This window comes from Chiloscyllium plagiosum, unplaced genomic scaffold (genome assembly GCF_037043375.1).
Source record: "Chiloscyllium plagiosum isolate Xiang-an unplaced genomic scaffold, Cpla_swu_hap1 HiC_scaffold_13, whole genome shotgun sequence".
NCBI lineage: Eukaryota > Metazoa > Chordata > Chondrichthyes > Orectolobiformes > Hemiscylliidae > Chiloscyllium > Chiloscyllium plagiosum.
Window position 1 is genome coordinate 3226345 of NW_028270151.1, and position 1153433 is coordinate 4379777.

General features: G+C 43.9%; 12 protein-coding genes, 2 long non-coding RNA genes and 4 other non-coding genes across 44 annotated transcripts; 11 read left to right on the forward strand and 7 right to left on the reverse strand.

Moving 5' to 3' along the window:
* Positions 1-56625: 56625 nt before the first annotated feature.
* LOC122555674 (uncharacterized) lies at positions 56626-316963 on the reverse strand. The gene is made up of 47 exons (XM_087993923.1): positions 316604-316963; positions 315420-315540; positions 315247-315286; positions 239661-239738; positions 227005-227139; positions 226380-226424; positions 226052-226168; positions 222467-222535; positions 218757-218792; positions 215506-215568; positions 212333-212368; positions 209748-209780; positions 205182-205253; positions 204884-204937; positions 202149-202211; positions 193804-193848; positions 191485-191538; positions 188876-188945; positions 186852-186947; positions 184306-184467; positions 181850-181942; positions 180387-180541; positions 179064-179136; positions 177904-178010; positions 153661-153844; positions 144479-144541; positions 144050-144157; positions 140445-140663; positions 137149-137310; positions 135312-135479; positions 133302-133445; positions 127743-127850; positions 115882-116063; positions 115702-115765; positions 105920-105994; positions 98430-98537; positions 97775-97882; positions 91388-91459; positions 90873-91001; positions 88152-88282; positions 85783-85941; positions 84500-84638; positions 81051-81185; positions 76319-76435; positions 62876-63064; positions 60515-60801; positions 56626-57549 (listed from the first exon to the last, which is right to left on the reverse strand). The coding sequence occupies exons 2-47, from the start codon at positions 315476-315478 to the stop codon at positions 57289-57291; spliced, it is 5067 nt and encodes a 1688-aa protein (XP_087850049.1). The 5' UTR covers positions 315479-315540; positions 316604-316963; the 3' UTR covers positions 56626-57288.
* Positions 316964-317001: 38 nt separating this feature from the next.
* LOC122556243 (uncharacterized) lies at positions 317002-605958 on the forward strand. The gene is made up of 52 exons (XM_043702860.2): positions 317002-317122; positions 391585-391641; positions 397621-397710; positions 400617-400661; positions 403854-403898; positions 409165-409227; positions 409404-409457; positions 413267-413293; positions 414581-414658; positions 416070-416123; positions 418878-418913; positions 419016-419057; positions 419321-419392; positions 426004-426057; positions 437209-437268; positions 445360-445404; positions 445670-445723; positions 445831-445872; positions 448432-448516; positions 455657-455692; positions 456078-456233; positions 457426-457518; positions 460380-460463; positions 469999-470069; positions 474402-474590; positions 497822-497990; positions 502361-502453; positions 509624-509728; positions 512082-512179; positions 513389-513539; positions 514071-514184; positions 517717-517881; positions 519776-519865; positions 522553-522687; positions 524074-524172; positions 534707-534796; positions 535418-535557; positions 548335-548461; positions 551108-551188; positions 555161-555259; positions 555796-555846; positions 556341-556526; positions 559662-559795; positions 567326-567395; positions 570591-570662; positions 571214-571339; positions 575375-575473; positions 580903-581109; positions 581509-581686; positions 586430-586544; positions 588259-588431; positions 605549-605958. The coding sequence occupies exons 1-52, from the start codon at positions 317054-317056 to the stop codon at positions 605622-605624; spliced, it is 4944 nt and encodes a 1647-aa protein (XP_043558795.2). The 5' UTR covers positions 317002-317053; the 3' UTR covers positions 605625-605958.
* Positions 605959-619796: 13838 nt separating this feature from the next.
* On the reverse strand, positions 619797-619923 carry LOC122556407 (U4atac minor spliceosomal RNA). The gene has a single exon (XR_006313523.1). It is a non-coding gene; the product is annotated as a U4atac minor spliceosomal RNA (small nuclear RNA).
* A 16329-nt stretch (positions 619924-636252) lies between these two features.
* mffa (mitochondrial fission factor a) lies at positions 636253-682258 on the forward strand. Of its 7 annotated transcripts, none has more exons than XM_087993281.1 (8): positions 636253-636503; positions 641219-641436; positions 652788-652951; positions 656521-656609; positions 660379-660549; positions 666082-666144; positions 669474-669558; positions 680521-680805. In XM_087993281.1, the coding sequence occupies exons 2-8, from the start codon at positions 641223-641225 to the stop codon at positions 680533-680535; spliced, it is 801 nt and encodes a 266-aa protein (XP_087849407.1). In that variant the 5' UTR covers positions 636253-636503; positions 641219-641222; the 3' UTR covers positions 680536-680805. The 7 variants fall into 7 exon arrangements, with proteins under 7 accessions (XP_087849407.1, XP_087849409.1, XP_043558790.1 ...); XM_043702855.2 differs by lacking the exon at positions 680521-680805 and adding an exon at positions 680812-682258 and having other exon boundaries at positions 636256-636503; XM_087993279.1 differs by lacking the exons at positions 636253-636503; positions 680521-680805 and adding exons at positions 636527-636910; positions 680812-682258.
* A 373-nt stretch (positions 682259-682631) lies between these two features.
* mrpl44 (mitochondrial ribosomal protein L44) lies at positions 682632-692748 on the forward strand. The gene is made up of 4 exons (XM_043702853.2): positions 682632-683019; positions 686216-686684; positions 690856-691034; positions 692465-692748. Exons 1-4 carry the CDS (start codon positions 682847-682849, stop codon positions 692631-692633), a joined length of 990 nt encoding a protein of 329 aa, XP_043558788.2. The 5' UTR covers positions 682632-682846; the 3' UTR covers positions 692634-692748.
* Positions 692749-707469: 14721 nt separating this feature from the next.
* Positions 707470-802281, forward strand: agfg1a (ArfGAP with FG repeats 1a). Of its 10 annotated transcripts, none has more exons than XM_043702847.2 (14): positions 707471-707678; positions 722881-722974; positions 735387-735502; positions 745661-745814; positions 748223-748373; positions 756133-756249; positions 758517-758588; positions 763226-763420; positions 767707-767794; positions 778449-778525; positions 783571-783648; positions 798062-798217; positions 798306-798400; positions 800094-802281. In XM_043702847.2, exons 1-14 carry the CDS (start codon positions 707518-707520, stop codon positions 800151-800153), a joined length of 1614 nt encoding a protein of 537 aa, XP_043558782.1. In that variant the 5' UTR covers positions 707471-707517; the 3' UTR covers positions 800154-802281. The 10 variants fall into 10 exon arrangements, 8 of the variants coding, with proteins under 8 accessions (XP_043558782.1, XP_043558779.1, XP_043558781.1 ...); XM_043702844.2 differs by having other exon boundaries at positions 707472-707678; positions 767707-767869; XM_043702846.2 differs by having other exon boundaries at positions 707472-707678; positions 783568-783648.
* Positions 802282-846361, reverse strand: LOC122556235 (thiamine transporter 2-like). Of its 3 annotated transcripts, XM_043702839.2 has the most exons (6): positions 846309-846361; positions 834719-834879; positions 819781-820624; positions 815604-815796; positions 807314-807455; positions 802287-806501 (listed from the first exon to the last, which is right to left on the reverse strand). In XM_043702839.2, exons 2-6 carry the CDS (start codon positions 834788-834790, stop codon positions 806355-806357), a joined length of 1398 nt encoding a protein of 465 aa, XP_043558774.2. In that variant the 5' UTR covers positions 834791-834879; positions 846309-846361; the 3' UTR covers positions 802287-806354. The 3 variants fall into 3 exon arrangements, with proteins under 3 accessions (XP_087849412.1, XP_043558772.2, XP_043558774.2); XM_043702837.2 differs by lacking the exon at positions 846309-846361 and having other exon boundaries at positions 802286-806501; positions 834719-834906; XM_087993286.1 differs by lacking the exons at positions 807314-807455; positions 846309-846361 and having other exon boundaries at positions 802282-806501; positions 834719-834906.
* A 3411-nt stretch (positions 846362-849772) lies between these two features.
* LOC148148227 (uncharacterized) lies at positions 849773-890156 on the reverse strand. Its single transcript, XR_015759092.1, has 3 exons — positions 890016-890156; positions 880123-880243; positions 849773-850696 (listed from the first exon to the last, which is right to left on the reverse strand). It is a non-coding gene; the product is annotated as an uncharacterized LOC148148227 (long non-coding RNA).
* On the forward strand, positions 856325-872903 carry LOC122556236 (thiamine transporter 2-like). Its single transcript, XM_043702840.2, has 5 exons — positions 856325-856541; positions 860318-861131; positions 864917-865109; positions 867489-867630; positions 872240-872903. The coding sequence occupies exons 1-5, from the start codon at positions 856377-856379 to the stop codon at positions 872405-872407; spliced, it is 1482 nt and encodes a 493-aa protein (XP_043558775.2). The 5' UTR covers positions 856325-856376; the 3' UTR covers positions 872408-872903.
* Positions 890157-890238: 82 nt separating the features above from the next.
* On the forward strand, positions 890239-896995 carry LOC122556237 (eukaryotic initiation factor 4A-II). Its single transcript, XM_043702841.2, has 11 exons — positions 890239-890302; positions 890997-891045; positions 891133-891265; positions 891732-891871; positions 894098-894266; positions 894549-894658; positions 895108-895251; positions 895352-895489; positions 896106-896195; positions 896454-896533; positions 896801-896995. Exons 1-11 carry the CDS (start codon positions 890277-890279, stop codon positions 896943-896945), a joined length of 1224 nt encoding a protein of 407 aa, XP_043558776.1. The 5' UTR covers positions 890239-890276; the 3' UTR covers positions 896946-896995.
* LOC122556410 (small nucleolar RNA SNORD2) lies at positions 891437-891504 on the forward strand. Its single transcript, XR_006313526.1, has one exon. It is a non-coding gene; the product is annotated as a small nucleolar RNA SNORD2 (small nucleolar RNA).
* On the forward strand, positions 894297-894366 carry LOC122556411 (small nucleolar RNA SNORD2). Its single transcript, XR_006313527.1, has one exon. It is a non-coding gene; the product is annotated as a small nucleolar RNA SNORD2 (small nucleolar RNA).
* LOC122556409 (small nucleolar RNA SNORA81) lies at positions 894760-894935 on the forward strand. The gene has a single exon (XR_006313525.1). It is a non-coding gene; the product is annotated as a small nucleolar RNA SNORA81 (small nucleolar RNA).
* A 6796-nt stretch (positions 896996-903791) lies between the features above and the next one.
* On the reverse strand, positions 903792-941720 carry rfc4 (replication factor C (activator 1) 4). Of its 2 annotated transcripts, XM_087993287.1 has the most exons (10): positions 941321-941714; positions 939622-939700; positions 935187-935266; positions 934389-934508; positions 919407-919550; positions 916923-917043; positions 910027-910152; positions 907721-907801; positions 905138-905254; positions 903792-904055 (listed from the first exon to the last, which is right to left on the reverse strand). In XM_087993287.1, the coding sequence occupies exons 1-10, from the start codon at positions 941437-941439 to the stop codon at positions 903960-903962; spliced, it is 1083 nt and encodes a 360-aa protein (XP_087849413.1). In that variant the 5' UTR covers positions 941440-941714; the 3' UTR covers positions 903792-903959. The 2 variants fall into 2 exon arrangements, with proteins under 2 accessions (XP_087849413.1, XP_087849414.1); XM_087993288.1 differs by lacking the exons at positions 903792-904055; positions 905138-905254 and adding an exon at positions 905262-906633 and having other exon boundaries at positions 941321-941720.
* A 4304-nt stretch (positions 941721-946024) lies between these two features.
* On the reverse strand, positions 946025-960337 carry LOC122556233 (zinc finger protein 639-like). Of its 2 annotated transcripts, none has more exons than XM_087993289.1 (3): positions 960135-960337; positions 951493-951564; positions 946025-950835 (listed from the first exon to the last, which is right to left on the reverse strand). In XM_087993289.1, the coding sequence occupies exons 1-3, from the start codon at positions 960190-960192 to the stop codon at positions 949679-949681; spliced, it is 1287 nt and encodes a 428-aa protein (XP_087849415.1). In that variant the 5' UTR covers positions 960193-960337; the 3' UTR covers positions 946025-949678. The 2 variants fall into 2 exon arrangements, with proteins under 2 accessions (XP_087849415.1, XP_043558767.2); XM_043702832.2 differs by having other exon boundaries at positions 960111-960336.
* Positions 960338-968131: 7794 nt separating this feature from the next.
* Positions 968132-1032562, reverse strand: LOC122555673 (ribonuclease inhibitor). Of its 3 annotated transcripts, XM_087993207.1 has the most exons (11): positions 1032450-1032562; positions 1030640-1030835; positions 1021153-1021305; positions 1016944-1017092; positions 1007815-1007955; positions 1000139-1000287; positions 994421-994540; positions 983842-983971; positions 980919-981025; positions 976252-976358; positions 968132-970094 (listed from the first exon to the last, which is right to left on the reverse strand). In XM_087993207.1, exons 2-11 carry the CDS (start codon positions 1030808-1030810, stop codon positions 970083-970085), a joined length of 1239 nt encoding a protein of 412 aa, XP_087849333.1. In that variant the 5' UTR covers positions 1030811-1030835; positions 1032450-1032562; the 3' UTR covers positions 968132-970082. The 3 variants fall into 3 exon arrangements, with proteins under 3 accessions (XP_087849333.1, XP_087849332.1, XP_087849334.1); XM_087993206.1 differs by lacking the exon at positions 968132-970094 and having other exon boundaries at positions 976234-976358; XM_087993208.1 differs by lacking the exons at positions 968132-970094; positions 976252-976358; positions 980919-981025 and adding an exon at positions 982169-982473.
* LOC148148228 (uncharacterized) lies at positions 975413-994528 on the forward strand. Its single transcript, XR_015758987.1, has 3 exons — positions 975413-975561; positions 979172-979191; positions 994445-994528. It is a non-coding gene; the product is annotated as an uncharacterized LOC148148228 (long non-coding RNA).
* Positions 1032563-1034777: 2215 nt separating the features above from the next.
* On the forward strand, positions 1034778-1144934 carry LOC122556369 (transmembrane protein 255B). Of its 6 annotated transcripts, none has more exons than XM_087993210.1 (9): positions 1034778-1034838; positions 1072771-1072913; positions 1089575-1089637; positions 1132373-1132462; positions 1132970-1133050; positions 1137068-1137153; positions 1141213-1141372; positions 1142960-1143109; positions 1144355-1144934. In XM_087993210.1, exons 2-9 carry the CDS (start codon positions 1072779-1072781, stop codon positions 1144499-1144501), a joined length of 912 nt encoding a protein of 303 aa, XP_087849336.1. In that variant the 5' UTR covers positions 1034778-1034838; positions 1072771-1072778; the 3' UTR covers positions 1144502-1144934. The 6 variants fall into 6 exon arrangements, with proteins under 6 accessions (XP_087849336.1, XP_043558936.1, XP_043558937.1 ...); XM_043703001.2 differs by lacking the exon at positions 1034778-1034838 and adding an exon at positions 1068303-1068398; XM_043703002.2 differs by lacking the exon at positions 1034778-1034838 and adding an exon at positions 1068303-1068398 and having other exon boundaries at positions 1142963-1143109.
* Positions 1144935-1153433: the final 8499 nt, after the last annotated feature.

Sequence of the window (1153433 nt, forward strand, 5' to 3'; positions counted from 1 at the left end):
TCTGCAGCTGTACAGGGCCCTGGTGAGACCACACCTGGAGTACTGTGTGCAGTTCTGGTCTCCAAATTTGAGGAAAGACATTCTGGCCATTGAGGGAGTGCAGCATAAGTTCACAAGGTCAATTCCTGGAATGGCGGGATTACCTTACACTGAAAGACTGGAGTGACTGAGCTTGTATACCCTTGAGTTTAGAAGACTGAGAGCGGATCTGATTGAGACATATAAGATTATTAAAGGATTGGATACTCTGGAGGCAAGAAACATGTTTCTGCTGATGGGTGAGTGCCGAACCAGAGGACACAGCTTAAAAATACGGGGAAGACCGTTTAGGACAAAGATGAGGAGAAACTTTTTCACCCAGAGAGTGGTGGCTGTGTGGAATGCTCTGCTCCAGAGGGCAGTGGAGGCTCAGTCTCTGGATTCATTTAAGAAAGAGGTGGATAGAGCTCTCAAAGATTGTGGAATCAAGGCTTATGGAGATAAGGCAGGAACAGGATACTGATTAAGGATGATCAGCCATGATCATATTGAATGGCGGTGCAGGCTTGAAGGGCAGAATGGCCTACTCCTGCACCTATTGTCTATTGTCTATTGCCTAGCAGAGCGCTTTAGGGAACATCTCCGGGACACCCGCACCAATCAACCAAACCGCAATGTGGCCCAACATTTCAACTCCCCCTCCCACTCTGCCGAGGACATGGAGGTCCTGGGCCTCCTTCACCGCCGCTCCCTCACCACCAGACACCTGGAGGAAGAAAGCCTCATCTTCCGCCTCGGAACACTTCAACCCAGGGCATCAATGTGGACTTCACCAGTTTCCTCATTTCCCCTTCCCCCACCTCATCCTAGTTTCAAACCTCCAGCTCAGCACTGTCCCCATGACCTGTCCTACCTGCCTATCTACTTTTCCACCTACCCACTCCACACTACCCCCTCCGACCTATCACCTTCATCCCCTCCCCCACTCACCTATTGTACTCTATGCCACTTTCTATCCACCCCCACCCTCCTCTAACTTATCTCTCCACCCTTCAGGCTCTCTGCCTGTATTCCTGATGAAGTGCTTTTGCCCGAAAAGTCGATTTTCCTGCTCCTCAGATGCTGCCTGACCTGCTGTGCTTTTCCAGCGCCACTCTAATCTCGACTCTGGTTACCAGCATCTGTAGTCCTTGTTTTTACTTTTCCTCATATTTGTCAAAATTTCCAGCACATCCTCCTTCTTAAGATCAACTTGTTTGAGCATATCAGCCTATTTCACACTGTCCTCACAAACGACAAGGTCCAGCTCAGCATTGAATACTGAAGCAAAGTATTCATTAGCGACCTCCCATACCTCCTCCGACTCCAGGTACATGTTCCCTCCACTGTCCCTGATTGATCCTACCCTCACTCTGGCCATCCTCTTGTTCTTCACATAAGTGTTGAATACCTTGGGGTTATCCTTAATCCTACTCACGAAGGTTTTTTCCTGCCCCTTCAAGCTCTCCTAAGTCCTTCAGTTTCTTCCTGGTTACCTTGTAACCCTCTAGAGCCCTGCCTGAACCTTAAGTAAGCTTCCTTCCTCTTCTTGACTAGATGTTCCACATCCCTTGTCACTCAAGGTTCCTTCACCCTACCATCCTTTCCTTGCCTCAGTGGGACAAACCTGTCCAACATTATCAGCAAGTGCTCCCTAAACAATCTCTACATTTCTGTCGTGCATTTCCCTGAGAACATCTGTTCCCAGTTTAGATGCCCCAGTTCCTGCCTAATTGCATTGTAATTCCCCCTCTCCCAATGAAATACTTTCCCATACCATCTGCTCCTACCCCCCTCCATGGTCATGGAGTTGTGATCACTATCACCAAAATGCTCTTCCACCGAGAGATCTGACACCTGTCCAGGTTCGTTGACAAGCACCAAATCCAATATGCGCCCCCCCCCCCCACCCCCAAGTCAGCCTATCTACATATTGCGTCAGGAAGTCTTCCTGTACACATCTGACAAAAACTGCTCCATCCAAAATATTTGCACGAAGGAGGTTCCAATCAATATTAGGGAAGTTGAATTCACACGTGACAACATCCCTGTTACTTCTGCACCTTTCCAAACTCTGCCTCCTAATCTGCTCCTCTCTGTCTTTGTTGTTATTGGGGGGTCTGTAGAAAACTTCCGATAAAGTGAGTGCTCTTTTCCTGTTTCTGACTTCCACACAGACTGACTCTGTAGACAAACCATCCTCGATGACCTCCCTTTCTGCTGCTGTGATAGTATCTCTGATTAGTAATGTTACCCCCAACCTCTTTTACCTCCCCACCCCCCCATTCCTTTTGAAACATCTAAACCCTAGAACTTCCAATATCCATTCCACGTCCCTACCACTCTGAGTAAAGAAACTACCTCTGACATTTGTCCTATATCTATCACCTCTCAGTTTAAAGCTATGTCCCCTTGTGCTAGCCATCTTCATCCAAGGAAAAAGGCTCTCCCTATCTAACCCTCTGATTATCTTATATGTCTCGATTAAGTCACCTCTAAATCTTCTTCTCTCTAACAAAAACAGCCTCAGTTCCCTCAGCCTTTCCTTGTAAGACCTTCCCTCCATACAACAGGCAACATCCTAGTAAATCTCCTCTGAACCCTTTCCAAAACTTCCATATCCTTCCTATAATGCAGCGATCAGAACAGATCCAAGTGTGGCTGCACCAGAGTTTTGTACAGCTGTAATATGACCTCATGGCTCTGAAACTCAATCCTTCTACCAATAAAAGCTAACGCACCGTATGCCTTCTTAACAACCCTATCATTCTGGGGGGGCAACTTTCAGGGATCTATGCACATGGACACCACGATCTCTCTGCTCATCCACATTACCAAGAATCTTACTATTAGCCCTCTGTATTCCTGTTGCCCCTTTCCAAAGTGAATCACCTCACACTTTTCTACATTAAACTCTATTTGCCACATTTCAGCCCAGCTTTGCAGCTTATCTGTGTCACTCTGTAACCGGGAACATCCTTCGGCATTATCCACAACTCCCCCCTAGACCACCTAGCCATATATCTGAAGCCCTCCCTTCTACACCAACCCTGCAGCTACATGTTTAACTGTACATGCTCTCAGTTCCAACCCTCACTAGCCTGTGGCACTGGTAAAAATCCTGAGATTACTGCTTTGCTCCTCCTGCCTTCTAGCTTCCAATCTAACTCCCTATATTCTCCTCCCTTTCCCTACCGATGTCATTGGTACCAATGTGTACCACAACATCCGGCTGCTCTCTCTCCCCCTTAAGAACCCTGTAGACTCAATTTAGACATCCCTGACCCTGTCACCCAAGAGACAACATACCATCCGGGAGTCCCATTCATAACCACAGGATCTCCTGTCTGTCCCTCTCACCATTGAATCTCCTGTCACTATCACTCTCCTATTCTTCCCCCTTCCTTCCTGAGCCACAGAGCCAGGCTCAGTGCCAGAGACCTGGCCGTTGTGACTTTCCACTGGTAGGTCATTCCCCCTAACAGTACCCAAAGTGGTTTACTTATTATTGAGGAGAATGGCCACAGGGGGTCCCTGCACCGTCTGCCTATTTCCTTTCTTTCTCCTGACAATCACCCAGCTACCTATTGGTGGAGTAGCAGAAAGCAAAGGTGACTGTCAAAGAATACAGGAGAATATAGATAGACTGGAGAGTTGGGCGGAGAAGTGGCAGATGGAGTTCAATCCAGGCAAATGTGAGGTGATGCATTTTGGGAAATTTAATTCTAGAGGGAACGATACTGTATATGGAAGAGCCTTGGGTAAAGTTAATGAGCAGAGAGATCTGGGAGTTCAGATCCATTGTACCCTGAAGGTTGCTGTACAGATGGATAGAGTGGTCAAGAAGGCATATATTATGCTTGCCTTAATCGGACTGGGTATTGAGTATAAAAGCTGGCAGGTCATGTTAAAATTGTACACGACATTAGTTCGGCCATATTTAGAATACTGTGTACAGTTCTGGTCGCCACATTACCAAAGGGATGTGGACGCTTTGGAGAGGGTGCAGGGAAGGTTTATGAGGATGATTAGATTAGATTACATTACAGTGTGGAAACAGGCCCTTCGGCCCAACAAGTCCACACTGACCCGCCGAAGTGCAAACCACCCATACCCCTACATTTACCCCTTACCTAACACTACGGGCAATTTAGCATGGCCAATTCACCTGACCTGCACATCTTTGGACTGTGGGAGGAAACCGGAGCACCCGGAGGAAACCCACGCAGACACGGGGAGAACGTGCAAACTCCACACAGACGGTCGCCCAAGGTGGGAGTTGAACCCAGGTCTCTGGCGCTGTGAGGCAGCAGTGCCAACTACTGTGCCGCCGTGCCGCCCACCAGGATGGTGCCTGGTATGGAAGGTGCTAGCTATGAAGAGAGGTTGAGTAGGTTAGGTTTGTTTCCATTAGAAAAAAGGAGATTGAGGGGGGACCTGATTGAGGTTTACAAAATCATGAAGGGTATAGACAGGGTGGATAGAGATAAGTTTTTCCCTAGGGTGAGGGATTCAATAACGAGAGGTGAAAAGTTTAAGGGGGATACTCGCGGCAAATACTTTACACAGAGGGTGGTGGGTGTCTGGAACGCGTTGCCAGCAGAAGTGGTAGAGGCAGGCACGGTAGATTCATTTAAGGTGCGTCTGGACAGATGCATGAGTAGGTGGGGAGCAGAGGGATACAGTTCCTTAGGAATTAGGCAATAGGTTTATACAGTGGATTTGGATCAGCTCAAGCTTGGAGGGCTGTAAATTTTCTTTGTTCTTTGTTCTTTATCCTGTATCTTAGGTGTGACTACCTCCCTATAACTCCTCTCTATCACCCCCTCCACCTCCCAAATGATCTGAAGTTTGTCCAGCTCCAGCTCCAGTTCCCTAACGCGGTCTGGGAGGAGCTGGAGTTGAGTGCCATGTCTCGCAGGTGAAGTTAGCGGGGACACCAGTAGTGACCCTTACCTCCCACATCCCGCAAGAGGAGCATGCGACTCCCCTGGCCTCCACCCCGTCTGCTCTAAATTACCAAGAGAGATAAAGAAAATCCTTACCAACCCTGCAGCCAGTTTTTGTTTTGGTTAGGGGAGGAGGGATACGGGTGTAGTGTGTCGGGTTTAGCCGCTGCCTAAGTATATTAGCTCACGTACCCAGCAGTCCCTGTGTCTGCTTCTGTTCCTGTTCAGCCTTCACTGCGCTGATTTACCAGGTATTTACCTTCCCAGCTGGTCCCTGGCTCATGCTCTCGCGACTCCCGCTGCTGAAATTTCTCAAGGGCTTTGTCTGATCTCAGTGTCCGAAACCTTACTTTTACTTCCTTGTTCTTTTTGACTAAACTTTTAATATCTCTTAGGATTTTAATGCTCCTCGGATACTGCCTGAACTGCTGTGCTCTTCCAGCACCATAATCCAGAATTGTAATATCTCTTATCATCCGGGATTCCAGAATATGAGTAATTTTGCTCGAGTTAAAATGATTAACAAATGATTCTGAATGCGGCAAATGACATTATGTTGGTTTGAAAATAAGATATTACAGGAAGAGAAGAGAACCGATCAAGGTATAACAAGGATTCGAGAATAAAAGAGAGAAGGATGATTAGAGAAGAAGAAAATTGAATTAAAAATTACAGTAGAGAGAACGTGATTTGTCACATTACAGGTGACCACCATTGCACTATACACACACACAGATACTCCTACACACACACACTCTCTCACACACACACAGGCACTCCTATACACACATACAGACACACACACTCCCACACTCTCACATGCACCCCCTCACAGACTTAAGACACTCTGCACTCACTACACACACACGCACATACACTTTCTCACACTCACAACCCCCAACCCAGACAGACAGACACACAGACAGACAAAGACCCACATGCACACATATATTTTGTGGGATGAATTTGTACTTGCAGAGTTACATTGTACTTTGCTCAAAAACTGCATGAATTCATGTAAAACTCCATTATCTCACTTTTTAGATTAGGATCAATCTAAACATCATGGCATAGACAGAGAACACAGGGGGCTAACACCTTCAACACATTGTCTAGCTAACACCATTGTTAACAGCTAACCCGAGAATGCAACTTTTTTAAAAAAAGGTTTTGTGATTTACACATGAAAGAAGTGAAACTATCACTGTATTCTAACAGATGAAAGACTTAACAATCAATTTTTCAATGTATAATTTCAGTTACATCATACTGTAAATTTTTGCTATAAATTCTGTGTTAGGATTGAGCCCTCCACAATCACCTAGTATGCTTCCAATTAAACCTATTGGACTACAACTTGGTGTTGTGTAATTTTTAACTTAGTAGAGAGAACAGTTATTAAAATGTAACTTATAACAAAACTCTGTATCGCACATTGAAACCTAACGTCCAGTGCCATTTGGGAAGAGAGTTCCAACCCTCTCCCACCCTTTATGTGTAAAAGTGCTTCCGAACATTTCTCCTGAACAGTTTAGCCCTCATTCTCACAATGTGCCGCTAGAAATAGAATTCTAACCAGTGGAAATAGTTTCTCTTTACCTTATCTATTTCTTCGATCAGATCACTCCTTAACCTTTTAAATTTTCGGGAAAACAGGCCTAATGTGAATAATCTCTGCTCAAAACTTCACCTCTGAAGTCCCTGGAGGGAGAAAGTGAGGGCTGCAGATGCTGGTGATCAGAGTTGAGAGTGTGGTGCTGGAAAAGCACAGCAGGTCAGGCAGCATCCGAGGAGCAGGAGAATTGATGTTTCGGGCATAAGCCCTTCATCTTTCCTGATAATGAGCTTTTGCCCGAAATGTTGATTTTCCTGCTCCCCGAATGCTGCCTGGCCTGCTGTGCTTTTCCAGCAACACACTCTCGAGTCCCAGGTATCAGTCTTGTGCACCTGCTCCACGGCCAATCTATCCTTCCAAAGCTGTGTTTCCCAGATCTGCTTGGATCACTTCAAGTGGGGGTTAACCAGGGTTTTGTGTAACTCCCACATCCTTGCGCTCCAGCCCTCTCGATATAAACTCCAGCATTCCAATCGACTTCCTGATTATTTTCCACTGCAGGTAGAAATTTCAGCTTTGCTTTTCCATTATAAACAGTTACCTGTTACTCAGAGCGGTATGCGTCACTGATACTTGATCAATGATTTTTACCAACTGGTAAAACAAAATAATGTCAGTTGTTCCAAAGAAAAGTCATATTGGATTGAAATCCATGATATCGCCGAGTTCCACAGCTGCATTTCTCTCGCGTTTTTTGTTTTCAAAAATTAAATCATGAAACTGTGTCAGTTTAAATGATACCGTGCAGCACTGAAATTCATGTTCAGACTGCTAAGAGTTAATCACTTAGCAATTAGAAGACAGTATTTATTACTGAACAAAAGCTTCATATGTGGTGCCAAGTCACTGTGCCTTCATACTGAGTGGAGCTCCCTTGGCACTGCATGCTGTTTGACAGGTTATTGAAAGAAAGCCTTTTAGACTGATGATCCTATTGTGATCATTCACAGAGGCCTGAATCGTCACATTTATACAGTAAATTGCTTCTTGTAAATGAGGCATTCAAGTCTATAAAAATTGGGTCTAATTCTGTTGTGACTCTTTGCATCTGCAGGAAATTTTATGAACAGCAAAGCTTTATCGTAAAATTCACCAACAACATCTGCCATTCGTTTTAGGGCATCTTGATAATACTGTGAGTATTGCTCGACATAGAATCCAATAAGGTCTCTGTGGATGGGAATAAATAATTTCTAAATTGCTCTCTTTGTCAAAAACTATTACCTGAACCTAAACCCAAAGGAATAAATTCCGAAAAGAAATGATTAAAATTCACTCGGGACACATAACAAACTGGCCAATGGCAAAGCAAGTGCGACTGTGCACCACAATTAGGTGCTAATTTGGCGAAAATAATTTCAATGAATTGAAGATGGAGGTATAGCATTTTATTGCTACTCAGAAGTTGCTTTCTGTGACAGGACAACACTTTCAGTCACTCAGGTAAAGCCCAAGGGGTGCTGGAAAAAATAAAATAAGGAAGCTGATGTTTAATTTTAAAGTTGATTTTGATAACTTTCATATCAAAATTAATCTGTTACATTGAAAAATGCCATTTATTATACGCAAAGCCTAAAATTAGATTAAATTCTCTACAGTGTGGAAACAGGCCCTTTGGCCCAACAAGTCCACACTGGCCCTCCGAAGACTAACCCACCCAGACCTATCCCCCTACCCTATATTTACCCCTGACTAATGCATCAAACACTATGGCCAATTCACCCTAACCTGCACATCTTTTGGACTGTGGGAGGAAACCGGAGCACCCGGAGGAAACCCACGCAGACACGGGGAGAACGTACAAACTCCACACATTCAGTCGCCCGAGGCTGGGATCGAATCTAATAAAATTAAAATGTCACCATCAAATAATATCATCATATGATCAGAGAAAAGCCACTTTATTTTGACACTTTACTGAATTGTTCTAGCTGTAACAATTGGGTAGTCAATTATTTTTTATTCACTCATGAGACACAGGCACCACTGGCTGGGTCAGTATTTATTCCCCATCTCTAGTTGTGAAGTTGAGAAGGTGGGGGTGAGCTGCCTTCTTGAACCACTGCAGTCCACCTGCTGTGGGATGACCCACACTGTCCCTTAGGGAGGGAATTCTAGAATTCTGACCCAGTGACAGTGAAGGAACGTTGATATATTTCCAAGTCAGGATGGTGAGTGGCTTGGAAGGGAACTTGCAGGGGATGGTGTTCCCATGTACCTGCTGCCCTTGTCCTTCTAGATGGATGTGGTCATGGGTTTGGAAGGGGCTGTCTGAGGATCTTGGGTGAATTTCTGCAGTGCATCTTGTAGATAGTACACACTGCAGCTACTGAACGTCAATGAAGGAGGGAGAGGATGTTTGTGGATGTGGTGCCAATCAAACGGGCTGCTTTGTCCTGGATTGTCTCAAACTTCTTGAGAATGTTTGGAGCTGCATCCATCCAGACAAGTGGGGAGTATTCCATCACACTCATGACTTGTGCTTTGTAGATAGGGGACGGGGTTTGGGGAGTCAAGAAGTGAGTTAATCACTGCAGTATTCCCTCACCTCTGAGCTGTTCTTGTAACCATTGTGTTTGTAAGGCTGGTCCATGTAAGTGTCTGGTCAATAGCATGGGGGAATTCAGTGATGGTATTACCATAGAATGTCAACGGGCAGTGGTTCGACTGTATTTTTTTGTTTAAGTTGGTCATAGCCTGGCATTTGTGTTGCACCAATGTTGCTTGCCACTTGTCAGCCTATAGTCGAAGAGCGTGATGCTGGAAAAGCACAGCAGGTCAGGCAGCATCTGAGGAGCAGGAGAATCGACATTTCGGGCATAAGCTCTTCATCAGAAATGAGGGACAGGGCCCCAAGGGGGTTGAGAGATAAATGGGGGTGGGGGGGGTGCTGGAGGAAGGTAGCTGAGAGTGCAATAGGTGGATGGAGGTGGGGGTAATGGTGATAAGTCAGAGGGGAGGGTGGAGCAGATAGGTAGGAAGGAAAGTGGACAGGTAGGACAGTTCAAGAGGGCAGTTCCAAGTTGGAAGTTTGGATCTGGGATAAGGTGGGGGAGGGGAAATGAGGATACTGGTGAAATCCACATTAATCTCATGTGGCTGGAGGGTCTCAAGGCAGAAGATGAGACGTTCTTCCTCCAGGCATCGGGTGGTTAGGGAGTGGCACTGGAGGAGGCTCTGCAGGAGACATTTGTGGCTATCCCCATTTCAAACAGGTATGCTGTTTTGGAAAATGTAGGGGGTGATGGATTCTCAGGGGAACGTAGCACAAACAGCCAAGTTTCTGGTCTTGAGACTGGCTCTAATGAAATGAGGGGTACGTCGGCTTCCAAGAGATCAATTGTGTTAGGGGATTCTGTAGTCCGAGGTACAGACAGACGTTTCTGTGGCCAGCGGAGAAAAAGCAGAATGGTGTGTTGCTTCCCTGGTGCCAGGATCAATGAGGTCACAGAGACGGTGCAGAATGTTCTCACGGGGGAGTGGGGGCAGCAGGAGGTCATTGTCCACATTGGAACCAACGATATAGGAAGGGCAAAGGTTGAGATTCTGAAGGGACATTACAGAGAGTTAGGCAGAAGTTTAAAAAGGAGGTCCTCAAGGGTAGTAATATCTGGATTACTCCCGGTGCTACGGGCTAGTGAGGGCAGGAATAGGAGGATAGAGCAGATGAATGCATGGCTGAGGAGCTGGTGTATGGGAGAAGGATTCACATTTTTGGATCATTGGAAACTCTTCTGGGGTAGAAGTGACCTGTACAAGGAGGACGGATTGCACCTAAATTGGAAGGGGACTAATATACTGGCAGGGAAATTTGCTAGAAATGCTTGGGAGGATTTAAACTAGTAATGTGGGGGGGGTGGGACCCAGGGAAATAGTGAGGAAAGAGATCGATCTGAGACGGGTACAGTTGAGAACAGAAGCGAGACAAACAGTCAAGGCAGGCAGGGACAAGGTAGGACTAATAAATTAAACTGCATTTATTTCAATGCAAGGGGCCTAACAGGGAAGGCAGATGAACTCAGGGCATGGTTAGGAACATGGGACTGGGATATCATAGCAATTACGGAAACATGGCTCAGGGATGGGCAGGACTGGCAGCTTAATGTTCCAGGATACAAATGCTACAGGAAGGATAGAAAGGGAGGCAAGAGAGGAGGGGGAGTGGCATTTTTGATACGGATATCATTACAGCTGTGCTGAGGGAGGATATTCCTGGAAATACATCCAGGGAAGTTATTTGGGTGGAACTGAGAAATAAGAAAAGGATGATCATCTTATTGGGATTATATTATAGACCCCCCATTAATCAGAGGGAAATTGAGAAACAAACTTGTAAGGAGATCTCAGCTATCTGTAAGAATAATAGGGTGGTTATGGTAGGGGATTTTAACTTGCCACACATCAACTGGGACTGCCATAGTGTTAAAGGTTTAGATGGAGAGGAATTTCTTAAGTGCGTTCAAGACAATTTTCTGATTCAGTATGTGGATGTACCTACTAGAGAAGGTGCAAAACTTAACCTATTCTTGGGAAATAAGGCAGGGCAGGTGACTGAGGTGTCAGTGGGGGAGCACTTTGGGGCCAGCGACCATAATTCTATTCGTTTTAAAATAGTGATGGAAAGGATAGACCAGATCTAAAAGTTGAAGTTCTAAATTGGAGAAAGGCCAATTTTGACGGTATTAGGCAAGAACTTTCCAAATCTGATTGTAGGCAGATGTTCGCAGGTAAAGGGACGGCTGGAAAATGGGAAGCCTTCAGAAATGAGATAACAAGAATCCAGAGAAAGTATATTCCTGTCAGGGTGAAAGGAAAGGCTGGTAGGTATAGGGAATGCTGGATGACTAAAGAAATTGAGGTGAAAATGTGTTGCTGGAAAAGCGCAGCAGGTCAGGCAGCATCCAAGGAGCAGGAGAATCGACATTTTGGGCATGAGCCCTTCTTCAGGAATGAGGAAAGTGTGTCCAGCAGGCTAAGATAAAAGATAAGGAGGAGGGACTTGGGGGAGGGGCGTTGGAAATGCAATAGGTGGAAGGAGGTTAAGGTGAGGGTGATAGGCTGGAGTGGGGGTGGGGCGGAGAGGTCAGGAAGAAGATTGCAGGTTAGGAAGGTGGTGCTGAGTTCAAGGGTTGGGACTGAGACAAGGTGGGGGGGGGAGGGGAGGGGAAATGAGGAAACTGGAGAAATCTGAGTTCATCCCTTGTGGTTGGAGGGTTTCTAGGCGGAAGATAAGGCGCTCTTCCTCCAGCCGTCGTGTTGCTATGGTCTGGCAATGGAGGAGTCCAAGGACCTGCATGTCCTTGGTGGAGTGGGAGGGGGAGTTGAAGAGTTGAGCCACGGGGTGGTTGGGTTGGTTGGTCCAGGTGTCCCAGAGGTGTTCTCTGAAATGTTCCGCAAGTAGGCGGCCTGTCTCCCCAATATAGAGGAGGCCACATCGGGTGCAGCGGATACAGTAAATGATGTGTGTGGAGGTGCAGGTGAATTTGCGGCGGATATGGAAGGATTCCTTGGGGCCTTGGAGGGAAGTAAGGGGGGAGATGTGGGCGCAAGTTTTGCATTTCTTGCGGTTGCAGGGGAAGGTGCCGGGAGTGGAGGTTGGGTTGGTGGGGGGTGTGGACCTGACGAGGGAGTCACGGAGGGAGTGGTCTTTTCGTAACGCTGATAGGGGAGGGGAGGGAAATATATCCTTGGTGGTGGGGTCCGTTTGGAGGTGGCGGAAATGACAACAGATGATACGATGTATATGGAGGTTGGTGGGGTGGTAGGTGAGGACCAGTGGGGTTCTGTCCTGGTGGCGAATGGAGGGGTGGGGCTCAAGGGCGGAGGAGCAGGAGTGGAGGAGTTGCGGTGGAGAGCATCATTGACCACGTCTGGGGGTATATTGCGGTCTTTGAAGAAGGAGGCCATCTGGGTTGTTCGGTATTGGAACTGGTCCTCCTGGGAGCAGATGCGGCGGAGACGAAGGAATTGGGAGAATGGGATGGCGTTTTTACAGGGGGCGGGGGGGGAGGAGATGTAGTCTAGGTAGCTGTGGGAGTCGGTCGGTTTATAGTAAATGTCCGTGTTGATTCGGTCGCCCGAGAGAAATGGAGAGGTCTAGGAAGGGGAGGGAGGAGTCTGAGACGGTCCAGGTAAATTTGAGGTCGGGGTGGAAGGCGTTAGTAAAGTGGATGAACTGTTCAACCTCCTCGTGGGCGCAAGAGGTAGCGCCGATACAGTCATCGATATAGCGGAGGAAAAGGTGGGGGGTGGTGCCAGTGTAGCTGCGGAAGATGGACTGTTCCACATACCCTACGAAGAGGCAGGCATAGCTGGGGCCCATGCGGGTGCATGGAGGAAGTGGGATCTGCTCCCAGGAGGACCAGTTCCAATACCGAACAACCCAGATGACCTCCTTCTTCAAAGACCGCAATTTCCCCTGAGACATGGTTGACGATGCTCTCCACCGCATCGCCTCCACTTCCCGCTCCTCCGCCCTTGAACCCCGCCCCTCCAATCGCCACCAGGACAGAACCTCACTGGTCCTCACCTACCACCCCACCAACCTCCATATACATCGTATCATCCGTCGTCATTTCTGCCACCTCCAAACAGACCCCACCACCAGGGATATATTTCCCTCCCCGTCAGCATTCCAAAAAGACCACTCCGTCCGTGACTCCCTCGTCAGGTCCACACCCCTCACCAACCCAACCTCCACTCCCGGCACCTTCCCCTGCAAGAAATGCAAGACTTGCGCCCACACCTCCTCCTTATTTCCCTCCAAGGCCCCAAGGGATCCTTCCATATCCACCACAAATTCACCTGCACCTCCACACACATCATTTACTGCATCCGCTGCACCCGATGTGGCCTTCTCTGTATTGGGGAGACAGGTCACCTACTTGCAGAACGTTTCAGAGAACACCTCTGGGACACCCAGACCAACCAACCCCAACCACCACGTGGCTCAACACTTCAACTCCCCCCCTCCCACTCCACCAAGGACATGCAGGTCCTTGGACTCCTCCATCGCCAGACCATAGCAACACGACGGCTGGAGGAAGAGCGCCTCATCTTCTGCCTAGGAACCTTCCAACCACAAGGGATGAACTCAGATTTCTCCAGTTTCCTCATTTCCCCTCCCCCCACCTTGTCTCAGTCCCAACCCTCGAACTCAGCACCACCTTCCTAACCTGCAATCTTCTTCCTGACCTCTCCGCCCCCACCCCCACTCCGGCCTATCACCCTCACCTTAACCTCCTTCACCTATCGCATTTTCAACGCCCCTCCCCCAAGTCCCTCCTCCCTATCTTATATCTTAGCCTGCTTGGCACACTTTCCTCATTCCTGAAGAAGGGCTCATGCCCGAAACGTCGATTCTCCTGCTCCTTGGATGCTGCCTGACCTGCTGCGATTTTCCAGCAACACATTTTCAGCTCTGATCTCCAGCATCTGCAGTCCTCACTTTCTCCTTAAAGAAATTGAGGGTTTGGTTAAGAACAAGAAGGAAGCATTTGTCACGTATAGACAGGATAGATCGAATGAATCCTTAGAAGAGTATAAAGGAAGTAGGAGTATACTTAAAAGGGAAATCAGGAGGGCAAAAAGGGGACATGAGACAGCTTTGGCAAATAGAATGAAGGAGAATCCAAAGGGTTTTTAAAAATATATTAAGGACAAAAGGGTAACTAGAGAGAGAATAGGGCCCCTCAAAGATCAGCAAGGCAGCCTTTGTGTGGAGCCACAGAAAATCGGGGAGATACCAAATGAATATTTTGCATCAGTATTTACTGTGGAAAGGATATGGAAGATATAGACTGTAGGGAAATAGATGGTGACAGCTTGCAAAATGTCCATATTACAGAGGAGGAAGTGCTGTATGTCTTGAAATGGTTAAAGGTGGATAAATCCCCAGGACCTGTTCAGGTGTACCCGAGAACTATGTGGGAAGCGAGAGAAGTGATTGCTGAGCCTTTTGCTGAGATATTTGTATCATTGATAATCACAGGTGAGATGCCAGAAGACTGGAGGTTGGCAAATGTGGTGCCACTGTTTAAGAAGGGCGGTAAAGACAATCCAGGGAACTATAGACTGGTGAGCCTGACCTCAGTGGTGGGCAAGTTGTTGGAGGGAATCCTGAGGGACAGGATTTACATGTATTTGGAAAGGCAAGGACTGATTCGGGATAGTTAACATGGCTTTGTGCGTGGGAAATCGTGTCTCACAAATTTGATTGAGCTTTTTGAGGAAGTAACAAAGGAGATTGATGAGGGCAGAGCAGTAGATGTGATCTATATGGACTTCAGTAAGGCGTTCGATAAGGTTCCCCATGGGAGACTAATTAGCAAGATTAGATCTCATGGAATACAGGGAGAACTAGCCATTTGGATACAGAACTGGCTCAAAGGAAGAAGACAGAGCATTGTGGTGGAGGGTTGATTTTCAGACTGGAGGCCTGTGACCAGTGGAATGTCGCAAGGATCGGTGCTGGGCCCTCTACTTTTTGTCATTTACATAAATGATTTGGATGTGAGCATAAGAGGTACATTTAGTAAGTTTGCAGATGACACCAAAATTGGAGGTGTAGTGGACAGCAAAGAGGGTTACCTCAGATTACAACAGGATCTGGACCAGATGGGCCAATGGGCTGAGAAGTGGCAGATGGAGTTTAATTCAGATAAATGCGAGGTGCTGCATTTTGGGAAAGCAAATCTTGGCAGGACTTATACACTTAATGGTAAAGTCCTAGGGAGTGTTACTGAACAAAGAGACCTTGGAGTGCAGGTTCATAGCTCCTTGAAAGTGGAGTCGCAGGTAGATAAAGTGAAGGAGGATAGTGAAGGAGGTGTTTGGTATGCTTTCCTTTATTGGTCAGAGTATTGAGTACAGGAGTTGGGAAGTCATGTTGCGGCTGTACAGGACATTGGTTAGGCCACTGTTGGAATATTGTGTGCAATTCTGGTCTCCTTCCCATCGGAAGGATGTTGTGAAACTTGGAAGGGTTCAGAAAAGATTTACAAGGATGTTGCCAGGGTTGGAGGATCTGAGCTATAGGGAGAGGCTGAACAGGCTGGGGCTGTTTTCCCTGGAGCATCGGAGGCTGAGGGGTGACCTTATAGAGGTTTACAAAATTATGAGGGGCACGGATAGGATAAATAGACAAATAGACTTTTCCCTGGGGTGGGGGAGTCCAGAACTAGAGGGCATAGGTTTACTGTGAGAGGGGAAAGATATAAAAGGGACCTAAGGGGCAAGTTTTTCACGCAGATGGTGGTACGTGTATGGAATGAGCTGCCAGAAGATGTGGTGGAGGCTGGTACAATTGCAACATTTAAAAGGCATTTGGATGGGTATATGAATTGGAAGGATTTGGAGGGATATGGGCCGGGTGCTGGCAGGTGGGATTAGATTGGGTTTGGAAATCTGGTCGGCGTGGACGGGTTGGACCGAAGGGTCTGTTTCCATGCTGTACATCTCTATGACTCTATGAGGCCAAGGACTTGGATGTCCGTGGTGGAGTGGGAGGGGGAGTTAAAGTGTTTAGCCACGGGGTGGTGGGGTTATTTAGCACACGTGTGTTCCAGAGATGTTTTCTGAAACATTCTGCAAGTTGGCATCCTGTCTTCCCTGTTACGACATGGGGTAAACCAGCAACACAGAAAAGATTTCTCCCGTGCAGTAATCTGTGATACTTCGAGAGGCCCAGAACTATTTAAAGTAAAAGTTAACAACTTTATTCCTTGAAGTGTAACAGAGAATAACTTACTAACAACTTAACCTATCTTTTACTTTCCCTTCTACAATACTAGTCTGATAAAACCCCGATTAAAATTTACCAAACATTCAAGTTTTCAAAACCAGCCAGCTGTTTCATCTTCTATTGGATCTTCCTGCATCTTCTTTTCTTCTTTGTAGGGATTATGCTTCACAGGTCAAGGATCATTAAAGGTACCTTTAAAAGAGTTATTCACCGGGCAGTTTGTAGATGTCATTGGCTTGGCAGTTCTCCTCCCAACTGATCAAATTTTCCCCAGTCTTATACCCCCCAAAGCATTGGATTGTGCCATTGGTTTTTAAGATTATCACTATACTAAATTCAAACTTGATTGGAGTTTGGTATTTTTCAGAGTATAATTTAAACTGATTGGCCTAACCCATATCTGTTTTGTCATTTCCAGGCAGTCCAGCTAATCGAGCTTTCGACCAAGTGTTACATTGTTATCTTATTCAGAACATTTGGTGCTGTAACAGGTAGTTCTGCTGCTTTTAACTCTTAAAGGTACAATACACCTACATCTTCATAACACCTCCCCCTTTAAGAAAAAAAAATGAACCATCATAATGAAAAGATGGCTTCATTTTTCTCTATTCTTTCACCACATTACCCTAACATACAGATAATTTTAAGTTCACCTTAACTTCTTCCCATATAACTGTGTATATGTATATCACATTAAATAAAGGTAAATTTCATCTAAACTTTATCAGTTAAAACCACGATAATGCATCTGTGATTACATGTTTACAACCTGCAACATGTATGATTTTTAATTAAAAGTCTGTATAAGACACCAATGAGATAGTTGCATATTCCTGTCTTTAAAGCATTCTAAGAATGTAAGCAGATTGTGATCCGTGTACACAACCATCTCTGACACATTGTGACTTTTTTGATTAGATTAGATTCCCTACAGTGTGGAAACAGGCCCTTTGGCCCAACAACTCCACACTGACCCTCCAAAGAGTAACCCACCCAGTCCCATTTTCCCTCTAACTAATGCACCTAACACTACGGGCAATTTAGCGTGGCCAATTCACCTGACCTGCATATCTTTGGACTTTGGGAGGAAACTGGAGCACCCGAAGGAAACCCACGCAGAGACAGGGAGAATGTGCAAACTCCACACAGATAGTTGCCCGAGGCTGGAATTGAACCTGGGTCCCTGGTGCTGTGAGGCAGCAGTGCTAACCACTGAGCCACTATGCCGCCCCAAAGAGACTTTGTCTATTTACCCTATCCATGCCCCTCGTGATTTTATAAGCCTCTATAAGGTCACCCCTCAGCCTCTGATGCTCCAGGGAAAACAGTCCCAGCCTATTCAACCTCTCCCTTTAGCTCAAATCCTCCAACCCTGGCAACATCCTTGTAAATCTTTTCTGAACCCTTTCAAGTTTCACAGGCAAAAGGAGAGATTGAGAAGGACAGCCCTTCATGGTGACCTCAGCCTGTGTTGGTTTCAACAGCCAGCCACCTAGCTAACTGAGTTAACCAAGCCCATAATAAAAATGCTGTAAGGCCAGGACCAAACTCAATCGTTCCTTTTTGATTGTGGAGTATTTCCTCTGGTGGATATTGATCTTCTTCAAAAAAGTAACCACCTGGCAGTTCAATCTCATCCCCATCTTCCTGTAGGAGTATAGCTCCAACTCCGATGTCACTAACATTGATGGTGACTTTAAAACGTTTTGAAAAGTTTGGTGTAGCTAAAACTGGTTTGGTGGTTAATATCGATTTCAAACGGTCGAATGCCTCCTGGCATGGTTCTGTCCACCGAAACATTGTGTTCTTCTTCAGCAAATCAGTTAACAGTGCAACTACACTAATGAAGTTTGGAACAAACCTCCGATAGTATCTGCTGAGTCCTAAGAATCAAAGCACCTCTTTCTTTAAGGTTGGTTGTGGAAATTCCTTGATGGCCTTTTTCTTTGCATTCTGTGGGGTCAACCTTCCATGACCAATGTTATGTCCCAAGAATGTCAGCTCTGCTTTTGTGAATTCCGTTTTATTTAAGTTTATCACCAGTTTTGCTTCTCGTAATTGTTCAAAGAGCTCTACCAACTGTACCATGTGATCTTTCCAGGACTTAAAGATCGCCACCTCGTCCAGTTAGACTGCAGAGTGATTTATCCCAGCCACAACTCTGTTCCTGAGTCTTTGGAATGTGACAGGTGTGTTCTTCATTCCAAAGGGCGTCACTTTAAACTGATACAGCCCATTTGAGGTTACAAACACAGAAATTTCTTTTACCGTCTCTGATAAAGGTACCTGCCAGTAACCACACATTAAGTCCAATCTGCTCCATTTGTCTTAGGATTCTATCCTTCAGATAATAACCCTCAGGAATACTCTCTGCCTCCTTTTTGGAGTATGCATCCACATATATATCTTTTATCATCTTGTCTTGCTGTTGCACGTCTCTTCTGTCTGACCCTCTGCCTGTTCAGGTTTTTCCTGCACCATTACATCAAACAGGGTGTCCACTAACTGAGCCTCAACTCCTTCATCTTTCTCTTTAGTTTTCACTTCATGCTGTGACTTATGATAGTGGGATCTGGTTACAACACACACTGTCTGGGAAAATGCCAGGATATTTCTGTTTTAACTCCTCAGTTTCTTGGTCTTCCTTGGGCTTCTCCACAACAAGGGGTGTCACTCTCACCTTGGATCCTGCCAAATCATTCCCAAGAACAAACTGAATTCCTGGAATTGACACTCGGTCAATCACTCCCACTGTGACTGCCCCAGTCTTGAGTTGGCATCCAACCTGATCTTACGTAGGGGATCATTAAATTTCTGTCCATCTGTCCCACAAAATTACCACATTCTCGGGTAACAGATCAGAAAGAGTGCATATTCGCTTATCCCTTTCAATCAGCGACTGGTTAGATCCTGTACCTCAAAATTATAACTGGTTGTCCTTCCCCACCCCTCCACCCCACTTTTTCTGAGTGAACTTTACCTAAAGAAGAGAATTTTTTATGGAAGTCAGATACTAACTCTATATCCAGCCCCTGCCCAGGCTGTGCACTCTCCTGCAGCTCCTCAGCTTTTCGTGGGGTCTCCTTTACTACTTCCACTATTGCCACTGGCTTAGTCTCTTTTCCCACAGGGCCTTTCTTTGCAAACCAGCACTGTGTCTTTACGTGTCCCACCTTCTGGCAGTGAAAACACCTTTTCCCAGTGCCCTTCTGAAACCACCGGCACTGGGATTGTCTGTGTCCCACTCCATTACGGTGAAAACACCTGAGGCCTTTCACCTCCTTTCCACCCTCTTGGACTTCTTTTTTAACCGGTGCGCTCGACTCTTGGTTTTGTAGTGTAGGATCTCCTCTTCTCGTAATTTCTATTCCTCACAGGACAAAATTCTGGCCCAAAGCTTAGAACATAGAACAGTACAGCACAGAACAGGCCCTTCTGCCCACGATGTTGTGCAGACCATTGATCCTCATGTATGCACCCACAAATTTCTGTGACCATATGCATGTAAAGTAGTCTCTTAAATGTCCCCAATGACCTTGCTTCCACAACTGCTGCTGGCAACGCATTCCATGCTCTCACAACTCTGTGTAAAGAACCCGCCTCTGACATCCCCTCTATACTTTCCTCCAATCAGCTTAAAACTATGACCCCTCGTGTTAGCCATTTCTGCCCTGGGAAATAGTCTCTGGCTATCGACTCCATCTATGCCTCTCATTATCTTGTATACCTCAATTAGGTCCCCTCTCCTCCTCCTTTTCTCCAATGAAAAAAGTCCGAGCTCAGTCAACCTCTCTTCATAAGATAAGCCCTCCAGTCCAGGCAGCATCCTGGTAAACCTCCTCTGAACCCTCTCCAAAGCATCCATATCTTTCCTATAATAGGGCGACCAGAACTGGACGCAGTATTCCAAGTGCGATCTAACCAAAGGTTTATAGAGCTGCAACAAGATCTCACGACTCTTAAACTCAATCCCCCTGTTAATGAAAGCCAAAACACCATATGCTTTCTTAACAACCCTGTCCACTTGGGTGGCCATTTTAAGGGATCTATGTACCTGCACACCAAGATCCCTCTGTTCCTCCACACTGCCAAGAATCCTATCCTTAATCCTGTACTCAGCTTTCAAATTCGACCTTCCAAAATGCATCACCTCGCATTTATCCAGGTTGAACTCCATCTGCCACCTCTCAGCCCATCTCTGCATCCTGTCAATGTCCCGCTGCAGCCTACAACAACCCTCTATACTGTCAGCGACACTTCCAACCTTTGTGTCGTCTGCAAACTTGCTAACCCATCCTTCAATCCCCTCATCCAAGTCATTAATAAAAATTACAAACAGTAGAGGCCCAAGGACAGAGCCCTGTGGAACACCACTCACCACTGACTTCCAGGGAGAATATTTTCCTTCTACTACCACTCGCTGTCTTCTGTTGGCCAGCCAATTCTGTATCCAGACAGCTAAGTTGCCCCGTATCCCATTCCTCCTGACCTTCTGAATGAGCCTACCATGGGGAACCTTATCAAAGGCCTTGCTGAAGTCCATATACACCACATCCACAGCTCGACCCTCGTCAACTTTTCTAGTCACATCCTCAAAGAACTCGATAAGGTTTGTGAGCCATGCTCTTCTAGATGGTCATAAATCCTATCCATCAGAATCCTTTCTAACACCTTGCAGACGACAGACGTGAGACTGACTGGTCTGTAATTGCCGGGGATTTCCCTATTTCCTTTCTTGAAGAGAGGAATTACATTTACCTCTCTCCAGTCCTCAGGTACGACTCCAGTGGAGAGCGAGGATGCAAAGATCTTCGCAAGTGATGAAGCAATTGCATTTCTCGTTTCCCAAAGCAGCCGAGGACAAATCTGGTCCGGGCCTGGCGACTTGTCAATCTTAATGTTTGACAAAATTTTCAGCACATCAGCTTCCTCTATCTCTATCCATTCCAGCATGCACACCTGCTCTTCAAAGGTTTCATTCACTACAAAGTTCATTTCTTTCGTAAAGACAGAAGCAAAAAACTCATTTAGAGCTTCCCCTACCTCCTCAGACTCCACACACAAGTTCCCTATGCTATCCCTGATCGGCCCTACTCTTTCTTTGACCATTCTCTTATTCCTCACAAAAGTGTAAAATGCCTTTGTGTTCTCCCTAATCCGTTCTGCCAAGCCTTTCTCATGCTCCTCCTGGCTCTCCTCAGACCATTTTTGAACTCCTTCCTCGCCTGCCTGTAATCCTCTAGAGCTGAGCTTGACCCTAGCTTCCTCCACCTTACGTAAGCTATCTTCTTCCTTTTGACGAGAAGCTCCACCGCTCTCTCGTCATCCAAGGTTCCTTTATCTTACCCCTTCTTGCCTGTCTCAGAGGGACATATTTATTCATCACTCGCAACAACTGTTCCTTAAACAGTCTCCACATGTCTATAATGCCTTTACCATGGAACAATTGCTCCCAGTCCATGCTTCCTAACTCACGTCTAATCGCATCATAGTTTCCTCTTCCCCAATTAAATATCCTTCCATTTTGCCTAATCCTCTCCTTCTCCATAGCGATGTAGAATGTAGAGCTTCTACTCATCTGTTAATTCTGCTGCCCTTCTCACTTCCTGAACTTTCAAACAGAACGTCCACAACTTTCCACATGAATTCTTACCATCTCTGGAAGCGAGCTTTTAAACTCCTTCAGCAAAATAATCTCTCTTCGAGCCTCAAAGGTCTTATCTATTTCCAAAGCACACACCCATCGATCAAAATGATTATGTGTAAATCTTTTGAACTCAACACAAGTCTAACCTGGTTTCTTCTTTGTGTTTCTGAGCTGCTGTCTACATGCTTCTGGTACCAATTCACAAGCACATAAAATAGCCTGTTTAACCTCTTCATAATCTCTTGACCCCTCATCTGACAGTGTGGCAAATACCTCATTGGGTCTGCCTATCAGTTTAGTCTGAACTAGCATTTCCCATAAACCCTCAGACCACTCCATCTGCCTGATCAATTTTTCAAATGAAATGAAGAAAGCTTCAACAACTTTCTCATCAAAACGTGGCAGAGTTTTGACATATTTGTATATATTATTAGCTTCTCTTTTAATCTCCATCCTGTTAGCTTGACTTTGCTAACTGAGTTGCAGCTTCTCAAGCTCAAATTCTCTCTTTTTGCTCAGCTAAGAACTTTCTCTCTCTTTCCTTTTCCTCTGTCTCTCTCTCTTTCCTCTCTCCCTTTGTTTATCTTCTAACTCCATTTTCGTCAATTATACTTTAAGTTTTTCTCCCTCTACTGCACTTGTCTGTTTCTCTGACACATCTAAGTGTTTGAGTAACTCCCTTACAATTTCAGCTTCACTTCTGTCCTTGGTTAAACCCAAATCTAACGTCTTTGCTAATTCTAAAAGGATGGCCCTTTGCTTTCCTTCCAATCTTTCTTGGCAAATTTAAGAATCATCATCAAATCCCAAAACCTCTTTAGCAATTTTTGAAGCCACTTCTCTCACTTTTAATTTAATCAACCACAAGTCACCAAAATTAAATAAATTGTCTCACCTGCATTTTATTTAAAGATCTAGGGCACTAACCTGCAAGTGTCTAAATCTGCTGGGATTGTTTGTACCCCCAAATCTATTTAAATTTGTCTAAACTAGTTCAAATCCCAACCACAAGCTTCCAAACTGTTACAACACGGAGTAAACCCTCCTGCTGAATTTAAACCAGCAACTCAAAAGATTTCTCCCGTGCAGTAATCTGTGAAAATTCAAGAGGCCAAGAACTATTTAAAGTACAAATTAATAACCTTATTTCTTGAAGTATAGCAGAATAATTAATTAACAATTATTTACAACTCTTTCCTCTAACCTATCTTTTACTTTCCCTTCTACAATACTAGTCCAATAAAACCCCCAATTAAGATTTACCAAAATTCAAGTTTTCAAAACAAGCCAGCTGTTGAATCTTCTATTTGGATCTTCCTGTGTCTTATTTACTTCTTATTAGGGATTATGTTTCACAGGTCATGGATCAATAAAGGTACCTTTAAGAGAGCTATTCTCCAGGTAGTCTGCAGATGTCATTGGTTTGACAGTTCTCCTCCAAATTGTTCAATTTTCCCCAGTCTTATACTCCTAAAGCATCAGATTGTGTCATTGGTTTTTAAGATTGTCAATATACTCAATTCAACCTTGATTTTTCAGGGTATACTTTAAACTGATTGGCCTAATCAAATCTGTTTTATCGTTTCCAGGCAACCAGCTAATCTAACTTTTGACCAAGTGTACACTGTTACCTTATTGAAAACACATGTCAGATAGCTCGACTAGCTTTTAACTCTCTTAAAGATACAGTACACCCACATCTTCACAACACCCCGTGTAGAAGAGACCACATCGGGAGCAATGGACACAGTAGATGACCTGTGTGCAGGTAAATTTCTGTCAGATGTGGAAGGCTCCTTTGGGGCCTTGGATGGAGGTGAGGGGGGAGGTGAGGGTGCAGGGTTTGCACTTCCTGTGGTGGCAGGGGAAGGTGTTGCAAGGGGAGGGTGGGTTTCCTGGACCAAGGTGGACAGGACGGTGTCAAGGTATGTCGAGATAGGTTTGGTGGGGCAGAATTTTGGGTAGGAGGTAGAATCAGGTGGTGCGGGGTTGGACAGCTTCCAACCTCATAGTCCGGGAACCCCACACCGCCCGTTTCTACCTCCTTCCCAAGATCCACAAGCCTGACCACCCTGGCCGACCCATTGTCTCAGCATGCTCCTGCCCCACTGAACTCATCTCTACCTACCTTGACACTGTCCTATCCCCCCCCTAGTCCAGGAATTCCCCACATACGTTCAAGACACTACCCACTCCCTCCACCTCCTCCAAGACTTCCGTTTCCCCGGCCCCCAATGCCTCATCCTCACCATGGATATCCAATCCCTCTCCACCTCCATCTGCCATGACCAGGGTCTCCAAGTCCTCCATTTCTTCCTCTCCCAACGTCCCCAACAGTACCCTTCCACCGACACACTCATTCATTTGGCTGAACTGGTCCTCACCCTCAACAATTTCTCCTTCGAATCCTCTCACTTCCTCCAGACCAAAGGGGTAGCCATGAGCACCTGCATGGGCCCCAGCTATGCCTGTCTCTTTGTTGGCTACGTAGAACAGTTGATCTTCCATAATTACACCGGCACCACTCCCCACCTCTTCCTCCGCTACATTGATGACTGCATTGGCGCCATCTCATGCTCCCGCGAGGAGGTTGAGCAATTCATCAACTTCACCAACACATTCCACCCTGACCTTAGATTTACCTGGACCATCTCTGACACCTCCCTCCCCTTCCTGGGCCTCTCCATCTCCATCCACGATGACCGATTCAACACTGACATCTTTTCCAAACCCACCAACTCCCACAGCTACTTGGATTACACCTCCTCCCACCCTACCTCCTGTAAAAATGCCATCCCGTATTCCCTATTCCTCCGCCTCCACTGCATCTGCTCCCAGGAGGACCAGTTCCACCACAGAACACATCAGATGGCCTCCTTCAAAGACCACAATTCCCTCTCCCACATGGTCAATGGTGCCCTCCAACACATGTCATCCACTTCCTGCCCCTTCCCACTTGAACCCCACCCCTCCAACCGCAACAAGGGCAGAACCCCCCGGTCCTCACCTTCCACTCCACCAACCTCCGCATACATCGCATCATCCTCCGCCACTTCTACCACCGATAAATGGACCCCACCACCAGAGATATATTTCCCTCCCCACCCCTATCTCTGTTCCGGAGAGACCCTTACCTCTGTGACTCCCTTGTCAGGTCCATTCCCCCACCAACCCATCCTCCTCTCCCGCAGCAATTGCAAAACGTTTGCCCACACCACCCCCTCACCTCCATCCAAGGCCCCACAGGATCCTTCCACATCAGACAGAAATTTATCTCCACTTCCACACACATCATCTACCATGTCTGTTGCTGCCTTCTACTTTGGGGAGACAGGATGCCAACTTGCTGAACATTTTAGAGAACATCTCTGGGACACCCCTACTGCCCTGTAACTGAACATTGTAACTCCCCCTCCCTCTCCACCAAGGACATGCTGGTCCTGGGCCTCCTCCACCGCCAAACCCTTACCACCCGATGCCTGGAGGAAGAACGCCTCATCTTCCACCTGGGGACCTTCCAACTACATGGGATCAATGTGGATTTCATCAGTTTCCTCATTTCCCCTCCTCCCACCTTATCCCAGTTCCAAACTTCCAACTTGACACTGTCCTCATGACCTGTCCCACCTGTCCATCTTCCTTCCCACCTATCCGCTCCACCCTCCTTTCCAACCTATCACCATTACCCCCACCTCCATCCACCTATCACACTCTCAGCTACCTTCTCCCCAGCCCCATGCCCCTCCCATTTATCTCTCAGCCCCCTTGGGCCACCCACCCCATTCCTGATGAAGGGTTTATGCTTGAAACGTTGACTCTCCTGCTCCTCGGATGCTGCCTGACCTGCTGTGCTTTTCCAGCACAACACTCTCGACTATGATCTCCAGCATCTGCAGTTCTCACTTTCTCCCAATTGTCAGCCCAAGCCTAGATATTGTCCAGATCTTGGTGTATTGGAACACAGATTGCTTCAGTATCTGAGAAGTTGCAAATAGTGCTGAACACTGTGCAATCATCAGTGAACATCCCCACTCCTGACCTTATGATGGAGGGAAGGTCATTGCTGAAGCAGCTGAAGAGGTTTGGGCCAAGGACACTACCCTGAGGAACTCCTGCAGAGGGCAGGGCACGTGGTTCTGTGGTTAGCACTGCTGCCTCACTACACTCGGGATCCGGTTCCATTCCAGCCTCGGGTGATTGTTTGCGTGGACATTCTTCCCGTGTCTGTGTGGGTTTCTTCCGACTGCTCCAGTTTTGTAGTTATAGTCATAACGTCATAGAGATATGTGCAGGATCGGGTGGATTGGCCATGCCCAATTGCCCATATTATCTGGGAGTGTGTACGCTAGGTGGGTAGGACGTGGGAATGCAGGATTCCAAGGGTGGGTTTGGGCGGATCCTCTTTTTAGGATCAGTACGGACTCGATGGGTTGAATGGTAGCTTTCACACTGTAAGGATTCTATGATTCTATGTCTTGGAGCTGAGCTGACTGATCTCCAACAATCATTACCATCTTCCAATGTGCCAGGTATGATGCCAACCAGCCAAGAAAATGCCTGCGCTATTCACCCACCAACATCATTCCCTGATTCAGGACTTTCTGATTTTGAGTTGATTTTCTGAGCAGCTGCATTCCCTGTGTCATAATCACTAACTAAATGTTGCTTTAAGCTTTGGCCTGTGCAGGGCAGCCAGCATAAGAATGGGAATTATATTTGGGGGCGAGTGGGAAGTGTCAGTCTTAGTATTCTTTCTGAATTTCCTTTTGAGACCAAGAGAAGCAAGGGTGCTCCCACAAGCCAGCGCCCTGGAAATGTCCCTCCTCTGCCCTCCATCAGTCACCATGAAACCTGAAGCCTATCCCTGTGATTTTCTTTTCCCTCCCCTCACACTCCCTCCCCCGGCACTGACTCACCACTTCAATTACACACCCATCTGATAGCCAGTTGTCAGTGCTCCTTGGTGCTGATCGCTTACAGGGAAGGGGATGTCTGAGCTGGTAAGGCCTGTTCAGCTACCACCAGCTGCCAACTGAGTCCAGTAATTGCCGGCTACAGCTGCTTGTGTGCACAGATAGGAGAGTTAATTCTTGTAATGTTACAAGTTACTTTATTAATGTGTTGAACCACGCACTTATCTCTTCCATGTTCTCTTACAAACTAGAGCTCACATATTTTCCAACAAACTGAATTAACAATCTATTTATACACCCACTTGAGTCCTCTGAGTAGTCATAGAGTCATGGAGATGTACAGCACGGAAACAGACCCTTCGGTCCAACCCCGTCCATACTGACCAGATATCCCAACCCAATCTAGTTCCACTTGCCAGCACCCGACCCATATCCCTCCAAACCCTTCCTATTCATATACCCATCCAAGTGCCTCTTAAATGTTGTAATTGTACCAGCCTCTACCACTTCCTCTGGCAGCTCATTCGAGACACCCTCTGCGTGAAAAAGTTGCCCCTTATGTCCCTTTATATCTTTCCCCTCTCACCCTAAACCTATGCCCTCTAGTTCTGGACTCCCCGCCCCAGGAAAAAGACTTTGCCTATTAATCCTATCCATGCTCCTCATAATTTTGTAAACCTCTATAAGGTCACCCCTCAGCCTCCGACGCTCCAGAGAAAACAGCCCCAGCCTGTTCAGCTTCTCCCTGTAGCTCAAATCCTCCAACCCTGGCAAAATCCTTGTAAATCTTTTCTGAACCCTTTCAAGTTTCACAACATCTTTCCGATAGGAAGGAGACCAGAATTGCACGCAATATTCCAACAGTGGCCTAACCAATGTCTTGTACAGCTGCAACATGACCTCCCAACTCCTGTACTCAATACTCTGACCAATAAAGGAAAGCATACCAAATGCTTTCTTCACTATCCTATCTACCTGCAACTCCACTTTCAAGGAGCTATGAACCTGCTTTCCAAGGTCTCTTTGTTCAGCAACACTCCCTAGAACCTTATCATTAAGTGTATAAGTCCTGCTAAGATTTGCTTTCCCAAAATGCAGCACCTCCCATTTATCTGAATTAAACTCCTTCTGCCACTCCTCAGCCCATTGGCCCATCTGGTCCAGATCCTGTTGTAATCTGAGGTAACCCTCTCTGCTGTCCATTACACCTCCAATTTTGGTGTCATCTGCAAACTTACTAACTGTACCTCTTATGCTCGCATCAAGTCACAGAATAATACCCAATCCAGATCACTGTTTTGCTCTCTCTCTCTCTCTCCCCGCTCACCCCCACCCCCCCATTTCTCTATCTCTCTCTCTCTCTCTTTCCGCTCCCCCGTCTTTCTCTATCTCTATTTCTCTCTCTCTCCGCTCCCCTGTCTCTCTCTCTCTCTCTATCTCTCTCTCTCTCCGCTCCCCCGTCTCGCTCTCTCTATCTCTCTCTCTCTCCGCTCCCCCGTCTCGCTCTCTCTCTCTCTCTCTCCGCCCCCCGCCCCCATACATTTCCACCTCCCTGATGGAGTGTCTGATGTGCGATGGTGAGTGACGGCCTGTATGCCTCAAAGGTCTTCTTTCATTCTCCTTCCTTATCTATCTCGAGTCTCTTTCCTGATGGCTCAGTCTCATCTGTTAGTTGCATGTATTTACCTTATTAGTTCCAGACCAAGGAGCGAGATAGCATTACTTCACTGACCCATGTCCAAATAAGGCTTTTGCATTCCCTCATCTTTCTTACTTATTTCTGAAGAATATGGTTGGTACCAAGCTGCAGCTGCATTCTTCACTCCTGAAGAAGGGCTCATGCCTGAAACGTTGATTTTCCTGCTCCTCAGATACTGCCTGACTTGCTGTGCTTTCCCAGCACCACACTCTTCAACAGTACTTGGACCCTGGTCATTCCCAGTTCATAAACTGGTTTCGGCCTGTGTGTCAGCAGCACTTTGTATAATGAGCATTCCTAGACCTTCTGGCTAACATCTCACTTTCAGGAGGGGCTTGACTTGGTCAATGCTCCCCTCATGGGAGAGTCTAGGACCAGAGGGCACAGTGTCAGAATAGAGGGGCATCAATTTCAGACTGAGATGGGGAGGCATTTCTTCTCTCTGAGAGTTGTAAGTCTTTGGAACTCCTTACCACAGAGAGCTGTGGGGGCAGAGTCCTTGTGTATGTGTAAGGCTGAGACAGAGAGAGATTCCTGAGCAGTCGGGGGAGTAGGGGTTACAGGGAAAATGCAGAAAAGCGGACGAGGAATATCGGAGTAGATATGATCCCATTGAATAGCAAAGCAAGCTGGAGGGAACAGCCTACTCCTGTTCCTATTTTTATGGTCCAATGTAACACAGATGAAGTCTGGGAACTAGGATTGGGTTAACCTGCTCTGCTGAGTTAAAATGTGGGGAAGCTGGCCCAATGTATAAAGGTCACACATACTCTGCTGTAGGTCACTGGGAATGTCACATTCTAGAAACATGGAATCATATAGCACAGAGGAGGCCATTCGTCTGATGCTGGGTCAGGATGGAAGGTCATGAACCTGAATTATTTAACATGGCTCTTTCTCGATAGATGTCGCCTGATCTACTGAGTGCTGTTTCCAGTCCTTTTTCTGTATTAGTTTCAAAATTCTCGTGGTCTTTATACAAACCACTGCCTCTGTGTTCAGAAGAGCTTGAGATGGCATGAACATCTGTTGTGGGGACAAAAGAGAGAGAGAGAGAGAGAGAGGAAATGGGGTGGAGTGAGTGATGAACATGGAACTGTCGAGGAGCAGTAGCCCAGATGGAAAGACATGGGGACAAGAGACTTTAGTGCAGCAGGGATTGGAATCGGAGCAGGAGGAAATAGAGAAAACTGAGGAGCCATTATTGAGGTGACCCCAAGTACAACGAGCGAAACTGGAAAAAGAAATCAGATCAGCTTGGTATTGTTATAATCACTTTTAACTTGCAAATTTTGAAAACTGAAATCAATTTCCTAGACAACATTTTATTAAATCATTAGTCTCAGACTCTGGATTATTAAATAATAAAAGATCGCATGACAATTTCGGAGGAAGATTGGAAATTCTCCCACTATTCTGGTCAGTATGGATCCCTCGCTATCACCCCCAAAACTGCAGAGTTGGTCCTTTATTTGAATGCTGCCTCTGGGATCTGCATTTCCCTGTGTTGCCATGGTGATAGCATTTCCACTCAAGGTGCTTCATAAATACAAGTATTTTCCGCTCGTTCTCTTATAGTTTTTGTCTCTTCTGTTTCTTTCCTGATTGCTTGCTTCCATTGTTCCTGTTCCTGAATCCTGAGCAAATGATTTCCTCTCTGAAATGGAGTAACCTTTTTCACCATCGTAAATTCACCGTTTGAGAAAAGGGGTTCAGTGTGTGTTCGAACTACCCAGACTGAATGTGGTGATTGGAGTTATTTTGTGCACTTTTCAAAACATTCCTCTCAAACATTCCACAGGCATTCCGTATTTGCATGGCGGTGGAGCACCCTCTGTCGAAAATACCAGGTTATTCCAGAATACATTTGTACACATTCAAATAGTTTCTAAAATTAATTGGGAAACAAATATTCACATCCATAGCTGGTAATACATGCTTGCTTTAATAAATAATTTACATTCCAAACATTTTAATTATAACGACTGGGTTGTTTTTGACAGTGAGAGTTGACAAATGGCACAAAATGTAACATGTGTTTTACCAAATCTCGGTAAATTGATGCAGTTATAACAATGATGCGTTAGTTACTCACCTGGAGAGAAACTACTGCTTCTCAAAGGCGTAACATTCCGGTTCCAGTTGATCTGATTACTGGACAAGTCCGATCCCAGACTGATATCCGGTCTGATCGCTTTTCTCATTTAATGAGGTGTTCCTTCACTAATAAACAAGCACTCTGTGCTGCAGATTTGGTTTTCACAGTAAAATGGAAGTTTATTACACAAAAAGAAAGATAAAATAGTAAATAAAGAAGCTATTTACACATAGCAGAGTTTGAAAGATTCTGAAACACAATAAAAATACATCCCAACAGCATCCTTTCATCCTCTCATGTTTAGGTTTAACTTAACTGTTGCTTTTGATTCTGGGTTTGGAGAATGTGCTAGCCTCTTCATTGAATTTTCTCACAACTGAGCTTAGATTTTCTTATCTTTGAATAACTCTTTCAAGGTTCTAACCAAACACCTCCTTCTGGTGTTGAGCTTGAAACTAAATTTGAGGTGGCCTATTTTCTCACTCCTCCTGAACTAACCCCTCTCCCTCAGAGGGACTGTTTCATACATCCAACTTGAACAAGGACTTCTGCAAACTGAAAACAAAATTCCCAAGGTTGGAATTTTTCTCCTGAGCAAAAAAATACTTGACTCTTTAACTGAAAGCAGGCCAACACTCTTCAATGTTTCTTCCATCCCCTTGTAAAACACTTCCATTCCGAACAAATTCCTGTTACCATTCCAGGAAGTCTGTATCTCATACTGGTTTTAAAACAATCATGGCTCTTTAAATAGAACATCGAACAGTACAGCACAGTACAGGCCCTTCAGCCCACGATGTTGTGCTGTGCATTTATCTTGATCTAAGATCACCCTAACCTAAACACCCCTCAATTTACTGCCATCCATGTGCTTGCCCAGCAGTCACTTAAATGTCCCTAATGTCACTGACTCTACTACCACCGCTGACAGTGCATTCCACACACCCACCACTCTCTGTGTAAAGAACCTACCTCTGACATCTCCCCTACACCTTCGTCCAATCACCTTAAAATTATGACTTCTCCTGACAGCCATTTCTGCCCTGGGAAAAACTCTCTGGCTATCTACTTTATCGATGCCTCTCATTACCTTGTACACCTCTACCAAGTCACCTCTCCTCCTTCTTCTCTCCAGTGTGAAAAGCCTGAGCTCACTCAACCTCTCTTCATAAGACATGCCCTCCAATCCAGGCAGCATCCTGGTAAATCTCCTCTGCACCCGCTCTAAAGCACCTACATCCTTCCTGCAATGAACCAACCAGAATTGGACGCAATATTCCAAGTGTAGTCTACCCAAGATTATACAGAGCTGCAGCAAAACCTTGCGGCTCTTAAACTCAATCTCCCTGTTAATGAAAGCCAAAACACCATGCCTGTCAACCTGGGTGGCAAGTTTGAGGGATCTATGTACATGGACCCCAACATCCCTCTGTTCCTCCACACTGCCAAGAATCCTGTCTTTAACCCCGTATTCAGCATTCGCATTCGACCTTCCAAAATTAATCATTTTGCAATTATCCAGGTTGAACTCCATCTGCCACTTCTCAGCCCAGCTGTGTGCCCTGTGAATGTCATGTTGCAGCCTGCAACAGCCCTCGACACTATCTACAACAGCACTGACCTTTGTGTCATCGGCAAACTCACTAACCCACCCTTCCACTTCTTCAGCCAAGTCATTTATAAAAAATTAATAGAGCAGAGGCCCAAGAACAGATCCCTGTGGGACATCACTGGTCACCAACCTCCAGGCAGAATAGAACAAAGAACATAGAACATAGAACATAGAACAATACAGCACAGAACAGGCCCTTCGGCCCACGATGTTGTGCCGAACAATTGTCCAAGCTTAAGCACCTATCCATGTACCTATCCAATTGCTGCTTAAAGGTCACCAATGATTCTGACTCTACCACTCCCACAGGCAGCGCATTCCATGCCCCCACCACTCTCTGGGTAAAGAACCTACCCCTGACATCCCCCTTATACCATACTTTCCATCCACGACCACTCGCTGTCTTCTTTCAGCCAGCCAATTCTATATCCTGAGAGCCAGATTTCCCTGTATCCCATACCTCCTAACTCAGGTTAACAGGGTTGTTAAGAAGGCATACAGTGTTTTGGCCTTTATTAATAGAGGGATTGAGTTCCGGAACCAGGAGGTTATGCTGCAGCTGTACAAAGCTCTGGTACGGCCGCACTTGGAGTATTGTGTACAGTTCTGGTCACCGCATTATGAGAAGGATGTGGAAGCTTTGGAAAGGGTGCAGAGGAGATTTACTAGGATGTTGCCTGGTATGGAAGGAATGTCTTACAAGGAAAGGCTGAGGGTCTTGAGGCTGTTTTTGTTAGAGAGAAGAAGGTTGAGAGGTGACTTAATAGAGACATATAAGATAATCAGAGGGTTAGATAGGGTGGATAGGGCGAGCCTTTTTCCAAGTATGGTGACAGCGAGCACGAGGGGACATAGCTTTAAATTGAGGGGTGATAGATATAGGACAGATGTCAGAGGTAGTTTCTTTACTCAGAGAGTAGTAAGGGTATGGAATGCTTTGCCTGCAACAGTAGTAGATTTGCCAAATTTAAGTACATTTAAGTCGTCATTGGACAGGCATATGGACGTACATGGAATAGTGTAGGTGGGATGGGCTTCAGATTGGTATGACAGGGCGGCGCAACATCGAGGGCCGAAGGGCCTGTACTGCGCTGTAATGTTCTATGTTGATGGCACAGCTTAAACCTTTAGAAAATCTTGTATTGAATGGTATTTTTGTGCCTTTTGTGAAATCACCATAGAACACGAAAATCACAGATCCTGTGTACACTGATTGCATCCAGCTTTAGCCCCACTGCCAGCGGCTGTTTGCACCTCTCCACAGCCTCTGTGATATCAGACTGTGTCGCTGACATTCTCTTCTGGCTAGGATGCAATTACCTTTAATGTAACATTGCGAAGACTCAAGCTGATATCTTCAGCAAATGCTGTAAAAGCTTGCCGCTTAACCACAAATTCCATTAACCACAGAATCTGTGTCTGAGGCTGAAGCAGACTGGTGGAGTTTCTGAGACTTCACCATCTCAATTCTGATCACTAACTATTTTTACCAGTACTATGTCCAGTTTTGCCCTGCCTCAACCAAATTGCTATTGACACCTTCATCACTGCTTCTGTTGCCTCCTTGACCATTCTAGATCTCCCCATGGCAGCTTCCATGAATTTAAGCTAATTTCCAAGCTCTGCTACCTATGTCCTAACTTGCACCAAGTCCCAGTCACTCACCCACTGCTGTGTTCACTGACCTGCCCTGGTTCACATTCTCATTTGCTGTGGTCAAATTTCTTGATGCCCTCTTTAATTTCTGTCATCTCCTCCAGCCTGAAAACAACAATGGCTTGCTTTTTTACAGAAGAGAACATCCCAGACACTTCTGTGGAACATTATCAAAAATAAATTATCACAAATTCACATGAAAGTGCTATTAGGGCAGTATTTCCTTTCTGCTTTGTACTGGATTCACACTTTCACAAAATTGCTAATGCTAACACTTGGTTTACAGGGACTTAATGTGTTTCATGCTCTATGTAGCAACAAAACAACTGGTTTTAAGGAACACCTTAAAAGGCAGATCATTTCAGAAGGAGCATCCAAAGCATAGGCACAGCCATCAGTAGTAGAACAATTAAAATCAGATGCTCAAAGCTCTGTACATGTGGCACGGTGGCACAGTGGTTAGCACTGCTGCTTCACAGCGCCAGAGACCTGGGTTCCAATCCCGCCTCAGGCGACTGACTGTGTGGAGTTTGCACATTCTCCCCGTGTCTGCGTGGGTTTCCTCCGGGTACTCCTGTTTCCTCCCACAGTCTAAAAGATGTGCAGGTCAGGTGAATTGGCCATGTTAAATTGCCCGTAGTGTTAGGTGTAGGAGAATGGGTCTGGGTGGGTTGCTCTTCGGAGGGTCGGTATGGACTTGTTGGGCCGAAGGGTCTGTTTCCACACTGTGAGTAATCTAATCTATCTTCTTCCAACCTCGACTGCATGTCCATGTGCCAACATTTACCTTGCCATTGACGGAGGTGCCTTGAGCTGCTGAGGACATAAGCTCTGAAGTTTCTCCTTAAACCTTTCATTTTAAGACCCTCCTTAAAATGTATCTATGGCCAACCTTTGGTCATCTGTCCCAACATCTTCTGGTTATTTGTTGTCAGGATCTCTCTTAATACGCCTTGATGTTTTAAATCACCAGAATAGAAGACAGGGGAGCAAGAGAAGGCCAGAAAGTCTGTTGAGTCAGCTCTGCTATTCGATATGAACATATCTAACTCGGGGCTTCAATTCACTTCCTGCTCCTTAAATATACCAATGTGTTCCTGTCTCTGTACCACACCATTTTAAATCTGTTCATTATCTGTAATATTTCTTATTATAAAGTCCTTCTGTACCTGAATTTGATCAACTTGCATTCCATCTTTAAGGTTAAATTTAAAATCCCCTCCAGTAACACGATGTTTTTTACTTAGATGGAAAGGGGGAAAAAGTCATATAATTAAGAGTTTAAAACTTGTAGCAGAAATTGTGTGATTATCATTCCCTAAACTTGGTATGTCTCAGAACAGGAAGAAGTGTTGGACAGAAGCAAACCTGTTTATTTCTAATGTCACCATCATTCTACAGGTAAAAGATACAATTTTTGTTCTCAGCAGCTTGTTAAAATTTTCATGCAGTGATACATGAAAACAAATCTGTTGAATTGCACTTTTAGTCATTCTGTTGGGATTGATATGAAAGAGAGATGTGTGTAGTAATCCAAACCTTGTACAAATCAATATTTTACCACCGATGAGTACTGTCAATGGGCCATATTTTTGCTTTTTAATGCCTCTTCAATCCAATTAATCACAACAGTAACAGCACAGCGAGAAATGTCATCTTACACAGCAACGTAGCACTTCTTCCAGTCCAATGGTGCTTTTAATTATTACAATCTGATTTCATTGCCACTACTAGAAACATCCTGTAAAATCTTGGATTAATAAACATAAATATGCAGACAAGATCTAAATCAAAACACTGTAATTATTGCAAAATGAAGTGAGGCATTCACAAAATGATCTATGTATATTTATTAGGAGAAAGTGAGGACTGCAGATGCTGGAGATCAGAGCTGAAAAATGTGTTGCTGGTAAAGCACAGCAGGTCAGGCAGCATCCAAGGAGCAGGAGAATCTCAGATAAAGTCCCCCTCGGATTTTATCTCTCCACCCTCTTGGCTCACAAGCTTCATTCCTGATGAAGAGCTTATACCCGAAACGTCGATTCTCCTAATCCTCAGATGCTGCCTGACCTGCTGTGCTTTTCCAGCACCACACTCTCAACTCTGTATATTTATGCTGATTACAACATAGTTATTTAGATTGCTACATAAACTGAATAAGATGGTTATTGAATAGAGAATACAATGCAATATCTACTGAGAACTACACATTTCAACAACAATCCTTTGCTCCTTGTTTAACAAAACACCACTTTCCAAACTTCAGAGTTAATTTGTAAAGTGGGAGGGAAAATCCAGGAATTGGGAATCGACCTTCAAACAACAGATTGAGATTAGAGTTGTGACTCATTGTTTTGTCAATTAAGACAAATGAGCAGTCTGTATCTCTAAACACCATCCATTCTTTCATCATGAGAAAATCATTTGGGCACTTAAACATTATGGTCAATTTTGTAATTAGATCTATAAAACAGAAACCTACTGATCATGACGAATGCGATTGTGCTCACATACGGTTTGTAGCTTTGAAAGCAGTGATTATAACTGAACTAGCACTAACAGGAAGTTTCACCAGGGTATTCTACTCTATGTTAACAAAACAGTACAGATAATCTAACACATATTTTAATTTATCAAATTTCAGGATTCACATGTAATGTAACCCAAGAAGCTGGACCTGGAGTTCGCGTAGTGTTTTGGTCCTTCATCTCTCTCTCCTTTTTTTTCAATTTCCACTTTCTTGCAGTGCTTTAGAAAGCTCTCTCCCACTAGTAGTGTTATTTAAATGCTAACAGTTGGATTTAGATGTTAACTGAAGAGATTCAACATAATCGGCCACAATTTCTGACACTAATTAGGCTCCCTTCAAGTTTCTGTGATGTTTGCTGTAAAAACAGGAAAAGTAAACAGTACCTCCTTCAAATTGCATTCAATATATATACACACACACTCATACACACACACACAGACACAGTCTCACACAGACACAGTCTCACACATACACAGACACACAGACACAGTCTCACACACACACACAGACAAACACACACACAGACACAGTCTCACACACACACAGACAAACACACACACAGACACAGTCTCACACAGACACAGTCTCACACACAGACAGTCTCACACAGACACAGTCTCACACACACACACAGACAAACACACACACAAACACACACAGAGATAAACACTCACACACACACAGACACACACACACAGACACAGTCTCACACAGACACAGTCACACACACACAGACAAACACACACACAGACAAACACACACACAAACACACACAGAGATAAACACTCAGACACACGCAGACACACACACACACAGACACACTCTCACACACACACAGATAAACACACACACACACATACAGACACACTCTCACACAGACACACACACACAGAGATAAACACACACACACACATACAGACACAGACACACTCTCACACAGACACACTCTCACACAGACACAGTGGAACACACACCAGTTGCACACTTTAATCCTGTGGTTCATCAGTGACAAAATGATTTTTTTTCCCAGTGTTATATCTACCTGTAAATTCAGCATTTGCCATCTGTGTGAAATCCCAACTTCATCTCAATATAATGCTCATTGCCTATAACACAGTGAACTTTCCAAACTTAAACTGTTGAATGATTTTCAGAATATAAAATCAGAGTTCTATCTTGAAAGGTGTTTTGAGCTGAAGGATATACTGGTGAAGTACTAATGCCGCACAAAGATCAATTAACACAAATGAGCTGTCAGTGTGTGTACACAATGGGTACAGAGTGGTCAAGGTGGGTATGGTGTGTGTACAGAGTGGGTCAGTATGGATATAAAGTGGGTCAGTGTGGGTACAGAATGGGTAGTGTGTGGGTACAGAGGGGCTACAGTGTGGGTACAGACTAGGTACAGAATGGATACAGTGTGGGTCGGTGTGGGTACAGACTGGGTACAGAGTGGGTCAGTGTGAGTACAGTGTGAGTACAGAGTGGGTACAGAGTGCGTCAGTGTGGGTACAGAGTGGGTCAGTATGGGTACAGCGTGGGTACAGTGTGGGTCAGTGTGGTTACATTGTGGGTACAGTGTGGGTACAGAGTGGGTACAGATTGCATACAGTGAGGGTACAGAGTAAGTATATTGTGGGTCAGTGTGGGTACAGTGTGGGTACAGAATGGATACAGAGAGGGTACAGAGTGGGTACAGTATGGCTACAGTGTGGATCAGTGTGGGTTAGTGTGGGTACAGTGTAGCTACAGTGTGGATCAGTGTGGGTACAGAGTGGGTCACTGTGGGTACAGTGTGGGTCAGTGTTGGTACAGTGTGGGTCAGTGTGGGTACAGAGTGGGTACAGAGTGTGTACAGTGTGAGTCAGTGTCAGTACAGAGTTGGTACTTTGTGTGTCAGTGTGGGTACAGAGTGGGTCAATGTGGGTAGAGAGTGGGTACAGTGTGGGTCAGTGTGGGTACAGAGTGGGTACACAGTGGGTACAATGTGGGTCAGTGTGGGTATAGTGTGAGTACAGTATGGGTACAGTGTGAGTCAGTGTGGGTATACAGTGAGTACAGTGTGGCTCTGTGTGTGTACAGAGTGGGTACAGTGTGAGTACAATGTGAGTACAGTGTGATTACAGTGTGGATACAGTGTGGATACAGTGTGGGTCAGTGTGGGTACAGAGTGGGTCAGTGTGTGTACAGTGTGGGTACATAGTGGGTCAGTGTGGGTATAGTGTGAGTTTAGTGTGAGTCAGTGTGGGTCAGTGTAGGTATGGTGTGAGTACAGAGTGGGTCAGTGCAGGTACAGAGTGGGTACAGGGTGGGTCAGTGAGAGTCCAGTGTGAGTACAGTGTGAGTCAGTGTGGGTATAGAGTGGGTTAGTGTGGGTACAGTGTGAGTCAGTGTGGGTACAGAGTGAGTACAGAATGGGACAGTGTGGGTACAGAGTGGGTCAGTGTGGGTACAATGTGGATATAGAGTGGGAACAGAGTGGGTCAGTGTGGGTCAATGTTGGTACAGTGTGGCTACAGAGTGGGTCAGTGTGGGTCAGTGTGGGTACAGAGTGGGTCAGTGTGGGTACAGTGGATACAGAGTGGGTACAGTGCGTCAACAGAGTGGGTACAGAGTGGGTCAGTGTGGGTTCAGAGTGGATCAGTGTGGGTACAGTCTGGGTATGGTGTGGGTCAATGTGGGTACAGAGTGGGTACAGTGTCAGTGTGGGTCAGTGTGGGTTCAGTGTGGGTACAGAGTGGGTCAGTGTGTGTCAGTGTGGGTACAGTGTGGGTCAGTGTGTGTCAGTGTGGGTACAGAGTGGGTCAGTGTGGGTACAGAGTGGGTCAGTGTGTGTCAGTGTGGGTACAGTGTGGGTCAGTGTGTGTCAGTGTGGGTACAGAGCGGGTCAGTGTGGGTACAGTGTGGGTCAGTGTGTGTCAGTGTGGGTACAGAGTGGGTCAGTGTGGGTACAGAGTGGGTCAGTGTGTGTCAGTTTGGGTATAGAGTGGGTCAGTTTGGGTACAGAGTGGGTCAGTGTGAGTACAGAGTGGGTCAGTTTGGGTACAGAGTGGGTCAGTGTGGGTAGAGAGTGGGAACAGAGTGGGTCAGTGTGAGAACAGAGTGAGTCAGTGTGGGTGCAGAGTGTTTGCAATGTGGGTCAGTGTGGGTACAGACTGGGTACAGAGTGGGTCAGTGCGGGTCAGCGTGAGTACAGTGTGGGCTAGTGCAGGTACAGAGTGGGTCAGTGTAGGTGCAGTGGGTCAGTGTGGGTACAGAGTTGGTACGTCATGTGTCAGTGTGGGTCAGTGAGTACAGAGTGGGTACAGAGTTGTACAGAATGGGTACAGTGTGTGTTAGTGTGGGTACAGAGTGGGTCAATGTGGGTCAGTGTGGGTACAGAGTGGGTCAGTGTGGGTCAGTGTGGGTACAGTGTGGGTTACAGAGTGGGTACAGAGTGGGTAGAGATTGCATGCAGTGTGGGTACAGAGTGGGTATAGTGTGGGTCAGTGTGGGTCAGTGTGAGTCAGTGTGGGTACAGTGTGGGTACAGAGTGGGTCAGTGTGGGTACAGTGTGGGTACAGTGTGGATACAGTGTGGGTCAGTGTGGGTACAGAGTGGATGCAGTGTTGGTACAGAGTGGGCACAGTGTGGATACATTGTGTGTCAGTGTGGGTCAGTGAGTACAGAGTCGGCACATAGTTGTATAAAGTGGGTACACTGTGGATCCGTGTGGGTACAGAGTGGGTCAGTGTGGGGCAGCGTGGATACAGTGTGGGTACAGAGTAGGTCGGTGTGGGTACAGAGTGGGTGCAGTGTGGATTGCGTGCGTGTACAGAGTGGGTACAGTGTGGGCACACAGTGGGTATAGTGTGGGTACAGGGTGGGTATAGTGTGGGTCAGTTTGGGTACAGATTGGGTACAGTGTGGATACAGAGTGGGTACAGTGTGGGTTAGTGTGGGTACAGTGTGAGTACATTGTGGGTCAGTATGAGTCAGTATGGGTCAGTGTGGGTACAGAGTGGGTACAGATTGAGTCAGTGAGCGTACAGTTGGCTACAGAGTGGGTGCAGTGTGGATAGGGACTGTGTACAGAGTGGGTACAGTGTGGGTACAGTGTGGGTACAGTGTGGGTACAGTGTGGGTACAGTGTGGGTACAGAGTGGTTACAAAGTGGGTACAGAGTGGGCACAGAGTGGGTCAGTGTGGGTACAGTGTGGGACAGTGTGGGTACAGTGTGGGTACAGTGTAGATCAGTTGGGTACAGAGTGGATGCAGTGTGGATAGAGAGTGCTTACAGAGTGGGTCCATGTGGGTACAGATTGTGTACAGTGTGGGTACAGAGTTGGTCAGTGTGGGCACAGATTGGGTACAGTGTGGGTACAGAGTGGGTACAGAGTGGGTACAGTGTGGGTCAGTGTGGGTACAGAGTGGGTCAGTGTGGGTACAGAGTGGGACAGTGTGGGTCAGAGTGGGTACAGGGTGGGTCAGTGAGAGTACAGTGTGGGTCAGTGTGAGTACAGTGTGGGTCAGTGTGGGTACAGAATGGGTACAGTGTGTGTCAGTGTGTGTACAGTGTGGGTACAGTGTAGGTACCGAGTGAGTACTGCGTGGGTACAGGGTGAGTACAGTGTTAGTACAGTGTGAGTCAGTGAGGGTGCAGTCTGGGTCAGTATGGGTACAGTGTGGGCTAGTGTGGGTACAGTGTGGATACAGAATGGGTACAGATTGGGTCAGTGTGGGTACAGTGTGGGTCAGTGTGGGTACAGAGTGGGTTAGTGTGGGTACAGAGTGGGTACAGAGTGGGTCGGGTGGACACAGAGTGGGTACAGATTGAGTCAGTGAGGGTACAGTGTGGGTACAGTGTGGATAGGGACTGCGGACAGAGTGGGTACAGTGTGGGTACAGTGTGGGTACAGTGTGGGTAGAGACTGCGTACAGAGTGGGTACAGTGTGGTTACAGTGTGGGTACAGTGTGGGTACAGTGTGGGTACAGAGTGGGTACAGTGTGGTTACAATGTGTGTACAGAGTGGGTACAGAGTGGGTACAGTGTGGTTACAATGTGTGTACAGAGTGGGTACAGAGTGGGTACAGTGTGGATACAGTGGGTACAGATTGGGTGCAGAGTGACTACATTGTGGATACAGAGTGGGTTGAGTGTGTGTCTGTGTGAGTACACAGTGGGTAGAGAGTGTATACAGAGTGGGTACAGTGTGGATACAGAGTGGGTACATGTAGATACAGAGTGAGTACAGAGTGTGTCAGTGTGGTTACAGAGTGGGTCAGTGTGGGTACTGAGTGGGTACAGAGTGGGTACACAGTGGGTCAAGTGTGGGTATAGTGTGGATCAGTGTGGGTACAGTGTGAGTCAGTGTGGGTACAGTGTTGGTGCAGTGTGGGTAGAGTGGGCGAAGTGTGGATACAGTGTGGGTACAGAGTGGGTACAGTGTTGATACGTTGTTTGTCAGTGTGGGTCAGTGAGTACAGAGATGGCACATAGTTGTATAAAGTGGGTACAGTGTGGGTCCGTGTGGGTACAGAGAGGGTCAGTGTGGGTCAGTGTGGGTACAGAGTGGGTACAGAGTGGGTCCGTGTGGGTACAGAGAGGGTCAGTGTGGGTCAGTGTGGGTACAGAGTGGGTACAGAGTGGGTCCGTGTGGGTACAGAGAGGGTCAGTGTGGGTACAGTGTGGGTACAGAGTGGTTACAGGGTGGGTCAGTGAGAGTACAGTGTGGGTCAGTGTGAGTACAGTGTGGGTCAGTGTGGGTACAGAATGGGTACAGTGTGTGTCAGTGTGTGTACAGTGTGGGTACAGTGTAGGTACCGAGTGAGTACAGCGTGGGTACAGGGTGAGTACAGTGTTAGTACAGTGTGAGTCAGTGTGGGTACAGTCTGGGTCAGTTTGGGTACAGTCTGGGTCAGTATGGGTACAGTGTGGGCTAGTGTGGGTACAGTGTGGATACAGAATGGGTACAGATTGGGTACAGTGTAGGTACAGAGTGGGTACAGTGTCTGTCTGTGTGAGTACAGAGTGGGTCAGTGTGGGTACGGAGTGGGTCAGTGTGGGTACAGTGTGGGTACAAAGTGGGTGCAGTGTGGATACAGAGTGGGTACAGAGTGGGTACAGTGTTGATACGTTGTGTGTCAGTGTGGGTCAGTGAGTACAGAGTCGGCACATAGTTGTATAAAGTGGGTACAGAGTGGGTCAGTGTGGGTCAGTGTGGGTACAGTGTAGGTCAGTGTGGGTACAGTGTAGGTCAGTGTGGGTACAGTGTGGGTCAGTGTGGGTACAGTGTAGGTCAGTTGGGTACAGAGGGGTGCAGTGTGGATAGAGAGTGCGTACAGAGTGGGTACAGAGTGGGTCAGTGTGGGTACAGATTGTGAACAGTTTGGGTACAGTTGGTCAGTGTGGGCACAGATTGGGTACTGTGTGGGTACAGAGTGGGTCAGTGAGGATACAGTGTGGCTACAGAGTGGGCACAGTGTGGATAGAGAGTGTGTACAGTGTGGGTACAGTGTGGTTACAGTGAGGTTACAGAGTGGGTCAGTGTGGGTCAGTGTGGGTACAGAGTGGGTCAGTGTGGGTCAGTGAGGGTACAGAGTGGGTACAGAGTGGCTAAAGTGTGGATACAGAGTGGGTACAGTGTCTGTCTGTGTGAGTACAGAGTGGTTAAAGTGTGGATACAGAGTGGGTACAGAGTGGGTACAGAGTGGGTACAGTGTTGGTACAGTGTGGGTACAGTGTGGGTACAGTGTTGGTACAGTGTTGGTACAGTGTTGGTACAGTGTTGGTACAGTGTGGGTACAGAGTGGGTACAGAGTGGGTACAGTGTTGGTCAGTGAGGGTACAAAGTGGGTACAGAGTGGCTAAAGTGTGGATACAGAGTGGGTACAGTGTCTGTCTGTGTGAGTACAGAGTGGTTAAAGTGTGGGTACAGAGTGGGTACAGAGTGGGTACAGTGTTGGTACAGTGTTGGTACAGTGTTGGTACAGTGTGGGTACAGTGTTGGTACAGTGTTGGTACAGTTTGGATACAGTGTGGCTACTGAGTAGATCAGTGTGGGTACAGAGTGGGTCAGTGTGGGTAACGAGTGGGTACAGAGTGGGTACAGTGTGTCAAGAGAATGGGTACAGAGTGGATAAGTGTGGGTACAGTTTGGGTACAGTCTGGGTATGGTGTAGGTCAATGTGGGTACAGAGTGGCAACAGAGTGGGTACAGAGTGGATACAGTGTGGGTACAGTTTGGGTACAGTCTGGGTATGGTGTAGGTCAATGTGGGTACAGAGTGGCAACAGAGTGGGTACAGAGTGGATACAGTGTGGGTCAGGATGGATACAGTGTGGGTACAGAGTGGATCAGTGGGGGTACTGTGTGGGTACAGAATGTGTCAGTGTGGGTACAGAGTGGGTCAGTTTGGGTACAGTGACTGTAGTGTGGATACAGAGCGGGTACAGAGAGGGTTGAATGTGTGTCTGTGTGAGTATAGAGTGGGTACAGAGTTGGTATAATGCGGGTTAGTGTGGGTACAGAGTGGGTACAGTGTGGGTCAGTGTGATTCAGTGTGGGTACAGTGTGGTTACAGAGTGGGTCAGTGGGGTACAGAGTGGGTACAGTGTGGGTACAGAGTGGGTACAGTGTGGGCCAATGTGAGTACAGTGTGAGTACAGTGTGAGTACGGTGTGGGTCAGTGTGGGTACAGTGTGGGTACAGAGTGGGTCAGTGTGGGTGCAGAGGGGGCTAGTGTGGATACAGAGTGGGTACAGAGTGGGTCAGTGAGAGTACAGTGTGGCTACAGTGTGGATAGTGTGTACAGAGTGCGTACAGAGTGCGTACAGAGTGGGTACACTGTGGGTACAGTGTGGGTACAGTGTGGGCCAGTGTGGGTACAGTGTGAGTACGGTGTGGGTCAGTGTGGGTGCAGAGTGGGTCAGTGTGGGTACAGAGTGGGTACAGTGTCGGTCAAGGTGGATTCAGAGTGGGTACAGAGTGGGTCAGTGAGAGTATAGTGTGGCTACAGAGTGGGCGCTGTATGGATAGAGAGTGTGTACAGAGTGGGTACAGTGTGGTTACAGTGTGGGTACAGAGTGGGACAGTGTGGGTACAGTGTGGGTACAGAGTGGGTACAGAGTGGGTACTGTGTGTATACAGAGTGGGTACAGAGTGGCTACAGTGTGGATACAGAGTGGGTACTGTGTGTATACAGAGTGGGTACAGACTGGGTACAGTGTGGATACAGTGGGTACAGATTGGGTTGAGTGTGTGTCTGTGTGAGCACAGAGTGGGTATAGTGTGGGTCAGTGTGAGTCAGTGTGGATACAGTGAGGTTACAGAGTGGATCAGTGTGGGTACAGAGTGGGTACAGTGTGGGTCAGTGTGGGTACAGAGTGGGAACAGTGTGGGTCAGTGTGGGTACAGAGTGGGAACAGTGTGGGAACAGTGTGGGTACAGTATGGGTACAGTGTGGGTCAGGGTGGATACAGAGTGGGTACAGAGTGGGTCAGTAGGGGTACAGTGTGGGTCACTTTGGGTATAGTGACTGTAGTGTGGATACAGAGCGGGTACAGAGTGGATACAGAGAGGTTTGAGTGTGTGTCTGTGTGAGTACAGAGTGGGTACAGAGTTAGTATAATGTGGGTCAGTGTGGGTACAGAGTGGGTACAGTGTGGGTCAGTGTGGGTACAGAGTGGGTACAGTGTGAGTACAGTGTGGATACAGTGTGAGTGCAGTGTGTGTCAGTGTGGGTACAGAGTGGGAACAGTGTGGGTACACTGTGGGTACAGTGTAGGTCAGGGTGGATACAGAGTGGGTACAGAGTGGGTCAGTGGGGGTACAGTGAGGGTACAGAGTGGGTCAGTGTGGGTACAGAGTGGGTCAGTTTGAGTACAGTGACTGTAGTGTGGATACAGAGTGGGTACAGAGTGGGTACAGAGAGGGTTGAGTGTGTGTCTGTGTGAGTACAGAGTGGTACAGAGTTGGTATAATGTGGGTCAGTGTGGGTACAGAATGGGTACAGTGTGGGTCAGTGTGGGTACAGTGTGGTTACAAAGTGGGTCAGTGGGGTACAGAGTGGGTACAGTGAGGGTACAGAGTGGGTGCAGTGTGGGCCAGTGTGGGTACAGTGTGAGTACAGTGTGAGTACAGTGTGAGTACGGTGTGGGTACAGTGTGGGTACAGTGTGGGTACAGTGTGGGTCAGTGTGGGTACAGAGGGGGCTAGTGTGGGTGCAGAGTGGGTACAGTGTGAGTACAGTGAGAGTACAGTGTGGCTACAGAGTGGGCGCAGTGTGGATAGCTGCGCCCACAGAATGGGTCAGAGTGGATACAGAGTGGGTCAGTAGGGGTACAGTGTGGGTACAGAGTGGGTCAGTGTGGGTACAGTAGCTGCAATGTGGATACAGAGCGGGTACAGAGTGGGGTCAGAGTGGGTACAGTGTGGGTACAGTGTGGGTCAGTTTGGGTATAGAGTGGGTCCGTGTGGGTACAGAGTGGGTCAGTGTGAGTACAGTGTGGGTCAGTGTGGGTACAGAATGGGCCAGTATTAGGTACAGGGTGGGTCAGTGTGGGTACAGAGTTGGTACGTTTTGTGTCAGTGTGGGTCAGTGAGTACAGAGTGGGTACAGAGTTGTACAGAATGGGTACAGTGTGTGTTAGTGTGGGTACAGATTGGGCATAAAGTGGGTACAGAGTGGGTATAGTGTGGGTCAATGTGGGTACAGAGTGGGTCAGTGTGGGTATAGTGTGGGTACAGTGTGGGTCAGTGTGGGTACTGAGTGGGTGCAGTGTGGATACAGAGTGGGTACAGTGTGGGTACAGAGTGGGTACAGAGTGGGTACAGTGTTGATATGTTGTGTCAGTGTGGGTCAGTGAGTACAGAGTCGGCACATAATTGTATAAAGTGGCTACAGTGTGGGTCCGTGTGGGTACAGAGAGAGTCAGTGTGTGTCAGTGTGGGTCCAGTGTGGGTCAGTGTGGGTACAGAGTGTGTACAGTTTGGTTACAGAGTTGGCCAGTGTGGGTACAGGGTGGGTACAGTGTGGGTCAGTGTGGGTACAGTGTGGGTCAGTGTGGGTACAGAGTGGGTTAGTGTGGGTACAGAGTGGGTACAGTGTGGGTCAAGGTGGATACAGAGTGGGTACAGAGTGGGTCAGTGAGGGTACAGTGTGACTACAGAGAGGGTGCAGTATGGATAGAGAGTGCGTAGAGACTGTGTACAGTGTGGGCACAGAGTGGTTACAGAGTGGGTCAGTGTGGGAACAGACTGGGTCAGTGTGGGTTACAGTGTGGGTACAGTGTGGTTACAAAGTGGGTACAGTGTGGATACAGTGGGTACAGTCGGTACAGAGTGGCTACAGTGTGGATACAGAGTGGATACAGAGTGGGTACAGTGTGTATACAGAATGGGTACAGTGTGGATACAGTGGGTACAGAGTGGGTTGAATGTGCGTCTGTGTGAGTACAGTGTGTACAGAGTTGGTCAGTGTGTGGTTCAGTGTGGGTACAGAGTAGGTACAGTGTGAGTCAGTGTGGGTATAGAGTGGGTCAGTGTGGGTCAGTGTCTCTACACAGTGGGTACAGTGTGTGTCAGTGTGGGTACAGAGTGGGCTAGTGTGGATACAGAGTGGGTACAGTGTGTGTCTGTGTGAGTACAGAGTGAGTCAGCGTGGGTTGAGTGGGTACAGAGTGGGTACAGTGTAGATATAGAGTGGGTACAGTGTAGATATAGAGTGGGTACAGTGTTGGTCAGTGTGGGTAGAGTGTGGATCAGTGTGGTTACAAAGTGGGTACAGAGTGGGTACAGTGTGGATACAGAGTGGGTACAGAGTGGCTACAGTGTGGATACAGAGTGGGTACAGAGTGGGTACAGAGTGGCTACAGAGTGGCTACAGTGTGGATACAGAGTGGGTACAGTGTGGATACAGTGGGTACAGAGTGGGTTGAGTGTGCGCCTGTGTGAGTACAGTGTGGATACAGAGTGGGTACAGTGTGTATACAGAGTGGGTACAGTGTGCGTACAGAGTGAGTACAGAGTGAGTATAGAGTGTGTCAGTGTGGTTACTGAGTGGGTCAGTGTGGGTACAGAGTAGGTACAGAGTGGCTAAAGTGTGGATCAGTGAGGGTACAGTGTGAGCCAGTGTGGGTATACAGTGGGTACAGTGTGAGTCAGTGTGGGTACAGAGTGGGTCAGTGTGGGTATAGACTGGGTACAGTGTGGGTCAATGTGGGTACAGATTGGGTACAGAGTGGGCGCAGAGTGGGTACAGAGTGGGTGCAAACTGGGTCAGTGTGGGAACAGTATGGGTCAGTGGTGGGTACAGTGTGAGTACAGAGTTTGTACAGAGTGGGTCAATGTGGGTACAGAGTGGGTCAGTGTGGGTACAGAGTGGGTCAGTGAGAGTACAAAATGGGTCAGTGTGAGTACAGAGTGAGTCAGTGTGGGTACAGTATGGGTCAGTGTGGATCAGTTTGGGTCAGTGTGGGTACAGTGTTGGCACGTTGTGTGTCAGTGTGGGTATAGAGTGGTCAGTGTGGGTACAGAGTGGGTCAGAGTGAGTACAGAGTGGGTCCGTGTGGGTCAGTGTGGGTATAGTGTGGATATAGTGTGGGTCAGTGTGGGTACAGAGTGGGTCAGTGTGGGTATAGTGTGGGTCAGTGTGGGTACAGAGTGGGTCAGTGTGGGTACAGAATGGCTACAGGGTGGGTCAGTGTGAGTACAGAGTGAGTCAGTGTGGGTACAGAGTGGGTCAGAGTGGGTACAATGTGGGTACACAGTGGGTCAGTGTTAGTCAGTGTGGGTATAGTGTGGGTCAGTGTGGATCAGTGTGGGTCAATGTGGGTCAGTGTGGGTCAGTGTGGGTACAATGTTGGTACGTTGTGTGTCAGTGTGGGTACAGAGTGGGTCAGTGTGGGTACAGTGTGGGTACAGAGTGGGTCAGTGTGGGTACAGAGTGGGTCAGAGTGGGTACAGTGTGGGTACAGAGTGGGTCAGTGTGGGTATAGTGTGGGTCAGTGTGGATCAGTGTGGGTACAGAGTGGGTCAGTGTGGGTATAGTGTGGGTACAGAGTGGGTCAGTGTGGGTACAGAGTGGGTCAGTGTGGGTACAGAGTGGGTCAGAGTGGGTACAGAGTGGGTACAGAGTGGGTCAGTGTGGGTATAGTGTGGGTCAGTGTGGATCAGTGTGGGTACAGAGTGGGTCAGTGTGGGTCAGTGTGGGTATAGTGTGGGTCAGTGTGGGTCAATGTGGGTCCAGAGTGGGTCAGTGTGGGTACAGAGTGGGTCAGTGTGGGTCAATGTGGGTCAGTTTGGTACAGAGAGTCAGTGGAATTTCTGTAACTATTCACAAATTCAGCGTTTGCATGCTGTGGTACACTATATGTTTAGAACATGTCAGGGAAAAGAAGTATCCTTATAGAATGTACACGGAAGTCTTTTCAGAATTGCCACTTCCATTCCCAGACTTGTTAACATGTGATGGGTTGAGAGTTTGGTGCTGGAACATGTTAACATATGATACCTAGAAATGCCACAAAGTTCTGTTCAATAGATAACACTGTGTAACTGACATAATCTGCTTTTTGTATTGGTTCTGGGCAAACTCCTGGAATTCCTTCCCCGAGGGCATTGGGGGTCAATCCACAGCAGGTGGACTGCAGTGGTTTAAGAAGGCAGCTCACCTCCACCTTCTCTAGGGGCAACTAGGGACAGGCAATAAATGCTGGGCCCAGCCAGTGATACCCACATCCCATGAGTGAATTAAAAGATTGCTTCAATCTTATTTGTCATAGTGGAATTGTGAAATTTAGATTGTTTACCAAAAGCAAAACATGCAAATTGATTATTTTCATTGTATATTATCCACCAAAGATTTTGTTTCTAACTGCATTTATTCTGAAATCTAAAAATAGTTCAGATTTTGTCAAACAAAGTGTAAGTTGCTACTCTTGTGCTTTTTGGAAAAAGTCCACATTATTTGTTGCATACATCTTTTCAGAGAATATTAATCAACTAAACTGAATATGTATTAGCAAGTTAAGGTGATAATGTGTCATAATAATGAAATACATTGCCTTAAATATAGTCTATTTAAAGACCCATGCACTGTGGAAATGATAGTAAAGGTGATGTGCTCCAATGTAGTTGTGTTCAGAAATGCTTCCCTCTTCTTAACTGAAGGTTATTTTACAAACGGAGCCCTCTTCACTCACCGAACTGAGCTGCACTTAATCCAAGTCTTGTGGAAATTACTGCACTATGGTAAATAGACACTTTTAATCCTTTCATTACAACTGAAATATCGAGACTAAGGTACAATATTTTTCACAGGTTATATTTAGACTCTCTCATTTTTGATTCTTCCATTTTGTTGTCTTGTAGCCAATGATACTGCTCCCTGAATGTGTCACATCAATGTTAACAATTAATGTTAATTATTTATTAATAAATTCAAATAAAATATCTGGGTAAGATAAGTAAGCAACAGACATTCATTATATCCAATTCCCAAAATGATGTGACATTTAACATAGACACATAAACACAACAGAAATGTCACCCATTCTGCTAAATTTGAGTTTATGAAAGAACAGGAAAATTTCCATTTCTTTTACAGAAAACCTTTGGTAAACTCAGTGTTCCAGTGCATCCTTGTTTCTATCATTTGTCTCCTAGAATAAGTCATCAGAAAGTGTCAATATAATTTGAAAGGCAAATACGATACTGGGAATTATTTGGTTAAAAATCACACAACACCAGGTTATAGTCCAACAGGTTTAATTGGAAGCACTAACTTTTGGAGCGCTGCTCCTTCATCAGGTAGCTACTGGAGTAGGATCATAGGACACAGAATTTATAGCAAAACATCATTGTGTCATACACTGATGTAATAAATTGAACAAACCTTGATTGCTGTTATCAATCTAGGCTTAGGGTCTAGATTAGAGTGGTGCTGGAAAAGCACAGCAGGTCAGGCAGCATCCACGGAGCAGGAAAATCGAATTTTGGGCAAAAGCCCTTCATCAGGACTCTATTCCTGATGAAGGGCTTTTGCCCAAAATTTCGATTTTCCTGCTCCTCAGATGCTGCCTGACCTGCTGTGCTTTTAAAGCACCACTCTAATCTAGACTCTGGTTTCCAGCATCTGTAGTCCTTGTTTTTACCTAATCAATCTAGGCTTGTCCAATATCTCGCATCATTTGTATGAGAATATGATCTTTTGCTATAAATTCTGTGTCCTATGATCCTACCACACTGGCTACCTGATGAAGGAGCAGTGCTCTGAAAGTTAGTGCTTCCAATTAAACCTGTTGGAATATAACCTGGTGTTGTGTGATTTTTAACTTTGTCCATCCCAGACCAACACCGGCACCTCCATAACAGGGAATTATTTGATACATACATTTGAGTAGCCTTAAATACAACGGTAACCATACCAACAGTACAATACCCTGGTTGCTACACTGTCCAGCCCACGATTAGCCAATGACTTGTTTTATTGAGTAGGAAATCATTAGCAGGGAGTAGAGGAGTGATCGAGTCCTATTTACACCCGCATCACCAGATCCTATTCCATTATCTAGCTGGAGAGGCTGGATCATGAAACATGTGTAACAGCTATAACTCCTCAGCAAAGACCCTGGCAACATAATGGATACCCCTCAGTTTTTATTCTTGGCATAATAGGTATAAAATAAATTAAAACTATATTTCTGGCACCTTCAATGAAGTAGCATGAGGAAAATGGCCAATATTTTAATTTCATCATATTCCACTAAGTTTGTTGTTGTCGTGTGTTTGGAATGTTTATTGATATTAACACACTGGTATAGTTACAGGGACATTTTCCCAGATCTATTGTTATTTACATAGTTATATACTGACAGAAGCATTTCACAGACTGAGAGTGGGAGTTGCAACAGGAACTAGCACATGGGGTTAAAGCTGATGAGATTGCCTGTGTGTCCAGAAACCAGTTATGACATGTTGGCATCTGGCTTTAGCTTTGGTATGTTTTCATGTTTGTGTATAAGCCAGCCACAGAGAACCAGATGCCTGTTTGTAGGCGACCGGTTAGCTCAGTTGGCCAGGCATCTGGTTTGTGGCGTAATATGATGTGGGTTCAATCCCTGAGCTGGTTGAGGTTACCATGAAGGAACCTCCTTGTCCCTCGCCTGAGGTGCGGTGACCCGAAGGTTAAACCAGCATCCGCCATCTCTCTGTGATGAAAGAGCAGCCCCATGGTCTGGTTAAAACTATGGCAGCTGCTTCTAATTTTACGGCTTACAATATTTAAACAAAACAATTTAAATGATATTTTCACCAGAAGTTAAATTTAACAAGGCATGGACAGACTCCCAGGTTCACCATTAAAATGAAGACATGAAGAATGCACAGTTACTCCAGGGGCAGCTAGACACGCATCAATAAGTATTCAGTGCTCACAAACATAAACAGAAATTGCTGCAGAAGCTCAGTAGGTCTGTCAACATCTGTGAAGGGAGAAAAACAGGATTCGTGTTTTGAGTCCAGTGACCCTTGTTCAGAACTGAGGGAAAAAGTGGCATATATTGAGAAGCTCAGGGGTGGAGGGAAAGGAGTAAATGGAAAGGTGGAGAAGGAACCCAGAGAGAGAGAGAGAGAAAGACAATTATGCAGTCAAAGGGATGAGTAACGGTGAGCCGAGAAAGAGAAAAACTGATAATGGGGACAGTGAGTGAATGAAAATGGGTCAACTGTGATGAAAGCAACCTGAGAATATTGCCTCCTGCACCCACCATCCCATGATAGTTCCCCTCTTTGTTGACCTGGAGCACAGTGAGACTTCAGCTTCATTGACATCTCAAAATTGCAAATGTTTTCAAAAGGTTGTGACTCCAGCGACAGATGGAGACATGTGCAGTTCCCCCGCCAGAGAAAGAGCTGCTTTCTGGAACTTGTGGCCATTTTCACCAGTAAACATTCCTCTGCCTCCTGATCCTCTCCAAATATCCAGAAACGGATCCAGAGTCTCCCAAATGATTACTCGCAAATACAAAGGTGAGTGACGAATGAGTTGTTTGTCATGGCTCACAATCATGCCCAGGAGTGATGGTCTTGTGGTATTATCACGAGACAATCAATCCAGAAACTCAGTGAATGTTCTGGGGAATTGGGTTTGAATCCAAAATGGTATTTTAATTCAACTAAACAGCTAATGATGACCACAAAACTGTTGTCAATAGACAGGGGAAAAACCCACCTCATTCATAGAATCCCTACAAAGTGGAAACAGGCCATTTGGCCCAACAAGTCCACACCAACCCTCCAAAGAGTAATCCACCCAAACCCATTCCCCTACCCTATCACTTCACATTTACCCCTGACTAATGCACCTAGCCTACACATCCCTGAACACTACGGGCAATTTAGCACGGCTAATTCACCTGACCTGCACATCTTTGGGCTGTGGGAGGAAACCGTTGTATTTGTGAATAACCATTTGGGAGACTCTGGATCCATTTCTGGATATTTGGAGAGGATCAGGAGGCAGAGGAATGTTTACTGGTGAAAATGGCCACAAGTTCTGGAAAGCAGCTCTTTCTCCGGCGGGGGCGGGGTGGGGGGGGGGAGGTGGAACTGCACATGTCTCCATCTGCCGCTGGAGTCACAACCTTTTGAAAACATTTGCAATTTTGAGATGTCAATGAAGCTGAAGTCTCGCTGTGCTGGAGGAAACCCACGCAGACACGGGGAGAATGTGCAAACTCCACACAGACAGTCACCCAAGGCTGGAATCGAACCTGGGACCCCGGGGCAGCAATGCTAACCACAGAGCCACCAAGCCATCTCTTTAGTAAAGGTGGTAAAAACAATGACTGCAGATGCTGGAAACCAGATTCTGGATCAGTGGTGCTGGAAGAGCACAGCAATTCAGGCAGCATCCGAGGAGCTTCGAAATCGACGTTTCGGGCAAAAGTCCCTGATGAAGGGCTTTTGCCCGAAACGTCGATTTCGAAGTTCCTCGGATGCTGCCTGAATTGCTGTGCTCTTCCATCCCTTTAGTAAACCAGGTTCACCAAACGGATGGAAACTGCTGTCCTCACCTGGCCCAGTGTGATTGACACTTAACTGCCCTTTGGGCAATTAGGGAAAGGCAATGAATATTGACCTAGTCAGTGACACCCTCGTCCTATGAATGAATCAGAAAAGCTTATCTGAGGACTCATTAGTCAAATAATTCCACTTGGTGCCACTGGACATGTGAAGACTGGTAAAGAGAGTTGCAACTTAGCGTTATGAAGAAGATCAATTTTCACGCTGCTGAAATCAAGACAATGTGACTGAATGTCTTTATGATGTTGGGGGGGGGGGGGGGGGGGCGGTATTGCTGATCTTTTGTTCTGTTACCAGGCAGCTGGGAAGTGTAAAAGTAAAACTTACAAGGAAATTAGGTAAGTAAAGGGGAGCATGGAAGGCCAAGGGCTGGTAAATTAAAGGAAACTCCTAAATACACTCAGGATAAAAGCATAACTAGGGATCAAGAGTAGGGCTCATTAAGAGTCACGGTGGTAATGTGTGTGTGGAGCCAGAGGGTGTTGAGGGGGAGGGGGGTGGTTCTAAATGAATACTCTGTGTCATGGTTTACTAGTGACAGGGATGATGTGGGTATAGAAATCAGGGGGAAGCTCTGTGGTACAATTAATAAATTAGCATAGACAGGCAGGAGCTTCAGAGTGGTCTGACAGGCTGAAAACTAGATAAATCTCCAGGGCTGGATAAAATGTAGCCCAGGCCAGAGGCATCGGCAATAATTTTCAGATTATTGAAAAGGTGCCGGAGGACTAGACAACAATCAGTGTGGTACTGTTATTCAGAAAGGGACCAAGGGATAAACCAGGAAAGTACAGGCCAGTCAGTCTAACGCCCAAGGTGGGGAAACTATTGGAAGCAACTCTGAGAGACAGAATTTGTCTGCATTTGGAGAGGCAGGGATTAATCAAGAATAGTCAGCATGGATTGGTTAAACAGGCGTCATGTCTGACCAACTTAAGTTTTCTGAAGAGGTGACCAGATGTGTAGATGAAGCCAAGGTTTTTGATGGACTTGGACTTCAGCATGGCTTTTGATAAGGTCCCTCATGGGAGACTGATAGCAAAGGTAGGGGCCCATGGGATCCAAGGGGATGGGGCAGATTGGATCCACAATTGACTGAGTGGTAAGAAGCAGAGGGTGAGAGTTGAGAGGTGTTTTTGTGACTGGGAGGGGTCTATGTCCAGTGGGTCCCACATGGGTCAGTGCTGTTTATGATGTATAAAAATGATTCAGACTTGAACGTAGGAGGGTTGGTCAGTAAGTTCACAGATGATATGAAAATTGGTGGGGCGGTAAACAGTGAGCAGGATAGCCTTAGATTACAGGAGGATAGAGACAGACTGCTCAGATAGGACTGATCAGTGCCAATGGAATTCAATCCAGATCAGTGTAAAGTGATGCACTTGGGCAGGACAAACAAGGCAAGGGAATATAGGATCGACAGTGGGACCCTGGGAAGTACCAAGAATCAGAGGGATCTTGGTGTGTATGTCCACCGGTCCCTTAAATGATCAGGACAGGTGGATAAAAAGGATAAGGCAGCACATGATGTACTTGCCTTTAACAGTCAAGGCACAGAGTTTAAGAACAGGGAGGTGATGCTGGAACTGTTTTAAATGTTGGTCAGACCACAGCGAGAGTATTGTGGGTAGATCTGAAGTCCACCTGATAGGAGGGATGTGTTTGCACTGGAGACAGTGCTGATGAGATTTACCAGGATGTTGCCTGGGCGGGAGAGGTTTAGTAATGAAGAGAGATCAAACAGACAGAGATTGTTTTCCATACAGCAGAGGAGATTGAGAGGGACATGAGGTCAGGAGCAGAGGTTTAGACAGGATGTGAGGAGAAGCTTTTTCACCCACAGGGTGATGGGAACCTGGAACTCCCTGCTGTTGAGCAAGGCAGAAACTCAGAACATTTAAGAAGTATTTAGATGTCCACTTGCAATGTCAAGGTGTACAAGGCTATGGGCTAAGTGCTTGGAAATAGAATTAGAATTGTTTGGTGGCTGTTTTTGATACGATGGATGCAATGGGCCAAAGGCCCTTTCTCAGTGCTGTAGATCTCTATGACTTTAAATCCCAATTTCTTCGGGTTTTATGGTAAAATATGTCAAATGGCTTTATATCTTTATTGCTAGCATAGTACGCTCAATCCAAAGATATGCAGGTCGAGTGAATTGGCCATGCTAAATTGCCCATAGTGTAGGTTATTAGTCAGGGGTAAATGTAGGGGAATGGGTTACGCTTCGGAAGGTCGGTGTGGATTTGTTGGACCGAAGGACCTGTTTCCACATTGTAGGGATTCTAATTCTAATTCTAATTCTTGGTCAATGGGAGCATGAATGACTGGGGGGTCACATGTGGGTATAGTATATCCAATGAGGATGCTTATCAGGGAGTGACATCAAATCCATACCATGTGCAAGATGATTGGCAGTGCTGGATAGATGACTGAGATGTGAGGAGGGGTGCAATAGGGGCACCTCCAAGCGAAATGAGTGTGAGATTTGATCAAATGCAGTCGGCTTGACAAAGCAAAGTAAGGGCCGGGAGGATAATGGGTACATCGGGATGTTGATGAATATGAATCTGAACTCACCTTTGCTCACCCGATTAAGTCAATAAAACACCTTCTATTATTGAAACGTGTCATAAAGAGACTACGAGGAGAAAATGAGGACTGCAGATGCTGGAGCTCAGAGTCGAGAGTGTGTTGCTGGAAAAGCACAGCAGGTCAGGCAGCTTCCGAGAAGCAGAAGAATCGACGTTTCGGCCATAAGCCCTAACTGATCTCTCAGCCACCTCCAGACACCCCTTCTCCAACTCAGCAGTGGGTTTCTTCCTCCTGTTGCTGGGGAAGAGAGTTATATTCCTCTATACCCTTACTCTTCACTGAATCCAGCTGGCACAACAGCAAGTGTCTGGGTCAAGAGTCTGTTGCTGGAAAAGCACAGCAGGTCAGGCAGCATCCAAGGAGCAGGGGAATCGACGTTTCGGGCAGGAGCTACTCATCAGGAATGGTGGATTCCTGATGAAGGGCTTATGCCTGAAATGTTGATTCTCCTGCTCCTTGGATGCTGCCTGACCAGCTGTGCTATTCCAGCAACATACTCTCGACTCTGATGTCCAGCAACTGCAGACCTCATCTTCTTCAAGAGTCTGGGACACACCCACTGGCTCACTGTATCAAACCTAAAAGTGATGTCACAGTGAGGTTGCCCTGTTGAAATGTCACAAGCCAATGTGCTGAAACCCCCTCCAGATTTCAGATGCTTTTGCACAGTCCCCGCTTGGAACATGCCTGAGTTTTTAACAAGGAGTTTGCTTGCTATAATAATATAGTTTGTTTTTTTACAGACCACTTTAAAAAGCTCTGACTATGAATGAGCAGTTTTTCACCCTCTTAATTTTACAACTTTTTGCTCAGACCAGGTGACAAAAATATTTCAACTTTTAAAAAAAAATTTTACAGATCTATAAGTTAAATTGCACCAACAATGTCAATTAAGTTGCTGTACATTTCATATAAAATCGAGTCTCCTTACATTTCACTTTTGAATATATTGATTATTGTAAGCATGCTCATGCCAGTGTGCCTTTTACATTCTCCTGATATACTTTTTATAAACAGTTGAAATTGAAGGTCTGCTTAGAGAGAGAAATTAAATGAGCACCATTAACCATTCGGGCCTGCACTGACTTCATCCTTTGGTTAAAAAGTCTTACCATGTGCTTTCCTTCTTTCAATGCAGGTCACATGATTTATTGCTTCAGGCAAACCTGACACCTACTGACTCGTTGTCTTTGTAATTGTTCTGCTTTCAGAGTTTCTGAAGGAGTATTTAATACAAACTGGTGGCTTGATTGCACAGTTGTCAGCCAGAAGCTGTATTTATCAGTAAAGTAATGGCAAGTGCCCCGAGCCCCCTGACACTCGATGAACGGTGTCGAGCGGAAATCCTCCAGACAGCTCCCAGGTGATGCCAGGGTCTGACCTCCTCCTGTGGCACCAGCTCCTGTGTGCTGTAACAAGATGGTAAGGCACAGTGTTCAGAACTAGTTAAACCTAGAACCCTCTGAGTTTTATCTGATAGTTTACAATACTAAACCTCTATGCCATGCCATGTAAGTGAGAACAAAAGGGATTGGCAGAAGTATGTATAAATTGGATAGACCCCCAAAACAGAACTGGGATCATGATGCTAATTGATCATAAAAACATAGACAATAGATTCAGGAGTAGGCCATTCGGCCCTTCAAACCTGCTCCACAGTTCAATCTGATCATGGCTGATCAAGCAATCTCAGTATCCCACTCCCGCCCTCTCCCCATCCTCCTTAATCCCTTTAGCCATAAGGGCCATGTCCAGATCCCTCTTGAATATATCTAATTAACTGGCCCCAACTGCTTCATGTGGGAGAGAATTCCACAGCATCACAAATCACTGAGTGAAGACATTCGCCCTCATCTCAGTCCTGAATGACTTACCCCTTACTCTTAGACTGTGACTCCTTGTGGAGTGAATAGGTGGAAAGGAAGATAGGCAGGTAGGACAGGTCATGAGAGCGGTGCTGAGCTGGAAGACTGCAGCTGGGGTGAGGTGGGGGAGGGGGAAATGAGGAAACTGGTGAAATCCACACTGATGCCCTGGGGTTGAAGTGTTCCGAGGCGTTGGGTGGTGAGGGAGAGGTGATGAAGGAGGCCCAGGACCTGCATGTCCTCGGTAGAGTGGGAGGGGGAGGTGAAATGTTGGGCCGCAGGGCAGTGGGGTTGATTGGTGCTGGTGTCCTGGAGATGTTCCCAAAAGCGGTCTGCAAGGAGGCGTCCAGTCTCCCCAATGTAGAGGAGACCGCATCAGGAGCAACGGATACAATAAATGATATTGGTGGATGTGCATGTAAAACTTTGATGGATGTGGAAGGCTCCTTTAGGTTGAAACTTTATTGCTGGAACAGCACAGCAGGTCAGGCAGCATCCAGGGAACAGGAGATTTGACGTTTCGGGCACAGGCCCTTCTTCAGGAATCGGCCCGAAACGTCGAATCTCCTGTTCCCTGGATGCTGCCTGACCTGCTGTGCTGTTCCAGCAATAAAGTTTCAACTTTGATCTCCAGCATCTGCAGACCTCACTTTCTCCTCGAAGGCTCCTTTAGGGCCTTGGATGGAGGTGAGGGAGGAGGTGTGGGCACAGGTTTTACAGTTCCTGCGGTGGCAGGGGAGGGTGCCAGGATGGGAGGGTGGGTCGTAGGGGGGCGTGGACCTGACCAGGTAGTCACGGAGGGAACAGTCTTTGCGGAAGGTGGAAAGGGGTGGGGAGGGAAATATATTCCTGGTGGTGGGGTCTGTTTGGAGGTGGCGGAAATGTTGGCGGATGATGTGGTTTATGCGAAGGTTGGTAGGGTGGAAGGTGAGCACTATGGTACAGTCTGCCCAAATAGCACACAAAACAATACTTTTCATGGTATCTTGATATATGTGACAATAAATCAAACTCAAACTCAGATCTCAAACGTATATTTTTATAAGTCCTTTCTTTTAATTTTATGCTGCCCCTCCTTCGATGTCCATGGTTTTTTTTTGAGACGGAGCTTTTCCTTCTCATGGGTACAAATGGCTTCTAAATGTTTCTTTGAACACCCTGCACTGTTCCTCGATTGTTTTTCCAATGACCAGGGCTTCCCAGTTTACTGTGGACAGTCGCTGCCTTATCCTATTAAAGTCTGCCTTAGAAACCTCCAAAATTCTAGTGTCCAAATTTTACTTATCTCTTACATAAGCTACATGAAACTCAATCACATTATTATCGCTATTTGATGAATGCTTATGAACAAATAGCGTTAGAATTCCTATAGAGTGGAAACAGGCCCTTCGGCCCAACAAGTCCACACCGTACTCTGAAAGTATCCCACCCAGACCCATTATCATACGTTTCTTAATGCATCTAACCTACACATCCCTGAACACTACGGGCAATTTAGCATGGCCAATCCACCCTAACCTGTACACCTTTGGACCATGGGAGGAAACCGGAGCACCCAGAGGAAACCCACACGGACAGTCACCCGAGGCTGGAATCGAATCTAGGCCCCTAGGCAGCAGTGCTAACCACTGTGCCACCATGCCACCCCATAGGTCACTTAAAGACTTAAAAGGGACCTAAGGGGCAACTTTTTCACACAGATGATGGTTTGTATGTAGAATGAACCGGCAGGGGAAGTGATAAATGCAGGTACAATATTTAAAAGATATTTGGACGGGCACATAAATAGGAAAGGTTTAGAGGGATATGGGCCAAATGCAGGCAAATGAGACTAGTTTAGTCCAGGAAACCAGGTTGGCATGAATGAGTTGGACCGAAGGGTCTGTTTCTGTTTGACTCCATGACTCTGCAACATTAATGGGATTGGCAAATCACTTATTTAACAAGATAGTTCCATTTTACTTTATGGACCATTGATAATTAATCATGTTATATCAATCATCCACCATAGAGTCATAGAGTAACGCAGCATGGAAACAGGCCCTTCAGCCCAAACTGGTCCATGCTGGCCATGGCGCCCACTCAGCTAATTCCAATTGCCCGCATTTGGTCCATATCCCTCTAAACCCTTCCCGTCCATGTACCTAACCAAATGTTTTGAAATGTTTTTATTGTACCTGCCTCAACCACTTTCTCTGGCGGGATAATCACATGGGAGAAGGTGAGGACTGCAGACGCTGGAGATCAGAGTCAAGAGTGTGGTGCTGGAAAAGCACAGCAGGTCAGGCAGCATCTGAGGAGCAGGAGAATTGACATTTCGGGCACACACCCTTCATCAGGAATGGCTCCTGCTCTTCGGATGCTGACTGACCTGCTGTTCTTTTCCAGCACCACAGTCTCGACCCAGGATAACCACATGATAAATTTAAAGAAAATCTCCTGTATGGTTTGGCTTTAGAATGATGAGTATGTGATTTTATTTAAAAAGCACATTAAAAATGCAGCTTACCATCAAAAAAGAGTATCCAGTCCAAAGGCTGAGCCACCCTGAAGGGCAGGAGGGAATGGTGTGGTCCTGGCTGTGTACAGCCACAGCGACTGAAGGAGCTTCACAGACAGAGCACCTGCTGATATAGGCTTCGACCTCTCGTTCGACAAGTGGCATCATGGGGATAGGGGCAGTGGTAGACAGCCAATAGGATTTGTCATTTCTAGTAGCATAGTGACAAACTTCATCAATGCTGCAATATGCAAATGGCATAGTACTGAACATTGGCAGACAAGAGCCAGCTAGACCTGGGAGAACAGCAAGATTGCAGGAATAGTTAGCAATAACTACCTGACATTGTGTTCAGAAGTAACATAATGAAATATCCTCAGATTCTTGCTTTTTAGTTGAGCTGCTTTCAAAACACAAATGCAGCCAGTTTTACAACTGCACATCAAGCACAACAATTATACTTCAGCACAGAGCCGTCTACTCTCCGCACTGTGGCTCACAGACTCCTTTCTAGCCAAAGGGCAGCCACCTTATGTTAAAGGACTAGAAATACCACCAAACTAAAGTGAAATCAGACAGCTCCAGAACACACAGAGGAGTAACTACTGGAGTTCAATACATATTCTGTGTCTAGTCAAAGGGACAGTAGAAGGAGGACTCCACTGAATTGCAATTCCCTAGTCTGAGAAAAAGAAAAAGTCCTTAACACACTGTCCTGGTGAGCCAGGGTTCAGACTGCAATGCTCCTCTGGGACACTGGGTAAACCTGGATTGGGGTTCAGGGGCAAAAGGTGGTACAGCAAATGCTGGAGATTAGAGTCAAGCTTAGAGTGGTGCTGGAAATGCACAGCAGATCAGGCAGCATCCGAGGAGCAGGCGCCCTTCCTGATGAAGGGCTTTGGCCCAAAACATCGATTTTCCTGCTCCTCGGATGCTGCCCGACCTGCTGCATATTTCCAGCACCACACTCTAATCTTGAATGGATTGGGGTTCAGTTTGAGGCGCTCCAAAGTCAATAACCTCACTTTACCCACTGTCAGGATTCATTTCGGCACATGCACAAGGCATTGTCTCATGAACAGTATCTAACTGAGGAAATTACAAGGTTAAAACAATAAGTAAAATTGTAGGGACATTAAAAGTAACATCAGAAAGTTTATGATGTGAACTGACTTGCAGGGTCTGATGTTAAAGGTTCACTCATTTGATGAACCACAAATTGGTTAACTAGAACAGTGGTGACAGGTGAGTGGATGTTAATGAGAGATAGCTCACAGACAGTGGAGGGTTGGATGTGCTAAAGTTTACTGAAGTGTAGGTTTAGATGTTGGTCGGGAAAATATTGAATGGTTTTGTCTGAAAGTATGGAAATAGGGACATTGGCGGGAGATATAATGGGGGTGAAAGCAGTAATGTACAGGATATAAGATCAAAGGGGGTTTTAAAGCTACAAAAGTCAATCTTAGCCTGTGACACCATTTGGAGAGGGAGGTGGAGATTGTGATGTGAGCCACCGGGCAACAGTATGGTCTTTGCTACATAACAACATTGAGGAAACTCAGCATTTGATTAATTACAAAATGCTTTGGGACAGCCTGGTGGCATGAAAGATGCTGCATAAATGCAAGTCTTTCAAGAGTGTTTTCTCAGTCTTTAACTGTAAGGATTTGCAGCTCATCAAATCTGGAGGTTACAAAAGCACCATGAACAACACAGAGGCTAGAGAGGGATTGAGAGATAGAGCTGGATGGTGGGAATGTTCCTCCATTATCTCGTCAATATATGCCTTCTTTCCATAGGGGAAATCGCTGACTAAAATCACATGGTCATGAATAATGAACAGGGTAATGTTTACTGTATATACTTTACAGGCTAAGGAGTTTTTAAGGTGTCCAAGACTGAGCCTTGAGCTGCAATGCTGGTGCATGGTTTAAAGTATCATCTTGGTCAAGGAACTGGCTGCTGGGAGAATTATTATGGATTTGATTAAGAATTAAACTGCCAGTTTTTGTCTTAAAATGTTGACACCATTTCAGCAGCTTGCGTTTCAAGGGATGGGTTTTTGCTGAAACATCGATTTTCCTGCTCCTTGGATGCTGCCTGACCTGCTGTGCTTTTCCAGCACCACTCTGATCTGTGCTTCAAATGACACCTTCTTCCAACAATAATGACCCACAGTCATTCCTGAGGATTTACAGCATTACTGAAAGACATTCTCAGCTTGTACTTAAATGCTGCATGTTCAAAAAGCATTTTGGAAACATCGTTTATTCTGGAAATTCTTTGAGAAATGGTAAGTTCCAAATATGAAAACGTGACAAGGTGGTGGGTTGTATCTTGTATCACAGGTCACACATTGTCACTACTTACCAAGATCCTGATTGTGAGGTTTCTCTTGGCTCTCCAGATAAATCAAGCTATATCCTTGCCAAAGGCGAGGCATGTTTTGAGGACATGTAGGTACCTCCTGTGACTGACTGTGGACCACGATCAAGAACCCAGCCGAGAATGGAGGACATATTCCTGGGCTTCCTGGTGGACCTGGTTTCCCAGGAGGGCCTGAACAAAAGGACAACATTTCACAGCAGCTTTCAACAATAGACACCACCCAGTGCCCAAACTGATCGAAACTCAATTGTGTTTTATTCACTCATGGAATACGGGTGTCACTGGCTAGGTCAGCTTTTATTGCCCATCCCTAATTGCCCAGAGGGCAGTTAAGAGTCAACCACATTGCTGTGGGTCTGGAGTCACATGTATTCCAGACCAGGTAAGGATGGCAGTTTCCTTCTTTAAAGAATATTAGTGAACCTGATGACATGTTGGACTCATATTTATATTGTTTTCGATTTAGAATTATTATGGGACATGGGCAGGATGGATTGGAACCAGCTTAACTTCCCCTTAAGTTAAAGGGTCAATGACAAAGGAGCATAATTTTAAACTACAAGGTAGGAGGTTTAAGGAGATTTGAGGAAAACATATTTCTCCCAGAGTGGGGTTGGGGTCTGGAATGCACTGCTTGGGTGGGGGGATTGAAGCAGGAAACTTCACAACATTTAGAAAAAGTACAGTAATGAGCACTTGAAGGGTCATAACATTCCAGGCTATGGGTCTAGTGCAAGAAGGTGGGGCTAATGTAGATAGATTGGCACAAAGTCGATAGGCTGAAGGGCCTCTTATGAACTGTACAGTCCTCTGATTCAATGAACTACTTTCGAGGGGATCCCTCTGTAATTTCACATTCTTTGATAACAGATGTTATTAGAAGGAACAATATTGGTAAATGGTGCTGTTATTGTCACGGTGTAAGACACATTTGACACCAATTTAGGAGTTCTATTTATTCAGGACTCCAGTTGAATGAATGACCCAGAGGATACACAGTGCTGGGAGAACAAACCCTATCTCAATAACCTTTGGGACTATCATTCAGCATTCTTCCACAGCAGCAACAGTGAAGGTCACTATAGGCTGTTCTCTCTTTAGAGAGACGACTGGCAGTGATGTTAACCAGATTGTCACCACACCTCAGCTGAGATTGAGATTCTTGTTGTCTATTTAGTAAGTTGAAATGTTAGATCTACTTCATGCTGTAACCTTACTAATACTTCAGATTTATGTTTAAATGATAGACTCATACAGTACAGAAGAGGCCCTTCAACTCATCAAGTCTGTACTACCAAAAATATATTACTGCCTACTAGACTAGTCCCACTTTCCTGCACTTGGCCCACAGCCTTGAATATTATGACACTATGAGTGTTAGCCACAATTTGGTGGGTTTTTTTCACCATGTTTGTACTACAGTCTATCTGTGTCCATGTGGAAAAAGATCAGAGAATGGTCCACAGAGGAAGGAGTCTCTAAAAATTGTTTATTGTATATTTAAAACCTGGGAGGGGTTGAAAGGAAGAACATTCAACATCTCCCACAACAGTAGAGGCACAAGCAGAACCTGTGCTTGAGAATGCCAGTGCAATTAATGAAGAGGTTAGTCATGATGAGAGACAGACAAAGGTGTTTGAGTCTCCACTCAGGAAAGAAGTGGAGAGATGTTCACCCATTCTGGTGGGAATGGAGATGGAGAGAGATTGTGTTTATATGTTTCTAATTAGGAAAGCTTCCTCTTCTCTTTCCCATGTACATGCATGACTGTATTAGTGTCATTTCCTGCTGAGCCATAAGTGGAAAATGTCATCAGGTTTGCTTCCAATTTCCACCCCCACTTCACTGGCCCTTCTCTTCCTTTCTTTGACTTAGCTGCCTTCATTTCTATATTCACACATACAACATGTCTTCCTTATCCGTCAATTGTGGATTCCCCCCATCAATGTTTGGCTGGCCCGTGGCTATGTCCACATACACTTGTTTTCACCCCTATTCCCACCATCCCAGATCCGGATCTGGACAAGCTTCTGCTTGTTCCCACCTATATCCCACCAGCCTTTGGAAATGGATCAGTTTCTGCCATTTCTGACACGTCCAACAATGATGCCACCCCCAAAACTCATATTCCCATCCTCTTCCAGTGGTTTAAAGGGACTATATAACATTGTGACTCACTCCTCAGTCACCCCACAATCTCTGTCACTTCCTCCAACACCTTTCCAAGCAAACATAGGAGATGCACCACCATCTCCCTCGTCAAGGCTGCATACGCAGGTCACCCCTCAGCCTCCGATGGTCCAGGGAACAGCCCCAGCCTGTTCAGCCTCTCCCTATAGCTCAAATCCTCCAACCCTGGCAACATCCTTGTAAATCTTTTCTGACCCCTTGCAAGTTTCACAACGTCTTTCCAATAGGAAGGAGACCAGAATCGCACGCAATATTCCAACAGTGGCCTAACCAATGTCATGTACAGCCGCAACATGACCTCCCAACTCCTGTACTCAATATTCTGACCAATAAAGGAAAGCATACCAAACGCCTTCTTCACTATCCTATCTACCTGCGACTCCATTTTCAAGGAGCTATGAACCTGCACTCCAAGTCCTGCTAAGATTTGCTTTCCCAAAATGCAGCACCTCACATTTATCTGAATTAAACTCCATTTGCCACTTCTCAGCCCTTGGTCCATCTGGTCAAGATCCTGTTGTAATCTGAGGTAACCCTCTTCGCTGTCCACTACACCTCCAATTTTGGTGTCATCTGCAAACTTACTAACTGTACCTCTTATGCTCGCATCCAAATCATTTATGTAAATGACAAAATGTAGAGGGCCCAGCACAGACCCTTGTGGCACTCCTTGTCACAGGCCTCCAGTCTGAAAAACAACCCTCCACCACCATCCTCTGTCTTCTACCTTTCAGCCAGTTCTGTATCCAAATGGCTAGTTCTCCCTGTATTCCATGAGATCTAACCTTGCTAATCAGTCTCCCATGGGGAACCTTATCGAACGCCTTACTGAAGTCCATATAGATCACATCTACAGCTCTGCCCTCATCAATCCTCTTTGTTACTTATTCAAAAACTCAATCAAGTTTGTGAGACATGATTTCCCACGCACAAAGCCATGTTGACTATCCCGAATCAGTCCTTGCCTTTTCAAACACATGTACATCCTGTCCCTCAGGATTCCCTCCAACAACTTGCCCACCACCGAGGTCAGGCTCACCGGTCTATAGTTCCCTGGTTTGTCTTTACTGCCCTTTTTAAACCGTGACATCACATTTGCCAATCTCCATTCTTCCGGCACCTCACTTGTGACTATCGATGATACAAATATCTCAGCAAAGAGGCCCAGCAATCACTTCCCTAGCTTCCCACAGAGTTCTTGGGTACACCTGATCAGGTCCTGGGGATTTATCCACTTTTATCCGTTTAAAGACATCCAGCACTTTCTCCTCTGTAATCTGGACATTTTGCAAGATGTCACCATCTATTTCCCTACAGTCTATATCTTCTATATCCTTTTCCACAGTAAATACTGATGCAAAATATTCATTTAGTATCTCCCCCATTTTCTGTGTCTCCACACAAAAGCCGCCTTGCTGATCTTTGAGGGGCCCTATTCTCTCCCTAGTTACCCTTTTGTCCTTAATATATTTGTAAAAACCCTTTGGATTCTCCTTAACTCTATTTGCCAAAGCTATCTCATGTCCCCGTTTTGCCCTCCTGAGTTCCCTCTTAAGTATACTCCTACTTTCTTTATACTCTTCTAAGGATTCACTCGATCTATCCTGTCTATACGTGACATATGCTTCCTTCTTTTTCTTAACAAAACCCTCAATTTCTTTAGTCATACAGCATTCCCTATACCTACCAGCCTTCCCTTTCACCCTGACAGGAATATACTTTCTCTGGATTCTTGTTATCTCATTTCTGAAGGCTTCCCATTTTCCAGCCGTCCCTTTACCTGCGAACATCTGCCTACAATCAGCTTTTGAAAGTTCTTTCTGGATCAATGGTGCTGGAAGAGCACAGCAATTCAGGCAGCATCGAGGAGCTTCAGCAAAATTGCCTAATGCCGTCAAAATTGGCCTTTCTCCAATTTAGAACTTCAACTTTTGGATCTGGTCTATCCTTTTCCATCCAACAAACAGAATCATGGTCGCTGGCCCCAAAGTGCTTCCCCACTGACACCTCAGTCACCTGCCCTGCCTTATTTCCCAAGAGTAGGTCTAGCTTTGCAACTTCTTTCAATTTAGTTCACTGTATTCACTGGGGGTCAGTTGGCTGGACAGTTGCTTTGTGAAGCAGAGTGATGCTATTAGTGTGGGTTCAATTCCCGCAACGCCCCCACCCCCCATCTGAGGTATAGTGGCCCTCAGGTTAATCCAGCACCAGTATTTTCAGACCAGTGACAGAGCAGCTGTATGGTCTGGTCAGACAATGGTGACTTGCATCTATTCACTGCTTATGACGTGGTTTCTTTTCTGCAATGAGCAGATCTAGTAACATTGTAGAACATTTCCAGAATGCCAGATAATCTAAGCCTTCAATCATTTAATTTTGGCACTTTACTCCCACTCAGAACGTTTTGTACTTAGCCTTATACCACGCTCCAATGAAATTAAACTCCAAGAATGAAGCTCATCCTTCGATTGAACACTTTTATCTTTCAAACTCAATTGAGTTCAGCAATTTCAAAACATAATCTCTGTCTCCATTTTCCCTGTTTTTGCTGTTTTGGTTCTTAATTCCTCTGTGTTGGGCTTGGACAGTAAATGTTCTAATCAAAAGTGAGGACTGCAGATGCTGGAGATCAGAGTCTAGGTTAGAGCGGTGCTGGAAAAGCACAGCAGGTCAGTCAGCATCCGAGGGGCAGGAAAATCGATGTTTCGGGCAAAAGCCCTTCATCAGAAATGAGGCTGGGAGCTTCCAGGGTGGAGAGATAAATGAGAGGGGGGGGGGGGGGTGGGGATGCTGCTTGACCTGCTGTGCTTTTCCAGCACCACTCTCATCTAGACAGATTTTCTGCTACTCACACCCCCCTCTCAACACACCTTTCGTTTCTTTACATGTCCCCTTACTATTCCCTCTGACCTTGAAACTTTTTGTTGCTTTCTCTGTCTTTCCTTTCACCTTAACACAGACTGACCATTCTGTCCTTCCTCCCACTCTCTCATTTTTCATTTGCTCAAAGCCCATTGCATTTCTAATTTGTTGTGAAAGATTATTGAGTTATTAGGAAGCACTTCAACATACAAAGGGTGGGAGAAGTTTGAAACTCTCTTCCACAAACAGCACTGGATGCTGGACCAGTTAATACTTTTAAATCTGAGAGTGATACATTTTTGTTAGGGTAAGGTATTTAGAGATAGGGGCTAAAGGTGGGTCTACTGAGTTAGGCCATGCATCAGCCATGATTGAATTTAATGGTGGAACGGACTGGAGGGGGTGAATGCTCCTGTTCCTGTGTAGAAACATTAACTGTGTTTCTCTCTCCCACACAGATGCTGCTGGACCTGCTGAGAACGTCCAGCACTTTCTGTTTCCATTCCATGAGGTTGCTGTGTTTTGGGGATTCCTTAGAAGTGGAAAATGAAGATTAAAGATCTTAGTTGGAGACAATCTGTTTCCAATCTTAAATTCATGAACAAGAACATGATGGTATCTATTCAAGTGGACCTAGTTACACAGATAAATCCCTGAAACTCCTAAGGGTCAGCATTTAACCCTCATCTAGTCACAGTATTCACACTTGATTTCACCCCAGGATTGGGAGCAGTTACATTACCAAAAGGGAGGTGTCAGCAACATGTGCCTTGATCTAGCAGCTGATGGTGACACCAGTCATATTTACACAAGGAGCGAAGGCCCCTCATGAAGAAGGGTCTCTGGACTAGAAACTGGAACAGAACTGCACACAGTATTCTAAATACTGCCGAACCAAAGTCTTGTATAATTTTAACGTGACCTGCCAGCTCTTATACTCAATACCCTGTCCCTCTCTTTTCACAGTTGCTGAGTTTCTGTAACACTTTTCCTGTTCCCCTCATGGACAGGATGCTATGCGTTTCTTTGCTTGTCTCACAGGAGAGCAGCAGAACGGCCCCTTCTTCCATCGCTGAGAGGTTTATAACTAAATAGACAGATGTGCTCAAAGAAAACGATGAAAGCATCTCAAGACCAGCTGAGGACCTAGATGCCTCTGGGGTAATAGTCCTTACGTCAGCTCTCTGCAGATCTGGCTCTGTTTTAGGCTGGAATGGATGTGGGTCTCAGGGAAGTCTGGATCCCGAGTCCAGGCAGGTAAAAACAATGACTGCAGATGCTGGAAACCAGATTCTGGATTAGTGGTGCTGGAAGAGCAGAGCTGTTTAGGCAACATCCAAGGAGCAGTAAAATCAACGTTTCAGGCAAAAGCCCTTCATCAGGAATAAAGGCAGAGAGCCTGAAGCGTGGAGAGATAAGCTAGAGGAGGGTGGGGTGGGAGAAAGTAGCATAGAGTACAATAGGTGAGTGGGGGAGGGGATGAAGGTGATAGGTCGGGGGGGGGGAGGGTGGAGTGGATAGATGGAAAAGAAGATAGGCAGGTAGGACAGGTCACGGGGACAGTGCTGAGCTGGAAGTTTGGAAGTAGGGTGAGGTGGGGGAAGGGGAAATGAGGAAATGTTGAAGTCCACATTGATGCCCTGGGGTTGAAGTGTTCCGAGGCAGAAGATGAGGCGTTCTTCCTCCAGGCGTCTGGTGGTGAGGGAGCGGCGGTGAAGGAGGCCCAGGACATCCATGTCCTCTTATGGGCCCCAGCTATGCCTGTCTCTTTGTTGGCTACGTCGAACAGTTGATCTTCCGTAATTACACCGGCACCACTCCCCACCTCTTCCTCCGCTACATTGATGACTCCCGCGAGGAGATTGAGCAATTCATCAACTTCACCAACACATTCCACCCTGACCTTAAATTTACCTGGACCATCTCTGACACCTCCCTCCCCTTCCTGGACCTCTCCATCTCCATCATTGACGACCGACTTGACACTGACATTTTTTACAAACCCACCGACTCCCACAGCTACCTGGATTACACCTCTTCCCACCCTACCTCTTGCAAAAATGCCATCCCGTATTCCCAATTCCTCCGCCTCCGCCGTATCTGCTCCCAGGAGGACCAGTTCCACCACAGAACACACCAGATGGCCTCCTTCTTTAGAGACCGCAATTTCCCTTCCCATGTGGTTAAAGATGCCCTCTAATGCATCTTGTCTACATCCCGCACCTCCACCCTCAGACCCCACCCCTCCAACCGTAACAAGGACAGAATGCCCCTGGTGCTCACATTCCACCCTACAAACCTCCGCATCAACCAAATCATCCGCCGACATTTCCGCCACCTCCAAACAGACCCCACCACCAGGGATATATTTCCCTCCCCACCCCTTTTCGCCTTCCGCAAAGACCGTTCCCTCCGTGACTACCTGGTCAGGTCCACGCCCCCCTACGACCCACCCTCCCATCCTGGCACTTTCCCCTGCCACCGCAGGAACTGTAAAACCTGCGCCCACACCTCCCCCCTCACCTCTATCCAAGGCCCTAAAGGAGCCTTCCACATCCATCAAAGTTTTACCTGCACATCCACTAATATCATTTATTGTATCCGTTGCTCCCGATGCGGTCTCCTCTACATTGGGGAGACTGGGCGCCTCCTGGCAGAGCGCTTTAGGGAACATCTCCGAGACATCCGCACCAATCAACCACACCGCCCCATGGCCCAACATTTCAACTCCCCCTCCCACTCTGCCGAGGACATGGAGGTCCTGGGCCTCCTCCACCGCCGCTCCCTCACCACCAGACGCCTGGAGGAAGAATGCCTCATCTTCCGCCTCGGAACACTTCAACCCCAGGGCATCAATGTGGACTTCAACAGCTTCCTCATTTCCCCTTCCCCCATCTCATCCTAGTTTCAAACTCCCAGCTCCGCACTGTCCCCTTGACTTATCCAGACTTGTCCGACCTGCCTAGCTCCTTTTCCACCTATCCACTCCACCCTCTCCTCCCTGGCCTATCACCTTCATCTCCTCCCCCACTCACCCATTGTACTCTATGCTACTTTCTCTCCACCCCCACCCTCCTCTAGCTTATCTCTCCACGCTCCAGGCTCACTGCCTTTATTCCTGATGAAGGGCTTTTGCCCGAAACATTGATTTCGAAGCTCCTTGGATGCTGTCTGAACTGCTGTGCTCTTCCAGCACCACTGATCCAGAATCTGGTTTCCAGCATCTGCAGTCATTGTTTTTACCTTATAAACGGAAAAAGTTGATGAGCAGAGAGATCTGGGAGTTTCAGGTCTTGTACCCTGGAAGTGGCTGCACAAGGGGATAGAATGTTCAAGAAGGCATATAGTATGCTTGCCTTCACTGGACGGGTATTGAGTATAAGAGCTGGCAAGTCATGTTAAAATTGTACAAGACATTGGTTCAGCCGCATTTAGAATACTGTGTACAGTTCTGGGCGTTACATTACCAAAAGGATGTGGGCACTTTGGAGAGGGTGCAGAGAAGGTTTATGAGGATGTTGCCTGATATGGAAGGTGCTAGCTATGAAGAGAGGTTGACTAGGCTAGGTTTGTTTTCATTAGAAAAGAGGAGATTGAGGGGGGACTGATTGAGATTTACAAAATCTTGAAGGGTATAGACAGGGTGGATACAGATAAGCTTTTCCCCAGGGTGAGGGATTCAGTAACAAGAGGTCACACTTTCAAGGTGAGAGGTGAAAAGTTTAAGGGGGATACACGCGGCAAGTATTTCACACAGAGGGTGGTAGGTGCGTGGAGTGCGTTGCCAGCAGAGGTAGTAGAGGCAGGCACGGTAGATTCATTTAAGATGCACCTGGACAGATGCATGAGTAGGTGGGGAGCAGAGGGATACAGATGCTAAGGAATTGGGCGACAGGTTTAGACAGCACATTTGGATCGGCTCAGGCTTGGAGGGCCGAAAGGCCTGTTCTTGGGCTGTAAATTTTCTTTGTTCTTGTAGTGATGTGTCATTATAGCCAGTTGGTGAAGGAGCTGATTGGAAACAGAAAGTTAGGAAATAGAAACAGAAGGAGGCCATTTAGCAGCTTTGGGCCTGGTCCACATTCACTCTGGTCATGTCCAATCATCCACTTTAGTACCCTGTTCTTGCTTCCTCCTCATACCCTTTGAGACCTTCAGCCGTAAGGACCAGTGGTGTGCCACAAGGATCGGTGCTGGGTCCACTGCTTTTCATCATATATAGAAACGATTTGGATGTGAACATAGGAGGTATAGTTAGTACATTTGTAGATGACACCAGAATTGGAGGTGTAGACAAGAAGGTTACCTCAGAGTACAATGGGATCTTGATCAGATGGGCCAATGGGCCGAGGAGTGGCAGATGGTGTTTTAGGTAAATGTGAGGTGCTGTATTTTGGAAAGGCAAATCAGGGTAGGACTTGTACATTTAATGCTAAGGTCCTGGGGAGTGTTGCTGAACAAAGGGATCTTGGAATGCAAGTTCGTAGTTCCTTGAAAGTAAAGTTGCAGATAGACAGGATAGTGAAGAAGGCATTTGATATGTTTTCCTTTGTTGGCCAGTGCATTGAGCATAAGAGTTGAGAGGTCAGGTTGCATCTCTACAGGATATTGGTTAGGCCGTGTTGGAATACTGCATGCAATTCTTGTCTCCCTGCTATAGGAAAGAAGTTGTGAAACTTGAAATGGTTCAGAAAAGATTTACAAGGATATTGCCAGGGTTGGAGTGTTTAAGCTACAGGGAGAACCTGAATAAGCTGGGGCTTTCCCTGGAGCGTTGAAGGCTGAGGGGTGACCTTATAGAGGTTTATAAGATCATGAGGGGTATGGTTAGGGTAAATAGACAAAGTCTTTTCCACAGGGTGGGGGAGTCCAAAACTAGAGGCCATAGGTTTAGGGTGAGAGGAGAAAGATATAAAAGAGACTTAAGGGGCAGCTTTTTCACACAGAGGGTGGTACGTGTATGGAATGAGCTACCAGAGGAAGTGGTGGAGGCTGGTACAAATGCAACATTTAAAAGGCATCTGGATGGATATATGAATGGGAAGGGTTTGGAGGAATATGGGCCAAATGCTGGCAAGTGGGACTAGAGTTCTAATTTTAATTTTAATTTAAAATTTTCATTCATTAGACAAATAGCAGTGATGAAGGAGAAATGGCTGTGAGATCGGTTGGTCCCTGGGAGCAGGAGACTTTCTGCTCTGAGAATACGTCTTCAGTTTTGCCACCCCTGAGCACAGCAGCAACCTTCCCCTACGACCAGAAACAATGCAAAACCTGGTGGTACACCACCCCCCTCAGCTCCATCCAGAGTCCTAAACATTCCTTCCAGGTGAGACAGAGGTTCATCTGCCTCTCCTCCAACCTAGTTTACTGTATCCGGTGATCCCGATGTGGCCTTCTCTACATCGGGGAAACCGAACATAAACTTAGTAAACGGTTCACCGAGCATCTCAGCCAGGCCCACGTCGGCCAGACCTCCCTGTGGCCGCTCATTTTAATTCCCCTTCCCACTCCTTTTCCGACATGACCACCCTTGGCCTCCTCCATTGTCAGAACAAACCACAGCATAAATTGGAGGAGCAACATCTCATCTTCTGCCTGGACAGCCCACAACCCGGAGGACTCAACATTGAGTCCTGGACAGCCCACAACCCGGAGGACTCAACATTGAGTTCTCCAATTTCAAATAACCTCCCTCCCCACCCCCCCGAACCCCTTCCCAGACCCTCCCTCTCCCTCCCACTGCTCCCTGCCACCAACCGGATTCATTCCTCCCATTGATCAATCAGGTCGTACCCTCTACTTGTCTTCACATATCCCCACCTCACCACCCTTTCCCTCCCACCCCCTTTATCTGCAGTTTCCCCCACACCCCCCAGTCCTGACAAAGAGTTACACCCAAAACATCGAGTTTGACCCTCCTGACGCTGCCTGCCTTGCTGTGTCCCTCTCCCTCCTGATGCTGCCTGCCTTGCTGTGTCCCTCTCCCTCCTGATGCTGCCTGCCATGCTGTGTTCCCTCTCCCTCCTGATGCTGCCTGTCTTGCTGTATCCCTCTCCCTCCTGATGCTTCCTGCCTTGCTGTGTTCCCTCTCCCTCCTGATGCTGCCTGCCTTGCTGTGTTCCGTCACCCTCCTGATACTGCCTGCCTTGCTGTATCCCTCTCCCTCCTGATGCTTCCTGCCTTGCTGTGTTCCCTCTCCCTCCTGATGCTGCCTGCCTTGCTGTGTTCCGTCACCCTCCTGATACTGCCTGCCTTGCTGTGATCCTCTCCCTCCTGATGCTGCCTGCCTTGCTGTGTTCCTCTCCCTCATGATACTGCCTGCCTTGCTGTGTTCCCCCAGCCTCCTGATGCTGCCTGCCTTGCTGTGTTCCTCTCCCTCATGATACTGCCTGCCTTGCTGTGTTCCTCTCCCTCCTGATGCTGCCTGCCTTGCTGTGTTCCCCCAGCCTCCTGATGCTGCCTGCCTTGCTGTGTTCCCCCAGCCTCCTGATACTGCCTGCCTTGCTGTGTTCCCCCAGCCTCCTGATGCTGCCTGCCTTGCTGTGTCCCTCTCCCTCCTGATACTGCCTGCCTTGCTGTGTCCCTCTCCCTCCTGATGCTGCCTGCCTTGCTGTGTTCCTCTCCCTCCTGATACAGCCTGCCTTGCTGTGTTCCCCCAGCCTCCTGATGCTGCCTGCCTTGCTGTGTCCCTCTCCCTCCTGATGCTGCCTGCCTTGCTGTGTTCCTCTCCCTCCTGATGCTGCCTGTCTTGCTGTATCCCTCTCCCTCCTGATGCTTCCTGCCTTGCTGTGTTCCCTCTCCCTCCTGATGCTGCCTGCCTTGCTGTGTTCCGTCACCCTCCTGATACTGCCTGCCTTGCTGTGTTCCCCCAGCCTCCTGATGCTGCCTGCCTTGCTGTGTCCGTCTCCCTCCTGATGCTGCCTGCCTTGCTGTGTTCCTCTCCCTCATGATACTGCCTGCCTTGCTGTGTTCCCCCAGCCTCCTGATGCTGCCTGCCTTGCTGTGTCCCTCTCCCTCCTGATACTGCCTGCCTTGCTGTGTTCCTCTCCCTCCTGATGCTGCCTGCCTTGCTGTGTTCCTCTCCCTCATGATACTGCCTGCCTTGCTGTGTTCTTCTCCCTCTGATGCTGCCTGCCTTGCTGTGTTCCCCCAGCCTCCTGATGCTGCCTGCCTAGCTGTGTTCCCCCAGCCTCCTGATACTGCCTGCCTTGCTGTGTTCCCCCAGCCTCCTGATGCTGCCTGCCTTGCTGTGTTCCCTCTCCCTCCTGACGCTGCCTGCCTTGCTGTGTCCCTCTCCCTCCTGATACTGCCTGCCTTGCTGTGTCCCTCTCCCTCCTGATGCTGCCTGCCTTGCTGTGTTCCTCACCCTCCTGATGCTGCCTGTCTTGCTGTATCCCTCTCCCTCCTGATGCTTCCTGCCTTGCTGTGTTCCCTCTCCCTCCTGATGCTGCCTGCCTTGCTGTGTTCCCTCTCCCTCCTGATGCTGCCTGCCTTGCTGTGTTCCGTCACCCTCCTGATACTGCCTGCCTTGCTGTGTCACTCTCCCTCCTGATGCTGCCTGTCTTACTGTGTTCCTCTCCCTCATGATACTGCCTGCCTTGCTGTGTCCCTCTCCCTCCTGATACTGCCTGCCTTGCTGTGTTCCCCCAGCCTCCTGATGCTGCCTGCCTTGCTGTGTTCCTCTCCCTCATGATACTGCCTGCCTTGCTGTGTTCCTCTCCCTCTGATGCTGCCTGCCTTGCTGTGTTCCCCCAGCCTCCTGATGCTGCCTGCCTTGCTGTGTTCCCCCAGCCTCCTGATACTGCCTGCCTTGCTGTGTTCCCCCAGCCTCCTGATGCTGCCTGCCTTGCTGTGTTCCCTCTCCCTCCTGATACTGCCTGCCTTGCTGTGTCCCTCTCCCTCCTGATACTGCCTGCCTTGCTGTGTTCCTCTCCCTCTGATGCTGCCTGCCTTGCTGTGTTCCCTCTCCCTCCTGATACTGCCTGCCTTGCTGTGTCCCTCTCCCTCCTGATACTGCCTGCCTTGCTGTGTTCCTCTCCCTCCTGATGCTGCCTGCCTTGCTGTGTTCCTCTCCCTCATGATACTGCCTGCCTTGCTGTGTTTCTCTCCCTCTGATGCTGCCTGCCTTGCTGTGTTCCCCCAGCCTCCTGATGCTGCCTGCCTTGCTGTGTTCCCCCAGCCTCCTGATACTGCCTGCCTTGCTGTGTTCCCCCAACCTCCTGATGCTGCCTGCCTTGCTGTGTCCCTCTCCCTCCTGATGCTGCCTGCCTTGCTGTATCCCTCTCCCTCCTGATACTGCCTGCCTTGCTGTGTCCCCCTCCCTCCTGATGCTGTCTGCCTTGCTGTGTCCCTCTCCCACCTGATGCTTACCTCGGTCTCCAAGGACTCCTTGTCGCCCAGATGGACCAATGTCTCCTGGAGTTCCACAGGGACCAGGTGGACCATCAGCTCCTGGCCTTCCTGGTTCCCCCTTTTGGCCTTTGGGTCCTGTAGATTTGCAGAGACGTGAATATTGTGATACGCTGCGTTGGTTTGTTGGAATATCTGTCATCAATATTAGTAATTGTAATCTGCTTTCTTAGTTTTTAATCTTGAGAAAAAAAAATTAAAAGACATTTGGACAGGTAAATGAGTAGGAAAGGTTTAGAGGGATATGGGCCAAACACAGGCAAGTGGGACTAGTTTAGTTTAGGAAACCTGGTTTCCATGGATACATTGGACTGAAGAGTCTGTTTCTGTTTGACTCTATGAAGGGGTGGCACAGTCGCTCAGTGGTTAGCACTGCTGCCTCACAGTGCCAGGAACCTGGGTTAAATTCCACCCTCGGGCAACTATTTTTGTGGAGTCTGCACATTCTCCCAGTGTCTGCGTGGGCTTTCTCTGGCTACTCTGGTTTCCTCCCACAGTCCAAAGATGTGCAGTTTAGGGTGGAATGGTCATGCTAAATTGCCCGTAGTGTTCAGGGATGTGCAGGCTCGGTGTAATGGTCATGGGAAATGTAGGGTTACATGAATAGAGTAGGGGGATGGGTCTGGGTGGGATGCTCTTTGGAGGGTCAGTGTTGGGCCAAATGGCCTGTTTCCACTCTGTAGGGATTCTATGACATGACAACATGTGTTACACTGCCCCTGGTAGGCAGTGCTGAAAATGTGTTGCTGGAAAAGCGCAGCAGGTCAGGCAGCATCCAAGGAGCAGGAGAATCGACGTTTCGGGCATGAGCCCTTCTTCAGGAATGAGGAAAGTGTGCCAAGCAGGCTAAGATAAAAGGTAGGGAGGAGGGACTTGGGGGAGGGGCATTGGAAATACGATAGGTGGAAGGAGGTTAAGGTGAGGGTGATAAGGTGAGGGTGATAGGCCGGAGTGGGGGTGGGGGCGGAGAGGTCAGGAAGAAGATTGCAGGTTAGGAAGATGGTGCTGAGTTCGAGGGTTGGGACTGAGACAAGGTGGGGGGAGGGGAAATGAAGAAACTGGAGAAATCTGAGTTCATCCCTTGTGGTTGGAGGGTTCCCAGGCGGAAGATGAGGTGCTCTTCCTCCAGCCGTCGTGTTGCTATGGTCTGGCAATGGAGGAGTCCAAGGACCTGCATGTCCTTGGTGGAGTGGGAGGGGAAGTTGAAGTGTTGAGCCCCGGGGTGGTTGGGTTGGTTGGTCCAGGTGTCCCAGAGGTGTTCTCTGAAATGTTCCGCAAGTAGGCGGCCTGTCTCCCCAATATAGAGGAGGCCACATCGGGTGCAGCGGATGCAGTAAATGATGTGTGTGGAGGTGCAGGTGAATTTGTGGCGGATATGGAAGGATCCCTTGGGGCCTTGGAGGGAAGTAAGGGGGAAGGTGTGGGCGCAAGTTTTGCATTTATGACTGTATCGGCACTGCCTCGTGCTCCCACGAGGAGGTTGAACAGTTCATCCACTTTACTAACACCATCCACCCCGACCTCAAATTTACCTGGACCATCTCAGACTCCTCCCTCCCCTTCCTAGACCACTCCATTTCTATCTCGGGTGACCGAATCAACACGGATATTTACTATAAACCAGACATTTACTATAAACCGACCGACTCCCACAGCTACCTAGACTACACCTCCTCCCACCCTGCCCCCTGTAAAAACGTCATCCCATATTCCCAATTCCTTCGTCCATATTCACTCAGGAACAGGACATTGTTGCCGATGTGAATACTGAGTCACAATTAATTAGAATGGACGGCTTTGAGGTATGTAGGGAAGAGGTGTTGGAAATTCTGGAAAGGGTGAAAATAGATAAGTCCCCTGGGCCTGATGGCATTTATCCTAGGATTCTCTGGGAAGCAAAGGAGGAGATTTCAGAGCCATTGGCCTTGATTTTTATGTCCTCATTGTCGACAGGAATAGTGCCAGAAGACTGGAGGATAGCAAATGTGGTTCCCTTGTTCAAGAAGGGGAGTAGGGATAACCCTAGTAACTATAGGCCAGTGAGTCACACTTCTGTTGTGGGCAAAGTCTTGGAGAGAATTGTAAGGGATAGGATTTATGAACATCTGGATAGGAATAATGTGATCAAGGATAGTCAGCATGGTTTTGTGAAGGGTAGGTCGTGCCTCACAAACCTTATTGAATTCTTTGAGAAGGTGACTAAGGAGGTGGACGAGGGGAAAGCGGTAGATGTGGTGTATATGGATTTTAGTAAGGCGTTTGATAAGGTTCCCCATGGTAGGCTACTGCAAAAAATACGGAGGTATGGCATTGAGGGTGAGTTGGAGGTTTGGATTAGGAATTGGCTGGCTGGAAGAAGACAGAGGGTAGTAGTTGATGGTAAAGGTTCATCTTGGAGTGCAGTTACTAGCGGTGTTCCGCAAGGATCTGTTTTGGGACCATTGCTGTTTGTCATTTTTATAAATGACCTGGAGGTGGGGCTAGAAGGTTGGGTGAGCAAGTTTGCGGATGATACGAAAGCCGGTGGAGTTGTTGACAGTGAGGAAGGATGTGTCAGGTTACAGCAGGATATAGAGAAGTTGCAGAGCTGGGCAGAAAGGTGGCAAATACCATTGGATAGGCATATGGAGGATAGTGGGCTAGTGTAGGTTAGGTGGGCTTGGATCAGCACAACATCGAGGGCCAAAGGGCCTGTACTACGCTGTATTTTTCTATGTTCTATGTTCTATGTCTCCGCCGCATCTGCTCCCAGGAGGACCAGTTCCAATACCAAACAACCCAGATGGCCTCCTTTTTCAAAGACTGCAATTTCCCCCCAGACGTGATCGACGATGCTCTCCACCGCATCTCCTCCACTTCCCGCTCCTCCTCCCTTGAGCCCCGCCCCTCCAATCGCCACCAGGACAGAACCGCACTGGTCCTCACCTACCACCCCACCAACCTCCATATACATCGTATCATCCGTCGTCATTTCCGCCACTTCCAAACGGACCCCACCACCAGGGATATATTTCCCTCCCCTCCCCTATCAGCATTCTGAACAGACCACTCCCTCTGTGATTACCTCGTCAGGTCCACACCCCCCACCATCCCAACCTCCACTCCCGGCACCTTCCCCTGCAACCGCAAGAAATGCAAAACTTGCGCCCACACCTCCTCCCTTACTTCCCTCCAAGGCCCCAAGGGATCCTTCCATATCCGCCACAAATTCACCTGTACCTCCACACACATCATTTACTGCATCCGCTGCACCCAATGTGGCCTCCTCTATATTGGGGAGACAGGCCGTCTACTTGCGGAACGTTTCAGAGAACACCTCTGGGACACTCTCCGCCCTCACCCCCACTCCGGCCTATCACCCTCACCTTATCACCCTCACCTTAACCTCCTTCCACCTATCGCATTTCCAATGCCCTTCCCCCAAGTCCCTCCTCCCTACCTTTTATCTAGCCTGCTTTGCACAATTTCCTCATTCCTGAAGAAGGGCTCATGCCCGAAACGTCGATTTTCCTGCTCCTTGGATGCTGCCTGACCTGCTGCACTTTTCCAGCAACACATTTTCAGCTCTGATCTCCAGCATCTGCAGTCCTCACTTTCTCCCTGGTAGGCAGTGTTTGTAATTTGAGCATTACTCGGTTTAATTACTGTAATTGGTGATGGTTTTAGACTTTATAAAAAAGTTGGGATTTCCTCAGTATGTGATGAGCATCTGGATCATTCAACGATCCTAGACATTTGTACTTGCCCTGAATTATACCTCAGGTTTGAAATAGTTGACAGACATTAAGTCTTTAGTTCTCTGATCCACAGATATCTATCAATCAAACAATGATAACAGCATAATATTCAGTGTTTAAAGGTCGCCTTCTGGTGTTTTATAAAATTATGAGGGGTATAGATAGGGGTAATAGACAAGGTCTTTTCCCTGGGTTGGGAGAGTCCAACACTTGAGGGCATAGGTGCAGGGCGAGAGGGGAAAGATTTAAAAGAGACATAAGGGGCAACTTTTTCAGGCAGAGGGTGGTGCGTGTATGAAATGAGCTGCTAGAGGAAGTGGTGGAGGCTGGTATAATCACGACATTTAAAAGGGTTCCCGATGAAGGGCTTCTGCCCAAAACATCGATTTTCCTGCTGCTCGGATACTGCCTGACCTGCTGTGCTTTTCCTGCACCACACTCTCGACAACATTTAAAAGACATCTGGAAAGGGTAAATGAATAGGACGTGTTTAGAGGGATATGGGCCAAGAGCTGGCAAATGGAAGTAGATTCATTTAGGATATCTGGTCAGCATGGATGATTTGGACCAAAAGGTCTGTTTCTGTGCAGTATATCTCTATGACTGTATGCCCCCAGTAATATCATGGTCAAAGGTTTTAAACATGCGGTACCATAAGCACTGCATATTTCACAAAATATTCTTATTGAAGGCACAAGATGAACTTAAAACTGGATTTGTCCCAAATGAAAGAAAGTAGCAATTAGCAACGTAATGAGATTTCTATCTTAAATCCTATTTGTTGAACCTCCTGGTTGTATGTTCTGAAGTTTCCCCAGAATCTTATAGCCTCCATTTATCCACCTGCTAACCTTCAATAAAACCTGCAAATGGGTATGTGATATTACCCCTTACATCTTCTCTTGTGTAGTCACTTGGCCACATACGACCCGATGTAAGACACTCCCATGCAATACCTGTAGGGCCACGGGGGCCAGTAGCTCCAGTTGATCCTGGTGGTCCTGGAAAGCCACTGGGTCCTGGGGCCCCTGGGTCTCCTTGAAGATTACTTTTATCCATTTCACCATCTGTAATGATTGCACCAGGTGAGCCTACAGATTACCAAACAATAAATAAACCATTAATTAATGGACTCAAAATGTCATGTAAAAGTTTGATATGCATCAACAAATTATTTGTCATTGTAACTTGTGCATGATCATAGAGGCAGTTACCCGAGGATACCAAAAAATTAAAATTTCTGATCCAATCGTAAATGGTCACTCACACCTACTTCAGTGCAGAGGGATCTTGGTGTCTCTGTGCATGTAGGTACAGCAGGTAATAAGGAAGACAAATGGAATTTTTGGCAATTATTCTTAAAGGAATAATGTATTAAGGTAGAGATGTGATGTTGCAGCTGCACAAGGCATTAGTGACTGTGCACTTGGAGTATTGAGTACAGTTTAGGCCCCATCACTCCGAGGAAGGGTGTAGTTGATGGAGCGGGCTCAGGAAGCTGATTGGCCTCATCCTGCTCCTAGTTCTTACATTTTAAGAATCTAAGTCCTGAAGGACAAAGCAGGAGACCCTAGCAGCATTGGCTTCAAATGCTAAAGAAACAAGGGGGTAAAAACAGTACACTTTTTCATGCATTCAATTTGTGCACAATTGTTTCCATTTAAAAGATGGAATTTTGACCAAATGTATCTTTTCAGAGTGCTACCAGATGAGGTGAGTTAGTCACTAGTTGTACATCTGTCCAAATGTGTTTTTCTTTCAGGTCAATAGAGAGGAGTTTTGGGTAGGTGTAAAACCATTAAGCTCCATTCACAATGTATCTGCCAGCTCTCTGGGCAAAGCCATTCCAACAAAATAAAAGTTCCCACAAATTAAGCTGCACAGAGTAGGGGCTCACATATCTGTAAGAACCATCTTGTTTACCATTTAGTTATCAGGTTATCCCTGTCTTCAGTCTGCATCTCAATTCCTGCTCCTTAGCTATCCCTCCTGGTTGACAGTCAGGATTAAATGAGCAGAAATTTCCTCCAACTAAATATTGGGAAAACTGTAGCCAGTACCTTCAGTCCATGTCATAAACTGTTCCAGAACTGCCCTCTGCATTCCTCTCCATGGTCATTCTATGATGCTGAACTAGCCAACCTACATGCCTACCCACTACCACCTCCACATAACACACTTAACACTGAATACCTGCTGAATACTGTTGTTAGCCCTAGACTTGATTGTTCCAATGCTCCCCTATCCTGCTTTGTGGGCTTTATAAACTTGACTTTATCTAAACCTCTGTTGTCTGTACCCTATCATGCAGTAAGTTGTATGCCCCATCAACCCTTTGCTCACTGACTACAATGGCTCTTGGTTAAGCAATGCCTTCATTTTAACACTCTCATCCTTGTCTTCAAATCTCCCAACGGCCTCATTACTCTGTATCTCCGTAACCTCCTCCAGCCCGGAAATCCACCAGGATCTCTAGCACTCCTTCAAATCTGAACTTTTGTCGATTGACATTTTTAAATTTTTTAACTATTGTTGACCATTCCTTCACCGAACTGGTCCCTAATTTTTGGGATTTCATATTTAAATCTCTGCCCTCCTTTAATTCTCTCTCTCTCTCTCTCCTCAAAATGTTCCTTAAAATTTCCCTCATGGGTCTTATGTAGCTCTGTGTCAAATTTTGTTTGTTAGCATGCCTGCAAAGTGCCTTGCATGTTTTATAATATTGTTGAAGGTCATTAAATCGATGCAAATATTGCTGTTTAGTCATTTAGCATAGCTCACCTGGATCACCTGAAAAAGACACAAATCCAGCGACGGTAGGGAACATGGGAATAGAGATCAATAAAAAGTAAGAATTAATTCAAACATCCTGATAATAATATCTAAAGACAATTCATCGATCAGAAATTTCAACATAAATTACAGAATAAAAGTTACAAACATGAGATCCAGATTGCTAAGGAGAAAAGAGGAGAAATGGTGGGAAATTAATTAGTGATAATACATGCTGTTCTATACTTGGAGAGGTTTGGACACAGGAAGACTAGATGTTCTAAATGAAAGCCCATCACTTCTTCATCATGAGGAAAATTTTCCAATATCCATCCTCAAAGAGCAGCTCAACTGTTCACATTAAACCATGGTAAACCAGGGATGAGGTATAAGTTGAAAGATCTAATAAAAGTGAGGCCGGGGGCACAAATTTCAGAATCAAAATGAATTCAAACTATTGTAGTTCTTGAAATACAGAAATTGGAATGGAAAGAAAATTGAAAATTCCAACACTCAGATTAGAAAGGGGTTTAATAATATCCACCGCACGTCTTGCAATTGAAGCCAAGTTCTATCTTAAAACTTGTTCAATGAAAATTTTAAAAATTGTGGCAAGACATCCCAGAGATAAAGCAAGTAGAAATGGGGGAAGGAATGATCACATGGGTCAAGAAATAATATTGGAATTCTACAACAGATAGGACATTTGACAAAAAATTGCAGTATTTGTTGATAATAAACAGTTAAATTTGTTAATGTTCTTGTGGAGTTTGATAATAATTTTGGTTTTCTTTTAAATGACAGCTAATTATTAAAATATTAAGTAAAGTTAAAAATCACAACACCAGGTTATTGTCCAACAGGTTTATTTGGAAGCACTAGCTATCAGAGCGCTGCTCCTTCATCAGGTGGTTGTCAATTAAATCTGTTGGACTATCATCTGGTGTTGTGTGATTTTTAACTTTGTACACCCCAGTCCAACATCGGCATCCCCAAATCTATATTAAATAATGTTGCATACATTAGTATGCATCAAATGTTTCCCAGAACTTCTAATTCAATATTCGTTTATTGGGGTATTTTGTTATTTTGGAGCACTATTACATTTTCTTTTTACAATGTCATGAATCTTCGAGTCACCTGAGTGCCATTTCCTAATTCTGGTTAAAGGGTGGGGTCACATGTCCCTAATACTCCCCCAGTGCAGCTCAAACATCAGTCAGATCACTGTGATACTTCCCTGTGCTGTCAGGAGAGACAGCTCCCTCCCACCACACAATCTACTAACACTCCCTTTCTCTGAGGCAGACATCAGGAATCTAAACTCTGCTGATTTTAAATGAATCCTTCTGACATTATTAAAAAGGAAATTTATTTCTGATGATATAGCAAATACAACAGAGGGAAAATGATTGATTCCCAATTCTATAGGTAATCTGTCATGTAAGCTATTTACTCCAGGTCAATATTCTAACTATTGTATTGGAGAAACTTTATGAGAACTTGTAGTACCTTCAGATTTACATTAGCATTTTCAGATAAGTATTGATTGTAGGAGGAGTTTTATGGAATTACTGTCACGTTATTCTAATAAATTCCTATCACTTGAGAAGGTGATTAAAAGGAAGCTGACCTTGAGATCCTGGTGCACCAACACAGCCACGGTCACCTCGATCACCTGGAAGTCCTGGTGGTCCATCAATCCCAGGGAAACCAGCGAAGCCCTGGTCACCCATTACACCTTCATAATAAACAAGGACAGGGAATGGTGACTGCAAAATTAGAAAACGAGAAATATAGTGCAATAATTTCAATATTTATAAATAATGTTTGAACTGAGAACAGTTGGAGGAGAATTCAGAATCAAGGGTATTCAGTCTTCAAGTGCAGTTGGACAGGATATTTTTAACATTAATTACATTTGCGTCAGGTCAGTGAATGGAATTTGATTCCCATAAGTGAGTGATGCTCGTTGGAGTCCACACCAACCACCGAAAATAGAGATGTTTGATAGCACTGGGAAGATTCATGGTATGCACTGAGTGTGATTATGATTAGATTAGATTCCCTACAGTGTGGAAACAGGCCCTTTGGCCCAACACGTCCACCAACCCACCCAGACCCAATCCATACATTTACCCCTTCACCTAGTACTACAGGCAATTTAGCATGGCCAATTTACCCAACCTGCATGTTTTTGGACTGTGGAAGGAAACTGGAGCACCCAGAGGAAACCCATGCAGACACAGGGAGAATGTGCAGTTGTCTGAGGCAGGAATTGAACCTAGGTCTCTAGTGCTGTGGGGCACCAGTGCTAACCACTGTGCCACCGTGCCGCCCCGGCAGTAAGGAGCGATCCTCATTGCAATCAGGTAACAAGAAATGATTACATAAAGGATGATGTTTGATTATATAGAGTGAAAGAAATAGGAGATGTTCTAAAAGGTATTTGTTACAGCTATGGAGAAAGGCCTGAGCTAATGGAGAATGGCCTGAGTTAGTGGATGAATCACCACTGAAGTAGAAATGGCTAAATAGAAATTTTAATTGCATTTCTTCCTGTCTACACTGTCTATGCCCCACATCATGTTTTACATCTCAATCACATTCCCTCTCAATCTCCTCCGCTCTAAGGAACACAGCCCCAGTCTTGTATGTTGATGTTGCAAGTACCTATGGTTCTGTGGAGAGAAAAAGACTTAAATAATGTCTTATTATAATTGTAATCAATCTCCAGAACCTATCCATCAAAGTAAGAATTGATTATTTGGAAGTTTCTGCTTCTGCAAGTATTTCCATTTTAATGGGATTGAGCTCTGGATATTTTAACACTTGGCATTTCTTATGGGACAATCCAAGACCAACAAATCACTGAAACATCAAACCCGTCCCCTAAATCTCGTGTTTTGAGAATACCTTTTGGACCTGGTGGCCCTGGAAGACCGTGGTGGCCACATGGCCCCTGCTCTCCAGGTGGACCTCGAGCACCAGGTTGACCCGGTCGGCCTGGATCACCTGGATCCCCTGGAAACGGTAAGGAAGGCAGCCCTGGGTCACCGGGGAAACCAGAAGGACCTACAAAAGCAAGGTGAATGAACATACATAAAAGATTAGGAATGTCATCGGAGAATGAAGACAATGTAATCTATATGGATCTCGTGTAATACCTTTAGACAGGATCCACCATGTACATTTGACAAGGCTGGTGCTGTAATCTCATGCTGTCTATTGAAGCAAAATGGTAAAAACAAGGACTGCAGATGCTGGAAACCAGAATTTAGATTAGAGTGGTGCTGGAAAAGCACAGCAGGTCAGGCAGCATCTGAGAAGCAGTTACTGCTCCTCGGATGCTGCCTGAACTGCTGTGCTTTTCCAGCACCACTCTAATCTAAACTACTGAAGCAAAGTTCCATGGGTCTCCCTCTCCTGATCTTACTGTTCTGTCATTGTTCATGCAGAACAGCTATACAGCAACATTAAATGGAGTTGAAAAGGGTGGTGCTGGAAAAGGACAGCTGATCAGGCAGCATCCGAGGAGCAGGAGAGTCAACATTTCGGGCATAAGATCTTCCTCAGGAATGTGGAGGGAATGTGGAGGGGGGAGGGGAGGGGAAGGGGGTTGTGAGATAAATAGGAAGGTGAAGATGGGGCTGGGGGGGGGAAAGATAGCTGGGAAGGTGATAGGTAGATGGAGGTTGGAGGTAATGGAGTCCCATGTGGATATCGAGGGCACATCAAGAGAATCTCTTCAAGAGGAGAAACGGTCAGAGGAGCAAGAATCCGCGTAGGAGTGACAAGGAGGAAGAAAGTGCAGACAGTTTCAACAGGGTGATGCTCAACTTCACCCAGGGGAGTAAGGCAGTGGAGATCTTTGGGAGGAATTTCAGGACAGCAGCTGAAGGGTTGGAAGCAGAAAGACACTGATTTTTAAAATCATTGGCAGAACGACCCAGAGCTTTCACTTGGTTTAGAGTCTGGATTTCACTTGGTTTTAATGATTAGCTTGTCAGTATTTCTGAAATCATGCTATTTTTTAAACTAGCATGAGACAGGGAGAGGGACAGGGAGAGAGACGGAGAGAGACAGAGAGAGACAGAGAGAGAGAGAGACAGAGAGATGGAGAGACAGGGAGAGAGACAGGGAGAGAGACGGAGAGAGACAGAGAGAGAGACAGAGAGATGGAGAGACAGGGAGAGGGACAGAGAGAGAGAGAGAGAGAGAGATGGAGAGACCGAGAGAGAGAGATTTCCTGTCATGGTAATAGGGAATATTTTGCATTGGAAGAGTTTTGCAAGTAGATGGAGGAAACATTGAAAAGCATGAGCTTGCTTTGGGTTGAAGGATCAGGAATTGGATTTCTTTGCTGAGGGAAAAACCTATAGCTTAAAACTCTTAGTTTCAGCTCACAAACATCCTGGTCAAATTTGGATGAATGAAACAGTTTCTCCAAGGGAGAGAAGTTAAGTTAGGAAATAATATTCCTCAGCATTAAGAGTTTTAGATCTAAAGTTCCAGTCCAGAAAGAAGCATTTGGTTCAAAGCTGGAATAGCTGCCTGCCACCAGCTGTGTAGGTTCACCATCGGCAGGAGAGAATCGTGCCCACCCAGGGTTGACACTATAAGCAAGTCCCCGGAGAGGAGGAGGCTGGTACTCGAGCTGGGTGAGTCTGGGGTTTTCAGCAGGAATGGTGGGGAGGCTCCGCCCCCCCATCCATTGCCCACCTCCCTCCACAAGAGGGGGGCAGGGACAAGGTGGGGGTTGGAAGAGGTGTAGAACAGCCTCTGTCTGGGGAGAATTTGATTTGATTAGATTACTTACAGTTTGGAAACAGGCCCTTCGGCCCAACAAGTCCACACTGACCCAGTCAGACCGATTCCCCTAACACTATGGGCAATTTAGCAAGACCAATTCACCTAACCTGCACATTTTTGGACTGTGGATGGAAACCGGAGCACCCGGAGGAAACCCACGCAGACACGGGGAGAATGTGCAAGCTCCACACGGACAGTTGCCTGAGGTGGGAATTGAACCCGGGTCTCTGGCGCTGTGAGGCTGCAGTGCTAACCATTGTGCCACCGTGCCGCCCACAGCAACGGGCCACCCCTCTATCTTACCTGACCCCACTCACCTCACATTCAGCTACACCAGCAGGAGGCAGTTAATTTAACCCCATCAGCTTCCTGACAGGGTACGTTAAAATTTCCCCCTTTCTTCTCGAAGCAGTTGGCTGGATGGTGAGTAAAATTAATATTATACAAATTCATTTAGGAATCTTTATGATTACTGACTTGGCTAAAATTCTCATACCTGGTGGGCCATCAAAACCTGGTGGTCCTTCATCTCCTGGTGGTCCAGTTGACTGAACATCACAAGATGGTCCTCTTTTACCTGGAGGTCCCGGTGGCCCACGTACACCTACATTTTTGACACAGATTTATTGGACTTACTGAGAATAATGACAGTAATTAAAGTCCTTCAATAACCAGTTACATTATTGCTACTGTTCATAGATATTGACAATATATCCATAAGTTATCCAAACTACTACACAATCCTAAATCTTACAAGAGCTACTTATCCACCCAATGGTATTTCTCAATCTTCTCTTCTTCCGATATTTCATACGTAATGTCAGGATCAGTTGATTGAAGTCTAGATTTTTTATTTTGCTAACTGCTTTAATTAGTTGTTCAAGAGTTTAAGGGAATGATTTAATATTGCACAGAGCTGCTGTTCAGTGCTTGAGGAGGCATTTTCTACCACACACTGACAGGCTGCTCAGAAATCTAGGGAGAATCAGCTCTCAATTGCCCACACTCCTTGGTGTGTCATGTTGGGAGTAATAATCGAAGTAAGAATACATAATTGAAAGAACGAAAGATCATCAGAGAAGCAGAGAAGGCACCAGGAAAAGCCAGAGAAAGTGACAGACCATGAGCTAAAGGTCCAATGTGGATAATTCACCAGCCCTGGGATTGTGGCACATGTTTACCTGATTCTTGACCACCATTACAGGCCATCTGCCCAACTCCAATGTTGCAGCATGGAACTGAGTCCTAAATAGACAACCAAGTGGCTTCAAGCTTAGCAAGAGACCCAGATAAGGGTGAGGCCAAAGTGAATTAAAACTAGCCTACACTTTTCAAAGCCAACCTACACCTTTGCAAAGGTCCGCAATATCAGTTCAGTGGGCAGATTAGCATTAGACTTGATAAGAAAACTCTTCTCTGACATAATTGTGAATTACTGCCTTAATATTATCATAAGCCCAGAGGATCACAAGGCTGCTCTCTCATTAGAGACAGAGATGATTGGTGGTGGTTTAACCTGAGGGTCACCATAACTTAGGTGAAGGAAGACTTTGAGAAGGAGAGTCTTTCATGGTAACCTCAACCAGGGTAGGAGTTGAATCCACATTTTGTGTGGATTTAACTTACTGCAGTGAATAGAGAATTCTCCTTACATTTCAAACTGTCTTTAGATAAGTTTAGCCTTAGCATGAAAAATATTCTACCATGCTGGTTTTGCACAAAGTTTGGGGAAGAGGTGTGATGGAAAAAGTCCTGAATGAAGTTGATAAATATATTGTCTCAGTGTGCCATTTTCCCATGGTCACTTAGGGAGGAATTCTAGACAAATTGCTTGTTAAAGCTTTGGATACTATCAATAGCGCAGATCAGAGTAACAAATTCCCAGTAAGTCGAGGAAATCGTGATGAAGGACTTACGCCCGAAATGTCGATTCTCCTGCTCCCCGGATGCTGCCTGACCTGCTGTGTTTTTCTAGCATCACACTCTCGCCTCTGGATCCCCAGCATCTGCAGTCCTCACTCTCTCCTAATTCCCAGTAAGTGACTGCAAATCACCCAATGCAGTTTGCAATGATAGAACTCTCACACAAATAAACAGCACGGGCAAAATTAATTCCATGATTGACTAATTTACAATCAATCATCAACTGATCCATATCTTTAAGAGCTCACCTGGGGGGCCTGGAGGCAGTTCACAAAGACCATAACAGGAAACATCGAGTATTCATGTGATGGAATTAGACAAAGAGAAATGCAAACAAGTAAATTGAGACACAAATTAATACACGGCCACAGATTTCTTTGGTTCTACTACATAACATGAAAATGTGACAATGTACATGAGGCAATGACTGAATTAACAAATATCTATCCCTGTCTCCTCCTGTGCAATGAACAGTGTAAAGTCTAGTCATATTCTCACTGATCAGTGTTAGAATTAATCAATGGGCAATGTTAGAACTGGTGAAATATCTAAATCTCTGATCAAATGGATATTCTAATTGCAGTCTCAGTCTTTGCAATGTATTGACATTTGCATCAACACTTTGCCCAATACAAGCAGCAACCAAAATAGCTCCAATGTGGAAGAAGTTTGAAGTTCTTCTTAAACTGCAAATGGTTTTAAATGTTCAGTTGGGCCACTCAATACAGCAGGTTCTGAAATGTGGCCTTTGCCAGTCTGTACGTTGCTCTATTGCGAGTACAGTGCGGATCAACAGGAGGCCAGAAGAGGAGACCTCACGATCCTTTTATGTTGCTGTAGGTGAAAGTTTGCCTGATCTTGCACATAATTTCAAAAGCACTACAAAGTTTCTAGAGTCAATGCAGGATAGTAATGGGGCACAGAGAAAAACAGCAAAGTGAACACTTTCAGGGAGTGTGGCTAGCGCACACACAGATACAATTTTTCACTCCAGTAATGGAGGCAAAGCATCCATGGAGATTTGCTGTTTATTACAGTAATGGAGCATGTAAGGGAAATGCTTCAGTAGTAACACCTCAAAACTACATCAACCTCCAAAAGCAGAGAATGCCCCAATGTGCCTCCCATGGGGGCAATGTCAATGTGGAGATCATAGGGATCTCACTGTTCTCTCTGCCCACAGTCTGTACGAATCACCCTTCCACTGTGTCCCAGGAACCAGGCAGGGCGGTACCTACACTGTCTCCCCTTAAAGGTTTGTGCTTGCTTACCTTCAGGTCCTTGAGGTCCTTTCCTACCCTCTGGGCACCGACTGGAGCTTCCTGGAGGCCCTGGAGAGCCCTTTTCACCTTTCAGCCCCATTGATCCTGGTGATCCAGGGGACCCTCTTTCACTTGGTCCTTTTTAATTACATAAATATTAACAAATTATGTGACACACTAGAGCTCAAAAATAGAAACTAACCTTGCAGAAGAAACTCAGATCAGTTTGTATCTCTGATAGGAGGAACAGAATTAATCTTTCCAGTCCAATAGGACTTTTTTTTGGAACTATATTTGGTGTCTGTGTTCACAAATTAATGTAAGTGTGATGGGCATTTGTCCTGAAGCAGTGCTGATTTTTATTTATGTCTCAGAGCTAGCATGTAGTTGTGCTGGCTATCTGTGTCAAAGTGATGTGATTTGCAACTGTACGCAGAAACAAAGTATTTCAGTGCAGTTATCTGGAGAGATGGGGCTACACTGCACTTGATGCCTGTCACATATTGAGTAAGATTAAGCCTCACCTGGAGGTCCAGGAGATCCTTTCTGTCCTGGCAAACCATTGAGACCATGTAGACCAGGTGCTCCAGGTTGACCTAGAGTGAAAGGATATTGTTTCCTGTAACTTAATTCACTTTTAAAGTAGCAGCCAAGATAGATTTAAGAACCTTCTCAAAATCTATATTCCCAGTTTAAAAGAGTTCTATCTCATATAAAGATCACTCCCTAGTTGGGAAAATCTATTGTTAAAAAGTGTGGCGCTTTTCATCAGCTTAAGCCTGAAACATCAACTCTCCTGCTCCTCGGATGCTGCCTGACCTGCTGTGCTTTTACAGCCCCGCACTTTATTGACTTTGATCTCCAGCATCTGCCGTCCTCACTTTCTCCTGGGAAAGTCTATTTGCTACGAAAGGATTTGTGGTAGAATCAGATCAGAAGGTCCAGCCTGCCCCATCTCAGTGTCAGGAGCAGCTCACTCCATCTTTTCTCCTATTTGCTGAGCAGCAAGGGGAGTTTCTCACTAGGCAGCAGCACCTTTACTTGTCCAACTCACCTCATCAACAACCAGCTTCCTTTCTTACTAAACACACCAAACAAGCTTGACATCGAGAATTCTCGATATAGAAGTCAGAGTGGGTACCTGGTGATTTCACTGATTGCTGTGAAACATCGTCACTTTGCTCAGGAACAAACAGCATCTCAGGGCATGGTGCTGGGTAATGAGCCAGGACAGGTGTCAGATCTCGCAGTGGGAGAACACTTTGGTGACAGTGACCACAACTGCCTCACATTTACCATAGCCTTGGAGAGGGAAAGGAGCAGTTACCGAGGGAAGATAGTTAACTGGGGAAAAGGTAATTATGACACTATCAGGCAGGAGTTGGGAAGTACAGACTGGGAGCAATTGTTCCACAGAAAGGGCACAGCAGACATGTGGAGACTGTTTAAGGGGCAGTTGTTGTGAGTGATGCACAGATTTGTTCCTCTGAGACAGGTAAGAAGGGACCTTGGATGATGAGAACAGAGGAGCTTCTCGTCAAAAGGAAGAAGGCAGCTTACGTAAGGTGGAGGAAGCAAGGATCTAGCACAGCTTTAGAGGATTACAGGCTTGCTAGAAAGGACCTCAGAAATGGTCTGAGGAGAGCCAGGAGGGGGCACAAAAAAGGCTTGGCAGGAAGGATTAGGGAGAACCCAAAGGCATTTTACTCATACGTGAGGAATAAGAGAATGATCAGGGAGAAGGTAGGGCCGATCAGGGATAGTGGAGGGAACATGTGCGTGGAGTCTGAGCAGATAGGGGAAGCCCTAAATGAGTTTTTTGCTTTGGTTTTCACTAACAAGGAAAGGGACCTTGTTGTGAATGAGAAATTTGAGGAACTGGGATACAGTCTTGATCAGATCAAGATTGAGGAAGTTAATGTGCTGGAAATTTTGGCAAACATTAAGATCGCTAAGTCCCCAGGACCAGACCAGATTTATCCCAGGCTGCTCCGGGAAGCGAGAAAGGAAGTTGCTAAGCCGCTGCCGAGGATATTTGCCTCCTCACTCTCCACGGGAGTCATACCAGAGGATTGGAGGGAGGCAAATGTTGTTCCTCTTTTCAAGAAGGGTAATAGAGAAATCCCTGGCAATTACAGACCAGTGATACTTAGCTCTGTGGTCAGCAAGGTTTTGAGAAGAATTCTGAGGGATAAGATTTATGACTATTTGGAAAAGCATTGTGTGATTAAAGGCAGTCAGCAGGCTTTGTGAGGGGCAGGTCATGCCTCACAAATTTTATTGAGGTCTTTGAAGAGGTGACGAGACAGGTCGACAAAGGTCGAGCAGTGGATGTAGTGTATATGGACATCAGCAAGGCATTTGATAAGGTTCTCCATGGTAGGCTCATTCATAAAGTCAGGAAGTATGGGATACAGGGAGATTTGGCGATCTGGATTCAGAATTGGCTGGCTGACAGAAGGCAGAGAGTGGTTGTAGATGGAAAGTATTCTGCCTGGAGGTCAGTGTTGAGTGGGGTCCCACAGGGCTCTGTTTTAGATTAGATTAGATTACTTTAGATTACTTTACAGTGTGGAAACAGGCCCTTCGGCCCAACAAGTCCACACCGACCCGCCGAAGCGCAACCCACCCATACCCCTACATTTACCCCTTACCTAACACTACGGACAATTTAACATGGCCAATTCACCTGACCTGCACATCTTTGGACTGTGGGAGGAAACCGGAGCACCCGGAGGAAACCCACGCAGATACGGGGAGAATGTGCAAACTCCACACAGTCAGTCGCCTGAGGCGGGAATTGAACCCGGGTCTCTGGCGCTGCGAGGCAGCAGTGCTAACCACTGTGCCACCGTGCCGCCCTCTGTTCTTGGGCCTCTGCTCTTTGTAGTTTTTATAAATGACGTGGATGAGGAGGTTGAGGGGTGGGTTAGTAAATTTGCGGGTGACACAAAGGTTGGAGGTGCTGTTCATAGTATAGAGGATTACTGCAGGCTGCAGCGCGACATAGACAGGATGCAGAGCTGGGCTCAGAGATGGCAGATGGAGTTCAACCTGGATAAATGCAAGTGATGCATTTTGGAAGGTCGAACTTGAATGCTGAATATAGGATTAAAGATAAGATTCTTGGCAGTGTGGAGGAACAGAGGGATCTGGGTGGGCAAGTACATAGATTCCTCAAAGTTGCCACCCAAGTGGATAGGGTTGTTACGAAAGCATATGGTGTTTTGGCTTTCATTAACAGGGGGATCGAGTTTAAGAGCCGCGAGGTTTTGATGCAGCTCTACAAGTCCCTGGTTAGACCACACTTGGAATATTGTGTCCACTTCTGGTCACCCTACTACAGGAAAGATACGAGGCTTTGGAGAGGGTGCAAAGAAGGTTTACCAGGATGCTGCCTGGACTGGAGAGCTTGTCTTACGAAGAGATTAGATTAGATTACTTACAGTGTGGAAACAGGCCCTTCGGCCCAACAAGTCCACACCGCCCCACCGAAGCGCAACCCACCCACGCCCCCACATTCACCCCTTACCTAACACTATGGGCAATTTAGCATGGCCAATTCACCTGACCTGCACATCTTTGGACTGTGGGAGGAAACCGGAGCACCCGGAGGAAACCCACGCAGACACGGGGAGAACGTGCAAACTCCACACAGTCAGTCGCCTGAGGCGGGTATTGAACCCGGGTCTCTGGCGCTGTGAAGCAGCAGTGCTAACCACTGTGCCACTGTGCCACCCATAGGTTGACTAAGCTCGTATCTTTCTCTGTGGAGAGAAGGAGAAAGAGAGGAGACCTGATCGAGGTGTACAAAATAATGAGAGGACTAGATAGCGTCAATAGCCAGAGACTTTTCCCCAGGGCAGGATTGACTGGCATGACGGGTCATCATTTTAAGATATTAGGAGGAAGGTATAAAGGAGACGTCAGAGGTAGGTTCTTTACGCAGAGAGTTGTGAATGCATGGAATGTGTTGCCAGCTGTGGTGGTGGAAGCAGAGTCATTGGGGACATTTAAGTGACTGCTGGACATGCACATGGAGAGCAGTGAATTGAGGGGTGCGTAGGTTAAGTTATTTTAATTTTAGATTAGGAATAATCCTCGACACAACATCGTGGGCGGATGGGCCTGTTCTGTGCTGTACTTTTCTATGTTCTCTGTTCTATTTAGGAAGAACAGACTTGCATTGCATTGCACACTGGCCACTGGCATTGACAGGCTGCTTTGGGGACACTGTGTGCACAGGGACCCCATCCCCAGCTCACGGATTAGTCTGCTGTTCACTTGCTCTCAAAGTTTCTATTTTTAGCAGTGACTGGAATGTCTGTGCCATCTCTGCCTTGCCTTGTCTTACTGCACTCAGTAACTTTCGAGCCACCCAAATGCCAGGCAATGACCATCTCCAATAAGAAACAACCTAACCACTGCCCCTCAACATTCAATGGTGTTACCATCACTGAATACCCCCACTATCAACATCCTGGGGCTTACCATTGACCAGAAACTCAACTGGACTCACAACATGAATAAAGTGGCTGCAAGGGCAGGTCAGAGGCTGGGAATACTGCAGCTCCTGACTCCCCAGAGCCTGAAATGGAATACATTCCACTTGCCCTGGATGGGTGCAGCCCCAATGACATGTAACTTGACACCATCCAGGACAAAGCAGCCCATTTTATTGGCACCGGATCCACAAACATCCACTCCTTCCACCACCGACACTCAGTAGCAGCAGTGTGCACTAGCTACATGACGCACTGCAGAAATTCATCAAAGATCCTCAGACAGCACCTTCTAAACCCACAACCACATCCATCTAAATGTCAAGAGTAGCAAATGTATGGGTACACCACCCTACAAGTTCCCTTCCAAGCCACTCACCATCTTAATTTAGAAAAATATCGCTGTTCCTTCAGTGTCACTGGGACAAAAATCCCAGAATCCCCTCCCTAAGGGTCTACCCACAGCAGGTGGACTGCAGCAGTTCAAGAAGGCAGCTCACAAACATCATCCACGATGAAAGCCTGGAGGAGTGAGCACTGAGCTGCAGTCACAGGTACCCATTCTGACTTTCATGTTGGCAACTAGAAACAACAAATGCTGGAGATCACAGCGGGTCAGACAGCATCCATGGAAAGACAGCAAGCTAATATTTTGAGTCTAGATGACTCTTCATCAGAGCTCCATGGATGCTGCCTGACCAGCTGTGATCTACAGTTTTTCTCAGTACAGATTCAGTCTCTGTACTGGGTGGCACGGTGGCACAGTGGTTAGCACTGCTGCCTCACAGCGCCTGAGACCCGGGTTCAATTCCCACCTCAGGCGACTGACTGTGTGGAGTTTGCACGTTCTCCCCGTGTCTGCGTGGGTTTCCTCCGGGTGCTCCGGTTTCCTCCCACAGTCACAAAGATGTGCAGGTCAGGTGAATTGACCATGCTAAATTGCCCGTAGTGTTAGGTGAGGGGTAAATGTAGGGGTATGGGTGAGTTGCGCTTCGGCGGGGCGCAACCCATACATTCCCCTGTTTCCACACTGTAATCTAATCTAAAACTTGCTCCTGTATCATCAGTGTCTAGTTTTTCTCTGCTATCTGGGAGAATAGCAAACCATCTATCATTTGGGAAAGATTAGGTACAAATACAATGTAAATCAATGACAGGAGATTCTCACTGCTCACTACCAACATTCTGTATCATTGTTCAAACCTTGGATTGAATTAATTTTCCCAATCTTACCATATTTTCACAGCTGACTCACCATTACACAGGTCGTTTAGGGGCTGGGAGAATTTCACCCATAGTTTCCTGCCTTCTGTATCCCTCCTTTCTCCAATAAAAGTATGTCATTTCTACTTATTCAATGGATCCAATCAGTCACAATGTCAGCTGTCTCTTCCTTTTGGAACTTGAGCTGCAGGCCATTGGCTCCCAGGAATTTGTAATTTTTTGTCCCATTAGTTCTCCAGTTATTTTTCTCAAACAATTACTTTTAGTTCCTCTCTTCCCTTTGACTTTTCACTCTCTAATATTCTTCGGATACCCGATGTGTCTTACATCGTTGTAACTGATACAAGATACTTGTTCAAACCCTCTTATTTATTTCTGCATTATTAGTTAACTGGTCTCACTCTTGAAGGGATCAATGGTCACTTTGGCTACTCTTTTCCTTTTCGACATTTATAGAACCTTTCACTTTTTTTCACTTCTTGTTAGTTTTTACTGATTTTACTGACATAACGCAATTGTACTTTCGTTTTAAGTCATGGTTTCTTGGTTTCGAAAACATCAATCTTCTGGACTGTGACTAATCTTTGCACTCTTTCTTTCAATTTGATGCCTTCATTAACTTTCTTAGTAAGCCACAGATGGTAAGGATCTGTGTTCAAATCTTTCACTCTCTGTTGAGAGTTATGAAATGTCTCCTCAAAAAACTGCCTTTGCTTCTCTATCATCTTACTTTCTAATCTATCTCCCCAGTCAGTTTTTGCTAACGCTGTCTTCACACCATTTTAATTGTGTTAATTTAGATTTATAACTCTAGTTTAAGACTGATATTGCTCAGTCTCAAAGTGAATGGTGGAAGTGGCACTGGAGAGGGAAGAACACTTGGTTGTAACTTGATACCATTGATATCATGTAGTTCAGTCTGTTTGAAGCAGAAATAAATGGAGACTCCAACTGAGAGACCAGATGCAGTAAAACAGAAGTGGTACACGTATGCCCTAATCTTATGAGATAAGCTCCAGGGTATGACCAGTGTAGTGTTAACTGTGAATCTCTTCAGTTTGTTTTGGTTTGAACACTAATCTTTCAGATTCTTACCACTGCCCCCAACCCCAGTCTCCCAAATACTCATGAATGAAATCGTCACTATCAGGGGTCTCAGGGCTGAGTTCTATCCTCATTATTTACCTTTGGGACCAGGTGGGCCAGGCGGTCTCGCAGATCCTGGTTGTCCTTGGATTCCAGGCAATCCTGTTGGCCCTGGGTTTCCTGGATCTCCGGGAGGTCCTTGGTATCCTGATGGGATTAATCAATGGAATCAGTATGGCACAAACTGATCACATTTCCAATCGGAATTCATCTTTAACTCACGTCTTACACTGTGAAATAATCACATGTCCACTGCTACTGACCCCTTTAGCCCTGTACATCACAACTTTAAAGAAAGTAAACTGATTATTTGTTGAATTCAAAGGAAATGTGCTTCCTCCATGCACATTAGCTCACTCAAGATCATGGAATCACCTTCTCACAGCAGACTGGGGTGAGGAGGGAGCTACACCACGTGGGCTGCAGTAATTTAGGAAGACAGCTCCCCATCCACCACTGCAAGACGAGAGATGCTGTCCTTGCCAGTGACAACCACATAAAAACAACAATCTCACTAGTTTCTAAAAGATTGTCTCATTTAACACTTACAGAAAAGTGTGGGGCAGATGGGTTGTAAACTCCTTTGGTTCTTTACCTAATTGCGTCTTCTTATCCCTTACCCTGCCTGCCATGCTGACCTCCATCTAACATACCCATTACCAGCAGCTCCTGGCTATTCTTCTAAAGTTAATACCTGGGAAACCTGGAGTACCCAGATCACCACCGACCCCTTTGCACCCAGGGGCACCCGGCCTTCCATCGATACCAGGAGAACCAGTTTCACCTGGGAAACCATCGACACCTAGAAGCAGGAGAAATGAAAACCATTACTTACACAGCCACGCGGGAGTGCAGCTGGTGATATCGGTATGTTTACTGGGTAGGGGTTGATTTATTGTCTGCATTATTGCTCAATGTATATTCATAAGATCAAAACAAACAAATCAGGAATGTAGAACATCCGAAACAACTAGAATAAGAACTGGAAATGTTGCACGTAACAACTGGTCCACCAGTATGTGGCTGCTTTGCCCCCGAAATGTTAATCAGCCAATACTAAATATTGTTGCCATTTCCAGAATTAACATCATTTTTCTTTGTATTTATTAAGTAACAGATTCAGTAAATAAATGCTCAATTGTTTTATAGATATGTACTCATTTCCCATGGTATTTATCAATGATATTGCTCTGAAACAAGGTACTGAAATAACTCAAAAATCACTGAGTTAGAATTCAGTTTTGAAATTAGTTGTCAGACCAATCTCTGTGAGCAGTAGAAAGTCACCATGAAACCTTCTGTAAAATCCCAATCCTCCACCAATTTGCCACATTTAACTGTGGGAGTCCTAACTGTGCATGACCTCCAATCCATCATTGCACGCTTGACTTAATCTGTCCGGCCAATTAGGGATGGATAATAAATACATTGCAATGTTTCTCACATCACAAAACACACTTTTCTTTAAATACTGTTGGGTGGTATTTAATCTTGGTAATGGGGCCTTGCAAGGAGCAGAATCCCATGTCACCTGTCCTGTTCTTTTTTAAAGAGAGGTTTTAAGAGAGAAGTGATGAGCTATCTACTAAAAATAAAACAGCAAACAGCTTGTGAGGCCTTGTCTTTTTTGTAATAAGTTGGAACAATAGAAGCAGCCTCAATGGGTGTGGCCAGCTCTCACAGACCAGGATTTCTAATTTTTTTTAGCTTTGAGCTTGAAGCATTTGTTGTTGGAGGTTGAACAGGGGAGAGGCTGCTGGAGGCTTGAACAACTGGAAGCTATCTTCTCCCTCTCTGGGTTATAGCTAGAAGTTGGGTTTCTCTTGGCTCCTGACTTCCCTGGGAGACAAACCTATTTTTCTGAATTTGACTTTTAGTCAAGGGATGTGTGTATGGGATGTTACTCTTGTTATAGTTAATGAGTAATAGTTACGCTATCTGTTATTCTGTTAAGTTTTCTAATAGAGTTCAGTTATTCTAAGTTCTTTTTTCGTTGGTTGTATTTTAACTAGTGCTTAACTAAATTGTGTTTTGTTAAACATAGAGTAGTTTGACAAATTGAATTGCATCTGGAACAAAGCACATTATATTTGCCTTTAAAATAAGAAAACGTTAGGGTGTAGGCTACCCTCTCCAAATGTTTTAAGGGGTCTGGTCTGGTCTAGAACAACACCTCTGATATGGAAAGCCCACAGGAAGTAACCATCCATTAGGTAGTTATCTCGTCAACACTGGGCTTTCTCCGTGGATTGGGAGCCAAGGAGGTAGAAATCCTCTCTAGGAGGGCTGCTGGCTAATCAGTAACTAGCAACTCTCAACAATGCCAGCCTATCAGCGCCATCGGGAGCAGTGGCTGTTGTCAGAGGTCAAAGATCAATGAGGGACTGAGACCGTAACAGTGAGGACGGGGTAAGGATCCTCTTGAGGGTTGCTGACTGGGGGTGTAGAGGAGGGGATCGAAATAAACATGTGGGTGTCGTTCTCAAACAGGCTGCTTAGTGGGCGGCACGGTGGCACAGTGGTTAGCACTGCTGCCTCACAGCGCCAGAGACCCGGGTTCAATTCCCGCCTCCGGCGACTGACTGTGTGGAGTTTGCACGTTCTCCCCATGTCTGCGTGGGTTTCCTCCGGGTGCTCCGGTTTCCTCCCACAATCCAAAGATGTGCAGGTCAGGTGAATTGGCCATGCTAAATTGCCCGTAGTGTTAGGTAAGGGGTAAATGTAGGGGTATGGGTGGGTTGCGCTTCGGCGGGTCGGTGTGGACTTGTTGGGCCGAAGGGCCTGTTTCCACACTGTAAGTAATCTAATCTAATCTAATCCCAGCCCTTCCCGAGGCTGGAACCCTCGATCAGGAAGGGAGCACCTTTGAATGTGAAGCCCAGCCTGGAATTCAGCGAGGAAACCTGTCCAAGTTTGTTTTGCCAGCTGCCCATGTGGCGACTCACCTGGCCCCTGCTGGAGGAATACCTGGGGGCAGCAGAATAAGGGCTTTAGGTGGGCATTTATTTCTCACTTCAGGCCTCAATCAGTGTCCACGTGGTAAGGCAATCCACAAGCCCCTCCTCCAGGACTGAATCAGGGCAGAGGGGAGGCAATGGTGTAATGGTATTGGCATAAGATGAGTAATCGAGGACCCATTTTAATGTTCTGGGGAGCAATGGTTCAAGTCTCACCGTAGCAGAAATCTGAAGTTAATAAAAAGCTAGCCCAGTGGTGACTATCATTTATCACTAAAAACCCACTTGGAGAGGGATGGAATCTGCCATCCTTACCTGGTCTGGCCGACATGGGACACCAGACTCACAGCAATGGGGTTGACTGTCAACAATTTGGGATGGCCTAGCCAGAGACACCTGCATCTTGTGTGCAATTTTTAAAAAATGCAGCCATGACACACCCATCCACCTGGCTGTGTATACACACTCCACCCCCCTCCCCCTGGGCCCGGGGAGGGGCTGCAAAGCCAAACACTGCCTGACACCTCCTTCTGAAGATTTTTATATTCTTCATCACTTCTTCACTCCTCAATTGGCACCTTATTGAAAGCTTTCTGTAAATGCATTTATGTTAAAGTTGTATCTGCTTCACCAATTTTTCACATTAAAGAGACCCTTCTGATTTTCTCATTACAAAGTATTTCACATCAGACACTCAGAATCTTAACAAATCTGTTGAACACAAACTTTCATTGAAGGACCTCTGCTGGTTATACTTGATTAAGCCATAGGTTTCTCAATTCCAAATAATTTGATCCCAAATTATAGACTCTAAGAGGCAGTCTACAACTTAATGTTGAAAAATGTGGTGCTGGAAAAACACAGCAGGCCAGGCAGCATCCGAGAAGCAGGAGAAGCCCTTCTTCAGGAATAAGCCCTTCCTCACTTTCTCCTAGACTACAACTTAATGCTGAGGAATGTAACACTTTCCAACATCTCATGTCTTAGCTCAGGATTTCCCAGACACATGATGGATGAGATTCCAAGTAAAAGTAATAGATAGGGTGGTTCAGTGGTTAGCAATGCTGCCTCACAGTTTCCAGGCATATGAAACATAGAAGATAGGAGCAGGAGGAGGCCATTCAGCCCTTCGAGCCTGCTCTGCCATTCATCCCGATCATGGCTGATTGTCCAACTCAATAGCCTAATCCTGCTTTCTCTCCTTAACCTTTGATCCCATCCGCCCCAAGTGCTATATCTCACCACCTCTTGAATATATTCAATGTTTTGTCATCAACTACTTCCTGTGGCAATGAATCCCACAGGCCCACCACTCTTTGGCTGAAGAAATGTCTCCTCATCTCCATCCTACATGCTCCACTCTGAACCCTTAGACTGTAACACTTGGTTCTGGACACACCCACCATCGGGAACATCCTCCCTGCATCTACCTTGTCTCGTCCTGTTGGAATTTTATATGTCTCTCTGAGATCCCCCCTCTGAACTGCAGTGAAAACAATCTGCCCTCATCCATCTGTCCTGCCATCTCCGGAATCAGCCTGGGAAACCTTCGCTGCCCTCCCCCGAGTGCAAGAGCATCCTTCCTCAGAAAAGGAGACCAAAACTGCACACAATATTCGGGGTGTAGCCTCACCAAGGCCCTGTATAACTGCAACAACACATCCCTGCTGCTGTACTCAAACCCTCTCACAATGAAGGCCAACATCCCCTTTCCCTTCTTTACCTCCTGCTGCACCTGCATGCTTCCCTTCAGTGCCTGGTGCACAAGGACACCCAGGTCCCACTGCACACGCCCCTCTCCCAATTTATAGCCATTCAGGTAGGAATCTGCCACCTTGTTTTTGCTTCCAGAGTGAATATCCTCACATTTATCCAAATTATACTGCGTCTGCCATTGATTTGCCCACTCACCCAACCTGTCCAGATCATGCTGAAGGATCTCTGCAATCTTATCACAGTTCACCCCTCCCCCCCCACCCAACTTCGTATCATCTGCAAACTTGGGATGTTATATTTTGTTCCCTCATCCAAATCATTAATATACATTGTGAATAGCTGGGGTCTCAGCACTGATCCCTGAGGCACCCCACCAGTTACTGCCAGCCAATTTGAAAATGATCCATTAATTCTTACTCTTTGTTTCTCTCTGCCAACCAGTTTTCTATCCATCTCAATATACTCCCCCAATCCCATGTGCTTTAATCTTGCACAATAATCTCTTATGCAGGATGTTGTTAAATTCTTTCTGAAAGTCCAAATAAACATCGACTGGCTCCCCCTTGTCAACTCTACTCATTACATTTTCATAGAATTCCAACAGATTTGTCAAGCATGAATCCATGCTGACTCTGTCTGATTCTACCACTGCTTTCTAATGCTCTGCTATAAAGTCCTTGATAACGAATTCGAGCATTTTCTTCACTACCGATGTTAGGTTTACTGGTCTATAATTCCCTGGTTTTTCTCTACCTCCCTTTTTGAATACTGAAGTGACACTAGCTACCCTCTAATCTGCAGGGACTGTACCAGAGTCTACAGAATCCTAGAAGATGACCACCAATGCGTCCACTATTTCTAGAGCAACTTCCTTAAGTACACTGGGATGTAGATTATCAGGCCCTGGGGATTTATCTGCCTTCAATCCCATCAATCTTCCCATGCCATTTCTCTACTCATAATGATCTCTCTCAGTTCTTCCCTCTGACTAAATCTTGCCTTCTCCAACATGTCTGGTTAGCGAGTTTTGAGGAGATTTGTAGCTCACATTGAGGTTCTGGATGTAGATTTGCTCACTGAGCTGGAAGATTCATTTTCAGACATTTTGTCACCATACTAGGAAACATCAGTGAGCATCCGGATGAAGCACTGGTACCATGGCCCGCTTTCTATTTGTGTATTTAGGTTTCCTTGGGTTGGTGATGCCTTTTCCTGTGACGATATCATTTCTAGTGGTGATGTCATTTCCTGTTTTTTTTCTCAGGGGGTGGTAAATGGGATCCAAGTCAATGTGTTTGTTGATAGAGTTCCAGTTGGAATGCCATGCTTCTAGGAATTCTCATCCGTGTCTCTGTTTGGGCTAATCCTAGGATGGATGTGTTGTCCCAGTCGAAGTGGTGTCCTTCGTCATCCGTATGTGAGGATACTAGTGAGAGAGGGTCATGTCTTTTTGTGGCGAGCTGATGTTCATGTATCCTGGTGGCAAGTTTTCTGCCTGTTTGTCCAATGTAGTGTTTGTTACAGTTCTTGCATGGTATTTTGTAAATTACATTAGTTTTGCTTGTTGTCTGTATAGGACCTTTCAAGTTCATTAGCTGCTATTTTAGTGTGTTGGCGGGTTTGTGGGCTACCATAATGCCAAGGGGTCTGAGTAGTCTGGCAGTTATTTCCGACATTCTCAACTTTATCAACAAAAACATTGATTTGGATCCCATTTACCACCTCCTGAGAAAAAGAACAGGAAATGACATCGCCACAGGAAATGATGTCACAACATGAAATGACATCACCTACTCAAGGAAACTTAAATACACAAATAGAAAGCGGGCCATGCCACCAGTGCTTCATCTGGAGGCTCACTAATGATGTTACCTAGTATGGTGCCAAAACGTCTGAAAGTGAACCTTCCAGCTCAGCGAGCAAACCTACATCCAGAACATATCTGGTATTTGATTTGTGTTCTTTTTTGTGAAGACAGAACCAAAGTATGTGTTCAGTTGCTCAGCCATTTCTTTGTCTCTGATTATACATTCCCCCATTTCTGTCTGTCAGGGACATACATTTATCTTCACCAATCACTTTCTCTTCACATGCCTATAGAAACACTTAGTGTCAGTCTTTATGTTCCCTGCAAGCTTACTTTTGCATTGTAATTCCTTTCCTTAATCAATCCCTTGGTCCTTCTTTGCTGAATTCTAAACTGCTCTCAATCCTCAGATCTATTATTTTTCTTGGCCAATCTGTATGCTTCTTCCTTAGACTGGATACTATCTCCCATTTCCTTTGTAAGCCATGAATTGTCCCTCTTACTCAGTTTACTTTTGTGCCGGACAGGAATAAACAGTTGTTGCAGATCACCCATGCGTTCCTTGAATGTTTGCCATTGCCTATGCACTGTCATCCCTTTAAGTAGCTCTCCCCAATCTATCAAGGACAACTCATGCCTCTTCTCCAGGTTCGAGTGACTGTCTGTGTGGAATTTGCATGTTCTCCCTGTGTCTTCGTGGGTTTCCTTCCACAGTCCAAAGGTGTGCAGGTGAGGTGGACTGGCCATGCTAAATTGCCCATAGTGTTCAGGGAAATGCAGGCAAGGAGGATGAGCCATAGGAAATGCAGGATTACTGGGATAGGGCCAGAGGGTGGCTCTGGGTAGGAAGCTTTTTGGAATGTTAGTGTGGACACAATGGACAGAATAGCCTGCTTCCAAACAGTAGGGATTCTATTCCATAAATCACTCAGCTACGTATCAAGTAAAACTCTCACTACTGTACCTTATAACATGGCTTCATCCCAGCTTCAGGATAGTGTACTCTATTTGGTCAGAGTGATGTTCCTAAGATGCACACTAGCTAACTTTCTACAACTGTAATTATATCAGAAAGGTGGTTTTGTGCTGTGCACAGGTGATATGATGTTTGAAGTGCTGTCACAGACATGATGGGTGGAATGGCCTCCTTTTTCACTGTGATTCTAGTGAAGGGCTGAAGGGATCAATGCTGGGGGCAGTATTATTTACAATTTCTCTCAAGGACTTGGACAAAATGACTTAGTATTTCCCTAACAGTCAGTCAGATCAATCAGTCTTCTTCCACACAAAACATTTAGGTGAAATGTTTCCATTTGGCCAAAGCCACATTGGGGTAAACGTTAGTGAAAATCTGACAAAAACTTCAAAACAGTTTTTTGAGAGCCTTCCCCACCATTCCTCCAAAGATACAGCAAGTGATCAGGAGACATCGCTTTTGGGATTCACCTTCTGGGAAAAGACTTCAACCTAACAGTTCACACTGTCCTGAAAAATAATGTTTGGGTGTCAATAGACAGTGCTTCCCTTATAGACATTCCTGAAGAAGGGCTCATGCCTGAAACATCGATTCTCCTGCTCCTTGGATGCTGCCTGACCTGCTGCGCTTTTCCAGCAACACATTTTCAGCTATCAATAGACAGTGCCATGATCAAATGATCGACTTAGACATTGGAACTTCTGATAATTAAACAGGTACATATTTACCTGGTTCTCCAGTGTCACCAGTCTGCCCTTTGATTCCAGGCAATCCGTTCAAACTAATAGAGTCACCAATATCACCTGTTAAGAGAAGCATTAATAGTTTATTTTTAAAAGAAGACAATATAATGAGTCCTAATGTTAGATTAGATTACTTACAGTGTGGAAACAGGCCCTTCGGCCCAACAAGTCCACACCGACCCGCCGAAGCGCAACCCACCCATACCCCTACATTTACCCCTTTAACCTAACACTACGGGCAATTTAGCATGGCCAATTCACCTGACCTGCACATTTTTGGATTGTGGGAGGAAACCGGAGCACCCGGAGGAAACCCACGCAGACACGGGGAGAAGGTACAAACTCCACACAGTCAGTCGCCTGAGTCGGGAATTGAACCTGGGTCTCTGGCGCAGTGAGGCAGCAGTGCTAACCACTGTGCCACCGTGCCGCCCATAAATGAGACATGAAGGCTCAGTTAGGGCACTTGAGAGTTACAAATTAGCCAGGAAAGAGCTAAAGAGAGAGCTCAGAAGAGCCAGGAGGAGACATGAGAAGTCATTGGTGGATAGGATCAAGGAAAACTAAAGCTTTTTATTGGTATATCAGGAATAAAAGAATGACTCAAGTAAGGTTAGGCCAATCAAGGATAGTAGTGGGAAGTTGTGCATGAGTCAGAGAAGATAAGGGAAGCACTAAATGAATATTTTTTGTCAGTATTCACACTGGAAAAAGACAATGTTGTCGAGGAGAATACTGAGAAACAGACTACTAGACTGGATGGGATTGAGGTTCACAAGGAGGAGGTGTTAGCAATTCTGGAAAGTGTAAAAATGGATAAGTCCCCTGGGCCAGATGGGATTTATCCTCGGATTCTCTGGGAAGCCAGGGAGGTGATTGTCAAGCCTTTGGTTTTGATCTTTATGTCATCATTACCTGCTAGAGGCTAGCAAATGTCGTCCCCTTGTTCAAGAATGGGGAGTAGAGACAACTTGGAAATTATAGACCAGTAAGCCTTACTTCAATTGTGGGTAAAGTGTTGGAAAAGGTTAGAAGAATAGGATTTATAACCATCCAGAAAGGAATACGTTGATTAGGAATAGTCAACAAGGTTTTGTGAAGAGTAGGTCATGCCTCACAAACCTTACTGAGTTCTTTGAGAAGGTGATCAAACAGGTGGATGAGGGTAAAGTGGTTGATGTGGTGTATATGGATTTAGTAAGGCATTTGATAAGGTTCCCCAAAGTAAGCTGTTGCACAAAATACAGAGGCATGGGATTGAGGGTGATTTAGCGGTTCGGATCAGAAATTGGCTAGCTGAAAGAAGACAGAGAGTGGTGGTTGATGGGAGTTCAGTTACTAGTGGGGTACCACAAGGATCTGTTTTGGGTCCACTGTTGTTTGTCATTTTTATAAATGACCTGGATGAGGGTGTAGAAGGATGGGTTAGTAAATTTGCGGATGACACTAAGGTTGGTGGAGTTGTGGATAGTGATGAAGAATGTTGTAGGTTACAGAGAGACATCGATAAGCTGCAGACCTGGGCTGAGAGGTGGCAAATGGAGTTTAATGCAGAATAGTGTGAAGTGATTCACTTTGCAAGGAGTAACAGGAATGCAGACTACTGGGCTAATGGTAAGATTTTTGGCAGTGTAGATGAGCATAGGTTGACACCCAGGTTGAGAGGGTTGTTAAGAAGGCATACAATGTGCTAGCTTTTATTGGGAGAGAGATTGAGTTTTAGAACCATGAGATCATGCTGCAGCTGTACAAAACCCTGGTACGGCCATATTTGAAGTATTGCATACAGTTCTGTCACCACATAGGAAGGATGTGGAAGCTTTGAAAAGGGTTCAGAAAAGATTTACTAGGATGTTGCCTAGTATGGAGGGAAGATATTATGAGGAAAGGCTGAGGGACTTGAGGCTGTTTATGTTAGAGAGATGGTTGAAAGGTGACTTAATTGAAACATATAAGATAATCAGAAGGTTAGATAGGGTGGAAAGTGAGAGCCTTTTTCCTCAGATGGTGATGGCGAGCACGAGGGGACATAGCTTTAAATTGAAGGGTGATAGATGTAGGACAGATGTCAGAGGTAGGTTCTTTACTCAGAGATTAGTAGGGGCATGGAATGCACTGCCTGCAACAGTAGTAGACTCACCGACTTTATGGGCATTTAAATGGTCATTGGATAAGCATATGGATGAAAATGGGATAGTGTAGGTTAGATAGGTTTCAGATTGGTTCCACAGGTCAGTCCAACATCGAGGGCCGAAGGGCCTGTACTGTGCTGTAATGTTCTATGTTCTATAATAAATAAGATTTGGCTGAATTTGAGAATGCATTCATGTTCTTTGAGGATGTAACAAGTAGGGTTGACAACCATTGGATTGAGTATGTTTGGATTTCCAGAAGACATTTGATAAGGTAGTACATAAAAGCTTTACGGCATAAGCTAAGAGCTTACAGTGTCAGAGGTGATATCTTCACATGGCCAGAGGATCCAGTGACCATAGGCAAACGTGAGGGCTGCAGATGTTGGAAACCAGAGTTTACATCAGAGTTGTGCTGGAAAAGCACAGCAGGTCAGACAGCATCCGAGGAGCAGGAAAATCGACCTTTCGGGCAAAAGCCCTTAATCAGGAATTCCTGATGAAGGGCTTTTGCCCGAAACGTTGATTTTCCTGCTCCTCGGATGCTGCCTGACCAGCTGTGCTTTTCCAGCACCACTTTGATGTATAGATCTAGTGACCATATCCACGTGAAGATATCACTTCTGACTCTGTAATCACTTATCTTACAGAGTCACAGTTAATAGACTATTTTCAGGTTGGCAAACAGATTTAAAGTAATCAGTAAAAGAAGCAAATAAGTGATATGAGGGAAAAAAAAATCAGGGATTGAGTCTGGAATGCACAGCCTGAGAATGCAGTGAAACCACAAATAAACTAATTCAAAAGAGAATTGATTGGTTATTTGGAAAGAACAATGTGCAAGGTTACAGGGAGAAGACTAGGGAATGGCACCAGATGAAGTGATCATTCTGTGAGCTGACACAGACTCAATGGGTTTCATTCTGCACTGTGATTCTAGTGGGAATCAACACTGGGATTTCAACTATTTCCAGTATATCTCAATGACTTGGATGAAAGGATTAACTATTAGCAGTCAATCCAAAAATAAGTAGGAATGTAACATTTGCATGACAAAAGAGCCAGACAAGGACCTTCTCCAACAAGAGAGAATATAGCCATTGCCCTTTGACATTCAATGGTATTACCATCACTGAGTTCCCCCACTACCAACCTCCTGTGGATTACAATTGACCAGAAACTCAACTGGATCAACCATTAAAAATACAATGGCTACAAGAGTAGCTGAGAGGCTGGGAATTTAATAGTGAATAACTATCCCCTGTCTCCACAAAGGCTTCCACAAGGTACAAGTCAGGAGTGTGATGCATTACTCCTCACTTGCCTGGACAAGTGCAGCTCCAACAACACTCAAGAAGTTTGACACCATCCAGGACAAAACAGTATACTTGATTGTCACCCCATACACTATCTTAAACAATTGCAACAGTGTGTAGCACCTACAAGATGCACTGCAGTAACTCACCCATGTTCTGAGCACAAACCCACAAGTTCAACTACTTAGAAAGACAAGGGCATCTGATCTATGGATACACCATCACCTCCACGTTTCCCTCCAAGCTCCATACCACCGTAAGCCACCCTTTCATTGTTGTTGGATCAGAAACCTGGAACTCGCTCTGTAATAGTGCTCTGGGTTTCTCTAACATATCAAGGTGTTCAATGCTCTGACATGGCTACTTACCACCATCTCATCAAGGGGCAATTAGGGATGGGCAACAAATGCCAACATAGCCAGTGATGCCTATATCCCATGAACATATTTTCAATAAAGGGATGCAAATGTGAAGCAAACACAAAGTTTGCAAGTGGGTAAAGGTTACATCAGTGGGCAAAAATTTGGCAGGTTGCATAAAGTGGGAAAATAGGACATTGTCATTGTTTATAGGAAGAAAAGAAAATCAGAGTTTTATTTAAATGGAGTGAAACTGCAGTATTCTGTGGGCTGGCATGGTGATTCAGTGGTTAGCACTGCTGTCTCACAGCATCAGGGACTCAGGTTTAATTCCTGCCTCGGTAACTCTGGTGGGTTTCCTCTCACAGTCCAAAGGTGTGTCGGTTAGGGTGGATTGGCCATGTTAAATTGCCCCATGGAGCCCAGAGCCATGGGAAATGCAGGGTACAGGGGTAGGGTAGCGGATGGGTCTAGGTGGGATGCTGTTTGTCAGTGTGATCTCAATGGGCTGAATGGCCTGTTTCCCCACTGTACAGATTCTATTATTCTATAAAGATCTGAGTGTTCTTTTGCATGAACCCACAAAATGTTGATATGCAAGTACAGAAAGTGATTGGGAAAACAAATAAAATGTTGGCTTTTATTTCAAGAGGAATAAGGCATTGAAGTTTGAAGAAGGGCTTATGCCCGAAACGTCGATTCTCCTGTTCCCTGGATGCTGCCTGACCTGCTGCGCTGTTCCAGCAACACATTTTCAGCATTGAAGTTTGAATGTACTGATACATGTCTGCAGTGCATTGGTGAGTTTTGATTTGATCTATTATTGTCACATACCTAAGTACAGTTAAAAGTTTTGTTTTGTGTGCAGTACAGGTAGATCACACTGCATGAAGTGTGTTATAGTGATAGAACAGAGCGAAGAATACAGTGTTACAGCTGCAGAGAAAGTGCAGAAAGAATAAGATCAACATTTAAAGTTGAAATTTGAGAGATCCGTTCAGAAGTCTAATAACAGTGGAGAAGTATCTGTTTTTGAACTTGTTGGGATATTTGTAAAATGACTGCACAGAGACCAGTATCCCTTCATCACGTCACCTTTAACTTACATGTGCACAGTACATGTGCTCTGACCAGCTAGCTCAGGGCCAATCCCTGGAATGAGGAGACTGTCCAAAATCTTCTGGTTATCTCTGTCAGCCAGGACTCCCTGATTGGCCCAGGTTAACAACCCCAATCAGGGATCTCATACTCAATGAGATCCACCTGACTCCAATCCTGTGTTTAAGCTTCTGTATCTTCTGCCTGACGGAAGAGGTTATAACTGGGATGGGAGGGGTCTTTGATGAATTTGGCTGCCTTTTCAAGGCAGTGAAAGTGGAGACAGTCAATGGATAGAAGGTTGGCTTGTGGGATGGACTGGGCTGTGTTCACAACTCTCTATAGTTTCTCACAGTGTAGAGCAGATGTCATACCAAGTGTATTGCATCCAGAATGAATGAGGAAGTAGAGGCATTGTTGTGCTTACTTGGCTGTCACATCAACGTGGCCGGTCCAGGACAGATTGTTAGGAGAAAGTGAGGACTGCAGATGCTGGAGATCAGAGTTGAAAAATGTGTTGCTGGAAAAGTGACGCTCTCCACCATCTCCACCTCAGTTCCATTGATGTAGATAGAGGTGGACCCTCCACCTTGCTCCCTGAAGCCAATGACCAGCTCTTTCATTTTGCTGATTGCTACCTTTTCACCAAATCACCAAGCACTCTGTCTCTTGTACTCTGTCTTGTCATTGTTTGATATCCGGCCTACAATGGTGGTGTCATCAGCCAAGTTGTAGATGGAGTTCAGATGAAATTTGGCAGCACAGTCATGAGAGTACAAGCAGTATAGTAAGGGGCTGAGTACACAGGCTAGCGAGGAAGCCATTATTCCTGATGAAGGGCTTTTGCCCAAAACATCGATTTCGAAGCTCCTTGGATGCTGCCTGAACTGCGGTGTTCTTCCAGCACCACTAATCCAGAATCTGGTTTCCAGCATCTGCAGTCATTGTTTTTACCTCGTTGATTTTAACCCTACTGCGAATCCTCTTGTAAGGATGCCTGCCTTGAAGAAGCTTTCCTCCTCTCTCTACAAGAATCTCAGGGAGTCCCTCTCCCACTGCAACTCCCAGGTCATTTCCTCTGCCCTGAAGCTCTTCAACCATGTCGTGAAACAAACTCGCTACTACAGCCACATTTGCTTCCTCAGTGCCTGCCTCCGTATCCAACTCATCCCACACGGACTCCGGACCACCTCTAAACCAGCAGAGTTCGGACCCGAACAGGACAAACAGTACAGACTACAGATTCAAAAACACCAGCACCAGTTCTCCTTCAAGATCCTCCGCTCCACACTTGCAGCAATGCGCCGGCACCTAACCTCTCTACAGTCTGCCCTGCCTCAGCTGAGGGCCATATTCTCTCGAATTGTAAAGGACCCACTCTGTACTACATCTTCAGGAGAATCCATACTCTCAACAAACAGTATTTCAATTCCATCTCAAACATCAAAAACTGTAAGTACAACAAACTTTTATCTACCCAATTCCATAACCAGTGCTCCTCAAACATTCCAGAAGATTCCCCTGGCCTCACAATCTACTCAGACGCCATTAGCCATGCGGCTGATGCAGCTGCCACCCCCCCGCTGATTGATGATGTCACTTCCGCCCCCATCATGGCCACTCCCACAGCCACTTCCGGCCCTCACATCATCGCCGATGCCACACGCACAGTGACTTCCCCCACCCCTACTGCCGTGGTCACCACCACTTCCGCCCCACCAGCGCCACTCACCTGCATTCTGCTGACATGCCCCCCACAGATCCCACTGTCACCATTCCCGGCTCCCATACCCCTGAGGGGAACACTACCCCTGCTCATGACTCCACCCCCATTCCCCCCACCATCACACCCACTCCAGGTACTGGTTCCACCCCCACTCCCAGCTCTACACCCACACCAGCTCCCAGCTCCCAGCCCTGCCGAGTTTTCACCATCCCCCCAGACCTCCCCCTCACTGAGGACGAACGATCAGTCCTCAGCAAAGGACTCACCTTCATCCCCCTCCGTCCACGCATCAATGAATTTACTACACGCCGTGACATCGAACAATTCTTCCGTCGCCTCCGCCTCCGAGCTTACTTTCACAATCAGGACTCCCGCCCACCTTCCGAGGACCCCTTCGCCCACCTCCAACACACTGCATCCACCTGGACACCCCGTGCTGGCCTATTACCTGCCCTCAATCTCTTCATTTCCAACTGCCGCCGGGACATTAACTGCCTCAACCTGTCTACCCCCCTCCCCCACTCCAACCTCTCACCCTCACAATGTGCAGCCCTCCAATCCCTCTGCTCCAATCCCAACCTCACCATCAAGCCAGCGGATAAAGGAGGCGCAGTGGTAGTCTGGCGCATTGACCTCTACACCGCTGAAGCCAAACGCCAACTCGAGGACACTGCCCCCTCGACCATGACCACACCCCCCATCACCAAACCATCATCTCCCAGACCATACAGAACCTCATCACCTCAGGAGATCTCCCACCCATAGCTTCCAACCTCACAGTCTGGGAACCCCGCACTGCCCGGTTCTACCTCCTTCCCAAGATCCACAAGCATGACCACCCTGGCCGACCCATTGTCTCAGCATGCTCTTGCCATTATTCCTGATGAAGGGCTTTTGCCCAAAACGTCGATTTTGCCTGTCCTTGGATGCTGCCTGAACTGCTGTGCTCTTCCAGCACCACTGATCCAGAATCCCTACACAGGCTAGCGGGCAGCTGGTGTTGAGGATTATCATGGAGGAGGTATTGTCACCTATTCTCACTGATTGTGGTCTGTGGGTCAGGAAGTCAAGGATCCAGTTGCAGCGGGCAGAACAGAGACCTACAACATGGAGTTTAGAGATGAGTTTCTTTGGAATTATGGTATTGAAGGCGAAGCTGTGATCAATAAGTAGGAGCCTGACATCGGGTATCCCTGTTATCCAGATGTCGCAATGATAAGCGTAAGGCCAGGAAAATGGGAAATGGGCCAGGGCTGGAGTCAATGTGAGCCAGGACTAACCTTTTGAAGCATTTCAGAATGATGGATGTCAGAGCCACCAGGTGGTTGTTATTGTGGCACATTTCATGTGTTCTCTTTGGCACCAGGATGATAGTGGTCTTCATGAAGCAGGTGGGGACTTCAGATTGTAGTAAAGTGAGATTAAAGACATCAGTGAATAATCCCATCAGCTGGAATGTGTAGGATCTGAGATCACACTTGCACCACCTACAGATTTAGCCTCTTGACTTAAGGATATTCAATGTTTGCCTTAGAAACAGTTCAGAGATTTACTCAGTTAATTCCTGGGATGAGGGCTTTGTCTAATGAGGAAAAGTTGAGCATGTTGAGCCTAAACTCATTCGATGTTATGTGAAATAATTCTGCAGAGACCAATATCCCATCATCAAGTCCCCCTTATTTCACACAGGGAGAGTCCTTGACCCTGATCCAGCGCCCTCAGAGCCAGCTCTCAGAGTGAGCAGAACCTCTGACACTCCTGTTTATATCTGTCAGCCAGGGGTCCCTGATCAGACCAGGTTAACAGCCCCAATCAAGGATCTCATATGCCATGAGGTCCACCTGGCTGACCTTTTTTACAATCAGTACAGTATGAAAAAGAAATGATCTTATTGAAACATTTAGGATTCAGGAAGGGTTGCACAGTAAATGGTGAGAGGATGTTTTCTTTCATGGGGGAATGTAGAATATAATTTCAAAATAAAGGGGCGCTCCATTTAAGATGAAGGTGAGAGGGTATTTCTACTCCTAGTCATTGGTCGTAGGATTCACTTCCCCAGAAAGCAGCCAAGTCTGGGTCATTGAATATATTTAAGGCTGAGGTTGACAGATTTTTGTTTCAAATCAAAGGTTATGGTAAATCACCAGGGAAGTGGAGTTAAGGCCTCAATCAGATCAACCATGAGCTTACTGAATAAAGGAAACAGGCTTGATGGGCTGAATGGCCTACTTCTACTCAAATTCTCCGCATGTTATAATGTGAATCTGTCATTTACGAGACATGTGTTTACCTGGTCATTTGTTGTGGGTGGAGGAAAGTACGCCTTTCTCTCTCAGTTCACAATCTATTAGAAATCAACTATCACCAACTTTCCACAGTCCCTCTCTCTGTTTCTTTCTCCTGAAATTCTAATGTGATTTATTTTAAGCTCGTCAACATGACAGACGTTTGTTGTAGAGAACTGCATGCATCTTCTTCAGGAATATAGGCCTTGATTGAAACAAAGACAAAGTGAGGACTGCAGGTACTGGAGAGTCAGAGGTCAGAAAGTGTGGTGCTGGAAAAGCACAGCAGGTCAGGCAGCATCCGAGGAGCTGGAGGATCGACGTTTAAGGCATAAGGCCCTCATCATTACATTCCTGCTAAAGGACTTATGCCCAAAATGTTGATTCTCCTCCTTCTCAGATGCTGCCTGACTTGCTGTGCTTTTTGACCTTGATTTAAACCAGGCCAACATGTTAAAACCAGTAACAGGTTTCCGAAACCATCCTCACTCCAATCTGAAGGAAAACTCAATTTCATTTCCAGATCAGGGGATCAGTGGTCAATCACAACATCCCACTTGCTGCTCAATTCAATGTGGGCTGGGTATTAAACCTGGATCCTCACAACGTGTGGCCTGAGCGTTATTTCAGGCTGCATTTTATCAGGAGATCTAAGGAAATCTTCAAAAATAATTGATAATCAATTATTCAGTCAATAAGAAGCATGTGAATTTGTGGCCTATCAGTAGTCATGGTATCTCAAATTTCCTCCCACAGTTCAGTGAGAATAAGTTGGCCAAGTGAGTGGCAAGTATAATTAATGGTTTGAACAGGAGCCCAACAATGTATTAGTATCTTACTGAGGGGGATACCTTTTTGTCCTTTACAACCAGATGTTCCTTCAGGTCCAGGTGACCCTGGTTGTCCTCTGTCACCCTAGAAGTAAACAAACTACAACTTAATATTCCATTGAACAGTTTGTGGTACAGTGCAATGTTTCTGATGTGATAACAAATAACTCATGAAGCTGTTAGTGATGTTTACATACTTACCTTGTCCCCCTTCATTCCTGGAAATCCAACAATGCCTCTTCCACCTTTTTGTCCCATTGGCCCTTGCTGTCCACAAAGACCCGATGGTCCCCTCATCCCACGAAAACCTTTCTCGGAGCCTGGAAAACCAAGCCTGCCAGGCAATCCAGGGATTCCTGGGTTCCCAGGAAGCCCCTTTTCACCTGAAGCAGTTGCAAAAATTTACAGTCAGTTTAACATCAAACAAAACAATTAACATTTGAGTTAAGGAGACAAAATAATATTGTCATTGCCATTATGGAGACAGGTTCCAAGGAGAAAAAAGCTGGGAGATATTCCAAGGTATATGAGTTTCTAAAAGGACAGGCAGGAAGGAGAGGGCGGGAGAAAGTGAGGCCTGAAGATGCTGGAGATCAGAGTCAAGAGTGTGGTGCTGAAAAAGCACAGCAAGTCAGGGAGTATCCGAGGAGCAGGAGAGTTGGCGTTTTGGGCATAAGCCCTTCATCAGGGGTGTGTGTATGTGTGTGTAGCAAAGGGGTTGAAAGATAGATAGGGTGGAAGACGATAGGTAGAAGATGTTGGGGGATGATGGTGGTATTTTGGATTAGAGGGTGGAGTGAATAGGTGGGAAGGAAGAGGGTCTCAAGGCAGAAGATGAGGCGTTATTCCTCCAGGCATCAGGTGGCTATGACTTGGTGGTGGAGGAGGCCCAGGACTTGCATTTTCGTGGTGGAGTGGGAGGGGGAGTTGAAGTGTTTGGCCACGGGGAGTGGGGTTGGTTGGTGCTTGTGTCCCAGAGACATTCTCTGCAACGTTCTGCAAGTTGGTGCCCTGTCTCCCCAATGTAGAGGAGACCACATTAAGAGCAATAGTCACAGTAGATGATGTGTGTGGAGGTACAGGTAAATCTCTGTCAGATGTGGAAGGATTCTTTGGGGCCTTGGATGGAGGTGAGGAGGGGGGAGGTGTGGGTGCAGGGTTTGCACTTCCTGCGATGGCAGGGGAAGCTGCCGGGAGGGGAGGGTGGGTTGGTGGGGGGGCATGGACCTAACAAGGAAGTCACGGAGGGAATGGTCTCTGCGGAATGCTGATAGGGGTGGGGAGGGAAATATATCTCTGGTGGTACAGGTTGGAATCGAAAGATGAAGACTCCTTAAAGGTGGATGACAATGGTAGGAGGAATATACAGGCAGCTAGACAGTGGGACAAGGACAAATCAGGAGATAATAAGAACATGCAACAAAAGCAAACCATGAATCATGACTGATTTAATCTAGACATAAGTTTAGGATAGCAGAGTCAGGCACCATTCCGTGGAGCAGGAGAGTCAACACTTCAAGCATAAGCTGCACACTTTTGGACTCTGATCTTCAGCATTTACAGTTCTCACCCTCTCCACATAGATTGGGATAGTCAGATTGGCCGAGGAACCATGAAGAATTCATCAAATGTACTCAGGACAGTTTCCTAGAACAATATGTTGTGGATCCATCTGGGGATCGAGTGATTTTGGATCTGGTGATGTATAATCATTGGCTAACTAACAGAACACAGATGGGAGAACGGGAGCACTTTTAAATTGGCAATCTGTAACTAATGGATCGGCACTGGGACCACAGTTATTTACGATATATATTAACAACTCGGATGAGGAAAATGAATGTTCTATAGCCAACTAATGATGTCAGAGTAAAATATTCCCTCGGAAACAATGACAATAACACGATTGAATTTATCACTCAGTTTGAGAGAGAGAAACTTGGGTCAAAAATAATAATGTTAAACTTAAATAAGGATATTGACAAAAGAATGAGGCAGAGCTTGCAGGAGTGAATGAGGGAAGGAGTTTAGCAGCAAAATAATTGAGAAACAACAGCAGATGTTCACAAAACAGTTCATGGGTTGAAACATATACCTAATCCATTGAGGAAGAAGGATCTGAGGAAGGTGAGAAACAGATCACAGTTACCAGGGAAGGTAAGGGTAGCATCAGATTGAAAGAAAAAACATACAATGTAGCAATGATTAGTGATAAGTGAGAGGATTGGGAAAGTTTTAAAAACTAACAAAAGAGAATCATAAAAAAGTAGAGGGAGAAAATAAACTTTGAAGCTAAACGTGCAAAGTAATATCAAGATGAACAGCACGAACTTCTTTCACCATATATAGAGAAAGAGGAAAGCCAAAGTGAACACAAAGAGAATGAATCTGGGGAAATAATAACAATCGGAAACCTGGAAATGGCAGAAGAATTAAATAAATACTTTGCATCAATCTTTATAGTGAAAGACATGAATAGCATTCCAAAATTACCAAATATTCAAGGGTCAAAAGGGAAGAAAATAAGTACAATAACAATCATTAGAGAAGAAGTGCTCGGAGGTGTAGTGGACAGCGAACAGGGTTACTTCAGATTACAACAGGATCTGGATCAGATGGGCCAATGGGCTGAGAAATGGCAGATGGAGTTTAATTCAGATAAATGCGAGGTGCTGCATTTTGGGAAAGTAAATCTTAGCAGGACTTATACACTTAATGATTAGATTACTGGAAACAGGCCCTTCAGCCCAACAAATCCACACCAACCCGCCAAAGCGCAACCCACCCAGACCCATTCCTGTACATTTACCCCTTCACCTAACACTATGGGCAATGTATCATGGCCAATTCACCTAACCAGCATATCCTTGGACTGTGCGAGGAGACCGGAGCACCCGGAGGAAACCCATGCAGACATGGGGAGAATGTGCAAACTCCACACAGACAGTTGCCCGAGGTGGGAATTGAACCCTGGTCTCTGGTGCTGTAAGGCACCGTGCTGCCCCAATGGTAAGGTCCTTGGGAGTGTTGCTGAACAAAGAGACCTTGGAGTGCAGGTTCATAGTTCCTTGAAAGTGGAGTCGCAGGTAGATAGGATAGTGAAGAAGGCGTTTGGTATGCTTTCCTTTATCGGTCAGAGTATTGAGTACAGGACATGTTGTCATGTTGTGGCTGTACAGGACATTGGTTAGGCCACTGTTGGAATATTGCGTGCAATTCTGGTCTCCTTCCTATCGGAAAGATGTTGTGAAACTTGAAAGGGTTCAGAAAAGATTTACAAGGATGTTGCCAGGGTTGGAGGATTTGAGCTACAGGGAGAAGCTGGGGCTGTTTTCCCTGGAGTGTCAGAGGCTGAGGGGTGACCTTATAGAGGTTTACAAAATTATGAGGGGCATGGATAGGATAAATAGACAAAGTCTTTTCCCTGGAACTGGAGGACATAGATTTAGGATGACAGGGAAACATGTAAAAAAGACCTAGGGGGCAACATTTTCACACAGAGGGTGGTACGTGTATGGAATGGGCTGCCAGAGGATGTGGTGGAGGCTGGTACAATTGCAATATTTAAGAGGCATTTGGATGGGTATATGAATAGGAAGGGTTTGGAGGGATATGGGCCTGGTGCTGGCAGGTGGGACTAGATTAGGTTGGGATATCTGGTCAGCATGGATGGGTTGGACTGAAGGGTCTGTTTCCATGTTGGACATCTCTATGACTCTATAACTACTTGGGTGAAAAAGCATTAAGGCCCCTGGATTAGCGAGTTTTGAGAAGATTTAAGGCCATGGATCTGATGGAGTGTACCCCAATATGAAAGGAAGCAGTTACTGAATGCATTGGGAGGATTGGATTTGGCAATTGGCAATGAACCAGGTCATGTGCCAGACCTCTCAGTGGGACAGCATTTTGGTGATAGTGATTACAAGTCCCTGACCTTTATTATAATCATGGAGAGGGATAGGATCAGACAGTATGGACAAGTATTTAATTGGAGGGAGGAGAATTACAATGCTATTAGGCAGGAACCGGGGCATCTAAATTGGGAACAGATATTCTCAGGGAAATGCGCAACAGAAATGTGGAGGTTGTTTAGGAACCACCTGTTGATAGTGCTGGACAGGTTTGTCCCACTGAGGCAAGGGAGGGATGGTAGGGTAAAGGAACCTTGGGTGACAAGGGATGTGGACATCTACTCCAGAGGAGGAAGGAAGCTTACTTAAGGTTGAGGATGCAAGGATCAGCTAGGGCTCTAGAGGGTTACAAGGTGACCAGGAAGGAACTGAAAGACTTAGGAGAGCTAGAAGGGGGCATGAGAAAGCCTTGGCGGGAAGGATTAAGGAAAGCCCTAAGATATTCTACACTTATGTGAGAAGTAAGAGGATGGCCAGAGTGAGGGTAGGGCTAATCAGGGATAGCGGAGGGAATTTGAGCCTGCAGTTGGTGGTGGTAGGGGAGGTCCTTAATGAATATTGTAGTTTAATCAGAAACAAAAACAGAAGTTGCTAGAAAAGCTCAGCAGATCTGGCAGCACCTGTGAAGAGAAATCAAAGTTAACATGTGATCCTTTAACAGTTGGTTTAGTGTCTGTTATTGAGCCAATGTTTGAGTCTGTAACAGCAGAGCATTTAGAAACATAGAACACGATCAAGCAGAGGTGGCATGGCTTCTTGAAGGGGAGTGACACCTGCCAAATATATAAGAATTCTTTGAGGAGGTAACAAGCAGAATAGATAAAGGGGAAGCAGTGGATGTGATAGATTCAGATTTTCAGAAGGTGTCTGATAAGGTTCTATGTGTTAAGCTGTTGATAAGACAAGAGCGCATGGAATGAGAGGTAGTATATGAGCATTGATAGAGGATTGGCTAACTGATAGAAAACAGGTTTGGGATAAGGGGTAAGGGCATTTTCAGGGTGACAATCTATGAATCGTGGGTCCCACAGGGATCAGTGTGGGGGCCACAGTTACTAACAATATATTATACATATATGTGTGTGTAATATATGCTAATCTATTAGTGACTTGGATGAGGCAAATGAATGTTCGACAACCAATTTTACATATGACCCAAAAATAGATGAGAAGATAAGTGAGAATGACACAGGGTCTACAGAGGGATACAGGTGGGTTCAGTGAGTAGGGAAAAATTGGCAGATGGAATCTAATGTAGAGAAATGTGAAGTTATGCACATAGGCAGGAAGACTAGAGGGGCTGAATATTATTTAAATGGAGAAAGACAGCAGAAAGCTATAGCACAGAGGGATTTGGGCATCACCATCCAGGAATCACAAACACCTGGCATCCAAGTTCAGTGAGTAATAGGGAATACTGCGTACAGTTCTGGTCACCACATTACCAAAAGAGGGTACAGAGGAGGTTCACCAGGATGTTGCCTGGTATGGAGGGTGCCAGCTATGAGGAGAGGTTGAACAGATTAGGATTATTTTCATTAAAAAGGAGGTTGAGAGGGGACCTGATTGAGGCCTACAAAATCATGAGAGGTATAGACAGGGTGGATAGCAAGAAGTTTTTTCCCAGAGTGGGGGACTCGGTTACTAGGGGTCATGAGTTCAAGGTGAGATGGAAAAGGTTTAGGGGAGATATGGATGGAAAGTTGTTTATGCAGAAGATGGTAGGTGCCTGGAATGCATTGCCAGTGGAGGTGGTAGAGTCGGGCACGATAGCAACATTGAAGATGTATCTAAACAGATACATGAATGGGCAGGGAACAGAGGGACACAGATCCTTAGAAAATAGGCAGCAGGTTTAGAAAGAGGATATGGATCAGCACAGGCTTGGAGGGTTGAAGGGCCTGTTCCTGTGCTGTAAGGTTCTTTGTTCTTTGTTCTTCTTTGAAGGCAAATGGAACGTTGGTCTTTATTTCAAAGGGATTGCAATATAAAAGTAGAGAGGTTTAACTAAAACAATACAATGTACGGGTCAGACCGCAGCTGGAATGCTGTGAACGGTTTTCGTTGCCTTATCTGAGGAAAGATAGACTGGCCTTACAGGCAGCTTCACTCAGCTGATCCCAGATATGAAAAGACTGTCTTATTAGGAGAAGGCGAGTATGTTGGGCTTGCTTTCATTGGAGTTTGGAAGAATAAGAGGAGACCTAACTGAAACATACAAGATTCTGAGGGAACTTGACAGGGAGATACAGAATGGCTGTACCCCTTTTCGGAGAATCAAAGATTAGATTAGATACATCTGTAAAGCCTTTGACAAAGTTTCACATGGAAGGCTGGTCCAAAAGGTCATCCAAGGCAGGTTGGCAAACTGAATCCAAAGTTGGTTTACAAACAGGAAGCAAAGGGTGCTGATGGGGGGCTGTGTTTGTGGTTGGAAGCCTGTGACCAATGGTGTACCATAGGGATCGGTGCTGGCATCCTTGCTGTTTGTTATGTATACTAACAATTTGGATGTGAATGTAGGAGATATAATTTAGTAAGTTCATAGATGTCATGAAAATTGCTGGTGTTGTTGATAGTAAGGAGGATGGTCTCGGGTACAGTCTAATCTTCATCAGCTGGGAAATTGGGCAGAGCAATGGCAGATGCAAATTAATCCTGATAATTGTGAGGTGATGTAATTTGAGAAGTCTAATAAGGGAAGGACATACACAATGAATGGCAGGTCTCTAGGAGTGCTGAGGAACAAAGGGACCTTGATGTACAAGTCTAGAGATCCCTGAAATACAGGTAGACAGGGTGTGGAAGAAGGCTTCTGGAATGTTGCTTTCATTAGCTGGGACATAGAATATAGGGTAATAAGTCTTGGTTCAACTTTATAAAACATTCGTTAGGCCACAGATGGAATACTGTTTGGTTCTGGTTGCCACATTATTGGAAATTCCTTATTGCACTGGACAGGGTACAAAGGAGATTCACCAGGATGTTTCCTGGAATGGAAAGTCTCCCAATGGGTGGTAGAAATATGGAACATGCTGCCTGAGAAGGTGGTGGAAGCCCGCTCTAGTAACATTTAAGAAGCATCTGGATGAGCACGTGAAATGCCAGGACATAATAGGCTCTGGGCAAAAGTGAGGACTGCAGGTGCTGGAGATTAGAGTCGGGTGTGTGGTGCTGGGAAAGCACAGCAGGTCAGACAGCATCCGAGGAGCAGGAGAGTCGACATTTCGGGCAAAAGCCTTTCATCAGGAATTTCAGGTTGAGATCCACCACTGCCATGGCCCCCAGATAACGTCTGACACATGAAGACAACCCACAATCTTTATAAAGCAGGACAGAGATCGTTACTACGTTAACTGTGAGGAAGGGAAAAAACTACACCATCATAGACTCTGGACCAAGTGCAAGTAAGTGGGATTAGTGTAGTTTGGTGTTTGTTGATCACTTTGGCATGGTGGGGATATTTCAATGCTGTATGACTCTCTCTGAGCAGGCATAAACTCAGAATAAAGGTACACTTGTTGAAGATAGACATGAGGAGGCATTTCATTTCTCAGGGGGACAGAATTTGTGGAATTCTTTATTACAGAGGGCTGTTGAATCTGAATCATTAAATATATTCCAGACAGATTGTTAATCAGTAAGAGAACATAAGAACAGGAGTAGACCATTCAGCCCCTCAAGCCTGTTCCATCATTCAAGGAGATCATGGCTGATCTGTGGCCTAACTCCATATACTTAGCTTTGGCCCATATCCCTGAATAATTTTGCATAATAAGATTTATCTACATCAGATTAAAACTAACAATTGATTTCATGTCAACTACCATTTGTGGAAGAGAGTTCCAAACCTCTCCCACCCTTTGTGTGTGGAAGTACTTCTGAATATCTCTCCTGAACGGTCTGGCCCTAATTCTCAGACAATGCCTTGAAGTTCTAGAATCTCCAACCAGTGGGAATAGTTTATCCGCATCTACTCTGTCCTTTGCTGTTAATATCTTGAAGGATTCAAATCAGAACACCCCTTAACCTTCTAAATTCTTGAGAATTACGGTTGATGGGGAAAAGGTGTGAAAGTGGAGTTGAGGATTGCCAGATCAGCCACTGAACAGTGGAGCTGACTTTGATGGACTGAATGATGAAGGGCTTTGGCTCGAAACGTTGATTCTCCTGCTCTTCGGATGCTGCCTGACCTGCTGTGCTTTTCCAGCAACACACTCTCAACTCTGATCTCCAGTATCTGCAGACATCACTGTCTCCTCCTTGATGGGCTGAATGGCCTACTGCTGCTTGCAAGGCTGATGGCCTTATAGTAAAGCAATAATGCTTTTGATACAAAGCAACTATTTGTTCATCAACCTACTCTCTCAACCAGCAAACACAGACAATATATGTTGTGGTTCTGTTTGCCGAGCTGGGAATTTGTGTTGCAGACGTTTCGTCCCCTGTCTAGGTGACATCCTCAGTGCTTGGGAGCCTCCTGTGAAGCGCTTCTGTGATGCTTCCTCCGGCATTTATAGTGGTTTGAATCTGCCGCTTCCGGTTGTCAGTTCCAGCTGTCTGCTGCAGTGGTCGGTATATTGGGTCCAGATCTATGTGCTTATTGATTGAATCTGTGGATGAGTGCCATGCCTCTAGGAATTCCCTGGCTGTTTTCGGTTGGGCTTGTCCTATAATAGTATGAGCATTTCCCATCAACCACCACCCTCTGTCTTCTTTCAGCTAGCCAATTTCTGATCCAAACCGTTAAATCGCCCTCAATCCCATGCCTCTGTATTTTGTGCAAAATCCTACCATGGGAAACCTTATCAAACACCTTATGAAATCCATATATACACCACATCAACTGCTTTACCCTCATCCACGTGTTTGGTCACCATTTCAAAGAACTCACTAAGGTTTGTGAGGCACGACCTATCCTTCACAAAACCATGCTAACTATTCCTAATCAACTTATTCCTTTCTAGATGATTATAAATCCTATCTCTTATAACCTTTTCCAACACTTTACCCACAACCAAAGGCAGGGTCACTGGTCTACAATTACCAGGGTTGTCTCTATTCCCCTTTTTGAACAAGGGGACAACATTTGCTATCCTTCAGTCTTCTGGCACTATTCCTGTCGACAACGACGACATAAACATCAAAGCCAAAGGCTCCACAATCTTCTCCCTGGCTTCCCAGAGAATTCTCGGATAAATCCCATCTGGCCCAGGGGACTTACCTATTTTCACACTTTCCAGAATAGCTAACACCTCCCCCTTGTGAACTTCAATCCCATCCAGTCTAATAGCCTGTTTCTCAGTATTCTCCTCGACAACATTGCCTTTTTCCTGTGTGAATAACGATGAAAACTATTCACTTTGTGCTTCCCCTATCTCCTCAGACTCCACGCACACTTGATCTTTCCCACATCATTGTTTTATTCCTGATGTACTTGTAAAAAGCTTTAGGGTTTTCCGTGATCCTACCTGTCCACGACTTCTCATGTCCCCTCCTGCCTCTTCTTAGCTCTCTCTTTAGGTCTTTCCTGACTAACTTGTAACTCTCAAGTGTCTGAACTGAGCCTTCACGTCTCATTCTAACATAAGCCTCTTTCTTCATCTTGACAAGAGATTCAACTTCTTTAGTAAAGCCCGGCTCCCTCGCTCGACCACTTCCTCCCTGCCTGACAGGTACATACTTATCAAGGACACCCAATAGTTGTTCCTTGAATAAGCTCCACATTTCTATTGTGCCCATCCCCTGCAGTTTCCTTCACTATCTTATGCATCCTAAATCTTGCCTAATCGCATCACAATTGCTTTTCCCCCCAATAATAACTCTTGCACTGCATTATATACCTATCCCTTTCCAGTAAAGTAAACATAACCAAATTGTGGTCACTATCACCAAAGAGCTCACCTACCTCCAAATCTAACACCTGGCCAGGTTCATTGCCCAGTACTAAATCCAATATGGCCTCACCCCTTGTTGGACAGTCTACATATTATGTCAGGAAACCATCTTGCACACAATGGACAAAAACTGACCCAACTAAAGTACTTGAACTATAGTGTTTAATTTCAATATTTGGAAAGTTAAAGACCCCCATAACATCTACCCTGTTACTCTCGCTCCTATCCAGAATTATCTTTGCTATCCTTTCCTCTACATTTATGGAACTATTCGGAAGCCTAAAGAAAACTCCCAACAGGGTGACCTCTCCTTTCCTGTTTCTAACCTCAGCACATACTACCTCAGTAGACGAATCCTCAAATGTCCCTTATCCCACCTTAATACTATTCTTGACTAACAATGCCACACCCACCCCCCTTTTTTTAACCATTATCTCTGTTTTTACTGAAACATCTGAATCCCAGAATCTGCTCTATCCATGTCTCCGAAATGGCCACAACATTGTCCCAGGTATCAACCCAAGCTGCAGGTTCATCCATCTTATTCTGGATGCTCCTGGTGTTGAAGTAGTTGCACTTCAAACCACCTTCCTGTTTGCCGGTGAACTCTTGCGACCTTGAACGCTCATTTCTGACCTCACGACCTCAACCTTCTGGACACTGGAACTACAGTTCAGGTTCCCATCCTCCAGCTGAATTAGTTTCAACCCTCCCGAATACCATTAGCAAATATCCCCTCCACCCACCCTCTTGCCTGTAGAGGTCCCACCTACCCCAGAATGAGGCCCAATTATCCAAGTATCTGAAACCTTTCCTCCTGCAGCCACGTGTTCAACTCCTCTCTCTCCTTATTCGTTGCCTTGCTAGCATGTGGGAAGAGTAATAAATCAGAGATAACAACTCTGTTTGTTCCAGCTCTAAACTTCCACCCTAGCTCCCTGATTGTCTGCCTTAAATCCCCATCTCTCTTCCTACCCATGTCATTGGTGCCTACGTGGATCACGACTCGGGGCTGCTCCCCCTCCCCCTCAAGGATCCCAAAAACACAATCCGAGACATCATGAACCCTGGCTCCTGGGAGGCAACACACCAACCGTGAATCTCTCTCGTTCTCACAGAACCTCCTATCTGTCCCCCTAACTGTGGAGTTCCCAATGACTACTGCTCTGCTCCTCTCCCCCCCTTCCCTTCTGAGCAACAGGGACTGTGATGATGAGAAATGTCTTCACCCAGAGAGTAGGGAGCCGGTGGAATTCTCCGCCATGGAAATGGTTGTAGCCAAAACATTGAGTGTTTTCAAGAAGGAGTTACATTGTTCTTAGAGCTAAAGGGATCAAAGGGTAGAGACAGCAGGACAGAGAGTTGGATGATCAGTCTTGATCAGAGTGAACAGCAGAACAGGCTCGAATGGCTGAATGTTTCCATGTTTGAAGCCATTCTGTTCAGGTTTCTGCTGGCTTTCAACACATACATGAATAAACCTTAAGTTGGGCCACATTTGAAATGCTGTGCATAGTTCTGTTCACCACACTGTCGGAAGGACATGGAGGCCTTGAAGAGGGTACAGAAATGGTTAACCAGGATGTTGTCTGCTTTGGGGGGGTATTAGCTATGAGGAAATGTTGGACAAACTTGGTTTGTTTTCACTTGAACTTCAAAGGATGAGGGACAACCTGATAGAAGTTTACAAAATTACAAGAGGCATGGATAGAATGGATAATCAGAGTCTTTTTCCCAGGGTAGAAATGTGAATTACGAGGGGACACGGGTTTAAGTTAAAAGGGGTTAAGATTAAAGGAGATGTGACAGGCAGGGTTTTTACACAGAGGATGGTAAGTGTCTGGAACGCACTGCCATAGGAGGTGGTGGAAGCTATTACAATAGCAATGTTAAAGAGGCATCATGACAGATACAGGAATAGGTAGAGAATGGAGGGAGATGGATCACGTGGAGGCAATAGGTTTTTAGTTCAGAAAGGCATCATGTATTAGCATAATCTTGGTGGGCCGAAGGGTCTGTTCCTGTGCTGGACTGTTCCACATTCTTTGTTCTTACCAGGAAGTAAGTTAACATTTCACCCAAATGACTTAATCTTTGAGGAATGACTTTCATTATCTCATTTTGGTGGGTTCAAATTCATTCCAGAGGTAAAAGAATGAAATGTTTATTTGAATAAGTCATCAATCACGAACTGAACAATTCTTTAACCAAATTCTAAGACATATGAAAGTGAGTTGGGCTGCATGCTCCTTACCTCTTGAGCCTGTAAATCCACTTTGACCAGGAACACCCAATATTCCTCGAGTGCCTTTTTCATAAATGATTCGGGGCCATGACTTTTCTCCTGGATCCCCTCCTTCTCCTGAAACAAAAGGAGTTTAAATTTCCTCTCTGTCCTAAACTGTTCTAATTTTTTTTTAAAAATAGATTGGAAGGACATGAGATGTTGCCTTACCAAAAGAAATATCGGAAATCAAAAATCACAGCAGCCAAGTTAACACCAAACAACCAAAATAAATGCCATGACCGCAATGGGAACAGCACCCTGGAAACCAAGCCTCACTACTTTGAGAGCTGTTGCAAACATATAAATGACCAATTTATTCACTAGGATGGTAATTTGACTGAATTTGACCAGTGTCAAAAGCTAAAGGTAAAAACCAACAAGAAAATGGATTTATTATTAACGCATTTAACCATTAACAAGGGGCACAACAGTTTATTGAGCCTTAATGTGTAAACCTAAACTATAACCTCTCTCATCCAAAATGCACGCATTCATACACAATTAGAACAGTCAAGACAGACATCGCTAAAAAGACTCAGATTCTGTGGATCAAGATTCACTTTCTCACAGGTCTTTTGATTTCTGGTAATGATACAATGATACCATGGACTGGGATAATCCTCAATTTCAGCAGCCAGTCAGTTAGACCTAGGTCTCTGCCTGAGTTAGAAATTCTTCTTTGCACAGTCTTTGAGAATTGTTTCTTTAGCACCCACGGGTCTGACGGCAACTGTGTCTTCTCTCAGTTCTGTGCTTAACTACAAGTTAACAATAAAAGCAGTCACTAGGCAGCTGCTTTTTTTTAAACTCAAAGACACCTTGTGCCAGTTTATCTCACTAAACACTCTAATCCAACTTTTCAAAAAGTTACGTGACCTTGTGTAATCAATGAGCATATAGTTCCACTTTTACTTTGAGTTGTAAAAGCGAGTTTGAGCTCTGCAGTACAGCTGTGTCCAAACTTTCATCTTCCTGTTCATATTCCCAAAGAAATATATATTCAGCTCTTACACAATTAGAATCCCGACAGTGTGGAAACAGGCCCTTCAGCCCAACAAGTCTATACCAGCCCCTCCGAAGAGTAACCCACCCAAACATATTCCACTAGCCTATTATCCTATATTTACCCCTGACTAATGCACCTAACCTCCACATCACTGAACACAACGGGCAATTTAGCATGTCCAGTTCACCTAATCTGCACATCTTTGGACTGTGGGAGGAAACCGGAGCACCCGGAGGAAACCTACGCAGACACGGGGAGAATGTGCAAACTCCACACAGTCAGTCGCCCGGGGCTGGAATTGTACCTGGGTCCTTGGCGCTGTGAGGCAGCAGTGCTAATCACTGTGCCACCGTGCCGCCCCTTTCCAACAGAACCATCCTTGTCCTCCTCCATTGGCACAGCGAACCACACCGCAAATTGGAGGAACACCACCTCATCTTATGCTTGGGCAGCCTACAGCCCAGAGGACTCAACATTGAGTTCTCCAATTTTAGATAACCTCCCTCCCCATCCCCTAATGCCCTTCCCAGCCCCTCCCCCTCCCTTCCACTGCTCCCTGCCACCATTCCTCCCAAAGACCAACCAGGTCGTACCCTCTACCTGTCTTCGCCTATCCCCACCTCATCATCCTGCCCCCGCCACCCCCTTTATCTGAAGCTCCCCTTACACCCATCTCCAGTCCTGAAGAAGGACAATGCAAGTTGGAAGTCAGGTTGTAGTCTTTATGTTATGATGCTGTCTTTTTGAGGACCTCGATGAATTTCCACACAGAAAAGAAACAAGCCATTTCGACCCAGCCCTGCCACAGAAAGTAGACAGGCAGGAGGCTGGAAGAACACGGCAAGCCAGGCAGCATCTGGTGGTGGAGAAGTCAATCCTTCCTCAGAACTGGGGGTGGGTGTGAGGGGAGCTGCAGATAAAGGGGGTGGCGGGCACAGGATGGTGGGGTGGGGATAGGTGAAGACAGGTAAAGGGTACGACATGGTTAGTGAATGGGAGAAATGGATCCAGTTGGTAGCAGGGAGCAGTGGAAGGGAGGAGGAGGGGCTGGGAAGGGAGTCAGGGGATGGGGAGGGAGCTTTTCTGAAATTGGAGTCAATGTAGAGTCCTCCAGGCTGTAGGCTGCCCAAGAAGACTCCAGTTTGCGGTTTGGTTCATTGTGGTAATCGAGGAGGCCAAGGATGGTCATGTCAGAAAGGGAGTGGGAAAGGGAATCAAAATGGTCAGTGACTGGGAGGTCCAGTCGGCCCCTGTGGGCCCGGCTGAGATGCTGGGTGAACCATTCCCTAAGTTTACGTTCGGTCTCCCTGAAGTACAGAAGACCACATCAGGAACACCAGATACAATAAATCAGGTTGGAGGAGGGGCAGGTGAACCTCTGTCTCACCTGGAAGGACTTTTTGGGGCCCTAGTTGGAGATGAGGGGGGTTGGTGTGTCGGGAGGTTTTATATCCTTTCCGGTTACAGGGGAAGGTACCTGGGCACTCCTGCCACAGAAAGTAAGCAGCTTGTTAAAACATCAAAGGGACAAATGTTGAATGCTTAATTTCTTCCCACAGACTTTAACTATACACAGAATCACAAGTACCTTGCAATTAAAATGTGGAAATGATTATAGATGTAAGGAGAGTCTGTCTAGTGTGATCTCACATAGTAACACTTTCATGACTACTCTCCTGATAACTGAAGCCCTTTAAACATAAAGCATCAGATAACTTGAAGTACAAGTTTGGCTGATCCATCATTTCCACTGACTATTTCTCCAGGAACACCTGAAATAAATGAACAATCTGTTAGCCTGTCTTAGTAATTAATTAATACACAGGGCAGGGGCATGATGCTGGAACTGAACAAAACATTATTTCGGCCACAACTAGGGTATTTTCGAACCTACATTTTAGGAGGGCTGTAAGGTTTGGCACACCCCACAGGCTGCTTATAAACCAAATAGATCGAGTGAATCCTTAGAACAGTATAAAGGCCGTAGGAGTATACTTAAGAGGGAAATCAGGAGGGCAAAAAGGGGACATGAGATAGCTTTGGCAAATAGAATTAAGGAAAATCCAAAGGGTTTTTACAAATATATTAAGGACAAAAGGGTAACTAGCGAGAGAATAGGGCCCCTCAAAGATCAGCAAGGCGGCCTTTGTGTGGAGACACAGAAAATGGGGGAGATACTAAATGAGTATTTTGCATCAGTATTTACTGTGGAAAAGGAATGGAAGATATAGACTGTAGGGAAATAGATGGTGACATCTTGCAAAATGTCCAGATTACAGAGAAGGAAGTGCTGGATGTTTTGAAATGGTTAAAGGTGGATAAATCCCCAGGACCTGATCAGGTGTACCCGAGAACTCTGTGGGAAGCCGAGAGAAGTGATTGTTGGGCCTCTTGCTGAGATATTTGTATCATCGATAATCACAGGTGAGGTGATAGAAGACTGGAGGTTGGCAAAAGTGGTGCCACTGTTTAAGAAGGGCGGTAAAGACAAGCCAGGGAACTATAGACCGGTGAGCCTGACCTCAGTGGTGGGCAAGTTGTTGGAGGGAATCCTGAGGGACAGGATGTACATGTATTTGAAAAGGCAAGGGATAGTTAACATGGCTTTGTGCGTGGGAAAGCATGTCTCACAAACTTGTTTGAGCTTTTTGAGGAAGTAACAAAGAAGATTGATGAGGGCAGACCTGTAGATGTGATCTATATGGACTTCAGTAAGGCGTTCGACAAGGTTACCCATGGGAGACTAGTTAGCAAGGTTAGATCCCATGGAATACAGGGAGAACTAGCCATTTGGATACAGAACTGGCTCAAAGATAGAAGACAGAGGGTGGTGGTGGAGGGTTGTTTTTCAGACTGGAGGCCTGTGACCAGTGGAGTGCCACAAGGATCGGTGCTGGGTCCTCTACTTTTTGTCATTTATATAAATGATTTGGATGCGAGCATAAGAGGTACAGTTAGTAAGTTTGCAGATGACACCAAAATTGGAGGCGTAGTGGACAGCGAAGAGGGTTACCTCAGATTACAACAGGATCTTGATTAGATGGGCCAATGGGCTGAGAAGTGGCAGATGGAGTTTAATTCGGATAAAGCGAGGTGCTGCATTTTGGGAAAGCAAATCTGAGCAGGACTTACACACTTAATGGTAAGATCCTGGGGAGTGTTGTTGAACAGAGAGACCTTGGAGTGCAGGTTCATAGCTCCTTGAAAGTGGAGTCGCAGGTAGATAGGATAGTGAAGGCGGCGTTTGGTATGCTTTCCTTTATTGGTCAGAGTATTGAGTACAGGAGTTGGGAGGTCATGTTGCGGCTGTACAGGACATTGGTTAGGCCACTGTTGGAATATTGCGTGCAATTCTGGTCTCCTTCCTATCGGAAAGATGTTATGAAAGGGTTCAGAAACGATTTACAAGGATGTTGCCAGGGTTGGAGGATTTGAGCTATAGGGAGAGGCTGAACAGGTGGGGCTGTTTTCCCTGGAGTGTCGGAGGCTGAGGGGTGACCTTATAGAGGTTTACAAAATTATGAGGGGCATGGATAGAATAAATAGACAACGTCTTTTCCCTGGGTTGGGGGAGTCCAGAACTAGAGGGCATAGGTTTAGGGTGAGAGGAGAAAAATATAAAAGAGACCTAAAGGGCAATTTTTTCACGCAGAGGATGGTACATGTATGGAATGAGCTGCAGAGGATGTGGTGGAGGCTGGTACAATTGCAACAGTTAAGAAGCATTTGGATGGGTATATGAATAGGAAGGGTTTGGAGGGATATGGGCCGGGTGCTGGCAGGTGGGACTAGATTGGGTTGGGATATCTGGTCGGCATGGACAGGTTGGACCGAAGGGTCTGTTTCCATGCTGTACATCTCCATGACACTATGACTCTAATAAAACCACTATCCAAGAGATTATCAAAGGAGTGACTGCCAATGTATAAATGGTGTTATAGACACCTATATCTGGTCAATTAATTAGCCTTTATTGCAGCATGCAATGCTTAATAGTTATCAAAACAATAAAATAAAGTTTAATGTAATGTTCCTTATTTGGATTTTGCAACAAGTAGTTTCAGCTCAAACAATCCAGAAAATAAAATTCATCTTCAAGGAAATAGCTTCATTTGTACATTTCCTTTCGGTAACTATTTTAGAACTCTGAGAAAAATGGCCCAAATTGTGAACAATTTTGTATATAGTGGATGTTCATTCACATTGGGCCATTGGAAGGACCATGCAGAAAGCAAATAGGGGAGACAGAAAATGTACTCTTCACACTCTTTCAAATAATGAACTCAAGAACGCAGCGTCTGGTGCGTGGTTGTAGAATCGTTTGTTTTGCAGAACATAGAAAGGAAGAAGTTTTTGAAAAGAGAGAGAGAGATGGACTCATAACCCTCATGCTCCAATTCACTACCATAATAAAAATGCTGATTGCATGGTTAATTGTTGCTATTTTAGACAACATTTCCAAAGAAAATATTGCAATACATTCCTAAAGGAACATGTAAAAAAAATCCCACGATTGATACCTTTTCTTCCTCTTAATCCAAGGTCACCATCAGTGCCTCTTATTCCATCATTCCCTGGTTGTCCTGGTGGTCCAGGAATTCCTGGAAATCCACGTGGACCTGTTGCTCCTGGATATCCCTGAAGGCCTTGGCTCCCTTTGTTGCCTAATCCATGAAAACAATATCCACAGTGGGTCAATGATCGCACACACACCTCCAGGCAGGTACTCCTCAGAAATTGCTATTACACCCTCACCCCACCTCACCCCCAACCAGTCATCTCTTTCTTAACATTTACCGCTCCTCCTCAGATGACTGAATGATTTTACCTTGTGTCTGATTCTGAATCTGAAACAATTTCATCTAAAATAAAGCAAGGACTGAATTTTCTCTAATAATGTAACAAGAAAGCTAATAGTGTGTGAGTGACTGTGACTAAGTGCAAGTGTAAGTATGTGCATGTATGTGTGAGTGTGTATGTGAGAGAGAGTGTGAGTCACTGCGAGTGTGAAAGTGCATGTGTATCTGTGTGTGTGCGAGTATTAGGTTGTGTGAATGTATGCATGTTCATCCGTTTGTGTGTGATAGTGAGTGTGTATGTGAGAGTGTGCATGTGTGACTGTGTGTGATAGTGAGTGTGTGCGTGTGAGTGTGTGGGTATGCAAATGTGTTTGTGTTTCTGCTGTGCATCTCTGTTTGTGCATGCCTTTGTGCATGTGCCTGTGTGTGTGTGTATGTGCCTGTGTGTGTGTGTGTGTGAGATAGAGAGAATGTGTATATATGTATATAATCATTCCCACATTTTAATTGCAAGGTACTGTGAGTATATGTGTGTGTATGTGTCTGTATATATGTGTGCATGAGTGAGTGTGTGTGTGCACGTGAGTGTGTGTGTGTGTGCTTGAGTGTGTGTGTGCACGAGTGTGTGTGTGAGAGAAAGTGTGTGTGTATATGTGTGCGCGTGTGTGTGTATATGTGTGTGTCTGAGAGAGTGCCTGAGAGAGAGTGTGTGTGTGTCTGAAAGAGTGTGTGTGTGAGAGAGAGAGTGTGTGTGTCTGAGAGAGTGTGTCTGAGAGAGAGAGAGAAAGAAAGAAAGAAAGAGTGTGTGTGCATGTGTATGTGCGCGCAGGGAGGTGAGGATCACCCTTGACACTCTCCCATTAGAAACAGCCAATTGTCTGAAGAATCTATAGCCACTAGGTCCATGGGAGGGGAGAAGACACACAGGGAAAGAAACTTCTTCTTAGCTCCAGTGATCAATACAGGTACAACCAGAAATTAGATTAGAGCGGGATTCAGATGTGATTTTCACACGAGCAATACAATTCCTATGCTGAGACCTGATGTGCTGGAAATCTTTCTGTTAAATAACTACAAAAATAAAACCCACTGATTTCGCAATTATGTAATTTTCTCACATTTTCATTATGGAATTGCTTCATAATGTGTACTCATTATTTTTAATAACTACTTGGCAAGATGGCAATGGGCTCTCTCAGGTAAAACGTAATTAGAAGGCAATTAGACACTTTGTAAAAGGGCCGAGGTTATATGCTGAATAATTTCCATTATAAATAAGATTCACCTGGTTTTCCACTCGTTATTTTCATTCATTCACAGGATGTGGGCATCACTGGCTAGGCCAGCATTTATTGCCCATCCCTAATTGCCAAAAGGGCAGTTAAGAATTAACCCCATCGCTGTGGGTCTGGAGTCACATGCAGGCCAGACCAGGTAAGGATGGCAGTTTCCTTCTCTAAAGGACAATAGTGACCCAGATGGGTTTTTCCAACAATCAACAATGGTTTCATGGTCAAAAGTTCACTCTTAAAATTAAATTGAATTCAAATTCCACTATCTGCTGTGGCAGGATTTAAACTTGTGTCTCCCGAACTTTGGGTCTGGGTCTCTGGATTAATACCAATAATACCATGAAGCCATTGTGCCTCTCTCACTAAGACTGTCCCTACTCTGCATTGGATAAATACTCCACAGGGGGGGGGGAAGTACATGACACTCGCTATCACTTACCAGCTGGACCAAGAAAGCCAGGGATCCCATTGGTGCCCATCGGACCTGGTTGGCCTTGCATGCCAATTGAACCCGGCATTCCCAGATTTCCAGGAATTCCTTTAAGACCCTTCATCCCTGATGGGCCTAAAGCTCCAGGATTTCCTGGTAACCCTTTCAGACATGGGCCTGAAACAGGAAAAATAGTAAAGATTCAGGTAGTTTTACTTATGCACACATTAAAATAAAATAACTGTAAGGGTTAATTCTCTCTGATGCATATGTGCAATTATATTTCTTATCATATAATATTTGTATTAATCACACAATGTACTCTACCCCAACAAAGCACAAAGGCCTATTGTGAATCTTATAGTGAAACATAAAGCTAAATTGCAGCTTCGTTTAAATGAGTTTCACAGCAAGCAAGAGAACAATGAAAAATGAATTGCCAATCACTAAAACTCCAATGGGATTTCCTTGCAGAGCGGAGTTTTACAAAAATGTGGTGTAACAAGGAAAATCTAATGAGTAGAGCACTGCAGGAAGGACGTGTAACAGTGACCTGGCTGTGCGTTTCGATGGGAAATGTAGGCCTGAGGTTTGTGAGGGAGACACATTGTAAATCTGAAGGAAATGGTTGACCTGTGAAATCAATTTGGTGAATGATTGCGAGCGTAAAGGTTCTGAACAAATCCCATGTATCTCACCACGTCAGTTCGACATTATTAAGATACGCTTTGAAGAAAGAAACGGGAGCCATTACCAGAAGGTAGGAGGGGAGCTTCCACATTAACTGAAATCAACAGCTGATGTTGGAGAGGAGCCGGGCAGTGAGCAGGAGAAAGCCAGAAATCCCAAAAATGTGACAAAAAAAACTTTCTTTTCTATCAGCTGAACAAATTGCCAAGGGTCTGTCTATGAAAGCAGCAGTGGGAGGTAGAGGTTGGGATTTGGGATGCTGCCTGATAACTGAGACCGACAACATGGGAGAAAGGACAAGAGTCTGGATTGTAAAAGGTCATAGCGCAGTGTCAGGACCACTGGAAGCTAAGGAAGACTGGAAGAGATTGTGAGACAAGAGGCAGTGGGAGTTGGATGAACAGTTCACCAGGAAGAAGGTACTGGACTATGGGGTTTGTGGGGGCACATTCAGCCAATCATACCAGATGATCTCCTTGAGGAATCACCTGTGCTTGATCCCACAGTTTGCATTTTGTGAGCCCTGGGAACCTCAAGCACTTCCAACTGTGCTGTGGGAGTCTGATTTAAACATTAGACTGAGGGCTCTTTCAGACATACCCCACAACCAACTGTAAAAATCCTGGCTATGCAAACACAATTAGTTGGAATCATGTCCTGTCATTACATCGTGGTTGTATTTGTGTGTCTGTGACCAAGAGTGTATGTATGTAGGTCCCTGTGTATTTGTGAGTGTGTGTCTGTGTCTGAGAGTGTATGTGTGTATGTTCCTGTCTATTTGTGTCTCTGTGTCTGAGCGTGTACATGTGTAGGTCCCTGTCTATTTGTGTCTCTGTGTCTGAGCGTGTACGTGTGTAGGTCCCTGTGTATTTGTGGGTGTGTATCTGAGTGTGTATGTGTGTAGGTCCCTGTGTATTTGTGGGTGTGTATCTGTGTCTGAGAGTGTACGTGTGTAGGTCCCTGTGTATTTATGGGTGTGTATCTGTGTCTGAGAGTGTAGGTGTGTAGGTTCCTGTGTATTTCTGTTTGTGTGTCTGAGAGTGTATGTGTGTAGGTCAATGTGTATTAGTGGGTGTGTGTCTGTGTCTGAGAGTGTACGTGTGTGTGTACATGTGTGTATGTGTACACGAGTGTAACTGTATTATAAACCCTTCACCTGAGGGTCCACGTATCCCGGGAGGCCCAGGCTGCCCAATGGGGCCTGGCTCGCCTTTCTCTGCAGGGAAACCGGGTGGGCCAGGAGGCCCGGCCTGTCCAACTAGGCCTGGATTGCCTTGGAGCCCTTTAAGTCCAGGAAATCCTGGAACTCCATCACGCCCTGAAAAAACAGAAGCAAATAATTATCGTTCCTTAGAACAGAAACAAAGGCCACAACCGAACCCTTCTCGGAGGAGGTGGTGAGGGAGGTGACAAAAGGAGATGCACCCATCCCAGGGAGATACTTGGCTCCTTCTTGGCATCACAGCAAGTGGAAGAGAAGGTCCAGAGCGACCTACACAGCTCTTGACTATTTAAGATTTTGAAGAATTCATGAATGTCCAGTTCAGTACCTCAGCCCAACTCCCTGCCTTCCCAGTGTGGTGGGCAGTCCATTTGGCCAAATATGGGGTCACCTGGTGGCCGGGACAGGGAACAAGGAGCAGCCTCAGACATACCCCATCCCCCAGCGAGAGCAGGAGCAAACATCCTCACTGTCTAAGCCCCCAGAACCAGGGCAATGATCTGCCAGAGTAGATCACTCTGGATCAGATGTTGAGGAAGCCACTTCAAAATCAGCTCTCATGATTTGCTGACAAGCTTGCCAGTTAATTCTTGACAGCCTGAATGGAACTTTATCCACCAAATTGTCCTGTTGGCAAGGGATCAAGAGAATCCCCCACACTTTCCCCCTGAACATTCCCCTCCCCCACCCTCTCCCTGAATATTCCCCACCCCCACATTGTCCTCCTGAACAATCCTCTGCTCCTCACTCGCCCCCTAAACATTCCCCTCCCCCACAGTCTCCTCTGAACATACCACTCCCCCATAAACTCAATCACGTTTGTGAGACATGATTTCCCACGCACAAAGCCATGTTGACTATCCCTAATCAGGTAAAAACAATAACTGCAGATGCTGGAAACCAGATTCTGGATTAGTGGTGCTGGAAGAGCACAGCAGGTCAGGCAGCATCCAAGGAACTTCGAAATCGACGTTTTGGGCAAAAGCCCTTCATCAGCAATAAACCAAGGTGATCATCCCTTTCTTATTTCTCAGTTCCTCCCAAATAACTTCCCTGGATGTATTTCCGGGAATATCCTCCCTCAGCACAGCTGTAATGCTATCCCTTATCAAAAACGCCACTCCCCCTCCTCTCTTGCCTCCCTTTCTATCCTTCCTGTAGCATTTGTATCCTGAGACATTAAGCTGCCAGTCCTGCCCATCCCTCAGCCATGTTTCTGTAATTGCTCTGATCTCCCAGTCTCATGTTCCTAACCATGTCCAGAGTTCATCTGCCTTCCCTGTTAGGTCTCTTGTATTGAAATAAATGCAGTTTAATTTATCAGTCCTACCTTGGTCTGTGCTTTGACCCTGCCTGACCTGACTGTTTGATTCACTTCTTTTCTCAACTATACCAGTGTATCAGTGATTGTGTTAAAGTTGTGCTAAAAGGAAGTTATTATTAGTGCATTAATCAGCAAATAAAAGAAAGAATGCATGGCGGCTACTTCAACCCTTTGTTCTATTCGATAAATTGGCACTGGAATTTCAATGCTGAACAATACTTCTCAGCGCTAAATGGAAATGACAAGAATTGCACGTACATGACCTGTTGGCTAGTTCATTCAGCTGTCCAATACACCAGCAAACAGGAATCAAAAGGGAAAGGGGTTTCCTAAGGGAGAGGCTCAATGATACTGATGCATTTTAATGAGTTAAATATTTAAATATCCAAATTATAGAGTCATAGAGATGTACAGCACGGAAACAAACGTTTCAGTCCAACCCGTCCATGCCGACCAGATATCCCAACCTAATCTAGACCCACCTGCCAGCACTCGGCCCATATCCCTCCAAACCCTTCCTATTCATATACCCATCCAAATGCCTCTTAAATGTTGTAATTGTACCAGCCTCCACCACATTCTCCAGCAGCTCATTCCATACACATACCACCCTCTGCGTGAAAAAGTTGCCCCTTAGGTCTCTTTTATATCTTTCCCCTTTCACCCTAAACCTATGTCCTCTAGTTCTGGACTCCCCCACCCCAGGGAAAAGACCTTGTCTATTTACCCTATCCATGCTCCTCATGATTTTATAAACCTCTATAAGGTCATCCCTTAGCGTCCGACGCTCCAGGGAAAACAGCCCCAGCCTATTTAGCCTCTCCCTATAGCTCAAATCCTCCAAACCTGGCAACATACCTTGTAAATCTTTTCTGAACCCTTTCAAGTTCCTCAACATCCTTCCCATAGGAAAGAGACCAGAATTGCATGCAATATTCCAACAGTGGCCTAACCAATGTCCTGTACAGCTGCAACATGACCTTCCAACTCCTGTACTCAATCCTCTGACCAATAAAGGAAAGCATGCTAAATGCCTTCTTCACTATCCTATCTACCTGAGACTCTACTTTCAAGGAGCTATGAACTTGTTAATTAATTAATTTAACATCAACATATTTGCTTCATTTTCCAATTACCACAGATCATGAAAAGGTGTTATATGTACTGTTACTGCTATCTGAGTTTACTCTTCACAGTTTGATGTTTTTAAACGTGACGAATTAGAGACATTCCAAAAGTAAACAATTTCCTGAGAAAATTCTGCTCCAATTGTAGAACGTTGTGCACTGATGATATCCCATAAGCCATCTCAAACCCAATGTTGCTCCTTCATCAGGTGATTATGGCACAGACAGCAGCACACAGGGGGCTAATACCTTTAACACTTATCTGGGCTGACACCTATTGTTACAGTTAACCTGAGAATATAACTTTTAAAAAACGTTTTGTGATTTACATATGAAAGAAGTGAAGTTAACATGGTCATTCTAACAGATGAGAGACTTAACAAACAATCAAGGTATTTTTCAATGTGTAATTTCAGTTACACCACACTGTAAACATTTGCTATAAATTCTGTGTCTTACAATTGTGTCCTCCACAACCAACTGATGAAGGAGCAGCGCTCCGAAAGCTAGTGCTTCCAATTAAACCTGTTGGACTATAACCTGGTGTTGTGTGATTTTTAACTTTGTACACCCCAGTCCAACACCGGCATCTCCGAACCAATGTTGCTGGGTCTCTATCCTGTACTGAAGATCCCTATCAAGTTCATTTCAAAACAGGGATGTGATGCAAATCAATTTAAGACATCAAACACGACTGCAACCAATTAAGCATGAAGCCTCAGGACAAATGTATTTGCATAAACGAGACACCAATGTAAGAATTGGCTTTTGGAAGTCACCTTGCCTTCCTGGTGGCCCTGGACCTCCAGTATCTCCAACTGCACCTGATGATCCTCTTCTTCCGAGAGATCCAGGGGTCCCTGGAGGACCATCGTATGAGTCACCAGGTGGACCTTTTTCTCCCTGAATACCAGGAGTACCTGGAAAACCTTGTGCTCCATTTTCTGTTCGTCCAGGAGGTCCTTGAGGACCGGGGTCACCAGTAAAACCTTGCAAACCTGAGGAACCGAAAGCTGTAATTTAGCTGCACTGCTCCAAGGAACAACCAATGTGTTAGAAAGTCAAACTGAAAAAGCATAGGTCTGTATTATCGTCTAACATGCTCACCCAACCGCTGCAGATCCTGAGTAGTCATTTTACCCTCCCAAATGTTACTGGCAGAATCGTGCTACTGGAGATACTGGTGAGAAATATTACTACTATTTATCTTTAGAGAACCATTACCTTCCCGATGTATCCGTTTGTATCCTGCTGGATTTTAGTAATCTTCCTTGGCCTTTACTACTCATTTCTCAAGTATTGTTACCATTTCCAAATCTACCTGGGTTCTTCCTAAATACCGCATTGTAGGAAAGGCTTGCTCCAATGCTATGGGTCATTGGTGAGACTGCATCTGTACAGGTCTGGTCTTCTTACTAAGGAGACTATTTGCAGTGAACACTGTTTAGAGAAGATGCACTGGGCTGCTTGCTGAGCTGAGGGAAAGTTAAAAAAAAAAGTTAGGCTTTTACTCACTGGACTTTAGAAGAATGAAAGGTGATCTCCTTGAAACGTGTTGGATTCTGAATGATGGTGGTGGGGTGGGGGGGTGGTATGTCTGATAGGATGGATTGTTGGAGGCTGTTTCCCCACATGGGGCAAGACAGGGGCAACAGTTTTCATGTGGGAGAGTCCCAACATTAGATAAAAGAAGAGGAGGAATTACTTCTGAGGGTTGTTAGTATTTGGAATTCTATTTAAGTGAAGACTGGCTCTTTGAACATATTCAAGGTTGGTTTTGACAGATTTTTGATCTACAAGGGAGATAAAAGTAATGGGGGGTCTGACAGGAAGGAGGAATTCAGGTCACAACTGGATCAGTCATGATGCTATCATGAGTTATGGGCAGAATGGTCTACACTAGCTCTATAGAATGGTCATATGAGAAGTGGCTCTCCCACCTCATCTTCATCCACCCTAAACAAGTCCCAGGAATATCCAAAATTGGCAGCACATCCTCTTTTTAAAAGAAAATCGAAAATAAGTAAGTTAGCTTGTTTTGAAGATATTTAATCCAAATATTATACCATCGACCCATATATCATCATACCATGTTGTGGTTAGTTTGGGCAGGTGGGCAAGAATAAGTCACCTGGTTTTTCAAACAGAAAGAAGGGGAGATCCATCAATTGGAGGTGGCCTGTGCTCAACACGGCAATCTCCCAGGGTATTATGGAGTCATACAGCACAGAAACTGATCCTTCGCCCCAACTCGGCCAGATATCCTAACCTAATGTAGTCCTATTTGCCAGCACTTGGCCCATATCCCTCCAAACCCTTCTATTCATACACCCATCCAGATGCCTTTTAAATGATGTAGTTTACCAGCCTCCCCACTTCCTCTGGCAGCTCATTCCATACACACAACACCCGTTGTGTGAAAAAGTTGCCCCTTAGGTCCCTTTTAAATCTTTCCCCTGTCGCCCTAAACCTATGCCCTCTAGTTCTGGATTCCCCTACCTTGGAAAAAAGACCTTGTCTATTTATCCTATCCATGTCCCTCATGACTTTACAAACCTCTATAAGGTCACCCCTCAGCCTTCGACGCTCCAGAGAAAACAGCCCCAGCCTATTCAGCCTCTCCCTATAGCTCAAACCCCCTAATCCTGGCAACGTCCTTGTAAATCTTTTCTGCACCCTTTCAAGATTCACAACATTTTTCCTGTAGCAGGGACACCAGAACTGAACGCAATATTCCAAATCCCCATCTGTTTGCTTACCCACCCGGTCCCTAAAACTTGACCCCTCTGTTCCCATTCCTGAATTTGGAAATGAAAAGCTGACAGATTGTGCGGAGAGAACAGAAGTGAGGCCATTAAGTAATGACAATTACCAGACCATTAAGCTTGGGATAAACAGGTCCACGTCAGAGGTTGTGGGAAGTGTTTACAAAGTAAGACTGCAGCATGGAGGAGCTGTAGGTAGGATTAAAGTGGTGCTGGAAAAGCACATTCTTGACGAAGGGCTTTTGCCCGATTTTCCTGCTCCTCGGATGCTGCCTGACCTGCTGTGCCTTTCCAGCACCACTCTGATCTAAACTCTGATCTCCAGTATCTGCAGTACCTACTTTCGCCGGGCTGTAGATAGGACTAGGGCAGTCGCAACACTTCAAAACAGAACTTAGACATCATACAAGATCCACACTCAGAAAACAGCCACAGAAGTAGTGATTAAGAAAGTGGGGGATAGAAACATTGAGGCAAACAGTGATTATGAAAAATAGAGTGAAATCGTGCAGGAGAGTAAAAGAAAGCTGGAGAAAATGAAAGCCAACCGTTGTGATTCTGTTTTAGATTAATTCATTCAGCACAGGCCGGGAGTCTATACACAGAACTAAAAGGAGAGCTATTGCCCGACCAGTCGGAGCCTCGGAATCTAGAATCCATTTGTAAGCTACATCTCTCATTTGCATACACAGATTGCTTAGCGCCTTGACTCTAGATCAAGCCAATTCAGTGGCAAAACTGGCCAATATTGTCCACTTACATAAGACAAGAGGAGCTTGGAGCGGGAATGGGAGCAGGCCATTCAGCCTTCGGAACTGCTCTGCTATTTAATACGTTAATGACTGATCTTATCTTGCTCTGGAATTCCCTCCCTAAGAGCATTGTGGGTAAATCTACAGCACATGGACTGCAGCAGTTTAAGAAGGCAGCTCATCCCCACCTTCTCAAGGGCAACTAGGAACAGGCAATACATGCTAGCCAGCCAGAAATGCCCATATCACACAAATAAATAAGAAGACCCTTCACTTTCCTGCCTGTTCTCCAGAACCCTTCAACAGATAAATTAAAAAACTGTCTACCTTCCTTAAATTTACTCAATGTCCCAGCATCCAGGGCATTTTGAGAGAAATCATTTCTCCATTTTAATCTGCTGCCCCTTATCTTTAAACCATGACCTCTCATTCTAGACTGTCCCATATGAGGAAACAGTCACGATGAGAGTGGTGTTGTAAAAGCCCAGCAGATCTGGCAGCATCCGAGGAGCAGGAAAATCGTCGTTTCGGGCAAAAGCCCTTCATCATCCAGCTGCCTGACCTGTTGTGCTTTTCCAGAACCACTCTAATCTTGACTCTAATCTCCAACATCTGTAGTACCCATTTTCACCACATGAGGAAACACCATCTCGATGTTTACTTGGTCAATCCCCTTTAGCATCTTATAAAACACAGATCTTATTTCATTATTCCAAATTCCAGGCAATTTTGGCCTAAACTGCTCAATCTCTCTTATACAGAGGAGCCATATTGTTTCTGAATTGCAATTTACAAACAGGTTTTTTTTCGGGTACTGACAAAACAACATGAGTCAGTTTGAGATGCTAAGGTCTTCTCTCTTCACACCTTGTGCTCCAGCAAATGACCGAATCCCTGCTTCACCTTTTAGGCCTTTGAGCCCATCGAAGCCGATATTCCCCGGTCTGCCAGGATTTCCCGGTAAACCTTTCGGCCCTGTGGAAGGGAAGGAGAACGTGTGAATTGTCAGGCGTGCAACCCTAACCTGACTGGCAGCAACATCAGAACATTAAAGAGCTAGCTGATAGACATCCATTTTCTCACCTACAATATGTTCAGAAAAGTGCAGAGATGATAAGGCATTCACCTAACTGAGAGAACATTGGACATTAAAACCTTAAATGCTCATTTTATAGCTTCTGAGTACTTCAATCACATTTATTCCGCTCATTTTACCTCTCACATTTACTTCATAGGTCTCTTTGCCACCTGTTCTGAAATGCAGTAATCTGACTGGGTTTATTACAAGCTCAATACCTGGCATCCCTGGAAATCCCTTTGGACCATGTGACCCTTGGACACTTGGACACGAAGAATCACCTGTGGAAGATGATGTTTTGGAATAATTAATTTAATCACTGCTTCATTGGTCAATCACAGCTTGCAAATACAAGTTTTCAGATAGGTATGAAGAGAGGTTGAGTAGGTTAGGTTTATTTTCACTAGAAAAAAGGAGATTGAGGGGGGACCTGATTGAGGTTTACAAAATCATGAAAGGTATAGACAGGGTGGATAGAGACAAGCTTTTTACCCAGGGGGAAGGATTCAATAACGAGAGGTCACGTTTTCAAGGTGAGAGGTGGAAAGTTGAAGGGGGATACATGCGGTAAGTACTTCACACAGAGGGTGGTGGGTGTTTGGAATGTGTTGCCAGCAGAGGTGGTAGAGGCAGGCACGGTAGATTCATTTAAGATGCGTTTGGACAGATGCATGTGTAGGTGCGGAGTAGAGGGATACAGATGCTTAGGAATTGACTGACAGGTTTAGAAAGTGGATTTGAATCGGCGCAGGCTTGGAGGGCAAAAGGGCCTGTTCTTGGACTGTAAATTTTCTTTGTTCTCTTTGTTCTATAATATCAGAAAGTATATTTTTGCCCAATCTGAATTTAATAAACATTCAATTTGGAGCATGCTTATTCAGGAGTTTGGAGTAAGTGTTCATTTGGGTTTAAGAACTCAATGTATGGGGAATTCTTTGAACTTTCCAACAATTTCCAGCAAAATTATTGATTTATTGAAATAACCTAGGTACCAAGTCCAAGTCTACAGTATTACATACAGTACACATTGCTCTGGCTGAGAACTAAAATCAGACCCACATTAATATGCCAAGTTTATACAAATCAGAATCAAACCACAAAGTTCCAGAGCTGCTCGATTCCATCCTCAGGAGATGATTGCCTGCCTTGATGTGCCCAGTAGCATTTTCTTGTCATTTGTAATGACCAGGTTGGGACAAGTGTACTACCTCCTTCTTGTTCCACTGCTCCACTGGTCACAACATTAAATGTTTTATCAACTTACTAATTTCACAGAATGGCAAAACTATAATAATGTACAAGGCAACCATTTAGCCCATTGTGTCTGTACCAGTTCTACCATCAATCTCCTGACTTTTCCCCATATCCCTCAACACCATTTCTGTTCAAGTAACCATCCAACTCCCTTCTGAAATACCTCAGTTGAACCTGCCTCCTCCACATTTCCAGGCAGTGCCTACCTACTCGCCGGGTGAATACGTTTTTTTTTCTCATATCACCTTTGCTTCTTCTGCCGTCACACTAAATGTCCCTCTCGTTCTTGTTCTTTCTGCAGGCAGGAACAGCTTCTTCCTTTCTGCTTATCATTTTGCAGATCTCTATCAAATCTCCTCTCAGCCTCCTCCTCTCCCATGACAACAGTCCCAACTTCCTCAATCTATCCTCATCACTGAAGTTTCTCATTCCTGGAACCATTGTTGTAAATCACTTCTGCCCTTGCTCCAATACATTCACATCTTTCTTATAGTGTAACACCTACAACTTTACACAATAGTCCAGCTGAGGTCTAACAAATGTCTTGTACAAATTCAACATCACCTCCTTGCTCTTATACTTTATAAAGTTGAGAACACTATAAGCTTTATTAACTGCTCTCCCCACCTGCCCTGTCATCTTCATTGACCTATATCTTCCTGACAACATGGTAATAATTTTATTCTTTTGTGTTTTGTGTGTGTCACTGACAAGGCCAGTGTTTGTTACCCATCATTAATTGTCCTTCAATGAGTGGCTTATACTGGGCCCTTTCTGAGCCAATGGGAGATATAGATAACTGTGATAATGACATGGCCAAATGCAAAGTTTATTTATGTTCATCCTGGAATAAACATATCCATTGACCAGGTTATGTTAATAAACAACAAAATTATTGACTTATTGTAGAACAAGATTGATTGAGTGAAGATGTAAAGCTCATTAACACAATTTGAAATATGAAAGTATAAATGTCATCCTTCAGAATGCTGCAACACACACAACATTGAAATTAGAAAAGCATAGCAGGTCATGCAGCATCTGAACAGAAGAGATGACCTGGGGGTTGCAGTGAGAGGGCTTTTGCCCGAAACGTCAATTTTCCTGCTCCTCGGATGCTGCCTGACCTGCTGTGCTTTTCCAGCATCACTCTAATCTTGACTCTGATCTCCAGCATCTGCAGTCCTCACTTCCACCAACATTGAGATGAGCTTGTTCAAAAGCTTCTCATGAGAGCCATTCGATCAGTGTTCCTGTAACTGCACCGGGCATGCTCAGGAACTGGAGAGCTGAGCTGGGAAGCTCCTTTCATTCAGCAGGTGGGACACTAACTCCCACTGCATACAAACCACCGCTCAAACCGAAACCTCTTCTCTGGCACTGAGGAATATAAGTAGGTGACTTCCAGAAAACAAATCCAGTAATTAGCCAAAACCATGCGGTTTCAAGAAATACTATTTTGAGACAAAAAATGTTCAAATGTCCAAAGTCACCTTTTTTTTTAAAGGAAAATAAATCCACCCAGACATCCACAGAACTTGGAATAAATACATTTCTCCATAATAGAACATAGAACATAGAACAATACAGCACAGAACAGGCCCTTCGGCCCACGATGTTGTGTCGAACATTTATCCTAGCTTAAGCACCCATCCATGTACCTATCCAATTGCTGCTTAAAGGTCACCAAAGATTCTGACTCTACCACTTCCACAGGCAGCGCATTCCATGCCCCCACCACTCTCTGGGTAAAGAACCCACCCCTGACATCTCCCCCATACCTTCCACCCTTCACCTTAAATTTATGTCCCCTTGTAACACTCTGTTGTACCCGGGGAAAAAGTTTCTGACTGTCTACTCTATCTATTCCTCTGATCATCTTATAAACCTCTATCAAGTCACCCCTCATCCTTCGCCGTTCCAATGAGAAAAGGCCTAGCACTCTCAACCTATCCTCGTACGACCTATTCTCCATTCCAGGCAACATCCTGGTAAATCTTCTCTGCACCCTCTCCAAAGCTTCCACATCTTTCCTAAAGTGAGGCGACCAGAACTGCACGCAGTACTCCAAATGTGGCCTAACCAAAGTCCTGTACAGTTGCAACATCACTTCACAACTCTTGAATTCAATCCCTCTGCTAATGAACGCTAATACACCATAGGCCTTCTTACAAGCTCTATCCACCTCAGTGGCAACTTTCAAAGACCTATGTACATAGACCCCCAAGATCCCTCTGTTCATCCACCTCACTAAGAACCCTACCGTTAACCCTGTATTCCGCATTCTTATTTGTCTTTCCAAAATGGACAACCTCACACTTGGCAGGGTTGAACTCCATCTGCCACTCCTCAGCCCAGCTCTGCATCATATCCAAGTCCCTTTGCAGCCGACAAGAGCCCTCCTCACTATCCACAACTCCACCAATCTTTGTATCATCTGCAAATTTACTGACCCACCCTTCGACTCTCTCATCCAAGTCATTAATAAAAATTACGAACAGCAGAGGACCTAGAACTGATCCCTGCGGAACTCCACTTGTAACTGGGCTCCAGGCTGAATATTTATCATCTACCACCACTCTCTGACTTCGACCGGTTAGCCAGTTTTCTATCCAATTGGCCAAATTTCCCTCTATCCCATGCCTCCTGACTTTCCGCATAAGCTTACCATGGGGAACCTTATCAAATGCCTTACTAAAATCCATGTATACTACATCCACTGCTCTACCCTCAGCCACATGCTTGGTCACCTCCTCAAAGAATTCAATCAGACTTGTAAGGCAAGACCTACCCTTCACAAATCCGTGCTGGCTGTCCCTAATCAAGCAGTGCCTTTCCAGATACTCATAAATCCTATCCCTCAGTACCCTTTCCATTACTTTACCTACCACCGAAGTAAGACTAACTGGCCTGTAATTCCCGGGGTTATCCCTATTCCCTTTTTTGAACAGGGGCACAACATTCGCCACTCTCCAGTCCCCTGGTACCACCCCCGTTGACAGTGAAGATGAAAAGATCATTGCCAACGGTACTGCAGTTTCCTCTCTTGCTTCCCACATAATCCTAGGATATATCCCATCAGGCCCGGGGGACTTGTCTATCCTCAAGCTGTTCAAAATGTCCAACACATCTTCCTTCCTAACATGTATCTCCTCTAGCTTACCAGTCCGTTTCACACTCTCCTCTTCAACAATACGGTTCCTCTCATTCATAAATACTGAAGAAAAGTATTCATTCAAGACCTCTCCTATCTCTTCCGACTCAATACACAGTCTCCCACTACTGTCCTTGATTGGACCTACCCTCGTTCTCGTCATTCTCATGTTTCTCACATACGCATAAAATGCCTTTGGGTTATCCTTGATCCTATCCGCCAAAGATTTTTCATGCCCTCTCTTGGCTCTCCTAATCCCTTTCTTCAGGTCCCTTCTGGCTATCCTGTATCCCTCCACTGCTCTGTCTGAACCCTGTTTCCTCAACCTTATGTAAGCCTCCTTCTTCCTCTTTACAAGACATTCAACCTCCCTCGTCAACCAAGGTTCCCTCACACGACCATTTCTTTCCTGCCTGACCGGTACATACATATCAAGGACACGTCGTATTTGTTCCTTGAAAAAGTTCCACATTTCCACGACATCCTTCCCCAACAGCCTATACTCCCAACTTATGCTCCTCAGATCCTGTCTTACAGCATCGTAATTACCCTCCCCCCAATTGTAAAACCTACCCTGTTGCACGCACCTATCTCTCTCCATAACCAAGGTGAAAGTCACAGAATTGTGGTCACCATCACCAAAATGTTCACCCACTAACAAGCCCATCACTTGTCCCGGTTCATTACCAAGTACCAAATCCAAAATGGCCTCCCCTCTGGTCAGACAATCTACATACTGTATTAGAAAAGCTTCCTGGATACACTGCACAAACACCACCCCATCCAATCTACTTGATCTAAAGAGCTTCCAATCAATATTTGGGAAGTTGAAATCGCCCATGACTACTACCCTGTGGCTTCTGCACCTTTCCAAAATCTGTTTCCCAATCTGTTTCTCCACATCTCTGCTGCTATTGGGGGGCCTATAGTAAACACCCAACAAGGTGACTGCACCTTTCCTATTTCTGACTTCAGCCCATACTACCTCTAAAGGCAGATCCCCCTCGAACTGCCTTTCTGCAGCTGTTATACCATTTCTAATTAGCAACGCCACCCCCCCCCCCCTCCTTTTTTACCACCCTCCCTAATCCTACTGAAACATCTGTAACCAGGAACCTCCAACAACCATTCCTGTCCCTCTTCTATCCACGTTTCCGTGATGGCCACAACATCGTAGTCTCAGGTACCTATCCACGCCTTAAGTTCACCCACCTTATTTCTGATACTCTTTCAAAACTCAAGCCCTCTAAAAATGTTAAACACTCAGGCTTCATGACACTTTCTCAGGTATTGTATCTCTGCCCAATTTTAGCACAAGGTGATCCCACACTGCTGTTACGGATGCAGTTCCATGAAAAAGGAATGAAGATTCTAGGTGGTTCTTCAGGATGGTGAGTGATACCTTCATGATGATGCTCTGGTCCTTTCGGTGGTGTCAGTGGCAGAGACTGGAACTGCTCAGGAAGTAAATATGGTGATGTTTTGCAGTGCATTCTGTAGTGAGTGTGTACTGCAGCCACAGCAGCTTGTGGTAGTTTGGATAAATATCTAAACCAGCAACATAAAAACTCACATAGCACAGAAAGATGCCATTCCCCCATCAGGGAAGAGGCCATCCATCCTTGCAGGGAAATCTACTGAAGTGACCTGATCTATCTGGTGTCAGAGTCTGAAGTGTTCTTACATTTGCATTAATCTTGACGAGCTACACTTTCATTCCTTCACGGTTCTGACTGAAATGTTGTAGATAGTGGGAAGTCAGTCAGGAAACAAATTGCTCATTGCATAGTCACATGGCCCTACCATGGTTTCACTTGACTGTTCGTACAATTAGTCTTCTGGCCAATGGTAAGGTAATGATTGTAGCAGATTCAGCATTGATTCTTAATATTATACAATCACAAGCAAACAGCCAAACTCCTAACCTGATAAACAGAAGATCATAGTTGAGGAGGATGGTGCCCTGGCAAGGATGCCCTGAGTTTTGGAAAAATGATTTCCAATGGCCATAATCATCCTGTTGTGTAGAAACAAACTACTGCAGGTGCTAGAATTGGCCCCAATCATCCTCAGCATTGTTGGGATCCCTGGTGTTATACTGAGATCACAGCATCCTGCGAGTTTATTCATGTCTCCTCTAACATTAAGTTTATCACCCTGCTGAGATTAAGGCTGCAATCAATCGTCAGTGAATAGTTTGGGAGAAAGCTAAACAATGGCAACTTATTAGTGATCAGTATTGTTTATGACTCACAATAATGATAATGCCTTCCTCTATTTGCACATAAAGGTGGGAAATGGACATGTATTCAGCAATTGCTGTTTGGAGCCATAAGATTCAGTCTTCTGTGAATTACGGCATCAAAAGCCCTGACTGAGATCAGGGCAGAGGCATGTATTCAGGTGAAAGCCTCAGTAAGAGGTGTACTTGCAGCTGACAGTGGCACGGACTGTAAAAAGTAATTAATCACAAAACAGTCGCCTGTTTGATGAATTACCTGAGAAGCTGAAATCAAAACCATTATCTTTTATCAGATCAACATATTCCATTTGAGAAAAAAGTGCTTCTGTCTGATCTTGAATTAGTCGACATGGTTGCTACACTCTGATAGGACCTGATACCTTATCTTGCATTTCAAATGATGTTTTAGAAAATCCAGGTTAATATTCAAATGCCCAACCATAACCATAAACTATTTATATAAAGAAATATTTAAGGTTTTGAACCATGTAAGCTCACACAGAGAAACCCAACTTTCAAATACATGGTAATGGCTAGAGTTTTGAGATTTGTAGCTCAGGTTGAGGTTCTGGATGTTCTGGTCCGGAGGCTCATTGAAGATGTTACCTAGTATGGTGACGAAACATCTGAAAACGAACCTTCCAGCTCAGCGAGCAAACTTATATCCAGAACATGGTAACAGTGCGCAGTTCCACTGCTCTGGTCAGCAGCTCAAGCTGAGCAATTCTGTATCTCGCTGAAAATGCCCCCCATTTCCTCACCCAACCCACGACCCCCCTTCTCTCCTCCTTTCCTTCTCTCCACAGGCTCAGCAGGCATTAATAGGAAAAGACAGGGTAGATGAAGCATTCCCACTGATTGAGGATTCTAGATCGAGGGGCATTGTCTGAGAATTAGGGCCAGGCCGTTCAGGAGAGATGTTAGGAAGCACTTCTATACACAATGGGTGGGAGAGGTTTGGAATTCTCTTCCACAAATGGCACTGGATGCTGGACTGGATGAAACTTTAAAACCTGAGGTAGATTAAGTTTTGTTAAGGTATTAAGGGATATGGGCAAAAGGCAGGGATATGGAGTTAGGCCACAGATCAGCCACTGACTGAATGGCCCACTCCTATTCCCATGCTCATGTGGGATAGAGTCAGGCCTGTAGTTCCCAGAATAAGAAGCATAAACCACAGGTTGGCCTAGGAGAGCTGGATAAAAGTTCTGTCTCAGTTCTCTGGGACACCAGCCGAGCTGTGTTAAAGGCCTTTGGGCCCTCGAGCCCTTACCCTTCAACTCCTACACACTCCTAATGCCACTTCCATGACCTTTAGCCACCCCTCAGAATCCTTCTAGTCCCAATTGTTACTCACAGCTCCATTGTAACTCACGTCCCCATTGTTACTCATGACCCCATTGTTACTCATGGCCCAATTGTTACTCACGACCGCATCGTTACTCACGGTCGCACTGTTACGGCTGCACTGTTACTCTCAGCCCCATTATAACTCACGGCCCCACTGTAACTCATGGCCACACTGTAACTCAAAACCCCATTGTTACTCATGGCCCCATTGTTACTCACAGCTCCGATGTTACTTACAGCCCCATTGTAACTCACGGCCCCACTGTTACTCACAGCCCCATTGTAACTCACGGCCCCATTATTACTCACAGCTCCATTGTTACTCACGACCCCATTGTTACTCACGACACCATTGTTACTCACGGCCCAATTGTTACTCATGGCTGCACTGTTACTCACGGCCGCACTGTTACTCTCAGCCCCATTATAACTCACGGCCCCACTGTAACTCATAGCCCCACTGTAACTCAAAACCCCATTGTTACTCATGGCCCCATTGTAACTCACAGCCCCATTGTTGCTCACGGCCCCATTGTTACTCTCAGCTACGTTGTTACTCACGGCTCCATTGTTGCTCACAGGTCCAATGTTACTTACAGCCCCATTGTAACTCACGGCCCCACTGTTACTCACAGCCCCATTGTTACTCACAGCCCCATTGTTACTCTCAGCTCCGTTGTTACTCTCAGCTCTGTTGTTACTCACGGCTCCATTGTAACTCACAGCCCTCTGATGCCTGGTCACCCTGTACACATTATAGAAAGACTCAACGAGCCACATAGTAACAATGACATGTACAAACTGCTCATACGGAAAAACAAACCCAATTTGCATGTTTACCCACGTCGGTGAAAATTGCCAGTAGCGGGTACCAGGGACTAAAATTGGGTGGCAATTTCTGTTTCAAGGGCTACCAATGTTGACCCGACTCTCCAAAGATCCAGCCAATAGTTCTGCAATTGTTCTGATACAAACCTGTATCATACAGGTAGTGTCCCTGTCTCCAGGCCAGGAGCCCCTAGTTCAACTTCCAGCTGCTCCAGAGATGGGTCATAACATAAACATTTTCCCCCAGTGGGTGGTGAGGGTCTGGGAGGGGAACTGAGGAGGCAAACCTCACAACCTTTAAACCGTACTGGGATGAGCAGTTGAAATGTCATAGTGTTCAAGGCTATGGGCCCAGTGCTGGAGTGTCGGACTAATGTAGCTTTAAGTATTTGTATGTCAAAAGACTGAAAGGCCTCTTGTACTATATGATGCTATCGCTGAAGAGTTTAATTAAAGATATCTGAAATGATACATGACAATAATGTCAGGGTTTCATTTACTGCACAATGTTACTTTTGAAAGTTATTGCATGATAACGCTGATGTAATCATGACACTCTCATGCAGCATTACCTTTCAGACCTTTTTGTCCTTTCGAACCATGTTCACCTGGAAACCCGGGATCTCCCACAGGGCCACTTTGTCCTTTTGGACCAGGGTAACCCACACCTGGGGTTCCAGGTGGTCCCGGCAATGCAGGCTGGCCAGCACGACCCCGGAAACCTTTCTCCCCTCGAGACCCAGGCTTGGTTTCACCCTATGGGAGATGTAAACACAATCAGAGATACTGAGAGACTTCATTACTAGAGCAAGGGTAAAAATGGGGAGAGGGATTTTAGCCCCCGACCTGATCATTCAAACCCTCTGTGACAGAAATTCATCAGCTGGGAAGTTAAAGTCACCCAGTATCGACCCAAGCACCTGGATCCATTAGAACTCAACAGGCTCCAGTTTTGCCAACAGCATGGGTTCAATGTCCACACCGGCTCACTATTCACCATGAAGGGCCATCATGGGGGCTCAGTGGTTAGCACTGCTGCCTCACAGCACTAGGAACCGGGGTTCGCTTCCAGCCTTGGATGACTGTCTCTGTGGAGTTTGCACATTCTCCCTGTGTCTGCGTGGGTTTCCTCCGGGTGCTCCAGTTTCCTCCGACAGTCCAACGATGTGCAGGTTAGGGTGAATTGGCCATGCTAAATTGCCCATAGTGTTCAGAGATATGTAGGTTGGGTGCATTAGTCAGGGGTAAATGTAGAGTAATAGTGTAGAGGAATAGGTCTGGATGGATTACTCTTTGGAGGGTCGGTGGCGACTTGTTGGGCCGAAGGGCCTATTTCCATACTGTAGGGATTCTATGATTCTATGAAGGACTCTCCTTTTCAGTCTCTCCCCTTACCTGAGGTGTGGTGACCCTCAGGTTAACCCACCACCAGGCATCTTTCTCTGATAGGTAAAAACAATGACTGCAGATGCTGGAAACCAGATTCTGGATCTGATGAAGGGCTTTTGCCCGAAACGTCGATTTTGCTGCTCGTCGGATGCTGCCTGAATTGCTGTGCTCTTCCAGCACCACTGATCCAGAATCTTTCTCTGATAATGGAGCAGCTCTTCGTTTCTCTGGGACTATAGTGACTTTACCTTTAGCTGAGCAGAGGGCTAGAATCACTGCCTAGAGCTGGCCTGCTCCTTACTAACATGTGTGAGAGCCTTGCCCAGTGCTGTTGCTAGGAGACAATTGCAGCTTTTACCAAGTGGCTTATGTGGGAGTGAGCCGACCAGCAAGCTACTGAGCCTAACATAGTAGTGGGTAAGCTGTTGGACGGAATCATGAGGGACAGGATTTAAAAGTATTTGAAAAGACAAAGATTGATTAGGCATAGTCATCATCATTTTGTGAGTTGGAAATAGTGTCTCACAAACTTGATTGAATTTTTCAAAGAAGTAACAAAGAACATTAATGAAGGCAGAGTGGTGGACATTGTCGATGTGGACTTCAGCAAAGTACCCGACAAGGTTCCACATGGTAGATTGGTTAGCAAGGTTAGGTCACGTGGAATTCAGGGACAGTTAGCCATTTGGATACAAAATTGGCTTCAAGGTAGGAAACAGAGAGTGGTGGTGGTAGGAGACAGTGGGTGGTGGTGGTGGGAGACAGAGGGTGGTGGTGGTGGGAGACAGAGGGTGGTGGTGGTGGGAGACAGAGGGTGGTGGTGGTAGGAGACAGTGGGTGGTGGTGGTGGGAGACAGAGGGTGGTGGTGGTGGGAGACAGAGGGTGGTGGTGGTGGGAGACAGTGGGTGGTGGTGGTGGGAGACAGAGGGTGGTGGTGGTGGGAGACAGAGGGTGGTGGTAGGAGACAGAGGGTGGTGGTGGGAGACAGTGGGTGGTGGTGGGAGACAGAGGGTGGTGGTGGTAGGAGACAGTGGGTGGTGGTGGTAGGAGACAGAGGGTGGTGGTGGTGGGAGACAGAGGGTGGTGGTGGTAGGAGACAGAGGGTGGTGGTGGTAGGAGACAGAGGGTGGTGGTGGTGGGAGACAGTGGGTGGTGGTGGTAGGAGACAGAGGGTGGTGGTGGTGGGAGACAGAGGGTGGTGGTGGTGGGAGACAGTGGGTGGTGGTGGTGGGAGACAGAGGGTGGTGGTGGTAGGAGACAGAGGGTGGTGGTGGTAGGAGACAGAGGGTGGTGGTGGTAGGAGACAGAGGGTGGTGGTGGTGGGAGACAGTGGGTGGTGGTGGTGGGAGACAGTGGGTGGTGGTGGTGGGAGACAGAGGGTGGTGGTGGTGGGAGACAGAGGGTGGTGGTAGGAGACAGAGGGTGGTGGTGGGAGACAGTGGGTGGTGGTGGGAGACAGAGGGTGGTGGTGGTAGGAGACAGTGGGTGGTGGTGGTGGGAGACAGAGGGTGGTGGTGGTGGGAGACAGAGGGTGGTGGTGGTGGGAGACAGAGGGTGGTGGTGGTGGGAGACAGTGGGTGGTGGTGGTGGGAGACAGAGGGTGGTGGTGGTGGGAGACAGTGGGTGGTGGTGGTGGGAGACAGAGGGTGGTGGTGGTGGGAGACAGAGGGTGGTGGTGGTGGGAGACAGTGGGTGGTGGTGGGAGACAGAGGGTGGTGGTGGTGGGAGACAGAGGGTGGTGGTGGTGGGAGACAGTGGGTGGTGGTGGTGGGAGACAGTGGGTGGTGGTGGTGGGAGACAGAGGGTGGTGGTGGTGGGAGACAGTGGGTGGTGGTGGTGGGAGACAGTGGGTGGTGGTGGTGGGAGACAGAGGGTGGTGGTGGTGGGAGACAGAGGGTGGTGGTGGTGGGAGATAGTGGGTGGTGGTGGTGGGAGACAGAGGGTGGTGGTGGTAGGAGACAGAGGGTGGTGGTGGTGGGAGACAGAGGGTGGTGGTGGTGGGAGACAGAGGGTGGTGGTGGTGGGAGACAGTGGGTGGTGGTGGGAGACAGAGGGTGGTGGTGGTGGGAGACAGAGGGTGGTGGTGGTGGGAGACAGTGGGTGGTGGTGGTGGGAGACAGTGGGTGGTGGTGGTGGGAGACAGAGGGTGGTGGTGGTGGGAGACAGTGGGTGGTGGTGGTGGGAGACAGTGGGTGGTGGTGGTGGGAGACAGAGGGTGGTGGTGGTGGGAGACAGAGGGTGGTGGTGGTGGGAGATAGTGGGTGGTGGTGGTGGGAGACAGAGGGTGGTGGTGGTGGGAGACAGTGGGTGGTGGTGGTGGGAGACAGAGGGTGGTGGTGGTAGGAGACAGAGGGTGGTGGTGGTGGGAGACAGAGGGTGGTGGTGGTGGGAGACAGAGGGTGGTGGTGGTGGGAGACAGAGGGTGGTGGTGGTAGGAGACAGAGGGTGGTGGTGGTAGGAGACAGAGGGTGGTGGTGGTGGGAGACAGTGGGTGGTGGTTGTAGGAGACAGAGGGTGGTGGTGGTAGGAGACAGAAGGTGGTGGTAGGAGACAGAGGGTGGTGGTGGTGGGAGACAGAGGGTGGTGGTGGTGGGAGACAGTGGGTGGTGGTGGTAGGAGACAGTGGGTGGTGGTTGTAGGAGACAGAGGGTGGTGGTTGTAGGAGACAGAGGGTGGTGGTGGTAGGAGACAGAGGGTGGTGGTGGGAGACAGAGGGTGGTGGTGGTAGGAGACAGAGGGTGGTGGTGGTAGGAGACAGAGGGTGGTGGTGGGAGACAGAGGGTGGTGGTGGTAGGAGACAGTGGGTGGTGGTTGTAGGAGACAGAGGGTGGTGGTTGTAGGAGACAGAGGGTGGTGGTGGTAGGAGACAGTGGGTGGTGGTGGTAGGAGACAGAGGGTGGTGGTGGTGGGAGACAGAGGGTGGTGGTGGTGGGAGACAGAGGGTGGTGGTGGTAGGAGACAGAGGGTGGTGGTGGTGGGAGACAGAGGGTGGTGGTGGTAGGAGACAGAGGGTGGTGGTGGGAGACAGAGGGTGGTGGTGGTAGGAGACAGAGGGTGGTGGTGGTGGGAGACAGTGGGTGGTGGTTGTAGGAGACAGAGGGTGGTGGTGGGAGACAGAGGGTGGTGGTGGTGGGAGACAGAGGGTGGTGGTGGTAGGAGACAGTGGGTGGTGGTGGGAGACAGAGGGTGGTGGTAGGAGACAGAGGGTGGTGGTGGGAGACAGTGGGTGGTGGTTGTAGGAGACAGAGGGTGGTGGTGGTAGGAGACAGAGGGTGGTGGTGGTGGGAGACAGAGGGTGGTGGTGGGAGACAGAGGGTGGTGGTGGTGGGAGACAGAGGGTGGTGGTGGTGGGAGACAGAGGGTGGTGGTGGTAGGAGACAGAGGGTGGTGGTGGTGGGAGACAGAGGGTGGTGGTGGTAGGAGACAGAGGGTGGTGGTGGTGGGAGACAGAGGGTGGTGGTGGTAGGAGACAGAGGGTGGTGGTGGTGGGAGACAGAGGGTGGTGGTGGTGGGAGACAGAGGGTGGTGGTGGTAGGAGACAGAGGGTGGTGGTGGTGGGAGACAGAGGGTGGTGGTGGTAGGAGACAGAGGGTGGTGGTGGGAGACAGAGGGTGGTGGTGGGAGACAGAGGGTGGTGGTGGTAGGAGACAGAGGGTGGTGGTGGGAGACAGAGGGTGGTGGTTGTAGGAGACAGAGGGTGGTGGTGGGAGACAGAGGGTGGTGGTGGGAGACAGAGGGTGGTGGTGGTAGGAGACAGAGGGTGGTGGTGGGAGACAGAGGGTGGTGGTGGTGGGAGACAGAGGGTGGTGGTGGTGGGAGACAGTGGGTGGTGGTTGTAGGAGACAGAGGGTGGTGGTGGGAGACAGAGGGTGGTGGTGGGAGACAGAGGGTGGTGGTTGTAGGAGACAGAGGGTGGTGGTGGTAGGAGCCAGAGGGTGGTGGTGGTGGGAGACAGAGGGTGGTGGTGGTGGGAGACAGAGGGTGGTGGTGGTAGGAGACAGAGGGTGGTGGTGGTAGGAGACAGAGGGTGGTGGTGGTGGGAGACAGAGGGTGGTGGTGGGAGACAGAGGGTGGTGGTGGTAGGAGACAGAGGGTGGTGGTGGGAGACAGAGGGTGGTGGTGGGAGACAGAGGGTGGTGGTGGTGGGAGACAGAGGGTGGTGGTGGTAGGAGACAGAGGGTGGTGGTGGGAGACAGAGGGTGGTGGTGGGAGACAGAGGGTGGTGGTGGTAGGAGACAGTGGGTGGTGGTGGTAGGAGACAGAGGGTGGTGGTGGGAGACAGAGGGTGGTGGTGGTGGGAGACAGTGGGTGGTGGTGGTGGGAGACAGAGGGTGGTGGTGGTGGGAGACAGAGGGTGGTGGTGGTGGGAGACAGTGGGTGGTGGTGGGAGACAGAGGGTGGTGGTGGTGGGAGACAGAGGGTGGTGGTGGTGGGAGACAGTGGGTGGTGGTGGTGGGAGACAGTGGGTGGTGGTGGTGGGAGACAGAGGGTGGTGGTGGTGGGAGACAGAGGGTGGTGGTGGTAGGAGACAGAGGGTGGTGGTGCTGGGAGACAGAGGGTGGTGGTGGTGGGAGACAGAGGGTGGTGGTGGTAGGAGGCAGTGGGTGGTGGTGGGAGACAGAGGGTGGTGGTGGTAGGAGACAGTGGGTGGTGGTGGTGGGAGACAGAGGGTGGTGGTGGTGGGAGACAGAGGGTGGTGGTGGTGGGAGACAGAGGGTGGTGGTGGGAGACAGAGGGTGGTGGTGGTAGGAGACAGAGGGTGGTGGTGGGAGACAGAGGGTGGTGGTGGTGGGAGACAGAGGGTGGTGGTGGTAGGAGGCAGTGGGTGGTGGTGGGAGACAGAGGGTGGTGGTGGTAGGAGACAGTGGGTGGTGGTGGTGGGAGACAGAGGGTGGTGGTGGTGGGAGACAGAGGGTGGTGGTGGTGGGAGACAGAGGGTGGTGGTGGGAGACAGAGGGTGGTGGTGGTAGGAGACAGAGGGTGGTGGTGGGAGACAGAGGGTGGTGGTGGTGGGAGACAGAGGGTGGTGGTGGTGGGAGACAGAGGGTGGTGGTGGTAGGAGACAGAGGGTGGTGGTGGTGGGAGACAGAGGGTGGTGGTGGGAGACAGAGGGTGGTGGTGGTAGGAGACAGAGGGTGGTGGTGGGAGACAGAGGGTGGTGGTGGTGGGAGACAGAGGGTGGTGGTGGTGGGAGACAGAGGGTGGTGGTGGTAGGAGACAGAGGGTGGTGGTGGTAGGAGACAGAGGGTGGTGGTGGTAGGAGACAGAGGGTGGTGGTGGGAGACAGAGGGTGGTGGTGGTGGGAGACAGAGGGTGGTGGTGGTGGGAGACAGAGGGTGGTGGTGGTGGGAGACAGAGGGTGGTGGTGGGAGACAGAGGGTGGTGGTGGTGGGAGACAGAGGGTGGTGGTGGTGGGAGACAGAGGGTGGTGGTGGGAGACAGAGGGTGGTGGTGGTAGGAGACAGAGGGTGGTGGTGGGAGACAGAGGGTGGTGGTGGGAGACAGAGGGTGGTGGTGGTGGGAGACAGAGGGTGGTGGTGGTAGGAGACAGAGGGTGGTGGTGGGAGACAGAGGGTGGTGATGGGAGACAGAGGGTGGTGGTGGTAGGAGACAGTGGGTGGTGGTGGTAGGAGACAGAGGGTGGTGGTGGGAGACAGTGGGTGGTGGTGGTGGGAGACAGAGGGTGGTGGTGGTGGGAGACAGTGGGTGGTGGTGGTGGGAGACAGAGGGTGGTGGTGGTGGGAGACAGAGGGTGGTGGTGGTGGGAGACAGTGGGTGGTGGTGGGAGACAGAGGGTGGTGGTGGTGGGAGACAGAGGGTGGTGGTGGTGGGAGACAGTGGGTGGTGGTGGTGGGAGACAGTGGGTGGTGGTGGTGGGAGACAGAGGGTGGTGGTGGTGGGAGACAGAGGGTGGTGGTGGTAGGAGACAGAGGGTGGTGGTGCTGGGAGACAGAGGGTGGTGGTGGTGGGAGACAGAGGGTGGTGGTGGTAGGAGGCAGTGGGTGGTGGTGGGAGACAGAGGGTGGTGGTGGTAGGAGACAGTGGGTGGTGGTGGTGGGAGACAGAGGGTGGTGGTGGTGGGAGACAGAGGGTGGTGGTGGTGGGAGACAGAGGGTGGTGGTGGGAGACAGAGGGTGGTGGTGGTAGGAGACAGAGGGTGGTGGTGGGAGACAGAGGGTGGTGGTGGTGGGAGACAGAGGGTGGTGGTGGTAGGAGGCAGTGGGTGGTGGTGGGAGACAGAGGGTGGTGGTGGTAGGAGACAGTGGGTGGTGGTGGTGGGAGACAGAGGGTGGTGGTGGTGGGAGACAGAGGGTGGTGGTGGTGGGAGACAGAGGGTGGTGGTGGGAGACAGAGGGTGGTGGTGGTAGGAGACAGAGGGTGGTGGTGGGAGACAGAGGGTGGTGGTGGTGGGAGACAGAGGGTGGTGGTGGTGGGAGACAGAGGGTGGTGGTGGTAGGAGACAGAGGGTGGTGGTGGTGGGAGACAGAGGGTGGTGGTGGGAGACAGAGGGTGGTGGTGGTAGGAGACAGAGGGTGGTGGTGGTGGGAGACAGAGGGTGGTGGTGGGAGACAGAGGGTGGTGGTGGTAGGAGACAGAGGGTGGTGGTGGTGGGAGACAGAGGGTGGTGGTGGGAGACAGAGGGTGGTGGTGGGAGACAGAGGGTGGTGGTGGTAGGAGACAGAGGGTGGTGGTGGGAGACAGAGGGTGGTGGTGGTAGGAGACAGAGGGTGGTGGTGGTAGGAGACAGAGGGTGGTGGTGGGAGACAGAGGGTGGTGGTGGGAGACAGTGGGTGGTGGTGGGAGACAGAGGGTGGTGGTGGTAGGAGACAGAGGGTGGTGGTGGTAGGAGACAAAGGGTGGTGGTGGTAGGAGACAGAGGGTGGTGGTGGTAGGAGACAGAGGGTGGTGGTGGTAGGAGACAGAGGGTGGTGGTGGTAGGAGACAGAGGGTGGTGGTGGGAGACAGAGGGTGGTGGTGGGAGGAGACAGAGGGTGGTGGTGGGAGACAGAGGGTGGTGGTGGGAGACAGTGGGTGGTGGTGGGAGACAGAGGGTGGTGGTGGTAGGAGACAGAGGGTGGTGGTGGGAGACAGAGGGTGGTGGTGGGAGACAGTGGGTGGTGGTGGGAGACAGAGGGTGGTGGTGGTAGGAGACAGAGGGTGGTGGTGGTAGGAGACAAAGGGTGGTGGTGGTAGGAGACAGAGGGTGGTGGTGGTAGGAGACAGTGGGTGGTGGTGGTAGGAGACAGAGGGTGGTGGTAGGAGACAGAGGGTGGTGGTGGTAGGAGACAGAGGGTGGTGGTGGTAGGAGACAGAGGGTGGTGGTGGGAGACAGAGGGTGGTGGTGGTAGGAGACAGAGGGTGGTGGTGGTAGGAGACAGTGGGTGGTGGTGGTGGGAGACAGAGGGTGGTGGTGGTAGGAGACAGTGGGTGGTGGTGGGAGACAGAGGGTGGTGGTGGTAGGAGACAGTGGGTGGTGGTGGGAGACAGAGGGTGGTGGTGGTAGGAGACAGTGGGTGGTGGTGGTAGGAGACAGAGGGTGGTGGTAGGAGACAGAGGGTGGTGGTGGTAGGAGACAGAGGGTGGTGGTGGTAGGAGACAGTGGGTGGTGGTGGTGGGAGACAGAGGGTGGTGGTAGGAGACAGAGGGTGGTGGTGGTAGGAGACAGAGGGTGGTGGTGGTAGGAGACAGAGGGTGGTGGTGGTAGGAGACAGTGGGTGGTGGTGGTAGGAGACAGTGGGTGGTGGTTGTAGGAGACAGAGGGTGGTGGTGGTAGGAGACAGAGGGTGGTGGTGGTAGGAGACAGAGGGTGGTGGTGGTAGGAGACAGAGGGTGGTGGTGGTGGGAGACAGAGGGTGGTGGTGGTGGGAGACAGAGGGTGGTGGTGGGAGACAGAGGGTGGTGGTGGTAGGAGACAGAGGGTGGTGGTGGTGGGAGACAGAGGGTGGTGGTAGGAGACAGAGGGTGGTGGTGGTGGGAGACAGAGGGTGGTGGTGGGAGACAGAGGGTGGTGGTGGTAGGAGACAGAGGGTGGTGGTGGTAGGAGACAGAGGGTGGTGGTGGTGGGAGACAGAGGGTGGTGGTGGTGGGAGACAGAGGGTGGTGGTGGGAGACAGAGGGTGGTGGTGGTAGGAGACAGAGGGTGGTGGTGGTGGGAGACAGAGGGTGGTGGTAGGAGACAGAGGGTGGTGGTGGTAGGAGACAGAGGGTGGTGGTGGGAGACAGAGGGTGGTGGTGGTAGGAGACAGAGGGTGGTGGTGGTAGGAGACAGAGGGTGGTGGTGGGAGACAGAGGGTGGTGGTGGTAGGAGACAGAGGGTGGTGGTGGTGGGAGACAGAGGGTGGTGGTAGGAGACAGAGGGTGGTGGTGGTGGGAGACAGAGGGTGGTGATGGTAGGAGACAGAGGGTGGTGGTGGTAGGAGACAGAGGGTGGTGGTGGTGGGAGACAGAGGGTGGTGGTGGTAGGGACAGAGGGTGGTGGTGGTGGGAGACAGAGGGTGGTGATGGTAGGAGACAGAGGGTGGTGGTGGTAGGAGACAGAGGGTGGTGGTGGTGGGAGACAGAGGGTGGTGGTGGTGGGAGACAGTGGGTGGTGGTGGTGGGAGACAGAGGGTGGTGGTGGTGGGAGACAGAGGGTGGTGGTGGTAGGAGACAGAGGGTGGTGGTGGTGGGAGACAGAGGGTGGTGGTGGTAGGAGACAGAGGGTGGTGGTGGTAGGAGACAGAGGGTGGTGGTAGGAGACAGAGGGTGGTGGTAGGAGACAGAGGGTGGTGGTGGTGGGAGACAGAGGGTGGTGGTGGTAGGAGATGGTGGGTGGTGATGGTAGGAGACAGAGGGTGGTTGTAGGAGACAGAGGGTGCTGGTGGTAGGAGACAGAGGGTGGTGGTAGGAGACAGAGGGTGGTGGTGGTAGGAGACAGAGGGTGGTGGTGGTAGGAGACAGAGGGTGGTGGTAGGAGACAGAGGGTGGTGGTGGTAGGAGACAGAGGGTGGTGGTGGTAGGAGACAGAGGGTGGTGGTGGTAGGAGACAGAGGGTGGTGATGGTAGGAGACAGAGGGTGGTGGTGGGAGACAGAGGGTGGTGGTGGTAGGAGGCAGTGGGTGGTGGTGGGAGACAGAGGGTGGTGGTGGTAGGAGACAGTGGGTGGTGGTGGTGGGAGACAGAGGGTGGTGGTGGTGGGAGACAGAGGGTGGTGGTGGTGGGAGACAGAGGGTGGTGGTGGGAGACAGAGGGTGGTGGTGGTAGGAGACAGAGGGTGGTGGTGGGAGACAGAGGGTGGTGGTGGTGGGAGACAGAGGGTGGTGGTGGTGGGAGACAGAGGGTGGTGGTGGTAGGAGACAGAGGGTGGTGGTGGTGGGAGACAGAGGGTGGTGGTGGGAGACAGAGGGTGGTGGTGGTAGGAGACAGAGGGTGGTGGTGGTGGGAGACAGAGGGTGGTGGTGGTAGGAGACAGAGGGTGGTGGTGGGAGACAGAGTGTGGTGGTGGTAGGAGACAGAGGGTGGTGGTGGTAGGAGACAGAGGGTGGTGGTGGGAGACAGAGGGTGGTGGTGGGAGACAGAGGGTGGTGGTGGTAGGAGACAGAGGGTGGTGGTGGGAGACAGAGGGTGGTGGTGGTAGGAGACAGTGGGTGGTGGTTGTAGGAGACAGAGGGTGGTGGTAGGAGACAGAGGGTGGTGGTAGGAGACAGAGGGTGGTGGTGGTAGGAGACAGTGGGTGGTGGTTGTAGGAGACAGAGGGTGGTGGTGGTAGGAGACAGAGGGTGGTGGTGGTGGGAGACAGAGGGTGGTGGTGGTGGGAGACAGAGGGTGGTGGTGGTGGGAGACAGTGGGTGGTGGTGGTGGGAGACAGAGGGTGGTGGTGGTGGGAGACAGTGGGTGGTGGTGGTGGGAGACAGTGGGTGGTGGTGGTGGGAGACAGAGGGTGGTGGTGGTGGGAGACAGAGGGTGGTGGTGGTGGGAGACAGAGGGTGGTGGTGGTGGGAGACAGTGGGTGGTGGTGGTAGGAGACAGTGGGTGGTGGTGGGAGACAGAGGGTGGTGGTAGTAGGAGACAGGGGGTGGTGGTGGGAGACAGAGGGTGGTGGTGGGAGACAGAGGGTGGTGGTAGTAGGAGACAGAGGGTGGTGATGGTAGGAGACAGAGGGTGGTGGTAGTAGGAGACAGGGGGTGGTGGTGGGAGACAGAGGGTGGTGGTGGGAGACAGAGGGTGGTGGTGGTAGGAGACAGAGGGTGGTGGTGGTGGGAGACAGTGGGTGGTGGTGGTAGGAGACAGAGGGTGGTGGAGGGAGTCAGAGGGTGGTGGTGGTAGGAGACAGTGGGTGGTGGTGGTAGGAGACAGTGGGTGGTGGTGGTAGGAGACAGAGGGTGGTGGTGGTAGGAGACAGAGGGTGGTGGTGGGAGACAGAGGGTGGTGGTGGTAGGAGACAGTGGGTGGTGGTGGGAGACAGAGGGTGGTGGTGGTAGGAGACAGTGGGTGGTGGTGGGAGACAGTGGGTGGTGGTGGTAGGAGACAGTGGGTGGTGGTGGGAGACAGAGGGTGGTGGTGGTAGGAGACAGTGGGTGGTGGTGGGAGACAGAGGGTGGTGGTGGTAGGAGACAGTGGGTGGTGGTGGGAGACAGAGGGTGGTGGTGGTAGGAGACAGTGGGTGGTGGTGGGAGACAGAGGGTGGTGGTGGTAGGAGACAGTGGGTGGTGGTGGGAGACAGTGGGTGGTGGTGGTAGGAGACAGAGGGTGGTGGTGGTAGGAGACAGTGGGTGGTGGTGGGAGACAGTGGGTGGTGGTGGTAGGAGACAGAGGGTGGTGGTAGGAGACAGTGGGTGGTGGTGGGAGACAGAGGGTGGTGGTAGGAGACAGAGGGTGGTGGTGGTAGGAGACAGTGGGTGGTGGTGGGAGACAGTGGGTGGTGGTGGTAGGAGACAGAGGGTGGTGGTAGGAGACAGAGGGTGGTGGTGGTAGGAGACAGAGGGTGGTGGTAGGAGACAGTGGGTGGTGGTGGGAGACAGAGGGTGGTGGTGGTAGGAGACAGAGGGTGGTGGTAGGAGACAGTGGGTGGTGGTGGGAGACAGAGGGTGGTGGTGGTAGGAGACAGAGGGTGGTGGTAGGAGACAGAGGGTGGTGGTGGTAGGAGACAGAGGGTGGTGGTAGGAGACAGTGGGTGGTGGTGGGAGACAGAGGGTGGTGGTAGGAGACAGAGGGTGGTGGTAGGAGACAGAGGGTGGTGGTAGGAGGCAGAGGGTGGTGGTAGGAGGCAGAGGGTGGTGGTGGGAGACAGAGGGTGGTGGTGGGAGACAGAGGGTGGTGGTAGGAGACAGAGGGTGGTGGTAGGAGACAGAGGGTGGTGGTAGGAGGCAGAGGGTGGTGGTAGGAGACAGAGGGTGGTGGTGGTGGGAGACAGAGGGTGGTGGTAGGAGGCAGAGGGTGGTGGTGGTAGGAGACAGAGGGTGGTGGTGGGAGACAGAGGGTGGTGGTGGTAGGAGACAGAGGGTGGTGGTGGGAGACAGAGGGTGGTGGTGGTAGGAGACAGAGGGTGGTGGTGGTAGGAGACAGTGGGTGGTGGTGGGAGACAGAGGGTGGTGGTGGGAGACAGAGGGTGGTGGTGGGAGACAGAGGGTGGTGGTGGTAGGAGACAGAGGGTGGTGGTGGGAGACAGAGGGTGGTGGTGGTAGGAGACAGTGGGTGGTGGTGGTGGGAGACAGAGGGTGGTGGTGGTAGGAGACAGAGGGTGGTGGTGGTAGGAGACAGGGGGTGGTGGTGGTAGGAGACAGTGGGTGGTGGTGGTGGGAGACAGAGGGTGGTGGTGGTAGGAGACAGAGGGTGGTGGTGGTAGGAGACAGGGGGTGGTGGTGGTAGGAGACAGTGGGTGGTGATGGTAGGAGACAGAGGGTGGTGATGGTGGGAGACAGTGGGTGGTGGTGGGAGACAGAGGGTGGTGGTGGTAGGAGACAGTGGGTGGTGGTGGGAGACAGAGGGTGGTGGTGGTAGGAGACAGTGGGTGGTGGTGGGAGACAGAGGGTGGTGGTGGGAGACAGAGGGTGGTGGTGGTAGGAGACAGAGGGTGGTGGTGGGAGACAGAGGGTGGTGGTGGGAGACAGAGGGTGGTGGTGGTAGGAGACAGTGGGTGGTGGTGGGAGACAGAGGGTGGTGGTGGTAGGAGACAGTGGGTGGTGGTGGGAGACAGAGGGTGGTGGTGGGAGGCAGAGGGTGGTGATGGTAGGAGACAGTGGGTGGTGGTGGGAGACAGAGGGTGGTGGTGGTAGGAGACAGTGGGTGGTGGTGGGAGACAGAGGGTGGTGGTGGGAGACAGAGGGTGGTGGTGGTGGGAGACAGAGGGTGGTGGTGGGAGACAGAGGGTGGTGATGGTAGGAGACAGAGGGTGGTGGTGGTAGGAGACAGAGGGTGGTGGTGGTGGGAGACAGAGGGTGGTGGTGGTAGGAGACAGAGGGTGGTGGTGGTAGGAGACAGAGGGTGGTGGTGGTGGGAGACAGAGGGTGGTGGTGGTAGGAGACAGAGGGTGGTGGTGGTGGGAGACAGAGGGTGGTGGTGGTAGGAGACAGAGGGTGGTGGTGGTAGGAGACAGAGGGTGGTGGTGGTGGGAGACAGAGGGTGGTGGTGGTAGGAGACAGAGGGTGGTGGTGGGAGACAGAGGGTGGTGGTGGGAGACAGAGGGTGGTGGTGGTAGGAGACAGTGGGTGGTGGTGGGAGACAGAGGGTGGTGGTGGGAGACAGAGGGTGGTGGTGGTGGGAGACAGAGGGTGGTGGTGGTAGGAGACAGAGGGTGGTGGTGGTAGGAGACAGTGGGTGGTGGTGGTAGGAGACAGTGGGTGGTGATGGTGAGAGACAGAGGGTGGTGGTAGGAGACAGAGGGTGGTGGTGGTAGGAGACAGTGGGTGGTGGTGGTAGGAGACAGTGGGTGGTGGTGGTAGGAGACAGAGGGTGGTGATGGTAGGAGACAGAGGGTGGTGGTGGTAGGAGACAGTGGGTGGTGGTGGTGGGAGACAGAGGGTGGTGGTGGTAGGAGACAGTGGGTGGTGGTGGTAGGAGACAGTGGGTGGTGATGGTGAGAGACAGAGGGTGGTGGTAGGAGACAGAGGGTGGTGGTGGTAGGAGACAGAGGGTGGTGGTGGTAGGAGACAGTGGGTGGTGGTGGTAGGAGACAGTGGGTGGTGGTGGTAGGAGACAGAGGGTGGTGATGGTAGGAGACAGAGGGTGGTGGTGGTAGGAGACAGAGGGTGGTGGTGGTAGGAGACAGAGGGTGGTGGTGGTAGGAGACAGTGGGTGGTGGTGGTAGGAGACAGAGGGTGGTGGTGGTAGGAGACAGAGGGTGGTGGTGGTAGGAGACAGAGGGTGGTGGTGGTAGGAGACAGAGGGTGGTGGTGGTGGGAGACAGAGGGTGGTGGTGGTAGGAGACAGAGGGTGGTGGTGGTGGGAGACAGAGGGTGGTGGTGGGAGACAGAGGGTGGTGATGGTAGGAGACAGAGGGTCTTGGTGGTGGGAGACAGAGGGTGGTGGTGGTGGGAGACAGAGGGTGGTGGTGGTAGGAGACAGAGGGTGGTGGTGGTAGGAGACAGTGGGTGGTGGTTGTAGGAGACAGTGGGTGGTGGTTGTAGGAGACAGAGGGTGGTGGTGGGAGACAGAGGGTGGTGATGGTAGGAGACAGAGGGTGGTGGTGGGAGACAGAGGGTGGTGATGGTAGGAGACAGAGGGTGGTGGTGGGAGACAGAGGGTGGTGGTGGTAGGAGACAGAGGGTGGTGGTGGTGGGAGACAGAGGGTGGTGGTGGTAGGAGACAGTGGGTGGTGGTTGTAGGAGACAGAGGGTGGTGGTGGTGGGAGACAGAGGGTGGTGGTGGGAGACAGAGGGTGGTGGTGGTGGGAGACAGAGGGTGGTGGTGGTGGGAGACAGAGGGTGGTGGTTGTAGGAGACAGAAGGTGGTGGCGGTAGGAGACAGAGGGTGGTGGTGGTGGGAGACAGTGGGTGGTGGTGGTTGTAGGAGACAGAGGGTGGTGGTGGTGGGAGACAGAGGGTGGTGGTGGGAGACAGAGGGTGGTGGTGGTGGGAGACAGAGGGTGGTGGTGGTAGGAGACAGTGGGTGGTGGTGGTAGGAGACAGAGGGTGGTGGTGGTGGGAGACAGAGGGTGGTGGTTGTAGGAGACAGAAGGTGGTGGCGGTAGGAGACAGAGGGTGGTGGTGGTAGGAGACAGAGGGTGGTGGTGGTGGGAGACAGAGGGTGGTGGTGGGAGACAGAGGGTGGTGGTAGTGGGAGACAGAGGGTGGTGGTGGTGGGAGACAGAGGGTGGTGGTGGTGGGAGACAGAGGGTGGTGGTGGTAGGAGACAGAGGGTGGTGGTGGTAGGAGACAGAGGGTGGTGGTGGTGGGAGACAGAGGGTGGTGGTGGGAGACAGAGGGTGGTGGTGGGAGACAGAGGGTGGTGGTGGTAGGAGACAGAGGGTGGTGGTGGTGGGAGACAGAGGGTGGTGGTGGTGGGAGACAGAGGGTGGTGGTGGGAGACAGAGGGTGGTGGTGGTGGGAGACAGAGGGTGGTGGTGGGAGACAGAGGGTGGTGGTGGTGGGAGACAGAGGGTGGTGGTGGTAGGAGACAGAGGGTGGTGGTGGTGGGAGACAGAGGGTGGTGGTGGTGGGAGACAGAGGGTGGTGGTGGTAGGGACAGAGGGTGGTGGTGGTAGGAGACAGAGGGTGGTGGTGGTAGGAGACAGAGGGTGGTGGTGGTAGGAGACAGAGGGTGGTGGTGGGAGACAGAGGGTGGTGGTGGGAGACAGTGGGTGGTGGTGGTGGGAGACAGAGGGTGGTGGTGGTGGGAGACAGAGGGTGGTGGTGGTAGGGACAGAGGGTGGTGGTGGTGGGAGACAGAGGGTGGTGGTGGTAGGAGACAGAGGGTGGTGGTGGGAGACAGAGGGTGGTGGTGGTAGGAGACAGAGGGTGGTGGTGGTGGGAGACAGAGGGTGGTGGTGGTAGGAGACAGAGGGTGGTGGTGGTGGGAGACAGAGGGTGGTGGTGGGAGACAGAGGGTGGTGGTGGTAGGAGACAGTGGGTGGTGCTGGTGGGAGACAGAGGGTGGTGGTGGTAGGAGACAGTGGGTGGTGGTGGTGGGAGACAGAGGGTGGTGGTGGTGGGAGACAGAGGGTGGTGGTGGGAGACAGAGGGTGGTGGTGGGAGACAGAGGGTGGTGGTGGTAGGAGACAGAGGGTGGTGGTGGGAGACAGAGGGTGGTGGTAGGAGACAGAGGGTGGTGGTGGTAGGAGACAGAGGGTGGTGGTGGGAGACAGAGGGTGGTGGTGGTGGGAGACAGAGGGTGGTGGTGGTAGGAGACAGAGGGTGGTGGTGGTAGGAGACAGAGGGTGGTGGTGGTGGGAGACAGAGGGTGGTAGTGGTAGGAGACAGAGGGTGGTGGTGGTAGGAGACAGAGGGTGGTGGTGGTGGGAGACAGAGGGTGGTGGTGGTGGGAGACAGAGGGTGGTGGTGGTAGGAGACAGAGGGTGGTGGTGGTGGGAGACAGAGGGTGGTGGTGGTGGGAGACAGAGGGTGGTGGTGGTAGGAGACAGTGGGTGGTGGTGGTAGGAGACAGTGGGTGGTGGTGGTAGGAGACAGAGGGTGGTGGTGGTGGGAGACAGAGGGTGGTGGTGGTGGGAGACAGAGGGTGGTGGTGGGAGACAGAGGGTGGTGGTGGTGGGAGACAGAGGGTGGTGGTGGGAGACAGAGGGTGGTGGTGGTAGGAGACAGAGGGTGGTGGTGGTGGGAGACAGAGGGTGGTGGTGGTGGGAGACAGAGGGTGGTGGTGGTGGGAGACAGAGGGTGGTGGTGGGAGACAGAGGGTGGTGGTGGTGGGAGACAGAGGGTGGTGGTGGTGGGAGACAGAGGGTGGTGGTGGTAGGAGACAGAGGGTGTTGGTAGGAGACAGAGGGTGGTGGTCGTGGGAGACAGAGGGTGGTGGTAGGAGACAGAGGGTGGTGGTGGTAGGAGACAGAGGGTGGTGGTGGGAGACAGAGGGTGGTGGTGGGAGACAGAGGGTGGTGTTGGTGGGAGACAGAGGGTGGTGGTGGGAGACAGAGGGTGGTGGTGGTGGGAGACAGAGGGTGGTGGTGGGAGACAGAGGGTGGTGGTGGGAGACAGAGGGTGGTGTTGGTGGTAGACAGAGGGTGGTGGTAGGAGACAGAGGGTGGTGGTGGTAGGAGACAGAGGGTGGTGGTGGGAGACAGAGGGTGGTGTTGTTGGGAGACAGAGGGTGGTGGTGGGAGACAGAGGGTGGTGGTGGGAGACAGAGGGTGGTGTTGGTGGGAGACAGAGGGTGGTGGTGGGAGACAGAGGGTGGTGGTGGTGGGAGACAGAGGGTGGTGGTGGGAGACAGAGGGTGGTGGTGGGAGACAGAGGGTGGTGTTGGTGGGAGACAGAGGGTGGTGGTGGGAGACAGAGGGTGGTGGTGGTGGGAGACAGAGGGTGGTGGTGGGAGACAGAGGGTGGTGGTGGGAGACAGAGGGTGGTGTTGGTGGGAGACAGAGGGTGGTGGTGGGAGACAGAGGGTGGTGGTGGGAGACAGAGGGTGGTGTTGGTGGGAGACAGAGGGCGGTGGTAGGAGACAGAGGGTGGTGGTGGTAGGAGACAGAGGGTGGTGGTCGGAGACAGAGGGTGGTGTTGGTGGGAGACAGAGGGTGGTGGTGGGAGACAGAGGGTGGTGGTGGGAGACAGAGGGTGGTGTTGGTGGGAGACAGAGGGTGGTGGTGGGAGACAGAGGGTGGTGGTGGTAGGAGACAGAGGGTGGTGGTGGTGGGAGACAGAGGGTGGTGGTGGTAGGAGACAGTGGGTGGTGGTGGTAGGAGACAGAGGGTGGTGGTGGTGGGAGACAGAGGGTGGTGGTGGTGGGAGACAGAGGGTGGTGGTGGTAGGAGACAGAGGGTGGTGGTGGTGGGAGACAGAGGGTGGTGGTGGGAGACAGAGGGTGGTGGTGGTGGGAGACAGAGGGTGGTGGTGGTGGGAGACAGAGGGTGGTAGTGGGAGACAGAGGGTGGTGGTGGTGGGAGACAGAGGGTGGTGGTGGTGGGAGACTGAGGGTGGTGGTGGTAGGAGACAGAGGGTGGTGGTGGTAGGAGACAGAGGGTGGTGGTCGTGGGAGACAGAGGGTGGTGGTCGTGGGAGACAGAGGGTGGTGGTGGGACACAGAGGGTGGTGGTGGTAGGAGACAGAGGGTGGTGGTGGTAGGAGACAGAGGGTGGTGGTGGTAGGAGACAGAGGGTGTTGGTAGGAGACAGAGGGTGGTGGTGGTGGGAGACAGAGGGTGGTGGTGGTAGGAGACAGAGGGTGGTGGTAGGAGACAGAGGGTGGTGGTCGTGGGAGACAGAGGGTGGTGGTAGGAGACAGAGGGTGGTGGTGGTAGGAGACAGAGGGTGGTGGTAGGAGACAGAGGGTGGTGGTGGTAGGAGACAGAGGGTGGTGTTGTTGGGAGACAGAGGGTGGTGGTGGGAGACAGAGGGTGGTGGTGGGAGACAGAGGGTGGTGTTGGTGGGAGACAGAGGGTGGTGGTGGGAGACAGAGGGTGGTGGTGGTGGGAGACAGAGGGTGGTGGTGGGAGACAGAGGGTGGTGGTGGGAGACAGAGGGTGGTGTTGGTGGGAGACAGAGGGTGGTGGTGGGAGACAGAGGGTGGTGGTGGGAGACAGAGGGTGGTGGTGGGAGACAGAGGGTGGTGTTGGTGGGAGACAGAGGGTGGTGGTGGGAGACAGAGGGTGGTGGTGGTGGGAGACAGAGGGTGGTGGTGGGAGACAGAGGGTGGTGGTGGGAGACAGAGGGTGGTGTTGGTGGGAGACAGAGGGTGGTGGTGGGAGACAGAGGGTGGTGGTGGGAGACAGAGGGTGGTGTTGGTGGGAGACAGAGGGTGGTGGTAGGAGACAGAGGGTGGTGGTGGTAGGAGACAGAGGGTGGTGGTGGGAGACAGAGGGTGGTGGTGGTAGGAGACAGAGGGTGGTGGTGGGAGACAGAGGGTGGTGTTGGTGGGAGACAGAGGGTGGTGGTGGGAGACAGAGGGTGGTGGTGGGAGACAGAGGGTGGTGTTGGTGGGAGACAGAGGGTGGTGGTGGGAGACAGAGGGTGGTGGTGGGAGACAGAGGGTGGTGTTGGTGGGAGACAGAGGGTGGTGGTGGGAGACAGAGGGTGGTGGTCGAGGGTTGTATTTTGGAGGACTGGAGGCCTGACACCTGGGGAGTACTGCAAGGATCAATGTTGGGTCCACTGCTTTTTCTCATTTATGTAAATTATTTGGATGTGAATATCGGAGGAAACATTAGTAAGTTTGCAGATGACACCAACATTAGAGGTGTGGTGGACAGCAAAGAAGGTTATCTTAGAGCACAACCTGACATCAATCCGATGGGCCGATGGGCCAAGGAGTGGTAGATGGAGTTTAGTTTAGATAAATGTGAGGTGCCACATTTTGTAAAAGCAAATCAGGACTAACACACTTAACCAAAAGAATCTGGGGAGTGTTGCTGATTTCTAAGCAGTGTGGAGGAACAGAGGGATCTTGGGGTCCATATCTATAGATCGCTCAAGGTTGCCACCCAAGTTGATGGGGTTGTTAAGAAGGCATAAGGTGTGTTGGCTTTCATTAGCGGGGGATTGAGTTTAAGAACTGCAAGGTTATGCTGCAGTTCTATAAAGCCCTGGTTAGACCATACTTGGAATATTATGTTCAGTTCTGGTCACCTCATTATAGAAAAAATGTGGACGTTTTAGAGAGGGTGCAGAAGGGATTTACCAGGACGCTGCCTGGATTGAAGAGCATTTCTTATGAAGAAAGGCTGAGGGAGCTAGGGTTTTTCTTGTTGCAGCGAAGAAGGATAAGAGGTGACTTGATAGAGATATACAAGATGATGAGAGGCATTGATAGAGTGGATAACCAGAGACTTTTTTTCCCAGGACAGAAATATCTATCACAAGGGGGCGTAATTTTAAGGTGAACGGAAGACGGTTCAGGGGAGATGTCAGAGGTAGGTTCTTTATCCAGAGAATGGTGGGTGTGTGGATTGCACTGGCAGCAGTGGTACTGGAGTCAGAGACATTAGGGACATTTAAGCAACTTTTGGATAGACACATGGAAGATCATACAATGAAGGGTATGTAGGTTAGTCTGATCTCAAGCTAATGATCTTAGTCTGATTCTTTTATCCCAGGATAAAAGGCAGGGACAACATCAAGGGCCAAAGGACCTGCACTGTGCTGTACTGTTCCATGTTCTAAAGAGACCTTGGAGTGCAGGTTCATGGTTCCTTGAAGGTGGAGTCACAGGTTGACAGGGTAATGAAAAAGGCTTTGCTTTTGTTTGGTATGAGCATTGAGTATAGGAGTTGGGAGGTCATGTTGCGGCTGTATAGGATATCGGTTAGGTTATTTTTGGAATACTGCATTCAATTCCGGTCTCCTCCTATGGGAAGGATGTTGTGAAACTTGAAAAGGTTCAGAAAAGATTTACAAGGATGTTGTCAGGGTGGGAGGTTTTGAGGACTGGAGAATTGCTAATGTTTTCCCCTTGTTTAACGAGGGTAGTAGGGATAATCCAGGTAATTATAGACCGGTGAGCCTGACATCTGTAGTAGGGAAGCTGCTGGAAAAGATATTGAGGAATAAGATCTATTCCTATTTGGAAGAAAATGGGCTTATTGATAGTGGGCAGCACGGTTTTGTGCGGGGAAGGTTATGTCTTGCAAACTTAATAGAATTCTTTGAGGAGGTGACAAAGTTGATTGATGAGGAAAGGGCTATAGATGTCATATACATGGACTTCAGCAAGGCGTTTGCTAGGTTCCCCATCATAGGCTGATGGAGAAGGTGCAGTCGCATGGGGTCCAGGGTGTTGTCACTAGATGGACAGAGAACTGGCTGGGCAACAGGAGACAGAGAGTGGTAGTGGAAGGGAGTTTGTCAAAATGGAGACCTGTCACCAGTGGTGTTCCACAGGGATCTGTGTCGGGACCACTGTTGTTTGTGATATATATAGAAATGATCTGGAGGAAGGTATAGGTGGTCTGATTAGCAAGTTTGCAGATGACACTAAGATTGGTGAAGTAGTAGAAAGTGAAGGGGACTGTTAGAGAGTACAGCAGAATATAAATAGACTGGAGAGATGGGCAGAGAAATGGCAGATGGAGTTCAATCTGGGCAAATACAAGGTGATGCATTTTGGAAGATCCAATTCAAGAGCGAACCAGACAGTAAATGGAAAAGTCCTGGGGAAAATTGATGTGCAGAGAGATCTGGGTGTTCAGGTCCATTGTTCCCTGAAGGTGGCAACACAGGTCAGTAAAGTGGTCAGAGGCATAAGGCATGCTTTTGTTCACTGGACAGGGTATTGAGTACAAGGGTTGGCAGGTCATGTTACAGTTGTATAGGACTTTGGTTCGGCTGCATTTGGAATACTGTGTACAGTTCTGGTCGCCACATTACCAAAAGGATGTGGATGCTTTGGAGAAGGTGCAGAGGAGGTTCACCAGGATGTTGCCTGGTATGGAGGGTGCTAGCTATGAAGAGAGTTTGAGTAGATTAGGATTATTTTCATTAGAAAGATGGAGGTTGAGGGGGGACCTGATTGAGGCCTATAAAATCATGAGAGATACAGACAGGGCAGATAGCAAGAAGCTTTTTCCCAGAGTGAGACTCAATTACTAAGGGGTCACAAATTCAAAGTGAGGGGGGAAAGGTTTAGGGGAGATATGCGTGGAAAGTTCTTTACGCAGAGTGTGGTGGGTGTCTGGAATGTGTTGCCAGTGGAGGTGGTAGAGGCGGACATGATAGCATCATTGAAGATGTATCTAGACAGATACATGAATGGGCTGGGAGCAGAGGGATACAGATCCTTAGAAAATCAGCGAAAGGTTTAGGTAGAGGATCTGGATCGACACAGGCTTGGAGGGCCAAAGGGCCTGTTCCTATGCTGTAAAGTTCTTTGTTGTTGTTCTAAATAGGCTGGGGCTGCTTGCCCTGGAACATAGGAGGCTGAGAGGTGACCTTATAGAGGTTTATAAAATCATGAGGGACATGGATAGGGTAAATAGCCAATATCTTTTTCTCAGGCTAGGCAAGTCCAAAACTAGACTGCATATGTTTAAGGTGAGGGGGAAAAATTTAAAAGGGATCAAGCGGAAACTCTTTCACGTAGAGGGTGGTGCGTGTATGGAATGAGCTGCCAGAGGAAGTGGTGGAGGTTGGTACAATTGCAGTATTTAAAAGGCATCTGGATGGGTATATGAATAGGAAGGGTCCAGAGGAATATGGGCCACATGCTGGTAAATGGGACTAGATTAGGTTGGGATATCTGGTCAGCATGGACAAGTTAGACCAAAAGGTCTGTTTCCATGCTTTACATCTTCTCACTCTCTGACTCAGTACTGTCCTTCCACTCTCCCTTCTCTCGTCCTATTCAGCTGAGCTGCTCATGGTGCGACTGACTCGGTTCTGATTGCATTCCTCTGAGGAACCATTGCCGTCACCAGTGCCCAAAATGAAAAACTGGAGAGAAAAAGTATGGTCCAGGTTGTTCCTTTGTTTTGAGTCCGTTGGAAACATTAGGGGTTAAAAGTTGAAGATTCTCAGCTAGGAGTGAGATGAGGGGAAACTTCTTTACTCAGAGTTGTTGGGATTTGGAATGCGCTGCCTGGGAGAATGGGGGAGGCAGATTCCATCAGGGGATTGAAAAGGGAGCTGGGTATATATTTGCAAGTGATCAAGTTAGAGGGCCATGGAGATAGGAGAAAGTGAGATCTCCAGGTGCTGGAGATCAGAGTTGAGAGTATGTTGCTGGGAAAGCACAGCAGGTCAGGCAGCATCCGAGGAGCAGGAGAATCGACGTTTTGGGTCAAAGCCCTTAATCAGGAATCATCAGGAATCAGCCCTTCATCAATCATTCCTGATGAAGGGCTCTGGCCTGAAACGTCGATTCTCCTGCTCCTCAGATGCTGCCTGACCTGCTGTGCTTTTCCAGCACCACACTCTCGTCTACGGAGATAGGCCTGTGGGAGAGTGGGATTGGATGGGAGCTCATTCGGGAGTCATTGGATTTCGCTTCCTCAAAAGGTAGTGGATGCAGAATCTTTAAATATTTTTGAAGCAGCATTAGATGTAATTTAGATTCCCAAGGGAATGAAAGAATTGGAGATGTACAGGAAGGTGAAGTTGAGATGAAAGTTAGATCAGTCATGATTGTATTGAATAGTGGAGCAAGCTCAAAGGGCACTTGCTCCTTGTTTGTTTGTTGATATATGGTCTCGAAAGCAGATTTTCAGGAGTTTTGAAGGAGATCAAAAAAGCAGGACCTTCGAGCAGTAATCTCAGATCACCCCGAGGCTCACTTACTGATGAAGACAGAAATCGGAGAATTGATCCATTGAACATGTGGCTGGAAAACTGGTGCTGAAGAAAGGGCATCAGATTCCTGCAGCATTAGGACTAGCTCTGGGACAAGGAAGATCTGTACAGCCAATGGACAGCTTATATCTGAGCAGGACTGGGACTACATGAGAGATTTGAGAGGTGCTGTTGGGGAGGATTGAAACCAGATAGGCAGGTGGATGGGAACGTAAAAAGAGCTCAGTCTCAAGAGGAAGCAAAGCTAGTAGGCAGTAGTAGAAGAGTAATCAGCAAAAAGTGAAGACAAATCAAGCAAAAGCAAGTAACAACTTGGATCAAAATGGAAAATAACATTAAAAACGGTGAATTAACTGCATGGTTATCTTTTTTCTTTTTGCCTATCCTACTTAAATGTAGAGATACTCAGCTCCAAATCTCAGTCAAACTGCTGCTACATCTCTGAAATAGCAACTCAATCATATCCATTTGTGTCAGTCTGTGTGGTGTGAATGTTCCTCACTACTTGGCAGCTCAAGCCTGGATGTTCTCTGGGACTTACTGCAGTCAGACATGGACTGCTTCAGTATTTAAGGAGTCGAGGGGGTGCACAAGGATCAGTGCCAGGTCCACAGCTGTTCAGAATCTGTATCAATGAGTTTTGATGTGAGAATTAATTGTAATATTTCTAAAATTGCTGATGACAGTAAACTGAGTTGGAACACAGGTAGTGAGAGGATGAGTGGAAGTTTCAAGAGGACTTGGTCAATGTGAGTGAATGGGCTAGAACATAACATATGGAATTCAATGTGAATGAGTGTGAATTTATTGCCACTCATACTAAAATTCCTGCTCTAAACTCTGTCTGCCTCCACAGATGATGGCAAGAACATTGGGGAACAAGAATGCGAATAGGCCATTCAACCCATCAACTATTCTATTCAACTACATAACAGCTGATCAACATCAGCATTATTTTCCAGCATGACCTCCATTTCCCTGACCTGCTGAGAACTTCCAACACTTTCTGTTCTTTTCATTTCAGACTTCTAGCATCAGCAGTGACAACGTGTTTGAAATACTCACTGGGATTCCCAGCTGGCCCATAGCTCCCAGAATTCCAGGTTGACCGGGTTCTCCTGGTCTTCCAACGGGACCTGGCAGTCCTGGATCACCTTGATTTCCTTTCTCTCCTGTCAAAAGGAAATATAAAGATATCACAGAGTCTTTCAGGTGCAATGTAAATTTATGTTGCTCAACATCAAATTCTGTTTTGTAATTTCTTATAAAACACCTTGTGAAATTTTATTACATTAAAGATGAAACATCAATACAGTTTACTGTTGTTCCAGGTAGGGTTCAAGTTATGGAGGGATTTGGAAACAGGGATAAGAATTTGAAAATTTGAAATATTTCTTAACCAAGTGCCAATGTAGGTCAGTGAACACAGGGTGAAAAGTGAATGAGACATAATGCAAGTTAGGAACAGGGACAGCAGTGATTCGGAGAATAAAATCATTTATATTCAGGATTAATATTGATAAATACTTATGAAACTGAGTCTAGACTGAACTCCACAATGTACATTAACCTCAGCTTTAAAAGCTAAAGTTGACAAACAAGGAATATGAGGAAGCCCACTCAGCCCTTCAATAAAACGATGACTGATCTGATTTTAACCTCACTCTACAGTCCTGCGTGTCCCCAATAATCTTTCATCCCCTTGGTCATCAAGAATCTATCTACCTCTACCTCAAAAGTATTTCAAGATTCTGCATCCATTGGCTTTTGAAGAAGGAAATTCCAAACTTACTTAACTCTGAGTAAAAAATGTTTCCTAATCTCAATTTTAAATTGACAACCCCTTTTAAACGATGATCACTAGTTCTAGATTCTCCCACAACAGGAAACATCCTTTCCACATCCGCCCGGTCAAGTCTCCTCAAAACCTTATCTGTTTTAATTAAGTCACCTCTGACTCTTCCAAACTCCATAGATACAGGCCTGGCCTATCCAGCCTTTCCCCATAAGGCCATCTGCTTAATCTAGATATCGGTTTAGTATTTCTCTGAACTATTTCCAATGTATTCACATTCTTCTGTCAGTAAAGTGACCAGTGTCCTCAAATTGTAATGAGCATGATGTTAATATTCATTACAATGTAGATTGCAACATCAAACATTTTCATTTCATGTTTAAATAAGGGACTTTAGGTTGGTGTTTTCACAATTTAATGCAGGGATTACCTTTCTTTGCAATCTGTGATGGTATTCCTCTCTGTCCCTTTGCACCAGGGGTGCCTTGCCTTCCAGGAGGTCCCTATGGATATAATTAATGACGCAGATTGAGAACTCACATCACCTTCATCCATTCTGTGGCATTTTCTTTAATTATTCTCAAATTAGGGAGAGTCATACAGCCATAGAGTTGCACGGAAACATACCCTTCAGACCACCTTGTCCATGCTGACCAGATATCCTAAATTGATCTAGTCCCATTTGTCAGCACTTGGCCCATATCTCTCTAAACCCTTCCTATTCATACACCCATCCAGATGCCTTTTAAATGTTGTAATTGTACCAGCCTCCACCACTTCCTCTGGCAGCTCATTCCATACACGCACCACCTTCTGTGTGAAAAAGTTGTCCCTTAGGTCCCTTTTAAATCTTGCCCCTCTCACCTTAAACCTATGCCCTCTAGTTTTGGACTCACCCACCCCAGGAAAAAGACCTTGTCTATTTACCTTATCCAAGCCCCTCATGATTTTATAAACCCCTATAAGGTCACCCCTCAACCTCTCACGTTCCAGGGAAAACAGCCCCAGCCTGTTCAGCCTCTCCCTGTAGCTCAAATCCTCCAACTCTGGCAACATCCTTGTAAATCTTTTCTGAACCTTTTCAAGTTTAACAACATCCTTCCTGTAGCAGAGTCTGCGCTGGGAAATGAAATAGCATTGAGCACCAATTCTCCTAATACCAGAAATACCATGGATTAGATGTGATGAAGGGCTGATGCCCTAAACATCGACTCTCCTCGGATGCTGCCTGACCTACTGTGCTTTTCCAGCACCACACTCTTCAACTCCAACAGTCCAGCCTCTGCAGTCCTCACTTTCTCTCTCCACCTTAAAGATCTCTGCTGTCAATGATGAATCTCAATTATGAATACATTTTCAATTCTGGGAGAGCACTTCCATGGCAATGATAATTTCATCCCCAAATATGAGTATTTCTCTGACAATGTGTGCTTCATTATCAGTGTTTTATGCAGTAGACTGGTGCCAGTTTGCAGCTCGGTTGAACCATCTTGATAAATAGTCCACATAAAGCTTAAATTCCCTCAATTGAAACTGATGTAGGACTACAGTGACCATCGTCCTGTATTTGCAAACCCCATGCTTCTCAAAGTCTTAGTACTGAAGAAACAATCAGCAGGTGCAATATTCAGCATATCGATCAGAATCAAAACATTAATGCACTCAATCATTCATTCCTGGTTTTAAAAAAATGTTAGTCTTCAGGAATTATAAGTCTGTCTCAGACCATTTATTAAGAGTGAACTCTGCTCACCGGAAGTCCTGGCAATCCTGCTGATCCTGGTGGTCCACGGTCACCCTGTTCTCCCTTTCTTCCTGAATTTCCAGGATTTCCGGGAATGCCTGGCCTACCTGGAGGTCCTGGGTCTCCTGTCAAACCCGGCATGCAGGCACAGTCTCCTGGATCTCCTATCCATTAAAAGTCAGTGTTAACACAGAGGGAAATGAATTTAATTTTACTAATTTTATAATGAACAGGAAGAAATATTCCCTCACTAGTTTTTATTTAAGCTAGACTTATTTTTGGCTATGGTTATAGTCAAGTTTGGTTCCTACCAGACTGATTCCTGGGATGGCAGAACTGACATATGAAGAGAGATTGGATTGAATTGGTTAGGATTATATTTACTGGAATTCAGAAGAATTGTGGGATCTCACAAACCTATGAAACTCTAACAGTTCTGGATAGAGTAAATATAGGAAGGATATTCCCAATGACCAGGGAGTCCAGAAACAGAGGTCATAAGGAAAGGATACAGAGTGGGTCATTTCAGACTGAGGTGAGGAGAAATGTCTTCACCCAGACAATGGGGAACCTGTGCAATTCTCTGCCATGGAAAGTGGTGGAGACCAAAACATTGAATGTTTTCAAGAAGTGGTTAGATATAGTTCTTAGGGATAAAGGGATCATAAGGTATGGAGTGAAAGTGGGAACAAGGGGCTGAGTTGGATGATCAGCCATGCTTGTATTGAATGGGGGAGCAGGCTCAAAGGACTGAATGGCCTACTCCTGCTTCTATTTTCTATGTTTTATCTTGCACTTTCACACTACAGAATTTAACAAGGAGAGTTACTCAACTTGGAATATTGTGTTCAGTTCTGGTCGCCTCATTATGCGAAGGATTTGGAAGCTTTCGAGAGGGTGCAGAGGAGATTTCTCAGGATGCTGCCTGGACTGGAGGGCATGTGTTATGAAGAAAGGTTGAGGGAGCTAGGGGTTTTCTCATTGGAGCGAAGAAGGATGAGAGGTGATTTGATAGAGATGTACAAAGTGATGAGAGGCACAGATAGAGTGAATAGTCAGAGACTGTTTCCCAGGACGGGAATGGCTATCATGAGGGAGTTTCATTTTAAGGTGATTGGAGGAAGGTTTCAGGGAGATGTCAGAGGTAGGCTCTTTACACAGAGAGTGGTGGGTGTGTGGAATGCACTGCCAGCAGTGGTAGTAAAGTTGGAGACATTAGGGACATTTAAGCGACTCTTGGATAGATACATGAATGATAGTACAATGAAGGGTATGTAGGTTAGTCTGATCTTAGAGTAGAATAAAAGGTTGGCATAACATTGAGGGTCGAAGGGTCTGTACTGTGCTGTACTGTTCTATGTTCTATGAGGAACTGAGGTCATTTATAATAGACAAGTCAGTGGTGTCTATGAAAGCAACAACTGTAAAATTGTGGCTTTGTCCCTTCCAATGATATTAAATCTAACATTTACCTTTTAAACCATGGATTCCTTTTGGACCTGGAGCTCCTTCGTTACCTTTTGGACCTGGTAACCCTGGAGGTCCCGTTGTTTCACAAATGAAACCTATACTTTCATCCAGACAAAATAAATGATCAGTGTACATCGACAAATTTCTATTTGACACAGTTACAATTTTTGACCCATTATTGTGATTATTCCCTAGGTTTAGATTCTGCTAAATAGCTAAATCCCTGTTCCCAGTTACCTGGACTCCTAACGTGAAGATGTAAGAGATTTCAGAGGGAATTTCACCACCCCTTCCCCCACTCCCCTACCTCTCCCAGCAGAAACCAGGCAATTAATTAATCCCTCCACAACCACCACTGTGATGGTTTATTAGAGCCTCTTGCATCGATTCACTTAGAAAACTAAGACACGCATCAGAACCCAATGATGGTTAAAGATGTGACTGAGGGGAGTCCCACCTAAACCACCCAGGTGAAGTGAAACTTAATCTGCAGGGAGACAAGTTTTCAACCTGGGATGCTCAACGTTTGACCAGCCCAGTCTCTGTGTCTCTGGGGCTAGTTGTTGCTGTTTAAAATACAGGCAGCTGGAGGTCAACAATTCTACAAAGAGCCACCTTCTGAGGGACAACTAGGGATGGGTAATAAATGGTGGACAGCAGCAATTCCGAAGTCCCACGAGTGAATAAAATAAAATTTCAAAGGCCATTTCTGGTCACCCTTTTGGGTAAATGTATTGGTAAGAATCAGGAGAGAACGATCCGTAACTGAATGGAAAACAAACTTGGGCAGTTTTGTTCAGACTGAGGCCTGGAAACCAGCAGCCGTGAGCCTGGTGAGATTGTGGGCCAAGGGACATCATCTCCAGGTTGCACACTGCCAGGCGGGGGTGAGGGGAGGTGTTTAGCTGTCATTGGATAGGGAAGGATTCCACTCCACGCAGTGCCTGCCCTCTCGATATTACATAGGGGCTGACAGAATAAACCTCCTGAAGCCGAGAGGCAAGAGTGAGAGAGTGAAAGCTTGGATGTGTGCATGAGGAATTGTGTGAGTGTGTGTAGGTACTTGAATGAGAGAGTGTGAGGAAACAGGTGTGTGTAGGCGTGTGAATGACAGAGTGTGTGAGGAAATGATGCCTGAAACATCCATTCTCCTGCTCCTCGGATACTGCCTGACCTGCCATGCTTTTCCAGCACCACGTTCCCGACTCTGACCTCCAACGTTTGCAGTCCTCACTTTCTCCCAGTATGAGTGAGAGAGTGTGATGGTAAACCCTGAGACTGGCAGTAAGGAGGAATCATTGGCTACAAAGAAACTCACCCTTCCTTTCTCTCCCCCCTCCTTTCTCCTCCCCTCTTCTCACAAGGAAGAATAGGAGGAGGGAGGGTGCAGAGGGGCACTTAGCTAACCATCTATTCCTTAAATTTTGGTTGGTCATGAACTGGATAAAGATGGTTGATTGAGAACGCACCCCGTTTAGCTTTTACAGCGATTTCCTGGGGTTACTATGTTCCTCTAACAAATAGGTTGGTCAAGTGGGATATGTTGTCTATTGCTTTCCTCAGCAACTCACCTAGGCTCAATCTGGCAGCCATGCTTTTTGGACTCAGTCAGCTGATCTCTCCGCCCACCCCACTCCGGCCTATCACCCTCACCTTAACCTCCTTCCACCTATCGCATTTCCAACGCCCCTCCCCCAAGTCCCTCCTCCCTACCTTTTATCTTAGCCTGCTGGACACACTTTCCTCATTCCTGAAGAAGGGCTTATGCCCGAAATGTCGATTCTCCTGCTCCTTGGATGCTGCCTGACCTGCTGCGCTTTTCCAGCAACACATTTTCAGCTCTGATCTCCAGCATCTGCAGCCCTCACTTTCTCCTCGAAGATTTTAACCTACTGCGAATCCTCTTACAAGGAGGCCTTCCTTGAAGAAGCTCTCTTCCTCCCTCTACAAGGATTTCAGTGAGTCCCTCTCTCACTGCACCCCCCAGGTCATCTCCTCTGCACAGAAGCTCTTCAGCCACGTTCTCAAACAGACTCGCTACCACAGCCACATCTCCTTCCTCAGCACCTGCCTACGGAACCGACTGACCCAGCACGGACTCCGGACTACGTTCAGACCAACAAAATTTGGACCCAACCAGGACAACCAGTACCTGATCAATAGCAGTCATACCAAACCAATTTTAACCACAGCCAGAGTATATTCTGTATGCCTCCTCTGACTAAGGTTTAGTTTGGAGAAATACTGGTTTTGTCCAAGTGGTAAAGAGCAGGTGAATCCTGGGTCTCATTTAACTTGACTTCATTCAGTTAAGAATCAATATTAAAGACTCTGAGACCATACTGCCTCTTCATGTGTCTGTGACTGTGACAAAGAATTTAACTTTGAGTGAGGTGTTGTTTGGAGACACCACCTTCTTTGTAACTTGACAATACAGTAACCCCATGTTTTCATATACCTGGGCTGCCTTTCAGACCTGGGAGACCTGGAGGACCTGCTGAACCCATCAGCCCTCGAGGACCTGGGATGGTTCTGGGTAATGGACAGTCGTCGCTGCCTTTCTGTCCTTTCTGTCCTTTAGGACCATCAAGACCCGGAAACCCTGGAAGACCTGGTAAACCTGGAAAGAAAAGACGCCCTTTAAGGTAAATTGATCAAAGAAACCAGCTGCTAACTGTATCAAACAATATACGTTTCAACAAGAGTGGGTGGCACGGTAGCACAGTGGTTAGCACTGCTGCCTCGCAGCACCAGAGACCCGGGTTCAATTCCCGACTCAGGCGACTGACTGTGTGGAGTTTGCACGTTCTCCCCGTGTCTGCGTGGGTTTCCTCCGGGGGCTCCGGTTTCCTCCCACAGTCCAAAAATGTGCAAGTCAGGTGAATTGGCCATGCTAAATTGCCCGTAGTGTTAGGTAAAGGGGTAAATGTAGCGGTATGGGTGGGTTACGCTTCGGCGGGTCGGTGTGGACTTGTTGGGCCGAAGGGCCTGTTTCCACACTGTAAGTAATCTAAGAGATAAACATAATCGCAGTAGAAGTGAAAAGCAGGGTGCTGCTGAATGCTGAAACATTGATTTGAATCTAAAACAAGAAAATACAGCTTAGGGAAAGCAAGTATAACAAACAATTCAAATTTGGGATATTTTTATAACAACAAGGTCCCTGTTCCTGTGGTATCAGTAATACGAAAGTTTTTAAACATTTGAATTGTTAAAAAATGTCAATTATCCCTCCCGGTAGATAATGTGAGCATGACTCCTGACAGTGGTGATCTACAATAACCACAGTACTGCTACACATTTGTCACGACTGTCTCGATTGCCTTAGTGGAACGAGGTCGTGATTAACTCATTGATCTTCCTTTCAGTTCACTGTGTCTCTGGCAGGTCTAAAGCATGTTATTGTAGCAACCTGGTGTCATTTACAGCATAACAGCTAATATTTATTCCTGGTCACCACTTGCAGCTGGTGTAGTGTATAACCTGGCTTCAGATGTTTCCATGTTGGCAGCAAGCAATATTGTGAAAAATCACATACAATCTCTCCAATAATCAGGTATTGGTACTATACCCAAGTAATATATATTTTATTTTATATCTAAAATACACTTCAAGTAGGCAAAAAGGAAATGCTAATTTTTGCTAACGTTCCCACCGAACCAAGCATTAAAGCGCTGGCACATCTCAGAATTGTTACAGCACAGGACGCCATTTGGCCCGACATGCCTGCACTGGTTCTATTTCCCAGGACCAATCTCCTGCCTTTCTCTGCACACTGTTTCCATTCAATTAACCATCCAATTCCCTCTTGAATGCCTCAATTGGCCCTGCTTCCCCCACATTTCCAGGCAGAATGAGTCAATACAGAACTCAAAATATTGAAAGGAAATCTTGTAGGATTTTCAATCATTCCATTAGTGAAAGGAATAATGATCGACTAATTTTAAGAAAGATAAATCCTGCATTTGAAAATGAATGTAGGGACATCCAGATGGTATAACTAAATGTTTGAGCAATAGGTTCACCTTATGACCGAGTTAGTAACTTTATTCCATCTGCACCAGAAGGTCTGGCTCAACTCCCATTCCTGGGTTTGATGGCCAAGGAAGATGCGTTCATAAAGTGGTTAAGTAGGTTGAGGACCAACTGGAAAATCCTTCTGCCATGTGCTAGTGGTAGGTGGGAAGATTGGGAGAGATTTCTTGTCCACATAATGGAAAGGAATTGGAGGCTCTACCATCCCATTATCCGCAGCTCCAGGCTGCAACTGGCAGGTAAGGTTAAACTCCTTGGGCAGGCTGGCTGACTCAGATTGGTGTGAACAGAGTGACATTCAGTCCCTGTACTGGCCACAGTGAGCTGGGACCTGCATACTGTTCCGCCCAAGGTAGAGACTGTGGAACCGTGGGTCAGACCTGCCTTCAGGCAACAAACCCACACAAGAGGTTCACCCAAAGGTTCCCCAGTGGTTTACTAATGGATTGAGCTAGAAAACTTGGAGTGGGACCCTGTAGATCAGATGCAAAAAGGTGTTTGACTAGGTGCTTCAGCAATGGTTAGCACTGTTACCTCACAGTGCCAGACACTCTGGTTCAATTCCAGCCTTGGATGACTGTCTGTGTGGAGTTTGCATGTTCTTCCTGTGTCTGCTTGGGTTTCCTCTGAGTATAGACTGACACGTCTCTGCCCATCCAATCAAATGAACCCCAGGTCAACATACAATGCCACAAATTACCACTTTCCTTGTGAGGTTATGGTGGTATTGTAAACCATTTTACATTGACATGATCAGTCTGTACTTCAAGCTCAAGATAAAATCTTAAATAAAGCAAAGAATAAAGCAAAGAACAGAGGATGCTGGTGATCTGAAACAGAAACTCAGCAGGTCTGGCAGCATCTGTGGGGAGAAAGCAGAGTTAATGTTTCAGTCCATGAGGGAGGGTCACTGGACCGTCCACAGAGTTCCTGCAGCAATTCCTGTTTTGGTTAGAGATAATGTCTTACCTGATCCGATTGTACCTGGCCTGCCTGGTTGACCAGGGGGTCCTGGCAGCCCCTGTTCACCGATACTGCCCTGTAAACCTCGTCTACCTGCATCTCCTACAATACAGAGCAACTCTTATCAGGAACAATTCATCTCACTTTCTCAGCAAACCTTTATCTCCTTGATATTTTAAACAGATATACAGCAATCAGCATTCCTTGAATCAGGAAGCTAATTATTATTTGTGAGGTCTAAGTGAGGGTGATGAACAAACATGATTTTGAGACATAAAAACAGTGATTAATACATCGTGTGTCACTAATACAACTAGTATGGTCAGTATAACCATAAAAACACTAACAAAATTTGATGGATTGAATTTTTTTTTTGGCTAAGTACAAGTTGTGTTGAGTTCTTTGGAAGGATTCTTGCCATGGGATCCAGTGAGATTTTTCGCTGTATTTTAGCAAGGCACCTTATTAACAGCCCACCCTGCCCCTACACTTTCCCCATATCCCGAGGAGTCCAGTCCATCACAAGAGAGCACTGAACTGGCACCCAGTCCCAGTAGATACAAACTGGCTGAAGTGACCATTCATTGTCTGAAGACGTGTTTCTGTTTGAAAACCAAGCAGCTGGTTTGCTCCCACAAAGAAATGCTGCTGTTTATTTTTTCCTTTGTTTTTCCTGTTGTTCAGTAAAAGTTAATATTTTCATCTCTGAAGTGCTTCCGACATGTCATGCTTCTATAGTGAACAATGATAAATGTTATGCTATGCTCCGCATTAGGGAATAACTAGGTTCTTTGACAGAGTTCTAACATGGGATAGTGCTAAAGGTGGAGCCCCTGTGTAGCTTCATAGCTGCAGTTACAAAGACAATTGATCGGAGAGTTATAGAAGGTAAGCAATACATTGGAATTGCAAATGCACATTTGACAATGAGGAGTCACCTGTGACACTAAGGTGCCCTCAGAGCAGTTCCTTACTGTTTTTCTCCCACCACATATACAGTGAGAGGCTTATTCCTGTTCAGCAGTGACTGATCTGTGAACAGCTGGGCTTTAAGTATGGCCATGATGGCAGAAATCCCTGCAAATCTATGCAGATCACCATAGCTACATGGTCCATACATAACAAGACAAGCAGTGGAGATCTGCATGAATAACGTAGAGACAAGCCCCCTACTGAACTCCCTGAAATTGATACTCAGCAAAATTTTGGTAAAATTGAGCCCTATATATCATGAGAGTTTTAATTGCATCTTTTTGCCACATCTATTTTTACATATGACCACTGCGGATAAAACGTTTCTATCGGAACAAACTATCTACTGTTATCTGGAAGATGGAGATGTAAAGTGTGCCTTTTCTGAAGTTCCAGATCATGAACTTTGAAATATTGTATGGATGTGTAGGTAACAGCTAGCTATGCATGATCCATAACTTAATTAATCATGAAAAAATATTTTACTGTAAACCACCAGCACAATGAGAATACATTTCATTTTAGTTGAAGTAATTTTACTTTTTTCACCTGATGGGGACAGTGCTGGCTGGGCTAAAATGTATCAGCCATTCCTAATTTCCCATGAGAAGGTGATACTGAGTCAACCCCACATGAACTGCTGCTGTCAGTCCACATGTTATAGGTAGACCCACAGTGCTGTAAGGGAGGGAATTGTGACTGGGACAACCTGAAGAGGCAGGAGCAGAAAGTTAGGCAGAAAACCAGAACCCAACTCCTTGCTGTCACTTTAGGATTTAACTCCAGATGCACTATTCAGCACAAAATATGGGGGAGTCTGTAATAATAAGGAAATTAATTGTCGAATGATATTGTGGAAAGTCATTCATGTTGTCGCAGCCCAGTAATGCTAGGCCTCTTGTGTTGCTAGGGGCTACAGCAGGTGTAGAATTTAAAATGTAAACATCTACTTTTGAATAATGCAACAGTTCATACTCACCCAGAATTAAGAACAAATGCTCATATTAACAAAATAACCAGATTAAGTGACTGGAATGATCAACTTGATGTTTGCAAACCTTTCTGAGAGTCACAGGATATGAGCAGAGTTCCTGGGAGTCCACGAGGTCCTGGGTCACCTCTATCACCCTGAAAGAAACAAAGCAACCAGGTTTCCCCTCACGTCACCTTTACATCAGCCTTTACATCACCTATAGCCTTCCCTTCTTCATACAGCTCAACTCCCGAGCACTCTCACATTTTCACAAAGTCCTAGCCTGAATTACATGAAACAACTGACATGCTTTCTCTGTAAAGTTCATTCATTCAGAACAACAAAGCTGGCATTGTCATTGAAATGCTTACCCTAATATTTTCAAATACCAGGACTCAGGTCTTATAAGGAACTTCAGCAGATCTGGCAGCCTCTGTGAGGAGACATCAAGTTAAAATTTCGGATCCAGTGACCCTTCCTCAAAACACCAAGTTCCAAAACTTTAACTCTAATTTCTCTTCACAGAGGCTGCCAGTTTTGCTAAGTTTTTGCTTTTGATTTACAGCATCTGCAGTTCTTTCGGTTTTTATAAGTAACTTAGTATCTGATAATAGAAACATGCTCCAATTTTGGACACTTTTTGACAGTACTCATCAACCACAAGTACATATGAATCAAATTGTTTCTCTATTGTCTCAGCAACATATCTCAAAAACCACCTCTGACCCTAAACTATCTACAACACTAGCTGAATATAGCACATATCTGCAGGAAATGCCTCTGAATGAGATGATCAATGGTGGACAGCATTTGGAACTATTTTCTATCTGCCTCAGGTCATTTAATTTAAGACCTGCACAGGTTGGGATCATCCCAACTGGATCCAAACTGTAATCCGAAATGTCAAAACACTCAGCTGCAGTGCAAAACATTCGCTGGAAAACTGACCTCCCAAATAACGTTAGAGTGTTTGACTCCTTTACTAAACTGTTGCTTGTTATTTTCCTCCTGATTCCAATACAGTACTCCCAATGAATAATGCAGTAAGAAAATATACATAGATTAATAGAGTCATTGCGATGTACAGCACGGAAACAGACCCTTCAGTCCAACATGTCCATGCCGACCAGATATCCCAACCCAATCTAGTCCCACCTGCCAGCACCCGGCCCATATCCCTCCAAACCCTTCCTATTCATATACCCATCTAAATGCCTCTTAAATGTTGCAATTGTACCAGTCTCCACCACATCCTCTGGCAGCTCATTCCATACACGTACCACCCTCTGTGTGAAAAAATTGCCCCTTAGGTCTCTTTTATATCTTTCCCCTCTCACCCTAAACCTATGCTCTCTAGTTCTGGACTCCCCGATCCCAGGGCAAATACTTTGCCTATTCATCATATCCATGTCCCTCATAATTTTGTAAACCTCTATAAGGTTACCCCTCAGCCTCCGGCGCTCCAGGGAAAACAGCCCCAACCTGTTTAGCCTCTCCCTATAACTCAAATCCTCCAACCCTGGCAACATCCTTGTAAATCTTTTCTGAACCCTTTCAAGTTTCACAAAATCTTTCCGATAGGAAGGAGACCAGAATTGCACGCAATATTCCAACAGTGGCCTAACCAATGTCCGGTACAGCGCAACATGACCTCCCAACTCCTGTACTCAATACTCTGACCAATAAAGGAAAGCATACCAAACACCTTCTTCACTATCCTATCTACCTGCGACTCCACTTTCAAGGAGCTATGAATCAGCACTCCAAGGTCTCTTTGTTCAGTAACACTCCCTAGGACCTTACCATTAAGTGTATAAATCCCGCTCAGATTTGCTTTCCCAAAATGCAGCACTTCGCATTTATCTGAATTAAACTCCATCTGCCACTTCTCAGCCCATTGGCCCATCTGGTCAAGATCCTGTTGTAATCTGAGGTGACCCACTTCACTGTCCACTACACCTCCAAATTTGATGTTATCTACAAACTTACTAACTGTACCTCTTATGCTCGCATCCAAATCATTTATGTAAAAGACAAAAAATAGAGGACCTAGCACTGATCCTTGTAGCACTCCACTGGTCACAGGCCTCCAGTCTGAAAATCAACCCTCCACCACCACCCTCTGTCTTCTACCTTTGAGCCAGTTCTGTATCCAAATGGCTAGTTCCCCTTTTATTCCATGAGATCTAACCTTGCTAATCAGTCTTCCATGGGGAACCTTGTCAAACGCCTTACTGAAGTTCATATAGATCACATCTACAGCTCTGCCCTCATCAATCCTCTTTGTTACTTCATCAAAAAACTCAATCAAGTTTGTGAGACATGATTCCCCATGCACAAAGCCATGTTGACTATCCCTAATCAGTCCTTGCCTTTCCAAATACATGTACATCCTGTCCATCAGGATTCCCTCCAACAACTTGCCCACCACTGAGGTCAGGCTCACCGGTCTATAGTTCCCTGGCTTGTCTTTACTGCCCTTCTTAAACAGTGGCACCACGTTTGCCAACCTCCAGTCTTCCGGCACCTCACCTGTTACTATCGATGATACAAATATCTCAGCAAGAGGCCCAAAGCTTCATTAAGACTGAACACGCACAATTGAGATGTAGAATCATTTATTTGATTTATTTTAGTTAGCTGCTCTGATACAGGTAGGTATTCCTTCATGATGGTGATTATTTAACTAAATACCTTTGCTCCTGGGGAGCCATCTGGACCAAGACTTCCACTGTATCCAGGCTGTCCCTAAAATGGATAGGATGAAATATTAGTGGTTATGTTCATGAAGGGAAAGCAGTCTTTATATTGTAAAACAAAGGTTGGTTTAGATGAATATAATGACCACTTTATCACTGAATTGCTAAAGCAAAGCTCATTGGGGTATATGAGAATCTGATGGTGGGTATATGAGAATCTGATGGTGTGTATAGTTATAGAGCATGACTGGACCAGTTCTTCCCAATGAGACAACAAGATGTTACCCCACAACTGTTGCAGCTTGAAACCACAATCATGATGGACACAGTTGGTAGATGGTTGGAAGGTAACTATTAATCAATGTGATACATAGCCAGAAAATTAACATTGACAAAAGTCGAAATGGTCAATACTTAGTTGTGCAGTCAAGTTGCTTAAAAGATAAAAAGAGTCCTTTCCACCTAGCCTGCTCCTTGGTCATTGTCTCCAGATGAAGAGTGTGCATTCGGCCTCAGCACTCTCTTTGGCTCCAACTCGAGCATTCAATGTTATTCTCTCTCTCAGAAATACATAGCCCCTTTTATTTATCTGTGTTACTGCTTTGTCCAACTTCTGAGGAAACCGCGCCCATACGGTTGTCATCTCCTAACTTGACCACTCTGCTATTGTCCCAGGTAGCCTCCCATTCGCCACCCTCCATAAACTTCACCCCAAAATCTGCCCACTTGCCATGCTCTTTCCAAAGTTATCCACTGTCCTTGAACATGTTGGAAAAAGTTGACCCCTGGGCTCATAGTTGATACTTAAAAATTCTCTTTTATTGTGTTTAAATTCCTTAATGTCCTCATCCCTGTCTATCGCTGCCAGGTTTTGTCAGGTAGGTGTTATGGAATGAGGGGTGAGGTGCCATCTTGGACAGGTGGGAGCAGTGAGGGATTATATCCCTGATGTAATATTCCTTGACTGATGTTTCCCTTCCTTCCTATCTTTATTCAAATACACCTTCACTAATGGCACAGTCACTGCTGCCTAACACCAGCCATATATGTTCATGGACAGCATGTTATTGGGGTCCATTGAGAAATGCCAACTCTGCCACCTGCCCACTCTCAGGATTGTGAAAGTAGGGTTGGGGGTTCCTGAGAAAGTGGTAAGCCAACCTCTCAACCACTTCACTTGCCCCAAAACTGAAATCTCCTTGTCTGGGCCATGTATTAGCATTCATTTTTGTCCAACTATACTCTTGAATGTGGCAGTTGTTTCTATAATGCAAGTGGTATATAAATATAAGTATAAGTTGTTGTTGTTGTCAAATCAGAGATTGTTGACGTGACAATCTATTTGCCTGAAACTTAGGTTGTTTCAATTTCACTTCAGACTTCTTGAAGGAATTTTTCCATTATTCACATCCCAGGATGTGGGCATCTTTGGCTAGACTGGTATTTATTGCCCAGAGGGCAGTTAAGAGTCAACCATATTGCTGTGGGTCTGGAGACACACGTACTCCAGAACAGGGAAGGAGGGCATTTTCCTTCCTAAGGGGCATTAGTGAACCAGATGGGTTTTTCCAACAGAGATTCATGGACATTATGACATGGTAACATGGTAGGATTTAAACTCAGATCCTCAGGACATTATCTGGTCTGTGTATTAACAGGCTATCTTCCCAAATCCTCTTGCAAGGATGCCTTCCTCGAAGAGGCTCTCTTCCCGAATCCTCTTGCAAGGATGCCTTCCTCGAAGAGGCTCTCTTCCCGAATCCTCTTGCAAGGATGCCTTCCTCGAAGAGGCTCTCTTCCCGAATCCTCTTGCAAGGATGCCTTCCTCGAAGAGGCTCTCTTCCCGAATCCTCTTGCAAGGATGCCTTCCTCGAAGAGGCTCTCTTCCCGAATCCTCTTGCAAGGATGCCTTTCTCGAAGAAGCTCTCTTCCCGAATCCTCTTGCAAGGATGCCTTTCTCGAAGAGGCTCTCTTCCTTTTCATCTCTGTATTAACAGTCCATCAATAATACTACTGGGTATTGCCTCCCCAATTGGAAGAGGCATTAGCGAGTTTTGAGAAGGTTGAGTAGCTCAGGTTGAGGTTCTGCATGTAGGTTTGCTCACTGAGCTGGAAGCTGAAAGCTTCATCTGGAAGCTCACTGATGATGTTATCTAGTATGGTGATGAAATGTCTGAAAACGAACCTTCCAGCTCAGCGAGCAAACCTACATCCTGGAATAGGCATCTCAAAATACTGACATTTAATGGCTTCAGGTATCTTTTATAATGAATCAAATGTATGTGAAATGATAGAAAGTATATTTAATTTAAACCTTTCTTCCTGGAGCTCCTGCAAAGCCATCCTTCCCAGGATCACCCTTGAAAAGAAACAGAGTATCATAAGAATTAAGGACAATGACTAATCTATTTCAAATTATACTTCTGAGTTGAAAATATTGTCAATTTCTAGTGGTAATCCTAAAGTAAGTAAGATCAGTACTGGACATTAAACACTTTGAGGCTAGGTGGAGATCAAGTTAAATGCAATCGAAATGTTTCTTAGCTCCTAACAAAAAAATCTTAATTCCAACATGTTAATTTCAAACTTTTCTATATATGAAAGTCAGTGTGAAATTTTCCCTTTCTATCGAAGTAATTTACACATCAGATTCCTCATGTAAAGTTACAATATTGAAATGTTACAACCGTAGGCTGATTGTCACTAAGAATACAGGGATCATTGGCTTAGAGTCATACAGTACAGTAAAGGCCTTTCAGCCCAGTGAATCTGCACCAACAAATCTACCACTAAAGGCGCACTAATCTCAATTTCCTGCACTTATCCTGTAACTTAACCCCAATATAAGTCTGATGTGTCTGGTCATAAGAGGATTGGACTCTGAACAGGACAAGGCTTGAATTATCTTGAAAGGATTATCTAATTGAGGTCTTTAATATGATTATAGGATTTACTGGTGTATTTGAGCCCCCAGTGGTAGGTGGCGACTGTGAGGGAGGACACAAGCAATCAGGCAGACAATCTCTGGATGAAAGGGCATAGCTTTCAGAATGAAGCCTCACAGACAAAGGACTTTCTCAACCAAAGATGAAAATGGGCTTAATTCCATGGATATATTTGGCTTTCCTAGGTAAACTTTACTGTTTCTTCATGTTTGTGAAGATCTGATTCAGGAGAATAAGAAATGCTTCATGATCTCTGAGTCATCCTGTATGTTTAAGTCACACGTTACATTTCTGGTCGAGTTGGTGCACAGACAGACAGAAGTGGGTACTGCTGGAGATTAGAGTCAAGATCAGAATGGTGCTGGAAAAGCACAGCAGGTCAGGCAGCATCCGAGGGACAGGAAAACAAACGTTTTGCAAAAGCCCTTCATCAGGAATGAGGCTGGGCGCCTCAGGGGTGGAGAGATCAATGGGAGGAGGGTGGGGCTGGGGAGAAGGTAGCTGAGAGTGCAGTAGGGGGATGGAGGTGGGGGTAAAGGTGATAGGTCAGAGGGGAGGGTAGAGCGGATAGGTGGGAAGGAAGATTGACAGGTGGGACAGGTCATGAGGATGGTGCTGAGCTGGAAGGTTGGACCTGGGGTAAGGTGGGGGGAGGGGAAATGAGGAAATTGGTGAAGTCCACATTGATGGCCTGGGGTTGAAATGTTCCAAGGCAGAAGATGAGGCGTTCTTCCTCCAGGATTCGGGTGGTGAAGGAGAGGCGGTGGAGGAGGCCCAGGACCTGCATGTCCTCAGCAGAGTGGGAGGGGGAGTTGAAATGTTGGACCATAGGGTGGTGGGGTTGATTGGTGTGGGTATCCCAGAGATGTTCTCAGAAGCGCTCTGCGAGAAGGCATCTGGTCTCCCCAATGTAGAGGAGACCACATTACGGCAACAGATACAATAAATGATATTGTAGGTGAATCTGCAGGTGAAAGTTTGATGGATGTGGAAGGTTCCTTTGGGGCCTTGGATGGAGGTGAGGGAGGAGGTGTGGGTGCAAGTTTTACAATTTCTGTGGTGGCAGGAGGGGAGGGTGGGTTGTTGGGGGGGGCATGGAGCTGACTAGTTACAGAGAGAATGGTCTGTCCACAGCACAGATATCAAGTCTGGGCAGCTGAGGAACAAATACTCCCAGCTGAGACAGAGTGGGTGGGAGTGTATTTGTAACTGATGATGTTCACAAAGGAGGATGTGGTATTCTTGAAGGTACATGCATCAGCAGAGGAAATCAGATCTTTTAGTCAAATCCCAGGCAGGGTCTCCTTCATAAATATTCCCAGAATGCTAAAGAGGAAGGAAGCGTTACTGCGAGTTGGGTATTCCACGTGCTGAAGAGTGGGAAGTTGGACAGATTCAATACCAGAAACACCGAATGCTCTGGTGATTGGAAACTGGATTGAGTATGCACAGCTGGGTACAGCGTAGAGAGGCTTCATGTGAGTCAGCAGTCGATGTTTGTGGTGGAACGTCTGTGTGGGGAAGTCCATCAGCAATACTGAGAAGGGGTAGAGAAGGGGTAGAGACGTGCACAGTGGATATCTTTAAGGCAATAAGAAGGGGTTTTTGAGGACAGCAGTAGTCCCACGGCTGCAACAGAGGTTACATGGGTACAAGCGAGTCAAAGAGAGGACCTGGTCTCCACCTCCATGGAGCTGGTGAAGTCATTTTGACTGCAAGATCCTTCTTCAAAGATAGACAATCCAGAGACAGGGACCTGAAGGACCAGCAAAGTTAAATGGTGAGGAATGGGAAGGTCCAAGTGGAGTTGAGGAAGCTTCACACAGACAAACCTCGATGTTCCTCTACCGAATCATCCATACAACGAGGAAAGACTGGACTCCTTTGATCAGGAAAGGTGTTCCTACCAGGGAAGTGACGGTCAGTGTGGACAGAGATATACATGTCAAGCTGCCAAGTCAGGGGGACAGATTGCTGCAGAGTGATCACAGATCCAGTCCCTTGTTTGGAGTATTGTGCGCAGTTTTGGGTCCCATATCTCACGAAGGATGTACTGACCCTGGAGTGAGTTCAGGGGAGGTTCACGAGAATTGTCCCAGGAATTAAAAGCTTAACATACGAGGACTCTGGATCTACACCTGAGAGTTTGTAAGAATTAGGGGAGGTCTAATTCAAAGGTACAGAATACTGAATGGTCAGGACAGAGTGGATGTTGTATAGATGTTTCCATTGGGAGGAGAGACACAGCCTTAGAGTAAAGGGAAGATCTTTTAGTACGGAGATAAGGAGAAACCTCTTCAGCCAGAGAGTGGGGAATCTGTGGAATTCACTGCCACAGAATTGAGTAGGTCATTGAGTCTATTTAAGACAGAGATAGATAGGTTCTTGAGTATCAAGGGATCAAGGGTTATGGGGAGAAAGCAGGAGATTGGGGTTGAGAAACTTATCAGCCATGATTGGCTGGCAGAGCAGACTCAATGGGCTGAATGGCCTAATTTCTGCTCCTATGCCTTATGGTCTTATCCAGAGTGAGACACAGCCTGCGTGAGTATATAGTCTGGGGAATTTAGAGGCAACATGGAAATTCGGTGCAGAGGGCATGAGGGGCTTTTTGCTTGTTTTTTTGTGAGGTTTTTTTTCAAAAAACGGGGTGGATTGATGTTCAAGATTAGGGGCTGAGCACAACAGAGTGACATCACTAGGTAAACCCATCCTCATGTTCATTGGTTGCTGATAGTCAAATTAGTAGCTATGAGAGGTTCCCTTCAGACTGGAGGGAAATAGCTGAAACATTTGCAAGGTACAAACTAAAAGATCAGTACAAAATATTTTAAAATCAAATTAAGAACTATGTAATTAAAGTAGAAATACTGGATCAGGAGGTGTTTGTAACTCCATGATGTGGGAGCTGATGGATCTCACTGTGGTTCATAGTGACCAAATCCGTAGCAAGAGTTGGTTGTTTGAGGAACTCTAGCTCAGACTGGATGAGCTGGAGTCTGACCTCTGGACATGCCTATGCAGAAGAAGTCTGGGGAGGAATGCAGGGGAGAGGGTGCTCTGGTTTCCTCCCACCATCCAAAAATGTGCAGGTTAGGTGAATTGGCCAGGCTAAATTGCCAGTAGTGTTAGGTGATGGGGTAAATGTAGGGGAATGGGTCTGGTTGGGTTGCGCTCCGGCGGGTCAGTGTGGACTTGTTGGGCCGAAGGGCCTGTTTCCACACTGTAAATAATCTAATCTAATACCATGATCACCAAGGTGGTTCTCGAGATAGTCACTGGATCGTGGTTGGATGTTGGAGGGTCGTTTGGTTGTGCTGACCTGCTCTTGGTGGATCTTCATGCTGGCTTTGGCCTATTCAGGTACCAGCCAACCTCAGAGCTATGGCCTCAGCAGCCACCCGCAGCCGCAGGGGGCTCGCAATACAGTCAGGGTGACTGTAAGGAAGATCGTACACCAGTAGATCGGACCCTGTCCTTCAAGAAGGTACTGTTGGGATGCTGTGGATGTGTTGCTGTGGATGTGTACTACCTGCAGGAGTCCTTCGAAAAGAATAAAACTCCCGGAAGCGACGGCTTACCAGTCGAGCTCTATTCCGCTCTGTGGGACTGAATTGGCTAGGACCTGCTGGAGGTGTATGTCAGTACACTTTGGGCAGGTACCATGAGTGAATCCATGAAGAAAGGCATCATCACCCTCATCTACAAGCGGAAGGGGCAGAGGGAGGAACTCAAAAATTGGAGACCAATCTCACTGTTGAATGCGGACTACAAAATTCTGTCAAAAGTAATCGCCACACGGGTCAGGTCTGCTCTCGGGTCGGTGATTCACCCTGACCAAACCTGTGCTGTACCCCAGGCAGGAAGATTGCTGAGAGTCTCGCACTCCTCAGGGATACGATCGCCTACGTGCAGGACAGAGGGTTGGACACCTGCCTGATCAGCCTGGACCAGGAGAAAGCCTTTGACAGGATATCACACAGGTATATGAGAGATGTTCTCTCCAAAATGGGCTTTGGGGAGGGAATCTGAAATTGGATCAGACTGCTCTACACCAACATTGTCAGTGCAGTCTCAATCAATGGGTGGGAATCAGATAGCTTCCCAGTCAGATCTGGAGTCAGGCAGGGCTGCCCTGTCTCTCCTGCCTTGCTTGTGTGTTGCATAGAGCCATTGGCCGAGTCCATCAGGAAGGATGCGAGTCTGAGAGGGGTGACTATTCCTGGCAGCGGGGGCCTGCAGGTTAAGGCCTCCCTGTACATGGATGATGTCGCCGTTTTCTGCTTGGATCCGCTGTCCGTGCACAGACTCATGTGCATCTGTGACCAGTTCGAACGGGCCTCGGGGGCCAAGGTAAACCGAGGCAAGAGCGAGGCCATGCTCTTTGGGAACTGGGCCGACCAATCCTCAATCCCCTTCACCGTCAGGACCGACCACCTGAAGGTGCTGGGTATTTGGTTTGGGGGGGGGGGCTGGTGCGTGCGCCAAGTATTGGGAGGAGCGTATCAGTTCCCGAAGAGCATGGTCTCGCTCTTGCCTCAGTTTACCTTGGCCCCCGAGGCCCATTTGAACTGGTCACATATGCACATGAGTCTGTGCACGGACAGCGGATCCAAGCAGAAAACGGCGACATCATCCATGTACAGGGAGGCTTTAACCTGCAGGCCCCCGCTGCCAGGAATAGTCACCCCTCTCAGGCTCGCATCCTTCCTGATGGACTTGGCAAACAACTCAGTGAAGGACGCTCTCTGGGCGGTCTGAAACCTGTTGATCTTCCAGCTGAAGGAGTTGAGCCCGACTGAGTGTTGTGGACTGGCACATTCTAAGGTCCAGGACTATGTGTTGAGGGATGCGCTGAAGCTTGGGGCAGCTGATGCCAAGGTGCGGTGGGGAAAGACCTCCATGTAACTCTGCCTGCCTAAGAACAGGGGGCCCACTCAGCAATCAGGCCCCACTGACACCTCAGCTAAATACCTGGATGGTAAAAACAATGACTGCAGATGCTGGAAACCAGATTCTGGATCAGTGGTGCTGGAAGAGCACAGCAATTCAGGCAGCATCTGAGGACAGGCAAAATCGACGTTTCGGGCAAAAGCCCTTCATCAGGAATAAAGGCAGAGAGCCTGAAGTGTGGAGAGATAAGCTAGAGGAGGGTGGGGGTGGGGATAGAGTAGCATAGAGTACAATAGGTCAGTGGGGGAGGAGATGAAGGTGATAGGTCAGGGAGGAGAGGGTGGAATGGAAAGGTGGAAAAGGAGCTGGGCAGACCCCACCACCAGGGATATATTTCCCTCCCCACCCCTCTCCGCCTTCCGCAAAGACCGTTCCCTCCGTGACTACGTGGTCAGGTCCACGCCCCCCTACGACCCACCCTCCCATCCTGGCACTTTCCCCTGCCACCGCAGGAACTGTAAAACCTGTGCCCACACCTCCTCCCTCACCTCCATCCAAGGCCCTAAAGGAGCCTTCCACATCCATCAAAGTTTTACCTGCAAATCCACTAATATCATTTATTGTATCCGTTGCTCCCAATGCGGTCTCCTCTACATTGGGGAGACTGGGCGCCTCCTAGCAGAGCGCTTTAGGGAACATCTCCGAGACACCCGCACCAATCAACCAAACCGCCCCGTGGCTCAACATTTCAACTCCTCCTCCCACTCTGCCAAGGACATGGAGGTGCTGGGCCTCCTTCACCGCCACTCCCTCACCACCAGACGCCTGGAGGAAGAATGCCTCATCTTCCGCCTCGGAACACTTCAACCCCAGGGCATCAATGTCGACTTCAACAGCTTCCTCATTTCCCCTTCCCCCACCTCATCCTAGTTTCTAACCTCCAGCAACATTGTCCCCTTGACTTGTCCGGACTTGTCCGACCTGCCCAGCTCCTTTTCCACCTTTCCACTCCACCCTCTCCTCCCTGACCTATCACCTTCATCTCCTCCCCCACTTACCTATTGTACTCTATGCTACTCTATCCCCACCCCCACCCTCCTCTAGCTTATCTCTCCACGCTTCAGGCTCTCTGCCTTTATTCCTGATGAAGGGCTTTTGCCTGTCCTCGGATGCTGCCTAAATACCTGGATGGTCAATGTACAGACTTGTAGATAAGAATGATTAATTCCGATCCCTGTATGTAAAGAAATTCTATGTGTGTGGAAGAATAGCATGACCAATTGTATAGATATCAAAATAATTTTATGAATAAAGTATTTTTTTAAAATAAAACAAGTGGTCAGTTCTCAGGAATGGGAGGGTGTGACTATCAGTGAGGCAGGTAGATGGATCCAGGAGGGAATGTTGAGGGCAGCCCAGCCCTTGAGCTTGTCTAACAGGTTTGGATTCTTGTTCCCTGTGTGGATGAGAGGGGGAGCTGGAGGGAGATTGAACAAACTTATCATAGCACCATGATACAGGGAGTCATTCCAGAGTTGGGAGAAAAGAGAAATCTAGTTGTAATTGGAGATAGTATAGTCAGAGGAATAGACACTGTTCTGTGGCCAGGATCGAGAGTCCTGAAGACTGTTTCTGACTGGTGTGCCTTGGCCTCCCCACCTCCTGTCAAGTGGGAGAAAGTGAGGACTGCAGATGCTGGAGATCAGAATCAAAAAGTGCGGTGCTGGAAAAGCACAGCAGGTCAGGCAGCATCCGAGGAGCAGGAGAGGCGATGTTTTGAGCATAATGTTGTCATTCCTTATAAAAAGCTTATGCTCGAAACGTCAACTGTCCTGCTCTTCAGAGGCTGCCTGACCTGCTGTGCTTTTCTAGCGCCACACTTTTAAACTTCCTGTCAAGTGTCACCTGAACACCTTGCTCTAAGCACCCTATGATCTGTATGTCCTTGGTTGCTGTGATCTCCCTATTCATTGGTCATAAAACAAAGCTTTTCACTCTACCTAGGTATACGTTACTATAATAAATCAAGTCAAATTCAGGATATGTTATCTGGGCTGCAGAGGAGTTTGGAGTGGGAGGGGAAAGATCCAGTTGATGTGGTCCACGTTGATTCCAATAATAATACTAGAAAGAGGTTCTGTTCAGAATATGAGCAGTTTGGGATTAAATTAGAAAACAAAAGCTAAAAAGGAATAATACCTGGATTACCACCTGACCAATGGCAAACTGGCACAAGGTCGATGAGATTAAAGAGATAAATGTGATTGGTTTGGGAGAAACCGTTTTGAATTCATGGGCCATCTGTAGTACTAGGGAAGGAGGGAGCTGTTCCAATAGGATAGGCTCCACCTGGGTCACATTGGCAACAGAGTCCTAATGAATCACATAACACGGCTGTACTAGGGCCATGGCTAGGGCTTTAAACAAAATAGAAGCTGGGGGTCATGCCATACATTCCATTTCTTTGCATACAGAGATTAGAATTTATCATTTGTATATACAGGTCTGTACGTTTGCCAATCATATATCCATATGTTGAGCTTGGATGGCTGGTTTGTAATGTAGAGTGACACCAAACAGCACGAGTTCAGTTCCCACACCGGCTGAGGTTACCATGGAGGTGTCTCCTCCTCAAAATCTCCCTCACCTGAGGTGACCCTCAGGTTAAGCCACCACCAGTCATCTCTGACAAAAGAGAGTGGGACTATGTTGACCTTAGTTTTAACTACACACAGCCCCCACAAACCTCAATGTATTTCTGCTGGAAGGAGTTCTGTAATAGAAAGGAAGTATTTGTACTTCGTCTAGCATTCCTGCTTACCCGATCACCAGGAAAGCCAATAATACCCTTTTCCCCCTTTTCACCCGGAAATGTGGGGAAAACCTAAATGTGAATAAAGAGAAAATAAGTTAGATTTCAGTTGGCTTTTAATTATTTAAGTGAATGTACAACACAGTGTATTTATTAGGAAACAGTTGAAAATTAAAAGCTTTATGATCTGTAGACTGAATCAACAGCTTTAATTAAACTGAAAGAATGAGAATAGGGGTTTCATTTCATTTCACTTTTCTTTTCATGATCTTTCCCTTTGGAAGAATGCTACATTAACTCCAAATGTGTTACTGAGGTTATATTTATTTCCCATCGTAGTTACCTCGAGAGGATGGTAATGACCCCAATTCTCAAATCACTGCCATCCTCATTACTCAGAGGATTCACACAATCACTGAATGGTTACAGTGCAGGAGGTGGCTATTTGTCCCTTCATGCATGCACTAACTCCTTAAATCGGCATCATTACCTTGTGCAATCTGCTGCCTTTGCAAACACCCTTGCAATTTACTTCAGGCCAAATAATAACCATCCAATTCCCTGTTCAGTGCCTCAATTGAACCTGGTAGGAGAAAGTGAGGACTGCAGATGTTTGAGATCAGAGTCAAAAAGTGTGGTGCTGGTGCTCTACATGGTGGAGCCAGGCCGTCGACTTGTGGAATGGTTCTGAGAACATCTCTGGGACACACGCAATAAACAACCCTACCGTCCTTCAACTCCCCCTTCCCCTCCGCCAAGGACATGCAAGTCCTGGGCCACCTCCACCACCAAATCCTAGCCACCCGACGCCTGGAGGAAGAACATATCATCGTCTGCCTTGGGATCCCCCCAGCCACACGGCATGAGTGTCGATTTCACCAGTTTCCTCATACCAGATCTAACCCTTCAACTCGGCACCATCCTGTCCATCTTCCTTCCCACCTATCCACACCACCCTATCACCTTTTCCCCCCCCCCCACACCTTCACTTACCTATCGCATTCCCAGCTACCTTCCCCCCAGCCCCACCTCCCTCCAATTTATCTCTCAGGCCCCTTGGGCATACACCACATTCCTGATGAAGGGCTTATTCTTGAAACATCGACCCTCCTGCTCCTCAGATGCTGCCTGACCTGCTGGGCTTTTCCAGCACTACACTTTTTGACTCAATTGAACCTGCCTCCCCCATATTTCCAGAGAGTGCCCTCCCGACCCTAACTACTGACTTGCCAAAACAGGTTTCTGCTGACATGACTTATGCTTCATTTGCTATCATTTTAAATCAACGCACTCTCATTTTTGTTTCTTTTATGAGCAGGAAGAGCTTCTCCCTATCTACTCTGTCCAGCTCACTCATGATTTTGAAAACCCCAAGCAAATTTCCTTTTGACATTTTTCTCTCTTGGGAGAACAGTTCCTTCAGTTCTGATGAAGGGTCACTGGGCCAGAAACATGAACTCGGATTTTCTTTCCCTACAGATGCTGCCATAAAGACTAGGTTTTGCCAGCAATTTCTGTTTTTGTTTCTTCAATCTATCCTCAGAAATAAAGTTTTTTATTCCAGGAATGATTCTTGTAATTCGCAACTGCACTCTCTTTCCAATGTGTTCACATCTTATGATGTCGACAACTGTACAGATACTCTAACTGAGGTTTAACAAGTGTCTTGTACAAGATCAACATCACCTCCTTGCTCTCGTACTCTGGCCTTAAAAAAGCTGAGGATACTGTCTGCTTTATTAACTGGTCTCTCCACCTGCTTTGTCACTTTCACTGATCTGTGCACGCATACCCCCCCCCCCCCAGGTCCCTCTACTCTTGCACCCCTTTAGAATTGTAGCTCCTACTTTATACTGTCCTTCAATGTCCTTCTTATGAAAGTGCATCACCTCACATCTGAGTGGAACCTCATCTGGCACCTCTCTGCCCACTCCACCATTGAGTCACAGAGTCATACACCTCAAAAACAGACCCTTCGGTCCAGCACATCCATGCTAACCAGACACCACAATCTGACCTAGTCCCATTTGCCAGAATTTGGCCCATATCCCTCTAATCCCTTCCTATCCAGACGCCTTTTAATTGTGTGTAATTTGCCAGCTTCCACCACTTCCTCTGGCAGCTCGTTCAGTACACTCACCACCCTCTGCATGAAAACATTACCCCTCATACTTGTCAGTGTCCTTCTGAAGTTCCACACTGCCTTCTTCACAATTTACAATTCTTCCACATTTAGTGTCATCTGCAAACTTGAAAACTGTCCTGCGTGCATGAAGGTCCAGATCATTATTATACATCAGGAAAAGCAACGTTCTTGATGCTGACCCCTGGGGAACTCCACTACAGACCTTCCTCCAGACAGAGAGAAAAAAAAATCGCCATTCACCATTCCTCTCTATTTCCTATCTCTCAACCAGTTTTGTTTCCACATTGTTACTGTCCTTTTTATTCGATGGTCTAGAACTTTCCTCACAAGTCTGTTGTGTAGCACTGTGTCAAACACCTTCTGGAAACCCATGTTCATCAACATTACCCTCATTGAGGGTGTTACCTCTTCAGAAATCTCAGGCTAGTTAGTTAAACATGATTTCTGCTTTGGAAATCTACGCTAACTCTTCCTAATAAACCTTGATTTTGCAACTTAGCTGCTAATTCTATCCCAAATAGATAATAGTACTCTCACAATACTGGTCAGAGGAAACTCAAGTTACAACAAATTGAGCAGGAAAATGCTTTGCACTCACTGAAGGCCCAGGGAATCCAGGAAATCCAAGTGGCCCTTGAGGGCCTTTCTCGCCCTGAAAGAAAAGGAACATTTTACACCAAGATTTGATTTATTTATTGGGTCAATGTTATGCAGCATTATACTGGGCAGTATCCTGTCTCAATCTGTGATTGATTATTTGCAACATTTTGTATTAATGAAAAAGGTACCTATTTCCTCAGCGTTGTGATAGCTGTGTGAATGATCTTTAACATTAAAGGATCACTCTTACTGTGTTGCAATATAGTCATCAAAAGCCAGTCTGTTGTGGCTTATACCTGATCTCCTTTGAAGAAAATTTCTTCCTGAGGCTCGATTAGTTCAATATGTCCTGGGTCACCTTGTTCACCCTGACGAGAAGGGGAAATAAGCAGATGTATACATAATGATAATGTCAGGCAGGTGGGCTAACATCCAACATTCCCGCTATAAAAGGAGATGACAATGCTATAGATACCGAGTTCACAAATACCACGTCAAGAAAAGTGACCAAGATGGATGCTGAAATTCTTTGTTCAGCTTTGCATAGCTGTTGCAAAATAAACTCAATTTGATTTAATTTAATTCATTGCATGGCCTATAGGTGGAGCATGGAAGATATGAGAAACAGCGAGCAACAGACTGACCACCTTCCATTAACTGATGACGGAACCACTTCCATCAGAATCATGGCTGCAGCCTCCATGTTTATAGGTTTTTTTTAAAACCTCCTGTCCAGAGATGTTATGACACAACTCTGGAGCAGGTGGGTCTCGAACCCAGCCTTTCCAGCTCAGAGGTAGGGACATGACCATTATCAGAGTCATTGAGCCATCCAGCATAGAAACAGGCCCTTCAGCCCACCATGACTATGCCGACCAACAAGCACCAAGCTACACTAATTCCATTTCCCTGCTCTTTGTCCATAGCCTGCTATAGCCATGACCATAGCCCTGGTATTTTAAGTGCTCATCCAGATACTTCTTAAATGTTACTTAGATATTAAATGTACCCGCCTCCACCACCCTCTCAGGCAGCATATTCCATATTTCTACCACCTTCTCAGTGAGAACATTCTTTCTCTGATCTTCTCTAAACCACTCATTCCTCACCTTAAACTGTGCCCTCTAGTCTTAGACACGCCTGCCATGGGGAAGAGATTCTCATGACCTACTCAGTCTGTGCTTCTCATAATGTTGTCTCTGTCAATCAGATCTCCCCACCCACCTCAGCCTCCTGTGCTCCAGGGAAAACAACCCCAGCCAATCCAGTCTCTCCTCATCACTGAGACTTTCCATCCCAGGGCAACATCCCAGGGAATCTCCTCGTGCTCGCTTTCCAATGCAATCACATCCTTCTGATCGTGCAGCAACCTGAACTGCTCACAGTACTCCTGTATTCTACACCCCGGCTAATGTCGGCTGGCATCTTCTTGTCCCTGTCAGTCTGTGCTGACACCTTCAGGGATCCTTGAACTCATACACCAAAGTCTCTTTATTTCTCTAGGTGCCTACTATTCACTGTCTATTTTCTTCCCTTATTGGAACTCCCAAAAGGCATCACCTCACACTTACCAGGATTACATTCCATCTACCATTGTTCTGCCCAATTTAGCAGCTGATCAACTTCAGACTGTAGCCTGAGGCCATCCTCCTCACTGTCAACAACACCAATTTTCTTCGAGAGAGTGGTGCTGGAAAAGTACAGCAGGTCAGGCAGTATCCGAGGAGCAGGAGAAACGATGTTTCAAGCAAAAGCCCTTCATCAGGAATGAGGCTGGGAGCTTTGGGGGTGGGGAGATAAATGGGAGGGGGGTGGGGCTAGGGGGAATGTAGCTGAGAGTGCAATAGGTGGATGGAGGTGGGAGGAATGATGATAGGTCGAAGGGAAGGGAGGAGCGGATAGTTGGGAAGGAAGACGGATTGGACAGGTCATGAGGATGGTGCTGAGCTGAAAGGTTGCAACTGGGATAAGGGTGGGGGAGGAGAAATGAGGAAACTGGTGAAATCCACATTGATTCCACAGGGTTGAAGTGTCCCGAGGCAGAAGATGAGGCGTTCTTCCTCCAGACATCGGGTGGTGACGGAGTGGCAATGGAGAAGGCCCAGGACCTGCATGTCCTCGGCAGAGTGTGAGGGGGAATTGAAGTGACAGATTTTTTTGTCATCTGTGAACTTACTAACTATACCATCTACATTCACATCCAAATCATTAATGTATATAACAAACAGCAAGGGTCCCATCACTGGTCCCTGTGATACATCGCTGGTCACAGGCTTCCAATCATAAAAACAACCCTCCACCAACACCCTTTGTCTCCTATTTGTCAGCTAATTTTGAATCCAGTTTGCCAACTTGTTGGATCCCTTGGGCTCTTACCTTCTGGACCGCCTTCCATGTGGGATCTGTCAAAGACCTGACTGAAGTCCATATCAACTGCACCCTAAACAATATATTTAGTCGCCTTTCCAAAATACATTGTTCAATTATTCAGACAGGATCTCCCTGTAACAAATCCGCACTGACTATCCCTGCCTTTCCAAATGTTCATTAATCCCGCCCTTCAATTTTTTCCAATAATTTTCCTGCCACCAACATCAGACTATCTGCTCTGTAATTACCTGGCCTATCCCTGCTACCCTTCTTGAACAAAGGAACCACATGAGTTATCCTCCCATCATCTGGCACTTCACCTGTGGCCAGTGAGGTATTAAATATCTCCTCCAGGACCATCAATCTCCTCCCTTGCCTCACATAGCAGTCTGGGATATATCTACATCTCATCAGACCCTGGGGGTTTATGCACCTTTATGCCTGCTAAAATATCAAATACCTCCTCCTTATTAATCTTGACATGTTCTAGAACCTCACCGTCCCAACTGAAATCCCCAGCTACAATGTCTTTTGCCTTTGTGAATGTGGATGAGACTTATTAATGTAACACCTCACCCACAGGTTGCCCCTTTGGTGTCAAAGAGATCCTATCTTTTCCCTGAAAATCCTCTTATTCTTAATATACTTACAAAATGCCTCGGGGATTTCCTGCCAAAGATATTTCATGATCCCTCTTTGCCCTCCTAACTACACTCTCCTGTTCCTTGACACTCCCTGTTTTTAATGTACTGCACCTGACATATGCTTCCTTCTGTTTCTTTATCAAACACTCCATATTCCTTGACATCCAGTGTTTTCCTGGACTTGCTGTCCTCATCCTTCAATCTGATAGGAAAACACTGACCCTGAATTCTCACTGTACCATGTTTTAAAAGATTCTGACTTTGCAAACATAAACTTACCTGTAAATAGCTGCTCCCACTCAATTTGTGCCAGATCCTGTCCTAATGATATTGAAATCAGCCTTCCCACAATGTAGACATTTAACTTATCCTTATCCCTTTCTACAATGACTTCCAAAACTTAGCGTTACAGTCACTTTCTCCAAGATGTTCACCCACTGACACTTCAACCACTTGACCAACTTCATTCCCCAGGGTTAGGTCGAGCACTGCCCAGCCTCTATTGGACTATAAAAGAACAGGCATTAAAAACTCTGCTGGGTGCACTTTCAAAAAATTCCACCCCATCTAATTCTTCCACATTAAGGCGACCTCATTAACGTTCGCAAAGTTGAAATCCCATACAATTATAACCTGTTCCTCACCTTACTGTGATTTGCCAAAATGTCTGCTCCTCTATTGCCCTCTAACTGTTGGGAGGGGGTTGGGGGGAGGACTGTAGAATTCATAACAGAATGACTGCCATCACTTTAGAACAGTAAGAATCATCTGCTACAGCTCCAACTCATTCCTAAAGGATTTTAAGGTGGGGGGGGGGGGGGGGGGGGGGTTGGCGTTTGTGGTGCAATGGTAGTGTCCCTGCCTCTATCCCAGGATTAAAAATCACACCACACCAGGTTATAGTCCAACAGGTTTAATTGGAAGCACACTAGTTTTCAGAGCGATGCTCCTTCATCAGGTGATTGTCAGGTGATCAGATAACACAACCAACTGATGAAGGAGCGTCGCTCCGAAAACTAGTGTGCTTCCAATTAAACCTGTTGGACTATAACCTGGTGTTGTGTGATTTTTAACTTTGTACACCCCAGTCCAACACCGGCATCTCCAAATCATGACTTCTATCCCAGGAGGCTAGACTCAAGTCCCACCCGCTCTTGAGCTATATAATAATATTCTCTGAACAAATTGATTAGGAAATCTTGGAAATCTTTAGGGACTGGGGGGGGTAAGATACAAGCAAAGAGGTTTCACCCAGGCTTAATTCTGCTGGGAGGTCTTTTTGAATCATCCTTGATCCCAGATGGAGTTCCTGAACAGACAAACATTTATCATCTCCCTACTGTGGTTTTGTCTATTCTAAAGCAAAGTTTAAATGAGCTAAAACAGTGACCTTGTTGCAAAACCTTCACATTCAGAAGTATATCTCTTTAGGCCAAGGTCACCCTTTATCAGTTAAATAACAATGTTTTCAATTTTCCATCAGGACAAGGAGCAGGAGAACATAAGATCAATGTTGTCTGAGATAACTAGCTGCAGGAGTGCTATTGTGAACAAACTTTAGCAAGCTCAGCAACCTCACCTATCAGCTCAAATTAGCTGCAATATGAAATAAAAGTGATCATTTGCAGTCTCAAGTTGTAACAGTTAATGGATGATGTTGAGTGAATTACTTGTTTAATTTAACTCCATTATGAAAGCAATGCTTTGCTGGAAAGTTCTATTCTGTCCTGTTGTTCTTAACCTCTTCAAAAGATACAAAGTGGAAGAAATGGCTAAGGAGAATATTTCTCTTTGACATTTCATTGTCGGCGAAAACGCTTTCACACAATGAACTACATAAGCCCTTACCTTCTCGCCTTTTTGACCTGGATATCCAATGCCCTGCCAAAAATGATAAAATATACATTTGAGATTGGAACTTCCCATTGAACTGGGTCTGAAATCAGCAACTCAGATGCAAAACGTAACTTCAAATCACAAGATCTTCAAAGTTACTAAGCTCACTCAGCTCCTCCAACCAGAAGATCCCTCACAGTGTCCAGCATCTATTCCTTTCATTGCTATCAGATATTGCTTCTATCGCCCTAACCCTGTTTTACAGTTTGAGCTCTGATATATTTGGACACCCTTTGCATGCATCACCTATTTCAAGGTAAGATCGATAGTGATTGAGACCCAGGGATCTTCCTGACTACGAGATCTTTGATTGAGGTTGATAACCTGGGCCAATCAGGAAAACCCTGGCTGACCAATATAACCAGCAGATCAGAATCTTCTCAGATCAGGAGCCAGACTCTGAGTGGGCTGGCCACAGCCAGTGTGCTCTGCACAGGTAAATAACAGGTGAATTGGTGACAGGACACCAGCATCTATGCAATTATTTCAAGATCACAAGTTTGAAGTTCACCCAGGTCTGCAGGAGGATTACTGGACTCAAAGTGTTAACTCTGCTTTCTCTCCAAAGATGCTATCAGACCTGCTGAGTTTCTCCAGCAATTTCTGCTTTTGTTTCAGATCTCCGACTCTGCAGTTCTTTATTTCACAAGTTTGATCCTTTGTTTCTCTTGGATACACGACAGCGATCTCGGTCCTCAGCGATTTGTTTATGTTGAGCCCTATTGTCAGCCTAGGGTCTCAATCCCCTTCTTTTCAAAATCATCACCTTGGCACTAGTGGAAACTTCTTGTTTTATTTTAACCGTGCCAAGCTGTGCTCTCAGGGGAGCAAGCATTTAATCTCTACCATAAGATTTCATTGAACCTGCCCTGTTCTTCTCTGTGAAAGCTGACGACTGACTCGAAAGATACAACAAAGCAGAGAGATTGAATCATTTTGCTTTATATCTGACTGTCAAACAGTTGTCTCGGATAACCAGCATGATTCTTTATATCAGTTGAATTGTTCTCCCCATTCCCTACCTATCAGTCAGAGACAGCCAGTGATCAAACAAATTACTTCTGCAAACCATTCATAGTGTGGAAAATCTTAGAACTTTTAAAACAGGCCCCTCTACAGCTGGAAATCAAACTTTTCATCAAACCTCAACAGTTTAACCACTTGAGTTCACACCAATAGTGACCAATACGTAATACAATCAGCTGGATGCACCAAGTATGCACAAAAGGAAAGACAATTGGGTACATTCTTACACATTGTTCATCGCACAATGTAGGCATACCAAAAGACCACTGGGAGTGTGCTATTAGGCAATCTGGACACACCAGAGTTGTGGGTGTCTACTATCACATGTGGGCACACCAACTGTGCACCGGACATGTATTACTGCATAATATGCAGAGAGTATGTTATCACACCATGCGAGCACATTGAATGTGTTAGGTGTGTGCTATGACACAATTTGGGCACACAAACAAAGCAATGGATTCTCCTGAAGAAATTATAAATATTTTACAATGCTACAAGAATTAAATTGCCAACTCACTTTCAGCTTCAAATATAATGGCTCAGATTGTTCTGTCAAAATAACAGAGGCTAATGGTGCTCACTATCATTTATGTGCAAATGACTCACGGACTTAAGACAAAAAAATCAGTAACTAAACTTGATTATTCAAAATTGACGGACGAGTTATGCCAAACCATTATTATTGGGCGGCATGGTGGCGCAGTGGTTAGCACTGTTGCCTCACAGCGCCAGAGACCTGGGTTCAATTCCCGCCTCAGGCGACTGACTGTGTGGAGTTTGCACATTCTCCCCGTGTCTGCGTGGGTTTCCTCCGGGTGCTCCGGTTTCCTCCCACAGTCACAAAGATGTGCGGGTCAGGTGAATTGGCCATGCTAAATTGCCCGTAGTGTTAGGTTAAAGGGGTAAATGTAGGGGTATGAGTGGGTTGCGCTTCGGCGGGTCGGTGTGGACTTGTTGGGCCGAAGGGCCTGTTTCCACACTGTAAGTAATCTAATCTAATCAGTGAAGCTTTCTTTCTCAGAATGCCATGAGGCATTAGTAATGTTCAATAGCAGCTCATTCTGAGTAAAATGCATCATCACCAATCATTTAGATTTGGACCATCAATACAATGAGTTCACTAGGAGACCATTCATCCATAATTTAGCATTACACCGTAGTACATAGAACTATTATTATTCCGTGTTTTACACTTCACAATAATGTAATCATTTTGTAATACATCAAAGATTTCATCAAAATTAAATAGTTCATTTTCAGCATAAGCAAATCCTCAGGCTACCAGTAGTGAAAAACTGTTCTGAGGAAGTTAAAATTCACACAACACCAGGTTATAGTCCAACAGGTTTATTTGGAAGCACTCGCTTTCGGAGCGTCGCTCCTTCATCAGGTGTTGAGGAAGGATCATTGAACCCTAATGTTAACTTTGATTCCCCTCCACAGAAGCTGCCAGACCTGCTGAGGTTTCAGAGCAAGTTCTGTCTTTGTTTGTGTAGTTAAAAACTTACCTGGTCACCTTGTAACCCTTGTAAACCAGGAGGTCCCTGGAAAGAAAGAATATTTGAAAAGATTAATTTGTGTGTTTCCTTTAACACAAGGATTCGAGGCATATTACGAGATTTTTGTTTAAATTCACTGATATGGTGAATTAATGTTGTATTTATTCTAGCATGTCTTTGTCGTAGTTCTGAAACACCTCTGGTGAAGGACCACTGATCATTAGAAATCAAAAAGTGATAAAATTATAAATTTTAAACATTTACAAGCATGTGCAAACTATAAACCTAATTATAAACAATATAATCACAATAAATTTTAAAACAAAATCACACTCTTAAGGATGGAAGTCCTACATGAAAACAGACATCCCAGGTAGACAGGACAGTGAACAAGGCTTTTGGTATGCTTGTCTTTGTCAATCAGTACATTGAGTATAGGCTTTGAGATGTCATATTGCGGCTGTACAGTTCTGAGAAGGGTCACCGGAACCGAAATGTTAATTCTGATTTTTCTTCACAGATGCTGCCAGACCTGCTGAGCTTTTCCAGCAATTTCTATTTTTGTTTCTGATTTACAGCATCCACAGTTCTTTTAATTTTTATTTTGTACGGGACATTGGTTAGGCCACTTTTGGAATATTGTATGCAATTCTGGTCTCCCTGCTATGGGAAGGATGTTGTGAAACTTGAAAGGGTTCAGAAAAGATTTACAAGGATGTTGCCAGGGTTGGAGGGTTTGAGCTCCAGGGAGAAGCTGAACAGGCTGAGGCTGTTTTCCCTGTAGCATCGAAGCCTGAAGTTTATAAAATCATGAGGGGCATGGACAGGGCGAATGGACAAGGTCTTTTACATGGGGTGGAGGAGTCCAGAACTAGAGGTTTAGGGTGAGAGGAGAAAGATATAAAAGAGACCTGAGGGGCAACTTTTTCATGCAGAGGGTGGGTGCGTGTATGGAATGAACTGCCAGAGGAAGTGGTGGAGGCTGGTACAATTACAGCATTTAAAAGGCATCTGGATAGATATATGAATAGGAAGGGTTTAGAGGGATATGGGCCAAGTGCTGGCAAATGGGACTAGATTAGGTTAGGATATCTGGTCAGCATGGACGGGTTGGACTGAAGGGTCTGTTTCTGTGCTGTACATCTCTAAGACTCTATGAGTTTAGGTACTCCCTCATTCACTGATATCAGTGAGTGACCATAGGTGCTTCACAATCCAGAGCCTAGTGCCTCTCAGTGGGACTACTAGCCCACTCTGCATTCTGTGGCCGCACTTTCGCTCCCATCTTCCAGCTGATGTTATTCATGTTCTTTAGCAAACTGCTGGAAAGTCTTCATTGCCTCTTAAGGGGCTGAAGATCTGATTTTGGGAACCATTGTCATTGTAACCATTTTTGTGAAAATATCTTGTTTCACCACCTTAAAACATGGAACAAAAAGACGTCACTCAAAGTTACTGCATTTCAAAGCAGTACTTCAGAAAGTGAGTCAACAATCTGGCTGGTTCCCGGTGATGAATTCAACTTGTTAGTAGGTCCCAGTTACAGATCAGTGTCATAGGCAGATTTCACTGATGCCTTATATTGTGGGAAGCTCCCAGTGATCGATGATATGGCTAATTCCTAGTGATATACAGTGTTGTAACTTTTACACGTGTGTAGATCAGTGTGTAGATCAGTGCTGTGTGTACAACACAATTGGGAGAAAGGCAGTTAAAAATCACACAACACCGGGTTATAGTCCAACAGGTTTATTTGGAAGCACTAGCTTTCGGAGCGCTGCTCCTTCATCAGGTGGTTGTGAAGCAGGATCATAAGACACAGAATTTACAGCAAAAGATTATAGTGTCATAAAGTTGAAACAATACATTGGACAAATCAGATTGTTGTTAAATCTTTCATCTTTTAGAATGGATTTGCTGGTTTCGGTTCATTGAAACGTAAATCCCAGAACTTCTTTTAAGTCACATTCTCGAGATAATTTAAGGTTTTATAAGAAAAAGTGATACCTCAGCTCAGACAATGCCTTTAAGGTGTGAGGTTAGAGTCTGTCTGTATCAGTGCTAACCACTGAGCCACCGTGCCACCTCTCTCTTCAATGTTTGGCACCATTAACATAAATGGTGTTTAGATTAGATTACTTACAGTGTGGAAACAGGCCTTCTGGCCCAACAAGTCCACACCGACGCGCAACCCACCCATACTCCTACATTTACCCCTTCACCTAACACTACGGGCAATTTAGCATGGCCAATTCACCTAACCTGCACATCTTTGGACTGTGGGAGGAAACCGGAGCACCTGGAGGAAACCCACGCAGACACGGGGAGAATGTGCAAACTCCACACAGTCACCTGAGTCGGGAATTGAACCCGGGTCTCTGGCGCTGTGAGGCAGCAGTGATGAGATAGACTTCTTACCAATTCTTCAGAATGGCCACAACTTATCTATCAAACTGCTTCATGTTTTGTATCACTACATCTGAACAATAGACAGACTGGTGACAGAGAAGGAAAGAAAAGGAAACTGACTCCTCACTTTGGATCTCATCCTGTCATGGACAATTTGCCCCAAACACCTGGAGATCGAGAATCAGCCTGTTCAGGTGCATAAAGACTCACAGCAGAAACTGGTGATAATGCACCATCCTTGGATTGAGGGACAGCCGATGATGGCAAGGAGAGGACATTGATGGATCAGGTTTGTGGTTCAAAAGAAGCTCCAAAGGACAGCCATAAAAACACTAGCTCAGTTTCTCTCCACAGACACTGTCAGATTTGCAAAGCCTCATCACCACTATCTGTTTCCAAATCAATATTATACATTATTCCCAGGGATGGATCAAACTGTGGAATGTTCCCTTTAGTCCACTTAAAATAAAACTCAGACACTCCCCATACAATGGATCTGATTTAACCAGCTCGAGAATTTTCAACATTGTATTGTCCTATGTCAGCCCTGAAAACATCAACACCTGTTTTTTTCCCCTTTCTACTATTAACTCTTGCTGCAGAATAATGCCTTCATGAACATATTTCCAGGATTTTACATCTTTCCCATGAAAATGTCATGATCTTATTTCAAGCTGGTTTCTCTGCTGCTCTTCCCCAGTTAGGCTGTTATTACTGTATTTTATTTCAGTGGCACCTCTTGGATCATCTCATTCCAACAGTGATCTACTTACTGGAAAACCCGGTCGGCCTCTCGGTCCTGCAATACCTGGAAGACCAGAGGCTCCTGGAACACCCTGCAAGAGGGCAAAAGAAAATAAATTTATGTCTGCCGTTGGTGATACAGTGTAACAGGACAAAGCATTTGATGTCAGATTATTGTATAATTGGATACTTCTCCTCATGAAGGGCTTTTGCCCGAAACGTCGATTTTCCTACTCTTCAATGCTGCCTGACCTGCTGTGCTTTTCCTGCACCACACTAATCTAGCCCCTCACTTCTCCTTAAGAACCACCCCTGAAAAATGGGCTGAATGACTTAGAATACTCTAGTTCAAACTCAACGGACCTAAGGAACTCCTCTGTACTGTGTGATTCTATGACTTTCTCCCATGTTGCATCATTCGAAGATCCTACTCCTGCTGTTAAATAGTTGAATGCAATTTCTCTCAGATACTGCAGACAATGATTAGGGTGACATTTTATTTATTTCTAAGTTACAAATTACTTTGTGTAGGGTGAGAGGGGAAAGATATAAAAGAAACCTAAGGGGTAACTTTTTCACGCAGAGGGTGGTACGTGTGTGGAATGAGCTGCCAGAGGAAATGGTGGAGGCTGGTACAATTACAACTTTTAAATGGCATTTGGATGGGTATATGAATAGGAAGGGTTTGGAGGGATATTGGCCGGGTGCTGGCAGGTGGGACTAGATTGGGTTGGGATATCTGGTCGGCATGGGTTGGCATCGGTTGGGAAGGGTCTGTTTCCGTGCTGTACATCTCTATGACTCTATAAGCAGTTTGAGAATAATTAAACATTGCTTAATGTTCCAGCAAACCTTCCCTGAATAGAACAGCAGGTGCTGGAAATGCGAAACAAAACAGAAATTGCTGGAGAAACTCAGCCGGTCTGGCAGCAACAATGGAGAGAGAAATAGAGTTAATGTTTCAAATCCAGAGAACTGGAGAAGGGTCAGTGAACTCAAAGCATTAACTCTATTTCTCCCTCCACAGATATACCAGACCTATTGATTCTCCAATACTTTCTGTTTTTGCTGCTCTGAACAGAACCACTGGGTTTCAGACACAACTTGATCACCTCCTTCAGAAACCTTTAATATGTCCATCATCATTCACTGATAACGTCACTTATCTTTTTATAGAAACAAAGTCGAGGATGGCATCAATAATGACCTTTGTAAAGCTAAAGCAATTTATTTTGATTTAAAATGAAATACTTTAAGCTGTGCTCGAACATTGAATTGGTATTTTGATGGCACCTTCATGTTAAATGGACATTTCTTTTAGTGATTGGTCAGTAAGCACCCACATTCTTGGGTTTTTTTTCCCCCACCTGTACCGATTCAAACTTGTTACTGTCTACAATTTCAATTTTTCTAATTATAAGAACATAGGAAAAGTAGAGGCCATTCTGCCCCTTGAGCCTGTTCTACCATTCATTGAGATCATGGCTGATCTGTGGCCTAACTCCATATCCTTGCCTTTAGCCCATATCCCTTACAACCTTTGGTTAACAAAAGTGCATCCACCTTAGACTTAGAATTAGCAAGCATCCAGCTTCCAGTGCCATTTGTGGAAGAGAGTTCCAAACCTCTCCCACCCATTGTGGGTGTGTCGAAGTGCTTTCTAATATCTCCCCTGAACAATCTGGCCCTAATCCTCAGGATGTGCCCCTGGTTTTAGAATCCCCAAGCAGTGGGAATAGTTTTCTTTTCTTCTTCATATCGTGAAGGCTTCAAACAGATCACCCCTTAACTTTCTCAATTCTAAAGACAAAAAGCTAATTTGTATAATCTTTACTCATAACTTAATCCCTCAAGTCCCGATACCATTTTTGTAAATCTAGACTGTACTCCCTCCAAGGCCAATCTATCCTTCCTGAGGTGTAGTGCCTAGATTTGCTCTCAGAACTCCAAGGTCACTCTTAATAACAGTAAAATCCATCAGCTGCCACTTAGTCTGCCCATCAGCTGGTCCAAACTGCTTTGAGTAGGACCAATCTTTCTGAAGATCATTGCTTGGCCACTTAATTCAAGTGTTTCTAATTAATTAATGCTTCTTGCTTTCCATTAGCAGGCCAGCCTTTGTCCTGCAGATGCTAATCTATTAATTTCACCAGTTTTCTGTAAAGTCACACATATGGAACAGATTTGATTATATACACAATTGTATCTTCTGAAGTAAGTCAAAGTCTTCAGTTATGGTTTAAATTTCAGATGTCAGTTACAAATAATTAAAAATAGGCTGCCAAACAATGTTTAAAAAGTGCAATTCAGCACATGGTTGGAAATTGTGATCTGAGTAAGTTCTGGGTTTCAATTACATACTTAATTAATGTCATTGGTACCAGTTAGCATAAATGCCAGCTTTACTGTTATAATTTCTGATAGTTGCTTTAGGTAGGAGAAACTGAGTTTACATTGAGACATTAACTCTTTTTCTCTCTCCACAGATGCTGCCAGACCTGCTAAGTTTTTCCAGTGATTCCTGTTTTTGTTTCAGATTTCCAGCATCTGCCATAGTTAGCTATTAGTCTGTTTTAGCCTGTGAGATCTCATTCTCATCTTTCTTGTTCATTGCAAATGATTAGTCAACAGTGCAAAGATTAAACATAAATTCAATAGATTAGTAAAAAAGAAAAGCAATGGTTAAACACATTAGATTTAACAGCACAATAGTGGGACACTCAGAAGTTCAAAACTCACATAGTTGAAAATTAAAGGTAAATAGATGGAAAGTTACTAGTTAAGTCAATTCCACCTTCAGTAAAGGTTACTGCATCTAACTGAATGCCATCCTGCTCAACCTTGAACCTTGCTTCCAAACAACTTAGATCTGTCCTCCATGTATCTAGTTCCTATCCTTGTCCTGTTCTCTCCTCTGTCAAGATTTCCTTCCCCGTGTCTCTCTTTCTCTCTCAGCCATGACCACCTTTCCTAGGATTTCCCTGCGTTTCAATCCTGCTTAGACTCTGCTCTCTCCTTGCTCGAACTTTGCCTCTTATATTGAAACCCTGTTTCTAATCAGTTAACATTTTGATTAATTAATTGCCAGTGAAGTAATACATTAAAGCTGACTCTGATGAATTGACAGCCCAAAGTGAACACTTCCTTTCATAATTCATAAGCTGATTAATGCCTCCATCACATCACTATCTTTTAATGACTCAGAGATATCCTGATTCTTTGCTGTGCAGATAACCTAAGAAAAGCAAAATCAAAAATGAGGAAATTATTTGTTACTTACAGGAAAGCCACTGGGGCCTTGGGATCCTGGGTCTCCCTATGGATGAGAGAACAAATTAATCCATCAATCTTTAAATGTTTCAACTGTCTTTACCCAATGATACCATTCTAACAAAATTCATCTGCTCAAATCAGATTAATCAGGCAACTGCTACTTAAATTCAGTTTGCCACAATTTTCAACTATAATCTGTCGCCTTTGCATTCAGCTTTCTACTAGTGGACAGCTCTTAATAGTTGTTCCCCTGGAATAATTGCTTTGCCCAACATTTCTCTTGTGTATTTTTGGTATTTGTGTGTTGGACTTACTCAGTCATTTATAGTCAATAGGTGAGCAATCTATCTTCATAGTCTCATTGCTCACCTATATCTCACTGATTCCCAGTATGCAACCACAATATCCTGTATTTCTCTGGGTTTTACTGTTATTTATGACTGTTCCTGACTGAAACATCTTCATTTTAATCTGTTCCTTTGTGTGGCCCCAATTCCTATTTAGTCTACCGCTCCTCAATTTGAAGACAATGGGTTGGATTTATCCAATGGGAATGGGAAACAATCAAAGTCCAGATTGCTTCCCAATCCTGAGCCCACTCGGCATGCAGGGTCACTTACTGAGACTTTCACAGAAGAATCCCCTGAATGAGAATGAAGACAGATCCTAAGCCCTATGAAGGTTCACAAAGCTGGAGGGCAAATCAGAAACATCCCAGAATGAAAGAATTAAGAGATAAGGAAGTGAGAAAGTGCTTCAATGCTCAGCTCCCCACCTCCAATCTTTTAACACATTCATTAAAATATGCAACCATCCCAGCTGGGCTGGAGTTGAGTTGGGGAAGTGTGGTATGGTGAGAGTGAATAGCTTGGAGAGTGGGCAGGGATGGAGAGGGGAGTCCTAAAACAGGAGCAATGCCAGCTCTCACACCTAGGAATGCCAGGGGATGGTAACTAAAGAGCAGTCTCTCTTACATGGCATTAAGCCAGTTCAAGGATACTCTGAGCAGATAGTTTACCTTCTACATAGCTCACAATTATTCGACTGATTACTTGTAGACTAAATGCTGGAATTGTTTTTCAAACAGTTAACTGACACTCTTGAGCGGAATGGACTTGGAAATTAAATACAGAAGCATAATCTAATTTTTTGCCAACGAATAATGAAGTAGAAAAGTACATGAGTAAATTTTCAATTACACTCAGCTGCATTATTATATTAATCTCAAACAAATCTGCAATAAACCGGAGCACAGATTTTTTTAACAGTTACACTTCAATGTCAATGGCTTGTAAGTCACATTCTTGTACCCAAGTGTTTAAGATTAGCTAATTAGCATAGATTTCATATTTTCCAGTTGATTCCATGAACCTACAATACAACTTTTTATCTATAGCCTCTTACTCCCCTTCACTTTCGGACATTGCAATAGATACAATGTTAATACTGAACTATTAATTTTAGGGTCCTACACTGGTCTGAGTAAAGTTTCAGGATTTTGCATTAGTTATTTCATTAAACAGTTTAGTCTGAATTTTTGCTGTTAAGGTAATTAACAGGCAGGGCAGCTGTTGTGTTTTGATGACCTTGTGGTCACTTAAAGGCACCAACCAGCCTGGCTTCAAACAATTGTTTGTGTTTTAATTATACAAAGTGTATTCAAGATTTATATATCAGCTTTCAAGAAATGAGCAAACCATTTGAACTTAGCATCTTGAACTGAGTATGACCCATCTTTAAATGTGAACCATGTATACTATTAATAAGTTTGCTAAATGACTTGATCAATTAACTAAAACTGCAGAAGAAACCACCTTCACTTTAAAAGGAGATGCTGATGATGTTTTATGAATGTTGGATTTTAATTGCTTTAATATCCTGAGAATGTTGAGGTGAATTGTTTACAACACTTGGCATTATTGATAAGGGGGTGTAACATTGTTTACACAATGTGGGCGGCACGGTGGCACAGTGGTTAGCACTGCTGCCTCACAGCGCCAGAGACCCAGGTTCAATTCCCGCCTCAGGCGACTGACTGTGTGGAGTTTGCACGTTCTCCCCGTGTCTGCGTGGGTTTCCTCCGGGTGCTCCGGTTTCCTCCCACAGTCCAAAGATGTGCAGGTCAGGTGAATTGGCCATGGTAAATTGCCCGTAGTGTTAGGTAAGGGGTAAATGTAGGGGTAAGGATGGGTTGCGCTTCGACGGGTCCGTGTGGACTTGTTGGGCCGAAGGGCCTGTTTTCACACTGTAAGTAATCTAATCTAATCTAAACTCCTCTGTATCTAAAAGGCTGTGACATTTGTTCACATGAGATAATGTTAATGCTTGGGCCAGATATTTATTTGGCTTCCATAACTCTAGTTACAGAGGTAGAGGGAGACATCAAACTCTCATCTTAAGTGAATGGAAAGAGTGAATTTGAACTATTTCCTAAAAAGAAATTAGAAACGCTTCAGGTTTGCAATAAGAATTGAAAACTCAATATTTGTTGGCACGGTGCTACCATAAACTTCTGTGATAGAATTCTTCTGAAACACAATTCAACCTAACATCATTTCAGAGGCTGGAGATGAGAGAAGTAAGTGGAGTTGGCCATATTCCATAAACCCTGGCCTTGAAGGATAGGAAGCTTCTGTGTTGTGTTCTCTGTATTTCTGTTACGTATTTAGAAAATCTTTTATAGATTCTACTTGGTTCATCAACACTGGCCTTGTTAAGTCAAACAAAACTGAAGACCCCATTGTCATAAAATAAAAATTCAGAACTGAACAGGTTTTGAGTAAAAGAGCTCTGTACCTCAAGATCTGTAACACTGACAATTGACTGCACCTGCCTTCTAAGTCTCTTTAAAGTCTGCATATTTTAGCATATTTCAGCACAGCAACCTGAATCATGCAGATACAGCAAAGTATCAACTTTAGCTGAATACAAGTCCCAACTCATGAAGTACAGTGCTTTGCTAACGTTCGTTCTTCCACATCAAAAGCAGGTTTCAGAACTGATAGCTTTTATCTTCAACTGATGGCTAAGTCATACTCCGGACTATTGCTATGTCTATGTTTTGCTGGGTTCCTTTCCTAGAACAGTCCCACATCTTCACTTTGTTCTTTCGTCTTTTCTTCTGTAATCCATTTGGAATTAAGATAGTATTTATAAAGAGTTAGCTATGATGGTGTTTTAAAAATTGTATTCGGTCACCACCGGGGAGTCAGTGGTAAACAATGGTAATGTCACTACTGGAGCAATCCAGAACACCAAGTTTAATGTTCTTGAACATAGGCTTGAATCTTACGATGGTAAATAGTGAATTTGAATTCAATGAAAATCTGAATAAAAAGCTAATCTAATGACTATCGTGTAACCATTGTCGATTCCCTCATGCCCTTTGGCGAAAGGAAATCTGCCATCCAGACCCATTGAGACGTCGTTGACTCGGACCCACAGCAATGTGGCTGGTTGGTAACTCTTAATGGTCCCAGGGTAATTAGGATGGGGCAATAAAATGCGAGTAGAGCTAGTGATGCCCACATCACTTCAACAAATTAAATTAGTTTGTCAAAAACAACTGTTTTACTCTACAAATGCGTAGCCCAACAGCTCATGCTATGATGTACAAGCCAGGTCCCCACGCTGTCATCATCTTCCTTCCTACCTTTATTACACTGGAAAGTAAAGAAAAGTGATGGATAGCAACTAGTGCTTTAAAGTGACACTCACCGGGGGACCCATCAAAGGGAAGGTAAACGTTAGAGAATCTCCTTTTGACCCCTTTGGTCCTGGTATTCCCTGAAAGAAACATGGTGCAAGCCAAGTATGACAAACAATGAATAGCAATAAAATAAATGTATTCACATGTTCTGACATTTCAGCAAAGTACTGTTCATATCACAAGATATTCATACCCTAAACTCTAGTTCTAATTCAGTGTGAAATATTTCTCTGCAAAATGCTAAAACCATTGCCTATTGCATGTACTTCTTAGGAGTGTGACATGTGTAATGTTTTCTTTTCATGCTAATCCTAAAACAGTTATTTGAAGCACTTAATTATTCAATGTATTTGTGGTTCTCCTTGCAATTCCACCTCGAAAGCACTATTTATCCGAAATCTGACACATCCTCCTGCTGCCACATGCTGTTGAATGATCATACATCTCGCAACATTCTCAGCAATGCTAACATTCTCAGCAATGCTAACATCAGTATCAGTCCCTTTACCCAGCTCTCTTCCTGTTGCTCACTGCTTCACCAATCCTTCCACCTCTTGCTGTCCTGCTGTGGCCCCTCCTATTGCTCACCATCCTCACACCGAACAATCACAGCCACTGTGGGTGATCCTATACACCTTTATAAAAACAGACAGAGTCATTTCAGAGATGGGTAGGAAGCTTGATCAAGGAGGTCACTTTTAACCAGGGTCCTAATAAGGAGAGGGAGAGGATGACGCAAATCTGCTTAATCAGAGAATTTCAGAGCATGGACAAATTCATGGGTGAAAATGGTGGCATGAAGAGGTCAGAGTCAGAAACCAGAGCAGACAAAGGCCATTCCACCCATCGAGTTTGCTCTGCCATTCAGTAAGATTGTGGCTAATCTAATGATCCTCAGCTCCATTTCCCTGTCTTTTCCCCACAACCACTGATTCCCTTACTGATTAAAAATCTGGTGTCTATCTCAGCTTTGGATATACTTAAAGATGCAGACTCCATAGGCCTCTACAGTAAAGATCCAAACTCCACAGGCCTCTACAGTAATGATCCAGACTCCACAGGCCTCTACAGTAATGATCCAGACTCCACAGGCCTCTACAGTAAAGATCCAAACTCCATAGGCCTCTACAGTAATGATCCAGACTCCACAGGCCTCCGCAGTAAAACTCCAGACTCCACAGGCCTCTGTAGTAATGCTCCAGACTCCATAGGCCTCTGCAGTAAAGATCCAGACTCCATAGGCCTCTATAGTAAAGATCCAGACTCCACAGGCCTCAGCAGTAAAGATCCAGACTCCATAGGCCTCTATAGTAAAGATCCAGTCTCCACAGGCCTCCGCAGTAAAGATCCAGAGTCCACAGGCCTCCGCAGTAAAAATCCAGACTCCACAGGCCTCTGCAGTAATGCTCCAGACTCCATAGGCCTCTGAAATAAAGATCCATATTCCATAGGCCTCTGAAGTAATGATCCAGACTCTACATACCTTTGCAGTAACAATTCAGACTCCACAGGCCTTTGCACTAATGATCCAGCCTCCACAGGCCTTTGCAGTAAAGAATTTCAAGGATTCGCTATGCTCAGAGAGAAGAAATTCCCCCACATCTCTGTCTTCAATGTATGACCCCTTACCCTGAGATGATGCTCCTCTGATCCTAGACTCTCCCATGAAGAAAAACCTCATTTTGTTTGTTAGGGACCAGCTGATTGTGAGGTGGCTGTGTTCTTTGTTAAATATACCTCATTGATTGAGAAGCATTTCATTTTACATAATTGCTTGGAATAAAAGCAATTCTTCGTTCTGCCTACCTGTAAAGTAATAACCTTGAGACAGGAAGCCTAGCAGAGAGACCTTCCTGAGCTCTATTAACTGAGCACACTTGTAAAACAGTGGGTACATCATTAACAGGGACTCAATCAACAACAGCCAAAATGAGCTGGAAACTAGCTGACCACTCTCAAAAACACACTGTGGGCCGTAACAGATGGAACACCATTGAAGAGGTCATCATGTAATTCCAAAGTGGAAAAGCCTGGCTTCAGAATTAGGAATGTAACAGGTTTTAAGCAAGTGAAAGGGTAGAGGATGGAATAAAGACAAAAGGTCTGTGATGGAGAGTAAGACAAGAGAAAATAAATGATAAAGAGGGGAAGACATTGAAAGGCCAAAAGGAATGGTGATGGAAGAAGAAAAATAAATAAAGGATGTGTCTAGAGGTGTAAATGGCAGAAAAATTTCAGTCTGAAAATGAAGACAATGAAAAATATACAGGATTAAAGCAAAAACCTGCAGGGAAAAATGAAACAAAGCTGGAGCAAACATAACAGACTTGAAATTGCTGGACTCAATGTTGAAACCAGAAAACCATAAAGTGCCTAATCAAAAGATGAGGTGTGGTTGCTCATGTTTCCATTGAGAAACAGAACATCAATTATTTGGAGAGTGGTTTTAGAATCAGTGGGAGGGCAGGGGATGTGACAGAGGTGGAGGGTTTGCAATAGACAAGACATGAAATTACAATATCAGCCCAGGGTCAAACAGAACATGGAGGTACCAAACTGTAACTGTTAGGATTTTGAGGATAGTGTGTGGTCAGTGTTTCTATGAGGAATGGGGGTGTTTACAAAGGAGTTGCGGTGAAGAAAAATGTCCAAGAGAAAATAAAATCAGTGTGGAAAAGCCATTCAAACAGTTGACTCGTCCCTTGATCTAAATCCTTTCCCATAACCTTATAATTTTTCATTATCTTTCTCAGCACAGTCATATCCCTTTAATCTGCTGAATGAAAAATATACAGGTCGTTCTGCTATGACATGTGTTTCATTAATGCAAATTCACTATAACATGATTGACAAGTTGGTGACACTGTTTCTAAAGCACAAATATTTAAAGGGTGTATTGGTTATAACACGATTCCAGCACCATTCGATTAAATGGTGCTGCTACTACACGATTTTATTATAACATGTGATCGCACGAGAACGGAACTACAGCATTATAGCAGAACTGACTGCACTCAATTCCCTTTTCAATGGCTATATTGAATGAGGTAGTTTGATGTTGGTGAGTGCAGCACAGGACCCGAGGTAATGATGACGGCAGGTCAGCCTCTGTACTTGGTGGAGAAAGCAGCATCTGTGGTCAGTGTCGGTCAGCATTGGAGATGCGTTAGACCTGAATCGTACGGCCGGCAGGTCAGCCGGGGTGACAGTTGCATTGGCAGCAGCATGGTCAGCCCGGTGTGGTGCTCCTGGCACCTAGTGGTGGTGTCATTGGTCACCCTGCAGTGGGACTCCTGGGATGTGAGTGCATTGGTGGGCATGGAGATCCCATCTCACCCCACCCCGTCAATGTCGAGCAGTGCACAAGAAGGGAAGAAAACTCTGTTTTCTGTAATATTTTAGTTGCATCGTAATATCTACTGTAACTCAAAATGGCACCAGAGCATTGCAATATAGTACACTTTTCACCAGCTTTATTTGTTAAATACAAGTGACAATAACTCATTCAATGCAATTCAATTCTGTTACCACATGGGAACAATGTTTCCAAGTGAAGATCCTATTCCCTGAGGGTTAGAATGAAGGTTTCTTACCGGCAAGCCAGGTCTTCCTGGATATCCTGCACTCCCTGGAAGGCCAGGGTCTCCTCGAGTTCCATTACAACCATCCAATCCAGGAGGCCCCCTTGGGCCTTGCAGCCCTGGAAAACCCTAAAGTGATGACAACTGGTTAAAAGGTTGTAATGCAGCCATCTGAGAGGGATGGATTTTCATATTGCTATACAGGGCTTTGCTTGAGAAAACTTTACATCAGGGTTAGAGCCTGAACTAGCACAGTTCAGGTTAGTCTATCAGAGTTAAAACACACGACCACAACTCCATCGTAGTCAACAAGTGGAAAGTAATCCAAGTACATACTCACCGGAATGCCGTCTAATCCTAGAAAGCCAGGAACACCAGTAGCGCCCTGCAACATTAAAACAATTGGGTTAATTTTGTAAATTAGACCTTGCCTGACTCTCTTTCTAACAATTAATAGGAAGCCTAGTTGATCTGTTCCCTTCACTCCACCAAAGAGCAGTCCTCAGCAATTTTAGGTGTTTGGAGTACAGTTGTTATTGGTATTGTCAAATATAAGGGCATAGAGTTGAATTTCCTTTTATTATATGAATTTGTAAAACTTTGAAATATGATCAGGTCCAAGCAGGAGTTTTGTTCTTATTCTTTCACAGGTTGGGTGGGGGTCTCTGACTGGGCCAGAATTTGTTACCCACCCCAAACTGCCCTTTCGAAGGTAGAGGTGAGCCACCTCTTTGAAGCCCTGCAGTCCATGTGGGTTACAGACACTGACAGTACAGTTACAGAGGATAGTAACAAAACTATGCCTCTTACAAAACAGTTTCTGGCTCAACCAGCTGTTTGTTTGAATGTGATGGCTATTATTCTTCAAGTGTTTATATGTCATTGCAGATTGGCAACAGGTTACACTCATCAGACTCGATGGTGGGCTCTAATACATTCTGCGCGCAACCATGTCTTTATCTTACTCCATCTCCTTTAATTCCAGGAAATCCAGGCAGGCCGCGATCTCCCTTTTGTCCTTTCTCTCCCGGTGGACCTTGTGGGCCTTGAAGTCCAGGGGAACCTGTTGGACCTTGTCTTCCTAGTAAGCCTGGCTGACCCTGCGGTTAATACGCAAGATGTTGGCAATTTTTTCAAGACATCAATTTTGCAACAAATCAAGCTGAACAATCAACTCCCTGCACAGTTACGTTCACACATTTCACTGGTTTTAGATACAACAGAGAGAAGAAGACAGAGGAGATCCAATAGATTTAGCAGACAGGGAGAAGCGCCCCCTGCTCATAAAAGGAATAAGTTCAAGAGGGACATATATTTAAAATAATGTGCAAAAGAACTTATTCACACAATGGACAGTTAGGACATGGAATGAACTTGGCAAAGGTGAGGACTGCAGATGCTGGAAATCAGAGTCTAGTTTGGAGTGTGGTGCTGGAAAAGCACAGCAGATCAGGCAGCATCTGAGAAGCAGAAAAATTGACGTTTCGGGCAGAAGCCTTTCATCAGGAATGCACTGCCTGGAAACAAGGGGGAGGCAGGTTCAATTGAGGCAATCACGAGAGGCATTGGATGGTTATTTGGATAGAAATAATATGCAAACGTTTGGGGAAAAATGCAGGAGACTGGCACCAGGTAATGATACTCATTTGAAGAGTATGAATGGGATGAATGACCTCCTCCTGAACCATAACAGTTCTGTGATTCTGTGAATAGAACAGGGAAAAGCATCAAGAGACAATGTCAATCTAAGTTATGCACATCAGAGCATTCATTCTGCTGTTCCCCAAAATGAGAGGCTATTCCATTTATCAAGCTGATTAACTCCTCAACTTATAAAGAAGTCACTTCATTGTAAATTAACCAACCCACTTAATCTCCCGGTGAGAAAATCAGCAATGATTCTTCCTTCCCTGCACTAAAGCAAACCTTGCAAAAATCTCGGATACACCCCTTATCTTAAATCTTGCATTGTTCATTCTTGACTAGTTACATTCCTTTGCATGACAATTTTTATCAGAATATTGATCAGGATTCCATATCCTACAGTGCATTTGATGACCTATATTTGGACCTTTCCTCACAGCTGTTAAAAGCATTTCCAACTACATATTCATCCAGCATTGTTCTTATAATGTTCCATGGAAAAAAGTGAAAAAGTTGCATTTGAATTTTATCACACCTCTCTAAAAAAATTAAAATTCACGGAAAGCAGGGGGCACCTTTCTATTTGCTATTTTTCATTCCAATGAGAATTTCTGTTTTATCTGAATCCAAAAATGCAAGAAGGACAAATCTTTTGCTTCTTTACATCCAAAGGGTTTTTTTCCATGTGTTTTCTTTTCAAGTCAAGGCAAAAAGTATTTGCATTTGTTTACTGGAAGCTGTGTGTGACAGAAATCTCAAGCCATGTTCAAAGAAACTAAAGAGAGTGACATGATGACAGGTAATCAGACAGAACATGGACTTTCATTTCACCTTAACAAAAAAAAACTGGATTCTCACCAGCTTTCATGAACTGTCCACATTTTGTAGGTACAGCAAAAAGATGAAGCTTTGATAAATATGCATTTCAAATGACTTCATTTATTCACAAAAAGAATGCAATTTGCATTCAAAGATTTTTGTTTAGGATGACGGGATAACTTGCTTCTTACATTTTCACATTCCTTTTGCTCACTGTAAAGTAGTTTTTTTACAATATGTAGCTGTAGATGTAATCTTACAAACTTGGAAGCAGCAGCTGGGCAACATTACAAAGGTTATTATTCAGACTACGGTTCAAGTCTTGGTTAGTCTACAATCTGTGTGATCAGGCTCTTCTTTAGAACTGATAGTGGTGAGGGAAGGCTGGTCTTTATACTGATGGCAGGGGTTGGGGAAAAGTCAGAGGTGGAGCCTGGAGACAGGAAAGGTTAGGCAGACAAAGAGCTGGTTGAAAGTAAGCCATGGAAGAAGAAAACCTGCTAATGGGTGGCTAGGGTTATACGAGGTGGGTAAATAATTTGAAAGAAGCTGCTCAAGCCCTAAAATTGTGGGACTCAACATTGCATCCTGAAGTTTGCAGGGACCCCAAGCGGAAAATGAGATGCTGTTCCTCCAGTTTTCACTGAGCTGCACAGGAGCACCACAGAAAGCCTGAGACAGAGATGTTGGTCACAGGTCACAACAATGTGTTGAAATAGCAGGGAACTGGAAGCTCAGGGTCATTTTTGTGGACAGAACGTAGATGTTCTGAAAAGCAATTGCCCAGCCTGCGTTTTGTCTCCCCAGTGTAGAGCAGACCACACCGTGAGAGCAAATGCAGTAGACTAGACTGAGGGAAGTGCTGGCAAAGCACTGCTTCACCTGGAAGGTGTGTCTGGAGCCTTGGATATTGTGGAAGGAGGATGTAAACAGACAGGGCTTACACCTTCTGCAGTTGCAGGGGAAAGTGCCATGGAGCTATGGGGAACTGCTGGGAATGGAGGAGGAGTGGACCAGGATATCCTGGAGGGAACACTGCCTGCAGAATGCTGACATAGAGGAGAGGGGAATATTTGTCTGGTGGTGGCTTCCCACTGAAAGGGGTGGAAATGGAAGCTATGATCCTCTGGATGTGGAGGCAGGTGGGTAGAACGTGAATACTGGGGGATCCTATCAGCGTTGAGAGAGGTAAGGGGTGACGGTAGAAGTACATGAAACTCATCCAGGCAAGTGAGGTGTATTCCATCACACTCCTGACTTGTGCCTTGTAGATGATGGACAGGGTTTGGGGAGTCAGGAGGTGATTTACTCACCTCAGAATTCCTAGCCTTTGTCCTGCTCTTGTATTCACTGCATTTATGTAGCAAGTCCAGTTCAGTTTCTGGTTGATAGTAACCCCCAGGATGATGCCAGTGAGGGGTTCAGTAATGATAGCACCATTGAGGGTCACAGGTCCATGCTTAGCTTCTCTCGTGTTGGAGATGGTTAAAATTAAAATTAAAAGGTTATAATCCACCAGGTGTATTCCTGGACTATAACCTGGTGTTGTGAGATTTTTAACTGTGTCCACCTCAGTCCAACACCAGCTCCTCCACATCATGTTGGAGATGGTCATCGCTAGGCACTTTGGGGCATATTAGTTGCTTGCTACTTTTCAGCTGAACGAGCTTTTGCCCGAAACATCGATTCTCCTGCTCCTTGGATGCTGCCTGACCTGCTGTGCTTTTCCAGCAACACTCTTATCTTGACTTTTCAGCTGAAGTCTAATGTTGAGCAGGCTCTGTCTAGAAAGTATAGATGCAGGTGGGTGAGTGAAGTGGAAAATGGGTGAATTAATGTCCAGACTTTGGAAATTAAGAGTAAACACATGCATTCTCTGAAATGCAAAAATAACCAGCCTCTCACTGAGAAATGACAACTGCTGCACACTTCCACAGTTTGAAGGTTTACCAGACTGTCAGCTTTACTGGAGAAGCACTCCTTGCTGTGCCCTCCTCACTGAGCTTGGCTGTTTGCACACCGCACTGGAAACCCATCGATCAGGTTCAAACTTCAGCTATTTCCCGCTTTGACTATTACAGCTATTCAGCCAACAGTTCCATAGGGGTTGCCTGTTCCCTGGCAAACTGCCTGGTGTCACAAAGCTGGTCCCTTTTTTCCCTAAAAGCTGTTCCATGTCTCAAGGAGACTCTGTCCTTGATTTTTTTCAGAGGGGTAATAAATCGGACCATGTTCCGATCAGTCTGGTTTGATACAGAGACAAAAAGGATTTTGAGCCCCTTTTTGTTTATATGTAAACAGATGAGATTTCAGGCCAAAGTGGTAAGGTTTTAGAGGTGACCTGTATAATGAAAGGGGAGTGGTCAGCTCTCTAGCTGAGCAGTTTAGGTCAGTCCTGAACTGAGTGGGAGTTCAACAGGGAGCTGTGTGGAAACTCTCTCTATACCACCTTCTGCCTCTCAACTTCAACCTGGAAGTGTGTGTTCCACTTATACTGGTTTTTAAAGAGAGTTTGCTTATTGGGACTATTGTGTATATTCAAAACAGCATAATTAAGTCTAGTTTGGAAAGACTAAGTTCTGTAGAGGTTCTTTATTCTATTCTTTGCATTTCATTGTGTAACTTTGTGAATTAGCTTTGTCTGTTTTAAAATCTAGTAGTCAACCTCGCTAACTTACTCCAGGTAATGTTCACTGCACACTAACTGGAACAAATTGCAAAGTCATGGTCTGGGGTTGCCTGCTTAAGAATGTTTTGAGTGGTCTGGCTTAGTCCATAACAATGGAACGAAACAAACACAGAGAATACAGGAGAAACTTAACAGGTCTGGTAGTGTCATGGCGAGTAATCGAGTTAACATTTTAGGGTCTGGTTTGACTTCTTCAGAACACAAAGAGTCATACTGAACTCAAAACATTAACTCTGTTTCTCTCTTGACAGGTGCTGCCAGACCTGCCGAGTTCCTTCAGCATTCTCTGTGTTTGTTCCAGATTTCCAGCAAGATTTTGCTTTAATTCCAGCTGGATCACATCAGTTACCTGATCCAATACTACTTTCACCACTTCAACCTCTTTCCTTGACCCCAAACCTGCCTCCCCGACAATTAAAATTCTGTCCTTTTTTAAACATAAAATCAGGCTCTGTTATTTAATAACACTTAAGAAAGCTATATAGTTCAAGGGCTATTTTCCATTGCACACCAACATCAGGGTATAATTTCAGACTTTTAATACTTAATAAGGTTATCAGGATGTTGATGCATTGAAATCAGACAATTTCTGGAATTCACAATTGGAATGATGGTGAAATGATTAGTGTTTGCCATCATTATATAATTAAACTAAAAGAAACAAACTTGTGGTATGCACACTTGCAGTTAAATGCAGAAATCTATCAGTTGTTTTAAATGATATTTCCTTTTTCATTGGAAAGGGTGCAGAAGAGATTTACTGGGATGTTGCCTGCTTTGGAAGGAAGGTCTTCTGAGGAAAGACTGAGGAACTTGAGGCTATTTTCATTAGAGAGAAGGTTAAGGGGTGACTTAAAAGAGACATACAAGATGATCAGAGGATTAGATAGAGTGGACAGTGAAAGCCTTTTTCCTTGGATGGTGATGGCTAGCACAAATGGCTTTAAATTGAGGGGTGATAGATATAGGACAGATGTCAGAGGTAGTTTCTTTACTCAGAGAATAGTAGAGACAAGGAATTCCCTCCCTCCAACAGTAGTGGACTCGCCAACCTTAAGGGTATTTAAATGGTCATTGGATAAACATACGGATGATAATGGAATATTGTAGGTTAGATGGGCTTCACGTTGTTCCACAGGTCAGCACAACATCGAGGGTCGAAGGGCCTGTACTGCTCTGTCATGTTCTATGTTCTCCACAGGGTGCACATTACATTCCCGGCAAAGGTCATCAACATTGAAACAGTAACTTGCTTGAACTTCAATTTTTTACTCATTACTCTTACTGCAAAAACCATTGAAAATGTTCAGCCTGGGTCAGCGAGGTCTAACTGAGTTTGCATAATAAAACCTACATACAAAGAAATTACAGCTTTAGCCCTAAAGCATATTTTTGCACGTCTGTACTGTCATTCCCTCACAACAGTACTAAAAATTTCACATTTTTAAGATAATAAAAATTAAATTCCGGTTTTAACACTTTATTTACAGCATTTTACCTTCTACCTTAATCCTACGTGTTTGCAATTATTCTTCAACTTTTTTTGACATGGTTTAAAAAGTGAATTATAAATCAAGTTTGATCATTCTTTAACTTGATTGGCTGATCAGTCTGTCCAATGGATTAACTGTTGCTCAAGCCCATAGATCCCCAACTGAAATCACATCAGAGTTTTTAAAAAAATCTACCCATTGAAGCCTGCTCATCTTTTATTTAAATCTTCCTTTCAGGTTAGCAGGTAGCTTCATCTCCTTGTTGTTGACTGTGGAGTTCAGTCCACTGTGTCTGAGCAGAGATACACCATAGTAACACGTTCCTTAGGGGAGACAGGTCAACTGATGATTGTAAATAAAAATGATTGATGATTCTAAATACTTTTTTCCTGTTCCATGAGAAAGTACTACAGCTGAACAGCTGTTTTAAAAAGTTAAAATTGCTTTAAAAAGAACTATCAGCTCATGTTCTATACCCTTGGGTGATTACAGGTATGTGCTGTAACAAAATGGCATGTAGCATACAGATTCTGTCACAGCCCACCCAAGCAGTTTTGTAAAGCGTGATTAGAGAGAAAAACTACACTGCACATGAACAGAAACATTTCTAACCACAGACAGATATTCAGTCAGGAGGAACAGTGGAACAGAGTCAGCTGTTTAGCTTTTCTTGGTTGTTCTTCCATCCAATGAAATCGTGATTGTCTGGATCCAAATTCCACCACCCACCTTGGCTCTGCATTCTTGGTTAGAGTGAATGTACCAACCCCATTCAATATGATCAGAGCTGATCTGATGTTAACCTGAACTCTACACTCCTGCATGTCCCTGATAATCTTTCATCCTCCTGATCATCAAGAACCTATCTCCCTCTGCCTTAAAAATATCTAAAGATTCTTCATCCCTGCCTTTTGAAGAAGGGAATTCTGAAGACTCTCAACCTCTGAGAAAAATGTTTCCTCTTAAACAGGTGTGTCCTTATGTTTAAACTTTGACCCCTCGTTTTAGATTCTCCTACAACAGTAAACATCCTTTCCACATCCACCCAATCAAGTCTCCTCAGGATTTTACGTTCCAATCAAGTCACCTCTGACTCTTTTAAATTACACAAGATACAGGCCCGCCCTCCCTCGTCTTTCCTCTTAAGGCAATCCACTCATTCCAGGGCTTAGTCTTACAAATAAAATCAAAGACCTGCAGATGCTGGAAATCAGAAATAAAAGCAGAAACTGTTGGGAAAGCTCAGCAGGTCTGGTAGCATCCGTGGAGAGAAAACAGACTTAACATCTGGATCCGAAAAGTTAACTGCTTTCTCTCTCCCCACAGACGCTGCCAGACCTGCTGAGTTTTTTCAACAACTTCTGTTTTGGTCTAGTAAACTTTCTCTGAATGGTTTCCGACACATCAATATTGTTGCATCATGTACTCTGTCACACCAATGCCCTGTCTAACTGAAGTATCACCACCCCACTTTTGTACCCAATTCTTCTTCACAATAAAGCATAATACTATGAACTTTCCAGAGTAGCACTGTCACCTTTTCTTAAACATAGTCCAGACATCAATTCATGTAAAATAGTTGTGCATTGATTAATGTTTGAGCCTAAAGTTTAGATCATGCCCCATTATCGTGTAGACTGTACATGCTTTACAAAGCTATGGACCTGGATCAATCTGGATCCTCTGACCTCATTAGAATAATGGTGAGTTGCACCAACAGCTGTGACCTTTGGGGTAGCATTTATTCAGACTTGGAAATATGCACATTGTTGGCTTTTATTGACTAGGCCTAATGGTCCTTCTGAAGGTGGGGGTGACCTGCCTCTTGCACTGCTGCAGTAAGGTCACCCACAGTGGGGTTTTGGGTCAACTAGATTCTTTACCGAGCGCTGAAGAAATGGGGAGACACTCCTGTGTCAGGATGGTGTGTAATAGATTGGTGTTTCCCACGTACCTGCTTACCCTTGTCCTTACAGGTGGTAGTGGTCAGGGGGTTGGAAGGTGCTGTCTAAGGAGCCTCGGTGATTTACTATAGTGCATCTTGTAGATGGTACACACTGCTGCAACTGAGTGTTGGAGGCAGGGAATGTTGAAGGAGGTGGACATGATACAAATTGAGTCAGTTGCTTTGCCCAGGTCGATGAACAGCTGCTTAATGTTGGAGCTGCACCGATGCAGGCAAGTGCAGAGCATTGCACCACAGTTGCGAATTTAGTTTTGTGAACTGTCAGAGAGTGGGGCTGGGTGAGCATTGTTAGAAGGGGTTGGTGAGGAAGGAGGGGTGAACTGTCAGGGTGTGAGGGAGGGGGTGAACTGTCAGGGTGTGAGGGAGGGGGTGAGCATTATCGGGGCATGAGGGAGGGGGTGAACTGTCAGGGCGTGAGGGAGAGGGTGAACTGTCAGGGTGTGAGGGAGGGGGTGAGCATTGTCGGGGCGTGAGGGAGGGGGTGAACTGTCAGGGTGTGAGGGAGGGGGTGAGCATTGTTGGAGGGGGTTGGTGAGGAAGGCGGGATGAACTGTTGGGGCATGAGGAGGGGGTGAACTGTCGAGGCGTGAGGGAGGGGGTGAGCACTGCCAGGATGTGAGGGAGGGGGTAAGGACTATTGGGGTGTGAGGGAGGGAGTGAACTCTGTTGGGGCATGAGGGAGGGGGGGGGCAAGCATTGTCGTGGGGTGAGGGATGGTGGTGAACCGTCAGGGCATGAGGGAGGGGGTGAATATTTTGGGGGTGGGCGGTGAGGGAGGCTGATAGATAGGTTTTGAGGGGATGGGAGGTGAGTTACTCACTGTACAATAGTCTGCCTCTGACCTATTGGAGCCAATGTATTATTGTGATTGGTCCAGTTCAGTTTTTGATCATCTCTGAGGAACTCTCGAAGAAGTCCCATTATATAATTTTCCAATGTGATGTGGAAATTCTGCATGTTACAGTAAACCTGGAGGTGTTACTCACTGTAAGCGAAGGCTCCATACAAACATCCGAGTGTAGTCAGTGGAATGATTGTACATGGGCAGGAGAATGAAGGAGCAGAGGAACTGCTGTCCTTCCTGTTACTCACACAATGCCCCTTTTGAAAACAAATATTAGATATATATCTGTTCATAAAATGTGGAGTCTAACCCTCCAAGAGTCAATTTAAAGGATTTACATGTTTTCTGCCCTCGGACAGTGCCTTCTTGCATTCTATTTCTATCCAATGTCATCAGGAATAATGAATAATGATGAAATCAGGAATAATGATGTTTCATTAATTAGATTTAAGATGTTAGAGTAGCACTGACAACAATGACATGATTGCGCTGGATTTAAAACCAGACAATGCATAAATAAAAGTGTTAACCCCCTCCCGCAGCCCCTCTCACCCCCTCCCTCACTCTCTGACAGTGCCAGCTGGCTGTACAATGAAGTGAGTCCAGGATGGTGCCAGGTTACAGACAGACAGCTTGTAAAATGTGGCACGGCGGCTCAGTGGTTAGCACTGCTGCCTCACAGCACCAGGATCCCAGGTTCAATTCCAGCCTTGGGCAACTGTCTGTGTGGAGTTTGCATATTCTCCCTGTGTCGGCGTGAGTTTCCCCTGGGTGCTCCGGTTTCCTCCCACAGTCACAAAGATGTGCAGGTCAGGTGAATTGGCCATAGTGTTAGGTGCATTAGTCAGAGGGAAATGGGTCTGGGTGGGTTACTCTTTGGAGGGTCGGTGTGGACTTGTTGGGCTGAAGGGCCTGTTTCCACACTGTAAGTAATCTAATCTAAAAGACACAGAGGGAGTTCACCAGTCAGCATTACACAGGATGGACTCTGGGCTTGCAGTTTCTATCAATGCCAGTGGGAGAAATGTCTTGATAATGCTATCCATTTCCTCATTGGGAAGGAGGGAAAAATACAATAAAGCCAATGAGTAACAGCAAGGTTTCCATTCAGTTTCTGTCCAATTGCTTCATTTTCAATAGGTGACTGTCTGCTTTCATCTGGAGGAACAGAATGTAGCGTGGGTAGAATCAATGAGAGAAAAGGTAGAATATCATTTAAAGATAAAGAAAATAATTTCTAATTTTTGCATTTTGTTTCTGAAAGACCTAGTAAAAATAATATGAACCTGGAAATTATTGGAAATAGCTCCGAATAGCCACTAGGAGACAGCAGAGACAATCAAGAATGACAAATAACACAATATCTGTATTACCTTCTGTCGCAACTTCCCAAGTCATCCTAACTGCTTGTACCCTTTCAACGTTTCCACACACTTTCCCTCTCATATACTGGGCTACAGGGCATCTGTTATAATGTGACAGTTGTGTTGCTCTGCAACATCACACTACAGAAAATCACGCTGTAAAATGTCACAATAGAAAATTGCCTATATCTATCTATTCAGTAGATAGTTCACATTATCCAAACGGCACTCAATTCTTCAATCACATTATAGCCAATTCACATTAGCGAAATATGCATTATACCAAAACACCCTGCATCACCCTGAGATTACAACTCTGAAAAGAAACACAGGTGCTTTGTTGTTAGAATTTTTGGATACTAGAGTAGGAATGTTTATTGCTTTTGCATTGAGAATTGCCTTTGGTCTGATATTTTCATGGCAGATTGAGTCAAAGTGACTAGAGTATTCTTCCTCAGTTCTTGCTGGAAGCACTGTTCCAGAGAATGATAAGAAATGTTGTATAATGGGAGAACAAAGAACAAAGAACATTACAGCACAGGAACAGGCCCTCCAAGCCTGCGCTGATCCAGATCCTCTACCTAAACCTGTCACCTATTTTCTAAGGATCTAGATTCCTCTGCTCCCTGCCCATTCACATATCAGTCTAAATACATCTTAAATGATGCTATCGTGCCCACCTTTACCACCTCCACTGTCAACGCATTCCAGGTACCCACCACCCTTTGCATAAAGAACTTTCCACACATATCTCCCCGAAACCTTTCCCCCTCACCTTGAACTCATGACTCCTAGTAATTGAAAGGAGATTTCTCTCCTGTAGCCGTTGCCTTTCCACTGCCTGACCTAGTCCTGCCTATGCAGCTCTGTAAATGTTTCATGTAAATAGCACGGTTGTATATATGGAGTATCCAACATGACCCTTTTTATCAGAAATCAGACAAACAGGAAGTAGGATTTTCTTTTAAAAAGACCAGATCAGTTAGAAAGTGTATTTCATAATATGAAGATGTACCAGGGCACTTCACAACCAATGAATTATTCCTGAACTGTACTTAGGGTGGCACGGTAGCTCAGTGGTTAGCACTGTTGCCTCACAGCACCAGGGACCCAGGTTCAATTCTAGCCTCGGGTGACTGTCTGTGTGGAGTTTGCACATCTTCCCTGTATCTGCATGGGTTTGCTCTGGTTTCCTCCCACAGTCCAAAACAAATGTGCAGGTCAGGTGAATTGGCCATGCTAAATCGCCCATATCGTTAGGTGCATTACTCAGAGGGAAATGGGTCTGGTTACTTTTCGGAAGGTCAGTGTAGACTTGGTGGGCCGAAGGGCCTGTTTTCACACTGTAGGGAATCTAGTCACTGTTGATGGGTGGAAGGCCATTGTATAATGGGACAATGATTCTGGATCCCTTGATGAACTCAAAGGTTCCTCTCTCAGCAATAGTCTAAATCTGTCCACTTTTCATGTCAGAGCTTGCTATATATGCCATCACATTCCATTGCAACAAGTCATCTTCTGGGAGTGTTTTTCTTCCTCCCTCCTAATGACAGACTGGTGATTGGCAAAGTTGTGGAGATGAGGTCACAATAATTTGCCCTCAATAAAAAAAACTGCTGTGTATCCATCCATTAAGAATGCATCAAGTGTTTTCAAATGTGTTTGAATGTCCACTTTGTGGAAAAGCATTTTTACTAATAAATGCATGGAGAAATTTTGAAGATGTAATCTAACCCAACAGTTATAGATCAGAGTGTTTTTCACATGGCATCAGTCCTTCTCAACTGCATGCACTCAGTGACTCACATCAGAACTTTCAAATACACTGAAAACAGTGTGGCAGGACCACACCCCAGTAGCAAGTCTTTTTTTTAATTGGGCAAGAAGGATGTTGTTATAGATTTTTGCAACATTTTAGTTTTTTTAAAAAAATTCATTCATTGGATGTGGGCACTTCCTAATTGCCTCCACAGGGCTATTAAGAGTCAACCACACTGCTGTGGGTCTGAAGTCACATGTAGGCCAGACCAGGTATGGATGGTAGATTTCCTTCGCAAAAGAGCAGTAGTGAACAACTTCATGGTCATCATTAGATTCTTGTTTCCAGATTGTTATTGCCATGGTGGGATTCAAACCCAGGTCACAGAGCATTCCCTGGGTTTCTGAATGAATAGGCTAGTAATAATACCACTAGACCATCACCTCCCCTGTGTAAATTAATAGATTTGAAACATAGCCATAAAATTCTCTTTTTGCATTTTTAACACCCCAACACTGTCAGATATTCAGAAAAAATGTTGTTCCCTCAAATTGTCATTAATGAGAAGATGACATCATTCCTTTAAAATAAGATCAAATTATATATTTGCATCAACTGAAGGAAGATAAGAAATGTAATTCAGGATGCTTCAAGGTCAAAAAGTGTGAAAGAAAAGATAAAGTAAATCTAGAAACAAGGCTTAGATACCACCAAGGGCTATCGAATCCTTTATTTGTGTCTGGATCACAAGACTGAGGCAAGAAAAGAATTGAGGCAGAGGTGGGTACAGCAGATGCTGGAGATTAGAGACTAGATTAGAGTGGTGCTGGAAAAGCACAGCAGGTCATACAGCATCTGAGGAGCAGAAAAAATGATGTTTCGGTCAAAAGCTCTAATCTTGACAAGAAAAGAATTTCATAACTTAACATGTCCTGGCAATGACTGATTTAGGGATTATGAGGGCATGTCTCTCCTGTCTTAGTTACATATATGTCATGACAGAGAACATATTGCCTTTAGCTTTAATGGAGCTGTTCACATACCTGGGCTCCTTTAGCTGGGAAACACTGGCAGACCGAACAATCCCGTCCATAACAAGGACCAGTGTAGTCAATGTGACCCTAGAATAGGAAAATCATTGATGAGAGGCAGATAATTTGCAGAAAAAAGCAACAATTAAAATATACAGGAGTCAAAAGCAAGATAAATTGAAAATGTTCTTAATGAATAATTCTTCAAAATAGTTAATTTAACCAGAAAACACTGTTATAAACCTGCAGTAATGGATCCCAGCAAAATAATTTGAGAAATGGATAATGGGGCATTTCCAAGGTGTGTATGAGCAGTATCGTACAGGAGAAACAGTAGGTTTCCTTGGGGGAGGTGGGACAGCCCTGCCCTACCATGTTCATGAAGAAACCTTTGAAGAGTTAGGTTAACTTTCTGTCCCTGTTCTGATTGGAACATCTCTCCTGATGAGATTCCCTGACGAGACTGGTGCTGTTACAGCATCATAGAAAGATGAAATAGCTACAGCACAGAAGGAGAACACTGGGCTGATTGTATCCGCGTTTGCTCTCTGTCAGAGCAAGCTCTCACACTACAGAAAATCGCGCAGTAAAATATCACTGTAGAAAGTTGCCTGTACCTGTTCACACAATCCAAACAGCACCCCAGCCTTCCTCTGTAAACGTTTCCTCAACAAAGGTGCAATTCCAGATCCTAAACACTTGTTGGATAAAAAAGGTTGTCTTCATGTCACTAATGCTGGTTCTCAAACTTCCCACCAATGAGAATTGTTTCTCTCTCTGCTCTGACCAGTCTCATCATGATTTTGGATGTCTCCAGGCCAATCTTTTCTCTGGAGGAGAACAGTTCCACCTTCTCCAATTGGTACATCTCGTCGAGGTTCCTCATCCATGGAACGACTCTTGTGGATCTCTTCTGGACTAAGGCAAAAATCCTTAAACAGCACCTTCCAAACCCACAACCACTTCCATCCAGAAGGACAAGGGCAGTTGATACATGAACACCAGCCCCTGCACATTCCCTCTAAGCCACTCACCATGTTGTCCTGGAAAAAACTGCTGTTCCTTTATTGTTGCTGGGACAGAATCCTGGAATTCCCTCCCTGAGGGCATTGTGGACTGCAGTGGTTCAAGAAGGCAGCTCACCCCCACCTTCTCAAGGGCAGCTAGGAATGGGCCATAAATGCTGGTCCAGCCAGTGATGCCTATATCCCATGAATGAATAATAAAAAGCAGTCGATGAGGATACTACAGACAAGCCCTTCATAATTTTATAAAACTCTATAAGGTCACCCCTCAGCCTCCGATGCTCCAGGGAAAACAGCCTCAGCCTATTCAACCACTTCCTATAGCTCAAATCCTCCAACCCTTGGCAACACCCTTATAAATCTTTTCTGAACCCTTTCAAGTTTCACAGCACCTTTCCAATAGGAAGGAGACCAGAATTGCACACAATATTCCAACAGTGGCCTAACCAATGTCCTGTACAGCCGCAACATGACCTCCCAACTCCTGTACTCAATACTCTGACCAATAAAGGAAAGCGTACCAAACGCCTTCTTCACTATCCTATCTCCCTACTTTCTATTTGCCCCATTGATAGTTATTCCCTGTTGTATATTGTAATCATTCAACTCTATTATTAAGTTCAGAGTTAGCTCCATTTCTACAGAGACAGGATGCTGTTGAAAAACAAGAGAGATGTTCTGCTTTACTGATCCTCAGCAGAGGAGAGCTGGTGGCATAGGGTTACGAGAGGTTTAGGCTGAATTCCAGACACATAGGTGCAATGCCTAATGCACAGCGTAAGGTGGAATTTGAGTTCAATTGATATTAAAAAGTGACTATCATATATGGTGCCAAGAAACCATTATCAAACATTGTATAAGCCCAGCTGGTTCACTAACATCCTTCAGGGAAGGAAATCGACTGTCCAGACCTGGTCTGGCCTACATATGGCTCCACCTCCCCCCCCCCAGCAATGTGGCTAATTCTGTGATGGCCACGCGAGCTCCCAGTCACATCAAACTGCAAGAAAAATGAATGAACCTGACAGACCGCCTGACATCAAACTGGTCCCTAGAAATGACACCAACATACACAACCCTGCAAGGCACACCTTACTAACAACTGAGGGTTTACACCAGAATTGGGAAAGTCAGTCATCCTCACAGGATCATACTTTACAGAATATATTCACAAAGACACTATGACTGTCCTTGGGTATGATATGTTGTGGGGGTGTATAGTCCGGAAGGAATCTAACCATCATCCTTTGGCATTCAATGGATTAACCATTGCTCAATTCCCATTATCAACATGCTGGAGAGTTAGCACTGACCACACATTTTACCACATCAGCCATATGAACACAGTGGCTACATAAGCAATTCAGAGGGTCAGAATACTCCAGTGAGTAACTCACCTCCTCAAAGCCTGTCCACTATCTACAAGTCAGGAGTGTGATGGAATACTCCCCACTTGCCTGGATGGGTGCAGATCATACAACTAACGAAGCTTGACATCAACCAGGACATAGCAGCCCACTTGATTGGCGTCACATCCACAAGCAACTACTCTCTTCACCATCAATGTTTAGTAGCATCAGTGTGTATTATCTACATAACATACGTAGCTTCTCATCAAGAGTCCTTCAACAGCAAACTTACTAACTCTACCACTTACCAAGGATAAGGGCAGCAGATACATGGGAACACCACCATGCCAAGCTACAAACCAGCCTGACTTTGAAACAATATCACTGTTTCTTCACTGTCACTGGATCTAAATCCTGGGACACCCCTCCCAACAGTACTGTGAACCCACAAGCTGGCAACTCACGCCTCCCTTTCTGAAATGCTATTAGAACAGAAAATAAATGCTGATATAGGGGACAAACCAATGAGGTAATACCTACTAAACTAGCTTAGGTTTTAAATTCCAAGTAGTGGGAAAAAAGCCAGTTGCATAATTTTCCCAATGCAGTCCAGCAGTTAGAGATGTATCTACATATACTTCCAGGAAACTCTACCTGGTACGCCTCCTGATTAAATCCAGTAAGAGGAGACATGAGTCCACCATGTGCTCACACATGGCCAAAAGATACAAGGAGACCCCATGGGATTGACTATCACCTCCATCCCCACCTCCATTCACCCATTGTACTCTATGCTACTTTCTCCCCAGCCCCACCTCCCCCCCTCTCCATTTATCTCTCCACCCTAGAGGCTTCCTGCCTCTATTCCTGATGAAGGGCTTTTGCCTGAAACGTCGATTTTCCTGTTCCTCAGATGCTGCCTGACCTGCCTGTGCTTTTCCAGCGCCACTCTGATCTAAACTCTGGTTTCCAGCATCTGCAGTCCTCACTTTTGCCTAGTTGACTTCAACCTTACTGCAAATCCTCTTGCAAAGATGCCTACCTTGAAGAAGTTCGCCTCCTCTGTCCACAAGAATCTCAGTGAGTCTCACCTATTGTACTCTTTATTACCTTCCCCCACCCTCCTCTCTGACCTATCACCTCCATCCCCACCCCCATTCACCTATTGTACTCTATGCTACCCTCTCCCCAGCCCCAGCCCCCCCTCCCCCCATTTATCTCTCCACCCTGGAGTCTCCCTGCCTCTATTCCTGATGAAAGGCTTTTGCCCGAAACGTCGGTTTTCCTGCTCCTCGGATGCTGCCTGACCTGCTGTGCGTTTCCAGCACCACTCTGATCTAAACCCTATCTTTATATGAGAGACTGTCCCACTATCAAAAACTAAACTATAAGCGTTTTTTTTCTCCAGCTCTTTCCACGGTGAACAAAAAGTTTGGATCAATGTCAATGGAGATAGAAACCTCGGAACCTAGGAACATTGAAATGAGGAGCTGGATTAGACTACCTGGCCTCTTGCACATACTCCATTAATCAACATGATCATGGTTGATCCTTCCCCAATGACATTCTCCTGCTCTATTCCCATACCCTTTGGCACTCAGCTTCCAGAAATCCATCTTTTTCTTAAATATATTTTGTGGCCTGTCTTCCATAGCCATTCTGTGCTTGAAAATTCTACACAGAAAGTGATAAAGCTGCTCTTTTCACAAGGCTATGCTGTCCTTGGGTTCTTTTTCAGAGAGGTCGTAAAGTCTAGGGTTGAAAGGTTTTAGGGCCAATTTGATAATAGCTAACAGATGCTGCCTCAGACAGAAGGCTTTCAAGTTTTTAAAACGGAACAATTGTACATTAAAAGGGAAGTGGCCAGTTCTCCCAGCTCAGCTTTTCTCTTGTTTGGTCTGGCTATTCATTGAAAGCAGTCAGGCAGTGTTTTGAGGCTGCTGATCCAAGAAACAGCCTTTGCTTAAAACCAAGTGGTTTGACCAGCTGCATCTCTTCTGGAATATCTATGTTACAGGGCTTAAAACAACGAGCAAAGTTAGAGTCTTGTTCTCCATTACCAATTCTCACTTGTCTTCACTAATCTTTTACTTTCTAACACATAGGAACTCTTACAGTCAAAGGTTATGTTCCTTGCAAGATTAGTCTTTATTTTTACTCTCTTAATCAACCTCTTGGTCTACTTTGCTGAATTCTTAATTGTTCCCAATCCTCAGGTTTGTAACTTTGTCCAGCAACTTTATACAGTGCCTCTTTGGATCTAACACTATCCTTAATTTATTTTGTTAACTTTAGTTGAGCCACTTTTCCCTTTGAGTTTCTTAAGCCGAAATGAATGTATCACTGCTGCAATGTCGGCATTTGTTGCATAAAAATATTAACCATTCTTTGTCCACTGTGACAACTTTAAATGAAATTACTCAGGCTATCACAGCCAAATCTCCCTGTCTACCTTATAGTTTCGTTTAGATTTAGGACCCGAACTTTGGATTGAACTAGTGTCCTTTCTATTCCAATAAAGAATTTGATTATACTATGGTTCCTTTTTTATAAACAACCTCTCATAATATGATTGAAATTAACCCTTTCTCCTTGTATAATACCAAATCTAGGATGCTCAGCCTCGGATATGGTTCCTCAAAGTATTGATTGAAAAATCCATTTGATACACTCCATATAAAGTATAAGTATTACTCCTCGCTGGGGCAGCCCCTTAGAAATCAAGCCTCGCTATTCCAGAATAAAATGTTTAAAAGTATGCAGAACTCCCCACTCTACCTGCGTTTTAGACCAAGGTTCATAAAAAACATGGACCAGGTTTCTGGACTTAATAAGAACAACTATTTATTACAAATAAATAGATTCTGACTATAGATAAACAATTACAAACCATTCACAACTGTACTAGCTAAAACTATATTTTGGATTAGTGGTGCTGGAAGAGCACAGCAGTTCAGGCAGCATCCGAGGAGCTGCCTGAATTGCTGTGCTCTTCCAGCACCACTAATCCAAAATCTGGTTTCCAGCATCTGCAGTCATTGTTTTACCTAGCTAAAACTATAACTCACTTATCAAACTTCCCCGCTACACACACATACAGATGAAAAGAAAACAAGTGAGGGAAAGATAGGAAATGTGGTCCCTGTTCCCAGGATTTGTAAGATGATTCTTGTGCTGAAGATAATGCTGCTTCTCAATCTTTACTTTCATTTATTTACAGGAGGCACAGGGTAACTGGTTCACATTTATGAAGGTCATTCACTTACTGATTAAAATTCACAGTTTACAGCAAATGGAAAGGGGAAAGACACTGGCTCTCTTCAAGTTTAAGATCATTTTTTACTACAGAGAAAGGAGACAGTTCCTGTCTTTGTGGAGATCCAATCACTTCTGCCAAGAGATTAATCCCCCTCAACCCCTCCTAGCTGTTCAGCCTGGGAGTCCATCACATGACAGGCAGAAGCTCTTTATCATCAACACTTGGTTATTATTTCACAAGTCAATCAGCTCGTGTTGCCAGCCAAAGCTCCATTATCACATACCTCTTGGATCAAGCTCATTGCGAAACTCGGCTTCCATAGCTGCTTGAACAAATAGTTGGGTAAACAGCACTTACAATGAATGTCAGGTTACTTGCTTTTTAAAATTGCGGCAATCAATCCTTGGTTTTAAAACAGTCCTTTTCCCATTTCAGTACACAATCAAAAATACTCAAAGTTAAACGGAAACACCCTCTTGGCCATATTAAGATGCATTTTGGAGTGGGACAGAGCTTTGGTTAGGGCACATCTGGAGTAATGTGTTCAATTAGACCATAAGACTGTAACAAATTAGAATAAAAGGCCATTCAGCCCATCGACTCTGTTCCACCATTCAATCATGGCTGATACATTTCTCAACACCACTCTCTTGCCCTCTCCCTGTAGCCCTTGATCCCCTTACCAACCAAGAACCTAGCTGTCTCGGTCTTAAATGACTTGGCCTGAGTTCCACAAATTCACCCCCCGCTGCCTGAAGAAATTCCTCCTCATCTCAGTTGTTTTTTGATTAGGTTAGATTTCCTACAGTGAGGAAACAGGCCATTTGGCCCAATATGTCCACACTGATCCTCCAAAGAATAACCCACCCAAACCCATTCCCCTACATTTGCCCCTCACCACTGCATTTAACACTATGGGCAATTTAGCATGCCCAATTCACTTAACCTGCATGTCTTTGGACTGTGGGAAGAAACCAGAGCACCCGGAGGAAACCCATGCAGACACAGGATGAATGTGCAGACTCCAAACAGACAGTTGCCCGAGGCTGGGATCGAACGCAGGTCCCTGGTGCTGCGAGGCAGCAGTGCTAACCACTGAACTACTGTCCCACCCTAACAGTTCTGAAGAATTGTCCTTTCACTCAGAGGCTGTGTACTCTGGTCCTAGTCTCTCCTACTGTGGAAATATCTCCTCCATGTCCACTCTATCCAGGCCTCTCAATATTCTGTAAGTTTCAATCACATCCTCCCTCATCCTTCTAAACTCCAAATACAAACCGAGAATCCTCAATAGCTCCTCACATGACAAGTCCTTCATCCCTAGGATCATTCTTTTAGACTGCCTCTGGACTCTCCTCCAATTCCAGCACACCCTTCCCTAGATACAGGGCCTGAAACCTCTAATAATATTCTGAATGCAGTTTGACCAGAACCTTATGGAGCCTCAGTGGTACATGCCTGCTCTTGTATTCTAGCTTTCTTCAAACAAATGCTAACGTTACAGTTGCCTTTTCCTAACTTCCAACTGAACCTGCATGTTAACCTTAAGAGAATCCTTTGTAATTCTCACAAAGTACCTTTGTGCTTCAGATTTCCAAAGCCTTTCCCCATTTAAAAAACAGTTTCATGCCTGTATTCTTCCTACCAAAGTGTATTATCTCACATTTTCCCACATTGTGTCCCATCTGCCACTTCTTTGCCCACTCTCCTGTCCAAATTCTTCTGTGGCCTCCCCGCTTCCTCAACACTACCTGTCCCTCCACCTATCTTTGTGTCATCCACAAACTTAGCAACAATGCCCTCAGTTCCTTCATCCAGATTGTTAGTGTACCACGTGAAGAGTCATGGTCCCAAAACTGACCCCTGTAGAACTCCATTACTCACCAGCTGCCATCCTGTAAAAGACCCCTTTATCCCTACCCTCACTTTCTGCCAGTCAGCCAATCCTATATCCATACCAGTGCCTTGCCCCTAACACCAGGGGCTCTTATCTTATTCAGCAGCCTCCTGTTCGGCATCTTGTCAAAGGCCTTCGAAAAATCCAAATAAATCACATCCACTGGTTCTCCTTTGACCAACTCATTCATTGCCTCCTTAAAGAATTCTAACAGGTTTGTCAGGCTTGGCCTCCCCTTGATGAAGCCATGCTGACTCAGCCCTATTTTACCATGCACTTCCAATCTCCGCAATCTTTTCTTTAGGAATGGACTCTAAAATCTTACCAATGACCGAGGTCAGGCTAACCAGCCTATAGTTTCCTGTCTTCTGCCTCCCTTCCTTCTTTAGCAGGGATGTTACATGAGCCATTTTCTAGTCCTCTGGGACCCTCCCTGACTCTAGGGATTCCTGAAAGATCTCCTCATTTGCCTCTAAAATCTCCTCGGCTAATTTCTTTATAATTCTGGGGTGTAGTCCAATTGGTTTGGGTAACTTATCCACTTTCAGGCCTTTCTGCAATCCCAGCACCTTTTCCTTAGTGTCAGCCACTACGGTGAAGACAGAGATGAGGAAGAATGTCTCCTCTTAGAGGGGAGTGAATCTCAAATGCTTTACCACAGCCAGGTGTCGAGACTGCATCATTTTATTCAAGACTGGGATGGACAGATTTTTAATCAGCATGGGAATCTAAATGTTTTGTGGAAAAGACAGCTAAGAGGAGTTGAGGATTATTAGATCAGCCACGATCTCATTAAGTAGGAGAGCGGGCCAAATGAGCTATTTCTGCTCCTAAGCTGTGGCCTTAGAGTCTGAAAATAAATCATCCAGTTTTTGATATGACCAGTTACATATGCTAAACTACCCATATGAACTCAAAAATATTTATAATGGAAACACCCTCTATGAGCAAGCATCTACTCCAGGATAATAACATTGCAGACGTGATGGGAGTTGAGTTCCTCGACCCACCAGCCTCACGAACCTCACACTGCAACAATTAGGCATCTGAGTAGCCAGATACACATGAACCCTAATGGAAACAGTACACTGGGCATTGGCTCCGTGATCTCAAATGACAATCATCCCTGCCTCAATCATTTCTTGCAACAAACTATCCTGCCTTTCAATAATCCACTGTGCGTAGAAATTCCTCTAAGCTCTTTTGCATTCTCAATTGTTGTGTTATGTCTATTTACATCGACATAAGACTAGGATGAGGAGGAATTTCTTCATTCACTGTGAGTCTTTGGAACTCCTTACCACAGAGAGTTGTGGGAACATATTTAAAGCTGAGATGGATAGATTTTTCAATAGTTGAGGAATCAAGGGTTACAAAGAAAAGGCAGGCAAGTGGATGTAAGGAATGCCATGATCTTATTGAATGGCAGAGGAACTAAATGGCCCACTCCTGTTCCTATTTCTTATGGCCTTATAAATTTACAGTAGATATACCTTTCAGGGTCATGCTTATGACATTATCCCTGTATACGGCATATCCCTGAATGGTATAATGTTCTCAGATTCCCACTTACTGAGCCCAGTTTTCTTATGATTTGGAGATGCCGGTGTTGGACTGGGGTGTACAAAGTTAAAAATCACACAACACCAGGTTATAGTCCAACAGGTTTAATTGGAAGCACTAGCTTTCGGAGCACTGCTCCTTCATCAGAGCGATGCTCTGAAAGCTAGTGCTTCCAATTAAAGCTATTGGACTATAACCTGGTATTGTGTGATTTTTAACTTTGTACAGTTCTCTTATAGCATGGCATCCTGAGAGAAATGAGCTACACTACTTCAGAATTGTTTAGCTTGGGCCCAGACACACTGGTGCCTATGATTATAATGAACACATGAACACCAGCATCGAGAGTATGTGAGCATCGCTGGCTAGGTCAGCATTTATTGTCCATCCCTAATTGCCCAGAGGGCAGTGTGGAGTCAACCACACAATGCAGTGGATCTGGAGTCACTCATAGACCACCTTGGGTAAGGATAACAGATTTCTTTAAACAAAAGCAGAAATTGCTTGAAAAACTCAGCAGGTCTGGCAACATTAAAGGAAGAGAAAGAGTTCATGTTTCAGGCCCAGTGACAGATTTCCTTCCCTGAAGGCATGATTTTAATGCCTAGGGGAAAAAACAAATTTTACTTGAAGCTTCTGAAATTACACATATGACATTCCCTTTATTTTCAGTTAGTCTTTTAAAATTTGTCAAACTGGAGTTGCTTTTCACAATGCTGTGTTAATTGACCCTCACATCACTGCATGTTCAATAACTTTATCTCAAATTATGTATTTTAAAGGGTTCACCTACACCTGAAAGATTAACTGTTTTAGTTACCCAGTTTATCCTCCTCATCCTTCTTCAGAAAGACAATTACACTAACAGATCTGTCATCCAAATACAACATTGGTACATACAAATATTGAAACCTTGTAACCAAAGCCTCTTTTCCCTCTTGTCTATTTTTCGACAGCGTTTCATATTTCATTTTAGCCTTACTAATCTCCCCCTGACAGGTTCTATATTCCTCATGATTATCTTTAACTTTATCATATGCCTCCAGTTTAAATATGTCAGTGATCAGCTCATGCAGATAAATTCAGAATCAAGAGTATGTGCCAATGACCAAAAATAGGGACATGATTTGAGTTCTGGTCAGATTGTTTGCTTTAGCTGATTTCTATTTCAATTAGTGGGTTATTTATGTTTTTGTGCATTTTCTTTGAATTTGTTTTTTATTTTTATTTACTCCTGTTTGTTAATGTCATTCTTAAAAAAATCTGTATTCTGTTTCTCAAGTTAATCTACTTATCCTCTGAACACAACCTTAAATCGAGGTCCCACTGATGAACATTAAGGTTCCAAAGCATTCCTGAATGAGGAATAGGTCACTCCTGGTTAATAATTATTCCTTAATTAAAATCATTAAAATTCTTCTTATCTACTTGATACCACTTTGATATTTATTAGTTCTTTCTATGCACAAACTGGCTGCAACATTTTTCATATCATAACAGAAATTACACTTCACCAATATGGGGTGGCACGGTGGCTCAGTGGTTAGCACTGCTGCCTCACAGCACCAGGGTCTCAGGTTTGATTCCAGCCCCAGGCAACTGTGTTGAGTTTACACATTCTCCCTGTATCTGCGTGGGTTTCTTCTCACAGTCCAAAGATGTGCAGGTCAGGTGAACTGGCCACTCTAAATTGCCCACAGTGTTAGGTGCATTAGTCAGAGGGAAATGGGTCTGGGTGGGTGACTCTTCGGAGGACTGGTTGGGACAAAGGGCCTGTTTCCACACTGTAGGGGATCTAATCTATCGTTAGCTGTAAGATAATTTCAAACATCTTAAAATCATGAAAGGCAAAATAAAACCCCCAATGTTTTGATTTTATTTCCTTATTCTCCATAATTTGATGTTAAGGTGATTTTTTTTTAGAGAGAATGAACTAATGTCGATGTACATTTTTTCATTTGCAGAAGGCTAACAATTCTCTGTGATATTGCTTTTAGTCTCAAGCACAGTGTGATATATAACTGTTGAGAAAGTGCTATATTTAAATTTAGTGTTGCTTTCAAATTCACTCTTCAGACCTTCCCCTGGGAATTTGCACATCCTGAGATCAATCATTTGATGGAACAAATGTTCTCTTCCAAATAAATTCTTAATAGCATGAAGATCTGGGGGCTTGGAATAGAACTCTTACACCAGAGAAACTAGGAGCAGGAGTAAGTCAGTAGGTGATGGGAGCAACAGCATCTTCACCCAGTGAGTTACAGTATGGGATGTTATGCCCAGAAATGTGGTAGAGGCAGGTTCAGTTCAGTCATTGCGGAGGGAATTGGATCATTATTTGATTAGTGATGGCATGCAGGGATTGGGGAAAAGGCAGGAGATTGGCACTGGGGAGTAGAATCAACTGCAGGCACAATGTCACCTACTTCAATGCTCTCAATGCCATGTTCCTGTCTTCTCTCTCTCAGTGTCTTTTATATCAAAAAATGCATCAATCTCTTTCTTGAATACAGTAATCCACAGGTCACTGCCTCTAAGATATATCTTTTACATTTATTATTCCTTTCTATTTGTTATTGGTCATTATTACTTCCTATTTGTTATTGGTAAATTAATATTCTGTCTAATTTCTCTCGAATTTCATGTCATGTAACATTCTTTAAAAGTGTTGCATCTGAAACAGTTAAAGCTGATTTCCAAATGTTTAAAGAAATGAGAACCACTACATGGCTTTTCCCAAATGGTAAGATCCACAACCATTTGTTTAGTTATTTCCAAAACAATTAAACTAAATTAATGAGACAGTAATGAGTCCAAATTCATACATACAATATCTAAGGCCTTCTTTGTGTTATAAATGCTCATTGCTTTCAGATATTATTCCAAGCAAAATGTCAGGCTGGTTGATTTATAAACAGAGTTCCTATCTCATAACTAAGTTTTACAATATTAGTTTGCAACTTTTTCATTCTTGAATGATGTTTCCCTGTTTAAACTCCGTGGGAAGCTAGGTAAGGGATTGCTGGGCCTCTTGCTGAGATATTTGTATCATCAATCACCACAAATGAGGTGGCCTGAAGACTGAAGATTGGCTAACATGGTGCCATTGTTTTAGAAAGGCTGTAAGGAAAAGCTATGGAACTATAGACTGCCGAACCTGACATCAGTGATGGGGAAGTTTTTGAATAGGATTCTGAGGGACAGGATTTCCATGTATTTGGAAAGGCAAGGACTGATTAGAGATAGTCAACATGGCTTTGTGCGTGGGGAATTGTGTCTCACAAACTTGATTGCATTTTTTGAGGAGATGACAAAGAAGATTGATGAGAGCAGAGTGACAGACGTTATCTATATGGACTTCAGCAAAACGTTTGATAATGGTCTGCACGGTAGACTGACTAGTAAGGTTAGATCACATGGGATCTAGAGGGAACTAGCTAACTGGATACACATTAGCTTGAAGGTATAAAACAGATGGTGGTGGTGGTGGTGGTTAAGAGTTATTTTTCGGACTGAAGGCCTGTGACCAGTGGAGTGCCACAAGGAATCTATCCCAGGTCACTGAGAGAGTAAGGGAAGTAATAGCTGGGACATTAGCAGATATCATCACATCCTCTTTGATCACAGGCAAGTTCCGAGAGGATTGGACATTAGTCAGTGATGTTCTCTTGCTGAACATAGAACAATACAGCACAGAACAGGCCCTTCGGCCCACGATGTTGTACCGAATATTTGTCCTAGCTTAAGCACCCATCCATGTACCTATCCAATTGCCGCTTAAAGATCACCAAAGATTCTGACTCTACCACTCCCACAGGCAGTGCATTCCCACACTCTCGGGGTAAAGAACCCACCCCTGACATCTCCCCTATATCTTCCACCCTTCACCTTAAATTTATGTCCCCTTGTAACACTCTGTTGTACCCGGGGAAAAAGTTTCTGACTGTCTACTCTATCTATTCCTCTGATCAGCTTATAAGCCTCTATCAAGTCACCCCTCATCCTTTGCCGTTCCAACGAGAAAAGGCCTAGCACTATCAACCTATCCTCGTACGACCTATTCTCCATTCCAGGCAACATCCTGGTAAATCTTCTCTGCACCCTCTCCAAAGCTTCCACATCTTTCCTAAAGTGAGGCGACCAGAACTGCACACAGTACTCCAAATGTGGCCTAACCAAAGTCCTGCACAGCTGCAACATCACTTCACGACTCTTGAATTCAATCCCTCTGCTAATGAACGCTAATACACCATAGGCCTTCTTACAAGCTCTATCCACCTGAGTGGCAACTTTCAAAGATCTATGAACATAGACCCCAAGATCCCTCTGTTCCTCCACCTGACTAAGAACCCTACCGTTAACCCTGTATTCCGCATTCTTATTTGTCTTTCCAAAATGGACAATCTCACACTTGGCAGGGTTGAACTCCATCTGCCACTCCTCAGCCCAGCTCTGCATCATATCTAAGGAATGGAAGCAGGGATAATCCAGGAAATTAAGGCCAGTGAGCCTAACATTTGTGGTGAGGAAGCACTTGGAGAAGATACTGAGGGTCAAGATATATGCACGTTTGGAAGAAAATGGACTAGTTAGTGACAGGCAGCATGGCTTTGATTGGGGAAGGTAATATCTCAGCAACCTGATTGAACTTTTTGAAGAGATGACAAAGATAATTAATGAGGGAAGTGCTGCAGATGTACTTTATATGGACTTTAGTAAAGTCCCACAAGGTAGATTGGTGCAAACACTAAAATCACATGGGATTCGGGGGGAGCTGGCTGGATGGATACGAAACTGGTTTGGTTACAGAAGACAGAGGATAGCGGTGGAAGGGTGTTTTTCAGAATGGAGACTGGTAACTAGTGGCATTCCAAAGGGATCAGTCTTGTAGTAGGTTGTTGTAGTATATATAAATGATTTGCAGGAAAATGTGAATGGTCTGATTAGTAAGTTTGCAGATGACATGAAGATTGGTGGAGTTGCTGATAGTGTGAACGACTGTGAAGGTTACAACAGGATATAGATAGATTGGTGAGTTGGGCACAGAAATGGCAGGTGGAGTTCAATCCACACCAAGGGATACCTTCTGGGGAAGGTGGGACCTGTACATGAAGGACGGGTTGCACCTGAACTGGAAGGGGTACAAATGTCCTGGGTGGGAGATTTGCTTGTGTGGCTTGGGAGGATTTAAACTAGTTTGGCGGGGACATGGGAATCAGAGCCACATGTCTGAGAGGGGGTCAGTTGCAGACAGAACAGTGACAGGATATATTGAATCTATGAAGAAGGTTTCTCATGCGATGAAACATAGGGATCAGTTAAAGTGTGTCTGCTTTAATGCAAGGAGTGTCCGGAACAAGAGTGACAAATTTAGAGCATGGATCAGTACTTGGGGCTATGATGTTGAGGCCATAACGGAGATGTGGGTTTCACTGGAGCAGGAATGGTTGCGAGATGTTCCAGGGTTTAGAACGTTTAAAGAGAACAGAGAGGGTGGAAAAAAAGGAGGGGGTGTAGCATTGCTAATCAGAGAGTGCATCACAGCTACAGAAACGAAGGTTGTTGAGGAAGGTTTGAAAATGTGTTGCTGGAAAAGCGCAGCAGGTCAGGCAGCCCTTCCTGAAGAAGGGCTCATGCCCGAAACGTCGATTCTCCTGTTCCTTGGATGCTGCCTGACCTGCTGCGCTTTTCCAGCAACACATTTTCAGCTTTGATCTCCAGCATCTGCAGTCCTCACTTTCTCCCTGTTAAGGAAGGTTTGTCTACTGTCTGTATGGGTGGAAGTTAGGAACAGCAAGGGAACACCCACTGCATTGGGGGTTTTCTACAGACCCCCTAATAGCAGTAGAGAGATTGAAGATCTCATAGGGGGGCAGATTCTGGAAAAATGCAGATGTAGCAGGGTTGTTGTTATGGGTGGTTTCAACTTCCCCAATATCGACTGGAACCTCCTAAGTGCAGATGGTTTGGATGGAGCCGTTTTTGTCAGGTGTGCTCAGGAGGGTTTCCTTACTCAGTATGTAGACAGACCGACGAGGGAGAGGCAATGAGCCAGGACAGGTGTCAGATCTCGCGGTGGGAGAACTCTTTGGTGAAAGTGATCACAACTGCCTCACATTTACCATAGTTGAAAAATGTAGTGCTGGAAAAACACAGCAGGCCAGGCAGCATCTGAGGAGCAGGAGAATCGATGTTTCGGGCATTAGCCCTTCTTCACGATTCCTGAAGAAGGACTTATGCCCGAAACGTTGATTCTCCTGCTCCTCGGATGCTGCCTGGCCTGCTGTGTTTTTCCAGCACCACATTTTTCAACTCTGGTACTCCAGCATCTGCAGTCCTCACTTTCTCACATTTACCATAGCCTTGGAGAGGGAAAGAAACAGTTACCGAGGGAAGATATTTAATTGGGGAAAAGGAAATTATGATACTATCAGACAGGAGTTGGGAAGTACAGACTGGGAGCAATTATTCCACAGAAAGGGCACAGCAGACATGTGGAGACTGTGTAAGGGGCAGTTGTTGTGAGTGATGCACAAATTTGTTCCTCTGAGACAGGTAAGAAGGGGAAAGATTAAGGAACCTTGGATGATGAGAACAGAGGAGCTTCTCGTCAAATGGAAGAAGGCAGCTTACGTAAGGTGGAGGTAGCAAGGATCTAGCACAGCTTTAGAGGATTACAGGCTTGCTAGAAAGGAGCTCAGAAACGGACTGAGGAGAGCCAGGAGGGGGCACGAAAAAGGCTTGGCAGGAAGGATTAGGGAGAACCCAAAGGCATTTTACTCATACGTGAGGAATAAGAGAATGATCAGGGAGAAGGTAGGGCCGATCAGGGATAGCGGGGGGAACTTGTGCGTGGAGTCTGAGAGACAGGGGAAGCCCTAAATGAGTTTTTTGCTTCGGTTTTCACCAAGGAAAGGGAACTTGTTGTAAATGAGAACTTAGAGGAGCTGGGATACAGTCTTGACCAGATCATGATTGATGAAGTTGATGGGCTAGAAGGTTTGGAAAATATTAAGATTGATAAGTCCCCAGGGCCAGACCAGATTTATCCCAGGCTGCTCTGGGAAGTGAGAAAGGAGGTTGCTAAGCCGCTGGCGAGGATATTTGCCGCTTCACTCTCCACGGGAGTCGTACCGGAGGATTGGAAGGAGGCGAATGTTATTCCTCTTTTCAAGAATAGGAATAGGGAATTCCCTGGCAATTACAGACCAGTCAGTCTTACGTCTGTGGTCAGCAAAGGTTTGGAAAGAATTCTGAGGGATAGGATTTATGACTATTTGGCAAAGCATAGTGTGATTAAAGGCAGTCAGCATGGCTTTGTGAGGGGCAGGTCATGCCTCACAAATCTTATTGAGCTCTTTGAGGAGGTGACAAGACAGGTTGATGACGGTCGAGCAGTGGATGTGGTGTATATGGACTTCAGCAAGGCATTTGATAAGGTTACCTGTGGTAGGCTCATTCCTAAAGTCAGGAAGTATGGGATACAGGGAGATTTGGCTATCTGGATTCAGAATTGGCTGGCTGACAGAAGGCAGAGAGTGGTTGTAAATGGAAAGTATTCTGCCTGGAGGTCAGTGTTGAGTGGGGTCCCACAGGGCTCTGTTCTTGGGCCTCTGCTCTTTGTAGTTTTTATAAATGACTTGGATGAGGAGGTTTAGAGGTGGGTTAGTAAATTTGCGGATGACACAAAGGTTGGAGGTATTGTCAATAGTAAAGAGGGCTATTGCAGGCTGCAGCGCGACATAGACAGGATGCAGAGCTGGGCTGAGAAATGGCAGATGGAGTTCAACCTGGATAAATGCGAAGTGATGCATTTTGGAAGGTCGAACGTGAATGCTGAATATAGGATTAAAGACAGGATTCTTGGCAGTGTGGAGGAACAGAGGGATCTGGGTGTGCGAGTACATAGATCCCTCAAAGTTGCCACCCAAGTGGATCGGGTTGTTAAGAAAGCATATGGTGTTTTGGCTTTCATTAACAGGGGTATCGAGTTTAAGAGCCGCGAGGTTTTGCTGCAGCTCTGCAAGTCCCTGGTGAGACCACACTTGGAATATTGTGTCCAGTTCTGGTCGCCCTACTATAGGAAAGATACAGAGGCTTTGGAGAGGGTGCAAAGAAGGTTTACCAGGATGCTGCCTGGACTGGAGGGCTTGTCTTATGAAGAAAGGTTGAATAAGCTCGGACTTTTCTCTCTGGAGAGAAGGAGAATGAGAGGAGACCTGATCGAGATATACAAGATAATGAGAGGAATAGATAGTGTCAATAACCAGAGACTTTTCCCCAGTGCCGGATTGACTGGTACGAGAAGTCATACTTTGAAGATATTAGGAGGAAGGTATAAAGGAGACGTCAGAGGTAGGTTTTTTACGCAGAGAGTTGTGAATGCATGGAATGCGTTGCCAGCTGTGGTGGTGGAAGCAGAGTCATTGGGGACATTTAAGTGACTGCTGGACATGCACATGGATAGCAGTGAGTTGAGGGGTGCGTAGGATAAGTTACTATATTTTACATTAGGATTAAATCTTGGCACATTATCGTGGGCCAAAGGGCCTGTTCTGTGCTGCACTTTTCTATGTTCTATGTCCTATGTTCTAAGGTGGGGTGATACATTTTGGAGGATCAAATTTAGATGTAAATTATACAGTAAATGGCAGAACCCTTTGGGACATTAACATACAGGCGGATCTGGGGGTGCAGGTCCACAGTTCCCTAAATGTGACAGCACAGGCGGCCAAGGCAATTAACAAGGCAGCTGGCATGCTGGCCTTCATCTGTCGGGGCATGGAGTACAAGAATTGGCAAACCATGTTGCAGCGACAATAAACCTTGTTAGGCTGCATTTGGAGTACGGTGTGCAGTTTTGGTCACCACACTGCCAGAAGGACGTGGAAACTTTACAGAGAGTGCAGAGAAGGTTCACCAGGATATTGCCTGGTCTCAAGGGCATTGGCCAATGGGGAAAGGTTAAAAAGACTAGGATTGTTTTCACTGGAAAGACAGCGGCTGAGAGGAGACCGATAGAGGTCTACAAGATTATGCGAGGTATAAATAGGTGGCAGTCAGAGGCTTTCTCCCAGGGTTGGGAGAAAGGGGACACAGGTTCAAGGTGAGAAAGGGAAGGTTTAAGGGAGATGTGCGAAGGAAGGTTTTCACACAGAGAGTGGTAGGAGCTTTCCAGAAGAGGTGGTAGAAGCAGGCCCATTGGTGATGTTTAAGAGGCATCTGAATGGTTACATAAATAGGAAGGGAACAGAGGGATATGGTTTTAAAAAGGCAAAAGGTTTGCTTTTCAGTTTAGTTAAGGCATGATGATCGGCACAGGCTTGGAGAGCCAAAGGGCCTGTTGCTGTGCTGGACTTCTCTTTGTTCTTTAGATTGGTGCTTGGTCCACTGCTTTTTGTCATTTATACAAATGATTTGGAAGTGAAAATAGGAGGTATAGTTAGTAAGTTTGCAGATGACACCAAAATAGGTGGTGGACAGTGAAGAAGATTATCTCAGATTATAATGGGATCTTGATCAGATGGGCCAATGGGCTAAGGAGTGGCAGATGGAGTTTAATTCAGATAAATGTGAGGTGCTGCATTTTGGAAAGGTAAATCAGGGCAGAACTTATACACTTAATGGTAAGGTGCTAGGGAGTGTTGCTGAACAAAGTGACCTTGTCGTGCAGATTCATAGATCTTTGAGAGGGGTGTTGCAAGTAGACAGAGTGATGAAAATTGTCTTAGTTAGTCAGAACTTTGAATATTGAAATTGGGAGGTCATGTTGTGGTTGTACAGGACATTGGTGAGGCCACTTATAGATTATCGCTTACAATTCAGATTATCCTTCAGAAAAGATTTACAAGGATGTTGCCAGGGTTGGAGGGTTTGAGCTATAGGGAGAGGCTGAAGAGGCTGGGTCTGTTTTCCCTGGAGCGTCGAAGGCTGAGGGGTGACCTTATAGAGGTTTATAAAATTATGAGAGACATGGATAGGGTGATTAGACAAGGTCTTTTCCCCATGGTAGGTGTGTCCAAAACTAGAGGGATTAGGTTTAGGGGAAAGATTTAAAAGGAAGCTGAGGGGCAACTTTTTCATGCAGAGGATGGTGCGTGTATGGCATGAGCTGCCAGAGGGAGGTGGGTACAATTACCACATTTAAATGGCATCAGAATGGGTACCTGAAAAGGAAGGGTTTGGAGGGGTATGGGCCAAGTGCTGGCAAATGGGATGACGTCAGACTGGGACATCTGGTCGGCATGGACGGGTTGGACCGAAGGGTCTGATTCTGTGTTGTATGACTCTATGACCCTTATCTTCAATGATCCAGGAAGGGTACTTTGTTTATTATCTATAGTGTGCTACAGAACTGTTGTCTTAATGTCACTGCCATAACAGTTAATTATCCTGTACCATTACAATTGACCAATCAGTTGCAGTGATCAATATGTAGAATCAAAGTTGACAGTGTAATAGTACAGACAAGCCGGCTGTTACTCGGAGCAGGCAGAATACTTTAACCTCAAAGACCCAGGCATCACCCAGCAAAATAAGCATTGCTTCTCACAACCCATGCTTTTTCTCACGTGCTCAACTTGTTTCCCATTCCTCCTGTCTTAAACAGGGAACAATGAACAATATTTCTACTGAAAGCATTACTTAATTTTAAAAAAGAATGTGCCATTTTCCGCACAAAAATAATTATAAATGGAGATTGTTGATGTTAGTCACATATTAACAGGATCAGAGACTTGCAGAGAACTGCTGAAAATCCTCCAGAGTTAGGCTATTGCTACTTAAAGGGTCAGATTGTTGGCAAAAAGGTCAGATTCCTCTGCAACATTCATCAGATGTTTTACGAACCTTGCAAGAGTTTTTTTTTGGGCTCATTGAGGATAAACGGTTTCGTGTTATACAATCAGCAACGGCTTCAGGCAGGTACAGAGAGGGTCTTCAGGGTGGGTGTGGGGGAGGAGGGACATTGAATTGTGGGTGTGGGCATGTACAGAGGTTGGGTGTGGGGGAGGGGGAGTCACTTCAGAGTGAGTGTGTGGCAGGACGGACAGGAGGAAGGTGTCCGAAAAGGTGGGGGGTGGGGCGGGGGGGGGGGGGGGGGGGGGGGGGGAGGTTTCACTGCTGGCTGAGTGTTGGGGTGCACTGAGGGTGAGTATGGGGGAGGGGGACTGCAGGTTGGGTGCGGAGACAGAATGAGAGTGGGTTTAGGGGAGGGAAGGTCACTTTAAGGTGGGTGTTGGGAAGGGGGACTGCATGTTGGGTTTTGGGGGACTGACAGTGATTTGAGGGGAGCGGGGAGTGCAGGGCATTGTGGGAAAGTGGGGTTATTGCACAATGGGTGTAAGGAATGGGGACTGAGGCTGAGTGTGGGGGAGGGTGAGTGAGGTTGAATGTGGAGGAGGGTGGGTGAGGATGGGTATGAGGGAGGATGAGTGTGGGGGAGGGGGAGTGTGGGGTGGGTGAGTGTGGGGGAGGATGGGTGTGAGGGATGGTGAATGTGGGGAGGGTGTGTGGGGGAGAATGGGTGTGAGGGATGGTGAGTGTGGGGGAGGGGGGACTGAGGGAAGGGATCAAGAGGAGAATGATGCTGCAGCAGAGACAGAGCAATTTTATAAAATATCAATTTGGGTGAAGTCGTTCCAGGGTGGGATATCCAGAAATTAGAGCCCCCAGCCGTACCGGAGTTTTATCCCCCCAGCGCACACAAGGAACCATTGAAAGATTCCTGCCGAAAGCCAGCCTGATTGACAGGCTCCATTTTCATTTGTGGTGAGATGCCATCAGACCAATAGCGTCCATCAGGATCCCTTCACTTTGGTGACTATCAAAGTATTTGTTGAAGACCTCATCAACCTCTTCTGGCTCCACACATGCATTCCCTCCTTAGTCTTTCAGTAGGTCAACCCTTTCCCTGGCTCCCCTCTTGCTTTTCATTTATGTATAATTAATTATGTATGCCAACGACTTTTCATGACCCCTTTTAGGCCTTGTTGAAGTCCTTTCCTACTTTCCTTATTTACTTCCATGGTTTTGTCAGTTCCCATTCTCCTCGACCTTACACGTGTCTCCTTTTTCTTAGAGGTAAGGTTTTGAGATTTTGAACACTTTAATTCAACACCTGACCCAAACCCATCTTTTTGGGAGATAAATTCTACCTATTGTGTTTCCACATATCTATCTTCCATTGCCTTCCCTAACAGCTCCTTGTTTTCTGCATCATGTCCCTGAAAAGTGAACTCTCTCCATGTTACTGATAGTATCACCCCGTGGTTAATGTCTGTGGGTGGGCCATTTCACTGCTCAGAATACACTTAGAATCATCCTGCCATAGTCAACACATGACATGGATTCGGTAGCTAAACAGCTCACATTAAACTTCAAATAAATTGGCCAATATGTTGAATAATCTAGTAACATGTCTTGTATAATATGAAAGATACACAACTGACAAAATCAAAAGGGAACCTACCCTTCAACCAGTCACATGTTTTGTGTCTTCTGATTTTTATTTTTACAAAGTCCTTTATCTAAATACACTGCTAACACTTAACTTTATGAATTTCTGACAGCTCATTATCGAGTCCAAGACGTACTTGTCTAATGACCCCTTTTAGCCTAATTCCTAAACAATACTAATACCGAGATTAACATGCATATCAAAAAATCCTTTGTTTAACAAACCTTATGGCAGAGTTCTTTATGGACCTGAATGATATAGTAGCTGGGCAAACTGCACATGATGTGGTCTACAGTGTCTTTCAGAAAATCTTTGATAGGTACAACACAATAGTCTATTGAAGAAGACTGAGGTCTGACATTTGAGGGAGGGTACAGAACAAATTGAAGGAGGAGGATTTAAAAAAAAGAGAAAAATGTGCTAACTTAAGGAGAGAAAGAAAGTGTGGGAAATTCCTTTCAATCCCCTCAAATCAATAAGGCAGCTCTCAGGAGACCAAAGTTAAAAATCACACAACACCAGGTTATAGTCCAACAGGTTTAATTGGAAGCACTAGCTTTCGGAGCGACGCTCCTTCATCAGTGTTTGCTCCCTCATCAGCTCCGAAAGCTAGTGTGCTTCCAATTAAACCTCTTGGAATATAACCTGGTGTTGTGTGATTTTTAACTTTGTACACCCCAGTCCAACACCGGCATCTCCAAATCAGGAGACCAGAGAGACTGCTATCACAAATCCCTAACTGACCAAAGTCTATGCTTCCATATTGTACACTGATGCCCTCTCCACTGAAATGTTCTACTGATGCGGGAAGAGTCTAAGCTATTCATTATTTTAAACATATCAATCATATCAGTTCAAAGGTCTTTCCAAAAACAAAACTATCAGCTCCCAGAATGATCCAATGGCCCTTAAAACGAGCTTTCGGGTAATTGATCCTTTTTAAAACATTCTTCAAAGCCTCAAACATTGCCGTAAATTAAACAGTATTCGAGTCGATGTCAAACCATAGCCTTATTCAAAAACAGCCTGGATATCTGATTTTACAATTTGTTAGCCTGCATTACTTCCACAACAGCTTCATAACAATTAATTGGATTTTCAAAGATTCCAAACTGCAATCCCCATGTCCTTCCATTTAGTAGCATTCAATGGGAAACCTACAGTGAGAGCTGGTACTGTATCAAAATTCATTCAGTTGTGTTTGTCCTGTCCACATCGTGTTTAATCAAATTTCCATCCATACAGAAACTGAATAAAGATGCCATCAGCAACAGTCATATCTCACAAACAACTCTCATCAGCAGTTCCAATTAAACATCTGCCCAAACAAGTCCTGGAGGTCTATGGTATTTAATCTTTCACAATATAAATAATCATTCAATTCTAGCTCTGTAGAGAAATGTATCTGTTAGTAAGCTGACTGAAGAGAATCCCTTTAACCAGATATTCAGAATGCTCAAATGTCTGACCACAAATAAGCAGAAGTCCTTGAAGTCACCTATTTGAAGGAGATATTTTGAATTATCCTGTTTAGAGGTTATGACATATCTCAGGAGCAGGTGGGACTTGAGCTCAGGTCTCCCGACTCAGAGGCAGGGACACTACCACTTTGCTATAATGCACCAAAGGTGAATGTAGGGAAGAACAGGGGTCCAGGTTAGGTTGCTTTGGTGACTTCTATAAGCCATCTATGTACAATTCATTTCCATTTATGAATGCTTGTACTATTCTGATACTGAATTCTGCCCCATATCCTCAGCTACAGAAAGTACAAGAATTTATTTTCTTACACACAGCATCAACTCAACTGCACCATAGAACTATGATGTTTCTATTTCACTTTGCAATATTTATTGTGGTTTGTAAGACTATTATTTTATGGAACTGTAAATTCAGAGTAAATAGAAGATATAGGAGCAAGGAAATCCTGTTACAACTTTATAAAGCATTGGTTAGGCCGCAGTCAGAGTACTGTGGGCAGTTCAGGTTGCTGCACTATCAGAAAGACGTGATTGCATTGGAAAGCGAGCACAAAGAGATTCCCCGGGATGTTGCCTTGGGATGGAAAGTGTCAGTGATGAGGAGAGACTGGATTGGCTGGGGTTGTTTTTCCTGGAGCAGAGGAGGCTGAGGGGGGATCTGATCGAGGCAGACAATATTATGAGAGGCACAGACAGAGTGGATCGTGAGAATCTCTTCCCCATGGCAGGCGTGTCTAAGATAGAGGATATAAGTTTAAAAGAGGAGTAAGTGGTTTAGCGGGGATCCGAAGAAAATAGTTTTCACCCAGAGGATAGAAATAGGGAATGTGCTGCCTGTTTCCTTTTGTATGTAAAAACATCAATACTTACAATCCTTCGACCCGAGGGGAGATGATGGTCATATGGTGTTATCACTGGATTATTAATCCAGAGACCCAGGTAATGGAATAAAAATCTGGAATTTAGAGTCTAAGAATGGCCATTGAATTCAATCTTGATTGTCAGTTGTCAGAAAAAACCATCTCATTCACTAATGTCCTTTAGGGAAGGAAAATGTTATTCTCACCTGGTGTGGCCTACATGTGACTCTAGACCCACTGCAATGTGGTTGACTCTTAACTGATGGATGGGTAATTAGAATGGGCAATAAATGCTGGCCTAGCCAGTGATGCCCTCATCCCATGAATGAAGGCAGCTCACCCCCACCTTCTCAAGGACAACAAGAGACAAGCAATAAATGCTGTTAGCCAGTGATGCCCAGGTCCCACAAGGAAATATAACAGTGGACCCACTAGGCCGCAATATCAAAAACACGCAGAGAAAACCGACATCTTGCTTTGTAAATCTGATTCAGTTCAAGCATACGAGACAAATGGAAGTGATGAGGATGGTTTATTTCAGTCCAGAGCAACCATAAACCTTACAAATTATCTGGGCAAATGCTCATCCCACTTCAGATTCATGGCCAGAAACATGTAATAGTAGGGAGAGAGTGTATCCTTGCTACTAAGTACAAAGTAATTTCTGCTTCAGCACTTTGCAACCACAATATTTCAATATTGAATTCAATAACTTCAGAAACTGACCCCATTTTTCTCAGGTTCTCTTCCCTACCCCCACACTCCCTCCAAAGCCACATCATGCTTGTATCTCATTTTAATATCAATGACTTATTCCCTCTCTTTCACAACTTAATTTACCATTTTACATCTGTTTTCCTTCCTGCACTACTAACAACCTCTTTGTCCTTTGTAATTGTCCTCCAAACCATCCTCTATACCATCGTCTATGTCTTTTGCAATGGTCCTCTATACCATCTGCCCTCTTCCATCTCCGCCACAGATTCACCTGCACCTCCACACACATCATCTATTGCATCCTATGCACCCGATGTGGCCTCCTCTATATTGGGGAGACAGGCCGGCTACTTGCGGAGCGTTTCAGAGAACACCTCTGGGACACCCGGACCAACGAACCCAACCACCACGTGGCTCAACACTTCAACTCCCCCTCCCACTCCACCAAGGATATGCAGGTCTTTGGACTCCTCCATCGCCAGACCACAACAACACGACGGTTGGAGGAAGAGCGCCTCATCTTCCGCCTAGGAACCCTCCAACCACAAGGGATGAACTCGGATTTCACCAGTTTCCTCATTTCTCCTCCCCCCACCTTGTCTCAGTCTAATCCATCAAATTCAGCACCGCCTTCCTAACCTGCAATCTTCTTCCCGACCTCTCCGCCCCCACCCCAGTCTGACCTATCACCCTCACCTTGACCTCTTTCCACCTATCACATTTCCGACGCCCCGCCCCCAAGTCCCTCCTCCCTACCTTTTATCTTAGCCTGCTGGACACACTTTCCTCATTCCTGAAGAAGGGCTTATGCCCGAAACGTCGATTCTCCTGTTCCCTGGATGCTGCCTGACCTGCTGCGCTTTTCCAGCAACACATTTTCAGCACCATCTGCCCTCTTGCCCATCCTCTGCCAGTATCAAAACTATAAAAAAGAAACTACTTTTTCCAACACCTTTCAGTTCTGATGAAGAATCATAACAGATTGGAAAAACTAATTCTGTTTCCTTCTCCACAGATAGTGGTGGACATGCAGAGATTCTCCAGCATCCTATGTTTGTATAACCTTGAATCTCAGTCATGCTTTACTAAAATCACAAGGGCTGACACAACTGGAATAATAGGGTCATCCAAAGGGGAGAACGGAAGTAATTTAGAAGAATAAGGAGTGATCTCACTGAGTCATACAAGATTTGGAAACGGCATAATTAAAGGATAAAAGATCAATCTATGAGTGAAGAAATGTTACCTCAAAGACTTAGGAAACTTTGAGATTCTTTACCGAAACATATCAGTCAATATATTTAAGGGTTGTATAGAATCTCAATAGGAAATGAAGAGATAAAGGGGCTGAGAAAGTAGGCAGAGTGAAACCTGAAGATCAGTTTGGATCAAATAGAATAGTGGATGGTTGATCACTGTATGGTATAAACTTGCTCCTATTTCCTCGGCTTTTATACTTTTATCTTAACTTTCCAAATCAATACAAAATAAGACCATTAGACACAGGAGCAGGAATTAGGCCATTCAGCCCATCGAGTCTGCTCCATCATTCAATCATGGCTGATACGTTTCTCAACCCAATTCTCCCACTTTCTCCCTGTAACCCTTGATCCCCTTGATACTCAAGATCCTATCTATCTCCGTCTTAAATATACTCAATGACCTGGCCTCCACAGCCTTCTGTGGCAGTGAATTCCACAGATTCCCACTCTCTGGCTGAAGAGGTTTCTCCTTCTCTCCGTTCTAAAAGGTCTTCCCTTTACTCTAAGGTTGTGTCTCTCCTACCAATGGAAACATTTCCCAACATCCATTCTGTCCTGACCATTCAGTATTCTGTAAGTTTCAATTAGATCCCCCCTCATTCTTCTAAACTCCATTGAGTATAGACCCAGAGTCCTCAATCGTTCCTCATGCGTTAAGCTTTTCATTCCTGGGACTATTCTCGTGAACCTCCTCTGAACATGCTCCAAGGCCAGTACATCCTTCCTGAGATATGGGGTCCAAAACTGTGCACAATACTCCAAATGTGGTCTGACCAGAGTCTGAAAGAGCCTCAGAAATACATCCCTGCTTTTATATTCAAGTCCTTTCAAAATGAATGCCATCATTGTACTTGCCTTCCTAACTACTGACTCAACCTGCAAGTTTACATTGAGAGAATCCTAGACTAGAGCTCGCAAGTCTCTTTGCACTTCAGACTTGTAAATTTTCTCCCCATTTAGAAAATAGTCCATGCCTCTATTCTTCTGACAAAGTGCATGACCTCACACTTTTCCACATTGTATTCCATCTGCCACTTCTTTGCCCACTCTCCTAACCTGTCCAAATCCTTCTGCAGCCTCCCTGTCTCCTCAATGCTACCCGTCCCTCCACCTATCTTTGTATCATCTGCAAACTTAGTCAGAATGCCCTCACTTCCTTCATCTAGATCATTAATGTATGAAGTGAAAAGTTGTCATCCCAACACTGAACCCTGAGGAACACCACTTGTCACCGGCTGCCACCCTGAGAAAGACCCTTTTATCCCCACTCTCTGCTTCCTGCCAGACAGGCAAGCTTCTATCCATGCTAGCACCTTGCCTCTGACACCATGGGCCCTTATCTTACTTAGCAGCCTCCTGTGCAGCATCTTGTCAAAGCCTTCTGGAAGTCCAAGTAGATAACATCCCTTGACTCTCCTTGGTCTAACTTGCTTGCTACCTCCTCAAAGAATTCTAGCAGATTTGTCAGGTATGACCTCCCCTGGATGAAACCCTGCTGACTTTGCTCTATTTTACCATACACCTCCAAGTATTCAGGAATCTCATCCTTCACAATGGATTCCAGGATCTTACCCACAACCAAGCAACCCCCCCCCCCCCCTCCCCAATCAGACACAGAGAGCACTTATTAAGTCCACTCCTCATTTAGGAGACTAGGCAGCAGCGCACCGCATACGAGCACCCCCAACCCTGTCCACCCCCACCCCAATCCTGTCCAACCCCGCATTACTGGTCAGAGAGGCTATCACAGCTGTGCTGAAGGAGGGCACTATGGAGGACTCGAGCAGTGAGGCAATATGGACAGAGTTCAGAAATAGGAAGGGTGTGGTAACAATGTTGGGGCTGTACTACAGGCCTCCCAACAGCGAATGGAAAATAGAGGTACAAATATAAACAACTTACAGAAAGATGTAGCTGCAACTGGGTGGTGGTGATAGGAGATTTTAATTTCCCCAACATTGATTAGATTAGATTACAGTGTGGAAACAGGCCCTTCGGCCCAACAAGTCCACACCGCCCCGCCGAAGCGCAACCCACCCATACCCATTTACACCTTACCTAACACTATGGGCAATTTAGCGTGGCCAATTCACCTGACCTGCACATCTTTGGACTGTGGGAGGAAACCAGAGCACCCGGAGGAAACTCACGCAGACACGGGAGAACGTGCAAACTCCACACAGTCAGTCGCCTGAGGCGGGAATTGAACACGGGTCTCTGGCGCTGTGAGGCAGTAGTGCTAACCACTGTGCCACCATGCCGCCCACTAAGTGAATCCCATTGACTGGGATTCACTTAGTGTTAGAGATCTGGATGGAGCAGAATTTGTAAGGAGCATCCAGGAGGGTTTTCTAGAGCAGTCTGTAAATAGTCCAACTCGAGAAGGGGCCATACTGGACTTGGTGTTGAGGAGTGAGCCCGGCCAGGTGGGTGAAGTTTCAGTAGGGAATTAGTAGTGATCACAATTCCATAAGTTTTGGAATACTCATGGACAAAGACGAGAATGGTCCTAAAGAAAGAATTTGAAAGTGAGGGAAGACCAACTATACCAATATTTGGCAGGAGTTGGGGAATGTGGATTGGGAGCAGCTGTCTGAAGGGAAATCCACATTCGATATGTGGGAGGCTTTTAAAGAGAGGTTGATTAGAGTTCAGGAGAGCTATGCTCCTGTGAAAATGAGGGATAGAAATGACCACAGATGACAGGTGAAATTGTGAGACTACCGAAGAGGAAAAAGGAAACATACATAAGGTCTAGGTAACTGAAGACAGATGAAGCTTTGGAAGAATATTGGGAATATAGGACCAATTTGAAACAAGGAATTAAGAGGGCTAAAAGGGGTAATGAGATATCTTTAGCAAACAGGGTTAAGGAAAATCCCAAAGTCTTTTATTCATATGTAAGAGCAACAGGATAACTAGGGAAAGGGTTGACCCACTCAAGGACAAAGGTGGAAAGTTAGGCGTGGAGTCAGAGAAAATGGGTGAGATTCTTAACGAGTACTTTTCATCGGTACTCACCAAGGAGAGGGACATGAGGGATGTTGAGGTTAGGGATAGATCTTTGATTGCTCTAGGTCAAGTTGGCATAAGGAGGGAGGAAGTATTGGGTGTTCTAAAAGGCATTAAGATGGACAGGTCCCCAGGTCCGGATCTATCCCAGGTTACTGAGAGAAGTGAGACAGTTAATAGCTGGGGCCTTCACGGATATCTTTACAGCATCCTAGAACACGCGTGAAGTCCCGGAGGACTGGAGAATTGCTAATGTTGTCCCCTTGTTTAAGAAGGGCAGCAGGGATAATCCAGGTAATTATAGAATGGTGAGCCTGACGTCAGTGGTAGGGAAGCTGCTGGAGAAGATATTGAGGGATAGGATCTATTCCCACTTGGAAGAAAATAGGCTTATCAGTGATAGGCAGCATGGTTTTGTGCGGGAAAAGTCATGTCTTGCAAACCTAACAGAATTCTTTGAAGAGGTGACAAAGTTGATTGATGAGGCAAGGGATGTAGATGTCATATACATGGACTTCAGTAAAGCGTTTGATAAGGTTCCCCATGGTAGGCTGATGGAGAAGGTGGAGTCGCATGGGGTCCAGGGTGTTGTCACTAGATGGACAGAGAACTGGCTGGGCAACAGGAGACAGAGAGTGGTAGTGGAAGGGAGTTTGTCAAAATGGAGGCCTGTGACCAGTGGTGTTCCACAGGGATCCGTGCTGGGACCACTGTTGTTTGTGATATATATATAAATGATCTGGAAGAAGGTATAGGTGGTCTGATTAGCGAGTTTGCAGACGAGACTAAGATTGGTGGAGTAGCAAATAGTGAAGGGGACTGTCAGAGAATACAGCAGAATATAGATAGATTGGAGAGATGGGCAGAGAAATGGCAGATGGAGTTCAATCTGGGCAAATGCGAGATGATGCATTTTGGAAGATCCAATTCAAGAGCGAACCAGACAGTAAATGGAAAAGTCCTGGGGAAAATTGATGTACAAGAGAGATCTGGGTGTTCAGGTCCATTGTTCCCTGAAAGTGGCAATGCAGGTCAGTAGAGTGGTCAAGAAGCCATACGGCATGCTTTCTTTCATCGGACAGGGTATTGAGTACAAGGGTTGGCAGGTCATGTTACAGTTGTGTAGGACTATGATTCGGCCACATTTGGAATACTGCGTACAGTTCTGGTTGCCACATTACCAAAAGGATGTGGATGCTTTGGAAAAGGTGCAGAGAAGGTTCACCAGGATGTTGCCTGGTATGGAGGGCGCTAGCTATGAAGAGAGGTAGTATGGGCTGAGATTAGAGACAGGAAAGGAGAGATCACCCTGTTGGAAGTTTTCTATAGCCCTCCGAATAGTTCCATAGATGTAGAGGAAAGGATTTAACATTCCAAATATTGACTGAAAATAGGATAGTTCGAGTACTTTAGATGGGTCATTTTTTGTCCAATGTGTGCAGGAGAGTTTCCTGACACAGTATGTAGACAGACCAACAAAGGGCGTGGCCACACTGGATTTGGTACTAGGTAATGAACCCAGCCAGGTGTTAGATTTGCAGGTACGTGAGCACTTTGGTGATTGTGACCCCAATTCGGTTATGTTTGCTTTAGAGATGGAAAGGGATAGATATATACAGCAGGGCAAGAGTTGTTGCTGGGGGAAAGGCAATTATGATGCGATTAGGCAAGATTTAGGATGCATAGGATGGGAAGGAAATTGCAAGCGATGGGGACAATTGCATTGTGGAGCTTATTCAAGGAACAGCTACTGTGTGACCTTGATAAGTATGTACCTGTCAGGCAGGGAGGATGTGGTTGAGTGAGGCGAGCCGTGGTTTACGAAACAAATTGAATCTCTTGTCAAGATGAAGGAGGCTTATATGTTAGAATGAGACGTGAAGGCTCTGTTAGGGCGCTTGAGAGTTACAAGTTAGCCAGGAATGACCTATAGAGAGAGCTAAGAAGAGCCAGGAGGGGACATGAGAAGTCGTTGGCGGATAGAATCAGGGAAAATACTAAAGCTATCAGGTTAAAACAATGAAGAGAGAAAGATTAGGGAGAATCAAGGACAGTACTGGGAAGTTGTGCATGAAGTCCGAGAGATGGAAAAATGCTAAATGAATATTTTTTGTCAGTATTCAAACTGCAAACAGGCAATGTTGCCGATGAGAATACAGAGATAGAGGCTACTAGACTAGACAGGATTGAGGTTCACAAGGAATTTATACCATCCATTGTGCAGGTTCGCTCTTTGATTTTGTTAAGATTATTCTTATCTAAAACAATATGATTGAGTGGTCCAAAGTTGCTTGGAACCCACCTTGCTGGGGAAGAGGGGACGTTCTGAGAAACAAACAGAACGAGAAACTGACTAAATACAACACGTGGGAGACTTTTCCCTTCATTTCATTTCTCCTTAAAAAATGCTCAAAGATAGAAGGGCCGGTGTCTGTGAATGTCCCTTGGACTGGATGGGATTTATCCTAGGATTCTCTGGGAAGCATGGGAGGAGATTGCAGACCCTTTGGCTTTGATCTTTATGTCGTCATTGTCGACAGGAACAGTGCCAGAAGACTGGAGGATAGCAAATGTTGTCCTCTTGTTCAAGAAGGGGAGTAGAGACAACCCTGGTAATTATAGACCAGTAAGCCTTATTTTGGTTGTGGGTGAAGTGTTGGATAGGTTAGAAAGAAATAATTTGATTAGGGATAGTCAACACAGTTTAGTGAAGGGTAGGTCGTGCCTCACAAACCTTATTGAGTTCTTTGAGAAGGTGACCAAACAGGTGGATGAGGGTAAAGCAGTTGATGTGGTGTACAGGATTTCAGTAAAACGTTTGATAACGTTCCCCATGGTAGACTATTGAAGAAAATACGGAGGCATGGGATTGAGGGTGGATTTAGCGGTTTGGATCAGAAATTGGCTAGTTGTAGGAAGACAGAGGGTGGTAGTTGATTGGAAATATTCATCCTGGAGTTCAGTTGCTAGTGGGGTACCGCAAGGATCTGTTTTGGGACCACTGCTGTTTGCCATTTTTATAAATGACCTGGATGAGGATGTAGAAGGATGGGTTAGTAAATTTGCAGATGACACTAAGGTCAGTGGAGTTGTGGATAGTGATGAAGGATGTTGCAGGTTACAGAGGGACATAGATAAGCTGCAGAGCTGGGCTGAGAGGTGGCAAATGGAGTTTATGCAGAAAAATGTAAAGTGATTCACTTTGGAAGGAACAGCAGGAATAAAGAGTACTGGGCTAATGGTAAGATTCTTGGCAATGTAGATGAGCAGAGAGATCTGTGTCCATGTACATAGATCCCTGAAAGTTACAACCCAACTTAATAGGGTTGTTAAGAAGGTGTGTTAGCTTTTATTGGTATAGGTATTGAGTTTCGGAGCCATGAGGTCATGCTGCAGCTGTACAAAACTCTGGTGCGGCCGCACGTTTGTGTTGTGTACAGTTCTGGCCACCACATTATCGGAAGGATGTGGAAGCTTTGGAAAGAGTTCAGAGGAGATTTACTAGGATGTTGCCTGGTATGGCGGGGAGGTCTTATGAGGGAACTGAGGCTGTCTTCATTAGAGAGAAGAAGGTTGAGAGAAGACTTAATTGAGACATAAAAGATAATCAGAGGGTTAGATAGAGTGGAGAGTGAGAGCCTTTTTCCTCGGATGGTGACGGCTAGCACGAGGCTAAATTGAGGGGTGATAGATATAGGACAGATATCAGGGGTAGTTTCTTTACTCAGAGAGTAGTAGGGTATGGAACCCTCTTCCTGCAACAGCAGTAGACTCGCCAACTTTAAGGGCATTTAAATAGATGAAAATGGGATAGTGTGGGATAGATAGGTTTCAGATTAGTTCCACAGGTCAGCGTAACATGGAGGGCCAAAGGGCCTGTACTGTGGTGCAGTGTTCTATGTTCTATTTAATTCGGGTTTTCTAAATTCCCCAGAACTGACCATCCCCACCCCCCCGCCCTAACCTTATTTTATTTAAAGCCCTGTCTACAGCCCTAGTTATGTGAGTCGCTAAGACTCTGGTCCCAGCACAGTTCAGATGAAGACCATCCCATTGGAATAGGTCACTTCTTCCCCAGTGCTGATGTCAATGTCCCATGAATTCAAACCCATGGATTAATAACTGTCTTACACACTGCATCTCCAGCCAATGGAACACTCACCAAACCTTTCCAAATTATTTTCATTTGCATTCCTTGAAGCAAGTCTGGCGACTGAGAAATTGCAGCATAATTCAAAGCCTTTGCAAACTGATTAGAGAAAGGAAGTTAACACTTTATTTTCACTCATATTAGAATGGCCACTGGTTTCTCTCTGACTACCCTCAGCAGTTCTAAACACATAAGATGCATACTACAAATGTCGTGATCTGGTTGATACCTAGCCAAGACTTTCCTGCATTTCCTCGCACGACTCAGTGGTTTCTCAAACCCGTGGTAAACTGGAAAAATTATCAACCATGAAGACAGACAATCTGAGTTCGGAACACCTGTCTGTTTGCTTGCATTGGAGGAGTTTGATAACCTGCGCTATCAGATGGATATATTATAACATAGTCTCGGTTGGAATGTATACCTCAACCAGACATGTGACTCACATGGTGTTCCCAGAAAACAGGAATTCCTGGCAGGATTTACAAAGCAATTTTCTCCCGATTATACTATGAACAATGGGCTTATCAATTCACCAGCTGTGATAATGTCTGTTATTTTCTGAAGAGTTTTTGAGCAGTAAATTCACATCCTGTCATATTTCAGCAGTGTAGTGACCTTGTATTCACCTTGTTGTCAATTGTTCTTACAGAGTTCCCAGGTAATCAGCAACCTTTCGAGACTGAACCTATATGCCTTGACATCAAAGTTACACATAACTTATGTTTCAACAGCAAACTGGTGACAAGAGGTTTGAAATAAATTGACCTTTCATGACACAAAATCTGAAAATCACCACCACCAAATTTCTTTCATTCTTTTAGTCCCACAAATGTAATTGAAGACATGAACAGATCATGTTGACCTTTGACCTCAATGCCATCTTCCACAGTAACCCCACTCTATTAATTCCCTCAGTACACAAAAATCAATTGGCGATTGTCTTCAATACCTGAATGACTGAACGCCTGCTGGTTAAGTTATTAAAAGAAATTATACAAATTAGGCCTATTTTCTCTAAAATGTCGAAGTTTAAGGAATGATCTGATCAAAGTATTCAAGATATAAAGAGGTAAGGAAAGGAAAGGGTCAATAAAGATAAATTATTCCCACTGGTTAGAGATTGTAGAACTAGAGGCATAGTCTGAGAATTCGGGTCAGACCCTTCGGAATGATGTCAGGAAGCATTTCACACACAATGGGTGGGAGAGGTTTGGAACTCTCTTCCACAAATGTCACTGGATGCTGGATAACTTGTTAATTTCAAATATTTTATTAAGCAAAGATATTAATGGAGATGGCCCAAAGGCAGGTAATGTGGAGATAGGCCACACATCAGCCATGACATTATTGAATGACACAACAGACTCAGGGGCTGAATGGCCTACTCTTGATCCAGAAGGCCATAAGTGAATTAATTCCACAAAGGCCAGTCTCCCATAATCAAGTTCCCCTTTATTTACACGTGCATAGTACATGACGCTGACCCAGCTAGCTCAGAGGTGGCTCTCAGACTGAGCAGAATCCCTAACATTCCTGTTTATATCTGTCAGCCAGGGCTCCCTAATTGGATCAGATTAATAGCCCCAATCAGGGAACTCATATTCTAGGTGATCCTCCTGGCTGACCTCGTTACAATTACTACATCCCTCCCTCTCCAAGTCCTGGGATAGAGGCCCATTCTTTCTCCTGAAGCTTCTCCTGAGGTGTTTGTCTACAAGGTCCAGTTCTTCCGACTCTGCCTGGGAAACAGGCAGTGTGTACGGGATCATAACACCCCTCTTGTGCTCGAGCATTGAGGCTGAAATTCATCTTCTTCAGGCAGTCAGAGTGTTGAGGCTGTGACACCTGCCGTCTCCATCTCATTCTCAGACGTTTCTTCAACACAAAGCTGAGGGAGAGAACCCACAGGGTTCTCACAGCCTTGCTGAATGCTCTGAAGGCCAGGTATGTTTTACTCCTTCCCTGTGTGCGTGGTTGCACCTTTTATGTGGTCCACATGCTTGTTCAGCATCTCCTACCTGGGCGATATATGCCATAGGACCTGACCACATTGACCATGCCTCTTACCCATGCAAGGCCATTCCCATGCTTCTGACACTACACTTTGTCCCCTGAAGTAAACTGCCTTTCTTGTTTAGTGGGCTCTTGTAACCAGCGTTGGCATTCCTGACGCTGTTTCACTAAAATCCCCAGACCCCCTCCAGGTCCAGGAAGATCAGGTTTAGCCTGGTGTGGAGTCTTCTCCACATTAGCAACTCTGCTGCAGCTATCCCTGTAACCGTGTGAGGGGTGGTCCCATCATCAACCAGGACAGTTTGGGATTGAATAAAGCTGTAGGTTGTTTCTTTAAGTTCAAAGTTTGGACTGCTCTTTCCACTAACCCATTCGACGATGTTTGGACATTCGCCTTTAGGAAATACTCAAAGTTCCTGCTGGTAAAGGATGGCATATTGTCTGTGACCAAGATTTCTGGCAGTATGTGTATTGCAAAGGATGCTCACAACTTTTCAATCATCATCTCCATGTTTGACAAATAAACTCTATTCATGTCCAACCACTTTGAATGGTGCCCACATTGACTAAGAATATTGAGCCCATGAAAGAGCTGGCATAGTCAATGTGTAACTAAATCCAGGGTTTATCTGGCCATTCCCATGAATGTGGGAAGCTGCTGGTGGTAATGTTTGTCCTCATTGGCACTTTAGGCACTGCCTCACCAACGTGGCTATGTCTGCATCCAGGTCAGGTCACCAGACATAACTTCTCACCAACATCTTCATTTTGGAAACCACAGGATGACTCTGGTGGAGTTCAGCCATTGTCTGGATGCGACCTTTACTCGGGTCAATCACTCATGCTCCCCACAACAATATGCCTTTCTCTACAGTGATCTGCTCTCGCTGGATCTAGAAAGGTTTCATTCTGGTTGTGACGGCCCTTTGATTTACCCTATCACCACCAGCTGGTTCTGTTTTGCCAAGACAGAATCATATTGTGTCCACACAGTCTGATATTGTCAGATGTAACCCAAAGGGTATCCAGAAGGTTTAAAACCAGAATGGGCTCTTCCAGGAAAGGTACCAGCAGTGGCAAATCCACCAGTGAGGGGGCAGTTCAAGGCATCCGCATTTACCAGCCGGCCTCCTAGACGGTGTTCCAACTTGTAATTGTACGCACTCAGAATAAGGGCCTACTGCTGAATTCAACATGAAACTATGGACAGCACAGTCCTGCCCTCTTTAAGGAGCCCTAATGGGGGGGTTGCGATCTGTTACTGTTACAAATTTGCATCCGCAAAGGTAATGGTGGAAATGTTTCACAACAAAGATGACCACCAAACCTTCCTTCTCTGTCTGGGCATAATCACGCTCTGCATTCGCCAAAATCCTAGATGCAATGCTATTAAGCATTTCTCTCTTATGAACTAAATATTACCTCAATGCTGTCCAGGGAGGATTGCATGTCAATACCAGAGCTCACTTGGGATTGTAATCTTAGAGAATGATAGCTGTTTCCTCATTTCTTTGAAGGCTATGGCTTGGTTCTGTGACCATATCAAAGGCTGACCTTTTCTAGGAGTTAATGCAAAGGTGCCAGGATGGAGGCCAGGTTATGTAGGGAGTTTCCTCACTAATTCACCAGCTCAAGGAAAGAATTAAACTCCGGTATAGACATGTGATCCAGGGAAGCTCTGATCACCCTCACTTTCTGTTTGGACAGGTGTAACCCAGTCTTGTCTATGTAAAGGCTGGAGTCCAGAGTGAATTTTGATAAAGACTGGTTCTGCAATCCATTAGAACTGGGTGACTATTTAACCTAACCTTTATTTCGATTAGTTCTGATTTGGACATTGCTAAGAATTGTAAATGTTCCAAATCAGATGTAGGTGGGCTTCCCAGAGAGTACACTTCCCTGGATACTGGCTGAGGAGTTTTCTTACTGAATTCAGGCCTAGTGGGACTCTTTCTGTCTCGAGTCCGCATACCAGCAGCAACTACAGTAGCCTGCTAGCCCAGATCCTTGAGGAAATGTTACCCATTTGGCAGAGACTTGGCTTTGTTTTGGGATTTTGCTGTGGACTGACCTAAGGTCCCTCTGTTTGGGACTGAAGCTATGCAATTGCTTTCATTCAAGTAGTGAGCCCCCAGTTCAGTCGGCCTAGCGAGGGTCTTCACTTCCATCAGAACACCCTGTAACTCATAAGCTCCACTTGCCACATTTTCTAATGTCAAAGCCAGTTATGGTGCTTGTTTGAAGTCCAGTTGGGTTTCAGCTAGTAGGTGCTTTTGCATTGTAACATCACTAATCCCACAAACCAAATGGTCTCTCAGCATCTCGCTTAGAGTTAAATCAAAATCACACGTATTGTCTTCATCTCGTCAAAAATCCCAAAACTCATTCCCCAGTTCTCAAACTGCCAAGTGAGACTGATAGTGTCTCAGATTTAGAGGAAGCTTGGGGTTGTAACATTCCTTAACTAAATCCATCAACTCTTGAAAGGTTTTACTATCTGGTGCCAAAGGGATAGTTAGTCTCCTAATAACTAAAAAAGCTGTGAGCCCACAAGCCATCAGGAGAATTACCCATTGCTTTGTGTCTACCATGATGTCATTTGTCCAGAAAAATTATCACATTCTTTCCACATACTGGGCCCAGTGTGCATGGGTAGGATCAGACGAGTCAAATTTCCCAAATAATAGCATGATGCCAGAAATGCTAACCCCAACTCAAAGACAGCTGTTGTGAGCAAATCTCTTCAAGGGCATGTTCTTCTCTCATACCACTGAAACGATTTCAGGAGGCCGGTATTCCATTACCAAGTCCCCCTTTACTTACACAGGCATGGTACATGCACCGACCCAGCTAGCTCAGAACCAGCTCCAAGAGCGAACACAGCCTCTGACACAACCGTTTTATTTTTTCTACAACCGATTTATTTTTTTTGTGGGGCAGCTGGTGCTAGGACAGTCCCCTTCCTCTCAGACACAGTCAAGGAGGAGAGTCCTTGCACGCACACACACACCGATCCAGCTCCCTCAGAGCCAGGTATCAGAGTATGACGATGTCTACAACCGGTTTATATCTGTCAGCCAAGGCTCACTGATTGGACCAGGTTAACAGCCCAAATCAGGAAACTTCTATTATATGAGTTCCACCTGGCTGGCCTCATTTCAAATACTACAATAAGACCAGAAGATATTAGGCCATTTAGCCCATCGAGTCTGCTCCGCCAGTCAATCATGGTTGATGTGTTTCTCAACTCCATCCTCCTATTTTCTCCCCGTAGCTCTTGATGCTTTTACCAGTTGAGTACTTCTGTCTCTGTCTTAAACACGCTCAATGACTTGGCCTCTCTGGCAATGAGTTCCACAGACTCCCCACCCTCTGGCTGAAGAAATTCCTTCTCATCTCAGTTCTAAAGGGTCATCCTTTCACTCTGAGGCTATAACCTTGGGTCCTTTGGAAACTAGTGGAAATATATTATACACGTCCACTCTCGGCCTGTCTGTATTCTGTATGTTTCAAACTGATCCCCTCCTCATCCTTTTAAACTCCATTGAATACATGATTTGGAGTTGCCGGTATTGTACTGGGGAGTACAAAGTTAAAAAGCCGGTGTGGCCTCCTCTATATTGGGGAGACAGGCCGCCTACTTGCGGAGCGATTCAGGGAGCACCTCTGGGCCACCCGGACGAACCAACCCAACCAACCTGTGGCACAGCATTTCAACTCCCCCTCCCACTCCACCGAGGATATGCAGGTCATTGGACTCATCCACCGCCAAACCACAACAACTCGACGGTCGGAGGAGGAGCGTCTTATCTTCCGACTGGGAACCCTCCAACCGCAGGGGATGAACTTGGACTTCACCAGTTTCTTCATCCCCCCTCCCCCCACCTTGTCTCAGCCGGATCCTTCCAGCCCGGCACCGCCTTCCTGACCTGCAGTCTTCTTCTTGACCTCTCCGCCTCCACCCTACTCCGACCTATCACCCTCACCTTGACCTCTTTCCACCTATCACATTTCCAACTCCCCTCCTCCAAGTCCCTCCTCCCTACCTTTTATCTTCTCCTGCTGAACACTCTCTGCTCATTCCTGAAGAAGGGCCTGTGCCCGAAACGTCGAATCTCCTGTTCCCTGGATGCTGCCTGACCTGCTGTGCTGTTCCAGCAATAAAGTTTCAACAAAGTTAAAAATCACACAACAACAGGTTATAGTCCAACAGGTTTAATTGGAAGCACTAGCTTTCGGAGCGCTGCTCCTTCATCAGGTGGTTGTGGAGATTAAGATTGTAAGACACAGAATTTATAGCAAAAGTTTACAGTGTGATGTAACTGAAATTACACATTGAAAAATCCCTTGATTGTTTGTTAAGACTCTCATCTGTTAGAATGACCATGTTAGTTTCACTTCTTTCATTTGTAAATCACAAAACGTTTTTTAAAAGTTACATTCTCAGGTTAACTGTAACAATAGGTGTCAGCCCAGATAAGTGTTGAAGGTGTTAGCCCCCCTGTGCGCTGCTGTCTGTGCCATAATGTTTAGACTGATTCTAATCTAAAAAGTGAGTTAACAGAATCTTACATAGATTCATGCAGTTTTTGAGTAAAGTACAATGTAACTCTGCAAGGACAAATTCACCCCACAAAATATATGTGTGTGTGTATGCATGTGGATTTGTGTGTGTGTGTAACTGGGGTGGGAGGGTGTGAGTGTCTGAGAGAGAGTGTGTATATGTGTATGTGTGAGAGTGTAAAGGGGTCTACGTCTGTGAGAGGGTGTGTGTATGAATGTGGGTGTGTGTCTGTGTCTGTGTGTGTGTATAGGAGTGTGTGACTATGTATAGCGCAATGGTGGTCACCTGTAATGTGACATGAACCCAAGGTCCCAGTTGAGGCCCTCCCTATGGGTACCGAACTTAGCTACAACACTCCTGTCTGTTGATTGTTGTACGGTGCCCATTCAATACGCTTATACGTTGCAGGCAAGGATGCCCTGAGGCATGGTACATTGGGGAAACTGAGCAAAGGCTACGACAATGGATGAATGGGCACCGTACAACAATCAACAGGAGTGTTCCCTCCCAGTTGGGGAACACTTCAGTGGTCCAGGACATTCGACCTCGGACCTTCGGGTGACCATCCTCCAAGGCGGACTTCGGGACAGGCAGCAGCGAAAAGTGGCCGAGCAATGGCTGATAGCTAAGTTCGGTACCCATAGGGAGGGCCTCAACCGGGACCTTGGGTTCATGTCACATTACAGGTGACCACCATTGCACTATACACACACACAGACACTCATATATATGCACACACATGCACACGCACTCCTATATATGCACACACACACACGCACACACAAAGACACAAATGCACACACAGACATATACTTTTGTGGGGTGAATTTGTACTTGCAGAGTTACATTGTACTTTGCTCAAAAACTGCATGAATCCATGTAAGACACTATGAACTCACTTTTTAGATTCGAATCAGTCTAAACATTATGGCACAGACAATAGCACACAGGGGGGCTAACACATTCAACACTTATCTGGGCTGACACCAATTGTTACAGTTAACCTGAGAATGTAACTTTTTAAAAAATGTTTTGTGATTTACACGTGAAAGAAGTGAAGCTAACATGGTCATTCTAACAGATGAGAGACTTAACAAACAATCCAGGTCTTTTTCAATGTGTAATTTCAGTTACATCACACTGTAAACATTTGCTATACATTCTGTGTCTTACAATTGTGTCCTCCACAACCACCTGATGAAGGAGCAGTGCTCCAACAGCCAGTGCTTCCATTGAATACATACTCAGTGCCCTTAACCGCTCCGTATGGGACAATTCCTTCCTCCTGGGATCATTCTTATGAATCTGCTCTGGATGCCCTGCAATGCCAGCACATCCTCTCTTAGGTATAAGGCCTAAAGCTGCTCACAATATTGCAAATGTGGTCTGACCCAGAGCCTTATAGAGCCTCAGCAGTACATCCTTGCTCTTGTATTTTAACCCTCTCGAAATAAATGCTAACATTGCATTGGCCTTCCGAACCGCCATGTTAACCTTAAGAGAATCCTGAACCCAGACTTCCAAGTCTTTTGTGCTTCAGATTTCCAAAGCCTTTCCCCATTTAGAAAATTGTCCATGCCTATAATCTTTTGACCAAAGTGCATAATCTCACACTTTCCCACATTGTACTCCATCTGCCACTTCTTTGCCCACTCTCCTAACCTGTCCAGGTCCTTCGCAGCCTTCCATAAGACCATAAGACATAGGAGTGGAAGTAAGGCCATTCAGCCCATCGAGTCCACTCCGCCATTCAATCATGGCTGATGGGCATTTCAACTCCACTTACCCGCATTCTCCCCGTAGCCCTTAATTCCTTGTGACATCAAGAATTTATCAATTTCTGCCTTGAAGACATTTAGCGTCCCATCCTCCACTGCATTCTGTGGCAATGAATTCCACAGGCCCACCACTCTCTGGCTGAAGAAATGTCTCCGCATTTCTGTTCAGAATTTACCCCCTCTAATTCTAAGGCTGTGTCCACGGGTCCTAGTCTCCTCGCCTAACGGAAACAATTTCCCAGCGTCCACCCTTTCCAAGCCATGTATTATCTTCTAAGTTTCTATTAGATCTCCCCTTAATCTTCTAAACTCCAATGAATACAATCCCAGTATCCTCAGCCGTTCCTCGTATGTTAGACCTACCATTCCAGGGATCATCTGTGTGAATCTCCGCTGGACACGCTCCAGTGCCAGTATGTCCTTCCTGAAGTGTGGGGTCCAAAACTGGACACAGTACTCCAAATGGGGCCTAACCAGAGCTTTATAAAGTCTCAGTAGCACAACGGTGCTTTTATATTCCAACCCTCTTGAGATAAATGACAACATTGCATTTGCTTTCTTAATCACGGACTCAACCTGCATGTTTACCTTTAGAGAATCCTCGACTAGCACTCCCAGATCCCTCTGTACTTTGGCTTTACAAATTTTCTCACCGTTTAGAAAGTAGTCCATGCTTGTATTCTTTTTTCCAAAGTGCAAGACCTCGCATTTGCTCACATTGAATTCCATCAGCCATTTCCTGGACCACTCTCCCAAACTGTCTAGATCCTTCTGCAGCCTCCCCCCTTCCTCAGTTCTACCTGCCTGTCCACCTAACTTCGTATCATCGGCAAACTTCGCTAGAATGTCCCCAGTCTCTTCATCCAGATCATTAATATATAACGTGAACAGCTGCGGCCCCAACACTGAACCCTGCGGTACACTGCTTGTCACCGGCTGCCATTCCGAAAAAGAACCTTTTATCCCAACTCTCTGCCTTCTGTCAGACAGCCAATCCTCATTCCATACCAGTAGCTCACATCGAACACCATGGGCCCTCACCTTGCTCAGCAGCCTCCTGTGTGGCACATTATCAAAGGCCTTTTGGAAGTCTAGATAGACCACATCCACTGCGTTTCCCTGGTCTAACCTACTTGTCACCTCTTCAAAGAATTCCAACAGGTTTGTCAGGCACGACCTGCCCTTACTAAATCCATGTTGACTTGTTCTAATCCGACCCTGCTCTTCCAAGAATTTAGAAACCTCATCCTTAATGATGGATTCTAGAATTTTACCAACAACCGAGGTTAGGCTAATTGGCCTATAATTTTCCATCTTTTGTCTTGATCCTTTCTTGAACAAGGGGGTTACAACAGCGATCTTCCAATCATCCGGGACTTTCCCTGACTCCAGTGACTTTTGAAAGATCTCAACCAACGCCTCCGCTATTTCCTCAGCCACCTCCCTCAGAACTCTAGGATGTAGCCCATCGGGGCCAGGAGATTTATCAATTTTAAGACCTTTTAGCTTTTCTAGCACTTTCTCTTTTGTAATGGCAACCATACTCAACTCAGCTTCCTGACTCTCTTTAATTGTTGGGATATTACTCATGTCTTCCACTGTGAAGACTGACGCAAAGTACTTATTAAGTTCTCCTGCTATTTCTTTATCTCCCTTCACCAGGATCAGTTCATTCCTAAAAGGAAGAAAGATCCCAGGAGGAGGCATGGGCGGCCGTGGCTGACGAGGGAAGTAAAGAAACATATAAAGTTAAAAGAGAAAAAGTATAACATAGCTAAGATAAGTGGGAAAACTGAGGACTGGGAAGCTTTTAAAGAGCAACAGAGGATTACTAAGAAGGAAATACGCAGAGGAAAAATGAGGTCCGAAGGTAAACTGGCCAAGAATATTAAGGAGGATAGTAAAAGCTTTTTTAGGTATGTGCAAGGCAAAAAAATGGTTAGGACAAAAATTGGGCCCTTGAAGACAGAAACGGGAATATATTACTAGGAACAAAGAAATGGCAGAGGAATTAAATGGGTACTTCAGATCTGTGTTCACTTGGGAAGATACAAGCAATCTCCCTGAGGTAACAGTGGCTGAAGGACCTGAACTTAAGGGAATTTATATTTGCCAGGATTTGGTGTTGGAGAAGCTGTTAGGTCTGAAGGTTGATAAGTCTCCGGGGCCTGATGGTCTGCATCCAAGGGTACTGAAGGAGGTGGCTCAGGAAATCGTGGATGCGTTGGTGATTATTTTCCAGAGTTCAATAGATTCGGGGTCGGTTCCTGAGGATTGGACGGTGGCTAATGTTATACCACTTTTTAAGAAAGGTGGGCGAGAGAAAGCAGGTAATTATAGACCAGTTAGTCTGACCTCAGTGGTGGGAAAGATGCTGGAGTCTATTATAAAGGATGAAATTACTGCACATCTGGATAGTAGTAACAGGATAGGACAGAGTCAGCATGGATTTATGAAGGGGAAATCATGCTTGACTAATCTTCTTGAATTTTTTGAGGATGTAACTATGAAGTTGGACGAGGGAAATCCAGTAGATGTAGTACCTGGACTTTCCGAAAGCTTTTGATAAAGTCCCACACAGGAGGTTAGTGAGTAAAATTAGGGTGCATGGTATTGGGGGCAAAGTACTAGATTGGATTGAAAATTGGTTGGCTAATAGGAAACAAAGGGTAGTGATAAACGGCTCCATTTCGGAATGGCAGGCAGTGGGGTACCGCAGGGATCTATGCTGGGACCACAGCTTTTTACAATATATGTTAATGATATAGAAGATGGTATCAGCAATAACATTAGCAAATTTGCTGATGATACAAAGCTGGGTGGCAGGGTGAAAAGTGATGAGGATGTTAAGAGATTACAGGGTGACCTGGACAAGTTAGGTGAGTGGGCAGATGCATGGCAGATGCAGTTTAATGTGGATAAATGTATGGTTATCCACTTTGGTAGCAAGAACAGGAAGGCAGACTACTACCTCAATGGAATCAATTTATGTAAAGGGGCAGTACAGAGAGATCTGGGTGTTTTTGTACACCAGTCAATGAAGGCAAGCATGCAGGTACAGCAGGTAGTGAAGAAGGCTAACAGCATGCTGGCCTTCATAACAAGAGGAATTGAGTATAGAAGCAAAGAGGTGCTTCTGCAGCTGTACAGGGCCCTGGTGAGACCACACCTGGAGTACTGTGTGCAGTTCTGGTCTCCAAATTTGAGAAAAGACATTCTGGCTATTGAGGGAGTGCAGCGTAGGTTCACGAGGTCAATTCCTGGAATGGCAGGATTACCTTACACTGAAAGACTGAAGCGACTGGGCTTGTATACCCTTGAGTTTTGAAGACTGAGAGGGGATCTGATTGAGACGTATAAGATTATGAAAGGATTGGACACTCTGGCAGTAGGAAACATATTTCCACTGATGGGTGAGTGCCTAACCAGAGGACACAGCTTAAAAATACGGGGTAGACCATTTAGGACAGAGCTCAGGAGAAACTTCTTCACCCAGAGAGTGGTGGCTGTGTGGAATGCTCTGCCACAGGGGGCAGTGGAGGCCCACTCTCTGGATTCATTTAAGAAGGAGTTGGATAGAGCTCTCAAAGATAGTGGAATCAAGGGTTATGGAGATAAGGCAGGAACAAGATACTGATTAGGAATGATCAGCCATGATTATATTGAATGGCGGTGCAGGCTCGAAGGGCTGAATGGCCTACTCCTGCACCTATTGTCTATTGTCTATTGTCTATTGTCGAGGCTTCCAGCATCAGTTTGAAGTGGCCCAATGTCTACTTTTGCCTGTCATTTGTATTCAAAGAAACTTTTACTATCATTTCTAATATTACTGGCTAGCCTACCTTCATATTTGATCCTCTCCTTTCTTATTTCTCTCTTTGTTATCCTCTGTTTGTTTTTGTAGCCTTCCCAATCTTCTGATTTCCCAGTGCTCTTGGCCACTTTATAGGCTCTCTCTTTATCTTTAGTACATTTCCTGACTTCCTTTGTCAGCCATGGCTGTGTAATCCCTCCCCGGATAATCTTTCTTTTCTTGGGGATGAACCTCTGTACTGTGTCCTCAATTATACCCACAAATTCCTGCCATTTTTGCTCTACTGTCTTCCCCGCTAGGCTCTGTTTCCAGTCGATTTTCGTCAGTTCCTCTCTCCTGCCCTCATAATTACTTTTGTTTAACTGTAACACCATTACATTCAATTTTGCCTTCTCTCTTTCAAACTGCAGACTGAACTCTACCATATTATGATCGCTGCTTCCTAAGTGTTCCCTTACTTTAAGATTTTTTATAAAGTCTGGTTCATTACATAGCACTAGGCCCAGAATAGCCTGCTCCCTTGTGGGCTCCATGACAAGCTGTTCCAAAACATCATCCTGTAAGCATTCCATGAATTCCCTTTCTTTGGATCCACTGGCAACATTTTTTACCCAGTCCACCTGCATATTGAAGTCTCCCATGATCACCGTGACCTTGCCTTTCTGACACGCCTTCTCTATTTCCCGGTACATGTTGCGCCCCTGGTCCTGGCCACTGTTAGGAGGTCTGTACATAACTCCCATTATGGTTTTTTTGCCTTTGTGGTTCCTTAATTCCACCCACACAGACTCCACATCATCCAACACTTAACTAACAAGGCAACCCCGCCCCCTCTGCCCACCTCCCTGTCTTTTCGATAAGTTGAAAATCCATGGATGTTTAACTGCCAGTCCTGACCCCCCTGTAACCACGTCTCTGTGATGCCTACCACATCATAATCATTCACGACGATCTGTGCCTCTCGTTCATCTGCTTTGTTACGAATGCCAGGAGCATTCAGGTAAAGTGCCTTAATGCTAACTTTCTTATCATTAGAGATATTGGAAGTCATAAGATGTCCTAAGTTATCCTTCCTTTTTGCTGCATTCCCAGTCTGCCTCAAGTTTAAATGTGCCTGCACACATGCTATCCTGCTGCTTATCTTTCCATTTAACTCCATACTCCCTGTCGCTTTCACTTTCCCTTCCCCCCAACTCAGAAGTTTAAAGTCCTACTGACCACCCTATTTATCCTCTTCGCTAGAACATTGGTACCTGATCGGTTCAGGTGGAGACCGTCCCAATGGTACAGATCCCCCCGGTTCCAAAACTGATGCCAATGCCCCATGAAGTGAAATCCCTCTTTCCCACACCAATCCCTTAGCCACATGTTTACTTCCCTAATTTTCTTATCCCTATGCCAATTGGCACGTGGCTCGGGCAGTAATCCAGAAATTATGACCCTTGAGGGCCTGTACTTCAATTTCCTTCCTCGTGCTTGATAATCCCCAAACAGGTCCTCCTTCCTAGCCTTGCCTATGTTGTTAGTCCCAACGTGGACCACAACAACTGGATCCTCCCCCTCCCGCTCCAATATCCTTTCAAGCCGGTCGGAGATGTCTCGCACCCTGGCACCAGGCAGGCAACACACCATGCGAGACTCCCGATCCGGCTTGCAAAGGATACTATCTGTCCCCCTAATTATAGAATCCCCTATAACAACTACTTGTCTTTTGGCTCCCCCCTCATGAATGGCCTTCTGCACCATGGTGCCTTGGTCAGCTGGCTCATCCTGTCCAGAGCCCTTTTCCTCATCCGTACAGGGAGCAAGAATCTCATACCTGTTGGACAAGGTCAAGGGCTGAGGCTCCTGCACTCCTGAATTCCGGTTCCCCCTACCTGCCTCACTTACAGTCACACTCTGATGTCCCTGATCACTAACTGAATGTGAATTACTTAATCTCCCAGGTGTGACTGCCTCCTGAAACAAAGCATCCAGGTAACTCTCCCCCTCCCGGATGCGCCGCAGTGTTTGAAGCTCAGATTCCAGATCATCAACTCTGATCCAGAGTTCTTCAGCAACCAACACTTGCTGCAGATGTGGTCACTGCCATTCACAATGGGATCAGCCAGCTCCCACATCATACAGCTACAGCACACCACCTGCCCAGCCATCTCTGCTTAGTTAATTACTTTATTACTTTGTATAAATTTGAGTTAAAATACTTTCTGATACCTCTCTGCTATAGTCTTTTTCTAAAAACCAATTAATAGATAAAACAAGAAAGCAAATTTTTAACCAGTCACTGATAAAGAAATAGAAAATACTTACCTTAACAAACCAGAGTCCTTATTAACTAGGTTAGAGGAGGGGGGAGGGTGGGAGACACTACAGTTGTAGAGTCTCAGGTTTAGCCGCCTAAGAAAAAAAAACACCACTGCCCGCTACCGGTAAGTAATTTGAAAACAAACTGGCTTACCTTAGCTGCAGTCTTCCGGGTTCGATTAACCTCAGCTGCTGCTCGCACTCAAAATTCCCACTTCCTCAACACTACCTGCCTGTCCACCGATCTTTGTATCATCTGCAAACTTAGCCAGAATGTCCTTAGTTCCTTCATCCAGATCGTTAATGTATAATGTGAAAAGTTGTCCCAACGCTTACCCCTGCGGAACTCCACTAGTCACCAGTTGCCATCCTGAATAAGACACCTTTATCCCCCCTCTCTGCCTTCTGCCAGTGGCACCCTATCAGCTACCTGTGTGGCACCTAACCAAAGGCTTTTGAGAAATCCAATATTTCATGTCCACTGGCCCACCTTTGTCTAATTTGCTCGTTATTGTGTTCCAATGCTCATTGGGGTACACAAGTCTGGAGATTCACCATATTTGGAGTAAAGAAATTTCTCCCCATCTTAGTCCTTAGTCCTTTTCTGAGATTCTGACTGAGTGGAATTTAACTTTAACCCACATGTGGATTAAGGAACCGACAGTGGTCTGTTGATGTTTAAGTAAATCTGGCACTTTCCTGGACAGCACTGGGTCCTTGTACTCAGTCAAGATCCCAGATGGGTGGATTCTAGGATGACAGGACTGTTGTACAGGGAGAGACTGGGTCAGTTAGGATGATATTCACCAGAGTTTAGAGAACAAGGGGGGCTCATAGAAACCTATAAACCTCTAATAGGTCTCAGCAGGTAAATGGATGACTGGGGAATCCAAATCCAAGGATCATGGTCTAAGGACAAGGGGAAGCCTTTTAGGACTGAGATGAGGAAATGAGTCCTCCCCCAGAGAATGGCGAGACTGTGGAATTCTTTGCCACAGAACGTTGTTGAGGTTAAACCATTGAATACTTTGAAGAAGGGGTCAGATGTAAGTCCTTAGGGTTAAAGGAAGCAAAGACTATGAGGAAAAGTGGGAACAGAGCACTAGGTTGGACAATCAGGAATGATGATCTTGAATAGTGAAGCAGGCTCCTAGGACTGAATGGCCTACTCCTGCCCCTCAGGAGATATCAAATATAGGTCAGCAGATCGCCAACATTGCCAACGGGAATGGTCCTGATCCTGGAAGGTCCAGATCCTGGAGTGACCAGATCCGAGAGGGTCTGGGTTTGTGGAGGTGTAAATCAGATGATCTAAGTGGGTGGGGAGGGGCTGGTTGGTCAGAGGTTGATGGAGGAGGACGGTGAGTGGTGTGGAAGGACAGGGGTTTGCCTACACTCAGTGCCTTGATTAAACAGAGTGCCTTCCAGATATAACACAGCTCCTGCACCAAACACTGGGATCAGGAATTCTCATCTGATTCTCAGTTCTGCTTTCAGACTCCTTTGCAGTCTGCCCACTGTTCCCTGGATTCTGCAGCCATTTCTCCAAACTCCAGATAATATAAACATTGAATCCTCATAGGGCAATCTCATCTCAGGAATTTGTCCCATGAGCGTTCATAACAATTCTTTCTGCAGGAAGTGTACTAGTCCCTATGTAAGGAAGCCAAAACTGTGAACCATACTCCAGACATGGCCTTACAACGCCCTCTGAAATTGCTGTAAGACATCTTACCCTGTTACAAACCAATCCCTTTGCAACAAAAAATATCATTTCCCTTCCTAATCGCTTGTTCTACCCATGTCCACTTCCTATGATTCAAGTACAAAGTCATTCGGGTTGCAGAATCTCACTACTCAAAACATATTCTGCTTTCTGTTTAGCTTTCCTAACAAGGTGGAGGAACTTTCATTCTATTATTGATATTCTGTCAGTCAGTCAACCAGTCTGTATTCCTTTGTAGCCTTTTTTGCACATTCCCCCAGCTTCAACTTTGTGACTTCAGCCAATCTAAAAGTTGTTAGAAGCAGTCTCCTTTATTTAGACCAGTAATATAGATTATAGGTATCAAAAGCACAATTACAGGTCCTTGTGGTAACCCATTTGTTACAGGGCTCTTTGACACAGTGGTATAGTCTCTACTTCCAGGCCAGGAGGCCCAGGTTTGAGTCTCACCTGCTCCAAAGGGGTTTTGAAATGTATTTGAACATATGGATCAGGAAATATCTACACAATAAGTTACAGGTTATCAATGCAAATATGCTGTACTGTACACCGAACTTCAATCAATGCTCCACTCTATCCTGGGGGACATCCTCTGTGGCATCTTATTGAATACATTAAGCCATGTATTGTGCTGTGCAAATTTTCTCTGAACCATAACTTGGTAGAATTGAGCATTCATTTTGAGAGGGAGCAACGTGGGTCTTGAACAACTGTGCGAAACTTAAACAAGGGCAATTCCACAGGAATGAGGACAGAGCTAGCTGGAGTGGTCTGGGAAAGGAGTTTAACACCAACAATAGCTGAGGAATAGTTGAGACAGACGTATAAGAAAATAGATCATGGCTCACAACAAAAATATATCCCATTGCGAAAGAAGGACTAGGATCTTAGAATCATGCAGAACACAAGAGGCCTTTCTGTCCATCGAGCCTGTTCTGCCAAAACATTCTACCGTGACCGTACTGCCCCTTTAAGGTAGATTTGTTCTGTGTTAGTTCTCTTGCAAAGAGGTGTTGCCACAGTGAGGATGGAATGGCTACTTCAGAAACAGAGGGTAAACAGCTTTGAGTCCAGGACAAAAAGCATGAGAGGGCGGAGTCGGGCTCCCTAGACCCAGGGTTTTAGTTTTGTTTTCAGTTGGGGGTTTGGAGTTGCCTGTTGAAGCTGATAGATACAGCTCTGTCTCTGCTACAGCAAAAAGCTGGAGTTTTCTCTCTGCTTCTAGATTGTGTTTGTTTTTCCTTTGACTGGAGGGAAAATAACACACAAGGGAAATCTGTATTGCTGAATTTGCTTTTTCCCAGGGTGTGTTAATGGGACGCTGTTATATTAAAACAGTTCTTATTAGGAGTTAAATAATATGTTCTTTTATTATATATTTCAACAGAGTTAAATCATGCCAATTCCTCCTTTCTTGTTTGTATTTTAACTGCGTTGTATGAATAAAGTGTGTTTTGTTTAAGGTCCAGCGGTTGCCCAATAGAATCACAACTCAAACACTGCACCTTTCACTTGCTTTCAAATAAATGAAAAGGTAGGGACGAGGCTATCTCTTTGGTATATTTTGAGGGAGTTAGTCTGGTCTATACCACTATGAAGGAGTTAGGCCAACCATGGTTAACCAGGGAAGTTAAGAATAGCATCAAATTGAAATAAAGAAACACAATGTGGCAATGATTAGTGGTAAGAAGATTGGGAAAAGGTTTAAAAAGCAATGAAAGACGACCAACAAAATAATAAGGGGAGAAATTAAATTCTGAGGATAAACTTGTAAGTAATATCAAGGTGGACAGATTGAGCTCTAATTTACACAAAAGCAGAAAGAGGCCAAAGTGAAAATAGGCTCCTTCGGAAAGAAGGCTTGGGAAATAATAATGGGGAACCGGAATAATAGCAAAGGAGCCAAACATAAACTTCACATCAACCTTCACAGTAGGAGACAAGGGTAGTTTGTGAAAAATACTGAATAATCAAGTGGCAAGAAGTGGAGAGGAAATAAATGCATTAACTAGAGGAAAAGTACAAGGGAAATCAATGGTGCTTAAAACCAGTAAGTCCCCAGGACCTAACGGGATACATCTTAGGATATTTAAAAGAAGAAATAACAGAGACAATCGATGACTGGGAATCATCTTCCAGGATTCCTTAGATTCTGGAAATGTGCCAAAGGCTGGAATACAGCAAATGTAACATCGGTGTTTAAAAAGGGAAGGAAACAAAAAAGGGACAGGTAACTATAGGCTGGTAAACGTAACGTCTGTTATTGGGAAAAATGTTAGAGCTTATTTAAACAATAGCTAGAGCATTTAGAAAAAACATGATCAGCATTGTCAGCATGGCTTCATAAAGAGGAAATCATGTCAGACAGATTGACCAGAATTTTTTGTGAAAGTAAAAAGCAGGATAGATAAAGTGGAAGCAGTGGACGTAATGTATTTTGATTTTTCATAAGGTCCCACACATGATGGTGTTCGGGATAGTATATTAGCATGGATAGCAGACTGACTCATAGAAGACAGACAGCTGAGATGAGGGGGGACATTTACAGGATGGTAACCTGTAATTAGTAAAGTGCCACATGGATCAGAGCTGGAATGACAAATATTTACAATATAAATTAATGACTTGGATGAGGAAAGTGAATGTCTATAATCAAGTTTGTAAATGACAAAAATAGATGGGAAGGCAAGGGTTGAAAATGATACAATAAGTCTACAGAGAGATACGGACATAGTAGGCTACTAGTTAATCAACAGCCTGACACAGTCATATAAAAGGAATCATACCTTACAGACACTGCATCACCATCCCTGGATATGTCCAATCCCACCGGCAGGACAGACTCAGCAGAGGTGGCGGCAAAGTGGGATACAGCCAGAAGGGAATTTTGCTGGGAGTCCTCAATGTTGACTCTGGACCCTATGAAAGCTCATGGCTTCAAGTTAAACATGGGCAAGGAAACTTCCTGCTGATTACCACACAATCGAGTCCAGTGACCCTTCTTCAGAACAGTTCTGAGGAAGGGTCACTGGACCCAAAATGTTAAGTCTGCTTTCCCTCCTCAAATGCTGCCTGACCTGCTGAGTTCCTCCAGCAATTTTGTTTTTGATCCCCTGGCTTGATGGTAATGGTTGAGTGGGGAATATGCCGGGCCGTGAGGTTACAGATTGTGCTGGAGTACAATTTTCCAGCAATTTCTCATTTCTGAATTACAGCATGTGCAGTGCTTTGCTTTATTTGTTAAGTGAGCGATTAACTCCAGTTGAATAGAGAGTGCAGAAGGGATGCCAGGGGCAGCACCAGGAATTCCTGAGGATGAGGTATCAACCTGGTGAAGCCACCAAACAGGACTACTTGCCAAACAACATAAGCTGCAAGTGATAGACAGAGCTAATCGATCCCACACCCAATGGATCAGATCTAAGCTCTGCAGGCCTGCCACATCCAGTTGTGAATGGTGGTAGACAATTAAACAATTCACTGGAGGATGAGGCTCCACAAATATCCCCATCTTCAGGGATGGAAGAGCCCAGCACATCACAAAGCAACATACATTCAATACAAAATGATAAGGCTGAAGCTTTCACAGCAATCTTCAGCCTGAAGTGCCGAGTGAATGATCCATCTCGTCCTTCTCCAGTGGTCCCCAGCGTCACAGATACCAGTCTTCAGCCAATCCAATTCACTCCGCGTGATATCAAGGAATGGTCGGAGGCACTGGATGCTGCACAACATTCCAGCAATAATACTGAAGATGTGTTGCTCCAGAAGTTGCCGTTCCCCTAGCCAAGCCATTCCAATATAGCTACAACACTGGCATCTACCTGACAATGTGGAAAATTGCCCAGCTATGTCCTGTATATAAAATGCAGGATAAATCCAACCTGGTCAATTACCACCCCATCTGTCTATTCTCAGTCATCAGTAAAGTGATGGAAAGTGTCATCAAGCAGCAGCTGCTCAGCAATAACCTGCTCAGTGACACCAGTTTGGGTTCCCCCAGGGCCACTCAGCTCCTGACCTCATTACAGCCTTGATTCAAACATGGACAAAAGAGCTGAATTCCAGAGGGGAGGGGAAAGGAACAGCTTTTGATGTTAAGGCTGAATTTGACCAAATGTGACATCACGGAACCCTAACAAAACTGGGATCCATGGGTATCGGGGGCAAACTCTCTGCTGGTTGGAGTCATAGGAAGATGGTTGTGGTTGTTAAAGGCCCATCATCTTAGCTGCAGGACATCTCTGCAGGAGTCCCTCAGGGTAGGCCCAACAATCTTCAGCTGCTTCATCGATGACCTTCCCTCCATCATAAGGTCAGAAGGGGAGATGTCCACCGATGATTGCACAGTGTTCTGTACCATTTGCCACTCCTCAGATACTATAATAATCCATATTCAAATACAACAAGACATTGACGATATCCAGGCTTGGGCTGAAAAGTTGAAAAATGTGATGCTGGAAAAACACAGCAGGCCAGGCAGCATCCGAGGAGTAGGACAATCGACGTTTCGGGCAAAAGTCCTTCTTCAGGAATTCCTGAAGAAGGGCTTATGCCCAAAACATCGATTCTCCTGCTCCTTGGATGCTGCCTGGCCTGCTGTGTTTTTCCAGCATCACATTTTTCAACTCTGGTACTCCAGCATCTGCAGTCCTCACTTTATCCCTTGGGCTGAAAAGTGGCAAGCAACAGTCATGCCACATAAATGACAGACAATGACTATGTCCAGTAAGAGACAATCGAACTCCCACTTCTGGACATTCAATGGTGTTGCCATCACTGCATCCCTTACTAACAATATTTGGAGGTTACCACTGACCAAAACTCAACTGGACTTACCACATAAACACAGTGACTACAGGAACAGGTCAGAGGCTAGAAATCCTGAGCAAGTAACTTACCTTCTGACTCCCCAAAACCTACCACCTATCTACAAGGCACAAGTCAGTGTGATGGAATACTCCCCACTTGCCTGGATGGGAGCAGCTCCAGAAAGACTGAAGAGGTTTGATACCATTGATTGGCACCACATCCACCATCTCTAACATCCACTCCCTCCGCCACTGGCACTCAGTAGCTGCAGTGTGTACAATCCACAAGATGCACTGCAGAAATTCACCAAAGATCCTTAGACAGCACCCTACAAGACCATTTCCATCGAGAAGGACAAGGGTAGCAGATACATGTAAACACCACCATCTGCAAATTCGCCTCTGAGCCATTCACTATTCTGACTTGGAAATATAACACTGTACCACCCTCTGAGTGAAAATGTTGCCCCTTAGGTCTCTTTTATATCTTTCCCCTCTCACCCTAAACCTATGCCCTCTAGTCCTGGACACCCCGACCCCAGGGAAAAGACTTTGCCTATTTACCCTATCCATGCCCCTCATAATTTTGTAAACCTCTAGAAGGTCACCCCTCAGCCTCCGACGCTCCAGGGAAAACAGCCCCAGCCTATTCAGCCTCTCCCTAGAGCTCAAATCCTCCAACCCTGGCAACACCCTAATAAATCTTTTCTGAACTCTTTTAAGTTTCACAACATCTTTCCGATAGGAAGGAGACCAGAATTGCATGCAATATTCCAACAGTGACCTAACCAATGTCCTGTACAGCCGCAACATGACCTCCCAACACCTGTACTCAATACTCTGACCAATAAAGGAAAGCATACCAAACGCCTTCTTCACTATCCTATCTACCTGCGACTCCACTTTCAAGGAGCTATGAACCAGCACTCCAAGGTCTCTTTGTTCAGCAACACTTCAACAATTTGGCATCAATGGCTTTCTGTGGCAGAGAATTCCATATGCTCACCACTGGGTGAAGACACGTTCCTCACCTCAGTCTGAAATGTTTGAAATCCATATCCTTGCACTGTGACCCCTGGTTCTGGACTCCCTGGTCATTGGGAACATACTTCCTGCATTTACCCTGTCTAGTCTTGTGAGAATTTTACAGGTTTCTCTGAGAGTCCCCCCTCATTCTTGTGGAAAAGGTACAGTACAACGAAGGACAGAAGACACTGAGATATCTGTACGCAATCAGATCCTGGACCTTCCCATGGCTTGCCACTTCAACACACAATCCTGCTCCCATGCCCACATGTCTATCCTTTACCTGCTGCAATGTTCCAGTGAAGCTCAACGCAAACTGGAGGAATAGATCTCATCTCCCGACTGGGCCTGTTACAGCCTGCCGGTCTCAACACTGAATTCAACAACTTCAGATGATTATCCCATCTCAACCCCTCGTTTTCATTCTGCTCCATAATTTTATTTCATTTATTTTATTTACCTTTTTAAAAAAAAATTTCACTGTTCTGTACCTCTTATTTCTTGATTGTCTCTCTTTCCCTCGCTCCCCACTCTCTCATCACCTTTTTCCTCTCCTTTTCCCCCTTTGCTACTCTTCTCCCCTGTTTTCCATTTTGCCTCTGCTTCACCCATCCCCCACATATTTTGTCACATAGCACCGGCTTCAGCCTTGGTCATTCACAGCTCCTAATCTCCCTATAATCTCTCTGTGCACTGTCATTATCACCTCGTTATTGCTACCTTTGCTTCTGGAGCCATGACTCACCTTCTCTCAGCCTGGTATAAATACCTCCCTATTTCTCCCTTTTTTTAGCTTTGACAAAGGGTCAGTTAGACTCGAAACGTCAGCTCTTTTCTCTCCTTACAGATGCTGCCAGACCTGCTGAGATTTTCCAGCATTTTCTTTTTGGTCTGAGATAGCGGGAATGCCCGTGAGTCACTTTGGAAGGAGTAACAGGAATACAGGGTACTGGGCTAATGGTAAGATTCTTGGTAGTGTGGATGAGTAGAGAGATTTTGGTGTCCATGTACATAGATCCCTGAACGTTGCCACCCTGGTTGATAGGGTTGTTAAGATGGCGTATGGTGTGTTAGCTTTTATTGGTAGAGGGATTGAGTTTCAGAGCCATCAGGTCATGCTGCAGCTGTACAAAACTCTGGTGCGGCCGCACTTGGAGTATTGTGTACAGTTCTGGTCACCGCATTATAGGAAGGATGTTGAAGCTTTAGAAATGGTTCAGAGGAGATTTACTAGAATGTTGGCTGGTATGGAGGGAAGGTATTATAAGGAAAGGCTGAGGGACTTGAGGCTGTTTTCATTAGAGAGAACAAGGTTGAGGGGTGACTCAATTCAGACATAAGATAATCAGAGGATTAGATAGAGTGGACAGTGAGAGCCTTTTTATTCAGATGGTGATGGCTAGCACGAGGGGACATAGCTTTAAGTTGAGGAGTGATAGATGTAGGACAGATGTCATAGGTAGGTTCTTTACTCAGAGTAGTAGGGGCATGGAATGCACTGCAACAGTAGTAGACTCACCAACTTTAAGGGCATTTAAATGGTCATTGGATAGACATATGGATGAAAATGGAATAGTGTGGGTGAGATAGGTTTCAGATTGATATGACAGGTCAGTGCAACATCGAGGGTCGAAGGGCCTGTATTGCACTGTAATGTTAGATTAGATTACTTACAGTGTGGAAACAGGCCCTTCGGCCCAACAAGTCCACACCGACCCGTCGAAGCGCAACCCCACCCTTACCCCTACATTTACCCCTTACCTAACACTACGGGCAATTTAGCATGGCCAATTCACCTGACCTGCACATCTTTGGACTGTGGGAGGAAGCCGGAGCACCCGGAGGAAACCCACGCAGACACGGGGAGAATGTGCAAACTCCACAGAGTCAGTCGCCTGAGGCGGGAATTGAACCCAGGTCTCGGGCGCTGTGAGGCAGCAGTGCTAACCACTGTGCCACCGTGCCGCCCGTTCTAAATAGTTAAATGGAATGTTGGCCTTAATTTTAAAGGAACTGGAGTATCAAAGTGGGGAGGTTTTGCTGAAACTATACAAGGGAGCAGTCAGACCACAGCTGGAATACTGTCAACAATTCTGGTCCCTTAGCCAAGGAATGATTTACTGGCATTGGAGGCATTTCAGAGAAGGTTCACTTGTTTGATGCCAGATGTGAAGGGACTATCTTATGAAGAATCTAAGGACATAAGCAATGGGAGCAGAAGCAGGGTCCACCATTCAACAAGATCATGGCTGACCTGCCCCAGGCCTCAAGTGCTCTTGTGTACCAGCTCAACATAACCGTCAACTCCCTGATGTTTCAATCATTTATCTACTTCTGCTTAAAATACCTTCCATGATCTCACCACCAAAACTCTCTGGGGTAGGGAATTCCAGACATTCACTGCTCTCTGGGAGAAGAAATTCTTTTGCATCTCAGTTTTAAGTGAGTGTCCCTTTTCTTCTGTCACTATGCCTGCAATATTATTACGTTCAGTAATGATAGTGAGGAGTTGATGAGTTGGCTGGGCTTGTACTCATTGGAACTCTGAAGAATGAGAGGTGTCCTTATTGAAACCTACAAGATTTTAAAAATTGTTTTGTGGGACATGGGTGTGACTGGCTGGCCCAGTGTTTATTGCCCATCCCCATTTGCCCCTGAGAAGGTGGTGGTGAGCTGCCTTCTTGAATCACTGCAGTCCACGTGTTGTAGGTGGACCCACAATGTCATTAGGGAGAGAATTCCTTGGATTTTGAGACAGGATTCTTAGGGGACTTGACGGGGTAAATGTTGAAAGATTGTTTCCCCCTGTGAGAGAGTCTAGCACCGGTGGGGGAGGGGGGAGGGGGCATCATCTCTAAGTAATGGCTCTCCCATTTAAGAGAGAAATAAAGAGGAATTTCTTTTCTCCGAGGGGAGTGAAGCTGTGGAATTCTTTACAGCCCATGGCTGAAAAGGCAAGGTTATAAAGTATATTCAAGGCTGAGATAAGCAGACTTTTAATCAGTAAGGGAATCAAGCATTATGGGGAAAAAGGTAGGACGATTGATAATCCTCAATGAGTCATGATGGCATTGAATGCAGAGCAAATTCGATGGGCTGAACAGCCTCCTTCTGCTCCAATGTTTGATGCAGTAATGGTCTTATATCTTCAGAAAAATAGAAAATTTATTTTCTCACCTTTCGAGTGATGCCCCTTGAAAAGATCAACATGCAAAGAATCCAAGTACCTGGGTGTTGTCACATGGCTACAAGCTCTCTGAATTGGAGAGCCTGTAGTCATGAATTGGAATACTAGGCAGAGGTCGTGACACAGATGACCCTGTCCTGTATATAGGTAAAAACAATGACTGCAGATGCTGGAAACCAGATTCTGGATCAGTGGTGCTGGAAGAGCACAGCAGTTCAAGCAGCATCCGAGGAGCAGTAAAATCGACATTTCGGGCAAAAGCCCTTCATCAACGTCAACGTCAATTTACGTCAACATTTAGATTTATCGGTGTAATCTGAACAAACTGGTAATCAGCAGTCAACATCAGGGGCCTAACTATTATTTGGATTCTGTTCTGCTTCCTGATGAAGGGCTTTTGCCCGAAATGTCGATTTTACTGCTCCTTGGATGCTGCCTGAACTGCTGTGCTCTTCCAGCACCACTAATCTAGAACCTGTCCTGTATATATTAGCTTTGCTGCAAACAAACCCACCAGCACAGATCCTCAAGTGAACAGAATCCCAGTTAATCCTGTGTTACAGAAAGCACAAAAACATTATTACAGAGCCATCACCTGATCTACTGGGAAGTGAATAGCCAAGAGTTGAGGGAAGTGGGGTTGAGAAGTTGCATGTTATGTTTTACAGATAGGGACAAGATATAAAATTGGTGGTAGACAATTCTCAGAGAGCAGTCCCTGACACAATGAGCAAGCCATCTCAATTTACGTCAACATTTAGATTTATCGGTGTAATCTGAACAAACTGGTAATCAGCAGTCAGCATCAGGGGCCTAACTATTATTTGGATTCTGTCCTGCTTTGATTACAAGCTTGGCAGGCCTTTCAATGGGGGAATGTTCTGTACATTCCAGACTGGGTTTACAAAGATACTGTAACTTTGTTATAATTGCATATTTTTATCAAATGGCAACAAACTTTCAATTGATATGACAAATCCAAGCATGTCAGTAAGCCCTGAGAAACATCATTTACTGCTCTATCTTATTGGCTTTTGATTCAAATTGGCTCATTCTACACCTAGTGAGACCTTCTTTCATTGTTTATGTCTCGGTAACCTCCAGGTACTGCACAGGTTGGATACAGGACATCAGTTCCTGCATATATACATTAAACATTGGCTCAACATTATCAGCTAAATACCTCTTAACTTCTAGACCAGGCAAAGATCTTGGAAAATGACTGAAATATAAATAATTTGTTATCTGTTGCTTGTGGTGTTTTCACCATTGTCATGAGTCTGGAAGTTAACAATCATAGAATGTTATGACTGGCAACTTTCAGAATATGAGGTGAACAGATACATCTTTTCCTTACTTAAGAATGTGTTTTGTCAACCATACTTAAAAATGATTTTTCTCACCTTGCTTTCTACATGAGTCAATCGACTGTTAAACCAGAATCCCAGATAATGTTCTGAGGATCTGGATTTGAATCATGCAATGGCAGGTGGTGGAACTGGAATCCAAATATTTTTTTAAAACTGGAATTAAGAGTCTAATGATAACCACAAAACCATCGTCAATTGTTGGGAAAAGACATCTGTTAACTCACTGGTGACGACTGATCCACTAAATTCCCTTTAGAGAAGGAAACTGCCATCCTTACCCTGACAGGTCTACATGTGACTCCAGACCCACAGCAAAGTGGGTCTTAATTGCCTTCAGTCCAGTTGGGAATGGGCAAAAAATGCTGGCCCAGCCTGGGATGCCACACCCAATAGAGTCATAGAGATGTAAATTTTTTAAAAAATTAAACACCTTTACAGAGACCAGTTTGGCAACACAATTTGACCTAATTTGACTCTATAACTAAAAGTTCACTTGGGACCAAATTCCCAGCAGATCATGTAACAGTGAGTGATGTGGGAGGACCATCGAACACACTGTGACCGATGGTCCTCCCACAGACTGGGATAAGACTGTATATCCTGAATCTCAATTATCTTTGTGAGACATTTTCTAAATGTTTCTTAAAATTCTAAAAGTAGGAAGCCAAATTGCACAAACATCTACAGAACATTAGAATTATTTGTCACGCTATGAACAAATAGCCTTGAGATAGATTAGTAGCAGTGACACTTTAATTGAGATTTGATAACATATGAGGAACGTTTGGGGACTCTGGGTTTATACTCGATGCAGTTTAGAAGGATGAAGGGGGATGGAGGGGGGGAAATCTAATTGAAATATACAGAATTCTGAATGGCCTCGACAGAGTAGATACTGGGAAGGTATTTCCATTAGAACATAGAACATAGAATATAGAACAGAATAGCACAGCATAGTCCAGGTCCTTCGGCCCTCGATGGTGTTGCCTTCTATCCTACTTGAAGATCAGACTAACCTACATACTCTTCATTGTACTATCTTCCAAGTGCCTATCCGTTTCAGGACTAAAAGAATGATGAGAGTAAGATTAGGGCCAGTCAAGGACAGGAGTGGGAAGTTGTTTGTGGAGTCCGAATTGATAGGAGAAGTGCTAAATGAATATTTTTTGTCAGTATTCACACTGCAAAAAGACAATGTGGTCAAGGAGAATACTGAGATACAGGCAACTAGACTGGATGGGATTGTGGTTCACAAGGAGGAGGTGTTAGCAATTCTGGAAAGTGTGAAAATAGATAAGTCCCCTGGGCCGGATGTGATTTATCCCAGGATTCTCTGGGAAGAAAGGGAGGAATTGCAGAGCCTTTGGGTTTGATCTTTATGTCCTCATTGTCAACAGGAACAGTGCCAGAAGACTGGAGGATAGCAAATGTAGTCTCCTTGTTCAAGAAGGGGAGTGGAGACAATCCTGGTAATTATAGACCAGTGAGCCTTACTTCGGTTGTCGGTAAAGTATTGGAAAAGTTTTTAAGAGATAGGATTTATAATCATCTAGGAAGGAATAATTTGATTAGGGATAGTCAACACAGTTTTGTGAATGGTAGGTCATGTCTCACAAACTTTATTGAGTTCTTTGGTGACCAAACAGGTGGACGAGGGTAAAGTGGTTGATGTCGTGTATATTGATTTCAGTAAGGCATTTGATAAGGGTCCCTACAGTAGGCTATTGCAGAAATTACAGAGACATGGGATTGAGGATGATTTAGTGTTTGGATCAGAAATTGGCTAGCTGAAAGAAGACATAGGGTGGTGGTTGTTCATCCTGGAGTTCATCCTGGAGTTCAGTTACTAGTCGTGTACTGCAAGGACTTGTTTTGGGGCCACTGTTCTTTGTCATTTTTATAAATGACCTGGATGCGGGCATAGAAGGATGGGTTAGTAAATTTGCGGATGACACTAAGGTCGGTGGAGTTGTGGACGGTATAGAAGGATGTTGCAGGTTACAGAGAGACATAGACCAGCTGCAGAGCTGGGCTGAGAGATGGCAATGGAGTTTAATGCAGAAAAGTGTGAGGTGATTCACTTTGGAAGAATCAACAGGAATGCAGAGTACTGGGCTCATAGTAAGATGCTTGGTAGTGTGGATGAGCAGAGAGATCTCGGTGTCCATGTACATATATCCTTGAAAGTTGCCACCCAAGTTAATAGGGTTGTTAAGAAGTCTTACGGTGTGTTAGCTTTTCTTGGTAGAGAGATTGCGTCTCGGAGCCATGAGGTCATGTTGCAGCTGTACAAAACTCTAGTGCGGCCGCACTTGGAGTATTGTGTGTAGTTCTGGTCACCGCATTATAGGAAGGATGTGGAAGCATTGGAATGGGTTCAGAGGAGATTTACCAAGATGTTGCCTAGTTTGGAGGGAAGGTCTTATGAGGAAGGGCTGAGGGATTTGAAACTGTTTTTGTTGGACAGAAGGTTAAGAGGTGACTTAATAGAGGCAGACAAGATGATGAGAGGATTAGATAGGATGGACAGTGAGAGCCTTTTTCCTCAGACAGCAATGGCTAGCATGAGGGGACATAGCTTAAATTTGAGGGGTGATAGTTATAGGACAGAGGTCAGAACTAGTTTCTTTACTCAGGGAGTAGTAGGGGTGTGGAACACACGGCAGTAATAGTAGTAGATTCGCCAACTTTAAGGGCATTTAAATGGTGATTGGATAAACCAATGGATGAAAATGGAATAGTGTAGGTTAGATGGGCTTCAGATTGGTTCTACAGGTTGGTGCAACATCAAAGGCCGAAGGGCCTGTACTGTGCTGTAATGTTCTATGTTCTATCCCAAGATTTGCATAAATGTCCCTAATGTATCTGAATCTGCTACCACTGCTGACAGTGCATTCCATGCACGCACCACTCTGCGTAAAGAACTTACCTCTGACATCTCCCCTAAACCTTCCTCCAATCACCCTAAAATTATGACTCATGGTGACAGCCATTTCCTCCCTGGGAAAAGTCTCTGGCTCTCCACTCTATCTATGCCGCTCAAAATCTTATACACCTCTATCTGTCACCTCTCATCCTTCTTGCTCCAATGAGAAAAGCACTCGCTCCTTCAATCTTTCTCCATAAGACAAGCACTCCAGCCCAGGCAGCATCCTGGTAAATCTCCTCTGTCCCCTCTCTAAAGCTTCCACATCCTTCCTCTAATAAGGTGACCAGAACTGAACACAATATTCCAAGTATGGTCTACCAGGGCTTTATAGAGCTGCAGCATAACCTCGCAGCTCTTAAACTCAACCCCCTCACTAATGAAAGCCAATACACCATACGCCTTCTTAACAACCCTGTCAATTTGGGTGGCAACTTTGAGGCATCTACAGACATGGACCCCAAGATCCTTCTGTTCCTCCACACTGCCACAAATCCTGCCTTTAACCCTGTATTCTGCATTCACATTTGACCTTCCAAAGTGAATGACTTCACACTTTTCCAGGTTGAACTCCATGAGCCACGTCTCAGCCCAGCTCTGCATCCTGTCAATGTCCCATTGCAACCAACAACAGCCCTTCAATCTATCCACAACTCCACCAACCTTCGTGTCATTGACATACCTACTTACACAAGCTTCCACTTCCTTATCCAAGTCATTTATAAAAATCACAAAGAACAGAGATCCCAGATCAATCGCTGCAGGAGACCACTGGTCATTGAGCTCCAGCCTGAATATTTTCCATCAACCATCACCCTCTGTCTTCTATGGGCCAGCCAATTCTGTATGCAGACAGACAGGTTTCCCTGTCTCTCAGAATTCTTTCCAATAATTTGCCTACCACTGACATAAGACTGACTGGTCTGTATTTCCCAGGGTTATCCCTATTGCATTGCTTAAACAGGGGAATACCACTTGCTACCCTCAAATCATTTGGCACTACTCCAATGGACAGTGAGGACACAAAGATCATTGCCAAAGGTGCAGCAATCTCTTCCCTTGTTTCCTGTAGTAACCTTGGGTATATCCTGTCTGGCCCAGGGGATTTATCTATTGTTATGTTATTCAAAATTTTCAGCACATCCTCCTTCCTAACATCAATCTGTTCTAGCATATCAGCCTGTTTCACACCGCCCTCAGAAACATCAAGGTCCCTCTCAAGTCATGAATACTAAAGCAACGCATTAATTAAGGACCACCCCGATTTCCTCCAGCTCCAAGTGCAAATTCCCTCTGCTATCCCTGATCAGCCCTACCCTCACTCTGGTCATCCTCTTGTTCCTCACATAAGTGTAGAATGTCTTAGGGTTTTCCTTAATCCTACCTACCAAGGCTTTTTCATGCCCCTTCCATTCTTCAGTTCCTTCCTGGCTACCCTGTAACCCTCTAGAGCCCTGTCTGATCCTTGCCTCCTCAACTTTAAGTAAGCTTCCTTCCTCCTCTTGACTAGATGTTCCACATCCCTTGGCACCCAAGGTTCCTTCACCCTAGCAGTGGGACAAACCTGTCCAGCACTATCAGCAGGTGCTTCCTAAACAAACTCCACATTTCTGTTGTGCATTTCCCTGAGAACACCTGTTCCCAATTTAGATGCCCCAGTTTCTGTCAAATAGCATTGTAATTCCCCTTCCCCCAATTAAGTACTTTCCCATTCTGTCTGCTTCTTCCCCTCTCCAGGAGTATAGGAAAGGTCATAGAGTTCTGATCAGTATCATCAAAATGCTCTCCCACCCAGAGATGTGACACCTGGCCTAGTTCGTTACCAAGCACCAAATTCAATATGGCCTCCCCTGTAGTCAGCCTATCTACATATTGTGTCTGAAAACCTTTCTGGACACACCCGACAAAAACTGCTCCATCCAAATAATTTGAATTAAGTAGGTTCCAATCAATATTAGGAAAGTTAAAGTCACCCATGACAACAACCCTGTTACTTTTACACCTTTCCAAAATCTGCTCCTCCATGTCTCTGCTGCTATTGGGGGGCCTATGGAAAATTCCCAATAAAGTTTTGGCTCCTTTCCTGTTTCCGACTTCCACCCACACTGACTCTGTAGACAAACCCTCCTCGATGACGTCCCTTTCTGCAGCTGTGATACTATCCCTGACTAGCAATGCTACTCCTCCACCTCTTTTACCTCCATGCCTATTCCTTTTGAAACATCTAAACTTTGGAACATCCAACAAACATTCCTGCTCCTGTGATATCCAAGTCTCCATAACGGCCACAGCATCATAGTTCCAAGCACTGATCCATGCTCCGAGTTCATCACCCTTATTCCTGATACTTCTTGCTTTAAAATAAACAAACTTCAACCCATCATATTGTTTGTACCTTTGTCCTATCAAGTGCCTATCCCTCCTCACAGACTCTCTGCACGTTATCTGGCTGTTCACTGCATACTCCATCACCTGATCCGTAGCTCAAGTTCCCATCTCCCTGCCAATCCAATTTAAACCCTCCTGAAGAGCTCTAGCAAACATCCCACCCAGAATATTGGTACTCAGCCAGTTCAGATTGGTCGGAGAGTCTAGGAAGGGAAGGCATGGCCCTGGAGTAAAGGGAAGACCTTTTAGAATGGAGATAAGGAGCAACTTCTTCAGCCAGAGAGTGGTGACTCTATGGAATTTATTACCACAGAAGTCTGCGGAGGCAAGGTCATTGAGTATGTTTAAGACCAAGATAGATAGGTTCGTGATTGTCAAGTGGATTAAGGGTTACGGGGAGAAAGCAGGAGAATGGGGTTGTGAAACCTATCAGCCATGATTGAATAGCGGAGCAGACTCGATGGGCTGAATGACCTAATGTCTGCTCCTGTGTCTAATGGTCATATTCCTTCCATCACTTGCTTAAGCGGCGCACTATAGAGGTGTGGTTTTGGAATTTACCTAATGAAATCCAAGAACAATCAATTTCTTAAAACATCCTGCAGTGGATACACTCAAAAAATACAATTTAGAGCAAATCATACTCCAATTGAGAATAACGTTTATTTTGAGACTTTCAACATTGCTTTGTCATTTTCACTGTCACAAAATTTCTTACCAACATCCTGTCCTTCACCAGTCCCTTTCCAATACTTGAGTTTTGGTCAGCTTGCATTGAATAGCTCTACTTTCAGGATACCATTAAACTGCAGAGTCATAAAATCATCCAGCACAGGAAAGGCCCTTCAGCCCATTGAGTCTAAACCAACAATAATTACTACTAAAGATGCACTAATCCCAATTTCCTGCATGTGTTCCACATCCTTGAATTTTATGACATTTCAAGCACTCATTCAAATGTTTTTTAATGGTTGTAAGGTTTCCAACCTCCATTACCTTCCCAGGCAGTACATTCTAGATTTCCACCACCCGCTGAGTGAAAGAGTTTTTTCTCAAATCCTCTCTGAATCTCCTGCCCCTTACCCTAAAACTATGCCCCCTCATGATTAACCCCTCAACCAAGGGGATTAGCTCCTCTCTACTCACCCTGTCCATACCCCTCATAAGCTTAAACACCTCAATCATGTCCCACCTTCGTCTTCTCTACTCTAGAGAAAACAATCCTAATCTCTCCTTATAGCTCAGTTTCTCCATCACAGGCAACATCCAAGACATCATGAATGAGTTGACAGCAGCATCATCCTTAAGAGAGAGAGCCCGGACAATTAATTGTGGCACAGTGGTTAGCACTGCTGCCCTCACAGCACCAGAGACCCGGGTTCAATTCCCGCCTCAGGCGACTGACTGTGTGGAGTTTGCACATTCTCCCCATGTCTGCGTGGGTTTCCTCCGGGTGCTCCGGTTTCCTCCCACAGTCCAAAAATGTGCAGGTTAGGTGAATTGGCCGTGCTAAATTGCCTGTAGTGTTATGTGAAGGGGTAAATGTAGGGGAATGGGTCTGGGTGGGTTGTTCTGCGGAGGGTCGGTGTGGACTTGTGGGGCTGAAGGGCCTGTTTTCACACTGTAAGTCATCTAAAAAAAAACTAACACTGTGCCAATTTAATGCAATACGTTTCTTATAAAAATGGATAATGAAATACACATATATTCACAAGATTATATCATATTTCTCTGTGATAGAAAATAAACAACAAGATGGCATAAATCCATTGATACCTTTGTTCCATGCCACTGAGGCTTGGCTCATCAATCAATGAGTAATTTCAAGAATAATTACCACAGTACAGATCAAAGTTTGGGAGAAGATTTGTAGCTCGGGTGCTCGTTGTTGTGGTTCTGTTCGCCGAGCTGGAAATTTGTGTTGCAGACGTTTCGTCCCCTGTCTAGGTGACATCCTCAGTGCTTGGTAGCCTCCTGTGAAGCACTTCTGTGTTGTTTCCTTCAGCATTTATAGTGGTTTGTCTCTGCCGCTTCCAGTTGTCAGTTCCAGCTGTCTGCTGCAGTGGCCAGTATATTGGGTCCAGGTCGATGTGTTTGTTGATAGAATCTGTGGATGAGTGCCATGCCTCTAGGAATTCCCTGGCTGTTCTCTGTTTGACTTGTCCTATAATAGTAGTGTTGTCCCAGTCGAACTCGTGTTGCTTGTCATCTGCGTGTGCGGCTACTAAGGATAGCTGGTCGTGTCGTTTCGTGGCTAGTTGGTGTTTCAAGGATGCGGATCGTTAGCTGTCTTACTGTTTGTCCTATGTAGTGTTTTGTGCAGTCCTTACATGGGATTTTGTACACTACATTGGTTTTACTCATACTGGGTATCGGGGCCTTTGTCCTGGTGAGTTGTTGATGTCTGAGAGTGGCTGTTGGTTTGTGTGCTGTTATGAGTCCTAGTGGTCGTAGTAGTCTAGCTGTCAGTTCAGAAATGTTCTTGATGTATGGTAACGTGGGGCTAGCCAAACAGAGGACAGCCTGGGAATTCCTAGAAGCATGGCACTCATCCACAGATTCTATCAACAAACATATCGACCAGGACCCAATATACTGGCCACTGCAGCAGACAGCTGGAACTGACAACCGGAAGCGCAGAGACAAACCACTATAAATGCCAGAGGAAACAACACAAAAGCATTTCACAGGAGGCTCCCAAGCACTGAGGATGTCACCTAGACAGGGGGCAAAACGTCTGCAACACAAATTCCCAGCTCGGCGAACAGAACCACAACAACAGTACAGATCACTCAATATGTCACATCAACCATCAACACGCACAAGCTTATTATCAACGATGTTACAAATCTTGCCAATGCCATTATTCTCCTCAGTGAGTTATGTCAAACATAACAAAGTAGATGCTTATCATTTAACATGTTCTGTCAAGAATCATTAAAACAACACTTAATCTCAATAATAACCTTGAAAATCACTGAGATCAAGATCATTACTCAAAAACTAAAATTATTCAGGACTGGGGAGATCTTCATTCATCTCGAGGTTATATATTACTGAGTTAGTGTCAAAGCCTGATCAGTTATATTAAGTCCTGTAATATCAAGACCTTCACAATTTAAAGGTTATGGTTACATGATATCTTGAGTTAAAAATTGCACAACACCAGGTTATAGTCCAACAGGTTTATTTGGAAGCACTAGCTTTCGGAGCGACGCTCCTTCATCAGGTAACTGTGGAGCAGGACCATTAGACACAGATTTTATCATAAAAGATTACAATGTCATGCAACTGAAACAATATATTAAACAAACCTAGATTGCTGTTCACAGTTTCATCTTTAAGAATGGGTTGCAGATTTTGGTTCATTAATATGTAAATCCCAGAACTTCTTTTAAGTCACATTCTCGAGATAACTTAAGGTTTTATAAAAAAAGGTGACATCTCAGCTCAGACAATGCACTAAAGATGTGGGGTTAGAGTCTGTCGATGTCCAAATCTCTAGTCAGACTGGTCAGACGCTAACCTTGCATCTGCCATTTCTCCGCCCATATCTACAACTGATCTATATCCCGTTATATCCTTTGACAACCTTCTACACTACGCACAATTTCCCTGATCTTTGTCATCTGCAAACTTACTAACCCACCCATCTACATTTTCATCCAGGTAATTTACATAAATCACAAACAGCAGAGGTCCCAGTACAGATCCCTGCAGAACACATTAGTGTCAGACTTCCATCCTTCCACCACTACCCTCTGTCTTCTATGGGGAAGCCAATTCTGCATCCAAATAGCCAATATTTGGAAAGGCAAGAACTATTTAGGAATAGTCAACATAGCTTTGTGTGTGGGAAATCGTCCCTCACGAACTTGATGAGTTTTTTGAAGAAATAACAAAGAGGATTAATGAGGGCAGAGCGGTTGAGGTGATCTATATGGACATCAGTAAGACATTTGCCAAGGTTCCTCATGTTAGACTGGTTAGCAAGATTAGATGTCATGGAATACAGGGAGAACTAGCCATTTGGATACAGAACTGGCTCAAAGTTGGAAGACTGAGGGTGGTGGGGAAGGGTTGCCTTTCAGACTGGAGGCCTGTGACCAGTGGAGTGCCACAAGGATCGGTGCTGGGTGCACTGCTTTTCATCATTTATATAAATAATTTGGATGTGAACATAGGAGGTATGGTTAGTAAGTTTGCAGATGACACCAAACTGGAGATGTAGTGGATATTGAAGAAGGTTACCTCAGAGGACAATGGGATCTTGATCAGATGGGTCAATGGGCCGAGGAGTAGCAGATGGGATTTAATTAAGATAAATGTGAGGTGCTGCATTTTACTCCTTGCTGGGGAGTGTTGCTGAAACAAAGAGACCTTGGAGTGCAGTTCATAGCTCCTTGAAAGTAGAGTCGCAGGTAGATAGGATAGTGAAGAAGGCGTTTGGTATGTTTTCTTTATTTGTCAGAGTATTGAGTACAGGAGTTGGGAAGTCATTTTGCAGTTGTACATGACATTGGTTAGGCCACTTTTGGAGTACTGTGTGCAATTCTGGTCTCCCTGCTATAGGAAGGATGTTGTGAATCTTGAAAGGGTTCAGGAAGGATTTACAAGAATGTTGTTAGAATTGGAGAGTCTGAGCTGTAAGAAGAGGCTGGGGTTATTTTCCCTGGAGTATTGGAGGCTGAGGGGTGACCTTATAGAGGTTTATAAAATCATGAGGGACATAGATAGGGTGAATAGCCAAGGTCTTTCTTCGGGTTTGGGGAGTCCAGAACTAGAGAGGCATAGGTTTAAGGTGAGAGGGGAAAGGGACAACCTTTTCACAGAGAGGGTGATGCGCGTATGGAACAAGTTACCAGAGGAGGTGGTGGAGGCTGGGACAATAACAATATTTAAAAGGCAGCTGGATAGACATATAAATAGGAAGGGTTTAGAGGGATATGGGGCAACTGCTGGCAAATGGAACTAGATTAATTTACGATATCTGATCAGCTTGACAAGTTGGACTGAAGGTCTGTTTCCATGCTGTACAACTCTATGACTCTTTGTCACTGTGGATCCCATGCATCTTAATCTTCTCTGTGAGCCTACCGTCAGGGACCTTTGTCAAAAGCCTAACTAAAATCCATGTACATAACATCCACTGCTCTACCCTCATCCATCACTCTTGTCACCTCCTGAAACAAAATCGATCAAATTCATTAGACGTGACCTGCCCTGTACAAAGCCATGCTGACTATCCCTAATTAGGCCTTGCTTTTCCAAATGCACATAAGTCCTATCTCTTTCCAAAAGCTTCCCAACCACAAATGTGAAACTCCAGTCTATAACTTTCCTGGATTATTCCTATTTCCCTTCTTGAACAAAGGAACACTTATCCATCTTAATTCTCTTCAAGAGACCTAACATCATTTATTTCTTGAACTCAAATGCCCTTGCATATTAGCATGTCCCAAACTAATCTCATTATCCTCCATGTCCTTCTCATTGTTAATCCCGACACAAGGGACTCACTTAAGATCTCGCCAACATCCTCTGCCTCCAAGCACAAATTCCCTCCTTTTATTTTTGAGTGGTCCTACCCACTCCCTAGTTATCCTTTGCTTTTAACATATGTATAGACTGCCTTGGGATTCTCTTAAATCCTATTTGTCAAAGACATTTCAAGGATCCTCCTTCGGCTCTCCTAATTTCCTGCTTCAGTTCATTCCTACGTTCTTTATATTCCTCACTGGCCTTGCCTGATTTTAGTTTTCTAGAACTTACATATGCTCATTTTTCTTTTTGACTAAATTCACAATCTCATCCAAGGACCCCATAACTTGCCATCCTTGTCCTTCTCCCTTACTGGAACATGCCAGTACTCAGCTCTGATCAGGTCTTTAAACATTCCCACGTGTCAAATGTGGACTTGCCTGATAATGGCTGCTCCCAATTAATACTCCCTAGCTCCTGCCTAATACTGATATAATTTGTTCTCCCCCATTTGCTAATTTTCACAAGGTCCTGACTTATTCCTTACTCATAGCTAACTTAAAACTTAAGATGTTATGATCATTGTTTCACAAATGCTCTCCCACTGAAAGGTCACCCAAATTCCTGTCAATATTGGGGAAGTTAAAGTCACCCACGATAAAAACCCTGTCGTTTTTGCATCTTTCCATAATTTGCCTACATATTTTTTTCTCAATGGTTTGGTGGCTGTTGGGAGGCCTGTAGTATAATCCCATCAGAGTGCTTGCACCTCTCTTATTTTTGAGCTGTCCTCATTTTGCTTCAGTGGAGGAGCCCTCCAGTATGTTCTTTCTGAGTGCAGCTATGATATTCTTCCTGATTAGTAATGCAATTCCTCTACCTCTTTTACTGCCCTCTTTATTTCATCTAAAACACCAAAACCCTGGTATGTTGAGCAGCCAGTCATGTCTCTCTCTCTCTCTCAACCAAGTCTCTGTAATGGCCACAACATCATAGTCCCAGATACTGATCCAGGCTCCAAGCTCATCTGCCTTACCCATAACAAGGAGAAAGTGAGGACTGCAGGTGCTGGAGACCAGAGTTGAAAAATGTGGTGCTGCAACTAGGAGCATCCCACATTCCCTTAATTCATGTGGATCAGTCAATTATGTTTCATCGGTCAGCTACCCAAACGCTTCAGAAAAAACCCAAAAGCACTAAGTCAGATAAAGCAAAAATCCGAGGTTCAATTCCTTGTCAGTGATAATTTGGCTGTTCTCAACCAGAATTGTAATTGTACTGACTTCTTACTGCTCCTCAGATGCGGGCTGGCCTGTTTTTCCAGCAGCACATTTTTCAACTCTTACCCATAACAATCCTTGCATTGAAATAAACACACTTCAGCCCATTAGTCAGAAGTCACACGACACAGGTTATAGTCCAACAGCACTATTTTTCCATCCCAGTCCAACACCAGTATCTCCACATCATGACAGCCCATTAGTACCATTGTATTCATTAACCTGTTCCTATTTATCCTTCCTTTATGACTTACTGATCATAACCTTCCCCTTAATCCCTCCACTTGCTGACCTATTGCTCTAGTTCCCAAGAATCTCCATCTTCAAATTATTTTGAAAAATCTTAATTAATTGGATTAAAAATAAAATTTGATGAAAATTTCTTGAAACACCCTGCAGTAGAAACACTCAGAAAATCCAACTTAAAGCAAGTCATATTCCAACTAGGAGGCTCTATGCCAAGCCAGGGATTATATGGCAATGGGCTGAGCTAATAAATCACTGCAGCAGTTAAACTTGCTGATACATATACACCTTGGAGTTCATAAGTTAGTCCGCATTTATGAGATATTATGTCAAAATATGTACTGAAGTTATTGCTGTTACTTTTGCACAGAAAATATGCTATTAATTCTTGTGTAATTACACATTGTAACAGATACTCAGACAACAAGTGTTGCAAACTGCATCTTGCATTGATCATAAAGCATTTCTACATTATGAGTAAATTGCTATGTACAAGTTGGTCAAAGCACTCAAAAACACTCAATGAATATTATTCTAAAACCAAGTGAATAGTGTTGAAAGTTACAGAAACAAGTGTACCCTAATCTGAGTATCAACATTTAGTTGTTTCATTATTATACTTTCAACATTCTTGTAGTTAATCACCAATCTCCATCTTTAAATCATTCCCAGCTCCAGTACTTTTTTTCACCCAAATTAATTAACTTTCACATCCTTTTCCTCTCGTAACCCCTTCACAGCTTTCTCCCATCCTATTTGAGGAAACAGCTGACAAGTGTACAACCCATCCCACATTCCCTTAGTTCATATGGACTAGTCAATTATGTTTCATCAGCCAGCTACCCAAACACTTCAGAAAAAACCCAAAAGCAATAAGTCAGATAAAGCAAAAGTCCTAGGTTCAATTCCTTGTCAGTGATAATTTGGCTGTTCTCAACCAGGATTGTAATTGTAGTGACTTCTTACTGGAAGCTTTTTACATAGAATTTACCACACAGAAGCAACAACAACCTGCATTTATGTACATCCTGTAACGTAATGGAAATGTCCCAAGATACTTTGTAAGAAAATCACAACATAAAATTTGCCAACACACCACATAAGGTGACTTTAGGGCAGATGGTGAAAAGCTTTGTCAAAGAGGAGGCCTTTAAAGCAGTACCTTAAATGAGAAAAGAGAGGCAAGGAGGCCATGTGTTTGGTATTCATGCTTCCTCCCACTCTATTCAATTTATCTCACATGATCAATACACCCGCCTACACCTTTCTCTATTATGTATTTATCTAGCAGGTTTTAAATGCCTCTATACAATTCACTGCAATCATTCCATTTGTTTTCAAAATTCTTTATCGGATTTATTATTCACTGTCAGATTTGTAGCCCCTGATTTTGTATTCCCCTGACAACTGAGGTCAGAACCAAGTGAACAAAGAACAAAGAATAATACAGTACAGGAACAGGCCCTTCGGCCCCTCCAAGCCCAAGCCCACACATTTCGCCCTTCCATACTAAAACTGTCTTCACTTACAGGATCCTATCCCTCCATTCCCTTCCTATTCATGTATCTGTCCAAGTGCTTCTTGAATGCTGCTATTGTGTCTGCTTCCACCACCTCCTCTGGCAGCACATTCCAGACACTCACCACCGTTTGTAGGAAAAGCCTATCTTGCACATCTCTGTTAAACCTCCCCCGTCACACCTTGAACCTGTGCCCCCTAGTAACTGACCCCTCCACCCTGAGAAAACTCTCATACTTCCCACTCTAACCATGCCATTCACAATCTTATAAACGTCTAACAGGTCGCCCCTCAACCTCCTACGTTCCAGTGAAAACAAATCCAGTCTATCCAACCGTTCTTCATAGCTAAATCCCCCATAGCAGGCACCATCCTGGTAAATCTTTTCTGTACCCTCTCCAAAGCATCAACATCCTTCTGGTAGTGCGGTGACCAGAACTGTACACATTATTCCAAGTGTGGCCTAACTGAATTTCTGTAAAGCTGCATCATAACTTGTCTATCCTTACACTCAATACCCCTTTCAATAAAGGCAAGCATGGCATAGACTTGTTTCATTACCCTATCTACCTGCACTGCCACCTTCAGTGATCTGTGGACCTGCACACCCAGATCCCTCTGCATATCGATACTCCTAAAGGTTCTGCCATTCACTGTATAATTTCCACCTGTACTTCATGTTCCAAAATGTATCACTTCATATTTGGCAGGATTAAACTCCATTTGCCATTTTTCTGCCCATGTCTCCAACTGATCTATATCCTGCTGTATCCTCTGACAATCCTCCTCACCATCTGCAACTCCACCAATCTTTGTATTATTCCAATACTTACTAATTCGACCAATACCAAATTCCTCCAAATCATTTATGTAGATCATGAACAGCAGAGGTCCCAGCACTGATCCCTGTGGAACACTGCTAGTCACAGCCCTCCATTCTGAAAACCATCCTTCCACCACTACCCTCTGTCTTCTGTGACTAAGCCAGTTCTGTATCCCTCTTGCCAGCTCACTCCTAACACCCTGTGACTTCACCTTTTGTATCAGTCTGTCATGAGGGACCTTGTCAAAGGCTTTACTGAAGTCCATGTAGACAACATCAACTGCTTTTCCCTCAATCATCTTTGTCACCTCCTCAAAAAGCTCGATCAAGTTAGTGAGGCACAACCTCCCCTGCACAAAACCATGCTGTCTATTGTTAATGAGTCCATTTGCTACGAAATGCTTATAGATCTTGTCCCTGAGAGTCTTTTCTAATAATTTCCCTCCCACTGACATTAGGGTCACAGGCCTGTAATTTCCTGGATTATCCCTGTTACCCTTCTTAATCAATGCAACAACATTGGCTATTCTCCAGTCCTCTGGGACCTCACCTGTGGCCAAAGAGGATACAAAGATGTCTGTCAGTGCTCCAGCAATTGATCTCATGCTTCCCTCAATATTCTGGAATAAATCCTATCAGGTCCTGGGATCTACCTTAATATTTTTTAAGGCACACAATGCCTCTTCCTTTTTTGAAAAGCAATTTGTGCTTTGCTGTTTTACCTCCATCAACAGCTTGCTGGCAGACCAGGCTCAGCCTCAGACTCGGTACCAGCCTGGAGAGCTGCTGGTGCCAGGGGAACCATAATCCAGCAAGATTTGCGAGGCACGAGTTCCCATCCGCCCTCAGCTTACAGGGTGGGAAGGGGGGAAAATCCAAAAATACCATCCAACAAATGTTTACATAACCTTCACATAACAACATTGAAATAACCAGCAGCATATCTCCACAACACTTAAATTAAATTGCCTAATATCGGAGAGAAATGTAGAAAATTGTGGTGTGGGGTGTTCCTGACCCATACTGTTCCAGTCCCAAGTTTAGGGGTGAGATACCTGAAGGAGGCTGCGCACAAATATAAACAGAAGTGAGCTATCGGCAACAAAAAGGATTTGTAAACGTTGAACATATTTAAAAAGCAAAAAAGAACAAAAGCTCATTTTAAGAAGGTGGATTGCTAATCAGATTAAACCTGTTTCGATACTTTGCACGGGATGTAATTTAGTCTGAAATCGTATTAAACATCTGCGCCCCGTTATTTTCCTTTACCAATGTCCCTGCAAACTGGATAGCACCAGCTGTCCTTACCGCCTGAATTCCTCGCAGGAAGAGGTGCAGCAGCAGTGACCTGAGAAAACAAAACCATTTCAATTATCGATTAGTCCAGTTTCCTGAGATATTGCATTTTTTTAAAGAAAAATTATTCAGTTGCTCTTGAACAGAAACCGCGCGTGGGGAAACGAGTGAATGCATCTCCGTACCACAGGGCGGTGGATGGGGCGAGCTGTGGGACACATCTGCGGAAACTCCAGCGCTCCATTGGCGTGCGGTGTCCACTCTGTCGGAAAGGGGACTCACGGCGCTTGCAGGTTCACCAGGCACCTGGAAAAGACGCAGAGGAAAACCTGGTTCTTAAAGAAAACGGGCAGCCCCCCAGCCCGCGCGAATCCAACCTGAGCACACAAACCTTCCAGCTCACAGAGCTAACTTACACCCCGACCCCCAACCTGGGCTACACATCTCCTCCAAACCTGAAAAAAAATGAAAAAGGATGATCAAGAGATTCTGGAAAGGGAGATAATTTTGGAATATTTGCCAGTTCGACCCTGGCAAACAGCAGGTTCAATGATAACCCCCACCCACCCAAAAACCTGTCTACAAACCCGGTTAGAAAACCCCATTCACGCAGGAATACTTGAAGTGTTGGACAATCTGGGATCTGATGGGAAAAGAAGCCGAGAGTTAGAGCGAGAGGCGTTTGGGGAGAGAGGCAACAGCGAGCGGGATTAATAAGCAAAACACAAACACACAAACTGCTGGAAAAGCTCAGCGGGTCAGTGCAGAGAGAAATCACAGTGAGGCTCTCGGATCGAGTGACACTTCCTCAGCTCGAATAAAGAGTTGGCACAAACATAATGGGCCGAACGGTCTCTTTCGACACTGGTCCTTTGCCCGTCTCTTGCTCCTGTCATACTCCCGGGTAAGGGGGGGGGGGGGGGGATCAGACACGCCTCCCTCCCCGAGGGTGGGGGGTCAGACACACTCCTCCCCCCAGACCCACTCCCCGGGAGGGGTCAGACACACTTCCCCAGGGGGTCCGACACACTCCCCCCGGGGTGGGGGGACGGGTCAGACACAATCCCCCCCAGGTGTGGGGGGGGTCAGACACACTCACCCCCAGGGGGGTCAGACACACTCCTCCCCTCAGACACACTCCCCCCAGGGGGTGGGGGGGTCAGACACACTCCCCCCTCAGGCTGGTCAGACACACTCCCCCCAGGGGGTGGGGGGGTCAGACACACTCCCCCCCCCCCACCCCCAGGCTGGTCAGACACACTCCCCCCAGGGGGTGGGGGGGTCAGACACACTCCCCCCCCCCCCAGGCTGGTCAGACATACTCCCCCCCCCCCCCCCCCGAGGGGTGGGGGGTAACGGGGTGACTCACGGGGTTGGGCAGTGGCTCTGGCAGGGTCCCTCCGCCAGCCCCGGGCACCCCGCTGCCAACTCCGGGCCATCGCCGGGCGCCTCCGCCGCCCGAAGCCCCCACAGCCCGGGCACAGCAGCAGCAGCAGCTCCGGGCTGAAGGCGCTGAAGCGACGCCGAGGGTGAGGGTGAGGGTGAGGGGACAGCAGCCTCCTCCCTGCGGCAGGTGAAGCCTTCGCTCAGAGAGTCAGTGCAGCGCTCAGCTCCTTCACTGGGAACTAAAGGCCGTTCCTTATCAAACTCCAGCAGGTTGTGTGGGAGGCTCTGGGGAGGGCGGGCACAGGATCCATTTCAGGCTCAGTCCCAGCAGATCCTGGATTTGTTGCCACCGGGAGGGGAGGGGAAGGGAGGGCAGCCGGACGTCTCTCTCGCTCCTGCACTTAGCAGCCGCCTACAGCAGCCGCTTTCCGAGATGACCAGGCTGAAGTCAGCTCTCCACTGTATTCTGGTCATCCTGTCTACCGTGACCCTGACAGAGACGGTGAGTAAGCCCCCCCGTCCTTCCCCTCCCTTATGGTTGTGGAGGTTGATTCTAATAAGCCGAGAAATTCCACTAGTTACTAAATTACTCCAGGGAAACAATTAACCTGGTGCGCTGTCGTTATGGTTGGTATTGCTTATGGTGTCAGTATACTAGTGAGTGCTAACGTGAAAACTGACAGCCAACTGCATGCACAGTATAAACATCTGTTGGCAAGACTGCCTTGTGGGATGATCACTTCTGAAAGACTGCTGTACTCTACAGGGCATTCGCAAAGTGCTGATGTATTTATGCATTCATATTGTTAATTTAACTTATTAATTCAATGCATTGCTGGCTGGCACTGTATTTATTGGCCATCTCTAGTTTGCACTGATATGGTGTGGGTGAGCTGCAGTCTGTTAGGGAGGGAGCGATATCACACAGTGACAGAATTGTAAGAGTGCAGAAAGCAGCCCTTCACCCCATCGTGCCTGCAGGGTCTCTTCAAATCAACAGCATTATGCAGAAAGCATAAGGGAACTGTCAGAGAATACAGGAGAATATAGATAGACTGGAGAGTTGGGCGGAAAAGTGGCAGGTGGCTTTCAATCCAGACAAATGTGAGGTGATGCATTTAGGCAAGACTAATTCTAGAGCGAATTATACAATGAACCGGAAGAGCCTTGGGAAAAGTTGATGAGCAGAGAGATCTGGGAGTGCAGGTCCATTGTACCCTGAAGGTTGCTGCACAGGTGGATAGAGTGGTTAAGAAGGCATATAGTATGCTTACCTTCATCGGACGGGGTATTGAGTATAAGAGCTGGCAAGTCATGTTAAAATTGTACAAGACATTGGTTCGGCTGCATTTAAAATACTGTGTACAGTTCTGGTCGCCACATTACCAAAAGGATGTGGACGCTTTGGAGAGGGTGCAGAGAAGGTTTACGAGGATGTTGCCTGGTATGAAGAGAGGGTGAGTAGGTTAGGTTTGTTTTCATTAGAAAAAAGGAGATTGAGAGGAGACCTGACTGAGGTTTATAAAATCATGAAGGGTATAGACAGGGTGGATAGAGACAAGCTTTTTCCCAGGGTGAAGGATTCAATAACGAGAGGTCATGCTTTCAAGGTGAGAGGTGAAAGGTTTAAGGGGGATACTCGCAGCAAGTACTTCACACAGAGGGTGGTAGGTGTCTGGAACGTGTTGCCAGCAGAGGTGGTAGAGGCAGGCATGGTAGATTCATTTAAGATGCGTCTGGACAGATGCATGAGTAGGTGGGGAGCAGAGGGATCCAGATGCTTAGGAATTGATCGACAGGTTTAGACAGTACATTTGGATCGGCGCAGGCTTGGAGGGCTGAAGGGCCTGTTCCTGGGCTGTAAATTTTCTTTGTTCTTTGATCTAAAATGTCCAGCCAATGTCCTGCCTTTACCCCAAATCCCTGCACACTATTCTTATCAAATAACCATACTGAAGCTGTGGTTATTGTGTGCAGTTTTGGTATTGTGTGCAGTTTTGGTCGCCATACTATAGGCGAAGGATGTGGAGGCACTGGAACGGGTGCAGAGGAGGTTTACCAGGATGTTGCCTGGTATGGTAGGAAGATCGTATGAGGAAAGGCTGAGGCACTTGGGGTTGTTTTCATTGGAGAAAAGAAGGTTTAGGGGTGACTTGATAGAGGTGTACAAGATGATTAGGGGTTTAGATAGGGTTGACCGTGAGAACCTTTTTCCACGTATGGAGTCAGCTATTACGAGGGGGCATAGCTTTAAATTAAGGGGTGGTAGGTATAGGACAGATGTTAGGGGTAGATTCTTTACTCAGCGAGTCGTGAGTTCATGGAATGCCCTGCCAGTAGCAGTGGTGGACTCTCCCTCTTTATGGGCATTTAAACGGGCATTGGATAGGCATATGGAGGATAGTGGGCTAGTGTAGGTTAGGTGGGCTTGGATCGGCGCAACTACGATGGCCAAAGGGCCTGTACTGTGCTGTATTCTTCTATGTTCTATGAAGCTGCCTCCACCACATTTCCAGGCAGTGCATTCCATGCTCTGACTACTCACTGGGTGAACAAGTTTATCCTCCTGATACCTTTGCATGTTTCGCACATCACTTTAAATCTAGGCACTCCTGTTCTTGATCTGACCAGGAACAGCTTCTCCTTGTGTACCCTGCCCAGCCCAGTCATGGTTTTGAAAACCTCGATCAGATCTTCCTCTCAAGGAGAAAAGTCCCAACATCTTCAATCGATCCTCATCCCTGGCGTTTCTCATTCCTGGAGCCATTCTCATAAACTCTTCTGCACTCTCTCTATTACATTCACATCTTCCCCATAATGTCACACCCATAACTGTACATAATATTCAGCTGAGGTCTAACAACTGTCTTTTACAATTTCAACATTATCTCCTTGCTCTTATACTCTATGCTCTTATTAATAAAACCAAGAACACTATATACTTATTAACAAATATCTCCACCTGTCCTGCTACCTTCAGAATCTGTGCACATATACACACAGGTCCCTCTGCTCCTGCACCCCATTGAGAATTGTACCCCCATTTTATATTGTTTTTCAATGTTCTGCCAATCGAAGTGCATCCCCTCACGTTTCTCTGCATTGAATTTCATCTGCCACCTCTCTGTCCGCTCCACTAACTTGTCAATAACCTTCTGGAGTTCCACACTGTCCCCCTTATAGTTTACAATTTTTCCAAGTTTAGTGTCATCTATCAACTCGGACACTGCCCCCTGCACACCACGCTTCCAATCATGAATCAGATCCAGAAATACTTCAAAATCAAAATGATCTATGGCTTGTATCGGCAAACTTGCAGTTACTTCCCATCAGTCTGTTCATCTTGTTCTTGTAGTGAAGAATATTTGACACCCACAAATAGACCAGACACCTATTTTCCTCCCCACCCCTATCAGCGTTCCGGAGTGACCAATACTTCCGCGACTCCCTCATCAGGTCCACTCCCAGATCCTTCCCCTGCCACCACAGGAAGTGCAAACCCTGCGCCCACACCTCCCCCCTCACCTCTGTCCAAGACCTCAAAGGATCCTTCCACATTTGACAGAAATTTACCTGTACTTCCACCAATATCATCTACTCTACCCATTGCACCCGATGTGGTCTCCTCTACATTGGGGAGACAGGACGCCTACTTGCGGATCTTTTCAGAAAACATCTCTGGGACCCCTGCACCAACCAAGCCCACTGCCCTGTGGTTGAACACTTCAACTCCCCCTCCCACTCCACCAAGGACATGCAGGTCCTGGGCCCCCTCCATCGCCTGACGCCTAGAGGAAGAACGCCTCATATTCCGCTTTGGGATCCTACAACCACACATGATCAATGCAGAGTTCACCAGTTTCCTCCTTTCCCCTCCCCCCAACATTATCCCAGTCCTAAGCCTCCAACTTGGCACCGCCCTCCTGACCTGTCCATCACCTTTCCCTTCTATCCACTCCACCCTCCTCTCTGACCTATCCCTCACCTTCATCTACCTATCACTTTCCTAGCTACCTTCCCCCCAACCCCCCCTCCCATTTATGTCTCAGCTTCCTGGCCCACAAGTCTCATTCCTGATGAAGGGCTTATGCCTGAATTTTGATTCTCCTGCTCCTCAGATGCTGCGTGACCTGCTGTGCTTTTCCAGCACCACACTCTTGACTCTGATCTCAAGCATCTGCAGTCCTCGCTTTTTGCTAGATGGAGGATATTGCCAGTTTGGGTGGTGCTGAGGAGGAGGCCTTAGTAAGTTGGTGTTGTAGGTTTGTCAAGGGTGCATACATCTGTCAGAATGCACCACACGTGGAGGGAGAGAAGGTTTAAGCTGATGGATGGGGTGGTGAGAGAGGCAATTGCTTTGTCCTGAATGTTGTTGAAGGCAAGGCAAACATGCAGCATTCCATCAGGATCCTTATTTTGGCCTTGTAAGCATGGACTGACCTTGAAGAGTCAATGGCACAATATCCACTCTAGACCCATTCTTATAACCAGGGTATATAGACAGTGCAATCTGAACCTGAAGGGTCTGCACAGAAGAGCTTGGCCAAGATTTGACCAGATGTCCCCACACCCACTCAGTGAAAATCCCAAAGCTAGAAACATCCCCTCAGACCCACACTGTAGCTGCCCATGATATTTTCTTGTGGACAGCTCACTCTAGTTCAATTGTGACATCCAAGATTGGTGATGGTGGGAGGTTTGACAACGGTAAAGCTATTGAAAATCAAGACAAAGTCCTGCTGGAACTGATCATTGCATGATACTTCTGTGGTATAAATGTTATTGGCCCAGAACTGGACATTACAAATTCCTTGCTGTTTGTGGGGCATTGACTGCTGCTGTATGTGGGGAATTGGAAATGTAATGGAACACTGTGCAACCATCAGCGAACATTCCAACTTCCAATCAGATGATGGAGGGTACGTTATTGATCAAGCAACTGACAACAGGACACTTCTGAGCAATTCAGAAGTTAGATCCCAAAACTAAGATGATCAGCTGCCAACAATCGCAACTATTGAACTCATTATTACTCCAGCCAATAAAATCTTTTTCCCAGTCCCCAGCGAATTCAATTTTAACTGAGTTTTATTCACGCTACATATAGTTAACTTCTGCACTGATGTCGAGGGTAGACTCTCCCCTCAGAAAATTGACTGTTCTATCCAATTTTGGACTAAGGATGTGATGAGATCCATCAGAACTCAAACTGAGCATCAGTGAGCAGGTTATTCATGAGAAAGCAGCATTTAGTATCACTATCAGTGTTCCCTTATACAGTGTGGAAACAGACCCTTCGGTCCATAATGCTGACCATAATCCCAAACTAAACTAGTCCCAGCTGCCTGCTCCTGGCCCACACCCCTCCAAACCTTATCCAAGTGTCTTTTAACTGTTGTAATTGTACCCATATCTACCACTTCCTTAGGAAGTTCATTCCACAAACAAACCAACTTTTATGTAAAAGATTTGGCCCTCATGTATTTTTAAAATCTCTCTCCTCTCACCTTAAAAATGTCATATTGGCAGACACAGAGAGATGGCCAAATGGGTGCTGTTCAACCAGATTGGATATAAGCTGTTGGGAAGGACGTAGCAGGGTGATATTCCACTTTTTTAGGTAAATGCCAATCTTTTAGCTGTGCTGGTACATCTTGGTTAAATATGCAGCTACTTTTAAAGCACTTGTTTTCTATGCTATAGCCACAATGACTTCCTAGGGCCCAGTGCCTTGTCTATGTTTGTGAACTGAACTGTTTCTTGATATTGTATGCAGTGAATCAACTTGGCTGAAAATTGGCATCTGTTGTAGTGTGAACATCAGGAGAGGTCAGGATGAATAATCCACTCAGTATTTCTCTAACCTTGGAGTTGGGTACATAGTTCCTTGAAAGTAGAGTCCAAAGTAGGCAGGATAGTGAAGAAGGTGTTTGGTATGCTTCCCTTTTTGGTCACTGCATTGAGTATAAGAGTTGGGAGATCATGTTACGACTGTATAGGACATTGATTAAACCATTTTTGGAATACTGTGTTCAATTCTGATCTCCCTGCTATAGGAAGGATGTTGTGAAACTTGAAAGGGTTCAGAAAAGATTTACAAGGACATTGCCAAGGTTGGAGGGTTTGAGCTACAGGGAGAGGCTGAATAGGCTCAGATTGTTTTCTCTGGAGCGTCAGAGGCTGAAGGGTAATCTTATAGAAGTTTATAAAATCATGAGGGGCATGGATAGCCAAGATCTTTTCCCCAGGTTGTGGGAGTCCAAAACTAGAGGGCATAGGTTTAAGGTAAGAGGGGAAAGATTTAAAAGGGACCTAAGGGGCAACTTTTTCATGCAGAGTGCAGTGTGTGTGTGTATGGAATGAGTTGCCAGAGGAAGTGGTGGAGGCTGGTACAATTGCAACATTTAAAAGGCATCTGGATTGGTATATGAATAGGAAGGGTTTAGAGGGATATGGGCCATGCTGGCAAATGGGCCTAGATTAATTTGGGTTAGCAGGCTGACTGGACAAGTTGGACCGAAGGGTCTGTTTCCGTGCAGTACAGCTCTATGACTGAAGACAGCTGAGTAAGCTTCAGGCTACTCATGTATACTCAAATGATAGGCTCTGTCATCATTGAAGATGGGGTATTTCTGGGACCTCTTCCCCTCATTAGTGGTTTAATTGTTCGCTACATAACAGAATGGCAAACCTTTGACTTGATCCATTGTTTGTGTGATTATTTAACTCCATTCAGTGCTATTTCTGCTATTTAGCATTCAATAGACAATAGACAATAGGTGCAGGAGTAGGCCATTCTGCCCTTCGAGCCTGCACCACCATTCAATATGATCGTGGCTGATCATCCTTAATCAGTATCCTGTTCCTGCCTTATCTCCATAACCCTTGCTTCCACTATCCTTGAGACCTTGATCCAACTCTTTCTTAAATGAATCCAGAGACTGGGCCTCCACTGCCCTCTGGGGCAGACCATTCCACACAAGCCACCACTCTCTGGGTGAAGAAGTTTCTCCTCATTCCTTTGGTCCTGTGTGACTTCACTAGGTTGACATCTCATTTTCAGTATGTTTATTGGTGCTCCAGATACTTTCTTCTGCACTTCACATTGAGCCAGCGTAGGTGTCCTGGTTTGATGATAGTGATAGAGTAGGGGATGTGCCAGGCATGAGGTTAAAGTGTATGCTAGGAACTACTCTACTGCTGTAAATGGCCTACATAAATGTCCTCATAATTCTCCAATTGTGAAATACTAAGTCTAATTCTATTCCAGTTAGAACAATGATTCAAAGTTTGTGCGAAGATTTGTAGCTCGGGTGCTCGTTGTTGTGGTTCTGTTCGCCGAGCTGGAAGTTTTTGTTGCAAACGTTTCGTCCCCTGGCTAGGCGACATCATCAGTGCTTGGGAGCCTCCTGCGAAGCGTTTCTTTGATGTTTTCTCCGGTGTTTATAGTGGTCTGTCCCTGCTGCTTCCGGTTGTCAGTTTCAGCTGTCCGCTGTAGTGGTTGGTATATTGGGTCCAGGTCGATGTGTTTGTTGATGGAGTTTGTGGATGAATGCCATGCCTCTAGGAATTCCCTGGCTGTTCTCTGTCTGGCTTGCCCTATGATAGTAGTGTTGTCCCAGTCGAATTCATGTTGCTTGTTGTCTGCGTGTGTGGCTACTAAGGATAGCTGGTCGTGTCGTTTCGTGGCTAGTTGATGTTCATGTATGCGGATTGTTAGCTGTCTTCCTGTTTGTCCTATATAGTGTTATGTGCAGTCCTTGCATGGTATTTTGTACACTACATTCATCTTGCTCATGTTGGGTATCGGGTCCTTCGTTCTGGTGAGTTGTTGTCTGAGAGTGGCTGTTGGTTTGTGTGCCGTTATGAGTCCTAGGGGTCGCAGTAGTCTGGCTGTCAGTTCCGAGATGCTCCTGATGTATGGTAGTGTGGCTAGTCCTTTTGGTTGTGGTATGTCCTCGTTCTGTGATCTTTCTCTTAGGCATCTGTTGATGAAGTTGCGCGGGTATCCGTTTTTGGCGAATACCTTGTATAGGTGTTCCTCTTCTTCTTTTTGCAGTTCTGGTGTACTGCAGTGTGTCGTGGCCCTTCTGAATAGTCTCCTGATGCAGCTTCGTTTGTGTGTGTTGGGGTGGTTACTTTCATAGTTTAGGACTTGGTCTGTGTGTGTGGCTTTCCTGTATACCCTTGTAGTGAATTCTCCACTATTGTAATCATTAGAAACACGGAAATAGAAAAAAACACACCGGATCATCAACGCCACACTCACAGGAATCCGATTCACGAGAGAAGAAGAAAAGGATAGCCAACTCCCATTCCTAGACGTGATGGTACAGAGAACACCAAATGGAGAATTCACTACAAGGGTATACAGGAAAGCCACACACACAGACCAAGTCCTAAACTATGAAAGTAACCACCCCAACACACACAAACGAAGCTGCATCAGGACACTATTCAGAAGGGCCACAACACACTGCAGTACACCAGAACTGCAAAAAGAAGAAGAGGAATACCTATACAAGGTATTCGCCAAAAACGGATACCTGCGCAACTTCATCAACAGATGCCTAAGAGAAAGACCACAGAACGAGGACATACCACAACCAAAAGGACTAGCCACACTACCATACATCAGGAGCATCTCGGAACTGACAGCCAGACTACTGCGACCACTAGGACTCATAACGGCACACAAACCAACAGCCACGCTCACAACAACTCACCAGAACGAAGGACCCGATACCCAACATGAGCAAGATGAATGTAGTGTACAAAATACCATGCAAGGACTGCACTAAACACTATATAGGACAAACAGGAAGACAGCTAACAATCCGCATACATGAACATCAACTAGCCACGAAATGACACGACCAGCTATCCTTAGTAGCCACACACGCAGACAACAAGCAACATGAATTCGACTGGGACAACACTACTATCATAGGGCAAGCCAGACAGAGAACAGCCAGGGAATTCCTAGAGGCATGGCATTCATCCACAAACTCCATCAACAAACACATCGACCTGGACCCAATATACCAACCACTACAGCGGACAGCTGAAACTGACAACCGGAAGCGGCAGGGACAGACCACTATAAACACCGGAGGAAACATCAAAGAAGCGCTTCGCAGGAGGCTCCCAAGCACTGATGATGTCGCCTAGCCAGGGGACGAAAGGTTTGCAACAAAAACTTCCAGCTTGGCGAACAGAACCACAACAATGATGACATCCAAGTAAAGGATGTTCTCAGGATGAAGACAGGATGTGGTCCCAAAAAGACTCTGCAGTGGTCACTCCTGCCAATAGTGTCTTAAGCGCATGAATCTGCCACAGATACATAGTTGGGTGAAGATGAGGTCCACTAAGTTTCCCCCTATGTTTGCCCTTTCTCCACCTTCCACGGGTCTAGTCTGGCAGTTCTGTCTTTCAAGATTTAACCGGTTCAGACACTGGTCAGGTTGGTATTGTTTGGTGGTGTCTGGTGTACCATATGATTTCTGTGTGTTTATACGGATGAAGATGGTACTAGCTGGTTGGTCAGATGGATATGCACCTGTATGGAATGGGAGTGCAGGTATATATGTGAGTGTGTGCATTCAGTCAGTATTGCCATCTTCCCCCTAGATACCATCAGTGCTTACATTTCAAAAACACTGAATTAGTTGTAAAACATTTTGGAACCTCCTGCAGTTGTCAAAGATTTAATGTAAACGCAGGTCCTTTTTTTCTCTTCATTAGGTATATATTTATAAAATATGAGGTGGTGTATGTAGTTTAATATGTGTCTGTGTGTGAATGTATAGAGCGTGTGTACAGATATGTATGCATTTATATGTAGTGTGTAGAGGTGCATATATGGATGTGTATATATAGTGTGTAATATAGTTGTGTACGTATAGTTGTGTATATGTAAATACATTATGTCTAGATGTGTGTGTGCATATAGTGTGTTCCTATATACGAAGTTGGTGTTTGTGTTGATTGCCTGTGTCTGTGAGGTGGTAAGCGTGAATGTGTGTGTGTATGAGTGTGAATGTGTGTGTATGAGTATGTGTGTGTGTGTGTCTGGGGCTGTGTCAGTGGAGTGGTATTTGTGTGTTAGGGACAGGAGGACGCGGGCACGGTGTAGTGTAGTGTGCTGTGTGTTGCAGAGAGACTCTGGTACCTGGAGATCATGCCGAGGGGCAGGGTATTTGTCATTGTGTTTCCGATTGGAGTAAAGTGCCCTCAGGGAGGGGAATGGGAGCCAGTCCCCGGCTAACTCCTGGAACACTGACTGCACAACTCAATGCTGCCTTCTCAGCTCAGCGCTGAATAATTTTAGGAGATGTATTTGTAGTTGGTTATTTTTGGGCAGAGCATGGAGCTGAGGGAAGTGAGAGAGTCAGACTGGCCGGGACCCCCAACCCCTACCCCCCCAGGGGGGAAGCTGGGTTTGTACCGGGATGGTCCAGCTCTGGGAAGCTCAGGAACAGCAGCCTCGGGGTATCCGGGATTTACCCCCCTCCCCATGGGGATCAGTTCGCGGAGCAATGTCCCTGATCAGTTTGGATTGTGTTGGGAAGCTGCGGGAGAGTTTAAATTCAGGGCAGCTTCCGCTCAGCTGTTGGTGTCTCATTCTGTTTATTTTGGTCTGTCAGTAAATCCACGTGGTTCCGGGGGTGGGGGGGATCTGTCAGATCCCCCCCCCCCCATCCCAACCCCGACACACACACTCCACATACACCCCCCCCCCCCACACACACACACACACACATATACTTTCCTCAACACCCACACACACCTACCTCCCCCACATACACCCCCCCACACACACATACCTCCCCACACACATATACCTTCCCCTTCACCCGCAAACACCTACCCCCCCCACATACACCCCCACACACACCTCCCCCCCATACACACACCCACATATACCTTCCCCAACACCCACACACACCCACATACACCTACCCCTCCCACATACACCCCCCCACACACACACCCACATATACCGCCCCAACACCCACACACACCTAACCCCCCCCACACACACACCTCCCCCCACACATACACCCACATATAGCTTCCCCAACACCCACCCACACACACCTAACCCCCCCACACACGCGCCTTCCCCACACACACCCATTCCTACGCCCCCACCCTCACATAACCCTTCCCCACACACCCACCCACACCCACACACACCCACTCCCACACACACCCACACACACATCTTCCCCACATACCCACTCACACCTCCCCCACAGACCCACATATACACCTACCCCCCACACACAAACACACACGCCCATCTCCACATACACACACACCTTCCCCACACCCCTCCCCCCGTTTCCACACACCCATTCCCACACACAGACACACACCTTCCCCATACACCCACTCATACACCTCCCCAACATACCCACACACACAATCCCCCACAAACCCACACATGCACTTCCCCCCCCCACACACACCCATTCCCACATACACACACACATCCCCCACACACCCAATCCCCCCACACACCTCCCTCACTCACCCACCCCCACTGACCCACACACACACCTCCCTGCAGACACATATCCTCACACCCAACCCCCGCACACACACACACACACCGACACACACAACCCTACACACACACCCACACACAGACTCCTCCCACACACACCCCCAAACACCCTGCACACACAACCTCTCTCCCACCCACACACACCCACACCCCCATATTCCCCCTAACACACACACACACACAAACATATCAACAAGGTTTGCTGGCACTACAGGACCTTCCCAACTCAAGTGTTCAAAGATGCACTTTGTTCGGTTTGTTCAGATGTCCATGCTTCTTGCTGTCTGTGCTCATTAAGAACTGGGGTGGAACAGCGACTTTAAAGTGCTACTGCGACACCCCAGCCTGTTCCCCTGGACAACATCTCTGCCTCAGGCTTGCTGCAGTGAAGCACAACACAAGCTGGAAGTACAGCATCTCATTTTGCCACCTTCAGGACTCAATCCTGTGTAGAGTTCAATCGTGTTAGGGCCTGAACATTTCCTTCCATGTCTTTACCAACCCCAAACCTCCCTCCCCCACCTCTGGTCCTGTCATTACATGAGCTGCTCTCACATAGTCAACCCATTATCACCCACTCATGGTCTCCATTATCATCCTTGCTTTCTCTCTGGCTCACCGTTATCTATGCCCTTGTCTGTCCAATTGCTATTCTCTCTCAAACAAGAACAGAAATTGCAGGAGAAACTCAACAAGTCTGGCAACATCTGTGTGGAGAAAGCAGAGTTCATGATCCAAGTGCGGTAACTGTTCATCAGAACAGCTTTCCACAATGCTACCAGATTCCAACAATTTCTGGTTTTGATTCAGATCTCCAGTATCTGTATTTTTCTTTTGTTTTCTTTGGCTGTTTTCTCTCTTTCTTGCTCTGTCTCTGGGCTCTACCTCCACCAATCGTTTAGCCCTTCATCCCTTCTCCCACCCCCTATCTTCAGCGTACATTCCAGCCTATTCCCAGCTACAATCAGTTCTGAAGAAGGGTTACTATACCTGAAACTTTGACTCTGCTTTGTCTCTCCACAGATGCTGCCAGACTTGCTAAATTTCTCCAGAAATTTCTGTTGTTGTGTCTTAAAGTGCACATCAGAAAGGGCAGCTCATAGAAAGGAGAAAGTGAGGTCTGCAGATGCTGGAGATCAGAGCTGAAAATGTGTTGCTGGAAAAGCGCAGCAGGTCAGGCAGCATCCAGGGAACAGGAGAATCAATGTTTTGGGCATAAGACCTTCTTCAGAAATGAGGAAAGTTTGTCCAGCAGGCTAAGATAAAAGGTAGGGAGGAGGGACTTGGGGGAAGGGCGTCGGAAATGTGATAGGTGGAAAGAGGTCAAGGTGAGGGTGATAGGTCAGACTGGGGTGGGGGCGGAGAGGTCGGGAAGAAGATTGCAGGTTAGGAAGGCGGTGCTGAATTCGATGGATTTGACTGAGACAAGGTGGGGGGAGGGGAAATGAGGAAACTGGTGAAATCCAAGTTCATCCCTTGTGGTTGGAGGGTTCCTAGGCGGAAGATGAGGCGCTCTTCCTCCAACCGTCGTGTTGTTGTGGTCTGGCGATGGAGGAGTCCAAAGACCTGCATATCCTTGGTGGAGTGGGAGGGGGAATTCAGGGCTTATGCCCGAAACGTCGATTCTCCTGTTCCCTGGATGCTGCCTGACCTGCTGCGCTTTTCCAGCAACACATTTTCAGCTCATAGAAAGGGCCATTCACAGAATTGTGGCCAAGTACACGGCACTGTGTTGTTTTCACAACTCTAGTAACAGTAGCTTCACTAAGAGTCAAAGGCTGATGTGCTTGTGCTTAAATGGCACCCTTAAGAGTGGCATTAAATACAGCAGGTTCAAGCCAAGTGATAACTACTCAGCACATGGCTCACTCTCGCTCTCTCTCTTTTCATATCCCTTGCTCTATATCCATTTCAAGTAAATATTAGGTAGGCTTTAAAAATTTATTTGAGTCCCTGCTGAGACACCAACACTTTGTAAATTTGAGTTGCTACATTTATAATCAAATAGAAGTAGATGGTAAGGTGCAAGGTGAGAAACCACTGGATATAGGAGTGTGCCTGAGATGATCAGGTGATTTTGAATCATAGGCTGATGGTGCACCCTCTCAGTTTCATTGACTTTGATGAAGCAGAGTATCAGTCAGGTGGATAAACAGGCACCAGTGCACCTATCTGATATTTCAAATTGAATTGAATTGAATTAAATTTATTGTCACATGTACCGAGACACAGTGAAAAGCTTTGTTTTGCAAGCAGTACAGGCAGATTACAGAGTTAAATAGCATAGATAGTAAATAATAGAGAAACAGCAGCAAAAACATAAACAGAAGTACAGGGGAATGTTAAGAATTTGTGAGTCCATTCAGTATTCTAACAACAGTAGGGTAGACACTGTTTCAAAACCGGCTGGTGCGTGTGTTCAGGTTTCTGTACCTTCTCCCCGATGGTAGAGGTTGTAGAAAAACATTGCCAGGGTGGGATGGATCTTTGAGAATGCTGGCGGCCTTTCCCTGACAGTGGGCCTGGTAGATGGATTCTATAGATGGGAGGTTGGCCTTTGTGATTGAAAGGGTTCACCATTTTCTGTAACCGTCTCCAATCCTGAATGGTACAGTTGCCATACCAGGTAGTGATACATCCAGACAGAATGCTCTCGATGTCCCACCTATAAAAGTTGGCAAGGGTATTCACCATCATGCCAAATTTCCTCAGCTGCCTGAGGAAGAAAAGATGTTGTTGGGCCTTTGTAACCAGTGCATCCACATGAAGAGTCCAAGAAAGCTTGTTGTGGATGACCACCACCTAGAGCTTGACACTCTCCACTTGTTCCATCTCTGTGCTGTTAATGTGTAGGGGAGCATGAGTAACATCCCACTGAAAGCCAATAATTAGTTCCTTGGTTTTGCCAGCATTGACAGCTAGGTTGTTCTCAGTGCACCATTTTTCCAGGTCTTCCGGCGCCATTTGAGATTTGACTGACATCAGCACTAGTCTGGTATTTGGTGACTCAGTCATGAGTATAGAGTGAGTACAGTAGGGGGCTGAGTACGCACCCTGGGGGTGAGGGGGGGGGGGGCTCTCGTGTTGAGTGTTAGTGAGGATGAAATATTGTCCCCAATCTTCACTGATTGTGGCCTGTGGGTCAGGAAACTGAGATGTCTTCCTGGAAGTCTCACTGGGGTCTGCTCTGGAGCCAGGTTTGATCCCAGTTTAAGATTTACAGTAAAGCAATACATGACAGCACCTAACCTTCAGAATAAAGGCATCCTAACCAGTATGTGATAGCTGGCTTCTGACTCCACCGTTTGAAATGGAGCCAATGCTCAATATTTTTATTATAATAGGCAAGGAATGATTAGGATGATAATTTAAGTTTTCTTTAGAGTAGTTTTTCTCTGAATCTCCAGTTGGTTTGTGATTACAAGATTGCTTGCCTAAATAAAGGGTATTGACTTGATGGTTTTGGTGATGCATTGATAGTATCCCTACCTCTTGGACTGATGGGCCAGATTCAAGTCTCACCTTCTCCGTATGTACATTATAACATATCTAAATTGGTTAATTAAAAACACCAAAAAATGGTGGGATATCTGTGTATCAAAGATGGTAACTGTCCTTTTAACGTTGTACATATTGCAATATAAATAAGACAAAAGACAAAATGCAGCAGATGCTGGAAATCTGAATTATAACAGGCATTGGCCAGTAAGTCAAGTATCAATTGTGGACAGAGGCAAAAGAGTTAACTCTTTCAGGTCTTCACCCTTCCTGTCTTCACAACAATATCCATAGGGCTAGCCTGTATTTTCAAATACTGATGGGTATTTCATTTTTTTCTTGGATGAAGTGGGAGCCCATTTCTTCTTCTGATCCTGAGTATGTGATTGAAGGATGAAAGTTACATTTCTATCACCATAGCCCTTTCCTCCATTGCAGCTTGCTCTGATGTTATGTACCTTTTCTAAGAAGTCCTTGTGAACATTCCTGTCCTGAAAGTATTTACTTCATTGTTGTCAGCTGAAATTCTGCTGAGTTTCTCTAGCATTGACTCCATTTCATCTACTTCCTCTGTTACCAAGGAAGTGTCCTTAATGTGAGCTCAAGGCATAGTCATCTGTGAAAATACGATCATTGTTGTGAAGTTATGACTTTTAACAGAACATCTGTGAAGCTACATTTGAATTACTATCAAATGAGATTTTGAACTCTATTTTATGCAACACAGATGTGAGGGCATTGCAAATATGTCATATATATTAACTAACTGATATTACATAAAACGATCATGTTTCATTAATCTGATATCTGTGTGTAATGAGTAATGAGATGTCTTAAATATATGATCAATTAGTTAGGTGACTGCATTCCTTCGTTAAATGATGAGGAGTAGCCATTCTAATAAAATTATTTTTTTAACAGAACACTTTATATTTCCCTTCTGTTTTGTGAATCAAGCAAGCAAAGCCATCCTTTTTAAGACATTGGTTTTCTTCATCCATTCGTTAACATCTCCAATAAAACAGGAGACATTATTTCCTTTATTTTAGTTTTATGATCTAAACACAGAATGCCAGATGGTGTGGAAAGACTTCCTTCCCTGACGCATTCTTGATAGATTTTGGGTTGCTTATCATTTTGGAAGATTTGTTATTGGTACAAGCAAGCAGACTAGTCTTACACTCAGAGAGAGGTGGTAAATGAACATACTAAAGCTAACTTACAGCTGAGTGACTTTAATTAGGACTGACCATAAACTACCATTTGACAATTCAGGCAATACAGTTCTTTTAATTAACTAGGGGAATGACTTTTCCAACAAGATGGCCTTATACCACCATTGGCCAAAACATAATCTCATCTGCCTCTACAGCATAAAATGTTTTATACAAAACTTAATACCATTGAGGATCATTCTGTAATTTGCAAGCAAACACTATCAGAAATACATTTCATTCTAAACAAATGGGTGAAACATTATGACATTCCTAAAGAAGGCCTTATCATTGAAACGTTGATTCTCCTGCTGCTCGGATGCTGCTTGACCTGTTGTGCTTTTCCAGCACCAGACTTTTCGAGACATTCTGACAAACGTGTTAAATTCCAAAGCACATTGCCCATGAGTGACACTTGTTGCTGGGATTACAAAATTAAGTTTCATAAATGACTCCTTAACCCAGCTTTAACAAGACATCAGTTGGAATATATTACTCCTTTACTTATTCAATTGGTAGGTATGAGGAATTAGTGTACTGCTGCCTGTATGTTTAGCTGTAGATAATGGCATTGGGATGGATAATGTTCTGCATGTCAATGCCTACTTAACTTTGGTTGTGAGGTATTGGTTTATGAAGAGACCAACACATAAACGGATGAAAGCAACTTGAAAGTGGAGTCGCAGTGAGGCTTGTGGGTCAGGGCTGAGAGATGGGCTGAGGGCAGAGCCCTGAAACACAAGCCTCATTCCTGATGAAGGGCTTATGCCTGAAACATCGATTCTCCTGCTCCTCAGATGCTGCCTGACTTGCTGTGCTTTTCCAGCACCACACTCTCGACTCTGATCTCCAGCATCTGCCATTCTCACTTTTGCCTCTAAGAGGTGAAGGAGGCAATTGAGAGAAGACACCTTGGGGTGTTAAAGTAATGGGAGAGCCCTCCAGTGGACCCAGGGACCCATTAAGTAATGACAATAGAAAGCAGCTTAGGACAAAACATCAACCATTTTCAGGAAGGAGTTAGATATAGTTCTTCAGGCTAAAGGGATCAAAGAGTATGGGGACAGAGCAGGAACAGGGGACTGAGTTGGATGATTGAATAGGCTCAAAGAACCGAATGGTCGACTCCTGCTCTATCTTCAATGTTACTGTAACCATCCAGAGGATCTGCTGGGCTGCTATTTGGGCATGATCCTAATCTGCCATTGGTTAAACCCAACTGGTGTGGGATGAGGCTCTTTAATAAAAATTAATGGTTAATAGTGATACTCATTTAAAGGAGCCAATGGGTCCATTGGCAGATGAGTAGAAGCAGAAAAACAAGCCATCTACTGGATTCAATAGGACCCCTCACCTTTAAACAATGGAAGCTTAAATATCCAGCTATGGATTTGAAACCCATTTCGCTGTTTATGTATTTTGACATTTTATTCTATTAACTTCAATCTTGCTTTTCATTCTGTAAATTTTTGGCTCATTGAATTATGCATATGGCCAAAGGTTCAAAAGCAGAGGATACGTTGTCAGTTAAAGTGAGCAAGTTCACACCAAGAAGGAACTTCATAAAATAACTACACAGAGGCCAGTATCCCATCACCAAGTTCCCCCTTATTTCACACGGGGAGAGTCCTTGACACTGACCCAGCTCCCTCAGAGCCAGCTCTCAGAGTGAACAGAACCCCTGACACTCCTGTTTATTTTAAAAATTTTTTTCTCTTTTATCTTTCCCACACTACCGAGAAACTGCGGTGGTGCTTATGTTTCCCCAGCACCCCTGTTGTGTGTGTGCAGGTGTGAGACACAGTGAGAGACACAAGGTGCACAAATCGTTATTCAGCTTCCACCACCAGGAAGAAAAGAAATACCCGAGTGGCCAGTGACAAGCGGTGCCCTTCGACACTCCTGTTTACATCTGTCAGCCTGGGTTCTCTGATTGAATCAGATTGACAGGCCCAATCAGGGAACTTAGATTTTATGAGGTCCACCTGTTTGACCTCATAACAATCTCTACATCCTTCCTGTCTGAGTCCGAGGACATAGGCCAGTTCTTCTTTTGTATCTCCTCCTACGGTGTTTTAGTACCGAGTCAGGTCCCTCCAACTCTGCCTCAGACACAGGCGGAGTATAATGCACAGTAGTTTGTCTCTTGCTCCCGGAGCGTCTTGGAGGAAATTCATTCTCTTCTTCAGGTATCGAGGCAGTGATTTCCACTGTGTCCATCTCGACATTTCATGGAGATGGAGAGCCCATGGGTTCCAGAACAGTTAGAAAGGTTGTCGAGGAACCATGCATGTTTTGCTCCTGCATCGTTTGTGAATTTGCAGCTTTCATATGGTCTACATGCTTGCCTCATCCACCTGATGTCGTGTGACCATGCCTCTTACCCATGCAGGACCATTCCTGTGGTTCCTACATCAGACTTTATCCTCTCAAGTAAACCATCTCTCTTGCTTAGAAGAGTCTGGTGTCCAGCATTGGCGTTCCAGATGCTATTTCACCCTCACCCCAGGTCCAGGAAGATCAGGTTTAACCTGGTGTGGAATTATCTCCCCATTAGCAACTCTACCAAAGCTATCCCGATAGCTGCATGAGGCGTGGTCCTATAATCAAATAGGAACCCAGACAGTTTGATATGTCGTGAAGCTGTAGGCTGTTTCTAGAAGCTTGTCTTCAAAGTTTGGGCTGCTCTTTCTGCCAGACCATTGGATGATGGATAGTATGGAGTTGTCCTTATATGACAAATACCATTACTCACATAATGCTAAATAAACTTGTAGAATATGTCATTAAAGGAAGGTATAAATAAGTTGAAAGGTACTTTTTTTCCAGTTTTTATCCATTCACAGGATGTGGGCACCAAGGGCTGGGCCAACATTTATTGTCCATCCCTTAGTTGCCCTGGAAAAGGTCATGTGAGCTGCCTTTTTGAACTGTTGCAGTCTTTGGGAGTAGTATACTATCAGATTGCTATTGGTAGGCTAGGAGAATGGGCCAGAATCTGGCAGATGGGTTTAATCTGGATAATTGTAGGGTTGTCCATTTTGACCAGAAAAACAAAAGCGCAAATTATTATTAAAATGAAAGCAGATTCAAAATGCATCAGTGCAGAGTGATCTTGGTGTCCTTATGCATGGATCACAGAAAGTATGTATGCAGGTGCAGCATATAATAAGAAAGGCAAGTGGAATCTTGGTATTTATTGCAAAAGGACTGTATTATAAAAATGAAGAAGTGTTGGTACATTGATATAAGGTGTTGATGACACTACATCTGGAGTATTGTATCCAGTTCTGGTCTCCTTACTTGAGGGAGGAGGTGGTGGCACTGGAGGCAGTTCAGAGAAGGTTGATTCCTGCGATGATAGGGCTGACCTGTGAGGAGCAGTTGAACAGCTTAAATTTGTACTTGCTGGGGCTCAGGAGAATGAGGAGGGGATCTGATTGACATATGTAGAATGCTGAAGGGGATTGATAATGCGGACATTGAACAGATGTTCCCACTTATGAGAAAGTCTCGAACAATAGGGCCAAGATGTAGAGTATGAGGAGGTAGGCTTAACACTGAGATGAGGAGAAACTACTCTCTCAGAGGGTTGCGAATCTGTGGAACTCACTGCCCCAGAGAACAGAGGAGGTAGGATCGATTAACAGATTCAAGAAAACAGTCCAATATTTAGACACTTGGTCACCCCTAATCTGAATGTTAGTTAGGTGCCCCACAGCTCTGCAGCCCAATTCAGAACCACAGAAATCATTTTGCAATGAGTTTGGCCATAATAACAGATTATAATCCCAGATTATTTACAAACATGTTGAATTTATACTTGCAACAAGTGTCTTTTAAATGAGGACATGCAGCCAACAGCTGACTCTGGAAGTAATTTCAGTGGTAGGTTTAGGGTGAAAGGGGAAAGAGATAAAAGAGACCTACAGGGCAACGTTTTCACACAGAGGGTGGTACGTGTATGGAATGAGCTGCCAGAGGAAGTGGTGGAGGCTGGTACAATTACAACATTTAAGAGGCAGTTGGATGGGTATATGAATAGGAAGGGTTTGGAGGGATATGGGCTGGGTGCTGGCAGGTGGGACTAGATTGGGTTGGGATATCTGGTCAGCATGGATGGGTTGGATTGAAGGGTCTGTTTCCATGCTGTACATCTCTATAACTCTATGAGTCTATGGCTGCTTGGCAAAGCTCTGTGTGAGCCCATGGAATGTCACACTTGTAAATTGTCGGAGAGACTTCGAACAGAGATACTTAAAAGGAAGAGATAATGGGATGGGTGGAACTGACTACGCCTCTCAGAAAAAAGCCATTTCCTGTGGATCATGTCCCAAATTGCAGACATATTTGTGTTTTATCCTTCCAGGAATATACAAAAAAGGGGTTGAAAAGCAATTGCACCCATTGGGCTGTGTATCTTAGTGGGGTCATGTGTTAATGTGGACTAGTGCGCTGTGAGGATCACAGCTTGAGGTTAGCCACCGGACACCTCTTTGCCATTCTGTCTGTCTGAGTGCTGGAAGCCAGACCAGTAAGTGGTCACCATCGTGAAGGGGTAACACCAGGATAACAGTCTGTCAGTGAGCTGCAGAGCCAAGAATCTGGAAATCTTTTGCTTCACAAACAATGTCAGAATTACTTTGATCATCAATTTTATTGTTAAAAATCACTCAACACCATGTTATAGTCAAACAGGTTTACAGAGGTATTTGGAAGTTCAAGCTTTCAGAGTGCTGCTCCTTCATCAGGTAGCTGATTCTGTGGAGCAGGATCATAAGACACAGAATTTATAGCCAAAGATTCCAGTGTCACACAGACCCTCTCTCATACACATGTTGTCCCTCATACACACACATATAACACCCCCACACTCACACACACGCACACACCTTCTCTCAGGCTTATCCTCCATCACACTCAGGCACACATTCCACCAAGTACGCACACACACAAATACACACATGTAACATTTAATAAATTCCCTACTTTGGAAACAGAACCAGTCTGACTCAAGATTAGGATACATACAGACACTAACCTCACACCTTTAATGTATTGTCTGAGCTGAAATGTCACCTTTATTTTATAAAACCTTAAGTTATCCTCGAGAATGTGACTTAAAAGAATTTCTGGGATTTACATATTAATGAACCAAAACCTGCAACACATTCTAAAAAATGAAAGACTTAACAGTAATCTAGGTTTGTTCAATATATTGTTTCAACTGCATGACACTGTAATCTTTTGCTATAAATTCTGTGTCTTATCATCCTGCTGTACAGTTACCTGATGAAGGAGCGGTGCTCCAAAAGCTAGTGCTTCCAAATAAACCTGTTGGACTATAACCTGGTGTTGTGTGATTTTTAACTTTGTCCACTCCAATCCAACACCAGCATCTCCACATCATGCCATCCATTTGAACATTCTACCATGCATTCTTCATAAAACCCAGAGACTGATTTGTGTTTCTTTTTACTCAGTTTAGATTTCTAATCTGTGTGTATGTATCTCATATTTTATTATCTTTGCTCACGCTTTGTGGTTGCTGAACTCATTCCTTTTTAATTTGGTTCATTTTAGAACATTAATACATTCAGATTGAGAAAGGGAAGGAGTCTTTTCTAAATTAACCTTGTACCCAACTGAGAGACGGGTTGAAATAAGAAGGGGAGCCAGTTCATGCCTCTTCACCTGGGAACGTTACCATGTGAGGGGTATCTGTCTGAAACTAGAACAAATTGTGGTCCTTCACCCAGAGGCACAATGGGTATAGGTGCCTAGCTGCTATAGGTACTGAACACCAATCAGACTTCAAATGAAAGGTCAATGTGGGCACAGGCAATGTCGATTCTGAGAATTGGTCACTAGTTAGTGTGGGTATAGGTCACCAGTTGGCATGGGATGGAGTAATGGTTGATGTCGCTATGGGCAACTGGCAGGGGGTAGGTACGCTGACCCCATTGGAAATTAAAATACAGACCTCTCATTAGCAATGTGTCTTTGCTATGCACTTGATAGGCATCGATTCAAGACAAATATTCAACTTTACTAATGCAAGTTTTAGTAAAGAAGGAGCAAGCATATACCAAACACATTCCACCCCCATTCACTTTTATGTTCCACATAAGCAAAAGCGTAACCTGCGAATGATCTTAATTAACTGTTTAGAAATGGTTATTACGCACTTCAAATATATCTTGTCCATGATAGAAGCTGGTTGCATGACACTCTGTCTAAAATAGAAAGTGTTTACATCAGGTACCTCTATTAACTAATGCTTCAGTAAACATCAATCAACTTTGCCTTATGGCTTATTAAGAGACATGAGGAGATAATGTAGCTCAAAGCAAGCAATACGTTATATTGATAAAAAAAATTCAAATGGATGTAAAGGGGTGTTAATATACAACTTTAAACAATGAACATTAGGAATGAACTTTCGGCATTACATACAAGCAACTGGTGAAACTATAAGACCATAAGAATAAGGAACTGGAGTAGGCCATTTGGTCCCTCGAGTGTGCTCCACCATTCAATAAGATCATGACTGATCCGACACTCCTTACATCCACTTTGCTGTCCTTTCCCAGTCCTTGATTCCCTGACTGATGAAGAATCTGTCTCAGCCTTAAACATACACAAGAGCTCTGCCCCCACAGTTCTCTGTGGCAATGATTGCAAAGACTCACAACCCTCAGAGAGAAGAAATTCCTTCTCATCTCAGTCTGAAACTGGTGCCCTTTTATTCTGAGACTTATGCTGTCTATTCATAGACTGTTCCATGAAGAGAAACATCCTCTCAGCATTGACCCTGTCAAGCTCCTTAAGAATACAGTATGTTTCAATGAGATCACCTCTCATTCTTCTAAAGCCCAGAGAGTAGGTATAACGGTGGCTCAGTGGTTAGCACTGCTGTCTCACAGCACAAGGGTCCCAGGTTCAATTCCAGCCTAGGGCTACTGTCTGTGTGGAGTTTGCACATTCTCCCTGTGTCCGCGTGGGTTTGCTCTGGTATCCTCCCACAGTCCAAGATGTGCAGGTCAGGTGAATAGGCCATGCTAAACTGCCCGTAGTGTTAGGTGCATCAGTCAGAGGGCAATGGGACTCTTCAGAGGGTCAGTGTGGACTTGTTGGGCCGAAGGGCCTGTTTCCACACTGTAGGGAATCTAATCTAAAAAACCTATTTAACTGTTGTTCATAAGACAATCCCTCCATGCCGGTGAACATTCTCTGAACTGACTCCAAAAAATCTTTTCTTTAATAAAACTGCTGACAGTACTCTAGATGTGATCTCCCCAGCATCTTGTACAGTTTCAGTAAGCCTTCCATACTCTTTACTCCAACCCCTTTGTAATAAGGCCCAACATTCCCCTCGCCTTCCTGATTCCCTGCTGCCCTGTGTGCTAGCTTTCTGTGTTTCCTGGACAGGTTCCCCCAAGTGCCTTTGTGTTGCAGCTTTTTGCAGTCTCTCTCCATTTCAATAATATTCTGTTCTTTTGTTCTCCCTTCCAAAATGAACAGCTTCTCATTTTCCTACATTATACCTCCTTTGACAACCTTTTGTTCACTTTACCTTACACTATGTCTCTGCAAACTCACACATCCCTCTCACAACCCGACTTTCCGTCTATTTTTGTGCCATCTGCTCGTGTGGCTACAGGGCATTCACTTTCTGCCTCCAGGTCATCAATGTATTCTAGAAACAGTTGTGGTCCAGCACTGACCTCTGTGGAACCCCAATGGTCACAGGTCACTAACCTGAAAAAGAACCCCTCATCCCCACACAGTTTCCTGACTGTTAGCCAATTCTCTATCTAGGCCAATACCATGTGCTCTCATCGTTTAACTTAACCTTTTGTGAGCCACTTTGTTGAACGCCATCTGGAAATCCAAATAAATACATCTACTGGTTTGTCTCTATCCACTCTAGTTGACACTCATAAATTAGTCTGACACTGATTCCCTCTCGTGAAGTCATGCTGATTCTGTTCAATTAGGTATTTCCCTAATAATTGATTCCAATACTTCTTCAACAATAGATACTAGGCAAATCGGCCGATAGTAATATTATTTAGATTAATCACCCTGGAAATAACTTTGAATTTCTCTGATAGTGGACATGGATCATAGTGATTCAGCTACCCAATCTCTCCCAAATTAAAAATGATTGCATAATGAGCAGCCTAATGCATGCTCTCCATTTTATATTGAATGCTATACAATTGAAAGCAGTACAAGCAGAGGATAAAGTTACAAATCACACAACACCAGTCCAACAAGTTTATTTGGAAGCACTAGCTTTCGGAGCGCCGCTCCTTCATCAGGTGGTTGTAAGACACAGAATTAATAGCAAAAGTTTACAGTGTGATGTAACTGAAATTATATATTGAAAAATACCTTGATTGTTTGTTAAGTCAGAGTCAGGGGTTAATGCTCCAAGTAAGCACAGGAACCTGGACTGTGTGGCTTAGGCAGCCCCTGGGCTGTGGTCCCCACCACAATGGGCCTGTTCTGTGCTGTACTTTTCTACATAATGGTGGCCTGGTTGCTGAGGGGTTTTTATATTTTAAATATTGAAATGTTGGAAAGAGGGCACTTTTACCTTCAGCATACTCGTATGTTACTGAAAAGAAAGCCTACTTCACTGCTGGAGGCTCTCCTATTGGCCCTCCAACTCTGAGGGCCCACCTGTCATCCTTCAGTGGACTTCTGGCCAATAATTGACCAATCTGGGGAGAATTATGACCAAGAGACCTTACGGGTGGACTCTTGACCCCCAATTGACTTTGACAGCAGGGTTCCAAATAGGAAAAAGCCCTGCTCCAGAACCTTGAAGGTAATGTCAGAGTTTTTGAAGAAGTTTAACATGAAGACAGAATAATTTCTTTCCGTTTCGATTTTCAGAAACTTTGGCCACTAAAGAAGAAGGAAGTGGGGGTGGGGCTGTGAGAAGCAGGAAGGAATTTAAATCCTGTATGTTATTAGACAGAGTTCACACAATCAGCATGTGTCGTCTGTGGGCTGATATGTTCCAAAGTAGTGAGCTTCAAATTCTTTAGCTATCTTAAGAAGGAGATTGTTTTTGCTAGTCTTGACATCCCGTACAGATTTGTCCTTCAACAGTTTGATTTTCCCATGAATATTTTTTCATTGAAACACTTTGTAACAAACACTAGCGACATATTTCAGGATAACATACGCATCAGTGGTATATTTCCGATTCAAGTGCATCCTAGTGATGGCAGACTTGAATCATCAGGCACAACCTTTCATCACTGGAGCTGTGGTTTTCGTTTGATGAAGACTGAAATCTTCTCTGCCAGATTTAAGAATCTTGGATAGACTTACTCTGTAATAAGGCAAAAGTGAGGACTGCAGATGCTGGAAACCAGAGTTTAGATCAGAGTGGTGCTGGAAAAGCACAGCAGGTCAGGCAGCATCCGAGGAGCAGGAAAATCGACGTTTCAGGCAAAAGCTCTTCATCAGGAATAGAATACTCTGTAATAAGTGCAATGTAAACCAGCCCAAGACATAGCACTAGAATGATAACCTTGAGATATCTTTTTGTGCAGGAATTGAAGTAGATACCTTTTATTCTTATATAGGATATAGACATCACTGACAAAGCCAACCTGTGCTATCCATTTTCAATTGCCCTTGAAATGAGTAGTTTACCAGATCATTTAAGCAGGAACCACACTGTTCCAGGTTTGGAGTCACATGCATACCATAAGATGTGACACACATTTATTAATTAAATTTATATTCCATGAGACACCATGGTGGGCTTTGAACCCTTGTTTCAGAGGATTAGCCTGGGTTTTTGGATTACCTGTGTAGTGTCATTGCCATTTTGTGAACATGCACTGTGTCTCTCCCTGCTCAACAAGCTAAATGCGTTGATTTATTTCTTAGGGCAACGCTCTGATCATCAGAGTGAACCTAAATGTTTAAAATTTAAACACAGCCTGACTGTTTACTGTAAATTACCATAAATGGGTGCATTCTCCACGGCAACACCTCTAACAATCAAGAGTATATTTGCCAACCAATCAACACTGTCTTTTTGCACAGTGTAAATGTTGGTTTCCTCTTGAATTGGCATTCTTGCAAAAAGTCCTAATCAGTGCAAGATGAAAGGCTTCAATAAAATGTCTTTCCTTAGTGAAATTTAAATTTTGTACTCCTAATTATATTTTTATTACAGAACCTGAAGATGACTGAAAATGTTGCCAAAACCTTTCATCTTTCACTCACTTAGCATATTTCTGAAGAAGATTTTCAGTCATATCATTGCTATGTTATACACTCATTAAGAGGAGATTTGTGATCGTCCAAGGTCATTTCATGCAAAATACCAAAAGTAACAAAGAGAAGAGAGTTTCAACTCCTCCACTTAAACTGGTTTCAAACTGAAGGGCAACAGTTAAATCTGTGTCTCCAAATCTCTGCAAAATTCCAGTCTCAACCTGATCATCAAAAAATCTTTCCCCAGAGTAAGAAGGAAAAAACATGAATCTGAGTCACCCTGAAAAACTACTTGTATGCTATCTCCTAGTGTTCCAAACAGGAGCAGCATGGAAGGAGTCTAGTGAAAGACCACACAACCATTCTCTGAGCTGATGAATTTTCCATTTTCCACACTAACTATTCCCTGAAATTCTGATTTATTATCCAATTCAAATAGCATGAAGAGAAAAACTCGGGCAAAGTATTTTATCAACTTGGATAGAAGAAAGTAATTAATTTTAAAAATCTGCAATGGCACATTGCTCAGTTGTTATAGTATTCATTTTTAATCAAGATGCAGAGTGAATTGAAAAGGCCATTGCTATCTTAGTAAGAATATCTTCTGCAGTTTTGAGGAAGATCAAGCACATTGTAAATGAAACATTCTAGGTAGAATTATTGCTTTTGCAGCAACATAAAGCTGAAATCCAGCAAATACACAAAATTCATGTAAATCTGGGCAGCCTGCATAGTATCTCCTTAGAATCATCTGATATCTCCCTGATCCTTATGTTCAAGACTAAAACTAATCTAATTGCATCAGGACATTTCTCTGCCTAGATATCTATCATAGTGTTATCCAGTTGTTATGTCTACAATTGCAATCTGAGATTGTTTTGATAATTTTAAAATATGTCAACTATTCAACAAAGTTTGAAAGTTTTAATATACTTTTAAATATTATACACTAAAATATTTTTAATTTTTAAAAATATATTTACATTAGTAAAGCCTTTGACAAGGTTCCACACAGTAGACTAATTAGTAAAGTTAAATCACATGGGATTCAGGGTGAGCTTGCCAATTGGATACAAAATTGGCTTAACAGCAGGAGACAGAGGGTGATGGTTGAGGGTTATTTTTGAGACTGGAGTCCTGGGACCAGCGATGTTCCACAAGGATTGGTGCTGGGTCCACTTTTGTTTGATATTTACATAAATGGTTTAGATGAGAATATAGAAAGCATGGTGAATAAATTTGAAGACAACATTAAGATTGGTGGTATAATGGACAGTGAAGAAAGTTATCTAAGATTGCAAAGAGATCTTGATCAATTGGACCAATGGGCTGAAGAGTAGCAGATGGAGGTTCATTTGGATAAATGTGAGGTATCGCATTTTGGTAAAAAAACAAAGGCAAGAACTTACACAGTTACAAGTAGGGGCAGTGTTGTAGAACAGAAAGACCTACAGGTTCAGGTACATAATTCTTTGAAATTTGTGTCACAGGTAGGCAGGCAGTTAAGAAGACCCCAGACACTCATTTCAGATTAAGCAGTGTTTCACTTGTATCTCTTTCAATTTGGTCTATTGCATTCGTTGCTCCCAATGTGGTCTCCACTATATCGGAGACAAAACACTGACTGGATGATTGCTTTGCTGAGCACCTTCGGCCTGTAAGCAATCAGGTCCCGGACCTTCCCGTGGCTTGCCATTTCAACACACAATCCTGCTCCCATGCCCACATGTCTGTCCTTGGCCTGCTGCAATGTTCCAGTGAAGCTCAACGCAAACTGGAGGAACAGCATCTCATCTTCCGACTAGGCACGGTACAGCCTGCCGGTCTCAACATTGAATTCAACAACTTCAGATGATTATCCCATCTCAACCCCTCTGTTTTCATTCTGCTCCGTAATTTTATTTCGTTTATTTTATTTACTTTTTAAAAACTTCTTTTCACTGTTCTGTACCTCTTATTTCTTGATTGTCTCTCTTTCTCTCGCTCCCCACTCTCTCATCACCTTTTTCCTCTCCTTTTCCCCTTTGCTACCCTTCTCCCCTGTTTTCCATTTTGCCTCTGCTTCACCCATCTCCCCCCCAACCCCCCCATCCCCCACATGTTTAGTCACATAGCACAGCTCCTAATCTCCCTATAATCGCTCTATGCACTGTCACTATCATCTCTTTATTGCTACCTTTACTTCTGGAGCCATGACTCCCCTTCTCTCAGCCTGGTATAAATACCTCCCTATTTCTCCCTTTTATAAGCTTTGATAAAGGGTCAGTTAGACTCGAAACGTCAGCTCTTTTCTCTCCTTACAGTTGCTGCCAGACCTGCTGAGATTTTCCAGCATTTTCTCTTTGAGTTAAGACCTTTAGCATGCTTACCTTCATTGCTCAGACCTTTGAGTATAGAAGTTAGGACATTATATTGAGGTTGTACAGGACATTAGTGAGTTCTCTTCTGGAGTACTGTGGCCAGTTGTGGTCTCGCTGTCATAGGAAGGATATTAGTAAGCTGGAGAGGGTTCAGAAGAGATCTACCAGGATGTTGCCGAAAATGGAAGGTTTGCGTTATAAGAAAAGGTTGGATAAGCTGGGACTTTTTTCACACAAGCATGGAAGGTTCAGAGGTGACCTCATAGAGGTTTATGAAATAATGGGAAGTATAGATAAGGTGAATGGCAGGTGATTTTCCTTAGAGTGGATGATTTCAAGATTATGTGGCACATTTTTAAGGTGAGAAGAGCAAGATTGGGAGGGATATGGGTCAAGCGCAGACAGGTGGGACTAGTTTCGCTTGGGATTATGGACGGCATGGAGTGGTTGGACCCAAAGATCTGTTTCCGTGCTATATGACTCTATATTCATTCTTCCCCATCTCCCATAACACGCACCAAAAAACAATCTGGATTTCTTTTCCAACTTTTTTTTTCTTTATTCCTTCCTTTCTACTGAATCTCTGTCTGTTAGAGATTGTTTTAGTCTAATGAAGGTGGGAAGTCACCATCTCCCAACTTTTTTAATCCAGAAAACCAAGTGGCAAAGTACAGAACTCAAGCCAATCTTTACATACGTTTATAAACATGTATATACTGTGATAGATATTGCAGACATGTACCTTCTCTTCCAACAATCACAGTATCAATTGATTCCTACTTATTGGGACACAAGGGAAACCACAGTTATTTCTCACTAACTGAATACTATTAAATACAAACAATTACTTGATAGGTATTGAACCTATAGAACATTGCTAAACGGAGAAAAGAAGTTGAAACTTTTCATCTTGTTCTCATCTGAACGAAGACACAAGAAACAAACATGAACAGACTTGTAATGTGATGAATTTGTGTGTGGTGGAAAGTGCATAAAACAATAAACAGCATGCTGCTTTATACAGGCAAAAGGGATTCATAAATAGGGTGCACTTTTTTCATTGAAACATGAGGTCACAGAGGCAGTAAATCTCTGTTGTGTCCCCACAGCATTACCCCAACCAATCAGTTTCTACCTGCCTGGTCTGTGATTAAGATTGAGTTAATGCTGTCAATGAAGGCCCAGCAAAGCTATACCCTCTTCTCATGCTGTAGAAATCAGTGTCCTTTTTAAAAGTCTGTTTCTTGCATCAGGTGTGGAAGGCCAAATGCGTTGACTTTTTGACTCTTTTTTAGTATTTAAATTTAGTACAACTAACACACACACAGTTAAAGAAAAAAAGCAAAGGTCTATTTTATGGTCGGGGCAGGAGGTTTAGAGAAGATATGAGGGAAAACTATCTCACTGAGGATGGTGGGAATCTGGAACTTACCACCTGTGAGGGTGGTAAAGGCAGAAACTGTCATAACATTTAGAAAGTATTTGCATAGACGGGCACTTGCCAAGCCAAGGCACACAAGGCTATGAGCCAAGTGCTGAAAAATGGGATTAGAATAGTTAGGTGTGAGTTTTTGACCAGCATCACAGCCAGGGGGAAGTGCAGAGCCTTGGCATCGCTGGTGTGTCCAGAAAGAAGTCCTCAGGGTTGACTCTGAGTTTTTCCTCCCTCTGGATGCTAACTGGCACTACCCTGTATTTCTGAGAGGTAGCATTGTGGGACAACCTACAGCACATGGGCTGCTGCAGTTCAAAGATGTCAGCTCTTCATCACTTTCTCGACAAGGGCAACTAGAGATGGAAAATACAAGGTGGTCAGCCAGTGACACTCACACCCCATGAGTGAATAAAAAAAGGGACACCTGCAATGAGGTCAGGGCCTCTCATTTCCCTTAATTTACCAATCAGAATGAAAACCAGCAAGAGACACACTGGTCCAGCTTGTTTGTGTATTTTAAAGTGGAGTTTCAATATAATATTCTTTCCAAGTGCAACTTTGTTATTTTTAAACTGATTTTTCTCCTCTGGGTTAGTGCTGAGCACTTATCACTCTAGTTATGGAGTACTGTGTGCATATTCATTAGACACTGAGCGTACTCTCCATCATGGTCACCAGCCTCTCCATGGGGACAGCCCAGCACGTGTACATCAGAGCCAGCATAGTACTGATAACATTGGTCATCTCCTCTCGGATCCTACAATTCAATTCACTGAGTGCCTCAGACAAACCTGCCTGCTGCCCCTGTACCTGGAGTTGTTTTCTACCTGGGGCTGAGCAGGTGTATGGACTCTGACAGGCCTCTGAGTGTCAGTGACCTCAAGTGGTTCTCCCTCTGTGGAGATGTCTCAGGATGCCCTCACCAGATTATGCTCCCGTGTCTCATCACGGACGTGTGAAGCAGAGTCACCAAGGTGGCATCCCTGAGGCTGGTAGATGGTGCAGGCAGAAGCCTTGTTTGTGCATCCTCTGAGGGTTATGGCTTCCTTCTCAGAGGTGGAGATGGCGCTGAGAATCTCTAGCACTGGCCTCTTTGGGACAGGCTTTTTGCTGAGTGATGCTAGTACCTGTAAAGAGAATAAAGAGGGATCTTTGTCTAAGAGGGATAAACCCATGCAGGTTGAGAATGAGTTAATGCTGGTGCTTGGAGAAGGGCAGTGTATCAACATGAGGCGTACTGCATTGGTTGGCCATTGTGATCTCCCCAACATTACATGAGACGTCATGTTCTCTGATCAGCTTAAAAGGTTTCTCCTCAAATACTGTGAGGAACTTTCTGTTCACCACTCCTCCTGCCATTGGTGTTCACCTTCTTGGTCCCAATTGTGGGAGAGCTTTTCTTGAAATGAGACAAAGGGAGGGATTGAGTTGGATGGAAGTAGAGAGGAAAGCAGGATGACATGGTGGCTCAGTGGTTAGCACTGCTGCCTCACAGTTCCAGGGATCCGGGTTCGTTTCCAGCCTCGGGCGACTATCTGTGTTGAGTTTGTACTTTCTCCCTGTGTCTGCGTGGGTTTCCTCTCACAGTCCAAGATGTTAAGGCTAGGTGGGTTAGCCAGGGTAAATGTGGGGTTACAGGGATAGGGTGGATGTCTGAGTGGATGCTCTTCAGAGGGTTGGTGCTGGCTTGATGGGCTGAATGGCCTTTTCTGAAATGTCAGGATTCTATCAGTTGTACATGCTGATGCAGAAGAGATGGTGAGGTGTAAGTAGAAGTATGGAGGGCAGGAAGGGTTAGTAGTTTGGCAGGATGAGGTGGGTGAGGGTTGGTTTAGTGGACATGATGCATATGATACTGAGAGTTGCCCACAAGTCTGGGTGAGAAATGTGTCTAGCAGCAGAATTAGACTGATTGGTGGTCTCTCAAGGTGAGATGGCCAATATGGAGATATGGAACCTGGAAGGTAGGTCTCTCATGTCTGGATACAGATGGTGGCCCAGTTCAATGCTTTGTCCAGCCTAAAACTGGAGACAGAATTGTATCAAAGAAAGAACAGCACCATCTGTGTTCAGGCTGCCTGCGTCGGGTGCGAGGACCTCCTTTGTTGGTCAGCAGGATAAAGCACTGGCTTACTCATCAACACCATGTCAACCAGAAGCCCCAGATCCCTGTCAGTCAAGCTGGTACCTCCCTGCCTTTCTGGGTCGTGTATTCTGTGATAATGATGTAACAACACCGTGCTCAAAGTGGCGTCCTATTCTTCTTCCTTGTTTATAGACTCCAAGTAGTATGGGCTTAGGGTTAGATATGAACGCTGGGAGACCTGATAGTTGCAAGCACTGCCAACTCCTTCTGCCATATGAATCCATGGGAAGGACACCATAGAGCCTGAATGTATGGTTAGCGAGGTGAAGGCCAGAAGATGAGGTGAGAAAAGACATGGTGAGCCATGACAGACAAGGAGACATGAAGTTCACTCAAAAAAGGACACGAATCCAACATGGAAAATTTCATTTTCTGGAGTAGTGGTGCTGGAAGAGCACAGCAGTTCAGGCAGCATCCAAGGAGCAGTAAAATCGACGTTTCGGGCAAAAGCCCTTCATCAGGAATACAGGCAAAGAGCCTGAAGGTTGGAGAGATAAGTGAGAGGAGGGTGGGGGTGGGGAGAAAGTAGCATAGAGTACAATAGGTGAGTGGGGAGGGGATGAAGGTGATAGGTCGGTGGGGGGGGGGATGGTGGAGTGGATAGGTGGAAAAGAATATAGGCAGGTAGGACAGGTCATGGGGACAGTGCTGAGCTGGAAGTTTGGAAGTAGGGTTAGGTGGGGGAAGGGGAAATGAGGAAACTGTTGAAGTCCACATTGATGCCCTGAGGTTGAAGTGTTCCGAGGTGGAAGATGAGGCGTTCTTCCTCCAGGCGTCTGGTGGTGAGGGAGTGACGGTGAAGGAGGCCTAGGACCTCCATGTCCTCGGCAGAGTGGGACGGGGAGTTGAAACGTTGGGCCACGGGGCGGTGTGGTTGATTGGTGCGGGTGTCCCAGAGATGTTCCCTAAAGCGCTCTGCTAGGAGGCGCCCAGTGTCCTCATTGTAGAGGAGACCGCATCGGGTGCAACGGATACAATAAATGACATTGGTGGATGTGCAGATAAAGCTTTGATGGATGTGGAAGGCTCCTTTGGGGCCTTGGGTGGTGGTGAGGGGGGAGGTGTGGGTGCAGGTTTTGCAATTCCTGCAGTGGCAGAGGAGGGTGCCAGGTCGGGAGGGTGGGTTGTAGGGGGGCGTGGACCTGACCATGTAGTCACAGAGGGAACGGTCTTTGCAGAAGGCGGAAAGGGGTGGGGAGGGAAATATATCCCTGGTGGTGGGGTCTGTTTGGAGGTGGCGGAAATGTTGGCGGATTATTTGGTATGCGAAGGTTAGTAGGGTGGAAGGTGAGCACCAGGGGCGTTCTGTCCTTGTTATGGTTGGAGGGGTGGGGTCTGAGGGCGGAGGTGCGGGATGTGGACGAGATGCGTTGGAGGGCATCTTTAACCACGAGGGAAGGGAAATTGCGGTCTCTAAAGAAGGAGGCCATCTGGTGTGTTCTGTGGTGGAACTGGTCCTCCTGGGAGCAGATACGGCGGAGGCGGAGGAATTGGAAATGTGGGATGGCATTTTTACAGGAGGTAGGGTGGGAAGAGGTGTAATCCAGGTAACTGTGGGAGTCGGTGGGTTTGTAAAAAATGTCAGTGTCAAGTCGGTCGTCACTAATGGAGATGGAGAGGCCCAGGAAGGGGAGGGAGGTGTCAGAGATGGTCCAGGTAAATTTAAGGTCGGGTGGAATGTTTTGGTGAAGTTGATGAATTGCTCAACCTCCTCGTGGGAGCACGAGGTGGAGCCAATGCAGTCATCAATGTAGCGGAGAAAGAGGTGGGGAGTGGTGCCGGTGTGACTACAGAAGATGGACTGTTCTACATAGCCAACAAAGAGACAGGCATAGCTGGGCCCCATACGAGTGCACATGGCTACCCCTTTGGTCTGGAGGAAGAGGGAGGATTCGAAGGAGAAATTGTTAAGGGTGAGGACCAGTTCGGCCAAACGAATGAGAGTGTCGGTGGAAGGGTACTGTTGAGGACGTCGGGCGAGGAAAAACCAGAGGGCTTGGAAGCCCTGGTCATGGAGGATGGAGGTACAGAGGGATTGGGTATCCATGGTGAAGATGAGGCATTGGGGGCCGGGGAAACGGAAGTCTTGGAGGAGGTGGAAGGCGTGGGTGGTGTCTCGAACGTATGTGGGGAGTTCCTGGACTAGGGGGGATACGACAGTGTCGAGGTAGGTAAAACTGAGTTCAGTGGGGCAGGAGCATGCTGAGACAATAAGTCAGCCAGGGTGGTCAGGCTTGTGGATCTTGGGAAGGAGGTAGAATCGGGCAGTGCGGGGTTCCCAGACTATGAGGTTGGAAGCTGTGGGTGGAAGTGATGAGGTTCTGTGTGGTCTGGGAGATGATGGTTTGGTGATGGGGGGGTGGGGACATGGTCAAGGGGGCGGTAGGAAGAGGTGTCCTCGAGTTGGTGTTTGGCTTCAGCGGTGTAGAGGTCAGTGCGCCACTGCGCCCCCTTTATCTGGTGACTTGATGGTGAGGTCAGGATTGGAGCAGAGGGATTGGAGGGCTGCGCGTTGTGAGGGTGAGGTTGGAGTGGGGGAGGGTGGTAGACAGGTTGAGGCGGTTAATGTCCCGGCGGCAGTTGGAAATGAAGAGATCGAGGGCAGGTATTGGGCCAGCGCGGGGTGTCCAGGTGGATGGAGTGTGTTGGAGGTGGGCGGAAGGGGTCCTCGGAAGGTGGGCGGGAGTCCTGATTGTGAAAGTAAGCTCGGAGGTGGAGGCGGCCGAAGAATTGTTCGACGTCATGGCGTGTATTAAATTCATTGATGCGTGGACGGAGGGGGATGAAGGTGAGTCCTTTGCTGAGGACTGATCGTTCGTCCTCAGTGAGGGGGAGGTCTGGAGGGATGGTGAAAACTCGGCAGGGCTGGGAGCTGGTGTGGGTGTAGAGCTGGGAGTAGGGGCGGAGCCTGTAACTGGAGTGGGTGTGATGGTGGGGGGAATGGATGTTGAATCATAAGCAGGGGTGATGTTCCCCTAGGGTTCTGGGGGTGGGGATGGTGACAGTGGAATCTGTGGGGGGGAGGGGGCGTGTCAGCAGAATGCAGGTGAGTGACGTTGGTGGGGGCAGAAGTAGTGGCAAACATGGCAGTGGAGAGGGGGCGGAATTCATTGAGCGTGTGACATCAGCGATGAAAATTTCAGCCTTCTAAATTCTCACCCTTGTCTTCAGGTCAGGCAGCATCCGAGGAGCAAGACAGTTCACGTTTCAGGCAGGACCCTGCTTCAGTCTGAAGAAGGGTTCAGCCTGAAATATTGACTCTCTTGCTCCTCGGATGCTGCCTGACCTGCTGTGTCTTTTCCAGCACCACACTTTATCAACTCTGATTACACCAGCATCTGCAGTCCCATAGTCTTGTCTCCTAATCTTTGGAATCACACTGCCAACTAAAATTCACATCATTAGCTTAATGTTTGTAAGGATTGGAACCAGGGCCAGGTGGATCTCATTGACTATGAGATTCTTGATTGGGGTTATTAACCTGGGTCAATCAATGAGCCCTGGCTGACAGAGATAACCAGGAGATTCACAGAGTCTTCTCAGTGTAGGGAGTGGCTTTGAGCTGACTAGTCAGAGCCCATGTAGAGTGCAGATGTAAATAAAGGATGGCTCAGTGCCCTGATACCAGCCTCTGTTATTTTATTTTTAATAGTATATTTAAATTTATGCACATTTGGTGGCAATTATGGATTGAGTGGGGCAATGGCCTAGTGGTATTGTTGTTGAGCTAATGACCCAGGTAAAACTCGAGGGACCTGAGCTCAAATCCCACTGGGGCAGATGCTGAAACCCATCTGGTTCATGAATGGAAATCTGCTGTCCTTACTTGACCGGGCCAGGATGTGATCCCCACAAGAATGTGGTTAACTCTTAACTGCCCAATGAAATGTGTAACAAGCCACTCACTTATGTCAAGCTGTTGAAAGTCCCAAAGGAATGAAATTGGACAGACTGCCTGGTATTGACCTAGGCACTAGAAACACCAAGGCAAAGTCTGTACAGTTGCCCTTAGTAACAGCCAATGGCTTGTACCAGAATTGAGAGAGCTGTCTCCCAGACAAGTCAAAGAACACAGTGAGAATCTCACCCCACAGTCCCCATCACCATCACCATCCTTGCAGAGACGTTATGGTTTACAATCAGGAGGGGATTGCCCTGGGAATGCTTAACATTGATTCCAAACCATTTGACATCTCATGGCAACTTTGGAATTCCCTCCCTCTGGACAGTGTGAGTCAATCAAACATGGGCAAGGAAATGACATGCTAATTACCATGTCCATCTCCGTCACTCTCTGCTCATGAATCAGTTCTCCCTCATTTTGATAAGCACTGAGGGTGATAATGATGCAGAAGGAATCTAAGTAAGACTTCATTATCAAAAGTGGCTTGGCAGCACCTATATTAACTAAGGTGTTCAGGTACTAAAAAGACATTGCTGCGAAACCTGGTCTGTGGCAGGTGGTGAGGGAACCAAGAGAAGGAAAAACATCCTTATCAATTACATCATCCTTATCAATCTGCTGGCTGTATATGCATCTGTCCATGACAGTATCGGAAAGAGTGACCACATAGAGACAAAGTCCCGCCTTTACATTGAAAATACCCTCCGTCATGTTGTGTGACACTATCACTGTGCTAAATGGTATAGCTTTCAAACAGATCTAGCAAGTCAAATCCAAGTATATATCTTCTTAATTCATGGGATGTGGTCATGGCATTTATTGCCTGTCCCTAGTTGCCCTTGAGAAGGTGGAGGTGAGTTGCCTTCTTGAACTGCTGCAGCCCAAGTGCTGAGGAGGTTGGCAATGAGAACATCACCATCTACAAGTTCCCCTCTAGGCCACTCATCATCCTGACTTGGAAATATATCACCATTCCTTCAGGGTCACTGAGTCAAAACCTTGGAATTCTCTCCCTACGGAACTAGGGACAGGGGATCAATTCAGGCCCAGCCAGCGAAGCCTATATCCCCAAAAGCAATTTCAAAAAATCTAGATATCAAAGCCTCTGCTCTGTTGATGGAATTTAAATTCAATTAACCAAGAAATCTGAAATTGAAATTTGTCCATGTAATGGTGACCATGAAACTATGATTGTTATGGAAATACCCTCTGGTTCACAATTGTTCTTAAGGGAAAGATATTTGTTGTGCTTATGTAGTCTGAAATGCATGTAACTCCAAACCATGATGTGGCTAACTTTTAACTGTCCTCTGAAAAGACATTCAGCTCAACAGCTGCTTGTCTTATTATCGACACTTACTTCTCAAGAAAAGAATAGCGTCTCTGAAAAGGAAAGCTTCTTGATAAAGAATAAATAATTCTGGATGAGACTCAACTACAAATATCCAACTCCAGATACAAATTTTCTACACGCATTTTCGGATTCTTCCGAGAGAAGGCTCCAAAATTTTAAAGCTGAGTCTGACAGGGAGATACAATGTAAATATTTTTAGGGAGGAAGCTGGGCTGACTGGAATAACAATGAAGAACAGTTTAATTATTATCCTAGGGAGTACTGGAAAATATGCATATCAATGGTACAGGATGATCCTTTCATGAGAAGTTGTTGCTTGTAATTTGCAGATACTGCTGAGAACATTGCTTGTTTCAAATAATGATTTTCACTCATGGTAACCCTAAGTCACTTAAAATTGAATTTCTTCTCCATAATTTTAGTAGCAGTGATTGTAGATCCTCTCTGGTGGGGGTATGCAGCCATTCCAGTGTTCTCTGCCAGCTTTGTTCAGCCATAACCAGAACCCTGAAAATATCCTCACCGTCAGTCATAAACAACAGCTAGGATTCCACCCAAGATTCAGTTAGGGAATTGAGAGAACATACTTTACTAACTTAGAAATTGTGTTTTCTTTTGACCAGAGGGCTGGAGCAGGTTACGAGACTAGCTTGAGACAGGAACATAGAGCCGGAGCAGGTTATAAGACTAGATTGAAACGGGTCTAGGTCAAAGCTTTGTAAAGAAGAAATCTGGAATTTAAAATCAGTGTACTGGGGAATTGGGATTCATTGGAGTTTGGTGGCAGCATGGATGTTATGCCAGGATTGACTGTGTTGTCAACATCCTGGGTAAGTTAAAGTTTTAGCGAGTTTTGAGAAGGTTTGTAGCTCAGGTTGAGGTTTTGGATGTAGGTTTGCTCGCTGAGCTGGAAGGTTCATTTCCAGATGTTTCGTTATGTTACTAGGTAACATCTTCAGTGGACCTCAGGCGAAGCAATGCTGAAACTTCCTGCTTTCTATTTATATGTTTGGGCTTCTTTGGGTTGGTGATGTTATTTCCTGTGGTGAAGTCACTTCCTGTTCCTTTTCTTACAGGGTGGTAGATGGGGTCTAACTCGATGTGTTTGTTGATATCAACAAACACATCGAGTTAGACACCATCTACCACCCCGTGAGAAAAGGAGCAAGAAGTGACTTCGCCACAGGAAATAACATCACCACAGGAAATGACATCACCAACCCAAAGAAACTCAAACATATAAATAGAAAGCAGGAATTTTCAGCATTGCTTCGCATGAGGTCTACTGAAGATGTTACCTAGTAAGATAACGAAGCGTCTGGAAATGAATCTTTCAGCTCAGCGAGCAAACCTACATCCAAAAGTTAAAGTTTGTGTGTGAGAGATGCTTCAGAGAAACTGAAGTTGGAGCTGAGGATGATGTGAGGACAGGGGCAGTGATTTATGAAGTGGAAGTAGCAACAGATGGAATGTGGAGTTTGAAGCTCAGCTCAACAGGACACTGAGATTCCCATGACATCCCATATTGTAAGGATGAGAAACAACTGCTTTTAATTAATGTTAATGTTTCTGTAGTTCGATGTTGACAAGGCTTGACTGAATATATCTCTTACACGTACTTGTCTTGTTTTGGGATTTTTAAACAGTTTTCCTTTCACAGGAACTGTTTTGGGTTGGGTTATGTTTGGGTTCCATTTCTAAATAAAATTAATTTGTGCAACTTTATGCTACCAACGTTGATGATGTCTGAAAGACTGATGAGACAACTTCGGGAATGTCACAGCCCCCTCTTAATATCAAACAGATAGTGTCCTGGAAAGTCAATGACATCACTCCCATTTTTTGGGTGAAATGTGTGCTAGGTATTGGATATGTGAGAGGGGACATCCCCTCAGTAAACCATCCTCCTACAAACAATGAAGTTGAGAGAACTGGAAGGAGGCAGCAGCTTTGATCTATTGCTGAGGGAATATTGCTATCGTTTATTTTGTAAATAAGGAGTTCTTGCATGTTGTTCCGTGGACTCAGCAGCATTACTTTAGAAGTCAGGCGCCCAAACACAATTAAAAAAATCCAAAAATCCAAAAACAGTTTTCCAGTGACACAAAGTTGAAGAATGTGCAGCATTGATTGTAGAATTGTAGAGGTCTCCGGTGTGATCTTTCACCTGGTCAAAAACAACCACCTAGTTACTCCAATCCAATATTTATGTACTTGACTTGTGTGCCTTGGAGTGGTAATTGCACATCAATCTACTTCTTCAAAGTTATCAGGGTTTCTGCCTCCACACCATTCCAGGCAGAGCTTTCCAGTGCAGGCCAGTATGGGGATAGGGAGCAGGGTTCGCCCCACTCCCCAGAGCCCTGGGTGAAGAACATAGAACATAGAACAATACAGCGCAGTACAGGCCCTTTGGCCCTCGATGTTGCGTCGATCCAAGCCCACCTAACCTATACTAACCCACTATCCTCCATATACCTATCCAATGCCCGCTTAAATGCCCATAAAGAGGGAGAGTCCACCACTGCTACTGGCAGGGCATTCCATGAACTTACGACTCGCTGAGTGAAGAACCTACCCCTAACTTCAGTCCTATATCTACCCCCCCTTAATTTAAAGCTATGCCCCCTTGTAATACCCGACTCCATACGCGGGAAAAGATTCACACTGTCAACCCTATCTAACCCCCTAATCATCTTGTACACCTCAATCAAGTCACCCCTAAACCTTCTTTTCTCTAATGAAAACAGCCCTAAGTGTCTCAGTCTTTCCTCATACGATCTTCCTTCCATACCAGGCAACATCCTGGTAAACCTCCTCTGCACCCGTTCCAGTGCCTCCACATCCTTCCTATAGTATGGCGACCAAAACTGCACACAATATTCCAGATGCGGCCGCACCAGAGTCTTATACAACTACATCATGACCTCAGGACTCCGGAACTCAATTCCTCTACCAATAAAAGCCAGTACGCCATATGCCTTCCTCACCGCACTATTTACCTGGGTGGCAACTTTCAGAGATCTGTGTACATGGACACCAAGATCCCTCTGCTCATCCACACTACCAAGTATCCGACCATTAGCCCAGTACCCCATCTTTTTGTTATTCTTCCCAAAGTGAATCACCTCACACTTAGCTACATTGAATTCCATTTGCCACCTTTCTGCCCAGTTCTGCAGCTTCTCTATATCCTGCTGTAACCTGCCACATCCTTCCTCACTGTCAACAACTCCTCCGACTTTCGTATCATCCGCAAACTTGCTCACCCAACCTTCTAACCCCTCTTCCAGGTCATTTATAAAAATGACAAACAGCAATGGTCCCAAAACAGATCCTTGCGGAACACCGCTAGTGACGGCACTCCATGAAGAAACTTTGCCATCAACTACTACCCTCTGTCTTCTTCCATCCAGCCAATTCCTAATCCAAACCTCCAACTCACCCTCAATGCCATATCTCCGTATTTTCTGCAGTAGCCTACCATGGGGAACCTTATCAAACGCCTTACTAAAATCCATATATACCACATCTACCGCTTTCCCCTCATCAACCTCCTTCGTCACCTTTTCAAAGAATTCAATAAGGTTTGTGAGGCACGACCTGCCCTTCACAAAACCATGCTGACTATCCTTGATCACATTATTCCTATCCAGATGTGCATAAATCCTATCCCTTACAATTCTCTCTAAGACTTTGCCCACAACAGAAGTGAGACTCACCGGCCTATAGTTACTAGGGTTATCCCTACTCCCCTTTTTGAACAAGGGAACCACATTTGCTATCCTCCAGTCTTCTGGCACTACTCCTGTAGACAAAGAGGACATAAAAATCAAGGCCAATGGCTCTGCAATCTCCTCCCTTGCTTCCCAGAGAATCCTAGGATAAATGCCATCAGGCCCAGGGGACTTATCTATTTTCACCTTTTCCAGGATTTCCAACACCTCTTCTCTACATACCTCAAAGCCATCCATTCTACTTATTTGTGACTCAGTATTCACATCGACGACAATGCCCTGATCCTGAGTAAATACTGAAGAAAAGTATTCATTTAGTGTCTCCCCAATCTCTTCCGCCTCCACACGCAACTTCCCACTACTATCCTTGACCTTCCCACTACTATCCTTGACACTTCCCACTACTATCCTTGACGTCCCACTACTATCCTTGACAGCACTGGGCAGCACTGAATCAATGCTGGTCAGTCAGGGATTTGCAGAATGCAGTCCCAAACTGTGGTAGCCCTTGTCACCCAGTGACCCTCTGTGCAAAGTATCTGACTTCTCAAATGCAGCAGAAACACGAGAGTTCTTAAAGATATAGACAACGTGGCAGCTTCCAGGGTTCCTGGCACAGGCAACCAAGAGATGATCACATATCCCAGGTATAATGATGGAATGGAAGCCTGTCCTGTGGATGAACTCAGCTGTGTTATGATATGGTTCCCCCAATGCAATGTACGTACTGTCCACCATGCTCTGCCCTGGAGGATGCCAGTTGTGTTGGTAAAGCCTCCTGCCCAGGCTGCAATACTGACCATGTCACAGGGAAATGGCATGAAGTGTATGATCTCCAACAAATTAAATCAATCACAGCCCTGTTGTATTTGTGATAGGTGAATAGGATAGTGAAGAAGGCATTTGGTATGCTTTCCTTTATTAGTTAGAGCATTGAGTATAAGTGTTCAGAGGTCATGTTGTGGCTGTACAGGACATTGGTTAGGGGGCTACTTTTGGAATATTGCATTCAATTCTGGTATCCCTCCTATAGGAAGTATGTTGTGAGTTCAGAAAAGATTTACAAGGATGATGTCAGGGTTGGAGGATTTGAGCTATAGGGAGAGGCTAAATAGTCTGGGGTTATTTTCCCTGGTGTGAAGGAGGCTGAGGGGTGACCTTATAGAGGTTTATAAAATCATGAGGGGCATGGATAGGGTAAATAGACAAGGTTTTTTCCTTGAGTTGGGGGAATCCAGAACCAGAGGGCATAGATTTAGGGTGAGAGGGGAAAGATATAAAAGCGACCTAAGTAGCAACTTTTTCACGCAGAGGCTGGTACAATTACACCATTTAAAAGGCATTTGGAAGGGTATGTGAATAGGAAGGGTTTAGACTGATATGGGCCAAGTGCTGGCCAATGGGACTAGATTAATTTATGATATCTGGTCAGCATGAACGAGTTGGACCAAAGGATCTGTTTCTGTGCTGTACATCTCTATGACTCTATGATGCACAACTGAGAGATCCGACACAGATCCCTATTGGATCCTTGCTGGGACCCAGTGACAAAGAAGTTCAATGCCACTGTCACCTTGATGACCACTGGGATAGGATGGTCACTTAGTCCTTCAGGACACAGGTCCTGCTGCAGGCATTGGTACAGTTCACTGACAGTGTCCTGGATCAGCCTCAGTCTGCACTGACACTGCACCTTAGTTCAGGGACAGTGCAGCCTCAGCCTCCAGCAGTGATGTGCTTCCCTCAGCATCTGCTGGAGGTCGCTCCTGCTCCTGAGTTTGCTGATGTATCTGCTCTTCCTTGATTTCTCTGAGCCTTCATTGCATCATAGCCACAGCAACCAGAAACCCCCATGTGGCTGAACCCATCAGTCAGGACCTCTTTGACAATGAACTATAGACAATAGGTGCAGGAGTAGGCCATTCGACCCTTCAAGCCAGCACCACCATTCATTATGATCATGGCTGATCATCCTCAATCAGTACTGTTCGTGCCTTATCCTCATAACCCTTGATTCCACTATCCTTAAGAGCTCTATCCATCTCTTTTTTGAAAGTATCCAGAGACTTGACCTCCATAGCCTTCTGGGGCAGAGCATTCCATACACCCACCACTCTCTGGGTGAAGAAGTTTCTTCTCAGATCTGTTCTAAATGGCCTACTCCTTATTTTTAAACTGTGTCCTCTGGTTCGGGACTCACCCATCAGCGGAAACATGCTTCCTGCCTCCAGAGTGTTCAATCCTTTAATAATCTTATACATCTCAATCAGATCCCCTCTCAGCCTTCTAAACTCAAGTGTACACAAGCCCAGTCACTTCAATCTTTCAACATATGATAGTCCTGTCATTCTGGGAATTGACCTTGTGAACCTACATTGCACTTCCTCAATAACCAAAATGTCCTTCTGCAAATTTGGAGTTAAAAACTGAGGCTGTGTGAGGACACAGAAACAGAGGAAGTCCTTAATAATGTCAGCAGCGTCAGCATTGGCATCACTGACAGATGATGGCTTAATATACTGCTCCCGACTGTGGGACATGGCACACTCTGCCATGGAGAGCCATGGAATACCTCTACAAGGATCTTTGACATTGAACCTTATTCCGATGAATACAACACCAGTAAAGCGAGAGGAGGAGATTGCAGGTGCTCCATGAGCTCTGGGACATTGGTCCACCAGCTACACATCACTCAAGAAAGGCATTATTACAGAGGAGCGTATGTTCAAGGTGAGAGGGAACTAACTCCATGTCCCTTTGCCTCTAATGGGATCTTGCATTATCTTTGTGCCCATGCCTTTTTTAACATCTTTGGTTATTCCTGCTTCACAGAGATTACTATCTTTAATTTGCAATGACCAAATGAAATGGCTGACCTTGCTTTTGATTGGCATTGACACCCCACACACTTGTACACTGTATTCATTTCACATGCAAAGTGTTGTGATCGAAAATACAGAGTAACCTGTATTCTGCATGTGCTTGATTGATGTTGTTCCCCCGTGAAGGGTCTCCAGCCCATCAGAAGTGAGGCCCACATTTTGGAGCAGAAAACAAACACAGACTCAGCAGACTCAGCAGGTCAGGCAGCATCCGAGGAGCAGGAGAAACGACTCTTCGGGCATAAACCCTTTCACTTTGGCTTGGGTCACAGACAATCAACACTAGCAAGACGAATTTGAACCAAATGCCTTTTCCTGTGAAAGCAAAGTCCTGCAGATGCTGGGAATCTGGAACTAAAACAGGAAGAGCTGGATAAACTCAGCAGATCTGGCAGCGTCTGTGAAGAGAAAAACAGGATTACTGTCTCAGTTTCAGTATGACTGTTCAAAACTAAAGGGGACTTGAAAAGTGATGAGCTTTATGCTGTCGAAGATTGGGAAATGGGTGCAGAGGAGCAAGTGAAACAGATGGTAAAGGTGCCCCATGGCAAAAGGCAAAGAGAGTGCAATTGGTAATTGAAAAGTGTTACAGATGAACAGCGGGCATTAAAGTTAGGTGTTAATAGCAGAAAATGCTTCTACCTTTCTATGAATTGTTTCTATGCTGTATACTTTATGCAATTCTTTGTGAACTCTTCTTGAATATTAAACACATTGCTCATTTTCCCTGTTTTCATGTTTTTCAAAAGCTCCGTTACTCAATATGATTTATATACATACATTACTTTTGTATTATAATAAAGACACCCTCAAAACAAACACATGAACAAACTGATCATAGCTTTCAAAATGAGAGAACTTGTCATTATCCTCAACCTAGAGGAAGGTGAATAGACATCATTGTAGTGCCTAAATTGGGGAATCTCCAATTAATTATGATTCAATAAAATTCATAAAACATAAGAACGTAACAGATAGCAGTAAAGTCAGGCCATTCGCTGATTAAATCTGCTCTGCCATTGGATCATGGCTGATATGTTTCTCAACCCCATTCTCCTGCTTTCATCCTGTAACCCTGACTCCTTTACTGATCAAGACCCTATCTATCTCTGCCTTAAATATACTCAATGACTTGGCCTCTACAGCCTTCTCTACAGGCAATAAGTTTCACAGATTCACTACCTTCAGACTGAGGAAGTGCCTCTTCACAAAATAAAAACTGAAAGCACTGCAGATACTGTAAATCAGAAACAAAAAAAAATAGAAATTGCTGGAAAATCTCAGCAGGTTCAGCAGCTCTGTGCAGAGAAATCAGAGTTAATGTTTCAGAACATTGAGGAAGGGTCATTTCTGTAGCCTTCCCACTTCCTCTACACTACCTTTGTGTCATTAGATTCTTAATCCCAAACTTTTACTGAATTCAATGTGCACCATCTGGAATTTGAACACAGGTTCCTCGTAACATTTCCTGGATATCTGGATTAATAGGTTTAGCCCTAATACCACTCGGCTATCACGTCCCCACATCCAGTCATATATTAAACAACTAATCAGAGGAGGCTCCAGAAAACTCTCCATCCTCAATAATGGGGCAGCCCAGCACATCAGTACAAAAGTTGAAAAAGTGTGGTACTGGAAAAACACAGCAGATCAGCAGCATCCGAGGAGAAGGAGAATTGACTTTTTAGGCATAAACCCTTCATCAAGATTCCTGAAATGTCAATTCTCCTGCTCCTCGGATGCTGCCTGACTTGTTGTGTTTTCACAGCAACACACTCTTGACTCTGATCGCCAGCATCTGCTGTCCTCACTTACTCCCACATCAGTACAAAAGACAAGACTGAAGCATTTGCAACCAGCTCCTGTCAGAAGCACAATGTATATGATCCATCTGAACCTTCACCGAAGGTCCCCAATTTATACATACCAGTCCTCAATGAATTCAGCTCCTTTCACCAGATAGCAAAAGAACTACTGAAGGGTAAACCAAAGTCTATGGGACCTGACTCAATTTAAGCCTTAAGGGTGTAGGGATTGGCAACAGAAACATGAAAGAATAAAAAAAGTAACAATGGTCCCTTTGTTAGGGCCTTCTCAACTTGTTACTAAATCTTTCCATGGTCTTATCCCTTCCTATCTTTGTAATCTCCTTTAGCCTTACAACTCTCCAGGATATACACTCCTTAAATGTTGACACCTTGAGCACATCTGATTTTAACCACTCCATGATTGATCGCTGTGCCTTCAGTTCCCAATACCTTCAGTTTTGAAATTCCCTCTGGACATCTCATTATCTCTCTACCTCTCAGTCCTCTTTAAGACATTCCTTATAACTTACCACTTAACCAGCTTTTCACCATTTGCCAGTGTGCCTCCATGTAAAATTTTGATTTATAACATTCTGTGGAATGCCTTGAAGCATTTTGTAATGCCAAAGGCATTTCATAAATACAAGTTGGGTTTATTGTGATTGTAGGTGTGATTGTAGATTGTGACTGTAGATGATTCCATTGTGTTTAGGACACGGACAGATGTTAAACTGAATCAGTCTTGTCCTGTGGAATATTGAATGTGGCACCAGTCAGGAATATTATGTTTCTTTAAAAGTTTGAACTTGTCAACTAATACCACTATTGACCCTCTGTTAGTTTGGAAGAAAAAGGCTTTTGGAGTCACGGTCAATTGCCCAGCAAACTTTTCACTACCTCTTACCAAGCCATGCTAATTCCAGGAACTTTCATCTGCAGCCTAATTCTACCTAATGATGAAGCCTGACAATTGAGATTGCTTGTAATTATACAAGCGAGAACTAATATGCATACCTAAAGGAATTTCCCAAAGGCAGTTGAAAAACCATAAGGCCATAGAAATAAGATCAGGCTGTTCAGTTCCTTGAGTCTGTTCCACCAATCAATAAGATCATTGCTCACTCGCTTCATGTCCACTTTCCTTCCCTTTCTCCGTTAACCCTGATTCCCAACTGATCAAGAGTCTATATATCTTATGCTTAAGTATATGCAAGGGCTGTGCCTTACACCTCTCTGTGACAGGGAGTTCCAAACATTCACAACTCTCTAAGAGAAGAAATTCCTCCTCATTTCTGTCTTAGGTTGAAGCCCCTTTATTCCCAGATTCCTAACAGCCTCTCAGCATTTTCTCCTGTCAGGCCCCTTAAGAATCCTATATATTTCAATGAGATCAGCTCTCAGTCTTCAAAATTTCTGTGAATAAAGTCCCAGCCTGTTTAACCTTTGCTCATAAAACAATCTCTCCATGCCAGGGATCATCCTAGCAAACTTTCTCTGAATAACCTCCAATGAAACATCTTTCCTTAAATAAGAGACCAAAACTACTGACAGTACTCCAGATATGGTCTCCCCAGCACCTTGTACAGTTTCAGTAAGCCTTCCCTACTCTTATACTCCAACCCCCTTATAATAAGGGCCAACATTCCCCTCACCTTCCTGGTTACCTGCTGCCCCTGTGAGCCATCTTTCTGTGTTTCATGTACAAGTAAACACAAATGCCTTTGTGTTGCAGTTTTCTGCAGTTCTTCCCACAGTTTAGTGGAAGAGGTTAAAATTCGAAACATAGCAAAATACTGTGGATGTTAGAAATCTGAAACAAACACAGAAAACACTGGCTAAACTCAGCAGGTCTGGAAGCATCTGTGAAGGAAGAAATAGAGTTGATCTGGAGGGTCGTATGGGACCCGAAATGTTAACTCTGTTTCTCTTCCCACAGATGCTGCCCAGACCTGCTGAGTATCTGCAGCATTCTCTGTTTTTGTTTCAGGTTATAACAGGAATGGCAAATTCCTGAACGCTTTCTGGTGGGAAAGAAACTTGGACAATTCAAGTTGACGCTTAGTTTCCACAATGCCAGAACAATGCTTCCAATGAATTGATTGTAGTAAAAATGGCCTTTGGTCTAACTCTAAAATAAACCTTAGACAAAAAAGACTAAAGAACTGCAGACGCTGGAAATCTGAAACAAAAACAGAAATTTCTCTCCACAGATCTGCCAGATCTGCTGAGATTTTCTAGCAATTTCTGTTTTTGTTCCAAAATAAACCTCATGCCTTCAGCATTATAACATTACAACTGCTCCTTAACAGATATCTACCTGCACAATTATTGTTGAATTGTTTACAACACGCTTTGGAAGAATCAAACTATAGATCTAACAAAGGGAGTTGTGTAATGCATGTTCTGAATTTCCCAAAATTTTTGCCTGTAACATTAATGGAGAAACTCTTAAACAGCTAAGATATCAGCAAGGCAGTCCCTTTCTGTTTAACCTCATAGAACTGTATCTGCAGATCAATTAACACCAGCACAACATTAGATATGTAAGTCATAAGGGAGCCTGCACTTCATTTACCTACTCTTCAGCCTCATGAATAACAGTGCAATGACAATCATCCATTAAAAAAAAAGATGTGGGGGTAGAGGGGGACACAGAAACACACAGAAAAATTATGTTAAAAAATGTAAAGCTACTTATCTGATATATTATTGTCTCTTTGATCATAGTATCTGCAGCATTACATTGACATCAAAGAGCTTGACGCAGTTTGCAGATTTTAAGTTATTTTCAAACTGGAAAAGACGTAAAAACTTGTATACATCTGATAATTCCGCATAGCAGATACAACACCTGGAGCTACAGATCTCACATAACCAAGAGATAATTCAGTCTCCAACCAGCAGATAATAAAGCTTGTTAAACATAACAAGGTAGTGAGGGACAATGAACTTATTGTGTCTTCAAAAAACTGAAACATGGAGACATTGATTCAAATTAGGATGACTTTATAATCTGTGCGGTTTTCCCATTATGGAAGAAAGGCACAGAGCTGGGTCCTCTTCCAGATGAAGAACCCATAGTCACTGGTGTTTTGGTCTCCTGCACTCCCCAAAACAACCTCGCACAGTGCCAGCTTGTTCATGGAAATCTTTGAAAGTTAGCATCATTTAAATATGGAAGGGAAACATTTTCATTTTATTATCATTTATTTATCTTAATACTAATTATTCAATCATTCCAAAAAGATGAAGCTAAAAGAGGACTTTCTTTAATTATTTGTAGCTGTTATATATGGTCACAATGTGATTCATAGTTAGATTACATTAGATTCCCCACAGTATGGAAACAGGCCCTTTGGCCCAACAAGTCCACATTGACCCTCCAAAGAGGAACCCACCCAGTCCCATTTCCCTCCTCTATATTAACCCCTGAATAATGCATCTTTGGACTTTGGGAGGAAACCATAGCACCCGGAGGAAACCCACAAAGACACCGGGAGAATGTGCAAACTCCACACTGACAGTCCCCTGAGGCAGGAATCGAACCCGGGTCCCTGGCGCTGTGAAGCAGCAGTGCTAACCATTGATTTGTGCCTCATTATTAGAGCTAGACTTGTGGTAAGGATCAAGAAAAAACAGTTTGTTTGTTGCTCTCACAATTGCAGATTACAATGACAGGAAGGTAAATTGGGTTTGGTCTAGGATCTAATTGATTAGGACGCTCTTGCACCACAGTGGTAGTGTTCCCACCTCTAAAATAGGAGACTTGGATTCAAGTACCACTTGCTCTAGAGATGCGTAATAACAAACCTAAACATGTGATTTAGAAAATATTCAATACACTGGAGCGAGAGAAAGGCTAAGGTGAATTGTTGGAAGTTAGATTTGATTTAATTTATGTTGTAATACTGTAAGATAATTAGATTCTGGTGTCAAAACAAAGTTGAAAGTGGAAGCCAACTTAAAGACTGACTTAACGCAACAGAGGATAGTCCTTCAAGAGGGAGAACATTATTGTTTAGTCAGAAATTACTCAACACCAGGTTATGGTCCAACAGGTTTATTTGAAATCACAAGCTTTCAGAGCGTTGCTCCTTCATCAAGTAAAGCCACTTCACCTAGCCAAGGGGCAGGGCTCTGAAAGCTTGTGATTTCAAATAAACCTGTTGGATCATTACCTAGTGCTGTGTGATTTCTGACGTAGTCCAACACTGCCTCCTCCACATCATTAATGTTTAAAGTATTGACAAAATTTATAATGAAAAGTATACATACACAATCTACATACTGCGTTAGAAAAGCTTCCTGGACACACTGCACAAACACCGCCCCATCCAATCTACTTGATCTAAAGAGCTTCCAACTTCCCAAATATTGATTGGAAGCTCTTTAGATCAAGTAGATTGGATGGGGTGGTGTTTGTGCAGTGTGTCCAGGAAGCTTTTCTAACGCAGTATGTAGATTGTCCAACCAGAGGGGAGGCCATATTGGATTTGGTACTCGGTAATGAACCGGGACAAGTGGTGGGCTTGTTAGTGGGTGAACATTTTGGTGATGGTGACCACAATTCTGTGACTTTCACCTTGGTTATGGAGAGAGATAGGTGCGCACAACAAGGTAGATTTTATAATTGGGGGAAGGGAAATTACGATGCTGTAAGGCAGGATTTGAGGAGCATACATTGGGAGCATAGGCTGTCAGGGAAGGATGTGGTGGAAATGTGGAACTTTTTCAAAGAGCAGATACGACGTGTCCATGATATGTATGTACCTATCAGGCAGGAAAGAAATGGTCGTGTGAGGGAGCCTTGGTTGACGAGAGAGGTTGAATGTCTGGTAAAGAGGAAGAAGGAGGCTTACATAAGGTTGAGGAAACAGGATTCAGACAGAGCAGTGGAGGGATACAGGATAGCCAGAAGGGACCTGAAGAAAGGGATTAGGAGAGCTAAGAGAGGGCATGAAAAATCGTTGGCGGATAGGATCAAGGATAACCCCAAGGCATTTTATGCGTATGTGAGAAACCAGAGAATGACGAGAACGAGGGTAGGTCCGATCAAGGACAGTAGTGGGAGACTGTGTATTGAGTCGGAAGAGATAGGAGAGGTCTTGAACAAGTACTTCTCTTCAGTATTTACGAACGAGAGGGACCGTATTGTAGAAGAGGAGAGTGTGAAATGGACTGGTAAGCTAGAAGAGATACCTGTTAGAAAGGAAGATGTGTTGGACATTTTGAACAACTTGAGGATAGACAAGTCCCCCGGGCCTGACGGGATATATCCTAGGATTATGTGGGAAGCAAGAGAGGAAATTGCAGTACCGTTGGCAATGATCTTCTCGTCTTCACTGGCAAAGGGGGTGGTACCAGGGGACTGGAGAGTAGCGAATGTTGTGCCCCTGTTCAAAAAAGGGAATAGGGATAACCCCGGGAATTACAGGCCTGTTAGTCTTACTTCTGTGGTAGGCAAAGTAATGGAAAGGGTACTGAGGGATAGGATTTATGAGTATCTGGAAAGACACTGCTTGATTAGGGACAGCCAGCACGGATTTGTGAAGGGTAGGTCTTGCCTTACAAGTCTTATTGAATTCTTCGAGGAGGTGACCAAGCATGTGGATGAGGGAAGAGCAGTGGATGTAGTGTACATGGATTTCAGTAAGGCATTTGATAAGGTTCCCCATGGTAGGCTTATGCGGAAAGTCAGGAGGCATGGGATAGAGGGAAATTTGGCCAATTGGATAGAAAACTGGCTAACCGGTCGAAGGCAGAGAGTGGTGGTAGATGGTAAATACTCAGCCTGGAGCCCAGTTACAAGTGGAGTTCCGCAGGGATCAGTTCTGGGTCCTCTGCTGTTTGTAATTTTTATTAATGACTTTGCAGATGATACGAAGATAGGTGGAGTTGTGGACAGTGAGGAGGGCTGTTGTCGGCTGCAGAGGGACTTAGATATGATGCAGAGCTGGGCTGAGGAGTGGCAGATGGAGTTCAACCCTGCCAAGTGTGAGGTTATCCATTTTGGAAGAACAAATAAGAATGCGGAATACAGGGTTAATGGTAGGGTTCTTAGTCAGGTGGAGGAACAGAGGGATCTTGGGGTCTATGTACATAGATCTTTGAAGGTTGCCACTCAGGTGGATAGAGTTTGTAAGAAGGCCTATGGAGTATTATCGTTCATTAGCAGAGGGATTGAATTCAAGAGTCGTGAAGTGATGTTGCAGCTGTACAGGACTTTGGTTAGGCCACAGTTGGAGTACTGTGTGCAGTTCTGGTCGCCTCACTATAGGAAAGATGTGGAAGCTTTGGAGAGGGTGCAGAGAAGATTTACCAGGATGTTGCCTGGAATGGAGAGGAAGTCGTACGAGGATAGGTTGAGAGTTCTCGGCCTTTTCTCGTTGGAACGGCGAAGGATGAGGGGTGACTTGATAGAGGTTTATAAGATGATCAGAGGAATAGATAGAGTAGACAGTCAGAAACTTTTTCCCCAGGTACAACAGAGTGTTACAAGGGGACATAAATTTAAGGTGAAGGGTGGAAGGTATAGGGGAGATGTCAGGGGTGGGTTCTTTACCCAGAGAGTGGTGGGGGCATGGAATGTGCTGCCCGTGGGAGTGGTGGAGTCGGAATCATTGGCGACCTTTAAGCGGCATTTGGACAGGTACATGGATGGGTACTTAATCTAGGTTAGAAGTTCGGCACAACATCGTGGGCCGAAGGGCCTGTTCTGTGCTGTATTGTTCTATGTTCTATGTTCTATGTTCTATAATTGTTTTGTCTTAGATCATAAAACTGTTACAAGAAGTTTCCTTTTAACTGTCTCCAATCAGTATGTTGGTATGTAAAAGACGTGTACTTTCTTACCCTCAAAATGTCCCAATTAAATAGTTCCAGGAGCAAGCTTATTTTGTGGGTTTGAAATGAAGAAGTTTATTTATTATCACTCATTTCTCCCAGACATTCAAACATAGCGTCGCACTAACCTGCCTCACACACCCTCTCAAGCATAGCATCTCACTCACCTGTTTCACACACCCTCTCAAACATGGCTTCTCACTAACCTGCCTCACACACCCTCTCAAACATGGTGTCTCACACTCACCTGTTTCACACACCCTCTCAAACATAGCATCTCTCTCACTTGTCTCACACACCCTCTCAAACAATACATCTCACTCACCTGTCTCACACACCCTCTCAAACATAGCATCTCTCTCACTTGTCTCACACACCCTCTCAAACATAGCATCTCACTCACCTGTCTCACACACCCTCTCACACATAGCGTCTCACTAACCTATCTCACACACCCTCTCAAACTTACAAACATTAGATACAGAAGAAGGTAAAATGATACAATTGAATATTATAATAATATCAGACTCTTTTGTGGCAGGCTTGTGTTTTTTAAAAGAAAGTGATGTTTTAAACTTAAAGTGAAAATTTAGTCTCCCAAAAGATTCTCAGTAAGCTGCAAGGGTTGAATTTCTATAAGGTTGATTCTCAAGTGAGCTCAAAGTTGAAATGAGTTGGAAGGAGTCATTCTCCCAATTGTAGAGTTGGGCTGTTTATTACTCTGACTACTTGGGTGGCTTGTAGTTAGGGCAACACCTTCTGGTGGAATTCTCTCTTGTTAGAAAGCAACTGTCTCATCATGGGACTACCAGAAGTTCAGAGTTCTCTTCCCAAACAGAGGGGTATTTTTCTTTAATTTCAGTCACCCTGTATTGTCATTTAACTTCTTAAGAGTTGGAGACAGCCAGTGCCTTTGTGTTTTAATGATGCAGTAAAATCAAAATTACTCCTTTGAATGAGTTTCAGGAAAGGATTGATTGACCATTAGGCTGGAATGTCCTTTTGGTTCTATCTTGAGAGAAGGGAGTGGTTTCACTGCCCAACAAAAGTCAGATGATCCCTAGGGAGTCACTGTTTGCAATTTTTTGTGCTTGGCTTTTAAAATATAAAACTACTTTGAAGTTCAGAACATTCTGAAACGTGACAAAATGCATAACTCTGTAATAGCAAAGTGGGCCTTATTGTTGGGCAACAAGTCAATTGTTGCACATAATTGGAAATAAGAACAAAATCCAACACGGGTTCAGAGATTTAAACGGAAGTTCATTTTTAAAAATAGGTTTTCAACCATAATCAACCAAAAATATGAGGTCTGGGAATTATGTTGTTCATTCCAAGAATAAACAATTGGTGGTGAGACAATGTAGGAAAGATGAGCAGAGCGACAGGTGGCCACCTTTTCTTTCTGCTGCAAGTTGTAAATTACTGTATGAAATTTTTAAGAATGTCATAGAGTCATACATGGAAACAGACCCTTCAGTCCATTATTTCCATGCCATCCAGATCCTGTCCAGGGATTTCAATATGCAGGTGGACTGGGAAAATCAGGTTGGTAGTGGACTGCAAGAAAATAAATTTGTGGAATGTCTATGAGATGGCCTTTTGGAGCAGCTTGTGGTGGAGCCATGAGGGAACAGGCATTACTGGATTTAGTGTTGTGCAATAAGGCAGACTTGATAAGAGAGCTTATGGTGAAGGAACCCTTAGGAGGCAGTGATCATAGTGTGATTGCATTTACACTGCAATTTGAGAGGGAGAAGATAGAAACAGAGGTAATGGTATTACAGCTGAATAAAAGCAACTACAGAGGCATGAGGGAGGAACTGGACAGAGAGGAGCCTCACAGGAAAGACAGTAGAATAGCAATGGCAGGGGTTTCTGGGAGTAATTCAGGAGACACAGCAGAGATTCATCCCAAGGAGAAAGAAGCATGGTACAGGCAGGGTGAGACAACCATGAATGACCACAGAAATCAGGGATAGCATAAAAGCAAAAGAGAGAGTATTTAATGTGGCAAAGGGTAGTGGGAAACCAGAGGATTGGGAAGCTCACAAAGCTTCAACAGAGGACACCAAAGTAAGAAATAATGATGGAGAAGATTAAATATGAGGGTAAGCTAGCTGGTAATATGAGAAAAGATGGCAAGAGTTTCTTTATATATAGAGGGCAAAAGAGAGACAAAAGTGGACATTAGGCTGCTGGAAAAAGATGCTGGAGAACAAAGAAATGACCGAGGAACTGAATAAGGACTTTGCATCAGTCTTCACGCTGGAAGATATGAGTAATATCCCAAAAATGCAAGAGAATCAGGATGGCAGAGATGAGTTTGCTGGCCATCACCAAGGAGAAGGTGCTAGAAAACTGAAAGGTCTGAAAGTGGATAAATCACCTGGACCAGATGGACTATACCTTAGAGTTCTGAAGGAAATAGCTCAGAGATAATGGAGGCTTTAGCAGTGATCGTTCAGATATCACTAAAGTCAGAGGCAGTCCTAGAGGACTGGAAAATTGCTAATGTAACCTCCCATTTAAGAAGGGAGTAAGGTAAAAGATGGGAAGTTATAGGCTAATTAGCCTGTCTTCAGTCATTGGTAAGATTTGGAGTCCATTGTGAAGGATGTGATTTCTGAATACTTGGAGGTGTATGGTAAAATAGGGCAAAGTCAGCATGGTTTCATCAAGGGAAGGTCATGCCTGACAAATCTGTTAGAATGCTTTGAGGAGGTAACAAGCAGGTTAGATCAAGGAGAACCAGTCGATGTTATCTACCTGGACTTTGAGAAGGCCTTCGAGAAGGTGCTGCACAGGAGGCTACTAAGGTAAGGGCCCGTGGTGTTATAGGCAAGGTGCTAGCATGGATAGAAGCTTGGCTGTCTGGCAGAAAGCAGAGAGTGGGGATAAAAGGGTCCTTCGCAGGATGGCAGCCGGTGACAAGTGGTGTCCCACAAGGCTCAGTGTTGGGATGACAACTTTTCACTTTATACATTAATGATGTGGATGAAGGAACTGAGGGAATTCTGGCTAGGTTTGCAGATGAGACAAAGATAGGTGGAGGGACAAGTAGCATTGAGGAGGCAGGGAGGTTGAGGAAAGATTTAGAGAGGTTACAAGAGTGGGAAAAGAAGTGGCAGATGAAAAAGAACGTGGGAAAGTGTGAGGTCATGCACTTTGGTAGGAAGAATAAAGGCAATGGACTATTTTCTAAATGAGGAGAAAATTCAGAAATCTGAAGTCCAAAGGGACTTGGGAGTTCTAGTTCAGGTTTTTTAAAGGTAAACCTCCAGGTTGAGTCAGTAGTTAGGAACGCAAATACAATGTTGTCATACTTCTTGAGAGGACCAGAATACAAAAACAGGGATGTACTTCTGAGGATTTATAAATCTCTGGTCAGACCACGTTTAGAATATCATGAACAATTTTCGGCCCATACCTCAGAAAGGATGTACAGGTCCTGGAGCAGGTCCACAGCAGGTTCCCAAGACTGATCCCAGGAATAAAAGGCTTAACATATTAGGAACATTTAAAGACTCTGGGACTGTACTCAGTGGAGTTTAGAAGAATCAGGGAGATCTGATTGAAACTTACAAAATAATGAACAGCCTGGACAGAGTGGAAATTGGGAAGATGTTTCCATTGATAGGAAGAGACAAGGGGGAAAAGTGGGAAAATGATCAAATGATGGAGCAGATGGGCTGAATGGTCTAATTTCTGCTCCTATGTCTTATGATCTTATATCCTAAATTAATCTAGTTGCATTTGCCAGCATTTGGGCCATATCCCTCCAAACCCTTTCTATTCAAATACCATCCAGGTGCCTTTTAAATATTGTAATTGTACCAGCCTCCACCACTTCCTCTGGCAACTCATTCCATACTCGCACCACCCCCTGTGTTGAAACTTTATTGCTGGAACAGCACAGCAGGTCAGGCAGCATCCAGGGAACAGGAGATTCGACGTTTCGGGCACAGGCCCTTCTTCAGGAAAGGGCCTGTGCCCGAAACGTCGAATCTCCTGTTCCCTGGATGCTGCCTGACCTGCTGTGCTGTTCCAGCAATAAAGTTTCAACTTTGATCTCCAGCATCTGCAGACCTCACTTTCACCCCCTGTGTTAAAATGTTACCCCTGAGATCCCTTTTAAATATTCTTCCTCTCACCGTACAGCTGTGCCTTCCAGTTTTGGACTCCCCACCCTGGGGAAAGGACCTTGGCTATTCACCCTATCCATGCCCCTCATATTTTATAAACCTCTATAAGGTCCCCCTCAGCCTCTGAATCTTCAGGGAAAACAGCTCCAGCCTATTCAGCCTCTCCCTGGCAACATTCTTGTAAATCTTTTGTGAACTTTTCAAGTTTCACAACATTCTTCCAATAGCAGGGAGACCAGAATTGCACAAGGTATTCCAAAAGTGGCCTAACTAATGTTCTGTATAGCGACAACATGACCTCCCAACTCCTTTACTCAAAGCACTTACCAATAAAGGAAAGCATACCAAACATCTTCTTCACTATCCTATCTGCCTGTGACTCCACTTTCAAGGAACTATGAATGTCCACTCTCTTTGTTCAGCAACACTCCCCAGGACCTTCCCATTAAGTGTATAAGTCCTGCCCAGATTTGCCTTTCCAAAATGCAGCACCTCACATTTATCTAAATTAAACTCCATCTGCCACCCCTCGGCCCATTGGCCAATCTTATCAAGGTCCCATTGTACTCTAAGGTAACCTTCTTCAATGTCCACTACACCTCCAATTTTGGTGTCATCTACAAACGGATTAACCATTCCTCCTAAGTTCACATCCAAGTCATTTAGTTAAATGATAAAAAGCAGTGGACCAGCATTAATCTTCATGGAACACCACTGGTCACAGGCCTCCAGTCTGAAAAGCAACCCTCCACCACCACCCTCTGTCTTCTATCTTTGAGCTAGTTCTGTATCCAAATGGCTAGTTCTCCCTGTATTCCATGTGATCTAACCTTGCGAACCAGTCTCCCATGGGGAACCTTGTTGAATGCCTTACTGAAGTCCAGATAAATCACATCCACCACTGTGCTCTCATCAATTCTCTTTGTTACTTCTTCAAGGAACTCAATCAAGTTTGTGAGACATGATTTCCCACGCACAAAGCCATGTTGACTATCCCTAATCAGTCCTTGCCTTTCCAAATACATGTACATCCTGTCCCTCAGGATTCCCTCCAATAACTTGCCCACCACCGATGTCAGGCTTACTGGTCTATAGCTCCCTGGCTTGTCCTTACCACCTTCCTTAAACAGTGGCATCAGGTTAGCCAACCTCCAGCCTTCCAATACCACACCTGTGACTATTAATGATACAAATATCTCAACAAGAGGCCCAGCAATCACTTCCCTGGCTTTCCACAGAGGTCTAGGGTACACCTGATCAGGTCCCAAGGTTGTCTCTGTCTTTAAGCATTTTAGGTCCAGATCTTCCTCCTGTATAATTCAATATTTTTCAAGATGTCACCATCTATTTTCCTATATTCTATATCTTCCATGTCCTTTTCCACAGTAAACATAGATGCAAAATACTCATTTAGTATCTCCCCCATCTCCTGAGCCTCCACACAAAGGCCGCCTTGCTGATCTTTGAGGGGTCCTAATCTCTACCCAGTTACCCTTTTGTTCTTAGTGTATTTCTAAAATCCCACTGGTTTCTCCTAAACCCTATTTGTCAAAGCTATCTCATGTCCTCTTTTTGCCCTCCTGATTTCTACTTCTACTGCCTTTATACTGTACTACGGATTCACTCAACCTCTGCTGTCTATACCTGACAGATGCTTCCTTCTTTTTCTTGACCAGAGCCTCAATTTCTCTAGTTATCCAGCATCCCCTAAGCCCGCTACCCTTGTCCTTCACCCAAACAGGAATATATTGTCTCCAGATTCCCGTTATCTCATTTCTAAAGGCTTCCCATTTCTCCAGCCATCCCTTTACTTGCAAATGTCTGCCCCCAATCAACTTTTGAAAGTTCTTGCCTGATGCTGTCAAAATTGGCCAGTTTAAATCTTTTCTTTTCCTTGCTGTTTATTTTTTAACTCTCTCTCAATTCAAGATTTATTTTGTCTGCTTCTCTCATAATCATTAAATCTCATTGGTTATGGAGGTACACTGTCTCTCCTGAATTTACTCAGACTCCAGATATCTAATTTCTGTAATAACCTCATTATTGATCGCACCTCCTACAGGTTATAGCATCAAAGCATTTTGAACTGAATGATTGAGGAAATGTCTGACTGTGCATGCTGCAAGATGCCAAGCTCCAGCAAGACCTGGGCAAGTTGTTGAAGCAGTGAATGAGGAATGAGCTATAAATGAGGAGTCAAAAGACAGAACCCAGAAACTACTCAGATTACTGTACAAATGCTTAAAATGTCAGTATTTTAAAAAGGCATACATGTTTTTAAACTGAATGATGCTTGTTTTAAATTCTTGTCACTTAAGAACTAGGAGCAGGATAAAGGTTGTCTACTTCCTAAAGAAGCCATGAATAAATTCATCCCAACAGCCGGCAAATTATACTTTGTCAGTACAGTTGAGAGAATGAAACCTGCAATGTGCCAGTTTCATATCTCCTTAGATCCATATGAAGCTATTACCAGGCTAGAGGCTGCAGTGAGCTAATATCACTCAGAGGCTCTTATAGCGAGAATTTCACTGGCTTTATGACTCTAAACCAAAGAGGATTGGTGCTGGGTCCACTGTTTTTCAACATTTATTTAAATAAAGACTCAGTGTAAGATTGATATCTATCCTGAATGTGTAAACATCACTTAGAAATTTAGTATAACCTAGCAAGCAGCTTAATAAGTTGACTCAGCCTTTTAAAAAAAGCTGGCAACTCAAAAATAGCCCTGAATACATCTCACATGACCCATGTACTCATAAAGCTGGACTGAAAATACAGGGAGGCACAGAGGTATCATAATTTAAAGCAAAACTATACCCAGCGCTTGTTCATTTTTATTGGGGAGGGGGGGAATGAGTGAAGCAAAGTAGACAAAATGATTATCTTTCAGTGGGAATCTAAATGCAAGCTAATGTCCTTTTGTTTGATGGAGACTCACTTACAATGGTAAGAATCATTGAAAGGAATGGTGAGTGCTCAAGGCATGAGATTTATTTTCAGTGGTCATATTCCTCCTCAAAGATTATGACTTTTGACAGTTTGACAGTTGCATTTTTTGATGTTTTGGAGTCTGGTCTCATTCTGCCTTACAAACTAAAAATAATACTTTATGCCTTTTTGTTTAAGAAATTCAAACCTAATCCTACTTTCATGCTCAATTTCTTTATAGTCGTGAATTTTTCTCTGCTTCAAATGTTTCTCAGCTCCTCCCTATTCAAAGATGGAATAGTCCCTTATTAAATATTTCCTGTGACAAAGCAATCCACATTGAAACAACTCTGCCGCAATGAATTACTGTGAACGTGCATTCAAACTGTTCTAGTACTAATTTTAAATTGTCACCCATCCCCAGCCCGGGCACTAACCTCTCAGAGGAAGTGTTGCTTCACTAATCACCTGTTCAAGAGCTATCTGCTTGCCTAAGATTCTGTTAAATCTCCTGTCGTTCTCTTTTGCAATGGAAACTACCTACTGTTAATAATAACAGCTATGAATAGCACTGCTAATATCATCCTGAAGACTTGACATTGGATGGGGAAGTGATGGCCTTGTGATATTGTCACTAGACTTTTAATTCAGAGAGGCGAAAGTGAGGACTGCAGATGCTGGAGATCAGAGTCTAGATTAGAGTGGTGCTGGAAAAGCACAGCAGGTCAGGCAGCATCCAAGGAGCAGGAAAATCGACATTTCGGGCAAAAGCCCTTCATCAGGAATTAATTCAGAGATCCAGGTGTAGGCCTGAGTTCAAAACTTGCCATTGCAGATGGTGGAACTTGAATTCATTAAAAATCTGGAATATAATAAAGCCATTGTCAATTGTCAGGAGAAACATTCAGTTCATTAATGCCCTTCAGCAAAGATCTATACGTGGCCTTTCATACATGTAACTGCAGTCCCACGGCAATGGCCTCTGGGTAATTAGCCATAAATGCTGGCCTAGCCAATGATGTCCACATCTCATGAATTAATTAAAAAAACTTCCATGAGTTGAATGTCCTTTCGAAAACTGCACACACTAGTTACAGCGGCTTTCCATTGCCATAAACATCAAGAGGAGGTCATTCAGCCCCTTCAGTCTGCTCTGCAATTTAATACAATCACGGTTAATCTACTTTCAGCGTCAATTCCATTTTCCTGCCCACACTCCATAATCCTTCAGCCCAATACTTATTAAACCTCTGTCTGTCTCCTCCTCAATGTCCCAACATCCACCGCAGTGTGGCTGAGTGAATTGCACAGATTTATGACCCTTTGAGAGAAGTCATTTCTACACAGCTCTGTTTAAAATTGTTACCCCTTACCCTAAAACCATGACCTTTCATTCTAGATTGTCCCACAAAGGGAAACATCCTCTCTATGTCTACTATGTCAGTCTCCATTACCATCTAATATACCTCAATTAAATTTTCTTTCATTCTTCTAAACTTCAGAGGGTTCTTAGCTCACTCCTTTTGTAATTTATGTCACTATTTATTAAGTTTTTAAAATCTACTTATAGATGGTGGGTCAGTGGTTAGCACTGCTGCCTCACAGCACCAGGGACCTGGGTTCAATTCACCCATGGGTGACTGTCTGTGTGGAGTTTGCACATTCTCCCCGTGTCTGTGTGGGTTTCCGCTAGGTGCTCCAGTTTCCTCCCACAGTCTAAAGGGGTTAGGGTGGATTGGCCGTGCTAAATTGCCTATAGTATCCAGGATGTGCAGGCTAGCACATGGTGGGTTAACCATGGGAAATGCAGGGTTACAGGGATAGGCTAGGGGGGTAAGTCTGGTTGGGATGCTCTTCAGAGGGTCAAGGTGGACACAATGGACCGAATGGTCTGCTTCTACAGTGTAGGGATTCTATGATATCTGATAATGACATTATGTTGCAAATGTGGATTGGGAAAAATTGAGGACTGCAGATGCTGGAGCTCAGAGTCGAATCCTGATGAAGGACTTATGCATAAAACCTCGATTCTCCTGCTCCTTGGATGCTGCCTGACTGGTTGTGTATTTCCAACGCCACACTTTTCGACACTTATATTGCCAATGTGCCAAGTACCATAAGCTTGAAGGGAAAGGGTTTATTTGAATCCCTGGTTCCCATGCTTATCATCACGAGGGATTTTCTCATACTATTCCTTGGTGTAATGTTTCATGAAAGATGATTGTCTAACTAACAAATAACAGATAATTGGAATAAGGAGGGTGTTTTCAGGATGACAGCCTGTGTATACTGGAGTGTCACAGGGATTTGTGCTGGGCAAGGAATTATTTACAAAAAATGTTAATAAATTGGACGAGGTAAGTCAAAGTTCTATCGCCAAGTTTGTGGAAGATGCAAAAATGTGGAAAGTCTAGTGGTGACAATGGCACAGAATTTCTGCATAGGAACGTAGACAGGTTAAGCGAATGATCAAAAGCATTGCTGCTGGAATATAATGTGGGGAAATGTGAGGTTATATGCTGTGGCAGGAGGAATAGGGGAGCTGACTATTACTACTTAGAGAAAGATTGCAGAAAGCTATGGAACAGAGGAAAGACATTAATGTACTGGTATTATTGCAGGATTAGAAATTCAGAACCAGATAGGAAAACTTGGTGGGCCGAAGGGCCTATTCTATGCTGAATGTTGTATGAAAGTAGGCATCACAGCTGATAGTGCCGGTGGAGGTAATCGAAAGACGATGAAGTGAGTGAGTGAAGAGGCAGCGCAAAGGCCATGCAGAGTTAGTGTTGTGGGATGTTAGGGTGAAATGATAGTGAGTGAGGGAGGAGTTTGCAGGCAATAGAGAGACTGGCAGAGTATGAGCATTGGTGGGAGGTGGGTGCAGTGGTTCATAGAGGTTAAGTGTGAGGTTACAAAAAGATGAATTTGGCACTTACCTTGACACAGAGGAGAGTTGTTGATGCTTTTATGGCACTGCTGACTGTTCCTTTGCACCGTAGAGACAGCAATGACCCAATGGGTGACCTCGGATCAGGCTGCCAAGGTCTGGTAGTACAGCTTCTTCTGGCAGCCCTATGGCAAGAGGGCACCTCTCCTTTGCATCACTCTCTCAACGTGGACCTCCAGGTCCCTGCCACAGAATCACAGTGACACCTTCCCCTTCTCCCACTCCTTCTGTAAATGTCCTAAAATGAGCAAGGCAGCTTTAGAATGCCAACGCTCGTCTGTGTGCACAACAGTCTTTTAAAGATACAGGTGCCAAAGATGCTGGTCAGTGATGGATATCTGGTGAATGACATGTTGTTCCAGACACATGATAAGATGGGGCTAGAATCAGATGCGAGGGTTGGGATTGGTAGTTAAAGATTCCTGCTTGGCAAGATATAATGAGAAATACAGTGAGAAAGACCGCGAGGCCTCAGTCTAAGGATCAGTCCAAACATACTCACTTAACCAATAAGTCCTGAGATTCAGCTCATAGTTTAGATTTTTGTAGACTTGTGTAAGCACTAGCATTAAATGTTGAGAATTGTTTTAAACAAAATTGATCTTGAAACATTGCCTCTTGGTCTCAGTATCTTACTACTAAATGTTTAAAATCCAATATTCATAAAATTATTTAAACATTTAATTTATGAAAATTAACTAATTAATACTCTTGTAGAGAGCAGGAACTACAGAAAGTTACATGTAAATGCTTTTCAGGCGTTTAGTGATAAGCAGCTGATAACCATTTTCTGCTGAAGTCGCCTTCAATTCACTCCTTATCATGTCGGAACTAGTTCATGACCTAAAGGCTCCTGATGCTCTTGTTTTGTCCAACTTAAATGATTTTTTTTTTAACAAGGTCATTGCCAAGTTTTTTGTAGCCACAACTGCTTATTTCTCAATGCCAACACTCTTCCACATCACCAACATGACGCTAAAGAACATTAACACTGACAATATCTTATGAGGTGAGAGAGGAGAAGTACAAACATGTTAGAGACAGCAGTAAATCTGCTCCTTATAGGCAGCAAACACCAATGCAATCACATTTATTTTTCACAAGTGTACCTCACCGAACTTTTCACCATTTGGTTGCAAACAGATAACATTAACATCCTTTTGTTTAAGATCAATTAACTGTAGTATCAAATGCTCTGCAAGAGTCAAACTTTCAGACGTTTTTCCTCACATTTGAACAATTATAAATATAGGAGACAGCTGCAAAGTAATGTGTCATGCAGCTCTCAGAAGATGCATGCATCAACATCCTGTGTACCATGTAGGAAGTATGCATGAATTTCATACATGTCAGTTTGGCCTGCCAGTAGCAATCATACCTCTCAATCAGAAGGAGGGGATTGAACTACCGCTGCGAATAATTGTGAGTCTAATGAAAGCCAGCCATTGTGAGATTGAAGGAATGCTGCATTGTTGGAGGTTTGATCTTAAAAAATCAGGTTATATTTCTGTGAAAAAGAGGAGTTTCTTCCTCAACTGAAATCAATAATGGCCGATTAAGTGAAAACTGATGTGCATGAGATCATCGAGGAGAAAGTGAGGTCTGCAGATGCTGGAGATCAGAGCTGAAAATGTGTTGCTGGTAAAGCACAGCAGGTCAGGCAGCATCCAAGGAACAGGAGAATCGACGTTTCGGGCATAAGCCCTTCATCAGGAATGAGGAAAGTGACTTTCCTCATTCCTGATGAAGGGCTTATGCCCGAAACGTCGATTCTCCTGTTCCTTGGATGCTGCCTGACCTGCTGTGTTTTACCAGCAACACATTTTCAGCAGTGCATGAGATCATGCTTATCACAGTAACTCATTTCTCTGTATAACGGAAGTGATTACATTTCAATGCTTGTGAAGTGCTTTGAGACATCGAATGATATAATTTTGTTTCTTTCTTCCTTTTTTGGTTGAGTAGCATCTGTAACTTTGACTTGAGTTTCTCAAGGTACCTACATGGGCAAGCCAGTGTTTACCATGAACTGAAACAAGATCTTGTGTGGATAATAATCTGTTATTGTATGCCTACGCAATCAATAGATCACAGAATTGTCACGGTGCAGAAGGAGGCTATCCAACTAGGCTGTCTATACTAGTTAAATAAGCACCATTACCAAGTGCCAATCTGCTTCTTTCTCCCCTTGCCCTTACACTTTATTTTTAACCAAATACTCATCCAATGCCCTCTTGAAACGTATGAAACCTGTGTTCGTAGTTTAAGTAGCTATGATGCTTGTCAATAATGCAACAAAGAAATCATCATTCAAGTCAGTACATTTAATGATGGCTTCATTGAGCCACACCACAGAGTCAGGCATCACAGTGACAGGGATCAGCAGCATTGTACTGTTCTGTTTGATGTTAAATTTTAATGTAAAATGGCAGAGAGGTGCACTGAATATCGATGACCTGTAGCAAGCTGGGACAGGAGATAAATACGCTCTCATAGCATTGAGTGAAACAGCCTACAGCATCATATTTGATTTGTCAGACAGGTCTCTCTTTTACAACCTGCGACTGGAGCATTATTGACTTGTTCCAACTTCTTAATGAAAAGATCACAAAGTAAAACCATTTTTGAGGCCTTATTGTATCATGAACACTGGTAGTGCACATTTTCCTCATGTGCTGCCTCCTATGTTGATATGCAATCAATCTATCAAGTGTGGAACACACATCAGGTATCCGTTTTTGATAACATATGGCCCTGGAATCTAAAATGTGCTCCAGGGATCTGAATGACTAGCCCCTCACAGTCACTTGAACCACCTGTGACCCATTAAGGTCATCGATGCAGGCAAATTGATTGGCCTTAACCTGCTGCATTGTTACAGAAAGCAAATGATCATGTTGCGAGGCCGTGAATATGTTAAGGGACACAGTTATTACAATGTCAATGCCTCATTACAGGTGCAGGTTCCTAAGTCAGCTTAAGATAACATTGACTGACCAATGAAGGGACTGTCAAGGTACTGCCGAGGATTGTCTTTACTTCCATCTGAATCAATCCTGGAACATCAGGGCATGGGGTTAGGAGGTGTTAAACTGTGACCGGGCCCCACTGTAACAACGAATTATGGTGTTGGGGTGCCTACTACTGAATGCTTGACGCTTTAGGGTTTTCTGCCAACAATTGAGCATAAGCAAGAAGTGGCTGTTGTCTTGAATAAGATACTGTTTATTACATGATAGCAATCATATACATGTTGCATTAGTTAGACAGACATTGAGTGGAAATTTCCCCTCCAATGTGCTGAATAAGCAAAAGTAAGATAGGTTGAAAAATAGAGACAGAATGAAAAAATCAGAATCATGATATCAAGAAATAGTTATGCAATTTTCTCCTCAAGCTTTAAATGCTGACTTCAGAACTTTGTTATTATAAGACGTAAGACATAGCAGCAGAAGTAGACTATTTGGTCCATTGTGAATGGTACACTATTCAATGAGATCATGGCTCACCTCAATTACATCATCCTGTCTTTCCCCCATAATCATCTGTTCACTGTCTGTTTCAACATTGAATGTACTTAATGATCCAGCCTCAACAGCCCTTTACAATAAAGAATACCACAGTCTCCCTACCCACTGAATGAAAAAATCTTCCCTCATCTCTCTTTTAAATGTGTGCCCCTTTATTCAGAGATTATTTCCTCTCGTCCTTAACTCTCCCACAGGGGAACCTACATTTCCACATCTAACCTGCCAAGTGTGCAAAAAATCTTGTATGTTTCAATAAGGTCTCATAGTACTAAACTCCAATAAGGGCAAGTTCAATCTACTCAACCCCTCCTCATAAACGTCCCTCCATACCTGGTATCAACCGAGTGAACCTTCTCTGGATTGCCTCCAATGCCAGTGTATTTTTCCTCTGATGAGGAACACAAACTGTTCACAATATTTCAGCTATAGTCTGATTAGTGTCTTTCATAATTTTTAGCAAAGCTACTTCTTTTATACTGCATTCCCATTGAAATAAAGGCTAACATTCCATTTGTCTTCCCAATTGCTTCAAGGCTATCCATTTGTGATTCATGGGCAAGGACATCCAAATTTTTCTGTTCTGTACTTTCTGCAGTCTTTCTCCATTTAAAAAAATATTCAGTTACTCTTTTCTTCCTTCCAAAATGCATCATGTCACATTTTCCCACATTATGCAGACTCTCTGTGTCACCCCCACTTCCTGCCTTCCCAACTATTTTTGTGGCATCTGCCAAATGGCTAGAGAACATTCACTTCCCTCATTCAAGTTAATAATATGTATCATAAATAAATGTTGTCCCAGCACTGATCCTTGTGGCACTCCACTAGTTACAGATCGCCATTCTGAAAATGGTCCCATTATTCTAACTCACTGTCTTCTATTTTTGACCCAATTCACTATACATGCTATTGTACCACTTCCAATATCATGGGCTTTTATCTTATTAAGTTGTTGAATATATTACCTTTATCAACTTCTTCTGGAAATCTAAATATATTACATCCACTACTTACCCTTTATCTATCCTGCTTGATAACCACTCAAATTTATAAGGTATAATTTTCCATTCATGAAGCCATACTGCCTCTGCTTGATTATATTACGCATTTCTAAATGTTCTGCTATTACACCTTTTATGGTACATAGAAACTAACATTTTCCCAATAACAGACATTGAACTAATTGATCTATAGCTACCTGATTTTTGTCATTCTCTCTTTAAGTAAAGGTGTTACATTTACAGTTTTTCAATCCTCTGGCACTTTTATAGAATCTAAGCTTTCCTGGAAGATTACTCCCAGTGCATCCACTATATCTGTAGCTGTTTAATATCCTTGGATGCAGTCCATCAGTTCCAATTAGTGATGACTACCTTATTTCCATGAATTGGCATATTATTAAGATCCCATATCCAATTCTCCTCTCCTTCCTGGAAAAACTAGAGGACACAAATTCTCACTGTGTCAATCAGAGTGTGTACCTAGCAGCTACAGCTCGCTGAATTCTTGTCCAGTCCACCATCCAGCTGCTTTTCCAAACTAATGTCCCAGCCCGTTCCACCACCACCAGTCACCTTCACCAGTGCCCATCTAAATTGGCAGCAGCAAACCCCACCAGCCTCACCACATTATCCAGCATCACCGCATTATCCAGTCTCACTGCATTATCCAGCCTCATCGCATTATCCAGCCTCCCTGCATTATTCAACTTCACCACATTATCCAGCCTCTCCACATTATCCAGCCTCACCACATTATCCAGCCTCACCACATTATCCAGCCTCACCGCATTATCCAGCCTCATCACATTATCCAGCCTCACCACATTATCCAGCCTCACCTCAGTATCCAGCCTCACCACATTATCCAGCCTCACCACATTATTCAGCCTCCCTGCATTATCCAGCCTCACCTCAGTATCCAGCCTCACCACATTATCCAGCCTCACCACATTATTCGGCCTCACCGCATTATCCAGCCTCATCACATTATCCAGCCTCACCACATTATCCAGCCTCACCTCAGTATCCAGCCTCACCACATTATCCAGCCTCACCACATTATCCAGCCTCATCTCAGTATCCAGCCTCCCTGCATTATCCAGCCTCACCTCAGTATCCAGCCTCACCACATTATCCAGCCTCACCACATTATCCAGCCTCACCACATTATCCAGCCTCACCTCAGTATCCAGCCTCACCACATTATCCAGCCTCACCACATTATCCAGCCTCACCACATTATCCAGCCTCACCTCAGTATCCAGCCTCCCTGCATTATCCAGCCTCACCTCAGTATCCAGCCTCACCACATTATCCAGCCTCACCTCAGTATCCAGCCTCACCTCAGTATCCAGCCTCACCACATTACCCAGCCTCACCACATTATCCAGCCTCACCACATTATCCAGCCTCACCACATTATCCAGCCTCACCTCAGTATCCAGCCTCACCACATTATCCAGACTCACCACATTATCCAGCCTCACCACATTATCCAGCCTCACCACATTATCCAGTCTCACATTATCCAGCCTCACCACATTATCCGCCTCTGTGCATTATCCAGTCTCCCCACATTATCCAGCCTCACCGCATTATCCAGCTTCACCACATTATCCAGCCTCTCCACATTATCCAGCCTCACCGCATTATCCAGCCTCACCACATTATCCAGCCTCACCGCATTATCCAGCTTCACCACATTATCCAGCCTCACCACATTATCCAGCCTCACCTCAGTATCCAGCCTCACCGCATTATCCAGCCTCACCACATTATCCAGCCTCTCCACATTATCCAGTCTCACCACATTATCCAGCCTCACCACATTATCCAGCCTCTTCGCATTATCCAGCCTCCCTGCATTATCCAGCTTCACCACATTATCCAGCCTGTCCACATTATCTACTCTCACCACATTATCCAGCCTCACCGCATTATCCAGCCTCACCGCATTATCCAGCCTCACCGCATTATCCAACCTCACCGCATTATCCAGCCTCACCACATTATCCAGCCTCACCACATTATCCAGCCTCACCGCATTATCCAGCCTCACCGCATTATCCAACCTCACCGCATTATCCAACCTCACCGCATTATCCAGCCTCACCACATTATCCAGCCTCACCGCATTATCCAGCCTCACCGCATTATCCAACCTCACCGCATTATCCAACCTCACCGCATTATCCAGCCTCACCGCATTATCCAGCCTCACCGCATTATCCAGCCTCACCACATTATCCAGCCCCACCTCGTTATCCAGCTTTCAACTTTTGCTTGAAACTTAGAGGTATCTATAATTTTCAAGCTTCCTCCAGTTGCACAGACACACACACAGCCACACACAAACAGATAGACATACACACATGCATGTGTACACACACACAGACCCACACACGCATGCAGACAACATACATACAGACATGCACTCACACAGGTACACACACACACAGACATGCATATACAATACATCATTGACACCAAAAGCATCTATGCTTTTTTAGCATTCACCTACTTCACACTCCACATACTTTACATTGTTTCTGTATATTTTACTTTGCTTTTTAGTATACATGAAGTTTAGTGCTCAGTTACAGGATACCAGTCTCTGCCTTGCATTGCCTTTTAGCAGAGAGAGACAGAGAGAGGCATGCAGCTTGTGATGGTGGGGTGAACAAGAAAGGGTATGGACATGATGGATAGTTATGATGACAAAACTGTCAACAGTCATCACTTCACTGAAATAGAGATCAACTTCAGGAGTCAACACATGCACAGATTAACATAGTGTTAGTGAGTCTGTACAGGTTGTGCTGTTGAAGTCCTTCCCAGAGTCTGATTAGTAGAGAATCTATTGAACAAAATAAAACTTGCACACTTATGCTGCTAGTCTCACTATAAACACCTGGCAAAAAATAATTAAACACTATTGAATGAATTACTGCTGGTTTTTTAGATTAGATTCCCTACAGTATGGAAACAGGCCCTTCGGCCCAACAAATCCACACTGACCCTCCGAAGAGTAACCCATCCACACCTATTCCCCTACCCTATATTTACCCCTGACTAATTTACCTAACAATATGGGCAATTTAGCATGGCCAATTCACCCAACCTGCACATCTTTGGACTGTGGGAGGAAACCGGAGCACCTGGAGGAAACCCACACAGACAAGGGGAGAATGTGCAAACTCCACAGAGACAGTTACCCGAGGCAGGAATTAAACCTAGGTCCCTGGCGCTGTAAGACAGCAGTGCTAACCACTGAGCCACAGTGCCACCCCAAGGTGCACAATGGCAAATATCAGAGAATCAAAAGTGGTAATTCATGATGACCACGGTGGCCTGGATATTACATTTAGTAAGAGGGATAGCAGGGCATGGCTAACTATGAAGAAAGCTACCTGTTTGCCAACAGAATGCTAATTTCACAATTATTATTAAACATAAGCTCTGAAAATGTATTTTATATTTGTGAAAGATCAAATTTCTCCACCATAATCAAAAAAGCTTGCATTGTTTAACAAATATATTTTTCAGATCTATTTCACTTTAATTTAACTTATTTCTTAATCAAAAACAACCATGTATTTCAACATCTGAAAACATAAATTAAAAGTGAAGGATAGTATCTGTTCTTAACTTCCTGATGTGCTGTATAATTGGCTACACATCTGCTTACTGGGATTACTGGTGCTGCACACTAAGACACCCTGTTACCCTCACTGCTGATTCAAACTGCAGTCAGAAAGGAGGGGAGAAACCATGTCTCAGACATCACTGAACCTTCGTAGGTAGCTTTCTTCATAGTTACCCATGCCCTGATGGCCCTCTTACTAAACATAATACCTAGGCCACCGTGGTCATCATGAATTACCGCTTTTGATTCTCTGATATTTGCCGCTGTGAACTTACAGGCAGATTTATACAGAAACAACAGGGAAACAGGCAGCAAGTTACTGGGCAGTATATGAGAAGACTGATTAATGATGCCATTCCTTATTACTGAACAGTTACATGGCAACCTGAGGCAAAAGGCAAATGATTTCATGAATTCACGTAATTTTATACAGAACCGATGTGAATGCTGGGCCAGGGGATCAAGAGTGGCTCATAACCGTTCAGCAAACTGTCAATGAAATCCAAACACTCCTGCCCATGACGTTACACGGCCACAAGGACCTGACTTCAATCATGACGTCCTCCCTTTGTGTGGCATACTTGCCAAATAGAATTATTTTACAGCTAGCATAAGGAACTCTTGTGGGTGGAAGTTAATGGAACCCAGTGGAAAAGAGGGGCCATGTATCTGGCTACCCGGGGGAGGGATGAGAAAGCTGTCCTACATTTAGTGAGTGACAGAAAGAGCTTGATATGGGAAATCTGCCCACTAGCAGCAGGATTAAAGTAATCAAGTTTGTTAATGTGCTACTTAAAACCAATTGGATCTACTGAGCTTTAATGTTGGCTTGGGGATTACAACACGTTTGTATGGGTCTCCTGGCTCTCCAGAAAGCTGCCCAATTGATCTTGCTGGGGGTTTAGAAGGTTGAGGTATGGAAGCTGAGGGTAATGGGTATTTGGAAGTTGGGTGGGTAGCTGGGTTTCTTGTACACAGGCATCGCTGCTTGACTGAGGGATTATCCAGGAGGGTTCCTCACTGAGGGACTGCTGCTGCTCTTGTATCTGGTAACTAGCCCTATTGGTCAGTCATGACCTCCTCATGAATTGAACCCACTCCTGTTTCCAGTAATTCAACTACAGTTGTTCCTAGTGACAATGATGATCAAGATCTGCCCAGACTCTGTGTGGCAGCTAAAGGGGGATTGATGTCCTCCCTCCTGGTGCCTTAATTAGACAGGAGGTCTGACACTGTCCAGGTAAATTGCTGCTACTTCCGTCAGACCGCCTGAAGAAAAATAACATGATGTTTCCCTCAGGCCTTCAATAGGTGTGATCCTCATCACCAGCAATAAATTTTCACTCACTTTCTAAATAAAGCTTGTGGGCAGGCAGGTGAGATGACATGGCAGCCAGGGATAATTTGCCTGCCTCTCTGATGACTAACGTTTGCACAATTTACAGTAATAGTGATACTCCTAAGCCTGCTGCCCAGAATTGGCTCAGCTAAAGATATTTCTGTTCACCTGGAGCATTTAAAGGGGAAATCTGTTGACGTTTGGTTTTTTTTAAATTTCTGCCTCAGGCGACTGTCTGTGTGGAGTTTGCACATTCTCCCCGTGTCTGCGTGGGTTTCCTCTCACAGTCCAAAGATATGCAGGCCAGGTGAACTGACCATGCAAAATTGCCCATAGTGTTAGGTGCATTAGTCAGGGGTAAATATGGGGAATGGGTCTGGGTGGGTTAGTCTTCGGAGTGTGGACTTGTTGTGCCTAAGGGCCTGTTTCCACACTGTAGGGAATCTAATCTAATCTAAAGTGTCACAGAACCAAACCATTTATGACAATAGACAATAGGTGCAGGAGTAGGCCATTCTGCCCTTCGAGCCAGCACCACCAATTATTGTGACTGTTAAAGAAAGAAAGCTCAAAACATGCCCTCTGATGATTTTTTTACAAATGGGAAGTAGGATATAAAAGGTAACAATAGTCAAAAGTGCAGTGATGGAGAAGGTTGGGCAGAGTTAGCAACATCTCAATTGCATTTACATTGCATTTTCAAGCTGGCTTGTGGTATTATTGCTAGACCATTAATCCAGAGGCCCAGATAATGTTCTGGGGATCCAGATTTGAATCTTGTTGTAATAGATAGTGACTTCTGAATTCACAACCCATATGGTTCACTCATGTTGGTTAGGGAAGGAAATTGGCTGTCCTCATCTGCTGATCCACATGTGACTCCAAACACACAGTTTGACTCCTAAATGCTTTCTAGACAATGTGGGATGGGCAATTAATGCTGACCTGGCCAGTGATGCCCACATCCTATGAATGAATAAAAACAATAAGGAAAAAATGATGAGTGAAGGAAAAGTTCACACCACCTGTGGGCATATTATAGTTTCCTTTGCAATAATTTTTCATCAAAACTAAATTTGTTTTTAAATAGTGTTTCAAGCGTATAACCCAGCAGTATGTTGTTTAACATGAGGATTTTATGGAAGTGAAGCTTTCAATATCTCCATAAGAGATGTTTGCCTCATGGTAGTTGTCACATGATTGTGGCAAACTAAGTCAGAGATTTGTGCATAACTGCATTTCAATCCAATCAAATACCCTAGTGAAGATCAGTGACACTATACAGAGGAAAGGGAATTAACGAATAATTGAATGCGTGCAAATGATGCCTGAGTGAAGAAACTGAGAATCTTTGACTTCCACCGAAACCAGGTGTGAATTTGGCAAAATGACCTGCCACCTTCCCAAGGCCACCCTGGGGAGAGTATGACCATTTCCAGGCTTGGGCTTCATTGAAATGACATGAACAGCCAGCTCCCATAATAAGTTTTTCGCGTTACTTCATATGTCAAAGACCTTTTTTTAGTCACTCATGGACCAGGGGCATCTTTGGTTGTGCTTTCATTTATTACCTGTCCCTAGTTGCCCCTTGAGAAGGTGGGGGTGAGCTGCCTTCTTGAACTGCTCCAGTCCACCTGCTATAGGTTGTCCACAATGCCCTTAGGGAAGGAATTCCAGGAGTTTGACCCAGTGACAGTGAAGGAATTGGTGATATTTTCCAAGTCAGGATGGTGAGTGGCTTGGAGGGGAACTTGAAGGTAGCAGTGTTCCCATGTATCTGCTACCCTTGTCCTTCTAGATGGAAGTGTTCATGGGTTTATAAAATGCTGTCTGAGGATCTTTGGTGAATTTCTGCAGTGCATCTTGTAGATGGTACGCAGTGCTGCTACTGAGCATCAGTGAAGGAGGGAACAGATATTTGTGGACTGATGTTCACCTAACACTGAGAGCTAGGACTTTACTGCAATGTCTCTTAGCACACTATGGTTGGAGAGTACTGCTGGTATTTATATGCAATTTTTTGCAATGACAGATCCAGTCACATATCAAACTTATCCCAGAGGCCACAAAGAAGCAGTTAAGATTATTTAAACAAGTAGATGTGCAATACTGATGTTCTGCCACTAGATGCTGTTTACATATTTAACAAGTGCTGCATCATCACAGAAAAATATGCTCATTTTCCTCTTTAACAGTCAAGTTGACATTGGATTCCCAAAAACTGCGCAATAGCATCAGAAAGCACTTCATTATGTTAAATCTAATAATTGTTTGACCTTCATACTTCGTTCCAAATGACTTGTTTCCAGTGATCCTCATGCTTAATTCCACTTGACTAGGTTACAGAGTTCTGTAAAGTTTAATATTTATGAACTATGTGCTTTTCTTATGTTTTTTCCTGTCTCTTCCTTCTAGGCCTGTACATGCAGTGGTAAATCAAAATGTCACTGTGATGGAGTAAAAGGCACTAAGGTAAGATATTCAATGTTCATTGTTAACCAATAGACAGTTCATAACTTAAGAACTGCCAATTGCAATCTAAGTTAACTAAATTAAATACGTGAATTCAGTAACATTTCAAATTATTGCACCTTTTACATTGACTGTCTACGAGGTAAAGATTGCTACTGTATGATTCTGCTATGGCTAAGAGCCAGATCCTGTAAAGTCTTAGCATGAGCTGATTACATTTCATACCTAATGCTACAAAGGAAATTATGTTTGAAAACAGACAATGATGACAATTTATTTTAATATTCTTCTTTCTCTATCTGTCTTGGAGGCAGTGTGTTGGTACTTAGTCCAAATTGTTACTTGTTGCTGTGATTTGTTAGATGGGGGACAAAGTTTCTGCAGTGTCCCTAACTTTGCCCCATAGCTTTACTGTAAACCTCAGAGAAGCAGTATTGTAAATGATACCATCTCTCGGTAGAACAGAATGGAATGCTGGAGAAAAGAGACATCCCAAAGAAGATTTTCACCTTGCACTCATTGAGAGAGAATCACAGGAATACCAATGTACTGATACTGATCCTCTGGATTGTGTGCCCAGAGACAGGAGAATTGCTGGCTAAAACCCATCCTTTAAAAATGGCTATACAAACTTCCTAACATTGGTGTGAAAAGGAGGGTGGAAGACTTGATTTGGAAGTCAAGGGAAATGCAGCCGAGGAGAATGCCCAGTGTGCAGGTGGGATGGGTGACAATGGAGCCCCAGCATTTTGCCCAAAGTTTTAAAATAAAGATTAACATCCCTTCTGTCCTCACCACCATCACCCCCCTCCCTCCCCCACCTGAGTCTCCATGTCTCATCCATAAAAAGCCATGATGCCTAAGTTCAGGTGCCTATCTCCATGGGCCCCCAAACCACAACTGAAGGCAACCTGAAATGGAAGGAACTCCACTGGGATAATGGATCCCTGTCAAATCAGTCATGCATCATGAATCCAGCAATTGAAATCTTCAAGCTGATGTCTACAGGTAGTGTGAAATAGAAAACAAGTTTCCTTTTTTATTTTTTCCAAAGGTCAATTGGCCTGTAGTTTTAAATGCCTCAACAGTTTTGTCAGATCACTATCAAACATGTTTTGACAGATTTGACAACTCTTTGACTATTCTTTAAGGTCTTGTCAGTTTTTTTGATAACTTGACAAGTCACAATGAGATCATACTCTCTTTACACACAGTCATGTTCTCATTATAAGAATGCCAAAGGGTAACTGACTTCTCTCAAAGAGTATCTTACTTCCACCAAAAGACACCTTACCACCCCAAATGATGTCCTGGGACCAACTCCAGAGCAATACCTTAATACTCTAAAAGCTTACCTCTGCTATTCAAATGAATTCACAAAGTTCAGAACTGTTCTTACCTGGTCTAAGCTGCAGACACCCACCTCACTAAAATCATTGCAGCCTGGGGAGGATTGGTCATCTCCAGATCCAGATACACAATGGACACTGGTAATGACTCGCTGCCTGGATGATTATAAGTTTGAGTTCAATCATAAAGTTAATTGTTCTGTCTGTAATGTACATTTAGGTCTGGTAATTCCAGGGTCTAGGAATCACTGTAAGGAGGAAGGGAATGGGATCATTTACAACAGACAGGCACAGTAATGTACTAATGTACTCTTATTTGTTCAAATCAGTCTGATCTATTACAGACATTCCAAAACCAAATCAATCAATAAAGTGGAGATCTCACTATGAGCAAGAGGATCAGTTCAATAAGAAGATAAAAATATACAGGCAGGGATTATATCACTTTATAATTAAATGGGAAATTGTCCAGGGAGAAATATCAGGAGCAGAGATATTGGAAGAATTAGAAAGGTATCATTAGGGAACAATCTCTCAGAGAAATCTCAGGGAAAGATTACAAGTGCATTCACTGCAGAGAACATTAATGTATCAGAAATCAGGGAAAAGAACTTTCAGGAGAAAGTGAGGACTGCAGATGCTGGAGATCAGAGCTGAAAATATGTTGCTGGAAAAGCGCAGCAGGTCAGGCAGCATCCAAGGAACAGGAGAATCGACGTTTCGGGCATAAGCCCTACTTCAGAAAAAGGACTTTCATATGCTTTAACAAATTACAAATGAGAAGCAGGGGTATTAGCAGTTTCGAGGACTTCAGAACATAAGATCTAGGAGCAGGAGCAGGCCATCTGGCCCCTCGAACCTGTTCCACCATTCAGTGAGATTGTGGCTGATCTTTTCATGGCCTCAGCTCCACCTACCCGCCCTCTCACCGTATTCATATAAACTGTCTTCGCTTTAACAACATTCAATGAGGAAGCCTCAACTACTTCACTGGGCAGGGAATTCCACAGATTCACAACCCTCTGGGTGAAGAAGTTCCTTCTCAATTCAGTCCTAAACCTGGTCCTCCTAATCTTGAGGCTATGCCCTCAAGTCCTAGTTTCACCCACCAGTGGAAACATCGCCTCTACTTCTATCTTATCAATTCCCTTCATAATTTTATATGTTTCTATAGGATCCTCCCTCATTCTTCTGAATTCCAATGAATATAATCCCAGTCTAATCAGTCTCTCCTCATAAACCAACCCTCTCAACTCTGGAACCAACGTAGTGAACCTCCTCTGGATCCCCTCTCGTGCTCGTGCATCCTGTCTTAAGTAAGGAGACCAAAACTGTACACAGTACTCCAGGTGTGGCCTCACCAGCACCTTATACAGCTGCAACATAACCTCCCTGCTTTTAAACTTAATTCCTTTCGCAATGAAGGACAAAATTCCATTTGCCTTACATGTTGTACCTGCAGAACAACCTTCTCTGATTCATGCACAAGGACACCCAGGACCCTCTGCAGAACAGCATTTTTACCATCCAAGCAATAGTCCTTTTTACTGTTACTCCTACCAAAATGGATGACTTCACAAACTCGATGAATAAGTTTGTGAGACATGGTTTCCCAAGCACAAAGCCATGTTGACTATCCCTAATCAGTCCTTGCCTTTTCAAATACATGTAAATCCTGTCCCTCAGAATTCCCTCTAATAACTTGGAGTCATAGAGATGTACCACATGGAAACAGACCCTTCAGTCCAACCCATCCATGCTGACCAGATATCCCAACCCAATCTAGCCCCACCTGCCAGCACCCGCCCCATATCTCTCCAAACCCTTCCTATTCATATACTCATCCAGATGCCTCTTAAATGTTGCAATTGTACCAGCCTCCACCACTTCCTCTGGCAGCTCATTCCATACCCGTACCACCCTTGTGTGAAAAGGTTGCCCCGTAGGTCTCTTTTATATCTTTCCCCTCTCACCCTAAACTTATGCCCTCTAGTTCTGAACTCCCCCTCCCCAGGGAAAAGACTTTGCCTATTTACCTTATCCATGCCCCTCATGATTTTGTAAACCTCTGTAAGGTTACCCCTCAGCCTCCGATGCTCCAGGGAAAACAGCCCCAGCTTGTTTCAGCCTCTCCCTATAGCTCAAATCCTCCAACCCTGGCAACATCCTTGTAAATCTATTCTGAACCCTTTCAAGTTTCACAACATCTTTCCGATAGGAAGGAGACCAGAATTGCTCACAATATTCCAACCGTGGCCTAACCAATGTCCTGTACAGCCGCAACATGACCTCCCAACTCCGGTAGTCAATACTCTGACCAATAAACGTGATTGAGTTTTTTGATGAAGTAACAAAGGGGATTGATGAGGCCAGAGCGGTGGACGTAATCTGTATAGACTTCAGTAAGACTTCAACAAGGTTCCTCATGGTAGACTGGTTAGCAAGGTTAGATCACATGGAATATAGGGAGAATGAGCCAGTTAGATTCAGAACTGGCTTGAAGGTGGAAGACAGAAAGTAGTGATGCAGGGTTGCTTTCCAGACTGGAGGTCTGTAACAATGTGGTGTGCCATAAGGATCGGCACTGGTTCCTCTGTTTTTCATCATTTATAAAAATGGTTTGGATGTGAACATAAAAGGAATGGTTAGTAAGTTTGCAGATGACACTAAAATTGGAGATGGAGCTGAGAAGGTTACCTCAGTACAATGGGATCTTGATCAGATGGGTCAAGGGGCCAAGGAATGGCAGATGGGATTTAGTTTAGATAAATGTGAGGTGCTGTATTTTGGAAAGGCAATTCAGGGCAGCACTTATACACTTAATGGTAAGCTCTTCGGGAGTGTTGCTGAACAAACATACTTTGGAGTGCAGGTTCATAGCTCCTTGAAATTGGAGCCGCAGGTAGATAGGATAGTGAAGAAGGCATTTGGTATGCTTTCCTTTATTGGTCAGAGTATTGAGTACAGGAGTTGGGAGGTCATGTTGCAGGTGTACAGGACATTGGTTAGGCCACTTTTGGAATAATGCGTGCAATTTTGGTCTTCCTGCTATAGGAAGGATATTGTGAAACTTGAAAGGGTTCAGAAAAGATCTACAAGGATGTTGCCAGGGTTGGAGGGTTTGAGATATAGGGAGAGGCTGAACAGGCTGGGACTGTTTTCCCTACAGTATCAGAGCTGAGGGGTGACCTTATAGAGGTTTATAAAATTGTGAGGGGCATGGATAGGGTAAATAGACAAAGTATTTTCCCTGGAGTCGGGGAGGCCAAAACTAGAGGGCATAGGTTTAGGGTGAGTGGAGAAAGATTTAAAAGGGAACTAAGGGGCAACTTTTTCACACAGCGGGTGGCGCGTGTATGGAATGAGCTGCCAGAGGAAGTGGTGGAGGCTGGTACAATTGCAACATTTAAAAGGCATCTGGATGGGCATATGAATAGGAAGGTTAGGAGGGATATGGGCCAAATGCTAGCAAATGAGACAAGCTTGATTTAGGATGTCTGGTCAGCATGGACGAGTTGGACCAAAGGGTCTGTTTCCATGTTGTACAACTCTATGACTCTATGTCTGTTTCAACTTAACAAAATAAGCAACAACCATTCTCTGGTTCATTCCTTGGAGCAATGCCTTGACCAAAGAGAATCAACTTGTCCACTTTAAACTTGACAGCTTAAGCTTGATAGTAAACTGACCGTGATCCTTTAACTGGGTATTTTCTATCACAATGCTGCTACCAATCTGAGTCAATTTGCCACCATTCTCTTATCATACAGTATAAAATGCTGTTTGCCTTACAATTCTATTGAATGTCTTGATGAGTGCAAAACAAGAAATTTCAACAAGATGTCTCTATTTTCTCAATACTCAAGTTCTGAACAACCCAGTGACTATAAATTGCTTAAAATTAATTGACAGGTATTTTTTTAAAAAATTGAGTTGCAACTTGGGTTTTATTTTTGAAAATGTCATCAACATTTGGTTGTTATTACAGAACTTGATTACTGACGAAAAGAAAAGCATAGCTGAAGCTTTTGTCTTGCACCGATCAAGACAAATGCAAGAAGGCAAGTGAGCTCTGCTTGGCCAGTACATTACCATGGGGAAACTAATGGAGAAGGGGCGGACTATACATGACTTCTGGGTAATTTTTAAAAAGTCACAAGACTTGAACAATTTCCCTTCGTTTGCAGAGAATGGGTTCCTGCGAATGAATGCATGCAGTTTCTAACAAGCAAAGAGAGTCACATTATATATTTAAATGATTATCTTAAATTGATTATTAGTGTAACTATCAGCATCCTAAGGATTGTTCAGCAAGTACTTGCTAATGTTGGAATCACATCTAACAGTAGGTATTACTTTTATGCTTTGTGAGTGTGGGCTGGTTGAATATAATTTGACCAATAGGTAGGAAAGCCATTTCATGCTGTTACTGTGCAAGGTATGTGCTGTCTTTCCCAAGAACAGGGGAACCAAAAATATGTCTTAATGACATAAAGAGATTTTTTTTAAATCTTGCTCAGCAAACTAAGATATATATTATATGGTGAAAGGATTTTTTGGTATTAATTCTATTAACTTCTAAAGTACTTCCACAAGATTGACTTCAAAATCCTTTTCCATGTCATGGCAGGGCGAAAGAGGTTTCCCTGGTGCACAGGGTCCACCTGGAATTCCAGGATTTCCAGGTACGGAGGGTCCTCGAGGTCCGGAAGGTTCTAAGGTAAGTCAGCTCCAAAAAGACTAGTTAAAGACAAGGAGTTATAATAACAGAGCTTGTCATAACGGAGAATACTACAACAATTACCCTGTCATTAAGTGTTTGGCTGCCTCATTCAAAGTAGTGATCAATGCTAATTAAATAATTTTTAAAATACATGTATGATATGCTTGTAGAGGGAGATAGAAACTAGGCCCGCATTCTCTATACCACATTTTACAGTAAGACCATAAGATACAGGAACAGAAATAGGCGACTCAGCCCATTGAGACTTGATCATGCCTGATATGTTTCTTAGCCTCATTCTCTTGCCTTCGCCCCTTTGATCCCCTAACCAAAGAAGGACTTATCTATCTCTGTCTTAAATACACTTAATGACTTGGCCTCAACAGCCTTCTGCAGCAAAGAGTTCCACAGATTCAGCACCTTCCCAGTATTCTGTAAGTTTCAATCAGATCCTACCTCATCCTTCTAAATTCCATCGAGTACAGACTCCTAGGCCTCAACCACCCCTCGTATGAGCAACCCTTCATCCCTGAGATCACTCTTGTGAAACCTTCTTTGGACCCCTCTAAGGCTCGTACACTCTTTTTAGATATGGAACCCAATGTAATATTTTTTTGTAATGCTTCCACCATCTTAATGTGGTTTTTTTTTTTACACGAAGTTATCAAGATAGTTCAGTGAAGTCCTGTTACTCATGCAAATTCTCATCAATGATGACTGTGTTTTGGGGAATCCAGCTTATCTCCAAACTGCACAAGCAACAGAGTGGTGGAAATTAACTTTAATTGTCTTTATAGAAACAGAAATGATTCCAGCCTTGTGGGTAGGACAAGTTTTATCTATAAACTACATGGGCTATAGTGGTTTTCTGTTGGTTATGGACATCATTTAACACCTTCCATGCACAGTACTGAAACAACAGGACTTTGATCAGGTATATGAGCTCGATCTCAAGCGTTTCATAATAAACTTCCTGTACCTGAGAAAGAAACAGGAAGTTGCTCACAGCTACCCATTAAAGCTGCCATTGATAGGCGCTGCTGAATAGGGCTCTTGTAACACAGTAGTAGTGTCCCTATCTGTGGACTGGGAGACCTGGGTTTAGAGGTATATAATAGCACCTCTGAAAAGGTTGATTAGAAAAATAGGTGTTGCTTAATACTTGGTAGTTACAAAGGACAAGATGCTGCAAGCTAAATCTGGAGATTTTTGTGCCATCAAGGAATATTGCCTTCTTTGTGTTTCCTTATGAATGAAAGCAAAAACCGTTTGGAAGGAGGCAATGGACTGAATGTCATTTCCAAAATAGAGAAAATCTGCAGATAAGTGGGGAAATCAAAGGATTAACTTAAATAAATATTCATTACCATCTTTGTGCTTGCAATCGGGGTATTTGCCAAAGCACAAAGAACCAACAACATTCACATTGAGAACATCACCAAACCCTGATGAGATGCACTCTTACCAGACTTGAAGAGCAGAAACCAGAGGTCCTGGCCACAGTGCCTCTATCATTCTGAAATACCATAAATTGTGCTATAGCACTGGAGATACAGATTAGTTTGGATGAGAACTTTGAAAGTAACAGAACCAACTTCTGTCAAAGTTAAAAACCACACAACAGCAGGTTCTAGTCCAACAAGTTTATTTGGAAGCACTAGCTTTCGGAGCACTGCACCTTCATCAGGTGGTTGTGGTGAATAAAGTCATAAGCCACAGAATTTATCGCAAAAATTTACAGTGTGATGTAACTGAAATTCTATATTGAAAAAGATTTGGATTGTTTGTTAAGTCTCTCATCATTTAGTATGGGCGTGTTGGTTTCAGTTATTTTTCGATCCAGATTTTTTTCAATATATCATTTCAGTTGAGGACCTGTTTCCATACTGTAGGGAATCTAATCTAATCTAGTATCATTTCAGTTGCATCACAGTGTCAACTTTTGCTATAAATTCTGTGGCTTACGATCTTATACTCCACAACCACCTGATGAAGGAGCAGCGCTCCAAAAGCTAGTGCTTCCAATTAAACCTGTTGGACTATAACCTAGTGTTGTGTGATTTTTAACTTTGTATACCCCAGTCCAACACCGGAATCTCCAAATCATAACTTCTGGCAAAACCTTTTCAGTATCAATGGCATTGGTCACGTCAGTGATCTACCTGAGCATTTAACTTTTATAGAAATAGACACATATTATATAGTTAATTACATAATGGTGTGACCTGAGATGTAACAGTACTGTAATACTACATAACTTTGAATCAGATATTCAAGTTTATCACGTGCTTTTTTTCCCCAATTTCCCTGAACAGAGAACTTGGTGAGTTCAGGGCACAAACACAATATGCCAAACAAATTACAATCAAAGTAATTTTAATTCAATTATCTTGCATAAATCACACATGAAAGTGGAAGGTCTGTTAAATTCTCAAGATAAAGTAATGAGGTGCATATTATTTACCATCAATGGGGAAACAGTATTTTAGCCAGTGCAATATCATCTCAAATATCAAGCATCTTTTCACTGATGTGAAGTGCAACACTCGAAAACGCAACAATTAAAGGTTTTTGTTTTCACATTTATTTGTGTGGAAAAGTGGTCAAAAATCCCAAAGTAAAGAAAATTTAAAAATGTGTCTTTCAAACGTAAAACAGAGTTACCATTAAAATGAAATTTTATATTTGAAGGGTTTGATCAGATACATGAGCTGAGCAGAAAACGTGGGCTCTAAAAGTGTTGGAAGAATTCAGTTGGCATCTATTATTAATTACAGTAAAAGAGTTCAAAAGAATGTAATGAAGAACAAAATGTTCTTAAATGCTTGTTGAATGAAGATTGTAATTCTAGATTTTATTCTCTGAATATGTGACATCATTTTTCCTCATTTTGATGTTAACAGGGAAATCCTGGATTTCCAGGACCTCCAGGCATGAAGGGTTTGAGGGTGAGTGTTTTTATATTTATCAGACAGAATAGCAAATAGAGAAGTAACAACTGCTTCCAAACAGCTCCTCTTTTTTACCCTTTAAAAGAGTAGAAGGAAGACCATGCAATAGATTTAAAATCATCCATTTCCAAAAGGCATCATCAATTGTTCAAGAGCATGTGTTGCAGGGGTCCACAGTTTGAGTACTCACAGGATATGGGTGTCGTTGGCGAGGACAGCATTTATTACCCATCCCTAACTACCCAGAGGGCAGTTAAGAGTCAGTACATTGTTGTGGGTCTGGAGTCACATCTAGGCCAGACCTGGTGAGGATGGCAGATTCCTTCCCCAAAGGGCATTAGTGAACCAGATGGGTTTTTCCCAACAATCAACAATAGTCACATGCTCATCATTCGATTCTTAATTCCAGATTTTTATTGAATTCAAATACCAACATCGGCCATGGCAGGATTTAATTTCAGGCCCTCAGAACATACTTAGATCATAGATCATAGAACATAAAACACAGAACATAGAACAATACAGCGTAGAACAGGCCCTTCAACCCTCGATGTTGCGCTGACCTATGAACTATTCTCAGCTCGTCCCCCTACACTATCCCAAAATCATCCATGTGCTTATTTAAGGATTGTGTAAATCTCCCTAATGTGGCTGAGTCTACTACATTAGCGGGTAGGGCATTCCACACCCTTACCACTCTCTGCGTAAAGAACCTGCCTCTGACATCTGTCTTAAATCTATCACCCCTCAATTTGTAGTTATGCCCCCTCGTACAAGCTGATGTCGTTATCCTGGGAAAAAGACTTTCACTGTCTACCCTATCTAATCCTCTGATCATTTTGTATGTCTCTATTAAATCCCCTCTTAGTCTTCTTCTTTCCAATGAGAACAGACCAATGTCTCTCAGCCTTTTCTCATAAGACCTTCCCTCCAGACCAGGCAACATCCTGGTAGATCTCCTCTGCACTTTTTCCAATGCTTCCACATCCTTCCCGATCTCTGGATTAATTTCAGGCCCTCAAAACATACTTAGATCTCTGGATTAATTTCTCCTTTGAATTCTCCCACTTCCTCCAGACACAAGGTGAACCATAGGTACCCACATGGGCCCCATCTATGCCTGCCTCTTTGTTGGCTACGTAGAACAGTCCATCTTCCGTAGTTACACCGGCACCGCTCCCCACCTCTTCCTCCGCTACATTGATGACTGCATCAGCGCCACCTCGTGCTCCCATGAAGAGGTCGAACATGGTTCATCAACTTCACCAACACATTCCACCCCGACCTTAAATTCACCTGGACCATCTCAGAGGGTGGCTCAGTGGTTAGCACTGCTGCCTCACAGCACCAGGGTCCCAGGTTCGATTCCAGCCTTGGGTGACTGTCTGTGTGGAGTTTACACATTCTCCCTGTGTCTGTGTGGGTTTCCTCCAGGTGGTCCGGTTTCCTTCCACAATCCAAAGATGTGTAGGTCAGGTGAATTAGCCATGCTAAATTGCCCCATAGTATTAGGGCAATTAGTCAGAGGGAAATGGATCTGGGTGGGTTACTCTTTGGAGGGTCGGTGTGGACTGGTTGGGCTGAACGGCCTGTTTCCATACTGTAGGGAATCTAATCTAAACCTCCCTTCTCTCCTTGGACCTCTCCATCTCCATCAACGGTGACTGACTCAACACGGACATCTTCTACAAACCCACTGACTCCCACAGCTACCTGACTACACCTCCTCCCACCCTACCTCCTGTAAAAATGCTATCCCGTATTCCCAATTCCTCCACCTCAGCCACATCTCCTCCCAGGAGGACCAGTTCCACCACAGAACACCCCAGATGGCCTCTTTCTTTGAAAACCACAATTGCCCCTCCCACATGGTCAATGATGCCCTCCAGCACATCTCATCCACTTCCTGCACCTCTACCCTTGAACCCCACCCTTCTAACCACAACAAGGACAGAACACCCCCAGTCCTCATCTTCTACCCCACCAGCCTCCATATGCATCGCATCATCCTCTGCCATTTTCGCCACCTATAAATGGACCCCACGACCAGAGATACATTTCCCTCCCCACCACTATCTGCATTTCAGAGAGACCATTTCCTCCACGACTCTCTTGTCAGGTCCATGCCCTCCCACCAACCCACTATCCCCTCCTGGCACCTTCCCCTGCCACCGCAGGAATTGCAAAACCTGTGCCCACACCTCCCCCCTCACCTCCGTCCAAGGCCCCAAAGGAACCTTCCACATCCATCAAAGTTTCACCTGCACTTCCACACATGTCATTTACTGTATCCGTTGCTCCCAATGCGGGCTCCTCTACACTGGGGAGACTGGACGCCTACTCACATAGCTCTTCAGAGAACATTTCCAGGACACCCACACCAGCCAACCCCACCGCCCCCATAGCCGAGTACTTCAACTCCCCCTCCCACTCTGCAGGTCTTCGGCCTCCTCCTTTGCCTAACTATCCGACACCAGGAGGAAGAACACCTCATCTTCCACCTCAGGAACCTCCCACCACATGGGTTCAATGTGGATTTCACCAGTTTCCTCATTTCCCCTCCCCTCCTCCACCTTATCCCAGTTCCAACCTTCCAGCTCAGCACCATCTTCATGATCTATCCATCTTCCTTCCCATCTAACTGCTCCACTCTCCTCTCTGACCTTTCACCTTTACCCCCACCTCCACCTACCAATCACACTCTCAGCTACTTTACACCCCAGTCCCACCCCCCTCCCATTTATCTCTCTACCCCCTCAGCCCACAAGCCTTGTTCCTGATGAAGGGCGTATGCCCGAAATGTCGACTCTCCCGCTCCTCAGATGCTGCCTGACCAGCTGTGCTTTTCCAGCACCACACTCTGGACTCTGATCACCAGTATCTGCAGTCCTCACTTTCTCTGGATTAACAGTTTAACAACAATACCACGAGGCATCATCTCCTCTTCTTGTGGTTTAGCAGAAATTGGGCAGAAACATTGTAACAGATATTAATGGATTGGTCTTCTTTAAGGCTCTTGTGGTACAGTGGTAGTTCCCCAATCTCTGGACCAGGAGGCCTGGGTTTAGGTCCCAACTGCACCAGAGTTGGGTCATAATATCTCTGAACAAATTGGTTAGAAATATCTGCAAATTATGATCCATTTGGTAGCGGTATAATTAATACTTTCTGTTCTTTTCATTTCCCTAGGGACCTACAGGTTTACCAGGCCATCCAGGAAACCCTGCTGTGCCAGTGAGTAAACAAAAATGACAAATTACACAGCAGCCTGGACTTTCCTCTAATGCTAGACTTCCTTCCATCACAAGATATACACCGTGGAAATGACTAAACTATAAAATTAATACACGCTAAAGCTTTTAAAAAGGATCACAGGATAGGAAAGCATTATGGACTGGTGTTCCCATTCGTATTTATGAATAACAGCAACTTATATTGATCTTTTATTTCAGTGACAGGATGTGGATGTTACTGGCTAATCCAGCATTTATTGCCCATCCCTAGTTGCCCCTTGAGAAGGTGGTGGTGAGCTGCCTTCTTGAACCATTGCAGTAGGTCGGCCCACAATGCCATTAGGAGGGAATTCCAGAATCTTGAGCTGGTGACACTGGTGACAGTGATATATTTCCGATTCAGGATGGTGAGTGGCTTGGAGGGGAATTTGCAGGTGGTGGTGCTCCCATATATTTGCTTCCCTTTTCTTTCTGGATGGAGGTGGTTGTGAGTTTGGAAGGTGTTGTTGAAGCCTTGGTGAGTTGCTGCAATGCATCTAGTAGATGGTAAATGCCGCTATCATTATGCAGCGTGTGTTCGAGGGAGTGAATGCTTAAGGTAGTGGGACAGAGTGCCACTACATGGCTCCTTTGGCCTGGATGCTGGTGAGGTTCTTAATGTTGTAGGTCCACTCATCCAAGCAAGTAGATCATGGACAGGCTTTGGAGAGTCAGGAGGGGAGTTACTCACCTGTTTTTATATAGCTGGTACAGTTCAATTTCTGGTCAGTGTAATCCTTGAATGTTGATGGTGGGAATTTCAGTGATGGCAATGCCATTGAATGTCACGGGGTGATGGTTATATTCTTTCGTGTTGGAGATTGTCATTACCTGACATTTGTGCGGTGCCAACATTAGTTGTCACTTGTCAGTCCAAGCCTGATATAGTCCAGATCTGGATGCCTTTGGGCATGGACAGCTTCAGTATCTGAGGAGTCACAAATGATGTTGAGCATTACACAATCATCCCTACTTCTGACCTTATGATGTTGGGGAAGGTCATTGATTTGACCCAGGACAGCTTCAAGAAACCTCCTGCTGAGGTTTCTTGAAGCTGAGATAACTGACCTCCAACAACACCACCATCTTCCTTTCTGCCAGTGCAAGCAATTGCATTAACTGTTCAAACAGAAGTTTTGCTGTGGAAGGTAATGCTTTTTCACTGATGTTGCACAAAAGACAGCAATAAAGTACAATAATCTTTTGTTGCTGGATGCTTGTCAATCATCGATTTGACATTACTCACCATATAGTTTTTTCAGGAGGTGGAGGGGGTTATTGAGAGGAGTTACAGGGAGGTAGTCACACCTCAGGTACAAGAGAAAAGGTTACAGTCAGGGGATGGAAAGGGAACTGGCAGGCAGTGCAGCAATCCCCTGTGGCTGTTCCCCTCAATAATAAGCATACTGTTTTGGATACTGTTGGGGGTGGACCGATTTACCAGGGGTAAGCCATGGGGTACAGGTCTCTAGCACAGAGTCTGTCCCTGTTGCTCAGAGGAACAGTGAGAGAATCAGAGCATTTGTCATTAGGGACTCCAAAGTTAGGGGGACAGATAGGAGGTTCTGTGGGAATGAGGGAGACTCACGATTGGTGTGTTGCCCCCCAGGTGCCAGTGTTCATGATGTCTCTGATCGTGTTTTCGGGATCCTTGAGGGGGAGGGGGAGCAGACTCAAGTCACTGTCCACATAGGTACCAATGACATAGGAAGGAAAAGGGATGGGAATTTAAGGCAAACATTCAGGGAGCTAGGGTGGAAGCTTGGAGCTAGAACAAACAGAGTTGTTATCTTTGATTTGTTACCCGTGCCAATGTGCTAGCGAGGCGAGGAATGTGGAGAGAACAGTTGAACACGTGGCCTGGGAAGATGCAGGAGGGAGGGTTTTGGATTTCTGGATAAGTGGGGCTGATTCTGGGGTAGGTGGGACCTCTACAAACAGGATAGTCTATACCTGACCCACAGAGGTACCAATATCCTGAGGGGGTGGGGGTGATTTTGCTGATGCTCTTTGGAAGGGTTTAAACTAATTCAGCAGGGAGATGAGAACCTAAATTATAGTTCCAGTGTCCAGGATGTTGAGAGTAGTGAGGTCAGAAATGAAGTTTCAAGATCACAAGAGTTCACTGGCAAACAGGAAGGTAGTTTGAAGTGTGTCTACTCCAACTCCAGGGGCATCTGGACTAAGGTGGATGAACTTGTAGCATGGGTTAGTACCTGGGACTTCGATGTTGTGGCCATTTCAGAGACATGGATAGAGCAGGGACAGGAATGGTTGTTGTGGGTTCCAAGGTTCAGATGTTTCAGTAAGATCAGGGAAGTTATTGGTAGAGGAATTGAGTTTCAAAGCCACAAGGTCATGCTGCAGCTGTACAAAACTATGGTGAGGTCACCCTTGTGTATTGCGTACAGTTCTGGTCACCGCGTTATAAGAAGGATGTGGAAGCTTTGGAAATCCAAAACCCTCCCTCCTGCAGAGGAGATTCACCAGGATGAAACCTGGTATGGAGGGAAGGTCTTATGAGGAAAGGCTGAGGCACTTGTGGTTGTTTTAGTTAGAGAGAAGAAGGTTGAGAGGTGACTTAATAGAGATATATAAGATAATCAGAGGGATAGATAGGGAGAGCCTTTTTTCTTGGATGGTGATGGCTAGCATGAGGGGACACAGCTTTAAATTGAGGGGTGATAGATTTAGGACAGATGTCAGAGGTAGTTTCTGTACTCAGAGAGCTGTAGGGGCATGGAACACACTGCCTGCAACACTAGTGGATGCGTCAATTTTAAGGGCATTTAAATGGTCATTGGATAAATATATGGATGAAAAAGGAATAGTGAAGGATAGGTGGGCTTCAGATTGGTCCCACAGGTCGGTCAACATCGAGGGCCGAAGGGCCTGTACTGCGCTGTAATGTTCTATGTTCTGAATAGATTGAGTGTGGACAGGGGAGTGACGACATGGTGTTGGTCACTCCCTATGAAGTAAAAATGTCTTGAAATGGTTTGTCATTGAAGTGTAAAAACCGAAAGAACTGCGGATGCTGTAAATCAAAACTATTCTGTGGAAGGGTCACTGGACCCAAACTGTTAACTTTGATTTCTCTTCCCAGTTACTGCCAGACCTGCTGAGCTTTTCCATCAACTTCTGTTTTTGTTGCAATGCACTGTGATGAGTTATCCAACACTATCTATTTCAGATCATTGAATAATCTAAAAACAGTAGTTTTTGTATTAGGAATGATTGCACTCGTTACATTACTAAATTGTTGAATAGTAAGATTTTTGAAAAAGTAATCCATCACAGGAACAATCTTCTCCTTTTTGTTATCCTTTTCCAAGAAATGGCTGGAATATTCTGTGCATGTGGGTTTGCTCATGTGACATATCTCACATACATACACAAGTCATTCAATCTCCCTGAATATCCCTCGCCAGTGCACACACTCACATGCCAGACTCATGGATCCCTTAACTCTGGCATTCTCGCCCTGTGGAACCTTATCAAAGGCCTTACTGAAATCCATATCAACTACATCTACCCCCCTGCCTTCATCAACCTTCCTGGTCACTTCATCAAAGAACTTGAACAAATTTATGAGGCATGATCTCCTACTCACAAAACCATGCTGACTATTCCTAATCAAACCCTGTCTTTCCAAATGCATGTATATCTTATCCCTCAAAATCTTCTCGAGTAACTGACCTACCACAGATGTTAGTCTTACTGGTCTATAGTTCCCAGTTTTTCTTTGCAGCCATTCTTCAAAAGGGCATAACATTCACTACCCTCCAGTCTTCCGGGTCCTAACGATGATGGAAAAATATCAGCCAGGGCCCTTGCAATTTCTTCTCTAGTATCTTGCAGTGTTCTTGGATATATCTGATCAGGACCAGGAGATTTATCCACATTCATACGTTCTAATATATCCAATACCTCCTCTACTGCACTGCAGTAATCTTGCTCTGCCACATCCCTCGAAGAAACAGCCTGTCTGAGCTGTGCACGTATCAGCAAACAATGCTGCCAGGATCTCATGCTGGCTCCTCCATTCCTGATGAAGGGCTTTTGCCTGAAATGTCAATTTTCCTGCTCCTCAGATGCTGCCTGACCCGCTGTGCTTTTCCAGCATCACTCTAATCTAGACTCTAGTTTCCAGGATCTCATGCTGTCCACGGGACTCAGAGAAATGGACAGCACCACGGACATTCGTTAAGGTGGATACAGGAATGCTGTGTAATGCCAACCATGATCTGGACTAGTCGGTGAAATTCTAAATTGTAACATTTCTACCTGAAAATCAGAGCTCATTTACTCATTCCTATTTATTCCACTGGACCTACATTGGCCTTATGTTTCAGTAAATTTTAAGTGACGACCTACAACAACTCACATCGAAAGTGAAAATTATTTTCTATTTGAAATATTAGGTAATGGTGGCCCTAGAGCTAAACTTCACGCAATATTCTGTCAAACACACCTTAACCTCAGAAGGCACAGGGGGCGGCACGGTGGCACAGTGGTTAGCACTGCTGCTTCACAGTACCAGAGACCTGGGTTCAATTCCCGACTCAGGCGACTGACTGTGTGGAGTTTGCACATTCTCCCTGTGTCTGCGTGGGTTTCCTCCGGGTGCTCCGGTTTCCTCCCACAGTCCAAAGATGTGCAGGTTAGGTGAATTGGCCATGCTAAATTGCCCGTAGTGTTAGGTAAAGGGGTAAATTAGGGGAATGGGTGGGTTGCGCTTCGGCGGGTCGGTGTGGACTTGTTGGGCCGAAGGGCCTGTTTCCACACTGTAAGTAATCTAATCTAATCTAATCTTGAGGTGCAGTGATATTTATATTTTCCATTCTAACCATTACAATGGCCTTGCCTGAATGTGAATTTCCTGAGGTATGGATAGTTTTACATAATGTCAAGCAGGACCAAGGTGCTGACTAAGTTTATTCCCTTTATTTAAAGTCATAGAGATGACAGAGTAATCCACTCCAATCTGTAATAGACTTTGCACCCAAAGCAACAAGGACAGAGTGCGGCAACTAGAGCTTATATTATTGTACACTATGTACATCATTATTGTACAATGTACATCACTTGAGTTACCAATGCCCTATGCTTTTGCATTGTCATGTCATCTGGCTGACCATACCCCAAGGAGTCAGAATTTCTGTTGGTTACAGCATGTACTTTACTTTCATAAGTTTCTGAAATAAACTCCAACTTTTTCTATCTAGGGTATCCCTGGAAAAGATGGTCCTCAAGGTCCTAAGGGCATACCAGGATGCAATGGCACAAAGGTAAGGCCAGCCTTAAAACATCAATTTATTTTTAAAAATGGTGAGCTTTTGAGTTCAGACTTGAGAAGCATTGTTAATCAGAAAGTACTTGGAATTTCCATTGTAATCTAATGTTAATTTGATACATGTAGTGCTTCGCAGCGATACATAAAAATTGCAAGTTCTTTCTTTTACAGGGTGATCCTGGTTTTCCAGGAATTCCTGGCTCAGAAGGATTTACAGGACTTCAAGTATGTACTTTACAAAGCTTACTGAAACCAATAAGATTATTAATATTTAATTTATAAGCACCCTGATATCGGTCCCTTTCCCAGGCACATTCTCAACACACAGTACGGGACAGTGAAAGGTGGTTCAAAAATAGCAAAAATACAAATCACTGCAATAGGCTGACAACTAACACTGCTCACACAGCTGAAAGACTTCAACCTACACCAATACCACAGGCTTTTGTGTTGACTATTTATTCTAAATAGTCTTTATCCAACCTGGTTTGAGCTGATAAGTAGCAAGAAACATTCACAGCACACAAATGCTAGGCAATGACCATCTCCAACAAGAGAGAGTGTAACAATCTCTACTTGACATTCAATAGCATCACCATCAATGAACACCTCATCATTGAGCAGTTCTGAACTGGACTCACTAAATAGAGTGGCTACAGGAACAGGTCAGAAACTAGGAATCCTGGAGCAAGTTATTCACATCCTAACTCTCCAGCCTGTCCATCATCTACAAGGTACAAGTGTGATGCAGTATTCCTCACTTGCCTGGATGAGTGCAGCTCCAACAATGTTCGAGAAGCTCAAGACCATCCAGGACAAAGCAGCCAGTATTCGCTATACTCAATGTGGCCTACTCTACATTGGAGACACCAAATACAGACTGGGTGACCGTTTTGCACAACACTTCCAGTCTATGTGCAAGCAGAACCCTGACCTTCCCGTAGCCAGTCATTTTAACACAGCGCCCTGCTCACATGGCCATGTGTCTGTCCTTGGCATGCTGCAGTGTTCCAGTGAATCCCAGCGCAAACTGAGAGAACAACATCTCACCTTCAGACCAAACACTTTACAGCCTTCTGGATTCCCCCATCTCACAAACTATCCTCATTAAGTATATTTAAGATGGAGATAGATAAGTTCTTGATTGTCAAAGGGATGAAGGGTTACGGGGAGAAAGCGGGAGAATAGGGTTGAGAAACTTGTCAGCCATGATTGAATGGTAGAGTAGATGTGATGGGCTGAAGGGCCTAATTTCTGCTTGTATGTCTTATGGTCTTATAGTCTTTCAATTATGGTAGGAGACACACCAGTGTTCTGCCATACTCACATTCGGATCACTTAGTCTGAACTATCAACATCGTTTTTTTCACCGGCACCTGACACCCACTACTCTGAACACTTCCCCCAACCCCACACCCCAAACCTATAGCATAAGTGCTGCTCCTCCATACTTCAATTCTGATAAAGAGTCATCTAGACTTGAAACATTAGATTGATCTTTCTCCATGAAGGGCTTTTGCCCGAAACGTCGATTCTCCTGCTCCTCTGATGCTGCCTGACCTGCCTGTGCCTTTCCACACTCTTGAATCTCCCCAAGGATGCCATCTGACCCGTCGTGATCTCCAGCGTTTGTTGTCTTCAGTACAGATTCCAGCATCTGCAGTAATTTGTTCCTCCAAAGCAGCCTGTTTGATTATCATCCCATCCCACACTTTCAACATTTACTCCCTCCAACACTGACACTTAATGGCAGCAATGTGTCCCATACACAAGATAAGACCACAAGACATAGGAGCATAAATTAGGCCATTCAGCCCACTCAATGGGATGATATGTTTCTCAGCCCCATTCTCCCACTTTCTCCCTGTAACCCTTAATTCCCTTGATACTCAAGAACCTATCTATCTCTGTCTTAAATATACTCAATGACCTGGCCTCCACAGCCTTCTGTGGCAATGAATTCCATAGATTCACCATTCTCTGGCTGTAGAAGTTTCCCCTTGTCTTTGTTCTAAAAGGCCTTCCCTTTACACTGAGGCTATGGCCTTGTGTCCTAGTCTCTCCTGCCAATGGAAACATCTTCCCAGCATCCACTCTGTCCAGGCTGTTCAATGTTTCAATTAGATACCCCCTCATTCTTCTAAACTCCATCAAGTATGGACCCACAGTCCTCAAACATTCCTCATATGTCAAGCTTTTCATTCCTGGGATCAATCTCGTAAACCTCCTCTGAATATGCTCCAGGGCCAGTATATCCTTCCTGAGATATGGGGCCCAAAATTGTGCACAATACTCCAAATGTGGTCTGACTAGAGCCTCAGAAGAACATGCCTGCTTTTATATTCAAGTCCTCTCAAAATAAATGCCAACATTGCATTTGCCTTCCTAACTATTGACCCAACCTGCACATTTACCTTGTGAGAATCCTGGACGAGAATTTCGAAGTCTCTTTGCAGTTCAGCCTTTTTGTTTTCTCCCTATTTAGAAAGCAGTCCAATACTCTATTCTTCTTGCCAAAGTGCATGACCTCACACTTTCCCATATTACACTCCATTTGCCACTTGTTTGCCTATTCTCCTAACCTGTCCAAATCCTTCGTAAGCCTCCCGCCTCCTCAATGCTACCTGTCCCTCTACCTATCTTTGTATCGTCTGCAAAGTTAGCCAGAGTACCCTCCGTTCCTTCATCTAGATCATTAATGTATGAAATGAACACCACTTGTCACTGGCTGCCATCCTAAGAAGGACACTTTTATCCCCACTCTCTGCTTTCTGCTAGACAGCCAAGTTTTTATTCATGCTAACACCTTGCCTGTAACACCATGGGCCCTTACCTTACTCAGCACCTTATTAAAGCCTTCTTGACGTCCAGGTAGATAACATCCGTTGGCTGTCCTTGTTCTAAGATGTATTGCAGCAATTCACCCAGGCCTCTCTGAAGCACCCTGTAAATGAATGACCTTCATTACCAAGAAGGAAAGCAAATACATGGCAGCCGGTGACAAGTGGCATACAGGACATTGGTTAGACCACGGTTGGAATATTGCGCGCAATTCTGGTCTCCTTCCTATTGGAAAGATGTTGTGAAACTTGAAAGGGTTCAGAAAAGATTTACAAGGATATTGCCAGGGTTGGAGGATTTAAGCTATAGGTAGAGGCTGAACAGTCTAGGGCTGTTTTCCCTGGAGCGTCGGAGGCTGAGGGGTGACCTTATAGAGGTTTACAAAATGATAAGAGGCATGGAAAGGATAAATAGACAAAATCTTTTCCCAGGGGTGGGGGAGTCCAGAACTAGAGGGCATAGGTTTAGGGTGAGAGGGGAAAGATATAAAAGAAACCTAAGGGGCAACGTTTTCACGCAGAGGGTGGTACGTGTATGGAATGAGCTGCCAGAGAAGGATAGTACAATTGCAATATTTAAAAGGCATTTGGATGGATATATGGATAGGAAGGGTTTAGAAGGATATGGGCTGGGTGCTGGCAAGTGGGACTAGATTGGGTTGGGATATCTGGTTGGCATAGACTGGTTGGACCAAAGGATCTGTTTCCGTGCTGTACATCTCTATGACTCGAAACACCACCTGCACATTTCTATTCAAGACCCTAACTTGGAATTATATCACTGATTCTTCACTGTCGCTGGATCAAAATCCTGGAACTCCAGGTTGTACATCATTGCCACTTCAGTGCTTTAGGATGCCCTGAAGTTATGAAAGATGCCATAACAGTGGAAATTCTTTTTTCTCACAAATTGGCAGTCTCATTTACATCACACCATCCCTCACTATTTCATTTCGAAAATTAAAACTAGAAGAGATGAGTAATGGACTGCTGTTTCAATGTCTCCTTTTTACGTAAAGGCATAAAGTCAAAGTTATTCCCAATTATTTGTAACCCATTGAAAACAAAATGGATATTTCCAAGGGGGGGCTAAATAGTTATGACTGCTGTGTAAATCTGCTTTAATCTTATTCAAAAATTGAAGTACGTTTCTGAAAAATTCCTGAACTATACATTTCTAATTTTAATTTTCAGGGACATTCAGGGCTTCCAGGACAAAAGGTATGTCATTCACTAAGAAGGAGGGTTTTCATTTGCAAATGAAGTTAGTTCTGCCAAGTGATGTGATTAAAGGGAGAATTTGATTGGCTGAAGCTTATGCTTTGAATTTTATTTTGATTTTCCAAATAGAAATGTCCAGAATATCTGGATTTTGATAAGTGACTTTCTTTGTTGCCATTAAACCAGAACTGATTGCTAACAGGATGAAGGGTCAGAGTCGAGAGTGTGGTGCTGGAAAAGCAAAGCCAGTCAGCAGCACCTGAGGAGCAGGAGAATCAATGTTTCAGACATAAGCCTTTCATCAGGCTTATGCCTGAAACATTGACTCTCCTGCTCCTCAGATGCTGGAGATCAGAGCTTAAAAATGTGTTACTGGAAAAGCGCAGCAGGTCAGGCAGCATCAAAGGAGCAGAAGAATCGACGTTTCGGGAAATGTCGATTCTCCTGCTTCTTTGATGCTGCCTGACTTGTTCGTTGGATGCTGCCTGACCTCCTGTCTTTTCCAGCACGACACTCTCAACTCTGATCTCCAGCATCTGCAGCCCCCACTGTCTCCTTTGGGGATGAAGGGTCATATTCACTCAACAATAATGAGGCTGAAAATATCCCTGAAGCAGACAATGAATGAATATTAAAGATTGACAGCAGGATGATTATTCCCACAAATAATTGAGGGTGAAATTAACACTTAGGACAGAATTTAATGCTCACCCTAGAGGCACTCTGGAAGGTGGTGGATTCTCTGTATAATGACAGAAGCAGATGCTTCAGGGAGACCCCATCACCTCCTGATTCGTTAGCGCCCCCACACACACCACAATTAATTTCAGGGTGGAAGGCTTTCAATGAGAGACCAATGCAGCCTAAGGACTACATCCTGCCATTACTGGTACTTAACCAGCGCTGAGTAGAGCCAATGCTGTGTGCCAACCCACCACGTCAACACTGGTATGTAGCCTCATTCTCCTATTTAAAATGAGAGACTCAATGTTCACCCTCGCAAATCCCCTTTGGATCCTTCAGGTTTCCACAAGATCATTTCTCATCCTCTTAAATTCCAATGGATACAGACCCAAGTTTTCTTCATAAGATAACCCCCTCATCTCAGAAATCAAGTTTTTATAAATGGTTTCTAATAGACAGAAATCTCAATGCAGTCCTCCAGATGTGAAATTAAGTACAGCTTCTGGTTATTCAGCAGGGTAGGGCTAACTAATGTAACTGTATGTAGTTGCTGTTTGTTAAGCAGGGATGAGGTTTAATTCTGCAATATGTTTATCTTGAAAGGGTGAATCAGCTCAAATTGTACCGTTATATCCAGGGGACAAAGGAAGCCATGGACCACCAGGTCACCCAGGACCTCCAGTAAGTGTCACTCCTCAACTCTGTGTGCTGACATATGGTGTGTTTGACATCTGCAATGAGCCTGATAACATGAGAGATTTAACATCACAGAGCATGGTGCAAGATTGGGCATAGCTCTTCCAGTTATTTCGCTACAGTTATTAATTTGTAGGAACACACTGTAATTGAAGCTGAACTACCATTTAACTTGAACTGACACCTCACCCATGTTTATACTGTGGCCCTGGAGTCCCTGTAAAGAACAGTATGAGTTGCTTTGTTGTGCAGACCAGCTGGTGCTTGGTTAGCATGACACGTTCAGGCATATGAAAACTTAACCAGAAGACCTTGCGGCACATGAGATATCTGGAGGAAGGCAAAAGTTTGTAAGTCCATAAAGTCATAAGATGAAAGAGCAGAGGTAGTGCATTCAGCACATCAGATCTTCACCACCATTCAGCGAGATCATGGCTCAGTTAATCACTTACATTCTCTTCAACTTCAGACAGATTAGATTCCCTACAGTGTGGAAACAGGCCCTTTGGCCCAACAAGTCCACACCGACCCTCCGAAGAGTAACCCACCCAGTCCCATTTCCCTCTGACTAATGCACCTAACACTATGGGCAGTTTAAAATGGCCAATTCACCTAACCTGCACATCTTTGTTACTGTTGGAGGAAACCAGACCACCTGGAGGAAACCCAGGCAGACACAGGGAGAATGTGCAAACTCCACACAGATGTCGCCCAAGGCTGGAATCGAACCTGGGACCCTGGTGCTGTGAGGCTGCAGTGCTAACCACTGAGCCGCCCCTTTTATGAGGCTTCTCTACTATTAATACCCCACTAGGAAATGCCATTTCAAGAACTGAACACAATCATTGCTCTTTGGCATATACCTTTGCACTGCACCCAAACGATATACAGGTCATTCTGCTGTAATGCACGTTTCCTTCATGCGAATTTACTGTAACTCGATTAATAAATTTGGGACACTTATTCTAAAGTGTGAATTTGTAAAGTGTGTATTGGTTATTATGTGATTCCAATCCCAATAGTTTAAATGCTGCTGCTATTAGACGATTTCTTCTAATGCACAATTTGCACAAGAACGGAACAACCACGTTATAGCAGAACCGACTATATCATAACTTTTATGCAAATGGGGGGGGGTGGAGCAAGTAGGCAGATCCTACAATGTCTGACCTCAGACCCTCCACTATGGGCAGAATGAAAAGCTGGTTTTCCCAAAATAATAACCCACTCAATGATTCCTTTCCTTCACAGACCCGGAAGCTTTCTGGATAATGGCTGCTTTTTGCTTTTTAAGGTTATCTTTGCTGTTCAGACACAACAGAAAATTGTTTTTAGTCCAGATTCCAAATGAAATTATTAGAACAAGATATTCATTTTATGAATTATCTAATTTAAGGGTCAACCAGGACTTCCAGGACGACCAGGACCCACTGGGCCTCCAGGTCCCTTGGTAAGTGCCTCCTTTTCCTTAATTCAGTGTATCTGAGGGCTTCACGCAGAAGATTAAGGATGACTGCTTTCTTTAATATATACAGAATTGACAGCTGAACCACACTGAATTGCATTACTGCCCAAACAACTCTGTATCTCGTACAGTGCCATTCACTGTACTAGGGGTTGCCAAGGGACAATGCAAGGGAAAGTGAAATTTGTTTGCCTGACAGTAGAATCCAGGAAAACTAATCAAGAAGTTAAACGTAATGTATTTTTACATTACAAATGGCGTCCTCTATACTGTCGGACTCTATGATTCTATAATACTTTGATTTGTGTGAACGAAGCTAGTTCATTCCGCACACACACAACATTCAAACCTGGGACATTATGGACCTGCATGGCTCAAGAGGACACCAACCCAAATACCAAGACCTCAGCAAAAGACAAAATACTTTCAATTCAGTCAGATATCTTGTTGAAGATTTCCCTTGTGAGTGTACAGCAAGATGAGCAGAGTATTCAAGTAAATTCAGGATGATCAGTACAAGATGTGAAAAGGATTCAAAAAGATCATCCCCCCCTTTGACCCATGGGGCGACTTTCTGAACTCAGCTTGTTCAAACTGTAATCACCTCTCTGCCTTGTAAAATTGTGGGAATGTCAGATGCAGTTCCACAGGTGACAGAAACCTCTCAGGAAGCTGTGCAGTTGTGGTAAGTTGACTAGGAATCCCAAGTCACAGGCTCATGTCTCAGAACGTGGGCTGGAATCCCACCATGGCAGATGGTGAAGTTTAAATTCAATAATTTTTTTTTTAAACTGTCAGGTGTTGGCAAAAAGGTGCTAATGACACCAATTTCCCATGAACAAATGAAAAAACCTACCCCTTATATTTCCATTACATACTTTCTTCATAGGACAATATCCTCAAAAAGATCAGAATCTTGCTACAGCAAATTACTGTCCTAGTTAGTTGACAGGCATCAGCTGCAGATGGATTAGGAGACATGACTAATGTAGGGAATGGGAGGGAGAGGAACATCATGACAGAGCATTCCAACATGTTTGTAGCACAGTCAAAATAAAACCTCATTAGAATAAAAAGATCAATATCTTGCAGTACTCACTTCCATTAATAGACCAAATTGCAAATTGGTCATTTTAAGTAGTTATTTTTTAAAAGAAGCATTTTCAATGAAATCAATTTCCTGTTAGAAAAAAAATTATTTTCACATGCTGGTTGTTAAGAATTGAAGGAACGTGTGAAACCTCAGAACATTATAACAGTTTAGAAATGTTTTTTGATATTAGTAAGCATATCATGCTAGAGATTCCATTATTGCAGTCTAAATACAGGAATCTGTAAAACTTGTTACTCAAATTGAGGTTCTTTCAGTGTTATGATAAATGGAACACAGAAAACAAGAAAAAATGGAGAGGAGAAAGAAACTTGAGAAAAATGGACCAAGCCAGGGTTTTGCTTACACCTATCCAGAAGAACGGGCAAGTTGTTTAAAGGTTCACCAACTTTACCCACCACAAAGCGACCAGCCACTGCTCTTGGCCTCTCTTTTTTTCTTATTTTTTTATCATTTTTGGTTTGGCATTGTGAACTGTGAGCTGAGAGCTAAGGATGACCTATGGACTGTAAGCAGCAGCTTGTTTTAAAACAAAAGAGGAGAACAAACAAACTGATATTTGTTAATAAGGCCAGGTCTCATTACAGGTTGCACGTTCTTCAATGTATTCTATTGACATTTCAACCCCAGAGAGACATTATGCTCAAATAGATGGCAGATGTTTAAATGTTAACAGGGGTCTTGCAGGGAAGTTCAAGTCAAGATAATGTTGAAAAGAAATCAAAAGAGAAACTAGAGTTTGAATTGGTTTTGAACTGTGATTTTGTCAGAAGGACTATGGCTGCCAAAGCTACAGGACAGAGATCTGATTGCTCCCATTTTCAACTTATTGAAAACTTGAAGAATAGAATCTCAGTCAGAAGAATTAAATGAAAATTCCTTGGAGCTTATAGGAAACTGTTTGCATTGACCAGTGTCAGCAGAAACCAAGCAAGGTTAAATCCCATGTGCCTTGATTTTACAGCCCTGGAAAAAGCTTAAATGATTGGCCAGTTATATCTCTCTTAATTTTGTTTTGATTTATAACTTAAATGTGCCTTTTTGTCTCTGTCTTTCTGTGAGCTGGGGGTAAAATCAAAGAAGATGGGGTTAAATTGTAGATATTAATTCAATCACTGGCTGTTTTAACTTTGCTCAGCTAAAGTACTGTAGTATTAATAGATTATTAATACATTGTTTAAGCCATAAACCTGGTGTCTGGCATCAATTATACACAAAGTCTTGTACTGGCTATTCAAAAGTCTGGGATTAACTTTGAGGGTCTTTCAATGTTGTGATTTTACTGGGTTATGAATACATGGGTCGGGAGTTTTGTTTAATTTGGCTGCCTGCCTCTGTATCATAATAGAACTCCAAACTAAACAAGGCTAAAATATGATTAAAAAGATTATCGTCAATTTGCAGAACAAAAATAAAAATGTAACAGTCACTTCCAAGGAATAATCCAAACTATAACTAAAAAAAAAACAAATGTCAAAACAACATCAAAAATTCTATACCTAGTGTTGTGAGATTTTCAAGTCAGTTTTCAAGTAGTGTTTGTTGATGCCATCTGATATATTTTGAACTGTTTCATATGCCTGGAATATGTTTCAAATTTAATTGTTGGTATTCTTATCTGTTGCTAGGGTCCATCAGGACCAACTGGTCATCCAGGGCCAAAGGTAAAACCTGTGGAACCAGTTCTATTGTTTTCCTGCCATTTTAAAAATTTAGTTTGAAAGCTTTGATAAAATGTAAACTTGCTTGAACTTTTATTTGTACAGGGCAACATGGGATTATTCTTTGTGGGTTCCAAGGGTGACAAGGTAATTGAAATTTGTGTGTGGGAATGCAGCTGAGAGTGGGCAAGATTAGATCAAATAATTTGTGTATTTTAACAAAGCTAATGGTAAATAAATTCGTGAGCTGAGCTACTGATTGATTCTGCACCTGTACTGTGATATTTTTAAACCATGCTTCAAAAATTATGCCAAAGCTATTGAATGTCAAATGCACTCTAATTAACCATTCCTCTTGTTGATAAAATCATTTCCCAAACCTGATAAGTTGATGCTTATATTGCAAACAGGGCGTGAAAGGTCGTCCTGGTCCTGTTTATCGACCAGAGCGTGGTCCTACCATCACTGTGAAAGGACAGAAGGTAGGACATGGCTCTCTGATGAACCAATTTCAGTCTGTTGGCCTGGCCCCCATGTATTCTGTAGCAGCTATAATACGATGGATTATTTTATTGAAGTGTGAGTTTGGGTCAGTCGATAACGCTTTCCTCCTGAACCAGCAGGTGGTACAAGAACGGTTCCTGTGGCTGATGCTACAACCGGGTTCCAGGAGACAGTGTCCAATTTGCGACAGTTCCACATCAGATCCCCGAAATGGTTAAACTCCTGCGTGTGGAGGGATAATCTGGATCGCCTTCTTTATTTGCCTGCTCACCCACCCCCCCACCCCCAAACAAGTCAAAACAAAGTTAATTTAAAACAGTTTCCCCTCCCTTGTGATATCTTGTTCCCAAACCCAATGAGCGTATGTTTTAAACGAGCCAATTTAACAATGGGGACCTGGTGTGTGTAGTCTGCATTCAATATCGAGTTCAATAATTTTAGGGCCTGAGCACCTTCTCCCATCTCCCTAGCCGACACACCAGGGCTTGTCATCACATGGGCTACTTCCACAAACAACACATTTTCAGCTACCAACAATCCCAATTAGCAGCTATTGATTCTCCCAGGCTGACCTCTACCCATTCCTTTGTCAGTACAACTGTGTTTCTCTCTCTGGAATCCATCTTCACTTATTGTTTACTCTTTCCCCCTGCCCACCCTCCATTCCCCACCCTTTTCTGGCATATAAACCTAGTTACAATCAGTTCTGAAGAAGGGTCACTGGACCCAAAACATTAACTTTGCTTTCTCTCCACAGATGCTGCCAGACGTGCTGAGTTTTTCCCAAGAATTTTTGAAATCACAGTCTAGTCTGTGTTGTCTTACCATTTAGCAACACCCTGCCATATATAAAGTGGTGTGCTTGAAGTTGCCTTTGCATCCATACATTGCCATTTGTTGGTCTCTACCCCCATCTCTCCAGACACATCTGTAAGCATATACAGCTCTCAGCCCACAATATTGAGACTGGCCATAGAGCACTTTGGTAAATGATATTTTAGCAGAGTCTACTGTAATCAGGCTTATCTCCAATTAAACTGTCATAATATAAGCTTTAAGATACAGGCAGTTAGAAAACTGATATGAAATATATTAGATTACAAAAATAATAAGTAAAAACATGGCGCTGGACTTAGCAGAGTCCCTGGGAAGGAAAGAACAATATGGTAGGGATGGGGCAGGGAAGTCAGAGCCCACAGGCCAGTGAGGAAGGTGACCCAGAAGGGGGACCCCAACATTGGAAAGGAGCCCTGATAGATTATATTAGATTAGATTAGATTAGATTACATTACATTACATTACAGTGTGGAAACAGGCCCTTCGGCCCAACAAGTCCACACCGACCCGCCGAAGCGAACCCACCCATACCACTACATTTACCCCTTACCTAACACTATGGGCAATTTAGTATGGCCAATTTAGCTGACCCTGCACATCTTTGTGACTGTGGGAGGAAACCGGAGCACCCAGAGGAAACCCACGCAGACACGGGGAGAACGTGCAAACTCCACACAGTCGGTCGCCTGAGGCGGGAATTGAACCCGGGTCTCTGGCGCTGCGAGGCAACAGTATAAGTCTGTTTTGGGTGGGGCTGCAGGGGGGATGGTGGTGATCAATAAGGACATAGCATCCACTTACCCATCACCAGCTTAACAGCTATCAGGCTGGAGATTCTGTCTAGTACTCTCCTACTGATGGTTAATTGGCAAACTAAGAGCCTCTGTTGGCTTGTATGCTGAATCATAGAATGCTATAGCACAGAAGGAGGTTTTTCAGCTGATCATGTCTGTACCAGCTAGTCCCATTTTCGAGCCCTATCTCAATACAGTCAGTTCTGCTAAAACACGATCATTCCATTGTTTTGCAATCCCATGTTATAAGAAAATTGTGTAATTGGAGTACTATTCAAACTAATGGGACCAGAATTGTGTTATAACCAATGCATGCTTTAAAAGTTCACACTTTAGAAACAATGTCGCCAATTCATCAATCACATTATAGCGAATTCACACTAACAAAACACGCGTTATAGCAGAACAACCTGTAGTTTAAGTTAAAACTGAAAGAACTGTGGATGCTGAAAATCAGAAACAAAATAGAAATTACTGGAAAATGTCAGTAGTTCTGGCAGCATCTGTGGAGAGAAGTCAGATTTAACATTTCGGGTCCAGTAACCCTTCCTTCGAACAGCCCTCAGCCCTGTAAGTGAATCATTTTCAAAAGACTTTAGGAAAGCCTTTGACAAGGTTTACATGGTAGACTAGTGAGTAAAATTAGATCATATGGGATTTGGGGTGAGTTTGCCAATTGGATACAAGATTGACTTGATGATTGGAGACTGGTGTGGTGGAGGCTTATTTTCCAGATTGGCCAGACTTATACAATTAATGATAGGGCTCTGGGTAGTATTATATAGGGAGAGACCTAGGGATTCAGGTACATAGTTCTTTAAAATTTGCATCACAGGTAGACAAGTGGTTAAGAAGGCTTTTAGCATGCTTGCCTTCATTGGTCAGATCTTTGAGTACAAGAGTTGGGATGTCATGTTGAGGTTACACAGGACGATAGTGAGGCTACTTCTGGAGTACAGTGTGCAATTCTGGTCGCCCTGCTATCGGAAGGATATTATAAATTGGACAAAGTTCAGAAAAGATTGACCAGGTTGTTGCTGGGAATGGAGGGTTTTAATTATAAAAATAAGCTGAGACTTTTTCACTGGAGCATAGGAGGTCAACGAGGTTTATAAAATCATGAGGAACTTGGAAAAGGTGAATAGCAAGGATCTTTTCCCTTGAGTGGGGAAGTTCAAAACTAAAGGACATATTTTCAAGATGAGAGGAGAAAGATTTGAAAAGGATATGAGAGGCAATGTTTATACAGAGGAGAAAGTGAGGTCTGCAGATGCTGGAGATCAGAGCTGAAAATGTGTTGCTGGAAAAGCGCAGCAGGTCAGGCAGCATCCAAGGAGCAGGAGAAACGACGTTTCGGGCATAAGCCCTTCTTCAGTTCCTTGGATGCTGCCTGACCTACTGCGCTTTTCCAGCAATGTTTACACAGAGAATGGTTCATGTGTGGAATGTACTGCCAGAGGAAGTGGTGGATGCAGGTACAGTTACAACATTTAAAAAAAACACTTGGATAAGTACATGAATATGAAAGATTTGGAGGGATATGACCAAACACAGGCAGGTGGGACTAGTTTAGTTTGGGAACATTGTCTTTGTGAACTAGTTGAACCAAAGAGTCTGTTTCCATGCTGTATGATTCTATGAATTCTTTCAAGAAAGAGATGGATAGAGCTCTTAATGATAGCGGAATCAAGGTTATGGGTTAAGGCAGGAACAGGATTCTGATTGTGGATGATCAGCCATGATCATAATGAATGGTGGTGCTGGCTCGAAGGGCCGAACAGCCTACTCCTGTGCCTATTCTCTATTGTCTATGACTCTATGATTCTATGACTCTGTGTATATCCAGCTCTGTTTTGAAACCTCCTATGGAATCTTTCTCCCCCACTCTCCCTGGCAGCACATTCCAAATCCTAACAACTCTCTAAGTAAAGACAATTTCCCCTCATCTCAATCCTAGGTCTCTTGTTGACAGTCTTGAAATTGTGACCTCCGAGTTACTGTCTTACCAACTAGTAGAAATAGAAATAGAATGTCATTTGTTATCCTGTCAAAATTGTTCATAATTTTGAACATATCAATAATGTCACCTCTAATCTTCTGTGTATCAAGGACAATGTGTCAATTTTTTCTAATCTCTCCTTGTATTTGAAATCCATATTCCTGGTACCATTCTATACATCACTTTTTTTCCTAAAACTGATAAAATAGCAATGAGAGCAAAGACCTGCAGGCAGGCGATAAACACAGCCTCCAAAGCCTCCCAATTAAGGCCCTAAAAAATCTACAGTCGAGAAAGGAGAAAGCACGACAGGTCAGGCAGCATCTGAGGAGCAACAGAGTCAACATTTTGGGTATAACCCTTCATCAGGACTGGGGAGGGAAGGGGGCTGAGAAGATCGAATACTGTTGTCAGATCAGGTCACAACACTATCGGAACGATGTGATTACATTGGAGACAGTGCAGAAGAGATTCACCAGGATGTTGCCTGGGATGGAAAATCTGTTGGGTGTGTGTTGGTCAGCATAGACATGGTGGGCCGAAGGGCCTGTTTCTATGCTGGCTGACTCTGTGACTCCATGACACTAATTGTTATCCTCCCTCTCAGGCTGAGTTTATATTGAGCTGGATTTTATAAGGGATAGTGAGGACTGCAGATGCTGGAGAAGTCAGAATCGATAAAGTGCGATGCACAGCAGATCAGGAGCAAGAGAGTCAACGTTTCGAGCATAACTTGACTGGGGAAGGGGAGGGGGCTGAGAAAGGAAAAGAGATTCTAATGATCCACTTTGTCTATGCCTCTCATAATGTTGTATCCCTCAATCAGATCCCCCTCAGCCTCCTCTGCTCCAGGGAAAACAAATCCTGCCGATCCAGTGTCTCCTCATCACAGACTTTCCATCCCAGGGCGACATCCTGGTGAATCTCTTCATGAAGCTTTCCAATGCCCTTCTGATAGTGTGGCAACCCAGACAGCACACAGTACGCCACCTGTGGCCTAACCAATGTTTTATAAAGTTATAACAAAACTTTCTTGCCCCTATATTCTACACCCTGACTAATGAAGGCTAACATCCCATATATCTTCTTCACTACCCTGTGTTCCTGCACTAACATCCTCAGGGATCTATGGACTTATACACCAAGGTACCTTTGTTCCTCAGTGCTCCCTTGTAACCTCCCAGTAATTGTGTATGTCCTTCTCTAATTAGACCTCCCAAAATGCATCACCTTGCCTTTATCAGGATTAAATTCCACCTGCCATTGTTTTGCCCAATTTATTAGCTGAAATAAAAACAGAAATTGCTGGAGAAACCCAGCAGGTCTGGCAACATCTGTGGAGAGAAAGCAAGGTTACTGTTTGGGTACATTGACCCTCCTGCAGGACTCGTAGTAGCTAGGTAAATGTTGGCATATATGCTGAAGATGTGGGAGTGTGGAAGGAGATACAGGATAGGTGAAGAAAGAGCCTAGAGAGAGAGAGAGGAAGAGAGAGAAAGAGCAAGAATAAGAGTTAGGGAAACAAAAAAAAGAATGATGGAAAGCCAGGGAGAAAGAAAAACTGATAATGGGGACATAGTTGGTAAAAATGGGTTGGCTGTGCTGAAAGCAGCCAATGTCATGAGAGGGCATGGGGTGTGGGGGTGAGGATTGGGGGGGGTGTGGGGGGGTGTGGGGTGTGGGGGGGTATGGGGTGTGGGGGTGTGTGGGGTGGGGGTGGAGGGGGGTGAGAATGACATGGAAGGAGATGTTCAGGTCCTAAAATGATTGAACTTGTCCTGTGTCCTGAAGACTGCATGACCCACAGCAGAAAATGAGATATATTTTTCCAGCTTGGGTTGAGCCTCACTACAGCAGTGCATCAGTATAGCGATAACAAACTGAAACTGTTTGATTTAGCACCATGCAGATCACTGGATTCTCAGTTGAATAGGGTAGAGATGCAACATTTCAGGAACTGTACACTGACACAAGCTGCCTCCCCTTTGTTTTATACTGAGGCTGTAACAGGCCTGGCCTTGATGAAGGGCTTATGCTCGAAACGATTTTCCTGCTCTTCGGATGCTGCCAGACCTGCTGTGCTTTACCCGAACCACAATCTTCGACCCTGGTCTCCAGCATCTCCAGTCCTCACTTTCTCCATGGATAGATTACAGTCAGTGACCTTACTGTACATTAGGATGCTTGTTGTGAATTTTGGAAACAAGAAAGATATTATACTAGGTTGTATTTATTTCTCCTCCTAGCTAGTTGTTTTGTTGTAATTGTACTGGGATTAGAACAGTTGGATAATTAGTTTTGACCAGCACAGTTGCGATAGTTCAAAGGCCCTTTTTTTTAGTGCTGTAGATCTCTTTGCTTCTATTGTCAGCTGCTTAGTGACTCCTGACCCTTTCATGATAGATTAGATTACTTACAGTGTGGAAGCAGGGTCTTCGGCCCAACAAGTCCACACCAACCCGCCGAAGCGCACCCACCCCTACATTTACCCCTTCACCTAACGTTACGGGCAATTTAGCATGGTCAATTCACCTAACCTGCACGTTTTTGGACTGTGGGAGGAAACTGAAGCACCCGGAGGAAACCCACGCAGACACGGGGAGAACGTGCAAACTCCACACAGACAGTCGCCTGAGGCGGGAATTGAACCCGGGTCTCTGGTGCTGTGAGGCAGCAGTGCTAACCACTGTGCCACCATGCCACCCATAGGTTGTACATCTTGCAAGGATTTATTTGTGATACATGCTATTTCCACACTGGTGCATGTTAAATTGAGATTGATGCTATTGTATATAAAATTTGGAAAATGGTCTATGAGGTGTCAGTGCGGCATTTAGAAATGAGAGATGTAGGGTAAATGCAAGACATTCATATACAGAATTAAAATGAAAATAGAAATATTATAAGTTGTACTTATTCACAGACATTCAAGTCATTTGAAATGTATTTCCTTCCACAGGGCAGTCCAGGACCCCCTGGAGACCCAGGATTTCCAGGTCTCCCAGGTTTACCAGTAAGTAGCATTATTCCTATTATGTAGTATCTGTGCTCTCCATGTCACTGTCCGGTCAGCTTAAGCTGGGCTCAACTGACTGCTGTTCCCCATCCTGTGACATTAACAAAATTGTATTGTAAAATAAACTTCACCTCAGGCTTGGAGGGTGAATCTTGAAGGAGTGTTTTTGGATTGATGGATTGACATTAGTTTAACCACAGGCTGAGTTATCCTGCAGGCATGAGGAACCCAACCTGGATCATGTGGAACATGCCCTGTGCCTGACATTAAAATGGGCTCAAAATTGGCTGCCCTTGCTTTTGCCATTTAATGAAGATGGGGACTTCCTGAGGTGGGCATCCCATTGAGTAGCCCCACAGCACTGGTTGGCAATGCTACCAGGGAAGGTGAACACTGATGAGGCAGGAAGGTAAGTGTGAGAACGCAGAAAAATGGGGATCCTTTGGGAAAACCTACTTAAAATGTAAATCAAGAGAAGGGCCATGGTTGTTCTGATCATCAGTGTGGAGGAAAAACCCTCCAGGAAGGATTTGGAATGTGGATATAGCCTTTATACTCTCATTGAATCAGTGACACTTGGCACCATTAGCTCTCTGACCTCATGTTTGCTACTGGAGTGAGGCGTGGGTCCAATGGGGGAAACTGTTGACCGGTTCTGAAAACAGCCCCTAAGGGGGATCTTCATCAACCTAATTGGCTGTCTGTTTGCATGGATCAGGATGTGGATTCTCATGGTCTAGATTAGAGTGGTGCTGGAAAAGTACAGCAGTTCAGGCAGCATCCTAGGAGCAGTAAAATCAACATTTCGGGCAAAAGCCCTTCATCTGGTATTCCTGATGAAGGGCTTTTGCCCGAAACGTCGATTTTACTGCTCCTCGGATGCTGCCTGAACTGCTGTGCTTTTCCAGCACCACACTAATCTAGACTCTGGTTTCCAGCATCTGCAGTCATTGTTTTTACCTGTGGATTCCCATGGCAGCTCATCCCTGCGAGCCTTATACACAGCGGGAACACATCAGGGTGCCATCCTAACCCACAACTGTTCAAATGTCCACTCTCAAAAATAAACCTGACTCCATCACAAAACTCAGCTCCATGTGTCCAATGCCAAGTCCAGAAGGTTCTCTGCTTTGCCTCTGATCTGCTCCAGTTTGATGGTTTGGGAACTGTATGCACAGAAACTACATGGCTGAGCATTAAAGAGCATTCTTTAAAAGTTCCATGGGACTCTGATTCCAAACCTTAGAGAGAGATGGCGTGTCGGTGACCATTACCACTGACCTTAGTACAATACATCAAACTAATTGGCCAGCAGTAGTATGCTGTATATTGTTTCAGCTCCCCGCCCTGCCGTGTGTTCACCATCCCTCCGGACCTGCCCCTCTCTGAGGATGAGAGATCAGTCCTCAGGAGGGGTCTCACCTTCGTTCCCACACGTTCTCGGGTCAATGAATTCAATACACGGAGTGACATTGAACGATTCTTCCGCCGCCTTCGCCTCCGTGCCTTCTTTTTCAATCAAGACCCTCACCCACCCTCTGACGACCCCTTCTCCCACCTCCAACACACCCCGTCCACCTGGACACCCCGTGCTGGCCTCCTACCTGCCCTCGACCTCTTTATTGCAAACTGCCGCCGCGATATTAACCGCTACCTGAACTCCCACACCCCTCCCACCCACTCCAACCTCTCACCCTCGGAACGCACAGCCCTCCACTCCCTCCGTTCCAACCCCAACCTCACCATCAAACCAGCTGACAAGGGAGGCGCAGTAGTAGTTTGGCGCACCGACCTCTACACCGCTGAGGCCAAACGCCAGCTCGCAGATACCTCCTCCTACTGCCCCCTTGACCATGACCCCACCCCCCACCACCAAACCATCATCTCCCAGACCATCCATAACCTCATCACCTCAGGGGATCTCCCATCCACCGCCTCCAACCTCATAGTCCCACAACCCCGAACCGCCCGTTTCTACCTCCTGCCCAAAATCCACAAACCTGACTACCCCAGCCGACCCATTGTCTCCGCCTGCTCCTGCCCAACCGAACTCATCTCCTCCTACCTCGACACGGTCCTGTCCCCATTAGTCCAAGAACTCCCCACCTACGTCCGTGACACCACCCACGCCCTCCACCTCCTCCAGGATTTCCGCTTCCCCGGTCCCCAACGCCTCATCTTCACCATGGACATCCAGTCCCTGTACACCTCCATCCCCCATCACGAAGGACTCAAAGCACTCCGCTTCTTCCTTTCCCGCCGTACCACCCAGTACCCTTCCACCGACACCCTCCTTCGACTGACCGAACTGGTCCTCACCCTGAACAACTTTTCTTTCCAATCCTCCCACTTTCTCCAAACAAAAGGAGTAGCCATGGGCACCCGCATGGGCCCCAGCTATGCCTGCCTCTTCGTAGGGTATGTGGAACAATCCATCTTCCGCAACTACACTGGCCCCACCCCCCATCTTTTCCTCCGCTACATTGATGACTGTATCGGCGCTACCTCGTGCTCCCACGAGGAGGTTGAACAGTTCATCCACTACACTAACACCTTCCACCCCGACCTCAAATTCACCTGGACAGTCTCGGACTCCTCCCTCCCCTTCCTAGACCTTTCTGTTTCTATCTCAGACGACCGAATCAACACGGACATCTACTACAAACCGACCGACTCCCACAGCTACCTGGACTACACCTCCTCCCACCCCGCCCCCTGTAAAAACGCCATCCCATTCTCCCAATTCCTTCGTCTCCGCCGCATCTGCTCCCAGGAGGACCAGTTCAAAATACGCACAACACAGACGGCCTCCTTCTTCAAGGACCGCAATTTCCCCCCCGACGTGATCGACGATGCCCTCCACCGCATCTCCTCCACTTCCCGCTCCTCCGCCCTTGAGCCCCGCCCCTCCAACCGCCACCAGGACAGAACCCCACTGGTCCTCACCTACCACCCCACCAATCTCCATGTACAGCGCATCATCCGCCGTCACTTCCGCCACCTCCAAACGGACCCCACCACCAAGGATATATTTCCCTCCCCTCCTCTATCAGCTTTCCGTAGAGACCACTCCCTCCGCGACTCCCTTGTCAGATCCATACCCCCCACCAACCCAACCTCCACTCCCGGCACCTTCCCTTGCAACCGCAGGAGGTGCAACACTTGCGCCCACACCTCCCCCCTCACTTCTCTCCAAGGCCCCAAAGGAAACTTCCATATCCGCCACAGATTCACCTGCACCTCCACCCACATTATCTACTGCATCCGCTGCAGCCGGTGTGGCCTCCTCTATATTGGCGAGACAGGCCGCCTACTTGCGGAGCGATTCAGAGAGCACCTCTGGGCCACCCGGACGAACCAACCCAATCACCCTGTAGCACAGCATTTCAACTCCCCCTCCCACTCCACCGAGGATATGCAGGTCATTGGACTCATCCACCGCCAAACCACAACAACGCGACGGTCGGAGGAGGAGCGTCTTATCTTCCGACTGGGAACCCTCCAACCACAGGGGATGAACTTGGACTTCACCAGTTTCTTCATCCCCCCTCCCCCCACCTTGTCTCAGCCGAATCCCTCCAGCCCGGCACCGCCTTCCTGACCTGCAGTCTTCTTCTTGACCTCTCCGCCTCCACCCTACTCCGACCTATCACCTTCACCTTGACCTCTTTCCACCTATCACATTTCCAACGCCCCTCCTCCAAGTCCCTCCTCCCTACCTTTTATCTTCTCCTGCTGAACACTCTCTGCTCATTCCTGAAGAAGGGCATGTGCCCGAAACGTCGAATCTTCTGTTCCCTAGATGCTGCCTGACCTGCTGTGCTGTTCCAGCAATAAAGTTTCAGCTGCTGTATATTGTGCCCTGATACCTAGGCTGTAATACAATGAGAGACTGTGAAGAAAGGGTAGAATGATGTACCTACAGAGAACAGTATAATGCATCATAATGGAACAATAAACTACCAGTGGCAGACAGCAGCTGCTTGCAGGTGAGAGGAAATCAATACAGGCCACAAACAACCAGCAGACACAAACAATAGCTATCTTTCCAATGAGCAAGCTTTGAGGCAATGTAAATCACATGCTAGTGCATGGTCAGCAATGCAACACCCTCTCCTTGCCCGAAAACACCCACCCCATCTTCCCATGGTCCCTTTTGAGGGGTGCAATACCTAAGAACCAGAACATCTTTATAAAAAAAATGATAGAAGCCACTGTGCACCTTCAAACCGAGCACAGAATCCCATCCAGAAATTGTGAGCCTATTGTGAAGACACATATCACGGAAGAGAGAACTGGACAGTGTAAGAATGTTACTGTACACGTCAGTGCACCAGGCATCTTCAGTGGTGGCGATGATGAAGCAGGTTAATTTGCTCATATCAGCAATTGTAAATCAATTAGCAAAGCCCACAAACCATACTTCAAATGACAGATCCTCTTCAGTTGGCAGAAGCAAAATTAATCCTCCTTTAAGGATGTGAAGTAATTTTCTAAGAAATATTAATCGAAGTAAATAATTGAGTTTACTTATGCTGCTTGTCATTATTTTGAAAAATATAAATACAAATGATTTTCAGAGTGAGGAGTTTCAAAGATTCCATAAACTTCTTGAAACTGAGCCAGCAGTCAGGCCCAGGTAAACTGGAACATTAGTAGAAATTGAAAGCCTTGTTGAAACAATAACAAAAGGAAAGCCATTGCACTGAAACACGCAGTTGAACACTGAACATAGAACAATTTAGTGCAGTACAGGCCCTTCGGCCCTCGATGTTGTGCCGACCTGTGGAACCAAGCTGAAGCCCATCTAACATATACTATTCCATTATCACCTATATGTTTATCCAATGACCATTTAAATGCCCTTAAGGTTGGCGAGTCCACTACTGTTGCAGGCAGGGCATTCCTTGTCTCTACTATTCTCTGAGTAAAGAAACTACCTCTAACATCTGTCATATATCTATCACCCCTCAATTTAAAGCTATGTCCCCTCATGCTAGCCATCACCATCCGAGGGAAAAGGCTCTCACTGTCCACTCTAACTAACCCTCTGATTATCTTATATGTCTCAATTAAGTCATCTCTCAAACTTCTTCTCTCTAATGAAAACAGCCTCAGTTCCCTCAGAATTTCCTCATAAGACCTTCCCTCCAGACCAGGAAACATCCTGGTAAATTTCCTCTGCACCCTTTCCAAAGCTTCCACATCCTTCCTATAATGTGGTACACAATACTCCAAGTGCGGCCGCACCAGAGTTTTGTACAGCTGCAACATGACCTTGTGGCTCCAAAACTCAATCCCTCTACCAATAAAATCAAATAGACCGTATGCCTTCTTAAAAACCCGATCAACCTGGGTGGCAACTTTGAGGGATTTATGTACGTGGACACAGAGATCTCTCTGCTCATCCACACTACCAAGAATCTTACCATTAGCCCAGTACTCTGTATTCCTGTTGCTCCTTCCAAAGTGAATCACCTCACACTTCTCCACATTAAACTTCATTTGCCACGTCTCAGCCCAGCTCTGCAGCTTATCTATGTCCCTCTGTAACTTGCAACATCCTTCCGCCCTGTCCACAGCTCCACTGATTTTAATGTCATCCGCAAATTTACTAACCTATCCTTCTACGCCTTCATCCAGGTCATTTACAAAAATGAAAACAACAGCAGCCCCAAAACAGATCCTTGTGGTACACCAGTCGTAATTGAATTCCAAGATGAGCATTTCCCATCAACCACCGCCCTCTGTCATTGTTGTGGTTCTGTTTGCCGAGCTGGGAATTTGTGGTGCAGACGTTTCGACCCCTGTCTAGGTGACATCCTCAGTGCTTGGGAGCCTCCTGTGAAGTGCTTCTGTGATGTTTCCTTCGGCATTTATAGTGGTTTGTCTTTGCTGCTTCCGGTTGTCAGTTCCAGCTGTCCGCTGCAGTAGCCGGTATATTAGGCCCAGGTCAATGTGTTTGTTGATAGAATCTGTGGATGAGTGCCATGCCTCTAGGAATTCCCTGGCTGTTCTCTGTTTGGCTTGTCCTATAATAGTAGTTTTGTCCCAGTTGAACTCATGTTGCTTGTCATCCGCGTGGAGGCCACCTTGGAGGACGTTTACCCAAAGATCGGAGGTTGAATCTCCTTGCTGGTACACTCCTGCGACCTTGAAACCTTAGCTCTGATTTCAAAAGTTCCAACCTCCTGTACACTGGAATTACAATTCCAGTTCCCACACCCCTGCTGAACAAGTTTAAACCCACCTGATGAACATTAGCAAATTTCCTCCCCAGGATATTGGAACCCCTCTGGTTCAGGTGAATACCATCCTGTTTGTAGAGCCCCACATACCCCTGAATGAGCCCCAATTATCCAGGTATCTGAATCCCTCCCTTCTGCAGCCAAGTGTTCAACTCCTCTCTTTCCTTATTCCTCACCTCGCTAGCATGTGGGAAGAGTAATAAACCAGAGATAACAACTCTGTTTGTTCTAGCTCTAAGATTCCACCCAAGCTCCTTGAACTTCTGCCTTACATCCCGATCCCTTTTCCTACCTATGTGGTTGGTGCCTATGTGGACCATGACTTGAGGCTGCTCCCCGTCCCCCTTAAGGATCCCGAAAACATGATCTGAGAACATCAGGGATCCTGGCACCTGGGAGGTAACGCATCAACTGTGAGTCTCTCTCATTCCCACAGGGCCTCCTGTCTACCGGCCTAACTATGGAGTCCCCAATGACTAATGCTCTGCTCATCTCTCCCCCTTCCCTTCTGAGCAACAGGGACAGACTCTGTACCAGAGACCTGGCTTACCCTGGGAAGACTTACCATGGCTTATCCTGGTAAGTCTCCTCCCACCACCAACAGGATCTAAAATGGCATACTTGTTGAGGGGAACGGCCACAGGGATCCCCGCACTGCCTGCCAGTTCACTTTCCATCCCCTGACAGTAACGCATCTACCTTCTTCTTGTACCTGAGGTGTAACTACCTCCCCGCAACTCCTCTCAATAACCCCCTCAGTGTTGAGGAGTTCTGTTGCAGGAATTCTCACCCACCATAACTTTAGCACAAAAATTGTTGTGACTTTAGAAGAACAGCACACAACAGTGGCTAAGTGGTTAGCACTGCTGCCTCACAACACCAGGGACTCAAGTTCGATTTCAGCCTCGGGCGACTGTCTGTGTGGAGTTTGCACATTCTCCCCGTGTCTGTGCGGGTTTGCTCCGGTTTCCTTCCACAGTCCAAAGATGTCCAGATTAGGGTGAATTGGCCATACTAAATTGCCCATAGTGTTCAGGGATGTGTAGATTAGGTGCATTAGTCAGGGGTAAATATAGGTTAGTGGGTGTGGATGACTCTTCATAGGGTCTGGGTGGACTTGTTGGGTGAATGGTCTGTTTCTACAATGTAGGGATCCAATCACTCTTCAATTCAAAAAAAGAGAATCTCCACAAAACTCACCATCTGTGTCTTTTTGGCAAATATACTGACAGTGACTTATTGATACATGTATGAGAAATGAAAAAATTAACATTTTATCGCCAATTACGTATCACCCGTAAATATAACTGTTACATTTCTTCATTTCACTTGCTAACAATGACGTAGAGTTGCTGGTATCGGACTGGGTGTGGACAAGGTCAGAGGTCACATGACACCAGGTTATAGTCCAGCAGGTTTATTTGAAATTACATGCTTTTAGAGCGCTGCTCTTTCATCAGGTAAAGTGAAGAGAAGCACACAGGCACAGAATTTATAGGGAGAGAGATCAAAAGATCATACAAATGGTGTGAGTGGAGTGTTGACGGGCTGAATAACAAGTCTCTGCAGGTGATGAGAAGTGTCAGATGGTGTGAGTAAAGTGTCAATAGCTGAATCGCAAGTGAAGGAATGACCTACAATCTGATCAACTGAGGCACAGAGATAACCACAAAAAAATAAATTAAGATGGTGCTGGAGACAAACCAAATGGCTGGAATAATATGATAGGTATGAGGGTTGCATGACAAGGGATTAACCAAAGGTGGACAAACTAATTAAGGTAGAGAGATTATACCAAATTATTAAGGCGATGGTGTCAAAACAGGACAGTCAGGAAGATTTTATAAACATAGGATAGTATGACAGGGTTATGTGTAGTGCGACATGAACCCCAGATCACAACTGAGGTTGTCTTTGTGGGTACGGAACTTAGCGATCAGTTTTTGCTCGGTGATTCTCATTCCCACAGGAAAGTTATGTATCTTGAAGGCCACCTTGGAGGACGTTTACCCAAAGATCGGAGGTTGAATCTCCTTGACTGCTGAAGTGTTCCCTGACTGGGAGGGTACATTCCTGTCAGGAAATTGTTGCGCAGTAGCCATTCATCCATTGTCATTGTATCTGCATGGCCTCACCAATATTCCATGCCACGGGTCATCTTTGCCTGCAGTGCAAGAGGTAGACAATATTGGTAGAGTCTCATGAGTATCTGATGTGTATGTGGTGGGTAGTGTTGTCATGTGTGATAGCAGTATCTGTGTCGATGATTTGCATGTCTTGTAGAGGTTGCCGTGAATGGGTTCCATGGTGTTATGGTCAATGTTGAACTGAAGACTGGGTAGTGTGCTGCAATGGTCGTCTGTTTAATATTTGGCAGTCATTTGAAGGTGAGAAGTGGAGGCATAGGGATGATCTTGGCAAGATGTTCATCATTATCGATGACATGTTGAAGGCTGCAAAGAACATGTCATAGTTTCTCCTCACCAGAGAAGTTCTGGATGACGAAGGGTACGCTATTGGTAGAGTCCTGTGTCTGTCTTCTGAGAAGATCATTGCAGTTTTCTGCTGTGGCACGTCAGAACACGTGACCAATGCATGCAGCATCGTGTTCTGTGAGGGGGTAAGGGTGTCTTTCTGCATCTTCAGGTGTTCACCACGTTCCTCCTTGTCTGAGTAGATCCTGTGTATAGGCAGAGCTTGTCCATAGGGGATGGCTTCTTTAACATGTCTTGGGTGGAAGCTCGAGAAGTGCAGCATCATGAGATTTTCCGTGGGCTTGTGGTAGATTGAGGTTCTGAGGTGTCTGTCCATGTTGGAGATATAACAGGGACCTAAGGGGCAACTTTTTCACACAGAGGTTAGTGTGTGTATGGAATGAGCTGCCAGAGGAAATGGTGGAGGCTGGTACAATTACAGCATTTAAAAGGCATCTGGATGGGTATATGAATAGGAAGGATTTAAAGGGATATGGGCCAAGTGCTGGAAAATGGGACTACATTAGGTTAGGATATCTGGTCGGCATGGACGAGTTGGAACAGCCATGGGGTCCAAATTTGCATCCCAGTACACCAACATCTTCATGCATAAGGTTGAGAAAGATTTCTTTGCAGCACAGGACCTCCAACCAATGCTATACATCAGATACATTAATGACATTTTCTTCCACTGGACTCATGGAGGAATCACTGAAACAACTACACAATATCAACAAGTTTCATCCCACCATCAGACTTAACGTGGACTACTTTTCAGAATCAGTCTCACTCTTGAACACATGCATCTGCATCAAGAATGGACACCTCAGAACCTCACTCTACCACAAGCTCACGGATAACCTCATGATGCTGCACTTCTCTAGCTCCACCCAAAACATGTTAAAGAAGCCATCCCCTATGGACAAGCCCTCCATATACACAGGATCTGCTCAGACAAGGAGGAACTCCAAGGACACCTGAAGATGCTGAAAGACACCCTCATAAGAATGGGATATGATGCTCAACTCATCGGTTGCCAGGTCCAACATCACACAGCGAAAAACTGCAACAATCTCCTTGAAAGACAGATACAGGACACAACCGATAAGGTATCTTTTATCACCCAGAGCAGAGAAACTATGTTCTTCACAGCCTTCAAAATGTCATCGACAACAACGAACATCTTGCCAAGATCATCCCTATGCCTCCACTTCTTGTCTTCAAACAACTGCCAAACCTTAAACAGACCTTTGTTTGCAGCAAACTACACAGCCTTCAGGACAACATCAACCACACAACCCTGCCACAGTAAACTCTACAAGACATGCCAAATCACTGACATGGATTTTACTATCATCACACATGGAAACACCAGCCACCACATACATGGCAGATACTGATGTGACTCTGCCATTGTTGTCTACCTCGTACACTGCAGGCAAGGATGCCCTGAGGCATGCTGTATTGGTGAGGTCAACAGATGAATGGACACCATGCAACAATTTCCTGACAAGAGTGAACCCTCCCAGTCAGGGAACACTTCAACAGACAAAGGCATTCAGCCTCTGATCTTTGGGTAAGTGTTCTCTAAGGTGGCCTTTGAGATACACAACAATGCAAAATCACCAAGCAAACACCGATCACCAAGTTCCAAACCCATGAAGACAACCTCAACCATGATTTTGGGTTCATGACACGCTATATGTGACCCCACCATGCTGTTGTGTATCTGTAAAATCTTCCCCACTGTCATGTTTTGACACCGTCACCTTGATAACTTACGATCTCGCTACCTTAACTAGTTTGAACAGTTTTGGATTACTTGTTACTTTGGTTAGACCCTTGGCATGCGACTCTTATTTCTAACATGTTATTCCAGCTATTTACTTTGTCTCTAGAACCATCTTTTTAAAAAATTTTTATAATTATCTCTCTGCCTTAATTAATCAGATTGTAGGTCATTCCTTCACTTGCTACTCAGCTGTTGACACTTTACTCACACTATCTGACACTTTTGATCGCCTGCAGAGACTTGTTATTCAGCCTGTCAACACTCCACTCACACCATTTGTATGATCTTTTACTCTCTCTGCCTATAAATTCTGTGCCTGTGTGCTTCTCTTCACTTTATCTGATGAAGGGGCAGTGCTCCTTGAGAAAGCTTGGGATTTCAAATAAACCTGCTGGACCATAACCTGGTGTCGTGTGACCTCTGACCTTGTTCACTTGTTAAGGAGGAGCATTTCGATGTAGTCAACTACATGTTGATTTAGTCATAATCTGAATTTTAAAAAAGAATGTAAATAACACAGTAAATTTTGGAAATAACAAAATGTCTTTATTTGCATTAGTCAGCTTATACATGCCAAAGGCAGTAGATGCTGTTTGCATTTTGATAATAAAATATTTCCTGATTTAATTTGCAGGGCTCTGTCACACCTGGATGGAAGGGAGATAAAGGAGAACGAGGGGACCCAGGGGCCCTGGTAGGAAATGATTTCCAGAAATAGATCTGAATATTTCAGGGGGAAAACATTCTGCACTTAGTAATCACTGTTCTCTTGCATATTTATTAATTACGTTGTTTAAGACTAGTGAAAAGGAAATGGTAACTGAAAGACGGATTTAGTGTCAGGATAGTTTTGGACTAAATTTTCATCCTATCGACAGGATATAAAACTGCTGTTACAGATCAGTTGTTGCAGGACATTTGTCTGGTTTTGATTTCTATTGAGATGAAAACCAGGGTTTCTGTCAAAGCGGCTCATTGATATAAGCTATAGTGTCAAGCATCTACTACATTCTATCTAAATAGGGAGCTACGTTTCAAGTATAATTAACTGAAGAAGCTGTGCTAGGTACGTTTGTATCTAAGTCGGCTCGGTAATTGGTGACATTTAAACTTTTCACTATACTCATTGAGTATCTGTGACAATAAAGGCTATTCTATTCTGGAAAATAATGGAGAGCAAGGAATGAATTAACAGTATTGTGCGTTTACCGTGACTTATAGATCATATAATAGTCAATGGTTTGAGTGGGTCTGAAGACTTTAGAGTTTCATACCAGAACATGGAGGGAATGAATGTTTGTGGATGTGGTGCCAATCAGGCAGGTAGCTTTGTCCTGGTTGGTGTCTCGCTTTCTGACTATTGTTGGAGCTGCACTCATCCAGGCAAATGGGGAATATTCCATCACCCTCCTGATTTGTGCCTTGCAGATAGTGGACAGTCTTTAGCGAGTCAGGAAGTGAGTTACTTGATGGAATATTCCCAGCCAATAACCTGCTCTTGTCACCGCTGTATGGTCCAATTCAGTTTCAATGGGAGCCTCCAGGCTGTTAATAGTGGGGTATTCAATGACAGCAATACCCCCCATTGAATGTCAAGGGATGATGGTTAGATTCTCTTTTATTTTATTGATTGATAGGATGTGAGTGTCACTGGTTCGGCCCATTATTTATTGCCCATTCCACATTACTGTAGGTCTGGAGTCACACGTAGGCCAGACCAGATAAGGCAGTTTCCCTCCCTGTAGGGCATTAGTGAACCAGATGGGATTTCCTTCACAATTGGCAATTGCTTCATGGTCATCATTAAACTCTTAATTCCAGATTATTATTGAATTAAAATTCTCCCATCTGTCATGGTGGGTTGCAAACTCAGGTCCCAGAACATCACTTGGGTCTCAAGGATTACGTGCCAAGTGGTTATACCACTAGGCCATCATCAATCCTTCACCAACACTCCCCCCCCCCCCTCCCATTTATCTCTCCACCCTGGAGGCTCCCTGCCTTCATTCCTGATGAAGGGCTTTTGTCCGAAACGTCGATTTTTCCTACTCCTTTAATGCTGCCTCACCAGCTGTGCTTTTCCAGCACCACTCTAATCTAGACTTTTGCCATCCTTCATCACTGACCTCTTGTTGGAGGTAGTCTTGCCTAGCATTTTGTGGCGTGAATGCCACTTGCAACTTTCCAGCCTGAGCCTGGACATTGTCCAGATCTTGTTGCAGTTGGACATGGACAGCTTCAGTATCTGAGGAGTCGTGAATGGTGCTGAACATTGTGCAATCACTGGCGAACATTCCCATTTTTGATGTTATGATGGAGGGAAAGTCATTGATGAAGCAGCTAAAGATAGTTGGGCCTAGGACACTACCCTGAGGAACTCCTGCAGAGATGTCCTGGAGCTGAGATGACTGACCTCCAACAACTACAACCATCTTCCTCTGTGCCAGGTATGCATATGAATAAAAACAAATGACTCCAACCATTGGAGAGTTTTCCACAATTCCAGTTGAGCAAGAGAATATTGATACCACTCTTGGTAAAATACAGCCTTTCTAGCCAGGGTTGTGACTCTCACTTTTCCTCTGGAATTCATTCTTTTTCCTGTTTGAACCGAGGCTGTATTGAGGTCAGGAACTGAGTGGACCTAGGCAACCCAAACTGGGTGTCATTGAGTAGGTTATTGCTGAGTGGGTCAATAAAATCTGGAGCAGGTCAAACAGCATCGGAGGAGCAGGCAAGTCGATGTTTTGGGTCAGGACCCTTCCTCAGAACTCGGGAGAGGGAAGGGAGCACAGAAATAAATGGAGGAAGGCAGGTGGGGCTAGGGGAAAGATGGGTGGGATGGTGGTAGGTGGATGCAGGTATGGGGTGATTGTGATTGGTCACTGGGAGGGGTGGAGCAGATAGGTGAGCAGAGAGATCAATAGGTTAGGTCAGGTCCAAGAAAAGTCTGGTTTCCATTGGAACCGTTCACTCTGCAACTCCCTCATCAGTTCCATACCTCCCACCAGCCTCTCATTCACACCCGGCACCTTTCCCTGCAACAGCAGGAACTGCAATGTCTGCCCTTACACTTCCCCTGTCACCTCCATCCAAGGCCCCAAACAATCATTCCAAATCCAGCAGAGATTCACCTGCGCTACTTTTAACCTGGTGTATTGCATTCATTGTTCCCAATGTTGTCTCCTGTACATCGGAGAGACCAAGTGCAGACTCAGGGACCAGTTTGCAAGCATCTGCTTTCTCTACGCTCCAATCAACACCACCTTCAGGTTATCAGCCATTTCAACTCCCCCCTCCCACACCATTGACAACACATCCATTCTGGGCCTCCTCCAATGTCAAAATGAGGCCACACCCAAACTGATGGAACAACACCTTATATTCCACCTTGGGAGCTTAAAGACCAATGGCCTCAACGTAGAGTTCACCAGCTTCAAAATCTCCCCAATCTCAGCTTCATCCCACATCCAGCCCTCCCGCTCCTTCTCGCCTCCTTGACCTGACCTATTTGTCCATTTTCCCAATCATCTATCCACTCCACCCTTCCCACTGACCAATCACAATGATTCCTACTCGCATCCATTTATCACCATCCCACCTACCTTGCCCCCAGCCCCACCCTCCTCCTTCTATTGATTTCTGAGCTGCTTTCCCCCTCCTCAATCCTGATGAAGAATCCTGACCTGATATGTCGACTTTTCTGCTCCTCCTATGCTGTCTGACTTGCTGTGTTTATCCAGCTCCCCATTTTATCGACTCTGACTTCCAAGCATCTGCAGTCCTTACTATCTCCAAATTGCTGAGCAAGTGCTGCTTGATAGCACTGTTAGTGATACCTTCCATCACTTTACTGATGATCGAGAGTAGACTGATGGGATGGGAATTGGTGGGGTTGGACTTGTCCTGCTTTTTGTGAACAGGAACCTATCTGGGCAATTACAATGATAATTGCTTATACTGCCCAAGGTGCAGCACTGAAAGCTGAAGCGTGCCGTAAATGGAACAGAGATGTGGAATGAGGGTTCTTGAAGGCAGTCACAGGCTAATGTCTGTGGATGTAGGGAACATGGAGTGTGCCCTGAGATAGAACAGTGCAGCACAGTACAGGCCCTTCAGCCCTCAATGTTGTGCTGGCCTTTTATCCTACTCTAAGGTCAGACTAACCCACATACCCTTCATTTTACTATCATCCATGTGCTTATCCAAGAGTCGCTTAAATGTCCCTTATGTATCTGACTCTACTACCACCGCTGGCAGTGCATTCCACACATCCATCGCTCTGTGTAAAGAACCTACCTCTGACATCTCCCCGAAACCTTCCTCCAATCACCTTAAAATTATGTTCCTTTGTGATAGATATTTCAGTCATGGGAAAAGAGTGGAGTGTGAGCTGGTGGGGGGTGTGGACTTGGCGAGGGAGTCACTGAAGGAATGATCTCTCCGGAATGCTGATAGGGGTGGGCATGGAAATATATCTCTGGTGGTTGGGTTGTTTGTAGAGGGCAGAAGTGGCAGAGAATGATGTGATGTACGCGCAGGTTAGTGGGGTGGAAGGTGAGATCCGGGGGGGTGTCTGTCCTTGTTGCATTGCGAGGAGTGGGGTTCAAGGGCGGTTGTGCGGGAAGTGGAGGAGATGCGCTGGAGGGCATCATCAACCAAGTGGGAGGGGAAATTGCGATCTTGGAAGAAGGATGCCATTTGGGATTTTCTAAGGTGGACTTGGTCATCCTGGGAACAGATGCGGCGGAAGGGGAGAATTGAGAAAAGTTGAGAATTGCAAAGCTTTCGCCCACACTACTCCCCTCACCTCCGTCCAAGGACCCAAAGGATCCTTCCACATCCGACAGAAATTTGCCTGTACCTCCACCAATGGCGTTTACTGTATCCGGTGCACCCGACGTGGTTTCCTCTACATTGGGGAGACAGGACGCCAACTTGCGGATCATTTCAGAGAACATTTCTGGGATAGACGTAGCAACCAACCCCATCGCCCCGTGGTTGAACACTTCAACTCCCCCTCCCATTCCACCAAGGACATCCAGGTCCTGGGCCTCCTCCATCACCAAACCCTAACCACCCAACCCCTGGAGGAAGAACACCTCACCTTCTGCCTTGGGACCCTGCAACCACACGGGATCAATGTGGATTTCAATAGCTTCCTCCTTTCCCCTCTCTCCACATTATCCCAGTCCCAAGTCTCCAATTCGTCACTGCCCTCCTGAGCTGTCCCATCACTTTTCCCATCTATCCGCTCCACTCTCCTCTCTGACCTATCACCTTCTCCCTCACCTTCATCGAACTATCGCTTTCCAGCTACCTTCCCTCCAGCCCCACAATCCCCTCTCTCATTTATCTCTCAGCAGCCCGGCTCCCAAGCCTCATTCCTAATGAAGGGCTTATGCCCGAAACGTCAATGTTCCTGTTTCTCAGATGCTGTCTTACCTGCTGTGCTTTTCCAGCACCACATTCTCGACTCTGATCTCCAGCATCTGCAGTCCTCACTTCTCAGACCAGTTCTGCATCCTGTTATTGTCTTGTTGCAACCTACAACTGCCCTCCACACTAACAACAACTCCATCAACCTTTGTGTCTTTGGTAAACTTACTAACCTATTCTTCCGCTTCCTGATCCAAGTCATTTACAAAAATCAGAAGGAGCAGAGGACTCAGAGCCAACCACTGGTCATCGAGCTCCAGGCTGAATACTTTCTGTCTACCACCACCCTCTGTCTTTAATGGGCCAGCCAATTCTGTACCAGACGGCCAAATTTCCTAGTATCCTATGCCTCCTTACTTTCTGAAAAAGCCCACCATTGGGGTACCTTATCAAATGCTTTGCTAAAATCCATGTACACCACACCCGTTGTTCTAACTTCACCAACATGTTTTGTCACATCCTCAAAGAATTCAATCAGATTTGTGAGGCATGACCTGCCCCTCACAAAGCCATATTGACTATTTCTAATCAAACTATGATTTTCCAAGTAGTCATGAACCCTGTCTCTCAGAATCCTCTCCAATACTGGTGCCTGTTGTCCAACACGGAGGTTGTTTGGATCTGAATCCGTCAGTTCCTTGTTGAGTTTTCCCAATGTCAACTTTGTTTGATTCATTTGGTTAGATGGAAGACGGAATATTAATGAGGTGAGTTGTGCTGTTCACAAAGCGTTCAACAATTGGATAAAAAATTGCCTTGATGGTAGGAGATAGAGGATGGTGGAAGAGGATTGTTTTTCAGACAGGAGGTCTGTGACCAGCAGTGTTCCACAAGGACTGGTGCTGGGTCCACAGTTGTTTGTCATTTACAGTATATAAACAATTTCGATGAGAATATGGGGAGCTTGGTTAGTAAGTTTGTGGATGACACCAAAATTGGTGGCATAGTAGACAGCAAGGAAGGTTATCTAAATTTACAAAGGAATCTTGATCAATTGGGCCAATTGGCTGACTAGTGGCAGATGGAGTTTAATTTAATTGAATGCGAGGTGTTGCATTTTGGTAAGACAAACCAGGGCATCACTTACAAAATGAATGGTAGGGCCATGGGGAGTGCTGTAAAAGAGGGCAAAGATAAGGTGAATAGCACTGGTCTTTTCCCGCGGGTTAACGTGTTCAAAACTAAGGGGCATAATTTTTAAGGTGAGAGGAGAAAGATTTGAAGGAGAAAGGTCTGAAGGTTGATAAGTCCCCGGGTCCTGATGGTCTACATCCCAGGGTACTGAAGGAGGTGGCTCGAGAAATCGTGGATGTGTTGGTGATTATTTTCCAGAGTTCGATAGATTCAGGATCAGTTCCTGCAGATTGGAGGGTGGCTAATGTTGTACCACTTTTTAAGAAAGGTGGGAGAGAGAAAACAGGAAATTATAGACCAGTTAGTCTGACCTCAGTGGTGGGAAAGATGCTGGAGACTATTATAAAGGATGAAATTACGACACATCTGGATAGTAGTAACAGGATAGGTCAGAGTCAGCTTGACTAATCTTCTGGAATTCTTTGAGGATGTAACTCTGAAAATGGATGAGGGACATCCAGTAGATGTAGTGTACCTGGACTTTCAGAAAGCTTTTGATAAAGTCCCACATAGGAGGTTAGTGAGTAAAATTAGGGCGCGTGGTAATGGGGGCAAAGTACTAACTTGGATTGAAAGTTGGTTGGCTGACAGGAAACAAAGAGTAGTGATAAAGGCTCCATTTCGGAATGGCAGGCAGTGGCCAGTGGGGTACCGTAGGGATCAGTACTGGGACCACAGCTTTTTACAATATATGTTAATGATATAGAAGATGGTATTAGCAATAACATTAACAAATTTGCTGATGATACTAAGCTGGGTGGCAGGGTGAAATGTGATGAGGATGTTAGGAGATTACAGGGTGACCTGGACAAGTTAGGTGAGTGGACAGATGCATGGCAGATGCAGTTTAATGTGGATAAATGTTTGGTTATCCACTTTGGCGGCAAGAACAGGAAGGCAGATTACTACCTAAATGGAATCAATTTAGGTCAAGAGGCAGTACAGAGAGATCTGGGTGTTCTTGTACACCAGTCCCTCTCTCACACACTCCCTCTCTCCCCCCTCTCTCACCTCTCTCATTACCCCCTCTCTCTCACCCCTCTCTCTCACATCCCCCCTCTCTCTCACTGAGTACAGTGAAAAGTTCATACGTCACATCTTACAGCACCATCTTAGGTACAAAGGTACCTAGGTATAGCTTCTTTAGTTACAAGATCTCAGAAAATAGAGAAATAAAAAGTCCAGCATTGTAGAAATAGAAGTTCAGAACATTGGTCTTCCAACACAGACTACGATGGCACCTAGCAACCAGTCCACACTGAGCCTTAGCTCCAAACTGTGCTGGGCTTCACCTTGAGGCTCACGAGGCTGGGAGATTGCTTTTAAATTCCCTTGAGACCACGCTGAGGCTATGTCAGGCCAAAGACCACCACATACTGCCACATGGCCAAAGACTACCACATGGAAGACTGCCATGCTAGGCTGAGAGGGCGCCATGCTAGGAGGCCACCACACCATCCTGGGATACCACCATGACAACAGTGAGGCTGTCACAGGGGGCTGCTACGCCAGGTCAAGAGGTCCCCTCGTCCTGTCTGTGCTGAGTCCACGAGTCGATGGACGGTGGGAGTTGTCACAGGCCGGGCTACTCAACTTTAGAGAAAATACCTTTGCTATTCACCTTATCTATGCCCCTCGCAATTTTATAAACCTCTATAAGGTCACCCCACGACATGCTATGCTCCAGTGAAAAAAATTCCCAGCTTATCCAGACTCTCCTTATTACTCAACCCTAAGAGCACACCACTCGGGAAAAGCACAAACGATGGCGCGAGTTGCTCCTAACATCAAAATGGGCCTCACCACAACTGTCCCTTGTTTCTGTTGTACATCTCACCAGAACCCATTTCCCAGACCTATGTAAGATTTTGCCCAGACTCTCCATAGGTATTTTAGGGGAAAGAAAAGAATTAACAAGGTGAGAGCTGAACTTACAGAAAGCCAGTGAAAGGTGAAATAAACACTTATCATGCATCAGCTTCACCAGAAGCTGCAATGAACATTCAGTAACAGCAATAAATGGGGAAATAGAGGGAAAGGAAGAATTTAGGATAATTACTTTTTGCACCAGAATTTATTGTTGGTGATAGATTTAAACCGAGTTTATCTCTGTAACTAATAATCTACATGTGCTCCTTTTTATTTATTTTCTCGTTGAAGACATTTTTATCGAGTTGTGAATTGACTTGATTAATGTTTCTATTCTTTTTAGGGGAAACCAGGTAAAGATGGGAATCCTGGAATCCCGGGGATCCAGGTTGGTCTGACATATATTAATAATAAAACCCAGTCATTTGTCAACTCAGCTATTTGCATAAGGTTTTTGATTTTCTAATTGTTTTCAATTGAGAAAACCACTCCTTGATAAAAAATGATTTAATTATTAATATTATTCAAGTGACTAATTGGGTAACTGATATGAAGTGTCTGAAATTTAGACTTCTATTTCAAAACTGCAGCAGAATACTGCCACAAGGAAGTGACCTGTTGTCAGCTGTCACATGTGTTTTCTGTTATCTCAGGGATTGAAAGGTGATCCAGGTTTTTTGGGATTTCCAGGAAGAAACGGAGCACCAGTAAGTTTCTTTGCATTCTATTAACCAATACAGTTAAGTTTCATAACAATCATGCAAAGCTATATATATTTAATGAGTTAACATGCAAAATTATTATTTTAATCTAGGGAATTAAAGGGGAAGTTGGCTGTCAAGGACCGCCTGGTCCAGTGAGTAATAACCTGCATTTAAAAACTTTCCTCTACCATGTATTACTTTAAGGTTTAGTTTCAAGATCGATATTTTCATCTCTCTCTCTTAATCACCACCTCATCACCACCTGGAAACAAAAGGGATTCGAGTTTTTACTGACAGTATGGAGCCACATGCCATATCCTAGCAACAGAAATAGGCCATTCAGCCCCTCAAGTCTGTTCTGACATTCAATTAGATTATGACTGATCTGTGACTAAGAACAAAGAAAATTTACAACTCAGGAACAGGCCCTTTGGCCCTCCAAGCCTGTGCCGATCCAAATCCACTGTCTAAACCTATCGCCCAATTCCTAAGGATCTGTATCCCTCTGCTCCCCACCTACTCATGTATCTGTCCAGATGCACCTTAAATGAATCTACCGTGCCTGCCTCTACTACCTCTGCTGGCAACGTGTTCCAAATGCCCACCACTGTCTGTGTAAAGTAAGACTAAAGTAAGACTAATTCCTTTTACCTGCCTCTAGCCTATATCTCTTAATAGCTTTGCCAAACAAAAAATTATCTATCTCAGGTATTAAAATAACTGATCCAGCATTCATTGTTGTTTGTGGAAGAGAGTTCCAAATCTCTCCCACTATTTGTGTATAGAAGTGCTTCCTAACATCCCTCCTGAACTAGTTCTCAAAGTTTGCTCCCTGGTTCTAGAATCCCCAACTAGTTTATCTTTATCTACCCTGCCTTTTCCCATGCAAATAAGAACTTCAAATCTTCAAGTAAGACTTGATTCTGGTGAGAACTGTTTCAACATAAACACTTCACCTCTCAATTTCATAGAACATAGAACATTACAGCGCAGTACAGGCCCTTTGGCCCGCGATTTTGCACCGAAATGTCATACCAATCTGAAGCCCATCTAACCTACACTATTCCACGTATGTCCATATGCCTGTCCAATGACGACTTAAATGTACATAAAAGTTGGAGAATCTACTACCGTTGCAGGCAAAGCATTCCATAGCCTTACTCCTCTCTGAGTAAAGAAACTACCTCTGACATCTGTCCTATATCTATCACCCCTCAACTTAAAGCTGTTTCACCTCGTGCTCGCTGTCACCATACTTGGAAAAAGGCTCGCCCTGTCCACCCTATCTAACCCTCTGATTATCTTATGTGTCTTATATTTCCTATTTACCTTGATTCTGAATTGTGTTTTGGTGAAATCCTGTCAAGTTTTACAAAGCACATGAATTTACCGGAGCAAGGTCAGCCTCTGGGCTGCCCAGTTTCAGATATTTTGGTGGGCCTCCTGTGGGATTGACATCTCTGCCATGGACCTTGACAGGAGGGGGAACTCAGTGACAGGCCCCTGACTCCTCTCTATAACCACATACAAGAGGAGACTGCCCACGGGACGGGCTGACCAATTACAAAGAAATTCCAGAAAGATCAGTTCAATTTTCAAGTTTTACGATTCCCTCCTCCACTTGTCACAGAAATAGACAGCCATTTCCAGTTATCAGCATTGGCACAGCATAAATCTTTGGATGTATGTTATATGGTATCTACCAATCTGCCTGTTGCATTTCAAATACTTCCACTAAAAGCAGAGTCATTAGGGACATTTAAGCGCCTACTGGGCATGCGCATGGACAGCAGTGAATTGAGGGGAGTGTAGGTTAGGTTATTTTATTTTACATTAGGATAAATCCTCGGCACAAAATTGTAGGCTGAAGGGCATGTTCTGTGCTGTACTTTTCTATGTTCTATTCAGCTAACAATTTTTCCATTTCCTATCAGTTCGGGAAGCAATTCCAGGAGCTCTCATCGCACTTTCTCTAGACAGTTATTAGAGAGTTTTTGATAGACAAGGGAGAGCTTATTGCTGGGGTAGACAGGAAAATGGACTTGAGACTACAACCAGATCAGCCTGATCGTTTTGAATGGTGGAACAGATTCAAAGGGCTAGGCAGCCTGCTCTTGTATACACTCTTGCTCCTCTTTTGGGGAGGCTATGGCCCTGTGGCATTTTTGCTCAACCAAGAATGCAGAAACTCAGCTCATGATTTGAGGACCCAGGTTCTAATCCAACCACAGCAGATGGCGGAATTTGAATACAATTTTAAAAACCCTGGAATTAAAAATCTACTAATGACTGTGAAACCAATGTTAATGGTTGGGAACACCTGGTTCACGAATGTTCTTCAGGGTAGGAAACTGCCATCCTTACCTGGTCTGGCCTGTGTTTGACTCCAGACCCACAGCAATGTGGTTGACTCTCAACTGTCTTTGGAAATGCTTTGGTAAGCCACTCAGTTTAAGGGCAGCTAGGGACGGGTAATAAATACTGGTCAGCCAGTAACATCCCAATTCCTTGAATGAGTAAAAACAAAACCATGACTTATGGTTTTGAGGAGCAAGTAGAGTAGCTCCTGAGAAAATTATTTCTGTTGTCCACTGAAATTATCCCAAAGAGATTGACTAGTTCCAAGGGAAACCCTGGTCATTAAATGCAACAGAATCCTACTGTAGAATCTGATTCCGAGAGCCCAGCATTGCCTTTGTGTCTTTTGGCAGGAAGTTGAAGGAGATGATTCCTGTGACAAAGGAGAACGTGGCGATTCAGGTGCTACAGGACCCAAAGGACGACCAGGATTACAAGGTTACGACAAATTTCCTCTACATCAATGACTTAAAGTTCTGGTTTATCACCTACGCACAATATATAGGTTAATTAACTCTTTAATTGAAGGAAAGATATACTGGCATCTGGCATTCACTAGGTCAATGCTAGATATGGAGGAACTGTCTTATGAGAACATGTTGAGTAGATTGGGCCTGTACTCAGTGGAGTTTAGAAGAATGAAACATGCAAGACTTTGACAGAGCTTGACAGGGTAGATGCAGCAAGATCGGTTTTCCTTGTGAGAGCGCGTCAGATATAATCTCAGAATAAGGGCTCTCTCATAAGGCAGAATTTTATTTTTCAGAGAATACTGAATCTGCAGAGTGCTGTTGAGGCTAGATCATTCAGTACATTCAAGCCTGAGATAGACAGATTTTTAATCAATAAGGGAAAAAAGGATTACGGGGAAAAAGCAGGAAAGTGGAGTTGAGGATTATCAGATCAGCCATGACAATGGAGCAGACTCAATGGGCTGAATGGCCTACTTCTGCTCCTATGCCTTTGTGGATTACTGTAGGCTGTTATGGAATGGGAGAAAAAACAGCTATTTCTTTTCTCAAGGAAGAACATAAAGAACGAGGAGCAGGAGTAGGAAATTCATCCCCTTGAGCGTTCTGGGCCATTTAATACAATCCTGGCTAATCTCACCTCAGCCTCAACTCCACTTTCCTGCCTGCTCTCCATGACTCTTCAACCCATTGCTCATTAAAAATCTATGTCCTCCTTAAATTTACCCAATGTCCCAGCATCCACCAAACTCTGAGACAGTGTCTTCCACAGATTCACAGCCCTTTCAGAGAAGTAATTGTTCCTTAACTCTGTTTAAATTCTGTTACCCCCTTATCCTAAAAGTATACCACTTGCTTTGTTTTCAATTATCTATACATGACTGGTCATCCTCTCTGACTCAGTGACTCAAAGTTCTAGCTTATCACCTGCACTCAATATATAGGTCAATCAATCCTTTAATCTAAGGATTCAGCAGCAATCCATTGCTTTCCAGGGCTTATGATTAGCCATTACGTTTCCCTGCTTTATATCTGACTAAATTAACACTTAGAGTCATAGAGATGTACAGCACGGAAACAGACCCTTCAGTCCAACCCGTCCATGCTGACCAGATATCCCAACTTAATCTAATCCCATTTACCAGCACTTGGCCCATACCCCTCCGAACCCTTCCTATTCATATACCCATCAAGATGCTTTTTAAATGTTGCATTTGTACCAGCCTCCACCACTTCCTCTGGCAGCTCATTCTGTACACATACCACCTTCTGCATGGAAAAGTTGCGCCTAAGGTCCCTTTTATATCTTTCCTCTCTCACCTTAAACTATGCCCTCTAGTTCTGGACTCCCCGACCCCAGGGAAAAGACTTTGTCTATTTATCCTTGTCTATGTCCCTCATAATTTTGTAATCCTCTATAAGGTCACCCCATCAGCCTCCAACGCTCCAGGGAAAACAGCCCCAGCCTATTCAGCCTCTCCCTAGAGTTCAAATCCTCCAACCCTGGCAACATCCTTGTAAATCTTTTCTGAACCTTTTCAGGTTTCACAACATCTTTTCAATAGGAAGGAGACCAGAATTACACACAATATTCCAATAGTGGCCGAACCAATGTCCTGTACAGCCGCAACATGACCTCCCAACTCCTGTATTCAATACTCTGACCAATAAAGGAAAGCATACCAAATGCCTTCTTCACTATCCTATCTACCTGCAACTCCACTTTCAAGGAGCTATGAACCTGCACTCCAAGGTCTCTTTGTTCAGCAACACTCCCAAGGACCTTACCATTAAGTATTTAAGTCCTGCTCTGATTTGCTATGACCCTACTTCTGACTCCTGCTATGCCTTATTGTGTTTTCCTTGATGAAATGTCACCAAGTTAAGCCTTTGTTTTTCTAACAGCTATCTTTGTCTCCCTGCATCCTGGATTGGACATCCAGGTTACTTGCCCCAGAGCCAGCAAACTTGGTTTTGAATATTCTGACCAGTCTCTGGAGATGGAAGTTTCTCCTCCCTGAGGTGGTGAGGGCACTGATGAGAAATGTGCAAAAATACAAAGGGAATTAAACAAAAATCAGAATCTGTAAGACCAAAAAGTGTTGGTGATTTTCTCCTCCAGCCTTAAATGTTAAAACTGAAGTCATTGGTTTTGTGCTAAGAAAGCAATGTGAAGTAAACAGAGGCTGTTTGCACTTGAGCAGTGGCTACCTTATTTCCATGCATTTGCATTCCAAGAGAGCCTAACTTACCTTCTTTATATGTCACTTCCAATGCTTCTCTCCTTCTCGATCAGGGCATGGTTAGGAACATGGGACTGGGATATCATAGCAATTACAGAAACGTGGCTCAGGGATGGGCAGGACTGGCAGCTTAATGTTCCAGGATACAAATGCTACAGGAAGGATAGAAAGAGAGGCAAGAGAGGAGGGGGAGTGGTGTTCTTGATAAGAGATAACATTATAGCTGTGCTGAGGGAGGATATTCCCGGAAATACATCCAGGGAAGTTATTTGGGTGGAACTGAGAAATAAGAAAGGGATGATCACCTTATTGGGATTTATTATAAACCCCCTAATAGTCAAAGGAAATTGAGAAACAAACTTGTAAGGAGATCTCAGCTATCTGTAAGAATAATAGGGTAGTTATGGTAGGGGATTTTAACTTGCCACACATCAACTGGGACTGCAATAGTGTTAAAGGTTTAGATGGAGAGGAATTTCTTAAGTGCGTTCAAGACAATTTCCTGATTCAGTATATGGATGTACCTACTAGAGAAGGTGCAAAACTTGACCTACCCTTGGGAAATAAGGCAGGGCAGGTGACTGAGGTGTCAGTGGGGGAGCACTTTGGGGTCAGTGACCATAATTCTATTCATTTTAAAATAGTGATGGAAAAGGATAGACCAGATCTAAAAGTTGAAGTTCTAAATTGGAGAAAGGCCAATTTTGACGGTATTAGGCAAGAACTTTCGAAAGCTGATTGGAGGCAGATGTTCGGATGTAAAGGGACGGATAAAAAATGGGAAGCCTTCAGAAATGAGATAACAAGAATCCAGAGAAAGTATATTCCTGTCAGGGTGAAAGGGAAGGCTAGTAGGTATAGGGAATGCTGGATGACTAAAGAAATTGAGGGTTTGGTTTAGAAAAAGAAGGAAGCATATGTAAGGTATAGACAGAATAAATCGAGTGAATCCTTAGAAGAATATAAAGAAAGTAGGAGTATACTTAAGAGGGAAATCAGGAGGGCAAAAAGGGGACATGAGATAGCTTTGGACAATAGAATTAAGGTGAATCCAAAGGGTTTTTACAAATATATTAAGGACAAAAGGGTAACTAGGGAGAGAATAGGGCCCCTCAAAGATCAGCAAGGTGGCCTTTGTGTGGAGCCACAGAAAATGGGAGAGATACTAAATGAATATTTTGCATTAATATTTACTGTGGAAAAGGATATGGAAGATATAGACTGTAGGGAAATAGATGGTGACATCTTGCAAAATGTCCAGATTGCAGAGGAGGAAGTGCTGGATGTCTTGAAACAGTTAAAGGTGGATAAATCCCCAGGACATGATCAGGTGTACCCGAGAACTCTGTGGGAAGCTAGAGAAGTGATTGCTGGGCCTTTTGCTGAGATATTTGTATCATCAATAGTCACAGGTGAGGTGCTGGAAGACTGGAGGTTGGCAAAAGTGGTGCCACTGTTTAAGAAGGGCGGTAAAGACAAGCCAGGGAACTATAGACCGGTAAGCCTGACATCAGTGGTGGGCAAGTTGTTGGAGGGAATCCTGAGGGACAGGATGTACATGTATTTGGAAAGGCAAGGACTGATTCGAGATAGTCAACATGGCTTTGTGCGTGGGAAATCACGTCTCACAAACTTGATTGAGGTTTTTGAAGAAGTAACAAAGAGGATTGATGAGGCCAGAGCAGTAGATGTGATCTGTATGGACTTCAGTAAGGCTTTCAACAAGGTTCCCCATAGGAGACTGATTAGCGAGGTTCGATCTCATGGAATACAGGGAGAACTAGCCATTTGGATACAGAACTGGCTCAAAGGTAGAAGACAGAGGGTGGTGGTGGAGGGTTGTTTTTCAGACTGGAGGCCTGTGACCAGTGGAGTGCCACAAGGATCGGTGCTGGGCCCTCTACTTTTTGTCATGTACATAAATGATTTGGATGCAAGCATAAGAGGTACAGTTAGTAAGTTTGCAGATGACACCAAAATTGGAGGTGTAGTGGATTGCGAAGAGGGTTACTTCAGATTACAACAGGATCTGGACCAGATGGGCCAATGGGCTGAGAAGTGGCAGATGGAGTTTAATTCAGATAAATACGAGGTGCTGCATTTTGGGAAAGCAAATCTTAGCAGGACTTATACACTTAATGGTAAGGTCCTAGGGAGTGTTGCTGAACAAAGAGACCTTGGAGTGCTGATTCATAGCTCCTTGAAAGTGGAGTCGCAGGTAGATAGGAGAGTGAAAAAGGCGTTTAGTATGCTTTCCTTTATTGGTCAGAGTATTGAATACAGGAGTTGGAAGGTCATGTTGCGGCTGTACAGGACATTGGTTAGGCCACTGTTGAAATATTGCGTGCAATTCTAGTCTCCTTCCTATCGGAAAGATGTTGTGAAACTTGAAAGGGTTCAGAAAAGATTTACAAGGATGTTGCCAGGGTTGGAGGATTTGAGCTATAGGGAGAGGCTGAACAGGCTGGGACTGTTTTCCCCGGAGCGTTGGAGGCTGATGGGGTGACCTTATAGAGGATTACAAAATTATGAGGGGCATGGATAGGGTAAATAGACAAAGTCTTTTCCCTGGGGTCTAGAGGGCACAGGTTTGGGGTGAGAGGGGAAAGATATAAAAGAGACCTAAGGGGCAACTTTTTCACGCAGAGGTTGATACGTGTTTGGGATGAGCTGCCAGAGGAAGTGGTGGAGGCTGGTACAATTGCAACATTTAAGAGGTATTTGGATGGGTATATGAATAGGAAGGGTTTGGAGGGATATGGGCCGGGTGCTGGCAGGTGGAACTAGATTGAGTTGGGATATCTGGTCGGCATGGACGAGTTGGACCGAAGGGTCTGTTTCTGTGCTGTACATCTCTATGATTCTATGACTCGAATAAACCAGGCAACACGAAATCTCGACCTGCATGTCAGAGAAGCTGCTGACTGCAGCTTGCTGAATTCTTGTCCAGTCAATCATTCTACTGCTTCTTCATAATGTCTCAGTATGCTTCATAGCCACCATCCTCCTTGACTCTCTGTCCACGTCTGTCAGCAATGGCAAACCACCAGCCCCGCCAAGTTATCCAGTCTGATCTCGGACCAGTTCACACAGTATCTCAATATTTTGCTTGAGAATTCAGAGATATCAGTGACTTGCATTGCTACTGCCAGATTGCTTTGTATGCATGAGCACACACTCATCTCATGAATCTGCACGGATGCATCTTAGATTGCTTTGTTAGCACTCACTCAGTTTGCACTTACTTGGAGATAAAGCATAAAACACTACAGTGCAGTAGAGGCCCTTCAGCCGTCGATATTGTACCAACCTGTGGAACTAATCTGAAGCCTATCAATTGAACACTATTCCATTTTCATCCATATGTCTATCCAATGACCTTTTCAGTGCCCTTAAAGTTGGCAAGTCTACTACTGTTGCAGGCAGGGTGTTCCACAACCCTACCACTCTCTGACTAAAGAAACTGCCTCTGACATCTGTCCTATATCTATCACTCCTAAATTTAAAGCTATGTTCCCTCATGCTAGCCATCACCATCCAGGGAAAAAGGTTCTCACTGTCCACCCTATCTAATCCTCTAATTATCTTAATTATCAGCCTCATATTGCTTTTTTAGCACACACCCAATGATTTCAGTATTAACTTAAAGTCTGTCAGTCATTGTGCAGCTTGGATTGCTTTTTAGCACAGAGGGAGAGGAGGCAGCTTGTCACAGTGGGGAGCACTGAATGGTAAAGGGGCTGGACATGTTGCTGGACAGCATTGGGCTACATGAACATCCCATTCACAGCAAAGACACTGCATGTACTTCAAGCAAATGGCCATGAGTGAAAGTCAAAGGGAAGCACTCCTTAATAGGCTGATGGTGGTACTGACACAGTCAGTCAGAACACTTCTCTTATTCCTGTCCTATTCCAGTCCATAGAACCATGGTCAGACAGAATCTGACATCCATGTCTTTGCAGTCAGTTCCACAGGTCATGTGCAATCAGTCAGTCGGGTTGCTGTGGCAACATCGGTCTAGAAGATGAGCCAACTGTACCTGCAATGTTACAAAGAATGGGATCAGAGTAAAATGCTGCAGATCAGTAATCAAAACCCAGCAGGACTTGAAATGTTAACTCTATTACTCTCTCCACAAATACTGCCAGGCCTTCTGAGTTACTCCAGCAATTTCTTTTTTTATTAAAGGGATGTACCAAGCAGATGAAAGTAAACAGAAGTCAGTGGTGATATAGAAGCAGAAGAATTGGAATGGTGTACCTAGTGAAGAGTAAAAAGTGCAGAGGACAGGAAGTGTTAGTAGTTTGGGAGGAAGAGGTGGAACAATGGTAGTACTTACCTCTGTGTAATGCAGATTATTGAACTTTTTCATGCACTACTAGGTGTCCCACATCACTGAGGACACAGCACCAACCTGGGCTGCAGTTTGGGTCCAGTCTGGCTTGGTTTGGTGGTCTGGTACCCTGTGGTGGTCTGCAGGACATAGGGCTGCTGTCCACTCCACTACCCAGTCCACCAACAGCTCCAGGTCCTTGCCTGTGAGAGCTTTCCTTTCCTGTGGCCCATGTCCTCAATGATAAAGGTCAAGAGTCCCACGAGTATGAGGGCCAGTTCCTGGCTTGCAGATGTGGAGTGGGATGCAACTGAGTTTTAACTATGGTGCCAGCGATACGAACATCAGATGGTCCTGGCAGAGACGAGCTCACATGGTCAAATTATTATTTTCTGATTCAAATATATCATCAAGTATCTGACATTCATGAAACAAAAACCGTGATAAATTTCAGCAATTTAAGGCTGTCATCTTGTTTTATGATTTGTATTTACAAAATTAAATGATTAATTTATTTCTAACTCTGCAGGTGCTGCGGGTCAGCCAGGTTTACCAGGAGAGCAAGGTAAGATCCTGTCTTCACTTCATTGATGAATACTCATTCAGAGATACAAAACCAATCGCTTAAATCTTTCTTAGTATTGATTATAAAGGATCTGAACCACAATACCCTCTCAAGGAAGAAATACAAATGATAAAAGGTGAAAAGAGATGTCATTTTCCCGAACTTACCATCTTCAGATACTAAGCTGTTTTACTTATCATTTTCCCTGAATGAGGAATAATTGCATTGTTTGTAGCTTTTTTTTGGCATAGTTGTATTCCATGCATTCAGAAGATGATGATTTTAGCAAACAACACTGTGCCAGGCTAAGAAGATCAAAAATACATTATTGATGCAAATTCCTGAAAATGACATTAGTTCCCAACTCTTTTACCACGTTCTTCAGGAATTTCTAGACGTGGCCCCAAAGGCCAATCCGGATATCCTGGACAAAGAGGTCCCAAAGGGGATAAAGGTGATCCTGGGCAGGTTTATGAAGGTCCTTCAGGTCCTCCTGGATTTCCAGGCCCTCCAGGCCCACCAGGCCCTGTGGGTCCACAAGGTACAATATTCGTCTCCAGTTTTATTTTATATTGGACAAGTTGGTCATTGTGTTTAATAGTGTATTGTTAACTGCAATAAATTTTTCACCATGAAGTCAGAAAATGTATTTGTGCACTGGAAGATCATGTGGTGATTTTCTGCAAATTGTTGGACCTTGAATGCATCGTTCTTCAAGTTGCCCCATTCTAGAGGTCACTGCAGTAAATGTGAGGAATGTTAGTATTGGTCGGTTTTCCTCAATAGGAATATGTTTTCATATTTTCATGTTCATGTGCCTTACTTGTTATTTTGCGCATCATAGAATCATATTTAGTGGGCGGCACGGTGGCACAGTGGTTAGCACTGTTGCCTCATAGCACCTGAGACCCGGGTTCAATTCCCGCCTCAGGCGACTGACTGTGTGGAGTTTGCACGTTCTCCCCGTATCTGCGTGGGTTTCCTCCGGGTGCTCCGGTTTCTTCCCACAGTCCAAAGATGTGCAGGTCAGGTGAATTGGCCATGCTAAATTGCCCGTAGTGTTAGGTATAGGGATATGGGTGGGTTGCGCTTCGGCGGGTCGGTGTGGACTTGTTGGGCCGAAGGGCCTGTTTCCACACTGTAATGTAATCTAATCTAATCATATAGTACAGAAGAGGCCCTTCAGCCCATCAAATCTGCTCTGCCAAAAAAAAAACACCACCTCTACTCGTCCCACCTTTCCACACTAGGCCTTGAATACTAGACATGGAGGGGAAGTGGGGTTACAAATATGGGAGGTATCGTTGGTGATGGTTAGTTTAGTTGGTTTGATGCCTGGCCTCTGGTTCAGAAGTACACCAACAGCATGGGTTCAATTCCTTTTCCAGCTAAGGTAGATTTGCATTTTGGTCCATGCTTGATGTGGAGTGGGGCCCCTCAATTGTCTATCTTTAATAGAAATGCTGCCAGCCCCTCGTGAACTGTGGCTGACTGCCTGAGCACCCAGACAAGGGGTACAATGCTACAATCCTCCTGGCACACTCCCACTGTAACTCTGGAAACAGCAATGTACAAAAGTCACAAATTAGGCTGAGAAGGTCAGCCATGAAGGTGCGACAGGCTCAAAGAGCGAATGGCCTGCTTCGGAAGAACAGTTTAGGAGAATAAATATAAGATTATGTGAAACATAGCTCCTGTTAATGCAATTAAATATTCTGAATTACATTTTTCAGGTGAGACTATCAGTATAAATGGCCAACCAGGACCTAGAGGGTCACCAGGACCAAGAGGTTTTGTTGGTTTTCGTGGTCCAAGCGGATACAAAGGTAAACAAATAATACCTGCTAAATTGATTCAGAGTTAATGTTGAACATGAAAAAGAAAATCATGGAGAGGAACTAAGCATACCAGGCACAGGAGCTACATATGTCAAAATCTTTGATTGAAACAAGCTCAATTATAATGAACATCTTTGTTGTATCTCTGTGTAAATTACTGTTTAATTACCGCACATCTCTCCTTTGCCCACGTTTGCCCACATTGTAGAAGTGGTCAATAGCTTTCTGTAGTTAATTTATCGTCAGAGTCAGTTAATTCCAGTAGCTAGATTCCAAAATTCTGCATGTGATGCTGTATCTTTTGTGGCTCACACCAAAATGTTATCTCAGCTCCACAGGATTTCCATGTTCCCTGTTCCACACAACCCTACACAGCTTGTTTTAGATGGTGAATGTGTGTGCAATCTGAACATCCGCATAGAGCAGTTGAGCAAATTAGCGTGTTTCTGTATTGCTGAATTTATGTAATTATATCCTTGATGTCTCAGGTCCTTTCTTATTGTTCACTCACAACCTGTGGGTTTCACAGGTAAAAATTAGCATTTACAAGGGGAGCTGTCAAGAGAGTTCTCACACTGTCAAGGCATTTAAATATCCAGATCCTTAAATGTTTGACAAAAGTCTGCAGTGGGGGAAAAATAGTTCTTGCTATTTCATTGTCTGTAAACATGAACCTAACATTAAAGTAATTTGAACAAAAACGAAAATTGCTGGAAAAGCTCAGCAGGTCTGGCAGCATCTGTGGAGAGAAATCAGAGTTAATTTTTTGAGCCAAGTGACCCTTCCTCAGAATTGTTTTTTGGTTTTTAAAGTATTTTCCGCTGCAGGACCGGTTTCACAGTTGATCATTATGTGGTAAGTCTGTCAGTTCACACTTGATAGTTCCAAGTGCTTATAAACACTTCAGTTTTTTAATAGGAATTAAGTAGTTAAAGGAATGTAATGGTAGTGAATGGACCTTTAGTAATGAAGTTGTTTTTGTAGCATAGTAGATTTATCAACAGATACTTGGAATTTTATCTTTTTTCATTTCAGCATGGGCTCTGAGATCTGCCAATTGTGGATGCAGGGTGAGGTGGCATGGAGGGTGTATGGAAAAAGGGTGATAGCTTGAGTTGGCATGAATTGTCACTAAGTTTCCATGGTGACTGTGAAGGGTTGTAGGGGCTAGATAAAGGGGCATATGTTGCATGTAGGGTATGAGGACCGTGACAGCAGCTAAGGATATTCAAGAATGGGGCATGGGAAGTGAGGAGAGAGGTCAGGGAGAATGAGAGGTGATTCTTGGCAGTGTAGATGAACAGAGAGATCTGTGTCCAGATGCATAAATCCTTGAAAGTTGCCACCCAGGTTGACAGGGTTGTTAAAAAGGCATATTATGTGTTAGCTTTTATTGGTAGAGAGATTGAGTTTCGGAGCCACGAGGTCATGCAGCAGCTGTACAAGACACTGGTGAGGCTGTACCTGGAGTATTGCATACAGTTCTTGTCACCGCATTATAGGAAGGATGTGGAAGCTTTGGAAAGGGTTCAGAGGAGATTTACTCGGATATTACGAGGAAAGGTCTTACGAGGAAAGGCTGAGGGAACTGAGACTGTTTTTGTTGGAGAGAAGAAGGTTGAGAGGTGACTTAATTGAGACATATAAGATAATCAGAGGGTTAGATAGGGTGGACAGTGAGAGCCTTTATCCTTGGATGGTGGAGGCTAACACGAGAGGACATAGCTTTAAATCGAGGGGTGATAGATTTAAGACAGATATCAGGGCTAGTTTCTTTACTCAGAGAGTAGTAGGGGCATGGAATAGTCTGCCTGAAACAGTAGAAGACTCGCATTGGATGTACATATGGATAATAATGGAATGGTGTAGGTTAGATGGGCATCAGATTAATTTCACAGGTCAGTGCAACATTGAGGGCTGAACGGCCTGTACTGCACTGTAACATTCTAAGTTCTATGTTCTATGAGGGCTGCTTTTTATTTTATTGATTTTTTTTGCAGATGGAACATAGAGTCAGTAAGTATTTTAAAAAGCCCATCTCAAAACCAGCAATCACTGACCTTTTTCCCCCTAAACTTTTCCCTGCTCAGATGAAAATCAAACATACCAGGCATTTTCCTGTGTCAGTTCACAGAGCCAGGAAAATTCAGGCCTGTGCTTTCTCTATGTTCAGTTTTGTGTATTTATTCATCTGGGTTAGAGAAGGGCGTATTATTAGTTAATTCTGGACTTTTCTTTTAAAAAACAGTTCATGTTGTTCTTGAATTTTAAGTATTTTCCACTGCTGTTCATAAGCTGCATCAGAACACAGGCAGAGAAACGAATGTGAGTTTTGAGGATTCTCTGAAGCTACACAACCTCCTCCAGCTCTCCGAAAGGCTGAAACTTGAAAACAAGTAGAATTGTCCAGAGCATCCAGCATCAAAATATCTGGAAATACAGCAAACCTTGGCCAAACTGTTCACCAATATTCTGATATTGTCCCTCTATTGTTGGCACCAATGGGGAAGGAATTTTATCCTGCATTGGTGCTGACCCAGAAGTGTTTTGTGTGGAGCTCCTTAACTGAAATCATTCATTCTCATGGAAGTGAAAATGTAATGAAATTTGCAAAAGAGAAAGCACTTGGAAATTTAAATTTAAATTTGCCTTTAGAAATGTATATTGGAACCTTGTTGGATATGATACTATCCAGAAGATCCTTGTCCTGATATGAAGCCAGTGACTTTATCACTCCTGCATTATAAAAAGGGCTCCATTTGCGGGCTAAATATTGGTCCGGTTTTGACTGCAAGTAGGTGAGTGGGAGTTTTAATGAGTTAAAAATCAAGCAATTTCTTTTGTTACAGGTGACAAAGGTGACCTGTGTGTAACGTGCCGTGGAACTTCACAACCTGGTCCTCCTGGTCCACCCGGCCTTCCTGGGATACCTGGTAAACTATTACTGATAACACTGTGAGACTCAGGGCCAGTGTCATGTTTAATACAAGCATCATACTTATACCTGCATAAGAGATTATTTTGTAGGTTGTGTAATATTATAACACAACATATTGTGCAATAAAATTATGAGGCTGTGAACTAGTTCATTTATTTCTTTCTAATCCCTTCTATCAGCTGATCCCATTATATTTTAATATCATATTGAATAAACATGATATTTTTATAAACATTGTACAGAGCCACACAGAAACATTTTAGCTGGTAGTTTATGCAGAGAATCTAAAATTAACTCATGCTCATCTCCAAACAGCCACTGAAATATTTCCATATTGCACAATTCCACGATTAGGTCTATCCACTGAATTGTATTTGAATCCTTTCCTGAAGGTTATTGTGTGACACCCTAACCATCTTGAAAAGTCCATAAGACCACAAGAAATAGGAACAGCAGGAGGCCATTCAACCCCTCGAACCTGTTCCACCATTCATTAGGACATTCAACATTCCTCACATCCACTTTCCTGCCCTTTACCAATAACCCTCGATTCCCCAACTCATCAAAAATCTGTTTATCTCAGCTTTAAATATATATAAGGACCCTGCTCCCACAGACATCTATGGTAAGGAGTTCCAAAGATTCACAAGCTTTGATATATTGTCCAGAGTTGTGATTCAGTTAACTGAATACAGTATGGGGACTGACGGTGGTAGAATGGTAATCTATAGATCAGCAGCTCATACCTTCTATAATGTAGGGCTTTCTGTTTGCTCCCCAGCATCAGGAATCCACCCATTATCCCTAACTGGACAGCAAGGTCATGCCCTGACCTGAATTGCCTGAAGATTTGAAATCTTCCATTTTTAAAGCACACCCTGAGACTTCAAGACCTAGATGTAGCTCCCTTTTATGATTATCAATCCAGCCCCTCCTGATGCTTCTCCATTCTCCAATTTCACATCTCATTAGGTCTTTGCCCTTCCCTCCACAGGGAGTCTGAGCAGCTACCTCACACTCTGGGGGTTTGCTTTACAGCCATTTAATGTGTGACTGGGTGTTAATCCTGGAGTAATTTCGGTGACACAGCAGGGATTCATCCTTCAGGAAAAAGAAGCATGGTACAGGGAGGGTGAGACAACCATGGCTGACTAGGGAAGTCAGCAATAGCAAAAAGCAAAAGAGAAAACATATAATGTAGCGAAGGGCCGGGGGAAACCAGAGGATTGGGAAGATCACAATGACCAACAGAGGACAACAAGAAAAGAAATAAGGAGGGAGAAGATTAAATATGAGGGTAAGCTGGCCAGTAATATAAAGGAAGACTCTAGAATTTCTTTAGCTATATAAGGGGCAAAAGAGGGCATTGGGCTGCTAGAAAGTGAAGCTGGAGAGATCGTATTGAGGAACAAGGAAATGGCTGAGGAACTGAATAATTACTTCACATCAATCTTCACGGTGGAAGACACGAGTAATAACCCAAAAATTCAAGAAAGTTGAGGTTGCAGAGCTGAGTATGCTGGCCATCACCAAGAAGAAGGTGCTAGAAAAACCAAAGGCCTGAAGGTGGATAAATTACCTGGACCAGATGGACTACACCCCAGAGTTCTAAGGGAGATAACTGAAGAGAGTGTGGAGGCGTTAGTGGTGATCTATCAGGAATCATTAGAATCAGGGAGGGTCCCTGAGGACTGAAAAATCGCTAACACGACACCCCTGTTTGAAAAGAGATTAAAGCAAAAGATGGAAAATTACAGACTGATTAGCCTAACCTCGGCTGTGGGTAAGATCCTGAAATCCATTGTGAACAAGGAGATTTCTGAATACTTGGAAGTGCATGGTAAAATAGAGCGAAGTCAGCATGGTTCCATCCAGGGGAGGTCATGCCTGATGAATCTGCTAGATTCCTTTGAGGAAGTAACGAACAGGTTACACAAAGGAAAGCCAATGGATGTTATCTACCTGGACTTCAAGAAGGCTTTGACAAGGTGCCGCACGAGAGGCTACTGAGTAAGATAAGGGCCCATGGTGTCAGAGGCCAGGTGCTAGCATGGAGAGAAGCTCGTTGTCTGGCAGAAAGCAGAGAGTGGGGATAAAAGGGTCCTTCTCGGATGGCAGCCGGTGACAAGTGGTGTTCCTCAAGGGTCAGTGTTGGGACCACAACTTTTCACTTTATACATTAATCATCTAGATAAAGGAACTGAGGGTATTCTGAGGGTAAGTTTGCAGATGCTACAAAGATAGGTGGAGGGATAGGTAGCATTGAGGAAGTGAGGAGACTGCAGAAGGATTTGGACAGGTTAGGAGAGTGGGCAAAGAAGTGGCAGATGGAATACAATGTGGGAAAGTGTGAGGGCATGCACTTTGTTAGGAAGAATAGAGGCATGGACTATTTTCTAAATGGGGAGGAAATTCAGAAATCTGGCGTGGAAAGAGACTTGGGAGTTCACGTCCAAGATTCTCTCAAAGTAAACTTGCAGGTTGATTCAGTAGTTAGGAAGGCAAATGCAATGATGGCATTTATTTTGAAAGGACTTGAATATAAAAGCAGGGATGTACTTCTGAGGCTCTATAAGGCTCTGGTCAGACCACATTTGGAGTACTATGCCGTTTTGGGGTGGCACGGTGGCACAGTGGTTAGCACTGCTGCCTCACAGCGCCAGAGACCCGGGTTCAATTCCTGCCTCAGGTAACTGTCTGTGTGGAGTTTGCACATTCTCCCCGTGTCTGCGTGAGTTTCCTCCGGGTGCTCCGGTTTCCTCCCACATTCCAAAAATATGCAGGTTAGGTGAATTGGCCTTGCTAAATTGCCAGTAGTGTTAGGTGAAGGAGTAAATATAGGGGAATGGATCTGGGTGGGTTACTCTTCGGAGGGTCGGTGTGGACTTGTTGGACAGCCTGTTTCCACACTGTAAGTAATCTAATCTATATCTCAGGAAGGATAGACTGGCCCTAGAATGTTCAGGGGAGGTTCACGAGAATGGCCCCAGGACTGAAAAGGTTAACATACGAGGAACGTTTGAGGACTCTGGGTTTATCCTCAACAGAGTTCAGAAAGATATAGGGAGATCAAATTGAAACATACAGAATATGGAATGGCCTGGATACAGTGGATGTTGGGAAGATGTTTCCATTGGTAGGAGAGACTAGGACCCGAGGGCACAGCCTTAGAGTACAGTCATAGAAATCAGAGAGATGTACAGCACAGAAACAGACCCTTGGTCCAACTCCTCCATGCCAACCAGATATCCCAACCCAATTTAGTCCCACCTGCCAGCACCTGGCCCATATCCCTCCAAACACTTCCTATTCATATACCCATCCAAATGTCTTTTAAATGCTGTAATTATACCAGCCTCCACCACTTCCTCTGGCAGCCCATTCCACACAGGCACCACACTCTGCTTGAAAAGGTTGCCCCTTAGGTCCATTTTATACCTTTCCCCTCTCACCCTGAACCTATGCCCTAGTTCTGGACTCCCCCACCCCAGGGAAAAGACCTTTACTACTTAGACGAAAGTGAACAGTGCAGAGTCGAGAGTGCGGTGCTGGAAAAACACAGCAGGTCAGGCAGCATCTGAGGAGCAGGAGAATCGATATTTCAGGCAAAAAAACTTCTTTAGGGGTCGAAAATTGCCAAAAAGTTGATTTCCCTGCTCCTCAGATGCTGCCTGACCTGCAGTGCTTTTCCAGCACCACACTTCCGACCTTGTCTATTTATCCTATCCATGCCTCTCGTGATTTTATAAACCTCTATAAGGTCACTCCTCAGCCTCTGACGCTCCAGGGAAAAAAGCCCCAGCCTATTCAACATCTCCCTACAGCTCAAATCCTCCAACCCTGGCAACATCCTTGTAAATCTTTCCTGAACCCTTTCAAGTTTCACAACATCCTTCCAATAGGAGGGAGGCCAGAATTGCACATAATGTTCCAACAGTGGCCTAACCAATGTCCTGTACAGCCGCAATATGACCTCCCAACTCCTGTACTCAGTACTCTGACCAATAAAGGAAAGCATACCACACCCCTTCTTCACTATCCTATCTACCTGCGACTCCACTTTCAAGGAGATATGAACCTGCACTCCAAGGTCTCTTTGTTCAGCAACACTCCCAAGGACCTTACCATTAAATGTAAGTCCTGCTAACATTTGCTTTTCCAAAATGCAGCACCTCACATTTATCTAAATGAAGCTCCATCTGTCACTCCTCAGCCCATTGGCCCATCTGATCAAGATCCTGTTGTAATCTGAGATAACCTTCTTCGCTGTCCACTACACCTCCAATTTTGGTGTCATCTGCAAACTTACTAACTGTACCTCTGATGCTCACATCCAAATCATTTATATAAAAATTGAAAAGTAGAGGATCCAGCACCTATCCTCCAATCCTCCACTGGTCACAGGTCTCCAGTCTGAATAACAACCCTCCACCACCACCCTCTGTCTTCTACCTTTGAGTCAGTTCTGTATCCAAATGACTAGTTCTCTCTGTATTCCATGAGATCTAACCTTGCTAATCAGTCTCCCATGGGGAACCTTGTCAAACACCTCACTGAAGTCCTTTTGGATCATGTCTACGGCTCTGCCCTCAATTCTCTTTGTTGCTTCTTCAAAAAACTGAACCAAGTTTGTGAGACATGATTTCCCACACACAAAGCCATGTTGAATATCCCGAATCAGTCCTTGCCTTTCGAAATACATATACATCCTGTCCCTCAGGATTCCTTCCAACAACTTGCCCACCAATGTCAGGCTCACTGGTCTATAGTTCCCTGGCTTGTCCTTACCACCCTTCTAAAACAGTAGCACCACGTTTGCCAACCTTCAGTCTTCCGGCACCTCACCTGTGACTATCGATGATACAAATATCTCAACAAGAGGCCCAGCAATCACTTCTCTAGCTTCCCATGGAGTTCTCGAGTACACCTGATCAGGTCCTGGGGAATGTATCCACTTCTATGCGTTTCAAGGCATCCAGCACTTGCTCCTCTATAAATATGGACATTTTTCAAGGTGTCACTGTCTATCTTCCTACATTCTATATCTTCCATGTCCTTTTCCACAGTAAATACTGATACAAAATACTTGTTTAGTATCTCACCCATCTCCTGCGGCTCCATACAAAGGCCGCCTTGCTGATCTTTCCTTTTAGAAAGGAGATAAAGAGAAACGTCTTCAGCCAGAGAGTGGTGAATCTATGGAATTCATTGCCATGGAAGGCTGGGGAGGCCAGGTGATTGAGTATATTTAAGGCTGAGATAGATAGGCTCTAAAGTATTAAGGATATCAAGGGTCATGGAGAGAAAGCAGAGAATGGGGCTGAGAAACCTATCAGCCATGATTGAATGGTAGAACAGACTCAATGGGCTGAATGGCCTAATTTCTGCTCCTATGTCTTATGGTCTTAACTGTTTCAGGGTGAGATCATCACCTCAGTCTGGGGGGACGTTCTGCCTCCGAGACCCGCCAGCCCATCAAATGGCTGGAAGTTATCTGATCCCAGCACTACCAATGGGAGTCATGGCAACTGTTGGGAATGTACCCTGTCCCCTCCAGCGATCAGTTCTGGAGCTGAATGAGGAGGCAAGTCGGGCCCTTTCAGTGGGACACACTAGCTGTCTGGAGTGGGTGATTGTGGTAGACAGAGTAGTGGAAATCAGGGATACCTGGGGGTTGGAGCTCCATGGATGGGGAGTTTCTATTGACACTCAAAACCTGTAAAAAATGTTCCATCCCCTCAGTGGCTGTTGTTGGCCTACATCTGATATGGAACAAATGGCAGGGGAATTGAGAAGAGGTCGATGATGTTACACACACTAAAGTTCCCAACGCACGTGACCTTCCAGCACACTCGTCAGGGGGCTTAACATTCCAGAAATTCCACTAAATCTCAGAAAGCATGGCAGACTGTTTAGCAAGGTTAGATTACATGGGATCTAGGGACAGCTAGCCAATTGGATACAAAATTGGTTTGATGGTAGGAGACAGAGGGAGGGTGTTAGAGGGTTGTTGTTCAGACTGGAGGCCTATGACCAGTAATCTGTTGCAAGGATTGATGCTGGATCCACTGTTGATTATCATTTGTGCAAATGATTTTGATGAAAACATAGGAGACATGGTCAGTAAATTTGCAGCTGACACCAAAATTGGTATTACAGTGGATAATGAAGAAGACTATCTAACAATACAATAGGATCTTGATCAACTGGGCTACGGGCTTAGGAACGACAGATGGAGTTTAATTCAAATAAATGTGAGGTGTTGTATTTTGGTAAGACAAACCAGGGCAGGACTTACAGTGCCGTAGGGAGTAATGTTGAACAGAGAAACTTCGGTGTGCAGGTACATAGTTCTTTGAAAGTAGTCAGGGTGATGACAAAAACATTCGGCATGCTTGTCTTCATCGGTCAGAGCACTGAGTACAGGAGTTGGGATGTCATGTTGTGACTGTGCATTGGTAAAACATACAGTTCTGGTCCCCCTGCTATAGGAGAGATGTTATTAAGCTGGACAGGCTGCAAAAAAGATTGACAAGGATGTTACTGAGATTGGAGGGCTTGAGTTATATGGAGAGACTGGATAGGCTGGGACTTTTTTCCCTGGAACATAGGAGGCTGAGTGGTGACTTATAGAGGTTTATAAAATCATGAGTGGCATAAATAAGGTGAATAACCAATGTCTTTTCCCCAGAGTAGGGAAGCCCAAAACTAGAGGGAATAGGTTTAAGGTGAGAGGGGACGTTTAAAAAGGGCCAAATGAGGTGGCAACTTTTCCATGTAGAGGACGGTACACACATGGAATGAGTTGTCAGAGGAAGAGGTAGAAGCAAGTACAGTTGCCACATTTAAAAGACATTTGAACAGGTACATCAATAGAAAAGGTTTAGAGGGATATGGGCCAAATGCAGGCAAATGGGACTAGCTCAGTTTAGGAATCCTGGTCGGCATGGACAAGTCTGTTTCGTGCTGTATGACTCTGTGACTCCAAAGACAAAAGGAAAAAAGAAACTCCTTTCTAATTGTAATTTGGAAAGTTATGTTTTGAGGAAAACATAATGTTTACAATCAATTGTTCTGTTGACAATTAGAAATTTTTAGTATTCTAATCAGTGAAAGTTACAATAGTGAGAATAAGAATAGAGGAGGAAGGAAGAGTGATAGCCTCTCTTTCCAAATCATAATTTGAATACCTTTTTAGAAAACCCAGTATACTAACCTTTGAAAGCTGCAGGGCTGACCTGGGGCAAACACAATGAAGATGCCAGTATGTGATAAGCAGACTGAGCTTAAGGAAACATTTGATTTGTCTCTTCGGACAAGAGGGAGCGAGCGAATGTAGTTGATTAGAATAATGCAAGGGGAATGGGACAATTCAGAGATAGACTGTATAAAATAAAGTGAAAGAATTAGCAATGAGAATAAGGAAGGAGGAAGAAGACAATGAGTTGTAGGGACATAATTAGTGCAAGAGAGATGGGGAAAACAAGAATTGATAAGATGTAGTCAATGAAAGATGCAAGCTACATTTCCCAAGTGAATCCCATTGAAAAATGGAGTCTGAGCCATTCATCAATTCCCTTTCCCATCATTTGCTATTCAAAAATAAAAGATGGAGAAAAATACCTATTACAAATATGCAAATCTTATCATGGCCAAGGTACACTGGCTTTTAATCATTAAGGGTGAAGTGTGGTGAAGAAAAGGCAGGAAAGTGGAGTTAAGGATTATCAGACCATCTCTGATTTTATTGAATGGTGGAGCATTCCTGATGGGCTGAATGGCCTATTCCTGCTCCTACATCCTGGTTAACTCTTTTTTAATATTATGATCCCAGCTGAGAGTAATATGGACAAGTCTTGATCCAAAAAGAAACTTAGATTGATAGTTCAGAAGTTTTATTTTTGCAGTTTGGTTACTATGATGTTCAGTCATCAGCTGTACTCACAACAGGCTGTCAATGCATTTATAGAATCATAGTCATGGAGTCATACAGCTCAGAAACAGACCCTTTGGACCAATTAGTCCATGCTGAACATAATCCCAAACTAAACTAGTCCCACCCGCCTGCTCCTGACCCATATCCCTCCAATCCTTGCCCATGCATGTACTTATCCAAATGTCTTTTAACTGTTATAATTGCACCCACATCCACCACTTCCTCAGAAAGTTCATTCCACCATTCCACCACTCTGTAAAACATTTGCCTGTCAATCTCTCTCTCCTTTCACCTTAACAGTGTGGCCCCTAGTCTTAAAATCCCCTATCCTTGGGAAAAGACAACTACTATTAACTCTATCTATACCCCTCATTATTTTATAAACCTGTATAAGGTTGCTTCTCAACCTCCTATGCTCCAGTGAAAAATGTCACAGCCTGTATTCAAGAGGCAGCCAGATATAATACTTGGGACGAATGGGATCAAGGGTTACGGGGAGAAAGCAGGATTAGGCTATAGAGATGGACAATCAGCCATGATCGTGATGCATGGCCAAATGGCCGCCTTCTATATTCAATGTTTCTATATTTCTTTAAAACTCAATCTTCCATACCCGGCAACATCCTGATAAATCTGTTCTGAACCCTCTCCAACTTAAGAATAACCTTCCTATAACTGGGTGACCAGAACTGAGCAGTGTGTTCCAGAGGCCTCACCAACATCCTGTTCAACCTCAGCATGATGTCCCAACTCCTATATTCCTACATACTTGGAACAAAAGAACATAGGTTTCTTACACAAATAAATTATTTATGACTATGCCAAAGGATCTTTCATAAACAGGTAAAAGGAAGATTCAACACGTTTTCTCAGCAATTTCTTTTTCAAGTATCGAAGAACCTTACTCAACTGATGAGATCACATGTGTTTCCTTTCTGCAATTTATTAGATGTTTACAAGATATGTATCTCCTCATCTCTCCCAGAGATACAAAAATCGGCCAACTCACTGATTTTTCATCACTGAACTGCAAGAAGCACTCATTGCTTTTTCTGCACCCGTTGACTTAGACCGCTGAACCGGTTTAAGACCTCTTTACAGATCTGATGGCCTAAAGACTAACCAAATTAAACTGCCCTTCTGCAGGTGCTTGTGGCTGCTGGCCTCCCTTTCTGTAGGTTGTTAAAAACTTAACTTAGCAAACACTTCAGCAATTATCACATCAGGTAGCCTCACTGGTTATTTAGTTTAAGCTGTCTCAGAAATGCTGCTTTGAACTCTTAAGAATAACTTTGAGATTTTCTTTTAAAAAGGCCACCTCCACAGAACCACAGAACTAAAATCAAACACCTATACTTTAGATTCCAAGTTCCCAAATAATAATAAAATATTACAAAGCTTCATCAAAATTAGTATTTACCATCTTTCTGATTTCTAAGAATAGCAAGATCTGAACATTTCAAAAGCTTTTATAATGTCTCTGCCTGTGTTACACATGCCTTGCTTTTATAATGTCCCTGCCTGATTTACACATGCCCTGCTTTGATAATGTTCCTGCCTGTGTTACACATGCCTTGCTTTGTTTCCACTATAGGCAGGGAGGCATTACCAGGCCCAAAAGGAATTCCTGGTCCTTCAGGTCAATTTGGAAGAACAGGTTCCCCGGTAAGTGTTTTTTTTCATTTCCCCAATACCATCACTCCTCCCCTTCCCCCCACCAATGGTTATCCCTGTTCAATACCTGCAAAGATTAGTGAACATTAGATCCTTTCTGCAGAGTGAAGAGTTTCTCTTGGCTTTCTGCTCATACTGTTCTGTAGCCTGCTATACAAGTGTGTTCCAGGTAACATACACCACAAAAGATCAGGTGCTTATTGAGACAAATAGCTAGGAGTTTATTAACAATTAACTATGTATAACTTCTTGACATCTGAGACTTAAATCTGCAGTCTGGGTTATCTGATTACTTGGAATACTATTATATTATGTACATTTTTGACTGGCTGACCAGTAGACTGATTAACAGACAGATATAAAAGTAAAATACTGTGGATAGTAGAAATCTGAAACAGAGAGAATGGTGGAGAAACTCTGACAGTATCTGTGGAGAGAAAAACAGAGTTTTGGAGTGAAGTATGACTCTTCATCAGAGCTGATTATCTGCTAACTGACACTCTACTTGCTAGTTGATAATTAACTGCACAGAGAGTAAGATGTAGATCTCCTTACCAAAACATCTCTCAATGTGATGTCATCTCACTGCATTTCAGAATTGTTGATTAGTTTTCTTAGTGCCCTCTCACTAAGCACCTAATTGCCTTGCCTTGCTATGCCATACCAATTAGCTGAGTTAAAAAACCATCTGCTGCTCAGCAGTCCTCAGCCTATGGTGTAATTGGCAGCGTGCTGCACCAATATCACACCTTCGCATGTGTCAGCAACTTCCATGGTAAAGGCTCGACAGCAGTACACTGCAGTTTAGTTAGTTGAACTGGGAAGGCTGCAGTGCAATTATGAAATTGGGATGGCAGGATTTGCAAAGTTAGGATGCAGGTTGTTCTGTTATAACATGCATTTCGTCAACGCAAATTCACGGTAACATAATTGATGAATTGGAGATGCTGTTTCTACAGCGTGAACTTTTACAAAATGTGTTGCCCTCATGTCCTCTTTAAATGTGATTACAGCACAAACACTTTAAGCACTGTCTCTAAAGCGTGATTTTCCTATAACGCGTGGTTGTCCAGGAACGATCATGTTATAGAAGAACCGACTGGCCTTTAAAGCAATGCTAGAAAAGGTGTAAGGTAGGAGGGCTGGCCATTCATAGAATCCCTAATGCGTGGAAAGACGCAATTCGGCCCATCGAGTTCTCACTGACCCTCTGAAGAGAATCCGATCCAGATCCACCTCCTATCCCTATGATCTTGTATTTCCCATGGCCAATCCACCTAACCTGCACAGCTTTGGACTGTGGGAGTAAACTGGTACACCCGGAGGAAACCCATGCAGACACGGGGAGAGTCAACAAACTCCACACAGACAGTTGCTAAAGGCTGGAATCGAATCCAAGTCCCTGATCTTGTGAGGCAGCAGTGCTAAGCACTGAACCACCATACCATCCATTTGTCTGGATGGGTGCAGCTCCAATAACACTCAAGAAGCCTTCCACCAGCCAGGACAAAGCAGCACACTAGACCGCACCACATCCACAGGCATCCACTCCCTCCCCCACCGGTGCTCAGTAGCTGCAGTGTGTACTATCTACAAGATGCGCTGCAGAAATTCACCAAATTCACAAGATCAGACAGCAACTTCCAAACCCAGGATTACTTCCATCTAGAAGGACAAGGGCAACAGATATATGGGAACACCACTACTTCAAGTTCCCTTCCAAGCCACTCACCATCCTGAAATATATTGCCGTTTCTTCACTGTCCCTCCTCTTTCAGCATCCCTAATGTTTGGCTCCCTCGTGTGCAAATGTCAAAATCCTGGAATCCCCTTCCTAATGGCATTGTGGGTCAACCAACAGCAGGTGGACTGCAGCGATTTAAGAAGGCATCTTCGCAAGGGCAACTAGGGATGAGCAATAAATACTGGACCAGCCAGCAACACCCATATCCCACAAAATGAATAAGTATTTTTTTTTAAATCCATGGGCAGGAGCTTCAGGGAAGGGTAGATGATACTAGGCATGCTCCCCCACATGCTAAGGTCAGGGTGGGAAAGTAGGCAAGTGCAGGCAAATGTAGGTTAAAAACTTGGGGATGTGTAAATCCGATGGGATTCTAGGCAGGAGATAGGGAGGGCTGCAGATGCTGGAGATGAGAGTTGAGAGTGTGGTGCTGGAAAAGCACATATTCCTTATGAAGGGCTTGTGCCCGAAATGTTGATTCTCCTGCTCCTTAGATGCTGCCTGACCTGCTGTGCTTTTCCAGCACCAGACTCTCGACTCTCACCAACACAGTCAGGCTGAAGGTAGAAGGCACGTGAAGGGGAGCACTCATTGTCACCTTCCATCATCCAAACATAGCCGCGAGCACACTCAGACTGGGTGGAGTAGGTGACTCAGCATGTGAGGGAGTGGGCTGCAGCAAACACTGTTCATAGTGTTTTTAAAGGGAAACAACATTGGCCTCTTGTCCATGAAAAAAATAGAGGATATAGGCTGTCTATTCCCTGACCATCCCTCAGCATTGACCCTCTCCATGATTAGCAGAAAGTGAGGACTGCAGATGCTGGAGACCAGAGCTGAAAAATGTGTTACTGGAAAAGCGCAGCAGACCAGGCAGCGTCAAAGGAGCAGGAGATTCCTGAAGAAGGGCTTATGCCCGAAACGTCGATTCTCCTGCTCCTTTGATGCTGCCTGGCCTGCTGCGCTTTTCCAGCGACACATTTTTCACCTCTCCATGATTAGAAGATTAGAATCCCCACAGTATGGAAACAGGCCCTTCAGCCCAACAAGTCCATGCCGACCCTCCAAAGATCAACTCACCCTACACTTACCCCTGCCTAATGCATCTGACGCTATGGGCAATTTAGCATGGCTAATTCACCTAACCTGCACATCTTATTGGCTCCCTGGATCCAGAATTGGCTGGCCAAAAGAAGACTGTGAGTGGTAGAGGATGGAAAGTACTCTGCTTGGAGGTCGGTGACCAGTGATGTCCCACAGGGATCTGTTCTTAGGCCTGTGCTCTTTCTGGTTTTTATAAATGACTTGGATGAAGAAGTGGAAGGGTGGTTTAGTAAGTTTGCCGATGACACAAAGGTCAGTGGTGTTGTAGACAGTGTCGTGGGCTGTTGCAGGCTGCAACATGACATTCACAGGATACACAGCTGGGCTGAGAAGTGGCAAATGGAGTTCAAACTGGATAAATGTGAAGTGATTCATTTTCGAAGGTCAAATTTGAATGCAGGGTTGAAGACAGGATTCTTGGCAGTGTGGAGGAACAGCAGGATCTTGGGGGTCCATGTACATAGATCCCTCAAAGTTGCCACCCAAGTTGATAGGGTTGTTAAGAAGGTGTATCTTGTTTTGGCTTTCATTAGCAGGGGATTGAGTTTAAGAGCCGCGAAGATTTGGAAAGGGTGCAGCGGAGATTTACTGGGATGTTGCCTGGTATGGAGGGAAGGTCTTATGAGGTAAAGCTGAGGGACTAGATAGGGTGGACAGTGAGAGTCTTTTTCCTCAGATGGTGATGGCTAGCACAAGGGGACATAGCTTTAAATTGAGGGGTGGTAGATATAGGACAGATGTCAGAGGTAGTTTCTTTACTCAGAGAGTAGTAGGGGCGTGGAAAGCACTGCCTGCAACAGTTCCTGATGAAGGGCTTTTGCCTGAAATGTAAATTCTCCTGCTCCTCGGATACTGCCTGACCTGCTGTGCTTTTCCAGCACCACACTAATCTTGACTCTGATCTCCAGCATCTGCAGTACCCACTTCTGCCTGCAACAGTGGTAGACTTGCCGACTTTACAGGCATTTAAATGGTCATTGGATAGGCTCATGGACGAAAATGGAATAGTGTAGGATAGATGGGCTTCTGATTGGTTCCACAGATCGGCGCAAAATCAAGGGCCGAAGGGCCTAGACTGCGCTGTAATGTTCTATGTTCTAGGTTTTGCTGCAGCTCTATAAAACCCTGGTTAGACCACACTTGGAATATTGTGTCCAGTTCTGGTTACCTCATTATAGGAAGGATGCAGATGCTTTAGAGAGGGTGCAGAGGAGATTTACCAGGATGCAGCCTGGACTGGAGGGCTTGTCTTATGAAGAGAGGTTGAATGAGCATTAACTCTAACTCTGAAGACTATTGAATCATAAAATTAAGTTTAAAATTAAAATACCAAACTTCTGGAAACGAAACAGAGGAATTAATGACTTTTGTTTTCCTAACAGCATTTAAAGTGCCAAAACCTTCCTGACTGTAAACTAGTATAAAAAACTGGCTAATTCAATGTTGTTTCTATTTTCTGATCCACAACCTTTTAGGGTTCTCTGGGATCCCCAGGATTTAGAGGACCACCAGGCTTGGACGGTGACCCTGGAATCGGGGGTGGCCAAGGTTCAAAAGGGGACAAAGGTGACTCTGGTTTGCAAGGAAATACAGGAAGGCAAGGAAAGGATGGAATACCTGGTCAACCAGGACCACAAGGACCCCAAGGAATTAAGGGTGACCCAGTCAGTATTTTCATCCTGTTATTTATTCTTCATGTGTCAGTATTGACTCAGTGTTAGCAGTTTCTTCTCAGTCTCCCCTTTGCTCACCTCCAACAAGGATCTCAAACTTCTTTGCGAAGTTTAGAAGGTAAGAACAGAAGAATGAGGAGCAGGAGATGGCTATTCAGCCCCTTTGAACCTTCTGTGCCTTTTACTATGATCATGACCGATCACATTTCAGCCTCATGATTAGTTTTCTGCCTGCTCTCCATAACCGTTCAACCCATTGCCAATTAAAAATGTTTAACTCCTTCTCAAATTTATTAGAGGGTCCAGTATCCAATGCACACTGGAGGAGTAAATCCCTCTGATTCACAACCCTTTAAGGGAAGAACCATAATTACCCATGTATAGGTCAATTACATGTTTAAGTCAACCCTTTATTTTGGCCAGAAAATCTTGTATTTTCCATATATCTCGTATATAAGTCAACCCTAGTTCTTCACAGTTACAGATCAACATTTATGAGTCAATATGCTCAGCGTTGAACTCCACTCCAGCTTTCCAGTCTCCTGGTGACACTGCTCCGTTCCAGGCCTTCCAATCTGACAGCCCTCACACTCTCTACTCCAGGTTTTCAGAATTACTGTAATGGTACGACAGTACAGGGTGACCGCCGTATCCGCAGAGTCGATTTCCATTACCCATGATTTACCGCGGCCCAAACATATTACAGGGAACGTTCCAGCACCAGGGACCGGGAAGGTAAATTTCCCATTTATTTTGGATAAATATTCATCCCCTCAAAGAATATCTCGTGTATAAATTGACCCCTAATTTCAGATTTTAAAATGTCTTCAAAATTCGACCTATATACAAGAATATATGGTAATTTATCCTCACCTGTTTTTGAGACCACCAATCAACTGCCTCTTCTCCCTTTCACTAATTCACCAGGCCAAACTTCCTCTCACCCTTCCCCCTCTATTCTTATCCCAGCACTGAAACTGCACCTGCCTCTAGTTTCTCTCCAATATTCCCTGAAGCCTTTGCTGAGCTCATCCTGAGCATGAGCTCAATCACACACTCTCTCGATCCTATTCTCACCAAACTGCTAATTGATTCAATGACCTTGTCCAGATTCCCTTGCTGGTCACCATATTAGCAGGTTATCTCTCCAACTCATTAAGAAGTCCACTGTTCGCAGCCAAGCTCACACCAAGGTCAATTCACAATCACTTTTTACCCATTGTTCTTCACCCATTAATCTTATTCCATGCTAACCTACATTTAAGAAACATCTTGATTTTAAAATCCTCTTCCTTGTTTTCATGCTTCTCCATGACCTTCACACTGATCCTTGCGTGAAAACACTAAATAGGGGGAAGGAAAATTACAGCAGTGTTAGGCATGAACTGGAAAAACTAGATTAGGGTGGATTGAGGGTAAATCTGTATCTGGCATATCCTTTAAAGGCCTGTTGATCAGAGTTCAGGATCAGCATGTCCCTGTCAGGATGGCAAGATTCAGGATCAATAGATGGCCAGTCTTAGAGAAATACTGCATGGAAACAGACCCTTCGGTCCAACTCGTCCATGCCAGCTCAATCGAGGCTCATTTGCTAGCACTTGACCCATATCCCTCTAAATCCCTCCCACTCATATCCATCCAGATGCACTTTAAGCCTCCACCATTTCGTCTGGCAGCTCATTTCATAAATGTATCACCCTCTGTGTGAAAAAGTTGCCCCTTAGGTCCCTTTTATATCTTTTCCCTCTCATCCTGAACCTATGCCCTCTAGTTCTGGACTCCCCCACCCCAGAGAAAAGACCTTGTCTGTTTATTCTGTCCATGCTCCTCAAGATTTTATAGACCTCTATAAGGTCACCCCTCAGCCTCTGACTCTCAAGGGTTAACAGCCTCAGTGTATTCAGCCTCTCCCTGTAGCTCAAATCCTCCAACCCTGGCAACATCCTTGTAAATCTTTTCTAAACCTTTCAAGTTTCACAACATCCTTCTGATAGGAAGGAGACCAGAATTGCACGTAGTATTCCAAAAGTGGCCTAACCAATGTCCTGTACAATCACAACATGACCTCCTAACTCCTGTACTCAGTGCTCTGACCAATAAAGGAAAGCATACCAAATGCCGCCTTCACTATCCTATCGACCTGTCACTACATCTCCAAATTTGGTGTCATCTGCAAATTACTAACTATACCTCTTATGCTCACATCCAAATCATCGATACAAATGACGGAAAGCAGTAGACCTAGCAGTGATCCTTGTGGCACTCTGCTGGTCACAGGCCTCTGTTCTGAAATGCAACCCTCCAACACCACCCTCTATCTTCTACCTTTGAGCCAGTTCTGTATCCAAATGGTTAGTTCTCCCTGTATTCCATGAGATCTAACTTTGATAACCAGTCTCCCATGAGGAACCTTGTCGAACACCTTACTGAAGTCCATATAGATCAAGTCTACCGCTCTGTCCTCATCAATCCTCGTTGTTGCTTCTTTAAAGAACTCAATCAAGTTTGTGAGACATGACCTCCCATGCACAAAACCATGCTGGCTATCCCTAATCAGTCCTTACCTTTCCAAATATATATACAAGATATTGAAAGTTTAGACAAAAAGAAAAAGGAAGCATACACAAAGTTCCGGTTTTCCTTAAGCTTCTCCATTACAAAGAGGGTTTGTGGCTCAGTGGTTAGCACTGCTACTTCACAGAACAGGGACCAGGTTCGAATCCAACCTCTCATGACTGTCTGTGTGGAGTTTATACACATTCTCTGTGTCTGCGTGGGTTTCCTCTGGGTGTTCTCGCTTCCTCCCAATGTCCAAAGATGTGCAGATTAGGTGAATTAGCCATGGTAAGTTGCCCATAGTATCTAGGAATGTGCAGGCCAAGTGGATTAGCCATGGGAAATACAGGAGTCAGGGAGTGGGTCTGGGTGGGGTGCTGTTCAGAGGGTTGGTGTGGACTTGATGGGCCAAATGGCCTGCTTCCACACTGTAGGGATTCTAATGGAATTCTGTTCTATGGGACAATGGGCATCATCCCCAACTTTGATCGAGCTGTATTGTTTCCAAGAATAAACTGTATTCCTGGAATAGCCACTCTTTCAATCACACCCACTGTCACTTCCCTAGCCTTGATTGGACTTTTTAGCTTTATCTTACACAGGAGAACACCAACTGTCTCTCCACTTACTCCACAGATTATCACTCTCTCAGGCAACATTTCAGAAGGAGAGCAAATATTTTCATCTCTTACCATTTCAGACTGATCACCTCCCATATCTCTCAATATTTTAACTTCTTCACTTCTCCCCCTATTCTTCCTGAGTAAATCTTACCCACAGAGATGAAGGCTTTGAAAAGATGTGCCCTACCTTACTATCCAGCCTCTGGCCTGCTGTGCACACTCCTGCAGCTCCTTGACGTCTCTTGGGATTTCTTTCATTACTTCAAATTATCCCACTGGTTTAGCCTCTTTAACCACATCCTTTTTCCCAGAGCCTCTCTCAAACCACCAGCATTGCCTTTCTGTGTCCCACCTTATGGCAGTGAAAACACCTGACATCTTTCACCTCTTTTCCATCCTCTTGGGTTTCCTTTCTCACATGGGCAAATCTGTTCCCAGCGTGATCTACTTTTTCTTGTTCAGTGAAGGATCTCCCTCCTTCCCAGTTTCTATTCCTCACGGAATGAACTTGCTGTCAGAAGCTAGATTTTTATGTATGCAATAATGCATGTCCTCCACCATCTCTGCAGCTCTTCTCACTGTTTTAGCTTTCAGTTCCTCAACATGAGTTCTGATCATTTCTGGAAGGGAGTTTTTGAACTCCTCCAGCAGAATAACCTCTCGAAGATCCTCATGTGTCCTTTGTATCTGTAACGCAAGTAGGGGGCCTGTCTCTCCAATATAGAGGAGGCCTCATCGGGTTCAGCACCTTCCTACGGAACCGACTGACCCATCTAAAGAAGTTGCTCTGTTTAATTCATTCAAACTCAATATAAGCCTGGCCTGGTTTCTTCCCTACTTTTCTGAACCATTGTCTCTATGCTTCTGGTACCAATTTGGAGACACTCAAAGTAGCCTGATCTACTTCTTCATGACACCTCTGGGACACCCGGACCAACCAACCCAACCACCCTGTGGCTCAACACTTCAACTCCCCCTCCCACTCCACCAAGGACATGCAGGTCCTTGGACTCCTCCATCACCAGATTTCATAAATACAAGTCCCACTCATATAGCATACAATAAAAAATTGGAACTTAGTCTCTCAAAATTACAGCTGAAAATGTGTTGCTGGAAAAGCGCAGCAGGTCAGGCAGCATCCAAGGAGCAGGAGAATCGACGTTTCGGGCATGAGTCCTTCTTCAGGAATGAGGCAAGTGTGCCAAGCAGGCTAAGATAAAAGGTAGGGAGAAGGGACTTGGGGGAGGGGCGTTGGAAATGCGATAGGTGGAAGGAGGTTAAGGTGAGGGTGATAGGCTGGAGTGGGGGTGGGGGCAGAGAGGTCAGGAAGAAGATTGCAGGTTAGGAAGGTGGTTCTGAGTTCGAGGGTTGGGACTAAGACAAGGTGGGGGGAGGGAAAATGAGGAAACTGGAGAAATCTGAGTTCATCCCTTGTGGTTGGAGGGTTCCAGGGCGGAAGATGAGGTGCTCTTCCTCCAGCCGTCATGTTGCTATGGTCTGGCGATGGAGGAGTCCAAGGACCTGCATGTTCTTGGTGGAGTGGGAGGGGGAGTTGAAGTGTTGAGCCATGGGGTGGTTGGGTTGGTTGGTCCGGGTGTCCCAGAGGTGTTTTCTGAAATGTTCCGCAAGTAGGGGGCCTGTCTCTCCAACATACAGGAGGCCTCATCGAGTTCAGCACCTGCCTACGGAACCGACTGATCCCACACGGACTCCGGACTACGTTCAGACCCACATCTGCTTCCTCAGCACCTGCCTACGGAACCGACTGACTCCGCATGGACTACGGACTATGTTCAGACCTCTCTACAAGGATTTCAGTGAGTCCCTCTCTCACTGCACACGCCAGGTCATCTCCTCTGCCCAGAAGCTCTTCAGCCACGTCCTCAAACAGACTCGCTACCACAGCCACATCTCCTTCCTCAGCACCTGCCTACGGAACCGACTGACCCCGCACGGACTCCGGCCTATGTTCAGACCAACAAAATTTGGACCCAACCAGTACCTACAACAAATCCGAAGTGGGGGTGGGGATGGAGATCGGGGTGGGGGTGGGGTTCGGCGTGGGGGCTGGGTTAGGAGTGCGAACGGAGATTGGCGTGGAGGCAGGGTTAGGCGTGCGGACGGAGATCGGCGTGGGGGCGGAGACGCATGTGGCGTGGTCATTGTGCAGGTGAGTGATGTCACTGGGGGTGGAAGTGGCTGCGGCGATGGCAGAAACGGTGTTGTTCCCGATAGCCATGGACCCTGTGGAGGCCGTGAATTTGTCGGCGATGGTCTTCCTGACGATCGTGGAGGCGGTTGTCTGGGCGGCGATCGCGGAGGCTGCAAGGTCGGGGGGGCGGAAGTGACGTCACGGTTCACGGCTGCGGTTGCTGCCACAGGCGCTGCAGCGGCCTAGTGGTTAATGGCGCCCGAGTGATTTCGGAGGCCGATGGAAGATTCTGGAACAGTTGAGGAACCCAGAGTGTGGGGGTAAGTACATGAAAGCTTTTGGTACTTACTGTCTTTAATTTCCGATATGGCTAGGAAGAACTGTTTGTTTAGCGTATGGATTCTTCTGTGGATGAAGAACAGTAGGAGTCCTTTGCAGGTCTGTGAGAGTGTTGTCCTGAGCTGGGGTAGAGCTAATTGCAAGGAATGTAGATAGCAGCGCATGGCTGCAAGCGTGGAGCAGAGGATCCGGAGGGAGGCCTGTTGCTGGAGGCTTCGGATTTGTTGTAGGTACTGGTTGGGTCCAAATTTTGTTGGTCTGAACGTAGGCCGGAGTCCGTGCGGGGTCAGTCGGTTCCGTAGGCAGGTGCTGAGGAAGGAGATGTGGCTGTGGTAGCGAGTCTGTTTCAGGACGAGGCTGAAGAGCTTCTAGGCAGAGGAGATGACCTGGCGTGTGCAGTGAGAGAGGGACTCACTGAAATCCTTGTAGAGAGGTCTGAACATAGTCCGTAGTCCATGCGGAGTCAGTCGGTTCCGTAGGCAGGTGCTGAGGAAGCAGATGTGGGTCTGAACGTAGTCCGGAGTCCGTATGGGGTCAGTCGGTTCCATAGGCAGGTGCTGAACTCGATGAGGCCTCCTCTATATTGGAGAGACAGGCCCCCTACTTGCGAAACGTTTCAGAGAACACCTCTGGGACACCCGGACAACCAACCCAACCACCACGTGGCTCAACACTTCAACTCCCCCTCCCACTCCACCAAGGACATGCAGGTCCTTGGACTCCTCCATCGCCAGACCATAGCAACACGACGCCTGGAGGAAGAGCGCCTCATCTTCCACCTTGGAACCCTCCAATCACAAGGGATGAACTCAGATTTCTCCAGTTTCTTCATTTCCCCTCCCCCCACCTTGTCTCAGTCCCAACCCTCGAACTCAGCACCACCTTCCTAACCTGCAATCTTCTTCCTGACCTCTCCACCCCCATCCCCACTCCGGCCTATCACCCTCACTTTAACCTCCTTCCACCTATTGCATTTCCAACGCCCCTCCCCCAAGTCGCTCCTCCCTACCTTTTATCTTAGCCTGCTTGGCACACTCTCCTCATTCCTGAAGAAGGGCTCATGCCCGAAACGTCGATTTTCCTGCTCCTGGGATGCTGCCTGACCTGCTGCGCTTTTCCAGCAACACATTTTCAGCTCTGATCTCCAGCATCTGCAGTCCTCACTTTCTCCTCTCAAAATTATAGCCAGGAATCAGCTTCCAAAATGCTCTGATGATCTCCAAAATGATCTTCTTTCAGGAATGTCTCTCTCCATCAAATTCTTGTGTCAGGAATTTGAGCTAACAGTGCCACTGTACCTTTAGTCAGGTGCTGGTTTCTCTGAGAGCTAACCTGTTCAGATGGCTGTTTGCTCTCTGCCAATTTTTTTTATACTCTTGATGACCGATTAATTTCTTACAATAGGATTGGTTCTAGATTGTCAAAACCATCAGATTTAAATGTAATTGGTCTTCAGTCTCCAAATGCCTGGTTGAATTAATTGGCTAAATTTAAATCATCATAAAAATGATGCTTTGCCTGCTAACAGTATAATCTTTTTAAGACAAGTGTTTCCATTCAAGCGCCTGCAATTGGCAAGCTGCTGCCCACAGACACTCATTTTTAAATCTCTAAGCATTGAAAAAAAAATCATCTTTTAAAGGGACCACACACTCATTCCCTCTATCATTTTACAAACATCAAATTCTACCATCCTGCCTTCAAATCCTCAAATACTCTACCCAACTTTGCAATGCATGTATCTGCTGTTCTTCTCCTTTTCAGTGGTAGAGGCCACACATTTGGAAGATGTAGCAAATGATGAACTGCCAAGTACTTGCAGTGCAGCTAATAGATGTTACACATTGCTGCCACTATATACTGGTGATGGAAAGACTGAATGTTTATGAATAAGTGCTCCAGTGGGCTGCTTTATCTTGCGTGGTTTAGATCAGAGTGGTGCTGGAAAACCACAGCAGGTCAGGCAGCATCCGAGGAGCAGGAAAATTGACATTTTGAGCTCTATTCCTGATGAAGGGCTTTTGCCCAAAATGTCAATTTTCCTGCTCCTTGGATGCTGCCTGACCTGTTGTGGTTTTCCAGCACCACTCTGATCTAAACTTTGGTTTCCAGCATCTGCAGTTCTCACTTTTGCTTTGTCTTGCATGGTGTCAAGCTTCTTAAGTATTGTTGGAGCTGCACCCATCTCGACAAATTAGGAGTGTTCCATCACCTGCTGTAACTTTTCCAGCTCCACACTTTATCGACTCTGACTTTCCAGCATCTGCACCTCACTATCTCCACCCAACTGACTTGTGCCTTGTAGATGGTGGACAGGCTTTGAGGAGTGAGGAGGTGAGTTACTGTTGCTGAATTCCCAGCATCCGACCTGCCTTTGTATCCATAATAGGTACAGATGGAAATAACATTGACTGGCACTTATGTGGCACAAATACTTTAACTGACACCTATCAGCCCAGGCCTAAATTGGTCCACATCTTCCTGCATTTGGACACAGACTGGTTCAGTATAAGTCAGTGTGCAAAAGTTAGCAAACATCCCCATTTCTGACCTGATGCTGGAGGGAAGTTATTAATGAAGCTGCAGACTGTGGTTCAGTCATTACTCTGAGGAAGTCCTGCAGAGGTCTCCGAGAGCTGAGATGACTGACTGCCAATATCCATAACCAGCTTGCTTTGTGATTGGCATGACTCCAACCAGCAGGCAGAAAGTTTTTCTCCCTGGTCCTCAGTGTTCCTTGAAGCTGCATTTGGTTAAATGCTACCTTGGTATTAAGATCAATTCCTCATGCATCACTCTTGAATTCAGCTCTTTTGTCCAGGGTTGGTACAAGAATACAATAGAGTCAGGTTGGCTACAATAAGGTAGAAAGGAGATCTGATATAAATGTTCAAAAGTATAATGGGTTTGGACAGAGTAGTAAGAGAGAATCTTTTTTCTCTGGAGAAAAAGAGTAAGGATCGAGGGAATCAATTTAAAATTATTAGAAATTAGAAACAACACAACAACCAACATGTGGTGGGGCGGAATGGTGGCTCAGTGGTTAGCACTGCTGCCTCACAGTGCCAAAGATCCAGGTTCAATTCCTGCCTCAGGCCACTGTCTATGTGGAGTTTGCACATTCTCTCCATATCTGGTTTCCTCCGGGTGCCCCGGTTTCCTCCCACAGTCCAAAGATATGCAGGTTAGGTGGATTGACCATTCTAAATTGCCCATAGTGTTAGGGGTAAATGTAGGGGAATGTATCTGGTGGGTTGCTCTTTGGAGGGTCGGTGTGGGCTTGTTGGGCCGAAAGGCCTGTTTCCACACTGTAGGGAATCTAATCTAATGTCACACTGAAAGTGGTTAAGATCCAAATTGCTCTTCTCGCGAGTGTGTTGGTGATAGATTCAATCATACAGTGAAAATGAGGTGAATTGTTGTCAGAGTTTTGGCATGTCACAAGCAACCAAATAGCTTCCTCCATTTTTGTAAAGGCAAAGTCACCATTGTTGTACCAAATTACAGGCTGCTTTTTCGTTCAAGAGAGATGAGCAAATATGTAGGAAGATTTCAAATATCTGTAAGAATAATAAGGTTATAATAGTAGGGGAGTTTAACTTTTCAAACTTAGTGGACTGCCGTAGTGTTTGGATGGAGGGAATTTGCTAAGTGTGTCCAAGAAAATTTTCTTTTTCAAGATGTGGATATACCTACTAGAGAAGGAGCAATACTTGACCTTCTCTTGGGAATAAAGCAAGGCAAGTACTGAGTGTCAATGGGGGAGCACTTTGAGGCAAATGTTATGGACCAGGCTAGACCTCCTCAAAACATTTCAAGAAAGTAGCCAGGACCCTAACTTTGCTCGTTGTTTTATGCAAGTGTAGAGTGGGTAGTCCAGGAGCGATGCAGCTGGTCAAACTATTCAGTTTTAAACAAAACAGAATTTATCTATGAAATTAGTGAATGAAACACAAACAAAAGAGAGCAGAATACAAAATAATTTTATCTATCCAAAAACTCAACAGATTGTCTCAACTTAATGATGCTGTTCCAAATACTTGCAACAATCCCCATAAACACCCATTGGCAAAAAAAAAGGAAAACTCCCACACAGGTTCTAACAGGAGAGACGTCAGAGAGAGGGAAGATCAGCATGGACCTGTCACACAACTGATTACTTGCTAAAACCAAACCAACTCAGAGAAAGTTGGGCTGGGAGAACTGGCCACTCCCCTTTCATTGTATAAGTTTTTTTAACCTTGAAAACCTTTTTTGCCTGAGGCAGTATCTGTTAGCTATAAACAAATTGGCCCAAGCACCCTTCAAACCTAGACCTCCCAGAGTCTCTGGGTTTATGATTCCTCTGTAAAACAAAAAAACCAAGGACAACACAACCTTATTAAAGGAGCAGCATCATCACTGAAGTGAAATTCCATTAGTTTTAGAATTGTTATGGAAAAGGATAGTCATGATCTAGAAGTTAAAGTTCTAAATTGGAGGATCCAAACTTAACAGTTTCAAAAGTTTCCTGGGGGCAGATATTCACAGGTAAGGTACCCTTCGAAAGTGGGAGGCCTTCAAAAGTGAGCTGACAGATCAGAGACAGTACATTCCTATTAGTGCAAACGACAAGGCTGGCAGGTGTAGGGAACGCTGAACAACAAGAATAATTTAGGTTCTGGTCAAGAAAAAGGAGGCATATTTCAGGTATGGAGAGCTGGGATCAAGTGAAACTGAGAGTGTTGCTGAACAAAGAGAGGTTGGAGTGCAGGTTCATTGCTCCTTGAAAGTGGAGTCGCAGGTAGATAGGATAGTGAAGAAGGTGTTCTGTATGCTTTCCTTTATTGGTCAGAGTATTGAGTACAGGAGTTGGGAGGTCATGTTGCGGCTGTACAGGACATTGGTTAGGCCACTGTTGGAATATTGCATGCAATTCTGGTCTCCTTCCTATCGGAAAGATGTTGTGAAACTTGAACGAGTTCAGAAAAGATTTACAAGGATGTTGCCAGGGTTGGAGGATCTGAGCTGTAGGGAGAGGCTAAACGGGCTGGGGCTGTTTTCCCTGGAGCGTCGGAGGCTGAGGGATGACCTTATAGAGGTTTACAAAATGATGAGGGGCATGGATAGGATAAATAGACAAAGTCTTTTCCCTGGGATCGGGGAGTCCAGAACTAGAGGGCAGAGGTTTAGGGTGAGAGGGGAAAGATATAAAAGAGACCTAAGGGGCAACTTTTTCACACAGAGGGTGGTACGTGAATGGAATGAGCTGCCAGAGAAAGTGGTGGAGGTGGTACAATTGCAACATTTAAAAGACATTTGGGTGGGTATATGAATAGGAAGAGTTTAGAGAGATATGGGCCGGGTGCTGGCAGGTGGGACAAGATTGGGTTGGGATATCTGATTGGCATGGACGGGTTGGACCGAAGCGTCTGTTTCCATGCTGTACATCTCTATGACTCTATGAATCTGTAGAGACTATAAGGGCAGTAGGAGTATACTTAAGAGGGAAATCAGGAAGCCAAAAATGGGGCACGTGTTAGCGTTGGCAAATAGGGTTAAGGAGAATCCGAAGAGATTCTACAAATAGATTAATACCAAAAGAGTAACTGGGGAGAGAATGGGGTCCCTTAAAGATCAATAACACTGTCTATGTGTGCAACCACAGGAGGTGGCTGAGATACTACACAAATATTTTACATCAGTATATACTGCGGACAAGGCCATGGAAGGTAGAGAACTTGGGAAAGTAAATAGAGTGATGTTGAAAAGTGTCTACAGAGGAACTTCGATTATCCGAACGAGATGGGCGGGCAGTATTTCATTCGGATAATTGATTATTCAGTTAATCAATTCAATGCCTCTCCTCTGGGGCTCAGAGTTTTCTGAAGTTAACTTTTTCCTTGCTCTACCTACCTTGCTCCCTCTCTCTGTCTCAGGGTTTGTATCTGAGCAGATACATACTTGTGTGTAAGGGACTTGCAGCATTGCTGAAGCCTCCCACCCTCAATCAGTTCAATGGGATTGACACAGCAAGCACTTGCTAAGTCCGCTCCCTGTTCAGGAGACTAGGCAACAGCACACCATGCACGAGCCCCCATCCACCCCCCCAACCCCATCCAACCCGGTCGCCCCATCCCCCATGATCCCCCCCCAACCCGTCCACCCCCCCATCAGCGCCCTCCTCCTCTCTGGGGCAGCTGGACTGGACACCAACAGTAAGACTACTGCTGTCTTTGACGGGTGAGTCCCAAAATAGCATACATATGCGCAGACACACACACACTGCTCCCGATGCAGTCTCCTCTACCCTGGGGAGATCGGATGCCTTCTCGCGGAGCACTTCAGAGAACATCTCCAGGACACCTGTCCCAATCAACCCCACCGCCCTGTGGTCCAACATTTCAACACACCCTCCCACTCTGCCAAGGAAATGCAGGTCCTGGGCCGCCTCCATCGCCGCTCCCTCACCACCCGACGCCTGGAGGAAGAACGCCTCATCTTCTGCCTCGGAACACTTCAACCCCAAGGCATCATGTGGATTTTTGAGCAGAAAGTGAGGACTGCTGGAGATCAGAGCTGAAAATGTGTTGCTGGAAAAGCGCAGCAGGTCAGGCAGCATCCAAGGAACAGGAGAATCGATGTTTCGGGCATGAGTCCTTCTTCAGGAATGAGAAAAGTGTGTCCAGCAGGCTAAAATAAAAGGTAGGGAGGAGGGACTTGTGGGAGGGGTGTTGGAAATGCGATAGGTGGAAGGAGGTCAAGGTGAGGGTGATAGGCCAGAGTGGGGGTGGTGGCGGAGTGGTCAGGAAAAAGATTGCAGGTTAGGAAGGCGGTGCTGAGTTCGAGGGATTTGACTGAGACAAGGTGGGGGGAGGGGAAATGAGGAAACTGGAGAAATCTGAGTTCATCCCTTGTGATTGGAGGGTTCCTAGGCGGAAGATGAGATGCTCTTCCTCCAACCGTCGTGTTGCTATGGTCTGGCGATAGAGGAGTCCAAGGTCCAGCATGTCCTGGTGGAGTGGGAGAGGAAGTTGAGTGGAGCGGGATGGTTGGGTTGGTTGGTCTGGGTGTCCCAGAGGTGTTCTCTGAAACGCTCCTCCGCCCTGGAGCCCTGCCCCTCCAATCGCCACCAGGACAGAACCCCACTGGTCCTCACCTACCACCCCACTAACCTCCATATACAGCGTATAATCCGTTGTCATTTCCGCCACCTCCAAACAGACCCCACCACCAGGGATGTATTTCCCTCCCCTCCCCTATCCGCGTTCCAAAAAGACCACTCCCTCCGTGACTCCCTTGTCAGGTCCACACCCCCCACCAACCCAACCTCCACTCCCAGCACCTTCCCCTGCAACCGCAAGAAATGCAAAACTTGCGCCCACACCTCCCCCTTACTTCCCTCCAAGGCCCCAAGGGATCCTTCCATATCCGCCACAAATTCACCTGCACCTCCACACACATTGCATCCGCTGCACCCGATGTGGCCTCCTCTATACTGGGGAGACAGGCCGCCTACTTGCGGAATGTTTCAGAGAACACCTCTGGGATACCCGGACCAACCAACCCAACCATCCCGTGGCTCAACACTTCAACTCCCCCTCCCACTCCACCAAGGACATGCAGGTCCTTGGACTCCTCCATCGCCAGACCATAGCAATACGACGATTGGAGGAAGAGCGCCTCATCTTCCACCTAGGAACCCTCCAACCACAAGGGATGAACTCAGATTTCTCCAGTTTCTTCATTTCCCCTCCCCCCACCTTGTCTCAATCAAATCCCTCGAACTCAGCACCGCCTTCCTAACCTGCAATCTTCTTCCTGACCTCTCCACCCCCACCCCCACTCCCACTCCGGCCTATCACCCTCACCTTGACCTCCTTCCACCTATTGCATTTCCAACGCCCCTCCCCCAAGTCCCTCCTCCCTACCTTTTATCTTAGCCTGCTGGACACACTTTCCTCATTCCTGAAGAAGGGCTCATGCCTGAAACGTCGATTCTCCTGCTCCTTGGATGCTGCCTGACCTGCTGCGCTTTTCCAGCAACACATTTTCAGATCATGTGGATTTCACCAGTTTCCTCATTTCACCTGCCCCCACCTTACCCCAGTTCCAACCTTCCAGCTCAGCACCGTCCTCATGACCTGTCCCACCTGTGAATCTTCCTTCCCATCTGACCTGCTGTGCTTCTCCAGCACCACTCTAATCTTGACTCTGTATCATTTGGAATCCGAGGGGAGCCAGCTAATTGCATACAAAATTGGCTTGACGGTAGGAGACAGAGTGTGGTGGTATTGGGTTTTTTTTTTGACTCGAAGTCTGTGACCAACGGTGTGCCATAAGAATCAGTGCTGGGTCAACTGCTTTTCATCGTTTATATAAATGATTTGGATGTGAATTGGGACATATGGTTAGTAAGTTTGCAGATGACACTAAAATTGGTGGTGTCGTGGACAGTGAAGAAAGTTATCCTAGAGTCCACCAGACCTTGATCAGGTAGGCCAATGGACAATGAAGTGGCAGGTGAAATTTAATTTAAATGAATGTGAGATGTTACATATTGGTAAGGCAAACCAGCACCGGACTGAAACATTAATGTGCGGGGCCCGAGGAGTGCTGTCAACCGGGTACAAAGTTCCTTGAAAGTGGAGTCATTCGTAGGCAGAGTGGTGAAGAAGGCATTTGGCATGCTTACCTTCATTGGTCACTGCATTGAGTGGAGGAGTTGGGAGATCATATTGCGGCTGTAAAGGACTTTGGTGAGGCCACTTTTAGAATACTTTGTTCAGTTGTGAACTCCCTGCTATAGGAAAAATGTTGTGAAACTTGAAAGGGTTCAGAAAAGATTTACAAGGATGTTGCTAGGGTTTGAGCTACAGGGGGAGACAGAATAGGCTGGGGCTTTTTTTTCCTGGAGCATTGGAGGCTGAGAAGTGACCTATAGAGGTTTACAAAATTATGAGGGGCATGGATAGAATAAATAGACTTTTACTTGGGGTGTGGGAGTCCAGAACTAGAAGACATAGGTTTAGGGTGAGAGGGGAAAGATATAAAAGAGACCTAAGGGGCAACGTTTTCATGTAGAGGGTGGTGTGTGTATGGAATGAGCTGCCAGAGGAAGTGGTGGAGGCTGGTATAATTACAACATTTAAAAGGCATCTGGATGAGTATATGAATAAAAGTAGTTTTGAGAGATATGGGCCAAATGCAGGTAAATGGATGGACTAGATCAGCTTAGGATACTTAAATCAGTGTGGAAGAGTTGGAACAAAGGCTCCTTTTCCATGCTGTATAACCTTATGACTGGTGATGGTCCAAACCGAGATTCACCAGGCCTCAGGTGAAGGGAGAGTTTGAGAAGGACAGTCCTTCATGATAACCTCAACCAGGAGAGGAATTGAATCCACGTTGTTAGCATCACTCTGTATTTTAAACCGGACATTTAGCCAACTGAGCTAACACAGCCATTCTATAAATATACTTTGATGCTGGATGAAGTTAAAAATCACACAACACAAGGTTATAGTCCAACAGGTTTAACTGGAAGCACACTAGCTTTCAGAGCATCACTCCTTCATCAGGTGATAGTGGAGGGCTCAATCCTCTATTATCAGCCCTCCACTATCACCTGATGAAGGAGCGACACTCCGAAAGCTAGTGTGCTTCCAATTAAACCTGTTGGACTATAATCTGGTGTTGTGTGATTTTTAACTTTATACACCCCAGTCCAACACCGGCATCTCCAAATTATTGATGTTGGATATGTGTCATGGTGCCACCAAAAGGAACAGTGGATACTGCAGGTACTTGCAAGAAATTTTCAGCAAAATCTGCACTTCCGTAAAAAATGTTGTGGCCCATATCTCTGGTTCTAATAGTGTCAATGCTGTGGGCGACGACTTATAGTTCATCAAATATAGCTCCATGTGACCCTTGCTGATATGTCCTTCAGGACTGGTCAACATATAAACTTGGGCTAATTAGAAGCAAAAATGCTGAAGCATTCAGAATGGAATCATATCAGGCTTGAAATATTAACTGTGTTTCTTTCTCCACAGATGCTGTTAGACTTACTGAGCTTCTCCAGCATTCTCTCTTATTACTTCAGATTTCCAACCTCCACAGTATTTTGCTGCACAAGCTGGTTTTCATTGTTATTTATATTGATTTATTTAAATCAGCGCAGGCTTGGAGGGCCGAAGGGCCTGTTCCTGAGCTGTGATTTTCTTTGTTGTTTGTACTCCTCAGAGACAAAAACCTGTCCCAGGAGCACATCCCCTTAAATCAGTACAAACAATTCCTGTTACCCCTAAAGCAGCATGATCCTCACCATCATCTGGGTCAACTCTTACCCCCTCCACCTTTACTCCAACCCTAGCATCCCCAGCTCTGTTTCTTCCTCACCACTCTCCTGCCTCACTTTGTCCCCCTCATCCAGCTCTTTCAAATACCTGAAACAGATGTGAGCAGTAAAATAAGTAACGAAAAATACTACAGATGCTGGAGATTGGAAATAAAAGCAGGATGGACTGGAGAAACTCAGCTAGTCTGGCAATATCCAAAGGGAAAGGGACACATTTAACATTATGAATCTTGTAAGACCTCTGAAACCACATGAAATTATTTAAACCAGTTGCAATCACCTAAAACCTCTTGATATCACTTGAATCAAAGTTGAATTTACTTAAAACAAACTTAAAATCACTTTAAATGTCTTAAATCTTTTGAAACCAATTGTAACCATTTAAAAGGTAACCAGAAAACAGTTGAAAGTGTTTAAAGTAGTTGGAAACAGTTAAATGTTGTGTAAAACACTTTAAAAAGCACCTACTAGAATATTGGAATGTTGTTGGACCTGAAAGGTGTTCCCTTCCTTCATTTATGTCAAAGTGGCCATGGCTTTGACAATCTGCCAATCACCACAAGGCTTTTTTTTAATATTCAGAAGCTCTTTCCCCATCACCAAACCACCATGGTTTCTTTTTTCTCTATCAATCACCACTAGTAAATCACCCATGTTTCCAATTGAATAATTTCTGTGCAAAGCCCATTAAGGGCACTGTAAACCATCAATGGTGAGGGAGGGATAGGGAGAACAGGAAGAGGCTAAATAAAAATGAAGTTGGAAGGGGTGGTAAAGCACTGTCGTGACTATCTCTCCCTAGAGAAACTACCAGGCTTTATAAAACATTTCATCAATTGCTCCCAGCTGCAGTTAACATAAAGGTAAATGTGCAGCTTTGAAGACAATGACCCACCTCCATTTCACCACTGACTAGATAACCTGGGTCAACATTGGACAATGACCACATGGTTTATTTGACAAAGAAGGTTTAGAAAGAAAAGAGTTTCACATCATTCATTCTCAGCTTTACAGAATATTAGTATTTTCATTGCAGTTTCTACTTAATTCTTCAATTGGGCTCTTCCTAATGACCCATTGAACTATGAGACATATTCCGTTTAAACAGCTACATCATGACATTTGTCTAGTGCTGTCTACTTCCTGGTTTACTGCATTAGTGAAATGTCTAACATTATTAGTTCAGTCAATATCTCACTAGATCAACAACACTGGATCATTTGTTTCCAATTGAGAGTACTGTTCATTTTGGACTTTGGTGAACTGGCCGTAATAAATCTTTTTACAGTAATTGATAGTGCTTCTGGCATAAAATGAGATTTAAAATATTGAAGTTCACAGGTAAGTTCTCCCTTTTAGGTTTTGTTAACTAGTTAAATTTATGTAGTCCTACAAAAATGCATTTAACATTTATCTCTAAAGTTCTCAATCTGACCTCCTGTAGTCCCCTCTGCAGCAAAATCGGATCAGGGTCCCATTCACACCATTGAACCCCCATCTGTATGTGTTACAGAGGCATTTGGGTGAAGGTGTTAAATTGGGGGAAGGCAAACTGTAACAATATTAGGCAGAAATTGGAGAATTTTGATTGGAGGCAACTGTATGAGGGTAAATCCACATTGGACATGTGGGAGTATTTCAAATGGCAGTTGATAAGAGTCCAGGAGGGGCACATTCCTGTGAGAATGAAGGATAGGTGTGGCAAGTTGTATAAACCTTGGATGACCAGGGATGTTATGAGCTTACTCAAAAAGAAAAAAGAAGCATACATAAGGCCGAGGAGGATGGGAACTGATGGAGTCCTTGAATTAAATAAGGAAGGTAGGAAAGAACTTAAAAAAGGAATTAGCAATGCTAAAAGGGGTCATGGAAAGCCGTTAGCAAATAGAATTAACGAGAATCTCAAGGCTTTTTATATATACATAACAAGCAATAGCATAGCCAGGAAAAGGATTGGCCCACTCAAGGACTAAGGAGGGAATCTATGTGTGAATCCAGAAGAGGTAAGTGAGGTCCTAAACTAATACCTTGTGTCAGTATTCACCAAAGAGAAGGGACTGGTGGGGGATGATCTCAGAGAAGGGAGTGTTGAATTTCTAAGCCAAATTGCTATTAAAATGGGAGAGGTGTAGTTCGTTGTAAAATGTATTAACGTAGGTAAGTCCCTGGGTTCTGATAGGATTTATTCCAGAATATTGAGGGAGGCAAGAGAACAAATTGCTGGAGCACTGACAGAGATCTTTGTATCTTCTTTGGCCACAGGTGAGGTCCCAAGAGGACTGGAGAATAGTCAATGTTGTCCCATTGTTTAAGAAAGGCAGCAGGGATAATCCAGGCAATTAGAGGCTTGTGAGCCTCATGTCGGTGGTAGGGAAACCATTGGAAAAGATTCTCTGGGACAAGATCTATATGCATTTAGAAGCAAACTGAGTCATTAACAACGGACAACATGGTTTTGTGCAGGGGAGGTTGTGCCTCACTAACTTGATCGAGCTTTTTGAGGAGGTGACAAAGATGATTGAGGGAAAAGCAGTTGATGTCTCCATGGACTTTAATAAAGCCTTTGACAAGGACCCCTATGGCAGACTGGTACAAAAGGTGAAGTCACATGGTATCAGGAGTGAGCTGGCAAGATGGAGACAGAACTGGCTTAGTCACAGGAGACAGAGGGTAGCGACGGAAGGATGCTTTTCAGAATGGAGGGCTGTGACTAGTGGTGTTCCACAGGGATCAGTGCTGGGACCTCTGCTGTTCATGATCTACATAAATGTTTTGGAGGAAAATGGAGCTGGTCTAACTAGTAAGTCTGTGGATGATACAAAAATTGGTGGAGTTGCAGATAGTGGGGAGGATTGTCAGAGGATACAGCAGGATATAGATCAGTTCGAGCTGTGGGCAGAAAATTGGCAGATGGAGTTTAATCCTGATAAATGTGATGCATTTTGGAACATGAAGTACAGGTGGAAATTATATGGTGAATGGCAGAACCTTTAGGAGTGTTGATATGCAGAGGGATCTGGGTGTACAGGTCCACAGATCAGTGAAGGTGGCAGTGGAGGTAGATAAGGTAGTAAAAGCGGCCGATGGCATGCTTGCCTTCATTGGAAGGGCCATTGAGTATAAAGATAGACAAGTAATGCTGCAATTTTATAGAACTTTAGTTAGGCCACACTTGGAATATTGTGTACAGTTTTGGTCACTACACTACCAAATGGATGTAGATGCTTTGGAGAGGGTGCAGAAAAGATTTACCAGCATGTTATCTGGTATGGGGGATTTTAGCGATGAAGAAAGGATAGACTGAGTTTGGTTTCACTGGAACACAGGAAGTTGAGGGGCGACCTGATAGAAGTTTATAAGATTGTGAATGGCATGGACAGAGTGGGAAATTTGGGGCTTTTTCTCAGGGGAAAAGGGTCAATTACTAGGGTACACAGATTCAATGTGTGGGCTTGGGGGTTGGAAGTGGGGGATAAGTTTAAATGAGATGGGTGAGGCAGGGTTTTCCTACAAAAAGTGGTGAGAGCCTGGAACGTGCTGCCCGAGGAGGAGGTGGAAGCAGACACAATAGCAGCATCCAAGAAGCACCTGGACAGATACATGACAGGGGCATGGGATCCGGACTTGTAGTCCAGCAAGTAGGCTAGCTGTTTGTCAGGATGTCCAAGAATGTAGGGAGGCTGTGGAGAAGGTAGCACTGACAGGGAGTACTTGCGGACACAGAGATGGGCTCAAGTGTGTATACTTCAATCCAAGGAGTATCAGAAATAAGGTGGGTGAACTTAAGACGTGGATCGGTACCTGGGACTACGATGTTGTGGCCATCACGGAAACGTGGATAGAAGAGGGACAGGAATGGTTGTTGGAGGTTCCTGGTTACAGATGTTTCAGTAAGATTAGGGAGGGTGGTAAAAAAGGAGGGGGGGGGTGGCATTGCGAATTAGAAATGGTATAACGGCTGCAGAAAGGCAGTTCGAGGGGGATCTGCCTTTGGAGGTAGTATGGGCTGAAGTCAGAAATAGGAAAGGTGCAGTCACCTTGTTGGGTGTTTACTATAGGCCCCCCAATAGCAGCGGAGATGTGGAGAAACAGATTGGGAAACAGATTTTGGAAAGGTGCAGAAGCCACAGGGTAGTAGTCATGAGTGATTTCAACTTCCCAAACATTGATTGGAAGCTCTTTAGATCAAGTAGATTGGATGGGGCGGTGTTTGTGCAGTGTGTACAGGAAGCTTTTCTAACTCAAAATGTAGATTGCCCGACCAGAGGGGAGGCCATATTGGATTTGGTACTTGGTAATGAACCGGGACAAGTGATGGGCTTGTTAGTGGGTGAACATTTTGGTGATGGTGACCACAATTCTGTGACTTTCACCTTGGTTATGGAGAGAGATAGGTGCGTGCAACAGGGTAGGTTTTACAATTGGGGGAAGGGTAAATATGATGCTGTAAGACAGGATCTGAGGAGCATGAGTTGGGAACATAGGCTGTCAGGGAAGGGTGTCGTGGAAATGTGGTACTTTTTCAAGGAGCAGATACGACGTGTCCTTGATATGTATGTACCTGTTAGGCAGGAAAGAAATGGTCGTGTGAGGAAACCTTGGTTGACGAGGGAGGTTGAATGTCTTGTAAAGAGGAAGAAGGGGGCTTACATAAGGTTGAGGAAACAAGGTTCAGACAGAGCATTGGAGGGATACAGGATTGCCAGAAGGCAGCTGAAGAAAGGGATTAGGAGAGCTAAGAGAGGGCATGAAAAATCTTTGGCGGATAGGATCAAGGATAACCCCAAGGCATTTTATGCGTATGTGAGAAACATGAGAATGACGAGAACGAGGGTAGGTCCGATCAAGGACAGTAGTGGGAGGACGTGTATTGAGTCGGAAGAGATAAGTGAGGTCTTGAATGAGTACTTTTCTTCAGTATTTACAAACGAGAGGGACCGTATTGTTGAAGAGGAGAGTGTGAAATGGACTGGTAAGCTAGAGGAGATACTTGTTAGGAAGGAAGATGTGTTGGACATTTTGAATAACTTGAGGATAGACAAGTCCCCCGGGCCTGACGGGATATATCCTAGGATTATGTGGGAAGCAAGAGAGGAAATTGCAGAGCCGTTGGCAATGATCTTTTCGTCTTCACTGTCAACAGGGGTGGTACCAGGGTACTGGAGAGTGGCGAATGTTGTGCCCCTGTTCAAAAAAGGGAATAGGGATAACCCCGGGAATTACAGGCCAGTTAGTCGTACTTCGGTGGTAGGCAAAGTAATGGAAAGGGTACTGAGGGATAGGATTTATGAGTATCTGGAAAGACACTGCTTGATTAGGGACAGCCAGCATGGATTTGTGAAGGGTAGGTCTTGCCTTACAAGTCTGATTGAATTCTTTGAGGAGGTGACCAAGCATGTGGATGAGGGTAGAGCAGTGGATGTAGTATACATGGATTTTAGTAAGGCATTTGATAAGGTTCCCCATGGTAGGCTTATGCGGAAAGTCAGGAGGCATGGGATAGTGGGAAATTTGGCTAGTTGGATAGAAAACTGGCTAACCGGTCGAAGTCAGAGAGTGGTGGTAGATGGTAAATATTCAGCCTGGAGTCCAGTTACAAGTGGAGTTCCGCAGGGATCAGTTCTGGGTCCTCTGCTGTTTGTAATTTTTATTAATGACTTGGAAGAGGGAGTCGAAGGGTGGGTCAGTAAATTTACAGATGATACGAAGATTGGTGGAGTTGTGGATAGTGAGGAGGGCTGTTGTCGGCTGCAAAGGGACTTAGATATGATGCAGAGCTGGGCTGAGGAGTGGCAGATGGAGTTCAACCCTGCCAAGTGTGAGGTTGTCCATTTTGGAAGGACAAGTAAGAATGCGGAATACAGGGTTAACGGTAGGGTTCTTAGTGAGGTGGAGGAGCAGAGGGATCTTGGGGTCTATGTTCATAGATCTTTGAATGTTGCCACTCAGGTGGATAGAGCTTGTAAGAAGGCCTATGGTGTATTAGCGTTCATTAGCAGAGGGACTGAATTCAAGAGTCGTGAAGTGATGTTGCAGCTGTACAGGACTTTGGTTAGGCCACATTTGGAGTACTGTGTGCAGTTCTGGTCGCCTCACTTTAGGAAAGATGTGGAAGCTTTGGAGAGGGTGCAGAGAAGATTTACCAGGATGTTGCCTGGAATGGAGAATAGGTCGTACAAGGATAGGTTGAGCGTGCTAGGCCTTTTCTCATTGGAACGGAGAAGGATGAGGGGTGACTTGATAGAGGTGTATAAGATAATCAGGGGAATAGATAGAGTAGACAATCAGAAACTTTTTCCCCGGGTACAACAGAGTGTTACAAGGGGACATAAATTTAAGGTGAAGACTGGAAGGTATAGGGGAGATGTCAGGTGTAGGTTCTTTACACAGAGAGTGTTGGGGGCATGGAATGCACTGCCTGTGGGAGTGGCAGAGTCAGAATCATTGGCGAACCTTAAGTGGCAATTGGGTAGGTACATGGATGGGTGCTTAAGCTAGGACAAATATTCGGCACAACATCGTGGGCCGAAGGGCCTGTTCTGTGCTGTATTGTTCTATGTCTATGTCTATGTCTATGTCTATGACTGGGAAGGGAATAGAGGGATAGGATCCTGTCAGTGAAGGCAGTTTTAGTATGGAAGGGCAAAATGTGTCAGCGCAGGCTTGGAGGGCTGAAGGGCCTGTACCTATGTTGTAGTGTTCTTTATTCACTCACCTGTCTCTCAAAGGGGCCTAAGCTGCCCATTTTGAATATTGATAGGTAGAACAATAATGAGAAAGTCATGCTGAATGTTCTGCTTTGATCTTTTTCACTGTGATGTCTGATTCTGGCCCAGAAATGATATTCAAATCAATCTCCAAAAGTTCAATAAAATTGTTAAAGCTCTGAATATTACCCCTGTCCTTTATTGGAAATTCAATGAATTGATTCTTCTACTCCTTTCCATTGCCTACATATAATGGAAGTTATTCAAAACTTTGGAAACACTTACAGGGAATGCTGAGAGGAAGGGGTTATCAATTAAACTTGCTGAATAAAAGACAATTTACACTCCAGGTAGTCCTCCATTTCTGCAGCTTTGCTATCAGATGGTTTTTACATTACTATCCCATCATCCCAATAATGCACACCTGGTGCCATCATCATTCATTATATTATTTAATGATGATCTGTATTGAACGTTAATTTTATAAAATCTTTTACTTACAGACACCATTTTCACCAAAAGGTGACAGAGGTCCACAGGGTGTCCCTGGAAACCCTGGTATCCCAGGAGCTACGGGCCCTCCTGGTTCACCTGGCTTTGGGCCTCTAGGTATTCAAGGGCTCAAAGGAAATCGTGGTGTACCTGGATTTCGAGGAGTTGATGGTGTCCCAGGTTCGTTTGACAGTTTGATGTTAAAAAGTTCACAAGTCCTAGAAATGCCTATCACCCCCTTTATTCAGTGTACTCCGCTGTGGGCTACACTGACTTACCAGCTGAGTATGTTCAGGTAAAATATAGAATGGTTGCCAATACTGATTAGAGATGTGTTTGTTTCAAACTACCTTATTTAACACAAACTATTTCATTAATTTCACATTACAAATCACTTGTGTAATAGGAGTAACCATTCAAAAGAGCTAATGAACAAATTTAAAGGTAAAAAAACCTATCATCTCTAGAGATGAAGAGGTTAGGAAAAAACCAAACACACTTCTCTCTTGGCACAGCATTAGATTTCCAGATCATTATTGACAGATTTGAGCTTATATTTTCTTCACCATACCCCAGGTCTCTTTCTGCTGGTACTCAGTCTTGTCAGATTGTAAACCTGCATTAACACATCCCAGATCATGGGAATGGTCAGACCAAATATAATGCACTTCATCTGCACCAACTCCTGCTTAGGACAATGATAAAAGGGTGTTCAGGAATTCAGCATCAATATTTTATGAAACCTAATTGCCCCTTGCTTTGTTTTCTGTTGGTGAATTTCAAGATAAATAAATTTTGTTTTGAAAAATGAAACAAATTTCCATTGCAAGCCTACAGGCTGAGTTTGTGAGAGTCTGTAGTTGTACCAATATCATTCTTCTGTTGTGGAGGACTCTGCTACTAAGGAACACAGAAAAGATGATAAAAGGTTTGATACCCCGTTACGCTGAATTAGCTGACCACATCTAGAACTCAGAACAGAGAATGTAGAAAGTTACAGCACAGAACAAGCCCTTCAGCCTATGATGTTGTACTGAGGATGAATCCTAATAGATCACAGAACATAGAACATAGAAGAATACAGCGCAGTACAGGCCCTTCGGCCCTCGATGTTGCGCCGATCCAAGCCCACCTAACCTACACTAGCCCACTATCCTCCATATGCCTATCCAATGCCCGCTTAAATGCCCATAATCAGGGAGAGTCCACCACTGCTACTGGCAGGGCATTCCATGAACTCACGACTCGCTGAGTAAAGAACCTACCCCTAACATCTGTCCTATACCTACCCCCCCTTAATTTAAAGCTATGCCCCCTTGTAATAGCTGACTCCATACGTGGAAAAAGATTCTCACTGTCGACCCTATCTAAACCCCTAATCATCTTGTACACCTCTATCAAGTCACCCCTAAACCTTCTTTTCTCCAATGAAAACAACCCCAAGTGCCTCAGCCTTTCCTCATACGATCTTTCTACCATACCAGGCAACATCCTGGTAAACCTCCTCTGCACCCGTTCCAGTGCCTCCACATCCTTCCTATAGTATGGCGACCAAAACTGCACACAATACTCCAGATGCGGCCGCACCAGAGTCTTATACAATTGCAACATGACCTCAGGGCTCCGGAACTCAATTCCTCTACCAATAAAAGCCAGTACGCCATATGCCTTCTTCACCGCACTATTTATCTGGGTGGCAACTTTCAAAGATCTGTGTACATGGACACCAAGATCCCTCTGCTCATCCACACTACCAAGTATCCGACCATTAGCCCAGTACCCCATCTTTTTGTTACTCTTACCAAAGTGAATCACCTCACACTTAGCTACATTAAACTCCATTTGCCACCTTTCTGCCCAGTTCTGCAGCTTATCTATATCCCGCTGTAACCTGCCACATCCTTCCGCACTGTCTACAACTCCTCCGACTTTCATATCATCCGCAAACTTGCTCACCCACCCTTCTAACCCCTCCTCCAGGTCATTTATAAAAATGACAAACAGCAATGGTCCCAAAACAGATCCTTGTGGAACACCGCTAGTGACGGCACTCCAAGATGAACCTTTGCCATCAACTACTACACTCTGTCTTCTTCCAGCCAGCCAACTCCTAATCCAAACCTCCAACTCACCCTCAATGCCATACCTCCGTATTTTTTGCAGTAGTCTACCATGGGGAACCTTATCAAACGCCTTACTAAAATCCATATACACCACATCTACCGCTTTCCCCTCATCGACCTCCTTAGTCACCTTCTCAAAAATCTAAAATAAAATAACCTAACCTACACACCCCTCAACTCACTGCTGTCCATGTGCATGTCCAGCAGTCGCTTAAATGTCCCTAATGACTCTGCTTCCACCATCACAGCTAGCAAAGCATTCCATGCATTCACAACTCTCTGCATAAAAAACCTACCTCTGAAGCCTTCTCTTTAACCTACTCCTAACACCTAAAAACTATGACCCCTCGTGCCAGTCAATCCTGCCCTGGGGAAAAGTCTCTGGTTATTGACTCGATCCATGCCTCTCATTATCTTGTATACCTCAATCAGGTCTCCTCTCTTCCTCCTTCTTTCCAGAGAGTTAAGTCTGAGCTTATTCAACCTCTCTTCGTAAGACAAGACCTCCAGTCCAGGCAGCATCCTGGTAAACCTTCTTTGCACCCTCTCCAAAGCCTCTCTATCCTTCCTATAATAGGCCAACCAGAACTGGACATAATACTCCGTGTGGTCTCACCAGGGTTTTATGGAACTGCTGCAAAACCTCACGGCTCTTAAACTCAATCCCCTTGTTAATGAAAGCCAAAACACTATATGCTTTCTTAACAACTCTATCCACTTGGGTGGCAACTTTGAGGGATCTATGCACTTGAACACCAAGATCCCACTGTCCCTCCACACTGCCAAGAATCCTGTGTTTAATCCTATATTCAGCATTCAAGGTCAAACTTTCAAAATGCATCACTTCGCATTTATCCAGGTTGAATTCCATCTGCCGTTTCTCAGCCCAGCTCTGCATCCTGTCTATGTCACGCTGCAGCCTGCAGTTGCCCTCTATACTATCGATGACACCTTCAACCTTTGTGTCATCTGCAAATTTACTAACCCACCCCTCAACCTCCTCATCCAATTCATTTGTAAAAACTACAAAAAGCAGAGGCCCAAGAACAGAGCCCTGAGGGACACCCCTCACCACTGACCTCCAGGCAGAATACTTTCCATCTACAACCACTCTCTGATTTCTGTCAGCCAACCAATTCTGAATCCAGATAGCCAAATCTCCCTGCATCCCATAACCCCTGACTTATGAATGAGCCTACATTGGGGAACCTTATTAAATGCCTTGCTGAAGTCCATATATACTACATCCACTACTCGGCCTTCATCGACCTGTCTTGTCACCTCCTCAAAGTACTCAATAAGATTTGTGAGGCACGTCCTGCCCCTCACAAAGCCATGGTGACTGCTTTTAATCATGCTATTCTTTTCCAAATAATCATAAATCCTATCCCTCAGAGGGATCTGAGGTAGTACAGAAATGTTGCGAATGGCCTGATTCCTTCTGGACTGGGAAGGTGACTACAATCTCATTAACTTTTATATATTTTTATATCTGTGGCTATTAATTGAGGATAAAATTGCTCTTTTTGATGATGACCAATATTTAATAATCCTTTGGCAATCAACGTCTCGGCTCGCTCATAAAGACTGGATTCCTGTGCTTAGTATCTGCCAAATGTTTATTGTAAAATAACTGCAATCCAACACAGGAAATAAGAAAATTGGAAAACTAGGGTCTTCAGTTCTTTTTAAATCTGCTTATGGCAGTACACGACAAGGAAAGCCTTGCTGATTGTAAGTGGGTATCACTCAATGATACTACATCAAGATGAGGACATCACGGTGACTCAGTGGTTAGCACAGCTGCCTTACAGTGCCAGGGACCCATTTTTAATTCCAGTCTTGGGTGACTGTGTGGAGTTTGCACATTCTCTCCATGTCTGCATGGGTTTATGCTGGGTGCTCTGGTTTTCTTCCACAGTCTAAAAGTGAACAGGTTACATGGATTGCCATGCTAAGTTGCCGTATAGAGTCCAGGGATGTGTAGATTAGCCATAGTAAATGTGGGATTATGGGGGTCAGTAGGGATCTGGGTGGATTGCTCTTCGGAGGGTCAGTTATGGACTCAATGGGCCAAGTGGCCTCTTTCTGTACTGTAGAGTTTCTACAATTCTAAGAAAAATACAAGCTCAGCTTTAATTTCTAAAGTTGTTTAGTTGTGTACCATATGTGGTTGTGATGGCAGTGCATGAACTTTTCCTAAACCTTTATCAGTGTTGTCTAATTTTTGCTGCTCTTATTTTCCTTTCACTCTTCTTTCTCACAGCAATTCGACTCCGAGAAACACCAGGAAAGGGGTGATTCAGATCCTGCTGCCATTTTCATGTTATGTTGTTAAGATGATATGACATAGTATCCTGGCTTATGTACAATACTTTCTTTAATAGTTCCAGTTAATAATTCTCTCACTGCTGCTCTTTGTTCTAGGTGAGAAAGGAGACAGGAATAATGAGTCCGCAGTCCCAGGCCCAATTGGGCTTCGTGGTGAAACAGGAGCTCCTGGACCAGTGGGTTTCCCAGGTAAATACAGATCCTTTTGTGCAGATACATTTAGCAATAAGTGAATATTCCATCAAGAAACTTATACTAATATTGGAAAAACTGATGCACAAAAGAAATCCCTTGGTTCATTGCTATTTACTGTTTGAGCATTTTCTGAAACAATTCAGTGACATCATATTTCATTTATTTTCCAAAGATGCTTCAGATTGTTGCTGGTCCTGTCTCCCAAAGCCAGACAGCACAGAAAAAATGTAGAGATTCCTCCAATGCATTCCTCTCTTGACATAGTTATTTTGGATTATGATCCCAACTGTGCTAAGTGTGCCTGTACTTTTGTGGATGTGGTGTATGTAAATCAAAGGATACACATCCTCTAATGGACTCATCATTTTACACTCTTCTAATGCTAGAGATGTCTAGACTGTGGGAGTGTAGAGAGAGCCATGATCAGGCCAAGTAGAAATAGGGGCCTGGAGGGTAATTGCTTTCAGAGTACTATCTTGCTCAAGACATGAACAGGCACCAGTAAAGAAATGTTGAAAATAGAGGAATTTTGAATATGCAGTGTCCTAGCTGCCTCTTTCTCTACTATACATTTTAGTCTGAAAAACCATAACTGGTCATAAGTAGATGAAGACAGGAACAGTAAATGGTGACCAGAACATTTGCTTTCACATTTTTTGTCCCTTTCCATTCTTGATTTCTTGGCAACTGTTTGGCATTTTGTGCTCAAAAGCACGGTTAAGACTAAAAAATCATTGCAAAAAGTGTTTTTTTTTAAATATTCTTTTATGGGATGTGGGCATTGCTGGTTGGATCATCCCATATAACCCAAACCTAATTGTCTTTAGAAGGTGACGGTAAGCCACTTTCTTGAACTGCTGCAGTCTGTGTGGTGTAGGCACACTTCCACTACTGTTGGGAAGTGCATTCCAGGATTTTGACCCAGTGACACGGAAGGATCAGTGATATATTTCCAAGTCAGGATGGTGAGTGATTTGGGGGATCTTGCAGCTGGTGGTGTTCCCATGTATCTGCTACCCTTGTCCTTCCAGATGGAAGTAGCTGTGGGTTTGAAAGATCCTGTCAAAGGAGTGTTGGTGCATTGCATCTTGAAGGTGGGAAATACTGCTGTCACTGTGCATCAGTGGTAGATGGAGGAATGTTTACCATGGTGGATGGGTAGCAGGTCAAGTGGGGCTGCTTCATTCTGGATAGTGCCAAGCTTCTTACGTGTTATTGGAGCTGCCCCCATCCAGTTAAATTCCCTCTTTGTTGGAGGTAGTCATTGCGTGGCACTAATGCACCAAGAGTGTTGCTTTCAACTTTTGAGACTAAGCCTGAATATTGTCCAGGTCTTGCTGCATATGGACACAGATTTCAGTACCTGAGGAGTCACAAATGGTGCTGAGCATTGTTGAATCATCAGGGAGCATCCCCACTTGGGAATGATTGGAAGGTCATTGATGAAGTAGCTGTAGATGACTGTGGCTAGGACACTACCCCTGAAGGTTCTGATGGCAAAGTGGCAGTGTCCCTACTTCTGAACCAGAAGGCCAGGGTGAAGTCCCACCTCCTTCACCTCCAAAAGGTTGATTAAATATAATTACTCTGAGGCACTCCTACAGAGATGTCACCAGGTTATGATGACTGACCACCAACAATCACATCCATCATCCTTTAGGTTAGGTGCAACCTCAACCAGTGGAGAGAATTCCTCCAGATGCCCATTAACTCTGGTTTTGCTAGTGCTCCTGGATGCACACTTGGTCAAATGCAGCCTTGATGTGAAGTTCAGTCACTCTTACCTCATGTCTACAGTTTAACCTTACCCTATGCTTAGACCAAGTCTGTTATGAGTGGCCTTGGTGGAACCCAAAGTTAAGCATTGGTGAGCTGGTTATTACTGTCTATGTGCTACTCGATAGCAATTTTCAAATTTGTCAGGTAGATGTGAGTTTGTCTTAACTAGTGGAACAGCTTGGCTCAGAGAATATCTTATTCTGGAGGACAAGCCTTTATTACCATTGGTGGAATAGGCCCTTGTTGTGTCCTGTACCTTCAGCTGCTTTCTGATGTTCCATGAAATGAATCAAATCAGCTGAAGACTGACATCTGTAGAGCTGGCCAGGGACAAAAATCACACCCACAACCTGCCCCCAACCTCCAACCTGAGCACAGCAGACCAGCTATGCTGGGCACAGCAGATCCCTAGAACCTCAAACCCCTGCTATTAGAGCCTGAGGTATTACACTGTCCAAAGCCCTGATGCAAGCAACCTCCACAGGAGGCCGAAATGGGTCAACCATGGCACTTGTGGGAATATTCACAACTGGATAAGAAGATGGGGAGGCTTTAGCAGGGGCAAGAGGATCAAATCAATGAAGTCCCTCCTGGAGTATAGCCAGCACAGGACAGAGTTTAAGAAAGCAATCAGGAGAGCAAAGAGGGGCCTGAAAAACCCTGGTTGGGTAAGATTCGGGAGAATCCCAAGGTATCTATAATCCCAAAATGAAAGTATATTAGGGGGAAGAGAATAAAGTTGGGCCAATTAGGGACCAAGGGGAAACTATGTGTGGAACTGAAGATCATTGGTAGGATGTTAAATGAGTACTTCACTTGTGTCTTTTCTCAGAAGGAGAATGTAGGTACAGAATATGAGAAGCAATGTGAGGTTCTCTAGCAGATTGACATATAGGGAGTGAGGAGGCATTGGAGGTTTTGTCAGGCTTAAAAATGGTCAAATTCCCAGGTCTAGATGAGGTGTATCCCAGGGCGTGGAAGGTAAGGGAGGAAATTACAGGGGCTCTGACCTAACTTTTTATTCCTTTCTGGCCACAGGAGAGGTGCCAGACAACTGGAGGATAGTTACTGTGATTTCACTTTATAAGAGGTCTGGTTGAGATAAACTAGTGAATTACAGACCAATGAGCCATACACCAGTGGAAGAGAAAATTCTGAAGGAGTATATTAATCTTCAATTTGAGACACAAGGTTTGATCAGGGATAGTCAGCATGGGTTTGTCAGCAATATATCATGTCTCAAAGTTGAATAAATTTCTGGTGGACAGTCAGGTATTTGGATGAGGGTAGTGCAGTTGATGCAGTTTATATGATTTCATCAAGGCCTTTGACAAGGTCCTACATGGAAGACTGATAAAGAATGTACAAGCTCATGTGATCCTGTGTGACTTGGCAAGATAGAACCAAAATTGGCTTAGCGACAGGAGACAATGTATAACGTTAAAAGGCTGTTTGTATGTAGGCTAGTGTCTAGTGGTGTACCACAGAGATCAGTGCTGGGTTTCTTATTGTTCCTGATTTATGTAAATAGCACAGAAAATTGCAGAAGGAGTGATAATTAAATTTGTGAATGACACAAAGATTGGCTAGGTGGTTAATAGTGAGGAAGAGGTGTTAGGTTATAGGACGATACAAATGAATTGGTCAGATGGGCAGATGGAATTTAACCCTGTGAAGTGTGAGGTGATGCACTTTGAGTGAAGGAACAAGACAAGGGAGTACTCAATGATTGGTAGGAAGCTCAGAGGAACAGAAGGATTTTGGGATGCTAGTCCACAGATCCGTTGAAGTCAGCAGGAGAGGTTAAGTGACATGAGAAATTGTTGACGGATAGGTCAGGGAGAACGCTAAAGCTTGCTGTAGGTATATAAGGGATAAAAGAATGACTAGAGTAAGATTAGGGCCAATCAAGGACAGTAGTGGGAAGTTTTGCGTGGAATCAGAGGAGATAGGGGAAGCGCAAAATGATTATTTGTCATCAGTATTCACACTGGAAAAAGACAATGTTGTAGAGGAGAATACTGAGAAACAGGCCACTAGACTGGATGGGATTGAGGTTCACAAGGAGGAGGTGTTAGCAATTCTGGAAAGTGTGAAAATAGATAAATCGCCTGGGTCAGATGGGATTTATCCTCGGATTCTCTGGGAAACCAGAGAGGAGATTGCAGAGCCTTTAGCTTGGATCTTTAGAGTCATAGAGTCAAAGAGATGTACAGCAAGGAAACAGACCCCTTGGTTCAACTTGTCCATGCCAACCAGACAACCCGTCTTAATGCCAGCACTTGGCCCATATCCCGCTAAACCCTTCCTCTGCATATATCCATCCAGATACCTTTTAAATGCTGTAATTATATCAGTGTCCACCACTTCCTCTGGCAGCTTATTCTATACATGCACACACTCTGCATGAAAACATTGCCCCCTTATGGCCCTTTTATATCTTTCTCCTCTCACCCTAAACCTATGCCCTCTAGTTTTGCAGTCTCCAACCCCAGGGAAAAAGACTGTCTGTTTATCCTATCTCATGATTTTATAAACCTCTATCAGGTCTCCGATGCTCCAGGGAAAATTGCCCCTTCAATTCAGCTTTTCCCTACAGCACAAATTCTCCAATTTATGGTCAGGTTTTCAAATTTCTCCCCTTCAACTTGATTTTCCAGCTCAACAATCAAGCTATCTCAACGTTAATTTTCATTGTCTACAGGATTAGTACCAGAAGACTGGAGGATAGCAAATGTTGTTCCCTTGTTCAAGAAGGGGAGTAGAGACAACCCTGGTAATTATAGACCAGTGAGCCTTCCTTTGGTTGTTGATAAAGATTACAAGAGGTAGGACTTATGATCATCTAGAAAGGAATTAGATTAGGGATAGTCAGCATGGTTGTGTAAAAGGTATGTTGTGCCTCACAAACCCACTTTGAGAAGGTGACCAAACAGGTGGATGAGGGTAAAGCGGTTGATGTGGCGTATGTGGATTCAGGAAGGCATTTAATAAGTTCCCCATGGTAGGCTACTGCACAAAATATGGAGGCATGGGATTGAGGGTGACTTAGCGGTTTGGATCAGAAATTAGCTAGCTGAAAGAAGGTGGTGGTTGATGGGAAATATTCATCCTGGAGCTCAGTTACTAGTGGTGTACAGGAAGGATCTGTTTTGAGTCCACTGCTGTTTGTCATTTTTATAAACAACCTGGATGAGGGCGTAAAAGGATGGGTTAGTAAATTTGCAGACAACACTAAGGTTGGTAGAGTTGTGGATAGTGATGGAGGAGGTTGCAGATTACAGAGGGACATAGTTAAGCTGCAGAGCTGGGCTGAGAGGTGGCAAATGGAGTTTAATGCAGAAAAGTGTGAGGTGATTCATTTTGGAAGGAACAGCAGGAATGCAGAGTACTGGCCGAATGGTAAGATTCTTGGCAGTGTAGATGAGCAGAGGGATCTCGGTGTCCAGGTACGTAGATCCCTCAAAGTTGCCACCAGGTTGTAGGGTGTTAAGAAGGCATATGGTGTGTTAGCTTTTATTAGTAAGGGATCCAGTTTTGGAGCCATGAGGTCATGCTGCAGCTGGAGAAAACTCTGGTGCAGCCGCACTTTAAGTATTGTGTACGGTTCTGGTCACCGCATTACAGGAGGCGGTGTGGAAGCTTTGGAGAGGGTTCAGAGGAGATTTACTAGGAAGTTGCCTGGTATGGAAGGAAGGTCTTACGAGGAAAGGTTCAGGGACTTAAGGCAGTTTTTGTTAGAGAGAAGATGGTTGAGTGGTGACTTAATTGAGACATATAAGATAATCAGAAGGTTAGATAGGGTGGACAATGAGAGCCTTTTTCCTCAGATGGTGATGGCTAGCACAAGGGGACATAGCTTTAAATTGAGGGGTGATATAGGATAGATGTCAGAGGTAGTTTCTTTGCTTCGAGAGTAGTAGGGGCGTGGAATGCACTGTCTGCAACAGTTGTAGACTCACCAACTTTCAGGGCATTTAAATGGTCATTGGATAGGCATATGAACGAGAATGGAATAGTGTAGGTTAGATGATCTTCAGATTGGTTTCATAGATTGGCACAACGTCGAGGGCTGAAGGCATGTATTGCACTGTAATGTTCTATGTTTCATAAGATAGTCAAGAAGGCATGTGGGATACTTCCTTTATCAGTTGTGGCATAGATTACAAGAGCAGGAAGGTTTTGTTGGAACTGTGCAAAGTCTTGGTTAGGCCATAACTGGAATACTGTGTGCAGTTCTGGTCACTATATTATGGGAAGGATGTGATTGCACTGGAGGGGGTGCAAAGGAGATTCACTAGGATTTGTCATTTACAAAATACCATGCAAGGACCGTAACAAACACTACATTAGACAAACAGGCAGAAAACTAGCCACATGAACACCAACTAGCCACAAAAAGACATGGCCCTCTCTCACATACGGATGAGGAAGGACACCACTTTGACTGGGATAACACATCCATCCTAGGACAAGCCAAACAGAGACAGGCACGAGAATTCCTAGAAGCATGGCATTCCAACCAGAACTCTATCAACAAACACATTGAATTAGACCCTATCTATCACCCCCTGAGAAAAGGAACAGGAAGTGACTTCACCACAGGAAATAATATCACCACAGGACATGACATCACCAACCCAAAGAAACCCAAATATATAAATAGAAAGCAGGAATTTTCAGCATTGCTTCACCTTAGGCCCACTGAAAATGTTCCCTAGTATTGTAACGAAATTTCTGGAAATGAACCTTCCAGCTCAGCAAGCAAACCTACATCCAAAGCATCCATTCACTAGGATGTAGTCTGGGACGGAGCATCTCAGTTGTGAAGAAAGATAAGCTCAGGTAATTTTCTTCAGGCAAGGAAGGTTGAGGGGGGACCCGATAGAGGTGTGTAGGTAAAGAAGGTTAAGAGGGGCATGGACAGGATGGATAGGAACCAGTTGTTCCCCTTAGTTGAAAGGTCAGTAATGAAAGGACACAATTTTAAGGTGAAAGGCAAGAAGTTTGAAAGGGTTTTGAAAAATTTGCACCTAGAGAACTTGAAATGTCATAACATTTAAGTCTGTGGGCCAAGTGCTTTAAGGTGGAATTGGTGTAGATAGGCCAGTACGGACTTAATGGGATGACTAATAAAGGTTGGCCTTACCAGGAACACCCAAAGAAGCTCCCAGGAAAATAGTTAAAAATGCTGGAGAGACAGTCCATCCTTAATCACTTTAAATATCTGCACTTCCAAGGTTACTATTGAGAGGTTTCACTTCTGAGTAGTGTTGTAGTGTTTATAAATATGTTTGCATTGGAGGCTTTCAACATTGAGAAGCATGGAAGTTCTCAGTACTGAGATGGATTCAGATGATAAAGTTTTTAATATTGTGCTTTCAGGTAGCTCTGGACCTCCAGGTAGAGATGGTTCCCCAGGTCCTCCAGGAGAAAAGGGAGAAACAGGAAATTCAATGAAAGGATCAACTGGTCCTCCAGGTCCTAAAGGTACAAAATGCTCTTCATGTGGTTTCTTGTATTTTTCTCAATTCACTTTTGTGTGATGCAAACTTAAGGATAAACTAGTATGAGAGGTTAAAAAAGAAAGTTTTGAAAAAGGAATTGTTAGGAATTTGAGTAATGCAATAATCCAATGTCTGTTGCAATATTCAGCTTTAATTTTTGGAATGTTATTAACCTCATCTGATTTCTAATTCAAGCAACTAGCAATACAGGAAACAAGATCCATTTTTTTTATTGAAACCTTTTAATAGAGAGATGCATTCAGGTTCATTCAGCACCCATTGAACTGTCTGTGAAAATCTTTATTACGGAGGGAAGAAAATTACAAAGACAGCAACAGGCTAAAGATTGAATTACTAGGTTATCTGATACTGTGCTAGAGGTTGGAAAGGAGAAGTGATTTTTCTGTAGGAGTTCAGAAAGCCACCCAGACATTCCTGCAAAAGGGATTACAAGCATATGCTTGTGATGGTCAATTCTAGGAGATTGGCCCTTAAGACCTGACAGCAGCATGTGAAAATGTTCAGGGACCTTATACAGGTAGTAAAAGTCAGTGAATGCATCTTCCAATGGTATGCCCGACTCAGCACACATCCCACCCATCATGCTGCTCAATACATCCCAGCCCATCACACACCATCAGCATTCAGATACTCCAACACACCCTCATGAACAGCCTCCCACCTGCTTCATATAATATCAGCTGTTCAGCTATGACAGGCATATCATCTGAACACTTTGCACTCACTGACACTTTCCTCACTTTGTTGGACAAGGATTTACATAAAAGGAGGGAATGGCATGGAGACTGTCTGGTTGAACTGGCTTAGATTTGCAAACAATGAGCCAGCATGACTAAGCATTATCAAGCCAATAGTGAATGAGGTTATGGAATCAGGTAATATTGAGAACATCTGGCTTGATGCTGTGGGCAAATTTTAGGCACCTTCACAAATCCTACTTCAGTCTCATCCTTCCTTTTGACACAAGGTGCAAGTTTCTGATATAAACTCTTAATTTCCAATCCAACCCTCTTCCCTCACCCCAGCCCTTACCTTCCACATTCCTTTTCTAAGATACCCAACACTTGTCACTTTGCCAACTAGTATAGCTACAACACATGGGGTAGAAAAATGAGCAGAATTCTGACACTAGGATAGAGGTAGGATCAGCATATGACTGTGCAGGAGAGAGTTACAGCCAGCCAATGAGAAATGATGATGTGTGGCAACTTCTCTGAAGGAAAGATCACATGCAGATTTTGCAGGAAACTTGTTTTTTTTTGTTTGTCAGGTAACATGGGTTTTGCAGACTATGACTATTTATTGTCCATCCTGAGATACTCTTGAGAAGGTGGTGATGAGTTTCTGCCTTGAACTGCAAATTAGGCCCCAGCAATGCCATGGGGCCTAATTTGGTGCCAGTTTTCTCCACAACAAAATAACAGTGACGTAGAATAAAGACCTTGGAAGCTCTGGGATCAGTATATTAATCCCAGTATATTGTTTTAGCTATCTCTGTTATATTTTTTGCTGTTCAGGTGACACACATTTAAATAAATGATTCAGGGTGCAATAGTGACATTGGACTTTGTTCAATGAAGTGTATCAAATTGTGGCTGTGGATCGCCCAATGCTCATAGGCACTTGTTGCACAGTTGGTTGCCCAAAAGTCAAAGTAAGCCACTTTCCCCTCCTCCAAGTTTCAGCTTCTTGCTGTAGTGCTCCCTCATAATGCTTTGTATTTTGATAACAGTTGTAATTGTATTGGCTCGGTAAATTGTTAAATTCATATGTTCCCTCAATCTGGCATCAAGTCTCAGATTGAATTCCAACAGCTGTTATTGTGCTGTCTGCATTATTTATGGATGCTACAGTGGTACCAAGGATTATTACAATGTATATTTACACCAATAATTTCACTCACTGACACTGCATTAACAAACAGAAATTCTAACAAATGGCTTTATGCTCTTTCATTTAAAAAAGCATTTTTAAGCTGTGAGAGCCTTATAAGTGACATTGACAGAAGTTTGGCCGCAACTCTGCAGCCCATCCTCCCAGCTCGGAACGTCTGTGTATCTGGAATCTTCAACTAGATGAAAGGAAGAAAAATGTTGTGTGCATTAGGAGTTTTGCAATAGTGAGCTACTCCTAAGAAGAAAGGAACACCTAAAACCATTTTCCATTATTGTTTTAATCAAAAATTTGTTACGATAGAACATTATGTAAAACCAACAGTTTTCATTATCAGAAACAATTATGAATGATTTCCCTTCTGTTGTCTCTCCTGAGTGTAACCCTAAATTAACTATTTTCCTATACTTTACTGTTTGTAGGAAACCCAGGGCATCCTGGAGTATTGGGTCCTCCAGGGATTCCAGGAAGGTCGGGAGCACCTGGAACACCAGGGCTGCCAGGAGTCACTGGTCCTAAGGTTAGTTTACCAGCAAGAGTCTCAAATCCTCCATCATACGAAGCATAAGCCTATAGTTTTACTTCCAGACCTTTAAGGTAGCCTTGTAAAAATTTCCAATAGTCACAATATCTTTCTGATATATATTTTCCGGAGTGTACACTCTTGTGTGTGGAAATATTTGAATGGATAAGTAAGAGGAGTAAAACAGCTGTCAAGAATGCAAAATCTAGCATCTATATCCAACTCCGTTAAGTTGACTTGAGAGAATAGAATATTGCTTTAGCAAGGTACTGTTGTAGAATATTTTAATATTTTTGTATTTCAGTGCTTTGTCGCCAGTTTCGTACACTACTAAAATTACACTGCAGTCTAATCATTCTGAAGTTTGGTATCAGATTATCAACATTCTAGCATTTGAAATGACCTACAGCATTTGAACTTCTGTCATTCAAGTAAGCATCAATTTTATTTTAAGTTGTGCGATGTGGGCATTGCTGGCTGGCCTTGAGAAGGTGAGGGGCTGCTGTCTTGAACCGCTGCTGTCCACATGCTGTAGGTAGGCACACAATGGCTATGAGGAGGGAATGCCAGGATTTTGACCCAGTGACAATGAAGGAATTTTCAAGCAGATATTGTCTTAAATTATACAGGCATCTAAGTGATCCTATTGGGACTGGGTTAATTGAACACTAAATTGCAGGCATATTGTACTAACTGAGACGTAAAGACATTTGAAGCTATGATTTCCCAGAAGTAAAGTCTTGAGTAAATGGCTTTAGACTGAACTTGATCTACTTTGTTTTTTGAAGAGGAGGGAGGTAAGACAAATTGTTATTATTTAATTCAACCTATTAAAATCCTGAATCATGTTTCTAAAAATAACAACATTAAATAAAACCACAGAATTATTATACTGCAGGAGGCTATTCAGCCCATCATGTCTGGATTGGTTCTTCAAATTTATATTTCACTGAAGCTGCAATTTCTAATCTCTTCCCTGTAACCCTGCTCTATCTTTATTTTCAAATAACATTTTCACACTCTTTTGAATACATCAATTATGTAACTTGCTTACACCAGTTCCTCAGACAATACATTCCATCCTTCAACTTCTGCTTCTTCAATGGAACTTCCAAGGCATTGAATCTCATCTTTTGATTCTGATGATTCCAGAAAGATCAAGCTAAAATCTCTAAGCTACAGGAAAAATATTATATAATTTTTCAGGGTGACGGACGTTTTGGACAGCCAGGAAATCGTGGTCCACCAGGTCCTGCAGGAAACATTGGACCACCAGGGGAGAAGGGTAATTCAGGTCCTCCTGGATTGCCTGGAGAAGAAGGGCGTCCTGGTCGCAATGGTCTTCAAGGTCCACAAGGTATTGAATTCTGTTTCTGAATATTAAAGTAGCTGTCAAATGTTGCTATAAATAAGATGAGAAAAAGTTGAAGATGCTCTGATCATTTGATGATCAGAGCAAGTCATTTTTGTATCCATTGGGTGTCACTATTATCTGAACAAGCAAATGAAATGGTTGTAAGCAGAGAACCATACACTTTTGAATTTTTGCAATAAAATTTTCCATATATGTGCATAGAATGTGCTGATTTTTATGGTCCTTGTCATAAACTCTAGCAAATGACACCCTATCAGCTGAGGGCATGATCACAGAGTCAGGCTGGGTGTGCAGGTGTTCGATCCTCTTTAGATTTGTTGATAGCTAGATCTACTCTACTATATTTGGGAAGCTGGATGAATGGGGTGGGCATTTCAACAAACAGAGGAAAAGTTAGTTAATAACTGTCAAACCTGCATGGAGGCAAAGGCTTTACGATCCATTACCCAATTTCTGTCAGGATTGGAAACGTGTGTGTGTATAGTTCATATAGCTCTAACTCCCACTTTGCAGGTGATCTCGGATGTCCTGGTATTCAGGGGCCAACAGGCCCACGTGGACAACCAGGTAAAGGAATACCTGGACCTGCAGGTTCTGAAGGCCCGCCTGGTCCACCTGGTCCACAAGGTACTGAGCTCATATTATTTAATTATTTTTGAGAGAAAATAATGCACTTTTATTATCATTTAAAATATTAATTACTAATAGAATAACTACAGTGGAGAAAGAGGCCACTTGGCCCCATTGCATCCACACTAATTCTCGGAAGTGCATCCCACCTAGATTTACTCCCCACCTATCCCTGTAACCCTGTATTTAGCATGGCCAATCCATCTGAGATGCACATCTTTGTGACTGTGGGAGAAAACCAGAGCCCACCTGGCAGAAACCCATACAGACACAGGGAGAATATGCAAACTCCACACAGTCGCTCAAGGCTGGAATCGAACCTATGTCCCTGGTGCTATGAGGCAGCAGTGCTAACCACCGTGCCATCTGAACAATAGAGAATAATAAAGATATGTATTTGTAAATAATTTAGTACTATTGTAACTAGATATTTGATCATGCTAACCTTACTTGATATTAAATCCATTCTTCTCTTCCTTAACTCATCCACTTAATTTATTTCATTTGATATTTTCAATCTCCTCACTTCTCTTATTCAACCACATAGCTGAGGATGTTATCAGTAAATTATGGGACTCATTGTATACACTTCTTCAAAACTGTAAGGAATTAAAAACAGGAGAAAGCCATTCATCCCCTTGAGCCAGCTCCACCATACAATAAGATCATGGCTAATCTATTGCTGAAAACCATATGCTGCCTTGGGCCCATATCCCTTGATATTTCGCTTAATACAAATATGTTTATCTTAGATATAAATTTAACAACTGAATTCATATTGACCACCACTTCAGGAAGAAAGTTCCAAACCTCCACTACACTTTGAGTGTAGAAGTGCTTTCTAACATCTCTCCTGAATGGCTTGGCCCGAAGACTATGCCCCCTTGTTCGAGAATCTTCAACCAGTGTGAATAGTTTATCCACCCAGTGTTAAAATCCTGATTAGATCACCCCTTAACCTTCAAAATTCTAGAAAATAAAGGCCTAATTTGTCTAATCTCTCCTCACACCTGGACTTTAGGGGTTATCATCTTCCTAAGTCTGTGTTGAACTACCTCCAGAGTCAAAACATCCTTCCTAAGGTGTGGTGCCCAAATGTGCTCACAGTACTCTAAGTGGGGTCTATCGATGCTTTGTATAATTGCAGCATATCATCTGCAACCTTATACTCCTGCCTTTTAGATCTGAAGGCCAGAATACCATTAGCCTCCTTGACTATTTTCTACACTGTTTGTGGCATTTTAAAAAGCTATGCATCTGAACTCCCACATCTCATTGAACATCCAATATATTTAACTTTGTGCTTCTAAAAAATACCCTGATCTATCTTTCTCAGTTTGAAATGAAAAGCATTAACTCGAACTAAGGCAAAATGATTCAGAGGTTCATTTGTATACACACTGAATTGAGAAGGAAATTTTTCACCCAGAGGATTGTGAATCTGTGGAATTCCCACAAAGAAATTTCTGAGAAAGAAAGATCAGGAGTGTAAAGTCGAAAATTGCTTCTTCTCTCTGCTCATCATCAATTTCTACATTTCTATTATTATACCAATGCTTAATCTAACCAACTAATTTATTGCATAGATTTGCATATTATGTATATGAAATATTTGTAATTTATATTTTCTATTATATTCTGACTTAAGTAATACCAGATTCTTTAGGGAATTCATGGTGGTTGTTTGATAATACAGGATCTTGAGTATTGCTGTAAAAAAATGCATTTCACCAAAGCTTCTTGTCTTACACCTGTCAGGACATGTTTTTAAGAATACCAACATAAAAAGAAAATAACCTATATCCTGTACATAAGGAGAGTGCTGATTGATTGGCAAATGGCATCTGATGAATGCTTTGAACATAGAACATAAGAACTAGGAGCAGGAGTAGGCCGTCCGGCTCTTCGAGCCCCTCCACCATTCAATAAGATCATGGCTGATCTTTTCATGGACTCACCGTATTCCTTAATGCCTTTGTTGTTCAAACAATAAACCTTCATTTTAAAAATGTTTACTGAAGTAGCATCAACTATTTCACTGGGCAGGGAATTCCACAGATTCACAATCCTCTGGGTGAAAAATTTCCTTCTCAATTCAGTCCTAAATCTGCTCTCCCTAATCTTCAGACCATGCCCTCTTGTCCTAGTTTCACCTGCCAGTGGAAACATCCCCTCTATTTGTTCCACCTGCAGACCAACCTTCTGTAATTCATGCACAGCATAGCATCATGCTGCAACTTCTTATCAATCAAGTAATAATCCTTTTTACTATTACTCCGATCAAAATGTATGACTTCACATTTATTAACACTGCATTCCATCTGCCAGACCTTTGCCCACTCACTCAATGTATCTATGTTCCTCTGCAAAGTTTCACAGACCTCTGCACACTTTGCTCTGCCAGTCGTCTTCGTGTCATCTGCAAACTTTGAAAACCACATGTGGTCCCCAACTCCAAATCATAAGTTGGAAATAATTGTGGTCCCAACACCAATCTCTGAGGCACACCACTAGTCACTGATTGCCAGCCAGAATAGCACTCACTCTTTACTTCCTGTCAGTCAACTAATCCTCTATTCACGCTAATACTCTATCCCAACACCATGCATCCTTATCTTATGCAGCAGCAGCCTTCTGTGCAGCACATTATCAAAGGTCGTTTGGAAATCTAGGTACACCACATCCACTGCGTCCCCATTGTCCACCTTGCTCATAATGTCTTCATAAAATTCCAAAAGATTTGTCAAGCATGACCTGCCCTTCATGAACCCATGCTGCTTTTGCCCAACGTGACAGTTTATTTTGAGATGCCTTGCTATTTCTTCCTTGATAATAGATTCAAGCATCTTCCCCACTACAGAAGGTAGAGGAGGCAGTTGCAGCTGACATAAATGAGCTTGAGAAGACAGTTTAATCACTTTGAATTCCTTAAAGAATCTAATAATAATTAAACTTATATAATTTTCTACAAGATGCATCCCCCAGTATTGTAGCATTGCTGGTGGAAGGCTGCTGATTTTCAATATGGGAGACTACAGATTTTCATAGGGGATGACAATGAATACCTTTGAGCCTAGAAGGTCTCACTTTGGAGTCCATCACATCGGTGAGAGCTGGCAGGCTGACAGACAACAGCAAGTGCCGGTGGAGTCAATGTAATGAGATAAAGAATGGTGTTATCTTGAGAGAGAACAACAGGTTCACGCACCACGGCATTATTGCTACTTGTTTGGTGTGATGTTTCATCAGCTGTCATAATCTAATGTAGTCCCTTTGAATATGGCCATTCACAGTCACCGTGGCAGCAGTTTCAGTTTCCACTGCACAACCAAAATGTTGTGCTGCAACAGAAACTAAAATATCAGCCATCAGACTCTAACCCTAACCCATTATGGTTTCATGCTAGAAAGTTATGATGTTCCAAGTTCTATACAAAGCCCTGTGTGAAAATGCCTACAGATTCCTCCATGTTCCCTGACATAACATACAGGATTTCTCATCATTTTAAATAAACTACTCATTTTTACAGGAACAACAACTAGAGGGCCTACTGGAGATCCAGGAATTCTGGGAGTGGGTATTCCAGGCATCCCTGGTGCTCCTGGATCTGTTGGAACACCAGGCTTGTCAGGCCCTCCTGGACCAAGAGGTTCTCCAGGGAATCCAGGTCGACCAGGAATACCAGGGAGACCAGGTAAAGTGTTGTATATATTCTAGTCTTACAATGATGAATAATAAAATATGTAAAATATAGATCTGGATACTTATGAGTTGGAGTGTTAACAGTACATTTCAGGAGGAGAATAGAGTCTGTTCCACCATTCAGTCCTGGCTGATACATTTCCGAATCCCTTTCTCCTGCCTTCTTCCCATAACCCTTGATCCCCTTACTAATCAAGAACCCATCTATCTGTCTTAAACACACTCAAAGACTTAGTTTCCACAGCCTCTGCAACAACAAGTCCCACAGATTAACCAAGGTCTGCTGAAGAAATTCCACCTTATCTCAGTTCTAAAGGGTCGCCTCTTCACTCTGAGGCTGTGCCCTTGAGACCTAGTCTCTCCTACTAGTCAAAACACCTTCTCCATGCCCAGGCCTTTCGATGTTCTGTAAGTTTCAATCAAATTCCCCCCTCCTCAACCTTCTAAACTCCATCGAGTACAGACCCAGAGTCCTCAACTGCACCTCACATGACAAGCCCTTCATCCCCGGGATCATTCTTGTAAACCTCCTCTGGATGCCCTCCAAAACCTGCACATCTTTGCTAAAATACAGGGCCAAAAACTGCTCACAATATTCCAAATACAGTCTAACCAGAGCCTTTTAGAGCCTCTGGAGTAAATCTCTGCTCTAGTATTCTAGCCCCCGTGAAATGAATGCTAACACTGCATTTGACTTCCTAACTTTCAAATGAACCTGCATGTTAACCTTAAGAGAATCCTGAACTAGGACTCTCAAGTCCCTTTGCACTTCAGATTTCCGGAGCCTTTCCCGATTTAGAAAATAGGCTACACTTCTATACTTTCTACAAAAGTGCATAACCTCACACTTTCCCACATTGTATTCCATCTACCACTTTTTTGCCCACTCTCCTAGCTTGTCTAAGTCCACCTGCAGCGTCCCCACTTCCTCAACATTACCTGTGCACCCACCTACCTTTGTGTTATCTGCAAACTGTAAGCATAAAACGTAGTGAATGCCACATTGTTGACATTATCCCATTTGGCCTGAGGGCCATTTTCTATTCCTAAGAAAGAATCTTATTTACCCATTGGGTGTTTGCACTAAAATATTAGTGATGAAGAGAGGTCTTTTTCAGCACAGTGATAGTCTCCCTGCCATGGAGTTCAGTTAGCTCAGTTGGCTGGATGGCTGGTTTATGATGCAGAATAAAACCAACAGAGTAGGTTCATTCCCGTAACAGCTGAGGTCACCATGTAAGTCTGGTTTTGTCAACCTTGCTCCTCACCTGAAACATGGTGATTCTCAGGTTAACCAACCAACAGTCATCTGTCTCTAATGAGACAAAGGCTCTATAGAATATTTTCCTTTAGTACCCCTGCCTCTAGTGAGCAGCTCCTGGTTTAAGTCCCACTCCAGAACTCAGTGGCCATGAAGGTGCATTTATAACACAGCCAAACAGATTGAATATCAACTTGTCTCTCCTTCCAACACACAATAATGGCAATGGTAGGAGTGGAGAGATTCTTGGTCAGCCACTGATGAAAATAAATTGGAATCCCTCCTATCACTATTCATAGGTCTAAGTTATAAATATGAATGTAAAAGTGTATATTGCCATGGCAACTCAGGCTCCTTGGGGATCTGGTTAACTCAGTTGGCTGTTGTGCACCAGGTTACGGACCTGTCCTTGCTGGGTGGATTTAGAACATTTCTCCTTGCCATACTTGTGGTGGAGTTTGTGGATTGGACCAGTATTTGAGCAGAGAATTCCAGAAGATTTTGTGATAAATAGTTTATGAAGAATCCTTCAGAATCACTGTGACACTTAACTCAGAAAACTGTCTTAAATTTGTTGCCAAATAAATATTTCCATGTCATATGATTGTTCCCAATCTTCAAACAGGTCCAAAAGGTGAACCTGGTGTTATGGGAGAGCCAGGGAATCCAGGGCTAACTGGTGAACAAGGATTTCAAGGCTCCGCAGGAGAGAAAGGTAATAGAATTCAGGTGTAGAAACAAAAAGTAAAAATGTCCATTCATGTAGCAACTCACATGATCAAAATATCTAAACTTGTAAATGCAGTGATTGTTGTTAGCTAGGGAAATTTAATTAGAACATGGAGCCTGAGTCATGGGTTCATCATTGTATCTTAAATAAGCACCTGTTTTGTTCAAGATACTCAAATCAAATGCTCTTTTAAATATTTGTATAGATTTTAGAATTTGCCGGTCTTATTTTTACACTCATGACAAATTCATCAATCTCTAAACATTACAATTCTAGATGATTGTTGGTACATAGACCAGAATAATCTATTATACTGAACACAAATACCCAGACATCCTACATATGAACTGGCGACCTATATAATGGATCATCAGAGGCAGAGATAAGTGGCTTCTCTGCTCTCTTTCACTTTCCAAAGTACGTTGCAGAAGGATTTAAAGTAACAGTAATGCTTTTCTGTAACAAGCTGCCAGTGTAAGGGGGAGGTTGGCTCCCCATCAAGAGTGCTTTAGTTTCTGTAGATAAGTAACTGTGCCCAACTAATCCCGACTGTGTTAGTGTCACTGAGATAGCAAAGATGCCATGTGAAAATCCTCATCTTCCAGGATTCAATTGAATCACTAACATCTTGCACATAACACATTCCCTGTGGTCTGAGTCAGTGAATATGTAAACAAACAGAATAGAGATAGGTAGCAATTATTGATCATAAATCACAGAAGTGCCATGGCATAGGAGGAGACCTTTGGGCCCATCATTTCTGCCTCAGCTTTTCAATGAGCATCATTATCTACTGGCAATTTACAGCTTTCTCCCTGAAACCATGCACATTATTTCTATCTAAGTAATCATTCAATTCCTTCTTGAATGCATTTTGAAGGCAGGCAGAACTAGTTCAATTTGGGATTCTGGTCCAGACTGATTTGATTGAAGGATCTGTTTCCATGCTGTATGACACTATAACTGCCATCATTCTTCCAGGCAGTGTATTCCAGACCCCCAACTACTCACTGTGTGAGAAAACTTATTCTTGCATCATATTTGCTCCTTTTGTAAATCATTTTAAATCTGATTGTTGATTCAGCACTGCAGTTTATTCACTGGTCAACTGTACTTTGTAGATATTGCCAGGGTGAAGGGTTTGAGCTATGGGGAGGGGCTGAATAGGCTGGGGCCGTTTTCTCTGTAGTGTCGAAACCTGAAGGGTGACCTTACAGAGGTTTATAAAGTCATGGGGGGCATGGATAGGGTAAATAGACAAAGTCTTTTCCCTGGGGTCGGGGAGTCCAGAACTAGAGGGCATAGGTTTAGGGTGAGAGGGGAAAGATTTAAAATGGGCAATAACAAAGAGAATTGATGAGGGCAGAGCGGTAGATGTGATCTATATGGACATCAGTAAGGCATTAGACAAGGTTCCCGATGGGAGATTGGTGAGCAAGGTTAGATCTCATGAAATACAGGGAGAACTAGCCATTTGGATACAGAACTGGCTCAAAGGTAGAAGACAGAGGGTGGTGGTGGAGGGAGGTGGAGGCCTGTGACTAGTGGAGTGACACAAGGATCGGTGCTGGGTCCTCTACTTTTTGTAATGTACTTAAATGATTTGAATGCGAGCATAAGAGGTAGAGTTAGTAAGTTTGCAGATGACACCAAAATTGGCGTTACCTCAGATTACAACAGATGGGCCAATGGGCTGAGAAGTAGCAGATGGAGTTTAATTCAGATAAATGCGAGGTGCTGCATTTTGAGAAAGCAAATCTTAGCAGGACTTATACGCTTAATGATAAGGTCCCAGGGAGTGCTGCTGAACAAAGAGATCTTGGAGTGCAGGTTTATAGCTCCTTGAAAGTGGAGTCGCAGGTAGATAAGATAGTGAAGAAGGCGTTTGGTATGCTTTCTTTTATTGATCAGAGTATTGAGTACAGGAGTTGGGAGGTTACGTTGCGGCTGTACAGGACATTGATTAGGCCACTGTTGGAATATTGCATGCAATTCTGGTCTCCTTCCTATCGGAAAGATGTTGTGAAACTTGAAAGGGTTCAGAAAAGATTTACAAGGATGTTGCCAGGGTTGGAGGATTTGAGCTATAGGGAGAGGCTGAACAGGCTGGGGCTGTTTTCCCTGGAGCGTCGGAGGCTGAGGGGTAACCTTATAGAGGTTTACAAAATGATGAGGGGCATGGATAGGGTAAACAGTCAAAGTCTTTTCCCTGGGGTCGGGGAGTCCAGAACTAGAGGGCATAGGTTTAGGGTGAGAGGGGAAAGATATAAAAGAGACCTAAGGGGCAACTTTTTCACACAGAGGGTGGTATGTGTATGGAATGAGCTGCCAAAGGAAGTGGTGGAGGCTGGTACAATTGCAACATTTAAGAGGTATTTGGATGGGTATATGAATAGGAAGGGTTTGGAGGGATATGGGCTGGGTGCTGGCAGGTGGGACTAGATTGGGTTGGGATATCTGGTCGGCATGGACAGGTTGGACTGAAGGGTCTGTTTCCGTGCTGTACATCTCTATGACTCTAATAATGGCTGAGTACACAGACACTGGGATGAACACACATATTTCGAGGTCTAAAGTTTCACAACTTTGAATACATTAAAAAAACAAGGAAATACTGCTACTAAAAATAACAAAGTGCATTTATTTCTCTGTTTTTCTTCTGTTTAACGCAGGTTCTAAAGGTCAGCCAGGACCAAAGGGTAAAGAAGGTGCAATTGGTCAGATAGGTCAAAAAGGTGAAAAAGGAATGAAATCAGTTATGTATAATATAACAGTAAAAGGTATCATGGGAGACCCTGGGCTACAAGGTAAGTCGCAATAAGGTTTTTGAAAATAAATATAAAGTGAAATGATTGCATATCATCTATTGATCTAAACACATCTACCCACAAATAAACATACATTACTCATATCCTTTAGTTCCAGGTTTCCCTGTTCAACTAAATACTGCAAACCATCTTTTAAATTTAAGAAAATTGAGATTGTCCTCCAATCCAAATTCCCTTACGTACCTTCCTAAATAACTGCTCCTTTACAGTTGTGCAAATGTTTTAATAACTCAGAGAAGGAGTGTGATATTTCAACGTTTGGATGAGAACAGAAGCATTGGCTGCTGAATTTTGCAGAAGGTCTTCCAAAAGCAAGCATTTAAGATGATACTTTTACTTAGTTGCGCTCACTTAACCATTAGGGCTACTTTCAAAGTGATGAAGGGCTTATGCCCGAAACGTTGCTTCTCCTGCTCCTCGGATGCTGCCTAACCTGCTGTGCTTTCCCAGCACCACACTCTCGACACTGCTTTCAAAGTATATAATGTTTCCAATTATCTTCAATCGTTCATGTGCTTGTCATTGGAAATAAAAATCAGGTGATAATTTCTGTAGACTAGGCTGCCAATTTGCTCGTTTCACTCATTTATCACTATCACATAAAGTCAACATGCCTTCCCATAGATTGCCTACATTATTACAGTGAAGGAAGTAAATAAACAATGAGCTATCTTCAAGGTCACATTTCTTTACTTTAAAAGACCAACATAACAGCAGCACTGGAAACGATAGAAACTGGTTATCTGCCAGTGTACCTGGCTTCAAATGTATTTCCTGCCAAGGAAAGGGACTGAATAACAAGTACAGACATACATAGAAATTGGGAGCAGAAGTTAGTCATTCAGCCCCTTGAGCCTGCTCCACTATTCAATAAGGTCATGGCTGATTTATCTCTGTTTCAAAATCCACATTTTCATCTAGTCCTGGTGATTTCTGATCTCTCACCTAACAAGAAGCTATCCATTTCCACCTTAAAAATCTTCAATGAACCTGCCTCCACTGCCATCTTGAGGCATTGACTTCCAGAGTCACACAACTGTGTTAGTAAAAGAAAATCCTAATTTATGTCCTCAAAGTCTGACTGGTAATTTTAAAACTGTGCCCCTTAAATCTGCTTTCATCCACAAGAGGAAACTTCATTCCCATGTCCACCTTGACAAGACTTCAAATAAGTCACCTTTCAGCCTTCTAAACTCCAATGAAAACAAGTTCAGTCTCTCTAACCTTTCCTCAAAAGACAATCCTTTCATTCCTTTTAACAATCCAGTAAACCTTCCTAATTTTAAATTGGGAATCTCTAAAAGGATGAGGAATTGGAAGTGCTATTTCTTAAGTTGCAAAATAAATATCACATTTCCTTACCAGGTTCGCAAGGAATAACAGGACCAAGAGGTGAGACTGGTTGCCCTGGTGGACCGGGTCACAAAGGTAAAGATGGAGCACCAGGACCTCCAGGTCCAGCAGGTACCAGGATTCAAGGACAATTAAACACAACAAATTCATTGCTGAAATATAGCGTAATTGTGTCAACATTTACTGCCTTTATATGAAGTGTAACTAAACAAAAAAAGAACTGCAAATGCAGTAAATCTGAAACAAAAACAGAAATTGCTGGAGAAGACCCTGAAGATAGGTCACTGGATCCCAAATGTTGACTCTGCTTTCTCTCCAGAGATTCTGCCAGACCTGCTGAGTTTCTCCAGCATTTTCTGTTTTTGTTTCATGAAATCGAACCATCTGGACTGATTCTCCTATTACCGAGGTAGGATTATGACTCTCTGAGATGCTGTGGGGAGATTGACAGTTCTTCTGCCTATCCTTGATTGAAAATTCATTTTAAAACTAACAAACCAACTGTCGGCTCAAAAAGAGGCTGCTGCTCAATTTCAGGCAGGTGAATGAATCTGTGCCAAGTACCCCTGTTGGCACTAATATAAGGTTCACTAGAAATCTGAAACTAGTTTGTGGATGTGAATAGGAAGGGCAGACCAGCAACGTTTTCAACGTGTCCTCATAGGGAACGGGGAGAACTCTCTGCCTGCCTAATGAAACTTTTCAGCCACATTGGACATACCAGGTTTTGTAAGATATCTGCAATGGAAGCACGCATAAGTCAGTAAAATGGCACTTGGGACCAAATGATAATATAGAAGACTATAAATGCAGATACCACTTGCCTTCAGTTTCATTTTCCCATTCCCCTGCCAAGCATTGCATGTGCAACTCATCTTCAATGCCACTCCTTACTAAATGCTGCTGGTATTGGTGTTTCCTTTTCCCAATAACTTGTGCAACATTTGAGAATTTCCACCTCCTGTTGGCAGCAGACTTTCATGAGCAGCAATATTTTCTCTCTATTTATCTATTTTTCATGCTCCCTTTTCCCCTCCTATCTTCATTAGGAAAATGCTTGTATTGTGCCAAAACTAGCCTCTCTCTGTAGCTCAACGACATAGTCACAGAGTCATACAGCACAGAAACAGACCCTTTGGTCCAACTCATCCATGCTGACCAAGTTTCCTAAATTGAACAAGTCCCATTTGCCTGCATTTGGCCCATATTCCTCTAAATCTGTCCAATCCATATACCCATCCAAATACCTTTTAAATGTTGTATTTGTACCAGCATCCACCACTTCCTCTGGCAGCTCATTCCATACACAATCACCCTCTGAATGAAAATGTTGTCCCTTTTAAGAGTAGCGAATGTTGTGCCCCTGTTCAAAAAAGGGAATAGGGATAACCCCGGGAATTACAGGCCTGTTAGTCTTACTTCTGTGGTAGGCAAAGTAATGGAAAGGGTACTGAGGGATAGGATTTATGAGTATCTGGAAAGACACTGCTTGATTAGGGACAGCCAGCACGGATTTGTGAAGGGTAGGTCTTGCCTTACAAGTCTTATTGAATTCTTCGAGGAGGTGACCAAGCATGTGGATGAGGGAAGAGCAGTGGATGTTGTGTACATGGATTTTAGTAAGGCATTTGATAAGGTTCCCCATGGTAGGCTTATGCGGAAAGTCAGGAGGCATGGGATAGAGGGAAATTTGGCCAATTGGATAGAAAACTGGCTAACCGGTCGAAGGCAGAGAGTGGTGGTAGATGGTAAATATTCAGCCTGGAGCCCAGTTACAAGTGGAGTTCCGCAGGGATCAGTTCTGGGTCCTCTGCTGTTTGTAATTTTTATTAATGACTTAGATGAGGGAGTCGAAGGGTGGGTCAGTAAATTTGCAGATGATACGAAGATAGGTGGAGTTGTGGACAGTGAGGAGGGCTGTTGTCGGCTGCAGAGGGACTTAGATATGATGCAGAGCTGGGCTGCGGAGTGGCAGATGGAGTTCAACCCTGCCAAGTGTGAGGTTGTCCATTTTGGAAGAACAAATAAGAATGCGGAATACAGGGTTAATGGTAGGGTTCTTAGTCAGGTGGAGGAACAGAGGGATCTTGGGGTCTATGTACATAGATCTTTGAAGGTTGCCACTCAGGTGGATAGAGTTTGTAAGAAGGCCTATGGAGTATTATCGTTCATTAGCAGAGGGATTGAATTCAAGAGTCGTGAAGTGATGTTGCAGCTGTACAGGACTTTGGTTAGGCCACAGTTGGAGTACTGTGTGCAGTTCTGGTCGCCTCACTTTAGGAAAGATGTGGAAGCTTTGGAGAGGGTGCAGAGAAGATTTACCAGGATGTTGCCTGGAATGGAGAGGAAGTCGTACGAGGATAGGTTGAGAGTTCTCGGCCTTTTCTCGTTGGAACGGCGAAGGATGAGGGGTGACTTGATAGAGGTTTATAAGATGATCAGAGGAATAGATAGAGTAGACAGTCAGAAACTTTTTCCCCGGGTACAACAGAGTGTTACAAGGGGACATAAATTTAAGGTGAAGGGTGGAAGGTATAGGGGAGATGTCAGGGGTGGGTTCTTTACCCAGAGAGTGGTGGGGGCATGGAATGCGCTGCCCGTGGGAGTGGTAGAGTCGGAATCATTGGCGACCTTTAAGCGGCATTTGGATAGGTACATGGATGGGTACTTAATCTAGGTTAGAAGTTCGGCACAACATCGTGGGCCGAAGGGCCTGTTCTGTGCTGTATTGTTCTATGTTCTATGTTCTATGTTCTATTAAAACTTTTCCCTCTCACCCTCAACTGTGCCCTCTAGTTTTGGACTCGCCTACCTTGAGAAAAAGACCTTGGGTATTTACCTTATCTATGCTTCTAATGATTTTATAAACATCTATAAGGTCACCCCTCAGTCTCTGACACCCCAGAGAAAAAGTCCCAGCCTCTCGAACCTTCCAGTCTCATTAACATCTACGTCAATCTTTTCTGCACCTCTCCAATTTAATAATATCCTTCCTATAAAAGGGAGACCAGAGCTGTATGCATTACTCCAAAAGTGGCCTCACCAATGACGCACCCTGTATCTTTTCCACTGTCATCCTATCAAGACTGTTCAAGATCTGATACACTTCATTCAAGTCACCCTTCACTCTTCTAAACTCCAGTGTGTCTGCAATCTTTCCTTAATTCACCCACAACAGGTAAAACTCCTCTGAGCAACCACCCATATGTCTATATCCTTCAGGAAATAAGGAGACCAAAACTGCACACTGAAAACAGAAATCACTGGAGAAACTCAGCAGGTTTGGCAGCATCTGCGAGAAAAAGTCAACTTTCTGGGCCCAGAGCCATGAAAGATCTTCAGAACTGGACCAAAAACATCACCCATGTTCTCTATCCCCACAGACACTGCCAGACCTTCTTATCTTACTCACCTCCAGGATGTCACTGGCGAGGCTAGAATTTATAGCCTAGTCCGAATTGTTAAGAGTCAACCATACTGCTGTTTGAAGTCACATGTAGGTCAGACCAAGTAAGGATGGCAGTTTCCTTCCCTGAAGGGCATTAGTGAACCAGATTAGAATTAGAATTAAGTTTTATTGTCAAGTGTAATCAAAGAGTACGGTGAAACGGGTACAATGTCACCACTCACAGCACAAAATCTTAGTAAAGAATAGAAAAATAAAGACATAAGTTAGAAGTTCAACATTACAGTTCTTGGCAATATAAAGTAATAAATAAGAAATAAACGTTCCAAATTAATCCTTTAAACTAGCTCAACAGGGGGATGGGAACCTGAGGTGTAGTTGCAGTGCACAGGAGGATGAGAATAGGGAGGACATGGACAGGATTTCACAGTCACAGGAATGCGCTGGCAAACAGCAAGCTGGTTTGAAGTGTGTCTACTTCAACGCCAGAAATATCCAGAATAAGGTAGGTGAGCTTGCAGCATAGATAGGTACCTGGGACTTCGATGTTGTGGCCATTTCGGAGACATGGATAGAGCAGGGTGAGAAATGGATATTGCAAGTTCCAGGGTTTAGATCTTTCATTAAGATCAGGGAAGGCAGTAAAAGAGGGGGAGGCATGGCCTCGTTAGCCAAGGATGGTATAACAGTGGCTGAAAGAACTTTGATGAGGCCTTGTCTACTGAGGTAGTGTGGGCTGAGGTTAGAAACAGGAGAGAAGAGGTCACACTGCTGGGTGTTTTTTTATAGGCCTCCGCAGAGTTCCAGGGAGGTGGAAGAGAGGATTGGCAAAATTATTCTGGGTAGGAGTGAAAGTAACAGGGTGGTCATTATGGGGGACTTTAACTTCCCCAACATTGACTGGAAATGCTATAACTCTAGTACGTCGGATGGATCAGTTTTTGTCCAATGTGTACAGGAGGGTTTCCTGACACAGTATGTCGAAGGGCCGACAAGAGGAGAGGCCACACTGGATCTGGTGCTTGCTAATGAACCAGGCCAGGTGTTTGACTTAGTTGTAGGTGAGCACTTTGGCGAGAGTGACCATAATTCGGTTACATTTAGTTTAGCGATGGAAAGGGATAGGTACATGCCATAGGTCAAGAGTTATCGATGGGGCAAGGGCAATTATAATGCAATTAAGGAAGAATTAGGATGCATAGAATGGGGTAGTAAAATGCAGGGGATGCAGACAATGGAAATGTGGAGCTGGTTTAAGGAACAGATATTGCGTGTCCTTAATGGGTATGTCCCTGTAAGGCAGGGAGGAAGTGATAAAGTAAGGGAAGTGTGGTTTACCACAGAAGTTGCATCCCTTGTTAAGCTAAAGAAGGAGGCTTATGTGTTGATAAGGCAAGATGGTTCAGATGAGGCAATGGAGAGTTACAGATCAGCTCGGAAAGATTGAAAGAGAGAGTTAAGAAGGGCAAAGAGAGGACACGCGCAGTCTTTAGCAAATAGAATAAAGGAGAACCCTAAAGCTTTCTATAGGTATGTGAGGAATAAAAGGATGACTGGGGTAGGAATAGGGCCAGTCAAAGACAGAAGTGAGAAGTTGAGTGTGGACACTGTGGAGATCGGAGAGGTGCTAAACGAACATTTCTCATCGGATTTCACTCAGGAAAAGGAGAATATTGTAGAGGAGAAGAATGACGCACAAGATATTAGACTAGAAAGGATCAAGGTTAGTTACAAACAGGTGTTATCAATTCTAGAAGGAGTGAAAGTAGTGGGCGGCACGGTGGCACTGTGGTTAGCACTGCTGCCTCACAGCGCCAGAGACCCGGGTTCAATTCCCGCCTCAGGCGACTGACTGTGTGGAGTTTGCACATTCTCCCCGTGTCTGCGTGGGTTTCCTCCGGGTGCTCCGGTTTCCTCCCACAGTCCAAAGATGTGCAGGTCAGGTGAATTGGCCATGCTAAATTGCCCGTAGTGTTAGGTAAGGGGTAGATGTAGGGGTATGGGTGGGTTGCGCTTCGGCGGGGCAGTGTGGACTTGTTGGGCCGAAGGGCCTGTTTCCACACTGTAAGTAATCTAATCTAATCTAGACAAGTCCCCTGGGCCAGATGGGATTTATCCGAGGATTCTCTGGGAAGCTAGGGAGGAGATAGCAGAGCCTTTGGCTTTGATATTTGAATCGTCATTGTCTGCAGGTTTAGTACCAGGGGATTGGAGGATTTCAAGAAGGGCAGTAGAGATGACCCAGGTAGACCAGTGAGCCTTTCTTCTGTTGCAGGAAAGGTTTTGGAAAGGATTATAAGAGATAAGATTTATAATCATCTAGCAAGCAACAATTTGATTTCAGATAGTCAACATGGTTTCGTCAAGGGCAGGTCGTGTCTCACAAACCTCATTGAGTTTTTTGAGAAGGTGAACAAGCATGTAGATGAGGGTAGGGCAGTTGCCGTGGTGTACATGGACTTCAGTAAAGCCTTTGATAAGGTTCCACATGGTAGGTTGTTGGAGAAAATGCAGAGGCATGGGATTGAGAGTGAGTTAGCAGTTTGGATTAGACACTGGCTTTCTGAAAAAGGCAGCGAATGGTGGTTGATGGAAAATATTCAGCCTGGAGTCTGGTTACTAGTGGTGTGCCACAAGGATCTGTTTTGGGACCATTGCTGTTTGTCATTTTTATAAATGACTTAGATGCAGGCATAGGTGGATGGATTAGTAAATTTGCAGATGACATTAAAGTTGGTGGAGTGGTGGACAGTGTGGAAGAATGTTACAGGTTGCAGGGGGACTTGAATAAACTGCAGAATTGGGCTGAGAGGTGGCAAATGGAGTTCAATGCAGCTAAGTGTGAGGTGAAGCACTTTGGGAAGAATGACAGGAAGGCAGAGTACTGGGTCAATGGTAAGATTCTTGGTAGTGTGGATGCGCAGAGGGATTTTGGAGTCCATGTACACAGATCCCTGAAAGTTGCCACCCAGGTGGATAGTGCTGTTAAGAAGGCATACGGTGTGATCGGTTTCATTGGTAGAAGGATTGAGTTCCGAAGCTGCAACATCATGCTGCAACTATACAAAACGCTGGTGCGGCCACACTTGGAATATTGTGTACAGTTCTGGTCCCTATATTTCGGGAAGAATGTGGAAGCATTGGAAAAGGGGCAGAGGAGATTTACAAGGATGTTGCCTGGTCTGGAGGGAATGTCTTATGAGGAAAGGCTGAGAGACTTGGGTCTGTTCTCAGAAGAAGGCTAAGAGGGGATTTGATAGAGACATACAAGATGATCAGAGGATTAGATAGGGTAGACAGTGAAAGTCTTTTCCCTCGGATGATGACGTCAGCTTGTACGAGGGGGCATAACTACAAATTGAGGGGTGATAGATTTAAGACCGATGTCAGAGGCAGGTTCTTTACTCAGAGAATGGTAAGGGCGTGGAATGCCCTACCTACCAATGTAGTTAACTCAGCCACATTAAGGAGATTTACACAATCCTTGCATAAGCATATGGATGATGATGGGATAGTGGAGAGGGACGAGCTGAGAATAGTTCACAGGTCGGCGCAATGTCAAAGGCTGAAGGGCCTGTTCTGCGCTGTATTGTTCTATGTTCTGAAGTCTTTCTTTAGCCATGGGCCTGCAGTCAATCCATGCTGCGCTTTCCTCATGAGGGCTCGATGTCACTCCCTCACTGGGCTTGATCTCTCAATCCCTGCGCCTCCATCTCGCTGCAAACCCCCATCCCGCACTGGGCTTGATCTCTCGATCCCCGTGCCTCCAACTCCCATCCCGCACTGGGCTTGATCTCTCAATCCCTGTGCCTCCAACTCCCATCCCGTACTACACTTGATCTCTCGATCCCCGTGCCTCCAACTCCCATCCCGCACTGGGCTTGATCTCTCGATCCCTACATCTCCACGCTGCTGTCTCACTGCCAGCCACCAGAGTCCTGCTCTGGGCCCCCAGCTGCTTCCAAACTTCCACCAACTCCCAGAGTTCTGCCCAGGCACATCTACCTCCTCATTGCCGACCAACAAAGTCTGTTTTTTCCCAACAATCAGCAATAGTTTCAATTCTCTCTCTCTCGACACTGTCCCCATTAAACACTCCAGGGACAGCATGGGCTGAATCCAGAGGAAAGTCTCCTCCAATTTTTTAAGTCTCTAAGTAAACTAAAATTCCTTCAACATTGCCTCCATTAAACTCTCGCAGTGCAGGGTCAACAAAGGGTTAAAAGAAAATTCGAATTCCATCATGGCAAGACTTGAACCCACATCCGCATGGTCTCTGGATTAATTATTCTCACAATAATACCACTAGGTCATCATTTCCCCTTAACCTTCTCCAGCAATTTCCACTTTCGAATCAGATTTCCAGCATCCACTGTTATTTCTTTTGCACAACCCTCCAGATGCAGCTTCACCAATGCTCTGCATCTCAGAATTTCGCAGTTCCTCGCTATTTAGGTAAAACTTGGCTTTCATCAGTTTTTCTTCTAAAGCGAGCAACTTCACATTTTCCCACCTTGTTCGCCATCAGCTAGATTTTTGTCCACTCACTCCACCTGCCTATGTATGTCTCCGTGGCTGGCACGGTAGCTCAATGGCAGCACCGCTGCCCCACAATGCCAGGGGACTGGGCCCCAGCAAACCCCTGGGGTGACTGCTCAGTAGGACACTACTTGTCCCCCCACCCCCGACACTCCAGTCCCCCCTCCCCACAGTCCAAAGATGCGCAGGCCAAGTGGACTGGCCACACTAAACCGTCCTGCAGTGTCCAGGGACATGCAGGCCTGGCAGATCAGCCACGGGAAACAAGATATGGCTTTTAATAGTTGAGGTACAGAATTAAGATGAGGCCAGAATTGCACAGCATAAGTAATATACAATAATTTTTGAAATGAGGAAATTCTCCAATCACCCCAGAGCTGATGGTCAATCATATGCCTGAATATTCTTGTTACCTTCAAAGCATGTGGCAGGGGTAGATGTTATACAATCGTGGAGCATGGAAACAGACCCTTCGGTTCAACTAGTCCACACCAACTGTGTTCTGAAACTAAATTAGTCCCACTTGCCGGCATTTGGCCCATATCCTTTTAAATCGTTCCTATTCATGTACTTATCCAAATATCTTTCAAATGTTGTAACTCTACCTGCATCCACCACTTCCTCTGGCAGTCCATTATACAAAAAACAGTCTCTGTGTGAAAGCGCTGCCCCTCGTCTCCTTTTTAAAACTTTCTCCTTTCATCATAAAAATACACTCCCTAGCTTTGAATTCCCACCCGGGGAAAAATCCCTTGGTATTCACATTATCTATACCCCTCATGATTTTATAAATCTCAACTTCCTGTACTCCAGAGAGAAAAATTCCCAGCCTGTCCAGTCTCTCCTTATAACTCAAACCCTCCACTCCTGACAACATCCTGGTTAAACATTGCCTAACCCTCTCTAATTTAATAATATCCTTCCTATAGCAGGGTGACCAGAACTGGACACTGTATTCCAGAAGAAGCCTCACCAACATCCTGTACAACCTCAGCACAACATCCCAACTCCTATACTGAGGCAAGCGTGCTAAACGCCTTCTTAACCCCCCCGTCTAGATATGATGCAAATTTCAAAGAATTATATACCTGAACCCCTAGGTCTCTCTGTTCCACAATGCTACCAAGGCCCTACCATGAATTGTATAAACCCTCAAAAAATTGTATAAACCCTTATAGTTCAACAGGTTTATTTGGAAGCACTAGCGCTGCTCCTTCATCAGCTGGTTTTGAAGTAGCGCTCCAAAAGCTGGTGCTTCCAAATAAGCCTTTTGGACTATAACCTGGTGTTGTGTGATTCTTAACTTTGTCCATCCCAGTCCAACACCGGCATCTCCACTTCATGTATAAATCCTGCCCTTGTTAGTTTTAACAAAATGCAATACCTCACATTTATCCAAATTAAACTCCATCTGCCACCCTACAGCCCATTGACCCAATTGATCAAGGTCTGTTAATAATCTTAGATAACCTTCTTCACTGTTTTCACTATATTTTTGTTTCATCCAGAAACGTACTAACCGCGCCTCCTATGTCCCCATCCAAATTGACAAAATAATGAAAATGTTGAAAAAAAAGTGGATCCAGTACTGATCCCTATGAAACTCCACTGGTCATAGGCCTACAGCCCGAGAAACAAACCTCCACCACCACCCTGTCTCCTACCGTTAATCTAATTTTGTATCTAATTTGTGGGTAATGCATCCACCAAGTTCCTCTGATCAGTAAGGCACTCAAACCATAGTGTAAGTGACAGGAGGTTGATGGTTACAAGGATGGGGCTGCTGATGAGGTGCCCTGGGGTCCTGAAGAGAGAGCAATATGATGCCTGTCACCTGGCTCTCCCTCCTTTACAAATGACCTGATCTTCTAACAGGCAGTCAGGGTCTAACAACAAGGTCACTCCGGGGAGTCCACTTTTAAGACTTCCTATGTGGTAACTGCCAGTACTGCCACTGGTGCAATGAGGCCCATAATTGGACACTAATTGTTGGTTTGAGGGCCTCAATTGGCATTGAACCAGGAAAGCCAAACACAAGCAAGCTCTCTCAGACCGGGCTGAATCAGCTGGATACACTCTACCTGACTAAATGCCCCTGTCACCTTCAAATTCACATCAGAGGAGAACTGTTCATTCTTTCCATTGTGTGTAAGTATAAGGAAGCTGCTGTCCTTGTGTTTTTTTTGACTCCATCTATTCATTTGAATCATAATCTAGCCCATTGCGATTCGTTGTGTTCATAGAATCCCCCACAATATAGAAAGAGGCCTTTTGGCCCATCCAGTCCACACTGACTCCCTAAAGAGCATCCCTCCTAGACCCAGCTCCCCTCTCTATCTCCGTAACCCTGCATTTATAACAGCTAATTCACTTAGCCTACATATCCTTGGTCACTATAGCCAACTTAGTACAGCCAAACCACCTAACATACAGATTTCTGGACTATGGAAGTAACCACAGACACATGGACAAGGCGTAAACTCCACACAGTCATCCAAGCCTGGAATCAAACCCAGGTCCCTGGCGCTGTGAGGCAGCTGTGCTAACCACTGAGCCATCATGCTTTCCAGAGTGTCACCATGTTGTAAATTGCTTCACAGCCATGCTTTAGAGAGGGAGAAGCAACAGACATGTGCTGCCATGTTATTTGATACTGGAAAGTTGTAAAATTTATAATTGTCTTCCTTTTTATCCAAACAGGCCCACCAGGTGATCCAGGATTACCAGGGAATCCAGGCAATCCAGGGTTTCCTGGAGCTCTTGGGTCTACTGGTCCAATGGGTTTGCCAGGTAAGTTCAAGTTTTGGAACATGTGGATGGAGTGATGTATGTTTATAAAACTATTCTACTATATAAAACAACAAACCAAACAAATTCGCTGAAATAGTTTTATCCAGAAACAACTACCTTCCTGGACTGAGTGAGAGTTACAAAGTGCTTTTCTAATGGAAATTTTTAATCTGAAATGCAAATTAATTTGAACACGTAACCCATTGTAAATTCATTCTGCGGACAACCCAAAGCAGAATTAGGAACTGAAATATCCTGAGCCAAGAAATGGTGAATGAATGCTTTATCTTGGAAGAAGCTGCAGGTGAAGGGAATCCTCCAAAGGACTATAACAAACTTGTGGATGGGCCCTACAGAAGTAATTAGCCTGAATGTATAGCATGCACGATTATAAAACTTATTGTTAGCGGTGTTCGTTTCCTTCAAGCGTGTATATTTTTAATATATACGAAAGCTGTTTTGTCAAAAAACCATCAAATCTGCTTACTTAAAGAAAGATAATGTGGTTCTTATTGAATGTTAATGGTCCCTAACCAAATTGTAACAAAAGTACATGTGGGACATCCAAATCATATACAATATGGTGCCGTATGTGAATTTTTCTTCTGGTCATTTTGTCAGGTGACAAAGGAGAAAGAGGGTTTGCTGGACCACCAGGGTTTTCAGCTTCACCTGGTTCTGACGGTATCCCTGGCCTAAAGGGAGAGAAAGGAGAACCAAGCAGATTAGTATATGGCAACTCAGGCCGTCCAGGAGAAAAGGTAGATTAACTCTGAACCTTCGTTATTTACCTATTGGTCAATTTGATGACATGAAATTATTCATGTCATGAATCCAAAAATACATTGAAAAATAAAATATTGCAGATTCTGGTAATTTGAAATGTTGGAAGAAAATGTTTGAGATGCACAGCAGACCTGGCAGCATCTACTTCGGAAAAAATACAGGTCTGGATCTTTCTCCCTGGTTGAGAGCAGAGAGATAGAACATTTCCCATCTCTGCAAACCCAAACCAGGGATAAAGTGATCTAGAACTACATCTTTTCATTCCAAGGTGATGGGGCTCCTTGGGAGACAAGCCCGGGAACCCCAGAACAAGAGAGTAAGCTGCTGTATGCGAAGGTAGGCTATGTGGAGGTCCTGTCTGGTGCACCAGCATATTGTGAAGGTTAAATAAAAAGGACACCCAAAGTGGCCCTCCAGGCTGCACCCCTCATATCCTTTCCTCTACCCCTCATATCCTTCCCTCTACCTCTCCCAGGGATGGCATAGTGGCTCAGTGGTTAGCCCTGCTGCCTCACAGCACCAGGGACCCGGGTTTGATCCTTGCCTCGGGCAACTGTCAGTGTGGAGTTTGCACATTCTCCTCGTGTCTGCGTGGGTTTCCTCTGGGTGCTCCGGTTTCCTCCCACAATCCAAAGATGTGCAGGTCAGATGAATTGGCCATGGGAAATTGCCCATAGTGTTAGCTGCATTAGTCAGGTGTAAATATAGGGTACAGGAATGGGTCTAGGTGGGTTACTCTTTGGAGGGTCAGTGTGGACTTGTTGGGCCATACTGTAAGGAATCCATACTATAAGGAATCTAACCATCTAGCTCATTCCCAATGCTGTATCCATGCTTACCTTATGTTCCACCCATTCACATCCCCCTCACACCCTGTTTGACAACTATACCACATTGCCCACACCCCATAACCCAGCACATCCTCTGTCAGCCTATTCCGCTCACCTACATACCAACTCATTTCCATGTCCCTCTAATAGCTTTGTGACAACCTATATACCCTGCTCACCACCCAGTGTCTTTCCCTCTCCATGTAAACTGACATAGTATTCATCATGGACAGCCCGCAAGAACCATACAGAGGTAGCTTTATTTTACATGTCTACTATGCCACTCCTTGTAAAAAACAACACATTGACTTTTTAAATTTCTTTAACTAATCTCTTATGAAGACAAACATTTCTATAAGCAGTGCAGCTATCAATCAAACTGCTCACTTAACATTAGGCATCCCGTTGTGAAAATGATAAGCTGAGGAATCAGTCATACAGCATAAATCCAATAATGATAGACCTCAGTTTTATATCTACAGATTGTGAAACAGTCAGCACTGATTTTTTTAATTCTAAAATTTGTTTTAAATGGTAAGCTCACCGGATTTAAACTTTTCATCATTTATAACAATGATTTGGATGTGAACATAGGCGGTATAGTTAGTAAATTTGCAGATGACACCAAAATTGAAGGTGTAGTGGACAGCGAAGAAGGTTACCTCGGATTTCAAGGGGATCTTGATCAAGTGGGCCAATGGGCTGAGGCGTGGCAGATGGATTTTAATTTAAATAAATGTGAGGTGCTGCATTTTGGGAAAGCAAATCAGGGCAGGACTTATACAGTTATTGGTAAGGTCCTAGGGAGTGTTGCTGAACAAAAGGACCTTAGAGTGCAGATTCATAGCTCCTTGAAAGTAGAGTTGCAGGTAGATAGGTGTTGAAGAAAGTCTCGAGGGGCAGACCTTGAACACTGCCAAGAGTGTGGTGCTGGAAAAACACAGCAACGCAGGCAGCATCTGAGAAGCAGGAAAATCAACATTTCGGGCAAAAGCCCTTCTTCATTCCTGACGAAGGGCTTTTGCCCGAAACGTCAATTTTCCTGCTCCTCGGATGCTGCCCGACCTGCTGTGCTTTCCAGCACCACTCTAATCTTACCTCTAATCTCCAGCATCTGCAGTCCTCACTTTTGCCCTCATCAGGACCTTGAGCATTAACCTTGTGCAATGCATCACGGGGAGACCACCATCCTACCTATGGCTTGGCAGAACTCCAAAGTACAGCAGAAAGTTACAAGGTTATATGGAAAACAAGACATGGCCCGAAACACAGGCTGACCATTAATTACAATGTGTCAGATGGTCCAAGGTGATACTGAATCAGGGGTCAGCTGTCAGGGTCAGCCCTAAAAGATGCTACATGTTCTTCAAATAAACAGGACTGAAAGTTATCACTTAACATGCTATTTACAGAGATTTGTGACCAATGCAGGACAGATGTCCTTAATTAGAGGGACAGCACACATTGGTAATATATTGTAGAGAGAGAGAAGCTAATTGACGCATCCCTTAAGATTATCTGACAAATACGGTGCACCACGGAAGGGAGCAATTTTATAAGACATGGCGGTCTTTCTAAATTATATAGACAAGGACCTGTCGGCGATATTGATTAGGGCCTTTATATAGCCACGGGGGGTGTATATGGTGGTCCAAGAATCCCGAGGGGAGGAGGCCTAGTAAATACAGGTATAATAACTGTGACTCTGGTTGACCAGAGCTTTGGTGGAGGTGTGGAGTAATGTAATGTAGTGCAATGTAATGTAATTTAATTTAATGCTGTTTTATTTAATTTGAGTTTATTATAATTTGGGTTAAGTTAAATAAATAGGAGACAACTGTATCTTGACGAGTAGCAGGCAGTTTATGGTTAAGTTTACTGTAACGTAATAGTACAATATTCTTTCTACTTTTCTGTATTTGGGTACCTTTATAACTTTTCGGTTTGGTTTTGGAAAAGACTGAAAAATTTTTCAGTAAATATATACATAAAAAAAGGCTGTCCCGTGGAGGTTAAATCTTCTGTGTTCCCAAAAGGCTCCGTAATCGTGGGCCACAACAAAAGCATATGAGAATCAGTGAATGGTTTTGCAGATTTTCCTGTCAATCCTCACGTTAGCTCCAAGGCAGCAAGAAGGACACTTCACTCCTCAGTGGCCATATCTCCACAGTTAAAGTAAGGGCCTGCCATTTGTCCCTGGGGGACTTCAGTATCTTGGTCCCAGTGCCAAAGGTGTAGTACTGGAGCCTGCTTGTCCCCATTTCCAGGGTCCTGCAGAGAAAGAGTTGCTCAGCAGTGATTGCTAGGTGGGCATCTGAGATAGGTTTCACCTCCAGTGGGTATGCTGGTCTCAATCACCCTCTCCAGAGTTGGCACACAGAGTATTGGGATCGCAAGGTCGCTGGACATATTCAGTTTTACCTGTAATATGAGTCTTGTTCTGGCCACCCCAGTAGAGGATCACTGCTCACCTCATTTGCAACTGGAAAGTCTGAGACTAGTTCATATTGTTTGTCTGGATCATGTTGGCAACACCAGAAGGAATACATTTCAAAAGCATAGCATTAAACAAAGGTGAGGCAGCTTCTCGAATGAAGACTAGATCGCCTGCAAATATTCCATAACAAGTATCAAACTGCTCCCAATAATCACCTTCTGACACCCAAAATTTGGGATTGCAGTTCAGTACATCACTAATATTTACAGGTTGTTGTAAGGCTCATTCGAATGACTGGATTAAGTGGTCCGCCTAGTCAACATTGTCAGGGAATTTCCTTCAAGTCCCTAGGACAGACCCTAGGAGTGGCATTATACATCTGTATTGTCCTTCGGACATATTGACCAAATTGGGCCAGTTTCCCCTTGTGGTCAGGGACTTGGTTCATTAACATTACTCTGCTTTCTGAGAGAGCTCCTGGTTAAGGATGGCTCAGGCTGCTCACCCCCATGAAGTTGGCTATGAAGCTGGTTACTGATATGGGCAGCACAGTGGCACAGTGGTTAGCACTGCTGCCTCACAGTGCCAGAGACCCGGGTGCAATTCCCGTTAGGGCAACTGACTGTGTGGAGTTTGCACATTCTCCCCGTGTCTGCGTGGGTTTCCTCCGGGTGCTCCGGTTTCCTCCCACAGTCCAAATATTTGCAGGTTAGGTGAATTAGCCATGCTAAATTGCCCGTAGTGTAAGGTGAAAGGGTAAATGTAGGGGAATGGGTCTAGGTGGGTTGCTCTTCGGAGGGTCGGTGTGGACTTGTTGGGCCGAAGGGCCTGTTTCCACACTGTAAGTAATCTAATCTAATCTGTCAGGGACACTTCATCTTCAGAGTAAGGGAGGTTTATGACTGGGGACTATCAGGAGATGTTAGGGGCTCAGTGGGTATCCTGGAATAAAGTCCCTATCCCTCATCCCTATCAGTGTCATCCCCATCCTTAAATAGTGTCAGTGTGCCAGACATAGGCTCAGGATCCCAAGCAGAACTTAGATTCTTTTACAGCACTTTTGCTTCAACTCCATCTTTTTTACACTTTCCATTACATCGCCTACTTCTAATGCCAGTTGTATGTATAATGCTCAATTTGTTTCATGGGATGGTCCAGGTGAACATTAATTAATGCAGCCATGCTTTCAACTAACCATCAGACAATGACACAGATCACTAACAATGTATAAAGGTATGAAAACCGATCGATCATGCCAATAATCCAGATTTTGTAACTCAGGACAAATAGAAATGGTTTCAAAAATATTGACTAATGTAACCATACCATTAACAAGAGATGGAAACTGAACAAGTGACTAAAACATTTAATTGTTAATTAATCAGAACAAACAGATTTTAAAGTCACAAAAATGATTCAAATCTGCTTAGTGTTGCAGACATGATCAGGATTGTTCTATGATGTGCATATCGCACTCAGCTTATCAAATCACAAGTTTTTTTTCCTTTTGACTATGTGTTTTGTCTAGAGGCTTCAATATAAAAATGGAAATCCAGTCATTCAAAACCCAATTTTACAATATAAAATGTGCACAGTTTCCAACCCTGTAATCCATTATAATTACCCGGTCCTAGACTGTCAATTTAAATCTCAGATTTGGTTCTTTAAGTGGTTCTGATCAGTCATTGCTCATTTATAACATTATAGGCTGTGAAATGATTGCAGCTGCATTAATAACGTCTTCTCTACTAACATGGTAATAAAATACTTCTTATGCACAAATGATGACCTAATCCAAAGACACGGGTATGAATAACAGCACCTTAACTTTTGTTACATGATTTTTTTTCTCACAAAATAATGCTGAACTGGAAATTCAACTCTCAGTGACGAAGGAAAACTGATATAGAACAAAGCTACGTCTGGCAATCTGTACGTACAAACGAGATGCAGCAGTCCCAAAATTATGTGGAAATAAACGAGTCCGAAACAAAAATTAATTCTGCTAGTATCATTTTCTGAAAACAATATTTTGTGGCATGGGGCAGCATTGTGGCTCAGTGGTTAGCACTGCTGCTTCACAGCACCAGGGACCCAAGTTCGATTCCAGCCTCAGGCAACTGTCTGTGTGGTTTGCACATTCTCCCTGTGTCTGCGTGGGTTTCCTCCAGGTGCTCCAGTTTCTTCCTAATGCTGCCTGCCTTGCTGTGTCCCTCTCCCTCCTAATGCTGCCTGCCTTGCTGTGTCCATCTCCCTCCTGATTCTGCCTGCCTTGCTGTGTTTCTCTCCCTCCTGATACTGCCTGCCTTGCTGTGTTCCTCTCCCTCCTGATGCTGCCTACCTTGCTGTGTCCATCTCCCTCCTGATTCTGCCTGCCTTGCTGTGTTTCTCTCCCTCCTGATACTGCCTGCCTTGCTGTGTTCCTCTCCCTCCTGATGCAGCCTTCCTTGCTGTGTCCCTCTCCCTCCTGACCCAGCCTGCCTTGGTGTGTCCCTCTCCCTCCTGACCCTGCCTGCCTTGCTGTGTCCCTCTCCCTCCTGATGCCACCTGCCTTGCTGTGTCCATCTCCCTCCTAATCCTGCCTGCCTTGCTGTGTTCCTCCCCCTCCTGATGCTGCCTGCCTTGCTGTGTCCATCTCCTCCTGATGCTGCCTGCCCTGCTGTGTCCCTCTCCCTCCTGATGCCACCTGCCTTGCTGTGTTCCTCTCCCTCCTGATGCTGCCTGCCTTGCTGTGTCCATCTCCCTCCTAATCCTGCCTGCCTTGCTGTGTTTCTCCCCCTCCTGATGCTGCCTGCCTTGCTGTGTCCCTCTCCCTCCTGATGCCACCCGCCTTGCTGTGTTCCTCTCCCTCCTGATACTGCCTGCCTTGCTGTGTCCAGCTCCCTCCTAATCCTGCCTGCCTTGCAGTGTTCCTCCCCCTCCTGACACTGCCTGCCTTGCTGTGTTCCTCTCCCTCCTGATGCCGCCTGCCTTGCTGTGTCCCTGTCCCTCCTGATGCTGCCTGCCTTGCTGTGTCCCTCTTCCTGCTGTTGCTGCCTGCCTTGCGGTGTCCCTCTCCCTCCTGATGCTGCCTGCCTTGCTGTGTTCCTCTCCCTCCTAATGCTGATGCTGATGGTGAATTGTCTAAGCTAAATTGCCCATAGTGCTCAGGGATGTATAGGTTAGGTGCATATGTCAGGAGTAAATGTAGGGGAATGGGTCTGGGTGGGTTACTCTTCGGAAGGTTGGTGTGGGCTAGTTGGGCCAAAGGGCCTGTTTCCACACAGTAGGGATTCTAAGTATAAAATATTGTTTGTTTGGGATATTTAGATCCATCTTTATGCTTCGTGTTTTACAATTTTTTAATTAAATTATGTGAAGTTCACTGTAATTTCTTCACTTAATGAGCAAATGTTAAAGTCTGAGGCGATTGCCCTCAATATTAGGTTTAGATTATTTTTAAGAAATGAGCAGACATCTATGCTGCCTGCCTTGCTGTGTTTCTCTCCCTCCTGAACAGAATCATTCTGCACCTGAGGCCAGGAGTTACAGTGCTGCTGCCTTTACTGCCTTTAGTCAAGCCTTTAATTAGTCTGACACCTGGGGATGAAATTGACAGGAGCTTGAAATTATAGTGGAGTTGAGAGTAGGTTTATACTGGTGTCAGTGTAAAAATCTAAGGAAAAGACTTCTTTTTAAGATTGTAATGTTGTCTTCTGTCATACTAAACTGATTTGAATTTCATGAAAACATAAAAATATGACTAGTTAGCAATTGACAGTAGTGCAGTCATGATCTGTGAGAACATTCCCGGATCTTGACCTCCAGGGAACAAAACACAAACATTCAGTCACCAACGAGCGAAAGTGCATTCAAACCAGACCACAAAGAGTTAACCGCTCTGCAAGCTTCAGTGACTCAATGCTGAGAGGATCTATCTCTCTCTCTCTCTCTCTGGCAAATTTTCCCTATTCCAGTTTTTAGTTTCTGTTGATGCTGTGCATGTAAGGGTAATGAAACATTCACATTCCAGAACAGACAAAATTAGAGAGTTTCAATTCTAGCAATATTTTCAAGCCAAATTGTCCATGTCTCTACATTAGTCTGTGATGCAGGGGGAAGTACAATGGAGTCTTTAATGGTTGTCCAATGTGTCCCATAGGCTAAATTCATTAAAGTCTGGACATCCTGAAGCAAGCAACTATAAATACTGCAGATTTGTACTAGCCAATTAAAAATGTTAGGCACTAGAGTGGATTAGGGGCGTCTTGAAGGATGCCGTGGATCTCAGGGCTTATCAAGGAGGGTTTCACCCATTATAATCCTGGGGCAAGCAAGTTCTTTTTTACCAATCTCTGTAAATCGTGAGATGCTTTCACCAACACGTGCCATCCGGACACTAGGACCCTGTTGAGTATTTGCACTAGTAACTTGTGGCCAAGTAGCGCGAACTGTAACACTGTTTCTAACTAAGCATTCTGTCCCTGGCCAGCTTTCCTCCCATTTGGGAAGCGACGACAATCCCCTCTGGGATGGTAACTGTGGGGGACTTAGGGGAATAGGGCACCATACGATTGGAGGGTTTTGGAAGAGTTCCCAGGACGCTGACCACGATTGAAACTGTAGGGGGTTGATGGCTCTTAGCCACTTCCTTAAACTCAACAAGGGAAACTCCTACCTTAAGTGTTGCTTTTCACATGTTTACCCTGGCATTTCAGCACCTCCTCTGAGGGGATAAAAGGATGGGCTTCAGCGTGCACAGCAGGATAGGATTGCCTTGTCGCCTGGGCCAGCACTTCAGTATTACTTGTAAAATGATTCAATCCCATCCTCACATCCCAGGTCTCATACGCAGAACAGTCACTTACAGGCAAACATCCTGCCCCTCGGATGCTGCCTGACCTGCTGTGCTTTTCCAGCACCACTCTAATCGAGACTCTGGTTTCCAGCACCTACAGGCAAACAAAGACAAACAACAAAATAAACCAGCAAGACAAAACACTGGCACCAGGGTCAATTCCTCAAGGCCTCCCCAAGCCCGGCAATCAGCCGAGTTCGCAATTCTAAATAGTTAGATCTGTCCATCTTTTGCCTTGCCTCAGGGGATCAGCCTGCAGGCACAGGTCAGGATCACACACTTAACCAATTGTAGTAATTTTGATTAGGCGCACATATTTACTCATAAACCAATTTAAAGTGTTGAAGGCACTAATTCAGGTCCATGCAAGACCCTGTAATGAAGGGGATCCTGAAACCCCTGCCATTATTACACAATGCATCATGGGGACACCACCATCTTAAGTATGGCTTGGCAGAACTCCGAAGTACAGCAGAAAGTTAGAAGATTATATAGAAAACAAGACATGGGCTGAAACACAGGCTGACCATTAATTACAATGTGTCAAGATGGTCCGAGGTAGTGAATCAGGAATCAGCCCTAAAAGATTCTACATGTTCGACAAGTAACCAGGACTGAAAGCTATCATCTAACACACTATTTACAGAGATCCGTGACAAATGCAGGACAGATACCCTTAATTAGAGGAACAACACACATTGGCAATATATCGTAGAGAGGGAGAAGCTAATTGACAAGAGGAGGTGCCTTTGAGCAATTAAGCTACACACACCAGCAACGTATCACAGTGAGAGAGGAACTACGCTATGTGTGAAACAGCCTCCCATAGCTACATGCCAAGTACTATTGATCTGCTGGGTGAGGGGAACTTCCACAAAATAGTCCCTTAATCAGGATGGAAGCCTTGTCCAGAAAAATAACTTCCGCAATAGGATAGCGAAGAAGGCATTTTGTATGCTTTCCTTTGATGGTCAGAGCATTGAGTATAGGAGTTGGGGGTCTCATGTTGAGAACATTGGTTAGACAATGTTTGGAATATTGCATGACTTCTGGTTGTCTTGCAAGTATGTTGTGAAACTTGAAACGGTTCAGAAAAGGTTTACAAGGAAGTGGCCAGGGTTGGAGGTTTTGTAGCTCAGGTTGAGGTTTTGGATATAGGTTTGCTCGCTGAGGTTCATTTCCAGACATTTCATCACCCTATTAGGTAACATCTTCAATGGTGAAAATGTGTTGCTGGAAAAGTGCAGCAGGTCAGGCAGCATCCAAGGAACAGGAGAATCGACATTTCGGGCATAAGCCCTTCTTCAGGAATGAGGAAAGTTTGTCCAGCAGGCTAAGATAAAAGGTAGGGAGGAGAGACTTGGGGGAGGGGCGTCGGAAATGTGATAGGTGGAAAGAGGTCAAGGTGAGGGTGATAGGTCAGACTGGGGTGGGGGCGGAGAGGTCAGGAAGAAGATTGCAGATTAGGAAGGCGGTGCTGAATTCGATGGATTTGACTGAGACAAGGTGGGGGGAGGGGAAATGAGGAAGCTGTTGAAATCCGAGTTCATCCCTTGTGTTTGGAGGGTTCCTAGGCGGAAGATGAGGCGCTCTTCCTCCAACCGTCGTGTTGTTGTGGTCTGGCGATGGAGGAGTCCAAAGACCTGCATATCCTTGGTGGAGTGGGAGGGGGAGTTGAAGTGTTGAGCCACAGGGTGGTTCGGTTGGTTGGTCCGGGTGTCCCAGATGTGTTCTCTGAAACAAGTAGCCGGCCTGTCTCCCCAAAATAGAGGAGGCCACATCGGGTGCAGAGGATGCAATAGATGATGTGTGTGGAGGTGCAGGTGAATCTGTGGCGGATATGGAAGTTTCCTTTGGGGCCTTGGAGGGAGGTGAGGGGGTAGGTGTGGGCGCAAGTCTTGCACCTCCTGCGGTTGCAGGGAAAGGTGCCGGGAGTGGAGGTTGGGTTGGTGGGGGGTGTGGATCTGACGAGGGAGTCACGGAGGGAGTGGTCTTTACGGAATGCTGATAGGGGAGGGGAGGGAAATATATCCTTGGTGCTGGGGTCCGTTTGGAGGTGGCGGAAATGACGGCGGATGATACGCTGTACATGGAGATTGGTGGGGTGGTAGGTGAGGACCAGTGGGGTTCTGTCCTGGTGGCGGTTGGAGGGGCGGGCCTCAAGGGCGGAGGAGCGGGAAGTGGAAGAGATGCGGTGGAGGGCATCATCGACCACGTCGGGGGGGAAATTGCGGTCCTTGAAGAAGGAGGCCATCTGGGTTGTACGTTTTTGAAACTGGTCCTCCTGGGAGCAGATGCGGCAGAGACGAAGGAATTGGGAGAATGGGATGGCGTTTTCACAGGGGGCAGGGTGGGAGGAGGTGTAGTCCAGGTAGCTGTGGGAGTCGGTCGGTTTGTAGTAGATGTCCGTGTTGATTCTGTCGCCTGAGATAGAAATAGAAAGGTCGAGGAAGGGGAGGGAGGAATCTGAGACTGTCCAGGTGAATTTGAGGTCGGGGTGGAAGGTGTTGGTGAAGTGGATGAACTGTTCAACCTCCTCGTGGGAGCACGAGGCGGCGCCGATACAGTCATCGATGTAGCGGAGGAAAAGGTGGGGGGTGGGGCCAGTGTAGTTGCGAAAGATGGACTGTTCCACATATCCTACGAAGAGGCAGGCACGACGGTTGGAGGAAGAGTGCCCAACAACACGACGGTTGGAGGAAGAGCACCTCATCTTCCGCCTAGGAACCCTCCAACCACAAGGGATGAACTCGGATTTCACCAGTTTCCTCATTTCCCCTCCCCCCACCTTGTCTCAGTCAAATCCATCGAATTCAGCACCGCCTTCCTAACCTGCAATCTTCTTCCTGACCTCTCCGCCCCCACCCCAGTCTGACCTATCACCCTCACTTTGACCTCTTTCCACCTATCACATTTCCAACGCCCCTCCCCCAAGTCCCTCCTCCCTACCTTTTATCTTAGCCTGCTGGACAAACTTTCCTCATTCCTGAAGAAGGGCTTATGCCCAAAACGTCGAATCTCCTGTTCCCTGGATGCTGCCTGACCTGCTGCGCTTTTCCAGCAACACATTTTCAGCTCTGATCTCCAGCATCTGCAGACCTCACTTTCTCCTCAACATCTTCAATGGGCCTCAGGCGAAGCACTGCTGAAAATTCCTGCTTTCTATTTATATGTTTGGGTTTCTTTGGGTTAGTGGTGTCAATTCCTATGGTAATGTTATTTCCTGTGGTGAAGTCACTTCCTGCTCCTTTTCTCAGGGGGTGGTAGATGGGGTCTAACTCAATGTGTTTGTTGATAGAGTTCTGGAAAAGGAACAGGAAGTGACTTCACCACAGGAAATAAAATCACCACAGGAAATGACATCCCCAACCCAAATATATAAATAGAAAGCAGGAATTTTCAGCAGTGCTTCGCCTGAGGCCCACTAAAGATGTTACCTAGTAGGGTGATGAAACATCTGGAAATGAACCTTCAAGCTCAGCGAGCAAACTTACATCCAGGTGTGGAGGATTTGAGCTTTTGGGAGACTCTGAATAGGCTGGTGATGTTTTTCCTGGAGCATCAGAGGCTGAAGGGTGACCTTATAGAAGTTTATAAAATCATGAGGGGTATGCATAAGTTAGACAGACAAGGCTTTTTCCCGGGGTTGGAGGAGTCTAGAACTAGAGGACATAGGTTCAGGGTGAGGGGGGAAAGATTTAAAAGGGACCCAAAGGCAACTGTTTCACACAGAGGGTGGTACTTGTATGGAATGAGCTGCCAGAGGAAGTGGTGGAGGCTGGTACAATTACAGCATTTTAATGGCACCTAGATGAATATATGAATAGGAAGGGCTAAAAGGATGTGGGCCAAGTCCTGGCAAATGGGACTAGATTGGATTGGGATATCTGTTTGGCATGGACGAGTTGGACCGAAGGGTCTGTTTCCAGGCTGAACATCTCTATGACTGTAACTTCACAGTCTAAAAGGGCTTATGCATTTTTACACACGAGCATGCCTAAACCGTACCTGACCTCTCCCAATCTGGGTACTTTGCATCTCTTCAATATGATACAGTATCTCTCTCAAAGACGAACTCCACCTCTTCCAAAGATGTGTCCCATGTCCCCCAAAGGTATCTCAAGATCATATACAAAGGGGTATTCTGGTTAACCAAAGAAATGTACAATAAAAGACCTGCTCTGATCTGTTCTCCTTCGCACATTTTGGGTTCCACACCAAAAGGATGACAACATTTTTTTCACCGGGGGTAGCTGATCATTTAACCTGTCTCCATGAATCGGGCATCTACATACTCAAGCCCACCCTCCATCTTGTCCTCATGAAACCAGGTATTAGCCTGTTCAGAGGCAGGACTCGAGATATATGCCAGGAAGTCCAGCTGTAGTTACATATCAAGTCACTTATCTATCAACAGAACTGCTGTTTTTAAGTAACATGAACACACTTTAGGAATCTAGATCAGTGTTCCCTCATCGCAGAACATCCATTTTTCCATTAAACAATAAGAACAGTGCAATCTATGAATCAAACACAAGAACAGCAGGACCAACTTAACACGCAAATTTCTGAACAAAGAGCGATGATTTGTAAAACGATATCTACAAGTCAAAAAGTTATCTTGTACTTTGACCCTCATATATTCTAGGGTAATCAAGGTCCTTCGGCCCCTAAAGGACAACCTGGTACTCCTGGATCTCGAGGTAAACCAGGAACTGACGGTCCTCCTGGGAACCCTGGTGAGAAAGGTGACCAGGGCCAATCAGGTTATCCAGGTATTACGTCTTCAATTGTTTCAACCATCTCCAAAATAAACATGGAGGGCTGCACTGGTGAAAAGCCTAAGTACATCTTCGATGACTAAGATAGAACAAAGGAACAAAGAAAATTACAACACAGGAACAGGCCCTTCGGCCCTCCAAGCCTGTGCCGATTCAGATCCTCTATCTACACCTGTCTCCTATTTTCTAAGGATTGGGATCCCTCTGCTCCCTGCCCGTTCATGTATCTGTCGAGATACATCTGAAATGAACGCTGTCCTTACCGCCTCTACCACTTCCGCTGGCAACGCATTACAGGCACCCACCACCCTCTGCATAAAGAACTTTCCACCCATATCTCCCCTAAACCTTTCCCCTCTCACTTTGAACTCATAACCCCGAGTAATTGAGTCTCCCACTCTGGGAAGAAGCTTCTTGCTATCCACCCTGTCTGTATCTCTCATGATTTTGTCGACCTCAATCAGGTCCTCCCTCAACCTCCATCTTTCTAATGATAATAATTCTAATCTATTCAACATCTCCTCATAGCTCGTGCCCTCCATACCAATCAACATCCTGGTGAACCTCCTCTGCACCTTCTCCAAAGCATCCACATCCTTTTGGTAATGTGGCAACCAGAACTGTACGCAGTATTCCAAATGCAGCCGAACCAAAGTCCTATACAACTGTAACATGACCTGCCAACCCTAGTACTCAATACCCTGCCCAGTGAACAAAAGCATGCCGTATGCCTTCTTGACCACTTTACTGACCTGTGTTGCCATCTTCAGGGAACAATGGACCTGAAAATCCAGATCTCTCTGTATGTCAATTTTCCCCAGGACTTTTCCATTTACTGTCTGGTTCGCTCTTGAATTGGATCTTCCAAAATGCATCACCTTGTATTTGCCCAGATTGCACTCCATCTGCCATTTCTCTGCCCCTCTCCCCAATCTATCTATATTCTGCTGTACTCTCTGACAGTCCGCTTCACTATCTGCTACTCCATCAATCTTAGTGTCATCTGCAAACTTGCTAATCAGGCAACCGATAGCTTCCTCCAAATCATTTATATATATATATATATCTTATATATCACAAATAACAGTGGTCCCAGCACGGATCCCTGTGGAACACCACTGGTCACAGGTCTCCATTTTGACAAACTCCCTTCCACTACTACTCTCTGTCTCCTGTTGCCCAGCCAGTTCTCTATCAATCTAGATACAACACCCTGGACCCCATGCGACTTCACCTTCTCCATCAGCCTACCATGGGGAACCTTAGCAAACACCTTACTAAAATCCATGTATATGACATCTAGAGCCTTTCCCGCATTAATCAACTTTGACACATCCTCAAAGAATTCTATTAAGTTTGTAAGACATAACCTTCCCCGCACAAAACCAAGCTGCCCACTACTGATAAGCCCAAAAGATGATAGTTTATTGTTCCTGCTGGTTCTTTTCAGCCTTTAACGCCACTGATAATCATCGAACATCTAATCCTCTGGCTTCATTTGTATCTGTCCCAGCCCTGGCTATACAAATCTATTAATGGGTTTTTCCACTCTTCCCCGACAGTTATCTCTGGCATCACGTAGCCCGGAATTCCTAATGGTTCTATCCATTCATCATTCAAATGCTGCCACCTCAGTGATATAATGTGTTATATAGGTTATAATGTGTGATATAATGTGTTAGAAACCCAGAATCAAGCTTTATGGGCATGTTTTGATGTACATTCACCGCTTCTGTCTCTTATTTTGATTAGAGAACTACTGATCAATTCTGCAGTTGCTTGATCCACTATCAAGTGTTAAACAATTTATAATTTCTTCCCATTTACTACAAGCTTAAATTATCCTTCCTCCTGTTTCATCATGCAAGCTTTTTATTTAATATTCTATCAACCAGTTTGATTGCCACTTTAGTCTAAATTGAGTTAAGCAGAACCGTGACAAGCTGCATAATCCAGAAATAATTTTCCTTCCCTTGTCACACATTATTGAAGTCATTTTCCCTCATTGCTAAAATTTTAATCCATAGATATTTCTCCTCAAAAATAAACTTTTCTAGTTTTATCCAAGTTGACCACTCTGCCTTCTCAAAATTACAACCTATTCAGCAAGCCAATTCCTATTCTTATTCTCTCTGGACTTTTATTCCCATTCCACTCTTAACTGTTCGATTGAGTCATTTACCATTCCCAATAAATTTCCAGATTTTCACTATGTCACTTCATCATCATTTAGGTAATTTCCTTTAGTTCCCTATCATATCAACATTGACTCTCCTGATAATGATCTATTCTGTTTCCACCATTCTGACTTGTTTTCATTGTCACTTACTCCTCATTCTACAAGCAATCTATCTTCCAGTGCTCCCTGACAAAATGTATCCAGCTTAGTTACTCCCTCCCTGACTTTTAATACCTTTATTTGGTTTCCTTTAGTTTATGTTGCCACATTCCCAAATTATCAGCTCTTCTCTCCCAGTGTTTTTCTTCAGCTTCCTTTGAATTAAATGAATGATTACAAACATAAGTTGCAGCAGAAAGTGTGCCAGAAATTGTTCATTAAGCTAGTGCAAAATGTCTGTATTGTTCAACAATTGAACCCAGCCTTTTACTTCTTATGTGCCTTTGAATGTTGAAATGTAGGTCCTGCAGGCTGTAAAGGCAGTGAAGGACTTGTTGGGAAACGAGGCTTACCAGGAAGTCAAGGTGTCCCAGGAACCCCAGGTAAGATCCTTCTGTCCTTTACAGTCATTTAGCTAAAATATACACTGGAATAGAAAATTCTTGGAAGCTAGTCCCTGTTGCACTGGCATTACCTTCCTGGAGGAATACACTGTTGACATGTGTAAATGGAATTTTTACCATAATTCCAGTAAAGTAGCATAAGTGGAGATGGGCAATTTACAGCATTTCCCATCTTCAATCTGTGCAACTGTTTGGAGACTTAAGGCCCAGCTTGATAACCTTTGTACAGTAATGGATTGCTTTGTACAATTTCATAAACTAAATAAAAGTTTTTGGTTTAGGGTTGATTTGTATAATTTAGTGTTCCAATATAAAGCTCAAAGCAAGAAGAGCACATACAGGGAATTCCAGTCTGGAGGACAGCACTTCCAAGTAGCAACAATTTTCCTTCAGCTAAAGCAGGAATTATGCTCATTATTGTGGAGTATATTTTACTAATGAAATTATTAACTACAGGAATTCAGAATGAGAACAACAGTGAACCTGTCAGTACTCAGCTTTATAATGGAAGAAATCTGACAGCATTTCAGAACATAGAACATTACAGCGCAGTACAGGCCCTTCAGCCCTCGATGTTGCACTGACCTGTGAAAATGATCTGATGCCCATCTAACCTACACCGTTCCATTATTGTCCTTATGTACATCCAATGCCCACTTAAATACCCTTAATGTCGGCAAGGCACTGGTACAAGCAGGCTGTTCCATGCCCCTACTACACTTTGAGTAAAGAAACTACCCCTAATCTCTGTCCTAAATCTATTACCCCTCAATTTAAAACTACGTCCCCTTATGCTAGCCATCACCATCCGAGAAGAAAGGTTCTTACTGTCCACCCTATATAACCCTCTGAATATCTCATACATCTCAAGTAAGTCACCTCTTAACCTTCTTCTCTCTAACAAAAACAGCCAGTTCCCTCAGCCTTTCCTCGTAAGACCTTCCTTACATACCAGTCAACATCCTAATAAATCTCCTTTGAACCCTTTCCAAAGCTTCCACATCCTTCCTATAATGTGGTGACCAGAACTGCACGCAATATTCCAGGTACAGCCTTACCAGTACCTTGTACAGCTGAAGCATGACCTCGTGGCTTTGAAACTCAATCCCCCACCAATAAACGCCAATACACCATATGCCTTCTTAACAACCCTATCAATCTGGGTGGCAACTTTCAGGGATTTATGCACCAAGACACAGAGATCTCTCTGTTCATCCACACTGCCAAGAATCTTACCATCAGCCCAGTACTCTGCATTCCTATTATGTCTTCCAAATGAACTACCTCTCACTTTGGAGACGCCAGTGTTGGACTGGGGTGGACAAAGTTAAAAATCACACAACGCCAGGTTATTGTCCAACAGGCTTATTTGGAAGCACGAGCTTTCAGAGCGCTGCTCCTTCATCAGGTGGTTGTGGAGAATAAGATTGTAAGACACAGAATTTATAGCAAAAGTTTACAGTGTGATATAACTTAACAACTTAACAAGAAACTTGACAAACAATCCAGGTCTTTTCCAATATATAATTTCAGTTTGTGAAGAGGCCTTGAAGTCAAAACAAAGTTGTTCAGCCTCTGTGGTATCACAAACTGTATAGCTTTAACAACTCTTGGTGACTCTTGAAACATTCTAACATTTCCACAAGGTTAATTCAGATAACTGCGAAGTGCAGCATTTTGGGAAAGCAAATCTTAGCAGGACTTATACACTTAATGGTAAGGTCCTGGGGAGTGTTGCTGAACAAAGAGACCTTGGAGTGCAGGTTCATAGTTCCTTGAAAGTGGAGTCGCAGGTAGATAGGATAGTGAAGAAGGCATTTGGTATGCTTTCCTTTATTGGTCTGAGTATTGAGTACAGGAGTTGGGAGGTCATGTTGCGACTGTACAGGACATTGGTTAGGCCACTGTTGGAGTATTGCATGTAATTCTGGTCTCCTTCCTATTGAAAAGATGTTGTGAAACTTGAAAGGGTTCAGAAAAGATTTACAAGGATGTTGCCAGGGTTGGAGGATTTGAGCTACAGGGAGAGGCTGAACAGGCTGGGGCTGTTTTCCTTGGAGCGTCAGAGGCTGAGGGGTGACCTCATAGAGGTTTACTAAATCATGAGGGGCATGGATAGGATAAATAGACAAAGTCTTTTCCCTGGGGTCAGGGAGTCCAGAACTAGAGGGAATAGGGTTAGGGTGAGAGGGGAAAGATATAAAAGAAACCAAAGGGGCAACCTTTTCACGCAGAGGGTGGTATGTGTATGGAATGAGCTGCCAGAGGAAGTGGTGGAGGCTGGTACAATTGCAACATTTAAGAGACATTTGGATGGGCATATGAATAGGAAGGGTTTGGAGGGATATGGGCCGGGCGCTGCAGGTGGGACTAGATTGGGTTGGGATATCTGGCCGGCATGGACGGTTTGGACCGAAGGGTCTGTTTCCATGCTGTACATCTCTATGACTCTATGACTCTAAGAGTGTGTGTCCTAACCTCACACCTTTAATACATTGTCTGAGCTGAGATGTCACTTTTTTTTATGAAACCTTAAGTTGTCTCAAGTATGTGACTTAAAAGAAGTTCTAGGATTCACACATTAATGAACCAAAACTTGCAACCCATTCGAAAAGGTAAAGGACATAACAGCAATCTAGATTTGTTCAATATATTGTTTTATGACACTGTGATCTTGTTATAAATTCTATGTCTTATGATCCTGCCCCACTAGTTACCTGTTGAAGGAGCAGTGATCTGAAAGCTAGTACTGTTTGGACTATAAATCTGTTTGGACTATTACCTGGTATTGTGTGATTTTTAACTTTGTCCACCCCAGTCCAACACTGGCACCTCCACATCATAACATTTCCACACAACAGCAACTTATCAGAAACAACTTACATGAAAAAACATTACAATCTCTTTTGGACAGAGGTAAAGGGATCCTTCCTGCTTCTGAATTCATATACAGCTGTGAAATACTATGTGGTGGCAACACTGAAGTGCTTGTGGCAAATTAATGTTGCAGGTACCTTGACATCACTATCTGGCTCTCTCCATTCTTTGATGCCATCCACAAAGCCCAAGAGACGATACTGATGGAATACTAATAAACCTCAATTATCCGAAGGACACGGCAGGGAGTATTTCATTCAGTTAATTGAATTCCGGATAATCGAATGTTGGTAACATATAGTTAGCCAAGCATTGGGACCTTGCAATCTTGTTTGGATAATCTGAAATTTGGTTAATTGAATGCCGGATAATCGAGGTTCCTCTGTACTCCCCACTTGCCGTGATGGGTGCAGATCCAACCATACTCAAGAAATTTGACACCATCAAGGGCAAAGCATTTTACCTATTTGGCACCACATCCACAAGTACCCACTCCCTGAACCACCAATGCTCAGTAGCAGCACTGTGTACTATTTTCAAGATGCACTGCAGAAATTCAAAGATCCTTAGACAGCACCTACCAGCCCCAACCATTTCTATTTAGGACAAGGGCAACAGAAACATGAGAACACCACCACATGCAGGTTCCCCTCTAATCCACTCACCGTCCTGATTTGGTAATATATCACCATTCCTTCAGTTATGCTGAGACAAAATATCGAATCCTTTCCCTCAGGATATTGAGGGTCAACCTAGAGCTGGTGGACTGCAGCAGCCCACCACCATCTTTTCAATGTCAATCAGGGACAGGCAACAAAAGCTGGCCAGCCAGCAAGCCCCATGTTCCACAAGTGAATAACAAAAGTACAATTCTTTAGTTTCACACAATTCAAGGCGTTAGCAACATCAATCTGGTTGTTAGTTGTAATATATGAAGGTAAAAGTAAGTGTACTCAAATTAAATGTTTCTTATTGCTTTTTTACCCAGCTCTCACACCATTGAAAGTAATTTTGTTCTTTTTATTTCTTGTTCAAAGTTTTTATTCTTATTTTTGATATCCCAAATCCAATTAGGAATGCCAGGACGCCCTGGTCCACCAGGATTAACAGGTGCAAAGGGCAGGCAAGGACTTGATGGCATTCCAGGACCTCATGGACTGAAGGGAGATCCAGGTGAGCCAATCTGCAAAAGGAGTTTGAATTCATCTTCAATAACATTTCCTTTCAAATGTCAAGTTTATTAGCTGGATGCTCGATAAACATTACTGGTAGATTACATTGAAAAAGCACACAAATTTCTTAGAGTTCAACAGGGTAGGTGCAGGAAGGATGTTTCATCTGGCTAGTAGATTGGGGTTGGAGGAGGTGGCTAGGCAAGGAGACACAGTCTCAAACTTCCAGTCAGTCATTTAGACCTGAGATGAGAAAGAATTTCTTCACTCAGAGTGTGGTAAATTGTTGGAATTATCTACCCCCTCCAAAGGCTGTAGAGACTCCGTCATTAAATTTAAGATAGCAATCAATAGATTTCTAGATAATCAAGACATCAAGGGACATGGCAAAACTGTAGGAAAATGACATGAAAGTAGAATATCAGCCATTGTCTAGTAGAGTGATGGACGAGGTTTGAAAGGGCACCACCACTGCTCTACAAGAAGGCACTTTAATTTTAGTTCAAGCTAAATACAAATATTTCTTCTCACCTGCAGGTTTACCTGGAAGAGGACATAAAGGCCAACCAGGCCCATGTGGACAATCAGGTCAGATTAACATGTACATGTGAAAATTGCAATTTAGCTGGATAACACGTTAGTGACAAAACTCCTCACACTAGGAGTGCAAATTAAGAAATTATAAGCCTAAGGTCTATGATATTTGCATCCACAGATTTCAATTATTGACATGCTGTCAGTAAAGAAAGAATGCTTGCTGTCATTGCTTGTGTGTAAAATTGTTCTTTATGTGTGAAATGACTGCACAGACGCTGGTGTCCATCCCCCCAACACCCTTAATTTACATGTTCACATTACATGGGCTCTGACCAGCTAGCTCAGGGCCAATCCCTAGAACGATTAGACTGTCTGAATCTCCTGGTTATCTCTGTCAGTCAGGGCTCCCTGGTTGCCCCAGGTTAACAACCCAATCAAGCATCTCATACTCAATGAGATTCACCTAGCCCTCACTCCAAACACTACAATGTGTCACGTTGATGTTCACATTATTTGAAATTTATATTTTTCTTGAATTGAAACAGGTACCAAAGGAAATTCGGGGCCTCCTGGTGATGAGAGCGAAGTAGGTCCTCCTGGTCCACGAGGTGACCCTGGTCATCCTGGGCCTTCTGGTCTATATGGTGAACCTGGCCCACCTGGTCCTGCAGGAATGAGTATTCAAGGTCCCAAAGGAAACAGAGGGCCTCAAGGCGCTCCTGGGCCCGCAGGTAAAATCGAGTAGCTATACCTTATAGCATATTAACTCTAGAAATTAAAATGCTGCGGAGGCTAATTTTGCCAACAAGAATGGGTTGGGAGAGAAATGTTTAAAAAATCAAATCCAATCCCAACCTGCATCAAACTTGGTGGCTTCTAGTTTTAACGAAGATGCAGAGAAGGAGTGGGTTTCAAGTGGGCGAACTGTTCCAAATTACCTATTTATTCAGAAGAGGCACATCTGACAATAACAGTTTCTAAGGAGGAATTTGCTACATCTCCAATATTCCAGGTACTAACTTAAAGCACCTGTGGATTAAATGTACTCTCCCAGCAGTCAAGATAGCAGCGGGTAGGACACTCCAACTGGAGCTCCTCTGCTCCTTCTTGTTTCCTTCTCTTTCTTTCCCCTCTTTGGTCATGGCAGGTCCTGGCTTGGTCTCTCAGTGACTTGTGATGAGTCCCAGCTCAGTCTCTCCATTGCTCGTTGGCAGATCTCAGCCCAATCACTTGGTAGCTTATGGTAGCTCTCAGCTGGTCTCCCAGTGGCTAGTGTTGGCTCTCAGCAGGTCATAGCATGTCCTGTTCTCTCAGCGGCTTGTGGCAGGCCTCACTGTGGTCTCTCGGCGGCTCAGGACAGGTCCTGGCCCGGATTCTTGGCAGCCCAGCCTGGTGTCTCAGCAGCTTGTGGCAGGTCTTGGCCTGGTCTCTCAGCGGTTAGTGCCAGGTGCCGACCTGGTCTCTCATTGGCTTATGGCAAGCTCCAGTCTGGTCTCACGGAGGGTCCCAACCTAATCTCTCGGAGGGTCCCGGCCTGGTCTCTCAGCAGCTCATGGTGATTTCTCAACTCAGTGTACAAGTTGATCCTGCCCAAGCATTTTCCTGAGGCACCAGGGGAAATCGGGGAGGCGACAGTTTGAGCAGCAGCGATTTTATCTGTGGTGGCAGCATCAAGAACAGACAGCAGTGCGAGATAAGCAGAGGACTCATCAAAGACTGTTAAACTTGCAACTTGCTCCTTTATTTTCCTTTAAGTTATGGAAAACTTTCATGTAAACTATTATCTATTTGCTTATACTAAATGCTTAACTTTTTTTAACTCTAATTTCGCGTACTACTTTGTATCTAAGCTTTTTTGTACCTCACTACCTTGGTACCTAAGATGGCACTATGTGTGACAACATTATATACTTTTCACTGTTCTCCTGGACATGAGTACACATGACAATAAAAACCAAACTTGTACTTTTCCAAAGTGACAGCTGAAGTTTTCAAGTGTTATACTGATAGAATTATTATAAGAAAAAGTTATAAATGCTATTAAACACAATGCTAACTTGCACTGTGGTGCCATGGAGCAGTTTAGCATTGCCAAAAAGCATCAGGAATTATTTGATTAGTTTACTTTCATTGATTGAATTGTTACAATGGCTGTGAATACAATTGGATATTTTATAACTGATGTCCTTACCATCTCAATGGAGAATCTAAAGAAGGTCCTTAAGAAGGTCACTGGTATTGAAACATTAACTGTCTTCTCTTCATAGATGCTACCAGATCTGCTGAGTTCCTCTGACAATTTATGTTTTTGTTTCAGAAGCTAATGCAGCCCTTGGGTGTGGATTAATAGGTTGGGGGGCCCGAGAAGTGGAATGAAAGGTGCAGGATAGAGCATTCATCCCCCTTCCAATCCCCTGTGATTACATGAGGATGTCAAGCATGGTCTTCTCAACTCAAAGCCAATTAATAGTGTTATGAAGATGTGGGTGTACTGTACCTTTAAGAGAGTTAAAAGCTAATAGAACTACCTGACACAGCACCAAATGTTCTGAATAAGATATAATGTAACATTTGGTCAAACAACTCGATTAGCTGATTGCCTGGAGATGACAAAACAAATTCAAATTGGGCCTATCAGTTTAAATTATACCCCAAAAAATAGCAAACTCCAATCAAGTTTGAATTTGTTTTTTAAGATTGTTACTATACTAATGACACAATACAATGCTTTGGGGGTATAAGACTGGGGAAAATTGAACATTTGGGGGGGGAGAACTGCCAAGCCACCAGCATCTAGATTAGAGTGGAGCTGGAAAAGCACAACACGTCAGGCAGCATCCGAGGAGCAGGAAAATTGACGTTTTGGGCAAAAGCCCTTCATCCCGATGCCATTTTCCTGATAAATGGCTTTTGCCCGTAAAGTCAATTTTCCTGCTCCTCAGATGCTGCCTGACCTGCTGTGTTTTTCCAGCATCACTCTAATCTTGGCTATGATCTCTAGCATCTGCACTAACTTTCGCCTAAGCCGCCAACATCTGCAGATTGTCCGGCGAATAGCTCTCTTAAAGGTACCTTTATCGATCAGTAACCTGTGAAACAGAAATCCCTAAGAAGAAGAAACAAAGACCGAGGAAGATATAAAGAGAAGATTCAATATCTGGCTAGTTTTGAAAATTTGAATTTTGGTAAATCTTAATCGGGGTGTTTTATTGGACTAGTATTATAGAAGGGGAAGGTAAAAGGTTAGAGGAAGGAGTTGTAAATAGTTGTTAGTTAATTATTCTCTGTTATACTTTAAGAAATAAAGTTGTTAACTTTTACTTGAAATAGTTCTTGACCTCTCGAATTTTCACAGATTACTGCACGGGATAAATCTTTTCTGTGTTGATAGTTTAAATTAAGCAGGAGGGTTTACCCCCTGTTGTAATAATAGCCACTTCGCATACTGCTGACAGAGGAGGGCTGCACTGTTTGGGGAGATTGCCCGGATAAAGCTGACAGCTTTCACGAAGGCTGGGATGGAGTTGGAGTGAAGACAGGGATGTTCCAAACAGGCATTCTGTGGCCCATGGAAGATTCTCTCCCACTACCTCCTGCATCCCACCCTCTCCCTCCCAGTAGTGGCCTCCACTACAAGTGACACTACTGAGATGCCAGCCCTCTGATTTTACAAAACCTATCAGAGGCAGGATCTCAGTTAACTGCCTGATCCCCCTTTCCATTTATTCGTGCTTCTGAAAATGACAGCATTGGGTTTGCCATTGACTTTCAGCCCGATGTGTCAATATTTAGGAAAAATATATATGAAATAAGTAAAATAATGGAGAATATTCTTCTAAGTAATTTAGTCTGCTCTTCACATTCAGGTCCTCGTGGACTGAAGGGATTACTTGGACAGCCAGGACCAGAATGTCTGAAGGGGGATAAAGGATCATCTGGTCTCTCAGGATTTCAAGGCAACCCAGGTGACAGGGGTGATCCAGGTGAACAAGGACAACCAGTAAGAAACTTGTCAAATATATTGTGTGTATAGTTGTGATGGAAGGCACAATTCCATTTATGACCAAATTAACACTATTTGAAGTGAGAAAGGGGACATTTAAAAAAAAAATACTTTTACAGCCCGTTCAGTTACAAAGCCATAATCGTAGTTCATATCACAAAATAACATCTAATATTGCAATAAGGTAAATCTATCCCTGGTGGTGGGATCCGTTTGGAGGTGGCGGAAATGGCGGAGGATGATGCGATGCATGCAGAGGTTGGTGGGGTGGAAGGTGAGGACCAGGAGTGTTCTGTCCTTGTTACGTTGGGAGGGGTGGGGTTCAAGGGCTGTGGTCCGTGAAGTGGAGGAGATGTGCTGGAGGGCATCGTCAAACACGTGGGAAAGGAAGTTGTGATCGTGGAAGAAGGAGGCCATCTGGGACTTTCTGAGATAGAATTGGTCTTCCTGGGAACAGATGCAGCGGAGGAATTGGGAATAAGGGATGGTGTTTTTACAGGAGGTAGGGTGGGAGAAGGTGTAGGCTAGGTAGCTTTTGGAGTCGGTGGGCTTGTAGTATATGTCTGTAGTTGGTTGATCACCAGAGACGGTGATGGAAAAGTTCAGGAAGGGGAGGGAGGTTGCCGAGATGGTCCAGGTGAATTTGAGGTCGGGGTGGAAGGTGTTGGTAAAGTTGATGAACTGTTCAATCTCCTCATGGGAGCACAAGGAGGCGCCAATGCAGTCATCAATGTAATGGAGGAACAAGTGGGGGTGGTGCCACTGTAACTGCGGAAGATGGACTTATCCAACAAAGAGGCAGGCATAGCTAGGTCCCATGCGGGTGCCCATGGCTACTCCATTGGTTTGGAGAAAATGAGAAGATTGGAAGGTGAAGTTGTTGAGGGTGAGGACCAATTCATCCAGGTGGAGGGGGGTGTCGGCAGAAGGGTACTCTTTGGGACGGCTTGAGAGAAAGAAACGGAGCACTTGGAGACCTTCATCATGGCGAATCAATGTGTACAGGGACTAGATGTCCATGGTGAAGATGAGGCTTTGGGGGACAGGGAAACAAAAATCTTGGAGGAGGTGAAGTGCATGGGTGGTGTCATGAATGTAGGTGGGGAGTTCCTGGACTAAGGGGAACAGGACAGTGTTGAGGTAGGAAGAGGTGAGTTCAGTGAGACGGGCACAGGCTGAGACAATGGGTCGACTGGGGCAGTCAGATTTGTGAATCTTAGGAAGGAGGTAGGAGTGGGCAGTGCGGGGTTCATGGGAGGTAGGACCGGACAGTGCAGGGTTCATGCACAATGAGGTTGGAGGCTGTGGTTGGGAGATCCCCAGAGGTGGTGAGGTTGTGGATGGTCTGGGAGATGATAGTTTGGTGATGGGAGGTGAGGCTGTAATCAAGGGGGTTTCCTTGGTGTGTGCGCGGGTGTCTTGGTTAAAAAAGTAGGCATGAGGTTGTCACACACCATTTTTCCACCCCACCAACCTCCACATACATCGCATCATCCTCCACCACTTCCGCCACCTCCAAACAGACCCCACCACTAGAGATATACTTATCTCCCCACCCCTATCCAAGAAGACATTCCCTCTGTGACTCCCTCGTCAGGCCCACACCCCCCAACAGCCCACACCCCACACCTGGCACCTTTCCCTGCCACCGCAGGAATTGCAAAACCTGCACCCACACCATTCCCCTCCCCTCGTCCAAGGCCCCAAGGGATCCTTCCAAATCTGTCAGAAATTCACCTGTACCTCTACCAATGTCATCTACTTAATCCATTACACCCGGTGTGGTCTCCTCTCCACTGGGGAGAAAGGATGCCTGCTTGCAGATCATTTCAGAAAACATCTCCAGGAATCCCGCACCCACCAACCCCACCACCCCCTGGCTGAACACTTCAACTCCCCCTCCCACTCTGTCAAGGACATGCAGGTTCTGGGCCTCCTCCACTGCCAAACCATTATCACCCGACGCCTGGAAGAGGAACCCCTCATATTCTCCTTGAACTGTGTAACCAACACGGGATAAAAGTGGATTTCAACAGTTTCCTCATTTCCCCTCCCCCCACATTATCCCAGTCCCAAGCCTTCAACTCGGCACAGCCCTCTGGACCCACCTATCACTGCCCCCTCTGACCTATCACCTTCTCCCTCACCTTCATCCACCTTCGCTTTGCCAGCTACCTCCCCCCAACCCCACCGCCACACCCCCCTCCCATTTATCTCTGAGCCCCGACCCTTATTCCCGATGAAGAGCTTATGCCCGAAATGTCGATTTTCTGCTCCTTGGATGCTTCCTAACCTGCTGTGCTTTTCCAGCACCACACTCTCAACTTTACTCAAATGACCACTTTACTCTTGATAGGACCCTTTGACAAAGGGTCAGTTAGACTCGAAATGTCAGCTCTTTTCTCTCCTTACAGATGCTACCAGACCTGCTGAGATTTTCTAGCATTTTCTCTTTTGGTTTCGGGAAAAGAGTAAAATCTGCTTATCCTGAATCAAGTCCCAAAGTCTCAAAGTTCAATGACGCATTTTTGTATTTAAATAATGTCTTGGCTTGGTCTATAACTTGCTCTACCCCTATAAGATATCCTTAACTTTCAATTTCTTTAAGACTAAACTATTTTGCATTCCCCAACCCCTCATCACACATTTGAAGACAATGCATTTAGATGCTTAGGTTACACATTCTGGAACCACAACCACCACCAACTGAAACTGAATTATCAGCTTTGAGCAATTGAAGAAGCTAAATTCAAAGTGCTAGATAGTGTTAAAGTTGAACTTGTATTCCTTGCAGAATTACTTCATCTTTTTGTTATTTAAAATGATGATCTCTGAATGGGATTATTAGTTTGTGTGAACAGATTTATCCTATGCTCACTAGCAGCTGGGATCAAATTGTTGCTCTAAAGGCCCAACGTTTTTACAATATGAGAAAATGATTTCATCTCATCTGTATGAGCTGCAGTAAAGGATGTGTTCCACTGTTGAAAGGATAGATTTTCAAACTGCCAAAATCTTCCAAAGTATTTGAGGGGGGTTGTGGCAGTGCAGCATTTGGTCCCCAAATCTGAATTTTAAAGTCATTTCAAAATTCCAGAGTAGCACACATGCAATATCCAAATATAGCTAACCTCAGTTTTCCGTTGTTATGGACAAGGGAGGAGAGAAAAGTTGAAAACTTCAATTCCTTTCCTTTACTGTTTGTAAGCAGTATAAATTAGATAAGAACTTACAGACTGGTAATCACTGGTGTTTCACAAGGATCTGTACTGGGTCCACTTTTGTTTATCATTCATTTAAACCATGTAGATAGAATATAGTAGGCATGGTTAGTAAGTTAGAGAAAAAAAAATGCAGATGCTGGAAACCAAGGTGGACGAGCAGGAGGCTAGAAGAACACAGGAAGCCAGGATATACCAGGAAGTGAAGAAGTCAACGTTTTGGACTTAACGCTTCTTCAGGACTCCTGAAGGTTAGTAAGTTTGCAGACAACACCAAAATTGGTGGTATAGTGGACAGTGAAGAAGATTATCTAAGGTTACAAAGAAATCTTGATCAAATGATTCATCAGCTAAGGGATGATGGTACGTGACAGATGGAGTTTAATTTGGATAAATGTGAGGTATTGCATTTTGGTAATACAAACCAGGGCAATATTTAGGAGAAAGTGAGGACTGCAGATGCTGGAGATCAGAGTTGAGAGTGTGTTGCTGGAAAAGCGCAGCAGGTCAGGGAGCATCGAAGGAGCGGGAGAATCGACATTTCGGGCATGAGCCCTTCTTCAGGAATCTGGGTAGTATTGTAGAACAGAGAGACCCAGGGGTTCAGGTACATAATTCTTTGAAATTTCTCTCAGAGATAGACAGGATAATTCAGAACACTTGCCTTCCTTGCTCAGAGCATTGAGTATAGGACTTGGGATGTCATGTTGAAGTTGTACAGAACATTGGTGAGACCTCTTCTGGAGTATGGTGTGCAGTTGCCATTAGAGGAAGAATATTATTAGACTAGAGAAGATTAAGAAAAGATTATCCAGAAAGTTGCTGTGAATAGAGGATTTGAGATATAAAAATGGGTTGGATAGACTAGGACTTTTTTCACTGGAGCATAGGAGGTTGAGGGGTGACCATATTGAGGTTTATAATATCATGGGGGGCATAGATAAGGTGAACGATAAGAGTCTTTTCCCAAGGGTGGGGGAAGTTCAAAACTAGGGGACATTTTTTAAGGTGAGAGGAGAAAGATTTAAAAAGGACATGAGAAACAACCTTTTTTACATAGAGAGTGGTTCACGTGTTCACATGCAGAACAGCTACATCAACAAATTGGCTGAAGACAGGTGGCTGTAATGCTGGGACCATTAGTGGAGGCCAAGATGGATCATCCATTCAGCATTTCTTGCTGAAGATTGCAGCAAATGCTTCAACCTCATCTTCTGCACTAATATGTTGGGCTCTTCTATCACTGAGGATGGGAATATTTGTGAAGCCTCCTCCTGTGTGGAGTTACCTAATTGTCCACCACCATTCACAACTGGATGCAGCAGGATTACAGAGCTTAGATCTGATCTGCTGGTTGTGGGATCACTTAGGTCTGTCAATCACTTGCTATTTATTCTGCTTGGAATACACGTAGTCCTTTTTGGTAGCTTCACCAGTTTGACCTCTCATTTTTAGGTATACCTGGTGCTGCATCTGGCATAACCTCCTGCACTCTCCATTAAACTAGGGCTGATACCCTTGCTTGACAGCAATAGTTGAGTGGAGGATATACCAGGCCATGAAGTTGGAAATTGGGCTAGAGTGCAAATCTGCTGCTTTGCCTGGTGCCCAGTCTTGTTAGGTCTGTTCGAAAACTGTCCCATTTAGCAGGGTGTTAGTGCAACATCAAATGAGATCAAGCATGCTTTTCCCTCACCAACTGCTGCAGATCCAGTCTAGCAGCTACATCCTTTAGGACCCGACCAGCTCCATTGGTCAAGTCATTCTTGGTGTGGACACTGAAATCCCCAGACTATATTTGTGGGCGGTACGGTGGCACAGTGGTTAGCACTGCTGCCTCACAGCGCCAGAGACCCGGGTTCAATTCCCGCCTCAGGCGACTGACTGTGTGGAGTTTGCACGTTCTCCCCGTGTCTGCGTGGGTTTCCTCCGGGTGCTCCGGTTTCCTCCCACAGTCCAAAGATGTGCAGGGTCAGGTGAATTGGCCACACTAAATTGCCTGTAGTGTTAGGTAATGGGGTAAATGTAGGGATATGGGTGGGTTTCGCTTCGGCGGGTCGATGTGGACTTGTTGGGCCGAAGGGCCTGTTTCCACACTGTAATGTAATCTAATCTAATCTAATTTTGCATCCTTATCACTCTGTGTTTTCTCCAAGTGTTGTTCATCATGGAAGAGTACTGATTCATCAGCTAAGGGAGGACATTAGATGGTAATTAGCAGGAGGTTTCATTGCCCATATTTAACCTGAAGCCATGAGACTTCAGGGGTCCAGACTCAATGTTGAGGACTCCCTGGGAGATTCCTTCCAAAGTAAGGTATGATTCCATGAGTATGACGATGTCAAGCTGTTACTTGACAAGTTTGTGATACAGCTCTCCCACATTTGTTTCTAGCCTCCCAGATGTTGGTAAGGAGATGTTTGCAGGGTCAAAAGGGCTAATTCTGCCATTGTCTTTTCCAGACCTAGTCAATGCTGGGTGGTCCATCTGGTTTCATTTCTTTGATGAGACTTCATAGCAGTTGATACAACCAAGTGGCTTCAGAGGGCATTTGCAATTCAACCACATTGCTGTGGGTCTGTATTCAAATGTAGCCAGACCAGGTGACATTTCCTTCCCTGACATCATTAGTGAGCCAGATGGGTTTCCCTGACAATTAACAGAGCGGATGGGCCAAGGAGTGGTAGATGGAGTTTAATTTAGATAAATACGAGGTATTTATCTAAATTTGGAAAGACAAATCAGAACATGACTTGTACATTTAATGGTGTGTTTCTGGGAGTGTTGCTGAACGAAGAGACCATGGAGTGCAGATTCATAGTTTCTTGAAAGTGGAGTCACAGGTAGATAGGATAGTGAAGATGGCATTTCGTATGCTTTCCTTTACTGAACAAAGTATTGAGTATAGGATTTGGGAGGTCATGTTGCATCTATACAGCACATTGGTCAGGCCACATTTGGAATACTGTGTGCAATTCTGGTCTCCCTCCTATCAGAAGGATGTTGTGAAAGTTGAAAGGGTTCAGAAAGTTTTCCAAGGATGTTGGCAGAGTTGGAAGATTTGAACTACAGGGAGAGGCTGAATAGGCTGGGGTTGTTTTCCATGGAGCTTTGAAGGCTAAGGGGTGACCTTATAGAGGTTTATAAAATCATGAGGAGCATGGATAGGATAAATAGACAAGGTCTTTCCCTGGGGTGGGGGAGTCCAGAAATAGTGGACATAAGTTTAGGGTGAGAGGGGAAAAATTTAAATGGGACCTAAGGAGCAACATTTCCATGCAGACAGTGGTGTGTGCCAGAGGAAGTGGTGGAGGCTGGTACAATTACAACATTTAAAAGGCACCTGGATAGGTATAAGAATAGAAAGGGTTTAGAAGGCCAAGTGCTGGCAAATGGAACCTAAATTAGGTTAGGATATCTGGTTGACATGGAGGAGTTGGAGTGAAGGGTCTGTTTCTGTGCTGTGCAGCTTTATGACTCTAACAGTAGTTTCATGCTCATCATTTTCCATCTGTCATGGCATGATTCAAACCCGGGTCCCCAGAACATTAGCTGAGTTTCTGGAATAATAGTCCAGCAATGATACCACTAGTCCATTGAACCCTGCCTCAACTGTCTCTCTCCCATCCCCAAGCCAAATCTCTCACACGAGGAGAAAGTGAGGTCTGCAGATGCTGGAGATCAAAGTTGAAACTTTATTGCTGGAACAGCACAGCAGGTCAGGCAGCATCCAGGGAACAGGAGATTCGACGTTTCGGGCACAGGCCCTTCTTCAGGAATGGGCCTGAAGAAGGGCCTGTGCCTGAAACGTCGAATCTCCTGTTCCCTGGATGCTGCCTGACCTGCTGTGCTGTTCCAGCAATAAAATCTCTCACACCCCCATTCTATGTCCTGACCAAGAAGGAAATAAAAATGACCTTGCCAAGCATTCTCCATGTTTCCCTGCACTGGATCTACTTCCCTGTAAATATTGGGGCTATGGTGATGTTTGCTTTGATATCTTTATGAGGAAAGCAGAGAGCATTCATCCATGTTAGGGGCATGTTGATATCCACACAGTAACCCTTGTGGATACAGATGTAAATAAAGATGTTGTTTGAGCGTACACATTACCTGTGGATAGTAAGTAGGAAAATATGTAATAGTTTGCAATGAAATGTAGTAATGATAGCCTTTCCACATTTGTTTACACAAAGCTAATTTTCTAATGTACACTGCTAATGGACAAATGTTCTACCATGCCCTCACCTATAGCCAGAGAGAACATTCATCTCTATGTCTGTTGATTTTCTCTTCAACTCTGCAGGGAATTCCAGGCACATCAGCTCAAGGTCCCAAAGGAGAGAGGGGTTCAACTGGAACTCCTGGGTTCCCAGGTATTAATCAGGAGCTTGGATTTTTTTGCTATGTATAAGGTTGTTGGAAATTTATGATGAATGCTACAATTCCAGCATGAACTTGCAATGATCAGTACTTACTTGCAGTCTTCACATAACTTCCTGCTGAGGGAACATTAATATTTGCTTATAGCTGTAATATAAGTACATCCCTTCACACTTAAGGAAGATCATTCTCAATGAGGGAGGCAGAATTAGGAAGAGGAGGGTGAGCATATCATAAGATTAGTCCAGAGGCATGAATCACTGACCAAAGCAGTTGACCGTCAACTAAATCATAAGAAAGGACTTGCATTTCTATAGCACTTTTTGAAACCTAAGAATATCCCAAAACATTTTACAGCTAATGACATTCTTTTGAGGTGCAGTTACCATTGTAATGTAGGAAGAACAGCAAAATGCTTCTACAATCAGTACTTTATTGCTGATCAGATAATGTTTTTCTTTAGGGTGAACTTTACTAAAAAATCAGATGAGTTTTAAGTTTGGCAGAGTTCCTGGAGGGTTTCTCTCTGCAAGGTCTAGACCATTTACTTATGCCATCTTCCCAAACTTGACTGATTCCCCATTTTCCATGCTCCTTTAATGTCCTGCTCATCATACTCTCTCATGCATCACAAGAAGACGTACTAGCCATTTCCTGGACCTCCCAGGATTCCTGGTGCAAGCACATTTTTTTAAAACACAGTCATGCACTGGTCAAGTGCAGGCAGTCCAAAGCTGCCCTTCATGGTCATTTATTTGCACCAATTCATCAGAGAGAAGGTAATTAGCAACTCATTTTGTTGGTGCATATAAGGTCATCCTGGTGAATAGAGGAATCCATGCAATCACTGCCCATGGAGTGTTCCTCAACATCTTAATGATGATGGAGGGCCAGAAGAGTAAGAAGCGTGCATGATTTGTCTGGTACCTATTCTGACTTTCATGTCAGGAATTGTCACCAGCTGTTTTTGTCCAGCTGTTGGGAGAATGGGCAACTATGTATCAATGAGGTGAGATGATATAATAATGATGCCGCTAATACAGCAAATAGGCCTCACTGCTCTCTAGCAACAATCTTATTTCGCCATTCAACAATGGTCAACATGGCTTTGTGTGTGGGAAATCATGTCGCACAAACTTGATTGAGTTTTTTTAAGAAGTAACAAAGAGAATTGATGAGGACAGAGTGGTGGACATGATCTATAGGGACTTCAGTAAGGCGTTCGACAAGATTCCCTATGGGAGACTGGTTAGCAAGGTGAGGTGTCATGGAATACAGGGAGAACTAGCCATTTGGATACAGAACTGGCTCAAAGGTAGAAGACAGAAGGTGATGGTGGAGGGTTATTTTTCAAATTGGAGGCCTGTGACCAGTCAAGTGCCACAAGGATCGGTGCTAGGTCCATTATTCTTCATCATTTATATAAATGATTTGGATGTGAGCTTAAGAGGTATAGTTAATAAGTTTGTAGATAACACCAAAATTGTCATGTTGCTGTCGTGGACAGCAAAGAAGGTTACCTCGGATTACAATGGGATCTTGCTCAGATGAGCCAATGGGCTGAAATGTGTCAGATGGAGTTTAATTTAGATAAATGTGAGGTGCTGTATTTTGGGAAAGCAAACCCTAGCATGACTTATACACTTAATGGCAAGGTCCTAGGGAGTGTTGCTGAACAAAGAGACCTTGGAGTGCAGATTCATAGCTCCTTGAAAGTAGAGTCGCAGGTAGATAGGATAGTGAAGGAGGCATCTGGTATGGTTTCCTTTATTGGTCAGAGTATTGAGTACAGGATTTGGGAGGTTATGTTGCGGCTGTATAGGACATTGGTTAGGCCACCTTTGGAATATAGCATGCAGTTCTGGTCTCCCTGTTGTCGGAAGGATATTGTGAAACTTGAAAGGATTCAGGAAAGATTTACAAAGTTGTTGCCAGGGTTAAAGGGTTTGAGCTATAGGGAGAGGCTGAATATGCTGGAGCTGTTTTCCCTGGAGCGTTGGAGGCTGAGGGGTGACCTTATAGAGGTTTATAAAATCATGAGGGGCATGGATAGGGTAAATAGACAAGGTCTCTTCCCTGGGGTGGGAGTCCAGAACTAGAGGGCATAGGTTTATGGTGAGAGGGGAAAGATATAAAAGAGACCTAAGGGCAACATTTTCAAGCAGAGGGTGGTTCATGTGTGGAATGGGCTGCCAGAAGTTGTGGTGGAGGCTGGTACAATTGCAACATTTAAAAGGCATCTGGTTGGGTATATGAATAGGAAGAGTTTGGAGGGATATGGGCCGGGTGCTGGCAGGTGGGACTAGATTGGGTTGGGATATCTGGTCAGCATGGACAAATTGGACTGAAGGGTCTGTTTCCATGCTGTATATATCAATGACTATGACTCTAATTGTTTAGAAAATGGGACCTTTTGCTCTCTGGAATCTCCTCAACAGCCAGCTCACCCAAGTCTCACTACTTTCTCGTAATTGCTCATCTAGGGGCTGGGAAGATTATGCCCATTGTGATGTTGATTGAGGGATAAACATAGCACCCAGCTAAGAGTAGCGGGGACATTGCTGTAATTTTTCATATTGCCTGAATAGTTGTGTTTCAGCGTCTGGAACGTTCGCAACCCCTGACAAAATAGCAGAGAATAAAATGCAGTCTCAGCTCGAGTATTCAATGAAGATCACTAAGAGAATTACTAAACTGATCCAAAAGTCTCAATTGCCTATCACTCAGCTGGCTTTGTTTTCCGCTGCTTTTTTTTTGTTGTAGATCTACATTAAAGCACAATTTGTGTGAATCTAGGAAACACACTCTAATTAAGATTTGTGAAGGCTGATGGGGAGATAGATGCTATGGAATTAAGTGGTGAAAGGAAAAACATGGCATAAACTATTGAGGAAATTCATTCATAAAGATGCTTTGGCATAAAACAGTATAAAGTCAGTAGTGTATGAATTTTCTCAGTGAAAAACCAGCTTAATGAGGCTCTTACAGCAAATTGCAGTGACACTTTCTAGAAAATGAGATTTTCCATTTGCATTGAAATTACATTAGAAGTAGGAAACGTAGTGGGATTCAATGTCATGATCAATGAACTAATATTCTTCAGGTCCTGATGGGCTAGTTGGGGGATTGGTTTGTTTATGTACTGCATATTCTATTTATTTCTCATTCAATGTTTTTTAAAACTACAGGTTTACAAGGTGATAAAGGAGTCAAAGGCCAGACTGGAGATGCAGGATTGTCAGGATTGCCTGGACAACCAGGTAACCTTACAAGTTAACAGGAGCAAAGAATGGGAAAGAAAATATTAAAGTCAGTGAGTTATGAGTTAAAATTTCTAGCTGTTTATTTTTGCAGTATTGGTGCATTCAAAACCCACAAGGAAATACTATGCTATATAAGATAAGCATTAGAAAGATGAGTGTAATAAAGTCCCACACCGGATCATAAGCAGGTTTTAATTTTTGAAATTGAGTTTAGTAAAGCACATTGTAATACCTCTGCTAAGGTATCCAATACTCAGTGCCAATTGGCCAGTTTGCATTGAACATGCTTCTACGAAGTAGGGAATCAAAGCTGCAAAATTGTCATTATGGTATTCTGCAGTTCATTCGCCATGAGAAAAATGAAAATTGGTCATTTTTCTAGAAGTACAATCAAGGGATATTTCAGGCCTTTGTATTTATTATATTCTTGATTGTAGTTTGAATTTATGAGCACTTTTAAAATATTTAGACATGTTTTGAACCAAATTTAACTGCATCTTTTTGGAATTGCTCCTGTTTCACCTGTAAGTACTTATGTTTGCTCTTAGGTCCAGAAGGGTTGCCATCTGTTATGCCAACAACACCTCTAAAGGGCGATTCCGGACTACCGGGTCCACAGGGGTCTGAAGGACAAAGTGGAACTCCTGGATCTCCTGGACCACCTGGATGCATCGGTACTTTCAAAACACTAAAGGAACCTAAAGTTTGAATCTTACTCAGGGGCAATTCTCACAAATACTGTAAACTCATTGTGATGAAAAACTGAACTTATTTTGGCAATTTCAGATGAAAACATAAAATTAATAAATTTTGTAGGGCTTTGTACTGTACCCAAAATGAGTCTGAATGTTATATTGGGTCCCATTACGTTTCAGTATCACTGACAGCCACTTGAAATAAACAAGAGTCCTTGCACACATTAATGAGGAACATAAAGATAATGCATTAGCACATTTTTCAGAAATTTGTTCACATGGAGAGGCGTAAAAGTCAAGATGCTATCCAACAGAGTCAGCATAGTTTTATGAAGGGAAAATTATATTGGACTAATTCACTAGAGTTCTTCGAAGATGTAACAAGCAAGGTGGATAATGGTGATGCTGTAGGTGTAATTTATCTGGGCTTCTGGAAGGCGTTTGATAAGATGCCACACCAAAGATTAATTCACAAGGTTGGATCACATGGGATTAGGGGTAATTTATTAGCCTAGATAGGTGACTGGCTGATGGATAGAAGACAGAGTGTCGGGATTTGTTTTTCTGGATGGCAAGATGTGACTAGTGGGGTGCCACGTGGTTCAGTCCTTGGACCCCAGCTATTTACAATCTACATTAATGACTTTCATATGGGGATAGAAGGCTCTATAGCCAAATTTGTAGACAACACAAAAATAGGCGAGACAGTATATTGTAATGAGGAAGTAAGAACGTTACAAATGAATATAGATCGGTTAGGAGTGGGCCAAAATGTGGCAGATGGGGTTTAACGTGGAGAAGTGCGTTTGGGTCAAAATACTGGTTTGTTTTCAGATATTCGTTACCATACCCAGTAACATCATCAGTGAGCCTCTGCTGAACCATTGGTGGTATGGCCCGCTTTTTATTTATGTGTTTAGGTTCCCTTGGATTTGGTGATGTCATTTCCTGTTGCGATGTCACTTCCAGTTCTTTTTCTCAGGTGGTGGTAAAACACTACATTGGACAAACAGGGCAGAAAACTAGCCATCAGGATATATGAATGTCAACTAGCCACAAAAAGACATGACCCACTCTCACTAGTATCCTTACATACAGATAAGGAAGGACACCACTTTGATTGGGACAACACATCCATCCTAGGACAAGCCAAACAAAGACACACATGAGAATTCCTAGAAGCATGGCATTTCAAACAGAAATCTATCAACAAATACATTGACTTGGATCTCATTTACCACCCCTGAGAAAAAGAACAGGAAATGACATAATCACAGGAAATAACATCACCAAACCCAAGGAAACTTAAACACATAAATAAAAAGCAGGCCATACCACCAGTGCTTCACCGGAGGCTAAGTGATGATGTTACTGAGTATGGTAACAAACGTCTGAAAACAAACTAGTTTAATGACCCAAATGCACTTCTCCACATTAAATCCCATCTGCCACTCCTAACGTAGCTATATTGTATGGTTACGAAATGTCTGAAAACAAACCTTCCGGCTCAGTGAACAAACTTACATCCAGAATAACGAAAGGAAATGGAATGTTGGCTTTTATAGCTAAAGGAATATAATATAAAGATAAGGAAGTATTGTTGCAACTATACAAGGTATTGGTGAGACTGAATCTGGAGTATTGTGCACAGTTTTGGTCCCTTATTTGAGGAAAGGTGTGGTGGCATTGGAGCCAGCTCAGAGGTTAACTAGATTGATCCCAAAGATGAGGGGTTTGTCGTGTGAAAAGAGATTGAACAGTTTAGGCCTGTACTTTCTGGAATTTAGAAGAATGTGGGGAAGTCGAATTGAGGTATTCAAGATAATAAAAATTGTGGATAAAATAGACGTGGAGTGGATGCTTCCTCTTGTAGGTAAAAACAAGGACTGCAGATGCTGGAAACCAGAGTCCAGATTAGAGTGGTGCTGGAAAAGCACAGCAAGTCAGGCAGCATCCGAGGAGCAGGAAAATCGATGTTTCAGGAAAAAGCCTTCATCAGAAGTACAGCTCTATTCCTGATGAAAGGCATTTGCCCGAAACATTGATTTTCCTGCTCCTCGGATTCTGCCTGACCTGCTGTGCTTTTCCAGCACCACTCTAATCTAGCTTCCTCTTAAAGGGCATTCCAGGACATGAGTCATAGTCTTACGATAAAGGGTAGTGAATTTAAAACCGAGTTGAGGAGAAACTACTTCTCCCAAAGTGTTGTGAATCTGTGGAATTCATTACCCCAAAGTGTGGTGGATGCTGAGACAGTGAGTAAAGTTAAGGAGGAGTTAGACAGATTTTTAATTGGTAATAAGTTGAAGAGATATGGAGAGAAGGCAGGAAAATGGGGATGAGGAGCATATCATCCATGATCTAATGGTGGAGCAGACTCAATAGGCTGAATGGCCTAATCTTATGAACTTACTTGCCAGTTATAATGCTAGCTAACTTCAATCTTAAATTACCTTAATTTGGAGCTACTAAGTACAGGATTAGCCACGAACCTATTGAATAGCGGAGCAGGCTCAAGGGACCAAAATGGCCTACTCCTATTTCTTATGGTCTTATGAAGCACTTCTGCTGCAACATAATTGTAACTCAAGCAACTACCAGCTCACAGTCATTCCTTCCTCCCATAACTATTTCAAATTGTGCTGGAAAATAGCAAGCTTTCATTAGATATCAAATTGTCGCCAAAGTTCACTAAAAAATTATTCTATGAAAGTCCAGACATACATTTGATCAAAATCTCCAGTCTCCATGCTCTGGTATGTGCAGATTCAGGCAAAAAAGGGGTCTAAATAAATATCTAAACTCATATTCATTTGATCATGCTTTCATCTCTTTCCTATTTATTATCTACTATTTGTGCCATCCCTCTTTATCTTTGAAGATTTAGCACTCTGGAGTAGGTTTACAAATTTTGAACAATGTAAAACTAGCATTTCAGTGGAAGTGAAACGCAGTTGCTTCCATATTGAGACAATTCATCAGCAACATCAGTCTTACATCTGGATGGAAAGTCAAATATCCATTGTTCCTAACCTTGCAGTAGCTCTGTTAATAGAGATACTTTAGCCACTACTGAGCAGCAAGTAATGGAACATTCACATTATAAATCTAATTAAAATTTTTTAAAAAACATTGTTTGGCTGGAAATTGGCAGCTATGCGTCATTTATCCATCTTACAAACCACTTGAATTTCCTTTCAGACCATTGCACGTAATCTCCCATTTCATCTTGAGCTGAGCTTCCAATTCAGTTTCTTCTCTGTCACAAAAGGAGCTTATTTTCCTGACTAAAACAGGACTCACCTCGACTTCCACCTCAACTAGAGTGCAAACAAAACAGTCATCAAAGCTTTCATTGATTCCTGATGACGGGCTTTTGCCCAAAACGTCGATTCCCCTGCTCCTTGGATGCTGCCTGACGTGCTGTGCTTTATCAGCACCATACCCTCGACTCTGACCTCCAGCATCTGCAGTCCTCACTTTCTCTAAAGCTTTTGTTATGTCTAGTCTCCAATATTCAACTTCTACCCTGGTTGGCTTTCCATTCTCTATCCTTTAAAAACATCAACCATTCAAATGTCTATTCTTCAAATCTTGACCCATACAAAGTTCCATTCAAGCATTCTCCCTTTGCTTGTCGGCCTATATTGGCTCAAATACCTTCATGGCTGTTCTTCCTTATCCTTCTAATCGTCTACCAGTCCTACAATCCCCCAAGAGTTGTGTATTCCTCGCCTGACCTCTTAAACATCCATTTTCTCTAGCTTTGCTGCTGCCATTTACGCCCACAGCTGTGTAGGCCCTAAGCTCTGGAATTCCTTTTCTGAACCTCTCCACTCTCCTGTACACTGTTAAGAGCCTCATTAAAACTGAAGTTTTTAGTCCGCATACAAACTTCTGCTTTCACTGTGTCAATGGTGCCTCACGATGAAATATTATGAGATGTTGAAATATTATGACATGTAAAGGCAAATTGCTACAGTAACATAATACTGTGTTATCTTTTATAAACAGGTAGCCAAGGTCCAACTGGTTCACTTGGTCGTAATGGGCCTCCTGGTGGTATGGGACGTCCAGGATCAAAGGGCTCACCAGGATTTCCTGGACTACAAGGTAAATGAGGCAAGTTTCAAATGACAATGAGTAATTCTTAATAATTATTATTATTAATTGGGAAGGGAGGACAGTGAGAGGGAGCTATTTTCATTTCAGATTTATTCTAGCTAAATCTTAATCAACCTGTTCAGAGATATTATGACACAATCACTACAGAAAAACACATCTTATTTTAATTTAGAGGGCAATAGTGGGCGGTTTGAGACCTTCAATGACAGAAAGGTATATTCAAAGTTTGTGAGAAGATTTGTAGCTCGGGTGCTCGTTGTTGTGGTTCTGTTCTCCGAGCTGGGAATTTGTGTTGCAGACGTTTCGTCCCCTGTCTAGGTGACATCCTCAGTGTCTGGGAGCCTCCTGTGAAGCGCTTCTGTGATCTTTTCTCCGGCATTTGTAGTGGTTTGAATCTGCCGCTTCCGGTTGTCAGTTCCAGCTGTCCGCTGCAGTGGTCGGTATATTGGGTCCAGGTCGATGTGCTTATTGATTGAATCTGTGGATGAGTGCCATGCCTCCAGGAATTCCCTGGCTGTTCTCGGTTGGGCTTGTCCTATAATAGTAATGTTGTCCCAGTCGAATTCATGTTGCTTGTCATTGCGTGTGTGGCTACTAAGGATAATTGGTCGTGTCGTTTCGTGGCTAGTTGGTGTTCATGGATGCGGATCGTTAGCTGTCTTCCTGTTTGTCCTATGTAGTGTTTTGTGCAGTCCTTGCATGGGATTTTGTACACTACATTGGTTTTGCTCATGCTGGGTTTCGGGTCCTTCGTTCTGGTGAGTTGTCGTCTGAGAGTGGCTGTTGGTTTGTGTGCTGTTATGAGTCCTAGTGGTCGCAGTAGTCTGGCTGTCAGTTCTGAAATGCTCCTGATGTATGGTAGTGTGGCTAGTCCTTTGGGTTGCGACATATCCTCATTCCGTTGCCTTTCCCTTAGGCATCTGTTGATGAAATTGCGCGGGTATCCGTTTTTGGCGAATACATTGTATAGGTGTTCTTCTTTCTCTTTTTGCAGTTCTGGTGTACTGCAGTGTGTTGTGGCCCTTTTGAATAATGTCTTAAGCAACCACCCCAACACACACAAAGAAGTTGCATCAACAGCCTAAGACATTATACATAAATACAGATAAGCAGATCGTCTTCTTTTGACACCAAGTTCACATTTTGAACCTCCCTCTACTGGCCACCAGGTTTTATGTAGAACTTTACAATACAGGCAATCCCCAGGTTCCATTCCTGAATCCATTCACGAGTTGATTTCTGCACAATTCAGAATACAATGCAGGACAATATAAAGCAGCAAATCATAAGTACAGATGTAGTGATTGTAACAAGGTCAGCCAGGTAGAGTTTCCTGATTGGAGGTGTTAATCTGGTCCAATCAGGGAGCCTTGGCTGACAGATATAAACAGGAGTGTCAGAGATTCTGTTCATTCAGAATGCTGAGGAAGTCGGACCAGTGTCAAGAATATGCACCTTGTAAACAAAGGGTGAGTGGATGATGGGATACCAGCCTCTGTGGAGTTATTTCATAGGAAATGTTCATATGTTGATATTTAAAAGTACACCCCTCTATGGGATCATGTTTATAAGTATGAGTGAATTGGATGATCATAAATCAGAGATTTATGATCCATCTACATCACGTGTTCTGCCACTTCTGCCCCCACAGCTGTCATCGTCGCAACCACTTCCCCCCTCACTTTATACCACTCACCTGCACACCGCCGACACCTCCCCATGAATCCCACTGTCACCAACCCCAGGGTGAGCATCACTTCCACAAATAATGTCATCCCCCGGTCCTCCCACTACCACATGAACTCTCGTCACATTCTCCGTCCCCACTCCCAGCTCCAGCCCTATACCAGGTCCAAGCCCCCAGCCCTGCCGAGTTTTCACCATCCCCCCAAACCTTCCCCTCACTGAAGCCGAATGATCAGTCCTCAGCAAAAGCCTTACCTTCATCCCCCTCCATCCATGCATCAATGAATTCAATGCACGTTGTGACATCGAACACTTCTCCTACTGCCTCCGAGCTTACTTTTTCAATCAAGACACCCGCCCATCTTCCGAGGAACCCTTCCAACGCACTCCATCCACCTGGACGCCCCATGCCAGTCTGTTACCCGCCCTTAATCTCTTTATTTCCAACTGCTGCCATGACATTGACTGCCTCAACCTATTTATCCCCTTCCCCACTCCAACCTCTCACCCTCACAATGCGCAGCCCTCCACTCCCTCTGCTCCAACACCAACCTCACCATCAAACCAGCAGACATGGATAGTTTGGCGCACTGACCTCTACACCACTGAAGCTAGGCGCCAACTCAAAGACACCTTCTCCTAGTGCCCCCTTGATTATGACCTCACCTCCCATCACCAAACCATCATCTCCCAGACCGAACACAACCTCATCAACTAAGGGGATCTCCCATCCACAGCTTCCAACCTCATAGTTCAGGAACCCCACACCGCCCAATTCTACCTCCTACCCAAGATCCACAAGCCTGCCTACCCCAGCCATCCCATCATCTCAGCCTGCTGCTGCCCCTCCGAATTCATCTCCACCTACCTCGATACTGATCTAGCCCCCTGATCCAGGAACTCCCCAAGTACGATCGGATACTACCCTTGCCCTGTACCTCCTCCAAGACTTCTGTTTCCCTGGTCCCCAACACCTCATCTTCAACATGGATATCCAGTCCCTTTACACCTCCATCTGCCATACCAGGGCCTCCAAAACCTCAGTTTCTTCCTCCCGACATCCACACTAATACCTTTCCACTGACATTCTTATTCGTTTGGCTGAACTGGTCCTCACCCTCAACAATGTCTCCTTCCAATCCTCCCACTTTCTCCAGACGAAAGGGGCAGCCATGGGCACCCATATGGGCTTCAGCTATGCCTCTTTGTCGGCTACATGGAAGAGTCTATCTTCCGGAGTTACACCGGCACTACTCCACACCTTTTCCTGCACTACATTAATGACTGCGTCGACGCCACCTAGTGTTCCCATGAAGAGGTTAAACACTTCATCAACTTCACCAACACATTCCATCTCAATCTAAATTCACCTCGACCATCTCTGACACCTCTCTCCCCTTCCTGGCCTCTCCATCTCCATCAACGGTGACCCACACAACACCGACATTTTCTACAAACCCACCAACTCCCACAGCTACTTGGATTACACCTCTTCCCTCCCTACCTCCTGCAAAAATGCTATCCCTTATTCCCAAGTCCTTTGCCTCCATTGTAACTGCTCCCAGGAGGACCAGTTCCACCACAGAACACACCAAATGACCTCCTTCTTTAAAGACCGCAATTTCCCCTCCCTACTTGGTTGATGATGCCCTCCAGCACATCTCATCCACTTCCCGCACCTCTGCCCTCGAACCCCACACTTCCAACTGCAACAAGGACAGAACCCCACCCCAATCCTCACCTTCCACCCCACCAACCTCCGCATACATCGCATCATCCTTCACCATATCCGCTACCTAAAAAAGGACCCCACCACCAGAGACATATTTCCCTTCTCACCCCTATCTGCTTTCAGTAAAGACCGTTCCCTCCACAACTACCTGGTCAGGTCCATGCCCCCTAACAACCCCCCCTCCCCTCCTGGCACCTTCCCCTGCCACCGCAGGAATTGCAAAACCTGCACCCACACCTCCTCCCTCACCTCTGTCCAAGGCCTCAAAGGAGTCTTCCACATCCATCAAAGTTTCATCTGGACTTCCACACGTCATTTATTGTATCATTGCTCCTGATGCAGTCTCCTCTGCATTGGGGAGACTGGACGCCTACTCACAGAACGTTTCAGAGAACATCTCCGGGACACCCGCACCAATCAGCCCCATCGCCCCGTGGCTGAACATTTCAACTCCCCCTCCCACTCTGCCGAGGACATGCAGGTCCTCGGCCTCCTTCATCGCCACTCCCTTACCATCAGACACCTGGAAGAAGAACGTCTCATCTTCCGCCTCGGGACCCTTCAACCGCATGGCATCAATGTGGACTTCACCAGTTTCCTCATTTCCCCTCCTTCCACCTTACCCCAGTTCCAACCATCCAGCTTAGCACCATCCTCATGACCTGTCCCATCTGTTAATCCGCTCCACCCTCCTCTCCAACCTATCACCTTCACGCCCACCTCCATCAACCTATTGCAGTCTCAGCCATCTTACCCCTCAACCCCACCCCTCTCCCATTTATCTCTCCACCCCTGAGACTCCCAGGCTCATTCCTGATGAAGGGCTTTTGCCTGAAATATAGATGTTCCTGCTCCTTGGATGCTGCCTGACCTGCTGTGCTTTTCCAGCACCACTCTAGTCTTGATCCCCATAAGTCAGAGATTCCCTGTATAATAGGATTCATGGTCTGCACATGCCTCCTGCTAAATTTGCCTGTTAACATATCTGAAGTCTTTTTCTCTCATGCTTTTTAAGCTTCCCTATCGATATGCCTACATTCATCACTCAGCCACTCACTATGATAATGAGTTCTACATCTTCACCAGTTTCTGAGTACAGAAGCTTCTACCAAATGCCTTATTGATTTCTTCAAGGCTATATTTTGTTTTAACCTGTGTACCGAGATTTGGACTCCTTTATAAGCATATATGTTGAAAGGGATAGGCGTAGCACATGGTCTGTCTAGTGTGTTATTAAAATTACAGAAGGGTCCAATACAGTGTCTAGATCTGCAATGATTCATGAAGCTGTCACTAAATTCTGCAGCCGCCTGGCCTGCAGCAGAAGACTCCAGGAAATATGACTGTGGAAGTGAAATGTCTCACTATCTCATTATAAATTGTAACCACTCCCTTTCCATTGGATGGACGGAGTTAATGTGGAGTTACCCCCTCTTTGTGGTACATAAGAACATAAAAACTGGGAGCAAGCAATTCAACCCCATAACCTGCGGCTTGCTGATCTTACCTCAGCCTCATCTATTTCCTGGCCTCATCCCCATAACCCTTTAACTTTTCACAAATTAAATTTATCAATCTTCTCCTTAAAGGTATTCAGTGTCCGGCATCCACTGCACTCAAGTACATTCACAATCCTTTGATAAAAGTTCCTTCTCCGTATTTCTCCTAATCTGTCACCCCTTAGCCTAAAACTATGACCTAGTGTTCGAAATGTTCTTCTATTATTCAGTGAAGGAATCTCCACTGTGACAATAAAGAGCACATTGTAACGTGCTTTTCAAAATTTAGCAAGACAGATTCATATCTAGAATTCCCCACACACTTGCTATATCCTTCATAAGTTGTAAATAGGCAAATACATTTGAGACCAGTTTTATACAGGTATTGAGAGAACAATATACCAGTGGAATGAGTAAGTAAAAGCATATTCCAAAAAATAAGGCTATAACCTCATTGTCCTGCTGCAAATTGAACAAGTGTTATTATTGTTTAAAATTAGGACCAAAAGGCTATCCAGGTCCCCAAGGACAGGAAGGAGACAGGGGTCACCCTGGACCAACAGGAACAGATATCCAAAGTTTTGTTTTTACACGTCATAGTCAAACTACAGAGATACCTTTGTGCCCAGGCAACACTAAACAGCTATACATTGGTTATTCTCTCCTCTACGTGCAAGGTAACAAACGTGCATATGGACAAGATTTAGGTATGTTAATTCAGTTCTGATCAAATTAATGTTACATTTTGAAATGTGTTTAACAAAAAACTGCTGCACATCAATTTTAACGTAATGAAGGGCCACACAGAAAATGCCAATATTGCATTCGAGCACAAGTAGTCAAATATTTGTGTTGTTGTGCATTTTCCTAAAATGTTTGAATTTGCACATTGCTTTCTCTGCCATATATTTAAGGGAGAGGTAAATTACACAATTTTGAGACTAAACCATCAACTTTATAATAGCATTTAACAGCAGCACTAGAAACAATGATTAACTACAATGGTTATTTGTGCATGTTGTATAAGTCCAATCCATCTGATTTACAAATAATGCAGTTTTGAGTTTCTTTGTTAAGTGTACATGCTGTGTTTTTGTGGCTTTCAGGAGCTGCTGGGAGTTGCTTGCCAAGATTCAGTGTCATGCCATTTTTGTTCTGTGATGTAAATGATGTCTGTAACTATGCATCAAGAAATGACTATTCTTATTGGCTATCAACTTCAAGACAAATGCCAATGGATATGGCTCCAATCAGTGGAAAAGCGCTGAAACCATTTATAAGCAGGTAGTGCCTTCATTAAACTGTCGGTGTAGACCTCTCTAAACGTTGATAGAGCCCAGGCTTAGTTATAAAGAACAACAGTTATAATTCATCCTTACAGATTAGGAGACCCCATATTCAATCCCTGCACTGAGTTAGCTGACCAGGTTGTTGATGTACATTGTGACACTGTTGGAGCTTCAACTGTACAACACAATCATACTCATGAAAACTTTAGATGACTGAACAGAAATCTCAACATAAACCGAAAGAACTGTGGACGCTGTAAATCAGAAACAAAAATAAATTGCTGGAAAAGCTCGGCAAGTCTGGCAGCATCTGTGGAAAGAAATCAGAAATTAATACTTAAGAGTCCAGTGACATTTCCTCAGAGTTGATGGTAGCTAGGAAAATGTAGATTTATATGCACAAGATAGCATAGGGGGAGAAGTTAAGAAGGAAAAGATAGGTGGTCACAGAACCCGAACAGAGGGGAGAACAGTTGGACAGATTTAGGAGTTGATAACAATCCAGCTAGCAACATGAATAGCTATTAATGGGAACTGTTAGTAGCTAACAATGAATTGTATGTAGTAGCAAACTGTGATAACAAGGACTAGCGGGTGAGGGTTGGGGTAAAGATAAGGAAGAACTCAAGCCCTAAAGATGCTCAACTCAATATTGAGTCCAGAATGCCACAGCATTCCCATGCGGAAAATTAGCTGCTGTTCTTCTACCTTGCATTGAGTTTCATTAGAGCACTGAACAAGTCTGAAACAGATTTTGGCCAGGGAACAAGGTGGTGTGTTTTGTCCACAAAAAAGACCCTGAGCTTCCAATTACCTGCCGCTTCAACACACCATCCTGATCGCTGGCCAACATCTCTGGCTGACAGATATAAACCGGGGTGTCAGAGGTTCTGTTCACTCTGAGAGCTGGCTTTAGGAAGTTGGACTAGTGTCACATATTGTTCACATGTAAACAAAGGGTGGCTTAGTGACAGGATACCATTTTAAACCCCTGCAAACACAAACAAAAACAAATTAGTTTAATTAGTGGTGGAAATAAAGTTCAATAGCACAAGTCCATTGAGTTTGACAAGATGCTCTTTTTGATCCCTAACAGCTTCTGTTCTTTGACCCTCTTACTCCAGGTTTTTTCCATTTCTTTGCAGGAGGCATAGAGCAATTTATACACTAATTACAAAGTCTCTTAGTTACTAGTTAAAGGCAACCACTTACAACAATCGCTGAGAAAGAATAATTGGCTGTCTTCAAGCTTCAGGTACTTGTACCTCACAAAGCTGGAGACATAGAACCTGCTCTTTAAGCAATATCATATCATTTACAACCACAAGCTGTTCAGTTGTTCAAAAATCAGAGAATTGTCATCAGACCGATAACCTTTGGGAGCCACGATTGATCATAATTTCATAAACCATGTTGCCAGTCGAATCTCACTGCACATATACACTCCAATGCTATTCCATCTTCCTTCACCTCCCCCACAGCCTGCAAACCTCAATGTAAACATGACTACCAATGAATTCAAGTAACATTTTTTTGCAAGGGCGGGAATTCTTTCCAGTCCTTGGTCTTGAAACAGTCCTTTCCTCGTTTCATTCCAAAATCAAAAATAAAGACAATAAAATGACATACTTTTTATATTATACAAAAACCTGAATTAGAACACACCTAGTACAGTGTACGCAGTTCTGGGCAACACACCTTAGAAAGTATATATTGGCCTCAGAAAGAATAGAATATAAGTTTTGTAGAATTATACTTGGACTTCAAGCATAGGTTAACAGGAATATTTATACCTTGAAATTTAGAAGAATGATTTGAATAACACTTTAAAAGGCTGAAATGGGAACAGGATAGATAAAGACATACAATTTCTGCTGGTTGGGTTGTCTCATACTAGGGCTGTAGCCCGAATATTAGAACCAGATTCTTTTAGGAGTGAAGTTAGGAAACACTTTTCTACATGAAGGGTAGAAGTAGTTTAGAACTATCTTCTGTAAATAACAATCACTGCTTAACCAACTGTAAATTGTTAATCTGAAATTGATAGATCTTTTATGATTCAAAATCATTAAGGGACATGGAGCCAAGGGTGGAGTTATGGTGTAGACCAGCCAAGATTTCTTAGTGGACTAAGTCAAGGTGATAAATGGTCCATTCCTGTTCTTATGTTCCCAGGGCTTCAGTCTTCTATTAGTGGGATTTGGATCCCAGGTTGAGGACAATAAATTTGTCAGCATTCTAATTCCAAACCATTAACCAGTGACCCCTATTGAAATCTGCATGCCTACATATGGAGTGAAGAAAAGATTACACTCAGTTCCATTTCCCAATGTCTTTCACATTGAATACCTCAAATTTAAACATTTACAAAGGAGATATTTAATTCTCAGTGGAAGATTGTTATTGCCTGACTTAATTCAAGGAAATGTTAACGGCTGAACTGCTAATCCAGAGACGAAAGTAATATTCTGGGAACCCGGGTTCCTATCCCACCATGGCAGATGATGGAATTTCAATTCTATACAAAGTCAGATGGAGTGGTGGCTCAGTGGTTAGTACTGCTGCCTTACAGCGCCAGGGACCTAGGTTCAATTCCCACCTCCAGCAACTGTCTGTGTAGAGTTTGCACATTCTCCCCGTGTCTGCGGGTACCCGATTTCCTCCCACAGTCCAAAGATGGGCAGGTTAGGTGAATTGGCCATGCTAAATTGCCCGTAGTGTTAGGTGCATTAATCAGGGGTGAATGTAGGGGGATGGGTCTGGGCGGGTTACTCTTTGGAGGGTTGGTGTGAACTTGTTGGGCTGAAGGGCCTGTTTGCACACTGTAGGGAATTTAATATAATTTAATGGGTGGCACGGTGGCACAGTGGTTAGCACTGCTGCCTCACAGCGCCAGAGACTGAGTTCAATTCCCGCCTCAGGCTACTCTCTGTGTGGAGCTTGCACATTCTCCCCGTGTCTGCGTGGGTTTCCTCCGGGTGCTCCAGTTTCCTCCCACAATCCAAAAATGTGCAGGTCAGGTGAATTGACCATGCTCAATTGCCCCTAGTGTTAGATGAAGGGGTAAATGTAGGGGAATGGGTCTGGGTGGGTTGCGCTTCGGCGGTCGGTGTGGACTTGTTGGGCCGAAGGGCCTGTTTCCATACTGTAAGTAATCTAATCTAATCTAAAAATCTGGAATTAAGAGTCTAATGATGACCATTGAGGAGAAAGTGAGGTCTGCAGATGCTGGAGATCAGAGCTGAAAATATGTTGCTGGAAAAGCGCAGCAGGTCAGGCAGCATCCAGAGAACAGGAGAATCGACGTTTCGGGCACAAGCCTGAAGAAGGGCTTGTGCCCGAAACGTTGATTCTCCTGTTCCCTGGATGCTGCCTGACCTAATGATGACCATTGTCAATTGTTGACAAAATCCACCCAGTTCACTAATGTCCTATCAGGAAGGAAACTGCCATCCTTACTTGTTCTGGTCTATACGTGTCTCCAAGCGATGGAGTTGACTCTTAACTGCCCTTTGGGCAATTAGGGATGGACAATAAATGCTGGTCTAGCCAGCTGTGCTGTCAGCCCATAAATGAATTTTAAAAATGTGAATTTTTAGCTTTTATGATATTCATACTATAATTAGCCCAGCCTACTGAGAAGTTTCACAGTAAAAAAATTGGATTGTACAATAATTTCAATTAGGATATAAACATAGGATGTGAGCATAAGAGGTACAGTTAGTACGTTTGCAGATGACACCAAAATTGGAGGTGTAGTGGACAGCGTAGAGGGTTACCTCAAGTTACAACAGGATCTGGACTTGATGGGCCAATGGGCTGAGAAGTGGCAGATGGAGTTTAATTCAGATAAATGCGAGGTGCTGCATTTTGGGAAAGCAAATCTTAGCAGGACTTATTCACTTAATGATAAGGTCCTAGGGTGTGTTGCTGAACAAAGAGATATTGGTTTATAGCTCCTTGAAAGTGGAGTCTCAGGTAGATAGGATAGTGAAGAAGGCGTTTGGTATGCTTTCGTTGGGAGGTCATGTTGCGGCTGTACAGGGCATTGGTCAGGCCACTGTTGGAGTATTGCGCGCAATTCTGGTCTCCTTCCTATCGGAAAGATGTTGTGAAACTTGAAAGGGTTCAGAATAGATTTACAAGGATGTTGCCAGGGTTGGAGGATCTGAGCTACAGGGAGAGGCTGAACAGGCTGGGGCTGTTTCCCTGGAGCATCGGAGGCTGAGGGGTGACCTTATAGAGGTTTACAAAATTATGAGGGGTATGGATAGGATAAATAGACAATGTCTTTTCCCTGGGGTCGGGGAGTTCAGAACTAGAGGGCATAGGTTTAGGGTGAGAGGGGAAAGATATAAAAGAGATCTAAGGGGTGACTTTTCCATGCAGAGGGTGGTACGTGTATGGAATGAGCTGCCAGAGGGTGTGGTGGAGGCTGGTACAATTGCAACATTTAAGACCATAAGACCATAAGAATAGATTTAAGAGGCATTTGGATGGGTGTATGAATAGGAAGGGTTTGGAGGGATATGGGCCGGGTGCTGGAAGGTGGGACTAGATTGGGTTGGGATACCTGGTCGGCATGGACGGGTTGGACCGAAGGGTCTGTTTCTATGCTGTACAACTCTATGACTCTATATGAAGAATTTACCGCTAAATAACAACTTCAGATTAAGGTAATTGAAGTGACACACATACATATATGTCCATGCTAACAGAACATGTGTCTTGTTTCCAGATGTACTGTTTGTGAAAGTCCTGCAATGGTCTTAGCTGTTCATAGTCAAACTATTCAGATCCCACCATGCCCAAGGGGCTGGAAGTCTTTGTGGATAGGCTATTCTTTTGTAATGGTACGTACACAAACAACAGCTTATATTTTTATACAGTGCCTTTAGTATAAGTAATCCTAAGACCTTCACAGGAAAATTACAACATAGACATTTTGACAGACTGAAAGGAATGTAATCGGGCACATCAGCAAGACTTTGGTTAAAAGGGTAGATTTTAAGGAATAATTTTCAGAAGAAATGTTAGGAAGACATCACAAAAAAAGTTTGAGGGACAGGATTAATCAATACTTGGAAAAGCAGGGATTGATCAGGGATAGTCAGCACAGATTAGCTAGAGAGAGATCATGATTGAGATTTTTTGAAAAGGTAATTAAATATATTGATGAGGGTAGTGCAGCAAATGGAGTTTACATGGACTTCAGTCAGGCCTTTGACAAGATTCGACATGAAAGGCAAGTCTAAAGGTAACAGTCCATGGGATCCAAAGTGGATACAAAAGTGGCTAGCAAACAGTAGGAAAAGGGTGACGCTGGAAGGAGGGATTTGTGATTGGAAGCCTGCGACCAGCAGTGTACTACAGGGATCAATGCTGGGACCCTTGCTGTTTGTTATGTACATTAACATTTTGAATGTGTAAGTTCATAGAATACAGAAAATTGGTGGTGTTGTTGATAGTAAGGAGGATGGTCTCCAGCTACAGTCTGATATTGATCAGCTGGTGAACTGGGTAGAGCAACGGCAGTCAAAATTTAACTCTGATAAAAGAAAGGTGATGCATTTTGGGAGGTCTAATGAGGGAAGGATATACACAATGACTGGGAGGTGCCCAGGGAGTACCGAGAAACAAAGGAATCTTAGTGTACAACTCCATTGATTCTTGAAGATGTCAGCATAGGTAGATTGGGTGGTGAAGAAAGCATATAGAGTGCCTGCCCTTCATTACCCAAGGGATAGAGTGTAGGAGCAAGGAAGTCTTGTTACAACTTTATAAAACATTGGCTAGGCCATAGACGGAGTACTGTTCGCCACACAATCGGAAGGATGTGATTACACTGGAGAGGGTGCAGAGGAGAGTCACGAGGATATCGCCTGGGATGGTAAGTCTAAGTTAATGAGGAGAGACTAGATAGGCTGAATTTGTTTTCCTTGGAGTAAAGGAGGCTGACAGGCAATCTGATTGAGATATGGTAGATTGTGAGGATCTTATCCCCACGGCAGACAAGTCTAAGACCACAGGACATCACTTTAAGGACATCAGTAAATGTTTCAAAGAGGATCTATGGAACAAAGATCCAGAAGGTGGCAGAAATATAGAACTTGCTGCCTGAGAGTGTAGTGGAGGCATGTACTCTCAAAACATTTAAGAAACATCTGGATGAACAATTAAAATGTCAGTAGGCTATAGACTAATTGCAGGTAAATGGCATTAGTGTAGTTTGGTATTTGCTGGTCAGTGCAGACACGGTGGGCCAAAGGGCCTGTTTCTAAGCTGTATGACTTCAGGGAAAGAATTCCAATGCATAAAGCTTTATCAACTCAACAACCTTCAACAACAAAACAATTAAAACTGGGGATACTCAAGAGATCAGAATTGGAGGAATGCAGTGATAAAGGAAATCAGAGAGTGTTCACCTATCACAAAAAGTCACAGAAAGCAATGGAGGATTATTGTGACCATGAGAATTCATGTTAGGAAAGGGGATACAGACAAAAGTTGAGTCAAACTTCAGTGTTTTTTTAAAAACTAACCTTCTTTTTTCCTCTCCAACACTAGCACAGAAGCTCAGGTGCAGAGGGATCAGGCCAAGCACTGGCTTCACCTGGCTCCTGTTTAGAAGAATTTCGTGTTGCCCCCTTTATTGAGTGTCATGGAAGGGGAACATGCAACTATTATGTAAATACCTACAGTTTTTGGCTGGCGACGTTAGATCCCTCACAGATGTTCAGGTATGAAAGCAGCACCACAGACAGGTTTAATATGGTTGTTACATGTGAATGTCTCCCACCTCATTCGATGTTTATTTTCATTTAATAAATAACTCAGCAAGTGTAAAGCAGGCTGCGAATTCTCCATTGGGCATTACTGACAAGGCCAGCATATATTTTCTCTATTCTTGATTGTCTTTGAGAAGGGAGATAGGAACTGCCTTCTTGTACTGCTACAGTCCATACATTGTAGGCTTTCTACAAAATCTGCAATTACACCAGCACCACTCCCCACCTTTTCCTCCGCTACATTGATGACTGCATCGATGCCACCTCATGCTCCCACGAGGAGGTTAAACAGTTCATCAACTTCACCAACACATTCCATCCCGACTTTAAATTCACCTGGACCACTTCTGACACCTCTCTCCCCTTCCTGGACCTCTCCATCTCTATCGGCAGTGACCGATTCAACACTGACATCTTCTACAAACCCACCGACTCCCTCAGCTACCTGGATTACACCTCCTCCTACAAAATGTTATCCATTATTCCCAATTCTTGTGCCTTTGCCGCATCTGCTTCCAGAGGACTAGTTCCATCAGCGAACATACCAGATGGCCTCCTTCTTTAAAGACTGCAATTTCCCCTCCCACGTGGTTGATGATGCCCTCCAGCAATTCTCATCCACGTCCCGCACTTCTACCCTCAAACACCACCCCTCCAACCGCAATAAGGACAGAACACCCGGTCCTCACCTTCCACTCCACCAACCTCCGTATACATCGCATCATCCTCGGCCATTTCCACCACATACAAACAGACCCCACCACCAGATATGTATTTCTCTCCCCACCCCATCTGCTTTCCGTGTAGACCATTCGCTCCGCGGCTACCTTGTCAGGTCCACGTCCCCCAACAACCCACCTTCCCTTCCTGGCACCTTCCCCTGCCATCTCAGGAATTGTAAAACCTGCTCCCATGCCTCCCCCCTCACTTCCATCCAAGGCCCCAAAGGAGCCTTCCACATCCATCAAAATTTCACCTGCACTTACTGTATCCATTGCTCCCGATGCAGTCTTCTCTACACTGGGGAGACAGGACGCCTACTTGCAAAGTGCTTCAGAGAACATCTCTGGGACACCCGCACCAACCAACCCCACCGCCCTGTGGCTGAACACTTCAAATCCCCCTCCCACTCCGCCCGAGGACATGCAGGTACTGGGCCTCCTCCATCACCACTCCCTTACTGACGAAGCCTGGAAGAAAGTCGCCTCTTCTTCTGCCTTGAGACCGTCCAACCCCATGGCATCAATGTGGATTTCACCAGTTTCCTCATTTCGCCTCCTCCCACCTTACCCCAGTTCCAACCTTCCAGCTCAGCACCATCCTTATGACCTGTCCCACCTGTCCATCTTCCTTCCCACCTATTTGCACCACCCTCCCCTCCAACCTATCACCTTTACCCCACCTCCATCAATCTATTGCACACTCAGTTACCTTCCCCCCCAGCCCCACTGTCGCACCCCCTTCCCATTTATCTCTCTACCCCCGAGGCTCCTAGCCTCATTCCTGATGAAGGGCTTTTGTCCGAAACGTCGACTTTCCTGCTCCTTGGATGCTGTCTGTCCTGCTGTGCTTTTACACACCACACTCTTGACTTTCTACAAAATGTTCCAAGGGAGGAAATGCCATGATTTTAATCAAATAACAGTGAAAGAATACAAATTCCTACCAAGTTCTGTTTCAACATGATGTGTGGATTAAAGGGGAACTTGCAACTGCTGGTGTTTCCACATTCCCACTACCATCAGCCTTCTAGATGATAAATACAGTTGAAATCATACAAATAATGTACAATGCAACCACTGCACACTAATGATGAAGACAATTAACCTTTAAAGTGATTTGTGGGGTGCCAATTAAGTGGGATCCTTTGTCCTAGATAATGATAACCTTTTTGAGTGTTGCTGGAGCTATATCCATCCAGGCAAGTGGAGAGTATTCCAACAGACCCCTAATTTATGCTTTATAAATGATGGGAAAGCTTGGGACAGGATTGAGTTACTCAATGAAACATATTCGGCCTTTGACCTGCTTTGTTTTGAGAGTATTTATGTAACTGGTCCAGGTAAGTAAAACAACTTAATATAGGCATACTCGCACTATGACAGCTACTGTAGCTGTCTTTAAAAACTCCAATGTTTTGGTAAAATTTGGAAACAGGTTCAAAACTAACAAAAGATTTGGACAAAATAAGAGTCTCACCCTTCATTTCCTGTGAGCACAGATGTAGAAATCTGAAGCTAAGGCATTCACCACCAAGTGGATGACTAACTTCGTTTTGATTAGAATGCAAGTTATGTCAAGATAAAATAAATTTCTAGTATTGCCTTACTTATAAAATAAGGCTGAAATGCACTCTGAAACTGAAACACAAGGCCTGTACAGTACAGTACTGCACAGAATCCCAGAAAACTAGAACACTTTGTTTCTGGCACTTGACACATGAAAAACTGTTACTCACAACAGCAAGCTGCAAAGTCTTTGCTGTTAAAATGTTGCAGTTTTAATTTTACACGAACACAAACTCAGGGGCACATGGCTTAAAGTGGTGCCATCAGCAAGGAGCGGCTTCACAGATTTAACATGCTGGTCTTTCCATGCATGATCAGAAACATCCAGAAAAAAAGTTCTTGATGACCAGGTCAAGGTAAAAATTAATTTCAGGATTAATAACTCATGTCAAATAGAGAGCAATCCCAAAGGTCTGCTACCCAGTTAGATGGAACACGTTGTAACAAAGAACATGAGTATAACTTTTCGAAACAGGAATTGTCAGTGAGGATCAATGAGTTGGTACTGCCTCAATTAAAGTCTTTGGCAGGAATTTTTGGGCAAGAGGAAAGACCACGGCCATTGTCACATTACTAGAAGATGAATGCAAGTATGAAGCCATTGTGGCAGGCCAGCAATTACATGTTTTAACACTTCACTACAGTCAGCAAAGCAGACCAAAATAAGAAAAGCAATAACAGACACAATTTGCGCAACTACCTAAATACCATCAGGCTTTTCTTGATATCTGTAAAGCATGTAGCATCAGGAGATTCTATCATAGAATCCCCTAGTGTGGAAGCAGGCCATTTGACCACTCCGGCAATGCTCTCTTCCATCAGGTAGAAGATACAGAAGCTTCAAAGCACACCCAACAGGTTCAATAGCTTCTTTCCTGCTGTTATTAGACTACTAAATGGAGCTAACTTCAAATAATGTTGATCTTGCTAATGTTGATCTTGCTTTGTGCACCTCTTGTGCAGCCGTAACCTGGTATGCCTCACTGTGAGCACCCTATGATCTATATGTCCTTATTTGCTATTATCTGTCGAAACTGTCCACAAAACAAATCTTTTCACTGTACTTAGATACATGTGACGACAATGAATCAAATCAAATCACATCCAAACCTAGAGGATGTAAGTTTAAGGTGAAAGGGATAAGATTTAAAAAGGGCCTGAGGGGTAGCTTTCATCAGAGGGTGGTTCGTGAATGGAACGAGCTGCCACAGGAAGTGGTGGTGAGTACAACTGCAACATTTAAAAAGAGATCTGGATTGGTATATGATTTGGAGACCCCTTTGAACTGGGGTGTACAAAGTTAAAAAGACACACAACCAGGTTCTACACCAACAGGTTTATTTGGAAGCACTGGCTTTCGGAGCGCTGCTCCTTCATCAGGTGGTTGTGAAGAATAAGATTGTAAGACACAGAATTTATAGCAGAAGTTTACAGTGTGATGTAACTGAAATTATATATTGAAAAAGACCTGGATTGTTTGTCAAGTCTCTCATCTTTTAGAATGACCATGTTGGTTTCAATTCTTTCATATGTAAATTGCAAAACCTTTTTTAAAAGTTACATCCTCAAGTGAACTTTAACAATTGGTGTTATTTCAGCCCAGTGTATTGAAGGTGTTAGCTCCCTGTGTGAGGCAGTCTGTGTCACAATGGTCAGACTGATTCTATTCTAAAAAATGGATTTACAGAATCTTACATGGATTCATGCAGTTTTTGAGCAAAGTAAAATGTAATTCTGCAAGTACAAATTCATCCTACAAACATATATGTGGTGTGTGTGTGTGTTAGGGGGTGAAGTTAATGAGTGTCTGTGAGAGGGTGTGTGTATGTGTGTGAGTGAGTGAGTGCAAAGGGTTTTAAGTCAATGAGAGGGGTGTGTGGGAGTGAATGTGTGAGTGTATGAGAGAGGGTCTGCATGAGTGTGTGTGTATGTGTGTGTGAGTGAAAGAGTGAGAGTGAGAGAGTGTGTATCCTGCAGTGGGGTCACCTGCAGTGGGGTCACCCAAGATCCCGGTTGAGGCCATCCCCGTGGGTATATGTATAGGAAGGATTTAGAGAGATATGGGCCAAATGCTGGCAACTGGGACTAGGCCAGATTGGGGTGTCTGTCAGCATAGATGAGTTGGACCAAAGGGTCTCCTTCTGTGCTGTATGACTCTACAACTCACCAAAAGCAAAAACTGATGCATGAGCTAATGCCACCATATTACTGCTAAACACCATGAAAGACCTACATCTCAGTAAATAGTGCTCCATGGTACTACCTCTGTCAGACTATTTCTCAGTATATAATAGATCAACAACTCCATACATTGGCAGAATCATACCGCACTGCCAATATGCAAGTAATTACAACAGTTGAGCAATGGCAGGACTACTAGTGTGCACAGACTTTGGTGTAGTCACAATTCATGAGATTCAAATCATCTCCACAGTGATGGAACAAACCAAACGTGACACAATCGAAACAGTAAATGATTTTGAGGAAAGTGAAATATAAACCAGCTACCAGGATGATTACATAAATATGGTCAGCAGATTACACAGGTTCACACAAAGACTAAGATACACCTCTTAATCTACACGTTGATGCTCTGGACTATAACTGAAGATATTTTCAAATATGACCTGCTACACTTTGGCCAGATTGAGTGTGAACAGTTGGAATTGGCAGCTATGGAAAAAACAACTGAAATGTAGAAAAAGACCAATAAGCCTTTTGTCTGTTTTAGGAAAAGTTTTGGAAAGGATTATAAGAGATAGGCTTTATAATCATAAGCAACAATTTGATTGGAAATAGTCAACATGGATTCATCAAGGGCAGGTTGTGTCTCACAAACCTCACTGAGTTTTTTGAGAAGGTGACCAAGCATGAGGATGAGGGAAGTGCAGTTGAGGTGGTGTACATGGACTTCAGTAAAGCTTTTGATAAGGTTCCACATGATAGACTATTGGAGAAAATGCAGAGGCATGGGATTAAGGGTGATTTAGCAGTTTGGATTAGAAACTGGCTTTCTGTAAGAAGCCAATAAGTGGTGGTTGATTGAAAATGTTCAGCCTGGGGTCAGGTTACTAGTGGTATGCCACAAGGATCTGTTTTGAGACCATTGCTGTTTGTCATTTTTATAAACAACTTGGACATGGGCATAGATGGATGGGTTAATAAGTTTGCAGATGACGATAAAGTCGATGGAGTGGTGGACTGTGTGGAAAAATGTTGCAGGTTGCAGGGAGACTTGGATAAACTGTAGAATTGAGCAGAAAGGTGACAAATGGAGTTCAATGCAGATAAATGTGAGGTGATTCACTTTGGGAAGAATAACAGGAAGGCAATATACTGGGTCAGTGGAAAGATTCTTGGTAGTGTGGATGTGCAGAGGGATCTTGGAGTCCATGTACACAGATCCCTGAAAGTTGCCACTCAGATGGATAGTGCTGTTAAGAAGGCATACGGTGTGTTAGGTTTCATTCTTAGAGGGATTGAGTTCTGGAGCCGCAATATCATGCTGCAATTATACAAAACGCTGGTGCGGCCACACTTGGAATATTGTGTACTGTTCTGGTCCCTATATTTCAGGGAGGATGTGGAAGCATTGGAAAAGGGGCAGAGGAGATTTACCAGGATATTGCCCGATCTGGAGGGAATGTCTTATGAGGAAAGGCTGAGAGACTTGAGTCTGTTCTCATTGGAAAGAAGAAGGCTAAGAGGGGATTTGATAGAGACACACAAAATGATCAGAGGATTAGATAGGGTAGACAGTGAAAGTCTTTTCCCTAGGATGATGACATCTGCTTGTATGAGGGGGCATAGCTGCAAATTGAGGGGTGATAGATTTAAGACAGATGTCAGAGGAAGATTCTTTACTCAGAGAGTGGAACGCCTTACCTGCCAATGTAGTTAACTCTGCCACATTTAGGGGAATTTAAACAGTCCTTGGATAAGCACATGGATGATGATGGGATAGTGTAGGGTGATGAGCTTAGATGAGTTCACAGGTCGGCACAACATCGAGGGCCGAAGGGATTGTTCTGCGCTGTATTGTTCCATGTTCTATAAAAGACCATTATCAAGGGAAGTTACCACAGTATCAAAGTAGCACCTTAGAAGATTTGTTCATTTTGGCCATACAGTGTCAAATTTAGTATGTCACAATAAATCATTTTCAAGGGGAAAGAAGTCCTAATACCAAAAGCATTACAAGATATCATGTTAATGTTACACCAACGAAATATCGGTACTACACACACAAGATGGCTAGCCTATGAATCTATGCTCTGTTCCGAGCTGAATCAGGATATTCTTGACTTATCAAGGTATGTAAGCCATGTCAAACATGTCAATCCCAACAGTGGAGGGAGACTAAATCCATACAATGCTTCATTTACTCTTTGGATGAAAGTAGCCCAGCTTTTTCAGTGCATAGAGAAGACAGCATCCCTTTGATGGATTACATTTCCAAATTTCCCATTGTTCAACAATTTAGGAGTACAACATGCATGATCTTTGCTGACATGATGAGCACAACATTTAGTTTAGGTAGTATTCCAGCACTCTTAATACACAGCAATACACTGGCAAACCATTGCAAGACTTTTATACTAAGTGCATATTGTCATCCCGCTATCCACATACAAATGCTGTAACAGAATACAAGATATGTGTATTCAGATAACTGATTATTAACTGCCAAGAAACAAAACAAGATTTTTGTGCAACACAAATGGAGAAAGGATAACCATCCCTTATTCTCAGAAGGCAGGTGAAATTAATCATGTTCAGCAAGCAACTGTCTAACCAGTCATAGAGACAGGACATTCTTCTTTAGATAAAGGAGAACAAGGGAGGTGAACAATGAGTGAGCAGCTACAGAACTATTAAAGCTGTGCACTGATCTACATAGACCTCATGGGCCGAAGGGCCTTTTTCTGTTCTGTAGATCCCTACGTCTCTTTCCGTGCCCTTCTTTTTGTTATTGTTGCACAGATCTGGTGGGCAATGCTTGTAAACTGTTGCCTGTTTTAGGTAAAAACAATGACTGCAGATGCTGGATACTAGATTTTGGATTAGTGGTGCTGGAAGAGCACAGCAGTTCAGGCAGAATCCAAGGAGCAGCAAAATCGACGTTTCGGGCAAAAGCCCTTCATCAGGAATAAAAAGCTTCATCTGGTGATTGTGGGGGACACAATTCTAAGGCACAAAATTTAGATTAGAAATTCAATACGCTTATACGTTGCAGGCAAGGATGCCCTGAGGCATGTTACATTGGGGAAATCGAGTAAAGGCTACGACAACGGATGAATGGGCACTGCACAACAATCAACAGACAGGAGTGTTCCCTCCCAGTTGGGGAACACTTCAGTGGTCCAGGACATTCGACCTCGGACCTTCGGGTGACCATCCTCCAAGGCGGACTTCGGGACAGGCAGCAGCGAAAAGTGGCCGAGCAGAGGCTGATAGCTAAGTTCGGTACACATAGGGAGGGCCTCAACCGGGACATTGGGTTCATGTCATATTACAGGTGATCACCATTGCACTATACACACACACAGACATTCATATATACACACATACACTCCTACACACACATGCTGACACACACATGCACAGACACTCACACACACACTCCCACACGCACCCTCTCACACTTAAGACACTCTACACTCACTACACACACAAAAACACTCTCTCTCACACTCACAACCCCCAACCCAGACAGACAGACACACACATGCACACATATATTTTGTGGGGTGAATTTGTACTTGCAGAGTTACATTGTACTTTGCTCAAAACTGCATGAATTCATGTAAAACTCTGTTATCTCACCTTTTAGATTAGAATCAATCTAAATATCATGGCATAGACAGAGAACACAGGGGGCCAACAACTTCAACTTATTGTCTAGCTAACACCCATTGTTACAGCTAACCTGAGAATGCCACTTTTTTAAAAAAAAGGTTTTGTGATTTACACATGAAAGAAGTGAAACTATCATGGTATTCAAACAGATGAAAGACTCAACAGACAATCAAGGTATTTTTCAATGTATAATTTCAGTTACATCACACTGTAAATTTTTGCTATAAATTCTGTGCCTTAGAATTGTGTCCTCCACAATCACCTGATGAAGGACCGGTGCTCCAAAAGCTAGTGTGCTTCCAATTAAACCTGTTGGACTATAACCTAGTGTTTTGTGATTTTTAACTGTGTACACCCCAGTCCAACACTGGCATCTCCAAATCAAGAGATAACTAAACACCCGTGTGGGCGGCACGGTGGCACAGTGGTTAGCACTGCTGCCTCACAGCGCCAGAGACCTGGGTTCAATTCCCGCCTCAGGCGACTGACTGTGTGGAGTTTGCACGTTCTCCCTGTGTCTGCGTGGGTTTCCTCTGGGTGCTCCGGTTTCCTCCCACAATCCAAAGATGTGCAGGTCAGGTGAATTGGCCATGCTAAATTGCCCGTAGTGTTAGGTAAAGGGGTAAATGTAGGGGTATGGGTGGGTTGCGCTTCGGCGGGTCGGTGTGGACTTGTTGGGCCGAAGGGCCTGTTTCCACACTGTAATGTAATCTAATCTAATCTAATCCTGAAGGGTCTTAACTGAGTAGATCTAGAGACGATGTTTCCTTTTGGATGTCTCCCTTTCTGGGAGAATCGAGAAATACAGATGACTGTTTAAAAATCATGGGTCGCCTATTTAAAAGGGATGAGGTGGAACGTTTTCTTTAAGGTGGTTGTGTGTCATTGGAACTACCTTCCTAAATAGGTGTGGAAGCAGAATGCTTGAATATTTTTGAAGAAAAGGTAAATAGGTTCTTGTTAAGCAAAACAGCAAAAGATTACAATCAGATCAGCCACATTCTTATTGAGTGGGAGATCAGGATTCAGTTGTTAAATGACCTACTCTTCTCCTATTTCGTATACAACATTACATTAGATGTTGCCAATGATACTAGACGTTTTGCAAACATTGGGCAAGTTTTCCAATTTTGATCCCTTGGAGGGATGGTCATTGATAAAGCATCCTAAGATGGCTCTGCACTGTCACTCAAAACAAACTCAATCCTGTCACTTTTAGCAGCATATTTTAGGTATACAATGGTAATAGATAAGTTGTTTCTATGTGGTTTCTAAACATTTCCACACAAGGACTGTCTTTGAAATACTGAAACGCTTAGTGACTTCATGGAAGTATTGACACTGGTTCAAGGACTCCCTTTGCTATCTAAGAAATAGTGCACAAAGTACACAGTCCCATCATTTTCAGAGAATGTTTTCTTTGCTTATGTCCAACAACAGACATAATAGACTAAGTAAATAGAAAAACACACAGATTATGCAATTCACATGACACAGCATATGAATAACTGACTCCAATATCTTGTGATTTGGGAACCAATTCAGTTTGAAAACTTTCATTTACTCAAACAAAACTGTAATAAAAAAACATATTAGGGCTGAAATTCACCATTAGGAAGAGCGCAAATCGTTTAGACCCAAAATAAGGCTGATCACACTGCAATAGTAAAGAATGTTACTTTGAATGGATCACCAATCCACTGCCATCCAATATGTGTCCTTAAGTTTGAAGTTAATTAATCATTAGGACTTACTAAAATATTGATGAGAGACAGACTAAGGAAACTTAACCTGCTTCTCAAGAAAATCATAACAGTTAAAGTATTTTGGGATTTCTACGATCGATATATTGTACTTATATCAGATTTAAACTGTTTCAGAATAATTGAGTAACTGGAAATAGCTAAACATACTGTGTTGCATCGTTGTTTGCAACATATGTCAAAGCTACGACAGATGGTTGTGGTTGTGAAGGTCAATTATCTCAGTTGTGTCCTAGGCACAACTACCTTCAACTGCTTCGTCAAGTGCTCTCTCAGAGTAGGGATACTTGCTGATGATTCAGTGATGTTAATGCCACTGAACATTAAGCGTTCCACCTCATCTCCTTTAAATAGGTGACCCATGATTTTTAAACAGTCATCTCTATTTCTCGATTCTTCCAGAAAGGGAGACATCCAAAAGGAATATTGTCTCTACATCTACTCGGTTAAGACCCTTCAGGATCTTCTGTGTTTAAATCAAAGTGCTCTCTCAGAGTAGGTATATTTGCTGATGATTGCTTAACGTTTGTCAACATTTGCAAAACCTCAGATACTGAAACACTCAGCCTCCTTCCACAGCAAGACCTAGGCAAAATTTGTGCCATGGAAGTGCTAGGCAATTACAATCGCCAAATAGAGAATCTAAATATCACCCTTAATGTCCAATGGCATTACCATCATGGAATCACCCATTATCAACAAGCTGGTGGCCACCATTGACAAGGACTGAAGTGGATCAGCCACATAAATGCTGTGGTAGCAAGTATAGATCAAATGCTAGGAGTGTTCCAGTCTATCCAATGCCTGTCCACCATTTACAAAGCACAAGCTAGCAATCCTCCTGAAGGTGAATTTCAGTCCTAACATGTTTCCTTTTCTGTACAAATACTGGTTTTGTTTTGCATTAAAATGTGTGCCATTTACACAATGCTCAGCTACAACTCACCAAGGGACTTTAGACAACAGCTTCCAAACCTATGACTCTACCAGCTAGAAGGACAAAGGCAGATGCATTGGAACACCCCACCTGCAAAAGCCCCTCCAAGCCACACACCATCCTAATTTGGAATTATGTTGTATAAGTGTGATTAGTAAGTTTGCAGATGACACCAAAAGTGGTGGTATAATAGACAGTGAAGACTGTTATCTAAGATTACAAAGGGCCAATGGGCCAAGGAGTGGCAGATGGAGTTTAATTTAGATAAATGCGAATGTTGCATTTTGCGAAGAAAAACTAGGGCAGGATTTACATAGTTAAGGGTAGGGCCCTGGGGATTGTTGTCAAATGGAGAGACATAGGGGCTCAGGTATATAGTTCCTTAGATGTGGCGTCAAAGGTAGACAGGATGGTAAAGAAGGCATTCGGCAAACTAGCTTTCATTGCTCAGACATGGAGTAAAGGAGATGGGTCATCATGTTGCGGTTCTACAGAACATTGGTGAGGCCACTTTTGGAGTATTGTGTATAGTTTTGGCCGCCCTGCTGTAGGAAGGATATTATTAAATTAGAGAGAGTACAGAAAAGATTTACCAGGATATTACAGGGAGGGTTCAGGTTATAAGGATAGGCTGGGATTTTTTTTCAATGGACAGCAGGAGGTTGAGAGGTGACCTTATACAGGCATAGGTGAATAGCAAAGGTCTTTTCCCTAGGCAGGGAAGTTCAAAACTAGAGGTTGTATTTTTAGGGTGAGAGAAGAAAGATTTAAAAGGGACACGAGGGGCAACCTTCGTGGTTGACAGATGCATGAGTAGGTGGTTTGTATGTGGAATGACAAAGAAGAAAGAACAAAGAAAATTTACAGCCCAGGAACAGACACTTCGGTCCTCCAAGCCGATACAAATCCACTGTCTAAACCTATTGCCCAATTCCTAAGGATCTGTATCCCTCTGCTCCCCACCAACTTATGCATCTGTCCAGACGCACCTTAAATGAATCTACCGTGCCTGCCTCTACCACTTCTGCTGGCAACGCATTCCAGGCACCTACTACCCTCTGTGTAAAGTACTTTCTGCGTGTATCCTCTTTAAACTTTTCTCCTCTCAGCTTGTACGAGTGACCTCTTGTTCTTGAATCCTTCACCCTGGGAAAAAGTTTATCTCTAGTCATTCTGTCTATACCCTTCATGATTTTGTAGACCACAATCAAGTCCCCCCCATCTCCTTTATTCAAATGAAAACAAATAACCTACTCAATCTCTCACCTTCCATACCAGGCAACATCCCTGTAAACCTTCTCTGCACCCTCTCCAAAGCATCCACATCCTTTTGGTAATGTGGCGACCAGACTGTACAGAGTATTCTAAATACAGCTGAACCAAAGTCTTGTGTAATTTTAACATGACCTGCCAGCTCCTATACCCAATACCCCGTCCGATGAAGGCAATCTTACCATACGCCTTCTTGACCATTCTATCCATCTGTACAGCCACCTTCAGGGTACAATGGACCTGCACTCCTAGATCTTTCTGCTCATCAAAGTCTCCCAAGGCTCTTCCATTTGCAGTATAGTTGGCTCTAGAATTAGACTTCCCAAAATGCATCACCTCACATTTGCCCGGATTGAACTCCATTTGCCACTACTCCGCCCAACTCTCCAGTCTATCTATATTCTCCTGTATTCTTGAAACTCCCTTGTTGGCATCACTGTTGGTATCCCAATGCAACAGTTGAATAAGATAGTTCGCCACCTCCTTCTCTAGTATAATTAATAAATGCTGGCCTCTCTAGGAATGCTCATATCCAATGAACAAAAAGAAAACTCTTAATGAGCATCAGTTGAGATTAACTATATTTGCTGTAAATTATATGGCAACAACAACAAAGGTTAAAACGCTTTGTCCTGCAACCTCTGCTGGTGATTTTATGTCACAATTTGCTGAGAAAATAATTAATATGTCTTAGTGATCTTAGTGACAAAAGCAGTATGGCAGTATGGATACAGTAAAAATCCACTGAGACAAGTTGGCATATGATCCAAAAGTATTAGGAGTACTTGGTTGAGCTAAACCGTGAGGATTGTTTTAGCATTTGGTTAGTTAATTCGCTGACCCAACAATCCCTTCCTCCCTACTTTCATTTTCATGGATGTTGCATTTCCATGCAGATCTTTTAACTTTATCTGTAATCTGTCATTTCTGCTCAAAGCTAAATAAGATGTAAAATATTAAGCAGAATTCCTCCAGATAATGATCTAGGCAATGGCTAGATAGTTGGGAAAACAGGAGAAGAATGGAAAAATTAGATTCTTGATGTTGAGATAAAAACTCTGATTGTCCACATCATGTTTCAATAACTTGATGAGAATCTCACCAGTGAGTGATGAGCCTATTGGAGTTTACAGACATCTCATTATTACTTAATCTTGCCTCATCAAATGCAGGATTTGTTTTCCTCCAATATTAAAGTCAGAGCAGCTACAGAAGATATAGGAGCAGAAGCAGGCCATCTGGCCCCTCGAATATGCTCTGCAATTCAATAAATTCATGGCTGATCTTTTCATGACCTCAGTTCCACTTACCCACCCTCTCATCATAATCCTTAACTCCTTTACCCTTCAAAAGATTTTCTATCTTAACTTTAAAAACATTTACTGAGAAAGTCTCAACTACTTCACTGGGCAGGGTATTCCATAGATTCACAACCCTCTGGGTGAAGAAGTTCCTTCTCAATTCAGTCCTAAATCTGCTCGAGGGCGCTGTGGTCAGACCTGCAGACCACTTCCATTCAGTCCAGGGATTAGCGGTAAGTCAGCACGAGAGCATCACAGAGATCAATCGGCTGTCCTTCTGAGTCAGTCAGAGTTTGGGTCATGGTTTGTCTTAGAGCCTGTGCGATGAAATTCAAGGCTATCAAAGGCCACTGCTGTGGTGGGAAAGTTAGAGAAGTCATGTATTGGAATTGGAGATAGCATAATGTGGTGCAGAAGACAACAACTGGAAAGATGGGCAACTGTACATATAAGGATGAAAGATGATACAGCATGGGAAAACATGGTATTGAGAAGGGCTGGTCATCATCATCCTGGCTTGACAGAGAGACAGTGCATCACAACAAAGCTTTAGGCTAGGGACTCAGTGGAGAGACAAAGAGCTACATTAAAGGGTCTGTTGGTATTGTAGAATGTTTGAAAACTGATTAGCTTTACAGGTAGTACAGGACGAGGAATCACCTAGACAAACAGGCTAAGCTTCCGACGCAAGCTATGAAGCATGAACTATTTGTGTCTTCGATTCTCATCCAAATCATAATGTGGAATGAAAATGAAAAATGGCTGCAGGCAGATGCAGTGTGAGCAGAGGAAGTGTTTTTACTTTGTCTGAATAAGTGGGCTCCACTTCTGAGCAGTGCGAGGCACTTCAAGGGACAATTACATTAGTCTGGTACTTATATTTTACTTGTTACTGACATACATAAGCACAAAATTCTGTACGTGTAGCCCTTGCTATGATCAACTATGCTGATGACAAATTTGGGCTGAAGCAATCTTGGCCATGACACTGATCATTACAAGTTAATCACAGTAATCTGTCTGAAGCAGTAGTGATCAAACAACCGATAAAGCATAACCTGCATGCCATCTTATAGGAAGAAAAAAATAAGGAACTTACAGACAAGTATAGTACCTTTCACAACTGTTGGACCATCCAAAGAAGGTCCCAGATTTATTTCCAGAACAGATCATTTGTGTCCCTGCTGAAGCTCAATTTCAGCTCTATTGTCCTTTCTTTCTTGTAAAAGAACTTTTCCCCCTAAAAGACTTTCAAACTGAGGAGATCACAACTGACCAGACTAGTGCAGCCAATGACTTACAGAATACACTCATCATTTTAGACTGGTCATCATAAATATTGTACTAAATATGCATGCAGAAATAAGTTATTGCCAAACTGCTATAATACTTGGACAGATTCAGTTTAAGGTAATCACATGTATTAATAAGCTAATTCAAACAAACATGCTTTTATAATATTGATAGGATAGTAAGTCTTAGCGTCTCTCACCCGTAGGTGTTCAAAGTTTGGGAGAAGATTTGTAGCTTGGGTGCTCGTTGTTGTTGTGGTTCTGTTCGCCGAGTTGGGAATTTGTGTTGCAGATGTTTCGTCCCCTGTCTAAGTGACATCCTCAGTGCTTGGGAGCCTCCTGTGAAGCGCTTCTGTGATGTTTCCTCTGGCATTTATAGTGATTTGTATCTGCCGCTTCCAGTTGTCAGTTCCAGCTGTCCGCTGCAGTGGCTGGTATATTGGGTCCAGGTCGATGTGTTTGTTGATTGAATCTGTGGATGAGTGCCATGCCTCTAGGAATTCCCTGGCTGTTCTCTGTTTGGCTTGTCCTATAATAGCAGAAATATACACATAGACAAGGAAGAAATGGGGAACCTATCAACAAAGACTGCATACTCAAACTACTGGACCTGTGCCTCACAACACACTTCACATTCAACATACCCATGGGCATACCCATGGGCACACCCATCTCGGGACTCATAGCAGAAGCGGTAATGCAAAGGTTAGAACAAACAATCTTACCGCAAATTCAACCCAAACTCTAGATCAGATATGTAGATGATACCTTTGTAATCATTAAAAACACAGAAATAGAGAACACACACCGGATCATCAACGCCACACTCACAGGAATCCGATTCACTAGACAGGAAGAAAAGGACAATCAACTCCCATTCCTAGACGTGATGGTACAGAGAACACCGAACGGAGAATTCACCACAAAGGTTTACAGGAAAGCCACACACACAGACCAAGTCCTAAACTACGAAAGCAACCACCCCAACACACATAAAAGAAGTTGCATCAAGACACTGTTCAAAAGGGCCACAACACACTGCAGTACACCAGAACTGCAAAAAGAGGAAGAAGAACACCTATACAATGTATTCGCCAAAAACGGATACCAGCGCAAGTTCATCAACAGATGCCTAAGGGAAAGACAACGGAATGAGGACATGCCACAACCCAAAGGACTAGCCACACTACCATACATCAAAAATATTTCTGAACTGACAGCCAGACTACTGCAACCACTAGGACTCATAACAGCACACAAACCAACAGCCACTCTCAGACAACAACTCACCAGAGCTAAGGACCTGATACCCAACATGAGCAAAACCAATGTAGTGTACAAACTCCCATGCAAGGACTGCACAAAACACTACATAGGACAAACGGGAAGACAGCTAACGATCCGCATCCATGAACACCAATTAGCCACGAAACAACATGACCAGCTATCCTTAGTAGCCACACACTCAGATGACAAGCAACATGAGTTCGACTGGGACAACACTACTATTATAGGACAAGCCAAACAGAGAACAGCCAGGGAATTCCGAGAGGCAGGCACTCATCCACAGATTCAATCAATAAGCACATCGACCTGGACCCAATATACCGGCCACTGCAGCTGGAACTGACAACTGGAAGCGGCAGATACAAATCACTATAAATGCCGGAGGAAACATCACAGAAGCGCTTCACAGGAGGCTCCCAAGCACTGAGGATGTCACCTAGACAGGGGACAAAACGTCTGCAACTCAAATTCCCAGCTCGGCGAACAGAACCACAACAGGATAGTAAGACAACGGAATGAGGACATGCCACAACCCAAAGGACTAGCCACACTACCATACATCAAAAACATTTCTGAACTGACAGCCAGACTACTGCAACCACTAGGACTCATAACAGCACACAAACCAACAGCCACTCTCAGACAACAACTCACCACAACGAAGGACCTGATACCCAACATGAGCAAAACCAATGTAGTGTACAAACTCCCATGCAAGGACTGCACAAAACACTACATAGGACAAACAGGAAGACAGCTAACGATCTGCATCCATGAACACCAATTAGCCACGAAACAACATGACCAGCTATCCTTAGTAGCCACACACTCAGATGAATCGGATTCCTGTGAGTGTGGCATTACCGCTTCTGCTATGAGTCACTTCGGATCATTTCTTCTATAAGAAACATACATGGTGTTTTTCTTCAATGGCAAGCAAACATTAGAATATTATCTTCTCTAACCCAGAAACTCTACAATGAAGTCATAGTTAGCCTGTCTGCTAACTGAACATAATTGCAGTAACCTAATGGGCTGAACCTAAAGGAGTTCTTTATATTTATTTGCAGGAAACCCAGACCACAAACGCTAAAGGCAGGAGAATTACGATCCATAATAAGTCGTTGTCAAGTCTGTACAAAGTAAATCTGGACTCAAAGGGTGTAATGGTGCTATTCTTAATTATGTTTGAAAGGTATTAATACAGAGATGAAGATAAACTAATGCTATTATTTTATGGTGCTGATTGGACTGTAGCAAACACTACTACTAAATTTGCTGGACAGTTTGTTGATATTGGTAACATTTATGAGCACGTTCACATCAACAAAGTAATTGATAGTAAAGTGATGGTGCTGATACAAAGCTTGGCAAAGACTCTGCCCTTTGCTTTTGCAATGGTAAATACTTTATGCAAATAATTGTACAGATGTGGATTCCACTGATCTTCACAGCACAATAAAACTAAATGTTACACTAATTTGATGGAGTATCACGTTTATCATTTTCAGTCATTTGATGATTTCGACAAATACTTAATTTGAGAGACTACAAGAGAACACCGAGCCACTAGTACATTGCACAGATGGCATTTATTTAATTATGTGCACTTAGTAGAGAAATATATCCCAAACTCCATAAATTAAATTGAGGGCATTGACCTTGTGGAATAGAGAGCATTTCAATCTGCAGTGATCTATATTTTTGGTAGTTATTCAGACCACAATTTTATGTACACAGTATATACTGAACCTACATATAGGAACCTGTATCACTTCTACAAAATATTGGGGATATTAGAGTTAATCTTAAATTAATCAGTGGGTGAGATGTGGAAAAAGTGATTTGCCTCTCTTATTTTACACATGGTTTGAGTTTATTTTACATTGATTTCAGTAGACAAAATAAATTGGATAGGGTATAAAATATATCATCAGTTTCCTTTATCCTGTTTTTTGTTTGGCAATAGAAATTTGAAATTATCCCTGTTGACTCTTTTATAATCTACATTACAAGAGTTCATCTTTAAAATTAACTCTGCATTTAATACTCTCCTTAAACATACTTCTGGCCTTCTAATTCTAGACAGTTGAAGGAAATTTTAAGTTTAATGAAGAAGGATTATTTTTATTCATAAAAAACATGTTCAAATCAGAAGATATCAAACATTATCACACATGTATTTTGCTTTTTAATACCAACAGGAATTTAACTCATTTAAGGAGAATTCCCAAAAGCATGATGGTTGCCAAACTGTGGTTTGTAAGCATTTAGAATCGTAAAATCCCTACAGAGTGGAAGCAGGCCTTTATGCCCATCGATTCAACAGCATCCCACCCAGACCCAGACCCCCCACCCTATCCTTTTAACTCTCATTTCCCATAGCTAACCGACCTAGCCTGTACATCCATGGACACCATGGGCAATTTGGCATGGCCAATCCATGCACATCTTTGGACTGTGGGAGAAAACCAGAGTACCCAGACGAAACCCACGCAGACATGGGGAGAATGTGCAAGCTCCACACAGACAGTTGCCCAAGGCTGGAATCAAACCCAGGTCCCTGGTACTGTGAGGCAGTAGTGCTAATCACTGTGCTGCCTGTTTTATATTTATCATGATATTAAACTCAACAACTATTTATGAATAACCATTATAATGAAAATAATCTCATCTTTTAACAACACTTTAGCACAAGCACAGTTCAGTTATTTTCGTCAGCATTATTGAAAAAACATTATTTTGTAAAATACACGTTTGGAACTGGGCCACGTAGCCACAAATAATTACTAAGCATTTTCAGTGTTAACCTGGATTTAACTTTAACTGATTTAGGAAATGTTCTTTTTCATGTCCCAACAACCTTTTAAGTGAAGGATTTAAAAGTATAATGCTTAAATCTGCCATTTTAAACAACACAAATTGTATTATGTTATCCTATTTCTTTATACATTACATTGAATATTATTACTGCAGTTACAGAATAGAATGCATATTATGAGTAACACATTTTGTTCTCACTAGATTTAGTGGTTATGTCTTTCTTATTACAACAATCAAGGTGTTTTTGTTAAAACACTGACTCCGTGTACTTTAGAAGTTATTTTTGGATTTAGCATAAGACATATTGACAGTAATCAACTATTATTACTGCATCCCACCACCTGAGAATCAATAGATTGAAGTTATGTTCAATATTTTTGAAAGACACTGTTTTTTCTGCATTTCAGGGGAGGAATGCTAGTGCAATTTTTATTTAGTTCCACCAATTCTAATATCTCCTACTTTATACGACTCCAGAGTCGATTTGAAAATTTCCACACTACTGTATCAGTGAGACCTTTTTATTGCTCATTCCTTTTTTATAAAATATTTTAAAGGATTGTGGCTGTCACTGGCAAAGCCAGCACCATCCTTAATTAGCGTTACTGAGTGGCTTGCTAGACCATTTCAGTGAGAAGTCAGGAATCAATAATATTGCAGTGGATCTGAAGTCATGTGCAGGTCAAACCAGGTAAGGTGACAGATTTTCTTCCTAAAGGATATTTGTGAACAAGATGGATTTTTTGACAATCGATGGTGCTTCACATTAAGTTAATGAAACCAGCTTTATATTACAGATTTACTCCTTATTATATATGAACTAAATTCCACCAACTACGATGGTAGGATTTGAAACCAATGTTCCCAGAGCATTGTACTATATAATTGCATTAATAGTCCAGTAACATACTATGATGCCACTAGCTCCCTTGTAGCAACACATAACAGATAAACACAAGTTATAGAACAGACATTATAGCCAAGCAACTGGATTCAGTGTGTCCACCTTGAAACTTTGTATATGGATAGTAAATGGAATCATTGAAGGTGAAGGTTCTTAAAGGCAAGAAGCACATAAAATATATCCATTGCTGGGCATTCTCCTTGCCTATATGCTTTTACTTATTCTGCCACATATCAAGATAAAATTGCCATAGTCCATTAGTCGACAGGACCATAGGGCTGCTCTCTCATTAGAAAGACACAACTGGTCAGGTTTAACATGAGGGTCACCATGCCTCAGGTAAGAAGAGAGGTTGAGAAGGATAATCCTTCATGATAACCTTAGCCGGTACAGGAACTGAACCCTGCTGGTGCTGTTAGCATAACTCTGCATCACTAAAGAGCCATCCGGCCAATTGTGCTAACCAATATCATGTTAAGAATGCAACAACAGAGTATTAGTACTAATGGGAGTAGCATCAGATCTACATCTGTCTAAGACATATTAGGGTACTTTCTAGATGGTATAAAGTTAAATACAGTGGATGTCCGAAGAGACTTGGGGGATCAGGTGCATCGATCTTTAAAATATCATCAAGATGGTAGAGGGCCAGAGCTCTTGAGCTGGACCTTGTCCACACCAACCACTTTTCTTTCTTGTTTTTATTTTCTTTTTCTCATCTCATGCCCGAGCTCAGATGGAATTGGCAGCAGCAAGGACCCACAGCCCATATTAGAGTGAGCCCTTTCTGGACCCCATGGTGACAGTGTTGAGTGGGCCCAGCGCGGACTCATGGCAGCAAGTGGGCCCTGTGCAGGCCCCGTGGTGGCGAGTGGGCCCGGCATGGACATGAGTGAGCCCTTTATTTAGGACAAAGAACAAAACAACACATGAACAGGCCCTTCAGCCCTGCAAGCCTGCGTTGACACATTTCGCCCTTCTGTACTAAAACTGTCTTCACTTACAGGATCTGTTTCCCTCTAATCCCTTTTTATTCATGTATTTGTCCAGGTGCTTCTTGAATGCTGCTAATGTGTCTGCTACCACCACTTCTTCTGGCAGTGCGTTTTAGGCACACACCACCCTTTGTATGAAAACCTAGCCTTGCATATCTCCACATGCACCTTGAACCTGTGCCCCCTAATAATTGACCCCTCCACCCTGGGAAAAAGCCTCATACTTTCCACTCTATCCATGCTATTCACAATCTTATAAACGTCTAACAGGTCGCCCTCAACCTCCTGTGTTCCAGTGAACACAAACCCAGTCCATCTATCATTCTTCATAGCTAAATCCCCTATACCAGGCAACATCCTGGTAAACCTTTTCTGTACTCTCTCCAAAGCATTCACGTCCTTCTGATAGTGACGGACCAGAATGTACACAATATTCCAAGTGTGGCCTAACTAAAGTTCTGTAAAGCTGCAGCATAAGTTGTCTATCCTTACACTCAATACCCCTTCCAATAAAGGCACGCATGGCATAGACTTGTTTTACTACCTTATCTACTTGTGCTGCCACCTTCAGTGATGTGTGGACCTGCACACTCAGATCCCTCGGCATATCAGTACTCCTAGAGGTTCCTCCATTCACCATATAATTTGCACCTGGTACTTGACCTTTCAAAATGGATCACCTCACATTTTAACTTAAAAATGTGATGCTGGAAAAGTGCAGCAGGTCAGGCAGCATCAAAGAAGGAGAATCAACGTTTTGGGCATAAGCCCTTCTTCACAGAAACGTCGATTCTCCTTCTCCTTTGAGGCTGCCTGACCTGTTGCGCTTTTCCAGCATCACATTTTTAAGCTCTGATCTCCAGCATCTGCAGTACTCACTTTCACCTCACATTTGTCAGGATTAAACTCCATCTGCCATTTTTCTACCCACAGCTCCAACTGATCTATATCCTGCTGTATCCTCTGACAATCCTCCCCACTATCTGCAATTCCACCAATCTTTGTATCATCTGCAAACTTACTAATTAGACCAGCTACAGTTTCCTCCAAATTATTTATATCAATCACGAACAGCAGAGGTCCAAGTACTGATGCTTGTGGAACACCACTGGTCACAACCTTTTAACTTCACCTTTTGTACCAGTCAGTCATGACGGACTTTGTCAAAGGCTTTACTGAAGTCCATGTAGATATCAACTGCTTTTCCCTCATTAATCACCTTCATCACCTCCTCACAACACTTGATCAAGTTAATAAGGCACAACCTCCCCCACACAAAACCATGCTGTCTGTCACTAACAAGTCCATTTGCTTCGAAATGCATATAGATCTTGTCCCTGAGAATCCTTTCCAATAATTTCCCTACCACGAACATGAGGCTCACAGGCCTATAACTTCCTTGATTATCTTTATTATGCTTTTTAAACAATGGGACAATATTGGCTATTCTCCAGTCTTCTGACACCTTACCTGTGGCCAAAGAGGATACAAAGATTTTTGTCAACACTCCAGCATTGCTTCCCTCAATTTGCTGGGATAGACCCCATCAGGACCCAGGGACTTATCAATCTTAATACTTTTTAAGATGCACCACACCTCTTCCTTTTTAATAGAAATTCAACATTCCCTTCCCTGACATCACACTCCACCAATTCCCTCTCTTTAATGAATATCGATACAGTACAAAGTATTTGTTTAAGACATCACCTACCTCTTCTGACTCTACACATACATTCCCTCTTTAGTCTCTGAGTGGGTCAACCCTTTCCTGGCTACCCTCTTGCTTTTTATTTATGTATAAGTAACCTTGGGATTCTCCTTAATCCTGTTTGCTAACGACTTTTCATGATCCCTTTTAGGTCTTCTAATACCTTGTTGAATTTCTTTCCTACTTTCCTTATTTACTTCCATGGTTTTGTCAGTTCCCATTCTCCTCGACCTTACGCATGTTTCCTTTCTTTTTCTGACCAAGGTCATAACATCCCTGGTCATCCAAGGTTCATGGAACTTGCCACACCTATCCTTCATTCTCACAGGATCACCGTTCCTGAACTCATTATCAACTTACTTCACTCATCTAGCCAGAGGTATAGTGGACAACGATGAAGGTTACCTCAGTTTACAATGGGATCTTGATCAGATGGGCCAATGGGCTGAGAATTGGCAGATGGAGTTTAATTTAGATAAGTGTGAGACCCTGCATTTTGGGAAAGCAAATCTTAGCAGGACTTATACACTTAATGGTAAGGTCCTGGAGAGTGTTGCTGAACAAAGAAATCTTGGAGTGCAGGTTCATAATTCCTTGAAAGTGCAGTCGCAAGTAAATAGGATAATGAAGAAGGCGTTGGTATGATTTCCTTTATTGGTCAGAGTGTTGAGTACAGGAGTTGGGAGGTCCTGTCGCAGCTGTAACATTGGTTAGGCCACTTCTGGAATATTGCATACAATTCTGGTCTCCTTCCTATCGGAAGGATGTTAAGAAACTTGAAAGGGTTCAGAAAAGATTTACAAGGACGTTGCCAGGGTTGAAGGAGTTGAGCTATAGGGGAAGGTTGAGTAGGCTAGGGCTGTTTTCCCTGGAGCATCAGAGGTTGAGGGGTGACCTTATAGAATTTTATAAATCATGGGGCATGGATAGGACAAATAGAGGCGAGGGAGTCCAGAACTGGAGGGCATAGGTTTAGGATGAAAGGGGAAAGATATAAAAGAGACCTAAGAGACACCTTTTTCACACAGAGGGTGGTATGTGTATGGAATGAGCTGCCAGAGGAAGTGGTGGAGGCTGGTACAATTGCAACATTTAAAAGCCATCTGGATGGGTATATGAATAGGAAGGGTTTGGAGGGATGTGGGACCGGGTGCTGGCAGGTGGGACTAGATTGGGTTGGAATATCTGGTTGACATGGGTGAGTTGAACCGAGGGGTCGGTTTCCATGTTGTGCAACTCTATGAGTCTATAACTGCTATCTGAAATATTTGCACATATCCAGTGCGATTAACCCTCAACAGCTGCCTCCAATCAACACTCTCCAATTCCTGCCTAATATTGTTGTTGTTTGCCTTTCCCCAATTTAACATCTTCACCCAAGGACTGCTGTTATCCCTATCCATGAGTATCTTAAAATCACGGTATTGTGGTCACTACTCCCGAAACATACTCCCACTGAAATAACATTCACCTAGCCGGGCTCATTTCCCAAAACTAGGTGCAGTATAACCCTTCCCCTAGTTTGACTGATTACAGGTTCTGGATTAGTGGTGCTGGAAGAGCACAGCAGTTCAGACAGCATCCGAGGAGCAGTAAAATCGACGTTTCGGGCGAAAGCCCTTCATCAGGAATAAAGGCAGAGAGCCTGAAGGGTGGAGAGATAAGCTAGAGGAGGGTGGGAGTGGGGAGAAAGTAGCATAGAGTACAATAGGTGAGTGGGGGAGGGGATAAAGGTGATAGGTCAGGGGGTAGGGAGGGTGGAGTGGATAGGTGGAAAAGAAGATAGGCAGGTAGGACAGGTCATGGGGACAATTACCCCATTCATTTAATTAATCCTTGCAATATCATTTTTTTTTGTCACTTCTGATGCTCTCTGCACCAACAACAATTTCTCAAATCTTACCAGTTTAGGGTCATGCTCCTTTATCCACTGGAACTCTCACTGCCAACCTTCCTCTCGCAATGTTTTGACTCTTCTCCTCTGAACCTTGCCTCCTTTTTTTGCTTTTTTTTTATTTCAAAAATATACTTTATTCATAAAATACTTTGATGGTCTGTACAGTTGGACATGTCATACATATGTAAACATTCCATTTTTTTGCATACTGAAACAGAGTAATCATTCCTATTTACAGGTCTGTACAATTACATTTTTAGCTGAGGCGTCAGCAGAGCCCAAATGACTGCGTGGGCCCCCTGTTCTTCTTTAGGCAGGCAGACGTTACACGGTGGTCTTTCCCCACCGCGCCTTGGCGGCAGCTGCCTCAAGCTTCAGCACGTCCCTCAACACGTAGTCCTGGACCTTGGAATGTGCCAGTCTGCAACACTCAGTCGGGGTCAACTCCTTCAGCTGGAAGATCAACAGGTTTTGGACCGCCCAGAGAGCGTCCTTCACCGAGTTGATGATCCTCCAGGCACAGTTGATGTTCGTCCCGGTGTGCGTCCCGGGGAACAGGCCGTAGAGCACAGAGTCCCGCATCACGGTGCTGCTCGGGACAAAATTCGACAAACACCACTGCATTCCTCTCCAGACTTCTTCTGCGTAGGTACATTCCAGAAGGAGGTGTGTGACAGTCTCGGCCCCCCCGCAGCCGCTTCGAGGGCAGCGTGCGGTGCAGCTGAGAGTCCGGGCATGCATAAAGGATCTCACAGGCAGAGCCCTTCTCACCACCAGCCAAGCCATGTCTTGGTGCTTGTTGGAAAGTTCTGGCGATGAGGCATTCTGCCAAATGGCTTTGACAGTCTGCTCAGGGAACCGCTCGATAGGATCCGCCCTCTCCTTTTCCCGAAGGGTCTCAAGGACACTACGTGCTGACCACTTCCTGATGGACTTGTGGTCAAAGGTATTTTTCCTCATAAACTTCTCCATGAAGGACAGGTGATATGGAACGGTCCAACTACCCAGAGCGTTCCGTGGCAGCAAGGCCAGGCCCATCCTTCGCAACACCGGGGACAGGTAGTACGTAGTGGCACTTGGTGTTTACGTACCAGGGATCCAAGCACAGCTTGATGCAGCCACACACAAAGGTGGCCATCAGGGCGAGGGTGGCATTGGGTGTATTTTTTCCCCCATCGCCCAGATCTTTGTACAGCGAGTCCCTTCGGACTCGGTCCACCTTTGACCTCCATATAAACTGGGAGATGGCCCGGGTGACTGCAGCGGCACAGGTTCTGGGAAGAGGCCAGACCTGTGCCACGTATAATAGCAATGACAGTGCCTCACACCTGATGACCAGGTTTTTTTCCCACGATGGAGAGCGACCGTAGCTTCCATCTGCCCAGTTTCTGCCTCACTTTGTTGATATGCTCCTCTCAAGACTTGGCGCACGCCCCAGCCCCCCAAACCAATTGCCCAGCACCTTCAGGTGGTCGGTCCTGACGGTGAAGGGGATCGAGGATTGGTCAGCCCAGTTCCCGAAGAGTATGGCCTCACTCTTGCCTCGGTTTACCTTGGCCCTCGAGGCCCGTTCGAACTGGTCACAGATGCACATGAGTCTGCGCATGGACAGCAGATCCGAACAGAAAACAGCGACGTCATCCATGTACAGGGAGGCCTTAACCTGCAGGCTCCCGCTGCCAGGAATAGTCACCCCTCTCGGGCTCACATCCTTCCTGATGGACTCGGCCAATGGCTCTATGCAACACACAAACAAGGCTGAAGAGAGAGGGCAGCCCTGCCTGACTCCAGATCTGACTGGGAAGCTATCTGATTCCCACCCATTGATTGAGACTGCACTGACAATGTTGGTGTAGAGCAGTCTGATCCAATTTCAGATTCCCTCCCCAAAGCCCATCTCTCATATACCTGTGTGATATCCTGTCAAAAGCTTTCTCCTAGTCCAGGCTGATCAGGCAGGTGTCCAACCTTCTGTCCTGCACGTAGGCGAACGTATCCCTGAGGAGTGCAAGACTCTCAGCAATCTTTCTGCCTGGGGTACAGCACAGGTTTGGTCAGGGTGAATCACCGACCCCAGAGCAGACCTGACCCGGTTGGCGATTACCTTTGACAGAATTTTGTAGTCCGCGTTCAACAGTGAGATTGGTCTCCAATTTTTGAGTTCCTCCCTCTCCCATTTCCGCTTGTAGATGAGGGTGATGATGCCTTTCCTCATGGATTCACTCATTGTACCTGCCCGAAGCATACTGACATACACCTCCAGCAGGTCCTGGCCAATCAAGTCCCACAGAGCGGAATAGAGCTCGACTGTCGCTTCCGGGAGTTTTATTCTTTTCGAAGGACTCGAAATACCGAACAACCCAGATGGCCTCCTTCTTCAAAGACCGCAATTTCCCCTCAGACGTGGTAGACGATGCTCTCCACCGCATGTCCTCCACTTCCCGCTCCTCCGCCCTTGAACCCCGCCCCTCCAATCGCCACCAGGACAGAACCCCACTAGTCCTCACCTACCACCCCACCAACTTCCAGATACATCGGATCATCCTTCGTCATTTCCGCCACCTCCAAATGGACCCCACCAGCAAGGATATATTTCCCTCCCCACCCCTATCAGCGTTCCGGAAAGACCACTCCCTCCGCGACTCCCTTGTCAGATCCATACCCCCACCAGCCCAACCTCCACTCCCGGCACCTTCCCCTGCAACCACAAAAAATGCAAAACTTGCGCCCACACCTCTCCCCTCACTTCTCTCCAAGACCCCAAGGGATCCTTCAATATCCATCAGAAATTCACCTGCACCTCCACACACACCATTTACTGCATCCGCTGCACCCGATGTGGCCTCCTATACATTGGGGAGAGAGGCCGCCTACTTGCGGAACATTTCAGAGAACACCTCTGGGACACCCACACCAACCAACCCAACCGCCCCGTGGCTGAACACTTTAATACCCCCTCCCACTCCACCAAGGGCATGCAGGTCCTTGGCCTCCTCCATTGCCAGACCATGGCCTGGAGGAAGAGCAACTCATCTTCCACCTAGGAACCCTCCAACCACAAGGGATGAATACAGATTTCTCCAGCTTCCTCCTTTCCCCTCCCCCCACCTTTTCTCAGTCCCAACCCTCAGACTCAGCACCGCCTTCTTGACCCGCAATCTTCTTCCCAACCTCTCCGCCCCCAGCCCCTCTCCGGCCTATCACCCTCACCTTAACCTCCGTCCCCCAAATCCCTCCTCTCTACCTTTTATCTTAGCCTGCATGGCACACCCTCCTCATTCCTGAAGGGCTTATGCCCGAAACGTCAATTCTCCTTCTCCTTTGATGCTGCCTGACCTGCTGCACTTTTCCAGCAACACATTTTTAAGCTCTGATCCCCAGCATCTGTAGTCCTCACTTTCTCCTAGAAGGACTCGAGGACCTTGGTCAGCTCGTCCAGAGATAGCAGCTGGTCCAGCCTCTCACGTGTTCTGTCGTCTAAGACCTCCGTGATAGAGGACAGGAACAACTGGTATGCCGCCTTGTCGGTCGGCTTCGCGTCATACAGACTGGCATAGAAGGATTTACTGATCCTCATGACGTCAGCCTGAGATGACGCTATGGAGCCATCTTCTTCCTTCAGGCTGCTGAGCACGGAGCTCTCTTTGTGCACCTTCTGGAAGAAGAAATGTGAGCACATCTCGTCCTGCTCCACCGAGCGGACCCTGGACCGGAAGATTATCTTGGAGGCCTCCGAGGCAAAAAGCGAGGCTTGCTGGCCCTTCACCTCCTTGAGATCCTCCGTGACATCGACCCCCATCGTCTGCAGCAGGAGCAGGTTCTGCATACTTTCCTGGAGGGGCTAACCAATTCTCAACAGCAGGTTCGTCCATGATACCCTTCACACCAGTGCTGACTGCAAAATCTGCTCCCAGAATGCAAACGACCAATCTCTCAGCACCCTCTGGTTACTATTTATTTTCCTCTACTTATTTCTCTTGGGTGAGCACAGGACCTGGCATTGGACTCAGCAGCTGCCAAATCGGTGAAGGTGACGTCGGCAAGGTGGATCCAGCAGCAAAAGATAGTGCCTGAAGATTGGCGACTTCATTGTTGGTTTGGTCCAGCGCTGGCAGCAGTGAAGCAATGAGCAGAAGGGCATCACGGCAAAATCGACAAGGTGTGCCCAGCGCCGAAAGATGCAACTCTGACATTGGTTGGTCCTGGGCAAGTGGCAGCAGGTCAATGGTTGAGAATTGGCCCAGTGGCAAAAGACAGCACTGGAAGAGTGGCGACTTCAATGCTGGTTGGGTCCAATGTAGACAGCAGCAAGGTGTTGAAGGAGAAACGGCATGGCAGGCATCATTGATGATGAGCTGGCTCAGGACCACTTTATACTATGTCTTTCTATTTTATTTTTCTTTTAATTTTTTTTGTCTTATTCTTAAAACTATTCAAAATGGCACCAGATCATAGCGACAGTTTAAAGCTTTTTCATTGTCACCACGATCCAACACCATTTTGAAAAAGCTTTTCACTACATTTTACTGCTTTCCTCATTATAAAATAAAATCAATCATTAACTCATTCAAATGCCACAAACAGGTGCAGGAAACAATCAAGAAGGCTACTGGAATGCTAACTTTTACATCAAAAGGAATATAGCTTAAGGATGCCAATGTTATGCTGCAACTACACAAAACTCTCTTAGACCCTACTTGGATTACTGTCAGCAGATCTGGGCACCACACTTTAGGAAGCATATATTGGCCTTAGAAGGAGTACAATGTAGGTTTACAAGAAACTTGGATTTGAGAGGTTATGGGGAGATTGGGCCAGTTTTCATTAGAATGTAGTAGGTTAAGTGGTGATCTTTTTGAAGTCTTAAGATAATAGCAGGAAAATACAGGGCAGATAAAGATAAACTCTTTTCACTGGTTAGAGATTCTACAACTAGGGGACACAATCTGAGAATTAGAGTCAGACTGTTCAGGAGAGATGTTGGAAGCATTTCTACACACATATGTAGTAGAGATTGGGAACTTTCTTCCCCAAATACAGTTGATGCTGGATCAATTGTAAATTTTAAATCTGAGGGTAGGTAATGTTTTGTTAAGCAAAGGTATTAAAGGATATTGGCCAAAGACATGGAGTTAAGCTACAGACAATTCATGATCTAATTGAATAGTAAAACAGGCTTGAGACACTGAATGGCTTACTCCTGTTCCTAAGTTCTTTAAAATTACAATATATTTGTTACTATATACAAACTAAAATGTAGTCTGATAGAAGGTAATCTGAAGTAATTTCCATGAAGATTCTCTCACTCTCTGACCTTAATTTCTGCAGAAGATTTATGAAAGCATCAAATATATAAATTACAAATTATGGCAATGTTCTAGAATTTCTGCCAAACTTCAGCTAAAGACAGAATTTTTTTAGATACTCTGACATCTTGTTTTTAGTCCCTTTACTGTAACTTGTGGCACAGCAGTTTTTGTATTATTCCCTTTTTATTGGATTTTTTTTATTTAAACGTTTTTTGATTTAAGCCCCACAGCCTCTGCCAAGCTCTTTTTATTGTGAAAGGTGCTATCTATTGTCCCTGATAGCATGAACTAATATTAATACCACCAGGTACCAACTAAGCCAATAGTGCTAACATTGGAACTCTCTCTGATTTTTTTATTATTTTATTTTCTTTTATCAATTTTGAATTTTGAGCTGAATTGACTGGGACAGCTTGTGTTAAAAGGAAAAGAACAGACAAAACAAACCTTAGTTATTTGTCAATCTTAAGAGTTATACAATACAAAAACAGATCCTTCGGTTCAACCAGTACATGCCGAATATAGTCCCAAATGACTATATTCCTGTACCTGAACCATATCCCTCCAAACCTTTCCTATTCAAGTACTTACCCAAATGTCATTTAATCATTGTAATTGTGTCCACATCGAACACTTCTTCAGGAAATTCATTCCACACACGAACCACGCTCTATGTAAAAAATATACCCCTCATGTCTTTTTTAAAATCTCTCTCTACTCTCCTTAAATATGTGCCCCTAGTCTTGAAGTCCTCCATCCTAGGGGAAAAACATCGACCAGTAACCCTATCTATACCCTTCATAATTACAAAAATGTTCTGTAAAGTCACCCCTCGACCTTAGAGACTCCCAGCAAGAGCACTGTATTTAAACAGATAGCAGATGTCAATTAATGAGATCTGTACCCAGAATTGGCTCAGGAAATCTGGAGGCGAAGTGGTGTTCAAGTAGATGGCTGTTATTAAATGATAACTGAGATCTCCAGAAAAGTTGATCTGTCTATTAAGGCAAGCCAGAATTGAAGTTCTTTTTGGAATTATCTTTTCTGAGAAATGGTTCTGAGTTGCTGCTGAGACAGCATGAAGACTTGCAAGTTCCTCGCCTAATCTGATACACTAGCTTCCAGAAGCCCAAAGAGCAGAAAGTTGAGTTTGAAGTGTTGTTGCTTCTGCATGTATAAATATGACCATGGTCAACGTTTTAGAAAAACTGCCAAAGAGTTCATATTGATGCCTGTGAAGTAACACAACGTGAAGGATGTTTAAGTAATCTAGCTAGTTTTATTATTTTCTTTTATTTCGGTTGTGGGAAAAGTGTTGGAAAGGGTTATAAGAGATTGGGTTTATAATCATTTAGAAAGGAGTAAGTTGATTAAGGATAGTCAACACGGTTTTGTGAAGGGTAGGTCGTGCCTCACAAACCTTATTAAGTTCTTTGAGGTGACCAAACAGGTGGATGAGGGTAAAGCAGTTGATGTGGTGTATATGGATTTCAGTATGGCGTTTGATAAGGTTCCTACTGCAATACGGTAGGCTTTGCAGAAAATATAGAGGCATGGGATTGAGGGTGAATTAGCGGTATGGATCAGAAATTGGCTAGCTGAAAGAAGACAGAAAGTGGGGATTGATGGGAAATTTAAAACAATATACAAAGCATCTACTACTCCATTGCATAGACACTAAAGGTTCCAAAAATTTCACCATAGCCTAGACAGATATCTAGGTGATGCGCATGTGTTGTAATAGTGTTAGCAGTGCTGTTCTCACCATACATTCATTGAACAGCCACGCAACCCCAAGATAAGGACAGTAGATATTCATCCTGAGTTCAGTTACTCGTAGTGTACCACAAGGATCTGTTTGAGTCCACTGTTGTTTGTCATTTTTATAATTGACCTGGATTTTTGCATTGAAGGATGGGTTCATAAATTTGTGGATGACACGAAGGTCGGTATTGATAGATATTGATAGTGACGAAGGATGTTGCAGGTTACAGAGATACATAGGTAAGCTGCAGAGCTGGGCCGAGAGGTAACAAATGGAGTTTAATACGGAAAAGTGAGAGGTGATTCACTCTGGAAGGAGTAACAGGAATGCAGAGTACTGGGTTAATGGTAAGATTCTTTGTAGTGTAGATGAACAGAGATCTCAGTGTCCAGGTACATAAATCCCTGAAAATTGCCAGGGAGGTTGACAGGGTTGTTAAGCAGGCATACGGTGAGTTAGCTTTTATTGGTAGAAGGATTGCGTTTCAGAACCATGAGGTCATGCTGCAGCTGTACAAAACCATGGTGTGGCCGCACTTACAGTATTGCATAAAGTTCTGGTCACCGCATTATAAGGAGGATGTGGAAGCTTTGGGAAGGGTTCAGAGGACATTTACAAGGAGGTTGCCTGATATGGAGCGAAAGTCTTACGAGGAAAGGCTGAGGGACTTGAGGCTGTTTTCCTTCGAAAGAAGAAGTTTGAAAGGTGACTTAATTGAGACATATAAGATAATCAGAGGGCTAGATCGGGTGGACAGTGAGAGGCTTTTTCGTCGGATGGTGATGGCTAGCACAAGGATACATAGCTTTAAACTGAGGGGTGATAGATATAGAAAGATGTCAGAGGTAGTTTCTTTACTCAGAGAGTAGTAGGGGCATGGAATGCACTGCCTGCAACAGCAGTAGATTCACCAACTTTAAGGGCATTTAAATGGTCATTGGATAGGCATATGGACGAGAATGGAATAGTGTAGGTTAGATAGGCTTCAGATTGATTTCACAGGTCGGTGCAACATCGAGGGCCAAAGGGCCTGTACTGTGCTGTAATGTTATACGTTCTATTTATCTCTTTGTTTGCCTGTCTGTCTTTTGTCTGAATAGATGCTGGAAACAAATGTTTTGGTTTTAAAGCACAGTCAAAAATCAGTTTACCATGTTGTTAATTTTCTCTTTGCTAATGTTATTTTGTATTTAATAACTTATTTATGATTTTGTTTAAGATACAAAACTAGGATCTAGAAATTACTTATTGGCAAACCTGGGATTGGTTATTCAAAAGTTTGGTTAGACACCACTGGACAGACTATTTGGGGCTCTTCATTGCTTTTATTTTGTGTTGTGAATACAGTGGGAATTTTGGTTCAGCTGTCTGTCTGTGTCATAACACTAACCAGTTTCTTCTAGGTGATATATGCAGTCAAGAATGTTGAATAGTTTATTATCCTGTTGTTTAACATGATCTTGTTATGTTTTTCCAAATGATTTCTCCTCTTCTATACTAGGTTAACCCTTAACCATATAAATATTTCAAGTTTTATACTGAAGTTACCCTACGCTGTACATATTATAATCTCTAAACTGTAAATTTTATGGTAGAAAGATCTCAATTTATCAACAGTTCGGTATTGAATTCTCTTCAAACAAACTTCATTATCTGTATTTAGAACATAATTGCATTAATTTTGTGGGTACATATAGTAGAGATGTTTACTCCTACATTTTTTTGTAACTTGAAAACAATTTTAACTGTCATTTTAAACAGTTTAAAACTTTTTAAGAATGATAATAATAAAAAGACAAAAAATATATAATTATTTGTTATCCTTTCAATAATGAGATATCAATGAAGTGATTGACATACGTATTGAAATTACTGCGATATTATTGGGGAGTGTGTATCAGTAATAATTATATGTTCTTTTGTACATACACTGATTTCTTGGAACAGGTGAAATTTTTAAAAAATAATCTGGAATTAAGGGTCGAACACTGACCTTCCCTCCATCATAAGGTCAGAAATGGGGATGTTCACCGATTATTGCACAATGTTTAGCACCATTAATGACTCCTCAGATGCTGCAGCAGAACATTTTCCAATGCAACAAGATCTGGACAATATCCAGGCTTGAGCTGATAAGTGGGAGGTAACATTCACCCAACACAAATGCCAGGCTATGACCATCACCAATAAGAAACAATCTAACCACCGGCTCATGACACTCAATGGCATTCCCATCAATGAATTCCCCATTATCAACACCCTGGGAGTTATCATTGACCAGAAACGCATCTGGACTCATCACATAAACACAGTGACTACAAGAGCAGGTCAGGGGCTATTAATACTGTGGTGAGTAACTCACCTCCTGACTCCCCAAAGCCTGTCCACCACTACAAGGCACAAGTCAGGAGTCTGATGGAATATTCTCCATTTGCCTGAATGACTGAAAACTCCAAAAAAACTCAAGATGTTTGGCACCATCCAGAACAAAGCAGCCTGCTTGAATGGCACTACATCTACAAGCAACTAAGACAAAGTGAGGACTGCAGATAGTGGAGATCAGAGTTGAAAAGTGTGTCACTGGAAAAGTACAGCAGGTCAGGCAGCATCTGAGAACCAAGAGAATTGACGTTTGGGCATAAGCCGTTCATCAGGAATGAAGGGCTGATGAAGGGCTTATGCCCAAAGCATCAATTCTCTTGCTCCTCGGATACTGCCTGACTTGCTGTGCTTTTCCAGCACCACACTTTTGACTATATCCACAAGCATCCACTCCCTCCACTACCAACACTCAGTAGTAGCAGTGTGTACTATCTACAAGATGCACTGCAGAAATGCACCAAAGATCTTCCAAAAGCACCTTTCAGACCCATGACCAAAAGACAAGGACAGCTGAAACATGTGAACACCACCAGCTGCAAATTCCTCTCCAAACCACTCATCAACCTATCTTGGAAGCCTGCTAGCCAGTCAAATTCCACAAATGAATACATTTTTTTAAAAATCATGAAACCACTGTTGATTGTCAGAGAACCCCATCTGGATTCACTAATGTCCCTAAGGGAAAGAAATCTGTCAACCTTATTTGGTATGGGCTACATGTGTGTCCAGACTCACAGCAACATGTTTGACTCTTAACTGCCTTCTGAACCATTAGGGATGGGCAATAAATGCTGGCCTAGCCAAAGATGCCCAGATCACATGAGTGAATAAAAAAAAACCTAATGGTCAAACATTTACAAATAAAACAGAGCTGATAAACAAAGGGTCATTGAGCGTCAGTCCTAATCACATCAAATAGAACTATTGCCTATCATTTTTCCTCAGTTGCTCCCAGTCAGCTATAACTATGGGAAGACCTCCAACTCCAAAGAATCTTAATTGTTGTTAGGGTGGACAGTCTCCCACAGTGAAGACCGGCACAAATTGCAGTTCAACACCTCTGCCATTTCCTGGTGTCCATTATCAATTCTCCAGATTCTCTTCTCTGAGGAACAACACTAACTTCAGTTACAATTTTCCAATTGAAAGACAGAAACTTTTACTAATTTTTATATTACTCACTACTCTACTTGCTCTTTTTTTTAAGCAATTCTTTGCTAGTTCCTAAAATCTATCCAATCTTCTGACCAACATTAATATTTACACGGGTGACAGTGGCTATGGGTGGCACGGTGGCTCAGTGGTTAGCAATACTGCCTCACAGCACCAGGGACCTGGGTTCAATTCCCACTTCAGGCGACTGTCTGTGTGGAGTTTGCACATTCTCTGTGTCTGCGTGGGTTTCCTCCAGGTGCTCCAGTTTCCTCCCACAATCCAAAAATGTGGTCAGGTGAATTAGCCATGTTAAATTGCCCATAGTGTTGGGTGCATTAGTCAAGGGTAAATATAAGGTGGAGGAATGAGTCTGGGTGGGTTACTCTTTGGAGGATCAGTGTGGATTTGTTGGGCCGATGGGCCTGTTTCCATACTGTAAGGAATCTAATCTAATCTGTCAAAAATGATAGATAAGAATTGGCACCCACTTCGCTATGTCCACACCCACCATTTGCTGTGGGTTTTAACTTCCAAATCTAAGGTGTAGAATGGCATGTTTCATAAATATATTCTTGCTTAGCTCCACAACCCCTTTCAGGAAGATTATTATTAAGTATTGATCACTGTCTTTACAAAAGTGCTTACTTAGTGCTGTATTTGTGACAGTGTTTGTACTGGTGTTTTGAACAGTCTTTTGTATTGTTGTGGACTGGTGTTATAAAATCAAATTGATATTGATTGGTGACGTAAAGTCAATGAGATTATTTCGGTGATCTGCATGAAATATTGACACATTCTATTTTCAATACTGTCTTTCAATAAACCATCATCCAACCCTAAGACCATACGATGTAGGAGCAGAAGTAGACCATTCGGCCCATTGAGTCCACTTTTACATTCAATGAGATCATGACCAATTTGATAATTCTCAACTCCATCTTCCTGCCTTTTTGTTCTAACTCTCGACTCCCTTACTGATTAAAAATCTTTTTATGACAGCCTTGAACATACTTAACAAGCCAGTCTTGACAATCCTTTGTGATCAAGTATCAGATGGGGAACATTTAGGAGGCAGCGCTCACTGTACCGAGTTTCAGGATGCTGTGAGAAAATGATATACAACAAGTCAGAGCAAGAAAAATCAACTGACGAGAGCTGACTTCTGTGAAGTTAGAAAACTGAGCAGGAGTGATTGGAATAAGAGAATGGAGGGAAAATGAACCTAACAATGCACTATCTTCAAGGAGCAGGTGGTTTGAGTACATTCAAAGTATATTTCCTCTAATGAAAAAGGTAGGACAAACTAATCCATAGTTCCCTGGATGACAAAGAAGGTAGTAATTACCTTTAGAAAGAAAAGGCTTGCTTATGATGAGTGTAAGGAAAAAAAATACAAATGAGAATTAACAGGAATACTAAAGGTTTGGGAGCGGGTGTGTGTGTTGAGATGAAAAAGAAAATAAGAAAAGCAAACTGGAATTATGAGAAAAGACGAGCAGCTAATAATGGGAAATAGCCAAATCTGAAGATCTTTAATGAATAACAAAATGTTTAAAGGAAAGTGCTGCTGATCAGAGATCAAAAAGGGAACTACAGAGAGGGCATCGGGGTATGGCTGAGGTTTTGAAAGAATGCTTTGCATCTGCCTTAAAAAAAGAGCATGCTGCAGCTGAGGCCATGGTGACAGAGGATGAAATTGTCCCTAGAATGGTTAAAAACTAACAAGGAAGAAGACCTGGATATATTGTTGGCACTTAAATTTAACAAGGCATCAGGATAGATGAGATGCATCCAAGCATTTTCAAGAAAGTAGGGGTAGAAATTGCAGAGAAATTGCATGATATTTTAGTTTCCCTGCACTCCAGAGAGATGCCAGAAGACTGGAAATTGCCAACATTATGGCCTAGCTCGTAATATGCTATAAGGAAAATTTCAGCAGTTGCAGACTAGTTAGTTTAATTTCACAAGCAGGAAACTTTTAGAAATAATTATTTCAGATAGAATTAGTAGTCACATGGAAAAAGGTGGGCTCATTAGGAAAAGTCAGTTTGGATTTCTAAAAGGAAACCTGTGTTTAACTAACTCAATTCTTTGAAGAGGTAACAGAGAGTTGATGAGGATAATGCTTTTAAGTGAATAAACAGTTGAGCTGGAAAAAGCACAATAGGCCAAGCATCAGAGGAGATGGGGAGTCGATGTTTCAGGTCAGAACCTTTGTGACATACATGGATTGCTAGAAGGCATTTAATATAGGACCTCACAACAGACTTGCAAGGAAATTTGTAGGTTATGGAATAAAAGGGAAGTGGCAACATGGATAGAAAATTGCTAAGCGACAGAAAGTAGACAGTAATGACCAATTGATACATTTTGGATGTAGGTTTGCTCGCTGAGCTGGAAGGTTCATTTCCAGATGTTTCATCACCATACTAAGTAACATCTTCAGTAGGCCTCAGGCGAAGTCACAAACTAGCCACAAAACGACATGACCCTCTCTCACTAGTATCCTTACATACAGATAAGGAAGGGCAACACTTCGACTGGGACAACACATCCATCCTAAGACAAGCCAAACAAAGACACAACGAGAATTCCTAGAAGTATGGCATTCCAACTGGAACTCTATCAACAAACACATCGAGTTAGACCCCATCCACCACCCCCGAGAAAAAGAACAGAAAATGACATCACCACAGGAAATGACAATACAAGCCTAAAGAAACCCAAACATATAAATAGAAAACTGGAATTATGTACAGTGCTGGAAATGAACCTTCCAGCTCAGCAAGCAAACCTACATCCAGATCCTCAACCTGAGCTACAAATCTTCTCAAAACTCACTGATATATTTTGGGCTGCAGGAAGGTTTGTAGTAGAGGTCCTAGGCGCAAGAGACAATTTCTAAGTTTGCAGATGAGACTCAACTTGGAAGAACAGTAAACAGTGAGGTGGATAGTGCGGCACTCCAAAAGGAAATTGACAAGTTGGTGGAGTGGGCAGATGATGGCAGATGAGATTCAATGCACAGAGATGATACACTTTGGTTGAAAGACGATAAATAATGAATGGTACAATTCGAAATGGGATGAGGAGCAGTGGTATCTGGGTTATATGCACACAGATAATTGAAGGTGGCAGTTCAGTTGGAAAGAGCAGAAGAACATACAATGTTCTCAGTTTTATTAATAGAGACATAGAATACAAGGGCATGGAAGTGATGTTCAACTTGTACATGACACAAAAACATAAATTGCTGGAAAAGCTCAGCAGGTCGGGTAGCATTTGTGGACAGAAATCAGAATTAATCTTTCAGATTCAGTGACGCTTCCACAAAACTGACGGTAGCTAGGGAAATGTCAGTTTACATCCAGAAGGTAGGGTGGGGGAAAATGGGGGTAAGAAGTAAATGACAGTTGGGGATAGAGCCCAAAGAGAGAGAAAAACAGTTGGATAAGCAGAAGAGTGGATAACAAATGGGTAAGGAAGGTGAATAGATATTAACAGAGACTGTTAATGGCTAACAATGGGGATTAGAACATAGAATGGTGCAGGCCCTTTGGCCTTTGATGTTGTGCCAGCCTTTTATCCTCCTCTAAGATCAGACTAAGTACAATGAAGGGTATATTGGTATCTTCCATGTGCCTATCCAAGAGTTGCGTAAATGTCCCTAACGTATCTAACTCTACTACCACCGTTGGCAGTGCATTCCATACACCCACCACTCTCTGTATAAAGAACTTATCTCTGATATCTTACCGAAACCTTCTTCCAATTACCTCAAAATTATGCCTTCTTATTGTAGACATTTCCGCCATGGGGAAAAGTCTCTAGCTATCCACTCTATCTATCCTGTTCAACATCTTGTACACCTCTACCAAATCACCTCTCATCTTTCTTCACTCCAATGAGCCAGCTTGCTCAATCTTTCTTCATAAAACATGCCCTCCAATCCAGGCAGCATCCTGGTAAATCACCTCTGCAACCTCTCCAAAGCTTCCACATCTTTTCTATAAAGAGGCGACCAGAGCTGAACACAATATTCCAAGTGTGGTCTAACCAGGGCTCGAGTGAGCTGCAGCATGACCTTGCAGCTCTTAAACTCAATTCCCCTGCGAATGAAAGCCAACAGATCATATGCCTTCTTAACAAGCCTAAAAACTTGGGTGTCAAGTTTGAGGGATCTATGAATGTGCACCCCAAGATTACTCTGTTCCTTCATGCTGCCAAGAATCCTGCATTTAACCCTGCATTCTGCATCCAGATTCGACCTTGCAAAGTGAATCACAGCTGCAGAAAGGGAGGTCAGCGAGACGGTTTTGACTACACAGTCAGTATGGGTGGAAGTCAGAAACAGGAAAGGAGCAGACACTTTATTTGGAGTTTTCTGCAGACTCTCCAGCAGCAACAGAGACATTGAGGAGCAGATTAGGCAGCAGATTTTGGAAAGGTGCAGGAGTAGCAGGGTTGTTGTCATGGGTGACTTTAATTTCCCTGATAGTGATTGTAACCTCATGAGTTCAAATAGTTTGGATGTAGCAGTTTTCATCAGGTGTGTTCAAGAAGGGTTCCTGACTCAATATAGGCTGACTAGAGGGAAGGACAGGTTGAATTTGGATTGTTCATGACACTCATCAGATCTCAGCTGAAGTATGCTAATATAAAATAAAATCACTACAGACTCAGAAAACCATAGAGCTGCTCTCTCATTAGAGACAGAACGAGCGTGGAAGAGAGAAGCACAACTGGCGGTGATTTAACTTGAGACATACCACACTTCAGCAATGTTGATAGGGAGGGATCTTCATGGTAACCACAGCTGGTGCAGGAAGTTGAATGCAAACCAATGGCATCACCCTGCATCATAAACCAGCCATCAACCAACTGAGCTAACTCACTCCTGAACATACTAAATTGTATACAGTTGTGGCAAAAATGCAAATGTGTTGGAGAAAGTGCAGAAGTGGTAATAAAGTCATAGACATGCAACATGGAAACAGACCCTTCAGTCCAACTCATCCATACCGACTAGATATCCCAAATTAATCTAGTCCTATTTGCCAGCATTTGGCCCATATCCCTCTAAACCAGGGGTGGGCAATTAATTCTTCCAAGGGGCCACATGAGAAACCTGAGTTGTGTTGGAGGGCCGAACCAACAATAAGTTGAACATAATTCTGCTCAGTATTATTTTTCTCCCATTGTAAAAAGTACTAAATTATATAGTCTTGCACTGAAACTTATAATCAAAAGAATAAGGATATTCTGTTACAATAAAGATATGAAATTGTGGAGTAGGTCAAATACAAGAAATAAACAGTAAAAACAATAATTTCAGTATTTCATTTTATTTTAATATGTTAATCTCACAAACCAATAATGAAAAGTTGTTTCATTATTGTTCAGTATTACAAACAACAAACAACTCTATACAAAAAGCAATAAATGCTTTTGATGTTTTTCAGTTCATTTTACTTGTTTAGTGAGAAAAATCCAGTCTGTTTTGGGCTTGAACAAGTGCACTGAAATCTGCTTGAATGTCTGAGGTGGATATGCGAAGGACAGTTGAGCGGTGATCATCAGTGATAGAGGATCTGTATTTGGATTTATTGAACTTCATCACTGAGAATGTCTGTTCGCATATATTTAAGAGTAACAAAAGATGGGGTACTGGGCTAATGGTCGGATACTTGGTAGTGTGGATGAGCAGAGGGATCTTGGTGTCCATGTACACAGATCTTTGAAAGTTGCCACCCAGGTAAATAGTGCGGTGAAGGAGGCATATGGCGTACTGGCTTTTATTGGTAGAGGAATTGAGTTCCGGAGTACTGAGGTCATGTTGCAGTTGTATAAGACTCTGGTGCGGCCGCATCTGGAGTATTGTGTGCAGTTTTGGTCGCCATATTATAGGAAGGATGTGGAGACACTGGAACGGGTGCAGAGGAGGTTTACCAGGATGTTGCCTGGTATGGTAGGAAGATCGTATGAGGAAAGGCTTAGGCACTTGGGGTTGTTTTCATTGGAGAAAAGAAGGTTTAGGGGTGACCTGATAGAGGTGTACAAGATGATTAGGGGTTTAGATAGGGTTGACCGTGAGAACCTTTTTCCATGTATAGAGTCAGCTATTACGAGGGGGCATAGCTTTAAATTAAGGGGTGGTAGGTATAGGACAGATGTTAGGGGTAGGTTCTTTACTCAGCGAGTCGTGAATTCATGGAATGCCCTACCAGTAACAGTGGTGGACTCTACCTCTTTATGGGCATTTAAGCAGGCATTGGATAGGCATATGGAGGATAGTGGGCTAGTGTAGGTTAGGTGGGCTTGGATCGGCGCAACATCGAGGGCCAAAGGGCCTGTACTGCGCTGTATTCTTCTATGTTCTATATAGGTAGATCCAAAGAGGATTAGAATCTTCTGAGCATGCCTCCTCATGTGTGGAAAGTTCTCCTCTTTGAGGGAAGAGTAAAAATCAAGCAGTGAGACTGACCTAAAGTACTTTGCCAGAAGTGTGTCAGACTGCAGGTCAATGAGTTCATCTGAACATCACTAGGTGCATTCTCCACATTGCATCTAAATGGGGAAAAAGTCATGTGCATTTCATTCTCAACCGTTTAAAGTCTTGAAATCACCTTGAAAATTCACCATGCAATGCTTCTAACATAGATGAGTACCTGTGGAGGTGATCAGCTGAAGGTGCGGCTTTCTTCAGTGTTGGTAAGTGGGTGAGAATGTTGTCCTCCATTTGGCTTGAGAGAAACTGCAACTTTCTCATAAAAGCCTTCACCATGTTGTACATTTCATGCACAAAAAGGCCCTTCCACTGCAGTTTCACATTGAGTTCATTCATAAGTGCAGTCACATCAACAGCAAAATCAAGGTCTGCATCTGAAAGCTGTGGAATGCCATTCCCTTTCTTCACACAGAAATCTTGAATCTCTTCTCTCAGGTCCCATACACTTTTCAGCATTTTGCCCAGGCTGAGCCACCTGAGAGCTGTGTGGTAGCCTATGTTCACGATGTTCAGTCTCATTTTCCTCCAAAAGTGCAACAAACTGCCTGTGATTCAAAGCTCTTGCCCTGATGAAGTTAACTATTTTAGTTACAACATCAACCACATGGTTAATTTTTAATACTGACTTACGCAACACTTCCTGATATATAATACAATGCAAAAATACCAATTTCTGTTCAGGGTCAATTTCTGTCACTTTATCCTACATTCTTTTTAAGAGTCCAACATTTTTTCCCGTTAGATTTGGACAACCATCCGTTGTCACACCCGCCAGCTTGTCCCATTTCAGTCCCAACGTGTCCAAACATGCATTTACCTCTGTGAACAAATCACTACCAGTTGTTGTTCCTTTCATTGACTGCAGCTCCTCCGTGATTTTAAAGTCCATAGTTATCCCACGTACAAAGATGAGTAACTGGGCTTTGTCACGTACGTCGCAGCTCTCATCCAAAGCCAAGGAAAAAAAGTCAAAGTTGACCACTCTGTGCTGCAGCTGAAGCTCCAGATTTCTCGCAATGTCCCCAATCCTTCTCGTTACAGTGCATCGGGAGAGGGGCACATTCTCAAATGCCTCCTTTTCGTCCGGGCATATTAGTTCTGCAGAGTCCAACAAGCACTCCTTAATAAACTCTCCATCAGAAAACGATTTTGTGGGATATGACATAACTTGTCTTGGCGTGAGCTGACATTTTGAGGGCTAGCCAGCAAGCATCAGTTTTAGCTATTCACGCACGTACATACACGTGCATGTGCGTCCATACGTAAATAAAGAAAGCATCCTTTTCAAAACAAAAGCAACACAGTTATATTGAGTGCATGGCGCAAATACTTTTTCATTTATGTTCTAATTTAAGATTGACCTCATGCAGGCCGGACAGGAACGACCAATGGGCTGGATATGGTCCGTAAAATAAGACCATAAGACATAGGAGTGGAAGTAAGGCCATTTGGCCCATCGAGTCCACTCCGCCATTCAATCATGGCTGATGGGCATTTCAACTCCACTTACCCGCATTCTCCCCGTAGCCCTTAATTGCTTGTGACATCAAGAATTTATCAATCTCTGCCTTGAAGACATTTAGCGTCCCAGCCTCCATTGCACTCTGCGGCAATGAATTCCACAGGCCCACCACTCTCTGGCTGAAGAAATGTCTCCGCATTTCTGTTCTGAATTTACCCCCTCTAATTCTAAGGCTGTGTCCACGGGTCCTAGTCTCCTCGCCTAACGGAAACAATTTCCCAGCGTCCACCCTTTCCAAGCCATGTATTATCTTCTAAGTTTCTATTAGATCTCCCCTTAATCTTCTAAACTCCAATGAATACAATCCCAGGATCCTCAGCCATTCCTCGTATGTTAGACCTACCATTCCAGGGATCATCCATGTGAATCTCCGCTGGACACGCTCCAGTGTCAGTATGTCCTTCCTGAGGTGTGGGGACCAAAACTGGACACAGTACTCCAAATGGGGCCTAACCAGAGATTTATAAAGTCTCAGTAGCACAACGGTGCTTTCATATTCCAACCCTCTTGAGATAAATGACAACATTGCATTCGCTTTCTTAATCACGGACTCAACCTGCATGTTTACCTTTAGAGAATCCTCGACTAGCACTCTCAGATCCCTTTGTACTTTGGCTTTACGAATTTTCTCACCGTTTAGAAAGTAGTCCATGCTTGTAATCTTTTTTCCAAAGTGCAAGACCTCGCATTTGCTCACATTGAATTCCATCAGCCATTTCCTGGGCCACTGTCCCAAACTGTCTAGATCCTTCTGCAGCCTCCCCACTTCCTCAGTACTACCTGCCTGTCCACCTAACTTTGTATCATCGGCAAACTTCGCTAGAATGCCCCCAGTCCCTTCATCCAGATCATTAATATATAGCGTGAACAGCTGCAGCCCCAACACTGAACCCTGCGAGACACCGCTTGTCACCGGCTGCCATTCCGAAAAAGAACCTTTTATCCCAACTCTCTGCCTTCTGTCAGACAGCCAATCCTCAATCCATACCAGTAGCTCACCTCGAACACCATGGGCCCTCACCTTGCTCAGCAGCCTCCCGTGTGGCACCTTATCAAAGGCCTTTTGGAAGTCTAGGTAGACCACATCCACTGGGTTTCCCTGGTCTACCCTACTTGACACCTCTTCAAAGAATTCCAACAGGTTTGTCAGGCACGACCTCCCCTTACTAAATCCATGTTGACTTGTTCTAATCCGACCCTGCTCTTCCAAGAATTTAGAAACCTCATCCTTAACGATGGATTCTAGAATTTTACCAACAACCGAGTTTAGGCTAATTGGCCTATAATTTTCCATCTTTTGTCTTGATCCTTTCTTGAACTAGGGGGTTACAACAGCGATCTTCCAATCATCCGTGACTTTCCCTGACTCTAGTGACTTTTGAAAGATCTCAACCAATGCCTCGGCTATTTCCTCAGCCACCTCCCTCAGAACTCTAGGATGTAGCCCATCGGGGCCAGGAGATTTATCAATTTTAAGACCTTTCAGCTTTTCTAGCACTTTCTCTTTTGTAATGGCAACCATACTCAACTCAGCCCCCTGACTCCCTTTAATTGGTGGGATATTACTCATGTCTTCCACTGTGAAGACTGACGCAAAGTACTTATTAAGTTCTCCTGCTATTTCCTTATCTCCCATCACTAGGCTTCCAGCATCAGTTTGAAGTGGCCCAATGTCTACTTTTACCTGTCATTTGTTTCTTATGTATTGAAAGAAACTTTTACCATCATTTCTAATATTACTGGCTAACCTACCTTCATATTTGATCCTTTCCTTCCTTATTTCTCTCTTTGTTAACCTCTGTTTGTTTTTGTAGCCTTCCCAATCTTCTGATTTCCCAGTGCTCTTGGCCACCTTATAGGATCTTTTTTTTTCTTTAGTACATTTCCTGACTTCCTTTGTCAGCCATGGCTGTCTAATCCCTCCCCGGATAATCTTTCTTTTCTTGGGGATGAACCTCTGTACAGTGTCCTCAATTATACCCACAAATTCCTGCCATTTTTGCTCTACTGTCTTCCCCGCTAGGCTCTGCTTCCAGTCTATTTTCGTCAGTTCCTCTCTCCTGCCCTCATAATTACCTTTATTTAACTGCAACACCATTACATCCAATTTTGCCTTCTCTCTTTCAAACTGCAGACTGAACTCTACCATATTATGATCGCTGCTTCCTAAGTGTTCCCTTACTTTAAGATTTTTTATAAAGTCTGGTTCATTACATAGCACTAGGTCCAGAATAGCCTGCTGGAGAAAGTGAGGTCTGCAGATGCTGGAGATCAGAGCTGGAAATGTGTTGCTGGAAAAGCGCAGCAGGTCAGGCAGCATCCAGGGAACAGGAGAATCGACGATTCTCCTGTTCCCTGGATGCTGCCTGACCTGCTGCGCTTTTCCAGCAACACATTTCCAGCCCAGAATAGCCTGCTCCCTTGTGGGCTCCATGACAAGCTGTTCCAAAAAGCCATCCTGTAAGCATTCCATGAATTCCCTTTCTTTGGATCCACTGGCAACATTATTTACCCAGTCCACCTGCATATTGAAGTCTCCCATGATCCCCGTGACCTTGTCTGATATGCCTTCTCTATTTCCCGGTACATATTGCGCCCCGGTCCTGACCACTGTTAGGAGGTCTGTACATAACTCCCATTATGGTTTTTTTGCCTTTGTAGTTCCTCAATTCCACCCACACAGAGTCCACATCATCCGTGCCATCTATGTCATTCAGTGCCACAGATTTAGTTTTGTTCTTAACTAACAAGGCAACCCCGCCCCCTCTGCCCACCTCCCTGTCTTTTCGATAAGTTGAAAATCCATGGATGTTTAACTGCCAGTCCTGACCCCCCTGTAACCACGTCTCTGTGATGCCTACCACATCATAATCATTCACGATGATCTGTGCCATTAGTTACCTTTGTTACGAATGCTACGAGCATTCAGGTAAAGTGCCTTAATGCTAACTTTCTTATCATTAGAGATATGCTCAGGTCTGCTCTAAACACTTCCTATTCATATACCCATCCAGATGCCTTTTAAATACTGTAATTGTACCAGCATCCACCATGTCCTCTGGCAGGTCATTCCATACATGCACTATCCTGTACATGAAGTTGCCCCTTAGGTCCCTTTTAAATCTTTCCCCTCTCACCTTGAACCTATGTCCTCTAGTTGTGGATTCCCCCACTCAGGGAAACGACCTTGGCTGTTCACACTATCCATGCCTCTCATGATTCTATAAACCTCTACAAGGTCATCCCTCACCCTCCGATGCTCCAGGGAAAATAACCCCAGCTTATTCAGTGAGTCCATATAGCTCAATTCCTCCAAACCTGGCAATATCCTTGTAAATCTTTTCTGAATCCTTTCAAGTTTTACAACACCCTTCTAGAATTGGACATACTATACCAAAAGTGGCCTAGCCAATGTCCTGAACAGCCCCAATATGATCTTCCAACTCCTTAATAAGAATGGTAGCAGGGATGAGGATATAGTAATAATGATGGATTGAAGTAGTTGGGCCTGACCTCCATAAATAGAGGGTTGAGATGAGATCTTATTGACGTTTGCAAAATCATAAGCAGGATGGATAAGGGAGATAGAGCAAAGCCTTGTCAAAGAAACAAGGCGCATGGAGTTAAAGTGGTGGCAAAAGAGGCGAAGGTGATGTGAGGGAAAACTTTTTCATGCAGTGAGTAGTTAGGGCTGAGAATGTACTGCCTGGAAATATGGTGGAGGCAGGTTAAATTGAGGTATTCAAGAGGGAATTGAAAGATTGAGATAAAAATGTGAAAGGATATGGGGAAAAAGCAGGAGCTTGAATTGGTAACAGAACTGGTGCAAGCAGGATGGGCTGCATGGCCTCCTTCTGCGGCGATTTTCCTGCTCCTTGGATGCTGCCTGACATGATGTACTTTTCCAGCACCACGACTCCTTCTGCGTTGTAACAATTTTGTGAAAGCCAAATTCCTCCTCATTCTTGACTTAAACATGCAACTCCCTCACTCTATGTCCTTTGGTCCTTGAATCCCCCTTTGGGAAAACAACCTCTCCATATCTACTGCATACCGTAATAATGTCAAGGCGCCGGTATTTGACCGAGACAGACAAAGTTGAAAATCACAGAGCGCCAGGTTCTAGTCCAACAGGTTTATTTTAAAGTACAAGCTTTTGCTTCGTCAGGTTAGCTACCTGATGAAGGAACAGCGCTCCGAAAGCTTGTAATAAAACAACGATGTGTGGACGGCGAAAATGAAACTCAACATCTGCGATAGACAAAACCAAGTTAACGTTTGATTAACCCAGTGACCTTTCTCCTCGCTTGAGGACTGCAGATGCTGGAGAATCAGAGCCAGAAAGGGTGGCGCTGGAAAAGCACAGCAGGTCAGGCAGCATCTGAGGAGCAGGAGAGCCCTTCATCAACCATCAAACCTCCAAAAGAACCCGCACAATCTCAATGCAGGACCCAAATACACTGTACCCTTTCTTCACGTGAGAGTGATTTAGTTCCAAGCTTGTCATCGTACCTCACATACACATATTCCATACTAAACTCCAACGGCCATCACTATCTTCCCGCCATTTCGATTGGCAGGTGAAGCTTTCGTCGCAGACTCCGTGACGTGCATGCACGTCGACTGCGAGCTACTGAGCGTGCGCAGTGTAGGAAAGGGTGCTTGGGGGCAGGTGCCAGGTAGTGAGCATGCGCACTGTAAGGGACGTGCACGGGTCACGGGTGCCAGCTGCCATCAGGTGGGCGTGCGTAGTGCCGGCTGTCGGATCGTGCGCGTGCGCGATGTCGCCGATGGCCTGAGGCGATCGGGGTCTTCTGCTTCGGTTGCCTCTCTCCTTCAAGACGTCCCGCTCGGTTGGAAGAAGCAGGCACCTGGGTGTCACTGTATTCGTAATGTCTCCCGCGCTGTGATACGAAGTCCGGACGATCTTCGATTTGGACAGGAAGGGAAAAAAAAATCGTAACTTTCGCTATCAATTCAGAGGCTGCGGCCTGGAATCGAGTCAGAGCCCTGGCCTGTTTTTCCAAGCAGTGAAGCCGCCGCAGGACCGAGCGGAGGTAAACATCGGGAAGGGGACTGGGGGCTGTGAGAAAATATCAGTAAAAATAGAAGAAATAAAAGAGTTTAGGTCGAGCTTCTCCGAGAAAGGAGACCAGAATTAAAATGCAATTCAAGTGAAGGGCCGCGGTTGACCCTTTATCAACGTTTGTCTCTCTTCCCCCCCCCCCTTGCCCTCACTGGCCCTGGTTTGACAGCTTCATCCTATGGCTTCACCATCCAGTTGTGAGATCCGAACTCCGTCTCGGACTTGGAAATCTTGCGTCAATGTGGTAAATATTGCCCTTTTGAGGTCAAAGCCCAATGTTTGAACAGATAACAGGAAGCCAATCCAACTAACCACAAATGTTGGGACACCCATTAGAAAGAGCAAGCTCCTTTACCGGATGTAGCAGCAGCCATTTCTGTAGGTATTTGTAAATTTTAAAATGTTACGTTGTGTCTTATGTACTGTCTCCAATGTAAGATTTTTTCCAAGTCTGTTCAACAGGAGCGATAGGAAAATTGGATATTCGAAATGTTTTTGAAAGGAGGTGATTGACTATAGGAATAAATCTAGCAGAAATGGATAGTTTAGTGGATGAGTTATTAAATAATTGGGGCAAGATGTATTTTATTCACGTTGACATTTTTCACATTGCTGAGGATGATGGTGCTGAGTGAAAGGAAGTGACCTTTCAAAAAAAAAACTGCAGGGGAAATTCAGAGACATTACTTGCATTTCTGGGAGTCAGTTATGGTGCAGTACTGTAGGAGGCCTTAGAATTTTTTTAATAAATGGCTACTGGGAGAAGAAAGATTCCACTCATGGTAAAGTACAAGTTCTTTCTTTCAACACTTAAAAATGTTCTAACTAATATTTTAGCAATCTAATTTTTCTGCCAGCTCTGAATACATCAGGAAGGATTAGTATTTAGTACTACATTTTGGTTTTACTTTTGTTTAATTTCCTTTGTTTGAGCTATTTCTCCTTTTGCTAACATTGTTGATGAAAACATTCTAGTTTAGGCCCGCTCATCCTTAAACTATGACCTTTTTGTGAAAATTGCATCCAAAAATGTCAAGTATCAGCACACTGGTGGATTGTAAATACAAGAACTGTCCAGCATGAAGAAATTGGTTCAGTGACAACATTGCTTTTGTACATGGCAAGTGATCATGTTGCTTCAGCTTTAAACGGCTCCAATGTTTGAAACCAAGCAAAATCAGTAAAGCTTGAGTGACGTGGTTCACCTTGTCTTGAATAACTCAAAATGGCATTCCACTATGACCAATACATTAATTCTTGTATATTACTGTATTTTCTCCATAGTTTTATTTAAACGAGAACTAATTTGTTTGAGCTGCTTCCCTAAATATTGTAAAATTTGAATTGGGTATGTGAATTATATTGCTGTCCTGTGAAAAGTTGGTTACTTAACTTCAACTTTTGTTCTCCATTAACACAAATACACAAAGTGCCAAAGAAACTCGGCAGGTTTTTGTCATTCTGATGAAGGGTCACAGGACTTGAAAAATTAAACTCTGCTTTTCCATCTACAGATGTTGCTAATCATGCTTGTTTTTGTTTCAGATTCCCAGCATCCACAGTTTTTTGTGTTGCCATGGAGTACAAAATAAAAACAGTGATTCAAATGGTTGTGTCATTTAAGGCTGATGCTCCAGTGAGTCATGAATAGGCACACACACAGACTTAATTAATTGTTTATATTTTGTCAATTTACCTTTATACTGATTAAATTGGCAGAATTAGGCATGTTCCTCCTCTCAAGTCCTGAGTGCTTATTCATATAATTTATTGGCTAGGAGCATGAGCAGCATGTGATGAATTTTCCTGAGGATGCTAGGGAGCAAAGGAAATGAATTTCCTTCGGCATTTTTGAAATCTTTGTTAATAATGCCATGTTGATTTACCTGAAGGTTAGTCATCGGCTCATTGTTTACTGATGCTTCATCCTGAGCCATTTTCATGGTCATTTTTATTTGTGATGGTTTTCCATTGCCTTTCATTCGTGGGGGCAGGGCAAAGCAATAGTTCCAAAGTCTACCTCAGCTGAAACAGGAATCAAACCCAGGCTATTGGCATAATTCCAAATTACGTGTTAGCTATCTAGACAACTGAGCTAACCAACATCTAATAGTTAATAATAAGAGCCAATACGTATTAACCAATTACAAGTATGCTACTCTGTAGAATATAGTCAAAGCGAGAACAGTAGAACCATAGAATTTCACGTCACAAAAGAGGGCCATCATATTTATGGGAACCATCTGAAAGAGTTGATCATTTAGGCACATCCCTGCTTTCTTTCCCCAAACCCTTTTCATTTTAAACCATTTATCCACTTGTTCTTTGTCATATATATTCTGCTTCCAGCATTGTTTGTGGTATTTTTCCATGTTCTAGCACCCTCTGTGCCAACTCATGATTGTTCCCCCTCTACTCGGGTCTTGAATTAATGATTTTTAATTTCTAACTGACGTGATAATATTAATAGAAATTATAATAGAATGACAACATTACTGTGTATGTTGTAAATATAAAAAATATACTCAATGTTGTTACTCGGGTAGTTTCATTATGCCATGCTGATATTCTTTGGAGAAATTGCACTTTGTCCACCCAGTCCAATACCGGCATTATAACTATATTAGTAATTTATCATGTCGGATGGCATTCACTGCTAGCATTATTGGTGACCATCAGTATTTTGCCTTCCTGCACTCATCATTTCTCCCTGCCTTGCTACTGAAAACTGAAGCTGAAAATGTGTTGCTGGAAAAGCGCAGCAGGTCAGGCAGCATCCAAACAGCAGGAGAATCGACGTTTCGGGCATGAGCCCTTCTTCAGGATTCCTGAAGAAGGGCTCATGCCCGAAATGTCGATTCTCCTGCTCCTCGGATGCTGCCTGACCTGCTGCGCTTTTCCAGCAACACATTTTCAGCTCTGATCTCCAGCATCTGCAGTCCTCACTTTCTCCTACTGAAAACTGTATTCCACCATCTGCATTCCAAATTCTGGAAGTCTATTCTTAAGCTCATTATGCCTTTGAACATCCCTTTCCCCTTTAAGATTCTCATTTGAAAAATGCTTAATTCTCATTAAAAACTGGAATCAATGGGAATGGGGACAAATTCTCCACTGTTTGGAATCATACCCGGCATGTGGAAAGATAGTTGTGGTTGTTGGAAGTCGATCATGTCAGTGCCAGGACATCTCTGTAGGAGTTCCTCAGGTTAGTGTTCGAGACCAGCCATCCTCAGGTGCTTCATTAGTGACCTGACCTCCAACATAAGGTCAGAAGTGGAGATATTCACTGATTGCACAATATTCAGCACCATTCACAACTCTTCAGATACTGAAACTGTCCATGTTCAAATGTATTGAGACCTGCAAATTTTCCTGGGCTGAAAAATGGAAAGTAACATTGGAACACAAATGCCAGGCAATGACTATCTCCCGTAAGAGACAATCTAACCACTGCATATTTTCTTTCATGGCTTCACAAGTACGGAGTCCATCACTCTCAACATCATGGGGGTTATCTATGACCAGGAACTCAGCTGGAATCGCCATATAAATAGCATGGCTACAAAAGCATGTCAGATACTAGGAATAGTGCAGCAAGTAACTCATCTCCTGACTCCCCGTTGCCTATCTACCATCTAGAAGGCACAAGTCAGGAATGTCTTGGAATATTCCCCACTTACCTGGATTAGTGCAGCTCCATCAACACTTGAGGTTTGGGACAATCCAGGATGAAGCAACCCACTTGATTGGCACCACACTCCTCCTACCACCAAAATTGAAAGCAGCAGTTGGTTCCATCCACAGGCTGCACTGCAAAGATTCACCCAGGCTCCTGAGACAGCAACTTCCAAACCCCCAACCAGTATTGGCCAGAAGGACAAGGGCAGCAGATACCCAGGAGCACCAGCACCAGCAAGCTACTCACCATTCTGACTTGAAATATATCGCTGTTCCTTCACTGTCACTGGGTCAAAGTCTGGGACTTCCTTCCCTGAGGGCATTGTGGGTCAACCTACAGTACATGAATTGCAGTGGTTCAAGAAGGCAGCTCACCACCACCTTCTCAAGTGTACCTAGGAATGGGCTATAAATATCCACATCTTGAATTTTAAAAACCCAGTTATTTGAACAAGCTTTTGGTAACCTTCCTAATAACGCCTTCCTTGATCTAAATTTTTTTTTTGTTGTATGTACCTTTGTGGTGCACTTTGAGATATTTTAGTATGCTAATGATGTTGTAAAAATGCACATTACTGTTGTAGTGTTACATAGCTCAAATTGGTGTCTCCCAAAACAAGATGTTTTGTATAATAAAAGCTGTAACTTACTGGATATATGAGAATTCCACACATCTGCTGAAGCACTAGTGACAATGCTGCAGTTGTGCATTCTAATTATAAATTAGGGAAGGGGTACTGAAATTCCCCTAAAGATATTCTGTAACTAACTTTTCAGATATTTTTGAATTGTACAAGGCCAGTTCGAGTCAGACAGTAGGGAGCCCAATGTTTGGAGACTGTTTTAATAGTGTGCTTATTCCTGATAAGAGTTATATTAATTTCTGATACATTCCATTTCAGTTTGTGGATTGTGTTTAATTTTCTTTTGCAGTTAAGGTTTATCTAGCATTTAATTCTTTTTATGGTTGCCATGCTTGTTCTAATGTTCATTATTATTTTGCAGTATCATGAATGTAGCAGCATTTCCTTCCCCTGCCGCTGATATGGCTGAAATTAACCGCATCCAGTATGAGATGGATTACACTGAAGGCATTAGCCAGCGAATGAGAGTACCCGAGAAGCTACAGGTTGCACCAGAAGATGGTGAAGACAGGTGGGCAAAAGGCGATTGTCAGAACAACACAGTTGTGATGGAGGTGCCAGAAAGGATTTTTATAGCAGGTACTCTATTCCTGGTTCAGGCTAAAACTATAGTAAAGAAATATTATGTCACAACTGAATTACATTGAATGTACAACATCATAATAAACATGAGGCTCAAAGGGCTCTGAAGTGATGTTTGTGCTTCATACAGACCTTCTCTAGCTTTATCAACATATCTTTCTAATTCTTTTTCACTTACATATCTAGCTTCCTCTTAAATACATCAATGTAATTCATCTCAATCACTCCATACAGTAGTGAGATTCACCACTCTCTGGGTGAAGATATTTTTAGGACATTTAAAGATGTTTTTTAAGAGTATCAAACTGTAGGGCATATCTTCAGAGTAAGCTGTCACCCAATTAAGACAAAGGTGAGGATTTTTTTTTTTAAAGAGAGCTTTCATCTGCCAATAAGGTTGCCAGAAATCTTCCAGAAGTCTCCACGTTCTTAATTGATTCTAGCCACTTGGTAGATAGCAAATTTCCCTCCACTGTTTAAGAAGGGAGACAGAGAAGAAAGGGAAGTACAGATCTGTTAGCCTTGCATCTGCAGTAGCAAGACATTATAATCTAATGTAAAGGACAGGATAGATAGGCACTGCATGATAATGATATGTTTGGGCATAGTCAGTGTTACAGGGGTCAACTTGACAAATTAATAAGAGAACTTCAGGAAAACAGGACAATGATTGTTTACCTCATATGAAGAAAATAACACAGGCCAAAGCTTGCTGTACTGCATTACAGAATACCTTCAAATGTAATACAAATGACAGCATGCATATTACAATTCCCACACTTCAATATCTATGTGTCCAATATCATCTTTGCTTCCAAAGTTAAAAATTGCACAACACCAGGTATAGTCCAACAGGTTTATTTGGGAGTACAAGCTTCCAGAGCGCTGGTAGCTGGTGGGACAGGATCATGGGACACAAAAGCTCTGAAATTTCTAAATCCCCTGCTAATATTTTTAAAATACATTCTTTTATCCCCATCCTTACCCCCACAGTACCACCTAACTGCGGTAGTGCTGATATTTTCCCCAGCACCCATAATTGTGTGCGCGCAGGTGTGAGACAAGGTGAAGGACAACAAGTGTACAAATCTTTATTCAATTTCCACCAGGAAGAAAGGCAACACCCGAGTGGCCAGTGACAAGCAATGCCCTTCTCATCAAAGGACAATGCGTGATCAAACAGTAAAGGGGAGGGAAGGGGTTAAATCAAAATAGAGTTGGAGGGGGAAATAAAGCACTCCACTCCTTGCACGACCCACCTCTCCCAACAGCTCGAGGGTGTTGGTAGACACTGCGTGCTCCCTCTCCAGGGACACACAGGCTCGAACATAACCACAGAAGAGGGGCAGGCAATTGGCCATAACAACCCCTTCTGCGGCCTGCTGCCTGGACCTGTTTATGGCCAGTTTGCCAGGACCAGGAGCAGACCCACGAGGAAATCCTCTGACCTACTCTTCCCCCCTCTGTACCGGGTGCCCAAAGATCAGGAGCAAAGGACTGAAGTGCAACCAAAAGCATAGGAGAAGGTTCTCTAGAAAATTGAAAAGGGAGTGCAAGCAACCACACCCGATATATACGTGGTCCACGGACTCCACAGCACCGCATGCAGGGGTGAGCGCAGACGGGATTCCACCACACACCTGAGCAACCTCCAACTGGTGCTCTGTCGGGTCCGAGTACCGCCATTTTAAGGCGTCAAATGGCAGTGGCCACGAACCAGATGTCTACCGCTGCCCTGCTCGCTATATCCTGCGGTAGCGTCCAGCCCAGACTTCCGCCACCCAGCATGTCCCCGACCGTGGTCACCCTCACAGCCACGGGCCTCCCCTCCGACAGCCACTTGAACCTGCAACAGGCACAATATATAGCAGAGGAATAATGGCAAGATAATTTGAGGTAATTAAGAGTGTCAACAGGTGAGTACAAATTGTGAGAGTAGTGTCAGCAGGCTGAATAACAAGTCTTTTCAGGTAATCAGGAGTGTCAACAGATTAATACAACTGGTGTAAGTAAAATGTCAACAGCTCAATTACGAGTGAAGGGATGATCTATGCACTAATTAATTAAGGCAGAGAGATAATTACAAATAATGAAAAATAAGATCGTACTGGAGACAAACAAAATGGTTAGAATAACGAGTAGGTATCAGTGTCGCATGACGAGGGTTTAGCCAAAGTAACAAGTAATCAAAAACTATACAAACTAATAAAGGTAGCCTTGATTTGGAGGAGCCGGTGTTGGACTGGGATGGACAAAGTTAAAAATCAAACAACACCAGGTTATAGTCCAACAGGTTTATTTTGAGCCTCCTGGTGTTGTGATTTTTAACTAATTAAGATAGAGACTTGTTATTCAGTTTGTCGACACTACTCACGCTATTTGTACTTACTGGGTTGACACTCTTAATTGCCTCAAATTATCTTGCCATTGTCTCTTGACCTTATGTATTGTGTGAGGAGAGAGTGAGGTCTGCAGATGCTGGAGATCAGAGCTGAAAATGTGTTGCTGGAACAGCGCAGCAGGTCAGGCAGCATCCAGGGAACAGGAGAATCGATGTTTCGGACATAAGCCCTTCTGAAGAAGGGCTTATGCCCGAAACGCCGATTCTCCTGTTCCCTGGATGCTACCTGACCTGCTGCGCTGTTCCAGCAACACATTTTCAGCTTATGTATTGTGTGCCTGTGCACCTCCATCCACTTTACCTGACAAAGAATTAGTACTCCAAAAGCTTATAATTTTAAATAAATTTGTTGGACTGTACCTGGTGTCATGTGACTTCTGATCTTGTCCACCGCCAGTCCAACACCGGCATCGCCACATCATGGCTAGCATGCTATTAGGAAAACCACAAGAATGTTAGCCTTTATTGCAAGAAGATTTGAGTACAGGAATAGTGAAGTGTGGCTTGAATTAAACAGAAGCTTGATCAGACTACACCTTAGGCCCAGTTTTGGTCTCTATGTCAGGAAGTATTTAATTGCCAAAGAAGGCTTGCAATGAAGGTTCACCAGACTTGTTCCCAGGTTGGCGGGACTGTGTTATGAAGAGAAATTGGGTCTCTATCCTCTAGAATTTCAAAGAATGAAAGGTGATCTCATTAAAGCTAATCAAATAATTAAAGGGATGTCCTTGAAATCCTTCAACACAGAGAGCTGTGAAGTTCAGTCTTTCAGTTTGTTTAAGATAGAGGTTGATAGATTTCTGACTACTAGTGACGTCCAGGGTTATGTGGATGAGGTGGGCATAAACCATTGAAGTGTTCAGTCAGCCATGATGGTATTGAATGGTGGGGCAGCGCAATGGTCTGCACCAGTTCTTATATCCCTACAATTTTCTTTTCTATTGAGAGCAATGAATCTGTAGAATTCTTTGCATTAGAGGGTTGTAGAGAGTCTTCAAGTATGTTTAAGGATCAGATACATTTAGATCAATAAGAAAATTAATAGCTGTAGAAAAATGTAAGAATGCGGAGTTGAAGGTTTTCAGATGAGCTATCTCATTGAATGGGAAAGCAGATTCCTCCGGCTGTATTCCCTACTTCTCCTACACATTGAATTTTTGGGATATTACTCATGTCTTCCACTGTGAAGACTGTCGAGAAGTAATTATTCAGTCCCTCAGCCATTTCTTTGTCCCCACTACTGTCTCTCCAGCATCATTTTCCACTTTGTTCCCTCTTTTGCCCTTTATAGATATAAAAAAAACTTTTAGTCTTTTTTATAAGGGGCCCGCCTACCCCACCCCCTATTTATTTCTCATCCCTCTTTCCCCCTTCACATTCCTGATGAAGAGATTATGCCCGAAACGTCGACTCTTCTGTTCCTCAGATGCTACCTAACCTGCTGTGCCTTTCCAGCGCCACCCTTTTTTGACTCTGATTCTCCAGCATCTGCAGTCCTCACTTTGTTCAAATTGCAAACCATACCATGTAGAAGTTATGCTTTGCTGAAAATGTATTTGTTGGCTGCTAAAAAGCACCACCTGTGTTTCTAGTATTATTTTGTGCATGTTTTCTGTGCCTCTATTCTGTCCACCAAAGCCAACTTCTGCAATACTGCATTTTTCAAGTGATTGCAAATTATGACCAGTTCCTAACACACAGGAAGTTGCACTTTTAGTTTGAATGTTGTGTATCATTTATGTCCTTCGCTGTAAGGGATGGAGGCACTGGTATTTGCTCCAAGGCTAATCCATCGTAGAGTCCTACAGCACAGAGATAGGTCATAGAGATGTACAGCATGGAAACAGACCCTTCGATCCAACTCGTCCATGCCGACCAGATACCCCAACCCAATCTAGTCCCACCTGCCAGCACCTGGCCCATATCCCTCCAAACCCTTCCTATTCATATACCCATCCAAATGCCTCATAAATGTTGCAATTGTACCAGCCTCCACCACTTCCTCTGGCAGCTCATTCCATACACGTACCACCCTCTGCGTGAAAAAGTTGCCCCTTACGTCTCTTTTATATCTTTCCCCTCTCATCCTAAACCTATGCCCTCTAGTTCTGGACTCCCCGACCCCTAGGGAAAAGACTTTGCATATTTATCCTATACATGCCCTATAAGGGCGGCACGGTGGCACAGTGGTTAGCACTGCTGCCTCACAGCGCCAGAGATCTGGGTTCAATTCCTGCCTCAGGCGACTGACTGTGTGGAGTTTGCACGTTCTCCCCGTGTCTGCGTGGGTTTCCTCCGGGTGCTCCGGTTTCCTCCCAGAGTCCAAAGATGTGTAGGTCAGGTGAATTGACCACGCTAAATTGCCCGCAGTGTTAGGTAAGGGGTATGGGTGGGTTACGCTTCGGCGGGTCGGTGTGGACTTGTTGGGCCAACGGGCCTGTTTCCACACTGTAATGTAATCTAATCTAATCTAATGCCCCTCATAATTTTGTAAACCTCTATAAGGTCACCCCTCAGCCTCCGACGCTCCAGAGAAACAGCCCCAGCCTGTTAAGCCTCTCCCTATAGCTCAAATCCTCCAACCCTGGCAACATCCTTGTAAATCTTTTCTGCACCCTTTCAAATTTCACAATATCTTTACGATAGGAAGGAGACCAGAATTGCACCAGAATATTCCAACAGTGGCTTAACCAATGTCCTGTACAGCTGCAACATGATCTCCCAACTCCTGTACTCAATACTCTGACCAATAAAAGAAAGCATACCAAATGCCGCCTTCACTATCCTACCTACCTGCAACTCCACTTTCAAGGACCTATGGACCTGCACTCCAAGATCTCTTTATTCAGCAAAACTCCCTAGAACCTTACCATTAAGTGTATAAGTTCTGCTAAGATTTGCTTTCCCAAAATGCAGAACTTCTCATTTATCTGAATTGAACTCCATCTGCCACTTCTCAGCCCATTGGCCCAACTGGTCAAGATCCTGTTGTAATTTGAGGTGACCCTCTTCGCTGTCCACTACACCTCCAATTTTAGTGTCACCTGCAAACTTACTAACTGTGCCTCTTATGCTCGCATCCAAATCATTTATGTAAATGACAAAAGGTAGAGGACTCATCACCGATCCTTGTGGCACTCCACTGGTCACAGGCCTCCAGTCTGAAAAACAACCCTCCACCACCACCCTCTGTCTTCTACCTTTGAGCCAATTCTGTATCCAAATGGCTAGTTCTTCCTGTATTCCATGAGATATAACCTTGCTAATCAGTCTCCCATGGGAAACCTTGTTGAATGCCAAACAGAAGTCCATATAGATCACATTTACAGCTCTGCCCTGATCAATCCTCTTTGTTACTTCCTCAAAAAACTCAATCAAATTTGTGAGACATGATTTCCCACACACAAAGCCATGTTGACTATCCCTAATCAGTCCTTGCCCACCACCGACATCAGGCTCACCGGTCTATAGTTCCCTGGCTTGTCCTTACCACCCTTCTTAAACAGTGGCACCATGTAAGCCAACCTATAGTCTTCTGGCACCTCACCTGTGACTATCGATGCAAGAGGCCCAGCAATCACTTCTCTAGCTTCCCACAGAGTTCTTGGGTGCACCTGATCAGGTCCTGGGGATTTATCCACTTTTATGCGTTTCAAGAAATCCAGCACTTCCTCCTCTGTAACATGGACTTTTTGCAAGGTGTCACCATCTATTTTCCTACAATCTATATGTTCCATATCCTTCTCCACAGTAAATACTGATGAAAAATACTCATTTGGTATCTCCCCCATTTTCTGCGGCTCCACACAAAGGTCGCCTTGAGGGGCCCTATTCTCTCCCTAGTTACCCTTTTGCCCTTAATGAATTTGTAAAAACTCTTTGGTTCTCCTTAATTCTATTTGCCAAAGCTATCTCATGTCCCCTTTTTTTGCCCTCCTGATTTCCCTCTTAAGTATACTCCTACTTCCTTTATACTCTTCTAAGGATTCACTCGATCTATCCTATCTATACCTGACATATGCTTCCTTGTTTTTCTTAACCAAACCCTCAATTTCTTTAATCATCCAGCATTCCCTATACCTACCAGCCTTTCCTTTCGCCCTAACAGGAATATACTTTCTCTGGATTCTCATTATCCCATTTCTGAAGGCTTTCCTTTGGTCCAAATTGGTCCATGCTGATCAAAATGTCCATCCACGCAAACCCCATTTCCTTGCACTTGGCGCATATCTTTCTTATCCTTTCCTATCCATGTGTTTGTCCAAATGCATTTAAATGTTATTAATCTACCTGCATCAAACATGTCTGTTGGCAGCTCATTCCATATGCGTGCCACCCTCTGCATTTTTAAAGTAGTTGCCCCTTGGGTTCCCTTTTATTCTTTCCCCTCTAACCTTAAACTGATGCCCTCTAGTCCTCGATTCCCCAACACTGGAAAAGACTGAGTGCATTCACCCTATCCATGCCTCTCATGATCTTATACACATCTATAACCTCCCCCCTCAGTCTCCTACACTTTAAGGAAAAATGTCCTAGTTTGTCCAACCTCTCCCTATAACTAGGACCATTGAGTCCAGACAACATCCTTGTAAATTTCTTCTGCACTCTTTTCATTTTAGTAATATCTTTCATGTAAACAAAGTGACCCAAACTGAACGTGATACTCCAAGTGCGGCCTCACCAATGTCCTGTATAACTGCAACATAACTTCCAAACTTCTATGCTCAGTGCCCTGTGTGATGAAGGTCAGTATGCCAAAAGCCTTCTTCACTGTCCTGCCTACCTATGACTCCACTTTCAGTGAACTGTGAACCTGAACTCCAAGATCCCTCTGTTACACTAAACTCCTTAAGGCTCTAATATTCACCATGAAACTCCTACCTTGATTCGACATTCCAAATCATTGATATCAATAACAAACAGTAATGGGCCCAGCGCCAACCCCTGAGGCACTCCCCTAGTCACAGGCCTCCAGTCCGACAGGCATCCTTCCACACTCCACGCTTCAGGCTCTCTGCCTTTATTCCTGATGAAGGGCTTTTACCTGAAACGTCGATTTTGCCTGTCCTCGGATGCTGCCTGAATTGCTGTGCTCTTCCAGCACCACTGATCCAGATTCATACAATCCAGACAATTTTGTGTCCAATTTGCCAAATCCCCCTGGATTCCATGATTCTGACCTTCAGAACAGCTTACCATGTGGAATCTGATCAAAGGCCTTACTGAAGTCTGTGTCGACTACATCTACCACCCTGCCCTCATCAACTTTCCTGGTTATTTCATCAAAGAACTCTAACAAATTTGTGAGGCATGATCTCCGACTCACAAAGCCATGCTGACTACTCCTAATCAAACCCTGTCTTTCCAAATGCAGTGCAAGCAAGGTACCAAAGTTTGTAATTCTCTACCCGAGAGAACTTTGCAAATGGAGATGAGGTAGTTCAGCCTGCTCCTGTGTCTTATGTACATAATGAGGTATTACATTCTTTGCACACACACAGATCCTTCTAGGTTATCTGACCTAAGTGTTCCATCTTCGTTCTGAAGAAAGAAACAAACTACAGCATTTAAAAGGCATCTGGATGGGTATATGAATAGGAAGGGTTTAGAGGGATAAAGGGCCAAGTGCTGGCAAATGGGGCTAGATTAAGTTAGGATATCTGGTCGGCATGGACAATTGGACCGAAGGGTCTGTTTCCATGCGGTACATCTCTGACTCTACTTTTGCAGTGTTCTTCTCATAGTTAGTTTCCACCCACAATGTCCCAATCTCCGCCATGACCAAGGCAATGAACCAGGTGCCGAATCCACTCCAATTAGATCGGAGATTGAACCCCATTACATTGGCACCAAACCAGTTAACAATAGTAGCCCAGTTTACTGAGCCAACTGATCTCTGAAGGAGTCTTGAGTTCTGTGGCAATGTGCATTTTGTAATTTGGAGCTTTGGATACTTGAGTAGAGGATTTGATTTTTGTCCTCAGCAATCAAGAGAGCAGGAATCTCCTCTACAGTCACCACCTGCTATTGATGTATTTTGGAAGGATTTGCAGATTCTTACTCAACCTATTTGGCTGTGTTATGAATGCATCCTCTTTCGCCATCATGCATAGGAGTGGTTCTTGAACCCATGGTATATGATAAATACTTTGATACCCATTTTATTGTATACTTGTGGCATAATTTATATTTCAGAGCAGAGATTTGTGAAGTTGTAATCTTTTTAAAAACCTTTTGAGTCCAAAAAATAATCCATACAATAGTCTATATAATTTAAGGGAAAAAGGCAGGAAAGTGGGTTGAGGTTTGTCAGATCAACAATGATCGCATTTAATGGTAGAGTGGACTCGACATTTAAATAGGAGAAAGTGAGTACTGCAGATGCTGGAGACCAGGGTTGAAAAATGTAGTGCTGGAAAAACACAGCAGGCCAGGCAGCATCCGAGGAGCAGGAGAATCGACGTTTCGGGCATAAGCCCTTCTTCAGGAATGAGGCTGATGTGCCAAGTGGGCTGAGATAAAAGGTAGGGGGGAGGGAATTTGGGGAAGGGGTGCTGGGAATACAATAGGTGGAAGGAGGTGAGGGTGAGGGTGATAGACCGGAGAGAGGGTGGGGGCGGAGAGGTCGGGAAGAAGATTGCAGGTCAAGAGGGCGGTGCTGAATCCGGGGGTTGGAACTGAGATAAGGTGGGGAGGAGGGGAAATGAGGAAGCTGGAGAAGTCTATATTCATTCCATGTGGTTGGAGGGTTTCTAGGCGGAAGACGAGACGCTCTTCCTCCAGGTGTCATGTGGTCAGGGTCTGGCGATGGAGGAGACCAAGGACCTGGATGTCCTTGGTGGAGTGGGAGGGGGAGTTAAAGTGTTCAGCCACGGGGCGGTTGGGTTGGTTGGTGCGGGTGTCCCAGAGGTGTTCCATGAAACATTCCGCAAGTAGGCGGCCTGTCTCCCCAATGTAGAGGAGACCACATCGGGTGCAGCGGATACAGTAAATGATGTGTTTGGAGGTGCAGGTGAATTTGCGACGGATATGGAAGGATCCATTGGGGCCTTGGAGGGAGGTGAGGGCGGAGGTGTGGGCGCAAGTTTGCACTTCTTGCGGTTGCAGGGGAAGGTGCTGGGAGTGGAGGTTGGGTTGGTGGGAGGTGTGGACCTGACGAGGGAGTCATGGAGGGAGTGGTCTCTCCAGAACGCTGATAGGGGTGGGGAGGGAAATATATCCCTGCTGGTGGGGTCTGTTTGGAGGTGGCGGAAATGACGGAGGATGACACGATGTATCCAGAGGTTGGTGGGGTGGAAGGCAAGGACCAGTGGGTTATAGTCAAGGGGGCAGTAGGAGGAGGTATCCACGAATTCGCGTCTAGCTTCAGCAGTGTAAAGATCGGTGCGCCAAACTACCTCTCGTCCTCCCACGTGGAGGTTGAACAGTTCATCCACTTTACTAACACCTTCCACCCCGACCTCAAATTTACCTGGACCGTCTCAGACTCCTCCCTCTCCTTTCTAGATCTCTCCATTTCTATCTCGGGCAACCGACTCAACACAGGCGTTTTACTACAAACCGACCGACTCCCACAGCTACCTAGATTACACCTCTTCCCACCCTGCCCCCTGTAAAAATGCCATCCCATATTCCCAATTCCTTCGCCTCTGCCACATCTGCTCCCAGGAGAACCAATTCCACTACTGAACTACCCAAACGGCCTCCTTCTTCAAACACCGCAATTTCCCCTCCGACGTGGTCGACAATGCTCTCCACCGCATCTCCTCCACTTCCTGCACCTCTGCCCTTGAACCCCACCCCTCCAATCACCACCAGGACAGAACCCACTGGTCCTCGCCTTCCACCTCACCAACCTCTGGATACATCGTATCATCCTCTGTCATTTCCGCCACCTCCAAACAGACCCCACCACCAGGGATATATTTCCCTCCCCACCCCTATCAACGTTCTGGAGAGACCACCATCTCCGCGACTGCCTCATCAGGTCCATACCCCCCACCAACCCAACCTCCACTCCCGGCACCTTCCCCTGCAACCGCAAGAAGTGCAAAACGTGCGCCCACACCTCCACCCTCACCTCCCTCCATGGCCCCAATGGATCCTTCCATATCCGTCGCAAATTCACCTGCACCTCCAAACACATCATTTACTGTATCCGCTGCACCCGATGTGGTCTCCTCTACATTGGGGAGACAGGCCGACTACTTTCGGAATGTTTCATGGAACACCTCTGGGACACCCGCACCAACCAACCCAACCGCCCCGTGGCTGAACACTTTAACTCCCCCTCCCACTCCACCAAGGACATCCAGGTCCTTGGTCTCCTCCATCGCCAGACCCTGACCACATGACACCTGGAGGAAGAGCGCCTCATCTTCCGCCTAGAAACCCTCCAAACACACGGGATGAATGTAGACTTCTCCAGCTTCCTCATTTCCCTTCCCCCCACCTTATCTCAGTCCCAACCCCCGGATTCAGCACCGTCCTCTTGACCCTCGATCTTTTTCCCGACCTCTCCGCCCCCACCCCCTCTCCAGTCTATCACCCTCACCTCCTTCCACCTATTGTATTCCCAACGCCCTTCTCCCAAATTCCCTCAGCCCACTTGGCACACCAGCCTCATTCCTGAAGAAGGGCTTATGCCCGAAATGTCGATTCTCCTGCTCCTCGGATGCTGCCTGGTCTGCTGTGTTTTTCCAGCACCACATTTTTCAACTCGACATTTAAATAGCCTACCTCTGCTTCTACATCTTATGATCTTATGCTATTACATACCACCTTCATGCCATACCATACTGTTGACTCTGCATTTCACAATAGTGCTGGTCATTCTTTTAGTTGGTAGTGTTTTTTGCTTAGCAATTAGTGTTTTGATAAAATAATATAATTGTACAATCAAGGAAACCTTATAAAGGTTGACAAACTATGCTGGTTTTTGTTTTAGGTGACAATAACAATACTAGACCAAGGGATCTTGATCTTATGACATCAACCCCTACAGAACCTTTGGCATTGAAAACCCCTCCTCGTGTGCTCACTTTAAGTGAACAACCTTTAGATTTCTTGGATCTTGAGCGACCTGTTGCTTCAACACAACAAAGTGATGAGGTAAAGTAATGATATAAGTATAATCTATTGCACCCTAATTCTGTGTCTCTCACAAAGCACAATGAAAAATTAATGTCACAGGACTACACTTCAACAAAATATGTAATACTATTGTTACATGCTTTTTTTTGTTGTAGGTAATAGGTAAGTATATGTTAACATACTTGCTATTGATCAGTCAATTGTGCAGAATAGATAGTAATGATTCTTCAATAATGATAGTCAGTTCTTGCTGATGAGAAGGTCACTGTCTGGGGTATGGTGTGGTGTTGATAGTCTTTTTGGTTTCCCTGATGTGTCTTGTAAAACAGTGTGAGATGAATGAATCTAGAGTTCAACAGTTGGATATGGCGATTATTAATTTGAGCATGTTTGACAATAATTGAGTCATTCAATTCATTGTATTTGAAGCAGGCTTGATTTCTCTTCAATCTAACATGGTTGGTACAGATAAAGCAATCGCCCGCTCTGTTGTGATCTCTCATTCTAAGAAAATTGTGCAATAGCCATGCCATATAAACGAATGGAGTCGGAATCGCATTATAGCCATCACATGTAAGGGAAGTTCAAGTTGTCCAAATAACAATCTAAATTCTTCAATCGCATTAAAGCCAATTCGAGTTGAGGAAACACACGTTATAGCAGAATCGACTGTATAAGACCATAAGACCATAAGACATAGGAGTGGAAGTAAGGCCATTCGGCCCATCAAGTCCACTCCGCCATTCAATCATGGCTGATGCGCATTTCAGCTCCACTTACCAGCGTTCTCCCCGTAGCCCTTAATTCCTCGAGACAACAAGAATCTATCAATCTCGGCCTTGAAGACATTTAGCGTCCCGGCTTCCACTGCACTCCGTGGCAATGAATTCCACAGGCCCACCACTCTCTGGCTGAAGAAATGCCTCCGCATGTCTGTTCTGAAATGACCCCCTCTAATTCTAAGGCTGTGTCCACGGGTCCTAGTCTCCTCGTTTAACTGAAACAATTTCCTAGCATCCACCTTTTCCAAGCCATGTATTATTTTGTACGTCTCTATTAAGTCTCCCCTTAATCTTCTAAACTCCAACGAATACAATCCCAGTATCCTCAGCCGTTCCTCATATGTTAGACCTGTCATTCCAGGGATCATCCGTGTGAATCTCCGCTGGACACGTTCCAGTGCCAGTATGTCCTTCCTGAGGTGTGGGGACCAAAACTGGACACAGTACTCCAAATGGGGCCTAACCAGAGCTTTATAAAGTCTTAGTAGTACATCTCTGCTTTTATATTCCAACCCTCTTGAGATAAGAGACAACATTGCATTCGCTTTCTTAATCACGGACTCAACCTGCATGTTTACCTTTAGAGAATCCTGGACTAGCACTCCCAGATCCCTTTGTGCTTTGGCTTTATTAATTTTCTCACCATTTAGAAAGTAGTCTATGCTTTTATTCTTTTTGCCAAAGTGCAAGACCTCGCACTTTCTCACGTTAAATTCCATCAGCCATTTCCTGGACCACTCTCCCAACCTGTCAAGATCCTTCTGCAGCCTCCCCACTTCCTCAGTACTACCTGCCTGTCCACCTAACTTCGTATCATCGGCAAACTTCGCGAGAATGCCCCCGGTTCCCTCATCCAAATCGTTAATATATAATGTGAACAGCTGTGGCCCCAGCACCGAACCCTGCGGGACACCGCTCGTCACCGGCTGCCATTCTGAAAAAGAACCTTTTATCCCCACTCTCTGCCTTCTGTTAGACAGCCAATCCTCAATCCATCCCAGCAGCTCACCTCGAACACCATGGGCCCTCACCTTGCTCAGCAGCCTCCCGTGTGGCACCTTATCAAAGGCCTTTTGAAAGTCTAGATAGACCACATCCACTGGGTTTCCCTGGTCTAATCTACTTGTTACCTCTTCAAAAAATTCCAACAGGTTTGTCAGGCATGACCTCCCTTTACTAAATCCATGTTGACTTGTTCTAATCAGACTCTGCTCTTCCAAGAATTTAGAAACCTCATCCTTAATGATGGATTCTAGAATTTTACCAACAACCGAGGTTAAGCTGATTGGCCTATAATTTTCCATCTTTTGCCTTGATCCTTTCTTGAACAAGGGGGTTACAACAGCCATCTTCCAATCATCCGGGACCTTTCCTGACTCCAGTGACTCTTGAAAGATCTCAACCAATGCCTCTGCTATTTCCTCAGCCACCTCTCTCAGAACTCTATATAGGCAAGTGTGCAGTCACGTGGTGTGCTGTAAATTATTAGTTTATGAAGTAGTTTCTTATAGTTATTATAGGTAGAATCAAGTTTTTTTTTGATAACTTGTATCAGACTTCTCTGTCTGCTGACTAGTATGTAGGTTGCAGTCTGCAAGATAAAGCCAATATAGTGAAAGCTGACCCTTGGCTTAATGGAAGTTGTTGTTATAGAGGGAGTAATAAGTAAGTTTTGTGTAAAAGGAAATTTGTTCAGTTAAAATTAATTAAACTTAAATTGGCAAAGTTCATGATGTAGATGTTTCTTATCACTGATAGAGTAGCTTCTTCCATTATGGGTATTGGAAACCGATTAGAGGGAGCAGGGATGATGGAAAGATTGGTAATTTAGGTTTGTGCCAGTATGAATGGGCTTATAGTGAATATGATGTATTGGTATGCCACTGTCAGACTTTGTGATGAAAATATTAAGAAATAGTATGGAAAGTTGTTGATATTTAAATGTCTTACTGAATTGTTTGCCTCTAAAATATTTACAGCTAAATGCTCACAAGGAAATATAAGAACTTGGACAGCTCAGCTAAATTTAATGTAACCTGTGGAAATGTAGTTATTTCTCATCACACTTCAGTAAACTACAGTAGGTGTATACGAGTACACGCTCAGGGTAAAAGAGTGACGAAGGGATTGGCTTTGTTACGTGACATAATGGAATGTTAAGCAAAATGTGTTTTTCTGTCACAGGAACATAAAGCAAAGAGCTTTTTTTCCCAATGAAATTTATGCTTAATCACTCCAAATCTCAAAACACTTAAATAGGTGCCCAGAACAGTTGACCATGAGCTAACATGTCCTTTGGAGAACTCGATCATTTTGTTCCCCAATTAATCCTGTAAATATCTGTCGCGATTTATCATCTAATGGTTTCTTCATTTGTTTTAAGTACTTCCACCTTCTGACATTATAGTATCATCAGGCAAGCTTTGTATGAGTAGTTTTCTTTTTAAACTGTGCTTATGCTAGAAACATTTCCAGTAGTGTATAGAAAATGTATGATTGCCTATGCTGCTGCAGAAAAATATTTTTTTCTTTTTAATGTGGAGATCTTGGTTTGGCAGCTTATCCAAAATTTTAGTCATTGCTGATTAAGTCGAATTTTTTTAAAAATTACATTTCATTACTGGGCAAAGCAAAAGGATTAGATGCATCAGGAAAAAGTGGAGAAACTGAAGAGATGATTGTGGAATGAGAAAAGTTGCTCATTTGATTCACATTCTGCTTTGATTAGGGAAATGTTAGATGTTGATAGCTACCTCTACCTCATTTAGACAACTCTGTCTGCTAACTTGAACGTGTTCTTTTCAGTTTCGTTCACACAGTCGTGTGCGGAGGGAGCGTTCAATGAGTGAAAATGCTACCCGACAGAATGGGCAGCTTGTAAGAACAGACTCTATGTAAGTAGGCCTTGGGCACTATTTCAGTTCTGTTGAAAGCTGCAATAATCCTTTTCTTTCTTCCTTTAATGAAGTTCTTTTGTTCTTTGGCATACTCTTTTTCCAACATAACTGGGTAAGTTATGTCTTGGATCCTATGTCGTTATAGTCATTGTTAAACTCCTTTTAAATATGTCCATTTTGGTTTGTAATAATCCAGGACTTAGTTATTATCCGCTTCTGAATTTATTTTGTACAAATAAATTGTCAGAAAGTATTTCGGATTCTTGAGTACATATTCCTCTTGATGAAGTCCTTTGTCCTACAGTAAATTTAAGTTTTGTATTAGAATATACATTTTAATGGCCTTGATCAAAGTTCATTGTATTACCATCAGACAGGAGCTGTTTTCGTTTAACCTTTGATTCAGCAAACAGGAAGTTGAACAATAAGTTAGCTTTGAAACCTTTGTAATAAATAAATATGTAATTAAGAGTTTAAACATGAAGTACTGTTTGATTTACTGTACTTCAATCAGAGACCATTGCAGTCAATGTTGATTCAAGCAGATGTAACAATTAAATATTGTGTTGCCTATCAATTTTCTCCACTCCATTGTTTCATTGTAGTGGAATAATCATTTTAGTTCTTTTAAAATAAATTTCAAAAAATGATTTATAATAATTCTGTACTATACAGTGAACTTAAAAATGACTGTTCATGGAAGAATCTAAGCTGGTGGTTTTTGTAACAGGATGGGTTGTCCCTGTGTAGCCATCAAGTTGAAAGAACAAAGAATATTAGTTCACCCTTTACTGACCTGAAATTGTACACAATGTACAACATTTGGGGGTGTAATATGTCACACATACTTATTGTGACTTATTGTTTTAAACTGTAACTAAATGAAGATGGCGGCAATCCTAGAACACTCTTAGCAAATATGAGAACAAATAGAAGCAGTGATTTGCATAATTTAATTAACAAGGGCCTGACAGTCTGCTGGGGAAATGTGAATTGCATTTAATTGATGGGATTAATATTTTAATGCATGTATTAAACCAGGCAACACACTGACCATCCTGGTTAAAGGAGGAAAATATGCAATCCAATATGATTTTACAATAGTTAAGGATTGTATTAGGGTACAGAAATATTAATCTCAATTGTATGGTTTAGAAATATTGAATTATTAATTTCATCTCTAGTTCATATCAAGTGACAGACTGGTTAAACCCCTTTTAACATTTTATTTCAAAACTGTGGCTGCAAGCTACACTCATGATGTTCTTAGGCATCTCTATTGCATTTATACATTAGAAAAAGTCGGTTAATCTTTCCTTGTATTTATATTAGTTACCTGAATCCAAAAGTTATGTTTTTTAAGAAGTTATTTTAAAAGCTGGGGAATATTGAAAAGCCCCTGAGAAGATTATTAGCATTATTATTACTTTAATGTAGTAAAGCTCAGCTGGAATATAGGCAACTTGATGCCCAGAACTTGGATCTTTTATATCCATTCATCTTGTATTTAAATTCAACAGGGTTTGTTGGAAATGAATGAAACAAAATTGGACTCAGGAATAGAAGAAGCCACAATGAAAGTTTAAACCTAAGGGCATTATCTCAATTGAATTACAAAATCATTTCATATTTGAAAACTTTCAAAGAATCTAATATAATTAATTCTTCATTTTGGGGAGGATGTATATGTAATTTATTTAACAAATCAATGTTGTGGTTTTCTTAATATTTAAAAGAGGAAGAGCAATCGAGTAAAGTTTGGATGCTGTGTCCACAGTTGCTTTCCCACTCACTGACCTTCTGCAGTAGCAACTTCTTTTTATCGCTTGGCAGGAATTTTAAATGGTGACTGAACCATTTGGTTTCTGGCTGAAGGAATTATTTCAGTTTTTTTAATGGGATGTCTGCATCCTGGCCATACTAGCGTTTGTTTTCCATCTGTTTTCACCTGTGGGTTTAGAGTCTCATCTGGCCAGATGGGTAAGGACAGCAAATTCCTGTCCCTAAAAGACACAAAATAACAGATGGGTTTTTATGACCATTCATGATAGCTTCATGTTCATCATTACGGAGACTTGCTTTTATCCCAGATTTATTAATTTAATTTAAATTCTGCTGGCTGTCATGGTGTGATTTGATCCAATGGATTACTAATTACCACTGCAAATTACCACTACCTCATCTTCTCCCCATATGCACGTTATTCCTATTGCAAGAGGGTGATGGCTGGGCAAAGTGCAAGATTGTGAGGTTCTAGAAGCGACACAGATTTTCCATTTGCCTGTCAGTGTACCAGATGACGTTGACCCTTTATTTATTCAAAGTATATTGTGCAAATGCATTATTGGTTTCTCAAACAAAAAAAGGTGTGAGTGAACATGTATGTCTCTACAAAAAGACCCTGATTATTTTTCTTTCATGGTTTAAACAAAATCCTCAGAATTCAGTTATTTGGTGATGTGATATTCCATCTTTTTAACCTCAATCAAAGCTGCTTTGCAAAGCATTACTTGCTAGTGTTGTAGAACAGTTTTAGGTCACCTGTTCAATTTATTATTTGTTCCTTCCATCCTGTGGGAAATTGACTGTATTGCACCTGCTCAACTTTATTGGGGATTCAGAATGCACATTTGAGTTTAGAATACCTTTTTTCCATTTTATTATGCTTCCATTTAAGCATTTTAATTTAAATCCTCCAATCCAGCAACAAAAAGCTTCTGGGGTGTGATGCTTCAATTCAATTTTGGCAGGACTACATGTCTTTGCTCCTGAAGGCTTGGGGCTTCTGCTTCTATACTCAAGTTCAAATAATCCACCTATTAAATGAAAGAGACAGAAACAAAATCCTATAGTTGTAACCTTGACCTCCAGCCTATTCACTATCTTACCGAGTTCTGTATGGCTGTAGCTGGTCATAGTCACAACATTGCAGAATTATAAAAATTTTGAATGTAAAGTCTAAAATTTTTCTAATGTTAGATTGAACTGGCATGTCAGAAATTTGGGGTGAGGTAGGGTCATCTTTAGGAAAAAAATTATTTTTCTAGTTTTTAAAATTCTGATTTTTTTAAATATTCTGAAATTTTTCACTTCATTTCACTGACACTTTGTTACCTCAGAGGTGGTAGCTTACTGAAATATTACTTGAATGGATTGTTTAAGAGTACAGTGTTTCCATCTACAAGATAGTTAAACCTTCTGTATTGTTCATTGTATTCAGTGTACATGATGGAAGTAACACAAGCCAAGAGGATCCCTTGGAATTCTTCTGTCGCATAGTATTGGCATTGATGCGATAAGCAAAAGGCAGACTGAGATGTGTCCATTGAAATACTGTTTACTTCAGATCTGAGTATTTGTCTTTTAAATTAACTACACGTGATGCACTTGAAAGCTGGCAGAGGTGGGGTGGGAAGAAAATATCATTCTTACATCTGTAATAATGTTATGGATGAAGTATATTTCACGGGGATCCCCTTGACTACTGTTTCTTCTGTTTATCTGCTTTCCATTCCAAAGTTTCCGAAGGAATTTGATATCCATACTTTGTTAATATCTTGAATTTTTAAAAAATATGAGCAAATCACATGAAGGTGCACCATCAATGGATGTCACCTTTAAAATAAACTATCTTCAGAGCCTGGAAGTAACTAGAGACTAGTGCTGTACGATATCACTTATATGAATCGCACTGTCTGTTATTTGTACTTCTGTCTGAATCTGATTTCCATGTTTTTCTCTTACACTGTTGTGTGCATATGGACAGAGTGACACCAACTCCCCAACCTCAGCTTGAACCTCGTCTTTATCCTCCACTCATCTCCTCTGAAGATGGACCAAACGTATACTCTCCACATGGCATTTTGTCAATAATCCACTCCACCACCCGTAGGGCCTACCAGCAAGTCATGGACATGCTAGATGAAAATCGCAGAAGGTGATTGGCTGTTGGAATTCAATTGTGTTGTGTTGTAATACAGTTGAAGATGCTAATTTCTTGTCATAGGCATTACTTCACTATAATGTATACATTTAGAAGCAGGGGCTTCAGTCTGATAGTACATCTAAGAGTAAAAGGCAGGTCTAAAATTCACTGTTAGTGTTTGGTCGTGGAGTATAAATTCGTTCCTGCATCTTCCCTACACCATGAGTTTGTATTCTCAGTCTAGCTGTCAATGGAAAAGTATAAGACTGGGTTACTTTGGTAGAAATGTGAAACTGCCCTATCTGCTGGAAGTAGCAAGTCCCAATGAACTGGCAGCAAACAGACTGTAACCATATAACAAAGAAAAACATAGTTTTTTGTAAACCTGGGTGTAACTGACCATGTAGATTATAGTTGTTCCAGTTTCAATTTATAATGTAATGAACCGAAATGGAAAAGTATGTAAAAGGAGCAGCTGGTGCATTGGTATACTCAAATTTACTCCTGCTCGTTGGTAAAATCCATCTAATCCTCCACCTTTTCCCATCCAAAACACTGCACACACTCCTAGAAGAAGCAAGAAAACCAGTGGAGCAGGGTGCTGATGGGGGGAATGAGGTAAGGAGAGGCAAATGTTGACATTGAAAAGAAATTAGGGAAATTGCCTGCAATCCTTGTAGGCAATTATACAAGCTTCAGAGTACTGCAGTTTGCAGAACTACCTCTTAAAAACTTCAAATGTCTTTTATTGAGAGGAAGATCTCCAGAACCCTTTTGAAAATTTTGTTAGTAATAGTTGATATCAGCATACCTGGGATAAGATGGGAGAAATCAGTCAGAGTTTTTTCACTCTGCAGTAGCCCTTAATAAAGGTATGCACATGTGTGTTGTTGGGAGAGGAAAGATTGTATTTGTTTATGAAATCTCGTCTGCTCTTTCCACCCTATCCCTGGTGATCAAATAGTCAATTGCATAAATATTGCCTTGTTGGATGAGTTATTAAAAGGAGACCAATGCCTTTGATACATAATCAGTAAATCAACTCTTCAAAGGAAACAAAGGGTGGATGGAAAAAAGATTGGTATTCACATTAGAAATGATGGCCTCAATTAGCCCAGTGTTCATCTGTGGAGAACTAGATTAGCCACATCTTTTCTTTTCTTCAGTACACGCGACCTCAGCTTGTACTGTCTTTTGTAAAAGAGGTTTTGTAACTTTACAAAAATGAGCCAAAAATGTAGCTTTACTTCTTTGTAGCTGAGTTGTTCCTGGTACCTTTTGGTTTGGTTTTGCCCTTCACAGTATCATTACATGGTGCTCAATGTTTTTCAATCATGGGATGTGGTATTCATTGCTCAACTGCATTTGTCCTTGAGGCGATGAATCATCTTCTTGAACTGCAGTTTGTTAGATGAAAATATTTCCACAATGTTATTCAGTACGAGTTTGAGGATTTTGACCCAGCAACAATGCGGCAGTGCAATGTTGATGTGTGACTTGGAGGGGAGCTTTGAAATGGTAGTCCATCCGAGGAGCTGCCTGAACTGCTGTGCTCTTCCAGCACCACTAATCCAAAATCTGGTTTCCAGCATCTGCAGTCATTGTTTTTACTTTTTGGGAAGTGATGTCAGGAGAATAGATGAGTCGCTGCAGTGAATCTTTTCTAATTAAATAAGAACCAGGCCAATATCCTGGAGGAAAAATCCAAACCTGTCTAAAGCAAAGTATATGGTTGGAATAATTTCTTATCAAGTAGTGGGCTTGATGATGGATTTTACTATAATTCAGCAGTTAGAGTCATAGAGGTGTACAGCACGGAAACAGACCCTTGAGTCCAACTCATCCATGCCAACCATTTAGATATCCTAAATTAATCTAGTCCCATTTGCCAGCATTTGTCCCACATCCCTCTAAACCCTTCTTATTCATATACCCATCCAGATGCCTTTTATTTGTAATTGTAGCAGACTCCACCATTTCCTCTGGCAGTTCATTCCATACATGCAACACCCCTCTGTGAAAAAGTTGTCCCTTAGATCCTGTTTAAATCTTTCCCCTCTCATCTCAAACGTATGCCCTCTAGTTTTGAACTCTCCTACCCTAGGGAAAAGACCTTGCCTATCCATGTCTCTCATGATTTTATAAACCTCTATGCAGTCATCCTTCATCCTCTGATACTCCAAGGAAAACAGTCTCAACCTATTCAGCCTCACCCCATAGCTAAAACCCTCCAACCCTGGCAACATCCTTGAAACCTTTCCTGAACATTTTCAAGTTTTAACATCTTACCTATAGCAAGGAGACCAGAACACAGTATTCCAATAGTGGCAGAACCAATGTCCTGTACAGCAGCAACATGGCCTCTCGACTCCTATACTCAATGCACTGACCAATAAAGGCAAGCATGCCAAATATCTCCTTCACTATCCTGTCTATCTGTGACTCCAGCTTCAAGGAACAATGAGCCTGCACTCCATGGTGTCTTTGTTCAGGACCTTAGCATTAAATGTATAGTTCCTGCTCTGATTTGCTCTTCCAAATGTAGCACCTCTCATTTACCATCTACCACTCCTCAGCCCAACTAATCAAGGTCCCATTGTACTCTGAGGCAATGTTCTTTGCTGTCCACTGCACACCAAATTTTGTGCAAATTTACTAACTATACCTCCCATATTCACATCCGGATCTTTATATAAATGTCGAAAAGCAATGCACCCACCAACAGTCCCCTGGTCACAGGCCAGCAGTCCAAAAAGCAGCCCTTCACTGTTCTGTGGAAGGATCAGCAGACCCAAAATGTTAACGCTGATTTATTCTCAAAGATGCTGCCAGACCTGCTGAGCTTTTCCAGCAACTTGTGTTTTTGTTCCTTCACCGCTACCCTCTGTCTCCTACTGTTGAACTAGTTCTGTATCCAAGTAGCTAGTTCTCCCTGTATTCCACGTGATGTAGACTTGTTAACCAGTCTACCATGCGAACCTTGTTGAACGTCTTACTGAAGTCCTTGATTTTATTGACTGAAAAGCGAATTGCATATTTCTTGCAAAAACTGGTTGTAGCAGTTTGTAATATGTTGGAAATTGATAAAATCGAGACTAAGAAAGTGCACTTTTTTTAAAAAAAAAAGTTGTATTTGTTATCTGAGGAAAATTCCTAAATCAGCAACATTGAAGGCTACATAAACTATTGTAGCCACATTGTAAATCAAGCACCTTCTTTAATTTACTGAAAACAGCACAGGTAATTTTCCTTATGCATGCTTGATGACAGCAATTTAACCTTAATTTAGCCAGTTTATCAAATGTCAAAGGCATTTTAATAATTTTTGCTTAAATTATGCGGGCTATCCTTCCTATTTAGTAGAAAATCAGGCTTGCTTACTTTGCACCCCTGTTTAGTTTTGTATGGTACATAAATCTCCCTATGTCTGGACATTCTTTAAACAATGTTAAAACTAATATTGTTTGTAAACAGCATGTAGCATATTACTGCATGTTCATACCAGTCCTGCAAAAGAAGTGTGCAAGTGCTCAGTTGTAGTCAAACAGCTGACATTGGACTGAAAAATATTTTTAATAATGAACTAGTTTATTTTAAACTTCAAGTACAGCCAACACATTTGGGCGTAAGGATATGTGTTCCAAAAGCTGAATATCCTCCTGTTACTTTGTTTTGAAATTGAATGGCTAGTAACAATCAGTATATTAATTATTGCTTAAATATATATTCAAAGGTGTTTTCAAGAAAGCATATATTTAGTGAATAAAAAGTGAACTTTGGACCTGCCTGCCAAGCAAGAGTTTTACTTGCTTATAAACAATCTATTATTGTATTTTAAATATGCAGTAATTTGCAATTATATTTTGAAATTCTCTAGCTTACACAGGTTGTTTATTGGCAAACAGTGCTTTAGTTCAGCTATTTTCTTTTTTAATTCTAATGATGTGAAGTATTGTAAGTGATTATAGTGCTGCTATATTGTATCTTGTGTTGGAGGAGATTGATCAGCATGCAACTGAACTGGTGTAGCCTACAAAATTCTTGCTTTTGAAAATTATTTACTTACAATCAAAGGTTACAGGTTCTTATATACATTTAATGACACCGTATTTAATTATAAGTTTTGCTTTTCCAAGCATGTAAAAGTGCAACAAAGCCATCAAAATCCTTTCTTCTCTTTCCCCACTCCAGACAAGTGAATCAAACCATAAAATACATTTAAAAGCAAACTAAAAGTCCAACTTTTATTTTCATTCACCAATTCTTACCAACCACTGTAGGACCTAACATTTGTCTGACATTTTATTTAAAGCAAAAGAATTAAATAACTGCTTCTGAAAGACTGTCTCAAGCTTACCAGTATAACCTGAGTGGTAGGGGTGAGGTTGCTTTTCTGTGTAATGATGTATCGGTTTGATATGCATACTTTTTGCTTGTGCACTGTCATGCAAAATGGTTTACATACTACTGACTTGTGAAAGACTCTAAGGATGACTGCAAAAGAATGAACTTACAGTTGTTGTACCTTATGGACTGTGTATGCTCTTCCTCTTCTACCCTTTCCAACAAGTTCTTTGTAAGTTGCTCTTCCGTTCTGTAAAACCTTGAGTTTGATAAGGCACAAATCAAGGATGTGATGGAATAGTTTCCACTCAAGTGCAATTCCAACAACACCCCATTGACCACCTTAAACTTACACTCCCTCCACCACCTGCACACAAGATAGATCTGCAATAACTCACCAAGTCTTGTTTAGCAGTACCTTCCATAACCTTAACCTCAATCACCTTGAAGAACAAGGGCAGATGGATGGGAACACCGTCACCTGTAAGTTTCCTTCTAAACCACATACTGTCCCAAAATGAAACTATATTGTTGTACCTTCAGGTCACATGATAAAACTTCTGGAACTCTGTCTTTATATTGGTACCATGGTTGTACCTGCACCACATGGACTACTGTGGTTCAAGAAGGCAGCTTGCCACCACCTTCTGCAAGGCAGCTAGGGTAACAAATGAGGCTTAACTAATAAAGCCCACTTTGCATGAAATGATATACTATACAGCTAAATGTATTTAAAAATATCAGAAGTTGATGTTGTGGATTAGTCCCACCCCCCCAGATCCTTTGCACAGTCATTTTGAAGGTGTAACAGGTAATTTCATCTGGGTTTCACCTGTGTGTGATGATATCTAGAGTTGGTTCTGAAAGGGTGCAGTATGGAGAGTACAGTGGAGATTGTGAACAATTAAGGCCATTACTGTGTATCATAAAGCAGTGCATGGGAATATACTTCTACATAATTTAAAATGAGTCCTGACGATTTGGTTTTCAAAACTAAAAAGTCAGGTCTTTTGCAACATTTAAAGGCCAAATGCTAATGGAAGTTGTACTTTCAATGGAAAAGTAACATTGCATCTTATAGTTATAATAATCTAAGATCTATCTGTCTAAGTCTGCGTGTATTTATTCCTGTCGTTTCCTTTGCCATTCTATATCCTGAATACTGTCATCTGTCCTATTGTGTCTTTTTCTGGAAACCAGAGCAGTACTTCATGGTGGGTCAACTTGTTCTACGTCATCGAACCCTCAGCTTGATTGTTCCAGGTAAATATGGCCATTTGTGGTCTCTGTTTTAGGCTTTGATATTAGCCCCTCTCCTTTGTTTCTCAACTTTTGAAATTGTTTGATTAACACATCACTAAGCAAGGATAAAGTTTATTACTTGCAAGATTGTTGTGACAAGAATTGATCATCTGAGTAATCAAAGAATGAAACATTTAAAATCCAGATAATTTGAAGGATGGGGTGACAATCAAGTGAGCTGTTTTGTCCTGGATGGTGTCAAATGTCTGGACTGTTGGAGCTGCACTCATCCACGCAAGTGGGGGTGTTTCATCACATTTGTGGCTTGGAGATAGCAAACAGACTATGTGGGGGTGGGGCAGTGGTTTAGTAGACGTTGTGAAGGTTGAAGTGCTCAGCTGAGAATTCCTAGCCTCTGAACTGCCCTTACAGCTGCAATACTTATATGGCTGCTCCAGTTCAGTTTCTGGTCAGTGGTAACCCCCACAATGTTGGTAGTGGGAGAATTTAGCGATCATAATGTCATTGAATGTTAAAGTGTAATGTTTAGATTTTCTCTCATTAGAAATAGTAAATGTCAGGCATTTGTGTGGAGTGCATGTTATTTGTTATTTATAAGGCCAAGCCTGGATATTGTCCAGGTCTTGCTGCAAATTGACATGAGCTGCTTCAGTATGTGAGGAGCTGCAGATGGTGCTGATTATCATGTAGTCATTAATAAACATCCCTACTCCTGACCATTAAGATGAATGAAATGTCATTGATGTAACAATTAAAGATGTTTGGGCCTGGGCCACTACGCAGAGGAGTTCCTACAGTGATGTCCTGAGGCTGAGATTATTGACCTTCAGAAACCACAGCCATTTTCCTTTGTGCCAGGCATGACTCCACTAGCCAAAGTCAAATGCTGTGTTGTCAAGAATAATCATGCTTCCCTCACCTGAAATTCAGCTCTTTTTTTTGTATTTGAACAAGGCTGTAATAAGGCTGTGATGAGGTTAGGAGCTGAGTGGCTCTGGCAGAATCCAAACAGTGTTGTAAAATGCTGATTTTTAGTACTATTGCTGACTCCTTTCATCAGTTTGCTCATAATGAAGAGTAGTATTGGGCAGTAATTTATTTGGTTGAATTTGTTCTGCTTTTTGTGCACAGTGCATAACCTGCATTGTTGGGTAAATGCAAGTGTTTTAGCTATACTCCAAGCAGTTTGGCTGAGGGCATGGCAAGGTCTGGACCAGAAGCCAGCCCTGTTCCAGTTCCTGGAATATTATCAGGGCCCATGGCCTTTGCAGTATCCAATGCCTGCAGTTGTTTCTTGATATCACAGAGTGAATTGAATGAAGACTGGCATCTGTAACGCTGAGGATCTCGGGATGAGGATGAAATGGATTATCTACCCAATACTTCTGGCTTAAGACAGATGCAAATATTTCAGTTTTGTCTTTTGCAGGGTTCCCTATCATTTGAGAATGGGGTTATTTTTGGGGCTTTCTCCTTCCATTAGATGTTTAGTTATCCATCACCATTGATGACTGGAAGTGGCTGCTAAGCTTAGATCTGATTGATTGTGGCATTGTTTAGCCCTGTATATTGCAAGCTTCTGCTCTTTGGCATGCAAGATGTCCTGTTAGGTAGCGTCACCAGGTTGACACTTCACTTTTAGGTATGCATCGTGCTGCTCCTGGCAGCTGTCCTGCACTCTCCATCGAACCAGGGTTGGACAGTAATGGTACTGTGGAGGATATTTCAGGCAGAGGTTGCAGCCTGTGGTTGAATACATTCTGCTGCTGTTGTTAATGATCGACAGCACTCGTGGATGTCGAGTTTTGAGTTCATCCCACTTCATACCTAGGTCGTGCAAGATAGAGGATGTCCTCATGAATGTGAGACTTTATTCTCAATCACACTGATACTGTCATGGACTGATCTATCTGAAACAGGTAGATTGGGGTGGACTGGGACAAATGGATTTTTTTTTCCTTTTTGCTGGCAAGGCATATTTGATAAACAATGGGAGGTTTCCTTGTCCATGTTTGACCTGATGCCAGAAGAACTTCTGGGGTCTGAAGTAAATTTTGAGGACTCCTAGGGCAACCCCTCCACTTTGCTGGGCCCCTCCTGCTGATGGGACAGGACACATCCAGGATGATGAAAGCAGTATCTGGCACATTCTTTAGACTTCGAAGTGATTTTATAAAACTGAGTGGTGTGCTAAACAACTTCAAAGAGCAGTTAATAGTTCACCACATTACATTGGTGTGGAGTCACATTAGGCCAGATCACCAGTAGGTAGCAAATTTCCTTCCTTAAATGACATTTATGAACCAGATTTTTATTTTTCATGACAATCAACGAGACCAGCTTTTAGTTCCATAAATTTTTTAAAATTAAAGTCAAATTTCACTATTTGCCATGGTGGGATTCAAATTCATGTCCCAAAAGATTAGCCCAGCATTCTGGATTACTATGCCCCTGCCACCCCTAAATTGGTCCCTGTTTTAAAGTCAGAAAAAAAGTGTTTTTGGAAGGTACAAGGTGGGGAAGAAATTAAATTTGGATGCAACTCTTGTTTACCTCATTGGGAGACTGAATAATTGTGTTTGTAATGTGAGGTCACAATCTTGACTTTAGTAGGGTGAGGGATAGTGTGAATTAAGCATAGATGAGACATGTGACCCTGACTGTGATTTTCATAGGATCAATAATAGGCATTTATTTACCATAGTTTTGCATTGGTTCCCATGTTAAATCTGGTACAGAGGTCAATTTACTATATGTATTTACTTGATTTTAGTTTAATATATATTTACTTTTAGTTTAATTGCACAATTAGTTCATTTTGTTTCTTGATTTTGGATCCGTATTGGATTTTTCAATTTCCAATATATATACAGGGTAACATCTCCAGTGAAGAGGTAATTGAAGGGAAAATCAACCTTTTGCCATACTAAATGTTTAACTTGCTTTTTAAAGTTTAAGTTTTTTCAGCGTTTTAGGTGGAGGCTTTTGCAGTACCCATCAAATGACAGTTGCTTTGTTAATCTGTTCATAAAAAAATTAAACCCTGCAGTTGGTTGTTGTTTAACTATTACAGCAGAATTCCTTTATTAACAACTCTTTTGTCATTTAACTACTTACTGTTAGAAATGAATATATCGATAATCAGAGAAGATATCAATAACTCAACCATGATAAGTAATCTGGATATGTATATAGTAACTGCAGGGAAGTGAAACTAGTAATTCATCAACATTGGTCTTCTTTAACTTATTGCAAGTGTGATAAAGTTGAATGAAATGAATCGGTTGTTGATTTTTGATAATAGAAAATAGTCTCGTCTTTCTCCCTAGGTATAGCATTTCAAATTGCGATTCTGCAGTGGAAGGAACACCAGATGACATGGCTGTAGTGGATTCTGTTTCCTTACGAAGACAGGTACTACATTAATTTATGAGCACTCTCACCAATGTTTTTGCATTAATACACTCATCTTACGCGATTCTGGCAAGTAAACCAAAGAACATTTTTTGGTGCATGGTTTGTTTTACTGTTCATCTGAGAATACAGTGGAATGCAAGCAAGGACAATGAAATGATGCACTTCATATTCCTTCCACCAAAAAAGAAAATCTTCCAAGCATGTAAATGAATCACTCAAATGATGCTTGCACACATTGTTATGGACTATGCTAGACCACTCAAAACATTCTTCAACAGACAGCCCCAGACATAACTTTGCAATTTGCTTCGGTAATTGTACAGTGAAAATTACCCGGAGTAAGTTAGCTAGATTGACTACTAGATTTTAAAGCAAACAAAAATTTATTCACAAAATTACACCGTGAAATACAAAGTACAGAATAAAGAACCCCTACAGAACTCCGCCTATCCAACTTGACTTGATTATGCTGTTCCGAATATATACAACATTCCCAATAAGCAAACTCCCTTTAAAACCAGTATCAATGGAACACGGGCTTACAGGTTGAAGTTGAAGGGCAGAAAGTGAGAGAGTGAGTTTCCACACAGCTCACTGTTGAACTCCTTACCAGTTCAAGACTGAACTAAACAGCTCAGCTCAGCTCAGCTCGAGAGCTGACCACTCCCTTTTTCTTTATACAGGTCACTTCTAAAACCTGACCACTTTGGTCTGAAGTTTCATCTGTTTACATCACAACAAAAGGCCTCTCAAAATACTTTTCATCTCTGTACCAAACCAGACTGATTGGAGCCTGGCCCGGTTTATTGTCCCTCTGAAAAAAAATCAAGGATAGAGTCTCCTTGAGCCAGGGAACAGCTTTTAGAAATAACAAGGGACTAGCTTTGTGACACCTCCCCCTTAAAAAGATGAACCATCAATACCAAAAGATGGATTTATTTTTAACCCTTCAAAACTTGGTGAGTAGTCTAAACACACACATACTCTATACTAACTATAAACATGCTCAACCCCATGCAAATTCAGGCCGTAGGACACCCACAACTGAACGCCTCCGTATCTCATTCGAGTCTCGATAACTCATCGGCTAGCACATTTTTACGATCTCCCACATGCACAATTGCCAAATCGAATGGCTGCAAACCAGCTCCATCTAAACAGTCTGACATTTTTGTCCTTAAATTTCTCCTCAAATGTCAATGGGTTGTGATAAGTGTATACGATTGTCTCAGATGCATTGCTGGTAATATAAACACTGAAATGTTGTAATACCAACACCAAGCTTAAAGTCTCCTTCTCCACCATTGAATATTTCTGTTGATGAACGATCAACTTCCTAGAAAAATACTCGATGGGACTTTCCATCCCTTCATCATCCACCTGCAGGAGCGCCACACCGACACCCACGTCACTGGCATTGATAGCCACCTTGAAAGGCTTCATGTAATCAGGTGTGGCTAATATTGAGACAGTGGTTAGTACAGTTTTTAGGCTAAAGTGAGGACTGAAATGATGGAGATCAGAGTCGAGCGTTTGGTGCTGGAAAAGCACAGCAGGTCAGGCAAGATCTGAGGAGCAGGAAAATTGACATTTCAGGCAAAAGCCCTTCATCAGGAATGAAGCTGGGAGATTTTCTCCCCAAACCCCACCCTGTCCCATTTATGTCTCCACCCTCCAAGGCTCCCAGCCCCCTTCCTCATGAAGAGCTTTTGCCCAAAACATTGATTATCCTGCTCCTCGGACACTGCCTGACCTGCTCTGCTTTTTCAGCACCACACTCAACAGTCTTTAGGCTGTAAAATGCATTTTGACAGTCCTCTGTCCACTGAAACACCTTGCCCTTTATTTAACTGTTCGGTGAGTGGAGCAGCCACACTACTAAAGTTTGGCACAAATTTGCGGTAAAATCCACTCAACCCCAGAAACCGTGGTACTGCTTTTTTTCATCAACGGTTGGGAAATTCCCCAATTAGTTTTGTTTTCGCATCCATCGGGTCATTTATCCATGTCCAATAACATGGCCCAGCAAGGTGACTTGGGCTTTGGCAAATTCACTTTTAGTTAGGTTTACCACCAATCCTGCCTTCCAAAGTAAATTGAACAAGTCTGATAAATGTTCCTTCCAGGAGTGACTAAAAATCACCAGTTCATCTCTATACACCACACAGTTGGATAATCCAGCAATGACCGTATTAGTCAGTCTCTGAAATGTGGCTGGAGCCTTTTTTTATACCAAATGGCATGACTTAGAACTGATAAAATCCATTTGGCGTTAAGAGAGTCAAAATTGCCTTTGCGCTCCCTGACACAGGTACTTGCCAGTAGTCTCTGAGCAAGTTCAACTTAGAAATGTAAGTTGCTTGTCCCACTTTTTCGACACAGTCCTCCAACTGTGGAATTGGATATGCATCGGTCTTTATAATGGTGTTGACTTTGCAATAGTCCACACATAACCGTTGGGTACCATCTGGCTTTGGCACCATGTTTATAGATGAGCACCAGTCAGTGTAACTCACTTTGATTATGCCATCTTGGAGCATGCTCTCTATCTCCTTCTGAACCTGCGCCAACTTTAGAGAGTTCTGCCTATAAGGATGTTGCTTAATCGGAACAGCATCTCCTATATCTACATCATGCACGATTAGGTTAGTACTTCCCAGTTTATTTCCACATATCTCCCCATGTGATAGTAATAACTCTTTCAGGTCAATTTGATTTTCTTGTGGAAGGTAACTCAATAATTTATCCCAATTTTTGACAACTTTTTCATTATCCAATTTGATTTCAGGAATGTCCAATTCAGAATCCTCTGAAATTGGTTCTTCCTTCTGTACTGTAATCATTAACACCTTCTCCTCTTGCTTTCCTTCCTGATCAAAATACCTTTTGAGCATATTCACATGACACACTGTGAGATTTCTTCCTGTCTGGAGTCCTTATCAAGTAGTTCGCCTCACTCCATTTCCTCTCAATTTGATAAGGTCCACTAAACCTTGCTTTAAAAGGCTCATCTGTTACTGAAGTAATACCAATACCTTATCCCCAATTGCAAAATTGGGGATTTGTGATTTCTTATCTGCTTCCTGTTTGATTGTATGCCTGTGACACTTTTAAATGCTGTCCAGCCAACTCTCCAGCTCTATTTAATCTTTATCTAAAATTTGACACATAGTCCAAATGAGTGGCCTCTGAATTCTGACTTATTAATTTTTCTGAATCAATTTTTGCAGTCCTCTTACTTCTTGCCCAAAACTTAATTCAAACGGACTGAATTTGGTTGATTCACTCAGTGCACCTCTGATCACAAAAAGTAGAAACGAAACTTCCTTATCCCAATCATCTGGATAATCCTGACCTAAAGCCGTCAACATGGTCTTTAGTGTTTGCCATCTCTCTAGCGTTCCCTGTGATTCCAGATGGTACTCAGTAGATTTGAATTGTTTTATTCCCAAGTTATCCATAACCACCTTGAATAGTTTGGATGTGAAGTTTGATCCTTGATCTGACTGGATCTCCATTGGCAGTCCATATCTAGTAAAACAATTTAAGTAATTCTTCTACAACCCTTTTAGCTGTGATGTTGCGTAATGGGATTGCCTCTGTAAATCTAATTGACACATCCTTTATTGTTAATAAATACTGATTCCTGCTTTTTATTTGAGGTAGGGGACCTGTGCAATCAATCAAGACTCTTGTGAAAGGTTCCTCAAATGCTGGAATAGTTATCAAAGGTGCAGGTTTTACTGCTGGCATGGGTGACATGTCTGGCAAAATTCAACTACATCTCTGTATAGTCCAGGCTAGTAAAAATGTCTTTGTATTTCAGCCTGTGTTTTCTTCACCCCTAAATGACCTCCAAGTGTTAACTCATGCACCACTCGCAGCACCTCCTTTGTATACCCTATTGGCAAAACAATTTGATAAATAGAACATAGAACAATACAGCACAGAACAGGCCCTTCAGCCCACGATGTTGTGCCGAACATTTGTCCTAGCTTAAGCACCCATCCATGTACCTATCCAATTGCCGCTTAAAGGTCACCAAAGATTCTGACTCTACCACTCCCACAGGCAGCACATTCCATGCCCCCACCACTCTCTGGGTAAAGAACCCACCCTTGACATCTCCCCTATACCTTCCACTCTTCACCTTAAATTTATGTCCCCTTGAAACACTCTGTTGCACCCGGGGAAAAAGTTTCTGACTGTCTACTCTATCTATTCCTCTGATCATCTTATAAACCTCTATCAAGTCACCCCTCATCCTTCGCCGTTCCAATGAGAAAAGGCCTAGCACTCTCAACCTATCCTCGTACGACCTATTCTCCATTCCAGGCAACGTCCTGGTAAATCTTCTCTGCACCCTCTCCAAAGCTTCCACATCTTTCCTAAAGTGAGGCGACCAGAACTGCACACAGTACTCCAAATGTGGCCTAACCAAAGTCCTGTACAGCTGCAACATCACTTCACGACTCTTGAATTCAATCCCTCTGCTAATGAACGCTAATACACCATAGGCCTTCTTACAAGCTCTATCCACCTCAGTGGCAACTTTCAAAGATCTATGAACATAGACCCCAAGATCCCTCTGTTCCTCCACCTCACTAAGAACCCTACCGTTAACCCTGTATTCCGCATTCTTATTTGTCTTTGCAAAATGGACAACCTCACACTTGTCAGGGTTGAACTCCATCTGCCACTCCTCAGCCCAGCTCTGCATCATATCTAAGTCCCTTTGCAGCCGACAACAGCTCTCCTTACTATCCACAACTCCACCAATCTTCGTATCATCTGCAAATTTACTGACCCACCCTTCGACTCCCTCATCCAAGTCATTAATAAAAATTAATAAAAATTTCAAACAGCAGAGGACCCAGAACTGATCCCTGTGGAACTCCACTTGTAACTGGGCTCCAGGCTGAATATTTGCCATCTACCATCACACTCTGACTTCGACCGGTTAGCCAGTTTTCTATCCAATTGGCCAAATTTCTCTCTATCCCATGGCTCCTGACTTTCCGCATAAGCCTACCATGGGGAACCTTATCAAATGCCTTACTAAAATCCATGTATACTACATCCACTGCTCTACCCTCATCCACATGCTTGGTCACCTCCTCAAAGAATTCAATCAGACTTAAGGCAAGACCTACCCTTCACAAATCCATGCTGGCTGTCCCTAATCAAGCAGTGTCTTTCCAGATACTCATAAATCCTATCCCTCAGTACCCTTTCCATTACTTTGCCTACCACCGAAGTAAGACTAACTGGCCTGTAATTCCCGGGGTTATCCCTATTCCCTTTTTTGAACAGGGGCACAACATTCGCCACTCTCCAGTCCCCTGGTACCACCCCCGTTGACAGTGAAGATGAAAAGATCATTGCCAACGGTATTGCAATTTCCTCTCTTGCTTCCCACATAATCCTAGGATATATCCCGTCAGGCCCGGGGGACTTGTCTATCCTCAAGTTGTTCAAAATGTCCAACACATCTTCCTTCCTAACAAGTATCTCCTCTAGCTTACCAGACCGTTTCACACTCTCCTCTTCAACAATACGGTCCCTCTCGTTCGTAAATACTGAAGAAAAGTACTCATTCAAGACCTCTCCTATCTCTTCCGACTCAATACACAGTCTCCCACTACTGTCCTTGATCGGACCTACCCTCGTTCTCGTCATTCTCATGTTTCTCACATACACATAAAATGCCTTTGGGTTATCCTTGATCCTATCCGCCAAAGATTTTTCATGCCCTCTCTTAGCTCTCCTAATCCCTTTCTTCAGCTCCCTTCTGGCTATCCTGTATCCCTCCACTGCTCCGTCTGAACCCTGTTTCCTCAACCTGATGTAAGCCTCCTTCCTCTTTACAAGACATTCAACCTCCCTCGTCAACCAAGGTTCCCTCACACGACCATTTCTTTCCTGCCTGACAGGTACATACATATCAAGGACACGTCGTATCTGTTCCTTGAAAAAGTTCCACATTTCCACGACATCCTTCCCCGACAACCTATGCTCCCAACTTATGCTCCTCAGATCCTGTCTTACAGCATCGTAATTACCCTTCCCCCATTTGTAAAACCTACCCTGTTGCACGCACCTATCTCTCTCCATAACCAAGGTGAAAGTCACAGAATTGTGGTCACCATCACCAAAATGTTCACCCACTAACAAGCCCATCACTTGTCCCGGTTCATTACCGATTACCAAATCCAATATGGCCTCCCCTCTGGTCGGACAATCTACATACTGAGTTAGAAAAGCTTCCTGGACACACTGCGCAAACACCGCCCCATCCAATCTACTTGATCTAAAGAGCTTCCAATCAATATTTGGGAAGTTGAAATCACCCATGACTACTACCCTGTGGCTTCTGCACCTTTCCAAAATCTGTTTCCCAATCTGTTTCTCCACATCTCTGCTGCTATTGGGGGGCCTATAGTAAACACCCAACAAGGTGACTGCACCTTTCCTATTTCTGACTTCAGCCCATACTACCTCCAAAGGCAGATCCCCCTCGAACTGCCTTTCTGCAGCCGTTATACCATTTCTAATTAGCAACGCCACCCCCCCTCCTTTTTTACCACCCTCCCTAATCTTACTGAAACATCTGTAACCAGGAACCTCCAACAACCATTCCTGTCCCTCTTCTATCCACGTTTCCGTGATGGCCACAACATCGTAGTCCCAGGTACCGATCCACACCTTAAGTTCACCCACCTTATTTCTGATACTGGCATGTTTACCTCTGCACATTTCCCATCTGCTTGGATGTGTGATGGTCTCCATTTTATCATTAAGACATCATTTGTTAAGTAATAACACACAGGAATGCATTCACTTTCTTTCTCTGTAAATGCCTTTTGATACGACTGTTTTAACTCCTCATCTTTCTGCTGTAATTTAACTAGCACTGCAGAGCTAAAGATACTGGCATGTTTACCTCTTCGCTCTTTCTCTGTTCGACTTATGTGATCAAAGAAAGTTTCTGATAAAGCTATGTCAGCTTCCTTATTTGTGCCTTTTGATCTCTCGTATTTCAACTTATGCCTTGTGATCTTGAGATCACACAATCAGGGAAAATGCCTGGCTAAACATTCTCCATGTCTTCAGTTGCCTGCATCTCCACTGGCTTTTCAATTAGAGTAGGCAGCACGCCTACCTGTGAATCAGCTATATCATTTGCAAGGACAAATTGTATTCCTGGAGCTGACAGTTTTTCCAGTACTCCTACCACAAATTCTCCACTCTTCTCTGGACTCTCTAGCCTCACTTTACATAACTGAGCACTTTTTGTCTCGCCATGAATTCCTGTTACAAGTACCTTTTCTGGCAGTAGTCCTTCAGGAGTGCATATCTCCTCATCCTTCTGCATTACAGACTGAGAGCATTCCATGTCCTTAATATCATAACCTCCTTGCCTACTACTCCTGGTTTATATGAGTAAAGAACAGAGAACATTTGCAGCCCAGGAACAGGCCCTTCAGCCCTCCAAGCCGGAGCCGATCCAAAACCACTGTCTAAACCTATCGCCCAATTCCTAAGGATCTTTATCCCTCTGCTCCCCACCTACTCCTGCATCTGTCCAGACACACCTTAAATGAATTTCCCGTACCTACCACTACTACCTCTTCTGGCAACGCATTCCAGGCGGGATGACCTTGGGGTTGCAGTGAGAGAGACTCAGAGATCTTTGTAGAGAGAGGAGGAGAGCTGCTTCAGGGTAGGCATCCTTGCAAGAGGATTCGCAGTAAGGTTAAAATCAACTAGGCGAAAGTGAGGACTGCAGGTGCTGGAGATCAGAGTCAAGATGAGATTGGTGCTGGAAAAGCACAGCAGGTCAGGCAGCACCCGAGGAGCAGGAAAATCGACGTTACGGGCAGGAGCCCTTCATCAGGATTTCTGATGCATCACCTCACATTTGCTTGGAATAAACTTTACCTTTGCATGTGTATAGTTTTTAAGCAGATCTGGCACTTCCTCCTTAACCAACCTCTGATCATCTTGTGCTCTCCGAGGCAGATGTCTAACTTCCCTTGTGCTTTTTGTTACTCGTCCAACAAAACTTCCAGGCTTGTCTGGTTTTCCTACATCTGGCTTTCTCCTTGCCCACCAACACTGTGATTTCATGTAGCCCACTTTATTACAATGAAAACACCGGAGCTTTTTAATTTCTTTGTCCCCCCTCAAGGGTTTCTTTTACCCTCCTTATGATCTTCACTGAGATCCACCTTTTCCTTTCCATGTGAGGATTTCTCTTTTCCCCAGTTTCTATCCCTCATGGGCTAAAATTGATTCTGGAAGCCAAATCATGTTTTATGGACCAGCTCATAACTATCAGCCACTTCTGCTGCGAACCTTGCTGTTTTAACTCTCTGCTCTTCCACTTGAGTTCGCACTAATTCAGGCAGTGAATTTTTGAATTCCTCCGAAATAATTACCTCTTGAAGGCCATCATAGGTTTCCTTGATTTTTAAAGCTCTTATCCATTTATCAAAATTACCCTGTTTGATGCTTTCAAACTCCAGATAGGTTTGACCTGAAACATTGTCTATAGGCTTCTGGTACAAGCTCATATACACTTAAAATGGCTTTTTTCACCTCATCATACTCCCCAGATACCATCTCTGATCGTGATGCAAATACCTCACTTGCTCTACCTATAAGTTTTGTTTGGATCAACAAAACCCACATTGGCACTGGCCATGCATCTGTTTTGACACCTTTTCAAATGTGATGAAAAAGGTTTTCACATCCTTCTCATCAAATTTAGGCAATGCTTGAATATATTTAAACATTTTCTCACTCTGCTTCTGACTACCAGGGGCTTGCTCATCCTCACTCTCTTCCTTACTCAGCCTATCCTCAGCCTTTATCTCTAGCCTTTTAAGCTGACGTTCCCAGGAGGACCTGTTCAACCACAGAACACACCAGATGGCCTCCTTCTTTAGAGACTGCAATTTCCCTTCCCATGTGGTTAAAGATGCCCTCCAACGCATCTCGTCCACATCCCACCCCTCCAACCGTAACAAGGACAGAACGTCCCTGGTGCTCACCTTCCAACCTACCAACCTTCGCATAAACCAAATCATCCGGCGACATTTCCGCCACCTCCAAACAGACCCCACCACCAGGGATATATTTCCCTCCCCACCCCTTTCCGCCTTCCGCAAAGACCGTTCCCTCCGTGACTACCTGGTCAGGTCCACGCCCCCCTACAACCCACCTTCCCATCCTGGCACCTTCCCCTGCCGCAGGAATTGCAAAACATGCGCCCACTCCTCCTCCCTCACCTCCATCCAAGGCCCTAAAGGAGCTTTCCACATCCATCAAAGTTTTACCTGCACATCCACCAATATCATTTATTGTATCCGTTGCTCCCGATGCGGGAGAGTGCTTTACGGAACATCTCCGGGACACCCGCACCAATCAACCACACCGCCCTGTGGCCCAACATTTCAACTCCCCCTCCCACTCTACCAAGGACATGGAGGTCCTGGGCCTCCTTCACCGCTGCTCCCTCACCACCAGACGCCTGGAGGAAGAATGCCTCATCTTCCACCTCGGAACACTTCAACCCCAGGGCATCAATGTGGACTTCAACAGTTTCCTCATTTCCCCTTCCCCCACCTCACCCCAGTTCCAAACTTCCAGCTCAGCACTGTCCCCATGAGTTGTCCTACCTGCCTATCTTCTTTTCCACCTATCCACTCCCCCCGGCCTATCACCTTCATCCCCCACTCACCTATTGTCCTTGATGCTACTTTCTCCCCACCCCCACCCTCCTTTCACTTATCTCTCCCTTCAGGCACTTTGCCTGCATTCCTGATGATGATTTTACTGCTCCTCGGATGCTGCCTGAACTGCTGTGCTCTTCCAGCACCACTAATCCAAAATCTGGTTTCCAGCATCTGCAGTCATTGTTTTTACTTTTCCTTTTTAAGTGTCAGTTTTCGAAGTTCAAAGGCGCTCTCTTTTTCCTTCTCTGCTCTCTCTTTTTCCTTCTCTTCTGCTGATAATCACAGCTCAAACTGTTTCATTTATGCTGCCCTTTCCTCATCTCTTGCATCTAACTCAGGCTGCTTCATTTGCAATTGAATTTTTGCCATCTCTATAGATTCTGATGGTTTCTCCAGCAAGTTTAAATGCTGATCTACTGCTGTAATCATCTCTCCTTTCCTGACAGGAACAGCAGTTCCAATTCCAGCTTCTCTGCTAATTCTTGCAACTTGGTCTTATTCGCTTTTTGCAAAACTTCCAAAATCACTGCATCCACATCCAGAAACTTTTTGGCCACTGAAAAGGCCATTACTATCCCAAGCTTTGTCTACCCAACCAAACCGGCACCCAAAATAAAGACACTCGCACCTACCTCTCGATGTTTAAAATCCCACAAAGAGCCCCCAATCTGTTATGGACTAAGCCAGACCACTCAATATTCTTAAGCAGGCAGCCCAGACCATGACTTTGCAATTTGTTTAGGTAAGTGTACAGTGAAAATTATCTGGAGTAAATTAGCTAGATTGACTACTAGATTTAAAACAGACAAAGGTTAATTCACAAAATTACACAATGCAACATAAACAACAGAATAAAGAACCCCTACAGAACTCAGTCTATCCAAACTAGACTTAATTATGCTGTTCTGAATATACACAAACAGTCCCAATAAGCAAACTTCCCTAAAAACCAAGTATCAATGGAACACATGCTTACAGGTTGAAGTTGAAAAGCAGAAAGAGAGAGAGAAATTAAAAAAGAGAGTTTCCACACAGCTTCCTGTAGAACTTCCCAGTTCAGACTCAACTAAAAGCTGCTCAGCTCAGCTAGAGAGCTGACCACTCCACTTTCGTTATACAGGTCACTTCTAAAACATGACCACTTTGGCTTGAAGTCTCATCTGTTAACATATAAACAAAAGGCCTCTCCAAAATCCTTTTCTTCTCTGTACCAAACCAGACTGACCAGAGCTGAAAATGTGTTGCTGGAAAAGCGCAGCAGGTCAGGCAGCATCCAAGGAACAGGAGAATCGACGTTTCGGGCATAAGCCCTTCTTCAGGAATGACTGACCGACCAGAGCCCGGCCTGACTTATTACCACTCTGAAAAAGAAATCAAGGACAGAGTCTCCTTGATCCAAGGAACAGCTTTTAGAAGAAAAAGTGCTAGCTTTGTGACAACATGTAGCATTATTTTTCAAATACGTAATTGCTTCTCTTTAACTTTGATATTTATTTTGTCTTGCTGTCAGATAATTAAGCTCAACCGTAGACTCCAGCTCCTGGAGGAAGAAAACAGAGAGCGCACCCGACGGGAAATCATCATTTACTCAATAACAGTAGGGTTCTGGTTGATTAACAGCTGGCTTTGGCTTCGGCGCTGAATAGGCATTGTATGAATTCTTCATGTTCTAACCGAACAACAGGTCTTTTCAAAAACAGCTGGTGACAGAAGGGCCAGGGGTATTTTTATTGCTTCTCCTGCACCTTGCAGATTTCCTTGAGGTCCTTACACAGATTGCTCACTCCATACAAAACAGGAAAAGGAAATCATGGGGAGAAAGGGATGTTTTGTTGCTTCAATTTAAAATATTTATTGCATCACTTCATAAGACATCAGTTGACTCATTTTGCATGCCCGTGATTAGGGGATATGTAGTTTTCAGAACTTTAAAATATGTCATTGAATCTAATGTGCATGTGACTGTGTAGGACCAGTACAGAAGATGTCATGGAACTGAACAGCGAATAAAGCTAACAAGCAGCTTCTTTGAATGTATGACTTGCTGGATCAGGAGGACTACATATAAAAGATTTTGCAAGAGTTATATTTGAAGTGATGTACATATATATGGTGTTTGTATTCCATTGTCCCATGAAGATGAATTTCTAGTTAATAGGGCCTATATTTTGTTTTTGCACTGATTTTGAAAGGAATACTTTGGAGTATGAGAATAAACCTTTATATTTTTATGTGTGCATCAAAAACATATCCTGTTTCATTGACTTATTTTTAATTTTCATGTGAACCTGCACTCTGATGCAGACTGATATGTACTTAGCTGTGCATTGAAATGTCAGTATGTTACGTTTTGGCTCCTGGCATTTTTGTGCACTAATGAAAGCAATTTGGAACCAGGGTTGTAGGTGGTTGGGGGAGTTTGGTGGTGATCAAGTCAATCCAATTCATTTAACCATCCATCCTCTGAACCTGTGAATAGTTCTATTCTGTTCATATTATTCTGCAGTAAAATTTCCCAAAAAATTGTTTTGTAAATGTGTGTGGAGGGACTGGGTGTTTAGGGGAGGGGGAAAATGTTTTCCATGAATGCTGGAAGAATAAGTGTCATTGTGTCACCTGAACTTAATGTATTCCGTTGACGTTTGGATCAGACAAATGTTTACAGTGTGACAGTTTCAATGAGATATCTTTTAGTATATTACCTACTTTGTACTTGACCTGCGTATGCACAAATTAAAAATTTGACCTTGTTAAAAGACATTTATTACAGAAGCATCAATGCAAACATAGCCCAGATGGAAATGTATTTCTGGGTTTACAGTGTGCAAATGTTTTAATTGTGGCAAACTTTTTTTTCTAATGACCTTTTATGTAAGCAAGCTTGTACAAGATTGAAACTGCATATGTAAATATAGTTGACTATATCCAAGGTGGCAATAAATAAAATGAAATCGGAATGTTGTGTTTTTTAGTGTTTGTGTCACTTTTTGTGATTCATTATCCTGTAGATTGTAGATAGAAGGGGAGCAGGTTAGAATCACTAGGCTAAGTAATCCAGAGGCCTGAACTAGTCATTTCAACAACATAAATTGTATTCCTTAAATTACAACTTTAGAATTTAAAATCAGTATTTTTAATTTTAAAATTCTGAAAATAAAAAAGTCAGTTTGTAGCAAAGGTCATTACAAATCTAATAAAAGCAAAATACTGCAGATGCTGGAAATCTGAAACAAAACCAGCAAATATTGGAGAAATCCAACAGGAATTTAACTCAAAACATTAACTCCTCCTCAGTAGATATTGCCAGACCTACTTCTCGCTAACTTTTCTGTTTTTATTTCATTTCTACATGTAGTGTTTTTTGCCTAAATGCTACAATTATTCAAGAGTGACCGAAGATTCGAACTTTCACATCTCTTGTTAGACACAGACCTAATCAATCAGCGTGGAGGTAATCAGTCTGCTCTGGCTCTGGAATCGCAGTACGCAGGCGCAATTTGTGGGCGGGGCTGTATCTGGTGCGCAGCCGCAGTTTGGCCGGTGTGATGGCGGCGTTGATGTTGTCCCGCCGCGTTCTCGGGCCCTTCGGACAACGGTTTGCCCTCAGCCAGACCATCTCATTCACACAAACTAGGGAGAAGAAACGATGGATGAGAGCTTACGTACAGTTAATGGAAAGGAAAAAGAAACTTGAAGGGCCTCCGCCGCCTAAACCCCGGTGTGTAACACTGCATAGGCAGCAGGCCTCAGGCCCTGCAGAGCCCAGTATAAACGGTGCTTCGGGTGAATGTTGACTCTCATATTTTGCACTTAATATGCAAGACTATTAGAGCACCTTGCATTTATGGAGTTAGGCAACATATCATACATGTTCTCGTTGAAAGAGTGAAGAAGCTTGAGGGGCTGAATGGCCTCCTGTTCCTATATTTATATGTGACAGTTAGTATATGTTTCTTGGTAGAGGACATAATTAGGAGGCAGATGAAGTTAAAAGTGCTTTGTAGATGGCAACAGGTTTTGTACAGTTAATGGTATCCCCTAGAATATTGATAGTGGGGTATTTGGTGATGGTAACATCATTGAATATCAAAAGAGAAGTGGTTATATTTTGTCTTATTGGAGATGGACATTACCTGGCATTTGTGGTACGAATGTTACTTCCTACTTGTCAGCCCAAGCCTGGATTATCTAGATCTTGTTGCATTTGTACATGGTCCACTTCAGTATCTGAGGAGTCGTGAATGGTGCTGAACATAGTGATTCATCATCGAACATCTCCACTTCTGACCTTATGATGGGGGAAGGTCATTGATGAAACAGCTGAAAATGGTAAGGCCTAGGACACTACCTTGAGGAACTCCAGCAGAGATATCCTGGCGCTGAGATGACTGATCCCTAACATCCACAACCATCTTATTATGTGCCAAGTATGTCTCCAACCAGCAGAGAAGTTGCCCCCTAATATTCACCAATTCTAGTTTTGCTAGGGCTCCTTTATGTCATGTTGAGTCAAATGCAGCTTCATTGTCAAGGGCTGTCACTCACCTCACCTCAGAAATTCAGCTCTTTTATCCCTGTTTGAACTAGGGCTGTAATGAGGTCAGGGGTTGAATGGCCCTGGCAGAACCCAACTGGGCATCACTAAGCAAGTTATTGCAGAGCAGGTGCTGCCTGATTGCACTATTGATTACACCTTCCATCACTTTACTGATGATCGACCGTAGACTGATGGGGCAGTAGTTGGCTGGGTTGGAATTTCCTACGTTTTGCATACAGGAGATACCTGGGCAATTTTCCACATTTAAAAAGTGTGGTACTGGAAAAGCTCAGCCGGTCAGGCAGCATCTGAGGAACAGGAGAATCGACATTTTGAGCAATGTTCAACTCTGATCTCCAGCATCTGCAGTCCTCACTTTCCCCCAATTTTCTCAAGATGTCAGTGCTGTAATTATGCAGCATAGCTACTGGACCACAAGTTCTGGAGCACAAGTGTTCAGTACTATTGCCAGAATATTATCAAGGCCCATAGCCTTTTCACTACCTAATGCCTCCAATCGATATCACATGGAGTGAATTGAATTGGCTGAAAACTGGCAATGTGATGCTAGGGATCACTGGAGGGGGCTGAGATGAATCATACACTCGAAGCCTTATGTTTTGAATTAGATGTATGATGTAGTGGGTTCATCCATAAATGTGGATGGGAATGTTTTTGCAACCTCCTCCTTTAGTCAGTTGTTTAATTGGCCACCATCATTCTCAACTGCAGGACTGCAGAGCTTAGATCTTGATCTATCTTGATTTGTTTGAGGGAATGTGAAATAGAGACTAATGATATGTCTCAGAGAAGGCGTAGATATTGGCAGATGACATTCCTAGTTTGTGTCATTCATCTTGGTGCTTGGATACGCACCTCAAGTGCTGTAAGCAACAAAGTTGTAGACCACATGTTGGAAGTCTTGCTTTTTGGTCAGTGCAGATAGTTTGACCCATGTGACCTCTTCTGTGCTGTACATTTTCAGTGATTCTATCTGGAAGACAGAACAGGGTGGCAAAACTGATGCTGACAGTTGGTGGGTTAAAAAAATCTCAAATTTTTTTTCTCAAATTCTGAAGTAATTAGCCTTAGCGAGTTTTAAAAAGGTCACCACTGGAAGAGCAGTTCACCCGAGTTAATAAGTTTATTCAGATATATGATGTAGGCATCACTGGCTTCACCAGCATTTATTGTCCATCCCTAGTTGCTCTTGAGAAAGAGGTGGTGAGCTGCCGCCTTGAACCACCACGGTTCTTGTGCTGTAGGTCGTCCCACAAAAGAGTATGAGGGAGTTCTAGGATTTTGACCTAGCAACGCTGCAAGATCAAGAATTCATTTCGAAGTCTGAACTGACAGTTGCTTGGAGGAGAGCTTGCAAGTAGTGGTGTTCTAATGCATCTGTTTCTCTTTTCTTTCTAGATAAGGTCAGAAATCACACAACACCAGGTTATAATCCAACAGGCTTATTTGAAATCACAAGCTTTTGCAGCGCTGATTAACTGAAGAAATAACAGCACTGCGAAAGCTTGTGATTTCAAATAAACCTGTTGGACTATAACCTGGTGTCATGTGAATTCTGAGTTTGCCCACCCCAGTCCAACACCAGCACCTCCACATCATTTCTTTCTGGATGGTACTGGTTTGGAAAGTGCTGTGTATGGAGCCCTACTGAATATCCACAGTGCGTTTTGTCAGTTGTATATACTCTGCTTCTGAATGTCGATGGTGGAAGAACTGAATGTTTTGTGGATCTGGTGTCAATCAAGTGACTTAGTGTCAAGCTTCTTGACTGTTGTTGCAATTGCACTCATCCAGGCAAGTAAGGAGTATTCCATCACACTCCTGATTTGAGTCGTGTCCATGATGGACAGGCTTTGAGGAGTCAGGAAGTGCAAGATTTCTAGCTTTTGACCTCTTGAAGTCCAGTATTTATATGGCTAGTCTAGTTTCTGGTCAGTGGGGTGTGTTGTTTGATGTAGTCCCCAGTCTTAGGGATGAAAGGTCTACATACCTGGCATAGTGCAGGCACTCGGATATCATATTACTTATTTGTGTGTTTGGAGAGATGTCATGTGGAAAAACACTCTTGGAGTCATAGTGTAGTGGCAGCATGAGACAGCTAGTTTTACCTGTTGTTCAAATGTTTGAAACATCTTCCCCTTCCAGGTTAGTTTAAGATAGACCCAACTTCCTTTATCTGCAGATGGGAGCACCATCTCGAAGTCTTCGCATTGGATTCTAGTATGTTATGGGAGTACACAATTTTAGATTGATATTTGTTTTTGATATAAGCTTCAATAACTATGGTGAAACTGTGAAGGTGAAAAGCAATTTTTGTTACTGTAAGCTGACTTTAAAATATTTTGTTGCATTTCAGGTCACAGCAACCTAACTGGGACTATCATGCTGAAGTAGAGGCCTTCAGTCATCGTCTTAATGAGAATTTCAACCTGGATCTTCTAAAAACAGCATTTGTTAATCCCTGTTACATCATGTCTGAGGAAGCACGTCGCCGGGAGCTTAAACTGGAAAGAGAGGAAATAACATTAAATCTTAAAGACAACCAGCAGTTATTTGAGAAAGGTTTATCGTTAGCAAATAAATACCTCCAAGACTGTTTCAGTAGTGCCTATCCAAACTTACCTGCAGATGGTGTTAAGGCACTTACTGATCACATCACTGGGTCACAGATTGTGTGCCATGTGGCCAGGAATTTAGCTGTTGAAGACTTGACACTAAGTGCAGAGTTTCCAGTGCCACAAGAGGTTTTACAAAAGACATTCTTTGCTCTTATTGGAGCTTTGCTAGAGAGCAGTGGACCTGCAAGAGCCACCTTATTTGTTAGGGTAAGATATTGGGGCGGTAATGGTGTGGGTAGTGGATTATATTGCAAGTTTAAATAATAACAAGGAACTACACTCGGTACGGTGACAATTGCCTAAGGTTCAAGCAGATTTACAAGTTGTGAGAGCAGAAAGAAGTTGCATTCATATAATTTATATTATACCTTCAACATAAAGAAATGACCCAAGATGTTTCTCAGAAGCACAAACAAATATGAATAGCGAGACTCGCAGAAAGTTTGGTAACTGGAGCGGTTTGAGGTTGAAGGTAATTAGCGAACTAACCAGTGGGGATAATGAGAATTGTTTTATGATCTGGAATGCAATACCTGAAAGGACGATAAAAGCAGTTTAATGCTTCCTTTGAAAATAGAATTGAATGTATGTTTGTAAAGGAGAAAAATTGTAGGACCATGAGGAAGGTCAAAGGATCAAGACCAATTGGATGGTTCTTTCGAACAGCCAGTTCAAACATGATTGGCTGAATTGCCCCCTCCCCCTGTGCTTGATAATTCTGACACCCTGAAAAAGATATTAGAAGGGGTAATGAAAATATAGTCAAAGGGATAGGTTTTACATTCAGGCTTAAAAGAGGAGCTTGGAATAATGAGGAAATGAATTTATGTCAGAAACTGTTGAGTTTAGTTCTTGTTATACAGCCAGCACGTATGAAAAGTGAAAACACAGATGATTTCAAGATAAAATACCCATTGGGCAAATTGTGTGATTGGAAGTGATGTGGAATGAAAATGTTAAGCAAAATTGCTTGTACTGTTGAGGAAATGTGTCTACTGAAGTTTACACAAAATGAAGGAATGAGTGTATTCTATCTCAAGATACTAGAAATTTGCCAAGGTTTGAATATTTAATGTCCTATTCTTAGCTAAGATCCTTGGAAATTGTTTGTGATTAATGAGGTGAGACGTGTCAGTGATGGGAAGTGAAATGTTTTTAATTATTTTGTCAACCATAATCAAAATTGCTCTACTGCATAAAGAACAAACCCAGACATGGAGTAAAACCACCTCTATTTTGTCCTAACAATGTGCTTTAATCTCAAAACACTCATATTCCCTACATCTGCCAACCTTATGGCTTCTCTGAGATCATTAAATTGTATTTTTTTGCAATAGAAACATAGTAGATTGAGATTAGAGAAAAATTACTCCTCTTGTACAATGGGACTTGTAAAATGCATTGCACTCAAAATACAAGATGAAACAGTCAAAATACTGGAGAGCACTTAGCAAACACATCCTTGTATGTTTATGAGGAGAGAAAATTAGCAGAATCTTCTCAGACATGAAAAATAGACCTGTACTGTACAAGAACTTTATGGAAATGTCAAATAATATTGCTTGAATTTTGTACAAAGTGAAAGAACTAAAATCACCTTGGTCAGACACAAGTTTTGACTAAGATGCATTTGGATTGTGCACTATTCAGATGGAGGCAGTGACATTGGGAGAATCGAATATGGAATCTGCTAGTCCAGTCATGAGCTGGGCACACTTTGCTGGGCTCTTGAGAGCCCTGTTTCTGATGATTTCTTATGTTCAGATTTAAATATTTATGCATGTCATTGTATTTTTCCTCATTATTAAAATATAGCTGGAGGGTTAGTGTCAAATGCTTTTGATTTCAAACTAATGCTAAGATGTTGCAGTGTAAATTCTGAGTTGGGCCTGACTTTGCCCTTGATATGGAGTACAATATTTTTGCATCTGTAGAGCAAAGCTGCTTCACCCTCACATGGCAACTGTGCATATGTCGGTTCAATTAACCAGCTAAAAACTTGAAATTTACAAAGTGAGGGCTTTGGTTTTCATTTATATAGTTGAATTGACAGAATTCCAGTATGGTTGAATTTAAAGTTCAGATGGAGAGTGTCAAGATAAAATCGAATACCAGAGTCTAAGAAAATAAGGGAGGCTCTCAAATTGAAAGAGAAGGCAAACAAAATGGCCAAGATCAGTGGGAATCTAGAAGACTGGGAAAGCTTTAAAGGTCAACAGAAAGCTACTTAAAGATCTATAAAGAAAGATAAGATGAAACATGAGGAAAAACTAGCATAGAATATAAAGACAGATAGCAAAAGTTTCTAGAAATAGATAAAATGAAAAAGAGTAGCAAAAGTAAACGTTGGTCCTTTAGAGGATGAGCAGGGGCATTTAATCATGGAATATGATGAAAAGGCTGAGGCATTGAACAGGTATTTTGTGTTGGTCATCACAGTGGAGGACACAAATAACATGCCAGTAATTTGACGAAGAGACAAAGGTAGGTGAGTAGCTAGAAACAATCATTATCACAGAAGTGGTCGTATTGGGCAAGCTAATGGAGCTAAGGATACACAAGTCTTCTGGCCCTGATGGAATGCAACCCAGGGTACTAAATGAGGTGGCGGGAGAAATAGCAAATGCATTTGTGGCAATTTCCCAGAAGTCGCTGGACTCTGGGACAGTTCTAGCAGATTGGAAAGCAGCAAATGTGACACCACTGTTAAAAAAAGGGAGGTAGGCAAAAGATGGGAAATTATAGACCAGTTAGCTTAACTTCTGTAATGGGCAGGTGCTTGAGTCTATTATCAAGCAAGAAATAAGAGGGCATCTAGATAGCAGTTGTCCCGTTGGGCAGACGCAGTATGGGTTCATGAAGAGCAAGTCATGCTAAACCAATCTTTTGGAATTCTATGAAGACATTACAAGCAAGGTGGACAATGGGGACCCAGTAGATGTGGTGTACCTAGATTTCAAAAAGGCCTTCAACAAGGTGCCACAGAAGATGCTGCTGCATACGATAAAGTTGCATGGTATTGCGGGTAAAGTATTAGCATGGATAGAGGATTGGTTGACTAACAGGAAGCAAAGAGTGGGGATAAATAAGTGCTATTCTGGTTGGCAATCAGTGAATAGTAGTGTGCCTCAGATATCAGTGCTGGGACCGCAGTTATTCACAATTTACATAGATGATTTGGAGTTGGGGACCACGTGTAGTGTATCAAAGTTTGCAGATGACACTAAGATAAGTGGCAGAGCAAAGTGTACAGAAGACTGTGAAACTTTGCAGAGGAACATAGATACTTTAAGTGAGTGGGCAAAGGTCTGGCAGATGGAATAAATGTGAAATCATCCCTTTTGGTAGAAGTAATAGTAAAAAGGACTATTACTTGAATAGTAAAAAGTTGCAGTGTGCTGCTATGCAGAGGGACCTGGGTATCCTTGTACACAAAGCAGAGAAGGTTGGTCTGCAGGTACAACTGGTAATTCGGAAGGCAAATGGAATTTTGTCCTTCATTGTTAAAAGGATTAAGTTTAAAAGCAGGGAGGTTACGTTGCAGCTATATAGGATGCTAGTGAGACCACATCTGGAGTAGTGCGTGCAGCTTTAGTCCCCTTACTGAAGAAAGGGGATGCAGAGGAGGTTGATTCCGGAGTTGAGGGGATTGGCTTATGAAGAGAGACTGAGTAGACTGGGATTATGTTCATTGGAATTCAGAAGAATGAGGGGGGGAGTCTTATAAAATGTATAAAATTATGAAGGGAATAGATAAGATAGATGTAGAGAGGATGTTTTCACTGGTGGGTGAAACTAGGACAAGAGAGCATAGCCTCAAAATTAAGGAGGGTAAATTTAGGACTGAATTGAAAAGGAACTTCTTCACCCAGAGGGTTGTGAACCTATGGAATTCCCTGCCCAGTGGAGGAGTTGACGCACCTTCAGTAAATGTTTTTAAAGCTAAGATAGTTCTTTTTCAACAATGAAGGAATTAGGGGATACAGTGAGCGGGCAGGTAATTGGAGCTGAGGCCACGAAAGATCAGCCATGATTCTCTTGAATGGCAGAGCAGCCTTGAACAGCCAGATGGCTTACTCTGTTCCTACTTCTTATGTTCTTATGTAATATAACTTTGGGTTGTGTCTGTTGTGTTTGCAGTTTTGAATGATTTGAACCAAGACCAAAAGTAACTATTTAGATCTGTGAATGCAATGTTTGGTTAATAACTTGTGTTATTAACATGGTGTTACATGCTGTCTCTCTTTAATGCATCTAATGATTCAAATGCTTTGTGAATTTGTAACAATCTACTAACAGTCCATGAAATGTTCACTCCTACTTTCACTTTTGAATACAAAATTTGACTTTATGTTGTAATGTGTTTTCTAATTTATAGGACTTCTTAATTACTCAACTTATTGGTAAAGATCTGTTTGAAATCTGGCCTGTTGTTAATCCCATGGGACTATTGGTGGAAGAGCTGAAGAATAGGAAGATGGTTCTTCCCGAGTCCAGACTGACGAGACAGTCTGGAGTCAGCACTGTGCTCCCAGTGTATTTTGTTGGATTATACAGGTACTTGATGAATGTTGGTCAACGTGCTATGGAGTGGCTATGACTTAAACCCTATGGTTAATAAGTATGAATGGAACTGCTGTAAAAAAGCATTTCATATTACATTTCATCTGTTTCCTCTTGCTCATCATATAAATGTATTGCAGACTGTAAAATGTTAGGTCTCAGAAATGAAGCTTAAAAGCTGTTTGGAACAGTGGAACACTAAGGGTTGATGGCATTCTTGATTGTTGGAAGCATGTTTTATGAATTGCTGGATAGAAGGATAATTTAATGGCTGCAGAACTAAAGTGGTGGGCAGGGTTGCTGATTGCATGAGTGGGTTGCTGTTATGGGAAATGAGTTTAGGATTGCTGATTCACATTATGAACAGGCAGTGAAAGTTTTTGTACGAGAAGCTGCATTAATGTTAAGGAGTGCTCCAATTAAAGATTGCTCAGTTTTAAAACAGTAATTTTGCATCTGCAAGAGCTACCTGATAGTGACATCTCTTCTTGAACCATTGCAAGTCTTGTGTTAATAATATTGTAGTCCTGGTGTTGATAGAGTTTTGCAGGGCAATAAAGAAGTAGTAATATATACCCATCAGGATGATATGTTATTTAGCCTCTTATGTGATAGGCCTTTCAGAATGAGCTGGTAATCCTGCTTCTCGGATGCTGCCTGACCGGCTGTGCTTTTCCAGCACCGCACTTTTTGACTCTGATATCCATCATCTGCAGTCCTCACTTAGTCCTGCCACTTGTCAATCCAACATAGGAGACTAAAAGCTGCAGTTGCCAGGCATCTGTGAAATGTTTAAATCCAAATATTGCAATAGAGAACATCATTTTTAAATGAAACAGCTAGAAGCCATTGACTTGTTGGTGCTGCCTTGAGCAATGCAATGATTAGTTGGGGTATTTTGCTTGTACGGAGTTGGTACATTGTACATTTGGAATAGAATAAAGAGTTGATGAATGAAGGATGAGAGAAGTGCCTAAAATGGAATCAAATACTTTGGATATGAGAGTGCAGCTGTTCTATTAAGTTAAAATAGAATAGAGAAAAGAGATCAACTCCTAAAAATGCATGAATGCTTTTCTTGGGCCATTCAGTCAAGTTGCATGTATTAAATATTCCTAGAATTGTCATTTATTTTACATAATTAAATTGGACTTTCAACTTTCAGACATGAGTTTTAATTTTTAAGTTTGCTCAACTTCCCTAAACAATTAGCTTTTTTTTCTAATTGACTGGGTTAGATGAAAGATTTTGAATGGTTTGTGAAATAGTTACCTCATGAAGTCTGCATTGTTCAATTTCGTGTGACAAGTAACTCATACATTTAAATTATACTTGGTAAATGCATCTGTCTTACATTTATAAGAAAATGTAGTAGTACTGACCTTGAAATGCTGGAATTAACAGATTTCAATGTCTTGTTTCAGTGATAAGCAACTAATTGCAGAAGGACCTGGTGAAACTGTGCTGTCAGCAGAAGAAGAGTCAGCACGAGTAGCACTGCGTAAAATTTATGGCTATACAGAAAACAGACGACCTTGGGATTATTCAAATCCCACAAAGCAACCCACAGCAGCGAAAGCTCTGTGCAATTAATGTGCTGGCCTCATCCCATCTGATTTGTCATCAAGTAATAGTCCTGATTATAGGACATTAACCATTGTAAAATGATGAACATTTGCACAGCTGAAATAAAAACATTCAAAATCAGTTTTCAATTTTCATTGCAAAAAGTATTTGGGGCATTGTGTCCTGATGATGCATACAATTCTGGCTGTCATGTTATTAAAAGGATATAGATGTACTGGAAAGGATCTGTTGTCCTAGTCACAAAACATCTGAAAGTGAACCTTCCAGCTCAGTGATCAAACTTACATCCAGAACCTCAACCTGAGCTACAAATCTTCTCCAAGCTTGCTAGGATTATTTTCATTTGAAAGACGGAGGTTGAGAGGGGACCTGATTGAGGTTTAAAAAATCATGAGGTATAGACAGGATGGATAGCAAGAAACTTTTACTAAGGGTAACGAGTTCAAGGTGAGGGGATAAGTTTAAGGGAGATATGTGTGCAAAGTTCTTAAAGTAGAGGGTGGTGGATGCCTGGAACGCATTGCCAGTGGAGGTGGTAGAGGCAAACACAATAGATCATTTAAGATGAATCTAGACAGATACATGAATGGGCAGGGAGAAGAGGGATGCAGATCCTTAGAAAATAGGCAGCAGGTTTAGATAGAGGATCTGGATTGGTGCAGGCTTGGAGGGCTGAAGGAACTGTTCCTGTGCTGTAATTTTATTTGTTATTTGTACTTTGTTCTTTTAATAACATGACTTCTTAATGACCTATCCAGAGTGCAGTTAACCAGGAATAGCGATTGATGTCTCAACCACTCATCCAATGAGTGATGGGCAAAACTGTGATAAAAATATTTGAATATAGTTAAGTGCAAAGTCATCCACTTCAGATACAAAAATAATGATGGATCTGAATACTTTATAAATGGTCAAACTTTAGGAACTGTTCAAAGTTTGTGCGAAGATTTATAGCTCGGGTGCTCGTTGTTGTGGTTCTGTTCGCCGAGCTGGAAGTTTTTGTTGCAAACGTTTCGTCCCCTGGCTAGGCGACATCATCAGTGCTTGGGAGCCTCCTGCGAAGCGCTTCTTTGATGTTTCCTCCGGTGTTTATAGTGGTCTGTCCCTGCCGCTTCCGGTTGTCAGTTTCAGCTGTCCGCTGTAGTGGTTGGTATATTGGGTCCAGGTCGATGTGTTTGTTGATGGAGTTTGTGGATGAATGCCATGCCTCTAGGAATTCCCTGGCTGTTCTCTGTCTGGCTTGCCCTATGATAGTAGTGTTGTCCCAGTCGAATTCATGTTGCTTGTTGTCTGCGTGTGTGGCTACTAAGGATAGCTGGTCGTGTCGTTTCGTGGCTAGTTGATGTTCATGTATGTGGATTGTTAGCGGTCTTCCTGTTTGTCCTATATAGTGTTTTGTGCAGTCCTTGTATGGTATTTTGTACACTACATTAGTTTTGCTCATGTTGGGTATCGGGTCCTTCGTTCTGGTGAGTTGTTGTCTGAGCGTGGCTGTTGGTTTGTGTGCCGTTATGAGTCCTAGGGGTCGCAGCAGTCTGGCTGTCAGTTCTGAGATGCTCCTGATGTATGGTAGTGTGGCTAGTCCTTTTGGTTGTGGTATGTTCTCGTTCCGTGGTCTTAGTAGCCACACACGCAGACAACAAGCAACATGAATTTGACTGGGACAACACTACTATCATAAGGCAAGCCAGACAAAGAACAGCCAGGGAATTCCTAGAGGCATGGCATTTATCCACAAACTCCATCAACAAACACATCGACCTGGACCCAATATACCAACCACTACAGCGGACAGCTGAAACTGATAACCGGAAGCGGCAGGGACAGACCACTATAAACACCGGAGGAAACATCAAAGAAGCGCTTCGCAGGAGGCTCCCAAGCACTGATGATGTCGCCTAGCCAGGGGACGAAACGTTTGCAACAAAAACTTCCAGCTTTAGGAACTGTGTAGATTGAAAGGAATTTGGGATTCATTTACATCACTAAAATATCATGGACAGGTGCAGAAATTAATCAAAACAGCCAATGGAATGATGTATTTTGTTTCGAATATTGAAAGGCAAAAGAAAAAAATGTTCCTCAATATCTACACAAAGCCATTAGACCACATCTGGATGATTCTATTCAGTTCTGGGCCCGAATCCTAGAAAGGATCCTTCTGACCTTGGAGATGGTGTGACCCAGATTTACCAGAATGGTATCTAGATGCTAAGTTTTTAAAATATTACAAGTGAGGGTTGTATTTCTCAAACTTAAAAAAAAGGATTTGGTTTGATCAAAATTTTAAAGATGAGTATATGCAGCAAATCTACTGGTTGGGAAATCTAGAATAGACCCTTCAGGAGTGAGGTTTGGAGGCATGCCTACCTGTACAGGATATGGTAATTTATGAGCCTTCAACAAAGGCAGTTGGTAGTAGATCAATTGTTGATTTCAGACTTAAAACTTCTGTCGACCAAGAGTTTAAAGGAATTAGGTCACATTAGTCATAAACTCATTGAATGGCAGGACAAACCTAATGAGTTGAATAACCTACTCCTATTTGTTTTTTTTAATACTGCTTTCTGGGTCTAGAATCAGTATCCATCTTATTACTCTCTTGGAATCTTAGTGTGACAGGGAATTTGTTGGTCACATCCTTTTGATATAGTCATGGTTATTTATGTTTACTTTGTTGACACTTCAGTATTGTGTGTGAATGTGGTATTGCAGGAGGACATTGCGTTCCTAGTCAAATTTGAGTTTCACATTTTGAAATACAGAAAAAACTGAATTAAAACTATTACACCTAGATTCCAAAATATAGAAGTATTGATTTGATATTTCTATGCAGGGAGTCACATTGGTTGTTAATAAGTAGTAACTTCAATTCCATAGATTGCTATGTACTGGCAACCTCTATACATTCCTCATGTTGGTATAGATTTGTACCAACTTATTTTTTTTCCTCCATAATTTTACTTCAATTCTGTAGAATCTGATTTTTCCTTTCATGGAAGGAAATACAATTATGGGTGATTTCCCCAAGTAACACAGAAAGGCAGAAGGAAACTTGTACATATAACAAAGGCAAGAGAGCAAGGTTTACACCAACTATGTTCACATCCACTGGCAAGCTTAAAAAGCATAATATTGAGTTAGGCACTGTGGACAGGTAGATGTATTCAACAGTTTGCCATTTGCACTTCATTCATTATATGCAGTGATGAAATGCAATCCAAAGGGTTAGAAAGATTACACAAATGAGGCTATATATGAGTTAATTTATGCAAAGTAGAAACCTGGTCTACGTCTGCACCATGCACAGAATGTCAAGTTACTTTATATTAGAATATAGAAGAATACAGCACAGTACAGGCCCTTCGGCCCTCGATGTTGCGCCGATCCAAGCCCACCTAACCTACACTAGCCCACTATCCTCCATATGCCTATCCAATGCCTGCTTAAATGCCCATAATGAGGGAGAGTCCACCACTGCTACTGGCAGGGCATTCCATGAACTCACGACTTGCTGAGTAAAGAAAAATGAAAGCGCCGCGTGCAGTCACATGGACCTGCCGCTCCCGCCCCTCAAAGCCCGTGATCACGTGCCTGGTCACCACCATCTCCACCTAACCCCCCCCCCCCGACTATTGTGACTATCCCCAGAAATAATTTTATATTAATCCAAATAGTGAACATAATATAGCTTCTTGGGTGAAATCAGTACAACAACAAATTATTGTGAGAAGGAACACTTCAAATTTTGTTTCATTCTGGTGTTCTCTGAAGTTTTCCTAATGTTAGGAGGAATCTTTAAAGCCATACTTGTCCATCAATATTTTTGTTAGTTCAGTTTTGTAAGTTTCATAATGAGGTAAACAGTTACAAATACAATGGTGAAACATTGGGAAGTGTGAATATACAAAGGGATCAGGGTGTCCTTATACTGCAGTCAATTAGATAGACAGGTGCAGCAAGCACTTAGGAAGGCTATGGTATATTGATCTTCAATGCAACAGATTTTGAATTCAGAAGTAAGGATGACTTCATGTAGTCAGGGCCTTGTGTGCAGTTTTTATTTCCCAACCTAAGAAAGAACAGAGGGAGGTTCACTGGGCTGATGCTGGGAATCAAGGGAGTGTTAAAGGATGAACAGGGATTTGATTAAAATTTATAAAATTCTAACAGGACTTGATAGACTAAATGCAATGTGTGTTTTCTCTGGTCGGGGAGACTAGACCAGGGATACAGTGTCAGGATAAGGGGTAGACCATTATGAGGAAACTACTGTAGGGGAAGTGAGCCATCTGGATGGAAAGGGCTCCAGCAGGCAAGCGCAGCATGGATTCAGGAAGGGAAGGACGTTTGGATGTAACAAACACTGTTGTTGGAGAGGAACAAGTGCATGTTGTATACTTTAGTTTCCAGAAGGCGTACAATAAGGTGCCGCATAAAAGATTCATGCATAAAAATGCATGGAGTTGCAGTGAATGTACTAGCATGGATAGAGCATTGGTCAAACAATAGAAAGCAGAGTGTTGGGAGAAATGGCTGTTTCTCTGGTTAGAGATCAGTGGTGAGCGGGATGCCGCAGGGGTCAATGTTGGGCCCGCAACTGTTCATTATATATATAAATGATTTGGAAGAGAAAACCGAGTGTAACATTTCCAAGTTTGCTGGTGACATTAAATTTAGTGGAAAGGCAAACTGCAGAGAATGTGGAAGGTCTGCAAAGAGATTTAAATAGGTTAAGTGAGTGGACAAGGGTCTGGCAGATGGAGTACAATGTTGGTAAATGTAAGATTATCCACTTTGGAAGTAAAAATGGTAGGTCAGGGTATTATTTAAATGGTGAAAGATTGCAGCATGGTGATGTGCTGAGGGACTTAGGAGTGTTTGTACATAAATCGTGAAAAGTTGATTTGTAGGTGCAATAGGTGATCAGGAAGGCAAACAGAATATTGGCTTTCATTGCTAGAGGGATTGAATTTAAGAGGAGGGAGGTCCTGCTGGAATTGTACAAGGTGTTAGTGTGGCCGCACCTAGAGTATTGTGCGCAATTATGGTCTCCTTACTTGAGGAAGGATATACTGGCTTTGGAGGTGGTGCAGAGGAGGTTCACCAGGTTTATTCCGGAGATGAGGGGATGACCCTATGAGGAGAGGTTGAGCCGCCTGGTACTGTACTCACTAGAATTTAGAAGAATGAGAGGGCATCTTATAGAAACATAAAATTATGAAAGGGCTAGATAAAATAGAGGCAGGCAAGTTGTTTCTGCTGGTGGATGAAACTCGGGGATATGGCCTCAAGATTAAGTTGGGGGTAGATTTAGGGCAGAGATGAGGAGGCACTGCTTTCCCGAGAGAGTAATGAATCTATGGAATTCTCTGCCCAAGGAAGCATTACAGGCAGCTTCATTAAATATATTCAAGACACAGTTGGATGGTTTTTGCATGGTAGGGGAATTACGGATAATGCAGGTAGGAGGCGCTGAGATGATGGATAGATCAGCCATGATCTTAATGAATGGTAGAGCAGGCTTGATGGGCCAAATAGCCTACTCTTCCTTTTACTATGATACCAAGAGCCTGTGGAATTCCGAACCACCAATGGCCAAGTCACTGAATATGTTCAAGAAAGGGAAAGACAACTTTCAGATTATAAATGTATCAAGAGGTATGAGGAATAAGTGGGAATAAGGCATTGAGGTAGAGGATCAGCTGCAATCATACTGAATGGTGGAAAGGCCTGTTGTTCCAAATAGTTCCTAGATTCTGTTTCTAATAAACAATTTGAAATGTACAAGAGAACCAACATCCAGAAATACGAACACGTAATGTTTAAAAATAATAGAATAAAAAATGTCTTTCATAACTACATGGTAACTTTCCTAGATTTTTATTTTTACCCCATAAGCATGTGTTGTATGTACAAGTGTTAATGAACCACTCTGTAGTTGAAGCTACAGTTAGTGAGTTTTGAGAAGATTTGTAGCTCAGGTTGAGGTTCTGAGTTTTGCTCGCTGAGCTGGAAGGTTCATTTGCACACGTTTTGTCACCATACTAGGTAACATCATCAGTGAGTCTCCAGATGAAGCAGTGGTGGTATGGCCCGCTTTCTATTTATGTGTTTGAGTTTCCTTGGGTTGGTGATGTCATTTCCTGTGGTGACATAATTTCCTGTTTTTTACAGGGTGTGGTAAATGGGATCCAAGTTAATGTGTTTGTTGATAGAGTTCCAGTTGGAATGCCACGCTTCTAGGAATTCTCGTGCGTGTCTCTGTTTGGCTTGTCCTAGGATGGATGGGTCATGTCATTTTGTGGCTAGTTGATGTTCATGTATCCTGATGGCTAGTTTTCGGCCTGTTTGTCCAATGTATCGGTGCTGCGGTTTTGGTAATGCTACCTCATAATGAGATTTAACTACAGTATTTGTTTTCTAGCAGGTAAGTTAAAGTTTTAGTTATTTTATGTATTTAGTCAAAATTCCAATGTTTAACTGGTAGCAGAATCTCTGATCAACATTGATGGTAGCAAAGGTCATACTCAAGCTGTGACCACTGCTAATTTTACACATTTAAAGGGTGAGAATTGAAACCTGTGTAACTGCTGCTTTCCATCAGATTTTACTTCCAATTTAAAAAGAACAAATCCAATCTGGTAAATTACCACCCTATCAGTTTACTCTCAATTACTAGCAAAATGATGAAAGATGTTGAGCATATTAGCCATGATTCGGAGATGCCGGTGTTGGACTGGGGTGTTCAAAGTTAAAAATCACACAACACCAGGTTATAGTCCAACAGGTTTAATTGGAAGCACACTAGCTTTCGGAGCGACGCTCCTTCATCAGGTGATTGTGGAGGGCTCGATCGTAACACAGAATTTATAGCAAAAATTTGTAGTGTGATATAACTGAAATTATACATTGAAAAATTGATTGTCTGTTAAGCATTTCATCTGTTAGAATACAGTGATAGTTTCACTTCTTTCATGTGTAAATCACAAAACCCTTTCTATTTCAATGGATGAATGGGCACCACACAACAATCAACAGACAGGAGGGTTCCCTCCCAGTTGGGGAACATTTCAGTGGTCCAGGACATTCAGCCTCGGACCTTCGGGTGACCATCCTCCAAGGTGGACTTCGGGACAGGCAGCAGACGAAAGTGGCCGAGCAGAGGCTGATAGCTAAGTTCGGTACCCATAGGGAGGGCCTCAACGGGGACCTTGGGTTCATGTCACATTACAGGTGATCACCATTGCACTACACACACACACACTCTCTCACACACACACGGACACCCACACACACCCTTATAGACACACACACTCCCACACATGCACCTCCTCACAGACTTAAGACACTCTGCACTCACTACACACACACACACACACACTTTCTCACACTCACAACCCCCACCCCAGACAGAGACAGACAAAGATCCACATGCACACATATATTTTGTGTGGTGAATTTGTACTTGCAGAGTTACATTGCACTTTGCTCAAAAACTGCATACATTCATGTAGAACTCTGAGCTTAAAAACTGCATGAATTTATGTAAAACTCTGTTATCTCACTTTTTAGATTAGAATCAATCTAAACATCAGGTCATAGACAGAGAACACAGGGGGCTAACACCTTCAACATATTGTCTAGCTATCACCCATTGTTAACAGCTAACCCGAGAATGCAACTTAAACAAAAGGGTTTTGTGATTTACACATGAAAGAAGTGAAACTATCACTGTATTCTAACAGATGAAATGCTTAACAGACAATCAATTTTTCAATGTATAATTTCAGTTACATCACACGGCAAATTTTTGCTATAAATTCTGTGATACGATTGAGCCCTCCCCATCACCTGATGAAGGAGCGTCGCTCTGAAAGCTAGTGTGCTTCCAATTAAACCTGTTGGACTATAACCTGGGGTTGTGTGATTTTTAACACTGAGCATATTAGAAAGCAGCATGCAACCCTTTAACAATCCTCAATAAGGATTCTATCATTCTCACTTGGATCCTGAACTTATTATAGACTCGGTCCAGAAGAGTCAAATTCCACAGGCATTGCAAGACTGACTGCCTCTGACAACAAGGCAGGATTTATCAACTGTGGCATCAAGGAGCCGAGGTAAAATTTAAAGCACTGGCACTGGAGAGGAATCCTTCAATCAGTTGTACTGATACATAGCATAACTACAGTTGTAAGAGGCCAATTCTTCATGACAGCCATCTTCAGTTACTTCACGAATGAGCCTTCCATCTTAAGGTCAGAAATGGAAATGCTTGGAGAATACTGTGCAATGTTTAGTTCCATTTGTTACTCCTCAGATTATCTAAACAGTCCTTACTGAAGTGCAGCATTGAGACAACTTTCAAACTTGGCCTGATAAGTGTTTTAATATTTCAGCTACACAAATACCAGGCTGTGACCACCTCTATTAACAGCATATCTAACCACCATTCAATGACATTACCATCATTGCATTTCTTCCATCAGCAATATCTTGTGGGTCACCATGGACCTGAAAATTAACTCGACCAGCTACATAAATATAATAGCTCCAATAGCAGGTTATGCAAAGTGTGATTCACCAACTGCCCCCCAAAGCCTTTCTAAGGAGCAAGAAAGAAGACTCTCCGCCTGTCTGAATGACTGCAGCTCCAAACACACTCAAGAGATTTGATTCCACCCAGGATAAAGCAGCATTTTTGATTGGCATCTCACCCATGACCTTCAATGTTCATCCTTTTCATCACCAATGTACAGTTGCAGCAGTGTGTGTCATCAACAGGAAGGCATTGCAGCAACTTGCTAAAGTTTATTTGTTAATAATAGCCAAAACCCACAATCTCTACCACTTAAAAAGGACTACAGCAGCACACACATGTGAATGCCACCACTTTCAAATTCCCCGTAAATCACACAACTCTCATGCATAGAAATATATCACTGTTCCTTCATACTGGCTAGATCAAAATCCTGGAACACCTTAATTAACAGTACTGTGTGAATACCTTCCCCGTACTGACTGCAAGGGTTCACCGACAGTGCCTCACTACCACCTTCATGCAGTCAGTTAGGAATGCACAATGTATGCTGTCTTTGCCAGTGATATTGACATTCTGTGAATGGATTGAAATAAAACAGAATTGCTTTTAGATTATTCTGGAGTATCGTTTGTATAACCCTGGTACAAGTTGTCCAATCTGCCTTCAAAGCGGTCAGTGACTACATTATTCATTCTAATTTTAAAGTTTTCCATTACAACACTGTATCTCCAACTTAATAACTATGTTGTTAGCATAATAGTGGTATAAGCTTGTATCTGTAAATAAATTTAACTTCTAATATCACAAAGGGTCGATGAAATGGAGTTGATTCTTGGTAACAAATCTTATACCAATGCTTTATTCTTCCTTAAATAAACTATGTGGAAAACCATTAAAATTGAAATCTAAATTTGTGCCAGTGCTGAAGCTACAACTTTATTCTGATAATTTTTGTAAGAAGCAATACTCAAGTTCACATGAAATGTAATTCAAGAGTCAATATATATGGGAAGTGTAATTTTACATGTATAAACGATGAAGTCCTTCCACAGTCAGAATAAGATGCAGCTGATCAGCATGTGGAAATTTTAGAGGAGGATAGGAAATCTGTCAGATCTACACTTTCTTTTTCCCCACAATGATTTTTGGACAAATATTAGAGTATTTTGAAACAAAAAATTGCCTTTGTTTTGATTTGCCAACACAGAGAAGCTGTTATTCCTTTTACAGTGATTATAGACAGTAATGTACCAATGTGACTGCAGTCCTATTATACTGTGATTGTAGACAGTATACAAATCAGAATATTGGCAAGACCAAACAGACTGAGTAACTGCTTTACAAAGCGCCTCCACTCCATCCATAGGAACAACCCTGACCTCCTGGTTGCTTGCCAGGTTAATAAACAACCCTGTTCACATGTTAGCATTTCTGTCCTGGGCCGGTTGCAATGTTCCAATGAAGCTCGAGGAAAAACACCTCATTTCTACTTCAGCATTTTAACAATCTTAAAGTTTAATTCAGTTACTTCAGAAAGCGAGTGTAATGCCCGTTCACCCTCCATGACTTTGTATTGTTTGCTTTAAGTAGAAAGGATCAATTTTCTCCATTTCTCACTTTGATTTGTAGCCATTTTACATCACTATTTCATCAAAAAATAAAAAACCCTGTCTTTTATAATGAAAATAAACAAACTGCAAATGCTGAAGCGCTGAAAAACTCTGGAAAAACTCAGCAGGTCTGGCAGCACATATGGAGAGAAAGCAGAGTTAAGATTGAGTCCAGTGACTCTTCTTTAACGGTCTTTTTTGTCCGTTCTTTAGGTATTTTCTAATCAAGCCTGTTCAGAGGTGTCATTACACACCCCACCTTTTTTGTGGTTTATACCAGTTCAAAGAAGGCTCATTGGCCCTGAAACGTTAACTGTGTTTCTCCCCATAGATGCTGTGAGACCCGCTGAGTTTCTCCAGCAATTTCTGATTTTGTTTCAGTTTTCCATAATCTGCAGTTCTTTATTTAAAGTTAAAAATCACACAACACCAGGTTATAGTCCAACAGATTTAACTGGAAGTACTAATTTCTGAGCTCTGCTCTTTCATTAGGTTGTTGTGGAGCACACAATTGTAAGGCATAGAATTTAGAATCATAGAGATGTACAGCATGGAAACAGACCCTTCGGTCAGACCCGTCCATGCCGACCAGATATCCCAACCCAATCTAGTCCCACCTGCCAGCACCCGGCCCATATCCCTCCAAACCCTTCCTATTCATATATCCATCCAAATGCCTCTTAAATGTTGCAATTGTACAAGCCTCCACCACAGGCTCTGGCAGCTCATTCCATACCCGTACCACCCTCTGCTTGAAAAGGTTGCCCCTTAGGTCTCTTTTATATCTTTCCCCTCTCACCCTAAAACTATGCCCTCTAGTTCAGGACTCCCCGACCCTAGGGAAAGGGCTTTGACCATTTATCCTATTCATGCCCCTCATAATTCTGTAAACCTCTATAAGGTCATCCTTCAGCCTCTGATGCTCCAGGGAAAACAGCCCTAGTCTGTTCAGCCTCTCCCTGTAGCTCAAATCCTCCAACCTTGGCAATATCCTTGAAAATCTTTTCTGAACCCTTTAAAGTTTCACAACATCTTTACGATAGGAAGGAGACTAGAATTGCACGCAATATCCCAACAGTTGTCTAACCAATGTCCTGTACAGCCACAACATGACCTCCCAACTCCTGTACTCAGTACTCTGACCAATAAAGGAAAGCATACCAAACGCCTTCTTCACTATCCTATCTACCTGCGACTCCACTTTCAAGGAGCTATGAACCTGCACTCCAAGGTCTCTCTGTTCAGCAACACTCCCTCGAACCTTACCATTAAGTGTATAAGTCCTGCTAAGATTTGCTTTCCCAAAATGCAACACCTCGCATTTATCTCAATTAAACTCCATCTGCCACTTCTCAGCCCATTGGACCATCTGGTCAAGATGCTGTTGTAATCTGAGGTAACCCTCTTTATTGTCCACTACACCTCCAATTTTGGTGTCATCTGCAAACTTACTAACTATACCTCTTATGCTCACATCCAAATCATTTATGTACATGACAAAAAGTAGAGGACCCACCACCAATCCATGTGGCACTCCACTGGTCACAGGCCTCCAGTCTGAAAAACAACCCTCCACCACCACCACCCTCTGTCTTCTACCTTTGAGCCAGTTCTGTATCCAAATGGCTAGTTCTCCCGGTATTCCATGAGATCTAACTTTCTAATCAGTCTCCGATAGCCTCCTTCTTGAGAGACCGCAATTTCCCTTCCCACGTGGTTAAAGATGCCCTTCAAAGCACCTCGTCCACATCCCACACCTCCGCCCTCAGACCCCACCCCACCAACCGTAACAAGGACATAACGCCCCTGGTGCTCACCTTCCACCCTACAAACCTCCGCATAAACCAAATCATCCGCCGACATTTCTGCCACCTCCAAAAAGACCCCACCACCAGGGATATATTTCCCTCCCCACCCCTCTCCGCCTTCCGCAAAGACCTTTCCCTCCGTGACTACCTGGTCAGGTCCACGCCCCCCTACGACCCACTCTGCCATCCTGGCACTTTCCCCTGCCACCGCAGGAACTGTAAAACCTGTGCCCACACCTCCTCCCTCACCTCTATCCAAGGCCCTAAAGGAGTCTTCCACATCCATCAAAGTTTTACCTGCACATCCACCAATATCATTTATTGTATCCGTTGCTCCCGATGCGGTCTCCTCTACATTGGGGAGACTGGGCGCCTCCTAGCAGAGCGCTTTAGGGAACATCTCCGAGACACCCGCACCAATCAACCAAACCGCCCCGTGGCCCAACATTTCAACTCCCCCTCCTACTCTGCTGAGGACATGGAGGTCCTGGGCCTCCTTCACCGCCTCTCCCTCACCACCAGATGCCTGGAGGAAGAACGCCTCATCTTCTGCCTCGGAACACTTCAACCCCAGGGCATCAATGTGGACTTCAACAGCTTCCTCATTTCCCCTTCCCCCCACCTCATCCTAGTTTCAAACTTCCAGCTCCGCACTGTCCCCTTGACTTGTCCGACCTGCCTAGCTCCTTTTCCACCTATCCACTCCACCCTCTCCTCCCTGACCTATCACCTTCATCTCCTCCCCCACTCACCCATTGTACTCTATGCTACTCTCTCCCCACCCCCACCCCCACCCTCCCCTAGCTTATCTCTCCACGCTTCAGGCTCTCTGCCTTTATTCCTGATGAAGGGCTTTTGCCTGAAACATCGATTTCGCTGCTCGTTGGATGCTGCCTGAATTGCTGTGCTCTTCCATGAGTTTCCAGCATCTGCAGTTATTGTTTTTACCTTTACCATGGGGAACCTTGTCAAACACCTTACTGAAGTCCATATAGAACATATCTACTGCTCTGCCCTCATCAATCTTCTTTGTTACTTCTTCAAAAAACTCAATCAAGTTTGTGAGACATGATTTCCCACGCACAAAGCCATGTTGACTATCCCTAATCAGTCCTTGCCTTTCCAAATACATGTACATCCTGTCCCTCAGGATTCCCTCCAACAATTTGTCCACCACTGAGGTTAGGCTCACCGGTCTATAGTTCCCTGGCTTGTCTTTACCGCCCTTCTTAAACAGTGGCACCACGTTTGCCAACCTCCAGTCTTCCAGCACCTCACCTGTGACTATCAATGATATAAATATCTCAGCAAGAGGCCCAGCAATCACTTCTCTAGCTTCCCACAGAGTTATCGGGTACACCTGATCAGGTCCTGGGGATTTATCCACCTTTAACTGTTTCAAGACACCCAGCACTCCCTCCTCTGTAATATGGACATTTTGCAAGATGTCACCATCTATTTCCCTACAGTCTATATCTTCCATATCCTTTTCCACAGTAAATATGATGCAAAATACTCATTTAGTATCTCTCCCATTTTCTGTGGCTCCACACAAAGGCTGCCTTGCTGATCTTTGAGAGGCTCTATTCTGTCCATTCTGATTTATTCTGATTTCGCTGCTCCTTGGATGCTCCCTGAACTGCTGTGCTCTTCCAGCACCACTAATCCAGAATCTGGTTTCCAGCATCTGTAGTCATTGTTTTTACCTCTATTCTGTCCATCGTTACCCTTTTGTCCTTAATATATTTGTAAAAACCCTTTGGATTCTCCTTAATTCTATTTGCCAAAGCTATCTCATGTACCCATTTTGCCCTCATGATTTCCCTTTTAAGTATACTCCTAGTTCCTTTATACTCTTCTAAGGATTCACTCGATCTATCCTGTCTATACCAGACATATGCTTCCTTCTTTTTCTTAACCAAACCCTCAATTTCTTTAGTCATGCAGCATTCCCTATACCTACCAGCCTTCCCTTTCACCCTTACAGGAATATACTTTCTCTGGATTCTTGTTATCTCATTTCTAAAGGCTTCCCATTTTCCAGCCATCCATTTACCTGCAAATATCTACCTCCCATCAGCTTTCGAAAGTTCTTGCCTAATACCATCAAAATTGTCCTTTCTCCTATTTATCGCAAAAGTTTACAGTGTGATGTAACTGAAATTATACATTGAAAAATACCTTGATTATGTCTGTTGAGTCTTTCATCTGTTCGAATACCATGATAGTTTCACTTCTTTCATGTGTAAATCACAACTTTTTTTTAAAAGTTGCATTCTCAGGTTAACTGTAACAATTGGTGTTAGCTAGACAATATGTTACGCCCAAGTTCTCTATCTGTGCCATGATGTTTAGATTGATTCTAATCTAAAAATTGTGATCAGAGTTTTACATGAATGCATGCAGTTTTTGAGCAAAGTACAATGTAATTCTGTGCCTTACAATTGTGTCCTCCACAACCACCTGAAGGAGCAGCACTATGAAAGCTAGTGCTTCCAATCAAACCTGTTGGACTATAACCTGGTGTTGTGTGATTTTTAACTTTGTACACCCCAGTCCAACACCGGCATCTCTAAATCATGACTTTATTTTGAACGTTATGACACGTTTCTGGAGAAGTCTTTTTTTTGCTTTAGGCCTGTGGTTCCTCCTCTGCCACTGGTCAAAAGGATACAGAGAAAAAAGAGACTATTTGTTCCAACCTCTGTCGGTTCTGAAGAAGAGCCCTACCAGACTGGAAACGTTAATTCCGTTTCTCCCTCCACACAAACACCACAGTGACAGTCCCCTCCGGTCCGTCACTAATCCCCTCCCCACGGACCGGAAGTGGCGTGTGGTTTCCGCTGGAGACGGTGTGTCCGCCCCTGTTTCCTCCCCCCGCCGCGCGGCTGCTGTCTCTGTCTCTTCACATTCTCGATCTGGTCTCCATGGCGGCCAAGCGAAAGCAGGAGGAGAAGCACCTGAAGCTGCTGCGGGACATGACAACGCTGCAGCATAACAGGAAATGTTTCGACTGCGACCAGAGAGGCCCGACCTATGTCAACATGACCATCGGCTCCTTCGTCTGCACCTCCTGCAGCGGCATCCTGTGAGTGAGAGGGGCCCGGCGGGGCCTTCCCTGACCCCCCTGCACAGCCAGCACCACACAAAGCAGAGGGAGAGGCACACCCACACACACACACCCAGCCCGCACACAAAGGAGGGGTGCAGTATTACAAGAATAGCAAACCCAAAGAAGTGGGGGGGGGGTACATTCTGCATCGAATTGGGGCGGGTTGGAATGGAGTGAGAGAGGAGGGGGGGGAAAAAAGCTATTGTGCGGATCCTGAGGAAAAAGGGGGAGGCTGGGGTGGCGGAAGGAGAGAGGCTAAGGCTGAGAAAGAAAGTCCCCTGTAGAGATGAGGGGAGCGTAGTGGAATAGGACTGGAGGAAACCGATCCCACAGACAGGGGAAGAGATGAAGTCATCTTTCAGAGTCAAAAAGGAGAGGGCGTCAATGCCGTAGTCAGCACAGGGAAATGTCAAGATAGATTCCAGAGATGCTGAGGGAGGGAGAACTAGACCAAAGAATTCTGGTATAAGTAGTGAAGGGCGGAAAGTAGAGCATTCCAAATAATTAATGAAGAGAAAGGATCAGGAACCAGTTCAGATAATGAGGGAGAAAACTTGCTGGGTGCTGTGTCTCAAAACCGAGATCCACCAGGTGGGGCATTGAAACAGTACAGCTCCCGTACTGTAGTGCAGAGTATGCTAGCTAATGCACGGAGCAAGGGGTGGGGAGGGTTGTGTATTGAGAGACTGTGACTGAAGGAGCACTTAGAGCAGCACCAAAGTAAACTCCACTTGTCTTAAAAATATAATTAAACTGTTTGTCTCCATGATTTATATATTAGATGGGGGTCATAGAGGGTGGGGGAATGTCTGTGATTGCTAATTAATTTGAAGAGGGATAATTCAACAAAACAGTTTGGCAACTACCGTGGGATTGAGCTTGACCAGCAGAAGAATGTAAAATGAAAGTGAATTTATGTTTGCTACAATTTTCCAAAAACTACCTGGAAATGCAAAACAAATGCAAGAGTAAGTGACTTAATATTTCATGTGAGTTTCTCAGTAACAGATAAGTCGTCCATTTAAGGTTTAACCAAGGAAATGGAACAAGAATAAACTGGAAAAGAATTTGCATTTAAAATAAATTAGATTACTTATAGTGCGGAAACAGGCCCTTCGGCCCAACAAGTCCACACTGATCCTCCAAAGAGCAACCCACCCAGACCCATTCCCGGCACGGTGGCACAGTGGTTAGCACTGCTGCCTCACAGCGCTAGAGACACGGGTTCAATTCCCGCCTCAGGCGACTGACTGTGTGGAGTTTGCACGTTCTCCCCGTGTCTGCGTGGGTTTCCACCGGGTGCTCCGGTTTCCTCCCACAGTCACAAAGATGTGCAGGTTAGGTGAATTGGCCATGTTAAATTGCCCGTAGTGTTAGGTAGAGGTATGGGTGGGTTGCGCTTCGGCGGGTCGGTGTGGACTTGTTGGGCCGAAGGGCCTGTTTCCACACTGTAAGTAATCTAATCTAATTCCCCTTCATTTACCCCTTCACCTAACACTTTGGGCAATTTAGCATGGCCAATTCACCTGACCTGCACATCTTTGGACTGTGGGAGGAAACCGGAGCACCCGGAGGAAACCCCACGCAGACACGGGGAGAATGTGCAAATTCCACACAGACAGTTGCCCGAAGCTGGAATTGAACCCGGGTCTCTGGCACTGTACCACCGTGCAGGGTGTGTTGGAGAAATTCGGGTTTGGAGAATCTGTATTGCATAGCGTCATAGAGACGTACAGCATGGAAGCAGATCCTATCCAAGCCCCTCATGATTTTGTAAACCTCTATAAGGTCACCGCTTAACCTCCGACTCTCCAGGGAAAACAGTCCTAGCCTATTCAGCCTCTCCCTAAAGCTCAAATCATCTAACCCTGGCAACATCCTTGTAAATCTTTTCTGAACCTTTCAAGTTTCACAACATCTTTCCGATAGGAAGGAGACCAGAATTGCACGCAATATTCCAACAGTGGCCTAACCAATGTCCTGTACAGCCGCAACATGACCTCCCAACTCCTGTACTCAATACTCTGACCAATAAAGGAAAGCATACCAAACGCCTCCTTCACTATCCAATCTACCTGCAACTCCACTTTCAAGGAGCTATGAACCTGCACTCCAACGTCTCTTTGTTCAGCAACACTCCCTAGGACCTTACCATTAAGTGTATACATCCTGCTAAGATTTGCTTTCCCAAAATGCAGCACCTCGCATTTATCTGAATTAAACTCCATCTGCCACTTCTCAGCCCATTGGCCCATCTGGTCAAGATCCTGTTGTAATCTGAGGTAACCTTCTTCGCTGTCCACGACACCTTCAATTTTGGTGTCATCTGCAAACTTACTAACTGTACCTCTTATGGTCAGATCCAAATCAATTATGTACATGACAAAAAGTAGAGGACCCAGCACCGATCCTTGTGGCACTTCGCGGGTCAGAGGCCTCCAGTCTGAAAAACAACCCTCCACCACCACCACCCTCTGTCTTCTACCTTTGAGCCAGTTCTGTATCCAAATGGCTAGTTCTCCCGGTATTCCGTGAGATCTAACCTTGCTAACCAGTCTCCCATGGGGAACCTTGTCGAACGCCTTACTGAAGTCCATATAGATCACAGCTACTGCTCTGCCCTCACCAATCCTCTTTGTTGCTTCCTCAAAAAACTCAATCAAGTTTGTGAGACATGATTTCCCATGCACAAAAGCATGTTGACTATCCCTAATCAGTCCTTGCCTTTCCAAATACATGTACATCCTGTCCCTCAGGATTCCCTCCAACAACTTGCCCACCACCAACGTTAGGCCCACTGGATTATAGTTCCCTGGCTTGTCCTTATCACCCTTCTTAAACAGTGGCACCACGTTTGCCAACCTCCAGTCTTCCAGCAACTCACTTGTGACTATCGATGATACAACTATCTCAGCAAGAGGCCCAGCAATCACTTCACTAACTTCCCACAGAATTCTCGGGTACACCTGATCAGGTCCTGGGGATTTATCCACCTTTATGCATTTCAAGACATCCAGCACTTCCTTCTCTGGAAATTTTGCAAGGTGTCACCAACTATTTCCCTACAGTTTATATCTTCCATATCGTTTTCCACAGTAAATATTGATGCAAAATACTCGCTTAATAGTTCCCCCATTTTCTGCGGCTCAACACAAAGGCCGCCTTGCTGATCTTTGAGGGGCCCTGTTCTCTCCCTAGTTTCCCTTTTGCCCTTAATGTATTTGTAAAAACCTTTGGATTCTCCTTAACTCTATTTGCCAAAGCTATCTCATCTTGGACTCAAACTGTTAACACTATTCACATGTGCTGTCAGCCTGCCGAGTTTCTCCAGCACTCTTTTTTTTTCAGTATTGTCAGTACAGTTTTGCATTGGAACAAATTTCTTTTTGCAGTGAATTTACTATTGTAGGTAATAACAAGTGTATATGGTGTTTATATATGTTAGTTAGTGTCATTAATGGCTCACTTCATCTTATCGGCAATGGGAAGCATGATTTTGTGGATTAGGACTCAAGAGGAAAGAGAAGGATTGGGAGCAGGGTCATAAGTCCTAGGCTGAATGTAATAGGGCCATGTTCACAATAACGAGGACAATACTTAGCAAAGGAAAGATGTATGTTTCTAAACTCTGATGCAGAAAATCGAATTTGTTGAAGATACAATACAAAGGGAGAAAATGAAGAAATGAATTGTGTCTTTACAGGAAGAACTTTGGTAGGAAATAATCTGAGTAATTACGGCAAACTGTAAGTATATTTCTGAGAAAACTACGAGCAGAATTACAGAGGCCTAACTTGTCTTGTTTTGCATCGTAGTTTAAGTCACTGTGGACTTCATCGAATAATTACGTCCTATTATTGTGGAGTAGTTTAAAAGTTGATCAAGAAAATGTAATTTAGATAACAAAAATTCTATAGGCTAACTGCTTGAATATGAACGTTTCCTGATGGATTATTTGTCCGTTGTATTATCTAGGGTATATGCCTGTGATTATTATTTACTTTTGACTTTTAAACCAGTCCCTTGAGACCTTAAAAGGTGTGTCTCTGTTTGAAGGAATACTTGTTTGGTTAGAAGTAAATTGAGTAAAATAGGACTTTTATGACTGAACACATTAAAAATAGGAAACTGGAGACATTTTATATTCAATTGTCAAATATGGGGTAGCAGTAAAAAAAACCTCAATGTAGATGAAGGCCTACAAAGTGGGCTTCTAATTAACACTCCAGGAAAAAAAACAAAAACAATTCACATTAGATTGAATACTGCTGAAGATATACATCCATTCTCAGTGTTGAGTACCCAGAATCTTGTTCTTGGCATCATATTAACAAGTTATGACAATCATACCCAATGTGATGTACCAGGGTAATGTAAGGCAAGCTGACTTTGTGGAGTCTGAGGACACACAATTTCCACAGCCTTTGAAGTGTCTCGGTAGAGGTAGAAAACAGGTGGCCTTGCAATATGCTCCTGTTGGCAAGCTGGCTGCATACTACTTTTAACATAAGAAGGAGAGTAGGCCTTTCATCCCTTTAAATCTGTTCCATCGTTTTGATTTTTTCTATCCTAACTGTATCCAATCCCCTTGACTCCATAGTTTCTTTATACCCTGCATAAACAAAATTTCAACAATTTCCGATCTAAAATGAATTAAGGTAACATCTACCTGTTCCACACTGTGGTCATCCAATGCATGGCAAGGTGTTTTCTCATCAGTATCGGGTGAACAGAACAGTGACAAGTGGAATTCAATCCGAGAAGTCTGCGTTGATGCCAAAGGAACATACAATAATTGGAAGAATGAGAGGTGTAGAGGAAGTGAGAGCCCCTGGGCATAAACATCCACAGATCCCTGAAGGTGTTAAGGACAAGTTACTAAAGTGGTTAAGAAAATGTATTGAATTTAGCTGTGATACAGAATATAAGAGTAGCATGGCCAAACTGAAATTGTATAAATCATTCGTTAGGCCACTATCTGTTACTGTGTGCGTTACAGAAAGGAGGTCATTGGAACTCGGGATTCTAAGGCATGATTTTGCTGAGACGTACAAAATTGTGAGCGGGCTGGGTAAAGTGCCCTATTTATCTTAGCCGAGAGGACATTTGCTAGGGGGCGTCAATTGAAAGGGATTGGTGGGGACATTAGAGCGGCCATGAAGAAAAGATTTTTCATCCAGAGGATGTGAAATCACTACTTGAAAGGATAGTAGAGGCCGAAACATTTGACTCCTTTTAAAAGCTATCTGGATGTAGACTTCAAATCCTGTAAGCTGTGTGACTATGGGCCAACTTTGTAAAGTGGAATTAGGATGCATGACTCATTTTTGGTTGGTGCAGATATGATGAGCTGTAAATGTTTCGTGATTCTAACTTTTTGAATGGCCTGGCTCTTATTTTAAGGTTCTGTTTCCTTGTCTTGGTCTCTTGCACCAGGAAAAAGTTTATTTCCATTTACCCAATCAAACCCATTGAAAATCCTAACAATCTCAATCTAACAGAGACACATAGAAGATAGGAGCAAGAGTAGGCCATTTGGCCCCTCAAGCCTGCTGATCATAAAGTTCAATGCCCTTAATTGTGTCTTCTCCCACCCTCCCCCAATATTCCTTGATCCCTTTGCACACAAGAGCTATATCTACCTCCTTGAAAATACAAAATGTTTTTGCCTCAACCACTTTCTGTGGAAGTGAATTTCACAGGCTCACCTCACTCTGGGTGAAGAAATTGCTCCTCATCTCAGTCATAGAGTCATAGAGATGTACAGCATGGAAACAGACCCTTCGGTCCAACCCGTCCATGCCAACCAGATATCCCAACCCAATCTTGTCCCACCTGCCAGCACCCGGCCCATATCCCTCCAAACCCTTCCTATTCATATACCCATCCAAATTCCTCTTAAATGTTGCAATTGTACCAGAGTCCACCACATCGTCTGGCAGCTCATTCCATACATGTACCACCCTCTGCGTGAAAAAGTTGCCCCTGAGGTCTCTTTTATGTCTTTCCCCTCTAACCCTAAACTTATGCCCTCTAGTTCTGGACTCCCCGACCCCAGGGAAAAGACTTTGTCTATTTACCTGATCCATGCCCCTCATGATTTTGTAAACCTCTATAAGGTCACCCCTCAGCCTCTGATGCTCCAGGGAAAACAGCCCCAGCCTGTTCAGCCTCTCCCTATAGCTCAAATCCTCCAACCCTGGCAACATCCTTGTAAATCATTTCTGAACCCTTTCAAGTTTCACAACATCTTTCCGATAGGAAGGACACCAGAATTGCACAGAATATTCCAACAGTAGCCTAACCAATGTCCTGTACAGCTGCAACATGACCTCCCAACTCCTGTACTCAATACTCTGACCAATAAAGGAAAGCATACCAAACGCCGCCTTCACTATCCTATCTACCCGCGACTCCACTTTCAAGGAGCTATTAACCTGCACTCCAAGGTCTCTTTGTTTAGCAACACTCCCTCGGACCTTACCATTAAGTATATAAGTCCTGCTAAGATTTGCTTTCCCAAAATGCAGCACCTCGCATTTATCTGAATTAAACTCCATCTGCTACTTCTCAGCCCATTGGCCCATCTGGTCAAGATCCTGTTGTAATCTGAGGTAACCCTTTTCGCTGTCCACTACACCTCCAATTTTAGTGTCATCTGCAAACTTACTAACTGTACCTCTTATACTCATATCCAAATCATTTATGTACATGACAAAAAGTAGAGGACCCAGCACTGATCCTTGTGGCACTCCACTGGTCACAGGCCTCCAGTATGAAAAACACCCCTCCACCACCACCCTCTGTCTTCTACCTTTGAGCCAATTCTGTATCCAAATGGCTAGTTTTCCCGATATTCCATGAGATCTAAATTTCTAATCAGTCTTCCATGGGGAACCTTGTCGAACGCCTTACTGAAGTCCATATAGATCACAGCTACTGCTCTGCCCTCACCAATCCTCTTTGTTACTTCCTCAAAAATCTCAATCAAGTTTGTGAGATATTATTTTCCACGCACAAAGCCATGTTGACTGTCCGTAATCAGTCCTTGCCTTTCCAAACACATGTACATCCTGTCCCTCAGGATTCCCTCCAACAACTTGCCCACAACCGACATCAGGCTCACTGGCCTATAGTTCCCTGGCTTGTCCTTACCACCCTTCTTAAACAGTTAGCCAACTTCCAGTCTTCCGGCACCTCACCTGTGACTATCGATGATACAAATCTCTCAGCAAGGGGCCCAGCAATCACTTCTCTAGCTTCCCACAGAGTTCTCGGGTACACCTGATCAGGTCCTGGGGATTTATCCACTTTTATGCGTTTTAAGACATCCAGCACTTCCTCCTCTGTAATATGGACATTTTGCAAGATGTCACCATTTATTTCCCTACAGTCTATATCTTCCATATCCTTTTCCATAGTAAATACTGATGCAAAATACTCATTTAGTATCTCTCCCATTTTCTGCGGCTCAACACAAAGGCCGCCTTGCTGATCTTTGAGGGGCCCTATTCTCTCCCTAGTTACCCTTTTGTCCTTGATGTATTTGTAAAAATTCTTTGGATTTTCCTTAATTCTATTTGCCAAAGCTATCTCATGTCCCCATTTTGCCCTCCTGATTTCCCTCTTAAGTATACTCCTACTTCCTTTATACTCTAAGGATTCACTCGATCTATCCTGTCTATACCTTACATATGCTTCCTTTTTCTTAACCAAACCCTCAATTTCTTTAATCATCCAGCATTCCCTGTACCTACCAGCCTTTCCTTTCACCCTAAGAGGAATATACTTTCTCTGGATTCTTGTTATCTCATTTCTGAAGGCTTCCCATTTTCCAGCCGTCCCTTTACCTGCGAACATCTGCCCCCTATCAGCTTTCGAAAGTTAGAACATAGAACATAGAACAATACAGCACAGAACAGGCCCTTCGGCCCACAATGTTGTGCCGAACATTTGTCCTAGCTTAAGCACCCATCCATGTACCTATCCAATTGCCGCTTAAAGGTCACCAAAGATTCTGACTCTACCACTCCCACAGGCAGCGCATTCCGTGCCCCCACCACTCTCTGGGTAAAGAACCCACCCCTGACATCTCCCCTATACCTTCCACCCTTCACCTTAAATTTATGTCCCCTTGTAACACTCTGTTGTACCCGGGGAAAAAGTTTCTGACTGTCTACTCTATCTATTCCTCTGATCATCTTATAAACCTCTATCAAGTCACCCCTCATCCTTCGCCGTTCCAATGAGAAAAGGCCTAGCACTCTCAACCTATCCTCGTACGACCTATTCTCCATTCCAGGCAACATCCTGGTAAATCTTCTCTGCACCCTCTCCAAAGCTTCCACATCTTTCCTAAAGTGAGGCGACCAGAACTGCAAATGTGGCCTAACCAAAGTCCTGTACAGCTGCAACATCACTTCACGACTCTTGAATTCAATCCCTCTGCTAATGAACGCTAATACACCATAAGCCTTCTTACAAGCTCTATCCACCTGAGTGGCAACTTTCAAAGACCTATGAACATAGACCCCAAGATCCCTCTGTTCCTCCACCTCACTAAGAACCCTACCGTTAACCCTGTATTCCGCATTCTTATTCGTCTTTCCAAAATGGACAACCTCACACTTGTCAGGGTTGAACTCCATCTGCCACTCCTCAGCCCAGCTCTGCATCATATCCAAGTCCCTTTGCAGCCCCAAGAGCCCTCCTCACTATCCACAACTCCACCAATCTTCGTTCTTGCCTAATACCGTCAAAATTGGCCTTTCTCCAATTTAGAACTTCAACTTTTAGATCTGGTCTATCCTTTTCCATCATTATTTTAAATCTAATAGAATTATGGTCGCTGGCCCAAAGTGCTCTTCCACTGACACCTCAGACACCTGCCCTGCCTTATTTCCCAAGAGTAGGTCAAGTTTTGCACCTTCTCTAGTAGGTACATCCACATACTGAATCAGAAAATTGTCTTGTACACACTTAACAAATTCCTCTCCATTTAAACCTTTAACACTATGGCAGTCCCAGTCTGTGTTTCAAAAGTTGAAATCTCCTATCATAACCACCCTATTTTTCTTACAGATAGCTGAGATCTCCTTATAAGTTTGTTTCTCAATTTCCCTCTGACTATTAGGGGGTCTATAATACAATCCCAATAAAGTTATCATCCCATTCTTATTTCTCAGTTCCACCCAAATAAATTCCCTGGATGTATTTCTGGGAATATCCTCCCTCAGCACAGCTGTAATGCTATCCTTTATCAAATATGCCACCCCCCCCTCCACTCTTGCCTCCCTTTCTGTCCTTCCTGTAGCATTTGTTTCCTAGAACATTCAGCTGCCAGTCCTGCCCATCCCTGAGCCATGTTTCCGTAATTGCTATGATATCCCAGTCCCATGTTCCTAACCATGTCCTGAGTTCATCTGCCTTCCCTGTTAGGCCCCTTGCATTGAAATAAATGCAGTTTAATTTATTAGTCCTACCTTGTCCCTGCCTGCCCTGACTGTTTGACTCACTTCTGTTCTCAGCAGTACCAGTCTCAGATCGATCTCTTTCCACACTATCTCCCTGGGTCCCAACCCCCCACCCCCACCTTACTCATTTAAATCCTCCTGAGCAGCTCTAGCAAATCTCCCTGCCAGTATATTAGTCCCCTTCCAATTTAGGTGCAATCCATCCTTCTTGTACAGGTCACTTCTACCCCAAAAGAGATTCCAATGATCCAAAAATGTGAATCTTTCCCCCATACACCAGCTCCTCATCCATGCATTCATCTGCTCTAATCTCCTATTCCTGTCCTCACTAGCTCGTAACACCGGGAGTAATCCAGATATTACTACTCTTGAGGACCTCCTATTTAAATTCCTGCCTAACTCTCTGTAGTCTCCTTTCAGAATATCAACCTTTGCCCTTCCTATATCGTTGGTTCCAATGTGGATAATGACTTCCTGGTGGCCCCTCTCCCCCGTGAGAACATTCTGCACCCTCTCTGAGACATCCTTGATCCTGGCACAAGGGAAGCAACACACCATTCTGCTTTTTCACTGCTGGCCACAGAAATGTCTTGTCTGTACTTCTGAGAGTCCCCTAGCACAATCGATCTCTTGGAACCCGACGTACCCCTCGTTGCATTAGTGCCAGTCTCAATACTAGAAACCTGGCAGATTGTGCTACGTTCCCCTGAGAATCCTACATTTTCCAAAACAACATACCTGTTTGAAATGGATATATCCACAAAAGACTCCTGCCCTAGCTGCCTACCTCTCTTACCCTTCCTGGAGTTAACCCGTCTATGTGACTGTATCTGAGACTTTTCCCCCTTCCTATAACTGCCATCCATCACATACTGTTGCTGTTGCAAATTCCTCTTTGCTTCTAACTGTCTCTCCAACCGATCCTTCGATCTGATAAGATTCGCAGCCAGCAGCATTTCTCTAGCTTCCCACAGAGTTTTCAGGTACACCTGATCAGGTCATGGGGATTTATCCACCTTTACCCATTTTAAGACATCCAGCACTTCCTCCTCTGTAATCTGGACATTTTGCAAGATGTCCCCATCTATTTCCCTACAGTCTCTATCTTCCATATCCTTTTCCACAGTAAATACTGATGGAAAATACTCATTTAGTATCTCCCCCATTTTCTGCGGCTTCACACAAAGGCGGCCTTGCTGATCTTTGAGGAGCCCTATTCTCTCCCTAGTTACCCTTTTGTCCTTAATATATTTGTAAAAACCCTTTGAATTCTCCTTAATTCTATTTGCCAAAGCTATCTCATTTCCCCTTTTTGCCCTCCTGATTTCCCTCTTAAGTATACTCCTACTGCCTTTATACTGTTCTAAGGGTTCACTCGATCTATCCTGTCTATACCTTGCATAAGATTCTTTCATTCCTGAAAGCTTTACCCCTTATCCTTAAACTATGGCCCCTGGTCCTGGCCCTCCACTATCAGAAGCATCCTTCCTGCATCAAATCTTTTAATCACGCTTAACCTTCCATCCCCAGGAAACATGCAAGTCTAATTCATGTAATTTTTCCTCATAATTGGAGTTCTGGTAACATTCTGTTGGATCCTTGTTTTCTGTCTAATGGTGCAATGCTCTGACTTGTACAGTGAATTCCCAATATAGTCCCAAACAGTGCTTTCCACGACTGTGGAAAAACATCCTCCTCATATTCCAGCCTTCTAGTTATAAAGGCTAACATTTCATTAGTCCATGAAAGGGCTTTAGACTAATTAGAGATCTAGGAGAGAGAAAATGTAGGCTTACAAAGCAAAAGGATATAGCAACATTAAAGGGCAGCTATTTGGATAACGATACCCAGAGTGTGAGATAGGAAGGGACAAAGTATACAAACATAGAAAGACAACAGTAAGTGGGATCAGAGGGCAAAGAAGGTAAAAATGCAAAATTACTTGAATACATGTTGAACTTGGGTTAATAGCACAAATACAGGTTAATGGCTATGATTTTATAATCTGTACTGAGATATGGTTAAAAGATCAAAGCTGGAAATGAAATATTTGGGGAATGTGACTGTTTTGAAAGGACAGCCAGAAAGAAAAGGTGGTGACAGAGCATTGTTAGGACAGGATGGAATTAGTACGATAGCACAAAGAGATCTTGGGATCAAAAGATGTAGAATCCATATGTGTGCAAGTAAGAAATAAAAAGGGAAAGATCTCTCTGGTAGTAGTCTATAAACCCCCCAAAGAGTAGTTATACTCTGGTACAGAGACTAAATCAGGAGATGATGAGGATGTATAACAAAGGCAGTCAATTAATTACGAGTGACTGTAATCTTCTTGTAAATTTGAATAGTCAGATTGGCAGAGAAAAATCCATTAGAGTACATTAATAATACTATAAAGAAAAAAGAATACTTACATAATAAAAGCAAATTACTGCGGATGCTGGAATCTGAAACCAAAAGAGAAAATGCTGGAAAATCTCAGCAGGTCTGGCAGCATCTGTAAGGAGAGAAAAGAGCTGACGTTTCGAGTCTAACTGACCCTTTGTCAAAGCTAAAAAGGACAAAGGGTCAGTTAGACTCTAAACGTCAGCTCTTTTCTCTCCTTAAAGAAAATTTACAGCCCAGGAACAGGCCCACCGGCCTTTCAAGCCTGAGCCGATCCAAATCCACTGTCTAAACCTGTCGCCCGATTCCTAAGTATCCCTCTGTTCCCCACCTACTCATGCATCTGTCCAGACGCATCTTAAATGAATCTACTGTGCCTGCCTCTACCACCTCTGCTGGCAACGCATTCCCTCTGTGTAAAGTAAACCTTTCACCACTCACCTTGAACGCATGACCTCTCGTTATTGAATCCTTCACCCTGGGAAAAAACTTATCTCTATCTACCCTGTCTATACCCTTCATGATTTTGTAAACCTCAATCAGGTTTCCCCCCCCCCCCCCATCTCCTTTTTTTCTAATGAAAACAATCCTAACCTACTCAACCTCTCTTCATAGCTAGCACCTTCCATACCAGGCAACACCTTCGTAAACCTTCTCTGCACCCTCTCCAAAGGATCTACATCCTTTTGCTAATGTGGCGACCAGAACTGTACACAGTATTCCAAATGCGGCCAAACCAAAGTCTTGTAGAATTTTAACATGACCTGCCAACTCTTGTACTCAATATCCCGTCCGATGAAGGCAACCATACCATTTGCCTTCTTGACCACTCTATCCACCTGTGCAGCAACTTTCAGGGTACAATGGACCTGCACTCCCAGATCACTCTGCTCATCAACTTTTCCCAAGGCTCTTCTGTTCATTGTATAATTCACTCTAGAATTAGACTTTCCTAAATGCATCACCTCACATTTGCCTGGATTGAACTTCATCTGCCACTTCTCTGCCCAACTCTCCAGTCTATCTATATTCTCCTGTATTCTTTGACAGTCACTTATGCTTTCTGCTACTCTGCCAATCTTTGTGTCATATGCAGACTTGCTGATCATACCAACAGTGCCCTCTTCCAGATCATTTATGTATATCACAAACAACAGTGACCCCAACACTGACCCCTGTGGAACACCACTGGTCACCTTTCTCCATTTCGAGAAACTCCCTTCAACTACTACTCTCTGTCTTCTGTTGCTCAACCAGTTCTTTATCCACCGAGCTAGAACACCCTGCACACCATGTGACTTCACTTTCTCAATTAGTTTACCATGGGGAACCTTATCAAATGCTTTACTAAAGTCCATGTATGACATCAACAGCCCTTCCTTCATCTATCAACTTGGTCACTTTCTCATAGAACTTGTGGACCCAACGAGGATCAGGTAATTTTGGATGTGGTGATGTGTAATGAGGCAAGTTTTAAGAAATGATGTCAGCATAAATGTTCCCCTAGGAAACAGTGACCATACATGGGGGTCGAACTTGGGTCAGAAACAACTGTGAGAAAGTGAAGATTGCGGATGCTGGAGATCAGAGTCGAGAGTGTGGTGCTGGAAAAGCACAGCAGGTCAGGCAGCAGCCAAAGAGCAGGAGCCATTCCAGATAAAGATCTTATGCCCGAAACATCAAATTTGCTGCTCGTCGGATGCTGCCTGACCTGCTGTGCTTTTCCAGCACCACAGTCTCAACTCAGAAACAACTGTGCTAAACTTAAATATAATTGCAGAGGAATGAGAGCAAGGTTAGCCCGAGTGTACTGTGAAGGGAATTCACAGCAAAGACATTTGAGGAACAATGACAGATGTTGAATAAAATGGCTGATAGTAAACATCTGTCCCAGTGAGAAAGAAGGATTCAAGGAAGCAGATAAACTAATCAGGATTAACAAGGGGAGTTAAAGATGGCACAAATTTAAAAAAAGCCTATAATGTGCCAAAGATTTGTGATAAGCCAGAGAATTGGTAATGTTTTTAAAAAGAACAAAACATAGAGACAAGGATCTGTAGACTATTCTGTAGGATCATGCTGATCCTCTGCTTCTATTCCATATTCCCACTTTCTCCCCATTCCCCTCAATGCTATTAAAATCTAAAATTTATCTATCACTTTCTCTTGAATTTATTGTGTTACTTGGCCACCACAATTCTTTCTTTGGTAGAGACTGCCCCCTGGTTTGAGACTTCCCAACCAGGGACAACATTCTCTCTGCATCAAGTATTTCCAGCCCTCAGACAACCAAAAAAAAATGAAGTGTTAATGATAAGCTTTGAGGATAAACTTGCAATTAATATCAAGATGAATATCTAGAGCTTCTTTAATTAAATGAAAAGGAAGAGAAAAGCTAAAATGAACATAGGCCTCTTAGAGGCTGGGGAAGTAATGGGGAACCAACAAATGGCAGAGGATTTAAATGAATACTTTGCATCGGTCTTCACAATAGAAGATTCTAGTAGCATTCTAAAATAACCAAAGAGTCAAATGGCAAAAGGAGAAGAGGAAATAACTAGAATAACTATTACTGGAGAAAATGTGTAAGAGAAAACTAGTGGGACTAAAGACCAGTGAGTCCCATAGACCTGACAGGTGTGTCCCAGCATATAAAAAAAGGTAGCTACAGAGATAGTGGCTGCACTGGGAGTAATCTTCCAAGAATCCTTAGTTTCCAAAAAGGTGCCAGAGGATTGACAAGCTGCCGATGTAACACCGTAGGTAACTATAGACCTGTTAGCTTATCATCTGATGTTGAGAAAATGTTAAGTGTCTGTTATAAAGAGAGGAATAACAGAGCATTTTGCAATGCATATGATCAAACATAGTCAGCATGGAATCATCAAGAGGAAGTTTATTAGAATTCTTTGAGCAGATAACAAGTAAATTAACAAGTGAAAGCGGTTGATGTAATATATTTGGATTTTAAGAAGGCATTTGGTAAGGTAACACACGTTAGGGTACTTATTAAGAAGAGCCCATAATGTTGGGGTAGTATCTTAGCATGGATAGAGGATTGGCTAACAAAGCGAAGTTAGAGATTTGTGATAAGGAAGATAGCTTCAGGATGGTATCTCATAGGTAGCAGGATACTATGGAATCAGTGCTAGGGCCACATTTATTTATGATATATATTTATGGCTAGAATGTGGAAAGTGAAAGTACTATAGTGACCATAAATTACTATTCTATTCTATTATAGAAGTTACTTAAACATTTCTAGATTTATAAAGTACACAATTTGTCTGGAAATATAAATTGTCTTTTTAAATCTCTAGACGAGGGTTGAATCCTCCACATAGAGTCAAGTCAATCTCCATGACCACATTCACACAACAAGAAATCGAGTTTCTTCAAAAACATGGTAATGAGGTAGGTTTATTTTGCTTCATGAGATACCATAAGATAATGTTGATTCTAAGCATTGATTTTGATACCTTTCATCTCATTTCATTCTCTTGGATTAAATTATGTGGATTCACAAACGGTTTTTGATACTTGGCAGAAATACTCAATTATTTCCTGAGGATTATTTTGAGCTCTTTGGTTTATCTATAAAGGGTGGCATCTGAGTTCAATCCATTTCTGCTTATTATCACATAGCTTGGAAGATTAACTTTGAGGCTGCAGGCTGATCCCACAAAAATATGATTGGGCTCTGAGAAATGGTCCAACAGATGGCTGTCACCTTAAGCTGACCAATCACAGTCAAATTGCCTTGTTTAAAGTTTAAACAACACCTGGCTGTAAATTGTCAATCAGCATTAATAGATGCATTCTCCACGGAAATGCATCTACTAATCATAATCTACTTGCTAATCATGCTCTTTGCTCATGCTGTTTCAATGTTGCTTTTTCTCTTGAATTGCTATTCTCACGAATGCCCTGATATGTGCAAAATAAAAAGCTTTTACAAAATTTCTTTTTTCAAGAATGTTCGAGCTTAATGAGTTGTTCAAACGTTGCATTGTCTTCAGTAAAGATTTGTGTATATAGTGCAGAAATGACAGGTATTGCAGTATAAATGAGAACAGGGACTTATGACAGAAGGAAGAAAGTGAACATTTTAAAGTATAATTCTTTTTATTAATCCATTTTTTTTCTCACATATGATTGCCAAGTACTTAGTTTGGCTCTCCATTAAGGTCATGCAATCATTACTGGTTGAGGGCCAACATTTTCAAAACCTTGTATTAGAAATTGCTGAGCCTTGGAGAGGATCAAATATTAATTACAGCATATATCTCATTATTGTAATTGAAGTTCAGATGAATTTAACTGGAATAATAGGTATTTTAACATCCTAGTGCTTTTTAGCTGTCATCTAAACCCTTTTTCTTTGCCTAGCTAAAATCATTGTACGTGACAACTAATGACATTTTAAGAGTTGCCAACGTTGAAAAGTGAGGGCAAGCACTTGGGTGCAGTGTTGCAATTTGACCATATCTCTTTCCTGCAGTTGTGCCTCACATGTTGTTTGCATGTTTTGAGAGGGATTCTTAGTAATAAATTGGTAACACATACAACTTCGGAAAGGCAAATCAGGTCAGGAATTATATACTTAATGGTAAGATCCTGGGGAGTTTTGCTGAACAAAGAGACCTTGGAGTGCAGGTTCATAGTTACTTAAAAGTGGAATCATGGGTAGATAGGATAGTGAGGAAGGCATTGGTATGCTTGCCCTTATTGGTCAGTTCATTCAGTATAGGAGTTGGGAGGTCATGTGGCTGTATAGGACATTGGTTCGGCCACGTTTGGAATAGTGTGTGTGTGCAATTCTAGTCTCCCTCCAACAGGAAGGATGTTGTGAAACTTGAACGGATTCAGAAAAGATTTACAAGGATGTTGCCAGGGTTTGAGGGTTTGCACTGCAGAGAGAGGTTAACTAATCAAGGGCTATTTTTCCCGGTGTATCGAAGGCTGAATGGTGACCTTTTAGAGGTTTATAAAATCATGAGGGTCATGGATAGGGTGAAAAGCCAATATCCTTTCCCCTGGTTGGAGGAGTCTAAAACTAGAGGTCTTAGGTTTAAGGTAAGAGGGGAAAGATTTAAAAGGGTCCTAAGGGCCAACTTTTTCACGCAGAGGGTATATGGAATGAGCTGCCAGGGGAAGTGGTGGAGGCTGGTACAATTACATTTAAAAGGCATCTGGATGGATATATGAATAGGAAGGGTTTGGAGGGATATGGGCCAAATGCTGGCAAGTGGGACTGTATTAATTTAGGATATCTGGTTGACATGGATGACTTGGATCAAAGGGTCTGTTTCCATGCTATACAGCTCTATAACTCTATCTTAGTTGTCTATTTAAGTAGAAATCTCAAGCTATCTGTAAGTGAAATACCAGTGCAGTGTTTGCAATTAGCCAGTTGAACAGTTAAAAGCCAGTGAAACGTCAGTTATTTTAAGAATGTTGCTGTGTAGCAATTCTTCTTAGTAAGAGGAATTCTCCCAACCCCTCCACTGCCAAACAAAAACCTGATATCGGAATCTTTTGCCTGGGATGTTACCACAGATCACCAGAACCTTTATGGTCAATAGAGTGGTGTCTTGTGACGACGTATGAAGTTTAAATCTCCAGCAACTTGTGTGTATCTCACATTGTAAGACTTGGTGTTCTGATTTAGGATTTATCCAGCAATGAGGCAACAGCAGGTCAGCGTATTTGTAGGGAGGAACAGAGTTAGCATTTTCAAGTTTGATAAATTGCCAGAACTAGAAAGGGATGCACATGGCTTTCAGCATGTACCAACCTTGCCCACAAAACTTGAAAGGGACAGAAAAGAAAATGTGTAATATAAATGTGGAATTTGGCTGTCTTTTCTTTGGGATTTTTTTAAGATGAATTGTAGCATGCACAACGTTCTACAGGCCCTTGCTCATTCCTGGAGTATATTATTCCATCATTTTTTCATAGCCTGTCAAGGAACACTTCATGCTTCACGACCTTGTACCACTCAGCTTCAGCTCAGTTAAGTCTTGTGTGTTGGATCTGATGTCATTTACTTTTGAATTTCCAATAAGTAAGCAATAGTGTAGTTCTTAACCAATACTATATTCTGCATTTGTGTGCTATGGAAGCACCTCTGCTCTAATGCCGTTGTTTTCAGTATTAATTCATCCAGTCATTATGTCATTATAACACCTTATTTGTATAACACTTTAATATTAATTCTGTTTTATTAATACTTTAGTTATAATTGCATCATGGGCGGCATGGTGGCACAGTGGTTAGCACTACTGCCTCACAGCACCAGAGACCCGGGTTCAATTCCCGCCTCAGGTGACTGATTGTGTGGAGTTTGCACATTCTCCCCGTGTCTGAGTGGGTTTTCTCCGGGTGCTCCGGTTTCCTCCCACAGTCCAAAGATGTGCAAGTTAGGTGAATTGGCCATGCTAAATTGCCCATAGTGTTAGGTAAGGGGTAAATGTAGGGGTATGGGTGGGTTGCGCTTCGGCGGGTCGGTGTGGACTTGTTGGGCCGAAGGGCCTGTTTCCACACTGTAATGTAATGTAATGCATTTATCATTTTAAGGAAATGCTTGAAATAGTTTTTGTTAAAATATTAAGGAAGAGTAGTGAGGTCAGTGAAGTGGAGGCAGGACTCAAAATATTTATTCTTTCAAGGGGTTTTTGTGAGAAAAAGGTCTGAAGGAGTAACTCTGCTCACCCCACTCTCGCCTCTACCCTGTAGTTCTGCAAATTCTCTCTCTCTGGGTCCTTGTTTAGTTCACTTTGAAGCTGATTGAATTTGCCTCCATCACATTTTAAGGCAACACTTTCCAGATGCTTACTATTCTTGACATGACAATCTTTTGCTTCATGTTGCCATGGTCATTTTCTCAATTGCCTTAAATTACAGTCCTCTGGCTTTTGACTCTCCAGTCAATGAGGAGAGTTTTACTTTGTCTCAATCAGTTGTGTTTTTGAACAAACTAACTTGGAGCAGACCATTTATCCCCTCGGGTTTGTTCTGCCATTCCAAAAGATCGTGGCCATCTAATTCTTTTTTTCATTTATTCATTTTTTGTGACGTGGGTGTCGCAAGCAGGCCACCATTTATTGCTCATCCCTAGTTACCCTTGAGAAAGTGGTGGTGAGCTGCCTTCTTGAACCGCTGCAGTCCATCTGCTGTGGTTGACCCACAATACCATTAGGAATGGAAGTCTAGGATTTTGACCCAGCAACAATGAAGGAACGGTGATATATTTCCAAGTCAGGATGGTGAGTGGCTTGGAGAGGAACTTGAAGGTGGTGGTATTCCCATATATCTGCTGCCTTTGTCTTTTAGATGGAAATAGTTGTGGGTTTGGAAGGTGCTGTCTGAGGATCTTTCGTGATTTTCTGCCATGCATCTTGTAGATAGTACACACTGTTGCTACTGAATGTTGGTGGTGGAGGGAATGGATGCTTGTGGATGTGGTACCTATCAAGTGGGATGCTATGACCTGGATGGTGTCAAGCTTCTTCAGTGTTGTTGGGGCTGCACCATTTCCAGGTAAGTGCGAAGTATTCCATCACACTCCTGACTTGTCCCTTGTAGATGGTGAACAGGCTTGGGGAGTTAGATGTGTCACTCGCTGCGGTACTCCCAGCCTCTGACCTGCTCTTGTAGCCACTGTATTTATGTGGTGAGTCCAGTTGAGTTTCTGGTCAATTGTAACCCCTGGATGTTGCATGGAAGATTCAGTGAGAGTAACACCATTGAATGCGAAGGGACAGTGGTTAAATGGTCTCTTATTGGTGATGGTCATTGCTTGGCATTTGTGTGGTGTGAATGTTACTTGTCACTTGTCAGCCCAAGCCTTGGTATTGTTCAGATCTTGGACATGGACTGTTTCAGTATCTGAGGAGTCGCAAATGGTACTGAACATTGTGTAATTATTGGCAAGCATCACTATTAGAACATAGAACAGTACAGCACAGTACAGGCCCTTCAGCCCTCGATGTTGTACCAGCCAATTATCCCACTCGAGGGTCAAACTAACCTACATACCCTAGATTTTACTATCATCCATGAGCCTATCCAAGAGTCGTTTAAATGTCCTTAATGTATCCGACTCTACTCCCACTGCTGGCAGTGCATTCCACACACCCACTCCCTGTGTAAAGAGCCTACCTCTGACATCTCCCCTAAACCTTCCTCCAATCACCTTAAAATCATGCCCCCTCATGATAGCCATTTCTGCCATGGGAAAAAGTCTCTGGCTATCCACTCTATCTATGCCTCTCATCATCTTGTACACCTCAATCAAGTCACCTCTCATCCTTCTTCGCTCCTATGAGAAAAGCGATAGTTCCCTCAACCTTTCTTAGAGTCATAGAGTCATAAAGATGTACAACATGGAAACAGACCCTTCGGTCCAACCCGTCCATGCCGACCCCAACCCAATCTAGTCCCACCTGCCAGCACCCAGCCCATATCCCTCCAAACCTTTCCTATTCATATACCCATCCAAATGCCTCTTAAATGTTGCAATTGTACCAGCCTCCACCACTTCCTCTGGCAGCTCATTCCATACACGTACCACCCTCTGCATGAAAAAGTTGCCCCTTAGGTCTCTTTTATATCTTTCCCCTCTCACCATAAACCTATGGCCTCTAGTTCTGGACTCCCCCACCCCAGGGAAAAGACATTGTCTATTTAACATACCCATGCCCCTCATGATTTTGTCTATTTATCATACCCATGTCCCTCATGATTTTATAAACCTCTATAAAGTCACCCCCAACCTCCAACACTCCAGGGAAAACAGCGCTAGCCTATTCAACTTCTCCCTATAGCTCAAATCCTCCAACCCTGGCAACATCCTTGTAGATCATTTCTGAACCCTTTCAAGTTTCACAATATCCTTCCAATAGGAAGGAAACCAGATTTGAACGCAGTATTCCAACAGTGGCCGAACCAATGTCCTGTACAGCCGCAACATGACCTCCAACTGCTGTACTAAATATCTGACCAATGAAGGAAAGCATATCAAACGCCTTCATCACTATCCTATCTCCCTGCGACTCTACTTTCAAGTACCTATGAACCTGCATTCCAAGGGCTCTCTGTGTTCAGCACACTCCCTAGGACCTTACCATTAATGTATGAGTCCTGCTAAGATTTGCTTTTCCATGATGCAGCACCTCACATGTCTTCATAAGACATGCCTTCCAGTCCTGGTAGGCAGCATCCTGGTAAATCTCCTTTGCACTGTCTCTAAAGTTTTCACGTCCTTCCTATAATGAGGTAACTAGAACTGAACACAATATTTCAAGTGTGGTCTAACCAGGACTTTAACTTCACGGCTCTTAAACCCAATCCCCCTGCTAATGAAAGTCAACACACTATATGCCTTCTTAACAACCCTATTAGCTTGGGTGGCAACTTTGAGGGACATGGATCCCAAGATCACTCTGTTACTCCTCACTGCCAAGAATCCTGCCTTTAACCCTGTGATCTGCATTCAAATTCAACCTTCCAAAATGAATCATTCACACACTTTTCCAGGTTGAACACCATCTGTCACTTCTCAGCCCAGCATCTGCATACTGTCAATGTCTCGTTGCAACCTACAGCAGCCCTCCACACTATCCACAACTCCACCAATCTTCATGTCATTGCCAAACTTATGAACCCACCCTTCCACTTCCATTGAATTGCTGTGTGATGAACCCAGCTTGGTTGACAATCAATCCCATATTGTTGTCATCTCATTGTTATCTCAATTTTGGAATATAAAAGCAGTAATGTGCTTCTGAAACTTTATGAAGCTCTAGTTAAGCCCCAGTTAGAATAATGTGTCCAGTTTTGGACCCCACACCTCAGGAAGGACATACTGGCACTGGAGCGTGTCCAGCGGAGATTCACACAAACGATCCCTGGAATGGTAGGTCTAACATACGATGAACGACTGAGGATCCTGGGATTGTATTCATTAGAATTTAGAAGGTTGAGGGGGGATCTAATAGAAACTTACAAGATAATGCATGGCTTAGAAAGGATGGATGCTGGGAATTTGTTTTCGTTAGGTCGGGAGACTAGGACCCATGGGCACAGCCTTAGAATTAGAGGGTTTCAATTTAGAATGGAAATGAGATATTTCTTCAGCCAGAGAGTGGGGGGCCTGTGGAATTCATTGCCACAGAGCGCAGTGAAGGCCGGGACATTAAATGTCTTCAAGGCAGAGATTGATTAATTCTTGATCTCGCAAGAGTATAGGTAAGTGGAGTTGAAATGCGCATTAGATGGCGGAGTGCACTCAATGGGCTGAATGGCCTTACTTCCACTCTTATGTTAAATGGTCTTATGGAAGTTTCCTCCAATTAAAAATCAAGAATCCCTCCAGTGTGGAAACAAGCATTTGGCCCAACAAGTCCATACCGCCCCTCAAAAGAGTATCCCACCCAGACCCAATCCGCTACCCTATTACTTTACGTTTCCCCTGACTAATGCACCTAACCTACACATCCCTGAACACAATGGGCAATTTAGCATAGCCAATTTACCTGACCTGCACATCTTTGGACTGTGGGAGGAAACCCACGCGGACACAGGGAGAAGTGCAAATTCCATACAGACAGTCGCCTGGGTCTGGAATCGAACCCAAGTCCATGGCGTTATGAGGCAGCAGTGCTAACAACTGAGCCACCATGCCGTAAACTTTATTCCTTAGCTACGGACTGTATTACTCTCCCAAACAAGTGTCTGAGGTTCAGTCAGATTCTTTGCAACAGACAGAGAAAGTGCTGGAGAAACTGAGCAGGTCTGGCAACATCTCTTTGGATAAAAATAGGGTTAATGTTTAGAGTCTACTATGAACCTTCTTCAGAAGATAGAATGTGCGAGTCTGGCCGGGGATGCACTCAAGATTTAAAAAAATATGTTGGGGATGTCAATAATTAATGGACAAAGCAAGGAAAGGGGGTCAGATGATTTTAGGACGATGGAAACAGATGATCTTAAGTGGTGTGAACATGTGTAACCAGTTGCTCATACAAATATGACAACAAAGTTGCAGAAAATCTGACAGAAGCAAAGTATTGCTGGAAATGTGAGTCATAGAGATGTAAAGCGTGGAAAAAGACCCTTCAGTCCATCCCATCCATGCCGACCAGACATCCCAACCCAATGCAGTTCCCATCTGCCAGCATCTGGCCCACATCCCTCCAAACCCCCCCCACCCACATACCCATCCAAACATCCCCTTCAGTCTCGGACCTCCTTCCCCCCCCCCCCCCCCCCCCCCCCCCCCCAACCCTGGGAAAAAGACCCTGGCCATCCACCCCACCAACTTCTGATATTGTGATGGAGGGATGATCATTGATGAGACAGCTGCAGGTGATAGGGCCTAGGACACTACCCTGAGGAACTCCTGCTGAGATGTCCTGGAGCTGAGATGACTGACCTTTAACAAACCCAACAATATTACTATGTGTTAGGTATGACTCCAACCAGTGGAGGGTTTGCCCCCGGATTCCCACTCATTCCAGTTTTGTCAAGACTCTTTGATGCCAAATTTCAAATGCAGCCTTGATGTCACTCTCCCCTCCCCTCTGGAATTTGGCTCTTTTGTCCATGTTTGAACCAAGGCTGTAATGAGGTCAGCAGCTGAGTGGCCCTGGTGAAACCCAAACTGGTGTCACTAAGCAAGTTATTGCTGAGCAGGTACTGCTTGATACCACTGTTGATGACACCTTCCCTCATTTCACTGATGAGCAAGAGTAGACTGATGGGGCAGTAACTGGCTGGGTTAGATTTGTCCTGCATTTTCTACAACCTCAATTCTGCATTGCCATCTTGCTCTGATAACCTTTCATCCCCTTACTTAGTACAAATTTATTTTCCTTTGTTTTAAATGTATCTTAACCAAATATGTACTCAATCCTTATTTTGTGAGGAGAGCTCCCGAGACTTAATGTTATGTGTGGGTTCCTATTCTAGAGAGTAGTTGAGACTACTGTGCAGTGTAGACTGATACAGTACTGAGATCTGCATCTGGTAGGTAACATTATAGGTTCAATTGTATGTAAAGTCTGCATCTCCTTGCCAAATCCTCACCTTTTAGACATGCTCAAAAAAGCATCCACTACCAACTATTTTCTTTGAAACTGTGTGTTCTCTGCCCAATAAACGTTTGCAAACACCTCTCTAAAGTGTTTCCCTCCAGATCAAAAGATGGCATGGAAAATATTAGGCCTGCGTGTGAGAATGCTGTCGCCAGTAAACCCAGAAGGAATTGAAAGAAGTGGGAAAACAAGCTGTTGTAGCTATTACCTGCAACAGAATACAGCAGGTTCAGTTCAAAATAATGTCTTTACTAGCTGTCGACTCGATTATTGTAATTCACTCCTGCCTGGCCTCTGTAATCTTGAGGTCATTCAAAACTCTGCTGTGTATTAACTGGCACCAAATTCCATTCACCTATCACCCAATGATTGTGGACCTGTATCACTTACTAGTTAAGCAACACCTCTATTTTAAACTTCCATCCTTGCAAATCCCCCCATGGTTGGACTTCTCCCTATCTCTGTAACATTGTTCATCCCCATCACCCTCCAAGATACTTGAACTCCTCTAACTCCAGCCTCTTGTGTACCCCTCCCAGTCATAATTATACGTTTACTTATTTTTGGTTGCCTAGGCTGCATATACTGGAATTCCATCCCTGTGCTTCTTGGTTCACTTACCGGCAATATCTAATCTACAATTTCCATCCTAACCTGATAGATGAATGTTAAAGGTTCTGTGTCAAAGTGATAATTGCTTATATTATGACCCTGTCCCCTGTTAGTTCCAGACTTCAGTCCAAGATGTCATAAAAACTAAAACATACTGTTTAATCCTGCACAGCAAGCTGGTTTCATTTATTGAGCAGTAAATGTTCTCTGGAAAACATGCGCAGTGAAGACCAATTTGATGTACTCCTCTAAGTTTACACTGAATTCATGAAATAATTTCCTTTCTTTGAGTTTAAATGTACACATAAATAAGTAGTCAGCTGTGTTGCTGGACAATACAGATTCAGTTCATTTCTTTTTCTCATTCATTCACAGGATGAGGGCATGATTGGCTGAGCCAGCATTTATTGCCGATTCCGGAGGCTGTTAAGCGTCAACCTCATTGCTGTGGATCAGGAGTCATATATAGGCTAGACCAGGAAAGCATGGCAGCTTCTGTCCTAAACAACATTAGTAAATCAGATGATTTTTTCCAACAATCAGCAGTGGCTTCACAGTCATTGTTTGATTCTTAATTCCAAATTTTTTATTAAATTCAACTTTCACCATCTGCTGTGGCAGGATTCAAACTTACATTTCCAGAACATTGCCTGGATCTCTGGATTAACAGTCCAATGATAATACCACTACGCTGTCGCCGCCTCATACTGATTAGAAAGCAGAACATAGAAGTCCCTGAAAGGAACTCATGAAATAGTAAATGATCAATAGGGGGTGCAGTGGCCTAATGGTATTATCGTAAGATCATTAATCCAGAGGCCCAGCTAATGTTCTGGAGACTTTGGTTCAAATCCTTTCATGGTACAAAGCAGTATTTTAATTCCAGATTATTACTGGATTCAGAGTTTAAGGAAACATTGCCAAATTGTTGGGGAAAAAAAACTATCTGGTTCACTAAAGTCCTTTAGGAAAGGAATCTGCTGGCCCTTACCTGATCTGGCCTACATATGACTGCAGCCCCACAGCGATGTGGTTGACTCTTAACTGCTTCTTAGGCAATTAGAGATGGACAGTAAATGCCTAGCCAGCAACACCTACATCCCATGAATAAATAAAGATAACATCTGAAGTCTATTTCCAGATAGCTACAGAACTCAAATACGTGCTCCACACACCAGATGTTTGCTGAGTAGGGCTGCCAGGAGTCACAAAATTAAATCCATTTCTTAATAGGCCACAGACCAATCCAAATCATAACAGACTAGAGGGCATAGGTTTAGGGTGAGAGGGGAAAGATATAAAAGAGACCTAAAGGGCAACTTTTTCACGCAGAGGGTGGTACGTGTATGGAATGAGCTGCCAGAGGATGTGGTGAAGGCTGGTACAATTGCAACATTTAAGAGGCATTTGGATGAGTATATGAATAGGAAGGGCTTGGAGGGATATGGGCCGTGTGCTGGCAGGTGGGACTAGATTGGGTTGGGATATCTGGTCGGCATGGACTGGTTGGACCGAAGGGTCTGTTTCCATGCTGTACATTTCTATGACTATGACTCTATATTGGCAGTCAGGAAACAAAGAGTAGGAAGAAACAGGTCTTTTTCCAAGTGGTAGCCAGTGTTGAGTGGGATACTACAGGTAATAGTGCTTGGTAGTTATTTAGATGCGGGAGTGAAATGTAATATCTCTGGATTTGCAGACGATACAAAGCTGGGTGGGCTGATTAATTGTGAGGAGGATGCAGAGATATTATAATGTGATTTGGACAAGTTGAGTGAGTGGGCAGATGCATAGCAGGTAAGGTGAAATGTGGATAAGTGAGAGGTGAACCTACTTTGGTAGCAAATATAGGAAAGCAGATTATTATCTGAATGGTGATCGTTTGAGAAAGTGGGAGGTGCAATGAGACCTGGATGTCCTTGCACACCAGTCACTAAAAGTAAGCATTCAGGTGCAGCAGGCTGTGAACAAGGCAAGTGCTATGTTGGCCATTGTAATGAGAGGATTTGAGGAAAAAGGCAGGGATGTCTTAATGCAGTTATACAGGGCCTTGCTGAGACCACACCCGAAGTATTATGTGCAGATTTGGTCTCCTTATCTGAGAAAGGATGTTCTGGCTACGGAGGGAATGCAGCAGAGGTTGACCAGATTGATTCCTGTGATGACAGGACTTGCAAATGAAGAGGAAGTCGATCAATTAGGCCTGAAATTTAGAGGGAGAGCCTTATTGAAATCTATAAAATTCTAATGGGACTGAACAAGGTAAATGCAGGAAGGATGTTCCCAAAGAGCAGGGAGTCCAGAATCAGAGGCCACAGTCTAAGGATGAGGGATAGGCCATTTAGGACGGCAATGAAGAGAAATCTCTTTAGCCGGAGAATGGTGAAGCTGTGGAGTTCTCTACAGCAGTGAACAATGAGGTCATAATATTGACTTTTTTTTTACAAGGGGTTAGATAAAGTTATTGGGCCACTTGATTTGGATGATCAGCCATGATCATATTGAATGGTGGAGCAGGCTCACAGGGCTGAATGGCCTACTGCTGCTGCTATTTTCTAAGTTTCTATGTTCTTTTGGATATTAAATCTAGTCCACATATTGTACATTCACTGTACCTTTAACAGCAAAGTACATTTGATGTATATGTCCAAGAGTTCATAGAACCTTTATAACTTTCTTAAATTGGTGTAAAGCATTAATGTCTATTTGGTACCTTGTTCTAAATTGGATGGAGGATGACAACCTTCTACCTTGCTTGATTCTTGCTTGCTTCTGAGGTGTAACTAGTTGTACACAGAATCTGCCTTAATTGGATTACTTTATATCCCTCACATCTATCCACCTTAATGTTATACATTGATTCTTTTTACTGAGATTGAAGTTGATATAGCTGTTACGACACTGTTGAAATTATGTACTTTTTAAAAAAGGCACTGTGAATGAATGCATAATCTGCACTTTTAAATATTAATTGGATTGGTCACATGAAATTAGAGATCTGCATCCTGTGAATACGTATGTGCAAAATTGCTGTAAATGAAGTGCAAAGTTAAATCCTAAAACTAGTACACTTGGCATGTTTAACAGGATGCCATTTTTTGCATTTTATTATTCAGGTCTGTAAACAGATTTGGCTGGGATTGTACGATGAAAGATCATCTATTTATCCAGATTTCAGAGATCCTCAGAAAGTCAAAGATTTCCTGCAGGAAAAGTACGAGAAGAAGAGATGGTAAATTTAAATCTCTGGTTGTTCATGTGGCCTGGTTAAATGTTGAAATGTGCTCGTCAGTCCCCTGTGATAGTCAACGTAGTTGCACAAATTAAGCTCCTCTGCTGTCAGATTTTGGCTCAAAATCTATAAGTAGAACATGAAATGATTGTGAACCTTATGTCATTGCCACAAGGCAGTGAGCTTTTTGTTAATCATTCTGGGAAGCGAATCGGGATGCATAACATGAAAGTTGATGTATCATACTGAAAATAAATAAATGGAATGTGAGGTACATGTATTATTACATGGGCGATCTAGCCCTGTAAGCACTATGCAAGATAGCAAGAAGTACATAGGGAGATGTTTTGGAGAAAGAGGGAATATAAAATAGTGTCCTTCAGAGCATAGGAAGTCCTTGGGAATGGAGAAGCATGGTGAGTTTGGCATTTGGAAGGGAAGGAGGAAAGAGAGCTAAGAGGCACAATATCTGATATCATGTAGTAGCCCAGCTGTGGACATGCTTTGAAATAATGTTATTCTATCCAGGGACAATTCCATGAGAGTCCCCAAATAATGGAAGCTTTGTTCGTGGAGTGTTAACTTTCCAATACTGTTGGCATGTAGGAAATAATCTGACCTGGTCCGTGAAATGTGCAATGGCAGTGCTCTTAGGAGTCCTGCACCTGTTATGACTAGAATATAAATATTATTTTTTCAATACTTCAAAAGCACAAAGGTTCTAACCTAGAATCCTTTAACTTTAGGACATCCAAAACAGATGACCAAAAGTACCTTGGCTTTCAGCACATCTCCACAGGTACCACTTTGTCATAATCCCACTTTAATTACTGTAATAGGTTTTACAGAGGCTCAATTAAAAATCTTAAATAGGAATAACAGAAGTGATCATCATTGTTATGCAAAAGCATTTATTAGTTAACATTCTTTCTCTTTATCTGCTAGTCTTTTGTACATTTTTAAAACTGGAATACAAACCTTTAGGATTACATTTATCTAAAATTGGCATGTTGGAAGTTGAGGGAAGAATTAGAGGGAGGAAACAAAATGTGCAGTTAGATTATCCAGAATAGTCCTTACCTTTTGGGTGGGCTTGTTGCTTTTGCACCCCTGCCAGCTGAATACAGATGACAAATGATCTGGATATCAAAGGAACCAAAATAATTTCTTTGGTCATTTGCTGATTTATATGATAAATTTTCCATAACTATTTTAGGATGTGGATGTAGGTTTGCTCGCTGAGCTGCAAGGTTCATTTCCAGACATTTCATTACCCTACTAGGTACCATCTTCAGTGGGCCTCGGGCAAAGCAATGCTGAAACTTCCCGCTTTCTATTTTTTTGTTTGGCTTGGTGATGTTATTTCCTGTGGTGAAGTCACTTCCTATTCCTTTTCTCAGGGGGTGATAGATGGGATCTAACTTGATATGTTTGTTGATAGAGTTCCGGTTGGAATGCCATGCTTCTAGGAATTCTCATGCGTGTCTTTGTTTGGCTTGTCCTAGGATGGAAGTGTTGTCCCAGTCGAAGTGGTGCCCTTCCTCATCCGTATGTGAGGATACTAGTGAGAGAGGGTCATGTCTTTTTGTGGCTAGTTGGAGTTCATGTATCCTGGTGGCTAGTTTTCTGCCTGTTTGTCCAGTGTAGTGTTTGCTACAGTCCTTGTACGGTATTTTGTAAATGACGTAAGTTTTGCTCATTGTCTGTATAGGGTCTTTCAAGTTCATTAGCTGCTGTTTTAATGTGTTGGTAGGTTTGTGGGCTACCATGATGCCAAAGGGTCTGAGTAGTCTGGCAGTCATTTCCACGATGTCTTTGATGTAGGGGAGAGTGGCTCGGGTTTCTGGATGTGTTTCATCTGCATATTTGGGTTTGTCGCTGAGAAATCAGCGGACTATGTTTATTGGGTACCCATTCTTTTTAAATACACAATATAGGTGATTTTCCTCTGCTCTGTGTAGCTCTTCTGTGCTGCAGTGTGTGTTGGCTCATTGAAATAATGTTCTGATCCAGCTTTGTTTGTGGGTGTTGGGATGATTGCTTCTGTAGTTCAATATTTGGTCCATGTGTGTGGTTTTTCTGTAGATGCTGGTTTGAAGTTCCCCATTGGCTCTTTGCTCGACTGTGACATCTAGGAATGGCAGTTTGTTGTTGTTTTCCTCCTCTTTAGTGAATTTTATGCCAGTAAGGGTATTAGATTAGATTACTTAGTGTGGAAACAGGCCCTTCGGCCCAACAAGTCCACACCGACCCGCCGAAGCGCAACCCACCCATACCCCTACATTTACCCCTTTAACCTAACACTACGGGCAATTTAGCATGGCCAATTCACCTGACCCGCACATTTTTTGGATTGTGGGAAGAAACCGGAGCACCCGGAGGAAACCCACGCAGACACGGGGAGAACGTGCAAACTCCACACAGTCAGTCGCCTGAGTCGGGAATTGAACCCGGGTCTCTGGCGCTGTGAGGCAGCAGTGCTAACCACTGTGCCACCGTGCCACAGTGCCAGGGGTCCAGGTTCGATTCTGGTAACACACACTCTGGAGTTTGCACGTTGGAGTTTCAGAGATAGGGTCTGGATGGATTGCTGTTTGGACGGTCAGTGTAGACTCAAAGGGCCAAATGTTCTCTTTCCACACTACAGGGATCGTATGATTCTAGAATATCAGAAGTAAGTAAGACCATAAGACATAGGAGTGGAAGTACGAGCATTCTGCCCATCGAGTCCACTCCACCATTCAGTCATGGCTCTTGGACATTTCAACGCCATTTACCCACACTCACCCCATAGCCCTTAATTCCTTGCAAGATCAAGAATTTATCAATCTCTGCCTTGAAGACTGCGTTCCGGGGTAATGAATTCCACAGGCCCATCACTCTCTGGCTGAAGAGGTGTCTCCTCATTTCCATTTTAAAGTAAATGGTAAGACTTAAATCTAGCCCATAGAGGCTCAGTGCAGAACACCCATGTACAATTTCATCTCCTATTGTAAGTTTATACTCCTCTGTCAGTAAAGGTTGGTCAGCTGCTTATCTCTTTTAAAAAAATTATTAAACATTTCAACAGAGGTTTTCTCTAGGTGACAATTTGTTCCATGAATTAATAACTCTTGAAACTTATTGGAAGATCCTAAATAAATGCTGCCAGTCATTCCACATTCGTACTCTCTCTGGAATCCTGATTATATACCCAAAATAAAACACTGTTTACTGGACTCGGAGGAATACCAAATTAAAATTTCTTCCCGTCTTGATTTGAAGAATGAGGATTGCACAAAGCATGAAATAAATCTGGCATTGGTACTTTTTATTATAGAAGCATAGAACTTAGAAGCAGGAATAGGCTATTTAGCCCATGAAGCCTACTCTGCCATTATCACGATAACGGCTGATCTTAGCACCAGACAGCCATTCTCTCCCTACACGCCTTGACACCTTTTTTTTCCCCTAAATAATCAGTAACCTGGTATCCACAACTTTCTGTGGGATAAAATTCTGCAGGTTCGCCACCTTTGGAGTGAAGGTATTTGTCCTCATCTCAATCTGAAATGGCCCACCACTTACCCTCGCGTTGTTTCGGACTACTCAGGCCACAGCCTGACATAAGTCATTCATGTGGAATCATACCTTACTGACAATGCATCCCAGACAACACCATCACCATCCTTTGATCTGTCCTCTCTCTCTGTCAGGACAGATTTTGCAGAACAGGCAGAATAGTGCTATGCAGTTGGGAGGGAGCTCTCCTGGGAGTCCACAACTTTGACTTTCGATCCCATGAAGTTTTATGGCATCGGATCAAACATGGGCAAGAAAACATGGGCACAAAGGAAAATGGTTGTTCGAATTCAGTCATTTCAGTTCCAGGACATCTCTGAAGGTGTTCCTCAGGGCAGTGTCCTAGGCCCAACCACCTTCCCAAGGCTAACTAGGGACAGGCAGAAAGTAGTGGCCCAGCAGCAATTACAGCATTTGAAAGATATTTGGAAAGGTACATGGATAGGAAAGATTTAGAGGGATATAGGCCAAACATAGGAAAATAGGGCTAGTTCAGTTCAGGAAACCTGGTCACCGTGGACAAAGGGCCTGTTCCCATGCTGACTGTCAATGCCCACATCCCATGAACACAATTTTTTTAAAAAGAGAGAGATAATTAAAAGAAACAAAAACAAATATGCATGTTAAACATGAACAGAACTAATACTTTGCGTACCATGCAGTACTGCTGTTTTATTGAAATCATTGTAACAACCCAACAGTTCAATTAGAACATTGTTATTTCTCCTGTAACAGGACAGCAGAGGGAAATGTCATTATCCAAACCTATTGGTACCGAAGTCAGCAACCTTTCACAGTATCTCTTTCTTACCTCTTTGTTATGGTTACATCTACTGATACTTAAAAATACAACCTTACCTTCATGCCATTCAGAATATCATGTAATAAATTGAAAAACACAGCTAATTAGAGTTTTTTGGTACGTCTGCAACAGTTTGTGCAATATGCTAGCTGTATAGCTGGAATCTCAACTGGACTCTGGGCAAACTAACCATGGCACATGTAGGTGCATCCATTACAGAACTCTAATCCAAAGGTAATTAACACAAATTAGAGAATAAAAGTAGACATTCTTCCCTTGTGTGCTGCAGCTATCAAATCCAATGCATTATCCTCTGCTTTTAAAGGAACCCATTCCGAATCACCTAGTCACAGCATTGTTATGGCACAGAGGGAGGATATTTTATCCATAGACTGTGCATATAGGCTCCCTAATGAGTAATCCAGCCTGTCCCATTCTTCCTTCCATCCCTTTAGTGTTGGAAGTTTGTTTCTCAACTGTCTATCTAATTTCCTTTTGAAATCACTCATCACCACTTCCACAATACTCATAGGCAGTACCTTTCAGGTTTTGATAATTTGCTAAATCAAAATAAAATATTCTTCATTTCTTGCCTGAAACCTTAAAATCTGTGTTCCATGTTCCTTGCACCGTAACCTAATGCAGAACAAATTTTTTTAACCTATCCAGTTTTTTATAATATTCTACATGAACCTCAAAGTCCTTATGTTCCCGTACACTCTAGAATGATGTAATTTGGTCTGTCTTGGTTCTCTCTGAATCTTCTGTCAAGATGCATCATCTCTCATTGTTCTATATTATTCATCTGTCAATTTTCTGCTCATTTTGCCAGCCTGTTTCCTTTTACAATCAATTGGTATCATCCTCATTGTCTGCCCCACCTCCGAGTTTGGTAATTTTAACATTTTACAACATATTCCATTCTCCAAGTCTGGAAATATGGCTATCAACTATCCTCCTATCTGAAAAACAGTGATTTATCACAACTCACTGTGTTCTGTCCGAGAGCCAATTTATTCTGCGAAGTTGACATTGTTCAACTATTCTATGAACCTCAAATTTTGTTTGGAACATAAGAACAGGAGCCACTCTGCCATTCAATATGATTATGGCTGATTAGACATCTTAATGTCTTTTACCCATCCTGTCCCCATAATCGTGTATGCCACTAGTGATCAGGAATCTATCAATCTCAACCTTAAACATCCTCAAAGTCTGGGCTTCAATTCCCCTTTGTGGTGGAGAGTTCCACATGTTTACAATCCACTGAGTAATACAGTTTCTCCTCACCTTAGATCTCAGTGACACTGCCTTTGTTTTTAAGTTGTGCCCCAAGTTCTACACTCCCCAATCAGTGGAAACATTTTACCTATCTTGTCTATCTCTTTATGTATTTTGTGGATTTCAATGAGGTCACCTCATGTTTCGAAACTCTTGAGAATGCAGGTTCAGTTTTCTGACTCTCTCTTCATAGCTCAGTCCGCCATCCTAGGAACAAGTCTGATGAGCCCTTTGTTGCACTCTTTCTGTAAGCAAAATGTATTTCCTGTGGCAGAAAACTGCACACAGTAGTACAGATGCAGACAAACCCAATTCCTATACAATTGAAGCAAGACTTTACTACTTCTGTAGTCAAATCCTTTTGCCGCAAGGTTAACATTCCACTAGCCTTCTTAATAGCTTGCTGCATCTATGTGTTAACCTTCAATGACTTATTGACATGGAGGTACAGGTCACTTTGTACAGCTACACTTTCCAATCTCTTGCCATTTAATGCGTATCCTGTACATCAGTATCTCCAACCAAAGTGCAGTTTTCCGTATTATATTCCATTCTACCGTGTTCTTGCCCATTCACTAAGCCTGTCCAAATCCTCCTGACACTGCTTTACATCTTCCTTACAGCACACATTTCCATTCAGTTTATATCATTTACAAGTAGAGAGATATTACATTTGGTCCCAAATTCAAAATCATTGATATAGTTAGGACGTAACTTGTGGTGTCCCACTAGACACAGCCTGCCAACGAAGAATTACCCATTCATTCCTTCTCTCTCTTTTCTGTATGTCAGCCAGTCATTAATCCATGCCAATACATTACCTCCTATCACGCATGGCTCTGTGCGGAAGGGGTGTCTCATAAACTTGATTAAGTTTTTAAGGAAATGCCGAAGATGATTGAGGGCAGGGCAGTAGATGTTGTCTAGATTAGAGTGGTGCTGGAAAAGCACAGCAGGTCAGGCAGTATCCAAGGAGCAGGAAAATCGACAAAAGCCATTCATCAGGAAGCTTCATCAGGCTTTTGACCGAAATGTCAATTTTCCTGCTCCTCGGATGCTGTCTGACCTGCTATGCTTTTCCAGCACCACTCTAATCTAGACTCTGATATCCAGCATTTGCAGTCCCCACTTCTTTTGTCTAGTAGATGTTGTCTGTATGGACTTCAGCAAATGGCAGAACCCTTAGTAACGTTAACATACAGAATGATCTAGGTGTAAAGTGGTAACACAAGTGGATAGGCTTGGTCAGGAAAAAGTGAGGACTGCAGATGCTGGAGATCAGAGCTGAAAATGTGTTGCTGGAAAAGCGCAGCAGGTCAGGCAGCATACAAGGAGCAGGAGAATCGACGTTTCGGGCATGAGCCCTTCTTTAGGAATGAGGAAAGTGTGTTCAGCAGGCTAAGATAAAAGGTAGGGAGGAGGGACTCCCCCAAGCCCCTCCTCCGACTTTTAAGGTAAAAGGGAGTAAGTTTAAAGGCGATGCAGGAGGTAGGTTTTTTTACACAGAGGTTAGTAAGTGCCTGGAATGTGGTGAAGGCGGATCAATAGCGATGTTTTAGAGGCATCCTGACAGATACGTAGATAGGCAGGGAATAGAGGAATATAGACTGCATAGAGGCAGGAGGTGTTTGGTTTAGAAAGGCGTCATGTATTGGTGCAGGCTTTGGGCCAAAGGGCCTGTTCCTGTGCTGTACTGTTCTTTTTTCCAACCTGCCTACTGTGGGGGACTTCATCAAAAACCTTTTGAAAATGTAAGTTTACTGCCTCCATCAGTTCTCGTTTATCAGTTTTGATAGTAACATCTTTAAAAAAAATTCCCAACGTGTTCATCAAACACAACTTACCATTCACAAATCCATGGTGACTATGCCCAATGAAATCATCATCAATCAGGTATTTAGACATCCCGTCTTTTATAATAGATTCCAACGTTTTCCTTATTACAGATTTGTTGTTCCCTGTTTTTTCATCCCTTCTGAAATAGTGGAGTGATATTTGCTATTTTGGGCAATTTTGTAGACCTTTACGTTTAATCATGTACAATTTTAAACTTTCTTTGTTAGTCATGGTTGACTGACTTTTGGGTTTCATACTAAGTAACATTTGCGATAAGAGTTCTTTAAAAGAGTAACCATTGTCCATGTAGAATCATGCCTTTTAAAGTATTTTCACAAATACATCTCAACCAGTTGGTGCTTCACTTCTTCATAATTTCTGTTACTCCAATTTAAGAACTTTGCTTCAGATTGAACTACCTCTATCATCATCATCATTTTCAAGCATACTGTAAAATTCAATCATATCGTGTTCACTCAGCCCTAAAGGGTCTTTTACAACCAGGTTGTTAATTAGACCTTTCTCATTACATAATATTAGCTCTACCTCAGCATGTTAATTCCTCAACATACTGCTCTAGAAAACCACCCAAGCACACTCCAGAAGCTTGTCCTCCACAGCTTTAGTACTCAATGTAGGAATGGTGATGGCCTTGTGGTATTAATGCTGGACTGTTAATCCCAAGACCCAGGTAACGTACTGAGGATCCAGGTTTGAATCTCGCCATGGCAGATGATGGAATTTGAATTCAATAAAAGTCTGGAATTAAGACTGTATGATAACCAGGAATCCATTGTTGATTGTTGGAAAAACCCATCTGGTTCACCGATGTCCTTTTAGGGAAGGAAACTGCCATCCTTACCTGGTCTTGCCAGCATGTGACTCCAGATCCACAGCAATGTGGATGACTCTTGACTGTCCTCTGGACAATTACTGATGGGCAATAAATGCCGGCCTGGCTAGCGATGCCTTCATCCCATCAATAAATAAAGAAAATGTTTACCCATTCTATATATAGATTGAAGTAACCAATGATAACTTGTGGACTTGTTGAGCCAAATGGCCTGTTACCACACTGTAGAGATTCAATGAAAATAGGTAATGAAAATAACTATGTTGCCCACACTACATGCTTGTCTGATCTCCTGATTGCTACCATAAACCACATTATCATTACTATTTGGTGGTCTGTAAATAGCACCAGCCAATGTCTGATGTCCCTTGCTGCTGCTTGGTTCTACCCAAACATATTCCACACATAGTTCTTTTGATCTGAGATCTGAGATCCTTCTTTACTGATGTATTATCCCATCCCTTATGATCAGTGCAGTCTCCTTTTCCTTCAAGTCCTGCCTCCATTAACCAGGAATATTCTTCAATATGCAGTTCCCAGTCCTGATCACATTGCAGTCATGGTGTAATAGTTTCTGTAACAGCAGTTAGATGAGACCCATGACTGTTGTCACCTAATTATGCCTTTACACCGTCGTCCTTGTTGCAAATGCTGCATGTGTTCATAGAATGTCCTTACCTTTGTGGTTTTGATATCATTCTGCTTTTGAATCTCACAGGGTGCCTTGTTTCTCCTGTCTTCTAGTCTCCTGGCATCTTTTCAAGTTCCTGTTACTTAACTTTATTTCCTTGGAACTTCAGTTATCCCTTATTTCCTATCCCCCTAACAAGCTATTTTTAAACCCACCCCATTAAACTCACCAGCAAATCTTCCTGACAGGATGGTAGTGCCAATCCTGTTTGGGTGTATCCCTTCCAGCTTATACAGGTCCCACCAGTCCCAGTTCCTCAAATCTGATACTCCTATCCCAGTTCTCCAGCCAATCAATCAATCCTCCCATTCTTATGCTCAATAGCATATGGCATTGCAAGTAATCAGTCATTAATCCACGGAGGGGGGGGGAGTGTCCTGTGCCTCGCAGGTGGGCAACAGTGACTCCAGTTGCTGTTCAAATTCTGAAAGCTGGAGTTCCAGCTCGTGCAACCAGTGACTCTACCTGTAAATATATTTGGCTGGAACACAGGGTATAGCCATTGCTTCACACATACCATAGGAGGTACACTCCACTTGACCCTTCTGAGATGGCATCCGTTACTCTAAGTGCTACATGTTATCCTTAGATTAAGTATGTGCATACTATGGAAACCTAATGAGCCATTACTCGGATAAAGGGTGTGGACTTGTTGGGCCGAAGGGCCTGTTTCCACACTGTAAGTAATCTAATCTAATCTAATCTAAAAAATGTCTCATTTCCTTGCAACCGCATTCTATGCTGGAGAATGTCCTGTGCCTGTTATGCTCTCACTGCTTGTGTGCACTGACTTGTGAGAGATTTTCTATTCGGGCTCAAACTATTGTGTTTGTGTGAGAGACTTGAGCATACTTTTACTACTGTGATCTATTATCATAGTAGAAACTCCACCATCTTATGTACCCACAGCTACAAGCACTGGGTTCCATGAGCATCTTCTGGCATTGCAATCATTCCGAATCAGTCTCAATGCTGAAAGAAGCATAAGTGTTGCATTGGTATATCTCTGATTGACTTAGTGACACTGATGTTCCATTGGTATATTATTGATCTTTCAGTTTAACTCTATTTTAACCCTATTTTACATGGTTTTGTGGTGCAGCATGATGAATTTTGTACCTTATTTTCCCCCAGGTTTGTGCCAGCTGAACGGGCCTGGGCAGTGGCAGCAGCTCATGCTTCTATTTCCGGGTCGTCTGCTAGCAGTGCAAGTAGCACGCCTGAAGTAAAACCAGGAAAGTCGCTTCTTTATGAAACCACACATTTGAACAAAGGAACACCAACCCAAGTAAGTGAAGAAAAGCTTGTGCTTAAATTGACCCTTATCAGGTTTCTGTAGTATCTAAGTTACTGTGAATCTGATTGCAGGTGAATGCAAGCTAATAAAAATTCTTTCCCTAAAGCAGTGTAAGAGGTCATGAATGGGAGGTCAGAATGAGTATAAAATTGAAAGTTATAAGGACAGGCTTGGAAACCTTGGGGTCATTTTGAGCCCTCTGTTCTGAAGTCACAAGTAATGGTTTTGTTCTGTTCACTCTGCCTGTTGTAAATCCAACAGCATAAATGTCCTTTGCAATAACACTACAGGGATCTGCTAGGCAGTTGGCTGAAGTCATATGTCTCTTTATCAATTACATATTTGCAGATAAAAGGGAGGTACCCTGCAAAGCAGTCACCCAGTCGGTACTTGATTCTATCTTGAGCCCTGGCCTGTTGTCAAAGAGATTGCATTATGAACAGTAAATTCAGTTAACTAATGTGGAATAAGAATTTGCAAATTCATCTGGAAAGAATATTTGGGAGTTTGGACAGTGAAGCAAGAGAAGATGAAAGGGAGGGTGTTGCATTTCCTCTGCTTGATTGACATAAACTAACTTTTTACATCTTTTATGCTGGGCTGGCAGTTTACTGAGCTCTTGTGTAACATGTAAGAGATCGGTAGTATCATCTGCCTGTGAGTGTGGATGGCAGAGAATCCCCGACATGATCCACTGATGTAATTGATTGAAGCAGATTGTACAGAAGATGAACCTTAATAATTGAATTTTAATTGTTCAATAAAACTTGATTTGTCTTGGCTATTATCAAGTTTGTTAATTAGCAGCAACCCCACCAACCCTATCAGTGAAGTCAAGAAAGACCACATCAGATCAGCACAAACTGATATTGTCAATAACTCTCTTTCTTCAACCTCCACCTTTTTTATAGCTGTGCCTTTTATTATGGTCCCAGGTGATGGTAACAAGTCAGATCCCAGAATGAAACCTGGCTTCTTAGATATTGTTTGTAATTGGTTAACATGGGTGATTCATCACTGAAACATTTTCACATGAGGCTGCATAATGTTCTTTGCCAAAAGTTAGAAAGATCTTAACACCAACATCAAAACAAAGTTTCAGTCTACTTCCCAATATTATCTATTATGGAAACTCAATCTAAGAGAAATCTCGTTCCTATCTCAGTTTTATAAATCTTTATAGGGAGTTTCAGGTTTACAAACAACCAACTTACAAGTACAACCCCATACAGGGATATAATTTTAAAGACCCAACATATATACTTTTCTTGTACTTAGAAATAGCATGACTACAAATGACTATATAAATATATTGTGTTCGGAGTGGCACATTGGCTTAGTGGTTAGCACTGCTGCCTCACAGCGCCAGGGACCCGGGTTCAATTCAAGCCTCGGCTGACTGTCTGTGTGGAGTTTGCACGTTCTCCCCGTGTCTGTGCGGGTTTCCTCCGGTGCTCCGGTTTCCTCCCACACTCCAAAGATGTGCTAAATTGCCCATAATATTCAGGGATATGAAGGTTAGGTGCATTAGTGAGGGGTAAGTATAGGATAACAGGGTAGAAGAATGCATCTTCGGAGATGCATCTTCGGAGGGTCAGTGTTGCCTTGTGGGGCCAGTGGTTCCACACTGTAGGGATTCTATGACTTGTGTAGGGATTCTATGACTTTTGAACAGTCTCTAGAACAGAACCAGTTTGCAATTTGGGAACTGCGCGTTGAGACTGCCTTTTTTAAAAAATTTCTTTGAGTGAAACTCTAACAACACTGATGGCCTAAACTTTATCAGTTCTGACTTAAAGTCTTCTATCCAAATACTGCTAGCTTGGAAGCTTCACATTCTAGAAAGTATTTTTGCAGAGGTGACTGGTTCTTCTGAACTGAACTATAAAAACATCTCTCCTACTTGATAAAAACATAACTGTTCTCTCCTGAACTGAATTCTGAATTCTTCTGAGCCCTCTGTTCTGAAGTTGCAAGTAATGATTTTGTTCTGTTTACTCTGCCTGTTGTAAATCCAACAGCATAAATGTCCTATGCAATAACATCAGAGGGATCTGCAAGGCAGCTGGCTGAAGTTATGTCTCTTTAGCAATGATATATTTGGATCACTGGGTGACCAGAATAACCTTCTAAAAATTACTTCTCAGAACTGACCAAAATCCCTCTGCATCTGCCTCAAAATCCAATTTCCACAACCAGTGCACCATTGTGCATAATATGCACATATTATGCACATATTATGCACCTTTCATCACAGTTTACCATCTGTCAGCCTCCAGCAAATGCCCAATTGATATGTTCAGTGCCACCTTTCTCATCACTTGATAGAAATGTAGATAAAGCAGAGCTTTTTGATGTACAATTGAATTAGTAAAATTTATAATTCCATGTTCTTGAAGTCCCCAGCAGTGAGTCGCTCTCAAGGATCTCAACAAGAGAAGAAAGTGGCTCCATTTGATCTTCTTACTGATCTGGGAGGGGATATTTTTGCAGCTCCTCAGTCTGCACCCCCTTACTTTACAAATTTCACACATTTTAACAGTCACACAGGTAAGGTGGTATTCACTGTATTTCTTTGTTCTGTTGCATATTTATACATACTGATTGAAAGTTTTTTATACACTATTATTTGGACTGAAGATTGCAAAATGTTGGAAGATTAATTTTTTTCATCACTTGATATAATTAATGTTAATGCTTAATTGTGTATCATAAGTATTCAAAAAGTTGAAATAATATATGCAGTTTTGTGAATGATATCTGAAGATAATTTGTGCTAGCACAGTATGAGAGTTGGATCATTTAATTTGAATCTGTTCTCAGAGGCGATACTTGTGAGATCCCAGGTACGTACTTGGAAAGTAAAATCACAAGTTTCAATAACAATAAACTTTAGTTTATAAAATCAGAATAATAATAAAATCTGCTATCTGTACAACTTTGGGGGTCAGTTAGCTCAGTTGGCTGGATGGCTGGTTAGTGATGTAAAAAGCATGGATTCAACTCCTGTACTAGCTGAGGTTATCATGAAGTTCCCCAATCTTCAACTTCCCTTTTCATCTGAGATGTGCCCTTTGATCCTCTAGGATTCTGGCAACTTTACTTAACATTTTGTTTTATTTGTTGCTTTGTTTTGCTACATTTTAGTAAGAAAGACTGTAATGTTTAACTTCTCAACTTTGTTGTCTTTATTTTTCTGCTTTGTGCCAAGATTCTGTATCTAGGTATCTTTATGCCTAAGATGGCTCCATAAGTGACGATTTGTAAACTTTTCACTGTACTCATATGAGTACGTGTGACATTAAACTTAATTCGATTCAGTTATTTACAACTTAAGGTTTTAACATCTGTGTGCATGTCTCTCACATGTTCCATCAGTCTGTGTCTGTCTCTCACTCTCACTCTCCAGTTTTTAAAAATCCTAAAAAGCCTCCATCGAGTAACCCCTCAGCCCTTTATTGTTGAGGAAAATAAAGTCACGATCTGTTCACACTTTGCTGATTGTTATAATCCATGCCTGTCCAATGGGTGGCCCATGCTGTGGAGGGGTCCGAATGACTTGTTTAATCCACAGCTAAGTGCTTTGACAGGTGCTGTTCCTCCAATCGGAGTTTGTGCCTCTTGTGCTCGTTGCTGATGTGTAGGTTGAGTGCTGGGAAGATGTAGAAGAGTAGTCGGGAGAGACCAGGAAGTTGTGTGGAGCAGTAACACTGAGCTGTGTGTGTCAAACTGAGTGAAGGAAAACTTCACAGCCACCCATTCTGTTGCTCTAATAATCACCATACCTCCTGGTCCTGTGTAGGTGGCTAGGGTGCTGGGGCTGAGGGATGAGGGTTCGTGAGTAGCTGGATGGATGGACTCATATAGAGTGTGACCCACTAGAGGTAAACCAAGGTCAAGCCCCTTAGCTCCGACTTGGCCCCATCACTCTCCATGTACCCCTTGGTGTGAAAAGGTTAGATAAACCAGTAAAAACTCTTCAATTCTGGTATCATCCTTAGGAATATTTTGAATCTTCACCATATCTCTGTCTTTTTGAGAATACTGTGTACAGTATTTTAAAAGTGATCTAACCTTTAAATCTATAAAAGTTATTGAGCAAAACATCCCTCCTTTCAATTATGTTCCTTTAAAAATAAATTTTAAGGCTTGGTTTGCTTTTGTATGGCAATTAACTTCTAGTGTTTTCTATAACTGTCCTGACATCACTTTGCTCCTTTATAAGTCTGTTAGTATCTAAGCGCAATGTCACCACCTTATTTTTTGGATCAACTGTGCCATCTTCCCACAAAGTAAATTGAAGTTCATTTGCCAATTAAGTACTCATGCTGATAGTTTGTTAATGTCATCTTGTATTCTACATTCTTCCTACACATTGTCCATAAATTTATAAATTATACTTCCCTGAGCTTCAGTATCACTCTACCTGCTCTGCATCTCTATGCAAAATTAGTGACTAAATTCCTTATTCGTTGTATGAAGAAACGTAGTTGCAATTCATTCTAGAACTCAGTACTTGATTGTGCGATGATAATGCAATGCCTCATTTCTGATGCAAACTGGCTTCATAGATCCTCAGTTTCTCATCACAAGCCACCCGACTTTTAGGCTGTCATTAGTTTGTGATCAGAGAAGTAGTAAAGCAATTATTTAGTCATGGCTTTGAATAAACTCATTTCAAAGAAACATCTGGCTTTTGGGAAGGATTATAGTATGCAGGGCTTATTACACATCAGTTTTTAAATAGATGGCTCTACCAGAGTCCTCATTCAATTAGAAGATTGGCTTTTAGGTAAGTTTGATGTAGTTATGGAGCACTCAGTCTAAAGTTCAGTAGGCATTCAGTCTGTTCTCCATTTCAAAGCCCTTTTAAAATCTATATTTAGCGGGTTGATGGAATTTTTAATACTGAATGAATTCACTATTAAAAATGCAATCTCCAACTGAGATCGCACTGGTATGGTGGTGAGAGTGTGAGGGTAATTTTAACAACTTTCCCAACTGGGAATGCAGCAGATCAAGGGAAGCAATGGTTTAATGCTTTCCCTCTTCAACGTTACTGTGAGTTGAAGTCAGTGAAGCCTAACATCAGCTGGAGTGTAAAATTAGTATTGCACCCAATCCAATCAGTTTTCCAACAAACATATTCAGTTAAAATTGGATGTGGAGTATGCCTGTCTTCATTTTCTTGCAGTCGGATCTTCATAACTGAAATTTGAAGCCAGTTAGGATGCTAATACACAACAGGGCTATTAAATTTGCTTACAGTTGCATTAGTAGTCCAGTCAAAAGTGAACTCAGAAAATAATTTGGCAATGATTATGATTGATGCTGCAATCAATGCTTAATTTGCCAGCCATTGAATTTATTACATCAGTGCTGACTGAGTTAGGTGAAGGGTCAGTGAAATATACTGTTTGGGTGTAAGCTTGGTCCTGGATCCAGAGTACGGTAAAAGAAAAAGGTCCGTGGCTAGTATGGATGACACAATGTTGATATTGTGTTGTAGACTATCTTATTTCCTATGCTTGAATTAGCCAGGACTCTTGTGCATTTGTTGGAGTAGCTATGTTGCGTTATTATATATACCAACAGGAGTTCAAGGAAAATATGGCACAAAGGAAGAGGAAAGCAATTTGCTATCCACTATTATTGCATCATTAATGGAGAAAGGAATTGTGCCAGCAATCGCATTGTGTCTGCAATTCCAAAATTGGTTTATAGTGCTGCTGGTAATACATTTTAGAACTGTGAAGTCTCGGTGCTGAGCATTGAATAAATATGCAGTTGTTAAAATGGAAAACTGAATGTAACTCCTTTATTCCAAAGGAGGAGGAGACAGAAAGCAGGAAACTGCAGGCATTCAGCTTAACATCTGTCATTAGGGAAGATAGAATCATAGAATGTGCAAAACAAAAGGAGGCTATTCAATCCATCGTGTCTGTACTGGCTCCCGAAAGAGCTATCTAACTAGTCTCGATCTCTAGCCTTATCTCTGTATTTGTCTAAGTTAATCATTTTTAAATATATACCCAGCTCTCTTTTGAAACCTCCTATAGAATCAACATCCACCACTCCCATGAAGCACATTCCAAATCCTAATCTCGGAGTAAAGATGTTTCTCCTCATCTCACTCCTAGCTCTCATGCTGATAGTCTTGAAATAATGACCCTGAGGTGCTGACACGCCAACTAATGGAAATAGAATATCCTTCTGTATTCTATCAAAATTGTTCATGATTTTGTACACCTCAGTAAGGTCAGCTCTTATTCTCATTGGAGCAGAGAAGATTAAGCCCAATTTCATTAATCTTTTTGTGTATCCAAAATCCCTTGTTTCTGATATCATTCTCGCAAATATTCTTTGAACTCTCTCCAGGACATTAACATCCTTCCTTAATTAAGGTGGCTAGAGCTGAACACAGTTCTTCATACTTATCTACTGTCTGTTTCCTATCTTTTAGCCAACTTCTAATCCAAGCTGACAAGGACCCATGAATCTGCCACATGGCACTGTATCAAATGCTTTCTGGAAGTCCAAATATACAGCATCCACTGCATTATCTTCATCACTGCCTGTCTCACCTCATCAAAGAACTCAACGTTATTATTAAAGATTATGGTGGGGCATGTAGAAAAGTTTGCAGTAGTTGGTAGAGACAGCATGACTTTGTGAAAGCGAAATAAATTGAACTAACCTATTGGAGTTGATTATGCTGTGGATAAAGGGTAATAAGTGGAAATGTTGTATTTGAATTTCCAGAAGGCATTTGATGAAGTATCAGGTCAAAAGGTTTTGTGGAAAATAGAAATTTATGGTTTAGTGGGTTGCATATTGGCATGGTTAGAAGTTTTGAAAAATGTGGTGCTGGAAAAACACAGCAGGCCAGGCAGCATCTGAGGAGCAGAAGAATTGACGTTTCGGGCATAAGCCCTTCTTCAGGAATGGGCTTATGCCCGAAACGTCGATTCTCTTGCTCCTCGGATGCTGCCTGGCCTGCTGTATTTTTCCAGCACAACATTTTTCAACCCTGGTCTCCAGCATCTGCAGTCCTCACTTTCTCTATGGTTAGAAGTTTGGCAAGTTGACCCAGAAACAGTGTAGAAACGATATATAAATGATCTGGTGGAGGGCATTGGTGGTCTGATCAGTAAGTTTGCAGATGACACGAAGATTGGTGGAGTAGCAGAAAGCATAGGGGACTGTCAAAGGATACAGGAGAATATAGATAGACTGGAGAGTTGAGCAGAGAAGTGCGAGATGGAAATCAATCCAAGCAAATGTGAGGTGATGCATTTTGGAAGGTCTAATTCTAGAGCGAACGATACTGTAAACGGAAAAGCCTTGGGAAAAGTTCATGAGCAGAGAGATCTGGGAGTTCAGGTCCATTGTACCCTGAAGATGGCTGCACAGGTGGATAGAGTGATAAAGAAGGCATATGGTATGCTAGCCTTCATCGGACGGGATATTGAGTATAAGAGCTGGCAGGTCATGTTAACATTGTACAAGACATTGGTTCAGTTGCATTTAGAATACTGTGTACAGTTCTGGTCGCCACATTACCAAAAGGATGTGGGCACTTTGGAGAGGGTGCAGGGAAGGCTTACAAGGATGTTGCCTGATATGGAAGGTGTTAGCTATGAAGAGAGGTTGAGTAGGTTAGGATTGTTTTCATTAGAAAAAAGAAGATTGAGGGGGGACCTGATTGAGGTTTACAAAATCATGAAGGGTATATACAGGGTAGATAGAGACAAGTTTTTTCCCAGGGTGAGGGATTCCATAACAAGAGGCCAAAGTAAGAGGAGAAAAGTTTAAGGGGGATACACCTGGAAAGTACTTTACACAGAGGGTGGTAGGTGCCTGGAACACGTTGCCAGCAGAGGTGGTGGAGGCAGACACGGTAGATTCATTTAAGGTGCATCTGGACAGCTGCATGAGTAGGTGGGGAGCAGAGGGATACATATGCTTAGGAATTGGGTGATAGGTTTAGACAGTGGATTTGGAGCAGCACAGGCTTGGAGGGCCGAAGTGTCTGTTCCTGGGCTGTGAATGTTCTTTGTTCATTGTTCTTTAATAGGTTATTTCCTCTGGTGTGCCACAAGGGTTAGTGCTGGGGTCTCTGTTTATCATTTATATAAATGACTAGGATGAACAGACCGAAGATATGATTGTTGAATTTGCTGATGATACAAAAATAATTCGGAAAGTATATTGTGAGGTGATGGAATGTGTCATCAACAGTGCTATCAAGCAGCACCTGCCCAGCAATAACCTGCTTGGTGATGCCCTGTTTGGGTTCCACTATGACCGTTCCACCTTCTGACCTCATTAAAGCCTTGGTTCAAATATGGACAAAAGAGCTGAATTGTGGAGATGAAGTAGGATTGGGTATCAAGATTGCAGTTGACAGACTGTGGCATCAAGGACCCCTGACAAAACTGGAGTCAGGAGAATTCTCCACTGGTTGGAGTCAAAATTGGCATATAAGATGGTTGCACCTGTCCAATTTCAATCATCTCAGCTCCAGGAGTTCCTCAGGGTAGTGTCCTTGGCCCAACCATCTTCAGCTGCATCATCAATGGCCTTTCCTCCATCAGTGAATCCTTTATTATCAACACTGGGCGTCACCATTGACTAGAAACAGCTGGACAACCCATATGAATATTGAAACCATAGGAGCAAGTTGGAATTTACGATTCCCATTTCCTGATTCTCCAAAGCCTATCCACCATCTACAAGGCAGATGTAAGAGATGTGATGGAGTATTCCCCACTTAGCAGTATGCATGCAGCTTCAACAACATTTGAGAAGCTGAACATTATACAAGACATAGCTAAAAGGAGAAAGTGAAGACTGCAGATGCTGGAGATCAGAGCTGAAAATGTGTTGCTGGAAAAGCGCAGCAGTTCAGGCAGCATCCAAGGAGCAGGAGAATCGATGTTTCGGGCATGAGCCCTTCTTCAGGAATCATAGCTAAAAGGAACCTTGTTCACACCCTCCACTTCTAGCACACCGTAGAGCACAGCAAACTAGACATATCAGGAGGTGGAGAAGTCCACGTTTCAGGTGTCACCCTTCTTCAGGATGGGGGCTGGGTGTAGGGGAAGCTGCAGATAAGGGGGGGCGGTGGGGGTGATTTTGGGTGGGAATGGGGCAGGTTAGTGTGATAAGAATAGGTGAACACAGGTAGGGTGGAGAGCCTGGTTGGTCGATGGGATGAATGTATCCGGTTGGTAGCTGGAAGGAAGGATCAGTCAGAGGAATGGAAGGGAGGGGGAGGGGCTGGAAATGGAGTCGGGGGATGGAAGGGAGGTTATTTAAAATTGGAGAACTCAATGTAAAGTCCTCCGGGCTTTTGGCTGCCCAGGCATAAGATGAGGGGTAGTTCCTCTCAATTTGTGGTCTGATTTGCTATAGCAATAGAACGGCCAAGGATGGTCATTTTGGAGAGGGAGTGGGAAGGAGAATTAAAGTGGGCAGTGACTGGGACGTCAGGTCGGCCCCTGTGAACCCAGCTGAGATGCTCAGCAAAATGTTTCCTTAGTTTATGTTTCGTCTCCCCGATGTAGAGAAGACCACATTGGGAGCACCAGATGCAGTAAAAGAGGTTGGAGGAGAGGTAGGTGTGCCTCTGTTTCATCTGGAAGAACTGTTTGGGACCCTGGATGGAGGTTAGGAAGGTGGTATACCAGCAGGTTTTACATCTTTTACGGTTGCAGGGGAAGGTAACTGGGGGTTAGTGGGTGTTGGTGGGGAGAGTGACGTGAACCAAGGATTAACAAAGGGAACAGTCCTTGCGGAAGGCAGAATAGAGTGGGAGGGGATTAATCTTTGGTGGTGGGGTTTAATTGGATTTGGTGGAAGTGTTTAAGGATGACATGTTGGACGTGGAGACTGTTGGGTTGGTAGGTGAGGACCAGAGGCACCCTGTTTTTATTGTGTTTGTGGGGGGCAGTGGAGTGAGGGATGGATGCGGTGTGATGGTGGGCTCTCTGGATGACAGAGGACGGAATTGCACATTATTTAAAATAGATGGACATCTCGGATGCTTAGGAGTGGAATATCTCCTTGTCCGAGCAGATGCGGCGGAGGCAGAGAATTGGGACCATTTCTCAATTAATACATATCATGGGCGGTCATATTTAACTGTATGCATATTGATTTGATTTTCATTGAGCGTATCATCTGAACTTTCCAAACTGTTTACTTCACTCATGGTATTCTGTTTATTGTACATGATTTTCATGATCATTAACATGTCTGTTTTGGTTTTCTTCCTCCATCCCTTTCCTCCATGTTACTGTTTCAGCACCAACTCCTATGAATGTAGATTTTGCAAACTTTGCGTTTGGAAGTTGTAATACTTCTGATAATTTTGGAGGTTTCTCCTCAGCAAGTCTGCCACCTTTCCAGTCCAACAGTACAGGTAGTGGTGGATTTAACTGCCCATTTGTTTTCAGAAACAGTGAGGTGTCTTGTTTTTAACTTTGTGTGTGTTGGAACAAGGTAGCTCATAAGGGTTCAGTCAGTCCAAACATAATCAGTTCTCATTTTCAATCCATACTATATTTGTAAAAATGAAAATTATCAATAGTACCATCTGTCAACACCCTAAAGGCCTATCAGTACAAAAGGGAAAAATATCTTTTCCTATTTCAACTGTTGTAAATTATTTATATTTTTTGTTTTGTATTTCTGATTTCTAACATTTACAGATTTTTATTGCATTTTATTTTCACAATTTGAATATGTTCTGTCACATTCAGAGGATTTGAACTCATGTATACATTAGGAAGAAAATAAAGATCTCAAAAGTGCAGCAACTTGCATTTATATAGTTGCCTTAATCTAATAAAATGCCCCTCAATGCTTCATAGGAGCTTTGTCAAACAGCATTTGAGATTGAGCTACATAGAGGTCAGATGACTAAAAATCAGAGGGACCTTCAGTTTGAGGCAATGTTGCAAAGCTTGAAATAGTTGCATTGCAGAAGTAAAATTTTCCAGTGACATTATTGAAGAATGCAAGGTTCTAAGATGTATTGTAAAGCTAAATATCAGCACATTTAATGGCATAAGTGTTGTGGTCATTGTGTCCAATTAATGATTGCAAATTAAATAGTAATAAACGTGACTATCAGTCATTTAGAAATTTCACAGTAAGCAATACACGCATTGGAATATTGAGCTAAGATGTCATAAGCCAACCCTTTTCAGAAAGAAAAATTATAGTTTGTGATTTTTAAGATTTGTAGCTCAGGTTGAGATTCAGGTTTTAAGTTTGCTCGCTGAGCTGGAGGGTTTGTTTCCAGATGTTTCATCACCATGCTAGGTAACATTATCAGTGAGCCTCCAGTGAAGCGCTGGTGTTCTCTCCTGCTTTCTATTTGTGTGTCTTGGTCTGTTAAGGTGGGTGATATCATTTCCAGTTCTTTTTCTCAGAGGTTGGTAAATGGGGCCCAAATCAATGAGTTTTCCGCCACTAGGATACAAGAACACCAACTAGCCACCAAACAACATGACCCATTATCACTAGTATCCTAACATTCAGACAAAGGACACCACTTTGACTGGGACAACACGTCCATCCTGGGACAGGCTAAATCGAGATACGCGCAGGAATTCCTCATTCCTGAAGAAGGGCTTATGCCCGAAACGTCGATTCTCCTGCCCCTTTGATGCTGCCTGACCTGCTGCGCTTTTCCAGCAGCACATTTTTAAGCAGGAATTCCTAGAGGCTTGGCATTCAAACTGGAACTGCATCAATAAACACATCGATTTGGACTCCATTTACCAACTTCTGAGAAAAAGAACTGGAAATGATATCACCCACCTTAACAGACCATGACACACAAATAGAAAGCGGGAGAGAACACCAGAGCTTCACTGGAGCTCACTGATAACAAACCTAGCATGGTGATGAAACATCTGAAAACAAACCTTCCAGCTCAGCGAGCAAACTTAAAACCTAAACATTAGTGATTAAAATATTGGCGGTTTGACACCGAGATATTCAGTAATGTAAAATGGAAAGTTCTCATCAATTGATAATTTCTATATGGTTGCCTATAGAAGAGCGGGATTTACACTTTTAACTGATCATGTGTCTACACCACAAGTTCCTTTCCATTCCATAGAATAACATAGCAAACAGTTTAACTGTCATTACAACCACAGAGTCTGGGCCAATACAATTACAGGCAAGATGGCATAGTTTCAAATTTAAGAAAGAGGGTTAAAAAGACCAGATTTAATTTAATTTTTCCAAAGGTGAAACAGACTGCCAAGGGAGTGGATCATATTTAGGACATGTTAGATGAGGGTAATGCTGTTTTCTAATCATGTATGCTCTTTTTCTGTTTCACACACCAAGAGCTCATTTCCTACTTGTTATTTCATAATACAAATGGTGCAAATTTCTAAAATATGGAACTACCCCAAAGGAAAGAGAATTAAATAGGAAGAGTTAGTTTGAAAGCATCATTCAATGTTTTTAAGCTGTTTATAAATAATATCACTATCTCCTCATTCTGAGAACATGTGATTATTTGGATTGACTCAACCTGGAATGCAATACTTGAAGCATGGCCTATGTTATTGCCATTCATTTGGTCTTGTGTCTGTAATTCACTTCCGTATTTCATTTCTCTTCTGTTTCTTTGTTGGTTTCCCCTCCATATCTGCTGCTTTCCAGTCTTCAGAGCTCTATCATCAGGCAGCAGTTTTGGTGACTTTGCCTCTGCTTTTCCTCTCCCAGCCAGCCACAGTAAGTGCTATAACAGTGTAGGAACCTTGGCTTCAATGTCTCTTTCTGTGCTTGTTCAATTTTGATACCATTCTACCCTTCTTTTGTATTCTTATTTTATCCTTTATTACATACGATATTTGAAACGGTCACTGAGACGTCTTGTCTGTTTTGGCCACCAGTGATTAGATATCCTACAGTTTAACAGTTCTTCAGTTTTTTTGTTAAAAATGTTTTCTACACAAGTGCACCAACATACCTTTTAAATATTCCTTTAATGCATTTTTAAAAGAATAAACAACTGAAAGATATTTTCTCTCAACAAGACTGTTTAGGACAAAGCATTTTTCCCCTCTAGGCACTTACGGTCAACATCAAGTGCTCCCATGTCAGGTTAGAAAGGCACACACAAACTAGGAGCAGAAGCAGGTCAACGGGGCCCTTTGAGACTGTTCCATCATTCAGTAAGGTCATGGCTGATCTGGCTGCTCCACGTTCCTCCTACTCCTGAATCCTTTTCGTCCTCTCACTTACCAAGAATCCGTCTACCTCTGCCTTAAAGATATTCAAAGTCTCTACTTCCACCACTTTTTGAGGAAGTGAATTCCAAAGATTCACAAAACTGATGAAACGTTTCTCTTTTGCAAGTGAAGATCTAAGTACAGCTTAAATGTTTCCGACACAACCTCCCTTTCAGGTAATGAGTTTAAGTCCAACTTTCTCTTCACTCTTCTCTTAGCTTTCTACCTCTTAACTTAAATCTGTGGCTCCTGGTTATTGATCCTTCTAATAATGGAAAAAGTGCCCCTCATAATCATACCTCTCTATCAGGACCCTCTCAGCCCTCACTGCTCTGAGGAAAATAACTCCACACTATCCAGTTTTTCCTCCTCGCTCAGACCATCTAGCCAGGCAGCATTGTGCCCTCTTTAGAGCAATCCGATCCTTCCTGCGCCGTGGTAACCAGAACTGCACTCAGTGCTCCAATTGTGGTCTAACCAGCGATTCATACAGTTCTGGTATAACCTCCTTCCTCTTCTGTGCCTCAACTAATAAAGACGGGTGTCCCATATGTCTTGTTAACCATTGTATCTACTTATCCTGCTACCTTCAGGGATCTGTGGATATGCACACCAAGGTCGCTCTGATCTTCAGTACTTTCAAGGGTCCTGCCATTCATAGTGTAATCCCCTGTCCTGCTAGTCGTTGTCAAGTGCACATGTCCAGGTTTACTTCCTCAAGAAATCCAATACATTGGTTAAATGTGATTTCCTTTCACAAAACTGTTTTGACTTAGCCTGATTATCTTGAAATTTTCAGTGTCCTGCTTAGAAGCTTATTTGGCCTGTAGTTTCCTGCTTTCTGATGTCTTGTCTTTTTGAATAAAGGAATTACATTTTGTTAATTTCCAGTCTAATGGAACCTTCCCCGAATCTAGAGAATTTTGGGAAATTGAAAGCAATGCCAGTACTTTTAGAACCCTAGGATGAAATCCATCAGGACCCAGAGACTTGTCAGCCACGACTCCAACAATTAGCACAGTACCTATCTGGTGATTGTAATTTTCTTGAATTCCTCCTTTCCTTCATTTTCCCAATTTATAGCTGTTTCTGAAATGTTACTTTTACTTTTATTCTGTATAGTGAAGACCAATACAAATTATCTGTTCAATTCATCTGCCATGTCCTCGTTTTCCATTATTAATGCCCAGGCTCTAGCTAGTTTTCTCTCAAATTGCAATGGTCTTCGCTTATTAATCTTGTCTTTCTTTGTTCTTTCTATTTTCTTCTGATCCATCTTTGTGCAATTTTGTTTTTTTTTCCTCTAAGCTTGATAGTATCTTTAATTTTATCAGTTAGCCACAGAGAGTGGGTCTCCCCGCTTTGGAATTTTTCTGTCTTGTTGGAGTGTCCCCTTAAACATATGCTGTAGCATCTATCAATCTATCCCTTAACCTGTTAGCCATAAGACTATAAGATATAGGAGCAATTTCATAACCCTGCAACAATTCATCAATGTTGTTTTTTTTTGTGTGTTCTGAATCCCACACAGGTATTGTTGCATGAAGTTGCTATTTTTAAAATTTAGTACATTGGGTAAGATTCACGCAGTCCAAGTTGACATTGTCCCAGTTAAAATTATATTGGACTCCCACAACCAACAGAATAAAGGCAATTTGAAAAAAAAAACTATGGGCAGGTTTAAATATATGTGAAGGGTAGTGCTGTGTTATACTATCTAGTTTCCAATTGCTTTAGGGTTTATTTCACAGAAAAACTATGCTTAGTACGTGTCTATGCCACTGGAAGGAAGCAGCACTTCAAAGCAAGTCTTAGCTTTCACATTTCAAACTTGTATATTTGTCATGGACTGTTCATTAATCTTTTAGTCTTTATGTATCCCAAGTCATTCGTAGATGAACAAAAGCAGTCTTGGTATGGACATCCTTGAAGATTTATTAATTTACGTTTTCCTTTCTTTTTGAGTGAACTATTTTCATTGACCGGTTAGGCCTGTCCCTTTGGTTTGAGCAGTATCAAATGGCTAGACCTCTGCCGTTGTGTTTTGAGCCATTGTTTTACATCTTTTTAAATACCTTATATAAAGATAGAAATAGAATCTGAGAAATTAAGAAATTTAATAGTGATATTGACTGCTTTATAATTGAACACTGAAAATGCTAAGGAGCTGTTTTTAAGCAATACCATTTTTGGAGGGGGGGAGAAGTTTGCTTGAAACAAAACTGAACTGTTGTTTCAAACAGACTCCCCCGCGCCTCTTCCCCACCCACCCCCTCCACCCCAACTCCCTCCACAAATGGAATTACTTGAAAACAGCTTCTTAGCACTTTCATTGTACAATTAAACAAACGCACAAGTGCTTCTTTATAAACTATAATTTCAAGATTGTGGAATGAGCAATAAAATTCCTTGTCTTCCTTTCCCCAATCCCTCTCAGCATGTGCAAACCTGAATTTTTGCAGAATAATTAGAAATCTATTACTCTAATTTTGACCAGGAATGGATATCACATCATATTTCTAAAAATGCTTTTTGTTTTAAATAAAATTAGGCTGGAGGAATTCAACACAAGTTATCATGATCCAGGCGCATACAAATGATAAGATCCTAAAGTGAAAAAGACAGATGAGAGAATTAGCGCAGTGAGGCTTCTCTGTCCATTACCAGATCAACTGGTAGAATAGAAGCTCTCTCTTATGAGTTTTGAATCACTAGAGTTTTGATGCTTGTGTGTATGGAAGAGCTTTCCTCCTGAAGTAAATAATTGACACCATGTCAGTAATGCCAAGTTTTAAGTTAAGGCATTTATGCAGGATTTTAAACCATGTTTGTCATTTTAGACAGTTTAGTTACTGATTTATTTACCCTAATGCAGAGAATAATGAGGTTAATGTATCTTCTACTTAAATCTATGTTAGTGGAGCTGTAGCCCAAGTAAATAATGTTTAATTTTGAGTAAATTTTTTTTCAAAATTGAAATGCTAACATTTGAAAGGAACTTTCTATTAATTGTAGTGAAAATAGTAGAGAAATCCCAAGATAAATGGGTTTCAGTGCTCCAGTAAATATGCCAAGGAATCAAGTAAATCCTGAACTCCTGCACTCAATTTCACAAGAAAGAATTGTTTGGGATTTACCACCAAAATAAGAGCTAAAAGAGATATTCCTGAGTTTGGGCTGTTGACTGGGAATGGTAGCACAGAGGTCATGATACTGGTCGAGCTGTCCAGGCACTTGTTACAATAATCCAGACTTATGTATTCAAAACGCACCATGCCTGCTAGGGAATTTCAATCCAATTAACTAAATTAAATAACTCAAAGTTCAAAAAAATTCATTATTTAAAGGTGACTGTGTTAACAACCAGATTGTTCTAGAAACCCATCTATTTTGCTAATGCTGTTTATGGAAGGAAATCTACTATCTTCACTTGGTCTGACCTATATGTGACTCCAGACCCTGGGCAGTGTGGTTGACTCCTTGAAATAACCTAGGAAGACATTTATGTGAAAAATATAGAGCAATAAGAGCCATTGCAAGCAGGAGTAGGACAAATGGCTTCTTATACATTCTCTGCCATTCATGAAGGATCATGGCTGAAGCTCACATCAACTCCAATTTCCTTCTTGATCCTCATTTCCCACAAGAGTCCAAAACTCTCCAAATCTCAGTCAGAAATATGCTTCAACACCGAATGTCCAAGACCTCAGGTAGAGAATTCCAATCAGCAAACTGAGTGAAGAAATGTTTCCTTATTTTTGGACTAAATGGTTGACCTCTTTTTCCTGAAACCTCTGGTTCTAGACTCTTAACTCAAGTAGGTATCTTCCCTGACAGAACTTATAATGTTTTTGTTTCAGTGGAATCTGTCATCTAACATTCAATTCAAATACTGATTCTATTTTAAGTGGCATTTTTAAATTGAAAGTCCAGTTTGAGAATTGAGGATGCAATTTAAAGAGAATTATCAGCAGATATATGCTTTTCAAAAGCATGTTAGACATAATTTTAGATTATAAGTGTATCATGTTGCAAATTGTCAAGTTTTGGTTGTCTGCATTTGCTGCTTATTACTGCAAGCGTTTCTTTAATACTGAAGGCCAATGTTTCTCCGAAACCTTTTTTTTCTCACAACAGGTGGATCCGCTGCGTCAACAAATGCTAATTTTGCAAATTTTGATAACTTCCCAAAATCTTCTAGTGCTGACTTTGGAGCTTTCTGTTCCTCTGGGAATGACACAGCTATAAACAAAGCACATGCTGTTACTCAGGATAAATATGCAGCTCTTGCTGATCTGGATAATGTTTTCAGCAATAGTACCTCAACACAAGGTAATGCCAACTGCTACATTACTCAACCACAGTAAGACAATAAATTACTTTGCATTATCAGTGAGTAATGAAGACCTGTTGTCACTCAACTAATGATATCTTTTTGAGCATCGTCAGGCCTTTATTATTTACATCAAGAGACTTTCTGACGTGTGTGAGCTTGAGTGATGAGCATTTTTGTAACACTGAACTGTTTTGTGAAGATGGGGAGACATTATTGGTTAGTCTTCAATCTCTGTAATATTTACACACATTTACTTTCTACCAACAGAGAGAATCTCTGACTGATTTTTGTCAATTGAAATCAGTAAAAGTACTTTAAACTTTTCCCAAGTCCTATAACTCAGTAATACACCACCAATGCATATGCTCAGGGGCTTTTTTTCTTCTAAGCCCATCACAAATTGGTTTGTGTTATAGCTTTCTTTTCAGTTTTGATGAGATTTAGCAACAACTGTTAGTGAGTCGCTCACCTCTTACAATTACAGCATAGAACAGTACATGAACAGGCCCCACCATGTCTGTGCCAATTATGATGCTATTCTAAACTAATACCATCTCCTGCACGTGGTCCATATCCCTTTATTCCCTGCCTGTTCATGTGTATGTCTAAATGCCTATTAAATTTTGCTATCATATTTGCTTTTACCACCTCCCCAGGCAGCACATTCGAGATATCTAATACTCTCTAAACAAATGCTTGCTTGCACATTGCCTTTAACCTTTCCCCCTTTCAACTTAAATCTGTACCTCCCAAAATATTTGATATTTCCACCTTGGGAAAGAGGTTCCAACTTTCCGCCCCTCATAATTTTATATACTGCTACCAGGCCACCCCTCAGCCTCTGATGCTCAAGCAAAAACTATTCAAATTTGTCCAACCCCGTCTCTAGCTAATACTCTGCAATCCAGGCAACATCCTGGTATTTGTCTTCTGCACCCTCTTCCCAGCCTCCACATTCTTTCTATAATGTGGCAGCCAGAGGTTCACAAAGTACTCCAAATGTGGCCTGACTAAAGTCTTATACACTTGCAACATGACTTGCCAATTTTTAAAGAGAGTGCCCTGATCAATGAAGGCAATTATGCTGTATGCAGTCTTTACCACCTTATCTACTCGTGTTGCCACTTTCACGAAGCTATGGACTTAGACCCCAAGATCCCTCTGTATCTCAATGTTTCTAAAGTTCCGGCCATTAAGAGGATACTTTCTTCTTGCATTTGGCTTCCCAAAATGCATCACCTCACACTCGTCTGGATTAAACTCCAGCCATTTCTCAGTCTAACTTTGCAGCTGATCTTTAGCCTGTTGCATTCTTAGATATCATTCCTCACTATCCACAGCTCCACCAATTTTTGTCATCTGCAAACTTACCAATCAGACCACCTACATTTTCATCTAAATCACTTATGTATATTACAAACAATGGGGGTCCCAGCATTGATCCTTGTGGAACACCACTGGTCACAGACCTCCAGTCAGGAAAACACCCCTCCATAACTACCCTCTGTCATCTGTGACCACACCCATTTTGGATCTGGCTGGCTAACTCACCATGGATTCCATATGAATTGATCTTCTGGACCAGGAGAAAGTGAGGACTGCAGATGCTGGAGATCAGAGCTGAAAATGTGTTGCTGGAAAAGCGCAGCAGGTCAGGCAGCATCCAAGGAACAGGAGAATCGACGTTTCGGGCATAAGCCCTTGAAGAAGGGCTTATGCCCGAAACATCGATTCTCCTGTTCCTTGGATGCTGCCTGACCTGCTGCGCTTTTCCAGCAACACATTTTTAGATCTTCTGGACCAGCCTACCATGCGGGACCTTGTCAAATGCTTTAGTAAAGTCCATGCGGATAACATTCACTTATCCTTATCAAACATCTTCATTTCTTCAAAAACCTCAATTGAGTTTGTGAGACAAATCCTTCCCCCCGCACCAAGTCATGCTGACTATCCCTAATAAGTTCATTCTTCTCCAAATGAAAGTAAATCCTATCTCTAAGAATTTTGTCCAATAATTTCCCTACCATTGATGTACGCTTGACTGCCCTTCCATTTCCTTGATCATCCCTGTTGCCCTTGAATTGCTATTCTCCAGTCGTCTTGGACCTCACCTGTGGCTAAAGAGGGCACAAAGATCTCTGTCAAGATCTCAACACTCTCCTAGGAGGAGAAAGTGAGGTCTGCAGATGCTGGAGATCAAAGTTGAAACTTTATTGCTGGAACAGCACAGCAGGTCAGGCAGCATCCAGGGAACAGGAGATTCGACGTTTCGGGCACAGGCCCTTCTTCAGGAATGAGCAGAGAGTGTTCAGCAGGAGAAGATAAAAGGTAGGGAGGAGGGACTTGGAGGAGGGGAGTTGGAAATGTGATAGGTGGAAAGAGGTCAAGGTGAGGGTGATAGGTCGGAGTAGGGTGGAGGCGGAGAGGTCAAGAAGAAGACTGCAGGTCAGGAAGGCGGTGCCGGGCTGGAAGGATCCGGCTGAGACAAGGTGGGGGGAGGGGGGATGAAGAAACTGGTGAAGTCCAAGTTCATCCCCTGCGGTTGGAGGGTTCCCAGTCGGAAGATAAGAAACACTCTCCTCCCTTGTCTCCCTCAATATCCTGGGAGAGATTCCATCAGGCCCTAGGGACTTATCTATCATAATGCTTTTCAAGACACCCAGCACCATCATCTTAATATTGACATGCCTTAGAATATCAATGTGCCCCTCCTCTAAACTTACCATTATCTATATCTTTCTCCTTGGTGAGTGCTAATGCTAAGTACTCATTAAGACTTCGCCCATTTCCTCTTGCTCCATTCGTATATTCTCTCCTTTGTCCTCGAGTGGACCTACCTTTTTTCCTAGATACCTTCTTGCTCCTAATATACGTACAAAAAACCTTGGGATTCTCCTTAATCCTACTTGCCAAAAGAATTCCATGGGCCCCTCTAGCCCTCCTAATGTCTTGTTTATGTTCTTTTCTGCTTCCTTTATGTTCCTCAAGGGCCTTGTTGCTTCCTTTTTCTTTATAACTAAGCTTACATCTCTTGTCATCCAAGATTCCCAAATCTTGCCATCCTCATCTTCCTTCCAAATCTTATCTTCCTTCCTCACAGGAACATGCTGGTCTTGAACACTGGTCAACTGGCATTTAAAAACTTCCTATGGGCCCCTCCCTTTGTCAGCTACCAACACATTGTTTTAAGAATCCCCTTTTACACCCCTGTCTTTCATGCCTGAAACATCTTAACCCTGGAATGTTGAGCTGCCATCCTGCCTTTCTCTCAACCGAGTTTCTGTAATGGCTACAACATCATAGCACCTGGAATAGTAGGTGTGACTAAGTTCATCTTCCTCACCTGTTATACTCTCTGCATTAAAATGATAACACTTCAGACCGCTAATCCCACTATGTTTATTAAACTGGCCCTGTCTGTTCTTCCAACTAGACTTACTTGATTTAGCCCTTCTCCTCTCTTCAAACACCCCACTTGGTGACCTACTGCTCTGGGTCGCACACCACTACTGCGCTAGTTTAAACCCTCCCTAATGGCAGAAGCAAACCTCCCTGCGAGAATATTGGTGTCCCTCTAGTTTAAATGCAACCCATCCCTCTTGTACAGATCCTACCTGCCCAGGAAGAGATCCCAATGTTCCAATATTTGAACCCCTCCCTCCTATACCAGCTCTTTAGCCATGCATTCAACTGTATTTTCCCATTTCTGACCTCACCAGCATGTGCCATAGGGGTTATTCTTGAGATTACAACCATAGAAGTCCTGCTTTTCAACATCCCACCTAACTCTCCTTTGCAGAGCTTCATCTCTTTTTCTGGTTATGTCATAGATATTAATATGGACCATGATCTCTGACTGCTCACACTCCCCCTTCAAGACATCCTTGGCAACAGAATGGCGATACACCATACTTGGGTATCACTTGTGACCATAGAAACGCTGATCTGTGCCCCTGACTATACAGTCCCCTATCACTAGCGCTCATCTATACTTTAACCCTCCCTGCTGTACAACAGAATCAATCCTGGTGCCACTGATCTAGCTGTCGCTGTTGTTTTCCCCTGCGGGGCGACTCTTCCCCCTCCATTTAGTGATTACAACTCAACAATATAATTAACCAAAAACCTTTTAACTATTGATTTTCTTTCTTAATTATTATTTTGATATCAATATATTCACAAAGTCTAATCCTTGATAGTCACATCATTTGAGCTTCAAAAATACTGTCTTGCAGGCTGCTTAATCTTTCTGAATTATTTCTTCTTTTCCTCCAACTTATAGGTGGAAGTAGTCAACTGACTAGTTTCAGCTCAACAACTGTTGGATCATCTGTGATGTCTGCCAATCAGTCAAACTCCTCAGCAAACAAGTATGCAGCACTAGCAGAGTTAGATAATGTCTTTAGCTCTCCGTCAACCACTAGTAATGTATCTAGCACAAGCAGGTAAAGTGCACTTTAGAGCATAGACTTTCTAAACTCAAAACAGAAATGCTTTGTGCAGTACAGTTATAGTCTTGGAAATGTGACTGAAGTCTCCAGATGAAAGTCTGATCCTGTGAATCATCCTGCAAGTCAGAAAATTCAGCTAAATTCACCGGATAAGATTTTACTCTTCCGTCCGAAACTGTTCTGTCCTTTTAAGTGGGTTTGAAGATTACTTTAAAATGATATTTCACTATTTAATATATTTATTAGTTATGATTACTAAAAATAGTTCAGGGGAGCCAAAACTGTCACATTCCATATTTTGTTACACTTGTACAAAAGTTTGCAATATGTTGTCTTTTTATTTTAAATGCTGTTGTGCTGTAGTGTACACATGTAGGTAGAATCCTCCTTGTTCTTTGAAAGAAGTTCCACCTTTGTTTAAAAAAAAAGTAGGCTGATACTGCCACCTGAATAGGGAAAGAAAACAGAGGGAGGTTAGGTTGTCTGGGGATGTATGGATACAATCTGTTCAACACTGTTGTTCTTTGATCGGATGAGACTGTATTTCCTTGGCATTAGTGCACTGATATTTTGCATTTCCCATTGGGCAGCACAGTCGCTCAGTGGTTAGCACTGGGACCCAGATCTTATTCCACCTTCTGCGTGGGTTTGCTCCGGGTGCTGCAGTTTTCTCTCACTGTCCAAAGATGTTCAAATTAGGTGGATTGGCCATGCTAAACTACCCATAGTGTTCAGGGATGTGTAGGTTAGGTGTGCAAGGGAAATACAGGATTACAAGGATAGGGTAGGGGGATGGGTTTGGGTAGGATGTTGTTTCGAGAGTCTGTGTAGACTTGTTGGGCTGAATGGCCTGTTTCCACACTGTAGAGGTTGTGTGGTTATCGCTGATAAATTGTGCACTTTCCCCTGATTTAGAAATGATGGAGAAATTGTGCTTCTTATTACTGGAAAGAATATTGAGTTTAGCTCCCAACTCTCTCCTTCCTATAAAGGTGTGCACGTACCTGGAAATTCTTCAAGTTGCTCTGTGAGACTTTGTCTGCAACTGAGTTACCAGATCTTCTCTAGCTATAAACTTGAGAGGTTGATCAATGCCAAAGATGGGAGATCTAAATATTAGATTTTACTCCATATGGAATTATGAGAGTTTTTTTTTTACTTGGCCTTAGATTTTGCATCTGGACAGTGTTCAGCTTCAGAAGACAGGGGTTTCGTAGCTTTCAGATACTGGAAAGGTGAATGATATTGAACATCACTTTTAAAACAGGAACCTGCATTACCAGAGATAATAGATGAAAGGAAAGCTCACAACCTTTAAGTATGTGGATGAGCATGTGAAATGTCGTAACATTCAAGGGCCAAGTGCTAGTAAATGGGAGGAGTGTAGATAGGTTGATGCAGACTTAGGGTCAAAAAGTCATACAGCACGAAAACAGACCCTTCAATCCAGCTGGTCTGTGCTGCCCATAATCCCAAACTACACCAGTCCCATCTGCCTGCACTTGGTCCATATCCCTCCAAACAATTCTTATTAATGCACTTATCCAAAAGTCTTTTAAACACTGGCAGGCATCCATTTTGTCTCAGCACTCATACTATTCACACATGGGTCTGCTGTTCAGTAAGTTTTTTTTATTTCACTGTGAAAATGTCATTTATTCTGAAATCTGAAAAATTACAAAATCCGAGAAACAACTGGCCCCAAGGATTTTGGATAAAGGATTATGTACCTGTACTTCCAAATAAACCTGTTGGACTATAATCTGGTGTTGCCTTTTCTAAGGTGAGAGGAGCAAGTTTTAAAAATATGCCCCATAGTCTTGAAATGATCCATCCCACACCTGCCATTCACCTTATCCAAACCCCTGGTGATTTTGTAAACTTGCATAAGGTCACCCCTCAACTTCCTACACTCCATGAAACGGTCCCAATCCATCTAGCTTTTCCATACAACTCAAACCTTCCATTCCTGGCAACATCCTGGTAAACCTTTCCTGAACGTTTTCGAGGTTAATAATATCCTTCCTATAACAGGGCAACCAGAACTGGACACAGTACTCCAGAAGAGGTCTCACCAGTGTCCTGTACAACCCCAACATGACATCCCAACTCCTATACGCAAAGGTCTGAGCAATGAATGTAAGCATGCTAAAACTTCCTTAAACACCCTATCTACATGTGACACAAACTTCAAAGAATGATATACCTGAGCCCCTGGGTCTCTCTCTGCTACAAGTCCCTACTTTTAATGGTATAAGTCCTACGCTTGTTTGTTTTACCAAAATGCAATACCGCGCATTTATCCAATTTAAACTCCATCTGTCACTCCTCAGTCCATTGACCCACTTGATCAAAGTTAACTTAGATAACTTTCTTCACTGTTCACTATACCACCAATTTTAGTGTCATCCACAGTTTACTAACCATGCCTTCTATATTCTCATCTAAATCATTTATATAAATGATAGACAATAGTGGACCCAGTACAGATCTCTGAGGAACGTGGCTAATCACAGGCCTCCAGTCCGAGAAACAATTCTCCACCACTACTGTCTGTCTTCTACTGTAAAGTTGCTCTCTTATTCTTAATGTACTTGTTGAACCGCTTTGAATTATCCTTAACCTTATCTGCAAAGGCTATTCCGTATCACCTCTTTGACTTCCTGATCTCCCTCTTGGTCTTGATGGGTTGAAGGGCTTCTTTTGTGCTGTATGACTGTCTTGCCCTCTCTATGACTCTACTAGACCAGCAGTAGAAGCCCCAGTGGATTGGTAACAGGCAGAATAAAGCAATCTAAGAATCTGTTTCTAGAATTGCAAAGTTTAGATAAAATGGTGAAAAGATTAAGGAGGTTGTGGGAAATTTCATTATCTTTATCCCTTCATGGGCTGTCAGTTCTTGGAGGCAGTAAGGACTGCAGATGCTGGAGATCATTGAGTGTGTGATGCTGGAAAACCACAGCAGGTTAGGCAGCATCCCGAGAACAGGAGAATCGTTGTTTTGGGCATAAGCCCTCCATCAGGAAGGTCTCTTGCCAAGGGTAGTATTCGTTGCCCTTGAAAATGAATGGCTTGCTCGGCATTTCAGACAGCAGTTAAGGCTAGGGGTCCACAGTCGTACATAAGCCAAACCAGGTCAGGATGGCTGAAGAAGGGCTTATGCCCGAAATGTCGATTCTCCTGCTCCTCGGATGCTGCCTGGCCTGCTGTGTTTTTCCAGCACCACATTTTTCAACTCGGTCAGGATGGCAGACTTCCTTCCTTAAAGTATATTGGTGAACCAGATGGGTTTTTAAAACAATCAATCATGGTTGTCTTGGTCATCCTTGCTGAGACTGACTTTATCTTCCAAATTTATTAATTAAATTTAAATTCCACCAACTGTGACTATTCTTTTCTCTTTCTTCCTCTCCCCATTCACAGGAGGGTGGAACAAATGAGGAATATCTCATCACCAGCCCACTGTTTCCCCTTTCAACTGTTAGTTTTATTGCTCATGACACATGCAGTTGCTTAGCAGAGAAAATGGTCAAGCAACATAATGGAGCACCAGGAAACTGAAAATTCTATGATGTGATGTGTTTAGAATGCATGCCAACAGCTCGTTTTCTGGCTGTCTCTTTCCCTTTTATTTCATTATCAGCTAAAGTGCTCCGTGGATATAGATTTGTTCGCTGAGCTGGAAGGTTCATTTTCAGACATTTTGTCATCATACTAGGCAACATCTTTAGTGAGCCTCCGAATGAAGCACTGGTGGTGTAGCCCACTTTCTGTTTGTATGTTTGAGTTTTCTTGGGTTGGTGATGTCATTTCCAGTGGTGACATCATTTTCTATGGTGATATCATTTCCTGGTCTTTTTCTCAGGGGGTGATAAATGTGGTCCAAGTGTTTGTTGATAGAGGTCCGGTTGGTGCTTCATATTTCTCATTGACATTTTGTGTCCATGCAACCAGATAAGCCTGAGAGATCACAATTATCGATATCCAAGCAATAAACTTTAATTGTTTGTTACGTTAGCAAATGGCAAACTGGTTAAAGTGCCATAATATTCATTTGAGGATATTTTAAATGTTCGATGAAGCAGCATAAGCTAAAGGAGACTCTCTCATCGAATAAAGAAAATCTTAGTTTTCATAATTTTCTTATGTTTCCCAAAATGTTGCTGTGAAAATTTCCTCCTTTTGGTGTTCCACAATCATTTGCCCTTTGAAACCATTAAGATAACAATGTTAAAACTAGACAAAAACTGGGTCAGTGCTGTTTCTGTTTAGAAGTTAGTAACCACTAATCAGTTAGTAACTTTCTGATCTGGAAACAGAACTGTATTCGATACTCTCGAGTACAAAATTTCAGTTAATTTGGTCAAATATTTATAGAACATTAATCCACAAAATAACTTTTTTCAAAGAAGTGTGTAGATTTTGTATGTGCTGTGTGCAGTGATAGATTTACTCGATGTGAAATGTTGTTTCCATTTGGGAAGACTCCACAAATCATTCAGGTAAGGAAAGAAACACAACCAAAAAAAATCAGGTGGCTGCCTGCCTGCCTCTTCAAGAGAATTCAGTCCAGAACTCCATGATCTTCACTTGCTGCATCAGTAAAACCTCCAACCTCCTGTCCCTTTTGCTGCATCATCTCCCACTATTATGATCAGTTATGTCATGGGATGGACTTCTCTATGTGAGTGAAGTGAGCAGCACAAAGCCTCTTAAATGGTTCTTATGACAACAACCGTCTTCACTAGCTTGTTTGCATGATTCTACATATGTTCCCTTCGTTGTACACTGTTTGCAGTTTTAAAGTTCAACATCTGGATCAGAAAGTCATTCCAATGGGAAATTTAACAATTGCAAGCTTCAAAGATTCAAACTAAGAGAGTTTTGAGAAGATTTATAGCTCAGGTTGAGGTTCCGGATGTAGGTTTGCTCGCTGAGCTGGAAGGTTCATTTTCAGATGTTTCATCACCATACTAGGTAACATCTTCAGTGGGCCTCTGGGCGAAGCACTGCTGAAAATTCCTGCTTTGTATTTATATGTTTGGGTTTCTTTGAGTTGGCTTGTCCTAAGATGGATGTGTTCAATACACAAGAAAGGAAAGCACTGGAAAGACTAAAAAAAAATTGTTATCCTACCTGCAGACAAAGGACATTTGATAGTAATTCTAAATCGAAGAGACTACATTTAAAAATCAAACGCACGACTTACAGATACGAGCACTTACCAACAAGTGGCGATAGACCTCACCCCACAACTAGAGAACCAAATCAAAGCCCTGCTCAAAACACTTAAGAAATCTGGACAGATAAATAAGACCAATTTCCAAAAAATGAAACCAGACTGATCCAACACGCCACGCTTCTACGGATTACCCAAAATTCACAAACCAGGAGCCCCCCCCAGACCCATAGTCTCGCTACCTGGAACACCAACTTACAGACTGGCCAAAGAGCTACACCAAAGACTAAAACAATTAGTAGAAGGGTCATGCCACTCCATTCACTCCAGCCAAGAATTCCTGAAGACCATCAAAGACACTAAGATAGAAGAGGATGAAATAATGGTCTCCTTTGACCTGGCCAAGGAAACACTGACTACACTATTAGAAGACCCAAAAACACATACACCAAACACCACTAGCTTCATCGACAAGGACAGTATCATCAAGCTAGTGGACCTGTGCCTTACCACACACTTCACCTTCAACAACAAGACCTAGAGCCAAACCAACGGACCACCCATGGGATCTCCGATATCAGGGTTCTTAACAGAGGCAGTGATGCAGAGACTTGAACAAACTGTTGTGCCTACCATCCAACCCAAACTTTTGGTCCGCTATGTGGATGACATCTTTGTCATCATTAAACAAAACAAAAGAAACCTTCAAAACCATCAATAATACCCTTACTGGCATGAAATTCATTAAAGAGGAGGAAAACAACAACAAACTGCCATTCCTAGATGTTACAGTAAAGCGAACAGCCAATGGGGAACTTCAAACCAACGTCTACAGGAAAACAACACATACAGACCAAACATTGAACTACAGAAGCAATCATCCCAACACCCACAAACGAAGCTGCATCAGAACATTATTTCAACGAGCCAACACACACTGCAGCACAGAGGAGCTACGCAAAGCAGAGGAAAATCACCTATACCGTGTATTTAAAAAGAATGGGTACACAATAAACACAGTCCGCCAATTTCTCAGCAACAAAACCAAACAAGCAGACAAAAGACGTCCAGAAACCCTAGCCACTCTCCCCTAAATCAAAGACATCTCGGAAATGACTGCCAGACTACTCAGACCCCTTGTCATCATGGTAGCCCACAAACCCACCAGCACACTAAAACAGCAGCTAATGTATGATCCTATACAGACAACAAACAAAACTAATGTCATTTACAAAATACCATGCAAGGACTGTAACAAACACTACATTGGACAAACAGGCAGAAAGCTAGCCACCAGGATACATGAACACCAACTAGCCACAAACAGACATGACCCTCTCTCACTAGTATCCTTACATACGGATTGAGGAAGGACACCATTTCGACTGGGACATGACATCCATCCTAGGACAAGCCAAACAAAGACACGCACAAGAATTCCTAGAAGCATGGCATTCCAACCGGAACTCTATTAACAACACATCGAGTTAGACCCCATCTACCACCTCCTGAGAAAAAGAACAGGAAGTGACTTCATCACAGAAAATGACATCATCACCAATCCAAAGAGCCCCAAAAAAAAATAGAAAGCAGGAATTATCAACAGTGCTTCACCAGAGGCCCACTGAAGATGGTACCTAGTAGGGTAACGAAACGTCTGGAAATGAATCTTTCAGCTCAGAGAGCAAACCTGCATCCAAATTCAAACTGTTAATTTAAATGGGAGGCCTTTGTAACTGCACATAAAGAGGACAAGCCACTGAATACTTTCAAAGCCACTTACATTAGAGATGATCAAGCAAACTTTGAAAATTTCAGGTGTTGTGGACAGTGCACAAAGTACATCTGGACCTTGAACATTTGGACCAATGAGCTGAGGAGTGGCAGATGGAGTCTAACTTAGATAAATGTGAAGTGTTGCATTTTTGTAAGGTAAATCAAGACAAGACTTATACAGTTAATGATAAGGTCCTGGGGAGTGTTGCTGAACAAAGGGACTAGGAGTGCAGGTGCATAATTCTTTGAAAGTGAAGTTGTAGGTAAACAGGGTAGTGAAGAAGGCATTTGGCATGCTTATTTTCATTGAGTGTAGGAGTTATAATGTAATGTCGCTGCTCTATATGACATTGATGAAGTCACGTTTAGGATACTGCACTCAGTTCTGGTCTCCCTACTATAGGAAAGATATTGTGAAACTTGAAAAGGTTCAGAAAAGATTAAGAAGGCTGCTACCGGGGTTGGAGGGTTTCCGCTATAGGGAGAGGCAAAATAGGCTGGGGCTATTTCCCCTGGAACATTGGAGGCTGAAGGGTGACCTTATAGAGGTTTATAAAATCATGAGGGGCATAGAAAGAGTGAATAGCCAAGGTGTTTTTCTTCAGGTGCAGGAGTCCAAAACAAGAGGGCATAGGGGAAAGATTTAGAAAGGACCTAAGGCGTAACTTTTTTATGCAGAGGCTGGTGTGTGTGTATGGAACAAGCTATCTGTTGTGGTGGAGGCTGGTACAATTACAACATTTAAAAGCTATCTGGATATGGGCCAAATGCTGGCAAATAGGACTAGATCAGATTGGGATACCTGGTCAGATCGGGCTACCTCCAGTATAAGGTTTCTCAGTAATTTATTTGCTTGATTGGATGGTTGGGTTACTGAAGGTTGCACCCATTGTGCGAACGGACAGAATCTCCGACATTGCGATGCTGAACCCTGTTAACTGTTGTCCTAGCATTTGGACTACAAATACAGCATCAAATATCTTTATCAAACAGAGTTGCACTTCCAGTTTGTTCAATTCAAAATACAAACAAACATGTACCAAAAAGTATATTTCCATGCCGTATGACTCTATAATTTGTAGAGCAGCTAGCTGCTAATCAGAACTACTTTAGATAATTGGAATGCTGAACCTTATTAATATAAGTATATCATTCCTACATGTTTGTTTGTATTTTGAATTGAACAAACTGGAAGTGCAACTCTGTTTGAAAGATGTTTGAGGCTGTATTTGTAGTCCAAATGCTAGGACAACAGTTAACAGGGTTCAGCATCGCAATGTCGGAGATTCTGTCCGTTTGCACAATGGGTGCAACCTTCAGTAACCCAACCATCCAATCAAGCAAATAAATTATTGAGAAACCTTGTACTGGAGGTAGTCCAATAAAGGAGACATAACTAGGTTCACCAATCTGTGGTTGAAAGGGAGGACCTGCAGAGGCTGTAGATTAAAATCAAGGTTAGAGTGGTGCTGGAAAAGCACAGCAGGTCAGGCAGCATCCGAGGAGCAGGAAGATTGATGTTTCGGACAGGAACCCTTCATCAGGAATGGCTCCTGCCTGAAACGTCGATTTTCCTGCTCCTCGATTGCTGCCTGACCTGCTGTGCTTTTCCAGCACCACTCTAATCTTGTCACCAGTCTGTGAAGTCCACCCCTCAATTAAGGGAGCCCGAAACTCAAGGTCTTTTGCCTTTGCTGTAAGGGAAGAAGTTGCTGAAAGAACAGATCATCAGAAAAAATTAAAGTGCGCAGAATTGGTGATAGGTTTTTGGCATGTTTTGACAATTGGTTGGGTGGTAGGAAAAATGGATGGATGTAATAGGTTGTAAGGGAGTTAGGCACAAAGACGGTGCAAATAGATGGATGAATAAATGAGAAACAAAATAGTAGATGGAGTGTGAAGTGGGGAAGTGTGATCATGATACACTGTTCTGTTTCCCCTTGGACGCTGTTCCTAGCCAACTGAGCTCTTTGCCTCTTCCAGTGTACTTTCAAACAGTCAGCCTCCAGAGATCACAGTTGTCAGTGTCTCCCTGTTGTCAAAATCCATGTCCACTAATTTCATATGCTGTTTGCTGGTGTCCTGTAGTGAGAAATAAAACTACCATCACTTTTTTGTGACCTTGGATTCTGCTTCGATCTGGACATCTGTTATCCAGCCAGATATTATTGACAGCTTGCCTTAGATATGGACATGTAATATTTTAATTTTTTTTATTTTGGTTTCACATCACAAAAAAGGGCAGAGTTCTGATTCATTTCAGTAATTCCACACGCTTACATATTTAAGCATCACGAAAAACAGATCTGTAAATGTGAGCTGAATGTAATTTATTTCCAGATGTGATTTTGGCTTAAAGAAGCATTTTGCCAGAATTGAAATAACCTCATGTGGATCATTTAAAAATAGATGTAAAAAAGTGATAACAACAAGAATTTAATTCAAACAATTTCCTAGGTTCTGATGGTTTGTCACATCTGCTCAATTAGGATCAGATAGGCAAACCAAATTAATTTTCTATTTTTAACAGCCAGCCAATGGTGAATGCATTCAGATCAATTAAAATCTGCTCATAGGCATCTTTAGTATACATAATACTTGTCTCAACTACCAAGAGACTCCAGTCTATGATAGAGCCGTGTTTAAACATTTATGTATTCCACAGCTGATGCCACTGTAGGGGACAATGTGAAATAAATAAATGAAACACGGTGCAGAAGCAGACCGTTTAGCCCTACCTACTGTACCGCATACAGACCTCTTCCCACTAGTGTTCCTCTAAAACTCTCAGCAAAAGAATGCTTTACTTGTCCTCCGATTCTTTTTGAATGAAAGTCAGAATTCACACAATTATCAGATCCTGTTATTTGAACCAATTTTTTATTGGTGTTTTCCCAATGGCCTGTAATTTTCTTGGTTTATTTTTCAATGAGGACCCCTTGCTTTCAAGCACACTGATGTGTATAAACAGAGCTTGCCTGTGCTCTGACGTGTTCATATTTTAAGTTATTTAAATCAAATCCTATAACTGTCTATTGAGCACACTAAAATATTGCATGTTTAATAGTTCTATTTATTCCAGTGTTACAGGCAGGGTTTTTCTCTCCTTCCTAAAGATCATAAGGGACTGAGTCATCACAGCTCTTCACAAAACCGAATGTACAGCCTCTGGTCGAAATGAACTGGAGATGACACAGGAAGGGGGCAGTCTTTATAGACACAGTAAGTGAAGATCTCACAGATCTGACCTGAAACCTCTTAAAGGAACAGGTATATCTGATTTTTCCCAGTTACGTATCTCTCTTTACCTGTGGTATATGGAGTCTAAATTTCTTTCAAAATTGCTTGCTGTGCCTGAAGGTGACTAATGATTCTTCAGAGTTTATAGGGCTACCATTTGATCAGCTGTAACCATGGAATTGCATGTAAATTGCTCAGTGTTCCCCAACTACCCAATTGTTGAGTAATTTCATATCTGGATATTGCTAATCCTCATCACATGATTGAAAGAAAATAGGAAAAGGCTTTTGTGGAAAATGGCAATTTTGGTGGAATTTGGTTCTGTCCTTACTCTTCCTTATTTCTGGAGACTGTTATAAAGACTGCTTTCTCCTGCAGTGTGTTTGGGACAGTACAAAGTGCTACAGCAGTACAGACTCATCCTGGAGCCAGTGCTATACCTGCAGCATTTGGTGGTAAGCCATTTATTTTGCAAAATTTATTTGTTAAACATTAAAAGTTTCAGTTTTGCAACTAAACACTAACTTTTTCTGCTTCTGAATTTGAAATTGAAAAATATCATACTGAGAAGTAGCTCTGACACTTGTCATTGAGCACTGAACTTGTTTCCAATTGTTTCCATGTGATGAATTCTTGATATCTGAGAACTATTGATGGGATCCCAACCCAACCCAGAAGAAAGAAGAGAAGCTAGTGTATAAGTTTTCCCCCAATTTCCCTCCTTCATTCACTCCTTTAATTTCCCCTTGCTGTAACTCGTAGAGATTGGAAAGTGGTTTCATGCTGTGAATAATAACAAATAAAAATGAAACTCAAAAGACAGGTTATGGAGCATTTCGTTTTGCCATGTTATTTCCACTACTTTACTTTGTGTATAATAGATTTCCATGTAATAATATGGCTTGGCTATAAGGCACAACATGAACTGGGACAGTACTGCATTTGGCTTTCTCCAGGTCACAACAATGTAACTCTCAACCTATCAATTTGCAATCAGTCTTCCATTACCTAAGTTTAATGTGTATGCATATTTCACAAAATGGGAAAATAAAGCATGTTTGCATTTTGAAATGGTAAAAATGCAAATAGCTTAGTTTGTGATACAAGAGTTTGGCCTCAACTAGAGTGTCATGTTCAATTCTGGGTATTTCATTGTTGGAAGAATGTGAAACTTTAGAATATACTGTAAGGATTGATGGCTGTGGTTCCATTGGTAAGGGATCTCTGTTATATGTTGAGAAACTGAGTTGATAAAGGTGAAAAGATCCCGAATGTGCTGCCTGAAAGGATTGTGGCAACAAGTTCAAACATGGTGATCAAAAGGAAAAGAAATGCAGGGTTTTAGGGATAGGGCTAATTCAATTGATGTTGCAGAGAATTGGCAAAAGTTCAATGGGCTAAATGACCTCCTGTGCTGTAACTATTCGATGAAAAGATCATGGATACCATATTTAAGTGGGAAATATTATCTGAATGATAAAAATGAAGATATTCACTCTTAATAAATACTGGATGGTTGGCAACAAATTGTGGAACAGTAATCTGAGGGAGAAAGTGAAGACTGCAGATGATAGAGATCAGAGTCAAGAGTGTGGTCCTGGAAAAGCACAGCGGGTCAGGCAGAATCTGAGGAGCAGGGGAGTCGATGTTTCGGGCATAAGCCCTTCATCAGGAAAGGGGATAAACTCTTGCTGATGAAGGGCTTATGCCCGAAACGTCGATTCTCCTGCTCCTCGGATCCTGCCTGACCTGTGCTTTTCCAGCACCTCACTCTCGGACATTTAATTTGATTCAGACATTTGGGAGTCCAAGCCTCATCAGTTAATCTAAACTGATTCTGAAATATAGCATTACAGGAGAGCATGCTGTTGAAAGCATTACCTTCTGAATAAGACAGCAAATCATGTTTGTCCTTTTAGGCGGATGTAAAAGATTCGAAGCCACTAAGTTAAAGCAAAGGATTTCTCTCAACCTCTTGATCACCAATTATCTCTTGAATAGCATCACCTAAAACCGATTATCAGCTCATTACTGTTTGAAGGGCCCTGCAGTGGACTGCTGTATTTCCAGCACTACACTCTTCATACTGTATCCGTTGCTCCCGATGTGGTCTCCTCTACATTGGGGAGACAGGACGCCTACTTGCGGAACACTTCAGAGAAGAACACGCACAAAACAACCCCACCACCCCATGGTCAAACACTTTAACTCCCCATCCCACTCCACCAAGGACATGCAGGTCCTGGGCCGCCTCCTCCACCAAACCCTTACCACCTGATGCCTGGAGGAAGAATGCCTCATCTTCCACCTTGGGACCCTCCAACCACATGGAATCAATGTGGATTTCACCAGTCTCCTCATTTTCCCTCCACTACCTCTCCCCATCCCCATCCCCATCGTACCCTGCTCCAAACCTTATCTCAGATCCAGCTTTCCAACTCAGCACCACCCTCGATTTGTCCTACCTGTCCGTCTTCCTTCCCACCTATTTGCTCCGGCCTCCAATCTGACCTATTATCTTCACCCCTAATTTTATCCCCCACCACCCTCTCCCATTTATCTCTCAGCCTCCTTGGACCACAAGCCTAATTCCTGATGAAAGGCTTGTGCCTGAAACGTCGATTTTCCTGCTCCTTGGATGCGGCCTGACCTGCTGTCCAGCACTGCACTCTTCAACTGCTGTATTTGCCTGCAGAGCAACAGTGACTACACTCAAAGGTATTTTGGTATCCATAGAGAACTTCGGGCTGCCTTGAGAGTGTGAGAACACTAAATGAGCTGAATTTAATAGGAAACCTGGCAGTGGGTTGGGAGGCAGATAGGGCCCAATAATTGGAAAGTAAGCCTGGGGGCTAGAGTACTCATTGCTTTCCTATGCCCTGGGATTTTCTCAGTGGCAGGGATGATGGAAGACAACCTCCTAGAGGGCAGTTTTGACCTTGGGTAACCAATTAAGTGCTTCTTAAAAGTCTAGTCTCATCACCGACGAGCATTTTATTTTAGGTAGTGGTCACTCAATGGGGACATCACTATTAAAGTCTGGAGCTTCTCTGTGGTATTCTGTGAGCCGCAAAAGGTCACCCCATCAACCAGTGCTGCCTGCTCCCAAAGCCTTTGCCAGTGCCTGACTTGCTGGTTCCACTGTGGCATCCACCATACTGCTTTGGGCTGGGTACGGCCCCTGCAGTGATGGCATTTCCAGGTCTGAAACACTGCCCAAGCCTACCGCCTCTGGTCGCCAGCTCATGGAGGCAGGATGTCATCCTGTAAAGGAACAAGATCCCTCAACATCAAGCTGACAGTTGCCTGACTGCCACAGGATTAGGTTAGAGCCCTCCGATTTTCTCTGGAGTCACTGGCGCTCTGACAAGGTTCAGGAATCTCAGTTGACTCGCAATCCTAACCTTTGCCTTGCAATCATACCCCAATTTGGGAACTAAGACTTATAGGATTTATTTTCACTGTTTTGGTTGTTAAATAAAAGAAATGAATTTTAGATGGTGTAAAATTGGTTTTAATTTTTTATCATAGAGCCATGCAGCACGGAAACAGACCCTTCAGTCCAACTCGTCCATGCCGACAAAGTTTCCCAAACTAAACTAGTCCCATTTGCTTGTGTTTCGCCCATTTTCCTCAACCTTTCTTATTCATGTATCTGTACAAATGTCTTTTAAGTGTAACTGTACCTGCATCTATCACTTCCTCTGGCAGTTCACTCCATACAAGAACCACCCTCTATGTGAAAAAGCTACCCCTCTGGTCCCTTTTAAATCTTTCTCCTCTCACCTTAAAATTATGAAATCCCCCAGCCTAGAGAAAAGACTTTGCTATTCACCTTATCAATGCCCCTTATGACTTCATAAATTTCTATAAGATCACCCCTCAACCTCCTACACGCCAGTGAAAATAGTTCCAGCCCATTCTCAAATTCAAACCCTCCATTCCCAGCAAGAATTTTAAAAATCTTTATTGAACCCTCTCCAATTTAATAATATCCTTCCTATAGCAGGGTGACCAGAACTGTTCACATCACTCCAAAAGTGGCCCCACCAACATCCTGTACAACCTCAACATGACGTCCCAACTTCTGTGCTCAGTAGTCTGAGCAATAAAGGCAAGCATACTAAACACTGCCTTCACCACCCTGTCTACCTGTGATGACACTTCCAAAGAACTATGTACCTGAACCCCTAGGTCCCTTTTTGACAACATTACCCAGGACCCTACCATTAATGGTATAAGTCATTACTTGTTTGTTTTACCAAAATGTAATTCCTCAGGATTATCCAAATTGAATTCCATCTGTCACTCCTTATGCATTGACCCAATTGATCAAGCTCCCTTTGTAATCTTTGTAAACAACTAACTAAAGTAGTTAGTGTAGACAATAAAATTATGCTTGACATGTGCTTCAGGAATAAACATAGTCCCTCTGTAGCAGATTGTGATGTGTATTACTGAGGGTAAAAATCAGAAAGGTCCATGGTTCAGTCTCAGCAAGAGTCAATTCCTTGATTTGGTAAATCAACCAGTCTTTAGTTGCCTTAGAAGAATTGGCCTACAGAAGTTAGACTTGCTGTCCTTTCCACACAAATGTAGAGAAAAAGAGTTACATTTTCATCGTTACTTATTAAAGAGAAGGTTTGGGACAGTACATCATCTTTTTCAAAATGTAATTCAGTTCTGAATGGTAAAAAGGAATATATTTTTTGAATTCTTTTTTTTTAGCCACCCAGAGGGACAGGGTGTTACCAGGAGAGGCTGATAGCTTCTGCAAGTTTAGGAAAGCAGAATGTTTCATCTGACGATAGTGCCACAGTAAAGACCAGATCAATTTCACAAAACGTGGGGGAGTCAGGCAGACAAGGGCGCTGTGTGTTGACAGATTAATGGAGAAGCTGTGCAAGTAAAAAGATCTGCCAAAATAGAGAGTCGAGAGAGAGAGAGAACTAGAGTAGACAGCACAGTAGAATGAGAGCATAATATTTAGAATCTGCAGAAAATATAGGGAGGAGTTAGTTTAAGCTTGTGCACTAGGCAATGCAGATACAGTGTATCATAGCCAAAATATGAAGCTTAATCTGAGACATAGTGTACATAAAATGTGGTTATGATTGAATCCATCCAAAATGAATGAATGTTCTTGTGAGAAAATTTTAGTCCTATTGATGGACATCATGAATTTACTAGCAGATTACACCCAACAGTTGAAGGTAAGCATGATGTTACTGTGGTTGCTAAAATGAAAATGGATTTACTTGGGTTTTTGATAAATTCATTTTAAAGTGCTGTTAAACCTGTATTTTACTGCATCACAGCAACACAGAGGTTTATCTGCTGTGATCACAGCAAATGAAGCTGTTCATTTCAAACAAAATGCTCTTATGAATCATCAGTTGCAAAATAAGCTACTGTCTTTGGACATTCCTCAGCTGATAATTCAAATCACATGTAGATTCTATACTTTAATCAGTCTTTCCTGATTGTGTCTTTTCAGCAGCAACTAATCCATTTGTAGCAGCTCCTGTTTTGCCAGCACCTGCTACAAACCCATTCCAGACTAATGGGAGAACTGCAGGTATGGATACTAAACATTAATAAAGATGTGATTGAAGCATGTTTGCATTCAGTATGTGGTATGTCTGTTTCTGTAAACTCAATACAGGTTGGATTCATTAAAGTTGAGCTAGAAGTACAATGAAAATAAAATTGTCAGCAATTTATGGTTTCCAAGTCAGAACTTCCTTGTGGAAACAAACTGGCCATTGATAATTGGAGTTGGTAAGACTATTGCTATCCTATTCAGTGAAGGTAGCTCAAGATAGAATTTTGCTCATAAAGATTTGTCTAAATAAAGACCCCATTATTGATTTAATTGATGTATTAGTAGCATTGTAGAAATGGTTACAATGGGCATCACATTGAGTAGGTTGTCACTGATGGATGCTAGTGCTTTAATCTATTCTTGTTGTTGCACATCCACATCTAGACAGCAGCAATTTCTTTCAGAGAACCTGTAGCTTGGAATATAACCCAATCTTACAGAGGGTAATAAGGGACTACTGGATGGGGAACTGATCATATTTTTATCCTGTTTCTTGTCTGGTCTTGACCCAATTTTCAAAAGCTAAAGTACATTTTCAAATGAAACTACTGTGAATAACCAAAAGACTCTGTACTTAAACAGCATTTTCTTTTAACATATTGTTATGAGCTCTGGAATCTGGGGATGTGAGCTCAAACATCCGTGAACTTGAAGGGCAATGTTCCACTGAGGAGTTTTAAGGACTAAGCAAAAAGTAAGCATTACTTCCAGGGTCAAAGGTCCAGGCGTTAATTTTCACAGCTCCTGGACAGGAATTCCTTGATTTAGTGCATCACCAAGCTCTGAGCAGACACAGGTAGCTAAATATTCCTGATGGGCTTACACCCGAAATGTCAACTCTCCTGCTCCTCAGATGCTGTCTGAACTGCTGTGCTTTTCAGTGGCACACTTTTCGACACTGATATCCAGCATTTGCAGTCCTCACTTTCTCCTAGCTAAATATTCTAGCAAACCAGCCTGCCTGCCTGCCTGCCTTCCATGGTGTCGGCCCGTCACCCTTGGCCAGCCTTCTTAACTTGTGCCTATTACACTCCTTGCTGCCTTCCTGCAGACTACTGTCATCTGATTTCAATGATGGCATGTCAAAGAGGACAAAGCAACGGCTACTCACACTTAATGTCCAGCAAGAACATTGATCCTCCTGTTGATCATCTTTTATATGCAGAAGGAAATAAAGGAATTCTCACTCATTCTCAGAACTTAATAGGGAGGGGAACATAATTATGGCGAGCCAGTCTTTTAATGGGTAAACATGTCAAACAAATGCATCTACAAGGCACGAATGATGGAATGCTCCCACTTGACTGGCTGGCTGCAGCTCCACCAACACTCAGGAAGCTCAACACCGTCTAGGACAAAGCAGCCCGCTTGATTAACACCACATCCACACCCTCCACCAACACTCAAGTAGCTGTGTGTACAGTCTTCAAGGTGCACTGCAGAAAATCTCCAAGGCTCCTTAGACAGTTCCTTCCAAGCCCATGATCACTTCCATGGGACAAGGGCAGCAGATACGTGGGAACACCATCCCCTGCAAGTTGCCCTCCAAGCCACTCACCATCCTGACTTGGAAATATATCACTATTCCTTCACTGTCATTGGGTCAAAATGCTGGAATACCCTTTCTAGCATCCCTACGTGCCCGAGGACTACAGCAATTCAGGATGTCAGCTCACCAGCACCTCCAGGATAATTATGGATGGGCAATAAGTACTAACCCAGCCAGTGACACCCCAATCCCATCAACAAACGGGGGGAGAAAAGGATTTCCTGAGGCTTATGGTCAGTCAGGAAGCTCCACTCCCCTTTTAAAGTTCTGAGAATCCGATTGTAAAAGTCCATCCTACTGTAGGATTCTGAATCATGGCACCTCATTCAATGACTTCATCCTCCTGTCCAATTACATTTTCCCAGTCTGCTCCATTACCACCACCACCCCCACCCCCCCAACCCACTCCCAGGGAAAGCCCTTGAAATGAAAGTGGTGCATATAGACAGGCCCTTGAAGACCACTCACCTTTAAAAAGAAATTCCAACACCAGTTGTTTGCTGTAATAATGAAGCCAAAGGTTCTGCAATTTTAAGCAAATGCATTGCACCTTATTAGAATCACATAGAACAAACAATACCAAGTAAACATGGCCTTCCTTAGCCTGTACATCGAAAGGTAATTACATGCTTTAGATAAAATTTCTCAATGAGCCACCTCATTTCAAGATGACTTATCCCAGCAAGTCTTTTGGCTACAGATGACTTTCTATAACACGCTTTAGATGAGCGGGAATTGGCTATAACGTCATTATAAATTGTGTATGATGTTTACATAATGCACTTTCTTCTGAACGGATATAGTAGGGTTTCCATTAAACAATTTTCTACAGTGCAATTTCTATAGCGGTTTCCCATAGCATGATTTTCTATAGCATGAGGTTGCAGAGGAACACAACCATTGCATTATCGCAGAATGACCTGAATTTAGCAGATTCTTGAAAGCAATTCCAGTTTCTAGGGACAACAGACTTAAGACCAACCTTCTATGCACTTGATTCCATTTCTGCAAATATGAGGATTATCTAACTCTCTGTCCTGACCTTCTTATTAGCTTACATTCCACTCTTCATGCACTGCTCCCTTCCTTTTCAGATCCACTGTTAACACCCTTGTCGAACAGCCTGCCTTTCAAACCTCCTTTTTGCCATTTATTCACTTTATCTACCTTTGTCAAAGTTCTTCCACGCACTCTTTCCAAATTGCTTCTATGTTTTCTGCAGATCCGGGTTTGAATTTTACCTTGTTCAGTCTTCTGTTACTATCATATCAGTCGAACAACCCTTAATAAAGTCGCAAATTGCGCCGTCAATAAGTCTGATTGTAGTGCACTATCCCTCCTTGTCCTTCACAACCTCTCTGTAGCCATTCACATGGTCAAGCACATCATTTTGCAAAGCTTCACATCTGTTGTTCAATTCAATGAACAACGCACAAAGAAAATTTACAGCCCGGGAACAGGCCCTTCGGCCCTCCACGCCTGTGCCGATCCAAATCCACTGTCTAAACCTATAGCCCAATTCCTCAGCATCTGTATCCCTCTGCTCCCCACCAACTCATGCATCTGGCCAGACGCACTTTAAATGAAATAAACTGTTCCAGGCACCTACCACCCTCTGTGTAAAGTATTTGCTGCGTGTATTCCCCTTAAACATTTCACCTCTCACCTTGAATGCGTGACCTCTCGTTATTGAATCCTTCACCCTGGGAAAAACCTTATCTCTATCCACCCTCTCTATACCCTTCATGATTTTGTAGACCTCAATCTCCTTTTTTTCTAATGAAAACACACCTAACCTACTCAACCTCTCTTCATAGCTAGCACCTTCCATACCAGGCAACATCCTCATAAACCTTCTCTGCACCCTCTCAAAAGCTTCCACATCCTTTTGGTAATGTGGCGACCAGACTGTACAGAGTATTCTAAATGTGGCTGAACCAATGTCTTGTACAATTTTAACATGACCTGCCAGCTCTTATACCCAATACCCTGCCCAATGAAGGCAAGCATACCATATGCCTTCTTGACCACTCTATCCACCTGTACAACCACTTTCAGGGTACAATGGACCTGCACTCCCAGATCTCTCTGCTCATCAGCTTTTCCCAAGGCTCTTCCATTTATTGTATAGTTCGCTCTAGAACTAGACTTCCCAAAATGCATCACCTGACATTTGCCTGGATTGAACTCCATCTGCCACTTCTCCGCCCAACTCTCCAGTCTATCTATATTCTCCTGTATTTTTGAGAGTCCCCTGTGCTTTCTGCTGCTCCACCAATCTTCGTGTCATCTGCAAACTTGATGATCAGACCAACAGTGCCCTCTTCCAGATCATTTATGTATATCATAAACAACAGTGGCCTCAACACTGACCCCTGTGGAGCACCACTGGTCACCTTTCTCCATTTCGAGAAAGTCCCTTCAACTACTACTCTGTCTCCTGTTGCTTAACCAGTTCTTTATCCACCGAGCTAGAACACCCTGCACACCATATGACTTCACTTTCTCCATTAGTCTACCATAGGGAACTTTATCAAACATCTTACTAAAGTCTATATATATGACATCTACAGCCCTTCCTTTATCTATCAACTTGGTCACTTCCTCAAAAAACTCTATTAAATTGGTAAGGCACGATCTCCCCTACACAAAACCATGTTGCCTATCACTGATAAGCCCATACTTTTCCAAATATAAATAGATTTTATCCCTCAGTACCTTCTCCAGCAACTTTCCCACCACCGACGTCAGGCTCACTGGTCTGTAGTTACCTGGAATATCCATACTACCCTTCTTGAACAGCGGGACAACATGAGCAACCCTCCAGTCTTCCGGAACCTCACCTGTGTTAAAGGATGCTGCAAAGATATCTGTCAGGGCTCCAGCTATTTCCTCTCTCGCCTCCCTCAGCAACCTGGGATAGATCCCGTCCGGTCCTGAGGATTTGTCCACCTTAATATCCCTTAGCCTACCCAACACTTCACCCACCTTATGTCAATGTGATCCAGAGTAAACAAACTTCTATCTATAATCTCAGCATTCATCATCTCCTGTTCCTCAGTGAACATTGATAGAACATAGAAAAGTGCAGCACAGAACCGGCCTTTTGGCCCACAATGTTGTGCCGAGCATTAATCTTAATGTAAAATAATTCAACCTCTGCACCCCTCAATTCACTGCTATCCATGTGCATGTCCAGCAGTCCCTTAAATGTCCCAAATGACTCTGCTTCCACCACTACCGCTGGCAACGCATTCCATGCATTCACAACTCTCTACGTAAAGACCCTTCATCTGACATCCCCTCTATACCTTTCTCCTAGTGTCTTAAAACTATGATCCCTCGTACCAGTCAATCCTGTCCTGGGGAAAAGTCTCTGGCTATTGACTCTATCCATTCCTCTCATTATCTTGTATACCGATACAAAGTAATCATTGAGAATCTCAGTCATTTTCTCAGGTTCAACACACAACGTTCCTTCCTTATCCTTTAGTTTTTTAGATTAGATTACTTACAGTGTGGAAACAGGCCCTTCGGCCCAACAAGTCCACACCAACCCACCCAGACACATTCCCTTCATTTACCCCTTCACCTAACACTACGGGCAATTTAGCATGGCCAATTCACCTACCCTGCACATTTTTGGATTGTGGGAGGAAATCGGAGCACCCGGAGGAAATCCACGCAGACATGGGGAGAATGTGCAAACTCCACACACACAGTCGCCTGAGGCAGGAATTGAGCCCGCGTCTCTGGTGCTGTGAGGCAGCAGTGCTAACCACTGTGCCACCGTGCCGACCAACCCTTTCTCTGGTTACCCTCTTGCTTCTTATATAAGAATAAAAGGCCTTGGGATTCTCCGTAATTCTGCTCGGTAAAGTTATTTCATAACCCCTTTTAGCCCACTTGATTCCTTGTTTAAGATGGTCCTACTTTCCCGATATTCCTCTAGGTCCCATTCTGTTCTTAGCTGCCTGGACCTTATGTATGCTTCCCTTTTCCTCTTGGCTAGTTGCACGATTTCTCCTGTCGGCCATGGTTCACAAATCTTGCCTTTCCTATCCCTTGTTTTCAAAGGGACATGCCTATCCTGCACTATCTTTAACCTATCTTTGAAAGCCTCCCACGTATCAGATGTGGACTTTTCTTCAAATAGCTGTGTCCAAACCACATTTCCCAGCTCCTGCCTAATTTTGATATCATTGGCCTTGTCCCAGTTTAGTACTCTTCCCTTAGGACCACTATCGTCTTTGTCTATGAGTATTCTAAAACTCACAGAATTGTGGTCACTGTTCCCAAAGAAATCCCCCACTGCAACTTCTACCACCTGGCCTGGCTCATTCCCCAACACCAGGTCCAATATGGCCCTTTCCCTTGTTGAACTATTGACGTACTGCTCCAGAAAACTTTCCTGGGTGCCTCTTACAAATTCTGCCCCATCCAGACCTCTGACACTAAGTGTATCCCAGTCAATGTTGGGAAAATTAAAATCTCTCATCACCACCACCTTGTTGCCTCTCCATGTTTCCATAATTTGTTTACCTGTTTGGTCTTCTACCTCACGCTCATTGTTGGGAGGCCTGTAATACAGCCCCAACAATGTAACTGCACCCTTCTTATTTATCAGCTCCACCCATAATGCCTCACTACTCAAGCCCTCCATAGTGTCCTCCTTTAGCACAGCCATCATATAATCCCTGACCAGCAATGCAACTCCTTCCCCCTCCCCCCTTTTACTTCTCTCCCTGTCCTGTCTGAAGTGTCTATATCCTGGAACATTTAGTTTGCCCCTTCAACCAAGTCTCTGTGATTGCAGTAACGTCATACTCCCAGGCACCAATCCAAGCCCTAAGTTTATCTGTCTTACCCTGTATAGTCCTTTCATTAAAGTATATGCACTTCAGGCTGCCAGTTCTTTTGCGTTCATCTGCTCTCTGCCTACTCTTCCCCTTGGTAATGCTAACTTCATGATCCTTACAGTCTCCAGTTACCACCTCACTGTCTACTTGTCTTCTCTTCTGGTTCCCAGCTCCTGCCACATTAGTTTAAAACCTTCCCAACAGCAGTAGCAAAATCTCCCCCAAGGGACGTTAGTTCCAGTTTGGTTCGGGTGTAGACCGTCCAATTTGTAATAGTCCCACCTTCCTCAGAACCGGTCCCAATGTCCCACAAATCTGAACCCCTCCCTCCTACACCATCTCTCAAGCCACGTGTTCATCCTGCCTATTTTTTCATTTCTACGCTGGCTAGCATGTGGCACTGGTAGTATTCCTGAGATCACTATCTTTGAGGTCCTCCTCTTTAACTTCTCTCCGAGCTCCCTGAATTCTGCTTTCAGGATCTGATCTCATTTTTTACTTATATCATTGGTGCCTATATGCACCAAGGCAACTGGCTGTTCACCCTCCCCTTTTCAAATGCTCTGCAGTGACATCCCTGACCCGAGCACCTGGGAGGCAGCATACCATCTGGGAGTCCCGTTTTCGGCCACAGAACTGCCTATCTACTCCCCTCACAATAGAATGGCCCTAAGAGACGTTTTCCTGCCCTTCTGAACAACAGTGCCCACCACAGTGCCATCTTTCTGGCAACTGCTGCCCTCCCCTGGTGAGCCATCACCCCCCCAACAGTATCCAAAACGGTATACCTGTTTTGGAGGGAGATGACCGCGGGGGACACCTGCACTGCCTTCCCACTCTTTTTCTGTCTTTTGGTCACCCATTCACTGTCTCCCTCAGCAATCCTAACCTGCGGTGTGACCAGTTCACTAAACGTGCTATCCATGACCTCCTCAGCATTGCGGATGCTCCACAGTGAGTCCATCCACAGCTCCAGAGCCGTCATGTGGTAAAACAACAGCTGCAGCTGGACACACTTCCTGCAAGTGTAAGAGTCAGGAACATCCCTGAGCTCCCACATCAGGCAAGAGGCACATGCCACGGATCTGAGGTCCCCTGCCATTGTAAACCTTAGCTTTATATCAACTAACTAAAACCAAACAATGCACTTAAATATATGAAAGAAAAGAAAGAAAAAAAAACTTCCCTTACAGAGTCCTTTTTGTTCTGGTTATAGGAGGTACTGCACGTGTACTACCTCGAGTTTAGCCGCTGCCCAAATTTATACTAAGTCCTTATCTTCCCGGCAACCTCCTTCTCTCCAACGTCACCTCCACTCTGTCTCCCGCTGCTCCTGGACAGGAAAAAAAATTCAGTGGGACTACACTTCAGTAATGTCTTTGCAATCTGCCCTGAAGCCATTACCTCTGGAGTCCCCAGTGGTGTATCTTTTTAACCCCTCTTCTTACATACTTGACAATATCATTTGAAAACAAGAAGTCCATGTGTACTCTGACAACACCAGGCTCCTTCCTAGTCCACCATGCCACTTAATCCCTTCACTTTTCCTGACATAAAAATTATTTCTGGGCATCCAGTTCTGAGGGAGCTATCATTTCCTACATTTAAAATGTAGAAAAGCACTAAAGCCATCATATTCTATGCAAACGATGTGAAAGGATTGGAAAAGGTGCAGAGGAGATTTACCAGGATGTTGCCTGGTCTGGAGGGAAGGTCTTATGAGGAAAGGCTGAGGGACTTGGCTCTATTCTCAATGGAGAGAAGAAGGCTAAAAGGGGACTTGATAGAGACATACAAGATGATCAGAGAATTAGATAGGGTAGTCAGTGACAGTCTTTTTCCTAGGATGATGACATCTGCTTGTACGAGGGGTAATAGCTGCAAATTGAGGGGTGATAGGTTTAAGACAGATGTTAGAGACAGGTTCTTAACTCAGAGTGGTAAGGGTGTGGAATGCCCTGCCTGCCAATGTCATTAGCTCAGCTACATTAAGGGCATTTAAACAGTCCTTGGATAAGCATGTAGACGATGATGGGATAGTGTAGGGGAATGGGCTTAGATTTGTTCACAGGTCGGTGCTACATCGAGGGCCGAAGGGCCTGTTCTGCGCTGTATTGTTCTATGTTCAAACTCCACAAATCTGTACAGTTGCCCTCATTCTGTTTCCTTTTGTGGTCGTTTATAGTCATAGAGATGGACAGCACGGAAACAGACCCTTTGGTCCAACTCATCCATGCCAACCAGATACTCTAACCTAATCGAGTGCCATTTGCCAGCACTTGACCTATATCCCTCCAAACCCTTCCTATTTATATCCCCATCAAAACGCCTTTTAAATGTTGCAATTGTGCCAGCCTCCACTACTTCCTCTGGCAGCTCATTTCATACACGTACCACCCTCTGCATGAAAAAGTTGCCCATTAGGCTTCTCATATCTTTCCCCTCTCACCCTAAACCTGTGCCCTCTAGTTCTGGACTCGCCGAACCCATAGAAAAGACCTTATCTATTTATCCTATCCATGCTCCTCATGATTTTGTAAACCTCTATAAGGTCACCCCTCGGCCTCCAATGCTCCTGGGAAAACAGCCCCAGCTTATTTAGCTCTCTCTATAGCTCAAACCTTCCAACCCTGGCAACATCCTTGTAAATCCTTTCAAATCCTTTCAAGTTTCACAACATCCTTCCTGTAGGAAGAAGACCATGTTAAATCCTATTATTTATAACCTGAGCTTCTGACATCACAGCTTTTGTCACAAATGCCTGCTTCATCTCTGTGTCATCGCCCACACCTCCTCCTCTTGCCTCGGTACCTGCTGCTGTAACCTTTACCTGTGTTTTCATCACCTTGTAACTTGATAATTCAAATGAGCTCCTAACCAGTTGATATTTTAGCAATTCTATAAACATTGGATCTGTCTTTGATGCTTGAAGGGTGGCAGGAGAGAACAGACATAAACACGAATTTCAAACACAGCTATCAATCCAAATCTAGTGATCACCACAGTCTAAAGGAGTTGAATATAGAAGCAATAGGTTATACATTAATGTTATGGTGGATCTCTCTTTGAAGAAGTTATTAAATACTGGATAATATGTGACACATATTGACAAGATGGTCAAAACGCCATTAGCACATTTGCCTTCATTGCTCAGTCCTTTGAATACAAGTGTTGGGACATTATGTTTAGGTTTTACAGGACATTGGTGAAGCCTCTTCTGGAATACTGTATCCAGTTCTGATCACCCTGTTATAGCAAGGATTTTATCAAGCTGCAGAGGGTTCAGAATAATTTACCAGGATGTTGCTGGATATGCAAGTTTGAGTTATAAAGGAAGGCTGGATAGGCTGGGACTGTTTTCAACTGGCGCATAGGAGGTTGAGAGGTGACCTGATAGAAGTTTATAAAATAATGAGAGGTATAGAGTTGATGGTAGCTGTCTTTTCCCCAAGATGGGCGATTTCAAGATTGGAGGGAGCATTTTTAAGGTGAGAGGAGAATGATTTAAAAAAAACATGAGGTATTTTTTTTTACACAGTGGTTCGTGTGTGGAATTAACTTCCTGAGAAAGTGGTGGATATGGGTACAATTACAACATTTAAAAAACATTTGGATAGATACATGAATAGGAAAAATTTGGAGGGATATGGGCCAGGAGCAGGCAGGTGGGACTAGTTTGGGATTATGTTTGGCATGGACTGGTAAAACCAAAGGGTCTGTTTCTGTGCTGTATGACTCTATGCAATTGGTTTTCAAAACAAAATCGATGTAAGTATCATGTGCAGGTTTTCCATGCTTTAGAAATTTGGAAGCTCATTAAGTTATTGCATGAGTAAATGGATTGAAAGCTTTTTCATGGTAGGCAATAAATGGTCTGGGCTCATTTTTAAACCAAATAGACTTGTTTTTATTTGCATTTTTCCAGCGGGTTGTGGGTATCACTAATTATCAACTACACTGCTGTAGGTCTGGTCTCACAAATGCCAAGCGAGGTAAGGCAGGAGAATTCCTTACCTAAAGGACATTAGTGAGCCAGATGGGTTTTTAACAGCCAATTGTGCTATGGAGTACAGTCCCTCATTTGTCGGCAATTCTACTGCCCAACTCATGTCAAGTAGGAAGTGTTTGCTTCTCGGCCACTTGGCTCTGCAGGGTTTAAAGATTATCCGAATCTTAACTCTGTTCAATACCTTTATTAAAGCCAATACATACAGGGACAAAAATAGAAATTGCTGGAAAAGCTCAGCAGGTCTGGCAGCATCGGAGAAACATTAACTCAGATTTCACTTCACAGATGCTGCCAGACCTGCTGAGCTTCTCCAGCAACTTCCATTTTTGTCTCTGATTTACATTATCCGCAGTTCTTTTGGTGTTTATCTATTACATACAAATGTGCGATGGAAATGTTGACTCTTTCTTTGAATATTTGTTCCGCCGCCTCAGTGTTTACTGTTTCCATGAAGGCTGCCACCCACCCTCCAAGGACCCATTCTCCAGCCTCCAACATAAACCATCCATTTTGACACTCCGTGCTGGTCTGTTACCCACCCTCAATCTCCTCAACTCCAACTGACCACCTCAACCTGCCCACCCCTCTCACCCACTCCAACCTCTCACCCTCGTAATGCACAGGCCTCCACTCCCTCTGCTCCAACTGCAACCTCACCATCAAACCTGTGGACAAGGGGGTGTAGTGGTAGTTTGGCGCGCTGACCTCTACACCGTTGAAGCCTTGGCGCCAACTTGAAGACATCTCCTCCTACTGCCCCCTCGATCACGATCTCATCTCCCATCACCAAACCATCATCTCCCAGACCATCCACAACCTAATCACCTCAGGGATCACCCACCCACAGCCTCCAGCCTCATAGTCCAGGAGCCCCACACCGCACCAAACTTATCTCCTCTTACCTTGACACCATCCTGTCCCCCTTGGTCCAGAATCTCCCCATATACATTTGGGACACCACGCACGCCCTCCACCTTCTCCATGACTTTTGTTTGCCTGACCCACAATGCCTCATCTACACCACGGACATCCAGTCCCTGTACACATCCATCTGCTATAGCAAAGGCCTCCAAACCCTCCGTTTCTTCCTCTCCCGGTGTCCTAATGAGTACCCTTCCACCGACACTCATTCGATTGGCTGAACTGGTCCTCCCCCTCAATAACTTTTCCTTCGAATCCTCCCGTTTCCTCCAGACCACAGGGGAAGCCATGGGCACCCGCGTAGGCCCCAGCTATGTCTGCCTCTTCGGCTACGAGGAACAGTCCATCTTCCATAGTTACACTGGCACCATTCCCCAACTCTTCCTCCGCTACATCGATGACTGTATCAGAACCACCTCGTGCTCCCACGAGAAGTTTGAACAGTTCATCAACTTCACAAACATCTTCCACCCTGACCTCAAGGACCATCTTGGACATCCTCCCCCTCCCCTTCCTGGACTTCTCCGTCTCCATTTCTGGCAACCGACTCAACATGGGCATCTACTTCAAACCCATAGATTCCCACAGCTCCCTTGTTCCCAATGCCTCTGTATCTACCATATCTGCTCCCAGGAGGACCAGTTCCAGCATAGAACATCCCAGATGGCCTCCTACATCAACAACCATAATTTCCCCTCTCACGTAGTCAGCATTGCCCTCCAGCGCATTATCTCCACTTCCTGCACTTCTGCCCTTGATTCTCACCCCTCTAATTGCAACAAGGATAGAATACCACCCCCATTCTCATCTTCCATCCCACCAGTCTCCAGATACAACACATTATCCTCTTCCATTTTCACCACCTACAATCAGACCCCACCACTGGCTGTGTGGAGTCTGATATGTTTCCTTCCCTACCCCTATCAGTATTCTGCAGAGACCATTCCCTCCGTGACTCCCTTGCTAGGTCCATGCCCCCCACCAACCCACCTTGCCACCTTCCCTAGCCACAGTAAGAGGTGTAAAGCCTGCACCCATACCTCCCCCCTCACCTCCATCCAAGGCCCCAAGGGATCCTTCCACATCTGGCAGAGATTTTCCTGCACCTCCACACACACCATCTACTGTGTCAGTTGCTGTCAATGTGGTGGTCTCTACATTGGAGAGACAGGACGCCAACTTGCAGAATGTTTCCGAGAACAACTCTGGGATAGACATGGTAAACAACCTCACCGCCCTGTGGCCAATCACTTCAACTCCCCCTCCCACTCTGCCAACGACATAGAAGTCCTGGGCTTCCTCCAAACCAAATCCTAACCACCCAACACTAGGGTTTGTACAGTTTCCACATCTGTCTTTCTCCCCCCCCCCCCACCGATCCAACCCTCCAACTTGGCACCACCCTCTTGAACAGTCCTACCTGTCCATCTTCCTTCCCACCTATCTGCTCCTGACATATCACAGGACCCCCCACCTGCTTGTGCCTTCCAAGCTACCTTCCTCCCAGCCCCGCCCCCTCCCATTTGTCTCTCAGCCCAGCCCCCCTCCCATTTGTCTCTCAGCCCACTTCACCCCTCCCCCCCCATTCCTGAGGAAGGGTTTATGCCTGAAACATCAATTCTCCTGCTGCTCAGATGCTGCCTGACCTGCTGTGCTTTTTCAGTTCCACATTCCTCAGCTCTGCTGTCTAGCACCTGCAGTCCTCACTTTCTACTTTTCTTCACTTCTCTAGTCTGAGTGAATCAGGCAGCAACTGTGCACAGAACAGCCAAGTTGTTTCAGGTGTGGACTCATAAATCAGAATCACAAGTTGGAGTGGCTTTATTACTTGTCATGTTTCATTCTGTTTCTGAATGTGTAGGTGAAAAGCTTGCAGGAGCTTCTAGGTTAACATTGATAGTCAAACAATTAATTATCAGTTATTCACCAGGAAAGCATTTTGCTGCATAAGATTGTGTTTTATCATTTTGCAGCACTGTGTACTGCCAAGGTAATGTGCTACTTGATTTTAAATGCTCTTAAATCTTTTCTTCAAGATTCATTTTTCTAACTATGGTGTAAATGCGCACTGCTGACAGCTACCACAAGCTTAGTTCAAGAGTTCTATTTTGATAGCGTCTTTCATCACCACAACTTGTTCTAAATTATAAGAAGGAATTCTTGTGGTTCAAATTGCATATGTTTGATGGGGCAAAATGAGTTGTTCAGAATTGGGCTCCTGCTTTTTGGTAAATTACAATTTTGAAGGCCCTATTAGTGATTAAGACTCAGTTTCTATGATACTGCTATTTTTCTATGGTTACATATTGATTTAACTTGCTCCATGTTAATCAGTCATTCACAGGAAATCGGTGCTACAAGAAACACAGGCATTTGTTACTGATCACAAAGTGAAAGGTGCTGGGCTGTCTCCTTGTTACCAGTTCTAATGACAGTATACTTCGGTTTGTCATTAAGTATTAGTAGTCCAAATGTTGCCCGAGATACTCAATCAGGCCAGACCAAGTAAGGTCAACAGCTTTCTTCGAGTCATAGTCATAGAGATGCATAACATGGAAACAGACCCTTCGGTTCAAGATGACCAGATATCCAGCTTCTTCTATTGAACAAACTTTCAAATTGAATTCAATTTCGCACACTACCAAGGGGTGACATTTGAAGATGTGTGCTCTACTCTTGATTACATATTCAGTAATATTCCTACCACTCTCATTTCAAAAGATGCTCAATAACATATGTCAATCTTATGCAAATGTTGAGAATATCACATTTATTTTTTGGATTGTATGCTCGTAATAGCTGTTCTGAACATTTTTTGTTTTTCTATTTTGAGCCTTTAACATAGCTGTTTAAAAATTGTATATTGCTCAACATATTGTGTTGTTTGTGCTCTAGTTTAAAGCAAAATCAGCACTCCTACTCACCCAGTCATGTGATTGCTGTCCATTTAAGCAAGTTAGAAGAATCTTTTGTAAAGTCTTCTGTAGATTGGGAATGAGTCTTTTGAGCTTTCAGCTAACTTGACTTTTTCCTTTCTTTGTGAAACAGTAAGCTTTGGAACAGCGTCAATGAGCATGCCAACATTGTTTGCCAGTCCAGCAGGATATACCCTTCCCACCAGCTTTAGTGGTGGCTTCCAGCAGCCTGTCTTATCTGGCCCTGTGACCTTTCCACAGCATTCAGCATTTCCACAGCAACCAGTTGGTAATATCAATAGAATTTCTTGTCTTTGCATTGTTTTTCCAATTATAAACTCTCCTCTTGTTAAATGTTTTGCTTTTTATTTCTTCAGGTGGAGGGTTTGGTTCATTCGGGCAACCGAAACCGATGGTCATGCCATATGGTCAACCAATGGCAGCGTCGACAGTGTCGAGTAATCCCTTTCTGGTAATGTCAATTTTTGTTTTTTTCAAAATATCTTTTCGTCGCTGATCTATTCCAGAACTTTCTCTGACAGTGGACTATTCCTAGCTTTCCATTTTACAATATTAACTACAACATGTACTTACACGGACGTTTACTGCAACAGTTCCAGGAGCAGCTCAGCACCACCTTCTGAATGGTAACTGGGGATGGGTTGTAAATGCTGGGCCCGCCAGTGAGTGAATTTTTAAAAATGGGAAAAGAAATTAATCCTCTACATTTTTGATTATGCATGCAAAGGAAGATGTAAATTAATATAAAACATTGCATATTAGCTCTCAGTGCTCCTTTTGGTCTAAAAATTTGAGTTCCAGTAACATTTGTGAAGATTTTAAAGGCATCTTGAGTCTTTTGTCCCAGTTAGAGTCATAGAGATGTACAGCACAGAAACAGATCCTTCGGTCCAACTTGTCCATGCTGACCAGATATCCTAACCCAATCTAGTCCCACTTGCCAGCACCTGGCCCACATCCCTCCAAACCCTTCCTAGTCCTTTACCCATCCAGATGCCTTTTAAATGTTGTAAGTGTACCAGCCTCCACCACTTCCTCTGGCAGCTCATCCCTACACGTACCACCCTCTGAGTGAAAAGGTTGCCCCTCAGGTCTCTTTTATATCTTTCCGTCTCGTCCTAAACCTATGCCCTCTAGTTCTGGACTCCCCCACCCCAGGGAGAGTCTTTGTCTATTTATCCTATCCATGCCCCTCATGATTTTATAAACCTCTATGAGATCACCTCTCAGCCTCCAACGCTCCAAGGAAAACAGCCCCAGCCTATTCAGCCTCTCCCTGTAGCTCAAATCCTCCAACCCTGGCAACATCCTTGTAAATCTTTTCTGAACCCTTTCAAGTTTCACAACATCCTTCCAATAGGATGGAGACTAGAATTGCACGCAATATTCCAACAGTGGCCTAACCAATGTCCTGTACAGCTGCAACATGACCTCCCAACTCCTGTACTCAATACTCTGACCAATAAAAGAAAAATGCCTTCTTCACTATCTTGTCTACCTGCTTTGTTGTTTGTACACTAATCTGTTGTTAACTAGACATTTTCTCGAGGTTGAATTATTGAAAATAAATCTTTGAATACAGTATTGTAATAATGTTCTAATATTTGTGGTGATGACAGCAAAGCTGAAGCTGTTTGTAGGAAGAATGCAAGTTTAGATGGATCTGTTTTGAAGCACTATGGTGGATGTGTGATGAGAAATAATATTGCCGAGTACTGACTTAGGACATTTTGTTTTAAAAAGTATTTACTAAAACAGAACAAATTTGACATGGGTGTGTACGTATGTGGCTTATGAGCAATAGACACTTGTTAGAAAATGGGACAAAGTGAGGACTGCAGATGTTGGAGATCAGAGTCAAGAGTGTGATGCTGGAAAAGCACAGCAGGTCAGGCAGCATCCGAGGAGCAGGAAAATCGGCGTTTCAGGCATAAGCCCTTCATCGGTCAATTCTCCTGCACCTTGAATGCTGCCTGACCAGCTGTGCTTTTCCAGCAGCACACTTTCGACTTCTTAGAAAATGTCCTGATTTATTCTGAATATTTATTCTTTGAAATTTATTCTTTACTGTTCTCATGTTAGAGATTTTTTTTTTAAAAAATCACATCATGTTTATTGTCGATTTCTTGTTATCCTTCCCACAGGCCGGAGCTCCAATGGGGCAGTTTCCAACAGGAAGCTCCTCAACCAACCCATTCTTATAGCCCATTCAGTTACTGTCAGGAGTGTGATGTTGATGCGTGACGTCTCCAGATCTCTCGCACAGTTGTGTTGTTCACTGATCTTAGCTTTAATCAGAAGAGTCTCTAAAGCCTGTATTTTATATAATGGGGTGATATTTGAAGAAAGGAAGGACTTTCCATCCGTCCTTTATTTAACCATTATTTGGTAAGAAGGTTCAAGATGTAGCCATATCATGTATATTGAAATGGGTTAATGTTTAAGTTATTGCACTTCTTTCATTGCTCTGCAGTACTGTACATATTTTTTTCTTAGAAATTAGCTAGTTGTGCAGATCAGTATTTGTAATTTAACACATTTATGTTAATGTGAAATGTTACTGAGCAGAAAGAATCATAATAAAGTTGCTGTATCTATAAGGATGAAATTGCTGTAACATTGGCCTTTTAAGTTCTAGTTTTAGATAAACTAGGTTATTCATTTGGTGACTGAAAAGGAGATTTTCTTTCTCAGAGGAAAATTCTCTTATTTATATTCTGAGTATGTAGAAAACTGCATCTCTGCCTAATAAAGAAAATCATGTTTTGCTACAAAGTTTGCAATTGACAAAATAAATACAATATTAGTAAAAATCTCCAAGAAGATTTTAATTGCTGTATTTTTGTGATTGTTGTGTTGTTATTACATATGGAATTGAGTGTAGAAAATGTTTAATATATAACTGACTACTCAAATAAAAGCAAAATGCTGCAGATGCTGGGGAAATCTGATATAAAAACAGAATGCTGTAGAAAGTCAGCAGACCTTGCAGCTTCTGGGCGAGAGAAACAGTTAATGTTTTGAGTCTGTTTTAGCTCTTCTTTGGAATGATGTGGAGGTGCTGGTATTGAACTAGGATGGACAAAGCAACAAGTCACATGACACCAGGTTATAGTCCAACAGGTTTATTTGAAATCACAAGTATTAGGACCGCTCATCACCTGATGAAGGAGCAACACTTCAAAAGCTTGTGATTTCAAATAAATCTGTTGAATTGAATCATTTATCGTCATGTGTATCCAATATAAAATATGGGTAAAGTGTGTAGCATCGCCCTGCACAGGCACCATTCACATTAACGTAAAATAAAAGTGAAGAAAGGCAACTTAAAGAGAGTCCAGTTTTTCCTTCTCCACCACTACAGTCCCCGCTTCAGGCTTCACCGTCCCATGCCATGCTGCTGCCAGAGTGCCGTGCCAGGTTTCACAGGCCAGCTGACTCTGGAAGACACCATCGCCACCTTCCTATCAAAGAGCTTTCTTTATTGGGTAAGTCTGAGCAACAACTAAACAAAACTGGAAAAAAAGAAAAGTTTCTGTAAATAATTGTTGGACTATAACCTGATATTGTGTGACTTCTGACTTCTTTGGAACAGAATTCATTGATAGTGAAGTAATACAAACAAATGCAGCTTCTTGCTTTTAATTTCCTGTTAAACATTATGGTCTATGTCACTTATAAAACATTCCATACTCTAATTTGTTAAAAAAAACTTAATGCATTGGATCATTACACGGGACTATGATGATGTGGCTGAGAGAGGAACAGGATTGGCTGCTCCATGTTCTAGGGTTTCTTTGTTTTAGATGAGGTAGAGAGGAAGGTAAAAGAGGTGGTGGCGTTGTGTTACTAATCAGGGAGAATGTCACATCTGCAGTCAAAGAGGAAATGCTGGAACTTCATCCACTGAGACAATATGGGTGGAGCTCAAAAATAAGATGGCTGCAGTCTGTGACGAAGCTGTTCCTTTAACAAGGTTAGGTGGTCCTTGGGTTTTTTTTCCAGAGACATTGTAAACGACACAGGTTCCGAAATATCTGAGGTTGGATGGATTTTAGGGCCAATTTGTTTATAGCTAACAGATACTGCCTCAGGAAGAAGGCTTTCAAGTTTTGGAAGAAAATCTTGTGTAATGAAAGGGGAGTGGCCAGTTCTAGCAGCTCAGCTTTTCTCTGGGTTTAGTTTTAAAATGCAGCAATGAGTGTGTGAAGAAAGGCTGCTGGACTCTCTCTCTCTCTGTCTCTGACTTCTCTCCTGTGAGAGCTTGTTTGATTTTCCTTTTCTGCCAGGGGGTGTTTGTGGGGATTGTTGCAAGTATTTTGGATCAGCATCATTAAGATGGGATAGAGTGTTGGGTTGTCGGATAGGATAAGTTAGTCGGTATTCTGTTTTCTGTTTTTTATGTTTCATTCAGCAATTTTGTAAATAAATTCCGTTTTGTTTAAAACTTAGTAGTTTGACCAGCCGATTCTCTCCTGGGATATCCACTGTACACTTCCTTAAAACAACTAGCAAAGTTCAGGGGTCTGGCTTGGTCCATAACAAATCACTCTGGGATTATTACTATAGGCACCTCAACAGCCACAAAGAGGGACAAGTATGTAGGCAGGTTATGGAAAGATACAATAACAACAGAGTTGTCAGAGTGGGTGTCTTTAACTTGTCCATTATTAACTGGGACTTCCTTAGAGCAGAGGCTTAGACAGGGCAGAATATGTTAAGTGCACCCAAGAGGGTTTATTGAAACAGTATGTGGATAGTCAAACTACAGGAGGGGCCATATGGAACTTGTATTGGCAAATGAGCCTGGCCAGGTGACTGACCTTTCTGTGGGAGAGCATTTTGGAAACAGTGATCACAATTCCTTAAGTTTTGAGATAGCTGTGAATGAGGATAAATCAAGGCTTTGCAGGAGGGGAGAGCAAATTATATCAGTAAAATGTAGGAGCTGTGGGGTGTTAATTTGGGAGCAGCTGTTGCCTGGTAAGTTTCCATTTGACATGTGGAAGTTGTCAAAAAACCTACAGAGTCCAACACCGGAATGTTCCAGTAAGGAAGAAAGACAGGGACCCTTGGATAATGAGGGAGGTTGTGAATTTAGTCAAAAGGCAAAAAGAATCATATGTAAGGGTTAGGAAGCTAAGATCGGACAGGGCCTTTGAGGAATACAAAGAATGCTGGAAGGAACTCAAGCAGGGAATTAAGAGAACAGGAGGGGCCATGAAATAACCTTGATAAGTAGGGCTAATGAGAATCCCAAGGCATTTTATACGTAAATTATAAACAAGATAATAAATAATGAGAAGGTACGGCCACTCAAGGATAAAGGACGGAACTTGTGCTTGAAGGCAGAGTATGTGGGCAATATCCTAAAAGAGTACTTTGTGTTGGTATTCACCCAGGAGAAGAATATGAAGGGTAGAGAATTTGTGTGGTGCAGGCTAGGGAATTTTGAGATCTAGAAAAACATTGTTAGAAATCTTGAAGAACATTAAGGTGGATAAGTTCCTAGGGCATGATGGTATCTACCCCAGGTTATTGAGTGGCAGCAGATCTTTATATCCTCACTCTCCAATGGAGAGGTCTTGGAGACTGATGAGGAGTTAATGTTGTTCCCCTGTTCAAGAAGCAAAATAGGGATAATCCAGGGAAACTATCAGCTGGTGTGTCTGATGTCAGTTGTTGGGAAGCAATTGGAAAGATTTCTTAGGGATAGGATTTACATGCACTTAGAAAAGCATGGCCTAATTAGGGAAAGTCAACATGGCTTTGGGCGGAGCAGGGCCCTACCAACCTTTCAGGTAGTGAGTTCTGGATTCCCACCATCCTCTTGGTGAAAGAATTTCCTATTGAATTCATTCATAGTCATCTTTTTGTTAACCAGGGACATAGAATATGAATTAATTAAGGGAAAGCAATGACCTTGTGGTATTGCCACTAGACTATTAATCCAGAAACTTAGCTAATGTTCTGGAGAAATGGGTTCAAATCCCACTATGTCAGGTGGTGAAATTTGAATTCAATAATGAAACTGGAATTAAGAGTTAATGATAACCATGAAATTATTGTCAATTATCAGGGAGAAAAAAACTTATCTGGATTCATTAACATCCTTCAGTGAAGAAACCTGCCATCCTTACCTGGTCTGACTCACATGTGACTCCAGACCCACAAGAATATGGTTGCCTTTTAATTGTCCTCAGGATCATTAGGGATGGGCAATAAATATTGGCCAGGCCAGTGATGCTCACATCCTGTGAATGATTTTATTTAAAACAATAATGGGAATAAGGCCTTCCTATCTGCTAAAATCATTTTTTCTCTCTCTCTTCTCATGCCTAGTGGCAAATGAGGCAAATAAAGCACATGTTTACATTTGTTTCCATGGTTAGATTTTCCTGGAACAGATCACTAACTTGGCACTAGAGATTATAGCTTGAGGGGCATCACCCTGCATCAAGCTTGGATTGACTAGAAGAGACAAAAAAAACCTGCAGATGCTGGAATCCATTGTAGACAGGCAGGAGGCTGGAAGAACACAGCAAGCCAGGCAGCATCAGGGGTGGAGAAACCAACGTTTTGGGTATAACCCTTGTCTAGTCCTGAAGAACGGTTATACCCAAGATGTTAATTTCTCTACCATCTGATGCTGCCTGGTTTACTGCGATCTTCCAACTTGTCTGGACTGATTAGAAGGCACTTTGCTGTTCCTGCCTGCTATAGGCATATCACACAGATGTCTACACAGTTGTTGGCCAACCTGATTACTCACTACATAATTCCTAATCTCTGACCTTCTCTTGAAAACAGTATTAATATGGCTGGCTCACCCAGGGATGTCAGTAGTGAGGAATTCAGAAATGGTAACACTGTTGAATGTCAAGGGGTAATGGTTAGATTCGGTCTTCGAGACTGTCTAGCGTTTTTGTGAAACCAGTGATAATGTTATTTGCCACTTATCACCCTGGAGACCTGAATATTGCCCAGGTTTTGTTTCATTCAAACATGGACTGCTTCAGTTTTGAATGGTGCTGGACATTGAGCAGTCATCAGCGAACATCCCCATTTCTGGCCTGAGGGTAGAGGAAAGCAGCAGATTTTGGATGGGCCAAGGACACTAATCTGAAGACCTCCAGCAGAGATGTCCAGGAGCTGAGATGACTGACCCCCAACAACCACACAATCTTTCCTTTGTGCCAGGCATGACTGTTAGCAGCAGAGAGTTTTCCCCAATTCACATTGGGAGTGCTGCTGAACAAAGAGACCTTGGAGTGCAGGTTCATAGCTCCTTGAAAGTGGAGTTGCAGGTAGATAGGATAGTGAAGAAGGCATTTGGTATGCTTTCCGTTATCTGTCAGAGTATTGAGTACAGGAGTTGGGAGGTCATGTTGTGGCTGTACAGGATATTGGTTAGGCCACTTTTGGAATTCTGGTCTCCTTCCTATCGGAAAGATTTTGTGAAACTTGAAAGAGTTCAGAAAAGTTTCACAAGGATGTTGCCAGGGTTGGAGGATTTGAGCTATAGGGAGAGGTGAATAGGCTAGGACTGTTTTCCCTGGAGCATCGCAGGCTGAGGGGTGACCTTAAAGAGGTTTATAAAATCAAGAGAGGCATGGAGATGATAAATAGACAAAGCCCTGGGATGGGGGAGTCCACAACTAGAGGGCATAGGTTTAGGGTGAGGGGGGAAAGATATAAAAGAGACCTAAGGGGCAACTTTTTCACGCAGAGGGTGGTATGTGTATGAAATGAGCTGCCAGAGGATGTGGTGGAGGTTGGTACAATTGCAACATTTAAAAGGCATTTGGATGGGTATATGAATAGGAAGGGTTTGGAGGGATATGGGCCAGGTGCTGGCAGGTGGGACGAGATTGGGTTAGGATATTTGGTCAGCATAGACGAGTTGGACCGAAGGGTCTGTTTCCATGCTGTACATCTCTATGACTCCAGTTTTGCTGGGGCACCTTAATGCCATAATCAGACACTGCCTTCTTGGCAAGGGCTGTCATTCTCATATCATCTTTGGCATTTAATCTGACATTAATGGATAAAGGAGCTAATGTAATCATGTGATCAGGAGCTGAGGGATTGGAGGAGAGGGTGGGAGAAGGGGGCAGCTTATTTCAAAAGATTTCCTTGCTCAATTTTGTCTGATGCCATGAGACTTCATGGGGCCCAGACTCCAGAATTTTGAGGACTCCCAGGACAACTCCCTCCTGACTGTATACCACAGTGAGGCCACCTCTGCTGGCTCAATCCTGCCAGTGAGACAGGACATACCTGGGGATAGTGGTGTGCAGGACATGATATAATTATGTCTTAATCTTTTTCCTCTACAGCAGCACATCATTTAAAGAAGATTGGTTAAAAAGAAAAGCAAATGTTGGAAGATTTATATATGATAATCACAACGCTGTAATTTCTCTCTCATTTCTGGAAAGAGAGGTATTTGTACTGACAATCTGTGCCCGTCTGTTTGTAAAAAGTGTGTAGATTCCTCTGATTAGGAAAAGTCCTGCTATTGCTGCAAAGTAACTTCCCCAAATGAGAACCTGCAAAAGAAAAACAGCCGTTTAGTTTATTGCTGGTCTTTCTGGATATTTCCAGCTTGGTTCAGTGGAAAGGTTACAGCCGTCTTCCAAAAAGCCAGCTTCCAAGTCCCTAAGACAGGCTTCAATGTTCACTTGTTTTCAAAGTTAAAAATCACACAACACCAGGTTATAGTCCAACAGGTTTAATTGGAAGCACACTAGCTTTTGGAGCGACGCTCCTTCATCAGGACAATCACCTGACGAAGGAGCGTCGCTCCAAAAGCTAGTGTGCTTCCAATTAAACCTGTTGGACTATAACCTGGTGTTGTGTGATTTTTAACTTTGTACACCCCAGTCCAACACCGGCATCTCCGAATCACTTATTTTCAGTAATAGTTACAATCTGGCTATTATTAGATAAAATAAGCATTGACATTATCCCTGCTGCATTTAACTGAAGGTGTGGGTGTCAATGTGTTGCTGTATCAGCCTCAGTAAATACCATATGGTGCCTTATTTGCTCTGTCTGGAGGTGGCTCTCTCCTGAAGAATTGAGCACAATCTGGATAATGGCAGGTATTGGCGTTGGTTTGTACAACAGGCTCGATCTGACATTGCCTCACTCCAGGCTTGTGACCAGCCTGTGCACTTGTGTTTTCTTTTCATCGTTCTGAACAATGATTTTGTTTTGAAAATTCTTTTTGAATATACAATAACTGAGAATGTTAGAGCTTTAAAATTGTATGATACAAGCAATGAGAAAAAGTAACTGTAAAGAAATGAAACAATTGGAAGCAAGTCCTCACATACGTAGAAATGGATATTGAATGCACCTGGGTGATAATATCCAAAGCTAGGCCTCTTGAATCAATCACAACAATGGTTAGGATGGTTTGGAGTATCAAGGCCACCGTAGAGTTGATGCCAAACACTAATGCATGATGCCCCATCTCCAAGTTAGCTGCTATCTGAAACCTAAATTTAGAAAACACAATCTTCTTAATAATGTTAAATCTGCATATTGTAATCATTGAAACTAATGCTATATATTAGATGGTATAAATAAGTGCTTGTTTGTGACATATTCCCAATTCCACCCCTGAACTAATTATCAGACTCTAATGCTGTTGATTGAGAGAGGTTTTCAAGTTGGACAGTGTATGTTCCCAGAGGTGGCAAAACAGCTTTAAACGAAGAAATCTGTATTTTTCTTTAAGTCCAAGAGCTTTGTTCCAAGAGCAGAAATATACCACACAGCACTTCCAGCCAGCTTTACCATTCAATAAAGTCACTGCAAATCTGCTTGTGTTTTCAAGTCTAATTTCCTGTTTGCTTCAGCCCACCCCTTGATAACTATTGTCTTCCAGATCAATCAAAACCTCAAACTCCAGTGGAGCACAGGGTCAACGTGGGGGGAGATGGAGGCCCAGTGAGTACATCCTGGGCATTTGGTTCAAAGTTGGATTTGAACGTAGAACAGTACAGTACAGGAACAGGCCCTTCGGCCCATCATATCTATGCCAACCATGGAGCCATTCTAAATTAATGGTTTACATCCCTTTCGTTTAAAGCTCTTTTGCCACCTCTGGGAACATAGTGTCCCACTTTGTGTCTGTCTAAACGTCTTTTCGATGTGCTGGCAAATATTTTCCAAATGCAATGTTAGAGTAAAAATCAGATTCACATCGTGGATTAATAGCCTTTAAGTTAAAAGTAGCCTAATTAAAAAAAGGTGGCTCCCTTATAGTTATCTATTCAGACACCGAAATCCCTTGTCTGAATGGGGTGTTGATTACTGTAGTAGGAGGTAAGACTAAAATGTGCATTGAAGCTCGATGTCAGAAAGAGATTTGGAAACCACGTGGCCAGTAAAAAGTGCAGTCAGAGTGAGGGAGCCTTCATTGTGTGAATCAGACACTGATTTAGCATATCTGAGAATGTGGTTCAAAGTGGGAACTTAGTGAAGGGGAAAGAAGGTGGTTAGATTATAAACTTTACTGCAGGAAGTAATTCCTCTGGATCGAGGGGCAGGGGGACTCACAGTGAGGTCAGCAACAGACAGACATCATGAATCACATGCAGTGGGAGCACAGTGTGTCACAAAGCTAGACTCTTTTTTTTCTAAAAGCTGTTCCTTGGCTCAAGGAGACTCTGTCCTTGATTTTTTAAGAGGGACAATCAGTCTGGTTTGGTACAGAAATGAAAAGGATTTTGAGAGGCCTTTTGTTTATATGTAAACAGATGAAACTTCAGACCAAAGTGGTCAGGTTTTAGAAGTGACCTGTATAAAGAAAGGGGAGTGGTCACCTCTCTCGCTGAGCTGAGCAGTTTTAGTTCAGTCCCGAACTGGGAAGTTCAACAGGGAGCTGTATGGAAACTCGCTTTTCTGCCTTTCAAATTCAACCTGTAAGCATATGTTCCATTTATACTGGTTTTTAAAGGGAGTTTATTTATTGAAGTTTACTTACTTTGAAGTATGAGGAAAGGCTGACACTTGGGATTGTTTTCATTGGAGAAAAGAAGGTTTAGCGGTGACTTGATAGAGGTGTACAAGATGATTAGGGGTTTAGATAGGGTTGACCGTGAGAACCTTTTTCCACGTATGGAGTCAGCTATTACGAGGGGGCATAGCTTTAAATTAAGGGATGGTAGGTATAGGACAGACGTTAGGGGTAGGTTCTTTACTCAGCGAGTCGTGAGTTCATGGAATGCCCTGCCAGTAGCAGTGGTGGACTCTCCCTCTTTATGGGCATTTAAGTGGGCATTGGATAGGCATATGGAGGATAGTGGGCTAGTGTAGATTAGGTGGGCTTGGATCGGCGCAACATCGAGGGCCAAAGGGCCTGTACTGCGCTGTATTCTTCAATGTTCTATTAGAACTGTTATGTTTATTCGGAACAGCATAATTAAGTCTAGTTGGATAGGCTGAGTTCTGTAAGGGTTCTTTATTCTGTTCTTTGTGTTTCATTGTGTAATTTTGTGAATAACTTTTTGTCTGTTTTAAAATCTAGTAGTCAACCTAGCTATCTAACTCTGGGTAATTTTCACTGCACACTCACTGAAACAGGTTACAAAGTTATGGTCTGGGGCTGCCTGTTTAAGAATGTTTTGAGTGGTCTGGCCTAGTCCATAACAGATTCAGGGCTCTTTGCGGGATTTTAAATAGTGAGTGGTTGGTGCTAGTGTCTTTATTTCAGGTGTTGGTTTGGTTGGGTAGACAAAGTTTGGGATAGTAATGGCCCTTTCAGTCACCAAGTGTTTCCTGGATGTGGATGCGATGACTTTGGAAATTTTGCAAAAAGCGAATAAGACCAAGTTACAAGAGTGAGTAGAGAAGCTGGAGGAATTGGAACTGCCTGTTCCTGTGAGGAAAGGACAGATGATTACAGCAGTAGCTCAGCATTTAAACTTGCTGGAGAAACCATCAGAATCTATAGAGATGGCAAGAATTCAATTGCAAATGAAGCAGCTTGAGTTAGAAGCAAGAGATGAGGAAATGGCAGCATAAATGAAACAGTTTGAGTTGCAATTATCAGCAGAAGCGAGGGAAAAAGACAGAACAGAGAAAGAAAAAGAGAGAGCTTTTGAACTTCAAAAACTGACACTTAAAAATGAACGACAGCTTAAAAGGCTGGAGATAAAGGCTGAGGATAGGCTCAGTGAGGATGAGCAAGCCCCTGGTAGTCAGAAGCCGAGTGAGAAAATGTTTAAATATATTCAAGCATTGCCTAAATTTGATGAGAAGGATGTGGAAACCTTTTTCATCACATTTGAAAAGGTGTCAAAACAGATGCAGTGGCCAGTGCCAATGTGGGTTTTGTTGATCCAAACAAAACTTATAGGTAGAGCAAGTGAGGTATTTGCATCATGATCAGAGGAGGTACCTGGGGAGTGTGAGGAGGTGAAAAAAACCATTTTAAGTGCATATAAGCTTGTACCAGAAGCCTATAGACAATGTTTCAGGAATGTAAGGAAGGACCCCAGGAAGGATCAAACAGAGTAATTTCAATAAATGGATAAGAGCTTTAAAAAGCAAGCAAACCTGTGATGGCCTTAAAGAGGTAATTACTTTGGAGGAATTCAAAAATTCACTGCCTGAAGTAGTGCAAACTCATGTGGAAGAGCAGAGAGTTAAAACAGCAAGGTTAGCAGCAGAAGGGGCTGATGGTTATGAGCTGGTCCATAAAACACGGTTTGGCTTCCAGAATCAATTTTAGTCCATGAGGGATAGAAACTGGGGCAAAGAGAAATCCTCATATGGAAAGGAAAAGGTGGATCTCAGTGAAGATCGTAAGGAGAACTTACCACAGGGTAAAAAAGAAACCCTTGAGGGGGGGACAAAGAAATTAAAAAGCCCCGGTGTTTTCATTGTAATAAAGTGGGCTACATGAAATTAATGTTGGTTGGCAAGGAGAAAGCCAGGTGTAGAAAAACCGGACAAGCCTGGAAGTTTTGCTGGACTAATAACACAAAGCACAAGGGAAGTTGGACAACTGCCTCGGAGTGCACAAGATGATCAGAGGTTGGTTAAGGAGGAAGTGCCAGATCTGCTTAAAAATATACACATGCAAGGGTAAACCTTATTCACATAGGCTGGGAGTAATAGGTAAGGAGGTTACAATATTAAGGGACACAGGATCCTCTCAGTCTGTGATGCTGACGGATGAGAAGATATGTACTCCTGAGGGACTACTGCCAGAAAAGGAACTTGTAACAGGAATTCATGGTGAGACAAGAAGTGCTCAATTATGTAAAGTGAGGCTAGAGAGTCCAGAGAAGAGTGGAGAATTTGTGGTAGGAGTACTGAACAAACTGTCAGCTCCAGGAATTCAATTTGTCCTTGCAAATGATACAGCAGGCAACTGAAGACATGGAGAATGTTTATCCAGGCATTTTTCCTGATTGTGTGATCACAACATCACAGAGGCACAAGCTAAAGCAGGAGAGATCAAAAGGCACAGATAAGGAAACTGGCATGCGATTATCCAAAATTTCCTTCGATCGGATAAGTGGAACAGAGAAGGAGCAAGTAGGTAAACATGCCAGTGTCTTTAGCTCTACTAAGCTGATTGAATTACAGCAGAAGGATGGGGAGTTACAATAGTTATATCAAAAGGCATTTACAGAGAAAGTGAATGCATGCCTGTGTGTTATTACTTAACAAATGATGGAGTGCATGCTCCAACTTGGCATAATCAAAGTGAGTTGCAGTGACTGGAGCTCACCCAGAGTCATAGTACCAAAGCTAGATGGTACCCAACGGTTATGTGTGGACTATCGCAATGTCAACACCATTACAAAGACTGATGCATATCCAATTCCATGGTTGGTGGACTGTGTTGAAAAAGTGGGACTCGCAACTTAGATTTCTAAGTTGGACTTGCTCAGAGGCTACTGGCAAGAACCTCTGTCAGAGAGAGCAAAGGCAATTTTGGTTTTCGTAACGCCAAATGGACTATATCAGTTCAAAGTCATGACATTTGGTATGAAAAATGTTCCAGCCACATTTCAGAGACTGACTAATAAGGTCATTGCCGGATTACCCAACTGTGGTGTATATCTGACGTGGTGATTTTTAGTCATTCATGGAAGGAACATTTACAGCATTTATCGGACTTGTTCAATTGACTTCAGAAGGCAGGCTTGGTGGTAAACCTAGCTAAAAGTAAATTTGCCAAAGCCCAAGTCACTTTGCTGGGCCATGTTATTGGACATGGACAAATGGCCCCACGGGATGCGAAAATGAAAGTAATTGGGGAATTTCCCACACCATCGACAAAAAAGCAGTACTACGATTCCTGGGGTTGAGTGGATTTTACTGAATGTTTGTACCGAACCTTAGCAGTATGGCTGCTCAACTCACTGAATTGTTAAAAAAGGGCAAGAAGTTTCAGTGGACTGTCAAAAGGCATCTGACAGCCTAAACACTGTGTTAACCACTGCCCAGTATTAGCCACAACGGATTACACAAAGCCTTTCAAAGCAGCTGTCGATGCCAGAGATGTGGGTGTTGCTGCGGTGCTCCTGCAGGAGGCCAGTAAAAGAATAGAAAGTCTCATCAGGTACTTTTCTAGGAAGTTGAACGTTCATCAACAGAAATATTCAATGGTGGAGAAGGAGACTTTAAGCTTGGTGTTGGTATTACAACATTTCAGTGTTTATATTACCAGCAATGCATCTGAGACAATGGTATACACTGATCACAACCCATTTGACATTTGAGGAGAAATTTAAGGACAAAAATGCCAGACTGTTTAGATGGAGCTTGTTGGTGCAGCCATTCAATTTGACAATTGTGCATGTGGGAGATCGTAAAAATGTACTAGCCGATGAGTTATCGAGACTCGAGATGGAGGCATTCGGTGGTAGGTGTACTGCAGTCTTAATTTGCTTGGGATTGTGCATGTTTACATGTATATAGTTAGTGTAGTGTATATGTGTGTTTAGAGTACTAACCGGCTTTTGAAGAGTGCAAAATGAAGCCATCTTTTGATATTGATGGTTCATTTTTTTAAGGGGGGAGGTGTCACAAAGCTAGTCCCTTTTTTTCTAAAGGCTGTTCCTTGGCTCAAGGAGACTCTGTCCTTGATTTTTTTCAGAAGGACAATAAACTGGGCCGGGCTCTTATCAGTCTGGTTTGGTACAAAGATGAAAAGGATTTTGTGAGGCCTTTTGTTTATATGTAAATAGATGAGACTTCAGGCCAAAGTGGTCAGGTTTTAGAAGTGACCTGTATAAAGAAAGGGGACGGGTCACCTCTCGAGCTGAGCTGTTTAGTTCAGTCTTGAACTGGGAAGTTCAATGGGGAGCTGTGTGGAAACTCTCTCTCTCACTTTCTGCCCCTCAACTTCTACGTGTAAGCATGTGTTCCACTTATTAAGGTTTTTAAAGCAAATTTACTTATTGGGACTGTTATGCATATTCAGAACAGTATAATTAAGTCTAGTTGGATAGGCTAAGTTCTGTAGAGGTTTTTTGTGTTTCTTTGTATAATTTTGTGAATAAATTTTTGTCTGTTTTAAAATCTAATAGTCGGTCTTGCTAACTTACTCCGGGTAATTTTCACTGTGCACGTACGAAACAAATTGCAAAGTTATGGTCTGGGTCTGTCTGCTTAAGAATGTTTTGAGTGGTCTAGCCTAGTCCATTAAAAGAGAAAGTAGTGGATTGGCAAATGGGATTGATAAGTATTTCCAGCCAGTATTGTAAAGTGTTTGTGTTTGGATCTCTGATCCCTTAAACATGGCTTGTTAAATACAAGCTTGAAACTGGTGTGAAAAAATACAATGTAAAGAGCTAGAGTAATTCACTAATAAATTAAATGTGACAGTGAAGGTAGGACAGTTGATGTGTGGCTGTTGCAGTATGTTGGAGCTGCTGGAAGCTGTAGTAAGAGTTTGCACCTTGAGGAATTTTGGAATTGGTTTGAGAAGCTGGAGTCCAACCTGCAGACATTGGGTCAAATCAGGGAAGGGGCAAATTACCTGGGCATTTTTCTCCAGAGGGTGATCATATCCCTCAGATTAGCTCATTCAAATCTGATCTCAGATCAGAGACAGGAGTGTGTGAATTCAGGTGAGGCAAGTACGAGGATCTAGGGGCTATTATTTCAGGAACCTGAGTCCCTTCCAACAGTTATAGGATTCTTGTAAGTTTTGTGGCAAAAGAGACTGCAGGAAGAATGAGTGAACTACTACCAATACTTGGTGTAAGGAACTACTGAAGTTGGGGAGAGCAAGGAGGAATGTAGTTATGGTCAGGGACAGTATAATTAGGGAGATAGATTCTTTTCTCGGCCCCAGGGGCTGTGTTTCCTGTCCAGTGCCCGGGTTAAGGACATCTCCTCGGTGGTGGAGAGGAATTTGGATTGGGCAGGAAGGAATCCAGGTGATGTCAGCCAAGTTTGTATCAACAACATTGACCAAACTAGAGAGAAGGTTCCCTGGCCAACATCTCTGTGTCAGGCTTGCTGCAGTGAAACTCAGTGCAAGCTGGAAGAACAACACCTCATTTTTCACTTGGGGTCCCTGCAGCCTCTGGATTCAATATCGAGTTCAACAACTTTAGGGTTTGAGGCACCATCTCCCATGCCCTTACCCAATCCCCACACACCAGGCCTTGTTATCACATGGTCTGCTATTACACACAACCCATTGTTAACCACTAATAGTGCAAGTAGCAGCCATTCATTATCCCAGGCTGATTGTTCACTCCTTTGTCCAATTGTGCTCCATCTCCATCAATCGTTTGCTCCTTACTCCCTCCTCCCACCCTATCTTCTGCATTAAAAACAACCTTTTCCTAACTACTAACTGAGGAAGGGTCACTGGATCTGAAACGTTAGCTCTGATTTCTCTCCACAGATGCTGCCAGACCTGCTGAACTTTTCCAGCAATGTCTGTTTTTTGTGCCTTAAAAAAGGACAATGCCACTTTTTAAACCATTGACTCAAGTTCTGGACTAGCTGCAGTGGGAAACTCTGCTCAGGATTCACCCTCTCAATGTCTCAATAAGATTATTTCTCACCCTTCCAAAATGCCAATGGATACCCAACTTTGTACACAACATTTATAATAAATTTTCTATTAGTTTATATTTTCCAACAACAATAGATGGAATTCTACTGCCTTTGCAAGATTACCAATGAGTAAATTATTTGAAACTAGCAATTTTACAAATTGAATTTGCAAGAGATTTAAAAGAAATCCGTGAACAATTGGATTGGGACAAAATTTAAGATGTTCACATTTTGGGTGGAATTTTCTTTAGTCAGTAAGTTCCAGAATTATCAAAGTTAAAAATCGCACAACACCAGGTTATAGTCCAACAGGTTTAATTGGAAGCACACTAGCTTTCGGAGCGCAGCTCCTTCATCATCTGCTGAAGGAGCATTGCTCCGAAAGCTAGTGTGCTTCCAATTAAACCTGTTGGACTATAACCTGGTGTTGTGAGATTTTTAACTTTGTACATCCCAGTCCAACACCAGCATCTCCAAACCAGAATTATCAGTTCACCTCAAAATTCAGTAAAAGAAGGTTCAATTGAAAAGTCTGGTTCTTTTCTTGACCTGACTTTTTTAATCATCATTTGAATTGTTTTACTTTCATTAAATGACATACTCACATTGCGACAGTATTCAGCAGCATGTAAGAGCCCTTGAATAAAACATAACCAGCATAACAAACCCAGATATGGTTTGACAAAGCCATGGTGTATAATATACCGCTGTTCACAGCTGAGAAGATTCCCAGTATCAGTTCCCCCCACATTGTCCAATTTACTTTGACATGTCCAATTACAAAAGAAGTAGAAGCCCCTGAAAGAACAGAAAAAGAAGCAGGGTCATTGATCACACCCAGAAATTCAGTGAAATGTTTTAGACAATGATTTTCATACCACCATACTGTTTTAACTAACAGTGGATTGTTTGTCATAATCACTGGCGATGTAGTCTAACTATTCCCTATTGGTGGGAGTTGTGCATGGGGACCCTGCAGCATCCTTATTTAATCAGACTCCAAAGGGAAACTGAGGACTCGACAAGGCAAATGCCCTACACTCTGGAGCCCTTTGAAATCATCTGTAAAACAATGTCTTTGGCTGGTTCCCATGAAATTAAGAGTTACTCAGGAAATATTATTAAATATATAATAACCCGCTCAGTGAAATTGTTAATCAGACCCTGTATTCAGCTCACCACGCCCAGCTACACCTACCCCCGATCTTGACAAGACACCCCAGGATCTGACACCCTCACCCACCCTCTCAGGACCCAATGCCACCCTGATGTGATTCCAATCCCTAACCTGACACTCCCAGAGCCTGGCGCACCCCCTGCTCCCCACCAACCCCAGCATCCCCAGCCCCTGTGGTCCCAAAGCTGGTGTCACCCCCCTCCCCACCCCACCCTCTCAATCATACCATCAGAGCCAACCTGGTGATGCTGGCTCTGATACCTGATCCCTACCCCCACTGCCTGCCCTCTCCCCAACCTCCCCATTCCCGACCTGAGGTCTCCAGCTATTCCTCCATGTCTTATTTGACGGTTGTGGGACTCATGTGGTCAGTAAGGCAATGCAACTTACCAGTATCAATCAGTCAGTGTCATTATCAATAGATACCAGCATCATTAGAATGTGTTGTGTTCCAATAACAATCCTAAATCATTATAAAAGATAAATCACAGCTGAAACAGATCTAAACAGATTGAGCTTGGCCCACAACAGCATATGCGGTTGAAGGAAAGGTTCTGAGGAAAGGTCACCGGACCCGAATGTTAACTCTGATTTCTCTCCACAGATACTATCAGACCTGCTGAGCTTTTCCAGCAATTTCTGTTTTTGTTTGTGTATGGAATTTGTGTTTCATTCAGAAACGAAGAGATGGAACCAATCCAATCAGGTACAAATGCTTGGTTGCCAATGTGGATTTCTGAAAAACATAACCAGACTAGATCGTATGAAGTCAAGATTAGTGTGGTGCTGGGAAAGCATAGCAGGTCAGGCAGCATCAGAGGGGCAGGAAATATTGATTTTCCTGTTCTTCGGATGCTGCCTGACTTGCAGTGCTTTTCCAGCACCACTCTAATCTTGACTCTAATCTCCAGCATCTGCAGTACCCACCTTCACTGAGATCGTATAAAGTCATTTCTGCTCATGGTACTACACTGCAAAGGAACAGAAACCAGCTCAGGCCAGAATATAACCTGGAGAAAGTGAGGACTGGAAAAGGATGCCTGCCTTGGAGTTCTCCTCCTCCCTCCCAGTCCTGATGAAGGACTTAAGACCGAAACGTCCACTCTCCTGCTCCTCAGATGCTGTCTGACCTGCTGTGCTTTTCCAGTGCCACACTTTTCGACTCCGAATATAACTTGTCAATTGTACAGCGAAGAGTGAGGAGAAACTCAGACAATGTTTGTGAATGATGTTGAGTGACAGCAACTAGCAGAGAGATCAGGATAGGATGTTGAGCTTCCAAAGGGTTACATTGAAGTTTGAATTATTAATCGTGTTTGTATAACTATCACATTGACAATATCAGTTGATGTTTATCCATTTTGGATTTCTTTCTTTAAAAAAAGGAGTGTGTTGTGTTACCTCACACAGTTATTTAAGAGACTATAGGTATTAGGACTAGAATAAATAGAATAGAATAGAATAGAATAGTCTTTATTGTCACTTGAACTGGGTGCAGTTAAAAGTTTGTAATGTCACCTCTTGGCACTACCTTGGGTACTGGGTACCTAGGTACAGATATTTTAAGCGTTGTTACAGAATAAAAAAAGGGGAGCATGGGAACAAAGTTTAAAAAGTCCAGAATGAGAATAAAAGTGACCATAAAGTCCTGAAGTTCAGCCCCTCTCCACTGTGAGTCCGTGCCATCCAGCCCCAGAGCAGGAGGCCATGCTGCCTCTGGCCAGGACTCACTCAGCAACACGTCCAGCCCGGCCTGGGCTGCACGCATTCCACCGCTCCCACCGCGATCCCTGGCCCGTGCTCACTCCCCCCTCTCTCCCCCCCTCCCCCCCCCCACCGTGACCCCCAGCCCATGCTCCCTCCCCCCCAACTGCGACCCCCCAGCCCGTGCTCATCTCCCCCCCACCCCCACCGTGACCCCCCGGTGCGTGCTCACCCCCACACCCCCCTGTGACCCCCAGACTGTGCTCACTCCCCGCTCCCCCCCCCACCCGCCCAATATCCAGCCATGTCCCATTCCCTTGACTCCACTGTCCAGGTGGGCAGGGCTGTCAAAAGTTGGGAGGGGGAGAAAAAAATCTACAAAGAGGAGACAAAAAATAAGGAAAAGGAAAAGGAGTCTGTGAGAGAGGAGCTCCGAGTGGAGCATCCTACTCTGCCACTGGAACTAGTTTAAATTGTGAACATTAGGCAGCATAGGCAAGTTTGGCCAAATGGCCTCTTCCCATGCTGTGGAGCTCTATGACTCGTCCATAATATCATCATAGATTCCATACTGTGTGGAAATAGGCCAATTGGCCCAACAAGTCCATACCAATCCTCCAAAGAGTAACCCATCCAGACCATACCCTATATTTACCCCTGACTAATGCACCTAACCTGCATATCCCTGGCAATTTAGCACGGCCAATCCAACCTAACCTGCACATCTTTGGATTGTGGGAGGAAACCCACACAGACACAGGGAGAATGTGCAAACTCCACACAGACAGTCACCCAAGGCTGGAATCAAACCCGGGTCACTGGTGCTGTGAGGCAGCAGTGCTAACTACTGAGCCACCGTGCTGCCAATGTCACTGTATCACAGCATGTGACCTAAGGGTTTAAAGCTGGCAGACCCTGTCTTCACTGGCACCACTGAAAGCATGCATGCCAATGGGAGTGTGCTGCTGGCTATCAGCCTGTGACTATGGTGTATGTATATACTAACAACTGTATCACATTTCCATTGAACATTTCTCATCACGTTACCAACATCTAATTCTTCTGTGAGTTAACGTCAATATTGCCCCATCTGGTACAAATATTCTGCTGAAGGCATGAGTCAAATCACATGGAACTTCAGAGAAACAGGAGTGAGAGCTCAGAAACAAGCAGGTCAAGACCCCTTTGATCCCCTCAAATCTTGACACAGCTTCAGATGTCATTGGACTTAATTTTATTCTTTGAATAATTTTACAAACAGTAAAATGACTGAAAGATAAGCCATTGCTTTATCTGAACATTTTGCTTCCATCTAAAACATACCAGTAAACCCTCTATTTGCTCCACGGAGTATTCGGATTTTAATCTGTTCCCTTTCCTGCTACTCTTCTGATTTGCTCCAAAAAGTTGACTCATTTCACATCATAGGAGAAAGTGAGGACTGCAGATGCTGGAGATCAGAACTGAAAATGAGTTGCTGAAAAAGCGCAGCAGGTCAGGCAGCACCCAAGGAGCAGGAGAATCGACGTTTCGGACATGAGCCCTTCTTCAGGAATGAGCCATTCCTGAAGAAGGGCTCATGCCTGAAACGTCGATTCTCCTGCTCCTTGGATGTTGCCTGGCCTGCTGCGCTTTTCCAGCAACTCATTTTCAGCTCATTTCACATCATAAGCTGCTCAAAAGGGCCCACCGTTTGGCTGGTACCTGAATGGATCAGTTATCTCTAGTTTGGTGTTACCTCAAGACACCCTTCCATCTCCTGTGTACACCAGCAAATGAATACACTTTCATATCTTCCATCACCTTAGCCACTCTTGTAACATCTTTCCTTTTGCTGTAATGAAGAGGTGTTAATAGCTGGTTACTTTAATGAGGACCAGGATGATTAATGTTCTACTTACCTACAATGTTTGACATAGCCTCTGCTCCACCATTATACAGCCTGGCATTCTGGAATGGCTCAATGTGATTCCATAGCACCTGCATGTAGTACACGATTAGAAGATAGCCAGCAGTGGCTAATGCCCACCAAATGGACCAGCAGAGGAGTTGTGGAGAAGTGTAACAAGCTTTGAAATCAGACCACAGTTGGACAAAGACATCTTTTACACTGTGATGACCTTTTCTCTTCATCAGACCATCAGCATCTTGTTTCTGTACCTCTCCATCCAACGTCACAGGCGGATGTGAGAGTGTCCGTGTTTCCATGTTATTTGCAGAACTGGTGCTATCAGACACTGGACTAACAGCTTCAGGTAATGGTGGATTTTGGATGGTTTCAGATTTCTCTATCTTGTGGAAGAACATGCTTCTCTTGGGCATTGGCAGGAAAATAGAAAAAAGGAGGGCTACAGACACAGAAACCAGCGAGATAATGTTCAAACAGAAATAAGAGACACTCCAAACAGTAACCAGGACTTGCGCCAGTACTGAACCAAAGGTGCATCCAATCAATGTGACACTCTGATAGTAACTTGTCACTTTCTGATAGTGCTCCAAACTCACAACATTGTAAATGTAAGAGAAACAAGCGACAGCAGTAGCAGTCGTTATACCATAGCAAACTAATGAAAGCTGCATGACCGAAACATGTTGTCCAAAGGTGGTTAAACTCATACCAATAGCTGAGGCAACACAGTGACAAACTATAACTGGTTTATATTTTAAATAATCTGTGAGCAGGAAGACAGGTACTGACACTGCCAAGTAAGTGTAAGTCATTACTGGTAATACTTCATTCATGATCTGAAAGTGAATAGGAAAAATACATGTTAAAAAGAAACAATGCATTAAATAAAAATAAAATTAGTAATAAGCCTAAGAAAAAAACACAAAGCAATATCCAAATATACAAAATTGTGGGTGTCAGATGCACATTGGGGAGTGGTACATGGAACCTCCATTTTCATCATAAACAACACCATCAGCTTGTAGTGGCCTGTCCTCATCACCCTACAACCTTCCTCCCACACTGACATCTCTGCCCTTGACCCACTGCAGTGTTCCAGAGAAACCAAAGGCACTTTCTCCGAGCTGTTGATCTCCTTGACCCTATGACCCCGATTGTATAACATTTAGCTGATCAAAATTAAAATAAAAGTTCCACCTTGTTTAGTAGTTTACTTCTTTTGCCCAATATTCCACTTTGTTAAAATTATATCATTGATTGATTTTTGTAACTATTTATTAATACACAGTTTGAGAAATATCGCAGTTAATGAGCATGCCTCTTAGTGTCAGCACTAACTACCTGGAATACCCAGTATCCTGCAAGAACTCCATCCCATTCTCCCAACTCCTCCATCTCTGCCATATCTTCTCTAACAAGGAGACATTCCACTCCTGAGCATCCCAGTCATCCACCGATTTCAAACAACATGCTTTTCCTTCCTCTGTCATCCAGATAGTCCTATACCCCACTTCCTCCATTCCCCATTCCACTGCTCTAAACACCGCCCTCCACCCACCCCCCACACGGTTAAATGCAATAAAGACAGAGATCTCTTGTCCTCACCTACCACCTCACTGGTCTCCGCATCCAACATATCATCCTCAAACACTTCCGCCAACTCCAATGAGACACCACCACCAAGAACATCTTCCCCTCTCCACTCTGCCTTCCGCAAGGACCACTCCTTTCCACAGTCCTTGGTTCGGTCCACTGTCCCCACCAAATACCTCAACCCTCAAGGTACCGTCCCCAGCAACCAGAAAAGATGCAAAACCTGCTGGTACACCAACCACCCTCACCTCCATCCAGACTTTCCAGGTCAGACAGAGGTTCTCCTGCATCTAGAAAATAGAACACAGAACATTACAGCGCAGTACAGGCCCTTTGGCCCTCGAAGTTGCACCAACCTGTGGAACCAATCTGAAGCCCATCTAACCCACACTATTCCATTTTCATTCATATGTTTATCCAATGACTATTTAAATGCCCCTAATGTTGGTGGGTCTATTACTGTTGCAGGCAATGCGTTCCACGCCCCTCTACTTTCAGAGTACAGAACCTACCTCTGACATCTGTCCTATATCTATCAGCCTTCAATTTAAAGCTATGTCCCCTCGTGATAGCCATCAGCATCTGAGGAAAAAGGCTCTCATTGTCCACCCAATCTAACCCTCTGATTATCTTATATGTCTCAACTAAGTCACCTCTCAACCTTCTCTCTAATGAAAACAGCCTCAGTTCCCTCAGCCTTTCCTCATAAGACCTTCCCTCCATACCAGGCAACATCCTAGTAAATCTCCTTTGCACCTTTCCAAAGCTTCCACATCCTTCTTATAATGCGGTGACCAAAACTGTACGCTATACTCTAAGTGCAGCCACACCAGAGTGTTGTACAGCTGCAGCATGACCTCATAGCTCCAAAACTCAATCCCTCCACCAATAAAAACTAACACATCGTACGCCTTCTTAACAAGCCTATCAACCTGGGTGGCAGCTTTCAGGGCTGTATGTACATGGACACCAAGATCTCTCTGCTCATCTTCACTACCAAGAATCTTACCATTAGCCCAGTACTCTGTATTCCATTTGTTCCTTCCAAAGTGAATTATCTCACACTATTCCACATTAAGCTCCATTTGCCACCTCTCAGCCCAGCTCTGCAGCTTAACTATTTCCTTCTGTAACCTGCAACATCCTTCAGCACTATCCACAACTCCACCGACCTTAGTGTCATCCACAAATTTACTAATCCTTCCTTCTACACCCTCATCTAGACCATTAATAGAAATGACATACAACAGTGGCCCCAAAACAGATCCTTGCGGTACACCACTAGTAACTGAACTCCAGGATGAACATTACCCATCAACCACACCCTCTTTCTTCTTTCAACCATCCAATTTCTGACCCAAACCGCTAAATCACCCTCAATCCCATGCATCCGTATTTTGTGCAATAGCCTACCATGGGGAACCTTATCAAATGTCTTACTGAAATCCATATATACCACTTCAACCACTTTACCCTCATCCACCTGTTTGGTCACCATCTCAAAGAACTCAATAAGGTTTGTGAGGCATGACCTACCCTTCACAAAACCAGGTTGACTATCTCTAATCAACTTATTCCTTTCTAGATGATTATAAATCCTCTCTCTTATAACCTTTTCCAACACTTTACCCACAACCGAAGTAAGGCTCACTAGTCTATAATTACCAGGATTGTCTCTACTCCCCTTCTTGAACAAGGGAACAACATTTGCTATCCTCCAGTCTTCTGGCACTATTCCTGTAGACAATGAGGACAGAAAATCAAAGACTCTGCAATCTTCCCCCAGCTTCCCAGAAAATCCTAGCCAGTGACTTAACTATTTTCACACTTTCCAGAATTGCTAACACCTCCTTGTGAACCACAATCCCATCCAGTCTAGTAGTCTGTATCTCAGTATTCTCCTTGACAACATTGTCTTTTTCCAGTGTGAATACTGACAAAAAATATTCATTTAGTGCTTTCCCATTTCTTTGGGCTCCACGCACAACTTCCTACTACTGTCCTTGATTGGCCCTAATCTTACTCTGGTCATTCTTTTATTCCTGATATACCTATAGAAAGCTTCAGGATTTTCCTTGATCCTATCCACCAGCAACTTCTCATGTCCCCATGGTTTGTCTTAGCTCTCTCATTAGGTCTTTCCTGGCTACCTCGTAACTCTCAAGTGCCCTAACAGCCCTTAAGTCTCATCCTAACATAAGCCTTCTTCTTCATCTTGACAAGAGATTCAATTTCTTTAATAAACCACAGTTCCCTCACTCGACCACCTCCTCCCTGCCTGACAGGTACATACTTATCAAAGACCTGCAGTAGCTATTCCTTGAATAAACTCCCCTGCAGTTTCCTTCTCCATCCTACGCATCCTAAATCTTGCCTAATTGCGTCATAATTGCCTTTCCCCCAGCTATAACAGCTGTATATACCTATCCATTTCCATCATTAAAGTAAACAAAACCAAATTGCAGTCACTATCGCCAAAGTGCTCACCTGTCTCCAAATCTAACAGCTGGCCGGGTTCATTACCTAGTGCCAAATCCACTGTGGCCTCGCCCCTTGTTGGATTGTCTACATACTGTGTCAGGAAACCATCCTGCACACATTGGACAAAAATTGACCCATCTAAGTTAAAAATCACACAACACCAGGTTTAATTGGAGGCACTAGCTTTTGGAGACAACCACCTGATGAAGGAGCAACGCTCCGAAAGCTAGTGCCTCCAATTAAACCTGTTGGACTATAACTTGGCATTGTGTGATTCTTCACTTTGTACACCACAGTCCAACATTGGCATCTCCAAATCATGACCCATCTAAAGTACTCAAACTCAAGTCAATATTTGGAAAGTTAAAGACCCCATAACAACTACCTTGTTGCTCTCACTCCTATCCAGAATTATCTTTGCTATCCTTTCCTCTACATGTCTGGAACTATTTGGAGGCCTATAGAAAACTCCCAACAGGGTGACCTCTCCTTTCCTGCCTCAAACCTCAGCCCATACTACCTCAGTAGACGAGTCCTCAAATGTCCTTTCTGCCACAGTCATCCTGTCCTTGACTAACAATGCCACACCTCCCCCTCTTTTACCATCTTCTCTGTTCTTACTGAAACATCTAAACCACCGAACCTGCAATAACTATCCATGTCTCTGAAATGGCCATAACAATGAAGTCCCAGGTACTAACCCATGCTGCAAGTTCACCCACCTTATTCCGGATGCTCCTGGCATTGAAATAAACACACTTCAAACCACCTTCCTGTTTGCTAGTGATCTCCTGCGACCTCGAAACATTATTTCTGACCTCACAACGCTCAACCTTCTGGACACTAGAACTACAATTTAGGTTCCCATCCTCCTGCTGAATTACTTTAACCCCTCCCAAACAGCATTAGCAAATTTCCCTCCCCCAGGATATTGGTACCCCAAACAAGCTCTCCTCCAAGCTAGTTTACTGCATCAGGTGATCCTGATGTGGTCTTCTCTACATCGGGGTGACCAAACGTAAACTTAGGGAACAGTTCACCGAGCATCTCAGCCAGGCCGGCAGGGGCTGACCGGACCCCCCAGTCACCATCCATTTCAACTCCCCTTCCCAAACCCTTTCCAACATGACCATCTTTGGCCTCCTTCATTGCCACAGCAAATCAAATGGCAAATTTGAGGAACAACACCTCATCTTTTGCCTGGGCAGCCTATAGCCCAGAGGACTCAACATTGAGTTCTCCAATTTCAAATAACCTCCCTCCTCATCCCCCAACTTCCTTCCCAGCCCCTCCCCCTCCCTTCCACTGCTCTCTGCCACCAACCGGATTCATTCCTCCCATTCACCAACCAGGTCGTACCCTCTACCTGTCACCACCTATCCGCAGTTCACCACCCTGCCCCCGCCATCCCCTTTATCTGCAGCTCCCCCTACACCCACCCCCCAGTCCTGAGGAAGGGTTACACCTGAAACATTGACTTCTCCACCTCCTGATGCTGCCTGCCTTGCTGTGTGCCTCTCCCTCCTGACCCTGCCTGCCTTGCTGTGTGCCTCTCCCTCCTGACCCTGCCTGCCTTCCTGTGTCCCTCTCCCTCCTGATGCAGCCTATCTTGCCTTTTGCATTTTTGGATTTCAAAATTTTTCCCATAATGATTCAAAAATAACTCATGTGAAATACATTTTTTAAAAACTACCACAAGCACTCTCCAGGTTGGGAATGGAGTCCATACTGGAGTCTGATCACAAGTCGATTTGTACACAAGTCTGAACACAATGCAGGACAATGGAAAGTAGCTGTTCCTGAGTACGGGAAATATTCATATATGGGTCTTTAAAATTACACCGGTGTAAGTATGAGCATTTGGAACTACAAGCATTCTTAAATCAAGGACTTCACTATCTGAAACTTGAATTAAAGTGAAGGCTATTAAATAGAATTAGAATTAGAATTCCTATAGTATGGAAACACGCCCTTCGGCCCAACAAGTCCATACCGACCCTCTGAAGAGTATCCGAGACCCATTACCCTACATTACCCCTGACTAATGCATCATATACATCCCTGAACACTATGGGCAATTTAGCATGGTCAATTCACCTGACCTGCACATCTTTGGACCGTGGGAGGAAACTGGAGCATCTGGAGGAAACCTGCGCAGAATAATGTGCAAACTCCATGCAGACAGTCACCTGAGGCTGGAATTGAACCCGGGTCCCTACTTTTAACTTCCTGGTTTACTACCTGTGCGAATATTTCAATGTGATCGGCTCCTTATCTGTTTGTTGCTGCTGCAAACCTAGGACAGAATCGTGTGGAGTGACAGGGGATTCAGTCCCTGGAGTCTCTCCCCTGGACTGGACACCTGACTTAAACTGGCTTTGGACAAAAAGGAAACAGTGCCACGGGGAGTGTTTGATCGTTGAAAGGAGCTTTCTTGACCACATGACACCGTTGCTTTGATGCTGACTGCAAGAGAAGAGGTTTATAGGGAGAAGTACCCGTCACAGGAATCAGGAAGAACGCTGCAGCCTCAGCGGAAATTTAACGTTGAATGGCAACAGGTCACAACCAGAGAAGTTAGGACCTAACCCTCAACGCAGGTCAAACTGAAAGTGCAAAACAGTTTGGTTGAAGCTCAGACAGTTTTCAGAAGAAGAAAGGATTCGTTGGCAAGAATTGTTTGGAGATAACGGCTTTAGCCTTCCTTGGTTTAGCCGGGGCGGGGTGAGTTGTTTGTGGTTCACTTGAGGGAGGTTTGGTTTAGCTGAGAGGCATTTATAGCCTAGTGGCATTTTCACCTATAAACTCCCCACAGCATATTATAGTTGACCTATCTCTATGCCTTCTCTGTAGTTGTAACACTATATTCCGCATTCTGTTCTATTATCCTGATGTAGTTATAGACTAGAATAGTCTTTATCATCACGTACACTGGAATGAGTGCAGTGAAAAGTTTGTAACGTCACCTCTTGGTGCTACCTTGGGTGCAGGATACCTAGGTACAGATACATGAGTGTTGTTACAGCGTAAAAAAAGAGGTTAGCAGTGGGAACAAAGTTTAAAAAGTCCAGAACGAGAATAAAAGTGACTGTAAAGTACTGATGTTCAGTCCCTCTCCAACGTGGGTCCGTGCCATCTGGCCCCAGAACACCAGGCCACACCACCTCCACCTGCTGGCCTCTGGCCAGGACTCACTCTGACACTGTTCCAGCTCCAGCCTGTTCCCCTGCTGCTCCAGGCCTCGGCCCATACACTCCATCTTGGGTCGCAACCCACACACTGTGCTCCAGCCCAGGCTTTGGCTGCACTCATTCCCTCAACCCCATTCTCTGGGCAGGGTAGGGCAATTAAAAGTTGGTGGGTGGTGAGGGGAGGGTGGAGGATAGCTATAAAGAGGAGAAAAAAAAAGAAAAATGCAAAGCAGTCTGTGTGCAGAGGAGCTCTGACTGGAATGTCCTTCTGTACCTCCATCTTGGAATGGAGTAGGGTATGATTTATCTGGAGACAACACACAATACAATAATTTTCACTGTATCTCGATGCACATGACAATAATAAATCAAATCAAATAAAATAAAAATAGGAAAAGTGATCACAAGGATTAACAAGAGAATTTAAAGATTCCTAACTTTTATTGCAGTTTCTCAAATCTACTACAGCCAATTCATGCCCTCATACCTTCATAGTTTCTTTTTAGATTTAAGACCCTAGCTTCAGACTGAGTTCCATCACTCATATCATAAAATATAGGCTCCTTTATGATTCAATTGTTAAATTTAAATCTGAGATAGACAATCTTTTTATTAAACAAAGACATCAAGGGATATGGGCCCAAGGCAGGCATATGAAGTTAAGCCACAGAAAAATCATGCTGTCATTGAATAGCAGAGCAGGCGTGAGGGGCTGAATGGTCTACTCCTGTTGCTATGTTCCTGTTCTAATCGTTCAAGCAAAGAGCATTATAATCTCCTTTGGCAGGAAGGAAAAATAATAAATTCACAGTAGGGAGCAATTTAAGATTCAGCAAAAAAGGATCGAATTTTAAAAAAGTAAGGAAGTGAGAGAGTCAAAATTTATTTGTGAAAGCTCCTATATTTATGTGAAAGGGAAATGATTAGCAAAGACAAATGTGTGCCAATTACTGATAGAGACAGGAGAATTTATAACAGGGAATAGGGAAACAGCAGAAAAACTCAACAGAACCTGTGGCAGAATCTTACAAGGACCTAAACACGTCAGGGAGAATCACACGAGCAGTCCACCTTTCATGGGGTCAGAAGCAATAAGTCACATTCCAAACAGAGTTCTGATGCTCAAGCTTTTTGTTGGGGAGCAGTGAGATGTCTTTCTCAAGGATTATAGTTTGTTATCCCCTTCGTTAATTCCAATTCTTGCCTGATGCTTGTCCAGGTCCTGGATAGGAACTAGCTGCTGACAGTCCCCATTGTGACAGTCAAAGTCTGGTGACTCCAACTCACTGGATTCTTCTCCAAATTGCCATCCTGGACAGAAGTCACCAACATCTCAGGGCACACTCCAGGACTGTAGCTGTACACAACCCATCTCCATGGACCTTAGCATCTGACACATCTCCAAACTCCTTATAGAAGACATTGGCTCTTTACTGCAGCAGTGTGCAGTATACTGACTGCTCTCATTGCAATGCTGCTACAAAGACACTTGGCACCAAGTGTCAGCTCATGGTCTGGACCAGGCTGCATCTCAGGGTCACACACTAACTCTCAGTTTATGCCTATCTGGATGTCCACAGCATCTCTGCCATTCCTTGCCCTGCCTTCCCTTTTAGTGCAAACACAATGCCAGGAGGCTTGTCAGAAGTCAAGGTCAGAAGTATCTGCTGTTGTATAGCACTGTGCTCTGTCAGTGTTACACTGCACTGTGTGTTCCAGCCTTGTAAACAACAGACAACTTTTGGCCAAATGAATGTCTCGTAATTGAAGAGGAACGGTGTTCAGCCGTATCAGCATAACAGCCTTCAGTCAGGGAGGCCTGGCATAGCGAGTCCACGGCAGCCTCCGAGATCAGGTCAGGGGTTTGGGTAAAGTCAGGCCAGGTCAGGAACCTGTCCTCATAGGGAATGTCAGGCAGTCTGCCACCCACCATGGCACTTTTGGCTGTTTAATATGTTCATTTTCTCCAGGTAATGAGACAAAGGAGTTATTGCATGAGATGAAAGTGGCTGACACATGTTGGTGCTGATGCAGGTGGGGGAGTGGTGATGTGAGATAGTAGACAGAACATAGGGCATGCTGGATTAGCAGAGTGGGAGTCAGGGATTAAGCAACTGAGAGAAAGTGAGGAAAGATGTTGCGAAAGTGAGAGTGGTAGAGCATGTGCCTTAGTGGGAGTTGGTGCAGGGGCAGAGACAGAGTGAGTGTAAGATATCAGAAAGAAGAAGGTAGCACTTACTCTGGCAGAGCGGAGAAGGACATTGACCTTCGTGCTGTGGCTGTTCAGATGGCTGAGACCACGTGGCAATCTCAGACCAGGGCTTGGAAGCTCTGGTGCCGCTAATCTCACAGCGAGTCTTGGGGAACGTGGACAGTTTCCTCTGCACCATCACATCCACCAACTCCCTATCCACAAAAACGCAGCATCAATTTCCCCTTCTCTACCATTCCCTGTGCACACAGGGTGGATCCACACCTCCAGCACTTGTTCAGGTATGTAACAACCTTCCAATAATGATTCTGGTACAAGGGGTGCTGGGCTGTTCTGGGATATCCCAACAGTGGGGAGTTCCAGCTACAGCGAGTGGTAGAATGGGGTTAATATCAAATGGGAGGGCAGCATAGGGATGGGGTGGCTAGTTAATGTGGCGAGTTTGGGATGATTGCAGAACAAATCTGGGCTTTGGAGAAAATCTCTCCGTAAAACTGGAAGAAAATGACGCAGCTAAAAATATCATAAGATTCAGCCCTTTTCGTCTGACTTGATGCAAAAAGATACAAAAACAAACAATCCCAGGAAAACTACAGAACCAAGGAACTAGTAAAAATGAAGAACTGAATGGAACCTATATTAAATAGTCATTACCTGGTTGAACAGAGCTAAAAAAGAATACGTTTTTGTCAATGTTTTTCAGCTTGCCCTCATCCGGACAATTCACACAAAGTACTAAAATAAAGGGAATATAACATTACTAATGCCATTTCTAGTGTTGTGAGGGGAGAGTGCTGTTTGGTTGGCAAGCGGAACCTGATTTGTAGAGGTATTTGATTTGATTTGATTTGATTTGATTTGATTTGATTTGATTTATTATTGTCGCATGTACCGAGATACACTGAAATGTATTGTTTTGCATGCTAACCAGACAAATCATACCTTACAAGAGTACATCAGAATAATGGAACAGAATGCAGAATATAGAGTTACAGCTACAGAGAAGGTGCAGAGAAAGATCAAAGCTAATATATGAGAGGTCTGTTCATAAGTCTGATATGAAGGGAAGAAACTGTTGTTAAATCTGTTGGTACGCTTTCAAACATTTGTATTTTCTGCCTGATGGAGGAGGGTGGAAGAGTGTATAACTGGGGTGGGAGAGGTCTTTGGCTGCTTTCCTGAGGCAGTGGGAAGTGTAGACGGAGTCAATGGAAGGAATGGACAGGTTTACCTAGTCTAAGATTACCACCCGGGGTCAGGCTGGTCTCGGCTAGTTGGCTGCATTCACAACTCTGCGTAATTTCATGCAATCTTGGGCAGAGCTGCTGCCATACTAAACTGTGATGCATCCAGAGCAGATACTGTCTATGGTGCATCTATAAGAATTGGTAAGAGTCCTTGTGAACATGCTGAATTTCCTTAGCTTTCTGAAGAAGTAGAGGCATTGGTGGGCTTTTTTGACTCAATTGCCATAAAATGTACCAGCTAATGATGACTACCAGTTAACTGTCGAGCTCTGTTTAAATTTTAGGCAAGGCAGGATGACTCTCTAATTGGTCAAGACAATGAAGCAGAGACCAGCTATTTTGTTGAGTTGAAACAGGCTCAGTGAGTCCACATTCATTCTGTGCGCAAAGAATAGGACCCTGTGTATTAGAATGTGAATCTCGCAGTACATGCTCGCACACCAGACTACAGACCCAGCTGACAATCCCAAGTTGGTTGTCAGCATTGTTCCTTGCACACTCAAGATTATTTGCCAACTGATGTTTATTAGAACCATGTCTAATGTTAGACACCATGTTGTGAGTTTCACCAGTGTGGGCAGGTTGGATATGGTCAGAGTTGAAGAGCGTGGTGCTGTAAAATCACAGCCAGTCAGGCAGCATCCGAGGAGCAGGAGAATCGATGTTTCAAGCATTAGCTCTTCATCAGGATATGGTCAGTACCTAGCTTGTTGTGAACTGCCAGAGAGATATGCTGTTGGGTATGATCAGCCAGTCTTTGGGATGTACAGCTTACACACCTAGCCTCCCATCATCAGCAAAATGTATCTCCAGCATTGCTCACCCAGTTAGGTGGATAGGAAGAACATCTCTTTAGTAAGATGGCAGCATCCTGTTAGTGGTCAACACGACTCATATTGCTGCCACTCTATTGTAGCAGCCTGAAACACATGTCGCTGAATTGTGGGAGGGGTCTTCACCACCACCATACAACATGTGTTTCAGGCTACTACACACATACAGTCATACTCTCTCTCTCACACGCTCGCTAACACACACACTCTCTCTCAGACACTCTCTCACACACACACACACACTGACACAGACACGCATAAATACACACAGACACACATACACACACATACATACACACATACACTCTCTCCCTCACACACACTCTCACAGACATACTCTCTTTCTCCCACACACACGCACACTCTCACATACACACACACCCACATACACACACTCTCACACACACTCTCTCTCTCTTACATACACACACTCAAACTCTCTCTCTCTCACACACACAGACTCTCTCACATACAGACACACACACTCTCTCTCACACACATACACACAATCACACATAGATACACACACACACACCAACGTCACATTCCTGGCAATGAAGCTTGTAGGAGACACCAGTATACTCTCGTCTGTGAAACAGGCAGCTCTGTGTGACCTCATGAATGCTCTGATAAATGACATCTTGGGCTATCTCTCCCACTCCCAGCTGGAAGGACCTGATTGTATAAAAGCTCAGTGCCACGGTGATCTTTACAACCATTAGCAACCGTGCCATGGGTGAGTGGTTGTAGCAGGTAGTACAGTTCTGAGCCAGTCTCTTTGCCGAATTCACTAATACAGGAGTCACCTCCAGACATGCTGCTGAGTCAGATGGAGATGGGGGGGGTGGTGCTGTCACAAAGTCTATGCAGGGCTGTCAGTGGGGAACCCTCACCTTCCTCTGTTTTTACTGAAGTTTCTACTTTGCAGAATTCACTCTATTTCATGTGTTGTTTCAGACCATCGATATTGCAGCTAGGGAGGGCCTGTGTTGCTTGATATTAAACACCAGCTATCCAAGGGTTATATCACAGTGTGATCAGCACTAGTGTTCAATGGACATGTGCAGGCAAATTCCGAAACTACCAGGATCAACTGTAATGGCTATTTGGTATCATGACAGGAATACTAGAGTCATAGAGTCATACAGCACAGAAACAGACCCTTTGATCCAACTTTTCCGTGCCAACCAAGTTCCCCAAACTAAATTAGTCCCATTTGCCTGCATTTAGTCCATATCCCTCTAAACCTTTCCTATTCATATACCTATCGAAATGTGATTTATATGTTATAAGTCTACCACTTCCTCTGGCAGTTTATTCCAAACACACACTAACATCTGTGAAAATGTTGCCCCTCAGATCCCTTTTAAATCTTTCACCTCTCACCTTAAACACATGCTTTCTAGTTCTGAACTAAGGAAAAGACCTTTGCTATTCACATTATCTATGCCCCTCATGATTTTATAAGCCTCGATGTTTCTATAATTTTAGTATTTATTGCTAAAGGAATAGAGTATAAAGGTAGAGAAGTGGTTACGGTGGCACAGTGGCTCAGTGGTTAGCACTGCTGCCTCATGGTACCAGGGACCTGGGTTCAATTCCAACCTCGGGCGACTGTCCGTGTGGAGTGTGCACATTGTTCCCGTGTCTGCGTCAGTTTCCTCCAGGTGCTCCGGTTACCTCCCACAGTTCAAAGATGTACAGGTTAGGTGAATTGGCCATGCTAAATTGACTATACTATTCAGGGATGTGTAGGTTAGGGTGAATTGTCTGTGCTAAATTGCCCATAATGTTCAGGGATGTGTAGGTTAGGTCCATTAGTCAGGAGTAAATGTAGAGTAATGGGGGTTGGGTTGGAGTTGGATGCTCTTTGGAGCATTGGTGTGGACTTGTTGGGCCAAAGGGTCAGTTTCCACACTGTAGGGAGTCTAGGTTGTAACCATACAAGGCATTAATGAGACTGCCCCTGGAGTATAGTGTAGAAGTTTGGTCCCTTTACCTGAGGAGGGATGTATTTGTACTGGAGGCAGTTCAGTGGAAGGGCATTACATTGATTCCAAAGGTGAGGGGTTTGTCTTTTGAGAAGAAATGGAGGAGAGATTTGGCCTATAACACCATTAGAAATAGGAACAGGAGGAGGCCATTCAGCCCTTTGAGCCTGCTCTGCCATTCAATAGGATCATGGCTGATCCGGCATCCCTCATGTCCACTTCCTGCCCTCTCCCCAAACTCTCTGGAGTTTAGAAGAGTACGAGGAGATCGCATTAATGTATACGAGATGCTAAAGGAGATTGACAAAGCAGATGTAAAGGGAATCTTTCCTCATGTGGAGCAATCTAAAATGAGAGGCAATAATTTTAGCGTAACGGGTGACAAATTTAAAACAGAGATGAGGAGAAATTACTTCCCTCAAAGTTCGTAAATCTGGAATTCACTCCCGCAGAGTATGGTAGATGCTGGGACATTGAGTAAGTTTAAGGAGGAGATAGATAAATGTTTAATTAGTAACAGGTTGAAAGGTTATGGAGTGTCATAGTCATAGAGATGTACAGAACGGGAACAGACCCTTCGGTCCAACTTGTCCATGCCATCCTGATATCCTAACCTAATCTAGTCCCATTTGCCAGCATTTGGCCCATATCTCTCTAAACCCTTCCTATTCATATACCCATCCAGATGCCTTTTAAATGTTGCAATTGTACCAGCCTCCACCACTTCCTCTGGCAGCTCATTCCATACACGCACCACCCTCCGTGTGAAAAGGTTAGCCCTCAGGTTCCTTTTTAAATCTTTCTCGTCTCATCTTAATCCTATGTCCCTAGATTTGGACTCCCCAGCCCAGGGAAAAGACTTTACCTATTTACCCTATCCAAGCCCCTCATGATTTTATAAACCTCCATAAGGTCACTCCTCAGCCTATTCAGCTGAATCCCTATAGCTGAAACCCTCCAACCCTAGCAATGTCCTTGTAAACCTTTTCTGCACCCTCTCAAGTTTAATAACATCTTTCCTATAGAGGGGTGACCAGAATTGCATGCAGTATTCTAAAAGTGACTTCACCAATGTCCTGTACCTCCCAACGCCTTTATGCACTGACAAGAGTGGACAGGAAAGTGGAGCAGAGGTTGAGACTAGATCAGCCAGGATCGTATTGAATGGCAGACCAGGCTTGAGGGGCTGAATGTCCTACTCCTGCTCCTAGTTCTTATGTAAAGCTACAAGCTACAGGTCTCCCTGAAGGTTGCTATTATCCACATTTCACTAATGAAACACTTGAGGAAATTGTAACATATCGGTTGCTGTATTAAGCCAGTGATATTTACACAACAGAATAAGATGAAGTTTGTGGATAGACAAGGTCGTGGACACATACCTGTTCAACAGTGAAGTTTTTATCTGGTCCAGTTACATAAGCCACCAAAAATGAATCAATTGGCCTCATCATTGAGAAGAATCCAATGACACATAGAAGTAGAGGGGTAGAAATCCATTGTTTACTTTCCGTTCCATTCCAGCAACCAGCACCAGTGCAGCCTGAAGACATGGTCAGCAAAACAGAGGTCAATCCTTTTGAGTTTGTCCTGACTTCTGTGTTCAGCTGGAATTCCCCAGCACTTTAAGAACTAAGAACACTAAACCTTTGATCATGAAAACAAGAACTTTCAACCTTCAATGAATTGGATTTCTGCACCAGTTTTCTTTTGGAACACATAGTTAGATATGAATAAGTTACTGAACACTTGAAATTATCAACAAAAGTGACAAAATAAAAACAAAAAGACCTACACATCAACACAATGTGAACCCTCAATGTTTGATCTGTTTAAATATTTAAAGTAATTTTTAATTTTTTATGTAAATCATTCACTAAAGTTCTTTACTGATAGTTCAGCAGAAGGTATTTAAAAGCATAATGGAGCATAGAGCACCAGAATTAAATATTCTTTTGATCCCTTAATGGTGAAATGATTATGTTTAAAAATTTACACATTTACCATAAAATATAGGAACAGAGTTGGCCACTTGGCCCATCAAATCTGCTCTGCAATTCAATCATGTATGATATGTTTCTCAACCCCATTTTCCTGCCTCCTCTCTGTAACTTTAGTGCAGATGGTTTGGATGGAGCCATTTTTGTCAGGTGTGTTCAGGAGTGTTTCCTTACTCAGTATGTAGACAGACCGACGAGGGGAGAGGCCATTTTGGATTTGGTGCTCAGCAATGAGCCAGGACAGGTGTCAGATCTCATGATGGGAGAACACTTTGGTGAAAGTGACCACAACTGCCTCACATATACCATAGCCTTGGAGAAGGAAAGGAGCAATTACCAAAGGAAGACACTTAATTGGGGAAAAGGAACTTATGATGCTATCAGACAGGATTTGGGAAGCACAGAATGGGAGCAATTGTACAATAGAAAGGGCACAACAAACATGTGGAGACTATTTAAGGAGCAGTTTTTGCGAGCACAGCTTTAGAGGATTACAGGCTTACTAGAAAGGAGGTCAGAACTGAACTGAGGAAAGCCAGGAAGGGACACAAAAAAAGGCTTGGCAGGAAGGATTAGGGAGAACCCAAAGGCATTTTACTCATACGTGAGGAATAAGAGAATGATCAGGGAGAAGGTAGGCTGATCAGGGATAGCGTAGGGAACTTGTGCGTGGAACTTGAGCAGATAGGGGAATCCCTAAATGAGTTTTTTGCTTCGGTTTTCACTAAGGAAAGGGGACCTTGTTGTGAATGAGAACTTTGAGGAGCTGGGATACAGTCTTGAACAGATCAAGGTTGATGAAGTTAATGTGCTGAAAATGTTGGCAAACATTAAGATTGATAAATCCCCAGGGCCAGATTGGATTTACCCTAGATTGCTCTGGGAAGTGAGAAAGGAGGTTGCTAAGCTGCTGGCGAAGATCTTTGCTTCCTCACAACGAGAGTCATACCAGAGGATTGGAAGGAGGCGAATGTTGTTCCTCTTTTCAAGAAGGGGAATAGGGAATTCCCTGGCAATTACAGACCAGTCAGTCTTACGTCTGTGGTCAGCAAAGTTTTGGAAAGTATTTTGAGGGATAGGATTTATGACTATTTGGCAAAGCATTGTGTGATTAAAGGCAGTCAGCATGGTTTTCTGCAGGGCAGGTCATGCTTCACAAATCTTATTGAGTTCTTTGAGGAGGTGACAAGACAGGTCAACAAAGGTCGAGTAGTGGATGTGGACTTCAGTAAGGAATTTGATAAGGTTCCCCATGGTAGGCTCATTCATAAAGTCAGGAAGTATGGGATACAGGGAGATTTGGCTATCTGGATTCAGAACTGGCTGGCTGACAGAAGGTTGTAGATGGAAAGTATTCTGCCTGGAGGTCAGTGTTGAGTGGGGTTCTGCAGGACTCTGTTCTTGGGCCTCTGCTCCTTGTAATTTTTACAAATGACTTTGATGAGAAGGTTGAGGATGGGTTAGTAAATGCTGATGACACAAAGGTTGGAGGTGCCATTGATAGTATCGAAGGCTATTGCAGGCTGCAGCGTAACATAGACAGGATGCAGAGCTGGGCTGAGAAATGCAGATGGAGTTCAACCTGGATAAATGCGAAGTGATGCATGTTGGAAGGTTGAACTTGAAAGCTGAATATAGGATTAAAGACAGGATTCTTGGCAGTGTGGAGGAACAGAGGAATCTTAGTGTTCAAGTGCATAGATCCTTCAAAGTTGCCACCCAGGTGGATAGAGTTGTTAAGAAAGTATATGGTGTTTTGGCTTTCATTAACAGGAGATCGAGTTTAAGAGCTGCAAGGTTTTGCTGCAGCTGTACAAGTCCCTGGTGAGACCACACTTGGAATATTGTATCCAGTTCTGGTCACCCTACTATAGGAAAGATACAGAGGCTTTGGAGAGGGTGCAAAGAAGATTTACCTGGATGCTGCCTGTGCTGGAGGGCTTGCCTTATGAAGAAAGGTTGAATAAGCTCAGACTTTTCTCTCCGGAGAGAAGAGGAAGAGAGGAGACCTGATCAAGGTGTACAAGGTAATGAGAGGCATGGATAGAGTCAAAAGCCAGAGACTTTTCCCCAGGGCAGGACTGACTGGCACGAGGGATCATAGTTTTAAGATATTAGGGGGATGGTATAGAGGGGACATCAGAGGAAGGTTCTTTAAGCAGAGAGTTGTGAATGCATGGAATGCATTGCCAGCTGTGGTGGTGGAAGCAGAGTCATTGGGGACATTTAAGTGACTGCTGGGCATGCTCATGGATAGCAGTGAATTGAGGGTAGGTTAAATTATTTTATTTCAGATTAGGATTAATTGTCAGCACAATATCGTGGGCCGAACGACCTGTTCTATGTTCTATGGTACACTATGTTCTAACCTCTGATCCCTTTACTCATCAAGAACCTTAAATACACTCAATGGCTTGGCCTCCACAGCCCTGTAGAACATAGAACATTACAGCGCAGTACAGGGCCTTCAGCCATCGATGTTGCGCCACCCTGTGAAACAAATTTGAAGCTCATCTATCCTACACTATTCCATTCTCGTGCATGTGTTTATCCAACGACCATTTAAATGCCCTTAAGGTTGTCTAGTCTACTACCCTTGCAGACAATGCATTCCATGCCCCTACTACTCTCTGAGTAAAGAAACTACCTCTGACATCTGTCCTATATCTATCACCCCTCAATTTAAAGCTATGTCCCCTCATCCTAACCATCATCACCCCAGAAAAAAGGCTCTCACTGTCCACATGATCTAACCCTCTTATTATCTTATATGTCTCTATTAAGTCACTTCTCAACCTTCTCTCTAACAAAAACAGCCTCAAGCCCCTCAAGCTCTCCTCATAAGACTTTCCCTCCATACCAGACAACATCGTAGTAAATGCCCTCTGAACCCTTTCCAAAGCTTCCACATCCTTCCTAAAATGTAGTGACCAGAACTGTATGCAATATTCCAAATATGGCTGCACCAGAGTGTTGTACAGCTGCAGCATGACCTCGTGGCTCTGAAACTCAATCCCTCTATCAATAAAAGCTAACACACCGTATGCCTTCTTAACAACCCTATCAATCTGGATGACGACTTTGAGGGATCTATGGACACCGAGATCTCTCTGCTCATCCACACTACCAAGAATCTTACCATTAGCCCAGTACTTTGTATTCCTGCTACTCTTTCCAAAGTGAATCACCTCACACTTTTCCACATTAAACTCTATTTGCCACTTCTCAGTCCAGCTCTGCAGCTTATCTATGTGCCTCTGTAACCTGCAATATCCTGCAGCACTATTCACAACACTACCGACCTTGGTGTCATCCACAAATTTACTAACCCATCCTTCTACACCCTCATCTAGGTCGTTTATAAAAATGACAAACAGTAGTGGCCCCATAACAGATCCTTGCGGTGCAGCATTAGTAACTCTGTAGCAAAGAGTTCTACCGATTCACCAGCCTCTCGCTGAAGAGATTCCTCCTCATCTCAGTTCTAAAGGGTCGTCCCTTCACTCTGAGGCTGTGCCCTCAGGTCCTAGTCTCTCCTCGTCGTGGAAACATCTTCTCCATGCCCACTCTATCCAGGCCTCTCAGTGTTCTGTAAGTTTTAATCAGATCCCCCCTCATCCTTTTGAACTTCATCGAGTATAGACCTCCAGTCTGCAGCCGCTCCTCATATGACAAGCCCTTCCCCCATGGGATCACTCTTGTAAACCTCCTCTTGACCCCCTCCAAGGCCAGCATATCTTTCTTTAGATACAGAGCCCAAAACCATTCACAATATTCCAAATGTGGTCTGACTAGAGCTTTATTCAGCCTCAGCAGTACAGCTCTGCTGTTGTATTCCAGCATCTTGAAATTAACGCTGACATTGCATTTGCCTTCTTAACTGCTCACTGAACCTGCATGTTAACCTTGAGAGAATCCTGAACTAGAGTTTCCAAGTCCCTTTGTGCTTCAGAATTCTGAAGCCTTGCCCCATTTAGAAAATAGTCCACACATCTGTGAGTTTTAATCCGGATGGAGGTTAGTTAGGAGGAGGTGTTATCAACTCTAGAAGGAGTGAAAGTAGACAGGTCCCCTGGGCTGGATGGGATTTATCCAAGGATTCTCTGAGAAGCTAGGGAGGAGGTATTTGAGCCTTTGGCTTTGATTTTTGAGTCATCATTGTCTACAAGTTTAGTACCAGAGGACTGGAGGATTGCAAATGTTGTGCTCTTGTTCGAGAAGGGCAGTTGAGATGACCCAGGTAATTATAGACCAGTGAGCCTTACGTCTGTTGGAGGAAAAGTTTTGGAAAGGATTATAAGAGATAAGATTTATAATCATCTAGCAAGCAACAATTTGATTTCAGATAGTCAACATGGTTTTGTCAAGGGCAGGTCGTGTCTCACAAACATTATTGAGTTTTTTGAGAAAGTGAATGAGCACATGAATGAGGGTAGGGTAGTTGACGTGGTATACATGGGCTTCAGTAAAGCCTTTGATAAGGTTCCACATGGTAGGCTGTTGGAGAAAATGCAGAGGCATGGGATTGAGGGTGATTTAGCAGTTTGGATTAAAAACTGGCTTTCTGAAAGAAGGCAGCGAGTGGTGGTTGATGGAAAATATTCAGCCTGGAGTCCGGTTATTGGTGGTGTGCCACAAGGATCTGTTTTGGGACCATTGCTGTTTGTCATTTTTATAAATGACTTAGATGCAGGCATAGGTGGACGGATTAGTAAATTTGCAGATGACACTAAAGTCGGTGGAGTAGTGGACAGTTTGGAAGAATGTTACAGGTTGCAGGGGGACTTGGATAAACTGCAGAATTGGGCTGAGAGGTGGCAAATGGAGTTCAATGCAGCTAAATGTGAGGTGATGCACTTTGGGAAGAATAACAGGAAGGCAGAATACTGGGTCAATGGAAAGATTCTTGGTAGTGTGGATGTGCAGAGGGATCTTGGAGACCATGTACATAGATCCCTGAAAGTTGTCACCCAGGTTAATAGTGCTGTTAAGAAGGTATAAAGTTAAAAATCACACAACACTAGGTTATAGTCCAACAGGTTTAATTGGAAGCACACTAGCTTTCGGAGCGACGCTCCTACATCAGGTGATTGTGGAGGGCTCGATCGTAACACAGAATTTATAGCAAAAATTTGCAGTGTGATGTAACTGAAATTATACATTGAAGAATTGATTGTCTGTTAAGCCTTTCCTCTGTTAGAATACAGTGATAGTTTCACTTCTTTCATGTGTAAATCACAAAACCCTTTTTTTTAAAAGTTGCATTCTCGGGTTAGCTGTTAACAATGGTGATAGCTAGACAATATGTTGAAGGTGTTAGCCCCCTGTGTTCTCTGTCTATGACCTGATGTTTAGATTGATTCCAATCTAAAAAGTGAAATAACAGAGTTTTACATAAATTCATGCAGTTTTTGAGCTCAGAGTTCGACATGAATCTATGTGGTTTTTGAGCAAAGTGCAATGTAACTTTGTACCAAAAAAATTCACCACACACAATATATATGTGTGCATGTTGGTGTGTGTCTGTCTGTGTGTGTGTCTGTCTGGGGTGGGGGTTGTGAGTGTGAGAAAGTGTGTGTGTTTGTGTGTGTGTGTGTAGTGAGTGCAGAGTGTCTTAAGTCTGTGAGGGGGTGCATGTGTGGGAGTCTGTGTGTCTATAAGGGTGTGTGTGGGTGTCTGTGTGCGCGTCTGTGTGTATCTGTGTCCGTGTGCATGTGAGAGTGTGTGTGTGTGTAGGAATATCTGTGTGTGTGCGTGTGTGTGTGTAGTGCAATGATGATCACCTGTAATGTGACATGAACCCAAGGTCCCGGTTGAGGCCCTCCCTATGGGTACCGAACTTAGCTATCAGCCTCTGCTCAGTCACTTTCCTCTGCTGCCTGTCCCGAAGTCCACCTTGGAGGATGGTCACCCGAAGGTCCGAGGCTGAATGTCCTGGACCACTGAAGTGTTCCCCAACTGGGAGGGAATCCTCCTGTCTGTTGATTGTTGTGCGGTGAAGGAGCGTCGCTCCGAAAGCTAGTGTGCTTCCAATTAAACCTGTTGGACTATAACCTGGTGTTGTGTGATTTTTAACTTTGTACACCCCAGTCCAACACCGGCATCTCCGAATCAAGAAGACATATGGTGTGTTAGGTTTTATTGGGAGGGGGATTGAGTTCCGGAGCTGCAATATCATGCTGCAACTATACAAAACACTAGTGCAGCCACACTTGGAATAATGTATACAGTTCTGGTCGCCCCATTATAGGAAGGATGTGGAAGAATTGGAAAAGGTGCAGAGGAGATTTACCAGGATGTTGCCTGGTCTGGAGGGAAGGTCTTAAGAGAAAGGCAGAGGGACTTGGGTCTGTTCTCATTGGAAAAAAGAAGGCTAAGAGGGGATTTGATAGAGACATACAAGATGATCAGAAGATTAGATAGGGTAGATAGTGAAAGTCTTTTTCCTAGGATGATGACGTCAGTGTGTACGAAGGGGCATAACTACAAAATGAGGGGTGATAGATTTAAGACAGATGTCAGAGGCATGTTCTTTACGCAGAGAGTGGCCTATCACATTTCCAACGCCCCTCCTCCAAGTCCCTCCTCCCTACCTTTTATCTTCTCCTGCTGAACACTCTCTGCTCATTCCTGAAGAAGGGCATGTGCCCGAAACGTCGAATCTTCTGTTCCCTAGATGCTGCCTGACCTGCTGTGCTGTTCCAGCAATAAAGTTTCAGCTTTGATCTCCAGCGTCTGCAGACCTCACTTTCTCCTCGAAGATTTCAACCTACTGCGAATCCTCTTACAAGGATGCCTTCCTTGAAGAAGCTCTCTGCCTCTCTCTATAAAGATTTCAGTGAATCCCTCTCTCACTGCACACCCCAGGTCATCTCCTCTGCACAGAAGCTCTTCAGCCACATTCTGAAGACCTCTTTCCACCTATCACATTTCCAACGCCCCTCCTCCAAGTCCCTCCTCCCTACCTTTTATCTTCTCCTGCTGAACACTCTCTGCTCATTCCTGAAGAAGGGCATGTGCCCGAAACGTCGAATCTTCTGTTCCCTAGATGCTGCCTGACCTGCTGTGCTGTTCCAGCAATAAAGTTTCAGCTTTGATCTCCAGCGTCTGCAGACCTCACTTTCTCCTCAATGGTGTGGAATGCCCTTCCTGCTAATGTAGTTAACTCAGCCACATTAGGGAGATTTAAATAATCCTTGGATAAGCACATGGATGATGATGGGATAGTGTAAGGGGATGGGCTTAGATTTGTTCACTGGTCAGCACAAGGTTGAGGGCTGAAGGGCCTGTTCTGCACTGTATTGTTCTATGTTCATCTATTCTTCCCATCAAAGTGTGTAACCTCACACTTTCTCACACTGTATTCCAACTGCCTCTTCTTTCCTCACTCTCCTTGCCTGTCCAAATCCTTCTGCAGCCTCTCTGCTCTCTCAACACTACCTTTCCCTCCACTTATCTTTGTGTCATCTGCAAACTTAGCAACAATGTCCTCAGTTCATTTGTCCAGAACATTAATAGAATAGAATTTATAGAATTATAGAACGATACAGTTCAAAAGGAGCCCTGCAGCCAATCTTACACAGAGCTATCCACATAATCCCACTAACCAGTTCTTTCCCAATAACCCTTTGGTTTCTTATCCCTTCAAATATTTACCTAATTCTGGTTTAAATGTTATATCCACAACACTTTCAGGCAGTGCATTTCAGATCACACCTGTTACCTCATCTCACCTCTCCTTTCATCAATCAACTTTAGCCTCTGGCTATGACTCATTCTACCATTGGAACCAGTTTTCCATCCCTTACTAAATTAAAACCATTTAAGATTTTGAAGAGCAGTTTGGTCCCTTATTTAAGGTAAGATATTATTTCATTACAGTTCAGAGAAGGTTTACTGGGATGATCCCTGGTATGAAAGGATTATGAGCAAATGGGTTGGGACTCTACTCACAGGAGTTGAGAAGAATGAGAGGTGATCTCATTGAAACATATCGTATTCTGAAGGGGCTTGACAGGATCAATGCTGAGAGGATGTTTCCCCTCATGGGAGAGTCTAGGATCAGAGGGCACAGTCTCAGAATAAAGGGGCACCAATTTCAGACTGAGATGAGGAGGAATTTCTTCTCTCACAGAGAGTTGTCAGTCTTTGGAACTCCTTGCTACAGAGAGCTCTGAGGGCAGAGCCCTTGTGTATATTTAAAGCCAAGATAGATTCTTGATTAGTTGAGGAATCAAGGATTATGGGGAAAGGGCAGGAAAGTGAGGAATGTCAGATCGGTCATAATCCTATTGAATGGCAAAGCAGGCTTGAGGGGCTGAATGGCCTGCTCCTGTTCTTGTCCTTATGGTTTTATGACTAATGACCTCCATCAAACTGCTTCTTAAAATTTACAGAAATTATTAATTGTTCAGCAACCATGTTAATCAGTGCATAATAGCAAATGCAGCTGTATAATAGAACAGATTCTTGAAATGTATAAAGAATAGTATCTTAAAAATGTATTCATGATATCATTCCTTCCACGGCATTATTTGTTCTTATCTGTTAGACTGCCATCTGCTGATCACAGTGAAAACAGCACAATGCTGAGCTCAGCTTAAAGAACAAGGTTCGCAGACCCCTGCTTTCACTTTCAACAACTCACCTCCTGACTCCAAAGTTTTTTGTTGTTCTAAAAGGTATAATTTATTCATAAAACTTGTGAAGATACATTACATAACAGTGCAAATTTGACACTAAATAAAGTGCAATGTGCATCAATGTCATTCAAGAGCATGCTTTAATGCCTTATTACACTTACACTTACTAGTCATATGTAGAATACACATTTAAATTTCACATAAAACATTCTCTAGCATATACATTTTTTTATATTGTTTCCAACTCCTTGCTGTACCATCATGGAATGGCCTTAGACTGTGTCGAAAAGTGTGGAGCTGCAAAAGCACGGCCAGTCAGGCAGCATCTGAGGAGCAGGAGAGTCGATGTTTCAAGCATAAGCCCTTCATCAGGACTGCTGCCTAGTTCAGGTCAAACACCACTGAATGTTCCATTTCTGTTCCAGAATCCTGTATCCAGTTCCATAACTCCAAACAAGGGAGTGTGCAATAGCTTGAGGATGGCACTTAGAGAAGGAAAAAAGCATGCGTGTGGATTCCAGCCTCTTTACAAAGAGCATCCTGAGAGACTGTTCGCCAGCAGCTGGTCGAGGAAGAAGCTGGTTCACTGCCTCCCACACAAGACCAGGAACCTGCTCAGCCCCAGCAAGAAGACCTTCCGTTGGGCTTGGCCATTACTGACTGTGTCAAAATATACATAGACAGGTACAGGAACAGCAGGCAGCTCTGTCAGACACACTCAGTAAACTAGACAAAAGGATGGAGGTGGCCACTGATACATTCAGTGCTGCCTCCAGCATGTGTGTGGCGGGCTGTGTCTGTGGACAGGTTGGCGACTGCCATGGTGAGCCACATACAGAAGACCCGGTGTCTCACATTCTGTACACCCCACCAGACTCCACGTCCAACGCATCATCCTTAAACATGTGCGCCAACTCCAACTAGATCCCACCACCAAGAACATCTTCCCCTGCCCCACCGCTCTCAGCCTACCACAAGGACCATTCCATTCGACAGTCATAGAAGTCATAGAGATGTACAGCATGGAAACAGACCCTTCAGTCCAACCCGTTCATGCCGATCAGATATCCCAATCCAATCTAGTCCCACCTTCCCTCCAAACCCTTCCCATATCCCTCCAAACCCTTCCTATTCATATACCCATCCAAATACCTCTTAAATGTTGCAATTGTACCAGCCTCCCCCACTTCCTCTGGCAGCTCATTCCGTACATGGATCACCCTCTGAATGAAAAAGTTGCCCCTTAGGTCTCTTTTATATCTTTCCCCTCTCACCCTAAACCTATGCCCTCTAGTTCTGGACTCCCCCACCTGAGGGAAAAGACTTTGCCTATTTATCCTATCCATGCCCCTCATAATTTTATAAACCTCTATAAGGTCACCCGTCAGCCTCTGACGCTCCAGGGAAAACAGCCCTAGCCCATTCAGCCTCTCTCCCTATAGCACAAATACTCTAACCTTGGCAATATCCTTGTAAGTCTCTTCTGAATCCTTTCAAGTTTCACAACATCTTTCCGATAGGAAGGAAACCAGAATTTTTAGGAAGTCTCCTTGGTTTGCACCACTCTCCATATCAACCCCCAACCTACACCCCCCCACCACCACCCCCCTCCCCGAACCCCAGGTACCTTCCCCTGCAACCGGAAAAGATGCAAAGCCTCCACCACACCCTCACCTCCATCCAGGGCCCCAAACAGTCCTTCGAGGTGAGACAGAGGTTCATTTCAACACATTACCTTATATCCCATAGGCTTTTGCTTTTCTGACCAGATTGACATGGGACCTTTTCAAATGCTTTACTAACTTGTGAATCTGAAATTATATTAGAATTACTGTAGTATCCTCTTCTCTTACAGTAAAGTCACCATTAGTCCCACTCTCTCATTAGAGAGGCAGCTGGAGGGTCACAGTGTCTCAGGTGAGGGGAGAGGTCAAGAAGGCGGGACCTTCATGATGACCTCAACCAGTGCGAGAATTGAACCCACATACTGATGGTGTCACTCTGGATCACAAACCACCCATCCAGCCAACTACCCACTCTACCCCTCCAGACTTTTTCAGGAAATGCATTGTGACTACATAAGATCCAACCTCGCTCTGACTGTGTTGTAGTCCTCACTTTCTCCTCGAAGATTTTAACCTACTGCGAATCCTCTTGCAAGGATGCCTTCCTTGAAGATGCAGTCCTGACTAAACTGTGTTGTAACCTACTCACCATTCTTTTCTGTACCAGATGTACAAAAATCTAAACATAGCAGCACAAAGTTCACAGGACTTTATCACGATTTTCTTACGAGTCAAGCCGAACTTAGAAATATATATTAAAAATACCTCAGCTGGTAGATTTGAAATCGTGCCACAGCACACAGCTCAGCTGATGCAAATTTCAATCCTAGGACATGACCATGAGAACTGAGCTGGCTGTTTTTAAACCATTTGGCAAAGATCCTTAAAGCCAACTGTAATAAAATATCATTAATGGTTAACTTTAAACTGGTTCATTCTAGGCAATGTATGGAGTTGTTTAACTGCTGACCCGTGACAGTGCAATGATTGAACTGACTTAATGAAGCAATAGCCAATAGCTCAAATTTTATCCATGCATTCAACTTTTCTTGGGTTCCTCAGCCACTGACCAATATTCCCAAACAGATCCTAACTTCTCAGAGAATCTTCATTACAAAAACAAGAAATGATAGCAACTTCTGCTGGAAGGATTGGGTGGATTGTTAGATCTGAAGCAAACTCTCCCTTTCTCTGTGGATATTTTAACCATTTCTTTCACAGCCATTTGCTCATGTTTTCTTTTCTTGGCAAAAAGAGGTGACTCCCGATCCTGACTCGGGTGTTCTGACTTTGGCGATCGTTTTAATGTTTTTACTGGATTCTCTGGATCTTCACCAAGGACTCCACCGGCACTGGGACCTCTGTGGGTAGAAGCTGGAAATCTTCCGTCCATGAGTGAAACTACCAGGATAGTTTGGTTAAACAGTGAAACCAGCTGCTGCCATGCTCTGTGCTATCATCACTCCTATTGCACATGGTGTCCTGCACATGTGTAAATTCAAACTGACCCTCTGTTACTGTAGCAATAGACAGGTATCCCCTGTATCTATCTTTGCAATTAGTCAAATGATAGAAAATACTTAAGTAACATCCTTCTATCATTGAATGTTACTTCAGTACACCTGCCGTGCAATAGCAGACATAATGAAGATCATCATTGTATGAGTTTAACATTCAGAGGATTTATTTTTTTAATTTCACTCATAGGACATGGATGCCAATGCCGGGGCCAACATTTATTGCCCATCCCTAATTGCCCTTGAGAAGGTGGTGGTGAGCTGCCTTCCTGAATCAATGCAGTCCATCTGCTGAGGGTTGGCCGACAATATCCTTGGGAGGGAATTCCAGGATTTGGACTCAGCGACACTATAGGAACGGTATTCCCAACTCAGGATGTTGAGTGGGAACTTGAAGGTGATGGTGCTCCCATGTATCTGCTGCCCTTGTCCTTCTAGGCAGAAGTAGTTGTGTACTTGGAAGGTGCTATCTAAGAATCTTTAGTGAATTTCTGCAGTGCAACTTGTGGATAGTACACACTACTGTGACTGAGCGTTGATTGTGGAGGGACGGGATGCTTGTGGATGTGGTGCCAATCAAGCAGGCTGCTTTATTCTGGATGGTGTCAAGTATCTTGAGTGTTGTTGGAGCTACACCCATCCAGGCAAGTGGGGAATATTCCATCACACTCCTGACTTGTGCTTTGTAGATGGTGGTCAGGCTGTGGAGTCGGGAAGTGCATATTTCTAGCCTCTGACTTGCTCTTGTAGCCACTGTATTTATGTGGTGAGTTCAATTGAGTTTCTGGTCAATGGCAACCCGCAGGTTGCTAGTGAGGGTTTCAGTGATTGTAACACCATGGAATGTCAAGGGATGTGGATGGGACAGAAAGTGACAAAGAGAGCACATCACAGTGTGAGTTGCAGGTTCCGCCTGCCAATTCTTTATTTGTAGATTGTGGACAGACTTTGGAGAGTTAATCCTAGCTTCTGACTGCTGTTGTAGCCACTATGCTTATATGGCAATCCAGTTGAGTTTCTCATCAATGGTAACACCAATATCACTGACATTGGAGGTTTAGTTTGATGGCAGGAGACAGAAGGTGATGGTCGAGGATTGATGTTCAGGCTGGAGGCCTGTGACCAGTAGTGTGCCGCAAGGATCAGTGCTGGGTCCACTGTTATTGTTTGTCATTTACATAAATATTTGGATGAAGGGCTCTGGCCTGAAATGTTGATTCTCCTGCTCCTTGGATGCTGCCTGACCTGCTGAGTTAATGGTAGGGCCCAAGAATGTGCTGTTGAACAGAGAGACCTAGGGGTGCAGGTACATAGTTTCTTGCAAATGGCATTACAGGGAGACAGGGTGGTGAAGAAGGCATTTGGCATGCTTGCCTTCATCGGTCAGAGCATTGAGTACAGGAGCTGGGACATCATGTTACAGCCGTACCAGACATTATGAGACCACATATGGGGTACTGCGTACAATTCTGGTCATCCTGCTATAGAATGGATATTTTAAAGTGGAAAGAGTACAAAAAAGATTTACAAGTTATGTTACCAAGACTGGAAGGTTTAAGTTATCAGGAGAGGCTGAGTAGGTTTGAACATTTTTCCTTGGAGCTTAGGAGACTGACGGGTGACCTTATAAAGGTTTATAAATCATGAGGGGCATGAATAGGGTAAATGGCTAAGGTCTTTTCCCCAGAGTAGGAGAATCCAAAACTGAAGGGCAAATGTTTAAGGTGAGAGGGGAAAGATTTAAAGGGGATTTGAGGGGCAACATTTTCACACAGAGGGTGGTGCGTATATGGAACGAGCTGCCAGAGGAAGTGGTACAATTACAATATTTAAAAGACATTTAAAAGACAAGTACGTGAAGAGGAAAGGTTCAAAGGGACATGGGCCAAATACATAGAAATGGGACTAGTGTAGTTTAAGAAACCTGGTTGGCATGGGTAACCTGAGCTGAAGGGTCTGGTTTCCATGCTGTACAACTCTATGATTCAGTGATGGTAACACCATTGAATATCAAGGGACATTGGTTAGACTGTCTCTTATTGGAGGTGGTCATGTCCTGGCATTTGTTTGTTGCATAGGAGCAGAACAACGGACAGGGAGTACAGCAAAGTGTAATTCTTTACCCACATTTTCCTGTCCCAGTCCTCTCCAGGAAATGGAGGATGGAAGATGAAAGATAAAACACACACTTCCTGGAAACAGTCCAAAGGATGCACCAATTGTTTTTGTTTCTGGACCTCTGGGCAGATGCACCTCAACAATAATACACCGCTGGTTTCCTACAGCCACATTTACTGGGCTAGTCAAAAACAGCAATAATGAATGGAATAAAACTTAAAATGTGCTTGCACCCAATTTATAATCAAAAAGAACCCTATTGTCAATTGGGAGCACTTAAGAAGAACATTAGAATCAGGAGCAGGAGTAGGCCGTCCGGCCCTTAGAGCCTGCTCCACCATTCAATAAGATCATGGCTGATCTTTCATGGCCTCAGCTCCACTTACCCGCCCTCTCACCGTATCACTTAATTCCTTTATTGTTAAAAGAAAATCCACCTTAGCTTTAAAAACATTTACAGAAGTAGTGTCAACCACTTCATTGGGCAGGGAATTCCATAGATTCACAAATCTCTGGGTGAAGAAGTTCCTTCTCAATTCAGTCCTAAACCTGGTCCCCCTAATCTTCAGGCCATGCCCTCTTGTCCCAGTTTCACCTGCCAGTGGAAACATTCTCTGTACATCTATCTCATCTATTCCCTTCTTAATTGTATATGTTTCTACAAGATCCCCCTCATTCTTCTGAATTCCAATGAATATAATCCCAGTCTACTCAGTTTCTTCTCATAAGTCAACCCCCTCTATTGCAGGTCTGTCTTCCATGACAAATGACATTACTCCACAACCACCTGACGAAGGAGCAGCGCTCTAAAAGCTAGTGTGCCTCCAATTAAACCTGTTGGACTATAACCTGGTGTTGTGTGATTATTAACTTTGTATACCCCAGTCCAACACCGGCGTCTCCAAATCATGACATAACTATTGTAATAGTGGATGCTGGAATTATCAAGTACAGCTGTTTAAGGCTTTTTGACATAACAAAATGCATCTTTCCCTGAAACTTCTTTTTAATCCATTTTTTCCCAACATTGTGCACTTCCTGGACGAAGGTGTCGATCTCTGTCCCAAGTTAAAAATATTTTGAGATGAGAGTTTTGTTGTTCGTTCTTGGGAGCTCCAGTAGTTTTCACCTTTGACCTCTTCTCTGTAACATTTCGGACTTCAACATGTTTTTCCCCAAATGTACCATGACCTACATTAATATAGTTAAAGGAATTGACCTTTCACTTTTGTCCACGTTTAGTTTAAAGATCTAGAAGTAGTGATCCAAGTGGTACAAAACTGTGACTGTTTTGTCTGTCTTCAACAGCACACTGACCTACATATACTTTGAAATGTGTCAATGCTAACCACAGCTCTCATTCTGAATTTAATAGAACATGGAACCATTTCTTAATGATGTCGTCAACCCCAGTCCCAGATATAACAAAGATGAACAGGTTTGAAAACAGATTTGGACTAATTAATCAGACATTGAAAGGGCATCTACATTGAAATGTAAATACGGAGGTAATATATCCTGTAAAAACAAAAAGCAAATGTATATATTATGTTCCATACAATGCAAGCAAAAGGGAAAACATATTTGTTGTTGAAACCATTATATATTAAAGAATTTAATATTAGCTCACAGCATCAAGACAGTTAACAATGAATTGAAACAGGATATTCTAATTTTAATGAAATAAAGAACTGTCGATGCTGAAGATCTGGAACAAACAAAAACAGAAATTGCTGGAGAAACTCAGCAGTTCTGGCAGTATCTGTGTCGAGAGAGTGAGAGAGAATCATTTGTTGTTGAGGCTAGTTTTTTTTTAAAATGTGAAATTTTGATTGCTCTAGGCCTGCAAACTAACAGGTCTCACTCCACAGTTTGTTGATCCCATGCGCCCTTAACTCCTCTCAAAATTCCAAAGTCAGTGACAGTTTTGTTTGGTGGGCTTATGCTACAAGAAGGACAACAGCAGCAGATGAATGGAAACAGCACCACCTGCAAGTTCCCCTTCAAGCCACTCCCCATCCTGACACAGAATGATATCACACTTCCTTCAGTATTGCTGAGTCAAAATCCTGGAATTCCCTTCTTAACAGCATCCTAATAGCAACTAAACTACGTGGGATTAGTGTATGGGAATCAGTGAGAAAACATAAGAACAGATTTGATTTGATTCATTGTCGTCAAACGTACCTAAATACAGTGAAAAGTTTTGTGAGCAGTACAGGAAGATCATAGTAAACAAGAACATACAGATCATAGACTGAGAGAAAGTGAGGACTACAGATGTTGGAGATCAGAGTGAAAAGGGTGGCGCTGGAAAAGCACAGCAGGTTAGGAAGCATCTGAGGAGCAGGAGAGTCGATGTTTCGGGCATAAGCCCATCATCATTCCTAATGATGTGCTTATGCCCAAAATGTCGTCTATCCTGCTCCTTGGATGCTGCCTGACTTATTGTGTTTTTCAAGCATCACGCTTTTCAACCCACGATACAAACCATAGGGTGCCTAAATAGAGAGAGAAATGTAAGGTTACGGCTGCACAGGAGGTGCACAAAGCAAGATCAACACCATTTGAAAGTAGAGAGATCCATTCAGCACTCTAATATGGCAGGGAAGAAGCTGTTCTTGAACCTGTTGGTGCATATGTTCAAACTTCTATACTTTCGGCCTGATGGAAGAGGTTGCAGAAGGGTGTTATCGGGGTGGGAGGGTTCTTTGATGATGTAGGCAGTCTTTCCATGGCAACGAGAAGTGTAAATGGAGTCCATGGATGGGAGGTTGGCTTCCGTGGTGGTCTGAGCTGTGTGTACAACTTTTTTGCAGTCCTGGGCAAAGCAGTTGCCGTACTAGGCCAGTATGCATCCACATAGAATGTTTGCAGTGGTGTATCTGTAGAAGTGGTGAGGGTCCTTAGGACATGTTCAATTTCCTAAGCTGCCCAAGGAAGAAGAGGCGTTGTGGTGCTTTTCTGATAGTCACATCTACATGAAAAGTCCAGGACAGATGGTCAGTTATCGTCACTCCTAGGCACTTGACGCTCTTGACCATCTCCATCTCAGCTCCATTGATGTTGATAGAGGTGTGTCCTCCTCCATGCTTCCTGAAGTAGATGATCAGTTTTTAAAAGTTTTTCCAATATTTAGAGAGATGTTATCATCACTGCACCATGATACCAAGCCTCTATCTCCTTGCTGTATTCTGACTCATGGATAGATAACTTGTTGCTGTTAGAACTCTGGAAGAAGTGTTAGGGGCTATCAGGAAGATGAGTGTTGGGTCACATCTTTGGAGAAGCCCTAGAGCTGTGGGGTGACAGAAGAAGCTGTTTTTGATAAAACTGAGATTGGGAGATGGAAAGCTCACAAGCGGCACATGCTTGATGCAATTAAACAAGAGAAGAACTCAGAAAACAAAAATCTCAGAGCTGGATCTAGCTTAGTGAAGCTAATTGTCAGTGAAAATCTGGAGTTGTGTTCATGAGTGTGCACTGAAGGGTAGTTGCTGATGTTGAGCGTAGGCCCAGGGAACTGACCAGAGCAGAAGTTGCTGAGTCCATCCATGGCAGAACAGCTCAAGAGATCTGAAGACCAGATTGGCAAAATGAAGAATGGTCATTGCTACAGAATCATAGAATCCCTACATTCAGCCTATTGAGTCTACACTGACCCCCTGAAAAGCATCCCACCTAGACCCAGCACCCTCCCCACCTATGTCTGTAACCCCACAATTCCCATGGCTAATCCACCTAGACTGCACATCCCTGTACACTACAGGCAATTTAGCATGGCCAATCCATCTAATATGTATAGCTTTAGACTGTGGGAGGAAACCAGAGCACCAGGAGGAAACCCACACAGACACAGGAAAAATGAGCAAACCCCATACAGACAGTTGCTCGAGGCTGGAAGTGAACCTGGGTCGTGGGGTCTGTGAGATAGCAGTGCTAACCACTGAGCCGCCATGTCACCCTGAAGATTAATAACATTTGATGACTCATGTCTTTAGCATCCAGGAGAGATGCTGAGAAATCTGTGGGATCAGTCTTGATTGTATTTGCTATTTAATGTGCCAGTGGGTCACAGTATATTCCCCATGTTTCCTTTCCATGGTATGCCACCTTGCTGTGGTGGAGAGACTTCAATATTCCATTGTCTATGAGAGTGATGTCATCAGGAGTTCTTAACTCCTGGTAGAGTCACAATGACAGTAAGGTCAAATTTGACAGTAAGGTCACTGTGATGGTAAGGTCACTGTGATGGTCGGGTCACCATGACGGTACGGTCACCATGACAGTAAGGTGACTGTGATGGTAGGGTCATCGTGATGGTATGGTCATCACGATGGTAGGACAGTAAAGTCACCATGATAGTAGGATCACCATGACAATAAGGTTACTATGATGGTAAGGTCACCACGACCATCAGGGACCAAAGGCAAGGAACTAGACAAAGTGCAATCCAAAACAAACACTCAGTAGCGGTTCAGATGGAAGATACTCGTCTGATATCAATGGCTGTGAACAATGGTGACTTAGTGAGGTATAGGAAGGTAGTTACTGACCAGAGAACCACAATTCAGCAAGTGAACCAAGAGCTGGGAAGAGCAGAAATTAGGCAAGAGAAACAAAAAGCAAGAGTGCAAGCTGCAGCATGTGGTGAATCAGAATTAATTTTTTTTTAATTCACTCATGGACGTGGGTGTCACTGACTGTGCCCTTCCCTAATTGCTCCTTGAGAGGGTGGGGGTAAGCTGTCTTCTTGAACCGCTACAATCCACCTTTTGTGGGTTGACTCTCAATACCATTACGAAGGGAATTCCAGGATTTTGACCCAGTGACACTGACGGAACAGTGATATATTTCCAAGTCACGATAGTAAATGGCTTGGAGGGGAACTTGAAGGTGATAGTATTTCCATAACATTCTAAATGGAAGTGGTCATGGATTTGGAAGTTAAATTGTCCTGCTTTATGACAGTATTAACGTCAAAGATAAATGAACACCTGAGCACGTGAAAATATTTTGCAGTTATATTTTTTAAAATGTTGCTTTTGAAGCAGAAGAAAAGATTGTAATAGCTTTAAAAAATAATTGACAATTCTGTAGACAAGGTAAAAACAATGACTGCAGATGCTGGAAACCAGATTCTGGAGTAGTGGTGCTGGAAGAGCACAGCAATTCAGGCAGCATCCGAGGACAGGCAAAATCGACGTTTCGGGCAGAAGAGCTTCATCAGGAATAAAGGCAGAGAGCCTGAAGCGTGGAGAGATAAGCTAGAGGAGGGTGGGGGTGGGGATAGAGTAGCATAGAGTACAATAGGTCAGTGGGGGGAGATGAAGGTGATAGGTCAGGGAGGAGAGGGTGGAGTGGATAGGTGGAAAAGGAGATAGGCAGGTCGGACAAGTCCGGACAAGTCATGGGGACAGTGTTGCTGGAGGTTAGAAACTAGGATGAGGTGGGGGAAGGGGAAATGAGGAAGCTGTTGAAGTCCACATTGATGCCCTGGGGTTGAAGTGTTCCGAGGCGGAAGATGAGGCGTTCTTCTTCCATGCGTCTGGTGGTGAGGGAGCGGCGGTGGAGGAGGCCCAGGACCTCCATGTCCTCGGCAGAGTGGGAGGGGGAGTTAAAATGTTGGGCCACGGGGTGGTTTGGTTGATTGGTGCGGGTGTCTCGGAGATGTTCCCTAAAGCGCTCTGCTAGGAGGCGCCCAGTCTCCCCAATGTAGAGGAGACCGCATCGGGAGCAACGGATACAATAAATGATATTAGTGGATTTGCAGGTAAAACTTTGATGGATGTGGAAGGCTCCTTTAGGGCCTTGGATGGAGGTGAGGGAGGAGGTGTGGGCACAGGTTTTAGGTGGCAGGGGAAAGTGCCAGGATGGGAGGGTGGGTCGTAGGGGGGCGTGGACCTGACCAGGTAGTCACGGAGGGAACGGTCTTTGCGGAAGGTGGAAAGGGGTGGGGAGGGAAATATATCCCTGGTGGTGGGGTCTGTTTGGAGGTGGCGGAAATGTCGGCGGATGATTTGGCAATTTCCCTTCCCACGTGGTTAAAGATGCCCTCCAATGCATCTCGTCCACATTCCGCACCTCCGCCCTCAGACCCAACCCCTCCAACCGTAACAAGGACAGAACGCCCCTGGTGCTCACCTTCCACCCTACCAACCTTCGCATAAACCAAATCATCCGCCGACATTTCCGCCACCTCCAAACAGACCCCACCACCAGGGATATATTTCTATCTGTACTCTATGCTACTCTATCCCCATCCCCACCCTCCTCTAGCTTATCTCTCCACGCTTCAGGCTCTCTGCCTTTATTCCTGATGAAGGGCAATTCTGTAGACATCCCATTCCCTTTTCACCTGAAAGCCTGGGAGCTTGTCCTAGTTAACTAGGTGATTTATGATAAACTAACTCTTAAATTCCGATGAGCATAACTACTGTTGTGCTGTAGATCTGAAGCAATTATTCTACTTGTTACTTTCTCTTTTACAAAAATCCCCTTTCAGATCTTCTTCTGCTAGAGTACCCTGAAAGGACTATGGGGTAGACAGAAATCGGTGCTAAATATTATCAGTAAAACATGCCCTGCAGGTAAACCCAGTGCAAAATATCAATAGCTGTCATATGAAAGTCGTGAACCTCCATGATATTTTCCATAAGTTAAAAACCATTTTTGGTCACACCCACAAAATTGTGCTACTTTGCAATTTTGGCCAATGTATAACAGGTTTCCTCTAGCTGTACCTGTTCGAAATAAGCTGATATCTTTCAATGCACAGCCATTAACGGATACATTCCTTAAAGTTTTATTTGTTAAGAAACTGACTCATAGACACCAATAAATGGAGCTGTGTGGAAACTTGAATCATAATTTCATTACAGCACAATTTCAACATAACTTGTACCAAGTTTCCCAAATACATTGGAAATGCAAACTCTACCCCAATATCTAAAAGAGAAAAAAACAGAATGGATTTGAAGTCTTTTTGAACTTACTTTGACCTCTGCTAATCTAAACAGTCAGTAACTTATTTCTGTCCTAATTATGCTGCGATTTGAATTCAATGACAGAAGCATCGAGCATGCGCCCAGTATGTTTAAAGTTCATGTTTGTCTGATAAAGACTTGGATTTGTTGTAGAACTGTAGCTGCAAATGTAAGGAGCTGGTAGAGACTAAGAAGGAATTGTGGTCAGGACGATGTTGACATGTTGTAAAGGAAGCTGCAATGCAGCAAAGAGCAATGATTGGCATTATCCAACACTGCTTCTGTGTGCCTTTGGGTTTTTCTCAATGATGAGACCTTCAGAGCCTTTTTTAACGCCATACCTTGTTGGACCAGTGAAAAACTTAACAGCTGAACAGGTATTTGTCAAGAATGTTTTGTATACAAAGAAAGAATATGTTTTAGCTCTGAGCAGGCTTTTGGTCTCCTTATCTTTCCTTACCTGAGATAGAGTGCAACAAAGCTTCACTACATCGAATCTTGGGAAAGAAAAATTTGTCCGATGAAGGGAAATCGAGTAGACTCAGTAAATATTTGAACTAAAACTTCAAATGTTCAAAAGGGTAAATGTGGGGAGAATGTTTTCCCTGGTTGGGGATTCAAAAGTCAGGGTGTCTGATTAACAGTTGGTCATTTCAAACTGAAACGAGGAAAAGAAAGAAAGTCTTGCATTTAGAAAGTATTTTTCAACAGCAATGACCAGGTAATAATGATCACATCGTACTTATTCATTTTAGTTTGAATGTTGCGTGTGTTCAGGTACAAAGTCTTTAGTTTAATCCTTTTAGACTCATTGAGTCATAGAGATATACAGCAAGGAAACAGACCCTTTGGTCTAACTCATCCATGCTGATCAGATATCCTAACCTAATCTCGTTCCATTTGCCAGCTCTTGGCCCATATCCCTCTAAACTCTTCCCATTAATATACCAGATGCCTTTTCAATGTTGTAATTGTACCAGCCTCCACCACATCCTCTGGCAGCTCATTTCATACACGCACCACCCTCTGTGTGAAAAAGTTACCCCTTAGGTCCCTTTTATATCTTTCCCCTCTCACCCTAAACCTATGCCCTCTAGTTCTGGACTCCCCGACCCCAGGGAAAAGACCTTGTCTATTTATCATATCCACGCCCCTCATGATTTTATAAACCACTTCAAGGTCACCCCTCAGCCTCCGATGCTCCAGGGAAGACAGCCCCAGCCTGTTCAGCCTCTCCCTGTAGCTCAGATCCTCCAACTTTGGCAACATCCTTGTAAATCTTTTCTGAACCCTTCCAAGTTTCACAACATTCTTCCGATAGGAAGGAGACCAGAATTGCACACAATATTCTAAAAGTGGCCTAACCAACATCCTTTACAGCCACAACATGACCTCCCAACTCCTATACTCAATGTTCTGACCAATAAAGGAAAGCATACCAAACGCCTTCTTCATTATCCTATCTACCTGCAACTCCACTTTCAAGGAGCTATGAACCTGCACTCCAAGATCTCTTTGTTCAGCAACGCTCCCAAGGACCTGACCATTAAGTGTATAAGTCCTGTTCTGATTTGCTTTTCCAAAAAGCAGCACCTTGCATTTATTTAAATTAAACTCCATCTACCATTCCTCAGCCCATTGGCCCACCTGATCAAGATCCCATTGTAATCTGAGGTAACCTTCTTCACTGTCCACTACACCTCCATTTTTGGTGTCATCTGCAAACTTACTAACTACAGCTCCTATGTTCACATCCAAATCATTTATATAAATGACAAAAAGTTGGCGACCCAGCACCAATCCTTGTGGCACTCCACTGATCATAGGCCTCCAGTCTGAAAAGCATCCCTCCACCACCACCCTCTGTCTTCTACCTTTGAGCCAGGTCTGTATCCAAATGGATAGTTCTCCCTGTATTCCATGAGATCTAATCTTGCTAACCAGTCTCCCATGATGAACCTTGTCAAACACTTTATAGAAGTCCATATAGATCATGGCCACTACTCTGCCCTGCCTCTTTGTTACTTCTTCAAAAAACTCGATCAAGTTCATAAGACACGATTTCCCACGCACAAAGCCATACTGACTATCCCTAATCATTCCTTGCCTTTCCAAATATATGTACATCCTGCTCCTCAGGATTCCCTCCAAAAGCTTGCCCACCACCGATGTCAGGCTCACCGTGATAGTTCCCTGGCATTTCCTTAGCACCTTTCTGAAATAGTGGCACCACGTTAGCCAATCTCCAGTCTTCCAGCACCTCACCTGTTATTATCAATGATAAAAATATCTCAGCAGGGGGTCCAGCAATCACTTCCCCAGCTTCCCACAGAGTTCTAGGGGACACCTGATCAGGTCCTGGGGATTCATCCACTTTTATGCATTTCAAGACATTAAGCACTTCCTTCTCTGTAATATGGACATTTTTCAAGATGTCACCATCTATTTCCCTACAGTCTATATCTTCCATGTCCTTTTCCACAATAAACACTGATGCAAAATACTCATTTAGTAACTCCCCCATCTCCTGCGGCTCCACACAAAGGCCGCCTTGCTGATCTTTGAGGGGCCCTATTCTCTCCCTAGTTACCCTTTTGACCTTAATATATTTATAAAATCCCTTTGGATTCTCCTTAAGCCTATTTGCCAAAGCTATCTCATGTCCCTTTTTTACCCTCCTGATTTCCCTCTTAAGTATACTCTTACTGCCTTTATACTCGAAGGATTCATTTGATCTCTCATGTCTACACCTGACATATGCTTCGTTCTTTTGCTTAACCCTCAATTTCTTTAGTCATCCAGCATTTCCTCTACCTACCAGCCTTTCCTTTCACTCTAACAGGAATATACTGTCTCTGGACTCTCATCTCATTTCTGAAGGCTTCCCATTTTCCATTCATCCCTTTACCGGTGAACATCTGCCCCCAGTCAGTTTTTGAAAGTTCTTGCCTAATACATCAAAATTAGCTTTCCTCCAATTTAGAATTTCAACCTTTAGATCCGATCTATTCTTTTCCATCACAATTTTAAAACTAATAGAGGCATAGAGATGTACAGCGATCGCTGGCCCCAAAGTGCTCCCCCACTGACACCTCACTCACCTGCCCTGTCTTATTTCCCAATGTTTCGCACCTTCTCTGGTAGGTATATCCACAAACTGAGTCAAAATATTTTCTTGTACACACTTAACAAATTCCTCCCCCCTTAACACTATGACAGTCCCGGTCTATGTTTTGAAAATTAAAATCCCCTACCATAACCATCCTATTATTCTTACAGATAACTGAGATCTCCTTACAAATTTGTTTCCCAATTTCCCACTGACTATTAGGGGCTCTATAATACAATCCTAATAAAGTGATCATCCCTTTCTTATTTCTCAGTTGCACCCAAATAATTTCCTTGGATGTATTCCCAGGAATAGCCTCCTTAAGTACAGCTGCAATGCTATCCCTGATCAAAAATGCCACTCCCCCTCCTCTCTTGCCTCTCTTTCTATCCTTCCTGTAGCATTTGTATCCTGGAACATGAAGCTGCCAGTCCTGTCCATCCCTGAGGCATGTTTCTGTAATTGCTATGATATCCCAGTCTCATGTCCCTAACCATACACAGAGTTCATCAGCCTTCCCTGTTTGGCCTCTTGCATTGAAATAATTTATCAGGTTAATTTATCAGTCTACCTTGTTCTCTGCTTTGTCCCTGCCTGCCCTGACTGTTTGACTTGCTCCCTTTCCCAACTGTACCAGTCTCAGATTGATCTCTATCTCCCTGGGTCGCACCCACCACCACCACACCCAAACCCCCCACCACCCCAACACATCCACCACCCCAACAATCCCACCCAAACCCCCACCACCCCAACAATCCCCACCCCACCCCACAGGAGTGGAGGTGGGGGGTGGGCTGGGTGTAGGTGGGGGAGTGGTGTGAGGGACAGGTGGTGTCAGGGGGTTGGAGGTGGGGTGTTGGGTGGCGTGGAGGTGGGTGGGGAGGTTAGGGTGGTGGGGGGCAGGGTTATCGGATAGAGGAGTGGTACTGGGTGGGATGCTCTTCAGAGGGTAAGTGTGGACTGGATGGGCAAAATGGCCTGTTTCCACCTGTTGGGATTCTATGATTAATCTAGCATTCAACTTATTTTCTCATTCATTTACAGGTTACTAATGAAATGTTTCCAGTTTGGACATATTCTTACTTGGTAATGCTATTTCCAGTCTTTGTGGTCACAGATTATCTAAGATATAAACCGATCATAGTTTTACAAGGGCTCAGTTATATTATCACTTGGATAATGCTCCTGTTTGCACAAGGAATCCTGGCCATGCAATTTTTAGAATTCTTCTTTGGGACTGCATCTGCTGCAGAAGTGGCCTATTACGCCTATATTTATAGTGTTGTTAGTTCTGAGCATTATCAAAAAGTGACCAGTTATTGTCGAAGTGTCACATTAGTTGCGTACACACTGGGTTCTATTCTGGGTCAAGTTTTAGTCTCTGTTTGGAGTGTCCCTTATTTCTATCTAAATGTGATTGCACTGGTTTCAGTGTCTGTAGCTTTCCTTTCTTCAATTCCCCTGCCAATGCCCAAAAGAAGCATGTTCTTCCACAGGAAAAGGGCTGCAAAGATCCCCTCAATGGAAAATGACAAGCCGAAGTCTGAAAATAGTTGTCCCCAAAACAACCCTGATATAACAAACTGCTCACAATTACCCATAATGTCGGATGGAGATGAAGACCTGGAGAAAGCAACAGAGAAAAAGAATGCAATAATGGTCCTAGCCAAACTGTGGTCTGACTTCAAAGAGTGCTACTCCTCTCCTCGAATCTTCTACTGGTCTATCTGGTGGGCTTTGGCCACCTGTGGATATAACCAAGTTGTAAATTACATACAAGTCCTATGGGATCACGTTGAACCATCCCAAAATTCCACAGTTTATAACGGTGGTGTGGAAGCAGTGTCAACTTTTGTGAGTAAGTTCTATCATAGTGTTCCTCCAATTTATTGTTAGTAATAGCAACTGTTGACATTATGTTTCATGTCTGCATAAGTGGAGAGATTGTGTGACTTTTGGTGAAGTGAGTAGTAACATCCTAGAAAAAAACCAACAGCAGTCAAGTCCTGCAGCAATCCCAGGTGAAGATTCAACTGGGAGAGTGCTGGTGGACTGCCAGGGAAATGAACTGTATAATTCCAAAAAATGGATGGAGGAATACTTTCACATGCCACCAGCAGTAGTTCATTCAGCATCAGAAAAAGACACAAGTCTTTTGACATCAGATTCATAAACAATAAGTTGTAAAAAGAGTCCCATAATTTTTTTAAAAGAACTCTTTGATCAGTGAGTCTTTCATCATTCTATGAACTGTTCACCAAGACTAAAACACAGTAAAACTGGAGCTCAGTGAGCACTCAACTGCATGCATTAGTTAAGGGTGAGTTTGTACAGTTATCCCACCCCTCTCTATGTTTTGTTTCCTGTCCTGCTTCCATAGTTTTGTCCTCCTAAATGATAAGCAGTTTAAGATATCTTCTTGCATCTGAGAAAATGCTCTAGAAAAGTCAGCTTGTTGTTGAAGAATTATTTCAAGTAGCATTTGAGTGTTGCAGCATTACTCTAACACATGACCTGCTAACCCAATCAGTCCACCAATACTTATTGTCAATAGCTCATAGTTGATACAGTGCATAACAAGAAATAGACTGGTATGTGAAAAAGTATAATTAAAATATCATGACAGCAGCTAAGAGCTGTGATTGTTTGCGCAAAAATTAACCTCCATTTTATAAAATTGCAAGTAGTCGAGTCACTGATGTGAAATTTCCACAGTAGCATTTTCTATTACAGTCCTAAACTAATTATACACAATGTGATTACAGTTGGAAGAAGATATTTTGCTGAAGCTTTTCATTTTGCACCCATCAGGACATTTCACAAGAATATAAATTTAGGGGAAAAACAATATGGTGCTGATTGGTAGGCAAATAAGTTTTGATTGGAAGAAGTGTTGTCATGGCGAATGGAGTTATTAATGATGTATGATAGTTAACGGCTAGACTTTGTTCAAATTTTAAACCAAACAAATTACCTTTGCTTGGTCAAGGCATTGTCAACAAATAACTATCTTTTATTATGAGTTGGAGATGCTGGTGTTGGACTGGGGTGTACAAAGTTAAAAATCCTCCAAGGCGGACTTCGGGACAGGCAGCAGAGAAAAGTGGCCGAGCAAAGGCTGATAGCTAAGTTCGGTACACATTGGGAGGGCCTCAACCGGGATCTTGGGTTCATGTCACATTACAGGTGACCACCATTGCACTATACACACACGCAGACACTCCTACACACATATACACACGGACACACATATACACAGACACGCACACAGACACCCACACACACCCTTACAGACACACACTCCCACACTCACACAGGCATCCTCTCAGAGACTTAGACCACTCTACACTCATGCACACACACTCCCACACTCACACATCACCACCTCACAGACTTAAGACACTCTACACTCATTACACGCACACATATACACACTCTCTCACACTCACAACCCCCAACCCAGACAGGCAGACACACAAACACAGACAAAGACCCACATGCAGACATATATTTGGTGGGGTGAATTTGTACTTGCAGAGTTACATTGTACTTTGCTCAAAGACTGCATGAATTCATGTAAAACTTTGAGCTCAAAAACTGCATGAATTCATGTAAAACTCTGTTATCTCATTTTTTAGATTAGAATCAATTTATGGCATAGATTATGGCATAGATTTATGGCATAGATTTATGGCATAGACGGAGAAGACAGGGGGCTAACACCTTCAACATATTGTCTAGCTATCACCCATTGTTACAGCTAACCTGAGAATGCAACTTTTTAAAAAAAGGTTTTGTGATTTACACATGAAAGAAGTGAAACTATCATGGTATTCAAACAGATGAAAGACTCAACAGACACAATCAAGGTATTTTTCAATGTATAATTTCAGTTACATCACACTGTAAATTTTTGCTATAAATTCTGTGTTTTAGGATTGGAGTCCTCCACTATCACCTGATGAAGGAGCAACACTCCGAAAGCTAGTGTGCTTCCAATTAAACCTGCTGGGCTATAACCTGGTGTTGTGTGATTTTTATCTTTTATTATGTTGAGTTCTGACTAACTGCATTTTCTTTTCACCTACAAATGGTCCTGTGTTTTAACTTATGGTGCTTTAATGCACCACATTGTGAGTCTGACTGACAATCCTAAACTAGCTGTCAGTGCAATTCCTCGCTCATTCAGGATATTCAGTAAATGTTTTCTAATTGCACAATCACATCTAATATTAAATATTGTGTTGCATATTTTACAACTGTGGGTTGATTGGGTGCAGCCAGTAATTTCCTTATTGTGAACAACCAAAAAGACATGCTTAGGACATACAGCTTACATATGTGGCATCACATTAACACCAAAACTCATATACCTCAAGACTCACTTGTGTGTTAGACAGAACATCTTTTTTGGCTTGATGAGCTCTACAACATGGAAACAGGTCCTTCAGCCCAATGTGCCCATGCTGCCCAGTTTTTACAATTTAAACTAGTCCCATTTGCCTGCATCTAGTCCATATCCCTCCATACCTATCCCATCCTTGTATCTCTCCAAATGTTTCTTAAATGAAGAAATTGTACTTGCCTCCTCCACTACATCTGGCAGCCCGTTCCATACACTCACCACTGTCTGTGTGAAAAAAATTGCCCCTCTGGACTCTTTTGTATCTCTCTCCTCTCACCTTAAACTTACCAGGTTTAGACTCCTCTACCATTGGGAAAAGCTGTCCACAATCGACCTTATCTATGCCTCATATGCCTTCATATACCTCTATAAGATCACCCCTCAGTCTCCTATGCTTTAGAGAGAAGAGTCCCAGCCTATCCAACCTCAACCTTCCAGGCAAGATAGCATCTTAGTACATGTGGTACATCTTTTCTGCGTTCTTTCTAGTTTAATAATATCTTTTCTGTGGTGGTAAACAGCACTCATGTTGCTACTACATAGTAGTAGCATGAAACAGCTGGCTTCAACTGTTACACAGAACTCTGAGACACCTTATCCTTCCAAAGTAATCTGAGGTAGACTGGGCATTTACCAAGAGTGACTGCCTTAGTGCTATGCATGAATTTACAGAATATACAGTGAGAAATTATCTGAACAGGGTAGATATTATCCTATTTCGGCATCATACCTTGGCCAATCTGCTTAGTTTAAAATTTAGACTGGCTGTTAGCTGTCAATCACCATGAGTAGATGCCTTCCCCATGGCAACACCTCTAGCAGTCACAGCTCACTTGGCAACTGATGTTGATTTTTCCCTTTGAGCTTGGATTCTTGCAAAATATCCTGATGAATACAAAAATGTTTGGTAAAATATATCTCTTCCTGAGCAATATTCAAGTTCTGTACCACCAAAAGACTATTTAGATCCAATGCTGCAGCTTGTTTTGCTTTGTGAAGATGTTTATCAACTTCATGGTAGTTTTTTTTACCATTCACCTCCTTCACGGGGCCATCAAACTGATTTCTCGCTTCTCTGATCTAGAATGGCACTAGTTAGATCATTGATATCATCTTGCCATTATCTGCAAATTATATTGGCAAGAAAATCTGATTATGATCATTTAAACTGTCTGTTTTTTAAAAATTGCTGATTCAATGACATCAGAAAGATTGAGTTTTTGTCGTTGTGAATCCAGGTGCTGGCACATCTTTTGCCGTGGGCTATATAAACTTGGACTGGACAATCTGGGGAGAAATTGCACTGGGCATCTTTTCAACAGTGAATAGCGGTGCTTTATTTGCCATCGACCTGTCAAACAATATCTGGATTTGTTACGGTGGATATGTTGTGTTCAAAGCCACGTACATGTTACTGATTACCATTGCAACGTGAGTATAATACTCTGAAAGAAATGTACAACTGTAATAATAGTAACTAATATAAAGGTGACATAAAAGAAAGAGAATTCTGGTCAGTAGACCCTTTTCTAAATTGCTTTTAAGTCAGTCAGGTGTGTACCATATAAGTGTCTGGAGTGTCTGGGGGATTGGTATTGTGTGGATTGGTGTAGGGCACCAGTATCATCTCTCGGTGGGGGGGGGGGGGGGGGGGGTTGTGAATATTGTGTGGACACATTTTTATGTCAGAAATAGGCATTCTGTGTGCATGTGTATATGTGACAGTGTGTGTGTGTGTGTCAGAAAAAGGTATTGTTTTTATGTGTATGTGTGAGAGTGTGTGTGTATGAGAGAGAGAGAGACAGAGACACACACACACACACAGACAATGTGTATGAGAATGTAGGGAGTAATACGGATCATCTGGGAGACAAAAATTGCTGGCCTTTCACAAGGACCTTTCCAAGTAAGTAGAAGGTGAGTCTCAGCACATTGCTGGAGAATGTGAGGTATCATGGGCTCTGTAGGTAATTTTACCTCTGATTTAAATTCAGACACTATGATTTACAATAGGCACAATCTCATACTAAATCTAACACCTTGCTTGGGAATTTTAACAAACAAACTGTTTCAATCAAATCAAATAGTTCTCCCTCAGGTGGTCTGTCTGAGATAATTCCAGGTTGGACAGGAGTGTCTTTGACAAGGATGTTTCTACTTCATTCACCCAAACTCTTCCAGTCAGTACTCATCCCTGCCTTCTTTCTGGATTTCTGTCTGTCAATATACACCTTTTATAATACTCCCATGTAGAATATTCTTTATGAAAGGTTAATAAACAGATCAGTTTTTTAAAGAGTACAATCATTATCCTCTTCCGGGTGATGGTTAGTTGGCTGCACAATCAGCAGTGGTTGGTTGGCATATTTCCAAGTTTTCTTCCATTGGTTTAGCTATACAAGGCTTACATATCTGGCTTCAATCAGCCTCCATTAATTTCAACTGGTTTGCTGTGATTAACAGTTCTATTCAAGTATCACATACATCTGGTTTCCACACAACAAATACTGCTCTGAACTTGCAACCAGACTATTAACCCTTTCCTTGCAGCATGGTGTTCTATCTGATGCACAGTACAGGGAGTTATTTGTGTTGTTTATATGTGTGAAGCTCTGACTGAACAGTCCTATTATGTATTCTATAAGGGTATTGGTTTGATCTTAGCATTGACCATTGTGTGCTGCTCAGTTGGGTGCTGCGCAAAACTCTCATTTGCCATGTCTGTAGAAGCCCTTTTTCACCAGCGGCCATTCATTTCACTTCCAAAGTCAGACAACAGGAAGAATCACTTGATGAAGCAGCAGCGCTCCAAAAGCTAGTGCTTCCAAATAAACCTGTTGGACTATAACCTGGTGTTGTGTGAATTTTAACATCTGAGAATAGAAACAGTTCCACAGTTCCCTTGTACATTCAGTGTCAATCAGTCACAATCTGTAAGTAATAAAATGGTACTCATTCCTGTTAAAGGAGGTTGCTGGCTGATACCTTAATGCACACATTGTAGAGTCAATTATTCCCTTCATGTAGTGAAAATTAGTAACTGCTGCAAAGCCACATGTTTTGTTCTGTTGGCAGCTGTCATTGGGAAAGCTGATGTGTGACCATGGACCAACAGATAAGGTACTGGCCACCTGTTTAATGAAGTGATGAGTTATAGACTGGGAGATGACACTTATGTCTCCTGTAGTAAAATAACTGGCTTCACTGGTGTGAACATGCAGTTGATATAAGCAGACAAATGTCTAATGCATTTCATGATACTGCAGTATGTGTGACTTTAATTCCAACGTTTACACATTTGTCTGGATCTTAAAACTTCAACAGTGCATAAGGAAACTGAATTCAAACTGCACTGACCAGTTGGTTCAAAATTAACTGAAGTAGAGTTAAAATAGGATAATTGGACTAGCATGCACAGATATAACTCAGGCTGCTTTTTAAAGTCATAGAAACACTTCTTAAATTTATATTTGCTATATATCCTCTCATGTGCACATTTATCATGTAAAACCATTGCAATGCTTCTCCCATTTGTATTTCTGGAACCTGTCCTGCCATGTACTAGGCCATAGGAGGATTTAGGAGAGGCAGATGAATTTCCACTATCCCTGCATTAGCCCCTGTGCAGATTGCTGACAGTAATCATGACACATGGGCTTCAAAACAGCTGAGGCCACATGCAGATTACAATAGGCAGGTGGTCAGTACACAATGTGCCTGTCAAATTTTAAAATTGTCTTTTGTGCACTTTTTTGAATATAAATATTTGAAGCACTGTTCAAAGTCTAACTAATTATTTCCTTCATCAAGGTTTCAAATAGCAGCTAACCTGAGCATTGAGCGTTATGCTCTTTTGTTCGGAATAAATACCTTTGTAGCCCTCCTACTTCAGACCATTCTGACTGTGATTGTTGTTGATTCGAGAGGCCTTGGCTTGGATATTATTACCCAGGTGAGTTCAACATGACATTTTATGAGTTGTGTCAAGAAAATTTACATCTGGATAAAATGAAAGTTTCTATTTGATTTGTACAGATATTAGTTTCCCGTGGTGTGTCAATTATGTTTTTAAACATTTTGGAAATTAATGTGATAACCTTGTGGCATCCAAAAATGTTACGATAAGTTGATATCAGATATGTCTAAGTGTGATAGCTGGAATTTTGTTATGATCTTGTTTATGATCACAGCTGATGGTAACTCTGCCTATGTGAGAGGTCAAAGCGAACCTGGCTTGATATGTTTATTAGATTTACCGGTTTTTATTTTATTCTTGTTCCATTTTATTCTTATACTTTGGTTACTGTGGTGGTCAGTCACTGAACATATTTGCACGGGGCTACCAATGTTCTTTTAACCAAATTATTTCACACAAGTTTTTTTTTTGAAACAATGCAAAAAACAATTTAGAAAAATCTTACCATAAACAACAGAAAGTCGAATTCAACTTGTTTTACACTAATACCCTTTACTCACTCAATCCAATTGTAACTAATTTCTCCCATAGCTGACTTTTCATACATTCACCATTACTGTCTCTCCCGAAGATACACAGACACTAGCTAATTTATGGCCTTCCCTCATCCCAAGCAAGCATCTGCAATTCTTTGTTTTATCTCTTTTTGAGAAAAGCCCCCTCTATTTAAACTGTTAAAACAACTTTATAACTTCTTTCCAGCTTTGGAAAGAATAACTTTATAAAACAAGTCTATTTAAAACTTATCAACTCTATTTACAACTTTATAAAACAACTTTTATAACTTCTTTTCAGCTCTGGGAGCTGGGAAAACTGCCACAAACTAACAGTTCTTTTGTTGGTATGAATCTGCTCATCTCAACTGAATCCTGATTGTGGCCCCTGATCTGTCTCTCTGTATACGTCATATAAGCTCAACTTTGTAAACATTTCATCAATTAATTCCATGGGCAGTTTATTTAACGTAGGTGGCCACATTTCTTTCTGCTGTTTGCAATTATAAACTGAAATGGAAGGTCGACAACAGTACCTGAGAAAAGGGACAATTTTACAACTTAGAAATCAAGTGTTGTATGTTGCTGATATGGAACACAAAGTTCAGGAGAAACTCAGCAGATCTTATTTTTGGAGACAGAAACAGAGTTAATGTTTCAAGTCTAATGTGTCTGTGGATGTTTTGAAGTACAGTATAAGTTACAGACATTAGAAGTCCTGTATTTTCATTGCTTGTTCATATTAATTGTGGAACAATGAATCAGTTTTTTTCCTGTTAGTGGTATAGTTTGTTTTTGTCCTGTGTAGTAGTCAGTCAGGCAAGGTAGTCATTCTGGTGGTCTCATTTGGATTTTAAACATTTTAAGATTTTAAATATTATTTAAATGTTTTATCACAGCTTTGGATCATTGGCACATGATTATCAGTGTATTCTTTTCCTAGTTAAGTTATGACAGTAGTCATTTAGCTGGAGTCACAAGCTTTCTTGGAAATAATGTTTGAACTCATTGCTCAATAACAACTTTCTGACCTTTGGTATAAAACTAAGTCAACTTCACAGAACTGAAAACTAAAAATCTATTTTTCCTTTACTTTTGAATCCAAGTTCCAAATAATAACAATATAACCATAAACAATATATACTATAAACTAACATCAAACACTTCTGTGCTCCCCAGCATACATGTAATTCATTAAAATGAATGAGGAAAACTGTAACTTGAAGAGCACAAAGCAGACTATCTCAGCATTCCAATTGCATTATGGCTTACTTGGGGATGCCAATACTTCCATATCCCAGCACCAAGTAAGATTCATTGTCAAGTGCTGTACTGCTCTCCCATTACCATTGTGAATATATTCTTCATATGCTCAAGCTCTACCTCTATTTTGTTACTCATTCTCTCTGATCTTCTACAGGCATCAGTGAGTTCCACATAATCTTCACCTGAGACACCACTTCAGGCACCACTTTCTCCTTGGTACAATGTTGCTGCTCTCAGATCCTCATCATCCATCATATACCCTTATCCAGTTCTCCAGCTCTCTGGAACAAAGCGTCCAAGAATTAAATTAAGCGTCCTCTGCTTGTACTGTACTGCAACAAACCCCCAAACCTGACCAGCAGGGGAACCTCACGCTGCAGAAAAATCTGCTGGCTCTTATTGACCATATGGAAGAAGATATTAAATTACATACAACATTACAATGCCTTATGACATGGCATTCTGATCACTACGTCAATGCTGAGAATGATGACTCAGACCGTCTCTCATCTGCACAACGTTCTGTGGAAGACTGTGGGTCTCCTGCACTTTTACCACATCACGAGGATACCATTGACTGGAAAGTAGGCATTAGTAGACTGCTCCACATCTGCTGGATGTTGCTGCTGGCTCTGGATTTCAAGATGCTTGTGCTCCTCACCAACCTCTGTGGATGCTGTTTGTGCAGACAGCAACTTCAGTGCCTGGGTCTTTTGGGTTATAAGATTATAGAATATGCTTGTGATTGGTGGGATTTGAGAGAGACTTCAGAGCTCATCTGACATTATTTCTGCTTCACAGCAATTTCTAACTTTTAATGTTTAACAGAGTGAAGATTACTTCTCAACTGGAATTTTCAACATAGTTTGTCAATGCACCAGGTTCACATCCACAATTCTGTGATAATAGATCAATTTAACCTGATCTGTGAGACAGTCTGTTTAATACAACCGCCTCTTGAAGGGCCTCAAAAAGCTCCCAAGAAGATCCTACTCCCTTGGAGATAACACAGAACATTCATATGTCCATTCTGTGAGCAGTAGCAGCCATTTTTCCTTTTGATTGCTCACTTGCAATTTTTTAAGTTAAAAATCACACAACACCAGGTTATAGTCCAACAAGTTTAATTGGAAGCACACTAGCTTTCGGAGTGCCGCTCCTTCATCAGGTGGTTGTGGTGAATTTTTTAAATTCACTTTTGGGATGTGGGCACTGCTGGCTGGACCAGCATTTATTGCCCGCCCCTAGTTGCCCCTCGACAAGGTAGGGGTGAGCTGCCTTTTTGAACCACTGCAGTCCATCTGCTGTTGGTTGACCCATAATGTCATTAGGGAAGGAATTTCAAGGTTTTGACCCAGCGACACTGAAGGAACGGTGATATGTTTCTAAGTCAGAATGGTGAGTGGCTTGGAGGGGAACTTGCATGGGATGGTGTTCCCAGGTATCTGCTTCCCTTGTCCTTCTAGATGGAAGCTGACAAGTGTTTGGAAGATACTGCCTAAGGATCTTTGGTGAATTTCATAAGTGTATTTTATACATAGTACACACTGTGCTACTGAGCGTTGGTGGTGGAGGGAGTTGATGCTTGGAGATGTGGTGCTAATTAAGTGGGTTGCTTTGTCCTGGATGGTGTCGAGCTTCTTGAGTGTTATTGGGAGTGTACCCATCCAGGCAACTGGGGAGTACTCCATCATACTCCTGATGTGATACATGTAGGCCAAACCAGAGGATGGCAATTTCCTTCCCTAAAGGATATTAGTGAGCCAGATTTTTTCTTAACCAATAACCAACAATGGCCATCATTAGACTCTTAATTCCAGATTTTATCTGGATTCAAGTTCCACCATCTGATGTGACAGGGTTCAAACTCGGTGCCCCAGATCATTACCCCTCCCCAACCTTGACTGATCATTGCTGGTAAACAGAACTAGTTGACTGGCTTTGTGTCTGCACTAGATGGTAAGGAACACAGAAGTACTGTCAACCTGAATGGGCAGCAACACACAAAAAGGCAAGGCAAGCCACAGATACCGCGAGCATCCAGTTGGTGTAAAGTGAATCAACGCTAAGAAAGTGGACTAAGAGCCCTGAGATACCCTGTTGCAATGAATGAGATGGGTGCCAGTCCTTGTACACAAAGTGGCCTGGCAGCAGCATTGTAATGTAAGGTTTGAGTCAGCTCCCAAGTGTAGTGTTGAAGATGTGGTGAACTGCATTGTTAGTGAGTTGAAGGTGTGCCCAGAGGATGTGATAAAGCTGGTGCTTATCTATTCAGTGGACAAAAGAAATGCAGATATTTGCTGCCCATGGAGCGTTCTCCAAGATGTTGAGAAATTCTGGTCAAAATATAATGCCCAGTGAAGACACCAGAAGGTTGCAGCTACCAAATACTGCCTCAGACTTCCATATCATGAATTGTCACTGTCCAGTTTCTCTTCATTGCCTCAGAAAATGGCAAATAGCAAATAACTGAGCTGAGATTAGGTATTAATAAGATTTTATTTTATGGCATTAGGCCTCTCATCAACAAAATTGTCATCAGCCATTAAAGCCTTGTGCGCAACTTTGGACTTCTTTGCATTGATGTCAAGAATCTTTCTGTTCTTGCCATATTTTCTTAACTAACTCACCAGTGCCTACATTATTCAGGGGCCGGGATAATCTCATGTCGAGACTATAATGTTGCAAAACATACTGAAACTTTAAAGCCAGGCAATTGACAACTGGCTGATGTTGATAAAGTAATGAATGTTTTTTATGCTAATGGCAATTTTAAAGCAACATATTAATGAGCAATGAACTAAATGCTTGATTTTGTTTTGCAGTTCCTCATTTATGGAAGTTATTTTGCAGCAATATCAGGACTTTTCTTCATCAGAGGGATTTATACATTAATTCAACATGGGCAGAAAAGAAAGAAGCAAATAGAACCAGAGATCAAAGGAAATACTGCAATCCCTGAAGATGAGAAAGGAAAGGCAGAAGAGTTTTGAAGATTTGAAAAAGAAATCAAAAATAGAATTGACTTTTGCTATATTCCATTGGTCATGGAGATGGAAAACATGTCCATGGTCATTAATGTGATTCAGTCAGCCAGAATACTTATTTTATCAGGATGATAAAGAACCTTTGACACATCACCTAAAATATTGTAAAGCAGTTTCATGATTTTCTTTTTAGATGGCTCCAGTTCTCTTGTTTACACTTATCTGACATCCAGCAGTGATGAACAGACACTGATTAAATGTTGAAAAGATAGCTTGTTTTCACTCCTATCTCTGTTTGCTAACTACTGGCACCATCTCTATTCCTGACAAACATCTGATACTAAACCTAATGCTCACAAACATGGTGTCATATTTGTCTTGGTGTTGAGCTTTGTCCTAGCCAGTAAACGCTATCTGGGAATTATTTGTAGTCATTAGTTTCACAAAGATATTTTGCAAAACAAAGAAATATAGGTGAAATGAATGTAAAGTTAATCAGTTATTTCTAATCATTTTCTGATTTGTTGCTTTATTTAATCTATTAAATGTGTTTATTGTACCATTAATTTCAGATACAATGCAATACTTGCACTTTGAACATTCAATGTTGATATAAAATACAACATAGCTGAAAATGTGTTGCTTGAAAAGCGCAGCAGGTCAGGCAGCATCCAAGGAACAGGAGAACCGACGTTTCGGGCATAAGCCCTTCTTCAGGAATAAGGAAAGTGTGTCCAGCAGGCTAAGATAAAAGGTAGGGAGGAGGAACTTGGGGGAGGGGCGTTGGAATTGCGATAGGTGGAGGGAGGTCAAGGTGAGGGTGATAGGCCGGAGTGGGATGGGGGTGGAGAGGTCAGGAAGAAGATTGCAGGTTAGGAAGGCGGTGCTGAGTTCGAGGGATTTGACTGAGACAAGGTGGGGGGAGGGGAAATGAGGAAACTGGAGAAATCTGAGTTCATCCCTTGTGGTTGGAGGGTTCCCAGGCAGAAGATGAGGCGCTCTTCCTCCAACCGTCGTGTTGCCATGGTCTGGCGATGGAGGAGTCCAAGGACCTGCATGTCCTTGGTGGAGTGGGAGGGGGAGTTAAAGTGTTTGGCTACGGGGTGGTTGGGTTGGTTGGTCCAAGTATCCCAGAGGTGTTCTCTGAAACGTTCCGCAAGTAGGCGGCCTGTCTCCCCAATATAGAGGAGGCCACATCGGGTGCAGCGGATGCAATAGATGATGTGTGTGGAGGTGCAGGTGAATTTGTGGCGGATATGGAAGTGTCCCTTGGGGCCTTGGAGGGAAGTAAGGGGGGGATTGTGGGCGCAAGTTTTGCATTTCTTGCGATTGCAGGGGAAGGTGCCGGGAGTGGAAGTTGGGTTGGTGGGGTGTGTGGACCTGATGAGGGAGTCATGGAGGGAGTGGTCTTTTCGGAACACTGATAGGGGAGGGGAGGGAAATATATCCCTGATGGTGGGGTCTGTTTGGAGGTGGCAGAAATGACGGCAGATGATACGTTGTACATGGAGGTTGATGGGGTGGTAGGTGAGGACCAGTGGGGTTCTGTCCTGGTGGCGTTTGGAGGGGCTGGGCTCAAAGGCGGAGGAGCGGGAAGTGGAAGAGATGCGGTGGAGGGCATCATCGACTACGTCTGGCGGGAAATTGCGGTCCTTGAAGAAGGAGGCCATCTGGGTTTTACGGTTTTGGAACTGGTCCCCCTAGGAGCAGATGCGGCGGAGACAAAGGAATTGGGAATATGGGATGGCGTTTTTACAGGGGGCAGGGTGGGAGGAGGTGTAGTCTAGGTAGCTGTGGGAGTCGGTCGGTTTATAGTAAATGTCCGTGTCGATTCGGTCACCCGAGATAGAAATGGAAAGGTCTAGGAAGGGGAGGGAGGAGTCTGAGACGGTCCAGATGAATTTGAGGTCAGGGTGGAAGGTGTTGGTAAAGTGGATGAACTGTTCAACCTCCTCGTGGGAGCACGAGGCAGTGCCGATACAGTCATCGATGTAGCGGAGGAAAAGGTGGGGAGTGGTGCCAGTGTACCACCCCACACCTTTTCCTCCGCTACATCGATGACTGTATCGGCACTGCCTCGTGCTCCCACGAGGAGGTTGAACAGTTCATCCACTTTACCAACACCTTCCACCCTGACCTCAAATTCACCTGGACCGTCTCAGACTCCTCCCTCCCCTTCCTGGACCTTTCCATTTCTATCTCGGGTGACCGAATCGACACGGACATTTACTATAAACCGACCGACTCCCACAGCTACCTAGACTACACCTCCTCCCACCCTGCCCCCTGTAAAAACGCCATCCCATATTCCCAATTCCTTTGTCTCCGCCGCATCTGCTCCCAGGAGTTCCAAAACCGTAAAACCCAGATGGCCTCCTTCTTCTAGGACCGCAATTTCCCGCCAGATGTAGTCGACGATGCCCTCCACCACATCTCTCCCACTTCCCGCTCCTCCGCCCTTGAACCCCGCCCCTCCAACCGCCACCAGGACAGAACCCCACTGGTCCTCATCTACCACCCCACCAACCTCCATGTACAACGTATCATCCGCCATCATTTCTGCCACCTCCAAACGGACCCCACCACCAGGGATATATTCCCCCCCCTCCCCTATTAGCGTTCCGAAAAGACCACTCCCTCCGTGACTCCCACGTCAGGTCCACACCCCCCACCAACCCAACCTCCACTCCCGGCACCTTCACCTGCAATCGCAAGAAATGCAAAACTTGCGCCCACACCTCCCCCCTTACTTCCCTCCAAGGCCCCAAGGGACACTTCCATATCCGCCACAAATTCACCTGCACCTCCACACACATCATCTATTGCATCCGCTGCACCCGATGTGGCCTCCTCTATATTGGGGAGACAGGCCGCCTACTTGCGGAATGTTTCAGAGAACACCTCTGGAACACCCGGACCAACCAACCCAACCACCCCGTAGCCAAACACTTTAACTCCCCCTCCCCCCACCTTGTCTCAGTCAAATCCCTCGAACTCAGCACCGCCTTCCTAACCTGCAATCTTCTTCCTGACCTCTCCGCCCCCACCCCACTCCGGCCTATCACCCTCACCTTGACCTCCCTCCACCTATCGCAATTCCAACGCCCCTCCCCCAAGTCCCTCCTCCCTACCTTTTATCTTAGCCTGCTGGACACACTTTCCACATTCCTGAAGAAGGGCTTATGCCCGAAACGTCGATTCTCCTGTTCCTTGGATGCTGCCTGACCTGCTGCGCTTTTCCAGCAACACATTTTCAGCTCTGATCTCCAGCCCTCACTTTCTCCATAAAATACAACAGGAAATTAACCTGGACTTGACTCCTCATTGCACAAAAGCCATCTAGTGGCGACTTCATCATAGGATTCAGACTAAGAGTCTATTCACACAAAAAAAACAAGTACCTGTATTTGTTTATAAGAAGGAGCATAACAGTCTGGTGATACAGTCAAGCTCTTTTTTCACCTTATTCCTAGTCAATATGCATTGAATTATTTCATTCCTTAATCAGAACAAACCAATTCTATTTGGTGAAAAAAATAAGTTAAATAATTTGATTGGTTTAATATTGTATTATCAAGCCAATTTATAAAACACAGTTTGACATAACTCAGTTGCGTGTACAAGTCAACTTCATCACTCCAATAAACTTCAGACTTTAATTTTGGACTCTCAAGAATTATTGCACAGCACAGAAGGTCATTTGACTTGCCATGTCTGTGCCAGTTCTCTGCAAAAATACCTCCACGACCTTTCCCACCCAATCATAACTTTTATTCCCTGTTCAGGAGCTTATCCAATTCACCATTGAAAGCTATAATTGAATACAATATAGTTCAATGTGGGCGGTATGGTGGCTCAGTGATTAACACTGCTGACTCACAGCACCGGGGAGCTGTGTTCAATTCTACCGTTGGGTGACTGCCTGTGTGAAGTTTGCACATTCACTCCAGTTTCCTCCCACAGCCATGCAAGGTAGGTGGCCATTGAGAGTGTGATTAGATTACATTAGATTAGATTACTTACAGTGTGGAAACAGGCCCTTCGGCCCAACAAGTCCACACCGACCCACCTAAGCGTATACCACCCAGACCCATACTCCTACATTTACCCCTTCACCTAACACTATGGGCAATTTAGCGTGGTCAATTCACCTAACCTGCACATTTTTGGATTGTGGGAGGAAACTGGAGCACCCGGAGGAAACCCACGCAGACACGGGGAGAATGTGAAAACTCCACACAGAGAGTCGCCTGAGGCGGGAATTGAACCCGGGTCTCTGGCGCTGTGAGGCAGCAGTGCTAACCACTGTGCCACCGTGCCGCCCAGTGTGGTGCTGGAAAGAAAAACAGGTTAGACAGCATCCAGGGAGCATGAGAATCAACGTTTCAGGTATAAGCATTCTTCCTCCAGGCGTTGAATGGTAAGGATTTGGCGATGGAGGAGGCCCAGGACCTGCATGTCCTTAATGGAGTGGGAGCCATGGGGCGGTGGGGTTCGTTGGTGCGGGTGTCCCAGAGATGTTCTTTGAAACAATCCACAAGTAGGCATCCTGTCTCCCCGATATAGAGGAAACCACATTAGGTGCAACGGATACAGTAGATGACATTGGTGGAGGTACAGGTAAATTTCTGTTGGCTGTGGGAGGTTCCTTTAGGGCCTTGGACGGAGGTGAGGGGAGTGGTGTGGGTGCAGGTTTTGCAATTCCTGCAGTGGCAGGGGAAGGTGCCAGGAGTGGAGTGTGGGTTGGTGGGAGGCGTTAGGTGGATTGGCTATGCTAAATTGCCCACCCATAGTGTCCAGGGATGTGCAGGTGGACTGGCCATGGGATTCTCACACACTTGCATTTTCTCCACAGCTATGATTTTTTTGGTATATATCTAATCCTGTTTGAAAAGTCACAATAAACTTTTATTTAACTTGCAGCACTTCAAGCTTGTTTGACATTAAGGCTTGGGCCATCAATTCAACTGCCTTTCTCCCCACCACTCATCATTTGCTTTATGTTGGTCCTCACATAAGAGATACATAGAAAAGTAGAAAATAGGTCTAGAAGTAAGCCATTTGACCCTTCCAGCCTGCACCACCATTCAATACGATCATGATCAATATGATCAGCCATCATCAGCAATCTCAGAATCCCAATCTCACCCTCTCCCCATAACCTTTGATCCCTTTAGGCGCAAGGGCCACATCTAGCTCCCTATTGCAGACGATACGAAGATTGGTGGAGTTGTGGATAGTGAGGACGGCTGTTGTCGGCTGCAAAGGGACTTAGATATGATGCAGAACTGGGCTGAGGAGTGGCAGATGGAGTTCAACCCTGTCAAGTGTGAGGTTGTCCATTTTGGAAGGACAAATAAGAATGCGGAATACAGGGTTAACGGTAGGGTTCTTAGTAAGGTGGAGGAGCAGAGGGACCTTGGGGTCTATGTTCATAGCTCTTTGAAAGTTGCCATTTAGGTGGATAGAGCTTGTAAGAAGACCTATGGTGTATTAGTGTTCATTAGCAGAGGGATTGAATTTAAGAGTCGTGCGGTGATGTTGCAGCTGTACAGGACCTTGGTAAGGCCATATTTGGAGTACTGTGTGCAGTTCTGGTCGCTTTATTTTAGAAAAGATGTGGAGGCTTTGGAGAGGGTGCAGAGGAGATTTACCAGGATGTTGCCTGGAATGGAGAATAGGTCGTATGAGGATAGGTTGAGAGTGCTAGGCCTTTTCTCATTGGAACGGAGAAGGATGAGGGGTGACTTGATAGAGGTTTATCAGATGATCAGGGGAATAGATAGAGTAGACAGTCAGAGACTTTTTCCCCGGGTACAACAGAGTGTTACAAGGGGACATAAATTTAAGGTGAAGGGTGGAAGGTATGGGGGGGGAATGTCAGGGGTAGGTTCTTTACCCAGAGAGTGGTGGGGGCATGGAATGCGCTGCCTGTGGGAGTGGCAGAGTCAGAATCATTGGTGACCTTTAAGCGGCAATTGGATAGGTACATGGATAGGTGCTTAAGCTAGGACAAATGTTCGGCACAACATCGTGGGCCGAAGGGCCTGTTCTGTGCTGTATTGTTCTATGTTCTATGTCTATGTTGAACATATCTAATGAACTGACTCAAATAGTTCCTATGGAGAGAATTCCACAGGTTCACAATGTTTCTTTGAGATTCCCCCTCATTTTAAATTCCAGCAAATAAGCATAGTCAATCCAGTCTTTCTTCATATGTCAGTCCTGCCATCCCAGGAATCAGTCTGGTGAACCTTCACTGAACTCCCAAAATGGCAAGTTCATAAGATGAGGCAAGAATGTCCTTCCTGAGACTAGGAGACCAATATTTACCGTGTTGCATCATCAGGGCCCTGTATAACTGCAGTAAGGCATCCTTACTCTGATAGAACAAAGAACAAAGAAAATTACAGCACAGGAACAGGCCTTTCAGCCCTCCAAACCTATCACTGATCCAGATCCTCTGTCTAAACCTATCACCTATTTTCTAAGGATCTGTGTCCCTCTGCTCTCTGCCCATTCAAGTATCTTTCTAGATACATCTTAAAGGATATTATCATGCCCGGCTCTACAAGCTCTGCTGGCAACACATTCTAGGCCCCACCGACCTCTGCGCAAAGAACTTTCCATGCATGTCTCCCCTAAAACTTTCTCCCTCACCTTGAACTCATGACCCCGAGTAGTTGAGTCCCCCACTCTGGGAAAAAGCTTCTTACTATCCACCCTGTCTATACCTCTCATGATTCTGTAGACCTCATCATGACACCCAAGTCTCGTTGCACCTCACCTTTTCCTAAGCTGTCACCATTCAGATAATCTGCCTTCCTGTTTTTGCCACCAAAGTGGATATCATCATATTTATTCACATTTTATTGCATTTGCCAAGTATTTGCCCACTCAGCTAGTCTGCCCAAGCCACTCTGCAGCCTCTTAGCATCCTCTTCACAGCACACACTGCCACCCAGCTTAGTGTCAAATGCAAGTTTGGAGATATTGCATTCACTTCCTTTGTTCAAATGGTTAATGTAATTGTGCAGGGATCCCAGCACTGAACCCTGCTGCACTCCACTCGTCACTACCTGTCACTCTGAAAAGGACCCGTTTATTCCAACACTCTGCTTCCCGTCTGCCAACCAGTTTTCTATCCATTTCCATACATCACCTCCAATACCATGAGCTTTAATTTTCCTTACTAATCTCTTGTATTGAACCTTGTCAAAAGCCTTTGACAGTCCAGATACACAATATCTCCTGCTTGACCCTTGTCCACTCTATGGTCACAGCATCAAAAAATTCCAGAAGGTTTGCCAAGCATGATTTCCTTTTAGTGAATCCATGCTGACTTGGACCGATTTTGTCACTATGTTCCGATTGCTCAGTTATTACATCCTTAATAATTGACTCCAGCATTTTCCCCACCACCGATGCCAGGCTAACCAGCCTATAATTCCCCATGTAGCCTGACAACCTGCCATAGATATAATAACAACTCGTATTTATACAGCCTGTTTAATAATAATTTTGTATGTATATAGATCAATGTTGACACAATTAAACATTCAGATGTACTTCACCAGACTGTTATAAAGCAAGAGTTGACAATCAGCTACATAATAAAATATTAGCATTGCTTAAAAAGGCATTTTGTCAAAACTATTCATCATTCACTCATCAGGACAATTCACAAGAAATAGCAGTTTAAGAGGGAATCCAACACTTACACCACATAAAAAGACAGTGTTGATTGGTTGGTAACTGGACTCTTCATGGTCTTGCCTTGGAGAACCATGCAGTACAAATGTTAGCTCTCCCATTGAATTGGTATTCTTGCAAACTGTCCTGCTGAGAACAAGATGAAAAGCTTCAACAAAATATGTCCTTTTCTAGCAATACTAGCAAACAACTAATTCCAATATTAGAAACAAAAAACAAATTGCTAGAAAACGGTGGGCGGCACGGTGGCTAGCACTGCTGCCTCACAGCGCCAGAGACCCGGGTTCAATTCCCGCCTCAGGCGACTAACTGTGTGGAGTTTGCACGTTCTCCCCGTGTCTGCGTGGGTTTCCTCCGGGTGCTCCGGTTTCCTCCCACAGTCCAAAGATGTGCAGGGTCAGGTGAATTGGCCATACTAAATTGCCTGTAGTGTTAGGTAAGGGGCAAAATGTAGGGGTAGGGGTGGGTTTCGCTTCGGCGGGTCGGTGTGGACTTGTTGGGCTGAAGGGCCTGTTTCCACACTGTAATCTAATCTAATCTAATCTAAAAGCTCAGCAGGTTGGGCAGTATCTGTGGAGAGAAATCAGAATGAACATTTCAGGTCCAATGACCCTAAGGTCTTAGGGTCAAAATGTTAACACTGAGTTCTTCCTCCACAGAGACTGTCTGACCTGCCGAGCTTTTCCAGCAATATTTGTTTCTGATTTCCAGCATCTGCAGTTCTTCCTGTTTTTCAAATGCAACATTAGTTCAGATGATCAAAAGATTGGTCAAAGGGGCAAGTTTTAGGGAGAGGTAGAGGGTTGGAAAGGTTTATGGAGGGAATTGCAGACCATAGAGCCTAGATGGCAAAAACGGTGAAGCAACTAAAATTAGAATTTGCAAGAGGTCAGAATTAGACGAGTTCCAAAGTCTTGGAAGGTTATGGGAATGAAGGAATTACAGAGGGTGGGACAATGGGCCTTCGGGGACATTAAATGCAAAAATTGAGTAGAGGCCTCATTTGACCACATAGGACAGTAAGCACAGGAGTTAAGGGTGAACAGAACTGGGGACAATTTGAGACCTCAAACTTGCAGAGAGAAGCCAGGAATAAAAAAGTCTACAAGGAACACAAAGGACATAGCAAAGTATATGAGGCTTTCAAACATTTGGACACAAAACTGAAGACTTATGCTCCACTATTAGTTACACCTCTAGTCAAGTGACTGGAGTACAGCCACATACTGTCAGATACCCAACAATGTGCAGAGTTACCCAGATGCATCCCATCCAAATAAGCAGGACTAATTCAGTCTAGTCAATTACTGCTGAATCACAAGAAAAGTGATGGACATTGTCGACAGTGCTGTCAAGCAGCAATTCCTCAGCAATAACCTACTCATCTAGGCTCAGTTTGGGTTTCATCCACAGGCCACTGAAGGCCACTTAGCTCCAGACCTTGTTATGTTCTTCACTGAAACTAGTAACTTTTTTTTCAAAAAAATAAGACATTTGAAATCCCAGTTATCTACTGAAAGAATGAAGCTTCCTTGTTTGAGATAAATTATGTTTTCTGTATAAAAATGGCAGATGATGTTCAATCTGGATAAATACAGGGTATTGCATTTTGGAACAACAAACAAGGGTAGGGCTTGTACAGTTAAAGTAGAGCCTTGGGTAGTTTTGTAAAAGAGAGGGACCTGGGGTGAAAATGCATAATTCTTTAAAGAGTGCATCACACGTAGGGTGGTTAAAAAGGCGTTTAGCAAGCTGGCTTCATTGCTCAGTCATAGAGTCATAGACATGTACAGTACGGAAACAGACCCTTTGATCCAACTCGTCCATGCCGACCAGCTATCCCAACCCAATCTAGTCTCCCCTGCCAGCACCTGGCCCTTATCCCTCCAAACCCTTCCTATACATATACCCAGCCAGATGCCATTTAAATGCTGTAATTGTACCAGCCTCTATCACTTCCTCTGGCAGCTTATTCCACACACACACACACACTACCCTCTGTGTGAAAAAGTTGCTCCTTAGGTCTCTTTTATATCTTTCCCCTCTCACCCTAAACCTATGCCCTCTAGTTCTGGACTCCCCCACCCCAGGGAAGAGACTATGTCTATTTACCCTATCCACACCCTTCATGATTTTATAAACCTCTATGAGGTCACCCCTCAGCCTCCGACGCTCCAGGGAAAACAGCCCTAGCCTATTCAACCTCTCCCTATAGCTCAAATCCTCCAACCTTGGCAACATTCTTGTAAATCTTTTCTGAACTCTTTCAAGTTTCACAACATCCTTCCGATCGGAAGGAGACCAGACGGGGGCATTCTGGCGAAGTTTGCCGATGACACGAAGTTAGGCGGACAGGCAGGTAGTACTGAGGAGGTGGGGAGGCTGCAGAAAAGATTTAGACAGGTTAGGAGAGTGGTCCAGGAAATGACTGATGAAATTCAATGTAAGCAAGTCCGAGGTCATGCACTTTGAAACAAGAATACAGGCCTGGACTATTTTTGACAATGAGAAAATTCATAATGCCAAAATACAAAGGGATCTGGGAGTGCTAGTCCAGGATTCTCTAAAGGTTGACTTGCAGGTTGAGTCCGTGGTTAAGAAAGTGAATGTAATGTTGTCATTTATCTCAAGAGGGTTGGAATATAAAAGCAGCAATGTGCTACTGAGACTTTATAAAGCTCTAGTTAGGCCCCATTTAGAGTACTGTGTCCAATTTTGGGCACACCTCAGGAAGGACATACTGGAACTGGAGCGTGTCCAGCAGGGATTCACACGGATGGATCCCTGGAACGGTAGGCCTAACATATGATGATCGGCTGAGGATCCTGGGATTGTATTCATTGGAGTTTAGAAGGTCGAGGGGAGATCTAATAGAAACTTACAAGATAACGCATGGTTTACAAAGGGTGGACGCTGGGAAGTTGTTTTGTTAGGCGGGGAGACTAGGACCCGTGGGCATAGCCTTAAGATTAGAGAGAGTCAATTTAGAATGGAAATGAGGAGATATTTCTTCAGCCAGAGAGTGGTGGGCCTGTGGAATTCATTGCCACGGAGCGCAGTGGAGGCTGGAACGTTAAATGTCTTCAAGGCAGAGATTGATAAATTCTTGATCTTGCAAGGAATTATGGGCTACGGGGAGAGTGCAGGTAAGTGGAATTGAAATGCACATCCACCATGATTAAATGGCGGAGTGGACTCGATGGGCCGAATGGCCTTGCTTGCACTCCTGTGAGTTATGGTCTTAAGTTTATAAAATAATGAGAGGTATAGAGTTGACGGTAGTTGTCTTTTCCCCAAGATGGAATATTTCAAGGTTAGGGGGAACATTTTTAAGGTGAGAGGAGAGAGATTTTAAAAAGACATAATATGCAATTTTTTACACAGAGGGTGGTTCGTGTGTGGAATGACCTTCTGAGGTGGATGTGGGTACAATTATAATGCTTAAAAGACATTTGGATGGAAATATAAATAGAAAAGGCTTGGAGGGATATGGGCTAGGACCAGATAGGTAGGATTAGTTTAGATTGGGATTATGTTCAGCATGGACTGGTTGGATTGAACAGTCTGTTTCTGTGCTGTATGTATCTATGATTCTACAAGACTAAAATAAGCAGTAAATACTATCTACTAAACTCAAACACAGAATCAACATAAGTTAAACATGAATTGACAGGCAACTTGTAACTTATATGCACTACAAATTGCTCATTAACTGGCACATACAGATGGGACAGATCTTATGAATTGGCTGAGGAGTTTAACCAGCAAATATGTCATCAATCTCAGTCAAAGTCCTGGAGAACTCTGCTGATCACCTCATCCTTGTCAAACTGGAAACGAAAATACGTGAAGTATCTTCCTTTCTGGTAAGTGTTTATGATGACTGAGTCTTATAGCTTCTTCCACACCCTGAGATTACAGGGTTTCCCTATACATGTGAATATTTTCAATCAACCGACACAGAGATTATGACACATCTCTGTAACAGGTGGGACCTGAACACAGGCCTCCTGACTCAGAGACAGTGACATGGCACTGCACCACATGTGACCCACACCCCGCTAACTATTTGTAAACACATATATTACATTTCTTTGAACTAATTCATTGGATGAGGGGGTTGCTGGCTAGGCTAGCATTCATTGCCCATCCCTAATTAAGATTTGAGAGTTGTGGGTCACATGTAGATCAGGCGAAGTAAGGATGGCAGTTTCCTTCCGTAAAGAACATTAGTGAACCAGATAGGTTTTTACAAACAATCAACAATGGATTCATCACCTTCATTAGACTCTTTAATTCCAAGTCGAGAGTGTGGCACTGGAAAAGCACAGCAAGTCAGGTAGCATCCGAGGAACAGAAGAACTGGCGTTTCAGGCAAAAGCCCTACATCAGGAATGAGGCTTGTGAGCCAGGACGGGGCTGAGAGATAAATGGTGGTGCAGTGGTGGTGGTAGCGGTTGGGGGGGGGAGGGGTAGGGGTTTGCTGGGGGGAAGGTAGCTGGGAATGTGACAGGTAGATGAAAGTGGGGGGGGGGTGTTTATTGAATTTAATTTCCTCCATCTGTTTTGTCAGGATTTGAACCCAGGTGCCCAAGACATTACGTGGGATTGTAGGGAGAGTTGTAAATAAACTACTCAGAGACGTTATTCCTTTGCTCTGGAGCAGGTTGGATTTGAACCAGAGCCTCCCCTGGTCCAGAAGTAGGTCCCTACCACTGCATCATATATGCCCCACTTCCTGGATATTTTCTAATCAACCTATTCAGATGTTGTTACTTACCTCTGGAGCAGGTAGGACTCAAACCCCGGTCTCTTAACTCACAGGTAGAAACAGTACCACTACACCAAAAGCACTCCACTCCCTGTGCACTGACAATTAATAACCACTGCCTGTTTCATGTAAGCCTTAAATAAAGACATTAACAAACTTAATGTGATTAACCAAACATGAATAGATTCCCCTTTTTTCTTTAACTTCAAACTTTAACAATCTTTCCACAAATAATAAGACAAATAAAATGTGTTTTTCTCATCTACGTCACACATTAATTGTGTTACAATTTTTAACAGATCCTATATTCTTCATTTCCACATGCATAAAGTAATTTCAAAGCAATTTAATTAAAAATGATGCAATATTTCATGTTCTCATCATAACACATGATGTCCCTCATCAAGGTCGTGTAATAATTTCTTAGGGCAAGCTTTTTTCCTTGAAAATAGTCAAATCAATGGTGACTTACATTAGCCCATTTTATTTTCAAAACCACTTCTCTTTCCGAGATTGCCTTCACACTAGCAGGGTCAATTCTCAACCTTTTCTCTGCAACACTTACTGTTGAATGAACCTTGCTGCAAAGAGAATGATTATATACATTTTATAACTGTATGTAGATTTCTTTTTCTCAGATTACCCATGTAATAAGGTTTCTTTTAGAATATTGGATAAGTACACCCCTATATCTATTGCCTCCCCAAGTGCCAGTGTCCATCTTCCTGGACACAGAGGCAAATATGCAACATTTATTTCTCTTTGCCACCAAGAATATAATAAATCCTGCAATATTTGAATATCCAGCTGGAGGAATGGCATGTAAAGTATTACTGAAAATGAATAACTTCATTACAAAATAGTATTTCTCCTCACAACTGAAACACCTGACTACCATACTCCAGGTATTCATGGGTATCATTTTTCTATTGTAGTTCCCCAATTCTAAGCTATTGTCCCATTCCCTTATGAATCTTCTTTTGTGTTGACACTTTTAACCTCTGTCTAGGAAGTCTTGCATTGCCACTACTATAGAACCCTCCATTCTTTGTGTTGGTGCTCAATATCTATTTGAGTCATGAAGCGGACATGATATTTTTCTGCGGAAATTTTGAGACTTCTAACCAATGTTCCCTGTAATTTCCTTTGCTGCTGCACAGACCTTCAAGGGCCATGCAACTTTTAAAAGTGGAAGGGGTTTATCAACACATCATTTCATATTTGTGCAGCTGAGAGGGAATGTTGCTTCTGACAAGTTGCTCCTTAAATCCACTTTCATATCTTTCCCCTCTCATCTTAAACCTATGCTCTCTATTTTTGGACTCCTCCATCCTGGGGGGGAAGACCTTGCCTATTTACCCTTTCCATGTCCCTCATGAATTTATAGACCTCTATAAGGTCACCCCTCAGAATCTGGAGCTCCAGGCAAAACAGCTCTAGCCAATTCAGCCTCTCCGTAGAGATCAAACTTTCCATGTTGCTTGTTGTGTGTGTGTGTGGCTACTAAGGATAGCTGGTTGTGTCGTTTCGTGGCTAGTTGATGTTCATGTATGCGGATACATCAGGAGCATCTCGGAACTGACAGCCAGACTACTGCGACCCCTAGGACTCATAACGGCACACAAACCAACAGCCACGCTCAAACAACTCACCAGAACGAAGGACCCGATACCCAACATGAGCAAGACGAATGTAGTGTACAAAATACCATGCAAGGACTGCAGGAAGACAGCTAACAATCCGCATACATGAACATCAACTAGCCACGAAACGACACGACCAGCTATCCTTAGTAGCCACACACACAGACAACAAACAACATGAATTTGACTGGGACAACACTACTATCATAGGGCAAGCCAGACAGAGAACAGCCAGGGAATTCCTAGAGGCATGGCATTCATCCACAAACTCCATCAACAAACACATCGACCTGGACCCAATATACCAACCACTACAGCGGACAGCTGAAACTGACAACCGGAAGCGGCAGGGACAGACCACTATAAACACCGGAGGAAACATCAAAGAAGCGCTTCGCAGGAGGCTCCCAAGCACTGATGATGTCGCCTAGCCAGGGGACGAAACGTTTGCAACAAAAACTTCCAGCTCGGCGAACAGAACCATAACATCCTCTTAAATGCCTCACTTGAACATGTCTCCACTGTGTTTCTAGGCAGGGCATTCCATAACTTAACTACTATGAGAAAAAGTTTTATTTCATATCACCTTTGCTTTCTATTTACATCACCTTCCATCTCTGGATCCCGTACTATTGAATCCTGGAGTGTTACCATTGACCAGATAGTTAACTAGACCAGTCACGTACGTACTGTGGCTATAAAAGAGTCTTGTGATGTTTGGAATTTATAAAAATTATGGGTAATTGCTTTCACGTAAGATTTATAAATGGCTTGATAGGGTGGAAACAGAGAGGTTGTTTCTCTTGACTGAGCAATGTGGTACATTTACACATGGTGATAACATTGTGTGCCATCTATAAGATACACTGCAGCAAACAACACTATCCAAACTAACCTTCATTATCTGAAAACCAAGATTAACGTGTGCATGGGAAAACCACCATCTGCAATTTTCCCTTTGAGTCATACAACATTTTGAATGGCAAATGTATTGGTGTTCTTTCAGTATTGTTAGGTCAAAGTGCTTCCTAACAACACTATGGTCATCCAAGGAGCTTCGAAATCGACATTTCGGGCAAAAGCCCTTCATCAGCCCTTCAAAAGCACCACTAATCCAGAATCTGGTTTCCTGCATCTGCAGTCATTGTTTTTACCAACACTATGGTCATACCTGCTCCTGAGGGATTGCAGCAATTCAGATATGCAGATCATCACCATTTTCTCAACAGTAACAAGAATGGGTAATAAATGCCAGTATTACTTGTAATGATCACATCTCACCAACAACACAGAGACACAGATGAGAATTTCAGAAGCAGATCCATAGTCACGGCACAGTGACTCAGTGGTTAAAGTTAAAAATCACACAACACCAGGTTATTGTCCAACAGGTTTAATTGGAAGCACACTAGCTTTTGGAACGTCGCTCCTTCATCACCTGATGGAACAAAGCTCCAAAAGCTAATGTGCTTCCAATTAAACCTGTTGGACTATAACCTGGTGTTGTGTGATTTTTAACTTTTTACACCTCACTGGCATCTCCAAAACATGACTCAGTGGTTAGCACTGCTACCTCACAGTGCCAGGAACCCAGATTCAATTCCAACCTCCATCGACTGTGTGTGTGTGGAGTTTGCATGTTCTCCCCGTTCCTGTGTGGGTTTCCTCTGGGTGCTCCGGTTTCCTCCCGCAATCCAAAGATGTGCAGGTCAGGTGAATTGACCATGCTAAATTGCACATAATGTTAGGTGGATTAGTCATGGGTAAATATAGGGTAGGGGAATGGGTCTGGATGGGTTACTCTTCAGAGGGTGGGCGTGGACTTGTTGAGTCGAAGGGCCTGTTTCCGTACTGTAGGGAATCTAATCTAATCAGTAGAAATAGCTTGTGAAGTGGTCAGCTTATTTCAGGGTCAAATATGACACCAAGATTATGAGCTTTTGAGTTTAGCCATGGACAGTTGACAAGGACAGCAATTAAATCAGTGGCTAGAGACTGAATTTGGAGCAGGAAACAATTAAAACAGCTTTGGTTTTCCCAATGCTTAATTCGAAGACATTTCTGCTCATCTGCCACTGGATGCCAGACAATTCCAACAATTAGCCACAGATTAGGAGTTGGGGTAGACAGTGGTGTGACAGAGCTGAATATTCTCAACTTTTGGAGATGCCAGTGTTGGGACTGGTGTTAAAAAAAATCACACAACACCAGGTTTATAGTCCAAAAGATTTATTTGGTAGCACTAGCTTTCGGAGCACTGTTCCTTCATCAGATGGTTGTGGAGTACAAGATCGTAAGACTGAATTTATAGCAAAAGTTTCAGTGTGATGTAATTGAAATTATTATTTTAAAAGACCTGGATTATTTGTTATGTCTCTCATCTTCGAGAATTAACATGATGGTTTCAGTTCTTTCATATGTAAATCGCAGAACTTTTTTTTAAAAAAAAGTTACATTCTCAAATGAACTTTAACAACTGGTGTCACGTCAGCCCAGATAATCCATTTAAAGTATGAGCTGCCCTGTGTGAGACTGTCACAATGATCAGACTGATTCCAAGCTAAAAAAAACATATTTACATCATCTGACATGGATTTACACAGTTTTTCAGCAAAATATGCACAAAATATTTGTCAACATTTGTGAAAATTAACAGTGGCGTGAGGCCAAGTGGACAAGGTGAACCGAAGACAGCAGCAGAGACAACCGACCAATTGTCTCAATCTTAACAAGATTATCAAAGCTCCTTGCTTTGGTGTTTGGACATGAAGGAGGAAAACACGGGGGAAAAGTAGTTTAACAATGTCGTTTGAGAAAGTAAGTGGGACTATCTTTCCATTGCCCCACTATAGTGAAGCTTAAGCAGAGAAGAGTAGGACCCAATAATGCCTTAAGGGTATGCCTTAATGTCCTAAAGAGTAGGACAGAAAAGGCACTGTGTGGTGAGCAGAAGCTACACAACTGAGGTTTCAAACGTGCAGATGCCCGTCGCAAGTATCGAGTGACAAACTGTGGTTAAATCCACCTGGAACATTCACAGTTCTTGCAAATGTGGATTTTATTTTAAACTACAAAGGGCTAAGGCATTGTATAGGTGAGTGATGCTGAGGTTTCTGAACCCTGTTTAACATTAGGACCCACAGTAGCTCGTGGGGCATTTTATAAATTGTGGAGATTAGGCTTATTCCCTGCAAGTTGCCTGGATCCCAGTTGGGGCCTGGGAGTGTGGGACAAGTCCCTCAGGCCCATACCCAGTCCTCAGCTCGGCCCCCGCCACAGGCCACAGACCCGGGTCCCAGCCCATAACCCACTCCCAGGCTTGGGCAGAGTTCCCAAACCCCAGGCCGAGGCCCACGGCCTAGCCGCTTACTCCCCCCTTCCACAGCCTGCCGCCAGGGGCACTTCTGGAAACCCCGTCGGTGCGGAGCGCTCGCGAAATCCCCCTCCCCCACCGTATCCGTCCGCCTTCAGAAAGTAGTGCGGTTACCGGTTTGTGGGAGAGGCGGCCAGGCTGGGCGCGGCGTGACTGAGGGAACGGTGGCTGGGAGAGTGTCCGGAGCCCGCGCTCTCACGGAGACTGTGGTGAGGGGGAGCCGCGTGGCCCTGACAGCGGCTGCGAGTGGGAGGGGGGGGGGAGAGAGAGCGAGAGCGCGCGGGCACCGGAAGTGGCCGGGCGGGCAGGGTATAAATAGGCGCGACCGGCGGCGAGCGCTTCCTTTCGGTGAGGAGGCGGCGGTGGGTACGGAAGATGTCTTGTGGCTCCGCGGATTACAGGTGAAGCCTGAGGCCTAAGAGGGAAGGGGCAGAGGATAGAAATAATCTCAATCTCCGCTATTAAACCCCATCGCGAGCGGACTCTCCCCGAATAATAACATCAATCTGTCCGCCACCGCCGGAGTGGTGTCGTCGTCCTCACTGAAGGGAGGAGGAGCCACCGAATGGCGCCTGGTGTCCAAACGGCCGCTTACCCCCCACCCCCCGGGTGGTGGTTTTGTTTGGGATGGGGACGGAGTGGGTGATGTCCTCTTTCCCAACCTCCTCTTCTCCCATCACCCCACCCCGGGGGGGGGGGGTGATAGTCTGGGGGGCTCCCGCTCTGAGCGCTCTCCTCCGCCGCATGAAGTCGGTGGTTTCGGCGGCGGCGGCGGACACGTGGACGGGAGCTGTCCGGAGCCGGGCCTCGGTTCCACCGCGCAGCCCTGGAAATGGATCTGGCGAGGGGAGAGCTCAAGGCATTTAGCTCCGAGGCCTCCCTCGGAACGCGCTTCCTTCAGCCGCGCAGGTCGCCTGGTTGTTGTGTTCTTCCTCCTCCACCCCGTCTCTGGGCGAGAGGAGGAAGGGTAGCACCCTCCAGTGAGGGAGTTACCTGGCTAAACCAAACCCTGTGCAGGGGAGAGCTATTAGAGTGGAAACAGATTTTGGAACGCGCTATATCTAATTTAGAAATCTTTCTATTGTGGTCTTGCAGCTCTAAAGAACATGGCCCAGATGGCATGGACCCAGATGGCGTTATTGAAGTGAGTAAAGTATTCAGCATTGTGCTTTATTCTGGAGTTTTCTTCTTGTTTGGATTGATTTTAATGTTTTTCTTCCACCCTGTCCAGAGCAACTGGAATGAAATTGTTGATAACTTTGACGACATGAACCTGAAGGAGACCCTTCTTAGAGGAATTTATGCATATGGATTTGAAAAACCTTCTGCTATCCAACAGAGGGCAATTATGCCATGTATTAAAGGTGAATATACTAAATTTAAAAATGCTTTTTATTATAGCAGCTTCTTTTATCATGGCAGTGGTTTGGCATTTCACTTGTCATGCTTCGTTAAGATAAAATGTTTTTATGTTTTTGTAGTAAAATTGTATTCTCTTGACTTAATATAGTAGATTATTCCTAAGTTTGAGCCTGGAGTGAAATGATGTTTTACCATCTTTCGGGACTGATGTAATGATGAGAAACCTCTTTACTGATCACTCTGTTTTATGAATGACTGTTGTCTTTCAGCATTTGGAGCCTTAGACTGTGGCTGTTCCAATGTTTATGTTCCCATGTCTGGTGGGAAGGCCACTGCTAGGTTTATGTGGGAGCTGTAGATCTGTTGCTGAAAGTTTAAAGGCCTTAATCCTTCAGTGTAATGCTTAAATTGAATTTATTGTTTAATTTAAACACTTTAAGGGTAATGTTTGGTTTCTTGTTGATTCAGGGTTTGATGTTATTGCCCAAGCACAGTCTGGAACTGGTAAAACAGCCACATTTGCAATCTCGATCCTGCAGCAGCTGGAGTTAGATATGAAAGAATCGCAGGCTTTGGTCCTGGCCCCTACCAGAGAACTGGCTCAGCAGGTAAAAAGTGCTCTATCATTGAGGTTTGAGCTCGATATCTTCATGCTGCAATATTTATTCTGGGATCATTAGATAGGACCTTGTGCATGTGCAACTTCAACCTGAGCCTGCTCTGTTGTTTACTGTCCATGTATTTTAAGGTTTATCTACCCAAAACATGGAGCCAGAAGGTGGGAATTGGTTAGCCTATTTGGCTGGTTTTTGCAATGTAGAGAAATGCCAACATTGTGTGTTCAGTACCCATCTGAGGTTACCATGAAGGCTACACCATCTCAACCTCTCCCCTCACCTGAGGAATAGTGACCCTCCAATTAAACCACCTTCAGTTTTCTCTGAGAGCAGCTCTATAGTCCAGTAAGACTGCAACTTTACCTTTACCCACAACATGTGTGTTTAAATTACACTTGCCTTCCTCTGACCGTGCTTAATTCACATCTGCCTTTTCTTTATTTGAAACAAATTACTCCATCTCTTCATTTGGTCTTAGTCTGCAAATTTAGCTATACAAGTCTGTACTTTCAAACAAGTTGTAAATGCATATCCTGACCAAATCACATGGGAACACCTTTTGACTAATTATCAATCTGTCAAACTTTACTGTGACTTTGTGGAAGTGCTATCTGACTATCCATGTGGACAGTATCTACAGACTCCTCATCCACCATTTGTATCATTTTTTTTTAGTGCAATGTGTGACTAGAATTTAACCTTTTTTTTCAGTTACTTAAGTGATTCTTTATCCATTCAGGTGTCTAAAATGAGTAGAAAATGAGTCCTTTCTAAAAGTTGGAAAGCCATACTTGGAAGTCTAAGGAGCTCAGGCTTAAGCACATTGATCGCTAAAGTGTGATTTATGGGTGAAGAAAATTATCTAGAAAAGTTAATAGAATGCTATTTTCTATCTGGAGAATTGGAGTAGTCAGGCAAATATACAAAGCCCCAAATTCAACCAAATGTTTGAAAATTTATTGTCTCTGGAAACTGTGCAGTCTCATTAGAATGATAATTAGCATCCTAAATCTCACTACTGAGACTGAGTTAGCTTTAAGCTGCATGATTCAGAGCTTCCAACACTGATCAGTTTGGTTCCCGGCTCCCTAAAGTCGAGCCTCCATCTACAATGTACATCTCGGGAGTGAGATGGGATACTTTCCACTTGGATGAGTGCAGCTAAAACAGCACAAGCTTGACACCATCCAGGACGCAGCAGCCCACTTGATGAGGACCACATCCACAAGCAAAGATCTTTAGACAGCATCTTCTAAAGAAGGGCAGCAGATGTGTGGGAATGCCAACACTTGCAAGTTACCATCCTGACTTGGAAATATGTTTGCTACTTTGTTGGGTCAAATCCTGCAATCATCTCCCTATGGCATTGTAAATCAACTTATAGCACGTGGACTGCATCAGTTTAAGAAGGTGGCTCATCGCCTTCTCAAGGGTAACTAGAGACCAGCAATAAATGTTGGCCATCCAACACTGCGCACGTCCTACAACTGTTTTTAAAAGTAACACTGAAGGTTGTATTTCATGGAATTTATCCAATTAAGGAATAGTTGAATGAAAGCTTCAGCTAATAAGAGAAGCAGATAGTTCTTTGAATTTTTTATTGTTCCCCAGTCCTAGATGGCTCAAATGAAAGCCCAACAAAATTAGCATATCTTTCAGGAATTAATAGGAAACATTTCATGCTGAAGGCTGATGGAAGTTTGGAAATTAAGTTCATTTTAAATCTGAGTTTAAGAGATGAGGAGTATAGAAAATAGGAAATTAGTTTGCATCAGCCGTGTTGAAGAAAAATAAGTAATCAGTACATTTTTTGAATAGTTGCAAAACAGTGTTCAATGTGGACAAAGTTAGAAACTGATAGTCTTACAGATCCTTGGTTAGAATCAGTAGAAAAATTGCTTTCAATCTGAATTTAAACATTTAACATTATTGCAGAAGATTAGCAGGAAGCGAAATATCCAAAGGGCTTCAGACAGGAGTCATCAAAAAGCCTGTGTTGAAATATTTGCTGGATTCTTTCTGCACCTGGCATACAAAGGTTCAATGTCTAAATGGTTAGAAGCCTTCATATACTTTTCTTGTCAGTACAAATGTTCAGTAGTATTACAATAGATAATTGTTAAATGTTCAGTGTTTAAATGTCAAAGCAATCAACTTTTGTACAGTAAAGTCTCCTCTTTTTAATAAAAGGGTTGAGTGAATCTCTACCTTTTTTAGATCCAGAAGGTAATCCTGGCCCTGGGTGATTACATGGGTGCTACATGCCATGCCTGCATCGGTGGCACTAATGTACGAAGTGAGATGCAGAAGCTGAATGCAGAAGCTCCCAACATTGTTGTAGGAACTCCAGGGCGAGTGTTCGACATGTTGAACAGGGGATATATATGTGAGTACTGCTCTTAAAATCAAAAACCCAGAGTGGAATGATGCTTTACCATCTTTCGGGGCTGACCTGAAATGGAGACAAACTTCTGAACTGATCACTCTGTTCTGTTTGGGTGTTCGTGTTTTAACTAATGAAAACAGACTTTGAATTGGGTCTCAAGTTAATCAGAAACTGAGGTTTAGAATTCAAATTAATAGAACATCTTGCTATTTATTATTCTGTAGGAATATATGCTGAAACTTCAACGATAATGGTGTAACTTAGTTTAAATAATTATTACAGCTTCAAGGTGGATCAAGATGTTCGTTTTAGATGAAGCTGATGAAATGTTGAGTCGTGGATTCAAAGATCAAATCTACGAGATTTTTCAGAAACTGAGCACAAACATTCAGGTATGCTGGTTTGTTTTCAAATGGGGAGGGAGTCTGAACAATAAATGACGTCAAGTATTATTACCTGCAGCATTATCCTGTCCAAATTTATTGGTGTTAACAACTTCTTCTTAAGCACTCTGCTCAAATTGCAAAATTCGGGTGTCTGACTTTTGTAATAATGCGAGTAGAGTACACCGAGGAAGGAGAAAAAAATGCATAGCATTGCAAATGAGACCAGGGTGGACCTCTTTCTTAATGTCTGGTGTCCTTTGTCTCAAGATTCTGTGCTACATACTTCATGAGTAACTGGTTGGTCCTGTGTTGCAGGTTGACGTTTTAACCTGAAGTAAAATGGTCTTTATGTTTGGCAGAAAATGTTTAGTGTGTGGAGTGCGTGAATACCCATTCTACTGGGGACCATTGGTAGGAAGGTCAGACTGCACTGCTAAATGACTTTTTCTGTTTAGGTGGTTTTGTTGTCGGCTACTATGCCCAGCGATGTCTTGGAGGTCACTAAAAAGTTTATGCGTGATCCAATCCGTATCCTTGTGAAAAAAGAGGAACTCACCCTTGAGGGTATCAAGCAGTTTTACATCAATGTGGAGAGAGAGGTGTGTTGAATGTAATTGAAAATAAACCTCTACGTCGGAACATTCAATAAAATTCTATTATTTGAAGGCTCAATTCACATTCAGGATTTTGTTGTGACAGGAATGGAAGTTGGACACACTTTGTGACTTGTATGAAACTCTAACCATAACACAAGCTGTGATTTTTCTTAATACGAGGAGGAAGGTTGATTGGTTAACTGAAAAAATGCATGCAAGGGACTTCACTGTTTCTGCATTGGTAAGATTTCTGTACTGTTTTTCTCTTCCATTTCTGAAGGTGCTCCAATAAGTATATAAAGTGCCTGTTCCACACTTGCTGAAGTTGCAGTTTTAGTCTGGGGTCAGTCATTCTCTCACAGCACAGAAACAGACCCTTCAGTCCAACTTGTCTATCATGAAGTTTAGCAAACTAAACTAGTCCCATTTGCTTGCATTTGGCCCATATCCCTCTAAACATTTCACATTCATGTCCCTGTCCAAATGTCTTTCAAATGTTGTAACTGTACCTGCATCTCCCAATCCTGGAGTTGGAAATGTGTTGTGCTGACCAATCAGGAGAAAAGTTGCCCTGTTTGTGGAACTGAACTTTTGAAAGGAGTTGGTCTTTCATTCGCAGACTGGCTTCTTTGCTCATCAGTTCACAAATGTGGGAAAGAAAGTGGTGGTAATGGCTGCCAAGGTGGCAGGCACAATGGTGTGGGGATTGAGGGGCTGGAGAGAAATTTGAGATGGTGGAGGTGGGCAGTGGATGAAAGCCAAGGTGGTCTGTTGAAATTGGACTGGACAGTCTAGCTGTTTCAGACACTTGATACCATGTTTATCAATGCAGTTTTTTGTATGATTTTTGATTCCAGCATGGTGATATGGATCAGAAAGAACGCGATGTGATTATGAGGGAATTCCGTTCGGGATCTAGCCGCGTACTTATCACTACTGACTTATTGGTATGTGTATTGGCGTTTTAGAAAATAGCATTTTGCTTTTATTGTGGCGTTCCTGCACATGCACTTTTCCATTCCAGAAAATTGTCATGTCAGTCTGTTCTTCATGCTCTATCACCCTGGCCTAGGGAGGTAGAAGGAGGGAAATATACTGCTCAAGAGTAGCTCAGGTCTTTGTAAAATGGATTTTTGTGCATAGTAAAGTGCTTTACAAATCAGATTTTATATACAGACTTGACTCTTTCAATGTTTTCTTTACAGGCTCGTGGCATCGATGTACAGCAGGTGTCTCTAGTTATTAACTATGACTTGCCCACAAATCGTGAGAATTACATTCACAGGTTAGTGTATTTCATGTCTGTCGAAATGAACATGCTTATGTACATCATTAAAGCAGAATCTTGTCAAATGTTGTCATGGTGGTGGTCTGAATATGGAGGTGTGCTTAATCTGGATTGCATACATTTGTTAAATTTTGGATAGGGAATGAGGAAGTTCATGTTGAGGTTTGAGAAGTCCTTTTTCTTGTATGTCGCATCAATGTGGTTTTCCCAGAATGTTGTGAAGTACTTTCCATTGTCTGAATTGTTATCTTTTAATATTTGCAGAATTGGTCGTGGTGGTCGCTTCGGAAGGAAAGGTGTTGCTATTAACTTTGTTACTGAAGAAGATAAACGAATTCTTCGTGATATTGAGACATTCTACAATACAACTGTGGAAGAGATGCCTATGAATGTGGCTGACCTGATCTAATGATGGCATGAGAATTTGCATTTGCAGCTGCTGAATTATCAGACTATATGGTGCGTTGTGCTGCTTCACGAGTTGTTGAATCTCTTCTCCCATGTGCAGACAGGATCAGATATCCAGCATTGTGATAAGTGACTTGTGGAACGCCATCCTTTTGCAGTGTTGACTGCTGGGGTGGGAAGTTTAAGTCATGGGGTGTTTAAACATATATGCCCTTCAGTGTTTTGAATGTTCTGTAGTAGCATTTCTGTTCGATATTCTTTATCACTTAATAGTTTACTTATGGACTAAAAAATTCAAGTGCTGTGTTAAATCAGCCAATTATGTCAAACTGGCATATCTACAACTATTTTAAAATGAAGCTTGCCAATCAACTGGTAAATGTATGTGCACTTTTTTCTAGAGTAAATCTAACTACATGTATTTGTATTTAATAAAAAGTTTTGAGTTGTGCAAAGATCTATTTGTGCTATGATCTGCACAGTTTTGGCTTCCCAGTAGGCGGTTGTTAAAGATACTTTGTACAAATGTGAGAAATTTGGCATTAGTTTTGAGGGAGGCCAGATGTTGTAACTGCATTCCTGTATTGCATCCTTATTTTTGTAACTTTGTAGTTCTTTTGTTTATTGTACATGGGCTGTTCTAATTTATGCAATCTGTCGCTGTCTTCTATTCTAAATATTTATTTTTGTTTTCTCTAGAAAACAACCTCCTAGGAGATTGTACAGACTCTGCTCAATAGTAAAATACAGATCTTTCAACTTTTAAACCATGTTGATCTAAGATGCTTCTGGAGAGAGTAAATGTAGGAGGAAAAACTACCTGTAAATTTGCAATGGTGGTGCATGTTTGTATGATCTGAGCAATATAAAATGCAGCAAGCCTAAGCAAATGTATTACAGGCTCATTCCTGTGGTGCTTTTAAACTATGAAACACTATTGGAGGGTTACACTCAAACTTGCTTCTAAATGGGGTTTCTAGAAGATACGTAGCTTTATCTGCCTGTGACCTCTAATCAGTAAGGTTTAAGCCATGCATGTGTAGGGATGGTTTAATATCAAATGCTGGCCAATTTGGAATTGCAGTGTTCCAGCCCCAGTGAAGCTAACATTTACATTGAACTGAACAAATCTGAAGGAACATTGTGCAGGTTTAGATGAGTAACTTGATTTGTGTATAATTTCTGCATTTTCCTTTTGGAATGGCTTGCAAATAATCAGTGCCCTGACTGACTTGAATCTACATTGAAGGTATTTGCAACAGTAATGTGTTTTGCATCTTTTAGATTTATTGAATTTGTATGGTGGAGTTTTGAGAAGTTAGAATGTAAAGCTATTAAAGTTAATTTCTACTTGAAATGTGGACCTCTTGACAGGAGGAACAAAAGCGACAAATGGTCATTTTTTTTCATCTCATTCCTCCCAAAGAGTTGGGAGACTTTGGTTTGCTGATTTTTTCCTTTTTAGTTGTAGGTGTGAATGAAATGGTTGCCTTTGTTTGTTTTACACTTAAATGGCAAATATAACATTCAAAATTAGATTCCAGGGAAAAGTACATGGAGCAGGTCTGTTGGGTGGAGTTGGTTAAATACCCGGGCCTCAGTTCTGTGTACCTCACCTGAGAGCCTCACTCATTAGGTTGGCAATACCTAGTGACATTGTCATCAAAAGCACTCTGCGATGTTCCACTTTATTAAAAAGTAAGTAATTGAAGGTGGGAGCTACTTAATGTTCCTGCTTCACCATTCTTTAGATTAGAGCTTTCCTGACTTTGACTTGACAGTGTACTTACACTGTAACATGGAACTGAACAGAATTTCTTAATGGCAAGTAAATGCTACTGAGGCTGGTACATACAACATTACAGTGCAGTACCAGCCCTTCAGCTCTTGATGTTCATTGGTTTCACAGGTCAATCTGAAGCCTATCTAACCTACACAATATTTTCATGTGTATATTTATCCAAGGATGACTAAAATGCCCTATAAAGTTGGCAAGTTCACTGCTGTTGTGGGCAGTGTGTTCCATTGTATAATTTTGTACAATGTTTGAATAACTCCACAATTGGTCTTGGGAACTTGAAACAGAGCATGTCCCTTAATTCTGATTTTATTGTAAATACCTTAAGGTTGTGGTAAATACATTAAGGTTTAACCAGTAAAAACATCCACTTCTGTGCATTGTTGGCCACGGTTTTTTTGTGGTGCTGGCTGCTATCATGGCATTTAGAAAAGCTGATCTCAGTAATACTGGTTCATGTACAATTGCTGTTCCTATCTTATTTTAAACTATAAAGAATTTGTCATAGAGTATTACTGTTTCCAACTAGAAGTTTTTAAAAATGTACAACTAATGTGAAAGATAATTTTCCATAGATCACACTTCTTGTGGAATTTTGAAGCTTGGTTAACTTTTTTTTGTTTCATAATTGAGGAAACTAAAGCCATTATTCATCCTCAATGCTATTTAAGATATCTGACAGCATTTTAATTCCTGTCACTCTGTCATAGAGAGCTAGCATAGGTTTTAAAATCCATTCTAAACTTTTTTCCACCTTTACAAGTAATGACAAATATCACTTGTCTTCGTCTTCATCTAGATTCTGGTTTCCAGCATCTGCAGTTCTTGTTTTTATCCATGCAGCATTTATTGCGTGTTCCTAATTGCTCAGTAGCCACTTAATCAACATGTAGGCCAAACCAGTTAAGGATGATGGTTTAACTTTCCCAAAGGAGATTCAGTGATCCAGATCGGTTTTTCCCAGCAGTGGGGGCCACTGTTGTTTGTGTTATACAATAATGATCTGGAAGATCATTACTGTTATGATCAGTAAGATTGCAGATGACACAATGATTGGAGTAGCAGAAAGCATAAGGGTCTGTCAAAGAATACTGATTGCTGGGTGGAGAAGTGGCAGATGGAATTCAATCCAGGTAAATGGGAGGTGAAGCATTTAGGCAAATCTAATGCTAGAGCATATTACACAGTAATTGGGAAAAGTTGATGGGTAGAGAGATCTGGGAGGATAGAGCTCTATTCCTGATGAAGGGCTTTTGCCCAAAATGTCGATTTTTCATGCTGCCTGACCTACTGTGCTTTGCCAGCACCACTCTGATCTAAACACTAAATGCATCACCTCGCACGGTGGCACAGTGGTTAGCACTGCCGCCTCACAGCGCCAGAGACCCGGGTTCAATTCCCACCTCAGGCGACTGACTGTGTGGACTTTGCACGTTCTTCCCATGTCTGCGTGGGTTTCCTCCGGGTGCTCCGGTTTCCTCCCACAGTCCAAAGATGTGCAGGTCTGGTGAATTGGCCATGCTAAATTGCCTGTAGTGTCAGGTAAGGGGTAAATGTAGGGGTATGGGTGGGTTGAGCTTCGGTGGGTCGGTGTGGACTTGTTGGGCCGAAAGGGCCTGTTTCCACACTGTAATGTAATCTAATTTGTCTGGATTGAACTCCATCTGCCACCTTTCCACCCAACCCTCCAGTCTTTCTATATTCTGTATTCTTTTGACAGTCCATTATGCTTTCTGCTACTCCACCAATCTTTGTGTCATCTGCAAATTTGCTGATCATACCAACAGAGTGGTGGTTAGATTTTCTCTTATTGGAAATAATCATAGTCTGGCATTTGTGTGGTGAGTTATTTGCAGTTTGTAAGCCCAAGCCTGGATATTGCTCAGATTTTGTTGCTTTTGAACACTGAGGTGCTTCTGAACACTGGGTGCTTCAGTATCTGAGGAGTTGCAAATAGTGCTGAACATTGTGCAGCCATCCCCAATTCTGACCTTATGAAGTGGAGGTAATTCATTGATAAAACAGCTGAAGCTAGTTGGCCAAGGGTACTATCCTGAGAAATCCTGCAGAGATGTCCTGCCTGTACAACACATTGGTTAGGCCACTTACGGAAAATTCTGGTCTCCCTACTATAAGAAAAATATTGTGAAACTGGAAAGGGTTAAGAAAAGATTTACAAGAACATTGCCAGAGGCTAAAGGGTGACCTTATAGAGTTTTATAAAATCATGAGGGGACTGGATAGGGTGAATAGGTCTTTTCCCCTTGGTGAGGGGGTGGAGTCCAAACACAGAACATAGGTTCAAGATGAGATGGGAAAGGAGGTGCTGTGTGTATGGAACGAGCTGCTAGAGGAAGTGGTGGAGGCTGTACAAGAGCAACATTTAAAAGGTATCTGGGGTGCTATATGAAAAGGAAGGGTTGAGGAGTATGGGCCGAATGCTGGCAAACAGGATTAGATTTATTTAGGATATCTGGTTGGAATAGGCGAGTTGGACCAAAGTGTCTGTTTCCATGCTGTACAGCTCCAAAAGTTAATTCCTCTGTCTTAAAATATTCAAGCAGAGTCCTTTCACCATCTTTTCAAGAGTGCTGCAGCTCATGTTCACAAAATACACTGTCTAATCTTAGATGGGCCATACCTGAATTTTGAAGACTGACCCCTAGTTATAGATTATCTCAGAAGACCCTTTAAAATCTTACATTTCAATATGATTCTCTTCAAATCTAATGAATATAAGCCTTGCATGTCCAAATTTTTAACAGGTTTATAAAATCATGTGGATAAGGTGCATAACCAAGATCTTTTTCTAAGGGTAGGTGAGTCCTAAACGAGAGAGCATAGGTTTAAGGGGAAAGATTCAAAAGGGACATGAGTAACTTTTTCATGCAGAAGATGGTGTGTGTATGGAACCAGCTAGGCAAAAGTGAGGACAGCAGCATCCGAGGACCAGGAAAATCGATATTTCGGGCAGAAGCCCTTCATCAGGAATGAGGCAGGGGGCCTCCAGGTTGGAGAGATAAATGGGAGGGGGGATAGGGCAGGGGAGACGGTAGCCAAGAGTACAATAGGTGGATGGAGGTGAGGATGAAACGGAAAGGTGGAAAGGAAGATTGCCAGGTAGGATAGGTCATGAGGATGGTGCTGAGCTGGAAGGTTGGAACTGGGGTATGGTGGGTGGAGGGGGAAATGAGGAAACTGGTGAAGTCCACATTTATGCCCTGGGGTTGAAGTATTCCGAGGTGGAAGATGAGGCGTTCAAGCTGCCAGAGGAAGTTATGGAGACTGGTACAACATTTAAAAGGCATCTAGATGGATACATAAATAGTAAGGCATTAGAGGGATATGGGCCAAATGCTGACAAGCGAGACTAGATCGCCTTATTATCTGGTTGGCATGGATGTGTCGATCTCAAAACTCGCTAATGAGTTGATCTGTTTCTCTACTGTATAACTGTTGCTTCAGGTGATGATAATGTAATCTTCAGAACTCCATCCAACACATTTATATCCTTTGCAAACCACTGCATACTACAGTGTTTTGTAACCTCCCTTACTTTGCAATTCCCTTCATGATAAATTATAACATTCGAATTAACTTTCCTAATCACGCGCTGTATATCCGTATGAATATTTTGCAATGCATCTACAAGGATAACCGGACCTCTACATTTCAGAATTATAATCTCTCAATTTAAATATAGAGCTTTAGAATTTTCCTGCCAAAATGGACACACAGTTTTTACCACATGTTGTTTGCCAGATCTTTGCTCACTCACTTAAACCTTTCTTTTTGCAGTCTTAGGTCCTCTTCAGAACATACTTTCCTACCTATTTGTGACACAAGCTAATTTAGCAACCATACCTTTAATCCTTTATCCAATCTAGAAGTTGCAAACATTTGAGGTCTCAGCACTGATTCCTGTGGTGCACCACTTGTTACATCTTGCCAAACTGAAAAAGATTTATGTTTACTGTCTTTCCTGTTAGCCAGCCAATCTTCTGTCTCTGCCAATATGCTGGCTCTATACTGAACTTTTATTTTCTGCAATAAGAGTTTGATATGGCACTTAATGCCTTCTGAAAAACTAACTACAGTACATTTAATGGTTCCCCTTTATCCATAGCACATATTACCTCCACAAAGAACTTCTAGATCAGTCAAATAAGTTCCCTTTCGCACAACACATTGTTTTGTTACCATGAACTTTTAACTACTTTCTTAGTAGCTTCTAACATTTTCCCCATGAAATGATGTTAAGCAAAATGGTCTGTAGTTTCCTGCTTTTTGTACAAAGAAGTTACATTTGTTATTTTTCAAACCAGTGGGACCATCGAAGGAGATCTGGAAAATTAAAACCAATGCACATAACTCTCACTAGCTGCTACTTTTAAAACTTTAGGGTGAAGTCCATCAGGAAATTAGGGACTTATAAGCCCGCAGCCCCAACAATTTATCTAAAGCTTTTTGGAAATCTAATCGCTTTATGTCTACTGGTCCCCCTTTGTCCACCTCATTACTTCCCAAAGATACTTAACAGGCGCAAATGGAAGGAAGGTACAAAATGTCTTGTTCACAATGCCTGATTACATCAATTTTCAAAGTATTCGGCTGTAATCTCCTTATGGGAATATGGCAACTTCCTCATGTCACATGTTAGGTTAATTGGCCTATGGCTTCTTGCTTTGTGTCTCCCCCACTTATAAAACAGAGACGTTACATGGCCCTTCCTGAAACCTTATAGCTCAGTCAGTACAGCATCAGACTTTTCAAGAAATTTTGGACAGTTTAGGCATATACATCAATCATGCAGCCATGGTTCTGGGTACACATCAGCCTTTGGCTCTAATACCTTTCTCTGGAGACCAAGAGTAGCAGAACGTTGCTGCATCATTTCAGGTTATGTCTGAATTCACCCCAGCAGCATGCATAAAAAGTAATTTTAAGGGATGACCCCTTCTCAAGTCAGTGATGATTTAAAATTGCTTGTGCATGTGTTTGACTAGATTTGCTGAAATACTCAAGGTCAACAAATTATTACACTTCAAACATATTTGAAAACACTTTATTTTGTATGAAGCACTGATCTAAAAGCATTGTAGAAAAGTCAACACTTGGCTTGAGGGCTTTAGACTATATATAGATCTTCCAGGTCTTTGTGGGACTAAATAATGGAGAGTAATTGTTTTCTTCAACTGCTGCTTATCTATAGTTTGATTAAGTGGTCTGTGTAAACTGTTGCATAATAACTGCAGAAAGACTGATCATCTGCAGATACTCATCAGCGCCATCGATTAAACACTTGTCAACTTCCTGGGGAGAAATGAAAAGGCCATTTTTACAATGAATGCAACATTTTAACATTCTTTAAAGCTAACTATATAACTGTCAAAGATAGACTGACAAGTAACTTCCCCAAGATTAACTCAATTGGCATTTAGAGCCAATTTTCAAGAATATTGTATTTCTATCCTAAAAATGAAGAATTTCTCTGAATGGAAAATATTTCAATACTGACAACAAATTTTCAAGAATACTGATGAATAAAATTAGCAATACCATTCAAGGTGCACCATTCTGCTAAGGTGTAAATCTGTCATAGAAAGTGAAGCTCAGTCATGGTAACTTGAATTTGGAAATATGCAGAAAGGACAAATAGATGGAGAGCAATGCTATATTTTTTAAAAAGATACAAAATGTTTGCTAGGAATAATTCTGTGAATTTTCCCTGAAGCAAATAGATACTTCAATATCACTGAAGCACTTCAAACTTACTCAGCCTTCAGGGGAAAGGCATTACAATATGTCTAACCAATATAACAAGTACTCTTAAATAGAATCAGATTCATTGTGAGATTAGATTCCCTACAGTATGGAAACAGGCCCTTCAGCCTAACAAGTCCACACTGACCCTCCAAAAAGTAACCCATCCAGACCCATTCCCCCTGAATGATGGACCTAACACTATGGGTAATTTAGCATGGCCAGTTCACCTAACCTGCAGATCTTTTGGATTGTGGGAGGAAACTGGAGCACCTAGAGAAAATCCACGCAGATTTGGGAAGAATGTGCAAACTCCACACCGATGGTTGCTGGAGGTGGGAATTGAACCCGGCTCCCTGGTGCTGTGAAGCAGTGCTAACCACTGAGCCACCGTTCCGTCCACTATCAGACTACAATTACCACCTAAAGAGTCCACAATGGCTAGAGAACCACTTACTACTTCTGTATTACACTGGCATTTTAGCCAACTAATGTCGAGTGGGGTAAAAACAAATGGTTTTCAAGATTCAAAGGTCAGGATACCAAAGCATGCAGCGAGATGGAGTTAGGTGAATGAATTTGTAATAGTTTAAAAGCAGAAAAAGGTAAAACATAGCTCAAGGCATACTTACTGCCAGTTTTAGCGTGATCGCTGATTTCTGTTGATCGTTAAGATCCTCTTTATCAATAATGACGTCATGTAGTTGATTGATTAACTGTGTTGCAGCATAGCCTTCATTAATCATATTCTGACAGAAAATACAGCCAGAGATTAATAGAAGCAGTTCATACTTCCATGAGATGGCAAACTGTAAAAAGCAGTTCCTTTCCCCATGGATTGACCCTCTGCACGCATGTTTGGAATCAAATTTGATTAGACAGCACATCAGTAACATATTTAATAGTGGACATTTGCTATATCAGCGACACATTCATATTTTTATGTCCCCACTTTAGTAGTGTTCCTTTTGAAGTGTTGCACCATGCAGGCACTATATGCAATTATTCAAAGGCTTGCTCATATTGTGATTGTTGGCATGCTTATTATCAGAGAGGGCACTACTGAGTCAGATCTGTTACCACTGCACAAACGTGTATTTTTCAGCATACATACACAAAAGGTACAGGAACGTTAGCCAATATTTTGTCTCCTTGAACGTCCATGTAGAAGCTAATTGGAGCTGTTGACCAGGCTCAGCTTTCCAACCTATCTGATAGTTCATTCGTCAGTGAAGCCAGCATTACAGCTTGAATCAAGCAGCATGAAGCATATTTATTCAAACAGAAGTCTAGTTTCATAAAAATTCTTTCATGGGATGTGGGAATCACTGGCTGGCACAGCACTGATTGCACACCTCTAACTGACCACAGGGTGGTGATGATAAGCAGCCTTTATCTGCTGCAGTCCTGGGGTTTTGATTTTGGAGGAGGGAGAATGGATTTTGACCCACCACTGGTGAAGGAACTGCAACATAGTCACAAGTCAAGCTGGTATGCAACCTGGAAGGAACCTTCCTGTGCATCTCCTGATGTCTTTCCAGGTGAAGGGTACATAGATTCAGAACCCACTCTCAAAGGACATCAGGTTATAGTCCCAACAAGTTTATATGGACACACTACTTTTCGGAGCACTGCCACCTGATGAAGGAACTAGTGCACCCAAATAAACCTGCTGGACTAGGTGTTGTGTGATTTTTAACTTTGTACACCCCAGTTCAACACCAGCATCTCCAAATCATGACTCTCCAAGGAGACTTGGTGAAGTATTGCAGTGCATACATGATGAACTACTGCAGTTTTACAAGATTAATGTGCCGTGGTGCATGAACATTTCAATAAATCTGGACAGATGACAACAGTTTCACCATGCAGCCATAAGAGTTGTTAATATGAAACATGTAAATTTTACACAATATACAAAACTTTCTGAGTTAAGGGAGTCTTTTTATCTAAATTTTTAACATCTGTCTTACCAAATATTTACAAGAACTGCTCACCCAGTCAATTAATCTGGACTGTCATGACAATTTTCTTCTCCACTCAATCATTTCTAGCACAGACGAACACAACTTGATGAATAGAATGAAAAACAGAAATTGCTGGAGAAGCTCAGCAGGTCTAGCAGCATCTGTGGAGAGAAATCAGAATTAACATTTCAGGGCTGGTGAGCCTTCTGAGGAAGGGTCTGCTGACTTACTTCTGAGGAAGGATCACTGGACTTGAAATGCTAACTCTGATTTCTCCCCACAGATGCTACCAGACCTGCTGAGCTGATCCAGCAACTTCTGTTTTTTGTTTCTGGTTTACACCATCTGCAGTGCTTTTGATTTTTATTTGAATAGAATACTGTTGCATGAAATGTAGAAAAGGGATTTTTACCTAATTCTTCACATGAATCCAACATCAGCCCTGCATCAGGTCCGAAAGAATAGTTTGGCATGCCTAACTGATACAATTTTACAAAATACTAAATAGATTTCAGTGCCCAGAATGGGCAGACCACATCTGGAGTATTGTGCGCAGTTTTGGGCCCCATATTTCAGGAAGGATATACTGGGCCTGGAGCAAGTTCAGAGGAGGTTCATGAGAATGGTCCCAGGAATGAAAACCTTAACATATGAGGACTCTGGGTTTATACTCGATGGAGTTTAGAAAGATGTGGCGGGGGGATCTAACTGAAACATACAGAATACTAAATGGCCCGGACAGAGTAGATATTGCGAAGATGTTTACATTGGTAGGACAGACTAGGACCAGAGGGCAAACCCTTAGAGAGTAAAGAGAAGACCCTTTAGAACAGAGATAACGAGAAACTTCTTCAGCCAGAGAGTGGGGAATCTATGGAATTCACTGCCACAGAAGGCTGTGGGGACCGGGTTATTGAGTATATTTAAGACGGAGATAGATAGGTTCCTGAGTATCAAAGGTTATGGGAAGAATGTGGGAGAATGGGGTTGAGAAACTGATTAGCCATGATTGAATGGTGGAGCAGACCTGATGGGCTGAATGGCCTGATTTCAGCTCATATGCCTTATGGTCTAATGATACTGGAAGAAAATTTAGGGATGAAAAATGGACAGGAGTTGATTGTCCCCCTCCCCTCCCCAATATAGATCCACCCAATTTTCCTCTCAGTTAATGATCTACCGTTACATTTTAACACCTAGTTGTTAAAAGTCTCGCCTAGTGTATTGTTAATAAGTCTTTATCCTTACTTTTACTACAGTTTCCAGTTTTTCAAAGGAGCTGCTATGGCAAGCAGCTAACAAACTGTCAATTATTTCCGATGGCACAACCTAGAAATAGGAAGAAAGACAAATAATATAAGCAAACAGTTCAGTTCCCTCACAAACTGTTGGGATGAGGTAGTTAGGAAAATGCAGAGGAGAGCATAATAAAAACAAACAAAAGCTTCAAGATTTACAAAAAGATTTGAACCTAACATTTCCTGAAATCTGGAAAACTCCCCGTCACAGAATCCCTACAACATGGAAGCAGGCTATTCGGCTCATCGAGTCTGCACCAACCCTGCAAACAGCATTCCACCCACAACCACAACCCTCTCCCTTTAACCCTGCATTTCCCATGGCTAACTCATCTACCTGCACATCCCTGGACACTACGGGAAATTTCCCATGGCCAATCCACCTTAACTTGTACATCTTTGGACTATGGGAGGAAAGCGGAGCATCCAAAGGAAACCCATGCAGACAAGGGGAGAACGTGCAAACTCCACACAGACAGTTGCCCGAGGCTGGATTTGAACCCAGGTCCCTAGCGCTGTGAGGCAGCAGTGCTAACCACTGAGCCACCATGCCGCCCTCACCTTGACCTTTCTATGTCTGTTCTCCAATGTAATGTAAATTTTTAAAGTAAACCATAAGTTTTCAGTTTAGCTCAATTTTGAAAAGTGTGGCGCTGGAAAAGCACAGCAGATCAGGCAGCATCAGAGGAGCAGGAAAACTGATGCTTCAGGCATAAGCCCTTCATTGGTTTAGCTCAGTTGCCAACATACTCACCTTGCAGTCAGAAGATTACAGATCTCAACCCCTTCAGCACAGAAACTAGACTGATTTTCCACTGCAGTTAACGCATTGTTAGAGGCATCGTCTGTGCAAGGCTTTAAACCAAAATTCTCTGTGGTGGCTCAGGTAGATACAAAAAAAAAATCCTATGACCCAACTCAGCAGATGTCATACACTCATACAATACCGAAGAGGCCCTTTGGCCCATCATGTCTGTGCTGGCTTATCTGCATTAGTCCCACTTACCAGCACGAGGTCTATAACATTGAATGTTATGACAGTTAAAGTTCTCATCCAAGTCCACTTTCAAGTTTCTAAGGTTTCCCTCCTCACCTACCTTCCCAGATAATACATTCCAAACCCCCACCAGCCCCTGGGTGAAAAAGGTTTCCCTCAGATACCTGCTAAAGTTCCTGCCTTTCATCTTAATATTATGTCCCTTTGTTACTGACCTTCAGCTAAGACAAACAGCTGCTTTCCATCCACCCTGTTCATAACCTTCAGTCTTATATAGCTCTATCAGGACTTCCTGAACCTTCTCTCTCTATCCAGCTTCTCTTCATCGTTAAACCGCTCCCTCCCAGGCAACATCTCCTCTGTACCGCCTCCAGGGCAATCCAATCCTTCTTACAGTGCGCGGACCAGAACTGACCACAGTACTCCAGCTGTGGCCAAACCAAAGTCCTGCACAGCTCCAACATCACCTCTCTACTCTTATAATCTGTGCCATGACTGACAAAACGAGTGTCCCATATGCCATCTTAACAATGCCAGGCAATGTGGTAGTTGTTATTGTTTTCATTGATGAATTGACTTCCTCTGCAGGCTGCCATTTCAATGCTCAATCTCTGGGCTGCTAGTAATGTAGCATTCTTACATCACTGCCCCACCACTTCCCACAAACATACTGACACATCTGCCTTTCCTCTTAGAGGAAAGGGAAGAAATATATTGTCTTCAAAGCAGGGAAAAAAATTGTAATGCTTGGTTAAGCTCATCTTATACTAGGGTGGACCTAATGTATTTACCTCATACTAGGGATATATTTTCTCCAAAGAGAACTTTAAATTAAAAACCCAATGAGATTGACCCTTAAATGAGTCAAGAAGAATTGGACATGTCAAACATTTATTTGGCCACATCCTACCAGAAATGTTTATGGCTACTCCTACCGGAAATCTCCTGCCATGCTATGTTCAGACTCATATGCCTTGCCAATGTCCTCACAGCCTGACCCCACTCTGTCAGATCTATCATCCAGCTGCTTCTATGCTGACCTCTTTCTCCTGAGTTTCACTTTGCCCTCTAGAAGAATTCATTGTTGCCTTTCAGCTCCAATCATCACAAAGAGTTCTTTGTGAAAACTCCAAGCTGAAAGTGCAGTACAGTATCAGATTGACAGAAAACCATCAGTCAAATCACTCTAGGAAAGGGCTTATCCATTGCTGCCAACAACTGTCTTACGCTTTGTATGTACGCAGAAAAGGTTTTCCTACCCCAGCAATTTCAATGATGACTTGCTCCGTGATGCCTTTTCCTGCTGTGAGTCTTGTTGCACACTGCAGATAAGTTATTGCCTTCCTCAAATCTCCTTCAGACACATTGATAAGCAGAGCGAGGGTCTAGATATGATCAAATACAACATGATATAATAAAAACATTTATCACACACACCAACTGCAACTCAAAGTTCATGTTAAATGGGAAGGAATCGAACCAGAAGTAAAATCCAAGTAAACCACAGTAACGTCAACACAGAGGGAGATGACCTTAACTCAAAGATTACATCAGCTGTAGTTTGTTTTGTGATCTAATCTCTACAGAAGATTTCAATAATCAAAATACAAAATAACCTTTAAAAACAAGAATCCAGTAATCTTGAAATTTATATTTTATTAATTTGTGGGGAGGCAATAGCCAAGTGATATTATCACTAGACTATTAATCCAAGAACTCAGGTAATGTTCCGAAGACCATACAGTATTGTGTATGGTTTTAATCACCCTGTTAGAGGAAAGACATAGTTAAAGAGGAAAGAGTGTAAAGGAGATTTACGAGGATGTGGCCAGGACTAGTAGGCCTGAGTTTCATGGAGAGATTGGCCAGGGTAGGACCTTATTCATTGGAGCGTAGGAGAATGAGGGTGACCTTATTGAGGTGCATAAAATATCAGGGGCATAGACAGTCTTTTTCCCAGGGATGGGGAACTGAAAACTAGACAGCACTGGTGTAAGGTGAGAGGGGAAAGATTTAAGGAGGACCTGAGGGGCAATTTCTTCTCACAGAGTGGTGCGGATATGGAATGGGCTGCCAGAGAAAATGATTGAGGGAGGTACAATAGCAGCATTTTAAAAACATTTGGATAGGTACATGGATGGGAAGGGTTTAGAGGGATATGTGGGCAGTTGGAGCCATCTGAGTGGGCACCATGAGCAGCATGGACCAATTTGGTGAAAGTGAGGACTGCAGATGCTGGAGATCAGAGTCAGAAAGTGTGGTACTGGAAAAGTACAGCAGGTCAGACAGCATCTGAGGAGCAGGAGAATGGACGTTTCAAGCACAAGCTCTTCATCGGTTTGGGCCAAAGGGCCTGTTTCTATGCTGTATGACTCTATAACTCTATGACCTGGGTTCAAATCCCACCATGGCAGATGGAGGAATTTGAATTCAATAATAAATCTGGAATCAGGGTCTGATGATGCCCATGAAACCATTGTCATAGTTAGTAAGACCCAACTGAATTCAGTAATATCCTTTGGGGAATGAAATCTGCCATCCTTACCTAGACTGGTCTACATAATGGGACTGCATCTGTACGGGGAAAACAGTTAATGTTCTGGAAAAGAGTCACCGGACCCAAAACGTTGACTCTGAGATGCTGCCAGACCTGCTGAGTTTCTCCATTTTCAGGATTGTGTTTTAGTGTTGACCTCAGGAGAAGATGGACTCAGCTCCAGGGGCATTTAACTGTAAAATGAGAGAGATGTGCTTACAAGTGATCCTATTGTAATCCTGGTACATATGTAAATGCCCACTGACCGATGGGTGCATTTCCACCTGGTCCCAAACCTCGTCCAAATCTCCTTAAAACCGTACACAAGTGGTAAATGTGATAGCCCATTCCTCTGGAGCTCCAGGTTATGAACGGCTCAGCACAGCGTCAGCTCAGCGCATTGTGTTTCCTTCAGCAGTCGGTCCAGCCTGGGATCACAGGTCCTCAAACCGACAGCAAGAAATTGACTAACTGGACGTTTTAAATTTCTTTCTCCCCCCTTTATTTTATAATGGAAAGGTTGTTACTCTGTTATTATCTCTTTACTTTTTAAAATTTATTACTATGATTTTATACTTTTGAAGCTCTGTAATTTTTCCTAAGAATGTATACTCAAGAATCTGTACCAAGGGACTTTTGTACCTAAAATGGCACCAATAGTGGCAATGTTAACTTTCCACTGCCTTCCTGTGAGTACATGAGACAATAAAGCTAAAACTAATTCAATATGCAAAGCCTTGGGTTGGGCCTCTTAAAGGGATTCCCCATACCAAATCAAGTATCTCAACTTTCTTTTGTTGTCCTTATACTCTCAACAGCAGTGGTGTGGGGCTTGGAGTTGTTCCACATACATGAAAGTAGCCACGCATTTAGCATTCTGTCACCCTGAATCCACACACAAAGGTTTGTAAGAGTCCTGAACCATGTGAAATTGGACCTACAACTGTCCAGACAAGTGTGGAGTATTGAATCACAGTCCTGACTTGTACCTTGTCGATAGTGGACTGGCTTTGAGGTGTCAGAATCCAGGATCATTGGATTGGATACAGATTAAGTGAACACGTACCAAGTGGAACTCCTTCCTGTTTACAAAGGTTCCTGGCTGCTCTGTAATAGCTTTGATGGTCACACACTGTAGACAATATACTCTGCACCGAAGGGGAAACCAGCAACAGTCCCAAAACAAAGCACCCTCCCAGTCCACCTGCCCTGATCAGGGCAATAACGGGGCTATTGCTTTGTCCTCTGGTACAGGGCTTTCTTCACCTGCTTCGTTATAAAAAACATCTCTTTGCCCATTGTAAGAAGCATTAAAAGCTGTGATAGGCTAAAAATCACACAACACCAGGTTATAGTTCAACAGGTTTAATTGGAAGCACACTAGCTTTCGGAGCGACGCTCCTTCATCACACAATCACCTGATGAAGGAGCGTCGCTCCAAAAGCTAGTGTGCTTCCAATTAAACCTGTTGGACTATAACCTGGTGTTGTGTGATTTTTAACTTTGTACACCCCAGTCCAACACCGGCATCTCTGAATCGTGATAGGCTAAGTCTTCATTGTAGGAATATTTCAGTTTGAAGAATTTTGATGGCCAGATTAAGCAAAATAACAGTTTGAACACAAAATGTAAGAAACGTATAAGAGAAAAAGAAAATCGGTTTCCCCCTCAAAATACTTTGTGAAACATGTATCATTAAAGGACTATTTTTGTGTCCCACATATTCGTGCTCACTCTGTACCAAGTAATCCATGACAAGAGACTAAGCACAACTGAATATAATTAAATAAAAACAGACTGCCTTTTCATCAAATCCCTACAGTGTGGAAACATTTGGCCCGAGTCCACAATGACCCTCTGAAGAACATCCCACCCAGACCATCTCCCCCACCCTATCCCTGTAACCCTGAATTTCCCATGGCTAATGCACCTAACTCGCACATCCCGAAATACTACGGGCAATTTAACATGGCCAATCCACCTAAACTGCACATCTTTGGATTGTGGGAGGAAACCAGAGCACCTGGAGGAAACCCACGCAGACACGGGAGAATGAGCAGACTCCACACAGGCAGTCATCCAAGGGCAGAATCGAACCTGGGTCCCTAGTACTGTGAGGCAGCATTAAGCCCCATACCATTGAGCCCCATACCGCCCTTTTCTTCCCTCTTCTTAATTTATCTTTTGTGGATAAATGTTGGTGCTTGAAAAATACTGAGAAAGGAGCACTAGAATGTTTCTGTAATCAATGCTGGCACTGAGCATACCCAGGTTATGTAGGACACAACAAGTTCCAGGATAAAGCTTCCCTCCCTCTGCTCAGTAACGTGCCTTAACCACAAAACCAATGTGAAGCTAGGGAGAAAGAAGGAAAGACCACGTGGTAAAACTATCAGCAGACTCACAGGAATGTAAGGACTGCAAATGCTGGAGATCAGAATCGAACAGTGTGGTGCTGGAAAAGCACAGCCGGTCAGACAGCATCCGAGGACCAGGAGAATCGATGTTTCGGGCATAATCAGGAATATGGGGGAGGCCCAAGGGGGCTGAGGGATAAATGCGAGGGGCGAGGGGCCTGGGGCTGGGGTAAGGTAACTGGGAATGCGATAGGTAGATGAAGTTGGGGGCTGATGGTGATAGTTTGGAGGGGAGGGTGGAGCAGACAGGTGGACACAAAGATGGACAGGTAGGACAGATCAAGAGGAGGTGTCGAATTAGACGGTTGGATCTGGGATAAGGTGGGGGGAGGGGAGATGAGGAAACTGGTGAAATCCATATTGATCCCATGTGGTTAAAGGAACCCAAGGCAGAAGATGAGGTGTGCTTCCTTCAGGCGGCGGGTGGCTAGAATCTGAAGGTAGAGGCAGCCCATGACTCCTGCCTGCCCTGGCCAATCCATCACCTCCTCGTGCTCCTGCCCCACCAAACTTATCTCCCCTTACCTTGGCACCATCCTGTCCCCCTTGGTCCAGGACCTCCCACACACATTCTGGATACCACCCACGCCCTCCACCTCCTCCATGACTTTCAGTTCCTGGACCCCAATGCCACATCTTCACCATGGACACCCAGTTCCTGTACACATCCATCCACCATGATGAAGGTCTCCATTTCTTCCGTTTCTTCCTCTCCTGCCGACCCAACCAGTACCCTTCCACATTCATTTGACTGGCTGAACTGGTCCTCACCTTCAATAATTTCTCCTCCGAATCCTCCCACTTCCTCCAGATGAAAGGAGTAGCTATGGGCACTTGCATGGGTCCCAGCTATGCCTGCCTCTTAGTTGGCTACGTGGAACAGTCCATCTTCCATAGTTATTACGGCACCATTCCCCACCTTTTCCTCCGTTACATTGATGACTGTATCGGCGCCACCTCGTGCTCCCACGGGGAGGTTGGACAGTTCATCAACTTCACTAACACCTTCCACCTCAAGTTCACCTGGACCATCTCAGACACCTCCCTCCCCTTCCTGGAACTCTTCATCTCCATTTCCAACGACCAACTCAACACAGACATCTACTACAAACTCATCAACTCTCACAGCTGCCTGGACTGCACCTCATCCTCCCCCACCTCCTGTAAACACACTATTCATTACATCCAATTCCTCCGCCTCTGCCACATCTGCTCCCAGGAGGACTAATTCTACCCCAGAACACCCCAGATGGCCTCCCTCTTCAAAGACTGCAATTACCCTCCCACGTGGTCGATGATGCCCTCCAGCGCATCTCCTCCACTTCCCGCACCTCCGCCCTTGAACCCCACCTCTCCAATCACATCAAGGACAGAACTCCCGGTCCTCACCTTCCACCCTAACAACTTCTGTATACATCATATCATCCTCCATTTCCGCCACCTGCAAACTGATTCCACCACCAGTTATATTTCCCTCCCCACCCCTACCTGCATCCCACAGAGACCATTCTCTCTGTGACTCCCTTGTAAGGTCCGCGCCCCCCACCAGCCTTCACCCCATTCCCTGTACCTTCCCCTGCCACTGCAAGAATTGCAAACCCTGCGCCCACACCGCCCCCCTCACCTCCATCCAAGACCCCAAAGGATCTTTCCACATTCAGCAGAGATTTTCCTGCATCTCCACACACGTCAACTACTGTATCCGTTGCTCTCGATGTGGTTTCCTCTACATTGGGGAGGCAGGATGCCAACTTGCGGAACATTTCAGAGAACATCTCTGGGACACACGCACTAAACAACCCCACCGTCCCGTAGCTGAACACTTTAAGTCCGCCTCCCACTCCACTAAGTACATGCAAGTCCTGGGCCTCCTCCATCGCCAAATTCTAGTCACCTAACCCCTGGAGGAAGAATGCCTCATCTTCCACCTTGGGACCCTCTAACCACACAGGATCAATGTGGAGTTCACCAGTTTCCTCATCTCCCCATCTTATCCAAGATCAACCCTCCAACTTGGCACTACCCTCTTGACCTGTCCTACCTGTCCATCTTTCTTCCCACCTATCCACTCCACCGTCCTCTCTGACCCACTACCTTCACCTACCTATCGCATTCCCACCTACCTTCCACCCAGCCTCCCATTTATTGCTCAGCCTCCTTGGGCTTCCCCATATTCCTGATGAAGAGGTTATGCTCGAAACATCGACACACCTGCTCCTGAGATGCTGCCTAACCGGCTGTGCTTTTCCAGCACCACACTGACTCATCAGCAGACTCAGCCTTGCTGCTCCAACAACTTAATCCATGGCCCACACACTATCTGCGCTCGCAAGCTCACCGTGAGAATGGTTGCTTGGACACAGAATCAGTCAGCATGCAAAAACAGACTCTAATCATTCTCATGTAGGCTTTAATATAAGATCATGCTGTCAGGAGAGAAAGAATACGTAAGGAAATTTCCAAAAACTTAAGCAACCCCAAGGAGTACAAAGCAGTTTGAGATGGTTTAGGCTGGTGTGGATAGAAAGCTGGTGGAAAGATAACCAGATGGAAAAGAGAGAGCTCACAAGAAGGGGTAAAAATAAATCATCAGATAACATTTGGCCAGCAGGATAGGGAGGAGTTGGTCTCGTGGTACTATTGTTAGATTGTTAGTTCAGAGACCCAGGGAATGTTCTGCAGATCCAAATTTGAATCCTGCCACAGCAGATGGTGGGATTTGAATTCAATAAAAATCTGGAATTATGAATCTAATGATAGCCATGAATCCATTGTTGCTTGTTGCAAAAACCCCGTCTGGTTCACTAATGTCCTTTAGGGAAGGAAACTGCCCTCCTTACTTGTTCTGACCTACATGTGTCTCCAGACCCACAGCAATGTGGTTGACCAATAACTGTCCGCTGGCCAATTAGGGATGGGCAAAAATTCTGGGCCTAGACAGCAACACCCTGAATGAAAAAAAACACTACACTGTGGAAATGCCACTCGTGCATCAGCATCTTTAGCTACAACAGGCAACGCTGAACCCAGAAACAGCATACACCCTGGGTGTAGCCCATTATCTGTGCAGACAAGGGGGTGCTATTGTCATCAGAACAGAAAGATAGTGCCAGTGTAGTGGGCCCAAACCAGGTCAAAATTACATTTGGTATTCTGATTAAAACTTGAACTCCAAACATTCCACACAACACCAGAGACTTACTTCATCGCTGCACTGTATATTCTCCTTCGCACAGATGGCCAGCAACCTTTTCAGCTGTATATCATCAGTCAAAGGTTTAAAACGGAACTTTGAACATCGAGATGTTAGTGGTTCAATTATCCTGAAAAGACAGACAAAAGAATCACATGTGAGCAAACAGATTAATTGTACACACTTTCTTGCCAGTGACTTGATGTCACTGTCACAATGGAGCCAGCTTTATATTCCATTGACATTCTTAACATTGTACAAAAACAGACTCCACAATCCCACTCCACAGCAACACAGTTATCCTGCAAATCTTCTGTGTTCTATGTGTGAACTCACCATTGTATTTAATTAAACAGGCAGAAGGTGAGGGATTAATTTTGCACTACCTGATCTGCGTAATTTTTAAGTTGCTATATCTGCCACCTAAGACAGGGATCAATACTTCACACACCAACATAACAGGTCGGGGGAGGGTAAAATACTTCCTCCATTTTATGGAAAACAATTAAACCAATTCCCCATACACACAAGATCAATGAGATAAACAGGCTGAATTACAATCCTGGTCTAACATTACCCATTTTGTCTGCTGTTAGAAACAGATTTTTACAAGCTCCAGTAATTAAAGGTCAATTTTTTTTAACTTATCAAAGTCTAGGAAACAGGAATCTCTTCTGATGCCATTTATCCAACAGGGAGATTACTCCTCTTCATCAGATGATGATTTATGTGCAAAATAAATTAACCAAACACAACAATTATATTTTAATTAAAACATAGGGGTTCAAGCAAATCTAACTCAAGTAACTCAAACTGCTTGAAAAACAAAGAACATCCAGCTGATGTCGAGTAGCAGACTTGGAGTGAAAGATACACAAATCATTCAAATCAAAATAAATAAAGTCACAATAAAAATAACAGCTCATTTCTAAGGGAGAACTGAAATAAAGAATTTGTTAAACTTGTACACAAAATCTTTGTTAGGTCACAACTGGAAAACAATTTTGGAAACGAAGTGAGGGGTGGCTCATATAGGTCTCGGAGATTATGGAAGAGTTGAACAGGGTAGTTTTATAGATGTTTCCACCTGCTGGAGAAGCAAAACTAGAGACTATCAAAACAAATCAGTCATTAATAAATCTGACAGAATTCAGTAGAAATCTCTTTATCCTTACAGCAGTGGAATGTAGAACTCAATTCGACATAATAAATGACGCGACTAGTATAGATACATTTAAAGAAAAGCTACATCAACATATGGAAGGAAGAGGAACCCAAGAATCTAAACAATTGCCTGGGGCAGCATGATGGCTCAGTGGTTAGCACTGCTCCCTCACAGCACCAGAGACCAGAGTTTGATATCAGCCTTGGGCAACTGTCTGGCTGTGTTGAGTTTGCACATTCTCCCCACATCTGGGTGCTCCAGTTTCCTCCAAAGATGCGTAGGTTAGGTGGATTGGCCACGGCAAATGCAGGGTTACAGGGATACGATGGGGGCTGGGGTCTGAGTGGGATGCTCTTCAGAGGATTTGTAAAGACTCAATGGATCGAAATCCTCTTCCCGCACTGTAGGGATTCTGAGAATACTGGAGACACCAGAGAGTCAATATTTTTCATCTTGTACTTATCAGGACTAGAATACAAGAAACAGACTGGAAGAATAATCTTCCAGTTTAATTCTTGGATCCTAGGCCACTTGAATGTAACACAAAAAGCTTCAATATTGTGCCTCCTGTTAGTAACATTTAACGTCAGAATATGTTGATACAGTTACATGGAGAGATACAGGAGGCAGCTTGCGCGGATCATAAACACTGGCCTGCATCAAGTGGCCTGAAAGGCAGGGTTCTGCACTCTAAAATATCATACCACCTACGATATACAATTAGTATATTCAACATTCAAATTCTCGATTTAAAAAACTTGACTGAAAAGTAGTTAAGACAAACTAGTCATTCTATTAGATTACTTACAGTGTGGCAACAGGCCCTCTGGCCCAACAAGTCCACACCTACCTGCCGAAGCGCAACCCACTCAGACTCATACCCCTACATTTACCCCTTACCTAACACTATGGGCAATTTAGCATGGCCAATTCACCTGACCCGCACACCTTTGGGCTGGTGGAAGGAAACCGGAGCACCCGGAGGAAACCCACGCAGACACGGGGAGAGTGTGCAAACTCCACACAGTCAGTCGCCTGAGGTGGGAACTGAACCCAGGTCTCTGGCGCTGTGAGGCAGCAGTGCTAACCACTGTGCCACCGTGCCGCCCACCCTGTTCGGTACAATTAACTATTTTGATTCCAAAAAATGGTTTTAATACATATGTCATTTAAAATTTGATCTCTTCAATAGGATATTATGTTTCTATTGAATAATATATAATTCATTAATGAATAAGCAATGTACCCAAAATTAACTCTCCTATGGCCTAGTGTGATATGAAACGGAATCGAATATTGTGGCCTTTAGATAGTTGCCAGTCTCCCACCTGCTGATGTAGTTACAGATGAGGCAGAAGCGGGTGGTTTTCGATTCTCTTTCCATTGTCCGGCGAAGAGCAGCTTGTGCAGCATTCGTCATGGAATCGGCTTCATCTAAGATGACAATTTTAAACGGTGGAGCAGGCTTTCCACTGGAAGAAATAACAAAGATTGCAATTGCCTAAGGAAGAGGTCTACAAACTGGATTACATTCAGAAAAACGTACAAAGGAGTCACTTACTCTAGCTCCAAAAGCTTGTTCCCACTCTCTCCCATTGACTTTGATCCCTTCTGTCCTAACTCCTTCTTGAAAACATTCAATGTTTTGGCCTCAACTGCTCTCTGAGACAGAGAATTCCACAGGCTCCCCACTCTCTGGGTGAAAATAGGTATGTGAGGAATAAAAGGATGACTAGGGTAGGAATAGGGCCAGTCAAAGACAGAAATGGGAAGTTGAGTGTGGACCCTGTGGAGATCGGAGAGGTGCTAAACGAATATTTCTCATCGGTTGTCATTCAGGAAAAGGGTAATATTGTCGAGGAGAAGAATGAGATACCAGGTATTAGACTAGAAAGGATCGAGGTTACTAAGGAGGAGGTGTCATCAATTCTAGAAGGAGTGAAAGTAGACAAATCCTCTGGGTGCCGGAAGGGATTTATCCAAGGATTCCCTGGGAAGCTAGGGAGGTGGTGTTGGAGCCTTTGGCTTTGATCTTTGAGTTGTCATTGTCTACAGGTTTTGTACCAGAGGACTTGAGGATTGCAAAATGTTGTGCCCTTGCTCAAGGGCAGTAGAGAAGACCCAGGTAATTATAGACCAGTGAGCCTTACATCTGTTGTAGGAAAGGTTTTGGAAAGGATTATAAGAGATAGGATTTACAATCATCTAGCAAGCAACAATTTGATTTCAGATAGTCAACATGGTTTCGTCAAGGGCAGGTCATGTCTCACAAAACTCTGAGTTTTTTGAGAAGGTGACCAAGCATGTGGATCAGGGTGGGGCAGTTGATGTGGTGTGTATGGACTTCAGTAAAGCCTTTGATAAGGATCCACATGGTAGGCTGTTGGAGAAAATGCAGAGGCATGGGATTGAGGGTGATTTAGCAGTTTGGATTAGAAAATGGCTTTCAGTAAGAAGGCGAGTGGTGGTTGTTGGAAAATATTCAGCCTGGAGTCCGGTCACTAGTGGTGTGTCACAAGGATCTGTTTTGGGACCACTGCTGTTTGTCAGGCATAGGTGGATGGGTTAGTAAGTTTGCAGATGAGACTAAAGTTGGTGGAGTAGTGAACAGTGTGGAAGAATGTTGCAGGGGGACTTGGATAAACTGCAGGATTGGGCTGGGAGGTGGCAAATGGAGTTCAATGCAGATAAATGTGAGGTGATTCACTTTAGGAAGAATAACAGGAAGGCAGAATACCGGGTCAACTAAAAGATTCTTGGTAGTGTGGATGCGCAGAGGGATCTTGGAGACCATGTACATAGATCCCTGAAAGTTGTCACCCAGGTTAATAGTACTGTTAAGAAGGCATACAGTGTGTTAGGCTTCATTGGTAGGGGGATTGAGTTCCGGAGCCGCAATATCACGCTGCAACTATACAAAACGCTAGTGCGGACACACTTGGAATACTGTGTACAGTTCGGGTCGTCCCATTACAGGAAGGATGTGGAAGCATTGGAAAAGGTGCAGAGGAGATTTACCAGGATGTTGCCTGGTCTGGAGGGAAGGTCTTATGAGAAAGGCTGAGGGACATTGGTCTGTTCTGATTGGAAAGAAGAAGGTTAAGAGAGGATTTGATAGAGACATACAAGATGATCAGAGATTAGATAGGGTGGACAGTAAGAGTCTTTTTCCTAGGATGATGACGTCAGTGTGTACGAAGGGGTATAGCTACAAATTTAGGGTGATAGATTTAAGACAGATGTCAGAGGCAGGTTCTTTACTCAGAGTGGTAAGGGTGTGGAATGCCCTGCCTGCCAACGTAGTTAACTCAGCCACATTAGGGGCATTTAAACAATCCTTGCATAAGCACATGGATGATGATGGGACAGTGTAAGGGGATGGGCTTAGATTAGTTCACAAGTCGGCATATCGAGGGCCGAAGGGTCTGTTCTGCGCTATATTGTCCTATGTTCTAAAACACTTCTCATCTCAGTCCAAAATTACCTGCCCTGTATTCCTCAGGCTGTGACCCCTGGTTCTGGACACCCCAGTCATCAGGAACATCGTTCCTACATTTTCACAAAAGAAAAATGAAAGAATGGCAGATGCTGGAAATCAGAAACAAAAACTGAAATTGCTAGAAAAGCTCAGTAGGTCTGGCAGCATCTGTGAAGAGGAAGCAGGGGTAACCCTTCCTCAGAACATTTTTGATTCCCTTTCCATTGCTCAGTGGAATTCCCTTTCCATCACTGAATCTGCTTCAACCGAGATGACCATGTTAAACATCAGGGCAGGCGATCAGGACAGATCAGGACCCTGCTGAAGAAAGGTCACTGGACCTGAACCATTAACTCTGCTATCTCTCCACAGATGATGCCAAACCTGTTGAGTTTTTCCAGCAATTTCCATTTTTTCCTTTATCTAACCTGTTTAAGTCTGTTAGAATTTTACAGGCTTATATGAGATCTTCTGTCATTCTTCTAAACTCCTGTGAATAAACAAACATAGAAAATAGGGGTAGGTGTAGGCCATTCGGCCCTCAAGCCTTCTCCCATATGTCTGATCATCCAACCCAGTCCCTGTTCCAACTTTCTCCCAAACTCTTTGACATGAGCTAAACAGTGAAATTCTAACTTCCATCATCTGATAGTCCATATTTACCAACAACATAACAGTCTCTGGCTTACCATTAATCTACAGATTTGTCGGCAGTTTCTTTCAAACTAATGGGGTGGCACGGTGGCTCAGTGGTTAGCACTGCTGCCTCACAGCACCAGGTCCCAGGTTCAATTCTAGCCTCGGGTGACTGTGTGGAGTTTGCACATTCTCCCCGTGTCTGTGTGGGTTTCCCCTGGGTGCTCCAGTTTCCTCCCACAGTCACAAAGAAGTGCAGGTCAGGTGAATTGGCCATGCTAAATTGCCCATAGTGTTGGGTGCATCATTCGGAGGGAAATGGGTCTGGGTGGGTTACTCTTCGGAGGGTCGGTTGGGCCGAAGGGCCTGTTTCCACACTGTAGAGAATCTATTATCTTTCCTTGTTGAGCCACATACAAATCAGGAAGAGGATTAGACCAATCAGCAAGATATTGGTCAATCCAGCTGCAGCCTGAACTCCACATTCCTGTCCAGCCTTGATAACCTGACACTTCCCCCATTAGTCTGGAACGTATCTGCCTCTCCCTCAAAAGAATCCACTTACACTACTTCAACTGTCGCTGCAGGAGAGAGTTCCAAAAATCCACAACCTTCAGACAAAGAAAAATTCCTCTCTGCCTTGGTCTTAAATTGGAAATGCCTTATTTTTATTCTTATATTCTGTCCCCTAGTTCTAGTTTTCCCACAGGGAACACATCATCTCATCCTAACTTTAGGGTAAGTGATGGTCTAGTGGTATTATCACTGGACTGTTAATCCAGAGACTCAGATAACGTCTTTGAGGCCTGGATTCAAATCCTGCCACAGCAGATGGCAGAATTTAAATTCAATAAAAATCTGGAATTAGGAGTCTAATGATGACCATGAATCCATTGTCAATTATCGGAAAAACCTACCTGGTTCACTAATGGCCTACATACGTTTCTGCAATGTGGTGACTCTCAACTGCCCTCTGAAATGGCCTAGCAAACCATTCGGTTGTATCAATCGTTCCAAAGTCTCAAGAAATAAATGAAACCAGACAGACCACCTGGCATTAACCTTGACACTGGAAAAGACAAACGGCAGAAACAGACCTGCTGACCCTGCAAAGTCCTCCTGCCTAACATCTGTGGGCTAGTGCCAACACTGGGAGAGCTGTCTCACAAACAAACAGTCAGGTAACAGCCGAGCACAGTCATACTCACAGTATCATACCTTACAGACAATGTCCCAGATCCCACCTTCACCATCCCTGGACATGTCCTGTCCCACTGACAAGACATCCCAGCAGAAGTGGTGGCAAGGTGGGATACAGCCAGGAGGGAGTTGCCCTGGGAGTCCTCACCATTGACTCCGGACCCCATGAAGTCTCATGGCTTCAGGCTAAACACGGGCAAGGAAACCTCCTGCTGATCACCACACACCATCCTCCCTCAGCTGATGAATCAGTACATCTCCATGTTGAGCAACACTCAGAGGAAGCACTGAGATGGCAAGAGCACTAAATGTACTCTGGGTGGGGGAATTCAGTGCCTACCACCAAGAGTGGCTCAGTAGCAGCACTATTGATCGAGCTGGTCGGGTCCTAAAGGACATAGCTCCTTGACTGGGTCTGTGGCAGGTGGTGGGGGAACCAACAGGAGGGAAAAACATATTTGACCTCATCCTTACCAGATGCATCTCTCCAAGACAGTATTGGTAAGAGTGACCACTGCACAGTCCTTGTGGAGACAAGTTCCCACCTTCACAATGAGAACATCCTCCATCGTGCTGTGTGGCACTATCACTGTGCTAAATGGGACAGACTTCAAACAGATCTAGCAACTCAAGACTGGGCCATCAACAGTAGTTGAATTGTACTCCAGCACAATCTGTAACCTCATGGCCCAGCATATCCCCAGTCAACCATTACAATGAGGCCGGGAATCAAGCATGGTTCAATAGGGAGTGCAGGAATAGCACCAGACATACCTGAGGATGAGGTGTCAACCTGGTGAAGCTTCCAAACATACATGCCAAAAGCATAAGCAGCAAGTGATAGACAGATCACACAACCAAAGGATCAAATCGAAGCTCTGCAGTCCTGCCACACCCAGTTATGAATGGTGGTGGACAATTAAACAACTCAATGGAGAAGGCAGCTCCACAAATACCCCCATCTTCAAAGATGGAAGAGCCCAACATATCGATGTAAAAGATAAGGCTGAAGCTTTCGCAGCAATCTTGAGCCAGATGTGCCAAGTGAATGATCCATTTCGGCCTCTTCCGGTGCTCCCCAGCATCACAGAGTCCAGTCTCCAGCCAATCCGATTCACTCCATGTGATATCAACAAAAATTAGAGGCTCTGGATACTGTAAAGACTATGGGGCCTGACAACATTCCAACATTATTACTGAAGACTTGTGCTCCAGAACTTGCTGCTCCCGTAGCCAAGCTGTTCCAGTACAGCTACAACACTGGCATCTACCTGACAATATGGAATATTGCCCAGGTATCTCCTGTCCATAAAAAAGTAGGACAAATCCAACCCAGACAATTACCATCTCATTGGTCTACTCTCGATCATCAATAAGGTGATGGAAGGTGTCATCAACAATGCAATCAAGCAGCACCTGCTCAGCAGTAACCTACTCAGTGACGCCCAGTTTGGGTTCCTCCAGGGTCACTCAGCTCCTGACCTCATTACAGCCATGGGTCAAACATGGACAAAAGAGCTGAATTCCAGAGGGGAGGGGAGAAGGACAGCCCTCAACATCAAGGCTGCATTTGACTGAGTGTAGCATCAAGGAGCCCTAGCAAAACTGGAATCAGGGGGCAAACACTCAGCTGGCTGGAGTCATACCTGACACATTGGAAGATAGCTGTGGTTGTTGGAGGTCAGTCATCTCAGCTCCAGGCCATCTTTGCAGGAGTTCCTCAGGGTAATGTCCTAGGCCCAACCATCTTCAGCTGCTTCATCAATGACCTTCCCTCCATAAATGGTCCCCATTTCTGACCTTATGTTTGCACAATGTTTAGCACCATTCACGACTCCTCAGGTACTGAAACAGTCCATGTCCAAATGCAACAAGATCTGAGCAATATCCAGACTTGGGCTGACATGTGGCAAGTAACACTCACGCCACAGCTGTGTGTATCTACAAGATAGTAACCTGGGGCCATAGCAGCTAGGCGCATTATAAAATTGGCTAAATAACTTGTGCAAGGTCTGACAGAATGCAAAGAGGCCAAGGTTACCACAGGTCAAATGCAAGCAAGGATCATCCTTCCTGATGAAGGGCTTATACCCGAAACGTTGATTTTCCTGCTCCTCAGATGCTGCCTGACCTGCTGTGCTTTTCCAGCACCACACTCTTGACTCTGATCTCCAGCATCTGCAGTCCTCAGTTGCCTCCTCGCAAGCAAGGGTCAGCCTAACCCTGTCGTGCTATTGAGCAATGGGAGAATTATAATGAGCTGGAACTCATTCATCCATAACAATAAGGAGAGAGTCTGTTGGTGTATCTTGGCCAGACCCACTGGCACCATGGAGCAATCAGATCTTGGAAAGTGGATGGATAAACCTGGGATAACTCTCACTGGGCACTGTGACATCTGCCCCGTGACCCCCACTAGCTGAAGAGAACATTCCAGAAGGGTTTTTTTTAGATTAGATTACTTACAGTGTGGAAACAGGCCCTTTGGCCCAACACATCCACACTGACCCGCTGAAGCGCAACCCACCCAGACCCATTCCCCTACATTTACCCCTTCACCTAACACTATGGGCAATTGAGCATGGCCAATTCACCTAACCTGCACATTTTTAGACTGTGGGAGGAAACCGGAGCACCCGGAGGAAACCCACGGAGACACGAGGAGAATGTGCAAACTCCACACAGTCAGTCGCCTGAGGCGGGAATTGAACCCAGATCTCTGGCGCTGTGAGGCAGCAATGCTAACCACTGTGCCACCGTGCTGCCCGTTCATAAAGGGGGAATAAAAAGGGATGCCTGCCGGCCATTCCCTCAGCAAAGATTCAGCCAGTGAAGACTCTGACTGAGACCTATCTTTATACCAAGATGACCCCGAGTGCACCCCTTGACGGAGCTCAGTAAATTGGACCTAGCAGCTCAATCATAGCAGGCAGTCAGCCTAATTTGGGCAAAATATTAAGTTGTTGTGTAAGAGCCATTTCTTTAACTTAAGAGTGTTTTAATAAAACTAAGTTTGAACCACAATCCTTTGTTTGTCGTGAAGAAGAGTACTTGGGTAAACACATTGTTATGAATAATAAATTGGTTGAAGTATCAAACATTTCACAGGCAAAGATGCACTGCAGAAATTCACCCAAACCCACAACCACGCCCAACCAGAAATCCTGAACTGCTCCTCATATGCCTCCTGTGACCAACCTTATGAACTTCCTCTGGACCACCCCCCTAATACGTCAAGAAACAGCTCAACACAGTGGATATAACAATGACTACAGGGCCTGACAACATTCCGACAATCGGCCTGAAGACTTGAAGTGCACAGCAAGCTGTGCCCCTGGGCAAGCTGTTTCAAGACAGCTCCAACTCTGACATTTGCTAGAACTGCTTGGGAGGATTTAAATTAGTAAGGTAGGGGGGGTGGGACCCAGGGAGATAGTGAGGAAAGAGATCGATCTGAGACGGATACAGCTGAGAACAGAAGTGAGTCAGGTCAGGCAGGGACAAGGTAGGACTAATAAATTAAACTGCATTTATTTCAATGCAAGGGGCCTAACAGGGAAGGCAGATGATCTCAGGGCATGGTTAGGAACATGGGACTGGGATATCATAGCAATTACAGAAACATGGCTCAGGGATAGGCAGGACTGGCAGCTGAATATTCCAGGATACTAATGCTACAGGAAGGATAGAAAGGGAGGCAAAAGAGGAGGGGGAATGGCATTTTTGATAAGGGATAACATTGCAGCTGTGCTAAGGGAGGATATTCCCGGAAATACATCCAGGTAAGTTATTTGGGTGGAACTGAGAAATAAGAAAGGGATGATCACCTTATTGGAATTGTATTATAAACCCCCCAATAGTCAGAGGGAAATTGAGAAACAAACTTGTCAGGAGATCTCAGCTATCTGTAAGAATAATAGGGTGGTTATGGTAGGGGATTTTAACTTTCCAAACATCAACTGGGACTGCCATAGTGTTAAAGGTTTAGATGGAGAGGAATTTGTTAAGTGTGTACAAGACAATTTTCTGATTCAGTATGTGAATGTACCTACTAGAGAAGGTGCAAAACTTGACCTACTCTTGGGAAATAAGGCAGGACAGGTGACTGAGGTGTCAGTTAGGGAGCACTTTGGGGCCAGTGACCATAATTCTATTAGATTTAAAAAACTGATGGAAAAGGATAGACCAGATCTAAAAGTTGAAGTTCTAAATCGGAGAAAGGCCAATTTTGACGGTATTAGGCAAGAACTTTCAAAAGCTGATTGGAGGCAGATGTTCGCAGGTAAAGGGACTGCTGGAAAATGGGAAGCCTTCAGAAATTAGATAACAAGAATCCAGAGAATGTATATTCCTGTCAGGGTGAAAGGGAAGGCTGGTAACTATAGGGAATGCTGGAGGACTAAAGAAATTGAAGGTTTGGTTAAGAAAAAGAAGGAAGCATATATCAGGCGTAGACAGGATAGATTGAGTGAATCCTTAGAAGAGTATAAAGAAAGTAGGAGTATAATTAAGAGGGAAATCAGGAGGGCAAAACGGGGACATGAGACAGCTTTGGCAAATAGAATTAAGGAGAATTCAAAGGGTTTTTACAAATATATTATGGACAAAAGGGTAACTAGCGAGAGAATAGGGCCCCTCAAAGATCAGCAAGGCTGCCTTTGTGTGGAACCACAGAAAATGGGGGAGATACTAAAATGAATATTTTGCATCAGTATTTACTGTGGAAAAGGATATAGAAGATATAGACTGTAGGGAAACAGATGGTGACATCTTGCAAAATGTCCAGATTACAGAGGAGGAAGTGCTGGATGTCTTGAAATGGTTAAATGTGGATAAATCCCCAGGACCTGATCAGGTGTACCCGAGAACTCTGTGGGAAGCTAGAGAAGTGATTGCTGGGCCTCTTGCTGAGATATTTGTATCATTGATAGTCACAGGTGAGGTGCCGAAAGACTGGAGGTTGGCAATCGTGGTGCCACTGTTTAAGAAGGATGGTAAGGACAAGCCAGGGAACTATAGACCAGTGAGCCTGACGTCGGTGGTGGGCAAGTTGTTGGAGGGAATCCTGAGGGACAGGATGTACATGTATTTGGAAAGGCAAGGACTGATTCGCGATAGTCAACATGGCTTTGTGCGTGGGAAATCATGTCTCACAAACTTGATTGAGTTTTTTGATGAAGTAACAAAGATTGATGGGGACAGAGCAGTAGATGTGATCTATATGGACTTCAGTAAGGCGTTTGACAAGGTTCCTCATGGGAGACTGATTAGCAAGGTTAGATCTAACGGAACACAGGGAGAACTAGCCATTTTGATACAGAACTGGCTCAAAGGTAGAAGACAGAGGGTGGTGGTGGAGGGTTGTTTTTCAGACTGGAGGCCTGTGACCAATGGAGTGCCACAAGGATTGGTGCTGGGCCCTCTACTTTTTGTCATTTACATAAATGATTTGGATGCGAGCATAAGAGGTACAGTTAGTAAGTTTGCAGATAACACCAAAATTGGAGGTGTAGTGGACAGCGAAGATTACCTCAGGGTTACCTCAGATTACAACAGGATCTTGACCAGATGGGCCAATAGGCTGAGAAGTGGCAGATGGAGTTTAATTCAGATAAATGCGAGGTGCTGCATTTTGGGAAAGCAAATCTTAGCAGGACTTATACACTTAATGTTAAGGTCCTAGGGAGTGTTGCTGAACAAAGAGACCTTGGAGTGCAGGTTCATAGCTCCTTGAAAGTGGAGTCGCAGATAGATAGGATAGTGAAGAAGGCATTTGGTATGCTTTCCTTTATTGGTCAGAGTATTGAGTACAGGAGTTGGGAGGTCATGTTGCGGCTGTACAGGACATTGGTTAGGCCACTGTTGGAAGATTGTGTGCAATTCTGGTCTCCTTCCTATTGGAAAGATGTTGTGAAACTTAAGGGTTCAGAAAAGATTTACAAGGATGTTACCAGGGTTGGAGGATCTGAGCTACAGGGAGAGGCTGAACAGGCTGGGGCTGTTTTCCTTGGAGCGTCGGAGGCTGAGGGGTGACCTTATATAGAGGTTTACAAAATTATGAAGGGCATGGATAGGATAAATAGGCAAAGTCTTTTCCCTGGGGTCAGGAAGTCCAGAATTAGAGGGCATAGGTTTAGGGTGAGAGGGAAAAGATATAAAAGAGACCTTTTCATGCAGAGGGTGGTACGTGTATGGAATGAGCTGCCAGAGGACGTGGTGGAGGCTGGTACAATTGCAACATTTAAGAGGCATTTGGATGGGTATATGAATAGGAAGGGTTTGGAGGGATATGGACCGGGTGCTGGCAGGTGGGACTAGATTGGGTTAGGATATCTGGTCAGTATGGACGTGTTGGACCGAAGGGTCTGTTTCCATGCTGTACATCTCTATGATTCTATCTGCTTGACCAGTTGGGAAATGGCCCAGTTATGCTCAGTTCTCCAAGCGGAGGATAACTCCAAAATGATCAATTACCAACTATGATAGTCAAATTGGTAGAAGTGCTCTTTGACAGAACTGTTAGGCAGCACCTACATTGAAATGACCTGTTCAATGTGGTTTCCGATAGGTCCCCTTGTGAAGATGGTGCTGTTGTGGAAATGTCACTGGATTACTAATTCAGACCAGGCTAATGCTCTGGCAGCTGGTGGAAGTTAAAAACAATGATTAAAATATTGAGATTTGAAATTTGATCTCTGTAATAGTAACCTTTAAACAAATGCCGATTGTAAGCACCAACTCGCTTCCTTAATGTGCTTTTCGGAAGTAAATCGGTCATCCTTTCCTGGTCTGGTCTGAAAGTGACTCCTGACACACAGAAGTATCACTAACTCTAAATGCCCTCTGAAATTACTGAATCAAACTGCTCCGAGGTCTAAAAGGATGAAACTGAACAGAATACCAGGCACCAACCTGTACTTCAGGAAGAGAACGACAAACCCAGTCTTGTCCACCCTGAGAAAACCTCCTTCCTAACATAGATTAGATTAGATTAGATTCCCTACAGTGTGGAAATAGGCCCTTCGGCCCAACAGTCCACACCGACCCTCCGAAGATTAACCCACCCAGACTCATTACCCCCTGACTAATGCACCCAACACTATGGCCAATTTACCTGACTTGCACATCTTTTGCACTGTGGGAGGAAACCGGAGCACCCAGAGAAACCCACGCAGACACGAGGAGAATGTGCAAACTCCACACAGACAAGTCGCCTGAGGAGGGAATTGAACCTGGGTCCTTGGCGCTGTGAGGGTGCAGTGCTAACCACTGATTTACCCATGCCACCCTCAGAGCTCGTTACAACATTTACAGAGCTTTCCCACAGACTACACAGAAAGGAAGAGACCATTCAACCCACTGAACCTTCCCCCCACCCATCCCCCATTCCAGTTCATGTCTGACCATCTCCTCAGTGCACTTTTACTACACTCTCCGCAACCCTTGAAGACATTAATCATAGAAACATACAAAATAGGAGCTGGAGTAGATCCTTCAGCCCACTGAACTCACTCCTTCATTCAATATAATAATGACTAATCCTGTATTTCCACATCGTACTGCTGCTCTTTCCCCGTCCATTTTGTTCTTATTTATATTCCCTTCCTTGGCCTCCACAACCTTACATGGTCAACAATTCCCTAAGTTCATCAGCCGCTGAGTAAAGAAATTACCCCAGGTCCCAGTACAAAGTGGCCTGTCCTGTCCCCTAAGACTTTGGCCCTTTGCTTTAGAAATCCCAGCCAGGGGAAACATCATCCCTGCCTCCAGTTGGTCCAGCCCTGTCAGAGTTTTATATGTTTCACTGAGATCCGTTCTCATTCTTCTCAACTCCAGTGAATGCAGGCCCAGCTTACACAATCTTTGCTCATATAACAAACCTGTCAGCCCAGCACCAGTCTGGTCATCCTTCACTGCATTCGCTCTGTGATGAGGATATTATTTAACAGGTAAGTATTCCAGAAGCCCCTTGCTATTTTTGGAACTTGCCAATATCCCTTTGACAAGTCTTTTCATAATGAACTGTACATTCCCAGTCTTCTCAATACAGTCCTCCAATTGTGAAATATGCTATGAATCTACTCATGCACATGGACTATGCAATAAACTATACACAACCACTGTGATACATCACTGTGAGCTCCAGTTACTGTGACTCAACTCAGTAATGTCATTGTCAATCATGGCATGACACATTGGGATCACGTGGACAATTAATCCTGCTTTCCCAGTCATCCTAACAGTTAAGACTTATAAAGTATGCAGAAATACCCAATTTGCCTTCACTGATCAGAACATTCAGTGTCGGAGTTGGGAAGTCACTTTGCAGCTGTACAGGCCATTGGTGAGGCCGCCGTTAGAATACTGCAATCAGTTCGCCTTTCTACAGGAAGGATGCCGTTAAACTTGAGAGGATTTACAAGGATGTCGCCAGGACTGATAGGTTTGAGTAACAGGGAGAGGCTAAACAAGCAGAGGCCTTTTTCTCTGGAGAGTCAGGGGCTGAAGGACAATCTTATAAAGATTTATAAAATCATGACAGTCATGGATAGGGTGAATAGCTAAGATCTTGGTCCTAGAGTGGGGGAGTCCAAAACTGGAGAGCATATTTTTAAAGTGAGAGGTGAAAGACTTAAAAAGGACCTGAGGGGTAAATTCTTCACACAGAGGATGGTACGTGCATGGAACGAACTGCCAAAGTGGTGGGGAGAGGTATAACCACAACATTCAAAAGACATCTGTCATATGAATCAAAGTGTTTAGAGGCATGTGGGCAAATGGGACCAGGTCAGATTGGAGTGTCTGGTCAGTGTGGATAAGTTGGACTGAAGGGTCTGTTTCTCTGTTGTATTACTCTGACTTTACTTCTCCCAATTTCCAGACCCAGGTTGATCAAGAACATAGATTAGGTTTCTGTACATAACAAGAGTTATCATTTAGTACAAATAATTAGACTCTAGATACAGGTAAACAGTTATAACCCTCAACATGTAACACTACTAATTAAAACTCTAATCCCCTTAAACAGACAATACAGACACCGACAAGAATAAAAATATAAAAGGAATAGAGCAGAAAACTGGAAACACAGTTCAGGAGACTTTTTTTAAATGATCTGTTCAGCTGGTCCTTGCTGATCAGAAGGTTTCTTCTTGGTTTGCCTTTTCCGAATGCTTCCATTGATTTGAAAGATGCACAGAGTGGCCTGTTCTCCTATAGAAAGTCTCCAACTTATTGGTTAAATATTACAGCCTACAGCACCTCCTGTAGGACAGATAAACTGGCATTCTTCAGGTTTAAAGTGGGTTTTGATTGCAGAGAACTGAGAGACAGCTCCTCGGCAGGTGGGATCTGATCACTTCTCTACATCTCGTGCCCAGTCTCAAACTGTTCAGTTATAAGACAGCCAATCACACAGCTGTAGGCAGGCAAAACACCCTTGCCATCAATCATGAGTCACTGGTTCACAGACGGATAACATTCTTGATGCCAACCAAAGCTCCATCTGTAAACGATGACCTCAACTCCAGTTTGACTACTAACACATCAATTAGTGCCTGTTCAATCAGCTGCTGAAATAGTGCTGCCAGGAGCACCAGGTTACTTGCTTTTCAAAACATGTAGCAATCCTTGCAAATTCCTGATTTTAAAACAGTTTTAATTTCTGACAACAATTTAAAAAAAAACACGTACAGTCATGAATCTAATCTCTTCCCTCATGGGCTAACTTCTCTATGTTGACTGCTTTTGCCCGAAACGTCGATTTTGCCTGTCCTCGGATGCTGCCTGAATTGCTGTGCTCTTCCAGCACCACTGATCCAGAATCTGTAACAATGTTGTTTATGATAGCACATCCCTTGCATTAACATGGCCAAAGATACTTTCCCTGACCTATTTACTCAAATCACCTTATGAGTCTGTAAGAGCGTGAGTCACCTTAATAGATTTAGACGAGATAGCATAATATTCCATCTAACTTTTTAAGCACCTCCATATTATCCAGCCTGATCACTGAGGATTCATTCTCAAATTGCTTCAAAATTTTTTATTTCACTCTCTACTCCTTTTACTACCCTAAATACCATTGTCTCCTGACCATCCTCCTTATAACATTGTTTCAATATGTTGACATGACAGACTTGCTGACTTTTCCTCCTGTTGGATTCACAGCATTGAGTTTCTTTTTGACTGGATAAGGCCATGTCTCCCGACAACAAACTTCAAGCTTTGGCTTTTCTTTATGCTCAGGCTTTCAGTTTGTTGGGTAATCTTCAAATTTTTTTGGACAACTCGCATGTTCTGGTTAATTTTTCTTGGAAACTTGACATACACAGTTTCTGAGCACTGATTTATAATGTTCCGGAAAATAATGTAAGGGGTCCTCTCACCTCATGCCCGTACATCAATTCAAAAGGACTGAATCCTGTGGACTTATGAGGGACAACCCTAATGGAAAACAGTAAAAAGAAACTCCTTTATCCTAATCAAATTCCTGAGAATAAACTATCATGATCTTTAAAGTTTGCTGTAATTTTTCTAACGATCCTTGAGACTGTGGATGATCAGCTGAAGGTGTAATGACTCACAAAACCTGGAAACACAAAAATGAAACTAAAAGAATTGCTTTCTCCCCCCTCCTTTAACACACAAAACACATAAATAAATAAATATAAATAATGCTTTAGCTTTACTAATTTCGCCACTTTAGACCTCAAGTTGACAAACAACAATAAGAAGAATATACTATGAGCCTTACTACCACAATAGCAAATTCATGGTTAGACAATGTCAGGTGGGAGAGGGCTACTGTGGAACTCAGACTGGCATAGTCCAGTTGTCCAAATTACTTGTTTCTGCCTTCTACATTCTCTCCAGTCATTAGGCTTTAGTAAACAAATAAAAAATGCGTGATTTTGTTCTGTTCCAACCTGAAATAAAATAATTTACAATAACATTTCACAATAACTCTAACTCTCACAGAAAGGTTGCTACTTACTCTGAGCGAGAGCCAGCTACAGTCAATTGTGCAAAAGTTTTCACTTTTTCTCGAACAACCTGGATACCACGTTCATCGGAGGCATTTAGCTCAAGAATTCTCTTCCGGTAAAGATCTGGGCTGCAAATGTTGCACAGAATTAATGTCAGTATATCAGGTCAAATAAGCCACATTCTAAGGCTACGCATTTCCAACAGTTTACAAAGTTTTGAAGAATCAGATCTTCAATGTTTTTAAAGAATTTCAGTTTTTTTTGTTGGGAAGCAGCCATGGAATATGTGCATTTCAATAAATCATTAAATACTGTAGATATTGTGGGCTTCTAACCAGCTGTCAAAGGAGTATTGAAGTTGGTGCAGTGCTTCTTGCAGATGGTTCTCACTACTGTTACCAGTTGTCAATTATGAAGGAGGCAGAAGTTTAAGGTGTTGGACAAGGTGTCAGTTAAACAGCTACTTTGTACTTCAGGGTGCCTTCATCTTGAGCATTATTGGAGCTACACTTGTCTTGACAGGCCCTGACTTGTACAATGGAAAGGCTTTTGGAATTCAGGAGGTGAGGTATCCTCTGTAAAAAGAAAAATCCAGTCTCTGACACTCTTCTTGCTAGTGTAAACAAAACTGGTCCAGTGAGGTTTCTGCTCAATAGGGAGCCAACCCTCCTAACTCCAGTATATTGATGGTTAGGGTAATTTAGAGGTGGTAATAATTGTGGCACAAGACATTTGAAAACTGCTTCCTTTTAGCTGAATCCAACTTGAAATCGATTGTTTTTTGAAACAGGATCATGCTAACTTACCCAAAGAGTTCTCTTGCTGCAGCAAGTATTGTGGAAGTTTTCCCTGTGCCTGGAGGTCCATAAAAAAGCAAGTTAGGAAGCTGCAAAAGAAAGCAAAAGCATTTGCAAAATAAATCTACAGGAATATCTTCACTTAAACTAGACACTAAGTTACAAACAGATGATTTAAGAGAGGTAAGCCAATCAATTCTGCAAACCTGTTCCCCCATTCAACAAGATCACAGCTGCCTGCTTCAAACTGCAGGTTTCCTTTGACCCCAATAATTTTTGACTTTATTACCTAATGAGAATCTATTGACCTTTGCGTCGAAAATATTTAATAATTCTTACTACCCCCAGAAAAGAATTTCCATTTTCTCTGTGCTCCAATTGTAAAACAGTAGTCTTAGAGTCATAGAGATGTACAGCACGGAAACAGACCGTTTGGTCCAACCCGTCCATGCCGACCAGATATCCCAACCCAATCTAGTCCCACCTGCCAGCACCTGTCCCATATCCCTCCAAACCTTTCCTATTCATATACCCAGCCAAATGCCTCTCAAATGTTGCAATTGTACCAGCCTCCAGCACTTCCTCTGGCAGCTCATTCCATACATGCACCACCTTCTGCATGAAAAGGTCTCTTTTATATCTTTTCCCTCTCACCCTAAACCTATGCCCTCTGGTTCTGAACTCCCCGATACCAGGGAAAAGACTTTGCCTATTTATCCTATCCATGCCCCTCATAATTTTGCAAACCTCTATAAGGTCACCCCTCAGCCTCCAACGCTCCTGGGAAAACAGCCCCAGCCTGTTCAGCCTCTCCCTGTAGCTCAGATCCTCCAACCCTGGCAACATCCTTGTAAATCTTTTCTGAACCCTTTCAAGTTTCACAACATCTTTCCAATAGGAAGGAGACCAGAATTGCACGCAATATTCCAACAGTGGCCTAACCAATGTCCTGTACAGCCGCAACATGACCTCCCAACTCCTGTACTCAACACGCTGACCAATAAAGGAAAGCACACCAAATGCCTTCTTCACTATCCTATCTACCTGCGACTCCACTTTCAAGGAGCAATGAACCCGCATTCCAAGGTCTCTTTGTTCAGCAACACTCCCTAGGACCTTACCATTAAGTGTATAAGTCCTGCTAAGATTTGCTTTCCCAAAATGCAGCTCCTCGCATTTATCTGAATTAAACTCCATCTGCCACTTCTCAGCCCATTGGCCTATCTGGTCCAGATCCTGTTGTAATCTGAGGTGACTTTCTTCGCTGTCCACTACACCTCCAATTTTGGTGCCATTTATTAGAACATATTTTTTCTTCTTCAAGCTGTGATAGGATAAAACAATGTCTTCTCTGCAAGCACTTACAATTACAGGATAATCTCAGCTCAGACAGAAGAGGTATAAATATCCTGAATTTTACACAATCAAACTATCCGTTTGGTAACTTTGTCCAGCAGAATGTTCAGAACAGTTTGGTCTGTGGTTGCCTCTGTCCTACACTGAGTGCATTAAACTGAAGATATCTGGTCACTAATGGAGTTACAAGTGGTCTCTAGGTGCCTCTGTGCTGGGAGGGAAAATCAGCCACGATTCATGCTACCTGTTCACTAGCCAGTGATGGAGGTCATGCAGACAGTCAGTGAGCATTGATGCATTGCGCCGATACATACCCTCCACCCCAACTGGTGAATAGTGGTGGTTAATCTCTCACGTTAAAAATGACTATTTAAATCTGACAAATATTGGATGCATTACAAACTGTGCATCACAAACAGAAAAAAAAACACTTAGCACTGACACTGGGAAAGCAAAGTCACTGAAAAGAAAAAATAGAACAGATTAGACAGATTGCATTGAAGGTGAGGTCTCAATAATTAGGTTTGTTGGTGTGTCACATATTCTTCCGTGTAGTTTTTTTGAATGGAAATAGGAATAGAAGGTCTGCCAGGAAAAGATTCTTCAAACATCGAAAACAGGAGGAGTAAGCCATGCAGCCCTTCTGTTCCATCATTTGATATCCAACTCCGTACCCTGTTCTGTTTTTGCCTTGTACCATATGATCACTTCAGCCCTATGAGGTCTATCCAACTCCTTCTTGAAAATGTTTTAGCCTCCAACACTTTCCATGATAGTGAATTTTGCAGGCTCCCCACTCTCTGGGTGAATACATTTCTCCTCACCTCAGTCCGAAGTGGCCTACCCTCTATCCTTAAATTCCATGTTCCATTCAGCTGAGTGTGCTCAGTCATTCCAAAGTTCCGCACACAGCAATTAGAATCCCTATAGTGTGGAAACAGGCCCTTCAGCCCAACAAATCCACACCGACCCTCCAAAGAGTAACCCACGAGACCCAATCCCTACTTTGTTATCCTATATTTACCCCAACTAATGCAACTAACCTACGCACCCCTAACCTACACTATGGGCAATTTAGCATGGCCAATTCACCTAACCTGCACATACAGTCATAGAGATGCACAGCATGGAAACAGACACTTCTGTCCAACCTGTCCATTCCAACCAGACATCTCAACCCAATCTAGTCCCACCTGCCAGCACCCGGCCCATATCCCTCCAAACCCTTCCTATTCATATATCCAGCCAAATGCCTCTTAAATGTTGTAATTGTACCAGCCTCCACCACTTCCTCTGGCAGTTTGTTCCATACACGTACCATCCTGTGTGAGAAAAAGTTACCCCTTAGGTCTCTTTTATATCTTTCCCCTCTCACCCTAAACTTATGCCCTCCAGTTCTGGACTCCCCGACCCCAGGGAAAAGACTTTGCCTATTTATCCTATCCATGTCCCTCATAATTTTAGAAACCTCTATAAGGTCACCCCTCAGCCTCTGACACTCCAGGGAAAACAGCCCCAGCCTGCTCAGCCTCTCCCTGTAGCTCAAATCCTCCAACCCTAGCAACATCCTTGTAAATCTTTTCCGAACCCTTTCAAATTTCACAACATCTTTCCGATAGGAAGGAGACCAGAACTGCACACAATATTCCGAAGATGTAGACTGCAGGGAAATAGTTGGTGACATCTTGCAAAATGTCCAGATTACAGAGGAGGAAGTGCTGGGTGTCTTGAAACGCATAAAAGTGGATAAATCCCCAGGACCTGATTAGCTATACCCTAGAACTCTGTGGGAAGCTAGAGAAGCAATTGCTCGGGCCTCTTGCTGAGATATTTGTATCATCGATAGTCACAGGTAAGGTGCCGGAAGACTGGAGGTTGGCAAACGTGGTGCCACTGTATAAGGAGAGTGGTAACGACAAGCCAGGGAACTATACACCGGTGAGCCTGACCTCAGTGGTGGGCAAGTTGTTGGAGGGATTCCTGAGGTACAGGACGTACATGTATTTGGAAAGGCAAGGACTGGTTAGGGCTAGTCAATATGGCTTTGTGCGTGGGAAATCATGTCTCACAAACTTGATTGAGTTGTTTGAGGAGGTAACAAAGAGGATTGATGAGGGCAGAGCGGTAGATGTGATCTATATGGACTTCAGTAAGGCAAACGACAATGTTCCCCATGGGAGACTGATTAGCAAGGTTAGATCTCACGGAATACTGGGAGACTGGATTGTCAGGTTGATTTCAGCACCGACCTCTGGTTCCACGAGTCACAGCTGTGTACAGACGCGAGAGGTCTACACAACCATGAAGAAAATTAGAGGAAATGCTGCTTTGACCGAGATCTGGTTCTGGATTCCAATCAACAGAAACATCTTTCCTGAATTTATTCTGTCTAGTTAGAATTTTATAGATTTCCACGAGATACCCCTCTCATTCTTCTAAACTCCAGTGAATACTGTCCTAACCAATCAAGTCTCTCCTCATAGTCAGACCTGCCATTCTAGGAATTAGTCTGGGAAACTTTCCTTCCATCGAGAGAACATCCTTCCACAGATAAGGAGACCAAAACTGCAGTTTTGTGCAGTTTCACCAATGCCCCATCCAATTGCAGCAAGATATCCCTGGTCGAATCCTCTCACTATGAAGGCCGACATACCATTTATCTTCTTCACCACCTGTCGGTCCTAGATGCTTACCTTCAGTGATTGGTGAACAAAGTCTCATTATATCTCCCACTTTCTCAATGTATCACCAATCAGATGATAACCTACTTTCATGTTTTTGTTATCAAAGTAGATAACCTCACATTTGTGCACATTATACTGCATCTGCCATACATTTACCCAGTCACTCAGCCTGTCCACATCACAGTAAAGCATCACCACATCCTCCTTACCGCTCCCCTCCAACCCTTTGTGTCATCTGCAAACTGGAGATATTACATTTAGTTTCCTCACAGATTTCACAATTTAATTCTGAAAGAACTGCAGTTTAGGAAGAGGAGCAGGAATATTTTTTTAAAATCGTGATACATCTATTTGAAAAGGTACTGAGCTGGGAATTAAGTATTTGCAGTAGACTGGACACTCACATCTGCTCCTTCGAGTGACTTTTTTAGCACAGCCACAACCTCCTCCTGAAAGGCCACTTCGGAGACACATTTTGGACGGCTGCAGGCAAAAGACAAGTAAGAAGACAGACTCGAGCAGAATCTCACTTCAAACACACAAATTTATTTGGTACGAATTGCATCCATCTATCAAATCACGAAAAGAAATTAATGAGTAATTCTCATGCATTGTGATGCAATCAAGGAAAAGACAAATATTTTCTTTTCAGGTGCGAAGCAATCAGTCATGTCTCAGCATTCCTTCTTTACTCACTTTACCTGATGAGAAGCTTCCACTATCCTTCGGAGAAACCCACAGAATTGAGTGCGAGGGCAACTCATATTTAAGAGGCTAAGGAATTGCTCAGATCTTTGGGATATCATTTTGTGGGTGTACAGGATGTTGGTGAAGTATCTTCTGCAATACTGTGTGCAGTTCTGATCACCCTGTTATATTACAACTAGAGCGGGTTCAGAAAAGATTTACCAGGACTGGAGGGTTTGAGATTTAAAAACAGACTGGGACTTTTTTCACTTGAGTGTAGGAGGTTGAGGGGTAACCTTATGGAAGTTTATAAAATCAGGAGGGGAATAAATAAGGTGAATGACAAGGGGGCTTTTCCCTAGGGTAGAGAAGTTCAAAACTAGGGAACATAGAGGAGAAAGATTTAAAAAGGACACAGGGGCAACTTTTTTAAAGAGCGTGGTTCTTGTGTGGAATGAATTGCCAGAAGAAGTGATGGATGCAGATACACTCACAACATTTAAAAGATATTTGAATAAATTCATGAATAGGAAAGGTTTGGAGGGATATGGGCCAAGAGCAGACAGGTGGGACTAGTTTAGTTTAGGAACATGGTTGGACCAAAGGGTCTGTTTCCATGTTGTATCACTCTATGAATACTGAACAGACATTTTATTTCAGAGGACAGTGTTAATATAAATGAAATGCAGTTTTTGAAAAAGCAATCACAATTAATGTAATCAATTTTATAACATTGGCTATTATGAAGGTTTTCACAGTATAATTTTTGAAACCTACTCTTGTCCAAAATTTCCTAATTTTTATTATTCTCATATGAAATGTCAACTTCACATCATTCACATGTAAATGTTGATTTTAGTGCAGGATGCCTAAATGTCAACAAAATACAAAATGACACAAAGCATGCTTGCGCTCGTAATTCACACAACAGGTTCCCATGGTGACCACTATCAGAACCAGTTACTGAGCAGAAACCAAGCACCTTGATCTTCTTGTGCACACCTCTGGAACCTGCTTGAGCTTGGCATCTGACTGCTGGCAACCACCCCCCCACAGCTCCAACTTTCTGACCTACAGCAGCATGTGACCCAAGAGAGGGGCAAGTGAAAAAGAGAGAAATACCATGAGAGCCTTTATTACGGTCCTGAAGCAAAAGATTTCCAATGGTTTAGTACTTGGCATATTTTAGGAGACTAGATAACAGCTAAGAACTGTGCTTTTAAGATCTCTACAAGCAGGGGAAGGTTCACCTCTGACTCTCTCTCATGGACAAAAAAAAAGACAATCACCTCAAACTATAACAATTGATTGATTACAGACTCAGAAACACAGCCAGCATTTCTAATCACCCAGATAATCCTGAGAGAAAAGGACACATGGCACTACACAAAGCATCATCTGGAGTTAGTTTCTTACTATTTCTCCACCCATGGAACTGGTTTTTGCTTTTTGTTCTCTCCACTGGTTCCTGCTGCAGCTTTTTCTTTCGCTGGTTTTGAGCTGTTTACTCCAGGTCCTTTTAAAAAAGCTTGCATTTTCCACCTTCCAATACAAATTGCAAATATTAAACGTATTGAGGATATTTTGGGGGGGGGGGGGGAATGAAAGTGATTCAGAGAGGACGGAGAGTGAGGGGGGAGTGTTCACCCGCGGACACACTGAGTGCGGGAATCTGAGCTGGAGCCGCCCCGCTGTGTTCACAGACACACTGCCTCCCCCTCGCACATCCACCCCGACCCTCCGCACTGCCACACCGTGTGTGTCTGTCTGTCTGTCTCTGGGCGCTCTGTTCCAAGACGCCGCTAAAACTCCCGCCAACGGCTCCTGTGGCGCTGATCATATTTCCTCTTCCGGGCGGTATCCCGGACAAATAGGTCCGGCTGGAAACCGGCTCCGACACAAACATTCCCTTCCCCCACACTCCCAAATCGCCCCAATCTCCTATTCCTCCCCCCTTCCCCCAATCACCTCACCCATTCTCCCCATTCCCCCCCCTCCCCCAATCTCTCCCCCTCCCCCAATCTCTCCCCCCCCCCATTCTCTCACCCCCCCCCCATTCTCTCACCCCCCCCATTCTCTCACCCCCCCCCCCATTCTCTCACCCCCCCCCCCCATTCTCTCACCCCCCCCCCCCATTCTCTCACCCCCCCCCCATTCTCTCACCCCCCCCCCCATTCTCTCACCCCCCCCATTCTCTCACCCCCCCCCCCCCCCATTCTCTCACCCCCCCCCCCCCCCCCCCATTCTCTCACCCCCCCCCCCCCCCCCCCATTCTCTCACCCCCCCCCCCCCCCCCCATTCTCTCACCTATCTTTGGGCTTTGGCTGTCCTCCAGAAGGTGCTCTATATAGTTCCTGCTAGAAAGCAGACAGGACTGAGCTGGATGATAAGCCATGGTGGAGCAGGCTGAAAGGGCCAAATGGCCTATACCTGATCCTGTTTTCAAATAAAAGCTGCTGGATATCCGAAACCAACAAAGAAAGGGCTGGAGGAACTCAGTATTCTGCAGTGAGAGAGAAACAGTGAACACTTCAAACATAGTCTTTAGGGTTCAGGTTCTAAGGGTTGCCCCTCTGTCTTTCTCCCTGCAGCCGTGGCTGAGATGTTTCAAAACAGAATGCAAGGCCTAGCCTCACTGCAGTGTTGCAGAATATTGCTTTTAAAAAAAATTATTATTAATGTATGGTTATTATTTGTTTCATCAGACCATGCCACTCTGACCCAGATCTTGGTTAGGGCACATATTCAAAATCTGCAGATTTTATAAAATCAGACATTGAACTACAATGTTAATTAAACGTAATTTAAATAAGGAAAGAGCTACAACCACGTACAACTTAATGTGGAAAAATGTTTCCCTCTGAGTGCAAGCTGGATACAAGGCCTGGGTATCCATACAACGGTTCAAAATAACAACCACTGTGACTGCTCTTTGGAGAACTACCCAACACAGGTACTCACATGGAGTGGGAGTCCCATACATTCAAACATGCCTCTTGCAGGACATTTCAGGATGGTGTATTTAGTCAGAGGCCTTGGGCAAAGTCATGTAATAGTCTGCAGGAGGAACCTGTACTAGTAGTCCCTCCATGCAGAATGGAATTTGTGAAATTTCCAAAATGATAGCTCAAGGCACAAAAGGGAGAGAAGCCACGTGTTGAAGAACAATACAATTTATAGAGATGGTTAGGGAAGGTAACATTAGGTGGAATTATTCCATGTGTTTCAGCCTCCATGTAACAATGAACAAAGGTGGGGGCATGCATCTCATAGCAGCTAACATGGCTTTAGCTGCACAACTAAACTAACTCCAGATCATCATGGCAATAAACAAACAAGGTGCTTTTAAAACTAGAGTTTAAAAATTTATTCTCAAAATTTGACTACGCATAGTGTAACTGTTGCAATTGCAAGCTTATTGTTTAGGTTTCTGGATCATAGCGGTCAAACAGTTGGTTCAAGTAGGCCACAAGTTAGCAAAAGAGCTGTTCCAATACAATTCAGCATTATATTTACATTTAAAATGCAGACCATTGCTTTAGTTTTAAAAGATCCTTTTTACTACTTAAAACTAAACTGACCATTGGAGACTAATCCATTATGAATTTGCAAGCCATTCTCAATCTCTTCAATTTTGTCTTCAAAACAATCAGACTTGTCCTTGAACGTGACCAAGACTTGTATCAATCCAAACCTGATCATTGTACATTCCAACACCCATACATGCTGACAGACACACTCAGAAGATGCACTACACCAACAAGTATTTGACATCAAAGATCTCCACAAGTCAACTAAAGTCCCGGGGGGTTCACAGAGCAGTTGTCATCATCCCCTGGACCTTGGACCTGCAAAATAAGAGCTAGAAAACCCTAACAGCAATTCTTCCACTGCATCATCCAGATTTAATGCAAGGACCTAACAAACATCTCAATGCCAGTTCGACTAGCATTCAGGAAAAATCTAGCTACAATAAATTGGATGATTAGTTTAATAAACTGGTCCATTTCCAACACCTCCCCATATCGCAAGGCACCTTCCCATACAACCACAGAAAATCTAAAACTCGCCTGTTTACATCCTCACTGTCAAAAGCTCCAGACACACTTTCCAGGTGAAGCAATGATTTACTTCTGCTTCACAGTGAGGTCTCCTCGATATTGGGAAGATGAAACGGACTGGGAGACTGCTTTGCAGAACAGTTAAATTCTGTCCACAAAAATGGACAGCTTCCAGTTGCCTGGCACCTCAACACCTGGTTCTCTGGTCAACATCTCCATGTCAAGCCTGCTGCATTTTCCACCGAAACACAGTGCAAACTGGAAGAACACCACCTCATTTTCCACTTGAGGAACCTGCAGCCTTCAAATTTGATATCAAATTCAATAACTTTAGGGCCTGAACACTTTCTCCCATGTCCTGACTCCAAACCCCATACACCAGACTCTGTCATCACTCGGGTTGCTTTCATCACAACCAATCTTCACCTACTTATGGTCCCCATTATCAGATTTTCCTGTTCTTCGACATACTATAATCCATCCCTCTGTCCAACTGCCTTTCCACACACTATGTCCAACCCCCACCCCCCAACCTTCAGCCCCTATGCCTATTTTCCTAGCTACTATCAATTCTGAAGAATGGTCACTAGACTCAAAATAATAACCTGCTTTCTCTCCCCAGATGCTGCCAGACCTGCTGAGTTTCTCCAATACCTTCTGTCTTTGTTACAGTAAACTGGCCACCATCTATATGGCTAAATGACATCACCCAAATCAGGTGCTGTTTATCAACACTCAAGTAGCTAACATTGCAGGGGAGGACAAGGAAATACTGCAAAGTCACACCAATGCTCTACTTGAAGTGCAGCAGTATTGACATTGACGACTTGGAGGAACTGGTTGGTTTCCAATCATTTAAAATGGCAACTTATCAACTAAGTTGCATCACACTTTCAGTTCAAATCCCTTAACAATGAGGCAGAGCAGTATCAGACAATAAAAAGGAAATAAATCCTACAATCTGCATCCCACCATCTCATGGGACTGGTTAATCAGTATCCAAAGATTTGGGGTTGAAGTTAAGCCTATTCAATCATGTGAAGAATTACAACAGAAACTTGTGCCCAAGTAGATGTCATATTGAAAGGAGGAACAGCTGATGACAATCTTAAAAGATGCTGGACATCAAATTATTGGTGGTTAGATCGTAATGTCAATGATTCTACCAGGTTAAGAATTATAACACATTTGTTTTTGTTTAGTTAATATTGAAGAAGCTGCAGCAATTTTTTCACATTTAAAAGTTTTGCCTCTTCAATGATTAAAAATAATTTGCCACTCAGAGAACCGTATGGATCAATTATATTGACTACTAGGTCTCAAATTTGATATCCAAATTTTGACTGAATGATAATGGTTACAGCCAAGAATGCTACTGTTGACTGCAGCACACCTGTAATGGAAGAAACTATTTTATTTTTAAATACCACTTACATGCCCATCCCTTAGCACAATTCATAGATATTTTTTAAAAAAAACAAGATGGATTAATTTCTCAACTTCTGGCATCACTTCAATTCTACCCTGTTCATCTTTTGGTTATCCAATGTGCAGAACACCGAATAGGTCAGAAGATCTGTAACAACTTCAGCCTCTCAGTCAGACTTCCACCAAGGATGTCCACACTTTCACTGTCACGCTGTGCAAAAAAAAATTATTAGACTGAAATGAACCACTCTCCTCAACCCAATGTATAGAAACACAAACCTAAACTCATTTTCCATTACTCTCTGGCTCCTCATGTTCTTACTTCAGGACTTTTCTCCCTCACCACTTATTCTGATGTTAGCTCCTTGCTGGAGTACAGGGATAGAGACCCCAGTGGTACCCATCATCACATTGAAATCTTAACCACAATTGCCAGTTGGTTACGTTACCCGTGGGAAAATCACCGCAGAGTCTAATAGCAACCTAACACACATACACTCCTGCATTTCTAACAAGAATTACTGATTTATGATCATGAACTCTGATCAAGTTATCTTTGAAACTTGCTTTTTATTTTGCAATTTCTAACCAGAACTTTTGAAGTTGATAGTAATGAAAACAAAGAATCATGTCAAAGTGCAAAAATTACATTTTAATACTATTATCTTACAATATAGCACTAGTTCCCATAAGTACAGCATTATTTCTTCTCATTATTCAAATGTCTGAAAATACTCCCAGAATACAGTCCATCACTTGCTGTACGTCACTTTTGTACAGTGTTGTGCAATGTTACAAGAATGCAAATGTATTCTCTATTTAACAAAAGTTGAGAATTCCATCAAAATCAGAGGCATACAAAAATAAGCAAATACAAAATTATTTGTCAAACATCGAGAAACTGTGACAAGCCACGTTGCATGTAGAAATTATCCTAAGCGTTGCATTATCAAATACTTCAAAAATAACTTTAAACACTATTTTTGACTCCCACAAAGATAAATAGGATTCTACAGGAACTTACGTGAAGGTTTCACTAAATACCTGCATGTGTGAAATGTTACATAATTTCTTCATGATACATTTAACAGATTGGCATATTTTCAAACAATTATATTTGGCAATATAAAATTACATTTGTAACATGCACACATTAAAATCTGAAATTCAGAGTTGGGGCAAGGTACACAGACTTCTTGCCAGCATAGAATTTGCTGCATCTTTTTACCCCAACCAAAAGATACTAATGTATTATAAAACAACACACTGCACTTCTTTGTGGGTCTTATTAACAGTTGAATATCAGCTTTGAATATTTCATTCCCCTTTAAATATAAATACTTTATCCTTTGTGAAAAAACACAATGGATGACCAATCAAACCAGGTTTAAAATGTGAAAACTATGATAGGTTTGAAATCTCTGAAAGTGGCTTGGATTGATATTCTGCAATGCATTATGTAAAAAGTTAAAATGCGTGGATTAAATGTTTGCTTGAACTTTGTGGTTATCAAGTTAGATGATGTCAGTATTAATGACAATTAGTTTCTCCTGGTTGTATCCTGTGATAGCCTCAAGCCTACTCTCTCAATCTTAAAAGAGCAGCTATCCATGTTCTATTATAAGACCACAAGACATAGGAGCAGAAATCAGGTCATTTAGCCCATTGAGTCTGCTCCACCATTCAATCATGGCTGATTGGTTTTTCAACCCCATTTTCCTGGTTTCTCCTGTAATCTTTGATTCCAGCCACTCTATGACCTCTTTGACAGAATGCCAATTAGATGCTGAGTCTGCTTGTGCAATGAATATATGCCGACAAAGAGCTGGATAAGGCTGTTCCAAAACATCCTGTAGCTTGCATAAAAATAGGTGATCGACCTCGGACTTAATCCCAGGTTTTCCCAACGAAAACAATATTCTCAAAGGCATGATGGGATCCTTTGGCCAAATGGATGATTTAATGGTGGCAGTCGATAGTTAAAAACAAAACAGGTCCCTGTGATTTGGTGGTAGGAAAGCTTTTCAGTTGTGTAAAAGCACTTCCGCATTTAAAATAAAAGTGGTATACATTTGGAAAAGAAACGGTCAATTGTATGTAAGAGCACTTTTGGATATAGAAGAAAAGCCATTGTGGAACTGTCCCACAATGTAATATTGCAGTTTAGCAAGTATGACTTATAAGTAGGCATCATTCTGTTCAATTCAAATGTATAACTGTGTATATTAAGCAGTTTTTAATGCACAAGGCTAATTATTAAGATACTTTTCCAAGAAGCCGAACAAGAATCCAAATATGAGTTTTTGCATATTTAAGAACACAAACGCACTGACTATAATAAAACAAGATAACCATAATTTCCAACTGAGCTGACAAAGTTTATTTTAATTTTCAAAATTGATGTCACTTATTCCATAACATTGACACGATCTTCAGCACAATCAGCTCTACATAGCCTACGTAATTATATTGATATACATTATAAAGAAAGGAGTGATACTTTGCCCAAACCACTTTCAAGAAAGCTGGTAAGAGATCCGTCATACTGCACCATACCCATGGATAAGATGCCTTCAAAATAAATACTAAATAACAGTCAGTGAACTATAAAATGTCAGTAAATCTGATTTCAGTGCTCAGGTGATATCCACGAAATCACTATAGACACTCTGAATATATGAACCATCTTCTGTGTATATACATTACTATCACATCCATCCAACCTTGAAGGGCACTCTGACATAGTGGAATTGTGTTAAGAAAGCATAATTTTATATTTATATAATGTACACTTGTATAGGTACAAGTGCATCTCTTTGTACACCTACAAGAAACATTGCAAGCCATTGGTCCATTATTAAATCATCTTTAATGTAAGAAAGTCTGGAAAAAAAGCACAGCATTGTTGATCTGTGGATTGTTTTCCGCAGTAAGGTTTTCTTTGAATCCCCATCATGAGACATTTATCCTTTGCTGAGATGCATTCAAATTTAATTTAGCTCTGTAATTTTGCTAAATTTATTCTTGTCCCAACACCCAGTTTGGTTAGGATAGCCTAGTCTGTGGACAACACATGCAGCCAATATTACCTCAATGATCTGTTTAGAAATGCAGAAGATTCTCCTCTCTCTCCTGTTATCTTGGGTCCTCTTGCAACAACCATGACTTGTAAAACGCCAGCATGCCATTGCAAAAATTATGATTAGAAAATAATCTTGAGGAAAAAAAAAGATTTTTAGCCAAGGAGTCTGTAGTTTCTGGCACCGTGCAACCAAATGGCCTTTCACTGGAAATTCTCTGGAAATCAGTTAGAAAACTCAAAAAAAAAATCCAGATCTAAACTAAATTCCTGCTATCTTCTGTGCTAGTTTGAAAAGCATTGTGGTGGAAGCTGACCCTGTTACAAATCTGACACATCTGCAGATTGAATTAAGTTTCCATTAATAGTATTAATTTGCAAAATTCATGGAGACTTTTAAATTTAAGAAAGCTCTTTGGGTGCCAGGTGCTGACAAACATGTTTCAAAAGCTTTGAGTGTAAAATTTTAAACTTACTAAGAAACTGAATTCTGCAAACCATTATAAATACCAAATGCAATTGTTTTAAAGGTAATTAGTTATTTGCAAAGCTGCTTACTCACAGGTGGTGAACTAGACATTAATTCACTTTCTAAGCATTTGTGATATATCCATGTTGGCTGTATGGATCATGTTGCACAAGATTATTATTCATAAATCAAGGACCGATCTTAAAGTAAAATTTTTAAAAAAGTTTTTAAAACATTAGCTAAATAAGACAGTTTAGAAACTTAGAGAGGCGGTAGTGAAGAGGGGGAGCATGAGGGAAACCTAGTTTCAATTTTGGAAACAATTTGTGCACAGATCTCAGATAACACCCAAATGGGAAGGTCTACCTTTTGCTGTTTTAACTTTTCAGGTACCAGGGCACAGACTGTGCTGTTACAGTTCCCCCATTTATAGTCATGGTTTACATTCTACTTTAAAATATTGATGTTTGGGACAGGTTGGAACTTGGAATGCTTTCTTGCTTGGTTCTCAGCCATCACACACAGTGCTACAATCGGCGAAATAGAACAGCAACAGAAAACGCTTCACACACTCAGTTAAGCCACTTTGGATTCTCTATAGTCAGACAGATAGGCTTGTGAGGACTTACATGGCATTCTTCCACAGGAACATCTTCCAAATAATCAAAAAACAATGTAGTTTCACACTCGTGGAATTCTACAAGACACAGCCACAGAAACAAAGTTTAAAATTATGTTTAATAATCATATCCCTGATACCATAGCAGCTCATTATTCTGTTTGTGTTTAGCAAGATGCCACATAAGATCACCATCATTTGCAAACCTCAACATACACATCTCGCATTTGTATGGAAGCGCTGCAGCGTGGCTTATGTCGATATGGGATCGGAGGTTTGCAATTTGCTCAGTAGAATAATCACAGTACTGACACAAGTATATCTCCTGAGAAGAGTGCAAGTTCAAATGTTTGTTATATTCGGCTGTGTTGCAAAATCCCTTCCCACAATCATCACACACGTATGGAAAAAAACGGGCATGCTCAATTGCCACATGCCGGTTTACATTGCCGTACAACCGGCTCCTGTAGCCGCAGGACTGACAGATAAAGAAATTTCTCTCCCGGTCAAAGCTCACTTTACTTAAGAAGCCTGCAGGTCCCTGAAGTCCATCTTCGGAGCTGTCATTCATCTCCATGAGGCTGTATGCATGTTCGGCAAGGACATGGCTATGTAGCTCAGCAGCATCATCTGTGCCATACTCACAGAACTGGCAGAGGTACTGTTCATCGCCATCATGCTGTTGCAAGTGAAGATGCAGCTCACTGGTACTGCAGAAGTGGATGTTGCATTGTTCACACCAGTACAGATACCCAGTGCTGTGGACATCCGCCACGTGTAACTCCAGCTCCTTCGGGTTTTCTGCACTGTAGCTACACAACTGGCAAGCATTTGGCTCTTCTGTTTCATGGATCTGCATGTGCTTATGAAGTAGATCGTACGTTAGAAATTCATGTTTACAAACTGGACAGATGTTCGGCAGAGTGTTTGTGTGCCTGAGAATAACATGCTGCTTCAGCTCTGACGGGTACTTGCTGTTGAAGTCACAATGCTCACAGCTATACAGCCCATCACAAGATGGTTTTCGAAGAGGCCACTTATGCTGATAAAGAACCGTTGAGCAAGGGGATTTGGCCCGATTTTCCAAACTATCACCAACTGAACGTTCGTTTGCATTTTCTTGGTGTTTATTGTTCGTTGAAACTCCATGTTCAGGATGATGTGTGTTAAGTCTGTTCACTTGGTGATTTAAAGGACTCCAGTTATCAAATTCACTTTGCTTCTTGCTAGTTCCTTTCAAAACAGAGTATATTGGTCTCAAGGCCATGCAAAGGTCTGAAAAAAAAAGCGAATTTATAGAGTGCACTGACACGTTTAAGACATTCTTGGAAACCACCATATTTTCTCCTTCCCAAGTGTGTGAAAACACAATTTTCTAGCATATCCCCATGGCAAATGCCATAGCCTAGTCACAAGGGAATGGGTCAAAGATAAGAAATTAAAATTTTGATAACAGGTTGTCGTTCTAGACAGATGGTTCTGAACTTGGGCAGCAAGATGAAAATCTAGCCCTCACTGTCCAGATACTCAGATAAAGAATAGTCACTTGGTTAAGACCCAGAAAGCTGCTACCACCTGAAACCTGTACTCAAGCACAATTCACTGCTTTAAAGTACAATGAGAAAATTGTTGAGAAAAGATAGGAGAGCAAATAAAGCAAAATAACAGTAAATAAAGAAAATAAAGCAGAGTTGTCTTAATTTCTTCTAGTCTGTAGGACAGCCCCATCAGTATTACAACCAACTAATCTTATCAAATGGTTGCAGTTAAGATACAAGTTTTGATTTTGTCATTAATAAAGAAAATCACACTCAGGCTAGCAACCTTCAAGAAACAAATTAATGAGTCAATACATCATTTTCATCTCAGTAAATAGATATTACAAGGTAATATTTACAGATATGAGAATTCATTACTAAAAAGAAAAATTACCTTGTGAATCGCTTGAACTGTTACAGTGTTCAGGACTTTTTACTTCTTTGTCTTCAACTGTGGAATCAGACCCTATAAAAGGCAACATAACAACATGAGAATGAGGAGCAGGAGGAGACCCTTCAGTCCCTTGAGCCTTCTCAACCATTTAATACAACCATGACTGATCTTAGAGTCATAGAGATGTATAGCACGGAAGCAGTTCCTTCAATCCAACTCATCCATGCCGACCAGATATCCTAACCTAATCTAGTCCCTTTGATAGCATTTGGCCCATATCCCTCTAATCCCTTCCTATTCATATACCCATCCAGATGCCTTTTAAATGTTGTAATTGTACCAGCCACCCTCAACTTTGTTTTCATGACCACTCTCAATAACCCTTCAACCCGTTACTAATTAAACATCTATCACCTCCTTAATCTTACTCAGTGCCCTGGCATCCACTGCACTCTGGGGGAGTGAATTCCACAGATTCATGACCCTTAGAGAAGTAATTCCTCCTTATCCCTGGTGAAATCTGCCACTCCTTACCCTAAAACTATGACCACTCATTCAAGATTGCCCACACACAAGGGACCACCCTTTCCAAGTCTACTTTGTCAATCCGCTTTCACACTTTATGTACCACAATTAGATCTCCTCTCATTCTCCTAAACTCCAGAGTATAGGCCTCAACAGCTCAATCTCCTTCATGAGACAAACACCCCATCTCTGGAAATCTTATTAACCCTTTCTGAACTGCTGCCAATGCAACTAATCCCTCAACAGCCTACTCCCAATCCCCATGTCTCATCCAAAAATGTTACCCTGACAGTACAGCATTCCTCCAATACTTTAGCCTATTTTATGCTCAAGTCATTGGAGTCAGTTCTGACTTTGACTTGGGCAGATTGTTACAAACTGAGTAGGTATGCTGGAGACGCAAGAGCAACAATAGAGGGATGTACACTCAGAACTGGCAGAACTAGGTGAATCTGAAAGGATTAAGAAAAGAGAACAATAATAACAATTTATAACAATGATCAGAAGAACTTGGAGTAGACCAAACAACTTGTACAAACAGGCTCGTAGCTGATTGGCTTGTACTCTTAATTCTACTTTTATTCCGGGGTTTTTGCCCGAAATGTCAATTTTCCTGCTCCTCGGATGCTGCCTGACCTGCTGTGCTTTTCCAACACCACACACTCGACTCTAATCTCCAGCATCTGCAGTCCTCATTTTTGTCTCGTTTTATTCCCCAGTATCAGAGTTACTTGCTGAAACAAAAAAGTGACCCAATCTGACACTTCCAGAAGGAGAGACATTTTGAAGAGGAGGAAAATCTCTCATGGGTCAAGGTTTTTGGTCGTCTGTCCTCCTGTGTCTCAGTTTAAAATGGTTTGATACCATTTTGACAAAGCATCCGAGGGCATTTTACTGCGCTAATGATGAAAAATTGTGAGAAATTGGCTAATACATTTACCTTCTGACATTATAAGTGATTAGACTATATTGTAAAGTGCTTGGGAACATTAGGAAATCATGAAGTGTACTATGTACTGTAGGTTATTCCCTTCTTTTTGCCTTTTTCATTATAATTTCATTCATGAAATCCATCTCTCACACTCTATATCATAGCCTGGGAGATAGAGGATTCGCTTTTGGCCCCATCTTTATCTATGCTGCGCACTCCCTGTAGATCTCATTGACATGTCACACATGTCACTGACGCGTTATCACATCATGTCATGGAGTCCAGCTTACCAACTGTGATGGTGACACCCAGCTCTCCCTCCCAGCAGTTATAGAGTCATAGAGATGTACAGCACAGAAACAGACCCTTTGGTCCAACTCGACCATGACAACCAGATACTCTAAATTAATCTAGTCCCATGTGCCAGCATTTGACCCATAACCCTCTAAACCCTTCCTATTCATATACCCACCAAGATGCCTTTTAAATATCGCAATTGTACCAGTCTCCACTACTTCCTCTGGCAGCTCATTCCATACATGCACCACCCTCTGTGTGAAAACGTTGCCCCTTAGGTCCCTTTTAAATCTTTCCCCTCTCACCCTAAACCCATGCACCCTAGTTCTGGACTCCTTCACTCCAGGGAAAATACCTTGTCTATTCACCCTATCTATGCCCCTCATGATTTTATAAACCTCTATAAAGTCACCCTCAGCCTCCGATGCTCCAGGGAAAACAGCCCCAACCTGTTCAGCCTCTCAGAGTCATAGAGATGTACAGCATGGAAACAGACCCTTCGGTCCAACCCATCCATGCAGACCAGATATCCCAACCCAATCTAGTCCCACTTGCCAGCACCTGGCCCATATCCCTCTAAACCCTTCCTATTCATATACCCATCCAAATGACTCTTAAATGTTGCAATTGTACCAGCCTCCACCACTTCCTCTGGCACCTCATCCCATACACGTTCCACCCTCTGCGTGAAAAAGTTGCCCCCTAGGTCTCTTTTATATCTTTCCCCTCTCACAGTAAACCTATGCCCTCTAGTTCTGGACTCCCCGACCCCAGGGAAAAGACTTTGTCTATTTATCGTATCCATGCCCCTCATAATTTTGTAATCCTCTATAAGGTCACCCCTCAGCCTCCAACGCTCCAGGGAAAACAGCCCCAGCCTGTTCAGCCTCTCCCTGTAGCTCAGGTCCTCCAACCCTGGTAACATCCTTGTAAATCTTTTCTGAACCCTTTCAAGTTTCACAACATCTTTTTGATAGGAAGGAGACCAGAATTGCATGCAATATTCTAACAGTGACCTAACCAATGTCCTGTACAGCCGCAACATGACCTCCCAACTCCTGTACTCAATACTCTGACCAATAAAGGAAAGCATACCAAATGCCTTCTTCACTATCTTATCTACCTGCGACTCCACTTTCAAGGAGCAATGAACCTGCACTCCAAGGTCTCTTTGTTCAGCAACACTCCCTAGGACCTTACCATTAAGTGTATAAGTCCTGCTAAGATTTGCTTTCCCAAAATGCAGCACCTCACATTTATCTAAATTAAACTCCATCTGCCACTTCTCAGCCCATTGGCCCACCTGGTCCACATCCTGTTGTAATCTGAGGTAACCCTACACCTCCAATTTTGTCCACTACACCTCCAATTTTGGCGTCATCTACAAACTTACTAAATGTACCTCTTATGCTCGCATACAAATCATTTATGTAAATAACAAAAAGTAGAGGGCCCAGCACAGATCCTTGTAGCACTCCACTGGTCACAGGCCTCCAGTCTGAAAAACAACCCTCCACCACCACCACCCTCTGTCTTCTACCTTTGAGTCAGTTCTGTATCAAAATTGCCAGTTCTTCCTGTATTCCGTTAGATCTAACCTTGCTAATCAGTCTCCCATGTGGAACCTTGTCGAACGCTTTACTGAAGTCCATACAGATCACATCTACTGCTCTGCCCCCATCAATGTTCTCTGTTACTTTTTCAAAAAACTCAATCAAGTTTGTGAGACATGATTTACCATGCACAAAGCCACGTTGACTATCCCGAATCAGTCCTTGCCTTTCCAAATACATGTACATCCTGTCCCTCAGGATTCCCTCCAACAACTTGCCCACCACTGAGGTCAGGCTTACCAGTCTATAGTTCCCTGGCTTGTCTTTACTGCCCTTCTTAAACAGTGGCACCACGTTTGCCAACCTCCAGTCTTCCGGCACCTTACCTGTAACTATCGATGATACAAATATCTCAGCAAGAGGCCCAGTAATCACTTCTCTAGATTCCCACAGAGTTCTCAGATACACCTGATCAGGTCCTGGGGATTTATCCACTTTTAACCGTTTGAAGACATCCAGCGCTTCCTCCTCTGTAATCCAGACATTTTGCAAGATGTCACCATCTGTTTCCCTACAGTCTATATCTTCCATATCCTTTTCCACAGTAAATACTGATGCAAAATATTCATTTTAGTATCTCCCCCATTTTCTGTGGCTCCACACAAAGGCTGCCTTGCTGATCTTTGAGGGGCCCTATTCTCTCCCTAGTTACCCTTTTGTCCTTAATATATTTGTAAAAACCCTTTGGATTCTCCTTAATTTTATTTGCCAAAGCTATCTCATGTCCCCGTTTTGCCCACCTGATTTCCCTCTTAAGTATACTCCTACTTTCTTTATACTCTAAGAATTCACTCGATCTATTCTGTCTCTAACTTACATATGCTTCCTTCTTTTTCTTAACCAAACCCTCAATTTCTTTAGTCATCCAGCATTCCCTATACCTACCAGCCTTCTCTTTCACCCTGACAGGAATATACTTTCTCTGGATTTTTGTTATCTCATTTCTGAAGGCTTCCCATTTTCTAGCCATCCCTTTACCTGCGAACATTTGTCTCCAATCAGCTTTCGAAAGTTCTTGCCTAATACCATCAAAATTGGCCTTTCTCTGATTTAGAACTTCAACTTTTAGATCTGGTCTATCCTTTTCCATCACTATTTTAAAATTATTTAGAATTATGGTCACTGGCCCCAAAGTGCACCCCCACTGACACCTCAGTCACCTGCCCTGCCTTATTTCCCAAGAGTAGGTCAAGTTTTGCACCTTCTCTAGTAGGTACACCCACATGCTGAATCAGAAAATTGTCTTAACACTTAACAAATTCCTCTCCATCTAAACCTTTAACACTATGGCAGTCCCATTGATGTTTGGAAAATTAAAATCCCCTACCATAACCACCCTATTATTCTTACAGATAACTTGTAAGACAGCTCCTTACAAGTTTGTTTCTCAATAACACACTGAAATGCAACCTGTGACTCTCAGGAATGGCAGCGACGGGATTCGAACTCACGCCTCCTTAGAGACGGGAGCCTGAATCCAGCGCCTTAGACCGTTCGGCCACACTACCAGACTATCCCTATAGCTCAAACCCTCCAACACTTGCAACATCCTTGTAAATCTTTTCTGAACCCTTTCACGTTTCACAACATCTTTCCGATAGGAAGAACAGAATTGAATGCATATTTCTAAAAGTGGCCTAACTAATGTCCTGTACAGCCGCAACATGATCTCCCAATTCCTATACTCAATGCTCTGACCAATAAAGATAAGCATACCAAATGCCGCCTTCAATATCCTGTCTACCTGCGACTCTACTTTCAAGGAACTATGAACCTGCACTCCAAGATCTCTTTGTTTAGCAACATTCCCCAGGACCTTAATACTAAATGTATAAGCCCTGCCCTGATTTGCCTTTCCAAAATGCAGCACCTCACATTTATTTAAATTAAACTCCATCTTCCACTCCTCAACCCATCTAATCAAAATCCTGTTGCACTAAGGTAACCTTCTTCACTGTCCACTACACCTCGAATTTTGGTGTCATCCGCAAACTTACCAACCATACCTCCTATGTTCAGATCCAAATCATGTATATAAATGACGAAAAGCTGTGGATCCAGTTCTGATCCTTGTGGCATACCACTGGTCACTGGCCTCCATTTTGAAAAGCAACCCTCCACCACCATTCTTGGACTTCTACCTTCGACCCACTTCTATATACAAACGGCTAGTTCTCCCAGTATTCCATGAGATCTAACCTTGCTAACCAGTCTACCATGAGGAACCTTGTCAAACGTCTTACTGAAGTCCATACAGATCACATCCACCATTCTGCCTTCATCAATCCTTTTCGTTACTACTTCAAAAAACTCAAGTTTGAGAGACACTATTTCCTATGCACTAAACCTTATTGACTATCCCTAATCAGTCTTTGCCTTTCCAAATACATGTAAATCCTATTCCTCAGGATCCCTTCCAACAACTTGACCACCACCAATGTCAGGATCATCAGTCTATAGTTCCCTGGCTTTTCCTAACTACCTTTCTTAAATAGTGGCACCACGTTAAGCAACCTCCAGTCTTCCGGCACCTCACCTGTGACTATCAATGAGATAAATATCTCAGCAAGGGGCCCAGCAATCACTTCCCTAGCTTCCCTCAGAATTCTAGGGTACACCTGATCAGGTCGCGGGGATTTATCCACCTTTATGTGTTTTAAGAAATTCAGCAACTCCTCCTAGGTAATATGGACATCTTTTAAGATGTTGTTATTTATTTTCCCACATTTTTTACCTTCCATATCCTTCTCCACAGTAAACACTGTTGCAAAATATTCATTTAGTATTGCCCCCATCTTCTACTGTTACACACATAATTATCTTGATACTCTTTACGCACCCTATTCAATCCCCAGTTACTCTTTTGTCCTTAATATATCTAAAAAATTCCTTTGGATTCTCCTTAACTCTATTTGCCAAAGCAGTCTCATGTCCCTTTTGCTCTCGTGAGTTCTCTCAAGTATACTCTTACTGCCTTTATGCTCTTCTAGGGATTCACTCGATCTCTGCTGTATTTACCTGACAGCTGCTTCCTTCATTTTCTCAACCAAAACCTCAATTTCTCTAGTTATCCAGCATCCCCTACGCCTACAAGCCCTGCACCCTAACAGAAACATACTGTCTGTGCACTGTCGCTTTCTCATTTCGAAAGCTTCCCATTTTTCAGCCGTCCCTTTACCTGCAAATATCCACCCCCAAATCAACTTTTGAAAGCTCTCCCAAGTATTTTAGTACACCAGCACTAACAGACTTCTCTGACATCCAAAGTCGTCAAGGCATAATTCAATAAGGCCAAAGTCATCGCCGCCACAATATGCTACAAAGCTCACACACGACACCAATTGAACATTCCGCAGACACTGACATTGAACTGTGAATCTTATGTTGACTTTACAACTCCATCTCCTTTCCCACAAACCATTACACAGTTTTAACAGTGGGAAAGCTCTTAAGTTACCCCAATGACAAATAAAAATGAAAACAATCCTAACAGCAGACTTGAACACAACAATTCAATCATCTACTTGAAAACACAATAAAGTACCACACTGAAAATGTTAATATCATTATTTTTCCTGAATTACCTTGCTGCCCAGTTATTTACACAGTGTTTTGGCTATATACAGGGTTATAGTTACTGTAGAGAGAAAGTGAGGGCTGCAGATGCTGGAGATCAGAGCTGAAACTGTATTGCTGGAAAAGCGCAGCAGGTCAGGCAGCATCCAAGGAACAGGAGAATCAACATTTCGGGCATAAGCCCTTCTTCAGGAATGAGGAAAGTGTGTCCAGCAGGCTAAGATAAAAGGCAGGGAGGAGGGACTTTGGGGAGGGGCTTTGGAAATGCGATAGGTGGAGGGAGGTCAAGGTGAGGGTAATAGGCCGGAGTGAGGTGGGGGCGGAGAGGTCAGGAAGATGGTGATGAGTTCGAGGGATTCGACTGAGACAAGGTGGGGGGAGGGGAAATGAGGAAACTGGAGAAATCTGAGTTCATCCCTTGTGGTTGGAGGGTTCCCAGGCAGAAGATGAGGCGCTCTTCCTCCAACCGTCGTGTTGCCATGGTCTGGTGATGGAGGAGTCCAAGGACCTGCATGTCCTTGGTGGAGTGGGAGGGAGAGTTAAAGTGTTGGGCTACGGGGTGGTTGGGTTGGTTGGTCCGGGTGTCCCAGAGGTGTTCTCTGAAACGTTCCACAAGTAGGTGGTACAGTATAGTTACTGTAGACAGCACTATGCTTACTTGCACAGTCTTCCTAGTTATTTACAGTTTTATAGTTTAGACAGAGCTGGAGTTATTGAGACAATGTTATAGTTATTTAGTCGGTATCCTATTTACAGTGTTATTGTTAATTAAGCAGTATTTTGGTTATTTACACATTGTAATTGTTAGTGAAGCTGTACCCTGGTTATTTACATAGTGTTACAGTTAGTGAAGCTGTATCCTCGTTATTTACAGTGTTTATGGTTAGTGAAGCTGTATTCTGGTTATTTACACAATGTTACAGTTAGTGAAGCTGTATCCTCGTTATTTACAGTGTTTATGGTTAGTGAAGCTGTATTCTGGTTATTTACACAATGTTACAGTTAGTGAAGCTGTATCCTGGTTATTTACACAGTGTTTACGATTAGTGAAGGTGTATCCTGGTTATTTATACAGTCTTGATGATTAGTGAAGCTGTATCCTGGTTATTTACACTATGTTATGGTTAGTGAGTTGTATCCTGGTTATTTACATGGTGTATATGGTTAGTGAAGCTGTATCCTGGTTATTTACACGGTATTTATGGTTAGTGAGGTGTATCCTGGTTATTTACACGGTGTTTATGATTAGTGAAGGTGTATCCTGGTTATTTATACAGTGTTGATGGTTCGTGAAGCTGTATCATGGTTATTTACACGGTGTTATGGTTAGTGAGGTGTATCCTGGTTATTTACACGGTGTATATGGTTAGTGAGGTGTATCCTGGTTATTTATACAGTGTTGATGGTTAGTGAAGCTGTATCATGGTTATTTACACGGTGTTATGGTTAGTGAGGTGTATCCTGGTTATTTACACGGTGTATATGGTTAGTGAGGTGTATCCTGGTTATTTATACAGTGTTGATGGTTAGTGAAGCTGTATCCTGGTTATTTACACGGTGTTATGGTTAGTGAGGTGTATCCTGGTTATTTACACGGTGTTATGGTTAGTGAGGTGTATCCTGGTTATTGAGTTGGTTGGTGCTGCTTCCTCGTCCCCAGTTTCTGTATAACTCACTCTCACAGCCTCCTCCTTCATTACCCGAGTAACGGGAGGGATTTAAACTCTTCCTCCGCTTCCTTTGGCCATTCGCACTCATGGCGGACCGGCCCGGCTGCCGTCCCTCGTCCCCGGGCCTGGGCCTGGGCCCCGGCTCCCTGCGGCTGTCCCTTTGCCCCGGGCCTGGGCCTGGCCCCGGCTCCCTGCGGCTGTCCCTTTGCCCCGGGCCCGGGCCCCGGCTCCGGCTCCCTGCGGCTGTCCCTTTGCCCCGGGCCTGGGCCTGGGCCTGGCCCCGGCTCCCTGCGGCTGTCCCTTTGCCCCGGGCCCGGGCCCCGGCTCCGGCTCCCTGCGGCTGTCCCTTTGCCCCGGGCCTGGGCCTGGGCCTGGCCCCGGCTCCCTGCGGCTGTCCCTTTGCCCAGGGCCTGGGCCCCGGCTCCCGACGACTGTCCCTTGGTCCTGGTCTCGGTCTCTGCGGCCGCCTGTGAAGCGGCAGTAAGAGGCCTGTGTCCCGGCCTGAAGGCCTGCTCCCTCTGCCCCAGCTCCGGATCTTGTTGTGAGACGCTCCCTGAGCGCGCGGGCTCCCGGTTTCCGCTGCGCGCGCACAGGGACCGTCTCGCTTTTCCCGATCAGAGGAAAAACCCAGCCCCGGCCAACCCCAACACTCCAATAACCGCAATACTCCAATAACCGCAACACCCCCAAAACTCCAATAACCGCAATACTCCAATAACCCCAACACCCCCAATACTCCAACACCCCCAAAACTCCAATAACCCCAATACTCCAACACCCCCAACACTCCAATAACCGCAACACTCCAATAACCCCAACACCCCCAACACTCCAATAACCGCAACACTCCAATAACCCCAACACCCCCAACACTCCAATAACCGCAACACTCCAATAACCCCAATACTCCAATAACCCCAACACCTCCAACACCCCCAATACTCCAACAACCCCAAACCTCCAACACCCCCAATACTCCAACAACCCCAAAACTCCAATACTCCAATAACCGCCACACTCCAATAACCCCAACACCCCCAACACTCCAATAACCGCAACACTCCAATAACCCCAATATTCCAATAACCCCAACATCCCCAACACTCCAATAACCGCAACACTTCAATAACCCCAATACTCCAATAACCCCAACACTCCCAACACTCCAACACCAACATCCCCAACACTCCAACACCCCCAACACTCCAATAACCCCAATACTCCAACACCACCATCATACCAATAACCCCAACACCCCCAAAGCTCTAATAACCCCAACCCCCAACACCCCCACAACTCCAATTACCCCAAAACTCCAATAACGCCAACACCCCCAAAACCCCAATAACCCCAACCCCCAACACTCCAATAACCCCAACACTCCAATAACCCCAACACTCCAATTACCCCAACACCCCAACACTCCAATAACCGCAACTCTCCAATAACCCCAAAACTCCAATAACCCCAAAACCCCCAACACTCCAATAACCCCAATACTCCAATAACCCCAACACCCCCAATATTCCAATAACCCCAACACACAAACACCCCCAAAACTCCAATTACCCCAACACTCCAATAACCGCAACTCTCCAATAACCCCAAAACTCCAATAACCCCAACACCCCCAACACTCCAATAACCCCAATACTCCAATAACCCCAACCCCCAACACTCCAATAACCCCAAAGCCCCAATAACCCCAACCCCCAACACTCCAATAACCCCAATACTCCAATAACCCCAACACTCCAATTACCCCAACACTCCAATAACCGCAACTCTCCAATAACCCCAAAACTCCAATAACCCCAAAACCCCCAACACTCCAATAACCCCAATACTCCAATAACCCCAACACCCCCAATATTCCAATAACCCCAACACACAAACACCCCCAAAACTCCAATTACCCCAACACTCCAATAACCGCAACTCTCCAATAACCCCAAAACTCCAATAACCCCAACACCCCCAACACTCCAATAACCCCAATACTCCAATAACCCCAACACCCCGAATACTCCAATAACCCCAATACTCCAACACCCCCAACACTCCAACACCCCCAACACTCCAACACCCCCAACACTCCAACACCCCCAACACTGCCAAAACTCCAATAACCGCAATACTGCAACACCACCAACACTCCAATAAACCCAACCCTCAACACCCCCAACACTTCAATAACCCCAATACTCCAATAACCCCAACACCCCCAAAGCTCCAATAACCCCAATACTCCAACACCACCAACACTCCAATAGCCGCAACACTCCAATAACCCCAACACCCCCAAAGCTCCAATAACCCCAATACTCCAACACCACCAACACTCCAATAGCCGCAACACTCCAATAACCGCAACACTCCAATAACCCCAACACCCCCAAAACTCCAATAACCGCAACACTCCAATAACCCCAACACCCCTAATACTCCAATACCCCCAAAACCCCAATAACCGCAACACTCCAATAACCGCAACACTCCCATAATCCCAACACCCCCAACACTCCAATAACCCCAACACTCCAATAACCCCAACACCTCCAATACTCCAACACCCCTAACACTCCAATAACCGCAACACTCCCATAATCCCAACACCCCCAACACTCCAATAACCCCAACACTCCAATAACCCCAACACCTCCAATACTCCAACACCCCCAACACTCCAATAACTGCAACACTCCAATAACTGCAACACTCCAATAACTGCAACACTCCAATAAGCCCAATACACCAATAACCCCAACACCCCCAACACTCCAACACCCCCAAAACTCCAATAACCCCAATACTCCAATAACTGCAACACTCCAATAACTGCAACACTCCAATAAGCCCAATACACCAATAACCCCAACACCCCCAACACTCCAACACCCCCAAAACTCCAATAACCCCAATACTCCAATAACCGCAACACTCCAATAACCCCAACACCCCCAACACTCCAATAACCCCAACACCCCAACACTCCAATAACTGCAACACTCCAATAATCCCAATACTCCAATAACCCCAACACTCCAATAACCGCAACACTCCAATAACCCCAATACCCCCAAAACTCCAACATCCCCAACACTCCAATAACCGCAACACTCCAATAACCCCAATACTCCAATAACCCAAACCCCCCCAACACTCCAATAACCGCAACACTCCAATAACCCCAATACTCCAATAACCCCAACACCCCCAACACTCCAACACCTGCAACAATCCCCAACACTCCAATAACCCCCCAACATTCCAGTAACCCCAACACTCCCAATACTCCAATAACCCCAACCCCCAACGTCCCCAAAACTCCAATAACCCCAAAGCTCCAATAACGCCAACACCCCCAAAACTCCAATAACCCCAACCCCCACAACACTACCAAAACTCCAAAAACCCCAACACCCCCAATACACCAACACCTCCAAAACCACAATAAACCCAACCCCCAACACCCCCAAAACTCCAATACCCTCAACACCCCCAATACTCCAATACTCCAACACCCCCATAACTCCAATAAACCCAACCCGCAACACCCCCAATACTCCAATAACCCCAATACTCCAACATCCCCAAAGCTCCCACAACCACAATACTCCAATAACCCCAACATTCCAACACCCCCAACACTCCAATAACCCCAACACACTGAATACTCCAATAACTCCAATACTCCAACAACCTCAACAATCCAATAATCACAACGCTCCAACACCCCCAATACTCCAACACCTCCAACACTCCAGTAACACCAATACTCCAACAACCCCAACACTCCAATATCCCCAATACCCCAACATCCCCAACACTCCAATAACCCCAATACTCCAATAACCCCAATACTCCAACAACCCCAACACTCCAATAACCCCAATACTCCAACACCGCCAACACTCCAATAACCCCAATACTCCAACAACCCCAATACTCCAACAACCCCAATACTCCAATAACCCCAACACCCTAACACTCCAATTACCCCAACACTCCAACAACCCCAATACTCCAACACCCCCAACATTCCAATAACCCCAACCCTCCAACAACCCCAATCCTCCAACAACCCCAATACTCCAATAACCCCAACACCCCAACGCCCCAACATTCCAATTACCCCAACACTCCAACAACCCCAATACTCCAACACCCCCAACATTCCAATAACCCCAATACTCCAACACCCCCAACACACCAATAACCCCAACCCTCCAACAACCCCAATCCTCCAACAACCCCAATACTCCAATAACCCCAACACCCCAACGCCCCAACATTCCAATTACCCCAACACTCCAACAACCCCAATACTCCAACACCCCCAACACTCCAACACCGCCAACACTCCAACAACCCCAGTACCCGAACACCCCCCTTACTCCAATAACCCCAATCGTCCAATAATCCCAATTCTCCAACAACACCAACACTCCAATAACCCCAATACCCGAATAACCCCAATACTCAAATAATCCCAATACTCCAACAACCCCAATACTCCAATACCCCCTAACACTCTAATAACTCCAATAATCCCAATATCCCAATAACCCCAATTCTCCGACACCCCCAACACTCCAATAACCCCAATACTCCAACAACCTCAATACTCCAATAACCCCAATACCCTAATAACCCCAATACTCCAACACCCCCAACACTCCAATAACCCCAACACTCCAATAACCCCAATATCCCAATAACCCCAATTCTCCAACACCCCCAACACTCCAATAACCCCAATACTCCAACAACCTCAATACTACAACAACCCCATCACTCCAATAACCCCAATACTTCAACACCCCAACACTCCAATAACCCCAATACCCTAATAACCCCAATATTCCAATACCCCCAACACTCTAATAACCCCAACACTCCAATAACCCCAATATCCCAATAACCCCAATTCTCCAACACCCCCAACACACCAACAACCCCAACACTCCAACACCCCCAACAATCCAATAACCCCAACAACCCCAATACCGAACACCCCACTCATTCCAATAACCCCAATACTCCAATAACCCAAATATTCCAATAATCCCAATACTCCAACACCCCCAACACTCCAATAACCCCAATATTCGAATAACCCCAATATTCCAACAACCCCAATACTCCAACATCCCCAACACTCCAATAACCCCAATAACCCAATACTCCCAATACCCCCAATACTCCAATAACCCCAATATTCGAATAACCCCAATATTCCAACAACCCCAATACTCCAACATCCCCAACACTCCAATAACCCCAATACCCCAATAACCCCAATACTCCCAATAGCCCCAATACCCCAATAACCCCAATATCCCAATAACCCCAATACTTCAACACCCCAACACTCCAATAACCCCAATACCCCAATAATCCAACAACCCCAACACTCCAATAACCCCAACACTCCACACCCCCAACACTCCACACCCCCAACACTCCAACACCCCCAACAATCCAATAACCCCAACAACCCCAATACCGAACACCCCACTCATTCCAATAACCCCAATACTCCAATAACACAAATATTCCAATAATCCCAATACTCCAACATCCCCAACACTCCAATAACCCCAATAACCCAATACTCCCAATACCCCCAATACTCCAATAACCCCAGTACTCCCAACACTCCAATAACTCCAATACCCCAATCACCCCAATGACCCCAATAATCCCAATATCCCCAACACTCCAATAACCGCAATACTCCCAATAACCCCAATACTCCAATACTCTCAATACCCGCAACATTCCAACATCCCCAATACTCCCAATAACCCCAATACCCCCAATAACCCCAACAGTCCAATAACCCCAATACCCACAGCACTCCAATAACCCCAATACTCCAACACCCCCAACACTCCAATAACCCTGACAACCCCAATACCGAACACCCCCTCACTCCAATAACCCCAATACCCCAATATCCCCAACACCCCCAATACTCCCAATAACCCCAATACTCCAATACCCCCAATACCCGCAACACTCCAATAACCCCAATACTCCAATAACCCCAATACCTCCAACACTCCAATAACCCAAATACTCCAGTACCCCAATATCCCCAATAACCCCAATACCCCTAATAACCCCAATACCCCAATACTCCAATACCCCAATAACCCCATTAACCCCAATATTCCAATACCCAATAACCCCAATAACCCCAATACCCCAATAACCCCAATAATCCCAACACTCCAATAACCCCAATACCCCAATAACCCAATACTCCAATAACCCCAACATCCCCAATACTCCAATAACCCCAATACTCCCAACACCCCCAACACTCCAATAACCCCAATACTCCAATACCCCACTGCCCCAATAACCCCAATACCCCCAATAACCCCAATACCCCAATACTCCTATACCTCAATAACCCCAATACCCCAATGACCTCAATACTCCCATTACCCCAATAACCCCAACACTCCAATAACCTCAATACTCCAATACCCCGAACACTCCAACACCCCCAATACTCCAATAACCCCAATACTCCCAATAACCCCAACACCCCAATACTCCAATACCCCCAACACTCCAACACCTCCAATTGTCCAAATAACCCTAACACCCCAATACTCCAAAACCCCCAATAATCCCAACACCCCAATACTCCAATAACCCCAATACTCCAATAACCCCAACACTCCCAATACTCCAATAACCCTAATACTCCAATAACCCTCAATACTCCAATAACCCCAATACTCCCAATACCCCAATAACCCCAACACTCTAATAACCCCAATACTCCAACACACCCAATACCCCCAATGCTCCCAACACTCCAATAACACCAACACTCCCAATACCCCAATAACCCCAATACTCCAATAACCCCAATACTCCAATACCCCAAACACTCCAACATCCCCAATACTCCAATAACCCCAATACTCCCAATAACCCCAACATCCCCAATACTCCAATACCCCCAACTCTCCAACACCGCCAATACTCCAAATAACCCCAATACTCCCAATACTCCAACACCCCCAATACTCCCAATAGCCCCAACACCCCCAATACTCCAATAACCCCAACAACCCCAATACTCCAATAACCCCAATACTCCAATAACCCCAACACTCTCAATACTCGAATAACCCCAACATCCCCAATACTCCAATAACCCCAATACTCCAATAACCCTAATGACCCAAACACCCACAACACTCCAATAACCCTAATGACCCCAACACCCCAATATTCCAATAACCCCAATAACCCTAATGACCCCAAAACCCCCCAACACTCCAATAACTCTAATGACCCCAACACCCCAATACTCCAATAACCCCAATAACCATAATGACCCCCACACCTCCAATAACCCTAATGACCCCAACACCCCCAATACTCCAATAACCCCAATAACCCTAATGACCCCAATACTCCAATAACCCCAATAACCCTAATGACCCAATACTCCAATAACCCAATAGCCCTAATGACCCCAATACTCCAGTAATCCCAATAACCCTAATGACCCCAACACTCCAATAACCCTAATGACCCCAGCACCCCAATACTCCAATAATCCCAATGCCCCACTACTTTCAATACCACAATAACCCCAATACCCCAATTACCTCAGTAAACCCAATAACCTCACTAACTCCAATATCACTAATACCCTAATAACCCCAACACCCCCAATAACCCAATACCCGAATAACCCCAATATCCCAATACTCCAATAATCCCAATGTCCCACTACCTTCAATACCACAATAACCCCAATGACCCCAATAATCCCGATAACCCTAATCTCCAAATAACCCTAGTAACCCCAATACCCCCAATACAATCAATAACTTAATAATCCCAAAACCCAATACCCTCAATAACCCCAATACCCTAATAACCCCAATACCCCCAATAACCCCAATATCCTCCAATACCCCCAATAACCCAATCACAACCATTAGATGACAATCACTCAGATACAAATAACATTTATTGATATTAAATCTCTTAGATGTAAAGAACAATACAGCATAGGAACATGCCCTTTGGCCCCTCCAAGCCTGTGCCAACACATTTTGCCCTTCCATACTTAATATGTCTTCACTTACAGGACATGTGTTCGTATTTTTAAAAACATTTTCTTATTTTTTTCTTTTTCTTCACAACCCGCACACTACCACCAAACAGTGTCAATGCGTATTTTTTTCCAGCACCCATGTCATCTGTGTGCAGGTGTAGTAAACAGTGAAAAAACTACGAGTGCAGAAATCTTTATTCACATACCACTATACTTAAGAGAGAAATCAGGAGGGCAAAAAGAGGTTATGCGATAGCTTGGCAAATAGGGTTAAGGAGAATCCAAAGAGTTTTTATAAATACATTAAGGACAAAAGGGTAACTAGGGAGAGAATAGGGCCCCTCAAAGATCAGAGCTTAAAAATGTGTTGCTGGAAAAGTGCAGCGGGTCAGGAGGCATCAAAGGAGAAGGAGAATCGACATTTCGGGCATAAACCTCAATTCTCCTGCTCCTCGGATGCTGCCTGACCTGCTGCGCTTTTCCAGCAACACATTTTTAAGCTCTGATCTCGAGCATCTGCAGTCCTCACTTTCCCCTCAAAGATCAGCAAAGCAGCCTATGTGTGGAGCCGCAGGAGATGGAGGAAATACTAAACAAATATTTTGCATCAGTGTTTACTGTGGAGAAGGACATGGAAGATATAGAATGTGGGGAAATAGATAGTGACATCTTGAAAAATGTCCATATTACAGAGGAGGGGGTGCTGGATATCTTGAAATGCATAAAAGTGGATAAATCACCAGGAACTGATCAGATGTACCCTAGAACTCTGTGGGAAACTAGGGAAGTGATTGCTGGGCCCCTTGCTGGAAGACATATTGTAACAAACACATTGACTTAGACCCCATTTACCACCCTGTGAGAAAAAGAACCGGAAATGACATCACCAACACAAGGAAACCGAAAAACTAATAGAAGGTAGGTCACTAAAACCAGTGCTTCACCAGAGGACTGTATTTCCTTATTTATGAAGGGACATAATTGCATTCAAATCATTTTAGAGAAGGTTCATTTGACTGACTCTTGGATGAAGAAAGGCCTTTTCCCATTCCTAATGAAGGGCTTATACCTGAAACATAGATTCTCCTGCTCCTCGGATGCTGCCTGACCTGCTGCGCTTTTCCAGCGCCGCACTCTCGACTCTGATCTCCAGCATCTGCAGTCCTCACTTTCTCTCAGGAGGAAAGGCCTGCCAGGGTCGGGTCTGTATTAATTGGAGTTTAGAGGATTGAGAGCTGATCTTATTGAGACACACGTGATCCCACTTAACAGGGTGGATGTTGCAATGTTACCCTAGTGAGAGAGACTAGGAATAGGGGACACAGTTTACAAAATAGAGGTCTTCCATTTAAGATAGAAGTCTGTTCTCTCAGAGTCTGTTTCCCAGAGGATAATGGAAGCAGGGTGATAGCAATGTAAAGGTAGATGGATTCTTGTCTAACAAGGAAGGCAAAGGGTATTGGATCTGACAGGAAAATGGAGTTGAGAGGCCACAATAGGATCAGCCATGATCTTACTGAACTCCAGACCAAGCTCACGGGGCTGAGTGACCTCCTACTCCTAATTCATTTATTTGTAAAAAGATAAAATATTTGGAAGCACACGGCCTTCTTTTCTTCAGTTAACATTCAACTGCCACAAGAAATTTAGAAAGTATCGAAAAGCAGGAAATATGGTTCATTCCCCCAAGCAAATACCTTTCACAAGAGCACAGAAGCATTCAGAAAACATTGTGAAGGGCATGCATTATCAAACAAAGTGCATGAGTACAAAGTTGGCTTTCAAAATTCTGAGGTTTTGTTCTTCGTTGACAAATTGGAAACTGGAATTCCAGCTCTCTTTAAAACTAGATCCAATAATCCACCAGTCATTCCATCAGATTACTTCTTTTTCTGTAAAACACAGCAGATTATCCAGTGAGATTTGTTTTACAACCTCTCCCTTCCCATCTAGAAAACACCGGCAATAGGTTTCCATGGATATTGTTTATCTGTAAGTGCCTTTCTGAAATTTGTTATTATTCATACATGGTCCTTCAGTGGGAACATTGTTACAAAAAGTCCCCAAACTTGTCGTCATCCAACATTCATGAGGCACATTCCGGATATCACTCAGGAGAGAGAATATTGGTCACTTTTACAAACCTCCTAAATCAGGAGTTCAAAGGCTAGTTGTAGACATCCTGATTGTAAAAAAAGTAAAACCCATTCAACTCCATTATCCAAGTCCTCATAAACCTTTTAAAATAATACTTTACAAATTCAAATTCACATGCTTTCTTTGATAAATCAAAAATTAATTCGATGTTGTTGGTGATGCCAGAATGGAGTTTCTGTGGCAATAGGTGGCGCTGTTCTCCATAAAGTGATAGAAATTAAACCATAACTTTGCAGTTTTCATTTCTTGGCATGTTCATATTTCCTGAATCGTACGTTTTCAACATTATAACCTCTTGACATTACCTTATCTGATCACTTCAAGACTTTTAAATTTGAAACATATCCCTTAATATTTTTTTCTAAGTAGAATAGTTTCCTAAGTTTCATTTCTGGAATCAATCACTATTCAATTTGGAATCATTCTCATTCTCTGAATTTATTTCTCTTTAAATACAGAACACACCGTAGTCATCAATCTTTGAAACCAAGAACTGGGTCAATGCTTCTATAAATTTCTAAATTTCAGTACTTTAAGTGCCCTCCATCAGTCACTAGTTAATAGAGATAGGTTGCTTCTTAACAAATCAGGAAGCAGACGAGGGTTATCAGTTAACCGAGGGAGTGAGGTTGTCAAATCCTACACAGAAGAAATGAAATCAAGAACACAGATTGCACAAGCATTCACTCCCTCCACTGCCAACGCTCAGTAGCAGGAGTGTGGACTATCTACAAGATGCACTGCAGAAACTTTCCAAAGATACTCACACAGCACCTTCCAAACCCACGATCACTTACATCTAGAAGTTAAAAATCTCACAACATCAGGTTATAGTCCTACAGGTTTATTTGGAAGTACTAGCTTTCAGAACACTGCTCCTTCATCAGGTAGCTAGTAGGACAGGATCATAAAACACAGAATTCGGCTTCCATCTAGAAGAGGGCAGAGCAGTAGATGTGATCTATATGGACTTCAGTAAGGCGTTCGACAAGGTTCCCCATGGGAGACTGCTGAGCAAGGTTAGATCTCATGGAATACAGGGAGAACTAGCCACTTGGATACAGAACTGGCTCAAAAGAGGGTGGTGGTGGAGGGTTGTTTTTCAGACTGGAGGCCTGTGACCAGTGGAGTGCCACAAGGCTCGGTGCTGGGCCCTCTACCTTTTGTCATTTACATAAATGATTTGGATGCGAGCATAAGAGGTATAGTTAGTAAGTTTGCAGATGACACCAAAATTGGAGGACAACGAAGAGGGTTACCTCAGATTACAACAGGATCTGGACCAGATGAGCCAATGGGCTGAGAAGTGGCAGATGGAGTTTAATTCAGATAAATGCAAGGTGCTGCATTTTGGGAAAGCAAATCTTTGCAGGACTTATACACTTAATGGTAAGGTCCTAGGGAGTGTTGCTGAACAAAGAGACCTTGGAGTGCTGGTTCATAGCTCCTTGAAAGTGGAGTCGCAGGTAGATAGGATAGTGAAGAAGGCATTTGGTATGCTTTCCTTTATTGGTCAGAGTATTGAGTACAGGAGTTGGGAGGTCATGTTGCGGCTGTACAGGACATTGGTTAGGCCACTGTTGGAATATTGCGTGCAATTCTGGTCTCCTTCCTATCGGAAAGATGTTGTGAAACTTGAAAGGGTTCAGAAAAGATTTACAAGGATGTTGCCAGGGTTGGAGGATCTGAGCTACAGGGAGAGGCTGAACAGGCTGGGGCTGTTTTCCCTGGAGCATCGGAGACCGAGGGGTGACCTTATAGAGGTTTACAAAATTATGAGGGGCATGGATAGGATAAATTGGCAAAGTCTTTTCCCTGGGGTCGGAGAGTCCAGAACTAGAGGGCATAGGTTTAGGGTGAGAGGGGAAAGATATAAAAGGGACCGAAGGGGCAACCTTTCCACGCAGAGTGTGGTACGTGTATGGAATGAGCTGCCAAGGGATGTGGTGGAGGCTGGTACAATTGCAACATTTAAGAGGCAATTGGATGGGTATATGAATAGGAAGGGTTTGGAGGGATATGGGCCGGGTGCTGGCAAGTGGGACAAGATTGGGTTGGGATATCTGGTCGGCATGGACGGGTTGGACCAAAGGGTCTGTTTCCGTGCTGTACATCTCTATGACTCTATGACAAGGGCAGCAAATACCACCTGCAAGTTCACCTCCAAGCCACTCACCACCCTGACTTGGAATTATATCATAATTCCTTCAGTGTCGCTGGATTCAAATCCTGCAATTCCCTTCCTAATGACATTGTGGGTCAACCCACAACAGGTGGACTGCAGCAGCTCACCCTCACCTTCTCAAGGGCCAACTAGGGATGGGCAATAAATGCTGGGCCCAGTCAGTGACACCCACATCCTAAAAGTGAATTTAAAAAATGTAATTGTCTGACTTTAAATATTTGCATGACAAAACAATAATGTTAAATGCCTGTTCTCATTCTGATATAACTGAACTGTTGCCTCATTTTACCAGTAGATGTCAGCAGCATACTGGGGAAGGTTAGCCAAATCTTAGTGAACGATGAAGCAGGTTCAAATGGCCATACAGCCTATTCCTGCTTCTATTCCCGATATTCTCATGTCAATATAGGTACCTCCACAATGGATTGGTGGTCTGGAAAGGCCCAATGGAATACTGCAATGCTAGGAGACAATGCTGGTACAGAACAGATGGTTGACTGTCCCTATAGCTTTGCAGAGACCGGATAGTGTACCATAATCCAGACTCCCACCTTGCTACCTCTTGCTGTCTCCAAGAAGCTGACAATTGCCCGGTTAGTACTTGCTACAGTCCATGAATTCCATACCTTCTGCAGCATAGAAAACCCATCTCCTCTTGCTGCACTGCATCATGCCTTTCACTGATGATGCTTACTGTTTGAATTGAAATGCATTTGTGTACAAATGTCCTTCTTGATCTGCCATTATCATGAGACCTCTACCTTGAGGCACATGCACTTCAGGTCACCATCTCAGCCAGCCCATTCTGACCAGACTGCTGCCATGTGAACACAGACCATGGTGTCAGAAGTGAAGCTGATATTGAGTGTGGAAGAACTGTGAAAAAAATTCACTGTTTCTATCAGCAATGTTCAGTGACAGCTGTATCAGCAATCGAAATAATCTTAAGAAAACACAAAGAAATACACCACACCAGAAACAGCAGGCAAGAGAAAATGGCTGCAGTTTTTCCTCTCCCAGTCTCAGTTAGAATGGAAGGTAGTGTGGAACAAAACTAGCTACTTGTCTACAGACAGCGGCAAAATTACAAAATAGAAACACAGCTGTTCAACATACCAGAGCAGTTATATGTCATTACTTTTATATTCTGTTCCCTTTGAAATAAAAGCCAACATCCCATTTGCCTTCCCTGCTCCCCACTGAAACTTTGAAGTGAGCTTTTTGTGATTTGTGGAAGAGGATTCTCATAACCCGATGTTCTATAGCTTTCTGCAAGCTTTCTCTGTCCACATAACATTCAGCATCTACCAAAATGCAGAACTGGAAATTTTCCAACATTATATTCCATCTGTCAAATTTTTGCCCACTCTCTTAACCTGTCTATATCCTTCTGCAGACTCTTTGTGTCATCCTCACCATTTGCCTTCCCACCTATTTCTGTGTCATCACAAACTTGGTTATGGTACATTCATCATCCAAGTCATTCATATGTATTGTAAGTAACTGTTTTCCAGCACATATCCCTGTGGTTTTTTTACTAGTTACAGATCACCACCCTAAAAATGTCCCCCTAATCTCAACTCTCTGTCTTCTATTAGTTAGCCAATTCTCTATCTCTGCTAATGTACTGCCTCCAATACCATGGGCTCTTGAATTAGAGTGGATTCTGCCTGGATTCTCCTGCTCCTCGGATGCTGTCTGAAATGCTGTGCTTTTCCAGCACCACTCTAATCCAGAATCTGGTTTCCAGCATCTGAAGTCATTGTTTTTACCATCTTATCTTATTAAGTAGTCTAATGTGTGGAACCTTATCAGATGCCTTCTGAAATCCAGATATATGGCATCAACTGGTTCCTCTTTATCTATCCTATTTGCCCCTTCTCAAAGAATTCTAATAAATGTGTCAGGCCTGATTTCTCCTTCAAGCAGCCATGCTGACTCTCATAGAGCCCCTACCATGTGGAAACAGGCCATTTAACCCAACAAGTTCACACCAACCCTCCAAACAGTATCCTATCCACACCCATTCCCCTACCCTATTACTTTACATTTCCCTCTGACTAATGCATCCAGCCTACACATCCCTGAACACTATGGGCAATTTAGCATGGCCAATCCACCCTAACCTGCACATCTTTGGATTGTGGGAGGAAACCCACACAGACACGGGGAGAATGAGCAAACTCCACACAGACATTCACCCGAGGCTGGAATCGAACCAGGTCGCTGGCACTGTGAGTCAACGGCGCCATCCGCTGAGCCATTGTGGCACCCTGTTTGATTATATTATGTATTTCTAAATGCTCTGTTATTACATCCTTTATAGTAGACTCTAACATTTTCCCAATAACAGATGTCAAACTAACTGACCTTTAGTTATCTGTTTTTTGTCTCCCTCCCTTTTTGAATAAAAGTGTTACATTGGTAATTTTCCAAACCTCCGGGACTTTTCCAGAGTCCACAGATTCCTGGAAGATTACTCCTAGTGCATCAACTATCTCTGTACTTTTTCCTTTAATAGGAAATGTATTGCTGGAAAAGCGCAGCAGGTCAGGCAGCATCCAGGGAACAGGAGAATCGACGTTTCGGGCATTAGCCCTTCTTCCTGAAGAAGGGCTAATGCCCGAAATGTCGATTCTCCTGTTCACTGGATGCTGCCTGACCTGCTGCGCTTTTCCAGCAACACATTTCCATCTCTGATCTCCAGCATCTGCAGACCTCACTTTCTCCTTTTTCCTTTAATACCCTGGCATGTATCTGATAAGGTCCAGGGGACTTACTGTTCTTTAGCCCCATCATTTTATCTAGCACTTTTTCTCTATGAGGAAAAGCAGGAGATTGGCACGAGGTAATGATGCTGATGTGATGATCTGGTGCAGACACAATAGGCCAGGTGGCCTCCTTCTGCACCATAACATTGCAGTGATTCTGAAGCCAACAATAAAAATAGGCGCTACAGGAACAACCCACAGCAGGGAAGGAACATCAACAAAATGAACAGCCAAGAAAAACAACAGGTACGTGTATCATTAAGAGACATACACGATTTAAGGACTAGGTGGACAATGCATACGCAGAGTAATGAGTTGCTAATGCTTGAGAACAGTCTTGTTTATGTGGAGTAACATGGATAATTAATAAGCACAAAGAGTGGTGTAGGTTTGGAACACTGTCTTCCACATATAGCAGTGGATCCTGGATTTGTTGTTAATTTTTAATCTGAGACAGTTACATTTTTTTGTTAAGCAGAGCAACTCAGGGATATGGGCCAAAGGCGTAGACATGGAGTTAGGCCACAGATCAGCCATTACCTCATTGAATGGTGGAACAGGCTCAAGGGCTGAACAGCCTCCTCCTGTTCCTATCTAATTCAAAATGTACACGATCAGTGCATGGAAGGTTTTGTTGTATAAAAAGGGAGATGTATCAAAATGCAACCATATCCAAATGCCCTTCCTGATCTGCCATAGTCATCTGACTTCTACCATATGCAGACACGGTCAATTTGGAGATCCCATCTTGACCAGATGGGTTAACACAATACACTCATGTCCTGAAACCAAAGCTCCTCTACATGACTGTCCCCATTTCTAATGCACTAATGCTACTTTAACCTTCTCTTCTTAGCTCAGGAACTCTGGAACGAAGCATGATTGGAATATTACATTTTCGGTGGTTTCCCGCAGCTGTTACATGCTGTTCTTTACCTTCTTTCTTTTACTTTTCTTCACCTTTTTGGAGCTTTTCAGAATATTGCTAAAAGTATCATCATTCATTTGGGCTGTCACTTTGATACTTAAACTCTGCAGCTTTGCTGAAAAGGAAAGAAAAATCCCACATCATTCTCCCAAAAGCAGGACTGTTGTTGCACTGTTATTATTAACTGGAGATGAGGCTTATCTTGTATTGCGAGCTGTTGCCATGTCATCGTGTGAAATTGCAGTAGAACCCCAGTGTGAACTGCTAACATATCCAAACTGTAGACACATCAAACAGTCACATTGTAGTCACACATCAACTGTTTTAGCCACAGTTCATACAGAATGAGACTGTTTGGCCCACTGTAAAGGTGCTGGCTCTTTGTAGGAGCAATAGCATTTGTTTCATGCCTTTGTTCTTTCATCAAAGCACTATGAATGCTCCCTTTCAAATTTATATGTTTATGAAAGTAAAAATTGCAATTCCTTCCACTATCCTTTCTGGAAATGTACATCATAAACACTGTGTGGTATATTATTAAATGCTTACTTTATAAGATAGCATCTAACTTCACTCACAGGTATTTTATGTCAATTATCTTGAATCTATGATCTCTGGTTTTATGATCTTCCTGGCAATAGAAGCAGTTCCTTGTTGTCTATTCTATTAAAAATTCTAGTTCTTAAACATCTCTGTTAAATTGTCCTTTTTTCTATGGCAGAGGCAAGGTTGGGGGTAGGAGGTGCTGAACAAATGGGAGTGGAGAGTTCATGGAGGTTTAAGGGGCACGGGTGAGGGTTGTGAGTGGGTGACAGCTACAGAGTCTAATAGCCTTCCATTCAAATGGCTTAAACTCTGAGAGAAGTAAGGTGCGTCCTCTGGCAGCATCCAATTACATCCAGAAGCAAAAACAGAAATTGCTGGAAAAGCTCAACAGACTTGGCAGCATCTGTGGAGAGAAATCAGAGTTAACATTTCATGATGAGCAACCTTTCCTCAGAACTGCCTCCAGAGGCAATGGGATTGATACCAACCCTCGCATGACTCACTGGAACATGAACGAGCAGCCTGGGATTGTTTAAAAAGAAACCAGTCTTCTGGACCTGGACGTTTTTCGACTGAAATTTGTCACTTCCATGAAAATCTAGTTTAAAAAAATTTAAATAGCCTCACTTCACTCTTCTCCTCTCTTTTTTGTTTTACCCACACAGAGGCTGGAACATAAAAAGTGGCATCATACATTCTTTCATTGTTGTGCAGCAAGTAACTATAGGTGAAAGTGAGGACTGCAGATACTAGAGCTCAGAGTCGAGAGTGTGGTGCTGGAAAAGCACAGCAGATCAGGCAGCATCTGAGGAGCAGGAGAATCGACAAATGATTAATTCCTGGTGAAGGGTTTATGCCTGAAACGTCGATTCTCCTGATCCTCAGATGCTGCCTGACCTGCTGTGCTTTTCGAGCACCACACTCTCGATGACAACTGACATCATGCAATTATCATGTATTAGTTCATGTGTTAGTGTGCTAGTGTGTCTTAGTATGTTGGTGTATTAGTGTGTCTGTTAGTGTGTCGTACATGTTAGTGTGTTAGTGTGTGTTAGTGTGTTTGTGTGTTAAAGTGTGTTAGTGTGTGTGTTAGTGTGTTAATGTGTGTGCTAGTGTGTGTTGGTATGTGTGTGTTAGTGTGTGTATTAGTGTATTAATGTGTGTTTTTGTGTTATAGTGTGTTAGTGTGTGTGTTAGTGTGCTAATGTGTGTGCTAGTGTGTGTTCGTTAGTGTGTTAGTGTGTGTTTAAGTGTGTTTATGTGTTAGTGTGTGTTAGTGTGTGCTAGTGTCTGTGAGTTAGCGTGTTAGTGTGTGTTCGTGTGTATGTGTTAGTGTGTATGTTTTAGTGTGTTAGTGTGTGCTAGTGTGTGTGTTAGTGTGTATGTTTTAGTGTGTTAGTGTGTGTGTTTTAGTGTATTAGTGTGTGTGCTAGTGTCTGTGTGTTAGTGTGTGTGTTTTAGTGTGTGTGTTTTAGTGTGTTAGTGTGTGTGTTAGTGTGTATGTATTAGTGTGTGTGTTTTAGTGTGTTTAGTGTGTGTGTTTTAGTGTATTAGTGTGTGTGTTAGTGTGTGTTAGTGTGTATGTGTTAGTGTATGTTTTAGTGTGTCAGTGAGTGTGTTTTAGTATGTTAGTGTGTGTGTTTTTGTGTGTTAGTGTGTATGTGTTAGTGTGTATTTTAGTGTGTTTTAGTGTGTTAGTGTGCGTGTTTTAGTGTATTAGTGTGTGTGTTAGTGTGTTAGCAACAGTTAGTACTGCTAGTTCTCCCATGTTAAAGCCACTGATGAAGAGTCACCGGACTCAAAACCTTAACTCTGCTTTCTTCCTGCAGGTGCTGCCAGACCAGCTGAGTTTCTCCAGCAATTTCTGTTTCTTGTTTGGTCTCAACAGGTGCAATTTCTCTTGGGGAATAGGGAAGTGTCTCATTGCCTTCAATGTACAATGACATATTCAGATCATGCATTGTCATTCCCACACCAATGTGGAGCTATGGTGGAAAAACCATTAGAATTCAATATTTGAATTGGAATTAATAGCAATTAATAGAAATTTACAGTAAGTCAAAGACAGTCAGCATTGATTTGTTTAAGATAAGTTAAACCAATATTACTGTCAGGATAGGACCATCTTCTCTAGACTGTGGTCACTACAGACATATAAGAATAGCCTTAACTCTCCTCCCACCGAAACCAAAGGCAAGTTTGAGTCAAGCAAGAAATTAAAACCTTAAAGATTCCAAAGAGAGCCCCACTTCACCAGATTGTAACTTTAATTAAAGCAGGATAAGGCACTATAAGGAAATGCATTTGTGCGTAAAACAGTTTAAGGCAAAGATCTCTATTTTGGCAAGTTTTTAATATTTAACCCATTTGTTTGTGTTTCAGCGTTACAAGAAACCTGGAAGGTGAAAGTTCAGGATCTATTATGCAAGTACATTTACAGCACTGTTCCTGGGTCAATAGGAACAGACATCTGCCCATCCTCTATCCACCAATGACATAACACACTTACCAAAGCAAAATACTATAGATGGTGGAAATGTGAAATTAAAAACAGAAATTGCTGGAGGAACCTTGCAGGTCTGTCAGTGTCTGTGGGGAGAGAAACAGTGAATGTTTCGGGTTCCGTATAGGCTTGGTAAAGAGTCAGACTGGATTTGAAACATTAACACTGTTTCTCTCTTTGCAGACGCTTGACTCCACCTCCATATAATCCATCAATCCCTCCCCCACATACTTTTAAAAAAATTAGTTTATAAGATTTGAGTGCCACTGTTTGGGCCAACATTTATCACCCATCTGTAGTTGAGGGTCAACCACATTATTGTGGGTCTGGAGTCACACATAAGGGAGGCAATGGCCTCGTGGTATTATCACTGGATTTTTAATCCAGCGACCTAAGTAACAGCAATTATTATCCAGATCCAGTTCCATCAAATGATCTGAAAATTTAATCAGCCTGTAAGGAAAATTCCATTCAGATGAGCCCAGAGATAAAAGAAAAGATGATAAAAGGGATAGTTCAATTCTAAATACCACTAGAAAGAAAAACAGAGGAACACTGGCCCATAACTTGCTGTAACATCCTCTGTTAGCCTTGACTACTTAATCTCAACAATACCTTGTATTGAAATGGACCTTAAAGTGCTCCAAGACATCACATCACTTCAGACCAGTTAGTAATTTCTGTTTCAAGTGTGGCTTAGTTTCAAATCCTGCTACAGCAGATGGCGGTATCTGAATTCAATTTTAAAAAGAAATCTGGGATTAAGAATCCATTAAGATGAGCAAGAACCAATTGTCAAGGAAATGCTGTTTGGTTCACTAATGTCCTTTAGGGAAGGAAGCTGCCATCCTTACCTGGTCTGGCCTACATGTGACTCCAGACCCACAGCAATGGGGTTGACTCTTAACTACCCTCTGGACAATAAATGCTGGCCCTAGTCAGCAATGTCCTCATTATGTGAATAAATAACAAAAAAACACCACAGTAGGGCAGCAGATTTCTTTTGCTAAAGGATCTGGATGAACTAGATGGGTTAGAACAATTGACTGTGGTTTTATGGCTATTAAGTAATCTTGGTATTCCAGATTTGTAGTGAATTCAGATTTCGCCGAGGTCCCATATTCCCAGAATATTACCCTTGGATACTGAGTTAGCAATGCATTGGCAATACCACAATGCTGCCACTTCCCCTCTCCGAGCACCCCCTCCCCTACAATGTCTTGGCTACTCAACTGAAGCCTTGTTCCACAGGCTTTTCTATCCAATAGGTAGCCAGCAACAAATATGTAAAAGATCCCATAGTAAATATCTACACAATGTCAGGGAAAACAAACACCATCAGTGACTCCAGCTTTGAACTTGTTCCCCAAAAGTATATTCCTGACTCTCTTTCAAATATTGGAGCCAATGTTCTGGATAGCTAGCCCCTTTGCTCTAAGTTGCTGATAAACTAACAGAGTCATAGAGTCACACAGCACAGGAAAAGACCCGTCAGTCTAACTTGTCCATGCTGACCAAATTTCCCAAACTAAACTAGTCCCACTTGCTTGCGCTTGACCCATATCCCTTTAAACCTTTCCTATTCATGTGCCTGACACATTGAAAAGGAAAAAAAGTTGACAGTACCTTCTTTCCTCTCCCTTAAGGCTTTGAGTATCTCCTTTCCACACAGCTCACCCAGGCAATTATTATCCAGATCCAGTTCCATCAAATGATCTGAAAATTTAATCAGCCTGTAAGGAAAATTCCATTCAGATGAGCCCAGAGATAAAAGAAAAGGTGATAAAAGGGATAGTTCAATTCTAAATACCACTAGAAAGAAAAACAGAGGAACACTGGCCCATAATTTGCTGTAACATCCTCTGTTAGCCTTGACTACTTAATCTCAACAATACCTTGTATTGAAATGGACCTTAAAGTGCTCCAAGACATCACATCACTTCAGACCAGTTAGTAATTTCTGTTTCAAGTGTGACTTCTATCTATTGAGTCACTATGGTGACTTCACACTGTTTAAAATATCAAAGTGCTGAACCAGAGTGGTAAATGTTGAATTTGTGAAGTTAATAGCAGAGCCACACATTTTGTACATGGAACTTTGTTTGCCTGCATAGCTGTTGTCATGTGAAAGTAGCACAATAATTATCAGATCATGAGAAAGAGGAACAGACAGAGTAAGGATGGTAGATTTCTTTCCTGAAAAGTGATTGGTGAACCAAATGCTTTTTTCCCCACTATTGACAGTAGTTGCTATTGGGCTAACTTTTTTACACCTTTATTTTAAAATTGAATTCAAAGCTCACCATCTGCATTGGTGAGTTTCAAACCCTGTGGGAGTCTCTAGAACATTAACCTGGAGCTCTGCATTGCTCGGAGAAAGTGAGGACTGCAGATGCTGGCGAGTCAGAGTTGAGAGTGTGACGCTGGAAAAGCCCAGCTGGTCAGGCAGCATCCGAGGAGGAGGAACCTGATGAAGGGCCCAACCCGAAACGTCGACTCTCCTGCTCCTTGATGCTGCCTGACCTGCTGTGCTTTTCCAGCACCACATTTTTCAGCTCTGCATTGCTAGTCAAGTCACATTGTCAGCATGTCACTGCCTCCCCAAAGCAGGTTAAATATTTCCAAGGTTACAGTGAACACAGCCAGTCAGATTACAGAGACTTTCAAAAGTACTGTTATGACAGAGGCTGGAAGGGTGCAGTGTCACTATAGTGCCACTACTCCATGGGTTACATCATAAAATAAAAATACCTTTTCCTGTCATCAAGATGCCCAATTAAATACCTTGTTTGGATCCAATTTTAAACACGATCTATCAACCAGGTTTCTTAGTAAATGCAACTACTGCTTTATTATCAAAACAAAACTTATTCACTAATCTGTGGTTAAGGCACGTAGTCAGTAATATAGAAGCATAAATGTTTATCCTTTGAAATATTCTCAAAATGCACAGGTGAACACACAGATACATGTTTGTTAGGAGAAATGAATAGAAAATGAAATTCCCTCTGATGATTTTTAAAAAAGGAAAAAAATATATACTTTGTTGTCATTGGAAACATTCTTGAAAGCCAAAAGGATAATTGTAGAATGTTCTGGTCTGTTGTTCTGAAGTTCAAATTGTGTTGGTGGGTCACTAATCCTATAGGGTCACCTCTGAAGTCCTGATAGACACAGATCACTAAGGAAATACAATATTGAGAATTCCTTCAATCATTCATTCAGAAAATCAAATAGGTTTCACTCTACACTCAACAAGAGGACTCTTTCAGAAATGGGAGAATTCACCAGACAGGCCTTCCCAGCAGGCTTCTTGTTACTGAGTCCAAATTTTCCAGATGAATCAGGGTTCAAAACAGTGCCAGTCAGGATCTACAGTAAAGCAAGCACTTATCTGAAATGAAACAGCTGATTATTGACTTCAGGAAGCAAGGAGGAGGCCACTGTCCTAATTATATCAATGGTGCTGAGGGCAAGACTACCAAGTTCCTAGGAGTGACCATCACCAACAATCTGTCCTGGACCATCCATGTTGATGCAACGTTCAAGAAGGCACAACAATGCCTCCTCTCCCTCAGGAGGCTAAGGAAATTCGGCATGTCCACAAGGATCCTCACCAGCTTTTATAGACGCACCATAGAAAACATCCTATCCAGATGCATTACGGCTTGGTACAGCAAATGCTCTGCCCAGGACTGTAAGAAACTACAGAGACTTGTGAACACACCCTAACCATTACACAAGCCAACCTTCCATCCATTGAGTCCATCGACACTTCTCTCTGCCTTGGAATGCAGCCAACATCATCAAAGACCCCTCCCACCTCGGTTATAATCGCCTCCAAACTCTTCCATCGGACAGAAGATACAGAAGCTTAAACACATATACCAATAGATTCAAGAATAGCTCCTTCCCCGCTATTATTAGACTTCTGAATGGACCTCTCAAATCTCAAATTTAATGTTGATCTTGCTTTTTGTGTGCCTTCTTTGCAGCTGAAACATTGTATTCCTCGCTCTGTTCATTCACCCTATGATCTTTGTATGGTACGATCTGCCTGAACTGCTCGCAAAACAAAACTTTTCACTGAACTTAGATACATGTGGCAAGAATAAATCAAATCAAATCAAATATTCAAAATCATATGAATTCCAGGAAGTCTTGTTAAAAAAAGGCTTCTATCTGTCTAGTGATTATAACATGAGTAGAATATGAGTTCCCTGATTGGGGTTAATCTTGTCCAGTCGGGGAACCCTGGCTGACAGATAGAAACAGGAGTGTCAGAGGTTCTGTTCACTCTGAGAGCTGGCTCTGAGGGAGCTGGATCAGTGTCAAGGACGCTCTGTGTGTGAATAAAGGGTGACTTGGTGATGGGATACCGGCCTCTGTGGAGTTATTTCAAACTATAGTGAACTTTCAATGATCCCTTTCAAAGAAATCACTCCAGTTATCTCCTATAAACCTGGAATAAATTGATTCTTTCACACCCTTCAAAACCTAAATCTTCCAAAATATAGTGAATCTGAAGGATATTTGTAATGATACTTACTGAGACAATATTTCGGTAAACATTATTGGACCCATGGTGCTGCTGCTTCCCCTTCCATCAATGCCATTGTCTGCCAGATGTAATCTGGATAACCAGGGAGCAATCTCTGGGAATTCCTGTTTATGTTTCCCTTAAAGATTGAGAAGAAACGATTTGAAGGCCTGATCATTTTTCACACATCTCTATTACAATAGTTCACACTGACAATACTCTCAATATTCTCAACTGTAGCTTTGTGAGAAGAAATAAAGCCACCTTACCATCTGTCATTCCAAGCTTTTAGCCTCCGGTCAGGAGCCACCAGAATTCCTGCCCCACCATAACATACGATCAACAGTCTAGTGGGCCAGGGACATTGGCCAGTGCTCACAGCTTACACAACTAATGCAAACCAAACTTAGTGATCACTCAGACCTCACACCAACAATCTGCTAGATGTGCAGTGAGTTTTGAGAAGATTTGTAGTTTAGGTTGAGGTTCTAGATGTAGGTTTGCTTGCTGAACTGGAAGGTTCATTTTCAGATCTTTCGTCACCACACGAGGTAACATCTTCAGTGAGCCTCCAGACAAAGCACTGCTGATGATTCCTTCTTTCTATTTATATATTTGGGTTTCTTTGGGTTGGTGATGTCATTTCTGGTGGTGATGTCATTTCTTATGGTGACGTCATTTCCTGTTCTTTTTCTCAAGGGGTGGTAGATGTGCAGGTTAGGGTGGACTTGTTGGGCTGAAGGGTCTGTTTCCACACTGTAAGTAATCTGTGGGCGGCACGGTGGCACTGTGGTTAGCACTGCTGCCTCACAGTGCCAGAGACCCGGGTTCAATTCCCGCATCAGGCAGTCTGACTGTGTGGAGTTTGCACAATCTCCCCGTGTCTGCGTGGGTTTTCTCCAGGTGCTCCAGTTACTTCCCACAGTCCAAAAAAAAATGTGCAGGTTAGGTGAATTGGCCATGCTAAATCGCCCATAGTGTTAGGTGAAGGGGTAAATGTAGGGGAATGGGTCTGGGTGGATTGTGCTTCGGCGGGTCGGTGTGGACTTGTTGGGCTGAAGGCCTGTTTCCACACTGTAGGTAATCTAATCTAAATTGCCCATCATGTTCAGGGATTTGTAGGTTAGGTGCATCAGTAAGGGGTAAATGTAGAGTAATAGTTTAGGGGAATGGGGTTGGTAGGGATAGTCTTCGGAGGGTTGGTGTGGACTTTTTCGGCAGAAGGGCCTGCTTCCACACTGTAGGGATTCTGTGATTCTTACCAAGTTGAATTAAACACAGGGAGAATGGATTATGATACATTGACTGAAAACACCAAATACCTGGAACGGAAAAATTTAATTTCACAACTTCAAAAAACAAAAGTGTTTGCCTTATATGTCACCAAAGTATATCGAAAAGTATAAAGGGGAATTTGGAACAACACCACACAATGATACACAGTAAATTTAAGGCTAGTTTTTCTTTGAATAACATGTTTCAAATAAAAGAAAGTTGATGAGCTGAAGGCCATTTTGATATTTCAGTGGACTGTTTTTTCTAAACCAGCGGCAAAACTCCTGGAGTTTCCTCCCTAAGGGCTTTATGGATGTTTCTAAACCCCTAGGACTTCAGTGGGTCAAGGAGGCAGCTCACCATCATCTTCGACAGAGCAGTCAGGGTTAAATAATAACTGCTGGCCCAGCCCCCATCCCCCGATTAAAAAAGAAAAAGAAGGAACTATGACAACTTACGAGTGAAAATACAACTGGACTGTGACAATCATAAACAGAAATTGCTGGAAAAGCTCAGCAGGTCTGTCAGCATTTGTGAAGAGAAATCAGAGTTAACCTTTCAGGTCCAATGACCCTTCCTCAGGAAGGACCCAAACCATTAACTCTGATTTCTCTCCACAAATGCTGCCAGACCTGCTGAGCTTTTTCCAGCAGTTTCTAATTTTGTTCCTGATTTCCAGCATCTGCAGTTCGTTTAGTTTTTATCGGGATTGTAAAACTGATGGATTGAATTGACTTAAATTCCTGAAGGGTGCATTAAATTTCTACTACATGGTAGGCTCTTCCAAAGTTCTTGCAAATGAAAATATATGAAAACCAAAACTAAACTATAGATACGAGACTTATTTTCTTATTTTGTTCATTTATTATTTCCCTTCGTTCATCTGTCTTTCATAAACACTCAGCTCCAAACTATTCTGTGATCCTGAAGGTTAGGTTACAATCTTGGATTCATGGGTTTCTATGAATTGTTGGAAACTTCAGTTCTCATTGGCTTAGGTCCAAAATAGAACGCAGGAATTTACAACACAGTTATATTCATCCAGTATCTTTGATGCTGCAAGAAGGGGGAATCAGGGCATTTTCAGAAAGTCTACCTGTAAATAGTGGAGCACCACAGGGATTTGTGTTGGGACCACAATTATTTACACAATATATTCATGGCTTTGATGAGGAAAGTGAATGTACCTTAGCCAAGTTTGTGATGATACTCAAATACTTGGGAAGGCAAGTAGAGAGAGTGACAGCATCTGCAGGAGGATAGAGACGGGTTAACCGAGTGCCTCGAACTTGGCAGATGGAGGAAATATAATGTGGGAAAATGTGAAGTTAAGCACCTTGGCAGGAAGATTAGAGGAGCTGAATATTATTTAAATGCAGAAAGCTACTGAACAGAAAGATGTGTGCATCCTTGTGCATAAGTCAGAAAAATCCAGCATCCGAGTTCAGTGAGTAATAGAGAAGGTAAATGAAATGTTGGCCTTTATTTCATAGGGAATGGAATATAAAAGGATGGAGATTTTGCTAAAACTATTCAAAGCACTAGTCAGACCACAAGCTGGGAATAATGTGGTTTTGGTCCCCTTTTCTAAGAAAAGATGCGAGAGGCAGTTCAGGGAAGTTTCACCAGGCTAAAGCCAGGTATGGAGGGACTATCTTATGAGGTGAGGCTGTGTAGATTGGGCCTTTTGGATTGACAGTAATGATAGAAACATGCACCATTCTTACGGTGACATGACAGGAGAGATATGGAGAGGTTGCCTCCCCTTGTGGGAGAGTCTAGGACCAGAGGTTGTAAGGAGTTGACCATTTAAGACAGAAATGAGGAGGAATTTTTTCTCTCTGAGGGGAGCGAATCTGTGGAATTCTTGACTGCAGAGGGGTGTCAAGGCTGGATTGTTAAGTAGCTATGAGACTGAAACAGTCAGGGAGAAGGCAGGAAACCGGAGTTGAGAATTATCAGATCAGCCATGATCTCACTGAATGGCAGGGCAGACTTGAGGGCCGAATAGCCTACTTCTGTCCCAGGGTCTTATGGTCTTACATTAAGCACTTCCCCTCCCTGGCATCTTTTTTCAGAAGGTCACCATTTTATTCAAGATCCAACACTCTGTCAGCTGCCTCCAAACGACAGCAGCGAGGGGTGAACAAAGTCATTGACATGTCGAGAAACCCTCACACAGAGCAGTTACAATCACCACGTTTGGAGTCAGTTAGTGTGGATGGTTGGTTTGCAATGGAGAGTGATAGTGTGGTTCAATTCCCACACCATCTGAGGTTACTGTGAAGGTCTCTCCTTCCCAACCTCTCCCCTCGCCTGAGGCGTAGTGTCCCTCAGGTTAAACCACCACCTGTTGTCTCCCTGTAATGAGAGAGTAGCCTCATGGTCCACTTGTACTATGGTCACCTTGCTTTTTACTGTCATCACACCCCAGTGCAACCGGGTCTGTGTGTGAGTGATACAGCGAAACACCCATCAGCCAGGTCTCTGCCATTTCTCTGGAATCAATGAGAGAACTTCAGACCTATGCTCAGATCCATCTGTGAGGCATCTTCACAACCATTCAGGCAAAGCTCCTGCACAATTGCCCTCACTGGATTGGCCCAGTGCCTGATGGGAGAAAATGTTCTTCCTGTTTTATCGATTGGCAAAGCAGCAGCACTGGCATTAATGACTGGCAGGGATTTGTTACCAGAATCCTAACAAACCCGTTCATCAAACTGCATCATGCATTGAGTCAGAATGTTACAATGACCAGCTGCTGGACGATGGGATAGGATAGGACGATGGGTCAAATGGCCACTTTCAGTAACTTTGCTTGATTTTTTTTTAATCAACGTGTTCAGACATTATGGGACCATCGTATGAGGAAAGGCCAGACAGACTGGGCCTGTCTCCTCTGGAGGTTAGAAAACACAGAGATCACTTTATTGAAACATCTCAGCTCCTGAGAGGACTTGACCAGGCGGATGTGGAAAGGATGGTTCCTCTTGTGGGAGAATCCCAGAACTAGGGGTCATCATTTAAACAGCACCATCATAGAATACAGTAGCTAGAATTTAAAACAAGAACTGAAAATAAAGAAACCGAACAAAAAGGAATTGAAACTGTCCCAATGCCCCTCTGCGCGGCAGTTAACAGGGGTCTTGAGCTGGACTCCACGCTCTGGCACTGGGCCCACCGCAGCCGAACTCCCCATGAGGGCAAACGGTCAGAGAGAACAGCAGAGAGAAGAAAGTTGGAAAGAAAAGAGGCAAAGTAAAGAAAAAGAGAAATGGGCAGAAGAAAACAGCAGACGAGCAGGAGCCTGAGCATTGTTAATCTGCCACCATTTTCATAATAAAGTATGGAGGCGCCCACTGAAGACAAAGAAGAGGAAACATTTTTTCTCTCAGAGGGTTGAGAGTCTCTGGAATTCCCTTCCTCCAAAGGGCACGGATGCAGAATCTTTCGATATTGTGAAGGCAGAGATTCTTGATGACTAAGACTGTCCAGGGATGTGCAGGGATGTCAAGAGAGGTTGAAATCTGATCAGCCGGGATCTTATCAAATGGTGGAGCAGGAATGATGGGGCAAGTGGCCTACTCCTGTTCCTTGTTTGGATGCTCTTATGTGTAATGACACAGGAGAAAGTGAGGGCTGCAGATGCTGGAGATCAGAGCTGAAAATGTGTTGCTGGAAAAGCGCAGCAGGTCAGGCAGCATCCAAGGAGCAGGAGAATCGACATTTCGGGCATGAGCCCTTCTTCAGGAAAGCCCTTCTTTAGCTGTGTGTAATGACACAGCTCTGAAACTGAAACAGAGCAGTGGAGGGATACAGGATAGCCAGAAGGGACCTGAAGAAAGGGATTAGGAGAGCCAAGAGAGGGCATGAAAAATCTCTGGCGGAGAGGATCAAGGATAACCCAAAGGCATTTTATGCGTATGTGAGAGACATGAGAATGACGAGAACGAGGGTAGGTCCAATCAAGGACAGTAGTGGGAGACTGTGTATTGAGTCGGAAGAGATAGGAGAGGTCTTGAATGAGTACTTTTCTTCAGTATTTACGAATGAGAGGAACCGTATTGTTGAAGAGGAGAGTGTGAAACGGACTGGTAAGCTAGAGGAGATACATGTTAGGAAGGAAGATGTGTTGGACATTTTGAACAACTTGAGGATAGACAAGTCCCCCGGGCCTGATGGGATATATCCTAGGATTATGTGGGAAGCAAGAGAGGAAATTGCAGTACCGTTGGCAATGATCTTTTCATCTTCACTGTCAACGGGGGTGGTACCAGGGGACTGGAGAGTGGCGAATGTTGTGCCCCTGTTCAAAAAAGGGAATAGGGATAACCCCGGGAATTACAGGCCAGTTAGTCTTACTTCGGTGGTAGGTAAAGTAATGGAAAGGGTACTGAGGGATAGGATTTATGAGTATCTGGAAAGGCACTGCTTGATTAGGGACAGCCAGCACGGATTTGTGAAGGGTAGGTCTTGCTTTACAAGTCTTATTGAATTCTTTGAGGAGGTGACCAAGCATGTGGATGAGGGTAGAGCAGTGGATGTAGCATACATGGATTTTAGTAAGGCATTTGATAAGGTTCCCCATGGTAGGCTTATGCGGAAAGTCAGGAGGCATGGGATAGAGGGAAATTTGGCCAGTTGGATAGAAAACTGGCTAACCGGTCGAAGTCAGAGAGTGGTGGTAGATGGTAAATATTCAGCCTGGCGCCCAGTTACAAGTGGAGTTCCATAGGGATCAGTTCTGGGTCCTCTGCTGTTCGTAATTTTTATTAATGAATTGGATGAGGGAGTCGAAGGGTGGGTCAGTAAATTTGCAGATGATACGAAGATTGGTGGAGTTGTGGATAGTGAGGAGGGCTCTTGTCGGCTGCAAAGGGACTTGGATATGATGCAGAGCTGGGCTGAGGAGTGGCAGATGGAGTTTAACCCTGCCAAGTATGAGGTTGTCCATTTTGGAAAGACAAATAAGAATGCGCAATACAGGGTTAACGATAGGGTTCTTAGTGAGGTGGAGGAACAGAGGGATCTTGGGGTCTATGTTCATAGGTCTTTGAAAGTTGCCACTCAGGTGGATAGAGCTTGTAAGAAGGCCTATGGTGTATTAGCGTTCATTAGCAAAGGGATTGAATTCAAGAGTCGTGAAGTGATGTTGCAACTGTACAGGACTTTGGTTAGGCCACATTTGGAGTACTGTGTGCAGTTCTGGTCGCCTCACTTTAGGAAAGATGTGGAAGCTTTGGAGAGGGTGCAGAAAAGATTTACCAGGATGTTGCCTGGAATGGAGAATAGGTCGTACAAGGATAGGTTGAGAGTGCTAGGCCTTTTCTCATTGGAACGGCGAAGGATGAGGGGTGACATGATAGAGGTTTATAAGATGATCAGAGGAATAGATAGAGTAGACAGTCAGAAACTTTTTCCCCAGGTACAACAGAGTGTTACAAGGGGACATAAATTTAAGGTGAAGGGTGGAAGGTATAGGGGAGATGTCAGGGGTGGGTTCTTTACCCAGAGAGTGGTGGGGGCATGGAATGCGCTGCCTGTGGGAGTGGTAGAGTCAGAATCTTTGGTGACCTTTAAGCGGCAATTGGATAGGTACATGGATGGGTGCTTAAGCTAGGACAAATGTTTAGCAGAACATCATGGGCCGAAGGGCCTGTTCTGTGCTGTATTGTTCTATGTTCTAGATGGGACTTGAAGCTAGAGTCTCCTGGGTTAGAGGGAGGGACATCACCATTAAAGGCTTAGAACGTGGAACATAGAACATTACAGCGCAGAACAGGCCCTTCAGCCCTCGATATTGCACCGACCTGTGAACTATCTAAGCCCATCCCTCTACACTATCCCATCATTATCCATGTGCTTATCCGGGGATTGTTTTAAAAAAGGAAAGAAATTCTGCAGCTTGGGATCCGGCCGCACTGTGCAATTTCCTGCTCCACGCACCCCAACTCCTACAGGCCGAGAACTGCCTGTTCAGTCACATGGAGAGCCCTGGGGTAAACCCCACAGCCTGTGCAGATGTTCTGCTTGGATCAACGGACAGATGCTGGTGGGGAGTAAATGTTAGGAAATGAAAGCAGAACAACAAGCCACACAAGGAGCTCTCAAATCAGGTGACCAAACTCTTGGTCAAATGGTTAGGTTTAGAGGAGTGTCATAAAAGAGGAAAGTGCGCTTTAATGTCAGGAAGGTGTAGGGAGTGCATTTGAGATCTAGAAACTGAGGATGCAACCACCAACTGTGGAGTGATTACAGTCAGGAATGCTCAGGAAGCCAGCACCGGATAATGCAGACGTCCCAAAGGCTTGGGATTGGAGGAGATTCTCGTGATGGGGAAAAGTGAGGCAATGGGGAGGTTGGAAAGCAAGGATGAGAATTTTTAAATCAAGCCATTGACTAGCTGGAAACGCAGAGTGATAGGGAAATGAGTCTCAAGGTGTGTTCAGGCATGAGAAATAGAGTTTACATTGGCCAGAAATTCACAAAGGAGAGAAGGTAAGAGAGCAGTCAGGTGAGAATTGTGATGTTTGGAGATAAAGGACCTGGAGTAGGATCTCAGCAGCGGATGAACCGAGACAACGGCAGAGTCAGATGATCATCCAGCGGTGGATCTTCCCAATGGAGCCAAGCTGTGTTCGGAAACTCATCCCAGGGTCAGACCTTATTGGCAGATTGCAAACAGGCTGGTTTAGTGTCAGGACGTTGCAATTGAGGTTGTTATCTGGGAAGGTGAACTTGGAAAGAATGGTCTCAGTTTCACCAATATTTCATTGGAAAAAAATGTCTGCTTTTTTGTCCAGTACTGGGGTCAGTGAAGTAGACTGAGGAATTCGTGGCTGCAAAGGAGTCAGGGCAGTCATAGTGAGCTGGTGCCCAGTTTATGTGAAATTCTTTACTTTTTGATGATATCTCCAAGGGGTATCATATGGATTCGGAATAAAAGGCTGCAAGGATGTATCCTTGGGGAATATCTGAGGTAACAGTGCAAGAGCAGGACAAGAAGCCATTGCATAATGTTCACAACCAGAAACGACATTAAAATCCCATCTACTTGCTCATTCAAGTGTTCAGGAAATAATTATTCAGGAAATTATTTCTAGATGAGGGATTAGCATTCCAATTAAAAACACTGTTCTTTTGTATTCAGCTTGTTTTCAGCCGTATTCCTAAAGCAGTCCCAGGGGTTGGATGAGACAAGGAGATATACTGCAGCCACACATGACATCCTCAACAGAAAAGACAGCTCCAAACCCACTGACTGTAAAGACGTTTGTCCTGTAGCATTCCCATCCTCCGAGGAGCTGGGACATGCCTGGGGCTGGAGTTCCTCCTCTCTCCCCTGAATACTGCCAGCTATTGTAATTTCAGCTACGCTAGAGCACACACTGTGGGTGCTGCCAGGCTGATCAGGGGCACACAGAGATTGTAATGGGCAGTAGGATCCAGGTATCTCGTCAGCTCCTTTTGTGGGGAAGGTGTTGACCTCTACTGAGGGGCAGAGGTAGTCGGGGTAACTGTTCAAGTACAGCTGAAGGGCCACAAAGTGGGCAGGGACATCTTGAAGGTGAATTCCTGCTGTACATAGTTTCTCCCCGAATCCTGTCTCTCATCTTCCTTGCCACCTTTTCACCAATGTTGTAAACTCCACGGGAGCCTGCTCTTGCCTGAATTCTGTGCCCAGCATATGATGGCAATGACAACAGATTCAGTGGGTAAAGAATGGCTACATACGGCCATCAGTTACCCAATGCTGACCCTTGCCCAGATTGTGGGCACTGCATTGGAGGTGGGCAGGAAGCTGAAGGCAAACCATCAACACCTTTCATGTTCAACTGACACTGGTAATGTGCCTAGTTTGGGGGATGTAATACCATGTGACCACTTTAAACACATCAGTGGAGATTCTTAACAATCAATGATAGTTTGACTGATTGCACTTGTCCATGGAAGATTTTTTGTTTGTGATTATGCAAATACATTTGGTTGGTAGACTGAACCATAACCTCACTTAAAAAATATCCGTACAATTTACAGTTGAATTTCCAATTGCTGTATAAGGAATAGGAACAGGAGTAGGCCATTCGGCCCCTTGAGGCTGCATCACCATTCAACAGGATCATGGCCGATTCAACATTCCTCATGTCCAATATCCTGCCCTTTCCCCATCACCCTTGATTCCTCAACTGACCAAGAATTTTCTCTCGGCTGCAATATACACAAGGACTCTGCCCCCTCAGCTCTCTGTGGCAAGGAGTTCCAAAGACTCACAAACCTCTAGGAGAAGAAATTCCTCCTCAACTCAGTCTTAAATTGGAGCCCCTTTATTCTGAGACTGTGCCCTCAGGGTCCCATTGACCCTGTCAAGCCCCTTAAGAATCCGATCTGTTTCAATAAGATCACGTCTTAATCTTCTACACTCCAGTGAGTCCCCAACCTATTTTTGCCTTTGCTCATGAGATAACACTCCATACCAGGGATTATCCTAGTGATCCTTCTCTGAACTGACTCCAATGACATGATCTCTTTCTTTCAATAAGTCCTCCATGTGTGGTGTCCCCAGCTACTTATACAGTTCCAGTAAGCCTTCCCTACTCTTATACCCTAAACCCCTTTGTAATAAGGCCCAACACTCCCCCCGCTTTCCTGGTTACCTGCTGCCCCTGTGAACCAGCTTTCTGTGTTTCATGACAGGTTCCCTCACATCCCGTTCTGTTGCAGCTTTCTGCAGCTTTTTTCTCCATTTAAATAATATTCTGTTTTTTTGTTCTCCCTTCCAAAATCAACAACTTTCCCGTAATATTACTCCACTTGCCAATTTTTTGCCCACTCAGCTAACCAGTCAAGATATCTCTGTAAGTTGTTCGTAGCCATCTCACAACCTGCCTTTCCACTTGCTTTTGTGACATCTGCAAATTTGGCTACAACACATTCACTCCCTTGCTCCAGGTTATTACTGTAAATTGTAAACAGTTGTGGCCCCAGTACTGATCCCTGTGGGACCCCACTGGTCACAGTTCACCAACCTGAAAAAGAACGCCTCAACCCCACAGGGGAAACTCTACCTCCATGTGGCCAGGTTAAATTTGCAGTAGGAAAGCAGGGAAAAGCCAAAAGTTACTGCACTCAGTCGAGTGACATTTAAATGACTCAAGTAGGGAAAAACTATTTGTCTGCGTTAGGTTTTGTTCACTTCTAGAATAAGTCTTCCCCACTCAGTGAACTTTAATAACCATTAACTTGTAATATTCTTGACTTCAGATGTTTTCCAACATAAATGCAACTTCACTTTGCAACCAATTAAAATAATTACTTTTCTTTTTCTTCTTTGATGCAGTATTGATGCTGTCCATGATAACGGCCTGGTCAGTAGAAGCCTTGTGTCTAAAGTCCTGGCTTGACATGACTGAGTAGAAACCGGATTGGTCAGTTGCTGATAAACCAGAAGGAGATGAAAAAAAACTGTGAGTCAGCACCCATGATGTGAAAGATCACAGAGAACAACTGAAAGCAAGTAAGATAAACACCTTCTATTAAATTCAAAAGCAAAACCAGAAATTGCTGGAGAAACTCAGCAGGTCTGGCAGCATCTATGGAGAGAGAAAGCAGAGTTAACATTTCAAATCCAGTGACCTTCAGAACTATACACAATATTCCAATCGTGGCCTAGCTAAACAAGCCACAATGTGGCGTGTCAAGTTTTATTGGAGAAAATGAGGACTGCAGATGCTGGAGAACAGAGTCAAAAAGTGTGGTGCTGGAAAAGCACAGCAGGTCAGGCAGCATCCAGGGAACAGGAGAATCGACGTTTCGGGCATAAGCCCTGCTTCAGGAATGAGGAAAGTGTGTCCAGCAGGCTAAGATAAAAGGTAGGGAGGAGGGACTTGGGGGAGGGGCGTCGGAAATGCGATAGGTGGAAAGATGTCAAGGTGAGGGTGACAGGTCAGACTGGCGGAGAGGTCAGGAAGAAGATTGCAGGTTAGGAAGGCGGTGCTGAATTCGATGGATTTGACTGAGACAAGGTGGGGGGAGGGGAAATGAGGAAACTGGTGAAATCCGAGTTCATCCCTTGTGGTTGGAGGGTTCCTAGGCGGAAGATGAGGCGCTCTTCCTCCAACCGTCGTGTTGTTGTGGTCTGGCGATGGAGGAGTCCAAAGACCTGCATATCCTTGGTGGAGTGGGAGGGGGAGTTGAAGTGTTGAGCCACAGGGTGGTTGGGTTGGTTGGTCCGGGTGTCCCAGAGGTGTTCTCTGAAACGCTCCGCAAGTAGGCGGCTTGTCTCCCCAATATAGAGGAGGCCACATCGGGTGCAGAGGATGCAATAGATGATGTGTGTGGAGGTGCAGGTGAATCTGTGGCGGATATGGAAGTTTCCTTTGGGGCCTTGGAGGGAGGTGAGGGGGGAGGTGTGGGCGCAAGTCTTGCACCTCCTGCGGTTGCAGGGGAAGGTGCCGGGAGTGGAGGTTGGGTTGGTGGGGGGTGTGGATCTGACGAGGGAGTCACGGAGGGAGTGGTCTTTATGGAACGCTGATAGGGGAGGGGAGGGAAATATATCCTTGGTGGTGGGGTCCGTTTGGAGGTAGCGGAAATGACGGCGGATGATGCGCTGTACATGGAGATTGGTGGGGTGGTAGGTGAGGACCAGTGGGGTTCTGTCCTGGTGGCGGTTGGAGGGGCGGGGCTCAAGGGCGGAGGAGAGGGAAGTGGAAGAGATGCGGTGGAGGACATCGTCGACCACGTCTGGGGGGGAAATTGTGGTCCTTGAAAAAGGAGGCCATCTGGGTTATATATTTTTGGAACTGGTCCTCCTGGGAGCAGATGCAGTGGAGACGAAGGAATTGGGAGAATGGGATGGCGTTTTTACAGGGGGCAGGGTGAGAGGAGGTGTAGTCCAGGTAGCTGTGGGAGTCGGTCGGTTTGTAGTAGATGTCCGTGTTGATTCGGTCGCCTGAGATAGAAACAGAAAGGTCTAGGAAGGGAAGGGAGGAATCTGAGACTGTCACTTCTGCCCCCAGTGACGTTACTAACCTACAAAACCACAACGCCGCATGTGTCTCCGCCCCCCGCTGAGTTCCGTCACCACGCCCAACCCCGCCCCACACCGATCTCCATCCCCGCCCCGAGGCCTAACCCCGCCCCCACACCCAGCTCCAGCCCCAGACCAGGTCCTAGCTCCCAGCCCTGCCGTGTTTTCACCATCCCTCTAGACCTACCCCTCTCTGAGGATGAAAGATCAGTCCTCAGCAGAGGCCTCACCTTCATTCCCCTACGCTCTCGGATTAATGAGTTCAACACACGGCGTGACATCGAACAATTCTTCCGCCGCCTTCGCCTCCGTGCCTACTTCTTCAACCAAGATTCTCGCCCACCCTCTGACGACCCCTTCTCCTGCCTCCAACACACCCCATCCACCTGGACACCCCGTGCTGGCCTCCTACCTGCCCTCGACCTCTTCATAGCCAATTGCCGCCACAATATTAACCGTCACCTGAACTCCCCCACCCCTCTCACCCACTCAAACCTCTCACCCTCGGAACGCGCAATCCTCCACTCACTCCGTTGCAACCCCAACCTCACTATCAAACCAGCAGACAAGGGAGGCGCAGTAGTAGTTTGGCGCACCGACCTTTACACCGCTGAGGCCAAACGCCAGCTCGCAGATACCTCTTCCTACTGCCCCCTTGACCATGACCCCACCCCCCACCACCAAACCATCATCTCCCAGACCGTCCATAACCTCATCACCTCAGGGGACCTCCCATCCACCGCCTCCAACCTCATAGTCCCACAACCCCGCACCGCCCGCTTCTACCTCCTGCCCAAATCCACAAACCTGACTGCCCCGGCCGACCCATTGTCTCCGCCTGCTCCTGCCCAACCGAACTCATCTCCGCATACCTCGACACGGTCCTGTCCCCCTTAGTCCAAGAACTCCCCACCTACGTTCGGGACACCACCCATGCCCTCCACCTCCTCCATGATTTTCGCTTCCCCGGTCCCCAACGCCTTATCTTCACCATGGACATCCAGTCCCTGTACACCTCCATCCCCCATCACGAAGGACTCAAAGCCCTCCACTTCTTCCTTTCCCGCCGTACCGACCAGTACCCTTCCACAGACACCCTCCTTCGACTGACTGAACTGGTCCTCACCCTGAACAACTTCTCTTTCCAATCCTCCCGCTTCCTCCAAATGAAAGGAGTAGCCATGGGCACCCACATGGGCCCCAGCTATGCCTGCCTCTTCGTAGGATATGTGGAACAATACATCTTCCGCAACTACACTGGCCCCACCCCCCACCTTTTCCTCCGCTACATCGATGATTGTATCGGCGCCGCCTCGTGCTCCCACGAGGAGGTTGAACAGTTCATCCACTTTACCAACACCTTCCACCCCGACCTCAAATTCACCTGGACAGTCTCTGATTCCCCCCTCCCCTTCCTCGACCTTTGTATTTCTATCACAGGCGACCGAATCAACACGGACATCTACTACAAACCGACCGACTCCCACAGCTACCTGGACTACACCTCCTCCCATCCTGCCCCCTGTAAAAACGCCATCCCATTCTCCCAATTCCTTCGTCTCCGCTGCATCTGTTCCCAGGAGGACCAGTTCCAAAAACGTACAACCCAGATGGCCTCCTTTCTCAATGACCGCAATTTCCCCCCCAGACGTGGTCGACGATGCCCTCCACCGCATCTCTTCCACTTCCCACTCCTCCACCCTTGAGCTCCGCCCCTCCAACCGCCACCAGGACAGAACCCCACTGGTCCTCACCTACCACCCCACCAATCTCCATGTACAGCGCATCATCCGCCGTCATTTCTGCCACATCTAAACGGACCCCACCACCAAGGATATATTTCCCTCCCCTCCCCTATCAGCATTCCGTAAAGACCACTCCATCCGTGACACCCTCATCAGATCCACACCCCCCACCAACCCAACCTCCACTCCCGGCACCTTCCCCTGCAACCGCAGGAGGTGCAAGACTTGCGCCCACACCTCCCCCCTCACCTCCTTCCAAGGCCCCAAAGGAAACTTCCATATCCGCCACAAATTCACCTGCACCTCCACACACATCATCTATTGCATCCTCTGCACCCGATGTGGCCTCCTCTATATTGGGGAGACAGGCAGCCTACTTGCGGAGCGTTTCAGAGAACACCTCTGGGACACCCGGACCAACCAACCCAACCACCCTGTGGCTCAACACTTCAACTCCCCCTCCCACTCCACCAAGGATATGCAGGTCTTTGGACTCCTCCATCGCCAGACCACAACAACACGACGGTTGGAGGAAGAGCGCCTCATCTTCCGCCTAGGAACTCTCCAACCACAAGGGATAAACTCGGATTTCACCAGTTTCCTCATTTCCCCTCCCCACACCTTGTCTCAGTCAAATCCATCGAATTCAGCACCGCCTTCCTAACCTGCAATCTTCTTCCTGACCTCTCCGCCCCCACCCCAGTCTGACCTATCACCCTCACCTTGACCTCTTTCCACCTATCGCATTTCCGACGCCCCTCCCCCAAGTCCCTCCTCCCTACCTTTTATCTTAGCCTGCTGGACACACTTTCCTCATTCCTGAAGCAGGGCTTATGCCCGAAACGTCGATTCTCCTGTTCCCTGGATGCTGCCTGACCTGCTGTGCTTTTCCAGCAACACATTTTCAGCCCAGCATCCATAAGACCATAAGACCATAAGACATAGGAGCAGGAGTAAGGCCATTCTACCCATTGAGTTCACTCCACTAATCAATCATGGCTGATGGGCATTTCAACTCCACTTACCCACACTCTCCCCATAGCCCTTAATTCCTTGCGAGATCAAGAATTTATCAGTCCCTGCCTTGAAGACATTTAACATCTCGGTCTCCACTGTGCTCTGTGGCAATGAATTCCACAGGCCCACCACACTCTGGCTGAAGAAATATATCCTCATTTCCGTTTTAAGTTGACCCCCTCTAATTCTAAGGCTATGCCCACGGGTCCTAGTTTCCCTGCCCAACGGAAATAAATTCCCAGTGTCCATCCTTTCTAAGCCATGCACTATCTTGTAAGTTTCTATTAGATCTCCCCTGAACCTTCTAAACTCCAATGAATACAATCCCAGGATCCTCAGCCATCCATCGTATGTTAGGCCTACCATTCCAGGGATCATCTGTGTGAATCTCCTCTGGACTTACTCCAGTGTCAGTATGTCCTTCCTGAGGTGTAGGGCCCAAAATTGGACACAGTATTCTAAACGGGGCCTAACTAGAGCTTTATAAAGTCTCAGTAGCACATCGCTGCTTTTATATTCCAACCCTCTTGAGACAAATGACAACATTACATTTGCTTTCTTAACCACAGACTCAACCTGCAAGCCACCCTGCCCACCTCCCTGTCTTTTCGATCAGAGCTCCTGATGAAGAGCTGATGCTTCAAATGTCAACTCTCTTGCTCCTCAGATGCTGCCTGACCAGCTGTGCCTTACCAGCACCACATTTTTTGCCATTTTTTATACTCTGTGCCCCGACTAATGAAGGTAAGCATGCCATACACTTTCTTGACCACCCTATCCACTTGTGTTGACACTTTCAGGGAACTGTGGACCTGTTCACCTAGATCCCTCTGTATGTTAATGCTTCTAGGGTCCTGCCATTTACTATATAATTCCCCCTGCTTCAGATGCAAAATACATCATCTTGCTTTTGTCTGGATTAATTTCCATCTGTCATTTCCCCACACATGTCTCCAGCCTATCTATATCCTGCTGTATCCTCTGACAATCCTCCTGAATGTAATAAGATGTTCCTGCAGGTAGATTCAGGTATTAATGACTTCTTTGTACCAACTTTCCTCTTAGCCTTCTCTCAATTCTTTTTGAGAAACAGAACAATATTTATTCTTCTGATCAGTTTTGGATTGAATTGTTCATCATCCTGTTTCCAAGTCTATAGCATGCAGTTAGCAGCCAGTGGCCATATGCTCTTTGCTGTGGACCTGGTCCCTGTATGACACATTGATGTAATGTCCTACTGCACCTTCCAGGAAGTGTTTTGATGGATCCTCCTTGAAATGTATCGATGCACCAAATTTCGCCGTGGCCATCTTTTCTGCATAATCTGCAACAAACTTGATAAGTTCACAAGCTCCTTCACATTGCAAGTTGTTGCCATCCAAAAAGAGATCTCTGCAATGGGGAAAATTATAATTTAGCTTGTGCATCCAATTTACTGTCTTATTAAATTAACTTCCCTCATGGTATATGTCAATAACTATATAATATTCTAGAGCTTAGTTAAAATTGCTAACAACCCAATAAAATGCATTTTTTTTCGGAATAATCTTGAATTGTATGCTTCAAGCTTGGATGAAGTTAGTTTTTGCAGATTTGTTTGTGCCAAGACATGAATCAGTTCCAGATTCCATTGAATTTGGGCACAAAAGAGTTAATAGAGTGTCATAGGCACTTACTAATTTGATGAGGTCTGTGTTGACACTAGAACTATTCACATTATATTTTAAGTCTGGGCGAAGGACTGAGCACATTGTTGTTAAGTTTGCAGATAACACAAAGGTAGGTGGAGGGACAGATAGTGTTGAGGAGGCAGGGAGGCTGCAGAAGGACTTGGACAGGCTAAGAGAGCAGCAGATGGAATACAATGTGGGAAAGTGTGAGGTTGTGTACTTTGGTCGCAGGATTAAAGGCATGGACTATTTTCTAAATGGGGACAGGCTTCAGAAATCTGAAGCACAAAGGGACTTGGAAATTCTAGTTCTTATGGTTAACATGTAGGTTCAGTTGGCAGTTAGGAAGGCAAATGCAAAGTTGGCATTCAGTTCAAGATGGCGAGAGATGTACTGCTGAGGCTGTACAATGCTCTAATCACACCACATTTGGAATATTTTTCGAGATTTTAGGCCCCGTATTCCAGATTCCAACAGTCCAGATATTCTAGATCCAGATTTTCCAGCACTCATGTCTAATAACAGTGTCAGTGTTCTTGGGCAAAATATTTATACATTCAGAGAATTTACAGATAATTTGGGATTAGGTTCACTGGAATGACTGACACAGGAAATCTGATCTACTGTTCAAAATGATGAAAGGCATTGATAGGAAGCATTGTGCCTTCTAATTAATGTGGTCTGGTAGAACAAACTGAAGAAATGAGATTTGGCTGCTTTCAGATGCAAGGGCTTATGGACTCCAGAAGTAAAAGTGAACAAATCCTTGCATGTTCCTCAAAGCCCTGTTTTCATGGTATCTGGACAAATAAATATCTTGAAAAATAGTTAATAGCTCGAGAGGTGCTTGAAGTTTCCTTTGAGGTATCTGTGTAATTTCCATCTGATGAAGGGGCAGCACTCCGAAAGCTTGTGATCGCAAATAAACCTGTTGGACTAAAACCTGGGACTGTGTGATTTCTGATCTTGTCCAGTCCAACACCTGTCCCTCCACATCAGAATAATTTTTGATAGAATATTCCTGAATTTAATATAAGCATTTCTGTTCTTTTTCTTAAGCGTCTCCTGAGTTCTGGGATCATAGATAAACAGGATGAAATCAGACCATGGACATTCTAAAAGTAGTGCTGACCCTCTTCCAGCCTGTCTATACAACATAAGATAAATCCAAGTACAATGGAGGAAAGTTACATTGAGTCTGGAAACAGGCGCAGGGTTCACAGTTAGCTTGGACACGTCAGATCTAACTTGTTCCAGTTTTTTCCAAACATTTTTGTTTTGTTTCTGATAGTGTTATTTCATGCCAAAATTTAAATCTTTGTAAATGCTTTAATATGATATGGATGCTTTTATATAACATAGCCAGTGACAATTGTTCTGCCAGTAAAGCCCACATTTCCTTTTCAAAGCTTACTGTTGACAACTGCCTCCAGATGTTCTACGGTAGAATTTTCTGAAGATGATACACTCCCAAGGGAGGCCCATAAATCAGTGGTGTGCAGAAGGAACGCAGAAGTGGAATGTAATTTGATGTGTTGGTCTGCTTGTATGTTCAAAAACAGACACATAAATCACTCAACTGTATTGAAATAATGAGCTGTTCCTTCAGCGTATAGTGTTATTTTCTATTATCTATTATGTATAACTCACATGGGACAGTCTATAACAAGAGTCTCCTAGTTTTAGAATAAGGGCTAGTAGATTTAAAACAGATATAGGGAGGAATTGCTCCTCTCACAAGACCATGAATCTGTGGAATTCACTCCCCAACAATGCGATGGATGCTGGGATATTGAGCACATTTAAGGAGAGGTTAGACAGATTGTTAATGAGTAATGGGTTGGAGGGTTATGGAGAGTTATGGAGGGTTATGGAGAGTTATGGAGGATTATGGGGAGTTATGGAGGATTATGGAGGGTTATGGAGGGTTATGGAGGATTATGGATTGTTATGGTGGGTTCTGGAGAGTTATGGAGGGTTATGGAGGGTTATGGAGGGTTATGGAGAGTTATGGAGAGTTATGGAGGGTTATGGAGGGTTATGGAGGATTATGGAGGGTTATGGAGGGTTATGGAGGGTTAAGGATTGTTTTGGAGGGTTATGGAGGGTTATGGAGGGTTATGGAGGGTTATGGGGAGTTATGGAGGGTTATGGAAGTTTATGGAGGGTTATGGAGGATTATGGAGAATTATGGAGGGTTATGGAGGGTTATGGAGAGTTATGGAGGGTTATGGAGGGTTATGGAGAGTTATGGAGGGTTATGGAAGTTTATGGAGGGTTATTGAGGGTTATGGAGGGTTATGGAGAGTTATGGAGGGTTATGGAGAGTTATGGAGGGTTATGGAAGTTTATGGAGGGTTATAGAGGGTTATGGAGGGTTATGGAGAGTTATGGAGGGTTATGGAGGATTATGGAGGGTTATGGAGGGTTATGGAGGGTTAAGGATTGTTTTGGAGGGTTATGGAGGGTTATGGAGGGTTATGGAGGGTTATGGAGGGTTATGGAGAGTTATGGAGGGTTATGGGGAGTTATGGAGGGTTATGGAAGTTTATGGAGGGTTATGGAGGATTATGGAGAATTATGGAGGGTTATGGAGGGTTATGGAGAGTTATGGAGGGTTATGGAGGGTTATGGAGAGTTATGGAGGGTTATGGAAGTTTATGGAGGGTTATTGAGGGTTATGGAGGGTTATGGAGAGTTATGGAGGGTTATGGAGAGTTATGGAGGGTTATGGAAGTTTATGGAGGGTTATAGAGGGTTATGGAGGGTTATGGAGAGTTATGGAGGGTTATGGAGGGTTATGGAGGGTGAAAGAGGATTATGGAGGGTTATTGAGAGTTATGGAGGGTTATGGAGGGTTATAGAGGATTATGGAGGGTTATAGAACATAGAACATAGAACAATACAGCGCAGAACAGGCCCTTCAGCCCTCGATGTTGCGCCGACCTGTGAACTATTCTCAGCTCGTCCCCCTACACTTTCCCAAAATCATTCATGTGCTTATCTAATTAAATCTCCCTAATGTGGCTGAGTTGACTACATTAGCGGGTAGGGCATTCCACACCCTTACCACTCTCTGCGTAAAGAACCTCCCTCTGACAACTGTCTTAAATCTATCACCCCTCAATTTGTAGTTATGCCCCCTCGTACACGCTGGCGTCATCATCCTACGAAAACGACTTTCACTGTCTGCCCTATCTAATCCTCTGATCATCTTGTATGTCTCTATCAAATCCCCTCTTCGCCGCCTTCTTGCTAATGAGAACAGGTTCAAGTCTCTCAGCCTTTCCTCATAAAACCTTCCCTCCAGACCAGGCAACATCCTGGTAAATCTCCTCTGCCCCTTTTCCAATGCTTCCACATCCTTCCCGAAATAGGGGGAACCAGAACTGTACACAATATTCCAAGTGTGGCCGCACCAGTGTTTTGTATAGTTGCAGCATGATATTGCAGCTCCGGAACTCAATCCCTCTACGAATTAAACCTAACACACTGTATGCCTTCTTAACAGCACTATCAACCTGGGTGGCAACTTTCAGGGATCTATGTACATGGTCTCCAAGATCCCTCTGCACATCCACACTACCAAGAATCTTTCCATTGACCCAGTACTCTGCCTTCCTGTTATTCTTCCCAAAGTGAATCACCTCACATTTAGCTGCATTGAACTCCATTTGCCATCTCTCAGCCCAATTCTGCAGTTTATCCAAGTCCCCCTGCAACCTGTAACATTCTTCCACACTGTCCACTACTCCACCAATATAGAAAAAAGTCTATGGGAAAGTGACCAAACAGATGGATGAGGGTAAAACGGTTGATGTGGTGTATATGGATTTCAGTAAAGCATTTGATAAGGTTCTCCACTGTAGGCGGTTGCAAAAAATATGGAGGCATGGGATTGAGGGTGATTTAACGGTTTGGATCAGATATTGGCTAGCTGAAAGATGACAGATGGGAAATGTTAATCCTGTAGTTCAGTTACCAGTGGGGTACTGCAAGGGTCAATTTTGGGGTCACTGTTGTTTGTCATTTTTATAAATGACCTGGATGAGGGCATGGAAGGATGGGTTAGTAAATTTGCGGGTGACACTAAGGTCGGTGGAGCTGTAGATAGTGTCGAAGGATGTTGCTGGTTACAGAGGGACATAGTTAAGCTGCAGAGCTGGGCTAAGAGGTGGCAAATGGAGTTTAATGTGGGAAAGTGTGAAGTAATTCATTTGGAAGGAGCAACAGGAATAAAGATTATGAGTTAATGGTAAGATTCTTGGTAGTGTGGATGATCAGAGAGATCTCATTGCCGATGTACATAGAAAGTTGCCACCCAGGTTGATAGGTTGTTAAGAAGGCATACAGTTGTTAGCTTTTGTTGGTAGAGGGATTGAGTTTCGGAGTCATGAGGTCATGCTGCAGCTGTACAAAACTCTGGTGCAGCCGCACTTGGAGTATTGCGTACAGTCTGGTCACCGCATTATAGGAAGGATGTGGAAGCTTTGGAAAGTGTTCAGAGGAGATGTTAACATCTCTCGGAGGTTAGAGAGAAGAAGGTTGAGAGGTGACTTAATTGAGACATATAAGATAATCAGAGGGTTAGATAGGATGGACTGTGAGAGCCTTTCTCCTCAGATGGTGATGGCTAGCATGAGGGACATAGCTTCAAATTGAGGGGTGATAGATATAGGACATATGTCAGAGGGAGTTTCTGTACTCAGAGAATAATAGGGATGTGGAATGCACTGTCTGCAAAAATAGTAGACTCGCCAACTTTAAGGGCATTTAAGTGGTCATTGGAGAAATATATGGATGAAAACGGAGTAGTGGAGGATAGATATACTTCAGATTGCTTTCACAGGTCAGCGCAAAATCCATGGCCAAAGGGTCTGTACTGTGCTGGAATGTCCTGTGTTCTGCAACAATCTGATGAAGAAACAGTGCTCCGAAAGCTAGTGCTTCCAAATAAACCTGTTGGACTATAATCTGGTTTTGTGTGATTTTTAATGCAGTTCAAGAAGGCAGCTCACCACCAGGAAGTGGGGAGGCTACAGAAGGATCTAGACAATTTGGGAGAGTGGTCCAGGAAATGGCTGATGGAATTCAATGTGAGCAAACGCGAGGTCTTGCACTTTGGGAAAAAGAATAGAAGCATGGATTACTTTCTAAATGGTGAGAAAATTCGTAAAGCCAAGTACAGAGGGATCTGGGAGTGCTAGTTGAGGATTCTCTAAAGGTAAACATGCAGGTTGAGTCCGTGATTAAGAAAGCAAATGCAATGTTGTCATTTATCTCAAGAGGGTTGGAATATAAAAGCACCATTGTGCTACTGAGACTTTATAAAGCTCTGGTTAGGCCCCATTTGGAGTACTGTGTCCAGTTTTGGTCCCCACACCTCAGGAAGGACATAGTGGCACTGGAGCGTGTCCAGCAGAGATTCACACGGATGAACCGTGGAATGGTAGGTCTAACATACGAGGAACGGCTGAGGATCCTGGGATTGTATTCATTGGAGTTTAGAAGATTAAGGGGAGATCTAATAGAAACTTACAAGATAATAAATGGCTTGGAAAGGGTCGATGCTAGTAAATTGTTTCTGTTCGGCGAGGAGACTAGGACCCGTGGACACAGCCATTGACTTAGAGGGAGTAAATTCAGAACAGAAATGCGGAGACATTTCTTCAGCCAGAGAGTGGTGGGCCTATGGAATTTATTGCCACAGAGTGCAGTGGAGGCTGGGACGCTAAATGTCTTCAAGGCAGAGATTGATAAATTCTTGATGTCACAAGGAATTAAGGGCTATGGGGAGAATGCGGGTAAGTGGAGTTGAAATGCCCATCAGCCATGATTGAATGGCGGAGTGGACTCGATGGGGCGAATGGCCTTACTTCCGCTCCTATGTCTTATGGTCTTATGGTCTTATCTTCTCAAGGGCAACTAGGGACGGGCAATAAATGCTGGGCCCAGCCAGTGATACCCACATCCCTGAAGTGAATAAAGTAAATTCCATCAACGAATAAGCAAAAGCATCTTTCTTTGACTTATGGTTGTTGCTGGGGTTTGATAGTGAAATGTTAAATATTTTGTAAGTGTGTGGACTTATTTATCTTTTGGGATTAGGATGAAACTATGGCCTTTTGTGGAAGTGATTTATTCACTAACACCCTCCACACATGAGGTTCCATGACAGTCATAGAAATGTACAGCACCGAAAAAGACCCTTTGGGCCAACCTGTCCATGCTGACCAGATATCCCATATTGCTACAATCCCATTTGCCAGCACTTGACCCATATTCCTCTAAACCTTTTCTATTCATGTACCCATCCAGATGCCTTTTAAATTCTGTAATTGTACCAGCCTCCACCACTTCCTTTGGCAGCTCATTCCATCCACATACCACCCTCTGCGTGAAAAAGTTGCCCCTCAGGTCCCTTTTCTATCTTTCCCCTCTCACCCTAAACCTATGCCCTCTAGTTCTGGACTCCCCGACCCCAGGGAAAAGACTGTGTTTATTTATCCTATTCATGCCCCTCATGATTTTTTAAACCTCTATAAGGTCACCCCTCAGCCTCTGACACTCCAGGGAAAACAGTCCCAGTGTGTTCTGCCTCTCCCTATAGCTCAAATCCTCCAAACCTGGCAACATCTTTGTAAATCTTTTCTGAATCCTTTCAAATTTCACAATATCCTTCTGATGGCAGGGAGACCAGAATTGCACGCAATATTCCAAAAGTGGCCTAACCAATGTCCGAAACAGCCGCAACATGACCTCCCAACTCCTGTACTCAATGACTAGGAGACAGTAAGGTTTGTAGATAGTGGAAACCAGAGTCAATAAATGAGGAGCTGGAGAATCACAGCATCCGAGGGGCAGGAAAGTCGACGTTTCAGGCTAACCCCCTTTGTCAGGACTGTTCTGTTCCTTGGATGCTGTCTGACCTGCTGTGTTCTTCCAGCTCCACATCTATTGACTCCTCTACTCAATGCACTGACCAGTAAAGGCAAGCACACCAAACACCTTCTTCACTATCCTGTCTCTCTGGGGCTTCACTTTCAAGCAGCAATGAGAGAATGAATTACGTGTGGTCCTTCAATTTGCATTTCCCCTTCCATAACTCTCCACTCTCTGTTGAATTGTCAAAGCCTCAAATTGTGCCCAAGGCAATTGTTCTGTTACAGTGACTTGTAAAATACTTTTATTGTCAAAGCTAAGGGAGGATGTATGTCAGGCACGGAATGCCCAGAATGGTTTTAATTACCTGAGGGCAGTATTGGCGACAAGGTCTCCAAGTAATGACCCACTGGGAGGTCCCAGAACACAGTAACACATGCTCAGTGTCAAGAGGTGTCCATTCCCCTGGAGTCCACGGCAGAGGCCTCTGACACCTTCATCACGAAGTCTGGAAAATAGTAAACGCATTCTTAATTCATTAGACAGTAACTGGGAAACAGCACATATTTATCATCAAGATTTTAATTTTACTTGAATTCAGAAATCAAAAACATTGATGGTACGTGTGAGTATACTTTTCTAACCAAGCTTTACAATAACACACAGGCCATTCAGCCCATGGAGGCTGCTCTGCCATTCAAATGAGACCTTCAACTTCATATTCCTATCTTTTCCTCATAATCCCTCTTCTCCAAGTGCAGGGGGTAAAGATACCCCCTCAAACAGAAAGAGAGAGAGAGAGAGAAAAAGGGAAAGAGAGAGAGGGAGAGGGAAACAGGGAGAGGGAGAGAGAGGGAGGGAGAGGGAGACGGAGGGACGTGGATGTGTAAAGGCACCAAGTTCAGCTCTCAGAACGTGCCAGGAGGATGAAGCCTGAGGCCTTGAAGCTAACCAAAGGAGCAGCTCCATCAAACAGTAGCCCCAAGCGGCGCACTGACAAACCAACACCCCCCCCCCCCCGACACTTACACCCCCACACCACCCCTTCTCCACCCCACCGTTCCCCCTCCCCCAATGAAGAAGGGTGGCATAAGCACCAAGAGGCAACCTGGACTCAGTCCCACAATGTCCCAGATACAGAGCATGGGCAACAGAGCCCACACCATACCCACAGGGGGATACACACCACACCCCACCCACAGGGGGGGTACACACCAAACCCCACCCACAGGAGGGTACATACCACACCCCACCCACAGGTGGCGTACACACCAAACCCCACCCACAGGAGGGTACACACCACACCCCATCCACGGGGGGGTGGTACACAACACACCCCACATACGGGGAGGTACACACCACACCCCACCCACAGGGGCATACACATCAAACCCCACCCACAGGAGGGTACATACTTCACCCCACCCACAGGGGGTTACATACCTCGCCCTACCAACAGGGGGGTACACACCAGGCGTTTCTGTAAGTAATGGGGTATATTATACTTTTCTTTTTATGTTGTTTTTATTTTAACAGGTATTTAATTCACCAATATGTCAAGCTAGCCATATAAAAATAGTGTTTCAACAAAGAAGGTGCAGCTATGATGTTTTAATGTGCTCTTTCCTGCTCAGGAAGGGCCTCCAGAAGTTAATGTTAGTTTTAGCGGTAATCCTGACGGTAATCAGTGCTTCATTAACCATTGTTTCATTTCAATTTGCTCAGTTTAGCATTACTGCTCGAATTTATGGTGAGGATTTCTTGCACAGTGCAAACAGTTTGAAGCATCATTGCCTATTTTTAATCAACTGACAGCAGCTTACGAAGTTAAGCGTTATAGATGTGTTCAGAGATGTTATTACACATCTTTGGAGCAGGTGGGACTTGAACCCAGGCCTCTGGCTCCGAGGTAGGGACACTGCCACAGCACCATAAGCTAATAGCCATACAAGCAATACCTCGCAGCTGTATGTCTGAGCTGCCTTTGAGGGATATAAACAGCTTTTTGTTTGGAGTATGCAATCTTTTCCAATATCTTATTAGTATAGAAGCAGCCTTTCGGGTAGTTAAAGGGATAATATCTTTTATATCTTCACAGAAGATTTGGAAGGTTTGGAAAGGGTTCAGAGAAGATTTATTGAGGTGTTGTGTGGTATGGAGGGAAGGTCATATGAGGAAAGGCTGAGGGACTTGAGGCTGTATCCGTTAAGAGAGAAGAAGGTTGAGAGGTGACTTAATTGAGATGTATAAGATAATCAGAGGGTTAGATAGAGTGGACAGTGAGAGCCTTTTTCCTTGGATGGCGATGGCTAGCATGAGGGCACATAGCATTAAATTGAGGGGTGATCGATATAGGAAGATGTCAGAGGTAGTTTCTGTACTCAGAGAGTAGTAGTGGTATGGAACACACTGCCAGCAACAGCAGTAGACTTAAGGGCATCTAAATGGTCGTTGGATAGGCCAATGGATGAGAATGGAATAGTGTAGGTTAGATGGGCTTCAGATTGATTTCACAGTTGGCGCAATGTTGAGGGCTGAAGGGACTGTACTGTGCTGTTATGTTCTATGTTCTAGATGAATCACCTTCATTGATTAGTAAATTTGGACATGATCCAAAAATTGGTGGAGTTGTGGGTAGTGAGGAAGGTTGTCAAAGGATATAGCAGATTGATTGGAAAGTTGGATGGAGAAATGGCAGATGGAGTTTAATCTGGACAAGTGTGAGGTGATGCGCTTTGGGAAACCAAATGCAAGAGTAAAATCTACAGTAGAAAGTAGGACCTTTAGGAGCATTGACATACAGATGGATCTTGGGGAACAAGTCTATCGCTCCCTGAAAGTGGCAAGAGGATGAGGTGTGAACAAAGACATATTGCATCCTTGCCTTCATTGGTTGCGGCACTGAGTATAAAAGTTGACAAGTCATGTTACAGCTGTACAGGTTTCCCCCGCTTTTTGAATATTCACTTTGCACAATTTCACTTTTACGAAAGGTTGACATTAGACCCTGTTTTCGCGAATCCGAAGAGGATTTACTCTCCTCCGAAAAATGTTGATGCTTTTTCCCATTTAAATCATGCACCTTCACTTTACACCATTTTCGGCTTATGAAAGGTTTCCTGGGAATGCTCTGCTTTCATATAGTAGGGCCTATCTGTAAAATATAGTGTGCAGTTCTGGTCACCCCACTATAGGAAGGATGTGGATGCTTTGGAAAAGGTACAAAGAGGTTTACCAGGATGTTGCCTGAATTGGGATGTATTATCTGTAAGGCGAAGTTCGATTGTTTTTGTTGGAGGCCAAGGGACAACTTGATAAGAAGAATATAAAATATTGAGAGGCCTGGATAGAGTGAGTAGTCGGAGTCTTTTTCGCAGGGTGGAAACATCAAATACTTGGGGGCATAGGTTTAAGATGACAGGGGGGAAAGTTTAAAGGAAATGTGTAAGGCACATTCTTTTGAATAGAGTGGTAGGTGCCTGGAATATACCACCAGGGGAGGTGCTAGAAGCAAATACAATACCAACATTTAATAAGCATTTAGACAGACCCATGAACAAGAAGGGAAAAGAGGGAGCATGTGCAGACAGATGGGATTTGTTTGGTCAGCACAGACATGATGGGCCAAATGTTCCTGTTCCTACGCTGTACTGTGTTCTATGGTAAACCAACTTGAGGTACGAAGATAAACTGGCCAAGAATATTAAGGAGGATAGTAATAGCTTTTTTAGGTATGTGCAAGGCAAAAAAATGGTTAGGACAAAAATTGGGCCCTTGAAGACAGAAACAGGGGAATATATTACTAGGAATAAAGAAATGGCAGAGGAATTAAATGGGTACTTCAGATCTGTGTTCACTGGGGAAGACACAAGCAATCTCCCTGAGGTAACAGTGGCTGAAGGACCTGAACTTAAGGGAATTTATATTTGCCAGGATTTGGTGTTGGAGAGACTGTTAGGTATGAAGTTTGATAAGTCTCCGGGGCCTGATGGTCTGCATCCCAGGGTACTGAAGGAGGTGGCTCGAGAAATCGTAGATGCGTTGGTGATTATTTTCCAGAGTTCAATAGATTCGGGGTCAGTTCCTGAGGATTTGAGGGTGGCTAATGTTATACCACTTTTTAAGAAAGGTGGGCGACAGAAAGCAGGAAATTATAGACCAGTTAGTCTGACCTCCGTGGTGGGAAAGATGCTGGAGTCTATTATAAAGGATGAAATTACTGCACATCTGGATAGTAGTAACAGGATAGGACAGAGTCAGCATGGATTTATGAAGGGGAAATCATGCTTGACTAATCTTTTTGAATTTTTTGAGATTGTAACTATGAAGTTGGACGAGGGAAATCCAGTAGATGTAGTGTACCTGGACTTTCAGAAAGCTTTTGATAAAGTCCCACACAGGAGGTTAGTGAGTAAAATTAGGGCGCATGGTATTGGGGGCAAAGTACTAGATTGGATTGAAAATTGGTTGGCTAATAGGAAACAAAGGGTAGTGATAAACGGCTCTATTTCAGAATGGCAGGCAGTGACCAGTGGGGTACCGCAGGGATCTATGCTCGGACCGCAGCTTTTTACAATATATGTTAATGATATAGAAGATGGTATCAGCAATAACATTAGCAAATTTGCTGATGATACAAAGCTGGGTGGCAGGGTGAAATGTGATGAGGATGTTAGGAGATTACAGGGTGACCTGGACAAGTTAGGTGAGTGGGCAGATGCATGGCAGGTGCAGTTTAATGTGGATAAATGTATGGTTATCCACTTTGGTGGCAAGAACAAGAAGGCAGATTACTACCTAAATGGAATCAATTTATGTAAAGGGGCAGTACAGAGAGATCTGGGTGTTCTTGTACACCAGTCAATGAAGGCAAGCATGCAGGTACAGCAGGTAGTGAAGAAGGCTTACAGCATGCTGGCCTTCATAACAAGAGGAATTGAGTATAGAAGCAAAGAGGTTCTTCTGCAGCTGTACAGGGCCTGGTGAGACCACACCTGGAGTACTGTGTGCAGTTCTGGTCTCCAAATTTGAGAAAAGACATTCTGGCTATTGAGGGAGTGCAGCGTAGATTCACGAGGTCAATTTCTGGAATGGCAGGATTACCTTACACTGAAAGACTGAAGCGACTGGGCTTGTACACCCTTGAGTTTCGAAGATTGAGAGGTGATCTGATTGAGACGTATAAGATTATGAAAGGATTGGACATTCTCGCAGTAGGAAACATATTTCCACTGATGGGTGAGTGCCGAACCAGAGGACACAGCTTAAAAATACGGGGTAGACCATTTAGGACAGAGATGAGGAGAAACTTGTTCACCCAGAGAGTGGTGGCTGTGTGGAATGCTCTGCCCCAGAGGGCAGTGGAGGCCCACTCTCTGGATTCATTTAAGAAAGAGTTGGTTAGAGCTCTCAAAGATAGTGGAATCAAGGGTTATGGAGATAAGGCAGGAACAGGATACTGATTAAGGATGATCAGCCATGATTATATTGAATGACGGTGCAGGCTCGAAGGGCTAAATGGCCTACTCCTGCACCTATTGTCTATTGTCATTGTCTAACTTTGCTAAATTCATTCTGAAAACAATCAACAGCTCAGTGGAATGCTGAGAGGTCAATGAATCCTCACCTGACGGCAAAATCAATTTGTTGCTGCAATTTGCTGCTCCTACATCACTGGTTCTAAGATTGACATAGGTATTCTTGGAAATATACAAGAAAACCACAAAGATTTACAACAGGCCATGAACAGATTGCATGATGATGGCTTTTCATATTCTCACAATCTCCCAGAGCCTGGTAATTGACAGTAAGAGAGGAATCAGACAAAATGCAAAGGCTTGAACATAAATATCATATGGTGCACTCAGACACATGTCAATAGGGTCATGTTTTATGTTATGTGTATCTCGTCCTGGCAGAGTAGTAAATCTGACCGTCATTTCATCGAGTCGCAGGTAGATAGGATAATGAAGAAGGCGTTTGGTATGCTTTCCTTTATTGGTCAGAGTATTGAGTACAGGAGTTGGGAGGTCATGTTGTGGCTGTACAGGACATTGGTTAGGCCACTGTTGGAATATTGAGTGCAATTCTGGTCTCCTTCCTATCGGAAAGATGTTGTGAAACTTGAAAGGGTTCAGAAAAGATTTACAAGGATGTTGCCAGGGTTGGAGGATTTGAGCTAGAGGGAGAGGCTGAACAGGCTGGGGCTGTTTTCCCTGGAGCGTCGGAGGCTGAGGGGGTGACCTTATAGAAGTTTACAAAATTATGAGGGGCATGGATAGGGTGTATAGGCAAAGTCTTTTCCCTGGGGTTGGGGAGTCCAGAACTAGAGGACATAGGTTTAGGGTGAGAGGGGAAAGATACAAAAGAGACCTAAGGGGCAACTTTTTCTCACAGAGGATGGTACATGAATGGAATGAGCTGCCAGAGGAAGTGGTGGAGGCTGGTACAATTGCAACATTTAAGAGGCATTTGGATGGGTATATGAATAGGAAGGGTTTGGAGGGATTTGGGCTGGGTGCTGGCAGGTGGGACTAGATTGGGTTGGGATATCTGCTCGGCATAGATGGGTTGGACCGAAGGGTCTGTTTCCATGCTATACATCTCTATGACTCTATGACTCTAATCTGCTAACAAAACCAATATAAATTATTTGTATGTTATGTCAAGATATTGCCATTCAGAAATTTTGGGTCATCAGGCATCCTTCTTGCAACTACAACAATCAACTTACCAAGTGTCTGATATCAACTCCATCTGAGCCCCAGATTATATCTACCAACCTTTCCTGAGATAACCATTCAACCATTTAGGGACCTCCAAACCCAATGGGTCTAGTTGTATATCCCTGACCTTTAACTTTGTACTGTAATGAATATAGCACAAAGAAATTTGTTATGTGTCTCCCTGTAAAGATCTCTCCTGACTTAAGCTTATCACCCTCTCTTCAAATTATTTTGTTAAATGATCCCTTTCATCTCTTCAATCACTTTATTACTTTAAATAGAGACTGAAATATATGTTTCTGATCCTCAAAATATGGCTGACTGACATTTCCAGTCCCCATTTAGCTTCTTTATGGAACATGGCTGTTTAGTGGAACTGGTAACTGTTACACTGATTGTGTGCTGATCCCACAGGGACTGGAGGGGGGGGGGCATTGAAATACCATCTCACACCACCCTTACCAAACATCTGGCAGCCTGCTGGGCAAGAAAGGGAAAGGGGTGCTGCCTCATTTGTAGATCTCCTAGGCACAGAGGTCCCTGCCGAGATCGGGCTAGCCCTCCCCACAGTACCTGATGATCTAATTAGATTAGATTTCCTACAGTGTGGAAACAGGCCCTTCAGCCCAACAAGTCCACACCAACCCGCTGAAGCGTAAACCACCCAGACTCATTTCCCTCTGACTAATGCACCTAACACTATGGGCAATTTAGCATGGCCAATTCACCTGACCTGCACATCTTTGGACCGTGGGAGGAAACCCACGCAGACATGGGGAGAATGTGAAAACTCCACACAGACAGTTACCCAAGGCTGGAATTGAACCTGGGTCCCTGGCACTGTGAGGCAGCCGTGCTAACCACTGAGCCACTATGTTGCCCTATATGCCGCCCAGTATGTTGTAGAATATACTGACCACAGTATATTCAGGTCAAAGTAAAATTGTCATAGTTTTACTAAATAATAGGGCTGCTCTTTCATTGGAGTCAGAGAGTCATACAGCACAGAAACAGACCCTTTAGTCCAACTAGTCCACATTGACCATGTTCCCAAACTAAACTAGTCCCACTTGCCTGCATTTAGACCATATCCCTCCAAATCTTTCCGACTCATGTATTTATCCAGGTGTCTTTTAAACGTTGTAACTGTATCTGCATCTGCATCCACCACTTGCTCTGGAAGTTCATTTCACACAAGAGCCATTCTCTGTACAAAAAAGTTGTGTCTCATGACTTTCATAAATCTTTCTCCTCTCACCTTAGTTTTGAACTCCCCTCCCTAGGGAAAATACCCTTGCTATTCACCTTATCTATGCCCCTCATGATTTTATAGACCTCTATAAAGGTCACCCCTCAACCTCCTATGCTCTGATGAGAAAAGACCTAGCCTATCCAGCATATCTTTATAACTCAAATCTTCCATTCCCAACAATGTCCTGGTAAATTGTTTCTGAACTCTCTCTAATTTAATAATATTCTTCCTATAACAGGGTGACCAGAACTGGACACAGTACTCTAGAAGAGGCCTCACCAATGTCCTGTACAACCTCAGCACGACATTCCAACTCCTATTGGTCTGAGACAAGTGTGCTAAACGCCTTCTTAATCACCCTGTCTACATGTAATGCACATTTCAAGTAATTATGTACCCTATGTCTCTCTCTGTTCTACAACACTACGCAGGGCCTATCATTAATTGTCTCAGTCCTGCCCCTTGTTTGTTTTACCAAAATGGAATACCTCGCATTTATCTAAATTAAATTCCATCTGCCACTCCTCAGCCCATTGACCCAATTGATCAAGATTCCTTTGTAATCTGACATAACCTTCTTCAATGTCCACTATACCACCAATCATGGTGTCATGGCAAGCTAACTACCCATTGTTCAAAATTCTCTTCCAAATTGTTGGGGTGCACAATGCTTGGGACCAGTGGATTTTCGGAATTCAGAATTTTTTGAATTTCAAGTGGCAGTTTGATGTTGAAATTTTAAAAAAATCTTTCCAAAGAATAGACTTACTGTGAGTAAAACAGGCCTTGAGAGAGAATTGAGGCCTGCCAATGCTGCACCAGGCCCCCCCCCCCCACATCTGAGTGACACGCATCAAGTGGGTGTCGACGTTTGCACACCAAACAACCTTGTTAATGAGAATAAAACTTCACAAAAAAAACCTTTGGACTTTGAAGCTTTTTGGATTTCGGGATTTTGGATAATGGGTTGTCTACCTGTAGATGACAAACAAAAGTGGACCTAGTACTGCTCCCTCCGGAACACTGCTGGTGACAGCCCTCCAGTAAGGGAAGCAACCCTCAACCACCAGGCGGTGTCTTAACCAGAGGGTCAGCAGGCCTCAGAGGAGGGGCAAGGTTGTCATGGTAACCTCAGTCGTAGGAATCAAACCCACACTGTTAGTAGTGCTCTCTGTCACAAGCTAGGCATCCAGCCAAATGAGCTAACCAACCCCCAGAGGCTCAGGGAACCAAGGGCTTAGGGAATAGGGCACATGAGAATAGTTTTATTCCCTTCGAGGGCTGGAAATGTCGCTGGAAAGATCAGCATTTATTGCCCATTCCTAATCGCCCTCAGGTGAGTGACGCTGATCTTCTTTCTTAAACCATTGCAGTTCACACAGTGCAGTCTCACTCAGAGTATTGTTGCTGATGATGCTCCAGGATTCTGACCTTGTGACAGTCACTGTTTAACCAGAATGATTATGGCTTGTACCTTGAAATTAAAAATAGGTCCTGACCAGCGGACCACTTTACTTACTCATTGAAATCCAGAACGATGTTGGTCAGTGCGCTGACGTTGACTGCTTTCCCGAGTCGTTCTATTGACCATGTATCTATCCCACAATCCAACAGCTCAATTTTGGAAAATGGATATGACGTTCGTCCACGGAGTTCAAGGACCAATGCCTAGACAGGGAAAAAGGCACACTGAGAGTTTGTTGAACTTAAGATACTGGGTCGGGTTTTTCTGATCAGACACACAGCGTAGGAAAACATATAAAGGTTACAGAATTCCCTCGATAAGAGTGAGAGAAAATTATTTTAATTAATTAAAAGGTATGAATATATGGTTCAGGGCTCCCTTTAATGTTAAAAAGATCCACAGTTAATGCAAGCATCTGAAAGTGAGAGACAAAGAAAGAATGTTGGGTTCACTGAGCTTGGACCACGCTCATGATGGTTAGAGTAACCAACATCTGCTACTCCCACACCAGCATAGCCCAAGTAAACACAGGAAGGATGCTCCCGATGACCAGGGGACCAGAACCAGGGGTCACAGTCTGACCATACGGGGTTGGCCATTTCTGACTGAGGTGAGGAGAAATGTCTTCACCCAGAGAGTGGGGAGCCCATGGAATTCACCACCACAGAAAGAGGCTGAGGCAAAAATATTGAATGTTTTCAAGAACGTTTTAGTTCTTAGGGCTAAAATGATCAAAGGATACAGGGAGAAAGTCACAGACTGAGTTGGAAGATCAGCCATGATCATGTTGAATGGCAGAGCAGGCTCAAAGGGCCGAATGGCCTATTCCTGCTCCTTATTTTATGCTTCTATGAAGATGTCTGGTTTCCCTGCTATGGGAAGGATGTTGTGAAACTTGAAAGAGTGCAGGAAAGATTTACAAGGATGTTGCCAGGGACAGAGGATTTGAGCTTTAGGGAGAGGCTGAATAGGCTGGGACTATTTCCCCTGGAGCATCGGAGGCTAATGGGTGACCGCATAGAGGTTTATAAAATCATGAGGGGCATGGATAAGGTAGATAGACAATGTCTTTTCCCTGGGGTGTGGGAGTCTAGAACTAGAGGGCATAGGTTTAGGGTGAGAGGGGAAAGATATAAAAGAGACCTAAGGGGCAACTTTTTCACGTAGAGGGTGGTGATGTATGGAATGAGCTGCCAGAGGAAGTGGTGGAGACTGGTACAATTACAACATTTAAAAGTCATCAGGATGGTTACATGAATAGGAAGGGTTTAGGGGGATATGGGCCAAGTGCTGGCAAATGGGATTAGATCGGGTTGGGATATCTGGTTGGCATGGATGAGTTGGATTGAAGGATCTGTTTCCATGCTGTATACCTCTATGACACTGTGACTCTGTGTGATCTCCTGCGGGAGTTCTCTTTGTAATCAATTATAGCTTTTCTTCTCATCTTCAGTACAATGAAGAATCTGCATACTTTTTAACATAAAGAAGAGGGGACCAATTTTGAAAATCCTTTCATAGCATGAGTCATTATTGGATCCTGAACTCATCAGATTCCTTGAGAATCCAGCTACCATGAAAAGTACAAGGCAGGGAATATAATAAGAAACCTGCATTAAGGAAAATCAAAAGTACAGAACCAAAAAAGATATAATTTTTGACAGCATTTTGTGATTTTGACATCCCTCTAGCATCAAAATAGACATTGCCTGGTCCACTGGAGGACCAGGAGATTTTGCAGATGGTATTTGCCTCGTGCATAAGAATATGGAAGCAATCATGTGGCACAACTTATAAAGGTTAATTGTATGAAGGGTGCAAAAGTAAGGTAGCTAATTTTCCTGATGACACCAAGATTAGTAGGAAAGTTAATTGTCAAGAGGATATAAGGAAACCGCAAATGAATAATGGTGAGTGTGTTGGCAAACGGAGTCTGATATAGGAAAATGTTGAAATTGTCCACTTTGGTACGAGTAATCAAAAGCAGCATCTTAGCTAAAAGGTGAGTGGTTCCAAAGCTCTGAGATGCAGAGAGCAAACCGATCACAGGGGATCAGGCTATAGGTACAGTCAGTAATCAGGAAGGAATGTTGTCACTTGTTGTAATTGAACACAGTGCATTGAATTTAAAAGTAGGGAGGCTTCCTTTCTCCAGAGCATTGGTGAGACCAGATCAGGAGTAATGTACACAGTTTTGATCACTTAATTTAAGGAAGAACGTCACAGCATTGGAAGCAGTTTGGAGCAGGTTTACTGAACCAATACCTACTCCCATTGCTGTGTGAAAGAATTATGTGATATCAGCTCCTCCTACCAATTCTGTCTTTTCTCTTGGTAAGCTTGGCACTTAATCTTTTTGGCAAAGTTTCTGCTCCTACATTTTCCCCTCCCAAGGAACATAGTGCCATTTTCAGTTCCAGTTTCTTCCAATAATTGTGCTCGTCCTTTACTTTAGCTGTGGCTGACAGCAAATTGTGTTCATTTCTTAAAAGAAAGATCGGGGGACTTAATTATTTACTTTGACCACATGCACATGCAAACAAAAATCAGTTATCATTTTGTTCATGATTACTGGACTGAAGTTTAAGATTTTTATTTTGCAGCTCCACTTATCTGATGGAAACCTGATTATCAAGTTGATTATGAGAAAGTAACATTTGAGACACACAAGTGTCTTCTCCAGCAAGAAAGAATCTAACTATTCAACTGCGTTACCATTGCTGATCCCCCACTATTATGATCCTGGGGGTTCTCATTGACCAGAGACTGAACCAGGTCATCCACCTAAATACTGGGACTGGAGCAGCAGATCAGAAGTTGCAACAAGTAACTCATCTCCTGAATCCTCAAAGCCTAACCACCATCCACGTGGCATAAATCAAGAATTCTCTCCACTTGCCTGCATCAGTAAAACTTCAACAACATTTCAGCTTAAAATTATCCAAAAAACAAAACAGACTGTTTAGCCAACAGAACAGCCATCCAATACTTTAAACATTGACTCCCTCTGTCAGTTGTGCACTGTAGCCACAATATGGGCCACTTATAAGATACACTGCACCTACACACCAAGACCCCTTTGACCTCACCTTTCAAACCTGCAACCGCTTGTACCCAATAGGAAGGCAATGGCCTAGTGGTATTATCATTCAGCTGTTAACCCAGAGACCCAGGTAATGTTCTAGGGATCCTTTTCAATTGTTAATTGTCTGAAAGACCCATCTGGTTCACAAATGTCCTTTAGGCAAGGAAATTACCATCCTCACCTGGGGTCTGGCTGACATGTGACTCCAGGCCCACAGCAATGTGGTTGACTCTTAACTGCCCTCTGGGTAATTAAGGATGGATAATAAATACTGGCATGGCCAGTGATGCCCTCATCCTGTGAATGAATGAAAAAAAAGGGTGGTGGATGAATGGGAACACTATCACCTCCAAGGCTTCCTCCAGGTCACACACTATTTCCACACGATTGTAAGTATATCACCAAACTCTTTATTGTCACTGGGGCAGCATCTTGGAAATCCCTGTCCATTACCAGCCCCACTGCAATAGCGCTGTGGGTGCACCAACACCACATCGACTACAGCAATTCAAGAAGAAATCTCTCCACCACTTTCTCACAGACAGTTGTTCTGGGCTGCAAATGTTGACATTGAGAATGATGTTTCTATTTCATGAATGAATAAAGGGAAGCTTAACAAGTGGAGATTTCAGTGAGGACTCCAGTTCATTGCAAAATGTCAGCAAGGAAACTGGAGTTTCTGGCCAGTGAGAAGGAATTCTGGGTCATTTGGTAATAATTATTTCCACTACTCAGAGATGCAAAACGGAGGACAGAATAATTGGATTTTTAATTCAATCAGGAGGTAATTAAATCTAAAGTTTTTAAAAAAGTTAAAATTCACATATAAGTGCTAAGATCCCACAGACCCAGTCAAAGTGATGACACCATGACACCTTCACATATCATTTTAACTTGTGCCCTTTCCATTACTCTCCCCATGTTCATTGGCTTTGCCACAAAATAATTTATATTCTGGCATGAAGAAATAACAGTGGAACTGTGAAGGTAGCCCTGTCACTTGGTGATTGATTACTGTGACACTTCTGCGTTAGGTACCATTCTCCAGGGAGAGGATTTGATTGTATTACATATGTAAACATTTAACCTTACAATATTATCTGAAACACAGCTTAATAAGATCCTTACTTGAAACCATATGTTCCATTTAGTCTTGAGGTGTCATCAAAGTTACTTACTAAATTGGCCACATCCTCATTGTTCAGAGTAATGTGCCAGACACACAATTCTTTCCCATACATGTACCGTTCATCTCGGATTGTCATTAGCAATGGCTGCAAAGTGACTGCTGGCAAATCAACTTCAGATGCCTCAGGACATGCAAGTATAAACTAGAAAGCAACCAGAAAGTATTGTTACAGTAACTTCGACTAGCACTTACTCCAAATAACATTTACATTAACAGAGAGCCTGCAAATGGGGGAGGCGATGGCCTAGTGGTATTATGACTGGACTATTATTTCAGAGATGTAGATAATCTGCTGGGGACCCAGGTTCGAATCCCGCCGCGGCAGGCAATGGAATTTGAATTCAATAAAAATATCTGGAATTAAGACTCTACCAATGACCATGTAACCATTGTTGATTGTTGGAAAAACCTATCTGGTTCACTGATGTCCTTTAGGGAAGGATACTGCTATCCTTACCTGGTCTGGTCTACATGTGACTCCAGACCCACTGCAATACCCTCTGGGCAATTAGGGATGGGCAATAAATGCTGGCCCAGCCAAAGACATCCTGGGAATGAATTTAAAAAAATGTCAGGGGCCAGAAAAGGAACGGGCCGGCAGTGCAGGGACCCCCTGTGGTCATTCCCCTCAACAACAAGTATACTGTTTTGGATACTGTTGGGGGTTACAAATTACTAGGGGTAAGCCATGGGGCACAGGTCTCTGGCACAGAGTCTGTCCCTGTTCCTCAGAAGGGGGGGGGAACTGGAGCAGAGCATTAGTCATTGGGGACTCCACAATTAGGGGGACAGATAGGAGGCTTTGTGGGAACGGGAGAGACTCGCTGTTGGTGTGTTGCCTCACAGATGCCAGGGTTCGTGATGTCTAGGATCATATTTTTGGGATCCTTAAGGGGGAGGGGGACCAGACCCAAGTTGTGGTCCACATAGGCACCAACGACATAGGTAGGAATAGGGACGGGGATTTAAGGCAGAAATTCAGGGAGCTAGGGTGGAAGCTTAGAGCTAGAACAGACAGAGCTGTTATCCCTGGTTTGTTGCTTGTGCAACAAGGAAAGGAGAGCAAAGATGGTTCTGGACAGGAGCAAGAGTACCAGGGTAATTGCCATGGGGGTCTTTAACAAAAATTGACTGGAAATACTACAGTTTGAGTACTTTAGATGGGTCAGTTTTTGTCCAATGTGTACAGGAGGGTTTCCTGACACAGTATGTAGACAGACCAACAAGGGGCGAGGCCACATTGGATTTGGTACTGGGTAATGAACCCAGCCAGGTGTTAGATTTGGAGGTAGGTGAGCACTTTGGTGATAGTGACCACAATTCGTATGTTTACTTTAGTGATGGAAAGGGATAGGTATATACCACAGGGCAAGAATTATACATGGGGGAAAGGCAAGATTTTTGATGTTCAGGATGGAGAAGGAAACTGCAGGGGATGGGCACAATTGAAATGTGGAGCTTATTCAAGGAACAGCTACTGCATGTCCTTGATAAGTATGTACCTGTCAGGCAGGGAGGAAGTGGTCAAGGGAGCTGGAGTTTACGAAAGAAGTTGAATCTCTTGACAAGAGGAAGAAGAAGGTTTATGTTAGAATGAGACGTGAAGGCTCAGTTAGGGTGCTTGAGAGTTACAAGCTAGCCAGGAAGGACCTAAAGAGAGAGCTAAGAAGAGCCAGGAGGGGACATGAGACGTCGTTGGCAGATCGAATCAAGGAAAACCCTAAAGCTTTCTATAGGTACGTCAGGAATAAAAGAATGATGAGAGAAAGATTATGGCCAATTGAGGACAGAAGTGGGAGGTTGTGCATGGAGTCCGAGGAGATGGGAAAGTGCTAAATGAATATTTTTCGTCACTATTCACACAGGAAAAAAACAATGTTGTCGAGAGAAATACTGAGATACAGGCTACTAGACTGGATGGGATTGAGGTTCACAAGGAGGAGGTGTTAGCAATTCTGGAAAGTGTGAAAATAGATAGGGCCCCTGGGCCAGATGGGATTTATCCCAGGATTCTCTGGGAAGCCAGGGAGGAGATTGTTGACCCTTTGGCTTTGATCTTTATGTCATCATTGTCTACAGAAATAGTGCCAGAAGACTGGAGGATAGAAAATGTTGTTCCCTTGTTCAAGAAGGGGAATAGAGACAACTCTGATAATCATAGACCAAATCAATCATAGACCAGTGAGCCTTACTTTGGTTGCGAGTAAAGTGCTGGTAAATGTTATAAGAGATACGATTTATAATCATCTAGAAAGGAGTAAGTTGATTAGGGATAGCCAATGCAGTTTTGTGAAGGATAGGTCGTGCCTCACAAACCTTATTGAGTTTTTTGAGTTGGTGACCAAACAGGTGGATGAGGGTAATGCGGTTGATGTGGTGTATATGGATTTCAGTAAGGCATTTGATAACATTCCCCATGGTAGGCTATTGCCCGAAAAATGGAAGCATGGGATTGAGGGTAATTTAGTGTTTTGGATCAGAGGTTGGCTAGCTGAAAGACGACAGATGGTGGTGGTTGATGGGAAATGTTCATCCAGGAGTTCAGTTACTAGCTGGGTACCACAAGAATCTGTTTTGGGGCCACTGCTGTTTGTCATTTTTATAAACAACCAAGATGAGGGAGTAGAGGATGAGTTAGTAAATTTTTGAATGACACTAAGGTCGGTCGAGTTGTGGATAGTGCTGAAGGATGTTACAGGTTACAGAGGGACAGAGATAGGCTGCAGACCTGGGCTGAGAGGTGGCATATGGAGTTTAACTTTGGGAAGGAGCAACAGGAATAAAGAGTACTGGGCTGATGGTAAGATTCTTGGTAGTGTAGATGTGCAGAGAGATCTCGGTGTCCATATACACAGATCCCTGGATGTTGTCACCCAGGTAGACAGGGTTGTTAAAAAGATACACAATGTATTATTTTGTTGGCTTTTATTGGCAGAGGGATTGGGCTTCAGAGCCATAAGGACATGTTGCAGCTGGACATAACTCTGATGCGGTTGCACTTGGAGTATTGTGTACAGTTCTGGTCACTGCGTTATTGGAAGGATGTGGAAGCTTTGGAAAGGGTGCAGAGGAGATTTATTAGGATGTTGTCTGGTATGGAGGGAAGTTCTTATGAGGAAACGCTGAGGGACGTGAGGCTGTTTTCGTTAGATAGACAAAGGTTAAGAAGTGACTTAATTGAGACATATAAGATAATCAGAGGGTTAGATAGAGTGAGAGCTTTTTTCCTCAGATGGTGATGGCTAGCACGTGGGGACATAGTTTTAAATTGAGGGTCAATAGATATAGGACAGATGTCAGAGGTAGTTTTGTGGAATGCACTGTCTGCAACTTTAATGGCATTAAATGATCATTGGATAAACAAATGGATGAAAATGAATAGTGTATAATAGATGGGCTTCAGATTGGTTCCACAGGTCAGAACAGCATCTAGGTCCGAAGGGCCTGTAATGTGCTGTAATGTTCAATGTTGTATGAATAACAAATTTAAGAACTTAAATTATAGAACTTTTAACATGGTCCATTTGTGTTTGGTGAAAGGCACATGCAAAAGTATACAAGGGTCTGTTCTTGGTGGACAAAACCTTGCACATTTCTCAAATTGCCTGGGAGACTGGAGAGTCTACAGTTCCCCATTGCTTTAGCCATCGCAAAGCCTCAGCTATTCAGAATCAACTTATTGAGACCCTTTCCTCCAGTAGCATAAATTGTTGTGGTCACTTAAAATTCGGCATTCTTGCATTTGTTCTAATCAGTGCAAGACACAAAGTTTTGGCAACATGCCTGTCATTTTAGCAAAATTCATATTGTAATAGTTTCACGCTCTCAACTGACACACTAAATGTTGTCAATTTTTTTAGTTAGCTTCTTGCGATCAAGAAGACTTTGCATGTCAGATTTTCCCATTCCTTAGGGTTCTTTGTGTAACATGTTCTGAGCATCTGCTCCATCATATGTTTTGCATTTTGCTTCCTATTTGGCATTAAATGTATGTTTTGTTCCCAGCATTCACAATTTGGGCCTGCCAAGCATAGTTTGCACGCACCAACGTTTCCAAAGTGTAACCTGTTGGCAAGCAATCAATTTCATGAATTTGTACTTGCAGGATGCATGTATATGCAGGAGAAGCCCATGAAGCCTGTCCGACTGTTCACATCAACCACAGCAATCTTCACTTATCCAGCAAGTGTCTGCAGCATTTTATGCCCTTGCAATGATCCATTGGTCTTGATGGGGAAATATTAAATAGATCTCGCCTGAACAGGCTTTTTCTCAATTGTGGGATGAAAGGGAACAAAGCTGGAAGTGTTTCAGAAGGATCGAGAGATAAACAGCAGGACACAAGGGACCAATGGCTTTCATCGGCAACTGAAAAGCACAACTCTCTGAGAGTATTCTCGGAAGCATCAGGAAGATGTTGAGGATCAATATTTCCTGGTGATTTCCTTCCTGCTAAACATTGCCGAGGTGTCCAGTCATGTTTTAGTAATTAGATGTCAAAATTAAACACCTTGTGTGATTAAGTAGATTGTCTTTGTCTTAAGAATTGAAAAATGTGTTGTTGGAAAAGCGCAGCAGGTCAGGCAGCATCCAAGGAGCAGGAGAATCGACATTTCAGGCATAAGCCTTTCTTCCTGAAGAAGGGCTTATGCCCAAAACATCGATTCCCCTGATCCTTGGATGCTGTCTGACCTGCTGCGCTTTTCCAGCAACACATTTTTCAGCTCTGATCTCCAGCATCTGCAGTCCTCACTTTCTCCTAGTTTGTCTTAAGAATGTCCTTGCTTTGTCATCGTAGGTATAATCAGTAACCAAATGCTGGGATTATTTCTACTCTCCCTGAAGGCTACTGCAGTAGTTGAAACAAATGGCAGCTGGGTGAGAAACAACACTACCAGATGGTTTTGGGGATTTCCTGGACAGCATAACAGCCAGAGCCAGAAGTACCCTTCCCAACAAGACTCGTGCCCTGAAATGCCTGGGGTGAATGCTTCAATACGGATTTCCAGCCAGGTTTGGTGAGAATAGCAGCATTGCTGGGGTTGGGGGAAGGGGTCGGAGTGTGTGTCAGGCAATATGGTGGTGAGGGTCAAGCTGCCAATGAGATCCTGTAAACCAAAATCAGCAAGGTATCTGTGAACTAGGCAGGCATGTGTAAGATCACTGCTCCAGGAGAGTCTTATTGTATGTATATGTAACTGAGAAATGCCCGCCACCTCAGCTTAATCCAAAGAGAATCTTCAAATCTTTTAAAATGAAGCTTCGTTATCCAGGACCAAACCCTCCATTGCAAAGCCTCAGTACCTCTGTAATGGCCCTGCTAGATCCTAGAACCCAATTCTAGTTCGAGAACTTACTCCTCTGCCACGTTTCAGCAACTAACCTCACACTCAAATACCAGACAGCAACTTCTAATCTGCTTCATCTTGTATCTTAAATCATAGAAAGGGAATTATAAATAAATTAAGACTGGATCAGGTGTGTGTTCCAACATTTCCTGAGCACCACTAGCAATCTGTTTGTAATGAATAGTGATTGTATGATGGACTGAAATATCTACAATGTTTTATTTTTATTCATTCATGCAATGTGGGTATCTGCCTTTCCGAGTCAATAGATTCACAAACAGTCTCACTCAGCAGGACAGAAGGAGGATTCTCTAGTGTTAGGGGGGGGTATGGGGTGTAGGTTACTGCCAGGAGGTGGGGTCACGGTCTGGGAGACCTACAGGGACCCCGCAGCTGCCCGAGTGGGTTCAGAGCAGCCAAAGGCCACAGGAGGATTCACCAACACAGAGCCCAGCCCACTCCCATGTCATCCATACCAAGGGGCCTGGAAGTTGAAGTTGGTGAAAAGTTGTCCTTGTGTCCTCTCGGTTATTTACTCCATCACATGCTGCTGTCCCACTGAACGATCGAACAACTGAAACTAGGAGGAGTAGGCCATTCAGCCCTTCAAACCTGCTGCACCATTCAATAACATCATGGCTGATTGTCCAACTCAATCCCAGATGGTGACAGAGCTTAAAAATGTGTTGCTGGAAAAGCGCAGCAGGCCAGGCAGCATCAAAGGAACAGGCGTGCTGCGCTTTTCCAGCAACACAATTTTAAGCTCTGATCTCCAGCATCTGCAGTCCTCACTTTCTCCCAGATGGTGACAGAATCTGACACCTCAGCTGGAGCTCATCCACTCTGCATTTCTTTCAATTTATTTCTCTTTTCATGGTTTTTTTCTTTTTCTTCTTACCTCCTTGCACTCCCAGCCTCGAGGTGAAGAGAAGCCTAGCATGGTCTGGGGGGTGTGGGGATGGTGGGGTCTGGGGGTGAGGGAGCAGTGGGATCTGGGGGTGAGGGGACAGTGGGATCTGGGGAGTGAGGGAATGGTGGGGTCTGGGGGTGAGGGGACGGTGGGATCTGGGGGGTGAGGGGATGGTGGGGTCTGGGGGTGAGGGGACAGTAGGGTCTGGGGTGCGGGAACGGTGGGTCTGGGGGTGAGGGGATGTTGGGGTCTGTGGGTGAGGGGACGGTGGGGTCTGGGGGTGAGCGAACGGTGGGGTCTGAGGGTGAGGGGACAGTGGGGTCTGTGGGTGAGGGGACGGTGGGGTCTGGGGGTGAGGGAATGATGGGGTCTGGGGGTGAGGGGATGGTGTGGTCTAGAGGTGAGGATGGCATGGTCTGGGGGTGAGGGCGGTGGGGTCTGCGGATGAGGGGATGGTGGAGTCTGGGGGTGAGGGGACGGTGTGATCAGGAGGTGAGGACGGTGGTGTGGGGGTGAGGGGATGGTGTAGTGTGGGGGTGAGGGGAGGGTGGGGTCTGGGGCTGAGGGGACGGTGGGGTTTGGGGGTGAGGACGGTGGGGTCTGGGGATGAGGGAATCATGGAGTCGGGGGTGAGGGGACTGTGGGGTCTGGGGGTGAGGGGATGTTGAGGTCTGGGGCTGAGAGGACGGTGGTGTCTGGGGGTGAGGGGACGGTAGAGTCTGGGGGTGAGGGGACGGTGTGATCGGGAGGTGAGGATGGTGGGGTCTGGGGGTGAGGGGATGTTGAGATCTGGGGATGAGAGGACGGTGGTGTCTGGGGGTGGAGGGACGGTGGGGTATAGGGGTGAGGTTGGTGGAGTCTGGTGGTGAGGGGACGGTGGTGTCTGGGGGTGAGGGAATCATGGGGTCGGGGGTGAGGGGACGGTGTGATCGGGAGGTGAGGATGGTGGGGTCTGGGGGTGAGGGGATGTTGAGATCTGGGGATGAGAGGACGGTGGTGTCTGGGGGTGGAGGAACGGTGGGGTATAGGGGTGAGGTTGGTGGAGTCTGGTGGTGAGGGGATGGTGGTGTCTGGGGGTGAGGGAATCATGGGGTCGGGGGTGAGGGGACGGTGGGGTCTGGGGGTGAGGGGATGGTGTGGTCTAGGGGTGAGGATGGTGTGGACTGGGGGTGAGAGGATGGTGGGGTATGGGGGTGAGGGGACGGTGGGGTCTGGGGGTGAGGGGATGGTGGGGTCTGGGGGTGAGGGAATCATGGGGTCGGGGGTGAGGGGACGGTGGGGTCTGGGGGTGAGGGGATGGTGTGGTCTAGGGGTGAGGATGGTGTGGACTGGGGGTGAGAGGATGGTGGGGTTTGGGGGTGAGGGGACGGTGGGGTCTGGGGGTGAGGGGATGGTGGGGTCTGGGGGTGAGGGGATGGTGTGGTCTAGGGGTGAGGATGGTGTGGACTGGGGTGAGAGGATGGTGGGGTATGGGGGTGAGGGGACGGTGGGGTCTGGGGGTGAGGGGATGGTGGGGTCTGGGGGTGAGGGGATGGTGGGGTCTGGGTTGGAAGAACTGTTATTTTGAAGTTGTTATTTTTTATTTTCCTCATTTATTTCTATGACTTTGTACTTTGCACCTGAAGATGCCATGAAGGTCTATAATTCTGAATGTTTCTTTTCTTTATTTTTCTAACTTTATGTTTCCTAAGAATGTGTACTCAAGAATCTGGACCTTAGGGACCTTTGGACCTAAGATGGCACCATAAGCTGTGATTTGATTCACTGTATCACGTGAGGACATTTGACAGGAAAACTAATTCTAAATCCCCTCGAGGTGGCAGGGTACTGATTGGCCCACCAACCCAATAGGGATGCTGCCTCCTTGAAATCCAGACAGGTGGCAGCTGTCCTGGGTGATAGGGTTGGGGACTAGAATCAGCCCTGACTTTCATGTCCTCTCCCTGAGGGGAGAATTGAGTCCTTTAACTTTTATGGCCTTCCATCTGATAATACTAGAAGTTTTAAGCAACTTACTTTCTCTGCAGAAGCTGACATTTTGCCACATCTTTTACAGCAAGGTATCTCATTTTGTCAATTGGCCTTCAACTGCTTTATACTTTCCAACATGGAGTTGGCCAGCTCATGTTTGGGGATGCAATGGTCTGGTGGAATTATCGCTGCACTGTTAATCCAGAGACCCAGTAATATTCTGGGGACCTGGGTTTAGAATTAGAATAGGCGAAAGTGAGCACTGCAGATGCTGGAGGTTACAGTCAAGATTAGAGTGGTGCTGGAAATGCACAGCAGGTCAGGCAGCATCCGAGGAGCAGGAAAATCAATGTTTCAGGCAGGAGCCCTTCATCAGGGCTAAAACATCAATTTCCCTGCTCCTCGGATGCTGCCTGACCTGTTGTGCATTTCCAGCACCACTCTAATCTTTAGAATTAGAATCCCTACTGTGTGAAGACAGACCCTTCAGCCCAACATGTCCACACCGACTGTCCAAGGAATATCCCACTCAAACCCATTCCCCTACATTTACCCACCTAACCTATACATCCCCATGACACTATGGGCAATTTAGCACAGACAATTCACCTAAGCTGCACATCTTTGGAGTCTGGGAGGAAACCAGAGCACCCAGAGAAAGCCCACACAGAATGTACAAACTCCACACAGACAGTCGCCAGAGACTGGAGTTGAACCCTGTGCCTGGTGCTGTGAGTCTGTAGGGCTAACCACTGAGTCACCATAAATCCCACCATGGCAATCGGTATAATTTCAATAAAGTGTCCAATGAAAACCATTGTCAATTGTTGAGGAAAAACCCATCTGGTTCACTAATGTCCTTTAGGGAAGGAAACTTTACCATCCTTACCTGGTCTGGCCTACACGTGACTCCAGACCCACAGCAATGTGGTTGATCCTCAAGGCAAATAGTGATGGGCAATAAATGCTGGTCTAGCCAGTGAAACCCTCATCCTGTGAATTAAATAAAAAAACCGACAGCTGGTTTGAGATGCAGAGTGGTGCCAATAACATGGCTTCAATTCCCACACCAGCTGCAGTTACCATGGTGACCCTTAGTTTAAACCACCACCAGTTGTCTCTCTGAAAGAATGGGACGATATTAACTTTACTTTTCAACTGCAGCCAGAATTTGGGAGGATCAGTTGAATCACTAGAGTTTCTTGATGAATAATGAAATTGTAAAACTAAAAATACATGTGGGTTACCTTTGTAAGCATACGTTCATTTTCAATGCATTTCTGCAGGTTTTCCATCAGCATTGGGCTGATAGTGCTGGAAGTCTGAGTACAGTGCCGTCTGTAACTTTTCAAAAACTTTTCAATTATGATGTGAACATTTTGTTTCTTTTCACTCTTACTCTTTTTCATTTTCTTCATTCTTCTTGTTCCTCCCTAATCTTTACTGGAAAGAAGCACAAAGGCACAAAGTAAAACCATAAGATAAAGGAGCTGAATTTGGCCATTTGGCCCAACATTACTGTTTGATTCAATGGTCTAACTCCTAGAGTGTTTCTAGTGTTATTTAGACAACCTTACCTTAAATACAGAAATTAACAATCTGTAATCATCCACCCCCACCCACCAACCTCCTATTTAATGAGAAGCAGAGACCCTCATCCTCAATGAAGGGGTCACCATTGCTCGGGTCACTCAGCTCCTGACCTCATTACAGCTTTGGTCCAAACATGGACAAAGGAGCTGAATTCCAGAGACGAGGTGAGAGTGACAGCCCTTGACATCAAGGCTGCATTCGACCAAGTGTGGCATCAAGGAGCCCTGACAAAACTGGAATCAATGGGAAGCAGAGGGAAAGCTCTCTGCTGGTTGGAGACATACGTGGCACACAGGAAGATGGACGTGGTTGTTGGAGGTCAGTCATCTCACCTCCAGGACATCTCTGCAGGAGTTCCTCAGCGTAGTGTCCCAGGCCCAAATATCTTCAGTTTCTTCATCAATGACCTTCCCTCCATCATAAGGTCCGAAGTGGGGGTGTTCACTGATGTTTGCACAATGTTCAGCACCATTCGTGACTCCTCAGATACTGTAACAGTCCATGCTCAAATGCAACAATATCTGGACAATATCCAGGCTTGGGCTGACAAGTAGTAAGTAACACAATGCCAAGCAATTACCAACACCAATAAGAGACAATCTAGCCGATCTCGGGGTGGCACAGTGGTTAGCACTGCTGCCTCACAGCACCAGGGACCCGAGTTCAATTCCAGCCTTAGGCGACTGTCTGTGTGGAGTTTGCACATTCTCCCTGTGTCTGCGTGGGTTTCCTCCGGTTTCCCCTCCCACAGTCCAAAAATGTGTAGGTTAGGTGAATTGGCTACGTTAAATTGCCCATTGTGTTAGGTGCATTTGTTAGGGATAAATTATTGGGTAGGGGAATGGATCTGGGTGGGTTGCTCTTCAGAGGGTTGGTATGTACTGGTTGGGCTGAAGGGCCTGTTTCCATACCGTAGGGAATCTAATCTAATCTAACCACTGCCCCTTGACATTCCATGGTGTTACCCCCATCAAATCCTCCACTGTCAACATCCTGGGGTTACTATTGGCCAAAACCTCAACGGGATTTGTCGTATAAATACAGCAGGTCAGAGGCCAGGAATTCTGTAGTCAGTAACTCTCCTCCTGACTCCCCAAAGCGTGTCCACCATGGTCAGGGCACAAGTGGGAGTCTGATGGAATACTCCTCACCTGCCTGGATGGGTTCAGCTCCAAAAACACTCAAGAAACTTGGCACCATCCAGGATAAAGCAGCCCACTTGATCCGTACCACCTCCAACATCCCCATCCTCCAGCACGGACTGTCAGTAGCAGCAGTGTGTATTATCTACAAGATATACTGTAGGGATTTACCAAAGATCCTTCACAGTACCTTCCAGACTCAGGCACTCTGGTACCCAGGAGGTCAATGATATCAGACACACCAGCAGCAATCTGCCCTCCTAGCCCCCAAGCACACTCACTTCCACCCACACCAAATTTTTTAAAAAGCGTTTTAACTTACTCTGGTTGTTATAGTTATGGCTGTCGTTAATAAAGACCATGGGGTGAAAGGAATCGTTAATATCTGTTTCGTTTTATATTTTTAATGCCACGCGACTGTTTTGAAAAGCCCAGCTCCCTGTAAATTAGAGAGGATTGTTGTGGTTCAAGTTTGTGTTTTAGAAACAGGTTGCGATAGGAACAAAACTCATTGAGTGTACAGTGGGGCGGAGCCACTGCTGTCCGGTGTTTGTTGGTGTGTTGGCTTTTTCTTTAATTAAAAAGGTCAGATTTAAATATAAATCTGCTGTTTTCGTTCACTGACAGCAGGCAGCTCCTGATGTTGGTCAGGGTGCAACTTTGATTTGAGATTAAACTTCATCCATTGACAGTCAGCTCCTTTCCCAGAGACACCCACCAAACCGGGTCTCAGCACATCTGACAGCAAGGCTCTCTCTCTCTCATTACACTTTGTAATTGTCTCTCCATTCCTCCCTTTATAGTTCTCTCTTCTTCAGTTTATATTTCTCACTCTATCTCTGTCACTCTGTTTCGCTCCCTCTCTGTCTGTATTCTTTGTCTGTATTTCTCTCTCTCTGTCTATATTTCCCTCTCTCTGTCTGTATTTCCCTCTCTGTCTCAATCTGCTTTTCTCCCTCCTTCACTTTGTATTTATCCTTTCCTCATCCGTCTCTCTGAGTGTCCCCCTCCCAGAGGGGTGCAGGGGCCCCGCTGTTTTCTGTCCAAGTGAGCCCCGGGATGCGGTCATTCCCAGCAGGAGGCGGTAGTGCCCGGACAGTGGGTCTGTCCACAGGTAGGTCCGTGTGGGAACCGCGGGCTGCGCTAATCCAAGGGCAGGGGCTTCTCTCACATCATACGGAGACCAGGGGGAGTTAGACCAGATCACTGCTCCCCTCACTGAGACAAACAGTTACACTTTACTGAAGAATGCATCATGCTTTTGACCGAACTAGCTGATCTGATGTGAAATAAAACGGAATAAACACACTGCTGATGCTGGAAATCTGAAATAAAAACAAATTGCCGGAGAAACTCTGTGGGTCTGGAGAGAGAGAGAAACGGGCTGAGTGTTTGCAAAGTCTGAAATGACTTCTTCTGAGTTTCGTTCACAAATGCTGCCAGATCTGCCGAGTTTCTCCACCACTCGCAGTTTTTGTGATGTGGAGTTGGCATTGGATTGGGGTAGACAAGGTCAGAAGTCACAGGACACCAGGTTATCAGGTTATATCACAACACCTCATCTGACTAAGGGGTAGCGCTCCGAATGCTTGTGATTTTAAATAAACCTGTTGGTGTGTAACCTGGTGTGTGATTTCTGACCTTCCTGTTTTTGTTCTGATGTTGATCTTGACTAGAGAGCTCACAAACCTATACTTTCTGTTCTCTGTTTTTTAAGTTAAAAATCATACAACACCAAGTTATAGTCCAACAGACAATCCAGGTCTTTTTCAATATATAATTTCAGTTACATCACGCTGTAAATTTTTGCTATAATTTCTGTGTCTTACAATCTTAATCTCCACAACCACCTATGAAGGAGCAGCGCTCCGAAAGCTAGTGCTTCCAATTAAACCTGTTGGACTAAAACCTGGTGTGTGGTTTTTAATTTTGTACACCCCAGTCCAACACTGGCATCTCCAAATCGTGACTGTTTTTTAAGGACCTTGTCTCAATGCCTACTGGAACGTCAACAAGTTAAACTGAAAACAATTTTGGATTCATTAATCTCCTTTAGGGAAGCAAACTGCCATCCCTACCTGGTCTGGCCTACATGGGACTCCAGACTCAACGCAGTGTGGGTGACTCCTAACTGCCCTCTGGGCAATTGGGGATGGGCGATAAATACTGAGCTAGCCAAAAATGCCATTGATCCCATGAATGAAAAAAAATTAATGAATGACCTTAGTATTTGTAAATTCCTTGTTTCAGATCAATTAAATCCAGCAGATAATTGCTGCCTATAGCATATTGATCTTTTTTAATTCCCTCACTGGCTGGGTCAGCATTTATTACCTGTCCCTTGTTGCCCCTTGAGAAGGTGGGGGGTGAGCTGCCTTCTTGAACCGCTGCCATCCACGTGCAGTGGGTTGACCCACAATGCCTTTAGGGAGGGAATTCCAGGAATTTGACCCAGTGACAGTGAAGAATATATTTCCAAGGCAGACAGTGAGTGGTTTGGACGGGAACTTGCAGGGAGGAGTGTTCCCATGTATCTACTGCACTTGTCCCTCTAGATGTAAGTTTGGAAGGTGCTGTCTGAGGACTTTTGGTGAATTTCTGCAGTGCATCTTGTGGATGGTACGCGCTGCTGCTACTGAGGGTCGGTGGTGGAGGGAGTGGATGCTTATGGATGTGGTGCCAATCAACAGAACATCCGTCAGAGGATTGAGGTCAGTGATTGTTGTAGCATTATTCAAAAAGTGTGAAAGGCTAGGGCACATGATCAAAGGTCAGTCAGGCTGGTCAGAGTTGGACAAATGACTGGAATCAATATTGTGAGTTAGGATTAACTATTACTTAGAGAGTCATAAATTAATCAGGATAGTCAGCACAGTTTGATTAAGGAAAGGTTATGTTTTGTTAATATATTTGGGGTGGCACGATGGCTCAGTGGTTAGCATCACTACCTCGCAGCACGAGGGATACAGGTTCAATTCCACCTTTAGGTGACAGTCTGTGTGGAGTTTGCATGTTCTCCCTGAGTCTAGGTGGAGTTTCTCCAGGTGTTCTGGACTCCTCCCACAGTCCTAAAATGTGCAGGTTAGGGTGGATTAGCCTGGGAAATACAGGGTTACAGGGAGTGTGAGTGGGATGCTCTTTGGATGGGATGGGTCAAATGGCCTGCTTCCACACTGTAGGGATTCTATACTTTGTGAAAGTAACAATGAAGGTTGATGGGGGGAAGGGGATCGTACAGAGCATGTTATCTGCCTGAGTTTTGTAAGACATTAGGCAAAGTGCTATATGGCAGACAGTCAGAAATAGTAAAGCCCCTGAGATACAGGAGTTATTTTCCTCAGAGCAGTGAAGGTCGAGAGGGGACCCGATAGAGGTTTGTAAGATTGTTAGGGGCATAGACTGGGTGGATAGGTATGATTTGGAGGTGCCGGTGTTGGACTGGGGTGTACAAAGGTAAAAATCACACAACACCAGGTTATACTCCAACAGGTTTATTTGGAAACACTAGTTTTCAGAGCACTGCTCCTTCATCAGGTGTTTGTGGAGTACACAATTGTAAGACACAGAATTTATAGCAAAAGTTTACAATGTGATGTAACTAAAATTGTATATTGAAAAAGACCTGGATTGTTTGTTTAATCTCTCATCTTTTAGAATGACCATGTTGGTTTCAGTTCTTTCATATGTAAATCCCAGAACCTTTTTTAAAAGTTACATTCTCAAGTGAATTTTAACAATAGGTGCCACGTCATGTCAGATAATGCATTGAAGGTGTGAGTGCCCTGTGTGAGGTTGTCTGTGCTCCAATGTTCAGACGCATTCTAATCTAAAAAAGGGATTTACAAAATCTTACATGGAATCATGCAGGTTTTGAGCAAAATAAATTATAATTCTGAAAATACAAATTCACACCACAAACTTATATGTGTATGAGTATGAGTGTCTGTGAGAGAGTGTATGTATGTGTGTGACTGTGAATGTAAAGGGGTACAAGTCTTTGAGAGCGTGCATGTGTATGAGAGAGGGTTTGTGTGAGTGTATGGGTCTGTAGTAGTGTGTGTGTGTGAGAGAGAGAGACAGACAGACAGAAAGAGAGAGAGAGAGAGAGAGAAAAACAGAGAGATAGAGAGAGAGATAAAGAGAGAAAGAGAGAGAGGGAGGGAGAGAGAGAGAGAGAGACTCTGCTCGGCCACTTTGCGTTGTTGGATAGGTAGACATTTATTTCCATTATCAGAGGGGTCAGTAACCAGGGGCATAGATCTAAGGTAAGTGGGAATCTTCAAACATAGACATGGATGGGTCTATGTTCTGTTCACAAAGTTGCACTTGTATGCAGTTTGAATTTAGGCACATTGCCATGGGTATACCTGCTCAAGCCAATGGTTATTTTATAAATATAACTCGTAATTTCACCTAGAATTTTGCTTCAAAATTTTATTTATCACCTTTATCATCAATATTTTATCTCCTTTTTATTTATCATTCAGTTTTGTTCCCCATTTTGCACCAAGCTCAGTAACTTTCTTCAACCAGTGAGAATATTCTGAAACTTTTGCTTTAGTTTGGAGCATTTGGATGGTTCATTTTTAAGCAGTTTGCACAGAAAATCATCTGGGATCTTTTTTGTAATTATCATTTATGGAGAAAAGATGTTCGTGCAGGAGAATCACCCAGAAGCATATGGTCAGGAAACATTATTCTCAGCTGGCAGTGAAATGTTCATTGAAATTCAAAGGTGTAAGTCATTGAGTCATACAGCGTGGAAACAGACCCTTCAGTCCAACCAATCCATACTGATCATAATCCCAAACCAAACTAATCCCATCTGCCTGCGCTTGGCTCAAATCCCTCCAAACCTTTGGTATTCATTTACTTATCCAAATGTCTTTTAAACATTGTAACTGTATCCACATCCATCACTTCCACTGACAGTTCATTCCACACACAAACCACTCTCTGTATGGAAAAGTTGTCCCCATCTCCTTTTTAAATCTTTCTCCATTCACCTTTAAAATATGACCCCTACTTTTGAACCCTCTCCCACCCTGGGGAAAAGGCCCTTGTCCGTCATGACTCTCATTATTTGTAAATCTCTATAAAGTCACCCTTCAGCCTCCCATGCTGCAGATATACGGGTTTGGGAAATCCTGTGCAAGAATGAATTGCCTGGGGAAGGGGTAGATTAAGATAGAGAGTGTCTGTACCCTGTGTTTTATCAAATGTTCCCAAACATCAATTCAGATACAAGTCAGTTGGTGAAACAGAAAGCAAGACATCTTTTTTTGTGGATAAAGTTTATTACATACTCAGTCTTACAGGTCATTCCACAAACCAGTACCAGACTGTGCATTCAGAGCATGTGCAGATCCACTGGCAGAGGTCTTCTCGGACATCTTCAACCTCTCCCTGCAGCAGGCCACTGTCCCGGCCTGTTTCAAAAGGGCTAATATCATTCCTGTGCCTAAGAAAGCTCATGCGGCATGTCTCAATGACTACCGCCCAGTGACCCTAACTTCAGTGGTTGTGAAGTGCTTTGAAAGGCTGGTCATGACAATAATCAACTCCAGCCTCCCCACTACTCTTGACCCTCCAATTTGTCTATCGGACCAACAGATCCATGTCAGATGCCGTATCACTTGCCCTTCACTCCTCCCTAGAACATCTTGACACCAAGAACAGCTTTGTAAGAATCCTACCCATTGACTACAGTTCAGCCTTCAACACTATTAACCCCTCAAGACTAATTACTAAACTTAGTGATCTCAGACTCAGCCCCACTCTCTGCAACTGGATCCTCAGTTTCCTGACCCACAGGCCACAATCAGTGAAAACTGGGGACAATATTTCATCCTCACTAACACACAACACTGGAGCCCCCCAGGGGTGCGTACTCAGCCCTCTACTGTACTCACTGTATACCCATGATTGCATCGTCAAATACCAGACTAATGCCATTTACAAGTTCACTGATGATACCGCCATAGTTGTTCGAATCTCAGATGGTGACGAAACCGACTACAGACAGGAGATGGAAGACCTGGAAAAATTATGCACTCAAAACATCCTAGCTCTCAGGGCCGGCAAAACCAAGGAACTTATTATTGACTGGGTGCGCCATCGAGAGCATTCTGTCTGGATGTATCACTACCTGGTATGGCAACTGAACCATTCAAGATCGGAGATGGTTACAGAGAGTGGTGAACTTGGCCCGGACAATCCCAAAGGCCAATGTCCCACCTATAGAATCCATCTCCCAGGCCCGCTGTCAAGGAAAGGCCGCCAGCATTCTCAAAGATCCATCCCACCCTGGCAATGCTTTTCTACAACCTCTACCATTGGGGAGAAGGTACAGAAGCCTGAACACACACACACACACAAACACACACATACACGCACCAGCTGGTTTTGCAACAGTTTCTACCCTACTGTTGTTAGAATACTGAATGGACTCACAAACTCTTAACATTCGCCCGTACCTGTGTTTTTGTTATTGCCGCTGTTTACCTATTATTTACTATCTATGCTACTTAACTCTGTGATCTGCCTATATTTCTCACAAGACAAAGCTTTTCGCTGTGCCTCAGTACACGTGACAATAAATTCAGATCAATTCAATTCAACTCAAAGAAGGTTTTTAATTAGCCCATTTTGCCGTACCTTTGTGGCAGGTGGAACATGACTCCATTAACTCACAGACTGCCTGCTTTATGCTGCCCTCTGTTATCCACCCTATCACAACATTAATCAATTCACCCCAAGCATCTGCTTAACTCATTGAGATAATAATCCCTTTCTCTTCCTTGGCTGCCTTAACTGAATTGCAAAAAGGCAGGTGTGATGATGTGACATGTCCCTACCTCCAGACCAACTGTCTGGGTTCAAGTCCCACCTCAGGGTATGATGGCTACATGGTGTATCCAAACAGGTTTATTCCATGTAAATAAAATTTGTGAAACTATACAAACAATCCTCAAAAAAAAAAAAAAAATTTAATAAACACTTTTTATTTTCTCCTGGGATGTGGGTGTCACTGGCTGGGCCACCATTATTGTCTGTCCCTATTTGACCCTTTAGAAGGTGGGGGTGAGCTTCTTTCTTGAACTGCTTCAGTCCATGTGCTTTAGGTAGACCCACAATGTCCCTTAGGGAGGGAATTCCAGGAATTTGACCCAGCTACAGTGAAGTAACAATGATATATTTCCAAGTTAGAATGGTGAGGGCTTGGAGGAGAACTTGCAAGTATTCATGTTCCCATGTATCTGCTGCCTTTGTCCTTCTAGATAGATGTGGTCATGGGTTTGGAAGGTGTTATCTAAGGAGCCTTGGTGAATTAAATACAGCACAATTCTTCATAACCCTTTTCATATTCTAAATCTTACCTTACTGTGCAATCAATCAGTAATATATAAGAGGGCAGTATCCAGCACCTCCAACTGTTTCGTGACATCACGTTGAGTGAATTGAATTGACTGAAGACTGGTATCTGTGATGATGGGGACCACTGGAGGAGGACGAGATGGATCATTCACTCGGCACTTGGGGCTGAAGATTGTTGTGAAAGCTTCGGCATTTTCTTTTGCATTGATATTCTGGGCTCTTCCATCATTGAGGATGGGGATATTTGTGGAGTCGCCTTATCCAGTGAGTTGTTTAATCGTCCCCCACCAATCACAAATGGATGTGGCTGCACTGCAGAGCTTAGATCTGGCCCATTGGTTGTGGAATCGCTTAGCTCTGTCTATCACTTGCAGCTTATGCTGTTTGGTGTGACTTCACCAGGTTGACACCTCATCCTCAGGTATACCTGGTGCTGCTCCTGGCATGTCCCCCTGCACTCTCCATTGAACCAGGGTTGATCCCTGACTTGATGGTAATGGTTGACTGAAGATATTGTTATGGACCAGACCTCCCCCCCCCCCTCAAAATATTTTGAGAAGGTAATCTATGCCCGAACTTTTTCTTGTTTAAAGGTAGATGTGGGTGGATATATCAGGAGTGATGCAGCTGGGTAAACCACTTGGCTTTAAGCAAAACACAATTTATTTAAACACCACAGTTGAAACATGAACAAAAGACAGTGGAATTTATAATAACTTAATTATTGGAAAACTTAATCGACCGAATATAGTAACTATTACTAATTAACTGTTCCAATACAGTAACATCCCATAAACACATCCCTTGGTAGAAAGGTAGATTCAAACACCGATTCTTACAGGCAGGAGGGAACAACACCCAGAGAGAGATTTCAGAGAAAGTCAGAGGAATGCTTTACTGAAGCTTGCAATTCTCCTGTACTCACGCAGAGTGACTGCTACAGCTGAAGAAAAACTAGAAAGCCTGAACTGGCAGAAGTGGTCACTCCCCTTTCATTGTTAAACTGTTTTAAAAAAAAATCCAATGGCCTCTTAAACTAGACTCATCAGTACCTCTGCCTTTACAACACCTCTTCAAAAAAAAACCAAGGACAGAATAACCTTTCTTAAAGTAACAGCATCACCAAAACATGCCAAGCCATGAGGTTACAGATTGTGCTGGAGTACAGTTCTACTGCTGTTAATGACTCACAGCGCCTCACGAAGTCTGTCCCATTTAGCACAGTGATAGTGCCACACAGCACGATGGAGGGTATTCTCAATGTGAAGGCAGGACATCATCTCCCCGAGGACAGTGCAGTGGTCACTCTTACCTATACTGTCATGGACAGATGCATCTGCAGCTGGCAGTTGGGAAGGATGAGATCAAGTATGTTTTTCCCTCTTGTTGGTTCCCTAACCACCTGCCGCAGACCCAATCTAGCAGCTATTTCCTTGACTTGACCAGAACTTTTTGGAGTATTGATATGCAGAGGGATCTGAGTGTACAGGCCCATAGATCACTGAAGGAGACAGCGCAGGTAGATAAGGAAGTAAAAAAGGTCTGTGGCATGCTTGCCTTCATTGGAAGTGGCAATGAGTATAAGGATAGACAAGTTATGACGCAGCTTTACAGAACATTAGTTAGGCCACATTTGGAATATTGCGTACAGTTCTGGTCACCACACTACCAGAAGGATGTGGATGTTTTGGAGAGGGTACCAGGATGTTGCCTGGTTTTGGGGGATTCTAGCGGTGAAGAGAGGGTGGATAGACCAGGTTTGTTTTCATTGGAATGCAGGAGGTTGAGAGATGACCTGATAGAAGTTTAAAAGATTGGTATGGATAGAATGGGAAGTATGAGACTTTTTCCTAGGGTGGAGGGGTCAGTTATGAGGGGACACAGGTTCAAGGTGCGAGGGGGCAGTTTGGGGATTGGAGGTGGGGGGGTAAGTTTAAAAGAGATGGGTGAGGCAGATTTTTCACACAAAGGGTGGTGAGAGCCTGGAACGTGCTGCCAGAGGAGGTGGTGGAAGCAGACACAACAGCAGCATTCAAGAAGCACCTGGACAGATACATGAATAGGAATGGAATAGAGGGATAGGATCCTGTCAGTGAAGACAGTTTTAGTATGGAAGGGACAAATGTGTCAGCGCAGGCTTGGAGGGCCGAAGGGCCTGTTCCTGTGCTGTATTGTTCTTTTTTCTTTGATCAGCTCGATCAGTAGTGCTGCTGCCGAGCCACTCTTGTTAGTGGACATTTAAATCCCTCTTCAGAGTACATTCTGTGACCTTGCCATCCTCAGGGCTTCCTCCAAGTGTTGGTCAACATGGAGGAGTACTGACTCATCGACCGAGGGAGGACAATACGTGGTAATCAGAAGGAGGCTTCTTTGTTCAATATTAACCTGAAGCCACGAGACTTCATGGGGACTGGAGTTGGCAATCCTGATGATCTGAGTGACTTCCAGTCTTGGCAAATTCAAAATACTAATATAAACCAGCAGACCAGAATGAAACTGCGAAAGTGTATGAGAGAGCAAGTGAGAGATAATCCATGTTAATATGGGAGCACTAACAAGCACATTTTTGAGATACACTGCTATGTACTTAAAGTAAATGGCATTACATCAATCCTAAAACAATCTCAAACTTGTTTTACAGCTGCATTCATCATGTTTTTTTCAAATTTAGCACAACGAGCAGTTCAAATTCATACCAGAAATGAATGTACCAACCTATGCTCAATTAGGTCTCTGCTGCAGAGGTTATACAGATATCCTTAGAAATAAGACAAACATTAGCCAGAGCTCTCTACATCACCATCCAGAGACTCTTCCTGGAATTGGATCTTTACAGGCAGGAGAGTATAGCAAGCCTAACTGTGATGCATAATGTGGTACAATTGTGGGGCCAATCAACACTACAATTCACACATGACTAAAAATCTGTCCTGAAGTTCCCATGTAGCTGTGACGGTGAAGAAGGCACAACAACATCTCTTCTTCTTCAGGTGGCTCAGGGAATTTGGCACGTCCATAATGACCTTCGCCAACTTCTACAGATACAACATTGAAAGCATTCTATCCAGGTGCATCATGGCCTGGTATGGCAATTGCTCTGCCCAAGACAGAAGGTTGTGTGTACAGCCCAGACCATCACAGAAGCCAGCCTCCCATCCCTGGACCCCACTTACACTTCACATTGCTATGGAAAGGCTGCCAACATCATCAAAGACCCCTCTGACCCTGGTAATGCTCTTTTCCAACCTCTTCCGTCAGGCAGAAGATACAGACACTTGAACACATGCACCATCAGGTTTAAGAACAGCTTTTTCCCTGCCATTATTAGACTGATGAATGGGCCGCTCTAACTTCAAATAATGTTGCTGTTGCTTTGTGCACCTCCTGTGCAGCTGTAATCCTGTATGCCTCACTCTGTATAAGCGCACTATTATCTGTATATCCTTGTTTGCTATGATTTGCCTGTACTGCTCACAAAACAAAATTTTTCACTGTACTTAGGTATGTGTGACAACAATAAATCAAATCAAATCAAATCAGCATGAACAGATAGAGTTAACCATCTGTAACAAGTAACAATATTAATATTGTAAATATTTTGCAAATAAAAAGTAATAATCAGCAATAATGGACAGAAATGTTGGATTTTGAGATGACCATGTTGATTATTCAGGAAAATCAGTCATTTGAATAGAAGGCTAGGGGTGGTGGTGGGTGTAAAATAGCGATCTATTAAAACATACTAAGCTGGGTGGCAAGGTGAAATGTGATAAGGATGTTAGGAGATTACAGGGTGACCTGGACAGGTTAGGTGAGTGGTCAGATGCATGGCAGATACAGTTTAATGCGGATAAATGTATGGTTATCCACTTTGGTGGCAAGAACAAGAAGGCAGATTACTACCTAAATGGAATCAATTTAGATAAAGGGGCAGTACAGAGAGATCTGGGTGTTCTTGTACACCAGTCAATGAAGGTAAGCATGCAGGTACAGCAGGTAGTGAAGAAGGCTAATAGCATGCTGGCCTTCATAACAAGAGGGATTGAGTATAGAAGCAAAGAGGTTCTTCTGCAGCTGTACAGGGCCCTGGTGAGACCACACCTGGAGTATTGTGTGCAGTTCTGGTCTCCAAATTTGAGGAAAGACATTCTGGCTATTGAGGGAGTGCAGCGTAGGTTCACGAGGTCAATTCCTGGAATGGCGGGATTACCTTACACTGAAAGACTGAAGCGACTGGGCTTGTATACCCTTGAGTTTCAAAGACTGAGAGGGGATCTGATTGAGACATATAAGATTATTAAAGAATTGGACACTCTGGAGGCAGGAAACATGTTTCCGCTGATGGGTGAGTGCCTAACCAGAGGACACAGCTTAAAAATACGGGTTAGACCATTTAGGACAGAGATGAGGAGAAACTTCTTCACCCAGAGAGTGGTGACTGTGTGGAATGTCCTGCCCCAGAGGGCAGTGGAGGCACAGTCTCTGGATTCATTTAAGAAAGAGTTGGATAGAGCCCTCAAGGATAGTGGAATCAAGAGTTATGGAGATAAGGCAGGAACAGGATACTGATTAAGGATGATCAGCCATGATCATATTGAATGGTGGTGCAGGCTCGAAGGGCAGAATGGCCTACTCCTGCACCTATTGACTATTCTATTGTATATACAGAAACCGTTGCAGGAAAAGAGTGCAAGAGTGTGTGTGTGTGTGCAGAAGCATGCAGTTACATGCATGTGCATTGGTACTGGTGTGAGGAGGGATATTGGTTGGGGTGCGAGGACACACAGGTGCACACACATACGCATGCAAACACACACACACATGAGTTAGTCCCCTGGTCACATTAAAAATTAGCCATATGACAAATTGTAAAACTCTAAATGTTGATTGTAAAATAAGCATATTCATAATTTTGAAATAATTTGTACTTTCTTAAGACACTAATCAATCAATTGCACAGAGTATTAAACTTTGGAATGTTCAGTTAAAAGTCTAATGTTAGAAGATTGAATTCAGTGAGCACAGATGGAAGATAGGTATTCCTGATGAAGGGCTTTTGCCCGAAACGTCGATTTTGCTGCACGTTGGATGCTGCCTGAACTGTTGTGCTTTTCCAGCACTTCTCTAATCCAAACTCTGGTTTCCAGCATCTACAGTCATTGTTTTTACCCAGATGGAAGATAAGTTAGTTTTTATGGTGATTTGGAAAGATTTGCATGTTTTTTATTTGTTCATTTTGTGGGAAGTGGGTGTTGCAGGCTGCCTGTGTGCTCAGGACTTTGGAGCTAATCTTAGCTCTCTAGCCCTGTTTCTTAACCAGAGAAGTGGGCGGCACGGTGGCACAGTGGTTAGCACTGCTGCCTCACAGCGCCTGAGACCCGGGTTCAATTCCCGCCTCAGGCGACTGACTGTGTGGAGTTTGCACGTTCTCCCCGTGTCTGCGTGGGTTTCCTCCGGGTGCTCCGGTTTCCTCCCACAGTCCAAAAGATGTGCAGGGTCAGGTGAATTGGCCATGCTAAATTGCCCGTAGTGTTAGGTAAGGGGTAAATGTAGGGGTATGGGTGGGTTTCGCTTCGGCGGGTCGGTGTGGACTTGTTGGGCCGAAGGGCCTGTTTCCACACTGTAATGTAATCTAATCTAAAAAAAAAAGTTTTATCCGCTATCATTCAGCTAGATTTCTTTCTCATTCAGAATTATCACTGCCTCCAGTTTACACACAGAGTTCAATGTTTACAGATGTCTTAATCCTGTTCTGTGGAAGTGACTGATTAATGCCATCTCCCTCTCAAGGGTTCCACATCACCAACAATTGCAACTTGCTCCCATAGAGAGATTAGAAAAACCTCTCCAGGAGCAGTGGTAGCCAGTTCTCACTTCCATTGTGCAATTACGATTCAGTTGAGGATTAAAGGCAAAATAGGTCACTTTTCACAGAGTGAGTCCCAGGCTCAGCCAATCTCAGTGACTCCCCAAACCTTCATGTTCCTTTCTTCCTCGCTCTATTAGTTCTGAACTGTCACACATTCCCACCCAACACTTCCATGTAAATCTTTATCTCTCCAGTTTACCCCCCCAAGCCCCATGTCTGCAGCTGAGTGCCATCCATGGTGATGCACAGTGTCCCTGCTGAAGGAAGGAAGGACAATGGTGGCCCTCAATAACTAACCAACACAGAAAACCAGGTCCTCCTTTGCACTATTGTCTACCACATTATGTTGAGTTAACCCCTTAACAGTTCTCATTCGCTCTGCATCCCACCATGCTGCCTCCAATCCCTACAACTGACTTTCCCAACTTTTCCGATTACAATTGTGACTCCTGACAACACCCCTTGCCTTTCTGTGAACTGACCATGACTCAGCCCTTGAGTGACCTTCCTGATAAGTGACTAGATCCTGGGCTGGTCTCTGTGCAGCTGCAATGATTGACATACCTCTAATCCCTGCTTTGGTGGCTCAGGACCTGAAGAATTGACTGAGGCCCACTCCCCTAACCCTGACTGCCCCATGGCTGACTGACCATGTTCAAGCCCTTACCTTGACGTTGTCCTTGACAGACTATGTTGGGATGCCCTGACCGACAGCTGTCCACCTGGACTTGGCTGAGGACATCTCCACTTAGACTTTGAGACATCACCCTTTGAATGAAAGCACATGTGATCTCACAATCCCACAGTTAGTTAACAATTACAGAAATGTCAACATTTGGAGGTGCCGTTGTTGGACTGGGGTAAACAAAGCGAGGAATCACACAACGCCAGATTATAGTCCAACAGTTTTAATTGGAAGCACTAGCTTTTGGAGAGCAGCTCCTTCATCCTACTCCACAACCACCTGATGAAGGAGCAGCGCTCCGAAAGTTAGTGCTTCCAAATAAACCTGTTGGACTATAACTGAGTGCTGTGTGATCTTTAACTTTAAAAGTGTCAACCTTTTAAAAAAATACTGATTTGATTGTAAAGTACTATGGGCCATCCTGTGATTGTAAAGACAACATAGCAGTCTTTAGCTGGTAAAATGTCATTACTTTCTTTCAGACTGGATATCCATTTTGCAGTAATTACAACAAGTGAGCAAATGCTCACTGTCCAGCCCTCACTGCTGAATTGTCCTATTGTGCTGCTGAATTGAGTTTCAATTACTGTTGGTTCACAATTTGCTTTTTCAATATCCCTTTGAAAACTATTCTCCTTCCTCTCCTGATGATGATGGATCCAGTTAGAATCCATTTGCCCAGTGTCAGTCATTGTCTGTTCCCCCGCTTTATTTTGGAGAGAAGGCAAAGATTGCCATTAAAATATTTAACAATGAAGGCTATTGTCATTGATTTCAAGTCCATATCTAATGTCACACTAGTAGGAGGCAGCACACAGGATGGACACTCGGCTGATACTGTGTTGATTGCTGAGACTAAGAGCAGGAAGGTCAATCATTGCCTCAGCCAACACCAAGCAGAACAAGGGAAATACTGAACACTTTCTGATTTATTGATAAATAATGTAGTAATAGTTAACTTTTAAAAAGGAATTCTGAAAGTTATATAGTCATAGCTAAGTAAAAATGTATGTGTGTCTAGGAGTTTGACTTAACTGTGATTTTTTGTTGATATCCTGCCAACAAAACAACTTTGATAGATTGATTATGAAAAGCTATGGCTGATGGAATCTAGTGTGGGAAATTATCCTGATTTTGAACCGACAAAGTTGATCAGTGTGTTTTAAAACCACCGGTAACAGAGTGAGTTCAAGTTCCAAATACAGAAACTATTAACCTAGTGTGCCATTTAGTGACAGAAAGATAACAAATGACTAATGATCTTGGAATGAATGGATGGAATTAAATTACAGCTGTGCGGAGATCTGGTTAGATCTCACGTGGAATATGGATTCAGCACCATACCTCAGAAAGGATATCCTAACCTTAAATGGTCTGCAGCAAAATAGTCTACAGCCCAGAGGACTCAACATTAAGTTCTCCAATTTCAAATAACTTCCCTTCCCATTCCCTGACTCCCTTCCCCGCCGATCCCTCTCTCTTCCACCAACCGGATTCATTCCTCCCATTGACCAACCAGGTCGAACGCCCGACCGTCTTCACCTATCCCCACCTCACCACCCTGCCTCTGCCACCCCTTTTTCTGCAGAACCCCCTACACCCACCCCTCCAGTCCTGAAGAACGGTTACACCTGAAACGTCAACTTCTCCACCTCCTGATGCTGCCTGCCTTGCTGTGTCCCTCTCCCTCCAGATCCTGCCTGTCTTGCTGTGTTCCTCTCCATCCTGACGCTGCCTGCCTTGCTGTGTCCCTCTCCCTCCTGATGCTGCCTTCCTTGCTGTGTCCCTCTCCCTCCTGATGCTGCCTGCCTTGCTGTGTCCCTCTCCCTCCTGATGCTGCCTGCCTTGCTGTGTTCCCCTCCCTCCTGATGCTGCCTGCCTTGCTGTGTTCCCCTCCCTCCTGATGCTGCCTGCCTTGCTGTGTCCCTCTCCCTGATGTTGCTGCCTGCCTTGCTGTGTTCCTCTCCCTCCTGATACTGCCTGCCTTGCTGTGTCCCTCTCCCTCCTGACGCTGCCTGCCTTGCTGTGTCCCTCTCCCTCCTGACGCTGCCTGCCTTGCTGTGACCCTCTCCCTCCTGATGCTGCCTGCCTTGCTGTGTCGCTCTCCCTCCTGATGCTGCCTGCCTTGCTGTGTCCCTCTCCCTGATGTTGCTGCCTGCCTTGCTGTGTTCCTCTCCCTCCTGACGCTGCCTGCCTTGCTGTGACCCTCTCTCTCCTGACGCTGCCTGCCTTGCTGTGTTCCTCTCCCTCCTGATGCTGCCTGCCTTGCTGTGTTCCTCTCCCTCCTGACGCTGCCTGCCTTGCTGTGTTCCTCTCCCTCCTGACGCTGCCTGCCTTGCTGTGTTCCTCTCCCTCCTGATGCTGCCTGCCTTGCTGTGTCCCTCTCCCTCCTGACGCTGCCTACCTTGCTGTGTCCCTCTCCCTCCTGATGCTGCCTGCCTTGCTGTGTTCCTCTCCCTCCTGACGCTGCCTGCCTTGCTGTGACCCTCTCCCTCCTGATGCTGCCTGCCTTGCTGTGTCCCTCTCCCTCCTGATGCTGCCTACCTTGCTGTGTTCCTCTCCCTCCTGACGCTGCCTGCCTTGCTGTGACCCTCTCCCTCCTGATGCTGCCTGCCTTGCTGTGTCCCTCTCCCTCCTGATACTGCCTGCCTTGCTGTATCCCTCTCCCTCCTGATGCTGCCTGCCTTGCTGTGTCCCTCTCCCTCCTGATGCTGCCTGCCTTGCTGTGTTCCCCTCCCTCCTGATGCTGCCTGCCTTGCTGTGTTCCTCTCCCTCCTGATGCTGCCTGCCTTGCTGTGTCCCTGTCCCTCCTGATGCTGCCTGCCTTGCTGTGTTCCCTCTCTCTCCTGATGCTGCCTACCTTGCTGTGTCCCTCTCCCTCCTGATGCTGCCTGCCTTGCTGTGTCCCTCTCCCTCCTGACGCTGCCTGCCTTGCTGTGTTCCTCTCCCTCCTGCTGCCTGCCTTGCTGTGTCCCTCTCCCTCCTGATGCTGCCTGCCTTGCTGTGTCCCTCTCCCTCCTGATGCTGCCTGCCTTGCTGAGTTCCCCTCCCTCCTGATGCTGCCTGCCTTGCTGTGTTCCTCTCCCTCCTGATGCTGCCTACCTTGCTGTGTCCCTCTCCCTCCTGATGCTGCCTGCCTTGCTGTGTTCCTCTCCCTCCTGATGCTGCCTACCTTGCTGTGTTCCTCTCCCTCCTGATGCTGCCTGCCTTGCTGTGTTCCTCTCCCTCCTGATACTGCCTACCTTGCTGTGTCCCTCTCCCTCCTGATGCTGCCTGCCTTGCTGTGTTCCTCTCCCTCCTGATGCTGCCTACCTTGCTGTGTCCCTCTCCCTCCTGATGCTGCCTGCCTTGCTGTGTTCCCTCTCCCTCCTGATGCTGCCTACCTTGCTGTGTTCCTCTCCCTCCTGATGCTGCCTGCCTTGCTGTGTTCCCTCTCCCTCCTGATGCTGCCTACCTTGCTCTGTTCCTCTCCCTCCTGATACTGCCTGCCTTGCTGTGTCCCTCTCCCTCCTGATGCTGCCTGCCTTGCTGTGCTGCCCCAGCCTCCTGCCATCTACGTTGGATTCCAGCGTCTGCAGTTTTTGTTCTCTCAGCAAAATTGCAGCAAAATACTGGCAGAAATGCCAAACCTCCAAATCGTAAAATTATGAGGAGAGATTGCACAGAACCAGCTTATATTGACTCGAATATTGAAGAGTAATTTATGTAGTGGCTCTTGAAATAGAGGATGCATTGGTGGTCATCTTCAAAGATTCTTTCCACTCTGGGTCAATTCCCACAGATTGGAGGGTAGCTAATGTAACCCCACAATTTAAAAAGGGCACTTAGAGCAGAGCACTTAGAAAACAGTTGAGGAATCAGACACACAGTCAGCATAGATTTACAAAAGGGATTTTATGCTTGACAAATCTACTGGAATTCTTTGAGGATGCTGTGAGAGCCTGAACATGGGTGAGGTCCCAGAGGACTGGAAAATTGCTAATGTTGTCCCCTTGTTTAAGGAGGGTAGCAGGGATACTCCAGGTAATTATAGAGCGGTGGTGTCAGTGGTGGGGAAGCTGCTGGAGAAGATACTGAGGGATAGGATCTATTCCCATTTGGAAGAAAATGGGCTTATCAGTAACAAGCACACGGTTTTGTATGGAGAAGGTCATGTCTTATAAACCCGATAGAATTCTTTGAGGAGGTAACAAAGTTGATTGATGGGGGAAGGGCTGTAGATGTCATATACATGGACTTCAGTAAAGCGTTTGATAACGTTCTCCATGGTAGGCTGATGGAGAAGTGAGGAGAAAGGGAGGACTGCAGATGCTGGAGATCAGAGCTGAAAATGTGTTGCTGGAAAAGCACACCAGGTCAGGCAGCATCCAAGGAGCAGGAGAATCGACGTTTCGGGCATGAGCCATTCTTCAGGAATGAGAAAAGTGTGCCAAGCAGGCTAAGATAAAAGGAAGGGAGGAGGGACATGGGAGAGGGACGTTGGAAATGAGATAGGTGGAAGGAGGTTAAGGTGAGGGTGATAAGGTGAGGGTGATAGGCCAAAGTGGGGGTGGGGGCGGAGAGTCAGGAAGAAGATTGCAGGTTAGGAAGGTTGTGCTGAGTTCGAGGGTTGGGATCGAGACAAGGTGGGGGGAGGGGAAATGAGGAAACTGGAGAAATCTGAGTTCATCCCTTGTGGTTGGAGGGTTCCTAGGCAGAAGATGAGGCGCTCTTCCTCCAGCCGTCGTGTTGCTATGGTCTGGTGGTGGAGGAGTCCAAGGACCTGCATGTCCTTGGTGGAGTGGGAGGGGGAGTTGAAGTGTTGAGCCACAGAGAGGTTGGGTTGGTTGGTCCGGGTGTCCCAAAGGTGTTCTCTGAAACGTTCTGCAAGTAGGCAGCCTGTCTCCCCAATATAGAGGAGGCCACATTGGGTGCAGCGGATGCAGTAAGTGATGTGTGTGGAGGCGCAGGTGAATTTGTGGTGGATATGGAAGGATCCCTTGGGGCCTTGGAGGGAAGTAAGGGGGGAGGTGTGGGCGCAAGTTTTGCATTTCTTGCAGTTGCAGGGGAAGGTGCCGGGAGTGGAGGTTGGATTGGTGGGGGGTGAGGACCTGACAAGGGAGTCACGGAGGGAGTGGTCTTTTCGGAATGCTGATAGGGGAGGGGAGGGAAATATATCCCTGGTGGTGGTAGTCCGTTTGGAGGTGGCGGAAATGATGACGGATGATATGATGTATATGGAGGTTGGTGGGGTGGTAGGTGAGGAGCAGTGGGATTCTGTCCTGGTGGAAATGGAGAGGTCTAGGAAGGGAAGGGAGGAGTCTGAGACGGTCCAGGTGAATTTGAGGTCGGGGTGGAAGGTGTTAGTAAAGTGGATGAACTGTTCAACCTCCTCGTGGGAGCACAAGGCAGTGCCGATACAGTCGCCGATGTAGCGGAGGAAAAGGTGGGGGGTGGGGCCAGTGTAGCTGCGGAAGATGGACTGTTCCACATATCCTATGAAGAGGCAGGCATAGCTGGGGCCCATGCAGGTGTCCATGGCTACTGCTTTGGTTTGGAGGAAGTGGGAGGATTGGAAAGAGAAGTTGTTCAGAGTGAGGACCAGATCATCCGTCGTCATTTCCGCCACCTCCAAACAGACCCCACCACCAGGGATATATTTTCCTCCCCTCCCCTATCAGCGTTCCGAAAAGACCACTCCCTCTGTGACTCCCTTGTCAGGTCCACACCCCCCACCAACCCAACATCCACTCCCGGCACCTTCCCCTGCAACTGCAAGAAATGCAAAACTTGCGCCCACACCTCCCCCCTTACTTCCCTCCAAGGCCCCAAGGGATCCTTCCATATCCACCACAAATTCACCTGCACCTCCACACACATCACTTACTGCATCCGCTGCATCCGATGTGGCCTCCTCTATATTGGGGAGACAGGCCGCCTACTTGCGGAACGTTTCAGAGAACACCTCTGGGACACCCGGACCAACCAACCCAACCACCCCGTGGCTCAAAACTTCAACTCCCCCTCCCACTCCACCAAGGACATGCAGGTCCTTGGATTCCTCCATCGCCAGACCATAGCAACACGACAGCTGGAGGAAGAGCGCCTCATCTTCCGCCTAGGAACCCTCCAACCACAAGGGATGAACTCAGATTTCTCCAGTTTCCTCATTTCCCCTCCCCCCACCTTGTCTCAGTCCCAACCCTCGAACTCAGCACAACCTTCCTAACCTGCAATCTTCTTCCTGACCTCTCCGCCCCCACCCCCACCCCCACTCCGGCCTATCACCCTCACCTTATCACCCTCACCGTAACCTCCTACCACTTATCGCATTTCCAATGCCCCTCCCCCAAGTCCCTCCTCCCTACCTTTTATCTTAGCCTGCTTGGCACACCCTCCTCATTCCTGAAGAATGGCTCATGCCCGAAACGTCGATTCCCCTGCTCCTTGGATGCTGCCTGACCTGGTGCGCTTTTCCAGCAACACATTTTCAGCTCTGATGGAGAAGTGAAGTTTCATGGAGCCCAGGGTGTTCTAGCTAGATGGATAGAGAACTGGCTGGGCAACAGGAGACAGAGAGTAGTAGTGGAAAGGAGTTTCTCAAAATGGAGACCCAGTGGTGTTCCACAGGGATCCGTGTGGGACCATTGTTGTTTGTGATATATATAAGTGATTTAGAGGAAGGTATTGGTTGCCTGATTAGTGAGTTTGCAGGTGATATTAAGATTGGTAGAGTAGCAGATAGTGAAGGAGACTGTCAGAGAAAACAGCAGAATACAGATAGATTATGGAGCTGGCAGAGAAATGCAATCTGGGCAAATACGAGAAGATGCATTTGGAAGACGCAATTCAAGAGCGAACTATACAGTAAATGGAAAAGCCGGGGAAAATTGACATACAGAGAGATTTGGGTGTTCAGGTCCATTGTTCTCTGAAGGTGGCAACGCAGGTCAGTAGAGTGGGCAAGAAGGCATACGGCATACTTTCCTTCATTGGACTGGGTATTGAGTACAAGGGCTGGCAGGTCATGTTACAGTTGTATAGGACTTTGGTTTGGCCACATTTGGAATATTGTGTACAGTTCTGGTCGCCACATTACCAAAAGGATGTGGACGCTTTGGAGACGGTGCAGAGTGGGGGACTCAATTACAAGGGTCACGAGTTTAAGGGAGATAATAGACAATAGACAATAGGTGCAGGAGTAGGCCATTCTGCCCTTCGAGCCTGCACCACCATTCAATATGATCATGGCTGATCATCCTTAATCAGTATCCTGTTCCTGCCTTATCTCCATAACTCTTGATTCCACTATCCTTGAGAGCTCTATCCAACTCTTTCTTAAATGAATCCAGAGACTGGGCCTCGACTGCCCTCTGGGGCAGAGCATTCCACACACCCACCACTCTCTGGGTGAAGAAGTTTCTCCTCATCTCTGTCCTGAATGGTCTAACCTGTATTTTTAAGCTGTGTCCAATGGTTTGGCACTCACCCATCAGCGGAAACATGTTTCCTGCCTCCAGAGAGTCCAATCCTTTCATAATCTTATATGTCTCAATCAGATCCCCTCTTAGTCTTCTAAACTCAAGGGTATACAAGCCCAGTCGCTTCAGTCTTTCAGTGTAAGGTAATCCCGCCATTCCAGGAATTGACCGTGTGAACCTACGCTGCACTCCCTCAATAGCCAGAATTCTTTCCTCAAATTTGAAGACCAGAACTGCACACAGTACTCCAGGTGTGGTCTCACCAGGGCCCTGTACAGCTGCAGAAGAACCTCTTTGCTTCTATACTCAATTCCTCTTGTTATGAAGGCCAGCATGCTATTAGCCTTCTTCACTACCTGCTGTACCTGCATGCTTGCCTTTATTGACTGGTGTACAAGAACACCAAGATCTCTTTGTACTGCCCCTTTACCTAAATTGTTTCCATTCAGGTAGTAATCTGCCTTCCTGTTCTTGCCACCAAAGTGGATAACCATACATTTATCCACATTAAACTGCATCTGCCATGCATCTGACCACTCACCTAACCTGTCCAGGTCACCCTGTAATTTCCTAACTTCCTCCTCACATTTCACCCTGCCACCCAGCTTAGTATCATCAGCAAATTTGCTAATGTTATTGCTAATACCATCTTCTATATCATTAACATATATTATAAAAAGCTGCGGTCCCAGTACTGATCCCTGCGGTACCCCCTGATCACTACCTGCCATTCCGAAATGGAGCCGTTTATCACTACTCTTTGTTTCCTATCAGCCAACCAACTTTCAATCCAAGTTAGTACTTTGCTCCCAATACCATGTGCCCTAATTTTGCTCACTAACCTCCCATGTGGGACTTTATCAAAAGCTTTCTGAAAGTCCAGGTACACTACATCTACTGGATCTCCCTCGTCCATCTTCAGAGTTACATCCTCAAAAAATTCAAGAAGATTAGTCAAGCATGATTTCCCCTTCATAAATCCATGCTGACTCTGACCTATCCAGATGTGCAGTAATTTCATCCTTTATAATAGACTCCAGCATCTTTCCCACCACTGAGGTCAGACTAACTGGTCTATAATTTCCTGTTTTCTCTCTCCCACCTTTCTTAAAAAGTGGTACAACATTAGCCCCCTCCAATCTGCAGGAACTGATCCCGAATCTATCGATCTCTGGAAAATAATCACCAACGCATCCACGATTTCTCGAGCCACCTCCTTCAGTACCCTGGGATGTAGACCATCAGGCCCCAGGGATTTATCAGCCTTCAGACCTAACAGTCTCTCCAACACCAATTCCTGGCAAATATAAATTCCCTTCAGTTCAGGTCCTTCAGCCACTGTTACCTCAGGGAGATTGCTTGTGTCTTCCCCAGTGAACACAGATCTGAAGTACCAATTCAATTCTTCTGCCATTTCTTTGTTCCCTGTAATATATTCCCCTGTTTCTGTCTTCAAGGGCCCAATTTTAGTCTTAACCATTTTTTTCCCTTTCACATACCTAAAAAACTTTTACTATCCTCCTTTATATTTTTGGCCAGTTTACCTTCGTACCTCATTTTTTCTCTGTGTATTTCCTTCTTAGTAATCCTCTGTTGTTCTTTAAAAGCTCCCCAGTCCTCCGTTTTCCCACTTATCTTTGCTATGTTATACTTTTTCTCTTTTAACTTTATATGTTTCTTAACTTCCCTCGTCAGCCACGGCCGCCCATGCCTCCTCCTGGGATCTTTCTTCCTTTTTGGAATGAACTGATCCTGCATCTTCTGCATTATACCCAGAAATATCTGCCATTGTTCCTCCACTGTCATCCCTGCTAAGGTATTGCACCATTGAACTTTGGCCAGCTCCTCCCTCATAGCTCCATAGTTCCCTTTATTCAACAGAAATATTGTCACTTCCGATTGTACCCTCTCCCTCTCAAATTGCAGATTGAAGCTTATTGTATTATGTGTGGAAAGTTCTTTACTCAGAAGGTGGTGGGTGCCTGGAATGCGTTGCCAGCGGAGGTGGTAGAGGCAGGAACAATAGCAGGCTTGGAGGGCCAAAGGGCCTGTTCCTGTGCTGTCAGGTTCTTTACTCTTTGAGAGCTGATCGGGGAGCCGTTCATATTGTTTATTTATATATTCAGAAGGCTTTGGTCAAAGTCCCACATAATAGGTTAATGCATAAAATTAAAGTATGTGGAATTTGGGGTTGTGGGATGGATAGAAAATTGTTCAGCAGATAGGAAACAATGAGTAGGAAAATAAATGTTTCTGAAAATGACTAATGGGGTACTGCAGAGATCAGGTACTGAGACCCCAGTTACTCACAGAATAAATGAATGATTCAGATCGGAACCAAATGTAATATCTCCACATTTGCAGACGATACGAAGCTGGGTGAGAGGGTGAGCTAGGAAGAGGATTTCAATGTGATTTGAACAGTGAGAGGGCAAAACATTGGCAGGCGCAGTACAACGTGGATAAATATGAGGTTTTTATCCATTTTGGTAGCAAACATAGCAAGGTAGATTATTACTTGAATGGCTTTGAGAGAGTGGAATGTTCAATGAAGCCTGGCTGTTCTCATGCACCAGTCACTGAGAGTAGGTGTGCAGGTGCAGTAAGCAATAAAGAAGACAAAGATCTGTTGACCTTTATAGCAAGAGAATTCGAGTACAGGAGTAGGGATGTCTTGCTGCAACTATACAGGGTCTTGGTGAGACCATAGCTGGAATATCGTGTACAGTTTTGGTCTCATTATCTGAGGAAGGATGATCTTGCTATGGTAGGAGTGTAACAAAGGTTTACCCAGACTGATTCCTGCGATGGCAGGACAAGCGCATGAGGAAGGATTGAATCAGATCAGATTGTTGTCATGGGAGTTTAGAAGAACAAGGAGTCCAAATGACTTACTCCTGCTCTTATCTTCTATGTTTTTATGTATTACTCTAATTGAACAGTTTGAGAAGATCAAAGGCATTGATCACTGGATTGGAAATATTTCCTCTCAGACAAAAACTTAGTGCAAAGTCTTAAAATTAAATCTAATCAATTTGGAATGATATCAGAAGGCAATTTATTAGACAGCAGAATCTTAAAATGCTTTCCTCCAAATACAAGTTGAGGTTGGAGAATTAAAAATTCCAGAACATATATTATTAAGTTTTTTGTGAGAGTTTATGGAGCCATGCTCAGATATAGAGTTAAGATTTTCATGAACATAGCATTCACAGCAAACAAAACAAAGTGCATAAATATGATCCGATAGCCCTTAGCATGGTGTGGGGGGACAAAGATTGGGTCCTGAATATTGACGGGGATTCTGACATTCAGGGTGAACAGGAAGCTAGATAAAGGTGGAGGGATAGCACTGTTAATTAAGGATAGCATTAGGGAAATAGTTAGAGAGATCTTGTTTTAGGAGATGAGGATATAGAATAGTTTGAGTGAAGATGAGGGATAGCAAGTGAAAGAAGCCACTCGAGAGAATGATATACATGACCCTTTACAGTAACACACTGTCCATCAAACACAAAGGAGCTGAGGGCCACTCAAGATTGTTTTGCCATTCAGTAAGGTCATGGCTCATCTGTTTATGTTTCAAGTTGCACATTCCGATCTACCCCCACCATCCACAGTTTTCCTTGTGTGACAAATATCAAAACATTCCTGTCCATCAGAAGTATCTAAGGAGAAGTGCTGGCTGCTTGTGATAAAGGGATGGGATGGCTTGAATCTACACATAAACACGGAAAATCAGATTATCAGTAGCAGTCTTGCTACGGAGTTCATAGAATCTTTCAAGACAGTTTCTGACAGCAGCACATTCTGGTTCTATTAGATTTGGCATTGTGTAAAGTGGCAGGATGAATTAAAAGCCTCAGACTGAATATGATTGATTTTATATCCAGTTGGAATGGAAGAAGATTGGGGCTCAGACTAATATTTCAAACAAGGTGGCTCAGTGGTTAGATTAGATTCCCGACAGTGTGGAAACAGGCCATTTGGCCCAACAAGTCCACTCTGACCCTTCGAAGAGTAACCCACCCACTTCCCCATACTTAACACTATGGACAATTTAGAATGGCCAATTCAGCTAAGCTGCACATTGTGGGAGGAAACCGGAGCACCTGAAGGAAATCCACAAAGACACTTGGGCAATGTGCAAACTCTACACAGTCATCTGAGATGGGAATCGAACCAGAGTCCCTGGTGCTGTGAGACAGCAGTGATAACCACTGCCATATGACAGCACCAGGGACCTGATCAATTCCAGCCTAAGGTGACTGTCTATGTGGACTTTGCTCATCTCTCCGTGTCTGTGTGGGTTTATTCCCACAGTCCAAAGATATGCAGGTTAGGGTATATTGGCCGTGCTAAATTGCCCAGAGTGTCCAGGAATGTGCAGACTAGATAGATTACCCATGGGAAATACAGGGTTACAGGGATAGGGTGGGTCTGGGTAGGATGCTCTTCGGAAGGTTGGTGTGGATTTGATGGACCAAAAGACTTGCTTTCATATAGTAGGAATTCTATTCTATGATTCTATCTAAATAAGGGCACTGTGTGGACATGAAATCAGAGCTATTAGGAGTGAACTGGAATAGTAACCAAAAAGGAAGTAACAGCAGATATAGGGAATATTTAGAAACGTATAAACAGATAGCAAGAGTTTCAACAGGTATCTAAAGAGGAAAGAAAATGAGTGTTGGCCTTCTGGAGAGTGAGAGTAAGGTATTACTGGTAAATAAAAAGCGGCAGATGAAATACTTTGCTTCAGCCTTCATTATCAAGGATACAAAATATATTCTGCTGTGTATATACAGAATAGCTGTTGTGGGATTGTCTTCAAACAACGATGGAAATCAGGGTGAGTGGTGAAAATAATCTCTTTATTCAGAAACCCCAACTATCCCAAGATTGAAGTGGCAATATAATCCCAAAATACAATTCTTACAAGAGCCCCTTTATACATGATTTGGAGGTGCTGGTGTTGGACTGGGGTGTACAAAGTTAAAAATCATACAACACCAAGTTATAGTCCAAAGTTAAAAATCATACAACACCAGGTTATAGTCCAACAGGTTTAATTGGAAGCACGAGCTTTCGGAGCGCTGCTCCTTCATCAGGTGTTCTTACATGTATTAAAATCCCATTACTGTAGTGTTACATTGTTTTATCTATGTTACACAAAGGTTTGAGGGGCTCCTGAGAGACAGGAGATGGTTTAAAATGTGCTAAGTGCTGGCTGCTACTTCTGATGGGATTAAGAGTGTCTGTTCGGTCTGCTTGCATAATTAAGAGGTGTGTGTCCTTTTGTCTTTTGAGTTAGTAAATGTTAGTAAAAATACTGACCTATATGCTCTACATAAGTTAGAAATTGTACCTGTACTTAATAAAAGAAAAAGTATATTAAACTGATTACTGCAGCTGGGTTGTGAGGTTTGTGCAAGACACTTGTTCGGCCATATTTAGAATACTGTGCACAGTGCTGGTCGCCACATTACCAAAAGGATGTGGACGCTTTGGAGAGGGTGCAGAGAAGGTTTATGAGGATGTTGCCTGGTATGGAAGGTGCTCGCTATGAAGAGAGGTTGAGGAGGTTAGGTTTGTTTTCACTAGAAAAAAGGAGATGGAGGGGGAACTGATTGAGGTTTACAAAATCATGAAGGGTATAGACAGGGTGGATAGAGACAAGTTTTTTCCCAGGGTGAAGGATTCAATAACAAGAGGTCATGCTTTCAAGGTGAGAGGTGAAAAGTTTAAGGGGAATACACGCTGGAAGTACTTCACACAGAGGGTGGTGGGTGCCTGGAACGCGTTGCCAGCAGAGGTGGTAGAGGCAGGCACGGTAGATTCATTTAAGGTGCGTCTGGACAGACGCATGAGTAGGTGGGGAGCAGGGGGATACAGGTGCTTAGGAATTGGACGGCAGGTTTAGACGTAGATTTGGATTGGCTCAGGCTTGGAGGGCCGAAGGGCTGTAAATTCTCTTGATTCTTTGTTTGTTTACTATTTGCTGGTGTGAGTTTCATTCATTCATGCAATTTCACTCAAGCACTGTTTTGACAGTTTCTTAAAGGGATAATGGCCCAGTTAAAAGGTATTTAACAAGTACATGCTAATTGTGGAAACTATTTGGTGTTCTGTAATTTATTCAGGTCCAGCAGATGGTTGGTAAGGGCTGATTAATATTATAATATTTTGTGGAGATATGATGGCAGAGATGGTATTGTTTACGATATTAACACCTATTCAGAGGTAAATACTGCTTGTAGCAAGGGCTGATAAGGTGTGAAAATGCAGTACAGTGTAATGGGTTTGAAAGGTTTGCTTTGATTAGAAAGAGTTGTTATAAATTTAGTCTATGTTATAGACCAAATGTACTACAAAATGCAGTTTTGTAAATGAATGAATGAAACCGTCATGATTTAGAGATGCAGGTGTTGGACGGGGTGTACAAAGTTAAAAATCACACAACACCACGTTATAATCCAACAGGTTTAATTGGAAGCATTAGCTTTTGGAGTGCTGCTCCTTCATCAGGTGGTTGCCAGCTGAGGAATAAACCCATATTATAGTAAACAATGGGTTAGTAAAGGGTTATGAATGAAGGAACGAGAACTGGTATTAATGAATATAGCGAGCTGGTGAGTGAGTTAGTAAAGAAAACCTAAACCACAATATCTCACACTGCCAATCAGAGGTGGAAGGGAGAGAGAGGAACATGGTGAAATGACCTTTCCCAGGGATGCAGTACTGAGCAAAGTGATGGAGCTGTGGCTCACAACTCTCCAGGTGCAGATACATCTCAACCCAGGGTGTTAAAAGGAATGGTTGGTGTCCAATGTCCAAGATGCCCTTGATTCATCTGAGTGGAAGCAGAAATATAACCTCTCCAGTTAAGTAAGGGAGCAGAAAACACAAAGTATTGTCTAGTTAGCATGATAGTTAATTACTGAAGGTGTTAGAAGTGATCATTAAACTGGTTAAAGCTGTGCACTTAGGAATATACAAGGTAATTGGAAATAAGTCATTTGATTTTGTAATGGAGAAATCATATTCCACCAATTTTTTAGACTCGTTTGCTGTTAGATCAATAGTTAATTTAAAATCTGTTATTGGTAATTATTTTGTTATCGAGGGATATGACACAAAGTGGCTTATCATTAAAAGCAGACAGCATGGTTTTGTGAGGGGCAGGTTTTGCCTCATAAATCTTATTGAGTTCTTTGAGGAGGTGACAAGACAGGTCGACGAAGGTCGAGCCGTGGATGTGGTGGATATGGACTTCAGCAAGGCATTTGATAAGGTTCCCCATGGTAGGCTCATTCATAAAGTCAGGAGGTATGGGATACAGGGAGAGTTGGCTATCTGGATTCAGAATTGGTTGACTGACAGAAGGCAGAGAGTGGTTGTAGATGGAAAGTATTCTGTCTGGAGGTCAGTGTTGAGTGGTGTCCCGCAGGGCTCTGTTCTTAGGCCTCTGCTCTTTGTAGTTTTTAAAAATGACTTGGATGAGGAAGTTGAGGGGTGGGTTAGTAAATTTGCCGATGACACAAAGGTTGGAGGTGCATTGATAGTATCAAGGGCTATTGCAGGTTGCAGCGCAACAGAGACAGTCTACAGAGCTGGGCTGAGAAATGGCAGATGGAGTTCAACTTGGATAAATGCAAAGTGATCCATTTTGGAAGCTCGGACTTTTCTCTCTGGAGAGAAGGAGGAAGAGAGGTGATCTGATCGAGGTAGACAAGGTAATGAGAGGCATGGATAGAATCAATAGCCAGAGACTTTTCCCAAGGGTAGGATTAACTGGCACGAGGGGTCATAGTTTTAAGATATTAGGAGGAAGGTTAAGAGGAGAGGTCAGAGATAGGTTCTTTACACACAGAGTTGTGAATGCATGGAATGCGTTGTCAGCGGTAGTGGTGGAAGCACCTTCTTCAGGAAAGGCTTATGCCCGAAACGTCGATTCTCCTTCTCCTTTGATGCTGCCTGACCTGCTGCATTTTTCCAGCAACACATTTTTTAGCTCTGATCCCCAGCATCTGCAGTCCTCACTTTCTCCATGCTACATGGATAGTAGTGAATTGAGGGATGCGTAGGTTAGGTTATTTTATTTTAGATTAGGAATAATCCTCGGCACAACATCGTGGACCAAAGGCCCTGTTCTGTGCTGTACTTTTCTATGTTCCATGTTCTATGTTCTAAAGTGGGGTATATACAGCTAGGCTGCAAATCAGTCATCATCTTATTGAATGATGGAACAGGCTTGAGAAGGTAATTGCCCTCCTCCCGTGTTCCTATTGGGAGAACTTAACGTTTCTTTTGAAATAACGGCCAACATTCCGTTTGCCTTGCCTATTATCTGCTGAAATTGGATGCTAAGTTTTTGCGATATATGTACAAGGACATTCAAATCTTTCTGTGCTGTAGCTTTCTCCATTTAAATAACAATCAGCTCCTTTACACTTCCTGCCATAGTGCATACTCTCATATTTTCCTGTGTTGTTTTCCACGGCTATTTTTTGCTCACTTGCTTGACTTTGTCTATATCCCTCTGCGTCATCTTCATCACATGCCTTCACCAACTGCTTTGTGACATCTTCAGACTTGGCTATAGTCCATTCACTTTCTGCATCCATGTTTTCCAGTTGTCTGGGACTTTTCTACAATTTAAGCCATCCATTACTGCTGTTGCTACTTCTTTTAAAATCCTAGCATTTATCGTCTCAGGTCCAGGGAACTTGCCTCTAGTAAATTTTATCCAATGATAGTTATTGCATTTAATCATAGAACATAGAACATAGAACAATACAGCACAGAACAGGCCCTTCGGCCCACGATGTTGTGCCGAACATTTGTCCTAGCTTAAGCACCTATCCATGTACCTATCCAATTGCCGCTTAATCCTTCTCCTCTTTTTGCCCCTTGATTATTGAGAAATTTTGGAATTGCTATTATTATAATCTGCTGTGAGGGTTGATGCAAAGTATTTATCTAACTCCTCTGCCACCTCTTGGTTCCCACTATTATTTCCCCAGCCTTTTTTTTCTAAGAAGCCTATATTCACTTGAGTCCCTCTCTTCTTTTTTCTTATATATTGAAAGAAGCTCTTGCTGTTCATCTCAGTATTTCTTACATGTTTACTCTCAAAGTTTTGTCGTCTCCCTCTTTTGTTTGGTCACCTTTTATTGATTTTTAAGACTTACCCAATCCTTTCACTTGCCACTAACCTTTATCACATAGTACGCTTTTATTCTTTCAATTTGATGCTATCCTTACGTTTTCTGGTTAAATCAAAGTTGGCATGACCCCTTTCTAGAATTCTTCTTTCTCACTGGGATCTGTCTTTGCTGTGAGCCGTGAACTATTTTCCTAAATGTCTGCCAAGTTTCTTCAACTGTCTTTGCTGCTAAACCCCCTTCCTAGTACACTCCAGCCAGACCTGCCCTCAGTCCACTGTAATTATGTCTATTTGGGTTTAGCACATTTGTTTCTGACCCAAGTTTCTCCATCTCAAACTGAATGGTAAATTCCATCATGTTATGGTCACTGTTTCCTAAGGGATAAAACCGTAAGACTATGGAACTTTGCCATTCTGTGAGATCATAGCTGTTCTGATAATCCTCAACTACATTTTCTTACCCTTTCCCAAAACCCTGATTCCCTGACTGGTTAAAAATCTGCCTTTCTCAGTCTTGAATATACTTAACAATCCAACTTCAAAAGCCCTCTGAGGTAAAGAATTGCACAGATTCCTAACCGTTTAACAGGAAATTCCTCCTCATCTTGGTCTTAAATGGGTGACCACTTATTCTGAGATGATGCTCTCTGTTCTGGACTGTCCCACAAGGAGAAACAACCTTTACAAACCTCCCCTGTCAAACCCCCTAAGGATCTTTTGTTATTTACTTTTACTCTGAGAAAATTTATTAAATCTGCCTCAGTAGATATCACCAGATCCAAAATAGACTAATTCCTGGTTGGATCCAAAACATACTGCTTTAGGAAACTATCCCGAATACACTATGAATTCTTCAACAACAAAACATTCTGAAGAAGGATCACCAGATCCAATACGTTAAGTCTGTTTTCTCTCCAAGGATGCTGCCTGACTGAGTTTTTCCAGCAATTTCTGATTTTGTTTCTGATTTCCAGCATTTGCTGTTCTTTGATTTATTTTGAATGAATTCATTCTATTTCTGCCAATCTAGATGAAGATTAAAGTCACCCATAATTAATTTATGTCTTTGTTACATGCTCTCATTTCTCCTCATTTATTCTCTGTCCTAGTAGGGGCACCACTGTCTTCTTCTACTTGTATTTCTTACCTCTGTCCTTATGGATTTGACTTCTTCCGATCCAAGATCATTTTTTGCTACAATACTTAATTCATCCTATACAACAATGTAACCCACTTGTTCAGAGACAACAGGCAACTGGCCATACAATTGGAATTGGGTAAAACAAATACATTTATGTTCTGAGCTGTGGGGCTGGTGAGCTAGCAAAAGACAGCGCATTCCTTGTTCACCTCTTGCTGAGGTTGTAGCACTGTTTGTGACATGCCATTGATTACAGGCGGCCAAGTTGAAAATACCCCATTTACCTTTACTTTCTTCTTCCCGTTGATTCACACTAATAGAGGCATAGCAGCAAAGGAATAATAATCCAGAGGCACAGACTAATGTTTTGGAGACACAAAATCAGATTCCATCACCTTACAGAATTCAAATACCAGTGAGAGTTCACTCTTCATCACACCTTATAGATTTGACTTAACTATGAAGGGCTTTTGCCCGAAACGTCGATTTTACTGCTCCTCGGATGCTGCCTGAACTGCTGTGCTCTTCCAGCACCACTAATCCAGAATTGTTCCTTTCAATTCCAAGTCTTGAGAGTCTGATAGCAATTTCCTTGATTATTTACACAACAGATTAAACTTTTTAAAGCTTGAAATAACCCTAACAGGGATTCTAACATTCTGGGTTATTTAAAGCTTTTCTGGTTAGAATCTGGTCTGGAATTTTCAAACTAAAACTCTTGCACCCTATTTTTCAGCTGTTCTGAATTAACTCTTTTCCTGAGGAGAAGTTGCTCTTGCATCTTTGAACAGAATCAAACACTTTAAAACCTATGGATATCCCCTCAGCAAAACTTAATTCTCGATTCTTCTAAACCACAAGCAAGATTATGCCTCTCAATGTTTGCTTGCTCTGAAAGTGAAGCTCTCACAATACAAACAAATTCATGTTGCCACTCCGGGGACCCCAGAGTGCCATGCTCTCTCCAATAAAACCATGGGTCCAGAAAAATGAACAAGTTAATTAGAGTCATAGAGTCATAGAGATGTACAGCATGGAAACAGACCCTTCAGTCCAACCCGTCCATGCCGACCAGATATCCCAACTCAATCTATCCCACCTGCCAGCACTTAGCCCATATCCATCCAAACCCTTTCTATTCATATACCCATCCAAATGCCTCTTAAATGTTGCAATTGTACCAGCCTCCACCACCTCCTCTGGCAGCTCATTCCATACATTCCATTCTCTGTGTGGAAACATTGCCCCGTAGGTCTCTTTTATATCTTTCCCATCTCACCCTAAACCTAGGCCCTCTAGTTCTGGACACCCCGAACCCAGGGAAAAGACTTTGCCTATTTACCCTATCCATGCCCCTCATAATTCTGTAAACCTCTATAAGGTCACCCCTCAGCCTCTGACGCACCAGGGTAAACAGCCCCAGCCTGTTCAGCCTCTCCCTATAGCTCAAATCCTCCAACCCTGGCAACATCCTTGTAAATCTTTTCTGAACCCTTTCAAGTTTCACAACATCTTTCTGATAGGAAGGAGACCAGAATTGCGCACAATATTCCATCAGTGGCCTAACCATTGTCCTATACAGCTGCAACATGACCTCCCAACTCCTGTACTCAATACTCTGACCAATAAAGGAAAGCATACCAAACACCTTCTTCACTATCCTATCTACCTGCAACTCCACTTTCAAGGAGCTATGAACCTGCACTCCAAGGTCACTTTGTTCAGCAACACCCCTGAGGACCTTACCATTAAGTGTATAAGTCCTGCTAAGATTTACTTTCCCAAAATGCAGCACCTCGCATTTATCTGAATTAAACTCCATCTGCCACTTCTCAGCCCATTGGCCCATCTGGTCAAGATCCTGTTGTAATCTGAGGTAACTCTCTTCGCTGTCCACTACGCCTCCAATTTTGGTGTCATCTGCAAATTTACTAACTGTACCTTTTATGCTCACATCCAAATCATTTACGTAAATGATAAAAAATAGAGGGCCCAGCACCGATCCTTGTGGCACTCCACTGGTCACAGGCCTCCAGTCTGAAAAACAACCCTCCACCACCACCCTCTGTCTTCTACCTTTGAGTCAGTTCTGTATCCAAATGGCTAGTTCTCCCTGTATTCCGTGTGATCTAACCTTGCTCATCAGTCTCCCATGGGGAACCTTGTCGAACGCTTTATTGCAGTCCATATAGATCACATCTACTGCTCTGCCCTCATCAATCCTCTTTGTTACTTCCTCAAAAAACTCAATCAAGTTTGTGAGACATGATTTCCCATGTACAAAGCCATGTTGACTATCCCTAATCAGTCCTTGCCTTTCCAAATCCCTCAGGATTCCCTCCAACAACTTGCCCACCACCGACGTCAGGCTCACTGGTCTATAGTTCCCTGGCTTGTCCTTACCACCCTTCTTAAACAGTGGCACCATTTTAGCTAACCTCCAGTCTTCCGGCACCTCACCTGTGACTATCGATGATACAAATGTCTCAGCAAGAGGCCCATCAATCACTTCTCTAGCTTCCCACAGAGTTATCGGGTACACCTGATCAGATCCTGGGGATTTATCCATTTTTATGCGTTTCAAGACATCCAGCACTTCCTTCTCTGTAATATGGACACTTTGCAAGATGTCACCATCTATTTCCCTACAGTCTATATCTTCCATATCCTTTTCTGCAGTAAATACTGATGTAAAATACTCATTTAGTATCTCCCCCATTTTCTGCAGCTCCACACAAAGGCCGCCTTGCTGATCAATACTCTCTTTTATTCATTCATGAGATGAAGGTGTCACTAGCTAGACTAGCATTTATTGCTCACCCCTAATTGCCCAGAGGGCAGTTAAAAATCAACCACATTGCTGTGGGTCAGGAGTCACATGTAGGCTGGACCAGGTAAGGATGGCAGTTTCCTTCCCTAAAAGGACATTCCTCTCCAACAGCCCCATCCAGTCTCCCTCCTCCAATACCTTCCTTCGCCTCTCTGAACTGGTCCTCACCCTCAACAATTTTTCTTTTAACTCCTCCCATTTCCTCTAAATCCAGGAGGTGGCCATGGGTACCCGGATGGGCCCCAGCTACGCCTGCCACTTTGTTGGCTACATCTAAGAGTCCCTCTTCAGTAGCTACACACTCACTGTGCCCCAACTCCTCCACCGTTATATCAATGACTACATTGGCACAGTGGAAAGTCCAAACATAAACTTAGGGAATGTTTTGCCGAGCATCTCAGCTGGGCACGCAGGGGCTGGCCAGATCATCCAGTCACCGCCCATTTCAATTCCCCTTCCCAGTCCCTTTCTGACATGACCATCCTTGCCCTCCTCCATTGCCAAACCAAACCACAGTGTAAATTGGACAAACAACACCTTGTCTACCACCTGGACAGTCCACAGCCCGGAGGACTCAACTTTGAGCTCTCCTATTTCAAATAACTTCCCTTCCCATCCCCCGATTCCCAACCCAGCCCTTCCCCCTCCCTTCCACTGCTCCCTGCCACCAACTGGATTCATTTCTCCCATTGACCAACCAGGTCGTACCCTCTACCTGTCTTCACCTATCCCCACCTCACCACCCTGCCCTGCCATCCCCTTTATCTGCAGCTCCTCTTACATCCACCCCAGTCTGAAACATCAACTTCTCCACCTCCTGATACTGCCTGCCTTGCTGTGTCCCTCTCCCTCCTGATGCTGCCTGTCTTGCTGTGTCCCTCTCCCTCCTGATGCTGCCTTCCTTGCTGTGTCCATCTCCTCCTGATGCTGCCTGCCTTGCTGTGTCCATCTCCCTCCTAATCCTGCCTGCCTTGCTGTGTTCCTCCCCCTCCTGACGCTGCCTGCCTTGCTGTGTTCCTCTCCCTCCTGATGCTGCCTGCCTTGCTGTGTTCCTCTCCCTCCTGATGCTGCCTGCCTTGCTGTGTCCCTCTCCCTCCTGATGCTGCCTGCCTTGCTGTGTCCCTCTCCCTCCTGATGCTGCCTGCCTTGCTGTGTTCCTCTCCCTCCTGATGCTGCCTGCCTTGCTGTGTCCCTCTCCCTCCTGATGCTACCTGCCTTGCTGTGTCCCACTCCCTCCTGATGCTGCCTGCCTTGCTGTGTCCTCCTAGCGTCCTGCCTGTCTACTTTGGATTCCAGCATCTGCATTTTTTAAAAATCTCTAATCATCTGTGGAGAGAGAATGCAGAGTGAATTTCAGATCCAGTGGCCCTTCCTCAGAACGGTTTGTTTCTGTATTGGGGAGGGGCAGGGGGGCTGGAGAATGCAACTCAGGGGTGAGACGTGTTGTGCTTTTCTAGCACCACTCTCTGGACTCTAATCTTCAGCATCTGCAGTCCTCACTTTCTCCTCTGGGTGAGACCTTGCGTGTCCAGGGGCCGGAAGCGGAGGTCCCTGTAGCCCTGGGGGGGGGGGGGGGGGTGCTCTGGCTGAGTGCAGGAGGGTATGGAGGAGTGTGGGAGGTGGTCTGTCCTCAGTCCAGAACCAGCTCCTTCCTGGACTCCAGCGTCCTGTCCTGCAGCATTCAGTTGAGGAGGAGACAGAGAGAGATGCAACAAAATCAACTCAGATTTCACCTCCTCGGTGAGTTGATGACTTTGTTCATGGCAATTATGGAACCGTTTATTTAAATTATAAACTGGATAGTTATTCTATCAGGTGAACGGTGACATGAAGTGGTAACAGCAAATTTACTGCAGATACTGGAGTCTGTGCTCAAAACTACTTACTTCCAGCATATTTGTTTTGTTCTCAGACATTAAATGGTCCCCTCGACCGTTCATTCACTGAAACAACAAGCAACACTTTCTGTCCCGCAGCCTCCACTCAAAGCGACTCACATTCCCTCATCGGCTTTTCTTTCGCCTCAGAAACCAAAATAAAAACACAAATTCCAGGCAAATTAAAGACCATCTTCTGCATGTCATTCGATGCCTTTACTCTGAAATACCATTCCATGTAATTTGCAGATTTCAGATCTGCACAAAATATTCCTGGCCACAATAGTTGGAGTTTGTTTTGAAGCAGAGCCCTCTCTGTAAAATCCCCAGGATCAAGGATTTGTTTTTGGTTATTTACAAATTTCTCCTCCGGAAAAAAAAAATCTGCTACAAACGACAGGTTTTGGAAAAGAGTGAACTTTGAAAAACAAACATCTCTCCGTTTTTAACACGTGTGGCTGGAATTTCGTTGAACGAATTTTTGCGAATGTGAATATTTTCCTTCAACCCGCCGGGATCAAATTTTAAAATATCAAGAAGACAGTCTGTCCTTTTGGTCAAAACACTTGCCGAATTTATGGGCTCGTTTTGGAAAGGTCGGATAAGCCTGAAATAGACAAGAAAAATATTGGTGAATCTCCCCAAAAAATGTCCGTTAGTCTGACGTGCGTCTTCCTGGGGTTTTCTGTTCAATTTTAAACAATTTATTTTCTTTATGCATGCCATTGTTCCATTTTTAAAATTTATATTTTACAAGAAATGACCGTGACCTCAAAGCTGAGCAACTGAAGGTGATATTTGTTAAAAGTCTTGTAGTGAAATGGTCTTAGTTGTGAAACATTAATTATGTTTCTCTGTCTCCTCTAATGTCTGCTCAGTAACTTTTTATGCCATTGCATTGCAGGGGTTTTTTTAATGTAGGTTTGCTTTTCTACTTTAAGAAGGGGTGTACATGTGTTAGTAGCAGTTTAGGGAAGGTTTAGTGATACCTGCAATAGTGTTGGTGGAGGGTTTATCTTATGAAAAAAGATTGGACAGACTGGAACAAAAACAGAAGTTGCTGGAAAAAGCACAGCAGGTCTAGCAGCATTTGTGAGAGAAATCAGAGATTTTTCCTCCGAAGAGCAGCTCTGAGGAAGGGTCACCGGAGCAGGTCAGTTAACTCTGATTTCTCTCCACAGATGCTGCCAGACCTGTTGAGCTTTTCCAGCAATTTCTATTTTTGTTTCTGATTTACAGCATCTGCAGTTCATCCGGTTTTTATTTGTACACACTGAGCCTGTATTCTTTGGAGTTTCAAAGATTAGGAGGTGATGTTATTGAGACATATAAAATCCTGAGAGGATTTGACAAGGCAGCTGTTGAAACAATGGATTTGCTTTGTGTAAAATACTGGAAGTGGGAATGCAGTTTAGTGGGCGGCACGGTGGCACAGTGGTTAGCACTGCTGCCTCACAGCGCCAGAGACCCGGGTTCAATTCCCGCCTCAGGCGACTTACTGTGTGGAGTTTGCACATTCTCCCCGTGTCTGCGTGGGTTTCCTCCGGGTGCTCCGGTTTCCTCCCACAGTCCAAAGATGTGCAGGTCAAGTGAATTGGCCATGCTAAATTACCCGTAGTGTTAGGTGAAGGGGTAAATGTAGGGGAATGGTTCTGAGTGGGTTGCGCTTCGGCGGGTCGGTGTGGACTTGTTGGGCCGAAGGGCCTGTTTCCACACTGTAAATAATCTAATCTAATCTAAAAAAAAAGGGGTCTTCCATTTCAGGCAAAGGGCATTTTTCACTCAGTGAGTCACTCGCTGGTGTAACTCTTTTCCCAGAGACTGATTTGGCAGGAATATACCACATTCACATTGACCATGATTTTATTGAGGGGTTGAAAAGCTCATTCTGCTCCTATCCCATTTATTTATTCCCCAAATTTAATTTGTTGTTAGATTCTTAAAATATAGAATATTTTTTGCTGCATTTAAAGGTTTAAATATTTCTGCAACCAAAACATTTACAGAAATATAAGAGTAAGAAAATGCATTTTCTCAGAATATTTCTGTGAGTGATAGACTTTGGCAATGCCCATTTAGGAGGGACAGTATATCCTAGAGATTTGGTTTGGTGTTATATCAACATGTGATTGTAGCAGTACACTGCTTGCAGTTAAAAAAAGGAGTAAAAACCAGTTTTCCATTGCAAAATCTCAGGTCCTCCATGTTCTGTTGGGCTTTTTGGAATAATTTCCTTCTGTTTGCATGTTACACTTCTGTCAGGAAAGCCCAAGATCCCTGAAGCTATTTCTCATTTTGCCTTGTTCCCTTCAAAGAAATCTGTAGGTACTTCCACAGGTAGTTCTATTCTCACACCCTTTTAACATTGTACCATGCGGTTTTTATATCACCTCCTCCCCATTCTTCCTACTAAAATGATTCACTTCACACTTCCGTGTTCAATCTTATCTGCCACGTGTGCACCCATTTCATCCTGAAGTCTGCCACTGTCTTCCTCGCACTTTACGTTTCTGAGTTTCATTGTCATCTGCAAACTTTGAAATTATTCTGTCTGCACAGAGGTCCTGTCCATTAATAGAAATCAAAAGATCAGAGGTGTTAATATCACCCCGAGAAACACTGCTAAATATTTCTTTCTGGTCAGAATAGCAGTCTGTCCCATAGCTATTTTCATGAATCCTGTGATTTTCAATGTATTTAACTAGAGGCTGGAATGAGAAAACAGCTGGACTTTAATGCTGCTGGTGAGAGGTGCCCTCACTGTCACTGGGACCAGTTTGTAAAATTCGTGAAAGGATCAGTCTAACTTGTACAGCATAGATTCTGAATAGCTTTGTCAGGATATAGCAGCCTTAAAGGGTCTGAAGGAGATTATTGGATAATTGATGAGGTATGTTATATGGAGCTCAGTGGGAAGCTCGGACTGCTGTTCCTGTTTCCGTGTGTTCATGTAGTTCACTTGGGCTGCTCTGCACTAGCCCCCATTTTGTTCACTCACCCCCAGAACCACTCGACATGGCTCCAACGTGATTTACATTAGTATCATTGCTGAGGGGATATGCAGTCAGAATTACACAGAGTGTAACAAGCATCAGCAGCTTATGCCAATTATGGCAACAAAAAACAATTTTTGCTGAAAATTTAAGATTATAAGAAGTAGGAACAGGAGTGGGCAATTAACCTCCTTGAGTCAGCTCTGCCATTTAATATAATTGTGGCTGACTTCATCTCGGCCTTAACTCCTCTTTCCAGCCAGCTGTCTGTAACTACTTAACCCATTGAAAATTAAAAATGCAATTTCTGTAAGTAAAATCTATTCATTCCGTCCTGTATACATTGGGTTAACAATTTGAATTTTGTCTCCTTTGAAACAGTCACAGGAGATTTACTGAACATCCCATATGATCTTCATGCAGTATCATTTAGATTAGGAATAGTTATAGTGTTGGTTATAGTAATGATTATAATAATCAGTTATAGTAATCAAAAGGCCAGAATTAATTCTTTCGAGTATGCGTACACACTTACATTTAATTAAATAATTGGAATAAAAAGTTTGTATTGTTCATGGTGATGATGGAATTACTGGATTGTTGCGAAAAATGATCAGGCTCGTGGGGTGGCTCAGTGGCTCAGTGGTTAGCACTGCTGCCTCACAGAACTAGCGTCCCAGGTTCGATTCCAGCCTCAGGTGACTGTCTGTGTTGAGTTTGCACATTCTCCCTGTGTCTGCATGGGTTTTCTCCAGGTGCTCTGGTTTCCTCCCACAGTCCAAAGATGTGCAGGTTAGGTGAATTGGCCATGCTGAATTGCCCATAGTCCTAGGTTACTCTTCAGAGGGTTGATGTGGACTGGTTGGGCTGAATGGCCTGTTTCCGCACTGTAGGTAATCTAATCTTAATGCCCTTTAAGGAACAAAATCTGTTGCTCATACCCAGTCTTTTCTAAATGTAATTGGTTCCAGATCCACAGATTTTCATTTCCTTCAGGTATATACACAATGGTTATTGAAATTGAAGATATGTGTTGTGAATAATTTTGAATTAAAGTTGGTAGAATTAATGATGATTCTCTCTGGAATGTACAAGTATCAAAATGTTTCACAACCTTTTATGTAACTAGGATTTAATTGGACAGCAGACATTGCGAAGTTGACTTTGTAAATGTAATCTGTCATTAAAAAGAAAACTAATATATTGTTTAGGATTAAAGTGACTGGGAATTTCCTTTTTCAGAGTTACTGATGAAAAGGAAAAAAAGGGCAGTATGGCTTTCAAGCATTCTGCTTCTTCTCTCACTTGTAATTACTGTCGTTGGTATTTTCACTGAAACAAGGACAGAGAATATCAGCATCATCGGCTATGCATCTGGAATAATTGTAAGTCAAAATGAGAAATTCCCCAACTCCATGTAAATACCCAAAGCCATTTACACTCACTTAAAGAACATTGGTGATGACACTGTTTTATGCATTTAGATTAGTTGCACTGCATCTGTATCCCCACACTTTCTCATTCCTCAGTTCCAAGTTCTACTGTCAATTGGGAAGATAGTGAGATCCAGTGGAAATGATGATCTCCCCTGTTACCAAAGATCAAGCAAGATCTAGCAATTAATATGTAGGAGATGGGGTTAGCTATGAAGTTTATATACCCCTCCTTTTCACTCCATACATGTTGTCAACAGGGAAACCACTCAAGGTTAGTTAAGACTTTGTATTAAAGTTTTGTTTCAATTTGGTTGCAGAATTACAGCAAAAAGGGATCCAGATTCACATGTGTTTCAAATAATGATTTCTGAATACTTCCCTTTTAGATATAGCCGTATACATTCGTTTATATAATTTATTGCCTGGCTGGAATTAACTGTGGTTGCCATCATATGCTTTAAGATGTGACTCTATCGAGTAGTTTGCAATATTCTCTGAATTTAAATGCAATGAGCTTAGTTTTATGTTATATCCATTCTACTTATAGAATCATAGAGAAGTACAGCACAAAAGCAGACCCTTCGGTCCAACTTGTCCATGCTGACCAGATATCCTAAATTGATCTAGTCCCGTTCGCCAGCATCTGGCCCACATCTCTGTCAATGCTTCCTATTCATATACCCATCCAAATGCCTTTTAAATGCTGAAATTGTACCAGCCTCCACCACTTCCTCTGGCAGCTCATTCCATACACGCACCACCATCTATGTGAAAAAAATTGCCCCTTCGGTCTCTTTTAAATTTTTCTCCTTTCACCCTAAACCTATGCCCTCTAGTTCTAGACTCCCCATTGCCAGAGAAAATACTATATCTATTTAGCCTATCCATACCCGTCATAATTTTATAAAGGACACCCCTCAGCCTCTGAAACTTTACAAATGTGCATGTGGTGCACCGTCTGAGCCAATTTTGTTATTCATCACACTCAACTTTGTCTGCTGCATGCCAATTTAATTAGCTCAAATTTCTCTTCAATCCTACAAACTGAAATTGCTGACAGAAAATCAAAAGCATTGATATTTCATTAATTTTGTAAGGCAACGTGGCATTTACTGCAAACTTATAAACTACTCAGGTATTTTTTTCTTGGCAGTAATCCAGTCCTAGTGGTGATCCCAGATTAACGCTAATGTTCTAGAGTCACAAGTTCGAATCCCACAATGACAGATGGTGGAATTTGAATTCAATAAAATCTGGAGTTTAAAAAAAAGTTAGCCCAATAGCACCCATGTAACCATTGTCAATTGTTGTAAAGACCCATCGGGTTCACTAATATCCCTCAGAAAAGGAAATCTGCCATCCTTGTGTGGTCTGGCCTACATATGACATATTTCCAGAAGGCCTTTGACAATGTGCCACACAGGTGGTTGCTCAGTAATATAAGAGCACATGGTGTTAGGGGTGAGTTATTAGTTGACTGGCAGAAAACAGAGAGTAGGGATTAAGGGTCTTTTTCAGGGTTGCATTGGATGATTAGTGGAGTTCTGCAGTGTTCAGTGTTGGGACCATGTTATACATTAACAATCTGGATGAAGGATCTGTGGGCATTGTGGCTACATTTGCAGATGACACAAAGATAGGTAAAGAGACAGGTAGTATTGAGATAAGAAGGCTGCAGAAGGTCTTGGAAAGGCGAGGACAGTGTGCAAAGAAGTGGCAGATGGAATACAATGTGGGAAAAGTGTGAGATTCTGCACTTTGGTAGGAAGAATAGAGGCAGAGACTGTTTTCAAAATAGAGAAAAGCCTTTGGAAACCTGAAGTGCAAAGAGACTTGGGAAACCCAGTTCAAGAGTTTCTTGAGGTTAACATGCAGGTTCAGTTAGCAGTCAGGAAGGCAAATGCAAGAACAGAGATGTATTGCTGGGGCTGTCTAAGGCTCTGGTCAGAACCGACTGCATTTGCAGTATTGAGAGCAGTTTTGGCCCCCTATCAAAGGAAAGATATGTTGGTGTTGGAGGGGTGTCCAGAGGAGGTTTACAAGAATGATCCAGAGGATGAAGGGCTTGTCATGTGAGGAGGGGTTGAGGATTCTGGGTCTACACTTGATGAAGCTTAGAAGGATGAGGGGGATCAGATTGAAACTGACAGAATACTGAGAGACCTGGATGGGTGGATGTTGTCTGATGAAGAAGCTGCTCTCTGAAAGCTTATGACTTTTGAATAAACCTGTTGGACTATAACCTGGTGTCGTGTGACTTATGGCTTTGTCCACCCAAGTCCAACACCGGCACCTCCACATCAGGCACTGAATGTGGAGAAGATGTTTCCATGAGTAGGAGAGACTAAGACCCAAGGACTCAGCCTCAGAGTGAAGGGAAGACCCTTTAGAACTGAGATGAGGAGGAATCTCTTCAGCCAGAGGGTGGGGAATCTGTGGAACTCATTGCTGCAGAGGGCTGTGGGGGCAAAGTCATTAAGTTCATTTAAGACAGAGACAGATAGGTCTCTGATTAGTTAAAGGTTATGGGAGAAGGCAGGAGAATGGGGTTGAGAAACGTATCAGCCATGATTCAAGTGGCGGATCAGACCGGATGAAAAGAACAACCTGATTCTGCTCCAATATCTTATGGTCATTGACTCCTACCTGCCCTCTGAAACGGCCAAGTAGACCACTCCTTTCAAGGGCAATTAGGGATAGACAGTAATTGCTGAACTGGCTAGAGATTCCCATCTCCCATGAATGAACTTTTAAAAGAGGTGAAATGCACGAGATTAACAGTGTGAGCACCGTGAAGTAATGGGGTGATCCTTCAGACTCACTGGGCTGGCTTATATCAGACATCAGATTCCTTGAGCCCCAACAAAAGAGTTGGGGGGGATGGTGAGGAGGAGCGTGCCGAGGGGAAAGCCATCTGCCCTGAAGCCACTCAAATTGGGATTTCCCAAGACCAGGAGACCCATGGGGCCACCAGCAGGTCACCACCACATTGGAACAGCTGTTGGATCAGGATGTAGCTCAACGGTTGGGGTTTCGGGTGTTTTGGAGTAAAGACAGTTTGAGTTATAGAAGGTGAAACAGACCCAGTAAGCATCGCTCGTGCACTTTACTGCTTCTGCCCTGGAGGAGCAGCAGAATGGAAAGTGTAGCTGGTCAGAGTTGGAGTGGTGAATGGAAGAGAAGTTCTCCCTGTGGAGTGGGTGGACTGTTAGGGGAAGGTGGGTAGAGCCCAAGGGGCCACACGAAGGAGGGAAACTCACCTCCTCTGGCTGACAGCCCTCGTGGGGAAACTGACTGGACTGGCCCTTGGCTCAGTTTGTCCAAATCATTTGAAAGTGGAAAGTTTTTTTTTCAGGAATAGACTAAACCATTCAGTTAAGCTTTTACCTTTTTGTTTAAGAGTACATGTTTGATTGTCAGTGCTACCTGGTTTTAATCAATACATTTCCTTTGTTTCAGTCAATTTCCAGAAGGTATGGCTCCAATATGGAGGGGTAGACAGGGGACTGCACAGGGCTTTGAATTTAGGCCCTGTTTTGAAAGTGGTCTACGTTACATTTTAGGTGCAAAAGCACAATTGTTATTTTCAATATTTGAAAGCACATCAAAGTCTGTATATTACTGTGGGACTCACTGGATATCTTTGCTACTTTTCACTGTTTAATGAATCTGTTTTGCAGTTTATAACTTAAGGCACCTCAAGGAGATTACACAGGAGCTAACTATATATCCTGTGAGTCTGATACAATAACAAGCAATGAATGTTTTTATTTGACCTATGGGTTCTCAACATGGGGAGGTAAATTGATAGTTAAAACCACATGTTGCTTCATTGGGAGCAAGAACTATGTTACTCATTTTGGCACTGAATCCAAGGACAGCATTTGAGAGAGATGCCTTGAAAACATAAGACTTACATTACTTTTCCAGGCACGCTGACAATATTTAGAAATCAAGAAGTTATTTTGACTGATGTTTTCTGTGGAGTCCAATGTATTCAACCATTTTTTCTTCAGTTCAGGGCAAATGCTGGGCGATCAAAGATGATATTATCTTTGAGTCAAATGCAGTTTGCTGCTGTGCAGTTAAACCATTTAGAGTCTAGTCATAGAGACATAGAGATATACAGCACGGAAACAGACACTTCTGTCCAACTCGTCCATGCCGACCAGATATCCTAACCTAATCTAGTCCCATTTGCCAGCATTTGGCCCATATCCCTCTAAACCCTTCCTATTCATGTACCCATCCAGATGCCTGTTAAGTGGTGTAATTGTATTACCTCCACTAATTCCTCTGGCAGCTCATTCCATACATGTACCACCCTCTGCGTGAAAAAGTTGCCCCTTGGGTCCCTTTTATATCTTTCCCCTCTCACCCTAAACCTATGTCTTCTAATTCTGGACTCCCCCACCTCAGGAAAAAGACTTTGCCTATTTACATTATCCATGCCCCTCATGATTTTATAAACTTCTATAAGGTCACCCCTCAGCCTCCGATGCTCCAGGGAAAACAGCCCCAGCCTATTCAACCTCCCCCATATGCCCGAAACGTCGATTGTCCTGCTCCTTGGATGCTGCCTGACCTGCTGTGCTTTTCCAGCAACACATTTTTCAGCTCTGATCTCCAGCAACTGCAGTCCTCACTTTCTCCTCAAATCCTCCAACCCTGGCAACATCCTTATAAATTTTTTCTGAACCCTTTCAAGTTTCACAACATCTTTCCGATAGGAAGGAGACCAGAATTGCACGCAATATTCCAAAAGTGGCCTAATCAAGTGTCCTGTACAGCCGCAAAATGACCTCCCAACTCCTATCATCAGTGCTCTGACCAAGAAAGGAAAGCATACGAAACACCTTCACTATCCTATCTAACTATGACTCCACTTTCAAGGAGCTATGAATCTGCACTCCAAGGTCTCTTTGTTCAGCAACACTCCCTAGGACTTTACCATTAAGTGTATAAGTCCTGCTAAGACTTGCTTTTCCAAAATGCAGCGCCTCGCATTTATCTTAATTAAACTCCATCTGCCACTCATCAGCCCATTGGCCCATCTGATCTAGATCATGTTGTACTCTTCTTTGCTGTCCATTACACCTCCAAGTTTGGTGTCATCTGCAAACTTGCTAAGTACACCTCCTATGTTCACATCCCAATCATTTATATAAATGATGAAAAGTAGTAGGCCCAGCATCGATCACACTGGTCACAGGCCTCCATTTTGAAAAACAACCCTCCACCACCACCCTCTGTCTTCTATCTTTGAGCCAGTTCTGTATCCAAGTGGCTAGTTCTCCCTGTATTCCATGAGATCTATCCTTGCTAACCAGTCTCCCATGGGGAACCTTGTTGAACGCCTTACTGAAGTTCATATAGATCACATCCACTGCTCTACCCTCATCAATCCTCTTTGTTACTTCTTAAAAAAACTCTGTCAAGTTTGTGAGACATGACTTCCCACATACAAAGCCATGCTGACTAACCCTAATCAATCCTTGCCTTTCCAAATACATGTAAATCCTGTCCCTTAGGATTAGATTGAAAGAAGCAAAAATGGCCCTTAGTAGAGTGATGTGCTCTTGTCAGATATGGGAGTTTAGGGAGAGTTTATGTGTTACTGGGGATTATATCTGCAATAAATGCCGCTAGTTGCGAATCCTATCAGATCGAATGGATCTGTTAGAGGCAATGCGGAATTTACAAGAGCAAAGGGGTGTGATGGATGGCAGTTACAGGAAGGGAGAAAAGTTGCAGATAAAGTCACAGAGATGGGTTAACTCCAGGAAAGGTAAGAGAGATAGGCAGGTAGTGCAAGAGCTTAGATCAGAGTGGTGCTGGAAAAGCACAGCAGGTCAGGCAGCATCCGAGGAGTAGAAAAATCGACGTTTTGGGCAAAAGCCCTTCATCAGGAATAGAGGCAGGAGACCTCCAGGGGTTCTCCACTCTGGACGCTTCCTGCCTCTTCCTGATGAAGGGCTTTTTCTCGAAACGTCGATTTTCCTGTTCCTCGGATGCTGCATGACCTGCTGTGCTTTTCCAGCACCACTCTGATCTAAACTCTGGTTTCCAGCATCTGCAGTCCTCACTTTTGCCTAGTAGTGCAAGAGTCTTCTGTGGCTATCCCCATTTCAAATAAGTATGCTGATTTGGAAAATTTAGGGGGTGATGGATTCTCAGGAGAATGTAGCATGAACAGCCAAGTTTCTGGTATCGAGACTGCTCTAATGTAATGATGGGTATGTTAGGTTCCAAGTGATCGATAGTGTTAGGGGACTCTCTAGTCCAAGGCACAGACAGACGTTTCAGTGGCCAGCAGCGAAAAAGCAGAATGGTGTGTTGCTTCCCTAGTGCCAGGTTCAAGGATGTCTCAGAGAGGGTGCAGAATGTTCTCACGGGGGAGAGGGGCCAACAAGTGGTTATTGTCCACATAGGAAGGGAAAAAGGTTGAGACTCTGAAGGGAGAATACAGAGTTAGGCAGAAATTTAAAAAGGAGATCCTCAAGGGTAGTAATATCTGGATTACTCCCAGTGCTACGAGCTAGTGAGGGCAGGAATAGGAGGATAGAGCAGATGAATGCATGGCTGAGGAGCTGGTGTATGGGAGAAGGATTCACATTTTTGGATCATTGGAATCTCTTTTGGGTAGAAGTGACCTGTATAAGAAGGAAGGATTGCACCTGAATTGGAAGGGGACTAATATACTGGCAGGGAGATTTGCTACAGCTGCTTGGGACAATTTAAACTAGTAAGGTGGGTGTGGGGGGGGGAGGGTGGTTGGGGGTGGGACCCAGGGAGATGATGAGCAAAGAGACTGAGTCAGTCTCAGTCTCGGTCTCAATCTGATAAATTAAACTGCATTTATGTCAATGCAAGAGGCCTAACAGGGAAGGTAGATGAACTCAGGGCATGGTTAGGAACATGGGACTGGGATATCACAGCAATTACAGAAACATGACTCAGGGATGGGCAGGACTGGCAGCTTAATGTTCCAGGATACAAATGCTACAGGAAGGATAGAAAGGGAGGCAAGAGAGGAGGGGGAGTGGCGTTCTTGATAAGGGATAGCATTACAGCTGTGCTGAGGGAGGATATTCCCAGAAATACATCCAGGGAAGTTATTTGGATGGAACTGAGAAATAAGAAAGGGATGATCACCTTATTGGGATTGTATTATAGACCCCCTCATAGTCAGAGGGAAATTGGGAAACAAATTAGTAAGATCTCAGTTATCTGTAAGAATAATAGGGAGGCTATGGTAGGGAATTTTAACTTTCCAAACATAGACTGCTATAGTGTTAAGGGTTTAGATGGAGAGGAATTTGTTAAGTGTGTACAAGACAATTTTCTGATTCAGTATGTGGATGTACCTACTAGAGAAGGTGCAAAACTTGACCTACTCTTGGGAAATAGGGCAGGGCAGCTGACAGGTGTCAGTGGGGGTGCACTTTGGGGCCAGCAACCATAATTCTATTAGTTTTAAAATAGACCAGATCTAAAAGTTGAAGTTCTAAATTGGAGGAAGGCTAATTTTGACGGTTTAAAACTTTCAGAAGCTGATTGGGTGCAGATGTTCGCGGGTAAAGGCTGGAAAATGGGAAGCCTTCAGAAATGAGATAACAAGAATCCAGAGAAAGTATATTCCTGTCAGGGTGAAAGGAAAGGCTGGTGGCATAAGGAATGCTGGATGACTAGAGAAATTGAGGGTTTGGTTAAGAAAAAGAAGGAAGCATATGTCAGGTATAGACAGGATAGATCAAGTGAATCCTTAAAAGAGTATAAAGCCAGTAGGAGTATACTTAAGAGGGAAATCAGGAGGGCAAAAAGGGGACATGACACAGTTGTGGTAAATAGAGTTAAGGAGAATCCAAAGGGTTTTTACTAATACATGAAGGACAAAAGGGTAACTAGGGAGAGAATAGGGCCCCTCAAAGATCAGCAAGGCAGCCTTTGTGTGGAGACGCAGGAGATGGGAGAGATACTAAACGAGCATTTTGCATAATCGTTTAGTGTGGAAAAGGACATGGAAGATATAGACTGTAGGGAAATAGGTGGTGACATCTTGCAAAATGTCTTTATTACAGAGCAGGAAGTGCTGGATGTCTTGAAACACATAAAAGTGGATAACTCCCCAGGACCTGATTAGCTGTACCCTAGAGTTCTGTGGGGAGCTGGGGAAGTGATTGCTGGGCCCCTTGCTGAGATATTTATGTCATTGATAGTCACAGGTGAGGTGCCGGAAGACTGGAGGTTGGCTAACGTGGTGCCACTGTTTAAGGAGGATGGTAAGGACAAGCCCGGGACCTATAGACCAGTGAGCCTGACGTCGGTGGTGGGCAAGTTGTTGGAGGGAATCCTGAGGGACAGGATGTACATGTATTTGAAAAGGCAAGGACTGATTAGGGATAGTCAACATAGTCTTATGCGTGGGAAATCATGTTTCACAAACTTGATTGAGTTTTTTGAAGAAGTAACAAAGAGGATTGATGAGGGCAGAGCAGTAGATGTGATCTATATAGACTTCAGTAAGGCTTTCAACAAGGTTCCTCATGGGAGACTGGTTGACAAATATGCCTTCTTGATTCTATTCCCACTGCAATTATGTATTGTCAGAAGTTGTCTCTTATGTCTACAAGCCACAGGGTTTTCATACATTGAACTCCTTCCTGTTGGTACTGCTTCCAGGTTAAGTGTTGCCTAGTCGCATGGCTTAGCATTTCATACTATTCAAGAAAATTACAATTTACAATCCCTCAACAATGAGAGAAACTCTTAAAAGCACCTTCCTAAAATTTTATATCATCAGTTACAGAATCCACAGACTTTTTAAAGAGATTGCAAATTTTGCTTGTGCTTTGAGTGTCGAAGTCATCATAAAATCAGATGCTAGTCTTGTGCTGTCTTACAACCTGTTCTACAGTTTTGTATCTGTGCTGCCAAATTGAGTTTCAGGTATTTAGAACATTTAACAGGAATTTGTGGCTATGTCAGTATTTTAATCATTTTAAACTACAGTGCCAATTTGCTGGACAGCCTTTCTGAGGCATTGGCAGCAGAAGGATTAGGATGAAAATTAATCAACTAGATTCAAGTTGATTGTTTGAAGTTAAGGAAAAATAATTTTATTTATTGTCTAACAAACTGCACACAGAAACATAGAAACTAGGAACAGGAGTAGACTGCTTCCCTGTTCAATACGATCATGGCTGATAATCCAACTCAGTCCCCTGTTCCTGCTTTCTCCCCATATCCTTTGATCCCTTTAGTCCTCAGGAACTATATGTAACTCCTTCTTGAAGTGGTGTTGGTCTGGGGTGGATGAAGGTAAAAATCGCACAACACCAGGTTGTAGTCCAACAAGTTTATGTGGAAGCACTAGCTTTCGGAGCACTGCTGCTTCACCAGATAACTAGTTATGCAATTTTTAACCTTATCCTTCTTGAAAACTTTCAATATTTTGGTCTCCACCACTTTCTGTGGCAGTGCATTCCACAGGCACACCCCGTTCTCTGGGTGAAGACATTTCTCCTCATCACAGCCTGAATGGACCCCTGGTCATGAGCTTACATCGCGCCAGATGTTCAGTTCACTTAAAAGATCAGAGATATTTAAAATTAACACCAGGCTTGGTCAGGTATTTATTTGCAAATGTTATAAATCTTTGATTGGCCATTTCCTTTGTTATCTTATTCAAGAGAAACTTGTGGTTCTCCCTAGTTTCGAAAATGAATGATTTGCTGAAGTCAGTCTCAAAGATTTCCTGCTATCTTGGAAAGTAATGTTTTACGGTTGGCCAACATAGTAACCATGGGAAATGTCTGACCATCTTGGGTCTATCACAGCTTTGACTAAAAGGATGAAAGAGACAGTGAGATGAGACAGAACTCTTAATTCAATATGGGACAGAACTAGAGGAAATCCCTGAATATGGAAGTTGAACTGGAAAGCCAGTACAGAAGAACACTGGCCCTATTTTCTGAGGTTCAAATCTGATGATTATTCGACATTTATCTTAGAGCAACTGTTTTGCTTGTATCCTCCATGATGACAAAGCAGCTGATTTCGGAGGCATCATTACTCACTCCAGCTCTGGAGGTTTATGCGAAATATCCCAAAAGATTGTTCTCTCTCCATCGTAAGCCTGCTGGCCTGCTGATTCGAGGCATCCAGTCATAAAGTGCAATGGTACTTTCAGAAATGCACCATAATCCTTGCCTCCTGGAATATTTGTTGCTGACATACCAATGTGAAGGAACTCACAGCTGCCCTCAGTAAGATTCAGTTCCTTAACAACCGTTAGTTTAACATTGTATGCACCATCAGCTTTTATTGCAGTGGTCAACTGGGGCTGCACACTGAGTTGTAGAATAGGCTTTTTTATCCATACAAAGTTAATGCCTGAATTACCTGCAGACAGCAGCAATGAGAGGCTGATGGCTCTTTAAACCTCTCTTGCTCTGTGCTGTTCCAACTACTGTGTGTGACTGAAGCATAACCAACATCAGTTACTTTGAAAAGAAAATCTATAAAGATCTGACCGACCAAGAAAAGGTAGAAACGTAAACCCCATAGACTTCAATGTTTGGATGCCATGATCATGGTAAAAGCTAATTGGACACACTTGAGGTAAACACAAAATCACTAATGCCACTGCCCTCCTAAATGAAAATCCAATCTAACCATCGCTGATATCAAGCACAGGCCATCTGTGATGTCCCAGCATCTGATTGACTGCTGTTCTGTGGCAGAGGGAATTTAGGATACACCTGTGTGACACATTGTATGGGTATTTTCTAAAACAACTGGCTCAGAGATGTTATTACAACATTCAGGAACAGGTGGAACTTGAATCTAATGCATACTGCCATTGCAGGTCTGATTACTGAATGGTAAGGGTCACTATATGATAAACCAATAAACCAATACCGTGACTAAGTAAACATCTAAAGGCCATAATATTAGACACAAACTCTACTATAGGTGAAAAGACAGAGGTTAATCAATGATGTAATGTAGATTTACAAAGTTGCATTTAACATGTTTAGATTAGATTTCCTTACAGTGTGGAAACAGGCCCTTCGGCCCAACAAGTCCACACCGACCCTCTGAAGAGCAACCCACCCAGACCCATTCCCCTACATTTAACCCTTCACCTAACACGATGGGCAATTTAGCATGGCCAATTTACCTAACCTGCACATTTTTTTTGGACTGGGAGGAAATTGGAGCACCTGGAGGAAACTCATGCAGACACAGGGAGAATGTGCAAACTCCACACAGAGAGTTGCCCAAGGCGGAAATTGAACCCGGGTCTCTGTGCTATGAGGCAGCAGTGCTAACCACTGAGCCACCATGCCGCCCATGTTTAATAGGGATATAAGAGTGAATTGCTAAAATAAATGAGTGTTGGTTGAATGTATGGAATTACTAAAAGCATTTGACCAGATGTTAAGTAAGTAGAATAAGGGGAAACATGTTTGTGTTTTAGTGAGTCAGTAATTTGAAGGTATAAGTTAACATCAAAACCAAAATAATAAAGAAAGAAGTTAGGGGAAAAATATGTTGTTGAATGGTAGCACATGGAAAGCAGAGCAAGGAAGTTTGGTTTAAAGGAGGGATTTAAAAATCAGGATAGAATTAACATACAAAGTGATTTTGAAAAGAGTGGGGTATTGTGGCTGAAAAGTGCAATAGATGGAAAAAAAGCAGAAGTATTATTTCAGAACTCGAGAGTGCAGCTAAATAAAGCTGCTCCAGATCTGGGAGGGCAAAATTAGCTCAAAGTGCAGGTAATTTTGTCGTCCCATTTTCCTATCCCCGTATCAGTCGAAGCAAACATTCAGAGGCACAGTATGGCATTACCTCCTTCATCTTTATTCCACACCCTGGAGGGAGAGAGAACAATCACCCATGTGCACAGAGACATGAGTTCTCGGTCTTCTCTTGAACAGCAGATTCTTGATGACTTATATAGTCACATACAGGGAGCAGTATCCAAATAAGGCAACATCTATATTGATTGGGTGACTGTTATAGTCAGTGAGCATCAATGGTAAAGATTAAGTCATCTGGCATTTCACAATGGATGTTCTCTACCTCGTTAACTGGCATTACACAATGGATGCTTTTCACCTCCTTAACTGGCATTATACAATGGATGTTCTTTACCTCGTTAAGCCGCTACCCTTGCCTCCAGCATCTCATTGTTTACTGCAAGTTCTTATCTGGTCAAAGTCATGCTAGCTGAGCCTTTGTTACACAACCCAAAACTTAACTCTTTTCCTACCTGCTCACACCTTATATACTTTCTCATTCCCACCTTTTATCATTTCATGATAACCACCTCGATGGCAATACCAGCTTTCATAACATTCTGACAGCCAATATTTAGGCAAGTTATTGATACACAACATGCAATGATTATAACAACAAAAATTACTAGCCCATGCAGTAAATAGAATTTCTCGGATATTCCCACATGGGAAAATGTTCACCAGTAAAGTTCTTAAATCCATAGTTCTTAGTGAACCCTTCATCCCCTTCAAGTTGAGTGGAAATGAGCCAGTTATCCAAAATCTCCTTTAGTAAAGTACAACCTGAAAACAAAATCCAGTCTGTCCTTGCACACCATTCCACAGAGAAATCTGAATTCTTGTGTAAGCGCAATTAAATACTTAACAAAACTGACGAGGCTTCCATCCTTGCGGAGATGCTTCAGCTGGAGGTTACCAGTGCACCTGCACGTGAAATGCTGCAGGCAGGGTGAACGCAGCATTCTTTGCTGCTTCTGCTCCTGCTCTGCTGTTAAATGTAACAAAGCCAATGGCTTTTTAATGTGAGCTTGATCAATGAACCTTCATATCCTTTAAATGATCGAAAGACAAGGTAAAGCGCATGTGGTTTAATGTCCATAGGAAGGCCACTGACAAAAAGCGTACTGACCTCCTCTTCACTGTTGTTAGTTTCTTCACTTTTCGTGCTCATGACTGGGGAGCTGATTGTATCTGTTGGACCAGGTCGTGGAGGGGTGGGCAGTGGTCCAAAGATGTGCTTTACCTGTGAATGGAGAAACTCTAGAAACAACTGGCTCAGAGATGTTATTACAACATTCAGGAACAGGTTAGCTGCTGAAAGTATCTCTGCATTTCCTCTCTCATTCCTTCCTTGCCAAGGTGGTTATCAGTATGAAGACAGTCACACATTTAACTACACTAAATTGTGTCTGCCTATTTCAAGATGCTCAGTCGTCTTGCTGTCTGTTACTCTGGTCACTATTTATGACATTGTCAAGTTTTATACAATCCATAAACTTCTAAATTGTACAGTCAAAATTACAGTGGCAACTTTGGTAGAGATCAGCATTTTCTGAATTTGCAATATGAAGGGGGCCAATGAAGTCTTAACAATAATTAACCAAACTGAAACAGCTCAGCCTCATGTTATAATATTCTCTAAAATCTTAACAAAACATCAAAATTAAAATGCAGTCTTCTTTTTGTGACCACTCTGCATTAAAAACACAGCAGCAAAGATATTTTAGTAGAATAGTCTCGTCTCGCTAAAGCATAACCACTGAACCATCTGTCCCTTTCGAAACAGGCAAATCAGGGGCTCGTTCAAGGCAGTCAATCAATTTGTTTTAAGGTTACAACTTTGATAATTTTAAAAAGGACATAATGTTATACAATTTCAATATAAAAATAAAATCTGCCCCATTACGTAGCCCACAAAACACACTGAATTGAGATCCTGCTTCAAATAAGACAAAACGATTACTTAAAGGGATTTTCTGAACCAGCATTTAAAAAAACAAAATTTTTAAACATCAAACACTCTCAGCATGGCACAATTTACATTTCAACTTTCTTTTGTGACCCAAGTATTAGTACAATCTTAATCTCAGCATTTCTCATTTTTTTTAAGAGCCTCTGGTCAGAAATCTTCTCATTTTAATACGGGGGGAAAAACGTGCCCATTTGAGACCCCCCCTCAGTTCACCTGGTGATGATCCATAAAATGGAAAATGAGGAGCCAAAAAGATGGAAGAGGAGGTGGCCCCAAAAGATCCACACCAGAGTTTGAAAAAAATAAATTACATCCACAGACTCCGAATCAACCACCACAGAACAAAAAAAAACACAAGCATTGGTCCAAGATTCCCAATGCTCCGTGAACCCCAACAGCACCTGGTGCACACACACAACAAGAACACTAAAACATTCTCACCTGGGTGGAACTGGACTGAGGAATGCCAGCCCACTCCCAGACAAGGGTGTGAAGGAAAGATAGACCAGCTGTATCCTCACGACAAAATCACACCCGCAAAAAAACACCTCGCAGCGAAGAACACGCACCGCAGTCCAAGCCACTCTCTTCCCCCAGAACAAAGACTCACAAAGCCTCAAATTTCACCACTAGGGACTTTAACCCCTTTCACACTTTACTTCTCATATAGACTCGAACCCCTTTTCTTACTCTATATGTCCGGGGACTCGAACGCAATCAAATCCAGGGGACTGGAACCCCAATCAAATCCAGGGGACTCGAACCTTAATCAAACCCAGGGGACTTAAACACCTGTTTGTCAGCGTGTTTACGAACTGTGTCTCTCGATCGAACTAGTTGGCACGGTGAACTAGTTGAACACGGTGGCACAGTGGTTAGCACTGCTGCCTCACAGCGCCAGAGACCTGGGTTCAATTCCCGCCTCAGGCGACTGACTGTGTGGAGTTTGCACATTCTCCCCATGTCTGCGTGGGTTTGCTCTGGTTTCCTTCCACAATCCAAAACTGTGCAGGTTAGGTGAATTGGCCAAGCTAAATTGCCTGTAGTGTTAGGTGCAAGGGTAAATGTAGAGGAATGGATGTGCTTTGGCAGGTCGGTGTGGGTTTGTTGGGCCGAAGGGCCTGTTTCCACACTAAGTAATCTAATCTAGTTACCGTTCGAGGAGTCTATAGAATAGAAAGCTATTGAACGAGGGGACCATTTCTGACACGCAGAAATATCGAGAGGGACCAAGGTTTAAAATCTTACCTTGTGGGCCCATCAGTCTCGAGATACCGGTGTTCTGCGCGATCACTGACACCGTCCAATAGTAACTATTCATTTGGACTCCTACCTGGCTCGCTATATTGTCGTCCTGTTTCCCTATCCCTGTACCAGTCGAAGTAAATATTCAGAGATATTGTATGGCTTTACCTCCTTCATCTTTATTCCGGCCCCTGGAGGGATGTGAACGATCGCCCATGTGCACAGAGACATGAGGTTTTGGTCTTCTCTCAAACAGCAGATTCTTGATGACTTATATAATCACTACATGGAGCAGTATTCAAATAAGGCAACATCTATATTGATTGGGTGACTGTTATAATCAGTGAGCATCAATAGTAAAGATTAAGTCATCTCGCATTTCACAATGGATATTCCCCACCTCGTTAACCGGCATTATACAATGGATGTTCTTTACCTCGTTAACCCACTACCCTTGCCTCCAGCACCTCATTGTTTACTGCAAGCTCTTATCTGGTCAAAGTCATGTTAGCTGAGCCTTTGTTCCACAACCCACAACGCCACCTGCTCATGCCTTATACACTTGCTCAATTTGCCAGTGCATTGCTTTCTCCTGTGGTACATCTGTGATTTCAACAAAGAACACCTATTTGTCCTGAGTTGATCATTTGAATTCTTTCCTTTTTTAAAAATTTACTAATGTACCAAATAGTTAAACAGAATACAGGGTTCTGCAACTTGCTGTGATGGATTTGCATACAGATGGAATCCTTAAAATAGCTGAATACTCACATTTGTTACGGACCAGACCAGGTCCCCTTAAAATATTTGAAGGTGGTAGCCTAGACCCAAACTTGTTCTTATTTTAAAAGGAAATGGAAAGCGTGGTGTTCCAGACACAATTCAACCGATCAATCTAATTGATGTTAAGCAAAACACAATTTATTCAAACACTACCGTAAATTACAACCAAAGAAAGAAGAACTTAGAATAACTTAGAATAACGGAATAATAGATACAGTAACTATTACTAATTAACTGTTGCAATACAGTAACATCCCGTAAATACACCCTTAGCAAAGAAAGAAGAACTTAGAATAACTTAGAATAACGGAATAATAGATACAGTAACTATTACTAATTAACTGTTGCAATACAGTAACATCCCGTAAATACACCCTTAGCAAATTCAGAAAACAGATTTTCTCACATGTAACGCCTGCAGTAGGAAGAGAAACTTCAGCTTCTATCTGCAACCGAGAGAGGGGGAAAAATAGCTTACTCCAGCAGCTTCTGCTGTATTTAGAAGCAAGAAAACCTTGGAAATCCTGGATTGTGAGAGCTGACAGCACCCATCAGGCTGCTTGTATTGTTCCAACTTAAAAAAAACCCAAGGCCTCACCAGCTGTTTACACGCCCACATTCTGCTCACCATTCCTTACTCAATCTCTCTTTTAAAAGAAACCAGGACTAAAATACAACTCTTAAAGTCACAGCAATGTCACACATTATCTCATCTGAGTTTGTTGCAATAGTAGCTGTAAAAAAAAATTATGTTTAGAATAAATGTAACTCACATTGCTATGTTCATATTTTTTCCAAAGCTTGCTTTTGGATCATTTCTGGGACTGCTGGGACTCTTCCTGGATGAAAATCGGAAGCAACTGGTAAGGTGTTTTAATAATCACTTAAATCTCTTTATTCGTTCATGGAATGTAGGTGTCATTGGCTGGGCCAGCGTTTATTGCCCAATTCTGAGTGCCCTAGAGAAGATCGTACATGCTAACTGCGTCCAATCAGGTCATTATTCTCCAAGTGTCTATTTATCCCATCCTTTAGAATAGAATCTACTTGTTACACGACCACAGGTGCAGGGCTGACGGTCTTAACTCCTTGTTTTTACATTCGCCTCTTTCTTAATTCATGGAGTAACATTTGTAACCTTCTAATCTGTAGGAATCCTTCGAGAATCTGTAGAATTTGGGAAGGAATTCACCAATGTATCAACTATCTCTATAGCCATCACCTTCAACATTCTGAGATGGAGATCATCTGAGATGGACATACCAACTTTTAGCTTCATTAATTTCTTCAGTATGACCTTCTTATAAATACTAATATTCTTCAAATCCTCTTCTCTCTATTTACCCGTATTCTGTATGATTTCATGTATCTTCCTCAGAGAAAACAGACAAAATAATCATTTTACTTCTCTATTTCCCATTTTAAATTCTCCTGACTCTGACTATAATGGTAAAAACATCTGACTATAATGGAACCATTTTTGTTTCGGCCAAATGTTTTTACACACCTACAGAAACTTTCATAGAGTTATCGAGATACACAGCATGGAAACAGACCCTTGGGTCCTCCTCGTCCATGCTGAACAGTTATCAGTTCTAATGCATTTTGCAAGATTACATTCGTAATCTATTCTCCCTTTCGCCCAGCTTCTTGGTCCTCCTTTGCTCCATTCTAAAAACACTAAACTCCTTTCTCTGGCAGCTATAGAAGTCTTTTCCTAAGCCTATTTAATCCTTTCCTTCTTTTGTTGGTCAGAGTGAACTGAACACTTCTGACTTCTTGCAGGTTGAAGGAATGGATCCATTGCTTATATGGAATCCTGTCCTTAAAGGTATTTTCCCATATCCATCTCAACCAATTCATGGCTCACACCTTTATAATTTCCCTTATTCAAATTTAACACCTTGGCTTCAGATTGAACTATCTCGCTTACAAACATAATGTAAAATTCTTTCACAATGCGGACACTCATCCCTAACATCCCCTTTAGACAATTGTTAATTGGCCATTTCATGCTATTTAATTTTAGATCTAAAATACAATGTTGGCTCCTCAACATACTGCTCAATAAAACCATTCCTAACATACTCCAGAAACTCATCACAGTGGCTCAGTGGTTAGCACTGCTGCCTCACAGCGCCAGGGACCTGGGTTCGATTCCACCCTTGGGTGACTGCCTGTGTGGAGTTTGCACATTCTCCCCGTGTCTGTGTGGGTTTCCTCCGGGTGCTCTGGTTTCCTCCCACAGTCCAAAGATGTGCAGGTTAGGTGCATTGGCCATGCTAAATTGCTCATAGTGTCCAGGGATGTGCAGGCTAGGTGGGTTAGCCATGGGAAATGCAGGGTTACAGGGATAGGGTGGTCTAGGTGGGATGTCCTTTAGAGGGTTGATGTGGATTCAATGGGCCAAATGGCCTGCTTCCATACTGTAGGGATTCTATGATTGTAATCCTCCACAGCTTTCATGCTCAATTAGTTTAACCAGTCTATATACAGAATAGAGTCACCCTCAGTAACCCTGTTGCCAACATTATTAGTTTGACTCATTTCCTTATTAATAGCATGCCCCACACTAGATGACTATTTGATGGTCTATTCATATCTCCAACCAATATCTGCTGTCCCTTCCAGTAAAAAGAAAAAATATACACCTTAGTAGTTTGTGATTTAAATATTTGGCAAGTGACTCTATATGCTCGAAGAGGAGAATAAAGTATACTCACAGCAGTGATGTTACTGGTGTAGTTCTTGTGAATAAATGGTATTAATTTTCTGAATGAAAAAGAGAGATTTTGTTTATGTTGTGGTGTTAGGTGTTAGAAATTCTTTTATTTATGGGATGTTTATGATAAATGCTTCTGAAATCAGTTTAGGAATGAAAGAGGAGTCAGTCTCCTTAGCAATGTTTTACTCATGAAACATGTGGATTGTGTACGTGCATCTTGCTAAGAAGCTCAACACTTTCATTTCAGCTGCTTTTGGAAAGTCCTGAGCATCAGGTGACAGAACAAAAGACCAGACCGGGAGGTGCCAAGCCGTACTGACCTGGTCACAGCTGAGCTGGGCTGGTTATGTAGCCAGAATGCCTGATAATCACTGAACAAACAAAACCTCCTGTGGGTTTGCAGTGTGCTCTTGTAACAGTCAAAGGACACATGCCAAACATGCTCAGGAGGCTTGAATTCACTTTGAGTCCTGGGAGAGGCTTGTCCTGAATTGTTGCAATTTGAACACCAAGCCAAAACATTGCATCATCATTTGTGTTATGATCCCAGCTGATATTACCACCAATCAATTTCAGACAGAAACCTGGCTTGCAAGATCACATTTTGATTTAGTTTTAACAAAGTTGTCTCTCACTGAAAGATAAGCAGCAATGCTGCAGATTTTGCTTTAATAATATAAAGAAGTTTATTACAAAAAAAGGTAAAATAGAATAAACCAAACCACATAACACAAATTCAAAGATTTTTAATAACTCCTTAAAAAAATACTCCCATTAATCTCAAAACTCATTTTTATAAATTAGAAAGAAACAAAATAGCATATCTGTACTACCCACAGCACACCCTTGGGCCCATTTCTTCCAAATCCAGTTCAACTTTGGTTTCTGTTTTCTTTTCAGCAGTTGCTGGGGTTAGCTGGTCAGTGTCAGTCCTTCCCTGATTGACCAATTGAACATCCAGCTAGCTGCCAGCTCCTGGGTGTAAGGACATGCCAATACCGAATCATCTATAGTGTTCTTCGAGCAGTAACTAACCTGCATTGTCTTTCCAGGCCAGACCCCCAATAACAAACATCAGTTTTTATGTTCTCTCCTTTCTAATTAAAGACAAGCTGCTGTTCAATGTTCAATCCAGAACTACAGCTCGCAGTTCCAAAACAAAACTGAGAAAAAGAAAAGTACTGGTGGTCTCAATGGATATCACTCACACGGGGAGGGTTAGTGTTTGGAGCAGCATGGACTTTCCATCAATCTGGAGTAATGTACCATCAAGGCTCCAGATTTCATACAAGCCATGGGAATGTGTCCGATGGTTTTGCAAGTTGCTTGGCTACCACAATTAACACGCCTGTCATGGCCATCAAAACTTAGGCTAGGATTTCTAGCTCCAAGGCAGGGACACTACCTATAGTGCCATAAGACCTCCTTCCAGTTGTATGGTTTAAATTTTGCTAATATTGCCTTTGTACCTATAAAATACATAGTTTTCCTATTTTTCCTCATCTCTGCATTCTCCTTTATGTTCATAGAGTCATAAGGCACGGAAATAGACCTTTCAGTCCAACAGTCCATGCCGACCATGTTCTGAAACTAAACCAGTCCCACATGCCTGCGCTTGGCCCATATCCCTCCAAACCCTTCCAATTCACAAACTTACCCAAATATCTTTTAAACGTTGTGACTGTATCTGCATCCACTACTTCTTCTGGCAGTTCATTCCACACATCCTCTCTATAAAAGAGTTGCCTTTCATGTCCTTTTTAAATCTTTCTCCTCTCGCCTTAAAAATATCCCCTTATGTTTGAACTCCCCCACCCTAGGGAAAAAACCTTTGCTATTCACCTTATTTATGCTCCTCGTAATTTTATAAACCGCAATAAGATCACTCCTGAGCCTCCTGCGCTCCAGCGAAAGATGTTTCAGTCTGTCCAATCTATCTTTCTTTCTCAACCTCTCCATTCCCAGCAACATCCTGGTAATTTTTTTCTCCAATTGAATAATATCCTTCCTGTAACAGGGCAACCAGAACTGTACTCCAGAAGAGGCCTCACCAGTGTCCTGTACAACCTCAATATGACGTCCCAACTCCTATACTCAAAGCTCTGAGCAATGAAGGCAAGCATGCTAAACACTTTCTTAACCACTCTGTCTGCCTGTGGTGCAAGTTTCAAGTAATTATGTACCTGAATCCCTAGGTCTGTCCTTTCTACAACACTATGCAGGGCCCTACCATTAACTGTATAGGTCCTGCCTGTATTTTACCAAAATACAATATCTCACATTTATCTAAATTATCTACCTGCCACTCCTCAGCCCATTGACCCAATTGATCAAGATCACTGTCCACTGTACAACCAATTTTGGTGACATCTGTGAACTTACTCATCATGCTTTCTATATTCTCACCTAAATCATTTATATAAAAGACAAACAAACATGGACCCAGCACTGATCCCTGTGGCACCCCACAGGCTTCCAGTCTGAAAAACAACCCTCCACCATCACTCTCTGTCACCTGCTGTTAAGCCAATTTTGTATCCAATTGACAAATTCATCCTGAATCCCATGTGATCTAACTTTACTGATTGGTCTACTATGTGGAACCTTTACTAAAGTCCAAGTAAACAATGTCTACCTCTCTGTCCTCATCAATCTTCTTGGTTACATCCTCCAAAAACTCAATTAAGTTTGAGACACATGATTTCCCCCACACAAAACCATGCTGACTATCCCTAATCAATCTTTGCATCTCTAAATGCATGTAAATCCTATCTTTCAGAATCACCTCCAACAACTTACTCACCACAGATGTCAGACTTAGAGGTGTATAGTTTTCAGGCTTCTCCTTACAGCTGTTCTTAAACAATGGCATAACATTAGCCACATTCCAGTCCTCCAGCACCTAACTAGTGGTTATAGATGATACAAATATATCTGCTAGGGGTCCTGCAATTTCTCCCCTAACTTCCCACAACATCCTGGGATACACTTGATCAGGTCTGGGAGATTTATCCCCCTTTATGTTTTCTAAGATCTCCAGCACTTCCTCATCTGTAATGTGAATTGTTTTCAAAACATCAATATTTATTTCCCTGAGTTCTCTAGCTTCTTTCTCAACAGTAAAAAACTGACACAAAATATTTATTTATTATCTCTCCCATCTCCTGGGGTTCAATACAAAGATGGCCTCATTGATCTTAAGGGCCCTTCTCTCTCTCTCTAGCTGCCCTTTTGCTCTAATGTACTTGTATAATCTCCTTGAATCTTTCTTACCCTCCTCTGCCAAGGCTGTCTCATATCCCCTCATGTTAGTCCTTCTACAGCACTTTCTTCCAAGAAACCAATTGGGCTTTCAAATACAGATGACCCAGCTGGATATGCATTAAACATAGTTTTGCTCAGCGTGTGTATGTTATATTTGACTGTAGTCAAGCATGTCGTGCTATTAGCAGCTCTGCATGGGTTCAAGTAAAACAACATGCAATTTGTCTCAAAGATTCTTAAAGGCTTTATGAAGTTCACATTAAACTTTTTTATACCATTAACGATCTGAGAGTTTTTCAAATAAGTGCTGTAAGAGCTGACGAGGTCTGATCCTGAATTTGAAGCAAAATACTGCAGTTGCTAAAACTCTTTGAAATAAACACCAAATATACTTGAAACATTTGGCTGGTCTGGCATCTGCGGACAGAGGAACAGAGTTAATGTTTAAATGGTGACCATGACTTCTTCAAGGAACATAGAAAATAGGGACAGGGAATAGGCCATTTGGCCCTTTGAGCCTGCTCCACCATTCAATAAGAACACGGCTGGTCTTTCCATGGACTCAGCTCCACTTATCTGCATTTTAACCACGTTCCTTAATTCCTTTATTTTTCAAAAATGTATCTACCTTAGCTTTAAAAGCAATTACTGAAGTTGCGTCAACTATTTTCTTGGACAAGGAATTCCATCGATTTACAACGCTCTGGGTGAAGCAGTTCCTTCTCAGTTCCGTTCTAAACGTGCTTCCTCTAACCTTGAGGCTATGTCCCCTTGATCTAGCCTCACCTACCAGTGGAAACATCCCATCTATTTCTGTTTTATCGATTCCCTTCATCATTTTATATGTTTCTATAAGATCCTCCCTCAACAAGTATGTAAGTTAGCTCGCTGAGCTTGAAGGTATAATACCATACACATGGTCCCCAACTCCAAATCATTTATATAAATTAGAAATAATTTGTGGTCCCAACGACATCATTTTACATATTTATAGAAACTTTTGCTATCTATCTTTATATTCTGTGCTGGTTTTTTCACATGCTCTATCTTACTTTTCTTTATTGATCTTTTTGTGGCTTTCTGTTGACCTTTAAAGTTTTGCCAGTCTTTTAGATTCCTGCTGTTTCTGGCCACTTTGTATGTCTTCTCTCTCACTTCGATAGCCTGCCTTATTTCCTTAGACACCCACGGCAGATTACCCCTCCTCGTACAGTCCCTCCTTCTCACCGGAAGCACTTAGAAAATTGCTTTGAAGGTCCTCCACTGCTCATCAACTGTCACACCAGGAAGTGTCTGTTTCCAGTCTATTTTATCCTTTACAACGTAAAGCTGAATAAAGAGTTCCACTTCTGCTAGGTCATTTAAAGTGGACCTTGTTTTCAGTAAGAGTTCCTAGATACCACGTGACCAATGATGCCTGCTTGCTTTGCTGCTGACCCAGCCGGGGCTGTTTTGTATAGTGACCGGCTTGGACAGGGGCTTGTTTTATTTGGTTCAGTTGGAGAGAAGCCTACTAAGCACCAGCTGATTTGGAGGAAAGCTTAGCATGAACAAGCTGCCCAGCTGATTGCTCTCATTTCGGAAAAGCATCACTTCAGGGTGAAACCTTTTGAAAGAGTGAGTGATGAAACATCTTAAGATGGTATTTTCTCAGTAAACTGCATCTGTGAAATTTCAGAGACAGTGATGCATAATTAATTACTTGACCAAATGTGCCGGAACATCAGAGCAACAGATTCCAGAACATTGTGTGCTGTATTCTTTTGCTTCCAAGTTTCCTGAAGAGCGTGAGTTTTGAATGTTTGGGGATTAAATGTTATGTTTTTATATTAATAACTATATATTTTAATTATTGTATTTTTATTGAAAAAGTTTTGTTTTTGTAATAAACTCATATTTGTAACAGACACTTGGTAGTACTGGGAAAACTACGGTTATATGAGGCCTTCTATAGGTTTATCAGGAAAAAAAAGTATGACTACAGTAAGATTAGGGCCAATCAAAGACAATAGTGAGAGGTTGAGAGTGGAATCTGAGGACATAGGACGAAGTGCTTAGTGAATACTTTTTGTCAGTATTCACATTGGAAAAGGGCAATGTTAGTGAGAATACGGAGATACAGGCTACTAGATTAGGTGAGATTGAGTTTGACAAAGAAAAGGTTTTAGCAATTTTAGAAGATCTGAAACTGGATAAGACCCCTGGGCCAGATGGGATTTATCCTTGGATTCTCTGGGAAGCTAGGGAGGAGATTGCCGAGCCTTTGACTTTATGTCATCATTGTGTACAGAGATAGTGCCAGAAGACTGGAGGATAGCAAATGTTGTTCCCTTGTTTAAGAAGGGGGGTTGGGACAATCCTTGTAATTATAGGCCAGTGAGCCTTACTTTGTTTGTGGGTAAAGTGTTGGAAAAGGTTTTAAGAGATAGGATTTATAATCATTTAGAAAAGAATAATTTGATTAGGGTTAGTCAACACTGTTTTGTGAAGGGTAGATCTTATCTAACTAACCTTATTGAGTTCTTAGAGAAGGTGACAAAACATGTGGGTGAAAGTAAAGTGGTTGATGTGGTGTATATGGACTTCAGTAAGGGGTTTGATGAGGTTCCACGTGGTAGGCTACTGCACAAAATATGGAGTGAATTGAAGGTGGTTCATCAGTTTGGATGAGAAATTGGCTAGCTAAAAGAAGACAGAGGGTCATGATTGATGAGAAATGTTCATCTTAGACCTCAGTAACCAGTGGTGTGCCACAAGAATCTGTTTTGGGTCCACTGCTGTTTGTCATCTTTATAAATGATCTGGATGTGGACGTAAAAGGATGGGTTAGTAAATTTACAGATGACACTAAGGTAGCAGAGTTGTGGATAGTGCCGAAGGATGTTGCAGGTTACAACAGGACACAGATAAGATCCAAGCTGGGCTGAGAAGTGGCAAATGGAGTTTAATGTGGGAAAGTGTGAGGTAGTTCACTTCGGAAGAAGTAACAGGAATACAGAGTACTGGCTAATGGTAAAACTCTTGGCAGTGTAGATGAACAAAGAGATCTTGGTGTCCAGGTGCATAGATCCCTGAGAGTTGCCGCCCAGGTTGATAGGGTTGTTAAGAAAGCATACGGTGTGTTGGTATTCACTGATAGGGGGATTGAATTTCGGAGCCACGAGGTCATGCTTTAGCTGTTAGGCTGGTTAGGCTGCATCTGGAGTATCGCGTATAGTTCTGGTCACCGCATTATAGGAAAGATGTGGAAGCTTTGGAAACGGTTCAGAGGAGATTTACTAGGATGTTTCCTGGTATGGAAGGAAGGTCTTACGAGGAAATGCTGAGGGAACTGAGACTGTTTTCATTGGAGAGAAGAAGGTTGAGAGGTGACTTAATTGAGACATATAAGATAATCAGAGGGTTAGATAGGGTGGACAGTGAGAGCCTTTTTCCTTGGATGGTGAAGGCTAACATGAGGGGACATAGCTTAAAAATGAGGGATGATAGATTTAAGACAGATATCAGGGGTAGTTTCTTTATTTAGAGAGTAATAGGGACATGGAACAGCCTGCCTGCAACAATAGTAGACTCGCCGATGCTAAGGGCTTTTAAATGGGCATTGGACATACATATAGATAATAATGGAGTGATGTAGATTAGTTGGGCATCAGATTAATTTCACAGGTTGGCGCAACATCGAGGGCCAAAGGGCCTGTACTGTGCTGTAACGTTCTATGTTCTATGTTCTACATTCTATGTTTTGCTGCATCCTGGCATGGTCAGAATAGAATGACAATCTACTCAACAGATGGCCTTGGTGTCACAGAGATTGGGGGTTCGTCCAGGACACTCCTTAATTGGAAGTGGAGTGCTAACAAATGGAAAAGGATGAAGGGAAACGCACCAGGTTTCTTGTGCACAATTAGACCAAAATATCTTTGCAGTTGCTATGACTCTTTGGGAAGAGGAAGATTTATCCCTCAATGATTCACAAAGACTAGCCAGCATTAGATGAATAGAATTGGCTGGAGAGTTCGGGTTAGACTGAAAAGTGGGTGCTAGGAAAGTAGATATGATGGATGTAATGGCTCAGCTTTTGAAATTGGAAGAACAACAACACAAACCATTTGGTGAGTCAGTTATGTTCGTGAGAGTTCAGTCACTAATGAAGAACTTGAAATGCAAAAGGAAATTAAACTTAAAATCAACGTGAGCTTGAGGATAAAGAAAGGGAAAGAGCACTTCAGAGGGAGAGGTGATGGAGAGACGCAGCACTAAGGAGGGTAGAGAAAGGAAGTGAATGTGCATTTCAGACAAAAGGGAGAGAAAGATGATGGGAGCTTAAAACGCTTCAATTAGGAGAAGGACTCTAACTGTGAGGGGATATTCTGACAAGGAAAGGCCATACTCTGATCCAAGCTGTTTAAATCGGTTCAGCATCTCCCACAATTTGGTGAAAGGGACACTGAGACACTTTAAATGTGTTTATAAGTGAAAGCTGAGGTGAGCTAAAGAAAACTGCTTACTGTTTATGTAAATCAGGTTGACAGGCAGGGCACATGAGTTGATATCTTGCTTTCGAGGAGACTTCTGTAGGTTAAGAGGTTGAACAATTAAAGGGCTATTCTCTGCATGTACAGGCAGAAATTCCAGAATATCCAGTAACAGCCTGGGCACACTTACATAGAGTTTGAGAGGGGAAAGCAAAATAATTGTGGCTGTTAGATGTGGCATTAAAGATATACATAAGACCCTGAGGGAATAATTCTCCGGTAAGAATGTAAATATTCATTCCAACCCTCCACCCCCGCCAACCCCCGTATGTAAGAACTCACAAAGGAAACTAGGAAGTTCTTATGATTCCAAGTTGGTCCACAAATCCTCCCCCTTTTCAGATCACTCTCACAAACGGGGGAATGAGTGAAGCTGGGGAGGTGAAAGAAAGGCAAGGAGTCAGAGGACAAGGAAGGAAAGCTGGGATGGCCCCACAGTCTCCTTCCCAGGCCAGAAAGGAAAGTGCCGAATGAGAAAATGATGTCTAAAGCCTCAGTGTTTCCATTGACGCGAGGTGGGAGGGTTTTGGGGAAGTGATTGCCGAGAGGTGTCATCGCTGGACTGTTAATCCAGACACCCAGGTAACGTTCAGGGGACCTGGGTTTGAACATAGAACATTACAGCACACAACAGGCCCTTCGGCCCTCAATGTTGCACTGACCTGTGAATCTGAAGCCTATCTAACCTACACTATTCCATTATCATCTATATATTTATCCGATGACCATTTAAATGCCCTTAAAGTTGGCGAGTCTACTACTGTTGCGGGCAGGGCATTCCATGCTCCTACTATGCTCTGATTAAAGAAACTACAACTTACAACTGTTCGATATCTACCACCCCTCAATTTAAAACTATGTTCCCTCGTACTAGCCATCACCATCTGATGAAAAAGGCTCTCACTGTCCACCCTACCTAACCCTCAGATTACCTTATATGTCTCAATTAAGTCACCTCTCAACCTACTTCTCTCTCACGAAAACAGCCTCAAGTTCCTCAGCCTTTCCCCGTAAGACGTTCCCTCCATCCCAGGAGACATCCTGGTAAATCTCCTCTGCATCCTTTCCAAAGCTTCCACATCTTTCCTATAATGCAGCGACCAGAACTGTGTGTAATACTCCAAATGTTGATGCACCAGAGTTTTGTAGAGCTGGTGCTACATGACCTCAAGGCTCCGAAACTCAATCCTTCTACCAATAAAAGTTAATGGCTCAGTGGTTAGCACTGCTGCCTTACAGCGCCAGGGACCCGGGTTCAATTCCCACCTCAGGCAACTGTTTGTGTGGAGTTTGCACATTCTCCCTGTGTCTGCGTGGGTTTCCTCCGGGTGCTCGGGTTTCCTCCCACAGTCCAAAGATGTGCAGGTTAGGTGAATCGGCCATGCTGAACTGCTCATAGTATTAGGTGCATTATTCAGGGGTAAATACAGGGTAGGGAACTGGGTCTGGGTGGGTTACTCTTCGGAGGGTCGGTGTGGACTTGTTGGGCCGAAGGGCCTATTTCCACACTGTAGGGAATCTAATGTAAAAAAAAAACCCTATCATCCTGGGTGACAACTTTCAGGGATTCATGCACACGGACACAGAGATCTCTCTGCTCATCCACACTACCAAGAATCTTACCATTAGCTCAGTACTCTGTATTCCTGTTACTCCTTCCAAAAGGATCCACCTCACACTTTTCCACATTAAACTCCATTTGCCACCTCTCAGCCCAGCTCTGCAGCTTAACTATGTCCCTCTGTAACCTGCAACATCCTTCGTCACTATCCACAACTCCACCGACCTTAGTCACATCCGCAAATTTACTAACCCATCCTTCTATGCCCTCATCCAAGTCATTTATAAAAATGACAAACATCAGTGTCCCCAAAACAGATCCTTGCAGTACACCAGTAGTAACTGAGCTCCAGGATGAACATTTCCCATCAACCACTACCCTCTGTCTTCTTTCAGCTGGCCAGTCTCTGATCCAAACCGCTAAATCGCCCTTAATCGATTGAGCGTATTTTCCGCAATAGCCTACCATGAGGAACCTTATCAAATACCTTACTGAAATCCATATACACCACATCAACCGCTTTATCCTCATCCACCTGTTTGGTCACTTTCTCAAAGAACTCAATAAAGTTTGTGAGGCATGAACTACCTTCATAAAACCATGTTGACTATCCCTAATCAAATTGTATTCCTTTCTCGATGATTATAAATCCTATCTCTTATAATCCTTTCCAACACTTTACCCATAACCAAAGTAAGGCTCACTGGTCTATAATTACCAGGATTGTCTGTACTCCCCTTCTTGAACATGGAGGCAACATTTGCTATCCTCCAGTCTTCTGGCACTATTCCTGTAGACAATGATAGTGCCAGTCTTCTGGCACTATTCCTGATGACATAAAGATCAAAGCCAAAGGCTCTGCAATCTCCTCCCTACCTTCCCAGAGAATCCCATCTGGCCCAGGGGACTTATCTATTCTTACGCTTTCCAGAATTGCTAACACCTCCTCCTTGTGAAGCTTAATCCCATCTAGTCTAATAGCCTATATCTCACTATTCCCCTCAGCGACATTGTCTTCCCACTATTGTCCGTGATTGGCCCTAATCTTTCTCTAGTCATTCTTTTATTCCTGACGTACCTATAGAAAGCTTTAGGGTTTTCCTTGATCCTGCCTCCTAATGACTTCTCATGTCCCCTCCTGGCTCTTCTTAGCTTGCTTTTTAGGTTCTCCCCAGCTAACTTATAACTCTCAAGCACCCTAACTGAGCCTTCATGTCTCATCGTAACATAAGCCTTCTTCTTCCTCTTGACAAGAGATTTAACTTCTTTAATAAACCATGGCTCCCTCTGGCCCCCTGACAACCCAGGAAGTATTTGACGCGGTTAGCCAGCTTCAGAGTGGCAAAACGCCTGGACCAGATGGATTCCAGGTTGAATTCTAGAAAGAATTTATAGGGGAACTAGCCGGGCCACTCATAAATATGTACAATTACTCACATAGTCAGGGCTGCTTGCTGCCTTCGTTGAGAGAAGCAAATATCTCTCTTATTCTTAAAAAGGGAAAGGTCCCAGAAGATTGCTCATCATATAGACCCATATCCTTACTAAATGTGGATTTCAAAATTCTTTCCAAAATGTTAGCATTAAGATTGGAGAGGGTCTTACCATCCATCATAAAAGAGGACCAGACGGGGTTAATAAAGGGCCGCGGTCAACTAATAATATTAGAAGGGTGTTAAATATGATACAAGCCTGTCAACAGGGAACAATACCGGGTTTAGTTGTCTCCTTGGACGCAGAGAAGGCATTTGATCAGGTAGAATGGCCATATCTTTTTTATACGCTGGCAAGAGGTATTTACTAAATGGGTTTCAGTATTATATAATGATCCCAAAGCAGCCGTAATCACCAATGGTTTAGGTTCGGTTAGCTTCAGTGTGGCAGGGGATATTGTCAGGGATGTCCTCTCTCACCATTATTATTCATGCTGATGATTGAACTACTAGTGGAAGCTATACAAACCGACTCTAACATGACAGCTCTGAGGGTTGGATCGGGCAAACATAAAATCACGCTCTATGTGGATGATGTCCTCTTCTTAAGTGATCCTTTGATATCCGTGCCCCGTCTAATTCAAGTGGTCAGTCTATTTGGTATGTTCTCACGCTATAAAATCAATTTTATGAAATCGGAGGCCATGCCGTTGGGAGGACTTGCCAGTGTATCCAATTTACCAGACGGATCTTGCTTTCCCTTTCGGTGGTCACGAGAAGGTGTTCTATACTTAGGTATTTTTATTGCCCCGGTATTTGGTCAGCTGTATAAAGCCAATTTTGTGCACTGAGAGAAAATAAGGCAGGACCTTCAACACTGAGGAGATCTCCCAATATCCTGGTTAGGCAGAGTAGCCCTAGTTAAGATGAATATTCTACCTAGTCTTCTCTATCCTGTGTGAATGCTCCCCCTGATGCTGCTGAGACAGACGTTGAGTAAGCTCTACGCCTGGCTCGGCTCCTTTATTTGGAATCAAAGACGGCCCCTTATCAAATTAGAAAAGCTGCAGCTTCCACAAGCAAGGGGAGGACTGGACTTTCCAGACTTTAGGAGGTATCAGTTGAGCTCCTTATTATCCTATGTAGCTGATTGGGTCTCTTGTGACCCACAATCAATCTGATTAGATATTGAGAACTTCCCAAGCAAAATGTCCCAATATTTAATTATTTATGGACAAGATGAGAGCTATTATGGACTATTGTAAAAACCCTATTGCATTAAATGCAATTAAAGCCTGGAGGATAATGCAACAAGATGAGGGTAACCTACAAAAAAACCTCCCCTTATACTCCTATAGTGGGAGCATCAGGATTTCAGCCAGCGTTGACAGATGCTACATTTAAAACTTGGAAGTCCAGAGGTATCTCCTGCTTGGGAGACCTGTTCAATGGAGAGGTTATGATGTCCTTTGAGCAGTTGCTGCAGAAGTTTGGACTGTCTAACAGGGACCTTTTTCGGTATTGCCAAATACGAGACTATATACTAAAGAAGACCACACTGATAGTTAATCCCTACAAATCGGATAGAGAAAGGAGAGTGCTGTGGCTGATGGGGGGCCCCCCTCGGTCAGTATTCTTTATCACTCATTATATAATAAGGTATCCAAGAACATGGAATGATTATTTAAAACCTGGAATCAAGAATTAGGTTTAGAAGTCTCTTTAGAAATGTAGGAGGACATCTGGGAAATTGCCAAAAAAGATCTCTATCTATATTAGAACTCAGGCAATTCAATTAAAGATACCCTACAGGGCTCATGTGGTACCTGAAAGACTCTCAAAATTCAAGGCAGGAGTATCCCCAATGTGTCCTAAGTGTAAAACAGAAGTTGGCACTCTCATGCATTGTCTATGGACATGCCATAAGATCCATGGACATGCCATAAGGTATTGGGATGGAGTAGCGAATGCCCTGACAGAGATCTTGGGTACGGAGATTAGATTGGATCCAGTGTCCCTACTTTTGGGCTCTTCAGATTTTCCCTCCCTGGATGTGCACGAGAGGAGATTATTTACCATTCTCTCCTTTTGAGCAAGGAAGAATATTTTAGTGAATTGGGTAGCTGAAGGCCCCCCAGGTCTTTTGAACTGGCACAGGTTAATCATGGAATATATCCCCCTTGACTTCCTCACAAATATGGTGCACCAAAAAAACAGCATTATTCTATAAAACATGGCAGCCCTTTTTGAACTACATCAACATGGATATTTCAACCACACTGTCCAGGGCTTTTGTCTGGCTGTGGCTTAGGAATTAGGCGACAGGTTTAGACAGTACATTTGGATCAGCTCAGGCTTGGAGGGCCAAAGGGCCTGTTCCTGGGCTGTAAATTTTCTTTGTTCTTTAGGGAAGGAATCTGCCATCCTTACCTGGTCTGGCCTACATGTGACTCCAGACCGACAGCAATGTGGTTGATTCTTAACTACCCTCTGGGCAATTAGGGATGCTGGCCTAGCCAGTGATGCCCCTAGCCCATGAATGAACTAAATGAGTTTTGTGCCAATTGCTGGAAGTTGCCGGGTAAATTTGAGGGGATTATCAGCATCCACAGAGAGAGGAGCTTTGACTGAGAGCGCAACGGACCCTGTTGTATGAAGCAATGAGACCAAACACCGCTGTGAGTGTGAGGAAGGTAAACAAGGTACAGGGAAGGTACAGGGGATTCTTGTCCAAAGGAAAAGTAACTCCTTATTCTTTGAGTGAAGCAAGTGAAGCTATTGTCACAGTGAGACGTGCTGGGGAAAGGGATGGGTTTTTTCACCAAACAGTGCCATGAATTCCAAAGTTGAAATAAATGTTATCAGCGGAGAGTATATTCCGAAGCCTTTGGGTTAGGTAGACCTGGAGTGTGACCTAATGTCTGGAACTGTAATTATCAGACTCGAAATAGGTTCCCTGTAAATGATCATCTCCCAGGGAATGATTGGGCAGGAGTGAAGTTTGTAGCTTCTCCAGGTGTCACTGAACGACAACAAGGTCAGAGAGACAGAGTAGTTACTGGAAAAGGTTCTCCTTGTGGAGTGATCCAAGCTCTGATGAAAGAAAGTCCAACACTGGAGATTGAATTGGCTCTGCAGACAGACAGCTGTTTATCTGAAACCGTTTGGTGTATCTGGATAATCTGAAGGAGGTGTTTGATTAACCTTCTCTGATTGATACTCAGCACATTGTTGGTTAGAATAAAGGAACCCAATCAGCTTAATCTAAACATGGTGTGGAGGTGCCAGCGTTGGACTGGGATAGACAAAGTCAAATGTCCCATGATGCCAGGTTACAGTCCAACAGGTTTATTTGAAATCATAACCTTTCAGAGCGTTTCTCCTTCGTTAGGTGAAGTCTTCGAAAGCTTGTGATTTAAAATGAACCTGTTGGACTATAACCTGGTGTCATGTGACTTCAAACTAAACTTAAAGCTGAGGGAATTCTGGAGGGAGAAGCGGGATTTGGATGGGGAAGTGGAGATCTCCTCCCAGACCCGTGGGTGAAGACTGGATAGTGGTTCACCAGATAGTGGGACTGCCCAAGTATCATTAAAAACCATTAACAATAGTTTGGTAAATTCCTGTGGCAGGATAGATCGGAATTGGAGAAGTCAGTGTGTTTACTGGCTGGATGTTCAGAAGGATGTGGGACAGTTTTTTTTGTAAAGCATGCCATACATGCTAGACAGTGGGAATAACAAAAACCTTTAGTTCCCATGTTAGGTTCTCTGTCGCCATGTGGTGAGGTGTTGGTGGGGCGAAAGTGAAAGCAGCAAAATGGTATATCCTTAATATCACGGATAAAGCCACTCAGTCCCCAGAGGGCAAACCCCAGTGCTAAGGCGGTGATAATGTAAAGATCACAGCTATTTACATTCTTCATTCTCATGCTCTAAAACTGGAAGAGGGATTGCTTTGAACCAAGGGACTGTGTGGAAAATGGTTGCAGTTTTAAAGATCATGTTGACTGGAACTACTGGCAGATTGCAAAGCAGGTGGAAAACAGAGAAACATACAAGGTAGGAACAGGAGGAGGCCATTCAGCCCTTCGAGCCTGCTCCACCATTCAATAGGATCCTGGCTGATCATCCAAGTCAACCCCTGTTCCTGCTTTCTCCCCCATACCCTTTGATCCCTTTAGTCCTAAGATTGATATCTACATGTTCATGAAGATTTGCAGAAAGAATCACAGAATTCCTACAGTGTGGAAACAGGCCCTTCGCCCCCAACGAGTCCACACTGACCCTCTGAGGAGTATCCCACCCAGATCTAGTTCCCTACCCCATTACTCTACGTTTACCCCTGACTCATGCACCTAACCTACCCATCCCTGAACAGTACGGGCAATTGAGCATGGCCAGTTCACCCTGACTTGCACATGTTTGGACTGTGGGAGGAAACCGAAGCACCCGAAGGAAATCCACACAGACACGGGGAGAATGTGCAAACTCCACACAGATAGACGCCCGAGGCTGGAATTGAACCCGGGTCACTGGCACTGTAAGGCAGTAGTGCTGACCACTGAACCAGCATGCTGCCCCAAATGTCTTGATACAGGAAGCTATTCAAGCAGGAGGGCAGAAAGGACCGTGGTGGTGAGAAGGCTAATATTGCGAGGGGGATTGACGCTGTTCTGTGCAGCAAGGGGTGTGGATGCAGGCAGCTGAATTCAAGAGGTGAGGTGAGAGTGACAGCCCTTAACATCAAGGCTGCATTTGACTGTGTGTTGCATCAAGGAGCCCTAGCAAAATCGGAATCAATGGGCATCAGGGGGCATACACTCCAGTGGCTGGAGTCATACTTGCACATAAGAAGATGGTTGTGGTTGTTGGAAGTCAGTCATCTCAGCTCTAGGGCATTTCTGCAGGAGTTCCTCAGAGTAGTGTCCTTGGCCCAACCATCTTCAGCTGCTTCATAATGACCTTCCCAATGATACAAATTCTCACAAAATGGAACGGTTCATGTCCAAATACAGAACGATCTGAACAATATCCAGTCATTGGCCAACAAGTAATATTTAAAAACACAAATGCCAAGTATTGACCATCTCCAAGCAGTGAGAAATGAACCACTGTCGCATGACATTCAATGGTGCTAACATCACATTTTCCTCCACTATCAACATTTCTGGGAATTACTATTAATTAGGAACTCAACTGGACTATTCTTATAAATACAACAGCATGTCAGAGGATAGGAAACTTGTAGTGAGTAACTCACCTCCTGGCTCTGACATGTCTGCCCACCATCTATAAGGCACAAGTCAGGAGTGTGATGGAATACTCCGCACTTGCCTGGATGGGGACAGCTACAACAACACTCAAGAAGCTTGACACCATCCAGGACAAAGCAGCCCCCGCTTGACTGGCACCACATTCTCAAGCGTCCACTCCTCCTCCTCCAACATTCAGTCGCAGCAGTGAGTACTACTGACAAGATGCGCTGCAGAAATTCACCAACGATCCTCCGACAGCACCTTCCAAACCCACAACCACTTCCACCTTGAAGGATAAGGGCAGCAGGTACATGGGAACTCCAGCCGCTCCGAGCTCCCCTCCAAGCCACTCACCATCCTGACTTGGAAATATATCAACGTTTCTTCAGTGTCACTGGGTCAAAATCCCTCCCTAATGGCATTGTGGGTCAACCATGAAAGAAACGTCCCTGACAAATGTAGGTAAGGTTACAAACACCAGTTGATTGAATTAGTATTGCCTGCCAGAACTAAGACAGAGATGATTGAAAGGCAAGAAGCCAGAGTAAGAAAGGGACAGTGGTAATGTACAAAGATCCCCTTTACAAAAGCATGAAGAGGAGAGACAGGGTGGATAGAGTCAGGCTTTTTCCCAGGTGAAGGATTCAATAACGAGAGGTCATGCTTTCAAGGTGAGAGGTGGAAAGTTTAATGGGGATACATGTGGTAAGTACTTCACACAGAGGGTGGTGGGCGTTTGGAACGCATTGCCAGCAGAGGTGGTAGAGGCAGCACGGTAGATTCATTTAAGATGCGCCTGGACAGATGCATGAGTCGGTGGGGAGCAGAGGGATACAGGTGCTTAGGAATTGACCGACAGGTTTAGACAGTTGATTTGGATCAGCTCAGGTTTGGAGGGCCAAAGGGCCTGTTCCTGGGCTGTAAATTTTCTTTGTTCTCCGGTCAGAAAGGCAGCTGCTGAGACTCGAGGTGAAAATGGAAGGCCCAGTGATTTCATTGGAATGAGGGACATCTTCATTCAGAATGCTGCAGGTTGTGAGGGTATCTACGAATCTGAAGGGGTAACTCAAAGGATTTTAGATTTTATTGTCATGTGTATTCATGTACAGGAGTACAGTGGAAAGTGTATAATGTTGTCACACATGGTGCCATCTTAGGTACCAAGGTAGCTAGGTACAAAAAAGCTTAGATACAAAGTTGTAAGAGAAACGAGAGATTAAAAGTTAAGCATTACTTCATAGAATAGTAGAAAAATAAAAAATAGGTAATAGTTTACATCAAAGTCTTTTGTAGTTTAAACTGGGAAAATAAAGGAATAAATTAAAGGTTCAACAATCTCTGACGATTCCTCTACTTACCTTGCTCTGGAAAATACTATGGATCAAATTGTAGCTTTTAGAGTCATAGAGATGTACAGCATGGAAACAGACCCTTCGGTCCAACCCGTCCATGCCGACCAGATATCCCAACCCAATCTAGTCCCATCTGCCAGCACCCGGCCCATATCCCTCCAAACCCTTCCTATTCATATACCCATCCAAGTGCCTCTTAAATGTTGCAATTGTACCAGCCTCCACCACATCCTCTGGCAGCTCATTCCATACACGTACCACCCTCTGTGTGGAAACATTGCCCCGTAGGTCTCTTTTATATCTTTCCCATCTCACCCTAAACCTATGCCCTCTAATTCTGGACTCCCCGACCCCAGGGAAAAGACTTTGCCTATTTACCCTATCCATGCCCCTCATGATTTTGTAAACCTCTATAAGGTCACCCCTCAGCCTCTGACGCTCCAGGGAAAACAGCCCCAGCCTGTTCAGCCTCTCCCTATAGCTCAAATCCTCCAATCCTGGCAACATCCTTGTAAATCTTTTCTGAACCCTTTCAAGTTTCACAACATCTTTGCGATAGGAAGGAGACCAGAATTGCACACAATATTCCATCAGTGGCCTAACCAATGTCCTGTACAGCTGTAACATGACCTCCCAACTCCTGTACTCAATACTCTGACCAATAAAGGAAAGCATTCTCCTCCCAACTGTTCAATTTTCCCTGGTCTTATATCCCCAAAGCATTGGATTGTATCATTGGCTTTTAAGATTGTCAATATACTCAATTCAAACTTGATTGGAGTATAGTATTTTTGGGGGTATAATTTAAACTGATTGGCCTAATTTGAATCTGTTTTGTCATCTCCCGGCAACCAGCTATCCTAGAAGCGAGAGGACATGTTACATTGTATCTTTTTCTCAGAGTACTTGGTGCTGTCACTGCTAGCTTTTAACTCTCTTAACAGTGCAGTACACCCACATCTTCATAACACAGTGCAGTGAGCGTGTGTAAGTGGAGAGGATGCTGCAATTCTATTGGTCACAGTGCAGTGAGCGTGTGACATATTGTCTGGAACTGTGGTAGTAGGGGTTCTTAAGATCCTAAAAAAAGGACAGAGTCAATGTACTCTTTGGGAATGACTCGGTTGGGGTCAAAGTAATCGATTCACCGATATTCACAGCAGATTGGAGTGAGGTTAAAAAGATGGATCAGTTACAGATATTTTTCCATCATGTGTGATGACCAGAGCAGAATCTTAAGAAAGTCCATCCATCACCAGGTCACCATAATACAACAAGCAGACATTAAGAGTTGGCCAACCCTCTAGACATGGGGATCATTCAAAGGAAGTATTTGGCACATCTTCATGAATTAATGCTCAGGAAGTAGATCCAGGGTGAAGTGAGTCATAGAGTCATACAGCATGGATACAAACCCTTCGGTCCAACCACTCCATGCTGACCATAATCCCAAACTAAAGTAGTCCTACCTGCCTGTGCTTAGCCCATATCCCTTCACACATTTCTGGTTCATGTACGTATCTAAATGTCTTTTAAACGCTGTAACTGTACCCGCATTCACCACTTCCTCTGGAAGTTCATTCCACACATGAACCACTCTCTGTATAAAAATGTTGCCTCTCATGTCTTTTTAAAATTTTTCTCCTCTAGCCTCTAGTGGGCGGCACGGTGGCACAGTGATTAGCACTGCTGCCTCACAGCGCCAGAGACCCGGATTCAATTCCCGCCTCAGGCGACTCTCTGTGTGGAGTTTGCACATTCTCCCCGTGTCTGCGTGGGTTTCCTCCGGGTGCTCCGGTTTCCTCCCACAATCCAAAAATGTGCAGTTAGGTGAATTGACCATGCTAAATTGTCCGTAGTGTTAGGTGTAGGGGTAAATGTAGGAGCATGGGTCTGGGAGGTATACGCTTCGGCGGGTTGGTGTGGACTTGTTGGGCCGAAGGGCCTGTTTCCACACTGTAAGTAATCTAATCTAATCTAATCAAGCCTTAAAAATATGCCCACTAGTTGACTGGGACAACACATCTATCCGAGGACAAGCCAAACAGAGACATGCACGAGAATTCGTAGAAACATGGCATTCCAACTGGAACTCTATCAACAAACACATCGATTTGGATCCTATCTATCACCCTCTAAGAAAAAGAACAGAAAATGACATCACCGACATAGGAAATGACATTGCCAACATGGGAAATGACATCACCAACCTAAGGAAACTTAAACAGAAATAGAAAACGGGACATAACACCAGCACTTCACTGGAGGCTCACTGATGACGTTACCCAGGATAGTGATGAAACGTCTGACAACAAACCTTCCAGCTCAGTGAGCAACCTTACATCCATGCCCCCTAATCTGGAAATCCTCTATCCTAGAGAAAAGATACCTGCCATTCATCTTATCTATACTCCTCATGATTAAATAAACCTGTCAGGTCACTCCTCCGCCTCTTATGCTCCAATGAAAAAAGTCTCAGTCTATCCAGCTTTTCCTTATATCTCAAACCCTACATTTGCAGCAACATTCTGGTAAAACTTTTCTGAACCTTCTCTGGCTTAATAGTATCCTTCCTGAACAGGGCAACCAAAAATGTGCACAGTACTCCAGAAAAGGCCTCACCAATGTCTTATACTCAAATGTCTGACCAATGAAGGCAGGCATGCTAAATGCCTTCCTAACTATCATGTATACTTGTGATGCAAACTTCAAAGAAGTTTGTACCTGACCCCTATGTCTCTCTGTTCTACACACAACTTGCTGACCATGTTTCCTCTATTCTAATCCAAATCATTTATAGAAAAGACAAGTGGACTCACTATCGATTCCTCTGGAACACAGGGATCCAGTCCAAAAACCCTCCACCATCACCATCTGCCTGCTGCCATTAAGCCAATTATGTATCCAGTTAGCAAGTTTGAGCTCACATCAACAGCTCACACTGAAGCTGAGAATGAAGGAGCTCCAGAATGCTATTGCATTCAAGATGGAGTTCATATAAGAAAGTGCAAACACCCTTATGGACCTGTGGATCAGGAATGGGGAGATGTTTGTCAGTGCTGCTCTGACACCATAAATAAGTATTGCGAGTACTCCATATGAAACTCCTATTGTCAGGTCTTCATAAGGATGTGTAGCAGCTCTCAGAAACATGTCACACATGTCAGCTGGTGAGAAAACCACAAGATGGAATTAAACCAGCACCTGTGTCAGTTCTGAGGAAGGGTCACTGGGCACATCCACCCCCCCCCTTCAACCCTATCCCTGTAACCCTGCATTTCCCATGGCCAGTCCTTCCTAACCTGTACATTGTTGGATTGAGAGGGGAAACTGGAGCACCCAGAGGAAACCTATGTAGACACGGGGAGAGTATGCAAACTCCACACAGAGAATTGCCTGAGGGTGGGTCCCTGGTACTGTGTGGCAGCAGTGCTAACCACTGAGCCACCGTGCCACCCAGGTGGTAACCTCTGACCAGATAGCACAGTTTAGTGCTGTGGCCTCCTCTGGTCATCCAGGGTAAAGGGGACATCCTGACAAAGGCACTGAGACATTCCTCAAACAGTCTTTCTGTCTGACAGGGTATGATATATTCACGACCCAAGGGACAAGATGATATCTCTAGAGCTTGAGCTTTGATTATATATTTAACTCTGAGAGGGGAAATTGATCACAGAACTGTTACAGCCCATAAGGTGGCTATTCGGTCCATCATATCTGTACTAACTCTTCCAATCAGCATCATTATCTAGTGCCATTCTCTTGCTTTTCCTGGTAATGCATGTCCAGAGCTGGCCGAAATGAACAGAGCCACTGCAGCTTTACAGTTGTCTGCGTTCACCTTGGTGATGTGACTCTATCTCCTCCTGACTCAACCCCAAAACCCTTGTTTCTGACTTTATAGCTTCTACAACTCACAATCTTAATTCACTCCTCGAAAACTTCCCACATTCTACCCTCTGTAGACCTGAGATCATCCAAAGCTCACATGAAGTTCTTCTTATTCCTTACCACTGTGCTCACTGCCTTACATTGACTCTTGGCTAAGCAAGGCTTTTGTTTTAAAATTTCCATCCTTCATTTTAAATCCCTTTTTGGTCTCAACTGTCCTGATCTCTACAACCTCCTTCAGTCCAGTAACCCTCTGAGATTTCTCTTCTTTCCTCCTTTAGTGCTCTCTTGATCATCCCAATTTTAATTGTTCCTTCAGCTGCTCAGGAGCTGAGTGACCCTGGCGAAACCCAAACTGGGTGTCACTCAGCAGGTTGTTGCTGAGAGAGTCCTGCTTGATAGCACTGTTGATGATCCCTTCCATCACTTTACTGATGATGGAGAGTACACTGATGGGATGGTAATTGGTTTCATCTCTCCTGAATTGAAAAACCTTCCCTCTCAATCTGTCTCAAGTGGGAGACTTCATCATTTTTAAACTGTGGTTCCCAAATTGTAATTTCCCCATAAGGAGAAACAACCTCTCAGCACTGACCATCTCAAGGCATCTCAGAATCTTAGAGGGTTTAATTAGATTCCCTCTTGTTCTTTTCAACTAGGAATTATCCCGGTGAAGTTTCCAGTACAGGGATATCCCTCCTTCTGAAAGGAGACCATATGGACACAGTGACCCAGGTGCAGTCTTACCAATGCCCTGGACACAAGACAATTATACTCCATCCTCTTCCAATAAAGGCTAGCCTTTCTATTGAAAAGCAGAGTTTAAAAAGATGAAGGAAGTGTCGAGTTTACTGGCATATTGCAGCTGGAAAGAAATATGCTTAGATTGTTCATTAAGGACATAATGAGTGAGATATAATTGGAGGATTTGTTTTATTCTGTTCACTACAGAGATGTATTTCAGGAAGCAAGCCAAACCCCCCGGAGAGACTCTCTGCTAAGATTGTTGTGCTGGTCTGTTTCTGAGACGAGTTTGTGATAAATTCTCTCAGCCTCTCCTTCAGCCTGTAAGACAAACATTGAAATTGGATGCACTTCAAACTTGGTGGAGATGAAAGTCTCCTTAAATATTCTCGTTGGCATCTGGCTTCAGGCATTGTTTGTGGCCTTAATTATCAGGAAGTATTACCACATTTTGCACAAAGACACAATGGGAAACCGTAATTCTGTGAACATTCTCAGGGACGTAATGCAGTGTTGGGTAGAGCTTTCAGGCCTGGGAGAGTTTCGAAGAGCAGGCGGGAATCTCATTTACCAGGGTGGGGTGGGGGTACAATTTGTTTCCTGACGTTGGGTTAAACTTTGGGTATTAGGCTTTCTGAGCCTCGCAGGCTGGTTAGCCTTCCCAACCTCGATGGGCTTCAGCTGGAGCAGATCGACAGTCAGAATAATCCATCGATAACAAAACCGAATGGGTGAGCTCCCTCAATGGTTTTACATTGGAGGTAAACAGGCCAGCCAGTAGGACCCAGGTACTTGCTGGATTTGGTTCGATCAGCTTAGTGCCCGGGATCATCCGCAGCTCAGGATAAGGCAGTGCAGTCAGACTGCTATGTTGCAGAGGTGGTCAAAGCAACAGGTCCCATTTGACCGAGCTAGACCTGTGACGAGTACTTTTTTTAAGATTAGATTCCCTACAGTATGGAAACAGGCCATTTGGCCCAACAAGTCCACACTGACACTCCAAAGAGTAACCCACCCAGACCCATTCCCCTATCCTATATTTACCCCTGACTAACACATAGAACATAGAAGAATACAGCGCAGTACAGGCCCTTCGGCCCTCGATGTTGCGCCGATCCAAGCCCACCCAACCTACACAAGCCCACTATCCTCCATATGCCTATCCAATGCCCGCTTAAATGCCCATAATGAGGGAGAGTCCACCACTGCTACTGGCAGGGCATTCCATGAACTCACGACTCGCTGAGTAAAGAACCTACCCCTAACATCTGTCCTATACCTACTCCCCCTTAATTTAAAGCTATGCCCCCTTGGACAATTTAACACCATGGACAATTTATCATAACTTTGCTGCCATACTCTTTCTACCTAGTAGCTCTTAAACATTCATGTCCTGAAGTTCCTTGAAGTCTTCAGTAGAAATCTCTCCAGCGTCTCTATCTCTTTAACATCACCCACCCAGCTCCCCTCTGAGAGGCCGGCTACAGTGCTGCAGGAGACCTCTCTATAGGGACCTGTCCTGGAATAGGGGGAGATATCCCAACGTCAGGAATGGGCCCTGACTTTGGAATATGGCTCAGGATTTGGTAAAATAGCAAGTCAATATCCCAGTTCACTAGAGTGTTGAGATAAAGATGAGAGTTCTCCTCAGGATGTTGCTTGTCAGAGGATGACCTTTCTGGAGGGCTAGCAGATGACAATGCCAACTGGAAGTTTCTATGGGAGGTAGTGAGAGGGAATCAGGATTAGATTGGCTAGATGTTATTCCCAGAAGGAACTTTGCCAACAGAGAATGAGAAGCAGTTCAGGCTCCTACAGTGGGGAAAGGTATAGTGGATATCCAGGACAGACCTTGATTGACAGCAGAAGTGGTCACCCATTCCTCTCTTCTAGCTGGGTTAGAAGCACCTTAAGTTCCCCTCCAAGCCACTCACCATCCTGACTTGGAAATATATCAGCATTCCTTCACTGTCACTGAGTCAAAATCCTGGATTCTCTCCCTAAGGGCATTGTGGGTCAACCCACAGCAGGAGGACTGCAGTGGTTCAAGACGGCAGCTCACCCCCACCTTCTCAAGGGGTTACTTGGGACAGGCAATAAATGCTGGGCCCAGCCAGCAACACCTACATCCCATGAATAAATTACAAAACAACTTGGAGCTCAATAGCTAATAGGCACAGCAGGAGGTACCTTCACCAAAATGTTCAAGATCGTGGTTAGGGATTGGATGTTGGTTAGGGATTGGATGTTGGTTAGGGATTGGATGTTGGTTAGGGATTGGATGTGGTGTGGGGATCTGGAGGACACATATTTAAAGGAGAAGCTGGGATGATATGGTTGGGGTGAGGGTGGGGCGATTGGAAGAAAATTGGAAGATGTTAAAGAGGAACAGAGAGGAGACCAGGATTGGGAGAGGCTGACAGTGAGTTGGGTATCAACCAACCTTGTCATCTGAACTGTCAAGAGAAAACATTTTAATGATCTAATTCTCCTTTGAAGTGCAATATGGGTGGTCTTAGTATAGTCAGTCAATCAATCACATTCCTCAGGGAGAAATATATGTGCATTATTTACGGAACAGGGGCAGTGGTGGTACAGTGGTGAGCGTAGCTGCTTTCCAAGCAGTTGAACCAGGGTTCGATTCCCGGCCATCGCAGGTGCGTGAATTCTAAACTGACTTCTAAAGGAAAGCCACGGGGTAAAGCCAGAACATAAATGTTTCATTCTGTGGCAAGATGGATCTACCAGATTGCTCCTTGCTTCTGGGGTAGCACGGTGGCTCAGTGGTTAGCACTGCTGCCTCACAGCACCAGAGTCCCAGGTTCGATTCCAATGTCGGGCGACTGTCTGTTTGGAGTTTGCACATTCTCCCTGTGTCTGTGTGGGTTTCCTCTGGGTGCTCCGATTTCCTCCCACAGTCCAAAGATGTGCAGGTCAGGTGAATTGGCCATTCTAAATTGCCCGTAGTGTTAGGTGCATTAGTCAGACGGGAGTGGGTTACTCTTTGGAAGGTCAGTGTGGACTGGTTGAGCTGATGGGCCTGTTTCCACACTGTAGGGAATCTAATATAAAACAAAAAGTGGTTTAACTATTTGAAATAAATAGGTTAGTTTACCATAAGATATGGAAGCAGAATGAGGCCATTCAGCCCTTTGAGTTTGTTCTGCTATTCGATCATGGCTGATGTGTTTCTGGACCCCATTCTCCTGCCGTCTCCCTGTAACTTTTGATTCTTGTACGTCACCTTTACTAATCAAAATGGTTTTCCTCCTTTTTCTGCATAGAATTAAACTGTGAATCACAAACCACAGGCTCTCAGCACAGTTTCTCATCCAAAAAGAGAACGTTTGATCATATAACATTGTCAGCCTTATCAACAAGTGTGTGAAATTACTTTCACAAACAACAGCTATCGCCATCAATGTCCTTCCAGAGGGTCAGGTAAAGTAGGATGGAAGGGCAGCAGCTATAAATTCTATGTATTCCTATGTAATTGAGTTAGAAAGAATTAAAAAGTCATTGGCATGGCAAATGTAGGTGCCACATTAATTTGTAATGATTTCTGGGTATTAAAGGATTGCTGTCAACATAGTCTGAACATCCCTTTGTGTATGTTGCAAGCAATTTCATAAACAGACATATTGGAGTCCAGGAGCTGTCTAAGGTCAATTATTGAAAAGATGAAGGGGTGTCGATGTAGCGAGGTTTTGATCTGGGCAAATAATTTGAAAGTGACTGAAAAATAAATTCCACATTTGCTCCAGTAAAACCAGAAAAGATGCCAAATAAGTTATTGTGCACAGATCTGGTCAGGCTGTAAGTAAACATTTAATATAACACAGTTGTTCAAAAACAATTTGCTTATCTTCCACAAACTGTGATCATCTAACATGTTAAAAACTTCGGAGGGACAGATCCCTTTCCAAACTTCTGGTGCTGTTTATGTTTTTCTTGAGAACTGTTGTGGTCGATAATAAAGTACAGATCTGTCATTTTGATTTTAATTGTTGTCAGGAAATTGTGATAACAAGTAAAGGCACCATTTCATTCAGTTTTTTTTAGCATGTGTCATGATTTTCATTGAAGTACTTGAACAGAGTGATGTCAGGGTCAGCATCTGCTGTCATTGGCTTTCGGAAGGTGGTGATAAGCTGTCATCTTGACCCAGAGCAGTCTGTGTGGTATAGCCTCACACACTACTGTTAGAAAGGGACATCAAGGAGGTTGACCCAGCAACAGTGAAGCCACAGCAGGAATCAGGAAGGCATGTGTCATGGAAGGGGAACCTGCAGGATTGGCGCTGATGTGTGTGAGGGCTCCATCAATCCAGGAGCAGTCCAGTACAGATGAAGAACATCCCCTTCCTGGTCCAACCATTGAGTCTCACTCAATAAACAATGTTAAGATTATTGTTTATTGTCATAGTCAGCATGGATTTACAAAAGGGAAATTATGTTAGACAAATCTATTAGAATTCTTCGAGGATGTAGCGAGTACAGTTGATGACTTGGAGCCAGTGGACGTGGTTTGTTTGGACTTTCAGAAGGGCTTTCGATGAAGTCCCACAGAAGAGATTAACACAAAAAATGAAAGCACATTGGCAATGGTATATTGAAATGAATAGAAAGCTGGCAGCCAGGAAACAAAGAGTATGAATAAAGGGGTATTTTTCTGATCAGCAGGCTGCGTGGTACTACAGGGATCAGTGCTTGGACCTCAGCTATCCACAACCTGGATTAATGTTTTAAGGAGGAAACTATCTGTCAAATCTCCCGATTTGCATATGACACAAAGCTGGGTGGAAGGGTGAGCTGTGAGGAGGTTGCAGGGATACTGCAGTCTCATTGGGACAATTCAAGTGAGTGAGCAAACATATTTAATGTGGATAAACGGGGGGTTATCTAGTTTGGGAACAAAAACAGAACGATGAAGGGCTTATGTCCGAAATGTAGACTCTCCTGCTCCTTGGATGCTGCCTGATCTATTGTGCTTTTCCAGCACCACACTTTTCGACCCATGATACAGATGATAGTGCACTTAGAGAGAGAAATGCAAGGTTACAGCTGCACAGAACGTGCGCAAAGCAAGATCCACATCATTTGAAATTAGAGAGGTCCATTCAGCACTCTAATATGGCAGGGAAGAAGCTATTCTTGAATCTGTTGGTGTCTGTGTTCAAGCTTCTGCACTTTCTGCCTGATGGAAGAGGTTGTAGGAGAGTGGTACCAGGGTGGGAGTGGTCTTTAACATAGAATATAGAACAGTCCAGCACAGTACAGGGCCTTTGGCCCACAATGTTGTGCCAAGCATTTATCTTAATCTAAGATCATCCTAACCTACACACCCCTCAATTTACTGCCGTCCATGTGCTTGTCCAGTAGTCGCTTAAATGTCCCCAATGTCTCTCACTCTACTACCACACATGGCTGTGCATTCCATGCACCCACCACCCTCTGTGTAAAGAACCGACCTCTGACATCTCCCCTACACCTTCCTCCAATCACCTGAAAATTATGACTCCTCGATAGAGCCATTTCTGCCCTGGGGAAAAATCTCTGGCTATCCACTCTATCCATGCCTCTCATTACCTTGGACGCCTCTATCAAGACTCGCTTCCTCCTTCTCTCCAGTGTGAAAACCCAAGCTCACTCAACCTCTCTTCATAAGACATGCCCTCCAATCCAGGCATCATCCTGGTGAATCTCCTCTGCACCCTCTCTAAAGCATCTATATCCGTCCGATAATGAGGCGACCAGAACTGGACACAGAATTCCAAGTGTGTTCTAACCAGGGTTTTATAGAGCTGCAGCAAAACCTCCCGGCTCCTAAACTCAATCCCTCTGTTAATGAAAGACAAATCACCATACGCCTTCTTAATAACCCTATCAACCTGGGTGACAACTTGAAAGATCTATGTATGTGGACCCCAAGATCCCACTGTTCCTCCACACTGCCAAGAATCCTGTCTTTAACCCTGTATTCAGCATTCAAATTCGACCTTCTAAAATGAATCACTTCACATTTATCCAGGTTGAACTCCATTTGCCACTTCTCAGCCCAGCTCTGCATCCTGTCAATGTCTTGTTGTAGGAGAAAGTGAGGACTGCAGATGCTAGAGATCAGAGCTGAAAATGTGTTGCTGGAAAAGCGCAGCAGGTCAGGCAGCATCCAAGGAGTAGGAGAATCGACATTTCGGGCATGCGCCCTTCCTCAGGAAACAGAATGTCTTGTTGTAGCCTGCAACAGCCCTCAACACTATCTACAACGCCATCAACCTTTGTGTCATTGGTAAACTTATTAACCCACCCTTCCACTTCTTCATCCAAGTCATTTACAAAAACTACAAGAGCAGAGGCCCAAGAACAGATCCCTGTGGGACATCACTGGTCACCAACCTCCAGGAAGAATACATTCCATCCACTACCATTTGCTGTCTTCTTTCGGCCAACCAATTCTGTATCCAACCAACCAAATTTCCCTGTGACCCATTCCTCCTAACTGTCTGAATGAGCCTACCGTGGGGAACCTTATCAAATGCCTTACTGGAATCCATATGCAACACATCCACTGCTCGACCTTCATCGATTTGTCTTGTCACATCCTCAAAGAATTCAATAAGGCTTGGGATGCATGACCTGCCCCTCACAAAGCCATGCTGACTATCTTTAATCAAACAATGTTTTTCCAAATAATCATAAATCCTATCTCTCAGAATCCTTTCCAGTACGTTAGACGTAAGACTGACTAGTCTGTAATTCCCAGGCATTTCCCTTTCTTGAACAGAGAAACAACATTTGCCTCCCTCCAATCATCCGCTACTACTCCCGTGGAGAGTGAGGATGCAAAGATCACCACCAGAGACGCAGCAATCTCAGTCCTCGCTTCCCGTAGTAACCTTGGATATATTTAATCCAGCCCTGGGGACTTATCTATCTTGATGCTTCCCAGAATTTCCATCATATCCATTTCCTCATTATCAATCTGTTCAAGCCAATTAACCTGGTCCACGGTGTTCTCACTATCAACAAGGTCCCTCTCTCTAGTGAATACTGAAGCAAAAAACTCATTTAGAGCCTCCCCTACCTCTTCAGACCCCAGGCACACATTCCCTCCACTATCCCTGATCACCCTCCATCTCTCTGATCATTCTCTTATTCCTCATGTACGTGTAGAACGCCTTTGGGTTTTCACTAAACCTTCCCACCAAGGCTTTTCCTTTTCCCCCTCCTTGCTCTCCTCAGTCCTTTTTTGAGTTGCTTCCTAGCTACCCTGTAATTCTCTAAAGCCGTGCCAGATCCTTGCTTCCTCAACCTTAAGTAAGCTTCCTCTTGACAAGAAGCTCCTCTGCTCTTATCATCCAAGGCTCCTTTCCAAGATCTGCTGTCCAATCTGTTCTTCCATCTCTCTGCTGCTATTGGGGTTTTATAGAAAACATCCAGTAAAGTGATTGCTCCTTTCCTGTTACTGACTTCCACCCATACTGACTCAGTAGACAACCTCCTTTTCTGCAGTTGTGATGCACTCTCTAACAATCCTACTCCCCCTCCTCTTTTACACCCCTCCCTGTTCTTTTTAAAAGATCTAAAGTCTGGAATATCCAGCAACCACTCCTGCTCCTGGGAAATCCACGTCTCCATTATGGCCACAATATCATAGTTCCAAGTACTGATCCATGTTCTAAGTTCATCACTCTTATTCCTGACACTCCTTGCATTGAATCAGACATACTTTGATCCATCCCTTTGCCCTCACAACTGTGTATCCATGCTGACAGACTCTCTGCATTCCATTTCTGCCCATTCAACAACTACCCTCTCCTCTGGCTCCCATTCCCCTGCCAAACTAGTTTAAATCCTCCTGAAGTGCTCTAGCAAATCTCCCACCCAGGACATTGGTGCCTCTCCAGTTTAAGTGCAACCTGTCTTTCATGTACAGATCCCACCTTCCCCAGAAAGTGCCCCATGATCTACGTATCTGAAACATGCCCTCCTTCACCAGTCAGCAGTCCTTCTGTGGCAACAAGATGGAAATGGAGTCCATGGATGGGAGGCTGGCTTCTGTGATGATCTGGGCTGTGCACACAACCTTCTGTGCTTCCTTACAGTCATGGGCCGAGCATAAGACCATAAGACATAGGAGCAGAAATTAGGCCATTCAGCCCATCACGTCTGCTCCACCATTCAATACTGGCAGATATTGGCAGTCCTTGGCCCTTGGCTGCTGCCTGACCTGTTGTGCTTTTCCAGCACCACACTCTCGACTCTGATCTCCAGCATCTGCAGTCCTCACTTTCTCCTAGTTGCCATACCAGACCGTTATTCACCTGGGTTGAATGCTTTATCCATAAACATTACAGGGTTCACACAAACACTTTGCTGCAGTCATGTGTTTTCTTTTGAATTAATATATTCAGTTCAATGTTCCAAATGTCTTGTTGATATTTACAAAAATCTTCACAGAACACATCGATGCACCTCAATTTTTAAATATACTGTACAGCTTTTACCACACAAAGCGTCTCAGGCGATTTATCATAGAACATTTCAACTGATACACAAGTGGTTGATAATGAAAAGCTTGGTTAAATAATTATGTTGTAATGGGTGCCTTAAAGGAGGAAAGTAGGGGGATTCAAGATGGCGGCGACCCAGCAAGTCTGGGTCAGTAGTGCTCTGCCTAAGACTCGGGCAAAGTGGGCTGCCCGCCTCCACCACACAATTTAAATCATTTAGGATAGCTTTTGCCCAGCATAGTTAGTCATTTTACATCAAACTTTGACAGTTTGGTGTTGTTTTTAAAATGACTAAAGGCAAAAACTACTGCAGTTCGCAACAGGCAGGGACCCATCCCCCACCCCCACCCCCTCCCGCAGCAGCAGAGACGTCCGCAGGCACCTTGGGGGACTTACCTGCTGCAGGGAACCTGATCTCCAGGATTACCAAACTCCAAGAGAAGATCGACGCCTTTATTGAGGAGTCCCAGTCCAGGTGGGAGTCGTTACTGTCATGCTACAGAAGCACGACCGAGAAATCAAAAAACTTGAACAGCGCGTTGGAGGGCGAAGCAACGGGCCGTCGTCTCGGAGACAGCTGCCGAGTCGGCCATGGGTCAGGTCTGGGCTCTCGAGCAGCGAATCCGGACCCTAGAGGAGCACCTCGACGACCTCGACAATCGGGGCCTTTGGAAAACTATTCGGTTGCTGGGCCTTCCCGAACAGGAAGAGGAAGGCCAGCTTGTAGACTTTCTGGAGTGATGGCTCCCACAAATATTAAAGTTGGATTCGGGACCAGGCCAGGTGTGGGTGGAGTGGGCCCACTGGGTTGCTGTACGCAGGCCTGGGTCGGACCAGCGCCCTCGCCTGGAGATTGGTGGGGTGGTAGGTGAGGACCAGTGGGGTTCTGTCCTGGTGGCGGTTGGAGGGGCGGGGCTCAAGGGCGGAGGAGCGGGAAGTGGAGGAGATGCGGTGGAGGGCACCGTCGACCACGTCGGGGGGGAAATTGCGGTCCTTTCCTGGTGGCGGTTGGAGGGGCGGGGCTCAAGGGCGGAGGAGCGGGAAGTGGAGGAGATGCGGTGGAGGTCCTGGTGGCGGTTGGAGGGGCGGGGCTCAAGGGCGGAGGAGCGGGAAGTGGAGGAGATGCGGTGGAGGAGATGCGGTTCTGTTTCTATCTCAGGCGACCGAATCAACACGGACATCTACTACAAACCAACCGACTCCCACAGCTACCTGGACTACACCTCCTCCCATCCTGCCCCCTGTAAAAACGCCATCCCATTCTCCCAATTCCTTCGTCTCCGCCGCATCTGCTCCCAGGAGGACCAGTTCAAAATACGTACAACACAGATGGCCTCCTTCTTCAAGGACCGCAATTTCCCCCCCGACGTGGTCGACGGTGTCCTCCACCGCATCTCCTCCACTTCCCGCTCCTCCGCCCTTGAGCCCCGCCCCTCCAACCGCCACCAGGACAGAACCCCACTGGTCCTCACCTACCACCCCACCAATCTCCATGTACAGCGCATCATCCGCCGTCACTTCCGCCACCTCCAAACAGACCCCAGCACCAAGGATATATTTCCCTCCCCTCCCCTATCAGCTTTCCGTAGAGACCACTCCCTCCGCGACTCCCTTGTCAGATCCACACCCCCCACCGACCCAACCTCCACTCCCGGCACCTTCCCTTGCAACCGCAGGAGGTGCAACACTTGCGCCCACACCTCCCCCCTCACTTCTCTCCAAGGCCCCAAAGGAAACTTCCATATCCGCCACAGATTCACCTGCACCTCCACCCACATCATCTACTGCATCCGCTGCAGCCGGTGTGGCCTCCTCTATATTGGGGAAACAGGCCGCCTACTTGCGGAGCGATTCAGAGAGCACCTCTGGGCCACCCGGACGAACCAACCCAACCAACCTGTAGCACAGCATTTCAACTCCCCCTCCCACTCCACCGAGGATATGCAGGTCATTGGACTCATCCACCGCCAAACCACAACAACCCGACGGTCGGAGGAGGAGCGTCTTATCTTCCGACTGGGAACCCTCCAACCGCAGGGGATGAACTTGGACTTCACCAGTTTCTTCATCCCCCCTCCCCCCACCTTGTCTCAGCCGGATCCCTCCAGCCCGGCACCGCCTTCCTGACCTGCAGTCTTCTTCTTGACCTCTCCGCCTCCATCCTACTCCGACCTATCACCCTCACCTTGACCTCTTTCCACCTATCACATTTCCAACGCCCCTCCTCCAAGTCCCTCCTCCCTACCTTTTATCTTCTCCTGCTGAACACTCTCTGCTCATTCCTGAAGAAGGGCCTGTGCCCGAAACGTCGAATCTCCTGTTCCCTGGATGCTGCCTGACCTGCTGTGCTGTTCCAGCAATAAAGTTTCAACTATATGTATGGAAGTCAAGACTAGGGACGATGGGATAGGCCCCCGACATTGGCGTATGGATTCTTTCTTATTGAAGGATAGCAAATTTATAAAATATTTTTCTCAGGAATTCAAAACCTTTTTGGAAATTAATTCAGGCACGGCCAGTAACCCATCGACAATGTGGGACACCATTAAGGCTTATGCGCGAGGTTTGATCATCTCATATTCTATGACCCAGAAAAGACAAAAGGGAGAGCAACAGCGCCTGCTCGAGGCTCACTTGAAGGCAGCTGAGACAGTGTATGTTGATAGGCCCTCTGTTATCAAGCTACAAAGTGAATACCACACTTACCCAAACAGCAAAGAGGAAAATATTATTCGCAAAGCAGAGATTATATGAATATGGCGACAAGCAAGGCAGATACCTAGCATATCTTGCTAGGAATAAAAAGGCTCCTCAAGCTATTACGTCCATTTGAGAAAGTGCTGGTATTCTGACTTGTGATTGTAAAAAGATTAATACAGCCTTTAGAAAGTTTTATTTTGAACTGTATAAATCGCAGGACTGTGAGGTAGAACTGAGAAGATGGAGTCCTTCTTTAAAAACTTGGCCTTTCTGGGTTTAACCTCGGAGCAGGTAGTGGTCTTGAATGCCCCCCTGACTACCTAGGAAGTACTCGACGCAATTAGACAGCTCCAGAGTGGCAAAACGCCTGGACCAGATGGATTCTAGGTTGAGTTTTATAAAGAATTTATAGGGGAACTGGCTGGTCCACTTAAATTCATGTAAAATCACTCACATACTCAGGGCTGTCTCCCGCCTTCGTTGAGAGAAGCAAATATTTCTCTCATTCTTAAAAAAGGAAAGGTCCCAGAAGATTGCTCATCATATAGACCCATATCCTTGCTAAATGTGGTTTTTAAATTCCTTTCTAAAACGTTAGCATTAAGATTGGAGAGGGTCTTACCATACATCATAAAAGAAGACCAGATGGGGTTTATAAAGGGCCATACATCAACTAATAATATCAGAAGGGTCTTAAATATGATACAAGCTTGTCAACAGGGAACAATACCGGGTTTAGTTGTCTCCTTGGACGCAGAGAAGGGATTTGATTGGGTAGAATGGCCATATCTTTTTTATACGCTGGCAAGGTTCGGTGTCGGAGAGGTCTTTACTAAATGGGTTTCAGTATTATATAATGATCCCAAAGCAGCCGTAATCACCAATGGTTTAGGTTCGGATAGCTTTAGTGTTGGTAGGGGTTGTCATCAAGGATGTCCTCTCTCACCATTATTATTCACACTAGTGATTGAATCACTGGCAGAAGCTATACGAACTGACCTGAGCATAACGGCTCAGAGGGTTGGCTCGGGTAACCATAAAATTACTCTCTATGTGGATGATGTCCTCCTTTTCTTAAGTGATCCTTTGATATCTGTACCCTGATTAATTCGAGTGGTCAATCTATTTGGTTTGTTCTCAGGTTATAAAATCAATTTTATGAAATCGGAGGCCATGCCATTGGAAGGTCTTGCCAGTGTATCCAATTTACCGGATGGATCTTGCTTTCTCTTTCGGTGGTCACTGGAAGGTTTTCTATACTTAGGTATTTTTATTACCCCAGTATTTGGTAAAAACAATGATGCTGGAAACCAGATTCTGGATTAGTGGTGCTGGAAAAGCACAGCAGTTCAGGCAGCATCCGAGGATCAGTAAAATTGACGTTTCGGGCAAAAGCCCTTCATCAGGAATACCTGAAGGGCTTTTGCCCGAAACGTCGATTTTACTGCTCCTCAGATGCTGCCTGAACTGCTACCCCAGTATTTGGTCAGCTGTATAAAGCCAATTTTGTGCACTGAGAGAAAATAAGGCAGGACCTTCAACACTGAGGAGATCTCCCAATATCCTGGTTAGGCAGAGTAGCCCTAGTTAAGATGAATATTCTACCTAGTCTTCTCTATCCTGTGTGAATGCTTCCCCCTGATGCTGCTGAAACAGACGTTGAGTAAGCTCTACGCCTGGCTCGGCTCCTTTATTTGGAATCAAAGACGGCCCCTTATCAAATTAGAAAAGCTGCAGCTTCCACAAGCAAGGGGAGGACTGGACTTTCCAGACTTTAGGAGGTATCAGTTGAGCTCCTTATTATCCTGTGTAGCTGATTGGGTCTCTTGTGACCCACAATCAATCTGATTAGATATTGAGAACCTCCCAAGCAAAATGTCCCCTCATCAATCTTTTATTTATGGACAAGATGAGAGCTATCATGGACTATTTTAAAATCCCTATTGCACTAAATACAATTAAAGCCCGGAGGATAATGCAACAAGATGAGGGTAACCTGCAAAAAAACCTCCCCTTATACTCCTATAGTGGGAGCATCAGGATTTCAGCCAGCGTTGACAGATGCTACATTTAAAACTTGGAAGTCCAGAGGTATCTCCTGCTTGGGATACCTGTTCGATGGGGAGGTTATGATGTCCTTTGAGCAGTTGCTGCAGAAGTTTGGATTGAACAACAGGGACCTTTTTCGGTATTGCCAAATACGAGACTATATACTAAAGAAGACCACACTGATAGTTAATCCCTACAAATCGGATAGAGAAAGGAGAGTGCTGTGGCTGATTGGGGGCCCCCCTCAGTCAGTACTCTTTATCACTCATTATATAATAAGGTATCCAAGAACATGGAACGATTATTTAAAACCTGGAATCAAGAATTAGGGTTAGAAGTCTCTTCAGAAATGTAGGAGGACATCTGGGAAAATGCCAAAAAGATCTCTATCTGTAATAGAACTCAGGCAATTCAATTAAAGATACCCTACAGGGCTCATGTGGTACCTGAACGACTCTCAAAATTCAAGGCAGGAGCGTCCCCAATGTGTCCTAAGTGTAAAACAGAAGTTGGCACTCTCATGCATTGTCTATGGACATGCCATATGATCCGCAGGTATTGGGATGGAGTAGCGAATGCCCTGACAGAGATCTTGGGTACGGAGATTAGATTGGATCCAGTGTCCCTACTTTTGGGCTCTTCAGATTTTCCCTCCCTGGATGTACACGAGAGGAGATTATTTTCCATTCTCTCCTTTTGAGCAAGGAAGAATATTTTAGTGAATTGGGTAGCTGAAGGCCCCCCAGGACTTTTGAACTGGCACAGGTTAATCATGGAATATATCCCCCTTGACTTCCTCACAAATATGGTGCACCAAAAAAACAGTATTATTCTATAAAACATGGCAGCCCTTTTGAACTATATCGACACGGATATTTCGGCCACACTGTCGAGGACTTTTGTCTGGCTGTGGTAGTGGTTCTGGCTGGTCAGGGGACCCCCGGGGAGGGGAATCCTGTATAAATATGGGTTTTATTATGACTTGATGTAAATCTATTTTGAGCATGTACTTAGTTATTTAATTATTCTGTTGTATATCGCTAGTAATGTATGATATCCTATTTTATGTTTTGGTTGTTTGTAGGATAGATGGGCTTTTCTCTTTTTTTGTTGTTTCGGTTATTATTTATTTCTTTTTCTTTTTTTTATTTAATTTTATATTGGTGTTTATACTTGTTGGTATTACTTCTGTAATTTTGTTAAAAAAACTTTTAAAAATGTTATTTTCTCAATAAAAAATATCTATAACAAAAAAAGGAGGAAAATGAGGTTGAGGTAGACAGGGATCGAGATTAACTTCCAAGGCTTTGAGTCCAGGCAGCTGAAAACAATTAAAATCAGAAATTTATAACTAGCCAGAATTATTGGAATCCAGAATTGTGGTTCTGGAGGCAGTAATAGAGTTAATAAAGGCGCAAGGTCATTGAGAATGTAAAAAGATCGGAGTTTTAAAATTAATGCTTTTCTGCTAATGCTTTCTGCTAATCTTTTCACATAACCTCTGATTTCCTCCAAGTTAACTTTCTCGATTTCTCCTTTATTTCTCTAATTGCCCTGGCTATTAATTACACTTGCCATATTTTATATTCTGTTTTATTTTGTTTGCCAGCAGAGAAGCATTAGCTTTGGATGAAAAGCACTCTGGGAAAATCTATCCAATGCAGCTAATGAGTTTGATGTTTCAGAGTAGAGAAATATCAACTCAATGTAATGCTCCAAATGAAAGCTATGTGAATAAGATATTGTCTGGGACTTAAGATAACTTGGGGAAATGATAACAAGCACCAAGCTTAGCTAAAGCGAATACCGGAGCTGAACTCCTTTAATGTTAGATTCTAAGAATAGTCACGTGGGCACCATAAACCTGATCCAGTAAAACATGAGAATGTGGTAAAATTCAGCAAGACATAGAGATGCAGAACAAAAAGAACAAAGAGAAGTCCAGCACAGGAACAGGCCCTCCGGCCCTCCAAGCCTGTGCCGATCATCTTGCCCTAACTAAACTAAAAATCAAACCTTCTGCCCTTATTCAGTCCGTATCCCTCTATTCCCTCCCTAATCATGTAACCATCCAGATGCCTCTTAAATGTCACTAATGTGCCTGCTTTCCCTACCTCCTCTGGCAATGTGTTCCAGGCTCCTACCACTGTCAGTGTGAAAACCTTCCCTCGGACATCTCCCTTAAAATTCCCCCCTCTCCCCTTGAACCTGTGCTCCCCTGTAGTTGAAACTTCAACCCTGGGAAAAAGCTTCTGACTATCCACCATATCTATGCCCCTCATAATGTTACACTGCATAAATGACAAAGAAAATAGCTAGCAATATCGTCTGCTAAAATTACACACAACTGTCTGGACTTTCAGAAGGAATCACATATTTATTGAGTCAGAGGTCGAGTTCACCATTAACTGTCTGTGTTTACTGTACTCTTCAGTCTTGCTCTGCTTGAACTTTGTAATATATTCCAAAATGACACTGCACTAAGTGGGACTTGTTTGTCTATAGGATGCTAAAGAATTTATTTACAGAATCTCCCAAGTAGGTTTTCAGCAATGGGGCAGCTTGGAGCAAGTCCTGCCCTTGATGTGACCTTGACACACAACCCAGGGCTAGCACAAACAAACAGCATAGGGCCACAATTCAGCAGATTTCAGCCCCTTCACATCCAACGTTGGTAATGCAGGGGCAGGACTTCTGTGCAAAGCAATCTCCAGCAATTCAGTCAAAGCGGTCAGTCCCCGTAGAGTCCTCACTTAATCTTCTCATCATTGAGTGGGACCTCCCTGAATGAGATTCCGTGTGGGTGGAAACTGCTCACCTTTAGTGCCTTTCTTAGTGTGATTGCTGCTGTCTTCACTGTCAGGACAGACAGTGGGGCTGGAGGAAGTGGAAGTTTACAGTTGCTATATCCCATCATTCTGAAAGCAAACATTATGCTTTCAACCCCCACAGAGTGGCAAACAGATTTACCTGCGAAAGGTTCCTGACTGGGTGAAACGATGTGAGTGAGATTCGTAACTACTATTAAAAATTTAATTCACAAGATAACCTTACAATGCAAACTTGAATGGTGTTGTAAGAATCTCAGAATGAGCACATGCGTTTTTTAAAGATGAGATGTCACAGGAGGATGGAAAGTTGGAGGAAGCAGGTACAAATCAGACTGAGGAGCTTTCCACCTTCAAGAAACACAGTTCACTCATCATCAGCTGTACTTAGTGCAAACGACCCACTCCACAAACATCCACATGCTAATTACTGTAGCGAGTGACATGCAATAACAAGAGGTTTCTCTTCCCAGTCCTGTATCCTTCACTCTGGTGACCCTAAGGATCACGATCTACTTCCTCCTCATGGCAGTCTCCCCCTCAGCCACACCACCCAAACACGTTTTTACACGTATGCTGATGACACCCTCAGAACAGCTTCTCTCAACCCACCCAGTGCCTTGGAGTTCTTTGTATGCTGCTTGTCTAGCTGCCAGTTCTAGATGATCCAAAATTTACTCCAACTAAATACTTGGAAACCAAAACCATTCAATTTGCCCAACGCAAATTCAGTTCCCTAGCCACCAACTCCCACTCCATGGCAATTGTCCCAGGTTCAGCTTGACTGTCTGCAGTCTTGATATCGTAGTTAGCTATTAGCACCATTACTAAAGCAACCTTCATGACATTACATTCAGGTGCTGCTGAACCCTCACTCATGCCATCATTGCCTTTAGACTTGACTATTCTGACACACTCCCATCTGAGGTGATCTAAAACTCTGCTGCCAGGGTCCAAACTTGCACCAAATGCCATCATACTCCTGTTCACTACATTAAAGACACAATATAAATAAAGATAAGCACTCACATTGAACAGAAGGTCAGTGAAATGCTGGCACCTATCCCAACAGCCCAGGATGCACCTGCACACATGGTCACCACCGCAGATGTTAGATAGGAACGAACCCACAGGAAATGACTGGTCTGGATGGAATCCCGAGCTGTGCACATTGATCCTGTGTGGACCAGCTGGTGGGAGTAGTTGCAGACATCTTTAACCTCTCCTTACTACAATCTGAAATCCCCACCTGCTTCAAGAAGACCACCATCATCCCTGTACCAATGAAAAATCAGGCAGTGTGCCTCAATGACTCCTACCTGGTGGCTCTGGCCTCCATCATTATGAAGTGCTTTGTGAGATTAGTCATAGTCCACATCAACTCCAGCCTATCAGATTACCTTGATCCTTTGCAATTTGCCTACCATTGCAACAGGTCCACAGCAGACACCATCTCCCTGGCCCTACATTCATCCCTGGAACATCTGGATAACAAGGATACCTACGTCAGGCTCCTACTTACTGACTACAGCTCCACCTTCAACACCATCATTCCAAACAAACTGACTTCCAAACTCTCAGGCCTAGAACTCATCTCTCCCCTCTGTAACTGGATCCTCAACTTCCTGATCCATGGATCGCAACAACCAGGAACAATAGGCCACAGCATCTTCTCCTCCTCCATAATCATCAACACTAGTCTCCCACAAGACTGCGTTCTCAGCCCCTTAATATACTCCTTACACATTCACAAGTGTGTGGCCAAATTCAGCTCTAACTCCATTTACAAGTCTGCTGTTGTAGGTCGGATCTCAAACAATGACAAGGCAGAGTACAGGAAGGAGATTGAGAATAGCATGGTGTCAAGACAACAATCGCTCCATTAACATCAACAAAATGAAGGAGCTGATTGTTAACTTCAGGAAACAGAGTGGAGGGCACACCCCTGTCCCTATCAACGGGGCCGAGGTGGAAATGATTGACAGCATCACTTTCCTGGGAATGACAATCACCAGCAATCTGTCCTGGTCTACCCACGTTGACATCATGGTTAAGAAAGCACAATGATGTCTCTACCTCCTCAGAAGGCTAAGGAACTTCAGCATGTCCACTAAGATTCTTACAATTTGTATAGATATACCATAGAAAGCATCCTGTCCGGCTGCATTACCGCTTGGTATGGCAACTGCTCTGCCCAAGACCACAGAGTGTTGCAAACACAGCCCAGTCCATCAGACAAACCAGCCTTCCATCCATTGACTCCACCTACACTTCCGGCTGTCTTGGGAAAGCAACCAATGTCATCAAAGACCCCTCCCACCCCGGTTATACTCTCCTCCATTCTCTTCCATCAGGCAAATGATATATAAGTTTGAAAACACGTACCAACAGATTCAACTGCAACTTCTTGTCCGCTGTTGTCAGACTTTTGAATAGACCTCTCAAATGTTAATTCTGATCTCTCTCTCTCTCTGTGCACCTTCTCTGTGGCTGCACCACTTGGTTCTGCAACCCTGATGCACTTTGTAGGGTACAATCTCCCAGTAGAGCACGCAAAACAACATATTTCACTGTATCTCATTACACATCACTACAATAAATCAGTTGTACTGTCAGAAACTGTAACACCCATCATTGCTCAGCATTAAGCATTTATTCATAAAAGGAAAGTGTCTTTTGAGTTTCATACTAAAATAATGAAACAGTTCACTTTTTAATTTGCATTTGTTTCCTTTTTCACATGACAGCTGATTGCAGCCATCACCTTCCTCAGTTTTGGAATTATTGGAGCTTTCATCTGTGTCATTGTGGATGGTGTCTTCACAGCTGTCAGCATTGTGAGTCACATTTATCTTTCAATCGAGCAGCACGTTACAAAAATACCGGTCCTCAACAAGCAGGTGGATGTGTGTCTCTCTTGCAGCACTCATCTCACCTTAAACTTTGCAGCATTATTCCTGATCTTTAAATGAGGAGTTAGATTGAGACACCAACTACTTAATCCAATCTTTCAGAGAACTTTTGTAAAACAGAGGGATCTCTCTGTGACCCTTTAGTTGGAGATCAGAAACAAAGGCTGAGAGTTGGGACAAAGCAACAAGTCTCAGTGTAGAACAGGGCCTGAAGCAGAAATGGGATTTTTTTAATCAATCCTCAGGGAATGTGGGCATGGGTGCATGTCAGATACAGGGTGTGATAAGATCAGTGATAGTGAATGGGAACAACTTTTGTTAGTAATCTGTTGACAAAACTCTCTTAATGAAGATGTCGGTTTGGATTGTTTTAGAAACTTATTGAATGATGACATTATTGATTTTTTTTTTAAAAGCATGTTTTGTTCCTAGGATTTAAGACCACTGCGTGCAGGGAGATGCCAGTATTACACCAGTGGACAGAACTTTATTTATGAGAATTACCTGGCAACTGTAAGTGGGAGTAATTTGTGAATAAGCAATGATCAGAAACTGTTTGTAACTTTAATTTTGTCTGAAAATTGAGTCAAAGTTTTGTCTTACTGTAGGTTGATTTAAAGGCAGAGATGGATTTCATTTGCAGAATGAAGGGAACCAAAATATATAAAAACATAAAACAAAAATAATTCAATATTTTTATAGTTACAAAGTTGAATATCTGTAACAATACATTCTAAAACATGGAAATGCAAGAAATTAACGTGAGCAGCAGATGTGGTATAGGTTGACTCACAATGCCCTGAGGGAGGGAATTCCAAGATTTTGACCCAACGACACTGAACGAGTGGTGACAGACTTCCAAGTCGAGATTGTGAGTGGCTTGGAGTGGAATTTGTAAGTGGTGGCGTTCCCTTGTCCTTCTAGATGGAAGTGGTTGTAGGTTTGGAAGGTGCTGTCTGAGGATCTTTGGTGAATTTTTGCACTGTACTGTATAATGTCTATGTCCAAACACAAAGCCATTTTACTTCTTTCCGCTCATGGGAAGTTGGGCTTGTTGGTTCAGCCAATATTTATTGTCCTTCCCTAATTAATCTGGAGGAGGTAGTGATGAGCTGCCATTTTGAAGGATGTCCAGTGTTGTTAGGAATTTCTCTTGTATTTCCCACACCTTAGTCTTCTTGATCACTATCTTTCACTTTTCCTTTTTGCAGACATCTTCAGCCACCTGTTAAAATCCTTATGCCTACCATGCTGCCCAAGCTCCCTCAATACTAGCCTCATTTGTCTTTGGATAAGTTTTATTGTTCTATTCTCTTCGACCATTCCAGATATTCCTTATCTGCAACAACATTTGCCTGATTTTCTCCTTCTTTTACATGTGGAGAAAGCTTTGGGAAATTAATCCCGCCCAAGTTATTATCTATCATACCGCCCTCAAGTTTATTCAGGGCCACATAGAAGGCTCTGAACACTTCAGAGGGGGGCAACTAGGGATGGGCAAATAAATAAAGGCCCAGCCAGTGCCACCCACGTCCCAGAAGTGAATGGGATTTTTTGTTTATATTCTCTAAACAGAAAGCACGTGGAATAAAACACTGATTCATTAACAACTGGAGTATCACATGCAATTCTGGACATTACGTTATAGGAGAATGGCATTATGGTAGAGAGGGTACAGAGGAGATTTAGCAGGATGTTGTCTGCGAGAGGGTCTCAGCTAGGAGGAAAGATTGGATAGTCTAGGGTTAAGAGAGGATCTGATAGAAGTATCTAGGATTATGAGGGGCATAGAGAAGGTGGATAGGAAGGCAGTTTTTCCATGAAGAGTCAAAAAGTGTGGTACTGGAAAAGCACAGCAGGTCAAGCAACATCAGAGGAGCAGGAGATTTGATGTTTCGAGCATAAGCTCTTCATCAGGAATGAGGGGAGGGGCCCAAGGCGGCTGAGAGAATAAATGGGAGGGTCTAGGTGAGGCTGGGGGAAAGGTAGCTGGGAATGCGATAGTTGGTGAAGGTAGGGGCGAAGGTGATAGGTCAGAGAGGAGGCTAGAGCGGATAGGTGGAAAGGAAGATGGACAGGTGGGACAAATCATGAGGGTGGTGCTGAGTTGGAGGGTTGGATCCAGGATAAGGTGGGGGTAGAAGAGATAGGGAAACTGGAGAAATCGACTTTGATCCTGTATGGTTGGAGGCCCCAAGGCTGACGATGAGGCGTTCTTCCTTCAGGCGTTGGGTGGCTAGAATTTGGCGATGAACGTGGCCCAGGATTGCATGTTCTAGGTGGAGTGGGGGAGGAGTGTTCAACCTAGGGGCAGTGAGGCTGGTTGGTGCGTGTGTCCCAGAGATGCTTTCTGAAATGATCTGCAAGTTGGTGCCCTGTCTCCCCAGTGTAGAGGCGATCATATCGGGAGCAATGGACACAGTAGAGGTCGTGTGTGGAGGTGCAGGGAGGATTAGGGTTAGGGTTAGGGTGTAGTCTCCTCTACATTGGGGAGAAGGATGCCAACTTGCAGAATGTTTCAGAGAACATCTCTGGGACACATGCACCAAACAACCCCACTGCCCTGTGACCGAACACTTTAACACCCCATCCCACTCTGCCAAGGACATGCAAATCCTGGGTCTCCTCCACCAACAAATCCTAGCCACCCGATGCCTGGAGGAAGAATGCCTCATCTTCCGCCTTGGGACCCTCCAACCACACAGGATCAATGTTGATTTCACCAGTTTCCCTATCTCCCCTTCCTCCACCTCATGCGAGATCCAACCCTCCAACTTGGCACCACTCTCTTGAACTTCATCTTATTCCCATCTACCCGCTTCATCCTCTGCTCTGACCTATCACCTTCCCCACCTTCACCTACCTGTCGTATTCCCAGCTACCTTCCCCCTCCCTCCCATTTATCTTTCAGCCTCCTTGGGCGCCCCCGCTCCACTCCCACATTCCTGATGAAGGGCTTATGCTCAAAACGTCAACTCTCCTGCTCCTGGGATGCTGCCTGACCTACTGTGCTTTTCCAGTACCACTCTCTGACTCCTGTCTCCAGCATCTGCAGTCCTCACTTTCTCCTACTTTATCCACTAATACAAGGGTCAATAGCCAGGAGACAGAGTTTAAGGTAAGAAGTAGAAAGCTAAGGGGAGATTTGAGGAGAAACTCTTTCACCCAGAGGATGGTGAGAAACTGAGACTCATTGCCAGGAAGGATAGTTGAGTCAGAAACTCTCATTATATTTGAGCTGTTTTTAGATATTCACTTGCATTTCCATAGCCTCCAGGTCTATGGACCAAGAGCTGGAAAATGAGATTACTGCAGTTAGAGCTTTGTTAATCAGTGCTGACATGATGGGCTGAATGGTCTCTTTCTGTGTATAAAAGTCCAATGGTCAATAAAAACCTACACAACATTTGGACGAAGGTATAGCGTTATAGCGAATAAACACAAAGAGTTATTACCGATAGCACCATATGGTGTCAACAGCAGATTGGAACTGCTTTAATTATTTGCCTACAACATGTATGTGTGAAGCCTGTCATATGTCAGAAATTCATTCACACTTTTCTATATCCATATAGGGGCAGCATGGTGGCTCAGTGGTTAGCACTGCTGCCTCACAGCACCGCAGACCCGGGCTCAATTCCCTCGGGCCACTGACTGTGTGGAGTTTGCACATTCTCCCCGTGTCCGCGTGGGTTTCCTCCGGGTGCTCCGGTTTCCTCCCACAATCCAAAAATGTGCAGGTTAGGTGAATTGGCCATGCTAAATTGCCCCTAGTGTTAGATGTAGGGGAATGGGTCTGGGTGGGTTGCTCTTCGGAGGGTTGGTGTGGACTGGTTGGGCTGTAGGGCGTGTAAGTAATCTTAAAAAATAAATAAATATATACCCCTTGCTGATTGTATGTGGGGAAAAGGGTTAGTTCCTTGCAATAATGACCCTTGCCCATGGCAAGAACCTGTGAATGGAGGCTGAGCAGGAAACCCTCTTCCCATTTGATGGAAGTGTAGCAGAAGGATTTACAGACTGGTAATCAGCTTGGCCACATAATGATACACTTTCCATGGCCATCAAATCCTGAGGTTCAACTTGAACCTGGAGCTTTTGGCCCAAAGCTAAGGTCAACAACACTGTACCACAGGACCCTCCTATTTCGGTTATATCTTGAATGTGAGAAACATTGCCACATCTAATACCATGAGAGACTTGGCCAAGTCGGTGACCACAACAGGATGTTGAGTAACTCCAGCTCAGAGGTACAATGCAGAAGCTGCTGATTGTGATGTGTTTTTTTTGGAATACCCGAACAGAATCAGATAATGATAATCATCAACAACAATTATTTTCAGAAACAGAAACAGAAATTGCTGGAAAAGCTCAGCAGATGTGGCAGCAGCCGTGGAGAGAAAGCAGAGTTAATGTTTCGGGTTCAGTGATCCTTCTTCATTTTGGTTTTTTTAACTTGTATTTTCAGGTTTTCTATGACCCCTGGATGGGAATTGTTTCACATCTGCCTGTTTTTTCTGTTGGGAGCAGGTGCCTTGCCAGAGTTTCACAGAGTCGTGCAACCTGAAAGTGCGAAGTAACACTTGTTATTGCTGCGAATTGTACAATTGTGCAAAGTGAGTATTTTAACCCTCAGTACCGCACAGATTGGTTATGCTCATTTCGGTGGAGAATGAGAAGATGCACATGGGAATGGGAAAGAGACATGTGCACTCAGCCAGAGAGATGCATAATGATCCTAAAGACATTGTCTCAGCCTGCTCCTGCCCCACCGAACTCATCTCTGCATACCTCGACACGGTCCTGTCCCCCTTAGTCCAAGAACTCCCCACCTACGTTCGGGACACCACCCACGCCCTCCACCTCCTCCATGATTTTCGCTTCCCCGGTCCCCAACGCCTTATCTTCAACATGAACATCCAGTCCCTGTACACCTCCATCCCCCATCACGAAGGACTCAAAGCCCTCCGCTTCTTCCTTTCCCGCCGTACCAACCAGTACCCTTCCACTGACACCCTCCTTCGACTGACTGAACTGGTCCTCACCCTGAACAACTTCTCTTTCCAATCCTCCCACTTCCTCCAAACCAAAGGAGTAGCCATGGGCACCCGCATGGGCCCCAGCTATGCCTGCCTCTTCGTAGGATATGTGGAACAGTCCATCTTCCGCAGCTACACTGGCACCACCCCCCACCTTTTCCTCCGCTACATCGATGACTGTATCGGCGCTGCCTCATGCTCCCATGAGGAGGTTGAACAGTTCATCCACTTTACCAACATCTTCCACCCCAACCTCAAATTCACCTGGACCGTCTCAGACTCCTCCCTCCCCTTCCTAGACCTTTCCATTTCTATCTCGGGTGACCGAATCGACACAGACATTTACTATAAACCGACCGACTCCCACAGCTACCAAGACTACACCTCCTCCCACCCTGCCCCCTGTAAAAACGCCCATCCCACATTCCCAATTCCTTTGTCTCCGCCGCATCTGCTCCCAGGAGGACCAGTTCCAAAACCGTACAACCCAGATGGCCTCCTTCTTCAAGGACCGCAATTTCCTGCCAGACGTAGTCGACGATGCCCCCCACCGCATCTCTTCCACTTCCCGCTCCTCCGCCCTTGAGCCCCGCCCCTCCAACCGCCACCAGGACAGAACCCCACTGGTCCTCACCTACCACCCCACCAACCTCCATGTACAACATATCATCCGCCGTCATTTCCGCCACCTCCAAACGGACCCCACCACCAGGGATATATTTCCCTCCCCTCCCCTATCAGCGTTCCGAAAAGACCACTCCCTCCGTGACTCCCTCGTCAGGTCCACACCCCCCACCAACCCAACCTCCACTCCTGGCACCTTCCCCTGCAACCGCAAGAAGTGCAAAACTTGCGCCCACAACTCCCCCCTTACTTCCTTCCAAGGCCCCAAGGGACCCTTCCATATCCGCCACAAATTCACCTGCACCTCCACACACATCATCTATTGCATCCACTGCACCCGATGTGGCCTCCTCTATATTGGGGAGACGGGCCGCCTACTTGCGGAACGTTTCAGAGAACACCTCTGGGACACCCGGACCAACCAACCCAATCACCCCGTAGCCCAACACTTTAACTCCCCCTCCCACTCCACCAAGGACATGCAGGTCCTTGGACTCCTCCATCGCCAGACCATAGCAACACGACAGCTGGAGGAAGAGCGCCTCATCTTCTGCCTGGGAACCCTCCAATCACAAGGGATGAACTCAGATTTCTCCAGTTTCCTCATTTCCTCTCCCCCCACCTTGTCTCAGTCAAATCCCTCGAACTCAGCACCACCTTCCTCACCTGCAATCTTCTTCCTCTCCGCCCCCACCCCACTCCGGCCTATCACTCTCACCTTGACCTCCTTCCACCTATCGCATTTCCAATGCCCCTCCCCCAAGTCCCTCCTCCCTACCTTTTATCCTATCCTGCTGGACACACTTTCCTCATTCCCCATTGGTGGCAAGCACGGTGGCACAGTGGTTAGCACTGCTGCCTCGCAGCGCCAGAGACCCGGGTTCAATTCCCGCCTCAGGCGACTGACTGTGTGGAGTTTGCACGTTCTGCCCGTGTCTGCGTGGGTTTCCTCCGGGTGCTCCGGTTTCCTCCCACAGTCCAAAGATGTGCAGGTCAGGTGAATTGGCCATGCTAAATTGCCCGCAGTGTTAGGTAATGGGTAAATGTAGGGGTATGGGTGGGTTACGCTTCGGCGGGTCAGTGTGGACTTGTTGGGCCGAAGGGCCTGTTTCCAAACTGTAAAGTAATCTAATCTAATTCCTGAAGAAGGGCTTATGCCCGAAACGTCGATTCTCCTGTTCCTTGGATGCTGCCTGACCTGCTGCGCTTTTCCAGCAACACATTTTCAGCTAAAGACACAAGTAGTCAATTTCAGGCAAAAATACTTTTGCACAATTTAAATTGATAATCATAGAATCCCTACAGTGTGGAAGCAGATCATCAAGTCCACACCAACCCTCTGAACAGCATCCTACCCAAACCTATCCCCTATTCTATAAACTTGCATTTCCCATACCTCATCCACCAAACCTGGATTGTGGGAAGAAACCAGAGGAAACCCACACAGACACAGGGAAAATGTGCAAACTCCACACAGATAGTCACCCGAGGCTGGAATCGAACTCGGCCCTGGTGCTGTGAGGCAGCAGTGCTAACCACTGAGCCACTGCGCTCTTGTTCTCAGTATGATTATTGTACACATCTTTATATCTAATATTTAGATCACTGAGGCAAAGTATTAATTACTTACAGTTGATACATTAGTTGCTAAAAAAAGTTAGCTTTACATGTCACCCAAGGAACAATAAAAATGAAAATATATCTTCCCTCTATCATACGGTCAGAAGTGGGGATGCTCACTGTTTATTGCACAGTGTTCAGCACTATTCGCGACTCCTCAGATGCTGAAGCAATCTGTGTTCAAATGCAAGAGCAGCACGGTGACTCAGTAGTTTGCACTGCTGCCTCACAGCACCAGGGTCCCAGGTTCGATTCCAGCCTTGGGTGACTATGTGTGTGGAGTTTGCACATTCTCCCCGTGTCTGCCTGGGTTTCCTCTGGAGGCTCCAGTTTCCTCCCACAGTCACAAAGATGTGCAGGTTAGGTGAATTGGCCATGATAAATTGCCCATAGTGTTAGGTGCATTAGTCAGAGGGAAATGGACTGGGTGGGTTACTCTTCAGAGGGTTGGTGTGGACTTGTTGGGTCAAAGGGCCTATTTCCACACTGTAGGGAATCTAATCTAGTCTCAAACAAGATCTGGACAATATCCAGGCTTGGATTGACAAGTGACAAGTAATATGCACACCACACAAATGCCAGGCTATGGCCATCACCAAGAAGAGACAATCTAACCATCGCCCCTTGACGTTTAATGGTTTTACCATCACTGAATGTCTCATTATTAACATCCTGGGTGTTATTATTGATTAAAAACTCAACAGGACTCACCACATAAATAGAGTGGCTATAACAGCCGGTCAAAAGCTTGGAATACTGACTCCCCAAAGCCTGTCCACCATCTACAAGGCACAGGTCAGGAGTGTGATGGAATACTCCCCACCTACCTGGATGGGTGCAGCTCCAACACGACTCGAAGGAACAGGCAATAAATGCTGGTCAGCCAGTGATGCCCATATTCATGAGTGAATAAAATAATCTCTTCTTGAAAGCTGTTTGTAAATTTTCCCTTAATCGGCTCTACTTGAAAGAGAACAATCTCAAATTTGCCAAAGATCCAAGATCCTTTAAATCCTGTTGGTAAATTTTCCCTGCATTCTATCCAAGGCCTTGTGGAAAGTGTACAATGTGCCTGGTCTCTGTTGTATCTAACATTTACTCAACTGGCTGTCATTGAGCACACTTTGGGATGTCTGGTTGGCATGGATGGTTTGGACTGAAGGGTCTGTTTCTGTGCTGCGTAACTCTATGACTCTATAAAAACACTGTTTCCTATGACCGATGACTCTTGCCTTAATGACCTTGATCAGTGAGATTTTGCTAAAAAAGCCCAGTGAGTGAGTGACAAACTGTTCCATCAAATTTGTATCAGAAAAGCTCCTTCACAACCTGCTGTAAGAAATCACTCCATCAACTTGTGTGTGATAGAAAACTATTCTTTCTGTTTTGCAGTGGTGATTATTTGAAGAATTACTTTGAGTTTGTTGGAGTGAAGAGTTGCCAGGAGATTCAATCTGTATACATCATGATTTGGCTGGTAACCACACTCAACATATCTGCTTTCATTTTGGGAATTGCCACCTCTGCTATTCTCGGGAACTTTAAAAACACGGTAAGACGAGGAAAGATACTTCCTTCTTTCAGTTAGCAGTCAGTGTTTTTATTGTGTGTACTTAACAGCTGTGCAATTTCATAAAGCACTTATGAGAAAGATCTTACAGTTTTGTAGCATATTTTACTTATTTAAATAGCTTAATTATCCCCTCCTGCCTGCTGTATAACACTCCGGCCCTGCCAACTGTGGTGGATTCAAAACAGCTGCAGTTGCTCAACACTGGGCACCCACAGAGGACTGTGAGCCATCAACAGCATTGTATTTACCCACAGTCTATAACTTCACAGCCCAGCATCCTTCACTCTGTCAGGGCTACTGTCCAGATTCAATGAAAGTGCAGGAGGACATGCCCAGAACAGCACCAGGACTAGCAAAAGGATAGAAACCTGGTAAAGATACAACACAGGAACATACACATGCTTAACAGTGAATACAGCATGCAATACAGTAAAGCTATAATCAAACATCAACACTCAAGAAGCTCAAAACCATTCATGACAAAGTAACCCTCTTGATCACTTTCCAAACTCACAACTACTACCATTGAGAAGTTCAAGGACAGAAGATACATGGGAACACCAAAACCTTCAAGACTTCCCCCACCAAGCCACTTACCATCCTGACTTGGAAATATATTGCCGTTCCTTCAGTATTGCTGGGTCACAATCCTTGAACACCGAAACAGTGTGTCTACTACATGATAGGGACAACGGTGGTTCACCACTGACTTCTACAGGGACATTAACGATGGGACATAAATGCTGGTCTAGTCAGCAGAACCCAGATCCTGTGAAATGATATTAAAAAGTACCCCTGGTTAATAATTGTCCTCCAGTTCACATCATGTCACCTTTCTTATACTTTATGACTTTTCTATTCTTCTGGGCAATACCGACATCAGTGCCTTACCAGACAGCACTATGTTGCATTTGTCATTGAAATTTCTTCCGTTATTCCCTGAAGATTTAACAAGTGACGTTGATTGGGTAAATCAACAGGTGAAGACTAGAAACCATTAGTGTTGATGGCAGGAATTAATCTCAGTTTAGGAGGTTTGTAAACTGAATGGTTTATTTTAGGAGCCAAACAGGAACAAGGTTATTAAATTATCTAATAAACTAGTCACATTCCATGCTGGACAATGTTCAAAACTAAAGTTTCAGTAAATAAGTTACATTTTAAAGCATTGGAAGTACAGTGGAAAAAAACCCCCCACTGAAAACAGCAGTATTAACAGACAATAAAGCTTAATCACAATAATTTAAAGGGATATAAAAATGGATGTACTTTATGGAGTAAAAAGGTTAGATGAGTGGTGTATCATTTTCAATGGGATGGTGGTATTTATTGTAATATTTAGCAGATATAACTAATATTACATTGTGAGTGCCAAATTTCTTTCCATTTCATATTCATTTTCTTGAAGTTGATTGCATTTTTAAAAATTAATTGCAACATTGTACTATCAACCTCTTTGCAATATAGGAAGAATATGTTTTAAGGCAGCACATTAACTGCTGTGGTGCTTACCTCACCAATAAAGATACTGTTTGCTTTGAAACCTTCTGCTTGTGCTTTTTCGAGGAGTCTCTCATTGCACCTGATGTTAGTGTCCAGCTCTTCAACTTTCACAATTCCAGGTGTAATGCTAAAGAGGAGACACAGAGCCAGCCCAGCACATCTCCCTCAGCACCTCTCCTTCTCCAAGAACAAGGTGTCGACACAGTGCAGCAGGTATGTTGCCTTTCTGATTTGTACGTTTAAAAGTTTGCGTATTATTCCTAAGTGTCTCCACCTGAGATCTGCTGCAAGTTGGAAACAATTTACCATTTGACCTATTTCTCTTGACGTCTCCCCTTCATGATGGATTAGTTGAATTCAGTAATACTTCACTACATCTGGGAATAGTCAGTGAAGAAAAAATATTTTCTTTTTCCATTCAAGTACTGACATCAATTTAAATCACCTTGAATGTTATCACCCTTCAAGTGATTGTCCAAATATTTTTAAAGAATATAAGGTTTCCCTCCTCAACTCCCCTCCCAGGCAGTACATTCCAAACCCACATTACCCTCACAATGAAAAAAGCTTTTCCTCAGTTTCCTTCTAAATATCCTTCCTTACCACGTAAAATTATCCCCCCTTGTTATTGACCCTTCAACCACTGGGACCAGCTGTGCTGTATTCCCCCTTGTGCATGGCCCTCATAATCTGAGACACCTCCATTAGGTCCCAGTCAAATGGTACCTTGATACAGGGAAAGCAATGGCCTCGTGGTATTATCGCCAGACTGTTAATCCAGAAACCCAGGGAATGTTCTGGGAACCTGGGATTGAATCCTGATGGTGGAATTTGAATTCAGTCAAAATCTGGAATTAGGAGTCTAATGATAACCATGAAGCCATTGTTGATTGTCAGAAAAGCCCATCTGGTTCACTAATGTCCTTTACAGAAGAATCATCCTTACCTGACCTGGCCTGCATATGACTCCAGACCCACAGCAATGTGGTTGGCTCTTATCTGTCTGATGACAGCAATACCCTCATCCTGCATTTTAAAAAAGTCCAGGATTGTCCCTCTCATCTCATTTCTCTATGTTTGAGCTAAAAACTTACAAACTTAACTGGTCCATGAGGATCATCCTGTCTCTGAACTTGTAATCTCAGCTGGAGATTTTACTGTTTCAGTGTAAATGGGTCGGGAATCCAAATGTTCATACTGTAGCCTCCTTGTAAGGAACTGGGCTTTGTACCTTCGTAAGACAAATTTACAGAATCATTTTCAAACACTCCTCTGTCTCTAGCTCATAACGACTGTGATAAAAGCTCACTGATGAAGATACATTTCTGTAATCAAAGTGTAACTTTGGTTAGAAGATGAGTTTAAAATCATTGCAATTAATATTTATAGAATTTTGGATAAAAGCACTTTAAAAAATACAAATATGGATTAATACTGTTGTCCTCTCTCTCCCCTCAGAGGCCCTCTGTTCGTTACATGTCAATGCCAGCAGCTACATCTTTACCTTGTTATAATGATAGCCACACGAAGATGGATAATAACCCTCCACCATTTGCCCCACTGTATAACTTTCTGCCAGAAAAGCCACTGGGATATCCGATATGATCAGTGATTGCCCGCTTCTGTGTAAAGTGAACAGCTCCAGCAGTAAAAGTTGAGCCTTCAGATCTGAGGCTTAAAAAGATTAGACCAAAGAAATGATTTTGAGGGATATGAAACTGGTGATAGTGAGTTAGCAGCAAGTTCTAAATCCTTCCAGTTTCTATTACCTTTGTCTTCAATTTTTATTGATTTCAATGTTTAATAGCTACTGACTTGGAATTGCCTGTTTGAACAAAACCATCTTCTCCTGCTTCACCCAGCAAAATCTCTTTGAATGAATTAAAAGATTAAAATTTACACTATAGATTTATTTAGTCATTGTGTCATCAGTATGTCATACATATGATGTAGATAATATTAAGTATTGGCTTTCTGTTAAACCATTGTAAATATTTATATCATGCAAACGGTATTTTCAAACTATTAGCTTTAGATCCATTTCTAAAGAAAGTACCTATAATCTTTGAGGTATGTAGAGAAGGGGTGTTGGAAATCATGGAAAAGGTGAAAATAGATAAGTCCCCTGGGCCTGATGGCATTTATCCTAGGATTCTCTGGGAAGCAAGGGAGGAGATTGCAGAGCCATTGGCCTTGATTTTTATGTCCTCTTTGTCTACAGGAGTAGTCCCAGAAGACTGGAGGATAGCAAATGTGGTTCCCTTGTTCAAAAAGGGGAGTAGGGATAGCCCTAGTAACTATAGGCCGGTGAGTCTCACTTCTGTTGTGGGCAAAGTCTTAGAGAGAATTGTAAGGGATAGGATTTATGCACATCTAGATAGGAATAATGTGATCAAGGATAGTCAGCATGGTTTTGTGAAGGGCAAGTCGTGCCTCACAAACCTTATTGAATTCTTTGAAAAGGTGACGAAGGAGGTTGATGAGGGGAAAGCGGTAGATGTGGTATATATGGATTTTAGTAAGGCGTTCGATAAGGTTCCCCATGGTAGGCTACTGCAGAAAATACGGAGATATGGCATTGAGGGTGAGTTGGAGGTTTGGATTAGGAATTGGCTGGATGGAAGAAGACAGAGGGTAGTAGTTGATGGCAAAGTTTCTTCATGGAGTGCCGTCACTAGCGGTGTTCCGCAAGGATCTGTTTTGGGACCATTGCTGTTTGTCATTTTTATAAATGACCTGGAAGAGGGGTTAGAAGGTTGGGTGAGCAAGTTTGCGGATGACACGAAAGTCGGAGGAGTTGTTGACAGTGAGGAAGCATGTGGCAGGTTACAGCAGGATATAGAGAAGCTGCAGAGCTGGGCAGAAAGGTGGCAGATGGAATTCAATGTAGCTAAGTGTGAGGTGATTCACTTTGGGAAGAATAACAAAAAGATGGGGTACTGGGCTAATGGTCGGATACTTGGTAGTGTGGATGAGCAGAGGGATCTTGGTGTCCATGTACACAGATCTCTGAAAGTTGCCACCCAGGTAAATAGTGCGGTGAGGAAGGCATATGGCGTACTGGCTTTTATTGGTAGAGGAATTGAGTTCCGGAGTCCTGAGGTCATGATGCAGTTGTATAAGACTCTGGTACGGCCGCATCTGGAATATTGTGTGCAGTTTTGGTCGCCATACTATAGGAAGGATGTGGAGGCATTGGAACGGGTGCAGAGGAGGTTTACCAGGATGTTGCCTGGTATGGAAGGAAAATCGTATGAGGAAAGACTGAGGCACTTGGGGCTGTTTTCACTAGAGAAAAGAAGGTTTAGGGGTGACTTGATTGAGGTGTACAAGATGATTAGGGGGTTAGATAGGGTCGACAGTATGAACCTTTTCCCGCGTATTGAGTCGGGTATTACAAGGGGGCATAGCTTTAAATTAAGGGGGGGTAGATATAGGACTGATGTTAGGGGTAGGTTCTTCACTCAGCGAGTCGTTAGTTCATGGAATGCCCTGCCAGTAACAGTGGTGGACTCTCCCTCTTTATGGGCATTTAAGAGGGCATTGGATAGGTATATGGAGGATAGTGGGTTAGTGTAGTTTAGGTGGGCTTGGATCGGCGCAACATCGAGGGCCCAAGGGCCTGTACTGCGCTGTATTCTTCTATGTTCTATGTTCTATGTTCTACTGCAGAATGGGACAACATTCCTACTCCTACATGCAGTTATCATCTGTAGCTAATCTGATTCAATCCATTAGGAACGGTGCAAAAGAATCATATAGACAAACAGGACTCCAGTGTCTGAAGCACCATCACGCTAATTGCACTGGCTTGAATGTGTTTTTCAGGATTAAAATTGCATGTTCTCTTGTCCTCCTGAATCCTGCTTAAACCTGAGCCTATAAAACATGACTGCTTATATTTGAAATCACACTAAGTCCTGTTCACCCACTCCCCGCTGCCTCTACTCATGTGTATTGGCTCCAACGCCACTTCCCTATCGCCATAATCTCCTTCAGCCCTATAGCCCTCTAACTCACAGTGTTCCTCCAACTTTATCTTTTTGTGCATCTCCTAATTACTTCCCCTCAAATTGATGGCCATACTGTTGAGACTGCACTCTGAATAGTCTTGCTCAAATGCTCCCTTTGCGATATAATCCAATCAGAATTACAGATTGGTGACCGCAAACAAGGAGACAACTAGATCAGCTGTGACTGACCTTGGCTTTCTCAATCAGCAATACATCTAGTGGCATTATCTCACCTTCTCCTTATTCAATTGTGGAGGCAGGTTCATTCAAGGCTTTTAAAAGTGAATTGGATTATTATTGAAGGAAGAAGAATGTGCAAGTGAATAGGGAGAAGACGCTATTCAACAATGCATTCCAGACCCTCAGCAGTCCCTGCATGAAAGTTTATCCTCATGTTGTCATTACATTTTTTGTCAATGACCTTCAATCTGTTCCCTTTGGTTCCTGAGCATTTCACTGCTGCAAACAGTTTCTCCATGTCTCCTCTGTTCAGACCTTTCACAATCTTGAACCCCTCCTCGAACCTTCCTCTCAGTTCCCCTTTCAAGAGCAAACTCTTCTGAATTTCCCAATTTATCTCTGCAATTGAACCTCTTCAGCCCTGGAATAATTCTTTTGAATATTTTATGCATTGTCTGTTATGCATCATTCTGAAAGTGTGAACCAGACACAATATCCAATTAAGGTTGGATGCTGATTTATATAAATTTCCTATATCCTCCTTGCTCTTTTTCTCTGAGTCATACGGCACAGAAACAGACTGTGTGTCCAGCCAGTCCATGCCGAACATAGTCCCAAACTAAACTAATCCTTCCTTGCTGCTCCTGGTCCATATCCCTCCAAACCTTTCCTATTCATGTACTTATCCAAATGTCTTTTAAATGTTGCAATTGGGCCCACATCCACCACTTCCTCAGGAAGTTCATTCCATATATGAACCACCCCCTGTAAAAAAATTGCCTAATGTCTTTTTTAAAATCTCTCTCCTCTCACTTTAAATGTGCCCCCACCCCCCCCCCCCCCAGTCTTGAACTCTTCCATCCATGGAAAAGACACCCACCATTAACTCTATCTATATCCCTCATTATTTTATAAACTCCTATAAGGTCGCCTCTCAATCTCTTATACTCCAGTGAAAAATGTCCCAGCTTTTCTTTATAACTCAAGCCTTTCATATTCGCCAACATCCTGGTAAATCTCTTCTGAACCCTCTCCAGCTTAATAATATTCTTCCTAGAACTAGGCAACCAGAACTAGACACTATTCCAGAAGACACCTCACCAATGTGATGTACACCAATGATGTCTCCAACTCCTACACTCCAAAGGACTGAGCAATGAAGGCTTTTTAACACCCTGTCTATATGTGACACAAACTTCAAAGAATTATGTTCCTGTATCTCCCAGTCCCTCTGTTCTACAACACTACCCAAGACCCTACCATTAACTGTATAAGCTCTTCTTTTGTCTGTTTTATCAAATGCAATACCTCGCTTTTATCCAGATTGAACTCCATCTGCCATTTTTCAGCCCATTGACCCATTTGGTCAGGATCCCTTTGCTATCTTAGAAAACCTTCTTCACTGTCTACTATGCCACGTGTTTTGGTATCATCCACCAACTTACTAACCATGCCTCCCGTACCCGTGGGGTATACGCTACAAGACCTACTGCGGAACCCAAAAACTGTGGATAGGAACGACCCCATTCATTTAAATGGGAAATTTACCTTCCCAGCAGCCTCCTGGTCCTTGGTTCTGGAAGGTTCCATATAATATGTTTGGGCTGCAGCAAACCGCAGCTAACTGAAACCTCAGAAAACAACTCCATGGATACAGGGGCCGCCCTGTATTCTCATCGTAATCATTTATATAAATCACAGAGAGTGGGCCCTGCATCAATCCCTGTGGAACACTGCTGGTCACAAGCCTCCAGTCTGAGAAACGACCCAACACCACCCTGTTTCCTGCTGTGACTTGACGATCTGATCTCTCAGGATGTGAAAATAAATACTTTGCACCTCAAGTCGAATCCTAGCTCTTTATCTTAAAACAATCTGACATCAACTTCATGTGAGACTAACAGGAAGTGGAGAGTGCAGCACCTTCTGTGGATCAAGTGACTCATGTTAAGAAAGTAATTACTTCAACATCTGTTTTGTGTAACCAAGTGCAAGCTCTCACTCTACACCTACATCTCAGCGGAGGAAGTGAGGACTGCAGATGCTGGAGACCAGAGCTGAAAAAATGTTGCTGGAAAAGCGCAGCAGGTCAGGCAGCATCCAAGGAGCAGGAGAATCGACGTTTCGGCCATGAGCCCTTCTTCACGATTCCTGAAGAAGGGCTCATGCCCGAAACGTCGATTCTCCTGTTCCTTGGATGCTGCCTGACCTGCTGCGCTTTTCCAGCAACACATTTTCAGATCTACATCTCAGCAAACTATTCAGAAAATAATGCTGAATATACTATTTTGATACATATACATCTTGAAAGTGTATGAAAGAGATCTAGCATATTGTGATGTTAATTAATACAATGACTATTAAAATTTTAAAATAAAACTTACGTTTTTTGAAATTTTCATTTTATTACACCTCAGAAATTGAGTGACCAATTCTTATAGGGAGAAGATCATTACATACTAGAATTAATGTCAAGTTCTATATACAGAACAACCTCGATTATCTGAACATCAATTATCCAAATTTCAGAATATCTGAACGAGATCTCAAGGTCCAGTAAAAACGCTATCCATTATTCAAACAATCTCATATCCGAACTCTCAGTTATCCATACAAAATACTCCCCGCCCGTCTCATTTGGATAATCGTGATCTGTAATTGAGCAACGCTAAAAAACAAATTGTCAAAACCTTTTGTGTTACATTCATTTGGACAATTCACAGGAACTACCAATGTAAAGGAAAAAGAACATTGATACTGTACAAGAGGAAAGTGCTAATTGGTTGGCAAGTACACTCTGATTGGCATATCACTGCCATGGAGAATGCATCAGTGAAATGATATCGACAGGTTATTATTAAACTGGAGAGAGTTCCGAAAAGATTTACTGGGATGATTGCTGGGAATAGATGGTTTGAGCTACAAGGAGAGGCTGGAACTTCTTTCACTAGAGCATAGGAAGTTGAGGTGTGACCTATAGCGGTTTATAAGATCATGAGGGATATAGATAAGGTGAATGGCAGGTCTCTTTTCCCGAGGGTGGAGGATTTGAAGACTATTTTTAAGGGGCATATTTTTAAGGTGAGAGGAGAAAGATTCAAGAAGGTCCCGAGGGGGAACTTTTTTTATGTAGACAGTGGTTTGTGTGTGGACTGAATTTCCAGAGGAAATGGTGGATGCAAATACCTTAACCATGTTTAAAAGACATTTGAATAAGAAAGGTTTGAAGGGAATGGGGCCTGGTACAGCAGGTGGGAACAGTTTAGTTTGAGATTGGACTGGTTGGACCAAAGGGTCTGCTTCCATCCTATATGACTCTATGACATAAAGGAAAGCTTTGCTTAATTTTAAAAACAGGCAGTGTTGACTCTGATTGGCTAAAAAATGAACCAGAGAATGGCTGTCACCTACCATGTTGAGTTGAAACATGTGCAGCGTGTTCCCTCTGTCACACTGCGAGTGAAAATAACAATCTTAAATTGGCTTTCAGCATAATTCTTCATGCACCTAAGATTATTGAACAAATGCTGTATCACCTCAAAATGTTGGACACTGCTTTAAGATTTCCAAGCTGATTGGGTATGGTCAGCACCTTGATGTGATCTGCCAGTTCTGAAGAAGGGTCACTGGGCTCAAAACATGAACCCTATTTCTGTCTCCACAGATGCTGTCAGACCTGCTCAGCTTCTCCAGCAATTACTAATTTTGTTTGTTCAGATGTCCAGCATGTGCAGTTCTTTGTTTTATTATAATCTGCCAGTCCCTGGGATGTATGGCCTACATATTTGGAATTGTGAGCACTGAAACCCCTGAAAGATGACGTCAATATTCACGTTAGGATTCCAAGGGCTCCACATTGGTTGGGAGAAAGTGAGGACTGCGGATGCTGGAGATCAGAGCTGAAAAATGTGTGGCTGGAAAAGCGCAGCAGGTCAAGGTGCAGAAGGATCGACGTTTCAGGCATAAGCCCTTCTTCAGGAATGGTTGCTTTACCTTTAAGGGATCTTTACGTAATCTGGGCCAGATCCATTGTGCAGGCTTCAGGCTGAAATATGGGGCATCAAAGTGGTCATGCAGGATAATGACTGTACTGATCGGATCATTTCTTGCTGCATACTGTGCAAACTCACAAACCAGCTGAAGACCATCAGGTTTGGTTCTGAAAAGTGCCTATTCTTTCTCACATTACCCTGGAAGGGGAAAATATCTTGAAGGTTTGAGCAAGAATTGACACTAGTTCTGTGCACTGGGAACAGGAGTGGTGTTTGCTACAAATGGGACAGTACCATTAAAACAATATGGGAGTATGACAAGTCACATCAATAGGCCATTCGGCTTACTCAACCATTCAATAAGATCATACCTGATTCGACCTTAACCTCAAATGTACATTCCTGCATATCCTGACGATCCATAACCATTGGTCATCAAGAACCTTATCAACCTCTGCCTTGGAAACACGTAAAGATGTTGTACTCATTGCATTTTGAGGAAGGGGATTTCAAAGACTCTTAACCCTCAGAGAAAAAAGCTTCTTCATCTCAATTTTGAATGGATTCCCCTTATTTTTAAACCAAACCAGCATGTGACCTATCACAAAAATGATTAATGTTGCACATGGACTTCATGGCTGCTGCAATACCAGGTGTCGGCTGTACCTCCCAAAGACTGGTGGATTGTATCAAATGGCAGATATCTTCAGTTCTTCAAAGGCAAACTACTAATCTTACTTCAAAACACAGTGGCCAAAAATAGATGTGTGTCTGCAACCGGACGTAATTTGTTCAACAATCCCAAAGAGTGCAACAAATGAGCAATTTAGGATTCTCTGTCTGGATCATAATGTGGCAAACTTAAGAGAACAGGAAGCAACGTAAGTTCAAACAGCATGCTCTGCCCTTTCCAGATACACACAGTTTCTAACTGCAGTTCTTTTCTGATAAGATTGTTCACACACAGCACTTACTTCAACTCAACAAAATAGGTTACAGTTGATTCATTTCTCAGCTTGACCAATCAGAGGCAACCCGTCTGCATTAAAATTTAAACAAATCTTGGCGGTTAACTGTCAGCCATCATCTAATGGATGTATGCTCCATGAGAACACTCTACCAATTAGAATCCATTTGCAAACCACTCAGCACTCTCCCTCTCGTACAGTGTAAATGTTATTGGTATTCTTGCAAATGGTCCTGATGAGTGCAAGATGAAAGATTTTGAAAAAGAAATGTTTTTTTCTCAGCCATACTCATGTTCTGCGTATTCAAACAATTATCGGTAATGAACTCAAGTCTTATGGAAACTGCAATGATTATCGCTGCATCATTGGCAGTCACACCTTCAATCACACCTGCCCTAAGATCTGGAAATTCTTCTGCAATGAAACAAAATAGGTTTCAAAAAGAAGTGCTTCCAAAACTTTTAAACAGTGATTTGCAATCTGTATGTAAAACTAACATTGCTGACTAATTAACTGTCAACTGGAAGACCAATTTTCATTTCTATTGACTTCCATGGAACACAGATGACAAGATTTGAGAGAGTGGTGCTGGACAAGCACAGCAGGTCAGGCAGCATCTGAAGAGAAGGAGAATCAGCATTTCGAGCATAAGCCCTTCATCAGGAATGAGGCTGGTGGTATGTAGGGGCTGAGAGATAAATGGGACACGGTTGGGGCTGAGGGGAAGGTAGCTGGGAATGTGATAAGTAGATGAAGGGGAGGGTGAAGATGATAGGTCAGAGAGGAGGGTGGAGCAGATAGGTGGGACAGGTAGGACAGTGCCGAGTTGGAAGGTTGGATCTGGGATAAGATTGGGGGGGGGAAGGGAGAGGAAATAAGGAAACTGGCAAAATCCACATTGATCCCGTGTGGTTGGAGGATCCCAAGGCAGAAGATGAGGTGCTCTTCCTCCAGGCGTCGGATGGTAAGGGTTTGGCAGTGGAGGCGGTCCAGGACCTGCATGTCCTTGCCGGAGTGGGAGGGGTAGTTAAAGTGCTCCATGGGACGGTGGGGTTGTTTCTTGCGTGTATCCCAGAGATGTTCTTTGAAGCATTCCGCAAGTAGGCGTCCAATTCCCCTCCCATTTATCTCTCAACCCCCTGGCCCACAAACCTCATTCCTGATGAAGAGCTTATCCTACTTGATTATCCCACTCCTCAGATGCTGCCTGACCTGCTGGGCTTTTCCAGCATCTGCATCGCTCACTTTCTCACAGATTACATATTCCCAATTCACAAAACCAGTTTTATAATTGAGAGGCAAGCTAGAGAATTCAATTGTACAGTCCTGTCGCACAGAAGAGGCCTTTGGCTCATCGTATTACCTAGGATTAGATGGGAACACA

What these genes read in the sequence shown, in the direction of transcription:
- LOC122555674 (XM_087993923.1), bottom strand. Translation starts at nt 315,478, where the DNA reads ATGGAGCGCTGGAGTTTCCGCAGATGTGTCCCACAGCTCGCCCCATCC. An exon ending in CAGGAAGACCTGGCTTGCCG is followed by an intron (nt 222,536 to 226,051) that starts GTAAGAAACCTT and finishes TGTTTCTTTCAG; the next exon opens with GGAATACCAGGACCAAAGGG. An exon ending in CGGGATACGTGGACCCTCAG is followed by an intron (nt 135,480 to 137,148) that starts GTGAAGGGTTTA and finishes TTCCTGTTTCAG; the next exon opens with GCCCATGTCTGAAAGGGTTA.
- LOC122556243 (XM_043702860.2), top strand. Translation starts at nt 317,054, where the DNA reads ATGACCAGGCTGAAGTCAGCTCTCCACTGTATTCTGGTCATCCTGTCT. An exon ending in TGGTCCAAGCGGATACAAAG is followed by an intron (nt 457,519 to 460,379) that starts GTAAACAAATAA and finishes CTTTTGTTACAG; the next exon opens with GTGACAAAGGTGACCTGTGT. An exon ending in TGGTCTTCAAGGTCCACAAG is followed by an intron (nt 513,540 to 514,070) that starts GTATTGAATTCT and finishes CCCACTTTGCAG; the next exon opens with GTGATCTCGGATGTCCTGGT.
- mffa (XM_043702855.2), top strand. Translation starts at nt 641,223, where the DNA reads ATGAATGTAGCAGCATTTCCTTCCCCTGCCGCTGATATGGCTGAAATT. An exon ending in CTAGATGAAAATCGCAGAAG is followed by an intron (nt 660,550 to 666,081) that starts GTGATTGGCTGT and finishes TCTGGAAACCAG; the next exon opens with AGCAGTACTTCATGGTGGGT. An exon ending in CTGTTTCCTTACGAAGACAG is followed by an intron (nt 669,559 to 680,811) that starts GTACTACATTAA and finishes TCTTGCTGTCAG; the next exon opens with ATAATTAAGCTCAACCGTAG.
- mrpl44 (XM_043702853.2), top strand. Translation starts at nt 682,847, where the DNA reads ATGGCGGCGTTGATGTTGTCCCGCCGCGTTCTCGGGCCCTTCGGACAA. An exon ending in GAGCCACCTTATTTGTTAGG is followed by an intron (nt 686,685 to 690,855) that starts GTAAGATATTGG and finishes TCTAATTTATAG; the next exon opens with GACTTCTTAATTACTCAACT. An exon ending in TATTTTGTTGGATTATACAG is followed by an intron (nt 691,035 to 692,464) that starts GTACTTGATGAA and finishes GTCTTGTTTCAG; the next exon opens with TGATAAGCAACTAATTGCAG.
- agfg1a (XM_043702843.2), top strand. Translation starts at nt 707,518, where the DNA reads ATGGCGGCCAAGCGAAAGCAGGAGGAGAAGCACCTGAAGCTGCTGCGG. An exon ending in AAGTACGAGAAGAAGAGATG is followed by an intron (nt 735,503 to 745,660) that starts GTAAATTTAAAT and finishes ATTTTCCCCCAG; the next exon opens with GTTTGTGCCAGCTGAACGGG. An exon ending in ACAAAGGAACACCAACCCAA is followed by an intron (nt 745,815 to 748,222) that starts GTAAGTGAAGAA and finishes ATGTTCTTGAAG; the next exon opens with TCCCCAGCAGTGAGTCGCTC.
- LOC122556235 (XM_043702837.2), bottom strand. Translation starts at nt 834,889, where the DNA reads ATGTCTTCAGGCTGCACTGGTGCTGGTTGCTGGAATGGAACGGAAAGT. An exon ending in GGCTATGTCAAACATTGTAG is followed by an intron (nt 815,797 to 819,780) that starts GTAAGTAGAACA and finishes CTGTTCTTTCAG; the next exon opens with GGGCTTCTACTTCTTTTGTA. An exon ending in CTGCTGAATACTGTCGCAAT is followed by an intron (nt 807,456 to 815,603) that starts GTGAGTATGTCA and finishes TTCTAAATTTAG; the next exon opens with GTTTCAGATAGCAGCTAACT.
- LOC122556236 (XM_043702840.2), top strand. Translation starts at nt 856,377, where the DNA reads ATGTTGACATGTTGTAAAGGAAGCTGCAATGCAGCAAAGAGCAATGAT. An exon ending in AGCAGTGTCAACTTTTGTGA is followed by an intron (nt 861,132 to 864,916) that starts GTAAGTTCTATC and finishes TTGTGAATCCAG; the next exon opens with GTGCTGGCACATCTTTTGCC. An exon ending in TTACTGATTACCATTGCAAC is followed by an intron (nt 865,110 to 867,488) that starts GTGAGTATAATA and finishes TCCTTCATCAAG; the next exon opens with GTTTCAAATAGCAGCTAACC.
- LOC122556237 (XM_043702841.2), top strand. Translation starts at nt 890,277, where the DNA reads ATGTCTTGTGGCTCCGCGGATTACAG. An exon ending in TGTGGCTCCGCGGATTACAG is followed by an intron (nt 890,303 to 890,996) that starts GTGAAGCCTGAG and finishes GTGGTCTTGCAG; the next exon opens with CTCTAAAGAACATGGCCCAG. An exon ending in AATTATGCCATGTATTAAAG is followed by an intron (nt 891,266 to 891,731) that starts GTGAATATACTA and finishes TTGTTGATTCAG; the next exon opens with GGTTTGATGTTATTGCCCAA.
- rfc4 (XM_087993287.1), bottom strand. Translation starts at nt 941,439, where the DNA reads ATGCAAGCTTTTTTAAAAGGACCTGGAGTAAACAGCTCAAAACCAGCG. An exon ending in ATCTGTAACTACATCAGCAG is followed by an intron (nt 917,044 to 919,406) that starts GTGGGAGACTGG and finishes CTGTCTTTTCAG; the next exon opens with GATAATTGAACCACTAACAT. An exon ending in CGATCACGCTAAAACTGGCA is followed by an intron (nt 904,056 to 905,137) that starts GTAAGTATGCCT and finishes ATTTCTCCCCAG; the next exon opens with GAAGTTGACAAGTGTTTAAT.
- LOC122556233 (XM_043702832.2), bottom strand. Translation starts at nt 960,192, where the DNA reads ATGAGTGCGAATGGCCAAAGGAAGCGGAGGAAGAGTTTAAATCCCTCC. An exon ending in TGAAGGAGGAGGCTGTGAGA is followed by an intron (nt 951,565 to 960,110) that starts GTGAGTTATACA and finishes TGCCTTTTATAG; the next exon opens with GGTCTGATTCCACAGTTGAA. An exon ending in CAGTTCAAGCGATTCACAAG is followed by an intron (nt 950,836 to 951,492) that starts GTAATTTTTCTT and finishes TTTTTTTTTCAG; the next exon opens with ACCTTTGCATGGCCTTGAGA.
- LOC122555673 (XM_087993206.1), bottom strand. Translation starts at nt 1,030,810, where the DNA reads ATGAAGAAAATGAAAAAGAGTAAGAGTGAAAAGAAACAAAATGTTCAC. An exon ending in ATGAACGTATGCTTACAAAG is followed by an intron (nt 1,021,306 to 1,030,639) that starts GTAACCCACATG and finishes GTTGCTTTCTAG; the next exon opens with TTTATACTTGCATGTCCTGA. An exon ending in ATCAAAGAAGAAAAAGAAAA is followed by an intron (nt 983,972 to 994,420) that starts GTAATTATTTTA and finishes TCAATCTTTAAG; the next exon opens with GGAAACATAAACAGGAATTC.
- LOC122556369 (XM_043703001.2), top strand. Translation starts at nt 1,068,365, where the DNA reads ATGCAACAAAATCAACTCAGATTTCACCTCCTCG. An exon ending in ACTCAGATTTCACCTCCTCG is followed by an intron (nt 1,068,399 to 1,072,770) that starts GTGAGTTGATGA and finishes TTCCTTTTTCAG; the next exon opens with AGTTACTGATGAAAAGGAAA. An exon ending in GAATTGTACAATTGTGCAAA is followed by an intron (nt 1,137,154 to 1,141,212) that starts GTGAGTATTTTA and finishes TCTGTTTTGCAG; the next exon opens with TGGTGATTATTTGAAGAATT.